Raw genomic sequence first — 1,153,433 nt, 5'->3', positions numbered from 1 at the left:
GTAGAAGGGAGAACAGCAGAATAGAGACAATGGATTTCAGGAAGGGGGATTTTGGTAAGCTCAGAGAGCTGATAGGCAAGGTCCCATGGGAATTAAGACTGAGGGGAAAAACAACTGAGGAAAGTTGGCAGTTTTTCAAGGGACGCTATTAAGGGCCCAAAAGCAAGTTATTCCGATGGTTAGGAAAAGATAGAAAATGTGGCAAAAGACCACCTTGGCTTACCCTTGAGATCTTGCGTGACCTACAAAATAAAAAGGCGTCATATAAAAAATGGAAACTAGGTCAGATCACGAAGGATGAATATAGGCAAATAACACAGGAATGCAGAGGCAAGATTAGAAAAGCAAAGGCACAAAATGAGCTCAAACTAGCTATGGGAATAAAGGGAAACAAGAAGACTTTTTATCAATACATTAGAAGCAAGAGGAAGACTAAGGACAGGGTAGGCCCAGTGCTCAATGAGGAGGGGGTAACAGTAACGGGAGACTTGGAAATGGCAGAGATGCTTAATGACTTCTTTGTTTCGGTCTTCACTGAGAAGTCTGAAGGAATGTCTAGTATAGTGAATGCTTACGGGAAGGGGTAGGTTTAGAAGAGAAAATAAGGAAAGAGCAAGTAAAAAATCACTTAGAAAAGTTAGATGCCTGCAAGTCACCAGGGCCTGATGGAATGCATCCTAGAATACTCAAGGAGTTAATGGAAGAGGTATCTGAGCCTCTAGCTATTATCTTTGGGAAATCATGGGAGACGGGGGAGATTCCAGAAGACTGGAAGGGGGCAAATATGGTGCCCATCTATAAAAAGGGAAATAAAAACAGCCCAGGAAACCAGAGACCAGTTAGTTTAACTTCTGTGCCAGGGAAGATAATGGAGCAGGTAATCAAAGAAATCATCTGCAAACACTTGGAAGGTGATAAGGTGATAGGGAATAGCCAGCATGGATTTGTAAAGAACAAATCGTGTCAAGCTAATCTGATAGCGTTCTTTGATAGGATAACGAGCCTTGTGGATAAGGGAGAAGCGGTGGATGTGATATACCTAGACTTTAGTAAGGCATTTGATACAGTCTCGCATGATATTCTTATAGATAAGCTAGGGAAGTACAATTTAGATGAGGCTACTATAAGGTGGGTGCATAACTGGCTGGATAACCGTATTCAGAGAGTATTTGTTAATGGCTCCCAATCCTGCTGGAAAGGTATAACAAGTGGGGTTCCGCAGGGGTCTGTTTTGGGACCGGTTCTGTTCAATATCTTCATCAACGATTTAGATGTTGGCATAGAAAGTACACTTAAGTTTGCGGACGATACCAAACTGGGAGGGATTGCAACTGCTTTGGAGGACAGGGTCAAAATTCAAAATGATCTGGACAAGTTGGAGAAATGGTCTGAGGTAAACAGGATGAAGTTCAATAAAGATAAATGCAAAGTGCTCCACTTAGGAAGGAACAATCAGTTTCACACATACAGAATGGGAAGAGACTGTCTAGGAAGGAGTATGGCAGAAAGAGACCTAGGGGTCATAGTGGACCACAAGCTTAATATGAGTCAACAGTGTGATACTGTTGCAAAAAAAGCAAACGTGATTCTGGGATGCATTAACAGGTGTGTTGTAAACAAGACACGAGAAGTCATTCTTCCGCTTTACTCTGCGCTGGTTAGGCCTCAACTGGAGTATTGTGTCCAGTTCTGGGCACCGCATTTCAAGAAAGATGTGGAGAAATTGGAGAGGGTCCAGAGAAGAGCAACAAGAATGATTAAAGGTCTTGAGAACATGACCTATGAAGGAAGGCTGAAGGAACTGGGTTTGTTTAGTTTGGAAAAGAGAAGACTGAGAGGGGACATGATAGCAGTTTTCAGGTATCTAAAAGGGTGTCATCAGGAGGAGGGAGAAAACTTGTTCACCTTAGCCTCCTATGATAGAACAAGAAGCAATGGGCTTAAACTGCAGCAAGGGAGATTTAGGTTGGACATTAGGAAAAAGTTCCTAACTGTCAGGGTAATTAAACACTGGAATAGATTGCCTAGGGAAGTTGTGGAATCTCCATCGCTGGAGATATTTAAGAGTAGGTTAGATAAATGTCTATCAGGGATGGTCTAGACAGTATTTGGTCCTGCCATGAGGGCAGGGGACTGGACTCGATGACCTCTCGAGGTCCCTTCCAGTCCTAGAGTCTATGAGGTTTTACATAGCAAAGAAGTTTTACAAATTTTACAGATACAGAAATGACCCCTATGAACATCAAGTACAATGAGATAACAAAGAGAAACATAGAAAGTTGTACAGACACCTACCAGAAACATAAAAGAAGACACTTGAAGACATTATTTCAGAAAAAAGTAAAATCATGAGACCCACACACTTATATGCAAAGCCTGTTGTCACAGGATGGATGGCCACCTGAGCTTGAGCAATAACAAGTCTGTGATGACCTTAGATGACTGGGGTTGTTTGTACACTACACTGGCTCGGCATGTCTCTGTCCTACACTGACAGGTGCGGGTAACCTGTTGAATCCCATTCATGATGGGTATCGGGAATTGCAGTTATTCCCTATGTACGAGGAATTCCCAGTAAGTGTGGGTCATAACCTTACATTAGTTAAGTCTCTGCCCTTTGTATACACCTGTTGCTACTACTGATCGGATCATTTAGTGAGGTCCTTGGATTGGCCCACCCAGGCTCAGTCATGATCCTGGCAGAGCACCGAGAAGATAGTCAAACTTGACTATCTAGAGGAAGTAAATGTCATAGCAAGGTTTCCGTGGGTGTCCTTCCCCTGTAGAGCACTCTGTTGTAGCAGCTACAGCCTGTCTGCCTTCTTACAACCAGTCTCTCTTTCACTCTCCTGAAGCCTGACTGCTAGAGCTTCCTTTTAAGCAGGTCTCCATAGGGAGCATGCCTAGCAGCTGCTGAGGGATGGGACCCTTCATGGCCCAGTAATGCTCCATGACTCATTTAACCTGAATGTGAGGTTTGTAAACCCTGTCACACACCCTTGCCCTCAGTCTGGGTAATTCAAGGTCGGTCTGTGCAACCAGGGTCCCCTCAATTCTGGAAAAAGAAGTTCATGTTCTTGTGGTCACATCCTGCTTGATGTAGAACCTCAAACTTGTATGTCTGCTGTGGGAAGTACCAGTGCATAATCCATGAGTTATGATCTTTCATGGCATTCAGCCACCGAAGGGGTGCATGATGCATCACAAGATGGCATTGTTATTTGCATAAGTAATAGTTGAGTGTTTCAATGGCCCATTTTACTGCCAAGACCTCCTTTTCTATTACTGAGTAGGACACTTTCTGGGGAAACAATTTTTGACTGAGGTTCTTGTCCTTCCATGTCTTGGGGCAACACAGCCTCCAGGCGGACATCAGAGGCATCCATCTAAAGGCTAAAAGGTTTAGAAAAATCCGGATGGAACGGCACAGGTTCCCAAGTCAGTTAATCTTTCAGTTTCTTGAAGGTTCAGAGATGACTAGAACTTCTTGGGGACTGCATCTTTCACCAGGTCCATCACTCAGGCCGCAGTCATGACAAAATCTGCAATAAACCACCTATAATACCCCGTCAGTCCCAGGAAGTGTTTGTCTGCCTCTTCATAGTGGGTTCAAAGCATTCTTTAGAGCTTGGACCTTTCCCACCAGTGGATGTTGGCAGACCCTCCCCACTGTATACCCCAGGTACATCACCTCTCAATTTGCTAGGAGGCACTTGAGGGTGTTATCTTTAAGGCCTGCAAGACCACTGCAATATGTTTTAAATACTCATTCCATGACTTGCTATAGATGATGATGTCATCAGTGTACACAGCTGCATACTTGTCATGAGGACAGAGCACCTGATTGATCAGCCTTTGGAAAGGGGCTGCTGCACCATATAGACCAAACGGGACAGTTTTAAAGTGGTACAAGCCAAATGACGTATAGAAGGCTGTTTTTTTCTTGGGATTCCAGGGTCAAGGGGATCCCTGGTTAGGTTGAGGGTGGTAAGATACCTGATTGCCCATAATCTCTCTAACAATTCATCAACGCTTTGCATCAGGTAAGTGTGGAATTTGGACACCACATCGACCTTCCAGAAGTTTATGCAGAATCTGGTTCACCCATCCCATTTAGGCACCAAACCAAAAGGACTTTGCCACTCAGTATGTGACTTCTCTACCACTCTGAGGTTTAACATACCTTGCAGTTTTTTCTGTACCATTTCCTACATGTGGCTTGTGGCTCTGCCATCTCTTCATCTCCAGCATCACTGTTGGTCCCTCCCAGGTGTTGCCTATTCTCGAGCCTCATCAGGTCTCTAAAAAACTTCCAATCTCACCTGATTATCACCAGATACGCAAGGTTCGGAACAACCCACACACATGTTTTGCACCTTCAGAGTCACCTTCCTCATGAGGTAAGGGCACACACCCCCATGGGTGCATTGCAAATAGACGGTGCCTGTGCGAACTGTTTCAGGCCCTGCCAAATTTGTCCTCACTGGCATCTGGCAGCACCCCAAGTCTATTAGTCCTTGTACCTCCATACCATTGTATGGGCACTAATAATTTCATGGATTCCCTCTTACAGGCCCTGGATTCAGCTACCCATACCTGGCCATAGAGGCAGTCCATGTTTGAGCAGTTGCGGTAGAAGTGGCCTAGCTCCTTGCATGTGAAACAAGCCCCTATCCCAGGCGGGAGGGGAGAAGCAGAGGAGCCTGTCTGGTCTCATGCAGCTCCCACCGGCTTCACGGAGGGGATGACCCCCCCCCCCGTTCCCCGCACCTCTTAAACTCTGGTCCTGGCAGAGATGCTTGATCACCTGCCACTCTTATTAGCTCTATCCTTGCTGGGACCAGATAGCCCTGCCCTTATAGACTCATAGACTTTAAGATCAGAAGGGACAATTATGATCCTCTAGTCTGACCTCCTGCATAACGCAGGCCACAGAATCTCACCCACCCACTCCTGGAACAAACCTCTGACCTATATATGATCTATTGAAGTCCTCAAATTATGGTTTAAAGACTTCAAGGTGCACAGAATCTTCCAGCAAGTGACCTGTGCCCCACACTGCAGAGGAAGGCAAAAAAAAAAAAACCAGAGCTTCTACCATTCTGCCCTGGAGGAAAATTCTTTCCCGACCCTAAATATGGTGATCAGCTAAACTCTGAGCATGTGGGCAAGACTCATCAGCCTGACACCCAGGAAAGAATTCTCTGTAATAACTCAGATCCCACCCCATCTAACATCCCATCACAAGCCATTGGGCATATTTACTGCTAATAGTAAAAGATCAATTAATTGCCAAAATTAGGCTATCTCATCATACTATCCTTTCCATAAACTTATCAAGCTTAGTCTTGAAGCCTGATATGTCTTTTGCCCCCACTGTTCCCCTTGGAAGACTATTCCAGAACTTCACTCTTCTGATGGTTAGAAACCTTTGTCTAATTTCAAGTCTAAACTTCCTAATGTCCAGTTTATATCCATTTGTTCTTGTGTCCACATTGGTACTGAGCTTAAAAAATTCCTCTCCCTCCCTGGTATTTATCCCTCTGATATATTTATAGAGAGCAATCGTATCTCCCCTCAGCCTTCTTTTAGTTAGGCTTAACAAGCCAAGCTCTTTGAATCTCCTTTCATAAGACAGGTTTTCCATTCCTCACATCATCCTAGTAGCCCTTCTCAGTACCTGTTCCATTTTGAATTCATCCTTCTGAAACATGGGAGACCAAAACTGCACACAATATTCCAGATGAGATCTCACCAGTGCCTTGTATAACGGTACTAACACCTCCTTATCTCTACTGGAAATACCTCGCCTGATGCATCCCAAGATCACATTAGCTTTTTTCACAGCCATATCGTATTGGAGGCTCATAGTCATCCTGTGATCAACCATTACTCCGAGGTCCTCCTCTGTTACTTCCAACTGATGCACCCTCAATTTATAACCAAAATTCTTGTTATTAATCCCTAAATGCATGACCTTGCACTTTTCACTATTAAATTTCATCCTATCACTATTACTTCATTTACAAGGTCATCCAGATCTTCCTGTATGATATCCTGGTCCTTCTCTGTGTTAGCAATACCTCCCAGCTTTGTGTCATCTGCAAACTTTATTAGCACATTCCCACTTTTTGTGCCAAGGTCAGTAATAAAAAGATCAAATAAGATTGGTCCCAAAACCGATCCCTGAGGAACTCCACTAGTAACCTCCTTCCAACCTGACAGTTCGCCTTTCAGTATGACCCGTTGTATTCTCCCCTTTAACCAGTTTCTTATCCATCTTTCAATTTTCATATTGATCCCCATCTTTTCCGATTTATAGACTCATAGACTCATAGATTCTAGAGTCAGAAGGGACCAATGTGATCATCTAGTTCGACCCCCTGCACAAAGAGGCCACAGAACCCTACCTATCCACTTCTATAACAACCCCCTAACCTATGTCTGAGTTATTGAAGTCTTCAAATTGTGGTTTGAAGACCTCAAGCTGCAGAGAATCCGCCAGCAAGTGACCCATGCCCCACGCTGCAGTGGAAGGTGAAAAACCTCCAGGGCCTCTGCCAATCTGCCCTGGAGGAAAATTCCTTCCCGACCCCAAATATGGCTATCAGCAAAACCCTGAGCATGTGGGCAAGACTCACCAGCCAGCACTCAGAAAAGAATTCTCTGCAGTAACTCAGATCCCATCCCATCACCGACCACTGGGCATACTTATCTGCTGATAATCAAAGATCAATTGCCAAAATTAGGCTATCCCATCATACCATCCCTTCCATAAACTTATCAAGCTTAATCTTAAAGCCAGATATGTCTTTTGCCCCCACTACTCCCCTTGGAAGGCTGTTCCAGAACTTCACTCCTCTAATGGTTAGAAACCTTTGTCTAATTTCAAGTCTAAACTTCCTAGTGTCCAGTTTATACCCATTTGTTCTTGTATCTACATTGATACTAAGCTTAAATAATTCCTCTCCCTCCCTAATATTAATCCCTCTGACATATTTATAAAGAGCAAGCATATCCCCCCTTAGCCTTCTTTTGGCTAGACTAAACAAGCCAAGCTTTTTGAGTCTCTTTTCATATGACAGGTTTTCCATTCCTTGGATCATCCTAGTAGCCCGTCCCTGAACCTGTTCCAGTTTGAATTCATCCTTCTTAAACATGGGAGACCAGAACTGCACACAGTATTCCAGGTGGGGTCTCACCAGTGCCTTATATAACGGTACTAACACCTCCTTATCTTTGCTGGAAATATCTCGCCGGATGCATCCTAAAACCGCATTAGCTTTTTTAACAGCCATATCACATTGGCGGCTCATAGTCATCCTGTGATCTACCAATACCCCAAGGTCCTTCTCCTCCTCTGTTGCTTCCAACTGATGTGTCCCCAATGTATATCTAAAGTTCTTATTATTAATCCCTAAGTGCATGACCTTGCACTTTTCACTATTAAATTTCATCCTATTACTATTACTCCAGTTTACAAGGTCATCCAGATCTTCCTGTATGATATCCCGGTCCTTCTCCGTGTTAGCAATACTCCCCAGCTTCGTGTCATCCGCAAATTTTATTAGCACATTCCCGCTTTTTGTGCCAAGGTCAGTAATAAAAAGGTTCAATAAGATTGGTCCCAAAACCAATCCTTGAGGAACTCCACTAGTAACCTCCTTCCAGCCTGACAGTTCATCCTTCAGTACGACCCGTTGTAGTCTCCCCTTTAACCAGTTCCTTATCCACCTTTCAATTTTCATACTGATCCCCATCTTTTCCAATTTGACTAATAATTCCGCATGTGGAACCGTGTCAAATGCCTTACTGAAATCGAGGTAAATTAGGTCTACCGCATTTCCTTTGTCTAAATAATCTGTCACCTTCTCAAAGAAGGAGATCAGGTTGGTTTGGCACGATCTACCTTTAGCAAAACCATGTTGTAATTTGTCCCAATTACCATTGACCTCAATGTCCTTAACTACTTTCTCCTTCAAAATTTTTTCCAAGACCTTACATACTACAGATGTCAAACTAACAGCCTATAGTTTCTCGAATCACTCTTTCTCCCTTTCTTAAAGATAGGAACTATGTTAGCAATTCTCCAGTCATACAGTACAACCCCCGAGTTTACTGATTCATTAAAAATTCTCGCTAACAGGCTTGCAATTTCATGCTTCATTTCCTTTAATATTCTCGGATGAAGATTGTCCAGGCCCTCCGATTTTGTCCCGTTAAACTGTTCAAGTTTGGCTTCTACCTCAGATGTGGTAATATCCACCTCTATATTCTCATTCCCATTTGACTAATAATTCCCCATGTGGAACTGTATCAAAGTCCTTACTGCGTTTCTTTGTCTAAAAAATCTGTTACCTTCTCAAAGAAGGAGATCAGGTTGGTTTGGCACGATCTATGTTTTGTAAAACCATGTTGTATATTGTCCCAATTACCATCGACCTCAATGTCCTTAATTACTTTCTCCTTCAACATTTTTTCAAAGAACTTGCATACTACAGATGTCAAACTTACAGGCATTGTTACCTGGATCACCCTTTTTCCCTTTCTTAAAAATAGGAACTCTGTTAGCAATTCTCCAGTCTTACGGTACAACCACTGAGTTTACAGATTCATTAAAAATTCTTGCTAATGGGCTTGCAATTTCATGTGCCAGTTCCTTTAATATTCTTAGATGAAGATTATCTGGGCCTCCCGATTTAGTCGCGTTAAGCTGTTCGAGTTTGGCTTCTACCTCGGATGTGGTAATATCTAACTCCATAACCTCATTCCCATTTGTCATCCTACCATTATCCCTAAGCTCCTCATTAGCCTCATTAAAGACTGAGGCAAAGTATTTATTTAGATATTGGGCCATGCCTAGATTATCCTTAACCTCCACTCCATTTTAGCAGTCCCACTTCTTCTTTCCTTGTTTTCTTCTTATTTATATGGCTATAGAACCTTTTACTGTTGATTTTAATCCCTTTGCAAGGTCCAACTCTACATGGCATTTGGCCTTTGTCACTTTATCCCTACATGTTCTGACCTCAATAAGGTAGCTTTCCTTGCTAATCCCTCCCATCTTCCACTCTTGGTAGGCTTTTTACTTTTTCTTAATCACCTCTCTGAGATGCTTGCTCTTCCAGCTTGGTCTACAACTCCTGCCTATGAGTTTTTCCCCTTTCTTGGGATGCAGGCTTCTGATAGTTTCTGCAACCTTGACTTGAAGTAAATCCAGGCCTCCTCCGCCTTTAGAGCCACAAGTTCTTCAGTCCAATCCACTTCCCTAACTAAATTCCTTAATTTTTTGAAGTTAGCACTTTTGGCATCAAAAACTCTAGTCACGGATCTACTTTTGTTTATCCTTCCATTTAGTTTGAACTGAATTAACTCATGATCACTCAAACCAAGGTTGTCCCCTATAACCATTTCTTCTATGAGGTCCTAACTACTTACCAAAACTGAAATCTAAAGTGGCATTCCCTCTTGTTGGTTCAGCAACTACTTGGTGAAGGAATCCATCAGTTATCACATCCAGGAAAATCGGAGCCCTATTATTACTACTAGCACTTGTCCTCCAGTCTATATCTGGGAAGCTAAAGTCTCCCATGATCACACAATTCCCATTAGTATTTACTTCATTAAAAACATTAAAGAGGCTTCTATCCATATCCAAATCGGATCCTGGCGGTCTATAGCACACCCCAAGCACTATCCCAGAGGAGGCTCCAGTAGCTTTCTTCCCCAATGTGATTTTTGCCCAGACAGACTCTGTCTTATCCATTCCATCACTTCTTATTTCTGTACAGTCTACCTCATCATTGAGATACAATGCTACTCCACCACCTTTGCCTTTATTTCTATCTTTCCTAAACAGCACATATCCTTCAATACCTGTTCTCCAGTCATGACTACTATTCCACCATGTTTCTGTTTTCCCTATAATATCTGGTTTCACTTCCAGCACCAATAGCTCTAGTTCCTCCATTTTGTTACCAACGCTTCTCGCATTGGTGTACAAACATCTTAATTTTTGCTGTTTGACTTCTCTCACATTCTTTACTTGATTAGGCCCAGACATTCTACTGCCAGTATCACCTGTTAGACTGGTATCTACACTACCCTTCCTCCTTATGTCCATTCTCCATCCACGGCTGTATCCTTTCTTATATCGTCTTCTTCCTGCTCAATGTTAAAATCTGGCATGGAGATTACCTGGACATCTCCCAACCATCTTCCCCAAATTCCTAGTTTAAAGCACTCTTAATCAGTTGTGCCAGCCTCCATCCTAGACATCTATTTCCCTCCCTACTCAGGTGAAGTCCATCCCAAGAGAATGGTCCTCTGTCCATGAATGCTTCCCAGTGGCCATATCCCAAAGCCCTCCTTATAGCACCACTGCCTGAGCCATCTGTTGATCATCATAATCTTGTCACCAGGGGCGACTCCAGGCCACAGCACGCCAAGCGCATGCTTGAGGCGGCAAGCCGCGAGGGGCGCTCTGCTGGCGCCATGAGGGCGGCAGGCAGGTTGCCTTTGATGGCTTGCCTGTGGTAGGTCCGCCGAAGCTGTGGGACCAGCGGACCCTCCACAGCAAGCCATCAAAAGCAATCTGCCTGCTGTGCGTGCGGCGGCAAAATGCCTAGAGCTGCCCCTGCTTCTCATACCTTTGTTACCCTTCTCTAGGAATAGGCAGAATTCCACTGAAGATCACCTGAGCCTTGATTTCCTTAAGCGTCTTCCCCAGCCTGGCATAGTCTCCTTTGATACGTTCCAGTGAGACTCTAGATGTATCATTTGTTCCCACATGAAGGACAAACAGTGGATTCTTTCCCGCTCCCATTAGGATCCTCTTCAGCCTCTGGTCCACATCCCATATCTTAGCACCCAGCAGACAGCACACCCTTCTGTTCTTTGGATCAGCTCTGGTTACAGGCCTGTCTATCCTCTCAGTAAGGAGTCCCCAATCACATAGACCTGCCTTTTCCTGGTGACGGTGCGATTCTCCGGTCTATCCCCTGTTCCCTCTGGCTGCAAGTCCTCTCGATTCCTATTGCCCCCTGCAATCCTCCGCAACCCATCCCGTATCCTCCTGGGGCTCATATTTGGTGGTGTTGTCTCCATTAACTCTTCCCCTCTTCCTATAGGACTAGCAGCTCTTCTCTTCTTCCTTGCCCTCTCACCTTCGGTGACCGCGTGCTGTGCCCCTGTTAAACCTTATTCCCAGATCTGGACCTTAGCGTCCAAAATATGGGGGTTAGCATGAAAACCTCCAAGCTTAGTCACCAGCTTGGACCTGGTACCTGCTGCCACCACCCAAAAAATTAGAGTGTTTTGGGGCACTCTGGTCCCCCTGAAAAACCTTCCCTGGAGACCCCAAGACCCAAATCCCTTGAGTCTCACAACAAAGGGAAATAATCCTGATTCCCTTCCCCCCTCCAGGTGCTCCTGGAGAGATACACAGACACAAGCTCTGTGAAACTACGCAGAGTGATTCCCCCTCTCCGTTCCCAATCCTGGAACAAAAGCACTTTCCTCTTCACCCAGAGGAAATGCAAAATCAGGCTAGCAATCCAACACACAGCTCTCCCCTTGATTTCTTCCTCCCACCAATTCCCTGGTGAGTACAGACTTAATTTCCCTGAAGTAAAGAAAAACTCCAACAGGTCTTAAAAGAAAGCTTTATATAAAAAGAAAGAAAAAATACAAATAGTCTCTCTGTATTCAGATGACACAATACAGGGCAATTTCTTAAAAGAATATTGAATAAACAGCCTTATTCAAAAAGAAGACAAATCAAAGCACTCCAGCACTTATATTCATGCAAATACCAAAGAAAAGAAACCATAGAACTTACTATCTGATCTCTTTGTCCTTACACTTAGAAACAGAAGACTAGAAAATAGAACTACTTCTCCAAAGCTCAGAGGAAGCAGGCAGGCAGACAAAAGACTCAGAGACACAATTCCCTCCACCCAAAGTTGAAAAAATCCAGTTTCCTGATTGGTTCTCTGGTCAGGTGTTTCAGGTGAAAGAGACATTAACCCTTAGCTATCTGTTTATGACAGCCCCTTCTTCATTTTCCAACTCTGCAAACCTGTTCCTGAGCTCTATTTCTCCTTCACTAGCCTGTCTTTTCCTCTGCCTGGTTCTCTTAGTTACATGCTTCCACTGTCCACTTTCCTCACCCAGCAGTCTCCCCTCAGAGTTCTTTGGTCCTGCTTCCATCTGCAAATCTGAGCTTTTCCTTTCAGCATCCTCATGTCTTTGCTCCATCATCCACTCGAACCCCCTTCTAAACTCAACCAGAGTTTCCACTTGCATCTCCAGTCCTCGAATGTTTTCTTCCATCAGCTCTATCAGGCAGCACTTCAGGCAGCTCTATCAGGCGGAACTCTTTTCAGGTACCCCCTCCAGGATCATGTACATTCTGCAGCTTCCACATCCAGTCATCTTCATTGTGTCTTCCACTGCTTGGATCACAACCACTGCTGTCTCTGTATCTGTCATAGCCTTCTCACCTAAGTCCTGTTAGTCTGGGAAACACAAACCAAACCAAAACACCACCACCCACAGCAATACAAACCCCCATCGAGCACCAAAACACTGCCAGACCACCACTAGCCTAGATCTCTTGGTCTTCCCTTCAAACTCCCCTTGCAAACTCCCACTCAAACTCCCCTGCTTACAGCTCTGTTTGCTGGCTCCTGAGCCACTGCCGCTGCCCTTCTAGCCCTTCTCCTCCTTCTCCCCCCTTCTCACGCTGCCTTCCATCACCTGGGTCGATTGAAGCAGGACTGGACCAGCCCAAGGTGTCTCTGCCTGGGCCTCATGGGTTTCTGGTAATTCTGACCCAAAGTTATGCCTCAGAGAGAGTATTAGGAGGTGGCATATCACCCACTCCAATCCTCAACCTGGGAGAATCTGTGTGAACTGTTTTAGGACAATTCTTTCTACTACTTGGGCTCCTGGCTTTTCATCAGGTAGAAGCCACTGCCAGCAATGTTTTCTTAGGTGCTGGGCCATCACCCAAGGTTGTGTCCTGGGTGTGAACTTTTCCCATTCAGTACATGACAGTACATCTCAGAGGAAATATCAAAAGTGTCTAGGATAGCCACCTTAAGTCAAGGGTAGTCTTGTGCAGCCATCGCATTGGGACCCCAGTATACTCCCTGGACCGCACCTGTATACTAGGATGCTAGCAGAGTGGCCTGGCTCTTTACAGGCCAACAAGCCACTGTGGCAGGCCAGCAAGCCACTGTGGCAACCCTTTCAAAGGTTACCAGTGGAGCAGAATGGTAAAAGCTCACTTGATCTTGATTTTCAGTATGAATATAGACCTTGAAAGCCAGGCCTCATGAATGTTGTGACTTTTGGGGTTTTAGAAAAGGTGTCAGAAAAGTTACCACAGGGATGATTGGCTTGTGGCAGCCAAGAGTTCATAGCAATGTCGCTTTTTGATTCTTCGATGTCGGCTCTTCCTGTTATTGAGAAGCAGCCTTCACCAAGCGTTGGATTGCTCACCCACTAATAGGGAATGTGCACTGAGTTTAGACCGTCATGAAACAGGTTAATTTTACCCTACTGATGATGTATTGTTGCAGTAGTAATCATTCTCAGTACAAGAGGAACCACCGACATTTGGTGTATGTGGTTGGCTGAGAAGCCAATAGGGTGAAGCTACCACCTGTGGTATTATGCCTGAATTCCCCTAAATCAGAATCCCCCTGAACATAATGATACAAAATACAGTGGAGACTCGTTTGGCGCCAGCTAGATGGCTGTCCTCTCCAAGGAGGAAGGCCTGGTGTGGAGAGCCATTTGCTTTGGGACTGGAAAATGGACAGAAGGGAGCCACCTCTCACCCATAGTGCAATGCATGTTCTTGGGGAACCTGGCATTAAATCACCTTGATTCTCAGTCAGGGTTTCATGTGTAGCAGAGCAGCTACCTTGCTGTGATCTTTTGAAAGTCAACCTTTCATACATGATGTTGTCTCTTTTCCCAAGGGGGATCCTCAAGCAGGATGGGAAAGGTGCCCGCACTACATGGTGGAGGGTGCTTCCTTCCTTGGGCTCCCCAGGGAAGATGGGCAGGGTGACCCTAGCAGGAGGTGAGTTGGGCCACCCCCTTTCCTCCCCTCTCCAAGGTCCCAGGCTGTCCTCATGGCTGACAGAGTCTGGGACCAGAGGAGGTAGGCTGTCTTTGTTGGCTGTCTCCCCACTTTAGGGAGAACTGAGTTGACCTGGTAGCTGGGGGACTAGGATGCAGGGTCATCAGGTCATCTCCTTTATACCCAACTGGTTGACCTCATGGCCAAAATTCTTTCCAGCCAGGGCATCCTTCAAAAAGTACTCCATCAGGGATTGTGCTGCCCAGCAGAAGAAGCCACAGAGGAAGATGTGGCACTTCCCAGGAATTCCTGTGTTTTAAGGCACCTCGCTACCATCTGCCCTTAGTGTGAGGAAGCTTTGTGTATGCCATGGATCGGCTCCCCGACTCCACCAGCCATGACCAACACCAGCATTCCCATCTAAGCCTTGCAGGCCTCGTTGTCACTCTACAGATTAGCAATAGGCATGTTCCAACCTGCAAGCCCTCCAAGTGTCTCCCTGGAGCATCCAGCCCCGGTCTACTGGACACCCTCAGTATTCACCTGTCTGCTGCTGCCAAAGAAACGATACATCTAAGCTTACCGGCTCCCCCTCGGATTACGGCTCCGCTTAACACACAGCACTTAGATTTGTTTATAGTTAAATCAAATATAAGTTTATTTAACAAATCACAAAAGTCAAGTAGTAGCAAGCAGAGCGATTGGAAACAAATGGTTACATGTAAAATAAAATCATAACATGCATTCTAGAGCCTAGATTTAATTAACAAGTTACTGTGCTCTTATGTCAAATAAAATATTGTCCATCCTACATCCTCTCAGCACATTACAGCCAGAGTCTTTGATAAGTGCACAATCATCTTGTCTCCTAGGATTCAGTGTGTTGTTTTGCCCTCCAAGATATATTGAACCAATCCTTTGTCTTTATTTATAAACAGAACATTCTCCTCTGTATGTTTCTTCTGGTGGATTTGCAATCTTGTAAATTTTGCAATCTTTTGATTTACACCTGGCTCAGTATGTAATAGGGCATGAAATACACAGTACACAAATGGCCTGACAGGGAAATAGGTATCAGTTACTTTTGGCCTAAAAGGGACATTTACAAGGTATGTCACTTCCTGGTGACCTATCTTAACTCCCAGACATTAAAAACATAGTTTTCAGTATATGTGTATAACTCCTTAAATATCACCTGTACATACATTTTATGATTATAATGACCCGTGGACTACTGGCTCTTGACAGAGACCTCACATGCCACCCTGTGGTGAACTGTTATGCATATATCTAACCCAGGGTATCCCTGTAAAACCCTATGCATCCCTATACCCTCTGCCAGTTGGCACCAAGGGGGTCACTGGGACACAAAAGGCTTAATAGTTGAGCTGCAGCAGAACAAGGGAGACTTAATAGTCAGCACCTAAACATAGGTTAGTGAGAGGCTGACTAGACAGCTACCACAGGGTAAGTTGTGGACCTTGAGGCTGGAGATCCCTGGACTTGATTCATTCATCGGTCAGAGCCCCTCCTCCTGCCAGTGCATTCATGTCAGAGCACTTCTTCACAGGCACTTTGTCAGCTTCATTTATTTGCTTTTCTTCCCATTTTTTCACCCTAATTCTTGTGTCAAAGTATCCTTCCTTGGGACATGAACATGCAGGCACAGAAATCTACCAGTTGCCAACCACACAAACAAAGCCTATTTAATAAGCACGTGCACCATTGTATTAATCCCATTTATCCTCACTGACGTGCTTAGGTTGTTAGAGGTTCTGGTGTCAAATGCTATTACACAGAAGTCACATTTCTGGCTCTTTTCAGTTTTTTGAAGAACAACCTCTGAGGTATGGAACCAGCTTCTCTGCACAGGCTGCAGCTTTTTGAATCCCAGAGTGGCACTGCTGCTTTGTTTTTGCTTGGGGTATGGGAGGTGGTGTGTTCTGTTCCTGGTAATACTAGTGTATGTTGTGAGAATAAGAAGGTCTCATTCAAACTGTGAAATGATGTGTTGTATCTGATTTCCAAATGCTTTCTAGCAGTGTCACTGAATATCATGCCACAGGTGTCTGTCTGGTGTAATGAGCTTCTTGTTCAATTGCTTTCCGCAAGTGCTCTGCTGGAGTGAAAACATGCACCTATCTTATAAAACAAAAGGTCTCACATAAAACAGCACATTGAAAGGAAGGAAAATAGCCCCATTTCCTTGCTAAGACACAGCAGTATGCTGGCTTGTCTACAGGCACAGTTCTGGCTTGAGGGGATGACAGGCGGGAAGTGCCCATGCTTGCACTGTGAGGTGCGGACTGCTGCACTCTTTTAAAATGATGGTTTCGACCTACTTGGCAAAGGCCTTCTGAAAAGTAAGAAAGCTGAAACTTTTGGCTTGAGGATGTGAAAGGCAGGAAGTATCCACACGTCTTGGCTTAATAACTTTATTACTCAGTTTTTTCTGTGTGAAAGTATTTTGAACATGGGTGATTACTGGTCTGGCATAACTGTATATTTTCTATAAATTGTTTTTGTCCCTTTCTAGAAGGGGATTCAGTGAAGCACCATGTTGCCTGTTTCTTTAGGTATATGATCAATGTACTGGTTTGAGTTGTTCAAACCAGGGTGCTGTATTGCAGCTGATTCCATAACTATAAAAAGCAACAAAGAGCCCCGTGGCACCTTGTAGACTAACAGATGTATTGGAGCATAAGCTTTCGTGAGTGAATACCCATTTCGTCAGACGCATGGGTATTCTGACGAAGTGGGCATTCACCCACGAAAGCTTATGCTCCAATACATCTGTTAGTCTATAAGGTGCCACAGGGCTCTTTGTTGCTTTTTACAGATCCAGACTAACACGGCTACCCCTCTGATACTTGACACCATAATTATAGAAGCTTGAAGGTTTTCCAGTTAAGTCTTGATCCCTAATTTACAAATTCCTTGCCATTAAAGATGTTTACCAGATTGTGGGAGGGGAGGTTGATGCAGGACTAAGATAGAGCCTTGAACCTCTGGGTTAATTTTCTGATAAAGGTTTGACCAGCTTGTGAAAATAAAGGTCTCTTTCAAATCCTTGAAAAAGCCTCCTCTATGATTCATAAATTAATGGGTCAAATTTAGGTGTACATGTGTTAGTGTGGAAAGGGATGACAAGGTGAGATGTAAATCTTTTGCTCCAATCCAGTCTACTGTAAACACCACAGGGTCACACTCCACAAGTTCTCCATAACCGCAGCAGTAGATGGTACATTCTGGGGTGTGGCCTGAGGTCAGAATCTATAGTCAGCAAATTTTAGTGCAGAGACACCATGATGTATCTATCCCCCACAAACTTGCTGCTGGACATAGCAGAAATTATCTTCATGAAGGTCTACTTGGAGCATGGCTAGGGAACATCCCAGGGGCACCTTCCATGTGTCCCCTGCCAAATAGGCTCCAGTAGCAAGATCCCCTAGGTCCCATGGAAGCCCCAACACATAGCAGAGCAGGGACAGGGAGAGAGGAAACAGGGCAGATGGGTTTACCCATTCTCCCCTGCCTTTTGACACCAGAGCCAGGGGAACCTGCTCATTTAATGTGACAATGTGAAGGAGTCACATGGGGAGGAAAAAAAATAAACCAAACTAAGCAGTTGACTTCAGCTGTTTCTCCCAGAGGCTGCTAGTTAGGGGCAGGGCCTGGGGTCTATATAGGCCAGACCCAGCTCATTTAAGAGAAAGGAGGAAAATCAACACTCAAGAAGACTGGGATGTTGGATGAATGCTAAGGGGGGGAAATCAGCTCCAGAAAGGGGCAGAAGGAGAGGCAATCACCTTGAGAAAAACTGAGTTTGGAAAGAGTTGGGCACAGGCTGTGGCCTACTTCCTAGGAAACTTTGGACTTGGGGGCTGTCCATAAATTATGTAACACATTTTTTTTTCTAATTTTCAAGACACACCCACCCACCACACTTTGTAACACTGTAACAAACATGCAAAATTAAGGATCTGGCTACCTCCTAGTGCATTACATAATTTATAGACAGCCCCTTGCCTGAGAGGTGAGAAAATTTATGGGGAAATGGAACCAAAGATGTAGATGGTGATAAACTCAATATTGAGTCTCCCCTTTTCTAAAACCTACTACATTCTCTCTGGTGTCCTTTACATTTCTGGAGAGAAGTCAGCATTTGGTACTACAGGCACAGCATGCTGAAGAATCAGGACAGTGCAGAATGGGGGAAAATATTGGCAACATGTGATGTCCAGAAGAAGGAAGAGGAGAACCCATGTGCCCCCAATGCACATAGAGGTAAGAAACCGTTTTCAGGCTCTCTGCACAGTTACTATGTCAGAGGATGGTTTGGAAGAGTCATCTGAGGGAAAGGATCAGAAGGAGACCCCATCGATTAGAAGGCATGGGATGTATTGTCCTAGGAATGAGGGTTCTACAACCACTACTTCTAAGAGGAGGAGATGGGTGGGGTGATGGTTGGGGACTCCCTCCTAAAGGGGATGGGTCATTCATCTGCTGTCCAGACCAGGAAACTCAAGAAGGATGCAGCTTGCCTGGAGCTAGAATTCAGGATGTGACAGAATGTCTGCTGAGACTGATCAAGTCCTCAGACTGCTACCCCTTCCTATTTCTCCATGTGGGCACCAATGATACTGTCAAGAATGATCTTGAGCCGGTCACTGCAGACTATGTGGCTCTGGGAAGAAGGATAAAGGAGTTTGAGGGTGCAAGTCGTGTTCTCGTCCATCCTCCCTGTTGAAGGAAAAGGCCCAGGTAGGGACCATCAAATTGTGGAGGTAAATGTGTGGTTGTGCAGGTGGTGTCAGAGAGAGGGCTTTGGATTCTTCGACCATGGGATGTTGTTCCAGGAAGAAGGAAGGGATCCACCCAACGAAGAGAGGAAAGAGGATCTTTGCAGGCAGGCTTGGTAACCTAGTGATGAGGGCTTTAAACTAGGCTCTCTGGGGGATGGAGACCTAAGCCCTGAGGTAAGTGGGGAAGTGGGATACCAAGAAGAAACACAAGGAGGAGGCTGCAACAGAGGAGGCCTCCTGATTCATACTGAGAAAATAAGGCAATCGGCTAGTTATCTTAGGTGCCTGTACACGAACGCAAGAAGTCTGGGAAACAAGCAGGAAGAATTGGAAGTCCTAGCACAGTCAAGGAACTATGATGTGATTGGAATAACAGAGACTTGGTGGGGTAACTCACATGACTGGAGCACTGTCATGGATGGGTATAAACTGTTCAGGAAGGACAGGTGGGGGAGAAAAGTTGGAGGTGTTGCACTGTATGTAAGAGGGCAGTCTGATTGCTCAGAGCTCCAGTATGAAACTGGAGAAAAGCCTGTTGGGTGTCTTTGGGTTAAGTTTAGAGGTGAGAGCCACAAGGATGATGTCATGGTGGGTGTCTGCTATAGACCACCAGACCAGGAGAATGAGGTAGATGAGGCTTTCCTCAGACAAAAAACAGAAGTTTCCAGATCACAGGCCCTAATTCTCATGCGGGACTTCAATCACCGTGACATCTGCTGGGAGAGCAATATAGCAGTGCACAGACAATCCAAGAAATTTTTGGAGAGTGTTGGGGACAACTTCCTGGTGCAAGTGCTGGAGGAACCAACTAGGGGCCGTGCTCCTCTTTACCTGCTGCTCACAAACACAGAAGAATTGGTAGGGGAAGTAGAAGTGAGTGGCAACTGGGGCAGCAGTGACCAGGAGATGGTAAAGGTCAAGATCCTGACAAAAGGAGAGCAGCAGAATACGTACCATGAACTTCAGAAAAGCAGACTCTGACTTCCTCAGGGAACTGATGGGCAGGATTCCTTGGGAGGCTAATATGAGGAAGAAAGGAGTCAAGGAGAGCTGGCTGTATTTTAAAGAAGCCTTATTGAGGGCACAGGAACAAACCATCCCGATGTTCAGAAAGAATAGCAAATATGGCAGGTGACCAGCTTGGTTTAACAGAGAAATCTTCAGTGAGCTTAAATACAAAAAGGAAGTTTACAAGAAGTGGAAACTTGGACAGATGATTAGGGAGGAGTATAAAAATATTGCTTGAGAATGCAGGGGTGTAACCAGGAAGGCCAAAGCACAACTGGAGTAGCAGCTAGCAAGGGATGTGAATTGTAACAAGAAAGGTTTCTACAGATATGTTAGCAACAAGAAGAAGCTCAGGGAAAGTGTGGAACCCTTACTGAATGGGGGAGGCAACCTAGTGACAGGTGATGTGGAAAAAGCTGACGTACTCAGTGCTTTTTTTGCCTCGGTCTTCACAGACAAGGTCTGCTCTCAAACTGCTGCACTGGGCAGCACAGTCTTGGGAGGAGGTGAGCAGTGCTCAGTGGTGAAAGAACAGGTTAAGGACTATTTAGAAAAGCTGGATATGCACAAGTCCATGGGGCTGAATGCGCTGCATCAGAGGATGCTGAGGGAGTTGGCTGATGTGATTGCAGAGCTATTGGCCATTTTATCTTTGAAAACTTGTGGTAATTGGAGGAGGTCCCAGACGATTGGAAAAAGGCAAATATAGTGCCCATCTTTAAAAAAGGGAAGAAGGAAAATATGGGGAACTACAGACCTGGGGAACCTCACCTCAGTCCCCGGAGAAATCATAGAGCAGGTCCTTAAGGAATCCATTTTGAAGCACTTGGAGGAGAGGAAGGTGATCAGGAACAGTCAATGTGGATTCGCCAAGGGCAAGTCATCCCTGGCCAACCTTTTTACCTTCTATGATGAGATAACTGGCTCTGTGGATATGGGGAAAGTGGTAGATGTGATATAGCTTGACTTTAGGAATGCTTTTGATATGATCTCCCATAGTATTCTTGCCAACAAGTTAAAGAAGTATGGATTGGATGAATGGACTATAAGGTGCATAGAAAGCTGGCTAGATCGTCGGGCTCAATGGGTAGTGATCAATGGCTCAATGTCTCTAGTTGGCAGCTGGTATCAAGCGGAGTGGCCCAAGGGTCAGTCTTGGGGCCAGTTTTGTTCTACACCTTTATTAATGATCTGGATGATGGGATGAATTCTACCCTCAACAAGTTCACGGATGACACTAATCTGGGAGGAAAGGTAGGTATGCTGGAGGGTAGGGATAGGGTAGAGAGTCATCTACACAAATTGGAGGATTGAACCAAAAGAAATCTGATGAGGTTCAACAAGGACAAGTGCAAAGTCCTGCACTTAGGACGGAAGAATCCCATGCACTGCTACAGGCTGAGGACCAACTGGCTAAGTGGCAATTCTGCAGAAAAGGATCTGGGGATTACAGTGGACGAGAAGCTGGATATGAGTCAACAGTGTGCCCCTGTTGCCAAGAAGGCTAATGGCATATTGGGCTGCATTAGTAGGAGCATTGCCAGCAGATCGAGGGAAGTGATTATTTCCCTCTTTTTGGCACTGGTGAGGCCACATCTGGAGTACTGTGTCCAGTTTTGGGGCCTCCACAACAGAAAGGCTGTGAACAAATTGGAGAGAGTCTAACGGAGGGCAACAAAAATGATTAGGGGGCTGGGGCACATAACTTGCGAGGAGAGGCTGAGGGAACTGGGCTTATTTAGTCTGCAGAAGAGAAGAGTGAGGAGGGATTTGATAGCAGCCTTCAACTACCTGAAAGGGGTTCCAAAGAGGATGCAGCTAGGCTGTTCTCAGTGGTGGCAGATGACAGAACAAGGAGTAATGGTCTCAAGTTGCAGTGCAGGAGTTCTAGGTTGGATATTAGGAAACATATTTCAGTAGGAGAGTGGTGAAGCACTGGAAAGGGTTACCTAGGAAGGTGGTGGAATCTGCATCTTTAGAGATTCTTAAGGCCCGGCTTGACAAAGCCCTGGCTGGGATGGTTTAGCTGGGGTTAGTCCTGCTTTGAGCAGGGGGTTGGACTAGATGACTTCCTGAGGTCTCTTCCAACCCTAATATTCTATGATTGTATACCTCCACACTCCCCACCCCCTCTCTGTGGTGGTCAGGCCAGTCTGGCCCACCAGGCAATGGCTTGGTAACATTTGGAGCAGTGGGATTTGGAGCTCAGCCAAAAATCCATGAGCTCACCCATAACTGCTCTGTTTCCATACCTACCTCTGTAAAATGGAGATAAACACCACTTAGTTCTCTGTCTCATAGAAGTGCTGTGAGGATTATCTAATGTTGTAAAAATGAGTTAATTATTGGATGAAGAACCCTTATTAGTTACACAGGAAGAAGCAGTTGCCTTCATCATCTGTATTATATAGTTCATATCACATTATTCTCTTTAGACTTAGTGTTTGTCTACAGGAACATTGATTTGACAACAAGCTGCAGTGTGACTCTACCATACGTTAGCCTGTCACAGAGACTAACTGTCCATGATGACCCTGCTGATGCACGCTACCAGTTCACTAGTGCACTTTGATCTAGTCCGTTTCAAAGTGGGGTAGATCAAGGCACACTAACAAACTGTTGGTGTGTGTCAGCTGGGTCCACATGGACAGGCAGTACATAGCAAGCTAGTGCAGGGTAGATTTCCACCAAAGCTTACTATGAATTAAATATTAGTGTAGACAAGCCCTTAATCACAACTTCCTTCAGACCATGGAAGATGGTGCTGAACCCTCACCAGCCTAGACCTTACACAATCAGGTTTCACATCATAGAGACATCACAAGTGATAGATAATCTCCTTATAACCACGGACAGGGTACAAACAACTGTGGGTACAGTTGGATAGGTACAGCCTTTGGTACTTTGGCTTACAAGGTAGCACAGGTGTGCAAAGATGACATAGCACAAGTGAACTGTATAGAACTACGCTGTTTTCACTTTTTCTTCTTCGAGTGCTTGCTCATATCCATTCCAGTTAGGTGTGCGCGCACCGCGTGCACGTTTGTCGGAGATTTTTACCCTAGCAACACTCAGTGGGCCAGCTGGGCGCCCCCTGGAGTGGCGCCACTATGGCGCCCGATATATACCCCTGCCGGCCCATCCGCTCCTCAGTTAATTCTTACCGCCCGTGTCGGTCGTTGGAACAGTGGAGCACGGCTTAGCTGATCTCCACCTCCCTAGCTATTCGCTCGTTTATATAGCTATCTTGGACTATTTATGGTCTCTCAAAGAGCAAGGTCTAGCAATCTCTTCTCTAAGAGTGCATCTTGCAGCTATTTCCACCTTCCATCCTGGGAAGGCTGGCAGTTCCGTTTTTTCCCACCCTATAGTTTCCAGATTCCTCAAGGGCTTGGAGCAACTCTACCCCCAGGTCAAACGCCCAACCCCTACCTGGGACCTGAACCTCGTCTTAACCAGGCTCATGGGGCCCCCCTTTGAGCTTTTAGCCACATGCTCACTGCTGTACCTGTCCTGGAAGACAGCATTCCTAGTCACTGTCACCTCGGCTAGATGAGTCTCAGAACTTCGAGCATTGACTGTGGATCCTCCGTATACGGTGTTCCATAAGGACAAGGTACAGCTACGACCACACCCAGCATTCCTCCCTAAGGTCGTCTCTGCCTTTCATGTTAATCAGGACATCTTCCTGCCAGTCTTTTTTCCAAAACCGCACTCATCGCGATGGGAACAGCAGCTGCATACTCTGGATGTCCGCAGGGCTCTCACCTTTTACATCGAGAGGACCAAACCCTTCCAGCGTTCACCTCAGCTATTTGTAGCGGTGGCAGAACATATGAAGGGCATGGCAATCTCTTCCCAACAGATTGCATCTTGGGTGACATCCTATATTCGGGCGTGCTATGACTTTGTTCACGTTCTGACTGGCCATCTCACCGCCCGCTCTACTCGGGCTCAAACCTCATCTGCCACGTTCTTGGCTCATGCTCCCATACAGGAAATCTGCCACGCAGCCACCTGGTCTTCCATCCACACCTTTGCATCGCACTATGCATTGGTCCAGCAGTCCAGTGACAATGCCGCCTTCGGCTCAGCGGTCTTACATTCCGCAATGTCTCGCTCCAACCCCACCACCTAGGTAAGGCTTGGGAATCACCTAACTGGAATGGATATGAGCAAGCGCTTGAAGAAGAAAAGACGGTTACTCACCTTTGTAACTGTTGTTCTTAGAGATGTGTTGCTAATATCCATTCCACACCCGCCCTCCTTCCCCACTGTCGCAGTAGCCGGCAAGAGGGAACTGAGGAGCGGATGGGCTGGTAGGGGTATATATCGGGCGCCATGGCGGCGCCACTCCAGGAGGCACCCTGCCAGCCCACCGAGTGTTGCTAGGGTAAAAATCTCCGACGAACGTGCACGCGGCGTGCGCACACCTAACTGGAATGGATATGAGTAACACATCTCGAAGAACAACAGTTACAAAGGTGAGTAACCATCATTTCCTCATGAACACATCACACTGAGTTATCGCTAAGGATAACTGTCATATACAAGAAACCTCACATGTGGAATTGTGCAAACTTCAATCTCTCCTTTAACATATGTGAGACCGCTGGGCAAGGTGGTGAGAGGACACAGGTGCCAGTGCCACCAGTAAGTGATGGCACCCTCCATTAGGTTTCCATGTCAAAAGGTGGAAACAGCGTGTCACAGAGTTGCCATCCCTGTGTGCCCCTTATGGCTGGACATGGTGAGGAGTTTCCCCACAATGATCTTCAGCCAACTTCCACAATAGAGGTGACCTGGCCCCCCAGCCAACCCATTTTAAAGTATTCTACCCTTCCCAGGGTAACAATCACTTCAGGCAAGTCTACACTTAAAACGCAGCATCAGTGCAGCTTCACCAATGCAGCTGCTCTGCTGTACCACTTTAATGAAGATGCTCTATGCTGATGCGAGAGAGCTCTCCCATTGGCATAGCTAATCCACCTCCCCAAGAGCCAGTAGCTATGTTGGTGGGAAAATCTCTCCCCACACTGATGTAGAGCTGTCTACCCATGGACTTAAGTCAGTATAACTGTGTAGCTCAAGGGTGTGGATTTTTCACATCCCTGAACAACATAGTTATACCGATATAGGTCTTTAGTGTAGACCAGAGCTTAATTCAAATCCAATAAATGTACTGCACAAAAGAACCCGCAGTCAGGCCTGGCTCAGCCTTTAGCCCCTTTCTGTGCAGGCAACTCCCACCAGCAACAGCCTGTCTACTTAGTGACCAGTTCTATGGTTATTCTCTAATCAACCAAACCAGGCCAGGTCTACCCTCCTGTCAAGGGTTCCAACAGGCCATAGTCCTTCAACAATTTATGATGTGAACCAGGATCCTTGTCTCATATCAAGAGCAACCTGTCTCTTCTTCCCAGACAGCCCTCAGCTGCTGGGCTTGACTCCTCTTAAATCCAGTACTCAGCACAGGAGTAGCAGGGCAGGGCTAACTGAGCCCAGGGCTGCTCTGTAACTCCTCCCTAGTTGGTGTGGGGTTTGCCTACTCTGTCATATGATGCCACTAGCAAAATGTGAGTCACCTTCCCTACTGTTGACTGGACTACAGAAAAAAATAACTGCTATTCTGGTAGCTTACATAACAGTGATCTGCAGATTTGAGGGTCTAGCAGTGAAATCCTCCTGACAGGATGAGTGGGGTTCTTGTGGTTGCATATGATGGCATTTGTCGTTCTAGGTTTTCTTGTTATGGTTATGTAATTCACACAGCAGGAAAACATGACATGCAATGAAACATATGTTCCACATTTTGATAATCTGACACACATTTGAGTTTCTGGCAAACGGGAAAGTAGAAATGTAGCCTGAACTATTTGAATGCAAGTCATTGGGCCCAATCCTGCTCTCCACCACAGGGGTGTTAAAAAGTACTCCCGTGTCACTCAGTGGATTTATGCTTCTGTAAAGTACTCTGTGAGGAGAAAACCTCACTAGAGCTGGAAGAAGGGAGGAAGAAAAAGAGCTCCTGATGAGGTGAGGGGGGAAGTTTTTCTTTTATGTATATAAATACAATTGCGGCAGGTGCCAGTGCCTGCTTCAGGTGCAAATCTGATCCATTCTCTGAAATGGACAAGTTGGTCCAATATCTGGAAAGAAATTATGGTTGCATTAAAATTTGGGTAAACTATTGTGATACCAACGTTTTTCCTCCAGAAAGAGACCAGAATATGGAAATGCAATTTAGAAATAAGTCTCTGGTGCATATCAAGTGCAGCTATGGAGTTATTTAGAAGGGTTGGGTGGGGCGGGGAATTTGTGTTCAAGGTAAATTCAGGCCTGTGGGACTCAAGGACCTCACACTCTGATCCCAATAGAAAGGCCTACTAATGGGAAAAGCAGACAAAAATAGCAAGGTGATGTATATGGTATGCCCTGTGAAAGTGCTTTTGATGAGGTAATGGAAATGTCCCAGAATTCTTGAAAAACAGGAGTACATAGAACTCATGTCAGAGAGACCTGTTTCAAAGCATCTGAGGCCACGTCCAGACTACCCGCCGTATCGGCGGGTTAAAATCGATTGCTCGGGGATCGATATATCGCGTCTAATCTAGACGCGATATATCGATCCCCGAGCGTGCTTATATCGATTCTGGAACTCCATCAACCCCAACGGAGTTCCGGAATCGACACGGAGAGCCGCGAACATCGATCCCGCGCCTTCTGGACGGGTGAGTAATCCGATCTTAGATATTCGACTTCAGCTACGTTATTCACGTAGCTGAAGTTGCGTATCTAAGATCGATTCCCTCCCCCTAGTCTGGACCAGCCCTGAGTACAGCTGGGGAGGACTGGTAGAATGTACTTAATGAAATTTAGAAAAACACTTGGCCATTAGTTGTAGTAAGTCTTTTCTGTAATAAAAAATATGGAAATAAGTTAGTGTGTGTGAAACAGGAATGTTGTAACAGCCTCACTGCAATGTAATTCCATAGGTACACATTAAAATCATCCTCAGTAGGGAGAAGCCACTACTGACTTTTGTCTGACAAAGACTGAAGGTGAGTCACAATCTTCCCCGCACGGGGAACTGTTGGTCAAATTGGAAAAGATGGGAATGAATATGAAAGTTGTAAGGTGGAGAAGGAACTGGTTAAAGGGGAGACTCCAGAGGGTCGTATTGAAAGGTGAATTGTCAGGCTGCGATCTTATTTAACCTTTTTATTACTGACCTTGGCACAAAAAGCGGGAATGTGCTAATAAAGTTTGCGGATGACACGAAGCTGGGGGGTATTGCTAACACGGAGAAGGACAGGGATACTATTCAGGAAGATCTGAACCACCTTGTAAACTGGAGTAATAGAAATAGGATGAAATACAATAGTGAAAAGTGCAAGGTTATGCATTTAGGAATTAATAATAAGAATTTTGGATATACGTTGGGGGCGCATCAGTTGGAAGCGACGGAGGAGGAGAAGGACCTTGGGGTACTGGTTGATAGCAGGATGACTATGAGTCGCCAATGTGATACGGCTGTTAAAAAAGCAAATGCGATTTTGGGATGCATCAGGCGGGGTATTTCCTGCAAGGATAAGGAGGTGTTAGTACCGTTATACAAGGCGTTGGTGAGACCCCATCTGGAATACTGTGTGCAGTTCTGGTGTCCCATGTTCAAGAAGGATGAATTCAAACTGGAACAGGTTCAGAGACGGGCTACAAGGATGATCCAAGGAATGGAAAAACTGCCTTATGAAAGGAGACTCAAAGAGCTTGGCTTGTTTAGTCTGGCCAAAAGAAGGCTGCGGGGGGATATGCTTGCTCTATATAAATATATCAGGGGGGTTAACGTTAGGGAGGGAGAGGAATTATTTAAGTTTAGTGCTAATGTAGGCACGAGGATGAATGGGTATAAACTGGATATTAGCAAGTTTAGACTTGAAATTAGATGAAGGTTTCTAACCATTAGGGGAGTGAAGTTCTGGAACAGCCTTCCGAGGGAAGTAGTAGGGGCAAAAGATTTTCCTGGCTTTAAGACAAAGCTTGATAAGTATATGGAGGGGATGTTATGATAGGATTGTTAATTTGGGCAATTGATCTTGGATTACCACCAGATAGGTCTGCTCAATGGTCTGCGGGGAGATGTTGGATGGAATGGGAACTGAGTTACTGCAGAGAATTCCTTCTTGGGTGCTGGCTGGTGACTCTTGCCCACATGCTCAGGGTTTAGCTGATCGCCATATTTGGGGTCGGGAAGGAATCTTCCTCCAGGGCGGATTGGCAGGGGCCCTGGAGGTTTTTCACCTTCCCCTGCAGCGTGGGGCACGGGTCACTTGCTGGTGGTTTCTCTGCAGCTTGAGGTCTTCAAACCAATTTTGAGGATTTCAATAACTCGGTCCTGGGATAGGGGTTGTATAAAATTGGATGGTTGGGGTTCTGTGGCCTGCCTTGTGCAGGAGGTCAGACTAGATGATCAGATTGGTCCCTTCTGACCTATGAGTCTATGTAACTACGGTAAGTATTTTTCTAATTTTAAGCTGACTCCAAGTTTGTATGTTTCGAATCTTGAATGGGATAAGCATACATGCATAAATCTGCACTGAGTTTGAATTAATCTCTCCACCCTGGAGGTGGCCCCTCTAGATCAAGGTTGAGGCACATGATGAGGCTGGGAGTAGGAGGAATGGAGCATTGGGAAAGTGTTCACTACTTCTGCCTGTGCACCACATTCTGTGGACTTTGGTTGACAAGAACGTCAGTGTGTCACCTTTCTCAAGCACTAAACTCATTTAAAATGAAAAACAGGAAGAACAACAGTTATGCACCAAAGAAAATTACATTATTTGAAAACAAATATAAAAGGAAGTGGTCTAAAATGAGCCTAATTAATACTTAATAGTTGATGATTTATTAAGACTTTCCTAGCAATATACTTTTCCTATTAACAATAAGTAGGTACATTTTGTCAGAAATTTATTTATTTATGTTTAGCAATTTATGATTACACATTGTACAAGAAAAAAGGCACTAAAATGTACAGCTAGTCACCCTTATTACAAACTCTGTGAGTTTCAGACATACAGTATATGTATCTTCTCAGCTGATAACAGTTTTTGAATAGCTTCCTCATGTTACTTCTTATACATTTCTTATATCCTGAACCATTACAAAGTATACATTTTAGAGCTCTACTGAAAAATAAGCTTTTGTCCCCTTAATTACATTTTCTATGGGAAAAACAATGAATTTTGCCATGAAAACTAGCTACACAATAAAGATGATAAAAAATTCCCTGTTCCTCACATTTGCAAAAAAGTTAAGTACAAGTTCTCCAGTTATGGCAATTAAAAATGTGGGCATGACAAGTTTAAAATAAATTGCTTTCATAAATTTTCTTATGTACAATTCCAGAAACTAATTCTGTGAGGGGAAGAAATAGCTTTGGTGGTGTCTGAGGTACTAAAATGCTAACCCAATACTTTACAAATAGGTAAGACAACTGAGGCAGCTATATTAATAAAATCAGACTGGCCCAATGAAAAACTTTAGGCCAAAAAGGGTTTTGGTCTAATGAATAATATATAGGTTTCAATGTAGTTTTTAAAACTCACTGCATCTTCCATAAAAGACAAAGACCACAAGATATATCATCTAATACTCTGTTAAAATACATAGTATCAGAAATAATTTACACATTTTCAGATTTTTTATACAAACAGGCCAGTACTTAATAGCTAATTTTGTATTAGATGCTCACCAACTATAGAAGCACAAACACTGTACAATATAATTTGTACATTGTTAAAATACAACAGACTCTAATATCACATAATAAATACAACCCAATGTAAATTAAGAGTGGCTGCCTGATGGTTTGACCAGTTGCACAAGAAGCACTGAAAAGTGAGGCACCTAGATTCAAGTTTTCTCTTGGGATTCTCAGGCTCTTGGGCTCGCAGTATTTTGCAGGTCGTATTTTCAGTATCTGCATTATTCAGTAGCACCCTCAGCACACAGTGAAAGTGCACCTTTGGTCTTAAAAAATCATAACAGTTCCCATGAGCAAATAAATTCAACAGCTGGTGAAACATAGGTGCAAAATAAGGTAAGTCTCTGCAGGATAAAACAAAATGAAAGCGGAGAGAACCTTTCACTATAACTTTCAACACCACCCTGAGTCGTTGCCATGGGAAAGGAAAGCTGACTTTTTCGGAGTAAAGTAAGCCTTCTTAAAAAGGGGCCACCCCACTGTAGCTCTACAGGGCTGGCAGTAAGGGTACTGATAGCAACAGCACATTTTAGAGACAAAATTTTTCACCCCAAGCATTCTTGCTGTACTTCATGTGCATACTCGGTATTGTAAAAATGGTTCCATAAAAACTCATGGCACCTAACAGTCAAATTAAGTGATTCTCATTGATTCGTCAGAGAATGCCTCAAAGATCACAGAAAGAAGTTAAAGAAAAACTACAAACAAAAATCATTTTACACAAGAGGGATTATTTTTGGTCCTTGTTGGGTGGAATTTTCAAAAGGTGCCTAAGAGAGTTAGGGCCCCAACTTGCATTGAAACTCAATGCGATCTGAGGCATAAGTCTCTCACATTACTTTTCAAAATCCCAATCATAGTTTTGAAATGATGGTTTTTCAAAAGCATTGAGCACACACAATTCCAACTGAAGTCTATGGGAGCTCAGCACCTATAGCTTTGCCAGTAATGTTTGATGCCACTCAGTCACAAAGCAAAAAAGAAAACATAAAAAAGAAGAGAGTTAATTAGGCTAATGTATGCCAATTCTGCAGGAACTGAAACAAACCTGAATATCTTGATATTTTCATTTATGGTTTGGCTATTTTTCAGTAGGGATCTAAAACAATATGACACCTGGACAGCCAGGAACTGAAATATTAAGAAAAGACCAGATCTTTACTCATTTCTGCCTGAGACACTTAAAAATCAACAAGATGGACAATATAAAAATAAATACAAATATACACAGATGGTAGAAGCCCATAAAGGTTCAAAGAGGTAAGTAGAAAAGGCTTTTTAATATTACGATGTTCATTTTGTTAAATTGCTTTAATATATATTCCATACAGGGTGGGGGCTGCTAAGGTCATTTGCCATTTGTTAGAATGTGTCTACTTCAATGGCAGTTGCCAAGATAATGGGAATGAGAGCATGGTGTATATTAGGTACTGGGTAAGTGGTATGATTAATGTAAGTGACCTAAAACTGTACTTCTTACTCAAATGGAATCTTTATTAATTGCTATTCATATTAGTTGAGTGCGGTCTGTATACTTTGCATTGTAATCGGTCTAGAGGTTTGGAAGAGTTTCATCCACACTGCTTTATAATAAATCATAAAAAACATAATTGTTTAGTGCCCAGAAGCCTCTGGACAACTTAGTAGAAAATTATTAACAGCAAATTCAGCTCTCAGCTATTTCCATACAAAGTAATTGGCTTCATTAGGATTACACAGGTGTAACTGAGAGCAGGCAATATTCAGTTGTCTTGCACTCAGTCTGAAAGTGAAGTAAAAAAAGCAGATACAGTACTAAGCAGGAATGAGACAGTAATAGAGATAGTAGTAGAGATATAGCTATTAGCAGCTTATTGATAACACCTCAAACCATGCCACCTTATCAGTGAGATGCATAGACTCATGTACATATTTAATGACAATAAAACTGACCCCTGTAGGATGATGGGCCTCCATAGTGCATGGAGTCAGATCAGCATCACCTCATGATCAAGAGTCTCAAAAACAAATAGCAGAGTAAGAGCAGTAGGGAACGTTGTCTCAAAAACATCAGTCAAAATAATAATAATAATAATAATAAACTTTAGTCTCCTTTCCAAGTAAGGCTAGAAGGTCTAAAAAACAAAACAAACTTCTCAAATATGTCTGATGTGGAAAACTGAAACTGGGCAATAACTGGACTGGACATTCTAGTTTCTTGAGCAGAGGCTGACTCACAGCATATTTTAGTTAGGTCAACATTATCCTCCATAAGGGAAGCACCGATGATAACTTCCATCACAGGGGAAATTCAGTTATTCATAGTGTGCTTATAAAGCACAACAAAGAAAACAACACACTTACAATTCTAAGGTACATAAAAACAAACAAAGAAATTAAATAATAATTAAATAATAAGCACTATCTAAAATCTAGCTTACTATTTTTTAAGGGAAAGAATTCTCTAGTTTCCATCTAGCCTGCTCTTAGCAGGGGAAGGAAGGGGAAAAGAAGATTTCTAGCTATTCTAAATATTGGGAAGTTTCTTCAAGATCAGTCAGAAGACTGGACAAAGATACTGTTTGGTTCTTATCAGTTTGATCATCCACTGTGACCCCATCTGCATTCTCCCATCAACACAGCTGATTATCTCCCATAACTGTCCAATGGCCCTCCTCCTCATTCTTTTTCCTTGATTGTTGTGCCCAGCACATTTGGCAACCTGCCTGCTTGACTCCAACTATCAGAGAAATAATTCTCAAATACTTTTTGCATACAGCATGCATTCTGGGGCACACAGCCATCAAACATACACAATTTTCATTCAGTATAATTTGGGGACAAGTAGAAAAGTCTAGCACTTTTTGCAGCCTATTATTGTTACTGCCAGAAAGCGTAGGTCCCTAGATCCCCAAAAAAAAGTTGACCAGAGGCTGGGTGAGAGGGATATGTAGTCCATCTTCTCAAACGGAAGCTGTTTAGAGGAGGGTGGAGAAAGGGGAGTGTTCGACATCTGAGAATGTCTTAGGACCATGTGTGTAAGTGCAGAGCAATTCAGCTGACTCATACTGATAGCCAGATTAGGCGGGTATCTTTATAATCAACTCAGAAATCAACACTCAGTGGCTCTCTGAAATAGGAGAGCTAGAGGGAGATACAGGAAGTCCTGCAAGGAGAAAACACAAAATTAAGTCAGATTGAGAAGCTAGGAAAATTGTCTGTGGTGAACTCTTTGCATTCCTGACCCAAGGCTTTGTTTGGTATAGTTAGTGTCTGACAAAATACAAACAGAGGCAAACTTTGGGAATGTTTTTTAGGAAAGACCATACTGAGAGGACATATTGTGCCGTGGATCTGGCCCATTCACAAACTCCCTTGAAAGATAAACTGCTGGCACTAGAGGAAAGAACTTTGGTAACCCATGGAGAATATCAAACACAGTACAACCAGAGGGAGAAGACTCAAAGTACTGATGGGAGGAAGCAGGAGACTGTGAGAATGTTGTAGGGAGGGAGACATCAACAAATGTGTCTAAGTATCTGAAATTTTGTAGGCATATCCAATGTGTTAATGTGCTCTTTTATTATGCCTTAAAGTCTATCTACATTCCCCTGTGTACTTACTTTACATCTAAGTGAACTGACTTGTTCTATGCAATTCCATGTTTAAAAAATATATAAAAAAACAAAATCTCCCAGAATTCAAAAGCACCACAATAATTCTATGAGTTTGGAAGAGCAAAGAGCACTGTGTATGTTTCTACTGGCACAAAATTGGTAGTTCTTTTATTTTTACAGTTGGCAACAAGTTCTTTTCATTCTTCAAAATTATTGACCATCTGCCTTGTATAAACATTCTTAAATCGTGTTAACATTTCTGTCATATTATTCTGTCATATTTATTATGTTTGTTTTACTAATCTAAATATATTAATTTTAGTAATTCATTAATACTCACATTACAAAGATATTGTTATTACCTTTCAATGTCTGACAGGAGACAGAAAAAGAAGAAAAGGTGGATGGTGTCTGAAGTATTTACAGAAAGGCATGTACAGTGAAATAGATTGACAATGAGACAGACAGCAGGAACTCCATTGAGTAAGGACATAGAGCATGAAAAACACAAGGTGAAACTGCTATCTGTGCCTGACACATACAAAACATCTTTGAATAAACTACCCACATGTATGAAACCATAGGACTGAACTGATGGACTTTATGAGTTTGGCACAAAAATAAAACATGCATCAGAAGAATTATAGAAAAAAATATGTCTTTATGAGGAACCATTCAAATTTGAGACTAAAAAACAAAAACAAGTAAGGAGGAATGGAAATGAAATTTGGCTCTGAATCTTCCTTTCAGTTCCCCTAGTCCTAGGGCTGCCAGGGACTGCTTTACCCTACCATAATTTAGAACAGCCTAAGTGCTGATCTAAATTATGTCAGCTGCAGCAGTCTCCTATAGGGACCACTCCACTGACCAGTGATTGGTCAGAGTACTGTGTACTTTAGCCTTGCTCCAAAACACCCCGTACACAGTGGGAAGGAAGAGCAGGTGCTGACAGAGCTGGCTATGCCAGCTTTATGTCACCCAGGGGATTCCCTTATAGCAGGGAAATGCCTGGCTCCCTCTTTAGGGCAGCACACAGTTGCTGAAGTTTGGGCCGAGGATGTGGCCCAGGAGAGACAGTTGGGGGTTGAAGGAAAAAATAAAGATGAATTACTTAAGTCTGGCCAAACTGGTTCAACAAGTAAGAACTCTAAAGAATACCTGGGAAAAAGAAATACTAGACATACAATCGGCCCATTTAAACAAGAAGAAAGGTTAACTCTAAAAGTGTATCTAATATGGCTGAAATCAGCATTCTTTAAACAGAAAATTGAAGTAGTCATCAATCAAAGGTTGTGCCAGTACAGCAGGTGAGGAAAAATTGACTGTAAGCACCAGGAAGGTGAGAGAAACAATACAACAGGTCCTAGAGATATTTGGGGAAAAAAAAGAGATTATTCTCTGTGCATGGTAAGGCCTATGGGTAGGGCTCTAGACAAGGAACTTTCCATGTGAATCCTTTCATGGAGATTCCTCCCACACTACAAGAAGGATGTGGAAGAATTGGAAAGAGTCCAGCGGAGGGCAACAAAAATGATTAGGGGGCTGGAACACATGACTTATGAGAGGCTGAGGGAACTGGGATTGTTTAGTCTGCAGAAGAGAAGAATGAGGTGGTATTTGATAGCTGCTTTCAACTACCTGAAAGGGGGTTCCAAAGAGGATGGATCTAAACTGCTCTCAGTGCTACCAGATGACAGAACAAGGAGTAATGGTCTCAAGTTGCAGTGCAGGAGGTTTAGGGTGGATATTAGGAAAAACTTTTTCACTAGGAGGGTGGTGAAGCACTAGAATGGGTTATCTAGGGAGGTGGTGGAATCTCTTTCCTTAGAGGTTTTTAAGGTCAGACTTGACAAAGCCCTGACTGGGATGATTTAGTTGGGGATTGGTCCTGCTTTGAGCAGGGGGTTGAGCTAGATGACCTCCTGAGGTCCCTTCCAATCCTGATATTCTATGATCATCCTATGGGCAGAGAGTGTTGGAAAAGGCCACTGAGACCACCCCAAACATCCCCAAGGATCAATGAAAGACCAGGGCCACCTATGTAGACACTGCTGCTGAACCAGCTCTGGTCCTGAGGGAGGACTCAGCTGAAAAGATTACAGCCTGGGGCCATAGTCTTTCCTGTCTGAGCTCTGTAGAGCTGGATAGGAAACATTTCCCTCTACCTGCTTCTTTCTCCTAGCTTACCCAGTCTTCCCCACTGCCTTAATCAAGTCCCCGAAGGGCCCCTCATAGGGTCTAGCAGAACATGTATGTGACTGTGCCATGCAATAAGTGGAGCTATGCAAGGAGGGTCCACTCTGTGCACAGATCTTGGGTTGAGTATGATCAAAGCCAAAGGCAGAAAACAGCAAAATGAGATTCTACCTGGAAATATGCCAGCTTGTATTGCTGGGGAATAATAAATGAAACAGATCTTGAAAGACAGAAATTTTGAAACAAGTAATGCAGAAAAAGACTTACTTATGACAGTGGATAGCAAATTAGATGAGCTCCAATTTGATATAGCGGTAAAAAAAGTCAATGTGTTATTGGACAATATAAGCAGATGCATCATGGCATGGCCAGGGAGATGACACTTTCTCTCTGTATGAACAAATAGACCACAACTGGAACTTTGGGCCAAATGCCTCGCTGGTATAATTTATCATCCATGGAGTTAAACCAGAGATAATTTTGGCCCATCATATTCAGTTCTGGGTACCTTAATACTAAAAAGATGTAAACAACTTGGAGGAAATTCAAAGAAGAGAAATGAATAGTTTAGGGCTGCTGGGATTTTCTTATGAGAAAAGATTTAGAAAAAAACTAAGAATCTTGGCCAAACAGCTAATGGAGGATATAAGCCAGAAAGAAGAGAGAGGAAAATTTTTAAGTGTTATCCAAGGGGATATATATTAGGACAATACAGGGAATAATCATTCTGTAAGTCTAGCTGGATCAGTAAGACTTCCTTATATAAATATTGTTCCAATGTCTCCAGACATCTTGTGGTACTCAATACCATGTCCCTAGGCATAATACTCACACTAGCTATCCTTTCCTTAAACTCTTTTATCTTGGTTCTTTCCAATCCTTCTGCTATACTTTTTTACAACAGTGACTGAATTCAAAGGCCCTCTTGCCCACTCCAAATGCTGTACATTTTGGTTTCAAGCACTCTGCTGTGTGAATAAGGCTCTAAGAGTGTATTGCCAATCTGAGACATCACCCACTTGGTAATCTGAAAATATGCATAATTTAAATGAATTTCTTTGGAATATAAACAAGAAACAATGTATTTCATAAGCAGTGCTATCACCATAAAGAGTAAAAAATGAGGCGATATCACAATCTCTGTGGAGCATGCTGTATTGTCTTCTAGGCCCATCCCATTCAAATCTACATTCTCTCATCAGTCTTGCTCCCTCCTCAACTTTCAAGATGTCTCTTTTCCTCACCTTCTGATACCTTACCTATTTTTTTACACTGCGTAGTTCTGAGTGGTTTTCAGCCAGTAGCAGTATGGGAAGGGCCTTGTCAGTGTCAGTGTGACACTAATATATAGTCTCCTCCATCCCACCTTTTTCATAGGTGCATAGGCCATCACCATCTCCACTCAAAGCATTCTCACCCCTAAACCACAGATCAAGACCTCAGACCAAAGAATTGCCCTTCTCAACCCCAATTCTCCTCTTTAATTTCCCCTACCCTGAGTCATAGATTATTGTCCCACACTCCAACGTTGTGTTCCTTTCGGGCCAACAGAATTAGTACTCTCCGGCTCCACTGTCTTCTCCTTCCTACAATCAATTTGCCAGAAGAGGGAGTCCATCCACACTGAGAATGGGATTTTGCTACCCAACAGAATTGCCCTTTAGTTTCATACCAGCCTCATGTTTGTGCCTGCTCCATCTCTGCCAGAACTGATTTTGTCAATCATTCAGGAGAAGCAGCACTGAAACAGCACCATTCTCTTCACTTTCACCACTGTGGTGCAGGCAGCATATTATGACTGACAGGAACAAAGCCTACACATATGCATCAGTTGCAGGGAAAAATGACCAAGAGAAAAATAAATACGAAACCTCGGAGGAGAAAGGAAATCCAGAGAAGAGGTGGGAGGTGGAACACAACAGAGGGAGGATGACACCATTAAAATTTTTTTTTCATTTGAAAAATATTGCTAATGTATGGTTTTCTCCTTACTAACCATTATCTGTGGGGGAAAAATACATTTAAAAAAACGGAACTCTCGATTTTATAACTGAATACAAAATAAGGGGTTTCTGCTCATTCTTTGTCACTTATTTAAAATGCCTCTCCCTCCAAAACACCTTTTCAGATACAGGAAGATCCTTTAGAGTAAACCTCTAAATGTGAACTTTAATACTTTACCCTTGGTTTCATATTGCCCATTTCCCAGCCCTTGTCTTCTTTAGACTAAGATCTTCGGGAGGGGCAATCTTTTATTATGTGCCTGTGTAGCACCTAGGACAGGAGGGCACCAGTTTCTGTTGAGGCCTCTCAGTGCTATTCTGATACATAGAAGTAAATAAAGATAACAGGAATCCCTGGTTGACATCAGAGGCAGGGTGGCTCTGGGCTGACATGTGGGACAGAGCCAAGCAGACAGAATTCACAGGTATAGGGCACTGCAGACAGAATTCACAGGTATAGGGCACTGCACCAAGTGAAAATCTGCCTTTACCTCTATAAGTATGTTGAGTTGGTGAGAAAAGAGCAGGATCCACAACAGACCTCACTTCTAATAAGGGGCAAGATCTAAATCCATTAGCTGGCTGCTGGAAGGAATTGCTTGTTGGCAAGATAGCCAGCCAGCTGCTTCTTAAGAACTACATGAAGCAGCAGCAAAGCTTTTATTCACAGAATGAAGTCAGGTGTACAGTGTAGTTAGGGGCTGGCTTCTTTCTCTAGCAACTTCAGTAGCATGCTTCCCTCACATATTTCTAGTTCTTGCATATATATCTGGATGATAGGATAGGACTGAGAGAAGACAGCCAAAAGTAGCTGCTTCTGGGAAAATATCCTCTTCTTTCCCTCTTTCCAACAGTTATGGCCCTAGCAACTAGCAGGCCAGTGCCCAATCATTGTCTCAATCAGCCAGATGGTTGGAGGTTTTGATTTCCTTTCCCTGCAAATTACCTACTAGAATGGTCCTCTTGTCTCCTCACCGGCTCCGTCATTTTCACTTACCTGCTGCAGAGAAGGAATAATAAATAAAATAATAATAAAAAAGGAAAGGGGGAGGGGATTTCCTCTATGTCCCTGTATAGCAATTGGGTTACTGCCCGTCAAATATCTGCGGTGTTCAGTGTGAGAACAAAGAATGACTCCAACTCCTTCAACCAGGAAATGGAAGAAAGGGCTAGAAAACAAGCATTATAATTTAAAGTGTAAAGTTGTAAAGCTGAAGTTTAAAACATACTCTAATTTCAGGTGTGTCTACTCTATAGGAACTTCCTAGATTTAAAAACAGTGGTTGGAATTTGAGAGAGGAACAAATGTTATGCTCACAATTCACAAGTACTACTGTGCATATCTGAAACTCAAAGAAGAGACAATTTATTTTCAGCGCTCACCCACAAATGAACTATAGAACTTTCCCCTATTAGACTCATCCAATCTGTATTCCTAGATGGTATTAAGGAGTCCAAACATGTTCACTATTGACTGAACATCCATTCTCTCACACTACATTAATTTTAATAGACCCTCTTGCCAATACACCTTAGTAACAATGTGCTCAACCAGATTTTCTCAGCCCACCATAAATTCTAGGGTGAATTAGGAAAGGGTCTGTTAAAGGATGATACAGGCCATTCTTTTGTGATGGTTTGCAGTTTTCTCTCCCAATACATTTTCTTTTTATTTAGCACTTCCATTTTTATCCTGTGTTCCTCTTCAGCCATCTCACACTCCCTTTCTATCTGTTGTATTTTTGCCACATGCACTTCATTCATTTGTATCAGCTGCAGTTGTAAAATTGACATTTGCTGGTGATGCTCTTCCTCATGCATCTTTTTCAAAGCTCCCTCTTGAGTGGCTTTACTTCGATAGTTTTTATTCGCTGTTATTCTGACAGCTGAACATGAGGGCTCAGGTTGGGAGGTGCCTTCACATATTGGGAAATGTACTATCTCTTTCTCTTCATCACACAGTTCTCTGTTTGAGACAGAAAATGACTCTGCAAAAAAACAGCAAACAAACCTGTAAGATACCCTCTTTTTTTCAAACAGCGTGATTGTGTAAGGAATAACAGTCATCGGTCGACACATCACATGCACACCTTGTGCTTCTGTAATGTAATCAGGGGCGGCTCTAGACATTTCGCCGCCCCAAGCACGGCATCACGCTGTGGGGGGCACTCTGCCGGTGGCCAGTCCCGTGGCTCCAGTGGGCCTCCCGCAGGTGTTCCTGTGGAGGGTCCTCTGGTCCCACGGCTTCCGTGGACCCTCCGCAGGCATGCCGCCAAAGACGGCCTGCCTGCTGCCTCCCCGGCGGACGGCAGAGCGCCCCCTGCGGCATGCCACCCCAAGCACGCGCTTGGTGCGCTGGGGACTGGAGCCGCCCCTGAATGTAATGTAGGAGCCACCAAGTGACACAGTCTAAATATTTAGCATTCCCTTTATATTTTGACAGAGCATGTGATAAGATCTTCAATCGCTCTCCTAGAATTGTATCTGAGGTAAGGAAGCACTGGCTCCTACACTAAACTAGAGATTTAGTATACTATTTACCCCTTAAGCACCACTCCCGTACACCCCAGAAGTATGCATTTTTACATCTATTTATGTAGGACCAAATTATATCAACCTTACTTTGAGGTATGCCTTATCAGTGCAATTGAAATGAATAGGACTATTTGTTCAACAAAATACTGCTGAGACTAAAGGTGTTAGGAAATAGGAGTACTATTACAGATCACCACGTGTGTACCATAAATAGAATATTAACAATTACAAAAACAAACAGATCACTTTGTTTAGAGAAATAATAGGTAACAATGCAGTCAACTTTTTCCTTTGGGGGGGGGGATACCAAGTTACAGGATGATCCTTCTTACACAACCCAAGATACATTGTCCCACCTTCTTTGTGCAAAGAACTGTATTTAGACAACAACAAACCAATGCAAATCCATTATACTTATTTCATTTGTTTTTTTTTTTTAAATAGTAATATTTCTTTAGCAGGTGAGTGCATTCTCTCTTAGTAGTGAATAAATGATAAGCAAATGCTACAGTACTACAATAAAGTAATAATCACTAAGTATCTCCCCTTTCTCTAATTTTACAGTGTAGGTACTTGATATACTTTTTATAACACTTTTTTAGTCATTTATTTAATTTGGTCAATTTTTTCATTTCCAGTGACAAGCAACCAATAGTCTAGTGGTTACTAACCGATGAGAGATTAATTCTTTATTTCTTTGAATAAGACCATCTCTACCAGTGGCTCTTTTGGTTTTCAAATCCATCTCAATGCTTTCATAAATTGGAGCTATGCATTATTGCATAAAAATAGAGCCAGCAGCAGGAGGCGGGAGGGATAGCTCAGTGGTTTGAGCATTGGCCTGCTAAACTCAGGGTTGTGAGCTCAATCCTTGAGGGGGCCACTTAGGGATCCGGGGCAAAAATCAGTACTTGGTCCTGCTAGTGAAGGCAGGGGGCTGGACTCAATGATTTTTCAAGGTCCCTTCCAGTTCTAGGAGATTGGTATATCTCCTATTATTATTAATTTATTCAAAGCTCCCTTCTGTGCCATCCTAATCAGAGCCAGTGAAGGAACTAATTCCTTATTATGCAAGGGGTATAGTAGATGCCCTCCTGCAGGGTCACTCCACCTGTACTCTCAATGAATAAGGGCCAGCTTTGATACCTCTCATCTTCTCTCACAAATGTCTCAAGTATTCTTCCGTGCTGCTTCTTTCAAAATATATCTGCCAGCCTTTCATCTCATTCAAATCCTTCCTAAAACCCCTTTCAGTACATCATTTACCAAAAACGTGTTTTAACACCTTTCTTGACCTATCAGGACATACATATGTTTAACCTGAAGCAATGTTTAATCATGTCTTTAGCCTATGCCCTTCCTTGCTCCTTTTCTTCCAGGTTGTAACTTCACTTGTCTCTTAAGACTATAATCTAAAACGGAAACTTTTTGGAGCATGGACTTGTCTTACGTTTCCTGTGAAGTATATACCACACTTGTGTACACTACAAAATAAAATAATAAATATTAATAATCTTGTAGGAATGCTGGAAATCAGTGATTTTCATCTGGAAAGCAACTGACAGGTTATGTGGAGTTAAATCTAAGTAGTAATGAAAAAGGATTATTTTTGTACATTATGTAAGTGGTTTCAAGCCATCTGTGCACTTTCAGTAAAATATATTTTATTCATTTCCCCTCCAGAAGCACAGGTAATAGATTTTATCTTGGCAGTGGAACTGCATGCATGGATGGTGAGAAATGCTGGGGCTATTTGTCTTCTCATGGCCCTGGAATAGGAAATATCTCAGTATGCAATTTTTTTAAATATTTGGATCATGCCCAAGTCTCTTAAAAAAAAATTAACCACTGATGCTCAGAAAACGGTCTGAATTTCAAGAAGTCTCAGTATGCCAAATCAATGTGTGCAATCTGTTGTCCTTTTGATAAGCTAAAATGAGACACTGCTAGAGTTTGTTTATCCTATTCTGATAGAATGGGAGTTTTGGTGCCTGGAGATCAATATTATTTCCATTTGCATTCAATAAAATGGCACTTTGTGACAAATGGTGCAACAGAAAAGGAGCTACAGAATGGGAACCAGTTTAGCTGCTGTGGATGAATGATAACCATTAAGATGGTTGTCTGGCTCATTTACTAGTTCAAGACGTAAGAAATCGTTCAGGGTGAGTAGCACCTCTATCTTACAGGATGAAACACCTTCTAGTTTTTATCCCACACTCCTTCTGTAAGAGATTGAATACCACAGCTGAGATATTTACCTGAGTGGAGAAGAGGGATAAATAAGGAGTCAATATTTTCAAATCTCAGAGACAAAAAGGATTGGCAGTCTCAAAGTTTAAAGTGCACTAGCATGCTACACTATTACATCAAGTCTTCATGGCGCCACAGGATGGAGAAGGAGATGACATTTTTAAGGTGAGCTAGTTACAAGAGATAGTAGTGAATGATCCCTCAGAGGTAGTGACAGGGTCAACAAAGTAACCTTTGGTTCAAGTTGCATTAAATTTTTATATTGAAAGAGTTTACTTAAGAACATAACAATGGCCATACTGTGTCAGACCAAAGGTCCATCTAGCCCAGTATGCTGTCTTCTGACAGTGGCCAATGCCAGGTGCCTCAGAGGGAATGAACAGGTAATCATCAAGTGATCCATCCCCTGTCGCCCATTCCCAGCTTCTGGCAAACAGAGGCTACGGACACCATTCCTGCCCATCCTGGCTAACAGCCATTGATGGACCTATCCTCCATGAACTTATCTAGTTTTTTTTGAACCCTGTTATAATCTGGCCTTCACAACATCCTCTGACAAAGAGTTCCACAGACTGACTGTGGGCTGTGTGAAAAATTACTTCCTTTTGTTATTTTTAAACCTGCTGCCTATTAATTTCATTTGGTGTCCCCTAGTTCTGGTATTATGAAAAGGAGTAAATAACACTTCCTTATTTACTTTCTCCACACCAGTCATGATTTTATAGACCTGAATCATATCCCCCGTCAGTAATCCGTTTTCCAAGATGAAAAGTCCCAATTTTATTAATCTCTCCTCATATGGCAGCTGTTCCATACCCCTAATCATTTTTGTTGCCCTTTTCTCAACCTTTTCCAATTCCAATATATCTTTTTTGAGATGGAGCAACCACATCTGCACACAGTATTCAAGATGTGGGTGCACCATGGATTTATATAGAGGCAACATGATATTTTGTCTTATTATCTATCCCTTTCTTAATCATTCCTAACATTCTGTTCACTTTTTTGACAGCCACTGCACATTGAGTGGATGTTTTCAGAGAACTCTTCACCATGACTCCAAGATCTCTTTCTTGAGCGGTAACAGCTAATTTAGACCCCATCATTTTATATGTATAGTTGGGATTATGTTTTCCAATGTGCATTAATTTGCATTTATCAACACTGAATTTCATCTGCCATTTTGTTACCCAGTCACCCAGTTCTGTGAGATTCTTTTGTAGCTCTTTGCAGTCTGCCTGGGACAACTATCTTGAGTAGTTTTGTATCATCTGCAAATTTTGCCAACTCACTATTGACTCCTTTTTCCAGATCATTTATGAATACATTGACTAGAATTGGTCTCAGTATAGACCCCTGGGGAACACCACTATTTACTTCTCTCTGTTCTGAAAACTGATTATTTATTCCAACCTTTTGTTTCCTATCTTTTAACCAGTTACAAGTTCATGAGAGGACCTTCCCTTTTATCCCATGACAGTTTACTTTGCTTAAGAGCCTTTGGTGAGGGAGCTTGTCAAAGGCTTTCGGTAAGTCCAGGTACACTATATCAACTGGATTCCCCTTGTCCACATGTAGTAGATTGGTGAGGCATGATTTCCCTTTCCAAAAAACATGTTGACTCTTCCTCAACAAGTTATGTTCATCTATGTGTCTGCCAATTTTGTTCTTTACTATAGTTCAACCAGAGAGAGATCACTTGATCATTACGTGTTAGGTTCACTCCCTCTGGGGTACCCTGCACTGGCCACTGTCGGAAGACAGGATACTGGGCTAGATGGACCTTTGGTCTGACCCAGTACGGCCATTCTTATGCTCTTAGTTTGTCCAGTACTGATGTCAGGCTTACTGGCCTGTAATTGCCAGGATCACCTATGGAGCCCTTTAAAAAAATTGGTGTCACATTAGCTATCCTCCAATCATTTGGTACAGAAGGTGATTTAAATGATAGGTTACAAACTACAGTTAGTAGTTCTGCAATGTCACATTTGAGTTCCTTCAGAACTCCTGGGTGAATACCATCTGGTCCTGGTGACTTATTGCTGTTTAGTTTATCTATTTGTTCCAAAACCTCCTCTCATGACACTTCAATCTAGGACAGTTCCTCAGATTTGTCACCTAAAAAGAATGGCTCAGGTTTGGGAATCTCCCTCACATCCTCAGCAGTGAAGACTGATGCAAAGAATCCGTTTAGCTTTTCTGCAGTGGTTTATCGTCCCTGAGTGCTCCTTTAAGCTCTTGATCATCTAGTGGCCCCACTGGTTGTTTAACAGGCTTCCTGCTTCTGATGTACTTAAAAAATGTTGCCATTACTTTTGAGTCTTTAGGTAGCTGTTCTTCACTTTTTTGGCCTTCCTAATTATATTTTTACATCTCACTTGCCAGAGTTTATGCTCCTTTCTATTTTCTTCACTAGGATTTAACGTCCACTTTTTAAAGGATGCCTTTTGCCTCTCACTGCTTCTTTTCCTTTGTTGTTTAGCTACGGCGGCACTTTTTTGGTTCTCTTAATATGTTTTTTTAATTTGGAGTACAAATTTAAATTGAGCCTCTATTATGGTGTCTTTAAAAAGTATCCATGCAGCATGCAGGGATTTCACTTTTGACACTGTACCTTTTAAGTTCTGTTTAACTAACTTCCTCAACTTTTGTGTAGACCTCCTTTCTGAAATTAAATGCTACAGTGTTGGGCTACTGTAGTGTTTTCCCCACCACAGGAGTGCTAAATTTAATTATATTATGGTCACTATTACCAAGCAGTAGCTGAGAACTACTATGCAGGGGTTTTAAATTTACACTATAAAATTTAAAGATCGTTCTTAGAGAACCCAGGATCTCTCTTATGCTAGTGCAGTGCAAAACTTACTGAATAATTTCCCACACACCTAGCCAGCCAGTAAAGCTTTGATTTATTTTGCTGTGAAAAATACCAACAGATATTTTGTACATGAGTGAGACAGAAGATCCTTCTCCTCTAATTCATAAAAGGAAAAAAAAAAAAAACAAAATAATACAAACCCAAGCTGCAAGGCTCTGAGATAAGATCAAATAAGTTCTCTTTTTATTTTTGGGCACTATTTACCATCTGAATAAGAACAATCAGAAAACAAACCTGGCCACAATTTCAACAATATTGGGCTCCATGGGTTGTAGCAATCTCTAAAAAAAAAAAGGTAAATATCAAAATACCAGCAAAAGCTATCTTTGGTTGGGGCCACTCTCCTTTCTGGTTCTGGATTACTCCTACCTGGTGTAAGTTAGCAAACAAAGGAGAAAAATACTTTTTTCAGGATGACCTTTAAAGGGCCATCCATCTGCTTTAGTCCAAACAACAAAATGCAGCTTAAGTCTTCCACATCAACTACCTTCAAAATAAGCAAGCGGGTAACTGTGGGGGGCGGGCTGGAAAGGGGACACATATATGCAACCATATATGCAGGGGAAGAGGAAAGCATGTCCCTTTTTATGCAACTCATGTAAAACCTAAAATGACGCACATGCTTAAGTACATTGCTGAAGTGGGGCCTTTAAACCCTAAATAAAATAATGTAAAGTATTACTATGGAAGAGGACAAGAAAAGGAACATCATGTAGAATCTGACCCCCTCTTTCAACTGTTCTGTGTGACAGTGAGAAATCTGGAGATCAAGAGAGCAGTAACTGAACTGGAGTGAAATCATACTGGATATATGCCACTACATGATCTCTCAGTGCTTCCCTTAAGAGGACTCACTCCACACATACTACTGCACAAATGCTACCAGAGCCGTACTCTCACTAAGTTACATCGAGGAGCTCAGACCTCTCATTGCTTTGTTGGAGAGGCTGAAGAATTTGACTCTCATACACTCGATAGCATTGTCCTTAACAAAAAACTAAAACATTTAATACGTAGTAAAAAAAGCAGACATACAAAAACAGGATAGGTTATTTTTATTGCTTCTGCCTCATATTTACTATGAAATTTATGTAGTATTCTCATTAGCTGGGAGGTATAAGGTGGCTACATACTGGAAAGAGATTACTTCTGATGTGGCAAGGGAGGAGGCTAGAGTGGTTTGTTATGGTCTAGATATTTATCGCAATACAGATACTTACTAAAGGCTTGGCACCTGCTTTTGGAATAAAAAGGGCTCAATAATTACCAAGAAACCTAGAGCATTGCACTGATTTTGGGTTTAGCATATTTAAGCTGCACATTAAACCCATACTGTAATTGTTATATTAATACGTTATGGGCAAAATTCCTCAAAGGCTATGAAGAACAAATATTTTGGAAGAGGATTCTATGGTGGCTATTAAAATTGATTCAGCAAAAGCTAGTTCTACATTATTTGATCTGCATGCTGGCTTGCTGCCATATTATATCCTGTGTTAGATATGTAGGAGGTTTTTTATTTTAAATATGGTTAGAATAGATTTATTCTATTGCAATGACAGCCCATGAAAAAAATGTGGAAAGTTGGCTCAGACTATATGTATACGCCCAAATAAACAAAACCAAAAAACAGGAGGACCAAAACAATGCCACCATGGCTAACCAAAGTAAAAGAGGTGGTTAGAGACAAAAAGACATCTTTTAAAAATGGATGTCAGATCCTCCTGAGGAAAATGGAAAGTAACCAACTCTGGCAAGTATAATTAGGCAGGCCAAAAAAGAATTTGAAGAGCAACTAGCAAAAAAGACACAAAAACTAAACAGAGGCAGGAAGCCTGCCAAACAATCAGTGAGGCCATTGATTTGACTGAGGTGCAAAAGGAGCATTCAGGGAAGACAAGGCCGTTGTGAGGAAGCTAAATGTGTTCTTTACATTGATCTTCACTAAGGAGAATGAGAGGGAGACTCCCATACCAGAATCATTCTTTTTAGGTTAAAAAAAATCTGAGGAACAGACCTAAACTGAAGTGTCGATAGAGGAGATTTTGAAACAAATTGGTAAATTAAATAGTATGAAGAACCAGATGGTATTCACGCAAGAGTTCTGAGGGAACTCAAATATGAAAGTGCAAAACTACTAACTGTAGTATGTAACCTATTGCTTAAATCAGCCTTTGTAGCAGATGACTGGATGATAACTAATGTAATGGTGATTTTTTTAAAAAAAAAAAGGTTCAAGAGGTGATCCTGGCAATTACAAACCAGTAAGCCTAATTTCAGTACGGGGCAAATTATAATAAATAACAGAATAAAATAGATAAACACAATATGTCGAAGAGTCAACATGGCTTTTGTAAATGGAAATCATGCCTCACCAATCAATTAGAATTCCTTGATGTGTCAACAAACATGTAGACAAGGATGATCCAGTTGATATGTAATGCATTTGGATTTTCAGAAAGCCTTTGACAAAGTCCCTCACCAAAAGCTCTTAAGCAAAAACCAGTCCTTTTTGGAACTGTCTGCTCATGGATCAGAAATAGGTTAAAAGACAAGAAACAAAGGGTAAGAATAAATGGTCCGTTTTCCAGTTTTCACAGTGGAGAGAAATAAACAGCAGGGTTCCCCAAGGATCTGTACTGATAACAGTGCTGTTCAACATATTCACAAATAATCTGGGAAAAAAGGTAAACAGTAAGGTGGCAAAGTTTGCCAATGATACAAAATTACTCAAGATAATTACGTCCAAAACTAACTGAAATGTCATAAAGGGACGTAACAAAACTGGGCAACTTCTGGGCAACAAAATGGCAGGTGAAATTCAATGTTGACAAATGCAAAGTAATGTACTTTGGAAAACAATCTCAACTATACATATAAAATGATGGGGTCTAAATTAGCTGTTACTCCTCACGAAAGAGATCTTGGAGTCATCATGGATAGTTCTCTGAAAACATCTGCAGCAGTAGTCAAAAAAGCTAACCATGTTAAAAGCCATTAGGAAAGGGATAAATAAGACAGAAAATATCATAATTCCACTATATAAATCCATGGTACACCCACACCTTAAATACTGTGTACAGTTCTGGTCACCCCATCTCAAAAATATATATTAGAACTGGAAAAAGTACAGAGAAGGACAACAAAAATGATTAAGGGTATGGAACAGCTTCCATATGATGAGAAATTAAAAAGCCTGAGACTGTTCAGCTTGGAAAAGAGACGACCAAGGTGGGATATGATAGATGTCTATAAAATCATGAATGGTGTGGAGAAACTGGATCAGGAAATGTTATTTACCTTTTCACATAATAAACAGATGTCACCCAATGAAATTAATAGGCAGCAGGTTTAGAGCAAACATAATGAGGTATTTCTTCACAAAATGCACAGTCAGCCTGTGCAACTCATTGCCAGGGGAAGTTCTGAAGACCAAAAGCGTAAGTGGTTCAAAAAAGAATTAGATATGGTCATGAAGGATAGTCCATCAGTGGTTATTATGCAAGATGGTCAGGGATGCAACATCATGCTTTGGGTGTCCCTAATCCTCTGACTGCCAGAAGCTGGGACAGGATGACACATGAAGGAGCACTTGATAAACTGCCCTTTTCTATTCATTTTCTCTGAAGCATCTGGCACCAGCCACTGTTGGTAGACAGGATACTGGCTAGATGGACCATTGGTCTGACCCAGTATGGCCATTCTTATGTTTAGAAAGTTGGTTTTACAGTATTTTATCTGCATGCTGTCATACTACTATATTATGTCCTGTGTGAGACATGTAGGTTTTTTTAAATTTGTTAGAATAGATTTATTCCACTGCAGTGACAGTCCAGGAAAAAATAGATGTGGAAAGTTTTGTGGGTTTTTTTTTTATGTTTTATTAAGAGTTAATTAAAAAAAAGAGAGGCTAGAGGGGAGCATAGGGAATTTCTTGCCTCAGAGGATAACATCTAAACTTGCTGCTTGTGAGGAAAAATATTGCTGGAGATCAAACAAGCAAAGCAATGCTTTTTAAAAGATCAGAAGTGCCCTTTGGGACTTTCCTCTTCTGTGTGATGGCTATCAGGAAATAGAGGATCTATCCACATCTGGAAAGGTCAGCTGTTTAAACGATAACCAGTAACTTAAAAACGTACATAGTTTTCTTCACACGTGTAAAAGAATCAGATTTTACTACTGTGTATCTAGTGAAATATACAGAAGCCCTCAGTATTTTTGCTGTGAAATGACTTTTTAATAGCCAGCAATAACATTTTAAATAGAGAGATTTACACTGCTAAATTGAACCCCTTTAATAATAGAATAAATAATGAAAATGCATACACACCCTTAACTAGAACAGTGTTACTTGGATCACTATAGTAGCATTTATACCTTGATTAGAAGCATCAGGTTGATATTCAGAATCTTCTTCTGGTGGACTCTGTAAAAAGTACATTTGCTCAGGCATCATGCTGGCAATCTTCTCTTTCCCTATGATGTGAGTATTTATAAGTGGACTAATACTTCTTTTTACTTTCTCCCGTCTTTCATGTGCCATTATCTTTTTTGTCCGTGCCTTGATATTTTCCCAGCATTTCTTTAACTGCTTGAAATCTCGTAGTGATACACTAGGTTGAGAATTATATTCATGGGCAAGCGCTTGCCAAGTACGTTGTTTCAATGCAATAGTTCTTGCATCGCTTTTTTTACACTCAAGTACATATTTGTATTTTTCAACTAATGCAAGCAGCACACTCTTTTCCACTTCTGAGAAGTACTTAGCAGGCTTTATTATTTCGTTGTTTTGCATTTTCTACTATTTCTCCTAGAAGCCAAAAAACCCTGTAAAAACAAATAAGGATTGGTTGTTCATTCTGTCATCAAATAATTATATATCAGCAAAGGATTCCAAAATTAAGCCTTCAGTTAACAATTTCTAAAGCTGTAATTCTACAAGGCCTTCTTTTTTATATGATAGCTGAATAAAATGTTGGGATAACTAGACAAAAGATACAGGTTATCTATAGTATAAATATCAGCTCTTATACAACACCACCTAACAAAATTGTTATGTAACAAGCACATGATACAGGATAAGCTTCCCATCTTAATTATGATTGGCAGACCAGGATGCCACACCCTGTATCATAGCATTAAATAACTACATGTAGCCATAAAAGTGTTTAATTTACAGAAATAATTTGAATTAAAAGGGATATCTAGGTCACCTATGCTACCCCTGTCATTTTAGCAAGTGAGATTTTAGAATCGTTACTGCAAACTACTGGCTTAATGTCTAAATGTAGCCTTGAATAGCTCCAGGGAAAAGGATTCCACAACCTTTTCCTCAGATGGTTTCATTGTTTATCTAATGGTTATAAAGTTTTGCCTAAAATATAACATACATTTTCCCTGCAGAATTTTAAGATAATTATTTTTGTTCAATTCTTGCTGACTGAGAATAACCAGCCTCTATCCTCTTCCCAACAAACCTTTCCAATGTTAAAATTCATTGTTCTACAAGAATAGCGCAAATGATAATATCCAATTATAAAATGAAGTGTTTTGGGCTTGCTATAAGTTTTATAAAAGTAGTCATAAGATTTTTGAAACATGATCAAATATATTGAAATGTATTTGTTTATTGTAATTTTCTTTTAGTCAATATTTTCCCCCCCAAGTGTTCTAAGTCACTCAAGTCTTATTTCATTCTACAATATTATAGGACAGATAATTCTGCCTTTCTACAGAAAGTTCTATTGGAGGACTAAAGATACTTGGAAAAATATCATGAGGTTGGGAAGAGACAGGGTTTGAACCAGTAGATTTGAGCGCATTTATGGAGAGGGCCAGCCTCTCTGGGTAGGTCTACACTACAATATAAGCCTGAGTTCAACTTCAAGTCTAAACCCTCCTTTCAGTCACACACAATTCTGTCTGACTCAGGACAGCAAGCCATCTGGACCTAAGAGCCGGTGGGGGTGGGCCCAAGCTAGAGTCCAAACTATCATTTGCAGCATGGATGCAGCTTGGGCCTGGTTCCCCTGAAAGTCCACCAACAGTATATTCCACGTCCTATGGACAGTGTTCCTTGGCCTTTCTATCCCATGACTAGCCAGGTGCTCATCATCTAACAGGTGCTCATCGTTTAACCTTTCCATTTTATTCTGATCTCTGAACTGGAAACAGAGTGAACTATCTCACGTGTTAGCTACGGTGACTGACAAGAAGTCCTTTGCTGAGCACGCTGCTACCTGGTCACAGGATCACAGTCAGATTCTGGCAAAACTCTAGTATGATGAGAGCAAGATGTTCAGCTTCAGTAAGAGTTCCAGAAATAACCATGTGTACCACGAAATGTTGGAGAACCTGGCAGCACAGGAATGCATTCTCTATTATGATTCCAGGCAGTCCCTGTGGTAGGTATATAATCCATGTGTGCAGTATTAAGAGTCTACATTGTTGGGGAGAGGGGTGCATGTAGTCCATAGACAGCTATAGTCCAAGCAGGTTATATCGTGAGCTATAGCTGCACCAGGGTAACGGCATGAATGCAGATAGCTTTCAGCAACTCACAGGAGACAGTAATACACGTGGAAGCTAGCACCGCATCTTGTTGTTTTCATGTATTCTCATCCAACCCCAGGTGCTGATAGTTGCAAACTTTTCCTATATTAGACACTCCAGATGGGCAGGGCCGGCTCCAGGGTTTTTGCCACCCCAAGCAGCACAAAAAAAAAAAAAAAAAGCTGCTATCGCAATTAGCTCAACCGCTGCCACCTCAGTCTTCGGTGGCAATTCGGTGGCTGGTCCTTCACTCCGAGAGGGACCGAGGGACCCGCCGCTGAATTGCTTGATGTGCCGTCCCTCTCCGTTGGCTGCCCCAAGAGCCTGCTTGCTGGGCTGGTGCCTGGAGCCGGCCCTGCAGATGGGAGTCACATTTTGGGAAAAGGCATACTTGCTGGGCCCTCCTCTGTAAGTCACCAGCCAATTCCCCTTGTAGGTGTGTTGTCAGTCACCATAAGCTTCAAAAACCTCATTAGCATACAAGAAGGCTTGCTCCTGGTAGCTTGAGCCAGAATATCCCTTTGCCATTCAGAAACCTCCAGCATGTTGAATGCTTGAAAGGATTGTGAAACCACATGTAGAAAACCATGGCAAGGGGCATCACCCTCCTACCTCCCCAAGGCTGAAATTGTCTGCAATATTTAAAAAAAGATATATCAGTTGTCAATTTCACCTCACCATTCTGTGTGAAGGCTTTAAATTCTGCTTAATTCTCATGTGCATCCATGGAGCCTCTGGGAAAACCTTGCTCTTGGAATATACTGAAGCATTTTTTTACATTTTTTGGCCTTGAGATTTCAAGGATACTTTGGTGATGATGTAGTGAACCTTTTCTGAAGCACTGACACAATAATTTCCTGTTCCATTCCTGTTTTCAGGCCCTTCTATCTCTGCAGGACAGCCACAGTCCAGCAGAAGCCAGGGATGTCACAATGCAATCAAAGAGGAAATGTGTCCACAACAGCACATCCTGGACAGGGCCAGCCAGCAATTTCAGTACTAGAGAGAGAAGGATTCACAACAAACTGAAAGGCAATGTCTGATGAGAGACTTTCAGTGAAGTTCCTTCAGCAGGGACGTCACTGGAGGGAAAAAGACAGAGCACAGCAGAAAGACCTGTTTGAGAGGCTGCTTGTGCTAATGACTGGGAAAGTGCACGCTTCCACTCCACCTACACTTCTTGCACCAGCACCATGGCTGATGTCCCATCCATGCTACATGTCCTGCAGATTAGGAACCCATTGGATAATTTTGTGGTTGGGTGGCCCATGAAACCAGAACTGAATTCTAGTTGGACTTGGCAAATGTATCCCCTGTAATCCTCCACACCTGTGCAGTCCTCCCACCCCTCTGCAACAGCGCCAAGTGCATGCAAAAGCACTAGAAGGGCAAAGAACATGGGGCTGGGGACACTCTGAAGTAGAGGAATTTTTTTTTTTTTGGCGTTGGTTTCACAGGTTTGGACAGCTCACTGTTTGAGATACACACTTTTTTATTTTGTTCACTTCATGGCAGTTGGCCTTATACATTTTTAAATAGTAATTTTTAATACATTCATGTTAACATATAAAGACTTTGAATTCATTAACAGTTTATTACCAACACTACAGATGAACTACATAACACATGCACTTCAAAGAACAAATATAAAACCATGATGGGACATAACTGGGAAGTCATATGCAGCAAAACAACATCTCAATATGACTTTTCAAATCCACAAGTAAAAACCTGAATTCATCTCCTCCATAAGAAAATGCATAAGAGCCACCAGCCCCTCCATGATAGTATAAGCAGTCATTCCATCCATAATTAAAAATTCATAACAATCACTGGCCTCCCTAGCATACAGCAATAGTACTTTATTGTTGATATTGCTATACAGATATATTGATAAACATACTACTTTCTCGCATCCATTGGTCCATGGAAGGCCATAACGTGGTCACACAAAACATCCCTAATTTCTGTTGTACTTTCTGGCTGAGTGTATCAGTCTAGCAATCCATTACTGTCAAGAGTCTATTCTGAATGAAGTGGCTCACCTTTGGCTGCACAAAGATTGGGAAGAGCACAATGATGCAGACAGCACTGATAACACTGGAATCTAAACAATTCTGTGAACAGCACCAGTAGGATTTCCATCTGCCAAATGCACTTTCAACCACCACTCTGCACCTACTGACAGTGTGATTAAACCTTCTTTTGCCCAGTCTCTGAGATCAGGGTACAGTTTCATAACCCAAGCCAAAAGGGGGTCTTCTGTAGCAGATATAGTTACTCCATTTATGACAATGTCATTTGGTGGGCACAGTGTCTCAGCCTGTCCACGATGGTAACTCCAGATTGGGGAAAACCCTGTCATCATGCACTTTTCCAGTGCAGCCTATGTTGGCATCCATGAATCAGCTTCTTTGGTCGACAAGGGCCTGCATAATAATGGAGTCCCCTTTGCAGTTTATGTACTCATGTGTTCCTTGAGGACGGCAAACTATGGGCACATGAATCCCATCAATGGCCCCTGCACAGTTTGGACACCCCACAGCCAACTTGCTAACACCAAACTGGTTAGCAATGGACCTGTAGGAGTTAGACGTAGCCAGCTTCCAGACAGTTACAGCAACCCGTTTCTGGACCAGCATTGCTTTCCTCATTCTTGTGGTGGGGCTAGCTGTTCACAAAGCTCCAAAAACATTGCTTTCTTCATGCAGAAGTTCTGGACATGCTGCTGGTCATCAAAGGGATGGATGATGATGTATGTAATCCCACCAGTCTATACAGTGGCTCTGCTCCACAAGCGCCGGTCTACACAGGGGGCATCAGTTGCTCATGACTCCCGGTATAGTTGCATCAGCCAGTTGGAGTCTCTCATGTCTGTATCATCCTCCTCCACTGATAGGTACCTTTGGTAGGTCAGAAAATGCTGCCAAAATATCCCCCAGCCTCTGATGGATGCTCTGACCATTTCCTAAACAAGAGCGAAAGCGTGCCTCATTCACATTACTGGCTCTGGTTGACAGGAGCATGCAGACCCAAAAGATAGCTCGGTGTTGGCAGACTGAGACATCTTCCAGTAAAGTGCCATGGGATGGACAGTCAAGTTTTCCCCAACACACCATGAACGAAAAGCTAGAGCAGCTACACCAGGAGAGGGTGACAGAAAGCCTGGGATAAGCTGGTTTGACTCTGGTCTGCATAGTGAAGTCTGGATGCATGAGCATGGGTGTGAAAATTCTAAACCCAAGGTCACTAATCAATGTGGACAGTCAAACGTGGGCTTAGAAACCCGTGCCTGCACATTCGGGTCCCACAGACTCAGGCTTACATTGCAGTATAGATATACCCTCTACGGATCTTTGAGGTCCATGATCCTATGGCAATACTGCTCATAACTGGACCTCACTTCCACCAAAGGAAAAGGCGCACTGACAGCAAGAAATGGGATTCCATAGGCATTAGTTACAGAGTATTTTCCTGTGTGTTTGACAGAAGATTTTGCTGCAAAGAGTATCTTTTCTCTTGTCATGTTCCCTCCCGGCTTAGTCATTTCCCCTAAAACCATGTAGCCCCAAAGACCTGTGAGGTTTGCACAGAGGAAGTTTTGTGCAGCCAGAAGAGACCTATTAAGACATTTAGTTCACCTCCCTGCCAATGCAGTATTCTTCCCTACAACACACACTCTAGTATTTTGTCCAGTGCAGTGAGGCTTCTCTTATTTCCCTTAGGAAATCATTCCAAAATGGAACAGATTTCACTGTAAAAATATGTTTTCTGGTATTCAGCCTAAATTTTTCCTTTCTACATTTCATCCCACTAAGTCCTAGCTATTCCTCCTTGTACCATCCTAAATAAATACTTTCCCTCAAACACATTTACAGACAGCTATTCTTATCTCCTTTCTCAGGAAACAACTGATTAATTAATATTTTCAGAATGAGTGACAGAAGAAATGAGCAAAGGTCAAAAGAAGGAAACAAAGGACAAAGAGGAAATACAAAAAAAATCCAACAATCCTGTAAACAGAAGAACAGAAAACCCAGAAAGAGAACTGTATCCTAGAGGATAAAAAAGAACAAACTATGGAGTAGGAATTGCAGCAAGGTGGACAGGAAATAAAACAAGGAGCTCAGCCTCAAGGAATAAAATACAGTTGAGAGGCTGATATTGAGAGAAAATAGTAATGACAGATGGAGAAAATACTGCTTCCTCCTATTTGGCCATTTACTGTATTGCATCTTGATTTTTCATTTTGTAAGGAGAAAAAAGAGTGGAAAAAGAGAGGGAGCTGGGTGGCTTGGAGAGGAGGGAGGACCCTCTGCTGTGACACGTCCTGCCTCACATCATGGCAGATGTCCCCCTTTTCTTTGTAAAAATCTGGTCTCCCCATGTGATGACAGACGAGTTCCTTTCTATGTGTAATCCCAGCATTCCACATACTATATGTGCAAAGAAACCCTGAAAGCATAGCAAACCAGGTATTCTAATTGCCTGCACTGACTACAAAGAAAAGTATACCAGCTTTAAAAGTTTCTTAAATATAATGAAAAAACAATTTAACAACAAGAGAAGAAACTGCCATCTGTGATGATGCAAACTAGGAATGAGTAGATACTAATTTCTAATGCTAATAGGAAAGTTTAAGTTTCAAAATTGCTGTTAAGTAAAAATTAATGCACTCTGCCATTCATCCATGTTGCTCAGATCATTCCAACATACCAAACTGCTCAGCAGCTTCAAACAGCCTCCAAAACCAAAATTAAAACTTTGCAACAAAGCGTGGCATTTCTTCCCCCAAAAATATTATTGAGGTCCATGATGGACAATATCCATTTGTATACCAGTGGCAAGTCTAAAGTCCAATACCTTGTGACTAGGACTAGGGAAAGAGGGAGATTTTCTGCTTTCCAGTGGACCATGCTGTACTTGCTTCTAGCTCTGGAAAAGTCAGAGATATCGGACTGCAAAATCATTACATTTTTATGTCTAGAAAAGCCATTTAATTTGCAAAGCCAACCATGTTAGAGAAGTGTATTTAAAAGAAATTAAACACTGTAGTTTTAACTTTCCTTTCCCACAGATACCTGAAAATTTGGACTCACTGTAATTCAGGCCCTTGGCTTTGCAGGTTTCTAAAATTGTACAAATCGGCATATGAGAAGTGAGTGATGTGGTTCAAAGGTTCAGTCAATCATGAATAATGCAGCCGTCTGAAACTTACAGGTAAACCTTTTATACTACACCTTAGTGTATTACTAATATTTATTATTTGCATTGTGGTAGCACCTAGGAGCCCTCATCATGGATCAGAAACTAGGCACTATGTAAATACAGAACAAAGAGACTGTCCCTCCCCAAAAGAGCTTATGATTGAAATATTCATTCTTTCTCTCTCTCTCTCTCTCTCTCTATATATATATACACACATACACTTACTATTATAATCAGATCTTCACATATACATACAGTCTGCATATGCTCCCATGGAGCAGGCAGGGTCATGGCCTGACTCCATTAGAAGACTTAAGAGACTGCCAAAAGTTGTTTGAGATACCTAATGACTAAATGCATCAAGAATGTGCTTTGAAGCACCTTCTCCTACATGCTTCATCTGCTTGCTTCAATATGTCGAGGCACATTTCCAGCCATTAGATAACTAAGAAGGGCTTTGAGACACGTCAAAGCATCAGCTCATGTCAAAGCATGAGAAGGTGCAGCAAGATACATCAATACATTTGTCCTTTACATGTGCTGAACTTCTGTCAGCCCTTTGGCTATTCCATGGAATAGGAGGAAGAACTCCCTTAGCCCACATCTTATGGAACAAATAATTTCCATGAAATGTGGGCCATGGACTATATATGTGCCCAGTAAGTAACCTAGAAATCAGAAATCTTTGTTGAAATGGAAGTAATTTTCTGTGCATGTCCCATAGCAGCAAGCAGGAACAATCTAGGAACAAGTTAGATACATGAAAAACTGTTACATGGTAAATCCTGAGAAACAAAGTATTCTCACACCCTTACCTGTTCCCATACAAATTCCTCTTGCAGTCACAAGCCTGTGCAGTAGATAATTTCAGTATGCCCAACATTCTATGCTGGCGTAGGGCATAAACAATACATACTTTGCATTAAAAAAAATTATTGGATTAAAAGTTACATACTGTGCACACTAAAACCTTTATTACTTTCAAATACTAAAGTATTTTCATTCCATCTTATCTTGGAAAGCATACTTCCATGAGGACTAAATGTTCAACCTTTTTATATTTGTCTATTTTTGAGTTATTTACTAGCAAAAGTAGGTTGGGAGAATTATATTTTAAAAAGGTACACACAGAGAAAAAACAAAGCAGGTGTGTATTATTTTATACACACACGATACTCTAACTCCAACATCTACATCAATTTAACGTGTACCTTTAAAAAAAAATTACTTTCAAGTGGAGCCCAAGGATGGACAATTTCAACTTCAAAAGACACATTTCTGAGAAAGTTCCAATAAAAGAAGATAGAATTAGAATGGAAATCCCTATCCAATCCTATCTTTAGTTTTCATTAACCACAAACATTATTCTGTATATGGATATCATCTGCTATTTAACTGAAGCCATGGGTGGGGGGAGGAGGTTGAATTCATTTAACAACACACAGCAGCATTACAGACAGTAATAGTTGAGCAGAAAAATGAAGAATAATTTATCCAATTTAAGTTAAAGGAAAAAATGAGAGCAGATAATATAATGATCAGAATTAGAAGTTGGTCATGACACCATGGCTAAAACCCTTGTTTTTAGGGGCAGGGCAAAATTGCATGGGATTTGTAATGACCCAAAGCAGTCAGGACATTAGGTTTACAGTTCATTCAAATGATGGAACTTCCAACAGCCCAGTGTCCCACTTTCCTACAGCATCTAGGTTTTCCTCAGTGGTCTCCCATCCATGTATCAACTAGGACTGACCCTGTCTAGTTTGAGATGTAATAAGATCATAGTGCGGCTGCAAGCCTGGTTTCTCTAAAAGCAGATTTTCCACTATGTGAATTCACAGTTGTCTTTAAATACTTGGTAATTAAATATACATTATTAATCATAATGAGAGGTATACATAAACTATAATATTAATATTAAAAATAGTTGTTTAAAAATTCTTTTCTAATCTTGTTTTAATATAAAGTGTTAATAGTTACTGTGGGTTGTTAGATAAAAAGACAGGCAATTAATTAGTTACAATCCATAAAACTGTTTGTATTCCAGTACTAGCAAAATAAAATTTTAAAGCAACCCAACCTACTAGTTATGGAGGACATCAAAAGCAGTTTGTGCAAGGCAAGAGGTAACAGATGCAGGTTATTATTTCTAATGTTTTCCTGGAATCTCCTTTCAAAATAGACAGAAATATGAATCCTACCAGGCTTTCATGCATCAGGACATCTCAAGCATTAAGAGCCTGTTCTTATTTCCTTGCTGTTTCCTTCTTTCCTCTTCTAGTTAAATGAAACAGAGAACAGATTCTAGCCTGACAAAGAAGAATGCACCACCGAATGCATACAGACAGGCTGCAGCTGATATACAAATAACAGTAACATAAACCATGGCAGAAATAATTTAAAATGTTCATGTTATTACCCCAAGTCCCAGGAAGGCCTCGCTCTGTTGTATATGTAAAAATAACCCCACCCTTAGATACCAAAGCACAGCCCAAATGATTTCTCTGTACTCTTAACAAAGCACCACGATTACCAATCTAATCCCCTCCCCCTACTCCGTTACTGTGTCGGGGCTGGGCCTTTTTCCTTCTTTAACTCCCTACCGGCAGGTCAGACACCACTCCTTCAGCTCCTACCAAACTCCGATCTGGATTTTCCTGCCCTTCCGAGTGATATAAAATGAAAGGAATCCATTTCATGCATGTTACAGTCTAGGAAGATCCAAAGTGGATGAGTGGATGGATGTTATTTTCAATTATTTATTTTAGGGGATTTGACCACCTGTATCTTACATGCCAATTTTTAGACTTGATCAAGAGAGAGAATTTGGTTTGATGTGGGAAAAATAAAAATAAAGCATCAGGTTCCCCTACAAAGTTCTAAAATATCAGTTGCAATATCCTGCGTTTTAGAAGAGTCTCAAAGATAACTTGCCAAGAATGAAAATCCAGGCTTGTGACATTTTTAGTAGATGAAGAAGACCTGAAAGATTTCCCTTTCCTGGCTTTTACCACTGCCTTCCTCTTCTCTCCCTCCCCGAAATTCTGGGCTGCTGGGCCTGGAAGACTGAAGAACTAGCAAAATCACAAGAAGAGTGAAAGCTAAAGGAGAAGAAGTGTTTTTAGTCAATCTGTTTAGAATGATTTGTTTTTGTTAACTGTCTCAGTTTCAGTGTTGACTGCTCCCCCCCGACCATCTTTCTGGTCTTCCTTGAAGGTACCCTCTTAAGTTTTCTAGCTCCCAGCCATTACCCCTTTTGGGAAGAGAACACTCGTGTCGCTCTCTCTACAGAGGGAGAATTTAGGCCTATAGTCCCTATGCACTTCACTGTGGTTTCCCCAGCATCCAGCACCAGTGGTTAACCTTTCGCCAGGAGCTATTACAATTACCAACCAGCCTTCACAAAGCAAACTGCTCTTATTCACAGAATAAAAGCAATACAGAGAAGATGCAGAGAAGACAATAAAAACCTATCCTCATTCTAATAGCGTTGTGATGTTATTGACATAATCTGTAACTGTATATATAATTGTTACAACCACTATTATATATTTGCAGAAAATATTGCATAAAGGTTAAGTTGTCGTGTAAGCGGTCTATGGAGAGGTTATGGTTGGCTGGTTATGATTATGCTGTCTATATGTGTGTATCATTTTTGTAGTTGAAGTTATGAATATTGCTTTATACTACCTGTATTTCAAACTTGTACTACGCTTCTGGGTGACACCCCAGACAAGTTGGTGTCGCTCTGCATAGCTTGCTTGATGGCCCATTAAGGACGATGAGCTATACAACTGACCCATTGAGAGAAAGGCAGATACACCTTGTGATTCAGCAAAGTATGCAGGGACTTGCCAATGTGACTCCAAACTCCATTTTACTGTAATTTTCCACAGTAAGAACAAAAAGATGTTCTTACATCTGGAAAAGACTATAAAAGGCTGATCCCTCATCTCCATCTTGTCTTCAATCCTGCTTCTTACCTCTGGAGGGACTTTACTACAAATGGAAGCTCTATACAAAGGACTGATGACCCATCCCAGCTGTGGATATACTCCAGAGACTTGATTTGAACCTGCAGTTTATTCTATCACTGCTACATGCCTGAACCAGAAACTTTGCCATTACTATATGTAATTGATTCCATTTTACCAGTTCTAGCTCTCATCTATATCTTTTTCCTTTTATGAATAAACCTTTAGATTTTAGATTCTAAAGGATTGGCAACAGGGTTATTTGTGGGTAAGATCTGATTTGTATATTGACCTGGATCTGGGACTTGGTCCTTTGGGAGCAGGGGAACCTTATTTCTTTTACTGGGGTGTTGGTTTTCATAACCATTCATCCCCATAACAAGTGGCACTGGTGGTGATACTGGGAAACTGGAGTATCTATGGGAATTGCTCGTGTGACTTGTGGTTAGCCAGTGGGGTAAAACTGAAATCTTCTCTGGTTGGTTGGTTTGGTTTGCCTTGGTGTGCATAGAAACCCCAGTCTTGGGCTGTAACTGCCTTGCTTTAAGCAATTTGTCCTGAATTGGCACTCTCAGTCAGGTCCCACCAGAACCAGCATCATTACAGGCATACTAGAGGTATCCCAAGTTCTCATTGCATCAGGATATCTGGACAGCTGGCCAAGATGCAATCTGGATCCATTTCATGCATATTACAGGGCAGGCACAGGCTAGAACATTCTATCAGAACTATCAGGCAACTAGCACTCTCCCCTTGAGGTCACCTGGTTAGACCCTTGTTTGTGGATCAGCTGGACCTTGGATAATTAGCATGGCCCTATTTTAGGAATCACAGGTGATTACCTCAGAAAACTTATCAGGGCTCTGAACATTCAGGCCCAGAGATGACTCATCAGTCTCAGAACACTCATCACAATTAGGAGTCAGTCTTTCAAACTCACTACTGGCTGTGCTCTCTTGGCTACAAGTGTGTGCAAGTTTTTAACTGAACATGAACCCCATTTGGACAATTCAGCTGTTTCTTTATTCAGCTCAGGCCTTTGATGTCCAGCTTCTAGGAACAGGTAATCACCAGTTAATGGCTCTCTCCTCAACGCATAGCTTCAAAAGGCTGCTTTTTGTATAACCAGAGTTGTAACATTTTCATTAACCACTCCCTACGGATTCCTCTACTTAACACTTATCATCCCAAAAGTCCATGCCTGTCTGGCGCATCTCAATATAGTCTTTTGAACTCCTTACACCTCCCAGGACTCACATCTGCCACATTAACATCTATTTAACTTCTACACACAAGTTTCAATGGTTTAACTGAAGATGTGATTTTAACCTAAGGGCTCAGCTACACTTGCGAGTTACAACGCAATAAAGGAGCTCTGGGCACACTAGCTCACTTCCTATCCACACTGTCAAGGCACGTAAAGCGCTCTGACTCTGTGACTACAGCGCTGCTGGTACTCCACCTCGGTGAGAGGAATAACGTTTGCTGTGCCTTGGCTACAATGTCCAGTCGCCAGTGTGAATGAGATGTTGCATTACTGCACTCTGATCAGCCACCAGAAATGCCCTATAATCCCCTTAAGTCAAGTGGACACTCTTGTCATTGTTTTGAACTCCTGTAGGAATGTGGAAATTCCTTTTCAAAGCTCTGTTTCTGAAAGCTGGCATGCAAGCTGTTACCGTGGAATGCTGTGTGTGTGAGAGAGAGGTGGGAGAGAGGTCTGCTGCTGTCTGAACTTACAAGACAGCATGCTGACATGCTCTCAGCCTCCCAAAAACCCACTCTCTCTCCCCCACATACACACAACACGCTCCCTGTCACATTCCACCCCCTCCCATTTTAAAAGCACTTTGCAGTCACTTGCATGCTGGGATAGCTGCCCATAATGCACCACTCCCAAAGTCACTGCAAGTGCCGCAAATGTGGCCATTCCAGTGTGCTTGAAGCAGTCAGTGTGGACAGATGGCAGCGCTTTCCCCACTGCATTCTATGAAGGCTGGTTTAACTCAAAGCGCTCTACATCTGCAAGTGTAGCCATGACCTAATTTTGCTAACTTGGTGCAATTTTGGTGGATATTCTTAAAGGGATTTAAATCTGGTTTATAGCAGTTTAGCATGTCCATATACAGGTTTGATTTGGTCTAAAATGGTGCCAATTTGTGTCTAGACAAGCCCTTAACGTTGGGAGAAAGAAAACCTTTGTTAAAGATTCCCCACTTTCAATTAAGGTCTAAGAGCTCAACATCTACATCATCTGAGACTCACAAACTCATTCTCGAACAAACTCATGGAAGATCAGACGGAGGCCATGTTTACACTTCAGAGTTAAGTTGACTTAAGTTACGTCGATGATTAAAAAAAAAAGTTGTAATTATATCACTTGTGCATGTTAACACAACACTCTTTGTGGCACCAGAGTGCATCCGTTGTTGGTGCTCTAGCACCAACAGAGAAAGCAGTGCACTGTGGGTAGCTATCCCACTGTACAAATCACCATCTTCTCCAGATAGGAGTTCTGGGAATGGATCGCAGTGAATCACGGGGCGAGGATTATAACCCCCATGATGCAGTTTTCTCCATCCCATAACTCCATGGGCTTCTAACTGTGTTTCACACCATTTTTCAACTGCTCCTGAAAACTGTGTGCCCGCCATCTCTGCCTGAAAGCATGGATCTTGCACTGCTAGCCAGTCTTGTGATAAGCGTTATGAACACAACACAGCTGATCCTGCAGTATTTCATGACCTGTGAATCTGAACAGGAATCAGTGCTGCCTGTGCCCTGCAGTGTGCCATGGAAAGAAACAATTCAAGATTGATGTTGACATTCACAAAACAGATGCACATGGTGGACCGTTAGTATTGGGCTCAGGAAACAAGCACTGAGTGATGGGATCAGCTTATGATGCCAGTACGGGATGACAAGCAGCGGCTGCAGAACTTTCCTATGCACAAAGCCACCTTCCTTGTGTAAGGGAACTGTTGGCCCCTTACTAAAACTCAGTGGGTTTTTTATGGTTGGGAAGCTCCCAGTACCAAAAGAAAGGGGGAAGGTCAATGGGAAATCAGGACCCTGAGACTGACAGTCCCTCAGGGGCAATGGGGAGAGGCCAATGCTCCATGTCAGCCTGACTGACAGAGCGGGCAGGCTATGAGGGAGTCAGGAGGCCAGGGGGTTCCTGTCCTCTATGTGAGCTGGAGAGCTGCCTGGAACAGAATGGAGCTGAGCTAAGGAGAGAGAAGGAGCCTGTGCTGAGCTACGGAGCAGAGTGACAGCAGCAGCCCAGAGAGCAGACCTGTGCTGGGAGGAAAACAGCAGCAACCAGAGCCAGAGGGGCCAGAAAAGCAACCTAGAGAGCTGGAGGCAAAGCAGCAGCAACAGCAGTGCTAAGGCAGGCTGGAGCTGGAGCAGAGTGGAGCTGGAACTGAGGCAGAGTGGTGGAGTTGGAGCAGTCTGGAGCCGGGTGTGGTGAGCAGCTGGAGAGAGTGAGCAGCACCCTGGGCAGCAGGTCCAGCACAGGGAGACGCCCCCAGACAAGAGGGGAATCATAAGCCCGACGGGGGGGCTGACCCTGGAAGAAGGGTTCTGCCACCTAGAGCCTGAGGCCACCACCAGAGCAAGTGTCTGACCCAGAGCATCCCTGCAGCACAGCCAGGGCCTGAGAAGGAGGCCTGGGACTTGTGAGGAACGGACTGAACTTCCCTTACATTCCACAGACGCTGGTTGTGATGTCCCACAGAACCGGGTTATGTGTTTTCCTTTAACCTTCTCTTTACTTTTTTAATTGATTGCTGTTTAATAAAGTGTATTTGCTTTGAACTGTATGTAATAAACAGTGAGTCAAGAAAGTGTCCAGTGCAGAGAGAGCACCCCGTAGTGGGGACACCCAAGCCCCTGCCCTAAGTGACCATGACAAGGTTGGGAATCAAGCCCCACAGGAATCCTGGGCCTAGCCTTGTTGGGTTATGAGGGTTCTGCCACCCAGAAAAGCGGAAGGGAAGTCCTCGAGGTCAGGCCATTTAATCACTCAGGTAACTGGGAGATTGGAAACAGTCAGTACCGATAGAGCAGGAGATAGAGCCCAGATTTCTGATATGAAAAAGCTAAGTCTCAGCTACTGTATCATGCTGCCTTTCAGAAGGAATGGTCCAATCTATGTACTTAACTATGCTGTCTCTAACCACTAGACCACACTTTGCACCCAGAGTCATGAGCATAACCCAGGAATCCTAACAGCCAACATTCCTCTAGTGTCTCACAGAGTTGTGTATCCCACTGGCAAAGTGTGTGCTGTGTCTTCCTCTATGGCTGGATAACATCAATTCACCAGCCATTGCTCCTATGGCTAAACTGGAGGTGGTCTATACGGTAGATCTACAGGTCCTGCACTCAAACTCTGGGGAAAGAGAGTGGGAGCAAGGACTCAGATTCTTACACTAGCCCACTACACCGGGATAGTGTATAAGCCAGGAAAGTTCCCCACAATAGCAGGACCATTCCCCTACTTACACTTGAACTGTGTGCAGAGTTTGCCCTTGCTCTGTAGCACAAGTACACCAAAATGAGACAGCCCTAACAGTACAAAAGTGAGTGGCAATCACTTTGTGGAAGATGGCAACTCTCAGACTGCTACTGGTGGGGGTTGTGGTGATGCAAGTGTACCAGGCCATTAATCACCTCCTGCTGTAAAGGAATGTGATTCTAAGAAATGTGCAGGAAATAGTGGATAGCTTTGCAGCAGTAAGATTTCAATAACATAAGAATGGCCATACTGGGTTAGACCAAAGGTCCATCCACCAGCCCAGTATCCTGTCTACCGACAGTGGCCAATGCCAGATACCCCAGAAGGAGTGAACCTAACAGGTAATGATCAAGTGATCTCTCTCCTGCCATCCATCTCCACCCTCTGATAAACAGAGGCTAGGGACACCATTCCTTACCCATCCTGGCTAATAGCCATTAATGGACTTAATCTCCATGAATTTATCTAGTTCTCTTTTAAACCCTGATATAGTCCTAGCCGTCACAACCTCCGCAGGCAAGGAGTTCCACAGGTTAACTGTGAGCTGTGTGAAGAACTGCCTTTTATTTGTTTTAAACTTGGTGCCCATTAATTTCATTTGGTGGCCCCTAGTTCTTATATTACAGGAACAAGTAAATAACTTTTCCTTATTCGCTGCACACTGCATAGATGTCTTCAGAGAACTATCCACGATGACTCCAAGATCTCTTTCCTGATCAGTTGTAGCTAAATTACCCCCCATCATATTGTATGTATAGTTGAATATTTTTTCCAATGTGCATTACTTTACATTTATCTACATTAAATTTCATTTGCCATTTTGTTGCCCAATCACTTAGTTTTGTGAGATCTTTCTGAAGTTCTTCACAGTCTGCTTTGGTCTTAACTATCTTGAGCAGTTTAGTATCATCTGCAAACTTTGCCACCTCACTGTTTACCCCTTTGTCCAGATCATTTATGAATAAATTGAATAGGATTGGTCCTAGGACTGACCCTTGGGGAACACCACTAGTTACCCCTCTCCATTCTGAAAATTTACTATTTATTCCTTTCCTTTGTTCCGTCTTTTAACCAGTTCTCAATCCATGAAAGAACCTTTCCTCTTATCCCATGCCAACTTAATTTACGTAAGATCCTTTGGTGAGGGACAAGCCTTTGGTGAGGTTGGGGTGATGAATGTCACACATATCTCAATTTTGGCCCCAGACCATCTTGTGATGGAGTACATCAACAGAAAAGGCTATTTCTCTATGACATCGCAGGTGCTGGTGGATCACCAAGGTCGTTTCACTGACATCAATGTGATGGTCAGGGAAGGTGCATGACACATGCATCTTTAGGAACATTGGCTTGTATAAAAAGCTGCATTCAGGGACTTTCTTTCCAGACCAGAAGTGGAAATGCCCATAGTGATCCTGGGAGATCCCCACCAATCCCTTACTCCTGTGGCTCATGACGTCATACACCAGAAACCTTGACAGCAGCAAGGAGCACTTCAACAACAGGCTCAGCAGGTGCAGAATGACCACAGAATGTGCATTTGGAAGATTAAAGGGTCACCGGCGTTGCCTTTTTGGCAGATTAGACCTCAGTGAGGAAAATATTCCCTTGGTCATAGCAGCCTGTTGTGCTGTGCATAATATTTGTGGGTAAAAGAGGAAAAGTTTCCCCAGGTATGGCTCATTTAGGTAGATAGCCTGGTAGCTGATTTTGAGCAGCCAGACACCAGGGCTATTAGAGGGGCTGAATGGGGTGTTATATGAAGCAGCATTTTGATAATGAGCCCCAGTAATTAGTCTTTCTGTAATGAACTGAGCCAGGCATTATTTACTTGCCACCTTGGATGGCCCCTGTAATAATTCCTGCCTGAGCATTAACTGTACCTGCAAATATGCCAATTGCCACTGTGTATGAATTTCTGTTTCATCCACCTCTGCAGGTCACAAACAAAGAATCATTGTCTTTGTAAGTCAACATTTTTATTAAACAGCAATACACAGATGAACATTTCTTACAAGGCACACAGGGATCTCACAGCTGCATGTCAGTCCAGCTGTCATTATAGAAAATGTCCCTAAAGATGGAGTGCAAGGAGTACTGCAAGGGCTAGGAGCATGAGAGGAATAGGGGAGGGAGGCAAGGAAGGCAGTTCTGTATGGGCTGCAGGAGGAGTTGTGCGCTTACGTGTTCTGCCTGCAGCACAGTCAGGAACCACAGCATCTCTGTTTGGCCCTGCATAAGCTTTATTAACCTGCTCCTGAGCCTGTCTCCTCTCCTGGCTATCCATTTCTAGTTTCTCGTTTATGGTCTCTCTCCACACTCTGTGCTCGCTTTTGGCCTGATCTGAAGAATGCAGCAATTTATGAAACATGTCCTCCTTACTCCTCCTCAATTGCCTCCTTATCTGACGGAGGCACTCCACCAGCAGGTAGGAACTGGCCCTCCAGGGCACATCTGCAGAAGCAAAAGAAACAATATACAGAATCAGAATTGTGTGCGCATTCAGTCTTGAATCATAAAAGTTATGCACCTCTTTCTCACTTTCCCTTGGCAAGCATGCAGCATGGCCAGAGCACTAAACACAGTTAGTTTGGCCTGAGGGGACTGGGAGTGGGGATTGCAAAATGGGACCAAGGGTCTCGATGATTTGAGAAGGGGATCAATATAAGCACCTGGGGACATTATTCTGAATACTAGCACCATTTTCCACAGGTGGCAGTGATCAAACTTGAAATCACACTACTGAGGGTAACTGAAGATCCAAGGATGCATTTCCTGCATGTGTGTGGCTTCAGATCAGGTCTGTATGCTGCTCGCCCATATGCTGCTTTGGTTCCTCCAGAAGTAATTGCCGATTGGCATGGCAAAGTTTCCTACAATGGGGAAGAAAGCAAGCAGCTCTGTGAAGGAACCTTTGGCAGAGGATTGCAGACTATTTTCAAGAAAGTTTCCTAGAGATTTCTATGCAGAATTCCTGGGAGATCTTGGTGTACATTAATAAACTTTTCCGCTGGGCCCCCAATGCGTAGCTGCACAGAGAAATGCGAAGCAGATGCAAACATTACTTAGTGTTGTTAATATAGATCCATTGTTCCATGTGCACCATGCAACAAAGTAAAGGATACCTCTACCTCATGTAACCATGCAGTATCAAAGCAAAATGAGTACTTAATGGAGCTCCCCTCTCCTGCTTCTGGCATGCCAGAGATGGACTGCTGGGACTGGCTAGACACCTCCAGACTCAAAAAGAGATCCTGGCTTGCCATGCCACCAAATGAGCCTGTCACCTTCCTACATCCTCCTCCAACTTGACCTCACTGTCCACCACTTCATCCTTGAGATTGACACTGCTGGTTGTTGCCTTCAGTCCCCCTGAAGTATCCATGGGGCTTTTGGTAATGGAGGTGGGGTCATCGCTGAGCATATCATGCAGCTCCTTGTAGAAGCAGCATGTTTTTGGTATCACACCAGAGTGATGGTTGGCTTCCCTTGTCTTCTGGTACACCTGCCTCAGCTCTGTGATCTTAGCACAGCACTGCTGCATCCCTTTCATGTCCCTTCTCATCCATGCCATGAGCAATCGGCTTGTAGGTGTCAAAGTTCCTACAATTGGATAGGCACTGTGTCATAAACATACAGCTAAGGGTAGCGTCATATGGTGTCATAACTATAAAGGGAAGGGTAACAACCTTCCTGTATACAATACTATAAAATCCCTCCTGGCCAGAGGCACCAAAATCCTTTTACCTGTGTAATCCTTCTGCCCCTCTGAGTTGGCAGCAACAAGGGCCGGGTTCAGTATCCAGGGGTTCCATTTCAATAACGCAATGTAAAACCAGCTCGAGCCCCCAGTCAGTAACCTGGGACAATTACATACCACCCCCAGGCACCTCTAGGAGGCAATGCTTCCCCTCTCGCAAGCACAGAGTCTGAGTGTAGTAAAATCCTTTTAATAAAGAAGGGAAACAATGTGGCATCATATTGGGGAAACACTACTACAGGATTCATAACATAAACCATGAGAAAAAGATCCACCAAATAAGTTTTGGCAATGTCATTTTCCCCTTAGGGTCTTAAGTCCAATCACCCCAAGTCCAGCAACCGAAAAGTCTCTATCTCTGATCAGTGCGGCCCCAGAGTTCAAAAGTTTCTCTGCAGAGTTTCACCCTCTCCAGCCTGGGTAGAAATTGGGGGGCCACACAGGGGGTTAAGAGGCACCTTATATGGGCCGGGGGCTAACAGCTCCACCTCTCCGTGGAGTTCTGCTGCAGCCTTTACCACGACTGGCTTCACTCCACCAGCTGTGCCACTCCTCCCGCCCCTGCAAACCACTCCACTCCACTTCGTCGCTCCAACTGTGCTGCAAACTGCTCTGCTCTGCCAGCCACTTAGCAATAGATCTTCAGGCTCCCCCACTAGTTAACACAGCACTCAGTGATCTCAGCTCAGTAAGTTTAGCTCTTTTAGTGATTTCAGCTTGTAGTAGGGGGGCCCCCAGTGCCAGTGTATCATTGGCCCAAAGTGAATTCAGCTCAGCAGCCTCTAGGTAAGCTCCTAATGGAATCAAAATTAGCTCTGCTCTTCAACAGTGGAGAGAAGAGGAGATGCAATTAGTGTTCCAAGCCTTCAAAGGGGGCCCATACCATCAGATACACACACCAGTCCCCCAACCTCTCTCCATTCACTGGGTTTTGGCACCCATGTCCCTTGTCTAGCGAGTGCTACTTAATTGATGGTGAGACTCTCTGTCATAAAGCAGTCTCATAGTTCCTCATTCACATAATTAGGGTGACAACACTATATTCCTCCTGCCCCAATAACAAAGAAATTGGGGATCCCAGAGCTGTTAAAATAACCATCCCAGGCTGCCGTGGGCTATGCTAAGCGGGGTGGGTGTGCAAATGCAAATACCTGAAATTCCTTTCCACACTCCCCATAATTCACCACCAGATGTCAGGGTAGAGCTCATCCTGATTCTGCTTACACCTGTAAAGGGTTAAGAAGCTCAAATAACCTGGTTGGCACCTGACTAAAGACCAATAAGGGGAGAAGATTGGCATGGCAAAGTTTCCTACAATGCGGAAGAAAGAAAGCAGCTCTGCAAAGAAAGTGTCCTAAAAACCCAAGGGTCTGGTCTGTGCTGACCTTGGTTACTCTCAAGCCTCCCCAGGAAAGGGGGTGTATGGGCTTGGGGGGATATTTTGGGGAAACAGGAACTCTAGGTAGTCCTTTTCCTAAATCTTTTTCTAACTCACTTGGTGGTGGCAACATACCATCCAAGGGCCAAAAAAAAAAAATATATAAAAAATAATAATAATAATAATTGTGCCTTGAATAAGTTTTTAACCTAAACTGGTAAAAATAAGCTTAGGGGGTCTTTCATGCAGGTCTCCACATTTGTACCTTAAAATTTAGAGTGGGAAGTAAACCCTAACACACTGTCCTCTCCCCACACCCAACAGATCCAGATTTCTGGTGTACTCTATGCGGAAGCCTATTTGCTGCAGAAAGTCAGCATGGTCAACTGAGAAGATGTGATGTGACCTGTGCACACTAAGCATTCAGGAAGTGGAATTTCAAAAATTCCCAGGGCTTTAAAAGGGTAGGAGCGCCTATCTGTGTACCTGGATGCAGGGCAGCAGAGTAGAAACTGCTTAACAGGAAGGAGATTCTGGAAAAATTCCACCACGATTTCAACAGCTTCCACCCCACCATCAACCTCAGCCTGGACCAATCTACACAGGAGGTCCATTTCCTAGACACCACGGTGCAAATAAGTGATGGTCACATTAACACCACCCTATACCGAAAACCTACTGACCGCTATGCCTACCTTCATGCCTCCAGCTTCCATCCCGGGCACACCACACGATCCATTGTCTACAGCCAAGCACTGAGGTACAATCGCATCTGCTCTAACCCCTCAGACAGAGACCAACACCTACAAGATCTCCACCAAGCATTCTCAAAACTACAATACCCGCACAAGGAAATAAAGAAACAGATCAACAGAGCCAGACATGTACCCAGAAGCCTTCTACTGCAAGACAAACCCAAGAAAGAAACCAACAGGACTCCACGGGCCATCACATACAGTCCCCAGCTAAAACCCCTCCAATGCATCATCAGGGATCTACAACCCATCCTGGACAATGATCCCACACTTTCGCAGGCCTTGGGTGGCAGGCCAGTCCTCGCCCACAGATAACCTGCCAACCTGAAGCAGATTCTCACCAGTAACTGCACACAGCACCATAGTAACTCTAGCTCAGGAACCAATCCATGCAACAAACCTCGATGCCAACTCTGCCCCCATATCTACACCAGCGACACCATTACAGGACCTACCCAGATCAGCCGCACCATCACCGGTTCATTCACCTGCACGTCCACCAATGTAATATACGCCATCATAGGCCAGCAATGCCCCTCTGCTATGTATATCGGCCAAACTGGACAGTCTCTACAGAAAAGGATAAATGGACACAAATCAGATATTAGGAATGGCAATATACAAAAACCTGTAGGAGAACACTTCAACCTCCCTGGCCACACAATAGCAGAGCTTAAGGTGGCCATGCTGCAGCAAAAAAACTTCAGGACCAGACTTCAAAGAGAAACTGCTGAGCTTCAGTTCATCTGCAAATTTGACACCATCAGCTCAGGATTAAACAAAGACTGTGAATGGCTTGCCAACTACAAAACCAGTTTCTCCTCCCTTGGTTTTCACACTTCAATTGCTAGAACAGGGCCTCATCCTCCTTGATTGAACTAACCTCGTTATCTCTAGCTTGCTTCTTGCTTGCATATATATACCTGCCCCTGGAAATTTCCACTACATGCATCCAACAAAGTGGGTATTCACCCACGAAAGCTCATGCTCCAAAATGTCTGTTAGTCTATAAGGTGCCACAGGATTATTCGCTGCTTTTACAGATCCAGACTAACATGGCTACCCCTCTGATGCTTAACAGAGTGGTCATGATGGGCACTGTGGGACACCTCCTGGAGGCGACATAAGCAAACACAGTGTCTACACTGGCACTGTGTAGCTCTAACTTTGTTGCAAAAAGCTCTGTGCCGCTTGCCAAAGTGGTTTTATTTTGTTGGTGTAGCAAAAGAATTACATCAGTGGGAGGACCATTGTTGTGTGTACACCTTCATTGTTTTGTCAAGAAAACTTGACTTTTATTGACAAAACTGTCTAGTGTAGGCAAGGCCCTATCTTAAATATAGGATATGGCTACGGTTAAAAACAAGCAGGAAAATAACTGCAGCAAGGATAATTACAATAATGACAAAACTCCAAACATTTTATACATCATAAAGAAAAACTGGCACCATAAAATAATTTAAAAATAAAGATTTTGTGCCAAAATCTCTTATTTATATAGAATTCAGAACCAACGGCAAACTGTAATCTAATGAAAGCCCAATGAATGCCAACAAAAGTAACAGTTTCCAAACCACATTCACGTATTTTTGATCAGATGCAGACTAGCCAACATAAAATCATATAAAAACCCTGCACCAGAATTGAAACAATTTATTGGCTGAAGTGCGCTGTAACCGCTATAGTTCAGGTTGCTGGAGTGTGCCCGATCCAATCCATTTCCAGTTGCTCATAACCAGTATTGCCAACCCCAAGCATTCAAAAACCACGAAGGCGACATCCCAAAATTGCGAGACCTGCTAAAAAACCATGTATTAAACATGCTCCACGCGGGGTTCTTTTCATCCGCCGCGCGGCTTGTGCGTGTTTGGGGTTCGCACGTTCAGCGTTTGCTCTGCAGCCACCGGCGCTAGAGCAGCCCGGGCTGCCAGCAGGCGGGGGCGGGGGCGGGGGGTCTCCTCGCTCGGAGCCGGACTTTTAAGGAAAGCGCCACAAACACGCCGGACAGGCGGTGCTGAATCCCGGCAACGGGCGCAGCGCGAGGAGAGGATCCGATTCCCCCCGCAGGGCGACTCCGGTCCGGAGCTTCCACCCCACATCCCCAGACCCGACCCCCTCACGCAGCACGCAGGGGCCGGGGCGCATGCGCCTTGGGGTTCTCTCGCTCAAGGCGGTGGCGGCGGGGACGGCCCGAGGAGCCGGAGAGGGGGCGCGGGGTGAGTGCGGGAGGCTCGGCGGCAGACGCGCCGTTCGGGAGAGGCTGAGGAAGCGCCCGGGCGGGATGGGCACCGTCCCCCCCCCCCAGTCGCCCGCGCTGTGAACAGGGGAAGCCGCCCCGGCCTGGGCCGTCTCAGTGCTCGCGCCCCCGAGCGGCCGTTGGGAGAGCGGGGCCGGGCTCGCCTCCTGCCGCGCGCGGAGCTCGGGTCGGGAGCGCGGCAGCGATTAGGCAGCTGCTGCGGGTCCTGGCGCGCTGCCCCGGGACCCCCGCGGGGCCTGTAGCTAAGGCGGGAAGAGGCGATGAGCCCCGGGGGGCCGCTGTCTCGCGCTCCCCCCTCACCTGAGATCGCCTGTGGTCAGCGGTGTCTGTGGGGGGGCGGCCAGCCTGACTCAGCCTGGCTATTTCGGATGCCCGACGACAGTTGAACCCTTGATGCTGCTGATGAAAATGTGTCATAGGAAGTTCTGCACAATCTGCAGCGAGTGACAGCTTATATGGGTGCCACTTCGATGGCTTTTAAGAAAACGCCTCCACTTCTTCCCTTGCTCAAAGGGGGTGGGGATGGCAAGCCATATTCCTCGTAGCGTGGCCTTGCAGTAGTGGGGGAATGGGGGACCACTCCCCATCTCCTGTGTTTGTGTTGTCTCCTAGTGTGAGGGGTCCTCCGGGTACAGTCATGTATTGGGATTGCCATGTCCACTTAACTCTCTGGCCTGGGCTGTGTCTCATAATTCTTGACTAGTGACAGTAGCAAATCTCTCCAGGTGCTGTTAACACTTAGCCATCAGCATGCAAGAACCCATATAAGTTAAGTGAATGCCGTGCAAGCCACTCATGAACTATACAGAGGGAAACAAGTTCAAGTGTTTATAAGCAGTAGGCATATAGGACAAAGATTGTTCCAAAAGAAATAAAAGCACAGTTGCAGTCTAAATTCTAAACTTTATCAGACTAAGCAAGATTTGAATCAAACAGCTTTTCTCACCCCATTGGATGTTGTAGTCGTATTACAGTTCTTAATACATAGGCTGAATTTCCTTCTCAGCATGGGACCAGTTTCCTTAGTTCAGACTTACTTTCTAGCATTCTTGTTGCTGGTCAGTAGGTCATGATGGTCCCTTAATGCCTGTTTGGTTATGGCTCACCTCCTTTAGTTGTCATTGGCAAACTGGCAGTGGGCATCTCCCAAACTCATAACATATTTCAATAACAATATAGCAAAATCTCATGACTTCATACACAATGATATACATAGCAGGGTGGGTTTTATTTAAATCACAAGTAAGGAAGACTCAATTTAATCATGGATTTCTACATAAAAGTGCATTCTTGTTGGTTGTTATAACCTTAATACATATTCCTCACAACTCAGAGATAGATGTAAGTTTTATTCTTAGAAGGTACACACTATGCATTTGAAAAGTGATTTATTTTGAAATCTTTTCAGATTAGTTTTACAGCTATATTTGAAAATGAATGGTTATTTCATTTCCCAAAGTTAACTGAAAGATATTTATGAAGTCATTGGGAGGTGAACTATCTCCAATTCCACAGGTTAATCATTAATATTTGGAGGATTTTCTTGCCTTGCTGAATTAGATGGAGAACATCACCAGACAGATATTTACATTGTTTTATTTAACTAAAACAACAACATTACGTATTCTGGATTTTTTTTCTTCAATGGCAAACATAACATTTTAACAAAACAAGCATAAGAATTTTTTGAATTTAGTTAAACATTCAATTTTTTAAAAATCAGGTTTGTTTTTGTTAAAATTGTTTTTAACTAAAATAGTTAAATGAATTTTTTTTTAAAAAAAAGCAAAAATTAAATAGACTATGTCATACAGGTCAACATGAGAAACTTAAAATATTGGCTTCTGCAGCTAAAGTTGTCTTCACCTTAATTTTCCTGTTTGTTCATAGTCTGGAAAAGAAAAACAAGCTTCCCTGCTTTTTCAGGTCCCAAACAATTTCTCAGTTTGGAATGAATTAGTCCAAAGGATGAAAATATTCTTTCTACACCGGCAGAAGTTACAGCTGTTAAAAGTGAGATTATCACTTCAACAGTCTCTGAATCCAAGTGCTTAAGTGACTTCCACCAGTTCACTGGTGTAACTTTCTTTAAAACATCATCAGCAAAGGTATATTTATTGAATGGTTCACCCTTAACTCTGAAGTTTATTATAGTTGGCTTTATGGAGGGATGATTGCTGGGTGTCCATGTCATAGCCAACTCTTCTTCTTCAGCAGTTAAGGTTTGACCCTGGTACCGAGTATTGAGAATATTTGCAAGAAAATGAGCTGGAGATAGTGCTTGTCCCATCTGGCTTTTTAATGCTTTTAATTTAACTCCGTCATTGCATATTTCTTGTTTTAAGATCTCTCTCAGTTCCTTCCAGATTTCAACAGTATCAGCAATAAAACAGCTATTTCCCTGCGTTTTGTTCAAGGCTACAGAAATAGGCTTCAGGGTACTCAGCATGTGTTCAACATTTCTCTTAAGCTCAATGTTGAGAACTTTGGCTGTGACAGTGCCATCTATTTTTTCATGATTTTGTTCACAAACTGTCATCAGATTAGGCCAGTTCTTGATATAGTGCTCAAAACAGTCCACTACTGAGTTCCATCGCACGTCTTGTGCGAGAGTTAGCTTGATTCCTCCCATTTTTCAGAACAGCTGCTGCATAGTGGTGGTTACGGAAGTATTTTGCAATTACAACAACATTAGCCTTTATTTCTGGAAGGAGGTGTATCAAATGAGCACTGCAACCTTATGTTATTAGCTTGGGACTCTCTTCACTCTCTTCTAAATAATTTCTTCTCATATTGGATACAGTTGCAGCATTGTCTGTGACCAAGCTGCATACTAGAAATGTGAATTTTTTTTCACAGTTCATTATAGCTTTTACTGCTACTTCTTGTAAGTATTCTGCTGTGTGTATTTTCTGATGTATCAGTTGTTTCTGTAGGGAAGCCTTCCCTCCTTCTGTTGTCTCACAAGCACATACAACAGGATCATTGTGGACATTGCTCCACCCATCAAGACTTAGGTTAACAATTTTACCCTCTAGACCTTTTGCACACTGCTCAATTTCTCTTTCATACACTTTATCCAACAATTTTCCTGTGACATCTGCGGAATCATGTTAATGAAATGTGGGTTCTCAATCATACGGAAAGGAGAGTTTGTTGCATAAAAAATCAGGCAATTTTTTTCATCAATTGCCTCTTTTTGTAATCTGCTGGTTCTAAGCCCAAATTTATTTATGGTTTCTGGATGATGGAGATTTTTTTTTCTTTTTGCTACAGGTGATATACTGTGGCTATGTGAAATACTATCGTTGGCAGATAACACTGAAACTCTAGAAAATGATGGTGATCTTGAAGGTGGATAGTCTTCAGAATCCTGTATGTTAAGAATGGATTCTCCTAAACAAAATAAGTCAATGCAGTTATTTAATTATTATTACCATACTGCTCATTTTGTATTACTCATTGCATTCACTGACACGCAGTACTATTTTAAAGGTGAAATTGTAAAAGGAAGATCTGCCCATTTCAGCTATTTATTTTTATCATAACTGCATCTAAAATCATAGTACCATAGAGTAACAACTATATTTTTTGCTCAAACATGAGAATTCAGAATAGTCCAGAAGGAAGACAGGCAGTCCTTAAGAAAGAAGTATGAAATCGAAGAGTTTACCACCTGAAGATCCTGCATGTTCTGACATGTTTCTTTCATCATCTTCAACATAGCTTCCTCCTGAGAAGGAACACTTCTCATGATGTTGTTTGATTTGAGGAACCAGGCCTTGCATTGCTTTGTTGCACTGTTTGCATTTTGCACGCATGCCTGTCTTACCCACAGGTAGAGGAACTTCATTAAAATATTCCTACACTGGGTTTCTTTTATAGCCTGCTGCCATTATAGGTTTTCCCTTCTAGTGAGAGAGTGGTTTGGTAGATCTCAAATCAATGAAAGCTACACTAAGAGAGACCTCAAGACTTCTGGAATATACTGCTCAAACAGTTTCACTTTTGTTTCTATCGCCCATCCCTCCCTTCTCATATTTATCTCTCGACTTTTCCTCATTATCCAGATCTGTTCCACCGCCAACAATCTTCTATTCATTGAACTTTTTGAAATTTTGCACTTTTAGAGAGAGGTAAGGGATTGATTCTGTGTACAAACAAATGCAGAGGGACAGTAGGGTTGAGGTCTGTTATTTCTCACCTCTATGTATTATTCATTTTAAAACATTTTTGCTGTTAACAAGCATATTATCTCTGGAGACACAAATCCACAGTTTGAGAACTGCAAAACTAAACATCTCTGATGGTATCTTCTAGACTGAGTCCCATTGGATAGATAGAAAGATTAACCAAAATAATCTATGCAGAAGCCCCTGGAACCCCATAAGATTGGGTCCCTAATCCATGAACTTTTGGAACTCATTTACAAAACTTTTCTTTAACATTACATGAATATATTGTCTTATACTATAGAATTAGAATTTATAATCCCTATTCCATGATGAGATATCTTTGAGCTATAGTGTATCTTAATTAAAACTATCTTTAGATAGGTTTTTCCCCCAAAATGCATTTAATCAAAAAATCTGATTTAAATTAAAAAAAAATCTGTTTTTGTTTTTAAAAAAAAGAATCCTTGATTTGTATCCACCCTGATACATAGTTTGACAGAACAATGACCAGGCATGCTTTATATGAGTATAGCTATATACAAATGATGCATATTGGGATTAGAGTGTGCTACTTTGAGATACAGTACATCATACCTAGCTTCTTGGAAAAGTAGTTGAGGTGGCTCATGCCCTTCTTGTCTTCCCAGGTGTTCGTAGTGGTAGGGACAACAGTGGTTGGGATAGTAACTGACAGTAATATGACTTGGTGTGCTCTGATAGTCAGGGCTTTGGAGCTGTGGTCCGCCTCCACTCCGGCTCCAAGCAAAAACCTGCAGCTCAACTGCTCTGCGCTTCAGCTCAGGGCTCCACTCCAAAGCTCTGCTGATAGTGGATGTGGGTATGTGTGCAGCATTTTGGAGCAAGCCTCCCAGCCCTAGATGATACTTTAGGGATTCATAGTTGTGCTCTAAAAATAGTTGTGGCTCAGGCTGGAACTCTGGCTCTGAAGACCATCCTCTGCCCTAGGCTTCAGAGCCATAACCACGATTTCACAGTGCTGTCTATACAGCTATTTTTTGAATAATAGTGTTAGACCTGTTAGTTTAAGCCCGTTGACCCAAGCTGGGAGACTTGCTTCAAAATGCTCTGTGGACATATGGACGCCAGGTAGCTTCCTTAGTGGCTGTAAAGACTGTTGCTCAGGTCTCTGCTGGAGACTGCACAGTCTGGTAAATAGTCTGCATTGGTTAAATATAGTTCAGATTTTCAGGCTTTTCTTTATAACTGTAAGAATCAGAAACGTTTTTTAAAATGTAGTCTTAGATTCTGATATCTTGTGTCTCTGGAAGCTGGGCTCCTAAACACATGGCTGTTATATCTGTGCCTTAATCTGGCTTTGTCCATACATGTATCTGAAAAGCTGAAACCTGAGAACAGTGGCAGAGCATGTGATTATAGTTTAGATGTGTGTATTTTTATGCCTGGTGTGTAGGGCTTGGGAGAGTACCACTACCCCTCCCCTCCAATTTTAGTCCTGCTCTTAATGAAACTGATGGTCTCAAAACACAATAATTAGCCTGGAAATTCAGAGCTAAACTTCCAGGTTACTGAAAAAAAACCACCCCAAACCCAAACATGTAAAATATGCATACACCTAGCTACTATAACATGTTAATAGAGTAATCTAGAAATCTTGTGTCTTGCATCCAGCTAAAGTAATACTTAATATTTCTGTAGATTTCCTAGTGCTTTTCATCTCTTTTAAACCTCAAACATGGACACAGAACCTGAGGTAAAGAAAGAGAAGAAGCAGCATCAGCATCCTTTCCACTGCAATGTGAGTACTTCATATTATTAAGGGCCTTTGACAAAGTATATTTTTCTCCATTGTTGAAAGGTTTGAGAGTAGGAACAAAATCAAAGAGTTTGGGGAAATCATTGAAAACTAGTTTCAGAATAGTAGCCATGTTAGTCTGTATCAGCATAAACAACGAGGAGTACTTGTGGCAATGTAGAGACTAGGAACAAAATCAAAGAGTTTGGGGAAATCATTGAAAACTAGTTTCAGAATAGTAGCCATGTTAGTCTGTATCAGCATAAACAACGAGGAGTACTTGTGGCAACGTAGAGACTAGGAACAAAATCAAAGAGTTTGGGGAAATCATTGAAAACTAGTTTCAGAATAGCAGCCATGTTTAGTCTGTATCAGCATAAACAACGAGGAGTACTTGTGGCAACGTAGAGACTAACACACTTCTTTGGGCATAAGCTATCGTGGGTTAAAACCTACTTCATCAGATGCATAGAGTGGAAAATACAGTAGGAAGAGATATATACAGATTGGGGTTGCCTTACCAATTCTAACGAGACAATTCAATTAAAGTGGGCTATTATCAGCAGGCGGAAAAATCACTTCTGTAGTGGTAATCAGGGTGGCCCATTTCAAACAGTTGACAAGAATGTGTGAGTAACAGTAGGGGGAAAAATTAGCATGGGGAAATAGATTTTAGTTTGTGTAATGACCCATTCCCTCCCAGTCTTTATTCAGGCCTAATTTGATGATGTCCAGTTTGCAAATTAATTCCAGTTCTACAGTTTCTCTTTTGAGTCTATTTTTGAAGTTTTTTTGTTGAAGAATTGCCATTTTTAAGTTTGTAACTGAGTGTCCAGGGAGGTTGAAGTGTTCTCCGACTGGTTTTTGAATGTTGTAATTCTTGACGTCTGATTTGTATCCATTTGTTCTTTTACATAGAGACTATCCTGTTTGGCCAGTGTACATGGCAGAGGGGCATTCCTGGCACATGATGACATATATCACATTGATAGGTGTGCAGGTGAATGAGCCCCTGATGGTGTGGCTGATGTGATTAGGTCCTATGATGGTGTCCCTTGAATAGATGTGTGGACAGAGTTGGCAACAAGGTTTATTGCAAGGATAGGTTCCTGGGTTAGTGTTTTTGTTGTGTGGTGTGTAGTTGTTTCAGGTTTGGGGGCTGTCTGTAAGTGAGGACTGGCCTATCTCCCAAGGTCTTGAGAGTGAGGGATCGTCCTTCAGGATAGGTTGTAGATCCTTGATGATGCGCTAGAGAGGTTTTAGTTGGGGACTGAAGGTGACGGCGACAGCTAGTGGCTCTCTGTTACTTTCTTTGTTGGGCCTGTCCTGGAGCAGGTGACTTCTGGGTACTTTTCTGGCTCTGTCAATCTGTTTCTTCACTTCAGCAGGGGAGTCTTGCAGTTTTAAGAACGCTTGATAGAGATCCTGCAGGTGTTTGTCTCTGTCTGAGGGATTGGATCAAATGCGGTTATATCTTAGAGCTTGGTTTTAGACAGTGGATCATGTGATATGGTCTGGATGAAAGCTGGAGGCATGTAGGTAAGTATAGCGGTCAGTAGGTTTCCGGTATAGGCTGGTGTTTATGTGACCATTGCTTATTTGCACTGTAGTGTCCAGGAAGTGGGTCTCTTGTGTGGACTGGTCCATGCTGAGGTTGATGGTGGGATGGAAATTGTTGAAATCCTGGTGGAATTCCTCAAGGGCTTCTTTTCCATGGATCCAGGTGATGAAGATGTCATCAGTGTAGTGCAAGTAGAGTAGGGGCATTAGGGGACGAGAGCTGAGGAAGCATTGTTCTAAGTCATCCCTAAAAATGTTGGCGTACTGTGGGGCCATGCAGGTACCCATAGCAATGCCGCTGACTTGAAGGTATACATTGTCCCCAGGTGTGAAATAGTTGTGGGTGAGAACAAAATCACAAAGTTCAGCCACCAGGTTTCCTGTGACATTATCGGGGATACTGTTCGTGACAGCTTATACTCTCTTTGTGTGGAATGTTGGTGTAGAGAGCTTCTACATCTATAGTGGCTAGGATGGTGTTTTCTGGAAGATCACGAATGGATTGTAGTTTCCTCAGGAAGTCAGTGGTGTCTCAAAGATAGCTGGGAGTGTTGGTAGCGTAGGGCCTGAGGAGAGAGTCTACATAGCCAGACAATTTTGCTGTCAGGGCGTCATTGCCTGAGATGATGGGGCATCCAGGATTTCCATGTTTATGGACCTTGGGTAGCAGATAGAATACCCTGGTTGGTGTTCTAGGGGTGTGTCTGTGCAGATTTGTTCCTGTGCTGCTTCAGGGAGTTTCTTGAGCAGATGGTGTAGTTTCTTTTGGTAACCCTCAGTGGGATCAGAGGGTAATCACCTGTAAAATATGGTGTTAGAGAGGTGCCTTGCAGTCTCTCATTCATATTCCAACCTATTCATGTTGACAACAGCACCTCCTTTGTCAGCCTTTTTTATTATGATGTCAGTGTTGTTCCTGAGGCTGTGGATGGCTTTGTGTTCTGCACGGCTGAGGTTATGGGGCAAGTGATGCTGTTTTTCCACAATTTAAAATGGCTTGTGGTAGCATCTGTCTGGTGATTTGCCCAACTGTTACCCAGGTTCTGGAACCCCTCCTCCTCCCCACTTTTTTTTATTTATTTGAATTACCCTTATCGTATTTCTAGCTGGTTCCAGTACAAGGTTTCCCTGTGCAGATACTTGACTCTTTTTCTTGCTATTAAAATGATAATCCAACTATTAGACCAGCTATTTCTGAATACAGACATCATGCATTATCTCCTTTCAGGTATGATTTTTTTTGGTTCTCGAGATCAGAAGAGAGAAAAATGTTTTAAGTAATGAAATAGTCTCCACAGATATTCCATTCTTTAAATTGCCACATAGGTCTGAAATCTTTGCAATCAGTTAACACCTAGCTGTAGAGTCTTCCTTTGATATGTGTGCACTGCTGCACAGAAGCTGTCCATACCCAAATATCGTTAGCTAATAGTTAAGGTTGAGAGTGCTAGTCAAGCATTTCAAGTGTGTCTGTGGGTAAGAGGAAAATTATAGAAGTAGTCACTGCTGTTGTTCTTAACAGTCTTCATTAATGCACACCCATGAACTGGAAGTTAAGAATATTTTGAATGCTGTATAGAGATAGCTTGGTCCTGCAATGATACCCTGGATTAAAAAACAACCAAGGATATGTCTACCCTCATAGACTCATAGATTCTAGGGTCAGAAGGGACCAATGTGATCATCTAGTCCGACCTCCTGCACAAAGCAGGCCACAGAACCCTACCCATCCACTTCTATAACAAACCCCTAACCTATATCTGAGCTATTGAAGTCTTCAAATTGTGGTTTGAAGACCTCAAGCTGCAGAGAATCCGCCAGCAAGTGACCCATGCCCCACGCTGCAGAGGAAGGCGAAAAACCTCCAGGGCCTCTGCCAACCTGCCCCGGGGGAAAATTCCTTCCCGACCCCAAATATGGTGATCAGCTAAACCCTGAGCATGTGGGCAAGACTCACCAGCCAGCACTCAGAAAAGAATTCTCTGCAGTACCTCAGATCCCATCCCATCACCGACCACTGTGCATACTTATCTGCTGATAATCAAAGAACAGTTGCCAAAATTAGGCTATTCCATCATACCATCCCTTCCATAAACTTATCAAGCTTAATCTTAAAGCCAGATATGTCTTTTGTCCCCGCTACTCCCCTTGGAAAGCTGTTCCAGAACTTCACTCCTCTAATGGTTAGCAATCTTCGCCTAATTTCAAGTCCAAACTTCCTAGTGTCCAGTTTATACCCATTTGTTCTTATATCTACATTGGTACTAAGCTTAAATAATTCTTCTCCCTCCCTAATATTAATCCCTCTGATACGTTTATAAAGAGCAAGCATATCCCCCCTTAGCCTTCTTTTGGCTAGACTAAACAAGCCAAGCTCTTTGAGTCTCCTTTCATATGACAGGTTTTCCATTCCTCGAATCATCCTAGTAGCCCGTCTCTGAACCTGTTCCAGTTTGAATTCATCCTTAAACATGGGAGACCAGAACTGCACACAGTATTCCAGGTGGGGTCTCACCAGTGCCTTATATAATGGTACTAACACCTCCTTATCTTTGCTGGAAATACCTCGCCTGATGCATCCTAAAACCGCATTAACTTTAACGGCCATATCACATTGGCAGCTCATAGTCATCCTGTGATCTACCAATACCCCAAGGTCCTTCTCCTCCTCTGTTGCTTCCAACTGATGCATCCCCAATGTATATCTAAAGTTCTTATTATTAATCCCTAAGTGCATGACCTTGCACTTTTCACTGTTAAATTTCATCCTATTACTATTACTCCAGTTTACAAGGTCATCCAGATTTTCCTGTATGATATCCCAATCCTTCTCCGTGTTAGCAGTACCCCCAGCTTTGTGTCATCCGCAAACTTTATTAGCATATTCCCGCTTTTTGTGCCAAGGTCAGTAATAAAAAGGTTAAATAAGATTGGTCCCAAAACTGATCCCTGAGGAACTCCACTAGTAACCTCCTTCCAGCCTGGCAGTTCACCCTTCAGTACGACCCATTGTAGTCTCCCCTTTAACCAGTTCCTTATCCACCTTTCAGTTTTCATGTTTATCCCCATCTTTTCCAATTTGACTAATAATTCCGCATGTGGAACCGTGTCAAATGCCTTACTGAAATCGAGGTAAATTAGGTCTACTGCATTTCCTTTATCTAAATAATTTGTCACCTTCTCAAAGAAGGAGATCAGGTTGGTTTGGCACTTTAGTAAAACCATGTTGTCATTTGTCCCAATTACCATTGACCTCAATGTCCTTAACTACTTTCTCCAAAATTTTTTTCCAAGACCTTACATGCTACAGATGTCAAACTAACAGGCCTATAGTTACTTGGATCACTCTTTCTCCCTTTCTTAAAGATAGGAACTATGTTAGCAATTCTCCAATCGTACGGTACAACCGCTAAGTTTACCGATTCATTAAAAATTCTTGCTAACGGGCTTGCAATTTCATGCTCCAGTTCCTTTAATATTCTCGGATGAAGATTGTCTGGGCCCTCCAATTTTGTCCCATTAAGCTGTTCAAGTATGGCTTCTACCTCAGATGTGGTAATATCCACCTCCATATCCTCATTCCCGTTTGTCATCCTTCCATTACCCCTAAGCTCCTCATTAGCCTTATTAAAGACTGAGGCAAAGTACTTATTTAGATATTGGGCCATGCCTAGGTTATCCTTAACCTCCTCTCCATCCTCAGTGTGTAGCGGTCCCACTTCTTCTTTCATTGTTTTCTTCTTATTTATATGGCTATAGAACCTTTTACTATTGGTTTTAATTCCCTTTGCAAGGTTCAACTCTACTTGGCTTTTAGCCTTTCTCACTTTATCCCTACATGTTCTGACCTCACTAAGGTAGCTTTCCTTGCTAATCCCACCCTTCTTCCACTCCTTGTAGGCTTTCTGCTTTTTCTTAATCACCTCTCTGAGATGCTTGCTCTTCCAGCTTGGTCTATAACTCCTGCCTATGATTTTTTTTCCCCTTTCTTGGCATGCAGGCTTCTGATAATTTCTGCAGCTGCGACTTAAAGTAATTCCAGGCCTCCTCCGCATTTAGATCCACAAATTCTTCAATCCAATCCACTTCCCTAACTAATTTCCTTAATTCTTTAAAGTTAGCCCTTTTGAAATCAAAAACCCTAGTCCCAGATCTATTTTTGTTTATCCTTCCATCTAGTTTGAACTGAATTAGGTCATGATCACTCGAACCAAGGTTGTCCCCTACAACCATTTCTTCTATGAGGTCCTCACTACTCACCAAAACCAAATCTAAAATGGCATCCCCTCTTGTTGGTTCTTTAACTACTTGGTGAAGGAATCCATCAGCTATCACATCCAGAAAAGTCTGAGCCCTATTATTCTTGCTAGCACTTGTCCTCCAGTCTATATCTGGGAAGTTAAAGTCTCCCATAATCACACATTTCCATTAGTATTTACTTCATTAAAAACATTAAAGAGGTCTCTATCCATATCCAAATCAGATCCCGGTGGTCTGTAGCACACCCGAAGCACTATCTCAGGGGAGGCTCTAGTAGCTTGCTTTCCCAATGTGATTTTTGCCCAGACAGACTCTGTCTTGTCCATTCCATCACTTCTTATTTCTTTACAGTTAACCTCCTCATTGATGTACAATGCTACTCCACCACCTTTGCCTTTATTTCTGTCTTTCCTAAACAGCACATAGCCTTCAATACTGTACTCCAGTCATGACTACTATTCCACCATGTTTGTGTTATCCCTATAATATCCGGTTTCACTTCCTGCACCAGTAGCTCTAGTTCCTCCATTTTGTTCCCTAGGCTCCTCGCATTAGTGTACAGACATCTTAATTTTTGCCATTTGGCTTCACTCATATTCTTTGCCATGTTAGGCACAGACATTCTATCACCAGCATCACCTGTTAGTCTGCTATCTACACTACCCTTCCTCATGTCAATTCTTCTGTCCACGGCTGTATCCCCTCTTACTTTGTTTACTTCCTTCTCAAGGTTAACTTCCGGCATGGAGATCTCCTGAACATCTCCCAACCATCTCCTCCAAATTTCTGGTTTAAAGCTCTCTTAATCAGGTCGGCAAGCCTGCATCCTAGAAGTTTATTTCCCTCCTTACTCAGGTGAAGTCCATCCCGAGAGAACAGTCTTCTGTCCATAAATGCTTCCCAATGGCTGTACATCCCAAAGCCCTCCTTATAGCACCACTGCCTGAGCCATCTGTTGCAGATGGGATTGCAGCTCATGTTTTCCTATCCGAGCTTCAAGATTTCATCTGCTTACCACAGGTCAGAATAGACATGAAGCTGCTGTAGTGCTGAGCTTCAGTAGGGCTGCATAAGTGCACCTGGAACCCTGGGTTTGTAATCGTGTTTCTAGCCCATGCTGAAACCATTGCTATTTTTAGCCATGCTAGGTAGATTAAAGCTAGAGCAAGTATGTCTTCCCAAGCTGCAATTGCACTTCCAATTACAGTACAGTAGAACCTTGGGAATGGAGATTCTTTGTAACTCCAAAATGTTTATAATTCTGAACTAAATGTTATGATTGTTCTTTCAAAAGTTTACAACTGAACATTGACTTAATTCAACTTTGGAACGTTACTATGCAGAAGAAAAATGCTTCTTTTAACCATCTTAATTTAAATGAAGCGAACACAGAAACAGTTCCCTTATTTTGTCAATTTTTTTTTTAAACTTTCCCGTTATTTTTTAGTAGTTTACATTTAGCACAGCACTTTACAGGTGGTTTTGTGTTTTGGGGGGGTGGAAGGGTGGGGGGGGAGAATGTCTCTGCTGCTTGATGGCGTACTTCCAGTTCCAAATGAGATGTGTGGTTGACCAGTCCGTTCATAACCCTGCTGTTCATACCTTTGAGATTCTACTGTATAGACATATCCTGAGAGACAACCTTATCCATCCATAATACATACTTTTATCTCACCGGGGACCAAAACTATAATGCTTTGTGCTTATTCGTATAGTAATTGATCCAACTCAGTCCTTTGCAGCAGTAAGAAGTCTACATAAAAGACATACTTACTGTGATGGGACCCCCAGGGTACAACCTTGAACTGTGAGACCACTGTTCTCCCTTAACTCTCCAGCTTGGGCTGTCTCTCGTGATACTTTGCTAGTGACAAGCAGCAAACCTCTCCAGATGCTATGATCACTCAGTTAACAACATCCAGGGACACACCCAGCTAAGTTGCATGAATACTCTCTAAGACACACGTGAACCATATATGCGGAATCACCAGCAATCTCCCAAGCTTTGCACTCCAGAAATGGACCATCTTACACTACACAAGACCTTCTCTTGAACAGTGTAAGCTTATTAATTAGTTCACCGCTTCGTTTAAGGTTGGTGGACATGCTCCAGTCTTTGTAATCTGAGCAGATTCCCCAAGCACTTTAGACAAATTCACTGGTAAGGATTAAATATTAAAATAGATAAATTTTAAGTTATTTTTAGTGGTAGTTACCTAAGAAAATAACAAGTAAACATGCATTCTAAATCCTAAATTTTCAGACTGAGCAAGATATGAATCAAACAGCTTTTCTCACCCCATTATATGTTGAATGCAGGTAACAGTTCTTAATACACAGCTGAATTTCCTTCTCAGCCTGGTACCAGTCTCCTCAGTTCAGTTTTTATCTTCCCAGCATTCTAGTTGTCTTCAGCATAGGTGGGGAAAGAGAGAGGTGGTCTCATGATGCCACTGTCCCTTATTTTATACTCTCAATTCATGCCCCAGGGAAGATACTGGCCCAGACATGTCCTGGTGGGCCTTGCTGAGTGATAGTCATAGTCAATTCCCATTTTGTGGTGCCTGTTCAACTGTTTTGTATAGAATTGTAAATTTCTTGTTTACAATTCCCCTGCTGGTCAGTGGCTTATGATGGTCACTTAACATGCATCTGTGTATGGGTCACCTCCTTTGTTGCCTCCGGAGAGCTAGCTCTGGGCGACTCTGAGACACGCAACATATTTTAATGTCAGCCATATATCGGAATATTATAATTCCATATACACACATTTTTACAGAACAGTGAATTTCGGCATATGACCTTTCATATGACACCTTGCAAGGCATGCTTTGTATGAAATATCACAACCATAATCAAATGATGAATATGGGAGTTACAGGGTGCTACTTTGAAGTACAGTGCATCGTACAAATTGTTAATTGGACAATCAGGATAGAGAAGACCATCAATGTATCTGTCCATTTTAGGATGTTGAAGGTGCCTCTGGCAGTGTTCTCTAAGTGCTGATGTAATTAACATGCCACCAACATACAGATACCAGGAAATGCAGAGCTAATGTATATCTATGTGCATAAACTTCCTAGTCCTAGACCATTCTCCATTTTTAAGAATTCTGGTTACACATACTGCAGACTGTTTGAAGTCCTTAAAACAGAATTAAATGCTTAGTGCCCTCCCATTCCCCCCAGAAAATGGAGTTTGAAATGGATATAGACCCTGATGCATCAGGGTCTATGTCAGCCTCTAACTGATGGAAGTTAGACAGGAATTTTCATTATGAGTAGATTATTCCATAATACCCATTGTAGTGTTTCTTGAAAGGTGTGTTGCGTAGGACAGTAGACTGAGAGTTAGGAGACCTGAGTATTATTCTCAGTTCTATCACTGAACTGGAGCCAGCCGATTTCCACTTCCATCTTTTATCTGTCCTGTCTGTTTTAGATTGTAAGCTCTTCATAACATAGTCTGCAACCTTCTTAAGGCCCGTATTTATTAAAAGAGCAGAAAGACGTGATGCTGATGAGGCTATAGAATTTTGGGGGGCTAGGAGGAGCCTGGGGCTATTGTGGCCCAATAGAAGGGATTTGGGACTGGGTATGTATGGGGAATATAAAAGAGAGATGATTGGGTGTGTGTGACATGAAGGGATGGGAGTCATAAAGTACATGGGGAAAGGAGGCAGCAAGAATCTGTTGTGTTCATGTGGAGTGGAAGTGAGGAAGGGGAGATGGAAGCTGGGCACACAAGACTGACCCAGGACTTGAGGAGGGGGATGAGGCAGAATGTGTGGTGCCTGGTGGATTTGTGGATGGGGATAGAAGGGAGGTGCAGCAGAAATGAATGATAAAGCAGCTGAAGTGCTTTGGATGACAGAAGGTAGTGAAGGAATTGTGGCGGAATGTGAAGAATAGTGTTTGTGTGGCAGAGGCTGTGATGGACACCAGGTGAGTGAGTGGGAGGGAAAAGAGACTGGCTTTGGGCAAAGGGATTAGAGGGGCAGTGGAGGTGAGGGGAAGTAGTAACAGAGAGAGAGGAGACTTACTAAACAGAAGTCAGTATTAGTGTTGTGAGGCAGCAGGATGTTGAGTATGAAGCACATTTAGCGAGGGCAGCAGAAGTATTCAGGGCGTTAGGCAGATGGTGGGGGTGCTAGGCAGAGCATCACAGAGAAACTCTTTTATCTATGCATTGTGAGGACTCTCCAGTAGAGGGAAGTACTAACTCTGGGGGTAGAGGATCATTGGTGCTACCTATAAAAGGCAGCACAATAGCCCAAATTCCTACTCTGGCTGCAGGTACGGGCTTTGCTGGGTGGGGAAAAGACTCTTCCTTTGAAGATCCTCGCTCCCAGAAAGATTATACAGAACAGCAGACCCTCCTTGGCAGGCCCTTGGAGAAAGAAGATGGGTGATGTGCCAAACAAGCCAACTGTCCTCCAGAAAACTATACAGAGAAGTGGGGGGGAATGGTCACCATACCCCACCACAGAGTATTTAGATTGGAATGCTGGATGAGACAACATGGGGGGATTGTTGGGCACAGAATGGGGGAGTTGGGTGTTGTGTGGGTTTGAAGGGGAGAGTTTCTTGGTTAGGAAGGGACATGGGTAAAACAGGAGGTAGATGTGCAGAGAGTATGCACTCAACACTCCCCTAGAAGCAAAGCCCCTGCTAAGTGGAGATCTTGCTTCTTTAAATTTAATCTCTTCAAATTTGAACACACATGAGGCCTTTGCATAGTGGGTGCTATTTTGCTTAGAAGGGATGCAGGGTTAAGTCAGGGAGTATGCCCTACATATCTCTTCTGAGGAACCTCATTTAGTAGGCTCATTGGTGCCTGACAAACATACCTTGGCTTTTGAACCTAACTACCTTACTGAGGTTTGTGTGTATGTTGAGAGGAACTGGGATGTTTAGGGGAGTTGTAGGGGAGGAGTGGAGGCTCATGGATAGCTTTATTCACACATGTACCCCACCTCTGATTAAGCTGGTTTGGCTCATCTTTCCACAAATGAGCCTACATAAATTTGTCAGAGTCTGGTGAGTCTACTGAAGTTTGTTGGGTGTAAAAGAGAGGACTGGTATGTTTAATTGTTGTTACTGAGGAGAGTGTGGATGTTGGATCGGGGGGGACTGGCTGTTTGCAGGCACAAAGGAGAGCTGAGTTGCTGAGGGAACTTGGGTGGAGTCAGGTTGTTTGGGGAGGCATAGAGGGAGTGGTTGGGATGCAGGGGTTGTGGAGCGTTTCTCTCTTCCTGTTAAATGTGGATACCTGTCAAACTTCATTAGGCTTGTTAGTGTCTGACAAGCGTATGCAAGCTCATTGGGGACTGAGGGGAGCCTATGGAGACTTGTGGGGTATGAGAGAGGATGCAGGCACTGAGAGTACAGGGAGTCTTAGGGGATATGGAAAGTCTGGCAGCGTGAGGTTGGAGATACAGGGTCTTAGGCACTGACAGAGCATGGAATGTATGTGGAGTGAATGCCTTAAGCAGATGGTGACCTCAGCTTTTCAGTACCCTGCTCATTCCCTGCCCAATATGAGTATACAAACCTTAAGAGGTCTACATTTGCTTAAAGGACTTACTCACCCTGGGTACTTTTCAAGGGGTCTATGGGGGAAAACATTCCTTTCAGCCCATTTCATTTTATATCAATTGCTTTCTCTTCAGTTTTGTAGTCACTTCAATGAAGTGTTGATGTGAATCACGCTTGCACAACAGAAGAGAGAGACAACACTTCCTGGCCAAAGTTTTCAAATTTCTTTAGAGCTTGGGTTTTATATCCTTTATTTTGGTCATCTTTTTGAAGATCACCTTTCCATACCTCTTCTAATGAGAATGAGAGAGATGGCCTCCCCTCTGTTACAATGCAGTTGAATGTATTTGAAGGTTGTGGGCGAACCTGAAACCATCTTATGCTATGGAGAGGGACTTTTAAATGTAAGACAGTACTTTGATCATCCTCTTTGGAACTGAGTGAATAGTGTTGGCTGCTGTTCAGTCTGGCTTTAGAGGACTTGTGTTTCAGCAGAAATCAATCTGTACAACCTGAGGGTGTATAACTAGAGTTTATTAAACAGGGAGATTTTGATTAGTTTGAAATATCAATGATATTTTTCAGTATTATAGTATTTTTTCTGTTTGCTTGCATAATACTGTAGAAATAATTAAGAATCTTCTTTTTAACCTAGATTTGCAAAATCTCGTGTGCTTCTGCATTAAACTTGCAGACTCATTTCCTTGGATTCAAACACAAGACGGTAAGATTGGGTGTGTGCATGTGTCAGATTTTGTATATAGTTGCATTAAACAGTGGTGATGTGTAGGATTGTAATCACTACTTTCTCTTTTTAAAGTATTAAATGTTCTAAAATGTGTAAAATTAGCAAAGCATCTAACTTTGTTTAGAATTTTCTTGCTTTACTGTTTCTGTCATGTACAGTAAAGCAGAACTTTTTTGTATAGCAATGATGTTTTAAAAGGTTCATGTTGATCTAGCTGTGTATGGCTGTCTGAATTAGTAAGAGTAATGGGGGATTTAAACATTGCAATGCTAAGTATTGCAGTGCCTATCTCCTAGGTACCCAGCGAGTGGAATTCACAGCCTCAAGTTAGGTGCTTAACACTCCCTACACAAAGCATGGGAGCCTTGACATCTAAGAAGAGGATTCTCAGAAACCAGAAAGTTTAGCAGGGTGCCATCTGAGCAAGCCAAAGGTGAAATGCGGATGGAAAAAGGGCAGGATTTAGAGCCCAGATTCACAGTGGTACTTAGGCACCTAACTCCCATTTGTCTGGGGGTACGTCTACACTACAAGGTAATTTCAAATTAACTTAAACCGGTTTTATAAAACAGATATTATAAAGTCGATTGCATGCGTCTACACTAGGCACATTAATTTGGCGGTGTGCATCCATGATCCGAGGCTTGCATCGATTTCTGGAGCGTTGCACTGTGGGTAGCTATTCCGTAGATATCTCATAGTTCCTGCAGTCTCCCCTGCCCCTTGGAATTCTGGGTTGAGATCCCAGTGCCTGATGGGGCAAAAATCATTGTCGCGGGTCGTTCTGGGTACAGCCTCACCCCTCCCTTTCTGAAAGCAGCAGACAACCATTTCACGCCTTTTTTCCTGGGTGAACTGAAAGCAAATGCCATAGCACAGCAAGCATGGACCCTGCTCAGATCAATAGCGCAATCGTGGACGTTGTAAACACCTTGTGCAGTCTATGGTGAACCATGAACTGCAAAGGCAGGAGAGGAGGAGGCAGCTATGGCAGCTCGGTGACGAGAGTGATGAGGACATGGACACTGAATTCTCCCTAACCGCAGGCCCCCGCACTTTGGAGCTCCTGCTGGTAATGGGGGAGGTTCTACCCATTGAACGCCGATTTTGGGCCCGGGAAACAAGCACAGACTGGTGGGACCGCATAGTTTTGCAGATGTGGGACGATTCGCAGTGGCTGCGAAACTTTCGCATGCATAAGAGCACTTTCTTTGAACTTTGTGACTTGCTTTCCCCTGCCCTGAAACACCATAATACCAAGATGAGAGCAGCCCTCACAGTGGAGAAGCGAGTGGCAATAGCCCTCTGGAAGCTTGCAATGCCAGACAGCTACCGGTCAGTCGGGAATCAATTTGGAATGGGAAAATCTACTGTGGGGGCTGCTGTGTTGGCAAGTAGCCAAAGCAATCATTAAGCTGCTGCTATGAAAGGTTGTGACTCTGGGAAATGTGCAGGTCATAGTGGATGGCTTTGCTGCAATGGGATTCCCTAACTGTGGTGGGGCGATAGATGGAACCCATATCCCTATTTTGGCACCGGAGCACCAGGGCACCCAGTACATAAACCGCAAGGGGTACTTTTCAATGGTGCTGCAAGCACTGGTGGATCACAAGGGACGTTTCACCAACATCCACGTGGGATGACCAGGAAGGGTTCATGACGCTCGCGTTTTCAGAAGCACTGTTCTGTTTAAACGGCTGCATCAAGGGACTTACTTCCCGGACCAGAAAATAACAGTTGGGGATGTTGAAATGCCTGTCGTTATCCTGGGTGACCCAGCCTGCCCCTTGATGTCATGGCTCATGAAGCCATACACAGGCAGCCTGGACAGTGGTCAGGAGCAGTTCAACTACAGGCTGAGCAAGTGCAGGATGGTGGTAGAATATGCATTTGGCCGTTTAAAAGCCCGCTGGCGAATGTTATTCACTCGCTCAGACCTCAGCCAAACCAATGTCCCCTTTGTTATTGCTGCTTGCTGTGTGCTCCACAATCTCTGTGAAAGTAAGGGGGAGACCTTTATGGTGGGGTGGGAGGCTGAGGCAAATCACCTGGCCGGTGATTACGTGCAGCCAGACACCAGGGCGATTAGAAGAGCTCACCAGGAAACGGTGCGCATCAGAGAAGCTTTGAAAATGAGTTTCATCACGGGCCAGGGTACGGTGTGACTGCTGTGTTTGTTTCCCCTTCATGAATCTCCCCCCCTTTATTGACTCCTCCTGTAAGCAACCCAGCCTCCCCCTTCGATTACAGCTTGCTTATGGAAATAAAGTTACTATCGTTTAAAAAGCATGTATTCTTTATTAAACATCATTCCCTGTAAGCAACCCACCCTCCCCCTTCATTTAAAAACCATGTAATTATAAAAAGAGGAAGAGAAATAACAAAGTATCCCGGGAGTGGTTTGGGAGGAGGATAGGAGGGAAGGAAAAGGCCATTAAGCACATTTCAATGTAATGACAGCCTTTTGGTTGGACTGTCCACGGGGGTGGAGTGGGCTGGTGCACAAAGCCTTGCCCCACGCGTTCTTACACGCCTGGGTGAGGAAGACATGGAACACGGTGAGTACTGAGGGTGGTTAAACATGGGCTGCAGCAGCACTCTGTGACCCCGCTGCTCCTCCTGAAGATCCATCAGACGTCGGAGGATGTGAGTTTGATCACGAAGCAGCTCCAGCGTTGCATCCTGCCACCGCTGATCTTCCTGCCTACACCTCTGATCTTCCTGCCGCCACCTCTCATCTCGAGCGTCTCTCCTATCCTCACGTTCATTGGCATCTTTCCTGTACTTTGCTACCACGTCCTTCCACTCCCTCAGATGAGCTCTTTCATTGTGGGTTACTTCCATGATTTCTGAGAACATTTCATCTCGTGTCCTCTTCTTCCTCCGCCTTATCTGAGCTAGCCTTCGGGATGGAGTAGGGAGGCTTGAAAAATGTGCAGCTGCATGAGTGGGGGGAAAGTAGTGATAGAAGGATTATAAAAGATACATTTCACAGAACAATGGTTATACTCTTTCACAGTGAACAACACTATTCACCTTACATAGCACATGTGATTTCACTACAAGGTCACATTTGGATTCTTTTAGTATTGAGTGCCTGCGGCTCTGGTGTAACAGATCAACACAGACGCAGTTCCAAGCATAACAATTCAGCTTGCATGTTTTAATGGTAAGGCATAGCTTCTACCTTTACTGCTTCTTTCCTCTTAACAAGAAGCAGCAGACGCCAAACCCTCCCATCCCCAATCCAATTCTCTAGAATTGCTTTACCCCTCCCCCCACCGCATTGCTGGTATCATGGAAGATCACTGCTAATCACCCCCCATTCTTTTCTCCCCCCCAGCCCCCCACGTGGCTGGTAGCTGGGAAGATTCCTGCTGACCAAAAGCTAAAAAGCTCAGCGCTATCCTTTCTCCCCTCCCCCATCTCTCTGTCCCTTACTTAAAATCCTTAATTTCAACCAGGTTACCATGAACGATATCACTCTGCTGAGGATAACAGCGAGATAAAGAACGGATGTTCCTTGAATGCCTGCAATCACCGGGACCATACGCAGCTAGGCTTTGTCATGCAATGATACCCGATTACTTGCTACATACATGGCGTGGTAAAGTGTCCTACCATGGTGGACGGAACAAGACTGCCTTGCCCAGAAACCTTCTGCAAAGGCTTTTGAAGTACCTCCAGGAGCGCTTCATGGAGATGTCCCTGGAGGATTTCCGCTCCATCCCCAGACATGTTAACAAACTTTTCCAGTAACTTTATTGCCTGATAATGCATGCCAAGCCCTCATGGCAAATCAATCATTAAAAAACGCTTGCTTTTAAACCATGTTTTATATTTACAAAGGTACACTCACCAGAGTTCGCTTCCATGGCTTCACTGTCTGGGCTAGTGGCTTGGGAGGACTGGGAGAGTAATTCAGTCTGGGTCACAAAAAGCTCCTGGCTGTTGGGGAGAATGGAGTGCTGTGTGCTCTCTGCAAGATCTTCCTCCTCATCATCTTCCCCCTCCGCTGAATCCTCATCCATGGTTGAGATTATAACCCCCACCTTGGAATCCACGGACGGGGGGTAGGGTAGTGGTGGCGCAGCCCCCTAAAATTGCATGCAGCTCAGCGTAGAAGCGGCATGCTTTTGGCCCAGACCCGGATCTTCCGTTTGCTGCTTTGGTTTTCTGGTAGGCTTGTCTGAGCTCCTTCACTTTCACTCTGCACTGCACTGAATCCCTGGTGTGGCCTTTTCCCATCATAGCCTTGGAAATATTTTCAAATATTTTTTCATTTAGTCTTTTGGAACGGAGTTCAGTTAGCACTGAATCCTCTCCCCATATAGCGATAAGATCCAGGACCTCTCGTGCGGTCCATGCTGTTGCTCTTTTTCTATTCTCAGGAGACTGTATTGTTGCCTGTGCTGATGAGCTCTGCGTGGTCACCTGTGCTGATGAGAGCGCCACGCTGGCCAAACAGGAAATGCAATTCAAAAGTTCGTGGGGCTTTTCCTGTATACCTGGCCAGTGCATTAGAGTTCAGATTCCTGTCCAGAGCGGCCAGTGGTGCACTGTGGGATACCGCCCGGAGGCCAGTAACTTCGATTTGCGGCCACACTAACACTAAATCGATATGTTAATATTGATTTTAGCGTTACTCCTCTCATCGGGGAGGAGTACAGAAATCGAGTTAAAGAGCCCTTTAAATCGATATAAAGTGCATTGTAGTGTGGACGGGTACAGTGTTAAATCAATTTAACGCTGTTAAAATCGATTTAACTGTGTAGTGTGGACCAGGCCTGGATCTTAGGTGTCTATCTCTATTTGGGATTCTCAGCTGTGAACTCTTCCCTGAAGTTAGTCACCTAAGCCAGGTCAGTCCTTTCTTGTGGATGGGGAGGAAAGAGAGAGAGAGAGACCGACCCACCCATTGTAGCCTGTTGGCTAGGTCACTCATCTTATCACGTCCTGTAGGAGGGAACACCTAGTTTGGGAATCCTGCCAGGGCTTAGGTATGAGCAAGGGCTCTGGGATGGCATCTGGACTTAAACGGCTTTGTGCATACCCTTTGGCAGAAACTTAAGTATTTAAGGGGGTTAGGCACATGCAACTTTAGGCAGCAGCTGAGCTATGGTTTTGTGAATGCCATTATTACCTAAATATTGGATTTAGGTGCCCAAGTTCTCTTTATAAATCTAGCCTAAAATATGTTTCAGAGCTTTGTGCTCTAGTCAGCAAGGGGCATGAGGCAAGATCAAATACAGATGCAGATATTTATTAATCTAAATCATGAGTCTAATATAATAGGAAACAATGGATTGATTTAAATCAGAACAATGGAAATAATTGACTTTTACTAATGATTGAAATCAGCAAGCAGGAACCATTTATTTAAAAATTAATTTTAATTGTGTTTTGCATTTGTACTTCTTAGCTATTTTCCTAAAGAAAGTTGGTTCTAATTAATTGCTAACCACTGAAATGTTGATTTACAACTAAATGCAGCCTTCACCCTAAACTTAGTGCTTCTCTTTGCTAACCAAGAGGATATACTATCTAAGTAACTATAATTGCTGAAATATGTGTATGTAGAGTCTTTAATTTTTACATTTTTATTATGTTAAAAAATGATGACTTATGCATTTCTGATTTACTAGATGATGATTAATTTATATTTGTAATTGGTGTCAAGCTCTATTGGGTTGAAGTGCAAGTTTAATTAAAAAGGCACAAAACCAGCATTTAAAAAAAATAAATTATCTTAAATGTGCTGGATAAGAAAAATGATTTGAAAGTTTATCAAAACATGTTTTGCATTTTAAACTCATTGTTTTAGTAAACAAAAGCGGTATTATCTGTAGTTAGTGATTTGAACTGATCATTTCTGGTCTGTGTGTCATTCAAAATTTTGTAACTTGTACATCTCATCCTCTTGCACCTAGTTTTTATTCATAGATTGGGAGTGAAAGAAAGCTCCCCTTCTTTTTCAATTCCCAAATGGTTTCTTAGCTTTGAATGAACTAATCATTTGACTGAAATAATTTAATAAATTGAAATGAAGAAAATATTCTCTAACTGCAGAAGAGGCTGCTGCTCTTAAAAGCTGTCTTAGCATTGCAACAAACTCTGGTTCTAGCTGCTCAGCTAGTGACTTCCAGTAGTTCAGTGGTCTGGATTTTTTTAGAACTTGGTAGCAAATATGTATTGCTTAATATTATTTTTGTATTTAATTTCAATGATTGTAATAAATTTAAGTCTAGACCTTAACCTAGGTTGTCAATTTTAAATAGACTTATTTTTTAAACTTGTATTTAATTTGAATTTAAAAAAATACAATGTTTATGATTTTAAAAAATTGATTTTTATTTACCCTGATATCCATCCATCCATCCATCCATCAGAGAAAAATTGCGTGTACATTTTGAATAATCATCTTTTGTGTAATCCTGAATCTAATTAGTTTATTATATAAACAGTGACTGTCCACCTCTTTGACAATGTAAAATTTCTACGAAAACATTAAATCGTTTTTTCTCTCATTAATTTAGGTTGAAGAAGCTCTAAAAGCTCATGGTATTGGTAAGTACTAAAGTTTAACTTTTTGCTTTGGTTAAATGTTTTTTATAAACAGCCATACAAAACCGTAAGTGACCTATTTAAGAATTTTAATTTTAGGTCCAATCCTGCAGAAGACAGTGTCACTAATTGTGGTAGTAAGGGATGTACAGGATTGGGCACTAGAATGTAACTAGTAACATTTTGGGATTAATCATAAGAGGACTCTGAGACCTGGTCTGTACTAGAGAAATAGCTAGAAGAGGTTTGAATTTGTTACTTGTGGAGCGTTAACTTTTAAACCAAATGATAGCTATTTAATTGTCAACTTAAGATATTCCACTGCTCATTATTTTAACAGAAAAGTAGCATGGTTGTATTTCATAAAGTTCAGAGGTGGAAAAGACTGATGTCACTTACACATTCTTGGCCCTAAAGTTGTACAGTTTGATACAGTGTATTTTCCAGTCTAAATGTCCAGTTTCATTTTTTATGTCCCAAGATACCGGACTTTTCTTGTATTGTTTGGAGAAAGTTCCACAGCACAATAGACCCCTCACTGCTAGGCAGTTTTTCCCTTTTTTTAAAAAAAGAAATACATTGGAATTCTTTTTTATTACTTTTAGCCCATTATTCCGTGTTAGACTAGAATTCAAATTCAGACGCAAGCATCACAAGGCCTGTTCGGTGCTCTTTCATGCATGGAAAAGTAAAGTCTTCTTAAGTATTAAATTTTGAATAGAAATAACTTCTGCAATGTCTGATTACAGTGGAGGAGGGATCTGATGTACTTTCTTTACTTCTTGCAGAGGAGGTGAAGCCAACAGGGTTTCCTCTTTGTCCTGCAATCTTGTGTGGTTTTTCAGGGCTTGTCTACATTAGCTGTTCTCATCAATTCTCCTGTGTAGATAAGCAGTCCCTTGTGAATGCAAGGGTAACCAGGAGCACTATGCTCTGCCCTTATGCCATAAGAGAGTTCTTTATATGAAATTAACTAGCCCTTTCCAAATCCTCTCTCTGTATCATGTAATGTCTCCAAGTAGGTGTGAAGAGCTGGATTTAAAGCTTAATGTAGCAAACTCTGATTCCAGTCTGGGTACCATAGGAGATTTTCACTATAGTGGGTTCTACTGTAATTTAATACTTTGGTATGAGTTTAATTAATTGTAAAATTGGCACCTGGTTGCTATTGTAATTTCTTGTCCTCTTTATTAAATTGTCTAGCACTAAGTTGGTTTATTGTAATTCTTTGACGCGAATGTTTGTGCTTCAACTGTTAACAGCAAAATTTAACTCTTGGTACACAAAGATTAAAGTAATATAATTTTGTCCTTTACACTTCAACAAGAAGTTCACATTGGTTCCTTTAAACATGGTGTATGTCCAGTCTTTCTGACTGGGTTCTTCTCAAAGTCTCATTCTAGTCTTTGTTCATAAATTTTTACTCTTTTTTTTTCTTTTGTTAGTTAAAACTGTGAGTGGTATAGGAGACCAAGCGAAAGCACCTATAAAGCTTCCTGATTATGGTAAATTAATTTCCTTATTCAATATAGTGCACAAACACACAGCTGTGCCATGATTTAATGTCCTCCAGTGATGCTACAAGTTAGCAGGTCATTGGGGAAATTTGCTTTATATTGTGTGTTCCCCTTTTAGTACCTCTACAACATCTTCCTTGCAAGAGAAGACAGTGTGAGTGGGTGGAACTTCAGGGATAATGCTTCACCACGTCAAATGGCTCATTGCTGTGCCTCCTGAAGGGCATTGCGGAGCAGGGATTTGTTTGGATTTGTTGGCAAACTGAAATCTGTGACTGGAGTGGGGAACACCATTTCCTTCTAGATTTCTCACTGCTCTAGAGAGTTTCTAACTACACAATGCGTGGTTATTTTTGCTTTGGTATAGGGAACTAACCACATTTTAATAAAATGCTTTTATTTTATAGTTCAAACTGAGCCAGAGAAGTTTCAAGGACAAACCTTGGAAGAACAGCTTAATACGTGTAAAGATTCAGAACCTGCACTTGGTAAGCATTTTTTTAAATGCTGTAATTAAATGCCAGCAACATTTACATTTCCAGAGGGATTGAGTAAATTTGTTACGCTATACAAAGCACACGGGATCTTTATAGAGGAGAAGGCAAAAATGCTGCATTTATTGAAAATATAACAGCATATGGTTTTTAGTCACACACACGCACAGACACTCACACACACACACACTCTCTCCCTCCTTCCCTCCTGCCAGTTCATGTTTATAGTTACCAGTGTGTTGTAGCTCGAGTCAATCTAATGGCCAGTTAGATTGAGCATGAGTGAGGAGCTGGGCTCTTATCGGTCGCGATCCGATGCTCTGAGGCTTTGCGGGACTAAACCGAGAGTTCCATGGCAAAACACCCCAGCTTTATAGTTGTAAATTCCCATTTGAGTCCATGCATTTTGCAATGTCATCCTGTAATCATTAGTCCTTAAGTGGTGTTAATCTTGGGGTTTTCTGCTGTTATCATTTGATGGTTATTGTTGGGCTTCCCATAGTTATTTCCTATTTGTTGTCTTGCCTTCGGGGGTGCCTGCCTCACCTCTGAGGTCATCAATGCTGCTAACATGTTTAGCATCGGATACAATGGATGTTTTCTGATTGTCTCCTCGTCTTTCCAAGTCTCTCACTTTTTCTTGACCATCTGGACATTTGTGATGGCTTTCACGCCTTATCTCTTCCTGATGCATGCATTCCTCATTCACACAAACAATCTTTTACAGAAACCTTCAAAGGTATAGAGACAGCAGTATTTTATATTCAGCAGAATATGTTGTAAATCAAGCCTTGCTAAATCTTATAACTAAAACAATTCACATTGAGGCTTCAGGCCCTCAACATCCCTCTAATCTTCTTAACTTAGATACAATACAAGATCCTGTCTCTTACTTACTAAAACCTTAAAATAAAGAAAGGTATATTTAACTAGAGTGCCTAATTTGCAATACATATAATGTCTACTATGGTTTCCTATAACTTATTCTAAAACAAAAGGGTGACCATAATCAGTCATAAGGATTGTTCTGGTCTGTCATTCTTTTCTGCTGTTCAAAAAGGGTGGCTGACAGGATAAAATCAAATCATACATTAATTCTCATAATACAATTATAAAATCCTGCTTCTACAAATTTATGCATTCATAAGTATGAAATTAGGTAAACCTTATACAATTTACGTTAGGTGTTCTACTGGTACAGTGTGTAAGTGGATCTTACTGAGGAGAGTTCTTGGAATTCTCATTGCATATTTATTCTTGATTAGGTTGGATACGTATCTGTTGAGTGTGGGTTACAAATAATGTGAGGCTATTTATACTGAAGCTACTCTTGACTAAATGATTCTGTGATTACTCTTATTATAATATCATAGTTGATGCGTTTTGAATATAAAAATGCATTTTTATACAAACATGTCAGTTTCTCTTTGTTGGAGAGGAGACAGTCTATTTCTAAGGAACATAGAGATGGTAAGCAAAGGATTGTCCTACATTTTCAAAAAGTGGCTAGTGTCTTTTGAATACCTCAATTTTTGTTGCCCAGCTTGAGGGAACTTAAAGAGAGCACTTTTTCACAGGTGAGTGGTTAGAAAGATGTCTTAAGCTTAGCACCCAAAAATCAAGGTACTCAAAATAGCTAGTTATTAAAATCTTGGCCAATTTGTTTAGTACCTAATAAGTCACTAAGGCTTGCTTTAGTTTTTTTCTTGTATGAACTGTTGATCATCTGTGTACTGGGTGGTAATATGTAGTGCAGATTGTTTTAGTAAACACTAAATTGTAAAATATCCCTTTCTTCTATACAGGACTTGAATATATAATTGAATACCGATCAAAAGAGAATCTCCTTGTTCTCTACGAGTGTCAGCTGTGCCACTGTCAAACCGGATTGAGTAACATGTTCATGCATGTTTATGGCTCTAAACATAGACTGGCATATCTGGTAAGTATGTATGTTTTTCTATTTATTTATTTATTTATTTATTTAAAATGTTCTTTAGACTGTTACATGGGTGGCAAATTCTCTACTCGCACCTTTCATTTTAAATATATTTTCATTAGGATGTTAAATCAATAAAAATAAAATGGTTTTATATACACATTCTCTAAGGCAGGGGTCTCAAACTCAAATGACCATGAGGGCCACATGAGGACTAGTGTATTGGCCCGAGGGCCGCATCACTGATAACCCCTTCCCCCCTCGCTGCCCCCGGCCCGGCCCCCACTCCACCCCTTCCATGAGGCCCCGCCACCACCCCGTCTCTTCTCCACCTCCTCCCCTGAGCGCGCGGCTCCCCGCTCCTCCCCCTCGCTCCTGGAAAGTGCTAAGTGCCACCAACAGCTGTTTGGCTGCTTGGCGGTGGGAAGTGCCTGGAGGTAGGCAAAAAAAAAATGAAGAGTAATATAGTAGTATAGTATTAAAATATAGTATGCTATTAAAAGTCAATTTATTAACTTTTTTATTAACTTCTTTAATTGTGGTGTGAAAAGTTATTTCATTTTTGGCCACTTAGCTGGCAGCATTTTGCATCAACCAGAGCATGAATATTAGGTTTGATATCCTGAGATGAAACCAATCTCAGTGTTGCTTTCAAATGTTCGTCAGTGAGCCTTGACCTTAACAGAGATTTGTTAATCTTCATGGAAGAGAAAAACTGTTCACACATATATATACTTCCAAACGTTGCCATTATCCTTGCGGAAGCAGAGAATAACATGGGAAATCTTTCTTGTGAAAGAAACTTATAGAATTCTGGAATTCCAACTTCTGTATACTTCTGCTTCAAAATGGTGTCACACTGCAGCTCCACTAACGCCATCTGCATTTTCTCTGCAACATAGTTAATTTCATCAGCAAATGGTGTAGAAAAAAGTTGAAAATGTGGTCCAAGTACCTTGAAATCTTTAAACCGCAAAACAAACTGTTTGTGAAATTAGAAATGATCTCTGCATATTCTTTGAAGGATTTGGGTTCAACTTTTCCTAAGGAATTCAGAGTCGAGAAATGGACCAAAGTGCCAGCAGTCAGCTGTTTCCCCCACAAAGTAAGCTTGACTTTGAATGACTTAACACTGTCAAACATCTGTGTTATCACCTGTTTTCTACCCTGAAGTTTCAAGTTCAGTGCATTCAGGTGGTCAGTTACATCTGTTAGAAAAGCAAGGTTGCAGATAAAAGTGGAATCAGCAAGCTGTGGAACCACCTTGTTTTTCATTTTCATGAAGGAATCGGTCTCCTCTCTAAGTGCAAAAAAAGACTTCAGAACATTTCCATGACTCAGCCATCTAACTTGAGTGTGATACGGAAGTTCGCCATATACACTGTCCATACTTGCTAGAAATGACGGGAACTGTCTGTGATTCAGCCCTGGTGCATGTATAAAATTAACAGTTTTAACAACTACATCCATAACTTCCTTTATTTGTAGACTTTTACTACACAGGGCTTCTTGGTGCAAAATACAGTGTATACTGGTGAAGCTAATTTCTGGTACATTGAGGCTGTTCAGTTTGGTCTTCAATAACCCAACCACACCAACGTTTTCAGAGCACATTGATGGTGCACCGTCCGTAGCCAAAGATACGAGTTAGTTCCACGGCAGCGCAGCTTTTTCAATGCTCGCTTCCAGTCCCTGAAGTATGTCCCATCCCGTTGAGGTACCCTTCAGTGGCATTAAGTCTAGCAATTCTTCAGTTATATTCAAATTGCAATCCACACCTCTAATGAACGCTGCACTGCACTGCTCATTGTCTTTTGTGCTTTGAAGGAACATCATGATGCTCTCAGATATGGGATCAGCTCAGAGATGGCTGTTTAAATACTCAGATCCTATGAAGAACTCTTGGCATCCCTTAAGTTAGTCATTGGAGGCTACAGAGTCAAATAATAGTTCATTGTTGGTAGAGATTCTGCTGGATCTGTCAGCTTTTATTCAGAACTCAATTATACTTGTATCACAGCAGCACTTCAGAGCGGTCCATCTGCTTCAACTTATAGGTGCCAAATAGATCTGTTGAGACAGCCACACAAATTACAGATTTTTTGATTCATGTTCCTTCTGGTGTTATATTCAAACTTAGAGGTGAAGGTTAAGCCTCTAACAAAATGCGAGTGAGATCTGCATTGCTGATTGAGATCTTCGCGGCCCTTTGACACCTTATTTGCTCTTGACTCCTATTTATATATTTCTGAGTTCTTTCCTACAAGTTCTATTTTTGTTAGTCCAGATTGGACATTATTAGGATCTTGAATGCAGCTTGGATTTGATGTAGGGTCCATGGCATTTTTCAACCATGTACCTTCAGTTAATTTAATATTTACAGTTGCCATATGCAGTGAGCATTCAGGGCATATTCTGTGTGCCAAGCCAGTTCTTAGTGATAATATGGTTGTAGGCAGCCAATCTCTGGGTGAAAGCTGTTCCCAGCCTTTGGTTCCTTCAAAACATTTAACTACTGTATTATTGTATGGAACTTCTTCATTGGTACAAGGGGACCTTATAGCAAGTGATATTGTCACAAACATTGGGAAAAAATCAACATGCCTAGATTTCCATATGGCACCCAGCATCTTAAGACTTTGAGTGGAGGATGGAAAGGAATGCAATTCTTAAGTCAGTGCTGGCTAAAGGAGTGGTCCCTTAGTAATCAATATGCAGCTCACAAGGGCCAAGGAAGAAAATTCTTTTCTCAGAGGATTTTTGCTTTAACTTCATGAGAAGGATAAAAATTCCTAGGAGGAGGTAATGCAATTCCTGGAGCTGTTGGCCCTGCAAGATTCTGTAGTGAAAGGAGAGCAGCTAGCTCTCCTTCATTGCAGTTGAATCAAGAGGTGAAGCATAATTCTCCATAATAAGGGGGACACTATCAAGTATTGTTTACATATTCCTTGCATGAGTTTAGTGGAGGGCAGTAATGGCCAAAATGAGGACTGACAGTACAACAGGATATATGGTTCAGTTTCCCTGAGTCCTGAAGAGATGTAGTGATTAAAGTACTTCTAGTAGGAAATAAGCACTATCATTTCAGATATTGCTGTTTGGATTGGTATCAGCTCTTTGCATATTTTTATGAAGAGCATGGATGTTGTAGTGTTGTTTTTCCACAAATGCGAAATTGTGTTCCTCTAGCTGGCTGAGGATAGCTCTTTAAAAAGATCCAAGAATCTATCTAGATCACTATACTATTGCTGAAATCTGAAATTGAAATTAATTTTAATAAAATTAAAAAAAAATCACAGCTTGTTTCTTAAAATAATTTAGAATACATAGTCCACTCTAAATGTAACTTTGAAAAGTTGTCTTTACATCTTCAAGAGTATAACTCAAGTAGTCTTGGATCAAGATAAGAGTCAGCAGAGAAACAGTTCTCTCTCCTATGAAGCTACATTAGTGACCTCTGGCAGTTTTTCCATTTTCCAGTGGGGTTGCTGGCTGTCAGATAGCTGTCTGACATTAAAGGATGATTTGTGAAGTTGGGCTACTCAGATTCCTGCTGGGGGATGTGAGATACATGAAGAGCCACTCTTCTTGTTGGCTTAGAAGGGTCAATCTTAGAAGGGTTATTTTGGCTTCCTATGGATTCATGACGTGTGCTCCCAATGGGTGGAATGACATTCTCAGAACTATCTTTCTAGCTATTTTCTTAACATAAAATATTTAAGGAATACTGGTGTATTATCCAGGGCTACCATGAATCCTACCCACCATTTAGGGTTAACCTTGGGGCAGATAACTTCAACAGTTGTTCCTAGTAAAACCATAATAAAAGACTTAAAAGTTGATTACTGTGGTCCTTTATGGATGGGAGAACACAACTGCTGAATGATGTAATGGAAAGTTTTATGTATAAAATACAGGGTAGTGAACCAGAAGAAGATAGTTCCAAAGCCAGGCTGGATTGATTTTAAATCAATTTTAACAGTTATTTAAATCAGTAAACAGGAAGTCTTGATTTAAATAGATTTAAATTATTATTTGCATTTATACTTTTTATTTTTTTCCCCCTAAAGAAAGATTGATTCCTATTGGTTGATAACCATTAAAGCATGTTGATTTGTAACCAATCACCTTCACACTAAACTTTTTCTAATCAGGAGGATACACTATGTATATTTAACTAATTACATAGGTTGATTTATGTTTATTCAGATTCAATTATTCATATAGTTTTTACATTTCACTATGTTAGAAAATAGTGAATGTTGCATTTCTGATTTACTAGATTAATTTATGTGTAATTGGTGTCAAGCTCTGTTTGGATAGAAATTCAAGTTTAATTAAAATGCACAAATCAAGCATTTACATTTTTTCTTAAAAACTACTTTTAATATGCTGGATAAATAAGAGAAAAAAGTTTTATCAATATATGCTTTGCATTTCAGACTAACATTTATTAAAGTATTATCTGTAGTAGTTAGTGATTTGAACTGATTTTCTGGGCACCATGTCCCTCTAGATTTTAGAACTAGTAGATGACATTCTCACATGCAGTTTTTTTCATTAGTGCTTTTTCAGCTCCCAGATGATTTCTTAACTTTGAACTGAATGAGTTGAATAAACTGGGATGAAGAAAATATTCCCTCTGTAATTGCAGAAAAGGCTCCTGCTCTTAAAAGCTGGTTTAGCACTTCAACAAACTCTGGTTCTAGGTGTTTAGCCAGTGACTTCCACCAGTTCACTGGTATGACTTTCTTTGAAACTTGGAAGCAAACATGTATTGCTGAATATTATTTTTGTGTTTAATCTAAATGATTGTAATAAATTATAGTAAATGCAGGCTTTAACATAGGTTGTCAATTTCAAATTTAATTTTAAATAAGTTTGTTTTTTAAACCCTATTTATTTTAAATGCAATTTTTTTTAAATTATTTTTTTATCCATCATGTCCAAACCCCTTATTCTAGTCTTAAGGGTAATGCTGTCCTTAAACACTTGGGGATGCTAGAAGAAATTAGTCTTTGTTCCAGACTTTTTCAATGGCACGAACCATGAGAATTCCGTACTCTTATTAGAATTGATCTTGGAGAATTTTTGCTATCTTTGCAGGTGATTCAGAAGGAAAAACCAATTGTGTAACATAGATTCCCCTTCTTCTCTCCCTCTCCTCCCCCCACCCCCGGCTTTTTTAATATTGATAAATTGTTCAGAGATTTGGCAGAGATCTGTAAATTTCAGCACCCAAGGGATATTTGGAATACACTTGATAGGTGCAGGTATAATAAAAGTAATTTTGCTGCTTTGGGCATGCCTAGGGGGTAATAGCACAGTTAAAATCTATCATAATTTATGGGTTTGTTTGATTTTTTTGCACTTCACAGGCCCTGCAGAATTTCCTTTCCACCGTTTAAAGCATAGTTTCTCAGTAAATCATTAATTTCTCATGGTGTAAAAATTCTGCTTTTATCATCAAAGTGGGTTAGAAAATAGAAAATTATAAATTCAGTTTTGTTTTCTTAAAATGTGTTGAAAAAGTTCTGTTGTCCATGTGCAAATGGCGATTTTTGCCTGATTTATAATTTACCCAAATCTGAAAAGATTTCCCCAGGGAAAAGGGCAGCTGTAATTTCAGGACTTTTCCACTTTCAAATCTCTGAATTGCTACAGCTATTTTTAAAAAAGATTGGCAAAACTCTGTATTTCTCACTGAACTCTTTTTCGAAAGCATATATGCTGTATTTGCTCAAACTAAAAAATAATCTGAGTCAGAGACTAAGTGTGGAATATTTAGCCTTAAAGGGTTATTTTTTTTATTTAGATTTAAAAAATAGACAGTTATCAATTATAAAGAGTTGAAAAAGAAGGGTTGGCATGGCAACTGTAACTATATAAAGTTCTCATTGCTGTAGTATCCGAGCCCCTCACAATCTTTTATATATTTATCGTCACAATGCTCTTGTAAGGTAGGGAAATACTTTTATCCCCATTTTACAGATGAGGTACAGGCACAGAGATCAATAGATTTGCTCAAGGTCAGTGAGAAGTTCGTGGCAGAGTAGGGAACTGAGAGTATTCTGACTCCCAGACTAGCACTCTAATTACTGACCTAGCTTTCCTTCACTGGTAGTCATTGCTTCTGATTTTTGCTTGTAATTAAATCCAAATAGAAGAAAATAGTTACTTTATTGTACATAACTGCTTGTATTGCCAAAGGGGAGAAAAAAGGAAATTTGACACTATATTTTATCATTAAGAAAGTCTGGATTAATAGAGTGGGTGGCATTTTTATTTCTAGACACAACATTATCCTGAGATAGTGGAATCTGATGAAATTAGAGGTCGAGGTTCAGAACTGAACAGAAGGCTTAAACAAGTTGCTGCAGTTATTGAAAAGAAGGAGGGAAGAAAACAAATAAAGGTAATTTTTTAAAAAAAGAACTTCAGTGCCTATGTGTATTCCTTCCCAAATGCCTGTGTGTTTGTAAAAAATACGGATGTCATCTTTTATTTATGGGATGGTGGACCCAGCCCTCTTATTAACTTTGTAAATTACTGCCTACACTATAAATGCTCTGTTCATTCTTAAAATGTTATTTTGGGTCTAGTTTTCTGTTATTTACTGTTGAGCGTGCGTAATCAGTTTTTTTTTATACAAGTGTATGCCCCATCAGAAGTTCAAAGAAGTTATATTAATCACCTTGTAGTACACTATAACAAAAGTGTATATTGGTCAGTCCTCCTCTAGCTAGTAAAATGGAGAATGGGGAATTTCCCTGTTTTAGCAACAGTAAGAAACATGCTGTCATGAACAATATACATTTTACAGGAGAGAGAATCCCACGGTAAATTTCTGCATCTTATGCGCTATTGCAACTAGGTAGCATAGCTTCCACATGCTACTGTTCAAACAAAAGGATATTTTACATATGGCAGAATTGACTTATTCTTATCAAGGTGCTTTGATTGCTTGCCATAAATCTTCATAACTGTTCTAAAGAATCCCATGCACATGAAAGCAAACAGAATACAACAGGGGTCGGCAACCTTTCAGAAGTGGTGTGCTGAGTCATAATTTATTTACTCTAATTTAAGGTTTCACATGCCAGTAATACATTTTAATATTTTTAGAAGGTCTCTTTTTATAAGTCCATAATGTATAACTAAACTATTGTTGTATGTAAAGTAAATAAGGGTTTTAAAACATTTTAAGAAGCTTCATTTAAAATTAAATTAAAATTAGAGCCCCCCCAGACTGGTGGCCAGGACCCGGGCAGTGTGAGTATGACAGACAATCAGCTTGTGTGCCGCAGGTTGCCTACCCCTGGAATATGACATGCTAATCAATATTTATATTAATGGCTGTATTGTCATAATGGTGTAACATGCTACACTGTGGTTGAGTTTAGGCCAGTGATTGTCATTGAGGTACTGAAGGTGTTGGGAAGATTTTCTCCCACAATCTGTTGTTTGTACCAGTGTCCTCTTTGGGGAAATAGTGGTTCCTTTACTGGTGGAGATTCACTGCCTCCATTAGGGAGGGCAAGTGCTGACTTCTCTTAAGAAAACTGTTGCAGGTTTTTACCCAGGAAACCAACTATTTTTGGTTAATTATAGACCAGTATTACATCTTTACCTATTTCTGGGTAAAATTATAGAGAAGGGAGTGGCAAGACAATGCGAAGTACCTAGATACCTTGTATCTTGCCACAGACGTGGGTATGGGATGTAATCAGCACCGGTAACATTAGTAGATGATCTCTTCTTGGTGCTGAATTAAGACCAACTGTGCATGCTGATATTGTTAGGTCTACCAGCAGCCTTTGGTACAGTTCTTTCCTTGCAGAGTGTTCCTAGAGACTGGCGCGAGGCAATTGTTCCTACATCCTAAGAACACTGTTTTATGGAGTTCCATAGGATTCCATCTTGTTTCCTCTTCTGTTCAACAGGTATATGGGGCTGCTAGGAAGATTAATGAAGAAGCATGTCCTATTATGTGTTCAGTATGCTGATGACACTGAGCTTATATCCATTCCACTTGATCCAGCCAGTGCTAAAAAATGTCTAGCTTGGTTTTTCAGAGAAATTGGGTAATGGATGAGAGCAAGGTGGCTGAAATTCAATCCAGACAGTTCAGACTGAGGTGATGCTGGTAGATATGGGGAAGCATCAAAGATGTCACAAAGGTGATATCTCTATCTGGGGGTGATATCGGATCCCCTTTTACTGTTGGAGGATCACATTGCAGCAGTGTACAAGAATGTTTTTTGCCAGCTGTCTGGCCAGGTGATTGCAGCTGTTCATCTTGAATATGTACCTTGCTACTGTACTACATGTCTTTGTCACCTTGAAACTTGATTATTGCAGTGTACTCTATGTGGGGCTACATCTTAAATCTAGCTTAAACTAAGTTAAACTGGTGCAGAATGCCGCAGCCTGCTTGTTAAGCAGTACTTCTTGATGGCAACATCTGTTAACAGTTCTCCAAGATTTGCATTGGTAGTCTGTTGGTTTTCAGATGGAGTTGGTGTGGGTTGATATAAACTGCGTTGGACCTGTCTCATTGAGAGAGACGACCTTTCTCCTTGTGCAAGACTGTCACAGTTGTGATCAGCGCAGGAGCTTGATCCCCTTTTTTTTAATAAAAGGCAAAGAGATGCTAGCTCCTTTCCTTTGAAATGTTCTGCCCCCAGGCTCTGAAAAAAGTGTGACTTTGCTGGCCTGGTGGGCATGCCGCAGAGCCCATCTATTTGAACAGCCTTTGGTGCAGGCAGTTGAGGGTGGAATTTGTCTGTGGAAGTGTGGCACATGTCTTAAGCTGTATTGGTCACATGACTTGTGACTAAATGAGGTGTGGTATGGTGGAAGGATGAAGTACTGCTTTAGCTGATTTTTACTTTATATCACCTACAGTCTAGAATTTTTAAATATATATCAAGGGCACCCAGAACTTTGTATGAGAGTCCTCTGGTGTGGAGTCCAAAATCTAAAGAAATAATGCAGGAACTGTTTTCAGTAAGGTTAGAAGTGAACAGAAATGGGATATGTTTGCATTCAAATCCCTGATTTGCCACACGTCTGTCTAGTGACATGTATGCACAAATCATAGATTTACACGTACCTATTTAGCAAATGTGTGCTACGAACTTACTGAAAATTAGTCAGTGCTGTTAGAGGTATCCATGAAGAGCTGATTTGGTCTGAAAAGTAAATAATTGCATCAGTTTACCTTATTTCGACAAGCAAAAAGGGAATAAGAGGAATTATTCATTGAATCCTCATTTGAGTTGCTCTTGTTTTTAATTGTTGACTTTCTCCTGTAAAATGTCTGACTGAAACTGTAACGTAGAAAACGTTATGTATGGAATTTTGCTGGAAAGAGCACAACTGCCAAGTTGTTTTCATGCAGGCATACTTAATCCAGTTCATTCAGAGACTCTAGATTGTATATTTTACTTGTAATTCTTGTCCTTCAAGTGGTGTCTACATTTTTCCACTCACAGGATGCACCGGCTGCCTGCGGCTCCGATGGTGTAACTTAACTAGTTAACTTAACTAGTTTCCGTTGGAGTGCTTATGTACCCGTCCATTCCTTGTCCCAGTCCTGTTCCTGAATAGTCTAGGGGTGAGGTTATAAAAGGGGATGTGAGAGATAAAGAACCGCTCCAGACTTTATGCCTTGATCCTACCATTAGATAGTGCTTAGTTACTTACTAGTTGTTAATTTTAGATAGCAGTTATGTTTTAGAGTTACCAAGAATAAGTTTTTACAATATTAGTAAGTTAGTAGATAGTATAGTAGTGTTGAGGCGTTGGCTTTGACCTGTGGTTATGGCAGATCCACAGGTCAAGAAACCTATTTTAAACAGTATGCCTCCTGCTCTTCAGTTTTCTGAGCATTGTGTATGCATGCATGGCACCATGCTGCCTCAGAGAAGGAAATTTGACCTCCATATGTGCTTTCTGCAGCACTTTTACCTTGAGATCTAAGAGAGACAGATAAAATAGGCCGCAAGCAGTTCTCCTTCAAGAGGTGCTTGCAGGTGAAGCTTATTTGATCAAATAATATAGTTGACACCAAAAATTGGCATAGACCAGTCTTGTCATGAGATGTATTGAGGGACAAGGCTAAACATCATATTAGATGTCTTCATTGACATCCCGTGCCTCTACCTCTCATCTTCAGCTCAGACTTCTAAGAAGTTCCTTAGAGAAGAAATCTAGGAAGAGAGAGATTTCAGTGGAAAAGGACTTTGTGAGAAAAGCCAATCTGATCGGATCCAGAAAATGAAGAACTTCGGAAGAGAAGGAGCTCTCAAGAACTGAATGTAACAGAGAAGAGAAAGGTAGAGGAACAGTACGCAACGCCTCCCCTTCTACTCCCCAAAATGCCATCAGGTTCCTCTAGCAAGCTTCTCTATCTGATATTGGGTCCACTCTTCTCTTCTCTGTTCCTAATCAGATTGGCATTGGAGCAAAGACCTGATGACAGATCAGAGCAACAGGTGTTTTCCTCAGTCTGCTTACCAATTAGTAGAAAGTATTTGGGTTCTCAGCCATTTCCAGCAGACCTTTATAGTGGACCATACTATGATCTGGACTATAACATAGACTTACAGACATTATTGGAGAATGATCCTGGGGCCTAGATGGTTGTATTGTTCCATGTTGCTAACAGGATTTGCAGCACAAGATACAGTGAGCAACTCCTTTTATCTCTACTGATAAGAGGATGCTGGCTCCAGTGACATTAAGCAAGGAAGGAGAAATCTCTGCTGTATTGCATGATTCTTTGTCAGAGGAAGAACAAGTCTCTCTCTAAGGTTTTTGTGAACTGAATCCTGGGACAGACATTCAGGCATCTCCAGGTGAGAATGTAAGGGGTCTTCTCAGTGGCTTTTCCACTGGAGGATGGAATAACATTTCAGGAGTTGGTTCAGAGAATGGCATCTACACTTAAACTGCCAATCACTTTGATGGAAGAAACTGCAATCCAGTCTCTGATATCTGGGTTCTCACTCGTCTGTAAAACATCATTACCAACTCTAGATGGACTTCTTCAACCTTTTAAATTAATATAGGCAGATCCTTCATCAGTTCAACCAATGTCCAAGAAGAAAGACAAATTATATTTTACCCCAGGAGGGGTTTTTATTTTCATACTCACCTGTCTCCAAATTCCTTGAAATTAGAGGTGGCTGTTCAAAGTTCTAAAGATGGCTTAGATTGATCTTCTCCCTGAAGGGGACCGGAATAAAATGAATGTCGTAGGAAGGAAGATTTTTCTCCCCTTCTCCACTGAGCCTAAGAATTGCAAATTATCAGGCTATTATAGCTTGTTAGTAATAGTTTCTCTGGGAGATGATGTTGGCTTTTACTTTAGTGTTACTAATGGAACAAAAGAAACTTGCTTATTCTATTGTCACAGAGGAACAGCAAGTATCAAAGCATGCTGTGAGAGCATCTGATTCCTTAAACTCTGCAGGTAGGGCTGTAACAGCTGTAACTTCTGCCCAAAGATATGCATGGCTCAAATCATCAGGTTTACCCCCAGAAACTAAAGCCAGAGTGAAGGTCCTTCCCCTTGAGGAAAAAAGTCTGTTTAGTACCAGGACAGGTAAGATTCTGGAGAAGAGCAAAGAAACAAGTTGTTCAGCAATATCTTTGGGCATTTATCAGCTACCCAAGAGAAGACTAGGAGTATTTAGGTACCAAAGACAACACCCTTTCTTATCTGCTTTTCCAACACAGAGAAGACATTTATTACCAACTGCAAAATCTTCAACAATCTCAACAAAGGAGGATTAATTTCAAACCCAGGTTTAAAGGCAAACCAAATATCTTTGGCAAATACAACATGAAACCTTAGGCCACATGTCTTGACACATTGTGCCACAGTCCTCAATCAGTCTTAGTCCCCCTCCCCTTGAAGACTGTGACTGACATTATTTCTATTGTTGGGCTTCCATAACCACAGACAGATAGATCTTAAAAATTATTGCCAATGGGTATTCAAAAATCTTCCCCCTTCCAACCCACCCTCCCAGTTCCTGTTCAGGAACCCCTCCAACAATAACTTGTTAAGATCAGAGGTTCTGGCTCTAATCAAAATAGCCATCGAAAACCTGTTCTACAACTACAAAGGCAGGGGTTTCTTAACCTTTGCATCTATTATTCCTTCCCTTTCTCCAAAAGATTGTTTTGCAACCCTTGATTTGAAAACTGTCTATTTTCACATCACCATAAGAAACATATGTCACAAATCTCTTCAGTTTGTAGTAGAGGAGGCCCATTTCCGCGAGCACCCTTTTAAAGCTTTTTTTTGTTTAAAAGCAGATTGCGCAACTGGTAGCCAATCATGCTCTCCAACAGGAAATTTTAAAAAACAAACAAAAAAGAAAAGCAGATGCCACACACTCCCGGAAAAGCCCCCAAACAAGCAACATGCTGCTTAAAGAAATGAATAGGCAATTACATATACAAAAAAGCCAATATACTCTTGCTGGGAGTGGGCTAGGCAACGTATTCACAAAATGTCAGCAGTAACAACTCATCTCCGGAGAGACAGTATTCATGCATTCCCTTATGCAAATAACTGGCTAAAAAAAAGCACCATTGAAGGATCATCTTTCCAAAGCTGTCAATTGTACATGTACGCTCTTCAGAAGTCTAGATTTCCTGATAAACCAGAATAAATCACTTTTATGACATTCTCAGAGAATTCACTTCATAGGAATCATCTTGGACTCACAGAAGAACAGAGTACTATTACCACAGGGTGGATTCCAGTGTATGACATCCTCCATAGAAACTGCTCACCAAGTACCCTCTCAAATTGTACTCTTATCTCAAACGTATGGGAATGTTAGCTTCTACAACATATATTGCCCCTTTTGCTTGTTTCAAATTAAAAATAATACAATACTGGTTATCGGCCAATTACAGACAAGGCACAGACAGTATAAACTGAAAACTTCTCATTCCCAGACACATGTAATTGTTCCTAGATTGGTGAATCCAAGCCCCAGAAAGTCTGCTGGGGTGTACCATTTAACCTTCCTCTTTTATCTGCAGCAGTGACTATAGATGTATCTAATATAGTTTGGCACACTCATTGCGGCAAGCTCATGGCTCGAGGATGTAGGAATTCCCTGAAGAAAAGGTTGCATTTAAACTAACTGGAATGCAGAGCAATCCAATGTGTGGAAAGTGAGGCATGAATGCGTTCAGTGCCCAAAGTAGTTCAGGTGACCACAGACAATACCACTGGAATGTTTTCCTTGAAGAAGCAAGGAAGTGAACACTCTTCTCAACTGTGCCAAGAGATGAAGTGGTTGTGGGAATGATGCATCCTCCATAAGATAATATCCCGTAGTGATATACTTAACCTCAGAAGAACAACAATCTGGCAGACCAATTAAGCAGAGCTCAAGTGGACAACCACGTGATACAGAAAATATTCACATGCTGGGGCCAGCACAGTTAGACCTCATTGAATCTGTTGATAAATTGAAGTCAGTTGCTTGACCGAACTTTGGTTTATTTTGAAATATCCTCGAGATCAAATAACCAGTGCAAGTCAGGTTTATTAATATAGTACAGGAAAGAGGTTCTATATGATTCCAGTCTCTGAAAAGCAGTCCAGTGCAGTCAGTGATGTTACATTCACCTTGTGCAGAAGGTATGCTGCCAAAGTTGCACCTCTAAAGCCATCTTTTTGTACTTTGTTTGTTTACCAGTAAAAAGTGCCATATTTGTCATTTGAAACTAGATTCAACCAGTTAGTTTTTGTCTTATTATTCTGATACCGTGGTGTGTACCCTGTATCTTTGTTCTGAAACAAACATGCATTCTAGATCATGATACACCCTTATCTTTGTTCCGGATACATGCATTTCAGGTACTAAGGCGTGTGAAGACACCTGCTAGGCCTGTACCAAGATAAATAGGTGTATGAGAGTAACTCCCTTTCTGTTGCTATGGAGAAACAATTATGTCCTGGTACTGATAGTTTTCTATCTACTTAAGCCAAAGCTTACCTCAGCTGATACAAGATGTCATGGTATACTTGACATAAATGAACAGGATTATAACAAAGGTACAGATTACCTTTGTTTAAGCTGTTTATAGGCTATATAGCTGTGTATATTAACAATTAATGTGTGTACTTAATGCTTAATATACATGTATGCCAGCCAACGCATATTACTCAATACAACTAAGCGCAACACAAAAGGTCAAATGTTTTGTTCCAGGGCAGGAAGAGACCACTTGATTTCCAATGTATTCCTCGTATCATACAGCCAGGGTAGGTCTTTCCTCTAATGTTATTGTTAGAGTTATATGGAAAATAAAACAAGATAAAACCAAGATATTGATCATACCTGCTTTGCCCAGGCAACAATGGTTTACAGAAGAGTTGTGCAATAGACTTCTAATTGTTCCTGATCTACCAACTCAACAGCTTAACAGAGTATATCACCTGAGTGCAGTGCATTTCATAGCACAGGGAGTAGCTTTCTAATTTGGCAACTGTTCAGAATGTTCTAGAGAATTCTAGAAAAATACAGAAAAGATCCATTATTTGGCCAAATGACAGTAACATAGCCCCTGCATGTGCCTCAATTCAGTTTGTACTTGCTCCAGCATAAGATATTAGGACTGTCTTTCTTTGATTAAGATTCACCTTTCAGCCATATCAACCTTTCACTGTAAGGTTAATAATAAAGCAGCGTTTGCTTGAGTTAGTCAAAAAAAATTTCAATAGGAAACCTTCCTGTGAAATCTCCAACTCCCATTTTCCGACCTCAATGTAGTTTTAATGAAATTAATGAAACAACTATTCATACCCTTCTTTATACTATTTATCTATTCAAACAGCTTTTGTATTTGCAATTACATATGCAAGATGAATAACTGAATTACATACATTTATGACAAACCCTCCATTTTTAGTTTTACCTCACCCCAAATTACTTTCTAAAGAAGTCAGAGACTTCTACATTAACCAATCTGTTAATTTACCTGAGAAGCTAAATTACATACTTTAGATGTTAAGAGAGCCTGGCCTACTGTTTGGAATAAGACTAAGCAATTTTAGATGTTCATCAGAACTATACATTTCTTAAGCTGATAACAAAAAGGGTCAGGCACTGTATTCCCTATCTTTATTGAAATGGATTAAATCCTGCATCTCAGAAGCATATAGAAAGGGCCCTATCCAATTCATGGCCATGAAAAACACATCATGGACCGTGAAATCTGGTCTTTTGTGTGCTTTTACCCTATACTATACAGATTTCACAGGGGAGACCAGCATTTCTCAAATTGGGGGTCCTGACCCAAAAGGGAGTTGTGGGCAGATGCAAGGTTATTTTAGGGCATTGTGGTATTGCCACCCTTCCTTCTGTGCTGCCTTCAGAGCTGGGTGGCTGGAGAATGGCGGCTGTTGGCTGGGCGCCCAGCTCTGAAGGCAGTGCCCTGCCAGCAGCAGCACAGAAGTAAGCGTGGCAGAACCGCAACCCCACTACAATAACCTTGTGACCCCCTCCCCCTAAACTCCTTTTTGTGTCAGGTCCTCACAGTTATAACACTGTGAAATTTTAAATGTAAATAGCTGAAATCATGAAATTTACAATTTTTTAAATCCTATGACCATGAAATTGACCAAAATGGACCACAAATTTATTAGGGCCCTACATATAGGTCATTGCCATTCCTCTCCCTGAAGTGGTAAGATCATACTCTACTAGAGCTAAGGCAGCTTCAACAGCACACCTCAGATACATTCCAATTCTAGAGATTTGCAGAGCTGCTAGTTAGACCTAAATGTGTGTATGGAACCTCCAATAGGTAATGTTTAGTAGAGTCTAGATCAGATGCTCAATTCAGCACAGCAGTTCTCCAATCAATTTTCAATTAATTCTCCTTGTCCGACTTGCCAGTCTGTCTTGTGAATGGAAATATGCAGAGGCAATTTGAAGGCGAAATGAAGGTTATTTACTTATAATGGGATTGAGATGGACTCAGAATACTTACACTCTCCACCCACCTTCTCCTCTTCCTCAGAGTTGTAAGTATAACAGAATTGAGCAAGTTGTGGCTAGGAGCTGAGGTCCTTTGAACATTCAGGAATGGATAGGCGGTGGGAGAAGGGGTGCATGAATGCTCTAATGGACACAATTAATTAGAGACACAAGGTGAGAGAAATAATATATTTTATTGTATTCAGAAGAGCTCTGTGTAAGTTTGGAAGCTTGTCTCTCTGACTAACAGAAGTTGGCTCAGTAAAATATATTACTTCACCCACCTTGTCTGGCTAATATCCTGGGAACAACATGGCTACAACACTGCATACTGCTAATTAGATTCCTCTATCTGAGCTGCATATGGCTAGTGCGTCCCATGAAAGGGAGTATGTAGAGTCCATCTCTAAGAACTCTGACAAGTAGGCAACCTTCATTTGTTTGAGCATAGCAGTAGGAAATTCTTTGTTTTGTGGGAGATATCTCTGCCTCCTTTAAGATTCTCTGCTGTTCCTGCACCTTGTTTTTGTAGGGAATAAGTTTAAAAAGCAAGGCAGGTGCACAAATCACTTAAATCCACTGGATTGTTTACTTTGAGTCTAATACCTGCATCTGCTTTACCTAGTTTTCCTACCTCCAGCATGTATGTATTGCAATGGGATATACATAACTGGTATGCTGACAGCTGGACTTCAGTTTGGATCTGCAGTCAGAGATGGTAAATGCACTGACAAAGGATAGTTAGTTAGATGTTTAACCAAATGTTTCTTTAAAAAGGTTGTGCTAACATAAATGGGCTTTATGTTTAGGTTGTAACGGATCCTCCTGTTATGAAGAGAAAATGGCAAGAATGTAAGTGTTCTCTGTATGTTTATATAAGATTAAATCCTGCAATCTTAACTTGGATGTAAGGTCTATTGACTTCAAAGAGAGTTTTGCCTGAACATGCACTGCTAGAGTTGTTTGCTAGTTTAGAGTGTGTTACTGTTGTTTGCTACGTGTCTAGACTTGCAAAATGCTGAGTGAAAAAACGATATAAGCAAAATTGAAATAGGACACTGTTATTCCAAAATAAATGTTCACACACAGACTTGTGCAGAAATAACAAAAGGTATGAATTAAAGCCAGTTTAGTTATTTTGATGCAAGTTTGTATGGAGACCAGACCTTAGAGTAGTTGAGCAAGAAGAGCAGTTGTATATAGGGGACCTAATAGTCACTTTCAGCCTATTGAGGAAAAAGTTATCCATTTATCCAGATAAAAAATATGGATTAGTCTGTCAGTCTAGATCAAGGGCTCTCAAGATTTTTCATAGCGTGAACTACTACTTAAGATGGATTACCTCTTGTCCGATAACGATAGCATTGACTACCTTCCTTGTTACTGCATTTACAAAAAAATCCTTGGAGCAACTTCAGCAATTGCTTATATGGGAAAATAATGTTCTATCTGTTTTTTACTGCAATTTAACAAGTTGAGATATAAGGAGAGCCAGCACCATGTGGCCTGTCAGCTCTTCATATTACCAGTTAATGTAATAGGCCACAGACAATAGTTTTTGGCCACAAATTGATTGGCCACAGACAACGGTTTGGGAACCACTGTATTGGGAACCACTGTTTTAGATTTCTAGTCTCTTGAGGTCTGAGAGTTTTTGGTTAGTGTGTTTATCCATTTTGTCTAGTTATTCAGCAGAAACCAAAATGTTATCAGCCTAGATTCCAACCAAAGATTACATACAGGGTTGTTTGGTTGAGACTATTGAATTTTTAAACGCACAAGGAATGCTGTTAGCTCAGGGTTTCTCAAACAGAGGTCGCCACTTCTGTAGGGAAAGCCCCTGATGGGCCGAGCCAGTGTGTTTACCTGCCCCATCCGCAGGTCCGGCTGATTGTGGCTCCCACTGGCTGCGGATCGCTGCTCCGGGCCACTGGGAGCTGCTGGAAGCAACGCAGGCCAAGGGGCGTACTGGTCGCCGCTTCTAGCAGCTCCCATTGGCCCGGAGCAGCAATCTGCGGCCAGTGGGAGCCGTGATCAGCTGGACCTGTGGACGGGGCAGGTAAACACACTGGCCTGGCCCGCCAGGGGTTTTCCCTACAGAAGCGGCGACCACTGTTTGAGAAACCCTGTGTTAGCTTGATAAGGGTTTTTTTTAATGCTGAATTTCCAGATTACACAAACTATACGGTAGTGTAAATAAGAATGTTCAGCAATTTATTAATATTTAAAAATAAGTTGTATAACTAAGGAAGAAATGTATTTGACTGAAACGCTTTAAATGTAGCTTTAGATACTTATAAATGAGCAACTTTGAACCATCCCTAATAAACAGAAAATGTTAATCTAAGTGCATTTCAGGCATGTCTTTCTTGACTACCTTACAGATGGCTACCATTCAAAAGCTAAGGTTCAGCGTGTGTATGCTTCAACTAGCAATGAAGGAAAAGCAGAAGGTGATGCTGATAAGGATAAACAGATCACAGATTCTACTCAAAGTTTACCTTCTCAAGGTCAGAGATTTAAACAGGTTTTAAAAAATAACTTTATAATGCAATGTTAACCTTTGCAAAATTGTACCACCTATGGTATATATAGCTTGGCTTGGAAGGATTAGATTTTTGATAAATGTCAATGAATGCTGATTTCACTACATACACAAACTGATGGAAAAATATTTCCATTTATAACAATTGAAATTTACAGATAGACAAGGTAAGAAAAACGTTGCTTGAAAACTTGTTTGATTTAAGGATTTCTATTTCATATGCTCTGACGTGATGTTTGCCAATGTGTGTTTTAATGGTTATAAAACTCTAACTATGTGAATCTCAGCATCTATTGTCAGTAAATATTTTCTGACCTCCCATAATTGCCGCAGTTATGAAAATTTAACAATAAAAAATGTTTAAAGATAAATATTGATAGCTGTCAATTATTTTGTTAAAAAATTGAATTCTACCAAGCCTATATATAGCTTCTTTAGGTACTTTCAGCATATTTGTGAGTTTGGTGGGTTTGTTGTGTGGTAAACTAAATAGATTGAAAAATATCTCAGCAATTTAAGGAGTGGGGAAATGAAGGGGCACAGCATAAACTGTCTGGAACTCAGTACAGTACAGAATGCCTTCAGGGAATGATCCTATCAGCACATGACAAGAACATGGACAATATCTCAATTGCTGCCTATGTTAACAAGGAGGAAGACTGTGTAGCCAGTCTCTGACTTTCTGGGACAGAAAACAAGCTGTCATTGCTAGGTCCTTTCCAGATACAAGGAAAGTTGACCATCAAAGCATTTAGTCAGTAGCAGGAAGGACTTTCTTGCCATGGATCCAATTCTATGCTAAAGTTGTCAAAGTATATTTGAGAGAGCCAAGTACTGTTACAGTGACAATAACATGATGCCATGGCAACTATGATGTGTAGAAAAGGTCTATGCTTCTGTCACAGAGTGCACCGCTCACTGCTAGTCTGGCGCCTTCTCTTGGTCACTCTGGGGATTGGCTCTTTAGTTTGATGCCCCCTTCCATGGCTTGCACACCGCTGTTCTGTCTCTCTCACAGGTCTGTAGCTTCTCTTGTCCCAAGAACTGCAGTATCCTCTTCATGACTCAGCCCTTCAGCCGGATCACACAGTGTTCTTCCTTTCTGGGGTAGCAAAGTCTTTTCTCCCTAGCAGTACTAAGGAGTCTTCCCTCTCACTGCCCCATGGTGCCACTCCCTCAGTGGCTAGTAAGGGAACCTGGTCTGCCCTGTACTCCATGTTCCAGTCCAGGGACCCTCAGCTCAGCAATTCTGGGCCTTCCTCTCTCAACCCTCACTGCTCCTTCCCTGGATTGCTTCCTACCACACCTGGTTCCCCTTCTCCCACTGGGTGTACCAGCTCCAAAACTCTCCTTCCTCTTCCCAGGGAGTGACTGCTTCCTGCCTTCCTGCAGCTCCTCCCAGGAGCCCCTGTATGTTGCCAGCTACCTGGCTTTATACAGGCCCTGCCTGTTCCTGCATAGCTGAGCCTGCTCTCAGTTAGTTCCCTGGCTTCTCCTCCAGGAGTTAATTGGCCTGAATGGCCATCTTAACTCTATCACAGCTTCATGTGAACAAATACATAGAACAGCCATGTGTTATTCTCTCCATACTTCTACCCACTTTTACAAGCTAGACTTGTAAGAATTATTCGATTCAAGGAGTTATGACTGTGTAAATGGATGAAATTAAGAAAAAGAAACTTAGGGCAAGTCTACACTACAAAGTTAAGTTGACCTAAGTTATGTTGACGTACCACCGTCACAGTAATTAAATTGCGTTTGGATGTCCATGCTACACTCCTTTTGTCAGTGGTGCACGTCCTCGCTAGCAGCGGTTGCATTGAGGCAGAGAGCAGTGCACCATGGGTAGCTGACTCACTGTGCAACTTGCCACCATCTAGTGCGGGGTGTTTTGGGCAGGGTGTTCAGTGCCTTATGGGGGCAAACGAGTCACTCAGAGGTGACTGGGAGCATGATTTCAATGCCTCATGATGCAGGTTTCTCCATTCTGTAATTTTATCTGCATCCCATAATGTTTCACACCTTTTTTCAAAAGACCAGTAAACCCATGTGTCCATCATCTCTATGTGAAGCATGAGTCCTGCACAGCTGTGCACTGTTGTGATGAGTACTGCAAGCACAATGCACCTGATCCTACAGTATTTGCAGAGCTGTCAGAGGAGCCAGGCAGAACAAGATAATTCCTTGGAGGCTGCCTTGCTGTTGGACATACAAAGAAACAATTCACAGTTATTGTTGGTATTCATGGGGCAGCTGCAGATGGTGGCGTGCCAGTTCTGGGCCTGAGAAACAAACATTGACTAGTCAGATAGAATCATTATGGAGGAATGGGATGACGAGCAGTGGCTGCAGAACTTACAGATGTGCAAGGCCACATTCCTAGAAGTGTTTGTGGCTCTTGTCCCAGCCCTCCAACGCAGTGACACCAAAATGAGAACTACGATGCCAGTGGAGAAGCGAGTGGCGATCGCTTTGTGGAAGCTTGCAACACCAGATTTCTGACTGATCAGTCAGGAATCAATTTGGAGGTGGGAAATCCGCTGTAGGGGTTGCTGTAGTGCCAGTGTGCAGGGTCATGAATTGCATCCTGCTATGAAGGACTGTGACTCTGGGAAATGGGCAGGACAGAGTGGATGGTTTTGCAGCAGTGGAGGGTCCCAAACTGCGGTGTAGTAGTAGATGGCACACATATCCCCATTTTGGCACCTGACACAGAGTACATCTACTTTTCTATGGTATTGCAAGCACTGTTGGATAACTGGGGACATTTTACCAATATCAAGACAGGTTGGTCGGGGAAAGTGCATATCACACGTTTAAGAACACAGGCCTGTTCAGAAGGCTGCAAACAGAGACTTTCTTTTCAGACCATAGGGTCACCATTGGGGATATTGAAATGCCAATAGTGATCCTGGGAAACTCAGCCTACCTCTTACTCCTGTGGCTCATGAAGAGGTATACTGGCCAACTCGACAGCAGCAAGAAACTCTTCAACTACTACAGGCTGAGCCGGTGCAGAATGACAGTTGAATGTGCCTCTGGCCATTTGAAAGGCTGCTAGCGGTGTCTACTCACGAGAGTAGACTTCATTAAAAAAAATAGCCAAGTGGTTATCGCTGCCTGGTGTGTGCATCATAATATCTATGAAGCAAAGGTGAAAAAATTTCTGCAGTATGCTCTCTGCTGATTTTGATCAGCCAGATACCAGGGCTATAATAAAAGCTCAGTGAGGAACTATATGGCTCAGGGAGGCTTTGAAGGACCATTTTAAGAGTGAGCCACAGTAATGTGTGTTGTTGTAGTGTGTTCTCCCTGGCATTGCTTTTTTTGCAACCCAGTATGAATCTTGTAATGAGTGCTGTGTCTGTAGTAATAGAACATTGTAAATGTAACAATTGTTATTATCTCTGAATGATATCAAACCCAGCCGGCATATGCTGTGAACTTATAAAGATGAATTAAGTTTCCATATATAGACTTTTATTCCAAAACCATGCAAACAGACATTTATAACCAAATGAAACTTTATAAATACAGGGAAAAGAATCTCTAAAGGGGAAAGAATAGTCATTTCCATTTCACAAACACATACACCGATTGTCTCTCTCACAGATCAGTGTATGTGTGGCTATGATGGTCTGTACTTTCCTCTGGGATGTAGGGGTACCTCTAGGTAGTGCAGCAGCTCTGGATGCTATGTGGAATGTGTGTGCCTGGGGGGGAGGGGTGGATGTAAGGAGATCCTAGAATGCAGTTCTCTGTGGGCTGCAGAGAGAAGCGAGCATGGTGTGTTGAACCTGAAGATCACAAGAGTCTCCAGCATGTCTGTTTGCCTCTTGAGAAGTGCTAGCATGTCTTGCTGCACATCTCTCTCCTTGTCCTGTGCTTTTCTCCTCTCCACTCTATCCCTGTCCATTGTGTTTGCAAGGGTGATCTTCCATTTTATGCTCAATATCCGAAGCACCAGAGGTTTGCTGGATCTTCTGGAACTGCATACTGACACCGTTTTCCACAGGCGATGGTGATTTTAGCTGATATCTCACTCCTGAGGGTAGCAGAGGCTGAAAGGGAACAGCTCCTGCACGCATCGAACTGCAGACGGGGTCTGCATGCTGCTAGCTTCTGTGTTGCAATGGTGGCTGCTGAGTGTTGTGGGAAAGTGTCCTACCGCAGCGGAAGAGTTAAGGCGGCCCTCCCCAGAAACCTTTGGCAGGGGATAGCATACTACCATCACAAAAGTTCACTTGAGATCTCTATGGATGATTCAGAGGACAGCCCAGTGCACATAAACCTAGACATCGGTAGCACCCCCCCTCCTCTACCTAACTGTACAGGGGAATGAGAAACAGACTCTAACACTATTGGTTATTTCACCACTACTGATTAAAAAGATGAAATGGTTAAAAAAGAGTAAATGAGCAGATGTGTCCCTGCAATATCAAAGCAAACTGCATACTTACCAGAGGTTCCTTCCCCTGCATCAGGCTCACTTATGCTGGACTGTAGGGACTGACTGGACTGCTCTGGAGTCAAAAATAGGTCCTGGTTCACTGTGCCACTGAATCCCCTGGTCGCCTGTCCCCCCTACTTCTCATCTTCTTTGTCCACCACCTCCTCCTCACTGTTGACTTTGGGGGCCTCTGACTCCAGCTCTCTCGAAATAGCCGTAGGGTTCTTGGCAGTGGTGGTGGGATCTCGGTCGAGGATGGCATGCAGCTCTTTGAAAAAGTTGCATGTCTGCGGCCCTTATCATAGAATCATAGAAGATTAGGGTTGGGAGAGACCTCAGGAGGTCATCTATTCCAACTCCCTGCTCAAAGCAGGGCCAACATCAACTAAATCATCCCAGACTAGGTTTTGTCAAGACAGGCCTTAAAAACCTGTAAGGCTAGAGATTCCACTACCTCTTTAGGTAACTCATTCCAGTGCTTCACCACCTTCCCAGTGAAATAGTGTTTCCTAATATCCAATCTAGACCTCCCCCACTGCAACTTGAGACCATTACTCCTTGCCATCACTGAGAACAGCCGAGCTCCATCCTCTTTGGAACCTACCTTCAGTTAGTTGAAGGCTGCTATCAAATCCCTCCTCACTCATCTCTTCTACAGACTTAAACAAGCCTAGTTCCCTCGGCCTCTCCTCAGAAGTCCTGTGCCCAAGCCTCCTGATCATTTTTGTTGCCCTCCGCTAGACTCTCTCCAATTTGTCCACGTCCTTTCTGTAGTGGAGGGCCCAAAACTGGACGCAGTACTCCAGATGTGGCCTCACCAGTGCCAAATGGAGGGGAATAATCACTTACCTCAATCTGCTGGCAATGCTCCTACTAATGCAGCCCAATATATCATTAGCCTTCTTGGCAACAAGGGCACACTGTTGACTCATATCCAGTTTCTCATCCACTGTAATCCCCAGATCCTTTTCTGCAGAACTGCTGCTTAGCTGGTCCCCACCCTGTAGTCGTGCATGGGATTCTTCCGTCCTAAGTTCAGGACTCTGCACTTATCCTTGTTGAACCTCATCAGATTTCTTTTGGCCCAATCCTCCAAAATGTTTAGGTCACTTGGACACTGTCCCTACCCTCCAGCTTACCTACCTCTCCCCCCAACTTAGTGTCATCTGCAAACTTGCTGAAGGTGCAATCCATCCCATCATCCAGATCATTAATAAAGATATTGATCAAAACCGGCCTCAGAACTGATCCCTGGGCCACCCCACTTGATATCGGCTGCCAGCTAGACATCAAGACGTTGATCACTACCCACTGAACCCAACAGTCTAGCCAGCTTTCTGTCCACCTTATAGTCCATTCATCCAATCCATACTTTTTTAACTTGCTGGCAAGAATATTGTGGGAGACTGTTCAAAAGCTCTTCCCCAGAGCGACTGTTAGCCTCCCTTGCCTTCTTGTACTCCTGCGGTGCTGCTCTATGTCCCTCCTGTAGCCCTCGCCCCATGCCCCGAATCATCTACTCATAGAGATTGATGTTTCTATGGCTGGATCAGAGCTGTGCCTGCACAACCACAGACCTAGAAGATCCACCACCTCCTATATAGTCCAGGCAGGAGTGTGTCTGCATCATGGAGCAGGCATAGTCAGCTGCGCCGTTGCTAGCTGAGCTCTCCTTTCTGAGCAAACAGGAAAAGGAATTTCAAAAATTCCAGGGTTTTGTCATGGGGTTACTCACCACACTGGCACTTCCTGCTTGGTGTTTCTGGAATAAGCTCAGTCACAGTGGGTGTGTCCTCAGGTGCTGGTGGCTTTCCCGTCCTTGCCTCTGCCTGTAGACCTGTTATGGCTCCTTTCTCTCCACCTCTGCTTTGTGGCTGTCACGATCTGGTTCCCGCTCCCTTCCGCGGAACTCCTCCAACAAGAGTCCAGCCACTCCTCACAGCAGATTGGCATTTCACAGCTGGGCTGCTCCTTCAGTGGCTGGGGGTGGGAGGTGCCCACTACTTTGGGACCCTACAAACAGCATCTTCCTGCTGCATCTTCCTTCCAGCTCATTGTCTCTATGCCCTGGGCCACTTCCCTGCAGCCTCAGTTCCTTCTGCTCCTGCCTCTGGCTCCAGCTTCTTGCCCTCTTCCCAGGGCCTTGAGCCAGTAAGTCCCGGCCAGCCTATCAGGAGCTCTCTCTAGCTCTCCCAGTGCCCGCTAGCACCTGCCCTTCCCCAGGTGCTGTTCTCTCTGTAGCCTTCTAGGAAGCCAGTCTTCTCGCTAGGGCTCCCTGCAACAGACTAACTTGTTCTAGTCTGCAGCTTCCTTTCATATGAGCCAGCTGGGCCCTGACTGACTGGTCTAGCCACTGCCCTAATTGGCTGTTTCCCCTGCAACCACTCCTTTGGCTGCCTGCTGCTCAGCCTCTCTAGGCTGGCTTTAACACTCTCAGAGCCAGTGCGGGGCAGGCGCCTTGTCACAGGCTTTAAAAGGGAAGGGGCTTGTACCTGGCCTCCAGGCAACGAAGTTCAAAACAGTGACCAGAGCAATCACGGAGTGGGGATATTATTGGACATCTCCTGGAGGCCACTAAAGTCAGTGTAAGTAATGCAGTGTCTACACCAGAGGTGGGCAAACTTTTTGGCCTGAGGGCCACATCTGGGTATGGAAATTGTATGGTGGGCTGTGAATGCCCATTGGGGGAGGGGTACTCTATGGGGTGTAACATAAGGAATGTTACTGAGGTGAGGGGAGAGGCGACTCATGGGGTGTGGCATGAGGGAAGGGGAGAACTCTACAGGGGCGTACTGGGGACTCCTAGCAGCCCTGCAGCGATGACACCAAGACGGCCGTGCCAGGCACTTTCATGGGCGAAGGCATTCTAGCTGGGATGGGTGCGGCCCCTGGGTGGTTTCGAGGCTCTCGAGGGTGGTGCCGTAGGGGGGATTGGGTGTGATTAAAAACTTCTGACAGGTCGGAAGCGGGCCATAGTTTGCCCACCCCTGGTCTACCGTGACACTGCATCACCCTAACTACGTTGACCTAAGTGCTATGCCTCTCGTGGAGGGGAGTTATGTTGGCGTAGCGGGCAAGTTACATCAGCGAGAGAGACATTTTGGTGTAATACACACAGAGTTAGGCAAGGCAGCTTACGTCGACCTAACTCTGTAGTGTAGACCAGGTCTTAGACTGAATATCAGGAACTCTTCCTAATAGTGACATCTGCTACTCTGTAGAAGTGTTCAAAGAGAAGTGGTAGAAGCCTTATTCCTTATACTTGAAAACTAGATGGCCCGAAGCACTGGTGAATATACTGTAGCAAACAGTCCTTCATTGACAAGGGACAAGTTTTTTCTATCTCTAATTTCAGTGGTTCAAGGAGTTGTATATTCAGTGGCCTGCTTGGGGCAAGAGGGCAGTGTACAGCAAGACAGAAAATACGAAGAGATGATTTAGGGTCTTTATAAATAACTGAATAGGCTTGATAAAGACACATCAAAAATGCTTTCGCAATGCTTTTGTCCTTTAAAACATTAGAAATTAAATGTAAAAATGAATATTAATGCATTACTATGTAGACATAAAGCATACAAATGAGAAAATTCCATAAGATGCTATTTCTACTGCAGTCCTTATTCTAGCATGTTGCAGATGTATAATATTTTCCATTTCTTTGTTCCTTGGTGAAAGATAAACCTTAATGTATTAGTGGTTATTTACTCTATACCATAAAATATAAGTTGTGCAACATGGCTTAGTTATTGTTGAAGTAAAAACAATAACTTTTGGATTTCCACACTTTTGAATGCTTTATTTTTAAGCTTAATGGTAAACTAACATTTGAGTTTTATTTTAATGTAAGGACATTCTAATCAAATGCTACTTTAAAAACATAAGATTATGAAAAACTGTTTTCAAATATACCCCATTGTTTTAATTTTTTTCAGATGGAAAGGATACTCAAGATGAACAGGAAAAAAGCCAAAAAGAACAACCGAAACCAGCTGAAAAGCTAAATGCTAACAATGCTGATGAAAGCAACAAAGCTGATGAAAACAGCAAAGGCAACAAGACTGAGTACATTTAACTTATTTTTAAAACTTTACTTTTACAAGAAAATTACAAGGCCAGCATCTAAATCAAATTTGTCTTTGACAGAATTATTTCTGCAAGTCCACCCTCATGAGGTCAGGAACTATTTAAAAGCATGTAATGGTTAAAGGACATGTGTGTCAACCCATAGGCCCAATCATGTTCTAGCTGAGAGTACGATAGATCCATGACTTTAATTCCTCTCGTTCCTCTGGCAACATACACTTCTAATGAGTAAGAGCCAATACACTTCCATTGCTTCTTACCACTCTGTGGTTAAAGGAGCATCAGTTTTTTTCCCCACCATTCTGTAAAACTTTGTCTTACAGAGTTGCTATATCTATACTGGACATTTTGTAAATCAAGCTGATGGGATTTGAACGTATTATCTGCTATGGTCAGGAATCCTCTGTTTGATCCCTCAATGTTAACTACCTTGTCATTCTCCAAAAATCACTTTTCTTGTTGCAGTCATTTCAGCCAGAAGGGTGATCTAAATTGAGGCCCTGATTGCTAATTTTCCCTTTATGTGTTTTCATAAAGATAACTCAGTGGTTAATCCTCAACTTAAATTCTTATCCAGAGTGGCATTCAAATTCCATGTAAACCAGCTCTCTACCGTTCTGGCTTTCTTCCTGAGTCTTATGGGCTGTTTGATAAGACTAAGTTGCATGTTAAAAGGGCCGGTAATTATTACGCAGGACCAAACCTTCTGGAAATCATTCCAGTTGTTCACCTTTTTTTAAGAGAAGTTCAGTGGAAATTATCTCAGTTCAGCAATTTTTTAAATAGAGCCAGGACAGCTATGAAAAGGCTCCAGTGTCAGAAAGATTAAAAAGTTATTCTGTTAACATAGTAGCTGTCGCCACAGCTTGACTCTCTATACTGTTCCTTTCAATTCACATCTTTATTCAGTACTGTTCTCCTAAAACTGGAGCAAAATCAGATGCTCATTTGTGGAGGGCAGTCCTTCAGTCCCTTTTCAGTTAAAGATTCTTATAATATCTACCTGGGGATTTCTAATCTCCTACAGTGAGATTGCTAATCTCCTACTGTGACTCTGCAGGGACAATCCTGTGAAAGAGTAAGTATATTAGGCACTATATAAACACTGTACATAACACAAAGGGGTCCTGGTCCATGACAGGGATTCCTAAGTGCTATGTTTATTATCTGGAGTTCACTGTGTGCGTTGCCTCAGGCCATCCTTGATGCACCTTCCTTTCATTCTTCTTTGGACTCTTAAGAGTCTGCCCAGGGAGGAGAGGAACTGATGAGGTCATGGATCTCTTATATTTGTGGCTTGAACACTCATATCTGAGGCTGATGCCTGCATGTCCCATCACAATAGCTTTGATGGTTCCAGGACTTGCAAAAGGTGGCTTTCACCTGCAAAAGTGTAAATTTGCAGAAACAGTACATGTACTAAATAACCTTACCCATATAAATCTACATTTATATACTCAGCATCTCTGTAGTTACATATTATGTTTATTTTATATCAATTTATAACCATACATTTTATGTAAAGAAAACTTGTCTTAACTCATAAAGATCTTATCAAATTATACTGTACTGAAAAGGCCTCAATATGACACAGTAATATATTTAGAAACCTCATGGTTTTACTATTGCACTGAGAAAGCTTTTGCTTGATATTATTTAAGAATGTTGACCTGTGAGTCTAAAATTTACGATTTCAGCTTTTATTTCATAAATTACACCTCATTATTGTACTAAAAGATGCATAAATCAGTTTCATAACAAGGGGGACATTTCTACTCCAGATCATTTCTCCCGCTAGCAAATACGTTAAGTAATCTCTCAGATTGTATTCCAGTAACACGATTAATCAAATTATAAATTTGTGCCCAAACATTAACTATTGTTGGAGAAAATATGCTTGTGAGGGAAATGGGCCTTTGGTTCCTGCAACAGATAGAGTTGCTTATGGACAGTCTCAGTGAGCTGAAGTTTTTGCCACGTCGAATTACTCATATTCAAGTCATCTGTCTACTTCCCAACCTGGGATCATGTTGGCAGGATTCTGAGTTGGATATCTGTCTTAATTTTGCAATTCCTAGCATATCATAACTTTAATAGCAAGTTAGGAAGTATGAAGTTCAGATAGATATTAGACTTGTATCGTTAGGGAAGGGAAAGACAGAAATGAGTCCCAAATGTCATTTTGAATTTCCTTCTATTTTTCTCAGTTTGTGTTTTGTTCTTAGCATTCTTGCTGTACGACACACAAAGATTAAGACAATCTCTGCCCAATCTAAAAGAAGCCAGGATGCACTGTCTTTTTCTATTATTTTATTTATTAATTTTATTACGAATTCACAAACTGGGTGCCACAGAAAGAGGGGTTTGAATGAGGAGAGCGGTAGATTTGTGAATTGTAATTAAGAGAACATTCCATATTTATGGGACAAACAGTGTTACATTGAAAGCAGGCTTTTGTATTCACTGTCTTCACAGTAATTTTATTGAGTGGTTGATTACACTTCTTCTGTAAATCAGTTAGTTGAACATTATATATATTTATATATGTGTATACTCTACATTTCAAAAGGTGTGATGACGGCAAACAATCAAAAGGTGAAGACAAGGAAATCCAGGTGAGTATTTGATCTATCAGAAGATTGTTCCAGTTCAAAATAATCCTTTATTTCCTTTTAAGTTTTTTCTTTGACTATGATGGATAAGAATGTTTCAGACCTGTATTCTGGCATATGCAATAGCAGCAAGTTACATTTAAGCCAGTAACTCTTATGGAAAAATATTTTATTTTTATATTTTGTCATAGGGCTTACTATTTCCCCTATAATACGTACAAATGTCTGTTGCAGACATCTGCAATAGTAAAAATGCGCCAATATGAATGTACACTATAACTAGAGTTAACAGAATGGTTTCATTTTAGTTACCTAAATTGGGGTGCCCAACCTACAGCCTGTGGGCCGTACATGGCCGCCCTGAGCTTTTCATAAGGCCCGTAGCCTGCTTCAACACAATATACTAACGGCTGATTCATTAGCGTTTTGTCATCATCTTTACATCATTTTAGTTTACACAAGTGTGTAAATAGACATTACTGTACATAGGTTGTTTGTATCTCAATGCATACAAAACAAGCTAAACTTTAAAATATGAATCTATACAGGTGACTTTAAATCTCATTAAAATATGTAGAATCTGTTTGGCCCATACAAGGTTGTGCTTAGATTTATGTGGCCCTCCTGCGTAATAGGGTTGGGCACCACTGACCTGAATCATACAAACAAGAAATCCTCAAGGTGTTTTTATATCTGTTTCTTTTTTTTGCAGGATAAAGAGAAAGATGATGATGAAATAAAATCTGAAGAATTCACTAGCCATGAAGAACTCCTAGGATATTTGGTAGGTGTTAAATTTATGTTGAGCCAAGTTTGATGGAAAATTTAATGAAATATTTAATGTAGCTTATAGTTGATTAAGACTGTGGTCAAAAAGCAGAAGATATATTGAATGTAAAACATAGGTAGTCTGTTAATTAAAAATACTTCTTTCATGTATGATGGTTCCACCTGGAACAAAAGTTTGGATTGGGAGTCAAATGGGAAGAAAATCTAAGGGAAAATGTACTTCAGGAGTGTTGGCAGTTTCTCGGAGACCATATCAAAGGCACAACACCAGACTATCTCAAAGTGAAGGAAAGATGGGAAGAATAGTAAGAGGCCAATATGGCTGCATGAGGCACTCTTTAATAGTGTGAAAATAAAAAAAGAATCCTATAAAAAGTGAAAACGTGGACAGATTGCTAAAGATAAGCACAAAAGAATAGTATAAGCATATAGGGACAAAATCAAGAAGGCTAAGGCTCAAAATGAGTTATATCTAGCAAGGGACATAAAAGGAAATAAGAAGAGAGTCCATAAATACATTAGGAGGAAGAGAAATGAAGGAAAGAATAGGTCCATTGCTTAGTGGGGAAGGAGAACGAATAATGGACAACATCAAGAGAGCCGAGGTGTTTAATGCCTGCTATTTTGCGTCAGTCCTCACTGAAAAGGTTAATTGTGACTTGATGATTAACACAATTAATATTAATAAGAAGGAAGGAACATAAGCCAGAATATGGAAAGAACCGGTTAAAAAAATTGAGATAAATTAGAAGTGTTCAAGACAGCAGGGCTGTTGTATTAATTTAAATGGAATAAATGGGCCAAAAGAGTCAAAGCTTAACATGACCCTGTCACTATCCAACATTAAACAGTGTTAAACACTGTTTGGGGTTTGGTATACAGAGAACTCAGCTTGCTTAATACCACGGCAAAATGGCAGATGAAATTCAATGTTGATAAATGCAAAATAATGCACATTGGAAAACATAATCCCAACTATACATATAAAATTATGGGGTCTTAATTAGCTGTTACAACTCAAGAAAAAGATCTTGGAGTCATTGAGTCATTGTGGATAGTTCTCTGAAATCATCCACTTAATGTGCAGCAGCAGTCAAAAAAGCAAACAGAATGTTGGGAATCATTAAGAAAAGGGATAGATAATAAAACAGAAAATATCGTATTGCCTCTATGTAAATTATGGTACGCCCCATCTTGAATACTGCGGGCAGATGTGGGCTCCTCATCTCAAAAAAGTTATATTGGAATTGGAAAAGATTCAGAAAAGGGCAACAAAAATGTTTAGGCATATGGAACAACTTCCATATGAGGAGAGATTAATATGACTGGGACTTTTTAGCTTGGAAAAGAGATGACTAAGGGGAGGATATGATATAGGTCTATAAAATCATGATTGGTGCGGAGAAAGTGAATAAGGAAGTGCTGTTTACTACTTCTCATAATACAAGAACTAGGGGTCACAAATGAAATTAATAGCAAGTTTAAAGCAAACAGAAGTATTTCTTCACACAACGCACAGTCAGCCTGTGGAACTCTTTGCCAGAGGATTTTGTGAAGGCCAAGACTATAACGGTTAAAAAAAAATAGTTAAATTCATGGAGGATAGGCCCATCAATGGCTATTGGCCAGGATGGGCAGGGATGGTGTCCTTAGCCTCTTTTTGCCAGAAGCTGGGGATGGGCTACGGGGGATGGATCACTTGATGGTTACTTGTTCTGTTCATTCCCTCTGGGGCATCTGACATTGGCCACTGTCAAAAGACAGGATACTCGGCTAGATGGACCTTTGGTATGCCCCAGTATGGTTGTTTTTATTTTTTTAACAGTTTATTAAAGATAAAGAAGAAAAAAACATTAAAGCATTTGCAATGTAAAATATTAAATAAAGTTTTTGTTTTAAAACAATCTCTTATTCCCCTTCCCTTTAGCTGAAGAGAGTTTTAGAAAGAAAACCCCTTTGTTTGACAGTTTTTTACATGGTATTAAAGATGGCAGTAGCTATTGAGATGGCTTGGCGCTGCTGTTGCTGAGGTCTGATCCCTTTTCCTAGAAGACAAAACAAGACAGATGCATACCAGAGGAGATAGAAGTGAACCGCAAAGATAGGAAATGCAGCTTCTGTCTCTGATGTTGACTCTGACGCTTGCAACCTTACTGCTGGAAAACCACAGACATGGCACATGGTCTCCAAAATCTGTAAAAGTGTTCCAGCATTGAGCTGTTTAAGAGGGAGCTAAAAGTGATGCCCTCAGGTCACAGGCTCACAACAGTGTTATAAAATATGCAGTCCTGGCTGGCTGAGCCAGATTCTTTTATTAAACAGAAAATAAAAAGAGAAGGATAGGAAAGAATTAATAAGGTGGTGAAGAAGGTTATGCCGGGAGGGCGGGGGTGTGTGACAAAGTCACATCACTAATGTTGTTTGGGATTTAGCTAGAACCAGTGGAAATGACAGTGTCATCTGAGTCTCTCTCTTGGCTTGGTCTGATCAGGATATTTCTCTGGATTAGGATAGCGATGGTACAATGGTGTCATGCTGGATCTCAATGTCCCAGGAGATGATGGGGCCTGGCAGTCATGATGAAGTCACTCCTTCCCCCACTTACAGTCAGTCAGTGTCTCAGTAGCCAGCTTTTCCACCAACGTCTCTTCTTGAGGACCCCAGGTTCTTGGTTCCCCTTTTTAAAGACAGGTACTAATTTTGCCCTTCTCCAGTCCTCTGGGATCTCACCCGTCCTCCATGAGTTTTCAAAGATAATTGCTAATAGTTCTTGATTGCTTTAGCTAGATTCGTAAGTACCCTAGAGTTAATTTAATCAGGTCTATTGTGATAATTGGGCCTACACATTTATCCTAATTGTGAGCTCCACTACAAAAAGTAACATTCATAAAATGTCACAATAACCTTTACCAACAAATGTTGATGGGAAAAGACAAAAAAGCAAGACAGAGACTGAATTAGTTCCTCCCCTCTTCCCCCCCCTCCAAAAAAAGCCCTACTGATACAACTCAAGGTCTGTGTTAAGATCACGCTGGCTGAACAAGAAAAGTGTGGGACTGAAAAACTGGTGAACCAAAACTGGTGTGTCAAAAACTAGGCGGAAGTGGTAAACAAAATAATGAAGGGATTGGTTATCCTGACCATCACTCCCTTTTGGGGAATTATAGACCAGTCAGCCTAACTTTGATTCCTGGAAAGATATTGGAATAAATAAATTATTAAACAATTAATATGTAAGCACCTAGAGGATAACAGGATGATAAATTATAGTCAATACAGATTTGTCAAAAATGGCTCATACCAAATTAACCTAATTTCCTTCTTGGACGGGTTTACTGCCCTAATGGATGGGGGAAGCATTAAATGTGAGATCTTGATTTTTAGTAAAGCTTTTGGCACAGTCCCACATGACATTCTCCCATGCAAACTAGGGAAGTGTGGTCTAGATGAAATTACTATAAAATGGGTGCACAGCAGGTTGAAAAGCTGTGCTCAGAGTAGTTATCAATGGTTCATTGTCAAGATGGGATGATATATCAAGTGAGGGTTCCTGCAGGAATCTGTCATGGATTCAGCGCTATTCAGTATTTTCATTAATTATTTGGATAATGTACTGAGAGTACATTTATAAATATGCAGATGACACCGAGATGGGAGGGATTGCAAGCACTTCAGCAGACAGGAGTAGAATTCAAATGACTTTGATAAATTGTAGAATTAGTCTGAAATCAACAAGATGAAATTCCATAAAGACGAGTACAAAGTATTTCACTTAAGGAAAAATCAAATGCACAAATACAGAATGGGGAACAGCTGGCTAGGCAACAGTACTTCTGAAAAGGATCTTGAGATTATAGTGGATCACAAACTAAATATGAATCAGGAATATGATGCAGGTGAGAAAAAGGCAAATATAGCTCTGGGGTGTATTAACAGGAATATAATGGTATGTAAGATGCAGGAGGTAAATGTTCCACTCCATTTGGCACTGGTGAGGTTTTGGCTGGAGTACTGTTTCCAGTTTTGGGCATCACAGTTTAGGAAAGATGTGGAGAAGAGTACAAATTGGAGAGAATCCAAAGGCAAGCTATTAAACTAGCTTTATTTAATCTTGAGAAAAGAAGACTGACGGAGGACCTAATAAAAGTTCTCAACTGTGTTAAGGGCTTAGCAGATATATGTGATGGCTGCTTTCCAGTAGAGCCTGGCCACTTCCTGCTTTGGGATCCTTCCCCTTATGTAGTCAGAAGAAGGGGAATAGAATCAGAAGGGGGCTGATGTCAGTTGTAGTCTTCTGCTTAGCAGATCTGTTGTACATGGGATCAGTCCTGGAATTTGCCTCTTGCACAAAATTATGCAGAAAACTTTATTCTCTGCCCGGTAGCAAGAGAGCAATGGAAAGTAGGCTGTTTAGTGCTTTGCTAGGGGAGCATTGATCTCAATACCTTATTGTGCTGATCCATTCTTGTATCTGGCATCTGTATCTTATAGTTGGTTTGAATTGCATGTTTTGGAATTCCTCTTGATGCCCACTGACCATCTTTACTGGAATACTCTGCTTTTAAAATATGACGCTCTAAATGTTTAGCTTCTTCCATTACAGAATTTCTGTTTTTCTCTGATTCACCCACTACTGTCTCTCCTTGCTTTCTTGTTGAACTTTCGTTTTCAGTTGTGATTTGTTTGGTCTCCTGTTTGTTAGCATCCGGGCTGAAGATGCACCCATCTCCATTGTTGAGTTTTAACACTTCAGTATGATTGAGTTCCTGTCCCTCTTTACTTGCTTTAATTAAAATAAGTATGCTTATTGTTCAGGTAATCTGCTTTGGGAAAATATGGACTGCATACATTTTGTGTGATATTCTATTTCAGCATTTCTCAAACTGGGGGTCAGGATCCCAAAGTGGGCTGCGACCCCATATTAAGGGGGTTGCTGGGGCTGGCTTAGACTTGCTGGGGTCCAGGGCCAAAGCCTGAGTCCCACCGCCTGGGGCCAAAACCCAAGGGCTTCAGCCTGGTATGGCAGGGCTCAGGTTACAGGGCCCCTACCTGGAGCTGAAGCCCTGGGGCTTCTGCTTTGTTCCTCCTGCCCAGAGCAGTGGGACTTGGGCTTTGTCCCCCCTGACCCAGGGCGGTGGAACTCGGGCGGGCTCAGGCTTCGGTCTCCCCTCCTGGAGTCGTTTAGTAATTTTGTTGTCAAAAGGGGGTTGTGATGCAATGAAGTTTGAGAATTCTTGCTCTAGTTTTTTTAGAAGCAATGAAGAATACAGCGGCTTTCTGTTTCAGAAGAGCTTATTCCATCTTACCTGCCTAGCAAATAATATTTTAATGTGATTTATGTTAACCTTAGTTTTCAGTGCCATAATTTCATTAGCTCAAAAAAAAAATCCACTGGTTTTCGTAATCTATTATCAGGTAGCTTCCCTTTACTAAATATTTATTTTGCATGTTTGTTATTAGCTGCTGTTTTGTTGCTAGGATCCTGTTTGAAAAATAGTGATGCAAACTCAAACGGAACAGATACTGCTCGTTTTAAAAAGTAATTCCAATTGTCCATTGATACATTATTTGGTGTATTGGTTACTTTGTGATTACATAGATACTGAGATACTGGCTTTGGCCTGTAAAACCTTGAGTGTCTTGGGACCTGCCTCTCTCTGCATGCAATACTGTCTCAGTTGTGATCAGTAAAGGTGCTCAATCTGGAATCTTCTCAGCTTAGGAGGAGAAAATATTGATATGGTAGTTTCTGTGGGGGCCCCTAACTTTGGAATTCATGCCTCCCTCTGCCTGAATTTGTTAACCTTTGGGGCTTGCTTCAAGGCTCTTTTATACACTCAGGCTCTTAAGGAAAGCATCTGAGGCTTAAGTTCACTTTGGGTTTTTTTTTGTTTGTTTGGTTTTTGCTATTTGGGGAATGATAAAGCTGCTGAATTTATTGGTTCTTGTATGAATATTACTATGAGAAAATTACATAAGTGCGTAACTCCATTAGGTACTCTTAAAGGTGTTTCTGTATAAACTGAAATAAAATTTGATGTTACAAGCAAAACAGTGAGTAATCTAATAGCTCATCTATACCATAGATGAAAAGTTAGATTGTCTCCTACATCTTTTAGAACATGTTTTGATTTTCTACCTTTTTTTTCCAGCAAAGCTTTGAGATACTGAGTGAAGATGATGCATCCTTTATCCTAAAGGTTACACAAACTCTTACGAATGCATTGGTGGAGTATCGGCAACAGGGTGCACCAACAAATGTAATTTTGTATATTTTAGTAAATGATTGAATCCGTCTTGACTTCTGTGACCTATAAAGAGTACAGATCTAGTATTGATACTGGAACAGAATGGACGTGGGTGCAACCTCCAAGTTTTATCCATCAAGATTTTGAAAGATTTATAATGAAGATAGTCTGAGAAAATCATAGCTTTTCCTGTACAGTTATAACATTTTTGCTCCCATTCTGTTGCTGACTAGAGATGCATGAAATATTCTAATAAAAGTTATGACAATTTGCCTGACTTGGGGGCGATTTTAAAAAAAGTATTTGAAATTTTGTGCAACATTTTCTTCACTATATCTTATTGAAAGTTTGAAGTCCATTTTGGCTTAAAAGTTCATACCTGAGTATTACCGTTTGTGGAGCCTAAAAGCCACATGGGCTGGAGGATTAAGCATAGTGCTTGAAGCTAGAACATCCTAAATCCTGGTTCTGTCTTTTCCAGTGATTGGCCTTATTAGTGTGTTCTCATATAGTACTTTATACACACTATTAAAGCCCAGTCCTGCAAACATTTAATTATGTGCATAACATTACTCATGTGAGTAATTCCACTGACTTCTGTGGGACTATTTGCATGAGTAAAGTTACACATGTAATTAAGTATTTCCAGGATTCGGTGGAGATTGGTAAATATATAATTTTCATCATTTTCTTGTCTGTATCAAAAGCAGGAATAAAACTCTGATCTTTTGGGCCTCCACCCTGTGCCTAATACATTTGAAAAATTAGGAATCGCCAGTTTCCAATAGTATATAAAGCTTGTGCTTTCATGACTGGTGGTTTATGGAGATATGGGCTCTTTAGTGTGTTTTTTGGTCTAGCACATAGTGCCTTTTTGTCACTGGACTGGGACTTAATTAGAGCAAATGTTCTTTCCCTAAAAATTTTACTTGATACTAACTCTAGCATAACAAGTTTTCTAGATGTACGTTTTTGGAACCTGTTATTTATTTAATCGGTCAGTGTAGAATTTGTTTTTTTGGTGAAGATACTGTTCCTATTTCTTCTCTCTGGAAGTGTTCTACAGATCTAATTTTAAGAATTGATTGTTTAAAAAACTTGAAAGAAGTTATGCATGCAATGTTTTTTAAATTTTTAGGACTCTTTAGATTCTGAACCAAATCAAGAAAAAACAATTGAACATTCCACAGAACAATCTGATGCGACTTCGGTGGATATTAGTGACTGTAACACCGGTAAAGTTTTAAGAATTTAAGACTCCATTTCTTTAAATATATTTTAACCCTAATATTGAATTGTGTGAAAACTTCTAGTATTTTTTTCCTGCTTCACTGAAGCAGAGTTTTTAAATGATCAAGTTCAAGTAATTTAGATTAATGGGCTTCTCCTTTTCCACAGATATAGGAAGACATATCAACCAATCAGAAAATAAAGGCTATTCACCTAATACATTTAAATGTAGAAATTTATAGGACTTTTAAAATTCATAGCTCATTAGATTGTCCCACTGGAAATGAATGGGAGACTTCTGTTTCCTGCAAGCACATGCTAGTCTTTAAATGGACAACAATGTATGCAGTCTGAACATTTGCAACTTAAAATGTTCTAGCTCTTGTTCAATTGATAGAGGCTAATTATTTTTAAAAATTAATATGCTCAGAAAAGTCCTTATTCCCAAAGAAGGAATGCAAGTTCTGAAGTCTTAAAACTTAAATCTAATTAGGAGAAAAGTATGTTTTAAGAAGAAGATTATCTCCAGCATCTAAATGTGCCGGTCTGGAGAGAGAGAAGTATGATTGCACTTCCAGGAGGACTGATGAGACTGGGTCATTGCATGCAAGCAAACAAGTCCATGATTTTTTGTGCCTTATTCCTGATGTAAGAGGGTTTCATAGTCAGTCTTTTTTTTTTCCTTCCTGCTCTCCCCCTTGAAGAGAAACAGACTAGACTCAGGTCCAGTCTACTCAGAGAAATTGCAGTGTTAACTAAATTGATTTCTTAGCCAGCTTAGTTAAATGAGTGCAACCCCCCTTTATCCAGCAGCTGAACACTTTGCAGCTTCTTAGCCTCTGTGGTTCTGCTCCTGATGTATCAGTACAAGAAACCTGCGTCTCTCTAGGGAAGGAGTTCATTCTTGGGACTAACAGGTTCTGTTTTTGTCATACTGTCTGGTTTGATGGGGAACACAGTCCCATGCCAGTAAGTAAAAATATCCAGAAATTCCAGTGCACCTCCTTTCTCTGTAACTTTTTGATAAGGTGACAATATTTCCTAAGAAGCATTGCATCTTAAAATTTCAGTTAATATGCCATTAGTGAAACTTGGAACTACCTACAGTATATGAAGTTTTGGAACTGTGGTCTTTTTTTTTTTTTTGTATACATAATGGAAGTAACTTTTTTTTTCTTGCAGGGTTTTCAGCAAATTATATGTCAGACAGGAGGAAGCATCCTGCCCAACAACCATATGACAGCACAGCAGCAAAGTCTAATGTTAGTGGAACATTCATGAAAAAGGATTCACAATCAGTGAACTTTTCAAAAAGCAATGCTACAAATTGGAAACGTGGAACTTTTCAATCCACGTTTAGAGTATTAAGTAATGAAGAGTCCTTAGAGTCTGCTTCTGCTACTGAAGAGCAATATCCCTCCTCTTCTCAAAACATGTCTAATAAAAATTTTTTATCTGCTATTGAGAGAGATGCACCCCAAAACTCTTTATCTGACTCTTTGAGAACATCATATGAAAACGATGTCACTACTGAATTTTTCAATAGTGTAAGAAATATGGATGCTGCCGAGGTTACGGCTACTCTACAGAAAATAGCAGCCACAAATCCAGCCTTCAGAGGTAATCTGCTTGCATCTGTATACCTTAATTTTGTTTGTAGTAATTTTTTTTAAATGATGATGTTGAAGTGGAGCAGAGCTCTACAGATAAAGTGTATTTTGTGAATTTATTAGGACAGAAGTTGATGAGACAATATTGTCTTCTCTTAATTCTTAATATTTTCAACTTGCCACTTCATCAGCACCCACACTCTTTCTTAGGGATGAAGGTCAAAATGCTTGTTCTCTGAAGATGTCATATGTAAATTTTTATTGCCTTTTGGTATTTTCCTGTTAGCTCTTAGTAATGTTTACAGGTTTTTCCTATCATGAAGATTCAATTGACTAAAATCAAGCATGCCTTCTTTATTTAAAAAAAAAAAAAAGAGTGAATCCTAGGACCTGTATGGTGGTTCATATAAGGTTGTTTTTAGGGTTTGAGATTTATGGCATTTAAGAAGCCTTTGCTTGTACAATTCGTAGGAACATGTATACTCATATTCAGTAATATTCTCAGTAAACACCTCTTAATCAGGAGACAGGTATTTTCATCTCTCACTATAAGCTCCTGATAAGAGTTCCAGCTTCTGAACTCTCCCATATCTCTACATCCAACTCCTGCTATGCTGCCCCTGACAAGCTGCTTATCCTCATTTGTAAGCCTCAAACACACAATTTCTATGTGCACCTGGAAATTGGGTACCATTCTGATCATTAAGACTCTTGTGATAATTCTAATAAAATATGTATACATTTGTTTCATTTAGTATGAAATCCTCCAAAACTCATGAATATGTCCAGATGTTTCATTAGTACATTTGTGTTTGTTTTAAAATAATCATTATTAGAAGAACTTTATCAGCAAATCACTCATCTTCTCTTCTCCCTTTTTATTAAAGGTATTGACATTCCAAATGTGATAAGGATCTTGACTGAAAGTGGGACTCTTAGAGCACCAAACAGCAACAGTGTGCAGTGATATGGGAAAACAACAAGTGATATTAATATTGTAATGTGTAAACTGAGAATTTGTCACTTGTATGCAATTAATTTCAGTGTGTTCAAACTCTGTACAGTGTTACTTGTTATATCTCCAGAGTAATAGTTTGATTTTTCAGATTTGTGTGTTATATTTATTTCTCCCAATTGCTGGAATTTCTGTATTTGTGGAAAGAGACTGTAATGTTGATTAAAAAAATATATATTTTTTTGTTGTTAAAGATAATCACTTTTGAAAATTACCCCTAAAAATGGTTTAGCTATATCTTGGCTAGGAAGCTTTTACATAGTGGAGGGCTGATCTCCCCCCCCTAATTCTTCATAAAAATAACTAAAGAAAGGAATTGCATGGGTAGAGTAGAATATACAAGCTTGAACCTTCTAGGTCATTAGTTCAAATTTGACTCAAGATTATCTATACCCAAAAGATACTTCCTTTTGCAGCTATTCATTGGCCAGTGGATCTGATCCAAAGTCCCCTTTTAGTCAAAACAGAGACTCCCATTGACTTATGTGGGTTTTGGATCAGGCCCCATCATGTATGAGTTAAGATTATAGTGTCAATCTGGTTCCTGGTTGAGGTGTCCAAATTGCATGAAACCCATCAGTGTTGGAAACTTAATTGGAAGACTCAGCAAACAGGGCAGAGATTGACGTGTGTCTCCAAGTGATCTAGTCAGATCATGGTTGAGATACAATGCAGTGATTTTTATTTGCTCAGTGAGAAACGTATCCCAATGGTTATCGTTGCCTGCTGTGTCCTGCATAATATCTGTGAAGCAAAGAGGGAGGATAGTTGCTGCTGGAATGGAGGGCGGAGATGGAGCAGTTGTTTACCGAGTTTGAAGTGCCGTTAGAAGAGCTCTACACAGATCCATACAGCTCAGGGAGGCTTTGAAAAGAGCACTTGAACAGCGAGCCACAGCAATGTGTTGTGGTGTACTGAGCTCCAGCTGGCTCTGCAGTTTGGGGGCTTGTTAGAAATTTTGTGGTGCATGCTGTACGTTTATGGTTATTACACTGTTTGCCACTGATCCTATGAGTTGTGTCACAATAGTTGTTATTGTATAAGTGCTTTCACTAGCGCTAGGCATTCTGCAGCACAGGTTGGGAACTAATAAAAATTAATTATTTTCCAAACAAAAGAATTTAATTGACTAACGAAAACACTTCAAAAAATTTGTGTACAAGCTAAAAGCAAATCCATACATTTAAGCTTTGAATATTAACAGAGCTTAAAGAAGAGGAAGGAACATTCATGTCTATTTTAGCTACACATACATCAACCATGGCTTTCATAGGTTTGTGTATGAGAAGCTGTGATTGTCCTTAATGTCCCCAAAGGTGGAGGGATAGGGTTAGGGATGTGGACCCTGATGCCAAGTGGAGTGTTGTCTTGGAAAGTGAAGGGAGATGCTATACTGGAATTCTCCATGGACTCCAAAGGGGCAAGCTGGGATTGTTGAACATGTAGATCTACAAAAGTCTGCAGCATCTGTTTCTGCTGCCAGAGAAGCCCCATTATGTCCGGGCTCATCTCTCTCTCCTATTCCTACTGAGACTCCTGGGCCTTGCTTCTATCCTCTCTTTCCTTCTCCATACAATCTGCAATCCTCCAGGCCCTCGGTTCAAGGTCTGATGCAACACTGGCTTACAACATCTTGATCAACATGTCATTCTGAGTCCACATCTTTCAGGCATTCCCTGGCTGCAATGGCAGCAGCTTCAGATAAAACACACAGACTATTATTAAGGTTAAGATTTTGTCATGGTTATTTTTGGTAAAAGTCACATAGAGGTCGCAGGCAATAAACAGAAAATCACAGGAGCTGTGACCTGTCCAAAAGACAGGGGCAAGAGAGTTGTGGGGGAGGAATGACAGCTAGAGCCCTATGTGAGGGGACTGAGAGCCCGAACCCCACTGTGGGGAGTGGGGGAACACAGCCAGGTTCCTGCTGCAGCTGCGAGAGGGGCACACAGCCCTGGCTGCAGCTCTGGCCACAGCCTTGTGGGGCACACAGCTCTGGCTGAAGCCACAGGTTGGGGGCACACAGCCCTGGCCAAAGCTGTGGTTTGGGGGCACACAGCCCTGGCTGAAGCTGCAGGGTGGGGGCACACAGACCTGGCTCCACCTGCAAGGGAGATGCTCTTAGTTTTCACAGACAACACTGTGGCAATATTTTACCTCAACAGGCAAGGTGGAGCCCAATCTCCCCCACTCTTCTAAGAGGTAACTTGTCTTTCAGAATTCTGTAGTGCCAGTTTGGTGGATCTTGAAGCATCTAACCTTCTGGGGATGCAAAATGGTTTTGCAGACCCCCGTGGCAGATCATTTACGAGCACAAATGGTCACTTCACCTAGATGTGACCAGATGTATCTTCCAATGGTGGAAATATCCCCAAGTAGACCTATTTGCAACAAGAACCAGCAGAAAATATCAGCAATTCTATTCCTTGCAAGGTTGCAGCCAGTATTCCCTGACAGATGTGTTCTTGTTTCCTGTGTCAGAAAGGCTTCTCTGTGCTTTCCTGCCAATCTCACTCATTCCTGAAGTCTTGCTGAAGATCAGACAGGACCATGTCAGAGTCCTATTCATAGCTCCAGTGTGGGCCCACCAACACTGGTTCTCCACACTTGTGAATCTGTCAATGAAATCTCCAGTTTTGTTCCCAGTGGTCTTGGACTTAATTTCCCAAGGCCATGATTGGCTGCTTCACCTGAACCTCCAAGTGCTTCATTTAACCACATGGATGCTCCATGGTTAGATGGTAGAGAGCAGTCTTGTTCAAAAGAGGTGTAGGATGTCCTGCTAAATTGTAGAAAGCCATCCATGAGAGCTACTTTCCTTTCTAAGTGGAGACATTTTTCCATCTGGTCATGTCATTCGGGGATTTTACTAACCTACTTCTTGATCCCACACATACTAGAATATCTACTATAGCTGAAAGGTCAAGCGGTGGCCATTTGTTTTGCCAGACTACACCTAGCAGCTGTTTCTGCATTCCAGTCTAAGGTGGGTAATCAGTCTGAGTTTTCTTTAGTGACACATCAATAAGATTTCTGAAAGGCCTAGACAAATTATATCCTCAAGTGCACAATCCAGTTCCCCAGTGGACCTCAACTTAGTGTTATCAAGACCAATGGCTCTGCCATTTGAGCCTTTGGCTACTTGCTTGCTGTTACATCTATCAATTAAGGTGGCGTTGGTGGCCATCACTTCTGCTAAAAGAGCAGGAGAGCTCTGTGTGCTAATGTCTTGGCCTTCCTATACAATCTTCTTTAAGGACTGGGTCTACCTACACCTTCATCTGAGGTTTGTCCCAAAGGTGGTGTCTATGTTTCATGGCAGCCAGCCAGTTTACTTACCTACTTTATTCCTGAAACCATAGGCAGGTCCATCAGATCCATCTACAGCTCAGACAATGGTGCCTGATAACTTTGTCTGAATAAGAGGATGAGGAGTTAGCTCATCATTTTGAGCAGGGTCAAGTGGATGGAGAATTTGAACTTGATTTCTTATCTGATGAACATATGAGAATTGCTACTATGTCATCTGCTTCTGAGGATGCTTTACAGTTCCATAAATTAGTGGATCACGTGGCATCTACTTTGAACTTACCTTCAGTTGCTGCGGAAGAGGCATCATAACCTGTGTTTAACATTCATGGTGCTCCTTCCAGGAATAGCATATCTTTACTTATGCTTAGGGCCCTACCAAATTCACAGCCATTAAAAATGCGTCACGGACTGTGAAATCTGGTCTCCCCCCCCCCCCCATGAAATCTGGTCTTTTGTGTTTTTACCCTATACTATACAGATTTCATGGGGGGAGACCAGCGTTTCTCAAATTGGGGGGTCCTGACCCAAAAGGGAGTTGCATTGTGTGTGTGTGTGTGTGTGTGTGTGTGTGTGTGTGTGTGTGTGTGTGTGAGAGAGAGAGAGAGAGAGAGAGAGAGAGAGAGAGAGAAGGTTCTTTTAGTCCTGGAGAGCGGCAACTATTGGCCGGGCTCCCAGCTCTGAAGGCAGCACCCTGCCAGCTGTAGCATAGAAGTAAGGGTTGCAATACTATACCATGCCACCCTTACTTCGGCACTGCTGCCTTCAGAGCTGGGCAGCCAGAGAGTTGCACCTGCTGACTGATGGCCCAGCTCTGCAGGCAACAGTGCCGAAGTAAGGGTGGCAATACCATACCATCCTTCAGAGCTGGGCTGCCAGCCAGCAGCCACCACTCTCCAGTTGCACTGCTCTGAAGGCAGCGCAACCATCAGCTGCAGCGCAGAAGTAAGGGTAGCAGTACTGCAGTCCCCTCCTCCAATAATCTTTCAACCCCCCTACAACTCCTTTTTGGTGCAGGACCCCTACAATTACAACACCGTGAAATTTTGGATTTAAATAGCTGAAATCATGAAATTTACTGTTTTTAAAATCCTATGACCGTGAAATTGACCAAAATGGACCATGAATTTCATAGAGCCCTATGTATGCTGAATGTTTTTTTGTAACTTGCTAAAACTGTTAGGTTGACAAGAAGCTGGAGTAATCCAATTTCTAAGGAAGTAGACAAATGTTATCATGTACCTTATGAGGGTTTTTTTGTATTGTCATACCCCAAGCCAAATTCTCCATTGGTTGCTGAAGCCAGTAATAGGTTCAGGTCTGGTCAAGTCCATTTGACTCCAGTGGATAGAGAAAGGAAGAAATTGGATGCTCTTCTCTTCCTCTAGTGATTAGAGGGGCTAATTACAAGCCAGTGAAGGCCCATTACCAATTCTATCTGTGAGAGACAGTGGCTTTGTTGGTGCAAGAGCTACCAGATGATCAAAGGAGATTGTCTATGTGATTTTTGAGTGAGGGTCAAAATGTGGAAAGGCATGCTCTCAGAACTTCTTTTGATATTCTTTGGCCAGAGAGTTGGCAATTGCTGTTTTTTTGAGGAGTCTTACATGACCATGTTCATCTTCACTGGTTTTGCATATTAGATTTAAAATGGAGGATTGTCCCTTTTGAGGTTGATGGACTTTTTACTAATAAATGGATGAACTATTAGAAAACTAAGTTGAAAAAGAGATCTATAGTTCATTCACTGGGTTTATGCCTTACTGCTAGAAGGCGACATCCTACTTCTTTTTCATTACAAGAGGCAGTTCTAGCTTCAGTCTTCAGCATATTCTTCTTCTCAGAGACATCAACAACATCATCAGTGGACTATGTCTTTGTCTCAATCTCAACATAAAAAGAAATAATTCAAATTATGTCAAATAATCTGCTCCTTCCTCTTTGTCTTTGTGGAATACCTGGCCTCAGATTTAGTGTGAGGATCAAGAATTGTGAACCAGTTGCTGAGGATCCTTCCCTCCCTGTTTGGAGACAGGCTAGCCCAGTTTATCAACAATTGGGAGTTTTATTATATTTGACAAGTGGGGCCTAGAAATAATAGGAAAAAGATATTCAAAACCATTCAAAAAGCTACGTCCTTTCAATTTTCCCTACCCGTCCCTTCTCATAGAACCTTCTCTCAAGGTTATTTTCCTGTCAGAAGTTCAAAAATTGCTTCTGATAGCTGCTGTAGAAGACGTACCTAAAAACCTGTGTGATCAAGGGTTTTATACAAGATATTTCCTGGGGCAGACAAAAGTTGGGGGATTCTATCCAATTTTAGATTTAAGAACATTAAAAAATTTAATCCAGAAGTTCCAGTTTCTAATGCTAATCCCAACCTCCATAATATCCTTCCTTTCAGTTACAGGTAGGTTCACATCTCTCAATTTAAAGGATGTGTGTTTCCATATTTCTAGTCTACCCAAAGCACTGGTAATGTCTCCAGTCTGTGGTAGCACAAAAGCATTTTCAGTACAAAGTCCTGCCATTTGCTCATTTCCACAGTGCCCAAAGTCTTTACAAAGTGCTTTCTGTAGTAGCGGCGCATCCCAGAAAACTGTGTATCTTTGTTTACCCATATTTAGGTGAATGGCTCCTGAAGTCTCCTGTATGTGAACATCTGCTTGTTCACATTGAGTTTACAACTTCTCTTCTCATGGATTGGGGACTGCTTCTAAATATCAGAAAGTCAAATAGTGCAAACTATTTTAGAGATTTGTCACTGCTGAACCCAGAAAGTGATTTTTGGAGAGGGGCTCTGATGGGCCTTGTGGAAGCAACTGATTGTTGTTCTGTTTTTATGCCTCAAAATGAGATCAGTACAACAATGGCGGGCTTGGATTTACAAACCAAATCTGGACAGTCTTCACCATGCCTTACAACATTTTCAATTAGTTGATGCAGTGGACAGACAGAACCTTTAGTGGAGTCTGTTCAACCCCCCCTTTGCCATCCATCACAATAACTTATGATGTTTTGAACAATGGATGAGGAGCTCATCTGGACTCTTTCACAGTTCAAGCTCACTGGGCATCTTAGGAAAGGAATTTGCATGTAAACTTTTTAGAATTAAGGGCCATTTGCATGGCTCTCAGACCTTTTCTTCCTCATATAAAGGGGAAAGTTGTTCAGGTAGCAACGGACAATACAACAGTCCTATATTATGTGAACAAACAGGGAGGAGCCCATTCTTTTCTGCTGTGTGCTGAGACAGTCAAATTTATGGGACTGGTGCATTCTTCATGATGTCTATCCAGTGGCCCAGCATTTGGTAGGGGAGAACAATGAGTTGACATCACATCAGCAGAGACTGCAGATGCACAAGTGATCACTGAAGTACCAGTTGATACAAGAGATTTTCTCTAATTGGGGTTGGCCTGATGTGGACCTGTTTACAACCAGGTTCAACAAAAAGTGAAATCTGTTCTGTTCAAGGGCAGGAAAGGACAATTACTCTATCTTGAGTGCTTTCCTGTTGCATTGGGGAAAGGGTCTTCTGTATGCTTTTCCCTCTCCATTCACTGAAAAGGTGGTGAGGATGATGGGACAGGACAGGGGAAGGGTGATCCTAATTGCTCCAGCCTGGCTTGACACAGCAATGGTACATGGACATGCTTCAGCTGTTGGAAGGTCTCTGCCAATGTTTTCCTTTGTTTTCTTGAATTAAGCAACACATTCTGAACCAAGGAGGAACCAGATTGGGGAGAATGAGAATCTGGATCAAGGATCTTGCATTTCTGTTGCAACAACAGACTTGGAGACAATCTACGAGGCAATGTTACTAAAAATGGTCTCAATTTGTTTCTTCTATACAAGGTATATGTTCTTTACCAGTTACAGCTTCTGTCTCTTGTTTATTGGAGTATCTGATGTATTTAAACTTCAAGAGATTGTCTAATTTCTCTTTTAAGTGTTCATTTGGTGGCTCAGCTTACTATGTTTTAATCAAGCTTCGATTGTTATTTGTACAGGATGCAATTAAAAGGTTTATGAAAGGATTCTAACTTGTAGTGCCCCTTGAGAGATCCAGTTCCACCATGGGATCTTAATTTGGTTTTATCTGTGATTATGAAACTGTCTTTTGAAGCCTTGACACAGTAGTCTGTGTTTTACTTACTATTAAAACTGTTTATTGTTGCTGTAACATCAGCCAGAAAGATCAGAGAATTGCATGCTTTTATGGCAAACCTGCCGCTTACTGTTTTTCATAAAGACAAGGTGAATCTTAGACCTGATCCCAGGTTTTTACCAAAAATAGTTTCCAAGTTTCACATCAATCAGACAGTTAATTTACTAGTGTTTTTTCCAAAGCTGCATGCTAATAAAGGGGAATTTGATTTGCATACTTTAGATGCTAGAAGGGTATTAACATATTATTTAAATAGACCTGCATGTTTTAGGAAGTCTTCTAGGTTATTCTTGTCCTAGTCTAAGAATCATGAGTCATGATGTATCTGCTCAGACCATTTCTAGATGGGTTAAACAATGTGTCATTTGCTTGTCTTAAACATGTTCCTATTGGGGAAATCTGACAATTTATAATGAAAGCAAAACAAGTTTATTAACAAAAAATCATGGATAAAATGATACCATGTAAAAGGAATAAAGGTAGAAATAAGAAAATTAAAGTGCAAACATCTAAAAGACTAAAATTTACCTTGAACGAAGACTGCATCTTGTTAGATTGTTTTCTCTCACCCACACTGTCCTTTCCAGCTTTTGCTGTCCAGGACCCATCACAGGGGTCAAATAACTTGGTTCCTTTGTCTCCTAAGGTGAAGGATAAAGATGGCATCTCTTGTCCTGATTCTTATATCCCGAAAGGGATTGTCTTTGTTTTACAAGTCAGGAAGGCCTCCAGAGAATTCAGCTTCCTGCGTCTCTCTGGGGTGCAGGAGCCCAGTTAAATCTCTGTCTCTTGAGTTCAAGATCACAATAACCCCTGCTAGCTTAGTTCAATAGCTTTGTTTTCTGCTAATATGTAAATTGAGATAAATCTACTTTTCCTTTGTCTCAAATAGATGTGTTTATTGCCTTTACCTAGGCCAGACTAGTTCTAGTAACATCATACGGAGGGAATTCAGAACTTCACATACAACTGGTTATTAATATAACAGTACACATACATTTTACAGTCTGTTAGCTTTCAGTGATACTGCATAAGGCACAGTTTGTACAAATAGTACTGCAGTAGTGTGTGACTATAGGGTGCCTAGGGTCACAGTAACATTCATTTATCTTCCAGTGGACTTATCAGAGAGCACAAGAGCTGGGTTTGGTGTCTATACACAGAGCTATGATAGTCACTAAAACAGCCAAAATAAGTGCATTTATTGTCCAGGTAACATTTCCCAAACTTCTGAAAGAGGAGCCTACCTCAAGAAGAATGAAACCATTCACCTCATCTTTCAGCCCCACCATGTGGTGTTAAAGGCCTATGTAGATTAATTTATACATCTTCCACAAACTCCTTTGCCAGCTACTCCTTTTTACTCTGCACCACCACTCCTTTTGGTAAACACTAGTGTGAAGATCTTTATAATGTTATACTTCCCCTCCTTCATGCTGTGATGAGCAGTGAAATAGTTAACAATGTTGACATTGAAAGTATCCTCGACTTCTGAGTTAGCCCCCGATGAATGAATGTGTCAGTTTGAAGCTCTCTTTAGACTCAGGCATACATACATCAGTTTCACTTAGATCATGTTTTCTTTACAACTGTAACAGCTAGCGAGACTTGTGCTGCTGTAAGGTTCTAGTGTAGACATAGCCTAACAGTACTGATGCAGCTGCGCAGCTATAAGATCTTGTGTTGTCACTCTGTGCTGATGGGAGAGAGTTTTCCTGTCAATTAAGTCACCCCTAAAGAGTGGCGATAGCAGTGCTGTGCACACTATCACTTATGTCAGCAAAATGTATGTCACTCAGGGGTGTGGAAAAAACACACCTTTGAGTGACATAAGTTTCACTGGCATAAGTGGTAGTGTAGCCATGACCTTACTTTTTTAAAGAGAAATAAAAACAGAGAGTTAGGAGAACAACTGAGCAGTTTCTCAACACCCCCAGCCTTCTGCCTAATTCTTCATATCCTGTCCAGAAGCATGTCCCACACTTTGAGAAGTGCGGCTTTAATGGGTAGTAAAAATGAACAGGTGTGTAGATGGCAGTAGTTTTTTTTTAATCCAATTAAGCTTTTGTTATGAAGCTGGTTGACACTGAAAATGAAATATTGTAAAATAAATATCTGAGGTAATAGGTTTTACAAGTAAGCCCATGAAATAGGAGTTGGGGGCAAGGGGAGATCAGAAATTACAGATGTGTCACAGTCCCAGTAGTTCCTTTCATTCCTCCTCTTTCCCTTCTCCCTCAAATTGGGCAAATAACCTTTAAGATATGCACCCACCGCTGCCCAGTTTCTCTGCAAGATTTTTTGTGAAATAACACATTTCCTTAAGGGGCCAGTTCATGGATAAATGATAAGTAAAAGCAGAACACTACTGAATTAATTAGCTATAAAAAACTAGGGAAGGAGAGACTGAATGGGAGATAATACCATGTAAAGAGTGGGGGAACAAAACGAGGGAGAAAGCTGGGGTGGAGGGGAAGAAGAGGGAATGTGGGAGCAAAGGGTGAAAGAGCAAGGAGAGGGATGTGAGGAGTAGGGGGAGAGCTATCTAAAGTAGAACAGAAAAGTGCTGACACAGAAATAGAAGGGAAAGAGAGAGAAGACCAGACTGAGCAAAACTCAAGTGAAAAGAGAATGAAAATGGGAGCGTGATTTTTCTTGCCTTAATATTTTTTTTAACCAAACTTTCTAAAAATATTGAAGACAAAGACAAGTAGAAAAATATTTGATTTACAAATCTGAGGATATGATCATGCATACGCTTGGAAGAATTCTGCATCAACGTGTGTGCACAGATTTGTTTTTCCTCTATATTCCTATATTCTTCTGGAGAGGTGCTGCAATTATACCTTTTGCCCACCAGGGCTTTCTGTGGCACCAGAAAAGAGGGCAGCTGTCTCAGCCAGATGCAGAGAGGCAGCAGAGAGGCTGCATTGAGAAGGCACAGGATATGCAGGGAACAGACATGGGGGAACAGGGGGTCAAAAATGCTAAATGGGGGACAGACTGGGGTGGGGGTTGAATAGGAGTGGGGATGCAGGGCCACATGAGGCCAGGGAGGAGGAAGCTACAGGGGGATGGGGGAGGAGGGGTTCAGGGAGCCATGGGGACAGGGACAGATGTGCCTGACTGAATGAGAGAGGTTAGGGGTCAAACAGGGTCTGCATGGGTGAGGGGCTTCCTAACAATCGCTATCCCCCTACCAAAGGCCCCCCCCATTTTATACTTCTCCCATACACACTCAACAGCCCTCCAGGTTCACTCCCAGGCTCCTTCCCAGCAATTACTTCCCTTTCCCTCAGCTCCTCTATTACCCCTGACTCCCCCAAGCCTTTGCACTGCTTCTGAGGAGGTGTGGGAATAGGTTTCTATATTGTAGTTTTCATTTCATTTATTCATTGCAGTGGCACTGAGCATCTCCAGGCCCCCGCTGAAGGCGTCGATGGGACGCATGTCCTCAGCGCCATGCCTGGTGTCTGACCCGATGGTGGATCCTCCGGTGCCGGCTGACACCCAGAGCACTGTGCTGGCCTCTTTGCCCTGCCTGGAGGAGGAGATTGTGGCCCTGCCCGCCCCTCCATCCCTCAGGAGGACTTTAAGGCCCACCAAAACCTCTTAAAGAATGTGGCAGCAAGCCTCCATCTCCAGGCAGAGAGGATGGAAGAGCCTGCGGACTCCCTGTTTAACATGGGTAGGGTGGCCTTGCTGCTCCATGAAGGGATAGCTAAGATTTTGAATGCCCTGTGGCAAATACCAGCCTCATTGGCCCCTATATCAAAAAAGGCTGAGCAAAAGTACTTCGTACCTGCTGAGGGGCACGAGTACCTAGATACCTACCTGGCGCCCAACTCCCTGGTGGTCAAGTCAGTCAACCACAGGGAACGACAAGGTCAGCCAGCCCCAACCCCAAAGAACAAACTCTCAGAGACTGGACTCTTTTGGAAGAAAAATTTATTCGTCTTTGAGCTTCCAGTTATGAGTGGCGAACCATCAGGCTCTCCTGGGCCTGTATGAATTTAATCTGTGGGGCTCCCTGCCCAAATTTGAGGATTCCCTCCAGGAGCGTGATAAGGAGTTCAGGGCATTCATGGAGGAAGGGGCAATGGCAGCTCCAGCTTCCCTACAGGCTGCCTTGGATGCTGTGGACATGGCCACACGATTGATGGCCTCAGTGGTGTCCATGAGATGGGTGTCATGGCTCTTACTCTCTGGGCTATCCAGCAAGGCGCAGTCTTCCATCCAGGACCTCCTGTTTGATGGGAAAGCCCTGTTTGCAGAGGAAACACATACAAGGCTGTTGTATGGCATGGCATGAAGGACTCCTGCATGACCCTCCAGACACTGGGTCTATATGTCCTGGCTCCGGCAAAACCTAAATTTAAGCCACAGCAGACTTCTACCCCGGCTGCCCTCCCGAAGTACAAGGCCGCCCATAAGAAACAGTGGGACCATAAGAGACGCTCTCAGCGGCAGTCTCGACCTGCCCCCAAGCCGGGACCCTCCAAGGGCAAGCAGGCATGGAAAAGGCGGGGGCACCTCGTGCGGGCTCCAACCCCAATAAAGCTGCCCTTCTCCAACCGGTTGTGTGCTTTCCTCCCAGAGTGGTCGCGGATTACCTCAGACCAATGGGTTCACGACACCATCAGCTGAGGTTACACCCTCCAGTTTACCTCCTCCTCACCCAAACACTCCCCGCTCCCATCCCTCTTGAGACCCCTCACATGAAGCTCTGCTCAAGCAGGTGGTGGGGCAGCTCCTAGGACTAGGAGCAATAGAGGCAGTGCCCGAGGAGTTCATGGGCAAGGGGTACTACTCCCATTACTTCCTTATCCTGAAGGCCAGAGGGGGGCTCAGATCCATACTGGACCTATGGGGCCTAAACCAGCACATGGCGAAGCTCAAATTCCACATGGTCTCCCTGGCCTCCATCATCCCCTCCCTGGATCCCAGGGACTGGTATGCTGCCCTCTATCTAGAGGACACGTACTTCCACATCCACAGCTTCTTAAAATATGATTTGGGATTAGACTTTATAAACAAGTTTGGCTTAGAGACAGGAATGTGGATTTATCTGTCTGGGTCAATCTTTGTAAGCCATAGGCAATGAAAGTACATTGACATTGAAGGTAAACAAAGCAACCAAGCTAACACGCAGCAACTTGGGGAGCACACCAGGGAACTGAATCTGCACCCCAAGAAGCATTCCTGGCTCTGGCACAACAGACAATGGACTTTGGGTGCTGTTCCCTCTTTTCTTTACATGATGGAGAACTCAAATGTCTTTTGCTCCCCTTCTATTACCCAGAGGGCTGGAGATGCTGGTAACTTGATGTTAGTCTGGAAACTTCTGAGGCAAAGATTGTGACTTATCAGTTTTTATCACTACAAAGCATGTTTTGTTTGTAACAAAACTTGTCTCTTTCTCTTGCTTAGTATCACTTAAATCTCTGTTCTTTGTTACTACACTTCCCAAAGCACCTCAGTGCTGTGTGTTTAAGTGAAGTGAGAGTCTCCAGCCTACCTAACAGGCTGAGGTGTGCCCTGTCCCTTTGGAGGCAGCAAACCTAATTTCTGTAAATGTCCAGTAAGTTCATCTCTAATCCCCTCCCAGCCCCACAGCTTCCTCCCCACCCCAGTATGAGCAGCCCCTCCCATCTCCCTATTCTCCCCACTACTCTCCAATATCAGTCCGTTTCCATAATGGAAGCAGGCTTGTACCAGAGTTCACTCACGGCTAGGGCCGGGCCTGGCCTGGCCTGGCAACACAGCTTTCTTGCTGGGCTAGCACCGCTGCCAATAGTTGCTTGGCAGATTGTTGGCTGGGAACTCAGCCCTTCAGCCAGGTGACCGTCCTTTAGTCCGCTCCTTCCTGGGTCGCACTTATCCCAAACAAAAAGTCCAAAAATGTCTTTAACGGAAACAAGGCCTTCTTGGGGGCACTTCCTCAACCTGCCATTGGTTTGGCCTGCCCTTGCTGGGCTTGGTAGCCCTTTCCATGAACTTGTACATCCTCTTCCTTGGGGATGGTGGGCGAACCTTCTCCTGCCCTGGACTCTAGATTCTGGCCCAAGACCCTGTACTGAACTGCTAGGCTTGCTCCTTTACTTTTCCTGCAGTTTTCCCTGGTTTCCCCTCAGGTGGGGCTCACTTTGTAATCAATTTGGCCCCGCTCTAGGCTTTGCAGCCCATAGGTCAAGCCATCCTGTTATATACCCTCCTCCTTAAATCCAGCCCAAACCACGGGTAAGTTCTACTCTTGTCCAAGCTTCATCTCTCACCAGCTCATTGCTGTCACCAGCTACATGCTTGTACAGCCTGGGCACTTGGCATCTCCAGCTCCTTCACCAGAATTAAGAGGCAATCCTGCTCTTCTGCAGTATCCCAGTGCTCTTCCTGCCGCCACACAGTCTCATTAACAGGTGCTTGCGGAGCTTGTTCTGAAGCCATTAGCTTCTTCTGTAGCCTTTTTGCTACTGCTGCTTCATCCCCCAAAACCTTTTCCATCAGGGTCTGAGAACCCACCATGGACTGCTCCACGCTTGTGTTTATCCCTACTTCAGTCTGCTTCATCTCTGTGCCACCATTTCATCCTTCACCTCCCTGCAGCACCAGACAGGGTGTGTTGGTGGAGGGTCTGCAAGGTCCACAGCCATCTCTGCCACCTCCACTTTGCCTGTCTCATGTGTTTGTGCCAGAAGACACCTTCTCTTTTCTTTCTACCTTCTTTGGGTTCTAGCCAGGGCCGGCTCTAGCCATTTTGCCGCCCCAAGCATGGCATCACGCCGCGGGGAGCGCTCTGCCGCTCGCCGGTCCTTCGGCTCCGATGGACCTCCCACTGGCATGCCTGTGGATGCTCCACCGGAGCTGCGGGATGTCCACCGGAGCCGCCTGCCGCCCTCCCGGCAACCGGCAGAGCGCCCCCCACGGCGTGCCGCCCCAAGCACGCGCTTGGCGTGCTGGGGCCTGGAGCCGGCCCTGGTTCTAGCTCCTCCTTTTCCCACTCTGCAATTTCCTAAGCAGGCTGTGTCTTTAAATATGGCCTGTTCTCTGCACCCAAAACAATATTTGTCCCTATCTTGGCATTAGGCCACGCTTGTACACTCTCATGCCCTGCTCTCCTGGGCTAACCTTCTCAGCACAGCCCAGGCATGCTGTCCACGTCTGCTCTTTTTGTCCAGGCATGAAATCAAGCGTCCCCCATCGATGGGCACTCCAGCACCATGGCAGTTTCTCTGCCTAGTAACTCAGCCTCTGGCCCGGTCACCACCTTTAGTCCACCCTTCTGGAGCCCAGGTTGTCTCACACTAAAAGTCCAAAGAGGTCTTCCCACAGAAAGTAGTCTTTCTGCCATCACTGGGGCTCCTGCTCAGCCTGCAACCCCCTTTCCTGGCTTAGAACCCTCTCCAGCTGTGTGTGTACGCCCCCTTCTTTGGGGCCAGTAGGGAAACCCAGTCCCACCCTGACACTGGTAACAGCCCAGGACCCTCTATCCAACAGCTCGGTCTGCTCCTTTCTCTTTGCTACAAGTTTCCCGGGCACTTCCTACCTCTCTTCTCAAGTTCCTCGCTGCTCTGAACTTCCCATCTAGTTCTCATTCTCATAACCCAGCTGGGTTTTATCACGTCTGAAGTCTGGCTCTTTAGGGGGAGGTACATGGTCCTTCTCAGGTAGAACCTTCTCAGGTCTCATTCTGTAATCTGTTTGGCTAGGCCCCGGGCTCTGCAACCCAGAGGAATGCACCCTGGTACAGACCTGCTCTGCCCAGTCCTGCTGTTACTGGGCTGTGGTTCTTGCTCCCCATTTCAGACCTGGTTTCCAGAGGAGCTGAGTACACACAGGCCCCACTGCATGGAATTGGAGTTTTCTTGTTATGACAACTGACATTCAGGCCCAGAGGCTGACAGGTGTGGTGAGGGGGCTGGAGAAACCCCATTGCTGATTGGAAGGAGGTCAAAGAGTCAGTACTCTGGGAGCTGAAGGGTTCATTTGTTCTGCTGAGGGAAGTGGACATGGGGAGCGGAGATGCCATGTGAACGAGATTGCATGATGCTCTCTTCAGGGCTGAGAGGCTGGAACCTCCTGCCAGAAACGCTTTTAGGAGTCCAGGTTTGAGGACGTCTCTGGGGAAACTCTTGCTAGGAACAAAACAAGGGTGGCACATTGATGGAGATGGGATCCAGAGATAGGCAAAGCTCCCAGCTAGGCTATGCAATGGGGATTCTATTTCTCCCCCAGGAGACCCGCATGCCCTGAGGAGTAAATGGCTCTTACCGCCACGAGGGAGCGGGCTCTTCCATCTCAGCCTCTTTGAGACCCAGCACTGCTTGGTTTGATGGGATGAGGTTACCTGTCCCCACTGCTCCAAGGTGGCTCAGCTGCAGAATCCGCCCATCTGGGAGGCTGTGCCAGATCCCAGGGCACAGAACACAGCTGGGGAGGTGGCTTCTTTCCATTTCACATCAAGAGACCCGATAGAAGGGCCAAGAGGAGAATAAAGGGCAGGAGGTGAAGCTAGGTCTGAGCCTGTATCCCACCACCACCTCCTCAAAAATGAATCTTTCTGACCTTCAGTGGGGCATGGGACTGTGGCCCTGACCCAAAGGCCCTTCTGCACCATATGGGGCAGGGAGAGCTCTGCCTGGGAGCAGGGGGAATGGGATGGGTGTCAGGCCAAGGAAAGAGGGAGGGGAATGGGAGGGAGGGGAACAGCTCTTGCCCCAGATGAAAGAATTTTGGGGGCAGAGGTAAGGACCCTGCTCCACATAGGGGTGGGGGGAGAGTTTCTGTGACTGCCGGGGGCTCCATTTCCCCTTCCACTAGCCCCTCATTTACAGTGAGCCAGAGCAGTACATGCAGCAGGGAGCAGGAGTGGCTGGAGTCCTCAGAAGCACAGCCCCTGCAGCACCTCAGGGACCTGGTGCAAGTGCCGGATGATATGGAGCTGGCGCATCACATTGATCGTGACGTCCTCCTGCTGCAAGGGAATAGGAACCTGTCAGAGACTCAGACACCCCCGAGGAATCGGGGCAATTAAGGGCACCTGGAACCAGCAGCATTTCCACCCAGCACCTGCCCACCTCTGAGGGATGGATTCACCCTCCTGACCCCCAGAATGAAGTCTTGTCTTCCTTTCTAGTGACCTCCACTGCCAAACCCCCTCCTTGTACGGTGAACTCCTGCCATCTCCCCGTCACTGCCCTTGACAGCAGTTCCACCTCCAACCCACAGCTCAAGTTGTCAGAACCCTCTCCTCCACCCCCACCCATGATAGGACACCTCTTATTATGCACTGCTCCTAGTGATACTCTCCAATGGATCCTCATCCTCCACCCATGGGGAGGTAGGTAGGAGCGGATTGTTATCCCTACTTGAAAGGGGGAACAGCTAAAGCTGAGAAAGGAGAATTGACTTGTCTTAGGTCTTCACACAGCCAGTCAGTGGCAGAGTTGGGAGTAGGACCCAAGAGCCCTGACTTTTAAACTAACCATCACATCTTGAATTTCACACATTGAATAAAATTCTGCCACCTTAAACTAGTGTTTTCCATGCCTAGAATTCAGCTGGCATCAGATGCATCAGACTGAGCAGGTTCCAAACCTCTCGGAGGCTCTTTACTAGAAAACAGACATCCCTGTTTAGAAGGTAAGTCAGTAAAAGGAAAGGAGACATCTCGAAAGAGGTTCCTCCTCATGCTCATGTACGTGAACCCTAATACTCTAAGTCCTCAAAGAGAGACCTCGAGAAGGAGACTTGCTGAAGCAGAGCCACAGGGGTCTCCGAGGTTTCCCAAGCTCTGCGCTCCTGTTCTGCCTGGCTGATGTCAGCATCTCTCTGTGAGGTCACCACTTCCCCACCACCTTTGACCAATAGGCTGAGGTCCTGCAAAAGACCTTTGTGATGTCACTGCCACACCCACCCCTCCCCTGAAGTGCTGATGTCCTGCCACTGGCCAGATACTTTCAAGGTTTGAGCTACTCCCTGTGGATCACCCCCCTCAATGAGTGTTCACTCCAGGAAGTAAGCCACCTAGACAGTAAAACACCAGAGGCTGCTCCCAATGCTAGACTCAGTTTTTCCAAAGTTCGTAGACTTTATGGCCAGAAGAGACCCTTAGAGCATCTATTCTAACCCTCTGCATATCACAGGCTTCCTGTATAACACAGTAGCTACTTTTGGGGCAAACACATTTCAGAAAGGCATCTAGTTTTCATTAAATGACATCAAGAGATGGAGAATCCACCACTTTCCCTTTTAGTGAGTGTCAGGGGGCTCCATTTCCCCTTCCACTGGCCCCCCACTTACAGTGAGCCAGAGCAATACCTGCAGCAGGTAGCGGGCGGGAGTTCCTGGTGGCCTCAGAGGCACAGCCCCTGCAGTGCCTCAGGCACCTGGCGCATCACTTTGGCCATGACGTCCTCCTGCTGCAAGGGAACGAGAACCTGTTAGAGACTCAAATGCCCTGAGGAATCAGGGGCAATTCAGGGCACCTGGAACCAGCAGCATTTCCACCCAGCACCTGCCCACCTCTGCGGGATGGATTCACCTCCTGACCCCCAGAATGGAGTCATCTTCTCCTTTCTAGTGACTTCCAAAACCAACCCCCCTCCTTGTAGGGTGAGCACCTGCCACCTCCCCCTCAGTGTCCTTGACAGCTATTCCACCTCCAACCCACAGCTCAAATTCTCAGAATCCTTTCCTCCACCCCCACCCAGGTTGGGCAGGGAGGGGGCTCTAGCAGGAGGGATTCTGGCAGCAATGAAATGGGGTGGGGAAAGGTCTCAACCTCCCCACAAGTCACCCCAGTGACTAATGCTGAAGTTGCAGGATGGCAGCCTTGATGAATGGAGCAGATCAGCAGCCCCTGCTGACTGAATCCTCCCGTTCTCTCTAGAGGGGGCCCAGCCCTGCCAGCAGAAGGACAAGCTTCCCCCGTGCCCCCCCCCCAATGTGCCTCAGCCCTGCCTGGTCAGTCACCATCATCCATCAATTCTTGGCCTCCCAGGCTGCCAGTGATGGGAGCAACTCGGTGGTGGCTCGGGTGACACGGCCCCTAGGCCACTGGGAACTGTGTGTGGCCCTGTGGGACAGGACTGGCTCACAGAGGATAGTTACAGGACTCTGCTGCCCTTCCCAAGAGCGATAGCACCATGTCCTAAGAACATAAGTCTGTGAGGAGGTAATGCTTCTCATTAATTAGCCTTGCTAAAGAGCTACGTTGGAGCTGCTCTGGGGACAAGCTGGTTTCCTCCTGTTCATGGAGGTGAATTCATCTCCCTTCCCAGTAGCACCTGCTCTCACTCTCATTCCCCATCAGGCTCCTTGCTGCCAGGCCAGCAAATGATGATAGGAATAAAGCCAAGGCCACGCTCCAATCTCCTGAGTCTAATGCGGCTGCTTACCTTGTCCTCCATCAGCTGCTGGGCTTCCCCCAAGAGGAAGTAGGCAAGGAGCAGCCCAGCCTGGCTGACATGCAGCAGGGGGGCATGGATGGCCAGCACTGCCCTCCGTCCGGAGGAAGAATCTTCTCTGCCTCTCCAAGAAGAACTTTCCGAAGACCTAAAACAACAGAACATGATGCATTGGCAGATTGCCCAGATCCAAGCACCAAATCCTTGGGCAAGAATGGTATCTCTCTAGTGGCCCCAGGAGACAGACTCTGCAGGGGACCCAGCCACTCCCACTCCCTGAGCTGTCTCATGTCCTGGTAGAATGTCCTTACCTCCCCCACCCTGGCCATGTTCCTGTAGCCCAGGACCCTGCTGTCCCAGCACCACAGCTCTTCGGCCTCCTGGATGGTCAGCCCTGGGAAAGAGACACACACACATACATTTGGCATTCTGGTTGCAGTGCCTGTGTCCTTCCAATCCCATTGGTGGCTGCACAGTGGGCAGAGTCCTCGCTGCGTGCCTGGCCCATCAGAATTGCAGGGGAGGGATGTAGAACAGAGAAAGAGAGACAGACTCATCCTCCAGCCGGGGTCAGCCTGAGACAAATTGGCTGGGGTCCCAGTCTCACTTTTCTATCGGGTGCCATTACCCAGCTGGGTTCCTTACCCCTCTGGTGCAGCAGCAGCTGGTAAAGATGGTGAATCCCCTCCCTGGCCTGCCGGCTGAGGTTCTTGCCTGGGTCACTGATGAACAGAGCCAGCTGTGCCACATGGTGACCCAGCCTGGGGAACTATGCTGAGTTCTAATGGAAGGTAGAGGGAGAGAGGACTCCATCAGCATTTTCCTGTCAGCTCCCAGTTCCCTCTGGGCCAGGACTCTCTTTTTCCCCTCAGCCGCTCTGTGGGAGATGCTAGAGGATAGAAGCTAGAGCTAGATCCTTAATTTCCTCTGCCCCCAAGGGATCCTGGAGAACAGGGATGTGGGCAGGGCCCTCCAGGAGAACTTGCTTCCCCAGGACTCCATCAGCATTTTCCTGTCAGCTCCCAGTTCCCTCTGGGCCAGGACTCTCTTTTTCCCCTCAGCCGCTCTGTGGGAGATGCTAGAGGATAGAAGCTAGAGCTAGATCCTTAATTTCCTCTGCCCCCAAGGGATCCTGGAGAACAGGGATGTGGGCAGGGCCCTCCAGGAGAACTTGCTTCCCCAGCTGCTCCAGGATGACAGGAAGGCATGAACCTGGAGCATGCTCCCCTTAAAAGCCCAGTCATCACTTAACCAGGACAAGACCTTGACTCAAGCCAAGTTCATTCCCTGCTCTGCCTTGGCCTCCCCAAGAGGAACACTCCTAACCCACAGCCCCTGCAACAGCAGATCCTACAGCCAGTTGGAGCCAGCCTGCCTACGCTTGGAGTCAGGAAGTTGGGGTCAGGGGTCACTGTGACGTTACTGATATAATCTGGGACCATATAAAACAGGGTTGCAACCAAGGTCCTGTACTGTCAACAAATCTTATGTAAAGGTGGTCATATAAGGTGTCTAAGACCAGGTTATGGATTGCTTGTTATGATTATGCTGTATGTATGCATGTATCATTTTGTAGTTGAAGTTATGAATATTGGCTTTGTACTGTCTGTACTTCAAACTTATGCTGTGCTTCTGGGAAACATCCCAGACAAGTTGGTGTTAGCTCTGCCTTGCCTGCTTGATGTCCCATTAAGGACCATCAGCCATACAATTGACCCATTGAGAGAAGGCAGATACGCCTTGTAACTCAGCAAAGTATGCAGGGACTTGCCCATGTGACGCCAGATTCCATTTTGCTGTAATTTTCCACAGTAACAACAAAGACGTGTTCTTACACCTGGAAAAGCCTATAAAAGGCTTATGCCTCGTCTCCATTTTGTCTTCAATCCTGCTTCTTACCTCTGGAGGGACTTTGCTACAAACTGCAGCTCTGAACAAAGGACTGAATGACCCATCCCAGCAGAGGATGTACTCCAGAGACTTGATTTGAACTTGCAGTTTATTCTATCACTGCTACAAGCCTGAACCAAGAACTTTGCCATTACTGTATGTAATTGATTCCATTTAACCAATTCTAGCTCTCATCTATACCCTTTTCCTTTTATGAATAAACCTTTAGATTTTAGATTGTAAAGGATTGGCAACAGCATGATTTGTGGGTAAGATCTGATTTGTATATTGACCTGGGTCTGGGGCTTGATTTTTTGGGATTGAGAGAAACTTTTTCCTTTATTGGGGTGTTGGTTTTCATAACCATTCATCCCCAGGATGAGTGGGACTGGTGGTGATACTGGGAAACTGGAGTGTCTAAGGGAATTGCTTGTGTGACTTGTGGTTAGCCAGTGGGGTGAGACCAAAGTCCTCTTTGTCTGGCTGGTTTGGTTTGGCTGAGATGTAGAAAAAACCCAGCCTTGGGCTGTGACTGCCTTGTTTTAAGCGATTTGTCCTGAACTGGCACTCTCAGTTGGGTCCCACCAGAACCACATTGTCACAGTCACTTACGTCAAACTCAGGAAGGGTGATCATGAATCTGAGCAGGGCCGTGCTGCTCCTAATGGCCCTGGCTCTCTTCTGCGACACTGTGGACACGATCCAGTAGTTAATGTGCTGTGGGGAAAGGAGGCAGCTCAGGATCAATGGGCAGGTGCACGTGTTGTGCGAATGACACACACCCCTCCCCAACCTCCAGGGGGCTGAGACAGTGTGCGCAGGGTAGAATATCTGATTCATTGATTAAAGATCGTTAGAAGGGGATTGTTGCCCCCAGGACGATGCTTCTGTTCTGCAGGTCACAACATCTCATTGTCTCTCTAGATTGGAACAGTGTTCAGTGTCGGGGCTGGTCCCATCCTCCCTGAACTCCTGATTCCAGAACAGCTCACCAGGAAGGAAATAGACCCCTTCCCCCTCCCTGGCTCTCAAGTCCTTGGTTGGGTGAATGGACTGAGTGTGAGCACAATCCCCCTGGCTCCTCTCTCTTGCCAGCACCCTGAGTCCCAGGCGCTGCTGCTCTCCCATGGGAGTGGGCCAAGCTACTGGTGCTGGGACAGGGATCCTGGGGAGGCTGGAAGATCCTCAGTGACCGGGCAGGGCGATGCCTCCTGCTGGGAATCAGGGCTGGGCTCTTGGGGCCAGTGCTCCCCACACAACAAAGCCCAGAGCCATCCTGCCTGGCTCCCCTTCTGGGCTGGGTCCTGCCTGCCCAACCGCATCTTGAGCCAGCTCCATTTCGGCCTGGCTGGTGCCTCCCCCACCTCAGTACCTGTGCCAGGAGTGGGTTTCCTCTTGCCAGAAGGCTGGGCACTTCCACCTCCTGGCCTGTCTGGGAGCTCCTTCCCCACCAGTGGGGATGGAGAGGCCACTCTGCTCCTGGGGAAACCCAAAGGATGGTCTGAGTCACTGGTGGGGATTACTGTCTGAGCACTATTTCAGCCCCACATTTTTGGATGGACCTCCCACAATGGGAGATGCAGAGTATCCCCCACAACACACACACACACACACACACACCCCACCCTCCTAGTGGTGGGAGGGGGAACAGGAGAAAGGACAAAAGAAGGAAGAGATGAAGAGAAAGCTAGGAGGGATGGAGGAAAAGGTAAAACAAAAAGGACAAACCCTAATGTCCCCAGTGATTCTAAGGGACAAAATCCCAGGCGGTGAATAAAATTCTGCCACCTTAAACTAGTGTTTTCCATGCCTAGAGTTTAGCTGGCATCAGATGCATCAGACTGAGCAGGTTCCAAACCTCTTGGAGGCTCTTATCGTCTAAACAGGGACGTCTGTTTTCTAGTAAAGTCAGTAAAAGGAAAGGAGAAAACTCGAAAGATGTTCCTCCTCGTGCTCACATATGTGAGCCCTAATACTCTAAGTCCTCAGAGACCTTCAGAAGGAGACTTGCTGAAGCAAAGCCACAGGGGTCTCCGAGGTTTCCCTAGCCCTGCGCCCCTGTTCTGCCTGGCTGATGTCAGCCTCTCTCTGTGAGGTCACCACCTCCCCACCACCTTTGACCAATAGGTTGAGGTCCTGCAAAAGTCCTTTGTGATGTCATTGCCACACCCACCCCTCCCCTGAAGTGCTGATGTCCTGCCGCTGGCCAGACACTTTCAAGGTTTGAGCTACTCTCTGTGGATCACCCCCCTCAATGAGTGTTCACTCCAGGAAGCAAACCACCTAGACAGTAAAACACCAGAGGCTGTTCCCAATGCTACACTCAGTTCTTCCAAAATTAGTACACTTTATGGCCAGAAGTGACCTTTAGAGCATCTATTCTAATCCCCTGCATATCACAGGCTTCCTGTATAGCACAATAGCTACTTTTGGGGCAAACACATACCAGAAAGGCATCTAGTCTTCATTAAATGACATCAAGAGATGGAAAATCCACCACATATCTTGGTAGCTTGCTCCTATGGTGAATCATCCTCGCTGTTGAATAGTTGTGCCTTATTTGTAATATGAATTGGTCTCTTTTCACCTTCCAGCCATTGGGTCTTGTTATGCCTTTCTCTGATAGATTAAAGCCCCCTTTGATACCCAATATTTTCTCTCCATTAAGGCACTTCAACACTTCAATGAAGTCACATTTCAATCTTCTTTTGATTCGCTAAACAGGTTGAGATCTTTCAATAGCTCACTAGAGGGCATTTTTCTCCAGCCCTTAGAACATTTGGTGGCTCTGCTGTCCCAGCTCCTATTTCTCAACATTTTTTTCAAATGAGGACACCCAAACCGGATGCCGTATTCCAGTATCAGTCTCACTGATGCTGTGTTACCTCCCTATCCTACTCAAGGCTCTGCTCGTACGTCTAATGATGGCTTTAGCCCTGTTCATCGCAGCATCACACTGGGAGCTCATGTTGAGTGGCTTCTCCACTATGGCCTCTAAATCCTTTTCAGAGTCACTGCTTTCCTGGATACACTTCCCCATTCTCTAGGTGTGGCCGGCATGCCTTGTTACTAGGTATTAGACCTTGCATTTGGCTCTGGTCAATGTCCCTGCCTGCAGGTATATGGGATCTTGGGGAACAATTACCACACAGGTGGGGTGCAAAACAAACTTTATTAAGAAAATGCAAAAACAGGGAAAATTTAATAGTGAGGGGTATGGGGTTTGTTAAGGTAGGCAATTGGGGAGGGAGTTCTTTTAGTATAGTATAGGGGGTTTCAATAGTGGGGTACAATACAGTGGGGTACAATACAGTTGGGTACAATACAGTTGGTAACCAACTAACACTGAAGTATAAATGTAACAGGTAGCTAACAATTTCTAGGTAAAGGGTGTGTCACAGCAGCATATAACCAACTAACAGTTATGGGTAAAATGTGTTAAATAACCAACAACTTTAGGTAAAAATGTGTCAGAGTGGTGTAAATATAAATGTGAGGTGTGTGAGAGAGAAAAAGGGTAACCAATGGGGTTTTATGCTAGACTTCAGTAATACAATTGAGGTTTGGCAGTAGTAGGAGCGGGGTGAACACGTGGGGGAAGGGATTAAAAGAGAGAGAGAGAAAGGCAGTGGTAGAGGAATGAGGTTAGGGGATGGGGGAAGAGGAGCACGTGGTGGAGCAGAAACCAAAGATAGAGGTGCTACAGAGGGAGATTTAAACTCAGGGAGACACAGAGAGCAGACAGGCTGCAAGTTTAAACAGCAGAGAGACTGCAATAAGTGACTGGGGAGCTCGGGGGGGGGGAATTGGGGCAGTGGGAAGACAAATTTAAATAGTAAAAACCTTATCTATCCCCTAACTTAATCAAACTTATATAAAATGACAAGCAGCTACAGAATACAACCAGGCAATGATTTTCTAAACTTATCTTAACCAACAATTAGGCAACACAACAAATATCACAGAAACTTACAAGCTCTACAATCTTAACAAACTATGACTTATTAAAAAAAAACAAGACCTATGGTGCACCTTATGCTATGGGGAGGTTACAGAGGGCAGAGTAGTATGTATCCAGGACCCAGCTCCAAAGGAAGCCAAGGGATGGTAGCTACAGCGGTGGATACAGCTGAAAGCAGAGAGCCCCAAGGCAAAGCCCACAGGAGCAGAGCTTAGCAGTGGCAAAGAGCCCTGTAGTTTAAGAGAGGTTTTAAGACACAGACCAAGGCTTAGCTTGAGTCTGTGTGCTGGGGAAACAGAGCCAGCAGCTAAAATAATAAAATAAAAGTGTAGAAAGCTTTACAGAGGGATTCTTACCAGTCCCCAAGGCAGCAGCAAAGGCAGAAGCAGCAGCAACATCAGAAGAGGCAAGGAGGGTTCGGTACAGTCTCAATAATCAGGAGATCTCTCAGGTAGCAATTCGTTTTTCGTGGGGGGGGGGGGTTTTCAAAAACGGGGGTACGCTCAAAATAAAACGAGAGCGGAGAAAGGACCCCCCAGAACCCCTGGCTGATCAGACCAGGCAGCAATGCAGGAACCTTTCTGAGGTGTGTTTCAAAAATGTCTGGTTTTAAAGGCAAACTTGGGCAGTTTCCCACCAGTAATCCTGATAGGCTCCCTCTGTCACAGGGGAGGGGGCACAGGGGAAAAACTGAAGGTAAGCCCAGAGACATGCCTGGACATAGTCCTGTGCAATAGGTGACTTAAGAGCACATGAGACTATGACTCATGCCCAGGATCTTAAAACCACAATAGGCCTTGCAGCTCTGGACATTGCCTACCCTACACCAAGCCCAGGTTCAACGAGGTGATAACAGGACTAACCCTTTGAAAAGGGCAGTGGTCCCACTTAGCATGCAGCACAAGTGGCCATCCCTTTGAGAAGGGCAATGGCTCTTGTTAAACAACTTAAGGGGCCCTCCCTTTGAGAAGGGCAGTGGCCCTGGTAAACAACTTAACAGCCAGGGAAGGGCGGCCACAGGAGAACAGAAAACAAAATGGAGTCTGGGGAAACAAAATGGAATAGGGGAATAGCTGTAACGGACATGCCCCCCTGGCCGACCTGAACGGGCTGTGAGGGGGATGTCCCATGCAAAGACCAAAAAAAGGAACAAAAAAAAAAGAGAAAAAAAAAGGTTTTACAAGTCATCGTCTTCGTAGTATGGAGGTGGTGGTTTGCTGCTGTCCAAGGGGATGGAGGAATACCTCACCTGCAAAGGCAGGGCTGACACAACCTTATGAATTAGCTGCTTGACCACTGCTATCCCCAACAGAAAGGCCACAAGAACAATAGCCACAGTAATAAGCCACTGCTTGATGGACTGAGCCCAGGTCCCCAACCCCCAGCTGGACCACTGAGCTTGCCACCAATCCCACTGCTTACGCTCTTTACGAATCTGGACGGCGAGGAAGGATAGTTGGTCAGCCACGGCTGAGACATTGTTCCACCCAGGCTGAAGGCGCAGGCAACATTGTCCTTTAAAGCGAGGATCGAGGTCCTCCAAGGCGACACAAAAGTCCTTCTGTAGGATGGTCTGGATCAGAAGACTGTTCTGCTCGGCGTAGTTGGCTAGGATAGTGAGGGCGTCGCTGGTTCGACGAAGTCCTTCTGCTGTGATGTTGGTGAGGGCCTCCAGACCAAGCGACAGTCCACGGATTTGCTGTAAAGTTAAACTGTATGAGAGGGGGTTAAACTGTATGTACCCTCCTATGACCATCTCGGTGGCTGACTTGAGTCGCTCCCATGCGGTGGCTGTTCGTCGTTTGCGTGGCGAGGAGAAGAAGGGGCGACGGTGGTGAAAGAGCCCTCCTCCCTTTATGACGAGTTGCCCGATGGCACATACCCCCTTTGGGAATGCGGGTAGAGCAGTCCAGGCAATGTTGTTCCCACAGAGCCACACTTGTCCTGGGGAAGAGGATAAAAACTGGTCATGGATGGAGCTTCGCTGGGGGGATTTCTGGCCAGGTGGTATATCGACCTCCATCCATAGTAGGTGGGCGGCTCTGACCTGTCTCAGTTCTACATGGGTCTGAGCTGTGGATAAGTATTGGGTGGGGTTAAACACTGTACTTGTTGAAAGATGATTAATAAACCTGGTGAACTCAGTGCGGTATCTTGAGCTTCCTTTCTTGGGGGTTGAGTTAGGCCGAGGTCCTATGAACCATTGGGTGCAATTGGGATACTGCCCCAATGGAGTGGGATTGGAGAAGCCAAAGAACACGATGCAGGGGGCTGCTGGGAGTGGTCCTGTCACCGCAACAGGGGCGAATGAGTTGGGTCTTCGGTCGTCGCTGGTGGTGTTGCACGTGAACAGAGGCCGATGAACCCAGTTTGTGTTGTTGCAGGCTGAAGCTGGATGCTGTGGAGTCAGGTTCGTGAGGGGGAGGAACTCCCAGAGGAAGGGAGACCCTCCCTCTGAGGCCTTTGGTCTTGTACAGGCAACGCAATCGTGTGATGGGGGGACATCTGACAGGTTCCCGATGAGGACCTCCTGTAGGGCGTAGGCTCTCAACCAGGCAACCAGAGGGTTTTCTCGAGGTGGGGTGGCAATCATGGCGACTGATTCCTACGGAGACATAAAAGAAAGGTGGCCCCTCTCAGGGCCTGTTATGACCGAACACTAAGCCAGTTGTGGTGGACCAGGTCAGGCTTGCCCCGTCCATCTATTTGAATATGATAGGTGTTAGGGAACCGGCCAGGTGTGATGATGGTGGCTGCTAGTGGAGTGCAGGTTCCCTGGGCATTGGGAATAGAGACCCACACTGGCTGAGAAATACTATAGGCAGGTTTCCAAGGTTCCCGTGGTTTAGGAGCAATTTCTGGCCATCGGCTGTATGCTGTATTAAGGGAAATGAGGGCTTGAGGCAGGACCCGGTCCCACCCCTTGTAATCAGGGGTGCCAAGTATGGCCCGAATCTGGGTCTTCAGCATTCCGATCCGTCTCTCCACGACTCCGTTGCTTTGGGGGTGATATGGCAGGTGGGTGTGAAGACGCACCCCCCACTGGGACACCGTCTGGTCTATAGCTTTACTGGTGAACGGTGGCCCTCCATCGGTCTGGATCTCTTCGGGTGCCCCCCAGGCAGCAATTACCTGGAGAAGGGCTACAGAAACAGCTGGTGCAGTAGATCGCCTGAGGGGAGAACACATTAACTGACGAGACCCTAGGTCAACTATTACAAGCCCCTTTGGATACTGTTTGGCCCCCGGGAGGGGGCCAATGAGGTCCATCTGCCAGGTTTTACCTGGGCTAAAGTGCTCAGGGCTATAAGCACCATGAGCATAGACAGGCTTGTTAGTGACTCGTGCCTCTTGGCAGCTCAGACACCCTTGAACAGCTTGGGTGCACTGCTGCCTAGACACGCTCGATGTTCGTCTCCCTCGGTCAGTCAACAGCTGATGTAGGGCGCGGGCAGGCAGGTGCCCCCACTCTTTATGAAGCCAGGTGATGAAGGGATCACTGCAAGAGATAATGTTAACCTGGGATATGTTACACTTATATTCTCGGAGTTGTAGATCCAGGCTGGAATGAAGAGGGTTACTGTCAGACCTGTGTGAAGGACAATGAGTAACCAACCATGGCAGCTTGGACTGTGCTGCCAGTTGAGTAATCTGTGCCCATATTTCTTCATGAGCGGTGGGCCGTCCTTCTCCCATCAGGATGGACACGCAGTAGCTTGAGTCCACTCCCAGGACCACGCGTGTTTTCGGGTGGGCTGCCACAATGTGAGAGGCTGCCAGTAGGACGCCTTCTGCTTCGGCCTTCTGAGCTGAGCTGGAAAAATCTAAGGGTTTAACTTTGAGGGTGTTACAGGTAGCACACAGCATTCCTGCTCGGGGAGAAGGCGATGTGCCCCCATCAGATACAATCCAAGGGGCATAGGCACTCAGTTGGGCAATAGCCCCCGGCTCAGTGGGAGCTGCAGTGGAGGAGGACTTGAGGACCCAATGTCCAAATACCTCCTGGGCCTGGTAAACGAGTCGCTCCCAGGTAGCAGGGGCTCCCTGGAACTGGGGGGCCGGGGTGAAGGTGAGGTATGGGAGAAGCTCCACATGAGGCCCCTTTAGGGTGCCTGTGGCAGATTTACCCCATGGGAGAGCACACTGGACAGCAAGCATGGCAATGCCCACAGGCCCATAACGATATTCGGGTCCTGACAACTTCCGGGCCTGATTGTGGACAGGGAGGTCCTCTTGGGACACAGTTACGGCCACATGGTCTGAGGACACAGTGAGGGTAATTTCAATAGGGTTGGTGGGATTCCATCGAGCCAAGGTGGGCCCAGAGCCCAACCAGGCAGCCAGGGAAGACACCGCCTGCTCGGCCTCTGGTGTCCAAGGGGTTTTAATGTTCCTGGCATATTGCTGCAAAACAGATAGTTGTGGCAACAAAGCAGCAGGGAGAAACTGTCTGTGATAGTTAATTACACATAACACATGCTGCACTTCACGTCTGGGGGGAGCTATCCCCAAGGGGAAAGAATTCGTGAGTGGGTGGTAAGTTAAGTGGCGTAGCTGTCCCTTTTCTACAGTAAAACCTAAAAACTGAAAGGTAGAAGTAGCAGTGAGGACACTTTTAGGCAAACTGAGGTTCCACCCATCGGTGGATAAAGCGGCCTGAACCTGTTCAGTGACCTTTTGTACTTCAGTTGGTATGGTGCCAGTTATAAGAATGTCGTCCACGTAATAGACAACATGAATGTTGGGGAGGGATGGTACCTTCTCTAATGTGCGGGTTAGGGCCTCACTGGCACAGGCAGGTGAGTTTTTGTACCCTTGGGGACACGCTTGCCATTGGTACTGGGCTCCCTGGTAAGCAAAGTTTAACAATCCCTTGGGGTCATAGAGGGGGATCTGATAAAACATATCTTTTAGGTCTATTGTACAGGCCCATTGGTTAGGGTCGTCCAGTAGGATGCGTTCTATAGTGGAGATATCCCATTTGGCGGCGAATGCTACTGATCGTATGTGTTTGTTAGCGGCGCGATAATCTATAACCATCCTGTACTCATTGGTTTTGTGTGGTTTTGGGATTCCCCATGCACTGGACAAGTATTTGCTCGCTGACACACGCCGAATCTTGTTATCATTAAGCAATGTTTCAATGAGCTGGGCAATGTGTGGTTGACCTTCTGGGGCTGTGGGTATGGGTCTGTATTTCCAGGGTGTGGGGTTGAGAAGTTCAGGTTCATGGGGGGCACTGGCACCCGATAGGGTGACTGGTAGTGCATCAAGCACAGCTTCGGCCAGTTTAAAACACCGTAGCTCCCGAACCCCAAGGAGTGGCATGGGTCCCACTAGGGCCCGAAATGTTACTGGTGTGTGGCCTATGGATGCGTGTACCTTTACTTCTGCACGGGGTTCTGTGCTGTTGAGGCCTTGCACATAAATGGTGTGTCCTGTGGGGGTGTGAGGGACGTGAGGAGGAACAATGGACACCTGTGCCCCCTTGTCCAGCAAAAAGGGGATGACAAGACCCTTGTCAAAAACTAGCGGATAATAGGGGCGGGGGTCCCCTTGCCGGGTGCTGGCCGCCGCCAAGCACCCGGCCATTACCCGTTTTTTGGCTGGGAAGGTTCTGAGCGCTCTTCCCATCCCAGAGCTATGGCCAAGGCTCTTTGCTGCTCACTATTGAGCTTACGTACAACCTCCTTAGTGAGGCCCTTGTACAATAAGAACCCAAAAATTTTGCGTTCTGTAAATGAATGCTGTGAGTACTGGGGCCTGGGTTGTGAACTGGCGTGTGGGGGGTGTGGACTGGCATGTGGTGGGGGTGGACTGATGTGTGGTGGGGGTGGACTGATGGGTAGAGCTTGGGCTGAGGGCCATCTTATTTTCTCGAGGGCTTCATAGAGTCGCCCAATGGGGCGCCTAGCATACCCCCTTAGCCACAGAACTGCCCCAGTGTCAGGGGTGGTACTGCTATCCATGGCTAAGTCAATGGCAGCTTCGTCTATGGGTATCTCGGTGGGGTCAATAACGTGTCTGAAGGCATTGACCTGGTTAATCTGAGCCTGAGTAAGCCCCAGAGGGTGTTGGGTAGGGGACCACAGCATGATGGACCCCCCTGCGATGGCACATCTGAGGGAAGAGATGTCCTTGACGCTTCCTCTGGGGACTTGGATCCCTTGAAGGGAGTGCTGTAAATGGAGGAAGGCCAGTGCTGGGGCGGTCAGGGGCCATGCAGTGTTAGATATTACCAGGCTCCCTGAGAGACCCCTGGACCAGCTACTGGTCCTGGCTAATACTATGCCCTCTTCTCTATCCACTAACTCTTGTCCGTTTTCCAGAGCCAGGCGGCCTAGCCACAGTAGTGGTGGCTCATTGGCCCCCCTAGCGGTGTCCGAGATGAACTCCTTCATCTCTGCTTTGGAACGAGGTCGGAGTTCTGTCACCTGTGTGGTATTGCCCTGGTTATCAATTTTTATACGACTGATGGATACCGGCAGGGCTTCACCAGAGGTGACAGTGGGTGCAGGTTCATGGGCTTGGGCCTCTAGAGGGGCTGAAGGTAGGGCTGGGTATAGTGGGGTTTTCTTGAGGGGAGATGAGGCCTCTGGGTGGGTATATGGGGGTGGTTTTTCAGGGGATTTATTGGGACTGGGCAGGCTAGAGGTCAGCAGTGGTCCCTCCTGGCTAGCCTGGCTAGTGGCCTCCTTGGCTGAGGTCATTAGGGCCCCATGGAAAACAGTTAGTTTATCAAGGGCCTGAGCCAGGATCTCATAGGTAACTGTGGCTACCTTTTGGGGCTTATATATGTCATGCCACAGTTTCTTGGGCTTTCGAATTTCATCCAGCTTCTGCACCAGTTCTGTTAATATCTGGTGGGTGGGGGACCCCTGCAAAATTCGAGGTTCAGGGGCAAGCTTAGATGGAGCCCCCCCGCAGGCTTTCACAACCCTTCCCACCTCTCTCCAGAGGCGGGTGGGATCTGAATCTGCGGCTGGCTCTCCTGCCTTAGTGCAGACTGGCCGGAGGCTGGAATCAGCAGGGCTGGCCCTGAATGTGGGGTGGCAGGTTAAGAGGCACCCCACATCAGTGAGCCCCAGGTGGGTGGTATACACCCTGGAGCTCTGGCCTTTGCCAATAGTACAGACCCATTCTAGGGCCTTAGGCTGCTGTTTACTTTGCAGCAAGTGGTATTGTAGGTGGTTGGTCTGATCTTCCCCTGTCCCAGAGGTCTTGGCCTCTTTCCAGGGACAGGGAGGGCAGTAATTGTTACCCCAAGATCCTGTTCGTGACGCCATGTCCCTGCCTGCAGGTATATGGGATCTTGGGGAACAATTACCACACAGGTGGGGTGCAAAACAAACTTTATTAAGAAAATGCAAAAACAGGGAAAATTTAATAGTGAGGGGTATGGGGTTTGTTAAGGTAGGCAATTGGGGAGGGAGTTCTTTTAGTATAGTATAGGGGGTTTCAATAGTGGGGTACAATACAGTGGGGTACAATACAGTTGGGTACAATACAGTTGGTAACCAACTAACACTGAAGTATAAATGTAACAGGTAGCTAACAATTTCTAGGTAAAGGGTGTGTCACAGCAGCATATAACCAACTAACAGTTATGGGTAAAATGTGTTAAATAACCAACAACTTTAGGTAAAAATGTGTCACAGTGGTGTAAATATAAATGTGAGGTGTGTGAGAGAGAAAAAGGGTAACCAATGGGGTTTTATGCTAGACTTCAGTAATACAATTGAGGTTTGGCAGTAGTAGGAGCGGGGTGAACACGTGGGGGAAGGGATTAAAAGAGAGAGAGAGAAAGGCAGTGGTAGAGGAATGAGGTTAGGGGATGGGGGAAGAGGAGCACGTGGTGGAGCAGAAACCAAAGATAGAGGTGCTACAGAGGGAGATTTAAACTCAGGGAGACACAGAGAGCAGACAGGCTGCAAGTTTAAACAGCAGAGAGACTGCAATAAGTGACTGGGGAGCTCGGGGGGGGGGAATTGGGGCAGTGGGAAGACAAATTTAAATAGTAAAAACCTTATCTATCCCCTAACTTAATCAAACTTATATAAAATGACAAGCAGCTACAGAATACAACCAGGCAATGATTTTCTAAACTTATCTTAACCAACAATTAGGCAACACAACAAATATCACAGAAACTTACAAGCTCTACAATCTTAACAAACTATGACTTATTAAAAAAAAACAAGACCTATGGTGCACCTTATGCTATGGGGAGGTTACAGAGGGCAGAGTAGTATGTATCCAGGACCCAGCTCCAAAGGAAGCCAAGGGATGGTAGCTACAGCGGTGGATACAGCTGAAAGCAGAGAGCCCCAAGGCAAAGCCCACAGGAGCAGAGCTTAGCAGTGGCAAAGAGCCCTGTAGTTTAAGAGAGGTTTTAAGACACAGACCAAGGCTTAGCTTGAGTCTGTGTGCTGGGGAAACAGAGCCAGCAGCTAAAATAATAAAATAAAGTGTAGAAAGCTTTACAGAGGGATTCTTACCAGTCCCCAAGGCAGCAGCAAAGGCAGAAGCAGCAGCAACATCAGAAGAGGCAAGGAGGGTTCGGTACAGTCTCAATAATCAGGAGATCTCTCAGGTAGCAATTCGTTTTTCGTGGGGGGGGGGGTTTCAAAAACGGGGGTACGCTCAAAAATAAAACGAGAGCGGAGAAAGGACCCCCCAGAACCCCTGGCTGATCAGACCAGGCAGCAATGCAGGAACCTTTCTGAGGTGTGTTTCAAAAATGTCTGGTTTTAAAGGCAAACTTGGGCAGTTTCCCACCAGTAATCCTGATAGGCTCCCTCTGTCACAGGGGAGGGGGCACAGGGGAAAAACTGAAGGTAAGCCCAGAGACATGCCTGGACATAGTCCTGTGCAATAGGTGACTTAAGAGCACATGAGACTATGACTCATGCCCAGGATCTTAAAACCACAATAGGCCTTGCAGCTCTGGACATTGCCTACCCTACACCAAGCCCAGGTTCAACGAGGTGATAACAGGACTAACCCTTTGAAAAGGGCAGTGGTCCCACTTAGCATGCAGCACAAGTGGCCATCCCTTTGAGAAGGGCAATGGCTCTTGTTAAACAACTTAAGGGGCCCTCCCTTTGAGAAGGGCAGTGGCCCTGGTAAACAACTTAACAGCCAGGGAAGGGCGGCCACAGGAGAACAGAAAACAAAATGGAGTCTGGGGAAACAAAATGGAATAGGGGAATAGCTGTAACGGACAGTTATGCCTTTCTCTGATAGATTAAAGCCCCCTTTGATACCCAATATTTTCTCTCCATTAAGGCACTTCAACACTTCAATGAAGTCACATTTCAATCTTCTTTTGATTCGCTAAACAGGTTGAGATCTTTCAATAGCTCACTAGAGGGCATTTTTCTCCAGCCCTTAGAACATTTGGTGGCTCTGCTGTCCCAGCTCCTATTTCTCAACATTTTTTTCAAATGAGGACACCCAAACCGGATGCCGTATTCCAGTATCAGTCTCACTGATGCTGTGTTACCTCCCTATCCTACTCAAGGCTCTGCTCGTACATCTAATGATGGCTTTAGCCCTGTTCATCGCAGCATCACACTGGGAGCTCATGTTGAGTGGCTTCTCCACTATGGCCTCTAAATCCTTTTCAGAGTCACTGCTTTCCTGGATACACTTCCCCATTCTCTAGGTGTGGCCGGCATGCCTTGTTACTAGGTATAAGACCTTGCATTTGGCTCTGGTCAAACTTGTTTTCTTTGAATGGGTCTGTAGACGGGTTCCGCCGGGGCTCGACCCTCCCTGAGGGGGAGAGGAGCCACACCGGCCTCGATGTCTTCCCTGCAATTACAATCTGCTCTGGCCTGTGCGGCAGGTCAGAGCAGTGACAAAGTCAGAGGGAGCCCAGCCCTTGGTTCGGGCGGGGCACCAAACACAGTTTAAACAGTTATAGGCCTCTCCGACTGGGGAGAGGGGGAATCTGCCACCCAGTTACGGGTGGCAGGGGGAACGCAGGCCCACCCACTCCTCTGCGTTCCAGCCCGGGGCCCTGGTAGCGGTTGTCACCGCTACTGGTGGTCAGTGGGGTCCTGACAGCAACACACTGACATGGGCAACGGTAGCTCTGCAGCCTGACTGGAGTCAGCTGCCCCCGGGCTACTTCCTAATTCCCCCTCTATTCCTACCTGGTCCGGGGCCTCTGTTCCGGAGATGTCCAGGACCATCGGTTCCTCCCAATCCGGGCTGGGAGGCAGGTCCAGTAGGGTTTCGGGGAATTCAGGCCACGCCTGGTCTGGGGGCTCCTCGGGGCCGTAGTAGGGGCAAGGCAGCTCTGGCCGCTCCTCATCGCAGTAGGGGCGAGGCAGCTCTGGCTGCTCCTGGTCTCAACCTGTGGCTTGGGCAGCCTCCCAGTCATGAGCGGCGGCGGGCACGTCTGCTCCTGCCGGTGGCCGAGCCTCAACTGAAGGCTGGGGCCCGGCTTTTATTCTTCCGGGTCGCCGCCTGACCCTTTGAGGGGCGGGACTTCCGCCCAGCGGCCCTGCCCCCGTGGATGACTGACGGGGCTCGACCCTCCCTGAGGGGGAGGGGAGCCACACCGCCTCGCTACAGGGTCCAACTTGCAGAATGAGCCAGATCGCTCTGTATCACTGTCCTCTCCTCATCAGTAATTACCACTCTGCCAGTATTTTGTCACCCACCAATCTTAGCAGCAGGGATTGTATGTTTTCTCCCAATTCATTGATAAAGATTATTTTAAAAAATTAGTCCTTGAGAGCTTCTTCAGACTCTTAGTACCCAGGACCTGCATTGCTCCCCACAGCACAGTGAGAAAAGGCTGTCCAGCCCTGCTGGTAGATAGGGGAGAAGCGCAGAACCAAGACATCTGTAGGAGCTATGTTGTCCATAGGCTCTGAACAATATGTGGGGGTTAGTAGCTTACAAATGCACTACAGACCTGTAGCGTAAACAGGTCCCAACTCTCTCTCGGTTTGACACCCAGTAAAATGAGGAGAACAAACAAAACTTTGATTAGCTCTATTTGATAGTTGGGGAAACCGAAGCACCCAGCAGTGAAGAGACTTGCTCATGGTCCCAAAGTCAGGAATAGAAAACGGTAGGTCTTCTGATAGACCAGGCCTGGAATCTAGTCCCGGTTATCCTGGCCTCACTGCCCAAACTTTAAATCAAAGCTTCCATATCTTTTCCTCCATGTCCCTTAACCCTATGTCACTGCAGAAGAAAGATTTTCTGTTAGCCAGCTGGCTCTAATCATAGAATCATAGAATATCAGGGTTGGAAGGGACCTCAGGAGGTCATCTAGTCCAATCCCCTGCTCAAAGCAGGACCAATTCCCAACTAAATCATCCCAGACAAGGCTTTGTCAAGCCTGACTTCAAAAACCTCTAAAGAAGGATATTCCATCACCTCCCTAGGTAACCCATTCCAGTGCTTCACCACTCTCTGAGTGAAAAAGTTTTTCCTAATATCCAACCTAAACCTCCCCCACCGCAACTTGAGACCATTACTTCTTATTCTGTCATCTGGTTCTTCTTTGGAACCCCCCTTCAGTTAGTTGAAGGCTGCTATCAAATCCCTCCTCACTCGTCTCTTCAGCAGACTAAACAATCCCAGTTCCCTCAGCCTCTCCTCATAAGTCATGTGCTTCAGCCCCATAATCATTTTTGTTGCCCTCCGCTGGACTCTCTCCAATTTTTCCACATCCTTCTTGTAGTGTGGGGCCCAAAACTGGACACAGTACTCCAGGTGAGTCCTCACCAATGTCGAATAGAGAGGAATGATCACTTCCCTTGATCTGCTGGCAATGCCCCTATTTATACAGCCCAAAATGTCATTAGTCTAATGCATGTGGATGTCATTCCAAAAGATGTGCTCTGGCTCAGTCCCATGTTATGGTTGGCTAAAGGAACTACTTGCTGAAACTCAAGGGCCTGAGGTGCATACAGGAGGTGCAACTAGATGCACATAATGGTCCTTTCTGACCTTAACATCTATCAATCTCCACATTTTCTGCTGCAAGGAAGATAACTCTGGATCTATTTTCTCTCATTCACTTTCAGTTGGAATAATTTAAATCCAGGCCAAAGGATTTCCTCTTCCATTGTGTCTTCTGCACCTTTGAGAGCAAACAGTTACCATTAGCCTACAGGTTTCCAGTTTCAGCCTGTCCCGGGGTGAGATGGCCAGGAAAGGGGTTCAAGCTCAACTGCGCCTAGCCCAGGTTATGCAGCTCCCTCTGGTGAAGGGAATAAGTGAGGGGGTCACATGACAAGCAGCAGCATGTGACTGAGACCTACGTCTGCTGAGAGATACAAGGGCTGCCTCCGCTCAGCCAGTAGAGGGACCCCAAGGGAAGCAGGCCTGGGAGGGGCTTGGATTATTCTTTAAAGGTCAGGGACAAGCCAGGAAGGGCCAGGCTGAGCACTTAGGAGAAGGCCCTAGGAGGGAAAGACAGGGCAGTTGAGGTGATGGGGCAGATAGTCCAGTTGGTTTAGGCTCCCAGGACCAGACACCCACAGGTGAAGTTGATTATCGGGGCTTATGTCCTTCTTCCCCAGGGTAGATTTGATAGTGGAGAAGATTGATGCCTTAATGGGGAAGTGAGTTAACCCCAAGGTCACCCAGTGAGTTTATTTCACGAATGCACACTCGGAAGGATCCAAGAGAAACATGGGTCTTCTAGTCTCTTCTTTCTAGGAGTCCCCAGGGCTAAGGTAACACTCCACCTGCCCCTCCCCATTCTGATCACCACCAAGATGTGCTGGAGTTTGTCTGTGCTGGGCATTGCTGTCAGTAGGATCTAGAGCTTGTCATCCATGTTCTCTGGGCAGGTCTTGCTCAGAGCCTGCCAGCGGAGGGAGACCATGGGTCAGGGTTGTGGAATCTGGGGCTACACCTGCCGGGATGACAGCTGGCTCTGCAGAGGGCCTGGTGCACAGCAGGGTATGGAACAGCCAAGCTGCTAGGGATGGGAGCTGGGCTTCTAGGCAGAATCCAGGAACCAAAGCACAGTCTGCAGAAAGAAAAGACTGCCCACAGAGGGACAACGTAATGTCCCATGGAAGGAAGAGGCTCTCCCCACCATTTCTTAACCTCAGGGGCTGTTCTCATGCTCTTCCAACCCCACCTCTCAGTAGCTCCAGCTGTGCGAGGGAGCAGAGACCAGAGGCCATTCTGCTGCTGGGACAGAGATGGAGGTTGATGTTCCACCTGCATATGGGTGTTGTTCTTTCTCATGCCCACAGTGAACACACCATACAAGAGAAGCTCTCAGGACATGCGATTCCAGCTCCAGAGCCAGGGGCAGCTTCAGCTTGCTGGAAGGAGACTGTGTATGAGACAGGCACTAACATAGGCATGAAAGTTTGGGGAAATGGGGAAGGGGCCGGTGTTGGGCAAGGAGGACAGGGATTTGGGAAGCAAGATCTGAGGATCAAACACCGTCTAATTGTTGGTTAGGATTATCCCCACTTCAGAGAGGGGGAAAGTGAGGCACCACGTGGAAGCGGGATCTGGCCGATTGGGCTGAGGGTCTGAATAATTGCTAGAGCAAAAATATAAAAGCTATTAAAATGTCAGAAGAAAATTCATCAGGGAATTGGAGTTTAAGTCTGGCCAGAAAATGTGTAGTATATGGCATAAACCACTATGCGCCCCTGTAGATTTGGTGGTGATGGGGGACTTCAACTATCCAGATATATGTTGGGAAAATAACACCGCGGGGCACAGACTATCCAATAAGTTCCTGGACTGCATTGCAGACAACTTTTTATTTCAGAAAGTTGAAAAAGCTACTGGGGGGGAAGCTGTTCTAGACTTGATTTTAACAAATAGGGAGGAACTTGTTGAGAATTTGAAAGTAGAAGGAAGCTGGGGTGAAAGTGATCATGAAATCATAGAATTTGCAATTCTAAGGAAAGGTAGAAGGGAGTACAGCAGAATAGAGACAATGGATTTCAGGAAGGCGGATTTTGGTAAGCTCAGAGAGCTGATAGGTAGGGTCCCATGGGAATCAAGACTGAGGGGAAAAACAACTGAGGAGAGTTGGCAGTTTTTCAAAGGGACACTATTAAGGGCCCAAAAGCAAGTTATTCCGATGGTTAGGAAAGATAGAAAATGTAGCAAAAGACCACCTTGGCTTAACCACGAGATCTTGCGTGACCTACAAAATAAAAAGGGGTCATATAAAAAATGGAAACTAGGTCAGATCACAAAGGACGAATATAGGCAAATAACACAGGAATGCAGAGGCAAGATTAGAAAAGCAAAGGCACAAAATGAGCTCGAACTAGCTATGGGAATAAAGGGAAACAAGAAGACTTTTTATCAATACATTAGAAGCAAGAGGAAGACCAAGGACAGGGTAGGCCTACTGCTCAGTGAGGAGGGGGAAACAGTAACGGGAGACTTGGAAATGGCAGAGATGCTTAATGACTTCTTTGTTTCGGTCTTCACTGAGAAGTCTGAAGGAATGTCTAGTATAGTGAATGCTTACGGGAAGAGGGTAGGTTTAGAAGATAAAATTAAAAAAAAGAGCAAGTAAAAAATCACTTAGAAAAGTGCAAGTCACCAGGGCTTGATGAAATGCATCCTAGAATACTCAAGGAGTTAATAGAAGAGGTATCTGAGCCTCTAGCTATTATCTTTGGGAAATCATGGGAGACGGGGGAGATTCCAGAAGACTGGAAGGGGGCAAATATAGTGCCCATCTATAAAAAGGGAAATAAAAACAACCCAGGAAACTACAGACCAGTTAGTTTAACTTCTGTGCCAGGGAAGATAATGGAGCAGGTAATTAAAGAAATCATCTGCAAACACTTGGAAGGTGGTAAGGTGATAGGGAATAGCCAGCATGGATTTGTAAAGAACAAATCGTGTCAAGCTAATCTGATAGCATTCTTTGATAGGATAACGAGCCTTGTGGATAAGGGAGAAGCGGTGGATGTGATATACCTAGACTTTAGTAAGGCATTTGATACAGTCTCGCATGATATTCTTATAGATAAACTAGGAAAGTACAATTTAGATGGGGCTACTATAAGGTGGGTGCATAACTGGCTGGATAACCGTACTCAGAGAGTAGTTGTTAATGGCTCCCAATCCTGCTGGAAAGATATAACAAGTGGGGTTCCGCAGGGGTCTGTTTTGGGACCGGTTCTGTTCAATATCTTCATTAATGATTTAGATGTTGGCATAGAAAGTAAGCTTATTAAGTTTGCGGACGATACCAAACTGGGAGGGATTGCAACTGCTTTGGAGGACAGGGTCAAAATTCAAAATGATCTGGACAAATTGGAGAAATGGTCTGAGGTAAACAGGATGAAGTTCAATAAAGATAAATGCAAAGTGCTCCACTTAGGAAGGAACAATCAGTTTCACACATACAGAATGGGAAGAGACTGTCTAGGAAGGAGTATGGCAGAAAGAGATCTAGGGGTCATAGTAGACCACAAGCTTAATATGAGTCAACAGTGTGATACTGTTGCAAAAAAAGCAAACATGATTCTGGGATGCATTAACAGGTGTGTTGTAAACAAGACACGAGAAGTCATTCTTCCGCTTTACTCTGCCCTGGTCAGGCCTCAGCTGGAGTATTGTGTCCAGTTTGGGCACCGCATTTCAAGAAAGATGTGGAGAAATTGGAGAGGGTCCAGAGAACAGCAACAAGAATGATTAAAGGTCTTGAGAACATGACCTATGAAGGAAGGCTGAAGGAATTGGGTTTGTTTAGTTTGGAAAAGAGAAGACTGAGAGGGGACATGATAGCAGTTTTCAGGTATCTAAAAGGGTGTCATCAGAAGGAAGGAGAAAACTTGTTCACCTTAGCCTCCAATGATAGAACAAGAAGCAATGTGCTTAAACTGAAGCAAGGGAGATTTAGGTTGGACATTAGGAAAAAGTTCCTAACTGTCAGGGTAGTTAAATACTGGAATAGATTGCCTAGGGAAGTTGTGGAATCTCCATCTCTGGAGATATTTAAGAGTAGGTTAGATAAATGTCTATTAGGGATGGTCTAGACAATATTTGGTCCTGCCATGAGGGCAGGGGACTGGATTCGATGACCTCTCGAGGTCCCTTCCAGTCCTGGAGTCTATGAGTCTATGAGTTTTCTCTGGGGACCATTTTCTGCGTCACAGGAGGGGTTCAGATTCTCACTCCCCAAGCCAGCCAGGGGCCCTGAGGTTAGTGCGCAACAGAACCAGGCAGAGCTCTGGCTTGAAGTACCAGCTCCTTCCTCTGTCCTTCAAGGAGGGAGAGCCTGACACTGCATTGCACTCACTGCCCTGAACGAGGACGAGCCACTGGGAACCCAGCTAGGAGGACAGACTGGAAAATGGATCTCAGAGTTAACGTAAAATTGCCTCCATCCCTCTCATTGGGCTCACCCCCAAGATGTAGTGGAGCCTGTCGGTGTCTGGGGGCTCTGCAAGCAGGTTCCCCAGAATGGCATCCAGGAGGTCTGGCAAGACCCTATGCAGATCTTGCAAAGCAAGGGAGAGCCATGGGTCAGAGTTAGGGAAAGTGGGGCTACATCTGCCACAGGATGAGAAGAGAGGTCTCTGGGAAGCACTGGTGGGACCCCCAAACACATGTCATGGCCTTTCTCATTCACATTCCACTGCAGGCAATTAGCCAGGATTCATGGCAGGATGACAGTTGGCTCTTCAATCCATGACTTTAGCATGATCTACCTGGACTTGGGTGGTGTCCTTCTGGGTGCCCAGGGTGAATACGGCAGCTCAAAGGAGGGAGTCTCTAGCTCTGGCTCAAGGGCAGGTGTCAGGGTGCTGGCAAGAAAGAGGAGCTGGTATAGGACTGTGCAGCGTGGGGGTGGGACTGGCACCAACACAGTCGCGAAACTGCAGAGAACTAGGCAGAGGCTGGCGAGAATGGAAACTGAGGCACCGAGCCAAGGAATGACAGGGCCAAGGTTTCCCAGACACACAGTGGCAGGACAGGAATAGCACCTGTTTCCTGGACCCTGCTGCCCCTCCTCTATCTGATCCTGGGAGTGAGCCTCTCCCCAAAGCCATTGCAATGTTACTGGAGCGAAAAGAAAAGCCCAGCCAGGAGAGAGGGAACCTTCCCACCACCTCTGCCACAGGAGCCACCCTTGGGAGGTGACCTGGGAGCGGGAGGGGCAGTGACTCCCAGCCATGGGCCTCAGCAGCACCGGGGTTAGGGGAACTTTGTGGGAGGGTCTTGGTACTTGAGGTTGCCCACAGCAATCAGGGAGTTAGCGAGGACGCCGCCAGGTGGAGAGTTATCAGGCAGCTCCTCAATGAGCTCCTGTGAGACCCAAAGGAGACAAAGGAGTGTGTGTCAGATTCGGGACTCACTGACACTTCCCAGTGAGGAGATTACTCAGCCAGCGCCCCACACAGCCAGCAGGATGAGAAAGTTACTCACCTTGCAGTAACTGAGGTTCTTCGAGAAGTGTGTCCCTGTGGGTGCTACACTCTAGGTGACAGTGCATCCCGGTGCTGTTGATCCAAGATTTTTGGTAGCAGTGCCTGGTTGGGGTGCACGCACTCAGTTGGTATCTCCCGTCTCATTGGAATCTTCCTGAGTGCCTGCGACCCACACCCTCCTCAGTTCCTTCTCTACCGTGGAGAATCATACTAGTACTCCAAAGTAGAGGGGAGAAGGGCGGGGAGTGGAGCACCCACAGGGACACACATCTCGAAGAACCTCAGTTACTTTCTCGGTAACTTTCCACATCTCTTTTCTCAGTAACTTTCTCTTCTTTGAATGCTGTCCCTGTGGGTGCTCCACTCTAGGTGAATGTATAGCAGTACCCACTATGGTTGGTGGGACTTTGGTGATGTGTCAGTGAGTATTGTAGATAGTACTGTATGGCCTACTATGGTGTCTGCCGTGGTGTCTTGCCTGAGAACATAGTGTTTTGCAAACATGTGTTCAGATGACCAGGTAGCCGCTTTGCATGTGTCAGGAATGGGAACGTTGTGTAGGAAGGCAACAGATGTCGACATGGCTCAAGTGGAATGAGTTCTAATGCCTTCAGGCAGTTGAAGATTTTTCACACGGTAACAGGATCTGATACAGTCAGAGATCCACTTGGATAGACGTTGTTTAGAGATAGCCGTGCCTTTCGATCTTTCAGCAATGGAAACAGTCATGGAGACTTGTGAAATGGTTTAGTCCTGTCTAAGTAAAAGGCGATTGCTTGCCTGACGTCGAGAGTATGCAGGGTTGTCTCCTGTGGAGTCTTGTGAGGTTTGCGATAGAAAATAGGTAAACATATAGGCTGGTTGAGGCGGAAGGTTGATACCACCTTAGGAAGAAATTTAGGATGTGGTCTCAAAGTGACTTTGTCTTTGGAAAAGCAGCAAAGAATCCTGTGGCACCTTATAGACTAACAGACTGTCTGTTAGTCTATAAGGTGCCACAGGATTTTTTGCTGCTTTTACAGATCCAGACTAACACGGCTACCCCTCTGATACTTTGTCTTTGGAGAAGATTGTGTAGGGAGGGTGGGCCATCAGGGCGCTCATTTCATCAACTCTCCTCGCCGAGGTTATGGCAACTAGGAAGGCCACCTTCATGGACATATGGAGATGAGAGGAGGTAGCGAAGGGCTCAAATGGAGGTTTCATGAGAGCATGAAGAACGAGGTTAAGATTCCATGCAGCTGCTGTTGGGTAAATTTCAGGGTAGAGATTTTGCAGGCCCGTGAGAAAGCGTTTTATGGTAGGGTGGTGTGATGCGGCGCCACCACGGTTTGTCCTGCAGCGGGGCTGTGGGATATCCCACCGTCTCACTGTTAGTAGCCTTAAGCCCGGGCTCTGGTCAGGGCGAGGCAACAACTAATGTGAGTCACTACACTCAGGCCCTTAGGCAGGGTTGAGCAGCAAGCACAGCAAGTCAATAGGCTCAGGCCCTTAGGCAGGGCTGAGCAGTAACCGTTCTAGGCCCGGCCCTTAGCTCAGGGTGGGGCAGCAAACACATCAAGTCAAAAGCGGGTTTGCGGCCTCCTCTGGCCAGGGAAAAGGGAGAGTCTGCCATCCCTGGAGGGGTGGCAGGGGGGATGCAGGCCCTCCCACTCCACTGCGTCCCAGCCCGGGGCCCTAGCAGCGGTCGGGAGTCGCTGCTGTCAGTGGGGATCCAAGCCGCAACACACTGACATTGGTTTTGGCAGTGTTGCAGCCAGACTGGGTTCGGCTACCCCTGGGCCACTTCCACTCTCCCCTTCATTGAGTACCTGAGTCATCGTGGTGTCAGCAGAGGGGTCAGCCACCATCGGCTCCTTGGGGTAAATGTTCACTGGTGGGCTCAGGGGTCCTTGGGATAGCGGGCAAGTGGCAGGCTCGGCTCCTCCTTGGGGTAGCAGGAGTGGGGTAAGCTTGACCAGTCCTCCTCGGGGTAACGAGCTAGGGGTAGGCTCGGCCGGGCCTCCCCGGGGTAGTGAACGAGGGGTAGGCTTGGCCGGCCTGGTGCGATGTCAGGCCAGCTGCAACCTTTTGCTGTCTCCCCAGCGGGAGCTCGGTCACAGACGTCTGGTCTCTCTGGCGGCTGGGGCTGCACTGAGCTCCACCGGTGAGCTTTTATACTTCCGGGTCTGTGCCGTGACCTCTGAGAGGCAGGCGCAGGCCCTGGTGGCCCCGCCCACAGAGGGGTTGGGAAAGGTTCGTCCTGCTGCGGGGCTGTGGGATATCCCACCACCTCGCTACACACCCTCCCTCTCAAGACTGGCTCCCGGTCATCGGGGCCAGCCCCATCCACATCCCCCAGGTGGGACAGGAAGTCTGCGTTAGCATGGTCCTTTCCAGCCCTGTGGCAGATGGTAAACGCATACGGCTGTAGGGCCAGATACCATCGTGTGAGCCGCATATTATTGTTTTTCATTTGAGCCAACCATCGAAGCACGGCGTGGTCCGTGACAAGTATGAAGAGAGCCCCCAGTAGGTAATAACGCAGGGCGTTGCAGGCCCCCTTTACCACTAAGGGTTCTTTCTCGATCACGGAGTAGTGTCGTTCTCGCAGAAACAATTTCTGGCTAAGGTATATAATAGGGTGCTCCTCCCCGTCCACCTCCTAGGACAGGACCGAACCCTTGGGAAAAGTCTGGGCTGTATAGACTCATAGACTTTAGGGTCAGAAGAGACCAATATGATCATCTAGTCTGACCTCCTGCACAAAGCAGGCCACAGAATCCTACCCATCCACTTCTATAACAAACCCCTAACCTATGTCTGAGTTATTGAAGTCTTCAAATTGTGGTTTGAAGACCTCAAGCTGCAGAGAATCCACCAGCAAGTGACCCATGTCCCACGCTGCAGAGGAAGGCGAAAAACCTCCAGGGCCTCTGCCAATCTGCCCCGGAGGAAAATTCCTTCTCGACCCCAAATATGGGCTCGCGGCAAAGGCAGTCCTTGAGGGCCCGGAAGGCCCGGTCGCACTCCAGGGTCCACTCCACCTGTCAGGAGCTGTCCTTAGTCAGGAGTCCCGTTAACGGGGCCTCGATGGAGGCAAAGGTGGGGATAAACCTCCGGTAGTAGCCCGCCAGTCCTAGGAATTGGTGCACCTGACACTTCGTAGTGGGGGGTGGACAGGCGGCTAAGGCTTGGACCTTCCCCACGAGCGGCCTCACCTGTCCATTCCCAATAGTATACCCTAGGTAGGTCGTCTCCTGCCACCCGATACGGCACTTCTTCAGGTTGGCGATCAATCCCACGGTTCATAGGGACTGCAGGACCACCGCCACTCGCTCCAGGTGGTTCTCCCAGTGGTCGCTGTTGATGACAAGATCGTCCAGGTACGCGGCCGCGTACTCGTGATGGAGGCGAAGGAGGCGATCCATGAGTCGCTGAAACGTGGCCGGGGCCCGATGGAGGCCGAAAGGCATCTGAATGAATTGATAGAGGCCTGAGACTGTGCCAAGGCAGTCTTCTCCCGTGACACGGGCTCAAGGGGGATTTGCCAGTATGCCTTGCTTAGGTCAAGGGTCGTAAGGAAGCGGGCCTCGCCTAAGCGATCCAGCAGCTTGTCTACGTGGGGCATCGGGTACGCGTTGAACTTCGAGATAGAGTTGACACGGCGGAAGTTGATGCAGAAGCGCTGGGTGCCGTCTGGTTTAGGAACCAGGACTATGGGGCTGTGCTGCTCACTCTGTGATGGCTCAATAACGCCCAGCTCTAGCATCGCCCGGACTTCCTCCTCAATGACCTGGGGCATCCGATAAGGTAAGGGCCTAGTTGCCTCTCAGATTACGACTCCAGGTTCAGTCTGGATGGTATGATATTCCAGGGTAGTGTAGCCCGGCTGGGCGGTAAATGTCTTACGGAAGGCATGCAGGAGGCATCCAGTCTGTTTCCGCTGCTCATCTGTGAGTGACTCCCCGAGCTGCGGTGTTGTGGGGTCCTCAGGAGGGGCAGCCCAGGGTCCTAATTCCGGCTCTGGTGGGCAGGGGTTGATCAGGAGGCCTTCTCACTCCCGCCAGGGTTTCAAGAGGTTAATATGATACCTCTGGGTCTTCCTCCAATGGTCGGGCTGGTTAATCTCATAGGTGACTGGCCCGACCCTCCGAACTACCTCGTAGGGCCCCTGCCATCTGGCCAGTAGCTTGGACTCGTTGGAGGGCAGGAGGAGCAGCACCCAGTCCCCCGGTTGAAACTCATGAGTCTGGGCCTGGGCCTCCTGTGCCACCTTCAAGTTTTCCTGAGCGAGGGTCCTGGCTTGGGTCAGGCGGCCCTGAAGCTGAAGGATATTGCAGAAGGCCTTACGTGGGTGAGGGGGTCTGCTCCCAGGTCCGGGAGCCCCTTGGTCGCCGACCATACAACAACTCGAAGGGGGAGAATTTGGTGGAGGCTTGGGGTACCTCCCAGATGGCCAGGAGCAAAGGTGGGATCAACTGGTGCCACCGGCGCAGGTCCTCAGGTGAGAACTTGCGCAGCATGTCTTTCAGGGTGCGGTTGAACCGCTCTACCAGGCCATCGGTTTGCGGGTGGTACACTGAGGTGCGTAGCTGCTTGATCCTGAGGAGTTCACAGACCTGCTGCAGCAGCCGGGAAGTAAAGTTGGTACCCTGCTCGGTAAGGATTTCCTGGGGCAGGCCTACGCGGGCAAAGACCTTGACCAGTTTGTCGGCAATGGTCCTTGCTGTGATGTTCTGGAGCGGGACAGCTTTGGGGAAGCGGGTGGCATAGTCCACAATGACTAAGATGTAGAGAAACCCAGCCCGGCTTCTCGGGAGGGGTCCCACCAAGTCCATCGCCACCCGCTCAAACGGAGTCTCCACGATGGGCATGGGTATGAGAGGGGCTGGCACCGTCGGTGAGAGGGCAGCCAGCTGGCACGCCGGACAGGAGTTGTAATAGTTCTGCACCTCCTGATGCACCCCGGGCCAGAAAAACCGGGACAGGATCTGGGCGAGGGTCTTTTCCTGGCCTAAGTGCCCGGCTGCTGGGACGTCGTGGGCAAGCCTCACCACCACCTGTCGGTGGCACCGAGGCACCAACAGTTGAGTCTGTAGTTCCCCAGTGCGGGAGTCCCGATCCACCCGATAGAGACGGTCGTGCCGCAACTCGAAGTGGGACCAGCTTTTGGCTCAGGCAGGATAAAGCAGGGCACCGTTGACCGCCGCGAGCTGCTCATATGCCCAGCCCAGGGTGGGGTCCTCCCGCTGGTCTCGGCAGAAATCTGTGTCGATCGCGGGGTTATCAACGGGCATCGGCAGGGGGTCCCCTGACGAGATGTCCTGGCTCTTTGGCCCTGCCTCCTCAGTCTCCTCGGCCGGGTCCTCGGGTCGGTCTCCTTCGAAGACGGGGATGACCTCAGGGTTTTCCTGGGTGTGGGCCCGCAGGACGCCCACAAACTTCGGCCAGTCCCGCCCCAGGATTACGGGGTAGGCGAGCCGTGAGGCCAGACCAACCATGAGGGTTCGGGTGACCTCCTCCACAGTGAGGGGAACTCGGGCGCTCGCATACGGTCGGACGTCGCCATGAATACACTGCCAGTGTATAGTTCCCAGGCGGGGGTCTTCGGGGACGCCGAGGTTTTGGCAGACGAGCGTCTGTCTGCAGCCCGAGTCAATCACGGTGCGCATCTGGCAGTCCCTTACGATTACGAGCACGGTGATTTTAGTGGCCTGCGGCCCTCGGGCACGGTTCTCGCCAGTGTAGACATGCCCAAAGTTGCAATCCATCTCCAGGCAGTCCCGCTGAAGGTGCCTCTGCTTCCTGCAAGAGAAGCAGGGCCCAATTTCGGGTCATCCCGGTCGGTTCGCACCATTTTTCGGGCTCGCAGCAGGGCTCCACGGGGCGCAGCCAGTCCCAGGTCCGGTGCCCATAGGAGTTTGTCGAGGGGGCCCCTCGGGCTGCCGAGCCCGGGGTTCCTGATTCCGCGGGGGTGTCCGCGGGTCAGCGCGGGTGTTCGCCCGTCGCTCAGGGTTGGGGCGCTTGAGCCCTTGAGGACGGTCTCACATCCCCGGTCCGAGTGGGTTTTCCGCAGCAAGGAAGTTTTCCATGAGGGTGATGGTGGCGGCCACCGTCGGGGGCCGGTGCTGGAAGACCCAGGCCCTTCCCCGCAGCGGGAGGATGTGGAGGAACTACTCCAAAATAACCTTTTCCAGGAGCTCTTTAGGTCTCCGCCGGCCCGGCTGTAGCCATCTCTTGCGTAGGTCTCTCAGCTGCTGCACCACCAGCCGGGGCCGGGCGCTGGCGTTGTAGGCGAGACTCCAGAACTGCTGGCGAAAGGTTTCGGGGCTGACGTCCAGAGCGTCCAAAATTGCCGCCTTCACCTGGGTATAGTCCCTGGCATCCTCTGTCGATAAACCCCGGCATGCGGATGGGGCAGTTCCGGTCAAGTAAGGGGCCAGGAGAGTGGCCCACTGGTCAGGGGCCCACCCAGCAACCTGGGCCACCCTTTCGAACGTCACCAGGAAGGCCTCGGGGTCATCTACTGGGCCCATCTTGGTTAGCCTTACAGGCAGGTTTAGCCGAGGGGTCCCCTCCGGGCCTCCCGGCTGGGGGTCTACGGGTTGGCACAGCGCTGTCGCAAACTGCTGTAGGCATTGTCGCTGGAAGTCCTGGTGCTGGATGGTCAAATCCTGAACCAGCTGCTGCTGCTGGGCTCCTAGCTGTTCGACCAGCTGTTGTTGCTGCAGCTGGGCCGCCTGTTGTTGCTCCTGGCTCTCTGTCAAAAAGGCGAAGAGCTGGGACAGATCCATGTCTCGGGGGTGGGGGTTTGCTCCCCCCCAGCCCCTTTCTCACAGGGGTCGAGGGCACATGCCCACATTCTGGGCAGAAGTCCCCACTTCTGCTACCATGTGTGACGCGGCACCGCCGTGGTTTGTCCCGCAGAGGGGCTGTAGGACATCCCACCGCCTCGCTGTTAGTAGCCTTAAGCCCGGGCCCTGGTCAGGGCGGGGCAACAACTAACGTGAGTCACTATGCTCGGGCCCTTAGGCAGGGCCGAGCAGCAAGCACAGCAAGTCAATAGGCTCAGGCCCTTAGACAGGACTGAGCAATACCAGTTTTAGGCCTGGCCCTTAGGTCAGGGCAGGGCAGCAAACACAGTAAGTGAATAGGCTCAGGCCCTTAGGCAGGGCTAAGTAGTAACCATTCTAGGCCCGGCCCTTAAGTCCTGGTGGGGCAGCAAACACATCAAGTCAATAGGGGGTTTGCGGCCTCCTCAGGCCAGGGAAAAGGGAGAGTCTTCCATCCCTTGAGGGGTGGCAGGGGGGACGCAGGCCCTCCCACTCCACTGCGTCCCAGTCCGGGGCCCTAGCAGCGGTGGGGAGTCGCTGCTGTCAGTGGGGATCCAAGCCGCAACACACAGACATTGGTTCTGGCAGTGTTGCAGCCAGACTGGGGTCGGCTACCCCCGGGCCACTTCCATTCTCCCCTTCATTGAGTACCTGAGTCGTCATGGTGTCAGCAGAGGGGTCAACCACCATCAGCTCCTTGGGGCAAGTGTTCACTGATGGGTTCAGCGGGTCCTCGGGGTAGCGGGCAAGCGGCAGGCTCGGCTCCTCCTTGGGGTAGCGGGAGCGGGGTAAGCTTGACCAGTCCTCCTTGGGGTAATGAGCGAGGGGTAGGCTTGGCCGACCTGGTGCGACGTCAGGCCAGCCGTGACCTTCTGCTGTCTCCCCAGCGGGAGCTCAGTCACAGACGTCTGGTCTCTCTGGCGGCTGGGACCGCACTGAGCTCTGCCCTTGAGCTTTATACTTCCGGGTCTGCGTCATGACCTCTGAGGGGCGGGCACAGGCCCCGGTGGCCCAGCCCACAGCAGGGTTGGGAAAGGTTCGTCCCGCAGCAGTGTTGCAGGCACAGAGGGTGCCGGAGGCAAGCAACAGTGGTTCGTTGCCCAGAGTGTGTAGCGCCAATAAACACACCAGGGTGGAGAAGCAAGCAAAGTTTATTTGAGATCTCAAAGCGGTGCTGGGAGACTTAGCATGCCTCAGATCCAGCACCCCTACACAAGCGGCTTTTCCCTTTTTAAGTTTTTTTTCCCTCTTTCTTCTTTCTTCCCCCCCCTCCTCCTCCTCCTTCCTCCTCCTGTAGCAGTTACGTAAGTGCAGGTGCATTAAGTAATCTTGGCCACAGCAGCTCGTTAGTAAGTTGTTCTTCTGCAAGTTATCTTGTCCTTCTGCTAAAGGTGCACAGGCCTCATTATTTCTGCTTTAGACCAGTTAGAACTGTTGCAATTGATAACGGTTGTTACATCTGGCCTTTTAGGTCAATTAAAGTTCAAATATGGAGGGACTTTTGTCTGTTGAGGCCTAAAACCAGGAAGGCTCCATACCCTTGTGGCCTTCCACTCTCCCGAGTTACTTAGGGTTATGCTTAGTGACACCAACAGCGGGTCTGTGGGATATCCCAACGCCTCGCTACAGGTGGGTAAAAAGAGTGAATACCCATCTAATAGGTCATGGAAGGTGGTAAGCACCGCCAGGACACTTGGATGAAGCTGAGCGAAAGTTTTAGTTTCAGGAGGTAGTTTAGAATGTTAGGGAGGGTCATGTTATTGGGTGCTAAGTGATTATGTGAGCACCAGAGAGCGAAACGCTTCCACTTCTGCAGGTAGGTTTTACTAGTGGAGTCTTTCCTACTGTGCAGGAGGACATATTGGACTTGCTCGGAACAGGCTAGTTCACGGGTTTGGAACCATGAAGGAACCAGGCTGTGAGGTGGAGCTTTTGGAGCTAGGGGTGAAGAACCAGTCCGTTGTCCTGGGAAAGGAGGTCTGGCCTGTTGGAGAGAGACCGTGGGTGACGGGAGGACATGCGGAGTAGGTAGGGATACCACGTCTGTCTTGGCCAGGCTGGAGCAATAAGGATGACCTGGGCCTTGTCATCTGCAATCTTCCGAAGAACCCTGTGTAACGGAGGGATTGGTGGGAAGGCGTACAGGAAGTAGTTGTTCCATGGAATGAGGAATGCATCTCCTAGGGATGCAGTCCCGAGTCCCGCTCTGGAGCAAAATAAGGGGCATTTTCAGTTGTGGGTTGTGGCAAAGAGATCTATTGACGGGGTGCCCCAGAGGGAGAAGAGCTGTTGGAGTATTGTGGGATGCAGTTCCCATTCATGTTCTGTCGAGAAGTGCCTGCTGAGTGTGTTGGCAGTAGTGTTGTGGCAGCCTGGTAGGTAGGAAGCGATGATTTGTATTCGATGTCGTATGCACCAATGCCATAGCTGAATGGCTTCCATGCAAAGGGAATGTGATCGGGCTCCCCCTTGTCTATTTATGTAGTACATACATGCTATGTTGTCTGTTAAGACCTGCAGATATTTGTTCTTTATGAGGGGAAGAAAGTGAAGGCATGCTCGCCTCACTGCTCTGACCTCTAAGATTTATGTATAGGTGCGTCTCTGATGCAGACCACCAACCTTGTGACCTGTGTCCCCAACCGATTAGGGAAGCGTCTGTGGTGAGCATGAGCGTTGGGGATCGTTGCTGGAAGGAAACCCCTGTGCAGAGGTTTTCTGGACTTGTCCACCACTGTAGGGAAGCGATAACATTGGGAGGAGGAGTTAGCAGCATCCCTAAGGTGTGTCTGTTGGGTTTGAAACTGGAGTTGAGCCAGCTCTGGAGACATCTCATGTGTAGCCTGGCGTGCTGAACCACGAAGGTGGTGGCTGCCATGTGACCGAGGAGCTGTAGGCAGATTCTTGCCTGTGTCCTGGGACAAATAGAGAGTGTGCGTATGAGCTGCGTGATAGCGAGGAATCTGTGATGTAGGAGTGAGGCCCTGCTCCAGATTGAGTCGAGATGAGCTCCGATGAACTCGATCTGTTGTGTAGGTGTCAGGGTAGATTTTTGGATGTTTATTTGGAGGCCTAGGCTGTGAAAGAGGAAGATGGCGAAACGGGTAGCTTGAAGTATCTCACCATAGGAGTCGCCCTTGATGAGGCAATCGTACAGGTAGGGGAACAATGTGACCCTATGTTTGCGGAGGTGAGCCACAACCACGGCTAGAGTCTTGGAAAAAACTCTTGGTGCTATGGAGAGTCCGAAAGGAAGAGCTCTGTATTGAAAATGGTCGTGACCGATTGTGAATCGTAGGAAGCGTCTGTGAGCTGGATGAATTGATATATGAAAGTAAGCATCCTGTAGGTCGAGGGCTGTGAACCAGTCCCCTTGATCCAGTGCAGGTATTATTGTGCCCAGTGTGACCAATTTGAATCTTTGTATCCTCTCAAATTTGTTCAGTTGGCGTAGATCTAGTATAGGTCTCCATCCTCCAGTCTCTTTCTGGAGTTAGCAAGTAATGGAAGTAGAAACCTGTCATTTGATGTTGTGTCAGCACAGGTTCCACTGTGCCTAGTTGCAGAAGATGTGCCACTTCTGTGCAAAATAATTGTTGGTGAGAAGAGTCCCTGAAGAGGGACGGGGAAAGGGGAAGGGTAGGAGGGTAGGATATAAAAGGGATGGAGTAACTGGACTGAACTATTTTGAGGACTCAGTGGTCCTGTGTAATCCACTGCCAGGCATGTTGGAAGTTCTGGAGGTGGTGACCAAATGGGCAAGTAAGCAGTGGAATCAAGAAGTGGTCGTGCAGGCCCTCGACCAACATTTCAAAATTGTTGTTTATTGCCCGATGGACGGAAGGTGGTGGCTTGATTTTGATTTTGTCTGCGCTTGGGGGGTCTAGTACAATTCCTAGCTCTGTCGTATGGTCTGGGTTGAGGACGATAGTACTGTTGTATGCATGGTCTTTGGTAGGGTTGGTATCATTGTCTCCTGGGAAGAGATGGGTGAATGCCCAGGGTGCGCAGTGTCGCTCTAGAATCTTTCATGGTGTGGAGGAGTTCATCAGTTTTTTTGGAGAAAATTTGTCCTTATCAAAGGAGAGATCTTCCACTTTAGTCTGGAGTTCTTTAGGTATGCTGGATGCAGAGAGCCATGAGGATCTGCGCATAACCACAGCAGTTGCAGTGGTAAGGGCTGCTGTGTCCGCAGTGTCTGAGGATGCCTGTAGGGCCGTTCTGAAAATCAGTTGGCCCTCAGTCTGGTGCCTGATTTGAAGTCTGCTCTTCTATCCTCTGGAATGTAGGAGGCAAATTCAAAAAGTTTATTGTAATTATCAAAATCATAACTGGCGAGGAGAGCAGAATAGTTTGCAATTCTGAATTGTAGTGTAGAGGACGTATAAACCTTGCGGCCCAAGATGTCAAGGCGTCTAAGGTCCTTGTCTTGCGGGGTGGGTCGATATTGTGACTGTTTCGTCCTCTGTGTAACTGCATCCATGACAAGAGAGTTCGATGGTGGATGAGAAAATAGGAAGTCTGTGTCCTTTGCAGGGACATAGTATTTACATTCAGCCTTCTTGCAAGTTGGTACTAAAGAAGCTGGGGTTTGCCAGAGAGTGTCTGCTGGCTCCATGAGTGCTTCATTTATAGGGAGTGTGATTTTTGAGGGCGCAGACGGTTGAAGGATTCTGAGGAGTTTGTGTTGCGTCTCCTGAACCTCTTCTAAGAGGATATCTTGACTGAGTGCCACCCTCCTAAAAAGTTCTTGAAATTGTTTGCAGTTGTCCATAGCCTGTGGAGGCGAAGGGAGGAGGGCTTCATCCGAGGCAAATGGAGAGTTAGGGGTTGATGAGTCAGAATACGGTGCGTAGCTCCCAGTCTCAGAAGGGGTTCAGGCACCCTAGAAGTGGGATGGAGCACGAGATTGAGGCACAGAAGGAGGATGATTGGCAGGAGGATGTTGCCAAGGGTACCACTGAGGCCAAGGCATAGGGTAGGAGAACCCAGGTTCCGCCCACGGGAGGGAAAAGTAGGGAAACTGAGGTTAGTGACCTTGAGCCATGACCTGAGGTGGCAGAGGCGCCTATGGAGGAGAAGCAGGAGGGGAGAACTCCGCTTGCTGCTGTAAATCAAGTTCACCGTCAGTGAAAGCCAGTTCAGGTGGAGAGAGTCACGGTTCAAAAAATGAGTCCTGTGTGTCTAGGAGCAGAGAGTGAGGCTCAGGTGGCACTGAAAGGTCACTTTGGGTGAGAACTGTTGCTCCTGCTCCCTGGGCTGAGCTGAGCCTGCTCTCTGCTCTAGCTCATTAGTAGGAGAAAGTGAGAATATGAGGATTGCTGCAGACGGCTTTGGAGGTGCCCTGCAGGGGGTCTGCTGCTGGTGCCCGTGTAGAAGACAGGCTCGGTGTCGACGTTCTTCTCGGTGCCAAGGCTGAGCACGCTGTTGGCACTGAGGCTGTTTTAGCTGCTGAGGCTGAGCGCGCTGTCGGCACCGTGGTCGTTGTCGATGCTGAGGAGGAGTGCGGTGTCAGCGATGTGGCCGTTTGTGGAGCTGAGGGGACCGGATCCACAAGGACCTTCCCAGTGCGGGAGGTCGGTTCCCTGCCTCTGTGCTGTCAGAGCCATGGCTGAGGCATTAGAGCAGGCTGAGGCACCTGCCTTTGTTGCTGTCAGCACAGAGAGTAGGGATCTCACAGGAGACCTCCTACCCTTGTTAGAGCCTCTTCTGTGAGACTGCTTTGCTTCTTGCCTCTGCTCCAGGGAGGGTGAAGCAATGCTTCCCACCGGTTCTGATCTTGCTGAGGAGCGTGAGGGAGCAGCTTTAGCCAGTAAAAGGAAAGGAGAAAACTTGGAAGAGGTTCCTCCTCTACTTGCTTCCCCAGCTGCTCCAGGATGACAGGAAGGCATGAACCTGGAGCATGGTCCCCTTAAAAGCCCAGTCACCACTTAACCAGGACAAGAACAACTTGACTCAAGCCAAGCTCATTCCCTGCTCTGCCTCTGCCTCTGCCTTCCCAAGAGGAACACTCCTAACCCACAGCCCCTGCAGCAGCAGATCCTATAGCCAGTTGGAGCCAGTCTGCCCATGCCTGGAGTCAGGAAGCTGGGGTCAGAGGTCACTTACATCAAACTCAGGAAGGGTGATGGTGAGTCTGAGCAGGGCCGTGCTGCTCCTAATGGCTCTGGCTCTCTCCTGCAACATCCTGGACACGATCCAGTAGTTAATGTGCTGTGGAGAAAGGAGGCAGCCCAGGATCAAAGGGCAGGGGCATGTGTTGTGTTAATGAGACCCTCCCCAAACCCAGGGGGCTGAGACATTGTGTGTGGGGTGGAATATTTGATTCGTTGTCCCCAGAGCTTTAGAAGGGGATTGTGGCCCCCCCAGGACGATGCTTCTATTCTGCAGGTCACGACTTGTCATTGTCTCTCTAGATTGGGACAATGCTCGGTATTGGGGCTGGTCCCATCCTCTCTGAACTCCTGATTCCTGAACAGCTCACCAGGAAGGAGACAGACTCCTCCCCACTCCCTGGCTCTCTAGTCTTTGGTTGGGTGAAGGGACTGAGTGTGAGCACAATCCCCCCAGGAATTTCAGGGCTTGTTGGAGAGAAAGGCTGATTCTCTGGGGTCCTTCTGTTTCTCTAGGAAGGAGCCAGTGCCTCTTCCCTGAGGACCATCGTCTGGATCTCAAAGGAGGGGTTCAGACTCTTATTCCCCAAGCCAGCCAGGATCCCTGTGATTAGTGCTCAACAGAACCAGGCAGAGCACTGGCTTGAAATCCCAGCTCCTTCCTCTGTCCTTCAAGGAGGAAGGGCCTGGCACTGCATTGCACTCACTGCCCTGACCGAGGATGGGCCACTGGAGACCCAGCTAGGAGGACAGACTGGAAAATGGATCTAAGAGTTAAGGTAAAATTGCCCCCATCCCTCTCATCGGGCTCACCCCCAAGATGTAGTGGCGCCTGTCAGTGTCTGGGGACTCCGCCAGCAGGTTCCCCAGCATGGTGTCCAGGAGGTCTGGCAAGATCCTATGCAGACCCTGCAAAGCAAGGGAAAGCCATGGGTCAGAGTTAAGGAAAGTGGGGCTACACCTACCACAGGATGGGAAGAGGGGTGTGGCGGGTTTTGAACCTTGTCAACCCCTTTGATTCAAGAAGGAGAAGGTGAGGTTAACCCTGCCTTCCTGCGTCTATGTAGGTCTTACTACCTCCCCAGTAGTCAGGGCTGTATGACCCAGTGGCCAGAGTCTCTCAACACCCTCTTCCCTGGATCAGGTAGCACAGCCCAGCAGATGGAGTTTCTATAGTGCGTTCCTAAGACAGTGTGGCCTAATGGCCAGAATCTCTCTAAATTCTTCTCCCCTTGGGGGATAGTGTGGCCCAGCGGCCAGAGTTCATTTACCTCCTTTGGGGTGAGAGAGGGGTGGGTGAACTACATCATCCCCCAAAAGGAGGGGGAGGTAGATAACCCCAGTAGGGGAGCCTGGGCCCACTCATCTTCACCGGGCTCTGACTCAGGGCTCTGTCAGTGATGGCATGATCCACCACGAGTCAGTGGGGAATCCTACCACAATACGCTGCCCTCATGGTGGTGGGAGATACCACTCCTTTCCCTTCCTTGGGTCACTTCCTACCAGTCCTCCAAACGCAGCAGTTCTTGTGGCATCAGGGTCTTCAGGATCCTCAGCAGCCGATGCTCCCTGGGATTCCTACAGCTGCCAGTCTCTGGGCCCACTTCATGGCTCCTCAGCTCCCTCCTTCCTTGCAAACAGCTCCTGGGCTGGAGCTTCTGCAGGGCATCCTTCTTCCCGAGCTGCCAGCCCTAACTAAGCAGTTCTGCAGGCTTTTATGCTTGACTCCCGGTTGGGGCATGCCCAGCAGAGCCTTAGGGGAATGGCTTCCTCTGCCAGCAGGGAAGGGTTAACTCTCTCAGTCCCAGTGCGGGGCCACTCTGCCCCATCACAAGGGGTCTCTGGGAAGCACTGGTGAGACCTCCAAACACATATCCTGACTTCTTTCATTCACATCTCACTGCAGGCAATTAAAAATGATATGTGGCAGGTTGACAGCTGGCTCTTCAAACCATGACTTTACCATGATCTACCTGGACTTGGGTGGTGTCCTTCTCCATGCCCAGAGTGAAGATGGCATGCAGGGCAGCTCGGAGGAGGTGGGTCTCCAGTATTGGCTCCAGGGCAGGTGTCATGGTGCTGGCAAGAGAGAGGAGCCACTATTAGACTGTGCAGTGCAGGGGTGGGATTGGCACCAACGCGGACGTGACAATGCAGAGAGCTAGGCAGAGGCTGGCAAGAATGGAAACTGAGGCACTGAGCCAGGGAATGACAAGGCCAAGGTTTCCCAGACACACAGTGGCAGGACAGGAATAGTGCCTGTTCCCTGGACCCTGCTGCCCCTCATCTATCTGATCCTGGGAGTGAGCCTCTCCCCAAAGCCACTGCAATGTTACTGGAGCGAAAAGAACAGCCCAGCCAGGAGAGAGGGAACCTTCCCACCACCTCTGCCACAGCAGCCACCCTTGGGAAGTAATCTGGGAGCGGGAGGGGCAGTGACTCCCAGCCCTGGGCCTGAGCAGCACCGGGGTTAGGGGAACCAAGCAGAAGGGTCTCATACCTGAGGTTGCCCGCAGCAATCAGGGAGTTAGCCAAGACGCCGCTGGGTGGAGAGTTATCAGGCAGCTCCTCAATGAGCTCCTGTCAGACCCAAAGGAAACAAAGCAGTCTGTAGATTCGGGCCTCACTAACACTTTCCAGTGAGGACATTACCTAGTCAGCACCCCACACAGCCCGCAGGATCCCCCGCACCTGCCTCCCGCTTCTCCGATTCCTGCCCGCTAGTGACCAATCTCAGACTTTATCTCGTTTCTTCTCCCCAATCTTCAGCTCCAGCAATCCCCACCCTCAGCTGACCCTTCAGCACCAGCCATCCCCCATCCACTGGCCTGGGGAGAGCCCTGCCCATCCCATGTCTCTGTCCTCCCTCCAGCTGCCCATCACTGTGTCTCGCTCATCACAATCCTCTCCATCACAGCCGCCTTGCAGCAGTGTGGCTCCAGCGAGTCCTGCCCTCTCTGCTGTGCAGCGAGACACACGGGGTGAATGGTGTGTAGAAACATGAGATGCTGGGCCTCATCCTGCATCCACCAGGACTAGGGTTAGGAGAGGGAGAGCCAGTTAGCCAGGGACCTCCCTGCCCCACCCACACCAGCTGCAGGATTCAGGCCTGAATGGGGGAGAGTGAGGACCTGCCCTTGTCCAAATCACTAACAACCCCTACACAAGCAGGGTTGTGAACTGGGACATTGCCTGGGGGTGGGGAGGTGAAGAGACCCTGGCTGGTGTGTGACAAACACCCTGGCCCCAGCTTGGGGGTTCCAGATCATGGAGGAGAAAGGTCCCCATTAGGGGTGGAGAATCATTAGGGACAAGACCCTCTGTAGGAGGTTGTGATGCTGGGGAGGGGCAGGACAATTTCGGTTCCAGCACAGCTGGAGAACTTTTGTACCTTTTCTCAGCACTGGAGGTGCTCTTGGATGTTCTTGAGAGCAGTCTCCTTTGTGGCCATGTCCACTCATTCCTCCTCCTTGTCCTCTGAGTTCCTGGGCGTCCCTGCACCAGGGAGAGAAGGGAACAGGGTGATACCTGCTGCAACTCAGGGGAAGAACAGGGACATGGTGGGGCAATGTGCCCCCTTCCCACTTCTGGGACCTAGGGCAGATTGGGCCAAACACTCTCGCCACTCAATGATGCCTTCAGCCCCCAACTCCTTCAGGAGCCCATAGCAAAGAGACCCCCACACACAATGTCCTGGACTCCCTGGGAGGTGCCTGCCTCCCCAACCCACAACTGGAGCACCAAGGACCAAAGTGGCAGCATCTAGTGTCAGTGGGGTTCATGTGGCTCAGGACAGACACCTGGGCTGGGGACCTGCTCCCATAGCACTGGTCGAGTGGCTTTGCCAGGATGTTCACAGCCCCCTCCTCACCCCTCCCTGAGCCCAGTCTGGCCCCTCACCTGAAGAAAAGCAGCAGCGCCCATTGGCCTCACTGCTGCCTGAGTCCCAGGCACTGCTGCTGTCCCATGGGGAGTGGGCAGAGCTGCTGGTGCTGGGATAGGGATCCTCCACCTCCTGCCCTGAGGAGCCTAGAAGGTCCTCAGTGAACGGGCAGGGCGATGCCTCCTGCTGGAATCAGGTCTGGGCTCCTGGGACCAGTGCTATGCACACAACAAGACCCAGAGCCACCCTGCCCGGCTCCCCTCCTGGGCTGGGTCCTGCCTGCCCAGTCGCATCCTGGGCCAGCTCCATTTTAGCCTGGCCAGTGCCTCTCGTGTCTCGGTGCCTACACCAGGAGCAAGTTTCCTCTGCCAGAAGGCTGGGCACTTCCACCTCCTGGCCTGGCCAGGAGCTCCTGGGGAAGATGGCAGCTGCTTCCCTCAGGCTCTGGGGCCACCTGCAGAGCCTTCTTCCTGAACATCCTCAGAAGCCTGGCCATCCTGGAACCGAGCAGGGAGCAGGCGTGAGTCTGGGGTCAAGGCAGCCTCTCACTAAAAGACGAGGAAGGCTGTCTTCCAGGAGAGGTACAGCAACGAGCAGGTGGCTAGTGGTTCGAAGGGAGCACTCATAAGCTTGGCTAGAACGAGATTGAGGTCTCAGGTCGGGGCAGGACGTCAAACCTGCGGGTACAAATGTTCCAAGCCCTTGAAGAACCTTGAAACCATAGGGTGAGAGAAAACTGAGCGTCCGTTCTCCCCTGGGTGGAAGGTGGAGATGGCCGCCAGATGCTCTTTTATGGATGAAACCGCTAGGCCGTGTTGTTTCAAGGACCAGAGGTAGTCCAGGACTGTAGGGACTGGTATCTGCATGGGGACAGCGTTACATTGAGTGCACCAGCAAGAGAAACGCTTCCACTTGGCCTAGTGGAAGGCTTCCTACTGCTTAAGAGTACCTGTTGCACCAAGGCAGAGCAACATAACTCGGACTGGCTTAACCACGCAGCAACCGTGCTGTGAGGTGAAGAGACTGTAGGTCTGGATGGTGAAGTCTGCCGTAGTCCTGATTTATGAGATCCGGGCTTGGTGGTATGCCCAAGGTGATATGTTGAAGGTGTCAGAAAGACCACTGATGGGCCCCTTGCTCGTGGCCTTGGCTCTCCGGAAACGTATGGCTGGGCAGGTCTGAGTCGTGGTCCTGTGCTTAGGAAGTGCTACCAGCATGAGAGCATGGCCAAGGCGGTGCTGAGGGACCCTGTCTCTGGCTGGTTGTTCCCGGGACAGCACCGGGGAGCGGTACCGGGAGCTGTAACGGTACCGTGAGCGAGCCCGGGACCTACAACTGTATCGGTGCTGGGAGGTCGACCGGGATCTCGATGCCCTTCGCCTAGAATGGCTGCGAGATGAGCGGTGCTATGAAAGGTACTGGGAGCCGGATTGGTACCGGGTGTACCGGGCAGGCAAATGGGAGGCTGAGCGGTGCCGGGAGTGCAACGGGTACTGCGATGGAGAGCGGTGCCAGGACTGCGAGCAGCATCGGGACCGGGATCAGCAGCATGACTGAGATCGTTGGTGGGACCGAGATCTTGAACGATGTCTCTCGGCGGCTCCCACGGAGGATAGCCTCAGCAAGGCAGGCTTGCCAATAGAGTGGATGACCTGCACCAGCGGTGCCAGGGGTTGAGGCAGCGCGGTCTCCTTCATCATTATCAACTCCCGTGCCGTGGAGAAGGTCTCTGGCATGGATGGGAGAGCGAGCTTGATTACGGCATGAGCCGGGGAGCTTTTGGACACCAGACTCAACGGCCCTTGCGGAACCGGAATCATTGGTGTCGCAGTCGATGGTGCCGCGACAGATATCGGTGCCGGGCGATCCATCTTAGACATGTGCTCCTTCTGCGGTGCAGATGATACCGAGGCCGCTGGAGCCTTGTGTTGCTTCCTGGGCTGTGGGCTCAGGGAGCAGTGCCGAGCTGACAGTGCCAGGGAGGGTCGGTGCCGGGGCTCCTTAATGGCACTGGAGCGATCTGGAGCTGAAGGAGCGCTCCTTACAGATGCAGATTGTTCAGCACTCGGTACCGATGGTGCTGAGCTAAGTGCCGCCTCCACGAGGAGCTCTTTCAGACGAAAGTCCCGCTCCTTCTTCGTCCTCGACTTAAAGGCTTTACAGATGGGGCACTTGTCAGGAAAGTGGGATTCCCCAAGGAACTTGAGGCAGGAGTTGTGGAGATCCCCTGTTGGCATCGGCTTTTGGCAGGCCGAGCACGGTTTGAATCCCGGTGACCTGGGCATGAGCCCCATACCAGGGGAGGGAAGGGGCTAATCCTCGGTCCCCCCTCAACTATATACACGAACTATATATACAAACAACTAAGACTAACTATAACTGTAAAAACTCGAACTATATACACAACTATCAGTAAAAAACTATGAATAAGCTAGGGAAGTGGAGATCAACTAAGCTGCGCTCCACAGTTCCAACGACCGTCATGGGTGGTAAGAAGGAACTGAAGGGCTGCTGGGTCAGCAAGGGTATATAACCAGCGCTGTGACGGCGCCACTCCAGGGGGCGACCCAGCCCACCCACCGAGTGTTGCTAGGGTAAAAATCTTCCGAGGTGCGCGCACACCTTATTGGAATCGATATGAGCAAGCACTCGAAGAAGAACGGGCCTTTTTGTTCCCTCCCCATCCCTGCCCCGTCAGAGCAGCTCCTCCTCCTCCCCCCACAGGGGTGCAGGGAGTGCAAGCTACACACACGGGCAGGAGTTTATTGGCTGATCTGCTCCCAACATTCCCCTTTGTCATCCCTGGTGAGGCAACCGGCAGAGTGCCCCCTGTGGCTTGCCGCTCCAGTCACGCGCTTGGCATGCTGGTGCCTGGAGCCATCCCGGCTGGGACCCCAATTCTTGAGTCATTTCCAAACACACCAGAGATGGCTCTGGAGAAGACCCTCCCCGGTCTGAGAGCGAGGGGCTCCTGGGGTCGGTTTGCAAATCGAGTCTCCTTTAGGAGAGACTCTCTCACCCTCTTTCTGCCTCTCCCCAGACAGACAGGGGACGCCACAGAGGAACTCTAATGCCACTCACTTGCTCTAGGTGATGGAGCAATGGATGGCTGATGTTCACGGTCACCAGCTGTCCCTCGCCCTCCTCCTCCCTCTCCAAGCCCAAGGCAGGCTGGAGAGGGTGGTGACCTGAGGAATTACCCGGCCCAGCCAGCGGGCAGGGTGATGACACTGGGTGATCAACTGGCTGTGAAAACAAGAGTCTGTCTTATTGTCAAGGGATGGGGAAACTCAGCCAGCAGCAGGGAGTGCAGAACATTGCCCTAGTGCGGGGGTGACAGCGCTTCCCAGCTCCTGACATCCCAGCACTTTGCACACCTTCCTGGAGCATCCCAACCCCCCTGAGCTGTAGGGACTTGACGCCAACAATACTGATGAGAAACAGGCCTGGGGAGGGAAACAACTGGCTCAGTGTTGGGATAATTAAAAGTAAGAAATACAAAATGGAGTCTGTGACATGTGACTTCAGGATTCAATCCTTGTTTACCTCAGGGGCACTGACTCAGAACTAGCCCCAACTGATTAGAACTGGATTTTCCCACCTTTGGGCTCCAGACATTCCATCTGTTTTCCCACCCAAATCTCTGAAGGTTCTATTACCTCAGATTTACCTCAGACTTGTTTGGCATTGCCATTTTGGAACAGTCCATTTTTTCCTGCCTTGACATCTAAAAGGACTGACTCTGTGCGAATGAGGCTGCTTTCCATCTGAGCGGCAGCCTGTGCATGGTACGGGTCTCATCGTGCTTCTGACCATATCAACGAAAGTGACACCTATCCCAAAGACACTGGAGAAGACCTTCAACACCTACCTTATCCTGCTGCTCCATCTCCAGAGGGCTTCTCTTCCATGGAGATCACCATTCATCCATTGGACTCCTCAGAGTTCCTCCTTGACAGCTTTCCACTAGCCCGATAGTAGAGGTCCTGAGCATTGCCACCGCACACAACCCAGCACCTAGACGATATTTTGTTATACGGTATTTGACCAAGGGAGGGATTTATCTGGGTCTGGGCTTCATGCCCCACTGAAGTCACTGTCACTATTATATTGTCATTGGTTCTAGTACAACCAGGCCCTCATGTCCGGTCCCCCTGCTTTTGACAGGGAATGTGCATTTCCCTAGTTTGCTTGTGAGACTGTCCTATGGGACTGTGTAAAAAGCCTTATTAACACCAAAATAGATCATGTCTACTTTTTACCCACCTCCACTAGGCCCATAACCCTGTCAAAGGAGGAAATAGGATTGGTTTGGAATGATTTGTTCTTGATAAATTCATGCTCACTAGTCCTAAGAACCAAATTATTCTGTAGGTGCTGACAAACTGATTGTTTAATAATGTGTTCCAGTATCTTTCCAGGTACGGAAGTGAGGCAAGCTAGTCTAAGTCCCAGGGTTCTCTTTATTCTCCTTTTAAAGATAGGTCCTGTCCTGTTAATGGATGGGAAGATGTTCTTTTTTGGGATCTCAGACGAGAACTGGGGCTCAGCACCTGGTTTATTAAGGCCACAAGAATGGAGGCAGGCACCTCTTCTCTTCTGCTGGCAAAGAATCCCAGGTACCTAGAAAAGTGGAACTCACATCACTGAATGGGCTTTTAAAAGACAACCATTTCTTGTTTCCGCAGACTAGACATTTTAGCAAAGATTAGAATTTCTTGGTGCTAAACATTGTGACGCTCCCCTTTCTCCTTCACAAAGGGCTTCTACGCCCCTTATCTCATCCAGGCTCACGACTGCCCAGAGTTTGAGATTTGTCCCTGTTCCCATTGGACAGATGGGGAGCCTGAGGTACAGAGAAGGGAAGTGACCTACCCAAGGGCCTATACGGCAAAGCGGTGCCAGAGCAAGAAAGAGAAGCTACCAGTCCTGACTCCTGTTCTAACAGACAACAAACCCCACAGAGGCAGGAATTGAGATGGTAGGGAAATGTCATTGAAACCTTTTCTGTCAGAAAATCCCATTCAGCCTAAACCAGTTTGTTTCTTGAAATCATAACAGGTGGGATGAAAATTCTTTGCAAAAATATTTTGTTGCAAAACAAAAGCATCTCCTGTTTGTCACAGTGTGCTAAACTGTCTCGTCGCACACAAAGAGGAGACACTTAGATCTAGAAAATTAGATAAGATGCTTCAGTCTGAGCTAAGTAGATGCTGCTCTTAACCATTTCAAAATAATAAAATACAAATAAAATCAAATATTGCAGCTATTCTATTATGTCATAATCTGATCTGAGTAAACGGGATAGGACACCTCATATTATGCACTGCTCCTAGTGACACTCTCCAGTGGATCCCCACCCTCCACCCATGGGGAGGTAGGTAGGAGCGGATTGTTATCCCTACTTGAAAGAGGGAGAAGCTAAGCCTGAAAAAGGAGAATTGATTAGTCTTAGGTCATCACACAGCCAGTCAGTGGCAGAGTTGGGAGTAGGACCCAAGAGTCCTGACTTTCAAACTAACCATCACATATTGAATTTCATACTTTGAATGACCCGAATGAAGTGCTCTCAAATGAGCTCCAGACCAACAACAGTTCATAGTAATTATTCAGCAAGTATTTTAGGAGAACTGGAATGGAGAGAATCATGAACTGCTCACAGACAATTAATGCAGAGAAGCAGCAAAATTCGTCAAACATATGACTGGTTATGACTGATTAACTTGGTCTTAAAAGAGAACAAAAAGGACCTGAGTCTCCTCCCTGTCAATAACCCCCTAATCAGCCAATCAGGGTAGATACTGAGGGGCAGGAGAATGGCTGAGGTCAGCAGTGGGGATCACTATCAGAACACGATCTCAGCCCCACCTTTTTGGGTGGGCCTCCCTCACTTCCCTTCACAGACACAAACAAACACACATGTCTCCTGGTGGTGGGAGGGGAACAGGGGAAAGGACAAAAGAAGCAAGAGAAGAAGAGAAAGGAGGGAGGGATGGAGGAAAAGGTAAAACAAAAAGGATAAACCCTAATGTCCCCAGTGATTCTAAGAGACAGAATCCTAGGTGGGGAGTAAAATTCTGCAACCTTAAGCTAGTGTTTTCCACCCCTAGAATTCAGCTGGCACCAGATGCATCAGACTGAACAGGTTCCAAACCTCTAGGAGGCTCTTACCTTCTAAACAGGGACGTCTGTTTTCTAGTAAAATCAGTAAAAGGAAAGGAGACACTCAAAACAGGTTCCTCCTCACGCTCATGTACATGATCCCTAATGCTCTCTCAGTCCTCAAAGAGAGATCTCGAGAAGGAGACTTGCTGAAGCAAAGTCACAGGGGTCTCCAAGGTTTCCCTGGCCCCATGCCCCTGTACTGCCTGGCTGATGTCAGCATCTCGTTGTGAGGTCACCTCTTCCCCACCACCTTTGACCAATAGGTTGAGATCCTGTAAAAGGCCTTTGTGATGTCACTCTCACAGCCACCCCGACGGTGACCAGACATCCCGATTTTATAGGGACAGTTCCAATATTGAGGGCTTTTTCTTATATATGCTCCTATTACCCCCCACTCCCTGTTCCAATTTTTCACACTTGCCATCTGGTCAGCCTGCCCACACCTCCCCTAAAGTGCTAATGTCCTCCTGCTGGCCAGACATTTTCAAGGTTTGAGCTAGTCCCTGTGGATCCCTCCACTCAATGAGTGTTCACTCTAGGAAGCAAGCTGGCTAGACAGTAAAACATCAGGGGCTGCTCCCAATGCTACACTCAGTTGTTCCAAAATTAGTACACTTTATAGCCAGAAGGGACCTTTAGAGCATCTACTCTAATCCCCCGCATATCACAGGCTTCCTGTATAGCACAATAGCTAATTTTGGTGCAAACACATTCCAGAAAGGCATCTAGTCTTCATTAAATGACATCAAGAAATGGAGAATCCACCACTTTCCCTTTTAGTGAGTGCCTGGGGGCTCCATTTCCCCTTCCACTAGCTCCCCATTTACAGTGAGCCAGAGCAGTACCTGCAGCAGAGAGTGGAGGAGCTTAGCCAGGGAGAGTGGTTTAGCGGGCGGGGGGGGGGGGCAGGGAGGCAGGAGGGATTCTGGTAGCAGTGAAGTGGGTTGCAAAGAGGTTGAGCTCTTGCCTCAAGTCATCCCACACACTAATGCTGAAGCCACAAGATGGCAGCCCTCGTGAATGGGGCAGATCAGCAGCCACTGCTGACTGAATCCTCCTCTTCTCTCTATGTGGTGGCTTGGTTGACATGGACACTAGGCCACTGGGAACTGGGTGAGGCCCTGTGGGACAGGAGAGGCTCGCAGAGGGCTCACTTAGGGGATTCGTCTGCTCTTTCCAAGAGCGAAAGCACCGTGCCCTAAGAACATAAGTCCGTGAGGAGGTAATGCTTCTCATTAATTAGCCTTGCTAAAGAGCTGCGTTGGAGCTGTTCTGGGGACAAACTGGTTTCCTCATGCTCATGGAGGTGAATTCATCTCCCTTCCCAGTAGCACCTGCTCTCACTCTCATTCCCCACCAGGCTCCTTGCTGCCAGGCCAGCAAATGGCGATAGGATGGCAATGAGGCCTGGGTCCCGCCCCAATCTCCTGAGTCTAATGCAGCTGCTTACCTTGTCCTCCATCAGCTGCTGGGCTTCCCCCAGGAGGGAGTAGGCGAGGAGCAGCCCAGCCTGGCTGACACACAGCAGGGGGGCGTGGATGGCCAGCACTGCCCTCCATCCGGAGGAAAAATCTTCTCTGCCCCTCCGAGAAGAACTTGCCGAAGACCTAAAACCAACAGTGAGGCATTAGCAGATTGCCCAAGGCCAGGCTCCAAATCCTGGGGCTAGAATGGCCTCTCCATCTAGTGGCCACTGCAGGGGACCCAGCCACTCCCTCTCCCTGAGCTGGCTCATGCTCTGGCAGAATGTCCTTACCTCCCCGACCCTGGCCGTGTTCCTGTAGCCCAGGAGCCTGCTGTCCCAGCACCACAGCTCTTCGGCCTCCTGGATAGTCAGCCCTGGGAAAGAGACACACGAACGCATTGGGCATTCTGGTTGCAGTGCTTGTGTCCTTCCAATCCCATTGGTGGATGCACAGGGGGCAAAGTCCTCACTGCATGCCTGTCCCAACAGAATTGCAGGGGAGGGGTGTAGAACAGCGAAAGAGACAGACAGAGACTCAGCCTCCAGCCAGGGTCAGTCTGAGAGAAATTGGCTGGGGTCCCAGTCTCCCTCTTCGATCGGGTGCTATTTCCCAGCTGGGTTCCTTATCCCTCTGGTGCAACAGCAGCTGGTAGAGCCGGTAAACCCCCTCCCTTGGCCTGCCGGCTGAGGTCCTTGCCTGGGTCACTGATGAACAGAGCCAGCTGTGCCACTTGGTGACCTGGCCTGGGGAATTCTGCTGAGTTCTAATGGAAGGGAGAGGGAGAGGGGACTCCATCAGCATTTTCCTGTCAGCTCCCAGTTCCCTCCTGGGCCAGGGCTCTCTTTTTCCCCTCAGCCGCTCTGCAGGAGATGCTAGAAGATAGAAGCTAAAGCTAGATCCTTAATTTCCTCTGCCCCCAAGGGAGCCTGGAAAACAGGGATGTGGGCAGGGCCCCCCAGAAGGACTTGCTTCCCCAGCTGCTCCAGGATGACAGGAACGTATGAACTTGGAGTGTGATCCCCTTAAAAGCCCAGTCACCATTTAACCAGGACAAGAACAACATGACTCAAGCCAAGCTCACTCCCTGCTTTGCCTCTGCCTCTGCCTCCCCAAGAGGAACACTCCTAACCCACAGCCCCTGCAGCAGCAGATCCTATAGCCAGTTGGAGCCAGCCCGCCTACGCCTGGAGTCAGGAAGCTGGGGTCAGAGGTCACTTACGTGAAACTCAGGGAGGATGATGGTGAATATGAGCAAGGCCGTGCCGCTCCTAATGGCCCTGGCTCTCTCCTGTGACACCCTGGACACAATCCAATAGTTAATGTGCTGTGGGAAAAAGAGGCAGCTCAGGATCAATGGGCAGGTGCACGTGTTGTGCAAATGACACATACCCCTCCCCAACCTCCAGGGGGCTGAGACAGTGTGCGCAGAGTGGAATATCTGATTCATTAATTGCAGAGCTTTAGAAGGGGATTGTGGCCCCTAGGATGATGCTTCTATTCTGCAGGTCACAACTTGTCATTGTCTCTCTAGAGGAGAACAGTGTTCAGTGTTGGGGCTGGTCCCATCTTCCCTGAACTGGAGACCCAGTTAGGAGGACAGACTCGAAAATGGATCTAAGAGTTAAGGTAAAATTGCCTCCATCCCTCTCATCGGGCTCACTCCCAAGATGTAGTGGAGCCAGTCGGTGTCTCGGGGCTTTGCAAGCAGGTTCCCCAGAATGGCATCCAGGAGGTCTGGCAAGACCCTATGCAGATCTTGCAAAGCAAGGGAGAGCCATGGGTCAGAGTTAGGGAAAGTGGGGCTACATCTGCCACAGGATGGGAAGAGGGGTCTCTGGGAAGCACTGGTGGGACCCCCAAACACATATCCTGGCCTCTCTCATTCACATCCCACTGCAGGCAATTAGCCAGGATTCATGGCAGGATGACAGCTGGCTCTTCAATCCATGACTTTAGCATGATCTACCTAGACTTGGGTGGTGTCCTTGTGGGTGCTTAGGGTGAAGACAGAAGCTCGAAGGAGGTGGGTCTCTAGCTCTGGCTCAAGGGCAGGTGTCAGTGTGCTGGCAAGAGAGAGGAGCCGGTATAGGACTGTGCAGCGTGGGGGTGGGACTGGCACCAACACAGTTGCGAAACTGCAGAGAACTAGACAGAGGCTGGCAAGAATGGAAACTGAGGCACCGAGCCAGGAATGACAAGGCCACGGTTTCCCAGACAGACAGTGGCAGGACAGGAATAGCACCTGTTCCCTGGACCCTGCTGCCCCTCCTCTATCTGATCCTGGGAGTGAGCCTCTCCCCAAAGCCATTGCAATGTTACTGGAGTGAAAAGAACAACCCAGCCAGGAGAGAGGTAACCTTCCCAGCACCTCTGCCACAGGAGCCACCCTTGGGACATAACCTGGGAGCGGGAGGGGCAGTGACTCCCAGCCATGGGCCTCAGCAGCACCGGGGTTAGGGGAACCGGGCGAGAGGGTCTCGGTACCTGAGGTTGCCCACATCAATCAGGGAGTTAGCGAGGATGCCGCTGGATGAAGTGTTATCAGGCATCTCCTCAAAGAGCTCCTGTGAGACCCAAAGGAGACAAAGGATCGAGTGAGATTGGGCCTCACTGACACTTCCCAGTGAGGAGATTACCCAGCCAGCAGGATGAGAAATTTACTCACCTTGCAGTAACTGAGGTTCCTCGAGATGTGTGTCCCTGTGGGTGCTACACTGTAGGTGACGGTGCATCCCGGCGCTGTTGATCGGAGATTTTCGGTAGCAGTGCCTGGTTGGGGCACGCGCACTCTGTTGGTATCTCCTGTCTCGTTGGAATCTTCCTGAGTGCCTGCAACCCACACCCTCCTCAGTTCCTTCTCTACCGTGGAGAATCATACTAGTACTCCAAAGTAGAGGGGAGAAGGGCGGGGAGTGGAGCACCCACAGGGACACACATCTCGAAGAACCTCAGTTACTGCAAGGTGAGTAACTTTCTCTTCTTCTTCGAGTGCCGTCCCTATGGGTGCTCCACTCTAAGTGAATGTATAGCAGTACCCACTATGGTTGGTGGGACTTTGGAGATGCGTCAGTGAGTACTGTAGATAGTACTGTATGGCCTACTATGGTGTCTGCCGTGGTGTCTTGCCTGAGAACATAGTGTTTTGCAAATATGTGTTCAGATGACCATGTAGCCACTTTGCATGTGTCAGGAATGGGAACCTTGTGTAGGAAGGCAACAGATGTCGACATTGCTCGAGTAGAATGAGTTCTAATGCCTTCAGGCAGTTGAAGATTTTTTGCACGGTAACAGGATCTGATACAGTCAGAGATCCACTTGGATAGACGTTGTTTAGAGATAGCTGTGCCTTTTGATCTTTTGGCAATGGAAACAGTCGTGGAGACTTGCGAAATGGTTTAGTCCTGTCTAAGTAAAAGGCGATTGCTCGCCTGACGTCGAGAGTATGTAGGGTTGCCTGTTGCGGAGTCTTGTGAGATTTGCGATAGAAAGTAGGTAAATATATAGGTTGGTTGAGGTGGAAGGTTGATACCAGCTTAGGAAGAAATTTAGGATGTGGGTCAAAGTGACTTTGTCTTTGGAGAAGATTGTGTAGGGAGGGTGGGCCATCAGGGCGTTCATTTCACCAACTCTCCTTGCCAATGTTATGGCAAGTAGGAAAGCCATCTTCATGGACATATGGAGATGAGAGGAGGTAGCCAACGGCTCAAATGGAGGTTTCATGAGAGCATGAAGAACGAGGTTAAGATTCCATGCAGCCCCTGTTGGGTAAATTTCAGGGTAGAGATTTTGCAGGCCCGTAAGAAAGCGTTTTATGGTGAAGTGGGTAGAGTGAATACCTATCTAATAGGTCATGGAAGGTGGTAAGCGCCGCTAGGTGCACTTTGATGGAGCTGAGCGAAAGTCCATCCTGTTTTAGTTTCAGGAGGTAGTTTAGAATGTTAGGAAGGGTCATGTAATTGGGCGCTAAGTGATTATGTGAGCACCAGATAGAACGCTTCCACTTCTGCAGGTAGGATTTACGAGTGGAGTCTTTCCTACTGTGCAGGAGGACTGTAAACGGGTGTCACTCACCCCCGCGGCGCCTCCTGCTGGTCACTTTGGGAATTAGCACCTTCAGCACTCAGGGCGCCCTCTGCAGGCCGGTGATCTGCCCTGTTTCCTGCTGCCCCCTGGCAGCAACCCCTTTTCTTCAGGGGTTTCCCCTCCCTGGGAACCTCCCACCATCTATCCCCGCTTTGCTTCAGTGTAGGCTACTGCCAGTCGTTGCCTAGCCCCACGTCCTGGGGCAGACTGCAGTATCAGCCACTCATCATCAGCAAAGGGGTTTGGACCTGCTGCCTTGGCCTACCCCTGGGTTGCACCCTACAACCCCAGTACCTCCTGGCCTAATTCTAGGCCGCAGCCTGGGGCTTTCCAGGCAGGAGCTCCCCAGCTCCTCTGCCTTTCCCCAGCACTGCTTTTACTCTAAGTACCTTGTCAGTTCTATGCAGCCAGGCCCTTCTCCCTCTAAAGGCTTCCCTGGCCTTCTTATTAGGCCCTGTCGCTCAGTTTGGGGCGTGGCCCCCAGCGGCAGCCACTTCCCCAGTCAGCCCAGCCTAAAAGGCTGCTTTCTCCAGCCCCAGCCCCTTTCCCAGTCTGTTTTTAACCCCTTCAGGGCAGGAGCAGAGATCCACTCTGCTACACACCCCCCACCTCAAGAACCCCTCCACCGGGGGGAGCGGGAGTGTTGTTTTACCGGCCCAGCTTTCCCCTCAGCTGGGCCCGCAGAGAATCCCTCTCCTGCCGCAGGCTCTCCGGTGTTTGGAGTAGCCTGCTTGCCTCTTCCTCAGTCTAGGTCCCCCCCATAGACCTCTTTGGTCCTATGTGGGTTTCCACTTCTGTTTGGGTTCCCATATCAGCCCTCCTGGCCCTTGTGTGGGTTAGCTGGTTAAGGTGGGGCCTTTCTGCCCCAGCCCCCTTCCTTCTGGGGGCCTCAGCCTTCACCACCCCTTCCCTGGGGCTGGTCTCAGACCGAGCCTTCATCTCTGGCACTCCCCCTTTCTGTCTCAGGGGGCAATGCCTCTTGATGTGGACCTTGGTGTGGCAGTGGAAGCACCCTGGGCGCCTTCCTTCTGCCACAGCCCTATCACAGCCCGTTTGGGCCCTAGCCCTTCCTTCAGGGCTGGCCTGGGCCTTGGGAGCTCCGTGAGGGCACTCCCTCTTTAGGTGTCCCTGCTCCCCACAAGCCTAACAAGTTTGGATCGCCCCTGTTAACTTCACAGGGGGCACTGAAGTCCATCCACCATGTTCTGGGCGGAGCCTCTCCACTCCAGTCCAGTAGGGGCATTCCCTTCTGAAGTGTCCCACTCGCCCACAGGCAAAACAGTCTTTAGGCCTTGGCACTGGCTGCCAGCCCAAGGTGCCTGGCCCCTGTTGAGGTCCATGTGCCCTCCTCCGCAGCAACTGAAGCAGCCACGCTTGCTGCTCGGCGAGCTGGGCCACATAGGCTTTCCAATAACAGTCTCTCTTCATTTTTCTCCACCATCTCAAAGTCCAGGCAATAGTCCCACAGTCCTTGCCCTGGCCCCTGGTATCAGGGGCAGACCGCTATGCCTGCATTCTCCACCACACGTAAACGGGCGTCACTCACCCCCATGGTGCCTCCTGCTGGTCACTTTGGGAATTAGCACCTTCAGCACTCAGGGCACCCTCTGCAGGCCGGTGATCCGCCCTGTTTCCTGCTGCTACAGGCCCCGTGTCCCTCCCTGGACCCCAGTGCCCCTTTTACATGGGGTTCTGCCCCCTGGCAGCAACCCCTTTTCCTGGGAGTTTCCCCTCCGTGGGAACCACCCACCCTCTATCCCCACTTTGCTTCAGTGTAGGCTACTGCCAGTCATTGTCTAGCCCCACGCCCTGGGGCAGACTGCAGTGTCAGCCACTCATCATCAGCAAAGGGGTTTGGACCTGCTGCCTTGGCCTACTCCTGGGTTGCACCCTACAACCCCAGTACCTCCTGGCCTAATTCTAGGCTGCAGCCTGGGGCTTTCCAGGCAGGAGCTCCCCAGCTCCTCTGCCTTTCCCCAGCACTGCTTTTACTCTAGGTGCCTTGTCAGTTCTATGCAGCCAGGCCCTTCTTCCTCTACAGGCAGAGGAAGACTGTCTGCCCTTGGCTTCCCTGGCCTTCTTATTAGGCCCTGTCGCTCAGTTTGGGGCGTGGCCCCCAGCGGCAACCACTTCCCCAATTAGACCAGCCTAAAAGGCTGCTTTCTCCAGCCCTAGCCCCTTTCCCGGGCTGTTTTTAACCCCTTCAGGGCAGGAGCAGAGATCTGCTCTGCTACAAGGACATACTGGACTTGCTCAGAACAGGCTAGTTCATGGGTTTGGAACCATGAAGGAACCAGGCTGTGAGGTGGAGCTTTTGGAGCTGGGGGTGAAGAACCAGTCCGTTGTCCTGGGTAAAGAGGTCTGGCCTGTTGGGGAAAGCCCGTGGATGACGGGAGGACATGCGGAGTAGGTAGGGATACCACGTCTGTCTTGGCCAAGCTGGAGCAATAAGGATGACCTGGGCCTTGTCATCCGCAATCTTCCGAAGAACCCTGTGTAATGGAGGGATTGGTGGGAAGGCATACAGGAAGTAGTTGTTCCATGGGATGAGGAATGCATCTCCTAGGGATGCTGTCCCGAGTCCCACTCTGGAGCAAAACGGGGCATTATCAGTTGTGGGTTGTGGCAAAGAGATCTATTGATGGGGTGCCCCAGAAGGAGAAGAGCTGTTGGAGTATTGAGGGATGCAGTTCCCGTTCGTGTTCTGTTGAGAAGTGCCTGCTGAGTGCGTTGGCAGTAGTGTTGTGGCAGCCTGGTAGGTAAGAAGCGATGATTTGCATTCGATGTCGTATGCACCAATTCCATAGTCGAATGGCTTCAGTGCAAATGGAATGTGATTGGGCTCCCCCTTGTCTGTTTATGTAGTATATACATGCTATGTTGTCTGTTAAGACCTGCAGATATTTGTTCTTTATGAGGGGAAGAAAGTGAAGGCATGCTCGCCTCACTGCTCTGACCTCTAAGAGATTTATGAGTAGGTGCGTCTCTGATGCAGACCACCGGCCTTGTGACCTGTTTCCCCCTAGATGCGCTCCCCAACCGATTAGGGAAGCGTCCGTGGTGAGCATGAGCGTTGGGGATCGTTGCTGGAAGGAAACCCCTGTGCAGAGGTTTTCTGGACTTGTCCACCACTGTAGGGAAGCGATAACATTGGGAGGAGGAGTTAGCAGCATCCCTAAGGTGTGTCTGTTGGGTTTGAAACTGGAGTTGAGCCAGCCCTGGAGACATCTCATGTGTAGCCTGGCGTGCTGAACCACGAAGGTGGTGGCTGCCATGTGACCGAGGAGCTGTAGACAGATTCTTGCTTGTGTCCTGGGATGAATGGAGAGTGTGCGTATGGGCTGCATGATAGCGAGGAATCTGATATAGGAGCGAGGCCCTGCTCCTGATTGAGTCAAGATGAGCTCCGATGAACTCGATCTGTTGTGTAGGTGTCAGGGTAGATTTTTGGATGTTTATTTGGAGGCCTAGGCTGTGAAAGAGGAAGATGGCGAAACGGGTAGCTTGAAGTATCTCACCATAGGAGTCGCCCTTGATGAGGCAATCGTCCAGGTAAGGGAACAGTGTGACCCTATGTTTGCGGAGGTGAGCCACAACCATGGCTAGAGTCTTGGAAAAAACTCTTGGTGCTGTGGAGAGTCCAAAAGGAAGAGCTCTGTATTGAAAATGGTCCTGACTGATTGTGAATCGTAGGAAGCATCTGTGAGCTGGATGAATTGATATATGAAAATAAGCATCCTGTAGGTTGAGGGCTGTGAACCAGTCCCCTTGATCCAGTGCAGGTATTATTGTGCCCAGTGTATCCTCACAAATTTGTATCCTTTCAGGCCTGCACAACTCGTAAAGCAGCGAGGGCCACATTACTCCAAAGAAAACAGCAGAGGGCCGAAACCCCCCAGCTCCATGGGAACACCGCCCCCCCCAGGACTTCCCGGCCCCACGGAAACACCCCACCCCAGCACAGCCTAGCCCTGCAGAAACAATCCCTCCTTCCCCAGCACGACCCCACTAAAATAGCTGTGGGCCAAAAAGGAAGGTTGGGGGTGGGGAGGTGATACTTAATTTTAAATTAACCAGGGGCTCCCAGCTGAAGAGGTGACTGGGAGCTGTCAGGGGCAAATTAAAGGGCCCAGGGCTCCGGCGGCTGGGGGAATGAGGAGCTTTGCGGGGCTGGGGCAGGGATTTAAAGAGCCCAGAGCTCCTGCCAGCAGCCCAGAGCCCTATGAATCCCGGCTGTGGCTGAGATTTAAATGGCTCTGGGCTCCCCGCGGCTGTGGTCAGATCAGAGCCTTTTGAATCCCGGCCGCGGCTGAGATTTAAAGGGGTCTGGGCTCCCTGTGGTTGCGGGCAGCTCAGACCCTTTTGAATCCCTGCTGCGCCTGAGACTTAAAGGGCTCTAGGCTCCCCACCGCTGCGGGCAGCCCAGAGCCCTATGAATCCTGGCTGTGGCTGAGATTTAAAGGGCTCTGGGCTACAAGCCACTGCGGGCAGTTCAGAGCCCTTTGAATCCCGGCCGCAGCTGGGGTTTAAAGGGCTCAGGGCTCCCCGAGGCTGCGGGCAGCTCATGGCCTTTTGAATCCCAGCCACGTCTGGGATTTAAAGGGCTCTAGGCTCCCCGCCGCAGCCGGCAGCCCAGAGCCTTTTAAATCCTGGACGCTGCTGAGATTTAAAGAGCTCTAACCCACAGCCCCTGCAGCAGCAGATCCTACAGCCAGTTGGAGCCAGCCCACCTACGCCTGGAGTCAGGAAACTGGGGTCAGAGGTCACTTACGTGAAACTCAGGGAGGGTGATGGTGAATCTGAGCAGGGCCGTGCTGCTCCTAATGGCCCTGGCTCTCTCCTGCGACACCCTGGACATGATCCAGTAGTTAATGTGCTGTGGGAAAAGGAGGCAGCTCAGGATCAATGGGCAGGTGCACGTGTTGTGCAAATGACACACACCCTTCCCCAACCTCCAGGGGGCTGAGACAGTATGCGCAGAGTGGAATATCTGATTCATTGATTGCAGAGCTTTAGAAGGGGATTGTGGCCCCCAGGACGATGCTTCTATTCTGCAGATCACAACTTGTCATTGTCTCTCTAGACTGGAACAGTGTTTGGTGTCGGTGCTGGTCCCATCCTCCCTGAACTCCTGATTCCTGAACAGCTCACCAGGAAGGAGACAGACCCTTCCCCCCTTCCTGGCTCTCAAGTCCTTGGTTGGGTGAAGAGACTGAGTGTGAGCACAATCCCCCCAGGAATCTCAGAGCCCGTCAGAGAGAAGAGCTGATTCTCTGGGGTCCTTCTGTTTCTCTAGGAAGGAGCCTGTGGCTCTTCTCTGAGGATCATTTTCTGCATCTCACAGGAGGGGTTCAGACTCTCACTCCCCAAGCCAGCCAGGGGCACTGAGGTTAGTGCGCAACAGAACCAAGCAGAGCTCTGGCTTGAAGTCCCAGCTCCTTCCTCTGTCCTTCAAGGAGGAAGGGCCTGACACTGCATTGCACTCACTGCCACTGAGGACCCAGCTAGGAGGACAGACTGGAAAATGGATCCAAGAGTTAGGGTAAAATTGCCCCCATCCCTCTCATCGGGCTCACCTCCAAGATGTAGTGGAGCCTGTCGGTATCTAGGGGCTCTGCAAGCAGGTTCCCTAGCATGGCATCCAGGAAGTCTGTCAAGACCCTACGCAGATCCTGCAATCAAGGGAGAGCCATGGGTCAGAATTAGGGAAAGTGGGGCTGAATGACCTGAATAAAGTGCTCTCAAATGAGCTCCAGACCAACAACAGTTCTTAGTAATTATTCAGCAAGTATTATAGGAGAACTGGAATGTTAAAGAGAATCATGAACTGCTCAGAGACAATTAATGCAGAAAAGCAGTAAAATTCGTCAAACATATCATTGGTTCTGACTTATTTACTTGGTCTTAAAAAAGAACAACAAGGACCTGAGTCTCCTCACTGACAATAGTCCCTTGCTCAGCTAATCAGGGTAGAGACTGAGGGTTCTCACCAAAGAGCCTAAAGGATGGCCCAGGTCACCCGTTGTTAGAGCACTATTCCATCCCCATCTTTTTGGGTGGGTCTCCCATATTGGTAGTTGCGGAGCAACTCTGATCCTCCCCACACACACTTCTCCTGGTGGTGGGAGGCGAACAGATGAAAGGACAAAAGAAGCAAGAGAAAAAGAGAAAGGAGTTAGGGTTCTAGGAAAAGGGAAAACAAAAAGGACAAAGCCCAATATCCCCAGTGATTCTAAGGGACAAAGTCCTAGGTGGGGAATAAAATTCTGCCACCTTAAGCTAGTGTTTTCCATGCCTAGAATTCAGCCAGCGCCAGGTGGATCAGACTGAACAGGTTCCAAATGTCATGGAGGCTCTTACCTTCTAAACAGGGACGTCTGTTTTCTAGTAAAATTAGTAAAAGGAGAAAACTCAAAAGAGGTTCCTCCTCGCACTCATGTACATGAACCCGAATACTCTCTCAGTCCTGAAGGAGAGGCCCCGAGAAGTAGACTTGCTGAGGCAAAGTCACAGGGGTCTCCAAGGTTTCCCTGGCACTGCACCCCTGTCCTGTCTGGATGATGTCAGCATCTCTCTGTGAGATCACCACCTCCCCACCATCTTTGACCAATAGGCTGAGGTCCTGGAAAAGGCCTTTGTGATGTTACTGCCACATCCAACCCTCCCCTGCAGTGTTGATGTCCTGCCGCTGGCCAGACACTCTGGATGTTTGAGCTACTCTGTGGATCAGCCCACTCAATGAGCGTTCATTCTAGGAAGCAAGCCGGCTAGATAGTAAAACACCAGAGGCTGCTCCTAATGTTATACTCAGTTAAAGTTAGTAGACTTTATGGCCAGAAAAGACCTTTAGAGCATCTATTCTAACCCCCTGCATATCACAGGCCTCCTGTATGACACAGTAGCTGGTTTTTGACCAAACACACTAAACAAAGGCTTCTAATCTTCTTTAAAATACATCAAGATGGAGAATCCACCACTTCCCTTGATACTATACTTTGTTCCGTAACCCCTCTGTGCCCCTTGTCACTAAGAGTTTCCTGCATCCCATGGGGAAGTTCCAGAAGACTAAAAGAAAGATAATATTGTGACAATATTTAAAAATGGTAAATGGGATGAACTGGTTATTATAGGCCTTTCAGTCTGACATCGATCCTGGGCATAACAATGGAATGGGTTATATGGGACTCAATTAAAAAAGAATTAATAGAAAGTAATATAATTAATGTCAATCAACAAGTATTTATGGAAAACAGATCCTTTCAAACTAACTTGATATCTTTTTTGATGAGATTGTACATTTGGTTAATAAAGGGAACAGAGTCGGTGTAATATACTTACACTTCTGTAAGACGTTTGACTGGTATAACACAACATTTTGATTAAAAAACTATAACAATATAAAATGAACATGGCACACAGTGAAACATGGACAGTGGGTGAAGCTTTCCCTTGGCGCGGCTAGCCCGCTACCCAGCCTCTTCCGACTGAGGCCTCGCTCCTGCTCGCTGCTCTCAGCCCCTTCTCCTGGCACTGGCCAGGGCATGGGGGCTGAAAGGCATGGTCCTGCCTGGGATTGGGTTAGGGGCTGAGAGCTCAGGTGGGGGCACAGGAGGGGGTATGCTGAGAGTTCAGCCCCCACTGGGGTCAAACTCTCAGCCTCAGCTGGGACCCCAGTGGAGTTCTGTATGGAACTCCAAGCACAGAGTCCCTCCCCCATTTTGCCCACAGCCATGCCCATCACCCATTCTATTCCGTGCCTTCCCCCACAGCCCCTCCCCCATTCCACCCAGGGCCCAGTCCCCATTCCTCCCCTACTCCACCTCTTGCCCCCTGAAATTGAATAGAAATGTTGCGCTGGAAGGAACCTGAAGAGGTCATTTAGCCCAGGGGTTCTCAATGTTTTACTTTCTGAGACCTGTCCAACATGCTATAAAAATTCCAAGGCCCAGCACCAAGGAAGTGAGGGTGTGGTTTGGGGCTCTGGGTTTCAGTTACTAGAAGCGGGGTTTGGGGCTTTAGCTCTGCAGAGTGGGAGCAGGGCAGAGGGGTCAGGGCTCCTGTCTTCTGTGGTGGGGAGGGGCTTAGGTCTCTGGAATTTAGCTCCTGGATGGGGGGCGCCTCGGGGCTCCAGTAGGGTGACCAGGTGTCCAGTTTACAACCAGAGCACCCAGTCAAAAAGGGATCCTGGCAGCTCTGGTCAGCACTGCTGACTGGGCTGTTGACTGTCGGGTTGGCGGTGCTGCGCAGTGGGACTGGCAGGTTCCCTGTTAGCCACTGTGTGTTGCGGCTCCCAGGAAGCAGCCTGCATGTCCCCCTTCTGGCTTCTACACATAGGAGTAGCCAGTGGGGTCTGTGTGCTGCCCCCCGCCCGCTGGTGCAGCTCCCTTTGGCTGGGGCAGTGCAAAGGACAAACTAGCACGCCTGGGAGGCTGTGGTTGAGGGGTCATGGTGCGCATCTCTTCCGCTGCTGCTGGTCTGCTTCTCCTCCTCATGCTCCTCCTGTGGCTGGGCTTGAGCTGTGGCACTTGCTGTCACCCCAGCGCCGTCACCCAAGAGTTGGAGGTATGTATCCTCGTCTCCAAGTGCTGGGAATGGGCCTGCACCCCCATCCCCCTCACTGCATTTCTCCCTGTCCCAACCCCCCTGCATCCCCATCCCCACATCAATGCATCCCTCCCCATCCAACTCCCCTGCACCTCCATCCCCCTCACTGCATCCCTCCCCTGTCCCATTCTGCCCTATCTCCCACACCTACCCATCCCAGCCCTGTACCCCTTACAGCATTCTCCCACCCATCCTCTCCACATCCCAGAGCTACCACTCCCTTGTCCCTCACCTCCAAAGCCCTACACCCCATTCACCTCCATACACTGCTGCACTCCCATTATGACCCTATACACGCCTGTGCCCTCCACATCCTCATGCAGCTGTAGACTTCTGCCTCCCCCTGTGTCCCACATACCCCCTACACTGCTCTCCTCTCTCCTTCACTGTCCCCTCTCACCCCCACCTTGCTCTTGTCCTTGGCCTCTTTCCCTCCTCATCCTCTCTCCTCCACCCCACCCTACCCATCTTTTCCCCTCCAGCCCATCCTTTTCCCTTCCTGGCTGGGTGTCTGTGTAAGCAAGTATATCATATATGCATTGTATGTGTGTAAGAGACTGTGTGTCTTTGTATAGGAAGGTGCGTGTATTGCTGCATGTACCTGTGTGAATAAAATTTGCAGCCTAACTCTTTGACTTTTATTCCTGTTGCTGGCTTGCACACAAAAAAATTGATGACATAAAATATGTGTGTATTCATTTCATAACAAGTTTTTAAAAGAGAAGGGAACTCTAATAGAAATGTTTTATTTCTTATAAAGTGAATGTTGTTGACTAGTAATTGCAGAAAAGCCAATGTATCATACATTTCTCCCCACCTTTGTCTAGCTACATTATAAACTCTTTGTGGCAGACTCTCTCTGTGTATGTCCAGCACCTACCACTCTGGAGCCCTGATCTTAGCTGGGGTATCTGCATATAGGTGTGGGAATCAGTTTCTACAGATTTATTTATATAGGTATCTGGACAGGTGTGTATTTCGGTGGTTGTGCTCTATGGATTTGTATTTGGGCTTCACGAATGGGCCATTTATGGATCCACTGCAGCTGTAATAATATGTGGTCCTAATTTCACACATTAAATTACAATAACTTTAGTGAAAAAAACCATGGAGCTGTTACACTAATAAAATAATACCAATAGGATTTTATAAGAGGGACAAGGCAAAATGCTAGGTTTATTGCAAATACAACAAAATAGTTTTGACAGCTGTTATAATTATTTATTTACACAAACATTTATGCAGGTTTTGCAATGGTTGTTATAGTTACAAGCCTGAGAGTTGCTCGTGCCAAGTTGCTGGCCAAGTGGCTTGGACACGAGAGTGGAGCCAAGTCGTGTTAGATGCGCATCTGATGCTTTTGGAGGGTGGTCGCAGAACCAGACTCAAAAAGCTTAGTCCCCAGTTTTGTTTTTATAGGTTTTTGCTTTAATGTCTGTTTATGGAAGTTGCTTTATGATGCTGAATTTGTGATTGGGGTAACAGTTAATTAGCTTGATTAGCAGATGATACATTTATGGTGGGTATACATTATACTGCTCTACAGCCAAAATGCTTCTGAAATAAATGTAGTCCAACTTTACTAATTCTGGGTCACTGAGAAAAAAATGATGCTTAAAATTGTTGATTGGCTCTAGTTTTCAAGATATGCTATTGGGTTAGTATATACAACCCTTGACTTGGGAATGGCAGAGGATAAGTAAGTTATAAAGGGAAGGGATCTCAATTTAAACCAGAAATGATTAAAATACATCTTTGACTGGATCTATGAATAAATCTATGACTGGGTTTGGACAGTACTTGCTTTTTAGGCAAAACAATGAATGATGCAATCTGAAGCTGGTATTGCGTCATACATGATATGAATTGCATCATGTTATTCCTAGAAGTCATGGATGATGCAATCATAACGAAGCTTACATCACTCTGCTGAACAAATTGCCCTATATCAGCTCTAGAAATCATACAGTGTCTGCTCTCTTATTTGACAGTGTTTGATTTTGCAGAGGGACACATTTCTGTTTAGCCAAAGTGAGCAGAGATGCCTCGTACTTGTGTGAACAGTGCAGATAACTTGTGGTGAAGTGACTTTTCCATCACAAAAGCGCAGTATAACCACTATGGTTAAGAAAGCCTATCCCCTTTATTTTGGCTGCAAAACTGGAGATCAGGACAAGAGGTGGGCCCCACACATATGCTGCAACACTTGTGCAACAAATCTTGGCCAGTGATTGAACAGGAAAAGGAAATCTATGCCTTTTGCAGTGCCAATGATTTGGAGAGAGCCAAGAGATCATACCAGCAATTGTTACTTCTGCATGGTGCTTCCAGTTGGGAAAGGTGTGTCAAAGAAGAAAAAGTGGACTGTGCATTATCCAAACATTCCATCAGCTATACGCCCAGTACCCCACAGAGAAGGACTGCCGGTTCCTGATGCACCAGAATCATTCTCACTTGAGTCAGACGAGGAAGAGGAAGAGGATGAAACTTCTGGTTCTGAACCATCAATGTCACAGGACCCACCTTTTCTCCCATCCTCCTCCTCTGAACCACACCTCATAACACAAGGTGAACTGAATGACCTTGTCAGGGATTTAGAACTACCCAAGAGTAAGGCAGAGCTGTTGGGCTTCAGACTACAGCAGTGGAATCTCCTGGCAGGCAATCAGGGCAAACGGAGCCCATCCATGCTTGCAGACTATTGCTGGACAGTGACAAGAGATGCTCCATTTAATGAATACAAGAGACAAGCCAAGAAGCACCGAGTAGACACAGAATAGGACTAAACTATGTACATAATAGTTTTTAGCCTTTTGTTTCATAATAAATTTTATTTATATAACCCTTTTGCTGATTTTAAAGTGTTACGTAAACAGGACAGTTGAAATATTATCATGTAAAGCAACCATAAACACATGAAAAGACCTAGGTTTACAATTTATGATTAAAACTCTACTATCTACACAATATACCTAGACATAAAATGTAAAAACTTAAATATCTTAGAAACAATAGCCACTCAATTGTTTTAATTGTCATATTTGAATTCAGCACATCAAAATACATAATAAATATCACATTTTATCTCTGAAGCAGATGACTTCTCAAAAATTGTAGACCAGTGTTATATGAGTTGTTTATTTATCTATTTATTTATTTGGATGCACTTGGGTGGGTTCCAGCATGCCCTCCGGGAGTTATTTGGTTGCCTTTGCTTTGCTTTATTTTTAGCCTATTGATGGTTATGAGTTTTAGGTTTTGGCTGGTACTAGTTTTTGATTAATTATTTACTTGTTATAAATATTTATTTTTATGCACTTAGCATTTTTATATTTAGATTTAACAGGTTTGATTTTTTTTTAATTGCTAAAAGATTTACATAGGCCTAATTAAGTTTTCAAGGGATGAGGGGATCGTGGGTATAGCTTAAGAAAACATCTTTGTTGTTTCCAAAGTTCTTATCATCCCTTGGTATAGACTTCCTGTCCTGTAACAGCATTCTTATCAGTTACTTGCATATTTAGGCCTTAGATAATTGGTATTTTGGCCTTGGGCTTGTTACAAAGATTCATTCAATAAATTTTAGCAGAGAACAGAAAGAAATTCACTTAACACAGATCAAGTATTTAAAACAGGGATTTCTTTGAACAACTATATTTTACTCTTATTCTTTTATATTACTATACTTTAACTAGATCGAACATAATCCCCCTTTTGACACTAAGACATAGACGATAGTGTCACTTGAAGCCAGCCTGGGTTGTGGCTTTAACTTTTTATACATTTTTTTACCCTGCAACATATACCATACATTCCAATGAAACAAATGCAGTTTTGTTTCTATATATTAAACAAAGATTTTTGTTGTTGTTTTAGCAAGTGTTTTAAAACCTTGGTGTTTCGGTGTTTCTTGGTATAACCCAAAACATTTTATGTTTCAGTGTGAACAAAGCAAGTATTTGCATTTTAGTACATTTTATAGCTATAGCAGGTTTTTTTTTTAATGTTTATTTGTTTTTGTATTAGGTTGTTTTGTAGCTTACGACAGACCCAAACCAGTGGGGTACAGGAATTTGGTCCTATTGGTATCCAGGAGGTGGGCGGACCTCTAAAGGAACTCCCCACAGCCTAAGGGGAGGATCCACAGGTCTGTGACACCAAATGATTCCGTGGGACAACTAATGAAAAAAACAGGATCGGGAGTGAGGTCACAGGGCTAAACAAAGGGAACCTGATGGGGACACCGAGCAGAGAACCCCGGACAACCCCCACAGCTCCTCGAAGGCATCAAGGGAGCCAGCAGACGCCGCTCAGAGGAACTCTGCCTGGATGTGTGAACGGATGGAGGAGCAGAAATAGGCCCCACAGTCACAGGAAATCCCGTTGACCAACCTCCTCTCCCTGGTTTTGTAGATGGCCAGCTTGGCCAGAGCCAAGAGGAGGCTGACAAAGAGATCCCGCGACTTGGTGGGGCCATGGACGGGGAGTGCGTAGATAAACAGGTGAGGGGAAAAGTGCAACCAAAAACACAACATAAGATTCAAGAGGAGCCAGAACAGGGGCTGTAATCTGGCACACTCTAAATAAATGTGCACCAGGGTCTCTTTCATGCCACAGAAAGGGCAGGTGCTGGGGACAGGGGTAAACTGCGCCAAGTACACACCCGTGCTCACTGCCCCATGAAGGAGCCGCCAATTGACATCCCCAGCAGACCTTGGGACCAGGGCAGAGTATAAGCTGGCTCACCGGGGCCTCTCACCCTCGAGAGGTGGCAGGAGGTCCCGCCATTTGGTATCGGGGTGGAACGCGAGGGTGAGGTAGTGGACAGTGTGGAGCACGAGCGTGTACAGATGTTTCCTTGGTGCGGCCTGGAACAGAACCGGCTGCAGATCATGCAGCCGGTTGGCAGTGAAAGGGTGAGGGGGCTGATTGGGTCCACGGGGCAGGGGCCTGATAAAAAGGTCCACGGGGCCTGGGGTGGACGGTGGGCAGGGTGTGCCCTCTCGCAGGACCCGGTCGAGGTAAGCCCGAGCAGCAGGCAGTAAAGCGGCCTTCACCTCCTGAAGTACGCGCTGGGGAGTACGAGGTCTGGAGAGCTCCATGCGCTGAGCGAGCGTCAGGAGATCCAGCCACTCTCCCCGGTCATAGTCCAGGAGGTAACCGACCCTGGTGACTCCCGCCAAGACCAGCCTCTGGTGCACCGTGGGAGACTCCGCCACCTGCACACGAAGCTGGGGATTGTGTAGCAGGGGCTCCGCGAGGAGGTCGGCCCCCACGGTGGCCGCCACGGACCTGGTCGTTGAAAAGAGCTTCCAGGTCCGGAGGAGGTCTTGGTAGAAGACCGGCAGCCCGGAGAGGTCTCGCGGAAGACCTCTCGGATGGAGGTAAAAGAGCTGCCGGTTGCATCGGAGCCCTGGGAAGTGGCGGAGGAAGGCGTGCGCCAATACGCTCCACGCCAGACTACCTGCACCATACAGGAGCCTCTGCAGGGCCTGGAGGCGGAAGACATGGACCTGAATGCGTAGGCACTTCAGGCCCGGCTCCCCCTCCTCCAGGGGCAGGTGGAAGACCCCTGCAGAGACCCAGTGTATCCCTGGCCAAAAGAACTCCAGAATCGCCGTCCAGAGGTTGGCCAGGAAATCCGGGGCTGGGACCAGGGTGTTGAGCCGGTACCAGAGCGTGGACAGGACCAGTTGATTAAGCACCAGTGCCCTCCCCCGAAGGGAGAGGCACCGGAGTAGTCCCGACCATCTCTGGAGCTGCTCTGGCACCCTGCCCTGCAAACCTTGCCAGTTCTCCAGCGGAGACGAATGCGTGGCAGAAAGGTAAATACCGAGATAGAGCAGCGGACCCGCGCTCCACCGGATGGCCTGAAGCGTGGGTGGGAGGGAGCCTGCCTGCCACCCGCCCCCGACGACCAGGCCAGAGCTCTTGACCCAGTTGACCAGGGCGGAGGAAGCCGCCGAGTACACAGCCTGGCAAGCCTCCACCCGCTCCAAGTTGCTTGGGTCCTGGACCACGAGCACATTGTCAGCGTACGCCGACAGGACCAGCTGCAGCTCCAGCTCCCAAAGCACCAACCCCGTCAACCTCTTGTGGAGGAGACAGAGGAAGGACTCGATCGCCAGAGCGTACAGCTGGCCCGAGAGGGGACACTTCTGCCGCACTCCCCGCCCGAAGCTGACCGGCTCGGTTAGGGTCCAGTTGAGCCTGACCAGACACTCCGCAGAAGCGTACAGCAACTGGAGAAAACCCACAAACTGGGGTCCGAAGCCCAACGCTCGCAGAGTGCCCAGGAGATACCCGTGATCCACCCTGTCGAACGCCTTCTCCTGATCCAGGGACAAGAGAGCAAACGACAGACCATCTGTCATAAACAGATAGCTAAGGGTTAATGTCTCTTTCACCTGGAAAGGGGTAACAAACAACACCTGACCAGAGGACCAATCAGGAAACAAGACTTTTTCAAATCTGGGTGGAGGGAAGTTTTGGGTGTGAGTCCTTTGTTCTTGGTCTGTTCTCTTTCTGGGCTCTGAGAGTGACCACAGGAATCTCCAGGCTTTCTAAGCTTTTGTTTCCAAGTTGTAAGTGCAAGGATAGTAAGACAATAGGTTTATATTGTTTTTTTGTATTTACATGTGTGTAGTTGCTGGAATGTTTTAAATTGTATTCTTTTTGGATAAGGCTGTTTATTCATTTTTTCTTTTAAGCAATTGACCGTGTATATTGTCACCTTGATACAGAGACCATTTTATGTCTTTTTCTTTCTTTTTATATAAAGCTTTCTTTTTAAGACCTGTTGGATTTTTTTTTTGTGGGGGCTCAAGGGGATTGAGTCTGCAGCTCACCAGGGAATTGGTGGGAGGAAGAAGACAGGGGGGAAGAGAGAATCTCTTTGTGTTAGATTTACTAAGCCTGAATTTGCATAACCTCTGGGTGAGGGGAGAGAAATATTTGATTTCTCGGTGCGGTGTTTCAAGGACTTGAAGCAGGGAATCTCCTAGAGTACCCAGGGCGGGGAAATCTGGGAGGAGGTAAAGAGGGGGAAGGGAAGTGGGTTATTTCCCTTTGTGGTGAGACTCAGGGCATTTGAGTCTTGGGGTTCCCCAGGGAAGGTTTTGGGGAAACCAGAGTGAGCCAGACACTGGAATTCTGGCTGGTGGCAGCGATATCAGATCCAAGCTGGTAATTAAGTTTGGAGGTTTCATGCTAGCTTCTCATGTTCTGCACTCTAAGGTTCAGATCTGAGTAAGAAAGTTATGACACCATCCCTACACCCGAATTCCAGAAGGTCCCGGACCAGATACAAGTTATCAAAGATGGTGCGGCCCGGGATGGTGTAGGTATGGTCTGGATGGACCACATCCGCCAGCACAGACCCTAGCTGCATCGAGATGGCCTTCGCAACGATTTTGTAGTCTGTGCTGAGGAGCGAGACAGGACGCCAATTCCGTAAGTCGCAGAGGTCCCCCCTCTTTGGCAATAAGGCGAGCACGGCTCACCTGCACGAGAGAGGGAGGACCCCGCTCTGCAAAGACCTAGCCCAGACAGTGACCAGGTCTGGGCCGAGGACGTCTCAGAACACGCGGTAGAACTCCACGGTCAGCCCGTCCAAGCCCGGAGATTTATTGGTGGGCATGAGACGGAGGACTTCCGAGAACTCGGCCAGAGTGCGAGGCAGCTCTAGCCGGGACCGGTCGCCTGTGCTGACCATCGGGAGTCCATCCCAGAGCACTCTGCAAGCGTTAGGATTGGTCGGATCCGGGGAGAAAAGAGTCGCGTAGAAGGCCCTGGCCCTCTCGCACATCTCCGCTGGGTCCGTGAGGGGGGTGCCGGCCTCCTCCAGGAGGCAGGTGATGTGCCTCTTGGCCCCCCTCCTTTTCTCCAGGGAGTAGAAGAAACGGGAGCCGCAATCCATCTCCCGAAGGAGGTGGATGCGGGATCGAACAAAAGCATCCCGGGCCCGATGGTCTTCAAGGGCCCGGAGCTCCTCCCGCTTCTCCCGGCACGCTCCACAGAGGGATGGATCCTTGGGGCTGGTGGCCAGACACCTCTCCAGCTCCAAGGCCTCCCGTTCCAACTGCCCTATCGCCGCATCCCTCCGTCGGCTGGCGCCCCGGGTGTAATCATGGCAGAAGAGCCGGGCACGCACCTTCCCCAGTTCCCACCACCGCCGTGCCGAGGGAAAGGCACACCTCTGCCCTCGCCAGGCCAGCCAGAACTCCCGGAAGGACGCCACAAAGCCCACATCCTCCAGCAAACTATTATTAAAGTGCCAATAGGCCAGCCCCGGCCTCTCCACACAGAGAGAGGCCATCACGGTGGCAAGGTGGTGATCCGAAAAGGGGGCCGGCCGAACGCTGGAGGAGTGGGCCCGTGAAAGGTGGAAACGCGACAAGTAAATACGGTCCAGCCGGAAGTGGCGCGACCGATGGGCCTCCACCCGGATGAAGGTGAACGTCGAGACGTCGTCCGGGTGGTGGTCGCGCCAGACGTCCACCAGGGAGTGGCGTTCGACGATCTCCCGGAGGACGTCCGCGGCGGCCGGGCACTGCTCGGTCCCCGAGCGGTCCTGTTCTTCGAGGGTGGTGTTAAAGTTCCCTCCCAGGACCAGGCACTCACGAGGATCCAGGGAGCCGAGGAAGGCGGACCCCTGCTGAAAAAAACGCAACCTCTCCGGGCCCGATGTCGGGGCGTAAACGTTGACAAGATTAACCACAAGCCCCTCCATGCGGACCCGGAGGTGCAGCAGGCAACCCGGCACAGCCTCGGCGACCCCCAGCACCTCGGGCCGTAGGTCGGGAGAGAACAGGGTCGCCACTCCAGCCGTGCAAACCGAGAAGTGGCTAAAGTAGGCCCCGTCCCCCCACTCCAGCTGCCAGGTAGCTTCAGCGGCCGGATCCGTATGGGTCTCCTGCAGGAAAACCACAGAGTACCCCCCTCCCGAAGGAAGGAGAGCACCTGGCTCCTGCGGAGACCCATCCTACAGCCCCGGGTGTTTAAAGTGGCAAGGATGATCGGCGCCATGAGGAGGGCTGGGGGGGATCCTCGCCAGCAGACATGCCCAAGGCCTCCAGCAGGCTGCGCAGCAATCCATGACCTACCCCGTAGGTGAGTAAAGAGTCACGAAAGACACATACCTGCCAGTAGGCCGCGGCGGCCTGCTTCCCGGTCCTCTTACCCTCCCCCATGAGGGCCCTCTCGGCCTGGAGGAGCTGATGGAAATCCCCCCACCGCCGGAGCGCAAGCTGGACTTTGTTATGGGAGTCACGGACGTCCTCAAGGAACTCCTGCAGCTCCTCCCTCAGTGCTTGGGGGGGCGGGGTCACTGATCGACGACTGTCCCCCAATGGGGCCCTGTAGCGAGGCGGTGTGGCTCCCCTCCTCCCCAGGGAGGGTTGAGCCCCGTCAATTACCCCCCAGGGCGGAACCGCTGGGAGGAAGTCCCGCTCCTCAAAGGGTCAGGTGGCGACCCGGAAGGATAAAAGCCAGGCCCCAGCCCTCAGTCAGGGCTCGGCCACCGGCAGGAGCAGACGTGCCCGCTGACCCTCACCACCGGGAAGCCGCTGAGGCCCGAGGCCGGTACGACGAGGAGCTGCCAGAGCTACTCCGCAGTCGCTATGACGAGGAGCTGCCAGAGCTACCCCGTCCCTACTACGGCCCCGAGGAGCCGCCAGACCAGACCTGGCCTGCCGTCCCGGAGGTATTCCCGGACCTACCGCCCTGCCCTGACTGGGAGGAACCTATGGTGCTGGACGCCCCAGCGGACCAGGTAGGAACCAGGGGGGAGGCTGGAAGTAGCCCGGGGGCAGCTGACTACAGTCAGGCGGAAGAAGGCCCTGCGCCTATGTCAGTTAGGACCCCCCCCCGACCGCCACTAGCGGCATCAGCCGCTACTAGGACCCCGGGCTGGAACGCAGAGGAGTGGGTGGGCCTGCATTCCCCCTGCCACCCGTAATCGGGTGGCAGACTCCCCCACCCCTATTGACTTTGCCACTGCTCTGCCCTGCCCCAAAGAGCCAGAGCCGATAAACTGCTACTGTGTTTGTTGGTGCCCCGCTTGACCCAAGGGCTGGGCCCCTATTGACTTTGCCACTGCTCTGCCCTGCCCCAAAGGGCCAGAACCGAGAAACTACTGCTGTGTTTGTTGGTGCCCTGCCTGACCCAAGGGCTGGGCCCCTATTATTTAACTGTGTCGTTGTTCGGTCCCACACACAGGGCCCGAACCGCTGGAGCGGACTGCGGTCCCAAGGGCAGAGGTCCTCGGACGACGAGACGAGGCCGGTGTGGCTCCCCTCCTCCCCAGGGAGGGTTGAGCCCCGGCACCCCCTCGTCCACATTTGGTACCAGAAGTGGGGAGTCCTGAACCCCTCGCCACTGTGAGGAGGGGCTGATAGGAGCACTAAGATATCCAGTGTTTCCTGGACCGAGACATGGATCTGGAACGGCTGTTCCAACTGCTGGCGGAAAGCCAGGAATGGCAGCAGGTGGCACAACTGCTGCAGCAGCAACAGCAGCAAACCACCCTTCGTGAGCAGCAGTAGCAACGAGATGCTTCCCTCCTCCAGCAGCAGCGACAGCAGCACGCCGCCCAGCTGGAGCAGCAACAGCAGCTTATCCTGCAACTGGGGAGCCAGCTACAGACGCTTCTCGGGACTGCTGCCCGACCCGCCGACGGAGCCATGGGAGAGGACGCCGGTGGTCCCCGGGCACCGGCGCCCCTACGCCTGACCAAGATGGGCCCAGGGGACGACACGGAGGCCTTCTTGGTCACGTTTGAGCGGGTCGTTCTAGTCGCAGGGTGGGCCCGAGCACAATGGGCCACTCTCTTGGCCCCCTATCTGACTGGGCCAGCGCAGTTGGCCTATCGCGGGCTGGCAACGGAGGACACCCGAGACTATGACCGAGTGAAGGCGGCGATCCTTGATGCCTTGGACTTCAGCCCCGAAACCTTCAGACAACGGTTCCGAGGCCAGACGTATCCGACAGGCGCGCGCCCTCGACTGGTTGCCCAAGGCCTGAAGGAAGCCGATCGCCGCTGGTTGCAGCCTGAAACCCGTACAGCGGAGGAGGTAACTGAGCAGGTGGTTCTCGAGCAGTTTATGCATATCCTGCCTGCGCGAGGACAGGCCTGGGTCCTCCGCCATCGGTCCACAACCCTGGGGGCCGCGGTCTCCTTAATGGAGGATTTCCTCGCTGCAGAGACTTCAGTGGGGCCCACCTTCTGGGCCCCAGCCCCGGGACCCGACCAACCCCATGGAGGGAGAAGAGGGCCTGCTCCACCTGGAACGCGGGGCCCGGGCCACGGGCGGGGCCCCGAGCCGGCCCCTCGGACCCAACGTTCAGAGCCCGCCCTGCCCGCGGGCGCAGGGACCTCTCCCTTGGGCCAGCGGGCCCCAGCACAGGCACTCGGAAATAGGACCCTGCTCTGGGTGTGAGAGGACCAGCCACCTACAGCAGGACTGCCCCGCGATGGAGTGTGACTATGGGCAGGTATGCGCAGGAGAAGGTCGGGCTCGCCGACCCCAGCCCCCTAGGCTCATGATCCCGATGGTCGTGGGGGACCAAGCCACGATGGCCCTGGTTGACTCCAGCTACAGTCAAACGTTGGTCTGTCAGGCCCCGGGACCGCCAATCGACCCCGGCCTGGGACCTATCCACCTTCAGTGTATCCATGGAGACGTTCGGCCCTACCCGAGCGCCTGGGCCCAGCTGATGGTCAACGGCCTCACCCGGTCGCTAATTGTCGGGGTTGCCCCCCGTCTGGCCTACCCGGTCATCTTGGGGCACAACTGGCCTGCCTTTGAGGGGCTCCTTCGATCCATCCCGGCCCTGGCAGCTGAGCCCCTGGAACCCCCGGAGAGGACCGAAGGGGGCCCTGAGGAAACTGGGGCAGAAACCGGGGAGGCTGGGGTCTCGACCGAAGGGGACCCTTCCACGCCCTGCTTTGACACGGACTTTTGTCAGGACCAGCGGGCTGACCCCATTCTCCGAAGGGCCTATGAGCAGCTCGCGGCCATTGACGGGTCAGTCATCGACCCAGGCCGGGCCACACAGTGGCCCCACTTCGAGCTCTGCCGGGACCGACTTTACCGGGTCGAGCAGCACCCCCGCACGCAAGAGCCCCAAACACAGCTTCTCGTGCCTCGATGCCATCGACGGGCCATAATGAGCTTGGCCCACAACGTACCCGCGGCGGGACACCTGGGGCATGAGAAGACCATGGCACGGATTCGGGCTCGATTTTATTGGCCGGGGATAGACGGAGATGTGAAGCAGTACTGTAGTTCATGCCGGGGGGGTGTCAACTGGCCGCCCCACCCCAGACACCGAGGGCGCCCTTGGTCCCGATGCCTCTAATTGATACACCGTTCGAGCAGGTCGCCATAGACCTGGTGGGCCCGCTTCCCCGGAGCATGGCGGGATTTCAATATGTCCTGCTCCTAATCGACTATGCCACCTGGTTTCTGGAGGCCATCCCGCTGCGGAGCATCACGGCCCGGACCATCGCGGGTGAGCTAGTGAAGGTGTTTGCCTGCATGGGATTGCGTAAGGAGGTCTTGACGGACCAGGGCACGAATTTCACGTCCCACTTGCTGAAACAAGTCTGCCGACTCCTGGGGATAAAGCAGCTCCATACCTCCATCTACCACCCCCAGACAGACGGGTTGGTGGAGCGCTTCAACCTCACCCTTAAGGGCATGCTCAGGAGGTTCCCGCCAGATGAGCTTCGCCACTGGGACCAACTTCTCCCGCCGCTGCTCCTTGCGGTCCGGGAGGTTCCCCAGGCTTCGACCAAGTTCTCCCCCTTTGAACTCCTCTATGGGCGGAGGCCATGGGGCCTCCTGGACCTCATGAAGGAGACGTGGGAGCAGTCAGTCTCCTCAACCCAGGGACTTCTCCAGTATGTCCTCCGACTGCGGGAACACCTAACCCAGGCCGGAATCCTGGCGAGGGAGAACCTTAAGGCGGCCCAGGAGAAGCAGGAGCGGGGTTATAACCAGGACACGCAAATGCAAGAGTTTGCCCCCGGAAACCGGGTTCTCTTACTCCTCCCCTCCAGTGAGTCAAAGTTGCTGGCCCATTGGCAAGGCCCCTACGAGGTGCTTCGGAGGGTGGGGCCCATCAACTACGAGATTCGTCAGCCGGGCCGCCGCAAGGAAAGGCAGTTGTATCACATCAACCTGCTGAAGCTGTGGCGGGACCGAGAGGGCCTGCTGATCGACCCATGCCCGCCAAAGTTAGAATTGGGTCCGGAAGGGGCTTGGACGGGGGAGGTGTCAGAACCTGCACTAGGAAGCACCCTGACGGAGGAGCAATGGGAGCAGGCCAAGTGCCTCCTGCGGGCCTTCCATCGGACCTTCACGGCGCTACCGGGCTGCACGGGCGCCACTTGTCGCATGATCAAAACAGCGCCCAGGAAGGTCGTTAGGGAGACTACCTGTCCTATCCCATACCAAATGCGAGAGGAGGTTGAGGAGGAGGTTCGGGCAATGTTGGTCTTAGGGATCATTGAACCATCCCAGAGCGAGTGGCGCAGCCAGGTGGTCCTAGTACCTAAGCCGGATGGCTCCCGGCACTTCTGTATAGACTTCCGAAAGGTGAATGCCATCTCCCATTTTGACGCATACCCGATGCCCCAGGTCAATGAGTTACTCGGCTGCCTCGGAGAGGCTCACTATGTCACCATGCTGGACCTCAGCAAGGGGTACTGGCAAATCCCCCTTGAGGAGGTGTCCAAGGAAAAGACCGCCTTTGCCACCCCGTCCGGGCTGTATCAATTTACTTGGATGCCCTTCGGCCTCCATGGCGCCCCTGCGACCTTTCAGCAGCTGATGGATCGCCTCTTGCGACAGCACCAGGAGTATGCAGCCGCCTACTTGGACGATGTCGTGATCTACAGCCGCTGCTGGGACGGCCATCTGGATCGGGTCCCGGCGGTCCTCCGAACCCTTCGGGAGACGGGGTTAACAGCGAACCCCAAGAAGTGCCGAATAGCCTGGGAAGAAACGACCTACCTCGGTTACACCATCGGGCAGGGGCGGATAAAGCCCCTCATGGGAAAGGTCCAAGCCCTGGCAGAGTGGCCCACCCCGACCAAGAAGCGGCAAGTACGGCGCTTCTTGGGGCTCGTAGGGTACTACCGGCGGTTTAGTCCCCAATTCGCATCAATTGCCGCACCCCTGACCGGGCTGCTGACGAAGAACAGCCCTCGAAATGTGCACTGGACCCCGGAGTGTGAAGCAGCCTTTAAGATGCTCCGCAACTGCCTGTGCCAGGAACCCGTCCTATATAGCTCCGACTTTGATGAACCCTTCATCCTTCAGACGGATGCGTCTGATGTGGGCATGGGGGCTGTCTTATCTCAGGAAGGGGCCGGAGGAGACCACCCCATCCTGTATATGAGCCGCAAGCTATTCCCCCGGGAGCGGAGCTATGCCACGATTGAAAAGGAGGCCCTTGAAGTCAAGTGGGCCTGTGAGGCTCTTCGATTCTTCCTCCTGGGGGGCCCGTTCACTCTGGTCACCGACCACGCCCCACTCCAACGGCTAATGCGGATGAAGGATAACAATGCCCGCATTATGCGCTGGTACTTGGCCTTGCAGCCCTATGCGTTCACCATCCGGCATAGGGCTGGCAAGGACCACGTCAACGAAGACTTCTTCTCCCGCCTCGCGGAGATGGGGCAGCCTGACCCCAACTGATGGGGGCCGCACTTGAGGGTGTGTGTGTGTAGCGAGGTGGTGTGGCTCCCCTCCTCCCCAGGGAGGGTTGAGCCCCGTCAATCACCCCCCAGGGCGGAACCGCTGGGAGGAAGCCCCACCCCTCAAAGGGTCAGGTGGTGACCCGGAAGGATAAAAGCCGGGCCCCAGCCCACAGTCAGGGCTCGGCCACCGGCAGGAGCAGACGTGGCTGCTGACCCTCACCACCGGGAAGCCGCTGAGGCTCAAGGCCAGTATGACGAGGAGCTGCCCAGCAGTTGCTACTACGAGGAGCCGCTGGAGCTACCCCGTCCCTACTACGGCTCCGAGGAGCTGCCAGACCAGACCTGGCCTGCCGTCCCGGAGGTATTCCCGGACCTACTGCCCTGCCCTGACTGGGAGGAACCCATGGTGCTGGATGCCCCAGCGGACCAGGTAGGAACCAGGGGGGAGGCGGGAAGTAGCCCGGGGGCAGCTGACTACAGTCAGGCTGCAGAAGGCCCTGTGCCTATGTCAGTGTGTGGTCAGGACCCCCCCCCCCCGACTGCCAATAGCAGCATCAGCTGCTACTAGGGCCCCGGGCTGGAATGCAGAGGAGTGGGTGGGCCTGTGTACCCCTGTGTACCCCCTGCCACCCGTAATCGGGTGGCAGACTCCCCCACCCCTATTGACTTTGCTACTGCTCTGCCCTGCCCCAAAGGACCAGAGCCGATAAACTGCTACTGTGTTTGTTGGTGCCCCGCCCGACCCAAGGGCTGGGCCCCTATTATTTAACTGTGTCGCTGTTCGGTCCCGCACACAGGGCCCGAACCGCCGGAGCAGACTGCGATCCCGAGGGCAGAGGCCCTCGGATGACGAGACGAGGCCGGTGTGGCTCCCCTCCTCCCCAGGGAGGGTTGAGCCCCGGCACCGCCTCGTCCACAGGCCCCCATCACAGCCTGTGGCCCACCGAGGTGGGCAGGCAGGGGGCAGACCCCTGACGTGGCATCCGATGGGCCAATGCCACGCGACCTGCCCCACTCCCCGGTTCAACAAGGGGCGGCAGAAGGAGAACAGCAGCCCCTGGTGGGTTGGGACAAGGAAAAACTAGTGAAGCCACTCCCAGGGGCGGCACTGGCATCACAGGAGGTGGGGGGGAGACAAGGACAGGGCTAACAGGAGTAGGGTGGGGATCAGGGAGAGAAGCGGGGAAGGGGGTAGAGGCAGGATCCTGAGCTGGATGGTGGCTCCTCCTGGCCAGGCTAAGGGATCTGGGAAGTAGGAAGGGGACCCCTAACGATGCCGGGCTCAGCCACTGTGGCACGTGCAGCAGCCTCGGCATCCAGAGATAGGCAGGGACCCCATTGCCAAACATCTAAGAAGGAGGGTGGGTCCTCCACACCCAAGAGGGACACCCCCTGGGAACCGGGTCTCGGCAGCGGGGCACTGGCTGTCACCCCAATGGGCTCGGTGGCCATCAACAGGGTGCCACCCACAGCCGGGTTGATGGAAGAATCCAGGGGACCCTCAGAGGTGGGAGCAGAAGCAGCGGTTAGGGGAAAGGAACCTGGGGACAGGGGTGAGGTTGCCCAGATCGAGGCCCGCTAGCAGAGGGTCGTCCTCCCCCTGCGTGACTGGGATCAGACCCAGGGCCTGGATCTCCTCATAGATGGAAGGGAGATCACCATCCACCACCCCACAGCCCTCCCCGCCAGCACCCGAGGTGATACCCACCGCGGCGCTCGCAGAGGCTTCGAGTGGGAAGGGGGTGAGAAAGGCTCCCTCGGGGGCTTCCATGGGAAGGGACCCTGGAGGAGGGGCGGCGTTACCTTCCGGTGCTGCCACGGCATCCCCAGCCGGCACCACAAAACGGGAGTCATCGGGGGCAAGGCAGAAGGTTCGTCATCAGTGCCCCCCTTCCTGCTCTTCCAGGGGGCCTCCGAATCTGAAGGATATAACGAGGCTCAAGCCTTCCGCTTGCCCTGCTTCTCCTGCACTAAAGACCAGCCCTCCATGGCATCATCCGGGGGCTGGCTAACAAGGGTTTGCTCTGGGGGCAAGGGCAATGGCTCAGGGACTTGGGGAGGCAGTGTTGGGACAGCAGAAACAGGGGAGGATTCCCCCTGGGACGAGCCCTCTCCCACGTCCGGCAGTATCTCCGCCACACCCTCCTCCACAGTGGTGGACCGAGAAGGAGGAGGGGCAGCTTTGGGTGCCGGGCAGCCAGGGGTACCGGCGATGACAGGGCCGGCGCCTTGCTGGGGCTCAGGGGTCCCGGATGCTCCTCTGTGCTGGGCCAAGGGGCAGTCCCTCCGGACGTGCCCCATCGCCCGGCAGAGGTAGCACTGGGCCTCCCCTGTTGAATAATGCACCCGGTAGTGGGCACCCTGGTAGGGGACCAGAAAGGACCCCTAGACTGCCTCTCTGCCACGCGCCACTGGCGGCAGTTGAAGTTGCACTTGCCGGCAGAATGAGAGAACATGACAGAGGGCGGGATCCTTGCATCCCAAGGGGAGAGGGCTGATGACGGAGATGAGGCACCCCAGGGCAGAAAGGGTGGGCAGCAGGGCGGCATTGGGCAGGAAGGGAGGGACGGAGGTCAGGACCAAGCGGACCCCCAGGTCTTCCAACGGCTCCAGGGGGACGAACACGCCCCCCACCGCCAGGCCTGTCTCTACCGCCTCCTGGGTGGCGGCCTCTGATGCCAGGAAGAAGACTACCCTCCCGTACATTTTGGAGGCCGCCACGATGGCTGTGGGCCTCACCACCCTTGCCAACGCCCGCATGTAGGTGGTGGGGGCGAAGGGGAACAAGGATGGACCGGGGGCAGGCTCCACGAGAGAACATGACTGTGTCCCAACAGACACAGTCCAAACCCCCCCAACAAGAGCACAGTTCAAAAAAGACTCAGTCCAGTAAAGCCCCGTCCAGAGCGGTCCTCATCCGGTCTTCCAGCAGTGGGTGGTCCTTCTCCTCCTCCTTCTCCTCGGGGCTCCAACAGCTCCCCAGCAACAGCCACAGTAGTCCCAGCAGCTCCAGGTGGTGGTGGTCTGGTGTCCAGGCAGGAGGGATCCCACTCACATGGTGTCCTCAGCAACAAGAGCTAGGGCCCCTCACTCCCCTTCTTCTCTGGGAAGCAGGCCAGCAGCCTTCGTCTCTCCCCCACTCCCGGGGCTGTAGGTGGAGCAACAGCAGCAGTTGAGGGGAGGGTGAGGGAATCAGCAGCCAGCCAACTAGAAGACAGCAGAGAAGTGAGGAGGCGAAGATGGAAGTGGTGGTGTCTGGCCCAGCCAAGGGAGCAGCAGGAAGAGCAGCAGGAGCAGCCCTCTCCCTCCTTCCCTTTACAGCAGAGGAATAGAAGGGAGATCTACTGGCCACTGAAGAAGCAGGTTTCTGTTCCCTGAGTGACCAAAGCAGGGGCTGCACTACAGTAATCAGGAACTTGCTAGAACTAATTAAGGCAGACAAGCTGATTAGAACACCTGCAGCCAATCAAGGCAGGCTAATCAGGGCACCTGGGTTTGAAAAGGAGCTCACTCCAGTCAGGTGGGGGAGGAGCCAGAGGAGAGGAAGTGCGTATGAGGAGCTGGGAGCAAGAGGCACAAGGAGCTGAGAGTGAGAGGCTGTGCTGCTGGAGGACTACAGAGTACAAGTGTTATCAGACACCAGGAGGAAGGTCCTGTGGTGAGGATAAAGAAGGTATCATGGTATAACCTCCACTCTGAACCTTAGTGTCCAAAAGATGGGGTACCAGCATGAATCCCCCCTAAGCTTAATTACCAGCTTAGATCTTGTAGTGCTGCCACCAACCAGGACTTGCAGTGCCTGGTACTCTGGTTCCCTCGCAAAACCTTCTCAGAGGACCCCAAGTGTTGTACCAATTATATTAGACTAGTAAAAACGAGCAGGATCTTATTAAAGGGGACAAGGCAAAGATGCCACATTTATTGTCAATACCATAATAAAAGATAACAGCAAACAATGTTTGGCTACTTATTCCTATGATTACTTTATATATATATATATATCCATTCACACAATCATTCATACAGGTTCTATATAGATATTATAGTTACCAGCCTAAAGTTGCTTGTGACAGAATACTGGCCAGGTATCCTGTACACAAGAGTGGAGCTGAGTCTGGGTCAGGTGCACCTGATGCTCCTGGAGGCTGGCAGCAGAACCATAGACTCAAAGTCCTCAGTCTTTAGAGTCCAGTTTTATAGGGATTTTTCCCTATGTTAGTTTATGGGAGTTGTTTCATTCTGCTGTTGCTTGATCAATCAGCAGGTGGCTGGCTCCATTCTGTCCATTCTGCTGTTGCTCGATCAATCAGCAGGTGGCTGGCTCCATTCAGTAGGTGCTTAGGGTGGATTCCAGTTCGCCCTCCGGGGGTCATCTGGTTGATCTCACTTGACACCTTCTTCGGCCGACACTGAATTTTTCAGGCTGGTAACTCCCTAACCATTCATTCATCATTTAAACTAGGCACTCATTCACATACACTTTTTAGCTTTAGATAAAAATGAATTTACAGAGGTGGGGGTCTCTTTGTAGTAAATATACAGTTTTGCCTGAGGCATAGGGTCAATTGACAGCTTGTGCGCTGAGTCAATTACCCAATCTAGCAGTTTACAGAGTCAATTGACGGCTTGCGCGTTGAGTCAATTGACCAATTTAGCTACAAAGTTTCACTTAGGGAACAGGCACTTAGAGTCTATTGACATTTAACAAGTTTTATACAAAGTATCTCTTTGGCTTCACACAGACACAGCTATTCCTAACAATAAATCATTACAAATTTACTTCTAACATAAACCTTAAGTTATAAAGTATCACTTAACAATAAATCAATATCATTCCAATTTTACTTCTAACATAAACCTTAAGTTCTAAAGTATTAATTAACAATAAATCAATAAATCATTTCTCACATAAACCATGTTTAATATAAACCTTTAAATATCCCTACACAAGACCCAGACCCCCTGGATCTTACACAAGGGAAGTAAACCCTTTTCCCCACCGTTGCCTCTCCCAGGCTTTCCCTCCCTGGGTTTCCCTGGAAGATCACTGTGATTCAAACTCCTTGAATCTTAAAACAGAGAAGAATGCACCTTCCCCTCTCCTCTTTTCCCCTCCCCAAGAGGTAATACAGATTCAAGCTCCGTGAATCTAAAACAGAGGAATTCCATCTTCCCTCCTCCCTTCTCTCTCCCTGTCTCCCACCAATTCCCTGGTGAGTATAGACTCAATTCCCTTGAGCCTCAACAAAGGGAAAGAATCAATCTGGTCTTAAAAAAGAAAAGCTTTTAATAAAAGAAAGGAAAAAGTAAAAGTTGTCTATGTAATTAAGATGGTAAAGGTTACAGGGTCTTTCAGCTTATAGACACTAGAGAGAAGCCTTCCCTCTAGCACAAATACAAATTAAAATCCTTCCAGCAAAATACACATTTGCAAATAAAGAAAACAATCAAAAAGACTAAACCGCCTTTCTACTTGTACTTACTATTTGAACAGAAAATTAGAGAGCCTGTAGGTACATCTGGTCACTCTCAGAAGCCAGCGAGAACAACAGACAAACAAACAACACAAAACAAAGACTTCCCTTCACCGAGATTTGAAAGTATCTTGTCTTCTGATTGGTCCTCTGGTCAGGTGGCCCAGGTTCACTGCTTGTAACCCTTTACAGGTAAAAGAGACATTAACCCTTAACTATCTGTTTACGACAGAAAGTGTTTTTGAGGAGGTCATGGGGAAGTAGCTCAGGGAGTTGTAGCTGTCATGCAGCTGTTACAAGAGGCACTATAGACAGCTGCAGTCCACAGGGCCCTGGGCTGGAACCTGGAGTAGAGGGCGGGCCTGGGTTCCCTTCAAACCTCCCAACTCCTGATCAGACATAGGAGGAGTTGATCCAGACTGTGGGGAAGATTACTGAGGTGAGCAAATCTGCCAGTAAGCGCAGGACCCACCAAGGTAGAGGAGGAACTTTGTCACAAGCTGGTATTAGCTTTTTTAATTTTTTTGAAAGACAAAAAACAACAACATTTTTTGCCCCTTTTGGGGTGGCATTGATTATTGCTTAAAATATATATATATATTTACAAATACTTTTGCTGATTGCAGGCAAAACAAGAGGAATTACCTCCATATTTTCCTGTGTTTTTATTTTATAGGCAGGCCAGGTTTTAATGGCTTTTATCTTTTAAGGGTTATGGGGAAATTACTTTACTGTTTAGTTATTAAATTCATGAGGTGATGTACCTTAGTTTTTGTTTTTATACAGCAGACCAAATTTATAATGTTTTGTTTCTTTTGCTGTGTTTATAGTTAATAGCTGAGAAGCATTATTACCATAAAGAATTTTTCCAAAAATCATACACACTATACATTGTTACAGGGGTACTTATTAATATTACATTTATTTTAATGTTTAATATTAACAATAAACATTATTATTAAATGTATTAAAGGTATTTTATTTTACCATGCTTTTTATTTAGACAATTTGTTTGTTGACCAGGTATGTTTTTTATTTGCAGTTTTTTTTGTGGTGGCAGTTTTTTTTAAATTAATTAGTTAGGTAATTTGCATTAACACAGATTTGGCCTTTGGATTTAAAGTCATTAGCAGACACAATTAATTGTTACCAGAGTTTTGATTACTTTTAATTTTTGCTTTTAAAACACACAGAGATTTGAAAAAGAAAACACAATTTATTGTGGCTCCTTTGGAGCCTTAATAGGATTTTAATTAAGTAGCATAGAATCATAGAATATCAGCCTTGGAAGGGACGTCAGGAGGCAATTTTTTTACCCTTTTAACAATATATGCTGCACATGTTTTGGGGAAAATGCACATTTTTTATAGTTTAACCTTTATAACATATTAATTTTTACATAAGGTGTAATTGGGTTTTTTTGTTTTTATAGAATTTTTATGTACCCTTATTAAAGTGACAGTCTGATTACACAGAGCCATTTTAAGGCTCAGTGTTTTTAACATTGTTTTTTTGTGTGCATTTTACTCCTGCTGTTGCTTCAGAGGGGCAGTATTTTTTTTTAAATTTTTTTACTATAGCTTTTATTTGCTATTTTGTTACAAAAAAAACAACGAACAAAAAATTTAGAATTTCTTTTTATTTTTTTGATTTTTGACTGCCCTGCTGCAGCCATGACTTGGCCTTTATTTAAAAACATTTTAAGTTTTGTAAAAAATCAAGTTACTCATTAAGGGTTAAATGCCAAATCCCAAGGCCAACCAACATTGATTACCCTGTGTCTGGTAAAAAGGTTTGTTAGTTTTGTAACTTTGAATTAAAGAGTTAAATGGATTTTTAGTGGCATTATTAAAAACAAAACCAATTTATTTTAAACCTACAAAACAGGAGTTTTACAAACCAGATGTGTTGGTTTAGGTTTTTAGAACGTTGTATATTTTCATGACAGATAGATACATACACATTTTTTAAAAATATTTTTTACATTGCTTTGTTTTTACATAACTGTACATAGATTATATATTTTTATACATTTGGATTAGTTAAGTTTTAATAGAACCCCCCTAAGTTTTTAGCAAATCTGACTAAATTGTTTATAGTCAAATGATTTTAATAGTTTTTTTTAACCTGGATTATTTACAGACATTTCATTGGAAAAAGGCCCATTTCCCCTTCAGAATGGCTGCAAAGAAACCAAGAATTTTTTTTAAATATTTTTAAAAATATTTTTACAAAGTTTAACTGCTTAATTTTTTAGCCTTTGTAGATTTAATTTTTTATTTTATTTGTTTTTGTTTTTAAATGACACCTTTATTAACTCAGATTGCACCATTTTAAGTATTGTTCCAGGGATTCATGCCTGCACTTTTTGCTTTTTTTACTTCTGGCACTATGCCCTTAGGGCTTTTAACCCGTTTCCCAGTTTCTCTATTTGTTGATTGCCTGCTTGTTACTAAAAATGGGAAGGGGGAGGGAAAGAATCATGACAACCTTTGTGAAATTTCATTTTTTTTTAAATTACCCCTTTTGACTATTTTGCTGCCAGCTTTAGTGTCCTGTAATAAATAAACATGAAATTAGCATAATACATCTGTCAAAACAATAAATATGCCTGTTTGGGCCTTGCAGTGAAAATGAGCACATGAGCAAGGGTTGGGGAGAGCAAGCAATGGGGCGGAGGGGAGGAATGGAGTGAGTAGGGGCAGTGCCTTGGGAAAGGGCTGTGTCTTAGGGAAGGGGTGAGGCAGTGGCCAGGGAAAGGGAGTTCAGTTTTTGGAATTAGAAAGTTGGCAACCCAGGCTTCAGCCCTGCAGTGTGCCAAGGTTGTCTTTTCCCTGCCGTGTGCTCCAGAGCTCAGGACTCCAAGCTCCCAGCTTTAGCCTTGTGGGATGAGGGGGCTCAGGGCTTCTGCCCCACATTGTGTTCGGGCTTGGGGCTTCAGGCTTTAGTCCTGCAGGGCACTGGGGCTCGGGGTTTCTGCCCTTAGAGTGATCAGACAGGAAATGTGGAAAATAGGGACAAGGGGTAGAGGGTAATAGGAGCCTATATAAGGAAAAGACCCCAAAATTGGGACTGTCCCTATAAAATTGGGACATCTGGTCACCCTATCTGCCCCACAGGCACCGGGACTCCAGGCTTTAGCTCTGCAGGTTAGGGGGACTCGGGACCCTTCAGGGGACGGTAGACCCACATTTGAAAACCACTGATCTAGTCCGTCCCTCCACAATGAGTCAGGCTTAATATACCTAGATCAGTGATTCTCAAACTTATTTGATCATGCTCCACTTCTTTGTGTCTGTAGTAGTTTTCGCCTCATTCCAGGGCACTCGGCCAGCAGCCACTGCTCTCCAGCCACCCAGGTCTGAATGTTCTTCTTGTCCTATCCTCAGAGGTTAAAGAGAACAAGTTTTCTCTCTTCTCCTTGTTAACTACCCTTTATGTACTTGAAAACTGTTATCCTGTCCCCTCTCAGTCTTCTCTTCTCCAGACTAAACAAACCCTGTTTTTTCAATCTTCCCTCATAGGTCATGTTTTCTAGACCTTTAATCATTTTAGTTGCTCTTCTCTGGACTTTCTCCAATTTGTCCACATCTTTCCTGAAATATGGTGCTCAGAACTGGACACAATATTCCAGTCGAAGCCTAATCAGTGCAGAGTAGAATGGAAGAATTACTTCTCATGCCTTGCTTACAACACTCCAGCTAATATAGCCCAGAATGATGTTCACATTTTTTGCAACAGTGTTACATTGTTGACTCATATTTAGCTTGTGATCCACTATGACCCCGAGATCCCTTTCTGCAGTACTCCTTCCTAGGCAGTCATTTCCCATTTTGTATATGTGCAACTGACTGTTCCTTCCTAAGTGGAGTACTTTGCATTTGTCCTTATTGAATTTCATCTTATTTACTTCCCTTAACCTTCTCTTCTCTAGACTAAACATGCACAATTCTTTCACCTTTCCCTGTTCAACTTGTTCACATCTTTGTTAAAGTATGGTGCCCCAGTTTGGACATTACTTGCAACATTGCTCTTAATACACCTCAGAATGATATTTGTCTTTTTTGCAAGAAATTACATCACATTGTATTTGTTTCAGGAAGCCTCCCTCGCAACCCCGGGCATGTAGGAACCAGGACCCCAACCCAAATCTCACTGCCTTGTAGGTTCCTTTGCTGGAAATATTTTTTTGGATTGGTCTTTTTATATGGAATATCCATCTAAGAATTAGGAGAGGACTTTGGGGGAATTGTTCGATGGGTCTGGGAAGCAGCGATATCTGCAGAGTGGACAAGCTTCAACAGGGAGCTAAAGGCTGCCAGTGATGTCATTTCTTTCTTGTTGCTCTAATGCAGTAGTTCCCAAACTTTAATAACCTGTGAACCCTTTTCACTAAAAAGTCGTGTCCTGCAAACCCCCTCCTAAGACTGAATATTTCCAGGGATTTTCTCCTTTACCTGTATCAGAGGGGCAGTCATGTTAGTCGGGATCTGTAAAAACAGCAAAGAGTCCTGTGGCACCTTATAGACTAACCGACGTATTGGAGCATGAGCTTTCGTGGGTGAATACCCACTTCATTGGATGCATGTGATGAAGTGGGTATTCACTCACGAAAGCTCATGCTCCAATACGTCTGTCAGTCTATAAGGTGCCACAGGACTCTTTGCTGCTTTCTTCTTTACCTGAGCATAATTTATAAAAGCAATGACCCTGGAAATATACAATTTGTTTTTATGACAAGCTTATTACACACTATTTATTATTATTATTTATCATTACAGTTTTTTATTACATTATGAAAATGGCAACACTTTTCCAAGATCTCACTTTCATAGCTTGTATCACTGTGAATAAGCCTGTCACAAGACAAAGCTCCTACATTTCATCAAGGAGTATCAGATGTGAAACAGCATGAAGGTATTTAAGAAGCAGGGCTGGTGCAACCCATTAGGCGACCTAGGCGGTCGCCTATGGCACTAGCATTTGGGGGGCAGCATTTTGGGTCCTTCGGTGGTGACCGTGGCAGCTGGATCTTAGGCCACCCCAGTCGTCGTCAGCATTTAGGTGGAGGGACCTGGGGCAGCATTTAGGTAGAGGGACATTGGTGCTGCAAGCCTGGGAGGCGGGAGAAGAGGAGCAGCGATGGCATGCTCAGGGAGGAGGTAGAGCAGAGGTGAGCTGGGGCGGGGGGGACCTGCCAGTGGGTGAGGGGGGCGCCTCAGGGCAGGGGGGCAGGTGCCACGGTGGGGGGTGCCTTAGGGCGGAGGGCTGCCACAGGGTTCGGGGGCAGGGGCACAAAATGGAAGTTTCACCTAGGGCATGAAACATCCTTGCCCTTGCCCTGTTAAGAAGCCAACTCAGAGTTCCTCCTACACAAGCATTCAGGTCTTGAACAGTCCAAGCAAACAACACACGTTACAACAAAGCTTAAACTTGTTCTTTAAAAACAATAGTAGCTGATTAGTTAATTTTAAAAACAGCAAAAAATATCCACCTCCCTTTCCATTTCTTACAAGGAGTCTTGAAATTTAAATCTGCTCTGTGTGATAGATATGCTTGCTTTGATCTGCTTAGCTCTTGGAAGTCCAGGGGTTCCGGGCTGCTGGCCCCATGCTGCCTGGGGTCCCTAGGGACAGCTCTGTCCATCATTAGGGAATTTTTTAATGAGAACCTCCTGTAACATTTTGCAAACCCCCAGGGGTTCATGAACCCCAGTTTGGGAACCACTGCTCTAATGCTAGCTAGTCCCCAGGGCCATTCACCCTGGAGAGCAACAAGTGAAGGTTAATATGAAGCAGAGGCTGGTTAATGTTGCACCTCCTCTAGCCTATGCCTGGGGCACAGCTGGCAGCTGTATCTGCCTGGGGGCCACATACTCGGGGCTTTACAGAAATGTAATGTGGGATCGGGCTCAGGGCTGGGGCAGAGGTATGGGAGGGGGTGCAGACTCTGGCTGGGGTTTGTGGGCTCTGGGGATGAGGGGCTTGGGGTGCAGAAGGGAGCTCTGGGCTGGGCCAAGCGGTTTGGAGTGTGGGAGGGGGCTCAGGGCTGGGGGTTGGAGTGAGGGATGAGGGTGTGGGCTCCAGGTGGGAGTTTGAGTGCAGGAGGGGTTTCCAACCTGGGGCAGAGGGTTGGGGTCTGAGGTGTAACGATGCTGCCTTTGGTGGGACACAATTGAGAATATCAATTCAGGACAAATTGCTTAGAGCAGGGCAGTCGCAGCCCAAGGCTGGATGTCTTTTATTATTAAGGAACACCAAACCAGCCAAACAGAGAGGACTTTGGTTTTATCTCACTGGCTAACCAGACATCATATAAGCAATTCCCTCAGATACTCCAGTTCCTTTGTATCACCACCAGCATCACTCATTATGGGGATGAAAGGTTATGAAAACCAGTACCCTAGTAAAAGAAAAAAGTTTCTACTGATCCCAAAGGACCAAGCCCCAGACCCAGATCAATATACCTCTTATGTCTTACCCACAAATCACACTGTTGCCAATCCTTTAGAATCTAAAAGTTTATTCATAAAAAGAAAAATATAGATGAGAGCTGATATTAGTTAAAGTAAGCAATTACATACAGCAATGGCAAAGTCTTTGGCTCAGGCTTGTAGCAGTGGTGGAACAAACTGCAGGCTCACATCAAGTCTTTGGAGTACATCCACAGGTTGGATGGGTCATTCAGTCATTTGTTCAGAGCTTCAGTGTAGCAAAGTTCCTCCAGAGGTAAGAAGAAGGACTTAAGACAAAATGGAGATAATGCAGCTGCCTTTTATAGTCTGTTTGCCATGTGACTTGTGCTTCCTTTGTTCAAAACACAAGCTACTCAGCTCATGGCATGGAAAAACCTTAGAGTTCTGTCCATAGGCATGCCTCTGCATGCCTTGCTGAGTCACAAGGTGTATCTGCCTTCTCTCAATGGGCCAATTGTATAGCTGATGGTCCTTAATGGGCTATCAAGCAGGCTAGGCAGTGCTGATGCCAAATTGTCTGGGGTGTCACCCAGAAGCACAGCACAAGTTTGAAACACAGACAGTATAGAGCCAATACTTTAAATACAAAATGATACATGCATACAGAGAGCATCATCATAACCAGCAAATCATAACCTTTTGATAGACACCCTACTTGACCTCCTTTGTACAAGATTTGATGCAACTATAGGACCCTGGTTGCAACAATGATCTATATGGTCACAGTTCACGTCAATAACATCACAGAGGTCTGGGTGGAATTAAGGTGCAGGAGGGGGTCCTGACCTGAGGCAGTGGTTTGGGGTGCAGGATCTGGGAGGGAGTTAGGGTATAGGTTCCAACCTGGAGCAGTGGTTCCTGGCCAGTGGGAACTGCAGAGATGTTGCTTGGCACAGGGGCAGCATGCGGAGCTTCCCTGATTGCCCCTGCACATAGGGGCTGGACATGCTGGCTGCTTCTGGGAGCCGCATAGCACCAGGGCAGGCAGGGAGCCTGGCTTAGCCCCACTGTGCCACCAACTGGACTTTTAACAGCCTGGTCAGCAGCCACCAGGGTCCCTTTTTGACCAGGCATTCTGGTCGAAAACCGGATGCCTGGAATCCTACATCCTATTCTGCAGATGGCCGGTACAATCTGTGACTCCGGCCTGTTGGCAAGAGGCCCAAAGGGGATGGATGAGAGCAGGGCTTAGCCACATACAGAAAAACCGCACTGGGGCTTTAAGAACAACACAGTCTTTTATTTGCCATCTGGGTTCTGAAGACCCAGAGCAACATTGCTGCCAAGATCTCGCTGCCCTGTCCATTCATGTCTGCTGTGAAGATGGTGGGAGCAGACTGATGTGGCCTTGCCCCAGGAATATGAGGGGTGCTTTGCCTCCCTTCCCCTTTGAGCCGGGGATGCGGAAAGTCCTGCCACAACACTGCAGGGAGGGCAGCGTGTGGACAAGCATGGGATGGGGCCAGTTCGTACCTGACCCCACCTGGGAAGACTCTCCATCTATGACTATTGTGTGCACTGACGGTGCACTTCCAACTAAGCAAAGACAGGCTGCGATGCTATGAAGCAGAAGTTCTGTACCACATGTATGGTGACCCTGTGAATAAACTGGATTTACATTTTTTACATCGATTTTGCAAGATTTCTCCAGAATCAATAGCTGGTTCCAAGTGGAATCGGCTAATGCCCTAAAATGCCTGACACCCCCGTCGGCCTTTCGGGCGCTTTTAGCCAGGGGATGTTCCACGGAGCATCCCGGCATCGGCCACGGAACCCCGGAGAGCGACCGACGCAGCCGCCGGCCAGGGAGCCGCGTGCACGCGACACCGTCGCTCAAACACGGGCTGGGATTGGCCGGCTTGGCCCGTGTACCCGGTGAGATGGGGCGGGGCGGGGAGCAGCGCTCTGGGCTCCGCCCGCTGCCGGCACCTCCCAGACCTGAGGGGGCGGCCGCTCTTCCCGCCCCGCTCCTCTCTATGGTCGCAGGTCCTAGTTCCCGCCCCCACCCCCGTGAGTCACGTGGGCAGCGGTTTCCGGCGGGGACTCGCTGTGGCTTGAGGCGGGAGGCGGCGGACGGTCGCCGCGTGGGTCGGTGAGTGAGGTCCGCGCGCCCCTCCCCCCCTCGGGGGCAGACGCGAATCAGCCGCTCCCCGCCCCGCCGCTGGGTCCCATTCAGGGACGCCGGGCATTTGCCGCTCGCCCCCGAGCCCCGCCCCCTCCTGCCGCGTGCTGCCGGGGCGGTTACCCCAGGGCCCCAGCGCCCTTTGTCTAACCCGGGGCTCGGCGCCCCACCCCCGGCGGAGCCCCGAAGAGCGGGGCGGGCGTGACACCAGGGAGCGCTCCCCGGGGCCAGGGCGGAGTCAGGCCCCGCGAATCTGGAGTCGCGTCCCGCTGCTGAGGCAGGGCAGGGAACCGCCGGGGCTGCTTTGAGTCACCGACAGCGACACCCCCGTGAGCGAGAGCAGCCCCCGCCGGGCCCCGCGTGGGGACGCGGTGTGAGCCCTTCTCCCGCGAGCTGCGGGGTCCCCACTGGTGCTCCCCGAGGAGCTGAGCCTGGAAGCTGCCCTGGGCAGAGACCGCTGCTGCCCGCCCCCGGGAAGCTGGCAGGGTCGGGGCTCAGCTTTGGAGCTACCAGCAAGTTGAGTGTTTAAAGTAATCACAATAAAAGCCCGTCTCGCAGTGAGACTGGCTGCGCCCAGGTTCTGAGCTCTGACGCAGCGGCAGCAATAACTCAGCAGTAACTAACCGTCTGTAGTCGTCAGTTCCCGCACACGCACAAACAGCCTCTCTTTTCCAAGACCCAGTACACTTACCTACACACAATAGGATTAAGAATAAAGAACTGCATGTTTCGTCTGGTCCTGCTCTCATTCTCCTCCTTTTGCAGCAATTGCTCTGCAGCGCCCAGGAGTTTCCATTGCAGTGTGAGCTGCTGCTCCATCTCTGGTGGTAGCGTGGTCCTAGCTCTTTAGAATGTGTTCAGGGCATAGTTAATATTTTCTGGATCAGTGTGAGCATCATGAGGGACATATCGATTTTCTCAGTTTATAACTCAACTAAACTTGAATGGAATTTCATGGGCTAAAGAAAAAGCACTTCTCTATCCGGTCTGCTTTCTCCCCGCCAAATTTCAAAGGTCTGTTTAGAACAATGGAGGTGTTAGTTTCTCAGAAAGAAGTCCTAACACTTTTGTAATGGAAAAGGTTAAGCAGTCTAAATACAAGGGTTTTTATTAATTCCCTTGTAATAGAGCTTTGAACATAGTGTGTACTATTTAACTATTTTTAATTTTTCAGCTTGCCATCTGCAGATCATTCATGCAGTTTTAAGGTGAATAGAAATATTTTGGGATGAATGAATTGTGGGAATCTCAGTTTCAGTTGAGGGGGTAGTTGCTGGATGTTTGAAAGAATGTCTATAGTCTGGGTGGCAGATCTAGTTTATCAGTAAGGCTCTGTGACTGTCATGGAAGTCACGGATTCTGGGACTTCCGCAGCAGCCTGTGCGGATGGCCCTGGAGCCACCTGAGCTGCTGCTGGGGCAGTTTCAGGCTGCTCCACCTCCTGAGCAACAGGAGTTTGGGTGTAGGAGGGCTCAGGGTTGAGGTGCGGGGCAGTGCTTGCCTGGGAGGTGCTCCCTGGAAGGGCAACAGGCACTCCCCTCCCTTAGCTCCTAGCTCCACATGCTGTCTCTGCCTGCAGGCATTGCCCCCCTTGAGAACCTGCAATGCCCCCCTGGGCTGTGACTCCCCTCGAACACCTGCAGCACCCTGCCGGGCTGCACCCATAGTGTCCCCAAAGCCGTTCCCCTCCCCCTCACCAATATTTAGTCAGGGATATATAGTAAAATTAATGGACAGGTCACGGGCCATGATTTCTACTAAAAATACTTGTGACTAAAACATTGTCTCAATTATCAGCTATTTTGGGTTTGGCCAAGTAGAGCACCTGAGACTACCTGTTTTCCTAGGCTTGTTGCAAATGATTGAGTTGGAAACAGAAGTTTCTACACTTCCTGTCCTGCTGCTCAGAAAACTGCATCAGCAGAAGTGGATTTGACCCGTTCTTACTGCAACAGGGGTATTAGAGCTCACCTTTTAATTGGATAAACTTTCATCAGATAAGTTTATGCCAGTAGCATACACTTTTCTCAAATTATCTATATAATGCAAAAACTTTTTAATGCATAGTTAAAAATCACAGTTGGCCAAGTTACACGCTGTGCAAGCTTTTCTTTTGTGATTTTTAACTTGCAACCTTAATGTTGCTGTCATAAACAGATAGATGAGGGTTAATGTCTCTCCTACCTGTAAAGGGTTAAGAAGCTCAGTGAACCTGGCTGACACCTGACAAGAGGACCAATGGGGGGACAAGATACTTACAAATCTTGGTGGAGGGAAGTCTTTGTGCTGTTTGTGTTGTTCGTTGTTCGCTCTTGGGGCTAAGAGGGGCCAGACGTGCAACCAGGTTCTTCAATCTTTCTGAAACAGTCTCTCATGTTCAAAATAGTAAGTACTAGCTAGAAAAGGTGGAGTAGTCTTACGTTGTTTTCTTAACTTGCAAATGTGTATTTTGCTGGAAGGATATTTTACCTCTGTTTGCTGTAACTTGTATCTTAGGCTGGGGGGAGGGAGTCCCTCTAGTCTATATAAGCTGAAGACCCTGTAAACATTTTCCATCTTGATTTTACAGAGATAATTTTTACTTTTTTCTTTCTTTAATTAAAAGCTTTCTTTTTAAGAACCTGATTGATTTTTTCCCCCTTGTTTAAGACCCAATGGAATTGGGTCTGAACTCACCAGGGACTGGTGGGGGGGAAAGGGTGGGGGAGGTTAATTCCTCTCTGTTTTAGGAACCAAGGAGTTTGGATCAGTGTATCTCTCAGGGTAACCCAGGGAGGGGAAAGTCTGGGAGGGGGAAAGGAGAGAGAGTGGTTTATTTCTCTTTGTTTTAAGACCCACGGGGTTTGGGTCTTGGGTTCCCCAAGGAAGATTTTGGGGGAACAGGAAGTGTGCCAAAACACTATATTTTTGGCTGGTGGCGGTGCTATCAGATCTAAGCTAGGAATTAAGCTTACAAGGGTACATGCAGGTCCCCACTTTTTGGACGCTAACGTTCAAAGTGGGGAAAATACCTTGACATGGTGACAGAGGTGGGATTTCTAGGACCCAATAAGGCAGTAGGATTTTTTTTTCTCTCCTTTCTAACTGCTTGGAAAGCAGACTGAGAGGGTATTGGGTTTAAAAGCAAAAGCCAGTGAGTTTTTTTTCTCTTTCCTTTCTGGCTGTTCGGATAGCAGCCTGAGAGCAGAGGTGTTAAACTTTTTAACAAGGGTCGTTGTTAAAAAGGAGGCTCAAGCTGTGAGCCAGCAGAAACCAAAGATATTTGCAAGTGAATTTTTTTTCTTTCTTTCTAACTCTTTGGGCATAGATAGTTAGAAAGTCTCTGTTAACCAAGCAACCCTGAGGAAGCAGCCTGAGCTGCAGCATTCCAGGCAGTAAGCTGCAGAGGGGGCAGCCAGCACAAGAAAGCAGGAAAAATGAGCACCAAAGAAGCAGTTAAACAGGAATGGGCAAGATCGGGTGCAGAAGAACAAGCCAAAGAAGCTGACCGCAGGAGAGAGATGGAGAGGAAACAGAAAGAGATAGAAATGAGAGAAAAAGAGATGGAGATAAGAGAAAGAGAAGAAAAAGCCAAAGAGGCGGCCCACGAGAGAGAGAGAGATGAAAGAGGCTGACCACCAGAGGGCTTTGGAGCTCCAAAGGGAGGCCCACCAGCAGGCCATGGAATTAGCAAAGGCTAAGCAGAATGACACAGCCAACCCTAACAACCCTTCTCCAGGTACTGTTCCCCATCCCAGAAAATTTCCCACCTGCAAGGCAGGTAATGACACTGAGGCCTTCTTAGAAAATTTTGAAAGGACCTGCCATGGATACAACATCTCTGCAGACCAGTACATGATAGAGCTGAGGCCACAGCTCAGTGGACCCTTAGCAGAGGTGGCGGCTGAAATGCCTAAGGAACACATGAACAATTATGAACTTTTTCAAACCAAGGCCAGAATCAGAATGGGGCTAACACCTGAGCATGCCCGTTGGCGGTTCAGAGCCCTAAGGTGGAAACCAGATGTGTCATTCACCCGACACGCCTACCACATTGGAAAGAATTGGGATTCCTGAATATCAGGAGTAAATGTTAAATCTCTGCCAGAGCTGTCCCTCCTAATGCAAATGGAGCAGTTCTTAGAGGGTGTTCCTGAGGAAATAGAAAGGTACATCCTAGATGGGAAGCCCAAAACTGTAACCGAGGCGGGGGAGATTGGAGCCAGATGGGTGGAAGTGGCAGAAAAGAAAAAAGCTACTAGCAAGAGGAGCGAATATCACAGGGGGCAAACAGACAATAAATCCTATCACCAAGGGCAACCCAAGACCCCACCTACAACCCAAGGAAAGCCCCAGATTCCCTACTGTCTCACCTCACCAGTCTCTAGCAACCACCTTGGCCCAGTGACCAGTCAGCGGGACGCTGTTTTAAATGGAATGAACTGGGACATATAAAGGCCAACTGCCCCAAGAACCCCAACCGAGTTCAGTTCATTACACCACCATCACATCAAAGATCCCTAGGCCCAGATGGCTCTCAAATACCCTCAGAGCAAAGGGAAACTTTGGGCGAAAAGAAGGTTATCGCATGGAGAGACACGAGGGCACAAGTGTCAGCTATCCACCAATCCTTAGTGGACCCCAAATTCATCAACCCAGAGGCCCAAGTGACAATTTACCCCTTCATGTCAAAATCTGTAGACTTGCCTACAGCTGATCTGCCTGTCCAGTACAAAGGCTGGTCAGGAATGTGGACTTTTACAGTCTATGACAATTATCCCATCCCCATGCTACTGGGGGAAGACTTGGCCAACCAGGTGAAGCGCGCCAAGAGGGTGGGAATGGTTACATGCAGCCAAGCCAGGCAAGCTTCCAGACCCATCCCTGTTCCTGAGCCGTCCACAAGAGCCCCGTCTGTGTTACCAGAGACCCAGACAGAGGTGGTGGACCCGGATCCCCTGCCAACGACTGCAACAGCCACAGTGCCTCCAGTCCCAGAACCGGAACTGTTGCCAGCACTGACGCCAGTGCTTGCATACCCATCTCCAACCCCAATGCCAGAGGGCGCCAGTGGGCCTTAACTGGCCGAAGCAGAAGACAACCATACCCAAGAGGCTCAGCCAGAGCCTGAAATATCGCATAGCGCACCAGCAGAAAGCAGTTCACCATCCACGAACACAACCCCATCACCTACCTCGCTTCCAGAGGGACCAAGCCCAAGTCCACAGTCTACGGAGGAACTGGTGTCTCCAGCCTCAGGGGAACAGTTTCAGACTGAGCAGGAGGCAGATGACAGCCTTCAGAAAGCTTGGGGGGCGGCACGGAGCACCCCATCGCCTCTCAGCTCTTCTAACCAATCCCGGTTTGTTGTAGAACAAGGACTTTTATACAAGGAGACTCTTTCTGGTAGACACCAGGAAGACTAGCATCCTCAAAAACAGTTGGTGGTTCCAACTAAGTACCGGGGAAAGCTCTTAAGCTTAGCCCATGATCATCCCAGTGGCCATTCTGGGGTGAACAGAACCAAGGACAGCTTGGGGAAGTCCTTCCACTGGGAGGGGATGGGCGAGGACGTTGCCAATTATGTCCGGTCTTGTGAGGTGTGCCAAAGAGTGGGAAAGCCCCAAGACCAGGTCAAGGCCCCTCTCCAGCCACTCCCCATAATTGAGGTCCCATTTCAGCGAGTAGCTGTGGATATTCTGGGTCCTTTCCCAAAAAAGACCCCCAGAGGAAAGCAGTACATACTGACTTTCGTGGACTTTGCTACCCGATGGCTGGAAGCAGTAGCTCTAAGCAACACCAGGGCTAAAACTGTGTGCCAGGCCCTAACTGACATTTTTGCCAGGGTAGATTGGCCCTCCGACATCCTTACAGATTCAGAGACAAATTTCCTGGCAGGGACCATGAAAGATCTGTGGGAAGCTCATGGGGTGAATCACTTGGTTGCCACCCCTTACCACCATCAAACCAATGGCTTAGTGGAGAGGTTTAATGGAACTTTGGGGGCCATGATATGTAAATTCGTAAATGAACACTCCAATGATTGGGACCTAGTGTTGCAGCAGTTGCTTTTTGCCTTCGGGGCTGTACCACATCCCAGTTTAGGGTTTTCACCATACTAACTTGTATATGGCCACGAGGTTAAGGGGTCATTACAGTTGGTGAAACAGCAATGGGAGGGGTTTACGCCTTCTCCAGGAACTAACATTCTAGACTTTGTAAGCAACCTACAAAGCACCCTCCGACACTCTTTAACCCTTGCTAAAGAAAACCTAAAGGATGCTCAGAAAGAGCAAAAGGCCTGGTATGATAGACATACCAGAGAGCGTTCCTTCAAGGTAGGAGACCAGGTTATGGTCTTGAAGGCGCAACAGGCCCATAATATGGAAGTGTCATGGGAAGGGCCATTCACGGTCCAAGAGCGCCTGGGAGCTGTTAACTATCTCATAGCATTTCCCAATTCCGCCCTAAAGCCTAAAGTGTACCATGTTAATTCTCTCAAACCCTTTTATTCCAGAGACTTAAAGGTTTGTCAGTTTACAGTCCAGGGAGTAGGTGACGCTGAGTGGCCTGAAGATGTCTACTACGAAGGAAAAAGTGACGGTGGCGTGGAAGAGGTGACCCTCTCCACAACCTTGGAACGTCTGCAGCGGCAACAGATCAAGAAGCTGTGCACTAGCTTTGCCCCATTGTTCTCAGCCACCCCAGGATGGACTGAGCAGGCATACCACTCCATTGACACAGGTGATGCTCACCCAATTAGAACCCCACCCTACTAGGTGTCTCCTCATGCCCAAGCTGCTATGGAACGGGAGAAATTGGGACGTGCCCAGTTCATCTCTACAATAGACTTAACCAAGGGGTACTGGCAAGTACTGCTAGATGAACCCGTCAAAGAAAGGTCAGCCTTCATCACCCATGCAGGGGTGTATGAATTTAATGTGCTTCCTTTTGGGCTGTGAAATGCACCCGCCACCTTCCAAAGACTTGTGGATGGTCTCTAGCAGGATTGGGAGAATATGCAGTTGCCTACCTCGATGATGTGGCCATTTTTTTTGATTCATGGCCCGAACACCTAGAACACCTGGAAAAAGTCTTTGAATGCATCAGGCAGGCAGGACTAACTGTTAAGGCTAAAAAGTATCAAATAGGCCAAAACAGAGTGACTTACCTGGGACACCAGGTGGGTCAAGGAACCATAAACCCCCTACAGGCCAAGGTGGATGCTATCCAAAAGTGGCCTGTCCCAAAGTCAAAGAAACAGGTCCAATCCTTCTTAGGCTTGGCCGGGTTTTACAGGCGATTTGTACCACACTGCAGCCAAATCGCTACCCCACTAACAGACCTGACCAAAAAGACCCAGCCGAATGCAGTTAAGTGGACTAATGAGTGTCAGAAGGCCTTTACCAGCTTAAGGCGACACTCATGTCTGACCCTGTGCTAAGGGCCCCAGATTTTGACAGACCCATTCCTAGTAACCACAGATGCATCTGAGTGTGGTGTGGGAGCAGTTTTGATGCAGGAAGGACCGGATCAAAACTTCCATTCTGTCGTGTTTCTCAGCAAGAAACTGTGTGAGAGGGAAAGCCTCTGGTCAATCAGTGAAAAAGAATGCTACGCCATTGTATATGCCCTGGAAAAGCTACGCCCATACATTTGGGGTCGGCGTTTCCAGCTACAAACCGACCATGCTGCGCTAAAGCGGCTTCATACTGCCAAGGGAAACAACAAAAAACTTCTTCAATGGAGTTTAGCTCTCCAAGATTTTGATTTTGAAATTCAACACAGTTCAGGAGCTTCTAACAAAGTAGCTGATGCACTCTCCCGTGAAAGTTTCCCAGAATCAACTGGTTAAAAATTGTGCTTGAAATGTGAAAAGTCTTGTAGTTTACACAATTAGTAGTATATGTAAAGGTGCATGTGTTGTATTAATCTGTTTATTCTAAAGTTCTAGGAAGAAATCACTGCCAGTGTGGTTCCACACTGTCTGAGATTTGGGGGGGCGTGTCATAAACAGATAGTTAAGGGTTAATGTCTCTTTTACGTGTAAAGGGTTAAGAAGCTCAGTGAACCTGGCTGACGCCTGACCAGAGGACCAACAGGGGGACAAGACACTTACAAATCTTGGTGGAGGGAAGTCTTTGTTTGTGCTGTTTGTATTGTTCGTTGTTCGCTCTTGGGGCTAAAAGGGGCCAGACGTGCAACCAGGTTCTTCAATCTTTCTGAAACAGTCTCTCATGTTCAAAATAGTAAGTACTAGCTAGAAAAGGTGGAGTAGTCTTACGTTGTTTTCTTAACTTGCAAATGTGTATTTTGCTGGAAGGATATTTTACCTCTGTTTGCTGTAACTTGTATCTTAGGCTAGGGGGGAGGGAGTCCCTCTAGTCTATATAAGCTGAAGACCCTGTAAACATTTTCCATCTTGATTTTACAGAGATAATTTTTACTTTTTTCTTTCTTTAATTAAAAGCTTTCTTTTTAAGACCTGATTGATTTTTTCCCCCTTGTTTAAGACCCAATGGAATTGGGTCTGAACTCACCAGGGACTGGTGGGGGGAAAGGGTGGGGGAGGTTAATTCCTCTCTGTTTTAGGAACCAAGGAGTTTGGATCAGTGTATCTCTCAGGGTAACCCAGGGAGGGGAAAGTCTGGGAGGGGGAAAGGAGAGAGAATGGTTTATTTCTCTTTGTTTTAAGACCCGCGGGGTTTGGGTCTTGGGTTCCCCAGGGAAGATTCTGGGGGAACAGGAAATGTGCCAAAACACTATATTTTTGGCTGGTGGCGGTGCTATCAGATCTAAGCTAGGAATTAAGCTTACAAGGGTACGTGCAGGTCCCCACGTTTTGGACGCTAACGTTCAAAATGGGGAAAATACCTTGACAGTTGCATTCCTATACATTTAATTGCCTAGTTTTCTTTTAAAAGTTCATGTGGAAATGACCCCTACATATATGCACTTCCTTATGGCATAGATACATTTCAGGTAAACTGGGTGTCTGTCTGCCTACACGAGCAACAGGTGTGCACTTCAAACAGCCCACAGTTTATTGTGGATTCTTTCATGGTGGTGGTCACACAATGCACAGTCAACCTGTGGAACTCCTTGCCAAAGGATATTATGAAGGCCAAGACTAATAACAGAGTTCAAAAAAGAACTAGGTAAGAATGGATAGGGATGGTGTCCCTAGCTTTTGTTTTCTGGGAATGGGCAACAGGGGATGGATTACTTTGATTATCTGTTTTGTTCATTCCTTCTGGGCCTCCTGGCATTGGCCACTGTCAGAAGACAGGATACTGGTTTAGATGGACCTTTGGTCTGACCCAGTATGGCCATTCTTATGTATTCACAAGAACTGCACTCCAGTTAGGGTGGAGAGATCCCAAGATGTGCTTGAGGACCTGCTCTCCACACAAAAATTTGAAGTTTCTGTCCTGGAGAATCCAGTGTATTGCTCCCTCTTGAAATCTGATTTATTTAATCTCTCCCCACTTAAAAAGAAGTAAAAACTTATTTTTTCAGAGGTATTTTTTAGTTACTACCACAGTTGCTGTAGTGTTTTTGTGTTTTCTTTTCTCACCTTGTTTATAAATTTGTTGAAGTTGGGATGTTCTTTTTATTAGATAATGAGAATTGTTTTGATGGTGGCAGCTCTTTTGCAATGGAGCAGTCCAGGAGGTGCTTTGGGAATAAAATTATTTATTTAGGGATCCAAAGTCTCAATTGTGAGTTTTATATAGTGATTAACATTCAAAAAACATTTGAGGAGTTGAGGGAGTAGGATGAGTTTGGATGCCTGGCCATTTGAAAGAAGGGTTCAGGTTAGGAGGCAGCACTAAGGCAAACAGTTGTCTCCACATTTTGCAAAAAACTTCTCATTTAAATAGTATCTGTAATTGTGCGGCTTACAATTTAACATTTTCTTTTGCTGTATATGCTCAATCTTTCATTTTTATACAGTAGAGTCTCAGGGTTTGGCTATACTTGCAGGTGTGCAGCGCTGAGTGTTAAAGCTGTCTTCATGCAGCTGTGTAGGGAAAGCGCTGCAGTGTGACCACACTGACAGCTACCAGTGCTGCAGTGTGGCCGCATTTGCAACAGTGTTGGGAGTGGTGCATTATGGGCAGCTATCCCACAGAACACCTCTTCCCATTCTGGCGCCGTGGGTTGTGGAAAAGGGGCGGAGGGTGCAGGTCATTCTGTTTCCTGTCCCAAAGCCCCGTGATGCATCTCTTCACATCCCAGCAATCCCTGTTTTTCCGTCCATGTTTGGTGCCATCTTGACTCTTTCAGCAGTTTCTGTTAGTGCGATTTGTGTGGGAAATGGAGCCCGAACAGCTGAGGAATATGCTGACAAGTCTCTCCAGCACATCATGTTTGGCAATTGAGCTATTTCTTAAGATCCAAAGTGATGAGGAGTCCAACGATGATAGTGAGTTGCTTGACACGTACGTCATTAAATTGCTTGTGGCATTCACAGAAATGCTCAGCACCATGGAACGCTGCTTTTGGGCTCGGGAAACAAGCACTGAGTGGAGGGATCACATCGTCATGGAAGTCTGGGATGACAAGCAGTGGCTGCAGAACTTTCGGATGAGAAAAGCCACTTTCATGGGACTGTGTGAGGAGCTCGCCTCCACCCTGTGGCGCAAGGACACGAGATTGAGAGCTGCCCTGCTGGTGGAGAAGCGGGTGGCTATTGTAATCTGGAAGCTGGCAACTCCAGACAGCCACCGATCGGTCAGGAATCAGTTTGGAGTGGGAAAGTTGACTGTTGGAATTGTGTTGATGCAAGTTTGCAGGGCCATTAATCACATCCTGCTAAGAACTGTGACTCTGGGGAATGTGCAGGACATTGTGGATGGCTTTGCACAAATGGGTTTCCCTAACTGTGGAGAGGTGATAGATGGGATGCATATTCCTATTCTGGCACCACCCCACTTAGCATCTGAGTACATTAATTGGAAGGGGTATTTCTCCTTGGTTCTCCAAGCGCTTGTGGATCACCGTGGGCGTTTCATTGACATTAACACAGGCTGGCCCGGAAAGGTGCATGATGCATGCATCTTTCGGAACACTGGCCTCTTCAGGAAGCTGCAGACCGGGACTTTTTTCCCAGACTAGAAGATCACAGTAGGGGATGTCGAAATGCCCATTGTGATCCTTGGAGACCCCGCTTATCCGTTAATGCCGTGGCTCATGAAACCATATACAGGGAACCTTGACAGGAGCAAGGACCGGTTCAACTACAGGCTGAGCTGGTGCCAAATAACTGTGGAGTGTGCTTTTGGCTGTTTAAAGGGTCGCTGGCGATCTCTGTATGGGAAGCTAGACTTGGGGGAAAGCAGCATCCCCAAAGTTATATCCGTGTGCTGTACCCTCCATAATATTTGTGAAGGGAAGGGTGAAAGATTCAGTCAGGCATGGACCTCCGAGGTTCAATGCCTGGAGGCTGAATTTGCACAGCCAGAGAGCAGGGCTACTAGAGAAGCCCAGCATAGGGCTGCCTTGAGGGAGGAATTTGAGGCTGAAAACCAACAGTAATGTTTGGTGTCTTGCACGGGAGTGAAGTGCAATGATTACGATGTTAGTAGGAATCTGTGTTTCCTAAGCTGATTTCCAGTGCCTGTTTCTTTCCTGGGCTAAGGTATCTTTGACTTTCTGCAATAATAAAGACTGTTTTCAAAGCCAGGAATTCATTTATTGAAAAGAAAATTACTTTGAGAGACACACAACTTTTTGGGAACCTAAAAAGGCAGGGGGGTGCGGTGGGGAACTGTACAGTCACAGGTTTGAATATGTCCTGTCTGGAGTGCTGTGCAATGACTGCTGCACTTCAGGATGCCTATTCTGCATGGTGATGGTGGTTGAGTGCAGAGGGTAAGGGTCGTAGTTCTCAGGACTGGTTGGTGAATGTACAGGTGTTGGAGGCAGCTGGTGGTGGTAAGAACCTGGATGCTGGGGAAGGGGGTTTTGAGCTGACATTGGGGCACAAGGGAAAGAGCTTTGGGATGGGGGGGTGGAGTGCGCGCAGTAGTGCTCTGCCTGCATGGCTATGAGCGCCTGGATAGAGTCCGCTTGGCGCACCAGGATGCTTATCAGCTGCTTTGTGCTTTTCTTCCTGTCCGCTGCTCTTTTCTGGTGGATCCTGCTTTCCCTTTCCCTCCAGTCCTGCACTTTTTGATTCTCTGTGACAGAGTGCTGCATAACTGCTTGCAGCATGTCATCTTTGGTTTTTTTGTGGCTTCTTCCGGAGGTTTTGTAGTCTTTGAGACATTGATAACACAGGCAGCTGAGATCTCAAGATTGCTTCTGTAAAGGCAAAAAATGCAACACTTAACAGAGGCAGCATTGTTTATACCAGACAGTTATTCCCACACAGTTAAGGAGTGTAACAGTCTTCACAATAGCATAATTTTCCCATCCCAAAGAGAGTGCACATAACCCACGGGAGCCCTGAAATGGTGAGTAAGGGGGACAAATTGCTTCAGGGCTCTGCTGTCGTCAGGGTTTCTGTGCGTCGGGGAAAGCAAACAGCTGCTGGGGGCACCTACACTGAACACTATCCCAACATTTTCCACAGGAGTTGATCCTGGAAGATATCTCGCTGCTGGGGGTCACCTGAAGCGCAGGAGGGTCTTCTACAGCAATGCAAATTCCGCCCTGGCCCCTATGCAGCTTGCCTGCATGCAGAAATGGTTCCCCCACCCCTCGCGGCACAGTGGCATGGATGCGTTAGCCTGACTTGGACAAGGACCACAGTGGCTCTCCCAATAAACTTGTGCAAGCACATTGCGCGCGCTCTGGCTGAAACTTTTGAAGAGACTACCGAGGCTGATTACTGCGACATGATAGACCACATCAATGCGCTATTCTACATCTAGGCATGCATGCATGCAGCCCTAACCTTCCATCCTCTCCTGAAAAATTTCAGTCCTGAAAATAAAAACTGCTTACCGGGAACCCGCTCCTCTGTTTGTCCTCCACCAAGTACCGGCTGCTGCGACTGGCTACCTTCCTCCTGGCTTGAGAAGAGCTCCTGGCTGCATGCCTCCAGGGATTCCGAGGTGTCTCCCCCCACCACAGTACCCTCACTCTTGCTTTCCTTCTCCCCCCGCTCTGAAGTGTCCATCGTGGTCCTCGGAGTGGTAGTGGGGTCACCCCCAAGTATCGCGTCCAGCTCTTTGTAAAAATGGCAGGTTGTGGGGGCAGCACCGGAGCAACGGTTTCGCTCGTGGGCTTTGCAATAGGCACTCCGCAGCACCTTCACTTTAACCCTGCACTGCAGCGCGTCCCTGTCATGGCCTCTTTCCAGCATGGCCCTTGATATCTGCCCATAGGTATCATAATTCCTATGGCTGGAGCGCAGCTGGGACTGCACAGCTTCTCCCCCCCCCCCCGAACACTGATGAGGTCCAGCAACTCGCCATTGCTCCATGCTGGGGCTCATTTGCCACGTGGAGCCATGATCACCTGGAAGAATTCACTGATTGCACTGTACACTTGGCTGAGCAAACAGGAAGGGGATTTTTAAAATTCCTGGGACATTTAAAGAGCGGGGTCTGATGCTTGGTCACATGGGGCCAGGGCAGTAGAGTTCCAACTGATGAGCAGAGTGGCTGGAATAGGCATTCTGGGATACCTCCGAATACATATGGAGGCCAATAACAGTGCTTTTGGTGGTCACACTGGCGGAGCAGCGCTGCATCAGCAGCGCTATAGTCATTATTCCCCAGGCCGAGGTGGAGTACAACCGGCGCTGTAGCCAGGGAGATACAGTGCTGTATGTGCCTTGCAAGTGTGGACGATGAGTGAGTTGCAGCGCTGTAAAGCCACTACCAGCGCTGCAACTCTCCAGTGTAGCCAAGCCCTCAGTTACAAATACCTTGGGAATGAAGGTTGTTCGTAACTCTGAAATGTTTGCAACTCTGAACAAAATGTTATGTTTGTTCTTTCAAAACTTTACAACTTAACATTGACTTAATACAGCTTTAAAACTTTACTATGCTGCATTCCCTTCATTTTTTTTAGTAGTTTACATTTAACACAGTACTGTACTGATTCACCCCCCCCCCCCCCCGCTTGATTGGATACTTCTAGTTCCCAAATGAGGTGTGTGGTTAACCGGTCAGTTCATAACTCTGGTGTCTTGTAATTCTGAGGGTCTACTGTAATTTTATTTTGGAGCAATTTTTTGTCATTTAATAGAGCACGTATTCATTGAAAACTGTCAAGTTCACAGTTTCAAAGTTAATCTGTTTGAGTTATATTTTTTGTGAGTGTGAGGGAAGATAGTTTGCATTTTTCTTCAGTGCAAAGCATATATTTTATACCCATCTTCCACTCTCCTTCAGAAGTAACTTAATGGATTTTCCTCAAACTTAATCTCCTCTAGGATGGAGAACAAGCATAATATATTTAATCCCAAAGGATGTTTTAAAAAAAAAAATTGTTGGTGAGTAAAAACAAGCTGTTCCAATGAGAGAAAAATTTGCACCATAGCAGCAGTTGCAACCAGTTACTGCTGTATGGTTTGTGATTATATGGAAATTATATTGGAATGCATCTATACGTGCCCAGAGGCAGGTAAAGATGAGCCGAAAATCAAAAGCTTGTAAGATCTTAGAAGCAATATGGGTATAGATGCTGCCTGTTTAGTTTGGGACCAAAATGTAAGTTTTGTAAAGCCCTTTAACGTGAAAAGATTATTTTTTATTGAAAACAAGATTTGTATTTCAATATTCTCATATATTGCTGTGAACCCATATGCAGCATTGAGCTAGTACATGAGAATTGAAAGTCCCAAACAAAAATGTAGCTTCTAAGGGTACGTCTACACTACGGGATTATTCCGATTTTACATAAACTGGTTTTATAAAACAGATTGTATAAAGTCGAGTGCACGCTGCCACACTAAGCACATTAATTCGGCTGTGTGCGTCCATGGTCCGAGGCTAGCGTCGATTTCCGGAGCGTTGCACTGTGGGTAGCTATTCTGTAGCTATCCCATAGTTCCTGCAGTCTCCCCTGCCCCTTAGAATTCTGGGTTGAGAGCCCAGTGGCTGATGGGGCAAAAATCATTGTCGCGGGTGGTTCTGGGTAAATGTTGTCAGTCATTCCTTCCTCCGGGAAAGCAACAGCAGACAATCATTTCGCTCCCTTTTTCCCTGGATTGCCCTGGCAGACGCCATAGCACGGCAACCATGGAGCCTGTTCAGCTTTTTTTTTTTTTTTACAGTCACCGTATATGTACTGGATGCCGCGGACAGAGGCGATACTCCAGCGCTACACAGCAGCATTCATTTGCTTTTGCATGATAGCAGAGACGGTTATCAGTCGTTCTGTACCGTTTGCTGCCGGTGTAAATTGGCAGTGGGATGACGGTTATCTGTCCTTCTGTACTGTCTGCTGCTATCATGGGTGCCCCTGGCTGAGATCGGCCGGGGGCGCAAAGGCAAAACTGGGAATGACTCCCCGAGTCAATCCCTCCTTTATGGTTTCTAAAAATAGTCCTGCCTAGAATATGGGGCAGGGGTACTAGAGAACCAGTGTATCAGAGAACACAGCTGCTCCGTGTCAGATCCCTCAGAAATGATGAGCTACATGCCATTCACGGGGGGTGCCCCTGCAACAACCCCACCCATTGTTTCCCTCCTCCCCCAACCTTCCTGGGCAACCGTGACAGTGTCCCCCCCATTTGTGTCATGAAGTTATAAAGAATGCAGGAATAAGAAACAGTGACTTGTTAGTGAGAGAAAATGAGGGGGAGGCAGCCTCCCGCTGCTATGACAGTCCAGGCAGGACATTAAGTGGTGCGGGGGAGAGAAGCCCAGCATGCCGCTGCTATAGCAGTCCAGGCAGGACAGAATCTTTTCTTTACACAGGAAAGGGAGGGGTCTGATGGAGCTCAGCCCTCAGTTGCTATGATGAGGACAGTTACCAGCCGTTCTGTACCATCTACTGGGAATGACCGAGAATCATTCCTATTTTCACCCAGGTGCCCCCGGCCAGCCTCACCTGAAGCCAGCCAGGAGCACTCACGGGTTGATAACAAGGACAGCTACCAGTCCTACTGCACCGTCTGCCACCGGGCAGGTGAGAGGCGTGGATACTGCTCTTCACTGCTGCAGCATCGCATCTACCAGCAGAATTCAGTAGACATAGGGTGACATTGAAAGAAGTCAAGAAATGATTTCTTTCCCTTTTCTTTCACGTGGGGCGGGGGTGTGGTAAATTGACGAGCTGTTCCCTGAACCACGCCGGACAATGTGTTTGAACCTACAGGCATTGGTAGCTCAGCCAAGAATGCAAATACTTTTCGGAGACTGCTGGGGACTGTGGGATAGCTGGAGTCCTCAGTACCCCTCCCTCCCTCCATGAGTGTCCATTTGAGTCTCTCGCTTCCCATTACGCTTGTCACGCAGCACTATGTAGCCTGTAGATTTTTTTTTTCAAACGCTTTGGCATTTCGTCTTCTGTAACGGAGCTTTGACAGAACAGATTTGTTTCCCCATACAGTGATCAGATCTAGTATCTCCCGTATGGTCCATGCTGGAGCTCTTTTTGGATTTGGGACTGCATTGCCACCCGTGCTGATCAGAGCTCCACTCTGGGCAAACAGGAAATGAAAATCAAAATTTCGCGGGGGTTTTCCTGTTTACCTGGCCACTGCATCCGAGATTGTTGTCCAGAGCGGTCACAGTGGTGCGCTATGGGATACCGCCCGGAGGCCAATACCGTCGATTTGCGGCCACACTAACCCTAATCCGATATGGTAATACCAATTTCAGCGCTACTCCTCTCGTCGGGAAGGAGTACAGAAACCAATTTAAAGAGCTCTTTATATCAATATAAAGGACCTCGTAGTGTGGACGGGTACAGCGTTAAATCGGTTAGACGCTGCTGAAATCGGTTTAAACGCGTAGTGTAGATCAGGCCTAAGTCTAGTGTTAGGCCTAAGTCTGTCCAAAAGAAGTGAAATCTGTCAAGTGAATTGGATTTAAAATTTTCACTTTTAATTATTCTGTGTGGATGTGCTATTATTAACACAGGCAAGGGGTTTAAGAAAGATTGCCCTGACAGTATACATATAAAACATAAAGTTGCAGACTTTATTTTCTCTTTTGGAAAGAAGATATGTCTTCCATAAACAGTTACAAGCGATGAATTTTGTTAAAAGTTTCTATATTTGGTCAGCAATACCCCAGCTTTCTTTAATTAAAGAAAATCCCTTTGGGTTTGTTAGTTTAATGGTGAATTTTTTGTTAGTATGTGTGTCAAGTTTCCCCAAAATCAATATAGATATGGAAAATATATGGTGACTGGGATTTTGCTTGTTCTGGCAGATACCACAACATTTATAGTCATGATTTCTCAGGTTCTTAAGGTAGTGGTTGTCAAATACAGGACTAATTCTGTACATTTAACTACAGCATTATGCATTTTCTGATTTTATAATCTTAAAAGCAAAACTTAAAAAATAAAGAAAAAATAATTCTGAATTTCTAGATTGTAGGTTAATATCTCAAACAATGTTAGATTAGTAGAAAATCTTTACTAAAATATTTGATTTTTTTTTTTAAAGTTATTGGACCTTTTTAGAAGTTGAGGGATTCACTAAACATTGGAGTACTTTTTTTGGCAAGGTCCAGTTATTTTTATCTAACCACTTAATGAACCCTGATATTTATATGTTTCTGTTTCAGAAACTGAATATTATACTGGTATGAAGTCTGGGATTTGCTATAATATAATTATTGCTGAAGTTACTCTTGCACTAATGCAAAAAAAAACCTGTGCTAAACTGACAATCCAGTGTAAGTTTTATGAACTCTTTGAACCGCCAGCATTAGACATGAGTACTACATACCACTGAATTTTGGAGGCACTCAGATTTCGAATGGTATAAATCATTATTTTTATCCCAGGAAGGCTGAGAGTTATTGGCCCTTAAAATCATATAATAGCATCTTGCTTTTTATTTTTCTGCTTGAATCCTGACATTTTAACTGCCACTGTCAGGACCCATTACAGCTAGAAATCAGTGCTTCATACAATCAGAATTAGAAACAACTTTAATACACTATACCAGATGAATCTGTTGGGTTGTGATATCAGCTGCTAAAATTCTGTTAGTCCTGAAGTGGAGGTATGGTGCAGTAAGCAAGATTATCAGAATGTAGGAACCTTAAGGTGCAGTGTTTTGTGATTTGATAAAGCTAGAAGCAGTGTGTCAGTAAAAATATGTTAAAGCTGTGATTCTGAACTAAAAAATGTCTCTAAAATGGCATCATGGACTTTCATTTTTTCTCATTGTGTACCTGTGTTAGGAAAATTTATGAGCATTTTTCCTGTGCTAGTGCATCTGCATGGCTACTAATGACAGTACAAACTGTAACATAGGCAGGGTACAGACAGGATTTTTACTACCACATTGCTTACACCCAGTCTATCACTACAGCTTCTGCTGTTGATAGCAATGGTGCAAAAATGTTTATACACTTTCCTAGAGGAAAGCCAATATGACATGACTTTTCAGTCTTTTTACCTTTATTTTTATTTATTTTTTTCCTAATTACCCTTGCTGCAAACTCAGCCTGTGGTCTGAAAGTCAAGCAGCCAGTTTCTTTCCTTTTCGCTCACTGCATCAGTAATGGAAGTTTTGTAGGTCAGATTAAGGCCTCAGTTAAACTTGTGCGATCTGATTGGGTTATTTGTGTTGTTAGATATGCAACTGGTTGGGAATTTTGGACTGATATACAAATGGAATAGAACCCTGCTCTCAGAGCTGTGTTGGCTCTGCAGTGCTAACATGAGTAAAAAGTAGTAAAAAATGTGCTGTTTGTTGGTAAAGTAAAGCAGATATCACTCTGAATGCAGGTAGGGAGCAGTTATACACCTTTACCTCAATATAATGCTGTCCTCGGGAGCCAAAAAAATCTTACTGCGTTATATGTGAAATCGCGTTATATCGAACTTGCTTTGATCCACCGGAGTGCGCAGCCTCCCCCCCCCCTCCCCGCCGGAGCACTGCTTTACCGCGTTATATCAGTATTCGTGTTATAATGGATCGCGTTATATCGAGGTAGAGGTGTATTGCTTAAGAAAGTGTCCTTTTACATAAGTCTTTTTCAGATCTGAGCCATAATTTAAGGAACAATAAACTAGTCCAGAAGCCAGTTCTTGAGAAGAATAGACTTTGTTTTATCTTAGGTTATTTGATTGCCTGGTGTTTAATTAACATTTTGAACATCTCTCCACAGAGCTTCAAAATGACTAAAAAGAGGAAACACCAAGAGGATTTTCAAAAGGTGAAGCTAAAAGTTGGAAAAAAGAAGCCTAGACTAGAAAATGCAACTGATACAAACTTCAAAACAAAGGCCATATATCTTCCTGAACAGCTTAAAGAGGATGGAATACTTCCCACAAACAATAGAAAACTTAACATAAAGGTATGGTAAGGTAAAAGTTTCAGCAGTGATTGTAATATAGCTCATTTGACGGTTTATTATGGTTTTTTTAAAAAGTTGTGTTTGAGCACTGTCCCGCTTACATTGACCAAATGCTGGACTATGGATACATGTGCAGTTCAGTTAGTGGCTTGGGGCTTTGGTTGAATTAATAATCTAAGACAGAGATTTTCAAAAATGGGAGCTGGAAGTTAAATGTTGTTTGGGAAGCTCTAACTCAAGGCACCTGTTTTTTTTTAAATCTTGGTGTTATATCATAAGTTTGTCCAGAGGCAAAAGTTTTTAAAAATGGACTCCTAAAGACACATTTAACTTTTTAGGTTCCTGTTTCTGAAGATTTTTATTTTCTTCATTTTTTCATCTGCTTGCTATCCCCTTTCTAAATCCATCTGTTCCAACCTGAAAGGAACTGCACCTCTATGATCTGTCAAAGTCATCTGCTTTTGGCTCCTGGCTCTTCAGAGGTCATCCCTCTTGGGTAGGGATCTGTCTCTCTCTCTACAAGGGTTTTTCAGACTTCAGTGTTTCCTGCCTACATTGTGATTATCCCTAATAAGGCAGACCACCTAAATAGGGCAGACTCTGCACATTGCTTTCTCTCCAAAGGCTGTAAACAGCTGTAATTGCCAGCAGTACAGGGTACCACAGAGCTCTTTCTAAGCAAGTACATTTGCTCTTAATGTGAAAGTATTGCAGAGAAAGCATTAAAAACAATAAAGGAACCTACACATCTGCTAAAAAGCTTACCAGAGGTGATTCCCAACTCCAACCTGGGGTACTGGTAGGTGTCAGTCCTTCGAAACACACAACTGGATTTTCCCCAGGGTTACAAGTTCATAACTGTCTCAGATTCAGAACCAGAACTATTATGAGTAGGTAGTCTTTCCTTTCAGAGTAGCAACCGTGTTAGTCTGTATCTGCAAAAAGAATAGGAGTACTTGTGGCATCTTAGAGACTAACAAATGTATTTGAGCATAAGCTTTTATGGGCTACAGCCCATTTCTTCGGATGCATGGAATGGAACATATGTTGAGGATGCACACACACACACACACAGCTTAGACCTATTATCTTGATCTCATGTAACAGATGATCAGCAGGCAATGGCCACTCTTCAGGGCATAACTTCATAAGGCTGGGTTTTTGCGTAACTGGAGGTAGGGAGTGATGGTGCAAAAATGTATTTGCATTGACCTCCCCTTAGATCAGTGGTGGGCAACCTGCAGGCCACGTGTGGCCCGTCAGGGTAATCCACTGGTGAGCTGCGAGACACTTTGTTTACATTTACAGCTGACAGGCACAGCCGCCCGCAGCTCCCAGTGGCCTCAGTTCACCGTTCTTGGCCAATGGGAGTGTGGGCAGCTGTGCCTGCGGACAGTCAGGGTAAACAAACTGTCTCGCATCCGGCCACTGGATTACCCTGATGGGCCGCTGGTTGCCCACCACTGCCTTAAATAGTCCTCAAGGAATTGACCTCCCCTTAGATAATCCCCAGGAAAACCAGTTAACACTTTTTGTTCCAAAAGTCCATTCTTGTCTGACACATTATTCAGTGTAGTCCTTTTAACTAATACAGTCCAGCTCTTACATCTGTCATCTTTCACCCTTCTAGAAGTTGCATACAGTTTAGACCACAATAATTCAGAAATGATTCATTTAATATTATTGGAGCCCAAAGATACTTAAATTTAATTCAGTAAGTTCTCCAGAGTACAGCAGTTTTCTGCAATATAGCTGTCACACCATCTTCCTTTCCTTAACTCTAGCCCTTCAAGGAAGTAAGTCTGCTAGGGGTACCTTAAAAGCAGCTGTGCAGTCATAATTGGCATACTCCAGCTCCACTCTTGCAAGACTGTATGAGAGAATCTTGCTTGCTATTATTAGGTCAGGAGGCACTCAGATGTTATGATTATGAAGATCATGTAAGTACCTGGATAGTAAGCCATTAAATTATTGCATACTTCCTGTAATTAGGATGGTAGGTGACTAGTTTGCTGTTATGCTCTGAAAGAAAACATTTTTGGATCTGAAATTATTAAGCTCTTGATACAGTCCATTAAAACAGTTTCTATACCTATTAAGCCTTTTAAGAACAGATTAATACTAGAAAATGAGTCAGTTTAAAGTTTTTGAAGGAATAACTAGTAAGTGCGTATCTCTCTTCTTGTAGGATCTGCTTTCACAGATGCATCACTATAGTGCCGGAGTTAAGCAAAGTGCTCTTCTTGGGCTCAAAGAACTGCTGTCCCAGTATCCGTTTATAATTGATGCACACCTTTCAAATATACTAAGTGAGGTGGCAGCTGTGTTTACAGACAAGGACTCTGGTGTCAGAGTAGCAGCAATCCGGCTCCTTCAGTTCTTGGCTCCAAAAATCCGAGCTGAGCAGATTGCTCCATTTTTTCCTTTGGTAAGTGCCCATCTCTCCAGTGCCATGACTCACATCAGTGAAGGAATTCAGGAGGATTCTTTAAAGGTCTTGGACATCTTGTTGGGAGAGTACCCAATCCTCCTTACTAATCGCTGTAGTATGTTGCTGAAGAATTTTGTAGAGCTTATTTCTCACCAGCAGTTGTCAAAAAACCTGAAAAGTAGAGAGAAAATATCCTGGATGCTATCTGTTAACCCTAACCGCAGAGTAACTTCACAGCAATGGAGGCTGAATGTACTGATCAGACTCAAGAAGTTTCTCCAGGCATTGGTAGATGGTTCCAGCGGATCAGAAGATGATGAAGGAATCCAGGAGCAAAAGGAGAACTCCCAGTTCATGAGGAATTCAGTATGTATAAGCTGGAAGGAGCATGCCAGTAACCAGCAGCACATCCAGCTATATGAAAATGGTGGGTCACAACCAAGGATCGATTCAGCGTTCAGGCTAAGGTGAGAAAAATGTTGATTGTCTGAGAGTTTCATTGAGTCAATTCTATATTTACAACTAAGCTAATATGAGACTGTTGTATGTTGTTGCTATTGAGGCACAGGTGTTCATTTTTGTCCTAGGACTCTAGTGAGATTTATATTAGATCATTCAGTGAGATGGGTTATTTTACCACAACAATTTGATCATGTTATGGAATATGAAAATATAGAATTATTGAGCCATTGATAACCATGCTGTATGTTCATTATGACTCTCTCAATGATATTTTTCATTAACTACAAATAAAATGGTCATTTATACCACTTGTTACAAGTGTTCAGTACAGGCCATCCTTCCAGTACATCTTCCATGGAGATGGAACAACACAGCATTATTTTTTATGATGGGTACTGCATATAAATGGAGAGTGTGAAGGCAAATCCCTTTTTTAGTAGAAGTTAAGTGTACTAGCACAGAGAGCATCTTATACTTTTAATGATGTGCATATTCTAATGTGATGTAGAAACATTAACTTTTTGAGCCTTCAAAATTCCTCAGTTAAAAAAAGTGCTGATCACATGGCCTGAAGTTAACCTGTCTTATCTGTAACTTTGATCTCTTCCCTTGAAAAATGCATTGTATTCCTTTCTCCAATCTACGATTTCTTTGGCTGAACGTAACCTCTTTCATACTGTCCATTTTATAAATACTTTCTGGCTGTCTGAGGTGTACAACTATAAAACTATTTAGTATAATCTCACAGATCACTTATTTTGAGGTCACTCACAAAATTGTCAGTGCACACATGCTTTTTATCAAATTACCAATTTTCTAGATCTGTTCACTTATAGATAAAATGTGACTTCTTGAAATATGATTTAATATATGCTTACTAACAAGAAATAGAAATAATTAACAGAATAGATACTGAGAAATGGACTTAATTGTACATTTATTGAAAAAAACCCGCTTGTATATTTATAATCCTCTTCCCTAGTGACCCTCCCTACACTAGACAAAAATCCTTGCCCCACTTTGTTCTTGCAATGCCTGTAAGACAATTTGCATCTACACACAAATATCATCCTAGGCATTTTATATTTGTTGTAGCATTCATAGAATGAACTTCCTGAGAACAGTAATACCACTTACCTCTTAAGTAGCACCTTTCATCCATAGATCTCAAAGCAGTTTACGAAGGAGGCAAGTAGCATTATCCCCATCTTATGGAGAGGGGAAACTAAAGCACAGAGCTGAAGTAACGTAACTCAAAGTCACGTAACAGGCCAGTGACAGAGTTGTGAATAGAACCCAGGTCTCCTGAGTTCAAGTCCAGTGCTCTATCTACTATATATCTGACTGAACTACAGGCGCATATAATGTGTCTTCCCCTAGTGCATATTCGAAGGCACAGCTATTAGCTGATCTTCCCATCTCCATTGCCATGTTTTACCTGTCACTGACTGTTCTGTGCTCCCTGCTGTAGGGGCAAACCAACGGGAAACACCTTATTTGCAATGAGTACTGGGAATTCTGTGAAGTTAACAATAGTGTGCAGTTGATTGCCAGTATCCACTTCTGTGAGATAGCAAGTAAAAGAGTTCAGCAATCTTCTTGATTTCCAATAAAATCTGCTCCAGTGAAAACGTTGATTGAGCAGTAAGCTGGGCTGAGCCAATGAAAAGGCCCTGTCTGGATAATAGAGTGCAAGTCAATTCACATGGAGTCAGAACTAGCAGGTTTACACCAAGATGTGTCAGAGGCTTGCCAAATTGTGCACTGAATGCTGTCCATGCAGTGTGAGAGCTGAAGATGCATCATAATAAAGACTGAGAAGATATCTGAACATGTGGTGCCAGCTGAACTAGCTGCCCTTTCTGTGAGGAGCTGGATTTCAATAAGGGATCCAGAGAGCCGCTTATGGTTATAGCTGTTTGCCAAGAGGCTGATGTGAGTGAGCATGAGGAAGAGCCAGCAGATTACCAAGAGGATATGTTACCAGAATCTAAAGGATGGCTGGCAAAGGAAGGTGATGGCAACCAAGTCAAGTTATTGGAAAAAGAGGGGCCCTCTTCAAAAGATATTGAGATGTATTTCATTTTATCACATTTGGTGGTTGTTTTTACTACATGTGCTGGGGGATTGGGGGGTCCTGGGGAGTGAGATAAATAAGACCAGTCCATCTTGTCTTATTGGCTACAGCCATGATTGTTAAGAGTGCAAGTTACCACTAGTAAGGGTAGAAGTAGTCTGGTTGCTGGAGATCGAAAATAGATGACTAGGTAATAGTTCTCAACCAGGGGTCTAGGGCCCCCGGGGGGTGGTGAGTAGGTTTCTGGGGGTCCTCCAAGCAAGGCCAGTGTTACTCACTGGGGCCCAGAGCAAAAAGCCAAAGCCCCACCATGCAGGGCTGAAGCCTGAGGCCCTATCACCCAGGGTTGAAGCCAAAGCCTGAGTAAACTCAGTTTTGCGAGGCCTTCTGTGGTGTGGGGCCCCGTGCAGTTGCCCTACTTGCTAACCCATAATGCTGGCCTTGGCTTTTATATGTAGAAAAACAGTTGTGGCACAGGTGGGCTGGTGAGGTTTTTTTTTATAGCATTTTTTTGGGGGAGAGCCTCAGAAAGAGAGGTTGAGAACCCCAGGACTACAGCATAGAGCCCTTCTCCCTGACCACTTTTTCCTGCCCAAAATATCACATTAACCTGGAGACTCTTAATCCCTTCACCCCCAATTCCATCTCCTTTAGCTCTGCAATCAGTTCTCAGGGCTTGTCTACACTTACCGGAGGATCGATGCTGCGGCGATTGATGTATCAGTGGTCGATTTCGCGGGTCTACTGAAGACCTGCTAAATCGACTGCTGATCGCTCTCCTGTTGACTCCTGTACTCCACCTGATCGAGAAGAGTAAGGGGAGTTGACAGGGACCCCGCGGTAAGTAGATCTAAGCTACATGGATGTGATTTACGCTATTCACATAACTCAAATTGCATAGCTTAGATAGACTTTTCCCTTTAGTATAGACAAAGCCTCAGCCTCTGCTACTATTGTTGCTGCCAAGAAAGAAGTGACTTCTAATGGGAGGAAAGAGAAATGCCTGGGATTCCAGTGGCTCCTACTCTTCGTGGACAGCCCCAAAATGACAAACGTAAATGTTTAACACACAAACAATATTAATGTCCTCTAGAAAGCTACATCTTCTTATTGCACTAAATCTTACTGGCAAGGTCAGTGGTCCAGGATGTGGTTCATTGATATACTACATTTATTATCCATGAGAGGAATCAACGCTGATAGTGCAAATAAATTATCATGTATTTTAATCTCCTGCTGTTCTGACAGCAGGAGACAGCGAAATCTCTCAGGTGACTACACTTCTAGCTTTCTGACCAGCTTCCTTATCAAAACAGTCCTTGACCTGGGCTTAAAAAACAATAATTTGCACATAGGGTGGGAGGGAAGGGATATTATTTGCTGCTGTGTCTGGTACAGTTTGCTATTTTTATTTAAACAAAACAAAACTTCACACGCTTCCAAACAGTACTGTACATACCCCATAACTGGAGTATTAGCTTTTAAAATAACTTATAATAGGCACATGTTTGTTCCCTGTCTCTTCCTCCCAAATACTCCAGGCAAGAACTAAGCTTTTTTGCCTTTAAAAAAAAAAAAAAAAGCATACCTTGTCTTAGTGATTACTGAGTATTAATATCACAGGGGGGCCCTGCGAAGCCCTATCTGCATATTGTTCAGCTTCATTCCAGAATTAGAACATTTGACCAGTTCAAAGTCATAATTTAATGTTCAAATTTGCCTTTTTCTGATTCTTCACTAGGTTCTACTGATACTTATGAAGTAGTAGTTGCACTGGCTGAGGAATTGATTGGAATATCTCTTCTGCCTTCTGGATGCTAAGATGCCACTTTGTCCCCCATATTCATTCTTTAGGAAATCAAGAGCAAAGAAATAAAATCCTCTGACATCTTGAACAAGGCGATGTCAAGGGGTGGGATCTTTGAACTACAGTTAGAGCTAACGAGGAAAAATAAGCTGCAGCTGATACAGGAGGAGGAGAGAATGAAGCTGCAGAGGAAGTTGAAAGAGAATAGATTGCAGGAGAAGACTGAGAAGGACCAGGCAGGAGAATAAACGGAGCATTAGATGCACATAAGGTGGATGAAGCTGGAAAGCTAAATCCAACTCATTTGCCAAATCATTAGGGCTTCTGTACTGCCACTGGCAATACTCCTCAAGGAGAGAGGCATACATATCTGCCTGACATTGGTTTCAAACAGCTTTGAACACTTCAAGTGACTCTTCCTTTTGCCATTTACAATTTGCAAATGGCCCTCCTCTTGCCATGTGTCTCCACTAGACTCCATTTACCCTCCCTCTGCTAGGCTTTCATTGTCCTCTTACTGCTCTGATGCCACAGATCAGTATTATGCACATCTATGGAATCTTTTGTCCTTGAGCTCCATCTTAATTTTTTGTTTTATTAGAATCTATCTTATTTATTGATTAAACAGTCTACATTTTATTAGAAATTATTTGAATGCCTAATAGTGACATAGTACAAAAATGCTTGGTAAATAGTGCTTTTATCACCCAGTCCCTTTGCATCCAAGTGTCATATAACAACTACCTTGTACAAGGTAAACAGGCTGAATTGTTACAGTAGCAGTTTTTCCTGGCTGCCTTAGCACTAAAATATATTGTAAGTGCTATACATTAGCAAAGTGGTTAACAATTTCACTGACATGAAACACTCATAGCTCCCATATCCCTGTATAGCAAAGTATACTGCAATAGTCAAACGTCAGCTTTACAGAGTACCCTAATCTTTGTGCACCGTAGCTTTTGTTGACTGTGGAGGTCTGTTTACTCCTCTTTTGCCACTGAAGTTGCACATATTGGTTGAGCATATCCTGGATCGTACTATTTTTTCTTTAAATGGCAGTTATGCTGGACTCCTGCCCACGAGTTTCAGCAGCTGAGCACAGTATCTCTTTGTGCTTTCACAGTTCAGTCCATCTTGCTTTCACAAATGTTGTGAAAACTCAGGCTGCTGAAACAAGTGGATGGATTCAGTCAGTGTTGTCACTACAGTTTGGTGGGAACCTTGAGGAACTTGCTTTCAGGTTTTTCAAGGGCACATTGATCTACCATTCAGTGCTCTATGCTGTGGTAATTAAAGCAATTTGTCTCCATAATATGAGTAAAATTCAACTGACTACTGCAGGCTAGGCTTTGCAGAGAGATTGTCAAGTGTTATTTCTCACTGAGAAGTAAGTATTCCAGCCAATTATTGTCATTCCAGAATCCCAGCACAATGTAGTAATATCCCTGCACAGTGTTCATACCTCAACCGTATCCTACTGTTTGGATAAGGCTCAGGTCCAGAAACTAGACAGACTTTAATGTGAGGTTGCTTGTCCTGGGACTTCTGTTGGAGTTCCTCTTGGTGTGCCAGGTACTGTCATACATACTTTGCTCATTAATTGTAATTTAAAGGTCTGTAATCTAAAAGTGGAATAATAATAAATTCCACCAACCACTGTTTGCCCTCCTCCTCAGTGTGACCTTTCCATAGCATCCAAACATAGGACATTTATTCCAGTGTTGTAAACTGGGACAGTTCCTCTAAGGAGACGTTCATGCCGTCAGTGGTGGTGATAAAAGAGGAATACTGAAGATATGTCTACACTTCAGCTGCTACAGCTGCAGTGCTTCAGTGTAGACACTCACTACAGTGACGGGAGGGATTCTGCCAATGTAAATTTCCGGCGTAGACTAGCTATGAGATGCTTACACAAGATTTACGTATTCTAACTATGCTCTTATGTGGGGGGAGGGATAGCTCAGTGTTTTAAGCATTGGCTTGCTAAATCCAGGGTTGTGAGTTCAATCCATGAGGGAGCCATTTAGGGATCTGGGGCAAAAATCTGTCTGGGGATTGGTCCTGCTTTGGACCTCCTGAGGTCCTTTCCCAGCCTGATATTTTATGAAACTTCTATGGACCCCATTACTAAGTTCTTTAAGCTCCTACAATCATTTTGAAAGTGTTTTGGGAATGGTAGGTTGGTGCTTTTGTAATTTCAAATACCTTAGGAAACAAATGCAGTGTTTTAAGTAATGTTCTGTAGACATGATTAAATTGTGCAAATAAAAGTGATGTAACCAGCTTTTTCATGCAATCACTATTGCTGCAGTGGTTCACTCTGAGTTTCCTAGTTGCAAAGAAAGATCCTCTGGTGATGCCTCTAATGCTTCTGCAAATATTGTTCCTTAAAAATAAAAGGAAACAGATGTGGATTGTTAATTTTACTCTTGTGGATCTAAGCGCTGTGGAAGTGGCATTTGAAAGTCTGGGTGGGAGATTCCCTTTAACCTTCCAGGGAAAAAAATTGGAAAACCCCAAAAAATATAATTTCCCTCTTCTGCCTTGGATGGAAAAAAATGCACACAGGATATTTTGCCCTGAAAAATACTGCATCTCTTATGTAGCTGGATGAGGGAAAAAACCAAGCCACAGTAACATGATTGCAAGCCCCGTTGGATGTTGTATATCTGTACAGAGGTTCTAAAGATTTTGACACATGCTAAATTTCCTCTTTCTTGGCTTCTTTGTCTACCTCTCTCCTTGCGTGGGTATTTTTCACTGTTCTTTCTCTTCCCTCACCTTGCCCTTGCTGCTGAGAAGGAGCGTGCACTGTTTCTAACCCCTTGTCTTTTTCCCTTTGTGTCTCACTGTGATCTCATGGAACCGTGACTGGTAATACACAGTTATTTTGGAGCAGTAACTTTAAAATATGTCAATCTGCTGTTCCTGTTTAGTACATGCTGTGGGTTGTGCCATAGGCAAGCCTTCTCTGCAGAGTTTGGCTAATTATAGAGTTTTGAAATTACAAACATGGCCAGGGCAAGTATTTTTTTTTCAAACTATCATAAGTTATTTATCTGTATTGGGTGCACTTTAAAGTTTATTGAGATTCTAGAGAGATGACCAGTTTTAGTGTTAGTACCCATAGTTAAAATTGGGAACATCACTGCAGTTGGAATGAAGTGAGCCCTTGTGTGTCAAGTCTAATTAATGTACACAAGTTAAGATTTATAATGGGAATTGTTTGTCAAGTGGGTTGAAAACCAGACTGATCATGGGGTACAGTGTCCAGAATCATAGGCTGAGGGCATTATTGCCCTCCAGAGAGTACTCTTTCAGGGGGCAGATAAAACATGTTGCCTGTAATGTGTTTTTATTAACCCATGAACCCTTTTGAAAATATTTTACTATCCTGGTTCTTCTGAGATTGCTCTGTTTTAGGAGCTTTGTATTTTTAAAATATTTACTGGTTCTTGTTTATGGGTACATAACTCCCACTGAATTCCAAAAAAGTTGCATGAATGTGTCTGAGGGGAGAATCTGGCCCCTCTTGTGGTGCATATAGATCTGTTAGAGTAAAGACAGAGGGTGTTGAGGGCAAATGCCCTTGGATTTTCTGGCTCACCTAGGAGACAGAGAAAATATGTGGGACATAGTTTTTCTTTTTGAATCTGTTATGCTAAAATTATACCATTTCACTTTCTTGATTGTTTTATTCTAATAATTTTATTTTCACATTGATCAGTAGTGGTCAATTGCCAGTTGTTACTCTCTGCAAGAACAAAGCATGTAAAACTGGCTGAAGCATAAATGGGTTCTGAAATCATATTGTGGAAATACAGTGCAATGAAGGTACTCCCCTTTTCTTTTTAATGTAATACTCTTTATCTCTGATTTTTTTGCTTCTGGTTTAGGTCCCTGGTAAGCGTGACAGACAGTATGGAAAAAGGCCTGTCTTCTGCTGAAAATTTAAAAGGGTTTATTGAGATAATAATTCCATTATTGATTGAGTGCTGGACTGAAGCGTCTCCTGCACAACTTGCTGCTCCCATTCTTGGTAATCTTTTGGAACCTGAATCTCAACAGCTGATGCAGCAAGTGCTTAGTATCATATACCTGCTGTGGAAACTCACAAAGCAACATGATGAAACACACAAAATGGTAAGAGAAAGGAGTAATGTGATCTACAGTTTAAGCACATAAGTTAAATTTGCTCTGCCTATAAATTGGTAACTCTTCATGATATAAGTGAGGAAAATAGTTTTTAAAATAATGGAAATAAAAATTTAGTCTCAAGTCTTCAGCGTCATCTTATGGAAGTATGAGTTTGAACTTTCTCAGATCCTTTAATCTAGAAAAGTAGCTATCAAACTGAAGTCTTTCGACCACCATTGATTTACAGAGTTCTTCCTGGCACTCTGCAGGACAAAAAGTTTTGAGATCTAAGCAGTGGAAGATTGGATTGTTGGGAAAGTACGTGATTCTGTGAGAGCATCTTTGATTCTCCAACTTTTCATTCTGCAGACCACTCTATAGGACAGTGAATCATTTTTCTGAGCTGTAGTAATCTTGAGAAGCTGGAGAGACTTCATTATAGAAAACAAGGTCTCAGGGAGCCACAGAATAATTATGGTGTAAGGTCCTTATGTTGCTTTCCAGTATTTACGTAGTGATGTCATGACTCTGTGTATGAAGACAATCAAAACTACAACAAAAATACTGCAAAACAATGTTGAAATGTCTTGTCTTCCTTATTTCTCCTTCTGTGCCTGTTCCCCAAAATAACTCCTTTTTTTACTTCTGCTACACACTTCTAGATTCTGCAGCATGGTATAGGGATGTCACTGTTCCCATTTTCTCTTCCCCTTTTGGCTGCTGGAAGGGATGGGAAGGGGTATCTTGGAAATTCCTTTCCTAACATCTCTGTAAGAGAGTGCAGATTGATTTGCTGAGCACTCTCTGTGCTGCTGTATGTTCCAGGCAGCATGGGTAGGTGTGTGTCTTTGATCAGCTATTTTGCTCCTGAGATCAAATGGAGTTTGAAATGCTCTTGTTGAAACCATGGATTTCTAGAGATGCACAAGACGAGTAACAATGCTGTAAAAAATGTGTGTGGTATGTATGTGTATATATTACCATCTTCTGTACATGTTGTAGTTCAGGGCAACTGCACCTGTATTTCCCCTCTATGGTCCAACAAGGGCACCTATTCTCAGGTTACTGGCTCCTCAGCTGTCATCTCTTGGGCAGAGACACATGCTTCTCCCATTTCTGACCTAGGTATTTCCAGGCTTCACAGTTCCTTGCCTACACTGACTTCCCCAACCAAGTCAGACTGACTAAGCAGGCCTGCTCTGCTTTTCTCCTCAGAGGATATAAATGATGTAAATGCCGCAGTGATAATTTACCACACAGGTCTTTCTAATCAAGTAAGTGTTTTTCTTAAGAAAAAGCATTATAGAGGAATCATACTGAAAACAATAAAAGCATCTGCATGCATGCGGAGAAGCTTACTAGTGTAGTAAGATGAGGCCCTGAAACATAAACTCCTGTGTCAGAGGACCAGTCTGGGGCCTGAAGCCTGAACCAAAGTACGTCCAGGCATTGTTAAGCAAAAGCTGGGCTGTGAGCCAGAGGCAGGCCTCATTCACATAAGTTGACGAGAAGAGGGTTGTTAGAATCAGATGCATTCACATATAAGTGCTAATAAGAGGAACTTGTGCCAAGATGGCACCTGAACATCCTGATACAAGGACACTCCACAGACATAACAAGGAACAGGCAGGTGCATCTTAAAGACAGGGTCAAAAGGACAGCAAGACAGGTCTGTTTGTTTGAAATAACATGATCAAAGGGGAAGACAGCACCCTAATGAGCCAAGGGGCTGTACCTCAATACATCAGTAGGGATGTGTAATCTGTCCTATAACAGTATAAAAGTAGGTCCTGGAGTGCGCATCTTTGTCTGGCCTAGTAGGCAGAGGAAAGTCCTGCCACTGACTGAGCTGGTCCATTGCCGGGGGCACAGATTTGTAGTATGTCTTGTAGAGTCTAGGGGAAGCTGTTAGTGTGCTTTGTTTGACAATAAACCTGGATCGGGTTCCTTTGTACCTTACTAGAGTCTGTGGTCTTTGGGGATTCTCTTGGGGCCTGCTGTGTCAGCTATCTGTGCAGAACTGGGGCAGCACACAGAGGGAACACGCATGCAGCCGATTGTTATCATCGAACAAGAGCAGAGCACCACACTGGTAGCTACTGACAACAACTAGATATCACCTCAACTCCAGCAAGTGCTCTGGCAGGTGACCAATACTTCAAATCCCATCAAGGTGTTTTTTTTGTTTTTTTTTTAATGTGATTAAAAGTTCAAACTTATAGTGAGCTCAGAACAAGCACACCATGAATCTGTGTGTCACTGTCTTATCCAGTTTTGGCATCTGATCTTGTCCTCCTATAGAAGGTGATCACCCGACACTGAGTTTGTCCTCAGGATGCAGCTTTGAAAGGTTAGGTCCAGAGGAGAAAACTTACCTCCTCCCAAGTATTTCCTAGGAATCCCACTTAACTTTGTCTAGCATGTTATTTTAAAGAGATCTTTGAAGCTCGTAACATTTCTCAGGGTTTACATTACCCATTTCTCTTCTTTAGAGATGTTGCATACAATCCCATAATAATACATATTTATTTGTATTTTGAATACAGTGAACTCCTAAGATCATGAAACTTAATTCAGTAAGGTTTGACCAGAATATTGCAGGAAATTCCCATATCTGTCTCAATACTTAATGTTTTATTATGTTACATTGTGAGTTTTTCCACAGTATGAAGGAAGTTGAAGATAAAACTATTATCTTAAATTACAGTTGGCACGCTTGTTACAAATTGTATTATAAGACTGCTTTCAGGGGTTAGTTTGTTTTAAATTACACAGGATTGAAACTAGTCAACAAACCTGTTAATTTTAATTATTTTTTTCTTCTGTAAAATACTATCATTAATCATAATGTTTTTATTCAGATCATTGTCTGTCTGAAGGACTCTCTGAATTGACACAACAATGTTCATGGGATTGATTTACATTCTTAACTAATACATCTTAGTTAATATGTGAAGGATCTAACAATGAAAGAGCTATGCTGCATTTCTCTTTCAGAAACTCAATTATACTAGATTTCTTATGGTTGCAGTGGTCACTCCAATACCATGGTGTTGGCAATTATATAAAAACTAGATAGATGAAATTGTTGATGTTATGTCCCCCTATTTTCATGTGTTCAAAACTTCCTTGAAAACTTACCTTTGGGGCAGAAACATTCAGAATCTGAGGATGTTGCATTTTGTATTTTTTTAATTCTTTTAACTCATGGAGTGAGAATGAGGAATACCCATTTTTCTTTACATATTGAACCCATGCAAATGACTGAATTTTGGAAGCTGAAACTTTGCATATAAATAGTCCTTGAAAAGTGGTGCTTTGGAGAAATGGTGAAGGTGCAGAGAAGAACCACAAAAATGATTTGTGTAAGGGCTGGGAAAAGTGCCTTCTAGTGAAATTAAAGGAGCTTTATCTATGTAGTTTGTCAAAAAGAAGATTGAGGAGATGGTTTGAATAGTGTATAAACACTTTCATGGGCAGAAAATACCAATAAATGGCTCCTTATTGTGGTGGGGAAAGGAATAACAAGAACTAATTGCTGGAAGTTAAAACCAGATGTATTATAAGTGGGCTGGTGGCATCATCCGTTAAGGTTGCCTGTTACGTACTGTTAAGTCTCTTTTTTCAGTTGCTTATAACGTTGCAAAACTGTAACTGTTTGGTCTTTTATTTTCTATGCAGGATGTCTCTCAAGCTGAATGTTTTTTGGAAAATGTTGGCTGAAATGAGACTAGGGCAAATAACATTTTTTCTTCGAGGAGTATCCTTTTGGGCGCTCCACTTTGTGTCTTGATGCCCTGCGCTTGTAATCGGAGATTTGTGGGAGCAGTGCCTGGCTGAGCTGTGCATGCACCGTAGCCGTCTCGCGCTGCACCGATTGGCTGCATAGCGGCTAAGTTCCCTCTAAGCTGTGCAGCTGCCTATTAAGCCTCGTGCAGGGGTTCAGGGCTGTGGTGGGGAGAGATGCCTCTCCCCCAGTGTGGACCTGCTGGGGTGGGGAGAGGCACCCCTCCCTGCTGGTCCCAGCGTGGATCTGCCCTGGACTTGCCACCGCTGGGGGAGAGAAGCCCCTCGCCTGGCCCGGGCCAGGCCCACCGGAGCTGCTGGGGAGAGGAGCCATACCAGTGGCCCAGCTCAGCCTCACTGGAGCTGCTGCCAAGGAAAGGTGCCTCTCCTCCGGCCCCGAGCTGCTGCAGTGCGAGAGGGTTGGAGGGAGTTCTCTCTCCCTGCCGGAGCCCCAGAACAGCCTGCACTCCCAAACCCCTCATCACTGGCCCCACCCCAGAGCCCTCACCCCAACCTTCTGTCTCAGCCCTGAGCCCCCTCCTTGTCCCCTCATTCCCAGCCCCACCCCAGAGCCTTCACCCCTAGCTGGAGTCCTCACCCCCCGCATCCAATCCTCTTCCCCAGCCCTGAACCCCCTCCCACACTCCGAAGTCCTTGGCCCCACCCCCACCATATGAATTTTGTTGTGTGCACTAATATGAAGGTGATATGTCACACATTACCTCCATACTGGTGCGCATAAACTTCATTGCGCACATGGACATAAAAAAATTAGAGGGAACATTGCATAGCGGTGCACAACTAACTGTCCCCCAGTTCCTTCTTTACCGCTTTTTACTTGAGTCGGAGTGATCAGCAGTGCCCTCTCCTACTTCAGAAAAAAATTATAGTAGATAATTGTTAGTGGTAGTGTTAGCTTAGTTGTAGTTTGCTTCCCTATCCTCTTACCGTACTGTAATTTCTTTAATTGTACAAAAAAAAATTTTTTTCCTTTTACCTTTACCTCTTTGGCAGCCTTAGCCTCAAACAGTCTTTACCCCTTTTATTTTCTCTGTGGGCTTGTATTCACTACCAGGGTAAGTTGACCTAAATTATGCTACTCCAGCTAAATGAATAACGTAGCTGGAGTTGACATAGCTTAGGTCGACTTACCCTGTTTCTTCATTGCGCTGCATCGATGGGCGATGCTCTTCCGTTGGCTTGCCTTAATCTTCTCGGGGAGCTGGAGAACCTGGGTCTACTGGAGAGCACTCTGCGGTCGATTAAGTGGGTCTTCGCTAGACCCCCTAAATCAAGTGTCGATCTCCACATAGTGAAGACCAGCCCTAAGAGACTGACCTTCTCAGGCATGCCAGGCTTACCTGGTTTTAAACACTGCCTGACTTACAGACTCACATTACTCAAAAGTGCCTGCATTGCAGAAAACTGACAGCCAAGACAAGAAAAGTCGGGGATCTCCATCTGAAGCTCCTCATGATGGAGAAATCCATCAGGTCAGCCTCCAACCCTGAGTCCAGGTGCCCTGGCCAATGGTCACCATCAGAAGCCTCTGACAGGGCTGTGCTCTAACAATGGCTGCCAAGGAGCCTGCTTCTAGAAAGGCTGCAAAAAGGCAGTTGCAGACATCCCTGCACCGAGAGTTGCCCAAAAGAAAGCAATCTACTGAAAAATCTCCTCTGGAACTGAGAGCGCCAGACCGTGAGGCACCAGGAACGTCTGGTACTGAGAATTCCCAACAAGCTAAGGACCCTATGTGAGCAAGCTCTAAAGAAGGTTCGCATACTACAGTGAAACCTCCCAACTCAGCACTCACGTAGCCAAAGATGATCTCGGCACTGAGAGGTACAATAGCACCACCTGCTGTACCTATGCTGCACAGTAGCCTGTGTGCTCTCGGTAACCCGCTGCCGATACCCAAGCAAGTGTAGGAGGAATCCATCTGGTTCAGATGCAGTGGGGACAAGAGCTGGAGTAGAATAGTTGGGTCAAGGAGTGTCTGGAAGAGGTGGTGGAGACTGGGATTGGCATGATCAGGAGACTGGGAGTGGGACCTAATGGGGGAGTGGAAGGAGTGAGGAGGAGAGAGAAATCTGACAAGGAGCCAGGTTAAGGGAAGAAGATAACTGGGACTGGCTGGGCAAAGAGAAAAAAATCTGCAAGAGGTCAGGACACTGAGATTGGATGGGAAGCCCTAGAATGGTGACTGGGAGCTGGTGGCAGCTGGAGGCTGTGGGAAAGACAGGCCGATCAGGGAGTGGAGGAGGGAACTGGGATTAGCAGGCCAAAGGGACTTGGGGACTAGAAATGATTGGGCATTGAGATGGGGAGTTTACAGGGGTACGACTAAGGCTATGTGCTGCTTTAACGTAAGAGCTCTCCTGCCGACAAAATAAAACCACCCCCAATGACGGGGCGGTAGATTTGTTGGCGAGAGAGCGTCTCCTGCCAACAATGTGCTGTCCACACCGGCACTTCTTGTCGTTAAAATTTTTGTTGGTCAAGAGGGGGGTGTTTTTTTTTTTCTCACACCCCTGACTGACAAAAGGTTTAATGACAAAGTGCAGTGTAGACGTAGACACCGGTCAAGAAGCCTGGGATTGGGATCAGAAACAACAGTACTGTGAAAGGGACAGGCTGAAGGGGAGAGGGAGAAGTGATCAAGTTTGGAGGTAGTAGGCAGAAAATTCTGTGTCAACTAGAGAACATTTCCCTCCAGAGCTTGGAATGGAACCTAAGATCACTGTACCTCACCAGTCCTCTGCTCTGAACAAATATCTGAAACCCACTGTCAAGTTGTCCCCATCCCCCTCTAGTGCTGCCCAAATTGAGGATGACAACCTACCATTCCTCTCCATTACTCCATTAGCTACAGTGGCAGAGTTCTGTGTGACCCAAAAGTTTCCAACCTGGCTGATGAACCATATAGGTGTGAATATGATGCCACATGATGGAATTTTTGTTTGTTTGTTTGTTTTTTAAAAAACTTTGGAAATTACACATGCAAATTGTATTAAAAAATTTTGAATTGCAGTCAAACACTCAAAAGTTAGGAAATGTCAGAATTAAGGTTGCCTATACAACCTGAATTTAACCCTCTTGTATTATGATACAGTCTGTAATTACATAATTCTGTACTTCTTTTCACCTGCTTCATTCAAAGCACACGATGAGTGGTGCTCAATTAATGAGCAACCATTAATATGCTGTTTTCTTTGTGTTCGGTGTGTTGTCCTAGGCCTGATTTACTGCACACTATACAAACACTTCTCTGACAAAAGAATTATTAATTTCTTCGAGTGCTTTTCTATGGTGCTCATCATTATAGCATCCATGTCTGCACCAACATTAAAGAAGTTATTTTCAGAATACCCCGGTGAGGTGAGGTGATATTATCCTCTTTTTATAGAAGAACTGAGGCACAGAGAAACTAAGAACAAAAGTATCCTTTAATTTGGGTGCCCAGTCTGAGCCAGGCATCCAGAAAATAAGGAACACAATTAGTGGTCACATGTGAACAGTTTAGTTTAAATAACTTGACTAGCATCACATAGGAACTCTAGCACAGGCAGGGATATGATCCAGTTCTCTATGGTAGTTTTCATCTGCCTTTACTATGAAACTGTCCTTTCACTTCCGGTAGTCCCTTGTATCATTCACTACACACCTTCCAACTCCTGCAGCAAGTAAGGCAGGAGTCCTACGGGCAGCTTGCTTCACTACACAACCTTGATTTATCCCCAGGCAGCTCCATTCTGTGCATTACATGCGGCAGAAGTGGAAAGGTGTGCAATTAGAAATAAGATACTAATCTTCAACCATGAGGGTGATTAACCATTGGAACAAACTACCAAGGGAAGTGGTAGATGCTCTCTCTCTTGAAGTCTTCAGGTCAAGACTGGATGCAGACATAAGCTATTGGGCTCATGGCAAGGGTAACTGGGAAATTCTGTGACCTGTGCTACATAGGAGGTTCCTTCTGATGTATGCACGTAATAAAGCCTTATTCTCCCTATGTTCAAGCACACCCATTGCCTTTTCCTTTCCCTTCTAGTTCACACTTACCTTCCTGCTACATTTGAGAACATCCCAACATTTTTTATATCCCCAGTTATCTCCTCTTTGTTAAACATGGAGGGAGGTATTGTGGCTTTGCAGAGGGCAAGCTCCTTTTCTTGTGAGGCTGCCCTCTGCCTTCCTGCTGGCAGCTGTTCTATATAGTCTGGGTGGACTATGAACTAAACAGTGGGAAACCTTATTGCAAACTAAGGGGATGTCTACATGAGGAAACTCAGTATGTACTTTCTGTTCACACTAAAAGAATTAACTTTTAGTTAATTCAGCTTACATGTTCCTGTGTACTCGTTCACTAAGAAAATGTACAGAATCCACTCTGGGTGAAACACTGCCCCCAGTCATAAATGATTATCATTGTCTAGTGAACCATTTTGTTGTCGCAAAAGTCGTCATCCTATAAAGAATGTGTATGTGAAAGAGCTTTAAATCAGAAGCTAAAAATTTTTTTTCCTTCCTATGTCACATCCTGTTGTTTTGTTTTTTTTTCAACTAAGCATTAGTTTTTGGCAGACTATTAAGTGATTACATTTCACTTCACTTACAAGCATTGTTTTCTAATGTATTATCTGCTTTCCTTAATAGGAGGCATGGCTTCGAATGAATTACCTTGTTGATTTCAAGCATCACTTCATGCGTCATTTTCCTTATTCTTTACAAGAAACAATTAAGCACAAAAAGAGAGATCCATACAAAAGGTATGAATAAAACAGGTGTCACTTTACATCTTTTTCTTTCATGAATAAGTGAGACCACATGTATGAATGAGAGACACAGCCTAATATTAATCTTTCAGCATAGCCAAAAAAGGGAAAAATACTTTGGGTGGTTTTTTTTCTTTAAGAAATGTGGAGAAGTATTTAGATGGTGGTTATGTTGCTCTTAATTGATACCTTTAAAGAATCTAAGATAAACTTTCATATATGAAACTAGATCTGGTTGTTTTTATTATTTCAGAGAAACTAAAATGCAAAATCTTAAAAGTATAAGTATTCACTTGTATTTATTAGAAATTAGTTCTCAATTTGTGGCCTGCAGGGCACTTGCTGTTGGATTGTCTAGGGGTGTTTGTTCTACTGGTGTTGCATATCCTGTTGCCTGCTGTTAAATTGTATTGAAATGCAACTAAAATACGTTTATTTTCTGTGTAGTTGTGGTATGGTATTGGATGAATGTGAAAGGAAGGTCCATAATATCTCTATTAGGATATGATCCATGTGAAAGTGTGAGAGCTGCGTATTCGATAATGGACCAGTTCATGCGTTATATCTTAGTAGTAAACCAAAATCTATGATCTGTAGTGCATTTGGGCCTTAAGTGGCTGAGTAATGATATAAGGGAGAGTAAGACACTTCTCTCTCCAGGGCAGGGTTGATCAGCAGCTGTCTCTCCCTATCTGTCCCTTGGCAGCACAACTGAACTAGTTTAGTGCAAATAAAAGTCTGCTGCTGGGAAGAGCCAATAGCAGATTGCTTCCCTTGCCCACCTCCAGGCAAATACTGAAGGATTTGTGGCTTTCTTTGAGGCCATATATTAGCATGCCCTCACCTCAAGAGCACCCTGTTATGCTTGGACGTGTTGTTGCAAGGGGTCCTCATCTCTGGTATCTCCTTGCAGCTGCTTCTTCGGCTCTGTAATGGACCATAGACTCGATCTGTATCTTCTCCTGATTGTCTCTGTCTGGATGTTCTGTGGCCAAATCACATAAAAGTGCAGTCCCCTTCTAGGGTCAATCTATAAGTCCAAATGTCTTTCAACTAACAATTCATCTGCCCCTCTTGGACTGCACTTCTTGTCCTCTACTCCTGGGTGCTGCAGAGCTTCTCCTATGCTGTGTTCTCCTAGCAGGTTTTTCCCCAGGGCCTCTAGGGGTATGTGTGCACAAAATCTTGAACCAAGCCTCCCAGCCCAGGTTGACAGACTTGGGCAAGTGGGGCTCATGCTAGTGCTCTAAAAATAGCTGTATAGGCAGTGATTTGAAGTTGTGGCTTGGACTCTGAAGCCCCATGGGGTTTACATTGGTGCAGCTACACTGATAATTGAAGTTCCATTGTAGGCTGTATCTGAATTACAGTTTCTCTGGGCTCCTTAACGGGTGGTATGTAGCCTACAGGCACAATTTAGCCCTACACCAGGAAATAGTTGTGGTTGAAAGTGTGCATCAGTGGAGTCTACGTAACAACCAGCAAGTGTTGTTAGAATTTCAATTTCTGCTTTACCTCCCTTCAAAAACTGTAAAATTCCTAAAATGAATATTAAAGAAGTGCACGCAGCATTAATGTCATATATATTCCTTCTTCATAAATCCATGCAAGTTACATCTCATCATAATATCTCTAAACTATGCCCCACCGTACCTGTAAGCTATAAGGCTATTTTGTTGGGTCAGGATAGAATCAATAATTTAATTAGACAAGTACTTCCCAAATTTCTGAAAGCAGAGCTCTCCTTCAGGAAAATAAGACCCATCACCTCTCTCCACCCCAAATCTCCACTATGCATGATTAAGGTCCATGCATCTTAATTTACAGATCTTCCATAAATTACACTCTCTTGGCTAGTTCTTTTAGCCACTCCTCTCCTTTTGGGACATGCTGCTGTCAATATTCAGATTATAATACTACTACTACTTTCCTGCATGCTTTGAGCAGTGAAATACATTAAATATCAGCCATTAACTGTCATCACTGGGTTATGAGTTAGCACTCACTGACATGAATGGGTCAGTTCTCAAATGGGGGGAGGGATAGCTCAGTGGTTTGCACATTGGCCTACTAAACCCAGAGTTGTGAGTTCAATCCTTGAGGGGGCCACTTAGGGATCTGGGGCAAAATCAGTACTTGGTCTTGCTAGTGAAGGCAGGGGGCTAGACTCAATGACCCTTCAGGATCCCTTCCAGGTCTGTGAGATACATATATCTCCATATAGAGGGTAGTTCACGCTTGAGAGCTGTTGTTTATCTTTGCAAACTCTGACAGACATCTTTGAATTGATCACCTTCCACATTTGGAAGGGTTTCTTATTTTGAACCGTACAAACGAAAGACTAATTTTTTTGTTTTTAATGTAAGCTGGTACATTAAAAGGACAAATGATGTCTGTCTGTAAGGTCCCAAACCCTGGTGCCTCACTCTTATGGAAAGACAGAATTAGACCTAAAGATTTCAAAGCTAATTTGGTCTCAACCTGTGTTATCAAATACCAGAGCTCCATACATGTTCTGTTGGTATAATACATTGATGGAGTATTAAAACATCTTTATGAAATAAAAGAAAAATGCTATCTCTTTGGATGGTAGAATGTGTTAAATATATAGAGTTTGATATTATGGAATTATATGTAGGCTTTGCTGATTGATAAAATTACTTATAAATTTAGCAGTTTACATATTTACCAACTAACATTTTGTACTGCTTAAAAAAAAAAAGTAGTGAAATTCACTCTGTTATAGCACACTGGAAACTTCTAAATTGTGTTAGGCTAATAGTCTCTGGAATGGAGGGGTAAGCATGGAAAGGAGTCATAATTATACTCCTTCCCTTCCTGGGACTGTTGTATAATCTTTAAAAGCAGCAAAGAATCCTGTGGCACCTTATAGACTAACAGACGTTTTGGAGCATGAGCTTTCGTGGGTGAATACCCACTTCCTCAGATGCATCTGAGGAAGTGGGTATTCACCCACGATAGCTCATGCTCCAAAACGTCTGTTAGTCTATAAGGTGCCACAGGATTCTTTGCTGCTTTTACAGATCCAGACTAACACGGCTACCCTCTGATACTTGTATAATCTTGTGAGCTCACTGGAGGTTTTGGGTGCTTATCACGTTTAAAAATCAGGTTACTTATTTATGAATCTAACCGTAGATTGAAGAGCCTTAGTGAGGCTCCTGTTTTAAAATTTTTGCTTTAAACCTGTAGTGCTTATCATAACATAGAAAAAAATTATTCTAACTTTGTGAAACGTTAATACATTAAAAACTGCACTCATTTTTCATAAATATCCGTATATGTATTTTACTTAGCACCAAGTATTATATGACATCGTCAAACAGCGTAGACCATCTTTTATTGAATTTAACCCTGTGTGACATTATGGTTTCACTGGCAAGTGCTTCAACACTTCAAATGGATTCTGACTGGCTGGATATGATAAGAAAGTTTGTGACCGAAACCCTTCAGGATGGTTGCAGATTGAACTGCAAGCAGTTGAACAGATTGCTTGGAGTGACATGGAGACTAATGCAAATACAACGAAACAAAGGTAAGAATAGTTAGCAGGTAGTTGTCTTTAAAAGCCAAATATAGACTATGCACAGGAAATGTTCTTAGACTGCAGGAGTTAATCAGAGACACAGGTGGATGGGGTGCAGAGTTAAGAATGTCCTAAAATGTTTTGTTGGATGTTCTGTCCACAAAGTAGTAGTATTTCACTGTATATATCCCCTACTTCACAGGGCATTGAGAATTGCTGTTTAGTTTAGTAAAGCACTTTTAGATTCTTTGATGAAACATGCTCTAAAAGTGAAAAGCAAAAGGAGTAGTGCATTTGTACCCATTTTCTCTTACCTTTTAAGTAAAAAAACAAAAAGAGGAAAAAGAGATCACTTTAATGAATAAGGAAATTCATTTACATCTGCATTTTATAGATCAGTTAATCAGTATTTCTTGAGGCCATTTCAGTGTTCCATTCTGTGATTAAAATCATTTCCATGGTTTGTAAATGTGCCTTTGTAATGATAAGAAGGCCGTCAAACTGCTATAATGACATGGAGTGACAAGCTCACATTAATGAAAGCCTGTGTTAAGTAACACGTTATTTTCCAGTGTTGCATTGATTTTCCTCCCCAAGAGAGGGCACATTTGCTGTCACTTCTAGGTCCAATGCAGAATGCCTCTCTTTCAGCTGCCGTTTCTTGATTGTGATACAGGTGAAATATTGCTGGGCCCTCATGCTACTCGGTTTTTGGTAGAGGATTTACTCAGGCTATATCAACACTTAGGGCTTGTTTACACTACCACTTTTGTCAGTATAAGTTATGTCACTCTGGGGCATAAAAAAAAATCCCCCTGAAGAACATAATTTACACTGACAGAAGTGCTGGTGGGGACAGCGCTATGTCATTGGGAGTATGTCTCCCGACATAGCTGCTGTCGCTTGTGGAGGTAGTTTTATTATGTCGACGGGAGAGCTCTCTCCGTTTGGCATAGAGTGGCTAGATGAGCAATTTTACATCATCAGTAAATCTGTGCCACTGTAAGCTCGCTAGTGTAGACATGACCTTAAAATGCTACAGCAGCACGCTCCCACTGTAGCACTTCTGTATTGACACTGCCTATGCTGACAGGATGGGTTTTCCCATCGGTATAGGTAATCCACTGCCCTGGGAGGAGGTAGTTAGGTCAGTGGAAGAATTCTTTCATCAATTTAGCACTGTCTACATAGGGATTTAGCTTGGCTTAACTGTGTTGCTCAGGGGCTGAATTTTTCATGCCACTGACCAATGTAGTTAAACTGACCTAATTTTCTAGTGTAGACCAGGCCTCAAAGAGTGGAAGTTTGCTCTGAATCTAAAAGTGACAGTTGTCAGGCTCATCCTGATACGATAGTAGTGCCCAGCCAGGTGCATTCTACAGATAATGCTTTGCATTTGGGATCTGAGTTTCACTTTGGATGGTATCAGCAGGGGAGTTTCCATGGGCTGCAGGTGCTGTTATGTAGTGTGGTGTTGAATGAGAGGTGATCTTGAAATAGCGTGAATACTTTACCCGTTAAAAGCTTTACAGATAAGGACCAAGCTCTTGAAGTAGATCTGGATTCATATGGGGATTCACAGTAATGTGTGGTGTACCAGGGTTGGGCTGTGTGTGTGGAACTAGCTGTGTCCAGATGGAGCATGTTGTAACAGTGTCTGGATCCGACATAGGTAGGTCTTCTGCATCTGAATTGAAATGGTGAAATCTGTTGATCTTGGATAATCAAAGGTCAAGGAAAAAAGAAATTAATGGCCAGTGCAGGTATTTGAATGTCTATTAACAGTAATGAGTCCAATAGGACCCAGAGACTGAAACCAACTTTACAACTAGAGGGCTGATGCCTAGATTAGAGTGGGAGGTGGGAGCTCCTTCCTGCTTTTCCCATTCCTAATAATGTCACCTTCTTAGCATTCAAATAGATTATCTGTGATTTTCATCTTGTATTATTTTTCATTTTGAAAATCTTAATACTTTAAAAACTTGTGTGCTACGTGAGTTTCAGGTAGTTCTTTATCTAGCTTTGTAATGTCAATTGTCTGAGGAATTTCACACTGCAAGCATTATTTCAAGATTTGTCTGTGAAGGTTCATTGTTGTACATCCTGCAGAAATTGATACTAAAAAGGTTTACTCCCAGGATTTGGATTTTACATAGAAATGGGTATTTTAAAATATTTTACTAGCTCCTCAATAGATATTCTTAATGTAATGAGAAGATAAAAAGCACTTCTAAATTTCACATTTTTAACATGTTTTTTCTTTCTAGTGGCAACAGAGACTTTGATAAAAGCAGTATATATACTGTACCAGCAGAGGAATCTCCTCTTTCCTGTTCGTATGTTGCTTTTGAAATTTTTTAGCAGAGTTTATCAGAAAGAAGAACTGAGCAGTCAAAAAATCAGGTAAAGATTTTTTTTTCTTTATTTTTAAAAAATTTAACCTTGCAGATTTAGTCTCAAAGTCTAGGCCATGAACTTCCACAGGAACACAAAGCTTGTGATACAGAACAAAAGCTCATTTGGGGAAAGCTCAGAAGATGAGCTCCATTTGTCACAATTTCTTCTCCACTGCTAGAATTGTTTTGGAGAATTTGGCCAATCTGGGCTCAAATATAATTTATTACCTAATTTCTATTTCTAATACATTTAAGCGCATGTAAAATTTTAAATAGTTAATTATCCCAGTTCATTCATTAACCAGAGGTTTTAAAATTTCTTTTTAGCCTTGAAATTCCACACATGACTACTTTTTAAAACATTTAAATGTGTGGCAAAGATGGGGATTTGCAGAAATAAATACATTAGAAAATTAGATTGTTTACATTTAGCTTGGTAAAGAATTAAATTGAACTACAAATTGAAACTCAGAGTTCTGAAAGCCTTGAGAATGGAGGTTGTTCATAACTCTGAACAAAATGATATGGTTGTTGCAAAAGTTTACAACTGAACATTGACTTAATACAGCTTTGAAACAGAAGAAAATGCTGCTTTTAACCATCTTAATTGAAATGAAACAAGCACAGAAAGTTTTCTCTTCATCAAATCTTTTTTTTAACTATCCCTTTATTTTTTTTAGTAGTTTACGTTTAACACAGTACTGTACTGTATTTGCTTTTTAAAAAAATATATATATATTTTGGGGGTGCTCTGCTGCTACCTGATTGTGTACTTCCAATTCCAAATGAGGTGTGTGGTTGACTGGTCTGTTCATAGCTCCTGAGGTTTTAATGTATGTAAATTGTTGCTGATGTGACATGTAGGATTGCAGTATTTTTCCTGTCTCCTCTTTTAGTAGGGATAAAATGTGAGTTCCGTGAGAATTACGTCTGTACATCCAGTGTTTGGATGTACACCCATATTGCTTTTGCTATAGTACCTTCACAGAGTTCCCTTTTATCTCTGAATATTTGGCCCTGAGTATATAAAAGTCAACATCCAGTTTCTTTCCTGTGTCCATGGTGCAGAAACTTTTTTTTAATACACATGTCTACATTTCACTAGCTGCTAGGAGCGTTGATTAGTATACTTTGGAAATCTTATTCCCAGAAATAATTATTTTTAATGTTCAGCCTTTTTATATGATCACGATTATTTGATTCCATCACAGCCCAGTTAACAGCTGTGGAGCTTTCCAGAGCTGCTCTTGGTTCTTATTTAAAAAGTAATGGAACTTTGTATAGATTGTAAGCATTTTGGGGCAGGGACTGTCTTTTTTGTAATGTGTGCATGTAACCTTGCACAATGAGGCCCTGATCTCTGTTGGGGTCCTCTAGGCAGTATTGTAATAGAAATAATATTATAATAATAAAAGCTGTAGTAATAACTTGCTCTAGCTCAGTAGTGACTGAACACTGTGCCTTTACTCATTCTATCTGTGGATACTGAGATGGTCGAGTAAGGCACAATATGGGAGTTTGTATTCTGTGCCCCATGTAAAGCAAAGAAGTTAGAAACAGGTGAATGTGACCTGCTGTCTGGGATACTTAAGGAAAGGTCACTCCCTTAGAAGATGCTCTGTCCCCAATTTACTTACCATATCCATCAAAACCAGAATAAAAGTTACTGCTTATGCAGAAGGCACTTAAACTGGTTTTCCAGGATTTCAGAGAATCATAGAGTATCAGGGTTGGAAGGGACCTCAGGAGGTCATCTAGTCCAACCCCCTGCTCAAATCAGGATCAATCCCCAGGCAGATTTTTGCCCCAGATCCCTAAATGGCCCTCTCAAGGATTGAACTCACAATGCTGGGTTTAGCAGGCCAATGCTCAAACCACTGAGCTATCCCTCCCCCCTTTTATGTCATGATTCCTGGTTGATTCCAAAGAGCCCGTCTAAATCAGAGAGATCTTTAATCCAAACTGCTTGTCTCTAAGTCCTCAGATTTGCCCTGTTCCTCGTCTTCTGAGACTTTAGGCACTTTATCCAGTGCCTTCAAGAGAAGAGAGTAGGAGTGTCTAGGCTAAGGGATGTCAAATAACTAGTCTGTTGTATGTTCTAGGACAGACTGTTGCCTCAGTTCCTGAGACCTACAGGTACTGCACTCTTGGTAACAGAATGCTCTTCAGATATGGAGAGGAAGAGTATTGTTCCTGACAATTCATCTACATTTCTGCTTGTTGGTTCTATCCAGTCTCTGATCCTCCACTCAAATAGGAATATAATGCCTCTTCTGCAATGATTTCATCATGATCCTGTCTTAGAAAAGCTATGTGTTCTCTGTAGTAAGCCTGATGCACATTCTCTGGAAAGTGCTCTGGTTACAGCAGACTGGAAGTTCTGGGGCAGCTTCAGGCAAATTGAAAAGGAATGTATTATAGAATTAAATATGAAAATATACAATACAATCAATATGGTAATCCATGTTATTAAATTAAATTTTAATTATGCTTGCATTTTCAATATGTTGCAGATTTTTATATTGATGTATAATTACTTTGTAGCACTGGCATTTCTTTAGGGGATATTTGTGGATTAGGCTTCCAAGGAGGTGGTTTGAGATCGCTTCTCGGCTCTCTGGCTAAGAGGTGAAACCATTATCTTAAAGTTGCATATTAGTTGGATGCCTTTGCTCTATATAGTGAAATGGATTATCTGGATGTCTCTACTATTCCAGGAAATAATTGACAGTTTAAATATCAAAAGTTTTGTTTCACAGTAAGCCATCTCTTGCTGTGAGTTGGAACTTCAAGTAGTCTCTGCACATTCCCACTCCTGGAATGTGCCAGTAATGCAGCTCTGCTCTTATAGCAGTGCTGGTTGGAGTGCTCTCCTCTTACTGTTACTGAATATTCTGAAGGTGAAGATATGAGAGGGATTGTGATGCTTCAGCCACCTCAGTTCTTTTCATCAGTGGTTGCAGACAGACCAGAAACCTCATTACTTTCCTCCAACCAGGATCTTTGAATCAAGACTCTCATGACGTTAGCTAGCTTTCAGTTGGTGTCAGATTAGTCTTTTAAATTTTGTCTTTTTTTAAAAGTTATTTATTTCTTTATTTAGTTCATTTTAGTTCATTCCTAACCTTCAGCACCGATCTGTGCATCTTCAAGGAAAAAGGTGTTTGGATTGGGGAAGGTTATACTCTATTTCGCTGAACCATATGCAACACCTTGACCCGAAGGGCTCATAAGGAGTATCAAAACCGGCTAAAAGCTTGCCTTCTCCAGGAAGCCTTTGCAACCAAGTCCTCTGATTTAGAATCCTTAGAATTTGTAAGTACAGATAGGTCTCCTTCAGGAACTAAAGAGCAGCATAAGACGCCTTCCAAGATCTCTGCTACCAGGGTAAAATCTGATATCCTAGTACTGAAGGATCTGCAGCCATTGGAGTTGGCTGTCTAACAAGACAAGCCCTCTCAGATGTCGACCTCCGTTAGCAGAGCCAGTCTTCAGGAATGTAATCCTTTGGATCAGACACCTCTGGTTCCAAGCAAAGAAATGGCACAAATATTGGCCTCTGTTAGCAGAGCCAATCTGCACTGGGATCCCTCAGATCCCATAGCCTCTATTTCAAGTGCATCTTCAGAACTCAAACCAAAAGCTAAGGGCCATGATGGTTTCAAATCCGAAAAGAAAGGCTCATACCCCAATGTAACAAGCATATTAGTTCCCAAAAATTGCCAGGAAAAGGTGCTGGAAACATCTTCAGATTCTTTGACGCCATCTGCTTCCGTGGTTATGGTAGTGGCTCAAGTACATAAACCACATCCTCAGTTGGGAATCCATACTCTGATCCAAAACCACGCCTGTTCAGGGATCCTCAGAGCAGAAAAATATGGGAATGAATAGAAAAAATTAAGAGGCAGGTATCCCTTTTCCCTACTGAGAGAGAGAAAAGGAAAGAATGCTCCCAATTACAGGTTTTCCCCTACGGTTTTGCTTCTTCCTTCCAGACATCTACAGGTTTGCCTGGGAAGTTTGCTTTGATATTTTCTGTACTACACTTACCAAGGCCAATACTGTCTCCAATCCAAACTACCTTAGGTCCACATTTGGATCCGCAATTAGATCCTGGCCTTATATTTGTTTTTAACATATTTCACTTGCCATTGTGCTGCCCTTTCACGTAGATTTAAGTCCCTCTGGAGTTCCTCTCATTCTTTTCTCCTCTTGACTAACCTCAATAATTTTGTCCCTTCACTCCGTCATCCTTCACTTTTCTCTTCCCCTCCTTATCTACTTGTTCTAACATCTCTTTTGACTCCTTGCTCTTTGACAATGATGTCTCACTCTTTCACAGTATTTTTTATTACCTGAAGAGTGCACGTCTGCAGTAGGTATCTTAACATCTGTAGCTTCACTACAATGCTCCTTTGCTCTTTAAATGTTCTATTTTTCTCACTGGTAATCCAGCAGACTGAGTCTCGCACAGTCTGTCCAGATCTTTAGTCTTTTGCATCTGATGCACATAGATATAATTTCTTCTTTGACTATTTCTCCTTGAAGTTTTCTTAGCTCTTCTCATTTCCATTGTGACAGACCCAGACCAGTGAGGTACAGGAGTCTGGTAGAGGGCAAATATACTAGTCACTGAATGAGTAGTTTTCTGTTCCCTGAGTGACCAGAGCAGGGGCTGCACTAGAGTAATCAGGAACCTGCTAGAACCAATTAAGACAGACAGGCTGATTAGATCACCTGCAGCCAATCAAGGTAGGCTAATCAGGGCACCTGGGTTTAAAAAGGAGCTCACTCCAGTCAGGCGAGGAGGAGCCAGAGGAGAGGAAGTGCGTGTGAGGAGCTGGGAGCAAGAGGCACGAGGAGCTGGGAGTGAGAGGCTGTGCTGCTGGAGGACTACGGAGTACAAGTGTTATCAGACAGCAGGAGGAAGGTCCTGTGGTGAGGATAAAGAAGGTGTTTAGAGGAGGCTATGGGGAAGTAACCCAGGGAGTTGTAGCTGTCATGCAGCTGTTACAAGAGGCACTATAGACAGCTGCATTCCAGAGGGTCCTGGGCTGGAACCTGGAGTAGAGGGTGGGCCTGGGTTCCCCCCAAACCTCCCAACTCCTGATCAGATACAGGAGAAGTTGATCCAGACTGTGGGGAAGATCACTGAGGTGAGCAAATCTGCCAATAAGTGCAGGACCCACCAAGGTAGAGGAGGAACTTTGTCACACCATTTTCTTTGTACATACCAGACATTGTTCTTTGGGCTGCATTTCTGTTTTCTGGAAGATATGTTTTGCGCAAATAATATACTATATTTTACATTAAACCATTTTTATTGTCTTTTTTTAATTTCTGAGAGTCACTTGTGGTATACATTCTGAGCTTGATATTAATTTCCTCTGATTTTAGGGCCTCCTTAACTAATTTCCCCATTTAAAAAAATAATCCCCTCTTTAAAGTTTGGAATACTATTTGAAATTTTTTTTTAGATCTACAGGAAAGGAATTGAGTGCCTTGAGGACCTTGATCCCTGTATACCCTTAGGTTTAAACTTTTGAAGCCAATCAAAAGCACTCATGCATAAGGCTACGTTTTAGTCACCGATATTTTTAGTAAAAGTCATGGACAGGTCATGGGCAGTAAACAAAAAATCATGGACCTGTGCTAGGGAGCGGGGGCTCGGGGGCACATCACAGCCGGGGGGGCGCCACAGGTGCTTGGTAGGTGGCTGTGGCCCGGGGCGGGGCTCAGGTGCTCAGGGGGTGAGTTGCCGCCTGAGAAAACACCGTGGGTGCTGGAGAAGGGGGCGCAGGTGCTGGAGGGGTGGGGCGGAGAGGGGATTAGTGGGGCTGGGGCAGACTCCTGGGAAGTGGTGGTCCCAGCTGCCTAGCTCCACGTGCTGCCTCCACTCTGCCTCAAGTCCCATTTCTGCAGCTCCCATTGGCTGCTGGCAAGGCAGCATGTGGAGCTAGGGGGGCTGAGGGAGAGGAGCCCCCAGCCTTGAGCCCCCCCGTGGGAGCTTTGGGGAAAGTACCTGGAGGTGCGGCAAGGGCAGCACGCATGGAGCCCTCTGCCACCCCTCCCCCATGGGCTGTAGTGCTTCCTGGAGCGGTGCGGGGACAGGGGCAGGGCAGGCATTCAGGGAGCCTGCCCTGGCCTCGGTGCGTGTTGCTGCCACCCCGAGCTGCTTGAGGTAAGCGACGCCAGGCCTGAGCCCAAACCCCTCTTGTACCCTGTCCCCCACTTCCCTGCCTGCACCTCGCACCCCTCCTGCACCCCAACTCCCTGCCCCGAGCCCCCTCGTACACCTTGCACCCCTGCACCCCAACCCCCTGCCCTGAGCCCCCTCACGCACCCCTGTGTACCCCAGCCCCCTGCCCTGAGCCCCCTCACGCACCCCTGTGTACCCCAGCCCCCTGCTCTGAGTCACATGCTGCACCCCGTACCCCTCCTGCACCCTGCCCTGAGCCGCCTCCTGCAGTCTGCGCCGCTTCTGCACCCCTGCCCTGAGCCCCCTTGTACACTTCGCACTCCTCCTGCATCCCAACCCCCTTCCCTGAGCCCCCTCATACACCCTACACCCCTCCTCTGCCCCAATCCCTTGCCTGAGCCCCTTCCAGCACACTGCACCCCCTCCCGCACCCCAACCCCCTGGCCTGGCCTTGTATACACTTTCCCCACCCAAATGTGACCCTCGGCCCAAAAAGCCCCTGATCTAGGGTATAGCAGCAATGAAAAAGGCAAATAGGATGAGTAAGAAACTAAAGGAACATGACCGTGTATTGAACTCCCTTCTTTGAAGCATTTTGTCCAGTTTCTTTTTCTCAAAAAAAAAAAAAAATCTGAGATTAAAAAGATAGAGAAGGACAGTGAAGATATGATTTAAATATGATATGAACCAAAAAAAATTTTTTTTAGTCTTGAAAGTGAAGAGTTACAGGGGACTTTTGGTATTCAGTGTTAAGGATATAGTGAACTCTGAATTGTCTGTGCTTTTTCCTCTGGCCCATAATATGTTGATCACTAAAGGATATTAATAGATGATAAATTTAGAACAAATAAAAGGAAATGCTCTTTCGCCAGCATATAGTCAATTTGTGAAATTGAGTTCTGAAGGAGATTGTTAGATTACATACTGCATAAACTGTTGGGGCCGTGAGAGAAGTGCTTGTATGATGATTCACCATGTGCCAACACAATCAGACTCCTAGCTGAAATATTATAAATAGATACTAAATTACAGTATTATAAGTATTCTGTATTTATTGTAAACATAAACAAGATTTAAGAATATTTGTATTGAAGAGAACATAATTTTTCCAAGTAACTTTTTCCCCCTTCTTTTAGAAGCCGAAGTAAAGTTTTATCTCGTTGGCTGGCTGGCCTACCTCAGCAGCTTGCTCTGCTTGGCTCAAGAAAGCCTGAGCTTTCAAAACAGTTGATTGAGACCATTCATTCTGCTGCATCTCATTCAAACAAGGAATTTTTACAAAGTTTGCAAGCCACTGCTTCTCGAATTTATGGTAAGACTTTTGTACTAAAACATAATGAATTTTACCTATCTCTTGTCGTGAGAGGGATGGTACAAGGAGTGAAAAATCCTGCTATCTCCTGACTAAAGGCAGAGTACGCACATGAAATGGTTATTCATACCCTTTAGATAGAAATTTGTAATGAAAATTGTGGGTGCAGCAGTTTTATTTCCCACAACACTAAAGTATGATTTGAAGCTTTTTTTTTTTTAGGCTGGACATAGCCTGATAGATGAGAACACTTGATATCAAATTTCTGTACAAACCTGGACTTGGTGATAATCCTTTATTTTATATTTCTCTCTACTTAGTAATAGTTCAGTGCTTTCAAAAGGCCTTATTTCTTTAGGTTCTTAATGAACCATCAGAGTTGTAAGGAGTACGTTCCCAGTAGAGCTGTTCATTAATTGCAGTTAATGCACGTGATTAACTCAAAAAAATTAATTGCGATTAATCGTAGTTTTAATCGCATTGTTAAACAATAGAACACCAATGGATATTTATTAAATATTTTTGGATGTTTGTCTCCATTTTCAAATATATTGATTTCAATTACAATATAAAGTGTACAGTGCTCACTTTATATTATGTTATTTACAAATATTTAAACTGTAAAAATGACAAACAGTATTTTTCAATTCACCTCATAAAAGTACTGTAGTGCAATCTCTTTATCATGAAAATGCAGTTTACAAGTGTAGATTTTCTTTGTTACATAACTGCACTCAAAAACAGAACAATGTAAAACTTTAGATCCTACAAGTCCACTTCGTCCTACTTCGTGTTCAGCCAATTGCTAAGACAGACAATTTGTTTGCATATACAGGAGATAATGCCACCCACTTCTAATTTACAGTGTCACCTGAAAGTGAGAACAGGAGTTTGCATGGCATTTTTGTAGCTGGCATTGCAAGGTATTTACATGCCAGATTTGCTAAACATTTGTATGTCCCTTCGTGCTTCGGACATCATTCCAGAGGATATGCTTCCATGCTGATGACACTCATTAAAAAAATAATGCATTAATTACATTTGTGACTGAACTCCTTGGGGGAGAATTGTATATCTGCTCTGTTTTACCCACTTTCTGCTATATATTTCATGTTATAATGGTCTTGGATGATGACCCAGCAGCACATTGTTCGTTTTAAGAACACTTTCACTGCAGATTTTACAAAACACTAACAAGGTACCAATGTGAGATTTCTAAAGATAGCTACAGCACTTGACCCAAGGTTTAAGAATCTGAAGTGCCTTCCAATATCTGAGAGGGACGAGGTATGGCACATGCTTTCAGAAGTCTTAAAAGAGCAACACTCCGATGTGGAAACTACAGAACCTGAACCACCAAAAAAAAAAAAAAAAAAAAAAAAAAAAAAATCAACCTGCTGCTGGTGGCATCTGACTCAAATGATGAAAATGAACATGCAGTCATTCCGCACTGCTTTGGATCATTATTGAGCAGAACCCATCATCAGCATGGATGCATCTCCTCTGGAATGGGGTTGAAACATGAAGGGGCATGTGACTCTTTAGTGCATGTGGCATGTAAATATCTTGCAACACCAGCTATAACAATGCCATGCGAATGCCTGTTCTCACTTTCGGATGCTATTGTAAACAAGAAGCGTGGAGCATTATCTCCTGTAAATGTAAAGAAACATGTTTGAGTGATTTGTCTGAACAGGAAGTAGGACTGAGTGGACTTGTAGGCTCTGAAGTTTTACTTTTATGTTTTATTTTTAATGCAGTTTTTTTGTACATAAGTTTACATTTGTAAGTTCAACTTTCATGATAAAGAGATTGCGCTACAGTACTTGTATGAGTTGAATTGAAAAGTATTTTGTGTTTTACAGTGCAAATATTTATAATAAACATATAAAGTGAGCACTGTACACTTTGTATTCTGTGTTGTAATTGAAATCAATGTATTTTAAAATGTAGGAGACATCCAGAAATACTTAGATAAATGGTATTCTATTATTAACAATGTGTTTAATTGCACAAATGATTTTTTTAGTCACACGATTACATTTTTTAGTTGTTTGACAGCCCTAGTTTGGATGAGACTTTTATAGAACGGTATTTGTTGTAAGAATTCAGAAGTTTTAGCCCTTCTGTATTGGCCAAATTCCAGTTTGGTAATTATATTCTGCTTCCCCAGATTTTCCCTTCAAGAAATTACGTTCTTCCCTGTATCAGTTGAATGCTGTATTTTTCTTCTCTTCTGGCTCCAAAATGTTTTGTACTAAAATTATTAATCTTTGGAACAGGGATCATCTTTTGGTATATTTTTATAGTGCAGTTGTTCTCAATGTGTGGCCCAGTCACCACACAGCTGTGGCCCATGTGACATCCGCACGTCCGTACAGGTAGTATTGGATGAAGCCCACATAACATATTGTGAGACACATATGCGCCACAGTGATAAATAGGTTGAGAACCACTGATATAGTACTTAGCATAATGAGGCCCCCTGGTTCATGACTAAAGCTGCTAGTTGCTACTGCAATACGAGTAATAAGTGTTACGATATGCTGTTAAACAGCTCCTCCTCTGTTCCTTCCCAGGCCGCATTTCACTTGTGGGTGAAAGGAATTTCCTGTGTTTTGTATAAAAGTTGGTAAAATGTTTTGAGGTCTATCAAGATGAAAAGCCCTATATAAAGTTTTTTTTGTTACTGTTGTTTTAATAATAATTTCTCTGTCTATTCCATTATTCTGCAGCATTGGAATTTCCTGGAGAAAGTATTTCTTACTGGAGTGTTGCTAATTCACAGGTTTTTATCCTGAGTCTTGCAATATTTACTGTTTTTTTGTAAAGCCCCAACTCTTAAAGTCAAGTGATACTATAAAAATCTGTTTTCATTTTAAAATTAAGTTTCTATACTTCACTGTTACAGAGAAAAGTCTGAAAATGTGACCCAAGCATGCACTACACACTCAAGAAACACAAGATGTCTAAAAAGAACTCCAAATCTAGTATTTTTAAAGAATCTCAAGATTTTTAAACCAATCTCTTAATTTTTGGGCAGACTCACGGTCTTTGAATGCTTGAGGTTAGCAATACTGGAATTGTGAAGAAGTATCTAACATTTCGCTTTCTGAAATAATGGAATCTTTATGTTGTTTCCTTGACTCTGCAGAGAGTCTGGCTACTTTGTTTATCACTTTTTCTATATGTGTGCTTGAATGGGAGTTTTTTATAGTGGATTATACTTATCCAAACATGGACAACCTAAAAGGAAGTGTTACCAAAACCCAAATAGAAAGAGCCATACAGAAACTGACATTTAGGCAACAACGAAAATTCATATGGATATTTTACTTAACTGATATATGTAAAATGCTTTGAAGATGAAAAATGTATTGTAAATGCTTCTTATTGTTAATAAATTTTAACTTATTATACTTATAGCCACTTAGAAACCCCAGTGGCCTTCCTGATTTCTTTACCCCTCCTTGTCTTCTCTGTTACTTTGTCCTTACAGACAAACTTCTTGATTGGTTTGCTCTTATATTTGTGAAAACAGTCCTCAGTGGCCATCCATTTACCATGGGTCCTAGAATTGAAGGAACAAGTCAGGCTTTGGTAGATTAATCAGTCTTCAGTGTCTTATGCAATATTAGGAGAAAATCTTTTCATGCATATAGTGTGTAATTTATTTTTTGTGTACCTTTTAAAAAATTTAGATCCAGTAGATGGCACTCTGGTTCTCCTTCCAGCAGAATCACAGAAACGTTTAGTGCAGCTTGTATACTTTCTACCGTGTCTACCAACCGACTTACTTTCTTCTCTAAGTCGCTGCTGCATTATGGGAAGAATGTCTTCAGATCTAGCTGCCACCCTCATTGGGATACTGCGTATGAGGTAAAATGTTCATCTATTTAACTATGCTTTGGTTTTTTTTAACTTAGCATTATTTTTCTTAAATATCAAGTTATTTTATGCAGTGAGTTTTCATTCACCATGTAATAATTACACTACTAATTTGTAATTGTTTATAAACATTGTAGTAATTCAGCATGTAAGGTCAGATATCACGTGACCCTGCAGAACCAGAAATAGGAACTTGATGGTCTTGTCAAAATCACGTTCTCAGTTCTTCTCTTTGATCAAGTCCCTCCACAGATTCCCCCTTAATTTTTCCAGTCTCTTATCCCTGTGTGTTATGATCTGTCCCCTTTGCTCTGCCATTGATGGCAGTTTCCATTTTCATTTTGTTGGTTTTCCCCATGGGCACATTAACATGCTCTCACTTACGGTGAAACTCTCAGTAATCAATGTAGTTATATCCTGCCCTTCTTCAAACTCCTCCTTAAGATGAATGTCTACCTTGACTGCTGTGGTAAATAACCTAATGGTACTGGCTAGACAGATGGCTTATTAATAATTAATCTCTTGTTAATAATTGCTCCTTGCCTTGGAAGAGCCTCAGAAATCCAGCTTGAAAGTCATTGGATGAAATTCTGGGCCCACTGAAGTCAATAGGAATATTAATGGAGCCGGTATTTCACCCATGATATTTTGAAGTGTATCTTTTTATAAGAAAGGTTACTTGTAGGTTTTATGAATTTTAGGTAATATTTTTATTGCCTATGTGTGTCTCAGTTTTCCCTGCATGCTACATTGTTTCTCTTGGGTGGAAAACGACTGTTTGCTCTCAGGGCAGGCTCAGAGACATAGGTATGAATGTTGCCTAATTGTCTGAGCTTGAATGGGTCACTGGGAAAAGACTGGCCAAGGCTAACCGCATATCAATGGAGAATCTGAGATGATAATGGCAAATCCAAACACTAGGACACTGAGTCTAGCAACCAAGAACCCACAGGGAGATGGATTTCCTCACCTCTCAGCAGGAAGCTGAGCAAACGTCCTTCAGCTGGAGAACAAAGGACTAGAGAGGGGTGTATGTTTGGGGCAGGGGAGAAAAGTTGGCTGCTGGAAATGGTCTATGCTTTAACCTTCAGTTTTCTGTGCTAACCTAGGACTGTCTGTGCTGTATTCCAGTTGACTAATAAACCCTACTGTTTTGACAGTGCAGTTTGAATGTCACTGGAAATACTTGGCAAAGTGCATTAATCCCTGAAGAGTGTAGAAGTCTCTACTAGGAGAGTCTCTCAGGGTACATCTACAGTACCCGCTGGGTCGGCAGGTAGTGATCAATCTATCGGGGATCAATTTAATGCTCCCCTTCTCCCAACCCCCCACCCTCCGTCGCTTGTGTAGACCAGGCCTAAGTTGGCCTCACTGAACAAAGCTTGCAGTGTGAAACTGGAGTTCTGGAGCCACAGATGTTTGGCCACAGGAGGTGATGAGGCTGTGTGGCCTACCTCAAAGTAAGAGCGAGACCCATAGGTGTCTGGCACACTGAAGACTTTCTCCCAGAAACTATTCCAAAGCTAGGGAGGTAGCACCAATATTGTGGCTCTGTAACAGAAGGTATTTTTAAACTTAATTTTTTCTCCCTCCTACGGTTGGACTCCAGATAAATAAGCTATAGGTTTCAAGTATCAGAGGGATAGCCTTGTTAGTCTGGATCTGTAAAAGTAGCAAAGAATCCTGTGGCACCTTATAGACTAACAGACGTTTTGGAGCATGAGCTTTCGTGGGTGAGTACCCACTTCATCAGATGCAAGTAGCTATAGGTAGAGGATTGAGAAATTCACATGATTTTTTAAAACTCTAAAACTTAAGAAATATTTTTCGGTAAAGTGTGTGGTGCATAACACAATGCATAATGGTGGGGTGTGGTATAAAAGTTGTATTTGTACTAGTTTAGGAGAACCTGCATAATTTGTTTATGGGTTGACCACTAGTGAATAATGCAACAATGCACAAAATGATGCCAATAAAAATTGTACATACCATGTTATCATGTATTATAAGATTAAGGGCCTGTGCAGTTTGTGGCAAGTTAGAAATAAAATTCTGTGGTAAAGCCCCTGGCCATATGTTGGAAGTTCAGTGGCAGCCTCAGTTTTGAAATAAATGCAAAAATGAATAATACAATGGGGACGGTTTTCCTTGTGGTGTTTATTTTGATATTAAATAAAATTTACTTTATGCTGTCTCAGTTTTTCAGAGTGTGGCAGATTTTTGTATTAAACGCATTACTGCATTCTGGAAGTTGTCAGGAAGCTGGAGATTTTGGCAGCCGGGTAGGGGACAGTTGGTTCTTTTGGCACCTCAGAAGGCGTGGGAGGTAGTTAAGATTTTTGGCACCTAGGAGGTAGTTAAGACTTTTGGCAGTGGAGAAATAATGCATCTAATCTACCCTTCTTCTTTGCAGGCAGAGGCAAAGAGTGATTTTGAATTTGTTGGGGGTGGAGGCTATAAGGGGCTTTAGTCCAAACTTCTACCCTAGTGATCCGTGACAACAACCAACTTGACCCACTGCTCTCCAGTCCAGTATTTCCTACTTCAAACAGCAATTATGAATAAGAACATTAAATAGGATATTCCTGCTTAAAAGGACTAGCAGTGAGCAAGTTAACAAAATTGATATTTAAATTGTCATTAGTATGTTGGAATCAACACCCCACTGTGGTGACTGTGACTATGCACAACTTGTTGTTTCAGTCTATCTGTGGACTCAGGGCCTCATCCACAACTAGATTTTTTTTTTTAATTAAAATTTCTGATTGTTGCTACTACAGGTAGAGCTCCATGGATGGTAGCAGCCGTGAGAAATCTGCTGTAGACAGACATTTTACCATTTTGTTGCATAGATCTACTCTGAATAGAGTTAGATAAGATGGTGGTTAAAACATCAGCATCCGGACTTCTCCAGCAATCTCCCCCTTGCTGGGGAGTTTAAAAAATAAAAATAAAGAATGCTGACTGGTAGAGGCAGCTAGAAAGAAAAAACTGCACAGGTTTACAGTCAGGCCCCACTGAGGTGAATAGCTTACCAAGATTTGAAAATAATTGGACACTTACGAATAATGAGAACATTCAAAGTTACAGTAATAGAGATTTAAAAATTTTTTTAGAAGGCATGTGAACTCCTGTTTCAGGGCACAAACCTACCGCTAGTGGATGGAAGGGCTTGTCTACATGGGAAGTTACACTGGTAAAAGGGTAAAGTATGAATTAAACCAATGTAACTCCCTGTGGGGACACTATTATTTCAGAATAAGAATGCCTTTTCTCACTTTAGTTAATACTTTGGATGCAATTTAAACTAAACAGGAAAAAGTCACTAATTGCAGAATGAGTGTCCACACAGAGAGTTATAACAGTATAACGATCATGGTTTAAGTATACCAGTATGATTATATCTGTATAACGTCTTGTGCAAACTGTCCCTAAGAAACTTGTCTTGTGGGCAGATTATTCTATAATTGCCTGTTGCAGCTTTTCTGGCACTTTCCTTTGAAGCATCTGGTGTTGTCCGCTCTTAGACACAGGATAGTATTCTAGGCAAACCATTGTTTTGATCTAATAAGGCAATTCCTACATTCCCATCTACATAAGGAAAAATAGCAGCTGAAAACTGATATCTGTGATAGTTCCCCCGGAACCATTTTTGAAAATCAATCAGCTGCTAGTATAGATTGGAACAAGCCATTTTCAACCTTGCAACAGAAAACGTGACTGAGCGAAAATCAAAATGGTTCTTGTCCCCATGTACATTACCAGTTAAACCTTTTTCAGTATCTCTTCTGAAAGGCCCATTGCTGACCTCTGTTTTCATCAGTCAGTTTGCCTTTCTTTGTTTTTCGAAAGTTTTTTTTTCACAATCAAAAGGGCTAAAAATGTAAGTTTCAGAAAACCCAAAACATTAAAACAGATTGCTGCACAGTTTGGTAGCAAGAGATTGGTGCTACTGCATATTCTGTAGCCACAGAATTGTATAGGTAAAACACACGTATTCCACAAGTTTATATAAATCAATCCCTCCAGATTCTTCAGTATTCTGTACCTGTTGGATTGCCGCTAGATGGCACTGTTTTACTTCTATTCAAGTTCTGTTTTGTGGAGGATACATTTTCATGTACAAGTTTCTTTTAGTCCAAACCACCTGCTTATCTGTCAGATATTTTAAATAGATCCTGTTCAGCAGCACCGTTGACTCGTCGTTACATTTGATAATTGTTTTTCCTGTCTTAAAAGGGTCTTTCCTTGTAGTTATCCCTACACGGAAAGCCACGTTACCTGTATATGTGAGTATATTTGTGTGTATATTGCCAGAAACACACAAATGTATATTCTTAAACAAAACCTGTATTAAATTTGAGTTAATGTTGAAAGTAAATATTTTGGGTAAAAATTTAGGGTATTATCCTGTCAGAAACAGGATACTTTTCTAGATAGACAGTACAAATTTAGGGTAAAAATATTACAGGGACACTGTAATTATCCCCAAAATGAGCATTATAAATCCAGGAACTTCAGAGGAGTATATATTAGACTTAAAAGAAAATCAAATACGTTATGGTATGCAAAGCCAGTTAAGGCTTCCCTCAGCACCAGAGTGACACAAGGCAATACACACACAGTTATAATTTAATGCACATTAGTGTTTGTGAACTGATTTTTAAAGACATTAGAGAGTGTCAATTTTCTTTTTCCCTCATGGAGTCAACCTGCTTTTCTGGAAAATAGTTCCCCAGTGCTGTTAGGTGGCAGAAAGGAGCAACATGTGGAGCAAATGGATGGACCACTTTTACTAAAGGTAGCCTGGCCTCAGTCCCACTCAGAACAATGAAAGACAGTAGAGCATATTTGAGTTTCTCTGAAGGAGAACATTATTTGACCTCTGATGGAAAAGCTTTTATTTAAGAAATGTAATAGATGAAATTCCCATTGTTCCAAAAAAAAAAAAAAAAAAATTCTGAATCTACTGATTGCACCAAATCTACAAGACCCAGCTCTGCTAGTTTTTGTATAAATTGATAATGCCTGGGCTGAGATCATTTGAGACAAAAAAATGACAGTGTGCTTATTTTCTTGCAATTAATTTAAAATAGATTCTTTAACTCCCAAATTAATGGGTTTACTTGTAAATTCGCAGAACATTAATTCAGTACTCATCAAAGAACAAGTACTGTAATTTTGGGGAGAGTATGCTATATTCTTCGCACATTACAAAGTGGTCGAATGCCTGCTTTATTTTCAAATCTCAACTGAATCTGGCGGGAAAGCTGTGAACACTGTTTATCTAATATGCTGTCCTCAAGCCACTAATTGCATGACTTTAAACCGCTTTCGTTAAACTGATGCAGAAGGTGGTATGGATACTCTTACTGTAGTTTAAAGCAGTCCTTATTTTGCTTTGTCTTAAGTCAGTTAGGAATTGGTTTAAGCTAAACTGAAATAAATCACTCTTAAGCCAAAATAAATGTTCACACAGGCATTGGCAAAACCAGTTTAAGAGCTTGTCAGCATGGAAAAGTTTTCAGTGTCTCTTTCAGTTATAGCTATACAAGTATATCTATCCTGAAGAAGTCCATCCATATGGTTTTGTTCATACTGGATTAAGCTACTTTCGTGTAGTCATTGCATCCACACAGATCTATGCTTTTAAAAAATAACTGCACAATATTCTGGTGCAGTATCCTACCACTTAGGTCTTTGAATTATGGGATACTTGTTGGAACCCACTGCAGTTCTGGAACTTGGGATCAAACTAAACAATAACCCACATGATTCTTCTCCAGTTGTCTTCTTATTCACCTGATTTTTTTTTTTTTTGGCAACTTTTGCGAGACAAATGCTGCAATCCTGATAGTCATTTACATGAACAGGCTGCTCCATAGGTATTAACAGTCAGCAGAGCCAGATGGTGCTGGTTGACTTGAGGGACATCCATGATGATGTGGAAAGACTGCTGGAGGAGGACGAAATCAAGTAGATGCTTCTGCATGACATTTTCGTGGAGCATTTCTCTTGATTGAGCACTGTTTGTGGGCTCAGCCACCTGGATCCAACTGGTGGAACAGGATAGTCGTGTACAACTGGGATGACCTACAGCGGCTGCAGAATTTCAGGCTGCTTTCCTGCAGATCTGAGCAGAGCTCACCCCAAAGCAGTGGAACACCAACATGAGAATTCCCCTCAGATGGTGGAGAATATGTGGTGGTCACCATCTGGAAGCTTGCCAAACCCAATTGCTGCTATTTAGTAGATAACCAGTTTGGTGTATTAATAGAGTAACTATCAGAGCTGTTGTCATGGAGGAGAGTGCTGCAGACTTGGGTCAAGCTCAGAAAGCTTGGCAATACATGGAAGATTATTGATGGATTTGCTTGGTTGGGGTTTCCAAATTGTAGTGGGGTCATTGTTGGGACCCAGATAGTTATTCTTTGCCTCCTACACTAGTTTCAGAATTCATCAACAGAAAGAGTGTTTCTTCATCAAGCAGCAAGGCCAGGTTGACTGCTGTGAAAAATTCATCAATATTAGTATGGGGGTAGTCTGGAAAGGTCCATGATGCCGGGTTATTTAGAAATTCAGCTGTTTTATGCAATGGAAAAAAAATATGTTGCTCCCAAGATGACTGAGCACTATAATGATGGTGATTCCTCCTGTCATTTTGGGAGACCCATCTTATTTTCTGCATCCCTGGGTTATGAAACCTTTTACAGTATACTTCAACAGGAGAAAGAAGCTGTATAACTAAACACTGTGTAGCTGCAGAATGATGGTGGAGTGCAAATTTGGAAGACTGAAGGGGAGGTGGAGGTGTCTCATGACAAAGTTGGAGGCTTCTGAGGAATATCTTCTTTGTCTCATAGGTGCTGGCTGACTTAGTTAATCCCGTGCAACTTTCTTCTGTGGACAAACCCTAACTACTCTTAACTAAACTAGTAGCAGAATTTGCATCCCTGATTATGTTAAATCATATGCAAATACAAGTGGCTACACCCTATGTCCTAAACCCATTTATTTTAGTTCTTTCCTTTAATGCATTAAACTTTACCTGCATACCTGTTCCTTGAAAATGTAATTGTGAGTAGTTACCATGTGTGTCCATTTGAACATTTTGTATGTGCTTTTCAGATGCATGTGTTTGAAAGGTAACCTATAATGTCTCAACAACAGGGCTTATTGAAAGATTTGACAATATATGTGAAGAATATGTCCAAGAGTTTTGTATGTAGCATGTGTGTGCCTCAGTAGCTGCTGTGTGTCTGTCTCAGCACCTCTTTCATGCATGTCTTAAACAGTACTACTTCTGCTGTTTTCTTTCTTTAGTTTGTGGGTTAAAAGAAATAGAGGTAGTTTTTGTATTTGTTAGTCAGTTTTTGGAGAGTAAAAGTTTGTCACCAAAAATAAAAATTATGGTGGGAGAGGTAAGGGATTTCAAAGTGCAAATGAATATTTTTCAATTACTACATTTCCTGTCAGTAAATCTGAGCTCAGGCTGCCTGGAAGACGGTAAGAAAGTGTATTGCAGAGTTGAGAACCCCAGCCTCCTCCCATTTAAGCTAGGGATTTGTTTTCTCAGGCACCTTATATGTTGTAGCTGCCACGGTATCACATGGAAAGAGGTGTTTCAGGAATAGTTAAGATCCACATAGGGCTTTATATGTTAAAATCAACACCTTAAACTTCACTCAGAAATCATTTGGTAGCTAGCATAGATCACAGAGCATGAATATAATGGACTCCTTTTGGGATATAGCCACATTCCGCACTAACTGCAGTTTCCCAGTGGTTGAGGTATGATCCTATAGAGTATATTCCAGTAATGCAAAGTGGAGATTATAAAGACATGGGCAAAAGTAGCAAGGACTGCATCTGAAAGAAAAGGTCACAACTTTCTTGCCAAATACAAGTAAGAAAATAGGCTTTTGACAACTGCTGCTACCTGGAAAATCTGTGACATGAATAGCAAAAGAAGCAGTGAGCTTAAGTTAATAAGGTTCAACTTTGATTTTTAATAACAATTGGTCTGTTGAAGAGGTTGCCTAATGATGCAGTTACAACATGCTCAGTAGAGAGATTCTCATTGAGATTAGATAAAATTATGGAAATTATATTGTACAGTTTATCATAGTTAATTTAGGGTTTGAACTGGATGATTGAAGAGATCTCCCGCTCATCAACAGTTCTGTAACAGTTAGATTCCTATCTTTGATAAAACGAATTTATTCCAAAAAGGGAAACTAAAACTTGCATTTAAATACATCTCCTCCCCCATCTATTGGAGAGTACAAAAGACATGTTTTAAGAGTTAAATATTTTTAACTTATAAATTACGAGCATATATATATATATTTTTTTTTTTTAGAAATGTACATATACTTTTTAGTTATTTGTGAAAGTATTAATATATTTAACTACAATTTGTGTGCAAGATAGTTTGCTATTTTCACCTGTTTGTAATGCATCTACATTTATTCATTGAAATTGAGGTTTCTCTTTATACTGAACATTTTGATCCCATTTTCTAATCACCTCCATGAACCTCAAAAAATAATAGTTTTAACTAGATACTTGGATCCTATGGAAAGGGTGACCACATTAGTCTTGTATTTAATTTATAGATTAGCTTCACATGGCAGATATTAGTATCGCAGTATGCTAATACTTCGGGCTTCTATAGAAACTTTCATCTGAAGCTCTCAAAATATTCCCATACAATTAATTGAATGTCACATACCCTCTGGCAAATAGAATCATAGACGATTAGGGTTGGAAGAGATCTCAGGAGGTCACCTAGTCCAACCCCCTGCTCAAAGTAGGATCAACCCCAACTAAATCATCCCAGCCAGGGCTTTTTCAAGCTGGGCCTTAAAAACCTCTAAGAATGGAAATTCCACCATCTCCCTAGGTAACCCATTCCAGTGCCTCACCACCCTCCTAGTGAAATAGTTTTTCTAATATCCAACCTAGACCTCCCGTGCTGCAACTTGAGACCATTGCTCCTTGTTCTGTCATCTGCCACCACTGAAAACAGCCTAGCCCCATCCGCAAATAAGTGATCTGTTGTACAGATGAGGGAACTGAGGCACAGAGAGCGTAAATGGCTTTCTTGAAGTTTCATAGTAAATGGAAGAGCCAGGCACAGAACCTAAATCTCCTGGCTCCTAGAACATGTTCTGTACATTTGATAATTACATACAGAAACCTGTTAAAATAACATTGCTTGACTTTGCAACTTTAATAATCAAAAGTTAGGAAATGTCAGGAAAAAGGTTGCTTGTGCGACTTTAGTGTGGCTCTCTTGTGCATATGTATTATGATATAGTCTTTAATTATATGGTCACATATTATTTTTTCCATATGAGACCTGTATTCATTTAGATGGAATAAAGGGGCCCAAAGAGTCTAAAGTGTTAACATAATCCTGTCACTGTCCAACATTAAACGATTTTAAACAAGATTTAGGGTTTCTTGTACAGACTTCAGCCTGCTTAGTGCCATGGCAACCACACCATTAAAAATCTTTCTAACCTTTTAGTAAGGCTGCAGGAAAAGAAGGAAGAAACAGTTAAAGCATTTGAAATGTAAAATATTAAGTAAGGCTTTCATGTTAACATTCCTTTTTCCCTTTTGCTAAAGAGAGATTTTAGAAAGAAGCAGCCCTCTTCCCCCTCCCCCCTCCTTGTTTGACAATCTTGTAGATGGTATTAAAGATGGTAATTACTGTCCTTCTGGGGGAAAAGATGGGCTGGAGCTGTTGTTATTGGTGGTCATGTTTAAGTCCAATCCCATTCCCTAAAAAGGCAAAACAAGACAATAAAAAATGGAAAGAAAAGAATAGCAAACACAGAAAATGCAGCTTCTGTCTCTTGATGACTCTCCCTTGCAAACACTGTCACAGCATGCTGTCTTATCGGCCGCTTTGAGATCTGGCAACTTGTGCCAGCATTGGACTGTTAAGGGTATTGCTTTGAGCTGCTTCTTTCTGGTCACAGGCTCATAACAACGTTGCAAAATATACAGTCTTGGTTGGCTAAGTCAGATTCTTATTAGAAAGAATGAATAGAGGAGAGCGATATGAAAGGAATAGTGGTAGGGAAGAAAAAGGACATGAGAGGGTAGGATTGAATAGAGAAAGTCTCATATCCCAAGTGGTGGTTGGGATTCAACCACTGATGGTAGAGGTTATGATGTCATTTGGGGCCCTCTTTCTGGCCTCGTCTGGTTGGGAAGTCTCTCAGGATCAGATGATGAAGGCCTGGGGTTCCCGGGTGTGGAAGCCATGGTAATGAAGCTCGCTCCAATAGCCAGTTTTTCTTCCCAAGATCTCTTTGTTTAAGGACCCAAACGGGAAGTGATGCATGGAATAGTCCATCCTATTATTATTATCGTCCATCAGTGAGGCCTGATTTGACACCCCAAATTTGGTTCACTCATTTTTGGTTTTACAATATTCTTGTTTACCAAGCATGGTCTTAATACAGTCCTTGTTATACTACTAGGCCTTTTTGTTTGGACTAATTCAGTCTTTCTCTCTTGCTTTTCACCTCTTCCCATCAGCATTTGTTATAGGTTTTTGTGGCATTTTATAAACTTGGCCTCACTTTTTACAGTTGAACTCACAAACGAGGTAAAGTTGTAAGCCCAATGATTACAGCAGACTCCTCCCTTGTTCACTGAGCTGGATGGACCTGATCTTGTGATGACTAAGGATTCTATTGTGAGAGAAAAGAAATGGTTGTTGGTAGGACCCCTTCCTCATTTGTTGCAGAAGTTGGAAGCTGTGTAGTGAATGAGGGAGGGTATTGCAGGGACAGAAAGGTTTGTCTCCTAGTGGCAGTAAGATGAAACTGGTATGTGTCTGACCTGCTAGTTCCTAGTTCAGGCTAAATTCTGCAAAATCTACAGAACTACTTGTGAGCTCCTATTTTTGACTGCTGTGATTTGATCCCCCTTTATAAGCTCCCTCTGTAGGCTTTTCAAAATAGTGGACTTAAAACTGTGGGCTTCAAGCCCTGTCTGTCCTGTGGTGGACTAATCCCCCTGAAGGATGGTCACAGTAGGTGTCTGTTCTGCCTGAGGGAATTGCAGACAGGTGTTTGCTATGCTTGTCCTTCTCCATAAGTATGAACAAGTCACACACACAAAAAATGAAACTCCACCTTCTGGAACAGCCAATGAAGATCTCCTCAAACTCTAAGGAAATGAGCTTCAGAATCATACTAGTGGACAAGTCAGCGTTGTTCAGTGTCCTGTCAAGCAGACAGATGATACCTAAGGATGATGCAGAGAAGTTAGCAATGAGAAAAGATCTAGCATCAACACACTAGCACAGGGGCGGGCAAACTTTTTGGCCTGAGGACCACATCGGGTTTTTGAAATTGTATGGAAGGTCGGTTAGGGGAGGCTGTGTCTCCCCAAATAGCCAAGTGTGGCCTGGCCCTGCCCCCTATCTGACCCCTGCCCCCTGATGCCTCCTGACGCCCCTTCCCAGCCAGGACTCCTCCCCCATCCAACCCCCCCCATTCCTCGCCTCCTGTTGCCCCCCCCCGGACCCCTGCCCTATCGAACAACCCCTTTTCCCTGACCGCCCCTGTAACTCCTGCCCCGGCTGCCCCCCGCCATCCCATCCAACCCTCCCTCTCTTTGCTGACCACCACCCTGAACTCTCCCGCCCTCTATCCAACCCCCCCTGCTCCCTGCCCCCTTACCACGCTGTCTGGAGCACTGGTGACTGGTGGTGCTACAGCCGTGCTGGCCAGAGCACCAGGACAGGCAGCCGTGCTACCTGGCTGGAGCCAGCCATGCCACTGCGCAGCACAGAGCACCGGGTCAGGCTGCGGCTCTGCTGCCCAGCAAGAGCCCACCACCCAGAGCATTGTGCCGACAGCACAGTGAGCTGAGGCTGCAGCGGAGGGGGGACTGCAGGGGAGGGGCCAGGGGCTAGCCTCCCGGGCCAGGAGCTCAGGGGCTGGGCAGGAGGGTCTTGCGGGCCAGATGTGGCTGTAGTTTGCCCACCTCTGCCCCAACACTTAGCCTGACCTCCACGTTGATGTCAGTCAGTATCACCATCACTTCCAGTGTTGAAGTCAGACCCTGAAATGGTCTCTCTGAGACCAAGGCAGGAGTTCAGTGCCTTCCCATAAGGGCTGATATGGCAAGGCCTCTGGAGGGAAATCCTTCAAGTCCCACACAGCATGATGGGCTGGAGAGAAGGAGCAGCCTACAACTCTGGACTCAACCAGCACAACTCTGGCTGTGTTGTCACACCTCTCAGCATCGATCCTGGCCTAAAAGAGAGACTGGCTCCCTGTGTACAGTTCTGGTGCCTGGATCAGGACCCAGCATGGGTTAGAACATCCAGTGCTGTAATTGCACAGAAGTCCTGCTTGGGCCCCTGAAGCCCTGGGATTGGAGTATGGTTAGGGCAGGCAGAATTTTGGGGGAATTAAGCTACGAAGATTCTAGCATCTCTGTACTGACCATATGTGAACTTTAGTTTTCTCAAAGGCTTATAACTTGGCCAAATTTGGGTGGATTTTCATGGTTGCAGGAAAAGTCTCATCCTGACAAACAGGCCACCCCACGGCAAGTTTTAAGTTTCTGCTTCAAATCTTGGGGGGTGCTAGCACTTCTCAAAGAAAAGGTCACTAGAAGTGAACATGGGCAAAACACCATATATTCCCCCAGTCTCATTCTTGGAGATGGCTGAACCATTTTGGCTGAGGCAGACACGCAGCCTGGAAAATTTCAACCCAGATAATTAGTTTGACAAAGTTACAAGCAGCTGAAAACAAAGTCTTATAATAGGAAGTATTGGGCAACCTTAATAGGTGGTGCTATTAGCTCTTCATTATGTCTTACCTATTAAAAGAAATAGAACACATGAGAGACTTCAGAGCAAGTTTTAAGTTAAGTCTCATTCTTTGTATGTTTATTTTTTATTATAATTCCCATGTTTAAGATCCTTATCCATTCTAAATATATGCTGACACTACTATTTAATGGACTCCATAGTTGTGTAAAAAGAGATATTTTAAAGTTACTGAATATAATGAAAAATATAACTTGGCCTTGCAAAATAGTGACTTTTTAATTTTAAAAAAAATTTAGTTTTACTTTAAATCTATAACATCAAACGTAAAATAAGGTTCCAGGTAAAATATAATTGGTCTAAGTTACTGTGTCTGGTGGCTGCTATTTTTTCCCCATAAGTGTTGTATCAATAGTTATGAAAATTTACAGCTCAGTAACACAATCTACAGGCCACCTTTGATGACAGTGATAGAGGAGGAAAGTTTTCTGTTATCCATTTAAAAACAACAAACAAAACACCCAAATAGGCAAATAAAATTGCGTGAAGCTGGTATAAGTTTTACTTTAACAGTTGGGGGCAGGTGTGCTAAAAATAACGCATGCTGATTTGATTTTTAAATTGATTATATTCATGTCTAATTTCCAAAAGTGTATTTTTAATTATAGTGTTCTATAATAGCCCTCCCATTGTTTTTGTTTTTAAATAGATCTTCCTTTGCTGGATGGAAATGCCAAGTGCAGGACAGTTCAGTGAACGATGTGGACTACTTCAGCTTCTTGTTTTCGACACTTACGGGTAATCCATTTGAATTTTATAAATTGAAATTAAGAACATGAAATTGATTGTGATAAAGTGATATTGGATCTCATTTAGTATAATGACTGTATAAAATAGATTAATGATAAATATTAAATATGGGTTAAATACTTTTACACAATGGAAAAAAGATCAGAAATTCTAGCATTGTGATATGTTTGGTTATGGGTGAGAAAGCATTTTCATTCTTATTTCTTATTTTTAATGGCTTACTCTTTCACCCTCAGTTACCATGTGACTGAATATTTTTCATATTTTGTTTCAGTATATAGATACGTACTGAATCTTGGCAGGGGGTTAGACTAGATGACACTTGTGGTCCCTTCTCACCCTATGGTTCTATGGTTTCTTTTTGAAAACTTGAAGAAAATCTGTTCAGCAATGTTTGAATTATTTGAGCAAGAAAAAAAATTATTCTTGCTTTAAGTGAATTGCATAGCTGCTTTATTTTGATTGATGATAGAATTATGAGCACCAATCTGATTTTGATGGTGCCCCGAACAATATTAAAAACATAACATTCAAATATAAAGTAAAACACAGTAGAGTGGGCTTCCAGTGCTCTTTAGACAAACAGAATTATTACCAGCCACTGAACACTGATGCAAATAAAAGTCAAGTCCCAAGACTTTCCCAAACAAAGAGGATAAAAGATGTGCTCTCCTATGTGTCTGGATGGTTAAATCCGGCAGACCAAGGTGGGGAGTGAGGTTTTGTGCATGAGTAGCAAAGAAGCAGTTTGGATTTCAGATTTCATATTTAACATGTGTAGTCCTCAATCAGAGGGAGAAATTATTAGTGTGAAACTAGTTTACTGTGCATCCTTAGTGCCACCGTTGATATTTTACACATGTGAAACTGGATATTGCAGTTTTCGCTTTGTGAAGTTACTTATGCAGATTCCAGCTTCTTTTGTTCTCCGCTTTTGGAGCTGAGCATTATGCTGCATGGATTCCAGAACTGTGAAAAGCCATTAGCCTAGAATGGGCTCTGTGCCTTGTGGCATGCACTGAAACAGCTCTTATAAAAATAGGCACAGTAGCACCTCCTACTTCAATGCCTTTTTTTTTTCCCCCCTGGTGGTGATCATATGGAATCTCTGGTCATGACTCTGGAGTTAATGATGAATTGCATTTTACTCTTAAAGCAGGGTTTCAACTTCTTTGCTTTATATGAAGAATACGACATAGCTTTGATAAAATTACTATATTTACTCTATTTGAGTTACAGAACAAGTTTTCTGAAAAATTGAGTTAAAATTTATTTTAAAATGTGTTCTCTAAGGAACTTGGTATTTTTCAAAGCTTTTTAAATCTTGAATAATCTTAATGGAAAATAAGCTTTATATTTCTCCTCCTTCTGTTCCTGCCCCGGTCATGTTCTTGCACATCTCTGTGCTTTCCCAAGGCTCCCCACAGTGCTGCTTCCTGGTGTTGGGAGCTGAGGGGGGACGGTGAGGGATAGAGTGCGGTAATGGGGAGGAGCAGAGGGAAACAGATATGTGTGGCTTTGGGAGGGATGAAGGACTGTATTGAGGAGAAATGAGTGCTATCCAAAGAGAGGGGCCTAAGAATTGGGGCGGTAGGAAAGTGACCAGTCTCTGAGGGCTGATGTCTTCACTTTATGGCCCCAGTGATGTTGCCTGAGTGCACAATGGAGCTGAGGCAGTAGTGCTGTTGTGGGTAGCCTTTCGCTCACTGGTGCCTTGACACAAAGGGACTGGGCTCCCCGTTCCAGACCTCACGACCAGTGCACAGTCCTGGTTTCACCAACACAGGATCCCCCTGCATATGAATCCCTTCTTGCATTCCTGACCCAATGTACATTTCTGGCCTCGCTCAACATTGCCCCTGAATCCCCCATTTTTCACTACTTGCCCATTATGGTCCCTTTTAGACTCCTCTTCCCCCTATTCTCCCCAGACTCTCTGCACAGCCTCCTCTTACTCACTGCATGCCCCCGGCTGTCCAGTTTACCTCCAGACTTTTATAGGTAACTAAATTTAATATACATATGTTTCCTTTTAACTCTGACAGTCACATTCCACAATTTAATATCTATACATTTACTTGTTTGCCCATATTTTTTTTTAATAAAATGAAAAATAAAATAAAAAAACACCCAATCCTGTATCCCAGATAACCAACTGCTGCGACACTGTTTCTCTTAGCTCTTTGGCACCAGAAAGCAACAACACTGGAAACCATGGGAGAGGGAAAGAGTGATTCTTCGAGTGCCTAGACATGGCCATTCCACTGTAGGTGTGTGCGTGCCCCGAGCACAGTCGCCAGAAATTTTTCCCTCAGTGGTACCCATTGGGTTGGCTCTGGTGCTGTGTTCTTCATATTGTGTATAGTTAGAGTGTGAACAGTTGCTTAGTTATATAGTTTAGTTGGCGCTTCTCCATTAGTTAGTGGAGTTTTACTTGGAGGCATTTGCTGAGGCCAGAGACCTGCTGTCACTTTCAGTATCACCGGCAGTACAAGAATCGGCAGCATTGGTGCCAGTGGGCAGGAGGGAACATGTAGCCCCCATCTGTCCTCTGGGTCCAGACCCTGCAGTACCTCTAGAGGGAAACTGTCGTGGCTGGCCCCGACGCAAGCCTCCTAGCCTCAGCACCAATTCCTGGCACCAGCAGGAACCACACCATCATGATTCCTGGAGGAAAACTTGTTAGCTGATTTGGGGATTAGGTCAAACTCCTCCCATCCAAGGAGTTGCCCTTGTTATCCCTCCAGCCATCCAAGCCCCATCATGGACCCCAGCACAGGTGTGCCCACCGCGTCCTTGGTCTAGTGGTCACTGTTCGCCCTTTTGGAACCCTTTGGAGTTTGCCCCGATGCCAGGGCCTCATTCTAGAAGCTCTGACTTGGAGGCTTCCAAGAGAAAAGTGTCTCCGTCTCATTGGGCAGTGCCCGACCTGGACTTCGGCATTGAGCCCGGTATTGAACTTCAGGATGCGGATCTGTGGGATCCCGACAGTGCAGAAAGAGAGGAGGAGGTCCCCTGCGTGTGCAGACTGCCTCACCCTCCTCCCTGGATGAGGCAGTGTCGGGGTGGATGTGTCGCCTCCTCAAAATGATTATAAGGCCCACTGGGAGCTATTGAAGAGCTTGGCCTCAAACAGGCTTTCAAGCAGAGATAATGAAAGAATCCTCCCATAGCCTGTTTGACATCCTGGTTGCTGTGGGCATGTTGATAGTGGTTCTACCTTCCAGTGAGGCCATTATGGACCCAGTGAAAGCCCTGTTGCAAACCCCTGCCTCCCTTCCCCCCACATCGAAAAAAGTTATGAGTTCCTATATTCTCATCTCTCCCTCCTGCCCCCTGGGGACCTTGGTGGTCTCAGCGGTCACTGAATGGGAGAGACAGGGCCTACAAGGGGCAACTCCTAAAGCAAATGACTCCAAGAAACTGGATCTTTTCAATAGAAAGGTTTATTCTACTGGGGGACTGCAGCTTAGGATCGCCAGCCAGGAGGCACTGCTGGACAGGTACAACTTCAGTTGTGTGGAACTCCATGTTGAAGTTCAAAGACTCCCTTCCCCAAGAGTCCAGGCAGGAGTTCTCCTCACTGGTGGAGAAGGGGAAGGTGGTAGCTTGGGCCTCCTTGCAGGCATTCCTGGATGTGGTGGACTTGGTGGCCAGTTCCATGGCCTCCGCGGTGGCCATGTGTAAGAGCTTGTGGCTACAGTCCTCCAGTCTCCTGAGGTCCAGCAATCCCTACAGGACCTCAAGGGTGGTCTCAGACCTATTCTAGGCCTGTGCCAACTCAATGGCTATGTCAAGAAACTGAAGTTCTGCATGGTCTCCCTGGCTGCCATTATCCCCTCCCTGGATCCCAGGGACTGGTACTCTGCTCTTGATTTAAGAGATGCCTATTTTCTCATTTTGATCTTCCAAGGCCACAGAAGGTTGTGAATGAGGCCCACTACCAATTCCTGGTTCTCCTGTTTGGCCTCTTAGTGGCCCCAGGGGTGTTTACAAAGCGGATGGCAATAATGGCGACTTTCCTGAGAAGACGAGGTGCAAGTCTACCTGTATCTGGATGACTGGCAAATCAGAAGCCGGTCCAAGACTCAGGTAGAGTCCAGAATCCACCTCATACAGTCGACTTGACAGGCCCAGGACCCGCTGATAAACCAGCAGGAGTCTATTCTCACTCTGGTGCAGAGGATAGAGTTTATCAGAGCTGTGCTTGACTCTACCCAGGCCAAGGCCTTCCTCCCAGAAGGCCGTTTCACACGATCATGTCACTAATGGCACACATCAAGGACCACCTCATTAAGTTTTTGTCTGAGATTTTAGGTCACAGGGCCTCATTCATGTACATGGTGCAGCATGCAAAACTATGCCTCAGGCTCTATCAGGCTTGACTGGCCTTGGTCTGTTCACTGAACCACCACCATCTAGACTCTGTGCTCACAGTGCCTTCCCCAGTCCTAGCCTCCCTCAATTGGTGCCTGGACAGTCTGGTGGGTTGCTCAGGTGTTCCCTTCGCCTGGCCCCAACCTTTGATTTCTGTGATCTCAGACGTGTCAGAGCTGGGTTTGGGAGCTTACCCAGGGCCCCTCAGACCCAAAGCCTGTGGTTCCCAGAAGACACATTTATGTCAGAGAGCCCAAGGCAGTTTGTCTGACCTGTCAGGTGTTTTTGCCTCACATTATGGGCAGGAGTGTGCTAGTGTTCACGGGCAACGCTGCAGCCATGTTCTACCTCAACAAGCAGGGAGGGGCTTGCTCTCCCCCCCCTCCCTGTGTCAGGAAGCAATTCGCTTGTGAGAGTTTTCCATAACCCAGTCAGTCCACCTTGAGGCTTCTCACCTTCCAAGAGTGCAAAATGAAGTGGCAGATTGCCTCAGCAGGTGTTTCTCCGTCACTACAGTGGTCCTCTTGCCTGGATATCGTCAGGGATGTTTTCCAGCAGTAGGCGACTCCCAAATAGACACTGTTTGTGACCAGACACAACAGAAAGTGTCACCAGTTTTGCTCCCTGTGAGGCCACAGCCCTAGGCTTGCTCACGAATGCCTTTTTGCCCCTGTGGACAGTGCACCTGTTCTATGCTTGCCCCCCATCCTGCTCATGCACAAAGTTCTGGGGAAAATCAAGCAGGACAGGGCACAGGTCATTTTCATGCTCCCTCTCCTCCCATACCTGATTTCCCAGAATCACAGTCGTCTGCTCCATGCTAACCTCAGCATCACCATCCACTTTGATGGCCTGGAAGCTCTGTGGATAAATAGTGCTGAGTTGGTCTACTCAGACAGGTCTGCTGGGTCCTATTAGGTAGCCGGAAGCCCTTTACCAGGGCTATGTACCTCTCCATTTGGGCATCCCAGCGTGGAGTCTCACCCCCACAGTCATCGCTGCAGGCTGTTCTTGAATATTTTTTACACGTGAAACAGCAAGTTTTAGTGATTTTATCAATTTAAGGTTCATCTCATAGCGATTTCAGCATTCCATCCTCCCCGGTGAATAATTGATCTGTTTTTTCACATGAGATGGCCATTTGTTTCCTCAAAGGCCTAGAAAGACTGTACTCACAAATACAGGAACCAGTCCCTCCATGGGACTGTGATGGGTGGACTAGGCCCTGAGGCCCCCTGCTGGAAGCCTTTTGGCCCTGTCATACCCTGCCCCAGAAAAGGGCAACACAGAGGTCCTCAAAGCTGTCTAGAGTGGCTATGTGGGAAGCAGCCCATTAGGGCCCAGCAGGTCAGTATAAGAAGAGCTGCAGGGTCAGACCAAGTTCAGTTCCTTGCTACAGCTGGAGGAGCATGGATGGTGTGTGTGTGGCTGGCTGGAGCTGCAGGATCTCGGAGTAGTCCAAGGTAGTGCTGCCAGAAGCCATGGAGAGCAAGAAGGAGCCCTGAGCTTGGTTGCAGGGACTCCATCAAGACAAGGCCCTGAGGTAAGGGTGAAGACGGCAAAGGAAAGTGGCCCAGGGAACTAGAACAGTAGAGCAACTTATATAAAGGGACACAGCAACAGCTGCTATCTACAGGGTCCCTGGGCTGGGACCCGGATTAGGGGGTGGGCCCAGGTCCCTCCAACCCTCATTAGTCACTGGGAGAAGTAGCTTGGGCATTGAGGCACCCTGGAAGGGGGAACTAAACTCTTTTAGTGGCCAGTCTGAAAAGCTGGGGCCAGAAGAGCCCTGAGAGGGCAAAGACTGCTTTCAGGGAAGGAGTCCTGGGGTATTGCTCTATTCTGGAGTGGGGACAAACTGAGAGAGACGTTACAGAGGGCACTGAACTGGAAAATCTCTCCAGGTAAGAGAGGCCTGGTGAGGCAAATGCTGACTAAAAGGGGCAGAGATTATTAAAGCTCTCCAGGTAGATAGGCCTGGGAGAGAAGACCTTGAGCAACCCGAGTGGAAAGTGAACAGCTTTCCTTGTGAAAGGCCTGAGAGAGAAGACCCCAATCTGGAGTGAGGGATTGCCAAATCTCTCCAGGCAGAGCCAGGGCAAGCACTACTAAAAAGCTCCCTGGATAAGAGGCCCGTATTGGACTTGTACCATAAAAGGGATTTGCTTTGCCTCTCTTTCTTTCTCTCTCTCTCTCTCTCTCTCTCTCTCTCTCTCTCTGAATGACTTGTCCAGAGGGCTGAGTCAGCAAAGACCCAACACAAACAGGTAGAGAGCGTGCAGGCACATGCACTCAGCCATGGGTGTGCTCCTGAGACATGAGTGCAACTCTGTACAGGAACCTAAAGCTGGTCTTGTCAAAACGGAGAGCCTCCATGCCCACGTTTGAGCCACTGGCAATGTGTGACCCTTGTCATATCTTTCCTGGGAAGTGGCCTTTCTGATGGCTATTATTTTAGCCATGAGGGTCTTGTAGGTCCGTACTTTTACATCGGACCCCCCCATACACAATCTTCTTTAAGGACAAACTGCAGCTTCACCCTCACTCTGCTTTCCTCCCAAAGGTGGTTTCACAGTAATCCCTCAATCTTTCTGCCAGTTTTCTGCCTAAAAACACACGTGAGCACCAAGTCCAGACTGTAAATGTCAGATGTGCCCTAGCATTCTACATCGAGAGGATCAACCCACTTTGTAGAGCCATCCAACTCTTCATAGCGATTGCTGAAAGAACTTGGCTCAGAGACTTTCATCATGGATTATATCATGCATTCGCACATGTTATGAGCAGCAGGTGTTCCACCATCAGCTATTCTGACTGCACGCTCCATGAGAGCACAGGCATCAGCATTGCTGGCTCATGTCCCTATTCAGGACATTTGCAGAGTGGCAGCTTGTTCATCAGTGCATACATTTTCTACTCATTATGTCATTACTGAACAAGCTAGGGATGTTGCCAGTTTTGGTCGAGAACTCCAATTCCGCCATGCTATGCTACTGCTTGGGAGTCACCTAAAGCAGAATAGGCATGTGCAAGCAGTTGAAGAAAAAAATGATTACTAACCTTTCCATAACGGTTGTTCTTTGAGATGTGTTGGATATGTCGGTTCTACAACCCGCCCTTCTTACCCCTCTTTTGGAGTTGGCCCGAAGGAAGGAACTGAAGGTCTGCGGGGTCAGCCAGGCCCTTTATACTGGTGCTGTGAGCACGTGGCACCAGAGCTGACCGGACAGGTACCACCCCAAGGGAAAAATTTCAGGCGACTGTGCTTTGGGCGTGTGCACACCTCCAGTGAAAGGTGAGGTTATGGAAAGGCTGGTAACCATTTTTTGTGTGTGCTGAGGGGATGGGGATAAGTCACTTGCAAATTAATTTTCAGATTTACAAATATACTCCAGGTACTCTGGTGAAGCAAACTAGTTTTAAAGCTCAGCTTACCTGGCTAGTGTACAGCCTGTACATACCAGTGAATCTGAACCTAAAAGTTAGTTAAATTTTATAAAATTGATTTGAGGTTGATACTACAGATGTTCAAATCATTAGATATATTACAAGGTAGTATTTCCTTTAGGATTCTTATTTAACATAGTATGAATTTTTTAACAATTTAAAGATGAACTACGTTAGGATGGAATTTATATTGAATAATTTAGGGGTAGCAATGTTTATAACTATAGCAATGTTTTAATTTTAGTGACACCATGAGACGGGCAATATGGATGTGGGGGGGAATTATAATCTTTAAAAATCAGTTTCTTCTGGAACCACAAAAACTTTAATGCTTGAATCATAATTGTTTGGCTGATAGCATGACATCACAACTGAGCAGTGGTAAGGTTGTTTGGTTGCCTCAGTTGTATGTTTACATACTTAAATGTGTTTGAATTTTCTTAAGCCTAATTTGAAACTCTGAATTACCTGTGTGTGTGTGTTGCTTGTTTTTTGCAATAATTACATCATCAACATAGTACTTTTATCATTAATTATTTGTATGTACCCACAACTTTAATTCAATTTTAATGTAGATTTTGGTCTGGGAATTTATGTAGTCCTGTAAAGGTACTAGGCTCTTTACAATTGGTAAAACACACAGTAAAAACAAAGAATGAAATGGAATTCCTTCTCTGATGTGAATTCACAAATATATCTAGTACTGGTGATGGACAAGCAGCTGTATATGAAAATAAGGGCTGATAGACAACACTGAACAATGGGATTTCAGACTGAGGTGAGGGGAGGACAAAGATTAAAATATTATAATTTTAAACATTTTACATATGGGTCATGTTACAGAGTATGATGAGCATCTAATGGAATCTCCGTTGCACTCATCCTTGCTCATTTTTTTTTCATTTTTCAGGACTGATATTTTGGTTTCCACACAAACTTATTTGCTGGCTTTTCTTTCCTTTCTCTACATAAATAGTTGAAGCAATTTGTTTTACACAGATAGAGAAATTGCCTCTAAAATTTAAAGTAGGGATCTGAGATATTTAGTTTTGCAGTCTCCAAACCTGGTATAAGAGAAATATTGTTTCTATGACTGGACATTTTGTCCAGGCACAAAATAATATACTATTCATATTTTGTAAAGCTGTACATTGTGAAAAATAGAGGTGTCCATCAGACATTTTTTTTTTTTAAACCGAATTACACTCAAAGTTCTGAATGGATGTTTCTTAGCTTTTCCCCTTAACCTACATTTTTAAATCACTTTTTTGTGTTTGGACATTTTCCTTTTTGAACTCAGAACTCATATTTTGATATACTACTTTCAAAATATCAAGTGAGTCCTACTGGAATTGTGAAACAACAAATGTTCTGTGGGCACAAATAAAGGAGTTTTTTTCAATGGTGCTAATAAAGTAGAACAGCGCTTGACTTGCTTTGTGATCCTAACTATTTCATTCCTCCACTGTCTCTAGGATTCTCTAAAGAGGAGTTGACTAGCCTTCAGAGCATTAAAGGAAAACCTCACATTAGTCAGACACAGCTTTCACCTGTCCATCTCTACCTGACTGATCTGGACCAATTTTTACACCACTGGGCTGTGACAGAGGTAATACATCAACACTAATTCTAAGTGACAGCCAACAAACTCAGAACTCTCTGTCCCTTTTCCTTATCCCTTGATGTCTAAAGTCCTTTCAGGAGTTAAAAAAAAAAAAAAAAAAAAAAGCTCAGAATATTATTGCTGTTAAACTGCAAGACCCTTCTGTAGCTCTCAGGCAGTATTTTGGTAAAGCTACTTAAAAAGGTAAGCATGCAGTAATAAAGTTTTTGTAAAATATTATTTTTTGGAAGAGGGAGTACAGCTTTGGTGGAAAATTCTTAAACACAATCATTTGTGTTTAAGAATTTTCCAAGTGTTGCTTGTCAAAAGAAGAAATTATTGTAGAGCTCTAATTTTGAAAGAGATTTTTTGGGAGCACCTTTCACTGTTAATTAAATAGCACCCTTATTATAGGTGAGTAATATTAAGCTGACATTGAGAGTACTTCAGAATAATTTCTTCTGCTTATTCACTCAGTTTACTGGAATTAGTAGCCTTCCTGTGGCACTGTGAATTCAGTGCCTGTCTATAGGACCATGCAAATTTGGAACTTGGCTTTATTGCTGGTCCTAGAAGGATCTGAGGTCACCAAATTTTATTTTAAGGTAGTGAACTGTGAATTGTATGTTGTGATTTAGCTGTCTTTTATTACATGACCACCACATAACATAACTTACTTGTATGATAAAATGTAACTGAAGTTGTGTGATGAAATGCGAACAGAGACTGAAAGTATTTACAAACCTTGGTGACACGGACACTGCAGTTTTGATCCACCCATACTGAACAATGAGGTTGGAGTACTATGACAAGAGAAATGCTTCTTGGACAGCTGCTGTAATTAGGAATTTAGAATTGTTTATATAGTCTTTCAAGTAATCTTTTTTTAAAGAGAGCAGACATATTTTAGACCGTTCTGTTTGCTGTAATCAGACCTACAGTGTAATTAAACCTACAGTGTAATTCATAGTCTTATTGGTGACAATATTTACCTTGGTAGAACGCTGATATTCTAGATCTGTCTGTATATGTGTATTTACATAGAAGTCTGTTTAAGTATGCATATTATTTACACATACAAAAAATTTACTAGACTAGAAATAATAGTGTTACTATCTTAAGTTTTCATACTTTTTTTTATTCTAGTCTTCCTTTTCTGGATGCTGACCTCTCCCCTGGTCAGAGATATGTTTGGATTGCACCTCTCCTTCAGTATATACTGGAGTTAGCTGAAACTTGTCCACAAGGAATCTGGTGCATTGACTACACCCCAGACATAATCTGTTCCCTGGGTGCTCTCTCTCCAGTCAGCTGAACAGAGCAGCAGCTCAGCTCTTCAGCTGTAATTTTTAATTTTCTGTCTTTCTGGGCAGTAGTGAGCAGTTTTCCTCCATTGAAAAATTTAAGGAAAAAACCTGACACAGCACAGGAGGCTTGTTCCTGGAGTTGGATGCTTTCCTGAGTGGATTTTAGGGGTGGTGATAAAAAAAAATGCCTAAAAGAGTGCCTAAAAGACACATCTCAGTGAAAGTCAGTGGGACTTGTGCTTCTAACTTTCTTAGGCACTTTTTGAAAATTCCATCCTACTTGCCAACGGCCTTTTGCTTTCCCTCCACAAGCCCGGCATAGCTGTCAAAGAAAGTGCTCCATCTTCCAGGATACTATCTCAGAAGACCCAGAAAAGGAATTCTGTCACAATTGCTTCCAGACCATGAACCCTTGCTCAGCAAGGTTGAGGTGCTTTCTTTGATTGTCCATAGCTTGTTGTGGCCTTTGTATCTCATATGTTGGTCAAGACAACTCAGCTAGGGCAGTTCAGTGTTCCTCAAGGTCTGGGACCTAGCAGGCTGAGCTATCATATTTGAGTAAAGTCTGAAATTCACCCAGATTCCTGGGTTTCAGACACCTCTTGATGGACAGCTCCAAGTTCTTTGTCAGGTTCTCAAATGGTTAATGGTCTCTTAGCAAGAAGGTGAGTATCTTCTCCGACTTATTCTTCTCACAAAGAATATTTGGGCTCAGGAGTGCCTATAATGAGGTTAACCAGGGCTCATCTCTCTCTGGGGTGGCAGGGACCCCCTCTCTCACTAAGTTTGGGAGGAGGTCTAGCAGAGAATTAGTTCGGCTGCAGGAGTCTTCCTCCGCGGCCTTTGTGAGGGCAGAAACAACACAGTTAGTCGTCAGCCCAGGCCCTGGGTCAGGTCAATGGTGAGTCAGGTGCTTGGGCCCTCAGACACCTGACGTAGTGTCCGGAGGGGCTCGTCTCTCTGGGGGGCGGTGGGGACCCACACCGGCTCACTATAGTGCCCCTCTGCATTTCCTCTCTAATTTGCATGTCAGACAGAGACTTGAGGTCCCCTACAAGGGCTAAATCCTGTAAACAAGCACTGTCTAGGAAGTATAAATTATTCCCAGACAGGTACAAAAATCCCCAAATACCATAAAAACCAAAGTAGAGTGAAAAGACATTCCAGAGTCTCATCTTTTTCTGTCATCTTCCCCAAGGAAGGGGAACTGTATGTTTTCAGGTTATAACTCTTAGCTGGAGAAATAAGAGGTTTTTCCTTACAGACATGCTTGAGAGCTTGGTGAGAAAGGTAGTGGTCACCATTGGGGTCCAGCCAGTTACAAAGGAGAAGCAGGCTAAAGACAAGGGAAAATACCTTCCCTCCAAAACCAGAGCTGAATTTTCACTCCTCCATCAAGGGAGACTAAGAGAACCCTGATAAGGGAAAATGTTTGAATTGGAAAGCCATGAAATATTTTATATGGTCTTGGATCTGAAATATTCCCTCTTTATGTTCCCCAAGCTTAGTGCAATAGTTTTGGTGTGGTTTTTACTGTGGTATTGGACTTTTCCCCAGAGACCCTGCAGATAGAAAAATTGAGGTACCCTCAAATGATCATTCAAAACTTTATCTTCAGTTCATCATAGCTCACTAGCAATCATGTTTCACTAGGGCCATGATGTCTTGATTCAGTGACCTATAAAGCCGCAGCTGATAGAATCATGATGAGCTAAAGTCAAAGCAAAAGAAAATCTCTCTGGTTAGTGAGTCTGTAGTGGATGGATTCGTGCATTCTGTGTGTTTGGCAGAAAATTCAGTGGCAGGAGACCAAGTATAGCAGACAGCAGATAGTTAATCTAAACAAATCCTCTGTGTCTCAGATTTATTGGGGAAATCTTGCTGGGAAGAAGATTAATAAGGTGGTGGCTAACATGGATGATAAGAGAGGATTCACTTTCTACTACAGCAAAGCCTACAATAATACCACAGAGGTACCAGAGAAAAACTTCTCTTGCTCTAGGGGGTTAAGTCTCAGTCTAGAGCATCAGAAGGAAGTAGACCAGTGATTACAGGGAAATAGACATTCTGTATTGCAGACTGCTGTCAGCTTTTCTGTGTACTTCCTCCCCTACTTCCACTACTTCCAAAGATGAAAAAGGAGGAAGTGACTTATTTTATCCTATGGCTGAAATTGCCAAAGATATTCTTGGTAGGTACCTGCTGGACCTGTCACAGAGGTCTCTGCTCCATCTTTCCAGCAGGCAGGATCTCCTATCACTGGGTCCACTCCTGGTACAGAATTACGTGAGTCAGAGTTTTGAGCCACAAGCCCTAACTAAGATGGTAAATCACCATGAAGATATCAGAGTTCCTCACAACAGCATGTAGATGTGAATCAGCAGTTTGATCTTTCTTCCTTACTTGGGATTTCACAATTCTTCCATTGGATGGCCTCTGATCTGGCTGTAGTAACGTTGTCAAGAAGTCTCTGAAATACATTTACTATTGGCACAAGTCGTCTTATTCCATCCATAGGGACAAGATCATTCTGTGTGGTCCAGTACCAGTCATGACCAAGGTATACTCTTCCTGTAAATAAATCACAGGAGATCATGCTATATTGAGCTATATATGACTGAAAACATATTCATCAAATCCATCATCACTGTCATCTCCATACAAGGCAGGCTGCTGACTGAATATTTGCAGCACGGTGAGCATCTTGTCTTTGCACATGAACATTTGTTTAACTGGGTTGATTTGGGAGCACGTGGTATTTCATGCATAACTGGTGTGATCAGTCCATCCAAGACCCATCCATGCTTGATAGGGGAAGGCGTAGTTTTGGATGTGCTTGATCATCCCCATTCCATTGCTTGATAATTTGTTTTCCCAAAAGCAGGCAGACTGATGGAAAAACTGCTACTGACGCAGGCTGTATTTATGTCTGCTATCAAGAACACAGACATCAATGTAGCTCTGCAAATGTCATAATGTTCTTCAAATGGTAAACTAAGCTTGTGAATGCCTCCAGTGCATTTATGGCTTCCTTTAGTGACTGTGTCAGCCATTCTGAGCACCTTCAGAGTGAGGAGACAGTCTTTGGAGGCTGAATCAAATACCTTCCAGTAAGATAATTTGGTCTTTCTAGCCAGTCTTCTGGTAATGTCACATCCTGAAAAGGCATGTAAACCTTGCAGTATGGTGGCTTTTAATGGTTTGAGTGATAGGAACACATCCTGAGGGATGTTCAATGGTTGTTCCCCAGGAGCAAGCACAAAAATAGAACCTTGCGGTTGCATCTCACAGAGAGCACTAGAACATCTGTGTCTTGTACAGAAAGTCTTAGTTTAGTAGCACCTTTCTCTATGGCATTGATGGCATGCAAGATAATTTGTGTCAGACTCATTATAGGAACTATGAAGAAATTCCACTGAACAGAGTGAGGTGGCATTCATTATGTCATGTGACAACTAAATTCTTTGAGCAATCCTTTTCATGTTGGAATATTTTTGTTGCAGAGCATACAGTCAGCTTGTCCTTTGTGCGAATATGAGACACTAACTTCTTCCTTGGGACACTGGGGATGTACGTGCAGTCTGTGGTTATTAATTGGACAGGTGCAATACCATGGAATCTCTTCTTTCTGGTAATATTTTCAATTGATTCCTCTGTGTTTGTATCAGACACGAGGCGGACTTGGTCATAGGTCCGGTATTTTCTCTGTAGCCTCCTAATGTAATACAACCAAACCTTGACAGGTGTTAATAGTTTCTGGTTTTCTGAGAACTTGTACCTCAATTGTACTATCTGTGATTACTATGCTAAAAGGCCTTTGCTGGTCATATCATCATAGGTTCTTCTTGGAGTGGTTGTTCATGTCCATTCCGAGCAGGTGTGTGCACGTGCCGCGTGCACGCCAGCCGAAAGATTTTCCCTTAGCAGCGTTCGTAGGGTCGGCCCTAGTGCCCCCTGGAGTGGCGCCACTACAACGCCCTATAAAGGGGCCCGCCGACCCTCTATCCTCTCAATTCCTTCTTACCGCTGGTGACGGCTAGCTGGAACTTCTCTTGTGCATAGCAAATTAGCAGTGTCGTATCCTCGTGTATAGGCCATGTATATAGTTAGTATACTTCGGTCATTTGTATATAATTCTTGGTAGTTGCGGGGTCCCCCCCCACGTTTTCGTCACCTGCTGGGTCATGCCCGGGTCCCCTGGGTTTAAACTCTGCAAGGACTGTGGGAAATTCATGGCCAAGAGTGACCCGCACTCCACTTGTTTGAGGTGCCTCGGAGAGGGCCACCAAAGAGATCCGGTGTTCTATCTGTAGGGGCTTCCGTCCGAGAACTCTCAAAAACAGAGCTCAAAGACTTACTCCTGATGGAGGCTGCCCTGCGGCCACCCTCGGACTCGGAACCGGCTGAGGCAGTGCCCAACACGTCTTCCTCGCTGCAAAGCGCCCCGGCACTGGCATCAAGACTTAGGGCCCAGCCCAAGTCATCTAAAACCTGGCACCGAACAGAGTCGGATCATAGGAAGTTGGCCTCAGTGCGGCACCGCTCACCGTCTCCACTACCCACTAAGAAGAGGAAGCCAGTGAGGGAATGGTCACCCCACCAGGACCCCCAGAGGCCGATGTCGTCCGTGGGTACAAGCAGACAGGCTGGGCTACAGCCCTCAGCTGCTCCGTTGACTCCCGCACTGCAGAGAGGGCGGTCGAGTCCGGACCGGCCTAGATCCCCGGACCTTAGCGGAGACTTGCGCCTCCCCTCGACACCGGAGGCATTCGAGGTGGCCTCAGACTTGATGGGACTCCTGGCGCCGGCCTCCCCGCACCATAGTTGGGAGTTTCCTACCCCGGCCTGTCCCCCCAGTACAATCAAGGGGCGAGCCGGCCATGCTGCCACCTCCCTCCCCGCCCCGCGCTGCTAGGGTGGACCGAACCAGATAGGAGGTTCCCTGCCACCTCAGCTCTCCAACGGCACGGGGTGCTGCTCCCCCCAGTCCTCTTACTCAGAAACTTCAGACTCAGAGGCAGACTCCTACTGCTCCAGCAAGCCTCAGAGCAGGAGATCGGTTTCGGGAGTGAGCCACCAGTGTTACCCACAGTGGCATCAGCAATGGCATCCGCCCTCACAGTGGCCGTTTTGGACTCCCTGGGCCTACTACCAGTCGGTAGGCCAGGCATTTGGTCCTCGATCAAGGTCGGCCTCGGTCTCCTCGGCGTCGGTGGCCCTGGTGCAGTTGCCTCCTCCACCAACACCGTCGCCGGGCAGGGGTGTGCCATATCCAAGTTCAGCACCCCCTAGCCAGGCAGCGGCACCGGCAGCGACTACAGTTCGGGCTCAACAGGCACCGCCCAATACGCCAAGCCGCTCACTGGCGACCCTGGTACCGGTCACGGTGCCGCATTCAGAATCAGAACCGGCCCTGCAACCACAGTACCGTGTGCCGCAGGACCCCGAAGGGCTACATGCACCTGAGGAAGGGCCGATCCAAGTAATTTCCTCGTCTTCCTCCCCAGACGAAGCGGTCTCGGGCACGGCTGTGGCACTGGCCCTGGAGGACACTCGGATCCTCCAACAACTGCTCCGGTGAGCAGCTCAGAGCCTCGCAATCCAGGCTGAGGAAATCGAGGTGGACGTGGATCCGGTAGTAGACATCCTGGCTCCCTCAGAGCCATCCAGGGTGGCTCTTCCATTGATCAAGATCATAGTGGATACGTCCCGCACTTTATGGCAAACGCCAGCCTTGCTGGCCCCTACTGTCAAGAGAATGGAACGGTGTTATTTTGTCTCCTCTAAGGGGCACGAACACTTGTACACTCCCCTCCCCTCCCCCAGACTCCCTGGTGGTGGATGCAGCCAGCCAACGGGAGTGTCAAGGGTTTCAGGGTTCAACATCAAAGAACAGGGACGCAAAGGACTCGACCTCTTTGGTAGAAAGGTGTACTCTATGGCAGGCCTACAACTCCGTATTACCAACCAACAGGCGATCGTAAGCTGATATGGTCATAACACATGTTCAGCCATGTCGAAGTTTACGGAGCTCCTTCCCCAGGACTCGAGGTCAGAGTTTTCGGCCCTGGTGGAGGAGGGGAAACTGATCTCCCAAGCCTCTCTCCAGGCGGCCCTAGATGCGGCGGACTCAGCCTCGCGCACCCTGGCCACGGGCCTGGTCATGAGGCAAGGAGCCTAGCTTCAGGTCTCAGGCCTTCCCCGTGAGGTCCAGAAAACCATTCAGGACCTCTCCTTCTAGAGGCAGATGCCGTTTTCAGAAAAAACGGACAAGTGTCTCCATAGCCTAAAGGATTCGAGGGCCACATTTTGCTTGCTGGGCTTGCATACCCCCGTGACCCAGCACAGGCAGTTTAGGCTGCATCGGCCCCACGCCCCTACCAACCTCAGACTCGCCAGGAACTAGGGTGCAGGCGGGGCAGAAATGGCAGGAAGTGTCACCAACGCCACCCCTCCGGCCAGGCGTCTGGTCAATCGAGACTGTCGTTGGGGCCTAGGCCCCCTGTTTGATGGTACGGTCGAGGGCCACCTACCTATCGAGACTCTGGATTCTTCTACCCCTACCTTTGGGTGACGTCTGTCCCCCTTCTACCGTGCCTGGTCCCGAATCACGTTGGACAGCTGGGTGCTCCGCACGGTAGAGAGGGGATATTCTATCCAGTTTTCCTGCCTCCTGCCCCTCCAGCCCCCCTCCCCGTCCCTCTTCAGGGACCCGTCTCACGAACAACTTCTAATTCAAGAAGTGAAATCCCTCATGGAGGCAGGAGCGATGAAGGAAGGAAGTCCCTCAGGAGCTCAGGGGCAAAGGCTTCTACTCCCAGTATTTCCTAATACCGAAGGCTAAAGGGGGCCTGAGACGCATCCTGGACTTGCGGCGACTGAACAAGTTTGTACAAAGGCTCAAGTTCCGCATGGTCTCCCGGTCCTCGATCATTCCCTCCCTGGATCCAGGAGATTGGTACGCCGCCTTCGACTTAAAGGATGCTTATTTCCACATCACCATAATTCCCCGACACCATCGGTACCTCAGTTTCGTTGTGGCCGACGCCTGTCTGCAGTTCACGGTGCTCCTGTTTGGCCTGTCAGCCACCCCAAGGGTCTTTACGAAGTGCATGGCAGTTGTGGCGGCCTTCCTGCGCAGGCGGGGCATCCAGGTATTCCCCTACCTGGATGATTGGCTCATAAAGGGCCACACCAAGGAGCAGGTGGAGGCTCAGGTGTTGTTCAACAGGCGGACCTTTCTCAATCTCGGCCTCCTCTTGAACGAAGCCACATGCACCCTGTCTCCTACGCAACGAATAGAGTTCATAGGGGCGGTTCTGGGCTCCACCCACACCAGAGCGTACCTTCCGGAATCCAGGTTCCACGCAATTTCCGAGCTCATCCTCGGACTGCAACGCGCCCTGATTACCACAGCGCGGATCTGTCTCCGGCTGTTGGGTCACATGGCGGCATGCACTTATGTGGTAAACCATGCCAGACTCCGGCTTCGCCCACTACAGTCCTGGTTAGCAACAATATACCACCTGGCCAGGGACCCCTTGGACTCAGTGGTGTCCATTCCCCACTTGATGCTGATCTCGCTATGGTGGTGGCTCTACCTGCAGAAAGTGTGCATGGGCATCCCCTTTGCCGCCCCCAACCTTCCTGCTCTCTGGTAACAGATGCCTCAGGTCGGGGTTGGGGAGCGCACCTGGGGAATCTCAGGACGCAGGGCTTGTGGTCGCCGGAGGACCTCGAGTTGCATATCAATGTCAGGGAGCTGAGAGCGGTTCGCCTGGCTTGTTTGACCTTCCGGTCCTACCTGGCCAGCAGATGTGTTTCAATCCTCTCGGATAACACATTGACAGTTTTTTTTTATATCAACAAACGGGGGTGCACGCTCCTCTCCCCTGTGCAGGGAAGCCCTTGCATTGTGGGATTTCTGCGTCCAGAATGCTACCCACCTGATAGCGTTCTACCTTCTGGGGAGCAGAACGGCCTGGCGGACATCCTCAGCCGCTCGTTCCGGGGTCACGAGTGGTCCCTCCAACGGGATGTGGTACGCTCAATCTTCCAGCTCTGGGGCTTTCCCCAGTTAGACCTGTTCGCCTTGAGGGAAAACAGGAAGTGCCGATGGTTCTGCTCCCTCCTGGGCCACAGTCCGGGGTCTCTGTTGGACGCCTTCCTCCAGTCTTGGGGGGTTGGTCTGCTCTACGCCTTTCCTCCGATCCCCCTGATACACAGGGTGCTTTTGAAGATCCGCAGGGACCACGCACGGGTAATCCTAATAGCTCCGGTGTGGCCGCGCCAACATTGTTACACGTCACTCCTGCACATGTCTGTTCAGGCGCCCCTAACGCTACCCCTCCTTCCGGACCTGATCATGCATGACCGTTGCTCCCTCCACCACCCGAACCTGGAATCTCTTCACCTCACAGCCTGGATGCTCCATAGCTGAACCCGGTGGAGATGCAGTGCTCCCAGCAGGTCAGACAAATGCTGCTCGGTAGTAGGAAACCATCAACCAGGGCCACCTACCTGGCCAAATGGAAGCGCTTCTCCATATGGTCGGGTCAGCGAGGTCACAATCCACTGGGGATCCCAATCCCTATTATCCTAGACTGTTTGCTCCACCTCAGCAACTGGGCCTCTCCCTGTCCTCGATTCATGTTAACTTGGTGGCCATCTTGACTTTACATCCGGAAGAGGGGGGTACCTCAGTGTTTGCGAACCCGCTGGTCGGAAGTTTCCTCAAGGGTATGGACAGGCTATTTCCACATGTTCGTCACCCAGCTCCTGCCTGGGACCTGAATCTGGTCCTCTCCGCCCTCTCGGGACCTCCTTTTGAGCCCCTGGCTTCGTACTCCCTGTTGTACTTGTCGTATGAGACCGCCTTCCTGGTGGTGATCACCTTGGCCAGGAGAGTGTTGGAGCTCAGGGCGCTAACAACTGAGCCCCCGAACGCTGCCTTTTATAAGGACAAGGTCCAACTTAGACCTCACCTGGCCTTCCTGCACAAGGTCATCTCACAGTTCCACATGGGACAAGATATTTTTCTCCCGGTGTTTTACCCGAAACCACACTCTTCCAGTGAGGAGCGGAGGTTACATTCCCTGGATGTCCGCAGAGCCTTAGTCTTTTACATCGAGTGTACCAAGCCGTTCAGACGCTCGACTCAGCTCTTCATTGTGGTGGCGGATAGGATGAAAGGGCTCCCGGTCTCCTCTCAGCGAATCTCTTCATGGATTGCGATCTGCATCTGGGAATGCTACCTCATAGATAAGGCCCCTGTCCCTCCGGTCACAGCCCACTCCACTAGGGTGCAGGCCTCCTGTGCGGCATTCCTGGCTCAGATCCCGAATTAGGAGATCTGTAGAGCGGCCACGTGGTCCTCCATCCATACGTTCACATCGCACTATGCTATCTCGCACCAGGCTAGGGATGATGCAGCCTTCGGTCGTGCAGTACTCCAGTCAGCAGTGAACTCCGACCCCACCACCTAGGTTCAGGCTTGTGAGTCACCTGCTTGGAATGGACATGAACAACCACTCGAAGAAGAAAAAACGGTTACCTACCTTTTAGTAACTGTTGTTCTTCGAGATGTGTCGTTCATGTCCATTCCAATACCCACCCTTCTGCCCCTCTGTTGGAATGCCGGCAAGAAGGAACTGAGGGGGTGGAGGATTGGCGGGCCCCTTTATAGGGCGCCGTAGTGGCGCCACTCCAGGGGGCATCAGGGCTGACACTACGGACGCTGCTAGGGGAAAATCTTCCGGCTGGCACGCACACCTGCTTGGAATGGACATGAATAACACATCTCGAAGAACAACAGTTACTAAAAGGTGAGTAACCATTTTTTCTGGCTTAGGAAGACCATACAAGATGTGCATCGGTTTTCTTTTTGCATTGCATGTATGCATTGTTCCACTGCATTCAAACATTGATCATGATACCATGGAGAATTTGTACTTTCCCAGAGTTTCACATAGACTAACATCACACTGGGATCTGGACACAATCAGGAGATGAACCAACAATGACCTATCTGTGGTTTATTCAGTAATAGCCCCTTCCACCTTCACTCTGACTTTCTTCTTTGCATTTAAGCACAGCTTTAGTCTGTTCCTTTTCATTGGACCCCATAGATTGACGGAGTTCTGAATAATTCTTTGGGTTTTGTAGGCTTCATACAAGTCGTGAGCCAAAGTATCTATTCAGCTGACCTCTAAGTGTGGCTGGTTCATACTGTTTCTCACCTGTCTCACATGTTGAAACTATGCTTAATGGATGCCTCCACATTTCTGCCATACTGCAGGAGAACCAAGGGTTCTTCTCAAACCACATGCCATGGGACCTAGTATAGGACAAGTCTCACTCACAGCTAGCACCTTGTCCCAATATCGTCAATTTTTTCCTGATGAAATCCCGCTATAACATGATGATTGGGGTCCAAAAAATTCGATTGTGATAAATCTGGGGTCGCTTTATAGCAGAGTTACGAAAATTTACCATTTCAGGCCAGTTAGTTTGTCTTGTAAAAAAGCAACAGTTATCCCAGCATGTTTTAACACAAAAGTAGTAATATAATTACCTGTACATGAAAGAAATGTGAAATCGACTATACTAATCATTTCACAGAGGTCAGAGTCAATCTGGTTGCATGACTCCATAATTTTAAATTTCATCACTTCTTAAAAAGGGTATCTAGTGTGGTCTGCTTACTTGCTGCGGACTGTTGGCTTCTAGTGAAGTCAAGAATGCTTCCGAGTTGGAGGATTTTGACACTGTCCACGTCTTGAGTTTCCAGTCACCTCAAACTGGCTTCTAGGTGCTTTGCTGCCTAGGACACTTTTGGTGGGGGAGTTGAGTTGCCATCATCATTGTCGTCGTCATTAGCGCCACTGGTTTCGGGGTCTTGTGGTGAAGCTTTATTCTTCCTGTTGACATTTGCAACAATTTTGTCATCTGAGATGTGTTAATATATGGGGGAGATGTCATCTGCTGAAAACCAGTTGAGGATATTATGATGACTGTGCTCATATTCTTGAGTGCTTCTTTGGCTAAACGTACATTGTCTTCAGTGAATTTTGTAAATTCAGGCTCATCGTCGTTACCATCATCGTGTGTAGATGACAGGAAAGCTGGACCAAGACTCTTTATCCAGCGTCGTTCGATGCAATGTTCACTGATAGCATCCCAGGCTTTCCCACTGAGGTGACAGACTTTTTTCAAGTTGAGTGATGCCAGTGATGTGTCGATAGAGGAGTTGTTATCCGCTACCATCTACTTGATCATTTCGCGATGATAGTTTTGCTTAAATGCCAATATGATTCCTTGGTCCAGTGGCTGGATTTCTGATGTAGAGTACTTTAGGAGATAAGAGACTTTAATCTTGCCGTCATGACTGACAAGATTTTCCACTGGGGGGTGGGCAGGGCAGCGATCCAGTAGGAAGAGAGCTTTTTCCTCCTGCTTGAGTTTTCGCAAATGAGCCCGAACGGCTGGCACAAAAGTTTTATGGAACCAGCCTTCAAATAAGGAGCTATTCATGCATTCTTGCTGTTGGTGTATTCAAAGGGAAGGGCCTTCATAATAAAATGATGAAAACATCTGAGAGACCTCACTTTTCCAATCATCAGAGGTCTGACTTTGTGGCTGTGAGACTTGTTGACGCAAAACAAGAGAGTGACTCTGTCCTTTCTCTGCTTAAAGCCTTCTTGTTTGTGACTATCAGTTCTGTTTGAGTGGGTACGATTGGGTAACATTTGAAAGCATAAACCAGTCTCGTCACAGTTGTAAACTTGATCGGCTGTGTAGCAACCTTCCTTCAGCAACTATTTAAGCCCAATTGGGTAGGAATCGGCAGCCTCTTTATCAGCTGAGCGGATTTCCCCAAACATAAGTACTTGGCTTATAGTGTGCCTTTTCTTGATTCTGTCCAGCTAGCCGTTACTCGCTTTAAATTTGGATTCGTTTCCATTGATAAGACGATCAAATTTCTCTGCTTGAGCTTTCAGAATAGGGCCTGAAATGGGAACTCCTTCTGAGTGAGCCTGAACAAGCCATCGGTACAATTCTGAATCTAGGTGTTTGTCATTAGCAAACTTGACCTTTTTACACTGTAAACTAGTTTCCGCTTCAAGAACGCAGGGTAGGCTACGGAACTTTTCTTCTTTTTTCCACCCTCGCAGAGTGGACTTGATAATTCCTAGATCTTTAGCAAGCTGAATTTGTTGTTTTCCTTTCTTTAGTTGCTCCAGGGCTTGCAATTTCTCTTGGGCAGAAAATGACTTGCGTTTGCGAACTGGCGTATTCATAACAGTAAAATATTTTTAAAAATATAGGAAATTAACAAGTTCATAGGCAAACATCATTCACATGTACAACCTGAGAACTAAGTGCAATGGGCCTGCAGTGGCCATGAGTCACTTTATCCTATAAGACCGGAAGAACGCGGTTTATTTATAAATGTCGTAAAAAAAAGTACAGTATTCCGGCAAAACACGAACAGTATTACGGCCTTAAAGGGGAGCCAACTTATGATCGTGTTATATCCGAATTTGTGTTGTAATGGGGCGCATTATTGCGAGGTTTGATTGTTCTTCCTCTCCAGCCTTCCAAAATTCAGGTAATGGGTGCACTTCTTATAGCATATAACGTGCCACCAAGCATTGTGTTTAATCAAGTTTGCCATGGTGATATTCTCCAAAGATTCAACCACTAGTCAGTACACTTCATTTCCCCGTTGGTGTCTAAAAATGATGAAGACCAAAGTGAAAACAGGGATTTTGCAATAAATTACTTAGGGATTGTAATTAACTATGTTATGTAATGTATGTTATCTAACTATGTACATACCATTTGCAGATGGATTCCTGTAATTTCTTGCTGGATGCTGACATCTTAACTAGTGCCTCATTAGAACTCTTTTGGCATAATACACAAAGCTAATAATCAATACCACTGAACCACTTATTTTTTTGCCATATCAACTAGAAGCACTCCTTCCATTTAAAGTAATCTGAAACATTAAAAAAATTAATCAGTTATGTTATGAGGGGTCCTACTAAATTCACTGTCCACTTTGGTCAATTTCAGAGTCATAGGATTAAAAAAATTGTATATTTCATGATTTCAGATATATAAATCTGAAATTTCATGGTTGCTGTAATTGTAGGGGTCCTGACCCAAAAAGGAGTTATGGGGGTTCGCAGAGTTATTGTAGGGGGGTTTGCGGTACTGTTCTTATTTCTTCACTGCTGCTGGTGGTGGCACTGCCCTCAGAGCTGGCAGTTGGAGAGCAGTAGCTGCTGGCAGGAAGCCGAGCTGTGAAGACAGCGTCAGCAGCCACACAAAAGTAAGGATGCCATAGTATGGTATTGCCAATCTTCCTTCTGTGCTGCTTCTGGCGGGGCATTGCCTTCAAAGCTGGGCATCTGGCCAACAGCCGCCGCTCTCTAAGCAGTCAGCTCTGAAGGCAGCACAGAAGTAAGGATGGCAATACCACAACCCCTCTAAAATAACCTTTGACCCCCCTCTGCACCTCCCTTTTGGGTCAGGACCCCCAATTTGAGAAACGCTGGTCTCCCCCGTGAAATCTGGATAGTATAGGGTAAAAGCACACAAAAGACCAGATTTCATGGTCTGTGACGTGTTTTTCATGGCCATGAATTTGGTAGGAACCTAGTTATGAGCATTAACTGATTGCACAGTACTGTCAATTGAGGGTCATAATTTAACTTTGTGATGGATGCATGTTTGACATGCCTGTATTAAAGTATAATTTAAAAAATTGCTATGTAAAATTTTTCTCAAATAATTACATATTTGTTCTAGGTTTGTCATGTTTGGCATCATTGTGTTGGTGGGAGAAAGGGCTTTCGAATGATACCCAACTTGACCCATTTCTGGTGACGTTGTATTATCAACATTTCCACCAACTGGGGAACCTGGAGCTATTGAGGGGAGCAGTAAGACCCCCCTGCTGTGCCAGAGAGGGTGATACCATTGAAGTTCCGATTCTATAGATTTTTATGCATCAGATGACACTTCCCTTACCTGTCTATCATTAATTTGCCCATGGAATTACATGTGCTCCCAGACTGACACTTTTTATCCTCCTTACCTGTTTGGACATCTTGCTCATACAGTACAAGGGGGTCTTGCCTTTCTGATACTAGCTTACAGTGTTGGGCATCCATTTGTTGCAATCAGAGAGACAATGTTCATTAGAAATAAGCTGAAAAAAAGAAGCTAGTGTTTAAATATATACATACCGGAGATTAGCAAGAGAATTTATCGCATCTAATTAAGGCTCACTAGTATAAAGAAAAAAGATAATTTGGGGGTTGGGTAGTGAACTAGACTGCATTATCTTATAACCATTAGCTTGCTGCATGTGGTCATGAATAATAAGTGGAAGATTGGATAGATGTACTTTCCGGAAGATAGCTCTTCTAAATTGTTTATAACAAAACACATTCTGGGAATTGTTTTGGTCCCCCTAATTTTGTAATGTTTCTACATAGAAGGATTATTTAAATACCCCTAGGATGCTAGAAATACAAAACCAAATAAGTTTTTTTTTTAACAATTTAGTTGTTAATTTTAAGGAACAACATACAAAAAAGCCCGTTTTTTAAAAAAATATGCCATTTTGTGTAAATGTTTAGATTAATCTTCATACTTGGTCATGAGAGATTAAATATAAATGCAGTAAGCTTAGCCCATTTTATTGAGCAACTAACACTTACAGTGACTGGTGCCACTTATTAAAGCCAATTATTTAAGATTGCCCCCCTGTGACTAATGCTGATGAGATTCCTAAATAAGCTCTTGAGCTTAAAGCAAGAAGAACTTCAGTTTTCATTCATTTTAACTTGTCATATAGTCCTGTGCATGTCAGTAATACTGTTCCACTACTCTGTAAATGAATTGACCCGTCAGTGTCAAGTGAAATAGTGATAACAGAAACGAGCAGTTTAACAAATGAAACAATGCGCATGTGATAATTGTTGTTGCTATAAATTTAGTGTCTGTCTGTGTGGCCTCTGAAAATTTTAGACAAAATGCAGTCTACCACTTTTTAATTCTGCTTAAAGTCTGGATTCCAGAGTAGTAGTCTTATTTGTCCTATACCAGGGATGACCAAACTTACTGACCCTCTGAGCCACATACAGTAATCTTCAGAAGTTGGAGAGCCACAAGACATGGCTGCCCCACAGAGTGGCAGCTCCCCACTCTGCACGGTGCTGAAGCCCCAAGCCCCAGTGCACCCCCTCGTGAGGCTGAATCCTCGAGCTCCCTCCCTCTCCAGTCTGGTAGGTGGAGAATGGGCAGGGAATGGGAGAGCTCAGGAAGTCACACTTTAAGTGTGAAAGAGCCGCATGTGGCTTGTGAGCCACTGTTTGGACACGCCTATCCAAATAGAATATTAATGACCTGGGGGAAGGAGTAGGCAAGAAAGAGTGTACGTTTAGAGGACACAACTTTGGGGAACCCATCCATTGTCAAAAGTGTGAATAGACTGAATCCAGAAATTGTGGAAGAAAATAGAGACACTTATTGCATAAGGTACTTTGCATGTAATACAAAAAAGTGTAGTGATGAGACCACCTTTTAAAAGATGGAAACAGCCTAGTCCTTAAACGGTCACAAGGTGGAAAACGTTGATCAAGAAAAGGATCCAGGAGTTGAAGTTGACGAACTTTAAAAAGTAATATGTGGTGGTAGTTCAGAAACTGAATGCTGGTGTCACTAAACTTATTGAGGGAGCAAAAAGCAGCAAAATTGATCATATTACCATAAAAAAGGCTATAGTTGGATGTTCACTGTATGAGACCCAAAATATTGAGGGCATTGAAGAATCACATACGGTCTAGAAGAGAGTAGCAAGGGTGATGGAGTCTCAGTGACTCTTTAACATAGGATGGGAAAACTACATCGCTATTTTAAGGTGTGTACCTTTTGGATTTACATCATTGCAAAATCTTGATTTCTATGTTTTACCTCATTCCAAATCCAGATTTCAAAATTGGAGTTTAGCGATTGTTCTCATTTGGCAGATCACCATCTGACCTAGTCGTTAGTTGTTGTGCTGCAGACTGATCAGAAAGTCAGTAACTGAAATTTCCAATGCTGGCGGCTAATCAGCTTGCGAAGCAAAGGTCCTTGACTGACCGGTGACCACTGAATGTTGCCACAACAGAGTTTCTTATGTTCCTGCTATGCAGCCTTGTCAGTATAGTTTTTTAAAACTTGGTATAAACTCTCAGTTAAGCAATGTGATGAAACATGAATTGAAAATGTTGCTGAGGCATGGCAGGTGTTTTGAATTAGAAATAAAAATTTATTTTTATTTTAGCCCCTTTAAGAAACAACTTTAACATAAATCTCTCATTTTTATGTAAAATATCCAAAAAATAGACACTTCTACCTTAAAATAATTGCTGTGGCTATGAAAGCCAAAGAAATAAGTAATAGTAGGAGCCTCAAAGTACACAAAACACTTATTAAAAATGTAGTTAAATACTTTATATTTGTTCTGCTGTTCCATTTTTGTAAGAGAAAATAAATGCTGTTTTTTTGTGGGTTTTTTTGGTACTGTAACACGGCTTTGGCACTTATGTATCCCAGTACATCTGTTATGATCCTTGGGCCCTTTTAAATGGGGAGCCTTAGCGTAGAAGGTCACATGCGTGCTCCTATCATGTGTTATGAATTTACGAATCTAGGCAATTGTGTGGGTCTTCCTGCCTATAAGGAAAGAGAGAAGAGGGAGAGACCCAGGGTCAGAAAAAGACATGTCAGAAGTGTGGCTGTCTACATCCGTCATGTGTAAGACTTGAAAGAGAGACACTTGCAGGGAGCTGGAGCTCGTTGTGGGGAAGCCTTGGCTCCTGGAAAGATGAGCTTTAAGGACCATTAACCCCATGAGTGAAAGGCTCACACAAGATCCTGAGAGACACTGAGTCTGTTCTGGGTGGTTTTGGTTTTGGTTTTGAATTTTGTTAATAGAGAGAGCTCTGAGAAAAGAACTAGAACAATGCTGTCATTTTGGGTGTGATTTTGCCTTCCTCCGGGTGGTACATCAGCCATGAGAGAGAGAGTAAGTTTAGCTGTGGTTTCTGGATATAAGTAGCTTAGAAAAAAACATTTTCACAACTAAAAAAAATAAAGATGTTCTAAGTTAGGCTTTATATGTCATACACTCAGGCCAGGAACAGGAACGGCTCTACGGTTTTCACCGCTCCAAGCAGCGCACCGAATTGCAGCTGCGGATGTCAGGGGCAGTCCATGTGCCCTTAGGGTGGCAGGCGCATTTCTGTGGCGGCGGCAATTCGGCAGCAGCTTCTATGTTTAGCTGAAGCATCCATGGACAGCTAAATATAGAAGCTGCTGCCGAATTGCTGCCACCGCGGAAACGCACCTTGCGCCCTAAAGGCACACGGACTGCCCCCGCTATCCCCGGCGACAATTCGGCATGCTGCTGGGGGCAAAACAACAGGGACTGCTGCCCCTTGAAGATTGCCGTCCCAAGCACCAGCTTGGAATGCTGGTACCTGGAGCCGGCCCTGGCCAGGAAACCTTTCTACATTTGCCCCCTAACCCATGGTTGGTTACTTAGAACTAATTTTTAATATACATTGGACCTTAACAATGTTTCAGAACTACTCTAAATCCTTAGAAGTACATCACAATGTACTGTGTAAATGTATGTCACACTCTGCATATATTTTTTTTCAGTCATTTATAACTGTAAATCACATTGCTGTTCTCCTTTTCTAATATATTGGATTGTAATTTCAGCCCCGCCACTTTTCCTTCTTATTGCCATTCTGAGTAATATGCTCCTGCAGACTGCATTCATCCTGTGCCCTCTTTCTGTCTAGATGTGGGCTTTTTTTGTTGGTTGGTTTTTGTTGGTTTTTTAAACTCTGCTCTGTGGATGCTTTTTCTGGAGGAACTGAATCGGGAATGTTTTTCATATCAGGCTCTGTGAGCTTAGCCAAGCCATAACAATAAGATCTCTTGTTATAAGCAGCTTCTCCAACAACTTAGACCACTGTTAATATTGCCCTGTCAAATCTGTTTACTTCAGAGAGAGGAAGCAGCACCTGACAAGAGAGTACATTGTCTGATAAGGTACGGTGCTCCGGGGGATGCTGGCTTAGCTTTAGAAGACAAGCTTCATTGCCTGCCCCATCATCTGAAAATTTCTCATTTTCGTCACTCTGCAGAAACGTGATACTGGATAGAGTTCTGCTTGCAACACAGTCACCTCACATAGTATCTTGGGAATTAAGAGCGCTATAACCTGTCCCATTTAGTTACCAATATCTGAAAAGGATGTTACCATAAATTGAAAATAATTATTGGTTTAGTGCCTGAAGTCTTTGTGTTACTTATTCTGTTTTATAATAAAATAATTTCTCTCCTTCCCTTATTCTATCCCGCGTTCAACTTTAGTTTTCATTTGTATAAAGAATACATTGAGCTAAATTCTCTTCTGGTGTGACTCCACTTAGTGGACAGTGAAGAATTTGGTCCACTGCTTTTTCTTCTTATTTGTGTAGTCTCTGTGTGCTCACATGTGTGTATCGGGTTGGGAGAAAGATGTGCATATCTTTATTTCTCTGAAGAGGAAAAACTCTGCAATATAATTAAGATTGAAATAACATGCTGACTTCCAGAAAGGAGTTATGTGGTACATAATTTCCTTTGAGGGGTGGAAGTGGAACTTTTTTGGATGTTCTGAATAGCTCAAACGAATTGGAATAATGATGAGCTGCCACAGTCCAAGTGGGTTTCATGTCAAAGGTCTGATGGGTCACTTGTAAATGGGGGAGGAAATGTTTGGGTTGTAGGGCCTGCGAATGGAGTGAAGGAAAGGAAGGGATAAGAAGAAAAGAGGAGAGTTTAAAATAATAGAAAATGAATAAAATAGTAATTTGTATTATTAACTCTTTCCTAATTTTAAGTCTTTCACTTATGTCAATGGTTAAAAACTGGGGAAGTGCTGAACAAAAATACATGGTATATTGAATACAAATAATATGAATAATATAAAACTAAAAAATCAAAATTGTGTGCTTCTCCATCCCCTTAGTGTGTATATTGCCTGTTTACGGCCTGATCCTATCAACATGCACTTAAGTAACTTCACTTATAGAGGTAATCCCTCTGAAATCAGTGGGACTAACTCACAAGAATAAAATTACTCACAGGCACACGTGTTTGCAGGACAGAACTCTTAGATCAGTAGTTCTCAAGCTTTTGTACTGGTGACCCCTTTCACACAGCAAGCCTCCAAGTGCGACCCCCCCGCCTTACAAATTAAAAACACTTTTTAATATATTTAACATCATTATAAATGCTGGATACAAAGCGCGGTTTGGGATTGTCATAAACAGATAGTTAAGGGTTAATAGAGCAGCAGTACTTCATGTCTCTTTTGCATGTAAAGGGTTAACAAGATCAGTAAGCCTGGCTGTCACCTGACCAGAGGACCAATCAGGGGACAGGATACTTTCAAATCTTGAGGGAGGGAAGTTTTTGTGTGTGCTGTTAGTTTTTGGTGGTGGTTCTCTCTGGGTTCTGAGAGTGACCAGACGTGCAACCAGGTTTCTCTTCAATCTCTCTGATATAGTCTCTTATATGTCCAGAATAGTAAGTACTAGGTAGATAAGGCGAGTTAGGCTTATGTTTGTTTTCTTTATTTGCAAATGTTTATTTGGCTGGAAGGAGTTCAAATTTATATTTTGCTGAAAGGATTTTAATTTGTACTTGTATACTTAGGCTGAGAGGGTAATTCCCAGTGTCTATAGCTGAAGGATCCTGTAACATATTCCATCTTAAATTTACAAAGATAATTTTTACTGTTTTTTTCTTTCTTTAATTAAAAGCTTTTCTTGTTTAAGAACCTGATTGTTTTTTTTATTCTGGTGTGAGACCCCAGGGGAGGGGGTCTGGATTCACCAGGGAATTGGTGGGGAGAAGGGAGGGAATGGGGGGAGAGAGAGGTTAATTTCTCTCTGTGTCAGGATTACTTTCTCTCTGAGGGGGAAAGAGAAGGAGCGGGGAAGGTGAATTTTCCTCTCTGTTAACAATTCAAGGAGCTTGAATCACAGTGATCTTCCAGGATAACCCAGGGAGGGGAAGCCTGGGAGAGGCAATGGTGGGGGAAAGGGTTTACTTTCCTTGTGTTAAGATCCAGAGGGTCTGGGTCTTGGGGTCCCCTGAGCAAGGTTTTGGAGGGACCAGAGTATACCGGGCACTGGAATTCTTGGTTGGTGGCAGCGCTACAGGTTCTAAGCTGGTAATTGAGCTTAGAGGAATTCATGCTGGTACCCTATCTTTTGGACGCTAAGGTTCAGAGTGGGGATTTTATACCATGACGGGTGGAGGCTGACTGCTCACGACCCCCTATTTAATAACCTCACGACCCCCTTGGGAGTCCTGCCCCCTAGTTTGAGAACCCCTTCCCTTAGATTGTATGCTTTTTGAGTCAGGAACCTGTTGTATTATGACCAGTACTTAGTCATTTTTAGCTGCAAAATAAATACATAATTATAAAAAGTTGAAAGCTCTCCTCCCAACTCATCTTTTCACCTCTTCCCTTCTAGCCGGAAGGGCTCAGAATGAGACTGAGCTCATTTCAGTCTAAGTTCTCTGTCTGTCTGTGTCTGTCTCTCTCTCTCTCTCTTTCTCCTATTTTTGTCTTTGGAGGTTCAGCTTCTCACACATGAAGTACCGTATACAGGATAAGGTCTGCCAGCAGTCTCCCATGGTTTGGACAGCAGTTATGACAGACAGGTTTTTCACATTGGAGTAGGGGGAATTTAGGCTGCAAAATAGTGCATGCAGCTGCTTGGCGGTAGCAAAGTGGACTTAATCAGCCAGAGTAGATGGGAATGCAATTTGCCCCTTCATCCAAGGTCTGAAAGGCAAGGTTGGGATAATTGAATTGTACATGGCCAGAATTCTGGAATACAGAATATCAGTACTCACTAGCTAACAGTCTCGACATTGTCAGGATCATCCTGAATTTCTGCCCTCAGTTCTGGGGTCCAGCTAGCTACCTCTCTCTGTTTTCTAGTAGGGAGGTTTCTCCTGTGGTTCTGACCTCCAGTCTGCAGGGACTGCTCTTGGAGCTACCTTCGCTGCTCTTTCTTTTTTTCATTTCCCTGTGTTTGGCTTCCTTGCTCTCAGGTAGGAGCAGACTAGAAGTGGAAGACAGTCCACAATGGGGGATGGAGGGATTCACCAGCCTGCAGCAGCAATAGGGAGTTTTCAGAAGGTGACATTTTAATTATATGGCTCTCGTTAGCATAAGAGGTAGTCAAGCTGCTAGAATGTTGAGCATTGGTTTGAAAATATGCCATTGAATGGTTGGTGTATCCTCCATTGTGCTTACGGTTATTTCCAGTATGTAAAATCATCCTTCTGTATAGCTTTGACTCAATTTATTCAGGTGGGCATTTGATCAAAATAAAAAGTAAATTTGCAATAAAATGCTTTTCTTGAAGCTTAATTTTGGTACCAGTTTAAAATGTACAGACTTTTTTCTTTGTCCATTCACTTCTATAATATTCTGAAATAAAATTGCTCTGGCTTTGGTCCAGGGGCAATCTGTTATGAGTGTACCAAAAATGTGATAAATGCTAATTAAATGTAAAATAATGATTCAACTGTGACATTTTAGCATGGAGATTAAACACTATGCAAACCCTTGCCTAAGGAAAATAAATTGTAAGAAAATACGCTAATTTTTAAGTGATGATTAAGTTTTCTTTGCTTTTCATTTCCATGTCTAAGCAAATTTGAGTTTCACTTTTATAACAGACATTTATTATTGGACAGACATTTCAAACAAGATTTAATTTATATTAATGAAAATAATTGCCATTATTGCTTTAGAAATATGAAAATAGAATCGGGTACACAGAATGTTTGTTTTGGTTGAGGATAAGGGGGATTCAGAGAGAACTGGAAAAAATAACTTCTAGACAACTTAGTACTGGTAATTAAACACTCTACTATTCAGCATTATGATGCTGTTAACATGCAGCTGTGGGTTTTTCCATCGTTGACTGGGAAGAAGTAAATTTGTGGTGTGAGGTATTCTGTCAATTTGCGGTTCAATGAAAATATCTTTCTGGACTGACAATACCCTATTTCTAAGCTGGTGCCAGGAGAGAAGCTCTGAGATCTTTATTTTTACCAAGTGGTTTATCCAGGACCTTCTGGGTTTAAGAAGTGGAGTTTGTTTGGCAGTGAGCCTTGTCAGCTTGCCAGTTAGGTCTTTAATAATATGTTGATAGGCTTGGCAGAATTCAACTTTAATTTTTTTAGTAGTATATCTGTTTATTTTTAAACATTTTTGCTATTTTTAAAAATTAAATTTTCACAGTAGGGGAATGTATAGGGGCAGACAATAAGGGAGGTCAGGCAATTGTTTAGTGACAGTAGATGATGAAATTCAAAAAGTTAAAGCTTTATAACCATTGAAACACAAATTGTCAACATCACATGTCAAAATACACAGGGCAAATATCTTGAAATGAAACATGAGTGATCAAGCAGTATTTTTTTCTTATTTTGCCTATCTATAAATTTCAGTTTTTATTGAGAGAAATATTTTTCATTGGGGTGTGTGTGTGTGGGAGGGTCTGAAATGGACATTTACCAATAAAAATCTCATCCTTCCAAGCTTAGCTGTTGATCTTACATGGGTGTAGCTGGAGAGGAAGCTGAGTGATCAGCCAGGGAGCTTCCAAGTAAGAACTTTAACAGAGAAAGCTTGGAAATTGGCTTTTGGTATTTTGGATTGTTTGTTTTTGTTTGACATAAGGGGTGGCTATTAAAACTATGAAGAGACACTGGGTCACAGACTTTAGAGACATGGACCCGTTATGGGTCTTGTTCATTTTTGTTTGGCTGAAGCAAACACCTTAGGAAGGAAGATCTTGAGAATCAGGTTGAGAACTTTTATGGGCCAACATAAGGAGCAGGTCAGATATCTCTTATGCCTATTGGCTTTTCAGTGGATAATGATGGCAGAGTGGTAATTGTGTGAGCCTGCTCTGAACTCACTATAACTATAGCAGGTTCCACAAAGTAGTTTTTGGGGCAAGAAGTAACTAGGTGTCTTTAATTCAGTGAGATTAATGTTTTTAATTAATAGGTCCATCACGTATATATGTTTTATTTGGTTAATCTGAGCTCTGATTTTGAGGTCTTCTTGATAGCTCTGCATGTAGTAACAAGGAAACAAAATTAAGGATCATGATGTATGGGGGTTCTTAGTGGGAAGGTCAGGAAGAATCTCAACAGTATCGTTTAAATGATAATGGTATCTTACTGCTTACAATCTTTTCTGTCTTAACAGATGCCCTCTATTGACTGTAGGTGCTTGTAGTGTTTTCATATATCAGTTTGTGTTCTAGATAGGACTTTGATTCTGTTACAAGATAATCAGTAGGTTCAATTGGTTATACTCCAGTCTCTCTCCTGGTCTAGTATATGAATTTATAATGTGCCTTTCATCTTGAAAGATCCAATTTTTCATTGACATGCAAACTGCATACATTAGTCAGTTTACCTACCACTGAAATGTAACCATATCTGGGATTAAGTGCAATAATAGTTTAATAGTACACAACCACATTACACGATTGGAAATGAAGAAGAATACAATATCTATTTGGTGCTATGGAGGCAACTTAGGCTGAAGTATCTGGAAAAATCACGTAAGCTAGAATTTGGCCAGGGTGCCATAAATAACAGCTTGTATGGTTTTGAAAATGCCATGGAATTATACATAACCAGAAGTGATAGACCCCCTGCTTGCTGAAACACTTATGTGTTCTTTGAATCGCTTTCATCCAAGTACTGACCTTACCTACTCTGATACTATTCAACTTGCAAGATCTGATAGGATCAGAGTTACTTAGCAATAAGTTGAGATAATTTCTGCAGCCCAGCATCTCCCACACTTTTGGTACATATGGTACAATTCTGCAGTTTCTGGGGGCAGTTCAAAGCTGTAGTGCAGCCTCTGCTAGCCATGTCCCCTTCTCTGGCAAATGAAGTGTAAAAATATAATTAGGAAGGCCAAAAAAGAATTTGAAGAACAGCTAGTCAGACTCAATAAGTAAAAGAAAAAAAAATTGAGTACATCAGAAGTAGGAAGCCTGCTAAATAACCAGAGGGCTACTAGACAATCAAGATGTTAAAGGAGCACTCAAATAAGAGAAGTCCATTGTGGAAAAATTAAATCAGTTTTTAGCATCGGTCCTCACAGCTGAGGATGTAAGGGAGATTCCTAAACCAGAGCCATGCTTTTTAGGTGACAAAGCTGAGGAACTGTCCCAGATTGAGGTGTCATTGGGGAGGTTTTGGAACGAATTAATAAACTAAACAATAATAAGTCACTAGGACCAGATGGCATTCACCGAAGTGTTCTGAAGGAGCTCAAATGTGAAATTGTAGAACTACTAACTATATGGTATGTAACCTATCCTTTAAATCAGCTTCTGTGCCAAATGTCTGGAGGATAGTTAATGTGTTGCTTCAGAGGCAGTCCTGGCAATTACAGACTGGTAAGCCTAACTTCAATACCAGCAAAGCGATTGAAACTATAGTAAAGGACAGAATTATCAGACACATAGATCAACACGATTTATTGAGGAAGAGTTAACATGGTTTTTGTAAAGGGAAATCATGCGTCAGCAATCTACTAGAATTCTTTGAGGGTGTCAATGAGCATGTGGATAGGGGGGATCCAGTGGACATATAGTGTACTTAGATTTTAAGAAAACCTTTGACAATATCCCTCACCAAAGGCTCTTACGCAAAGTAAGCTGTCATGGGATAAGAAGGAGATTCCTCGCCTGGATCAGTAACTGGTTAAAAGATAAGAAACAAAAAGTAGGAATAAATGGTCAGTTTTCAGAATGGAGAGGGTATATAGTGATGTCTCCCAGACATCTGTACTTTGACCAGTCCTGTTCAACATATTCATAAATGAGCTGGAAAAGGGGGCAAAACAGTGAGGTGGCAAAATTTGCAGATGATACAAACCTACTCAAGACAGTTAAGTCTAAAGCAGACTGTGAAGAGTTACAAAGGGATCTCTCAAAACTGTGTGACTGATGGCAGATAAAATTCAGTGTTGATAAATGCAAAGTAATGCACATTGGAAAACATAATCCCAACTATACATATAAAATGATGGGATCTAAATTAGCTGTTACCACTCAAGAAAGATATCTTGGTGTCATTGTGGATAGTTCTCTGAAAACATCCACTCAATGTGCAGCAGCAGTCAAAAAAGTGAACAGAATGTTGGGAATAATTAGGAAAGGGATAGATAAGACAGAAAATATCATATTGCCTCTATATAAATCCATGGTGCGCCTACATCTTGAATACTGCGTGCAGATCTGGTTTCCAATTCTAATATATCTTTTTTTGAGACACGGCAAAAGGTACAGAAAAGGGCATCCAAAATTATTAGGAGTATGGAACAGCTTCCATCTGAGGACAGATTAGTAAGACTGACTTTTCAGCTTGGAAAAGAGATGACTAAGGGAGGATATGATAGAGGTCTATGAAATCATGACTGGTGTTGAGAAAGTAAATAAGGAAGTGTTTATTCCTTTTCATAATACAAGAACTAGGGGTCACCAAATGAAATGAATAGGCAACAGTTTAAAACAAACAAAAAGAAGTATATCTTCACACAACGCACAGTCAACCTGTGGAACTCTTTGCCAGAGGATGTGGTGAAAGCCAGGACTATAATAGGGTTCAAAAAGAACTAGATACATTCACGGAGGATAGGTCCCATCAATGCCTATTAGCCAAGATGAGCAGGGATGCAAAACCAAGCTCTGAAGTGTCCCTAATCTGGTTTGCCAGAAGCTGGGAATCAGCGACAGGGGATATATTACTTGATGATTACCTGTTCTATTAAATCCTGCTCCCCGGAGCTCTCATTGGTGCTTCAGGGGAGGTACTTGGAGGCGTGGCAAGGGCAGCACACACGGGCTGCAGCGCTTCCGGGAGTGGTGCACTGCCAGGGACAGGGCAGGTGTGCAGGGAGCCTGCCCTGGCCCCAGTGCGCGCTGCTGCCACCCTGGAGCTGCTTGAGTTAAGTGGTGCCGGGCCAGAGCCTGAACCCCTCCTGTACCCTGCCTCCCAACTCACTACCCTGAGCCGCCTCGTGCACTCTGCATGCCTCCTGCACCCCAACTCCCTGCCCTGAGCCCCCTGCCGCACCCCTCCTGCACCCCAACCCCGGGCCCTGAGCCCCCTCGTACACTCCGCACCCCTCCTGCACCCCCTCTCTTCCCTGAGCCCCCTCATACACCCCACACCCCTTCCTTTCCCTGAGCCTCTTCCTGCACACCGCACCCCCTCCCACACCCCAACCCCCTGCCCCGTCCCTGCATACAATTTCCCCACCCAGATGCCCATTCCCCGCCCCTGATCTAGACCCAGACTGTATACAACTGACCACATGGCTATTGAGAGGGAAGCACTGATCATGGTCTGATTATCCTCAGGAGTGATTGGGATTTTAGTTTTGAAGTCTGTCTGAAGAGTAAAAGCCTTTGGATGAAGTTTAGCTCGTAGAGTCAAGTAAATGATCCCCAAGGACCTTGGAATTCCAGATACTCGGGACTTTCTTCAGGACAGAGTGGACAAAGGACTTTAGCCCAGATCTGTAGCACACTAAGGGTTGGCCATAAGTCGTACCTTATACGCAGGGTCCTTGGGTTCCTGGCAAAGAATCTTCAAATACTGAGATTTCCCAGAGCAGTCAAACAGGTCTGTCCACAAGTCTAGACAATCTTTCTTAAATGGATCTAGTTCTGGTGCTGAAACCCTTAACCGTCCACCTGAACCATTTACATCGGTCATACCATTCTACCTACCCATAAAAACCTGTTTCTTGATTGCTATCACATCTGCTAGAAGAGTGTTGGAGTTGGCAATTTTATCCATGTAGGAGCCTTATGTGTTCACGATGACAAGATAGTGTTAAGGACCTTGGAATCTCTCTTGATAAAGATGAACTGAACTTTCCATGCCTCACAGGAGATCATCCTCCCGTTGTTCTGTCCAGAGACATGGCATCCTACAGAAATGCTGTGACATAATCTGGATGTTCGTAGAATACTAAAGATCTCCATCCTGCCTACCATATCAACAAGAAGAATGGGCTTCATGTTCATATCCTTACCCCAAAGAGTAAGGCTCTGGGTATCCAAACTGTCTTTAGCCAGATTAATCATTAATGCATTGTACAGTCATGGAATCAAGGTACACCACACTGGGTCTTTGACAACTTCATAGGCGGAAAGAGCCTGCAGAGCAGCAACATGGTCCTCTATTAATTCCTGCATTCGACACCATGAGGTGGACTCTCTGTCCTCTTCAGAGGAATCCTTCAGCAGGAAGGTGCTGCACATGGTGATCCAGAAATAGCTTGCCATTTTGGTAGTTAATTTTTATGTGGGGGAGACTTTCTTCATCTCATTCTATTTCTTTATCCCTGCCGCCTTCTGTTCATTGCTTGCTACTTCCTGTACATATCAGAATCGTGGGAGACATGGGGCTGCAGAATGAGAATTTTTTACCCAGTAACTTCCTTTCTGCTACCCTGTATCTCCCACAATTCTACCCTCCCTCTTAGCAAAGGGACAATTTTACTTTTATATTTATAGATTATGGGTTAGTTAGCCTGTTCTCCATGCCAACCACTACATCATGTACATTATTATTACTAATGTATTCTAAGAGATTTTGCACAGTTTTGGAATGAATCATCTGGCAGCAAGCTGGAGAAGGGGATGTGACTAGAAGAATCTCTCCTGCTTTATTAGTTGACATTTGTACAATTTGGGGACAAACAGTCATGCCTTACTCGAGGTTTTGATCTTGTTATCTGATATTTGGTTTTTGTCAAGGACAGATGGAGAAGTCATTTCACTTCCTCATTAATGTAGCATGTTACAGTTCGCAAAAAGTTGTTTGTTATTTATATTACAGTGCTGCCTAAGACTCCAACTGAGATTTGGACCCCGTTGTGCTAGGCACTGTACAAAAGAGTGGTGTTATGATAAGTGGGGCCTACATATTTACCCTAATTGTGAGCTCAACTGTAAAAAGTATGTGAAAGGGAAGATGGCACAATAACCTATAAAAACAAAGGTTTGTGGGAAAAGGTGTGAAGTGGAGATAGACTGAATTAGTCCAAACAGAAAGATCTGCTGATTCAACTCAAGGACTGTTTTAAGATCATGCTTGGCTTGGTAAAAAGAAGAGTGTAGAACCAGAAATCCGTGAAACAAAATTGGTGTGTTGGAAACTAGACCATATTTCTGGACAAAATAATGAGGGGATGGGCTGTTTCATCCACCATGCCCTTTTATGGGTCCTTAAAGAGGAATTGGGGGTGGATATCATGGTGGTGAAGCTTGCTCCAGTAGCCAATTTTTCTCCCATCATCTCCTGGGACCCCAGGCTTTCATCCTGATCCCTGAGATGTCCTGACAAGACTGGACCAGAATGAGGGACCTAAATGACATTGCCACCTCTGCTGGCTCCAGCTGAATCCCAAACACCACATGGGATGAAACAGAATTGGACTTAGCAGCAGTAGCAATGGCTCCAGCCCATCTCGGCAACTTCTTTTCCCCAAAAGGATAGTTATTACAATCTTTGATGTCAAACAAGGGGGGTGTTTTCTTCTAAAAACTCTCTAGCTAAAGGGAATAAGAGATGTTAAAATAAAAGCCTTATTCAGTACTTCACATTTCAAAAGCTTTAACTGTTTTTCTTCTTTTCTTTATCTTTAGTAAAAGGTTAAAAGGATTTTTAGTAATGCATTTGCAACGGTACTAAGCCGGCTGAGGTCTCTATATACCAAAACCTGAACCTTGTTTGACACTGATTAATGTTGACAGTGACTGGGCTATATTAATTCCTTTTGCCCATTTGTTTAATCTAAATTAGTATAACAATGGTCCCTCCAGAGACTTTAAAATCTAAACAGCCAAAGTATGGGATGGGAGACGGGCACAGACAGGTAAAATGACTTGCCCAAAGTCTCACAGCAGATTGTTGGCAGAAGTGAGAATTAGAACCCAGGTCTCCTGACTTCCATTCCAGCCTGCTGTTTTATTTGTACTTGGTGATTTCTGACCCAGGCAGTTTCCTTTGTAACAATAAAGGTTCTTCTTCTGAATAACTAAGAATATACTCTGCTTCCATGGGTCTGTGTATGGTACTTTTGCTAGGCGATCCTCTGTGGAGGATGCAGTTATACTACTGTGAAGACTAAGTCATCAGATTGACTCTCTTTTTGTCACCTTTTAATGTAATTATTACTGCTTTCATCTTCTTGGCTGTGTCAGCATCAGGTGTTTCAGACAGTTTATAAAGCAAGATGCCTCTTCCTTGTCACTGCTTTTTATATCCACTGAGTATGACATTCTTTTGTAGGGTGGGGATAGGCAAGATGGTTATGTACCTTTCTGTAATATCCTTCTTTTCCCTTACTGTCCTTCTCCCTTCCTTCCTTCTTGGTGTATGTTTCTATTCTCTTATCGGCTTGTGTAGATTCTTTGGAGAATTGCTTGGGAAGTTTCCCTACTAAGGGGAAGAGGGTGGAGGCCTGCCTGTGTCTTATAGTCAGATGGATTTTTATTCTGTTTTTGACCTTTTTAATTGAAGTCCTAAAAGGTGAGTGTAAGGAACTTTTTGATAAAAGGAGAAAAACAGCAGCAAACACAATTGCTGCTATATGACTTTCTTTTTTAACATTGACAAATTGTTCAGTGTTACTTTTACGATTTTTAAAAAGAATCAGCACTTGAAGAGGGATAGCTATTGTGTGTCCACATATGCCCATGTATTCATATGTCTACACACAGATGTATGTACTATAAATAGCATATTTGCCTGTCATATATCTGTGTTAAATTCATAAATATAACTGTTTGTTTTCTTTCATTTAAACAGGTGGTATGTCACAGCTTATCCACTATACCTTCACGAAGTCAGTGTTTTGACATCCTCCAGAACGGTATCTGTAAATATCTGGTAAATAACATTTTTGTTGTATTTTCTAAAAGTTGTGTCCAAAATATAGAATGCACTTTCAGACAGCATTGTGATGTTCTGATTAATTCTTGTATCCATCTCTTCAGTATAGCAGCAGAACTCCAACAGGTATTTTAAATGAGATTTGAGGCCAAGATTTTGAAAGTGACTAAGTTTCGGTTTCCCAACTTCAAGGGCCTGATTTTCAGAGGATACGCACTCGACACTATCTGAAAATCAGGCCCCTTTTCATATTGGGCAATCAAAAATGAAGTCATCCAAAATCACCAGGGTCACAGATGGCCCTGGTAGAACTTCTTCTGCTGAATACTCACCAGGATGTTGTGCTGGGATCGAAGACACTAGACCCTGGTGCCCTTAAGCATTTCTTAATCTAAATAAGTCGCAACACTGTCTGGCACATTTCCTAGGCACAGACCGTCTCTCTCTCACCCCTTTATGGAAATGGCCCCTGTGTCCCAGCTGCTGTAGGTCCCCAGGACCATTGCTGAGCCCTCAGGTTTCCCAGGAGCACTCCCTTTCCCAGAGTTCCACCTTGTGGATGGTCTTTGTTTACAGTTTAACTCTCCAAGGTATGTGATAGGTGAAGCAAACAAACGCGCACACAGGCATCTCAAAGAATTCTAAACACAATTATACTTCACTTAAGATAGCACAGAAGAACTACAGATCTAAGAAAAATGAGAAACATACATTTCCCTGTCTCAGTTTCATCACCACTATTGAACATTCTTTGGGATTTGGGTCAGTCTCCTTTTTGGGTTTTAGATCCTCTCTGTGGACTACACTCCTTTTCCAGCACGTGCTCCTCTTCCTGTTCTGGCTGGTGAGAGAGAACTGCTGCACTCAGACCCGACCCTTTTATCACCATCAGTCACCTTTGCTATGTGGCCTTGTGGTCAGCCTCAAACAGCAGGTGATCAGTTCCTCAGTTACCACTCCCGAGGTGACTAGACTTGAAAAACTGCTTTTCCCTGAGTTAGGTAGTCACCTTTGTCCAGTTGGGCTCCATGAAAACAGATTGTCAAAGTTTAATGAACCTTCATTGTTAGCCCTGTGACACCAACCCTTGGAAGAAAAAAGACAACAGAAAATGCAACAAGCCCCACATTTAAAATGGAGTTTGCAGTCTGGCAGAGACACACAGAAAGAGTTGGCAAAATCCAACAATTCATAAGCTCAACACAGATTTCCCAAATCATCATAGCTAATCACTCTTTTTTTAAAAGAAATTGCCATAGACCCATATATACTTGTTCATAAGTTGAATTGTTTTAGTAAAAAAGGGAAGCATCAGAGAAGGGGGTTGGCTTATGAACAGGTATAGAGAGGGAGAGGGGGGACGCAGCCCCTCCCCCCCAACAGAGGGCACAAGGAGAGGCAGCAGAGACAGAAGGGAAGAGGCGGGGCCAGAGTCTCTCCACTTCTGGCCACGCTGCTCTTCCCCTAGCCTCCAAAGCAGCTGCAGCACCAGGGTTGGCAGGCTGCAGCTGTGGCCCACCAGAGCAGGCTGCGGCTGTGCTGCTCAGCCTGCTGGAGCAGCTCTAGCCAGGTCAGAGATATCCTCCTCTGGCCCTTCCCAGATAAGGTGGGAAGGGATGGGATGGGGAGAGTGTGGGGGTCCCAGGCTAGGAGTGGGGTCATGTGAGGGGTGGTCACAGGGGTTACTCCCCTGACTCCCAGCTTCTCCCCCCTCAAAAAATTTCCCACCAGTTGCTGTCCCGGCCCATGAGAGTAAGCAGCTGGTGCGCCGGGACACTTTGTTTTCTTAGGTTTACCGCTGTGCCTGCGGATGCTTGAGGTAAACAAACCATCTCGGCCTGCCAGCGGCTTATCCTGATGGCCCAGGAGTCAAAGTGTGCTGACCCCTGAACTATACGGTTGGCTTATGAACGGGTTATAAAATTTTTCCATTTTTACTTATCCATCTTGGGGGGGGCAGCGCCTTATAAACGAACCGGCTTATGATCAAGTATATACAGTAGTTATTTTTCAGAATTTTTGGTGTACAGCAGTTATGGTAATGGCAAGTTTTTTGAGATGATATAGTCCGTGTGGATCCCACTGCAGGTGTGCATGCACCTCATACGTGCAAGACTGGATAAAAGGCGGAGCAGCCACGACCCTCCCCGAGTTCCCTCTTACTAACAGCGAGATGGAACCTGGTGGTGTCTTATCTACTGACAACTATAGCGTACGGTTATCTAAACTTCTGAAGCTTTTTGGGACAACCTTCAATCTTTTACTTACAATTTTATGGACTAAAACAACGAGGAGTCCTTGTGGCACCTTAGAGACTAACAAATTTATTTGGGCATAAGCTTTTGTGGGCTAGAACCCACTTCATCAGATGCAAGCAGTTAAAATACAGGAGGCAGGTATAAATACATGAAAGGATGGGGGTTGCTTAACCAAGTGTGAGGTCAGTCTAACGAGATAAATCAATTAACAGCAGGATACCAAGGGAGGAAAAATAACTTTTGAAGTGCTAAGAGAGTGGCTGTCCACCTTGAAATCCTTTGACCCAATCCCCCTGCATACCCTCTTACTATCCTCTCATATAAAGCAATAAAGGGAAGATAAATCCTCCAAAGCTCACTTGGTACCGAAGACAAGTGAAAAGGAGCAGACTGTTACAGCAGTTTCAACTGTTATTGGGCCCGGTTTCAAAGGCCCCACTGCTAATGACATCTCAGGTACTGGAGGAATGATTGTTGTTTGTGGAACCATTATCAGCATCGAGGCATCCACCAGTACTAACTGGAGTGCTAGCACTGTTGGTGCAATACCCATTGAAAGACTAGAAGAGTTCTTTGGGGCTCTGTCTCCCCCCCCCCCCAGTAGACACTAGTGAAAAGAATCTAGTCTTGTGGGCATGAGGCACATGTGCACTTAGAGTGGGTGTGACATTCCCTCTGGTGTTATCTGAACTGGTGATCTGCTAGGTCACCTCAATCCTTGACTCTGGGAGCCAGCCTTACAATGCTCTGCTGTGAGAACCCCATTCCTGGGCTGTTCACGCTCAGCCTCTACTTGCAACTGAATGACACTGTCCCAAACGCAACCCTAGGAACCTCCATCTTGCAGTGTCCAGTTATGCCTGCTGGACGCTGCAAGCTTATATGAGTTAGTCAATTTATGAAAGAAATTGATTTGTACGAGGCTTGTTATCCTGAGGGGAGTCTCTGACACGCTTCAAACCAAATGCACTGCTTCAGGTAGAATAAACAAACAGATTTATTAACTGTAAAGATAGATTTTAAGTGATTATAAGTCAAAGCATAACATGTTGGATTTGGTCAAATGAAATAAAAACGAAATGCATTCTAAGATGATCGTAACACTTTCAGTGCCCTCACAGACTTAGGGCTTGTCTACACCATGCAGCTTTTAGCAACAAGTCTGTGTCGACACAGCCTTTTTGCTAAAAGTCAGCGTGAGTAAATGCTCTTTGTCTGCACTTTTGCTGACAAAATACTTCCAGCCCCGTGAGCGGTGTTAGTTTTGTCTGCAGGAGACCATTGTGACATCCCCCAGGGTACAAGCTGGACTTTTGAACAGCGGTGTCCCCTTAATTCTCGAAACCAGGGCATTTCTTACACTGATTTGCTAGTGAAAAGCAGCCTCCCCAAGCTTTGATCTCACACCGTTGTGATGTGACAGGAATAATGGCTGCACTCTTCGGGGTTTCAAAACACTGTATTACCTTTCTATGAGACTCATCTTTTCAATGAAAGGACGGACAAGTGTTCACACTTACTGAGAGACTCAAGGGCAACCCTCTGTTTCCTGGGCATATATACACTTGCCCCAAAGAGAAAATACCTTTAACAACCCTACAAACCAAGGCCATACCTCAATCCTCCTATCACCAGTGCTCCTAAGAGCCACCCTGCAAATGACAGAAAATGTAGAGTTCAAGATACCCTGTGCCTTCCACTTCAGCTGTGGCTACTCAACCTCATATTCCAGCCAAGGGATATTTTTGACAACTTTTAGAGAGTTGCAAACCAGTATCAGTGCCATCTCTACCTAATTCTGAGATCCATTTGGGGGGACTGGTTGCACAATTTTACCACAATTGGGCAGCATTAATAGACAAGTGGGTTCTAGATATCATCCATTCTGGCTATACCATCAAGATTCTCTACCCACGTCCTCCAAAACTCACTCCCTGTCCCTTTTCAGGGACTGCTCTCGTAAAAGGCTCCTCCTTCAGGAGGTACAGTCTCTTCTCCAACAGGGAGAAGCATTGTGTATTTACGCATTGCCATTTGCTAGACCCCTCCTCCATTGACTAGAGGCTTGGCTCCAAACAGTGTACAGACCAAACAAGCACAGCATGAATACTATAGTGATAATCCCTCCCCTGGTGACGGTCTCTCTGGTATGGTGGAGTGACCCTGGACATGTGTATCCATGGGAGTTCCCTTTCTAGCCCCTACACCAGACAAAATGATAATTACAGATGCCTCTCTGATGGGCTGGGGAGCCCACATGTGCAGGGTTGCAACACTACTCAAATTTGGCCTGGTCACCGCCCCCACCCGCCAAATCTGGAATAACAGAGGGGCAGCCAGCCATATTTGGGTGGCATTGAGACTCCATGCTCCATGTCACAATGCCATTATTAGAAGACTCACCGCTTCTCCCTTAGAAAGTTTGATGAGCAGCACATCTCCCTGTTGAGACCTCTGTTCTAGTGCAAGCAGAAGTGATGGACTTGATGCAGAAATAGGGTGATAATCTATGGCTTGTGTTAGTCAGGGGGTCATAATGGACCCTCTGGCCTTAGAATCTATGAATAACTGTCTTTTATACACATTGAGAGTCAGGATGTTAAATTATCTATCAGATACAACAAATATAAAAAAATCAAGTGTATGCAATAAAATATTCTTAGAATCTCCCAAGTGCCAAAGACTCAGTCAAGAAATTAGCTGATCACTTCCCAGATATAGAGATGCATGATTGGCTAAAACTGATATTTACCATCTGATTTGAAGGAGAATATTTATTTCAGCATAAAGCAGTTTGTACAGAAAGAATCAGTTCTTCCAGGATTATCTGTGTGGATCCCCACTCTTGGTAAATGCCTCAGTGCGCATGAAATTGACATTTTCTGCTTAGCAGTGTCTGCACCCAAGCTTCCTAACTCCTTATGCCCCTAAACTATGGTATAAAAAAGGGACAGGCTACGTAGCAGTAATTCCTGCTTGCTCTCTGCTGTAGTTAAAACACACCCCATTCTGTTGCTCTTCCATTGGCATTTTTTAAAGGAAAATAACTTTTATAAATAAATGCCATCTTATTTATGAACTCTCCAGCTGTCTTTGTTCTCATTCTCATGGTGATTTCAGCAGTTAAGCCTATTTAGCAGATTTCTTCTCCTGTCACTTGAGATACTCTAATACTGAAGTTAGCTATATTAAAATCACCCAGAAGTCCTATTAATGTATTTGGACCGTATCTCTATTTTTTAGTATAGTGACTACTATTTTTATGCTAATCATTGACTTTGTTAACACTGTTCATGAAGTTTACTCGATGCTCCGTTGTGTTGCAGGACTGGATCCTTTGTTAGTCTCTTCAGAGAGAAAACCAGTTGAGGGTCTTTGGGGCATATGCAGTAGATGGGGAAGATTATTCAGTTCCCCTTTAAAATCTACTTTGTGGGTCAACGATCTGAGAACTGAATATAAAGTAAAGTTCGTTGTTTGCCAAAACTAAAACATCTTTTATGTCTCTTTCCTGCTGAGCCATGTAAACAAACCAGCCCATCTCTCTGTGTTTTATCAAAATCATCTTATTTAAAACAGGATTTGTGAATTAATGCCACTTTTCTTTTAGCTTTTTTTAATGCATGTAATTCTTTGCTCGGAAAGGTGCAATCATTTAATCCCGTTATGTTCCAGCAAGAACATTTATCCTCCTTTATTGCAAATGAAGTATTTCTACTAGAAATTTATTTTTTTTTACGCTTCTTTTCACCCACCTACTGACCAATCACACCCACAAATCATATTCTGTATTTCCATTGTAAAATTATTAACAAAGTGAGATGGACTAAAAAATTTTACCTGTATTCAAAACTGGAAATACAAACATCCCACTGCTTAAGTGAATCGTCAGCTGGTTGCTTTAAAAGTAGAACAAGCTTGGCTAGTCTAAAACTGGTTTATATTCAGATAAACAATGCTTCATTAGTATTGATGACCAGTGTGTGAATCTTATCAAGGATTTTTTAAATGGTCAAGTACAGTAGAACAAAGATTCTAGCACCAGAATGGCATTTCAGAACTCAATCTTTTTAATTGACCACTTCTATGAAAAAAAGATCGGAAAATTGTGGTTTTCAGACGTCTGTTTATCTGCTCTGCCTATGCAAATCCTTGCTTATCTTCAGGATGGTATACCCTCAGTATTACAGTGTGGGAATGATTAGTTAAAGAAGCTATGGGCTCACTACAATATTCTTCATCAATTTTAATTTTACTCAGGGCCCAATGCAATAAAGCACTTAAGTACATGCTTAATTTTAAGCAGGTGAGTAGTCCCACTGTTAATTCACTAGATCCCTTACTTTTTTAAAAAGACCAACCAAAGGGATCACCCTCTTCCTGTGACTCTTCATTACAGTTTCAAGTGGTGGGAGAGCCGCTCTCTGTCCCATGATATTATTTGGAAAGGAAGAAAGGCACACAGCCTGTTCTGTCTACACTGCTCTTCTTGCGTATGCCTGTGCTTTCCTTTGGAGCAAGGCTCAAAGCTTTGTTTCCTTTTTAGTTATGTTTGAGATGAGTGCTGTATGTGTGGGTTTTCCTTCCCTGTTGTTTGGGCTACCTGCTTACTATCTCTTCATGTTGTCAGTGGTTATAGGACATTGGAAGATTTTATAAAAATTACTGATTACTGATAAATGAACATTAAGTTCCTGTTTGGCTATACAGAGATGTGTAGTGAAGGAAATTTGTGTCTACTCTTTACTGTTGATCTCAAATGAAAATTTCTCAAAGTATTATGGATCCAGACCTCTACCCCAGATTAGTGCTCTTCAATTTGATGTTGGATCCTGTTATTTCACTTTGTAGGCTGGGAACACTGCAAAAAGAGTGAATTTGTGTGTGTGGCCTAGTGAGTCTTGTCTAGTCCTTGATGGGAGAAGTGGTGGCTGTGATGCAGGGCAGTTGAACTGGGAAATTTCAAGTGGGAGAAAAATAGAGCTTCTTGTGAAACACGGAGAACTCTTCCACCGCCAGCCAAGAAAAGCAACATCAGTTGGCCATTGCTTTTGTTTTTCTGATCATCTTTGCTTTAAATCCTTACCTTGAGCTGGAATAAATGTTTGTTTAACTAAATGTAATAAACGTGGCATGGCTATATGGCATATTTTATTTATTATTACTGGATATTTAGATGGTATGGTAATTTTTGGTAATATTTATGGTAATACTTTGCCTTCAGTTTAACATGGGAGTTGCTTCCCAAGGGAAAATGAGGGCAATTAAAAAAAGTTATTTAATGTATTAATTTGAATAGGAAGATAAGTGATTTTTTTGTGATATTCTGGAAGAGAAATGTTCTACTCTAGCCGTGTTTGTATGCCAATAAAAGACTGTTTGTATCAGAGATAATGAACTTATTTTGTCTCCTAGGTTGGACTGGCTGTAATACCTGATAGCACAGCTGGATCTGTTTTGTGTGCCATGAGTAAGCTCCTGGATCAAGCTTGCATCCTTAGTGAAAATCTACACAAGTTTCTAGCCTCTTGCTGTTATAGTCTTCTTTACTTCCTGTTAACTTTAGACAAAGAGGATGCAGAACATGCGCGGAAGAGGTAATGCTTGTTGTAAATGACAGAGAATTTCTTAAATTTAACATCTATGTTTGAATACTTGTGACTTGTTTCACTTTGTGCTTTAGCCCCTATTCATGCTTATTGTGAAATAATTGTTGGATTTAGGAAAACCCCACTATATGTACGGTTAGCTGGAATTATAAAAAGTTATTTCAAAGCTTTTGCTTATTATAGTTGTTGTAGGTTATGCCAGAAAACAATGTTATATCTTGGCTCTGGAAAGGTTGGCATTTATACCTTAATCTTTGGATTTAGCCTTTGGTTCATTAGGAAAAGTGAAAGTGGCACTTAAAATTCTTGGATTTAGAAAATCATTGTTCTAAGACACTAGTGCTTTTAATTAGTCTATATGCTTAACTATCTAGAATATTGAGCTTTAGCAAAGCTTCTCAAATGTGATTTTATAGAATTTGGAAATCAGTTAGACTAAAAAAGGCTAGATATATTTAAACCACACAAGTATATTTATCATTGTAGATGGCATGTATTTTTTTAAAGAAACAAGATAGATAGTATCTCATCTTTTATTGGTGAAAGAGACAAGTTGTAATGGATGAGGTTGACTATCTGTTTGGGGTGGATAACTGAGGGCTGTCCATTGTTGTGTAGCTATCTAGGGCAGGCAGTGATGCTCTCATTGTGAGGGATGTTGGTGTATTGGGAGGTGACATCGATCATGGCAAGGGTGGTATTCTGAGAAAAGATGTTAGTATTGCAGAGTTTCTGGAGAAAGGCAGTTGTGTCCTGCAGGAAACTGGCCCTTTGTGTGGTGAATGGTTTTGAGCATGGTTTCTATGAGTTCTGATATTCCTTTAGTAAGAGTGCCATGGCCAGATATGGGTCTGCCTGGGTTTCCTTGATTGTGTATCTTGGTAAGCATGTAGAAGGTCTTTGGGGTGGTTTTGTGGGGGTGGGGGTGAGGTTGTAGCATTTCTGTTGGAGTTGTCTGGAGAAGGATTTGATGATGTCTTGAAATTCTTGGCTGAATTGTGGTGCGGGCTCTTCACTGAGTTCTTTGCAGTAGGTGGTGTTGGAGAGTTGACGATTGGCCTTGTTAATGTAGTCATCACAATTGAGGACTATTACAGCACCCCCTTTAACTGCTGGTTTGATCACTGTCTGCAGGTGGTTGGATTTCAGGAACTATAGCTGTCCTCTCAGTAATGGAGAGATTGTGGTGGATGTGATGTTAACCGCTGTACAATAAAGAGAACAATTGTTCTCATATCAAATCATTTTTAGTTGGGCTGTCAGTTGCAATTAACTCACGTGATTAACTCAAAAAGTAATTGTGATTAATCGCAACTTATAACAATAGAATACCAACTGAAATTTATTAAATATTTTTGGATTTTTTTTACATTTTCAATATTGATTTCAATTACAACACAGAATACAAAGTACACAGTGCTCACTTCATATTATTTTTTATTACAAATATATGCACCGTAATAATGATAAACAAAAGAAATAGTATTTTTCAGTTCACCTCATGCAAGAACTGACGTGCAATCTCTTCATTGTGAAAGTGTAAAAGACGGTTACTCACTTCTGTAACTGTTGTTCTTCGAGATGTGTTGCTCATATACATTCCAGTTAGGTGTGTGCACCGCCCGATTTTTACCCTAGCTACTCCGGTGGGTCGGCAGGTTGCCCCCTGGAGTGGCACCGCCATGGCGCTGGATATATACCCCTGCCGACTTGTCCACTCCTCAGTTCCTTCTTGCCAGCTACTCCGACAGTGGGGAAGGAGGGCGGGTGTGGAATGGATATGAGCAACACATCTCGAAGAACAACAGTTACAAAGGTGAGTAACTGTCTTTTCTTCTTCGAGTGCTTGCTCATATCCATTCCAGTTAGGTGATTCCCAAGCCTTACCTAGGCGGTGGGGTCAGAGTGAGATGTCACAGAGTGCAATACGGCGGAGCCGAAGGCTGTGTCATCCCTAGACTGCTGAACCAGGGCATAGTGGGAGGCGAAAGTGTGGACCGAGGACCAGGTCACTGCACGGCAGATTTCATGAATGGGCACATGCGCGAGGAAAGCAGCTGATGAAGCTTGAGCCCTGGTGGAGTGCGCAGTCACGTGGCCTGATGGGACGTGAGCCAAGTCGTAACAGGCGCGGATGCACGACGTTACCAAGGAGGAAATGCGCTGCGAGGAGACAGGAAGCCCCTTGATCCGCTCAGCCACCGCGACAAAGAGTTGGGGGCTTTGCGGAATGGCTTAGTTTGTTCTATATAAAACACAAGCGCTCTACGAACGTCTAGGGAGTGTAGCTGCTGCTCCCTGCGAGACGCATGTGGTTTTGTGAAGAAGATAGGGAGGAAGATCTCCTGGTTAACGTGGAAGGCCGATACCACCTTGGGGAGAAAGGCCGGATGTGGCCGCAACTGCACCTTGTCTCTGTGGAACACCGTATACGGGGGTCCACCGTGAGGGCCCAAAGTTCCGAAACTCTTCTCGCGGACGTGATGGCCACCAGGAAAGCGGTTTCCCAGGAGAAGTAGAGAAGGGAGCACGTTGCTAACGGTTCAGACGGAGGTGACATGAGTCTGGCAAGAACCAGGTTAAGATCCCATGTTGGGGCAGGGCGGCTTACCTGAAGGTAGAGGCGCTCTAGGCCCTTAAGGAACCTAGACACCATTGGATGGGAAAACACTGAGCTGCCATCCTCTCCTGGGTGGAATGTAGAGATGGCCGCCAAGTGGGCCCTCAGAGATGATACCGCCAAGCCCTGTTGTTTGAGGGACCAGAGGTAATCCAAGATGTTAGATATGGATAGCTCAGCGGGAAGGAAGTTCCGCTCCACGCACCAGCATGCGAAGCGCTTCCACTTGGCCAAATATGTAGCTCTAGTGGAAGGCTTCCTGCTACCTAGGAGTACCTGCTGCACTGGGGTGGAGCAATGCAGCTCAGAGTGAGTCAACCACGCAGGAGCCATGCCGTGAGATGGAGCGACTGAAGGTCTGGGTGACGGAGCTTGCTGTGGTCCTGGGTAATCAGGTCCAGGTGAAGAGGCAGGGGAACAGGGTCGGCTACGGACAGGTCTAGCAACATGGTGTACCAGTGCTGCCGAGGCCACGCTGGAGCTGTCATGATCAAGCGGGCTTTGTCCCTGCGTGCTTTCAGTAGGACCCCGTGGAGGAGTGGAAACGGTGGAAAGGTGTAGAGCAGGTGCATCGTCCACGGCACAAGGAAGGCGTCAGCCATGGAACCCGGTGAGAGGCCTTGAAAGGAGCAGAACATCTGGCATTTCCTGTTTCCTCGGGATGCAAAGAGGTCTATCCGGGGAAACCCCCACTTCCGGAAGAGTGAAAGGGCAACGTCCGGGTGAAGCGACCATTCGTGGGACAAGAAGGATTTGCTGAGGCGATCCGCCAGCGTGTTCTGAACTCCTGGGAGAAAGGACGCGACGAGGTGTATAGAATGGGCTATGCAGAAGTCCCATAGATGTAAGGTTTCCTGGCACAGGGGTGAAGATCTCGTGCCGCCCTGTTTGTTTATATAGTGCATGGCTGTTGTGTTGTCGGTGAATACCGACACACAACGGCCCTGCAAGTGTTGTCAGAACGTCTGACAAGCGAGGCGGACCGCTCTCAGCTCTCGGACTTCGATGTGGAGATCCAGCTCGTGAGGTGACCAATGGCCTTGGGTGCGTAGGTGCCCGAGGTGAGCCCCCCAACCAAGGGACAATGCGTCTGTTGTCAGGGACGCCGAGGGCTGGGGCGGGTGGAACGGGAGCCCCGCACGCACCATGGAGGGATCCAGCCAGCACTGGAAGGAGTCCAGCACGGTCGAAGGAATGGTGACGACCATGTCCATAGGATCCCTGGCTGGACGGTCTTGCGAGTTGAGCCAGGATTGGAGGGGCCGTAGGTGCAGTCTTGCGTAGTTCGTTACGAACGTGCAGGCCACCATGTGGCCCAAGAGAGCGAGGCAAGTGCATACTGAAGTTAGCGGCGCCGCTTGCAGCCTCCGGATGATGGCCGTGAGAGCCTGGAACCGCGGCAGTGGTAGGCAGGCTTTGGCAAGAGTCGAGTCCAAGGTGGCCCCGATAGAGTTTATCTTCTGAGTGGAGATTAGAGTCGATTTTTTCACATTGATCATTAGACCTAGATGTAGGAAAAGGTTCTTGACAATGCAGACGTGACTGAGGAATCGCGTCTCGGAGGTCCTGTGGATAAGCCAGTCGTCTAGATACGGAAAGACGTGTATCTGACTGCGGCGAAGGTGGCTGGCGACTACAGCCATACATTTGGTGAATACCCTTGGGGCTGTAGAGAGGCTGAACGGGAGGACCGCAAACTGAAAATGCTGCCGGTTGACCATGAACCGGAGGAACCTCCTGTGAGGTGGAAAGATGGCTATGTGGAAGGTAGGCATCTTGCATGTTGAGGGTGGCATACCAGTCTCCAGGATCCAGGGATGGGATAATGGTCCCCAGGGATACCATACGGAACTTCAACTTTACCATGTATCTGTGTAGTTCCCGCAGATCGAGGATTGGTCTGAGATCTCCCTTCGCCTTGGGGATCAGGAAGTAGCGGGAATAAAAACCCCTTGCCCTGTTCATGCTCTGGTACCTCCTCTATGGCTCCTTTGGTGAGGAGCACTTGCACCTCCTGTAGGAGGAGTTGCTTGTGAGAGGGGTCCCTGAAGAGGGACAAGGGAGGAGGGTGGAAGAGAGGGGTTGAAATAAATTGCAGGTGGTATCCAAGTTCTAACGTGCGTAGGACCCAACGATCTGACGTTATCTGGGACCACGCAGGGAGGAAGAAGGAAAGCCGGTTGGAAAAGGGCGGGGACGGATCCTTTAAAGAAACTGGTACAACGCCCTCGGGCGCACCTTCAAAAGGAAGGTTTTGGCCCGGGGGGAGGCTTGGAGGAGCTTTGGTTCTGGCCTCCTTGGTTGCCTGATTGTCTCCGGCGGCCGTTTCTGCCTCGCCGTCTGGCAAAGTCCTGTCTCTGCCGGGGTTGAGGGTAAGGGCAGTGCTGTTGGGGTCGGAAGGGCCTGCGCTGAGTTACGGGCGTGTGCATCCCTAACGAACGCAGAATGACCCTGTTGTTTTTTAGGCTCTGCAGCCTAGGGTCAGTTTTGTCCGAAAATAGCCCTTGACCCTCGAATGGAAGGTCCTGAATCGTGTGCTGGAGCTCCGGCGGGAGGCCAGAGACCTGCAGCCACGAGATACGGCGCATAGTCATGCCAGAGGCCAGAGTCCGGGCGGCTGAGTCCGCGGCGTCCAGGGAAGCTTGGAGGGAAGTTCTCGCGACCTTTTTCCCCTCGTCGAGGATTGCTGAGAACTCCTGCCGTGCATCCTGTGGAAGCAGCTCCTTAAATTTGTCCGCCACTGCCCAGGTATTGTAGCTATAGCGGCTAAGGAGGGCTTGCTGATTGGACACCCGGAGCTGGAGAGCTCCCGCAGAGTAAACTTTACGCCCAAGCAAGTCCATACGTCTTGCGTCCTTCGATTTAGGAGCTGAGGCCTGCTGGCCATGGCGCTCCTTCTCGTTAACCGACTGGACAACGAGAGAGCAAGGAGGAGGATGTACATATAGATATTCATAGCCCTTTGAGGGCACCATGTACTTGCGCTCTGCTCCTCGCTCAGCGGGCGGAACAGAGGCCGGAGACTGCCATATTGTAGTGGCATTGGCCTGTATGGTTTTTATAAATGGGAGAGCCACTCTAGTGGGGGCATCAGATGACAGTATGTCCACCACTGGATCTTGGACCTCTGGGACCTCCTTGGCTTGTAAATTCATGTTCTGTGCAACATGCCTGAGGAGGTCCTGGTGGGCCCTGAGGTCAGTTGGAGGAGGACTGGTCGACAAGGTTCCAGCTACCGCCTCGTCAGGAGAGGACGAAGATGAAAGACCTGGAATGAGTGGGTCTGAAGAGGGCTCCGCCTGAAACAAAGTGTCCGTCTCCCTGGGGAGCTCGGAGTCCTGTGGCTGGGTCACCCCTTCCTCTATAGCAGGAGGGGGAGGGCGGGTAATCGTGGCCTCCGGTGCCCTGTGTTCCGAGGCCGTCGAACGCGGAGGACTTGGGGGAGGGCCTTGGGCTTGATGGTACGCCCAAGGTGTCCAGAACCGCCACTGCTGCGGATCATGTTCCTGAGGCTGGGGCTCGCTGAACAAGGCAGGAGGCACGTCAGTGTCCGGGGCGTATACACTGTCTGCCTGAGAGGACAGGGACGTCTGACGGGACGGCCATGGAGGAGCTGAGCGAGACTGGTATGAGTCCCTTGCTCCCGTCGTTGGAGATCTCCTCGGTGCCGGGGATCGGTACCTGGAATCGTATCGGTGCCAAGACCGAGACCGGGACCTGCAACCAGCGCGGTGCCGGGAGGTCAACCTGGATCTCGATCGTCTACCATGGGACCGGCTGCGAGAGTCTTGGTGCTGGGAGCGCTGCCTGGAGCCGGAGCGGTACCGAGAGTACCAACCGGGACGAGAGGTGGATCTGCGCCGCGAGTACGACCGGTGCCGTCTGGGTGAGCGGTGCCGGGACTGCGAGCGGCGTCGAGATCGGGACCGGCCGCGAGACCTGGAGCAGTGCCGAGACCTAGATCTGGAGCGGTGCTGGCTCGTCGGCTCCATCGAAGGAGGCCTCATAGCAGCAGATTTGCCTCTGGACTGGAGAACCCGCACCGGCGGTGCCGAGGGTTGAGGCAGGGCCGATTCAGTCATGGCAATAAGGTCCCTGGCCGAGGAGAATGTCTCCAGCGTGGAGGGGACCGTCAGCTCGACCACGGGTCTCACCGGGGAGCTCTCCTGGACCGGACTCGACGGCCCTCTCAGGACCGGAGTCGATGGTACCACAGGCGTCAGTGTCGCGGCATGTGTAGGTGCCGGGCGATCCGGGCGAGTCTGCACCGAGGGTGTGTAAGAGGTTGAAGGCCTTCGGTCAGGTCCCTGCACTGGAGAAGGCCGGTGCCGAGGTGTCTTGGCAGGGCCAGCGCGGTCCGGTGCCAGAGAAGCGCTGTCAGCGCTCGGTGCCGAGGACGGAGGGTTACGGGCTGCTTCCATAAGGAGAGTCTTTAACCAAAAGTCCCTCTCCTTTTTAGTCCGCGGCTTAAAGGCCTTGCAAATGCGGCACTTGTCGGAGATATGTGATTCCCCGAGGCACTTTAAGCAAGAGTCATGGGGATCACTTGTGGGCATCGGCTTTTTACAGGCCGGGCACAGTTTAAATCCTGGTGAACTGGGCATGGGTCCCGGCACCGGGTGCAGGGAAGGGCTCGAGCCCAAACCCCACTAAACTATGTACAACAACAAACTAACGACTGTAAACTATAAAACTAAGATACTAAGAACTAAGTCAACTATTCACAACTAGAGATTAGACGAACAGAGAGAAGCTAGGGAAGTGGAGGACAGCTAAGCCGCGCTCCACTGTTCCAACGACCGACACGGGCAGTAAGAAGGAACTGAGGAGCAGACGGGTCGGCAGGGGTATATATCCAGCGCAATGGCGACGCCACTCCAGGGGGCGACCTGCTGACCCACCGGAGTTGCTAGGCTAAAAATCTTCTGATGAGCGTGCACGCATGGCGCGCACACCTAACTGGAATGGATATGAGCAATCACTCGATGAAGAACTTAGAAATACAGATTTTTTTTGGTTATGTAACTGCACTCAAAAAAAAACAACCCAGTGTAAAACTTTAGAGCCTACAAGTCCACTGAGTCCTACTTCTTGGTCAGCCAATCACTCAGACAAACAAGGTTGGTTACAATTTGCAGTAGATACTTCTGCCTGCTTCTTATTTACAATGTCACCTGAAAGTGAGAACAGCCGTTCACATGGCACTTCTATAGCTGGCGTTGCAAGATATTTACATACCAGATATGCTAAATATTCATGGAAGGCCATGCTTTGGTTGCCATTCCAGAGGACAGCTTCCATGCTGATGATGCTCGTTTTAAAAAAAAAAAAAAAGAAAAAAGCATCAATTAAATTTGTGACTGTACTCTTTGGGGCGAGAATTGTATGTCTCCTGCTCTGTTTTACCCACCTTCTGCATAAATTTCATGTTAAAGCGGTCAGATGATGACCCAGCACATGTTGTTTGTTTTAAGAACACTTTTGCTGCAGATTTGACGAAACACAAAGAAAGTACCTATGTGAGATTTCTAAAAATAGCTACAGCACTTGACCCAAGGTTTAAGAATCTGAAGTGCCTTCCAAAATCTGAGAAGGACGAGGTGTGGAGCATGCTTTCAGAAGTCTTAAAAGAGCAACGCTCTGATGCAGAAACTACAAAACTCAAACCACCAAAAAAGAAAATTAATCTTCTGCTGGTGATGAAAATGAACATGAATTGGTTCACACTGCTTTTGGGTTTTTATCGATTAGACCCCGTCATCAGCATGGATGCATGTCCTCTGGAATGGTGGTAGAAGCATGAAGGGACGTATGAATCTTTAGTGCATCTGGCACATAAATATCTTGCAACGCCGGTTACAACAGTGCCATGTGAACGAATGTTCTCACTTTCAGGTGACATTGTACATAAGAAGCGGGTAGCATTATCTCCTGAAAATTGTAACCAACCTTGTTTGTCTGAGCGATTGGCTGATCAAGAAGTAGGACTGTGTGGACTTGTAGGCTCTGAAGTTTTACATTGTCTTATCTTCGAATGCAGTTATTTTTTTGTACATAATTCTACATTTGTAAATTCAATTTTCATGATAAAGAGATTGCACTACAGTACTTGTATGAGGTGAATTGAAAAATATTATTTTTTACAGAGCAAATATTTGTATTCAAAAATAGTGTGCACTGTACACTTTGTATTCTGTTGTGATTGAAATTAATATATTTGAAAATGTAGTAAACATGATAAATATTAAAAATAATGGTATTCTATTAACAGCGTAATTAATCGTGATTAATTTTTTAAATTGCTTGACAGCACTAGTTTTTAGTTTTAGAATTTACATTAAAAACTATGTAGGACCTACCATATATACTCGATCATAAGCGGGTTCATTTATAAGCTGACCTTCCCCCCGCCCCCCTCCAGATGGATAAGTAAAAATGGAAAAAAATTTATAACCCGTTTATAAGCTTACCCTATAATTCAGGGGTCAGCAAACTTTGGCTCCTAGGCCATCAGGAAAAGCTGCTGGTGGGCTGAGATGGTTTGTTTACCTTGAGCGTCCGCAGACATGGAGGTAAACCTAAGTAAACAAAATGTTCCGGCGCGCCAGCTGCTTACCCTGACGGGCTGGGACAGCAACTGGTGGGGAAACTTTTTGAGGGCAGAGAAGTTGGGAGTCAGGGGAGTAACCCCTGTGACCACCCCCCCATGTCTCTACCCCTAGTCTGGGACCCCCCCCACTCTCCCCATCTGGGGAGGGCCAGGGGAGGATGTCTCTGGCCTGGCTGGAGCTGCTTCGGCAGGCTGGGCAGTGCAGCCGCATGTTCCAGTGGGCTGGGCTCTGGGGGGCGGGGCCGAGTGACACGGCTGCAGCCTGCCAGCCCCGGAGCTGCAGCTGCTTCGGAGGCGGGGGGAGAGCAGCGAGGCCAGAAGCGGAGAGACTCTGGCCCCGCCTCTTCCCTTCTGGCTGTGCTGCCTCTCCTTGCGCCCTCTGTCGTGGAGGGAGGGGCTGTGTCCCACCTCTCTCTCTATACCTATTCATAAGCCGACCCCCTTCTCTGGTGCTTCCCTTTTTTACTAAAACAATTCGGCTTATGAACGAGTATATATGGTAGTTATGGTTGATGAACACCTCGTGTCACTCTCCCTGCTAGTTTCTTGTGCCTTTTAAACACACACAGTAAAAGTTACTGTCCTTATCTCTGCTTGGTTGGAGAAGGGGTCTAATTACCACCATCAGTTAACACAAAAAGGCTTCCTCAATATCAGTAAGATCCGGAAGTGGATGTAAATTTTATTCTCCTTTACTTGCTGTGTGACCCTTGTGGAATATTGTTGTATTTCTCTAATACTCTCTCATGTGGATTCACTGCATCCCCATGAATTGTCATGTGTGTATAGTTGAAAACAGACTATCAAATCTGTCAATCTTAACTTTACAGACACCTTGACTTGTGCAGATAAGGATACAGTCTGGGAGCACACTTTCAACACACTTCTATTCTGCGCTTGAGAAATTGCCAAGTCTGTTAATTGCTTGTTATTTCCTCTCCCCAGGGACATGTTATGGGGATCGTGTATTTCAGTGCTAGCTCTCGTGCCACGAGTGTTTAGGTTGATGCTGCAGAGTCTTCAAGTGAGCAGGGCCTGTCGGGAAGAACTGCCTGTCATTGGTCAGTTGTTGCGTTTGCTAATGCAGCATGGACAGCTCAGGAGTCACATGGTGACAAGTGAACTTCTTGTGCAACAGATTGTCAAGGATATTATGGTATGAAACTATTTTTTTTCCAGAAGACTTTAAGAATATCTTATTCTAGCAGTGAGAATAAACCTCAACAACCCTAAGTTGCACACACAACTCATTCAAATCACATACAAAAAAAGGCGCCCAGAATGTGGTTCATGGAGTCCAAATTTTGGTCCATAGCTGCCTTCTGTATGCCTTGACAGGGCAGCCCACAGAATAGGGGGGGCTACCTGTGTGAATATGTGCTACTTATCAGTGATGATCCTCACTGGCTGCTGTGTCATGAGGCATTCTCTGGGAATACCAAAAGCGTGCAGTGTGCCACTATCAGTCGGTGTCAGGAAAGCCATTCCATTGCTGCAGTGCAGATTTCTCTGCTTAGGCTCTCGCTGACAAGGAAGACCAACCTCTAAACTTGTAGCCATGGGGAACAGTAGCCAAGTCAAGGGGCCCTGGACACCAGAATCTATTCAGTGGCAAAATGCATCTGAGGTTGGTTATTTTTGTTACAAACAACTTGATGTAGAAGGGACTTCAGTGAGGGAGACAAACTAGGGTCAATCCATGAGTTTACACTAAAACAGTGACAAACTATCAGGTTCCTCATTTTTCACAAATGTTTTCTGAGTTATAGAACAGCATCAAATTGGAACAAACTTTCCTAAAATATGTACAGCCACACTTCACTACCTGGATGGGGAGAAAGAACAGAGACCCAGCACGAATCAGTGAGACCTAATCTTGAAAGAAGGGCAGTTCATGTGGTGTCAGGCTTTCTGCTGTCTAACTGGGGAACATTGTGTAACCCCAAAACATGACTGTTGTAACAGGTGCAGCAACTTACTGCTTCTGTTTGCTGAGTGGGCTGCAGCCAGGATTTCTCAGCAGTGTTACTGTACTTGTTTTGGGACTGTTGATCTGAAAAGCAGGTGTCTCAAATAGGTTACTTGTTTTGATGGAGTGGGTTAGGATGTCCTTTAGCTTTAAAGCAGGAGGGCAAATGTGGCTTTTTTAGACTTCACTAGGTGGCTCCTTGAAAAGCCACAGCCTGTGCATTCCCCCAGGCCTATCATGTCCACAGGAGCCAGTAAGGCTATAGCTGCACTTAGGGCGGTGTGGGGAGTACAGGTACTACATGTGTAGCTAAACACCACAGAGAAAGGCAGGTTGTGTACTTATCACTGCAGCGTATAGCTACACCCAGGAGTGAAAGGCTCCAGGAGCAGAAAAGGCTCTAACGGCTCCAGGGAGCTGCTGGAGCCTTTGCCCACTGCTAGACCCTTCCATGAGATATGGGAGAGGCTGCTTGGGCATGTACTGAGCCAAGTAGGACTCTGCTCTACTCACCTGTACCGTGTCTCACCATCCACACTGCTACATATACGTATGCTAGTGGGGATGCAGTGTTACTTTACACACCACCCTAAGTGTAGATGTGCCCTGAAAGAGCCACTGCCATATTCTGTGAAGAGACGATGACAGACTGGGCTTCTGGTGTTTAACACCATGGTATTTAAACCTGCTTGGCCAGTGGCTGTGGTGTTACACTCCCTGTTGGCATAAATAGCAGGCTGGAGTGTTGTCTACCCTAGAGCGCTCAGTGGTTCATCTAGCGGTAGCTCTGGTGAGAATGTTTTTATAAAACTCCTTACTGTAGACATGGCCAGTGATTCTTCTTGCTATAGTAGAGTCTCCATCATTTCCACTAATGATTTGGAAATGCATTGTAAATTGCAGAATTGGAACTAAGCAAACAAACATGATTAAAATAGCATAGAGACTGCATCATGGTACACTCTGAAATAGCAAGTGAACCACACTTAGCAGATAAAGTCACACCCCTTCATAGTATCATATAAACGATCTGTAGCTGATTTTGTAAAAAGTAATGAAGTCTTAATATGATCATTTCACTAGAGCACTCTCTCTCTGCTAATGTTTCTTGAACTCCAAATGATGGCTGCTGCTTTTCTCAATAATTACATGGTGTGTAAGTGAACAAGGATCCTCTGTATTTGATTTCTTGTTTGCAACAGAATGTCTGATTAACTGAAAATATCAAGCCAACAACTGAAGCTTCCTGAGTAGTACTGTTAGTTTATTGGGTCACATGTGGGGTTTTCAACCTGTTTCCTTTTTGCCTCCAGACATTGAAGAGTGGTGAAGTCCAAGAGCAATGGCTAACAGACCTCCATTACTGTTTCAACATATATCTTGCCACACATCCACAGGGACCCGGTGCTATTAGCACAGAATATTGAAGAGATGAACATTGTGCATCTGCTTTAAAGTGTTTACTTCCATTTAATTCTGAAAGGAAAATGTTGGGCCAATGTTTGTTACAAAAAAAATTTTAAGTGGAACTTTAAATAAATTTTTTTTCATAAAATCTGTTTGTACTACTTTCTTGCTTCAAGACCAAAGTAATGTAACATTGCAGTGCAAGTAGATTAGGTAAAAACTGACTGCAGAAGAGGATACGCTGAGGAAGTGAAAATATTAAATGCTGTCACTGGGATGTGGAGAGCATCTCCTTTGTTTATTCGATTCTTTACTGACTCCAGTCATTTTCCATTATTTGTAACAATACTGAAATGATTTCATTGTGTAATATACAATGCAAAAATACTACTCCATGCTTTTTAAGGTGGAATAACAGTATTCTGGATATTTATTCTTTACTACATTTCTATTTTTTATATTTAATAAAGTCAAAGTAATAATATTCAACATGCTTAGGACAAAAGTTTAAGAAAAAAATTATGTAACGTTCCTTTTTTTCTTACATGTCCACCAAAGTGATCCCCTTGTCTGCCTTTCAGTTTCACTTGTGAAGTCAATGGCAAAACTCCAGCTGACATCAGTGGGAGAAGGCCCCATGGTGTGTGTCGATATATAGTTACAATTTCACTAATGAAGAAATTTACTTTGTTTTGAGGGGAGAGGGTGAAGTGGTGAAATCTTGGCCCCACTGACTTCTATAGGTCCAGCCTTTCACCCTAGAAACTTAACAGTTAACATGGTCCTTTCTTTGAGTCACTATTTTTACCAGTACATTAGTATCTAACAGTGAGCTCAGACACAATGTTCCCTGTTAGTGAAGAATCAAAGCACACAGGTTGCTGTTGAGCAGATGCACTCATTTCTAGTGGAGGCTATACTTTCTGCTCTGTGTAGATTTTCAGATACTTATTACAGGTAATTGCAAAGCTTTTGGTACTCTGAATTTGGGGTAAGATGAGACACAGTGACAAAGATTTTCTAAAATAGTTAATCCTTTAATATAACTGGCTCCGCACATCTAACGTGATTAGAGCAGTTTGATTTTAGTCCACAGGAAATTCCAATACCTTGGCATTTGCTTTCACCCCAAAAAGTAAAATCAAATTTTTGTGGGATGAAAAGTTCTGAGAAACTTTGACTTGGAACTATCGAAACAAAAACTTGCATCATTTTTTGACTAAAATAAAAAATTGACAAAGGACAGCCATCTGAAAAGTCGTGAACACAAAGGATAAAGAGAAATTGATTAGGATATTCCCAAGGGGGTATGCTATGGGCTGGAAATGAACAAATAATTTTAATATATAGCAATATTAGGAATATTCACTTGATAGCGGAGTGGAATCATCTCTCGAAAGGGTGGGAGCCATATTAGTTCACCCCCCCTTTAAATTTAAGAATAAATATGTGGATTGCATTGAGAAACTAGCTGTTTCATAGATCTGGATATTAACTGGGTGATAGAAGGGGAGATAGATTAAAAATTTGGGCATCTAATCTAGAGGGAATTTCAGCTCCCTAAGTGTAGAACTAGCCCTTGTTTTGTGCTTTTTACCTAGAGAAAACTACGTACTTATGTTATTCTCCCAGGAAGTTATATTTTAGCTTTCATAAATCAAAAGTACTTTGCTAGGGCCGGAGAAGGCTATATAATGAGCAGGCGCAGTATTAAGTAAGTTTTTTTCATACCCCATATGTGGCTGAACATAGGGCTGTAATTAACACTCAAAACATATTTATGGATAATTTTGATAAATTCTGTAAATTGCTAATTCCAGCCTACCTCTCAACTTGATGAAAGTTGAAATTCTGTAATGTCAGCAAATAAATTACTCTTTAATTCTACATTTCATTCATAAATGAAATGAGTTCAACTCCCTGGAAGTCTGGTTTGGCATACAGCGCTGAGATAATACAATAACGGAAAATACCTTTGTTAGCTTAATATTTTGTATACTTTTACAAGAAAGATTTCATACATCCCTGTAGAACTGGGGAGTAGTCTTTAAGTTGTTTTCAGGTTCCCTATTACTCCTACTCAGATTTGCTTAATGCTCAGGTCTTTTGGTTTTTGACTTTGCCGCAGTGGTTGGTCTCATGTTGTATGAAAACTGCTTCAGTTTTCCTTCATTCTCCAGCAGATGAACATACTGCAGGTTGCTTACTGTAAAAACAAAAAATGATGTTAGTTCTATGGGGTCATATTGATTTTTTTTAAAAAGAAAAGCTGCAGTCAGCTGTGGAGCCTAGTGTTCAAATCTGCATAAACTATGACTACTTCATTGTGTAAATGAGGCCATTTAACAAAAATATCCAAAGTTTCATCAGCTTGCCAGAAACAACCCCCTTTCTGACAACTCAGCCTGAGTCTATGGTTCTGTTTCACTCTGTCGCAAGCCGGGGAGGCAGGCACATTCATTACTGCACTTCATGTAAACAGAATTTTCAGAAGTACTTAAATGACTTAGGCACCTACCTTGCTCTAGCTAATTACTGAAATGTTTACAGGTGACAGGTGTATCACTGGCAGCTGAACAGCTGGTTTGTTGAAATTGCCCAGGAACAGCAAGATATTTTGTTTTGTATTGTTTGTGGGAGCTTGACGATTTACAAACCTTTCAGTTGAAAACAAAACAAGAACCTCTCTCAGTGTGCACAAGACTGTTCTAGACTTCCTCAGCTTTGAATTACGAGAGCAGAAGCCAGCTTGACACCAGCAAAACCTGCTTCTGAAATAGGGAATTCCAAACTCCCAATAGGTTTTCTATCATAGGTACAAAATATTGTATATCTGACAAACACTGGTGTGGTTTTTTTTTTAACCTAGTTCATGATCCAATGTGTAAATAACTTCCCTGCCACAAGACAATATAAAGAATAAAAGCGCACAAGATTGTGAGAAAAAGACAGCCATTTACAATCAGTTCTTTTAAACAAATACTTCCTAGTTGGATTATTTGTTAAACATGGTCTGGGCTGGCAGAGGAACTCTGCTCTCTCTCCCCTTCCCCATGGGCTAAAATAGATTTTTCAAAAACATCCAGCAAGTTGTTTTTATCCTTTGCCATGTTCCTCCCCCCTGTCTTCTTGAGCAGTGGCTGTGCTTCCTTCCAGGGCTTGGCTGTTGTACCACACCTGGGGCGTAAGCTGCCTCCTATCAATACCATTTTTTTTGTCCCCATCCCAAAATTTTCAGCCTGTGTACGCCAGTGAGAATGTTAAACTAGTTTGGTGCCAGTCCCCAGTTGGCAGATTTGTCACCATACACTTTTTCACAAGGCACAAGAATGTTTGTAAGTGCCAATATTCTTCTCCTTCCCAGCTGTACCCGTCTCAGAGCGATGAATCAAATGTGAGTCCATTTTGACCTACGCCAGACAACTACGTCAAAAATACTGTTTCTGGCATTAGCCACTGACAGCTCTGAACTTTTCCAACAAACTTAATGTCATGCATGAAGGGCGTCAGATGGAAAACACGTTATTGTCTTTAAGGCAGGGCTCAAGTTCCCTAAGCTCCTATTAGGTGAATGAAAGTAGGTACTGTTCTACAGGCCCTGGGCAAAGTTCCTATCACTATCCTACTTATCACCAAGTTATGAAAGGTAAAGTCAACTCAACTCAAAGCTGCAAAAGAAAACCTTTCTAGTTCATAAAAGACAAGAGCAGAGAGATTTGTTGCCTGTAAAACCAAAGAACTAAGCAAAATACTATTTAAGTTTTAACATCTATCTTCAGCTGTTCCACGACTCAGTATGCAAAGGTGGCAGATTAAACACTTGCCTGGTAGCTTTCTAGGCTATACTGAGAATGATCAGAGGTTCTCTTAAATAGTGCAAGAAAGAGCATGTTTGTCTCTTATGAGACAGAAATGTATCTACCATTATAACGTAACTCCAAGGGCAGCGCTGCTTTAAGACTTCCCTGGGACTTGAGAGAGAGCTAAACGAGTCGGAGAACACCGAGAAAAGAGCCTAGGAACATTTTTAGTTTTCTTTCATTATCGTCCTAACACCAAATATTTTAAATCAAGGAGACATCTTGTTAGCTACGCATGGTCTGGTTTTTGAGCCACAGCTGGTATGACTAGAGAGGACCACTCTGGCCATTCAAACTGACCTTCCGATTTTGCAAAACTAGTGATTGCATCACCCCTGGTCTAAGCAGTTGCTTAATAACTGCAGACTAGTGCTTTAACACTGTCCTCTTAGTCTGGTCCACGGTTTGCTGATTGAGCTTGTTGAGAATTTGTTCCCAAATTCTATTCACATCTTGTTCTTCCTCAGCCATTGCTCCCTGTCCTGCCATCTCGTAAGAAATTCCTTGCTTTCACGATCTTGAAGCTAATTACAAACTGTCAGCATCTCCCTCTTTTCTGGTAAATAGGTTAGCTCCCTTTTCTCTGGCCTCAGGTCTCACCTTCCACTCATGATGGCATTTTGTTGCAGTTCTCTGCATTTAGCTCTAATTCATCTAAATCCTTGCTCAACCCTGGAAACCAGACCTGCACACAGCGTTTCACGCCGAGAATAGAGAGAAGACTTAATTAGCGACACCCAGAAATGTCAGCCTGGCTTCTGGTAGCAGTGAGACCTACAATTGTAACTCTTACCTAATAACAGCTGGCTTTTATGTGTTGCTTTACAAAGGAGGTCGATGTCATTGTCCCCATTTTACAATGGGTAAACTGAGGCACACAGTTGCAGTGACTTGCCCAATTTCACTCAGAAGGCCTGTGGCAGAGCCAGGAATAGAACAGGTCCCTTGATCTTAGTTCAATTCATGTGGCCAATGTGCCCACATCCAATGGGCAGTTCTAGCAGGAAGGCCAAGGACTGAATGAACAGGAATAGGAATTAACCTCTCCCATAGAAGTCGACCTAGCACTGGGTAAAGTACTGCAGAGAACAACCCTATGCTGCCAGGGTCCTGGCCTAATCTAGCATTAAAACAGACAATAGTGTGCGTAGCAGCTGGTGCACACCTGCCACCACAGCCATCAACCCAGCTTGGGTTAGTGTATTGCTACTGGAGCATAATTTTCAGTTTCATTTAAACAAATTGTTGCAACTGTTTTTCAGGAGTCTCGGTAACTCCTGAAATTAGGAAAATAGTGTTAGAAAGAGAAAAAATGCCAATACCCTTTGCCCTGCGGAGGATATGAGAAAATGTCAGGGTATAATTCTTCCTTTAATGAGTAGGGTCCCTTAACACTCCTGTTGTTCTCCCTGAGTCCCAAATGCCTTTCAGCAGCAGATCTGGGCTAATGGCTACTTATGAGAACTAAACTGGAAAGGCTGAATAGCTCCCACTGTAGTGTTTATAGTGGAAAGTGGTGAGAGGGCACTAGCCCTTTCCCCTGTACGAGGATGCCCATTAGAAAGGGACTGGACCTGGCTCCTTTCCCCTCCATCCCTCACCCTGCCCTGCTGCCTTGAGGGCTGTAGGTAGCAAGGCTCCTCCCAAATGCAGAAGGCTGACATGAAAGGGGTTTAAGGAAGATTAACAGTTAGTTAGACTCCACAGGATGATTCTAAGAGGGGCTCTCTGATCCCCAGATCAAACCTGTTTCATCTACCTAAACGGTAAGTAACTTGGGGCAACCATTGTCTAGCACCTAGCAGAGAAGAAGGAGATTAAATTTTTACATAGCACTTTTCAGCATAGAGCAGTGGTGGGAAAGGCAGAGTGCGTGGTGGGCATGGTATCTTGGGGAGCAGGAATGGAAACTGGGCCACAGTAATTAAAAATGAAGAGTAAAAATAAAAATCCACCCCCCTACTTCCCAATCCATCAATTATTCCCAAACACCGTCGGGAAACTACATCTAAACATAACACGTGAGTGTGCGGAGTGTATGGCTTCTAGCTAGTGTACAAATGTGGCATACTTGAAAAGGGACAAGCGGCCAGCATCCCCAGCAAGGGTGTGGAGTAATCAGTTCTTGGTAACACCGGCTGTGCTGTGCGGCAAGGAGGCTGAAGGCAGAGGGCTGCCTTGTAGCGTGCCAGAGGAATTCACCAATAACCTACTTGCTACTAGAGTGGGACTCAGTAGTAGAAAGAAAAAATAATCAGGAAGAAGAAAAATTCTTTCACCTTCACCACCTGTGTAACTGTCTCTCCCCCTTCCCATCCAACTAACACTGCCCCTCAACTAGATAACATCACAGCGACAGGGATTTTTAAAAAGTTCTGCAGGAAGGTATCAGCCTAGCGTCAGTGGAAGTTGGTTCACAGATATGACATCATAAAAAAAGGTCTAACCAGCTAGCCAGAGTGTGTCTGGGCAGTATGGTCAAATGTGGATATCTGTGTCCATGAGCACATGTATGCAATTGTACTTGTCTAATTTTTGTTCACAAATTCCCAATGTGTGTAGAAATGTGGTATCTGTGCTTCCACATGGCCACCAGATACTGTGCTGATAAATTAAGTGTGCACAAATGTGTATACACATTCACACAGGTGAGTTTACACATCTCTCTTCCCCTTAAACTGCCATCATGTAATAGGGTTTTTCCTACTCAAATTTCTTTGCACGTATCTTGTTAAACAAACAAGTTAATATAAAAGAAAAAATTAAAAAACAATACTCAGAAGTCCAATAGTAGTGACAGAACACAGAACCCCCCCCGCTCTCAGGGAGCTAGTTGTCTAGGCACAATGATATCTTAGACCGGATGTTCACTTCGTTACCTCATTTTTTGGTTTTATTATTATTACTATAGTTTTGTTTCCCTCATTTTCCTTTCATATTCAAGCCATCTAAAACTAACTATAACGTTTTACATTCCAGAAATGCTTCCAAAGCTTCATTAAGGCCGTACCCTTACCTGAGATCACATGCACATCAGAAAGCTTATGCTTTGAAGGTCTTGCTGGATGGCAAACTTTTCCTTCTTGAGAGCGCCCTTTAAAAAACAAACATGCACATTTTTACAAATTCATACCCAGCTGCGGTTATGTACAGTTATAGACCATTTCACTGGGAACTGCAGCACTCTCTTAATTTTAAGCACAAAGATTTACATTAAAATAATCTTACCATAAAGAGTCTCATAACACATTTGTGATGGAAAATTAATCACACTGTTAATAATAGAATACCATTCATTTAAATATTTTGGATGTTTTCTACGTGTTCAAATATACTGATTTCAATTACAACACAATACAAAGTGTACAGTGCTCACTTCATATTTATTTATTACAAATATTTGCACTGTAAAAAACACAAGAAATAGTATTTTTCAATTCACCTAATACAAGTACCATAGTATCATGAAAGCTGAACTTACAAATGGAGAATTATGTACAGAAAAATAAACTGCATTCAGAAATAAAGCAATGTAAAACTTTAGAGCCTACAAGTCCAGTCAGTCCTATTTCTTGTTCGGCCAATTGCTCAAACAAGTTTGTTTACATTTTCAGGAGATAATGCTGTCTGCTTCTTGTTCACAACGTCACCTGAAAGTGACAACAGATGTTTATATGGCACTGTTGTAGCCGGCATCACAAGATATTTATGTGCCAGATGTGCTAGAGATTCAGATGTCCCTTCATGCTTCAACCACCATTCCAGAGGACATGCATCCATGCTGATGACGGGTTCTGCTCAATAAAAATCCAAAGTAATGTGGATCCCAATGCATGTTCATTTTCATCATCTGAATCAGATGCCACCAGCAAAGGTTGATTTTCTTTTTTGGTGATTTCGGTTCTGTAGCTTCTGCATCAGAGCGTTGCTCTTTTAAGACTTCCGAAAGCATGTGCCACACCTCGTCCCTCTCAGATTTTGGAAGGCACTTCAGATTCTTAAACCTTGGGTCGAGTGCTGTAGCTATCTTTAGAAATCTCACATTGGTACTTTCTTTGCATTATGTCAAATCTTTGGTGACATTCTAAATAAGAAGCAGGCAGCATTATCTCCTGTAAATGTAAACAAACTTGTTTGTCTTAGCAATTGGCTGAATGAGAAGTAGGACTGAGTGGACTTGTAGGCTCTAAAGATTTACAGTTTTGTTTTTGAGTGCTGTTATGTAACAAAAAAAAAATCTACATTTGTAAGTTTCACTTTCATGATAAAGAGATTGCACTAAGTACTTGTATGAGGTGGTGAATTGAAAAATACTGTTTCTTTTGTTTATCATTTTGACAGTGCAAATAGTTGTAATAAAAAATAATAATATAGCATAAGCGGTGTACACTTTGTATTGTGTTGTAATTGAAATCAAGATATTTGAAAATGTAAAACAACATCCAAAAATATTTAATAAATTTGAATTGGTATTCTATTGTTTAACAGTGCTATTAAAACTGTGATTAATCGCGATTAACTAAAAAAAATAGTAATTAAAAAAATCACATGCGTTAACTGCTATTAACCGACAGTCCCAAAAATTTTTAATATGATCCATAATAGAATTTCAAGTAACTTTTGGGTAAATTTTGTAGTTTCAACACAAAACATGGTTAAATAAGTATATTTTCTTTTTAAGTTTTCCATAGTGTTTGGTTGAATAATTACCAGAGTAAACCTGCGTCCAACTCAGCATATCTACCACTGAGTATGTGTACTTTAAAAATGAGCAGATAAACAGTATCACCACCTGATCACCACATTCAAACCAATTTCACCCCAAATTCAGGTCTGGTGAAATAGAAATATGGGGAGCTGTCTGTCTGTCTGAGGGACACCTGTCCTGGAGTAATGATGTGCAGTAACCCATATACTGTTTTAAGGTTAAAAATTTCAGCTTTAGAAATGATGTGCTTCTAAATGTATCCAAACTGCGCCCTCTCCCCGATTTATCTGTGTGTTTAAAAAAAAAATGGATTTCTAACTCTGGTGCTGCAAATCCCTTAGTAACTTGAGAAGTATTAAAACTATAACAGATTCTAAAATCTAGGAATATTGTTAGCTATGAAAGCATCAGCAACAGAACACTTAAATTCTGAAACTTTAAATTGCCACAACAACAGAATTACCGTATATCTGTTTAAGGATGGATTGCTTGCTCGTTTTTATGGCTGAGTTGCTTTTATTTATAGATTTTAGGTTTTTACATGAAGACACTGATTTCACAGGGCCATGGTTCAGCTGTTTCTTCCAAGCAACCTGGATGAAAAAGGAAGCTGTCTCTTGTCTCCATTTGTCTTCATCTTCTTTGCATTGCCGCTCAGCACTAAAAAGCTGGACCAACTTCTGTCTTAGCTGGTAACTGGAGAGAAGAGAAGAACACTTGTTTTAGATGACCTGTTTTAACTTCAGTGTTTTACATGCATCAGTTCACATGGTGGATTACATGAGTAACTGGGAAAACAAAATTCCCACTGATCTGACAACTCACTTGGATGAGGAATGTTTGCTTAGAGGTATAAGACTTCAAACTACCTGCAGCCAAAATAATAAAAATTCACCAAAAGTGAGGACAGTATTAAGAACAAACAAACAACTACATAAGTGGTGTCATCTATCAATAATAGGACCTCTGTTTTCATTGCATTCACAACTGAATGTAGTGGCAAACTTTTCTGGTGCATTCTCTGGCATATTTGCAAATTATTGACACAATAGAGGGGAAGATACTGGCTGAGTCTATTTCCTCTCTCTACACAGAACCTGAGAGGCTCTAGGGCCTGATTCTTCACTGCCTTGCGGCTTTTGCCATCATTTATACCTGAGCAACATGGATGTAAAATGCTACCAAACCAGAACAACAGTATTATGCACCCAGAGTTCTTATTGCTGAAGGATTCTCAGTGCCTTCCCTGTTTCTCCAATCTCTTAGTTCTCCCTATATGTTTCACTCCATCTTTGCTCCCTCTCTTCCAGTCTCTCTCTTAGCCTTACCAGTGCAGCTGTGGCGTGTCACTGACAGTTCACAAACATCCCTTCATGTCCTCAGGACAGGTCTGAGTCCCTCCCCTTCATTTGGTTAATAAACCCTTGCACAGAAGGGCTACATATTTCCTTGCCTCAAATGTTAGTAGTCTGCGCTGTACTGGCATTTCATACCAGAGAATAAACTGACTGGCCCAATAATCCTCTAAATCTTCCTGCTATGCCTTTCCCCCACGTTAACAGTAACTTACTAATTATGACAGTATTTGACACTGGTGTTTGGCTCTTTTCTGAAGTGAGTCAGTGAAATCAGTCTAGTTTCCACATCCCCATGAATCGCTATCACACCTGTTGCTGTTTGAGATCCATGCTGGAAGCCTCCACAGTGAAGACAAGGAAGGAACGGATGCGAATGGACACAAATCCCCTCTCACTTCGACAGTAATGGCAGCCTTGCAATGCTGCTGCCCAGGCTGTACTGGCTCTTTGAAATTTGGTTTCTAGCACCTTTTACAACAAGCTCAAAAGTAAAACAAACTAATACACAGAACCTGAAGCAAAATCATTACCGGAATTTGCTGTAAGCCATTGGACCAGAAGGAGCATGAGACAGCGGACTGGATGGCTCAAGTGATTGTTAATGAGATCTAGAGGCTTTTACTGCTACAATAGGTTGCCTATTCAAGTCCAGGTGACCAAAAGTTACCAGCAGATGTGCTTTTTCTGTGGCCTGTGTGAAATGAGCAGGTGATCTCAGGTCTGCCTATCACATAAACCACTACCATCCCTACCCCTGACTGCAGTTGCAGCAGAGGCACAAAGGACTGACTATGCATGAAATCTGAAGTACCCTCTCTTCCTCTGTGAGGTTGCCTGCCCATGTCAGATTGGTTTTGCGAATAGACACCACAAGTTTTCCAGGGCTGTTATTCTGACACTTTTCATGAGTTCAATATTCATTTAAAAAAAGTTGAGAGAGAGAGATGGTGAAAAGCAAAGGCTAGTACCAACATGGGGATTTAACTATTCAAAACAGAGCAACACTATAATAGTTAAGTCAAGAAGCAAGTAAATAAACATTTTGTTGCAGGACTTCTTCCAGAGACAAGGAAGTGTTATCCATGTATGTGTTATGACTAAGCTCTGGTTACTTAACAATACTTAACCTGTACACTGCTGGATACCTAATGACTTGCTATTAATTTAGTCTACAAAATGTATGTAAAGACGAATGCAGAAAAAATGTTTGGGTAATAGCTGTTTAACAGCTGAGTGGAGAGGAATGTTCAACTGCGCTCTGTGCTTGACAATTACTCCTGTGTTAAGTGTTGCAGGTATTTACTGATCTATAAATCAAATGGTCACATGGACGTTATATCCCATCATTGCCATCAAAGACCTCACAGAACTTTCTGGTAGTTTTTGGAGACACACAAATATTGCAGGGAACCAAAGGGGAGGGGATCCTATGTGGCTGTGCAAACATTCCACAAAAATGTGTTTAACTGGTTCTGAGTCAAAAAAGAAGGAAAGCAGGGGCTTAAATTAAAACACACACACACACACACACACACACACACACAGTGCTGCACTAACAAAAATTCAAAGCTCAGCACACTAGGTGCATATTATATATCATGACTGTGAAGCGTATTTGTAGCAGGAATGAAAATGCGAGCAGTCTATGTGCTCAGGTTTATGGGTAAGGAGGCTTTGAACTTTAGACAGTTGTTAGTAAAGTTAAAGATCTGTCTGAAAATAACAGACTGAAGTGCCTGATGCCAGCTGGAGACCTACAGGGACAGCAACCAAAAGATTTCCAGCTTTTGTCAATTCACTGTGGGCCCAAGAAAGTGCCACCAGCTTCAATGCACCAGACAAGGGAGCGAGGCGGACACAGGAACTGCAAGCCTCGGTGAGCAGGATAAGCAATTAACCTTTGGCAGGCCAGATGCCTTACGAGACACTTTTGAGGACTAAATTTGTGAAGTTTGTGGACTGTGGGAATTGAAACATTTTTCTGGAAAAGGGAAATTTAACGTGCACCACAGAAACATAGGTTACCAGCATGATATCAATCCAGAATGCTGAAGGGATGAGCTTGGTTGTATCTCAAACTGTTTTACATTTTCAATAAATACGGTAAATTGACTCTGCAAAACAAAGTAAGAGTCAAGTCTCTTTAATCTCTTAGTTTAGTGGTTGGTGGAGTCAAAACACTCAGGTACATACTGTCATACAGCTTCATTCAAGTAAGTTCATACCTTTCCTGACAGGTTTCAGAGGGGAGCCATGTTAGTCTGTATCAGCAAAAACAGTGAGGAATCCTTGTGGCACCTTAGAGACTAACAAATTTATTTGGGCCCAGATAAATTTGTTAGTCTCTAGAGTGCCACAAGGATTCCTCACTGTTTTTACCTTTCCTGACATTCTTCAAAGGCACACGGATCTTTTACATAAAGTGGAGGGCTACAGAAATAGTGCACTAATCAAAAATGCACACTCCACAGTCATTCTACACTTGCTCATCCTGTTGTTGAACTGCTCCTTGCTACTGTCAAGTTGCCCTGTGTATTGCTTCATGAGCCACAGCATTAAGGGGTAGGCAGGGGTCTCCCAGGATCACAATGGGTATTTCGACTTCCCCTACGGTGATCTTCTGGTCTGGGAAGAAAGTCCTGAACAGCCCAGTGTTCCGAAAGATGTGTGCATCATGCACCTTTCTGGACCAGCCTGTGTTAATGTCTGTGAAAAGCTCATGGTGATCCACAAGCACCTGGAGAACCATTGAGAAATACCCCTTGAGATTATTGTACTCAGTGGCTAGGTGGTCTGGTGCCAGAATTGGAATATGCGTGCCATCTATTGCCCCTCTGCACTTAGGGAAGCCCATTTGTGCAAAGCCATGCACAATGTCATGCACATTGCCCAGCGTCACAGTCTTTCAGAGCAGGATGCAATTAATGGCCCTGCACGCTTCCATCAACACAACTCCAATGGTCGACTTTCCCACTCCGAACTGGTTAGTGACTGATTAGTAGCAGTCTGGAGTAGCCAGCTTCCACAGTGCAATCGCCACACACTTCTCCAGTGACAGGAAAGCTCTCATTCTCGTGTCCTTGCACTGCAGGGCTGGGGTGAGCTCATCACACAGTCCCATGAATGTGGCTTTCCTTATGCAAAAGTTCAGCAGCCACTGCTCGTCATCCCAGACATGCATCACGATGTGATCCCACCACTCAGTGCTTGTTTCCCAAGCCTGAAAGCAATGTTCCACTGTGCTCAGCACCTCTGTTAATGCCACAAGCAATCTCATGTGGTAGCTACTACGCGTGATGAGATCAACATCACACTCCTCTTGCCTTTGTAGTTCAAGGAATAACTCCACTGCCACTCGTGACGTGTTAGTGAGAGCGAGCAGCTTACTGGTCAGCAGTTCGGGATCCATTTCTGCAGACTGAAAGAGGCAGCGTGCACAGTACACAAACCATTGAAAGATGGCACCAAATGCGGACAGAAGCACAGGGATTGCTCGGATGCAAAGCAATGCGTCACGGGGCATTGGGACTGAATGCCCATGACCCCCTCTGCATTCCCACAAGTCTGAGTGGCAAAAGAGAAAGAGGTGCTCTGTGGGATAGCTTCCCAGAGGGCACCACTCCAAAAAGGGCTTCAGGTGCCGCAGCTGTGAACACACAAGAGCAGTTTTCATTCTGTGCTCTCTGAGCAGTGCTGTAATTGCTGGCGTTGTAACTTTGCCAGTGTAGACATGCCCTGGGACTGAGGGAAAGGATTTCAGTTAGTCAGACTGCTGGAGTATGGGGTGAGAGAGACTTTTGCTCTGAATTTATTAAGCTTGTTAACTAGGTATTAGCTGTGTTTCACTTTTATTTTATTTTAATTCTGACATGTATGCCTCATTACTTGAAATCAATTAAAATCTTTTTTTTCTTAAGTTTTTAAACTTGTTTTATTGTTTCATCTAAACCAGTGTGTTTGGATTGAAGTGTCTGGGAAACTTCATTTGGAATAACAGGGTTTGTGCATATCATTTTCTATTAATAAAATTATACACTTTACACGAGCTGTGTTTTCCAGGAGAGGGCTGGGCAGTACAAGACACACATTTCGGGTGGAAGTCTAGGACTGGGAATTTGCTCGTGTTGCTCTGCAGTGTAATTGCAGAGAGGCTGGCCATAGCACTCAGATGGTACAGCTAAGAGCAGTTTACATGCTCGAGGCTGTGTGAGCAGACCAGGGGCAGTTGCGCTCACAATGAAACAGTGTAAAAGGCTGGAGAATTGAGGGGACAGAGCTATTCAATAGTCCAGATTATGTCCTGGGTAACATCTAGAGCCGTACCAAATTTGTGGTCCATTTTGGTCAATTTCGCCATCATAAGATTTTAAAAATCATAAATTTCATGATTTCAGATATTTAAATCTGCTATTTCCTGGTGTTGTAACTGAAGGGTTCCTGACCCAAAAAGGAGGGTTGCAAGGTTATTGGAGGGGATCATGGTATTGCCACCCTTACTTCTGTGCTGCTGCTGGCTGCAGTGCTGCCTTCAGAGCAGGATGGCCAGAGAGCAGCAGCTGCTGGCAAGGAGCCCAGCTCTGAAGGCAGCACCAGCAGCCGCAGCAGCGCAGAAGTAAGGATGGCATGGTATAGTATTGCTGTCCCTGTTTCTGTGCTGCTGCCTTCAGAGCTGGGCCCTTGGCCAGAAACGGCCACTCTCTGGCCACCCATTGCCACTCTTGCTTCTGTTCTGCTGCTGGGTTACTGCCTTCGGAGCTGGGTGCCTGGCCAGCATCTGCTGCTTTACGGCCACCCACCTCTGAAGGCAGCGCAGAAGTAAGGGTGGCAATACCATGATCCCCTACAATAACCTTGCAATCCCCCCATGACCTCTTTTTGGGTTGGGGGCCCCCAGTTTGAGAAATGCTGGTCTCCCCTATGAAATCTGTATAGTACATGGTAAAAGTATACAAAAGACCAGATTTCATGGTGGGGACCAGATTTCACGGTCTCTGATGCATTTTTCATGACCATGAATTTGGTAGGGCCCTAATAATGTCACATGCAGGGCCCTGGAGTGTATTTTTTCCATTGAGTACTTTTTCTATTATGAATTATGAGTGACTTTTATCCCGTATTGCTTTACATACTACTGAATATACAAGTATAACTTCAGCTAACACCAAATATTATACAAACTATATACAGGGGTCAGTGCATCTACATCTTCGGTGAAATGTGCTGACTTTTTGACGCACTATCCTAGAACGGAAAGTGACATATAAGATTCAATCAAAACTTCAATGAGAGTTTAAATAGTAGGCAATGTAATTACCCAAGTTGGAATTTGGTTCAGGCCTCAGGTTTTAACGTCCCAATTTTTCTGAAAATTGCCATGGGATCCTTGCTCATCACAAAGAGTCAGAACCTACTTTTTATGTGTTAAATAAAAGAAAGCATTTCCAGCAGCACAGTGCCCCCTACAACCTTGTTGGGGCACTGATTCAGTAGTAAGTGGGAAAAGTGCTCCCTACTGAACCAGTATAATACTGCCACATACTGCCGGCTGTGTTGTCCTTGATGTCTCCTATCCCAGTAGTTAGCCACCCCAACTCTGTTTAGCTTGTGATAGATCACAGAGGCACAGCACACAATGGTGTCCTTGCAGATCACTTTCTTTTTTCTAGAACATTTAACTGTTGGTTCCAGCAGGAAAAATAGGTCTAAGGACAGCTATTAGCATCACTGAGGTATTTATGAAATGCATTGTGGGAATTTGGGGTCACAGCTCTGAGCACCATAATAAGAAACTCTGGGTCATCCATCCTTTGTTACAAAAAAAAAAAGCACAATGTTTTACAAGGAGATGAGGAGGAAAAATCATAGTGGGAGCTACTGCAGAATCCCTGCGGAACAGCAAGAAGAGCTAAGGGCAGACGGCGTGATAGAGCTGGGAAATGAAATGATTCTTTGTCTGTTCACCAGACCGAGTGAAGGAAACATGCCAGAAACAGTGAAAGTTTCCTGGAAACAGAAGATGACAAATGTATGAACATAAGGGAGACACCACAAAGCAAATGAGAAAAATCAGAGAGGAACCCCAGGATTAATTAAAAGCACCACAGAACAGGACTGGAACTACTCTCTCTGCAATAGGAGCATACCCAGAGAAGATAAAGTGACTTCCATATTCCAACAGCTATTTAAAAACTAACTGGAAATATACAGGCTTATAAATCTAACCTTGTTTTTCAGGGGCATTAAGAGGCAGAACAGGAGAAAAGATACAGATTGTTTCGAGTTAGTGTGAATGATGAAATAGTCATACTTGAAAGTTAGGAATATAGGAATTGCCAGATCAGATCATGGTCCATCTGTTCTGTATCCTGTGTCTAGTAGTGGCCAGTAGCAGATGTTTCAGAGAAAGGTGAGAGCTCCTTATACTGCATCTAGTTAATCATACAACGTTACAGGTAAAACATCGCTTCCCAACCTCTACAGGTAACAAGCTCATTTGCCTTTGTATATTCCTCTTAGCTTGCTTACCTGCAAATTATTCATCTACCAAACACTCCCTTAACACAATCTTGTTCAATTGTCTCACTATTCTTGTTGCAGTGAATGTCACAGATAGACTAGACCAGGGGTAGCCAATTATAATTTGTTAAGGTCCAAATTTCTTAGTCAAGGTCCAGACGCCCATCCAGCTCTTGTCCCCTAACCACCTGACTGCCCCCAAAGCTCCCTGATCGCCTGCCGGCTATCCTACCACCCTGCCAGAGAGTAGGGTAACCTTATTTCCCTAAACTGAAAACAGGATGCCCGGGGCTGGCCTGAACCACCTGGTACTGCTGCTTCCCCCACAGCAAATTTTTCTCTGTGCCCCTCAGTTGAGCCAAGCAGCAGAGATTGGAGCAGGGGAGAAGAGGAATGGGTATGGGCTGGGATCTGGGCAGCAAAGCAGGGTGTGTGTGTGTGAGTACTTCTGAGCTCGGGGCCAGGAGCTGAAGCTATTTGGACTACGATCCAGCTAGCCTTGCAATGCCCCTTTAGGAGCTGGGAAAGCAGAGGGGCAGGAAGGGGTAGCGGGAGGGACCAAGGAGACTGCAGACAGCAGTCATGGGGAGAGCTGGGATGTGGCAGAAGCAGGTGACTGAAGGTGGACTGGGGAAGGAACAGGCCAGTTGGGGCACGGGCTGGAAAGGGATCCAGGGACTGACCTCACAAGACAGGCCCATCCCTGCGCTGCTGCTGATGGTGCTGAGGCTGCACAAGGAGCCGCTCAGAGACACACTGTGCCCCACAGCCTAGTCCAGCTGCTTGCCCCCTGCTGGGAGGTCTCCATTGGGGAGCAGGCACGGCTCCAGCCCCGGCTCACCTTCAGCCTGAGCCTGCTAGGATTACCACCTTTGAAATGCAACCCCCCGCCCCGCCCCGGCATCCTTCACCCACAACTCTTCCCCCTTCAACAGCCACTTATAGTATCTAGAGAGAGAAAACATAGATAATATTGATAACATGGCACGTCTCCTCACTCTCACGTGACTCAAACCCTCTCTCACACACACGCAGTGCACTTGCACACTGGTGGGCAGAGAGCCACTGTATTTTCAACAATTTTGATCTGTTACCGCTTAAGCTGTAGAAGCAGGAACATTGCAGCATCTTTAGCTGGACACACAAAGTTTTAACATCAGATGTCTCAGTGTATTGTGACAATAATGCAAATCTTTAGACTTGCGTTAAAAAAACCTGGCACATTAAATTATTTTTAGGGCAACTGGCAAATTCATAAAAAGAACTGGCCAGGCTGGTCAAATACTGGCCATGCGGTAGCTCTAACCCATGTTATCACTGAAAAGCATCTGGTGGTCCGGATTTGGCCCGCGGTCCACCTACCCACTACCCCTAGACTAGAGAATCATATGCACTGCAGAGATTCCTCTACTGAATCACCCACCGAAGCTGTCCGGTGTGCTGCGGAAGGGAGAACAGAGTCAAAGCTCCACCCACTGCCCACAAATGGATGCAGTGGTTCTGTGAAACCTGCTGCCACTCCCATGCTGTGTGCAGCAGTACACTAGCCAGTGCAAGATGGTAAGGGGGTGTCTATGCTTCCTTACTAGCTTGCATGGCTACAGAAGCTAGGCCACAATCTGTCCTGTAAGCCTTACTGTACAAAGCAGCATGCTCAGTCACCCTACCAGTTCAGGACTGCGCGCTCTCTGTCAACCCTTATCCACACTTCTGCATGATTAAGCCCAATCGGCAAAATAAATGTCCATCATACCATAAACTTGGACTGTATATATGTGTGATGCTGTATAAGTGAAATGTGACCATATATATCATTAATATTACCACTGTTAGACAATTGTAACAAATCTTGTACAAAGTATATCATGTAAGATGTCAATGGAAAAGTTATAATGTGCTACCTAAAATTATCCTAAATCCATGTATCATCACTGCCTCTGAAGTTATGAATATTGCTCTATGTATCTGTATCCCAAATGTGTTTGTTCCTGGGGTAACACCCACCTGGTAAAATCTACACTGAAGCTGTATTGAGGACCCAAAGGCAACTAACACTCACAATGGGCCATAGAAGAAGCTTGTCATGCCCGGTGAGCCGTTCTGTGGATGCCCCAGCCAGATGGGTAATGACTAAGGCTCCATGTTTGTCACAGAGGTTGTGGAAATCATAGATTCTGTGACTTCCTGTGACTTCTGCAGGGGCCGGTGTGGCTGACTCCAGAGCAGCCCGAGCAGCTGCTCTAGGGACAGCCACACTGGCTGCTGCTGGAGCAGCTCTGCAGCCAGCTGCACCAGCCACTGCTCTGGCAGCCTGTCCCCGGGACCGCCCAAGCAGTAGCTGATGTGGCTGGCCCCAGGGACCACCTGAGCTGCGGTCCTGGGGCAGCTGGAGCAGTGGTTGGCCCTTGGGCTTCCCCCACTCATAGTGGCCGGAGCAACTGCTGGTCCCCTGTGGCCTCTCTTCCCCCGCCCGGCAGTGGCCAGATCAGCAGTGAGCCCCCCAAGGGCTTCCCTCCCCAGCGGCAGTCAGAAGCTTCTTCCCCCCCTCCTCCCCCAGCGGTGGTCAGACCAGCAGCAGGCCACCAGGACTACCCCCCCAGCAGTGGCAGGAGCAGCAGTGAGCCCCCTGCGGCTACCACTGACAGCTAGTGCTGCAGGCATCCCAGGGCTACTCCCCAGGCAGTGGCAGGAGCAGAAGTGGGCCCCCTGCAGCTGGTGCCGCAGGCTTCCCCCCTACAGTACCACCCCTGTCACAGCATCCCCTCCCACCCCTACAATTCAATCGGGGTATTTATGGTATAAGTCATGGCCAGGTCATGGGCCATGATTTTTTGTTTCTTGCCCATGACCTGTCCATGACTTATACTAAAAATACCTGTGAGGGGCAGCCCTGCCCCGCACTAGCCCCAGCAGCGTCAGACCAGTAGCTCTGATGGAGGAAGTCCTGCTCTGTTCGTACTGGGCATACTCCAAGTGCTCTCGGAGTGTAAAAGGAGGGAATTCAGCTCAGTCTGGGTGGGCAGCCCGGTAAGCCTCAGCCTGTCTCAGTAGGACCCCCCTGCTGAGCCTGTGGCAAGGTCCTACGGTGCTATTAGGGTCAATTCTATGGTCTCTGGCCACTAGGCCGTGCTACCCCACAAGCAGGGGCAATCCTATGGACTCTGGCCACTAGGCCGTGCTGCCTCGTAACTAGGGACAAATCCTCTGGACTCTGGCCACTAGCCCGTGTTGCCCTGCAACAAGGGGCGTGAACCCTCACAATACCCATGATTAAATCATAGCCTTAGTAATGGTTGCCCCTGTGAGTCACTGAAGCATGTAATGACATGTGATATGCTCATGTGACCCTGGACTCCATCTTGGGCCTCTACTTTTCCACAAACTGGGGCTGTGGGCTTTGTGTTTGAAACAGAAAAATTTCAGGCATATGGCAAAAGGTTTAAAAGACACTGGAAACATCTCCATCTTGCCTTTTTCATGCTCAGATTCTCTAGACTATGGACTTACAACTAAAAGGAGCATTCCAATCTATGGACTGAGAACCATCCAATCTTTTGGAAGTTACCGGAGACGTTACAAGCCAGCAGTTTATTTCATTACTGCTACAAACCTGATAAAAGAACTCTGCAATTATTGTATGTATATGACCTATTAACCATTTTAACTCTCCTTCTTTTCTCTTATGAATAAACCGTTAGATTTTACTTACTAAAGGACTGGCAGCAGTGTGATTATTGGGTAAGATCTGAGTTATATATTTACTTGGGTATGTGGCTGATCTCTTGAGACCAGAAGAACCCTTTTGCTTGATGAAACTGGCTTTCAATAACCACTCATAACAAAGCCTAGTGTCTGAGTGGTGAAATAACGGCTGGAATGCTTAAGACCACCGCATTTTTTAATTCTTGTTAACTAGTGTGCTCAGATAGAAGTTTATTTTGGTTACTGGCTTGGTATATATTTAAGTGTAGAATAACCATCAGTTTGGGTGAGTGTGCTGTATTGCTCAGCAGTTTGTCACCATGCCTCAGTGGTCACAGCTGAGACTATCAAATTCAGGACAATCTATAAAACTTTTGTTTTATTTAATTTTAAAAGGAAATTAACACTTTTTCGAGTAAGGTATACAGAGACTTGGAAAGATTAGATTATCGTATACGTTACTAATTATCGTTTTCTGTCTTCACACAAAAAATGAAGAAGTGACGTTCCACTCAAAAATGTAGAAAGGAGGAACTAAAAATGTATGATATACTGCATTTGCAGATAACTGGCTTACTCTCTATTTGTCAATTTTTAGAATTAGAAATTAAATATTAAGAAACAGGATTATCAGATATTTTATTTCTGAATCTAATATTAATCTCAATTTTTATAGTCATATGGGACAGATTCTGCCACAGTTACTCACTGAATAGTACCTTCCTCCATGAGTAATATTGGCAGTGACTTGGGATTCTACTGGTACATTTAGCAAGGGTCTTCCACCAGGCTCTGATGTGCATACACCACATAACAAGTTCTCTGCACTTGTGAGGATAAGATAGGGTTGTGGGGAGGTCAAGCACTGGTAGACCTCAGTCGTTCCTGTCCTCCTCCTCCAGGCAACAATAATTCCCATTGAGTACAGTTACAACTACTGTTTCCAGTATTGGCTGCCAAGTACATCTCAGCTGCCAAACACCTTGCTATTTGGACCCTATTTAATAATCAGAGGTCAGCGTGGAATTGCACATGAGCTGGTAGAAGGAGGTGTTAGCAGAGGTGGTAAAAATCTTTGCCAGAAAAGTAGTTTAAACTGCTGCATGGGGAATACATTTAGGGCCTTTGTTTTCTGTGAAGTAATAGCCATATTCTAAACAAAATGTTTATATTTTAACTAGCTATTAAAAGTCATGACTCTCCTTGCACTCTTTATGAACTGACTTAATGACTCCTGGCCACTAGCACACATTTCTACTTATTTAGTGACAGAGAATTAAATCCTTGATTTATCACTATTATAGGGAAAGGGACAAAATAGAGAAAGCAAGTTCCCAAAGAACTCTGATTATGTTTTATCTCATTGTATTTCTCTCTATCTTTTGTAACAATCTTCTTACCTTCTCCATGTCCTCTGAATAACAGTAGCAGCATAGTTCTTCTTCCGAAATAGCTCTTTTCGTTTTCTTTCCTTTTCTATTATCTGCATACGGATCTCTAATGGAATAAGTTCAATATTCATACTCTGACATGGGAGATGGGAACATAATTGATGATCTGCATTCTTGGACCTCGTTATATCTATTTTTTCCAAGTTCAGACTATCATCAAAAATAGCGTGAGCTGCTGGATCACTTGGCACAGGTCTTGTAGTTCCTGCTTTGATAGACAGTAAAGGGCAGGTCTTTTTTGCTAATTCGTTATTTGTTACATTGTTAGTTTGTACTACAGCATGTGAACTGTCATTTCTGATGTTTACAAATCTCATTTTGGCACTTCCAGGTCTACTGGAGCCAGCTGGCGAACATCTCTCACTGTTTAACTCTTTATTTCTTGCTTTCAGCATGCGCGGTTTGCCTTTTGGTAGTGTTTCACACTGCCTTGAATTCCTTGAGTTTCCATCCGTGCAGTTAATCTTCTGCAAGTGCCCTGTTGTTCCTTCACAATAGCTTCTGTTGCCAGCTATAGATTGACTTTGATCTGCTAATTGCTCCTCTGCACGGGCTGTGTTACAACAAGGGATGTGCTTTTCGTTGCCATGTGCTAAGCCTTTCGCGCTTGCAGTCTGCTCCTTGTGCTTTTCACCATACCACTCTGTGGCTGCCACAACTTGATGGTTAGCTTCAACTTTGGCTCCATCATTTTCTTTACCACAATGGAAATGGACACAAGCTGTCTTGCTTTTGGTGTGTTTTCTGGATAATTCTTTAGGGAGATAAATGAAAAATCAATGTTACGATCATTGATACTGCAAAAATGAGCTTTATTTTTCCAATTAATTTTTTGCACAATAACCATTGTGGCACACTGAGATTTAGAAATATGGAAAAAGAAAGTGACTAGGCAGGAAGTATTAGAGGGAAAAACACCCACGGAATAAAAGGAACCTAACTTCTTTATTTGGTTACTCTGTGAACATTTAATCGATTTCTCTTGCTGACACAAAATTTGAATCAGATACCTAGACTAGCTCACACTGAGAAGTAATGTTCACCTGTTCTGATCTGTTGGCCTTCCTTGTGAAAATGGATTCAATGTATGGTAATGGAACACCCACTCCTATTTACACACCTACTTGCTCCATTGAATAAAGTACAACAGAGTACCACCACTCATAGCATGTCTAAGAAGTTTTCGATGTAGCCATGACGTATCCTGTCATATAATGAAAATCTCTCTCTGGATACTTAGCGTAATCCCCTGCCATAGATAGTCTAGAGCATGCTGTGACAGGTTCCCCCCAGGGGTGCCACCTGGAGCTGGGGTACCACTCAGCCCTCTGACCCACCAGCCTGGGCTCCCTTTACACTGTACTGCTGTGACAAGCTGCAAAGCCCTCCAATCTTGCACTTTCACCAGCATTCACACAGGTAGGGACACACCCAGTTGCAGTTACATGCAGGCTCTCTAACCACGTCTCCCAGTCTAGGACCCCAGAGCAGTACCGTCCTGCCCTGGTCAAATCTGGCCAGTATATGGGTTTAATATCCGGTCCGCCTCTCCCTCAATGTGAAGAGGACCATGTACACTCGTGGTAACCAAGCTGAGATTTCCCCCAGACACCTTAGTCAAATGTACACTGGTTTGGATTAAAACATAAAATAAGTTTATTAACGTCAAAAAGGTAGATTTTAAGTGATTATAAATGATAGCAAACAGACCAAAGCAGATTACTGAATAAATAAACAAAAATGCAAACTGAGCTTAACATACTAGATAGGTTGGATATGAATTAGTAAATTCTCATCCTGCGTGATAAACAGGCTGGCAGTTTCTTAAGGCACAGGCTGCCTTTGCTTTGCAGCTTGGGTTTCCCAAGTTTTAATACACAAGCTAGAAATCCCTTTAGCCTGGGACCATCACTTCCCCCAGTTCAGCCTTTGTCTCTCAGGTGTTTCCAGGTGCGTTGTTGCAGGGAGAGTGAGGTACCATCATGATGTCATTTCCCCCTTTTATATCTTCTTCCTACTTCCTGGAAAGCTCTTTTGCTGTGACCTGGGTCAAACAGTTTCCATTGTGTAGTGCTATCTCTGAGAGGTTTCTGTTGTACACAGTTCCTGGGGTAATCCTTGTGCTTGTGTGCATTTCCTCAATAAGCCATTAACATTGTTTGGTCTTTTATTGCTGTCCCTGAAAGATTGCTTGTGGGTGTTTTCAACCTCACAACACCAATCCAATGAGATATTCATGTCTAGCAGACCAAGACATTGAGAATGATACCTCACCAGACATACTTTGTACAAAACATATCATAATTACATGACAGTGATGAATACTGGGGTGCCAGGCTGAAACACACACAATTTCTAGATCCCTGCTCCAACATCCTAAATCAAACTACTAAGTCCCAATTTTCCCTTGTTGTAAATTTTCTCTTTCCTATTTCCAGGTCCACGCTTGGACCAGCATGCCACATGTGACAATAGCTTCTAAACATTCTGGTGATAATAGCTTGGAAGTGGGACTTGAGCACAAAATGAAAATCCCTCAGATCGTTTGCTTTGGCTGCAATGCAGAATTTGCTTAGTAAGGAGCCCCGAGGGAGAACAGAGAAAGAGCTAGAGCACAGAAAGGAGTCAATACAGCATGCAGACAGAGTTAATGGATAGACAAGAGAGAGAGAAAAAATACATTTGTTATTATTGTGTGTTTGATAAAATGCAATCATAGTAGAGCCATAGAAAACGCTCAGGTTGTACAGTCCAGTAAAGCACATAAAAACCCACTGGGCCAAATTTTTTCCTGATGTAATTCCTTTAACTGCAGTGGAGAAGTCAGAAATCTATCGTCTGGATAAGAGGTTATGGCATATAAACATTTGATTTACTGGTAGGAAACAAGGGATTATTGTCCACAGTCTCTCAGATTGGGAAGACTTGTCAAAGGGGTAGCTCGGGGGTTTGGTACATACCAAGACTGTTGTTATTCTTACTAATCTATCTGAATAAGATTGCCATGAACACAAATAGCCCAATGTTCTCTGGGGTGTATACATATTTTTTAATTCAGTTCCAGGAATGGGGGAGGAAAATTTTTATATTCTTGGAATATACAATGGGAATATATAATTCAAACAAAGTGTGTTTCCCAGTTCACACTAAGATAAGCATGTACTATGTTTTTTCTTCTTTAACCAAAAAAAAAAAAAAAAAAGTGGGAAGACGACGATTTTCCTAATTTGCGTCTATACATTCATCTGCTAAGAAGATCAAAATAGGATGGTTCTCTGAACATAATATGACAGTGACTAACGGCATTATCCTGCTCCCAATGAAGTCACAAGCAAAACTCCCACCAACATCAATATGAGCAGGAATGGGCCAATACTAAGTACACAAGTAGTACATTTCCAGTATTGTCAGAACAACATCCCTGATTTCCCCAAAAGATTCATTCCTATCTTGATAAAGAAAAGTGAGACAACCCTTAAAAACAGAATCCATCATATTGAAATCTACAGGTGACCTGCTGTTCGCATCGTGAGTATAATAGAACCTGAATTAAAGTTAACCATGACTCACTATTACAGTTAAAATAATTTGCTATAGAACTTTCAGTGATTAGGCAAGTAACTAAGAGGAGAAGGAATTCAAAACAGTCAAATTCAAAACAAAATGGTTCTAAAAGGTAGAGACCATATTTAGGAGTGAAGTGAGCTTTTTCTGAGTAGAAAAACCAGGAGATAATGACTGGTAAGTACACCATGGCATGTGAAGAGTGGTCTGCATGTGTAAAATTCTCTGTGCTCTGTGAACTCAGAACTTATAGGCATTTCTGCAGCTTCATATGAGACAGAGTGAAGACTGGAAATAGGACTGCCTGAATGAAGAGCAGAGGCTGAAGATAGGAGTCTTTAACTAACTTTTATTTTAATGTTTATACATTAATAGCAGGTGCAAAAAAGCCACTTATAATTGCTATGCTGGAGTTCCTTCCAAACTGCCAGATTCAGTCATTTGTTTTGGACAAAATCCTATGCAAATCCTTTCTAAAAGGCTGATCGATGGCTTTCTATTGGGAAGCAAGAACCACTCGCCGAAGGCCAAATCTTGGACCCCACTGCACTTAATAGGATTTTTGTCCAAGTAAAGACTGTAGGATCTGCCCCTTAAGACTAAATCCTGCATTCCCAATTTGGTACTTATTCAGGTAAAACTTTGAGATCTATGAGAGTTTAGCCCAAATAAGAACTGATTAAGGGCTTCAGAGTTTGACTCTTGTTGCATCTAGTTCTTCGGCATCCCAACCTCTCCAAGCTCATCGTCAGAAACAAGTTCCACACAGACCAGGAAACACCAATACAAAGTGTCACCAGACTCTGCCTGAACAACAAATGTAAAAACTGCAGACATATCTCCACTGCTACAATGATCAACATCCCTCAAAACACACCTTTCAAGATCCAGGATTATTGCACATGCCTATTGCAACATGTGGTGTACTTCATCCAAGGTACTAAATGCCCCAATAGCAACTATGTAGGTGAAATTGGACAATCATTACGCTCTCAAATGAACTCACACAGGAAAAAGATAAAAGACAAAAACACTATCACCTGTGGGTGAACGTTTTTCACTAAATGAAAAGTGTCTATATATCTGATCTGCCAGTCCTCATTCTCAAAGGAAACCTGGACGACACTTTCAAAAGATGAGCCCAGGAGCTTAAACTAATAACTTTGCTAGATACTAAAAATCATGGACACTGGAAGCATGGAAGAGAAAGCCTGGATTTATGGTTTATTACAACAATCTATAAGCCACTAACAAACCCCACCTCTCAGCTCCTTTTTTTCCTCCCCTCCCTTTCTTTCCTCCCGATGATCGGAGTGGTGCTAATGGGCCACATCACGTTGAAATATGTGTTAACTACTTATGCTAAGCAATCTGTTACACATTGTATTTAGCTGTGACACTCTGATTAAGGTTTCCAGACCTGAAGAAGAGCTCTCTGTAAGCTTGAAAGCTCATCTCTCTCAACAAGAGAAGTTGATCCAATAAAAGATATTAACTCTTCCACCTAGTCTCTCTCAAATCCTGGGACCAACACAATTACAACAAACCTTTTATCAACAAATTCCTGTCTTTTTAGAAGCTTATTATCTTTTTGTTTGTGTGTGTGTTTTGCTCAGGGGTTAGGTTTGAGAGCTTAAATAATAGAGTTTGTAACTAAATTTTGGCTATGAAAGATGGAAACCTGATTTTTATGATACCTGCATTTTATGAAAAGTCAACTCTAGAAACATGTCATTGTGAGCAAATCTTGAAATGTGATTTTGGTCAATGTCACAGGAGAGTTTTGGCAAAGGAGGGGTTGGAAAAGGTTGGGGTTGGGAAAGGTTGAAAGTAAAGGGTATTCACACTTCTTTTGCATTTTTTATACTTCTGTTTTTTCTTGTCCCGTTCCTCTTTTTTTCTGCATTTTTCAAGCTTTTTGTCCCTTTCCTTTTCCCTCCCTTACCTTCACCATCCCACATTTCCCTCCTGTCTCTGCCACACATATTCATTCTGCAATGGAAAACCTTATCTCTGGCAAGTCTTGATTTTTTAGTTCTTTATATTTGCAACCTTAGTATTTTAATGTGGTGTTTATGAGAGACGGCATTTACTGTAGATGCCGAGATTTATACTACTATTTGTTTATCATTACCCAATTATATAGCCTTATTATGCAAACATCTGAATAAGAGAGAAATCTTTTGTATGGTTTTGCTATAAGATCAATTAACTATGCTGTCTGGTAGGCCATTTCCCTGCTCCCAATTAAAGGCATTTGGGTGATGATGCCGAAGAAACAGATCCTTCACTCCTTTTTTCTTTCCTCCATGGTAATAGACTTCCAGTTGTCTGAAGAACAGACAGGAGGTGGGGTTAATTTTACATCTGAGAGAACAGCAGGAGTTCTTGGGGTCTGAAATTGCTGGGGAGCAGCAGGCTCTTACAATGCCCTCAATTACACCTGTACAATTCTTCTGTGATGTACCTATGATGCAGATTCAATGCATGAACTAGTGTAACAAACCAAGAGGATATTAAATAGTTTTTCCCACTGGTAGCCCAGTCACTAATTGTGTTTGGATAATATTTTCTTTTTTGGATTGCTAACTATGCACTTGAAATTCAGATCAAACGATCCTAATGTATGTGTACTTTTAGCTCTCCTGCTGGGTAAATCCTTTCTCAGTATGATGGAAGATTATAACCCTTTTAAGAGGAACTAATCTTGCAGTTTCCCTTGAATGATATTTGCACAGGTATTTGGGGGCTAGGGAAAGCTCTGTGTGTGTGTGGAAATGTAGGGGGGACATTAAGGAACATGATGCCTCTCAGCACCTCTTGCACAATGCAGGGGAGGGAATCACAGTGCTTCCTCCTACTGCCCCCAGGATGCAAAGTATCCCAAATGCAGTGGGGCACTGTAGGGGTGCTCTGTCACTGGGAGCAGCCTGCACAGTCCTTCTATGTGCTGGGGACCTTCCTCTTGCACAGTCTGTCTATATATAAAATTTCCCCACTGAAGTTCACCAGAAACCCACAGATATTTCAAATACGTTTTTTCTTAAAGTAAGGCAACACTGCACTTAGTACTAATTGCTTAGGAGGGGAAACACAGCTATTTACATAAAACCATTTACATCCACTTATATATGATAGGAAATAACCGACAAAAAGAATAGAAGATAAAGACAGGTGTTTAAGTGATAACTTTTATCTTTCAACTCTTTATTTGAAACAGAACCCCTGATAAACTAAGAAGCTCCACTACCAACCACTTGTCTTGAAACATTTTGAATATTAAGTCTAAAACACATAATAAATATTTGTAATTGTGACCATGTAAACTGACAGAACTTGCATACTAAAATATGATTCATATCCAAATGAATATATTAGTATCCTGTATGTCTGTCTTCAATGATAAAAAGAACAAAAAGGGAGCACAATATGCTTCCTCCCACGATGGAAACGGTCAGACAGAGCCCATCTATAGAATATCACTGGACATCCACTGCATAGTCAGTCTAGCCAATTCATTGATTACAAACCTTTTTTGTTTTTGTGATCTTCACCCAGTAGTTCTGCAGACAGACATTTTTCCTTTGGTGTCGTTTTGTTTTGAGAGGTTGCAGGTGATCCTCTATTGTTTTTCCCTGCCTGGTTTTGAGAAATGTTACTGTAGAAAAGCCTGTTACTATGTACATCAATTTGTTTACTAGGCAGCTGTGGAGTGCTAGGAGTTCTGTTACTCTTCTCTCTATTTGCAGGATGTGGCTGTACTTGCACCCTATTGAGTACGAGGCTCTGCATTCCCTTCAACAGCTCTGCTTCCTTCCTCTTATTTTCTTCTTCACGTTTCCTATAGTTAGAGTCAATATTATAAATATTAACAAAGACCAAATATTACAGCATGTTTCTGAAAATGATTCCATCATCAGTGGAAACTTGACATAAATCACAATATGAGCTTGATATTCTAGGTTTTTCAAGCTTTTGTTGTCAGCACTGCCCACTAAAGGAACAGGTGCATATGGCGCTGAAACATCTCTGCTTGACAAAATGTAACAATTGACAGTAGCTGAATTAAGGTAAATTAATATAAGTCAGGTTTAAGTCCATCTCACAGAGGTTTGAACCATTTTAATGAAATAGATTTAGCAAACACAACTTAGTTAAACCACTGGAACTTTTTATAAAGTCAAGGTCCCAAAAATAGAAACCACAATCAGAATTAAACCTCCCTTTTTGTTTTAGTTTTATTTAAAAAACCCTTGATGTTTACTTGTTTAAAAGTTCCCTTTGAATCATTTACTAAAAAACCCACTAACATAAACCGGGGCAAGTCTACACATGCCAACAAATATCTGTAATACAAATTAAAATATCTGTATAAAATGCAAAGATAAACTGAAAACAAGTAACACTTAGAAACAGTGCAAATAAATCCATGAAACATTTTACTTTACCTTTTTAACTTTGTGTTAATTGTTAACATTAACATATACAAACTTTCAATAAAAACAATAAATCTTATTCAAAACCTGTATTGTTACCTTTAAAAGACTGATTTCTGTTTGGTCAATCTCTTATTATCTGTATATTTATTTTGTTCAAATTCCCAAAATGGTAACCATATATTATAAAAACTACTTGATTCTGATATAAAGCTGTCTGCTTTTTTTTTCCATTGAAGCAATTTCCCATACTTTAGTTCTTCATGCCACCAATGCTATTATTAGAACTAGTACTTATTCTGCTGTAGTGTCTAGAGGCCCGGGCCAGGATAAGGCCCCATTGTTCTAGGAACTGTACAAAGACATCAGACAACATGATTCCAACTGCAAAATCTAACGTAAAAGAAGGCACCGAGTGCAACAAACAATAGGAAGGAATGGGGGGAGGGGAGACGAACAGTCACATGGTTATGTAGGCTATAAATAAGCCATTGTGCATAGCTTGATTATTCCAATTCTGTTGAAAGGCTTTTTCTCTTTTATTAAATAATTAATTAATTGAATGAGCTATTGCCAGCTGCTGTACAATCTACCCATCATTAGTTGGCCAATTTTTTGTTGCAGCAGAAGTGGCTCTTAAGGAGGAATTTAGAAGTGGAGACGGTCCTATTCAGCTCAGGTTCAGGAGGGCATTCCGCATGTAGGTGGCATCATGGAAGAGAGTGCAGACCATTGTGGGAGAAGCAGCTGGGTGTTTAAGGCTGGCAGAGTGGAGAGGGAAGGGAACACCATGATCAGACAACATTTTTCAAAAATACTTCTAACATTTTGCTTCTCTAACATTTATTGTCTGTCTCATCTATTTAAGTGGGAAGCTCCTTGGGACAGGAACCATCTCTCATACTCGGTGTATGCACAATGACTAACACAATGGGCCCTAATATTGACTGAATGACAGTATGGTGCCAATAGTCCTAAAATAATAAATAGAAGAGTGGAAGGAAAGGTGAGGACAAGAAGCTTGATTTAGAGGCAGTATGAAATGGGGTTCCAGAGTCGAGATTCAAAGAGGGGTTGACAATCAGAGCAACAGAGAAGGAGTAAGATCCTAGTAGCTGTGTTTTGAATTACTCATGAAGAAATGCTTCAAATGAGTCATGTGGATAGTTCAAATCATGTAGCCTTCCTTTGCAAAAATTGATGTATGTTATAAAAATTCAAAATATTGAAAACCAGATATGTGAATTCAAAAGTTGCGTACACTTCTTTTATCCATAAAATAATATATTTGATTTTAAAAATGGAGCCTTTGAAAATAAACATTGAATAGGTATGCAAGATGATTCTGGCCAAGATTAAAAATAAATACAAGTGGAATTGCACAACTCTGTAGGTTTTTCCTCAGAAGTGGAATAAATCCCATAATCTGTGGCAAACATTATCGTGCACTTGTTTTTATAAATAGAAAACTAAACTGTGGTTGATGTCTCACAGAGAAAAGTGGTTGCTGCTTTATTAAAGGATGGAACTCCAATTGCTTTTGCTTCCAGAACAATGATGAAAAGTGAAACAAAACTGCCCAAAGTAGAAGAGAGATGCTTGCTGCACTACTTGGGTAAGAAAGGTTTTTAAGTATATGTTTATGGTAAACAATCTGAAATAGAAACTGAAAATAAAATTTCAGAAGCCATTTGTTACCAAGCCCTTGACTAATTTAATCGCCCCTCCCCTCTGCCACACCTACAAATTCAAAAACAGCTATAGAGAATTCTGAGGTATCCATTTATCTGAATTCAGGTGCTTTGTCATACTTTTGTTATGACAGATCTAGGGCACATTTATCTGAACCTGACAGTAGGATGGACTATGATATAGAAGTGTAAGTGCTCACGCTGACTGAAAACCTCTCAGTCTCTACTGAGAACATATCAGTTGATAGAAGAAACATGAGGATGTGATCAAAAGGATGATAGTTAACGGGGGGCCAGAGACAGAGAGATGTCTCATCTCTAGTTCATCATAACTGGTCTGTTCAAAAGGAGTTCATGTTTGCTGGTAATGTATTTTAAATGATTCTGAGAAGTATGAGGAAAGAAATTGTGACGTTGCGCTCCATATGTTTTACGGAAATATGCTAATGAGTGTAAATATGATGTAACTGGAATTTGCTTTATGCAAAAGGACTCTTGTAAGGTATCATTACAAAGCTTATAATCTACTGAGTGTGTTATCCTATTTGTATGTATGTATCATTCTTGTATCTGAAACTAGAAATATGAAGTATTACTCTGAGGTCCTATTGTAATTATTCAAAGTGTGGGCCATTAATTGTGGCTTAGGATCTTGATGGCTCCCATTGACTAGGACAATTGGTTGTGAATGGGTTTATTTACCTGCAAGCCTTCTTGTGTACCTGACATGGGTAATGAAGAATGAGGTCTTACAGTGACATGTGACCATGTCACATGATACCAGAATCCATCTTAAACCTGGTGCTTTTCCATTTAGAAGGAGGGATGAGGACCCAGAGAGATAAAAGATTCCCGCCTTGTGCCAAAGCTATAAAAGGGGGTGAAACAGAACAAAGGGGGCACCAGTCATGAGAAAACCCCTAGTTACCATCGGAGCTGGAACTAACAAAGACTGTACAAGGGAAAAGGATTGGGCCCAGACTAAGTAGTAGTCTAGTCTGTGAAAAAATCTTATTGGAACATCTCTGAGGATGAGATTTACCTGTATTCAGTTTCCTAAACGTATTAGGCTTAGACTTGCATGTTTTGCTTTATTTTTCTTGGTAACTTACTTTGTTCCGTATGTTATTACTTGTAACCACTTAAATCCTACTTTTTATACTTAATAAAATCACTTTTATTAATTAACCCAGAATAAGAGATTAATATCTGGAGGAGCAAACAGCTGTGCATCTCTCTCTAACAGTGTTATAGAGGGCGGATAATTTATGAGTTTACCCTGTATAAGCTTTATACAGAGTAAAACAGATTTGGGGTTTGGATCCTATTTGGAGCTGGGTGTTTGGGTGCTGGAGACAGGAGTACTTGATGAGCTTAATTTCAGTTAAGTCTGCAGCTCTAGGGGCATGGTTCAGACCCTGAGTCTGTGTTGCAGCAGGCTACAGTGTCTGGCTCAACAAGGCAGGGTTCTGGAGTCCCAAGCCATCGAGAAATGGGCTCAGAGGTAGTTTCAGCACATCAGATGACAATCGCAGGGGGTCTTTGTGACTGAACCCGTCACAGAGATGTTATGATGCATTCATGAAGATAATCTGAGAAAGAAATTATACATGAGATAAGCCACTGAAATCCTTTGTCAGTCTGGTCTGAAATGTTAAGAGAGTTTTGAAATGTTCAAAATGTCAAATACATTGATTGCAACTGCCTAAGGAACCAAGCCACCCCCTCACTCCCAGAACCTTTGCAGTGTCACTGAGAGACTTAAGTGATGGACACAAGCACCTAACTTCTTCCAACATCCTAAATGCCTTTCAATCAGGCTTCAGGCCAAAACATGACATAGAGGCAGCCCTCCTGGGCCTGATGGGTGGACTAATGATAGCCTTGCTCAGGTACCACAATTCCATTTTCAGACTCCTTGAATCTTAGCAACGTTCATCACTCTTGATCATGAAGGGCTGCTTTGCCGCATAAAAGAAACTGACAGGAGTGGCTGAAACAGCACCACTAGATCTACTCATTTCCCCAGACAGCTCACAAGATGCTGTGTTGAGTACATTGCCAACAGGGTTAACACATGAACTCCTGTATGGGTCTGTATTATCCCAATCCTCTTAATCAGACAGAAAATGACACAGAGGTAGCAAAACGCCATGTGCTCTAACTGCGGTATGGCCCTTAGGGTATGTCTACAGTGCAGCTGGGAGTAAGCCTCCCAGCCTGAGAAGACAGATTGGGCTAGCAGGGCTCAAGCTAGTGTGCTAAAAACAGCAGTGTGGGTGTTTTGGCTTGGGCAGCAGCTTGAGCTCTCAAGCCCACTCGATCCCTAGTCTGAGTTTGGGAGACTAACCTGAGTCTCCCAAACAATGCAATATCCACACTGCTACTTTCAGTGTGTTAGCTCAAGTCTGTCTACCTGGGCTGGGAGGCTCACTCCCAGCTGCAGTGTGGACCTCCTTTAGAGACCACAGTGGTAGTTGTCTTAGGGTATGTCTACACTGCAATTAAAACCCCGGGGCTGGCCCGTGCCAGCTGACTTGTGCTTGCAGGGCTCAGGCTAAGGTCTGTTTAATTGCCGTGTAGATGTTCAGGCCTGGGCTGGTTCCTGGGCTCTAGAACCCTGTGAAGTGGGAGGATCCCAGTGCCTGAGCTTCAGCCTCAGCCCAAATGTCTATGCCTCAATGAAACAGCCCCGCAGCCCAAGCACTGCGGGCAGGAGTCAGCTGGCATGAGCCAGCTGTGGGCGTTTATAGCATAGACGTTCCCTTATAGGGAACATCAACACTGCAGAAAAAGGAGTGTTCATTTTTAACTCATGTTAGCTCACCCACATTAGCCAACTTGGGTTAAAACAGCAGTAGAGACACTGCAACTTAGCTTTCAACTCAGGTTAACAGCTCAGGTTCATCCCCAAGTTGCCCTATAGGTTTAACATGAGTTGCTAACCTGATGTAAGAACCAAATTGCTGTGTCTTCAGTGCTATTTTAATCCAAGTTAGACAATACAGATTAGTTTATCCTAATTAAAGAAAAGACAGTTACTCACCTTTGTAACTGTTGTTCTTCGAGATGTGTTGCTCATATCCATTCCAGTCAGGTGTGCGTGCACCGTGTGCATGTTCGTCGGAAGACTTTTTTTACCCTAGCAACACTCGGCGGGTTGGCTGGGCGCCCCCTGGAGAGGCACCGCTATGGCACCGGATATATACCCCAGCTGACCCAGCCACCCTTCAGTTCCTTCTTGCCGGCTATTCCGACAGTGGGGAAGGAGGGTGGGTTTGGAATAGATATGAGCAACACATCTCAAAGAACAACAGTTACAAAGGTGAGTAACCGTCTTTTCTTCTTCAAGTGATTGCTCATATCCATTCCAGACAGGTGATTCCCAAGCCTTACCTAGGCAGAGGGGTCGGAGTGAGATGTGGCAGCGTGCAGAACCGCTGAGCCAAAGGCTGCATCATCTCTAGACTGTTGGACCAGAGCATAGTGCGAAGCAAAGTTGTGGATCGATGACCAGGTTGCTGCGCGACATATCTCCTGGAAAGGCAGTGGGCCAGGAAGGTGCCTGATGAAGCCTGAGCTCTGGTAGAATGCGCCGTGAGATGGCCCGAAGGGACATGAGCCAGGTCATAGCACGTGCGTATGCACGCCGTTACCCAAGAGGTGATCCTCTGGGAGGAGATTAGTAGACCTTTCATCCATTCAGCGACTGCCACGAACAGCTGGGGGGATTTCTGGAAGGGCTTTGTCCGCTCAATATAAAAAGCGAGCACCCTACAGACACCTAAGGAGTGCAGCTGCTGCTCCCATTGAGAAGAGTGAGTCTTCGGAAAGAAGACTGGAAGGAAGATGTCCTGGTTGGTATGGAAAGCCGACACTACCTTAGGGAGGAACGCCAGATGAGGTCGCAACTGTACCTTGTCCTTGTGGAAGACAGTATATGGTGGGTCCACCGTAAGCGCTCGAAGTTCGGAGACCCTTCTGGCCAATGTAATGGCCACCAGGAAGACTGTCTTCCATGACAGGTACAGGAGTGAGCAAGTCGCCAATGGCTCAAAAGGCGGATGCATAAGTCTGCTTAGGATTAAGTTGAGGTCCCAGGTGGGGGCAGTGCGGCGTACTGGGAGGTAGAGGCGCTCCAGGTCCTTAAGAAATCTAGTATCTAAGGGGTGGGAAAACATGGAGTGGCCATTTTCTCCGGGATGGAATGTGGAGATAGCCGCCAAGTGCACCCTCAGAGAAGATATCGCCAGGCCCTTTTGTTTAAGAGACCAGATGTAGTCCAAAACAGCGGGGATCGAGACCTCAGAAGGAGTAACATTCTGCGTTGTACACCAGCAGGAGAAACGTTTCCACTTGGCCAGGTACATTGACCGAGTGGAAGACTTTCTGCTACTTAGGAGAACATGCTGTACCGGAGCGGAACAGCGTAACTCCGATCTGTTCAGCCATACAGGAGCCATGCCGTGAGGTGAGGGGCCTGCAGGTCTGGGTGGCGAAGACTGCCGTGGTCCTGCGTTATGAGGTCTGGGAGGAGTGGTAGGGTAATTGGGCTGGCCATGGACAGGTTGAGCAGTGTGGTGTACCAGTGCTGTCTGGGCCACGCTGGCGCGATCAGGATTAGATGCGCTCTGTCCCTGCAGAGTTTTATTAGGACCTTGTGAACCAGAGGGAATGGTGGGAAAGCATAGAGCAGGTGATGCCCCCACGACATGAGGAATGTGTCCGTGATTGATCCCGGTGGAAAACCCTGGAAGGAGCAGAACGCTTGGCACTTCCTGTTCGTGCGAGAGGCGAACAGGTCTATGATGGGAAAACCCCACCTCTGGAAGATCGAATGAATAACGTCTGGTCTTATCGACCATTTGTGACAGAGGAAGGATCTGCTCAGCTGATCCGCCAGAGTGTTCCGAACCCCTGGGAGAAAGGACGCTATCAGGTCTATTGAGTGGGCTATGCAGAAGTCCCAGAGTCGAATGGCCTCTTGACACAGGGGAGAAGAGCGAGTCCCTCCCTGTTTATTGACATAATACATGGCCGTTGTGTTGTTTGTAAACACTGAGACACAACGGCCGTGAAGATGTTGCTGGAACGCCTGGCACGTGAGGCGGACTGCTCTCAGCTCCCGGACGTTTATGTGGAGCGTCAGCTCCTGTGATGCCCAAAGGCCCTGGGTACGAAGGTGACCGAGGTGAGCCCCCCAACCGAGAGATGACGCATCTGTCGTTAGGGACAGCAAGGCTGTGGTGGATGGAACGGTAGCTCTGCACACACCAGGGAAGGAGTCAGCCACCAGTCAAGGGAATGTAAGGTGCTCAGGGGAACGGTCACCAGAATGTCTATTGGATCCCTGCCCGGGCGGTAGACCGAGTTGAGCCACATTTGAAGGGGCCGGAGGCGGAGCCTGGCATATTTGGTCACATAAGTGCAGGCGGGCACGTGGCCTAGTAGGCCGAGACACGTGCGGGCCGAGGTGGTTGGGGAGTTCTGCAGACCTCGAATGATCGCCGTGATCGTCTGGAAACGTGGCTGAGGTAGGTAGGCCCTGGCTTGAGTGGAGTCCAGGGTTGCCCCTATGAAGTCCAGCCTTTGTGTGGGAACCAGTGTGGACTTTTCCGCATTGAGGAGCAGCCCCAACCGGGAGAATAGGTCCGTGATTATGTCCATGTGCTGTCTGACCTGAGTCCGGGAGGTTCCCTTGACGAGCCAGTCGTCCAGGTACGGGAATACATGTATCTGCCACCGGCGGAGGTGGGCGGCGACGACGGCCATACACTTCGTAAACACCCTTGGGGCTGTAGAGAGGCCGAAGGGGAGGACCGTGAATTGGAAGTGCCGGTGACTGGCTACAAAGCGAAGATACCTCCTGTGTGGAGGGAAGATGACGATATGGAAGTACGCGTCCTTCATATCGAGGGTGACATACCAGTCTCCAGGATCCAAGGACGGGATAATAATCCCCAGGTAGACCACGCGGAACTTCAACTTGACCATAAACTTGTTGAGGCCTCGCAGGTCTAGGATGGGCCTGAGACCTCCCTTGGACTTGGGGATCAGAAAGTAGCGGGAGTAAAACCCTTTTCCCTTCTCGTCTGGTGGTACCTCCTCTATTGCTCCTGCAGCAAGGAGAGACTGCACCTCTTGTAAGAGCACTTGCTTGTGACAGGGGTTCCTGAAGAGGGACTGGGTTGGGGGGTGTGAAGGCAGGGCTGAAACAAATTGGAGGTGGTATCCTTGTTTCACCGTCCGTAGGACCCAGATGTCTGAGGTCAATTGGGACCACGCCGGGAGGAAGTAGGAGAGGCGGCTGGAGAAGGGAAGAGAAGGATCCTGTCCTGAAACTGGTACGCCGTCCTTGTGCGTACCTTCAAAAGGTAGACTTAGGCCTCAGACGTGCTTTTGGGGGGCTGTGGTTTTGACCTCCTTGGGGTCCGGACTGGCATCTACTGCCACCCCGCCCGTGCCTTCTGTTGAAGTCTTGTCTGTGCCGGGGCACAAAGTACGGCCGGTGGGTCTGGGGCCGGAAGGGTCTGCGTTGGGTCACAGGCGTATGCGTGCCCAACGAACGCATGATGACCCTGTTGTCCTTTAAACTCTGCAACCTGGGGTCAGTCTTTTCAGAGAACAGACCCTTGCCATCAAAGGGTAAGTCCTGGATGGTGTACTGGAGCTCGGGTGGCAGGTTGGAGACCTGTAGCCATGAGATACGCCTCATGGTGATACCTGAGGCCAGAGTTCTGGCTGCCGAGTCGGCCGCATCGAGAGAAGCCTGGAGGGAGGTTCTAGCCACCTTCTTCCCTTCTTCAAGGAATGAGGCAAATTCCTGGCGAGAGTCCGGGGGTAGAAGTTCTGTGAATCTACCCACCTCCGCCCAGGTGTTGTAGTTATAATGGCTCAGGAGAGCCTGCTGGTGGCCACTCAGAGCTGAAGGGCACCTGCCGAATATACCTTGCGGCCCAGTAGGTCCATCCGCCTAGCCTCCTTTGATATGGGGGCTGGCGCCTGTTGGCTGTGGCGTTTCCTCTCGTTGACCGACTGGACAACTAATGAGGAGGGAGGAGGATGGACATATAGGTATTCGTACCCCCGAGAGGGTACCATGTATTTCCTCTCAACTCCCTTTGCCGTAGGGTGAATGGAGGCTGGGGACTGCCATAAGGTGTCAGCAGTGGCCTGGATGGTCTTGATGAAAGGCAAAGCCACCCTAGTGGGGGTATCTGCCGACAGGATACTGACAACTAGGTCCTCGACCTCTGGGACTTCCTCTATGGGAAGACTGATGTTGAGCGCTACCCTCCTAAGGAGGTCCTGATGGGCTCTGAGGTCTATCGGCGGGGGCCCTGATGATGAGGTCCCTGCCACCCCCTCGTCTGGGGAGGAAGAGGATGATACACCGGGGATGAGGGGGTCCTGAATGGCCTCTTGCTCATGGGTCGGTTCCTGCTCCAGCGGTACCGGGGAACCTGGTAGATGGGTTATCTGCTCCTCTGTCCCAGCTGGAGGGGGACGGCTAATGATGGCCTCTGGAGCTCGATGCTCTAAGGAAGCGGAGCGAGTCTGGAGCAATGGTGCACCTTGGGCCTGATGGTACGCCCAGGGTGTCCAAAAGGACCACTGGTGAGGTCCTGGGTCCTGAGACTGGACCTCCTGTAAGACCCCGGTAGGCACCTCCATATCTTGCTCCTGGTCATAATAACTGTCTGCGTGAGAGGACACTGACGTCTGCCTGGATGGCCATGGAGGAGCAGAGAAACCTTGGGCTGAGGTTCCGACAGACCTCGCTCCCTTCTTTAATGGGGACCAGTGCCGGTATTCGTAGCGGTACCGGGATCGAGATCGGGACCTGCGACCATACCGGTGCCAGGAGGTCGACCGAGATCTTGAGTCCCTTCGGTGTGAACGGCTCCGAGAGGTACGGTGCCTGGATTGGCGCCGAGAACTGGAGTGGTGCCGCGAATAGTGAGGTGGAGAGCGGGAGTCCGACTGGTGCCATGAGTCTGACTGGTGCCGTGTAGGAGAACGGTGCCGGGACTGCGAGCGGCGTCGAGAGCGGGAGTGTCGTCTTGACCTGGAGCATCTGCGGGACCGTGATCTTGAGCAATGCCGGTCCGCTGTGCTGACAGATGGTGGTCTAGTCAGGGTTGGCTTGCCCCGAGATTGGATTACCCGCACCGGCGGTGCCGGGGGTAGAGGCAGTGCCGAGTCCATTAAGGCAATTAAATCTCTCGCCGCCGAAAACGCCTCTGGTGTGGATGGCATGGTGAACTCTACCACGGCATGCGCCGGGGAACTATCAGGCGCCGGACTCGATGGCCCTTGTGGGACCGGAATCAATGGTGCCGATTTAGTCGGTGCCGCGGCGGGTATCAGCGCCGGGCAGTCCGATCTGGGAGCACTCTCTGGCTGCGGCGTGGGCGGTGCCAAAGCAGCAGGAGTCTTGGCCTTCTTCGACCTCGGGGAGAGGGAGCGACATGGAGTCGACTTAGGTGCCGGTGGCGGCCAGTGCCGAGAGTCTTTAGGAGTACCAGTGCAATCCAGTGCTGTAGCGGTGCCTCTGCTCACCGACTGACCGGTGCTCGGTGCCGAAGGTAGCGGTGTCAAGGCTGCCTCCATGAGGAGCTGTTTCAGTCTGATGTCCTGCTCCTTTTTAGTTCGCGGCTTGAAAGCCTTGCAAATAGGGTACTTAGCTGTTAAGTGCGATTCCCAGAGGCACTTCAAACAGGAGTCGTGTGGGTCTCCTGTTGGCATCGGCCTGTGACAGGCTGAGCACGGTTTGAAGCCCGGTGAGCCAGGCATGAGCTCCGGCACTGGGTGTGGGGAAGGGGCTACTCCCCGAACCTCGCTAAGTAGTACTAAACTAACTATACTATTAATATAAGAACTTACAACTAAATCTATAAGAATAATAACTATGTATATGATAACAACGAGAAACTACGAGTAGCTAGGGAAGGTGGAGGTCAGCTAAGCTGCACTCCACTGTTCCAACAACTGACACGGGCGGTAAGAAGGAACTGAAGGGTGGCCGGGTCAGCTGGGGTATATATCCGGTGCCATAGTGGCGCCACTCCGGGGGCACCCAGCCGACTCGTCGAGTGTTGCTAGGGTAAAAAAAGTCTTCCGAAGAACGTGCATGCAGCGCGTGCACACCTGACTGGAAAGGATATGAGCAATCACTCGAAGAAGAACATAACTTTTTTTTTTTTTTTTTTTTCCAGAATAGACATAGCCTTGATGAAATGACAGATAGCTGGGCAGGCATTAGCTAAGGAAGCTGCTGTTAAGGACCAGAATGTATGTAGTTTGGTCTAGTAGTAAGAGCAGGAGTCAGGTCTAGTGAGCAGAGAAGGCGTACAGGTTGGGGAACGAAGTGAAGGGTCAGCACCAGAGTCAGCTGCCAATTACCAGAGCCAGGGATCAAGCCAGAGTTAGAGCCAGGAATCAAAACTGAGGGTCAGAGCCAAGCTCAGATACCAAATGCTAGAGCCAAGGATCAAGCCAGTGTCAGAGTCAGAAGTTGGAAGCTGGGGTCAGAGACAGGACTGGTAACTGATGATTGAAGGCAAAGTGTAAGGGCAAGAACTGGAGGAGAGGCAAGGATCAAGCAGGAGCGAGGGCAGGGTGAGGCAGGAGGCAGGCAGAAGCAGGATCCAGTGCAGCCACAACAGAAAAACACCTTGTTGCTCAAACTTCCTGTGCCTCTGGATTAAATAGTGTGGATGGACCAATTGCTGGAGCTGGGTGATTCTCCAATTTGGGGTACGGTGATCCCTTGGCTGAAGCTACAGTGCTACTAGCTTCTCTACCCACCAGTTTCAGCACTCATTGGGTACAGAAATCCTTAGTGATTTATTGAGTTGGTGTATGTGGTTCAATCCTGAGGAGGCAATTATCCAATTAAGGATAAATCATAATGCCCTGGGAGCACAAGTGGGCTGCCACTACTGAGAGGACCTCGGAGAATACTCAGAGGGCTGATGAGAGGCCAAAAAGGAGAATTCTATACTGGTAGTGGTCTTGGCCTAGTGTGAATCTGAGGTATTATCTGTGACTCAGTATGATCGAAATGTGGAAGTAAGCATCTTGAAGGCTGAGGGCCAAGAACCAGTCTCCCTTTTCCAACGATGGGATAATCTTCACCAATGTGACCACCCTGAACTTCTAAGACTTAACCAATTGGTTGAGCGCTCTGAGGTCTAGTACAGGTCTCCAACCTTCCTTTTTCTTGGGTATCAGGAAGTAGTTAGAGTAAAAGCCTTTGCTTCTTAGATGTATGGGCACTGTTTCTATGGCTTGCACATTGAGGAGATCGTCTATTTTTTGTTGTAGCAGGCTCTTATGAGAAGGGTCCCCGAGTTCACAACGTCCACGATAACTGAATTGTCAGACAGGTGGGAGATGAGAAATTCTATGTCTTTTGCTGGCACATAATGCTTTTGTTGGCTTGCTTGCATGTTGGCGGGACTGACGCAGGGGCCTGCCATATGAGTTTGGCAGGTCAAAGAGGGCCTCGTTAATAAGGAGGGCTACTGTGGATGAGACAGAGGAATGTAGAATGTCCACTAGTTTGTGGAGTGACTCGGTCACTTCCTATGGTGGTATCTGCCACCCGCTGGGCCAACTCCTGAAATAGCTTAAAATCATCTGCCAACGATGAGAGGGGGCATGATTGACTTTTCTGGTGGTGATGATGAGAAATTAAATCAAGGAGGAAGCTGCCTCCCAGACTAATTGTTCAGGCTGCTCAGATGCCCTCAATATAGCAGCCAAAGGAGGATGTGTCTTGGCTCGATAGACCATGCTACAGCCATGGGAGACACAACGTCTGCATGCCTGCTAATGGTCCCAGTAGGGCCATTGAGACGGTGCGAAGGGAGCCGGTGGTTGGTACCGTAGCTGCCCATGCTAAGGAGGCTGGGGATCAGAGCGACTGTACAATTGAGGTCTGGAATTAGCCACCCGTAGGGTGGATCGGAAGAGCGGCGGGAGACCACATCTTCTTGATCACTATCTGACTCAGCGAATGAAAAAGTGGGTACGTGGCATGATGTTACCAGTGAGCGTGGAGCTTCAGATGGACTCAGTACCAGGCCCCAGTATTAAGTAGAGGCAAATCAAGTGTGTCAGACACCAAAACGTCTGTTGTGTACTGGAAATCTGGTGGTGCCAAAGGCATTGGTACCGGTGTGGTGGTTGTTGGCGCCAAGATGTCTGCATCGAAGGAGTTGATATGTACCTAATAGTTAAATCCACCGGTGCCTGGCAAGCACCAGGGTGGATTTTCTGGACTTTTCATGCCCAGTCGATTCCTTGTCTGTGCCCACTGGGTCCCTAGACAGCCCAACATGCTCTGTTGGGGCAGTGCCGTGCAAGCCCTGAGTACCTGACTTAGACAGCTTCGGTGCTACTAGTACTGATGACACAGAGCAAGCCAGAGATCGTTTTTAGCTTGGTTGGGGCTCACTGTGGGTCTTAAAGGTCTTGCAAGAGTGGCTCATAGGTCTTTTCTTGAGCTCACCTTCCTTAGAAATAGAGGGTTGCTGTGAGGCTTCCTGCTCTCTGGGGTGTTGGCATGGCTCAGAGGGTGGTTGAAGGGCCATCTCCATTAGGAAAAGCTTGAGTCTCAGTTCTCTATCCTTTCCGGATTTGGGTTTCAGCTGTTGGCACAAACCACACTTTTGTATGTCGAGGAGAGGCATGTGTCTCCAGATGAGCGGGGAGTGTGAAGAAAAATGAAGTAAAAAATAAAGTGGGTTTTTTTTGGCTTTGGTAATAAAGGTCAAAGGAGTAAAGAAAAGAAAGGTAAGTTCCAAAAAGGTAGCTAAAATTAACAATTCTGAAAAAGTTAACAATCTGCTAATGGACAGCTAAAGCTCCATCTCCAGCCGAGGTGGCTGAGAAGGAACTGAATAGGGTTCGCCTGCTTAGGGTTCCTTGGCCTTGTAGCAGAGCACGAGTGGGGGTGAGGGAGACAATGCATGCGCAGGCCAAATGGACACTGCTAAACCAACAGTGGAGCAACGATAGGGACATTACTTGAAGAAGAACATGGGACACACTGATCTGACTGTCTCATCATCCCAGTTTTAAGCCTCAGTGGCTGAGAAGAAAACCAAAACAATGGAAGTCTCAGAATTAATACTGTTTTTCGTCTTGTCCACAATATAAGCTGGAGTTTATTAGTTATGGGGCCTCTTTTGTTTTAGGGTCTTTCCACGCTTGAGGTGGTACTTCCTCTGTAAATGGAGTTTTAACAATGGATATTCTCAGATATCTATGCTCTTTCCCTTGGCTAATAACAGTACAGCAGATTGTGTAAGTGGTTTGGGATATGGTTGCTGGATCAGTGTGAAAAAAACTGCCGACAGCTGATTTCGTCTTTGGGCTTCCTGATACTTTTCGCTGCATAACACAGCCTAAAAAATAATTCTGATATAAAATTTCTGTACTTCCTTCTCATTAATTGATGTTGCAGGGTGCCTCATCTACTTGGTTTCCTTACTACATACTTTCATACTTGCTAATTTCACTTGCCACAGAACATAAAAGAGATACTAACATATCTAATCTTCTCATTACCTCTTATTCCTTTGTCTTGTTCAAGACTACCATAATCTACAGATTCATTGTTAGAACCCTTTTCTTAATTAACTTATGTTCTACAACTCTGAACTTTTATCAGATTTTTCTCCTTTTCAAGAATTAAGTTTTTTATTCTGGAATTACAAAGCCATAGGTCTCATTGGGATCAGTTCATTTGCTTCTAACACTTCTTGCTTCTTCTGGTTTTGTTATCTGCATCTGGCTGTCTGAGGACTCAAGCAGACATCACTGAATTGGTTCATATTTTGAATAATTCCTTTGTAATCTTATGAGTTAAAGACTTATTTTTTAAAATGAAAACTTAGATTCTAGAGCACAAGATGACAGACTCTAGAAAAAATACTCAGTTTGCTTAGTTGCCAGGAACCAGCCCCACGTGATCTCAAAAAAGTCTCTGGAGGTGATGCTAATAAGTTCACTAGTTCTCAATTGATTTGCAAAAATAATAAACAAATAAACAAATAAATCACAAGACTAAACAAAAGCCCCCAAATAGAAGGTATTTATGGTACAGCAGGGGTTGGCAACCTTTCAGAAGTGGTGTGCCGAGCTTTCATTTATTCACTCTGATTTAAGGTTTCGCGTGCCAGTAATACATTTTAATGTTTTTAGAAGGTCTCTTTCTATAAGACTATAATATATAACTAAACTATTGTTGTATGTAAAGTAAATAAGATTTTTAAAATGTTTAAGAAGCTTCACTTAAAATTAAATTAAAATGCAGAGTCCCCCTGACCAGTGGCCAGGACCAGGGCAGTGTGAGTGCCACTGAAAATCAGCTTGTGTGCCACCTTCGGCACCTGTGCCATAGGTTGCCTATCCCTGTGGTACAGTATATCCAGTCCAGACCATGGCAATTAACATATGTGATCAGAGCAAATGCAGCACAGCAGGATTTTTTAACTTTGCCACATACACTCCATTTGTTACCACCCCAGTGACAATGGCAGTGCTAGGTCTCAAAATCCAGTGGTCAAGACCAGTCCTTCTCCTATCAACCACCTAACCATCTATGCAGTTTTGTACATGATATAAAATATCTTTGTTTAACCAACATGAAATAGGTTTATAGAAATGGTATGAGTATGGATGGAACCAATTTGTATATGTACAGATGTTATTAGCAGTTATAAATTTATTCAGCACATAGCACATTTTAAATGCTATCCACAATATCTATCTTCACTTCTTGCAACAGTGAATTATACACTGTAAATTGCCTGTACTCTGAATAAAACACTTCTTGTCCATTTTATCTTAACCATCGTCTACTCTTATCATTCGCAGGTGAAGTATCCAATTTTTTAAAAACAAACTAACTCAGAACAGTACAACTAGCTGAATGATTTATCTATAACTAAAAAAAAATCAATTAAAATTTTGGGAAGTGTTAAATACAGAAGTTGAAGTCTTTTTTTTTCTTTTAACCTAAGAAACAGTTCACCACCATTCAAGATTCCCATATGCTGTCTACATTTATCCAGAGAGTAGATTTATCAGATCAGGAGGGATATTAGCTGGCTGTGTGTAGCTAGGAGTAAAACACTGGCCAAGCTTAACTGTAGAATGCACAGATGGATACACAGAATGGTGACAACATAATGTCCCCTCCAGTTTATGACAGATCATAAAATTGCAATCAAATAAAATTTGTTATATGTGACAACTTGATATGTCTATATGCTCAAACTGTATTTCAATTCAATTTAAATATTTAAATAAATACCCCCACCCCACTTGGTATAGAGACTTTGTTTTTACTATTTTCAATGAATCAGAAAGAGTATAATAAACTTTATAATGTACATTAAACACACACACAGAGGAGAGTAACAGAAACACCCACAGATCATAATGAAGTTATGCTTTAGAAAATTTTGTAGATAAAAGTATCACATATTTTTCAAAAACCAGGGTTCATCACAAGTAGGAAAATAAATTCCTTTGGTCAAATCAGATCTAAATCACACAGAAAGTAGCACAGTATTCCATGTTAAAAAGGAAGCTATTAGATAATTTCATCAGAGACAGCTGCTCTATGTATGGCTCTTCCACTGAGTTCAGGGGAGTTCCATATGAAGGGAGGCTGCAAACTATACCCTGTGACAAGTCATCCCTGAGCCTGAACTGGTGAGACATCCAAGGTAATTACCTGAAAATCCTATGACAGGCCCATGCCAATCAATCAGGGACCAGCCAATCCACAAGCAAGGGACTAATCAAGTGACCCGAAGGCAGGTTATATAGGCTCCTAATGAAAGCAGCCACTCCAGCCTGTTCACTGTTGCTACCTCGTTGGGAGGATTCACAGATGACTGGAAGTTCTGACAGACTCCCCCAGCCTGTGCCCGCTCATGCTCCTGACCCTGCCCCAGCCAGCTCCCCTCCCATCTTGACATACCCCAGGAGTGAAATCCTGGTCCCACTGAAGTTAGTGGGAATTTTGTCACGGGTTTTTATGGGGCCAGGATTTCATCCTTGGAATTTAGATTATCTGACCATTATTATTATTATTGGTCCTTATTGGCCATAAATGATCAATACAACAGGGAGATCAAATTCTGCTCAAAGAAGGCATATTACCCAATTGCAAGGAGCAACACAATTAATGTATACACAATAAAGCAGATGACAGCTGTTATCATCTATAATATGGAGATAAGATAGATTACAAGCCTCAGTAATGCATTCTCCATATTAATTCAGGTGACCTTTCTGCAGAAGTAACAGCACACAAGTCATGCAGCAATATAAGAGCTAATGTTTTCATTCCAGACTTCCTCAGAGAAGTCTTCCAACTTTGGCAGCAGACACATTCAACAGAGAATAAAGTGAAATAGTTTCCAGACACGGACAGGAAGTTTCAGGAGACACTATCTCCACTCTGCATGTCTGATGCAGTTCTGAAAATGGTTCTCTTAAGCTCCTGTTAAGATGTGAGGAACCCCATTACAAACATTCCACTAGGGTTAAACATGCAACAAAAATGATAAAAGGTCTAGGAAACATGACCTATGATGGAAGGTTGAAAAACGTGGGTTTGTTTAGTCTGGAGAAGAGAAGACTGAGAGGAGACATGATAACTGTTTTCAAGTACATAAAAGGTTGTTACAAGGAGGAGGAGAAAGAATTGTTCTTCCTAACCTCCAAGGATAGGACAAGAAGCAATTGCCTTACATTGCGTCAGGAATGGCCTAGATAATACTTAGTCCTGCCATGAGTGCAGGGGACTGGACTAGATGGCCTCTTGAAGTCCCTTCCAGCCCTATGATTCTATGTTGAAAAAGCTTCTGTGAAAACTTTTTGCTGATAATTTCAGAGCCACTTTCGGCTGTACAATTTCCATTACAATTAATGAAAATAAGGCATCCAAATCACCTGAATTTAAAAATCTCAGCTTTTGTGTTTCTGTTGCTGACAACACTTCTGGTCTATTAGAGACTGGGGGATGCTCTGTAGCATTGCTATTTTATTTGTTTTTGGTTGTGTTTGGTTACTGGAAGTTGTATGTGAATTGAGGTATGTATGTGGAAGGGATCGAAGTGTGGAATAGTTTTGAAATGCATTTTCCTTTCAGGATTTATTTGTTGCAGAGAAATGAAAGGGAAATATATGAATGTTTTGTGGAAATGCCGTGAGATAGAAATCACATCTTCATGTATGTTTTGTGACAAAGTTCCTCCTCTACTTGGTGGGTCCTGGGCTTATTGGTGGATTTGCTCACATCAGTGATCTTCCCCTCTGGTGGAACCCAGAGTCTGGGTCAACTCCTCCTGTGTCTGATCAGGAGTTGGGAGGTTTGGGGGGAACCCGGGCCCACCCTCTACTCTGGATTCCAACCCAGGGCCCTGTGGATTGCAGCTGTCTATAGTGCCTCCTGTAACAGCTGCATGACAGCTACAACTCCCTGGGCTACTTCCCCATGGCCTCCTCCAAACATCTTCTTTATCCTCACCACAGGACCTTCCTCCTGGTGTCTGATAATGCTTGTACTCCTCAATCCTCCAGCACTATTCTCTCTCACTCTCAGCTCCTTGCGCCTCTTGCTCCCAACTCCTCACACGTGACTCTCACTGACTAACTGGGAGGCTTTTAACTAGTTCCAGCAAGCCCTTGATTGGCTTCAGGTGGCCCAATCAATGCAGGTATCTCCATTGCCTTCTAGAAAGATCTTAATTGGCCCCAGGTGTCTTGATTAACCTGGAGCAACTGCCATTTGGTTACCATTGTACTAGGGATTTGGTTAGCCTGGGGCTAACATACCTATTCCTTACTACTTTACTGTAGCCATCTGGCCTTGCCCCATCACAGTTTGTACTATGTCTAGCAAAATGGGGCCCTGGTCCTAATCAGGGCCTTGTAGTCTGATTTCGGGTGTACTGATAATATTAATTTGGATAATATGGGAATGTAATTTATTTATTTAATTTTATTTGATTTTAGTAATATTAATTATTATTATAATCAGTATTTATTAGTATGGGTTTTAGGCTCGCCTATCTATTTGATTAGAAGAGAAAAGTTCTTGTCCTGAATCAGGCTCCACAGAATTTATAAAGGACCCTCAGAGGTATGACAGGAAGCTCACACTGAGACAGATATAGCCTTAAAGACTTTCTATTAAAATGAATAATAGTAAGTAAATGGTAAAATACCCAGAGTTACAAAGTTACAATTGCATTACTGCTTTTCAAAAGATACATATGATAATATAGTATTATATGCAACAAAGCTTTGGTTAATATACTCACACCCTTCCTTGATAATCTGGTGGTAAGAGACACAGGAACAGCCTTGCAGTTCAGGTTTCTCAATTCTTGAGTGAGAGATGCAGTGCTTAGAATACGCTAAGAGCTAGCAAAGCTGACTAGGGTTTACTTGACTAACAAACTTAAATCAAACCCTAATAAACGAACTAAGATTAAAACTTAGTGAAACCAAGCTTAGCCTAGTTCCTTTGAAACTTAAAGTTTAAGAAGAATAAGCACAGCCTACGAATAGTAGCAGTCATGGTAAATAAACAGAATAGATAGAGTGGAGGAAGTAAGTGAGACTAGAGTAAAGTGAGAATGGAGATGGAGTAAAGTGAGAACTGAACACTCTACTGTGGTGAGTCACGTCTTTTTATAAGGCAAATGCAGGACATCCTTCCTCTTATGCCCAAATTTCATTCCTGACCCACAGAAATGTTAGGGTACACTTACCCCATTAGGCTAATATGTATGTGCGTACTGATGACAGGTATGTACACACATCAGTCTCTTGTGGTGTACTTGTTAAATCTGTGAGTACAACACTGAAACCCCCCCTATACCTTCTCCATTGGTCTAAATAAAAGGTCATGGACATAGGCGGGAGTACTCATCTATTTAGGTAACAAGATATATGTCAACTTTGCTTTCTGAGTAAAAGGTCTTAATATAGATATGCTAACTTTGCCTTAGCTTAACATACAGGATATGGCCTGTAGGTCTCTTGCATTACAGCCAAACTTACTTTACTATAAATTTATAAACCTATTGCAATAAACCAAATACTTAAACTATAAGAAAATATAGATATATATGCAGGCAAGCAGATTAGTCCTATAGGCTACAGCCTCTAGGCACTGCTGTAATAAATAATAAATCTCTGTACAACCAGATATTATAATTGAGAAGATTCTTCTGTGGGGTGTTTATAATAAAAGAGTTTTTAAATATCTCTTCTGTGAGTGCTGAAGTAGCAGAATTGAGTAACTTAATTAAGCTCCGTCCACCAAATAGAATATGAAGTATCTGAATGCTAGTTTCTTTTAGCTAGGTAAGTGGCAATATTTTAATACTGAGACAAATGGAAAACATATACATCTTTATGTAAGCGGCAACATTAGCACGAGTGGATTAGGACTCAATTTGTCCCTCTTGAATATTGCGGAACTTCAGACTACAAAGTTCTATAAACTATATTTTAGTTGCTTGATAGAACAAGCAGCTAAATTATTTTGATTAAATTCACCTGTTCACTGAAAAGTTATAGTCTTATTATATAATCTCATCACAATGCTAGCACTAAGTCAATTATATAAGGTAGAAGGCCACTCATATTCATCATGTTTTATGTATAATTACTTGAATTATATAAATTATTTAGTCTACATGCTTTCTAATCCAATGTCAGTTTTAAAGCACTTGTCTAGTTAAAAAAAAACAAAAAAAACCTTTGCACAGTATATGAAACCTACTACTTTTGCCTTTCTTGTCTGTAAAATCCTTACAAAATTCCACTAGTTGGTGAAGTACAACCTGCTTTTTCTAAAACAAAATTAGCTAAGGCAAACTTAGCTATCGATAATCAAACTGTCGTCTTCTAAATATCTCCCATTTATTTTCCTCATCTAATTAGTAACATCTTCCCCAAGCTGATGTCAGACAACTAGAGTATAAGTTCCATTCATGCCTCTGTGAAAATGTTTTCGACACCTTTCTCTCTTCACTGTAAGAATATTGGTTAAATGTCTACTGATGTTTAATTAACAACTTTGTACTCTGCAATATTTTGTCTAGTTCCTGGATTTTACTTAAAGCGTGTAACTTTAAGTTAGAATTATTGGGGGTGGGGATCATATTTAAAGCAATCTGTAAAGAAATCTTACTTTTCACTTGGTGCAGTTTTGTGAGTTTCACAGTGATGGGTGATCACAGATTATGAGAAAGTAGTGAAATTCTGCTTGTTTTCATTTTAGGGCAGGTTGTAAAGCTTCATAAAATAGACACAAAGTTAATTTCATACCCACTCAATGTTTATTTTCAAACACTTAAACCATATTCTCTTTAAATACCAGTAAGACACTCCATATTAAAAAAATAAATCACATATTCGTATTGCAAAATTCAACACTTATAACATAGCAGTTGAATTGTGGATTGAAAGCCTGTGGAAGTGGGATGTGGAACAAGCTACTGGAGGAAGTCAGAGAGAACCCTAGAAGAAACACCTATTTGTTAAAGCTTTCCCAGCATAACTGAAGTCAAGAAGAAAAAACAAATGAGTAAAGCTTCTTAGTATCTGGGAAAGGTAAAAGACAAAATCCCCTATGAAGACATCCACTAGGAACAACTACCATACATAGATGTAAAACAGCGACTACAGTAATGTGTGATATAGAAACATCCTATACAGATTAGGCAGGATGTGGATGTCAGATAAACTGCAGATGTTTGGAGGGAACACGAGCATTGTTTATCTGATCCGTTTCTGTTCTCTTTTAATTTACCTTGTTACTTGGCTATTAGAATACTTCATTTAGCCTTGCACTTCTGCTATAAATTGATATTTACTGTGGCTTTAACAATCTAAGATTAAAAATTAGGAGATGGCAAAAGTCATTTTATGTCTGCCCTTGACAGGAAGATCATTTAAAAAGTTTCATTTGCTGCTCTGTAACTGGTGAATTCATTTTATCCATGTGAAAATCTTTTTAAGTTCCATATTTAATAGTTTTTCTCCTTCTACCATCCTGTATTTCCTTCACTTCTTGCTCCGCTGCTCACTCACTTTTTGCCCACATACACTTTTGCTCACTCTCAACTTCCCCTTTGTTTCTATCTTCCATTCCTATAGTCTTTTGTTCACTGTTCTCCTGTAAGGTACCTCATTTAGAGAGACAAGGTGTGTGAGGTAATATCTTTTATTGGACCAATTTCTGTTTTTGAGAGAGGTCTGAAGAAAAGTTCTATATAGCTCAAAAGCTTGTCTCTCTCAACAACAGAAGTTGGTCCAATAAAATATATTGCTTCACCCATCTTGTGTCTCTAATATCCTGGAACCGACACAGGTACACCACTACTACAAGAAACTCTTTCGTCTTTTCAAAAAGAGAAGTACTAAAAACTAGCTAACAGGCTTAATAAAGAACAGGACTGGCAGAGGCAAGTCTTTAGAAACTGATTGTGTGGGAAGTCTCTCTTCACTTCCCAACCCCTGAGAAACAGAGATAAGTGGGGGAACTCATCAGAGGAAGAATGATTCTCAGAGGGAGGGAGCATAGCATTCTGCATGACACAGGCTCAGAGTTATCCATCACCACTGAAATGATTAAGCTTAAAGAAATATTTGATTTAAAAAAAAAACCAAAACCCTCCAAACATAAATGTATTATATAATATACCTATTTATACACCGTCTGGTAGAACACTAGATTTTCCTTTAAGGGAACAAAGACTTTATTTCTAAAAAGATGTAAAAAAATATAGAGCAATTCATCTGTAAACTATTATTGTCTTCAACAATTTCATTTTTAATAGCTTTCATTTTTGAACTCTCCATGTGTCAGACTTACTTGGCAACAGCATCTTTTCTCAGCTGTTCATGCTTCATTAGAAGATTTTTTCTGTCTTGGAAAGCCTTTCTAACCTTGTATCCTTTGTAGATAGCTTGGATTTTGAAGGCAGCAATGTCCTGTATGGCAGCTATAGATAGAGCACCATGTTCTAACATAAACTGAATCACCTCATGGTGTTCTCCAAGCAAAGCATAATCAAGTGGTGTGTATCTAAAGACAGAAAACATAAAAGTGTTACGATAGATTGGATTGCTAGTTACAACGTATATTTTTGGTTTAAAAAATGAGATGGAAGCTCCATTAATGAGGAAACCTCCGCTCAGGAAAGTATTTAACAACTTTTTCAGAAAACCACTTTTCCAAATTCTGAGGATCTGACAGATTCCAGACCTTAACATGTTTCTTTAAAAAGAGGATTTGAGCAAGCAGTTAAGACTTAGTTGTTCCTTGAGGCTCACTTACAAATACGTCCTCTGGGAGATGCACGGTGTTCCTAAATTAAATTTGTAAGTGAAAAATGACCATGATGTTAGATTAGGAGGCATGCTGGGTTATTTGCACAAGTATTTCCCTTTTGCGGACTTGATTTCAAATTCTGGTTTAGATCATAAGCACCAAGCAAGCATCATGAGCTTGGTAGTGCATTTTACCCTCTAGCTAGTGAATCTTTATCCACATAAGAATACCACATAAACACTGTAATTACATAATTAACAAGGTTTACAGCTTTGACAAAGAGAGGCCAAAACAGAAATAGCAGTGATTTTGTAGGACAGGTTTAAGTGCTTTGGCAGAGATGTGTTACAGAAAGACTGATGATACCATGACAAACTATAGCACGTGGTATTACTTCCACACTTTCAGGGGCATTAAGGGTAAAATTTTTACAAAAAGACTTAGGAGACCAAGCCTCATTTTCAAAAGCCACTTACTGGCCCAAGTGCCACTGGTTTTCAAGGGGACCTAGGCAAAGTCAGTTAGGGTATGTCTATACTACACCACCACCCACGGTTGACCCAGGTCAGCTGACTCGAGATCGTAGGGCTCAGGCTGTGGGGCTTTACAATTGCAGTGTAGATATTTGGGCTCAGGCTGGAGCCCAGGCTCTTGACCCTTCCCCTTCACAGCCCAGCAGACTGAGCCCTGAGAGCCTGAGTCAGCTGACTCTGGCCAGCTGCAGGTGTTTTACTGCAGCGAAGACATACCCTTAGGCACTTCTGAAAATTTTAGCCCAAATTCACATAAGCAATAAAGGGCAGCAAAATGTACACAGAACCCCCACTTGGACTGAAGTGCCCATGCTAGGAAAATACATTTATTAACTGAATATTAGTGGAAACAGTACAAAAACGATGCTTATACAAAAAGAACAGGAATACTTGTGGCACCTTAGAGACTAACAAATTTATTTCAGCATGAGCTTTCGTGAGCTACAGCTCACTTCTTCGGATGCATAGAATGGAACACACAGACAGGAGATATTTATACATACAGAGAACATGAAAAGGTGGACGTATGCACACCAACAGGAAGAGTCTAATCAATTGAGATGAGCTATCATCAGCAGGAGAAAAAAAACTTCTGAAGTGATAATTAAGATGACCCATAGAAGGTGTGAGGAGAACTTAACATAGGGAAATAGATTCAATTAGTGTAATGACCCAACTCTCGTAGCTGTTTATCTCTATCTGAGGGATTGGAGCAAATATGGTTGTGTCTTAGAGCTTGGCTGTAGACAATGGATCGTGTGGTGTGTCCTGGATGGAAGCTGGAAACCTGGAAATCCTGGATGCGCCATCATCTCAAGCATTAGCACCTTAACAGCAGGATTGTCTGGCTCTGTGGACTCTCTCCTCAGGCCCTATGCTACCAGCACTCCCAGCTATCTTCAAGACACCACTGACTTCCTGAGGAAACTACAATCCATCAGTGATCTTCCAGAAAACACCATCCTGGCCACTATGGATGTGGAAGCCCTTTACACCAACATTCCACACAAAGATGGACTACAAGCCATCAGGAATAGTATCCCCAATAATATCACGGCTAACCTGGTGGCTGAACTTTGTGATTTTGTCCTCACCCACAACTATTTCACATTTGAGGACAATATATACCTTCAAGTCAGTGGCACTGCTATGGGTACCCGCATGGCCCAACAGTATGCCAACATCTTTATGGCAGACTTAGAACAACGCTTCCTTAGCTCTTGTTCCTTAACGTCCTTACTCTACTTGCGCTACATTGATGACATCTTCATCATCTGGACTCATGGAAAAGAAGCCTTCAAGGAATTCCACTGTGATTTTAACAATTTCCATCCCACCATCAACCTCAGCCTAGACCAATCCACACAAGCGGTCCATTTCCTAGACACTACTGTGCTAATAAGCGACGGTCACATAAACACCACCCTATACTGGAAACCCACTGACCGCTATACTTACCTACATGCCTCCAGCTTCCATCCAGGACACACCACACGATCCATTGTCTACAGCCAAGCTCTAAGATACAACCGTATTTGCTCCAATCCCTCAGATAGAGATAAACACCTACAAGATCTCTATCAAGCTTCTTAAAACTACAATACCCACCTGCTGAAGTGAAAAAACAGATTGACAGAGCCAGAAGAGTACCCAGAAGCCACCTACTACAGGACAGGCCCAACACAGAAAATAACAGAACACCACTAGCCATCACCTACAGCCCCCAACTAAAACCTCTCCAGCGCATCATCAAAGATCTACAACCTATCCGTAAAGATGATCCCTCACTCTCACAGATCTTGGGAGATAGGCCAGTCCTCGCTTATAGACAGCCTCCCAACCTGAAGCAATTACTCACCAGCAACCGCACACCATACAACATAAACACTAACCCAGGAACCTATCTTTGCAACAAAGCCCGATGCCAGCTCTGTCCACATATCTATTCAAGTGACACCATCATAGGACCTAATCACAGCAGCCACGCCATCAGGGGCTCGTTCACCTGCACATCTACCAATGTGATATATGCCATCATGTGCCAGCAATGCCCATCTGCCATGTACATTGGCCAAACTGGACGGTCCCTACGCAAAAGAATAAATGGACACAAATCTGACATCAGGAATCATAACATTCAAAAACCAGTGGGAGAACACTTCAACCTCTCTAACCACTCAGTGACAGACTTGAAGGTGGCAATTTTGCAACAAAAAAACTTCAAAAACAGACTCCAAAGAGAGACTGCCGAACTTGAATTAATATGTAAATTAGATACAATTAACTCAGGCTTAAACAGAGACCGGGAATTGTTGGGTCATTACACTAATTGAATCTATTTCCCTATGTTAAATTCTCCTCACACCTTCTATGGGTCATCTTAATTATCACTTCAGAAGTTTATTTTCTCCTGCTGATGATAGCTCATCTCAATTGATTAGACTCTTCCTGTTGGTATGCATACTTCCACCTTTTCATGTTCTCTGTATGTGTAAATATCTCCTGTCTGTGTGTTCCATTCTATGCATCTGAAGAAGTGAGCTGTAGCTCACGAAAGCTCATGCTGAAATAAATTTGTTAGTCTCCAAGGTGCCATAAGTACTCCTGTTCTTTTTGCGGATACAGACTAACACGGCTGCTACTCTGAAACCTGTCATGATGCTTATACAATATATCAAGTTAAACAGCTAGTATCAATGTATAAGGTAGTAAAAATTAAGGCTCTTTTTGATGGTAACCAGCAAGGATGCAATGCAGATAAAGACAGGAAGAACAGACAGACAGCACAATTGGACTTGCCATATGGTGATGGTTTGATGGGAAGATTAGAGTGTCTGAACTGAAATGTCAATAGGAATAAAAGGCAATGACAGAGCATCGAGATTTGTAGGTCAAGGTGTGTTGCTGATAAAACATTAAATGAGACAAAGTTTTGAAATAATTCTTGGACAGATACTACTGAAAGGAGCTCACTTGAGAAAAATCAATTTTAAAAGTTTACTTGCTGTTTTGAAAATTTGTAATTAACAAATACAAAAAGATATTAAAGCATATTTTTAGGTTTCTAAAGCATGAGTGTCAACAGAGGTTACTTACCTGTAACTGGAGATTCTTTGAGATATGTGGTCCCTATCTGTATTCCACTAGCCCCACTCCTTCCTCTTTGCTTCAGATCCTTCTGACTGGCAGTAAGAGAGGAACTGGAGAGGTATCGATCCACAATGCCCCTTATGTCCACAGTTCCAAGTACGAGGAGAGCAACTGCACAGGCATGGACCAAGGGATACCACATGCCATAAATCTCCGATCTCAGGAGCATGGTGTGCACTTGTTCCCTTGTGTGGAATACACATGGGGACCAGCACTTGAAGGAAGAGCCATGATTACATTTATAAAAAAATCACTGAGCTCATTTTGACTCTCTCGTCTCCCATTTACATTTCTCAAAAGCCTTCTTTGCTCCTGAAATGCCCCATCTCTTGGCAGAAAATAATGTTCTGTGACAACTGGATGTTATTTTTAAAAAGGCATTCTTAAAGAGTTTTCTAGGATCATCATATTTCAAAAACAGTTTGGTCTAGAAACACCTATTTGTCTTATTAATTTGTCCTCAATGAGATATTTAGGACTGAGTTTTAGAAGACTGGTAGTTAGATTTAGACTTGTATTAAAGTTGCAAATATTTATATTCTGGAACTATGAATATTAACTCTTTAAGCCAAGTAGTATGGTTTCACAATTTGTGCAAAGGCAGGAAGCTGCTAAACCTCCCTTGAAGGGTGCTATTAGAAAAGAGAACTATCAATTTTTAAGGTTCACTCATTCCCAATTATGACAGAGTTTAGACATATGACACCCTATTTGATAAATGCAAATGTAGTATCACTATCGGTGCAATGTTAAGGTTGAATATTTAAATATACAAAATTCTGGAAATTCAAAAGTTAAGGTTCCTATAACAAGAATCGCACTCATATTTAGAAGACTACTGCTTATGCTCCTAAATGTATGGCTTACTATGTACAGTATGTGCAATGTGGCTGAGTTTATGGAATGTTATTGCAGCCTTAACTCTTCAGCTTCCTGAGATTAGTGCATTTATGTTCTTAACTGTAATTATGTATTAATACAGTATTTTAAAATGTATTTTCCTTGTCTTTTAAAACAGTAAAAGAAACAAAGAAAAGGGAATAGACGTGTCGGTGCATTTAGATTAGATAATGCAATTATAAGAAAGAGCATATCTGAATGTGGGATCTAAGGATCACACATACAAACACAGTGATGCCAGAAGGGGAACAGAGGACTTCCCTAGATGCTAATGAAGAGCTTATAGGAATATCAGGATAAAAATCTTTAACCTGAAGTTCTTCAAGCAACATTAACAGCATTCTTTAAGACAGGTAGAAGGCTGTTCATCCTCCAGTTCTCTAGTTGAACATCTGTTTTTAATAGTATAAATGAAAATTCATTAAAATACAGCTGTTTATTTTCATTATTTATTGAAAGTCACTATAGATAGCATTAGAGGAACACAACTGGAAGCTGCTTAATGCTTTCTAGTGTGGTTTTCAATAGAAAAATGACAATAAATTGCTCTGCAGGACAGGAAGAGAAGTCTGGATGGTCAGAGTGAACAAAAAACAAATGACAGGGGTAAGTAAGGCAATTAAAAAACAAACGAACAAGGGAGACGGGATGGAAGCCAAAGCCCTGCAGCACTAATATACATAGGATTTTAAATCATTCTAGTGATTTTTGAAATGTTGATGTACTCATATTTATTTGGCATGTCAATAGACAATTTTGTTTCTGATTGTGATGAAGCTGTCTTCTTGAAAAGAAGCATCAAAATATATAGTAGTGCTGATTACCTGCAGTCATGTGATCAATTTAAACTATCAACCCAAGATTTTTAAATCAAAAACTATTATTTATGTGTCAGTCAGAGACAAAGAAAACAGATGCAAATTTATAGTCACCCTATGAAGGTAGAGTGATTTATTTTTAGTTGGATCATCAGAATACAGATAACCACCCGTAATCTGCAATAACTATTTTTAAAATACAATTTTACTTTTCTCTTTTCACCAGATCATGCCCTCACTGAACTGACCAGCAAAACTCCAGTTCACTTCAACAGGAGCAAGATCGGGCCCTTTACAGACATCTGTTAGTAGCTTTGTGAAAACGAACAGCTCTGTCATCTTTTAGTGACACAGTATAAGAAAAAAAAAAGAATTTAATTACAGGAAGTGTATTTTGGAGTTTCTGAAATTAGGTTGTACTGAATAGAAGAACATAGGGTTGAGGTGGAATGGAAAGACTCATTTCCTAAATCTAATAAGGTGAATAGGGCAAATAAAATTTAAGTAAATTTACTTTAGTTCACAGTATTTCTGTTCATTTCATTGTTATTGTGTGAAGCACCAATCCTGAAAGACTTACACACATATCTAAGTTTACACACTAAGAGTAGCCTCATTGCCTTCAATGAAATTACTCACAGAGGGTAAAATACACAGAAGTCTTCTGCAGGATCAAGCTGAAAAGTACAATAGAAATTTAAGATAAAGGTTTGAACAGTCTTATTTGAAAAATAGTGTCTTCAACTGCACAATTTAACTACTCTCCAGTCCTGAGATTACACCAGTGTTTTTAGACATGTTCAAGCTCGTTTCTCAGACAATATTTCAACATCTGACAGACAAACCAGAGTAGGTTTGCTAAATTAGAAAATATGTTTATTAAACTGTACCTCTCTTCATTGTTCTCCATGTGATTAGGGAAAGCATCAAAACCCAGCAGCAACTTTATAGCATCAAGGTAGCCATTGTTACACAACCAATGTAAAGCAGTCCTTCCCTGTAAGACAAACATATATGAAGTAAGAGGTTTATTAGCTGCTAACTTTGTATTCCCAAAAGAAAAATAGCATATGGTGTCATTCAGGGCTCAAATGGGCCTTATGACCAAACAAGTGGTTCCAAAATACATCTTGTCCATTAAAAAAAGAAAAAGAGTTTAACAGCAAAAATCACTGAAAAGATTTTTTTAAATAGATCAGGGTCAAATTTGCAGCTGTGCAGAATTTACTCTCTGAGAAGTTAGCAGAAAGAAATCTGTCTAAGTCTCCTTTCTGTTCCCGAAATCGTGGGCCAACTGGGGCCAAAACAGCCCTCTGTAATTTAGCTGGCCTAAGGACCAATATAAATGATGCCAGTGGATGTAGTCTTGTAGGGCCCTGGATCAGATGCAGCACTGTGCACTCTGCTGCACTTTGGCAGACTCCCCAACATTCCACCTGCATAAAGTGCATTGGGGGCAGGTGGCACAGAGCTTTCCATGCCAGTTCTAAATCTCACAAGGGTTATCTTTTAGGGTAACTTTCTGCCTGCTTTGAACTATCGATGTAGCAGAAATCAGCTGAAGCCATGGCCAAGGATCTGGCCTTCAGGTAGTACTTTGACCACATCCTTGGCTGTCAGTGCAGCTGAACATTGCAGCTCCAAATTTCAGACCACTGTAAGCAGAAAAGACGGTTACTAACCTTTGAGATGTGTTGCTCATATCCATTCCAGTTAGGTGTGCGTGAACTGCGTGCATGTTCGTCGGAGATTTTTACCCTAGCAACACTCGGAGGGCCGGCAGGCGCCCCCTGGAGTGGCGCCGCCATGGCGCTCGATATATACCCCTGCCGGCCCATCTGCTCCTCAGTTCCTTCTTGCCAGCTACTCCGACAGTGGGGAAGGAAGTCAGGTGTGGAATGGATATGAGCAACACATCTCGAAGAACAACAGTTACAAAGGTGAATAACCGTCTTTTCTTCTTCAAGTGCTTGCTCATATCCATTCCAGTTAGGTGATTCCCAAGCCTTACCTAGGCAGTGGGGTTGGAGCGAGACGTTGCAGAATGTAAAACCGCTGAGCCGAAGGCGGCATCGTCTCTAGCCTGTTGGACCAATGCATAGTGCGATGCAAACGTGTGGACAGAAGACCAGGTGGCCGCGCGGCAGATTTCCTGTATGGGAACATGGGCCAAAAACATGGCAGATGAGGCTTGAGCCCGAGTAGAATGGGCGGTAAGATGGCCAGTTGGAACATGAGCCAAGTCGTAGCATGTCCGATTACAGGATGTCACCCAAGAGGCAATCCGCTGGGAAGAGATTGCCATGCCCTTCATACGTTCTGCCACCGCTACAAATAGCTGAGGCGAATGTCGGAAAGGTTTGGTCCTCTCGATGTAAAATGTGAGAGCCCTGCGGACATCTAAAGTATGCAGCTGCTGTTCCCGTCGTGATGAGTGTGGTTTTGGAAAAAAGACTGGCAGGAGGATGTCCTGATTGACGTGAAAGGAGGAGACGACCTTAGGGAGGAACGCCAGGTGTGGTTGCAGCTGTACCTTGTCCTTATGGAACACCATATATGGAGGATCCACAGTCAAAGCTCTAAGTTCCGAGACTCGTCTAGCCGAGGTGACAGCGACTAGGAATGCTGTCTTCCAGGACAGGTACAGCAGCAAGCATGTGGCTAAAGGCTCAAAGGGGGGCCCCATGAGCCTGGTCAAGACGAGGTTCAGGTCCCAGGTAGGGGCTGGTTGTCTGACCTGGGACAGAGTCGCTCCAAGGCCTTGAGGAATCTGGAAACTATTGGATGGGAAAAAATGGAACTGCCAGCCTCCCCAGGATGGAAGGTGGAAATAGCTGCAAGGTGCACTCTTAGCAAAGAGATCACTAGACCTTGCTCTTTAAGAGACCATAAATAGTCCAAGACGGTGGGGACCGATACAGACTGCGGAAAAAGGTCCTGCTGAGCGCACCAGTGACAGAAGCGCTTCCATTTCGCAAGGTATGTGGATCGCGTGGAGGGCTTTCTGCTTCCCAGCAGCACTTGTTGCACTGAGGTGGAACAACGCAGCTCCGATTGGCTTAACCAGCCAGCAGCCATGCAGTCAGATGAAGGGACTGCAGGTCCGGGTGGTGTAGCCTGCCGAAGTCCTGTGTGATCAGGTCCGGGCAGAGAGGCAGGGGAATCGGGTCTGACAGAGACAGGTGAAGCAGAGTGGTGTACCAATGCTGCCTTGGCCAAGCCGGAGCGATCAAGATAAGGCAGGCTTTGTCCCTGCACATCTTGAGCAGAACTCAGTGGACGAGAGGAAACAGTGGGAAGGCATAACAGAAGTGGCCTGTCCATAGAAGGAGGAACGCCTCCGACAGGGAGCCCGGGGAGCGACCTTGCAGGGAGCAGAACACCTGGCATTTCCTGTTCTCCCTGGAGGCAAAGAGGTCTATTTGGGGAAAGCCCCACCTCCGGAAAACTGAATGGAGAATGTCCGGATGCATAGACCACTCGTGCATCAGGAAGGACCTGCCCAGATGTTCTGCGAGTGTGTTCCGGACTCCTGGAAGGAAGGAGGCCACAAGGTCTATGGAGTGGGCTATGCAGAAGTCCCACAGCTGGATCGCTTCCTGACAAAAGGGGGAAGACCGCGTCCCTCCCTGTTTGTTTATATAATACATGGCCATTGTGTTGTCCGTGAAGACTGCAACACAACGGCCCTGTAGATGGCACTGAAACGCTTAGCACGCCAGCCGGACCGCTGTCAGCTTCCGGACGTTGATGTGAAGTGCCAACTCCTGGGACGACCAAAGGCCTTGGGTGCGCAGGCTCCCTAGGTGAGCGCCTCAGCCCAGGGAGGATGCGTCCGTTGTTGGGGACATGGAGGGCTGGGGAGGATGGAACGGTCGTCCTGCACACACCCGGGAGGACGTTTGCCACCAGTCAAGGGAGCCGAGAACGCTCGGCGGAATTGTCAGAATGAGGTCTATGGCGTCTCTGCATAGCCGATAGACGGAGGCGAGCCAGATTTGGAGAGGACGCATTCGCAGTCTGGTGTGCTTTGAGACGAATGGGCACGCAGCCATGTGACCGAGGAGACCAAGGCAAGTGCGGGCAGAGGCTGTTGGAAAACGCTGAAGACCTTGGACAAGTGAGACTATGGCCTGAAACCGATGGAGGGTTAAACTGGCCGTGGCAAGGTTGGAGTCCAGCATTGCCCCGATAAACTCTATCCTCTGCGTAGGCACCAGAGTGGACTTGTCTAAACTGATGATCAGGCCTAGACGCAGAAAGAGGTCCTTGATAACGGCCACATGGCTGATGACTTGTGCCTCGGAGACCCCTCGGATAAGCCAGTCGTCGAGGTAGGGGAAGATGTGTATCTGACGATGGTGTAGAGAAGCAGCAACAACCGCCATACACTTTGTAAAGACGCGAGGGGACAAGGAGAGGCCAAAGGGCAGGACAGTAAACTGGCAGTGTCGATGGTTTACCACAAAGCGCAGATACCTCCTCTGAGGGGGATAAATTGCTATGTGGAAATATGTATCCTGCATATCGAGAGCGGCGTACCAATCTCCGGGATCCAGGGAAGGAACAATGGTTCCCAGGGATACCATGCGGAACTTGAACTTTTTGATGAATCTGTTCAGTCCTCGCAGATCTAGGATAGGCCGGAGGCCTCCTTTCGCCTTGAGAATGAGGAAATAACAGGAATAAAACCCTTTGCCCCTTAACCCCGCCGGAACCTCCTCTATAGCTCCTATTGAGAGGAGCTTGTGGACCTCCTGGATGAGGAGTTGCTCGTGAGAGGGGTCCCTGAAGAGGGACGAGGAGGGGGGGGTGGAAGGGAGGGGGTGAAACAAACTGAAGACGGTATCCAAACTCCACTGTGCGTAGGACCCAACGATCTGACATCAACTGGGACCACGCCGGAAGGAATGGGGAAAGGTGGTTGTAGAAATGAAAGGGATCCGGGGAGGCAATTGGTACACTGCTCCTGGGTACACCCTCAAAAGTTTGGTTTGGGTCCCGGCGTTGGTTTGGTGGGACCGGGGTTGTTCCCCCTTGAGGTCCTGACTGACGTCTGCGATTAGTGCGACCTCGTCTTCTGGCAAAGTCTTGCTGTGGCCGAGGCGGGGGGTAAGGGCGCTGCGGTTGGGAGCGGAAGGACCGTCTTTGAGTCTGGGGGGTATGCATTCCCAAAAAATGCATAATCACTCTATTGTCTTTAAGGTTCTGCAGTCTAGGGTCTGTCTTCTGTGAAAACAACCCCTGACCGTCAAAAGGCAAGTCTTGCACCGTATGTTGCAATTCAGGTGGCAGGCCGGACGCTTGCAGCCATGATATACGGCGCATGGCTATGCCAGAAGCGACTCTTCTGGCTGCCGAATCGCCGGCATCCAACGAGGCTTGTAAGGAGGTCCTCGCAACCCTCTTTCCCTCCTCCAGGAGTGCTACAAATTCCTGGCAGGAATCCTGTGGAACCAACTCGGCAAACTTCCCAACAGCCTCCCAGGTATTGTAACTGTATCTGCCGAGGAGGGCCTGTTGGTTGGCTATACGGAGCTGGAGACCTCCCGCAGAATAGATCTTTTGCCCCAACAAATCCATGCGCCGGGCCTCCCTAGATTTAGGGGCGAGGGTTTGTTAGCCGTGACGCTCCCGTTCGTTGACGGACTGTACCACCAAGGAACAGGGAGTGGGGTGCACGTAGAGGTACTCATACCCCTTGGAAGGCACCATGTACTTCCGTTCGACCCCCTTGGCTGTGGGTGGGATGAAAGCTGGGGACTGCCAGATGGTGTCTGCTATAGCCTGGATCGAACCTGGATGAATGGGAGAGCCACTCTGGTAGGTGTCTCTGCAGACAAGATGCTAACCATCAGGTCCTCCACCTCCTCTACTGGCAGGTTGATATTCTGGGTGACACGCCGCAGAAAGTCCTGGTGTGACCGGAGGTCAGTCGGAGGTGGTCCCGATGAGGACGTCCCCGCTACTGCCTCATCCGGGGAAGAGGAGGATGACAGCCCCGGGACGAGTGGGTCCTGCACTGATGCCTGGTCCGGGGGGACCTCTGTCTCCAGAAGGTCATGTGGTTCCGGTGCGTGCGCACTGGTTTCCTCTGTGTCAGCGGGGAGAGGCCGGCTGACGGTGGCCTCGGGCACACGGTGCTCTGAGTGACCTGAGCGTGATGGGCCAGTCGGTTAGCCTTGGGCTTGATGATACGCCCAAGATGTCCAAAAGGACCACTGATGAGGTCTGTGGCCCTGGCCATGGGCATGTGCATCTGAGTCCCCATAGGAGACACTGTCTGCATGGGAGGAGACAGATGGGTGACGTGAGGGCCACAGAGGAGCCAAAGACCCTTGGACCAGGTCTCTGCATCCATTGGACTCCTGTTTGCGTGGTACCGGCGAACGGTACCGAGAGTCGTAGCGGTGCCGGGAGCGGGACCGGGACCTGCGACCAGCGCGGTGTCAGGAGGTCGACCGGTGCCTCGTATCGCAGTGCCGAGATCAGCTGCAAGAGGTACGGCGGTGCCGGGATCTGGACTGGTGCCGAGAGTACCGTGATGGAGACCGGGATCTCAAGCAGTGCCGCGAGTACGACCGGTACCGGGATGGAGAGCAGTACTGGGACTGCGAGCGACGCCGGGAGCGGGAGCGATGGCGGGACCGAGAGCATCCGCGGGACCTGGATTGGGACCGGCGGCATTGCACGGTGTCCGGCGAAGATGGCCTCATCATGGCGGGCTTGCCCAGAGACTGAACAACCCGCACCAGCAGTGTCGGGGGTTGGGGCAGCTCGGGCTCCATCAGAGGAATTAACTCCCAAGCCATGGAGAAAGTCTCCGGCGTCGAAGGCATGATGAGCTCGACCACAGCGTGCGCTGGGGAGCTGGTAGGCATCGGACTCGACGGTTCCTGAGAGACCGGAATCAATGGTGAGGAGGCAAGCGGTGCCGCAGCAGTTGACGGTGCCGGGCGGTCCGCTTTAGATGTACGCTCCAACTGCGGCATAGGTACAGGTGCCACAGGAGCCTTGTGCCTCTTGCTCCTCGGGGAGAGGGATCGGTGTCTGCCAGAGGGTTGAGCCGGTGAAGGCTGGTGCCGGGGAGTCTTCACTGGAACCACGCGTTCTGGTGCGGCGGGAGCACTCGTCCCCGGTGCTGGAGTCGATGCCGAGGATGGAGGAGTTAGAGCTGCCTCCATCAGGAGTTGCTTGAGGTGAATGTCCCGCTTTTTCTTCGTTCGGGGCTTGAACGCCTTGCAGATTAGGCACTTGTCCGCAAGGTGGGACTCTCCCAGGCACTTTAAACAGGAGTCATGTGGATCTCCTATGGGCATCGGCCGATGACAGGCCGCGCAAGGTTTGAAGCCCGGTGAACCGGGGATGGGCCCCGGTACCGGGGGAGGAGAAGGGGCTAGCCCCCGAGCCTCTAACTATTTACACAACTACTATAAAACTACTACTACTACAAAAGTTAACTAGAACTAAGGAGAAACTAACTATGTATACACTAACTATATAAACAAGCGAAGAGCTAGGGAGGTGGAGATCAGCTAAGCCACGCTCCACTGTTTAAACGACCAGCACGGGTGGTAAGAAGGAACTGAGGAGCAGATGGGCCGGCAGGGGTATATATCGCGCGCCATGGCGGCGCAACTCCATGGGGCGCCTGCCGGCCCTCCGAGTGTTGCTAGGGTAAAAATCTCCAACAAACGTGCACGTGGCGCATGCACACCTAACTGGAATGGATATGAGCAAGCACTTGAAGAAGAATGTCCAGATATGAAAACTCTGCAGCAAGTTTCATTAAACTGACTGTGGGATAGAAAAGTAAGCCTCATAGGGAGGGATCGCTCAGTGGTTTGAGCATTGGCCTGCTAAACCCAGGGTTGCAAATTCAATGCTCAGGGGGCCATTTAGGGAACTGGGGCAAAAATCTATCTGGGATTGGTCCTGCTTTGAGCAGGGGGTTGGACTAGATGACCTTCTGAGGTCCCTTCCAACCCTATGATTCTATGCAGTGAGGTAAAAGGTTAACATATTGGGGCAAGTTAGCTGCTGGTGTAAACTGGTCCAGTTCTATTGACTCCAGTGGAGTTGTGTCAATTTACAGCAATAGAGAATTTGTCCTAGAATACAAAATCTAGTTTGGCACCAAGTTTCACTTAGTGCCTTAGGGAGGGAGCAAAGGAATATACAAGCAAACTACAAATGTTCTTCTTCGCCTTTAAGGGCTAGACACAGACAAATAATTGCTGCAGTTCTTTCGACAAGTTTGTTGCACCTCACTTGCTCTATCCTCGCTAACACATGCTGGAGAGAGATATGGTGTGGATTATAAAATTACACTCCCTTGTTAAGTATTTAAATAAGAAAACAATAAGTAAAGAATAAGGAGTTTTTAAAAGGATAATTTTAAGACGTTAGCTTTATATGGAAAAGCCAAAGGAAAAAATGGAAATATGCATTTTCAGTTTATGGTGTATATTAAAATAATAATCTTTGATCAAGCCCTAAAAAAATGAAACTTGAAAGGAAAGTAGTCTTAGGGCTGCTTTTCCTTCCTCTGCAATAGCAATGAACACAGATTCATCGTCCCACTGGTGTGAAAAGCAAGGATTAATGCCATTGTGCTGCAGAAAAGAGAAGGATACGCAGGAAGAAGATACTTTCAATTTATGCTTGGTCTGACATTAACTTAAATGACACAGTGAAGAACAACATACCTCTTTATCCTGAATATTTGGATCTGCGTTATTTTCCAGTAACACGACCATGCAGTTAATATAGCCTCCATATGCAGCACACTGCAAGGGAGTTCTACCTGCATAATCCTGCATATTTGGGTTGATTTTATTTTCTATCAAAATTTGACATACATCAGCATTTCCACCCAGAGCTGCCCAGTGAAGGGGAGAATGGCCATCTTGATCAACCAAATCTACTCTTGCTCCGCCTGTAATAGCAAAACAATATTTGAACATCAGCAATAAAAACACCAAAATATTTTTGAACATCAGAGAAAGGGGAGATTAAGCCCATGTCATCTTGGAACACCTCTGATATACAAAAGACCATGGGGTAATATTTTCAAAAGCGCCTAAGTGACTTAAAAATCCAAGTCTAATTTTCAAAAGTGACTTGGGCATTTAGGAGTTTCAATGGGAGCTAGGATCCAACTTGCTCAGGTGCTTTTGAAAATCCCATCAGGTGCCCATCTATAACTTTAGGTGCCCAAATACCTTTGAAAATCTTGCCCTTAGGTGCTTGAGTCCTTTTGACTTTAAATGAGATACAGGCTTCCAAGTGCCTAAGGCATGTTTGAAAATGGAACTTAGATGCTTTTCAAAATTTTATCGCTAGCCTCACCATATTATCATGGGCTTTTGCAGTTATTTCCTTTTTCTTTACTCAAGCATGTAAAATTATTTTACCCAAATCAAATTCATTTATTTAGTGTAGTTTCCCCAAGGTGCTCTTACAACAGTTAAAAAATACAGTACAAAATCACAAAAAAGCCACAAAATATAACAATCATTGGCTCTAACCAAACCAAAACAATAACCGTCCATATAATAATACAACTATAATGATTCATATGATTCAGTCAGCCCCTGATCACCTTACGTCCACCAACTCATTGCTTCCACAAAAGCCAAAGAGAAAATATGAATGTAGACTAAATGTGATGCTTCTATAAATGCTGGCAGCTAAGATGATACAACTATATCTGTGTAATATAACTATTTTCTATTATGGTTTCTATTATTTCTAAAATTGTCTACAAAATAAAACTTTATAATAAAAAGTTAGAGGGAAAACACATTAAAGTGATTATATCAAAAAAGTTGAAGAAAAGCTGTATTTGAAACAGGTAAGCCATTTACATGTTCAAAGATGGCTATTCAGCCCATTCTCACCAATGGTAAACAAAATGTAAATTGATCTCATTTATAGGAAAGAGAAAAAAAATACTATGAGGTTTTAGGAGATTAAAGGGTACTGGAAGAGACTTGTGGGTACAGTGGGTAGAGACAATGAAATATACTATACATAAATCTTTCCCTAATGGACTAATTTTGGGCTCTTCGTTTTGTCCAGCAATGTCGTTTATTTTACAACCTACCCACAACAGCATTTTAACTCTGTAAATGGATTTGTAAATTGTGACAGCTGACCTTTAATGAGCGTCTGTATCACTTCTTTGTGTCCCATTTCACAGGCTCGGAAAAGTGGAGTGTGCTTCATTACATCAGTTGCATCTACCTGTGCATTATGTTCTAAGAGCAATTTCACAGTGCTGACATGGCCAGAAAGGGCAGCAGCATGTAATGCTAAAAGAAGAGTTAGAAATTAGACCATGACAATGAGAACTGTCAAAAATAATGATTCATTTCAATAATTTTGGTAGTAGTGTGACCAGATGTCCCGATTTAATAGGGACAGTCCCGATTTTCGGGTCTTTTTCTTATATAGGCTCCTATTACCAACCACCCCGTCCCGATTTTTCACATTTGCTGTCTAGTCACCGTATTTGGTAGAGAGAACTGCCATTCTATCATAAAACTGTGAACAGCTCAAAATATAACAAGTGACAGGCAATCACTACTTCTCCCTTGCCACGCAAACAACACAACAAAATACATGATATAAAAAGGTGGCAGCTTTGTTACATTCTTTACTCATGCAAACACAAATTCAAACCTCACCAGAAGTTCGACTGGTTTATACTGAATTGATAGCAAAGTAGACTCTTCCTGCTGTGCACAGTATATGCTACTGCATCCTCTTTCACGAGTCCTATTACTGAGTCACCCCATTACAGATAACACTGTCTATTGCTACTGCGACAAAAAGAAACAAAACCCTAATTTATTTCTCTGAGATTTTCCAGCTAAATACTAGATTTTCTTTCAGACATCAAATAAAATGGTCTCATTTCATACTAACATGAGAGAAACGTTCTGCAAAAGACCTTGGATATGTGCTGCCACTGGATCTCTGTTCTGAGGAAAAGGGAATGGAAAGTGTAGAAACCAGCTGCAACTGGCTCCTGTAGCAGTAAATACTGCATTAGAAGTATAGTGAAAATTCTTATGGTATAGAAAGGAGGAGGCAGCTGTAAGCAGCTGCTTTCCTCCCATTACAGTATTTTCTTTTTTCTGATCATTGCATGTAGTTTTGCAAATTTTATGGGGAAAGTTAAGACTGAGTGGCTAGTGTGAGTCAAGCAGGGTGATAGTAAGTGACAAAGGATGTTTTTTTTATATGACAGCAAGGGACTATCTGGATTTCCTAATGTTTGTTAACACTGTAGATACAATATCCTCACTTAACATTGTAGTTATGTTCCTGAAAAATGTGACTTTAAGCAAAAAGATATTAAGCGAATCCAATTTCCCCATAAGAATTAATGTAAAGGAGGGGGTTTGGTTCCAGGGAAATTTAAACAATTTATTACTGGTACACAGTGATGATGACTGTGAAGCTTGGTTGAGGTGGATCAGTCAAAGGGTGGGATATTTCCCAGGGAATGCCTTACAGCTAAATGAACTAGCAATTGACTGAGCCCTGAAGGGTTAACTCTCACAACACTCTACAAGGCAGCAGGAAAGGAGAGAGGGCAGACAGACACACACACCCTGTGTGAGAGAAAAAAAATGCACATTTCCCCTTTAAGAAGCTGACCCCAGGCTTAAGTACACTGCCTTGTTAATAAAATCAGCTTGCTGAAACCTCAGACAGCATCGTGTGTGTCCCCTGCTCTATGGAAGATGGGGTAAGTGGGGTGCAGGAGCACGGGGGAGGGGGAGACATCCTGACATTACCCCCTCTTTCCCCCCTTCCCCCTGTACAGCATGCAGGAGTCTCTGGGAGCAGCTCCAAGGCAGAGAGTAGGAGCAGCACATGGCAGTGGGGGGGAAGGACAGCTGCTACACAGGGAACTTAGGGGAGTGGGGAGCTGATAGGGAGCTGCTGGCCCACCCTGGTTCTAACCACCCATCAGCTAGCTGCAACGGGCTGCTCTTCCTGCAAGCAGTGGAGAAAACAGGCAGCTGTCAAATGACCTTAGAAGGGACCATTTCACAACTTTAAATGAGCATGTTCCCTAACTGATCAGCAACTTAACATCAAAACAATGTTAACTGGGACGACTTTAAATAAGGAGTTCCTGTATTTGTAAAGTAAATGGAGGGTTGTTTTTGGGGCTCCGCTGAAACTCATTTTGAAACTTAACTCTTTTGCTAGATCATGCCATTTTGGCACAATCCCATGTTAGGAGAGAGCAAGAGTAGTGCAAGCAAGATGAATTTTGCCTCAATGGCAGGTGGAGCAACCAAATTGCTTCCTTAAAGAGATGCCGCATACTCCTCGCCAGCTAATTGTGTGACAGACCAGATTCATGGCTCTCTGCTCCTTCCCTCCGGGGTGGAGGAGGGGGGAAGGTAATTTGAGAGCAGTTCCTCCTCTGATTGCAGAGACTGCAGTTTTGCCTGCCCTTACATAGATCACGCTAGGGTGTGAAGCTCCTTTATATCCTGCCCCCATTTCACACACAGGTGTCAGCTAGAGTCTAACTCTTTGTTAACAAACATTTTCATTTAGGGCAATGCATAGCTAATAAAAGGCCATACATTCCCATCTTCTATGGGGTACAGCAGGCAGCATAAGGGACCAGTGAAGGGCTTGGGAATCAGGGGGAAGATTCAGTCTCGATGGGATGTTCCCACTTGCCCCAGAGACCAAATCCTTCTGCATCAAAGTCACATGGGATTGGTTCTGCAGACTCCTATCCTTTCACATTTCCACTCTGTTTTCTTACCTCTGATTCTATGCACCCTCCACCTCATTCTGGCTCAGCCCAGAGATCACAGCACAAATCCTTCAGCAGGGCCTGAGATGGCAGGAGGATGGTAAGATATTGCTTGGTTTCAAATGATGTTACTATCATCCAAAACCAATCCCACTGGACCTATCACCTGGACTTGAATTTGTCGAAATACAAGCACAGCTAACCCAGATGTTTCTTCACGGAAAATCAAGTCACAAAGAGTGAAGAGATTTCACTAGATTTGTTGAAATGGAGGGCAAATGTTTTGGAGATTTGCTTGAAATATTGATTTTAAGTTCTTTGGAGTCGTAAATATATATTAAAAACCTCCTAACTGTAAGAACAGTAGGAGAATGGAACAAACTGCCTAGGGAAGTTTTGGAATCTCTTTCACTGGAGGTTTTCAAAAAGAGACTGGATCGCCATCTGTCTTGGACGGTTTAAACACTACAGCTCCTGAATCTTGGCAGAAGGTTAAACTAGATGACCCTTGTGGTCCCTTCTAACCTTATGGTTCTATGATTCTAAACAATCCAAATATACCTCTACCCCGATGTAACGCCATCCTTGGGAGCCAAAAAATCTTACTGCATTATAGGTGAAACTGCATTATATCGAACTTGCTTTGATCCACCGAAATGCGCAGCCTCTCCCCCTCCCCCCCGGAGCGCTGCTTTACCGCGTTATATCTGAATTCATGTTATATTGGGTCACGTTATATTGTGGTAGAGGTGTAGCAAGTTGAATCATGAAGAACATCAGTCTCAAAAGTATACTTTTAGTACATCTTTTTCCTACAAATTACATTTCTGATGACACAAATTCTGAGTAATTTAGAATGAATATATAAATATGCACATTTACAAATGCCAGTTACAGTAGATTAAACCAAATGCTTCCCTTACAAATGATCTTTAGATCACTACGTGAGCTGTACTTATTCAAAATTTCATTTGTTCAGAGAGTAAAACTAGGTGCTTTTAAAAATATTCAGATGCCTCTAATTTTCTCAGGTTTAATATACATAGTGCCAGATAGTGATCATTCCTGAGCTTGTGTGTCAGAGGTAGGAGGTGGAGGAAACAGAGTCCTTATCCACCCTTTGTGCTCTTGTGCAAGGAGTAGCTAGAATCCTATACCTCACATTCCTTGAATGATAGTGAAGGAAAGGTTTAGTGCTGTCTTAAATACAAGACACACTACAAGGACCACTGCTGGGAGGTACTGCTTGTAGCACTATGCTACAAGATGTATCAATGGCCAGTCTTGTATGTGTTCCTCCAGCATACTGCAGCATTGTGCCTGCCTCTGTTTGCCACAGGCTGAGTGCCTATGTGAACGAATGCTGATACAGTGCCCCTGTACACCCACTTACGCAGCTGTAGTGCTAAAAGCTGCAATCTACTTCACAGAGTATATACACGGTCAATAAAACAAACCCTAAAGTGTGTAGCCTTAATAACTGAAATCATAGGTGCATAGTAACTTGATTCAAATTTTTCCACAGAACATTTACACTATACAGTCAATTTTTTAAAATACACTAATGCTTCATTGTTGGGGCTATCATGGGTGAAAAAATCATTAATTATGTACAGAAGCTTCAGTTACATTAGTGAAAAGAAGCCAAAATCACTGAAAGCTCCACTAGCAATTTGGGTGGGTGGCTGGATATACATGGAAATTTGACAAGAATGAAGTAGGTCCCTGCTGCTTAGCAGATTTGGACGGGTCTTGATTACATGTTCTGACCCCACAATAAACTCTAGACTCTGTGTTCTGTATTGCACTCCTTATGAAACTGAAGGCAATAAGCTACTCAATCAGATAACAGATGGAGTGTATGCAATAATACAATAGAAAAAGAGCTGCTGTGTCAGCTTGGCCTGGTTCTTCCCCTCCATCACTCATTCTGACACAGGCATCTTGTTTCCCACTCTGTGCTCAATATTTTCTTGTAAGCTAAATTTTCTGTGATGGAGTCACGGTGACTGAAGAGATTCTTCAGCCAGCTGGTCACAATAGAACCTTTGTTCCACCGACAGTCAGATCCCTCATCATTGTACACAGTCAGTGACGGCAGAGCTATAAAGCTGCCCCTGCAATGCTCTTGCAGTGCTGATCCCTGAGAACAGTGAAATTCCTTTTCCTTGGTGTCATTTTCCTGCACAATAAGAAACATCTTGATGTTCTGTCAAAGCTTTGCCCTGAATGGAGATTTTGTTCTTTATAAGTAAATGCAAAAAAACTACATTAATGCAATGTTATAGCTGAGCTTTACCCAACACAAGCACAAAAGTCAGGAAATTCAAACTTGTGGTCCCCAAGCAATTGTATCCCAGTCCCCTTAGGCTTGTGCACTATCTTTAACCTTACTGTCCCAAAACCCATGGGAAACATACAAAGTCTTCTGAAAAGATAAGTCTGGGATAAGGAAGTGATTTCGGGGCGGTGTATTTTGAGTGATCTTCTGTTAACTGGAGGCCAGATGAACTGAATATGGAAATTCTTATGCAAAAACATATAAATTCAATATGGCCAAGTTCAGATTGCTTGACGACAAGGTGGGAATGGTGGCAGAATTTTCCACTTCTTGACTTTTAACGTGTGCAACTCAATTGTAGCTTTGCATTAATGGGTTGTTTTGGGGAGCTCTCTTTTTTTGCATTCATTTTTTTGGATTAAAAATTCTTCACCAAAACATGGAGGTTAGAAAATGGTCACACATTACCGCAATGTGCTATGTGAGACAGAAAGGACTGTCAAACAAACCATTTGACTTATCCAAGCACAAACCCCATGTCTGAATAATCTCACAAACCCAGGGATTCCCAAACTTGGCTCGTGGCTTGTTCAGGGAAAGCTCTGCTTACCTGAGCGTCTGCAGGTATGGCTGCTCGCAGCTCCCAGTGGAAGCAGTTCACCGTTCCCGGCCAATGGGTGCTGCAGGAAGCGGCACAGGCCGGGCCACAGCTTCCCACAGCTCCCATTAATTAACTTGAGTTAACGTGAGTTAATTCTGCAGTGACCTACCCTTAAATTAACTATTCTTGAGTTAGCTTGACTGAGAATGGCCATGTTATGAAATAACAGTTGAGCTACACAGCATGGTTGGATTACTGCACAGTGACTATATTAATAGCACAGAGAAACTGTGCTAGCAGCTGACGAGTGATTTCAAGCTTTAGCTTACATCCACTGATGGACCATCCAACTCAAGTTAAGGGTCTCTGTGGATAGGACTCAAGATAGGGGAAACATTCAAGTTATAACTTGAATTAACTCTGCAGCGAAGACAAGCCCTGAAAGGTTTTTGAAAAGAGATTTTCTATATAGAAATTCAGGATTCTCAGTTCTGACTCTATGTATTGACTGGTGAAGTATTAAGGAAATGGAATGTGAACAACCAAGAAGGAAAGAAATATTTTTACTCAAACACACTGTTAACACTTACCCAATGTAAATACAAGGGGAAAAAACTCTCTCGGGAATTCAATTCCCCACACGGTAACTAAAAGAATATTCTAATATATACCTCTAAATTATCCAAGAAGCCCTTCCAAGAACAATAATAGATGAGATGGGGGAAAAATAATCAGAACAAACCTTGAAAGCCAATCAACCAAAAAATCATAACCAAACCTCTCCTCCAACAAAAAGTTTTCAGACATAAACCCATTTTCCTCCTTTCAAAGCCATCTTTAAATAACAAAGTTCTGTCAGTTCAGCGTGAGTATTATAAATATCATAGGCCTCTGCTTAAGTGGAGCAATCTGCCACAATGTCCAGGTCCAAAATTCCTCTCCTCTCATATTGTGCTATGCAGATTGACTGACTGGCTGTCACCCCCCTATCTCCTACAGGTCACTGGTACATCTGTGTATATGTGTGGATAGTTTGTAAAGCAACTTGGAATCCTTTGAGATGAAAGGTGCTGTATAAATATAATAGCAGCATATTATTATTACAAAATTGTATGACTTATTCTATTAAATGAGATTGAATTCAGTTACTATGAGAACGATAACCTTGAACTTCATGACTTTTGTGTGTTTTAATTCTGAACCACTGTGCTACTTTCATTAAGCTTTTTGCATTGATTAGATAATAGGATGTAAAAGACCTGTTGGGTTACCACGTTTAACTGCTTGCATTGGCACAGTTTTTAATACATTAATCCTACTAATATTATATGTATCCTATTGATGGTTTTCATGCTGATGACTCAACTACTTCACTGGGTAGTTTATTATATTACCTACAAGTTTTCTTCAGCTATTGAGAAATGTTTATTTATATTCAAGCTGAAATGTTTCCATTTTTAGTAGGGTTGTCGATTAATTGCAGTTAACTCATGTGATTCACTCAAAAACTTGATTGTGATTAAAAAATTAATTGCAATTAATCACAGTTTTAATCGTACTGTTAAATAACAGAATACCAATTGAAATGTATTAAATATTTTTGGATGTTTTTCTACGTTTTTAAATATATTGATTTCAATTACAACACAAGTACTGCAATGCAATCTCTTCGTTATGAAAGAGCAACTTATAAATGTCGTTTTCTTTTTGTTACATAACTGCTCTAAAAAAACAAAACAATGTAAAACTTTAAAGCCTTCAAATTCACTCAGTCCTACTTCTTGTTCAGCTAATCGCTAAGACAAACAAATCTGTTTACATTTACGGGAGATAATGCTGCCCGCTTTTTATGTACAATGTCCCTGAAAGTGAGAACAGATGTTTGCATGGCACTTTCGTAGCAAGCATTGCAAGGTATTTATATGCCAGCTATGCTAAACATTCGTATGCCCCTTCATGCTTCGGCCACCATTCCAGAGGGCATGATTCCATGCTGATGATGCTTGTTAAAAAAATAATGCATTAATTAAATTTGTGACTGAATTTCTTGGGGAAGAATTGTATGTCTCCTACTCTCTTTTACCCGCATTCTGCCATATACTTCATAACATAGCAGTCTCGGATCATGACCTAGCATGTTGTTTTTTTTAAGAACATTTTCACTGCAGATTTGACAAAACACAAAGAAAGTACTAATGTGAGATTTCTAAAGATAGCTACAGCACTCAACCCAAGGTTTTAGAATCTGAAGTGCCCTCCAAAATCTGAGAGGGACGAGATGTAGAGCATGCTTTCAGAGGCCTTAAAAGAGCAACACTCCGATGGGGAAACTACAGAACCCGAGCCACCAAAAAAGAAAATCAACCTTTCTGCTGGCGGCATCTGACTCAGATGATGAAAATGAACATGCACCAGTCTGTACTGCTTTGGATGGTTATTGAGCAGAACTTGTTATCAGCATGCATGCATGTCCTCTGGTACAGTGGTTGAAGCAACAAGGGACATATGAATCTTTAGTGCATCTAGCACATAAATATGTTGCGATGCCGTTTACAACAGTGCCATGTGAATGCCTGTTCTCACTTTCAGTTGATATTGTAAACAAGAAGAGGGTAGCATTATCTCTTGCAAACATAAACAAACTTGTTTGTCTGAGCAATTAGCTGAACAAGAAGTAGCACTGAGAGGACTTATAGGATCTAAAGTTTTACATTGTTTTATTTTTGAATGTAGTTTTTTTTTTTGTACATAATTCTACACTTGTAAGTTTAACTTTCATGATAAAGAGATTTCTCTACAGTACTTGGATTAGGTGAATTGAAAAATACTATTTCTTGTGTTTTTTACAGTGCAAATATTTGTAATAAAAATAAATATAAGTGAGCAGTGTACACTTTATATTCTATGTTGTAACTGAAATCAATAGATTTGAAAATGTAGAAAATATGTAAAATTATTTAAATAAATGGTATTCTTTTATTAACGGTGCAGTGTTTAACATGTATTTTTTTAATTGTGAGATTAATGGCGATTAATTTTTTAATTGCTTGACAGCCCTAATTTTTAGTTTTTAGATAGTTGTTACTTATTTTACCCTTCAAAACTACAGAAAGCATCTCCCTTCTAATATTAATGTTTATTAAATATTTGTGTAGCATAATATCTCCTTTTTCTCAATTGGTTCTCAAACAGAAGAACTGCTCTAATCTGCACAAAAAAAGATTGTTTTCTCCCCATATTGAATACTCTGGGACTGCTAATGTGTAAAGTTAAGCCCATGTATAAATGTTTGTAGGATTTTACCTAAGTGAATAAAATGACTAATGATTGTTTCTAGCAGTTTTTTTTAACTAAATGCAAGCATCTAATAGCTCTTTACTGTAAAGCAAGCCTTACCTGTGCCAGCATATTTATCTGCCATGTTGATATCAATGTTCAATTTTAAATTCAGCATAGTCCTGATGACATCATCACTGCCTTTCCCAGCTGCCCACATAAAGGATGTTCTTCCCTCAAGGTCTGAGTCATCTTTCACAGAGGGATGTTTCAAAAATACTTCAACTGTTTCCTGCAGACAAACTTCACTGAATAAGAATGCCATTGAAATTAACATAAAAAGAGTCTATAATGACAGAAGAAACTATTGTTTTGTTTTAATTAGCAGTTTTTGCTTAAGCAGCAAAACAAGGCTTCATTTTTCCTTTTTAAGGTTATATATAATATGTCTCATAACATTTCTAGCTTGTAATATCATCACTTATATAGTGTTGGAGGATTCTCAATCCTGATCTTTGTGTTATTCTGTTACTGTGCCTATTTCTTGTTTATAACACCCATGGCTATGTCACAAGTTATGAATACACTGGTCTTATTCTGATTTCACTTAATTTTCTGTGACTTGAATTTTACTGTCAAGCATCATGCATACATCACTAGAATGCACAAGATGTACAATCGCTGTGAGGGAAATGATGGGAAAACATTACTAGAAATAACCATGTAGACAAACAGCAGAGCAAATCAAGAAAAAAAAATTCCTTTTCTTTTTTCAAATTTGGATACGACTTCACATGAATAGAATTTAATTTTTCAAAGACCACTAAGTGATCCTATAATAGTTTCACTGTATGAGAGGTAATATCTTTAAGGACAAAACCACTATTTCTAATAGTAAATAAAATAATCAGATTATTAAATTACTAAAATATAGTACATCAGAAGGATGAGAAAAGTCATAATAGCTTAGCCCAGGCTTTCCATTGTGTAACCAACACACTAGACTCTCTCTTTAAATCAAAGAAAAAACTCCTGCACCTCTTCCTCGGGTGATGCTTTGGTTTTAAGCTGTCAGTGACGTAAGACCTTTCTAATTCACCTCCCAGCATCACTAATTCCACTAGAGTTTCTAAAATAGCAAATTATAAGAAACAAAACAGTCTAAAACACAGAAGAATCACCCTTTGCAGCTCTCTAAGTCAAGTATATGTGCTCTGAGCTCACAGGACCCCACCAGCCGAAGGCCAGCAAATTATATTATTCCTATGGCCAGGCCTAGAGTACCACTTACTTCAGTATAACTTACATTGCTCAGGGGGGTGAATAAGCCACCCACCTTAGCAACGCCAGTTACACCGACCTAAGCGCCAACTGTGGACAGCACTATGTGATCAGTAGACCTTCTCCAGCCGATGTAGCTACCACCTCTGGCAGAGGTGGATTTATTATACTCACAGGAGAGCTTTCCCCTTTTGGCATAGAGAGTCCTCACCATATGCGCTATAGCAGCTTTAGTGTAGCCTAGCCCTATGTCAAACACAACTTGTTTGGCTCAATACTCGAGTAACTGGGTGAAATTTAAGGGACTGATGGTCAGACTACATGGTTGAATGAATCATAGAATATCGGGGTTGGAAGGGACCTCAGAAGGTCATTTAGTGTCTAGTCCAACCCCCTGCTCAAAGCAGGACCAATCCCCAACTAAATCATCCATCCAGAACGGTCCCTTCTGATCTTAAACTCTATGAATTTATGATTCTAACTTGCAGAACAACAAGGTCTACTTTCCAAATAAACCCACTCATTTAACCTGATGCTGGTTCTGTAGTTAATGCCTGTAGTAAAGGAAGGGGTAGTAATGTTTCTTTCAAAAGATCAGTTTGGGAGAGGGAACTATGGACCCAGAAGGGTTCTGTCCCGGAACCTTTGGAGGGCCAGTACAAATGTTGGGTATTTGATAGTATGTAAATACCTCTCAATAGGTAGATATATTACAAGTGGCAAAGTGTAAAATACTTACATTTTTATTTTTGATCAGTTTGTCTATGCTAAATGAATTACCAGGTGAAGACGTAAGGAAAAAAAATAAATGTTAAAAGTACCTCTGTGGAAATAATTCAAAAAAGTTTGCACTCAGGACAGTCAGGAATGCGTCTATGCCAGTGAATTCATCTTGATTCCTGGGCTCTCTGCACAGTGAGTAAGCTACCTTTTGAGTTCAACCTAATGTATTCCAGTAGCTCCTGAAACTGGGAAGGAGCTGATGGAGCTGTATTCTGAAAGGAGGGTGTCATAAACAGACAGTTAAGAGTTAATAGAACAGAAGTACTTCATGTCTCTTTTGCCTGTAAAGGGTTAACAAGATCAGTGAGCCTGGCTGTCACCTGACCAGAGGACAAATCAGGGGACAGGATACTTTCAAATCTTGAGGGAGGGAAGTTTTTGTGTGTGTTGTTAGTGTTTGGTTGTTGTTCACTCTGGGGGCTCAGAGGGACCAGACGTGCAACCAGGTTTCTCTCCAATCTCTCTGATACAGTCTCTTATATGTCCAAAATAGTAAGTACCAGGTAGATAAGGCGAGTTAGGCTTATGTTTGTTTTCTTTATTTGCAAATGTGTATTTGGCTGGAAGGAGTTCAAATTTGTATTTTGCTGAAAGGATTTTACTTTGTACTTGTATACTTAGGCTGGGAGGGTATTCCCAGTGTCTATAGCTGAAAGACCCTGTAACATATTCCATCTTAAATACAAAGATAATTTTTCTTTCTTTAATTAAAAGCTTTTCTTGTTTGAGAACCTGATTGTTTTTTATTCTGGTGTGAGACCCCAGGGGACGGGGTCTGGATCCACCAGGGAATTGGTGGGGAGAAAGGAGGGAAGGGGGAGAGAAAGGTTAATTTTCTCTCTGTGTTAGGATTACTTTCTCTCTCAGGGAGAGTCTGGGAGGGGGAGAGAGAAGGAGGGGGGGAAGGTGAATTTTCCTTTCTGTTTTAAGATTCAAGGAGTCTGAATCACAGTAATCTTCCAGGGTAACCCATGGAGGGGAAGCCTGGGAGAGGCAACGGCGAGGGAAAGGGTTTACTTTCCTTGTGTTAAGATCCAGAGGGCAAGGTTTTTGGAATTCCTGGTTGGCAGCAGCGCTACAAATACTAAGCTGGTAATTGAGCTTAGAGGAATTCATGCTGGTACCCCATCTTTTGGACGCTAAGGTTCAGAGTGGGGAATTATACCATGAGAGGGTTTGTAGCTTGGTAGAAGATGAGATGGGCCACTTGAACCTGGTTCTCTGTACAGATAACACCAATAGCAACAGAGCCTCATTTTTGAAAGAGAACTGTGTTCGCTAAGGGTAAATCATCTTAGTGCCATCACAGAGCAGGGGCAAGTTGGTAATGAACAGGATGTTGAATGTATGCATCCCTGAATGAGGCTCGAGAGTCATTATTCTAATAACATAAGAATGGCCATACTGGGTCAGACCAATGGTCCGTGTAGCTCAGTATCCTGTCTCTGACAGCGCCCAATGCCAGAGGCTTCACAGGGAATGAACAGAATAGGGTAGTTATCAAGTGGTTCATCCCTTGTTCTCCACTTCCAGCACTTAGAGGCTTAGTACACCCAGAGCAAGGGATTGCATCCCTGATCATCTCGGCTAATGTCTAGTTCTTTTTTGAACCCACTTATAATTTTGGACTTCACAACATCCTCTGGCAATGAGTTCCACAAGTTGACTACAGGTTGTATGAAGTAGTACTTCCTTTTGATTGTTTTAAACCTGCTGCCTATTAATTTCATTGGGTGATCCCTGGTTCTTGCGTTACAAGAAGGAGTAAATAACACTTCCTTATTTACTTTCTCCATACCGTTCATGATTTTTTAGACCTCTATCATAACCTCCCTTAGTCGTTTCTTTTCCAAGTTGAAAAGTCCCAGTCTCTCCAATCTCTCCATACCCTAATCATTTTTGTTGCCTTTCTTTGTACCTTTTCCAATTCTAATATATCTTTTTTGAGATGAGGCAACCAGAACTCAAGTATACAAGGTGTGGACATACCATGGATTTAAATAGTGGCATTATGATATTTTCTATCACATTAATTATACACTATCATACCTTTCCTAATGGTTTCTAACATCCTGTTCACTTTTTTGACTGTAGCTACATATTGTGTGGATGTTTTCAGAGAACTATTCACAAAGACTCCAAGATCTCTTTCTTGAGTGGTAACAGCTAATTTAGACCCATCATTTTGTATGTATAATTGGGATTCTGTTTTCCCAATGTACATTATGTTGCATTTATCAACACTGAATTTCATCTGCCATTTTGTTGCCCAGTTACCCAGTTTTGTGAGACCCTTTGTAACTTTGCACGTCTACTCTGGATTTAACTATCTTGAGTAATTTTGTATCAGCTGCAACTTCTGCCACCTCATGGTTTACCTCTTTTTCCAGATCATGTATGAATATGAATGGTACTGATCCAAGTACACATCAATGAGTATTTACCGCTTTGTATTCTGAAAACTGATCATTTATTCTACCCTTTCTTTCTTGTCTTTTAACCAGCTACTGATGTATAAAACGATCTTCTCTCTTATGCCATGACAGCTTACTTTTTTCATTCACTTGATCACCCTTCTCCATATGTTTGTTGATACTCACTAAAAAATTCTAAAAGATGGGTGAGGCATGATTTCCCTTTACAAAAGCCATGTTGACTCTTCCCCAAAAAACTGTGTTAATTTATATGTTTAATATTTTTGTTCTTTACTACAGTTTCAACCAATCTGTCTGGTACTGAAGTTAGGCTTACTGGCCTGTAACTGACAGAGTTGCTTTTTTTAAAATTGGTGTCACATTAGCTATCTTCGAGTCACCTGGTACAGAAGCTGATTTATGTGATAGGTTACGTATCACAGTTAGTAGTTCTGAAATTTCAACTTATTGCTGTTTAATTTTTCAATTTGTTCCAAAACCTCCTCTAATGACACCTCAATCTGGGACCGTTCCTCAGATTTATCACCTAAAAAGAGTGGAAATCTCCCTCACATCCTCTGCAGTGAAGACCAATGCAAAGAATTGATTTAGCTTCTCCACAATGGCCTTATCTTTCTTGAGCACTCCTTTAGTACCTTGATCATCCACTGGCCCCACTGACTGTCAGGCTTCCTGCTTCTGATGTATTTATTTTTTTTTTTGCTGTTAGTTTTTGTGTCGTGTGCTAATTTTTCATCAAATTATTTTTTGACTGCCTAATTATACTTTTACACTTGACTTGACAGCGTTTATGCTCCTTTCTCTTTTCCTCTGCCTCAGGTTACCTTTAGCATGAGCAAATTAGAAATCAGACTTGTGACCCTGAAAGGCCAACTCAGTATATTATGCTGCATCAGGGATACATTTTTGAGAGGATAAACTAGAGCAACAATTTTAAAAGTAAGGGAGGAGAAGCAGCTGTAGCATATACAAGTAGGCTCTATTTAGAATGCAGCTTAGACCTATCTCATTTTTTAAGTAAGCATGTAAAGGCAAGAACTCATTTGCATAGTTTAACAAAGAGATTATAAGTACATAAACAGAAAAGTCATAATTAAAATTGAAAGAGTAGGGAAGATGCAGAAGTGAAGACTAGGTTCAAACAATGTACAATGTAGGCCAGGCCTGCACAACTCGTAAAGCGGCGAGGGCCACATTACTCCAAAGAAAACAGCTGAGGGCCAAAATCCCCCGGCCCCACGGAAACAAGTCCCTCCCCAGGAACTCCCGGCCCAGTGGAAACACCCTGCCCCAGCACCGCCCAGCCCTGCAGAAACAAACCCCCCTTCCCCAGCGCCGCCCCACCAAAACAGCTGTGGGCCAAAAAGGAAGGTTGGGGTTGGGGAGGGTGATACTTGATTTTAAAAAAATCAACCAGGGGCTCCCAGCTGAAGAGGTGGCTGGGAGCCCTCAGGGTCAAATTAAAGGGCCTGGGGCTCTGGCAGCTGGGGGAACCCTGAGCTTTGCGGGCCTGGGGCAGGGATTTAAAGGGCCCAGAGCTAATGCTGCTGAGGGGAGCCTGAGCCCTTTAAATCCCAGCCCCAGCCCATCCGCTGGAGCTGCCACCGGGATTCAAAGGGCTCTGGGCTGCCGTGGCGGCAGGGTGCCCTGAGCCCTTTAAATCTCAGCCGCGGCCGGAAATCTCTGCGGGCAGCCCAGTGCCCTTTGAATCCCGTCCACGGCTGGAATTGAAAGGGCTCTGGGCTCCCTGCCGCTGCGGGCAGCCCAGAGCCCTTTGATTCCCGGCCACAGCTGAGATTTAAAGGGCTCTGGGCGGCTGTGGGCAGCTCAGAGCCTTTGAATCCCGTCCGCAGCTGGCAGGTCCGGCTTTAGGAAGAGCGGGGCCCAATTTGAACATTTTCAGTGGGGCCCCGGCATGGATGACTGAAAAAAAAACACATGTAAAAAAAAAAAGCCTCTCATTTCTTAGCAACCAGTTCCCTATAAAAAGTTCTGCCACAATACGTATTTTTTGTACCAATAGGGTTACCATACGTCCGTATTTTCCTCCCGGATGGCGATTTAAGAACCAAAAAGCCTGACATATCTGGGAAAATACAGATGTATGTTAACCTTACCTAAAGTTCTTTTTTAAAAAGATGGGTCTGAACTAGAAATGAGCTCCGCCACTCTCTGAGGGTGTGTTAGGGTGCACATGTGTGGGTCCCAGCTGCTCCCTGCCCACCTCATTGAAGCAGGTGTGCAGGGTTACTTCCTGGGAACGGCAGGACACCAGGGGCTGGCTGCAGGTAGGGGCTGGCTGCCGGCTGGGCAAGGGGTGTGGGGCAGGCTGGAGACGGGGTGTGGGTGGGCTGGCTGGCCTCAGGCAGGGCCACAGGAAGGGTGCGGCATGGGCTGGCAGAGCTGGAGACAAAGGAGTGCGGGACTGGCTGGCTTCAGGCAGGGGTGTGCGGCAAGGGTTGGCTGGAGACAGGGAAGGGGGTGCAGGGCTGGCTGGAGATGGACTGGCTACGGGCAGCGGATGCAGGGCTGGCTGCGGACAGGAACTGGTGCAGGCAGGGCAGGAGGTGCGGAACTGGTGCAGGCAGGGGGTGCAGCAGGGGTTGGCTACGGGAAGCTGGTGCAGGTACAGAGGGTACAGCCCATCCTGTATGGTGAGTGCCCCCTCCTCCTGCCTCCCCCACCAGGGTAGCAGCAGCAGCAGCCCGGGGCTCAGGGGCTATTTAAAGGGCCTGGGGCTCCCCTGCTTCCACTGCCCCAGCCCTGTAAATACATGCGGGAACCCTGGGGAAATGGTGGGGCTCCAGGGGCTATTTAAAGGACCAGGGCAGCAGAAGCAGCTGGAGACCCCCCCCCCCACTATCCCAGGGCTCTGGGAGCTATTTAAAGAGCCCGGGGCTCCCCTGTTTCTATTGCCCCAGCCCTGTAAATAGCCGACGGAGCCCTGGGTAAGCGGTGTGGCTTCAGTGGCTATTTAAAAGGACAGGGGCGGCAGAGGCAGCTGGAGCCCCGGCCCTTTAAATATCCCAGGAGCCCCTCACTACCCCAGGGCTCTGGGGGTATTTAAAGGGCCCGAGGTTCCCCTTCTTCTACCGCCCCAGCTCTTTAAATAGCCATGGGAACTCTGGAGAAGTGGTGAGGCTCCAGTGACTATTTAAAGGGCTGGGGCGGTAGAAGCGATGGGAACCCCGGACATTTTAAATAGCCCACAGAACCCCACAGCCCTACCCCAGGGCTCCAGCAGTGGTGCTCTGGTGCCAATTTAAAGGGCCTAGGGCTCCAGCCCCTGCTGGGAGCCCCAGGCCTTTTAAATTGCCCCCTGGGGAAGCTGGGCCACCCCAGTACAGCGCACTGGCTTTTGCCAGTACACTGTACTGGGGTTGGGTGTGGGGCCCTCTTAGGGGCAGGCTGATTCAGGGGAATTGGTTGAATTGGCCTAAAGCCGGCCCTGGCGGCTGAGATTTAAAGGGCTCTGGGCTCTCCGCGGCTGCGGGAAGCCCAGAGCCTTTTGAATCCCGGCCGCCACTGGGATTTAAAGGGCTCTGGGCTCCCCGCGGCTGCCGGCAGCCTAGCAGCCCAGAGCCCTATGAATCCTGGCCGTCGCTGGGATTTAAAGAGCTCTGGGCTCCCCGCGGCTGCGGGCAGCCCAGAGCCTTTTGAATCCCGGCCGCGGCTGGGATTTAAAGAGCTCTGGGCTCCCCGCGGCTGCGGGCAGCTCAGAGCCTTTTGAATCCCTGCCGCAGGCCACACAGTGAGCCTCCACGGGCCGCATGTTGTGCAGGCCCGACGTAGGCCATATAAGAGACTGACAACTGAGGCAAAAATGTGAGAGAGGAGCATAGAAACTTAGGAAGGCCATCATACCTGAAACATATTAAAAGGAAGCAAGAGGAAAGGATAAAAAAGAAAGTGAATCACAGGAGACATTTAACACAAGACATGAGGAACGATGAAGGAGCTAAATCAGATTCTTTTAAAGACATTTATATTAGAGGATGATGCACAAATCGAATTAAATCTGTTGAAACTATGGTGAAAAGGATAGTATGATAATCACAAGCACATACAAATCCCCAGAGCTAGAGAAGTGAGTGTCAGATTAGGAAAATTTGCTATTGACATTATATGATACTTGGAAAAAAATGGCTTGACTCAGCTTCTATTTAAACGAATAAATTCCTGTAGACTTCAGTGGTGCAATATCATGCCTATTGATGATACCTGAAGTGATACAGACCATACTCAGAATGGTTTAATATACAGAGGGGGGGAAACAATTACCAGGTGAGAAGTCACTGATCGTTTTGGGCTAGATTCTAACTTGGACTATATGCCCACACAAGGGAACAAAGGGCAACTAGGAACCTCCTTACACTCCTGCATGGATGACCCACATTTTGGGTTTAGGTACATAACAGAGTAAGTGGGTTTACTCATTCACTTATTCCATCTCCAGAGCAGATTGGGCATGGGTTCTAACCACCACCCTATTTGCTTTCCAGAGTAGCTAAGCCAGAGCAAGGGTTTGGCAGGGAAGTAAGTAATTAACTACTAGTATAGGTGATTAGTAAATTATTACCACAAAGGAGCAGGAGGAATAAGGGGAGGAATTGTGATTCAGAGGTTTATCTCTGAATCACAATTCCTCCCCTTATTCCTCCTGCTCCTTTGTGGTAATAATTTATTATTAATAATTTTATGGTAATAATATTATTATTAATAATTTATCTCTGAATCACTATGCTTCCCAGGGTTACTCTGCTTAATTAGGGTTGTTCCTAATGTCAGATTCTAGTCCCTAGTATCTCAAAGAGCAGTCCTTGCTATTTCCTCTTTGGATTTAAAATATATTATACATTAGGTTTTGTGGTGGTTGTTCAAAAGCATCTGGAATGATGTTCAGTGATAGAAGATTAACCAAAATAGGTGAGGTATCATTTTGGTGCCACAAGTGGGTAGTGTTTGGGTGATGCCAACACTTAGTCAAAAACCAGTCAACCCTGGAAGAACCTAGCAGAGCCCACGGCATATTCAAGACTCAATTAGGGGGAGCCAAATTCAGAGAGACCAGTGGAAGCAAGCAGCACATACAATCATATTTGGAGTATCTGCACAACCTACTGTGAGGAGCACCTCATTTTGTTGGCTCACATGGGTGGAGCTTGGAAGGGTACCACCACTAGAGCTGATTTTAATTTTGTTCCCTTGCAGAAATGAAAACAAAAATGTTTTCTGATGGAAACTTTCAAGTTTTCACTGAAAACTCGAAAACTGAAAGATTTCAGCCTAAGTATTTTGATGGAAATAGAAAGTTACCACAGAAAGCAGATACTTTTCATGAAAAAAGTTGTTTTCCATTGAAAAACAGTTTTGTCAGAAAATCTACTGTTCCCTAACCACCACTCCCTCTTCTCTAATTTGACCCCCGGTTCAGCCTCACCAGCTCACCCCAGGGGAGGAGGAGGATTCCTTGCCCTGTGATCACTCTCCAGAAGTCTGTCTATTCTCCTGCCTGGATCTGTTAAAGCCCCAGTGCAGAAGCACAGTGCTTAAAGTACTATGAGTTTATTCTAGAAGATCTATGCAGAAAGAATGAGGAACTGGAACCACCCCCCCCACACACACTTTACTGCTCTCTGTGCTTTCACTGACCCTCACTACCTCAGGTACTCATTAGACCAAGAACTCAGCGCCTTGCCTAAACGCTGCACTGCTTGAAATTCTGCAAAATGGAGAGTAGTAAGAAGGCTGGGCCTCTATGCCATGAAGCATTCTTTCCCAAATACATTATTTTATTTTCTTCCATTATGGTTAAACATTTCAATCTTTCTTTTAACCAAGCTTTTCTCAGTTCCTTTTATAGGAGAAACCCCCCTCACAACAACAGAACAGTCTCAAAGATTTGAAAAGACTGCTAAAATAGCTCCTTTTCCCAAGACAAAGACAACACCATAACCTGAAGACAAACAGAATGAATTAGAATTTGCTAGTTTAGCAGACTAAAGGAGAAAAGGAACATGCACTTTACCTGACTTTATATTTTTAATTTTTATTATAAGTAGAGAAAACAAATACAAAACCACAAACCCATAAAGCTCATTAAGGAAAGGAAAAAGAACTAACCCTCTTCTTTCTAGGCGCTGCACTGTCAAGAAGCCCGAGAGAATATTAAATAATACCTCCACCCAAAGGGAGAATTTCAATAGAGTCAAAAATGGACTTTACATGGGACCTGATTTTTTCTTTTCCATATTGCCTAGCATTATCTTAATAATAAAACCAATCCAGATATGGCAAAGTGCTATAGAATTGCAGGAGGCTATGTGAAAGGAGGAATCTTCTTAGTGGGTCTGTTTTCACTAGGAAAAAAAGGAGTGTTTATATACCTTATGTTAGCCAAAATATGGTAACTAACATGAGATAAAAGACTGTGGCCAGGAAGGAACTTTTCTCACTGGCTTATTGGCAAGGAACATAATATCTCTCCTGCCTTAGTCTGGAAAGGGGAGGTTATTTGTTTGGATCAAGCAGACATATTACATATGAGCAAGTTCCTGAAAAAACTCCTGTGCTGCAGACAATGGGGGGGAATCTCAGTCCATTCCATATTCTTCTTCATGTGCAGAGCTCTTAAAGGACTGGCCAATTAATTGCAAGGAGGATGGGTAAGAGGAGAAAGAACAGGATAAAGAGTCAGGATACAAATATAGATGAACTGGAAAATGGCAAAAAATCTTCCAGCTAAATGTAGAAGACAAAAATTATATGTAATGAAGGCTTTTTAATATTCCTGAGATAAGCCAGCAGTAAGGAAGAGAATTAAAATGAACAATCAATTTGCAAGCATTTATTAATAGGAACAGGGAAAAGATAAATAAAGCATCAAGATCATCATTACAACTCACATAAAAAGAGAAATATTCTACTGTCTCCTTAAATGCATCTGACCAAACTAGAAAGCAGGAAATTCTTCAAGCAAGTGAGGATGGAGTCCTGTACCCAGCCAAACTGTGCACACTGTAATGGAAGATATACCTTTTCTTGATGATACAAGTCAATAGAAAAAATTCTGGAAAAATGCGTAAGTTCCACAGAGCTGTGCTCAGATGACGAGGCTAAAATAAAAACACTTTATACTTCATCACCAATGAGAGGGACCTTTGGTATTTTTTATTTTTTGCCTCTCTGACCTTTAAGTTGATATGTTTTGTACTTAGCTGTAATATGTTTACTGATTTCTATATAAAAGAGAATAAAATACCCTGCTGAATGATGACAGTAAAAATGCCAGAGAAACTGATCCTTATGACTTGAAACTGCAGAAGTTAGCCCATTGATTTTCCATGTTTGCACCTTCTAGGACATGGTGTTAACATGGAGATGCTCCATATTGGACTATGGAGCTATGCAGTAGCAGGGGACTAGACTATTCTTTAGCTGTGTTTCATAGGACAAATGCTACATTTATAATGGGAGATATTAAGAAATTAATCAGTTTCTTAAAGCCAAAACTACAGTATTAAAGGCCACCAGCTACACAAGTGCATGTGCATATATACATGATCCCACTATGCACAGTTTGGTTTAAACATGTGGCCAGAGGTTCAGAAAGAAATGTATTATGAAACCTCAGATAATGGATATGCCATTCTGTTTTCTATTGTTCTTTATTATTACATGCAGTTACCAGGATGCTATGACATAGACTATTCTATTCATGTTTGAAAAAGTTTTTTAATATTAACATTTTGAAATCCATCATCTATATGGCACACAATACAAGAAAACTGAATAAAACTTATGAACACACCTTTAGATACAGATTACTCTACAAATCATTAGAAATCTGTTCTCAGGGCTATCCTATTTCATAGAATCATAGAAGATTAGAGTTGAAAGAGACCTCAGGAGGTCATCTAGTCCAACCCCCTGCTCAAAGCAGGACCAACACCAACTAAATCATTCCAGCCAGAGCTCTGTCAAGCCTGACCTTAAAAACCTCTAAGGATGGATATTCCACCACCTCCTTAGGTAACCCATTCCAGTGCTTCACCACCCTCCTAGTGAAATAGTGTTTCCTAATATCCAACCTAGACCTCCCACACTGCAACTTGAGACCACTGCTCCTTGTTCTGTCATCCGCCACCACTGAGAACAGCCGAGCTCCATCCTCCTTGGAACCTCCCTTCAGGCAGTTGAAGGCTACTATTAAATCCCCCCTCACTCTTCTCTTCTGCAGATTAAATAATCCAAGTTCCCTCAGCCTCTACTCGTAAGTCAAGTGCCACAGCACCTTGATCATTTGCATTGCCCTCCATTTGACTCTCTCCAATTTATCCACATCCTTTCTGTATGGGGGGCCCAAAACTGGATGCAGTACTTCAGATGTGGCCTCACCACTGCCGAATAGAGGGGAATAATCACTTCTACTAATTTCTGCTAATACAGCTCAATATGCTGTTAGCCTTTCTGGCAACATGGGCACACTGCTGACTCATATCCAGCTTCTCATCTATTGTAATCCCCAGTTTCTTTTCTGCAAAACTGCTGCTTAGCTAGTCAGTCCCCAGCCTGTAGCAGTGCATGGGATTCTTCTGTCCTAAGTGCAGGAGTCTGCACTTGTCCTTGTTGAATCTCATCAGATTTCTTTTGGTCCATTCCTCCAATTTGTCTAGGTCACTCTGGACCCTATCCCTACCCTCCAGCATATCTACCTCTCCCCCCATCTTAGTGTCATCTGCGAACTTGCTGAGGGTGAAATCTATCTCATCATCCAGATCATTAATAAAGATGCTGCGAACTCTCCCGCCGTGGTAATAGGTAACCGTTATGCTCTTCTTAATACAGGAGAGAAGGAATCACCCCCTACAGTAAAGGAGGAGAAGCCTCGTACCCCTAAGGCTGAGAGGTCTGCTGCCACCACTGAAAATAGGAAACGTAGGATAGTGGTGGTCAGAGACTCTCTGCTGAGGGGGACAGAGGCGCCCATCTGTCGCCCAGACATTTCATCTCGGGAGGTATGCTGCCTGCCGGAGGCCCGTATCCGAAACGTTACAGAGGCATTGTCGAGGATTATCCGGCCTTCTGACTACTACCCCATGCTACTCATCCATGTGGGCACAAATGACACTGCGAGGTGTGACGCTGAGCGAATCAAGAGTGACTACAGGGCTCTGGGAGTACGGGTGAAGGAGTTTGGAGCGCAGGTGGTATTCTCTTCGATTCTTCCCGTCAAAGGTGGGGGCCCGGGCAGAGACAGATGCATCATGGAGGTGAATGCCTGGCTGCGAAGATGGTGTCGCCAGGAGGGCTTTGGCTTCCTCAACCACGGGATGCTATTCGAGGAAGGACTGCTAGGCAGAGATGGCGTTCACCTTTTGAGGAGGGGAAAGACCCTATTTGCACACAGACTGGCTAACCTAGTGAGGAGGGCTTTAAACTTCGACGGGGACAGGTGAGCAAAGCCCACAGGTAAGTGGGGCACATGAAGACCTGGGAGATGCGTCGGAAACAAGAGGGAGTGTGGGCTATAATGGCAGAGAGAAAGGAGGGTCAGGGCAAAACTGGGAGGCAAGATCAAACCAGTATCTTAGATGCCTATATACAAATGCAAGAAGTATGGGTAATAAGCAGGAAGAACTGGAAGCGCTAATAAATAAATACAACTATGACATTGTTGGCATCACTGAAACTTGGTGGGATAATACACATGATTGGAATGTTGGTGTGGATGGGTATAGTTTGCTCAGGAAGGACAGACAGAAGAAAAAGGGAGGAGGTGTTGCCTTATATATTAAAAATGTACACACTTGGACTGAGGTGGAGATGGACATAGGAGACGGAAGTGTTGAGAGTCTCTGGGTTAGGATAAAAGGGGTAAAAACAAGAGTGATGTCGTGCTAGGAGTCTACTACAGGCCACCTAACCAGGTGGAAGAGGCGGATGAGGCTTTTTTTAAACAACTAACAAAATCATCCGAAGCCCAAGATTTGGTGGTGATGAGAGATTTCAACTATCCAGATCTATGTTGGGAAAATAACACCGTGGGGCACAGACTATCCAATAAGTTCCTGGACTGCATTGCAGACAACTTTTTATTTCAGAAGGTTGAAAAAGCTACTAGGGGGGAAGCTGTTCTAGACTTGATTTTAACAAACAGGGAGGAACTCGCTGAGAATCTGAAAGTAGAAGGAAGCTTGGGTGAAAGTGATCATGAAATCATAGAGTTTGCAATTCTATGGAAGGGTAGAAAGGAGTACAGTAAAATAGAGACAATGGATTTCAGGAAGGCAGATTTTGGTAAGCTCAGAGAGCTGATAGGTAAGGTCGCATGGGAATCAAGACTGAGGGGAAAAACAACTGAGGAGAGTTGGCAGTTTTTCAACGGGACACTATTAAGGGCCCAAAAGCAAGCTATTCTGAGGGGTAGGAAAGATAGAAAATGTGGCAAAAGACCAGCTTGGCTTAACCACGAGATCTGGCATGACCATAAAAAAAAAAAAAAAAAAAAAAGGAGTCATATAAAAAATGTAAACTAGGTCAGATTACAAAGGATGAATATAGGCAAATAACACAGGAATGCAGGGGCAAGATTAGAAAGGCAAAGGCACAAAATGAGCTCAAACTAGCTATGGGAATAAAGGGAAACAAGAAGACTTTTTATCAATACATTAGAAGCAAGAGGAAGACCAAGGATAGGGTAGGCCCACTGCTCAGTGAGGAGAGAGAAACAGTAACAGGAAACTTGGAAATGGCAGAGATGCTTAATGACTTCTTTGTTTCGGTCTTCACTGAGAAGTCTGAAGGAATGTCTAACATAGTGAATGCTTATGGGAAGGGGGTAGGTTTAGAAGATAAAATAAAAAAAGAACAAGTTAAAAATCACTTAGAAAAGTTAGATGCCTGTAAGTCACCAGGGCCTGATGAAATGCATCCTAGAATACTCAAGGAGTTAATAGAGGAGGTATCTGAGTCTCTAGCTATTATCTTTGGAAAGTCATGGGAGACAGGAGAGATTCCAGAAGACTGGAACGGGGCAAATATAGTGCCCATCTATAAAAAGAGAAAAAAAAAACAACCCAGGAAACTACAGACCAGTTAGTTTAACTTCTGTGCCAGGGAAGATAATGGCGCAAGTAATTAAAGAAATCATCTGCAAACACTTGAAAGGTGGTAAGGTGATAGGGAATAACCAGCATGGATTTGTAAAGAACAGATCATGTCAAATCAATCTGATAGCTTTCTTTGATAGGATAATGAGCCTTGTGGATAAGGGAGAAGCGGTGGATGTGGTATACCTAGACTTTAGTAAGACATTTGATACAGTCTCGCATGATATCCTTATTGATAAACTAGGCAAATACAATTTAGATGGGACTACTATAAGATGGGTGCATAACTGGCTGGATAACCGTACTCAGAGAGTAGTTATTAATGGCTCCCAATCCTGCTGGAAAGGTATAACAAGTGGGATTCCGCAGGGGTCTGTTTTGGGACCGGCTCTGTTCAATATCGTCATCAACGACTTAGATGTTGGCATAGAAAGTACGCTTATTAAGTTTGCGGATGATACCAAACTGGGAAGGATTGCAACTGCTTTGAAGGACAGGGTCAAAATTCAAAATGATCTGGACAAATTAGAGAAATGGTCTGAGGTAAACAGGATGAAGTTCAATAAAGACAAATGCAAAGTGCTCCACTTAGGAAGGAACAATCAGTTTCACACATACAGAACGGGACTGTCTAGGAAGGAGTATGGCAGAAAGAGATCTTGAGGTCATGGTGGACCAAAAGCTAAATATGAGTCAATAGTGTGATACTGTTACAAAAAAAGCAAACGTGATTCTGGGATGCATTAACAGGTGTGTTGTAAACAAGACACGAGAAGTCATTCTTCCGCTCTACTCTGCACTGGTTAGGCCTCAACTGGAGTATTGTGTCCAGTTCTGGGCACCGCATTTCAAGAAAGATGTGGAGAAATTGGAGAGGGTCCAGAGAAGAGCAACAAGAATGATTAAAGGTCTTGAGAACATGTCCTATGAAGGAAGGCTGAAAGAATTGGGTTTATTTAGTTTGGAAAAGAGAAGACTGAGAGGGGACATGATAGCAGTTTTCAGGTATCTGAAAGAGTGTCATCAGGAGGAGGGAGAAAACTTGTTCACCTTAGCCTCTAACGATAGAACAAGAAGCAATGGGCTTAAACTGCAGCAAGGGAGATTTAGGTTGGACATTAGGAAAAAGTTCCTAACTGTCAGGGTAGTTAAACACTGGAATAAATTGCTTAGGAAGGTTGTGGAATCTCCATCTCTGGAGATATTTAAGAGTAGGTTAGATAAATGTCTATCAGGGATGGTCTAGACAGTATTTGGTCCTGCCATGAGGGCAGGGGACTGGACTCGATGACCTCTCGAAGTCCCTTCCAGTCCTAGAGTCTATGAATCTATGTTGAACAAAACCGGACCCAGGATGGACCCCTGGGGCACGCCATTTGATACTTGATAATTATTATTCTACAATAATTTATATAATCTATGTTATATATTAAAATAATTTGCTTTATGTTTCAGATACTTACATACATACATACTTACAGCAAAGTTGCTCTGTGCTGCATAATGTAAGGGTGTTGCCCCTTGGCTATCAGATGGGATGGTTCCAAACTTATTTCTTTCTAACAGGAGATGGACAATCTGCGCATGGCCTGTCAAAGAGCAGAAATTAACATATGAACAATGTATGCAGCTCACTAGCTGCTTTGCTCTGAAGTCTTCTTTCCTATTAAACGAAGGAAAAAATCAACAAACATGAATAAATGCTAGGAAATTCAAATAAAATCATAAGACTTTACATGAGCTTTATGTTGCAATTGTCCAACTTGGTATGCTGTTTTTGCCAAAGGTGCTCTAGTTTCACTGTTTCTTCTACCCTCATCTTTTGCAGTCCACCAGGGAACTATGATGGCCTGGGAAAATGAAACTGAGGAAACGGCCATTTAGCGTCTAAAGTAAAAGACAAAAGGCTATTATAGTGTACTACTACACCATCAGTAGTACTTTGTCAGACAACAGTCTACTATACTATAATAAGTGAGATGGATACTTCCATACAAGACTTTGGAAATTACAACCAAAACCTTGAGTGTGACCCAGCGGTCAGCTCAAGACAGCAAAGTGAGCCGTGGTCTAGGATGATGTGCTTTTGGTTGCTTGTGTTGCTTAAACCAGCAATTTCATTTCAAAGTACACTGTGTTGTAGGAATCATGCCTGGAGGTCCTTACTAAGTTTTTATTCATGCAGAATTCCCATTGAGGATCATGGTAATCTGACTGAGAATGACATAAAAAACAACTACAAATCTCAGGATTTGGCCTCTGGATATTATTTCTTGCAATCATTTGACAAACTTCTTCTAAGCATTCTAATTTCTTCCCCCAAAACTCCAGTTTCCCCAAGCAGAGCCATTATTTCAACTTTACGTTCCAACTCATTACATGAATTCTATATGAGAAAGTTACTTACTTTACAGATACTGGAGGTTCTTTGAGATGTGTGGTCCCTATTTGTATTCCACTGTGGGTGCACATGCACTTTATGTGCCTGGAGTTGGAGAATTCTTGCAGCCAGTGTCTGTTGGTCTGCGCATGTGCCCTTGCTCTCATTGTGCCTCGAGCCCAGGGTATAAAGGATGGAGTAGACCGATCACCTCTCCAGTTCCTTCTCTACTGTAAATCCAGGAATGATCCAAAGCAGAGGAGAAGGAGGGTGAGTAGTGGCATACAGAGGGCGCACACATTTCAAACACCCTCCAGTTATTATAAGATAATTAACCTTCTCTTCTTCGAGTGCTGGTCCTTTTGTACATTCCACTGCAGGTGAATGACAAGCAGTACTCTAGAGTGCGAGGATGCAGGTGGCAGAGTCATTTGAAGGACTGTTGACCCAAAGGATGCATTAGCTAAGGAATCCTATATTAGAGCCTAATGTCTCATGAATGTGTGGATGGAACTCCATGTAGCTACTTTGCAAATGTCAAGTAGAGGTACATCCCGAAGCGATGTCACTGATGTCGCTTGTTCTCCTGTAGAATAAGCCCTTATCCATGAGGGGAGGAAGATGTGACAGCTGGTAGAAGAGTAGGATGCAGCCTGAGATCCATTTAGAGACTCTGGGAGATATAGCTTGACCTCAGAGTCATTCTGCTATGGCGAGAAACAGTCTAGATGATTTCTGATTGGCTTCATCCTTTGCAGGTAGCAGGCCAAGCTTCGTCACATGTCGAGGGAATGAAGTCTTCTATCCTACTCAGATGCATGTGGCATCAGGGAAAAAAAAGGTAAGTGGACTGACTGGTTTAATTGGAACTCTGAAAGTACCTTGGGGTGAACTTCAGATGTAGTCCTAATGAGATTTTGTACTTATGGAATATTGAGAATGGAGGCTCTGCCAGTCGGGGTTCCAAGCTCATTTACCCTTCTGGCTGAAGTGATGGCGCAAAGAATAAAACTTTCAACAACAGGTGATACCTGGAACACATGGCTAGTGTTTCAAAAGGGAAACTTAGTGAGTGATGAAAGTACAAGGTTTATGTCCCTGTGAGGGACAGGCTTCCTTACTGGCCGGAAAGTTCTGATTTGGCCTTTTAAGAATCTGTTGTCAATGGGTGAGTGAAAATTAAATAATCATCTGATAGAAGATGGCATGTACTGATTGCTACCAGGGGGACTATAGAAATGAGGGAGAGCCCAGTCATTTTGAGAGAAATAAGGGGAAAATTTGCTGACTCAGGAGACGTATTTCAGCTGTACCCAGCTGGAAAAACACCTTCATTTGGCTGAATAGCTTTTCCTACAGGAATCTTTCCTGCTGTTATCAAGGATGGTTTGTACAGCCTGAGAGCAGGAATGTTCTGGGGATGACAGCAATCCAAAAACCAAGCCAGGAGATGAAGTGCTTTGGGGTTGGGATGCTTGATCCTGTCCTTCTTCTGGGTCAAGGGATCATGAAAGGACTGCTTCCACTTGTGACTGATGGCAAAATGCCTGTGGAGAGTGTCCGCCGACACATTCTGAGCTCCCAGAAGATTGGCTGATGACAGGATGATTTGATTCCTGATACATCAGTTCTACAGAGTGATTGCTCTTACACACAGGGGGATGGATTGTGCCTCTCCTTGTTTATAGATGTAGAAGACGGTTGTGATATTGTCTGACACTATAAGGACATAGTGGAACGGGATACATTGCACAAAAACTTTGAAAGCTTCTTGGACTGCCCAAAGTTCCAGAAGACTGACATGCATCCTGGCTTTGATGGGCATCCAAGTGCCCTGTGCTGTCTGGCTGTCCATGTGGGACCCCAAGCCCAAGAGGGAAGCTTCTGTAATGATCATCCTGTCCAGCAAGGGGAATAGGAAGGGGATGCCCACACATACCTGATGGGAATCCTTCCACCACATTACTCTGGAAAGAATTGTAACTCTAGAATTCATGCTGTGTTTGGCTAGTGAATACACTGTTTGGTGAAATGCCTCTAAGCAACTTAGTGGACTCTGGCAAATGGGGTTGTGATGCTGGCAGACCAGATGCCAATTCATGCCAAGGCCTCAGGCTTCACTGAACACTTACAAATATATAGCTAGAAAGCAGCCTTGCTTACCTGTATGTTTGCAGTATCAAAATAAATATAAGATGCTAAGTTGATAAGAATGTGTTCAGTGCTTTATAAAATGCAAATAGGATGCTGCATGTATTGTTCTCTCAATTATATCCTGGTGTTATAAATTGATAACAAGCATTTGTATTGCAATCCTCTGTGACTACATAACTCATCAAACAGGGAAAAAGTCTTGTGTAATGAAAATGATAGTCTCTAACAAGATGATGTTAAATCCTGTTAATTTAAACTCAAAGAAGCCACTGTGAGAGATCAAGGATAAAAAACTTTAAGTTTATTCCTCCCCTTTTCCCCCATGAAGAAGGGATCTGTTTTTCTGAGGGAAAAAGATATAAAAACGCTTCACAGGGAAAAATGATTATCTCTTTGCTGTTTAAATTCTCATAGGGCCAGAGACACTAAACTAAGCAGAGACCCCCAGAATCATCCTGGGTCTGCTGAGAAAGACATTTTGAATGGAACCTCTGTCGTCTTTGGGAATCACAGATGGTAACTCATTTGTGCATGTGTGCTTTTGTTCACATTTGTTACTGGGTTGGTGAAATCTAATTATAGAATATACCACCAGTTTGGGGTGTCTGCCCTGATTTTGACAGTCATCCCTGAGGTAGGCATGAATAGTCATGAGCCACTCCAAACTGCATGAAGCCATGTGTCCTAGGAGGGAAAGATAATTTCTAACTGGAGCTCAATAAGTGCACTTAACCCGGCCTATGAAATAATTCATAGCACCAATTCCACTTGTACCAATGACACTGAAACCTTGGGATCCATTGGTTCCAGCAAGGAACACCCAACCAGAGCTTCAACCACTGTGGTACCTACTTCTATGCTTGTGAGAGCATCCCTGCCTTCCCAATGAGGCCACAACTGGTTCTGTGGGTATGGATTCCTGCCCACCAGAGTCAGACCTTGAGGCAGGAGGCACACTCTTGAGGCATACTAGCTCAGGAAGGCACATGTTATGGCTAGGTGTAATATGTGCCACTTCTTTTCTATCAGTACCTGTGAGATGTGAACATCCTAAGTCGCAGGGCCATGACAGAAAAGCTCATGAAACCAGGGCTCTATTGAAAATAATAAAATATAGGCAGAAAAATACTTCGGATGAGATTTTCTGAGCTAGATTTTAAACTCTTTGGGGCAAGAATTTCCCATTTCTATTACATGTTTGTACAACGCCTAGCACAATGGGGCCTTAACCTGGTCGAGGTGTCTAGGCACTATCACGATATAAATGTTAAATAATTATGAACAGCAGCAACAACAAAAACAAAATGCAGAGAATTTAGTCACATATATTCCATTACTTTAAATTTAAGATTTGTGGCTAAATCCCTGCATTGCTTTGAAAAGCTTGACCTTAATTTACTTAGTAACACTTCAGAATCTTACATCAAAATCTATTTTCAGCATATAATGATTTTCCTTAAAATTTTTATTTTTTTTGCTATTTCTGAAAATGAATACAGAATTGACAGTGATGTCTCACAGTTCATGTACACCATCATGGGGACCTCATCAAGGTCATGCAGTGTTCCAGAAGTCTGTGTGCTTTTTTCTTTCTACACCTTACAGATGAGAAAATTCCCCCCATGTAAATGGTATTTCTCTGATGGATGCGGTTAGTCGCAAACCAGATGATTATTGCTTACAACATACTAGATAGGCATAAGTGACCTATGCATATTTTCTGGGGTGCCAATCCAAGAACACCTAAAAGGTCTACTAATTTTCCTCTAGAAATTTATGGCCCTATCTGACTATGAAAAACTCTTTTAACTGGATTGCTTATTATACAGTTACAGTAGACCTATATTCTAATTGGAGTTGCAATACCTCTTGCTCTTTGCTTAACAGTGACTTTACTTGCATCTCAGCTTCCCAAAGGGTCATGTGGATTAGATCTGTTTAAAGTAGAATGGCAGTGTTTGAAGCTTTTTCCTTATGATTTGGCACATCCTGCTCATTCTTCCTCACAGTGAGTGAGACTCGAAACAGTGAGATCATTTTCTGTTAGTGCTGAAACACACACTGTTCTCCTTTATTTAGACTGTATTTATTTATATTTTTAAGTGTATTTTTAGTTGTTGCTTCAGGGAACCAGTTTTGTGTTTGGTAACTTATAAAAGAATAAAATGGTCAGCATTTGTATATACAACTTTATAACTTAGGCCTTGCCTATACTACAAATTCTTTGCCAGTATAGCTATGTTGATACAGCTATACAGATGGAGCCCCAGGGCATATACAGCATAAGCTGACAGAAGGATTTTTTCTGTCAGCGTGTTATACTACTACCCTGAATATAACATTGGCTGTGCTGTGTTCTTTTGGCATAGAACAATCATAGAAGATTACGGTTGGACGAGACCTCAGGAGGTCATCTTGTCTAACACTCTGCTCAAAGCTGGACCAACACAAACTAAATCATCCCAGCCAGGGCTTTGTCAAGCCAGGCCTTAAAAACCTCTAAGGATGGAGATTCCACCACCTTCCTAGGTAACCCATTCCAGTGCCTCATCACCCTCCTAGTGAAATAGTGTTTCCTAATATCCAACCTAGACCTCCCCCGCTGCAACTTGAGACCACTGCTCCTTGTTCTGTCATCTGCCACCACTGAGAACAGCTGAGCTCCATCCTCTTTGGAACCCCCCTTCAGGTAGTTGAGGGCTGCTATCAAATCCCTCCTCACTCTTCTGCAGACTAAACAAGCCCAGTTTCCTCAGCCTCTCCTTGTAAGTCGTGCGTCAGCACCCTGATTATTTTCATTGCCCTCTGCTTTACTCTCTCCAATTTGTCCACATCTTTTCTGTAGTGGGGGGCCCAAAATTGGATGCAATATTCCAGATGTGGCCTCACCAGTGCCGAATAGAGGGGAATAATCAATTCCCTCGGTCTGCTGGCAATGCTCCTACTGATACAGCTCAATATGCAGTTGGCCTTCTTGGCAACAAGGGCACACTGCTGACTCATATCCAGCTTCTTGTCCACTGTAATCCCCAGGACCTTTTCTGCAGAACTGCTGCTTAGCTAGTCAGTCCCCAGCCCGTAGCAGTGCATGGGATTCTTCCTTCCTAAATGCAGGACTCTGCACTTGTCCTTGTTGAACCTCATCAGATTTCTTTTGGCCCAATCCTCCAATTTGTCTACGTCACTCTGGAACCTATCCCTACCCTCCAGCTTAGTGTAATCCACTTGCTGAGGGTGCAATCCCATTGTCCAGATCATTAATGAAGATGTTGAACAAAATCGGCCCCAGGACCCACTCGTGGGGCACTCCGCTTGATACTGGCTGCCAACTAGACACCGAGCCGTTGATCACTACCCATTGAGCCCGACAATCTAGCCAGCTTTCTGTTCACCTTGTAGTCCTTTCATCCAATCCGTACTTTTTTAACTTGCTGGCAAGAACTTGCTGGGAGATTGTATCAAAAGCTTTGCCAAAGTCAAGATACATCACTTCCATCATATCCACAGAGCTAGTTATCTCATCATAAAAGGCAATCAGTCTGGTCAGGTATGACTTGGCCTTGGTGAATCCATGTTGATTGTTCCTGATCACCTTCTTCTCCTCCAAGTGCTTCAAAATGGTTCCCCTGAGGACCTGCTCCATGATTTTTCCAGGGACTGAGGTGAGGCTGCCCGGTCTATAGTTCCCCACATTCTCCTTCTTCCCTTTTTTAAAGATGGGCATTATATTTGCCTTTTTCTAATCAGCAGGAGTTTTTAAAGATAATGCAATCACATCAGCCAATTCCCTCAGCACCCTCAGATGCATTAGATCTGGACCCATAGACTTCTGCAAGTCCACTTTTTCTAAATAGCCCTTAACCTGTTCTTTCACTTCTGAGGGCTGCTCATCTCCTTCCCATACTGTGTTATCCAGGACAGCAGTGTGGGAGCTGTCCTTGTTTGTGACCTTGTCTGTGTCTGTAGGGGGGTTTTGCTGGCATACCTACATCGGCTAGTGGGTGTGTTTTTTCACATTCCTGACTGACATAGCTATGCTGACAAAATTTTGTAGTGTAGACCTGGCCTTACAGAGACTTAGATTGAACATGTTAATGGAAAAAGTAATAGCAACATTAGAAAGATAAAAAATCCAACTGTATATTTTCCTAGCTGAACTGGGGTTTTCGGGAGGGTAAAGGGAGTAGCATGACAGATGAATACCACTCACTATCGCATGGAGACAAGGGATGCCCATTTGCCCTCACAGTTTTTGAAAAGGTCTTATTATTAGCAGAATTTTGCAAAGCTCCATAACTAGAAGTAATACGTTTTTCATATTAAATGATTGGTATATCAGAGGAGCATGGACATCATTGTTTCTTCTGCTTGCTGCACTCATTCACAAATAAAGCCATTTAGTACACCCACAGTTTCAGAGAACCTGATATTCATCTACTGAACACTGCCGCTACTCACAAGTTCTAGAATCAAAACAAGTTCTAGAATCAGTTCCTTTTCATGCTAGTTTTCATCATACTACTTTTCAGAAATGTAACACTTTGCAGTCTCAGGTGAAGTGCAAAATTCAACGTATTAAGCTCTGAAAAACCCTTGCGAGGTAAGAAGAGCCAACTTTAAAATCATATACAATCAGTAATATGAATGATTATATCCTCAGATGGTGTAAATTGGCATAACTCCATTGACTTCAGTAGAGCAGGTTTACATCTGCTAAAGATCTGACCTATTGGTTTTACTGGTCTTTGAGATCCTTAATGCCCCTACAGGAAGGTAGGGTGCTAGCTTCTTGTACATGAGAGGGTGTAAGGCCCTTGCTCGAGACACAGCCTCTTGATGGTGACAAACCTTACAACTATTACTTGTTTCTAACCTGTCTTTTTGCAGTAAGGTTATTGGAAATATGCTGGCGAGGCAACACCGGTATCCTCTGGAGTCCCTGGACATCTATCATCCCTCTCAACCAACTTTTCAGCCATGATATAGTACACAGATGGCACTGATTTCATTTGGCTAATGATTTCATCTTAGCAATGGACAAATGTTAGGTGTCCACGTTGATGCTTTTAGATATCTCTGATCAAGAGGTTCTGTTAACTCAACCACAGGCTGCAGCAGTAGTGGCTGGCACTTAAGTGATTCTGCTCCTTTCTCTTAAAGATCCAGAGAGTGATATTTGGTAACTGCTCATCTCTTTCAAGGGCTCTCTTGTACAGTGCTCTTCAGGGCCCTAGTGAGTTAGTCCATTGAGTTCAATGCTTTTGCGGGTCTCCTTGGGGGTCAGTATACAGATTACACACAGTTCTGTCACTCTCATCCAAAACCATGCTCTGAAGTGTCCCTAGCCACTGCTTGCCAGAAGCTGGGAATGGGCAACAGGGGATGAATCACTTGATGATTGTCTGTTCTGTTCATTCCCTCTGAGGCACCTAGCATTGGCCACTGTTGGATGACAGGATACTGGGCTAGATGGATCATTGGTCTGACCTATTATGACCATTCTTATGTTCTTATCCAACTTGGGAGCTGTGATGTCTTTGCAAATTCCTGATTAAGATAGAAATTTAGAAGGTGAACTGAAGCTCAATCCAGACAAATCTCTGGATGACTGGGGGCAGGATCTAGATTTATCTAAGGTAATTATCTGACTCCCATTACTATAGTCTCTGACTAACTAACAAACTTTAATATCACCTGTCTGTGAAATAGGAAAGCATTATTAGCCTCATTTCACAGATGGATAACTTAAGCACAGAGAAACTACTCGATTTGTCCAAGGTCTTACAGGAAGCTGGGAGTGCAGCAGGGAATTGAACCCAGATTTGCCAAGTACCAGGCTAGTACTCTAGCCAATGGAACATCCTTCCACAATACTAGAGCTTATGATTGCAGGGGCATGCATATCCTTTGTGAATAAGTTTCCTCATTTCGGGGATCTTCTGGATCCCTTACTACTCCTTGCTTTGGTTGCCAGAAAGGTCATGGTCATTTATTTCACATGATGGTTACAAACAACTCTCTCTGATGTAGTTTTGTCACAATTATCGGTGTAATTATCTCTCATTGGTACTGTGCTAGTGCTTAAGGAGACCAATAGAGATCTGGGCCGCAGTGTCTTAGGAGCTGTACTAACACAGAATAAGAAATGGTCTCTGCCCTGAAAAGCTTATAATATAGCAGACAAAACAAAAAAAGGGGTTGAGGGAAGGAATATAACATGCATGCAAGTGAAAAACATGATGGTTTGCAAACATCATGTTAGTTCCATGTTTTTTTTTTTCTTCCAGAGTGGGGTTTTTGCTGGGATGGGATTAGCTAAAGAGAAAGAGGGAGAGGGGACACTGTAGGGAGGGGGCTAAGAAAAGAGAGGGAAAGAGGAGGAGCATGGAAAGAAAGTGAATTGAGGCTGAAGTAAAGAGACTGTGGGGGGTGGGGGGTGGGAAGGAGTTGGAGCAAGCAGCTACTCAGTGAAGGAAAACAATGTCCAGAGTAAAAACTCTAAAAACTAGTTACTCTAAAAACACTAGAAACATCGTAAGTGTCTAAAAGTCCCTACTCCAGCTTCTTGTCTCTGCTCCTGCTGAGTGGATCATCCTAGGAGTTCTTTCATTCCCCAAGCCACAAAGCTCCGAGAGCCTCCAAAGGTGGTGGTAGTGGGGGCTCTCCCTTAACAACAGTTCTGGATCTGATTATGATGAGTGAGAAAGATAACCCCATTTGGGCCTCATCTTCCTCCTACTGATCCCTCATGGTGTAGCTGTACCTGCTGCAGCTGTTTGTTTCTGTTCTTCTGGGCTGAGTCTCTAGGTACCTCCAGATGGGTTTATTCTAATGGACTCAATGAAAGATTACCCTTGAAGATCATTCTGAAGCAACAGCAGGTGCAGAACGAGGTGGCCCACTTGCTCAGTTGTGTTAGCTATAGGAAGCATAAAACACAAGTGATCCAAACAGTACAATGGCTCCCCCTAAGCATTAGGATGTAATTCAAATTGTTGATATTGATCTTTAAAGTCCTGGCTGGTTTGAGGCCTGAGAAACTGCCTCTCCACCTATGCATCCCATTTAAATTGAGAATAGCTAATATGCTCTCAGTAACTGCTTAGATTTGAATACATGATCTGCTGGTATAGAACATTTTCAAAGGAGGACCTCAGTCTCTGGAATTTGCTTTCCAATTAGTTTGATAGCCTATCATACTTATTCTACAAAGATTAGTTAGCATGGCGCCAGGCAGGAATTTAATAGTAATAGGAGACAGGATAAAAAACAGACAACTGCCCTAAGTAAGTTTTGCATTAAGTGTTATTCAATTCACCCAGTAAAGCTGCCCAGTGAAGAGGAGTTCGAAAGAGGTTGTCATAAGATGTCACATTGCAGCCTTCATAAGAGGTCAGGACATCAACCACTGCCACATTCCCATCAGCAACGGCAAAATGAAGGGGGGTTCGTCCCTCATAGTCCTGCCAGTTCAATAAAGATTCTGTGGGAGCAGCATCCTGTTTAACAAAGACATCAGAAACAAAAACATGTTACATGAGTTTGAAAGAAAAACTACAGACCCTTAATGGATGATGGAAAATGCCTCACAATAGGCAAGAGATGAAGTGTCTCTAATCAGTACAGCAGGCACTGGATAGTTTTATAACCAATTACCTATACTAAATCTGCAGTTACCATCAAATATTTTTTGCTGATGTTTTTGATATCTATCCCAAGCCTCTCTTGCAGTATTTCATCTTCAGTTCACACTGATGGGTTTTGCCCTGGCTATATAGTGTGAACTGATCCATACACAGGTCCTTAAAGGACTGACTCAAGTATTTTGGAAACCATAATTAGATCTCCTCAAACAATTAGATCTCTTTTTCCAAGCTTAAAAAGCTTTGTAGATGGTCTCCCTTTCCCCTGCAAAGGATACTCCTCTTTACCACATATTAGTATTGTTGTTGTCTCCTGGACACATTCTAAAACACAAAGCTCCATTTTTAATTCTCTGAGGGGGTCAACAAGCATATGAAGGATACGAAGAAGGGGCACAGTAGGTGGTCACTGAAGGTGGGAGGGCAAGGAAGAAGAGAAGAGAAGCTAGTTCTACAGGAAGAGGGGAAGAGTCAATGGAGATAACACCAAATATGAGCCCCAGGAGGATACGGGATGGGTTGCAGAGGATTGCAAGGGAGAATAGGAATCGAGAGGACTTGCAGCCCGAAGGAACAGGGGATAGACCAGAGAATTGCACCATCACCAGGAAAAGGCAGGTCTACACGACTGGGGACTCCTTACTGAGAAGAATAGATAGGCTTGTAACCAGAGCAGAGCCAGAGAACAGAAGAGTGTGCTGTCTGCCGGGTGCAAAGATACACGCTGTGGACCCGAAGCTGAAGAGGATCCTAACAGGAGTAGGAAAGAATCCACTGATTGTCCTTCATGTGGGAACAAATGATACAGGTAGATTCTCACTGGAACATGTCAAGGAAAACTATGCCAGGCTGAGGAAGATGCTTAAGGAAATCGAGGCTCAGGTGATCTTCAGTGGGATTCTGCCTGTTTCTAGAGAAGGGTAACAAAGGTGTGACAAGATTATGACGATTAACAGATGGCTCAGGCAGTGATGCTATAAGGAAGACTTTGGGATGTATGGCCACTGGGAGGCATTCATGGACAGAGGACTGTTCTCTCGGGATGGACTTCACCTGAGTAGGGAGGGAAACAGACTTCTCGGATGGAGGCTGGCACAACAGATTAAGAGAGCTTTAAACTAGGAATTTGGGGGAGATGGCTGGGAGATGTCCAGGAGATCTCCAAGCCAGATTTTAACATTGAGAGGGAAGAAAATGAAGAAAGAAAGAATACAGCCATTGGTATGGGAAAGGACATAAGGAGGAAGGGTAGTGTAGATACCAATCTAATAGGTGATACTGGTGGTAGTATGTCTGTACCTAATTGGGTAAAGAATGTGAGTGAAGCCAAACAGCAAAAATTAAGATGTTTGTACACCAATGCGAGGAGCCTAGGTAACAAAATGGAGGAACTAGAGTTACTGGTGCAGGAAGTGAAACCGGATATTATAGGGATAACAGAAACATGGTGGAATAGTAGTCATGACTGGAATACAGGTATTGAAGGGTTTAGGAAAGACAGAAATAAAGGCAAAGGTGGTAGAGTAGCATTGTATTTCAATGATGAGGTAGACTGTAAAGAAATAAGAAGGGATGGAATGGATAAAACAGTCTGTCTGGGCAAAAATCACACTGGGGAAGAAATCTACTAGATCTTCCCCTGGGATAGTGCTTGGGGTGTGCTACAGACAGCCAGGATATGATTTGGATATGAATAGAGACATCTTAAATGTTTTTAATGAAGTAAATACTAATGGGAAATGTGTGATCATGGGAGACTTTAACTTCTCAGATACAGACTGGAGGACAAGTGCTAGTAATAATAATAGGGCTCAGATTTTCCTGGATGCAATAACTGATGGATTCCTTCACCAAGTAGTTGCTGAACCAAAGAAGAGGGGATGCCATTTTAGATTTGGTTTTAGTGAGTAGTGAAGACCTTATAAAAGAAATGGTTGTAGGGAACAATCTTGGTTCGAGTGATCATGAGCTAATTCAGTTCAAATTAAATGGAAGGATAAACAAAAATAGATCCGTGACTAGGGCTACCTTTAAAAAATGTAAGGAAATTAGTTAGGGAAGTGGATTGGACTGAAGAACTTGTGGATCTGAAGGCACAGGAGGCCTAGGATTACCTCAAGTCAAAACTGCAGAAACTATCAGAAGCCTGCATCCCAAGAAAGGGGAAAAAATTCATACGCAAGAGTTGTAGACCAAGCTGGATGAGCAAGCACCTCAGAAAGGTGATTAAGAGAAAGCCTACAAGGAGTGGAAGATGGGAGGGATCAGCAAGGAAAGCTCCCTTATTGAAGTCAGAACACGTAGGGATCAAGTGAGAAAGGCCAAAAACCATGTAGAGTTGGACCTTGCAATGGGAATTAAAACCAATAGTAAAAGGTTCTATAGCCATATAAATAAGAAGAAAACAAAGAAAGAAGAAGTGGGACCGCTAAACACTGAGAACAGAGTGGAGATTAAGGATAATCTAGGCACGGCCCAACATCTAAACAAATATTTTGTATCAGTCTTTAATGAGGCTACTGAGGAGCTTAGGGATAACGGCAGGATGACAAATGGGAATGAGGATATGGAGGTAGATGTTACCACATTCGAGGTAGAAGACAAACTCAAATAGCTTAATGGGACTAAATCGAAGGGCCCAGATAATCTTCATCCAAGAATATTAAAGGAACTGGCACAAGAAATTGCAAGCCCATTAGCAAGAATTTTTAATGAATCTGTAAACTCACAGTTCGTACCGTACGACTGGAGAATTGCTAACATAGTTCCTATTTTTAAGAAAGGAAAAAACTGTGATCTGGGCAACTACAGGCCTGCTAGTTTGACATCTGTAGTATGCAAGGTCTTGGAAAAAATTTTGAAGGAGAAAGTCGTTAAGGACATTGAGGTCAATGGTAATTGGGACAAAATACAACATGGTTTTATAAAAAGTAAATCGTGCCAAACCAACTGATCTCCTTCTTTGAGAAGGTAACAGATTTTTTAGACAAAGGAAACACAGTGGATCTAATTTATCTCAGTTTCAGTAAGGCATTTGATACCGTTCCACATGGGGAATTATAAGTTAAATTGGAAAAGATGGGGATCAATATGAAAACTGAAAGGTGGATATGGAACTGGTTAAAGGGGAGACTACAATGAGTCATACTGAAAGGTGAACTGTCAGGCTGGAGGGAGGTTACTAGTGGAGTTCCTTGGGGATCGGTTTTGGGACCAATCTTATTTAATCTTTTTATTATTGACCTCAGCACAAAAAGTGGGACTGTGCTAATAAAATCTGTGGATAATACAAAGCTTGGAGGTATTGCCAATACAGAGAAGGACGAGGATATCATACAGAAAGATCTGGATGACCTTATAAACCGGAGTAATAGTAATAGGATGAAATTTAATAGTGAAAGGTGTAAGGTCATGAATTTAGGGATTAATAACAAGAACTTTTGTTATAAGCTGGGGATGCATCAGTTGGAAGTAACAGAGGAGGAGAAGGACCTTGAAATATTGGTTGACCACAGGACGACTATGAGACACCAATGTGATATGGCTGTGAAAAAAAGCTAATGCAGTCTTGGGATGCATCAGGCGAGGTATTTCCAGTAGAGATAAGGAGGTGTTAGTACCGTTATACAAGGCACCGGTGAGACCTCATCTGGAATACTGTGTGCAGTTCTGGTCTCCCGTGTTTAAGAAGGATGAATTCAAACCGGAACAGGTACACAGAAGGACTACTAGGAAGATCCGAGGAATGGAAAACCTGTCTTATGGAAGGAGACTCAAAGAGCTTGGCTTGTTTAGCCTAACCAAAAGAAGGCTGAAGGGAGATATGATTTCTCTCTATAAATATATCAGAGGGATAAATGCCAGGGAGGGAGAGGAATTATTTAAGCTCAGTACCAATGTGGACACAAGAACAAACGAATATTAACTGGCCATCAGGAAGTTTAGACTTGAAATTAGACGAAGGCTTCTAAACATCAGAGGAGTGAAGTTCTGGAACAGCTTTCCAAGGGGAGAAATGGGGGCAAAAGACGTATCTGGCTTCAAGACTGAGCTTGATACATTTATGGAGGGGATGGTATGATGGGATAGACTAATTTTGGCAATTAATTGATCTTTGACTATTATCGGTAAATATGCCCAATGGCCTGTGATGGGATGTTAGATAGGGTGGGATCTGAGTTACTACAGAGAATTTTTTCCTGGGTGTCTGGCTGGTGAGTCTTGCCCACATGCTCAAGGTTTAGCTGACTGCCATATTAGGGGTCGGGAAGGAATTTTCCTCCAGGGCAGACTGGCAGAGGCCCTGGGGGGTTTTTGCCTGCCTCTGCAGCGTGGGGCATGGGCCACTTGCTGGAGGATTCTCTGCACCTTGAAGTCTTTAAACCACAGAATCATAGAATTATAAACTTTAAGGTCAGAAGGGACCATTATGATCATCTAGTCTGACCTCCTGCACAACGCAGGCTACAGAATCTCACCCATCCATTCCTGTATCAAATCTGTGTCTGAGCCATTGAGGTCCTCAACCCATTATTTGAGGACTTCAATAGCTCAGACATAGGTTAGGGGTTTATTACAGAAGTGGGTGGGTGAGATTCTGTGGCCTGCGTTGTGCAGGAGGTCAGACTAGATGATCATGACGGCCCCATCTAATATTAAAGTCTATGACTCTATATAGTGTACTTAGATTTTCAGAAAGTGTTTGACGAGGTCCCTCACCAAAGACTCTTAAGCAAAGTAAGCAGTCATGGGACGAGAGGGAATGTCCCCTCATGGATTTATAACTGATTAAAAGATAGGAAACAAACGATAGGAATAAATGATTAGTTTTCAGAACAGAGAGAGGTAAATAGTGGCATCCCCGAGGGGACGAGTCCTATTCAACATATTCATAAATGATCTGGAAAAAGGGATAAAACAGTGAGGCGGCAAAAATTTGTAGATGATACAAAACTACTCAAGATAATTAAGTCCCAGGCAAACTGCAAAGAGCTACAAAAGGATCTCTCAAAACTGGATGTGTGGGCAACAAAATGGCAGATGAAAATCAATGTTGATAAATGTGAAGTAATGCACATTCGAAAACATAAATAATTTAGATGGAGTCTAAATTATCTGTTACCACTCAAGAAAGAGATCTTGGAGTCATTGTGGATAGTTCTCTGAAAACATCCACTCAACGTGCAGCAGCAGTCAAAAAAGTGAACAGAACGTTGGGAATCATTAAGAAAGGGATAGATAATAAGACAGAAAATATTGTACTGCCTCTATATAAATCCACAGTATGACCACATCTTAAATACTGTGTGCAGATGAGATCATCCCATTTCAAAAAAAAATATTGGATTTGGAAAAGTTTCAGAAAAGGGCAACAAAAATGATTAAGGGTATGGAATGGCTTTCATATGAGGAAAGATTAATAAGCCTGGGACTTTTCAGCTTGGAAAAGAGACAACTAAAGGGGGGAGGGGATATGATAGAGGTGTATAAAATCATGATTGGTGTGAAGAAAATAAATAAGGAAGTGCTATTTACTCCATCTCATAACACAAGAACTAGGGGAAACCAAATGAAATTAATAGGCAGCAGGTTTAAAACAAATAAAAGGAAGTATTTCTTCACACACAACACAGTAAGCCTGTGGAACTCTTTGCCAGAGGATGTCGTGAAGGCAAGACTACAATAGGGTTCAAAAAAGAACTAGATAAATTCACAGAGGACAGGTCCATCAATGGCTATTAGCCAGGATGGGTAAGGATGCTGTCCCTAGCCTCTGTTTGCCAGAAGCTGGGAATAAACGACAGGGGATGGATCACTGGATGATTACCTGTTCAGTTCATTCCCTCTGGGGCACCTGGCATTGGCCACTGTCGGAGGACAGGTTACTGGGCTAGATGGACGTTTGGTCTGACCCAGTATGGCCGTTCTTATGTTCTTAAAGATACTATTCAACACAGTTTCACAAAGGAAATCTAAGAGCCTTCAGATATTTGTTTTTAAACACTGTAGTTCTATAAATACATGAGTTTCTAACTGGCTGAAGTTTGATTATTTAAAAACTTCTTTAAACTGTGTCATGGTCAACCAATCTGATCAGCTGACACAGGTTTCATTTGGTATAATAATCAATATTGGACATTGAATTAAGTATGAAGAATTCTAAAAATATTGCATGTAAAGACTTGACTTGTTTATGTTTTCTTAAAAGCATAATGTAAAATGTATTAGACTATTTAATGAAGTATTGCAGATGTATGGTCTCTAACTATATACTTCTGAAAAAGAACAAAGATAGGTGCAACTGAAAAAAAAGTTACATTTTGTAACTGTTTTCTTCGAGATATGTTGCTCATATCCATTCCATTCTAGGTGTATGCACACCCATGTGCACAGTCATCAGAGATTTTTGCCTTAATGGTATCCATAGGGTCAGCTGTGGCATCCCCTTGAGTGCTGCGCTAATGCATCAGTATATTAGGTACCACTGGCCCTACGCCCTCTCAGTTCCTTCTTTCCGGTAACTCCAACAGAGAGGCAGGAGGGCGGGTAATGGAATGGACATGAGCAACACACCTTGAAGAACACCAGTTACAAAAGGTAGGTAACTGTTTTTTCTTCTTTGAGTGCTTTCCCATGTCGATTCCATTCTAGGTGACTCACAAGCAGTATCCTTGGAGGTGGGCTCGGAGTTCACAGTAGTACACCTTGCAATACTGCTCTACCAAAGCCAGCATCATCTCAGGCCTGCTGGGTAAGTTCATAATGCGATGTAAATGTGTGGACATACAACCAGATGGCAGCCTTGCAGATATTCTGGATTGGCACTTGGGCTAGGAAAGCTGCTGAAGAGGCTTGTGCCCTGGTTGAGTGGGCAGTTATACTCACTGGAAGAGGCACCTTGGCCTGTTCATAGCGGTAGCGGATACAGATAAAAGAGACAGACGCTGGAGTTTAAGATGGGTGAGGTAATCCAGGATTAACTGCAGTGAGGTCCTCTTGGGTCGCATGCCTTTATCCCAAGTCCAACAAATAAACCATTTCCATTTGGTAGGTTGCTCTGGTTGAGGGCTTTCTGCTGCTCAGAAGGACCTGTTGGATACTGGCCGAGCACAGCTGCTCATCTGCATTCAACCATGCAGCAGCCAGGCCATCAGATGCAGTGCTGTCAGGTTCAGATGCAACAGTCTGCCATGGTTCTGAGACAATAGGTCCGGCCGGAGCGGTAGCTGTAACAGGGCAACCACGAGAGGTCCAGCAGCATGCTGAACCAGTGCTGTCGCAGCCGCGCCGGCGGTATGAGGATTACTTTCGCTCTGTCCTGCTTGATCTTCACGAGGACTCCATGGATTAACGGCACTGGAGGGAAGGCATACATCTGAGCCTATGACTGCAGAAGCAGGAAGAAGTCCCCTCCCACCTTTGGAAAATGATGCTGACTAGCTCCGAATGGAGCGACCACTCGTGGTGAGATGAGAAGGTCCTGTAGGCGATCTGCCAAAGTGTTTCTGGCCCTAGGGAGGTGTGTGGCAACGAGATGAATGGCGTGCTGAACACAGAAGATCCAGAGCCTAAGGGCTTCTTGGCAAAGGGCTGAGGATCAGGCTCTGCCTTGCCTGTTGATATAGAACATAGTGGTGGTCTTGTCCGTCAGGACTTGAACCACTCTGCCTTTTATGAGGCAGGAAAGCTTGACAGGCCAAGCATACCATTCTGAGCTCCCTGACATTCATGTATAAGGCATGATCGCGACTCAACCAATGACCATGTATGCCGAGATTGCCCAGATGAGCTTCCCACCCCAGATCCAGAGCATCAGAGACCAGGGTAACCGATGGGGCTGGGGCCGCAAAGGGAACTCCCTCCAACACTGACGTGGGGTCCAACCACCAAGCGAATGACGACAGTAAGTGGTCTGGACCCTGGACTACCTGGCCTATGTTCTATCTGTTGGGGATGTAGATTGACGCCAGCCATGCCTGTAGATGGTGCTGTTTGTGTAAATGCAGGCCGCCATGTGGACCAACAGTCTGGAGCAAGTGTAAGCGGTAGATAGAGGGTAGACTTGCATACGTGAGATTAGGTCTGAGAAAACGCGAAATCAGGCTTTGGAGCGGAAGGCCCTGGCCCGAGTAGAGTCAAAGACTGCTCCTATGAACTCTATGTGCTGCACCAGAACTAATGTCGATTTTTTCTTGTTTATCAATAGACCTAGATCGTGACATGTGAAGCAAACCAGAACGTGGTGCTGCCGCACCTGATGCTGAGACTGGCCCTTGAGCAACCAGTCATCGAGGTCCAGGTAAATTTGAATGCCCCAATGCCTCAGGTAAGTGGCCACTGTTGCCATGCACACTGTAATCACTCCCAGGGCTGATGAGAGACCAAAGGGCAGCACTGTGAACTGGAAATGGCGCTGGCCCAACACAAAACAGAGGAACCATCTGTGTCCTGGGAAAATGGAAATACGTATCCTTCACGTCGAGGGCGGCATACCAGGAAGGGGACCTGGAGGACAGGGAGACCATGTGAAACTTCAACTTCTTGAGATGCTTGTTGAGGCAACACAGGTCCAGGATGGGTCTTAGGCCCTCTTTTGCTTTCGGGGTTAGGAAATATTTCAGGAATAGAATCCTTTTCCCTTCATATCCCAAGGGACCTCCTCCACCACTCCCAGTCTTTGGAAGTTTTCCATATTCCACATCCTGAGTGAAGAGTTGCTCCTGAGGAGGGTCCCTGAAGAGGGAGGAGGAAGGGAGGTGGAAGGGAGGGGCAGTCGAGAACTGAAGGTTGTAGCCCAAGGATATTGTGTGGAGCACTCAACGGTCTGATGTCACTCATGACCATGTCGACTGGAAGGGGTGCAGGCGGTTGAGGGAAGAACATGAGGGTGGATCCAGGTACTTGACTGGAGTGGTGTCCTCAGTTGCAGCTTCAAAACACCTGTCTCTGGCCCCCGTGGTGTTTCAAAGGGCCAAGCTGAGCTGGTGAGCGAGAGGATGAAGGGACACAGTGCTTAAATGCTTTGTCTTTGTCCTTTCTCCTGCAGGTACCCTGCCAGAACTCCCCAGGACCGAGGTGGAGGAAGCCAAGGTGGAGGCCGGCACTGCTTTCTGGCCTGCTGCAGAGAGTGGAGGCCCAGCAATCGCAGGATGGCCTGAGAGTCTTTAAAGCCACACAGCCTTGCGTCAGTGAGCTCAGAGAAGAATCCTCTGCCCTCAAATGGTAGTTCCTGGATTGTGGCCTGCATTTCTTGTGATAACCCCACAGTTTGTAGCCAACAGCTGCGCCTGATGGCCACCACCAAGGCAACCACCCTGGCAGCCGAGTCTGTAGCAGCCCAGGCTATCTGGAGGGTGCCCTTTGCCACCGCTTTTCCCTCCTCCAGGATCGTGGTAAGCTCGAGGGCCAGGTCCTGTGAAAGGGCCTCCCTGAACTTGATAAGGGAGTTCCATAAATTAAAATTGTACCTGCCCAACAGGGCCTGGTGGTTGGATACCTGAAATTGTAGGCTGGCCATTGAATACATTTTCTGCCAAAGAGGTCTAGTCTTTTGACTTTTTTATTTTTTGGCGTGCCGCTCACCTGGCCCTGCCTATCCCTCTCATTAACTGTGGACATGACCAGCGACCCCGCTGGTGGGTGCATATAGAGATATTCAAACCCCTTTGCAGGGACAAAATACATTTTTCCACCCTTTTGGACATGGGTGGAATCAAAGATGGGGTCTGTCATAGAGTTTTAGCCATTTTTAGGACCCCAGGGTGGACAGGTAGTGCAATGCGGGCTGGGAGGAGGACAAGTAGTCTGATTCCTCCTCCAACTCCTCGATTTCAAGGTTTAAGTTGGTTTCAACCCTTTTAAGGAGAGCCTCGTGCTCCTTAAAGTTGCCAGGTGGACTGCCAGTCTGGGAGGGCCCGGCCATCACTTTGTCCAGCCACGAAGACGATGAGGGCATCGCTGGGGGAGGGGCGGGTTCCCCTTCCCTTTCTGGAGACAGCTCCTTGGGTGCTGGTGCCTGTTGATTTGTCTCTACGGTGGATTCTGCACCATGTTTCGAAACCGGTGCCAGCAGTTTGTCCGAAGCAGCCACAGAGGAGCGGTGGCAGTATGGAACCAGCATCACCAGTACCACCCAAGGGTTCCAATATGGCCATTGAGCAAGCCACTGTCCCTGGTGCTGGCATCGTGCTGGTCTTGTGGGCCGACGACGGGCTGAACCCCAGCTCTGACTTGGACCAGTCTCCTTCCGGAGAGCAGAGTGGGGCTGGGGAGGCCTGTGTGTGTCGACTAACTCTTGTTGGAGACCGGTGTCTAGAGGGTAGAGATAATCGCCTGTCCCTCGAGGGGTACCAAGGTGGAGGAGACTAGTGCCATGATGATGGGCAGTCCCGAACTAGCGGGGACCAGTACCTGGGTGATAGAGATCTGCGCCAAGGTGATCTTAGGCAGGAGGCCGTCCAGTACCAGGAGCATGGGGACCGGTGCCTCAATTACAGTGATCTGTGCCTCATGGAAGGAGAACACAGCACCGGGGACCTGGGCCTTCTAGCCAGTGACCAAAGTACTAGGCTATGGGGATGGGGATGAATGCCTGCGATCCAGGGACTGATGGTGCTCACCTGCAGTAGCGGTAGGCCCACCAGGTCTTTGGCAGTTTGGGCTGTCCCGGGCGACAAGATCACCACAGAAGCTGGGATCCCCTACTGCTCCCAGGAGTTGGATCATTGGCTAGGCTAGAGGGTCAGAGCGTAGCAGTACTCCCCTGTAGCTCGGGGGCAGGCACGTGGCCTGAACTAGGTCCTTTGCCCAAAGCCCCCTTCCCCTCCTTGAACAGTGCCAGGGAGCCCTTTTTCTTCAGATCCTTCTTGGGCACCAGTGAAGGGGATCCTGCTAAGGGAAAAATTTCCAATGACTATGCACGAGTGCGTGCACAAACCTAGAATGGAATTGACATAAGAAAGCACTCAAAGAACAACATTCTTTGCGAGCCATTCAACATACAGCCCAAATGCTTTCAATGTGTCCCACATCACAAGCTCAACAAAATGTAGTCCTTAATATTCCACTTATCCTATGAAACAGGAGTGTCTTAACTCCCCTTCCCCAGAAAAATGATGTTACGAGCTGGGGAAATCTTGTTCTGGGTCAAGTTACAACCTGTCTGGGATGGATGGGTGTGTCCCCCACAGCAGCAGCCGCTCCAAGATTTAGTCAGAGGTATTTATAGTATAAGTCATGGACAGGCCATGGGCCGTGAATTTTTATTTCCCTTGACCTGTCCATGACTTTTACTAAAAATACCTGAGACTAAACGGCAGCCTTATGTGTGACCCTAAAAGAAACCTGAGGAGAGGTTTTTGGGTACGAGGCACAGGATGAAAAGATTGTTCTTGGTGCTGTGAGCAAAAGAAGCTGTCTCCTGCTATTTTATTCCTTCTGTGTTCAGAGACAAAGGACTTTGTACATTTTTTGTAAATAAGCAAAACTGCATCAAAGAAATACCTACGATCGATTTCTTCTCTTAACTGGAATAACCTACTAGATTCTGAATGTTTGGCTAGGTGCTTGGGTCAAAAAAGGATAACAACAAAACAGGAACTCAGTGTTACTCAGTGGAATTCAGCTTGCAGGACAGAAAATTGCCTACATAAAGGCAAAGAATTTAAATCTGGGACTCAAATTCTGCTCTGTTTCACTTCTGAAAATTCAGAGTAACTCCACTGGTGTAACACAAGAATTTGCCATGAGACATTAAGCAAGGATAACTTTCAGTAGTACAGAGTGGAGTTTAGATCATGATAAGTGGGAAATTATCAAGAGAAAATACTGTACACAGTTGCATCCAACAATGTGCACATTAAAGGGAAGCTCCAGTGAAAACTAGAAGACATTCTGATCACTGCCCCTAGTAACAAAAGGAGCCTGCCTGATCCAATTCCCATCAAATTACAGAGAGCTTTTGACTTTCCATGGGTATTGGAACAGGTCCTAAATCACTCACCTTTTCAAATGTTGTAAATATTAAATGCAAAAACTAGCACTGCTTCAATGCTGACAATGATAAATCAAGAAGAGAAAAGTTTGGAAATTCGTTTTATGGTTTATGCTGCAATGTTAATTCAGCCATGTTGCACATCTTGTATATTTTATTGAATAGATAAAATAACACAAATACATTTGGGGTTACACTTAACCATATTTCACAAGTGCAACCTGGATGAGTTAACGTTGCAGTGTAGACGATAACTCAAGAATTTCCTCATTTCTGACTCATTGATTTCTAGTAATATTAACTACTGGAATTTCCTAACATTTGATTACTTTATTTTAAAGCTTAATGGTCATTTTTGGATGTAATATTATAAGTAAATATTTAACTATTTATGCCATATTAAGTAATCGCTATAAGACTGCTCAGTTTCATGCACTGGAAACATTATAGACTTTTAATCAGTAGATTTTAGTTATCTGCGCCTTAGTAGAAAATAATGTAAAACAAACAAATGCCCCCCTCCCCACATACAAATAATAATCATCCAAGACCAGTATACCCAAACTAGACTGTAAGTTATCACTGGATATAGCCACAAGTTAGTAGTTAGGCACAACAGCTGGATTAAATTTGACAGATACTATCCACAAAGTTTCATCTAATCTGGTACATTAATAAGAGTTGGAAAATAGGAATCTTTCCTATTAACTAAGTACACAATTAGAAGAAATGTTTTTACAGATGCCAAGCTGTTATAAATTTTAGAAAAACAACAGAAGAATGGCTTACAGTTCTTCTCATTGCCAAACTGTTTTTACTCGAGTCATTTCAATGAACGAAGGGGGGGAATTAAGTCTCTTCCCTCACTCTGTTACTTCCTCGGTACAGTTGGCTGTCATTGTGCTTATTTGGACTGCTTAGTAGTTGGAATATATGGAAGAAAGATGAGAAAGCAATCCCACTATTTTTAAGACATGGCTCATTCAAAATGACAAAGTGTACGGCAATCAATGACTTTTTCAATGAACATCCCAAAGTATATTAGAGAAGAAATGTGTGCACAAATTGATGATATTATTATTGGGAATCAGAAGATCATCATTCCCTCATCTCTAATTTATTACTGCATTTTGAAAGCTAAATTTTGGTTCATCCAGTGCTTAACGAGGAAGTTTTAAATCAGTGGTTTTCAAACTGCGGTATGGGGAGCACTGATGGTCCACAGAGCACTTCCACATAGTCTGCAGAGCTGCTTTTGCCACAACAGTGAAGTATCTTTTCAGTTTCAAGCAACAATCCTTGCTACTAGTTGTACCTAGTCCAGGACACAAGTGCTTCCAGATTTTTTTGACAAATTAATATAAAAATAACTAAGCAGCTTTCATCTCCTATACTGCTGTTTCTTGTCTTTCTTTGCTAGGTGATTTTTGTTTTTTGTTGTTGTAAAGTTTAGCTGTGAATAGATTTTCACACAACGTTAAAATTGAAAGTGTAGAAGTAAATTGCAAAGTGATTGGCAGTGATTAGAGTAATGGAGATGGCAGGAAACCATGGAAACTTTGTGAACTAATAAATACCATATCTCATACTTGTAAAAAAGAAATAAACAATAAAAGATAAGAAATAGGGATATGGAACTCAGCAGCTGCACCCATCAGATGGTGCAACTTTACTTTGTTCTTTTACCTTTAATTCTGTCTCAATTTTTTTTTCACGTAATCGAGTACCATGGTGTTTGGAAAGGTGAGAAGGGAAGTTGTTCAGGAGATGATCTCCAGCTTAAATTTTGGCTCTACTCTGAAAGTTTACTTTATGAAAATGGCATTGTAGGGGCACATACAGAAATCATTAAGACATAAAAAGTATAAATATGATCAGTTGTTGCTAACTGCTAGCCTTGCAAATTTAACCTACTCAGTCAGGTTGAGCTCTTTTCTTTTCATACATCATCACCTGTTATAAAGGTTTTGTAGGTCAAAATATGTCCTCATTTAAACCAGTGCTACTCCAGGGGTAATCAGTTGGAACTTAATAAGCAGTTGGTTAATAATACACAAAGTAGTACAGAATCCTTCCACTCATGTGCTCAGATGTGTTGGCTCTAGAAAGATGAAACAATAGTAAAAACCTACTTTTAGCATTTTTAAACTTGTAAAACCTAGCTCTGAAAGCAAACAAGGAACACATTTGTTGAGTAAAAAAGAGCCACCTGTGTATAGTTACATTTCACAATAACACCCGACTGTGACACTAATCTTGTACCACTGAAGTCAATGGAATCTTTGCCACTAACTTCAGTGGGTGCAGAATCAGGCTCTTTGTGAGACAGTTCATACTATGAAAAAGTTTGATAATCTCTGTTTTAAACAACTCTAGCATTTGAAAACATAAAACTCTAAATCTGATTATTTTAACCACTGCCTATTGTTCTGAAACTGTCTGTCTACAGTAGTGGACTTGGGGATGTTTATAAAATGATTATTTTAAAGTTATCTTGTACTGTAAATAAACCCCAAGGTACTGAATATATTACAAACATCTTCAAAACCCAACTGCCATTTTGGAACAAAAACATGCCCAATACAATTTTGTAAATATTATTACTATTACTATTAACTATATATGTCAGAAAATTACTATTTTAATAGTCTAAAATTTAAAATGGCTAAATATATGGTTATGGATATGCTTTAGCAAATTGGGCTGAATTTCCATATGTGCAGATGAGTTCTCAACTTGCAAGGTCTTCTGAGGATAAACAGCCATTATAGATAGCTCAATGGATGTCTGCCTAGTGCAAAAACATCTTAAAGATGTAGAAAATAACAGAGACTGCTGTGATATGAAGGGAAAAATGCAATCCTGCATTTCATACACCTTGTTTCATGTCACTGAAGTTACTGGGGTTCCACAGAGTGAAAGTCAGGACAGAATTCGGCCCTAACAATTCTGTATGACTTTGCGCAGTCATTATAGTTTCTAATGAGAGAGAGAGAGAGAGAGGGTCCAGAGAAGAAAAACATACATGTCAGCAAAGGATTATTTAATCCACAAGGGAAGATTTCTAGAGGGGACTATATAATTCTGAATAAACTGATCCAGGGCGTGCTGAAAATTGATTAGGCATATCCTTGTACTCTGACCCATAATGTAAGAAACTGGATACAGGCAATGAAATTAAGTGGCAGTCAATCTGGAACCAATGAAAAGAAACATATATAACATATAAGGTAGTCTCCTAATGAAATTCACTGCACAAGAGGTCATTGAGACAAAAATATGCTTATTTAAAAGGGTAGATTTTACAGCCCCCAAAACATTTACAGCTATATAAATAATCGTATCATACATTAGGCCACAAATTTACTGTCCTTTGCAGTTCAGAAAGAATTCCTTTCAATCTTCAGCATAACACAGCTGCCTAGGTGCACTGTGAGGTATATTCTATTTCTTATGAAACAGTTATTGGACACCAAAGGGTTTAGCATTACAAGGACAAGTGGAGTGAGCCATCAAAATTTATACTTCCATGAAACTGAAAACATGTATATTACAGTACAAGAAAATAGACAGAAAGGAATTATTAAAATAAACTTTCTTACCAGAATACATTTGACTGTTAGAACTGCACTGGGATCCTTGTGGTTAGCTGCCCAATGAAGTGGGATTTTGCCTTCAATATCAGGGATTCCAATATTAGAATCGTGTTTTATAAGAAGTTTCACATGTTCTGGGTTATTGTAGTAGGCACTCCAGTGCAGAGCAGTTTGCTAGAACACAACATTCATAAATTTTAAAAATGAAATTAAATGGATACAGTTTCAAAATTAGTTTTGTGAAAAAAATACTTGGAATTTATAAAAAGATATCTTCATAGATTCTTGGATCTTCCAAGAATCTATGAAGATATCTTTTTATAAGTTCTAAGTAACCTTTCTTAATGATCTCTTATCTGGTTATATTTTAAAAGTGTAGAGATTTACACTATTTACACTGCTGTCGCAACATGAACATTAAATGTATCTCAGACCTATAATTAAGGCTAAGATTTTGTCATGGATATTTTTAGTAAAAGTCACAGACAGATCACAGGCAATAAAGAAAAATTCACAGAAGCCCGTGACCTGTCCATGACTTTTACTAAAAACATCCGTGACAAAATGGGGAGCTGCAGAGTCCCCACACTGCCCGCAGTATCTCAGCAGCTGCAGGGGCTGCAGCTTGGAGCTCTGGGGTCCCCCGCTACCCGTGGGGGTTTGGAACTGTGGAATTCCCCCACTGCTTGAAGCAGCCAGGAGCTGCAGAGTACTCAGAGCCACCACAGGCGGCGGGGGGACCCTGCATCTCCCAGCTTCCACAGGCTGAAGTCACAGAGGTCTCTGGAAGTCACGGATTCACTGCTGTGTAACACTCTGGGCTTGGGCTGGATCCCTGGGTGTAGGGCCCTGCAAGGTGGGAGGGTCCCAGCGCTCAGTCTCCAGCTTGAGCCCAGATTTCTACACAGCAATGAAACAACCCCATAGGCTGAGCCCTGCGACCCCAAGTTAGCTGGAACGGGCCAGCTGTGAGTGTCTAGTTGCTGTGTAGGTAGACCCTTAGTTTCAGTATGACGTTCTGGACATTGGACAAGAGTTTTCATATGATGTGATTTCAAAAACACACAAGCCATTAAAAAACAAGAACATTTAAAGATATACGACACCTCTTAATTATGCATAATGTCCACCTAGCACATTTCCACTGAGACAGACAGATTTCACTTCACTAAGAGCTTCCTTCTCCTTACAACAAACAAGGAAACATGCTACACACAACTTGTTTACTCTCCATGGCAGTGTAACACAAACTTAACTGAGACTCCAGAAATGTTAGTAAATATTCAGCATTAACATATGTGCACAGGTTAACTGTATAGTGTGTTTTTCTTTGCTGGGTCTGAGATAATCCCCAAATCCCCCTCTCTCATCATAGGACTGTGTTTTCTCCTTTCTCCCACACACATAAGGGTTTTGTTCCCTCCCTCTTTCCATACACAGGGACTGTGATTACTTCCTATACCTACACACATACAAAAGGGTTTTCATAGGGCTGGTCTTCACTATGGGGAGATCAACGCTCCTGCAATCGATGCAACAGGGGTCGATTTATTGGGTCTAGTGAAGACCTGCTAAATCAATGGCCGAGTACTGTCTGGCTGACCCTGGTACTCCCAGTACTTATTCACGTACATAGAGTAGCATAACTTATGTCGACTTACTCCTGTAGTGGAGACAAGCCCACAGTCATACATTATAAAGTCAGAGGGGACCATTGTGATCATTTAATCTGACTTCCAGCATAACACTTCCTAGAATTAATTCCTGTTTATTGAATTAATTCCAGCACATCTTTTAAAAAAACATCCAATCTTGATTTAAACATTTCCAATGACGGAGAATCCACCATAAACCTTGGTAAATTGTTTCAATGGTTAATTACTCACACAGATAAAAAATTAGACAAATTCAGACTAGAAATGAGGTCCAGTTTCAAATTCCAGCCAATGGATCTTGTTATAACTTTTTCTGCTAGACTGAAGAGCTCTGTATTATCAAATTTCTATTTCCCATGTATGTACTTATAGACTGTGGTCAAGTCGGCCTTAATCTTCTCTTTCTTATACTAAACAGATTGAGCTCCTTGAGTCTTTCAATATAACATATGTTTTCCATCCTTTAATCATTTTCGTGGCTCTTCTCTAAACACACTCCAATTTATCAACATCCTTCTTCAATTGTTGACATCAAAAACTATCACAGTATTCGGATCTTAATTGCACCAATGCCAAATAGAGGTTATATAACTTTCTTGTTCCTACTCAACATTCCTATTCAGCTTTGTGAAACTGGCCCTTTAAAAGCACCAACTACATACATTATTAGTTTGGACTTTTATCTGTTTGCCCACAATAAATGTAATCAATTCAGGATCACTTGTATCTAAACTACCATTAATTTTTAGTTCTGTGATCAATTTCTCTTAATCTGTCAAGAGGAGGTCTTGTATTGAATTCTCGTGTGCCAGATGCAACACTTTTTGAGTTAGGAAACTGTCATCTATAATTTTTAGAAATTCCAACAATGTTTTAGTACTGGCAGCATGAGACATCCAGCAAGTCACTCAGATTAAAGTCCTGCATGATAACACAGCCTTTTACCCTGCAAATTACAGATATTTGCTTAAGGGGCTGCTAATCCTGTTCTCCAATGTGATTTGGTGGTCTGTACAATTTAGTACCCTATTTGTGCTTTATCTGTTAGAGCACTGATCCATAAATATTCAAGATCATTTGCTTTAAAGTTGTCAATGACTCAGAAACAGGTAACAGGTTTTGTTCACTTACCCTCATGCAAACAAGTCTTGTTTTATTTACTCCCTCCTGACAAAATAGAGGATGTATTTTTACTCCTCTTGATCCTACCCAGGGACTGTCTTTATTCATGCCCTCTGAACACAGGTCTTTACTCTCCACTGCATGCAGGTTCTGTGTTTAGGAAGTGCTCTACCCACAAACACTCTTAAAATTTGCAATTTAAGATAGATTACTGGAATCTATAGCAGCCATATAACATCCTTATATATAAATCCATACTAAGACAATGGTTCAAGTAAAGAGAGCTCTGCCACTTGACTTGCTGTGTGACCTTAGCAAATCAACCCACAACTGTATTAATTGAGATGGAATAAATAGGCCAAAGGTATTATCATAACTCAGTCACTGTCCAATATCAAACAGTGTTAAACAAAGTTTGGGGTTTGAAATACAGAGCTCTCAGCTTGCTTTGTACCGTGGCAAACACATCACTAAAAACCCTTTTAACCTTTTATTAAACATAAAGAAAGGAAGGAAAAATAGTTAAAGCATTTCAAATATAAAGTATTAAAGAAGGCTTTCATTTAACAACATCCCGTGTTCCCTTTTGCTGAAGAGTTTTTAGAAGAAAAAGGAAAAAAAAAAACTTTTGTTCAACAGTCGCTTAGATGATATAAAAGATGGTAACAACTGTGTTTTGGGGGAAAAGAGAAATTAGCTGAGATGGACTGGAGCTGTTGTTAAATTCCAATCCCACTTCATCCCACATGGTGTTTGGGATTCATCTTGAGTCGGTAGAGGTGGCAATGTCATCTGAGTATCTCTCTATAGTCCAGTCTAGTCAGGACAACTCTCAGGGTCAGGATGAAGGCCTTGGGTCCCAGGACATGGAGGAGGTAGCACCAATGACGATGAAGCCTGATCCAGTAGCCAATTTTTCTCCTCAAAGTCTCTTTCTTTAAGAACCCACAAATGGAATGGGGGTGGGGTGGAATAACCCATCCCCTCATTATTTTGTCCACCAGTTAGGCCTAGTTTCCAACACATCAATTTTGGTTTACTGATTTCTGTTCCACACTTCTCTTGTTTACCAAGTATGATCTTAAAACAGCCCTTGAGTTATATCAGTAGATTTTTTATTTTGGACTAATTAAGTCTCTCTCTTCCTTTCACATCTTTTCCTATCAAGATTTGTTATTACAAGTTATTGTGACATCTGATGAAATTTCATGTACTTTTTACAGTTGAGCTCACAATTAAGGTACATTTGTAGCCTCAATTATCACACCAACACCTCTCAGATTCAGCTTTCCCATCTGCATAAATGAAAAATGCTTATTCAGGGGTGCTATTAGGATTAACATTAACCAAACAACATAACAGTCTGTGGACCCTGAATAACATACATTGATTATTAAAGATAAATATTTTTCTTTTTCTCTCCTTCATGGTGTCACTACAGGGCAGAGTTAAGGTTTCTGCTGATGGAGAAACATTCAGTTTTTAAGAATAATGGGAGTAGGTGGAAATGACCGTTAACTTCCTCAAATATTCAAAGGTAGGTTTTGCACAAGATTTCAGTGAGTTTTAACTATGTGGAAAGTTTGAAGAGCTTCTGACACAGTTAAGGTTGTTTGGGTGCCTTAACTGTGCACTTCCATACCTCAACATGTTTGGATTTCTTTTAAGTTAAACCTGAACTGATAATTTCCTGGGTTTATAATGCTTGGTTTGGCGATAATTGCAATATCTCAGTAATGTAGCTTATTCCAAATAACTGATATGTATCCTCAACCTTAAATCCATTTTACATAAATACTGTATAGAAATAACAAATATATTGTTACAGATCATCTCTGTACTAAGCTTATTTTGTGAAAGCAAAAAAACAGTTACCTACCTTGCGTAACTGTTGCTCTTTGAGATGTGTTGCTCCATTCCATTCTAGGTGTGCATGCGCCCATGCATGCGGGCATCGGAGATTTTTGCCTTAGTATCTGGTATCTTGGTATCTGCAGGGTCAGCTGTGGCACGCCAGAGTGCCGTGTCCATGTGTCGGTATATCAGGTGCCACTGGCCCTATGCCCTCTCAGTTCCTTCTTGCTGGCAACTCCAACAGAGGGGTAGGAGGGTGGGTAATGGAATGGACATGAGCGGCACATCTCGAAGAACAGCAGTTACAAAAGGTAGGTGACCATTTTTGCTTCTTCAAGTGCTTGCTCATGTCAATTCCATTCTAGGTGACTCACAAGCAGTGTCAATGGAGGTGAGCTCGGAGTTCACTGTCTTGCAGCTTGCAGAACTTCTCTGCTAAAGCCAGCGTTGTCTTGAGCTTGCTGGGTAAGCGCATAATGAGATGTGAACATATGGACAGACCACGTAGTGGCCCAACAGATCTCTAGGACTGGTACCTGTGCTAGGAAGCCCGCTGATGACGTTTGTGCCCTAGTAGAGTGTGCCGTCACAATTGCTGGTGGAGACATCTTCACCAGCTCATAGCAGTAGCAGATGCAGGCCATGATCCAGGACGAAATCCTCTGAGCAGACACTGGGCAATCTTTCATTCTGTCTGCCACTGCAACAAACAATTACATTGACTTATGGAATGGCTTTGTACTATCTACGTAGAAGGCCAGTGTCCTCCTGATGTCCAGTGTTGCCTGCACTCCTCACCTGAGGCGGCGGCGGCTTTGGAAAGAAGATGGGTAAGTACATGTCCTGGCCAGTATGAAACTGGGAAATGAACTTGGCCAGAAACATTGGGTATGGTTGAAGCTGGACCTTATCCTTGTAGAAGACCATACAGGGTGGTTCCGAAATAAGTGCCGTGTTCACGAACACCCTGCAGGCCGACTTTATCGTGGCCAGGAACGAAACATTCCAGAAGAGAAGCAGGAGATAGCAGGAAGTCAGAGGCTCAAAGGCAGCCCCCATGAGCCTCGACAGCATGAGATTCAGATCCCAGGGGGATGCGATCCTGGATGGGCGGGTAGAAATGCTCAAGACCTTTCAAAAACTGTGCCATCGTGTCATGAGCAAAGATCGACCTGCCTTGGAATGGAGAATGGAAAGTAGAGATAATGGCCAGGTGGACCTTGATGGATGACAGGGACAAAATTTGGAGTTTGAGGTGCTGCATATAATCCAGGATCTCATGCAGCAGGGCCTGCTTGGCCCGAATATGCTGTTCCAAGGCCCAGCACATGAACCTTTTCCATTTGGCCAGCTAAGTCACTCTGGTGGAGGGTTACCTGATACCCAGCAAGACCTGCTGAACACAGGTTGAACATGACTGTTTGTCCGTGCTTAGCCATGCAGTAGATAAGCCATCAAGTGCAGAACCGCCAAGTTCAGGTGCAAAAGGCTGCAGTGGTTCTTGGACAGCAGATCTGATCAGAGGGGCAGCTGCAGTGAGGTGGCTACCGAAAGGCTGAGCAACATGCCGAACCAGTGCTGGCGAGGCCATGCGGGGACTATTAGGATAATTTTTGCCCTGCCTTGCTTGACCTTCACAAGGACGCTATGAATCAATGGCACTGGCAGGAAGGCATACTTCGGCGCCCTGACCAAAGGATGAGAAAGGCATCTGACAGGGAGCCCCTGTCAATCCCCCGGATTGAACAGAACACATGGCATTTTCTGTTCTGCCTGGACATGAACACGTCCACCTGGGGAGTCCCCCATCTCTAGAAGACTATGCTGACCACCTCCAGATGGAGCAACCACTCATGGTGAAATGAGAAAGTCCTCCTGAGGTGATCGGCCAAGATGTTCCTGGTTCCAGGCAGGTGCGCAGCTATCAGATGAATGGCATGCCACATACAAAAATCCCATAGGTGAGGAGCTTCTTCGCAAAGTCCTAGCACCGCCATACTTGTTGATGCAATACTGTACATCACACCAGTATTGTCCATCAGGACCTGAACTACCGTGCCATGCAGGTGGGGCAAGAAAGCCTGGGAGGCCAGGTAAACCACACTGAGCTCCCTGACGTTGATGCGGAGAGCCAGATTGTCTCACAACCAGCGACCCTGAGTGCTCAACTCTCCCAGGTGGGCTCCTCAGCTCAGGTCCAAAGCACTGGAGACCTGGGTCAGCAACGGGGACAGGGTCATGAAGAGTACTCCCTCCAACACTGATCTGGCCTCCAACCACCAATCCAGGGATGACCTGATGTGATCCGGCATCCTAACTACCTGGTCTAAGTCATGGCTGTTGGGGACGTAGACCAATGCCAGCCACGCTTGCAGAGGACAGAGATGGAGTCAAACATGGCTGACCATGTACATACACACAGCTATGTAGCCCAACAGCCACAGGCAGGTGTGAGCCAAGGTGAGTGGGAGGTTCTTTACCTGGGAGATCAGGTCCAACATGGCCTGAAAATGCACTTCTGGAAGGAAAACTATGCCTCACCTGGAGTCGAGAACCGCTCCAATGAACTCTATTTGCCGCACAGGCGTTAAAAGTGTTGTTTTTTCTCGTTTATTAAGAGGCCCAGGTTGCGGCAGGTGGAATGCACCAGATTGAGGGTCCTCTGCACTTGCTCCCGAGACTGGCCCTTGATGAGCCAGTTGTCGAAATACAGGAAGACCTGGACCCCTCGATGTCTTAGGTAAGCAGCCACTGGCGCCATACATTTTGTGAACACCCTCGGGGCCACTGAGGGGCCAAACGGCAGCTCCATGAATTGAAAATGGCATCCACCCACTATGAAACGGAGGAAGAGTCTGTGATCTTGGAATATGGAAATAAGCGTCCTTCAAATCAAGGGCAGTATACCAGTCTCCTGGATCCAGGGAGGGGATGATGGAGGCCAGGGAGACCATGTGAAACTTCAACTTTTTGGAAGATTTGTTGAAGCTACATAGGTCCAGAATGGGTCTGAGGCCCACTTTTGCTTTTGGGATTAGGAAGTAGCAGGTATAGAACCCTTTTCCTTTCATGTTCTGATGGACCTCCTCCGCTGCCTCCAGGAGCAGGAAGTTCTTGACCTCTTGGACGAGGAGTTTCTTGAAGAGGGATGAGGAAGAGAGGGTTAGCAGGTACAGGTGGTCGAAAATTGCAGGTTATAGCCCCGACATATTATGTACAGGACCCAGCAGTCTGTGTTGACCTGTGACCAGGCTGAATGGTAGGGATGAAGACAGTCAAGGAAAGAACAAGGTGGATCTGCGGAATTGATTGGGGCATTGCTCTCAAGCACACCTTCAAAATGAGAGTTTCTGGCTCCCAGGATGCTTCACTAGGCCAGACTGTGCAGGTGGGCGGGAGGAGGAAGGGCGGCGACGACTAAAGCTCGTATCTCTATCCCTTCTCCTTGCAGGCCCTTGATGAGGCTGCCAAAGCCTTGGCAGTGGGGGCAGCCAGAACTGTTTCTCTACAGACTGCAGCGTATGTGAAGGGTGACCCAAGTATCCTTTAATCCATGCCGTGCATCAGTCTGCTCCAAATAGAGACCGATCCTAATGAATGGGAGGTCCTGGATAAAGGTCTGCATCTCTTGGGACAGGCCGGTGGTCTGAAGCCAGGAGCTGTGCCTTATAACCACCACCGACCTGATCACCCTAGCCACTGAGTCCGCCCATATCCCATGCCATCTGGAGAGAGCACATTGCCACTGCGGTGCCCTCCTCCACCAGGGTGCTAAATTCCTGGGCCAGACCCTGAGGAGGGAACATCTTGAACTTATGGAGTCCCATATGTCAAAATTATACCTGCCCATGAGGGCCTGATGGTTCACCACCTGGAACTGCATGCTGGTTGTTGAATAAACTTTTCTCCCAAAAAGGTCCAGTCTTTTGGCCTCTTTATTTTTGGAAGTTGAACTAGTGCGCCCCTACTTTTCCCTTTCTTGGCTGCAGAGACAACCAGCAAGCCCGGAGGTGGGTGGGCATAAAGGTACTCGAACCCTTTGACCAAGACAAAGTACTACTTTTCAGCCCTTTTGGAGGTGGGAGGGATGGATGACTGGGTTTGCTAGAGGGCCTTGGCAATTTTCAGGACCCCACCATGCACTGGTAGTGCAAAACGTGCTGGGGTAGAAGCTGAGAGGACACTGAACAAAGTGTCCACCTGCTTGGCCATCTCCTCCACCTCTAGGCCCAAGTTCTCAGCCACCTGTTGAAACAGGGCCTGATGTTCCTTAAAATTGTCTGGTGGGCTGGCCCTCAAAGTCCCATGACCACATTGTCCTGAGATGAGGATGATAACTGTACCAGTGGGGGAGGCTCCGGGGCATCATCCCCTGTGGGGGAAAGGGGTTTTGGGGTGGGCACTGTCTCCTCTACCCCATCCTCAGAGTGGGTCTGATGCATTGAGCCCGGTTCCGCCAGCTGTTGCTCTGAGGCAGTGGCAAATGAGCGGTGCAAAGAGGACATCATCATCACTGGCATGCCCCAGGTGCTCCAATAATGCCACTGGCCATGCTGCCAAGGTGGCACCGTAGATGTCCTCAAGTGCCTATTCGTGCCAGTGGGGTCTTGCAAAAGGCTGAACTGCCCTTCCATGCCGGAAGAATCCTCTTCCAGTGAACCTGGCAGGGCTGCCAATGGCTGTATCTGCCTGCTGACAGTCGTCGCTGGACATCGGTGTTTGGAGTGGGAGGATCAGTGCTGGCATCAAGGGGACCGGTGGTGGGGGTACCAGAATCACAACGGGGAGTGCTCCCACGGGGTGGTGACTGAGATCTGCGCCGAGAAGGCAACTGGTGGGAGGGTAAATGGTGCAGGTGGAACAGAGACTGGCATCCCCGCCCCCCCCCCCCCAAGGCAATCTGCATTGAGCTGGCGGGGACCACGATCATGGTGCCAGTGACCAAGGACGAGCCCCAGAGGATCTGTGCTGTGATGCCGGAGATCTGGCAGTGTGGAGATGGAGAGCACCGCTATGTCTCAGGGGATCAGCAGTGCTCCACTGCTCCCTGAGGGGTCTTAGCTGCTGTCTGGCCCTCATAGGGAGCCTTTGCCACTTCTGGCACGCGCAGTGCAGGGGGAGGCCTCTGTTCTCTCAGGGCCAGGGGAGCTTGGGAAGGCGTCAATACCATCAGAAGTTTGGGCCCCCTACTGCTCCCGGGAGTTGGTGGTGGATCCTTTAAGGGCTCTGACTGGGGAGGCACATCCACGTGGCTCCAGAGTGGCAGGGCAGCCTGAATTGGATCCTTTGCCCGATGCTCCATGGCCTTTCTTGTCTGGTGCTGGGGAGCCATGCTTTTTCGTTGTCTTTCTGGGCACCAGCGATGAGAGCAGTGCCGGGCAGAGCCCGATGCCGAGAGCATGGTGTGCGCTAAGGCTGAGGTACTAGGCGAGATTTGGTGAGATGGCTTGGAAGCTGGACGAAGGGTAGCCTCCATGAGAAGAGCCTGCAAACGTATATCCTTCTCTTTCTGGGTCCTGAGTCGAAAAGTTTTACAAATAGGACCCTGTCCTTCACATGTGATTCCTCCAAGTACTTGAGGCCGCTGCTGTGGGGGTTACTTACAGGCATAGGCCTGTTACAGTCCACGCAGGGCTTAAACCCCAACCGAGGCATGTCCCACTTGGGGCAAAGTCCCCACTTAAACTCTAACTTCTAACTCCTAACTACACTTTACAACTACTTAATACTAATTACTATAAATAACTATTTACAAGGCCTCAAGGCTCCAAGTCAGAAGAGATGAAACCGCTAGCCCTTGCTATGCAAGGAAAGGCGTTCTGACTAACCACCGTGGGTGGTAAGAAGGAACTGAGAGGCCATACGGCCGGCAGTGCCTGATATACCAATGCATGAGCGTGGCACTCAAGTGGGTGCCACAGCCGTCCCTATGGATACAGCAAAGACAAAAATCACCAACAACCATGCACGTGGGTAATCGACATGAGCAAGCTCTTGAAGAAAAACAAAGGTTTCATATACAGAAAACATATCGGCCAAGGTAACAGAAATAACAGATGTGTTTCTTTATATTTATCTGTTTTATGAATTGGAATTGCATTAAAACTGCCACAAGAATTGTCACGAAAGCAGTATCTTACCTTGTTTCTGTCCTGTGTATCTACTTCGCCTGGTGCCATGTATTTCAGTAACAAAGCTAAGCACTTGGGACTCTTGTGGCGGGTAGTTAAATGTAAAGGAGTCATTTCTTCTAAATCCTTTTGCATCCAATTTGCTCTACGAGCAAGCAAAAGTTTCATGAAGCGATAATTTCCCTGGGTAAGGAAAAATATAACAGTAAGAAACTAGTTCTAGCAACTTAGTCAAATCAAAAGATGCTGAACTGGGATGCTTTCTTTCAGGTGTTTACTGTCATTCTGGATGATCCCTACTGCACTGTTTTAGCTGTGGCAGCCCTGCGAAAACTACAATAGGGGGAGGAATTGGTTGCCTCCTACACCATCCACTTCAGACAACTTGTCTCTGACATGGAGTGGAATGAGGAGGCACAGCTCTACCAGTTTCAGTGGGGTTTGCGTGAGGCAATTAAAGATTAACTACCTCGCATGAAAATCCCAATCCATTTGGATGCCTTTTTTGATCATGCCATATGGATTGATAACAGATTATGCCAGTGACATAGAGAAAGGAATGGGTCAGTACCACATCCCAGCCAAGTCTCCTTAGTAACAATCCCTGGTTGGTCCCAGGGTTCATGCAACTCAATGCAGCCCACCACCAGGTGACTACCAAGGAAAGAGAATCCCATTCTCACCACAGTTTGTGTTTCTACTGAGGGAAACCTAGCCACGCACTTGCTGGCTGCCTGTTGTGGGTCTTGAGACATCCGTCCCCTTACAAAAGCTTGCCCAAGGCATGGTAAGATCTCATTACGTCTCCAAGTTCAGGTTGTCCGATACATCCCAGGTGAACCTTGATGAGTTCTCCGACCACGTGCACTCATGGACTCTAGGGCAGCAGACAACTTCATGGATGCTGACACTGCACAAACCTTGGACATGCCTGCGCAGCCAAAGGTAACTCCTGACCTCATGGAGACAATAAAATGGCTAGTTCCTGTCCTCAGACCTGGTGACCTAGGAGACCATGCCTTTGGAAACTGTTATCTAGAATCACTGAGAAATCCTAAGATTTGGAGTGATCTCTTTACTGCACTTTCCTATAATTGTTGGCATCTCATGGTTGGCAACACATGACACGCACATCTTGTGGTAGGAATGGAAAATCAGTTTCCACTCTGAATTCTTTCAGCACATCTGCCTGCACATACCACCTGACGGAGCCCAGCCAGAGACTGGATTACTGCTTGGAAATCCTCTGACCCTGGCCATGGGTCAGGTGAGACCACCACTAAAATCAACCCCTGTTCTTCCCACTAAGTATCACAAATACCTGGATGTCTTTAGAAAAACAAAAAAAAGTGGACATCCTACCAGCATACTGAGACTATAACTGTCTGATTAAGCTACAGCCCAGGGCCAAGATACCCTTCAGCTACATCTATGCAACGTTGGAACTGGCAGCCCCATGGCTCTATCTCCAGAAGAATCTTGCCAAAGGGTTACTCTGGCTATCAACCTCCGCTGCCAAGTCCCTTCTTTTTGTCAAAAAGAAAGATGGGAACCTGTGCTTATGCATGGACTATCAGGCTCTCAACCAAGTAACTGTCAGAAATCGGTACCCCCTTCCTCTCATCCCGGAATTGTTGGGCCACGTGCAATCAACTCAGGTACTCACTAAGCTTGACCTGCGAGTTTACAAGCTGGCAAGGATCAGAGCAGGGGATAAATAGAAAACAGCTGTTTGAATCTGCTGTGGCCATTATGAATACTTGTTAATGCCATTCAGTCTCACAAATGCCGCTGTCATTTTTCAGCATTTTGTGAACAATGTAGTCCATGATATCCTAGACCAGTACATCATAGTTTACCGTGACAACATACTTCTTTTCTCCAGAGTCCAAGACAACATACCTAGCACGTCTGATCAGTCCTGGATTGGCTCTGCCAACATAGGTTATATGCAAAATTTGAAAAGTGCAACTATGATCAACATTCCATGGAGTTCTTGGGCTACATCTTGTTGCCCGAGGGCCTCCAAATGGATCCCAGAAAAGTGGATGCTGTTCAGACCTAGGTGGCCCCTTTAAACATCAAGAAGCTGTAACACTTCCTGGGGTTCACTAACTTTTATAGATGTTTCTTTTCTGGATTTTTGGGCCAAATAACCCTGTTGACAGCACTTCAATGCAAGAACACCTTCATCTGGTCCCTGACAGCACAACTGGTGTTCAACTAGCTCAAGAGGGCCTTCACCAGTGTGTCATTCTTGACACGCCCCAACCCAATGAGGCCCATTGTCATTGAGACTGATGCCTCCAATGCTGCCATCAGGATCATACTACTCAAAGACATGGCTCCTAACAGCATCCCCTCCCTTGTGTCAGCTCCTCACAGAAAATTACTCCAACAGAACATCACAAAACCCTAGGGAAAAAAATGTCTAGTGATCTAGTCCAGTTTTGAAGAGTTGCACTACTACCTGGATGAAGCCAGGTACCCTATACAGATGTACACAGATCATCAAAAACTAGAACACTTTTGCCAGGCTAAGGTGCTAAACCAAAGACAGTTCTGCTGACCCCTGTTGTTCACATGTTTTAACTTCAACATCAATGCCCAGTCCCAAAAAGGGAAGTACCTCACCAGCCAAGACCCCTATTGCATGGAGCCACTATGCATCCTCAAGCCCTGCAATTTCCTAGATGCCACCACTTCTCACGTTTCTGATCTGCACAGCAGGGGGGAGAAGCTCCCACCCAAGGAACTTGAGGTCAAAAGCAAGAGGCAACATCAGAAACAGGATGGCTTATTCTATGTCAAGGGTCACCTATATGTTCTGCTAGGATGTCCCCAACTAGAGGTTTTGAGATTCAGCTGTGACTCCCGGATAGCAGGCCACTTCGTCCACCTCAAGACCCTTTGCCTGATTGCCTGCTCCTTCCGATGGTCCTGGATATAAGCGATGGTGCACTTCTATGTAGATTCTTGCAAGGTATGTGCTTGCATCAGGAGGCCATGAGTGAGAGTCCTTGACATTCTAATATCTGCAGAAACTCTGGCTAGATCATGGGAGACCATCACCTTGAGTTTTATAGTAGAGGGCCTCAAGTCTGACTGATACACTGTCATCTTCACTGTGGTCAACCAGTTAATCAAAATGGCCACTTTCTCCCTATTGCGCACCTGCCCACCATGGAAGAGTCAGCTCAATTCTTGGTGACACACACTGTCCATCTCCATGGACTTCCTGCATAGGTCACAGCTGACTGAGGTCTGCAATGTGTGTTTCAGTTCTGGCACAAAACCCTGCAGTTGCTTGAGGGCTGTGCCTATACATCTTCTGCCAATCACCCACAGACTGACGGCCAGTTCAAGAAAATGAATCAAGTCTTACAACAGCATCTACAGAGCTTTATAAATTATCAGCAGAATGACTGTTTGGCTTTCCTGCCGGATGCAGAATTAGCCGATAATAACCCCACTATGTTTTCACCGGGCAGAGTCCATTTAATGCAACCTTTGGGTTCCATACCAGTCTCCACAAACTGGGTACAGCAGATCCACAAAGTCCAGGAGGAGCTTCAGGCACATCCTGAAAATGCGAACAGGGACTACAAACAATACGCTGGCCACCAGCACCAGAAAGGTCCAACATTTGCAGTTGGATAAAAGGTCTGGTTTTCAGTACACCACCATATGGACCAGCCTCATCACAAATTGTTCAGCCTGTATCTGATTAGCCAGGTGATTAACTCCATGACCGTCAAGCTCCAGTTGCACAGATCCATCAGGGTACACCACTTGTTCTACACATCGCTGCTGAAGCTGCACATTGACAACTCCTTTGCTCACTGACAACAACCACTGTCCACTCCAGTTCCAGTCCAGGATCATGATCACTATGATGCCTATGAGATTTTAAATTCTAAAATCAAATGTGATTTGATATCCCTCATTGATTGGGAACATTATAGCCCTGAGGTGCGCTCCTGGGAACAGGTGTCCCAGTTCCATATGCCTGACTTCATAGTGGCCTTCCAGATAGCCTATGCAGATAAACCCAGACCAATATATGGGGGTTGCCCTTAGAAGACTGTGTGTATGATGTGAGGATCGGCAGGACTCAAACCTGATTGGGCAGAGCCTCCAGGACACTTGGCAGCAGCTGTAACCTGCCTGCCCCCTTCTCCCTGCAAACTGCAGTAGACATAGACTATGGTAAGTGCTGCATGAGAGACCCGATTGGCAGCCACTTAGGCGGATCCTGATTGTCCCCTTGACTCTATATAAGCCCACAGAGCATACCAGGATGTGCCAAGGCAACACTACAGATTCTTACTGGACTGCCATGATGGACTCTGCTTCTGATCTCCCAAGATCGACTTTGTCTCTGACTTGGATTCTGACCTTTACTCCAGAACCCCAAACACAATTTCTGACCTCCGGTATTGACCTCAGCCCGGAAACCTGCCCGTGAGCTGCTTGAGCCACGCCTCCTACCCCAGAACTCTGACACCTTAAAGCTTGAAGACCTCTAGAAAAAAGTACTGCCTATCAAGCCGTGCCCCTTAAATTTCCTTCAATTTGGAGGACAGGATTAAAATTAAAAATAAACTCGATAAATTAGAAAATTGGTCTGAAAATTATGGGATGAGGGGGGTCCAGGTTTAGGGCTTGTCAGGGTGAGGGTTTGAGGGCCTGCTTAATGGGAGAGCCCCAGCTGCTGCCGAGGGGGCACCACATGCTGGGCTCCTGCTTCCCCTCCCACCCCATGATTCCCCTCTCCCCTTTTCTTCTCCATCCCCCTTCCCTTCACAAGCAGGTGTGTGCACGCCACATGCACGCCAGCCAGATTTCCCCTTAGCAGTGTCGGTAGGGCTGACCCTTCACCCCCTCAGCTCCTCCTTGCCGGCACTCTGACAGAGGGGCAGAAGGGTGGGTATTGGAATGGACATGAACACCACACCTCGAAGAACAACAGTTACAAAAAGGTGAGTAACCATTTTTTCTTCTTCGAGTGATTGTTCATGTGCATTCCAAGCAGGTGACTCACAAGCCTGAGTTTAGGTGGTGGAGTCAAAGTTCACTGCAGATTGGAGCACTGCCCTGCCAAAGGCTGCATCGTTTCTGGCCTGGTGCGTAATGGCATAGTGCGATGTGAATGTGTGGATTGAGGACCACGTGGCAGCCCTGCATATCTCCTCTGTCGGGACCTGAGCCAGGAACGCAGTGAGGAGGCCTGTGCCCTTGTGGAGTGGGCTGTGATTGGCGGGGAAGACACCTTGGCCTGACTGTAGCATTCACAGATGAAAGTTGTGATCCACAAGGAGATACGCTGTGAAGAGATAGGGAGCCCCTTCATCCTGTTGGCCACAGCTACAAAGAGTTCGGTTGATTTCCTGAACGGTTTAGTTTGTTCAATACAGAATGCCAGGGCCCTGCGAACGTCCAGGGAATGCAGCCTATGTTCTGCATTGGAAGAATGTGGCTTAGGGTAGAACACAGGGAGAAAAATGTCCTGCCCCATGTGGAGTTGGGAGACTACCTTAGGAAGGAATGCCGGGTGTGTCCTGAGTTGGACTTTGTCTTTGTGGAAGACAGTGTACGGAGGCTCGGACATCAGGGTTCTGAGCTCAGATACCTTCCTGGCCGAGGGTATGATAGCCACGAGGAATGCGACCTTATAGGAGAGATATAGCAAAGAGCACATAGCCAGTGGCTTAAAGGGGGGGCCCCATGAGGGCAGAGAGGACCAAATTAAGGTCCCAAGCCGGGACTGGTTGTCGAGTATGCGGGAACAACCTATCCAGGCCTTTGAGAAAGCGACAAATCAATGAGTTTGCGAAGACTGAACCCCCTTCAGCTCCTGGGTGGCACGCAGAGATGGCCGCCAAGTGGACCCGAACTGAAGAGAGAGAAAGTCCCCGCTGTCTCAACTGGAGTAGGTAATCAAGGATGAGAGGGATCAGGGCGAGCAATGGAGCATGTCCCTGCTGTTCATCCCAGATGGAAAAACATTTCCACTTGGCCATATATGTGGCCCTGGTGGCGGGTCTTCTGCTACCAAGGAGGACTTGTCTGACCTGCTATGAGCATTGCATTTCCACCAGGTTTAGCCATGGAGCATCCAGGCTGTGAGGTGGAACGACTCCAGGTTTGGGTGGCAGAGGTGGCCCCGATCCTGCTTGATCAGGTCTGGGAGCAGGGTCAATGTGAGGAGTGCCTGTATGGACATGTGCAGCAGCGACATGTACCACTGCTGGTGTGGCCACGCCGGAGCTACCAGTATGACGCGAGCGTGATCCCTGTGTATCTTGAGGAGTACCCTGTGGACCATGGGGATTGGAGGGAAGGCATAAAGCAGGCCGCCTTCCCACGAGAGGAGGAAGGCATCCATTAGAGACCCTGGACTGCGTCTCATGAGGGAGCAGAATTGTCGACACTTCCTGTTGTCCCTCGAGACAAACAGGTCTATCTGGGGATAACCCGAGAGACGGAAGATTGAGCTTGCCACATCTTGGCGAAAGAACTACTCAAAGACCATGGAAAGAGCGGCTGAGGGCGTCCGCCAGGCCATTCTGCACCCCCGGGAGGTAGGATGCCATTAGGTGAATTGTGTTCTGTATGCAAAAGTCCCATAATGCGAAGTCTTCCTGGCACAGGGGAGAGGAGCGTGCACCCCCATTTGTAGGTACAGAACATTGCCGAGGTATTGTCCGTGAGGACTGCAACACACCTGCCCACCAAACGAGATTTGAAAGTGAGGCAGGCAAGGTGAACAGCCTGTAGCTCCCTGATGTTGATGTGTAGGGAGAGGTCCTCTGGGGACCAAAGGCCTTGGGTCCTGAGATGTACCCCCCCACCCCAGATCAGACACATCTGTCACCAAGGAAAGGGATGTCTGAGGGATGATGAAGGGCCTGCACAGACCACTTGCGGGTCGAGCCACCACTCGAGAGAATCCAGCACCACTCGGAGAAGCGTCACCACCGAATCCAGCATGTCCCTGGTTGGTTGGTACACAGTCGCTAACCAGGACTGAAGAGGGAGCAGCCTGAGCCTGGCGTGGCTCACCACATAGGTGCACGCAGCCATATGTCCCAGAAACTTGAGGCAGTTCCTCGCTGTGGTGGTCGGGATATGGTGGAGACGAAGGATGATGTCAGACATGGACTGAAATCTGGCCTCCAGTAGGTATGCTCTGGCCTGCGTCGAGTCCAGAACTGCCCCTATGAACTCTATCTGTTGGACAGGAGACAGGGTAGACTTGGCCTCGTTCAACAGGAGACCGAGCTCGAGGAAGGTCTGTCTGATAAAGACCACCTGAACCTCCACCTGTGCCTTGGAGCAGCCCTTGATGAGCTAATCGTCCAGGTAGGGAAACACTTGAATTCCGTGCTTGCGCAGGAAAGCTGCTACAATTGCCATGCACTTTGCGAAGACCTTTGGGGCCGCTGACAGGCCAAAAGGCAGGACTGTGAACTGGAGATGGGTGTTGCCCACTATGAACCTGAGATAATGTCTGTGCTGAGGAATTATTGCGATATGGAAGTACGTGTCCTTCAAGTCGAGGGCAGCATGCCAGTCTCCTCGATCCATGGAGGGGATGATGGAGGTCACAGAGACCATATGGAACTTGAGCTTCTTTACAAATTTGTTCAGATGCCGCAAATACAGAATGGGTCTGAGGTCTCCTTTCGCCTTCGGTATAAGGAAATACCAGGAGTAAAAACCCCTACCCGAGTTCCTGAGGAACTTCTTCTACTGCCCCTACAACGAGGAAGGACTGCAATTCCTGAATTAGAAGTTACTCGTGAGAGGGGTTTCTCGTGAGAGGGGTCCTTGAGAAAGTGGCGGGGAGGTGGGCTGGTGGGAGGAGAACTGGACAGAATATCACCTCTCTACCATGCAGAGCATCCAACTGTCCGATGTGATTAGGGACCAGGCATGACAGAAGGGAGACAGACGTGACGAAAAGGTAGGGTTGGTAGGATCCGGAGTCCTGACTGGTAGGTTGTCCTTGACCATACCATCAAATATGGAGTCTAGGCCTCAACGGAGGCCGCGGCTGACCAGATGACTGGCCAGAGGGCCGTTGTTGCCTTCTTCTGCCATTTCTGCTTTGCCTACGCGAGGGCTCTAGGGGGTTCTGGGGCTGGTACGGCTACGGAAATGGCTGTAGCCTGAATTGCCTGCATTGGGTGGCTGGGGTGTGCAGGCCTAGCAAGCATAAGGTAGCCCTTGAGTCTTTTAGGCTATGGAATCTCTTGTCCGTCTTGATGGAGAAGAGCATGGGCCCCTCAAAGGGGAGGTCCTGGATGGTCTGTTGGACCTCATGTGGAAGGCCTGAGACCTGAAGCCAGGCTCCCCACCACACGACCAGTCTGGTTGCCAGCATGTGGGAGGCTGCATCCAGGGCTGCTTGGAGGGATGCCCTGGAAATTAGCTTCCCCTCCTCTCCCAGAGCAGAAAATTCTGTTCCCGATTCCTGGAGAAGGAGTTCAGCAAACTTGGACAAGGCCAAGCATGTATTATGGCCATACCGGCTCACTATAGCCTGTTGGTTGGCTATACGTAGTTGCAGACCCCCCACTGAGTACACATTTCTACCAAAGAGGTCCAACAGCTTGGCCTCCCTGTTCTTCGGTGTAGACCCTTGGAACCCCTGATGCTCCCTTTGGTTGGCCACATCCACAACCAGAGAGTTCGGGGAAGGGTGGGTATATAGGTGTTCATGGCCCTTGGAAGGCACAAAGTAGCGCCTCTCTGTCTTTTTGGCCATAGGGGCCAACCAAGCTAGCATCTGTAACAAGGTGCGGGACATATCAGCTATCGTTTTGATCAATGGTAGGGCAAACCTAGAAGGACCCGAGGGGGCCAGGATGTCCACTACCGGATCTACATCCACCTCGATCTCCTCTGCTAGGATCGCCAGGCTCTGAGTGGCATGCTTAAGTAGCTGCTGAAGCACCTAGTTGTCCTATAGGGCTGGTGCCACTGAAGTTCCCGCAACCGCCTCATCTGGTAAAGGAGGAGGAGATCACCTGCAAAGGACCTTCCTCTGTACCCTCAGACTCTGCAGGGTTCTGTTGCGTGGCCAGTATGGATGTAGGATGCGGCGCCGGTACCGGGAATGATGTCGAACGATGAGGCATGCTGGGCGGTGCCTGCAGCATCAGAAACATGGTCCCCGTCAGTGCCGGTGTCTAACTAGGCGGTTCCGGGTTCTGTTGCGGCACACTCCTGTCAGACAGTGGTGCTGGTGGTGGAGGCATTTGCGCCAGAGCCACTCACGTCAAGGAGACCGACGCAGACCTGGAACGCAGGCCATGTGCCTGTCCCAGGGACTGATGGTAAGCTCAGGGAGTTCAGAACGGCCACTGGGAGGGCGGTTGCTGCTGTTGCTGCCACTGCACCGGGTAAGGTTGTTGGCTTGCCTGAGAAGCTGACCTCCTGCTCCTCAATCTACTGAAGTGGTAGGATTCCGCCTCCAAGCCCGAGGTCTCCGAATAGGAGGACTGAAGGAGAACAGTACCCACTGTCACCAGGGAGCGGTGCCACAAGGCTGGGGAGCGCTCTCTCTGCGCCGGTGTGGCGCGGGGTGGGGACAGAAGCAACATCATGGCAGGCTTGCCCCTTGATTGGATCAGGGGTCGGGCTGTGTCTGGCAGCTCTTTCCATCAGCACCGGGAGACCGGCACCAGGAGCCTTAAGTCAGAGGCTGCCTTGATCACCTCCGGGGTCGATGGGAGACACGCATCCTTGCTGATGTCTGGGGATCTAGACCGGTCCGGACTCCACTGCACCGCCACTGGGACGGGAGTCAACGGGCCCTTGGGAGGATGTAGTTGTGGATGGGCTTGTTCCACCACAGTCGTGGATGCCACCAGCCTTTTAAGGTCCTGGTGAGGTGATTGGTCCCCTCACTGGCCTTTTCTTTTTCGCGGGCACCAGAGATGGTGATTGGTGCTGCACGGAGGCTGACTTCCTATGTCCTGATTCTCTCCGGTGCTGGGACTTAGAGGGCTTACACTGGGCCTCCTGTCTTGTTAGCAGTGCCAAAGCACTGCGCATCGAGGATGAGGTGCTTGGTGCTGGATCGGCAGGCTCAGGGTCCGAGTGTGGCCGTAAATCCACCTCCATCAGGAGCACTCTGAGTCTCTGCTCTCTGTCCTTAAAAGTCCTGGGATGGAATCCCCTGCAGGTACTGCACCGGTCTCTTTGGTGGCTCTCCCCGAGGCACCTCAAGTAGGACGAGTGCAGGTCACTCTTCGGCATAAACTTCCCGCAGTCCGTGCAGAGTTTAAACCCTGGGAACCTAGGCATGCCCCAGTGGGGTGATGAGTACATTGAGGGGGAAGCCCCACAACAACTATTAACTATCTACAACTAAAACTAACTCTAAACTATGAGAAAGGAAATAACTATATACACTTATATGAAACACTGCTAGACTCGCTGCAAGAGCGAGCAAAGTTCCAGCTAGCCATTAGCGGTAAGAAGAAACAGAGGGGGTGCAGGGTCGGCAGGCCCCTATATAGGATGCCATGCAGGTGCCACTCCAGGGGGTGCCAGGGCCAGCCCTATGGATGCTGTGAGAGAAAATCTTCTGACTGGCATGCACACGATGCATACACACCTGGTTGGAATGCACATGAATAATCACTCGAAGAAGAACCATGCATTTTTCTTTATTAATTAAAAAAAAAAAAAGAGACAACGGACAAGGTAGCCCAGGTCGGGTGGGGGAGGAGGGAAGGACAAGGCCACATTGCTCATTGTAGCCACACTAAAAATCAAACTATTTGAATGACAGCTTCCATGCTGATGCTTATTAAAATAATGCGCCATTAAAATTTCTGAGTGAACTCCTTGGGGGAGAATTGTATGTCTCCTGTTCTGTTTTACCGACATTCTGCCATATATTTCATGTTGTAGTAGTCTCAGATGATGACCCCAGCACATGTTCATTTTAAGAACACTTTCACAGCAAATTTGACAAAATGCAAAGAAGGTACCAATGTGAGATTTCTAAAAATAGCTACAGCACTCGACCCAAGGTTTAAGAATCTGAAGTGCCTTCCAAAATCTGAGAGGCACAAGGTGTGGAGCATGCTTTCAGAAGTCTTAAAAGAGCAACACTCCGATGTGGAAACTACTGAACCCAAACAACCAAAAAAGGAAATGAAGCTTCTGCTGGTGGCCTCTGACTCAGATGATGAAAATGAATGTGTGCTGGTCCACCCTGCTTTGGATCATTATTGAGCAGAACCAGTCATCAGCATGGACATATGTCCTCTGGAATGGTGGTTGAAGCATGAGGGGGACATATGAATGTTTAGTGCATCTAGCATTTAAATACCTTGCAACGCTAGCTACAACAGTGCTATGTGAATGCCTGTTCTCACATTCAGGTGATATTGTAAACAAGCGAGCAGCATAATCTTCTGCAAATTGTAACCAAACTTGTTTGTTTGAATGGTTGGCTGAAGTAGGACTGAGTGGACTTGTAGGCTCTTAAGTTTTACATTGTTTTATTTTTGAATGCAGTTATTTCTTTGTACATAATTCTACACTTGTAAATTTCATGACAGTACTTATATTAGGTGAATTGGAAAATACTATTTTTTTTGTTTTTTTACAGTGCAAATATTGTTAATCAAAAATAAAGTGAGTGATGTACACTTTGTATTCTGTGTTGTAATTGAAATGAAGATATTTGAAAAGGTAGAAAATATTTAAATACCTAGTATCCTACTATTGTTTAACAACTCAATTAATTGTGATTAATTTTTTTAATCGCTTGACAGCCTTAGAAATATTATTTTTCAATTCATCTAATACAAGTCCTGTAATACAATCTCTTTATCATGAATGTTGAACTTACAAATGTAGAATTATGTACAAAAAATAATTGCATTCAAAAATAAAATAATGTAAAACTTTAAAGCCAAGAAGTCCACTTAGTCCTATTTCTTGTTCAGCCAATTGCAAATCAAACAAGTTTGTTTACATTTCCAGGCGATAACGGCTGCCTGCTTCTTATTTACAATGTCACCTGAAAGTGAAATCAGATGTTCACATGGCACTGTTGTAGCTGGCATCAGAAATCATTTCACGCAGGTCTTTTCCTCTATGTTTATTATTGTTCCTGTTAGAAACAACAAAACCTTAAATAACTTGGAAGAATCAGAACCTTCACAGTAGCAGAGTTTTTCATACTTTGAAAATAAAATTAGGTTTTTATTACAGATTTTGTCTCCCAGGAAGAGGAATTTGTTAGTGGCCCCCAATGCCACAGGATAACAAACAGTAGGTCTGTGAGTGATGAGGAAAATGTCTGGCAGCAAGTAAAATAATGTAAAATAGGGGTGTTTTCATTACTTGACCGTAGAGCAATGAGTAGGGATAATAATGATAATACATGCTGCTTTATTTTTCTGTGTAATACTTTTTAACTTTAACCTCTCTTCAGTTAAATCCTTCCAAATAAACTCCACATTACTTCTCTGAAGCCTTCCATAATTGTCCACCAAGGAGACAAATTCATATTATGTGCACACAGAATAATATGTAACTAGCAAGACGTGAAACAAACCAACTTACATGATCTTCTCTGAGGGCTAAATACTATTCTCCCCCATGAACAGTGTTCTCTTCACATTACTTAGGTCTGGTCTACACTACGAGTTCATGTAGAACTTAGCAGCATTAAATTGAACAAACCCTGTACCCGTCCACATAACGAAGCCCTTTACTTCGATCTAAAGGGCTCTTAAAATCGATTTCTGTACTTCTCCCCGATGAGGGGAGCAGTGTGGAAATCAACATTGCCATTTCGAATTAGGGTTAGTGTGGCCACAATTTGACAGTATTGGTCTCTGGGAGCTATCCCACAGTGCACCATTGTGACCACTCTAGACAGCAGTCTGAACTCAGATGCACTGGTCAGGTAGACAGGAAAAGCCCCACAAACTTTTGAATTTCATTTCCTGTTTGGCCAGCGTGGAGAGCTCATCAGCACAGGTTACCATGCAGAGCTCATCAGCACAGGTAACCATGCAGTCTGAGAATCGAAAAAGAGCTCCAGCATGGACTGTACGGGAGGTACTGGATCTGATCGCTGTATGGGGACAGGATTCTGTGCTAGCAGAACTACGTTCCAAAAGACGAATTGCCAAAACATTTGAAAAAAATCTCAAAGGGCATGATGGAGAGAGGCCACAATAGGAACTCACTACAGTTAAGGTTAAGGTTAAGGAAAAAGTTAAAAGTGAAAGTTAAGGAACTCAGACAAGCCTACCAGAAAACCAAAGAAGCAAACAGAAGATCTGAGGCAGAGCCTCAGGCTGAGCTGCATGCAATTCTAGGGGGGCCCACCACCACTACCTCATCTCTGACAGTGGATTCCAAGGAGTGGGTAATCTCACCCATGGCTGAGGATTCTGTGGATGAGGAAGATGGAGGAGCAGGAGGACGAGCTTGCGGAGAGCACACAGCACTCCATTCTCCCCAACAGCCAGAATCTTTTTCTCAGCCTGACTGATGTACCCTCCCAAGGCAGTATCCCAGGCAATGAAGCCATGGAACGGACATATGGTGAGTATGCCTTTGTAAATATAAAACATGGTTTAAAAGCAAGCGTTTTTTAATGATTAATTTGCCCTGAGATCTTGGGAAGCATTCACAACCAGTACAGCTACTGGAAAAGTCTGTTAACATGTCTGGGGATGGAGCGGAAATCCTCCAGGGACATCTCCATGAAGCTCTCCTGGAGGTACTCCAAAAGCCTTTGCAGAAGGTTTTTGGGCAGTGCAACCTTATTCCGTGCTCCATGGTAGGACACTTGACCACTTCATGCTAGTAGCAAGTAGTCTGGTATCATTGCATGACAAAGCCTGGCAGCGTATGGTCCCGGTGTTTGCTGGCATTCAAGCAACATCCATTCTTTATCTCACTGTGTTATCCTCAGGAGAGTGATACTGTTCATAGTAACCTGGTTGAAATACACGAATTTAATTATGGGGACAGAGGTGGCTGTTCCTACTAGGCTGTTTGCCTGTAGCTGAAAAGAAATCCTTCCCTGCAGTTAGCCAACCGGGGGGAGGGAGGGGAAGCATTGGTGCTGAGCTTTTTGCGTTTGGCTAGCAGGGATCTTCCCTGATACCAGCCACGCGGTGGGGGGATGGATAAAGCGATCATCCCAGAGAACTGGATGGGAGGGAGGAGTTTAGTTTGGTTTCTGCTGCTGCACGTTAACAGGAAAACCGCAGCACTCAACGGTTTGTTTGGTATGTGGGAAAGGAGGGCGCTGCTTTTATGAAGGCTGCAGAATCTGAAAGACAATGGCTTACCACGGTCACATGCAAGCCGAATTCTGTTGCCCGAACCTGCGTCTGTGATCTCTAACACCAAAGCCGCAGGCACTCAGTATTAAGATGCAAAATGCAACCTTGTACTGAAATCACATATGCTATGTAATGTGAATATTATTGTTCACCGTGGAAGAGTATAAGCATTGTTCTGTAAAATGTATCTTTTTAAATACTTCTCTCCCTCTTTTCCCTCCCTTCCGCAGCTGCAAATTTTTCAAGCCTCCCTCCTCCGTCCTGAGGGCTCTCTCAGATAAAGTGGCGAAAAAAACAGACATGAGACGAAATGTTCTCAGAAATCATGGTATCGAATTGCAATGAAAGAGCTCATCTGAATGAGTGGAAGGTCACCCTATCCCAGTACAGGAAAGCTGCTAGTGAATGTGAGGCCATGAGGGACGAACATGAGGAGAGGAGAGACGCTCGAGATGAAAGGTGGCAGAATGCAACGCTGGGGCTGCTGCGTGATCAAACTGACATGCTCTGGCGTAGCTTCAGGAACAGCAGCAGGATCACAGAGTGCAGCTGCAGCCCCTGTATAACTGCCCTCCCACCGCCCCAAGTTCCATAGCCTCCTCACCCAGACGTGTAAGAACGCGGGGGAGGGGAAGGCTCCGTGCACCCGCCCACTTCACCCCAGTGGACAGCCCAACCAAAAGGCTGTCATCATTTTGAACTTTTGAAGCGGACTTTTCCTTCCCTCCTATCCTCCTCCCAAACCCCACCAGGGCTACCTTGTCAGTTCCCTCCCTCTTTTTTAATTAATTAATAATGAATACATGATTTTTAAATGATAGTGACTTTATTTCCTCAGAAAGCAAGCTGTGATTGAAGGAGGAGGGTGAGTTGCTTACAGGGAATGAGTCAATCAAGAGGGCGGGTTTTCATCAAGGAGAAAAACAGAACTTTCACACCGTAGCCTGGCCAGTCATGAAACTGGTTTTCAAAGCTTATCTGAAGCACAGCACACTTCCTGGTGTGCTCTTCTAATCGCCCTTGCGTTTGGCTGCATACAATCAGCAGCCAGGTGATTTGCCTCAGCCTCCCACTCTGCCATAAAAGGTCTCCCCCTTACTCTCACAGAGATTGTGGAGCACACAGTAAGCAGCAATAACAATGGGTATATTGGTTTGTCTGAGGTCTGAGCGAGTCAGTAACGTGCACCAGCATCCCTTTCAATGTCCAAATGCACATTCTACCACCCCTCTGCACTTGCTCAGCCTGTAGTTGAACAGCTCCTGACTACTGTCCAGGGTGCCTGTGTACAGCTTCATAAGCCATGGCATTAAGGGGCAGGCTGGGTCCCCAAGGATAACTATAGGCATTTCAACATCCTCAACTGTCACTGTGCTGCCAAAGCCACCTCCTCCTCGCCTGGTTTTTCAGGTCCTGGTTCAGCATAAACTGCATGATAATGCGCAAGGTGTTTACAAATGTTCCTGACTGCTGTCTTGAGCTGGCGAGCTCCTTGCTTGCCATGGTATGGCGTCTGCACAGTTCACCCAGAAAAAAAGGCGCGCAACGGTTGGTCGCCGTTGCTTTCATGGAGGAAGGGGCGAGGCTGTACACAAAACCAGAAGCGACAATGTTTTTTGCCCCATCAGGGATTGGGATCTCAACCCAGAATTCCAAAGGGCAGGGGAGACTGCAGGAACTATGGGATAGCTACCCACAGTGCAATGCTCCGGAAGTCGATGCTAACCTTGGTACGTGGACGCGCACTGCTGAATTAATGTGTTTAGTGTAGCAGCATGCACTCAACTTTATACAAGCAGTTGCCCAAAATCAAATTCTGAAAATTCGGAGTAATCCCATAGTGTAGACTTACTCTTAGGGCTTATCTTCATGTACAGCACTACAGTGGCACAGCTGTGCCACTTTAGCGAAGACACTACTAACCCAACAGGAGAGCGTCTCCCATCACTGGTTAATCAACCTTCCTGAGAGGCAGAAGCCATGTTAGTGGGAAAAGCTCTCCTGTTGACATAGCTCTGTCTACATTGGAAGAGGGGGAGAGGCTAGATCAGTATAACTGTCACTCAAGGGTGTGGAGTTTTCAGACCCCTCTGCGATGCAGTTATGCCAATATAGGTTTGTAGTAAAGTGCAGACCTGGCTTTACTGTTGTCTCTAGGGTGACCAGACAGCAACTGTGAAAAATCAGGACAGGGGATGGGGGGGTAATAGGAGCCTCTACAAGAAAAAGACCCAAAAATTGGGACTGTCCCTATAAAAATCAAGACATCTGGTCACCCTAGCTGTCTCCCTCCAGTTCAATTCCCAAGCCCCGCATGGGTTATCATTTTTGTGTTTTTTCCTTTTTAATTTAGTTTGCGAGTTCTTTGTCTATTTATTTACCTGCAAAGTACCATGCATTAGTAATAAGAGTTTCCCTACCACTGCCCTCTTCCAAAATTCATCATGAATAAAGTCAATTGGATGTATTAGCATGGATTAATAGTTGCACAAATACTGTACTGTTACATGTGTCTATTTCAAGATGTGCCATGATGCATATCTGCATATTAAAGAAGAATCCTAAGTTCATGCTTCAGATGACACACAGCAGAAGAACTGAAACTAGTGACTCACCATTCACTGAACTTGCTGTGAATATCATTAAAGGGTTCGGTAGCTTTGCTGGCTTGAGCACTAGGAGCAGTTTGCATTTCTGGCAGCTTTATTGAGGCTTTTGGCAGACTTTTTTGTAAGCTTTCCCTGAAGAGCAGGGGTCAATGGACAGTAAACTCCAGAAGCTGGAAGAGGTGACTTGTCTGAGCTCATCCTTAATTTATCCTCTCCAATATTTTGTACGTTTTATTTTAAAGTAAAATATTGTAGTAGGAAAAATAATCCTAGCATGTTTGTTTGTGCCTTGGTGAATCCACTCTGTTCACACAAAACCACAGTGTTCAGGCAATACATATATAAAGTCCAGAGCAGTTGAAGATGTGAATTCTACTCTCTGCCACCCTTATGGCCTATGGGAATAACAGCTGTAGCCTCTCTGTGCCTCTGGCATTGAGTACTGGTACCTTTGGATCCATGTGAATTCTACAGTCTCTTCCCTGTCCCACCTCTACCCTGCTCCCATTATGGCTTACTGTGCCAGTAGAGGGATCCTTTCCATGAGCAGGAGGACGTATGCACTCCAAGGCCTGGTCTACACTATGGGGTTAGGTTGAATTTAGCTGTGTTAGGTCAATTTAAAAATTAATGCATCCACACAGCCAACCCCGCTCGGTCAACCTAAAGGGCTTTTCAAATCAGCTTCTGTACTCCTCCCCAGCAAGGGGAGTAGCACCAAAATTGATTTTGCTGGATCGAATTTGGGGTAGTGCGGATCAAATCGACAGTATTGGTCTCCAGCAGCTATCCCAGAGTGCTCCATTGTGAAAATTCTTAGCATTGTAGAGTTTGTGTTTTATAATACAGGCTCGATTATACCACTCTTACACTTACACTTACACACACACACACACAGTTGTACCATATGCCCCAAAAATCAGTGGAACTACTCTGAGAATAAGGTACTACTCAAAATGAGTAAGGGTATCACAATAAGACGTTTTCTCTATATTTGCTGACAAGAAACTTCATTAACACAGAGTAAGCATTGACTGGTGGTATCTCCTGCTCTTTCAGACCTGGACTGTACTCAGATTACATTTCCCGAAAATAAAAAAATCCCCTGAAACAGAGACAGATTGTAGCAACATGCCTATGTTTCATTTTCAGATTCTGCCAAGGGTAGTGCTTGAATCTACAGTGCCTGGAGTAGCTCAGGTTTAATGGACAGTGCATATCCTTTTGAGCCACTAACATTCTGTGCTTAGTGGCTGGCTAGCAGCCCTCTTGGCCATTTTGTCTGCATATGTGGAATGTAATCTGTCTGGCTCACAAGCATGAGATTCAAGCCTAACTATTGAGTAATGTTTTAAATATTACTTCCTCAAAGGGGTAGTGGGCCTCTGGAGCGAATGTTGAACTATTGAGACTCTTTGGGGCCCATGGCTTGATCCTAGGGTGACCAGATGGTAAGGGGAAAATATCAGGACCACTGCAATTTTATTTTATTTTATTTTATTTTTTTTTTTTTTACACTCACCCGTCCACGTCTTCGGCGGAGAATCCTTCAGTCGCGGACAGTGTTTGGCAGCATTTTGGAGGCGCGTACTTCTGTCTTTGTTGGCAAGGTTTATTACCAGCCGCTGAAATACCACCGAACACCGTCCGCGACTGAAGGACTCTCCGCAGAATTGCCGCCAAAGACCAGGAAACAAACTATTGGGACAAATAGCGTCCCAACCGCATTCCGGTCGGGACACAGGACAAACTCCTCAAAATTGGGACAGTCCCAATTTTATCCGGACATCTGGTCACCCTACTTGATCTCCAAGTGTGTGCAAAAAACACATTGATAAAAAACTGTCACCACTAAGAAATGTTTTTTTTTCCCTGGGGGAGAGGGGCTGAATTTTAGGATAATTTGCATAAGGCTTTCCTAAATTTGGATCACTAACTTCACCTCACACCTCCATGAGGCAGAAAACTTCAAGGAGATGTGAGAAAGCAAGTGGATTTTAGAGCACTTACAAGAGTCATCCTTTAAACAAGAAGCATTTCTCAATCTTAACTATAGTAGAGTTGATGCTCTCCTATAATCCCGTATGACAAATACCTTTAACACAAACAATAGTTTTCTTAATCATGCAAAGTCAGCTCATGGCAACATCTAGAAACGTTTTTTTCAGTGCTTAAAAAAAGCAAATTGGAATCAGAATTTATCTCTCAAAAATTCCCAAAGTCTGAACTGGATGACACACACTATGTACAGTACTATTCATTTCTATGTACTATTTATTTGGTCTTGGTCTGTAAATCTTGTAAAGTATAAAACTGATCTCTCTCAGCATTAACAAACAAAATCTTAATATTTAAACTGATTTTTAATAGCTAAAATTAACCCTGTTGCAAAGATTCCTAGTTGTTGTTCAGTAATATCTGAAAAAGTACTAAAACAAAGGGTACACCAACTCAGCTATTTTGGTAAACTTAACACTAGAAGTGATATTCATCTACCAGGCTGCAAAGAAAGCACCAAAGCAAAAAGAAATTCAAGTGTCTCCATTACACACTGCAAAACTGTAAACAGACTGCACAGACATCAATTTTTTCTGGGGTGTTCCCTTAAATTTTTGTAAGATACAGCTGATACACTGTATGAGAATCAAAAACTGAAGAAGAGAAAAGAATTCTTATCTTAGCTCCCAGTGCTGTAGGTATTGTTAATTCATGCTGCAGTGTTCTAAATGTACTGACGTCTAAACAGTTACTGAAAAACAACTGTCATTTCCTTTTCTCTGTCCCCCTAAGTGTTAAGGAATTTATGAGAGCTAAATTTGATTTACATCTGTATACCCAGAAAGTTGCTACATAAAGTTTAAGGATATTGTGAATAAAACTGATATATGATTAAATTTTGACTGAATAATAATGATGTTGCTTTGACACTATTAAATACGTAAGCTAACTAGTGGGTGTATTAAAGAAAATCTTCAAAAATACATTTTACACATTTGGTGTTGCACCATAACATTAGTCCACTGAAATTCAGCACTGCAATAAATCTCTAGGTGCTACAATTTTTCTTCCACATTGATAAAGATGATGCCATACTCTTAATCTAAAGTAAACTGCTGCCTGGCAAATTTAAACATCTGATGTATTGCTAATCCTCTCAACTCAACCATGGCAGCAGCATCACTAATCTTGACATTGTATCTAAATCTTACAAAGTACCCTTTTAGTAACTTCACTAGAAGCAGTTCAGACTCTAAGTTGAAACTCTCAGCCCAAAGAGAGAGGCTCAGATAGCTGAATAGCAGTTTTATTTGCCAGTTTCCAAGTTTAAGATGTTCATCCATCTGGCAAGGCATGTTAGGCAATACATCAGCCAAGAACAACTCTCTACGTCTTGAGTCCAATTCTGGCTAACAAACGTGGCTTGACTGAAGGCAAAACAGCATCTTTAGCTGCTCTGTAGCTGAAGTCTGATGATATTTTTCTCCAATGCCTCTTGCAACCTTGGCTTCAAAATCTTGGTTTCCATAGGAATAGACAGCTATCAAGTGGCATATGGTCAAAGGGTTCAAGAGAGGAAAACTGACCAACATTGTAAAATCAAAAGGAAAAACTGTTTCCCATCATGATTTTTTTTAAAAAGGAAAGAATCGTCAGTGTGTCCTTTCAGCACTGAAGTCCATTTATACATGACCACAATTTGTGTATGCTTTTCTGCGTAGTGGTATAAGCACCTCAAAGTTCTGTTTAACTATATCAAGAAAAATTAACTGCTTCCATCTAAATAACACTGCAAGGACAAAAATGCAATTAGCTTTCTAGTTTCCAGCTGATCTCTTCTACTATTATTGATTTGTTTTCCTACACTGCTCTTTAAAGCCGTTCAGGCAGAAGTTCCCAAAATATCTAATCTCTCAAGAATTAGAGACAGAAGATGAAATACAGCCCATTCATATTTATAAGATTTCTGTTCACTGCTTTATGCAGAATGAAGATTGATTTATTCCAAATAATATTTTAGTGATTTAAGAGATTTGTCACACAGTACTGAATCAGTGAAAAAAAACTAATATCACAAAGTAAAACATTGCTTGAATTATTGTTTTAATCCAGGGGTCGGCAACCTATGGCACGCGTGCCAAAGACAGCATGCAAGCCAATTTTTAATGGCATGCTGAAGCCTGTCAGGACTCCAGTGTGCCATTAAAAATCCTGCCCAGCCCAGTCCGCTCTCCTCTGCCCTCTGCTAGCCCAGCAGGAGCAGGGAGCAGAAGCATAGCCGAGCGCACGGGGAGGGCAAATGGCCCCACTCTCCCGGCACAGCAAGCCACGAAGTACGCGCTCCTGGGCCAGATCACCGGGGTGAGGGCAGCAAACCGCCGGTCCCTCTCCCGTCTTCTCCCCTCCCCTGGACTCCTGCGGCGGCGCACAGCGCTCTGGGGATCGGGACTGCACGCTCCCGTGCGGCAGCATATCACTCCGCGGGGAGGCAGACATGCTCCCCACTCAACTGGAGCGGCGGAGCAGCGTATCTATCTCTGTGTGGAGCCTCATGGTAAGGGGTCCAGGGCTGGGGGGGTAGTATAGGGGTGGGGGCAGAGAGGGGACAGGGAGCAGGGTGAGTTGGATAGGGGAGTGGTTAGGGGTGGGGGTCTCTGGAGGGGGCAGTCAGGGATTGGGGGGGTTGGATGGGGCATGGGAGTCCCAGGGTTTGTGAGGGGCCAGGGAGTGGATAGGGGTCGGGGTGGATAGGGGTCAGGGCAGTCAGGGGACCAGGAGCAAGGAGGGTCCTGGGGGTGGAGGGTCTCTGGAGGTAGTGGTCAGGGGACAAGGAGCTGAGGGGTGTATGAGTCAGGAGTTCTGGGGGTCCTGTCAGGAGGCAGGGGTTTGGAGAGGGGTTGGGGCAGGCACAGAGCGGGGGGGGTTGGATGGGTCGGGAGTTCTGGGGGTCCTGTCAGGGGACGGGGAGTGGTTGGATAGGTATGGGAGTCCCAGGGGTCTGGCTGGGGATGGGGGTGTGGATAAGGGTTGGGGCAGTCTGGGGACAGGTAGGGGGTAGGGTCCAGTCTGGGGACAAGGATCAGGGAGGCTTAGATAGGGGGTGGGGTCCTGGGGGGCAGGGGTCCCAGAAGGGGCTAGTCAGGGCACAAGGAGCAGCAGGGTTGGGAGTTCTTAGGGGGGCAGTCACCCAGTCCTCTGCCCTGAGCCCTGACCCCCCCCACACATACACCACACCCTCTGCCCTGAGCCCGGAACACCCCCCAGACCCCTGCCGTGAGCCCTGTACCTCCCTCATACACACCCAGCCTTCTGTTTCACTCCTTCATCCCCCCCCACAACCCTAGTCCTGACTCTGATACCCCCACCCATACCCATACCCATTCCCCCCTCTGCCCTGAAACCTATACCCCCCCACATACCCAGCCCCCAGCCCTGATTCCAGCCCTCTGCCCCTAGCCCTCTGGGTCCTGGCCGCCGGCCCCGCACAGCCCACTGCTGGTCTGGGGTTCTGGCTGACGGACGCTTGCCAGCCGGGGTCCCAGCCACAGGCCTCGCTCAGCCTGCTACCGGCCTAAGTGAACAGAACCTCAGACCAGCAGCGGGCTGAGCGGGCCGGCAGCGTAAGATCAACATTTAAATTTCATTATAAATGAAACTTCTTAAACATTTTGAAAACCCTATTTATTTTACAATACAACACTAGTTTAGTTATATAATATATAGACTTATAGAGAAAGACCTTCTAAAAAATATTAAAATGTATTACCGGCACGTGAAACCTTAAATTAGAGTGAATAAATGAAAACTCGGCACACTGCTTCTGAAAGGTTGCCGACCCCTGTTTTAATCTAACACACTTCAAGTATGACAGGGTTAAAGTTATAAAACTATTTCCCTGAATTAGAACAGTCTTTACAAAAAAAAGTACAGTGTAAGTATTTCGATGCACTTGCAGGTTATTTTTTCACTCCTACTAGCCACATGGTTTTAATGGATGTTTATAAATATGTAATGTTTACTTCTTAATTTGTAGTAATTACATCTGAAATTTATTGGATAACTGTAGAGCTACATGTAATTGTTTTCATCATACCATGACACCATATTCCTGTTTGCAGAAAGAAAGAGGATTGTTTCAAAGAACTCAAGCCCCAAGTGAAAATGTGAAACAGGATAAGGCCCCTTATATTTCAACAAGATCAATCTTTAATATCCCCTCTGGGTTAGGGGGAGAGGGGGAAGAAAATTACCTGATGAATTTAGATATCTTTCTTCAAATAAAATTTTTGTAAATACATTTTTCATTTTCCACCAGCTCTGCTGACTTATCTTTATAAAACAAGGCAAAGATGACCTGTGTCTTCATATATGCATATGTTACGACATAAGTAAAATCAGTTAAACCTCATAGCTTCCAAAAGGGTGGTGTCTTAAACAGAATGGTTTAAGTATAGAGTTTAAAAACAAAAGTCCTATTAGCATAAAGGGCTTGATTCTCAGCAACTTTGTACTGTACTGGTAGGCAGGCAATTACAAATGTAACCTATTTTGCAAATGGATTCCTGGATGTGATGCTTAATTATGAGTATGCATGTAGCTAGACATGCACACTACACAGCCAGAAGTGCATACATACACATCTACAAAAGTTACTTAAAACCAGGCCCTAAAAGTCAAAACATTAAAAAAAAATGAAATTCAAAAGATTAGACAGCAGTGGAGACATCAGGATAGTTAAACAGAAATGTAAGGGACCTCCATTTGACAGATAGAACTGTAGCAACCCAGTGACCTTAACACCATGGTGAGGCACTGTGTACACGAGGGGAGCAGGGGAGAAATCTGTTGAATCATCAGCTTCACCTCCTGTAGCACATAGGCATTCCTTGGAGATTTCACATACAAATATTGGCACCACCTATTCCAGTTTAATTTCTGATATCTTATGGAAACACAGAACAAGTTGGGAAGGTTGCTAAGAAGCAATCACCAGAACACGGGATCCCTTAACATATGTTCAGAAATCTTTTCAAACTATGAACACATTTTTTAAAAAGAAGGAATGGAAACATTATGACATTCAGATTTCTAGTAAACAGTATTGCTCTCCATTTTATAAATAGGTTTCATTTTACTATTTGTGTCTACCCACACACAAGATTTGATTAAAAACTTTTTAATGCATCATGACCCATGTTTGAATTCCTCCTACCAACAAAAATAAAATAAAAGTCTAAATTATTGTAGCCAGCCCAACTGAAGGATCTTCTACTCTTCTAAATCCTAATTTGCAATCCTTACTCTGCAAGTAGCCCCACTGAGACCACTACTCAACAGAAGTGAGGATGGCAAGAGCATGCCCTACTGTTTTGGGCTTTTAAAAAAAATCATAATGGGCTACTAAGGTACTACTCAAATGAACAGAGTGCTTAGAAATGCCTGAGAGAGAGATCTTGGGACTCCTGCATTTAATGTCATAAAGGGAGCATGGATCGCTCACTGCTGGTAAAAAAAAGATCACTTCATAAGTAGAGTTGTTTCCACGCATATTTTTTTAAAGTGTTTTTTGTGATGATTCGCCTGGTGGGAGTGGGGAGGGTTTGACAGGAATAGACAGGGCAGCCCATATTGTTATTTACCTTTGGCAATAATTATTGACAAACCTGAAGCTCAGTTATATTTGAACCACTTTATAGACATGTATAATGGAGGGGTTTTAGACTGAAATCAGGTCAGAAAATCCATAAGTATTAGGGAAAATGAAAAAAGTCCAAGTAAGTTATCTAAAGCCCTAGAACTTCTAAAGATCACTGGGCTACTGACCTCTTAAATTATGGAGAATAGGAAGTTGAAAATTTGATACTATTTAAGTCTTCCAAAACATGTTCTACGTTATCAAGATAACCATTTTTCCCTCTATCTTAGGATGCATGAATATATTATTTCATTTGTAAGGTTACCCCTCAGAGGTCTCCACATGTGCCGCGGATATTTTCATTACAACACTTGCAGGTCAGGTCTATTGGTCACTTTCTGTCACTTACTTTTAATCATGTGAAAAAATGGTTTCTTCAGAGTTTCAAAAAAATTAGTACTGAATTAACAATTTCAGAAGTGACAAACTGAAAAAGATTACATTTAGACAGAAAAGGACTAGCTATTCATTATTCTGAAAAGGTACATTAATCTAAGTGAATTTTACAGTCTAAGACATGCTAACACAAAAGCTGCCAGTTTCTTGGAATCAACAAAATTTACTTACATAATTTATTTATAGATCAAGTTTGCCTGGAGTATAATTCACCTAATTCTCTTCATCTGTCTGTAAGCAGTTGGTTAAATTGGTGATTGGAGAGACAAATGACAAATTAGTGCTCTCAGAGTTTGTGGCACAGCCATAAAAACTGAATTTATTTTTCAAATACCCTTTATAGCTATAGCCTTACAAGCTGAAGACATCCGATCTGGTTTACTATTGATTTAAATGACAAACCTGAGCATCAGATTAAGAAAGTGTCAGACACCCAATAGAAGATTCCTTGACAATACAGCAGAAAGGTGTCCTGTTTCAAAATGATCTATTGCTGTCACAGTGTTTACTGAAGCATTTATGGAAACATTGTATAACAAGCTAATTTATTTCAAATTGCAATTATAATGCCAACAACTAATGATAAGTGGTAACAAACAAACAAACAATCATTCTGTCTTATTAAATGAATACTAAAAAACCAGTCACCTCATTTAGAAACAATTGAAACTGGGTAGCTAATGCTGCAGTAGTCGTCTTGTTTTTCATTATCAGTGAGGAAACCAGTCATATACAGAAGGGGTTTCAAGGCCCCCAAAACAGTACCTTTTCTTGTACCACCAAAAACCAACAGCAAGCTCAGTTCTTTGGAGGGAGGGGGGGCAGAGGAGATATTTCCAAAAGGACAAGCTGTCTACTTTTGTCTGTAGAACCATTTAAAAAAATATGTTCTAGACTGAAGATGTCAAAACCCCGGGGGCAGGGTTGAGCAAATCTCTTGTACACCAAGGGAAACTACAGTGCTAAACATGCTGAGGGAGCAGTGCAAGAATGGAACAAGATGGAATCTACTGAGATATGAGCAATTATGCTATCTAAGTATAGCAGCATGTTCAAAGAGCATCATACTTTTAAAACCCATTATTTCCAAAGCTAAACATAGCTAGAGAATTTTAAAAAAAAACATGAGAATAAAATAAAATAAGGGGAAGGTGAGTAGACTTTCTGATATTTCAAACAATATGGGGCTGGCCAGTGTATGAAAGTCAGGATGTTTTAGCCAACATATGAAGGCCAATTTTTGGCAGTGAGATGAACAATGGATAGTGTGAAAGTGTTCTCTAAAAGGCTTAAAAGGAGTGTTAATCCCTGCACAAGAGATCACTATTATTAGGCAACCTCTTGCTTTAAGTGACAATCCTAAAGTCTCCGTGATTTTGCACAGTTCTGTTCCATCTTTATTACAACATTCTCTCTGTTGGTCCAACTATATCTGTTGGTTTGGGGTTGTTTTTTTTCCCCAGTCCCTTGAGTGGTCACTTAGGACGGGTTTCAGTGTACAGTACCTCCTCACTTAACATTATCTTGATATTAGATTGCTGATCTATTAGAGAACGTATTCATTTAAAGTCATGCAACGTTCCATTATAAGGTTGTTTGGCTCGCCCTGTTCCACCTGCCAAGGAGCGGGGCCAGGGTGAGGGGGCTTGCCCCACTCCAACCGGCATTCCAGCAGGGGAGCAGGAGCTTGCCCCATTCTGCCCACCTGGGGTTCCAGATGGGGAGCACGGTCAGGGCATGGAGGCTTATCTCATTCCAGCTGGGGAGTGGGCAAGCTCCCGCCCTCGCTCCCCAGCAGGAGTGCCAGACGGGTGGAGTGGGGCAAGCCCCTGTGCTTCGACCCCACTACACCCCGCCTCAACCAAGCTTCACAATCATCATTGGTGAGTACAGTATTAAATAGTTTGTTTAAAATTATTTAAAAACATATACTCTCTCTCTCTCTCTCTCTAATGTCTTTTGTCTGGTGAAAAACATATCCCTGGAACCTAACCCCCCCCATTTAAATTTATTTTTATGGGGAAATTGGATTCGCTTAACACTGTTTCGCTTAAAGTAACATTTTGCAGGAACATAACTACAACGTTAAGTGAGGAGTTACTGTACATCATTTAAGGACTTTTATAAATGACTTTTTTCACTTTCTCTGTAGCGTGACAATTAACGCTTTTTAAAAACAATACTGAATTTGATGACATCAGCTTGAATGATTATAGGTAAGGAGAACAAACTAGAAAAGATTACAGGAAGTAACAGTTTCTAAGGAGAGATTTGTAGAATTAAGTGGGCATTTGGCAGAAGAGATTGTATAAAAAGAAAGGTAGTGGTACTCTTCCAAACTCTGTTCACAAAATAACCTCCACACACCCCCAAAATGAGCCACTGCTATTAGAAGACTGTGCAGACATTTAAAATGTGTGCGCCCTCAGGGTTCAGCTCCCCCTCACACATAGGCTCTACTGGGCTCAGCTTCCCCTTGGTGTACTACACTGGTTTACACTTGTCTCACACTTTCAAGGCTCTCTTTAAAACATGACAGCTAGAGACTTTATTTTAAAATGAAATCTGATATTCTGGAGAACAAGGCAGCTTGAGAGGGGTGTGAGTATGCTCAACTATAACACATATACAGACTGGCCTAGCTTGATCCCTGTTTGTCAGACAGGAAATGCAAGACTATTACATGTATAGGTAACAGTATAAAGGAAGGTTTGAAGCCATAGATGAAAGCAGATCAGAGGAACAGTAAACAGAGGATTGTGAGGAATAAAAAGAGCAAGTGGTAGAGTATGAGAGCAGAGCTATATGGAAGTGGAAATTATCTGGGACTTGAAAGTGCGAGGAAGAGCTTGATTTGATGCAGTAAGAGACAGGAAATTAATTAGGTGAATAAAGGATAGGAGTCACATGGCTGGAGTGGAGAGAAAGGAAGTGATGTTTTGGGTAGGCTGAAGGGGAAGTAAGTGGGGAGGTGAGAGAGAAGGTTATTAAGATGAAGAAGTTATCCAGAAGAAAAATGCCCAAAATGTAGATAAGAGTTTTAACCACAGAGATAATGAAGAATAGGCAAACAGAACTGGTGAAGCAGCATCAGAACTTGGAAAGAAACCAGATATGGGCACATTGCCATAGCTATTCCTGACCACGTTATATCAGGATGATCATGCTCTTGACTGCCTATAGGGCAGACAAGACATTTTGTTGCATAAAACTTCCCTTAATAACAAAGACAGAAGATATTTCTTATGGCTTAAAAAATAAACAAAATCTCCTAATAAGAAATGGTCTGAATTTAGGCATGAAGTAATTAGAAAGCTAGGTGAGTGTCCTTTTATGTGATTAACTTTTTACTTGGCTTCTAATGTGCACAGATGAACCCTGAAACTTAGATCCAATTAGCTCAGATTTGACAGAATTGAAATAGTGCTGAGTTTGTAAACTGAGTTATAGAGAAATGAAAAGATAGAACTGGAATAAGAGAAAAGATAAGAAGTTCAATTTTGTAAAGACTGGATTTGAAATGGCAGCGGAGCATACCAAAGAAAATGTTTGAGAAGCAAATTGGAAAAGCAAGAATGAATAGGGGAACATAGATCAGGTTTTTGTCAGCATGAAGGTGGTAGCTGAAACAACAGCAGTGGACTTCAATGGGAACAAACCAGGTCCTTTGTCACCTTAAGTAGGGGACCAGATACTCCCTTTGAGATTTCTGCCTCTGCAACACTCACACCACATACTGACCAGTTATTTCATAACTGAAATTAGGATCTACTTTTAGAGCACTTCCAGCAAACTACCAGTAAAGCCTTGTTTCATTTGTTTAACGGCTATTGTCATTAAGTGGTGTAGCACAGGGAGTTGTGGCACTGGTAGTAACCATCACCAGAATTTTAAAATCCAAAACAGCAGCAAAATTGTGGCTCCAGAGAGCATCGTCACAAAACCAGGAAGCCACAATGAAATGGAAAATGTTCACCTCTCCACCTTCAATTAAAAAATATTTTAAAATGGAAAAAATAACACACTACAAAAATATTAAAATTAAACAAAAACATCATTATTGCCTCACTTCTGAATGCTTGGATTGTTTATTCTTTATATCTACTGGATCTGCATTGCTCAAATTGTTTCTATGCCCCCTACTATGGAGTGTTATAACAGTCAGTGTTCACCAAAGAGCCTGAAAAACACTGTAAAACAGTAAATTATGGGCAAAGAGGGAATTCACATTTTGAGCTTTAAAAGCAATTGTGAAGACATGAGTTGATGTACATGATTGACTACAATTTTTGCTTTAAAAAGCCTCTTATTCCAAGGTCAATAGCAGTCAAGGCTACGCAGCACTTTGCAGGAAGTGGTCAGTTATATGCAGGATTAATTAGGCCCAATATCTTAATTCCCAGAGCAACATTTTACATACAGAAAAGTATAATCACACTAACATGTCAAGTTCCAACTTGAAAGCAATTGTATATTGAGAAGTAAATGAAGTAGGATATGTACATGTGAAAACCACTGTTTTAATAACTTTGTAAATTAAACAGGTGCTCATTTAAAATGTTATCTTGTTACTTACTCTGTTGAGCAAAAAATTTGCATTCCTAGCCTTTTGTGGCATTCTACTGAACACACTATTCGTTTACTAGTATAATAATGCCTTCATTGAGTTTATATCCTTTGGAACAAAAATGTTTTCTTCAAAGAATAGCCAGATAGCAAAAGACCAAAAAACACAATTCACCTGCCAAAACTGTAAATACAGTGCAATAATTAATATATAGTATGTATTCCACTTAACACAGCATAAAATCATTAAATGACTCTTAGAAGGAATGTATAATATGACTACCAAATTTCTGCAACAATAAAGTATTAATTTAATAAACTATTTTCTTTCTTTATAATTCCTGGTAGAGATTTTCTTCTTTAGTGGCTATTTACCTCTGCTACGTCAAAATCTTTCAGATTTATATCCCCCATCGGCATAATAAAGTTACTTTTACTCAAGACAAAGAACCAGTCTGAATTGATATTACACTGCCAACACTATCTCACAGAAAATATCATTTAAAGTTACACAGGTTCATTAACAGCAGGGATGTATAATTAAACAAGAAGAGGTTAAAGCATACATTAGCCTATTCTACTTTTTTATCTATTACTTTTTTAAAAGCTTTCATATGACTTCCTCTGAGTCTCTGAAAGCTAACCATCCCTCCTTTTCAGTAAAGCTGACATTTGACAGCTTCACATAGCTGACAGGGTTACCCAACAACCTACCCTCCCTATTCTCAATCCAATTAGACCTCTAATCCTCCAGATGAAAGGCCCAACTACTCATGTTCCTCATGACAACGACAGCTATTGATTATTTGTCACTACAGCTAACACCTTCTCTGTCGAGGCCACTCTGACAGAAGCAAACCTACCAAATTAGACAGCACTTTATCTGCCCTGGAGGCCAAATGGCACAACAAGTAAAGGCTAATAAATGGTATAAAAATGAACAAATCATAACATTATGACAGGTTGATCGTTGCCAGCAGCTTCACAGCTCAAGCTTGATGCTCTGTTAGACCTGCTCCTTCTCTTCTCTCCTCCACTCCTGCTCCAACTTTGACTCCATTAAAGGCCAGAACAATTAAGGCATTTGACCAGCAAAGATAAGCCAGGATAGAAGTATCATCAAGGGACACAAATGTCAATAGCAGACTACCGTTTGTCAATACAAACATTCTAGAGATGCAAATGCTTATGTCTCTGCTCTCCACTAGGCTGCACTGATTCTCTTCATAAAGAATTCTTCTCAAAGAATAGAAACTCTGCAAAAATTAACCCCCAAATGTCACACACCGAGACAGAAAATGTTGTGCCAAGAGCAGGATTTGTAACTTTAAAAAAGGGATCCTAAAGCTGTACATAAAACAGAGAGCACCTAATTTCTAAAGTTTTTGTTATGTAATAGGGCAAAAATTTTTCCTTTCACTTTGATGGAGTTACATCATTTGTTTCTTGGATTTTTCATTATTACTAGAATGTAAACTCTCTTAGGGCTGGTCTACACTACGGGGGAAAATCAATCTTAGATACGCAACTTCAGCTACGTAAATAACGTAGCTGAAGTCGAAGTATCTAAGATTGAATTACTCACCGTCCTCACGGTGCAGGATCGATGTCCGCGGCTCCCCCTGTTGATTCCGCAACTCCGTTCCGGTTGATGGAGTTACGGAATCGATATAAGTGCATTCGGGGATTGATATATCGCGTCTAGATGAGACACGATATATCGATCCCCGAGCAATCGATTGCTACGCACCAATACGGCGGGTAGTGAAGACGTATCCTCAGATTGTTAGCTGTTCAAGGCAGGAACTGTATTTTCATAAGGGATTGTTCAGTGCTCAGCAAATGGGGGATCAGTAGTCTGGTCACTATCCTAGTACAAACAACCAATAAATAATAATAGCATTTGTTAATTTTATTATAACATCACCCAAAACCTTCAGTGAGGATCAAGGCTTCATTCTGCAGGACAAAAGACAACACACATCGGGGGAAAAGAGACAGTCCCTGAGCTGAGAAGCTTACCATCAAAGCTGAAATAAAAGTAAACACATGAGTGTAACAAACAACGTGAAGGAAGCAGGGAGAGAGGACGAGGGGGTAACAAGTAATAAGGCCATGAGGTTATGTAAATAAGCTGTGTACAAAATTCGATGGCCCCAAATCATGTTAAAGGTGATTTTCTTTTAATAAATAAATTAGTAATATCCATCATCCATGCCTGCCATACAACCTAGCCATCGTTAGTTGGCTGATTTCTTATGCATGTACTAGAAGTGTGTCTTGAGAAAGGAGTCTTATGCCTTAAAAAATATTTATGGACCACAAAAGAAAAAAATAAATCATATGTTTGTTTAGTAACTACAGGATAAGGATTTTAGTTATTAATTTTTGTAAAATTGACAACTTAAATGAGAAAATATTTTTATCATGTTGCACCTGTGTTTCCAAGATGTACTTGCAAAACCAAAAAGATACAAATCAATATTAATTAAAAAATCTAAACCCCTAGCTAATACCATTATTCATTCAAGGAAAAAATATTTTTTAACACACAGTAGATCTGTATGTTATTTGTCCACAAATTGGTTTAATTTTATTCACACTAAAAATAATGGATCACTTGGGGGCTAGGTATAAAGGCAACACATTCATTAGTTAACCTGTTTTACCAAAAATCTGGTAATAGACTGCAAAAATAAAAATTCTATCCAAAAGGTTCACAGTTCTAATATATTATCTCAAAATTCATCAGCATTAAAATAAAAAGGTTGGTAAACAAAGATTCCTTATGAACAATACTGTATCAAGAAAGAGGATGGTATGGTAGGGCACATAGATGCTATACTAACGGGCTCATTAAAAATATGAGTGAGATGGAAAATTTCAATTTTTTAGGAAGAAAGCTAACTCCAAATTAAGATTTCATTTTAAAATGTACAGAACAAGTATAAGTTATTAAAAAATGGACTAGCAGATGAATATTTTGAATTCCAAAAAAAATTTCTAAAATGTAAAAACGATACATTTTAGAAATATTGTAATATTTGCCATAATTTCTCTGTTCTAATATAATTTAATGCTTATTATGAACATTAATACAAATATATCAATTTAAATATTGTTCTGCTCTTTTCAAATAATATTTCAACATTAGAATAGATGGGGCTTTATAAAATTCATGCATCATAAAACTACTTGGGTTTAAAGAGACTTCTAGTGACTCATTTAGAATCACAGAACTGGAAGGGACCTCAAGAGGTCATCTAGTCCAGTCCTCTTCCCTGCATTCACGGCAGGACTAATTATCTAGACCATTCCTGACAGGTATTTGTCTAACCTGCTCTAAAAAAAAAAAATCTTCAATGATGGAGATACCACAATCACCCTCACAGTTAGGAAGTTTTTCCTAATGTTCCACCTAAACCTCCCTTGCTGAAATTTGAGCCAATTGCCTCAAAGGTTAAGAAAAACAATTTTTCTTCCTCCTCCTTGTAGTAACCTTTTACATACTTGAAAACTGTTATGTCTCCCCTCAGTCTTCTCTTTTCCAGACCAAACAAACCCAGTTTTTTCAATCTTCTCACATACATCATGTTTTCTAGACCTTTAATCATTTTTGCTGCTCTTCTCTGGACTGTCTCCAATTTGCCCACATCCTTCCTGAAGTGTGGCACCCACAACTGGACACAATACTTCAGTTGAGGCCTAATCAGAGCGGAGTAGAGCGGAAGAATGACTTCTCATTTCTTGCTTACAACACTTCTGCTAATACATCCCAGAATGATGTTCGCTTTTTTTGCAACAGCGGTACACTGTTGACTCCCGTTTAGCTTGTGGGTCCACTATGACCCGCAGATTCCTTTCCGCAGTACTCCTTCCCTAGGCAGTCATTTCCCATTTTGTATGTGTGCAACTGACTGTTCCTTCCTAAATGGAGTACTTTGCATTTGTTCTTTTTGAATTTCATCCTACTTACTTCAGACTATTTCTCCAGTTTGTCCAAATCATTTTGAATTTTTATCCTATCCTCCAAAGCACTTGCAACTCTGTCCAGCTTGGTATCGTCTGCAAACTTTGTAAGTGTACTCTGTATGCCATTATCTGAATCATTGATGAAGATATTGAACAGAACTGGATCCGGAACCGATCCCTGCAAGATCCCACTCATTATGTCCTTCCAGTATGACTATGAACCACTGATAACTACTCTCTGGGAATGGTTTTCCAACAAGTAGCTCCATCTAGGTTGCATTTCCCTAGTTTATTTACGAGAAGGTCATGCAAGATAGTATCAAAAGCTTTAGTAAAGTCAAGATATTCCAGGTCTACTCCTTCCCCCCATCCACAAAGCTTGTTACCCTGTCAGAGGAAGCTATCAGGTTGGCTTGACATGATCTATTCTTGACAAATCCATGCTGACTGTTACTTATCTTATCTTCTAGACGTTTTCAAATTGATTACTTAATTATTTGCTCCATTATCTTTCCGGGTACAGAAGTTAAGCTGACTGTCCTTATTTCCTTTTTCTATAGATGAGCACTATTATTTGCCCTTTTCCAGTCTTCTGGAATCTCTCCCATCTTCCATGACTCAAAGATAATCACTAATGGTTCAGATATCTCCTCAGTCAGCTCCCTGAGTAGTCTAGGATGCATTTCATCAGGCTCTGGTGACTTGAAGACATCTAATTTGTCCAAGTAATTTTTAACTTGTTCTTTCCCTATTTTAGCCTCTTCTGATCCTACCTCATTTTCACTGGCATTCAGTATGTTAGATGTCCAATCACCACCAACCTCAGTCCCCTTGAAAACCATGAATGCCTTCGCTCATTTCTCTACACTGGGTGAACATGCCCAGTTATTTTAAAATTTTCTCATACACTTCCTTTTTCCAAACCTTTTTATCATTTTTTTTAAAATATGGTGCCCAAACCTGAATGTTGTATTCTATCCGAAATCTAGCCAGTGACAAATAGAGTGGAACAACTATCATGCATGTTTCATGTACAGTATCAATAAAATCCAATAGGATACCCTTTCATAACAGCATTGCACCACTGACTCAATAGGTTGTTCCTCTGCTATCATCCCTGGAACTTTCTCTGATCTGAGAGATACAAATTGCCTTATGCATATAGAGGTCCCACCACCTCCACCCCAGCAGAGGACTGATGTACAGTGGCAAGAGAGGCATGCAGTGCACATGGCCCACTGTTCCCATCCAGATACATTCCCTCTTCTATATTTATTCCTAAGCAACTCCTCTGCTGCCCCTCCCTACCCCAAAGGATGCAAGAGTTAAGAAACAGACATGGGTTAGAAATATACATAGAAACTGAAAATACAAAATGTTTAAAAGAAAATTAAAAAGCAATTAATTTGGATCCCTGCACTGAGTGCCACTAAAATCAAAGGGACTGTCATGGAGGCAAATTCGTGTATGAACATAAGTATTTTCCAGATTGGAAAAAACTTAAAGACCAAGACAGACGAAGTTTGGAAAAGGAATATAATATATTAACAAAGAAACCAGGGCTATGATAAGCATATGTCTTACTAGTTCCACTTTAAATTAAGGTCTATGCATATGTTTAAAAAAAAAACTACGCACAACTGCCCTTCTACACAGCTATTCTTAGGCCCTGTTCCTGCACTGGGATCTGCTAGCCTGGATCCCCTACATCGGTAAAATCCCATCACCCTTAACTGGACTCAGAAAAAGAACAACTCACGTGAGTAAAGTTACACACATTCATAAACAGTTGCAGGAATGAGTCCTTAGACTGTAAGATCTGTAAAGCTAAGACAGTATTTCTATATGTTTGTACACGGTCTCACATATTTTGGGTGCTGTCACATTCACACACAAATAATAACGTACATGGGACAGATATGTTATTCCAGGTTTTCAGAGTCCATAAATCTTCCATTAAGTGACTACCTACAATTTTAATAGAGTAGGCTGCCTAAACTCAGAAAGATCAAAGAGAACCACATTCCTCAAGGCTATTTCGCTTTGTTTAACATCATAAGAAGTTACTGCATTTTCCTCTTTGACATGATTTCACACTCGATTGTAGTGCACACACCATTATGTATGAACATCAAGCATCCTCTAAGAATCTGTTGTACACATGCCATGATCCATCTATGTATCTCTACCACACTAATTACCATGGTATGTGAATGCCTATTCAAGATCTAGGGTACTTTGAGTATATCTACACTGCAATAAAAGACAGCTGTTGCTGACTCAGGTAAACTGATTCGGGCTCATGGGGCTTGGACTGTGGGAATGTAAAATTGCAATATAGATGCTCAGGACTTGGGCTGGGACCCTCTCCTGTTATGGGGTCTCAGATCCCAGGCTCCAGCCCAAGCCCCCACATTTACACTGCAATTTTATAGCCCCACATCTCAAGCCCCATAAGCCCAAGCCAGCTGACTTGGGCCAGCAGTGGATCTTTTACTGCAGTGTAAACATACCGTCTAAGGCCCTGATCCTGAACAGACTTATGCACCAGAAGTCAATGGAACTAATCACACTATGTAAAACTAAGAATGTGTGTAAATCTGTGTAGGATTAGGATCTAAATCAAGATTTAACTCCACTATTCTATGGAATCACACTGATGTAAAACCAGTGTGAGATCAGACTCAACCCCCCTAATATATATGCTGTATGACTGAAATCTAACTTAAAACCATACAAATTCAGGCAACTACTTTCTATAATCCTCCTCCGGGCTCCTTCCATAGTTTACAGAGTATGTTATATACTGGAGAAAACCACCAAGAAAGAACAAGGAGTCTTCTATATTCAAATTGCAGCATCTAAACAAGGTATTTTATCAAGAGCAGCAGCAGCAGATATCATTATATTTACATAAAGAAAATACATGACTCTAAGTCACATTACCAAAGAGCCACAGCCAGGTCAGAAGGGGCAGCTTTAGGAACTGCAGCACTGCTACCTCATTATTGGACACCTTTCAATTATGCAATTCTAGTTAAAAGCCCCAAAAGAATGCTGCAAACAAATGTATTACCGATTTGCCTGTTCCTTCAAGTTACATTTGGCAATCAAAGACAGTGAAACGTCTGTTTAGCTTAGCTTCAGCTTAGAAGCAGAAGCTGGGAAGCAAGTTCTGTACTCAGAGGAAAATGCTAGTATGCAGAATCTCGAGAGGAGAGTTTATCTGAAAACACGTAATTTGCTGCTGGTGGGAAGCTTCCACAGAGCCCATGAATACTAGTGAAATCGAAGAGAAGCAAGAGGGTGCTGCTGATCTGGAAGAATGTAAACTGGAAGGCCATGGCCAAGAGAATGACCACCACCATGATGAGCAACGCAGAGACAGACACCTGACTGTTTTTCTACAATAGATAGGTAGGAGAAATTTATACTACTGTACATTTTATTGCACACTAGCCCAAATACAAAATGCACACACCATCTGAAACAGGCAGAACTTTATTAACACTGGCTGTTTCTGAAGGATGAGTCTAAATAAAATGATTACATTTAACTTATACTGCCTGGAAAATATATTAAAAGTGGACCTTGCAAAATCATTACTGAAATCAATGTTCTCTCTATCGAAGGACTATTGTGGAACTTGCAGAAAGCGCTTTGATATGCTCAAGAAGCTGGGCTTCCATTGGCTTGTATGCTTCTATCTACAGCACTAACCATTTTGCTATAGTTGACTGAGTCCTTTCCCCTCCTTCTACAGATGGGACACCTGGAATGTGACAAATCAGGACATACACTTTTCTGAACGGCTGAATATATGAAACTTTGTTTTGACTGATTTCCAAATATGTAGGCTATGACTTTCTATCTAGTCTTTGTGGTTTTCTTCAGTTTATAACAATCTGTAAACTGTGAAGTTTAACAAGAACATCAGGTGGTCAGATTCAGTCAGGCCCCCAGTTATACAGTTAGTGGATATATTGCAGGGAATTGGCCTAAATGTAATGAGTTTGGGCCCTGGTGAAAGAGATTAAAATTCAGGCAGGTTATTGGAAGTTGAGCCCAGAGGACAACTATTTTCATGACATGACTTCAAATATAAGGCCTTTTATTTTTAAATGAAACACGCAAAACATAGTTCAACTGATAGGGCCTGGGACTAGGTCGGGCCAGACGGCTACAGGAGAGTGATAGAAGGCAGATATATTAGTTCCAGGTTAAGCAGGTCCTTTTTCCCTGGGTAAGGTAATAGGGGCAGTTCCAGAACAATCAGGAACTTGCTGGAACCAATTACGGCAGACAGGCTAATTAGGACATCTGGGGCCAATTAAGAATCCATTAAGACAGGCAGGCTAATCAGGGCTTAAAAAGGACCTCACTTCAGTCAGTGAAGCACGTGTGTGAAGAGCTGGGAGCAAGAGGCGCAAGCAGCTGGGAGTGAGTAGGCATACTGCTGGAGGACTGTGAAGTACAAGCGTTAACAGACATCAAGAAGAAGATCCTGTGGCAAGGATAAAGGAAGAGTTGGGAGGAGGTCATGGGGAAGTAGCCCAGGGAGTTGTAGCTGTCATGCAGCTGTTACAAGAGACACTGTAGACGGCTGCAATCCACCGGGCCCTAGGCTGGAACCCAGAGTAGAGGGTGGGACTGGGTTCCCCGCATCTGCCTCAGCTCCCTATTTGAGACAAGAGGTGGTAACCTGGACTGTGGGTCCCACCAGAGGGGAAGGTCTCTGGCCTATCCCCCGACCCACTAGGTGCGTCAGCAGAGACTGTGGGGATTAGGGTGACCAGACATCCTGATAAAATCATTTATCCCGCCCCAAAGATCGGTCAGGATGCAATTTCGCAGTACTCCGTTTTGTTTTGTTTTTTGCTCTGCCAGATACCCCCACCTCCAATGTGTCCCGATATTTAATTCCTCTCATCTGGTCACCCTACCGGGGCTTGTTCTCCCCTTCCCGTGCTGGCCAGTGATGTTAGCTGAGTGAAAAGCAGGTCTGAACTGCTAGCAAAAGTGGCTAAACTGAGGGCTGCTGTGAATCTCTGAGGTGAGCAAATCCATCAATAAGTGTAGGACCCACCAAGGCAAAGGAGGAACTTTGTCACAGGCCCCTACTTCCAATACTCTGTGAGCTGTCTAAGGGGGTATAGCTGCAGGAAAGATACCTTGGAAAAAAAAAAAAAAAAAAAAAAAAGACAGTTAACTTTTCCATAACTGGTGGTGTTCTTCGAGATGTGTTCCTCATGTCCATTCAACTTAGGCGTGTGTGATCACCACATGCACCAATGCTGGAAGTTTTTCCCTCAGTAGTAACCCAAACAGATTGGCTCCAGTGCCCCCTGAAGTGGTGTTTATATAGGGTGCCACTGGTTCCTCCCACCCACAGTTCCCAGGTTTCTTGCCAGAAACTCTGACAGTGGGGAAGGAGGGCAGGTTGTAGAATGGACATGAGCTACACATTTCGAAGAACACTAGTGACTGAAAAGGTAACTGTCTTTTCTTCTTTGAGTGCTTGTTCATATCCGTTCAACTTAGGTGACTCCCAAGCAGTACCGCTCGGAGGTGAGTAGGAGTTCACAGACGTGTAGATTGCAACACCGCTCTGCCGAACCCAGCATTGCCCCAGGCCTGCTGAGTGATGACATAGTGGGCCGTGAATGTGTGCACTGAGGACACGTTGCAGGTTGACAGATGTCCTGGATTGGGAAGCATGCCACGAAGGCCGCTTAAGATGTTTGCACTCTGGTCAAGTGGGCTCTGACGACCGGCGGCAGAGGGACTCCCACCAACTTGTAGCAGGCCTGAATGCAAGAGGTGATCCAGTTAGAAATCCTCTGCATGGACACCGGGAGGCCCTTCATCCCATCAGCTGTAGAGATGAAAAGCTGAGTCAACTTATGGAAAGGCTTTGTCTGATGTAGGTAGAAAGCCAGGGCCTTTCTTATATCCAAAGCATGGAGGCGCTGCTCTTCATTAGTCTCATGGGGCTTATGGCAAAAGACTGGAAGGAAGATGTCTTGGCTCATGTGGAAAGTAGACACCACTTTGGGAAGGAAGGATTGGTGGGGCTGGAGATGGACCCTGTCCTTACAGATGACCATGTAGTGAGGTCAGGGCTCACAGCTTGGGAGACTTGCCTCACTGACGTCACTGCCACCAGAGAAGCTACCTTCCATGACAGGTGAGACAGGGAGCACAAGGCCAAAGTCTCAAAGGGTGGGCCCTTGAGCCTGGACAAAAACCAGTTGAGATCCCACTGAGGGACCAGGGACCGAACTTGAGGAAAAAAAGGATCCTTCTGAGGAACCTGACCATCATGTCATGGGAGAACACCATCTGCCCTTGGATGGGCAAATGAAAGGCGGAAATGGCTGCCAGATGCACCCTGACAGAGGGGTGTTCCAGGCCCTGGTTCCTCAAATGAAGCAAGTAGTTGAAGATTGACTGCACCAAAGAATGCGAAGGGGAGATGCCCCGTTTGGCCACCTAGCGGGAGAACCTTGTCCATTTTGCTAGGTAGGTCTGTCTAGTCGAGGACTTTCTACTCTCGAGAAGGACCTTCTGGACCCCTTCCAAATAGGCCTGTTCCTCAGGGTTCAGCCACGCAACATCCATACTGTGAGGTGGAGGCGTGCGGTTGGGGTGCAAGAGTTGACCATGATCTTGTGACAAACAGGTCCAGATGGTACAACAGGGGCCATAGAGGGATCACTGACAGGCTCAGTAGCATCCAGAACCAGTGCTGGTGAGGCCACGCTGGGGAGATCATGATAACCTGCGCCTTGTCTCTTGATTTTTCACTAGGACTTTGCCGATTAGCGGAATCGGAGGGAATGTGTACATCAGGCTTCCCGCCCAAGTCAGGAAAAAGGCATCAGAGATGGAGCATTTGCCCAGACCCTGTCTGGAGAAAAACCTGTGGCATCTCCAGTTCTGCCTGGTGGCAAACAAATCCACTTGTGGAGTTCCTACCTCTGGAAGATCATGCTAGCTACCCCCGGTTGGCGCATGCACTCATGGTGAGAGGGGAAGTCTCTGATGAGGTGATCTGCTAGGGTGTTCTTGGCACCCAGAAGGTGACATGCTCCAAGGTGGAATCCACAGTTGATGCAAAAGATGGAGTGTCTCTTGGCAGAGGGCTAAGGATCGCGCTCCCCCTTGTCTGTTGATGCAGAACATTGAGGCTGTGGTGTCCATCAAGACTCTGACTACTCTGCCGAACAGGCGAGGTAGGAAGACCATGCACACTTTGCGCACCGCCCTGAGCTCTTTGATGTTTATGTGTAGTGTTATGTCCTCTGGAGACCACATTCCTTGTGTCTGGAGGGTGCCGAGGTGTGCCCCCCAGCCGAGATCCAAGGCGTCAGAAACCAACTCGACTGGAAGAGGAGTGCTGACAAAAAGAACTCCATCCAGGACTTTCTTGGGGTCGGTCCACCATCACAGTGAGTTAAGTACAGTCATGGGGATGGTAACAACTTTTTCCAGGTGGTCCCTGGACTAGGAGTAGACCATCACCAGCCATTGCTGCAGGGGTTGCATCCGAAGCCCAGCATGAGGCACCACGTGTACATGCCTCAATGTGACCTAATAGGTACAGGCAAACCCTGGCCATAGTCAGAAGAAATGTGGAGACTTCTGCGATGAGGTCCGTCAGTGCCCTGAATCTCTCCAGCGGCAGGAACGCCCTGACACAGGTCAATCACTGCTGCAATTAACTCTATCCTCTGTACCAGAACTAACGTGGATTTTTTGTCCTTTATCAACAGGCGGAGGAGACGGCAGATGGCTAACACAACTGCGACATCCCTTTAGACCTGGAGCTTCCCTTGACTAGCGAGTCACTGAGGTACGGGCAGAACTGTATACCCCGACATCTGAGGTAAGCATCCATCACCAACATGTACTTGGTAAACGTTCACTAGACCAAACAGGAGAACCACAAACTGGTAGTGGATGGGACCTACGGTAAACTGGAGGAAGCGTCTGTGTCCCTTGAAGATGGCGATGTGAAAGTATGCATCTTTCAGATCGAGGGCAGCGTACCAGTCTCTCGGATCCAGGAAGGGGATGATATAGGCCAGGGTGACCATGCAGAACTTCAGCTTTGCTAGGAAGCTGTTCAGATCTCGCAGGTGCAGGATAGGTTGCAGACCACCCTTTGTCTTTGGGATTAAAAAGTAGAGGGAACAGAACTCTTTGTTTCTGTACTCTGGAGGAATGACCACCACCGCACCTAGCTGCGGTAACCAGTCTAACTCTCATGAGAAGGGTCTCTGAAGAGGGACGGGGAGAGGGGTGGGAAGGAGGGGTAGAAAGTAATTAAAAGGTTGTAACCTTGCACCACCATACTGAGGATGCATCAGTCCAATGTTATAAATGCCCACACAGAGAGGAAAGGAGAAAAGCAGTTGGCAAGAATAGGGGAGAGAGGATCCTGGGAACAGTCCGGTACGTCGCCCTCGGGTGTATCCTCAAAATGAGCACTTGCCTGTCTGCTTACTGTGGTTTGAGCTCCACTGAGACACCTGAGAGGGCTGTTGGCTAGGACGCCGTTTTTAGCCTCCGGATTTCTTATGGGGAGGCTCCTGGCGAGAATGCTTCCCCTGACCCTGAGGCTGCTGAGGCGTAAACCGCTTGCAGGCATGGCTGGGTACATATAGGCCCAGCATTTTCAGGGTCATATGGGAGTCCTTTAGGCCATGGAACTTATTGTCGATCTGTTCTGCAAACGGGGCTTGCCCACTGAAGGGAAGATCTTGCATAGACTGCTGAGACTCTGTGGACAAGCCATAGAGGAGCAGTCAGGATGCCTGGCACATGGCGACGGCCGAGTGCTTGGTTCGGGCGGCAGTGTCCACTGCATCTGCCGCCACTTGGAGTTTCACCCTGGCCACAGTTGTGCCCTCCTCCATTATAGCCCAGAACTCTTCCCTGGAATCCTCAGGAAGAGAGCCTCAAACTTGGCCATGGCTTGCCACATATTAAAATCATAGGGTCCCAGGAGGGCTTGATGGTTGGCCATTCTCAACTGGAGACTAGAGGACGAATAAATCTTATGTCCAAACTAGTCTAGTCTCGTGGAGTCTTTATTTTTAGAGGTAGCCCTAGGTTGACCTTGTCGTTCCCCGTGGTTAACAGTTTCTACCACTAGAGAGTTGGGGGCAGGGTGAGTGTACAGGTGGATGGTACAAGTGGATGGCACAAAGTACTTTTGCGCTCAGCCCTTTTGGAAATGGTGGCAGGAACGAGGGAGTTTGCCACAGGGCATTAGTGATCTTAGAGACCCCATCATGGAGGGGCAGAGCCACCCTGGCTGGTGCTGTGGAGCAGAGGACATGGAAGAGAGTCCGAGGGGCTCCTCTAGTTCTTCCACCTGAAGACCCAGGTTGGCAGTGACCCTCTTCAGTAGCTCCTGATGTGCTTTAGCGTCATCCAGAGGAACTGGGGGAGGGGGCCCCTTATAGCCTCATCTAGCAATGACGAGGAAGATGCCGGTGCCATAGGGTCCTCCACAACCATTGGTGGCCCAGTGGCTTGTTCCCCTGCTCCCTCTTGGACCTGCGGGGTCCTCACATCCATGGCCTCTTGCACTACAGCAGGGCAGGAGAGAAAGGCAGCTGGTCTCTCCGAGGCCCCAGACACCAAGCTGGTGGCCTGGGAGGGCTGGGTCAACTCTCATGGGTTCCAAGATTACCATGGTGCCGGCCACTGTGCCTGAGGCCATGGGGATGGTTTCGGTGCCAACAACAGAGCCAGTACCAGAGCTTGTCCCGCCATCAGGGAACCTTGTTCCAAACCAGGGCTGGATCCTGAGCGGTCGCTACCTGATGACCAGGATGGAGCAGAATGGTGGCTTTGTCCTGACTGGTACAGATCACTCCACCTGGAGTCCAATCTGGAGCAGGGTCTCAGGGACCGGTGGTGCTCAACAGATCCATGACAGCCTGAAGCCAGTGATCTATATCTTGCACTTGACGAGTGGTACCAGGATGAGGAGCGGGACTAGGAATTGGAATGAGCCCGGTGTGAGGAAAAGCCCGCATGTGGTGATGACCTCCTAGGGCATCGGCGAGGGTCCGAGGAATGGCAACATCGACCCTCGACGGTCCCTGGAGCGGAACTCTTGCCAGGGAATGCGTGCCTCCAAAGGTTTGCGCCTGGTAGTCAGCAAACTGCACCTCAAGCCTCTCTGCCCATGCCCAAGGTCTGGGGACCGAATGGGGCTGCACTGCATCTGCCTTTCACGGTCAGATGCATGGCAGCTATGGGAGGGCGGGTGCTGGTGGAAGGCTCCCCCTGTCAGCACAGCCTGAACATGGGTTTGCCCTGCAACTGAGGAACCTTAGGAGCTGGTGTGGGCGGCACCAGGAGGGACATGATCTCCCATGCTGCCTGCAGGGACTCTGGCGTGGACAGCACCCGGAGCTGATGGAGTAGCTGTCAGGGAGCAGGTTGGGCTACATCACTCCACCAGAGGTTGGGCCCAAGATTCCAGAGTGCGTGAAGAGTTGCCCAGCATGGAAACTTGCTCACACCCAGTGTTATCCTTTCCCTTGCGGGAGGTTGGAGACCAGCCTTGCGCAGTCTTCTTGGTTGTAGCCATGGGTAGCCATAAGTGGCGACCAGTGCTGGCTAGTGGATGGTCCCGGTGGGGTGCTGAATACCGAGTGTTGTGTCGGTGCCGGGGTGAGGTCCAACTCCATAAGGAGCACTCAAACAAATATTGTGCTCCTTCTTAGTCCCTGACTTGAAGAACTTGCAAATGTTGCACTTCTCACTAATGTGTCCTTCACACAAGCAGCGCAGAAAACTGCTGTGTGGACCACTAACAGGCATGAGCCTCTTGCAGCGATTGCAGGGCTTAAAGCCTGGGAAGCGGGGCATGCCCTGTCCAGAGGCAAAGTCCCATTAGGGACCTACGAAGTCTCTAACTATAGCTAAGGGATTTATAAACACTAACAGAAAACTATATACACTATAATTCAAGAGATAACTAGAACGAGCAGCAACAGCACTAGCTGAAGCAGCAACAGTTCCAGCACAGTCACTGGCGGCAAGAAGGAACTGAGAGTAGGAGGGAGTGGCAGCACCCTATATACTGCGGCATATATGTGCCACTCAAGGGCGTGCTGGAGCTGGTCCCCTATGGATACTGCTGAGGGGAAAACTTCCAGCATCGGTGCATGTGGTGAGCACACACACCTAAGTTGAATGGACATGAGCAAGCACTCGAACAGAAATTTCTCTGAGGAGCTCAAATGGTCTTCCTGTAGGAGCTTGTAATATTGAACTACTTCCTTCATCATCTCACAGAGCAGAATAATAACTCTGTTTTGGCTCCAGGACTGCCTTCAGAGCTACTCAATAGGTGAGCCTTAGCAAGATCACCATCCACTCCCAGCCTTTGACTTTTCATCTATGTGATTTTTTTCTTATTCTAGTCAGATATAGACCAATTGTCTTCTATTTTTTCTTCACTTGCACGTTTACAAGCTTGCTTATGTGTTCATGCCATATACTGATTGAGCAATTTTGAATAGAGATTTAGAGGATTACTACAATCTTAGGACCTATATTAGGTTGACTTACAGCCACTACAGTAATTATTGCGGTGACTGATGTCCACACTACCCTCCTTCTCTTGGTGGTGCGCGTCCTCACCAGGAGCGCTTCCCCCGACTGAAGGGAGGCAGCTTGTGGGGGCTGAGAACCACAGCTCTCAGCTTCGCACAGCTCCCTGTTGGGAGTGCAGCAGCCCCCTCGGGGCTTCTTACCTTCCCATTCCCAGCTGACCTGGTCCCACATTGTTTAGTTGCTTAGATCGGACAGAAACACAGTTTGTAAATTACTAATTGAATCAGCTGCCCGAGTCTCAAGTTTGAAGTTTTAACTAGAGACTTTCCTTGTCAGTTGTGGATATTCTGGCAGAAATTCACCTCTAGTCACTAATTGCTCCCCTTGCAAATGCCTTTTGAGTCAGGACGCCCAATTTGAGAAACGCTGGTCTCCCCCATGAAATCTGTATAGTATAGGGTAAAAGTACACAAACTACCAGATTTCACGCTCTGGGATGCGTTTTTCACAGCCAAGAATTTGATAGGGCCCTAATCATAACTTGATTGCTATAGATTTTATTTGACACTATTCTACATACTGGCCTGATTCAAAACCCATTGAAGTCAATGGAAATATTCTCATTGACTGCAATGGGCTTTGGACTAGGTTCTGCATGGCCACAATAACCAATAGACATGAAGAGTAACTTATTTACTTCATAATTTTTCTAATGACAGTATTTACTGAAGATGCTCAGTAGCCATTTTTCAATCAAAGTTCTGTTGTTTTGAAAGATTTTTTTTTTAAAAGATGGAAGGGTCTCCTGCATTTTAGGGCTAATGGCACCCAAACATTTCCCATCATTACACTGCAGGCTTAGCAAAAAAGTATCTGTAACCAAGTAAACATTTCCACTTTCCACTTCAAACTTTGGAACTGAAACACAAAATTTCCATATTTAAACCATTATTTGTATGCACACGCACACAAAAACATGTCCTTGTTTATCTTGAATACTAAATTTCAGCTCGTTGCCTTTAGAAATATTAAACTAACAAAAAGGATTATAGGGGAAAGATAGTTCTCCTTGATAGTTAAACTGCTAGCTTATTAAATGTTATTGGAACACCTGTGAAATGTAAAAATTCTTAAAGAATAGGGAAACTTGGGTGTATGAGATTTGTTTCCCACTCTACACATTTACTTACAGTCAGGTTGAAACCACGTCCAGTATGCACGTTTCCCAAACAAAAGTAAAACCCCAATCAATCAGCATTTCTAATGATATTTCGGCAAAATGCTATGATGAAAAATATTTTAGGAAGTAGCAGTTTTCCAGAAATGACACTTCAACAGAGCACATCTCTTTGTGTTGCCAAGTGAACAGGGTCTATGCTAGTTTTATGTGGCTCACTGGCAGATAAATGTACTGTCTTCTCACTATTTTTTGCCCATCATTCCAGGCAAGTTTTGGGGTTGCAGGAGCAGGGTAGATAAAAAACAATCTATGATTTTTTTCTTTAAATCAGATTTTTCTAAATTTAAAATCAGATTTTTTTTTATAAAACGCTTTTTGAGGAAAAAAATATCTAAAGATAGTTTTAATTAAGATACATTATAGCTCAAAGATATCATCATGGAATAGGGATTATAAATTCTAATTCTATAGTATAAGACAATATATTCATGTAATGTTTGAGAAAAGTTTTGTAAATGAGTTCCAATAGTTCATGGAGTAGGGACCCATTGTACAGATTATTTAGGTTAATCTCTCTAGCTACCCAATGGGACTCATTGCTCAGTCTAGAAGATCTCATCAGAGATGCTTAGTTTTACAGTTCTCACACTGTGGATTTGTCTCCCCAGGGTAACATGCTTGTTAACAACAAAATGTTTTTAAACAAACAAACAGTATATAGAGGTGAGAAATAACAGACCTCAACTCTATTGTCCCTCCGCAAATTTGTGTATGCAGAGTCAATCCCTTACCTCTCTCTAAAAGTGCAAAGTTTCAAGAAGTTCAATGAATACAAGATAGTTGGGAGCGGAACAAATCTGGACAATGAGAAGAAGTTTGGAGATAAATGTGAGAAGCGAGGGACATATGCTTGTTTTGTTAAAATATTATATGGTTGCTGTTGAAGAAAAAAATCCAGAATACTTTACATTTTTATTTTAATTAAATAAAACAATTTAAATGTCTATCTGGTGACGTTCTCCTCCTAATACAGCAGGGCAAGAAAATCCTCCAAATATTAATCTATTGAACTGGAGATAGTTCACCTCCCAATGACTTCATAAATAACTGCTTCAATTACCTTTGGTAAATAGAATAACCAATCATTCATTTTCTGATATAGCTGTTAAATTAATCTGAAAAGTTTTCAAAATAAATCACTGTTTAAAAATGTAAAGTGTGTAGCTTCTAAAAACGAAACCTACATCTCTTAGTTGTGAAGAATATGTATTAAGGTTTAAACAACAAGAATGCATTTTTATGTAGAAAACCATGATTAAATCGAGTCTTCCTGACTAGTGATTTAAATCAAATCCATCCTGCACTGGAGTGAGAAGGAGATAGAGACCTGCTGCTTCCTCAGGTTCTGAGAGTGCACAGAGGAACTACAAGATTGTACAGGGCCCATGACAGACACTCTCTCCCCCCTATGGCCCTCCCTCCCATTTTTTGATCCTGCTCCAGGCACTATAATTCCTGTAGTCCATCAAGCCATCCCGCTTTTCTGAACAGTAACCTACCCTCTCTAGAGGAAGGATCATTTGTAATATAGAAGAGAACTGAGAGTCAGAAAACCCGGCTGGGTTCTATCCTCAGTTCTGCTCTTGGTTCAGTGTGAGCCCTTAGACTGGCCACAATCTCATGTGCCCCTCATTTCTACATCTGCTGTATGGAGATAACAATACTGCACTGTAACTAACCCCAGCCTTGTAAAGCACTTTGAAATCTTCAGAGGAAAAGTGTAAAATTATTATTATAACCTTCATGATCATTTTAGGACTTATGTCTTTGTGCTAGATCCCTGGGCACTATCACTATCCCCATTCCATCATGCACACTGCAAGCAATGCACAGTTGAATTGAGAGTTGGGAAGACAACAGGTCTAATTCTGCTCCTGCTGATGACAACAGCAAAGATTCAAATTGATCTCCTGTGATGGTGGACTCTGCATGGTCGCCTGTGATGGTGGACTGTGCTAATGGTCACCTGTGCTGATGATGACCAAACAAGAAATGAAATTCAAAAGTTCCCAGGGCTTTTCCTGCCCACCTGGCTAGTGCATCAGAATTGAGAGTGTTGTCCAGAGCGGTCACAAGGAAGCATTCTGGGATAGCTCCAGGGAGGCTATTAATGTTGATTTGCATCCACAACATCTTTAACCCGGGACTGCAACCTCGATTTAAGCGCTATTCCACTTGCCAAGGTGGAGTACAGAAATCAGATTAAAGAGCCCTTTAAATTGAAAAAACAGTTTGGTCATGTGGACGGAATAATTTTTTTTTCCAAATTAATTCGGCTAATTCTGAAATAACAGACGAGTGTAGACCAGGCCTCAGAGATGAAAAGCCTTTCTTAACTCTTCAGTTAATCCACACTCATTGCTTTATACTCCTGTATCCCATCAATCTGACATTTCCCACTGAATTAGCTAAACTCAGTGTTACGTTGTTTTACATGCTTCTAATACAAAAAATGCAGAAAACTGAAAGCTACAAAAAGAAAGTCAGTGTCTCCATGCCTGACCCTATTAAAGAGTATTTTAACTCTTATAAAATGGTTTTAGCTAATCTATCTTCAATTTAACTAGATTTAGATGCTAACAATTTTTGTTTCAAAACTAAGTATCTCATAAAACATGATCATTTGACACGAAGCCTTTGAAAAATGAGCACAAAGCAGGTGGTAAGGTTTTCAGATTTCCTAACCAAGAAATGGCATTATCAATTTGACATGTATTGTACATTTGCAAATACAGTACCTTACAAAGGATGTGTAAATATATATGTGAGCATTTTAAATAAAGTTGGTTTTCTTAGTCTGCTTATATGAAACACACTGATTCTTTATCTCTAAAAATGATTTAGAGAGTTACTTGATTTCAAACATTTATGGCCTTGTTTTTATTAAACACTGTATAGGGAAAAATTGATAAACACTGGAAAAAAAATCTCAGTTTCAATATTAAAAGCAAATGAAGTATTAGATTTGCTGTAAAGGTGCAAATACTGCAGCTGTATAAAGTCTTCCTCTTAAAGCCAAGGACAAATATGCTCACCATTAGAATACTAAGGTGAATGACAAAAATTAGTAAAACTAGCTGTTATCTTTCTCTCCCCTACCACCAGAGTCAGAGAACTGGAAGTTTAAGGGAATGAATGCTGTGACATTAGGCTCTTAATTCTAAAACAGGTATTTGTGGTTTTGCTATGCTCTATTGGCAGAGACAAAGAATAGGATTGTTCTCTTTTTCCGGAGCATACTGTAGTAGGAGAGAGATTTTAATTGCAAATTAATTGGCCAAAGACAAGAATTCAGCTGGGAAACCTGATTCTTCCCACAGTGCCAACGTATTTTGGCAGATCTAAAATACAGTATAAGAATGACAGATATTTGGAGGACTCTTCATCCTCTCTCAGTATGATTATACCTTTTACTCCCATCAGATTCCACGTATTCCCTGACAGATTTTATTTTCTTTCAAAGGTTCTTCTGCATTCACCTCACTCTTATAAAATCATTCTATTGTCTACTACTGACATCTAAATTGAATCTGTGTATTTCCAGCATATGTGGCAATTGAACCTCTATTGAATAAACCAGAATTCATAAAATTCTGGGAAGATCAGACACACATGGAAGTTTTAGCATTTAAATGTTATAGGGGCACCCTGAATTTTCTATGTTCAGAGGCTTTATAGGCTTATTTGTGGCAGGCAAATAACTGTACAGTTGGGCTATAAAGAAGTCACACATAGTATCCTTTAAAACATAAATCGCTATATCACATGCCTGAATATGAAACATCTGGAGAGTTACAGTCACGTGTCCCTTTTCTGAAAAATAAGAATTACATGTTTTGACCTCACAGTTGATGATAATTAAGCTGAGAGTCCATATGGACCTACAAATTTAAGATCAATTTAGTCACCCTTCTGCACATTAAGTAGCATCTTACTCCACCGACATTAACAGAACTACTTGTGGAGAAAGATACTATACTTAAGTTAGCAAGGATATCAGAACTGGACCATTAATGACAGCAGTAGTAGCAGAGGTACTGCAGCTAAGGTTTGATAAGGGCATATGATTGCAACCCACAACTTCAGCTGCTCAACTCTCTCTCAGCATTTTCCTTACATGCTGTAATTCAGGGGTCAGCAACCTTTCAGAAGTGGTGTGCTAAGTCTTCATTTATTCACTCTAATTTAAGGTTTTGCATGCCAGTAATACATTTTAACATTTTTGGAAGGTCTCATAACTTTCTATAAGTCTATAATATATAACTGAACTAACTATTGTTGTACGTAAAATAAATAAGATTTTTAAAATGTTTAAGAAGCTTCAATTAAAATGCAGAGCCACCCGGACCGGTGGCCCGGACCCGGGCAGTGTGAGTGCCACTGAAAATCAGTTCGCGTGCCATGCGATAGGTTGTCTACCCCTACTGTAATTTCACATGCTAAGTCTCAGTCCCCAAATGATTTACAATATTTTTAAGTTTGAGCAGGTTCATTTTTTAATCATATATTTGGAGAAAAAACACAATATTTTCCCGTCTGTAAGAAAATCTTGCAACTCTTTTTGCATGTTCTGATGTACGTACCCCCTGGTCAGATGGGGATAGAAAAGTTAAATGCTTTCACTGCATCAAGGAAGAACAGTTGCCATTCTCTGCAGAGAGTTCCTTGGCTGACAGGAGGGCCTGAGTGTTTATAGAGAGGGGTTATTGCTGTTCTTCTAGTGGGGAAAACTGAGCTTTTCCCACACTAACTGAAAAGCATTCAGGTTGCTAGGTGAAGAAGCTAGAGGATTGCGATTGGGAGCTGGTGTGGTGTACAGATATCTAAGATTACTAGCCGATTGCCCTACTTTCTGAGTATGAATCAGGAGGTCTCCCCTGTTGCACCCTCCTCCTTGTGGGATACCGGGAGGAAACAATTCCCCACTTACCGCCGGGTTTAGGTCTCCATCCCTGTGCAAACCTAATTTAAAGCCCTCCTCATGAGGACTGGTTGGTGCTATTTGATTTCTCAAAAAGTTCTTGACGGGTCTTGCTGCATGCTCACAAGAGCTCACAAAATAAAAAGTGACACAGAGTCCTTAATGAATTAAGAGAGTGCTTTCCTAATTCCATGTTAAGAACATAAGAATGGCCATGCTGGGTGAGACCAAAGGTCCATCTAGCCCAATGGCCTGTCTTCCAACAGTGGCCAATGCCAGGTACCCCAGAGGGAATGAACAGAACAAGTAATCATCAAGTGATTCATCCCCCTAACGCCCATTCCCAGCTTGTGGCAAGCAGAGGCTAGAGACACCATCCCTGTCCATCCTGGCTAATAGCCATTGCTGGACCTATCCTCCCTGAACTTACCTAGTTCTTTTTTCAACCCTGTTATTGTCTTAGCATTCACAACATCCTCTGGCAAAGAGTTCCACAGACTGTGTGCACTGTATGAAACAATACTTCATTTTGTTTGTTTTAAACCTGCTCCCTATTAATTTCATTTGGAGACTCCTAGTTCTTGTGTTATAAGAAAGAGTAAATACCACTTCCTTATGCACTTTCTCCACACCAGTCATGATTTTATAGACCTCTATCATATTCCCCCCTTAGTCGTATTTTTTCCAAACTGAAAAGTCCCAGGCTTATTAATCTCTCCTCATATGGAAGCTATTCAATACCTCAATCATTTTTGTTGCCCTTGTCTGAGTCTCTTCCAAGTCTAAAATATCTTTTTTGAGATGGGGCGACCACATCTGCACACAGTATTTAAGATGTGGTCATATCATGGATTTATATAGAGGCAATATGATATTTTCTTTCTTATCTATCCTCTTCTTAATGATTCCCAATATGTTTGGTTTTTTGACTGCCACTGCACGTTGAGTGGATGTTTTCATAGAACTATCCACAATGACTCCAAGATCTCTTTCTTGAGTGGTAGCAGCTAATTCAGAAGGATAGCTCAGTGGTTTGAGCATTGTCCTGCTAAACCCAGGGTTGTGAGTTCAGTCCTTGAGGGGGCCACTTAGGGATCTGGGGGCAAAACCAGTATTTGGTCCTGCTACTGAAGCCAGGGGGCTGGACTCAATGACCTTTCAGGGTCCCTTCCAGTTTTATGAGATGGGTATATCTCCATTTATTAAATTATTATATGTTTTCCAATGTGCATTATTTTGCATTTATCAACATTAAATTTTATCTGCCATTTTGCTGCCCAGTCACCCAGTTTTGAGAGATCTTTTTGTAGCTCTTCGCAGTCTGTTTGGAATTTAACTATGTTGAGCAGCTTTGTATCATCTGCAAATTTTGCCACCTCACTGTTTACCCCTTTTTCCAGATCATTTATGAGTATGTTGAATAGGACTGGTCCCAGTACAGACCCTTAGTGGACAACACTACTTACCGCTATCCATTCTGAAAACTGACCTTTTCTTACCAATCTTTTAACCAGTTACCAGTCCATGAGAGGACCTTTCCTCTTATCCCATGACAGCTTACTTTGCCTGTTGCTAATTAACACAATTTTACTGTGAACATCACATTTTTTGGTAACTTTCTTAAAGCCCCAGCTCTTCTGGTCAGAGGATAATGAGAGAAACTCACCTTTTGTTTTGAAGAAAAAAAATAGTTCTCTCTTTTTTTGCTCCAACACAAAGGTTAGAAACTATGAACCCTAAAAGATCAAAAGCCAGAAGGCAAATACAAAGAACTCAAAATATATTTTTAAAATCTCATGACTTAACCCATCTCAATAGTTTTGAACCTCTTGGGGTTCAAAAATAATAAATCACACATGAGGTCCTCTTAATTTGAAAGATTTTGTTTCGAAACAAAGTTATAAATGCCACACTGAGCATGCACAGGACCTCATTTTTATTAAGATTTAGAGTGAACTGCTCAAATATCAATCAGGAAGCAAGTGTAAGAAAGAGCAGTGAGGCAAAACAGCAAGTTTGGTTTCCACCTCCATGAGCAAAACTGAGGAAAAAAAGATGTGTAAGGTCCCTTTACATATGTTAACTCTGCCATATATGTTGCATTTTGGATTACAGTTTGCTGTTAAATGAATTTCCTATTTAATGCAAAAAAAAAAATCTAGTTTTAATGCAAGAGCCAAAACTTTCAGGAACTAAAGTTGCTCTGAATGTTAACTTTGCATAGGTTGTATATTTTGTTACATGCCTGAGTGACAGAGAAACAGTTTAAGGTTTACATTCAACAAAGGAAGGAGGAATGGAAAATATAACATACGTGCAATCTTCACCTCATATAATGAAATTTGTAACAAACTCTTCAAAAAACTAATACGTAGTATTAATAAAGGTGGTTGAAAACTCTGAAGCAGAAGAGAATTCTATATAAGATTAAATCTCAATTGAAATGAAAAATGTTTTTGTTTATAAAATTCTTAAAATAAAAAAGATCTGAAATACTTAATAGAATTAAGTTTTTAACGTACAAAAAGTTTGCTTGTAGCTAAAACATTCATTTGTCTGCCAGTTACATATACACAATTAAAGAGAACGGACTACACTGGCGATTCAGTGTAACATCTTACAGCAATATACATATCTATGAAAAGAACAGAGTCTCTCATACATAATTATGTGTGTTCAGAATGTATGCTTTAGGAGCAACAGGTCAACTAGACTCCTAGCAAAGAGTAGTTCTATATCTAAAACCAATTTTGGGTAGAAGTCTAGTCACCATGGAGAAGTGACCACTTACTAAAGGTAATCCAACATAATAAAATATTTCAGGATGTCTTTACATGGTTACTTAGGGCATTTAGACACATAGGGTTACCGTTCAGAACATTTATCAAGCAACAATTTTTACTGTCTGTTGTGTGTAGCTGAAGAACTTTTGGGTGCAATTAATACTACTTTTAAAAGAAACAAATAGAGAATTACAGAAGACCATCTTACACAGTTTACATGATTTTCAGCATTTCCCAGTGAAACTTGTAAGCAATTTGACTTGGCATATTTCCTAATACTGCTTTGGGATCCACTAACAGACCCCTATGTCCATTGAGAGTCCCCACTGACTTCAACTGGCATCTGACTAGGTACTGGGGTCCACTCTAGCAGATCCTGAAGCCGGAATTTGGCCTTAACCCGTTGCACATGCATAACTGTTAAATCAAAACATTTCTCTTTTCATACTAAGCACAGACACTAGCCCTCAGTAAGGATTATGATCATGAAATATTTCACAATTCAAACTTCACCCTATTTCATTATAGCTCTGTCTAAAACAAAACAAACATATACATATACACACACATGCAAAATTAAATATTTTGGAAAATTGTGAACAGGTGAAAACAAAGCAGTATAAATTACATGGTTTAACACACAATTGAGTGAACATGGCTGAACTGACCTTAACTTTTGAACAATTAAATTCTCAACCATAACTACGAATTAAGAAGTTAAAAGAAAAAAGTCATTAATTCAATATACAATTGCCATGATCTGCCCTCATAGCAACTCCTTTAAAACAGTGCGGTCCTTTCCTGACTGGCTCTGTAGCTACTCTCCACCAGCTATACCTCTTCATACTCATTGCCATGCAGTCACTCCCCTGCAGAATAGCCTACAATTCCTCTCCAAGCCTAGTTGGTGCAGAAGCACTTGCTACCTATGTGCTGGCTGACCAGCTGATCTCACCTTCCTCTTACCCACCTGCTTGGTTCCCCATTACTTTGGATACTCCTCCCAATCCTAAATACTCTTCATATATATCATTCCCCTCATGACTAAATTATATTTATTGTTGCCACTTGTGATGGATATATCATAAATAAATAGTAGGGCTGTCAAGTGTTTAAAAAAATCATTTGCAATTAATCGCACTGTTAAAGAATAATAGAATACCATTTAATTTAAATACTTTTGGATGTTTTCTACATTTTCAAATATATTGATTTTAATTACAATCCAAAATACAATATGTACAGTGCTCATTTTATATTAATATTTTTGATTACAAGTATTTGCACAGTAAAAAACAAAATAGTATTTTTCAATTTAACTAATACAAATAATGTAGTGCAATCTCTATCATGAAAGTTGAAATTACAAATATAAAATTATGTATAAAAATATAACTGCACTCAAAAATAAAAATATAAAACTTTAGAGCCTACAAGTCTGCTGGAATGGTGGCTGAAGCACGAAGGGGCATACAAATGTTTAGCATATCTGACATATAAATACCTTGCAATACCAGCTACAAAAGTACTACGCAAATGCCTGTTCTCACTTTCAGATGACACTGTAAATAAGACAAGAGCAGCATTATTTCCCATCAATGTAAACAAACTTGTTTGTTTTAGCGATTGGCTGAACAAGAAGCAGGACGGAGTGGACTTGTAGGCTCTAAAGTTTTACATTGTTTTGGTTTTTTTGAGTGCGGTTACATAACCAAAAAAAAAAAATCTACATTTGTAAGTTGCATTTTCACAATAAAGAGATTGCACTTCTGTACTTGTATGAGGTGAATTGAAAAATACTATTTCTTTATTTTTTACAGTGGAAATATTTGTAATAAAATAATATAAAGTGAGCACTGCACACTTTGCATTTTGTGTTGTAATTGAAATCAATATATTTGAAATATAGAAAAACATCCAAAAATATTTAATACATTTCAGTTGGTATTCTATTAACAGTGCAATGAAAAGTGTGATTAATCGCAAATAATTTTTTTAATCATGATTACTTTTTTTTAGTTAATCACGAGTTAACTGTGATTAATCGACAGCCCTAATATATAGGAAACAAATTGATATAACTGAAGAAGGGACAACAGATATGTAATGAATTTCCTAATACAGTATCTAAATTTCTCTTCACGCACTTCCTCTTTTAAGAAATTCTCAGAGTTGCTGCTGGCACTGATAGATAGTTAATGCACAGTGCTGTAGCCATTCAAGTCAATGACAATACTCCAACATGTATCACTGAATGTATGAGCAAACTTACACAGTCAGAACTTCGTTGAACTGGCTACTCTGAAATGGACAAGAATTGCTTTCCCTAGAAGGGAAGTTATTAGAACAAAGGGCCACTAGACTAATGACAAATGAATTCAACTATATGTTTAAATCACAAAAAAGAGAGAGAATAAAGAGATTAACTGTTGCACAAGACAAATTCCTAGAAACATTTTCCAAAACACTAACATTTATAGCATGATGGCCTAGAGAATAGTAGAGTCCTTTGAAAATACTGGGTATCATTTACTTAGTTATTTAAGAGTTTCTTAAACTTAATGCCAGTGGCAACATTAGCTGAGCATTAGGTATTAGGGCATTTTTATTTAATTACCTTTTGTGCAGCAAGATGGAGAGCAGTTCTCCGGCTATGATCAGCTTTATTTATACCTACTCCTGCCTTCAGCAAGGCCTCAGCACAATCTAGCCTGTCAGCCAACACACAGTACATGAGTGGAGTCCTCCCAAACTGGTCGTCTTTATCTTTCAACTCAGGGTTTCCTATAATTATACAAAAGATGATTACTAACGTTGCATCACTAAAGCTTAATCAAAGGTAAAATGTTACTATGCATTTGAGAAAGCATGGAATCTGTACAGACAAAACAATCTTTAGTCAGAAGTTGCTGCCCCAACAGTAAGTGTTTTAATAGTTAAAAGAAGTACTCACAATTATGAAGGCTACTGTAAAAACAGATCAGTCCCTACTTTTTTTCTACCGTATCCCATAATAAGGAACAGAAGGAGAAACTTTGTGAAACTTGATTTTAACATCAATATTATCATCTATTTCACTGCTCATCATTTTAGCATAAACAATCAGCTAGTATGCTTATCCATCCCTTTTTGGATACAAATATTGGCACAGGGTGAGTCAATCAGCTGGTTGCTGCCAAGAGTTGTTGGGATGGGAAATCTGAAGTTCAAGCCCTTCTAAAAAAATTCAGATCATTTCCTTTCCCACCCACAGCAGGGAGAGAATGAAGATGCATCCACACAGTGCCAAAAGCCTTAACTGCTTCCTGGGGTCAAAAACAGAAACTAACCCCCACCTTCCTGGGTATCAAATGCCCCAAGTATCTTTTACTAAGCTGTCTAAATTGAGCTCCCACCTGACAACTTCTACAATGTCGTTTTGTATCATCGGTATAAAAATCTGCAACACGTTAGAAACAGAACATTTGGGAGCAGGATAAATAAATCATATTTAATATAAAAACAAACACCTGAGGAATACTATACCAATTATATCATGCAGTTTCATAACTCCCCCTGCGCCCAGAGCCACAACCCACTGAAAGTTAATATGGCCATGCAGCAGATTCCTTCCTCCCTCTTATTCGTTTGTGCAGAACACAACTAGCTCATAATACATATTCAGTCATTCCTGTTTCAGTTTGCAGCATCCTGGGACTACCAATTCCAAACATTCAAAAAACATGAATTGCCCCTCCCCTCCAATATAACGGAATTAGTTTTAAAACCAAGATATATTTATATAAAAGAATAATGTTTGGTTATTGTTATTTGTCCTCTGGTTACTGAGACTTTAAGATTCACATTTTCAAGTTTTCTCTGCAATCATGAAGGCTAGAAAATTATATTTTGTAAATGAAAGCTAAGATGCTAATATAATCACGACTCCAAAAGCTGGGGCTTCAAGAATTAAACCTCATGAGTCTCTAGACCAGGGTGGCCAAACCTCAGCTCAGGAGCCGCATGTGGCTCTTTTACAGTTAAAGTGCAGCTCATAGAGCCTGCTACATCCCCCGCCCGCCTCAATTCTCTGCCTAACAGACAGGAGCGGGGAGCTAGGGGCTTCTGCCCTGCAGCTGGGTGGTGGGGCTAGAGGCTTCTGCCAGAGACTGGTGCCTGCTGAGAGTGGGGGATGCACAATTTAAAGGTTTGAGTTTCGCCCCCCTCCACGTCCCCTCCTGGGCATGCTCCCCCTCACCCTCAGCAGCCCCTCCCTGCAGCTCCTAGGTGTTAGCTCCACGCAGAGAGGCAGCAACAGCAAAGCTGGGAGCTGCACAGAGGGGCTGCTGCTTTAGCTTCACAGGAAGAAGCAGCAGCAAAAGCCGCAGCTCCCCTGCATCTCCCCACAGCTGGGTGCAGTTCCCAGCTTGCGGACTCCAGCAGCTGCTGTGCAGGGAGGGGGCTCTGCAGCACTATGTGACCAAGAGCAGGGCTAGCAAACCCTAACAAAAATCGGGGAGGCGGCACATGTGATCCCACATGGTCCCCCATGCACCGCGCCTGACCTCTGCCTAGCAGGGATCTGCTGGGGCTCGAAGCTTCAGCCGGAGCTGGGCTGAAACCCTGAGCTCTCAACCTTCTGAAGATTTTCATATATAGCTCCGAGGGTCAGTAAGTTTGGTCACCCTTACTGTAGACAAAATTGCAAAAACTGCTACAATGCTTTCAGTCTTCGTATTTTACAATTTGTCTTGTCAATGCTGACTTAACTACTGAGTACACTGGCAAGGTCCAACGAGAAGGCCCTGACATGCTTCTGGATAGAGGTACATAGTCTCAAAGACATTTTGAAACTTTCTTTGGGAAAGAGCAGACATACTGTATACTGTAGTGTACAGATATTGTAGCAGACATACTGTAGTGTAAACTCATCCATAACTTGCCACCCCCCGATATTCTTGTACAAGCCATAGACCAACCTCCCTAGGTCTCTTCTTAACCTCAGAACGGGATTTTTCCCCGATCATGTCTTCAAGTTAGAAATATCCACATGGCTGCTTTAGAGACAACTTCTCCCGGCCAGTCCCACTCTTCCAAATTTAGGAAGAAATGTAACTGGTTGGAACCACAAATCACTAGTTCGATCCCTCACCTCTGAGAGGAGGGGAATTCCAGATCACTCTGCTTATGGAAAGCTACCCTTGGACTCTAAAAGCAGGGTCAACAGCACAGGCTTCTTTATGAGTCCCATCCAGCTTGCTCTAGACCCCTTCCTCCCCTCTCGTTGGTCCCATCATCTGTCCCCTAGGTATTTTTTAAAGGCAAACCTGGAATGGAGTGCTAGGAAGATTCCCCTCACAAATCTTAAACAGACTATTCACCAGGTACATATTATGACGGGGTATACCAGACCCTCTGAGGCCCTCTGAAACTCCCCCATCCCAGAAAAGGGCGGTGGAGAGGGCCCTCCAAATTGCCTAGAGAGGCAGTGTGGGATACAGGCAATTAGAGCCCAAGAGGTCAGTATAAGAAGAGCTGCAGGGCCAGAGTGAGGACAGTTCCTTGCTGGAGCTAGAGGAGCATAAATAGCATGTGGGTGGCTGAGGGAGCTGCAGGAAGGCAGAGAGAGAGAGAGAAGGAGCCTGGGCTGGTTGCTGGGCCTCCATTAGGACAAGGCCCTGAGGTATGGCTGAAGATGGCGTGGGGCTGTGGGGAAGTGGCCCAGGGAATTAGAGCAGCAAAACAATTTAAATAAAAGGACACAGTGCCAAAGGCGCCAACTACGTGGGTACTCTGGAGAAAAAAGGTAGGTGCTCTGCACCCACCAGCAGCCAAGCTCCCCTCCCCCTGCCCCACATCCTCCGCCCCGCCCAAGCGTGCCACGTCCCCGCGCCTCCACCTACCTCCCAGCACTTCCCGACCATCGCCAAACAGCTGTTTGTACGCTGTGGGTGGGGGATGGGGGAGAGGAATGGGGACGTGATGCACTCAGAGGAGGAGGCAGGGAAGAGGTGCGGCTGGGGTGGGGATTTGGGGAAGAAGTTGGAATGGGGCAGGGAGGGGGCGGAGTTGGGGCGGGGACTTTGGGGAAGGGGTTGGAAGAGGCAGGGCAGGAGTGGGGCCTCATGGAAAGGGTGGAGTGGGGGCAGGGACGGGGGGGCAAGCACCCACAGAAAAGTGGGGAAGTCGGCGCCTATGCACAGTTGCTATCTACAGGGTTACTGGGCTGGGAACCGGAGTAGTGGGTGGAGCCAAATCGCTCCCTTCCCTCTCATTAGCCAGTGGGGGAAATGGACTGGACACTGAAGCACCCCAGAAGGGGGAACTGAACTATAGTGGCCCAGATGGAAACCTGCAGCCAGAAAAGCCCTAGGAGTCTGAAGACATTGTTTCCAGGGAGGGAGCCTTGGGAACAACTTGAGTGAGATGTTACAGAGGGCACCGAGAGACTGCTGTTGAACTTGTACCCTGGAAGGGGTTTTGCTTTGCTCTCAGAGACAGAGTGTGAGAGACTTGACCAGAGGGCTGAGTCACCAGAGACCCACCACAGACAGAGTGTGTGCAGGGGCCTGCACTCAGCCAAGAGGGCGCTCATGAGAGGCGAGTATGCCCCGTTACTTCTTTTTGAATCCCTGACTTCTTTCCATTCTGGGCAGTCAAGCACAATGTCTGACTTTGAACAGGCATGATTCAGTACCATACTCAAAGTGCTCCATTTAGTCCACTGCCTCACCCTTGTACTCTGCTTTATTACCTGCTGAAAACATATGATTTTATATGAACTAGAGTTATTAACAGACTCCAAGTAATGGTAAGTAACTACAGTACTTAGTTAACTCCCAGTATTCACCTTGTTTGTGATAGATGGCATTGCATTTTGTGGTCTCTTGTCTGCTATGGAATTACCTCCTGCAGTTCTCTGTCATCTCTATTCTTGGACACTCTGTCAGAGTTTCCAGTAAGTCTGAGAGCCTCCTGATTAAAGCTGAGGAATTAATTGACTTTTCGAGTCACTGGAAGTTTAAAATAAAAAAAAGGTGGGGGGGGGGGCGGAGAAGAGATTCGGTTCAACCTGAACCAGAAAGAGAGGTTACTTATCTTGTACAATAACTGGAACTCTTCAAGATGTTGTCTCTCTACAGGTGCTTCCCATCAGGCAGTGCGCATACCCATGCAGTCTTAATTAGAAATCCTTGTGAGTAGCAGCCACATCTGTGCCTTACACTCCAGTACAAGGGTGCAGAGAGAGTGATGGACCCACTGCAGCTCCAGTTCCTTCTCAACCATGAAGACCAGAGACAAGGACTCCAAATGGAGCAACCATAAAGGGAAAGCAGCTACTCTTGCAACTATACAAGTTAAGTAACCTCTCCTCCTTCTTTGAGTTATTGTCCAATGGGTGCTCCCTATAAGATTCCCAAACAGTACCCCAATTACAGAGGAAGATACTGAGAAGATAGATTCAGTAGAGCACACCAAAGGCCACATCAGCCCTAGTCCATACATGATAGTGTAGTGCTGGGAAAATGTGTGCAAAGTGCTGGAAGTGAAGTCCTGGCAATGGGTGTCCCAACCCAGAAGGTAGGCATCTGTGGTGGTAATCTTTGTGGGAGAAGGATGTGAAAAGGGAACTCCCACACAGTAATTTCAATGATCTTTCCACCAGTTTAGGGAGCAGAGAACCCTCCAAGGTATTGCCACTAATTTGAGCAGTTTGTGCTTGCTAGGGGTGTAGAAAGAACTGAGCCAGCCTTGCATGTAGTGTTACTGATGTACAGGCTCCCACGTGGTCCAGGAGCAAAAGGTTAGCTCTTGCTGTTTGAGGACTCTGTTGTAGTGTGGAAATAAGGCTGGACACTATAGCAAACCTGTCCATGGACAGGTATGCTCTGGTAGACATGGAGTCCAGTATGGCTCGGATGAAGTCTATTCATTGTAGAGGAGTGAAAGCAGACTTTTCTCACATGGAGTCAGAGGCTCAGAGAGTGGAAGAGGAATAAGTTCCTTACTGGCTGCCAAATGCATCTCAAGAGAGGAGCAATCCTTGAGAAGCCAGTCATCAAGATGGGGGAAGAAAATTATTCCCATCTGACAAAGACTGGCTGCAATGGCAGATAGGACCTTTGTGAAGACACTTGGGACAGCTGAAAGGCCAAAGGGCAGGATGTGGTACTGATAATGGTCCTTGCCAATGAAGAATCATAGGAAGCACCCAGGGGAAGTTCCATGAAAGTACGCATCCTGGAGGCAGAGGGCAATAAACCACTTGCCTGGATCCAAATATGCAATTATCAGTACCATGGTTACCACCCTAAACTGCTCAGTAAGGACAAAAGTGTTTAAAAGCCTTGAGGTCAAAAATCAGTCTCTACTTTCCTTTTTTCCTTGGGAACCCAGAAGTACCTGGAGTAGAACCCTTTCCCGATGGAAATCCATTGGAATGGGTTTGATCATCCCAGAAGCAGCAGAAGAGATTGTATCATCTCTCATAAAAGACCCTTGTGAGAAGATTCCCTGAAAAGAGGATGGGGACGGTATTGAAAAGAGGGATGGAGCTGAACTGGACAGCCCAATGAAACTATCTCTTGGATTCATCTTTCTGAGGTGATGAGCTCCTAGGAAGTACGAAATGAGAGGGGTGGTCCTCATAAAAGAGTGGGATAATACAGCAAAGGATCCAGAAAAGGGGATGATTCACAACGCTCAACTAATGAGTCAAAACAGTTGCTTAGAGGAAGTTGCCTACTGAGATCTCACTGTATAGGATGGCCCCTGATCAGGAAATCTGGACCTCTTTCTGGACATTTGTCAGTGGACTGGGAGAGGCAATTGAGCTATCTGCGGCTTACAGTATTTAATTATTGTCACAGGTGCACAGACAGACGTCAAGGGATCACAAAGTTGCCCTGGAATCTTTGAATGAGAGGAGGGATCCATCTATGGCATCAATGAAAAGCTTAGATCCTTCAAATGGAAGGTCCAGAGTATTCTGTACTTCCATGGGGAGGACAGAGTATTGCAACCATGGTACTTGACGCATGACTGAAGCGGTTGCCAGAGTGTGCAAAGCCATGTTCACTGCATCGAGTGATGCCTGAAGGGAAATCTAAGTGATCACCTGGCCTTCTGTGATCAGAGCCTGAAACGGTTTCCTCTGGTTTTGAAGCAAATGATCAACAAAATGAGAAAATTTGGAGCAATTTGTGGACTTATATTTTGCTGTCAAGTCCTGATAGCTGACAACTCTGAATTGCACAGCACTAAAGAATAGCTTTTATGGCTGGGAAGGTCCAGGTGCTTAAACTCCTGGTTGGAGGGGGTTGATCTAGACTGATACTGTTTCTTTTATTGACAGCATTGATGATCAAAGAGTTAGAGGTAGGGTGGAAGAAAAGGTACTCTGAACCTTTGGTCAGTACATACTAATTTGTATCACCCCATTTACAAGTAGGTAAAATGGTCACTGGTGTTTGGAACACTGTGCAGGCTTGTAATAAGAAGTCAGTGATGAGTAACAATCTTTCCCCGAGAAGAGGACTAGAAGATGTCCAGAAGGGAGTGCTGAAGTTCTTGTATTTCCTACCAAGGGATGTATAAGGCTTCTGCAAATCCTTTTTATGAAGTTCTGAAAAGTTTTGTATTTGAGTTGGAGTGGGGGGGGGATAACTGCTTCATCTGCTGAGGAGGGAGATTTATTGGATGGTGGCGTCTCCTCTGTGCCTCACTCTTGTGGAGGCTCACCCTGAGGAAGAGGGTCCCAAGGTTCAGTGGCTGCTGGTTTTGACAGGTCCACCCATTGACAGTATTCTTTAGAACTGTTAGTCATAGGGTACCCAATGATTCCAAAAAGCCCACTGTGTTGGGGCATAAGGGAAAGGAATAAGACGCAGAACTCAGAGCTAATGAGTCAGTTGTCTATTGAGGATCACATCCTTCTGATGCACCCTAGGGAGAGAGGCTGGAACAGGAAGGTGGCGGAATCCTTGACAAAGTCCAAGGAAGCGTCCTCTCCTGTGTCTATCGGGAGGCGTTACAGGTGTCAGTATCAAAGGCCAAGGAAGGAGTTGTAACTGCATTGGTATTGGAGGCAGAGTCTTCATGAGATATAATGTGGTAGCACTGGAAGACAGGCCAGATCCAGAGGAACTGTCAGTACTGGCAAGAAAACCCTTTCAGTATCCCTTGGCAGAGGGGATTTTGGGTTCTTCCAGGATACAAAAATCTTCATAGAAGAGGAATCTGGGTTATACCAGTGAGTTTGGGTACTATTCCCTGGGAGTAACCATGTCAAGTAGTACTGAAGACTGTACTGATGGACAATATGTGCACTTCTTGCCATGACTTGATGAGGACTGTACTGAGGGTGTAGTCTTGGAGTTGTTGCTTGTTGAAGTGTCCCTGAGTTTAGAAGGCTCCACTTCCAGTACCACTGCAGGTGCTGCTTGGGGTTGCTTGCTCTCAGTATTGGAAGTTTTTTTGGGTACCCATACTGTACAGGGACATAAGATGATTTTTTCCCCTTCTCTTGTGCACTCTCTCTGGGGAACGGGTCTCTGGTGTGGGTCTATCTCCATCTCTCCTGTCTGGGAGATGGAAGATCCAAATCCCTGCTCCATTGACTATTTATATATAGTTGAACAGCCTCAATAGGAGAGACTGGGCTATACCCACACCAGAATATCCCATAGTCCAGTGATCTAATCTCTGCTCCATATGAGACACAGGAAGGAACTGAACGGGGTCTCCCACACCCCAGGTGAATGCCCTAATACCTAAGGACAACTGGAGGGCTGAACACTCAGGAAAACATTTTGTCTGAGGCTATGTCTACATTAGCACCTTTGTTGCTAAAATTTTTGTTGCCCGGAGGTGTGAAATTCCGCTCCCCCCCCCCCCAACACCCCTGACTGACAAATTTCAACAACGGAAGCACCAGTTTGGACAGCACTATGCTGGTGGGAGACACTCTCCTGCCAATATAGCTACCGCTCATTGGGGATGGATTAATTATGCCGACAGAAGAGCTCCCTCCCATCAGCATAGAGTGGCTACACAGGAGACTTACAGCCTAAGTTTTTCAGCAGGAAAGGGGCTTGGAGAGTGGAAAATCCCTAAAGGCAGAACAAAGAAACCAAGGTACTGATGACCACCTTTAAAACCACAAAGGCTTGGTGGCAGAGAGAGACAGAATATTTTGGTCAGGCAAGAGGGGCATACTTTCATTGTAGGGGAGGTACCATCTCACTTTGTAAATGGCGTCTAAGTTGAAGGAAAAAATTGTCAAACAATGTGGCAAATGTGTGTTAACATCGCAAATAGTTTGACCAAAACTACAGTCTTTCAGCAAATAAACTATTCATTGAAAACACTCTTTCTAGCTCCACTCCTGATCAAACTACTTCTGGCATTAGTCAAGCTAGCCATTCATCAGTTCAGGAAGCTGAAATTAGCAAGGGAAGGTCTCTTCAACTCAGAAGCTAAGTTTAATATAAACAACTTAGATTTTTTTTTTGTAATGTTGAGTCTGTCTGTAACCTTACCTAGACACCTAACTATAATCTTCATGCATCAGCCTAGTTACAGTATGATGCCCATGACTACACTCAATGATCACAAAAAACTCACCCTTGGCCTTGTCTCATCCATCCCTGAAATAAGAGAGCTGATGCACAAAACAATTCTGATTTTGGCTGGACTGGAATGACCACAATAGTAGTTTTTTGTGTGGTATGCCAGCCAACAGCATGAAGTACAGATGCACAAAAATAATTAATTACAATAGAGCCTTGCTAATTTACACTAATGACTGAGAGAACTGTTGCAATTTACTGAATTTTGTAAATTAGACTAAGCAGGCAATACAAAAGCAAAAATAATGCACCACAAAAAGTACTTTGATTGTTTAATTCTAGAAGTGTAGTTAGGTATTAAAAATCTCCTATTTTTAAAACTAAATAAATATTCTACAGGATTTTTTTGCAAAATGATATTAAGTCAAAACAACACCACCTCAGTGCAACACTTTGCTATTAAGGGGTAATTTTTAGCCCTGGCCTGTACTTGTGTACATGCAATTCTTTGTGTGTGCAAATACAGGCCTCAAGTGCGTGGGTGAGAATACTGCTCTGAATCGTTCTTGCAAAGTGCAGAGAAACTGATGTTTTGTGTGCATTTTATTTAGTTAGATGTAAATAATTATAAGACACCAACAAAAGAGTTCTAGGTGCCTTAACACTTAATTGTATAGCATTCTACATCTAACAGCATGAAAAGAAGTTATTGGCAAGGTTTTATTAAAAATTATTTTGATATGTTAGGGTTAGTGCTACTCAAAGGATTTTTGGTTGTTGTTTTTTTTAATTAAGCCCTAGTTATACATGTAGCTGCTCTTTGATAAAGAAAATAAACTAGAATCTAACAGTTACCATCAACGTTAGTTACATACACTACACGGTTTTAAAAAAGTAACGAATTCTAATTGTTTTAGGTGATACATTTACCAATTTTAGGGAAGCCAGCAGATCATATATTTTCTTTAATGTGTAATAGTGAAGTAAATTAGAATGCCATCTTATTTTCTTTATGGTTTCTAGGCTTACAATGTTTGTTCATTGCTGCTCAAGGTGGTAAGTTGTAGTCTTCAGTAGCAGTACTAGAAAGCAATAAGTAGAAATGGGTATTGTCACTTGTTCACCTAATTATTTTATATGGTCATTAATCTGGGACTTCATTCAGGATGTAATAGTTATGCTAACGATAAACAATGGAAACCAAAACTGATGGTGCAGTTCTTCCTTGGCTCTTAAAAGCTTTTATGTTCTCACTTCATAGTTTTACACGAATTTCATCACAAACTGGGTATAATTTGTAAAACAATGTTGGCAACTTCCACTTTGCTACGTTGGATGTTTTCTTTACATCTGTCTCTTTCTTTACATTGGTACCTAACAAATATCTAGACTATGTGCTGTACAGGATACAGAAGAGATGGTCCCATGCTCCAAGGATTTTACAGTTTGGATTATGATCACGTAACACTGGACAACATGAAATAGTAGTCAACGAATCATACAATACAAAAGAGCTACAATCTTTTCTTTAGATGCATGTACTATACCATAAACCATGACCTTCCATGACCTCCGTGACTTCTGGAGCCACTGGTGCTGGCTTAGGGACTGTCTGAGCTGGGCAGCCTCTGGGCCAGCAACAGCAGTTTGGGCATGTAAGAGGGGGGCGCTTACCTCAAGGTGGAGGGCTCCCCAGCTCCCAAGGCCCTGCAGCTCCTAGAGGCAAAGGAGCTGAGGGGGAGGCTTTATGCCGCAGGCTGCTCGCACCCACAGGCCGCGGTTCCCAGCCAATGGTAACTGCGACAGCTGGCGCTTGTGGTGGGAGCAGCACACTGAGCCCCATAACCCCTTCACCACCTAGGAGCTGCAGGGACGCAGAGCTGGGTAGGGAGCCCTGCCAGCAACCCCCCTGCCCCCAGCATCAGCAGGGGTCCCAGCCACACGCTGCGGCCTGACCCCTCCCTCTCCTCCAGGAATAGCAGGGGTCCCAGGCCGCACTGCCTAGCGCCCCCCAAAGCAGGGTCTCCTGGGCCACTTCCACCAGCACCTGTGGTGCTCCTGGACTGCCGCTCTTCCACTCTCCCCAACCCCCAGCACCCAGCCAAGTTTCAGTCACAGGTATTTTTACTAAAAGTCATGAATAGGTCACAGGCCATGAATTTATGTTTACTGCCCATGACCTGTCAGTGGCTTTTACTAAAAACACCCGTGACTAAAACATAGCCTTAATTATACATTATGTAGTTATACTTAAGACTACCTTTTAGTTATGGGCATTTTTAGTAAAAGTATGGATAGGTCATGGACAGTAAACAAAAATTCACAGCCCATGACCTATCCATGATTTGTACTATATCCTTGACTAAATCTTGGGAGTGCGGCGGGGGCTCGTGGGGGGCACTGTGGGTGATGACATGGGGGGACGCCGCAGGTGCTGGGGTGGCGGGTGGTCCAGGATCACTGCAAGTGCTTGGGTGGAGGTGGGAGGTTGGCGGGGCTGCCAGGCTCCCTATGCAGCTTCTCAGAAGTAGTGTGACATGTCCCTTCCTTAGCTCTGTGTGCTGTCAGCTTCAGAGCTCCCATCGGCCAGGAGCCACGGCCAATTGGAGCTGTGGGGGCGGTGCCTCCAGCCAGAGGCAGAGCTAGGAGCTGAGGCAGGGACATGTTACCACTTGCAGGGAGCCCCCCCAAGATAATCGCTGCCCAGAGCCCTCATCTCTTCCTGCATTCCAGTTCTGAGCCCCCTACCCAAACTCCTCCTGCTGCTGCTGGGGAGATGGGTAGTGGCCCAAGACTGCCCCAGCAGCAGCCAGTGGGACTAGCTCATGGGCTGCCTAAGCTGCTCGGGCAGACCCAGAGCCAGCTGCACCGGCCGCTGTAGAAGTCACAGGGGGCACAAAAAGTCCATGACAAACTTGCAGACTTAGTTATAGTGGCATGCATATTTCCCACAATAAGATAAGCAGGGAAGGGTTTAAATATCCACTGATCTGAGGGATTGCTGTTCCTGCAGAAAAATTGCTCACCCTGACTCCTGGAAACAGACTTCTTCACATGCACTCATTAGAACAGGGGGACCAAACAGAAACATGCAGATGACTAAAAAGGATCCCTAATAGAAAGAGGAAGTTCTCTTTTACCCAGCCTGCCATATTGCTGTTGTGAGAAGTTGTGCAAAACTGGCTGGTTAGTGGAATGTTGTCAAAAGATCTTGAACAGTCTTAAAACATTAAAGCAAGTACTATCTTGCCTTGTAATACTACCAAGTGCACTGGCACGGTCACACAAGCATACTACAAACTGCCCAATTTCTTTCAGGCATCTACCAATAGTTTCAGCAGTTCCTGATGAAACGCCAAGAAATACTGTTGCGATGTCAAGCCAGGCATTACAGTTTTGCCAGGAAGTGGTTGGGTTTTCTTCCCCTCTCCCAACAAATGCAGAGTCTGTCATATCCTGTTAATGCATGAGAGCTTTTACCTTCTCTTTGCCAAATATTGCAGCAACTTCGAAAGCTGAAAAGAACCTGTAGTTTTCCCTGCTATCCATAAGGAATCCAGAGCAACATTATCTGGGTCATACACAACAGTCCTTGAAAGAACTACTATTTCTTTGTTTACAGCTCTGATCAATATTTTCTGCTGTTTGTGACAAACTGCATCAGCAATATACAGCAAATACTTGTACCATGTTTCTTCAAATGAACACAGTACAAGGCTATTTTACTGCTGCTTTGTGGAGATAAGAAAAGCAGTTTCACCAACACTGGAGCATAATTCTTTGCTGCCAGCTTTTAATGATAATTGCCCAGTCATTTGACAAGTTCAGTCTTGTTTTGGCTAACCAATAGAAACCTTTTCCAGTTTACCTGCAGAGAACTTGATGCAAGCAGAAACTTATGAACACTAGTGTATCTATGGTTTTGAATGGGAGCAAATGTGTGGCAGAAAAACTTCTATAGTGTACTTCGAGCTCTTATTTTCCCAAGTCAGAAAATTCAAAATCCACACAGCCCCATCAAGGATCTCCACTTCAAACAGCAGATAATGCTGGTGGTGGTTCCTTCAAACTTTTTCTATGCTAGAAAGTTAAACCATTTATAAATATGGTTTTCAGAGATCTATATGTAGCCTGTAAATAGGATCCATGCTCTGTGCTAGTTTAATTCATTCATTGTTTTCCTTTCTCTTTGCTCTCATCCTTAGGTCATTGTAGTTAGTTAAAGGGGCATGATTTGCTTATTTGGCTCTGAAGAGAGAACAATTTAGGTGACAACATAAACCAGATAAAACAATTAAATATCACTTCCTAATTCAATTTACTACTGCCTCCAGCAAGACTTAATCATGCTTTCTGAAATTGTATAACATCTTTGCCTGACTAGCACTTGAACAACTTTGAATACTGGTTCAGGAGGAACCATTTCTGAAAACCATTTGTTTAAAACAGTTGAATTTCCCTGTAGACAGAGTTTCATTGTTCAGATCATTTAAGATCTTTGTACATTTACACACTTGCCCTGGTTAAGATAGTGAAACTGCTCAATTCTCATGCTTTTTAATGGGTGGGACAGACCTCAAATATAAGCATTGTCTGAAGGCAATAAAATGAGTTTTGAAGATTGCTCATTTTTCAAATTGTAGCCTGAACAGATGTATTTAGCCAGTAAATTTTATATTTTCAACAAAAATTGAGTGATTTCTTTATATCTCCCACTAAACTGTTAATCTAACAAGTATTACTAATAAATGTAAAGGTGTATTGCACATTTGATAGTCAACAAAAATACTAATGAAATTCTTTGGTCTTTCCAAGGTACTTATCGTCAGAGGCCCAAGAGCTTTATTCTCAAAAGTACTGAGCAAATGGAACTCCCACAGTCTCAGCAGGTGTTGCAATTACTCTGCACCTCTGAGAATTGAGCCCTAAGCCCACAACAACAATTACATTTCAAAATTTAAATGAATCCATTTCCAAAGTTATTTAAAAAGTAACAAACTGCAAACTGTATGCCGTTGGTCAGAGAGGGAGTGTGGACACAAATCAGATATTAGGAATGGCAATATACAAAAACCTGTAGGAGAACACTTCCATCTCCCTGGACACACAATAGCAGATTTAAAGGTAGCCATCCTGCAGCAAAAAAACTTCAGGACCAGACTTCAAAGAGAAACTGCTGAGCTTCAGTTCATCTGCAAATTTGACACCATCAGCTCAGGATTTAACAAAGACTGTGAATGGCTTGCCAACTACAAAAGCAGTTTCTCCTCTCTTGGTTTTCACACCTCAACTGCCCTCCCTGATTGAGCTAACCTCATTATCTCTGGCCTGCTTCTTGCTTACATATATATACTTGCCCCTGGAAATTTCCACTACATTCATCAGACGAAGTGGGTATTTACCCCAAGAAAGCTCTTGGTCCAATATATCTGTTAGTCTATAAGGTGCCACAGGACTCTCTGCTGGTTTTACAGATCCAGACTAACACAGCTACCCCTCTGATACTGTGAAATCTTAGTTCCATTCAACTCAATGAGACCAGAATTTTGCCTTGGGTCTTCAACTGTTTGGAAATAATCTAGAACACTACCAAAATTTAAGTAACAAATAGGGTTTTGGTTTATTTTTCTGAAATTCTGTGTAGTAATAAAACATTGCTTCTCCACACATTCAGGTGACTCAAGCAATTGGAGAGAACTTTACCAAACTTTCCAGAAATTTAGTCACCTTTGTTGAGTATAACCACATGAAATTTCACGCAAAGGGGAATTTGGTCAAAATGTTAAATTTCCCAAAACAGATGTTTTAAACCAATGTGCCTCCTTGGTCAGATCACAGTTATTTAATCACAATGATAAATTTTCTATTTAATATTATTTAATTCATCAGAGACAATAGATAATAAAAACATGACTGCATATTTTTACAGGTATTACTAAGAGCATACTTCCACTTAGGATCAGAACAAGGACAGTAATACTGGAAGTTAAATACGGGAGTGAAAAGCTGCCAATTTTAGACAGCTGAGACATGCATCTATAAAGAGAACACTTACCTGCTATTAGCTTCTGGAGGGCACCCTTATTTCCATTAATAGCAGCAGCATGAACTTGAGATGCTAATGAGGAACCATTGACCAGCGAGTTCTCTGAAACATTCATACTCTTCCCAGCTATTGTCACAGGATGGATCTGCACCAACAACATTTTTAGTGAAAAAAAAAATACATTTTTGTACAAATCAAAATATAATGCAATTTTAATCATTTAATATGAAGGTGACTAATATAATGTTAAAGTGGTTACATTGTGCTGTAAAAACAAAAAGTGTTCCGCTTTGTGTGTTAATAAAAACCTCTAACTTAGGTTCAACTAGACAAGCCGTACATTAGAGATGTCTGTAATAGTCTTGTTGCCTGAAAAATAAACCAAATACCAACTGAGACTCTTAGCTGAACTCTCCAAATAGCATATAATATGTATTCATCTACAGCTGAACAGAATGCATTTAAGAATTTTATTTCACCTGCTTGATTCACTAACAGAAGCCAGGCACCAACCATCCTTTTCCAATACTTAACATTTGTCACAAATAGTAAACAACCATATTAGTTCAAGTTAAAATTATCTCTTGGGATTTAGTAATATAGATCCATTTACCAAAGGACCTCATTGTTCTACAAAGATGGTAATATCCCCTTTTGACAGGTCAGGAATCTCAGGTATAGAAAAAAGTTGCTATCTGCCAAAATGTCACACACAATCAGTAACATAACTGGAAATTTAACCTAGATTCCCAGATCCATGCAATAATCAGTATAGTGCACTGCGTCCATACTACATAAGGGTAGTAGGATTCAGGATATTTTAAAATTAAAATAGAAAGTACCCCAACCATCTGCATATTATTCAATTGTCCTTATACAAAAGACAATATTCTCAAGCTCTCCCAAGAAAATTAATTCTTAAAATTGTGTTCTTAATTCATGTCTGACAATACTAAAGAATCTAGTGAATATACTGTAAATTATGGCTATATTTCATACTTTATGAGTATTTGGTCTAATGGATATTGTCATGGGGTCATTTTATCACAGTTCCTTATTACTAGGGGAAAAGGACAACTTCTGTCCATCCTCCACACTAGGGTTCCAATCAGTCTCTATGCCAAAGCAGTAGTCTAGGGTTGGTCCTCCGTATTTCCCTGTCCTTCTAAGATTGGCCTTCACATTCCCCATTCCCTAGAGAAGACCCCAGAATACAGCTAATTTTTCCAAGAGTTTTAAACAGCTGCAATTCCTGGAACCTTTAAAAGAGAAATCCAAAGCCTTCAGACTGCTGAATAAAAAAAAGTAAACAGTCTCCAAATCTCCACCTATTCCGAAAGGTAAACAAAACAGGGTCTTGCTCCAGGAGGGGAACAACATAATTTTTAAGTCCGTTCCTGTTGTAGAAAAGCAACAAGCAAAGGCTTTGCCAATTCCTGCAATTTTAATCACAAATTTCATGATACTTCGTGTTTTTGTTATGATATGAATATGGCAAAACTAAGATATGCTTTATGCAAAATGGGTCATGTGAGGTATCATTGGAAAGATTACGATTTACTGAGTGTATTTCTCCAATTTGTATGCATGTATCATTTCTGTATCTGGAGTTAGGAACACTGCTTATGTAACTATTACAACCGTGTGGGTATGTGCTTGGGAAACTCCCACCAGACAGTAAATTATCAGTCTTAATCAGCCATTAGGACATGACAATGAGTCTTTGAAGATGCAGATCCCCCATCTTCCCAGGAGTTCCTTCCTGTGGACCTTGCAAATAGACTGAGGGCTTGTCTACATCACAAAGTTGCAGCGCTGGTGAGGGGGTTACAGCGCTGCAACTTAGGAGGTGTACACATCTGCAGGGCATCACCAGCGCTGCAACTCCCTGTTTGCAGCGCTGGCCGTACTCCCGTTTTGTCTCGGGTGTAGAGGATCCAGCGCTGGTGATCCAGCGCTGGTAATCAAGTGTAGACACTTACCAGCGCTTTTCTTGACCTCCGTGGAATAAGCAGGTATCCCAGCATACCTGAGGAAGCCTCTGGTAATCAAGCTGGTCTCCTTTCCCGGTTTGCTCTCGTGTTCCCCGAACCCCGAGCAAGCAGGTCTCCTTCCCTGCGGTTTGCAGGGTGGTTCGGGGAACACGAGAGCAAACTGCGGCGAAGCTGGTCTCCTTCCCCGGTTTGCTCTCGCGTTCCCCGAACAAGCAGGTCTCCTTCCCTGCGGTTTGCAGAGTGGTTCGGGGAACGCGAGAGCAAACCGCGGCGAAGCTGGTCTCCTTCCGCGGTTTGCTCTCGCGTTCCCCGAACCTCCGTGCAAGCAGGTCTCCTTCCCTGCGGTTTGCAGGGGGGTTCGGGGAACGCGAGAGCAAACCGCGGCGAAGCTGGTCTCCTTCCCCGGTTTGCTCTCGCATTCCCCGAACCCTCCTTGAAGCCGCCCAACAGCGCTGCAGTATGGCCACATCTAACACCACTTGCAGCGCTGGTTGCTGTAAGTGTGGCCACTCTGCAGCGCTGGCCCTATACAGCTGTACTAATACAGCTGTAACAACCAGCGCTGCAAAATTTTAGATGTAGACATACCCTCAGACTTTAAGGTCAGAAGGGACTATTATGATCATCTAGTCTGACCTCCTGCACATCGCAGGCCACAGAATCTCACCCACCCACTCCTGTAACAACCCCCCAACTTGTGTCTGAGTTACTGAAGTCCTCAAATTGTGGTTTGAAGACCTCAAGCTGCAGAGAATCCTCCAGCAAGTGACCCTTGCCCCATGCTACAGAGAAAGGCGAAAAACCTCCAGGGCCTCTGCCAATCTGCCCTGGAGGAAAATTCCTTCCCGACCCCAAATATGCAGATCAATTAATCCCTGAGCATGTGGGCAAGACTCACCAGCCAGCATGCAGGAAAGAATTCTCTGTAGTAACTCAGATCCCACCCTATCTAACATCTCATCACAGACCACTGGGCACACTTACCTGCTGATAATCAATTGCCAAATTAATTGCCAAAATAAACCTTGTCTCATAGTTTCCCTAACATTACAAGGTCATGTAATGATATTTTGTACCAGGCGACACTACCTTGGACACTGCTGGTACTTTTCCACAGGAAAAAAAGAGGTTTCCCACCTTATGTAATTTCTATTTAAGGCTGGGAAGCAAGGCAATCTGAGTGTTCCAGTTGCCTCCCCACCTGAGAAGGAAGACCGTGGAAAGCTCCTGAAGAAACCAAGCAACGAAGCTAAGGGAAGGCCAGGGCTGAGTCCAGGCTGAGAACAGGAGTCTAGCCTGTAAAGAGACATAACCGGAACTCTGAGCTGCAGAAACTCTACAACATGCCTAAACAACATTTAGGGTGAGAAATTACTGTGTGTAACCTGTATCTTTAGTGTATCAAGTTTAGTTTGCATGTTTTGTTTTATTTTATTTGCTGAGTAATCTGCTTTGCTCTGTTTGCTATCCCTTATAATCACTTAAACTGTATCATTTATAGTTAAACAACATTTCTTGTTCATCTCAAAACCCAGTTTGTGCAATTCATATTTTTGGGGGAGTGGGGACAAAAAGCTGTGCATCTCTCTCTACATTGAGGGAAAGTGCAAATTTTTATAAGTTTGCACTGTGCAGATCTTTCTATACAGCACAACACAATACTAATTTTGGGTTTATACCCCAAAGGAGGTGTGCACATGAGTACTGGGCAATCCCCAAGCTGATTCTTCCCACACAGAGCTAATTTCAGCATATATATTTAATTTCATGATTTCTAAGGTAATATCACAATTTTGGGGGGCCAGACTCATGATTTTTGAATACTTGGAGTTGGCAATACTGAAGCAGTCTTTAAATTCCATTTTGCAGTTTTTTTAAACAAGTCCTATGTAGCAACTTGGCTATTGATCCATGCCCAGCAGTGGTTTTCCTCTGTGTAATAACTGCTCCCCAGCTGATTCTAAGGTCTGTCACTTAAACCTTGCTTCTCCAGCCCCGTGGCTTTCCTCCTCAGCTACATTTCTGACTTCCTACAAATGACATCTATTAACATTAACGTATATTTAGGCAAAAATGTAATATGTAAAAAAAAATGTAATACAACATAATACAAACTAAGCTAACCTGCAGCTATTGCTGTTGAGTTTTTGCCTGACAAAGAAACTCGATTTGGAAATTATATACCAGTCTAGGGAAAAAGTAAATAAAATGAAAAAAATTAAAAAAAAAATAAAAATAAAAAGTATGGAGAGAAGAGATTACTGTATCCTTTAAAAACAATGGTGTTAAGTATCGGGATAGCTGTGTTAGTCTGTATCCAGAAAAACAACAAGGCTGGTGGCACCTTAAAGGCTAACAGATTTATTTGGGCAGTATATCAGTTCCAGTATATCTTTTCCAACAACGTCCCAAAAGGCCACAAAAAGATAAAAGGCCTAACACAATTAGATCTTCCTTTCACTGGGGAAAGGGAAAGACCTATGAAATCCACTAGAGACCTTGCTATGCCAATATAATAAATTGGGAGGTGCTCAAATACCATAGTGATGGCTTTTGTACACAGCTGTAAGACACACATAGATTATATTAGCTAACGCATAATAAATCATGCAGGGGAAGGAGAGAGAAATAATGTCTCCTAAATTTCTACATCCGTCTCCCACAAAATTCTTCTTCTTCCATGAAGGAACTTGACACACTGGCATCAGCACTCTCCTTCTCCCCCTGCTCTGCATAGCCAACAGGAAGGTCCCAGGAGCATCAGGGGCTCCAAGACTGCAGGCAGGAGCAATGTGAAGCAGCAGGGGGAGGGGCACCTCAATACACACTGCCGGCTGGATGAAAACAGCTCTGCTAATCAGCTGTGTGGCACTTCGATCACTCCTGGGAAGCCGCTCCAGTGCGCAGCTAACAGGGAACACAGCCTGCCAGTAAAGCCTTGTCTACACTACAGTTTTGTCAGCAAAAGACACCTTTTTTCAACAAAACAGTAGAGGTGTGCACACTACAATGTGACTTTTGCTGACAAAACTGTCCTGTTTTAGTGACAAAACCACCTCAATGAGAGACATAACGCTTTTTGCAGCAAAGTTTTAGTGACAAAGTGTCAGTGTAGACACCACTTGGTTTTGTCACTGTAAATGGCCTCCAGGAGGTGTCCCACAATGCCCATCCTGACTGCTCTGGTCAGCAGTTCAATCTTTGCTGAGCTGCAGCCAGGTAAACAACCATCTGCCCCTCCCACTTTAAAGGCCTGGGAATTTTTAAAATTCCACTTCCTATTTGGCATGGTGAGATCACCTCACATCTTCCCAGCTGACTACGGCAGCTCCATGTGGTAAGCATTCTCCTGCTTGGACCAATGCAGAGCTGTTGAATCTGCTCAGTATATGGGGAAAGGAGGCTGTCAAGTCCCAGCTGCACTCCAGCCATAGTAATTTCTATACCTATGGGCAGATTTCTCGTGACTTGTGTAAAAAGGGTTAGGATTGGGACATGGTGCAGTGAAGAGCGAAGATAAAAGAGCTGAAACAGGCATACCAGAAAGCAAGGAAGGCAAACTGTCACTCCAGTGCTGAACCAGAGTCCAGCTGCTTCTATAAGGAGTGGACGCTATCCTCTGTGGTGACCACACCTCCACTATCAAGAGTCCTGTGGATACCTCAGTGGTGCTGGAGGCAGTGGAAAGTGGAGCTAACCCCGAGGAAAAGGTCATGGACCAAGAAGAGGAGTTAGAGGGGTCCACAGTGGAGTCTCTAGGTGGGGTGTTAAGTCAAGAACTCTTCTTCACTATGGAGGTGTCTAGCCAGTCCCTGCTGTCCCTCTCCAGAGAGCAAGAAGCAGGAGGGGAGACCCCAGTAAGTGATTTTTTTTTTTAGTTCATGCTGCTCAATGAAAATGGATGCAGACACAGGAGTCCTGCCTCTAATTTGGCTCCTATTGAGGCTAAAAATGGTTTAGCTCACCCAGTGGTAGTACAGGCAAAAATTTCTTTATAAAACTCTCTAGCAAAAAATATACATTTAAAAAGAAATACAAGGAACTGGCGCATGTGAGTTGAGCAAGCAACTTATGCTAAGAATTATGCAGAGCGAGTGATACAAGTGTAAGCAGCAACTGAATAGGTTCTCCTCGAAGTCTAGCGATGAACTGGGGGAAAAAGACTTCAGAAGCAGGTATTATCTGCATGGACATACCTACTCTCTAGATGTTCATTTTACAGTTCACTGGCTGTGGTATGAGGAACGTCAGGAGCTGGGAGTCCTGGTGCCACGGATCAAGAATACGGAATGTACAGCCATTACTCGGAGAGCTAGAACTATGCTGGAGGACCCTGAAGGATGCCATCAGTGGACAGTACATGGAAAACCTGAGATGGAAGCCAGACCACTGCAAGGCCTTCGAGGTGAGGTGCAAGTGGGATGCCAGCAACCACTTCCTACCTGGGGGCAGTTTCACCTGATTTGCCTACTGGGAGACACCACCTACGTTTTGTGTAGCTGCAAGCCCTATTCCAGAGCCTGGCAGCTGTGCCACAATGCCATCCAAGATCACCTAGTCAAAGCCATCATGCTAACTGTGGAGAACATTGCAGTGAACTCCGATATCCCAGGAATGGACAGTCAACTGCAACTGGACATTGTCATCACTAAAAAGGAACAGAAGATGATCCTCTTGGTGGACACCACAGTTCCATTTCAGAACAGGACCCCAGCCACCCAGACACTTGAGCTCAAAAAGGTGGAGAAATACGTCCCTCTGGCCAATGCCTTCAGAGCTAGGAGTTACGAGGTTCAAACACACATACTGATTATCAGAGTCCTAGGTGCATGGGATCCTAGTAACAAGCAAGTGTTGCGGGAATGTGGAATCAGTCAGTGCTATACTCAGCTGATGTGACAACTCATGGTATCTGACACCATCAGGTAATCAAGGGACGTCTATTTAGAACACATCACCAGACATTGGCAATATCAGGAGAGATGAGCTGGAATGCCACTGAGAAACAAAGTCAGGAAAGTAACTGAAATACTGCTCTAATGGATTGCATTAGAGACAACCTATCCTAAATTCTCAATTACAGAAGGACAATCTACACTCCCTGCTATATTTACTTTCCACGAACTACTCTTAGTACAACTTTTTATGAGTGATGTACATGAATATTTGGATGCCAATATCTAAATTGTGTCATTAACAAGGTGGATAAAAAACAACGATTTCTTTAAAAAAAAAAACTAAAAAACAAAGATTTTTTTGATAAAATGCTTTTTGAAGAAAAACCTATCTAAAGATAGTTTTAATTAAGATACATTATAGCTCATGGAATAGGGATTATAAATTCTAATTCTATAGTATGAGACAATCTATTTATGTCATGTTTAAGAAAAATTTTGTAAATGAATTCCAATAGTTCATGGATTAAGAACCCAATTTTATGGCCTTCCAGGGGCTTCTGTACATATTATTTAGGTTAATCTTTCTATCTACCCAATGGGACTCAGCGCTCAGTCTAGAAGATACCATCAGAGATACTTAGTTTTGCAGTTCTCAAACTGTGGATTTGTGTCTCCAGAGATAACATGCTTGTTAACAGCAAAAATGTTTTTAAATAATGTACAGCATTGAGAAATAACAGCCCTCAAACCTATTGTCCCTCTGCAAATTTGTGTACAGAATTAATCTCCCACGTCTCTCTAAAAGTGCAAAGTTTCAAAAAGTTCAATGAATAGAAGATTGTTGGGGGCAGAATAGATCTGGACAAGGAGAAGTCTAGAGATAAATGTGAAAAGGGAGGGACAAGCAGTAGAAACAAAAGTGAAACTGTTTGAGCAGCATATTCAAGAAGTCTTGAGGTCTTTCTGAGTGAAGCCTTCATTGATTTGAGATCTACCATACCATTCTCTCACAAGAAGGGAAAACCTATAATGGCAGCCGGCTGTAAAAGAGACCCAGTTTGGAAACAAGAACCATTCAAGAAATATGTGTTTGCTGATGATGTTTTAAAGAAAGTCACACCAGTGAACTGGTGGAAGTCACTTAAGCACTTGGATTCAGAGACTGTTGAAGTGATAATCTCATTTTTAACAGCAGTAGCTTCTTCTGTTGGTGTAGAAAGAATATTTTCCTCTTTGGACTAATTCATTCCAAACTGAGAAATCGTCTGGGATCTGAAAAAGCAGGAAAGCTTGTTTATGAACAAACAGGAAAATGAAGGTGAAAACAATGAAGTTAGCTGCAGAAGCAAATCTTTTAAGTTTCCCATGTTGACCTGGCTGACATAGTCAATTTAATTTTTTTCTTTTAATATTTCATGTAACTATTTTAGTTAACAATTTTAACAAAAAAAACCTGATTAAAAAAAACTTGAATGTTTAATTAAATTAAAAAATTCATATGCTTGTTTTGATAAAAAATTATGTTTTCTTTTGAAGAAAAAAATCCAGAATAAATAGCGTTGTTGTTTTAGTTAAATAAAACAATTTAAATGTATGTTTGGTGATGTTCTCCTTCTAATACAGCATGACAAGAAAAACCTCCAAATATTAATGATTAACCTGTTGAACTGGAGATATTTATGAAGTCATTGGCAGGTGAACTATCTGCTTAAATTACTTTTGGTAAATGAAATAACCAAACAATCATTCATTTTCTGATATAGCTGAAAAATTAATCTGAAAAATTTTCAAAATAGATCACTTTTCAAATGTATAGTGTGTACCTTCTAAAAATGAAACATACATCTATCTCTGAGCTGTGAAGAATATATATTAAAGTTATAACAACCAAAAAGAATGCACTTTTATGTAGAAATCCATGATAAAACTAAGTCTTTGTGACTAGTGATTTAAATCAAATCCACTCTGAATTATATTAACCTAAATTTGGTATATTGCAGATTATGTACTATATGACTTTTAAACCAAACTTTGTACTTTTGGATAATTAAAGAATTATACTCAGATGTATAGATACCAGGGGTATAGATTAATCACAATTAACTCAGGTGATTAATCCAAAAAAATTAATCATGATTAATCACAGTTTAATCGCACTGTTAATAGAATACCAAATGAAAGTTATTAAATATTTTGGATGTTTTTCTAGATTTTCAAATATATTGATTTCAATTACAACATAGAATACAAGGTATACAGTGCTCACTTTATATTATTGTTTTTTATTACAAATATTTGCACTGTAAAAATGATAAAAGAAAGTATTTTTCAATTCACCTCATACAAGTACTGTAGTGCAATCTCTTTATCGTGAAAGTGCAACTTACAAATGCAGGGGTTTTTTTGGTTACATAACTGCATTCAAAAACAAAACAATGTAAAACTTTAGAGCCTACAAGTACACTCAGTCCTATTCTTATTCTGCCAATTGCTAAGATAAACAAGTTTGTTTACACTGACGGGAGATACTGCCGCATGCTTCTTATTTACAATGTCACTGAAAGTGAGAACAGGCATTTGCATGGCACTTTTGTAGCCGGCATTGCAAGGTATTTACGTGCCAGATATGCTAAACATTCAGATTTCCCTTCATGCTTCGGCCACCATTCCAGAAGACATGCTTTCATGGTGATGATACTCGTTAAAAAAATAATGCATCAATGAAATTTGTGACTGTACTCCTTGGGGGGAGGACTGTATGTCTCCTGCTCTGTTTTACCCACATTCTGCATATATTTCATGTTACAGCAGTCTCGGATGATGACCCAGCACATGTTGTTCGGTTTAAGAACACTTTCACTCCAGATCTGACAAAACGCAAAGAAGGTACCGAGGTCAGATTTCTAAAAACAGCTACAGCACTTGACCCAAGGTTTAAGAATCTGAAGTGCTGTCCAAAATCTGAGAGGGATGAGGTGGGGAGCATGCTTTTAGAAGTCTTAAAAGAGCAACACTCTGATGTGGAAACTACAGAACCCAAACCACCAAAAAAGAAAATCAACCTTCTGCAGGTGACATTTGTCTCAGATGATGAAAATAAACATATGTCGGTCTGCACTGCTTTGGATTGTTATCGAGCAGAACCCATCATCAGCATGGACACATGCTCTCTGGAATGGTGGTTGAAGCATGAAGGGACATGAATCCTTAGCCCATCTGGCATGTAAATATCTTGCGATGCCGGCTACAACAGTGCCATGCGAATAACTGTTCTCACTTTCAGGTGACATTCTGAACAAGAAGTGTTCTCCTGCATTTATCTCCTGCAAATGTAAAGAAAGTTGTTTGTCTGAGTGATTAGCTGAACAAGATATAGGATTGAGTGGACTTGTAGGCTCTAAAGTTTTGCATTGCTTTGTTTTTGAGTGCAGTTTTTTTTTTGTACATAAATCTCCATTTGTAAGTTCAACTTTCACAATAAAGAGATTGCACTCCAGCACTTGTATTAGGTGAACTGAAAAATACTATGTCTTTTGTTTTTTACAGTGCAAATATTTGTAATAAAATATAAAGTGAGCACTGTACACTTTGTATTCTGTTATAATTAAAATCAATGCATTTGAAAATGTAGAAAACATCAAAAATATTTAAATAAATGGTATTCTATTATTATTTAACAGTGAGATTAATCACATTTTTTTAATCGCTTGACAGCCATAATAGACACTTTCCTTAACCTGTGTATTAGATAATTTGAACATTAAATGCAGGGATAATGAAATGTTGCTATCCTTAGTGTATGAGTAAAGGGCAGCAGAACTATACTTAACATGCCCTGACTGAGAAGGTCAACCCCTAAACTGAACCTCACTTGCCAAACAGGGAGAAAGGATGCCAAATCCCAGTGAAAATAAGAGGAGGTAGGAATAGAGACAGGTGTTTCTACTTGATGGTGTGGACTCTGCCTAAAGTTACAGACACCACTTGATTCTCCCTTATCTGGTGTTGAAGGACAGAACTAACGGAACTCAATTGAGAATCCATGGTTCTGTTCAGTGATTACTAGAACTTAAATCACGGAAGATCAGGTCTGAGAGCTATGCCACAAGCCTGGTGCAGGGGTACTGTTGTAGTGAATAACAATGAAGAACCAGCAGCACAGAGGTCCCCCACCACCCAGTGAAATCATTAAGAACTGGGCTAAGTGGTGGAACCTGAGACCATGCAATTGCAGAAGTGGCAGTTTGTGGCAAGCAGTGGCCATAGCAGAAAGGAAGCATGAGTGGACAGCAGCAGAGACAGCAGCAGCAAGCAAGTTGCAGAAATGGTGGCAGCAGTAGAGGCAATGCTTGATGCCCAACCCTCCTTTTCAGGGATGGGAGCTGAACCCATGCAAACACACCTCCAAACTCTGGGTCTTCACTGACCAAATTGAACTAACTGTGAGAGGAGTGCAACAGAGGGAAAGGAGACAGTAGGAAACTGAGACAAAGGACACTGCCCAACATACTGTGCAGTGGGTGTTGGCTTATGGCTACCTGCTTTTGAATTGTGGCTGTGGCAGTTTCACAAATTAAATTTATTCAAAAGATGTGCTTGTCAAGGGTGCTGATCCAGGATCCCAGAGAAGCCCTGCAACGTGTAACCCTTTTATCAGATGGAGTTAGCAGCAACAAAGGCCATGTTTAATAAGCAGGGGATCCTTTTAACAATACACAACAGAACTAGCTTGAGCCCTGACCCAATAACCTTAGAAAACTAACCACCATCCCCAGGCACTCCAAGAGGCAATACTTCCCCACTTGAAAGCACTAAGTCTGTGTACAACAAACAAGAACTTTTATTAAAAGGGGAAGGGGACTCAGCGTCAATTAACCCGCTGTAGCCCACTCACAGTTGGTTGACCTTAGGCAGTGAATATCCAGATTTCAGAGGTGGGCTCAAATGGGTTCACCTCTCACTCTAAAAGACGAGGTAGGCATCAAGCAATGCCTCTACTGCTGCTACTGCCTTTGCAACTGGCTCTCAAGACAAACTACAGGCTCTTTTTATGAAAGACAACATTTTGGAACTATTTTTAATACAAATCAACCATAGGTGTTTCCAATTATCTAGTTATTACATAATTAACATCTCTGTGTGAATTAGGTTGTTTCACTGAAAACTTTTATTAATGAATACACTTCCTACTTGTTTTAAATATCCTTAAAACTTGAATTCTGCAGTTAGGAACAGTAATTTACCTTATGAATTTTGAGAACCCAGAATGCTGGCAACATTACATTTTAATCATGACAACAAAAATATGGGTAATTACTTGGACATCAAGAGGACTTAAATTATGGGAGATTTCATCCTAAATTATGATGGTTCTTGCTCACATACACAAGGTTAAAGTGACACCACTTTCCTCTGTTGGCAAGATACCAACCTGTTCAATTTTAAGACAATAATAAACCAGTTGTACCAAATTTTGATTGATATATGCTTTGCATGTATAACAGCATAGTTCGTTGAAAGATATAAAAGCCTTCTAAAATATGAATGGAGTAGATAATGTTTTCACTTCTTAGCTACACTAATTTTATATCTAGAGAAACTGAGAAAGATGTTAGGGTTGAATGTGTCAGACTGAGTGACATAACCTTATTCCCAGATTTTGGACCTTAGCGTCCAAAATATGGGGATTAGCATGAAAACCTCCAAGCTTAGTTACCAGCTTGGACCTGGTACTGCTGCCACCACCCAAAAAATTAGAGTGTTTTGGGGCACTCTGGTCCCACTGAAAAACCTTCTCTGGGGACCCCAAGACCCAAATCCCTTGAGTCTCACAACAAAGGGAAATAATCCTTTTTCCCTTCCCCCCTCCAGATGCTCCTGGAGAGATACACAGACACAAGCTCTATGAAACTACGCAGAGTGATTCCCCCTCTCCGTTCCCAATCCTGGAACAAAAGTACTTTCCTATTCCCTCAGAGGGAATGCAAAATCAGGCTAGCAATCCAACACACAGAACTCCCCTGATTTCTTCCTCCCACCAATTCCCTGGTGAGTACAGACTCAATTTCCCTGAAGTAAAGAAAAACTCCAACAGGTCTTAAAAGAAAGCTTTATATAAAAAAGAAAGAAAAATACAAATGTTCTCTCTGTATTAAGATGATACAACACAGGGTCAATTGCTTAAAAGAATATTGAATAAACAGCCTTATTCAAAAAGAATACAAATCAAAGCACTCCAGCACTTATATTCATGCAAATACCAAAGAAAAGAAACCATAGAACTTACTATCTGATCTCTTTGTCCTTACACTTAGAAACAGAAGACTAGAAAATAGAACTACTTCTCCAAAGCTCAGAGGAAACAGGCAGACAGACAAAAGACTCAGACACACACTTCCCTCCACCCAAAGTTGAAAAAATCCGGTTTCCTGATTGGTTTTCTGGTCAGGTGTTTCAGGTGAAAGAGACATTAACCCTTAGCTATCTGTTTATGACACGCCCCCCAAATTGCAGACAGTGGGGAAGCTCACTGGCGGCAATTTCCTTCTAGAACTTGAAAATAAACAGATTAATACAACACATGCACCTTTACATATACTACTAAGTATATAACTAACAGACTTTTACATTTTAAGAACACTTTTTAACTACTGGATTCTGGGAAACTCTCACGGGAGAGTGCATCAGCAACTTTGTTAGAAGCTCCTGTGATGTGTTGAATTTCAAAATCAAAATCTTGGAGAGCTAAACTCCAACGAAGAAGTTTCTTGTTGTTCCCCTTGGCAGTATGAAGCCACTTTAGTGCAGCATGGTCAGTTTGTAGTTGGAACCGCCGTCCCCAAACATATGGGCGTAGCTTTTCCAGGGCGTACACAATGGCATAGCATTCCTTTTCACTGACTGACCAGTGACTTTCCCTCTCAGACAGTTTCTTGCTGAGAAACACGACAGGATGGAAGTTGTGATCTGTTGCTTCCTGCATGAGCACTGCTCCTATACCACGCTCAGATGCATCTGTGGTTACTAGGAATGGTTTGTCAAAATCCGGGGCCCTGAGTACAGGGTCAGACATGAGCGTTGCCTTAAGCTGGGTAAAGGCTTTTTGACACTCATTAGTCCACTTAACGGCATTTGGCTGGGTCTTTTTGGTTAGGTCGGTCAATGGGGCAGCGATTTGGCTGTAGTGTGGTACAAATCGCCTGTAGTATCCGGCCAAGCCTAAGAAGGATTGGACCTGTTTCTTTGACCTTGGGACAGGCCACTTTTGGATAGCATCCACCTTGGCCTGTAGGGGGTTTATGGTTCCTCGACCCACCTGGTGCCCCAGGTAAGTTACTCTGTTTTGGCCTATTTGACACTTTTTGGCCTTAACAGTTAGTCCTGCCTGCCTGATGCGCTCAAAGACCTTTTCCAGGTGGAGTAGGTGTTCGGGCCAGGAGTCTGAAAAAATGGCCACATCATCGAGGTAGGCAACTGCAAATTCTCCCAGTCCAGCTAGTAGACCGTCTACCAGCCTCTGGAAGGTGGCGGGTGCATTTCGAAGGCCGAAAGGAAGGACATTGAATTCATACACCCCCGTATGGGTGACGAATGCTGACCTCTCCTTGGCAGGTTCATCTAGCGGTACTTGCCAGTACCCCTTGGTTAAGTCTATGGTAGAGATGAACTGGGCACGTCCCAACTTTTCCAATAGCTCATCAGTACGTGGCATTGGATAGTTGTCCGGACGAGTTACAGCATTTAGCTTACGGTAGTCCACGCAGAAGCGTATTTCCCCATCTGGTTTGGGTACCAGAACCACTGGAGATGCCCATGCACTGGTAGATGAGCGGATTATACCCATCTGTAGCATGTTCTGGATCTCCCGTTCTATAGCAGCTTGGGCATGAGGAGACACTCGGTAGGGTGGGGTTCTGACTGGGTGAGCATTACCTGTATCAATGGAGTGGTATGCCTGTTCAGTCCGTCCTGGGGTGGCTGAGAACAATGGGGCGAAGCTAGTGCACAGCTCCTTGATTTGTTGCCGCTGCAGACGTTTCAGGGTGGTTGAGAGGTTCACCTCTTCCACGCCACCGTCTTTTTTTCCGTCGTAGTAGACACCGTCAGGCCACTCAGCATCATCTCCCTGGACTGTAAACTGACAAACCTGTAAGTCTCTGGAATAGAAAGGCTTGAGAGAATTAACATGGTACACTTTAGGCTTTAGTGAGGAATTGGGAAATGCTATGAGGTAGTTCACAGCTCCCAGGCGCTCTTGGACCGTGAATGGCCCTTCCCATGATGCTTCCATCTTATGGGCCTGTTGCGCCTTCAAGACCATAACCTGGTCTCCTACCTTGAAGGAACGTTCTCTGGCATGTCTGTCATACCAGGCCTTTTGCTCTTCTTGAGCATCCTTTAGGTTCTCTCTAGCAAGGGCTAAAGAGTGTCGGAGGGTGCTTTGTAGGTTGCTTACAAAGTCCAGAATGTTAGTTCCTGGAGAAGGCGTAAACCCCTCCCATTGCTGCTTCACCAACTGTAATGGCCCCTTAACCTCGTGACCATACACAAGTTCAAATGGTGAAAACCCTAAACTGGGATGTGGTACAGCCCTGTAGGCAAACAGCAACTGCTGCAACACTAGGTCCCAATTATTGGAGAATTCGTTGATGAATTTTCTTATCATGGCCCCCAAAGTTCCATTGAACCTTTCCACCAGGCCATTGGTTTGATGATGGTACGGGGTGGCAACCAAGTGATTCACCCCATGAGTTTCCCACAGTTTTTCCATGGTCCCTGCCAGGAAATTAGACCCTGAATCTGTAAGGATGTCGGAGGGCCAACCTACCCTGGCAAAGATGTCTGTTAGGGCCAGGCACACAGTGTTAGCCCTGGTGTTGCCTAGAGCTACTGCTTCTGGCCATCGGGTAGCAAAGTCCACTAAAGTCAGTACGTACTGTTTTCCTCTGGGCGTCTTTTTTGGAAAAGGGCCCAGAATATCCACAGCTACTCGCTGAAAGGGGACCTCAATTATGGGGAGTGGCTGGAGAGGGGCCTTGACCTGATCTTGAGGCTTACCCACTCTTTGGCATACCTCACAAGACCGGACATACTTGGCAACATCCTTGCCCATCCCCTCCCAGTGGAAGGACTTCCCCAACCGGTCCTTGGTTCGGTTCACCCCAGCATGGCCACTGGGATGATCATGGGCTAAGCTTAAGAGCTTCCCCCGGTACTTAGTTGGAACCACCAACTGTTTTTGCGGCTGCCATTCCTCCCGGTGTCCACCAGAAAGAATTTCCTTGTATAAAAGTCCTTGGTCTATAACAAACCGGGATCGATTAGAAGAGCTGAGAGGCGGTGGGGTGCTCCGTGCCGCCGCCCACGCTTTCTGAAGGCTGTCATCTGCTTCCTGCTCAGCCTGGAACTGTTCCCTTGAGGCTGGGGTCACCAGTTCTTCCTCAGACTGTGGACTTGGGCTTGGTCCCTCTGGAAGCGATGTAGGTGATGGGGTTGTTTCCGTTGCTGGTGAACCGCTCTCCGCTGGTGCACCTGAGGGTATTTCAGGCTCTGGCTGAGCCTTTTGGGTATGGCTGTCGTGTGCTTCTGCCAGTTCTGGCTCGCTGGCGCCCTCTGGCGTTGAGTTTGAAGATGTGGTTGCACTTGCTGGTGCTGGTTGCTGTTCCAGTTCTGGGCCTGGGACTGGAGATGCTGTGGCTGTTTCAGTGGTAGGCATGGAATCTGGGTCCACTACCTCTGTCTGGGTCTCTGGTAACACAGACGGGGCCTCTGTGGACGGCTCAGGAACAGGAATGGGTCTGGAAGCTTGCCTGGTTTGGCTACAGGTAACCATTCCCACTCTCTTGGCCCGCCTCACCTGGTTGGCCAAGTCTTCCCCCAGTAGCATGGGGATAGGATAATTGTCATAGACTGCAAAAGTCCACATTCCTGACCAGCCTTTGTACTGGACAGGCAGTTGAGCTGTAGGCAAGTCTACAGCTTGTGACATGAAGGGGTAAATTGTAACTTTGGCCTTTGGGTTGATGAATTTGGGGTCAACGAAGGATTGGTGGATAGCTGACACTTGTGCCCCCGTGTCTCTCCACGCCGTAACCTTCTTTCCGCCCACTCTCAAATTTTCCCTTCGCTCCAAGGGTATTTGAGAGGCATCTGGGCCTGGGGATCTTTGGGGTGATGGTGGTGTAATGAATTGCACTCGCATGGTGTTCTTGGGACAGTTGGCCTTGATATGTCCCAGTTCATTACACTTAAAGCATCTTCCATCTGATGGGTCACTGGGCCGAGGTGAGTTACTGGAGACTGGTGAGGTTGAAGAGTAGGGTATCTGTGGCTTTACTTGGGTGGTATGTAGGGTCTTTGGCTGTCCTCGGTTGTAGGGTTTATGGTCTGTGTGCCCCCTGGGGTAATCGTTCCCCTTGACAGTAGCTTTTTTGCTTTCTGCCAGTTCCATCCATTTGGCTCCAATCTCCCCCGCCTCAGCGATAGTTTTGGGATTTCTATCTTGTATGTACCGTGTGATGTCTTCAGGAACACCATCCAAGAACTGCTCCATTTGTATGAGGAGGTTCACTTCTTCCAAGGTTTGAATGTTGTTTCCTGTTAACCAGGCCTCATAGTTTTTTGCAATGTAGTAGGCGTGTTTGGGAAATGACACCTCTGGTTTCCACTTTTGGGTTCTGAAGCGCCGACGGGCATGATCTGGGGTTATCCCCATCCGGTATCTGGCCTTGGTTTGAAAAAGTTTATAGTCATTCATTTGCGGCTTGGGCATTTCAGCTGCCACCTCTGCTAAAGGTCCACTGAGGTGTGGCCTTAATTCTACCATGTACTGGTCTTCGGGGATGCTGTACCCAAGACAGGCTCTTTCAAAATTTTCCAGGAAGGCCTCGGTGTCATCACCTGCCTTGTAGGTGGGTAATTTCCTGTGCTGTGGAGCAATAATGGGCGCCGGGTTGTTAGGGTTGGCTGGCACATGCAGCCCAGCTTTTGCCAACTCCAGTTCATGTTTTCTCTGCTTTTCCTTCTCTTCATTTTCTTTTTGTTGTTTTTCCATTTCTTTTTGTTGTTTTTCCATGTCTCGGCGGTGGGCCGCCTCTTCTTCTTCTTGCTTCCTTCTGTGGGCCAACTCATCTTCTGCTTGTTTCCTTCGGTAGGCCACCTCTTCTTCTTCTAGTTTTCTTTGGTGTGCTGCCTCTTGGGCTGCCTGTTTGATGCTTTCTTCCTTTTCTTTCAGCTCCATCTCTTTTTGTTTTATTTCTAGTTGTCGCCTGTGTTCAGCTTCTTTGATTTGGTCTTCGGCCTCCATTTTTGCCCTAGAAGTCATGATTCCTGCTTTCTTGTGTTGGGGTGCCCTCCGGTGTTTATCTTCTGCACTGCAGGCTCTGTTGCCTCCTGAAGTCTGCCTAGCAACAGTGCTTTTTTCCTTTTCTCTCTCTAGCTAATGTTCAATTAAGGGAAACCAGAAAAACCACTTTATTTGCATGCATATAAGTGCTGGTACTTGCCACCTAATGGGAGGGCTACTGCATGACAAAAGACCCTCAACAGTCTTCTCGCTTAACATGCAAACCACAAACTGCTAGAGAGAGCAGAAAAAAAAAATTCTCTCTGGTTCCCTTTTAAAACCAAACTGTTTCTCTCTGCTAAAAAGCCCTTAGCAGAGAAAAGAAAAATATAATATTCCTACTGGCTTCTGGATTCTGTCTAGATCCCACCGCTGCCACCATGACATAACCTTATTCCCAGATTTTGGACCTTAGCGTCCAAAATATGGGGGTTAGCATGAAAACCTCCAAGCTTAGTTACCAGCTTGGACCTGGTACTGCTGCCACCACCCAAAAAATTAGAGTGTTTTGGGGCACTCTGGTCCCACTGAAAAACCTTCCCTGGGGACCCCAAGACCCAAATCCCTTGAGTCTCACAACAAAGGGAAATAATCCTTTTTCCCTTCCCCCCTCCAGATGCTCCTGGAGAGATACACAGACACAAGCTCTTTGAAACTACGCAGAGTGATTCCCCCTCTCCGTTCCCAATCCTGGAACAAAAGTACTTTCCTATTCCCCCAGAGGGAATGCAAAATCAGGCTAGCAATCCAACACACAGAACTCCCCTGATTTCTTCCTCCCACCAATTCCCTGGTGAGTACAGACTCAATTTCCCTGAAGTAAAGAAAAACTCCAACAGGTCTTAAAAGAAAGCTTTATATAAAAAAGAAAGAAAAATACAAATGTTCTCTCTGTATTAAGATGATACAACACAGGGTCAATTGCTTAAAAGAATATTGAATAAACAGCCTTATTCAAAAAGAATACAAATCAAAGCACTCCAGCACTTATATTCATGCAAATACCAAAGAAAAGAAACCATAGAACTTACTATCTGATCTCTTTGTCCTTACACTTAGAAACAGAAGACTAGAAAATAGAACTACTTCTCCAAAGCTCAGAGGAAACAGGCAGACAGACAAAAGACTCAGACACACACTTCCCTCCACCCAAAGTTGAAAAAATCCGGTTTCCTGATTGGTTTTCTGGTCAGGTGTTTCAGGTGAAAGAGACATTAACCCTTAGCTATCTGTTTATGACACTGAGCATCTAAAGTTAAGCATATAAATTCAAATTTAAGCCAAATATGATTTGAATAGAGGTTTCAGTGTCTAAATTTGGACATCCATGTCTGTAAAATTTGGGCAAAGTAACTTGCCCTCGGTCAAACATGTAGTCTGTGGTAGAGTTAGGAACAGACTCCAGATCCCTTAACTCCAAACTTATGCCTCACTCACAGGATAATGAGCACCATAGCACACTTAATTGAAGTTGATCTGCAAATGAATTTTTAAAATGGGCTCATGTCCTGTTTTGCTTCTTTATACTTATTTTTACATTAGAAATACAAAGAATAGCTTGAATTAGAACTGCTCAAATGGTTGTAAATGTTCAATTCAATTTTATTTAACCATTTTGCTATTCTCCGAGCTCCTTCCAGTTTCCTGATGATAAACTATTTTGGAACCCAGCTACTACAGTATTTGACACCCAAGAATGCTTGTTGTAAGTAAATACCTTAATTACATATCACTGAACAAGGAATTACTTTCCTGGCTATGGCGTGAACTAATGAAAATCCTGTTTAAGCTGGCATTAGCTAAGTGTGGTATTTAATTTTTTTCAAACTGAAGCACACAGTTGCTATGGCAACAGACAATTAATAAACAGCCACACTATTTTTAATTAGAAAATCCCTAACTGAGTTTAAAAACCAGAACAAAATACTGACAAACTGAACTGTCCTGAACATTCCCCAGGCAGTCACTACAGTTGCCAATTTGGGTTGGATGTTTGCCTGGAGATTTCATCACATGACAGACTCTTTAATTAACGATTAATCTTGAATTCCTGGAGACTCCAGGCCAATCCTGGAGGGTTGGCAACCTGTCAGTCACTGGTGACGCTGAACAGCGGGACAACATTGGTAGCCGGGTACCACGGTGATGGGAGAGCTGGACACAGAGCGGGAGCCCGGGGAGTGGCGGTGTCCATGGGGTGGGAGCCGAGAGGCGCGAGGACGGGGGTCTATGGGGTGGGAGCCGAGAGGCGCGGGGACGGGGGGCTATGGGGTGGGAGCCACGGGGATGACAGGGGCCCGGCTCGCGGGGCATTTTAGAAACAAAATCTCTTCAGAGACAGCGGAGATTTTCGGCTTCACCCACGAGCCACTCGGTGGGGGCCGGGGCACCCGGCGCTGCCGCCCCGCTCCCACAGCCACCCGGGGCCGAGCTCGCCGCGGACATGCGTGGAAGCCGCCAGGCAGGGCTGCGAGGCACCGCGCACGGGACGACCCCGCTACTCACCTGGGCCGCCAGCGCGGGGCCCCTCCCGGCGCCGCAGGGAGGGGAGGAGCGGGTGCCTGTCGGGGCCGCCCCCAGTGCATTGTGGGAGTCGCCCCACTCCGCCGGGCGGTGCGCGCGGGGGGGAACTACCTTTCCCAGAAGGCAGCGGCCTGCGACGGCTCCGCCTCCGCGCTCAGCGAGTGCATGGCGGGAAATGGTGTTCCCCGAGGCTCTGCGGGCAGGACTGCAATTCCCGGCGTGCCCCGCTGCCCCCCGGAAGTGTGTGGCTGGGGCGGGAGCTCTCAGTGGAACTTGTCCGGGGTGTTTCCTGGAGACGGGGGAAGTGAGGAGCCGGAGCTGCCGCCGCCGCCGCGAGTGGGAGCCGCATCACCCCTCCCCTACTGTTCTACCATGAGACCCGCCATCTTCCTGCCCCCGCCTGACCCCGGCTGCGTCCTCCTGCTCTTGGTGAGTGACCCTGCCCAGCGCTGCGCCTCCCGCTGCCCCCTGTGAGTTCGGCGCTGCCCCGCTCTCAGCGGCCTGCGCGGCGGCGGCGGCTGCCGCAGGGGGCACTGGCTTCTAGTCAGTGTCCCGGGATGGGGCGGGGGTGAGAGCCGCGGCAGGGATGGGGTGGGACGGAGCTGGGGGTGGGGGGTGGCAGGTGTCCCGGCTAGTGTGGGACTAGTTTCCCATAGTGAACTCTGGGATTCCCGCCGCGCTTCCTCGTGTAGTTTCAGGCACATCCCGCCCTGTCTGCGGGGCGGGGGCACCTGCTGGCAGATGCGGGGTCGCTTTACCGGGGCCGATACTCTGGGTGGTGCCCTGCCTCCTTGGGGCGAGCTGTGGTGCGGCTCTCGCCCCTTGACACCCTCCCGCCCATGGAAGCTGCCTCCCCGAGCCCGCTCCGGGCCGTGTGTGTGTGTGGTGGGGGGTGACTCTGGCTCGCAGCGCCGCCGCATGTGCTGCCCGGAGGGGGGCTAGCGGCGGCTCGGGAGCAGCTCCCGGGTTGGCGGACTTCTCTGTTGTGGCTCAGCCTGATAGGCTGCGAACCCGGAACGAGTCGGTCACGCCGGCTGTAGGGCGGGGCAGAGGCTTGGGCGGGGAGCCTACCACGGGCAGGAGGGTCCTCTCCATCGAGTAGCATCGCTTACCGGCTCCTGTCCTCACTTCACAAATACCGAGCGAGTCCCAGCAGATCTCAAAAGAGGGAGGAGGGGTGAACATTTCCCTGATCTGAGTAAAAAAGAAACGAATCTAATGTGGAGCTTGAGTTTCTTTATTTGTAATAACCCTAGATCTTAGTGACAAAAGGAAAGAGAGCTCTGCAAAATGTCTTTGTGTTGACAATTTCCCTTCAGATTCTCATTGTCAGGTGTTTTAAAAATTTTACATGTATTAGAATCCTTGTTGCTGTGTTAAAACAGCAGATTTTCTAGTGGAGCAAGTGTATACTTCTAGCATTTCATTCAAATTGACAGTGAAAGTGTTTCACTTTCTGTTTCTCATGAGCATATGTGGAGTCTTAATGTTTGCAACCCACTTTTGAAAACGCACTGAGTACAAATGCCTGTATTTATAAATAGCAACAAGGCTTCTGTAACTAATGTTGAAAAACATAACTGAATGATCTCATACTGTCAATTCAGTTTTTGAAGTACTGTATCTGTCTTTGGGTATGCTATTGCAACTTTTTTTTTAAATTAATACCTCATTAATACATGATTAAATTACTTTCTTGTTTAAATATTTGCACACTCTGCTTTATGTGAACGTGAAATGATCACTGATATGGACGTTTTGTACTACAAGGTTTTTAGTCATCCTTTTCTAGATAGCTCAATTTATTTGTTAACTTGTTTACACTCTGCTTCCAGAGTGGGCCATGTTCTGTACGCTTTATTGCCTAAGTAATTCATTTACACATAGGACTTGTGTAAGATTAATAGGATTTGGGCCAAGAGTACTAATTTGTTTAACTGCTTTATTTTAAACTTTTAGTTAAGAGGAGCCTGGTTAGAAAAAGGAATAATTGAACCATAGGGGTATGGTAAAAGAGCAAACCTATGGAAAGGGAGGAGAAAATGGCAAGGGGGAAAAAAGGGTATGACAGGTGAATGGGAAATACAAATAGTCATACAGCTTTAAGGTTAATAAAATGCTTAATGTATTAATGTATTGTGAGAGTACAAATGGGCATAAAGTAATATATTTACGTAAATTTACAAATTAGTTGGAACTTGTTGATTCCTGGCAGTTTGCCAATATGACATTTTATATTTTATGCTACTCTCAAGCAGCTACATTTTGAGCCTAACCTAACTGACAATGTTCCTCTAATTTAGTGTTATGGCTGAAAGTTTAAAGGTTTGGGCATATAGAAAATTATGGCATCTACAGCAATTGTAATTTGTATTCCTTTTGCATAAGTAACATACACTATTGTATATGCTGATAAATTTGTTATAGTTTACAAGGACAATGTAAATAAGTTACTATTGCTGTGAGAATAACTGTTACTTCCCTGAGTTATTTGCTTCACTGTATCCCACTGCCTAGTAGATTTCTTGTTGCTTTCAAGTACCGAAGCATGCTGTCATGCACTGAAAAGCACATGTATATCTAGGGTTGATGTTTTTGTTGTACAAAGATTCAAATAAATAAATGCTTGCAAATCTTGATACCTCATTTAAAACTTGGTGGAACATATCATGGTATTTGTGCATGAAATGTTTACTGTTTTGTTTCCAGTATTCAGTTATTTCCTAGACTGCAAGGTCAGAAGAGACCATTGTGATCATCTATTCTGACCTCTACAGACCACAGAACTTGACCAAAATCATTCCCAAAGCAGATCTTTTAGAAAAATATCCAGTCTTGGTTTAAAAATTGTCAGTGATGCAATTGTCATTTGCTAAATGGCCTATATTTTTAGAGGGAACAGCGCTGTTTACCTCAAGCGTCCTCAGGCACGGAGGTAAAACTTAGGCCATGTCTACATCTAAAATTTTGCAGCACTGGTTATTACAGCTGTATTAGTACAGCTGTATAGGGCCAGCGCTGCAGAGTGGCCACACTTACAGCAACCAGCGCTGCAAGTGGTGTTAGATGTGGCCACACTGCAGCGCTGTTGGGCGGCTTCAATGGGGGTTCGGGGAACGAGAGAGCAAACCGGGAAAGGAGACCAGCTTCGCCGCGGTTTGCTCTCGCGTTCCCGGAACCACCCAGCAAACCTCAGGGAAGGAGACCTGCTTGCTCGGGGGTTCGGGGAACGAGAGAGCAAACCGGGAAAGGAGACCAGCTTCGCCGCGGTTTGCTCTCGCATTCCCCGAACCACCCTGCAAACCGCAGGGAAGGAGACCTGCTTGTTCGGGGGTTCGGGGAACGAGAGAGCAAACCGGGAAAGGAGACCAGCTTCGCCGCGGTTTGCTCTCGCGTTCCCCGAACCACCCAGCAAACCTCAGGGAAAGAGACCTGCTTTCTCGGGGGTTCGGGGAACGAGAGAGCAAACCGGGAAAGGAGACCAGCTTCGCCGCGGTTTGCTCTCGCATTCCCCGAACCACCCTGCAAACCGCAGGGAAGGAGACCTGCTTGCTCGGGGGTTTGGGGAACGAGAGAGCAAACCGGGAAAGGAGACCAGCTTCGCCGCGGTTTGCTCTCGCGTTCCCCGAACCACCCAGCAAACCGCAGGGAAGGAGACCTGCTTGCTCGGGGTTCGGGGAACGCGAGAGCAAGCCGGGGAAGGAGACCAGCTTGATTACCAGAGGCTTCCTCAGGTATGCTGGGATACCTGCTTATTCCACGAAGGTCAAGAAAAGCGCTGGTAAGTGTCTATACTTGATTACCAGCGCTGGATCACCAGCGCTGGATCCTCTACACCCGAGACAAAACGGGAGTACGGCCAGCGCTGCAAACAGGGAGTTGCAGCGCTGGTGGTGCCCTGCAGATGTGTACACCTCCTAAGTTGCAGCGCTGTAACTCCCTCACCAGCGCTGCAACTTTCTGATGTAGACAAGCCCTAAGTAAACAAAAAAGCATCCGGTGTGCCAGCTGCTTACTCTGATGGGCCAGGACAGCAGCTGATGGGGAAATTTTTTGGAGGGGAGAAGCTCGTGGTCAGAGGAGTAACCTCTGTGACCACCCTCCACATGACTCTAGCCCTATCCTAGGACCCCCACACTCTCCCCATCCCATCACTTCCTACCTTATCTGGGGAGGATGTCTCTGGCTTGGCTGGAGCTGCTCCAGCAGGCTGGGCGGCATGGCTGCAGCCTGTTCCAGCGGCCAGAGCCTGCCAGCCCCTGAGCTGCAGCAGCTTCCGAGGCTAGGGGAAGAGCAGCGTGGCCAGAAGCAGAGAGACTCTTACCCTGCCTCTTCCCTTCTGACTCTGCTGGCTGTGCTGCCTCTCCTTGCACCCTCTGTTGTGGGGAGGGGCTGTGTCCCACCTCTCCCTCTCATAAGGCAACCCCTTTCTTGTTGCTTCCCTTTTTTACTAAAAAAAAAAAATTTGGCTTATGAACAAATATATATGGTAAATGGAAATCAATCTGGGCAATGATGGGCACATGGATTGTTAGTTCTCGTTGCTAAGTATTTTTTTATGTTATAAAAACTTAATTTGAGGTCTTTGAGGGACCACTCAAGGTGAAAGTGGGGGGAAAAAAGAGGAATACAGGAGTAAGAGAGGAGAATAGATAAAAGTAGGAAGAAACTGACGAAATAAAAAAATTGGCAACTTTTTGAAAAAGGTTTCTTTTTCCTGTGGTCTACCTTTTTTATTTTTTTTTTAAGTTGCTAATTCTTAAAGCTCAGCTCATTTTCTCAGTAGCAAATAGCTTTAATTTTTAGATGGATATCATGTAATGTCACTTGCTCATTGTATGGTTTGATGTCACTGACTGTACAGAGTCTTAGTTTATGCCTCTGCGCTCCTCCCTCCAAGTTTAATAGAAGTTACTAATATTGGCCTTATACTCTGATTTTTAAGTTCACGTTCTCCAGAGGATATTTCAGTGTGCAGCTTACATACCGAAGCATTTGTAGATGTTGAAGATAATGGCTTTAAAACATGCATTGGACAGTGAACTATCAAAGAGTTTCCAGTTCAGCTTTAAACTGAAACAGATCTTGATTGAGTTTGAGGTTTTTGTTCTCCTTTAGGCCTGGTGTCACAAATCAGTCATAGAATCATAGATTATTAGGGTTGGAAGGGACCTGAGGAGATTATCTAGTCCAACCCTCTGCTCAAAGCAGGACCATCCCTAAATGGCCCCCTCAAGGATTGAACTCACAACCCTGGGTTTAGGAAGTCCCTTACGTATTGAATGATGAATTTCATTTCGTCATAATGGTTCAAAACAAACAGGCAGTAAATTGCCTGATGTTGATTTCTCTGGAAGTTTGAACGTAACAATGTGAAGCAGTTTTTTGGAACGATTTAGTACAAAGTAGGACTGAGTGGACTTGTAGGCTCTAAAGTTTTATGTTTTGTTTCTGAGTGTAGTTATGTAACAAAAAATACATTTATAAGTTGCACTTTCATGATAAAGAGATTGCACTACAGTAATTGTATGAGGTGAATTGAAAAATACTATCTTTTGTTTTTCATTTTTACAGCGCAAATATTTGTAATAAAAAAGAATAATATAAAGTGAGCACTGTGCACTTTGTATTCTGTTGTAATTGAAATAGATATATTTGAAAATGTAGAAAAAATCAAATTTAATAAATTTCAATTTATATTCCATTGTTTAACAGTGCGATGAAAAATGCGATTAATCGTGATTACTTTTTTTAATCACGATTACTTTTTTCAGTTAATCGTGTGCGTTAACTCTGTTTAATCAACAGCCCTAGATGTAACATGCTGTTTCATATCTCTCCCTTTTTTTTGAGGGATGCTGCTACTGAGGAATGGACTGACCATGAAAGATAAGAGAGATTCATATCATTCCAACTTAAAATACTTATATGTAAAACTCCCCACAGAGGTATGATTTTCCCTGACCGTATTCCCCAGATGAGCCAAATAAACTTGCAGACTTCAGTCGGTACTGAATTATGTGATGCCTTCTGGAGCCTGCCTGGTGATTCAGTCAGTTGTGGTCGTTTAACTGTATGTCTTGCTTCAACAGCTGGGAAAACTGTATTTAATATATTACATCATGTTGGGCCTCTTTGCAGCTAAGACGTACACAAAGGGTCGTGGTTATTCTCAATGAGGGTGAAATCCTGGCCCCATTGAAGTCAGTGGAAAAACTCTTATTGGCTTCACTGGGACCAGGATTTCATCCATCAAAAATTTTCTGTATGCGCAATCTGAGTAGCTGACTGCATCTCAGGTATTAGATCTGCATAATGAGGGAACCGGAGGGCTTAGTAAGTCTCCTGCTCTTCTCCCTTCCCAGGTATAGGCAGCTGTGCTTGGGTATTCGGGTGTTCCTTTTTTATTGTTTTTCCTTTCTCCTGCCTTTCTCTGTTCACATTAATTTGGCTATAGTGGGAAATGTTGTCAAAGAGGAATGTCTTTGGTCCTTATAACATACTCTGAAAGTGGTCAGAATCTCCATGAGACAGAAGTCCTCTGGAAGCTTGTTCAATAATTGAATGTTTTGTACTTGTCTCCAGCTCTCTCATGATTTGTCCTGGGTTTTGTGGGATGTGTTTCCCAGAAGAGCAAAGCTGTCTTGGTGGATTGAAAATGGAGGAGTTGATGAGTCCTAACCCACTCTTAGCCCACGTCCAGACTACCCCGCCGTATCGGCGGGTTAAAATCGATCCCCGAGCGCGCTTACATCGATTCCGGAACTCCATCAACCCCAACGGAGTTCCGGAATTGACACGGAGAGCCGCGGACATCGATCCCGCGCCGTCTGGACGGGTGAGTAATTCGATCTTAGATATTCGACTTCAGTTGCGTTATTCACGTAGCTGAAGTTGCGTATCTAAGATCGATTTTCCTCCCCTAGTCTGGACGAGGCCTTAGAAGTTTAATCAGCAATGAAAGTGAATTAGAACACAGAGGAAATCTGCTTATGGTGACCTGTCTCACTGAGGAGGCAGGCTGCCATATTTCACATGATCTCAAGTCTCCACATTGCTGCCACCTTAAGCCCCAAATACAGGGAGTTCCAGTAATATGATGTGGAGGTGACAAATGCATAGATCGCTGTGATCAGTTCTGGGAGGAAAAGATGAGACTTCTAGCAAGCTGGAGGTGAAAGAAAGCTTTTTTTTTTTTTTTTTTTAATCACTGAGGCTACCTGGTGGTCTAGGCTAAGTGCTGAGTCAGATATGAACCTGAGTCTTCGCACATCTTTGAGAATTGGGGGTTGGGAGGGAAGGACTGGGCCAGATGCTCTTGTTAAAGGAGAAGATGGTAACCCAGCCAGTTCTTCAGTGTCTTCTCTTTTTGCTTAGCCTCGCTTTAATATGCCTGACTTGAGTTTGTGTTTTTACATTTGTGGAAAAGGAGATATGCCACTGTGTTGTCAAATTGTTGGCAGTTGAATGCCTGGCATGTTGCTACTTCTTCAAGTGGTCTCATGTAGCTATCCAACAGGAAGAGGAATGGATTTCATTCCTTGGGGGCTCTGCAGGCAATGATTTCTGGGGAAGAGGAAATCACTCTCTGGGTACTATTGAAAAGGAATGACTAACCATTGTAGTGCTGTGCCATCTACTCCAGCTATGTCATGTAATCAGGTCAGCGGTACATTAGGGCCAGCTGTGTCAATAGCTGCAGAGAGACTGTCTGATATATGCAAATTTGTGATCCTGTAAGGATTGTTTTTCTACTTTCTATATTCATTGTGCTATTAATGCTCTCAACTTCACATTTAACTTTTTTTTATAGTTAACTATTAAAACCCCCTTTCTTAAATCTTGGTGAAAACTCTGTGTCCACTTTTTTTTTTGGGGGGGGGGGGGCTGATGTCTAAAAATGAGATTCTCTTAAAACATTTTTATACATAAAGCTTTTTGAGTCAAATCACTTGGGATTTCAGGCCAAATGAGTGAAAGACAAATTGGTTGCTTTACAAAGGTAATTAAGACAGTATGTGGTGCACAGGGTAGCAGTAAGGGGTTCTTTCTTACTAATGATCCATTAATTAGTGAAGGCAGCTCAGCAAGTGTGTGGGCCTCTTGGGGATTACCTCTGATTGACATTTAAAGCTGGTGTAGTTAAAAACAGTATAATTAAGATAGGATAGGATTTTTTTTATTTTCATTTGGGCTAACAAATGACAGCAATGTGACTTAAAACCATACAAAGATTTACGTATGTAATCCTGTTTAAATTTTAGCTATTGGATATTCTACAGTCAAGATTTTAACCTAAAACAATATACTGGTCAATTTATCTTGTAATAACTCTCTCTGGCTGCAATGTTTAGCAGAAATGAATCCTTTCATTCTTAAACTGATAATTCAAAGGACAAGTCCCCAAATACTAAGAAATATGTATTAAACATATGAAAATCTCTTCTGTTTGGAAAATCTTAGGTTGTCTGTTCCGTGTGTGTGTGTATTAACTTTCATATGGAGCAAGCCTTAAGACTTAGTTTAGAAGAGATTTTTGTAATAAACCCTTTCACTTTTCAGTTATTTCGTAACTTCATGAAAAACGTCCTTTTAGGCTGTAACTTTGTATGCATAGTCTCATCCCAAAGCCAAATCTTCCTTTGAAAGTCCAAGCTAAACTGTTTCAGGTATACGGTTGTGGAGCACTGTAAACTTATTTATTGTAAACCTAACTTCATTTTTTCCTCACTTAAGAAAAAATTAGGGGCCTTTTTTATTCTCAAATAACTCAAGTTACCAAATGAGAACTTTGAGGATTACAATCCTATCCAAATTTGGATAGGAGTATGTATATTTAATAGGACTGTCAATTAATTGCAGTTAACTCATGCGATTAACTCTTAAAACTAATCGTGATATAAAAAATTAATTGTGATTAATCACAGTTTTAATTGCACTGTTAAACAATAGAATATCAATTTAAATTTAGTAAATATTTTAGATGTTTTTCTACATATTCATATATAGTATTCTATGTTGTAATTGAAATCAAAGTGTATATTTTTTTATTACAAATATTTACACAAAGATGATTAAAGAAATAGTATTTTTCAATTCACCTCATACAAGTACTGTAGTGCAATCTTTGTCTTGAAAGAGCAACTTACAAATGTCGATTATTTATTTGTTACATGACTGCACTCAAAAACAAAACAATGCAAAGCTTTAGAGCCTACAAGTCCACTCAGTCCTACTTCTCGCTCAGCCAATCACTAAGACAAACAAGTTTGTTTACATTTGCAAGAGATAATGCTACCCTGTTCTTATTTACAGTGTCACCAGAAAGTGAGAATAGGCTTTTGCATGGCACTTTTGTAGTTAGCATTGCAGGGTATTTACATGCCAGATTTGCTAAACATTTGTATGTCCCTTCATGCTTCGGACAGTATTCCAGAGGATGTGCTTCCATGCGGATGACACTCGTTTTAAAAAAAATTAGTTAATTAAATTTGTGACTGAACTCCTCGGAGGAGAATTGTATGTCCCCTGCTGTTTTACCTGCATTCTGCCATATATTTCATGTTATAGCAATCTCAGATGATGACCCAGCATATGTATTTCATTTTAAGAACACTTTAGCTGCAGATTTCACAAAACGCAAAGAAGGTACCAATGTGAGATTTCTAAAGATAGCTCCAGCACTCGACCCAAGGTTTAAAAATCTGAAGTGCCTTCCAAAATCTGAAAGGGACAAGGTTTGGAGCATCCTTTCAGAAGTCTTTAAAGAGCAACACTCCAGTCAGAAACTACAGAACCTGAACCACTAAAAAAGAAGATAAACCTACTGCTGGGGGCATCTGACTCAGATAATGAAAATGAACATGCGGCGGTCTGCACTGCTTTGGATTGTTATCGAGCAAAACCCATCATCAGCGCGGGTACGTGTGCCCTGGAATGGTGGTTAAAGCATGAAGGGACATATGAATCTTTAGCCCATCTGGCACGTAAATACCTTGCAACGCCAGCTACAACAGTGCCTTGCAAACACCTGGTCTCACTTTCTGGTAACACTGTAAATAAGCAGAAAGCATTATCTCTTGTAAATGTAAACAAACTTGTTTCTCTGAGCAATTGGCTGAACAAGAAGTAGACTTAGTGGACTTGCAGGCTCTTCAAATTTTACATTGTTTTATTTTTGAATGCGTTTTTTGTACATAATTCTCCATTTGTAAGTTCAACTCTCTTGATAAAGAGATTGCATTAGACTACTTGTACTAGGTGAATTGAAATATCCTATTTCTATTATTTTTTAAGGTGCAAATATTTGTAATAAAAATAAATATAAAGTGAGCACTATACACTTTGTATTCTGTTATCATTAAAATCAATATATTTAAAAATGTGGAAAACTTCCAAAATATTTAAATGGTATTCTATTATTGTTTAACAGTGCAATTATTCATGTAATTATTTTTTTAATCGCTTGACAGCCTTAATATTTAAGTATAAACCTTTAAAATTTTATGCATGACTACTATGCAATTATTAATCTGCAAGTCTGAATAAGTACTACTGTAGCATCAACATTGCTACAGAGCAGTGGGACTTATTCCTTCAGCCTCCAGGAGGGATCACAGTTGCATTCCTTAGGGCTTGTCCACACTAGGGGGGGGAAATTGATCTTAGATACGCAACTTCAGCTATGTGAATAATGTAGCTGAAGTCGAATATCTAAGATCGGATTACTCACCCGTCCAGACGGCGCAGGATCGATGTCCACGGCTCTCCGTGTCGATTCCGGAACTCCGTTGGGGTTGATGGAGTTCCGGAATCGATATAAGCGCGCTCAGGGATCGATATATCGCGTCCAGATTAGACGCGATATATCGATCCCCGAGCAATCGATTTTAACCCGCCGATACGGCGGGTAGTCTGGACGTACCCAAAGTGCCAGTGAACCATTTAATACACGTTGGATCCTTTGATGTTGGAAGAGTCGTTGATTTGTCCTGTTCACTTCACAGTGGCCACAGCCAATGATGTCTACAGCCGAAGGTACCACTGGCCACTCTCTCTACTTTTGTCAAGCACTGTGCCATCACACAAGATGCCAGGGTGGATGCCATAGTAGGCCTTTCTGTCCTGTCCGCTGCTACAATGCACATAACTGCAAAGTACCCCCAACCATACTGGGTAATTGTCTACATTCACCTGGAGTGGAGCACCCACAGAGACTGCACTTGACGAAGAAGAGAAGGTTACTCAGCTTGTGCAGTAACAGGTTCTTCAAGATGTGTGTCCCTGTGGGTGCTCCACTACCCACCCTCGTCCCCTCTACTTTGGAGCTCAAGAAAGAGGACTCTACGGTAGAGAAAGAACTGAGGAAGTTGCGCTGTGTGCACACTGAACAGACTCAAAGGATACCACAAGACAGCAGTTGCACATGCGCAGCCCAGTCAGGCATTGTTACCGAAGATCTCTGATCAACGATCCCAAGACACACTGTCACCTAGATTGGAGCACCAACAGGGGGACACATCTTGAAGAACCTCACTTACTGCACAAGCTAGGTAACCTTCTCTTTACACATTCTGCATGAACTCAGCTACAGGTTCAAACAGTGAAATGAATTTTGAGTTTTACATCCAAAAGACGACATCATCAAAAATGTCAGTGCGGATTACTAGGGGGTAAGACTTGGCCACCCTTTCTTCAACAGCAGCTGATTGAAGAGCCTTTTTGCATATTTAAAGATATTTGAGACATTTAATAGAAGATGTCCATTGAGTATGATGGGTAATGTGGATGAAATAGAGTGCTGTACTAAATGATTCTGAAAAATAGCTGCTGGTACTTGTTTGTTTTTTTTTTAAAAACTTGACAATGCTTTTCACTTATGTCACACATAGTAAAGCTGTCAGATCTTCAACATTGACATTGAAGAGATGCATCATATGAGCAGCGCATTCATAACACAGAAAGCATGGATACTCCTTTATCAACTTAGCCCAAGCAGTTTTCATATTAGCCGTAATGTCAGTCACAACCTAAATGACCTTCTGGGGCCCCAATTCTCTGGTTATTTTTAAAATGGTCAGCAATATGTTGCTAGTTGTGCATTGGAATTAGTAAAACATTGGTTGTGGAGTTGTTACAATGAGGTTGATGACATCCTTTTTGTTGAATGGGTCAGTATTCACAGACACTAGAGAGACACAAGGAGCTTGCGCAATGAGAACACCAACTCTTTTTCACATCATCTGTTTCAACATTCTGAAGATTTCCTGCAAGTTGTTTCCTACTTGGTACTCTGTAAATTGGGTACAATTTATGAAAAAGTTCCAACATATAAAGATTTTAGACTATATATGAAATGTTTTGTTGGCTTGAATATCTGCCAACAATACAACACACGCCCAAGTTCCTTTTTCTGGAACATTTTATATAAAAACCTACTACTGAGTTGATGAGTATCTGAAGACTTTCCAGAAGTAGGAGTTTTTGTTGTGAAGCAGATGGAGTAGCAAAATTCTTATTAAAAGACGAAGAAATGAAGTTAGCTTCACTTTGATTGTCACTGATATTGCTATCTTCATCAAAAGACACTATGCTTTGTGTTGATGCTGCTGAAGACGAAATAGAAGGAGAATGCACGGCAGAAAACAAATTTTGATGCAAACTAGTTTTCCCTTTCTTGGTGTTTGCAGTAATCTGTCTTTGACAGTAACTGGATACACACCACAAGAATTTAACATGGTTTTTCCATTCTATCTGCATGTCACATATTCAGAACAGAGCTTGCACTTAGCTTTAACGTTTTTTCTGTGTCCGTATCTGGTTAAAAAAATCAATACATATGATTTTGATTTTCCCTGGTTCTGCATAATTTATTATGTCACTGTTACTAATATCTCACTACTTATGGGATGCTCTCTAGGTTATGAAGTATCTCTTGTATTTCAATCAGCAAGTAGCCACTGCTGCTGCTCTATAAGATTCCAGCCAATCAAAAGTTGTCAGGCATGCTTCCCTCTTCCTTGCAGGACCCTTACAAACTCCCAGATCACGTCATGGGGGATAGGTGATAAACACTATAAATTCATAAGAAGCAGCAGAAGGAGGAACAGAAGAGGCAGGGAGGGACCTCTCCAGAGATGTGATATGCCACACCCCTCATTAGGATAGAATTTTCATATTTTCCATAAGGAGATACATGTGTTTTGGGGATGGGGAGGGGTTATGAAAGTGATGTTTTTTGAGAGAGTAGATGGGGAGGTTATTTACATGAGCATATAATGGGGGGGGTTGCTTTTTGAGGGTGGAGTGGGTGTTGGAGGGGATTAATAGCTGTGATGATCTTGTTTAAGGGAGTAACATATTGCCTTCTCTCTGTCCTCCACTACCTTCTGGGTTAATTTCTGTGTGTTTTTGTAGTCAATTTAGATTGCAAGCTTTTGGGTGCAGGGGCCAAGTATTCATCTCCTAGACAGATTGAATGAGAGGATATCCGGTAACAGCACAACAGCTATCCAAGTGAATCACTAGCTGTATTGTCATGTGCCACAACACTAATGGTGTCGCCCCCCTGGAAAAGCTGTCTTTTCGTTCAACTAGAGCACACTCAACAGTCACAGTATTTGTGAGTAATGCCCTGATTGTGGACATTTTGCAGAGCAGCAATAGGGTCCTCACTCCCCACCTTTGCTAGATGTTATGAGATTACTGCTGCATCAAGGGGAGACACTAACATAGGGAAAGCAGTTCTGAAGTTCCTCTTCTGATGAGCCTCCTGGTCTCTCATCCACTGAAAACTGCTTGGGAGTCATCTAGTATATAGACATATGCAGTCACTCAAAGAAAGAATGTTGACCTATTCTAACTTGTTCTTTGAGATGTCGACTATGCCATTATGTAACCCAACCTCCTTTTCTGTGCATTGGAGTCTCTCACTTAAGGGTCTGGTATGAAGGAACTGAAGGTTTGGCTCTGCCTTTTATACCCTTTTCTAGGAGCTTGAGGACACAAGATTGCAGGCATGTCCGTCTGTACAGGTACTGCTAGGGAAAACTCTGCAACACTGATGAACACGTCTAGTTAATGGACATGAAACACATGAAGATCAGTAGTTATGAGAGGCAGGTGACCATTCTTTTTTGGAAACTCAGAGTACATTTATTAGTTGACCTCAAACATTATAGTTGCATTACAGAATTTGTAAAGGGAGTCAGTGATCACCCAAATTTAAGCTTCGTGCGCATGGCACACTAGTTCTCAAAAGCATTACACAATCGTGGCTGACAGTTAAAATGTTCTTTTAAGACCTCCCTCAGCCATATAGCTCCATGACTGGCTCTTCTAATAATCCTTGTTTCTGGCTGTTCAGATTCAGCACACAGCTGGTCCACCTCACCCCTCCAGCCTGCCGATAGCCTCTCCTCCTTTGCCTCTTAGATACCATGGAGTACACAAAATGTGACTGCTGGGGAAGTTTATTGACTACATTGGCCCTCAGTGAAGGAAACAGCACCAGCAAACCTTCAATCTACAAAAAGCACCTTCAACAGTTATCCTACACTTGCTGTGCCAATAATTAAATCTTTTTTTGATGCTTTCGAGGTAGCCAGTATAGAGGCTCATGAGCCAGGGAAGCAAGGGTAGGATAGGTCCCTCAGAATTGCTATTGGCATTTCAACATGACCAATCTGAATGTGCAGGTTGCAGAAGAATGTCCCTGCTTGCAGATTTTATTTATTTTATTTTTTTTGAAAAGTCCTGTATTCTAAGAGATGCGAGTGTGATTCACCTTTCCTGAGCAGCCTACACTGATATCAGTTAAATGTCCCTGGTGATCCACTAGCACTTGCTACCCATGAAATTATCCCCTTTCTGTTTGCGCACTCAGTGGCAAGGGGGATTGTGCCAGTAGAGGAATGTGTGCTAGCACCCCTCCACAGTTTGCCCCCCATTCCTGCAAATCCATTCCACTGTTTCCTGCACATTTCTAAGAGTTGCAGTCCTATGCAGCAGGGTACACGTAAGGATTTTACACACTTGGATGACAGCAGTTCCCACTGTGCATTTTCCATCTCAAAACTGATTGACCAGTGATCGACAGTAATCCAGCATTACAAGCTTCTGGAGTGATTGCCCCTTGCTTCTCCACTGTCATCACAGCTCTTAATTCAGTGTCCCTGTACTGAAGGTCTGGGCCAAGCTTGCACATAGATCCAGGAATGTGGCCTTTTGCATCCAAAAGTTCTACATCTTCCTCTCATCATCTCAGACCTGCATTATGATGCAATCTCGCCAATCAGTGTTAGTTTCTCAGGTCCAGAAGCAGTGACCACTGGGTGGAGTTAATCTGAATGCCAGCATTTTCATTCACTGTGTCCCTCATCTAGCTATTGTGTTTGAACATCTCCACAGCTGCCTCATCACAAACCCAGTTGTTCAAGTTCTGCAAATACAGAAGTATCATACGATCTGTATTAGCAATGGCCATTAGAACTGCACTGAGCTCTGCAGGGTTCATGCTTCTGCCATAACGAAGGTGCAGACCAAGAAGTGGCACATGTGGCGTGGAAGTTTTTAAAAAGGTACAATAATTATGGGATGGAGGAAGTGGGGAACGTTGCCCGTAGTTCCTAAAAGTCTGTTGGTGAAACGCGGGTATCTCACAAAGTACTGGAAAGATGTCCCACATGGCATTCAGCCAGATGGTGATGCGAAGCACACTGGGCTATCTGTGCATAGTACACCACATTTTCCATTGATGCAACCACTTGTGGATACGTACAGCACTGACACAAACAGCCAAGTATGCATGTATGTGAATGATATACAAAAGTTGTTGGCAGTATGCCAACGAAACTCACATTGACCAAACTTTGGTGTATAGATACGGCCTTAGTGTGGGAAGAGGAATAAACGGGGGCCAGGTCTACACATAAAAAATAAAATCGACTTAGCTATATCACTCAGGGCTGTGAAAAATTTCACTCCCTGTATGACATAGTTAGGTCAACCTAACCCCCTGTGTAGATGTGGCTATGTTGACTGATGAATTCTTCCCTTGACCTAGCAGCCACCTCTTGGAGAGGTGAATTACCTACATCAACAGGAAAAAAGCTTTCTGTTGATGTAGGAAGCATCTTCACTGCAGCAGCACAGTTGCAGAACTGTAATGGTTGTACTGTAGACTGTATTCTAAGTAAACAGAGTTCAATATAGGTTATATGTTCAGAGAAACTTAGATGGAGAACACCAAAGTGGGAAACTATAAAGAATTCATTCTAAGAATTATACTCCCTTTAAAACAAAGGTGAGAGTCAGCTTCTGCTCTCTTCAGATTTAGCCCTATTGATCAGAGCAGGAATTCTCAAACTTCATTGCGCTGCGACCCCCTTCTGACAACAAAAATTGTTGCATGACCCCAGGAGGGGAGACTGAAGCCTGAGCCCACCTAAGCCCTGCCGCACCATGTGAGGGGGAGTCAAAGCCAAAGCCTCACTGCCCCCAGGGGGTGAGGGGCCTGAAGCCTGTAAACTGAGCCCCATTGCCCAAGCCTGAAGCCCTCAGGCTTCGGCCCCAGACAGTGGGTCTCAGGCTTTGGCTTTAGCCCCTAGCCCCAGCAAGTGTAAGCCAGGCGACCCCATTAAAACAGGGTCCCAACCCACTGTGGGGTCCCAACCCACAGTTTGAGAACTACTGGATTAGATTAAAAGAACAATATTCTTTCTTAACTTTCCTGTCAAGTATTGCAGTAATTCTTGTTATCCTTATCAACCAATGTAATTACTTACTGTAGTAATTGGTGAGCCAGATATATTGAACCACTGATCACTGTTTGATTGAAATTGTAACCTTAATATGATCATTGCATTGTGTTATATATGAGTAGTTTAGGAAAATTAGAAGCAAATTAGCTAGTGACATATTTACTTAGTTTCATGTCTGTTTCATGTCTGCTTGCTTCTTCTTTTAATGAGTCCATTAGAGCACACTAGACTGATTCCTCTCTCAAAATCTCATTGCAGGAAAACAACCTATTTAAAGGTAAAGGTAGTTCCTGGACTCATATTTTAATTTGACTGACATTTTGTTACCACTACAGAAGTTTAGATGTACAAAATGAAAACTAGTATATCTAGAGCCGGGCTCCTCAATACATCTAAATGTGCCCGTGTCCTGGCCGGCAGTGGAGCATCCACCGAAATGCCGCCGAATTTTTGCGGCATTTTGGCAGCAATGCCTCTCAATGACACTGCTTGTCGCCGACAAGTGACATGATTGAGAGAGGTTGCCGCCAAAGTACCGCAGAATTTCAGCGGCATTTCGGCGTATGCTCCACCGCCACCACAGTCCTTCGTCTGGCGCCTGCCAGACAAAAAGGTTGGGGACCACTGATGTAGAGTAATCCTTTCAGGAATTAGGAAGCTACAGAAAGTAGACGTCCATAGATCCTTACAGTTAAGAGAGTACTTGACTTGAACACCAGATTGATGGATGTCGCCCAATGTCTGTTCCTCTTTGAAATTAAACTCTGATGAGAAACAGTCAAATGAAAAAAAGTCTTATTCAATTACATCATGTAATGAGAGACAGCTAAAAACTGACAAGTTTTTGAAGTGCTTATATCCCAATGCTAGAAGTCTAAATAATAAGATGAACTAGAGTACTTCATATTAAATGCAGATATTGATGTAATAGGCATCCCAGAAACTTGATGGAATGAGGATAATCAATGGGGCGCAGTAATACCAGGGTACAAAATATATTGGAAGGGGACAGACCATGTCATGCTGGAGGGGAGAGGTGGTGGCACTATATGTGAAGGAAAGTGTAGAATCAAATGAAGTAAAAATCTTAAATGAACCAAACTGTACCATAGAATCTCTATGGATTGTAATTCCATGCTCGAATAATAAGAATATCGCAGTAGGGATATATTACTACTGCGACCAGCTGACCTGTGAAATGCTCAGGGAGATTAGAGAGGCTATTAAAATAAAAAAACTCAATGGGAGATTTCAACCATCCCCATATTGACTGGGTACATATCACCTCAGGATGGGATGTAGACATAAAATTTCTTAACACCTTAAATGACTGTTTCTTGGAGCAGCTAGTCCTGGAACCCACAAGAGGAGAGGCTATTCTTGATTTAGTCCTAAGTGGAGCACAGAATCAGGTGCAAGAGGTGAATGTAGCTGGACCGTTTGGTAATAGTGACCACAATATAATTAAATTTAACATCTCTGTTGTGGGGAAAACACCACAGCAGCCCAACACTATAGCATTTAATTTCAGAAAGGGGAACGCCACAAAAATGAGGAAGTTAGTTAAACAGAAATTTAAAGGGTACAGCATCAGAAGTAAAATCCCTGCAAGCTGCATGGAAGCTTTTTAAAGACACCATAATAAAGGCTCAACTTAAATGTATACCCCACATTAAAAAAGATAGTAAGAGACCCAAAAGAGTGCCACCGTGGCTAAACAACAAAGTAAGAGAAGCAGTGAGAGGCAAAAAGGCATCTTTTAAAAAGTGGAAGTTAAATTCTAGTAAGGAAAATACAAAGGAGCATAAACTCTGGCAAACGAAGTGTAAAAATATAATTAGGAAGGCCGAAAAAGACTTTGAAGAACAGCTAGGCAAAGACTAAAAGTAACAGCAAAAAATTTTTAAGTACTTAAGAATCAGGAAGCCTGTTAAACAACCAGTGTGGCCACTGGATAATTGAAATGCTAAAGGGGCACTCAAGGATGATAAGGCCAACTAAATGTAACGAAGGGTATGTCTACACTACGAAATTAGGTCAAATTTTTAGAAGTGATTTTTTTACAAATCATTTTATACAGTTGACTGTGTCTCCCCACACAAAGTGCTCTAAGTGCATTAAGTCAGTGGACCGCATCCACAGTTCCGAGGTTAGCGTCGACTTCCGGAGCGTTTCACTGTGGGTAACTATCCCACAGTTCCCTCAGTCTCCGCTGCCCACTAGAATTCTGGGTTGAGATCACAATGCCTGATGGTGCAAAAACAGTGTCGCAGGTGGTAGTGGGTACATGTTGTCAGACCCCCCTCTCCCTCCGTGAAAGCAACGACAGACAATCGTTTCACGCCTTTTTTCCTGGGTTACCTGCACAGACGCCATACCACGGCAAGCATGGAGCCCGCTCAGCTCTCCGTCACCATACGTCTCCTGGGTGCTGGCAGACGTGGGACTGGATTGCTACACAGCAGCAGCTCATTGCCTTTTGGCAGCAGATGGTGCATTACGATTGGTAGCCATAGTCGTCGTATTCCTGGGTGCTCTTTTAGCCGACCTCAGTGAGGTTGGTCAGGGTGCTTGGGCAGGCCTGGGAGCGACTCAGCCAGGTCATTCCCATCTTCTGCCGAGCACCCAGGAGGTGATGATGGCTAGCACTCGTACTGCACCATCTGCTGGCGAGTAGCCAGGAGATAATGATGGCTAACAATCATAATTCAGCATCTTCTGCTGAGCACCCAGGAGATGATGATGACTAGCAGTTGTATTGCACTGTCTGCTGCCAGCCTAAGATGTAAAAGATAGATGGATCAAAACAAGAAATTGACTCGATTTGTTTTGTGAACTCAACAGCCTGCTGAGGGTTTTGAGTTCAATCCTTGAAGAGGCCATTCTCTGTGACAGTTGTTAGTGTTTCTCCTTGATGCAAAGCCATCCCCAGCAATGTGCACATCATGCTGATGAGCTCTGTAAACACGCTGGCCAAACAAGAAATGAAATTCAAAAGTTGGCGGGCCTTTTCCTGTCTACCTGGCCAGTGCATCTGAGTTGAGAGCGCTGTCCAGAGCAGTCACAATGGAGCACTCTGGGATAGCTCCCGGAGGCCAATACCGTTGAATTGCATCCATGTTATCCCAAACTCAACCCAGCAAAGCCGATTTCAGCTCTAATCCCCTCGTCGGAGGTGGAGTAAAGAAATTGATTTAAAGAGCCTATTAAGTCAGAAAAAAGGGCTTCATTGTGTGGACGGGTCCAGGGTTAACTCGGGGTAATGCTGCTAAATTTGACCTAAAGTCGTAGTGTAGACCAGGTCTTAATGAATTCTTTGCATCAGTGTTCACACTTGAGGATGTGAGGAGATTCCTAAACCTGAGCCATTCTTTTTAGATGACAGATCTGAGGAAATGTCCCAGATTGAGGTGTCATTAGAGGAAAATTTTGAACAAATTGATTAACTAAATGGTAATAAATCACAAACCAGATGGTATTCACCCAAGAGTTCTGAAGAAACTCACATGTGAAATTGCAGGACTGCTAATTGTAGTCTGTAACCTATCATTCAAATGAGCTTCTATACCAAATGACTGGAGGACAACTAATGTGACACCAATTTTTAAAAAAGGCTCCAGAGGTGACTCCAGCAATTACAGGCTGGTGAGCCTGATTTCAGTACCGGGCGAACTGGTTGAAACTATTGTAAAGAACAACATTGTCAGACTCATAGATGGGCATAATTTGTTGGGGAAGAGTCAACGTGTTTTTTGTAGAGGGAAATAATGTCTCACCAATCTACTAGAATTCTTTGAGGGGGTCAGCAAGCATGTGGACAAAGGGGATCGAGTGGAGATAGTGTATTTAGATTTTTCAGAAAGCCTTTGACAAGGTCCCACACCAAAGGCTCTTAAGCAAAGTAAGCAGTCATCGAATAAGAGGGAAGGTCCTCTCCTGGACTGGTAACTGGTTAAAAGATATGAAACAAAGGGTAGGAATAAATGGTCATTTTTTAGAATGGAGAGAGAGAGAAATAGTGGTGTCTCCCAAGGGTCTATGCTGGGCCCAGTCCTATTCAACATATTCTTAAATGATCTGGATAAAGGGGTAAACAGTGAGGTGGCAAACTTTGCAGATGATACAAAACTATTCAAGATAGTTAAGTCTCAGGCAGACTGCGAAGAGCTACAAAAGGATCTCTCAAAACTGGGTGGCTGGGCAACAAAATGGCAAATGAAATTTGGAGTTGATAAATGCAAAGTAATGCACATTGGAAAACATAATCCCAACTATACATACTGCATGCAGATGTGGTCGCTCCACCTCAAAAAAATATACTGGAATTGGAAAAGGTTCAGAAAGGGGCACCAAAATGATTAGGGGTATGGAATGGCTGCTGTATGAGGAGAGATTAATAAGACTGGGACATTTCCGCTTGGAAAAGAGAAGACTACGGTGGGATATGGTTGATGTCTATAAAATCATGACTGGTGTGAATTAAGGAAGTGTTATTTACTCCTTCTTATAATACAAGAACTAGGGGTCACCAAATGAAATTAATAGGCAGCAGGTTTAAAACAAACAAAAGGAAGTATTTTTCCATACAACACACAGTCAACCTGTGGAACTCCTTGCCAGAGGATGTTGTGATGGCCAAGAATATATCAGGGTTCAAAAAAGAACTAGATAAATTCATGGAGGATAAGTCCATCAATGGCTGTTAACCAGGATAGGCAGGGATGGTGTCCATAGCCTCTGTTTGCCAGAAGCTGGGAATGGGCGACAAGGAATGGGTCACTTGATGATTTTCTGTCCTTTCCCTCTGGGTCACCTGGCATTGGCCACTATCAGAAGACAGGATACTGGGCTAGATGGACCTTTGGTCTGACCCAGTATGGCCGTTCTTGTATTCTTATAATAGTGATGACTAGTTGTTATAGATTTAAAAATCCAGTTAATAACTTTCTTTTCCTGACATAGATGGTCATGGCTAACTAATCAAATACTAAAGTGAGAAAGCAAAAATTGAGGCACGGCTTCATCCAGGGAGGGAATGTCAATAGAAAATGAAATGTCATCTTTTCTGTATTCAATTAATTCTAGGGAAAGTGGTTCTTGAGTCTCGTTTAGATGTTGTTTAATAATAAAGCACCTACACTTTTTTTGAGAGAATGTTAAAAGTTGGATTTGTTGTGGAGCCAAATTAATAAAAAACAAACTTCAAGTACAACTTATTTTTTTAATTGCATTTTAGAAGGCATTTTAGCAGAACTGACCCTACCTTATTTTTCCAAAGAAAGATATTTTTTAAATGTAATAGATAAAAATGTATTGAAAAGCCTTATAACAGTCTAGTTAGAACTATCAAAACAAATCCAGAAGATTGAATTAATTAATTAGGAAATATTTCTAGAAAGGTGGAACCTGACTAGCTCATTGGTTAATGAAGCAGCAAAAGTTTAGTGTACTGTAGTAATGGAAATATGTAGTAATTTAGATACCTAGATCGTTTTTTTCATCATTTTCTTCCTGTCACACACGTCATGAAAACAATCCAGCTTCTTTCCACCTGAATAGGATCTCTTGTCATAGCCAATTCCAGACACCTAAGGATAACATTTGTTATGATTTGGGGTGCAGAATCAGTACAATCTGGAATTTCATAAATTCAAAGATATTTGAAATCTTGCCTTGATTTTACACTTCTTGGTGTTTTTTCCAGCAAAGAGTTCTGTTTGATCAATGATTTTAAGTTTGGCTAGTTCTTTTCAAGCTTTTTTGTTTTCTTTAAACAAAGAATGCGTGTGGTCTAATTGTTGTTTGTTACTGAACAATTTTAGCTAAAGATGAGTTTCCCAAAATGACTCCACTTTCTTTCATATTGGTGAGACCAATTTTTGTAGGGATCAAGACAGTCTCTTTCAAAGAGCTTTTCGGGTTCTCTTTTGTGTAGGTGGCATTTTGGAGGGGCTAAATGGAACTTTTGTTCCTGCAACTGGAAAAAGTCTGAACTGCATCTGGTTCCTTTTTTTGTTTTTGTGTTTTTTTAAATCCCCCACTGTTGTGGTTACTTCTGTAAAGTGGATCAGATATGTTCTTTTCCTGTCTATAGGGGTAGCAGAAGGTTTGCAATGCATTTAGCAAAGCTTTTCAGGTGCTCCAGTTGCATTCTACCTTTTTTAATTTAAAAAATATATATATCTAAAACTACCCATATTTAACATATTGCTCTGTTTGTCTAATGACTCCAGGGCAACTGTTACAGAACAATTTAGCCCAAATAGATATGTCAGCTCTCACAATAATTACTAAATATAAGGCTAGAAATACCAGGTTCGAATAAGAAAACATAATACAAATAATCTAGATTGGTTTGTGTTAGTTGTTGTCCCAAATTAGTGATTGTAACTACAGTAGATAGATTTTTTTTTATTTAGTGGCTTTATTTATGTTTATATTTTTCAGATCAAGTTGTAGCTATAGCGGTTGTACAAAAATATGAATAGTAGAAAAAATATTTTCATGTTGTAATTATGAAAAGTTGCTGCTTCCACATTTTTTTCAGTAAAAACTTTTAGGAAGAGATATGTTCCTAGAGACCTCTTTATAGTACAAAACATAGCAAACAGTATTGTGCTTAATCACCAAATAAGGACTGGCAGTATTCAATAAATCTTAATTATGGGAATGTTCAGGATCACTCTTTGGTGTTTCTGTTCCAATTAAGGGTTGAATTGTCTGCACTGTCAGTTTCAGTGCTACTTTCTCCTGAGATTGCTCACAATTTGTATCCAGCTACAACAGGGTGCAAACCCTTGTGCTTCCTGTTGCCTGCCAGGTTAATGCAAATCTCAAAGCAGCAGAAGATTAGTGCTGTGCAGAAAGGGAAATGTACCTGGGAACTGAAAGTCAGCCACAGAATCCTGTGGGGTTAGGGTTTCTGATAGTAGCTCCAGTATGTCAATCTGGATTAGAAATAGGATAGAGCTGTTTGCCAGGCACAAAAATAATTTCCTGGTAGAGAGGAGAGGCAGCTGGTCATGTGCCTTTAGCAGAAAGAAAGATAAATGAAAGGTTTAGTGAGAATAAACTAAGCTATTGCTGTTAGTTGCCTTGCAAATGCAATGCTTATTAGAAACCATGATACCCCAGGGAATAATAGATTACCTATATCCTCCAAACAGTTTACATTGGAAGTGAAGACCTTTATTTCATTATGTGAATTTCAAAAAAGAAAGAGAACCTGAAATAGACAGGTCTAGTCTAGTGCTTGCTTTTTAAAATTGTCTTATCCACACACTCATTTAAACCACTTCAGTATTTTTCCAAGGAAGTAATTAAAATAAGAAATTTAGGGACAAATGGTCATTTTGCCTATCCAGGTCTGCCTCTTCTGTTCAGTTAGCAATTACTGTGTACAAACTGCAATTAATAGAGTAAAATGTGGCAGAAAGATTCCCTTAATAATCAGAGAAAAAAGTAAAGTAGTAGTAACATGGAACTCATTAATCTGAACATGCAGTGTGGGTATTGAGTAACATTACTGTCATATTAGGATAAACAAAATGGTGCATAGTTGGGGTTGGAACAGATATTAAACCCTTGTGCTTCAGGGCATAAGTCAAACCCTGCATGACAGAGGTAAGGGACTTTATTTTTTCTATTGTGTACATTATTCTGTAACTGCCCCTATAGGGTATTTTGCACCTTGCTCTGAAGCAAGAGATGGGATCCTGGACTAGATGGATCATGGTCTAATCCAGTGTGGCAAGTCCTTTATTAAGATCAGCCAATTTTATCTTGTCTTTTTCCATTATATTTACCCTAAAGTCCCACCTATACCAGGTACAGCCAAGTCAGCAGATCTGTTCAAATTTGTGGTCTTCATTGGGCATGTCCAAGGTTTTAGCCTGTATATGGAATATGAGCAAAGTACCACTGATGCAACAATTTGGTTCAGTGTTATATGCAGTTCCCTTGATTTGAACGTATTGTAGATATGCCCTAATTTCCTGTTCCTTTTGACCATACTTGGCTTGCTCTTCCACTGAAACTTTTAGAGGAGGAAACTGCTATTAAAAGGTACATAGGAACTGTTAATAAGAAGCCCAGATTACTCCATGTTCTATTTACGTGTATGTTTATCTCAAGATCAGTCCATTTTTAAGTTTTGAATGTACAAAAAGTCTCCTTTTCATGCTGACAAGCATTCTCCCCTCCCCCATTCTTCTGTCTCTCAAGAATAGGGGAACAGATCTCACTGAGACTTTCCACCAAAAATTACATTTGGGTTGAAACAAAGTATTAAGTTAACTACAAGAAGAACTTTTTAGAAAGTTATGAGGTTACAAATAGACCCAATGAAACTCTAAAATAGCCCTTTCTTAGTAGTAAGTATCATAATAGTCATTTATATGATAAAGTTCTTGGAGACCATTGAAGGTGTATTCCATGAAACTCTGTTGGTGAAAAGGTTTTTGTAATGGATTCATTGGCTGAGTTGAGTTAATTTGTTTCTGTTGGATGTTTGATTTTAAGAGCTTCTGTGTGTATTCTACTATTATAAGATTAAGTGTCAAGGTATCTAGAGGTCTTATAGGTGTCTTTTTTATTATTACTTAGTCTACATAAATATTTTTAAATGTACAACTACTTTCTGATTACCAAAATATTTTTGTTCTGGCACATTTTGTTTAGCAGCATGCTTTTAAAAGCATACCTTCAATGCCTGTTTTTAAACAAGAATGCAATTGACATTCAGAGATGATTTCCTCAAGAGAATCTTGTTTGTTGCCCAAGGGTGGCATTCATAGACTTCACTAGAAGCCAAGATAAAATTTGTCAGAACTGTGTAGCTTCTTAGCGATTTAAATAAGGAAATGGTATCTCCCTTCATGTTTAATATTCATAGTACTTTAAAAAAAAACTCTCATTTCATGGGACAGCAGGATTATTGGGTCAAAAGGCGATGTTTTCTTGCCTTGGGCAGTTGATATATTAAAAACCTCTGAACTGAACATAAGCCTTGCATATTGATTGACATAATGTTTCATATGAGAAGATAGACACTTCCTTTTTTACATTTAGCCTTATTATCCATCCACTGTGAAGGTTTTGGCATCCTCAGCTGTTGTTTTGTCAATATGTTGATATATCACAACTTTTTAGAAAGATATTGGACTTCATTCTTCTATACTGTTCGTGAGAAATGGAATATTTCAGTAGATTCAGACTAATGGAGCTTTTGGGAAAGGTATACTGTACACTAGTTTAAACAAAAATGAGAAATGAGTGTGTAAGTGCCACTCTATCTTCACTGCAGTATCTGAAGATTCTGTTTTTTGGGCTTTGTTTCAAGAGAGACAGCTAGTTGTACTAAACCTTGATGCAATAACAGACTTGGAGGAAGCAACCAAACATATTAGTTTTGCTTTAAGGCTTCTCTCTTTGAAGGATTTGCCTCAGGTGTTTGTACTGGGAAATGCTAGCTTATATTTTGTTTCTCTGGATTGGGGTATGGTTTTATCTTGGTTAGTGAACTCTGTACTTGGTTTTCAGTTAAGTACATGCACTTGGTGATAAGGTGTATTTTACAAATATAAATACAAAAACTTAGGGAGTTCCTGCTCCATTTAAAGTAAGCATATCTTACTAAACACCATGATAATGTAAAACTAATATTTTGACTCTGAAACCAGGTTACCACAATAAACATGCAGGTGATAAAATTTGTTTTCAGAAGTTCTGGCCACTGCTACAGTAACACTGTGCTAACGACTGATTTGTGGCTTTAAGAAATTCAAGTCTTTCAAGTGTATATGTCAGGGGATCTGAAATGCTGAAACCAAAGTGCAGGTGGAGAATCACACAGAAGCCTGTCACAAAGGTTCCTCTGGAGACCTGTATGGTACATCTTAGAAGGTCCCACTTTCTGGAGGTTTTTTCTTGGGTTTTTCAAGCAGTGATTCTCTTTTCTCTTTATCATCCTTCTAAAATTATTACAACTGGAGTTAGTTCAGCTGTCCCTAATTAATCTTCAGCCTATCCAACAAAACCAGAGCAGCGTGGTAATATCTGACAATATCACTGTGGTTGCATATGTCTTACACAAGTGGAGTAAAATGAAAGAAGATATCTGGATATCATGTTGTTGTCTCAATGGGAAGAACATCACAGGAGAGTAGTCCCAAAACCCAGTAGTCTTCAGGAAAATAATTTCAGACTTAGCTCTTTGGGACCTCACAATTCTACAGTAAGGGTAAATCTAATTTGTGGAGCAAAACAGAACATTTTCTGGAGCTTGGTTGAGACTGTGGAATGAACTCTTCCAGGAATTAAGGACCATCACAAGCCTCCACCTTCCACTCCAAGTGCAAGGTGCATTTTGTTGACCTTGCTTTCTGTAATGTAAATATATAGTAATGTATACATTTTTAAAAAACGAAACTGAAGTTCTACCACATCAAGACACCCCAGTGCGCAAACTATTCTCCCTAACAAGACAACAAGCGAGACAGATGTATAGCCACATTGCTTAATACCTAGCTGGAAGGCCCTCTGATACCATGGTGATGACCCTGGTATAAGAACCTATATAGACTAGAATAGAATTTCAAGACTTCAACAGTCCCCAGAGAGAGGGACTGAAAAAATAGCTAATGTAGATGCACTGTCTCTGTAATAAACATCTTGCTTTCTATAATCTTTCCCTAGATACCACTGTTTTTCAGAAAATCAAAAATGACCAGGTTGAGTGATACAGATAATGCCTTACTGTTACATGTTACTTTGGTTTTCCAAGCTGATTTACATGTGCTTAAGTGGACATTCCAATGTTCCTAACATCTAGGGGAGACCTGTCACTTGAATTATGTTGATACTGGAATCTAGAAAACCTAAAATCAGTATTCTAGATGCTTAATGGGAATTGACAATAAAAGCTAGATAATCCCAACAGGGAAAAAAAGAGACCTTGCCAACATTCCTTCACATACCACTTGAAAAGTATAAGTAGATTTGGGACTGTAAATCTGATTTATGCTACAAGTACATCATTGCAAGTACTGTTATTGTGAGCCGAAATAAACTCAATTTCTACCCCAAATGAGGCAATTTTGTTTCTATTTTTTTCCCTTCTCCACCTTTCTTGGGATTCTTGGTCCACCTCTTCCTTTAAGGCTTTGTCTTAATTGACGCAAAGATCTCGCTATTTTTTTTAACAGCAAGATAACCATCACACAATAGTTTATCACTGTACTATCCTAAATGGAGATAGGGCACTTGTACAGTTCAGAATGAGGTAACTAGATGAGGTCAGCAATCTTATGCATCTGACGAAGTGGGTATTCACCCATGAAAGCTCGTGCTCCAAAACATCTGTTAGTCTATAAGGTGCCACAGGATTCTTTGCTGCTCCTACTGCCCTAGGGTTAACCTTGCCCCATTTACCTTGTGGTAAAAGTACAGTGTCTTGTCTCCACTATGTTTTTACAGTGGAATAGCTAATGAGTGTTAGTTATCCTGTGGTAAAATTTCTCCTATTTTGTCAGTGAAGATTTAGCTGTGCTGTGTCTTGTCTTTTATTCCGCCTTCCCTTCTGTGATTGCTGATTTCTGCTTTAGGAATGGCCTCTGCAGGAGACCATTCAACCCCTGTGTCTATGCACAAAAAGTGAAATTGTTAAGCTAGTGTGTTTTCTTCACACAGCTGAAAGTGAAACTGTCTAGCTCTCATATGTTTTCCTTTGGTGCTTTTGCCCCCTCTCTACCTTCCAGATTTCCCTGCCCCACAGAGGAATCTTAATCTTTGCAGAGAGGAGAATGGAAGGCAATGTGATACCCAAAACCTCATCTGTTTTTGATTATATCTTGTCTGGCTTGAAATGTTTTTTCTACATTTAACTGCTAATCACGCTATTAGACTCTTTTTTTAAAAAACAAATGGTAAGTAAATATGGATAGAACTTGGTATTGCCATTATAATTACATTGAGTCCAGCATGATTCTATGTGTAACTTAATTTTGTAATTGAAGCATCTAACTGTCATGGTGATAGGTTCTATAAACGTTTAATACAATTGAATGCCATTGCATTCAAGGACTGAAGAGATGTGAGGAACCATAGAAAATGAGGATTTGAAAACATAGCTAGTTTAGCTGGACACAATTGCAACTTAAAAAAAAAAACAAAAACCTCTTAGCTGGGCTAACACTGTATTCCTAAATCTTTCTCTGTGGAGTACGACAGTTGGATTGCTAATATGTGGCTTTCATTTCACTGCTAGGAGTAAATGGACTGGTCTCTGTTTTAAAAAATATAAATTTCTGAATAGAGATTTTTTTTTCTTCAAGGCATAGAAATTACCTGTAATATTTACTGAACATATTTAGAACTGAAAGAATAGGGAGAAAAATTGAATAGATTATAACCAGATAATATTTTAACTTCATGAGGGATTTATACATAGGTAAATAAAGTTTACTTAACAAATGTGTAGTGCCTTTTTCTGAAACTACTTGAGTTTTTGCTGTGTTATGTGTTGTCATTTTTAACCTATGATGTTTAAAATCTGTGAGATGCATTATTTATCGATGTTGAAACATTATAAATGTTAAATATAGATTTAAAACCTGTTTCTTTTTACAGGTATCTTGGCTTTTGAATCCAGCAAGAAGTGAAATAACAAGTCTAGACAGTGGAAACATAGATGACATTTTAAGTAAGTTACTTTAAAACTTCTTGTCTTTGCATGTGTCTACAACTGTTCTTTACTTGTGTGTAAAACATGGGTTATTGTCAGACTGACGTTTGAACAGTGCTTTGAAAATTGCTATATAAATAGAAGTGTAAAGTATTATACTTTTGTAAGTGTCTTTGTCCAGAATTGATTCTCTGAACGGGTTACTTAGAAAATTATCTTGCAGTTGTTTAAATTAAGATTTTAAGAGGCAAAGAAAAAACTTGATGTCTGAAATGAATACATTAGAGAATGTGGGAAGTGTGACGGGATCCCCCCGGGGTGCCACCTAGACCTGGGATACCACTCAGCCCTCTGACCCACCAACCTAGGCTCCTGTGCACACTGTGCTGCTGTGACAAGCTGCAGAATACTCCAATCTTGCACTTTCACCAGCATTCACACAAGAACGGATGCACCCAGCTGCAGTTACATGCAGGCTCTCCGACCACCAGCTTCCCAACCTAGGACCCTAGAGTAGTACCGTCCTTCCCTGGTCAAATCTGGCCAGTATACAGGTTTAATACCCAGTCTGTCTTTCCCTTAATGTGAAGAGGACCCCGCACAGCTTGTGGTAACCAAGCTGAGATTTCCCCTAGACGCCTTAGTCCAGGGGTCGGCAACCTTTCAGAAGTGGTGTGCCGAGTCTTCATTGATTCACTCTAATTTAAGGTTTCACGTGCCAGTCATACATGTTAATGTTTTTAGAAGGGCTCTTTCTATAAATCTATAATATATAACTAAACTATTATTGTATGTAAAGTAAATAAGATTTTTAAAATGTTTAAGAAGCTTCATTTAAAATTAAATTCAAATGCAGAGCCCCCTGGACTGATGGCCAGGACCCAGGCAGTGTGAGTGCTACTGAAAACCAGCTCATGTGCCACCTTTGGCACCTGTGCCATAGGTGCCTACCCCTGCATTAGTCAAATGCACGCTGGTTTGGGTTAAAATATAAAATAAGTTTATCTATAAAAAGATAGATTTTCAGTGATTATAAATGATAGCAAACAGATCAAAGCAAATTACCTATTAAATAAACAAAAATGCAAAATGAGCTTAACGTACTAGATAGGTTGGATATGAATTAGCAGATTCTCACCCTGAGTGATAAACAGGCTGGCAGATTCTTGAGCCACAAGCCTTTGCTTTGCAGCTTAGATTTCCTGGGTTTTCATCTGCAGGCTAGAAATCCCTTTAGCCTGGGACCATCACTTCCTCCAGTTCAGTCTCTTTTCCTCAGGTGTTTCCAGGTGTGTTGTTGTAGGGAGAGTGAGATACCATCATGATGTCATTTCCCCCATGTTATCTTCTTCCCACTTGCTGGAAAGCTCTTCTGCTGTGACCTGGGTCAAACAGTTCCCATTGTGTAGTGCTGTCTCTGAGAGGTTTTGATTGTACACAGTTCCTGGGGTAATCCTTGTGCTTGTGTGCATTTCCTCAATAAGCCATTAACGTTAGATGTTTTTACTGTTGTACCTGAAAGGCTGCTTGTGGGTGTTTTCAACCTCACAGCATGTTTCATATACATAGCCGAACTTCATAGCTTCACGTACAACGATAGCACATGCAATCCAATGAGGTATTAATGTCTAGCAGATCAAGACTTTTAGAATGATACCTCACAATGCATACTTTTTGCAAAACATATCCTAATTATATGACAGTGGTGAAAAAGAGTGTGCCAGGGTGTCGCAGGAAGATTTTATATAACAACAATCTGTCAATCAAATGTTTGAGAGAGATCATCAAGCAGCTGAAACCTGCAAAAGATCCTAGTAGTCTTCCTTGGATAAATTATGCTTTTATTCTTGTAAGTGGTACCCAGACACCACAGTTATTCACCCAATTGAAATACACAGACAAAAATTGACAAATCAGTTATTGCTGTCTTACTGTGTTTGCTTTATGCAATCAGATGTATGTTCCTTGCCTGAACATTCTTCATCTAGGACCTAATAGATACCCAATTTGCGTAAGGGTAAACTTTTGACTGTCCTTTGCCTGACTAAATTTTTCTGTGCACTTCAAATAGGTAAAGTAAAGTGGCTTTTTACTACCAGAAATTAGAACTGTAAAATAAAAAGGTTGTATAGTACTGCAGGCTTGTTTTGTATAGTTACCGTATGATTGTGAATTGGCCACTCTAGTTGTAAATTTCTTAAGTGGTAATCTGACAATGGAAATGGTGGAAGCCCTTTTCTAAAGACATTCGTCATTTTTTCCTGATATACATTTTAAATAGTCAGTTTCTTAATTTCATCCTACTACCCTTTTCAATAAGTGCTTCATGATTCTTTGGGCCACCTTAAATTCCTACATCTTCTGTGAATGTTCTTCAGCCTATTGGCAGCAAAGAATCCTGTGGCACCTTATAGACTAACAGACGTTTTGGAGCATGAGCTTTCGTGGGTGAATACCCACTTCCTCAGATGCATGCATCTGAGGAAGTGGGTATTCACCCACGAAAGCTCATGCTCCAAAACGTCTGTTAGTCTATAAGGTGCCACAGGATTCTTTGCTGCTTTTACAGATCCAGACTAACACGGCTACCCTCTGATACTTTAGCCTATTGAACACCACATAGACACACTCCTCAAAGGTAATTAGAGAAAATCTTAAATATGGCCAAACCTCACACTTACCTCTTCAATACCCCATGGACGTTTTGTTTCCATCCACCCTCTTCAATTCATACTCCCGGGAGAATTCTGCACCAAAAAATTTAAAATTCTACACACCATATTTAAAATTCTTCATATTTTATTTGTCAACAAAACAAAATATCACATCAGTTTCAATTATTTTGGTGATTTATTTAAAAATACCAGTCAGTAAATATGTCTGTAACAATACAGACAACAAAAAAAGGGTTCTCTTAGGAGCAGAGAATTAAAGAAACACCTATTACAACCCCGTTCCTGTTTCTCTGTTATGCTTTTGTTGGGCACTTCTTGGGGGAAAGCTCCACCTGTCCAATCTCAGACACCCGGTCTCCCTGCCCCGCAGAGCCCATCTGTGGGGCATCCTCCCAGCCCAGACACCTATACCCCCTAGCCCTGCCACAGAGCCCAGCTGCGGGGTGCCCCACCAGCCCAGACACCAGCATCCCCACTCCCCCCTCACTCCCCTTTCACAGAGCCAGAAAGAGAAACAGCCAGATGTTGGATCCTGATCTTGTACGCAGTTTTCTACACACCACTTCGTTCCTTCAGGACATGCTGGGAACTGCAGCTGCCTGGAATCCTCTAGCTCCCCTTCCCCCTGACAGTGTCCTGTATTTGCAAGTTGGAGAGCTGGGCTCTGCTGGATCCAGCCACCCCTAGTGGTGGCCAGCAACTGTGCAGCACCAATTCTGCAGGAGAAAATGAAATTCTGTGAACATTAATTCTGCACAAATTCTATATTGCACAGTAGTGCAGAATTCCCCCAGGAGTACATTCAATACCTTGTATTTTATCATTTTTTGTTTTTAATCTATCAGCCTGTTTCAGTCTGGATCTGAATCCAAGCCAATTTTTATTAATTTTGAGAGTAAGATTTCAAGAAAACACTATTTAAATGCTTTTCTGAAACCATTTTGTGTTCTGTTTATGTAGTAACTCTGACCTGAAGAAGAGCTCTGCGTGGCTTGAAAAGTTGTATCTCTCACCAACGGAAGTTGGTCCAATAAGAGATTACCTCATCCACCTTGTCTCATGTAGTAACTTTGTAATTATATCTGAAACCAATCTGGTTTGTCTCACGCAGTTTTTTTCTTGGCAACTAGTGCTGCTTGTTGACTATAGTGCTATTGTGCTTAAATGATTTTTGCCCTCAGTATTTTTTCTATTATTTTTCTAAAGGTAAAAATCTTATTTTCCAGATGGTAGTTACCAAGATCACACTAATTTATTAATTATGAGCCTATTTTTGCAGGCCCTCTCCGAAGCAGAATTATAAGAAGAAATAAAGCGGCACAGCCCTGCTCACATTCACAGAGTACAGTATAGCAGATCACTGCAGAAAAGACTAAGCCACAGATCTATGTTGATTTCTCTAGTTGTGCACATGTATAACCAAAAATAGGAAATTATCCTTTCCCTAAGGTGGAAGACCAGCTGTCCAAATCAGTATTAGGGAATCAAATTATATAATATAATTAAACAAAGCACTGAGGACAGATTCTTTTAGGCAGAGTATCGAGTGCTGTGACACTATACTTAGGAGGACCTCTACAGAGCCATAGGAAAGTTACAACTACGTCTTGTCACCACCTTCTGCTGTAGGTTGCCATGCCCTTATGTTCAGGTTATTGTTCTTGGCTTCTGCTGCAGTTGCCATGCCTCACTGCCAACTCCATTCCAGCCCTCCCCCTCCAGCCGCCCTAAGTAGCTGGCAATGAAGTGATGAGAGCGGCAGGTAGCCAAGATGTGGAAGGAAAAGTAAACAATAAACGGGCCTCTTTTCCCACCATTTCTTTCTTTCTAGCCCTCCTAGCCTCCATATTATAAGACCAGGAGTTTCTTCAGCATGCACCAGTCCAAATTAAATCTGGTATAACTACTGATGGTAATAGCTCTCTTCCCCGGTAGTCAGGATCTTAGCATTTTGAACTGGGGAAGATTTTTAAATCACAGTGCCCTCCTTAATATATAGGTCCTAACAAAGGTGCCAAGTCCAGACAAGCATCAGCGCAGCCCTTTCCTTTGGTCATGAAAAATTTCAGATGGCATCACACCAACTCAACACCAGCGCAAAAACAAAACTGTCACTAGTACCTTAAGTTCCTCCACATGCATTCACAAGCAGTACTAATGTTGGTGACAGTATTGCTAGTATGATCTCTCTCAACCTAAAACTCCCATGGCCTAAGTGCTTCTGTCTGAAAAAGATAGGAGGCTACATATGTTTCATAGGACTTTGGTCCTTCAAATGCATTATTGATGCAGATTATTTACCAGCTGTCTTAGTGATACAATGGGAAACTATGGAAAACTGAAACTGAGGCCATGTCCAGACTACCCGCCTTATCGGCGGGTTAAAATCGATTGCTCGGGGATCGATATATCGCGTCTAATCTAGACGCGATATAGCGATCCCCAAGCGCGCTTATATCGATTCCGGAACTCCATCAACCCCAACGGAGTTCCGGAATCGACACGGAGAGCCGCGAACATCGATCCCGCGCCGTCTGGACGGGTGAGTAATCCGATCTTAGATATTCGACTTCAGTTACGTTATTCACATAGCTGAAGTTGCCTATCTAAGATCGATTTCGCCCCCCTAGTCTGGACCAGCCCTGAGTCACCAGAAATGTCAATTTACAATTCTGGCTCCTCCCAGACACTGTGTAAAGGAATATAGATCATATGGCAAATTGGAGCAGTCCCTGAAGTACAACAGGAGACATGAGTACAACAGGAGAAGTACAACAGGAGAACTGTAGCTGCCCTCAGTTCCGTCAGAGTGATCTGTATGATTCTCAACTAGCCCTATCTAAAGTTGGATGGACACACACATGCGTGCACACACAAATGGTTTGATACCACATTTTTTCAGTTTGAGAGTATGCTTGAGCCACTCATCTCCAAATCATCTCCTCATGTTCAGGTGCAATATTGCAGTGATTCTAATGCTCCCTTTAGCTGTTCTGGCTCCACAATGATCTGTTGTTTTATGTGGCCTAGCCCTCCAGCCAGGTCACTGCTCAGTCCATTCTCCTTCTGGGGTTAAGAGAAAAGGCCAGAAAATAGGAAACTCACAATCTCATGGTCTTCAAGACTGTCTCCCAGCCTCTGTCTGGAACTTTGTCATTCTTGGCTTCTTTTATTCTTAACACCTATGCACCATCTCTTGGTTCCAGCCCAGAGACCCTTGCTTAGGTGGCTAAGTACTGTTCCTTAAATCCCACCACCATTTTCCCTTGGTTGTTCCTACCTTTACCTTGCATATCAGCATCTTCACAAAAATCTGCAGACTCTGCTATACTTGCCTTGACTTTGTGATTCCTTGAGGCTCCTCCTGGGGCCAGCTACAAAGGTGCTTCCTCAAAGCTGCTCTCAGCTCCTCTCTGCAGCAGCTGAACTGTATTGCTAATAGCCTCTCTATTATTTGCCTTAAGACAGTCAGTACCCCTCTCCTTTAAACAGGAGTTTCACCTCAGCCCTCTCAGGAATTAGGGTTATATCTTGCACAGCTCTCTGGTTCGGAGTAGTCAATATTTCCCTCCGTCTAACAGAAGTTCCCCCTCAGCTCTCTTTCTTGGTGAGGTTGTATCCTAGGCCCCTTGCTTTCAGCATACTCAGTGTTTCCCTCCTTCATTCAGGAGTCTTTTCCCCATCCCGCACCTCTCTCTGGGAGCTGGATTTATAGTTTGACAGCTGCAAGGCTTATGTGAGCTTCCTTCAGCTGAACATCCTTTCCAGTTAGTCCCCTAGCTTGGAGGATTTAACAGGCAGCCTTCCTTGCTGATGTATGTCCCTATTCTGAGGAAGGAGACAGCCTTTATGCTGGTCCCCTTCTCCCAGTTGGTCCCCGATTTGGTTAGGAAAGAAGGGAGCCTCGCCCTGCTCATTCGGCCAGTTGTTTGGTCCCAGGCCCTCAAAGAAACAGTGCCTGTCTTTCTCCCAGTCACTACTTATTCCTGGGACCACTTCCTCTCTATCTGCCTTTAAGTTCTTGTATATCTGTGCTGGACCTTCCAGATCCTTAAAGACTGCCAGGTGATGGTGTGAGCTGACCATTAGGCCCTACTGCCCTGAAGGCAGCCTACCCCATCACAGAAGCAAATGGCCACCTACAGCTTTGGTTAAAATGAGGTCATTGGACACTGTCCAGAGAAGGTACTCTGTGGAGCTATGCAAGATTAGGGCTACTGGACTGTGGTCGTACAAATAATAATCACCACCGTCACAGGAACAGCTTTGTTCAATTGCTAGTCTCAAGCAACCCATGCAAATGCCAGGACATGAATGAAACCATCTATCATCGACTTTAGGTCAAAGCAATACAGCCTGCTCCAAATTGTATTTATTTACTCAGAGCACTGGGAACAAACAGAGCAGGACTCCATCTAAACAAGTTATTGAGAGAGCCTTAACTTCACGTTTCCATTTTACTATAACACAGACAATTCTTTGTTTTTGCTTATGGATGTCAGCTCTTTTCCTTTCCTGATTTCAGTCACTGCCATTTGATCTGACAAATATTCCCAGGGTATCTTCCTGGATTATGGTAGTATTAAATACTGTCTTTCAGGAAAAAAAGGAAATTCACTTCTCTCTTCCTGGAGAACTTTCTTAATCAAGGAACTATACACAGAGAGAGCTTGACACAATTGCACAGTGTGATACGTTTTCTGTAGCGCCTTGGGTACATGATGCACACAGACACATGGTGCCAGGGAACTCAGTCACAGATTTGGGATGGTGATGAATACTGTCATGTACATGCTCTCATCTCAGAACAATGTTAACAGAATATGAAAATAGCCATAACAGAAAACCAGTGGTGTGTCAGAAACTAAATCCAATTCTGATTGAAGCCTTTTGAGAATGCTAATCTCATACACAGGCATGCTTCAGTGAAACAGAGTTCTCATGATGAGACCTATCCAGTAGTTCTGCTGTCTCCTATATATTTTACCCAATCATATATGTTGGAAGAGTTCAAGGTCCCATTGTATATTCTCCATCCTTTCAACTGATGAGTGCAGAGAATCAGGTCCAACCATTAGCAAACCAGGCAGACCTATCCTTAGGTCAGATGCCAGTTGGAGATAATGGAGGGGCTCATTCAGGTCCCAGTTCAATCCAAGGAGAGTACACCATACACTAGCTAGAACTCATGGTGTCTTGGAGCAGTGTTCCTTCCATAGATAAGATTTGTTCCATTTTTGATAGTCAAAGTGTCTGGTGTACTTTACGTAAACTAGGAATAACACAGTCATTCTTACCTCAGAGAAAATTAGCTTCTCCTGTCTTGGGTGAAACAAAGTTTTCTATCTCCATGTGCACTGTCTACTAAAGGGAAGATGAACAGCAAGATTTACGTGGCAAAAGTCAGATTAAGCAAAGTGAAACCTGCACCTAGAAATGTCCTCGCCCATTATAAATCATTTTGATGGGGGTGATGATTGACCTCTTTGCCTCTAGAAACAGCAGTAAAGTGCACTCTGGTCTCTCTGTGTATCAGGACCCAGCATATGAGGTGGTGAATGACCTCTTGCAAAGCTAGGCAATGTCTCTGCTATATGTCTTCCCACCTCTTCCACTGCTCCCAAGGACAGTACAAAGGACAAGAAGGAGAGATCATAACTCTTTCTTTCTGGCTTAAGAGGCTATGGCTTTTAGGTCTGATTAATCTAGCATTGGACTTTCCAGTGTCTCTGTCTCGGAAAAGAGATCTGCTGTTGCAAAATTCAGTCCTCTATCTGGGACCTGACAGGTTCAAAATGGAAGTGATTATCACTATCTTGGATCCAAAAAGTCAATAAATAGAATTTACTGTACTGACTTGTGCAAAGTCCATAGTTCAACTGCTATGTTAAACAAGTGAACCATAGCCTTGAGTTCCTCCAGGAAGGCTTTCTTGTGTATATATGAGTGTGTGAGCAAAAAGATTATCTCTGTAGTATGATGTTAATGGCAGGTTCAAAAAAAGGAAGTTTTGTACAAATTCCAACATTAAATACTTCCTTAGAGTAGCAATTCTCATTCCAGCCCTATGAGGAACTGGGCAGGATGTGAAGGGGAAGAGGAAGCTGGGATTGATTGACAAAGGAGACTGGAAATAGGAGAGGTGTAGGAGATTCAGAGGAGAGATTGGGAGCCAGTCACAGGTCGGTTCACAGAGACAGGATGGGGATCTGGGAATGGGAGAACTGCGACTGGCTGGGCAAGGGGACTTGGCCTGAGAATTTGTGTGTGGTGTGGGGAGAAACAGTGGGAGCTGAGGAGAGGACATTGGAAGTGAGAGACACTGGAAGTGGGGAGGGGCAGACTGGTACTCAGGGGAGTCTAGGACTTCCTGGGTAAAAAGACTCGGATGAGGAGCCATTGGTGGGAAGAGACAGAACTGGGCCAGCGACAGACTGGAGGGGACAGGACCGAAGGGGTAAAGCTTGAGCAGAACATATAAAATTATGTGGGCCCCCTAGAGTACACACTCTTGCAGACCTGGAATGGGGATTCCTGAGTGTCTTTGTTCTGCTGTTGGCAAGTATTTGTGAAACCCACTGGCAAAATATTTCATCCCCCTCTAATGTTAGTTCACACAGAGGATGACAACGTACTATTACTATCATGTACTCCATCAGCTCCAGGAGCAGAGGTCTGTGTGGTGGATCAAAAAGCATTAACCCTGCTGCTGAACCATGTGAATGTCAATATGATGCCACATGATGGATTTTGTTTTTTCTTCAGTTTGTTTTTTTAAAAACCTAGAAGATTACACATACAGCTATATTGAATAAACATTTTGGTTGCAAAGCTGAGCACCCAGGAAATTCCAGAATAAAGGTTGCCTGTGCAACTTTAATTTCACTCCCCGGAACATATGCATTATGATAGTCTAGAATTAAATTAATATTTTTTTATACAGCACCCTACCTCTTTCAGTGCACAGGAGGGACCATGCTCTGGGAATGAATCAGGTTTGTGTATTGAGGCTTTTGTCTGTAGGGCCCCTGCCTCCTTGTTACAGAAGTTGAACGGTGTGTACTGAATGAAAATGGGATTGCAGGAAGAGAAAGGACAATAACATGGTTGAGACAGTTGAATGCTGCCCTGCACAACTGGATTCTATCCCTGCCTCAGCCACAGAGTTCTTATGTTATGCTGGGGAAATCACTTAAACCACATATTTCACAGGTGATTGCTAATCATGTGTTTCTTTTTTCTGAGTGCCTGACTTGAGACCTTGGGGTCTCATTTGCAATCTCGTTTGTGGAAGAGATGAGCACACTGTGTTGCAACTGAAGTCAATGGGAGCTGTGCTTTGGACATATAAAGTTCTATGTAATGCTAAGTACCACAGAAAATAAAATCATAGGCATCGCAAACTGGGCACCCAAAATCTGTGGTTACTTTTGACCTTAATCTCGCTGTACCCCTTTTCCATCTGTAAAAGGAAGATTTCTCCCCTTCTCTTCACAGCGGAGTTTTGGAGTTCATAAACGTTAACTACTTTAAGACTTGGATACCATAGCGATAAGCATAACAGAAAAGCTCATTAGAAAATTAATAATTCTGACTTTAGGCCATAATTTAAATATTGTGCAGTAAATAAGGCCTAGGGCCATACATCAAACAATGAGGAGAAAATAAAATATTGAACAGCTGCTCATTAAGTGAGCATCATCCATTCTGTACACTAAATGAGATGGGGGCTTGTAGAAAAAATATATGTTCATGTATAGAAGATTGTTTCGTAATGCACACACAGAATGGGACCAAATTAAGGTTTCATAGACAACCTTAATTCCGGCATTTCCTAAACTTTTTGAATGCTCAACATTGCAACCTAAATGTTAAATGTTCTTTTCATTTTGCGTGTGTATGTGCGCCCATTTGTGTGTAATTTAACATCCCTCATAAGTACCATATCCTTTGGTTTGGAGCAACTTGATAGAGGTCTAGAAACTTCTCACTTTTGTCTGTCACAGAAGCTAAAAGTTATTGATTTGTTGTTTAATTTTTTGTATTGAATGCAAAGAACTTTAATTGTCTAAATTTAGCTTGTTGACATTGTAAATACACTTGACATAATGGCACCCCTTCCCTTTCTCTTCCCATATAGACTGTACCCATTCATAGCAGTATTTTAGTTGACTCATCCCATTCACTAAATTTGTAACAGCAACTGGATTGTAATCTCCATAACCTGGAAATTCTTGTTCTTGTTCCTTGTGTATGCTCTGGCCCAGATAGTCTCTGATTTAAATGTTGCAACTAATGTTTGCATCAGAACATGACACTGTTTTATGTTTTTTTTTTCCAGACAATGCTGATGTTGCTTTAGTTAATTTTTATGCTGATTGGTAAGTGTCAAAAGCTTTTCTACTTCATGTTAAAATCTCTACGTGTTGGAAATTGTCCTGTTCTATCGTAACACATCTTATCATTCTAATCAAAGATACAATACTTGTCATTTTTCAAACCAATTCGCACTGTTTTTCATATAAAAATACTTTACATATATGCAGTATAGTGTGCTTCATCAGGACATCTGCCAGGGGAAAAAAATTGGTTTAATGATAGTGAATGGCAGTAAATATTTAATCAATATTGCCATAACTTCTACAAAAAGCTGTTCTCTGAGGGGGGAAAATCCTCTTAAGTTTTTGAGCTCCTTTCTAATGAATGATAGTCTAAAACAGGGGTTGGCAACTTATGGCACGCGTGCCAATTTTTAATGGCACACTGCTGCCTGTCGGGGTCCAGGCCGCCGGCGCTGCTCAGCCCACTGCCAAACCCAGGCCCGCAGCAGGCTGAGTGGGGCCGGAGGCTAGGACCCCGGCAGGCAGCTGTGTGCCATTAAAAATCCTACCCAGCCCGCTGTTCTCCACCTCTCCCGCCGGCATTTGCACATGCTTTCTTGACCTCTGTCACTTCTGGCGGGAGGTTGTGTTTCCGGGTTAGCATGTCCATACCGCTACCTGGTGTCCGCGGAGTCTAAGTAGCCCCACCAGCAGAGGCAGGAAAAGGGACCTGGCCCCACAGGAGTTGCAGCGCCCGCGAGGCCTGTAAGTGGGGAAGAGTCCTGGGTCCTAGCTGTGCTGTCCGCCCGCCCCCAGCACTGCTGGCCCCACTCCCTGGATTCAGGCAGGCTGCCCTGGGGTTGGAGCACTGGTGCTGAGATGAGTTCGGCTCTGTAATGGGGCAGGCCACAGCCCAAACCTGAGCCCAGGGGCTGCTGCTTGCTGCCTGCTGGACCCTGGGAACAGCTGGGTTGTGCTTCTTTCCCCACCCTAGGTCACTGGACCTTGCTCCCCTCCAGCAGGGAGGGCAGAACCCAGGAGTCCAGAGCCCTACTCTCTGCCCCCCCACACCATCACCTCGAACAACTAGAGACCAGCTGAAAACCTAGGAATCCAGAGTCCTCGCTCCCAGTACTCCTCCCCCAAGCATCAGACACCAGCCCCTTCCCGGACCCCAGGAATCCCAACTCCTACCCCGCTCCCCACCCGCTCCCCAACCCTCTGCCCTGATCCCTGCACCCCCCCTCACACATGCCCAGCCCTTTGCCCTGACCCCTGCACTCCCTCTCACACACCCCCAGCCCCCTTCCCTGACCCCTGCACCCCGTCACACACACACTCAGCCCTGACTTCAGCACCCCCACACATACCCAGCTCCCCCACCCCATGCTCTGACTCCTGCACCCTCCTCACATGCCCCCAGCCCTCTGCCATGACTCCTGCATCCCTATACATCCCAGCCCCCTCCACACTCCATGCCCTGACTCTTGCACCCCTCACATCACCACCCCTCACCCTGAGCACCAAACGGGAGCTACTGCACCTCCCCCCCCACACACACATTCCCACCTGCACCCCTTGCAACAAATGGGAGCTGCCCAGATAAGCGCTCCACACCCAAACCTCCTATAATAATATAATAATTAGAGATATACCTGTCTCCTACAGCTGGAAGGGACCTCGAAAGGTCATCGAGTCCAGCTTCCTGTCTTCACTAGCAGGACCAAGTACTGATTTTTGCCCCAGGTCCCTAAGTGGCCCCCTCAAGGATTGAACTCACAACCCTGGATTTAGCAGGCCAATGCTCAAACCACTGAGCTATCCCTCCTGCCCCAACCCTGAGCTCCCTCCCTCCCTCATTCTAGCTCTGGTCAGACCCTACACCTGAACCCCATAGCCCTGTGCTCAGTGCACTCCCACCTCAGCTTAGTGCGGAGAGAGAGGAGGAGAATTGGCTTGAACCAGGGAGAAGGTAGGGCTGGATGCTCAGCCCAGTGCTGGTCTAGGGTCCTGGCTGCTGGCCCTACTCAGCCCGCGGAACTGCAGGCTGACAGCGGACTGAGCGGGCCAATGGCTTAAGATCAGCATTTTAATTTAATTTTAAATGAAGCTTCTTAAACATTTTGAAAACCTTGTTTACTTTACATACGACAATAGTTTAGTTATATAATATAGACATAGACCTTCTAAAAAACGTTAAAATGTATTACTGGCATGCAAAACCTTCAGATTAGAGTGAATAAATGAAGACTCCGCACACCACTTCTGAAAGGTTGCTGACCTCTGGTCTAAAAGATATTATTTCTCTTTCTCCTCCCCCATCCCCAACAACAACAAAAAAAGGCATCAGAGAGTTGCTTTAGAAAATCAAGTCTTGTCTACTCTGGAAGATTATCAAAGTAGAAAATTAGTGATATTATGACATCCTAAGAGTCAAGAGGCTGAAACTTGAGCAGTTGTGAAGGGAAAGCATTTTTGGGTAGACTGGTTAAACCTTTAAAACTCTTGTTAAAATTAATATGTTTAGTATTTTTCTTATTAATTACAAGAAAATCTCGTTTCTGATAGAGCTCCCTTAAATACAATATGCTGATTTTTGAAAAATTAAAAGGTGGTTCTGCTCCATTCTTGATATTTATAAAGTTTTTTTTCAGCATTGGAGAAATTTACTGACTTCAGTGAAACCAACAATCTGAAAAGTGATGTTAAATATAGAAAATTATCATACTGGAAAAAGAAATTAATGTTTCTGTTACTGCTTTAAATTTTAAGTGTTATTTGTAACTATAGTGGGTACATTATTTTCTGAAATTTTGAGAGACAAGATGTCCTCTTTAGCTCCAATGACTAATATTCATTTAAGGGAGAAGATATCTGTGTTAAATTCAAAACATCCTCACTCCTTCAGTTAAGGTTGGAGCGCTAACAATATGTATCCTGAGAAATCAGAGGTCTTCCAGGAAGATTAGACTTGGCATTCCTAAGGTAAAGATTAATTGGAAGAGACAAGCTTCATGTGTATCTCAGAAGGAAGCAAAAGCAGTTTTTAAAAATCCTTTTCAGATTTTATTTACTGATAATTCATTCAACTGCTCTCAAGTGATTAAAATTATATTTGAAAAGGATCTTATATTTTCAAATCCAATCTTCTTTATATATATTTATATAGTTGCCCCAATAATAATGCTGTCTATTTTCAGAGCACCGTGCAAATATCAGCTAATTAATTAATCTACAAAACCATCCTATGATGTACTTTATTATCCCTATTTTAGAAATGGGTACAGTGAGATAAATTAAGTCACTCCCGTTGACTATTTTCTAAACTTGTAATTGGAGCCCTTTCCCCAATGCTACAGAATTCCTGTCTTGGCAAAGAATTGTAGTCATGCATCTAAGGGCTGATCTACACTTGAAAGTTGTAAATTAAAGCACACTATCTGTTCCGGAATAACTCCATGTGGATATTCAGGAATAATTTTCATGTATAGACAAGCCCTAAGGGATGGTGTAACACAACTTGTATTAAAAAGCTAAGGCTTGATCTATACTTAGATTTTGCTGGCATAGCTGTCAATGAGGAATGTAGAGAAATCACACCCTCTACCCAACGTAGCTATGCTGGCAAAAAACCCTCGCATAGACACAATTATACCAGCACAAAAGTCCTTTTTGTCAGTATAGTATATTCTGTTCAGAACACTGGCTTAAGAACCCCTACCAGCAAAAGACTCTTACCAGTATAAGCTGCATCTATGCTGGGGTTGGGGTTGCCACGATAGCTCTACTGGCATATTTTTACTGGCAGACCTTCTTAAGTGTAGACAAGGCCTCAGTCTGTTTTATTTTTGGTGTAAGTTTGCAAGTGTACAAGCCCTTAAGATTTCATTTTTAAACAAATATTTCTAGTCCTAGAAGATAGTCTTAAAAATGTGAACAGCGCAAACCAATGAACTGTTGCTGTAAACAATAGCTCTAGGAAGATAAACTGCCGTTTATCTGAATGAGATGTTAACTCTGAGAAGTATGATATCCACTTAATGTCAGTACTTCAGTATTTCACGGTTTATTCTTTTAGTAGAAAAATACACTAACGTGCTAATCTGAAACAAGTTGCCCAGTTTCCTCTAACCAGCTGCCTCTGGGAGCTTCTACAATGCACATATACATCGTCAATACAAAATTCTGCAGCATAACAAGAACAGAAAGCGTGGAGACAGTAGAAGATAAACTAAATTTAAGGCCAACATAAATAATGGGTTTATTGTACTTACTGTAGTGTCCGTTTTAAGTTTTAATATAATGAAAATGTCTCCAAAGAGCCAAGGCTTTTATAACTTTTTTCCATCATGTCCATCCCTTTTTCCCAAAGCAGGAGAGAGGCTCTCTCTCCAAGACTTCACTTGAAAATTGAACATCACTGCAAGAAATGAACCATGGAATTCCCTAGCTGGGTACATGTTACCACACCATGATCTTAAATTTAAAATTTTAGTTTGAGATTTTAAATTCAGCCATCTAAAGCAATAGGTATCGTTATCAATACCATTTCCAATGAGAATCTGGTGGCACTGTTTATATGAGCTGACCATTTTAGCTGCAGATTACTTGAGTTATGAGAAACCCAGATAATCCTTTTTGTTAATTTCACTTAGGGTAAAATAAGAGAGGAAAAGGAAGGAATCTTTGACTTTCTGAATAGAACTCACTTTCTGTGGACTTAAATGGATAGAATCGCTTGGCACTCCTCAAACTATCTTCCATTTAATGTGTGTTTATTTTTCAGCTGAATCTTACAGGCGTCTTTTGTGAATGGTGTCATTCAATCATTTGTTGGGTTAATCACAAGTACATATTCCCTTTACTAACTTTTTACGTTATTTGAGTTTATTTTTTCCTTGTATAGGTGGAAATGTTACTGTGACTTTCATATGGCTACCAATGGAGTCCTACACAAATACATACTTGCATTTTCCACAAAGCCACCAGATCATATGCACATGCTAAAATACAGGAGAGCTCCTATTTCATGAGCTTTTAAATGGGGATTGAGAAATTTATAAAATTGAGAAGTTAATAAAACTGAACATCTCAAAATTACAGCAAAAATGGTGCATAAATTGCAGTACATTACAATCCATCATTTTCTTGTTGTGCTTCAAACCACTGCAAAGCAATTTCCAAGGCATTGAAATGTGAAGGGGATGTCAATTTGTTCTTTGACATCACTTTAGTTATGTGATATTTTTTTCCCATTAGGAAGAAATTATTTGTATAACTGGTTATTCAGAAGATTGGTGTTCATAAAATCGATGTTCTACTAAATCACAATTTCTCACTGAGTCACCAATAAAAGTAAAATATTTGAAAGTTATTGATGTATTTGCTGTCTTTGACTATCAACAGGTGTCGCTTCAGCCAAATGCTGCATCCTATCTTCGAGGAAGCTTCCAATGTCATTAAGGAAGAATATCCAGATAATAATCAAGTCGTTTTTGCCAGAGTAGACTGTGATCAGCATTGTAAGTAACTCAAAGTAAATCCTAATTTAGTCTGTTGTTTTATTTTAAAATGTCCATTAAGGAAAGAAGAGTTTTGGTAGCATCTTGCTGATAAAGGAAGCCTAATTAATTTCAATCTGACATATTGGCAAAACTATTAAAGAGCAGCTAGCGTGCAGTGAGGCCTCCATTGTAACTTAAATAGCCCTGGGGAAGCTGCCTGAGCTAGAACAGCCTTTTCTCGTCGTCTTGTGAGTGGCACTGCAGCCAAGAATTCCTGCCATGTTAAATCCCCCACCACCTACCTACACGGGGTGGGGCTACGTAAGCTGTTTTTCACAATACTTTGCTAAGGCTCATAGGTTGAGTCCCTCCCTTTTTCAATATGAAAATGAAAAATGGCTCCCCTGTTGATGTTGCCATCAACAAGTGGTTGTCTTGCTTTTGAAAATATGGAAAGATGAGATGGTTTTATTCCGATAGTAAATAGCAAACCGGGAAGCTGAATTAAAAGCAGTAACGGGTGAAGTGTAAGCAATGTCTGTTGCCTCAGTGAAAGACAAAGGGGCAACCATGGAGTTCTATTTCATTTATATTGCAAAATAACAGCTATTTTTTCTGTGCCATGCTCTGCTTCCTCTTTGTACATCAACAATTTAGGGTTTGATCCTGTAGAATTTAGAGCACATACCTGAGAGGTGCTGAGCGCTCCCTGCAGCATTAGGAGTTAATGGCATCCAGCATTTTTAAGGAAGTGCTCAACACCTTTTCAGGGTGCGACTAGTTTTTTATCCATGGGAAAAGTACATCCTGTTTTTCTGGAGCTGAAAATCCAAAGTAATAGCAATGTTTTAATGCTGTGTGCATTTAAGTCTCTTAGGTTGTATAGCTCTAGATAGAAAAGTGTTTACCTATTAACATGAATAGGTGTGCGCATATTTCTGACACTGGTACTTTAAATTACTATTGCCTTTTTTGCTGTTTTGACCATGAAAGTGCTGTTTCATGGTCTCCTAGAACTGGAGCTTTTCCCTGTAAAGTGTGTGACTTTCTTTTGGCAGTAAAGTTTCTTTACTGTTCTTGTAGATTTAGTAATGACTAAATAGCAAGCTTCAATATCTTCCACTGAGAAGCCATTATTTATGCTCTTTTTGTTTTGAATATTCTAGTTCTTCCCATAGGTAGTGTCCCAACAGTTAAAAGGACCTGTCTTGTGTTCTTGAAGGAAGTCTCAAGTATGAACACTATATGTTTGGGGCAGACTGTATCAGTTCAGTGTATTAGATATAAAATAAGATGGTTCTTCAAACTGTCAGGAGTGAGCAAATAGACTCAATTTTTGTTTTCTGTAAAGGTATCCACAGGGCCAATTCATAATCACAAAACATTTAAACGACTTCTGGATTGAATTTTTGCATCACTGAGTGTCAGAATCTTTCTGAGATGTTCTCAGCTTTAAAAGATCTATGACACTCTGTTTCCTTAATAGGCAGCTTTGAAGTATTCAGCTGGCTTTGTGCATCAGAGTGGAGGGGATCTGTTGAGGCACCGCAGTAAACATCAGAGCATAACCATTCTTGATGGACAAATTAAATTAGGCATGCAATAACTCAGTGGTCCCCAACCTTTTTGTCTGGCAGGCGCCAGACAAAGGAGCATGGCGGCGGTCAAGCATCTGCCGAAATGCCACCGAAATTCAGCGGCATTTCAGTGGATGCTCGATCACCAGCCAGGACACGGGTGCATTTAGAGGCCCCCACGGGCACCATGGCTCCTGCGGGTTGGGGACCCCTGCAATAACTGAAATCTCTCATTTCTCTGAGCAGCCATCCTCCTGTGTGTATTTTTTTTTTTATTAATTCTTGTGCAGAATTTGCTACAGCTGCTTGTAGTATTTCCAGAGCAACAGCGGAATGTAATTCTCCAGTGTACTTCATGGAGTATGTCTTTATCTTTCTTGGCTAATTTGTTACTTCACATAATCATACCACTGCTAATGCAAGAAGAACATTTTTCTGCTTAACTTCTGCTATCTGGAGCAGCCTTTCTAGAATCGTAGAACTTAGAACATGAATAATATATTTTAGGTTTTATCCCCATGCTTTGTTGACTGATGAACCTCTCTTGCTATTTCCCTTCACCCTTTCCCTTTCTCCACCTCCTACCACTCTCCCTTGCTGTCTTCTGGCACTTCCCCTAAAAACACTAAATATCATTCTATATTGTGCCATGGCACATGCCTGGCAGTCATAAACAAGAGCAGACTACAAAGTATTGAGATTTATCATCAGTACTAGTCTCTGGAAAACAAAATTTACAAATAAATAATTCAGTTAGTAATTCCCCTGAAAATGTATTATTTTTAAAAAAAAAATTGTCAGACACATGGTCTTTGCTGGAATTTTCCTACTGTCTTACTATCTGGTAGCTGCATTATATATCTATTCTGCTAAATGTTTAAATGCAAGTTCAGTCATTTGATTAACCTGTTCATCAGAAACTTGTTTACCTTATTGTACTTGCTTTGTATCAGAGTAACAGTGGCTCACTGTCACTTTCAACATTTACATTAATATTATCTCAAAAAAAGTTCTTGAACTAGTCAAACCAACTTATTTATAAAAGTAAATCTATATGTTTTTTCTTTCTGAATTAATATTCTGATTACTGGTCAAAGTAAATTCACTAAACTTTGGAAAGTTAGTAAGCAATCTGGCTGACGGTTTTGTATGTGTGTTTTGTTTTGTGGCTTTTTTGTTTGAGTTTTTTTGTTTTGTTTTAAGTTAGTTATTGACTTTATAGGATTTTGGATGTTACATTTGTTTTCAAGATATGGAAAACTCTGAAGGGTGGAGCTCATGCTGTCTGTAGCTAAAGTTACATTAACGCTTTATATAAGCCTCTACTTAGTTTCATTTTAAATGTTAGGGCTGAAACTTTTCTGTGTTTACTCTTTGCCTAAAGTTGAAACTTTTGAGCCATTTTCAAGAACGACATTGGGGAAAAGTCAGTAGTTCTGCTAATAATTTTTTTTCAACTTCTTTTTGAACTTTTGCACCTTCGTATTTAGAAGTAGAGGTTTGAAATTTAACCGGAGATATAGTCTTGGGTTAAAAGTGCCTTTTCCTATCCCGGAAAAAATGTACCCAGTTTCAGCGGAGTTATAAGCCTCTGAAAATGCCATTTGCAGACATTCAGTAGAGTTTAAGAGGCTTGTTACTTAATTTCTGAACATGCTAACTGCATTGAGCATTTTTGTAGCCTCTGCTGAGCCTGCTGCATGGTAGACACAGGTCTACAGGGTCCGGATGGAGGTCTGGGTGGTTATGATGCCTCAGCAGCAGCACTGCCCTTTTCGGTCTAAGAGAGGTTGGACTGGGTTGGGAGCCAGGAAGAATGCATGAGTTTGTGTCAGCTCTTCCAAAGGCTGGTATTACTTGCGTGCTCTTCCTTCCAAGCACTTCTTATTGAGCCATGGTCTCATGTCCCTCCCTTAGGAGGCAGACAAATCAGTTCTCATTTTACAGATTGTGCAAGATCACCTCTGGCAAAGCTAGAAATAAAACCCTGGTCTCTAGCATGACAGACCTAAGCAGTGCTTGAATTATGGGAGAATGTGGGGGGAGATGGGTTACTGCTTTTAGGGGCTACTTCACTTCTGTGTTATGATCCCCTTACTTCTCACTACTGTTTAAATTAAAGCCAGCCACTTGACGTTCATGGCCCCACTACTTTTTTCTCTTAATGTGAGTACTAGACCTAAGTCTCATCCGCTAAGCAGCCCTGTCTTTCTGAATGACGGTGGCAAATTATTGTTGTTTATGCTGTTTGTAGTCATAAGACCACGCTCAGCTCCAGAATCAGGAGTGGAGCCAGGATTCCTGATTCCCAGGATTCCTCTGTTGTCTAGTAAATAGTTACGTACTCCACTGGCAAAACATGCATTGCATGAGGAACCTTAATTCTGGCATTTTCTAACATTTGAGTGCTTAATTTGGCAACCTTTTTACATGATTAGAAGATAGTAATAAGTATGTAATAGTATATTTAATGTGTATTACTGTATTAAATGAATTAATAGGTTATGTATATTTTTAATATTATATAACCTTTCTAGTATAAAAAGTCATAGGCCAGTACTGTCTATTTTTGATTGGATTAACAATTTCTGTTTCTATATTTGTGTTGCATGATTTCAGGTTCTTTAGCACTGTTAGTAGAGGAATATTGTTGTAGAGGTGATGAATTGTTTGCACTGCAAACTACCTGTTTCCTTTTGAAATCAAATCTCTCCAGGGAACCCATATAGCTGCTCTCAGACCTCTCTAAATAGCATTCAGAATGGTCAACCTGGCATAGATACCTTTCATTTGATGCACTCTTATTCAAGTGCACTGCGGGTCCCAGCATCTCACACCAGCCTCTGAGGCAAAGCAAATTAAAGAGAATTATTGATGCTCTGCAAAACGTTTGATGCTTAATGACAAAACCATCATTCTGTCTGCCCTCACAGCCAATATAAAGATATTCTGCCAGAGACTGATATTTATAGTCTTGATATGATTAAAAAAGTTTAAAATTTGTTTTAATGTAGTATTAATATTTTGTATATATTACATTTTAAACTGATTCATGTGTAGTGTGAAAATATTAAGTTAAAATGAGTATGTTCAGTCTTTTCTTTCAAGAGTATGCTGAAGACTAATTCACATTATTTAGTGTGCCTAAACTAGTACCCTGACCTCAGTTACCAACATCACCAGTTTCTACGTGCCATCTGCTTGGAAATTCGTGTAATATAATAAGCTGTCAACCTGCCTATCTTCTAAATTAATACTTAGAAAATGCCATACTGGTTATGCAAGATGTATGGGTTCATCCAAACTTGCTGCATATTGAGTAAAAAAAAAAAACTTTTTTTCTGGGCAGCCATACAGTAATAAACCCATGGTGATATTTTTTCATGATAATAAAAATTTACATCATGCTGTCCCTCCTGTATGTTCTGTTCTTGCAAAGGGGAAGGGGGTGTATTGCAATATATAAGAATTCAGAGCATAAGTCAATTTTTAACTAATGGGAGTTAGGAAGATGCCTTCCAGAACTGATTGCTGCAGGAATTCTTGCACCTTCCTCTGAAGCATCTAGTACTGGCCACTGTCAGAGTGAAGGTACTATGCTAATGGATCACTGTGACAACTCCTTGGTTACTGTGTGTTAAATATTTCTCTTCAAGTAGATGTGAAGTTGTTGCCATTAGTGTGGTTCGCGTTGTAAATGAAAATAAGGGTCATATGATGGTCTGACACTGAAAATGTGCGCAGATCCAACTCTGTCTTCCACTTGCAATTTGGATTTTTAATTCTTTTCTGATCTAACAGAAACTGGAAAGAATGAAAGTGGCATCAGTTCAATTAGAGAGCAAAATAGGAGTAGAAGAAGGAAAGAGATAGCAAGTATCTCAAATATGGAAACACTGCTGAGGCAAATTGTGGAGTCTCTTCTTCTAGTGTCTCTAGTAAATAAATGTAAAGTCCTTCTAGCACTAGAACGCCTGCTTGCTTGCTCATAGCAAGTCTGGATTTAAAGTTAACTCTATTAAGATAATATCTGTACAGATCACTCCCTCCACCCGCCCCCACCTTTTCATTGTTTTGAACCAAATTTCTGAAAGGGTTTGGTTCTGTCAGAATAGTAACAGCTTTTTAAACACCCTTTCTACGTAATCTGGCTTCACCAGGCAATACAATGAGGTTTCAGGAAGCAAATTAGATAGATAATGCTCTGACTCAGATTAAATTTAGAATCTACCTTGGGTCAGAGCCTGGGTGAGGAGGGTATGTCCATGATCCTTGCTAGTACCAAGTTCTGGCCATGAGCTAGGTAATTTAACTGGCAAGTATGGATTGAACATCACTTTGAAGAAATACTTCATGAAAGGATGGGTGAAATGCCTCTTGTATGGAAGAGCAGCAGACAGCAATGGCTCTTGAGTGAATATTAACTATGGGGAAATAGGATTCTTCTTCAGTAGATCCAGCCATATATTCTACTTAGGTGTGTGCGCTTCTGATGCACCAGAGCCAGAGAACTGTATCTAAGAGCACCCGTAGGGGCAGCAATCACAACCTGCAGCCATACTTTTTTCTTGTGTATAGTAATTAGTAGTACCTTAAGCTAAGTTTAGTGTTAGTATAGTATTAGTTAGAATAGCTGGTTGCCCCATATCATGCCCTCACTAGGGTTCAAGCATTGTCCATCATGTTTAGAGGCCATCCCCAAAAACAATCCCCACACAAGGTGTTCCTTGTATCTCAGTGAAGGATATGTCAAAGAGCAGTGCTCCATCTGCAAGTTGTTCACAAACAGGACTCAGATGGTGAATGACTTGCAACTAAAACTGCACCGGCTGTTACCAAGGCCTCACGTAACTGGCTATCACCTTCAGATCCAGCAAGTGATGCTGCTCTGCACTTGGGCTCCATTGTTTCCCTCAAGCAGAAGAAGGGTCATTCTCCCTCCCCTGGTACGGCGAGGAATAGGTCCCATAAAACAAATTAGGATCATTCCAGGACCCTGGGACACTCCCTCATCTTCTAAGAGGAGTGGTAACTGGCATTGTTCTCCCTCCAGCACATGAGATGGAGTGGTTCCATCTAACCGCTCCCTGGTACTGGTCCAAGAGCAGTGACAGCCCGTACTGTCGAATCTAGTTCCAGCCTTGGAATGTCTGCTGAGTCCGGTACTGATTACATCAGCCCCAGTCTCCATACCAGCAGTATATCAGGTGACATCAGACCTGCTTTGCCTCTTAGTCCCAGACTTTCCACTGGTTCAAGAGTTTGCTGTGGCCATGGCTTCACCTGCATCATCTTTCTGCAATGTCATTGTCTTAGTTGCAGATCACATTGTCAAATTTGGTACCGACCATAGCCTCGGTACTGACGCCTCTCCCGGTACTGTATGGAAGTGTGTCTTATTCAATGCTGATCCCCCATGCCTTTTTGGCTTCGAAGCTGCCCCCATATTGGGTTTCAGGTGAGCCTGAATTTGCCCGGTCAGGTCTAACTCACCCACTGTCACCACAGAACTTCTGAGACTCCTCAAGATCAAGGCTGGGGTCGTAATCATCCTCGTCGTATAGGTGCCAGAGAACACCCTTGGATCACCGTCGGTACCGAGATTGGCATCTGTCCCACGGCTGGAACTGGGGCTTTTAGCCTGGAACCTTATCTGTATGATCAGTAGCCTCCTTGGAAAGCTCCTCAGTCTCTGAGGTCCCATTCCCAAACCCACTCAAGAGCAAGATCACCAGTCCTGATGGTGGCTTCCTCTCTTAAACCACCTCAGCTGCAAGTGACCGCTGAGCCTATTCTTCCTGGACCTCCACGGCTCTTCCAATCAGATCCTGTGGTACAAGAACAGGATCCGTCATTGGCACAGCAAACCACCTCCTTGTCCTTCCTGGACAAGTCTGCTGTGCTGAAATCTTCCTCTCTTCTGGTGCCCAAGGACTTTCAGATGTATTAAGACCTCCTGAAGCATATGGCCGCTATCTTGGGTAACCCGGTAGAATTCCTGCAGGAGAATACACATAAACTGCTGGATGGTCTCCAATCATCACCTCCGGGGAGACTAGCCATCCTGATAAAAGAGGCTCTTTTGGAACCTGCAAATGCCCTCAGGAATACCCCAGCTTCATTGCCTCCCATGGCAAGGTATTTGAAAAAACTGTACTTCGTTCCTGTGCAGGGTTTGGGGGTTTCTACTCCCTCCTATATCTCTGGTGGTAACTGCAGCAAATGACAGGGCACAGCAGGGGAGGCATAAGTCCACTTCTAAGGACAGGCCAAGACGATGAACTTAACTGGGAGGAAGCTTTATACTCCCATTTCCCTGCAAATGCGCACCGTGAAGCAGCAGGTGTTGCTCTCTGAATATGACTTTGTCAATTGAACAGCCATGTCTGAGTTCACAGACAAGTTGCCAGAAACCTCCAAGGAAGAATTTCTATAAACTATTTTTGTTCATCTTGACTTGTTCAGCTATAATCTTCCAGAGAATTCTCCATGCCAGCTATGAGAAGAGCTGATGCCAATGCACAGCTGTGTTGTCCATCAGGATTTTAATGCTTTTTCCTTTGACCAAAGGCCCTGGAAGCCAGTCTTATGGCATCTATTTGTTTATTGGGAATCTGATTTTTCAGTTTTGTGAGGGGCCATGAACTGCAAAATGACATCCTGATCCCTTCTCAGCAGAATACTTCTGTTACTTCCATGAGAGATGGGAAGGACTGAGTAATGGCTACGTCCCTAGAACAATGTAGTAGGATGCAACTTCAGTAGTGTGTCCTGGGGTGAGTGAAGAGAACTGTGGACCATTATATTGTCATGTGAATTTGGCCACCGCAGAAGGTGGCTCATTCTTAACTTCACAAGTTAACATTTTTAAATTTAAAGTTTTGAATCTGTTAGACCTAAGATGCTTAGGAAATATCTGAGCAAATCTATTGGCTGAGCTCCCTACCATGAAGATCTGTTCCAGTGTGATCCTGAGCAAGAATGGATTCAGTCTTCCTGGAGCCTAAGCTGGAGAAGAGAAGTTTGTTTTTTCCTTTGACCCTGAGCTCTGCTGTCTTAAATAGAGAAGTAATGTGAAAAGCCTGACACTCCCTGAGAAGACTTGGTTCTGATGAGCCTGACTTAATTGTGGCTGTACATGTTGCCATGGGAAACAAAGAGAAACAGCCACCAATGCCAGATGCTTAAAGAGGCAAATCATCTTGCTTTGGATATAGTTGTTGCTCAGCTTGCATATTAGGGGCTTTCTGGGAGGCTGCCTCATTAAGATATGTAAGTGTCACACAAAAGCTGTGTTCCAAGCCAATCCTGCTGACTGACAGATTTGCCAACCATATGTCATATGGAGTTTGATACTTTTGATAACTTTATTCTGAAGATCCAAAACTGGGCAAAGCCTTTCCTTTTTCCTCCCTCTTTTTCTACTTAATATCAACTGTAAACTTTTCCTTTGGAGGACTTTGAAACCTGTTGTTTGTTCCTTACTGTAGCATGGAGACAACTTCTTTTCCTTCAGCAGTTTCTAAGGAGAAGGGTTTATAGAAAAAAATGGGGAAAGATGTGGAGAAGGAACTGAACTGAATTTAAGGGCATAACCTTTTCTGTAGTCTCTAGGATCTGTATTTGTGGAATTTCATTCTGCTCCAAAACAGGATGGGCAGTTTGCAAAAGAATGGAAAGGACTGAATTTGAGATGTCTGAGCATTGCTGATAAGTGATTTGAAGCCTCAGTGTAATTCATGGCTCAAATTATTGAACAGTTTAGGAAATCTGTGTTCTTGTGAAGCTCTCAAAACCAGTTTTAATTGTATTCTTAGAAATCTGAAATGATAGGCTTTCATTATATCATGAGCATAACTTGTTCATATACAATATGTCAAATACAATGTTTGTCATTTTAAAGAAAATATGAAATGATCGCTGGAATGTGGGGCATTTTTTTGGTTTTTTTTTAATTCCCTGATTACTCCTACCTGCATCAAGTGCCAGTATAGAATATTATTGGTCCAAAAATGAGCATTGAGAATGCCTGGGAATATTTTAAAATTTAATTTAGGATTTACTATAACAAATATGATCTCTGAATGAATTCAAACAATATAAAATGCAAATATATGATGTATTTCCAATTTTATAAGGAGTATATTTTTGTAGTAGCTCTGCTTGTGTTAGCTCTATCTGTATCAAATGCCATGGTTTAATAAAATATTTAGGATGTACTTTATTTGACTTCTGAATGAGTGCAAACAGTTTTTCATGTACTTGCATTTTATATTCCCTAAGAGAGAGTTTTCAAATACATATTTGTGTAGGGCTGCCTTCTGCATGTGTTAGCTCTCCCTTCATCTCAGTGCAATTTATAAAGAGTATAAGTTCTGACTTATGACTGAATTCAAACACTACTTCATGAAATGTGCTTTAATTATAATTTTTATGCGAATTTAGTGCTCAACAAACATTCTGGCCTGATAGTCCTGGCGACATGAATCTCCATCTCTCAGACATGCAGACAGAGACCTGGAGATACAGTTGTGTGTATGCCCCCATGTTGCTTTAGTAGTGTGGCTCAATCCTGACTTTCAAGGGCTAGAACATCTAGAGATAAAAGTTTTTCATCTGAGACAAAAAACAAGTTCTAACTATGGCAGTGTGTTTTTGGGGATATCTGTTCATTGGGGGACTGGAATGTGACTACAAAATGCCATCAGATAGTAAGGGCTTGGCTACACTTGCAAATGTAGAGCACTGGGAGTTAAACCAGCCCTCGGAGACAGCAACAGGGAAAGTTCTGCCATGTGTTTACATTGTCAGCTGCAAGCACAGTGGGGTGGCCACATTCGCAGCTCTTGCAATGCCAAAGAGAGCAGTGCATTTTGGTAGCTATCCCAGTGTGCAAGTGGCTGCAGCGTGCTTTTCAAATGGCAGGGGGGGAGGGGAGTGTGACCAAATGTGTGTTGTGGGGGGAGAGACAGTGTGTTTTGGGGGCAGAGATGTCAGCATGTAAGTTCAGACAGCAGCAACCCTCCCTCCCCCAACCACATATGCACGCACCCACGCACGCACTCACAAATGCCAGCAGCATTCCACAGTAACTGTTTGCTTTGTGTCCCGGAGCAGATAAGCATGCTGGCTGTCAGAAACAGAGCTTTGAAAGGGGATATCCACATGCCTGCCTCAGAGTTTAAAACAATGATCAGGATGGCCACTTGATTTCAGAGGCTGATGGGACGTTTCCGGAGGCCAGTCACAGCTCAGTAATGCAACACATTGTCCACACTGACACCTGGGCGTTTCAGCTGGGGCGCAGCAAGCTTTATGCTTCGCATGGAGGTGGATTATCAGGAGCACTCCAGCTACAGAGTCAAGGTGCTCTATGGGCCGTGCCAGTGTGGACACCTCAGGAGTTAGGGCGCCAGGGGTTGATTTAATGCTTTCCAATGCTCATGATGATTGGAACTGGTGACCTTGTTGTGAAAGTTTCTATATCTGCTATTACCAATCTCAGGAGCCCTCTAGTCCACACTTCATATATTTGCTGAAAGACTGTTAAAAGTATTTTTTATTTTACAGACTTCCTTGGGAAACTTGCTCTAAACGTCATCCCCGCCTCACCCCACACACACCAGAATTAAGAGAATAAAATAGTCTAGCTCTATTTACAAATGCAATTTTTTGCTTTCATACAGTATCCTGGGATATTCAGGAAATAGTTTATTTCTGTTGCATCTTCTGTGAGCTGAACCTTTTGCTAGGTGAAGTTGGTGGGTTGATTATTACTGACAGGAATGTTAATATGTCCCTTTGCCTCCTGCTCTTCAGCAGGCAGCAATGAGGCTAATGGGCTCACCAGTAACAGCTCAGTTTCAAATCTTCCACTTTAAGGGAAGGTAAAGAACATCATAGTGGAGAAATTCAGGTTCTTATTCTTTGACTGAACAGCAGTCTTCAAGTGCTAGGTTTAGTTATGTACTTAGTACAGAGATGATACTGTTGTCCTTGTCTGACATTCTGCATCCAGCGGGCACTATGTGAGTGATTCTTTTTAGCTTCTTTCAGTAATATTTAAAAACATTGGTCATCAGGTTTTGCTGAGTTGCCTTTGGAGTATTCTGGGAGTGGAAGGGATGTTACAGCATCAGATTCGTTGTTACCTCTGCAATTCCAAAAGCTGTTAAGTACCTTTTTGTATCTGAGCACTTGTGGGTGGAATACCACTGGGCTTAGCCTCTCCTGCCTTACACACCCTGTCAATGTTGGGCTTACTGTTGTGAAGTATGTTTTGGCCTGCAGTTCCACCAATGTGCAGATAACTAGATAGAAATCATCTTGTTAAAAGGACAGACTCCACTTTGCTGTTTTCTTTGTACCTGACAGAGCTACTGTAGATATGTATCTGAGAACAAACTGTCTTTAGCTTCAAACAGATGAGAAGGATGGAAATGAATCTGACAGGACAAATATGTAGAGGGTTGGCCGAATTTAGTGTGCCTTTTTAGTGGTGCATTTGTCCTTTCCAGTATGATTCATAGCTTTGGCTTATATTGGATTCATTAGTTTTCCTGGATGCCCGGGTACAGCTGTGACAGATTTTTTTTTCTTCTTTCTTCCATCTATGTCTGTTCCAGAGGCTGCAGTGATACCCCTCCTGCAGTGCTTGCCACCTTGATTTACACTGTTTTAACCTTAGAGTACACTGCATTAATCCAGTTGTATGTGGATAGACCCTTGAAAAGCACCACAAAACTTTAGCTAGCACAGAATGCAGCAGCTAGTGTCTCGAGTGGGGTGAATGGTTAGGAACTTATTGCAGCATTGCTTCATCCTTAACACTGCCTACCCATTGGCTCCTAGTGTACTTATGATCTGTAAAGTGCTAAATGCTCTGGGATCAGTGATCTGAGAGATCCTTGTTCTGTTTACATTGTCGTGAACTGCTTTTGGAATCATAGGATATTATGATTGGAAGAGACCTCAAGAGGTCATCTAGTCCAACCCCCTGCTCAAAGCAAGACCAACACCAGCTAAATCATCCTAGCCAGGGTTTTGTCAAGCCAGGCCTTAAAAACCTCTAAGGATGGAGATTCCACCACCTCCGTAGGTAACCCATTCCAGTGCTTCACCATCCTCCTAATATCCAACCTAAACCTCCCCCACTGCAGCTTGAGACCATTTCTTCTTGTTCTGTCATTTGCCACCACTGAGAACAGCCAAGCTCCATCCTCTTTGGAACCCCTTTCCGGTAATTGAAGGCTATTATCAAATCCCCCCTCACTATTCTCTTCTGCAGACTAAACAATATCAGTTCCCTCAGCCTCTCCTCATCAGTCATGTTCCCTAGTCCCGTGATCATTTTTGTTGCTCTTCACTGGACTCTCTCCAATTTGTCCATGTTCCTTCTGTAGTGGGGGGACCAAAATTGGATGCAGTACTCCAGATGTGGCCTCACCACTGCCGAATAGAGGGGAATAATCACTTCCCTCGATCTGCTGGCAGTGCGCCTACTAATACAGTCCAATATGCTATTAGCCTTCTTGGCAATGAGGACACAGTGCTGACTCCCATCCAGCTTCTCGTCCACTGTAATCCCCAGATCCTTTTCTGCAGAACTGCTGCTTAGCTAGTCAGTCCCTAGCCTGTAGTGGTGCATGGGATTCTTCCTCCCTAAGCGCAGGACTCTGCACTTGTCCTTGTTGAACCTCATCAGATTTCTTTTGGCCCAATCCTCCAATTTGTCTAGGTCACTCTGGACCCTGTCCCTACCCTGCAGCCTATCTACCTTTCCCCCCAGATTAGTGTCATCTGCGAACTTGCTGATGGTGCAATTCAGCCCATCATCCAGATAATTAATAAAGATGTTGAACAAAACTGGCCCCAGGACTGACTCCTAGGGCACTCCTCTTGATTCCAGCTTCCAACTAGACTTCGAGCCATTCATCATTACCTGTTGAGTCCGATGAGCTAGCCAGCTCTTTGTCTGCCTTAGTCATCCAATCCATACTTCTTTAACTTGTCGGCAAGAATACTATGGGAGACCATATCAAAAGCTTTGCTAAAGTCAAGATATATCACATCCACCGCTTTCTCCATATCCACAGAGCCAGTTATCTCATCATAGAAGGCAATTAGGTTGGTTAGGAATGACTTGCCCTTCGTGAATCCATGTTGACTGTTCCTGATCACCTTCCTCTCCTCCAAGTGCTTCAAAATGGATTCTTGAGGACCTGCTCCATGATTTTGCCGGGGACTGAAGTGAGGCTGATCGGTCTGTAGTTCCCTGGGTTCTCTTTCTTCCCTTTTTTAAATATGGGCACTATATTTGCCTTTTTCCAATTGTCTGGGACCTCCCCCGATTGCCACGAATTTTCAGAGATAATGGCCAATGGCTCTGCAATCACATCAGCCAACTCCCTCAGCACCCTTGGATGCATTAGATCTGGATGCATGGACTTGTGGACGTCCAACTTTTCTAAGTAGTCCTTAATCTGTTCTTTCACCACTGTGGGCTGCTCACCTTCTCCCCATACTGTGTTGCCCAGTGCAGTAGTTTGAGAGCTGACCTTGTCTGTGAAGGCTGAGGCAAAAAAAGCATTGAGTACTTCAGCTTTTTCCACATCATGTGTCACTAGGTTGCCTCCCCCATTAAGTAAGAGTCCCACACTTTCCCTGTTCACCTTCTTGTTGTATCATAGCTGTAGAAACTCTTCTTGTTACCCTTCACATCCCTTGCTAGCTGCAACTCCAGTTGTGCCTTGGCCTTCCTGATTACACCCCTGCATGCTCTAGCAATATTTTTATATGCCTCCCTAGTCATCTATCCAAATTTCCACTTCTTGTAACTTCCACTTCCACTTCTTTTTGAGTTTTAAGCTCACCGAAGATTTCACTGTTAAGCCAAGCTGGTCGGCTGCCATATTTGCTAGTCTTTCTGCACTTTGGGATGGTTTGTTCCTGGGCCATCCAATAAGGCTTCTTTCAAATACAGCCAGCTCTCCTGGACTCCTTTCCCCCTCATATTAGCCTCCCAGGGGATCCTACCCATCAGTTCCCTAAGGGAGTCAAAGTCTGCTTTTCTGAAGTCCAGGGTCCGTATTTTGCTACTCTCCTTTCTTCCTTTTGTAAGGATCTTGAACTCAATCATCTCATGGTCACTGGTGCCTAGGTTGTCACCCACTTCTACTTCCCCTACCAATTCTTCCCTGTTTATAAACAGCAGGTCAAGAGGAGTGTGGTCCCTAGCTGGTTCCTCCAGCACTTGTACCAGGAAGTTGTCCCCAGTATTCTCCAAAAACTTCCTGGATTATCTGTGTACTGCTGTATTGCTCTCCCAGCAGATGTCAGGGTATTTGAAGTCCCCTGTTAGAACCTTGCTCCCTCTTTCTGTGGTAAAATTATTACAAACTGTCGAAAGACAATTTTTTTTTGTGTGTGTGGAGACCACTTGCATCTGGAACCACTTGCTTCTGGAAGTCTCAAGATGACTTGCTTGCTTCAGATTGCAATACTAGAAGTTTCTGTTAATCAGGCTGTTTAGTGGGCCCTTAAAAGATTTAATACAAGAATGAGTACCACAGGAACCAAAGCAATATTCAGGCAATCAGTCCCAAGACAGGACTTTGTTTTTGATCTGGTTCTAGGTATTCCAGAGCTGTCATTTCTGGTTACCAAATAGTCCCTAGCAGTGGGTCCAAAAATATCTGATTCCTTTAGAAAAGAAGAAATAGGATCAGATTATATTCACCAAGAAAACCAAAGTAGTCATTATGAATTAAATATCCCAGTTAGAATAGAGAAGAATCAGGCTCAGTTGCACCAGAGCTGAAGAGCAGATCATGATGAGTGAATAATTTTTTTAGAGGAGAAACTTGCAAAGTCTTTTGGTGGATTCCTAGTTTTTAAATGAGGAGATAAACAAGTTTTGTATTTTTATAGATCTTTTCATCTGAGGATATAAAAATTACTCCACAAAGGTGGATATTATTTCAGTTTCATCAGTGAGGAAACTGACCTGCAGAATGGCTAATCGCAGTGCTCATGTCTTTCAGAATGCCTTTCTGACATCCTTTTCGGGAGCTGGAAGTGTGTTCCGGCACTTCTGCTAATTCTAGCCACTTCCCAGGCTCCGTGTATGTATGGCAGGGTGGGGGAGGTGCAGAAGGGGAGTGTGACCCCAGTGTCCAATTGGGGCCAATCCTATATCAGTTTGACCCTTTCCCCCAACAGCAGCAAAGTGTTCTCTGAGTCAGCAGGTACTGGTGCCAGGCCCTAGTCAGGGGGCACTCAGCAGGGGTCAGTGCAGAGGGAGCTAGGGATGCTACAGCTGGAACCGATCAGGGGAGCTTGAGGACTGCAGCTTGCTGGAGCCTGGTGCATAGATCAGAGCCAAACAATACTGAGAGCCAGGCAGTGGGGCTGCCTAGATAGTGGAGCACACTCTGCTGAACACAGGCTGGGGGAGGCAGGGATGGGATGGACTCTGCAGGGAGCTATCCCCTGGACCTCTCCCAGCTCCTTCCACTATCCCTCAGCTCCTCCTTCCTTCAACTCCCTCTCAAGGCCTCCACTGTTCCCCCAGTATGCACCTCAGTCCCCTCCCATTCACAGCAAGCTTTCACCACCTCAGGGATTCTAGCACTTCTTTTTTTAGGATGTAGCACTGGTTAATTGCCTCCTTACCAGTAAAGAGGAAATTTCTGGCAGTACAGGAAAAGTACCAAAAAGTTGCTGAAGTATTGTGACTGTTTAATTTATTGGAAAGTGCAAGGCTGTTTAGTAAAGTCCAACTTGCCTTTGTAAGTAATTAACAAGTGCAGACTGATAAAATATTCAAAACAGTCACAGATTTCCTCCATTGTGTCTGAATGAATAAGCTGCTGCAGTAGACAAAACTCCAAAGAAATAAAAGCTTGCTCTGTAATGAATTCCTAGGTCATTCTTTAAGTTAAAGAATGAAACTATCCAGTACAATAGTTAATGATTTATTTTATATTGATGAACTAATACAACTCATCTTGCGGACCAAAGGGATGGTATCAGTGTCATAAACCTGTGGATAAAAGAAATAGTATTAATTACTCTAAAAATTATGGCCACTTATGGTAAATGATGGATGTGAAACAGGTTCATCTCCATTTTTTCTCTTCTGTGATCAGAAAATGGAAGGTCAGCAAAAAACAAACAAGAAAACAACAACCCTCTATCTGGCACTGTTACATAATCACAAAATTGAGGCAATGACACTACATCAGTGATTAATAATCCTCAGAAGTATTTTCTTCTCACACCACTACTTTTGCTATTCGTACTCATATGAATACTACTCTCTCTTAAATCAAACTACAAAATTCTGGGTACAGATTTGATTGATTGCCTAAGTGATAGTTAATAGAGTTATAATCATTAATGAAATGTCTGCATCAGTCTAGACTACCATCTGTCAGCTTAGCATCTGGTATCCTTTGTTTGGGGGATGGACTACATCCTGCCATGGAAGGGGAATGGATCCGATGACCCGGATCTCTGTCCACAACTATTAGGAACCTAAAAATTTCAAAGGCTGTTTCTGCTAATGATGATGAAAATATATATTTTCTATGCACGCAGTGAAAAGCTGTTTCTCTTTGAACACTGACCCCCTCAGTGAAAAGACCATCTATAAATGGAACAGGCAACAATTTATCTCCAATAAGATATATTTATTTGAGGGAAAATAGTCCTTGATTCTGTTTTATGTATACAGAAATAAAATGGACTCTTATTTTTATGCCATTTGACTTATTATGATAGGATCTTATATTTTATGTAGTTGAAAGGCTTTATGTACCGCAGAATGGAGACTACTTCTTTAAGTAGTGTCCCCATGGATGCTCCACGTCAGGATGTGCACATGCCTGTGCCTTCTTGTTTGGAGATATTGTCAGCAGTGTCCATAGGTCTGCACCTCAGATATCTTTGTGCTCCGGTGCAAAAGTATGTAGGTAGGGGGCAGGCCAGCTGCCACTCCAGTTCCTTCTCAACCACCTGCAGCTTGAGAAGGACTGTTGCAGTGTCCATTAACTAACTACGCAGCTTGCTGCCTCTCTCACTTAATCTTTGTTTTATTTTTTTTTCAATATTTTCTTTATTTTTGTTTTACCACTGTCAAGGTTCCTTCCCCACGCTGAACTTTAGGGTACAAATGTGGGGACCTGCATGGACACTTCCCAGCTTAATTACTAGCTTAGATCTGGTACACTGCCACCATCCAGAAGTCAGTGTCTGGAGCGCTTCCTGTCCCCCCAAAACTCTCCCCTCCCTGGGTGGCCTTGAGGGACTTCACCAATTCCCTGGAGAACACAGATCCAAACCCCTTGGATCTTAAAACAAGGAGAAATTAACCATCCCCCTTCTTTCCCCCACCAATCCCTGGTGAGTCCAGATCCAATCCCCTTGGATCTTAAAACAAGGAAAAATCAACCGAGTTTTTAAAAAGAAAGCTTTTAATTAAAGAAGAAAGGTAAAAATCATCTCTGTAAAATCAGGATGGAAAATACTTTACAGGGTAATCAAATTCGTATAGCCCAGAGGAACCTCCTCTAGCCTTAGGTTCAAAGTTACAGCAAACAGAGGTAAAATCCTCTCAGCAAAAAAGGACATTTACAAGTTGAGAAAACAAAAATAAAACTAATCCGCCTTGCCTGGCTGTTACTTACAATTTTGAAACATGAGGGACTGGTTTAGAAAGATTTGGAGAGCCTGGATTGACGTCTGGTCCCTCTTAGTCCCAAGAGTGAATAACACCCAAAAACAAAGAGCACAAACAAAGACTTCCCTCCACCAAGATTTGAAAGTATCTTGTCCCCCTATTGGTCCTCTGGTCAGGTGTCAGCCAGGTTTACTGAGCTTCTTAACCCTTTACAGGTAACAGAGACATTAACCCTTAACTATCTATTTATGACAACCACACTTTGTGCATTTTTGGGAAGGGGGGTTTCCCCTTCCCTTCTTCTTTTGCATGATTTTGGCCTTTGTTTTTTGTCAAGCCTAAATCTGCAGCCTTAAGCCTGGGTTATACCCAAGACCTTGGGCTTCAAAGCCTGCCACACTTGCCAATAGTCTTTCTCTCGCAATGATGGACATTCAAGCTGCCTCTGCTGCCTTGGAAAATCTCACATCCCTTCCAAATGTAAGATCCGCTCAGGTTTTAAAAGCAGATCTAAGAAATTGAGGGAAGATGGTCTAAACTCTTGCTAATGGAGCATTCCCTGAGACCTGTAGGCTCTGAGTCACCCCCTGTACCTCAGCTCCACAGAGAGCCCTGGTGACTGTCTCTACTGTGATGAGAAGCCAAGACCCTGGGGGCCCTTTAGAATCATCTACACCCTCAGAGAAGAAGAAACCCCCTCCTTGAGAATGGGAGAAGAGAAAGGGAAAGTCATCCCTTGGTCTGAGTCTCAATAGACCTCGCACTCCATTACAAGTACGGAGGCTCTCGTACCCACCAGTACTGAGATCATGGTACCAGGCCAGAAAACGATGCTGTGTACAGAGAAGCTGTCTAGTAAACCAACTGGGACTGCACCAGAATCTGTGCGTTCGAAATACCAGGACTACAGAGCCAAGTTGAAATTGTTGTCAGTACCGCCTTTAGTAGTTAATGCTAAGGACATACTGATCACACTTCGATACTGTCTCCAGTACCCCGGCATATTGACTCCTGAGGTTCCCTATGTAAAGTCCCTAGTGCTGGCCAGTCTCCAGTTCCATGAGGACCTTCAAATGCTGGAAGAGCCTGAATTACCATTGCTGAGGGGTACCAAAAGACATTCCTCAGCCTCACCGTAGTTCAGAAGAGTCAATTACCAAGCCCTGATAGCAAAATACAATTTTACTAATTATTCCAAGTTTTTCATCTGTTATTGAACACCTGCCACAGGATCAAAGAAAACAATTTCAACTCCTCACAACAGAAGATCAGACAGTCACCAAGCTATCTGTCATGCCTTTTTCAGTGCTGTTCACACAGCTGCATATTCCATGGGCACAGCAGTAGTCCTTTTCTGAGCTTCTTGGCTGCAATCCTCTGGTTTTCCCCACAAGATACAAAACACCATCAAGGACTTTCCGTTTAAGGGACCCAAGTTATTCAGAGATGCCATGACAGGTCCCTCCATTATCTTAAAAACTCCCAGGCAACATATAATCTCTGGGCATCTATACACCTGCAGCAAAGATAAAGTATAGTAGATCACAGACAGCTCAACAGTCGTGTCCATTCCACTACATGAGAATGGCCGAGCCTCTCAGAAAGAAGCCCAGGTTCCATTAAAGGACCAATCCTCTACAGCAACCTCTCAGTTGGTAACATCCTTGAAGCAGCCATGTTAACCCATTGATCCAGAGTCATGAACTCTTTCCCACTCTGTGTCTTAAACATATTCTCCCCTCCACATAATATCATGTTTCCATTTCCTACTGTCCTGGAAGCTCATCACCTCAGACAGGTGAATCTTGGATTTGATGTCTATAGGATACTACCCAGGTCAGTTCCTTTCCACCCCACCAACCTCCTCCCTCTTCCTCTTCAGGACCTTTCTCTTGAGTGTCTTTTGAGGCAAGAGATACAATGCCTCCTAACACGCAGCAATAATTCCCTCTCTGGATCCAGGAGATGAGTTTGTCTCCCTTAACCTTCAGGACTTCTATTTCCATGTCACTATGCATCCTTTTCACAGTTGCTTCCCTTGTGTTGTGGTGAGCAGACACCACTATCAATATCATGTCCTGCCCTTCAGTCTCTTCACTCTTCATCAAAGTCCTCTCTGCTGCCGCATTCCGTCTTCACCAGATGAGAATAATCATCTTTCCTACCTGGATGATTGGCTCCTGAGAGCTTGCTCATTTCTCAAGCTACAGAGAGCAACCAGCATGACCCTATCTCTGTTCCTCTCGTTGGGGTCTGCTTCAATTTGGAAAAGTCTCTACTCTTGCCCCCACACAACTATTAGACTTCATCGGGACCACTCTGGATTTGTTTACCACCAGAGCATACTTGCCCCAGAACAGATTTGCTGCTATGTCCAGCCTGGTCTCAAAAATATCAGAGCCCGCAAACCACAGCAAGGCCTACCCTGCAACTTCTGAGTCATATGGCAGCTGGTGGGTTTGTGACACCCTTAGCAAGACTACGCTTCCAGTGTCTTCAAGCTTGTCTGAGAATCGTCTATACCCCCAACTAAGCACAGTCTGTCCAAGTGTTTGCCTGCACTTCCTACCCCATATGAAGGGCAACCTGAGCAGAATAATGCTGAACAACAGAGCAGCAATTGTCAAGAAAGAGCAAGATCCCAATGCTTATAAGCCGAATCCATAAAATTGTGGAACTAGTGCCTATTACAGCACATACAGATCTCAGCAGTTTATTTACCAGGACTTCAGAACACAGTAGTAGACACCAGCAGGCATTTCAGCATAAGCTACGAGTGGAAGCTGAAGAACAATGTATTCTGAGAGATGTGTCTTCAAAAAGATCTCTTTACAACACCATCCAACGCAAAGAGCCATACACTTCTTCTCCAGGGAAGGCAGGATCGTATCTTGATGAGAGATGCCCTAGTCATTCCTTGGCCTCATGTACTGCAATATGAAACGAGAAAAGTTAGTTGCCATCCTCATAGCATTGTCATGGTCAAGACAGGGGTGGTTCCCAGAGTTTGTTCACATGTCTCTGCAGCTGCCTCTCTGCTTTCCCCTGAGAGCAAATCTGCTCACCCAGGAGTTGGGAGCTATCACCCACCCAAGCCTCTCAATGCTTCACCTCAAGGTGGGAGTACTAGATGGCTCTCTGTTATAGGACAAGATTGGAGGTACAGACAGTTCTGCTTCATAGCAGAAACCCATATCAAGGAAAATTTACTTCCAGAAGTGGAAGCGCTTCCAGACTTGATGCAGTCACCAATCTATACCATTTGTGTGTGCTGTTTTAGTCTATAGAAGGATCTTAACATTTTTGGAAAAGAACCTACGTAATTATCCTTCTAGGTGGGAAAAATGCTAGGTTAGCAGCAGGGGTTATATTTAAAAAGTAAACCCGTCGTTTCTCTTTTTTTCACTTGCGAAGAGAAGTTGTCATAAAGTATTTGAGGTCAAGCGTGTGCCAGCCATCTGCTGAGAAAAAGGTGATATTTACATTCATGGTCATTACACCCGTTCTGTAGTCCATGCAATCAAATGCGATAGTTATGCTCTGCATGCTGTATTTGGGGGAGAAAAGTGTTCTAAGAGATTTTTTTTAATTAAACATGAAGGATTTTTTTAACTAATAAAAATACTCAGACTTCAGATTCTAATCTATTTGCAGGTGTACAGTGACTACTCTGACTAACAGACCTTTTAAGTAAGTTACATTCAGGAAAGAACATTGTTTTAAAAAAGTTATATAAGTTAGCTATAATAGGTAGAGCGCATTTAAAAAAATACCTGTTAAAGGAATAAATCTATTAAATCAGTACATTTTCCTTCTGCCAAACTAAAATACTATAAAAATGTCTGCTAATGCTGTTGTTAAATCTGTCAGCCTTTTAATTAAAAACTTATGTTTGCAAGCTTTACAGCTCTATAATAAAAAAAAAATTTGGTCTGGAAGATGGCCTACTGAATATAAATCTTGGAACAATTGTTACATTTTGTGAAAAGACATTTACTTTGTTCACAAATATGAACAATGAGTTTGAATCTGTGATTCTATCTCATGGATTATTCAGATTGCTGCCAGCTTTGGTAATGGGAAGGTAAGAGGTTGAGCCAGGAGATTAACTTGGTGATCTGCAATTACATCAAAGTGTGATCTCCTTCCACAATGTTGCAGTAGTTCTCAGAAATATGTAGGTAGAGATAGGGGTTTGTCACAGTTTGAACTTGGTTTCTAGGATGTACGTGAATGTAGAAAATTTCATCAATAGTAGCAGGATTTAGTAATTTGGGAATTGGAATATCTTTTCTCCTGATTTCTTAGTGTGGTTTGGTCTTCATTTTTCCCCTCCATTACCCTGGGTCAGTAGGAGTGTTTAAAACAAAACAATCTCGAGAGAAGAGGTGATAAGTCTAGACTGACATAAAACAGTGTTATGACCTGGCAACAGCAGTCTACACCAGCTGCTTCAGAGAATAATCTGTTATGATAGAGATGGTTTATCAATGACCACCCTGCTGTTTTCTGCCTCATAACTGCATCTGTACTTAATTACCCCTTTCCTAGAGGTGTATGTTCAGTAGTAGCTTCCGATCTTCTTAATTGAGTGAGTTCTATTGCCCTAGATGTGCTAAGGTCTGAAGGGAAATGGTAATGCTTCAGATCTTAAAGGAAAAGGCTGAAAACATGAGTGATGCCTGCTGACCTACGATACTTGAAAACTTGGTAGAGGAAACAATTTATGGAAAACTTAAGAGAAAAAGCATTACAGAGCAGCTGTTAGGTGTTGTGAAGCACAAGCTGTGTGCTAGACTCACCTGACATTCTTTTACAATATGACACTAATTGGATAAGAGAATATAGTAGGCATATCTTATTTGGATTTTTAATAGTGTTAAGGCAGTACTGCACAGAAATTCATTGATGGGAGGTAGATTCTGCACAACACAATGCAGTGGATAACAACAAATGATGTTTAGGAAAAAATGGGCTTTCAGCAATTTTACATGAGATTTAAGAAGATTAGTCAATGGGGGATTACCTCAGTTCAGTATTGAAACCATTAATATGGATATTCATTAATGACACTGAGAAGAGCTTAACTTGTAGATGACAAAATATGTGGTTAGGGAAGATCAGTGGCAGAAATACATGTACAGATCCGGTTAATTTAGAATACTGGACAAGAGTGACATGAGGTTTAATACAAAGTGTTAAGTAATGCTCCTGCAGAATAATATCTTTGAAGCAAACATGTAAACTGAGAATATTTACTGCACCCTCAGGAAGAGAGATTTGATAGTGATAGTGATAAAGCCTGAATCATTCCGTGGGAGGTCATTCTGAAGAAAGCCAATTCTGCGTTGGGATCTACTCTATGTATGTAGAGGAATCACTTGCAATACAAGAAAAGTTATAGTGCTACTCTGCAGTGAATTGCTCCAGCTCTTCCCATCTCTGCTCTGCCCCCTCCCCCGAGCCCTCCATCCTTCCCAACCACCACCTCTAGCCATCAAACAGCTGTGACTGGTGGGTTCTCAGCACCCATTATTTTTTTTCCATGGGTGCTTGAGCCTTGGAGCACCCACGGAGTTGGTGCTTATGCTGATAACTTGGTTTCTCCAAATTCTCCTTTACCATCCAAACTGCTCTCCACATAGTTCTTGCTAGTGGAAACTGGTGTTTTTTGTTGTTTATTAGTTAGTCATGACAATGCCCAGAGGCCTCAGTCAAGATCAGGGTCCAGTGAGCAAGGCAGTGTACAAATACACATGAGGTCATTGTCCCCATACAAAGAGTTTACAATAAACAGCTTGTTTTAGAAACAGGAAAGTGCTACCTGGCTCAGTATATCTGTGTGTGTTTGTCTGTATCTTAATCCCTTTTTTCTCAGAAACAAATCTAGTTATCGCTTGAATTCATTTATACTATGTGCTTCAATTATGTTAATCCGGTAATTTACTCTTCGTATGCGTGTTCCTTATTTATTCAGTTTCCAAATTTTTAAAATTTAAACCTCTTACCAGTAGAAAAATGTATTTCTGTTGACTTAATCACTTTTGTACCTTTTTAATACTGGTTAGTCATTTTTTGTTCCTGATTATAATTGCATTAAAATGATTCTGCTTCACAACTACCAGTTCCCTGTTTTCAGTACAAAACTCCTGCTGTAACTTGTCTCCTACTTGTTCTTATTACTCCACTAAGAGATGGCTCACTTTCCACATAAAAATAGATCCCGTGATAAAGCATATCCAGAGGTAAATGTCATTAATTCTCATATTTCAGAGCTGACTATTTCTAGTGAAGGTGTGCGCTGACCGTGCTATCAGTAGAGACCTGCTGGCATGAATCTAATGTACATTTAGCTACCTTCTTTATTGCTTTCATCTGCTACTTTCCATGTTTCATACCATTCCCTTTTCTCTCTTACTTGCTTTCTTTTCTCATCTTCTCTCTTTGCTTACCTCCCAATCACTACCCCCATTATTAAACCCCCTTTCCCTCCATTCCACTACAAACTGTACTTTAAATATGTAATTCATAATGACTTTTAATGTCTGATTAGTTACATATCTGGTTAAAAACTAAATCAGAGTAGAAGCCACATGTTATCAAGCATTAATAAACTACCTCATTAGACTTATCTAAAAAGACCAAAAAAAAAATGTTCCTAACATAACTTGCTTCCGTTGAGATTATGCATTACATATGAGTCTGCACAAACTTTCCAAGTTTGGCAGGAAGTAAATTTGGTTACATGTGTACATATTAGTGAAGATTCAAATAGCTATAATTACAATTTTAAGAGGCTATGGCATTCTCAATGCAATAGGTGGTATCAAACTGTTCAGGAGCCAAGAAATAAATAATAGTTCAACTGTTAACTGTTCAGTGTTTTCCAACCTCTAACTCTACAGAAGATCACCCAAAGGCATACCAGGGTTCTCTTCCTTGTGAAAAGAAGACTGAGGCATAGTGAAAATCACTAGTTCCACATATCTCTTCAGGGATGAGGTTTCAATCCTTCATGCTCAGGGTTGATTCAATATTTTGGAATGAACTCCCACAAAAATGAAGGACAGCAGGAAATAAGGACAGTCACAAGCCTCCCCTTCTTCTGCTCCAAGTGCAATGTGCATTTCTTCAGTCATGCCTTCTGTAACTTAAATGCACAGCAACATGTACATTTTAAAAAAACCATGAAACACTGCCAAATTAAGACTATATGCATAGTTATCCCTTTGGGGAAAGGAAGGCAGAGAACAAACCACACATATTAGATGTTTATCATCACTTAATGCACAATGGAAGGCACTCTAAATGTTGGTGATTCCAATGGCTATTCTCCAGCATAGCTGGACTAACATTATTTTCAGTTCTCCTTATTTGTTCCATGAAATAATGTTAGTCCAGCTATGTTGGAGTATAGCCATTTACAAATGGTTTTACATTATAATCACGTTTTAGAATCTCATAATGTAGAGAAATATATTTGTAGACTTAAAATAGAAGAAACTGCAGTTTTTACAACAAATCACTTTAAATTTGCTGTCTCTTTCCTAGATGAGTTTGTCTCTCACTTCTCACTTTTTCTCCAGTGAAATGTTAATGCCATTCATCATACAAACATTTGAGGAAGTGCTATTTAAACCAGCAAAGCAGAAATGTTAATACAAAAATAACAAAGAAAATAAGCATGAATGAATGAGATTAGCAACTAATAAATTAGATTGTAGTAGTGAAATAGGTATCAAAGAGAGAATGTTTGAACTTTTCTATATCTGAGAAGTCTGCTACTTTGTTTCTGTGCCCATGTTTTACTCTAAAAATGGCCTCCAGTGTAGGTTACAAAGGCTCCTGCCCATGGTGAATTGAGACTCCAGTTTTATTTGCTTAAATTAGAAAGCTTTATTATAGCTCAGTATGAAAGGTTTTCACTTATTGTACATGTACTCTTTTTTTGTAGGATTTAAGTCCCCATCCTGCATCAGGGTTTTTTGGCACGCATCTGATTGACTTAAGTGGGACTAGATATGGATGCAGGGATCCTTGCAGGGATCAGAATGTAGGATCAGAGCAACAGCTCTGTTATAGTTAAGATTAAGACTAGGTTTATGTTTAAAGGCCGACGGTTCAAAATGCTTTCCAATCTGTACAGGTAATGAGATTGTCAAGAAATTTGGTGTGCGTCATGAGGGTGTGAAGTACAGTCAATGGTCCAGATTTGGAGCCATTTGACCGAGGGATTCCCAAGACACAGTCTGGGTGGCTGGGGAGGCGGGCAACTTTTCTTAAAACTTGAAAAGATTTTTGTTCACAGAGAGAGAGATTGAACTAGGGCTCAGATCAATGCACCAAGGTCTTAAAGACTGGAGGGTTATCCCAACAGAGTGCATGGCACCCACCAGCCCATGGGGGGAAATCAAAATGTTTTTAGAAAAAGAGTTTACTTTTCCAGTTAGGTATGCTAAAGCTTGCATGTCTGTCCACGCTCTGAATGTATTACACTGCACGTGTGCTGAGAGAGAGGCTATCTATCTAGAAAACCACATCAACATCACAGGATCTGTTTGGCTCTGAGGATGTGTGTTAATGGCCATCCTATCTGAGCACCATGCCAGGATGTGAGTTCAAATCCAAACTATGAAATGTTTAAAAAAAAATATTTAGGCATGCTGTTCCAGACTGCCTCTGGTTATTTTTTATTATTGTAGTTTTTCAAAGAAGCAAATATGGATGCAGCCAGAACTGCATTGGGGTGAGAAGATCTAAGAACGTTGGAGCATTTTTTCTGAATACAGGGAGGTTTGTTGAGGAGAGGAAAAAATTCAAGAGCAAAATTCAACAAGAATAAGGCAGCAGTAAATGAGCTATTCTGAAATATATGTGGACAAAGGCAAGGAAGTTAAAAGATCAGCCAGAAGATATAAGAGAGAATGCATGGAAAATGAAGCAAGGGAAGCTGAGTTGGTGTACAAGAGAGAGGATTCTAAAAACCATTTTCTGGTATCCAAACAACTGACATCACAATTCTCAAACCATTGAGGCATTTTAAATGCTCAACATGGTACGATTTTAACCACAGAGAATAGAATATTCCCAGGCTGTGCCCCACCACCAGAACCACTAACATGATTGAGAGATGTGAAGAAATAGTGGATTTTCCTATATCACCAGGAATAATCACTGTTGAGGAAGTAACTAAGGCCATAAACCAACTGAAGAGTGGTAAAGCACTAGACTATGATAAGGTAGATGCTGAAATATTAAAAGCTGGAAAGGAAGTGAGGGCGAAGTGCATGTGCAGGTTGTACAGATTGGTTTGGGAAAAGGAAGTCTGTCCTAAAGATTGAAGAAGAGAACCCCCCAAAAAGGGGGACCAGCTTATTTTTGATAACTGGGGATGGATTTCCCCCTCTCCCCATCTGTACCTGGAATAGTGTGGTGCATTATAATTTTGAATAGAATGAAAACTGCTGTTGACAAAGTACTCAGGGAAGAACAGTCTGGATTTCAAACCAGCAGGTTGTGTTCAGATCAGATTTTTACCTTGAGAAGACTTATTGAGAAAGGCTTAGAATACTAGCAGAAGACTGTCTGTTTTTAACTTGGTTGATTTTATGAAAGCATTTGATAGTGGCCTCAGAAGAAGCCTTCTGGAAGATTATGGGACACTATGAAATTCTAGCAAAGATTGTTAATTTGATAAAAGCTTTTATGATTAGCCTGCATTCTGCATCAGGACAGAGAATGGAAACACAAAATGGTTTAAAAGAAGGCAAGGTTATGTCCCATCCCCACTTCTTTTCTGTGGTGTCATAGATTTTGTGGTAAGAGTGACAGCTGTTGTCAAGGCTATTGGTATTATTTGGGCAAGTGATAAGCTGCAAGATATAGATTTTGCAGATGGTATAATCAAACTGGATACCAACTTGGATAGAATGAAAAGACTCTTTATGAGCACAAAAGCAGATCTAAGGATCACTGCTGATTGAATCCTGGGGTATCTGAGCCCACCCCCCATCCTTGCCCCTCTTCATGTGAGCCAAGTTGCAGGGGAGTTGCTTTTTTTGGAGGTCCCTGAGCCCCACTCCCTACATCTCATGCGATCCAGGATCTGTGGAAGCCCTGCCCCTCTGGTTAGGGAGCTTAGAAAAAGCATGCTTTGAGCATGCACCAAGAACACACTTCTGAGACCCGAGTGAGGACTGGAACTGAGAACGAGTATACTTGACAGATACCAAAAACTCTCCACCACTGGCAAGAGGGGAAGGGAACACCACTGACATGAATAGAGCTGTTCACACTGTCACAGAGCCATTGCTTCAGACTATAGTTTTCTCTATCAGATATTTTTTCAGCTGATAGAGCATCCAGGGGAAAAAATTAGTATTTCATGAAATTCATAGATTCTAGCATCTCTGAAGTTGAGCAGAAATCTCAGAAGAAACTGTAAACATTTGGGAAAAATCTGCTTCTATCAAGTTGTGGCATGATGATGGGGTGTGTGTGTGTGTGTGTGTGTTTTTAAGAAACTTAATCTGAGTACAGCATAATATTCAGAAGGTGCTGAAATTATTTTTTAAAAGAAAATTAATTACAGATGTGAATGCTTATTGGAAGACTATGGGTGATTGGTGTGCAAGACTAAGTGGTAGTAAGTGACGAGGGGTATCACAGTTCAGGGCAACATAACCTATATTCCCCCTGTGGTAGCCCCTCAAGGGCACCCTATCTAGTTTCCAGGTCTTCAGCTATCACCTTTCCTGGGCAGAGACTTGCATTCCTCCCTGTCCTGAAGGCTTTTTTTCCCACAGGGCTTCATGCCTATACTATGCTATCCCTAGCCAGACTATCTGAATAAGCCAATGTCTGCACTTTGCTTTCTCTTCAAAGGCTATGAGCAACAGTAAATGATAGCAGGTAAGTTACCACACAGCTCTTCCTAAGCAGGTACATTTATTTTGAGGTGAAAGCATGACAGAGAAAATGTATTCAAAACAATAAAAGAACTTTCACAGCTGCTAATAATCTTATGAGAGATCTCTTCTCTCCCCCCACAACTCCAGTAAGGGTTCTGGTAAAAGTCCTTCAAACCCCACAACGGGATTTTTTCTGTGGTTACAAGTTTGTCAGCCTTAGTTCAGAACATGCACAACCATGAATAGTTCAGTCTTTCCTTTACATAGCTTGGGCCTTTGATCTTCAGGTTTTGGGAACAGGTAATCAGCAGACAGTGGTCCTCTTCTCAGGGTGTAGCTTCAAAAGGCTGAGTTTTTTGCATAACCAGAGGTGGGAAATTTGTATTCAACTCCTTCTAGTGATTGACGAGGCAAACACTTGATACCATTTGCTCCAAAAGTCCATTCTTGTCTGGCCAATTTGGTATAGTCCTTTGAAGTTCATGAGATTTCCCAGGGTTAACATCTCATCTTCCCTCTAGAGAAGTTACATACAACCCTGGACTGCAATAATACATAACCTTTATATTTAATACAATGAACTCCAAAGTTTAGTTATATAGATTTTTTTTTTCAAGAATATTTCATGAAATTGCCACATCTGTGACAAATGGTTTGTGTCTGCAGTGAGGGATGAAGGTATTATTCGGGGCGGGGGAGAATGGGAAAAGGTGGTAGAACAGGGGCTAGAGGGCTCTGGTAAAGGAGTGTGGGTAGATATTAGGGAGAGGATATTAGGGGGATATTGGTGAACTGAGGGATAGCACAGGAAGTTGAGGAGGGACACCTCTCAGCCCTGAGTTCTCCCCTTCTGTGTGTGGTTTGGGATCTGGGACACTCTGCTTCTCTTGGGGTTTCTGAGCCTATCTCCTTCCCCCTTCATGTGAGCTGGGGTCTGGGGTTGAGGGAATGAAAGTAACACAAATGTAAACATCTGAAATCCAGAAAAAAAAACCAGTTAGGATATATCACCTCAATTTTCCATCCGTAAAATGAGTTTAATATAAAATTCTTTAAGATCTACTGAGGAAAAGCATTACATAAAAGCTATGTCTTTTGATTATTACCTAGTTACAGTAGCATTTTGACTATAAACCTAGATGAGAACTACAAGTGTCCAATTGAGCACTAACTCCTACCAATAAACATTTCTCTTTCTGTTTAAAAAACTAGGATATTAAATGGCAAAAAGATTTAACTCAGAGTTAAGGTTGCCTGGTGATAACTTGTGCCATTCTAGAATGTCAAGTTCAGCAAAACTCAAACTTCTGAAAACCAGGAAAGACAGAGGGCTTGTCTACATCAGAAAGTTGCAGCGCTGGTGAGGGAGTTACAGCGCTGCAACTTTGAAGGTGTACACATCTGCAGGGCATCACCAGCGCTGCAACTCCCTGTTTGCAGCGCTGGCCGTACTCCCGTTTTGTCTCGGGTGTAGAGGATCCAGCGCTGGTGATCCAGCGCTGGTAATCCAATGTAAACACTTACCAGCGCTTTTCTTGACCTCCGTGGAAGGAGGAAGCCTCTGGTAATCAAGCTGGTCTCCTTCCCCAGCTTGCTCTCGCGTTCCCGGAACCCCGAGCAAGCAGGTCTCCTTCCCTGCGGTTTGCAGGGGGGTTCGGGAACGCGAGAGCAAACCGGGAAAGGAGACCAGCTTTGCCGCGGTTTGCTCTCCCGTTCCCCGAGCAAGCAGGTCTCCTTCCCTGCGGTTTGCAGGGTGGCTCCGGGAACGCGAGAGCAAACCGCGGCAAAGCGGGTCTCCCTTCCCGGTTTGCTCTCTAGTTCCCGGAGCCCCGAGCAAGCAGGTCTCCTTCCCTGCGGTTTGCTGGGTGGCTCCGGGAACGCGAGAGCAAACCGCGGCGAAGCGGGTCTCCTTTCCCGGTTTGCTCTCCCGTTCCCGGAACCCCCCCTTGAAGCCGCCCAACAGTGCTGCAGTGTGGCCACATCTAACACCACTTGCAGCGCTGGTTGCTGTAAGTGTGGCCACTCTGCAGCGCTGGCCCTATACAGCTGTACTAATACAGCTGTAACTACCAGCGCTGCAAAATTTTAGCTGTAGACATGGCCAGAGATAAGGTAAACAGCCCCATATCCTTAGTTCTCTGCCCTCTTTGAGTGATACCCCAACACACCCATAACATACACATTCTCACTCTGCCTTTTCACTCTAATGGACTAGTGCTACCTATACTAGCCCTATGCTCAAACAGTGAGCATACTCCCTCAACAAAATAGCACATCTGTAAAATTTAGCAGCCATTTCATGTCCTTTTACAACCCTTTCACACTTGCACACAGGATACCATGTATACCTATACTTGCCCCTGCCTATCATTAAATCCACAGATTGCTCTCATATCTCACCTCACTACGGGCAGTACCCGTGATAAGCAGACCCTAGTGCTGTGCTACCAATACAACCTACACAATTTTGTATTGAATTGTTGCAGACTGGAACCTCCAGATACACATATACCTCTTTCCTTTGATAACATACATGGGGGGAGTGGAGGGGAACTCAGATCCAGATCTCCTCATATCACAATTGCAGCTCTTTCAAGCTACTTCAACTACATCTTACTCAATGAAGGCAGCTGGAGTACATGCAGTTAATTCCCGGTGGCTGTTGCCAGCTCCGTGGGAAAGAGTTATGGTTATGTATTTCCTGGTTTTCAGAAGTTTGACTTTTGCGGAACCTGACGTTGTGAAAGGGCACAAACTATCACTGGACAACTTTAACTCTGAGTTAACAAAGATTTTTGTCATTTAATAGTAAGTAAATAAGTGATGAGACTGTTGCAGCATATTTTTGTCATACTTGGCAGACAGAAAATTTAAAATTTATTTTCTAAATGTATTTGTATGTAGCTTCAAATGCTGTAACTTTCTAGAAGTACACAAATTAATACCATCTCCATGTGGTGCCTACCGCGCTGTGTACTTTCTAATACCATTGTATGAAGATTTATGAAAACGGGAAATTTTAGTAGTACTGGGTTAGTGTATATCCTTGGCTCTAGCTATGAGGGAGCTTTAGTCATTGCATTACTTAGGTCTTGATCTTGTTTACATCTTACTGAACTTGCTTCTCACAGGGATTAGACTCCGTTACTTGGCAAGTTTTTAAATTTTATTTGTTTATCATTGCTTGTTATGCCCTGTTTTAATATTAATTCAATTTTCTTTTAAAAAGCCCTCCACGATGTTCACATGAAGGGTGCTAAATAAGTGTAAGTGACTGATTGACTCTAGTTTTAGAACTATGCCAGATTTTGGTCATTATGATTTCGTATGGTCATCAACATATGCAGGAAACTGCATTTCTTGAATATAAATACCATAGCTACTCTCCATTTCTCTTTTATGCAGTGCTTTTCATTTTGCTCTTGTTTAAGATGGGGGGAAGCAGGACTGTTTGTCCAATGCCCCTGTCTTTGTTAGTGTTTGTGCGTGTGCATAAGGATTAATAAAGAGTACATTTCCATATCTATAGCATTTTTTTCTGTTAATTTCTTTATTAGCGGACATAGCTCAAAGATACAGGATAAGCAAATATCCAACCCTAAAACTGTTCCGGAATGGGATGATGATGAAGAGAGAGTATAGGGGTCAGAGGTCGGTGACAGCAATAGCAGATTATATCAGACAACAGAAAAGCAATCCTATTCGAGAAGTTAATGACTTGGAAGAAATTAAGTCTCTTGACGTAAGTCTCTTGATTGGTGTTCTATGAAATATGTGGATTTTAGAGTTTTGTATTTTGAGACAAAGTGAATAATGTGTTTAATTTGGAGTATGTATATATTTCTTGATTTTTACCATTCAAAAGAATTATTTTATTGGCTTTCATATTCGCAGTGAAAAACAGATAATTATTTCTTTTATATCAAATTATTGGAATTAACTTTTACTTTTTTAATTGCATGGATTTTGTTAAATGAAAAAAATTCCAATGAGGTAGATAAAATTTTATGTGTCAATTTGAAAACAGGAAAAGAAGCATTTTATGTTCCTTCACTGAAAGAGTATTTAGTAACATTTCTAGTCTAAATTTTTAAAACCTGCATTTTTGTATGGTCAGGCCTCATTTGGAGACAGATGGACAATAGCTGTTGCCCATGTCTCTGACTGTGGGATAAATGAAGTGCATTTCTGGGTTTAACATATTTTGGGGGGAATAATGATAGCCTTTGGTGACTGAAAAAAAGTCATAAATACATACTTTGTTTTACAGCGCAGTAAAAGAAATATCATTGGATATTTCGAGCAAAAGGACACCAACAACTATAAAACTTTTGAAAGAGTAGCAAATATTTTGCACGATGATTGTGTCTTCCTTTCTGCATTTGGGTAAGTTTTTTCACATATTGGCTTTGTGACTGATACTGAAGTCTTTACACTAACAAATGATAGTGAGTCCTGCTTAATAGAAATAGTTTTTGGTAAAGAACTAAAAGATGATTGGATTAGAGTCTAAAAGCAAATCCTTGTGCTGAGATCAACCTGGAAGACTAAACAAAAAACACATCAAGCCAGATAGTTCTTAGAATCCTTAGTTTTTGCAGTGAAATCTTGTTTTGTTGGCATTATGCCTCCTCTTTACTGTTCCTGCAGTAGTCAGTTTGGCATTTTTCTCTGCACAGAAAGGAATAGGGAGTCCATTAGCAATATCAGAAATTTAAATTTTAAAAATGCCGATGCATAGAATGTTTTGTAGCATTCTGAATATTTTTGTAACTTTCACATTCATTTAATCAATACTTCGTAAGACTTTCTTATAAGTACTCTTTGTTTTCTTAAAATTCCATTGCTCTTCATAATAATTGCTGTTTGAGAGTAAGAGAATTCAGTAGCTAGTTACGTCTGTGCTAGTGAAAACATAGCTGCTTAAAATCTTTTCACTTGTAAATTCCACCATTAGCTGCAAAATTCCAAAATCCCAGCCTTTGAGAACCATGAGACATAAAATTCTCCAGTGGCCTTGAAATTCTTTATCCATCTTAATATGTTTGTTTGCAGCTACAAATGAAAATACACAAAGTGCAGGCCAAAATCTTGCATATAGTCATATTGGTGAATTTTTACCTATGAAATAGTAACACGTCTTCCTCTGCCCCAACCCCAGCTTAGTATTAAATTAAGACAACCTAACTTCACAATTGCAGGAGTTCCTGTAATTATTTTTTTAATATATTGTGGTAGCACCTGAGGCCCCTACTGCGCACCCCATTATCTTAGGCACTGCTCAAACATTTATATCCGTGTTTCTCAAACTTTTTGTGCTAGCTACGCAATTTGGATTTTTTTTTTTTAAGTCACACACACACATGTCCCACTAGAAAATATTGCAACCCTCTGCCTTTAGCCCCTACTCTGAGCTGGGCTTCAGCCCCGCTTGGGGAATGGGGCTCCGGACTTCAGCCCCCTGCTGCCGTCAGAGCTCCCAGCTGGGGCTTTCTGCCTTGGTGACCCCATCAACTCAACCCACATTTTGAGAACCACTGATTTATATTAAATGGTCCCTACCCTGAAGAGCTTAGTATAAAAATCAGACCATTTTTATGGCTCGCCCACCTTTAAAAAAATGCATCAAATTCTGTTTTGCTTGGCAATGTTATATTATGTGATCTATAGCACCATTGCTAGACATCCCTCCACTTATTCATGCCTTAAACTACTGCCATATTTTGCATCAGATGTGGTTGCATGCTGTTAATGAATTAAGATTCCACTGTACAGAAGTTTCTTAAAATGCCTAGGAACAATTTGGGGTGCCAATGAATCACCCTAACACCCATTCCTACCTCAGCCCAAGTGCAGCTTTTGTTTTTGAGGGATGAGGGTTGTCTTTGATGAGGTGCTGCCTTGGCCAGAATCTCATGATATTCCTAACAACAATGTGCAATCCTGAATAAATGTAAGATCTTGTCTACACTGCACAATTTTGTTAACAAAAATTAGCTTTCGTCAGCAAAACAGTAGAAGTATACACAGTACAATCCCAATTTATCTTTCCTGCTACTCCAATAAAGTAAAACCACCTCAACAAGAGGCATAGGGCTTTTTGCAACAAAGTTAGATCAGCACAGTGTCATCGTACTCACTGTGCTTGCTTATGTCACCCTAACTGGCCTCCAGGAAGTGTCTTACAATGCCCATCATGACCACTCTGGTCAGCAGTTTGAACTCCGCTGCCTTGAAGGGGCACAAATATGTGCCCTTCCCACATTTAAAGGCCTGGGAATTTTTTAAATTCCTCTTCCTGTTTGCTCAGCATGGACAGTTCACACAGCATTTTCCCAGCTGACCATGCCAGCTTTCCGCAGTAGACACGCTCCCGCGTGGAGCACACTAGAGCTGTTCGCCCTGCTGGGTCTGTGGAAAGAGGAAACTGTACAGTTGCAGCTTCGCTCCAGCTGTAGGAACTTTGATACCTACAGGCAGATGGCTAGTGAGCTTCAGGAGAAAGGACACAAGAGGGACATGAAGCAGTTCTGTGCTAAGATCAAGAAGCTGAGGCAGGCATACCAGAAGGCCAGGGAGATCAACCATTGTTCTGATATAGTGCTGAAGACATGCCACTTCTAGAAGGAGCTGCATGCCATCCTCGGGGGCAACCACACCTCCACCACCACAAGCCCCATGAATACTTTGGGGGACTGGAGGCAGCGACCAGTGAAGTCAACCCCAAGGACAAAGTGGTAGACAAAGAAGTTGAGTTGGAGAAGGATGTGGAACGCACCACAGTGTCATCTGGTGATGTGGCGAGTCAGGACCTCTTTTCCACTCCAGAGGGGTCTAGCTAGTCCCAGCACTCCGGCTCTGGCATGCCTGAAGACGGGGAGTCAAGCTCTGGTAAGCATGCATTGTGGTTTGATACTGCATGATGAGAGGAGATTGAGCTCTTGTACTTTATGTGGGAGGCATAAGGAACAGAAATTAACAAATGAGCCTATGCAGCTGTGCAGTGGGGAGCCTAGCGGAAAAGTTTGTTAATGTACACCAGGATGTCCTGCAAATTCTCCATAGAGATCTCTAGAAAACGTTCCTGGAGGTGTTCTGCAATCCTCTGCCGAAGATTCCTTGGCAGAATTGCCTTGTTTCGCTGTAGGGATTGTTGCTGCATGAACTGGAAATTATTTCAGAAGGGACCAGAGTGGCACACAGGCGAGCAGCATGCTGACCTGGTCTCAAGCCACACGCATGCAGGAAATGCACCCTTGCGTCCTGGGTTACCCTCAGGAGTGAGATATCAGGTTCAATTACCCCTGCCTGTGGCAAAAGATGCCAATATTCAGAATACTCTCCTTAGGCGTGTGTAGTAATCCTCTTCACAAATCACCCAGACCCTTAGTCCCTTCTTGCCCACTTCCCCTCCAAAACGCACTACCCTCCACCCCTCAGCTGACCTCACCATTTTTCGGACTCTTGCGAACTGTGCTAGCAAAGGGACAGCGGGAAATAAGCTTGTGTAACTTTTTTGTGATTTATGGCTGTAAGTGAACTCACAATACTGTCTCTTTCATTGTTTCTTTGGCTTCTGCAGATGTGCCCTTGAGGGCCCACTCCCCCGCACCAGTGGAGTGCCTGTGTCCGATAAGTAGAGCCCTACCAAATTCACAGTCCTTTTTGGTCAATTTCACCATCATAGGATTTTAAACATTGTAAATCTCATGATATCAGTTATTTAAATCTGATATTTCATGGTGTTGTAATTGTAGAAGTCCTGACCCAAGAAAAGAGTTGTGGGGGTTGCAAGGTTGTAGGGGAGGTTGCCATATTGATACCCGTACTTCTGCACTGCTGCTGGAAGCGGTGCTACCTTCAGAGCTGGGCAGCTGGAGAGTGGCAGCTGCTAGCCAAGAGCCCAGCTCTGAAGGCAGAGCTGCTGCCAGCAGCAGAGCAGAATTAAGGATGGCATGGTATGGTATGGTATTCCCACCCCTACTTCTGCGCTGCTCCGTGCAGAGCTGGGCCCTCAGTCAGCAGCCACCACTCTCTGGCCACCCAGCTCTGAAAGCAGTACAGAAGGGTGGCAATACTGAGACCCCTCCCCCCCAAATAAATTTTTGGGGCCCCCCCCAGCAACTTTTTTGGGTCAGGACCCCCAATTTGAGAAACCCTGGTCTCCCCCGTGAAATCTGTATAGTATAGGGTAAAAGCACACACAAGACCAGTTTTCATGGCAGGAGACCAGATTTCACGATCCGTGACATGTTTTTCATGGCTATGAATTTGATAGGGCCATACAGATAATGAGGCAAACTAGGAAGAGTAAGGATATGTTTTGTGAAGTGATGCAGTCAACAGACGCATCACATAGCGAAACAAGAGGGTGGAGGGAGTCAATTAATGAAAGACTCAGGCAGGATAGCCTGGAAAAAACACAGTCACAGGAGCAGATGATAAAGCTACTGGAGGGCCAGACAGAGATGCTCAAGTCCCTCATTGCACTGCAGTTTGGGCACATGTGTGCACAATTCCCCCTGCAGCCAATACAGAACTCCATTCCCTGCCCTCCCCAAACTCCCACACCACATTCTTTATATGTTTACTCCTGGGGGATTTCTGTGCCAAAAAATTAAAAATTCTGCACATAATATTTAAAAATTCTGCAAAAATTCTGCATATTTTGTCAAAATAATACAATATAATCACACTAGTTTCAATTAGTTTTGTAATTCATTTTGAAGTACCTGTCGGCAAGTATGTCTGTAACAATACAGACAAAAAGATTCAGGAAATGTTTTTTGACAAATAGATTCCTTACTAGGCATATTAATACAGAACTCTGAGTAATAATTCATTTAAACTACAATATAGAACTGTATATCCTGCACCCCTCAGAGGCAGTGCAAAGGCTTGGGGGAAGTCAGGGCTAACGGAGCAGCTGAGAGAGAGGGAAGTAATTGCTGGGAAGGAGCCTGGGTATGAACTTGGAGTTGTTGAGTATGGGTGGGAAAAGTATGGAACAGAGGGGTTTTTTGGGGGGAGGGGGGAGGTGGAGATGGATTGTTAGGGAGCATCCCCCATGCAGTCCCTGGCTGACCTCTAGCCTCCCTCATTCAGCAAAGCACATCTGCCCCTGTTCCCACGTGTCCCTGTTCCCCCATGTGTCCTGGCACCCCTGTCCCCATCTGTCTCTGTGCCCCCACTCAACCCATATGCCCTTCCCCTCTGCCCCTGTGGCCCTGCACCTCCACGCCCATTCTGCCCCAGTCTGTCCTCCCCCACTAGCCCTTATGAGTCCCTGTCTGACCCTCCTCTCCGCCCCATATCTCCTGTCTCTGATCTGGCCCAACAGGCAGTATGAAGAAGGCAGGCTCTTTCTCTTCACTATGGTAACTGGGGCTGGCCAGGAGCAGCTGCTGTGTTCTAGCACCACAGTGCCCTCTGGTGGGCAAAAGGTGGAACTACAGCAACTGTTCAGTGGAAGCTATTTTCTGCACACACAAAAAATAAAATAAAAAAATAGCAATAAAAATATGCACAGCACATGCAATATGCGCAGTGACGCAGAATCTCCCCAGGAGTATATTTTCCTAGTTCCTTGGAGTATCCTATGCACTCCACAATGAAAGTTGGAGATACTCACAGCTGTGAGAGCCGTAACCAAGAGACTGCTCCTCATTACCAATTTGACAATTTTTTTGTGTGTTGTCCTGTTATTAAGCTTTAAAATAAAATGGGTCTTTATTTGTGTCATACACACATGAATTAGTGCTAACATCAAACACAGTGGCTATAGGCAGAAATATTTGCTCAGTACAATTAATGCTCAGGAAGCAAGCCCTATAAGGGTCATTCAAAGACATAAAGACATGTTACTGGGAATCAGTGTCAAAATGCTCCTTCAAAGCCTCACTATTTCAAATAGCCCCCTGCTATGACCCTCTAATTGCCCTGGTATCTGGCTGCTCAAAATCAGCAGCTAACTGATCTTCTTCAGAACTCCATCCCAGGGAAACTTTTCTTCCTTCGCTTCACAAATATTATGCAGAGTACAGCAGGTCGCAATAACCATCGGAATATTTTCCTCACGGAGATCTAACCTGCCAAAAAGGCAGCACCAGCAATCTTTTAATCAGCCAAAGGCACATTCAACAGTCATTCAGCACCTGCTGAGCCTGTTGTTGAAGCACTCTTTGCTGCTGTCTAGGTTCCCAGTGTAAGGCTTCATGAGCCACGGGAGCCAGGGATTGGCAGGGTCTCCCAAGATCACTATGAGCATTTCCACATACCGTATTGGAATCTTCTGGTCTGAAAAGAAAGTCCCAGTATGCAGCTTTCTATACCATCCGGTGTTCCTAAAGATGTGCACATCATGTACCTCCCCGACCACCCTGCACTGATGTCAGTGAAACGTTCGTGATGTTTCACCAGTGCCTGCAAGACCACGGAGAAGTAGCCTTTTTGGTTAATGTACTCTGTCGCAAGATGTTCTGGGTCCAAAATTGGGATGTGTGTTCTATCTATCGCCTCACCACAGTTAGGGAATCCCATTGCCTCAAAGCCATCAGCAATTTCCTGCACATTATTGATAGTCATAGGCCTTCGTTACAGGAGATGATTAATAGCCCTGCACATTTGCATTCACTATAACCCTCACGGTGGACTTTCCAACTCCAAACTGATTCGCAACTGACCAGTAGCAGTCTGAATTTGACAGTTTCCACACAGTGATCGCCATTCACTTTTCCTCAGGTCAGCTCTCATTCTGGTGTCGCAGTGGTAAGGCGAGCCAGCACACAGTTCCAGAACAGTGGATTTGCACATGTGAAAGTTCTACAGCCACTGCTCATCATCCCATACGTGCATCATGATGCAATCTCAGCACTCAGTAATTGTTTCCCAAGCCCAGTACCGGTGGTTCACTGTATGCAGCTGCTCTGAATGCCTGCAGCAATCTTGAATTACTTCTTTCCATGGCACACAGCAGGGACGGCATCACGGATTGACTTTCTGATTCGCAGCTGCATAACCAGCCATGTTGTGTTCATAATGCTCATCACCAGAATGGTCAGCAGTGCAGGATCTATATTTTCAGGCAGAGATGGCAAGCACACAATTAACAAGGGCTGTTGAAAAATGGCATGAAACCAAGTCGGAAGCCCATGGAATGATGGGACAGAAAGAACTGCATCATGGGATGGTGAACACACCCTCATGATGCACCATGATCCATTCCCAGAGCTCCCAATGGCAGAGGGTGACAAGTTGCACAGTGGGATAGCTACCCACGATGCAACACTCTCTGTAAATGCAAGAGCACCAACTGTGGGCATGCTCCGCTGACACAAGGAGCATTGTGTGGATATGTACAACCGGTGTAATTAAAGCGGCTTATGATCATTGATGTAACTTAAGTCAACTTACCTCTGTAGTGTAGACATGGCCTAAGGTTGGTTAAAGAATCTATCACGTGTCTCTTAACTCACACTGACACCTTTGTTAGTAAGATCTGGAGGTGTGGGCAGTGCTAAAATGTCAACTTAGTTTGTAAAGGACTTTCTTTTTCCGTGATAAAGAACTTCATCGCAAGTTAAACACCTTGTGGCAGATTCCACTGTTGAAGAACACCCTAAATTAACCAAAAATGAGTGAAGTATATCTATTTTTATTCTTGATTTACAGTAGTATTGTCATGTAAAATTAGGTTTTTTCTATCAGAAATTCTGAGCCCAACAAAATATCTGTAGCAATGCTGTAGAAGAACATGAAATGTTTAGGGGAAGATATTTAACTTTCAGAGGCACAATGGCAGTTACATGTCTTATGAGAGAGAAGTGCATAACTGTCATTTATGCCTTTAGAAAATTGACCCTCCCTTTAATGTGGATGTGCTGGTAATATGTGACATACAGCTTTTGACTTTGGTTATCAATAGTCAACAACAAAAACTATCATTAAGCAGTAATGAGCTCAATTACATGCCAGTTTAATTTACTGGTTAAAGAATAAGACAAAGGGAATGGCTACACAGCAGTTATTTGGGGTGTGAGGGAGGGGTAGTTGTTGTAGCACACATAGATGTATCCAAGCTAGCTTTAACCTATATCAATAACGGTGAAGCTGCTGCAGCAGCATGAGTTAATTTAATATTGGTAAGTGCACTGGAATCTTCTGATAGAAAACACGATAGAGGTTGACAGTTATCTATATTTTATTAAATAATAATGTATTAACTGCAGTATTTCAACTATAAAAGTAATTCAGTTGGGAGAAAAATAAAATGGCTAATTTTTTGTAATTGTACAGGTAATAAAATGCTACTATAGATCCTGCTTTTGCAATGTTTAGTGTGCTGGCACATGACTATTTAAAGTGACTGGGCCTCTTGCAAATTTTTCTGTCTGCTTCATGTTGCAGGATCAGGACCTTAGTTAGTATAATGTCTTTCACACAAACGGAATTCCAAAATGTTTTTGAGTTAAATGATAATGAGGACTGGCAGAGAAATTGAGATATAGATAGTGTAGAAGAATGTTTCTTCCAGTTGAACAAGCTCAGTAGACAGCTAAGGCCTCTTAAAACATGCACAAGAAACCAATAAAACAAGCAAGTAAACAAAATCAGCACAATACAAGTGGTCCTCACTTTTTCCTAGTTTATCTTCTGGTGAGTTAGAGCTTAACAAAAGAGGTGTATTTCTATTAAAAGGATATGGCTGTGAAAGTAGAGAAGATCATGGAGAATAATCAAGTGTATCTATTTTGGCAAGGCTGCATATCTCAGGCTCGCTGCATCTGCCTCGTGTTTCAAACCAGTGAACCAGCATCTGAGGCAGTAAAATACTTCAGATGCTCTGTGACCACAACTTTCATTCTTGTTCTGAGGACCAGAAGTACTAAACTACTATTCAGAATCTTGTTTCTTTATAGTGTCTTTCCATTCTTCCAAATCTCTCAAATGCTCCTTCCAAAAGCCAGTAGAAGTATAAAAATGATATTAAGGATTCCTCTGTCCCACCACTTCAGGAACAGTAGGCAATAGTAATGACCTGAAATTCTTACTGAAAATATTTATTTAGATATTGTAAGACATCCAAGAACTAGTCTAGAGAAGTGCTGGTGCCTTTGATTTTCAACTGTCACTGCTTCTAATCTATCTTTTTGTAGATCCTGACAATGTGTATTTAAATAACCCACATTTTCCTGGAAACTGCCTCTGAGGATATTCCAAAACAGTCTTCTCTGTTTGCTCTAAATATCACCAAATTTTGAAGGCTAATCCCTCCTGTTCTCACTTGGAGAGGCCAATGTTCTGCATATTAGATTAGAAGAGAATAAATCAAACTATGCTATTCTTCTCTATTGAAGAATCCAATAATTGTCCAATATTTTGTCTGTTAGGTAAATTTTATTGTGTGTGCTAAAATTTATTCTGTCTGCTAGATTTCTGAATTGTGCAAGCTTCCAGCTGATAGCCTTGCTCGCTTCTTCAGTCGAATTCAAACTGTTCTTGAACGGTTTGTTACTCATTTATTATAGTGACATGCTTTCAGAACACCAGTGTTTGGGCTCCTCGATTTATTTGAAATAATGTCAAAGGGACCATCTTATATTGAACCTCAAGTGGTTAAGCCACTTAGTTGCCAAGTATTTCAAAACAGAATCAATTGCAGTTTTCCTAGCCTCAATCCCAGAGAATCTCTCTCTAAACTTGTAATATGCCTATCTCTACATTCCCATCTCCCCAGCCCAGCTGTTATGGACATCATCCCCCCCCCCCCCCACTTCCTTAAGAGACTTAATTTCCATTTCTATACTCTCCCTGATAGCCTGTCTTCTGCTTCGTTTTTTCACAAAGCATAGTTGCAGCCCAGTTCTGGAACGAAGGAATGTCCATATTTGTATAACTTATTAGTCTAAGGAAAAGCTTCTCAGATGGCAATCTCCCACATCCTAGTGCTGCTCAGCTTTCTGAAGTTAGTTATACAATTCAGCAGCAATTCTCTGAACCTCACAGAGCATAGTCCATGTCGCATGGGCAGAGCTTTCCTGCCTTGAGTAGGCAACCATACTGAAGCAAAGGATAAGGAGATTTGTCATCCGCAGTACTGCTTGTTTTGCTGAGATCTATACCTGTTGGCCTGAGATAATCCTCTGGGCTCTTTTCCATTTTCATAACCTGCTTCAAGGTAGATCCTATGAGGCACTGAACCTGGAGAGTGATACATTTTCCACAACTGTTATGGCGACTTCAGGCTCCAAACTTGTTGGAAGGATTTTTTTTCTCTAGGCTCCCCTGCTGGAAACTTACACAGACAAGTGTTTCTAGTTTGGAGTATATAGAAAAGACGGTTACTCACCTTTGTAACTGTTGTTCTTCGAGATGTGTTGCTCATATCCATTCCAGTTAGGTGTACGCGCGCCGCGTGCATGCTCGTCGGAGACTTTTTACCCTAGCAACACTCGGTGGGCCAGCAGGTCGCCCCCTGGAGTGGCGCCGGCATGGCGCCTGATATATACCCCTGCTGGCCCGCCCGCTCCTCAGTTCCTTCTTGCCGGCTACTCCGACAGTGGGGAAGGAGGACGGGTGTGGAATGGATATGAACAACACATCTCGAAGAACAACAGTTACAAAGGTGAGTAACCGTCTTTTCTTCTTCGAGTGCTTGCTCATATCCATTCCAGTTAGGTGATTCCCAAGCCTTACCTAGGCGGTGGGGTCGGAGTGAGATGTTGCGGACTGCAAAACCGCTGCGCCAAAAGCGGCATCGTCTCTAGCTTGCTGTACCAGCGCATAGTGTGATGCGAAGGTGTGCACAGAAGACCATGTGGCCGCACGGCAGATTTTCTGTATGGGGACATGAGCCAAAAACGCGGCCGAGGAAGCCTGAGCCCTGGTAGAATGGGCGGTCAGGGGTCCCGTTGGCACACTGGCCAAGTCGTAACATGTCCTGATGCAGGACGTGACCCAGGATGCGATACGCTGGGAGGAGATTGCCATGCCTGTCATGCATTCTGCTACTGCCACAAACAATTGTGGTGAACGCCGGAAGGGTTTTGTTCTCTCAATGTAGAACGCGAGAGCTCTTCGGACGTCCAAGGAGTGGAGCTGTTGCTCTCTTCGGGATGAATGCGGCTTTGGGTAAAAGACTGGCAGGAAGACGTCTTGGTTAATATGGAAGGCGGAAACGACCTTAGGGAGGAACGCCGGGTGCGGTCGCAGCTGTACCTTGTCCTTATGGAACATCATGTACGGAGGGTCCACGGTCAGAGCCCGAAGCTCCGAGACTCGCCGGGCTGATGTAATAGCGACTAGGAAGGCCACCTTCCAGGATAGGTACAGCAGCGAGCATGTGGCTAAGGGCTCGAAGGGGGGCGCCATGAGCCTGGTTAGAACCAGGTTCAGGTCCCAAGTAGGGGTAGGCCATTTGACCTGGGGGTAGAGCCGCTCCAGGCCCTTGATAAATCTTGACACCATTGGGTGAGAAAAGACGGACTTGCCAGCCTCGCCTGGGTGGAAGGTGGATATAGCCGCGAGGTGGACGTGTAGGGAGCAGATCGCCAAGCCGTGCTGCTTGAGAGACCACACGTAGTCCAAGATGGTGGGGACTAGTACGGCGAGTGGATCGTGGCTGTGCTGACTGCACCAGCAGCAGAAGCGTTTCCATTTCGCTAGGTAGGTTGAACGCGTGGAAGGCTTCCTGCTGCCCAACAACACTTGTTGTACTGCATCGGAACAGCGCAACTCGGATTGGCTTAACCAGCCAGGAGCCATGCAGACAGATGGAGGGACTGTAGATCCGGATGGCGCATCCTGCCGAAGTCCTGCGTGATCAGGTCCGGCCAAAGAGGTAGGGCAATCGGATTCGCCAGGGACAGATCGAGCAGCATGGTGTACCAAGGCTGCCGCGGCCACGCTGGAGCGATCAGGATGAGGCGGGCCTTGTCTCTCCGGACCTTGATCAGGACTCGATGGACGAGAGGGAAGGGTGGGAAGGCGTAGCAAAGGCGACCCGTCCACGGTATGAGAAACACGTCCGACAGGGAGCCCGAGGAGCGACCCTACAGAGAGCAGAACACCTGGCATTTTCTGTTCGATCTGGAGGCGAACAGGTCTATCTGGGGAAACCCCCACCTCTGGAAAATGACATAGAGGACGTCCGGACGGATGGACCATTCGTGGGACAGGAAGGATCTGCTCAGGTGATCCGCCAGGGTGTTCCGCACTCCCAGGAGAAAGGAGGCCACTAGATGAATAGAGTGGGCTATGCAAAAGTCCCACAGATGTATTGCTTCCTGACACAGCGGGGAGGACCGGGTCCCGCCCTGCTTGTTGATGTAATACATGGCCGTTGTGTTGTCCGTGAATACCGCAACACAACGACCATGCAAATGGCGTTGGAATGTCTGGCATGCTAGGCGAACGGCCCGTAGCTCCCGCACATTGATGTGAAGAGTCAACTCTCTCTGTGACCACAGGCCCTGTGTACGCAGGGTCCCCAGGTGCGCCCCCCAGCCCAGCGATGATGCGTCCGTTGTCAGGGACGCTGATGGCTGTGGGGCGTGAAACGGTAGGCCCGCGCACACTTGGGAGGGCATTGTCCACCAGCCTAGGGAGCCTAGAACATTCGGTGGAATTGTTACGATTGTGTCTATGGCATCCCTGCATGGTCGATAGACCGACGCGAGCCAGGTCTGCAACGGGCGCATGCGGAGTCTTGCGTGTCTGGTGACGAAGGTGCATGCAGCCATGTGCCCCAGGAGAGCGAGGCACGTTCGAGCAGATGTGGTCGGGAAGGCCCGCAGGCTTGTGACCATGGACACTATGGCTTGGAATCGGTGCCGGGGGAGGCTGGCCGTCGCGAGGTTGGAGTCCAGCACTGCCCCTATGAATTCTATGCTCCGCGTAGGCACCAGAGTGGACTTGTCCAGATTGATGGTCAGGCCTAGGCTCGCAAACAGCTCCGTGATGATGGCGATTTGTCTGGTCACCTGCTCTTCCGACGTGCCTCGGATGAGCCAGTCGTCGAGGTAAGGGAAGATAGGGATATGACGACGTCGCAGGGAAGCAGCGACGACCGCCATACATTTGGTGAATACCCGGGGGGCTGAGGAGAGCCCAAAGGGGAGGACCGTGAACTGGTAGTGGTCCTGATTCACCAGAAAGCAGAGATACCGTCTGTGCAGGGGGAAGATCGCAATGTGGAAGTACGCATCCTTCATGTCGAGAGCGGCATACCAATCTCCAGAATCCAGGGAAGGAATGATGGTTCCTAATGTTACCATGCGGAACTTGAACTTTTTGATGAATTTGTTCAGGCCTCGCAGGTCCAGGATGGGTCGTAGGCCCCCTTTTGACTTGGGGATTAAGAAGTACCGGGAATAAAACCCCTTGCCCCTTAGCTCCCTTGGCACCTCCTCTATAGCTCCGATGAGCAGGAGCTTGCGAACCTCCTGGATGATAAGTTGCTCGTGAGAGGGGTCCCTGAAGAGGGACGAGAAGGGAGGATAGGAGGAGGGTGGAGAAACAAACTGAAGATGGTAACCAAACTGCACCGTGCTCAGGACCCAACGATCCGAAGTCAGCTGGGACCATGACGGTAGGAAGTGGCGGAGGTGGTTGAGGAAATGGAGTGGATCCAGAGAGGGGATTGGTACGCTGCTCTCGGGCGCACCTTCAAAAGTTCGCCTTGGGTCCCTGCGGTGGCTTTTCAGACCCGGAAGTGTTACCCCTTTGAGGACCTGACTGTCGTCTGCGATTTGGCCGGCCTCGCCTCCAGTTGAAGTCTTGTCTGGGGCGAGGTGGGGGGTAAGTGCGCTGATGGTAGGGGCGGAATGGCCTTCTCTGAGTCTGGGGTGTGTGCATTCCCAGAGAACGCATGATGACCCGGTTATCCTTTAGGCTCTGTAGCCTGGGATCCGTCTTTTCAGAGAAGAGGCCCTGCTGGTCGAATGGCAGGTCCTGGATTGTGTATTGCAGCTCCGGCGGTAGTCCGGAAGACTGCAGCCACGATATACGGCGCATGGCTACGCCCTACGCCAGAGTCCTCGCTGCTGAATCTGCGGCATCTAAGGACGCCTGTAGCGAGGTTCTGGCGACCCTCCTGCCCTCTTCCAGGAGAGATGAAAATTCCTGTCGTGAGTCCTGAGGGAGTAGCTCTGCAAATTTGCCGACAGCCTCCCAGGTGTTGTGGCTGTAATGGCTCAGGAGGGCCTGCTGGTTCGCCACACGGAGCTGAAGGCCTCCAGCAGAATAAATTTTACGTCCCAGCAAGTCCATGTGCCTGGCTTCCCTGGATTTTGGAGCAGGAGCCTGTTGGCCGTGGCGTTCCCGGTCATTGACTGACTGTACCACCAAGGAGCAGGGAGCGGGGTGTACGTAGAGGTACTCGTACCCCTTGGATGGTACCATATACTTCCTTTCCATGCCGCGGGCAGTGGGTGGAATGGAGGCCGGAGACTGCCAGATGGTGTCCGCCTTTGCCTGGATCGACTTAATGAAGGGGAGGGCTACCCTGGTCGGTGCCTCCGCCGAGAGGATGCTTACTACCGGGTCCTCTACTTCTGGGACTTCCTCTACAGGAAAGTTTATGTTTTGGGCCACTCGCCTCAACAGGTCCTGATGTGCCCGGAGATCGATCGGCGGGGGCGCTGATGAAGACGTGCCCGCTACCGCCTCATCCGGGGACGAGGACGAAGACACCCCAGGGAGAAGCAGTTCATGCACTGAAGCCTCGTCCAGAGGGGCCTCCATTTCCCGGGAATCCTGCTGCCCCATGGTATCCGTGGGGTCTTCCTCCGTACCTGAGGGGGGGGGCCGACTGATTGTGGCCTCTGGTGCACGACGCTCCGATGGGTTGGAGCGAGCTTGTCCCGAAGGTTCGCCCTGGGCTTGGTGGTATGCCCAGGGCGTCCAAAAGGACCATTGAGGTGGACCCTGGGCCGTAGGGCGTGCACATCTGAACCCCCGTAAGAGGCGCTGTCCATATGGGACGAAGCGAACGAGTGCCTCGAAGGCCAGGGACGAGCCACTGATGACTGTGGCAGGACTCTGCGTATCCCGATGTCGCTGCGCGGTGCCGGTGAACGGTACTGGGAGTCATGGCGGTACCGTGATCTAGACCGGGACCTGCTACCGGCTCGGTGCCGGGAGGTCGACCGGTGCCGTCCACTGCCGTGCCGGGATCGGCTGCGGTATGAATGTCGGTGCCACGATCTAGACCGGTGCCGAGAGTAGTACGACGGCGACCGGGATCTCGAACGGTGCCACGAGTACGACCGGTGTCGCAGGTAGTGGTCCCGGGACTGCGAGCGGCGTCTAGATCTCGAGCGGCGACGCTGTGAGTGGTCCCTCGATTTAGATTGGGACCGCTGCTCGGTAGTGCCTGGCGAATGCGGCCGTACCATGGCAGGCTTGCCCAGCGATTGTATAACCCGCACCGGCGGTGCCGGGGGTTGGGGGAGCTCGGGCTCTGTCAATGCGATGATGTCGCGTGCCGCTGAGAAGGTCTCCGGCGTGGAGGGCGCGACGAGCTCGACCCCTGTCCTCACCGGGGAGCTGAATGGCACCGGACTCAACGGTCTCTGAGGGACCGGAGTCGACGGTGCGGCGATGCTCGGTGCCGCGGCAGATGACGGTGCCTGGCGGTCAGATTTCGAGGCACGCTCTGACTGTGGTGCAGTTGCAGGCACCACAGGAGCCCTGTGCTTTTTGCTCCTCGGGGAGAGGGAGCGGTGCCGGCTAGGGTGCCGGGCCGGTGCCAAGCGGGAAGTTGGACCCCTCGCCGGCACCGGGCGGTCCGGAGCGGAGGCGACACTTGGTCCCGGTGCCAGAGTCGGTGCCGACGGTGGGGGAGTCAGGGCTGCCTCCATCAGGATCTGCTTCAGGCGACTGTCCCGCTCCTTCTTAGTTCTGGGCTTGAACGCCTTGCAGATCCGACACTTGTCCACAAGGTGGGACTCGCCTAGGCACCTCAGACAGGAGTCGTGCGGGTCTCCTGTTGGCATCGGCCGATGACAGGCCGCACAAGGCTTAAAGCCGGGTGAACCGGGCATGGGCCCCGGCACCGCGGGGAGGAAAAAGGGGCGAACCCCCGATCCTCAGTATAACTATTTACAACTATACTTACTTAACTTTATAACTACAACTAACACTATAATAACTGAACTATATACACTAGACTACAGAAGAGTGAAACGCTAGGGAGGTGGAGAACGGCTAGGCGTGCTCCACAGTTCCAACGACCGACATGGGCGGTAAGAAGGAACTGAGGAGCGGGCGGGCCAGCAGGGGTATATATCAGGCGCCATGCCGGCGCCACTCCAGGGGGTGACCTGCTGCCCCACTGAGTGTTGCTAGGGTAAAAAGTCTCCGACGAGCGTGCACGCGGCGCGCGCACACCTAACTGGAATGGATATGAGCAAGCACTCGAAGAAGAACTAAATGGTTCAAGGAAAAATGGTTCTAGTCAAATCCAAAATCCGCCTATAAACTCTAAAGATTATAACCTCCTAATCCTTAATAGGGTTCTCCCAGTCTGAGTCTGGACAGACAGCTCAACAACTGTAAGGTTATATGAACAATCATATCCAGATTTCTCTTACAATGAGCTGAAATAAATATGAAAGCTTTTCATTTTGCATGAAAAGCAGACCACCTCACAAACCACCCTCAAGACAATGCTGTTTTTACATTGCCAAAGCAGTGCTGTCTTTGAGTTATTTAGGTAACGGAAGTTGAAACAATTTTACTTGTTATAGTACATGGATAAAATTGGCAGGATGGGCACAATTTCAAAGAATGATAAAGAAAATCCGAGTTGAAATATCACCAGTGTAAAAGTTAGTGGTCACTGCTTAGGAACAAGATGGATAAGAAAGAAGAGCATCATAGACTGAACAGTATAGGAGCTCTTTGCAAAGAGGACGAACAAACACCGGAGACTAAGACTGTTGGTTAATAGGATTGAAACTACAGTGGGGGAGAGAGTCTGTAGCTGCAGAGGTGCTATGGGAGAGTGCTGTGGTCCACAGTGTAGAAAGTTGCACAGAACCCAAATCAGAAGAAGCTGTTAGGAGGAGGAGAGAAATCACTTTTTAGTACTAGAAATATATTGATATACTATAGGGAACTCAAGGAAAAACCTTAGTGATTTTGGAAGTGGAAGAATTGATTTAACAGTTTTGAGGAATGTTTTAGAAACTATGGATATGCGGTCCATGATTCTGACTTGTGTTTTAATCATCAGTAGGAAAGAGAGAGAAAGAATCTACCTGCATAATAGATGATGAATAGGAGTGGGAAGTTACAAGCTAGTGCACTGTAGATTCGCACCCTAGCTTGCCATGCACTAACGTCCTGTGTAGACAAGCCCTTAATCATTTCCCCCCTCAACCAGGTTTAATTTGCATAGCCTCTTTTATGTCCAGTCATTTATCCAGTCATCCATAGTGTTCCAGATAAAACAAAGAATAGACAGGACACTTGAATTTGAGGCACTAAAATAGAACAAGACCTTGTAGACCACTTTTATCCACTCCCCGCCCCCTCCCCCCCAAAAAAAGAAAGAAAGAGAGAAAATTCATGGCACAAAATGAAACTTGTTTTCATTTTTCTTTGTTGATCACTTTGTAAAAGGGGTGTCTTTTACTGTGAGAGCTGCTTTTTTTTGGTTTGTTTGCTTTATGTAATGCACCCCACTGCTGTTTGATTTTAATTGTCCTGAACTAAGTAATAGTGGTTACATACACATGACCAGTGATGGAAGTGGAAGGAGACAGAAGAGGGCCTTGACAAAAGAAATGGGTCCCACAACAGATTGTACTCCAGAACTTTGTTTTTCTTATCTATAGGTGTAGGACCTGATTAAGTTGATAGTAGCTGAGATACTTCTCTTTCCACACCTACTTTTGAGTCTGGTACAGTGAAAGACAATTTTGAACATGGGAAGTTGCCTCAGTTTAGTTCCTTTATTAAGAGAGGGGAGTGGTTCTGTCATAGTGGTTGTATCTTTTGTTTTTTGAGTTATATATGCCCAAAGGAAAATGGGAAAGATAAGGAGGCAGGCAGTTATGTTAGAAAACTCCTTTTATTAATATGCATATAATTATGCATTGCTGGAGAGTTGTCTTCTGTACCTGGAGTACAATAAAAGTACATTAAATATATATCTCATGGTCAGAATGACAACTAAGGTAGGCAGATAGAAACAGATGCAAGTATTTGAATGGCAGAAACACAGGAAGCAAGAGGGAGGATAATTAGATTAAATGAAGCAAAACTAAAATGTGGCTGTTAGAGATTATCCTTTCGAGAACATTTGGGGATTTATGTCTTATCAAGTCACAATTGCAAAAATGCATCTACATGGGATCGATTGGCTTTTCTTAGGTCAGCTATAAGTAAATTTTATATAACTAGTGGTGGGAAACTACTGTCTCAACACTGATAGAAACTAGATGTAAGAGAGCAACTTATTGGGAAAGATGGAATAGAGTTCACTTGTGTTTATCAGTGTTTGACTTGCTTTTTATTGGAAAAACTAAACTGTATATTACATAGTAACAGGAAAAGAAACATTCAGACATTTGGTTTTGCTCCCTGTGGAATGTACAAATGAAATCAATAAACCATAAACACTAGATTCTTTCTTCTAATTATTAATGAAGAATTTAGATATTAAGGATCTACCTTCTGATATGAAGTATGCTTTAATAGTTAGGGGCCTGATCTAATGCCCATTGAAGTGGACGTAAGAACTTTGGATCAGGTTCTTGAGTTAGTATTTGTTACAGTTTTGTTAAATGATTTTTTTATTATTATTATTATTATTTTTTTTTTACTACCTGCCTTTGTACCATATTGGTCTCATAGCTGTCTCAGTGACTTACAGCAGGGACACATTAACTCTTCATATGCAAACTAGGAATTTCCAGGCTGTCCCATGGCAGCTGAGCTGAAGGAGGCTAAAATCTATAGGAAAGGATGGAGAGATACTTTGAAGGCAAAAATAAAATTGAGGAGGGAAGCGAGAATATCCTTCCTTTCCGCCTCTTCTCCCCCCGCTCCTCAGCTTTCCCTTTTCTGGTGTGTCAACTCTGGTGTTCATTAGGTAGTGGAGCTAAACGGGTGACAACAGACACAAAAACAGGAGTTATTCTAGAGGGTCTTTCCATATACATTGCACTCTTGGTGTGCATGCACTCAAGATTGGAATCTCTTTAGCCAGCAATGTCTTTTAGGATCCTGCATGCACCTTGAGTGTCCTCATGCTCCTGTATCAAGGGCAAAAACGGTGATACAGGCCTAACCACCACTCAGTTCCGTCTCACCACTGCGGCTGAAAAACAGAGCTCCACACTATCTGCATCTCAGTGCACTTTCACAAAGACTTTTGTGGCTATTTGTACATACTAGTGTTAAGAATAGATTAGATAGTTTTCTTGTTGGCAAGTTTTGCCAGTTATGCCTATTGTGTTCTCTTTTCTTTTACCTTTTGACAGGAAGATGTTGATGGTACTAGGGCATAGGAATGCCTGATCCTAAATTGCCTCGCTTTAAGTATTGCCCCACTTGCAAGGTGGCAGTGCTCATTAATGATGTATTTTTGTCACGGGGGGGGTCAAGTCTTGACATGTGCTCAGTATGCAAATCCTTTTCAAAACAGACTTCAAAAGCAAGAAGCACATCTTAATCTCTTTTGTTAGACTGATCCATGCCCCCCTGCCTCTCATCTGGGCAGCATAGACTTCATCTTCTTTCCCTGAACTAGCTCTGCTCAGTCCAGAAGTGCACCTGTGATCTCTGGAGACCTGGGTGCGGGACCAGGGGTGAAGCCATGGGAGTGGAGGCCAGCAGCCAGACCCAGGCCAGGAGCAGAGCTGGGTGGCACTCCCTCCCTGCCCCAGTGGGAGCTGGCCCGGGCATGGGTATATCAGTCAGGAGTGTGAAAAATCCACACTGCTGGCTGACATTGCTGTGTTGACAAAAACCCCAGTGTAGGCCCAGTATGTCAATGGAAGAGGGCTTCTGTCAACACAGCTAACTATATTCAAGGAGGTGGTATTCCTACCCCAGCAAACTCCTGTCAGTATAGGCTGCATGTATGCTACTAGGCTAGGCCAGTATAGCTATGTTAACAGAACTATGCCAGTATAATCTCCCTAATGTAGATATACCCCAAACCTGTTTGTACTGATGACCTCTTGCTCAGTCTTCATGCAGCCTCCCAGGCTACACCTATATTGCATGCAAGCAGACACTACATGCTTGGGCCTCTATGGATCCCTCCCTAGGTTCTCACATTATGTAATCGGTGGAGAGTGTGCAAAAGGGAGTATCTTTCTCTCTCTCTCTCTCAGAACCTCCTAACCAAGATCTTAGAGTGACAGATGTATTCCTTCTTGGGTGGGAAGCACATCTAGACCATTGGGTACAAAGTCTATGGACCCATGAATAGACTTGACTTCACATAAATATAAATATATTAAAGCTCAGTGTGGTTCACTAAACCTGTGTTGCTCTCCTACCAGTGATCCAAGGACTGACCAAAGTATGACCAACAACACAACTACATTTATATGAAACAATAGTGGGGAGCCCGATTATCCACTTTATATACAGAAGTGGTTGGATTATGGAACTGATGCATTTGGCAATGTCTCCCGTAACAGTACATCTCTCAAGTCTACACAATGCCCTAGCATACCATGTGAGCAGACATTGTTTGTCAGACTAAGTGGATTACCAAGGATTTTGTTACACCTCACAGTTTCCAGGACTGTGTCATCTGTCAATAGATCTGGAGTTCTTTGAAGTGTCCACATATATTCCGCAACCCATCTTCCTTCCCCATTACTATGGAGTGTTTTAACTCCTGAATTCTGTGATAATAAAGGAACTGAGTGGCTATTGGGCACTCTTCTTCTCCCACCCCCCCATACGTCCTCAGTACAGGAGCAGGAGGACACTCAGGGTGCAGGCATGGCCCCACCAAACACTGTTGGGCAAAAAATTCCAATATCAACTACATGAGGCACATGCACACCAAGACTGTAATATATATGGACAACAAGTCTCTGAGAACTCCATTTACTGTAAGAAAGGTAACTTCTTTTTAAACAGTCTTGACTTTTTTGTTTGTTCTGTTGCTCAGGTATTAATTTAACCTCTTGTGAAGTCATAATTTCATTAGTTTTCTAGTCATCTATAGAGTTCCAGGGTAGAAAAGAGCTGAATCTCCAGTTAAAAGAGTAAGCAGAAAAAAAGCTTTATTAATGCAAATACCTCTCTCCCCCGACATACCCACACTTTTTTCAGGCTGCATTTACATCATGAAGAAACAAAAAGGGCCAACACTTTTAAAAAATCCTTTGCAGATAACCTTTAAATTATACAAAGTAATGTGGTAGTAATCAGAAGATGATGCACCAATATATTAGAACCTCTTTTATCCAAACCCCCGTTATCAAAAACAAAAAACTTCATTACCCAAAATTAGATTATATTCATCAATGTGCATCACTTGCACTGGGAAGCTCCCCACATACACCCTATCCCTATCCGTGGCCCCACAAAGTCCCGGGACCTCCTGGTCAACCTCCTCCTTGCCCTGGCGAAAAAGGCCATCCACGCGACCAGGGAGGGGAGGTTGGCCGATGGAGACTCCGGTGACTGTGGGGCTTGCTTCCGCTCCTTGGTCCGATCACGCATCCGGGCGGAGTTCCTCTGGGCGGCGTCCACTGGCTCCCTTGACGCCTTCGAGGAGCAGTGGGCGCTGTCCGGGGTTCTCTGCTCGGTGTCCCCGTTAGGTTCCCTCCTTCTGACCCTTTGACCTCACTCCTGTCCCTATTCTTTTATTAGTTGTCCCCCGCACTCAGTGGGTTCTGTGGCCCTGTGGTTCCTCCCCTTAGGCTGGGGGAGGATCCTTTAGCAGTGGGCGGGCTTCGCCCGCCCACTTCCCAGACACCCAATAGGTACACCAAAACCTGTTCATCTTAATTCCACGTCGTCCTCTCCCTGTCCCCTCACACCCAATTCTGGTTGATCTCTCTAATACCTTAATTGGAAGATCAGTTTCTTGGTGCTCAAAAATGGTAATGAATGTGTACGTAAAAAATAAATGAGGTATGATAGCAATTTCAGCCAAGTGGATTATTGCTTTGATTATCTAAGCCATTTTATATTTATCTATCATTACGAAAGCATATTTCTTCACTGCTTTTTCTAGGCCTGTTTCAAAACCAGAGAGATTTAGTGGGGACAACATAATCTACAAGCCACCGGGGGTAAGTTTAACTACTTATTTTGCTGTGTTCATTATGTGTATTAAATGTGGTTTTATGGAAGTTTATATCATTTAATATGGTGCTGCTTCTCAATTTTTAAATGGTTTTATAGCTGAATATTTCATTTAGAAAAAGAAATATATGTACATGGGTAGTAGTGGTTCTGAATTTGGGAGGTGAAGTGGTCTTAGTCTAACAATGAAAAAAATAAGCATACACACCTAAATTTATTATTTCAAATTTATAACTTTCCTGAAATGAGGGATTTTTTTCCAGAAAAATGACGCATTTGTCAGGTGTCCCACTTCTGTTTCTTTTGTCCTGCAGAATTTTTTGTTCAATATGCATTGCCAAATTCTCTGCATTGCCAAATTCTCTGCGTACCTTATTGAGTAGATTTTGTTTTCCTCAAAGCAGGTGATGTTTACCCCACTTCCCTCACTTTCTCTTGCACCTGATATTAGATGACTTATCTACAGGTGTCTGCTGTTCTGTTTTCTGAAGAAAACATTCTCTTAACGTTAATTATATAATCACAGAAGTTATCAAGCAGTCATTCATAATAATTAAATATATGTACAGTTTTTTTATTTGTAAAAAATCCACCATAAAAGGAAATGCTCAGTTTTTCCTTTTTAAATCTCATTGAAACCTTAAGGGCTCCTTATTTTAAGCTAAGACAGCAGACAGTCAAGGTGACAAATACAATGAAAGATAACTTTAAAAAAAAAATCAGATGGGTTTCCAAGCACACTTTGCTTCAGGAAAAGTCTAGAAGGTCACTTTTGAATCTGTGCCTGTTATCACTTCCTCAGCTTTTGACAGTTTGCGTACTTGACACCAACCACAAGTAACTACAGTAGAAGCCATGCAGTCTTCCTCAGAGTCAACTACTAAGAATACAGAAAGAAAACCTGCCACAATTTAGCAACGTTTCTCTGGCAATATAAATTTAATCAGCCCTGTGATTCCAGTTTCTCTCCATCCTGTTAATTTTTTCAGTGTTTTTGTAAGCACCACTCTTAAGAAACCTAACATCTGTGTACAGCTGAAATCTTGGAGTCCTTCATAGACCAAATTATTATTTATCAACAACCCTATAAAATTCTAAAATAAATCTTTAATTTATTCTAATCCCTCCTTTTTAACAGATGCAAAATTGTATCAGATTTTTATTTTTAACCTTAACTTGTAAGGTGGAGTTGGTTGTATAAACTGTTGTATGTATCTATTTGTTTAATGTTCTTTCAAGCCATAGTTTGGGGATTGCATATGTAATACATTTGTCTGAACACAACTCTTCATTGCAGTCCTGTCCCACAACTTCCATGTCGTGTATTTGATCTCCCTTTAGGGAATATAGTATTTACTTATTTTCAAATAAGAATAATCAAAACATTTTTTGAAAACAGGAAAATGCTCCAGATATGGTATACTTAGGTTCTATGACCAATTTTGATTTGACTTATGCATGGACGCAAGATAAATGTGTGCCTCTTGTTCGTGAGATTACATTTGAGAATGGAGAGGTAAGGATTGCGTTTTTCTCCACCCTTCTGCTTTTTTCATTTGACCATCAATCTGCTCTTTCAAAAATAAACTGTCTCTCTCTAGAACTCAGTTACACCCTGTCAGTCACCTTCCCTGCATTTATTTTAACTTTTGCATAAAATAGTTGCACTTCAGTTTTCTGTTTACTCTGTTTCTCAGCTCTTAGTAAATTGGAATTGGAGGGAGGTTAATGGGTAATTAATATGCTGGTTGAGTGTAGGAGATTATAGATGAGTATATGTGGCTCATTTTGGAAGTATCATAAGATCTGGGATGTGGATATAAAGTTGTCTGAAATATAGGTGTAGGTATAGTGCTGCGACCTTGGTGTATCACTTAACTTTTCTGTGCTTCTGTTTACCCATCTTAAACAGACCTTTTGCATAGAGATTTAGAGGTGCTGTAAAATCCTTATGTGAAAGGTATTATATGTATGCATAGTATTCATGATTATTATACTGTAAGCTTGAAAAATATACCTGCTAGCCAGGGTGAAAAAAGCAGTGGGCATGTTGCCACAAGTAATTTAAAGGAATAAAACTGTTGTACACTGCAGTTAAGTTACAAATGTTGTCAATCATCTTTGTATTTAATAAATTATATAAAATATAACTTAATAGGATTGGCAGGAAAAAAATTAACTGAATATATTTGCCAGCCTCCACAAGCATTAATCTAATATGTATTTGCTGAATAGTATTTGAATAGCTATAGAGTTGGCTAAATGCCACAAAAATATTAAATTATTCTATGAATACAATTTATTAATATTTGCTGAGCCTTATTCAACCAACACTGCTTGCTGCATCTGTCTTGCTTTTGTTTGACCTTCTTTTCCTTTCTGTTTTCCACTACGGTTTCTTCCTTTAATAAATCAAGATGTATCTTTTCTTGGGTGGTTCTTAGTATTCATTTCTCTGTTCCCTTTTCAATGTTTTCTTTTTTTCCTTCCTTCATTGTATTCTCTGCCTCCTTCTGTTTTCTCTCTTTCTGTATGCGCACCCCCAAATTATAATTTATATGTAAACATACAAAATAAAATAAAATATATTGAACTTGCTGATTAGCTACACTCAAACAGCACATTTAGAGTACAGCACCTGTTAAAAACTGCAATGCAGTTCTAACATATTGCAGTGTGTTCTCCACACGATGATGTATAAACTGAAGAATCATCCTATGTTCTCTTTTGTGGGGCTTTTTAGCTTTCTCCACTAAGTGGGGTATCCTGTGCAGTTTTGACTGTGCTCAAATTATTCTATTAGCATACATAACGGGGGGAGAAGACAGACAACAACTTATTTTGTGTGATAGACCATGCTAAGTGTAATCTTTTAATCAGCATTTAGACTTTTCTGCAGAAACTTCTGTTAAACACAATTTTTAATTCTTCATTTGCATTTCAACATGTAAAAAGATGCCAGGTATTTAGCATTTTTAGAACTGCATGATGGATTTTTAGTGTACTTTTCCCACAGTGAAATCAGATTCTGATCCCTAGAAACCAAGCTTCATCATTGTAAGTTTGTATCAAGTTTCTGTCCCAATTTTTCTAGTTGCTCTTGTGACTCTCCACTCCTGTTTACTTGGGCAGATACTTACAATCCCAAGTCATTCCCAATTGACATTTTGCTTAGCAACATTTGTTTAAAAACTCAGTGCTGCCAGTAGCCAAACAATTTCAAACACGCCAGAATTCTGATACTTCTGCCTGCTTCTAACTGCGCAGTAGTCAGACATTTCGGATATAATGACTAATATTTTTAGAGCAGAAGTATGAAGCATTGTCGTCAATGTTTTAAGCTGTATTTCCTTGACTTGCCAGTATGTGCTATAAAATATGATGTAAATAAAAAGAGTTCAACATTAAAATATTGGAAATTAATTTTCAATTGAACTCAGTCTTGGTAAATTAATTTATCTGGTTTGCTTTGTTTAAACTGTTTTTAATGTCAGATTAATACAATGGGCATATTGGCCACACAATTGGGAATTCAGAGCAGGTTTATTCATTGTGACATTAGACAACATATAGTGGTTGAACTTCAAAAAGTTTCTTCCATTTTAAAGCTCTCTGCCAGTCTGAGAGATTCTCTGTTCTTAAAATGGAGAAATACCGCTGGATCCAGTAATATCTCTCAAAATAGAAGAAAATAAGCATGATCACAGGTTAATCTATCTGTTGAGAAAGCAGTTAAATTTGTAAAGGGCAAACACTTGGAAGTCACAGGAAACCATGTGATATAACATGCTGAACTGTGGGTTCAGATTGCTGATTATTCTAGAAAGGGTTAATGGTTCCATGAAGACATACAGAAAAGCTGTGGGAGGTTATGCCTTGGAGGGAAAACATCTTTCTGTTCAGTCCATGCAAAAACAAAGAGCAGTTGCAGGAGAGAAGTTCAAAAAGTGAGAGAAGCAGCTGTTCCATTCGCTGATCATTCAGACCTGGTAGAGAATTAGACTGAAAAGGCAAACCAAATAATACCTGTGTTGGACTGCATTTAATAAATCCCACAGACAAAACTCCAATTCTGGATGTGTTTGTTAGCCTAAGCCGCAAAGAGTCCTGTGGCACCTTATAGACTAACAGACGTTTTGGAGCATGAGCTTTCATGGGTGAATACCCACTTCATCGCATGCATCCGATGAAGTGGGTATTCACCCACGAAAGCTCATGCTTCAAAACGTCTGTTAGACTATAAGGTGCCGCAGGACTCTTTGCAGCTTTTACAGATTCAGACTAACACGGCTACCCCTCTGATATTTTGTTAGCCTAGAAATAGAAATGGTATTGGGGAGAAGAAAAGTGCTGTCAGACTGGAACAAATTACTTGTGTGTAGGAGACCTAACTCAGTATGTACGCACTAGTGGTACTGGACATTTAGTTCAGAATACTGCAGTAACTTGTGTCATTTGTTAGGCAACATGTGCTGGCCTTTGGCAGAGAAGACAAGATTCTTGGGGATAGGTCAGCAGGAAGACCAAAGGAATCTCTTTGATGAAGGTGCCCTTAGATTTCACTTTTTTCTAGACAAGCAAGGAAGTCAACATTGCTAATGATTAGAGATGGTCAAAATAATTGGGGTGGAGGGTTGTGAATTGCAATTCCCACTTCCCACTGGTCATCAATATTTCAAACACTTCCAGACTTTCTAGCTAACTCTGTTGACAACCTGCCCTTTGAGGGATTTGAGGGAAATAACTTTACTAGTATGACCTTGGTTATATACTGAATATATATTATTAAAGGGATAGAATGTGCGGACAGTGCAGCAGATGCTTTTCCCTGCCAGGAGGGGAAGGTGACATTTCAGTCTAGATATCCAAGTGCTCCACTTCATATTTCAATTCTAGAAAAATGTGTAAAAGCTAGAGATGAAATGGGACCACAAACATCATAGCACAAGCAGATACTTTTTCTTGTTGTCTCATATGAAGGGTGACTGAGGGCCCAGCCATCTCACGTGAATAGAACTGACTAGGAGCAAACATGGTTAAAATACAGAGACTATTTTGGTATGGGAGAGAAAGTAGAAGACATGTAGTAATGATGATTAGAACAGGAGTTACATGAATTACAAAGGTATTTTCAGAAAGTTTTTTTAAAATCCTGTAAAAGACCAGCCTTGGTCTTACTCCAACAGAGCTTTTTGAATGTTCAGATGACAACCAGCTAGCTCACCCTGGAAAAAAAATATTCAGTCAAATCCTTCCAATTACTTGCAGGGTAAAGCATTTACCACAGCATCTGTCTGCATATAAAAATATGTCCCAAGAGATTGTTAGATTTGGTGGTAGAATGGGCAAAGTATTCTCAAAGTCTAAGGAAAGCAGAGAATATAAACTAGGAGTATATGTTAGAAAAGGGATTTATCTCAAAGTTAATTGAGTTCAGGCACACCATTTTAAAAAAGCAACCTCCAAAGGAATCATTCATTACCTAATAAGGAGATCTATAAATTTGTAGAACAGTCATATTGATATCTATAAATTTGTGTAATTCCCAGAGGAGACAGTGGAGGCATCATTGCTTAAGTCATTTAATGATGGGCAAAGCACTGGATAACATACCATAGGGTAGTCTTACAAAATGTACGTAAAAATTTGATCACATAGGCACAAAATGAGCTCTCCCACCTGTACAAAACAGCAATCATGTAAAGAAAAAAATGTGCAGGGATGGGGGAATAAAATCAAAGGAAGGATAAACTGAGTAAGTCTTGCATTATACCCTCAAGTTAGCTGAACTTGTGCTCTGGTAAACTGAAGGAGTCAATTCTGAAAGTTTATGCCCTCTACTAAGACAGCCTGAACACCATCTGCAGAGAGATTCACCCTGGAAATAAAGAGCAAGCGCCTCCAAGAAGGTCTAAACTGTTGTGATGGGGTATAGGTAATGTTTCAGATAAGCGAATCCCAAGTTATTTAGGGCTTTAAAGATCACCAGTAGATTGAAATAAATCTGAAAGTTGACTACTAGTCAATTTAGATACTGAAGAACGAAATGGTTGGTATTGGCCAGTAAGGTTGCAAAATCAATGAGATATGGGGTTGTGTAGGTTCTTTGTTTTGCAAGGTTGAGGCGGCAGTTACTTTATTTTGTACCTGGTTGTAAATTGTACTGCAGTTTAGTTAAAGCTCTTATTAATTCTTTTGTATTATGTCTCCTGCCTCATTAGTGACTATCCTAATACGTATGTATAATTGGAGATACACCTATCTCCTAGAACTGGAAGGGACCTTGAAAGGTCATTGAGCCCCGCCCCCTGCCTTCATAGCAGGACCAAGTACTGATTTTTGCCCCAGATCCCTAAGTGGCCCCCTCAAGGACTGAACTCACAACCCTGGGTTTAGCAGGCCAATTCTCAAACCACTGAGCTATCCCTCCCCCAGCCCCCTCTCCTCTTCTATCAACTGGTTGTAAAGTTTGAGGTCCTACCTAACTAGAAATATCATTAGAATTGCATAAAATATATGTTGTGTATTGGAAGAAGTCAGGTGTGTTTCTCGTTTGATATCTTTTTTTTTTTTTTTTTCTGCAGGAATTGACAGAAGAAGGCCTTCCTTTTCTTATACTTTTCCACATGAAAGATGATTTGGAGAGTTTAGAAAAATTCCAGCAGGAAGTGGCACGACAATTAATAAGTGAAAAAGGTCACTAATTATTATTGCCTTACCCTGTCACTTTGTAGGCATACTAACATTTTTCATTCAGCCAGATGCTAAAAATTGCATAAATAGTTAGAGCAGCACTCTAATTTTAAAGCTCTTCAGGGCAAGGGGACCATGTTTGCTTCTATAGAGCTTAGCACAAAGAGGCCCTGAACCTTTGGCTCCTCTGGGCACTACTGAAATAGAAATACAAAATATTTATGATACAGTTACTTCAGAAATGCTTATTTTATATCTGGGATTCATATAGTTGAATTTTTATGACGTATAAACCTAAATTTTGTAACCTATATTATAACCAAAAAAATTTCTCAGAAAATTTTTTTTGTTTTAGTGTTTGCTTGTTTAAATTCATTCCTTCATCCGTGTTTGTTACTGTAATGTCCATAATCCCTCAGATTTTATTCATAAATTTACCAACACCTTAATATTTTCACATTCAAATATCTAATGTAAATTTTGGTCTATATTCTCATTTTTAAGGTACAATAAACTTTTTGCATGCTGATTGTGATAAGTTCAGACACCCACTCCTTCATATTCAGAAGACTCCAGCAGACTGTCCTGTTATTGCTATTGACAGTTTTAGACACATGTATGTCTTTCCAGACTTCAGTGATTTAGCGTAAGTAAACCCTTCCTTTCTTTTGCAAATCATATCGTCTTGTGGCGAGGCAAAGAAATACATTTGTTTAAATGCTGTAACCAATATTGCATGACAGGAAGTAGTTAAAATATTTTATTAGCTGAGGTTGGGGGCATAGGGTCTGTGCTGATACACAGTAGCTGAGAAGCTGGCCCCAAGTTTTAAATGCTGCTGCAAGTTCTAGTTCCTCAACTATCCTTCATATTTCTTAGTCCTGTGGTACCTCTACTGCCGATGTAGAAACATCAGTTTTCTTTGGAAAGTTTTTGAGCAGTGAATAAAATATTTAACTGATGTATTGTGCAATTAATATGTATAAAATATTCAGTGGTAAGAATCCTCCAATCTGTCGCCATCTGTTTTTCTCTTCTGCAACTTTGACATTCCTGAGCTAGTCATGGACCCTTGGTGGGGAAGTCCCTTTTACATGGGTTCCCACCAGATATTCTGCCTTCATAGTCAGTGGAATATGGCTGATTTGTTGGGACAATATCTGCCTAAAATGTATAAAATAGATGGATTATCAATTTAATCCATGTGCTTCAGTTTTTTTCTAAATACAGTGGTATTTCTAACTAGGTGGTTTGACACCTACTTGAGAGACCATCTCTCTCTCTCTCTCTCTCTCACGCTGCCACAACAGTGATCAGCAAAGATGCTTATGCTAGATGAAGGGTCGGCAACCTTTCAGAAGTGTGAAGGCAGCAAAGAATCCTGTGGCACCTTATAGACTAACAGACGTTTTGGAGCATGAGCTTTCGTGGGTGAATACCCACTTTGTTACATGCATCTGATGAAGTGGGTATTCACCCACGAAAGCTCATGCTCCAAAACGTCTGTTAGTCTATAAGGTGCCACAGGACTCTTAGTCTGGATCTGTAAAAGCAGCAAACATAGCTACCCCTCTGATACTTTCAGAAGTGGTGTGCCAAGTCTTCATTTGTTCACTTTAATTTAAGGTTTCACGTGCTAGTAATATATTTTAACCTTTTTAGAAGGTCTCTTTCTGTAAGTCTATAATATCTAACTAAACTATTGTTGTATGTAAAATAAATAAGGTTTTTTAAATGTTTTAAGAAGCTTCATTTAAAATTAAATTAGAATGTAGAGCCCCCCGGACTGGTGGCCAGGACCCAGGCAGTGTGAGTGCCACTGAAAATCAGCTCACGTGCTGCCTTCAGCACCTGTGCCATAGGTTGCCTACCTCTGTGCTAGATCCTCCTCAGTTGAATAGAGAGAGGTGACTGGCACTAGAGCATCATCTCTGAGGGGCCCACTGTAAAGCCTTTTTTGTAGCCAACTGGGTGAAGGGATTGGGCCCTGGCGGGACTGATAGTTTATGGGGAGTGGAAGTTTGATGGTGAAAATCCGGATTGTGTTGAGGAAGATTTTGCTGGAGATTTTCAGGGGACTTGCTGCTTGTTGTATTGTTGCTTTCAGTAACATCCACGGTGCCCAGAGTGCCAGTTTGAGTACCTCTTTATAAGTTATAAATTGCAATAAATAAATAAATAAATCAACATGAAATTTATGCAAGCAAATTTATGCATAGTTTTTCCTATGTTATGCCACACCTATCTACCTGCCCTCTATATCACTGTGAGCTTTCGCGCATAATGTTGGCAAAAGCCGCTGAAGGGCATCTCTCCATCAACCCTGCATAGTGAGTGAGCAGACTGTGTGTGACTTGTATCATTGAATTGCTGTCACAAAACCATACTTTTTTGTTAATCACTGTTAGCTTTATCCATGTACCTGTTTAGTTTCCTATTTGTTATCTTAGGAGCTGATTTTTATACTGTTTTGAGCAGCATAGAGTATACAGTCTGGGCTTAATGAATAGGAAATAATTTATGCTCCAAACTTATTCAACACCTATTCCACACATATCTAAATAAAAGTAAGGGTTCACCACAGGACCCTTTGTCTTGCACAGGCAAGGTTTCTGTTACTCCATAGGTCCAAAATGAAAAGTCATATGAGGGCTCTCCAGCTAACAGACGTGCAATACTGAATGAGAGACTTGTACAAACTCTTCTAAAGGGAACTGATGTTTGATGATAAAGTGACTGTCAGCTCTGAGCTGGTTTCCTAGAGGTCTGGCACCAGAGGGCAGACCCTCAGCTGATGTAAACTCTCATAGCTCTATTGGCTTCAGCAGAACTATGACAATTTAAACCAAAGGATTTGTCCTGATATCTTTTAATTTTAGAGATAACTGGAAGAACAGTGAGGATATGATGATCTTCTGTTTGTATTTAATCTGGCCAAAAAATCCAGCTCTTCTTAAGAGTTGTATTCGATGTAACATGTCAAAAAAAAATGGAAATATGTTGCCAAGTGTGGTGACTGGATAGTCATGGTTTGATTTTACTAAAGTGCATGCATACAGCTGCACAGCTAATTTGGATGTGCAGTTGCTATGTTGATGCAAATTATGTATTTATGCATGCAAATGATGTGAACTGAGTAAGCAGTCACTGTAATACTGTGTTCATACACTTGCTTGAGGCCCATTGTACCTATTCAAACTTTAACATCCACTGCAAGCCTTTGCTAGGACCAAATGTGAATGGAATCTGTTAGCAATGATGACCACAGACACTGTGGCTAGCAAGAAATCATTGTATCTGGCAAAACCTTTGGTTGCTTGTACTGTAGATTCCATGGAATGGTGTAAACTAGGGGTTCTCAAACTGGGGGTCGGGACCCCTTAGGTCGCAAGTTTCTTACATTGGGGGTCCCAAGCTGTCAGCCTCCACCCCAAACCCCGCTTTGCCTCCAGCATTTATAATAGTGTTAAATATATTTAAAAGTGTTTATAATTTATAAGGGGGGCGGGTCGCACTCAGAGCTTTGTTATGTGAAAGGGGTCACCAGTACAAACATTTGAGAACCACTGATGTAAACATTGCAATCAGGCTTCCTGACCTCTCAGTGTCTTATTCTGGAGCCCCACCACGCAATGTTGCAGCTGAGTTTGGCAGAAATCTGGTGATCATTGCCAGTTTCTCATCCAAATTCCAGCAGATTTATTCATAATGTAATCTGCCTATAATATAATACAAGCCATAGTGCATTTTGATTAATAGTAAAATCCTAAAACTGTTTTTGTTACATTTACTATTGCACTCTTATGAATATTTTGTGCAGAGTAGCATGTTCACAACACACACAATTGGTTTTTAACAAAACACTTTGTAAGCAATTTGCTTTAGACTGATAATAGTTTAAATTTAAACACGGCTATAATAGGTTATGTACATAATTATCAGTTATAGCTTTCATGTGGATTTGTAGTTCACTTCCAACTATTATAAGGTCTTTTTTGTCTTTTCAAAAACACCTTTCTTTCCTCTGCTTCATGGTCTGTATCTGACTAGTAACAGCTGCTGCTTGTGTCAACAATCAGTAAGGATAATGCATTTGTCTGATATAAATGAGGGAAATTGGCAGGTTCATAGACAGTCCCATAGGATAAAGGTGAACTTCGGAGACATCTAGATATGTCAGAAGTGACCTTGTGAACAGTTCATGGTTTTTAAAATACAAGGTGAAATCTTAAAGCATCTCAGTAATTTGCAAGCCCAGCTGTTCTGTTGTACAGGGTCTGATTTTAGAGAGGAACTGCTCCAAGGGCAAACTGGAAAGCTGCCCTTGCCTTTATAATAGTGCTCTTTGGCTATCCAGCCACATCAAATTCTGCTGTCAGGTTTGAAATCATACTGGAACCTGCTGTTCTCTTCTGCAGTGTGGGTAGTGCAGAGCTGAATTGAGCATACAATGAAGTTATTGGCTAGGACAACTCTGTGGGAATTATTGAAGGGAAGAAATACTTGCTGTGCACTCAGGAGATAGCAGAAAAGAAGAAAAAAAGCTGGTAGAATAGTTTAACACAAGCGTACCATCCAGTTAGCTTTCTACCATAAATTAATCACTTAAAGTGAACATACTGTATCTGATGCACAGGAGAAATGTGGGCTACTCTAAACAATATGGGAAGCAGAAAGCAAGCCCTGAGGAATGGCAGGGATGTAGCATGAGAGAATTACTATTTTGTATGCAAGCCTCAGTAGTTAAGATTGTAGGTGTCAGAATTGTAAAATTCAGAATAAGTGCTGAAAAATCAGGTTAACCTGCATGTGTAACTTAATTAAAACAAACTGGCATTTTATTAAAACATTTTTTCTTATTAAAAATATGTGTGTGTATATATATATAAAATTTATTTTTAATAAAAAAATGTTTTAATAAAATGCCAGTTTGTTTTAATTAAGTTACACATGCAGGTTAACGAGATTTTTCTGGACTTATTCTGAATTTTTATATATATATACACACACACACACACACACACACACACACACACACACACACACACACTTTACTTTTCTGTTGAAGATTGTGTGCTTATTTATCATATGTTCACTGGGGGGTGTATTTTTTTCAGAATTCCAGGTAAACTCAAACAATTTGTACTAGATTTACACTCCGGAAAATTGCACAGAGAATTTCATCATGGCCCAGATCCAACTGATGTAGCACCTGGTCAGGTAAGACTTACAGAAAAGAAAGCATTTGTATCTGGCTGTTTGGGCAAACCATTTATTCTTTCTCAGCATGAAAATAGTGCTTTTACATTAGCTTGGTGTGTAAGAAATCTGTTTATGGACAATATAGCATGTAGCCATGTCTACCTAGCAGTATTTTAAAACACTGCAAGCCAGCACTGATAAATCTCAGAACATACTTAAATTGAGAAAAATCTCACATTTTTGTGTTCTTATTGAACAAGAAAAAAATTTGAAATGTTTATTTCTTCATATGGAAACTCTTCTTTTTTTAATACCTGTAATATCGCTAGTTTTGTCACTTGAGTTTATTAAACTTTTCTGTGATTTGGAACATTCTGAGTGGAACTGGCATTGTTCTGCTGGTGTGATGCAATCTGTTCGTTTTAACAATTCAGTGATTGAAAATAGTATGGCTTAAATAAAACCAATTGTTTATGGACTCTTTTACCAGTATTACATGAAGTTGTAAGGAATCCATTTTTACTTTGTCTGAATTCCACGAGTTCTTTCTATTAGTAGTAATATAATTTAGGGCTGTCAAACGATTAAAAAAAATAATTCCATTTAATCATGAGATTTAAAAAATTGTAGCGATTAATTGCCATTTTAATTGCACTGTTAATAATAGAATATCAGTTTAAATTTATTATAAATATTTTTTATATTTTTCTACATTTTCAAATATATTGATTTCAATTACAGCACAGAATGCAAAGTGTTCAGTGCTCACTTTATATTACTTTATTACAAATATTTGCACTGTAAAAAATTTAAAAAATAGTATTTTTCAATTCACTCTTACAAGTACTATAGTGCAATCTTTGTTGTGAAAGTGCAATTTAGAAATGTAGATTTTTTTTTATTTTTTTTTTTACATAACTGCACTCAAAACCAAAACAGTGTAAAACTTTAGAGCCTAAAAGTCAAAGCCGAAGGGGCATACGAATGTTTAGCGTAACATAAATACCTTTCAGTGCTGGCTACAACAGTGCCATGCGAATGCTTGTTCTCGCTTTCAGGTGACACTGTAAACAAGAAGCAGGCAGTATTATCTCCTGCAAATGTAACCAAACTTGTTTGTCTGAGTGATTGGCTGAACAAGAAGTCGTACTGTATGAGGTGAATTGAATTGAGCAAAGCACGCAGTTCTTCAGTCCACTCACTGGGTGAACCTGGGACAAACTCTGCTTCTACTCCAAGCCTCTATCTATACTCATTTAACTGACTTGTCTTTGCCCTAAGGAAAGGTTCAAGAATGTGCTTCTTATGAACTCACTTGGCAGCTGGCACAAGCATAATATTCTTTGGCCATGTACCTGTTAAATCTCATATTAATATTTTGCATCAGAGGATTTCAACACACTTCACAAGCATTAATTAATTAACCCTCACAACACTCTTGTGCAGCATGGAAATATTAAGGAAGTACTGTATGTGGCAGATTTAAGAAGAGAACCCAAATCTGACACACAGGCCTGTGCTCTAGCCATGAGACTGTCATTCCTCCTCTAACTAACTAGCTGGACTTAGTATTTTTTAATCTGTTAGGACTTTCTCCTCTGATTTTCTTTCTGCTCTTTCTACATCTCCACTTCTTAGCAGATGGATCTTTTTGAGCTTGGGTTATTTTTATGCAACTGTGCCAGTGTGTGTGGCTCAAAGGTAGTGTCGTAGAAGCTCCAGTCTCAAGTTCACCTGAGTTCAGTACACCCCAGTGGTGGTTACACTGTTTCTCACCACTTGCAATCCTGGAGCACGCTTAGGATTGGTGCAGGATCACTGCTACACCAGGGGAATCCTCAGCTGCCACTTTAGGGCAGCTTTAAAGTCATTTTTGTGATGCTGTTGTGGCAAAGTGACCTATGTAACACTGAGGATCAAGTCCCAGATGTTCAGCTAAAACATTTGACTGGCTCACTCAAGGCTTTTCCTTTTGAATCCTTTCATGCCATTTTAGAATGAGATTTTACAGGAAGCAGTGGGTGGGAGGGGAAGAGCTTTCAGGCATTTAACACAAGACATGGAAGTTTACATGGACTTTTGCAAGTAGATACCACAGATCAGATTGTTGTACTGAACACTGAAGCCAGGTTTTTCAGTGATGTACTCATCAGCTCAGAACTCAAGAGGAGACCTTAAAGGAACACCTTGGCCCTGTTATGTAGGAGTTCAGTTTAGATAGTCCAAAATGGTTCCTTCTGGTGGTGTCAAGGGACTGCTGAGCTACTGAAGATGCCATATTGCAGATGGAGTAAAATGGAGGTCCTGGCCACTTGTCATTAGATACAATGGTACTTTCTGAAAGTTGGGTTGATGGTCCTGCTTCCCTGAATAAAATGTAACACAACTAGAGTATGTGCTTCTGTCAGGTGCAGTATAATTTGAAAAGAGATCTCCATTGTATCTCCTGTGGCAATCCAGGGATGCACATTCTAGGCATCTTTTGGCTGGCTTTTCCTTTCAGTCGATTCTGGGAGCCATGTTAGAAGATATATTTGCTCAGGACTATTGGATGGAAATCCATTTTAATAAAGTTCAGTTCAATACGTCTTTTAGACATTACTTCCCTCAAGAATGTGTGTGTGGTATAGGTATCTGGCATCAATCATTTTTGTGTTCATTATTGGATGGATATATATATATAAGGGGAAATATGTAACTCCATAGATTCTCAAATTTTAAGGTCAGAAGAAACCATTTTGACTATCTAAACTGAACTCATACATAACACAGGCCATGGAATTTCATGAAGTGATTCCTGCATCCAGCCCCATACATATGGTTGAACTAGAGCATGTCTTTTAGAAAGACCCGTGTTTTTGACTGAGATTAATTTGGCTTAACTACATTGCTCGGAGATGGGAAAAATCCACACCCCTGAACAGCATAGTCAGGACGACCTAGCCCCCAGCATAGATAGATAACGGAAGAATTCTTCTGTCAGCCTCGCTACTACCTTTTGAGGAAGATGGTATCTGCTCTGATAGGAGAACCCTTCCCATCAGCATACACTGAAGTACTGCAGCCATGCAGCTGTGTTGCTGTAGCATTTCAAATGTAGATAAGCCCTGCAACTCTTAATGATAGAGAATTTACCACATCTCTGAGCTGTTCCAATTGTTTATTTCCCCATGCTATTTAAGGGCTTGACTGCACTTAATAATTAATTTATATTAAGGTAGGATGTGAATTTAAAGCCATAATAGCTTTGAAAATAGAATAAGCTAACCCAGAACAAGGCACTCTTTTTCAAGAATAAATGTCCCCATGTGGAGTTATTCAAGAATAACTCAATGTGTAGACAAACCCTGGAATAATAATAATAAAAAAATAAACTTCAAGTGATTGCACATGTCCATTCCACTTCCGGTGTGTGCTTGCTTAGTGCACTAGCATTGGAGATTTTTCACTCAGCAATTCCCATCAAGAAAGCACATATGCCCTCTGCTTACTTACGCTGCTGTGGGATAGTATAAAGGGAAGAGCTGCCTCCAGTTCCATCTTACCGCCTGTGACTGTTGTCAGAGCATTCTACCTTGCTACTGCAAGTGTTTTCCTCTATCTCAGTATTTTTATTGTATGTAGTTGGTACTTGTCAATAGTTGATAGTATACAATCTTAGTGTAGTGGGTTTTTTTCTACTAATAGGTTTCCTTTTTTACTAACGTACATTTACGTTCCTTTCAGTTTTTGGAACCAATGCCAGGGCTTGCCTTGGTCCCTGCGTTTCAAACTTTACAATGCATGTAAGAAGACAGTTCTGGTCAACAGCCTGCACTATTGGTGCCTGAAGTACCTAGAAAAAGGTCTCATCAGAGAAAGATGCCAAATCTACAGGGACTTAGCCCAAAAAAGACAGGGAAGTACCTTCTTATGGAGGCAGCCCTGTGCCCACCCTCAGAGGCTTCCCGTTCAGGGCAGGCACTGCACAACTCTGCTTTAGTCAGGAGTGTCCCCGCCCCAGGCTGAGTCTGTGCCAATCTCCTTCTCTGGTACTGAAGAAGTAGCATCGGAGGACTGCATCCAGAGACCGATCATCCAGGAAATCAAGGTCTCTGGCACTGAACTCCAGCAATCAAGTTGGGAAGGAGAAAGGAGTATGCATAATGCTCAGGCACTCTGTGGTACAGATACCACCTCAAGAGAGCTCGTCGACTTCAGCGATTGAGATCAACCTCTAAGTGGAGCACCATCCTGTTCAGCAGTGCCGTCGTCTTTGGCTCAGCAGTAGCAGCAACAGAATCTCCTGGTGCTGTCAACACTTGAGGCATATACCTGCTGAGTGCTGGCATGACTGGCAGACCAAGAGACGTCTCTCCCGGAACTGATGGACACTCACATGGATTTGCTGGCTACTAGAGTTCTGCACCCAGTAACGCTGCTACCTCCAGACAATCTGGAACCCACTCATGCAGTGCCATCGAGAGGCAAGCCAGCTTATGATTTCTGTAATGCCAGCCTCCTCTCCGGACTCCCGTCACTACTCCCTGGCACCAAGAGACACTGTAGCTACCTGACTGGATGACTAAAGTTCATTGTCCAACGGGGAAGTCGGATCTTGTGTGTCGCATCCACATCACATAAGCCACTGCTCCTCTTCGAGAGGCTTTAACCTCTGGTATCTAGTGGAGCCTTCCTTTGGTCGGCTAGTAAACATGGTTGGGAAGAAGTTGAGCTCCAGTGCCATATCGATGGCTATATTGGAACCCATGTGGGTTTCCTCCTGCCTCAAAACTATCTCTGGACCATCTGCCCTTTACGTCTTCCAATAGATGATGTGATCCTGCATGGCTGAAGCTGCTCCCAGTAGCAGGCTCGGTACCGAACGTGAGCAGTCTGCCTCAGTGAATCCCCCCTTTGGAGGAACTGGGGGAAGCTCTACCTCATCTTGTCTTGGGTTCCTCCTCCTCATTGCCCGACGAGGTGGTTATGTCTTGTGCTTCTTCACTGGGGCCCACCAGAACCTTTTGAAGTGGGTGCCTTCCTCCCAAGATATCCAGGTGGAAGTGGTTCAGGAGGCCACACACAGATTGGCTCATATCTTGAGATCTGTGGTGCTTTCTCAAGTGGCAGTCCTCATTTGAGGCTATTCTGGAGCCCAAAAAAGTATTTTGGTAAACACCATCTTCACTGTCTCCTACAGCAAAAAGGTCTTGAGTGCGGTATTGTGTCCCCTTAGAGGGGACTGAACATTTTACACCTCATTTGATGGTCTTCACTCAAGCGGAATGTTGCCTAGTGGTCAGGGCATAGGCCCTTTGACATGCAGGGGGCAGGATTTGGTGAGGTAGCCTGGGCTAGAGCTCTGTGCAGATAGCAAATTTATATCCGTGGATATAAATTGGATATCTGAGGAGTTGCAGGGCTCTACCGGGAATGGCCACGGTGAAAGCAGTGACCTGTCAGGTTGTCGCTCACAGGAGCCAGCGCCCTGCACAGGCAGCTCCTCCAGCATGGCTGTACCGCCCCCAGCCTGCCCGTACCGCCCCCAGCCTGCCCATTGGGGCAGGCATCAGGCTTAGCAGCAGCTCTCCCTGATCACGCTAGTCTGGGGGCATGCAAGCCTCTGAGCCTGAGCTTCTGACACCCAGGAGCACTTTAAAGGTGCCCTCCTTGAACCACTTCCTACCACCCCACTATTGTCCAAAGTTCGCAGTCTGTAACAAGACAGTGTGAAGGGAGTCAGCTCACTGCCCGGCACCGCTTCACGGTTGGATATGGCATGGCAGCTCTCTCCCTCTTGGGGCAGCAGCTGCATCCTCTCATGCTTGGGGCCTCCAGCCAGACCGGTTCTAAATCTCTCCCCTTCAGGGGCACTCCCTAAACAAAACATGGGAATCAACACAGATAAACTGGGTTAGTAGGTGAGAGAGGAAATGCCTCCCTCTCAGGGTCTATCAGAAGCAGGTCCTCCCTTTCTTCAGGGAGGAAACTTCAAGCAGTTGCTGAGAAAGAGATCCTGCCTTCCCTCAGCCCTTCCCTTAAGAGCTGCAAGATAATGGCCCTTTTTCTTCCCTGGCCTGCCCATAAGTGAGCTGTTCTGCTCCCTTTTAACTCCTCCAGTCTGTGCATCTCTTGTAGGTATGGCGGGCAGGGCTGGCTGAGCCCAGAGCAGCCTTAAAGTGTGGGGTTTGTATACCTCATCACACCTTCCCATCCCCAGGGTCTTTGGTCTCACCCACTGACCATGGTGTTAGCAGCTATCTACCCCAAAATCAAAAGATGCAAAGACGCTTGATCTTTTGGCAGGAAAGCTTATTCAACAGCTGGACAGCAACTCCAGATTTCTAATCAGCAAGCATTGCTGGGATATCATAATTTCTGCCACTGGGCAATGTTTTAACATTTGTAGAGAAGTTACATGGGGAGGCCAGACAAGAGCTTCTGGCAAAGGAAAGTTGGTAACCAGGACCTTGCTTCAGGCTGCATTGTATGCTGTTGATTCTGCTGCCAGAGCCATGATATTGGCCATTACAGTGCACAGATGTTTCTGGCTCCAGTCATCGAGTCCTCCTCAGGAGATCCAACAGACCTTTCAGGATATCTCTTTTGAGGGACAGAGGTTTTTTCATAGCAGGCCAATGACGTGCTTCATTACCTTAAAGACTCTAGGGCTATATTCAAGTCTTTGGATATTTATACTCCCCTCCCAAAGAAGCAGCAGCTCTATCCACGGCAGTATCACCATTTTTATTTTGGTATGTCTTGGCACCAGGACCAATCTAGAAGGAAAGGGAAAAGTTACAGGAGGAGACCACCTCTTCCTTTCTTTTCAGCCACGGTGAGATCGTTATCCAGATAGCTTTGAAACACCAAGCAGTCAGTTTGACGTTCTTGCTGAGAGTCACTTACCCGTTTGTAGTATCAGTTTCTCCTGCCTCTGTTTTTTCCAACACAGTATCCCACTTCCTAAGTGCTTGAAGCCATATCACTATGGCCAGTGGGTCTCAGGCACGATGGAGCTGGGATACACTCTTGAGTTTATTTCTATCCTCACTCCTTTTCCTGTCCCTCTTTTGGGACCACTTTAATGAGGAAGTTCTTTGGGAGGTGCAGTCTCTCCTCCTATAGAGGAATTTCCTCCTTTTTACAGAGGAAAGGGTTTTTTTCTCACTGCTACCTAATTCAAAAAGCAAAAGGGCTTCTCAGATCCATTCTGAACTTGCTAGAGCTGAACAAGCACAAAAAGAAAATTGTTTCACATGGTCACTCTGATTATCCCCTCTATGGATCCTGCTGACTGGTATTCTGCACTTAACTTAAAGGATGAGTGTTTTCATGAGTGGCAATACATGAAAGGCACAGGAAATTCCTCAGATTTACTAATCCCACTGTCAGTTTGCAGTTCTGCCATTTGGGCCGTCTGCGACCTCCTGTTTTACAAAGTGCATGGCAAGTGGCTGTGTTCATGAGAAAATCAGGTGTTTCCACGGCTGGATGACTGGTTGGTGAGAGTCATTTCCAAGAGCCAAATGATACCCAGCATGGCCAAGATCCAGTCTACCGGCTTTGCTGATCAGTGAAGAAAAGTCAATCCTCTCACCTGTTCAGAGAATAGAGCCTATAGCAGCTCTCTTGGATTCCACAGAAGCCAGGGCGTTCCTCCAGACATTTCATTACACCTGAAGGTCCATCCCACCACGACAGCACAGAATTGCCACAGGCTTCTGGACCTTGTAGCTTCATGTACGTATGTGGTTTGGCATGCCAGGCTGTATTTCACTAAGTTGCAGAACTGGTTGAGTGTGGTGCATTCCCCAGTTCATCATTCACTGGACACATTGGTTTAACTGCCCACAGAAGTCTTAGCCTCTTTTGACTGGTGAATGGATCCAACCAACATACTTATGGGAGTACCGCTTTGTTTCCCCACATCCTACTTTGTCTCTGGTTACAGGTGCTTCCACTCAAGGTTGGGGAGTTCACCTGCGGATTCTACAGGTTTCAGGTCTGTGGTCTGGCCAAGATTTGGCTCTCCATATAAACGTAAGAGTTGAGAGCCATTCATCAAGCTTGACATGCTTTCCTCTCCCAAGAAATTTGCTAGTTCTTCTGGTCAACACCACGGTGATGTTCTATGTGAACAGCCAGGGAGGGGCAAGATTGACACTTCTGTGCCAATCAGCAATAGTGTTTTGCATCATCAGCTCAATCCACCTCAGAGTCTCCCACCTACCATGTGTCCAGAACAGTCTGGCAAACTGAATGAGGAGATCTTTCACCAGTCACTGCGAGTGATCTCAATCCAGATATGGCCAGATACATTTTTCAAGCTTGGGGTGATTCTCCCTCCCACACATAGACCTGTTTGCATCCCAGCGCAACAGGAAGTGTCACCAATTTTGTTCATGAGCATGTCACCATTCAGAGACTCTAATGGACACCTTCCCGATGCTCTGGAAAGACATTGTCACGTATGTCTACCCTCTGGTTCCACTCCTGTGCAGTGTTAAAAATCAAACAGGGCCATGCTCACATGATCCTCCATAGCACTGGCATGGCCTCGCCAGCATTGGTTTTCCACTCTGGTCAGCTTCTCAACCAGGGTTTCATTACCACCAGAAGCAGATCTGATCTCTCAGGTCCATGGGCACGTCCTTCATCTTTCAGCTGGATGCTCTATGGCTAACACCACACACACACAAGAATATCTGTTCAAGCAACGTGCAAAACATCCTCCTAAATAGCAGAAAACTTTCTACTAGATACATGTACCTGTTGAAATAGAAAAGATTCTCCTGGTCTCAGCAAAAAGTGCTGGTCTGTCTGGGCTCCAATACAACATGTGCTGCACTATGTGTTATACCTGAAGCAGCAAGGTCTTGGCATTAGTTCCATCAGGAACTAGCAGCTATCTCAGTTTTCCATCCTCTGATTGCTAATTGCTTACTTTTCTCCAGTCCAAAGTCAGTTTTTGATGGGTCTGAACCATCTATACCCCCAAATAGAGGATCCTGTTCCCCCTTAAATTTAGGTCTGGTATTAGCAAAGCTAAGGCGACAGCCCTTTGAATCGCTGGCTACCTGTTGCTGCGTTTTTCAGTGAAGGTTTTTGGTGACAATTACCTCAGCAAGGAGAGTAGGAGAATTGAGAATCTGGGTATCTGACCCACCATATACAAACATCTACAAGGACAAGGTATACTTACACCCTCATCCAAAATTTCAAAGTAGTTTCTGACTTCCACATTAGTCAGGCACTTTACTTAGAAACTTCTTTTCTTTCCAAAGTCTCATGCTTATAAGAATGAGGAGAGTGACTCCACACATTTGGATGTTAGGAGAGCATTAGTGTTTTACTTGAGCAGGACTAAACTGTTTAGGTTATCGTCACAACTGTTCATGGTGGTTGTGGACAGGATGATGGGCCTTCCGGTCTCATGTCAACAAATCTCGTTGTGCATTTCCTTCTGTATGTTTGTGCTTCTAGCACATTCAACGAGATCACACACAGTCTTTCTCGCTCAAGTGCCTATTCTGGATATTTGTAGAGCTGCAGCTTGATCATTGGTACATAGCTTTGCGTCTCATTAGGCCATCAACAGTCTAGCGATGATGCCAGATTTGGATGTATAGTCCTTCCATCATTATTCAGGTAGACTTCGATCTCACCTCAGGATTGAACTGCTTTGTGAGTCACCTGAAGTGGAACTGACGTGTGCAACACATCTCAAAGACCAATAGTTACAGAACAGATTAGTAAGCATTTTTTCTCCAGTTTGAAATTTGCTGACTTCAAATTCCTGCCACTGGATCTTGTTATGCCTTCAGCTGCTAGATAGATCAATGAGCCATCTAGTATGAGACATTTTCTGACACTAGAATTTATAGCCACCTAATTTAGACACACATCTGGCCTCTTATTGTTGTCATCTCTGAGCACCTTCCTTGCACACAATAGTATCTGTCTGCAGTTAATAAAGCAAAACTCTTTAAAAAGAAGACAAAAAGATATGCCTCCTCACGAAAAGATGCTGGTGTCATTTTCTGCCTCTTACATTTTTATTCATTGTGGAAATCTGAAGTCTTTTAATGCCATTTCCATTCTGGTGAATTTATTTTGAGATTAAGTCTGAAGTTTATTCTTGACAGCTCACCACTACTTGTTACAAATCATTTTACAACACATTATTTTTCCACTTTATTGAAGGCAGTGGACCTTAAAGTTCCACATGCAGAAATGTAAGGACTTCTGATAAATAATCTGTGTCTTTTATCACTGTGACTTACGAGAGAAGGCAACTAAAACATCTTTTTACTATTGCAAAAATGCTCCAGTACATAGTCTGATGTCTGAAATTCCAGCTTCCAGTGGGATTACAAGCATTTCTAGGTTTCAAGTTATTTGGCTCTCCAAGAGCAAAGTTGTTTCAGGGCAAATGTACAACTATTAATGTGCTGTGATTTTTTTTTTTTTTAACTACTGAGGCAGGGCTCTTGAGAGGAAATTTTGATTGATGAATTGTTCATTATAATCTGTACTTCCTGTTTGGATTAATGACTATTACAGCATTAAAGCAAGTTTAGTAATCAGTAAATGAGACCTGTTGCTCTTTCACTCCCCAATTCTATGTCCTGTAGTTGCTTGCCATTAGTATTTTGATTATAATGGAAGAATCTGTACTCAAAAAGTCAAATGTGTAAGTATCTAGATGAAAGGGTTGGTGCTAAAACTGTTATCGAGCTATACGAGATGATGTACAGAATGCAGATTCAAGGCACAATCCTGTATTTTATCATAAAATACAAATCCAGCCTGTGTATATTTGTGTATAAACCAACCATTTGTAGCTGGGTTTAAGGTATTTGCTTATACACAAGTCAGTCCACCTGGGACACACGACTCCCCAGGCAGGAGAAGAAAATTGTAGCAAGTTCCACCTGGCTTGTTGTGTAGCTCTGCATGGTATATGGATAAACTGTCTGGGGGATTGGCATACTAGACGGGGCTTGCTTCTGCAGCTCCCCAGCCACTTCTGCAACTTACTAGGTCCTGCCTGCTCTATAAACCTGCTATCCAGAAATTAATCACTAGTTACAAACAATGAGTGGACATACATATCTACAAATACAGAAAATATGTTTTGCATAAATTATTACAGTGCAATGTTGTTATTGGGAAATCAAGTCTCAAAAGTTACTATCTCCTGAAAACGTAACTAGGTCACGCTGTCCCTCCTATATGTTCCCCCACAACATAAGTTCATTTAGAAAAAAGGTTATTTGGGTGTGTTTCTTGTCTATGCAATCACTGAAAACTAAGGAAGCCACCAGTAAAGGCAACATGAATACTCTTGGGGAAATTCTGCACAGAGCCAGCCCTGCTGCCTACAATAGCTCCCTCTGGTCTTCTTTCCCTATGCCATCAGAAAACATGTATGAGTATGTATATCTGTCCAACTGGTATACATTACATAACCTTTCATACAGGTAGAGGTGTGTGTGTGTGTGTGTGTGTGTGTGTGTGTGTGTGTGTGTGTGTGTGTGTGTGTGTGTGTGTGTGTGTGTGTGTGTGTGTGTGTGTGTGTGTGTGTGTGTGTGTGTGTGTGTGTGTGTGTGTGTGTGACAAACGCTGCTTACCATTTGTCTTTCTCCGTGTACAGGTAGCCTTTGAATTGTCTGTATAGTTTGTGTTGTATACATTTTTAATGAAAACCTTTTGCAGTTGTTTGAAATTTGTCAGTGACAGTCTGACTTATTGGCAGACAGACGAGTCTCCAGTGGATTTGGCGCAGCCGGTAGTTAAACATCTTTTTAGGACTAAGGGTCACTTTTGCCGTTATTTGTCATAACTGAAAACTTACACAGCAGCAGGTAGCCAACACATAGACTCTTCTCCATAAGCAGCTACATGTTTTTTGTGGCTAAACAGATGGGTTAGGTGTAGATTCTGGTAGGGAAGGTTTTATCAATCAGAGAAGTGCAGCTGGAGATAAAATTTTGTCCATCATCTCTGCATATCTGTGACACAGCTCTGAGGATCCCCCTCACTCAACCCACTTAAACATTAAAAAAAAAACTCCTAGGAAATTAATATTCAGACAGCTTTGTTCAGAACTTTGCTTTTGTTACTGCTTGTGTGGGAATCAGCTAAGAAGCCACCTACCAACACGTACCTTCTGCTCCTACTCAGAACAACACATGTCACTATTACTACAACTGCTGCATATGTACACATCCTTAACTCTGTCCCACTCTGGATGCCAGCCTTCTGACACCTCTTTTACCAAACTCCTCCTTCCCAACACACCAATGTCCAGATCTAAATGTGCTTATCTTAATCATGTGCCTCACAGACCTTACTATGGAGCAAGGTATCTTCCTTCCCATTTTACAGACAAGGTAACTGAGGATCTGAGCGTGCACAGTATTTGGCACCTCTGGGAATGGAACATGGGTCACCAATGTGATGGAGTCAAGTCTCATTCACTTAGCCACACCACCTCCCAGACGAGGACAAATCTATGTGTAAAATGGGACTGTTGCAACATAACCAGCTCTGCAGAGTACTAAGAAACAAATTAATTACATGATCACATGCTGTTTGCCTTATAGGATGGTCGTGTGGTTAAGGTACTTGTCTCCTACTTCCCAATAGGAAAATAACCATACTATTCAGTAATGCTAATGTGTGTTGAAGTTTGAGGTCAGAGTTAAGGTTTTGCATTTAGTGTGCTGGTGAGAAATGTGAGAGTATTGTTACTGTACACACTGGAGGTGATTGGGTCTTAGGATGACCGGAATCTGTCTAGGCTCATGTGTGGTGATGATGTGTTAAAGGAAGAAATGTTAACTGGGTATTTCCTTGATGTTAAGGGTCTGTGTGGATGGGCCTTCCCCTTTTAAGCAACCTTAAGTGTTTTTTTCAAACCATGTTATTTCTCTGAGTATATAAAGGAAATTCATTCCATCCAGTTCAAGAAACTTAGTGTTATGTTTGTTTTTAGTCTCATTTCTCATAAGCAATAATCTTAGAGTATCTTTATTTAATGAAAACATCCTTTTGTGTTCTTTTTCAGCCAATTCAAGATTTAGCAAGCAGCCCACCAGAGAGTTCGTTCCAGAAACTAGCACCCAGTGAACATAGGTACACCTTATTGAGAGAAAAAGATGAACTTTAAAAACTTGAAATAATCTTGCAAGCCTTTCAGACAGCAGCATTGACTTCTGTGTGGTGGAAATAGTAACCCTATATTTTCATAATTCTGTGTATTTTTATTTGGGATAAACTGAACAAAAATTTGTTTTTCTCCCCGGGCTTGTAAATACATGTGTTTGGTGGGTCATTCTGTACAGTATCTTTCAAAAGTTAAGTTCCTAATGCTAGAGTAAAATATCAGAGACCCATCTAGACTTTTGATCTAACTATTCTGTAAAACTTCTATAATCCAAATGAAGGTATCATTGCCAGAGACATGCTGTTAACTTGCACTATCCCATTAAATAGGACTTTTGGGTTGTTTTCTGTGTAATCGGGTAGTATGTGCTTTTATTTTCTTCCTCTCCATGTGAATAGTTATGCTGGTACTCATTTTTTTTTTTGGTCACATTCTTCTCTTCAAAAGGGCATGTTCTGGATACCTGGGGGGGGAATAAATTAAAGTTTTACAGAATCTTGTGTGGTATTTTACAGTACAGATGAAACTTGCATGAGTGAACAAGCATGACTGTTAAAAGTATCATGTGGGAAAATTAAGATGATTAATGATATGTCTATATTGCAACTTCTCTCATGATCCTGAGCCCTTAATGCTGTTGCACATAAAAAGCTAAGTTAAAGGAACATCTTAAGGTTGCAAAATCACACACTCAGAAGTCAAGGCAGGCCAGAATTAAGGTTGCCCATGCAGTCTGATAGTCTTGAATTACATGATCACATACTATTTTTTTTTCTACTGAACCCTGCCTCACTCATTGCACAGGATGGATGGTGTTCAATTAATGAACCTCTAGTCAGTATTTTGTTTAATCCCCATTGTCCAATCTGGCACGAGGCCATACTTACTGCCTACTCTATAATCCCTACTCTGAAGCCAGAATTATTTTTCTTCTCGGGCTTTTCTATGGTATTCATCAATAGTATCTGAAAGCTTCCCCAAGCTTATTTTCACAATATCCATGTAGGATGAAGAGATTATATCCCCATTTTATAGATGGAGAACTGAGACCCAGGGGTTAAGGTCAAGGATCTTATGTGGGGTGCCCATTTTGACATACAGCACCTGATTTTTGAGAGACTTGGCATTATGTAGCACTTCATATGTTCAAAGCAGAGCTCCCATTGGCTGTAGCTGTTGAAGGTGCAGTACTTCTGCAAATCAGACTCCAGCATCTCAAATCAGGCACCCAGAAAATAAAGAACACCCAGTTAATGAACTTTTCACAAGTGGTCACTAAGTGACTTGCCTAGCATCACATAGGAACTCTGTGGTACGCACCAGGAGAAAATAGCCAATAGTCTGGGGGTTAGGGTACTCAGCTGGGTGGAAGACTAGGGTTCAAATCCCTGTTTTGGAGCAAGATGCGACTCCCAGGTGGGTGCCCTAAACATAGGTTCCCTGGCTATGATCAGTGTGTGTCTGGTTTTTCACAAGCAAGGGCTGCCCTTGCTTAAGTGCCTAACTCCAGGAAAGGGTTTGTGGCTGTGAATCTCTGAGAGAGGTGCATAAGTTCCTTTCGGGATCTGGACCCTGAGTCCTTGCCATAGTCCTATAAATTTCCTGTTTACTTAGGTGGTTCCCTCCTCAGCGGGACTTCTGTGGCCACTTTTCTTGGGTGCCTAACTTGCCCCATACAGTGTAGCAGGCTGGGGGCCCTAACTTGGGGCTGTGCTTTTCCTTGGGCAGCAGGGCACTAGGAATTAAGTGGTGTAATGCCTAAGGTCCCCTCTTGGAATGCAGCCCTTACTTCCTAATGCCAGGCAGTTACTGGTTGACTTATGAGATTTACTTTTAGCCCACCTAATGTAACAGTGAATGTTTCTTTAGAAATCTGTACCTATTTTGAACCCCACTAAGCTCTTGGGCTCAGTGGCAGTCAGTTCCACAGGTGAATTATGCACTCTCTAAGAGGGCAAAAAGTGTTCTTCTATCAGTTCTAAGCTGATTTGTCTGTCAGGTTACTTGAATGTTCCTTTAGTTCTGTATTAGGGTAAATAGGAACTGCCAATTTACCTGTTTTGTAGTATTTTATATCCCTCATGTTTCTTCTCTAAACAGCCCTACTCTTTTCAATACCTCCTCAAATTGAAGTTTTTCTCTTGAGCTAATAATTTTCATTGTCAGTTTGATCCCTTTTTATGTCTGATATTTTAGATGAGTCACCAGAAGTGAACACCATATTCCACCTAAAAGGATATACTGTTGATTTACAGAATGGCATTTTAATATTTTTTTCTCTCTCATTTGTGCAGCTTATAATTTTCTGTACCAGTTGCCTAGTTCCACTTTAGTAAGTTTCTTTGGAATAAGTTCTGCTTTTCCCCAAACTCACTCACCATGGATGCCTTGCCTTATAAATTTAAACCACTCCTCTTTATATCACCACCTCAAAAAACTTTGGAACTTCCAAAGTTAGCTGTTGAGCAGACCCTGTATATCTCCAGTGCACTACCCCAGCAGTCCTGACCCTAAATTTTTTCCTAATCTAAATGTAATTTTCAGGCCCTCCTCTACCTTTCTCTGTGATTATTACTGATATGTAGCATGAGTACAAACCCTTATCTACCACTGGAAGTTTTGTGAGATCCTTCCCCTCCCTTGTAGTGAAGTCACCAAATGCTTCTCCTGGTTGCCACAGCCCTAGATATCACTACTGCTAACTGAATACTCTGTCCCCTGGCTTCTGCTTTGGTATCACCGTCTCCTTTGTGAGGAATAATACAGATGGTTAGAGAGTAGATCCTAGCTGGGGGGAAATCTACCCTCCATTCATGGTTTCCACAATGTTCCAGTATGTTTTCTCTATATACTGGTTCTGGTGCTGTGCTACTGGCTGGGAGCTGCTGTACTGAGGTATGAGGCACATGAGCTACCTGTACTAAGTATATGCATGTGTCACTTCAGTACATAGCAACCACGTAGTCTGACATCCTCTGCACAGTAAACAGAGTAGCCCAAACCCTCATGAATCGGTTGAGTATTTTTTTTTTTAACTGCTGTTGGCAATGCTGCTGCTGTTACACTTTGGCTAGAAAATGCCACGCATGTCATGGGTGCTACCATAACCAAAGAAGAAGCAGGGACCCTGCCTTCAAGAGCTCCTAACCCCAAGGACAGACACTCGGTGTTAAGGAGAAGGGGAAACAACACTGTCTGTACACATCTATTACATGGTCTATATGCAACGGTGCACCTGTTGCTCTTCAGTGGATAGTTGAACATGGAGATGGCTGAGCACCGGTAACATGCATAGAAGGCACCACCTAGGTGACACTAGTTATGCACACTTCTGAATTTCAACATTAATGTACAGCATAAATATCGAGCATATTGTGGTGAGCCTCTATGCAGATGCACAATGTGATGAAAAACACTTCAGGCACTGTGTCCATCCACCATTACATTTCAGTGGTTTAGATACTTTCCTAATTCAACAAAAGGGTGTTTGTGTATTAATATTTAAGACTAGTGTTTTGCATTATGAAAATGATTACTTGAAAACAGCAGTAATCCATTAGCTGCTGTAAAGGAAATACAGACTGCCACTCTAAAAATAATACCACTCTTCAGAAAATGAAGGCAAAAATGCTTATTTAGTCTGGGGAGAAGGACCTGGCTTGTATTCCAGATATTTCTTAGTGTCCCTGGAAAATTAAATGTTTGTTTGGCTACTGCAGGGAGCCCACATTTTTCCTTCTACGCAAATAAACTCCCCCCCCCCCGCCCAAGTCAGTGTTTATAATCCAATAGTGTTGCAGGTTTAACAGTATTCTAAGTTCTGCGTACATACAAAATATAATGACAAGACAGGTTGTTTACTGCATTTTGCTGCTTCTAAAAATATGAATAATTTTGGCCATAAAGTGAGACTCTATTAAACTGAGTTTGTATGCAACAGTAAAATGAATAGCGTGGTGCAAAAAGATTACAGTTCTATTGCTATAGGCTGTTACAGTACTATCACACCTTCATCAAATTTTCATCCCATGTAAAATAGTATGTAGTGGTTCTGTAGTGTACGGAAGGAAAGTATATGTGTCCCATGACAGTGCTACAACAAACAATGGCTTTTAGTTAATTTAGGAAAAGTTTAAAGGTAAAGACTATTAGATAAGGAAGGAAACAGACTAGTGTAACAGTTATTACAAGTCCACCAGCAGTGTTTACAGTCACAGGTCATGCATTTAAAGAAAGTATTTGTGTCATGAGCAAATGAGCTAGATGACTCAGGAGGTCCTTTCCCCTCTGTCTGGTCCTATAGATGTAGGCACTTTAGCTTCTACTATGCAGTTTTATCAATTTATATTTTAACGATTACTTGTGAAAACCATTCTTGTGAACACAAGCTCAGGGAAGCAAAGTCTTACTTAAGAGACATCTGAACAGCTGCACATTTGGGTTCACATTTTTATTTTACATGTAATTAATAAATTATGTAAGTAAGAAAGAAATACCCTATACAGGAAACTTGTGCTCAAACGAACAGTTGCTTACAATATTTAGGCACCAAAACCCACAATCCCACCATTTGAAGACAATTATTTCCACAGACTGTGCCAAATCCTGGGTTGCAGCGGAGCTCCATTTTTGTTGTTGTTAAATGTGATGCAGTGGCAATTCCCTGCTGGGCTACGGAACACCGAGCAACATTGTGTAATAAAACTCCACTTAAGTAACCATTTTTTTAGAGGTTTATTTTGTACAGTCAAACAGGTCTCAGGAAGATGAGACCACTTGAGATCTTAAAGAAGCAACGGCATAGCCTGTGTTTTCCCACAAGGCTCTAACAGCAGTGCTGGAATGGGGATGGCAAACACAGATTGCCACTACTGACTATCAAGGGCTGGGTGAAATTAAAAACTTGTTAAAAGCTATATATTTAAAGATGGGAGGTGCAGAGAGGTCCAAATAAAAATCAAGCAAACAGGATAAATGAACAGCAGATCTCCAGAGGAAGACAGTATCACAGGCTAGGAAAATAGCTAACTACCCATACTGGCAGCTGTGAGCAAGAATGCTAGAGAGAACACCAGCAAACCTTGAGTCCTGGAGGAATGCTATGCTGAGCTAAAAGTCTACTAAGAGTAAAGAATACAGCCTGGCAGAAGTGATGCAGTGGAAACTGAAGAAAGAACTAAACAGCTGTGTGACTGGAGAGAGCAAGAAGCATACATGACCAGGCCATATATAAGCATTAGGTGAACCCACCACATCTGAACTACATCAGCATTACTGAACCTGTGATCAGATCAATTAATGATGTCAGCACTTGACAAGTTACTGGTGGGTTCATCAGGATTGCCAGCTTCACAGTCCTTTGTCTTCCAGATGTGATGGTTGTTGGTCACAAAGTGACACTAAATCCCCACTACAGCTTCGCTGAACAGGTGGAATGGGAATAAAGGACTGAGGAGTTGACCTTGCTATAAACAGCAGCCAATGTCTTTGCTGAGTGATCTTCTGTCCTGTCTCACCACTGTTTTGATGGAGGCAGGCTGTGAACAAGACATGGAGGAAAAACAGAGAAGAGCACCTGAGCAAGGTGCTTCTTAAACAGGCAGGGGGATTAATCCCACAAAGCAGCTTTCAAAGCCAGGCTGGGAAGAGAACAGTCAAGGAATGCCACCTCTCCTAGCACAAACAATCCCCCGCAGTGTTTTTTTGTTTTGTTTTTGGCTGTTTGAAGAGGGAGAGAAGGGCCTGGATTTTGGGGGCGGAAGGAGCTGGATTTGAAAGACGGATAAAAAAGAAAGAAAAAAGATTACTTTTCTTTCAAAAGAGCAGAGTGAATTTAGTGCTCTAGAAAGGGAGGGCAGCAGCATCACTACTCTGGTTGAGTTCGATAATGCAAGTAGGTGCTGGGTTTACTTAAGCTTTCACCACAGCTGAAACAATGCAAATTTAACCGGAACCCTCAGGCCCCATTGCCAGTCTGCGCATCTGTTTAGGCGAGCAGAGACAGCCACACCAGACTGTATGGGGGCTTGGGCATACAAACAAATGAAGAGTAAAACCAGGTCATTTTTAACATTTGACCAGAACCAAAATGTGACGTTTAAAAGACAGAGAGGAGTACTAATAGTGTACTAATCTTTGAAATCACTTAATAAAAGTGCTCCAGACCTTAGGACCCCCCGTTTTTCTAGTAAGAATGCTTCAAAGCCTTTCATTATTTGTTCTGGATTCTCAGCTAAACCCACTCCAGTGTCATCATACAAAATAAGGGGTGAAGTTGGCACACAACCCATTCTTCATTAGGGCTGCATATTTCTTGATGATGAAAATATATTCCTTATGGCTTTCAAAATTACAGGACTGACAGTACTTATCTCACCTTCCACTTCACCCCTCGACAGACTTATGTTCAAAGTGAAGATTGCATATCTGTTGTCATCACTGGAACTATTACTTCCAGTCCTAGTCATACTGTAATCTTACTTCAGCTGGATTTTTTGTCACTTTGGCTAGGGAGGTCTGGACAGCTGGAAGAGAGCTCCTCAATCATTTTCTGTTTTCTTCTCTGTATCAATTTTCCACCTGTGAAGCCCAATACCCCACCACCAAGTGCAGCTGCAATTCCTGCCACTTTGAAGCCTGCGAGGAGACCAATAGGACCCCCCACCACTCCACCGATGAGTGCACCTGCCACAGGCAAAGCTGCCAGCTTATATTTTGCAGCCTGTAAAAAAAAAAAATCTGTTTAGAACACACACCTGTGGTGATGTGCATTTTCCCCTCATTAATCTTGGCAATACACCCCTAATTCTCGGTTCATAAATAAACCTTACAAATTACATTTTTTTAAAAATACACTATTCCACAGTAAGAGAGAATGTGCCCTAACTGCTTCAAACTTGAGCTATCCCATATGTGTAGTAGGAAAACATCATTTTAATTGCTATTGGCTGATAATATTTGCAACATAATATTCCACTGTCTGGCCTACATAATTAAAACAAATGTAAGAACTGTAATCTGCCCAGAAACTTTCCAGTAACGTGCGGATGCTATATTTGTGGGTTGTTAACAACTATTAGTAATATAAATGTGGTTTAGTATCACAGCAGCATGTGTCCCAGGTATCCTTTCATTTCACACTCATTTGACTCTTATGAGCCAATCATTTAACACTCTGCTGCCTGGTTTTGCAGGTATACCATTGAAAGAAGCAGCAGAACAGCCTTATAATGAGGCTTTAGGCCAGAGAAATTCTTTTCTAGCAGACTGAATGTAATAGAACATTACAAGAGATTGATTTTTTTCACTACCTATGTGTTATTTCTTCCTTATTTCCTTAATTGCTGGTTCCCTCAGCATTAAAGACGGCAGATCAATTGGGTTAATACAGAAGATTGCTGGGAGGCAGAGTACCATTGATTCACCAGCAGGAATAGATCCCTACCTTCCCCAAGTTTTTGGTTCCCTCTTCAACATTCACAGCAGCACTGTTGACATGGTCTTCAATCCTGTCAATCTTCTCCTGCTGAGACTAGATGCAAAGGAATTATGAGTGAGGTTACCTGCTGGGAAGCAGCAGTAAGCCAATACACACTATTTTAATGCCTGTAATCAGGGCCCCACAGCAACTTTCATCTGCTACACACTGTAGCCATGCAGCCTTAATGGTAGTTCATTAATAGCATCTGATAAACCAAGCTGAAAGTACAAAACCACTTACAAAAAGGAATTTAACTATTAGGTAATAAAATGGAGTGCTATTATACAGAGTATTGGTACGGTTAAAGAAAGAGCAAACTAAAATGTATTCTTATTTAATCTACTGTTATATGAATGGATGAATTTGCATCTCGGAAAAATCCAATAAATCCAAACAAGCATTTATGCTTCATGCCGAGTTTCATACTCAAAACAATTCCTTTTCTAATAAGAGAGGGTACAAGGCATTGTATGACACACAACATTTCATTGATGGATTAAAGAAATCCCAAAAGCCATGTTTTACCTATGAAACTATATTACGTTAATGTAACCCTACAGATCTAATCTCACAACTTTGCTGAAAACACACTGAAATTGCACATCCATCCTATGCTTTATGTTTGTTTAACTTATGCAAAAATGCTCCACTTTTCCCAGTCAGTCACACTCTTACTGCGAGCCCCCTTGAGCTTTTGGTGAGCAGCCTCCCTCAGCTGCTATCTGGAAATGAGATACTTCTTCCCCTCATTTGTAAATCACAGCAGGACCCCAGCTTCATTCCGTCACAAAGCACAATGGGCTGTCCAGCATACAGTTTAAAATGTTCTGAATTTAAGATCTTTGTTCAGAACAAGCTTTGTTTTACTCTTTCTAGCACAATAGCTGAGCCCAGTTCTGTTAGATGTGGGGTAATGAATATCTTTGGCAAACACCCATGCCCTCTCCAGCCTCCGTAGTACTAGACACCACAGAAATTCATTTTTCTTAATTACGGTTTAACTAAACAGCAGGTACAGGAATGGGTAGATTCTTACAACATATGACATAATTAACATAATAAGCCATGTGTATAATGGGAATTGATGGTCTCGTGATTAAGTGGGAATCAGGCGCCGTGTTTACAGTCCAAGCTCTGCCACAGACCCTGGGAAACTTCTGTGACTCAGTATGTCTACACTACGAAATTAGGTCAATTTAATAGAAGTTGATGTTGTAGAAATCAATTTGATACAGTCGATTGTGTGTGTCCCCACTAAGCGCATTAAGTCGGTGGTCTGCGTCCACAGTACCGAGGCCAGAATTTCGGAGCATTGCACTGTGGTATCTATCCCACAGTTCCCACAGTCTCCGCCACCCATTGGAATTCTGGGTTGATCTCCCAGTGCCTGATGGGGCAAAAAACATTGTCGCAGGTGGTTCTGGGTCCATGTTGTCAGGCCACGCCCCCCCATGAAAGCAACGGCAAAAAATCATTTCTCGCCTTTTTTCTGGGTTACCTGTGCAGATGACATACCACGGCAAGCATTGAGCCCACTCTCAGCTCACTGTCACCACGTCTCCTGGGTGCTGCTGGCAGATGCAGTACGGCAATACTACACAGCAGCATCCCCTTGCCTTGCCTTGTGCATGACAGACGGTGCAATACAACTGCTAACCGTCGTCTTTGTCCCGTGGGTGCTTCTGGCCGATCTCAAGTAGGTTGGTCGGGTTGCCTGGGCAGACATGGGTGCTCCTGGCCGGCCTTGGAGAGGTCAGTTGGGGGCACCTGGACAAAAATGGGAATGACTCCAGGTCATTCTCTTCTTTAAGTTTTGTCTAATGGAGATTCAGTCCTGCCTGGAATATCATGCCAGCTGGAGGCTTCTGCCTCAGGCTGTTCTCCCAGTCGGCAGCACTGTGTGGTCACACCTACTCCAGCCTACTCCTTGCTCCCATGGCTCATGAAGCCTGGACAGTGGTAAGGAGCAGTTCAGCTATAAGCTGAGCTAGTGCATAATGGTGGTAGAATGTGCCTTTGGACATTTAAAAGCTCGCTGGTCCTGTTGCTGACTAGGTTAGACCTCAGCACAACCAATATTCCCATTGTTATTGATGCCTGCTGTGTGCTCCATAATATCTGTGAGAGTAAGGGGGAGATCTTTATGGCAGGTGGTAGGTTGAAGCAAATCGCCTGGCTGCTGATTATGCGCAGCCAGACACCAGGGCGGTTAGAAGAGCACAGCAGAGTGCGCTATGCATCAGAGAAGCTTTGAAAACCAGCTTCATGACTGGCCAGGCTACAGTGTGAAAGTTCTGTTTATTTCTCCTCGATGAAAACCCGCCCCCTTGGTTCACTCTACTTCTCTGTAAGCCAAACACCCTCCACTCCCACCTTTGACCTCCACTTGCAGAGGCAATAAAGTCGTTGTTGTTTCAAATTCATGCATTCTTTATTAATTCAACAAAAAAATGGGGGGATAACTGCCAACATAGCCCAGGAGGGATGGGGGAGGAGGGAAGCACAGGGGTGGGGTAGTTGTAGGGGCACTCCCTAGAATGGCATGCAGCTCATCATAGAAGCGGTATATCTGGGGCTCTGACCTGGAGTGGCCATTTGCCTCTCTGGTTCTTTGGTAGGCTTGCCTGGGCTCCTTAAGTTTCACGTGGCACTGCTGTGGGTCCCTGTTACAACCTCTGTCCTTCATGCCCTTGGAGATTTTTTCAAATATTCCAGCATTTCGTCTTCTGGAACGGAGTTCAGATAGCACGGATTCATCTCCCCATACAGCGATCAGATGCAGTACCTCCCATTCGGTCCATGCTGGAGTTCTTTTGCAATTCTAGGATTCTATGGTCACCTGTGCTGATGAGCTCGCCACGCTGGCCAAACAGGAAATGAAATTCAAAAGTTCGTGGGACTTTTCCTGTCTACCTGGCCAGTGTATCTGAGTTGAGAGTGCTGTCCAGAGCGGTCACAATGGTGCACTGTGGGATAGCTCCCAGAGGCCAATACCATCGAATTGCGTCCACACTACCCCAAATTCAACCCAGCAGGGTCGATTTCAGTGCTAATCCCCTCATAGAGGAGTACAGAAATCGATTTTAAGAACCCTTTCTGTTGACAAAAATGGCTTTGTCGTGTGGATGGGTGCAGGGTTAAATGAATCTAATGCTGCTAAATTCAACCTAAATTCGTAGTGTAGACCAGGGCTCAGTTTCCCTGTTTAAAGGAATAGAGATAATACTTTCTCTTCTCTCAAGGGTACTGTGTCTCTTCAGACATCATAAAGTGCTTTGAGATCCTTGGATAGAACACATAATAGAACAGCAAAGTACTGTCAATATGTATTTCACTCTACAGCAGTATCTCAGCCACACAAAACTCAAGGTTCATATTTCTCTGCCACTTTTAACAAAAGAGCAACAACAGTCCTGAGAAGATGGTGTTCTGTCTCCACCTCCTCCTGCTCTCTCGCCATCTCCCACCTTGTTTCTCTTACTTTCACTGCTTTCCCAGAAAATATCACAGCCTCACATATGCACAGTTACGGCTCAAGTCCTGGTTTAGAAATAATGAAGTTACAGACTAAGTGTCTGAAAATCCTGTAGCTATGAATCGTCCAAAGGTGCTGAGCCCGCTAACTTACACTGAAGTCACTGTATGGAGGTCAGCCCATATTGTGCATGAGCAGTGCATAATTTTCCACTTAAAAAAAAAAAGCCCTGTGTACTGAGATATGCACCCAATAACGATAGTTTTAACCACTGATAACTGACTACGGTGCCGTGTTTGGAGGGCACTCAAACAGTGTTTCCACTCACGTGTTTTTACACATACAGCCAGATGGAAAGAGATACTGACCATTAACTGACTTTACTGACTTAACTTATACTTAACCTAAATTGTTATAAGACACTCAAAGCAATTTAAGCATCCTCATAAGGGAGTTGAACCAATTTAACCAAGCAATTTCTAAAAACCATGTAAATTAAATCAGTACAATTTCTGTGTATATACAATCTATTATGAGGCAGGTGGGAGACAGAATAGATGGCACATTTGTGCACACACAGAGTTTCTTTCTTCTCTTCTATGAGATGTGGTGGTGGAATGTGAGTGAAACTTCAGAGCCTTTCCTGAAGTCCTGACCAAGTAAGCAAAAACACAAATCTTGTTCAGTGGAGTCTCTCTTGTCCTTCTCACCACAACCTGCAATGCTGAGAATGTGTGGAAACCCAGTACGAAAACTGTTGTACCTCCTGCTGTAATGTTCATGTTCTCTAATGGTTAGTATGATGCAAAGGGAACCTAACAAAGGAATTTGGATTGAAAACTATCCCCATCAGCAGCTTCTGTGTTGGCAAAAATTAAAGTCTATGGAGCAGCTAGCAATGGTTTCTTTGAAGTAAGGGGAATAAAAATACAAAGAAAAATTGCCTAGACAGGATCAGAATCAACAGGGCTCAATGGTCAAGATGCATGCAGCATGGAAGCTGTTGATACACAGAGAGAATAGCATTAGTGTCTGTTATTCCTCAGCAAGCTTCACAGACCTCCTCATGGTGAGGCAATTAAGCATGTTAAGCCAGTGTTATTGAATGCTCCTAATTGCTGCAACATGGTGCTTGGAAACCAAGGGTAAAGAGGGGCCTACCTTAAAACTCACTCCTAGAGAATGTAATGTAAATCTTTATCCTGAAAACCTCATGAGGGCTTTCAATACGGTGTAACATGACAACATTCTTAAATGGTCACTGTCAAGATAGCGGATAGTAAAGCAAATTCCTTACCCCCGTTATTAATAGCTTAGACGATTAAAGGTCATTTAGCTCCAATAAATTAGCACATGTTCCTGTTCTTCACTTAACAAAATGGAAGTTTTATCTATTGACCTCAGGGGCCTGATCCTCACACTACTGATTTTTCTTCTTCTTCTTCTTCAAAGGTTATTCTTAAATCTAGATTTCCAAAAAAGGGGGAATCTGACTTTAGTGGGGGTTTAGATGTAAAAGGAATGCAGAACCAAGCCCAAGAGTTTGGGTCTAGCTTTTGTACTGTTATCTCCCCCATGCGCCTATATTTTAGTGACATGCATAAGGATGTGTGCGCGTGAGTACATATATTATTTAAGACTGATGGAAAGTGCCAGATTGACGGACTTGGAAACACGAGTTCTCTACAGTATTTATCCATACATGAGATACAGCACAGAAATCAACAGTGCAAACTTTCCTCACAGCCCTGAAATCTTGATTAGGAAGGACCATTCTATGACTCCATTCAATCACTGTCATTTTCCTGAAGCTACTAATGGGCAAAATGTGATACGACTTCTGTGCCCTAATAAGTGGGCTGAGACAATTTCTATTAGGCTGCTGAATAGCCGTTAAATAGTAGCAACTTAATCTGACTTCAGATCAGTGACAAAAGTCTCCACTATCTCTTTACCAATTATTTGAGCCACCCAGTCCCCCAGCCTTTGTCTTTATCGATTCTTTATCTAGAGTTTTAGATTAATACTTACATTGACTAGTAAAGAGAAGTCAGTCACCAGCTCGCTGAGTTGAATTAAGTCCTACAAATAAAAAATGATTTCTTATGTATCTGCTTAAAGAAAATGAACTTAAATGGTAATATAAGGGAGCTCCAATGTACCTCTTCTAAAGTTTCCCATGATTCAGCAGCATTTTCATCCTGAGGAATTTCAGGGAGTGGGGAGTACATCTGGATAAAACTCTGAGAAGTGTCCACAGCTCCAGTGTTATACAAAGGCTCTGAGTGAAAACATGGTATTTATAAATGCATGTATTCAATTAGAAAACAGGCTGCAAAAAATTGTCTTCTCGTATCTTAATATTACTTGATAACATGACAATTGACGCAACGCAAGCCAGACAATAGCCCTAAAAAGTTTATACAAGCGAAGTTCTATTCTGAACACCACAGATCTTATTTAAAAAATTGTTCTTCCCTCCAAAAATATTAAATTTCTTAGAAGAGACACACTCTCCAGATTTCTTCTGAAAACAATCATCAAATTATACTACTTAATTCGGTTTAATTAATTGTGTATGGATTGTGTATTTTCAAATGTAGCAAAAGAATCTAAAGCCTGGGATAAGCACTTTTTATTTATATATGATAGATATAAACAAATCATGCATGAAGTCAGAGCGATGGTTCACATAGTTATGGTTAAGTGCACCATTTCTAGTCCATCTTTCCCACTCTGAGTCAGCAGGAACTAGGGAAGGACGGCTGCTGCAGAAGAAGAGCAATAAAACCCTGTTAATGCTAATAAGAGAGTAGTAGCGTGTTGCTCAATTCTAAACCCTAAGACCAGGTAGATAACGGCACCATGATAATAACAATGGGCTTTTAAAAGGTTGAAAATATGGAAGAGGGATCCTTAAATACAGATATTGCCCCCCCCTTCCTCTCCATATACACACACATACAAAGGAACACATATGTGGGGCAGAAGGAGGCATGGGATGGTATTGCAAGGAACAGCTAGAAAGGTCACTTTATAAAGTAAAGTAATTGACCAGAACCCTGTGCATTTCTTTTATGTCAACAGTACTTTGTAAGTGATACAACGGAGGCTGAACAAGATATGCTTCCAAAACCTTCATAACAAATTAAGTACACCATATCTGCACATTCTGATTTGTAACCAAATACAGCCTTTACACAAAATTTGGTAATTTTTTGCACACCAGCAGGACACATCATATCTGCACAATTCTATGAATAAAAACCAAGTGGGAGATGAAGGACATGGGGCCAGATTTTCAAAGGTATTTAGGTACCAAAAGATGCAGCTAGGTCTAGTCAGATTTTCAAAAATACCTTGGCAGGTTAGGCACCTGACTCCTATTGCTTTCAAGGCCCACTGATTTCAATGGTAGTTAGGGGCCTAATGGGATTTTTGAAAGTGTGTGAATAGATGAGGTGCCTGTCTGTTCTTTAGACACCCAAATACATTTGAAAATCTGGCCTATGGTGACCAGAAACAATCTGTCAATTCATCAACTACAGTTCAGACTTCCTTTGATAAATCAGATCATTTTAAACGCAAACATGTTTTAATACACTTTCTTTTTTTCTTATGTATCCAATACTTTTAAGGTGGTTTTAGGTAACTCATAAAAACAATTTTAAAATGTACATTTTAATTGAATTTCAATTTCCATCCAAATGCAGCTTGACTGGAATCCCAAATAAAAATGTATTACCTGATTATATGTCTCTCAACATTTTCTAACATTAAAAAAATGTCAAAATTTAGAAGCTGAATAGATGTATGGCAAACTATAGAATTGTGCAGATATGGTGTATCCTGCTGGTGTGCAAAAAATTACCAAATTTTGTGTAAAGGCTGTATTTGGTTACAAATCAGAATGTTTAAATGGTTATCAACTAATGAGAATAAACCCTTCATGAGGAAAATAACTAAAACATACACATCCAAAACAATCAATTATTTAAATTAAAGTTTGCTGCTTGGTGATATAAATTATTCCATCCTGAAGGCAACCATCTCTGAATCCCCACTCTGTCTCTCCGAATGCAGGAAGTGGAGGCCTGCAAGGATGTTAAAAATTAATACTGGCCACTCCAGGCTTGTATTAAACTCCCAAGGTCACAGCTTTTCTCTGACCTTGGCTTGGTAAACGCTGCCACCACCCAAATGCAAAAAACCTCTTTGAACCCAGGAAGGAGCACATGGGAATTCCTCCATGTGAGGTGCCCTCAAGCCCTTTCACCACCACCACCACCACCACCAGGGGAAGAGCTGAGAAAGAAAACAAAGGAAATTAGCTGTGGCTCCAACTAATGAAACAACATGCACAAACCTCTTAGGACACCAAAAATCTAATCTGGTTTTTTTTAAAAAGGTAAATTTTATTAAAAACAAAAAGGAAAAAAATATATCTGGAACTTAGGCTTTTTGCTAGATCTTAAAAGGAACAATTACAAAAATTAAACACCCAAAATAGCTTTCTTGGGGATTCAGCTTAAAGGTTACAAGCAAGCAAAAGCATCAGAGGTTAGCACAGAGGAGATCCATAAGCCAAAATAAGAAATAAACCTGAAACAGTCCCTAATTTTATTTATATATCTGACGCTCCAGATAAGTAGATTCGAAGTATTAACTGATAATCTATAATCATACCTGAATTAAAGCTGGTTACAGCATTACTGCTCCGTGTCCCTGCAGCCCAGAGAACAACAGACAAAGGGAAAGTTTCTTTCCCAATTTTAAAAAGTTCTACCTTTCCATTGGCTCTTTTGGCCAGGTGCCCACTCCTTTTCTTTTACCTGTGGGCTTGTTAACCCTTTACAGCTAAAGCAAGCAGAGAACAGACCAAGGGGATTTTACAGCTAACTCGCTGGCTGAGTGTCCATCAAATGGAGCTAGTCCCCTCGCCCCCCTTCATGTATCACAAGAGTCTTTCAAAAACAGCTTTTATGAACTGCACAAATATACAACATATCCCATCGCATACACGGTATTGGGGGGAAAAGGTGGTTCAAAATAGTGCAAATCTTAGGCCTAACAACCTTGACAGTTTAAATGTTTGCCCAGTAGCAAACAGTGCAGTTAAGGTTACATTCCCTGTAATTCAGACCTTAATGTTATTTAAATGTACTTTGATTGCTTATACTAGGCTTGATCTCAGGCAGAGCTCTGTGAAGCTTAAGAACTTTTTTCTTCCACCAACAGAAGTTGGTCCCATACGAGATATTACCTCACCCACCTTACCTCTGTCTCATGCCCATGCCTGGCAGAATTATTATTTTATTTATAATTTCAACAGATATCATCAATGGTTATTGTTAAGCCCTCCTTTCTATTTTTATCAATCTAAATTTTCACAGTTACAGGAAATTATGGGGGTGGGGGACAGACAATTATTTAATGACAATAGTTGTTGAGATTCAAAAAGTTAAAGCTTTATAACTATTACATAAGAAGGGCCATACTGGTTCACACCAAGATCCATCCAGCCCAGTATCCTGTCTTCTGACAGTGGCCAATGCCAGGTGTTTCAGAGGGAACGAACAGAACAGGTAATCATCAAGCGATCCATCCCATCACTCATTCCCAGTTTCTGGCAAACATAGGCTAGGGACGCCATCCTTGTCCATCCTGGCTAATAGCCATTGATGGACCTGTCCTCCATAAATTTATCTAGTTCTTTTTTGAAACCTGTTATAGTCTTGGCCTTCACAACATGCTCTGGCAAAGAGTTCCACAGGTTGACAGTTCATTGTGTGAAAAAACACTTCTTTGTTTGTTTTAAATCTGCTGCCTATTAATTGCATTGGGTGACCCCTAGTTCTTGTCTTATGAGAAGGAGTAAATAACACTTCCTTTCACTTTCTCCACATCAATCAAGATTTTATAGACCTCTATCATATTCCCCCCTTAGTCATCTCTGTTAAAACACAATTTGTCAACATCACGTTAAAATATACAATGTAAATATCCTTAAACTATTTCTCAAACGCATTTTTCTTACTTTACCTATCTGTAAATTCTGATTATCCATGGAAATATTTTTTCCATTGGTTTGAATGTACGATGAAATTGACGCTTACCAGTATTTCTCCAAAAAATCTAATCCTTCCAATAATCACCACCCCATGCAGAGTGTCAGATGTACTACATGTACATACAAACACATTTGGTAAACAAATATTCCTTTTAAGGAACAGCAGTATTAAATATCTATTTGGGGGAAATGAGGAAAGTACTGCAGCTTTAAATAAAAGCACACAACACATTAATGCCTCAGTAATACACAAAAATAGAAGAAACACAACTTCCCAATCATCTGTGACTTAGTTCACATTGGTGCAACAGACCAAAGTTGTCTGCTTTCTGCTACGGAAACACAGTAACTCCTTACTTAACGTTGTAGTTATGTTCCTGAAAAATGTGACTTTAAGTGAAACCATGTTAAGCAAATCCAATTTCCCCATAAGAATTAATGTAAATGGGGGGGAGTTAGGTTCCAGGGAAATTTTTTTTTTGCCAGACAAAAGGCATTATATACATTTAAACAAGCAATTTAATACTACAATCATCATTGCTGAGTATGAAACTTGGTTGAAGTGGTGGAGTCAGAGTGGAAGAGGGTGGATTGTCCGGCTGCTCCTCTTGCTGAACATTTCCTTGCAGGGCCGTGCCCCTCTCTGCTGTGTGCATGCAGGGGCAGAGAGATGCTGCTGGCATTAAAGTGAATGGCAAAGCTCCTGTGCATTTCACAGACCTTCATGGGAGCATGGCCAGGTTCTGTGCATCTCTACACCGCTTCTCCCCCTTGCTACAGCGAAGCAGGTGCTGGAATACTATTTCGGTAACTTGCTTTGGGTGAACTGCCACCCCGTGTTCTTACCTCCCTCCAGCGAAGGGGCGCAGCAGATAAAACATTATTTATTCTGTACTAAGACAGCAAGGCAGGGCCTCTGCTGTGCACCACCCCCAGCTGCTTTGTGCCTCACAAGCACTTGGTGTAGAGCCCTATTCCCGAGCAGGGCCGTTGGGCCATAAAGCAACAGTGAATCGTGGGGTGGCGAGGTGTAGTATGCACGTGCTGTGTGTTTACAAACATTCTGTACAGTACTATAGTTGGGAGGTGCCCCCACCTTACCCCACATAGGCACAGCCTACTGGCACTGGAGATGAGGCAGGCAAGGAGGCTGAAGGTGCTGTAGGCTAGGAGAAACACATTGCGCAGCAGCGGCAGCTTCCCCTACTCTGCAAGTACCAGGGGCGGGGGTTCAACCCTCAGCCCGCCCACTCCACCCCTTCCCCCAAGCTCCCAACCTTGACCTGCCTCTTCTCCCCTCCCACCTCCCACCTCTTTACCTCGCACGCGTCCTGGCTCCCCCGCCCCCCCTCCCCTCCTTTCTAAGCGCCACGTTAGGAGGCAGGGGAGAGAGGGGGGAGGCACGCCGAGTCCTCGCTCCTTCCCCCTCCCTCTTGCCTCCAAAACATCGCAAACCAGCTGATTGCCGCCAGCAGGAGGCAGGGGAGGGAGGGGGGAGGCGCACCGAGACCTCGCTCCTCCTCCCTCCCTCCTGCCCTAGAAAATCAGCTGGCTTGCGATGTTTTGGAGGCAGGAGGAGGGAGGGAGGAGTGAGGACTTGGCGCAGGCTTCCCCTCTCTCCCCCCCGACTTCCTGCCCAGGGCAATCAGCTGGCCTGCGGCATTCGGGAGGCAGAGGGAACCTGTGCACCGAGCCCTCACTCCTCCCCCTCTCCCTCCTGCCTTCAAAACGCCGCAAGCCAGCTGATTGCCACGAATAGGAGCTAGGGGGAGGAGGAGGAAGGCACTGATCTGCGGGGTCTGCCAGTGGGCAGGAGGCGCTGGGCGGGGGCATAGGGAGGCTGCCAGTTGTGGAGAAAGCAGGCAGCCAAACAATGTAAGAGTGGAACATTGCACAACTTTAAATGAGCACGTTCCCTAACTGATCAGCAACATAACAACGAAACAACGTTAACCGGGATGACTTTAAGTGAGGAGTTACTGTACTGATTGAGATCTACAACAGCATATTCCACTGATACATAATCAACCACCAGCATCAGGCATAGTCCAACAAAAAAATATCAAATGACCAAATTCATCCCTGATGTAGCTCTCTTTGGAATTGCACCAGAAATTAATTTAGCCCTATAAAGACTGATCTTTTGCTATTCTGTTTCAGGCTAATCTCCCTGGTTTTATGTCACTGAATCAAAGCTGCTGGTTAGGTCTGAAATGTTGTATTTTTGTTTCACGCCAAAGATGTTTTGTGAAAAACACTGTTCTTTTTAGCTAAGAGAATAAATATATTACTTTGGGGGCGGGGTCCCCATCCTTCCCTTTCAGTTTTCTTACTAGTACTCTGTATGTGTCTTTTCTGCTTAGCAATAACATTTCTTGTACTTTTAAGGAGCAGCCTCAGCAAACACTCAACAAGCCAACAACCAGGCTTTCAAATGTAGTGATTTCTGGTTTGGATGAAGCATCTGACCTTCTGTGATATGTCTGGATTGTCTGGAAGTGCTATCAGAGTCAGAATAGACATTTTGAGGTGGTCTATTAACCAGAAAGAACAGTTTCAACCAATATAGAGCAATCGGGATCAGTATGGCCGCATCCTGTCGGATTCTCCCTATCACCCAGAAATGCATATATAATACCTTGACCCCCAGGGTTAGAAAGGCATTTTGCAAGGATCCTGGGCTCATGCCTCCTCTGGAGTAAAAGACAGGACACATGTTTGCTGGCAAACAAGTCTATACATGGAACTTCTCCATCAGTGTTGTGTGAAGAAGTATTTCCTTATGTCTGTTTTAAACCTGCTGCCTATTGATTTCATTGGGTGATCCCTGGTTCATCTGTTATATGAAGGGGTCAATAATTTCTTATTCACTTTTGCCACACCATTCATGATTTCACACACCTCTACCATATCTCCTCCAACATGAGCAGTCCCACTCTCTTTAATCTCTCCTCATACAGAAGCTGTTCCATACCCCCTCATTAATTGGCAATGCTATTCTAACAGAAGTGGAAGAGTGCAATGTGTCACATAGATTATTGAGCTTTTTCTTCAGTTATTCAGGTCTCTGTTTTGAGGATTTCTGTTATGCAAGAGAATAGCTGCTAAAAGGCTATAAAATCATCAGGAGATGGTACAAGAGCCAAGACTGCATCATCAGGGGAAGATAATGACAGGTCGCTGGGAAAACATGAATGGTGTTGTTCAGGAGGCTCAAGACCTACTTGTTCCTCATCTTCAAGCTGTTTTTACTCCTCCTTCTCTGTAGTCAAGAGTCTGGCAATTGATAAAAAAGGCGAATGTTCTACGTTTTTGTGACTGGTAAGATGGTGATCAGCTCCTGAATGCTTTAGTCGATAAGTTCCCCAGTATATCCAATAGGGCTAAGGAGGCGCACTGCAGAGATAAGGCTGGTTTTGGTATGATTGACTAGGCCATTCAGGGGCTCTGAAGTGTGTGTCCCTAGATTGTAATGATACCTTCACTTGATCTGCATGAATGAAAAAGAGAAGGTTCTTTGCTGGAAGGTGGAAAGATGTTTCCCAGTAATGGAAAAGACAAGTAGACTTTCTCCAAAAGTTGGTGCTGATATCTGCAGTGATTTCAGTAGTATGAGGATAGAGATGCATAGTGGTACCAACCATAGCATCCCTGTTACAGAAGGCAGTGCTAGAGACATAACTACTCCCTCAACATTAGATCAGCCAGTGCATTAACATCTGTACAATCAGTGCCAAAGTCTTCACCAGCACTGACAGGTATAGGTATGAAAGGTGTCTAATACTTCTTCAGTACTGACCTGGAAGCTTGTGCCAGCGTCACCTGCCCCAATACATGAGTGGCTTTAGTGCTCTGTTCCCAGGAGAGTGAGTTTTTAAACTTCTATTTGCAGGACAAGGGAGACTGGTGCTAGAAGTCATTTCTATCTTGTGTTGCCTTGGTAAGGAGGTGGTAACAATCCTCAGTGCCAAAGTGGAAGCTGGTACTGAGGTGGTTTTCCATGGTCCCAGATCCTTGACTGACAGTGGCACAGATTTTTTGCTAGTACCGACCTGAGCTGTTTTGCACCAGCTAACAGGAACACTGGCTGTCTGGGACTTGAAGTGGATGCCCATGCTTCAGGGTCTAACGCTCCCCTCACCGATTTCTCAAGAAGGTACAACTATCAGGGTCAAAAAGGAGCAGCATACTGAGCAGCAGGCTGGTATATGACTATCATTAAGACAAAAGCAGCATCTATGGCCATCTATAAGTGCAATGAGTCTGTCATAAGATGATCTGGGCTTGAAGCCTGAGGGTTCTGAATGTACCATTTTAGATTACGGTAGGGTACTAAGCACTAATGAGAAAGTACATTTTTAATTATTATTTTTTTGCAATAAATTAATAAAAAGGAGGGTGGGGGAAGAATTTATTGGGAATTAACCAAAGCTAACTGACTAGAAGAAGTCACAAGAAGAAAATTCCACTAAGAAGAAGAGGGTGAACTCTGCTTCCACCTGATGGTAAGAGGGAACCAAAGGACAGTTGCAGCCATTCCACGCTTTATGCTCTAAGGGTAGAGGCAGGGGGTCAAGAGGACTTTGGTAAAGAACCTTGGGGTGGTGGAGGGGCCGAAGGGTAAGGACACAATACTGGTAGTGGTCTCCGCCCATCACAAAATTAGAAAACATCCTTGTGAGGAGTGTATGACAACATGGACACAAACGTGTCCTGGAGGTCAAGGGAGACAAACCAATCTACCATGGAGGGAACTGTCACTGCTTTGGTTACCATTCTCTGAACCACTGAGAGTGGACAAAAGTGTTCAATGTCCTGAGGTTCAGAACTGGTCTCCAACCCTCCCCCTCCTGTTTTTCTTCGGGACCAGGAATGGGAACCCTTTTCCAACAAAGTGCAGGGGAACAAGTTCAAGTCCCTGACTGTTAGGAGGATTGTACATTCTGCCTCAAAAGACCCTAACTAGGAGGGTTGATAAAGTATGATGGGGATGGGGGAAGAAGCAGAAAGGAGGTGAATTGGATGGAGTAACTAGTAAAAGTCACCGCCAGGATCCATCTGTCCAAGGTGATGAGCTCCCAGTAAGGTAGGAAATGGGAGCGATGATCCTCATAACAGTGGGGATGGAATAATGTGCAGGGTAAGAAATGGAGCAGGAGAGAGTTCGTGACCCTTAAATGGGTCATAACAGCCATTTCGAGGATGTCACCGGCTGGGAGGTCACTGAAGAAGATGATCTTCTTTTTAAGTGTGCTTTTTCCTGGGGTGCTCAGCTGTTCTCATGGGCTCATAGGTAAGGCTACATTTCAGTCAGGGGTATTTTTAGTAAAAGTCACAGGCAGATCACAGGCTTTAAACAAAAACCTCACGGTCTGTGACCCATCCCGTGCCCCAACCTCTTGCCCCCCCCACGCCCAAATTCTGCTGCTGGGGGGTATTGCGACAGTGGCCTGAGTCTGCTCCAGCAGCAGGCGGTAGGATTGGTGCAGGGGCTGCCTGAGCTGCCCCTGAGCCAGGTGCACTGGCTACTGCAGACGTCATGGAGGTCACGAAAAGTCACAGACTCTGACTTCAATGACAAATTTGCAGCCTTACTCATAGGGACTGAGTGAAACTGTTGAGCCATCCACGCTGGACTGTAGTTTCTCTTTCCCACATAGGTGCATAGATGCCCAGAGATTGCAGTGTCACCTGGGAGTTTTTAAGAGAATGAAGAGACCCATCTGTGCGATCACTAAACAATTTGGGTCCCTTCAAGGGAAGGTCCTTGACAGCGTTTTGTTCCTTGTGGGGCAGACCAGAAGACTGCAGCCAAAAATCTCAATGAATGATTACTGCTGTAGCCATGGAACATGCAGCTATGTTGGCTGCATTAAGTGAGGCCTGGAGAGATGCCCTGGCGATTGTCTGGCCTTCTGTTATGAGGGCTTGACATTATTCCCTCTGTACCCAAAATGTTTGTGATAGGCTGGTGACTGTGTCGGTACCGGAGGATGAGTTACTGTTGCAGATGTTAGTATCGGAGGTCTCCGGAAACTCAGACTGAAAGGGGTAACTTTCCTTTCTCTTCTCCCACTCTGAAGAAGGGTTTTTTTTCCCTTCTTTGAGGATCTAGACAATTTTGCGGGGCCGCAGGGTCTCTGCTTATTGTCACAGTAGAGACAGTCACCAGGGCTCTCTGTGGATCTGAGGCACAGGCGGTGATTTGGATCCTACAGGTCTGAGATAGTGCTCCATTAGCAGGAGTTTAGTCCATCTTCCCTCAATTTCTTAGATCCTCTTTTAAAACCTGGGCAGATCTTATATTTGGAGGGAACGTGACATACTCCCAGGCAGCAGAAGCAGCTTGAATGTACCATCGCTGTGGGGGACAGACCTCTGGCAGGGTGTGAAGCCTGGGATCCTGGGCATAACCCTGTACTGGAGGACAAAAAAAGAGCAAGAGAGAGAGGCACCCAAATCAGGCAAAAAGCACGAACTGTGCTTTAAAAAAAACTACTAAGAAAAGATTAAGCAAGAGAGGTAGCAAGCTGCATAGCTAGCCAACAGACACCGTGATGCTCCATCTCAAACCACAAGCAGTGGAGAAGGAGCTGGAGTGACAGGGGGTCTATCCCTCTCCTATTAGGGGTGTAAATAGTGTTTTTAAAAGTAACCGTTTAAACTGTTAAAATTGTATCAGTTAACTGTTTAACTGTTAATGAGTTCACAATGAACCGACCGTACATATTATTGTTGTCAAGTACCTTTACTAACAACAAAAACAGACAGTCTTATGTATAAAACCCACCTTTTTGTTTAATTTTTTACATAATACCTCTCAACCATCCAAAAACACAAAAAGTTCGATTAGAATTTCAACTCTACTGATGATTTTTGTTAAGAAAGATTAACATGTTTACATGTTCTGGTATCAGTCTTGTACACAGTAAGGCCAGCATTGGAAGACATGTTCTGCAGGCACAGACAATCCTGGAATGCACAGGTAACTCTCTGCCAGTTTTCCAAGCCTGGGAAAACACTGTGCATTGACCTTCCACCACTCCAATGGACTGCATTCCAATGTAAGACACAGCTTCCCTGGTGAAGTGATTCCTGGTGATCCATCAACACTTGCATAACCACATAAAAGCAGGCCTTTCTGTTGATGTACTCTATGGTAAGGTGAGCTGGAGCCAAATTAGGAATGTGTGTGCCATCTATCCCCCGACCATGGTTTGGAAACCCCATAGTCGCAAATCCATCCACAACATCCTCCATATTATCTAGAGTAAGAGCCCTGCATAGCAGGATACAATTAATGCCCTCCCCACACTTGCATAACAGCCTCCACTATGGATTTTCCAACTCTAAAATGATTTCCCACTGATTGATAGCAATCCAGCTTTGCAAGCTTCCACAGTGCGATCTCCACTTGCTTCTCAACTGTCAATGCAGCTTTCATTCTCTTGTCCATGCTCGAACATGGCATACAGATCCAGGAATGTGGCCTTTCGCAGTACTGAAAGTACTGCAGCCACTCATCATCCCAAACCTTCATCATAATGCAATCCCACCAGTCAGTTGCTCATTTCTTAGGCCCAGAAGCTGTCCTGTAGCTGATCTGTAAATGCCACCAACTTTGAATTGTTTTTCATTATGTCCCTTAGTAATCTGTCCTCAAAGAAATTATCATGTGCCCCTTTGTTGTGGTACTTCCTGCAGCTCTGCAAGTGCCGGAGGATTGTTTGTCCTGCATTTGCAGCATCAATGACAACAGTGCAGACCTGCATGTGCTCCTGATAGCGATGATGGATAGCGACAAGTGCTGTGTGAGTTTGTGGGATTTTAAAAAGGCACAAAAATTATGGGTTAGTCATAACCATCTCATGGCATTATGAGATAGTGAAAGTTGCATGATGGGAACTTGACCTTTTCCTACCAGCCCCCTGGCAGGAGTCATGTGCGCCCAACACCACATTGTGAAAATTCCCCAAAAGGCACTGAACTGGAGGGTGGCACACTGGGATACATACCCCTGGTGAACTGCACTTAGCATCAATGCAAGCAGCTAAGTACGCACATGCATGTGTGATATACTAACTGCAGTGGCTTTACACTGACATCAAGTGTGGTCGACCAAAGTTTGTAATCTATACATTGCCTTAGCCAGCATTACATATTTTATACTTGTTAAATAAAACCGTTTATCAGTAATTCAAGAATAAAGAAGCTTCCTAAGCAGAACTGTGGGCAGAGGAAAATCCCCTTAAGTAAAATGGCCATTCGCCTCCTCCATGCTGACCTATTCTGCACCAGATTAGGATGTCCCACCACTGGGTTTAAGTGACAAAAAGAGCCTTTAATGACTTCTCCACATTAAAGAGTATTTCACACCTCATAAGAAGGCTCTGTTATTACCTTTGTTCTTGGGGAACCACGGCACAGTATTCAGCCTGTTTGACTCATGACAGACACCACCACCACCACCTACCAACCCCCGCCAGCCTCTGAACCAAATCTGCATCAGAAGACACAAAGCAATGAAAGACACAAAGCAATGAAAAGGCAGTGTGAGACACACCTAAACCCCTGGGATAAGGATGACAGAATTAAGGAAACTCCCCTAGCCTCATTTGATTCGAAGATGGGACAAGGAGTCATCTCCATTAGCATACAACATGGAGAACAGAGATTCCAAGGCAAGAACCGCATGGAACTCTGGGACCAGAAAAGCTGGGAAGTACTGCATGATGAGGGATCTCTGCTCCAGATATTAATGAATCCATGCCTGCACACACCCAGCTCAGCAGTTATCAGACCCATTCTAGTAATAAATCCTTTACTGGTATCCAAAATAGTGAAGCTCCCTAATTGCATTGTGAGCTCCCTCCAAGGAACACCTCCCAAACCAGGAATGATCAGCAAACCCCAAAGTAACAGGCAAAGCTGGTGACACTGTTGTGTTATTCTAATTTTCTGATAACTTAAATGGCCAGAGTTGGTTTTTTTTCCAATATTTCCCTTCCCACTTCAAAAACAGAAGGAAAAAAGGGAGAGGGGGAGGATGAAACACCTGCGGGCTTAAACTATGAATGAAAAACTTACATTCAAAAGTTCGTATTCTAGAAAATTCTAACCCAGTTGTGATAGGGCTTAGAATGGAAGTGCTTCCTCAACAGCAACTACAACATCTCATCAGAACTGCAATAACAAAAAAACACCTCTGCATACTTTACAAAATACCTTCACACTTCATTACACTCAAGATAAAAATCTAGTTCTCTGGAAAATTCAATATGCTGGTTAAAAAGAATTTTAGTAATTTTAAAAGTGGAGTCTCGCCTTTTGTTAACATTTGCTTAAAATGGAATTAAATTCAGCTCCTATTGGACTTGAGATGGGGGATGGTAGAAACAGAAAGGGGCTGTATCATTTCTTTGACATGCCTCCTAAATGGGCTATTTGAATTTGTAAACTCTTCATTTCTCTGCCAGATTGGAAGGAAGCAACATGTGAAAAAGAAGTGGTGTGTAAGGAAGTTTCTTTGATTGAGTAAGATCAGCAGCTAAGATCTGCTTTCAGATCTGCAGCCTCGAACCACAAAAGAACAGGCAATATGATATTACAGCTGCCCCGTGAATTCAAAAAGCTGCTTTCATATTCATGCAAACTTTTAAAAAAATCCTATATAATTATACTCAGTTGTCTGTGTGCCTATATGTGTCACTTTATGTGAGGTGAACTACTCCATTCCTGAACTGACTTGTGAGTGTATGTCATTCCCATAATATTTTCCTATGGCTATGCCTGCCATCCCAAAATTTCTAATCGGTTTCTTGTTTTTTAACCAATGACCCAAAATGACCCATTTTTTAAAAAAACATGAAGGTGATTCAGATCAAGATACTAATCCTGTTTTTTTAAAAAGAGATATTTTTAGAGTTTAGCATATATTTTTGTCTTCTTTTCTTAGTTGTGAAAAGACTTTCCCTCTTACTAATGACATTGCACACAATTCTCCATGCAATTCTCTACAGAAGGAACTTCTATGACAACAAGGAGACAGAACTAGATACTATGAAGATTAGCACCTTATGAATACAACAGCCAGATTACATAGAATTTCCTGAAAGTAAAAATTTTCTGTGAAGCCACTAACTGAAAATATGTTTTTTAAATTAAAAAATGTGAAACTTGTGAAGTATTTTAACCAATATTAAGCTTCAAACTTCTCTGTATGAGGACGTGTTGGTTTAACTCTAATGGTCAGTCCTTCTCAACAGCGATTCAGTTGTTAGCAGCAGCTAACTGCAGATTTAGCTTCAAGTGTAAGGGCAGGTGGGACAGAATGAGGGTGAAAAGAGACAAGAAGGTGGTCATGGGGGAAGGAAGGAAAGAAGAGTGAGAGGTGAAAGCTACAGTTTTCATGAAAGCAAAGGGATCAGAGAAGAGCAGTAGCAACCAGGCCCATCCTTGGATGATCAATAAGGTAATATAATGTGTTTTCAAAACCTCATATAATGGTTCGGTACTTTTACTGATTTACTGTCACCCATGAAGATATACACCTCTACCCCAATATAACGTGACCCGATATAACATGGGTTCGCATATAGCGCAGTAACCCAGGGGCTTTGGCAGTGGGGCTTGGGTGGCGCTTTAAAGGGCCCGGGATCCAGCTGCTGCAGGGAGACCCAGGCCCTTTATATCACCGCTGGAGCCCTGCCGTTGCTCCCCTGGAGTTGCGGCAGCAGGGCTCAGCCAGTGATTTAAAGGGCCCAGGCTCCCTGCAGTGGCTGGAGCCCTGGGCTCTTCAAATCACCGCTGTAGCCCTGCCGCTGCTACCCTGATATAACAGGGTTTCACCTATAACGTGGTAGGTATTTTTAGCTCCTGAGGAACGCGTTACATTGGGGTAGAGGTGTATTTCTGTGTAAATGGACATTTTATACTCCACTTGCTCCTCCTGATTGAGGCTTTCGGTGATGATATAATAATTGTTTTCATCATTTCATAGATAATGAATTAAGTAAAAATGTATTAAGTGATTACCATTACAGAGCAATGGAAAAAGAAAATGTAACTACAATAACCCCAAAATTGCTTTTACTGCACAATTTAGTGCTCTCATTACATAACTACATTTATTAGCCTACCAATTTTTTCCTCTTCCTTGGATAGCTGATTGAAGCATTTATTAACTACATAAATTGTGCAGTAAAATAATCTGTATTCTACATATGGTGAGAAAACTGTGGTATCTGAAAGTTATTTTAAAATTCACCTCTTGTCATATAAGAATAATGTTTTACCAAACTGAAGTCTCGTCTATTTATTTCCACAATAGCTGGTCAGAAAACCCTGGAAATATACTATCATAAAACAAATATAAAAATACCACAATGCAGTACATAGAAAAACGAATTCTACTACCTCCTCCTACCGTCGCAGATCTGGTTAGAGGAGACTTTAAAGAGGTGTCCTCCTGTTCATTAAACTGGCTTTTAAGTTCTTCTGCAGATTCTGAATGGAGTTGTAGAAATTCTTTTATGGCAAATGACGCTTCCTCTTTTACTGGATTTATCATTCTTTGGAGAATTTGTTTATCTTCCAGTCGGACCCGCAAACACAGTTTCTCCATCTCTCGGATATTGGCTCTCAGTTGCTGCAATAGTTTTAAAAGATTATTTGTAACTTTATGGCATGCTGCTACTCCTACACACCTCTTTCTAGAGGGTGATGCAAATTAACTACAGTTATTTTCATTTTTAAATAATCAAAAAAATTACATTTCAAAATTTTGTATAAGTAGAGAAAAAAAAAATTCCAAAAAGGTCTTGTTCTCAGAAAACCAAATGCTTTAATTTTATTCTAGTTAAAATGAAAATATTCTAAACAAAAATCTGTTGCACCAAGGAGATAATAGGCATATTTTGCACAAGTGGTAAGAACTCACCTACAGTGAGAAAAATGTTCTTTCCCCACTGTTCTGTTCTTTCCTGTTTTATCTGTGCACAGGTCTATTCCCACAGTATTTCATTTCCTACATCTGTGACAACTGGTACTTATAAGTTCTTTCCCTGGAACCAGTACAACCCACACAATCCACCAGACACCCAGCAGCTCAGTGCAGTCACTAATTCTGTATCCTCTCACCCATTCTAATAAACTGGCTGTACACTGGGGAGTAGCCACTGACATTTGGTACCTAAGTACCCAATTACAGCCCTGATTACAGATGTCATATTTAAGGTCTTGTCTTCACTATGAATGTGCCCCAATTACAGCTATCAATATAGCTGCACAAATGTAACCCTTAACACAGACAGGCAAAGCATGGTTCCTCCTCTGTATATTTAATCACCTGTCCCATTGTGCCCACAGGGGCTGCAGCGTTCCAGTTCTTGCTGCCATATTGGTAACAGGAGAGAAATGTACTGATTACCAAAGGGAAAAATGATCTCAGTGTCTCTGATGTTCATCAACCAGACTGATCTAAATGTCACAAAAGCTAACCAGACCTGTAAGAGCAAACTTCAGTTCAACCACAGCTAAACCTCCACTCTCATCACAATGGGAGTTGCCCACAAGACTCTCCATGAAGATGTGGTCAACACTATGAACATGTTTCAGAACCCAACCCTAGTGGATGTAACAAACTTGATTGCTATGATACCTAATATATTTAGCATATTTTGTAAAGCAGTCACTGTACTCTACATTTACACATGAACTCACAGGTAGTGGAGAGCTGCTTTAGTTTACATAGACTCATTATGACGATCCTACACAGATAAAAGAGCCAAAAATCAGTGTAGTATAATATTTACATAATTACAACCCTTTCAGCCTCAAACCTGACCCCACTGCAGCTTAGACCCAGCTCTGCTTTCCAAGCCAACACATCTCTACCCTGCACAAGATTTGGACAGAGAAAGAATCATCTCATGGCTGTACCAGATACTGCCGGATAGCATTTTACAGATACCTGGCATAGGTGTCAGCGTCTACAGAGGGCACAAGTCTGTGAGAATGTGTCAGACTATTTGGAAGGTCAAGAGTTCTATAACACTACGTATCCGAGCCTGATATGGGTCTAACGCAGGGGTGGGCAAACTATGGCCCGCAGGCTGGATCCATTTTAAGCCGCACCATGCAGCTCGGCCCCGCTCCCACGTTCCAGCCGGGGCGCTGGGTCGGGGGCCACACCACACGTCTGCCAGAAGCCATGGCATAGCCCCACTCTGGCTCCTACGCGCTCCAATGGGAGCTGCATGGGCAGTGCCTGTGGATGAGGCAGTGTGCAGAGCTGCCTTGCTGTGCCTCTGCATAGGAGCCAGAGAAGGGATATGACACTGCTTCCAGGGGAGGTAAGCACCGCTCGGAGCCTGCATCCCCTGAGCCTCTCCCCATGCCCCAACCCCCTGACCCAGCCCCGATCCTCCTGCTCTCCAAACCCCTCGATCCCAGCCTAGAGCACCCTCCTGCACCCCAAACCTCTCATCCCCAGCCCCATTCAGAGCCTGCATCCCCAGCCAGAACCTGCACCCCTGCCCGTACCCCTGCCCCAGCCCTGATCCCCCTCCTGCCCTCAGTCCCAGCCCAGAGCACCCTCCTACACCCCAAATACCTCATCCCCAGCCCCATCCCAGAGCCCACACCCCCACCCAGAGCCCTCACCCCCACCCAATTTTGTGAGCATTCCTGGCCCGCCATACAATTTCTATTCCCCAATATGGCCCTCAGACCAAAAAGTTTGCCCATCCCCAGTCTAACGGATTAAAGATTTACTTGAACTCTACAAGATCTGAATAACCATATGACTGTGCACAGTTATTTCTTGTTAAGGACATTAATGTATTATAATTAAACGTTGCAGGTTTACCACAAGATCACCGAAATCACAGAATCTATCATTTTATTGATTTTGGCCCTAGAGTGCCATGGACCACTGCTTGATGCTCCCTTGGAGAGGAGGGGGAGAGAATGTTCATCAAAGCATATTTGAATTCTAAGCAGTTGTACTGTGCCATCTTGCTTTCTTTGGGCAAGCTTTCTTCTGTTGTGAGTACTACCCTCCCTCACTTCCTTTCACACAAAATATTCAGACTGATATCTGGAAGGGAGCTGAAAGTGTAGGTTTGTTTTGTTTTTGTTTTTTTAAATTATTTCAGTTGGCTAACTGAGCACTATCAGACAAAATGGTGCATCTAAGATAACAATATTTTGCATTTACATAGAATATTTTCATCCAAGGAACTTCAAGTGTGAAGAGAAGCTATATCCATTTTACTGACTGGGAAACAGGTACCAATCAGTTAAATGCCTTGCCAATAGTCACGTCGACATGACGAGTCATTGGTAGATTAGGAATAAAACATCAGGCATCCTGGTCTAACCGCTACATGACTCTGAATCCATAACTGCAGCTGCATTGCTATTTCTGGGAAACATCTGGGTCAGCTAGCATCAGCACTCGTCCTACAAACATTTTTGATCCCAAGAATCAAAAACTTTGTAGGTGGTAGAACAGACACAATTAGGGATAAATTATGCCACCGCATGTGGGGATGCATCGGAGAAGCATAATGTGAGGAAGAAAGAGAGGAGAGCAAAAGAGGGGGAAAGCTGGAATTGGCACAGAACAAGTGGCCTGGCGAAGGGATGGCTTTGCTAGGAAGAGTGCTGGCTACATCTGTTGATCAGATATAGCAAGAGACATCACTTTCCAGACATCTCCAGAAATATTAAGCCTTACAAAGGCATAATGCTACTATCAACTACTCACTGCTGATTGAGTGAAGACCTACGTACCTCCCTGCCTCTTCTCCCCAATGCAGCTTACACTCATATGAGCTATACTTGAACCCATATTAGGAGATGTGGAAGTCACAAAGTATTGTCTGTACATATACACTGTTCATGTTGCACCTCGTGGAAATACTAGTAACTTACAGTGTATGCCACCTGGAAAGCTATATGTATTTTTAAGTGTGCAAGGAGAATCTGGTGCCTGTTCATGGAAACGTTTTCCCTAACATGATTGCAGGGTTAAGGAAAACTCTACTGCACCTGTGTTCCTTGAGGGTTCACGCTGAGGCAAAGGAATAATGCAGCAGAGGGCCTCGAAAAAGGATTACCTGTTTGTATATCTCCTTTAACCAAACAAAGTCTTTCAGAATTACTCATTTAAATGAAGCAGTGGGGATACCACCCATCAGGCTCAGATTCACAAAGATACTGAGGTGCCAAAACCTGACACTTGGGCACCTACATCCCAATTTTAGGCTCCACTGCAATTCACAAATTCCCACCAAACTCTGTAGGTACCTAAATTCACTTGGTGCCTAAGTTTTCAATATAAAAGTTCCCACCTCTGAGCATGCACATCATTGTCTCCCTCTAGGCATCTGGAGGCCTATCTCCCACCTAAACCACAGAGCAATTCATAAACTGGGGGAACACAGATGTTTGTCAGCCTAAATCGCAGTGTCCAATCTAGTAGGTGTTCTCAGAACAGTGTACCAGACTGGGTCCCATACAAAATCTGGCCACCAGAGGAGGTGGAGTTGGAGGAGGTGGTGGTGATGCCACCTGCCTTTTAACTTTTAGCCCAGTGTTTGGAGTATTCACCTGGGATGTGGAAAGTCCAGGTTTAATTCCCCTACCCACCACCAGAGAGGGAGACGGGAGATCCCTGTTGAAATCCTACCTCTCAAGAGAAGGCTCTAAACACTGAGATACGGCATATTCTGAAACGAGGCTCCTTCACTCTCTATTATTAAAGCTGTTCCACTGTGTATAAATAATGAAGGAATGATTGGAGAAGGGGGACCAGACACTGGGTCTCCTACTCCCAGGTAGGCACCCTAACCACTGACCTACAGAGTGAGTTGTTCATATTGATTTGTTCTCATTCTCTCTCTCTTTCCCCACCCTCCACCCCCAAATGATTGTTCCACTGTGGATAAATACTTAAAATTGTAATTGGATACTCAAGACAGAAAAGACAGTTACCTTTTCCATAACTGATGTTCTTCGAGATGTGTTGCTCATGTCTATTCCACAGTAAGTGTGCATCCTCGCCACGTGCACCGGTGCTGTAAGTTTTTCCTCTAGCAGTTCCTGTAGGGGACTGCCCCAGCGACCCTTGGAGTGGCACCTCCATGGCCAGTATAAGGGGTGCTGCGCACTCCCCCCCCGCAAGCTCCTTGCCAGACAACTCCGACAGAGGGGAAGGAGGGTAGGATGTGGAATAGATATAAGCAACACATCTCGAAGAATGCCAGTTACGGAACAGGTAACTGTCTTTTCTTCTTCGAGGGACTGCTCATGTGTATACCACAGTAGGTGACTCCAAGCTATATCTATTGGAGGTGGGTAGGAGTTCACACGTTCCCAGGATGGAGGACAGCCCTGCCAAACCCAGCGTCATCCCTGATCTGGAGGACGATCACATAGTGCGAGTTGAATGTGTGAACTGAAGTCCACATGGCAGCCCCACAATGTCCTGAATGGGGACGTGGGCCAAAAAGACAGCCAACGAGGCCTGTGCCCAAGTCGAGTGCACCTTCACAATTGGTGGTGGAGTGATTCTCACCAGGTCATAACAGGTACAGATGCACGAGGTGATCCAGTTGGAGAGCTGCTGAGTGGAGGTTGGCCGACCTTTCATGCGCTCAGCCGAGGCAATGAACAGTTGTGAGTACTTTCTGAATGGCTTGGTCTGTTCCAGGTAGAAAGCCAGAGCCCGTCTCACATCCAGCGTGTGGAGGTGGTGCTCCTCACTGGACGCATGGGGCTTGGGGCAGAGGACCAGCAGAAAAATGTCCTGACCCATGTGGTAGGCGGAGACCACCTTCGGGAGGAAAGAGGGGTGTGGGTGGAGCTGGACCTTATCCTTATGAAATACCATGTACGGGGACTCAGAGTGATCGCAGCCAGGAAGGCCACCTTCCATGAGAGGTGTGACCAGGAGCACATGACTAGTGGCTCAAACGGGGGCCCCGTGAGATGGGCCAACACCAAGTTTAGGTCCCACTGCAGGACTGGGGGCCTAACATACGGGAAGAGATAATCCAAACCCTTAAGGAATTGGCCCCTGATAGCACGGGAGAATACTGTGTGGCCCTGCACTGGTGGATGGAAGGCCAATATGGCCACTAGGTGCATCTTGACTGATGAAGGCGCCAGGCCCTGGGCTCTAACGTGAAGGAGGTAGTCCAGGATAAGCTGGATCAGGGCAACCACTGGGGAAACGCCCCGCTCATCCACCCATCTGGAAAACCCAGATCACTTTGCCAACTAGGCTCGGCACATGAAGGGTCGCCTGCTTTTTAGGAAGACGCACTAAACCCCTTCTGAGCACGTCCTTTCCTCTCTACCTAACCACTGAGCAGCCACGCCATGAGGTGGAGTGCCGCTAGGTTGGGGTGGAGGTGGCAGCCCTGGTCCTGGGAGAGCAGGTCTGGGTAGGACAACAATGGCCACAGTGGAGCGACCGCCAGGCCCATGAGGGTCCCATACCAATGCTGTCTGGACCACGCCAAGGCAAGCAGAAGGACCGGGCCTTGTCCATCTTTATCTTTTTCAGAACCTTGCTGATCAGCAGGAACTGGGGGAAAGGCATAGAGAAACTGGCCTGACCAGGATAGGCATCGGAGATAGTGCCCTGTCCCAGCCTCCCCCCGAAGCAGAACCAGGGACAGCGACGGTTCTGCCAAGTCACAAACAGGTCCAGCTGGGGAGTTCTCCACACTTGGAAAAGTCTGTGCACCACCTGTGGGTGGAAAGACCACTTTGCTTGAGCAGGGACTTCTCCTCTCAGCACATCTGCCCACCCGTTCCAGTCACCCAGCAGATGGAAGGCCTGTAGGCAGATGTCGTGGGCTATATAAAAGTCCCACAGCCTGAGGGCTTCGCAGCAGAGGGAATAGGATCTAGCCTGCCTTGCCTGTTGATGTAGAATATTGCGGCCGTGTTGTCCGTGAGGACCCTGACCACCTGGTCCTCCAGGTGTGAGCAGAAGGCCATGCACGCCAGTCATACCGCCCTGAGATCCTTGACGTTTACGTGGAGGGTCAAATCCCGAGTCGATCACAGACCTTGAGTCTGAACGTTCCCCACATGGGTCCCCAATCCCAGGTCCCCAATCCCAGGTCCAACACGTCAGACACCAGCTCTGCCCCTGAACAGGACTCCTTGGAGCATGTTTCTCAGGGAGGACCAGCACTGTAGGGAGGTGATCACTGCTTCGAGTACTGTGAGGACTTTAGTATCAGAGGGGTAGCCGTCTTAGTCTGGATCTGTAAAAGCAGCGAAGAGTCCTGTGGCACCTTATAGACTAACAGACGTTTTGGAGCATGAGCTTTCGTGGGTGAATACCCACTTTGTCAGATGCATGTGAGGACTTTGTCCATCCTGTCCCTTACCTGGGAGAACTCCGAGGCCAACCAGAGCTGGAGTGGCCTCATCCTGAGTCTGGCATGATGGACCAAATATGTGCACGCCGACATTTGACCCAAGAGCTGGAGACATGCTCTGGCTGTTGTCACCGGAAACCTTGTGACCGTGTCAATGAGCCCCTTCAGGGTCTCAAACCTCTCCGGTGAGAGGGAGGCTCTGGCCGATGAGGCATCCAGGACTGCCCCGATAAACTCTATGCATTGAACTGGGACTAACATGGACTTGTTTTTGTTTACCAACAGGCTCAAAGTGGTGCATGTGGACAGAAGGAGTGCCACGTGATCCCACACCTTCAACCAGGAGCTGCCTTGACCAAACAGTTGTCCAGATAGGGGAAGATCTGGACCCCCCCCAGCACCTGAGGTGGGCCATCATCACCAACATCTATTTCGTGAATACGCTGGGGGCAGTGGACAGGCCAAATGGGAGGACTGTAAATTGGTAGTGTTCCTGCCCCACCGTGAAACGGAGGAAGCATCTGTGCCCCTTGAATATATGAATGTGGAAGTACATGTCCTGCAGATTGAGGGCAGTGTACCAGTCCCCGGGATCCAAGGAGGGGATGATGGAGGCCAGGGAGACCACGTTGAACTTGAGCTTCACCACGTATTGGTTCAGGCCTCGCAGGTCCAAGATGGGCTTGAGCCCCGCTTTGGCCTTTGGGATAAGGAAACAGCAGGAGTAGTACCCCTTGCGTTTGAATTCCCCAGGTACAGTTTCCCCTACTCCTAGGCCCAGGAGCCGCCCCACCTCCTGCTCAAGCAGGGCCTCGTACAAGGGGTCCCGCAGGAGGGATGGGGGCAGAAGGGGAGGAAGTAAACTGGAGGGTGTAACCCCGGGAGATGGTGTTGAGGACCCATCTGAGGTCAGCCGCAACCACTCCGGGAAAGGAAGCTTTACTTAGAGTGGATCCCTGATGAGAACTGGCAGGGCGTCCCTGGCGTCCCATCAAAACCGCCTTTTCCCCACCTTCTTGCCCTTGGAGGACTCAGGCTTGGGGGCAGGGCAAGACTGCCTCTGTGGGCACCTCTTATAATTCTGCAACTTCTTATAAGCGGTCTCATATTTTGGGTGGGTGGCCTGAGCGTGAGTCTGCTGCAGCTTTAAATTAGGTTTAGCTGGAGCTGAAACAGAGACCCAGAGTCTGGAGAGTCACCAGCCTCTGCGAATCTTTATTTTCAATGGTGGCAAGAAGGAAATGAGGCGCGCATGGAGGCCATGCCATGGAGGCACCACTCTAGGGGTCGCTTGGGCACTCCCCTACGGCTACTGCTAGGGGAAAAACTTTCAGCACCAGTGCACGTGGCGAGCGTGTATTCCGTAATAGGTATGCATATGAGCAATCACTTGAAGAGGAATGACTGTGTAGTCTACTGTTTAGGGCACCCCTCTGAGAGGTTGGAGACCCTGAGTCCAGCCCTCTGCTCCAAACACTCTTTCACTATCTATGTACAATGGAACAGCTTCAAACGTTTTGGTTTGGACGTTTTAGCACAAAACATTACCTAGACTTTTAAAAACTAAGAATGCATGACTTATTTTTACTAAAATCTAACATAAGAAATGTACAGTACAAATTATATTACTTGTTGATTTGGTTTGGGATAGACTTTTCATTAAAGCATAAAAATTAATGTTGCAATATAAAAATAATCATTTGTATGACATTCTAAGCATGTCTAATAAATCATTCTTCACTGAACTGTTTACCATTTGTTTTGAACCTTATTCTTAAAGTGGAATGAGGGAACAAATAGTTTGGGAGGGGTGTTTTTAAGGTGCAAGTTTTATTCATTAATGCAAGGGAGCTAGAAGAGGCAACATTGCTTGCTTGGAAAAAGTAGGGTGTAGAGCAGGCCTGCACAACTCATAAAGTGGTGAGGGCCATATTACTCCAAAGAAAACAGCTGAGGGCCGAACCCCACCCCGGCCCTACTGAACCCCCCCCAGCGCCGCCCAGCCCCCCCCCAAACACCCCGCCCAGCACTACCCGCCCTGCAAAAACAACCCCCCCAGCGCTGCCCAGCCCCCCTGAAACAACCTCCCCCCAAGCGCTGCCCACCCCGCGGAAACAAACCCTCCTTCCCCAGCGCCACTCCGCCAAACAGTGGTATTGAACCTTGGTAATATGTTATAGCGAGCCCTTAAGGTAGTATAATTCAGGTAAAAGAAAAATGTCTGTTTGCTAGAAGTAGAATAAGATCTTCCCCTCACTTTGTAATCAATTGCCCTGCTGAATGAATGAGGTGTGACTGAGGAAGGCATGGAAGGCAGGCACCTCCAGACAGCTGCAACCTTTGGAGAGAGGATGGGAGCCAGACCAGATCAGTAGAACAGGTCAGCCACCAACTCGTAGCTCATCTCCTCAGCCCCCCAGCCCCCACTCGCCTCCTCAGCCCCCCTCCCCCACTGCCGGCTCACCCACCCCCCCCCCACCACTGCCCATCTGCTCGCCTCCTCAGACCCCCAACTCCCCCAGCTCACCTGCCAAGCCCTGCCCTCCCCGGCTCACATACTTACTCCTTGCCACTGCCCACACACTCGCCTCCTCAGCCTTCCACTCCTCGGCCAGTGATGAGCTGCCAAAATCTTAACAACTGGCTCCCTCCTCACCCCACAAGGGAGTCGTGGCTCGCTCCCTGGGACTCTTGTCCCATCCAACCCCCCGCGCTCCTTGATGCCCCCCCAGGACCCCTGCCCCATCCACCCCCCTTCCCTGTCCCCTGACTGCCCCCTGCCACCCCCTCCTCTCATTCCTGATGGCCCCCCTGGAATCCCTGCCCCATCCAACTGCCTCTGGAACTCATGCCCCTGACTGCCCCCCACCACCCCATCCACCCTCCCCCAGGACCCTTGCCCCCATTCAACTCCCCTGTTCCCCGCCCTCTGACCGCCCCGACCCCTATCCATGCCCCCACCCCAACCATCCCCCCAAAGTCCCTGCCCCCTATCCAACCCCCTCCTCCCGCCCCCTTACCGCACTGCCTGGAGGTGGCTGGCGGCACTACAGCTGCGCCGCTCGGCTAGAGCTGGGCCACGCCGCCGCCATGCAGCGCCTGGAGCACCAGGTCAAGCTGAGCTCGCAGCCCCCCCGCTTCCCGCAAATGAGCTGTTCGCACAGGAAGCCTGGGAGGGCTAAGAAGCAAGCGGTGACTTTGTGCTCAGGCCCAGGGAGGCGGAGGCAGAGCAGAGGTGAGCTGTGGCAGGGAGCGGTTCCCTTGCACATCCCGCCTGGATTACCTGCTGCGGCACGGGCGCCCCCCACCCCAGCTCACCTCAGCTCCGTCTCCGCCTCACTGGGCCTGAGCACAAAGCCAATGCACCGCTTCTCCGCCCTCCCAGGCTTCCCGTGCGAACAGCTGATTCGTGGGAAGCGAGGAGGAAGCAGAGCAGAGCATTTGGGGGTGGAGGCGGAGGCAGAGTGGCAGTGAGCTGGGGCCAGCCACCGGTTCACCTATCCCCCGCCACTGCCCGCCCACTTGCTTCCTCAGGCCCCCTATCCCACTGCCGACTCACCTGAGCCCCCGCTACTGCCCACTCGCTTGCCTCTTCAGCCCCCCTCCCTCACCCTCCGCTTGCCTACTCGCCTCCTTCCCCACAAACAGGTCACACAGTGAGCCCACGCGGGCCACATGTTGTGCAGGCCTGGTGTAGATGTTGTTTGTTTTAATGACACATCCTGGATACAATTAAATGTTTTTTTTTAATAAGCAAAGAAACCCCTCTCCTCCCCCACCCCGATAGAAATGTAACTACATACAAAGGAAATGAATCCAACCTCCATAAACACTCTATACACTGAGGGGAAGGTCACGGTAAAAGATGTATTAAACAACCAAAGAGAGAGGAGAACTATTGATTCATAAAAATCAATTGTCAAATTAATCAAGACTATACTATACTGTATGTTTAAATTAATAGTATTACTAGCCAATCTTAGGCTGCAATATTTAAAATTAATCCCACAAATAAACATTGATTACCAATAAATGAAATATGGAAGATACAAAGTATGGTGTTATAAGATACTGAGTTGAAATAGAAGTCTGATATAATAATATTCCCCATAAATTCTTCATTTAAATCGAACAAGTTTGACACTTCTTCCTAGCATTTCACTTTAATTATTGTTTTTAAGCAGCCAAAAAGTGATTATCATAAGCACAATCCAGAAAAAAAACTTCTCCTTTTTAGGAGATCTTTGAAATTTGGCAAGAAACAAAATGGAAATATCTAGACACAGACCTGTAATTACTTCTTCTGAGCATACATCAGTCTATCTAAAGAACAGTATGAACAGAAATGAGTGTGAAATTTACATGGATAAATTATATCACACTGCTTTGTTTCCAGAACAAAGACTGTTATCCTGTCTTTATTCTCAAATGAGATAGAAAACCATAATCCAGACAGAAATCTCTTTTGTAGTAGCCTAGAAGGAACAATATTAAGAGAGAGAGAGAGAGAGAGAGAGAGAGAGAGAGAGAGTGTGTGTGTGTGTGTGTGTGTGTGTGTGTGTGTGTGTGTGTGTGTGTGTGTGTGTGTGTGTGTGTGTGTGTGTGTGTGTGTGTGTGTGTGTGTGTGTGTGTGAGAGAGAGAGAGAGAGAGAGAGAGAGAGAGAGAGAGAGAGAGAGAAAATAAAAAATTTCTGAACTGCTAGTAAACCTCCTGAATAGGAAGTCCCCTCGGATCCTTGACAAATTAGGGAACTTTTGCTTGGGGCTTGTATTGGAGTAGTACACATATACACAGCATACACCTACCTTCCTAAAACTTGCCTTCCAAAATCTAAACCAATGGTTCTCAACCCATGGCCCAATCAGCACACAATTGTCAGAGCCATACAAGTAGTATATATATTGTGTGGATGCCAGCCACATAACATCTAGAGAGCTGCATATGCAGCCCACAATGGTAAATCAGTTGAGAACCACTGATCTAAACTCTCATTGCTAAAAAGTCTTCATTTCTCACTGCTGTGAAAAAAAAATCATTCAAAACAAGAACCATGGCCTTGTCTACCCTGAGGGATTTTTGCCATTGGCAGCCAGCCACCAGTATAGCTGCAGCAGTGCAGTTGGACAAAGCCACTGTAAGCTATAATTCGAACTGGTGCATCTTACCCTACTTGAAACAGTAAAACGTACCACTGTTTTAGGAGTCTGCACCATTACAATTACATTGATGGCTAGTCACAGATAGCTGTAACTGGAGCAAATTCCCAGCAGAGATAAGGCCTGAATAGAAGCAATAGAATGACATCTGCCTGAGTTTGCAGAGAGGCTCAAACAACAGCTCCAAAAGATACAAACCACTCTGTTTCAAATAGATAAATTCAAAATGTCACTATTTTATTGTTGATCTAAACTTGTAAACAAGTAGATGGAGGATCACATGAAGATCTGCACAATCTACCATCAATGATATTTCATCCTAGTGCCACGATTTCTCCCCCTCGAATCAAGAAGCCAAACTCAAGCTGCCAAGGCAAGGCATCTGAATTTCAATGAAGAAAGTCAAGCCTGTAGAGCTCACCAAAATGTAGCATAGCATGCAAGATTGCATTTTGAATATCTGCAAAATCTATTATAAGTGGCTTCTCATTATGGTGGTGTTAAATGAGTTGAGCTTAGTTTGTGGGCAGACAATGGAACCGCACTTTTTACCCTTTTTGTTTTACCCTTTCCCTCACTAATTTGATTCTGTTTTTAAAGAACCTATAGCAAGTGATGTGAAAGCATGGTCTCCTTAATCCAAGCTACTTTAAGTATTTTGAAGTTTGAAGCTTTAGTTTGTAAGCCCTGGAATGTCTCTCTATAATATCTGGAACCTTGATCTGCCCATTTTCCCAAAGAATTTGACTACTGAAATGAATAAGAGGCAATCTTTGTTTCAAGTGCTTGTACATCTCGCTATATAACAAAACAGCAATATTACTTAGCTCTTATATAGTGCTTCCATCCCTAGATCTCAAAGTACTTTACCAGGGTGAACAACACGCATTATTCCCATTGTAAAGATACAGAAACTGAGGCACAGAGACAGAGTTTGAGCCTAAATTCTCGAAGTATCCACAAATTTTGGTTGCCAAAGTTAAAATGTCAAAGGCCTCATTTTCATTAGTTACTGACCACTTGCAATTCCTACTGATTCCACCAACATATCACAATAAGAAAATTGTATAGAACTCTAAATGTAACAATGTACACAGACTATCTCCCTTTCCAAATCTTTACAACACATTTAACAAACAATATTTTTCCATCATAGAACAAAAAAAGAAAGAGCAAAGTTAAAATTGTGAAGGAGCATAAACTGGATGTGATGATAGTGAATGATGAGAGGTTGTTTGTCAAAAAGGAAATGGCTGGATCCTTTCACTGTTCATTTCCAGACCTTCTAACATTTAGGGTGAATGAATGGTTTGCAGGTGTATGTTTCCTGTATAGAAAGTGTAATACTGTTTTGGGGCATAAGGATTAAAATGTTTTTCATTGGAATTCAGCTAAACTCTCTTTTAACAAAGTTTTTGTCTGGGAATTTCCCTGTTGTTTTACAGAGTACCAAACATTTTAAATTGGGTTAACATGTAATTTGGAAAAATGCCACATTTTTCTCTTAAAATGTTTTGCTGACAAGTAATATCTAAGATTACTAAAACTAAAAGTTATTTGCAGAATATAAATTGCTCTATTTTTTTCAGTTATGCATTTGACAGTACTTTGTGTATAGTCAGTTTCATTGTTTCTCCAGCCCCTTTCTAAAAATATCTTTAAAAACATCAACAGTGGAATGGGAAAACATCTATACAAAGTAATTATATTTAAGGACATACTATTTAAAGTATGGCCTATCAGAACCTGAAATCTTTTAAATTAGTTTTTAAGTTCCTGCAGCTAAATCCACTCTAAAGCATAACACTATTCACAAAAAAATCTTAACACAATGATTTGCTATTACCTTATTAAAAGGAAAACAATCATAAAAACAACGAGCAGAGAGAAAACCTTAGTCTTCTAGTTTGATCTTAGACACTGTAAAACTATCAAATGGTAAACAGTAAGCACAAAAACGAAAAGGCTTCAACTGAAATGATGCAAAAAGCAACCATTTCCTTGATCATTATCAAGGGCATGACACAGAATATAGTTTTAGCAAAGCTAAGATACATAAAAGACTCATGGAGATCTTACAAATCGTAAAAAAAAAATCTTAAAATCTATCCAGGATTCTCCAAGAGATAGGGATTATCAACTTTCAATGAAACAGATGCCATCCTAGAGCTAGCATAATTAATTTTATCTTGAACTGCAAAAACACTGAGAATATAAAATTTAGACTTTTCCACAAAAGCCAAGTATATCAGAGACAATATAATAACTGTAAAATAGGTTAATATACTGACCTGATCTTGATAAGAAGGAAATATAACCTGATGATTAAACTAATTCACATGCTGATTTTGCAAGAATTCAGTGAGTAAGGAGTTACAACACTTAAGTCTAGATGTTATTACAATATGAATCAGAACCTCCTTTTATTTTGATAGCAAAGGGTGCACATTGACAACATTCTGCCAAGGTAAAAGGAAAAATGTAGAAACATTCTTGTAATGTGTTCCAGTATAAAACCATCTTGAAGTCTAGTGCTGCAGAAACATTATCAGATTCTACAAATTCTAATATTAACTCCATTGAGGTAAACAGAAGACACAGAGCTTAGCAGTTACTGTGGCCTGAGGAGAATTTCAATTTTATTAGTATTTAATATTTTTTTTACTTCTTAGAAAGACACAAATCCACTGCCAATAGGCAGAATCACGTTCTCTGTATGCAGTGGGGTAGTATCAGGGAAGGGGAGGTAGATCAAACTATCACATGCATAACAGTGATATGACTGACCATATTAATTGAAAATCTCACCTAAAAGAAACACACAAATCAAAGAACATGAGATCCAGAACAGAGCTCAGGGAAATATCCAAAAGGGTCAACCTGCTATCATAGTTATGCTACCTAATCCTGCCACAGGAAACATTACAGGTCTGTCTCATCTTACGCGGGGGTTCTGTTCTGCGGCTAGCGCATAAAGCAAAAACCGCATATAGTCAAAATTATATTAAGTTGAATGGCGGGTGAAATCGCCCGCACTACAGAAACAATATTTAAATTGTTATTTTTCTCTTTTTTTTTTTTTTTTTTGCCAACCACGTAATGCTGAAATCGTGCATGTTAAATGTGCGTAAGATGCGACAGACCTGTACTGCAAAAAGAAATAAAAAAGGTGTGACCAGAAGAAATATAACCCTCCCATCAGGAGCTATGCTCGGTAACTATCAGTAAGGTGACACAAACTTTTAGTTACTCTTCTGATTATTAAGAATGTGAGTTTGTCATGGAGGTCACAGAACAGATTCCATGACTTACGGGACTTCCATGACTTCTGCACCACCTGAGGAGCTCGGGCAGCCCCTGCTCCAGCCACACCGCCCACTGCTGGGGCAGTCTCAGGCCATCATCCCCCTCCCTACTTCAGCAGGAGTTTCAGTGTGTATGGGAGGGGACTCAGGGCTGGGGACATGGGGGGGGAGGGGAAATGTGGGCTACAGGCAGTACTTACCTCAGCGGGTGCTCCCCAGAAGCGTCACGTCCCTCCCCCTCAGTTCCTACCTTCGTGCACTGGCTCCGTCCCCATGCACTACCCTCGCAGCTCCCATTGGCAGCAGTTCTCACCCAGTGGGAGCTGAGGAGCTGATGCTTGGGGCATGGGCGTGGGCAGCATGTGGAGCTAAGAGCTGAGGGAGGGGCATGTTGCCACTTCCAGGGAGTCGCAAGGAGCCAGGTAGGGAGCTGCCCTCTCCCCAACACAAGCAGGGCTCCCAGGCCACGTGCCATTGCCTGCCTCCCCCAGCACCAGCAGGGGTGCCAGGCCTCCCCCCCAGGCACCCACAGCATCCCCTGGCCACCCCCAATCCTCCCGATTTAGTCAGGAGTATACAGTACATGTCATGGACCAGCCACGGGCCATTAATTTTTGTTTACTGCCCAGGACCTGTCCATTAATTTTACTAAAAATACCCATGACTAAAACGTAGCCTTACTCATTATGTCCCAAACCCTGCAACAGGGTGACCAGGTATTCGATTTTCAACCGGAACACTCAGTCAAAATGGGACTCTGGCAGCTCCAGTCAGCACTGCCAACCAGGCCATTAAAAGTTTAGTCAGCGGTGCTGTGGGGCTAAGGCAGGCTAGTCCCTACCTGTCCTAGCACCACACCCTGGAAGTGACCAGCAGGTCCAGCTCCTAGGTTGGGGGACCATGGGACACTGCACGGTGCCCCTGCCCTGAGCACTGGCTCCGCACTCCCACTGGCGGGTTCCCTGCCCCAGCCCAGAGTCCCCTCCCACACTCTAAACCCCTCATCCTCAGCCCTACCCCAGAGTCCTCACCTCCTCATGCACCCCAATCCCCTGCCTCAACCCACAGCCCCCTCTCACACTCCGAATTCCTCAGCCCCACCCCACCCTCAGCCTGGAGCCACCTCCTGTACCCCTCATCCCCAGCCTCACTCCGGAGCCAGCATCTCCTGCCTAGAGCCCTCACCCTCTCCCACACCTCAACCCCCTGCCTTAACCTGGAGCCCCCTCCTGTACCCTCCATCCTCAGCCACACCCCAGAGCCCACACCACCAGCCCAGAGCCCGTACCCCCTCCCACACTCCAACCTCCTGGCTCAATCTGAGGGAGGAGAAATGCAGTGAGCATGAGGTCAGAGCCTCGGGGAAGGAGCAGGACTAGGGTGTTCAATTTTATGAAATCAGAAAGCTGGCAACCCTATCCTACAAACCCCTTGTCACCTGCATAATTTTAATCACGAGTGGTTCCACTAACTGAAATGGGATTATTCACAAGCATAAGAATTTGCACAACTGGGGGCCTGGTTCCTCATTCAAAGACATATACCCTACGCTATTTACTTCTGTAGTGTCCCTTCATGAGGCTTTTAAGGACTGCAAACGCCAATTCAGAAAAATCTACATCCTATTTGGATTGTAGGGATACATAATGCAACCTAGATATGACATACTAACAACAATGAAAAACTTTAGATGATCCAGGACAATTAAGATACTATAATATGTGGTGGAAATTTGGGGTATTTTGTGAAAAGCAATTATGGGCAAGAATACAAGTAAATATTTGTACAGACTGTTATATGGATATTACTGATTGTATGATTTCCTTCACGTATAAGAGGGGTAGCCGTGTTAGTTTGGATCTGTAAAAGCAGCAAAGAATCCTGTGGCACCTTATAGACTAACAGACATTTTGGAGCATGAGCTTTCGTGGGTGAATACCCACTTTGTCAGATGCATGTAGTGGAAATTTTCAAGGGTAGGTATATATACGCAAGCAAGCTAGAGATAACGAGGTTAGTTCAATCAGGGAGGATGAGGCCCTGTTCTAGCAGTTGAGATGTGAAAACCAAGGGAGGAGAAACTGGTTTTGTAGTTGGCAAGCCATTCACAGTCTTTGTTTAATCCTGAGCTGATGGTGTCAGATTTGGTTTTCACACCTCGACTGCTAAAACAGGGCCTCATCCTCTCTGATTGAACTAACCTTGTTATCTCTAGCTTCCACTACATGCATCTGACGAAGTGGGTATTCACCCATGAAAGCTCATGCTCCAAAACATCTGTTAGTCTATAAGGTGCCACAGGATTCTTTGCTGCTTTTATGATTTCCTTGTTTCTTGCTCTTACGCATTTAATTTTAAAATTCACAATTTTAAAAACTTTTTTCTTGGTAATTTTTTGTATTTTTCTTGTTCGGTCTATGTGTGAATTACCTTTCCTGTCACTTTACTATCTACTCTATTCACACTATTTACAGGTGGCCCTTACTGTCTGTGATGTATGTTTTCTTATGCGTGTAAAGACCCTGGTTGGGGGGTAAGGGCGAAGGTCGTCAGAGAAGACACAGATGAACAGGGAGAAGCCATTGAAATAGATTATGTGAGAAATACCAGCCAACTATAAGGAGGTTGTCATAGCATTCTTTCTCAAATCTAAACCTTAGAGTCCAGGAATGAGATACTAGCATGAATTTCCCTAAGCTTAATTACCAGCTTAGATCTGATGGGCTGCCACAACCCAAAAATATAGTGTTGTGGGGCACTCTGACCTCCCCAACCTTCCCTGGGGACCCCAAGAACCAAGATCCCTTGGGTTCTTAAAACAAGGAGAAATAAACTATTCCCCCACCTTCCCCCTGTCAGAACTTCCCTCCCTGGGCTATCCTGAGATACTGATCTAACCTCTTAAATCACCATACAGAGAAGCATCTCCCTTCCCTTCCACAAAGAGGCAAACAGATTCAAGGAAAACAGAGAGAGATTTTCTCTCTCCCCCTCCTGTCTCCCTACCCGTCCTGGTGAGTTATCCCAATCCCCTGGGATAAAACAAGGGAAACAGAGAAAAAACAATCAATCAGGTTCTCTAAAAAGAAATCTTTTAATAAAAGAAAGGAAAAAGTAAAGAATTATCTCTGTAACTTCAAGATGTAACTATTACAGGGTCCTATAGCTTAAAGACACCAGGAAGAGACCTTCCCCCCAGTACCAATACAAATCAAAATATTCCCAGCAACTACACATATAAAAGTTAACCAGCCAGATCCACAAATGCAAATAGTGTAAAATAATTAAAAAGCCTAAACTGCCTGTTTTACTTACTATATGGAAAGAAACTTAGAGAGCCTGTAGTAATGTCTGGTTTCTCTCAGACCCTCCGAGAGAGGAACAAAGAACAAAGAATTCATACCCAAACTTTCCTCCACCCGAATTTAAAAGTATCTTGTCTTCTGATTGGTCTTCTGGTTAGGTGTCCAGTTTCCTGCTTGTAACCCTTTACAGGTATAAGAGACATTAACCCTTAACACTCTGTTTATGACAGAGGTATACCCTTTTTTGGGTCTGTGTGACAAAGAATGATTGGGAAAAGTATAGTCCTAGAGGATCACATGACATATGTCAGCTGTGAACTATCAAAATTCCTGTATTCAAATCAAGAGGAAGACACACAAAAGCATGCCAGCTGAGCAAAAGAAAGTTGCTGATCATGAAACTTAAAGTACAAAATAATTTCCTGCTTTTGTTCATAATTCCCTATCTCGTACTATTTTAAAATGTTTTATATATAGCATATGAAAAAAATGAGTGTATTTAATGCTAGTGAAAGATGTTTTGGATTGACAGATTTAATTAACTACTGAGTCCTCTAGTTACCTACAGAATTTGCTTGGTACTTGGGCCAAAAACATAGTTCAGCTTCCAGGACCATTCAATTCTTGTTTTCTCTGCTAAGGCTACCAAAAGTTGCAATTAGTGCCAGGCTCATATTTACTAGACTCCTGTGTGTTATTAATGAATGGAAAGGACCTGCCTGAGTGTTTCAGAACAAAGAATTAACCTTGTTAGAGTTGATAAAAGATAATGTAAACACTGGAATAGACACCAATTTTAATGATGAAGCCAGCACTGGCTCCACTGTTCAGCTGAGGCTCCTTGATCACAGATAGATTCTTTGCAACATAACGGATGCTGTTCCATTGCAGGAGGATACAGAAAGTGGATATGGGTGAAGTATCGTATGTGGCAGCACACAGAAGCAGGAGGGGCTGGGCATGGGACAGCTGTATGTGGTGGGGTGGAGAAAAGGTCCAACATTGGCTACTTTGGCCTACTGAAGTAGTCTCCACAGAATGGCTTCTCACACATGCCCAACAGCTGACCCCATTACTCAGGACCGACAATGGGCACAGGATATGATCCTTCATGAACAAGACAGAGAGAGAGAACTATTGTTAAATATTGAAAAATATTAAATTTTTACATACACAATTTTTAAATACACTTTCCCAGCTTGCAGTTTCTAAGTGTTTAAGGAGAGGGGCTCTCTCTTGTACACTTCTTATGGTGTCTAGTACAGGGATTCTTAAACTGGGGGGTCGCAACCCCTAAGGGGGGCACAGGGTTTTTATGTGGGGGTCACAAGTACATGCATGAAACAGAGCAACTGCTATAAAATGTATCATTTAAATCTAGCATTTTAGAAAATTACACACGTTTCTGTCACACTGTAGTATGTTTAGTTCAAAAAGTACTGTAAACGTATAATGCAGAGATCATTATTCCTAAATAAAATATATATTTGCATCATCACCTCTTTCAGGAAATTGGACTCTGTGAATTGTAGTATCGTGTGTGCAGGTCTGTTGTCTTGAGACTAAAAAGGTAGGCCTGAGACAACATTAGAGGGCTTGACTGTTTAGCAGTTGAAAAGCTGTATTAAACAGCAGAACAATCAGAGCTCTGAGGCTGGCAAAAAAGGTAATTTATAATTTAACAGTCAGACACATAGGCAAGGGGCAGTGCTAGGGGAGAAGTGCAAGGGCAACAGCAACCCCAAAATTTGCCTTAGTCACTCCCCTCATAGCCACCTCTTCCCAGCACTAAGGTCAAACGTTACACAGAAAAAAGGGAGGCATGGTATGACATTACCACATACTTCTAAATAAAGAACAGGAGTACCTGTGGCACTTTAGAGACTAACAAATTTATTTGAGCATAAGCTTTTGTGAGCCACAGCTCATGCATCAGATGCATAGAATGGAACATACAGTAAGAAGATATTTATACATACAGAGAACATAAAACGGTGGAAGTTGCCATACCAATTGTAAGAGATTAATTAATTAAAATGAGCTATTATCAGCAGGAGAAAAAAAAACTTTTGTAGTGATAATCAAGATGCTCCATTTCAGACAGTTGACAAGAAGGTGTGATATTTGTACGTTTGTTAATATTACTTTTCCCAACAGACTTACTAGTGCTCCATTGCCACCCTTACCTCTGCGCTGCTGCTGGCTGCAACACTGCCTTTAGAGCGGAGAGGCTGTGAAAAGTGATATTAACAAATATACAAATATCACTTTGCACAATACCATTTACATGCTAACAGCCCTGGATTCATCCTGGCAACATGTCACATCCACAGTTCCTGTGCTAAGCTATTCATTAGTTACTGCTCAAAGGGAAGGACATAAAGGGAATCAATTCAAAGGCATCAGGTTCTAGTGTGGGCTTCCACACAGCCCCCACCAACTGCTTCTTCCAGGTATCCTAGACGTAGAGCTCCAAAGCTCCTTCAAAGGCCTCCAGAGACAGAAGGCACCACCACTACTGATAGACCCTATGGATACTTAGCTTGTCTGGCATCACAGCCTTCATTACAGCACCAGATATCCCAGGGTACCCACTATTGGCAACTCTACTGCCAATAGTCTACACTAGTCTTAATGCCATCAACTACTTCCCCTTGCCTCATTACACTTCCTGTAATTGTCACTGATCCTCTCCATAGCCTTTCCCCTTTTCCTCTTCTCTCCAGTTTATTATATTCTTTAACTTCAAATATAATATCAAAACACTCTGGGTGTACTGGTTGATCACAGGATGACTATGAGCTGCCAATGTGATGCAGCCATGAAAAAGGCTAATGCAACCTTAGGATGCATCAGGCGAGGTATTTCTAGTAGAGATGGGGAAGTGTTACTACCATTGTATAAGGCACTGCTGATGCCTCATCTGGAATATCATGTGCAACTCTGGTCTCCCATGTTTAAGAAAGATGAACTCAAACTGGAACAGGTGCAGAGAAGGGCTACTAGGATGATCAGAGGAACAGAAAATCTATCTTATGAGAGGAGACTCAAAGAGCTGGGCTTGTTTAGCCTAACCAAATGAAGGTTGAGAAGAGAGATGATTGCGCTCTATAAAGACACCAGAGGAATAAATACCAGAGAAGGAGTTGACACAAGAACAAATGGGAATAAAAAATTACTAAGAAAAAAGTTTTAAAATAGTGAATTTTAAAATTAAATGCATAAGAGCAAGAAACAAGGAAATCCTACAATCAGTAATATCCTTATAACAATCCGAACCAAATATGTATTTGTATTCTTGCCTGTAATTGCTTTTCACCAAAAAAAAAAAAACCAACTGCATCAACAAGTTCAGGCTTGAAATTAGATGAAGGTTTCTAACCATCAAAGGAGTGAAGTTCTGGAACAGCCTTCTAAGGGGAAGAATGGGAAAAACAACCCAACCGGCTTCAAGACTGAACTTGATAAGTCTATGGAGGGGATGGTCTGATGAAACTTCCTATAGTGACATGTAGCTGATCTGCAACCGCTAATAACAAATAAAACCAACGGGCAGTGATGGGACAATAGATGGGGAAGGGCTCTGAGTTACTATATAGAATTCTTTCCCAGGCGTCTGCTTGTTGGGTCTTGCTGAAATGCCCAGGATCTAACTGACTGCAATATTTGGAGTCAGGAAGGAATTTTCTCCAGAATCAGATTGACAGAGACCCTGAGGTTTTTCTACCTTCCCCTGCAGTGTGGGGCATGGGTCATTTGCAGCTTTAAACTATTGTAAATGATGGATTCTCCATAACTTGAAGTCCATAAATCACAATTTGAGGAATTCAGTACCTCAACCAGAGGTTATTGGTCTATAACAAGAGTGAGTGGGCAAGATAATGTGACCTGCAATGTGCAGGTGATCAGGCTAGATGATCATGATGGTCTGTTCTGACCTTAAAGTCTATTTTCCAGTTTTGTTACCTTTTAAATATATCATTTATTCATATTACAGTAGCACAGAGATCACAGTCATGTCCACTCCTTACCTACCTACCCTGTGTCTCCTTTTCCCTTCATCATCATCTTTCGCTGCTCCCCTCCACAATCTATATGCTTTTGTTTTGTTTTAAATCAAGATTTATACTGTACTTCTAAACCAGCTCATTGTCTTGTATTTGTCCCACTTACGCCATTGCACTAATACTTCTGTTGATTCTGTCATGTCATTATTTGGTCCCCTATCCTCCAAAGCACTTACACATGCTTAATTTTAAGTACCTGAGCAAACCTATTGAAGTCAACAGAAACACTCACATGGGTAAAGTTAAGTACATGCATAAGCTTTTTGCAGGATCAGGGTTCTAAACTTTCAACTCTTTGGGGCAGTGGCAATGTCTATTTTGTCTCTAACACCAAGCACACTTTTGGGCATTCAGTGAATAATAAAAAAAAATGAGTTAATATTGGCATATTTTGATCACCTGTGTTTGCAGCTAAAGGCTATCTTACACACTGAGTTCACAGGTTTAACTAAAGAGGTTGTTTTTAAACTGATTTACTTAAAGCAATGCAAAAGGCTGAGCAGACACTCTTATTTTGGTTTAAATCAAGCTTACTGTGGTTTGTCTAAGTCAATCATGAACAGATTTAAGACAAATCAAAATAAGCTTCTCTTAAATCAAAATAAGAGTATACACAATGGGCTGCACTGGTTTAACTAAATCAGTTTAACTAAACAGGTGCAAAATTCATGTGTATACACGACTAAGGTTAAATATGAAGCTAATTCCCTCATTAAATGATTTGCACCTAGGAAGACTATGCAATTGGTTGGGAAAAAATGGATTATATATGATTGCTGAAAAAATATTACAACACATAGCTTTGAGAGAAGAGAATTTCTCATATAAAAAAAAATCCATGGGCTAAATTTAGAAGAGTAATTAAGAGACTCAGTGCAATTTACACCTTCTTCCATCCCCTTCAACATTCAAGTTGCATTAACTTAAAATCATGCCCATTTACCAAGGTGTAACTTGCATCACTTATGCCTTATCTACTCTGGCAAGTTTCTGCACAGTAAAGCAGCTTTCTGCGCTGTAACTCGTGAGGTACACACACTTAGTGTGCAGAAACTGAACAGTTGTGGCACTTAAAAAAAAAACCCACCCCAATGAGAGGCATACAACTATCTGCACTGGGGCTACAGCGCTGCAGAGCCAGTGTAGACACCGTGGCAACTACAGTGCTGTGATTGGCCTCCGGGAGGTGTCCCACACTGCCTGTTCTCACTTCTCTGGTCTTCGGTTTCAACTCTACTGCTCTGCCCTCAGGTGACCAACCGTTACCCCCACCTCATAAACTCCTTTGGAAATTTGAAAGTCCCCTTCCTGTTTGCTCGCTGATGCGTGCAGTGGTCTCAGTGCATTTTTCCAGATGGCCATGCCTGCTCCACACACCAGGTGATCCTCCACTTGGAGCAATGATGAGCTGCTGGACCTCATCAGCATTTGGGGAAAGGAGGCTGTCCAGTCCCAGCTGCACTCCAGCCATAGGAATGATGATACCTATGGACAGATTTCACAATGCATGACAAAAAGGGGCCATGACTAGGACACATTGCAGTGCACGGTCAAAGTGAAGGAGCTGCGGAATGCCTACCACAAGGTGCGGTGGGCAAACTGACGCTCTGGTGTTGCGCCCATGAGCTGCCGGTTCTACAAAGAACCGGACGCAATACTAGGTGGCGACCTCACCTACACTGTGAAGGCCCCTGTAGATACTCCGTTGGCACGCGTGTCAGCCGAGAGTGGACCAAGCCAGGAGGAGGAAATCTTGGACAAGAATGTGGAGGGGGGCTCGTAGGCAGAGGATGACTCGGGGGTCAGAGATGCATGCAGCCAAGAGCTCTTTTCTACCCCAGAGGAGGCTAGCCAGGCACAGTTGTCAGATGTTGGCGAAGCGCAAAGAGGAAAGGAGACCCCTGGTAAGTGGATCTGATTTTGGGAATTGCTGAAGCGAGTTGCTGGGCATAGGACAGAAGGGTTGCAGAAAGCAAGTTTCTCTCCCACCACAGGGCTAGTCTGAGCAGGGAAACAGGCTGTTGACTTACTCCCTCACTTCCCGGGAATCTCCTTCAGATACCTTCCACGATCATCACATCCTGTGGAAAGTGTGGGGACAGGAATGATTATCAACTCCCGCGGCCCCCCCACTCCCCGTAGCGTTGACTCTCCCCCAGAGCACGTGCCCAGTGTACAGCAGGGTCAGGGAAGAGTGATTTACCCTGTCCCTGAGGCTACCCATCATTCTGGGGGTCTTGTGGCTCATGTGTGCTCACCTGGGGTCAGCCAGTTAGTGACAGGTGTCTGAGTACTAGCTGTGTTTTAAAGCACTGAAACAGTGTTGTCTGTGTTGCAAACACTACTGCTTCTGTAAGATGTTATGTTTAAACTTCAGAGAGATGACCTTGGGAGCCCAGCCTCCCTCTTTGTTATTGCCAGCTGAACGGCTGCACAGAATTAGAAAGCGGCTGTGACGGTACCTCCCATAAGGCTTTATGGAAATATGCTTAGAATGTTTTTATGCTACTTTTGCCATGTAACATATGATCTACTAAATGTATTAATCCTATTTGTATGCATGTATCATTTTTTTATTCAAAGTTATGAATGTTGGTTGTGTAGTGGCTTGATTTCTAAAAAACCTTAGTAGAGCATTTGATCAGTTCCTGGAGAAAGGAATGTTGAAATTAAGTACCTAATCAAGAAACACTTAAAGGACAAAGGATCTTGGAATGCTCCAATCCACATAAGAAGTCTGCTTGAGGATGTTCAAGGTAGCATGTAAACAATGGATGCTACCTGTAAAAACTGTGAGTCATGCATGGACATGTGACTTGCCCAGGTGACTACTAAACTCCATCTTGGAGCTGGACTTTGCATAGGAGTGAGGAGGGGGTCTCCACCCAAAGAGAAAATCTATTTAAACCCCTGGGAAACCCCTCCATTTTGTCTTCAGCTGCCTAAAGAATGAGCCTCTAGACCCCCCTCAAGATACCTGAAAAAATTGGAACAAAGGACAGTGACTGCAAGGGGTGTGAGTGACTGCTGGACCCAGGCTAAAAGGAGATTAGTCTGTAAAAGGGAGCATTCTGGAACCGGTGAGGATCTTATTTGTATTCAGTTTGATTAGACATAGATTTGCACATTTTATTTTATTGTGCTTACTTTGTTCTGCCTGTTACTACTTGGAACCACTTAAATCCTACTTTCTGTATTTAATAAAATCACTTTTTACTTATTAGTTAACTCAGAGTATGTATTAATACCTGGGGGAGCAAACAACCGTGCATCTCTCTCTATCAGTGTTATAGAGGGTGAACAATTTATGAGTTTACCCTGTATAAGCTTCATACAGGGTAAAATGGATTAGACCCCATTGGGAGTTGGGCATCTGAATGTTAAAGACAGGAACACTTCTGTTAGCTGCTTTCAGGTAAATCTGTAGCTTTGTGGCAAGTAATTCAGACCCAGGGTCTGTGTTGGAGCAGATGGGAGTGTCTGGCTCAGCACGACAAGGTGCGGGGGTCCCAAGCTGGTAGGGAAAGCAGGGGTAGAAGTAGTCTTGGCACATCAGGTGGCAGCTCCCAAGTGGGGTTCCGTGATCCAACCCGTCACAGTGGCCAAAAAGAATTAAGGAGGACATTCTGTGTGAGGTTTTGATGCACTCCGCCACCAAGAAACAGGAATTAAAGGAGTGGCGGGACAGAGAGAAGAGGGACCGAAAGGAGAACAAAGCATGCCAGAATGAAGCCACGGAGCAGCTCTTAAACGTTATGGAACGCCAAGTGGACATGCTCCAGGCGATACTAGCACTTCAAACCAAGCAGCTCCGCGCCTGCCCTCCCCTGCAGCTGCTATCGCAAAACTCTTCCCTTGCACCCCTCTAGACCCCGCCAGCACACTCTTATCAACTTCCTGGCTCCAGTCTCTACCTGCAATATTGCACTCCTCCTTACTCACAGTCCAGCACCACGGACTCCCACTACCCACTGCACTCAACACCTGTCCCTCTGCAGTTTGACCCTGCTGAAGTACAGCACCCACTGCATTGTACTCCAAAGGAGAAGGCTGGATGTGATCCCTGGACATACACAAATCTGTAGCTATCAGGGGACCCCAATTCCTCTCGAGACCTTCCATTACCCCAATCCTTCCCTTCACCCATTCCCCTCCCTGCGGATGTATTTCTTCATTTGACTTTCTCCACTGGTTGTCTGCTTTAATAAAAGAATTGTGTTGGTTTGAAAAGACATCTTTATTCTATTAATTGAAAGCAAAAAGAGCACTGCAAAGCAACACACAATTATGTTAAACCCACATATTGCATCATGAGCATCAATCACCTCTTAGTATTACAAGCACTGCAATCCAGAGCATAGCAACAAATATTAGTGGCTTTCAGCTTCAAAATGTTGCCTCAAGGCATCCCTGATCATTATGGCCACACGCTGTGCTCCTCTAATAGCCCTGGTCTCTAGCTGTTCAAACTCAGCCTCCAAGTGTTGAGCCTCTGCGTTCTAGCCCTGAGTGAAGCTTTCAGAGTTCTCTTCACAAATATCATGGAGCGTACAGACCACGGCTATAAGCATAGGAATATTGTCATCAGTCAGGTCCAGCTTCCCATACAGGCATCGCCAGCGGACTTTTAAACGACCAAAAGCACAGTCATTCTGCACTTGCTCAGCCTGCTGTTGAACCACTCCGTGCTTCTGTCAAGTTGCCCTGTGTATGGCTTCATAAGCCATGGCATTAAGGGGTAGGCGGGGTCTCCAAGGCTCACAATGGGCATTTTGACTTCCCCTATGTTGACCTTTTGGTCCAGGAAGAAAGTCCCAGCTTGCAGCTTCCTGAACAGGCCAGTGCTCCAAAAGATGCGTCCATCATGCACCTTTCCAGACCAGCCTGAGCTAGTGTCTGTGAAACACCCACGGTGATCTACAAGCACCTGGAGAACCATTGAGAAATACCCCTTGCTATTAATGTACTTGGTGGCTAGGTGGTCTGGTGCCAGAATTGGAACATGCGTGCCATCTATCTCCCCTCCACAATTAGGGAAGCCCATTTGTGAAAGCCATCCACAATGTCACACACGTTGCCCAGAGTCACGATCTTTCGGAGCAGGATGCGATTAATGGCCCTGCACACTTCCATCAACACGACTCCAACAGTTGACTTTCCCACTCCGAACTGGGTTAACGACAGATCGGGAGCAGTCTGAAGTAGCCAGCTTCCACAATGCAATCACTATGTACTTCTCCAGTGACAGGGCAGCTCTCAGATAGCTGCAGTTCCACAGGAGCCAGCAAACAGAGCTGTAAACAGAGGAGTTTGAGTGGGAATTCTGTTGGAGGAGTTTGGGGTGAAGACTAGGAGAACCAGGCAGAGGAACAGAAAGGCTAGTGAAGGGAGTGTGTGGTGGTCTGGCAGTGTTTTGGTGCTCGTTGGGGGTTTGTTTTTGGTGTGGGTGGTGGTGTTTTGGTTCGGTTTGGTTTGTGTTTCTCAGACGTACAGGATTTAGGTGGGAAGACTATGACAGATACAGAGGCAGCAGTGGTAGTGACCCAAGCAGTGGAAGACACAATGAAGATGACTTGATGTGGAAGCTGTGGCATGTACATGATCCTAGAGGGGATACCTGAAAAAAAGTTTCGCCTGATGAAGTGCTGCCTGATAGAGCTGATGGAAGAAAAGATCCGAGGACTGGAGATGCAGGTGGAAACTCTGCTTGAGTTTAGAAGGCAGTTTGAGCAGATGATGAAGCAAAGACATGAGGTGGCTGAAGGGAAAAGCTCAGACTTGCAGATGGAAGCAGGACCAAAGAACTCTGAGGGGAGACTGCTGGGTGAGGAAAGTGGACAGTGGAAGCATGTTACTAAGAGAACCAGGCAGAGGAAAAGATGGGTTAGTGGAGGAGAAACAGAGCTCAGGAACAGGTTTGCAGAGTTGGAAAATGAAGAAGGGGCACAGCAGGTAGTCACTGAAGGTGAGAGGACAAGGAAGAAGAGAAGAGCAGCTAGTCCTATAGGAAGCGGGAAGAGTCAATGGAGGTAACAAAAATGTGAGCCCCAGGAGGATATGGGATGGGTTGCAGAGGATTGCAAGGGAGAATAAGAATCAAGAGGACTTGCAGTCAGAGGAAACGGGATAGATCGGAGAATCGCACCATCACTAGGAAAAGGCAGGTCTACATGACTGGGGACTCCTTACTGAGAAGAATAGACAGGCCTGTAACCAGAGCTGATCCAGAGAACAGAAGGGTGTGCTGTCTGCCGGGTGCTAAGATATAGGATGTGGACCTGAGGCTGAAGAGGATCCTAACGGGAGCGGGAAAGAATCCACTGATTGTCCTTCATGTGAGAACAAATGATACATGTAGATGCTCGCTGGAACATATCAAGGGAGACTATATCAGGCTGGGGAAGACGCTTAAGGAAATCGGGGCTCAGGTGATCTTCAGTGGGATTCTGCCTGTTCCGAGAGAAGGGCAACAAAGGTATGACAAGATTAGGATGATCAACAGATGGCTCAGGCAGTGGTACTATAAGGAGGGCTTTGGGATGTATGGCCACAGGGAGGCATTCATGGACAGAGGACTGTTCTCTAGGGATGGATTTCACCTGAATAGGGAGGGAAATAGACTTCTAGGATGGAGGCTGGCACAACTGATTAAGAGACCTTTAAACTAGCAATTTGGGGGAAATGGTTGGGAGATGTCCAGGTAATCTCCACGCTGGATTTTAATAATGAAAGGAAGAAAATGAAGAAAGAAAGGATACAGCTGTGGGCAGGAGAATGGACATAAGGAGGAAGGATAGTGTAGATACCAGTCTAATAGGTGATACTAGCGGTAGAATATCTGTGCCCAATCGGGTACAGTAGTGATGGAATGAATAAGATAGAGTCAGTCTGGGCAAAAATCACACTGGGGAAGAAAGCTACTAGAGCATCCCCTGGGATAGTGCTTGAGGTGTGCTACAGACCACCAGGATCTGATCTGGATATGGATAGAGATCTCTTAAATGTTTTTAATGAAGTAAATACTAATGGGAATTGTGTGATTATGGGAGACTAACTTCCCAGATACAGGCTGGAGGACAAGTGCTAGTAATAATAATAGGGCTCAGATTTTTCTGGATGCGATAGCTGATGGATTCCTTCACCAAGTAGTTGCTGAACCAACAAGAGGGGATGCCATTTTAGATTTGGTTTTGGTGACCAGTGAGAACCTCATAGAATAAATGGTTGTAGGGGACAACCTTGGTTCAAGCAATCATGAGCTAATTCAGTTCAAACTAAATGGAAGGATAAACAAAAATAGATCTGGGACTAGCGTTTTTTATTTCAAGAGGGCTAACTTTAAAAATTTAAGGAAATTAGTTAGGGAAGTGGATTGGACTGAAGAACTTCTGGATCTGTAGTATGCATGGTCTTGGAAAAAATTTTGAAGAAGAAAGTAGTTAAGGACATTGAAGTCAGTGGCAATTGGGACAAAACATAACATGGCTTTACAAAAGGTAGATCGTGCCAAACCAATCTGATCTCCTTCTTTGAGAAGGTAACAAATTTCTTAGACAAAGGAAACACAGTGAATCTAATTTACCTCGATTTCACGAAGGCAGTTGATACAGTTCCACATGAGGAATTATTAGCTAAATTGGAAAAGATGGGGATCAATATGAAAATTGAAAGATGGATAAGGAACCAGTTAAAGGGGAGACTACAATGGGTCACACTGGAAGGTGAACTGTCAGGCGAACGGTCAGGCTGTAGGGAAGTTACTAGTGGAGTTCCTCAGGGATCGGTTCTGGGACCAATCTTATTTAATCTTTTTATTACTGAACTTAGCACAAAAAGTGGGAGTGTGCTAATAAAGTTCGTGGATGACACAAAGCTGGGAGATATCGCCAATACAGAGAAGGACCAGGATATCATACAGGAAGATCTGAATGATCTTGTAAACTGGAGTAATAGTAATAGGATGAAATTTAATAGTGAAAAGTGCAAGGTCATGCATTTAGGGATTAACAATAAGAACTTTTGTTATAAGCTGGAGACACATCAGTTGGAAGTAACAGAGGAGGAGAAGGACCTCAAAGTATTGGTTGATCGCAGGATGACTGTGAGCCGCCAATGTGATATGGCTGTGAAGAAAGCTAATGCAGTCTTGGGATGCATCAGGAGAGGTAGTTCCAGTAGAGATAAGGAAGCGTTAGTACCGTTATACAAGGCACTGGTGAGACCTCATCTGGAATACTGTGTGCAGTTCTGGTCTCCCATGTTTAAGAAGGACGAATTCAAACTGGACCAGGTACAGAGAAGAGCTACCAGAATGATCCAAGGAATGGAAAACCAGTCTTATGAAAGGAGACTCAAAGAGCTTGGCTTGTTTCGCCTAACCAAAAGAAGGCTGAAGGGAGATATGAGTGCTCTCTATAAATATATCAGAGGGATAAATGCCAGGGAGGGAGAGGAATTATTTATGCTCATTGCCAATGTGGACACAAGAACAAATGAATATAAACTGGCCATCAGGAAGTTTAGACTTGAATTTAGATGAAGGTTTCTAACTATCAGAGGAGTGAAGTTCTGGAACAGCCTTCCAAGGGGAACAGTGGAGGCAAAAGACATATCTGGCTTCAAGACTAAGCTTGATAAGTTTATGGAAGGGATGGTATGATGGGATAGCCTAATTTCAGCAATTAACTGATCTTTGACTATTAGTGGTAAATATGTCCACTGGCCTGTGATGGGATCTTAGATAGGGCAGGATCTGAATTACTACAGAGAATTCTTTCCTGGGTGTCTGGCTGGTGAGTCTTACCCACATGCTCAGGGTTTTGCTGATTACCATATTTGGGGTCAGAAGGAATTTTCCTCCAGGGCAGATTGGCAGAGGCCCTGGGGGGGTTTCGCTTTCCTCTGCAGTGTGGGGCACGGGTCACTTGCTGGAGGATTCTGTGCACCTTGAAGTCTTTAAAGCACGATTTGAGGACTTCAGTAGCTCAGACATAGGCTAGGGGTTTGATATAGGAGTGGGTGGATGAGATTCTGTGGCCTGTGCTGTGCAGGAGATCAGACTAGACAATCACAATGATCCCTTCTGACCTTAAAGTCTATGATTCTATGATTCTTGTATCCTTGCGCCACAGGGCTGGGGCGAGCTCATGTCTCAGTCCTATGAATGTGGCTTTTCTCATCTAAAAGTACTGCAGTCATTGCTCATCATTCCAGACGTGCATCACGATGTGCTCCCACCACTCAGTGCTTGTTTCCCAAGCCCAAAAGGAGCGTTCCACTGTGGTCAGCATCTCCGTGAATGCCACAAGCAATCTCAAGTTGTAGCTACTGTGCGTGGCAAGATCAATGCTGCACTCCTCTTGCCTTTGTAGTTTAAGGAATAACTCCACTGTCACTTGTGACATGTTAGTCAGAGCGAGCAGCATATTGGTCAGCAGTTCGGGATCCATTCCTGTAACCTGAAGAGGCAGAGCATGCAGTACACAAACCATTGAAAGATGGCACCAAATGCAGATGGAAGCACAAGAATTTCTGGGATGCAAAGCAATGCATCACTGGTCATTGGAACAGGACCCAGGATGCCCCCGCGACCCCCTCCACCTTCCCACAAGTCTTACCGGCAGAAGAGAAAGAGGTGTTCTGTGGGATAGCTGCACGGCTTCGAATACTGCTGCAAGTGCCGCAAGTGTGAAAACGCTATTGCGCAGGCAGCTGACAGTGTGAATACATAACAGCGGTATCCCTTCAGTGTTCTCTGAGCAGCACTGAAACTGCTGGTGCTGTAACTTTCCCAGTGTAGCTGTGCCCTTATAGATCACCTTGGAATTTGACCCACAGAGTCTAAGAGAGTAAAATCTGGTGGAATTTACTTGTTGAAGAGCCAGAGGAGAGGGGTGTATTTTAACCTATACCAGGGATCGGCAACCTTTGGCCCACTGGGCCGGTTTATTTGCCTGCTGCGTCTGCAGGTTCGGCCGACCGCGGCTCCCTCTGGCCGCGGTTCACCGTCTGAGGCCAATGGGGGCTGTGGGAAGCAGTGCGGGCCGAGGGATGTGCTGGCCACCGCTTCCCGCCGCCCCCATTGGCCTGGAGTGGCAAACCGCGGCCAGAGGGAGTCGCGATCGGCCGAACCTGTGGACGTGGCTGGTAAACAAAAAGGCATGGCCCGCCAGGGGGCTTGCCCTGGCGAGCCGTGTGCCAAAGGTGGCCGATCCTTGACCTACAGCTTTAGGTGCTTTTCCTGTCACATCCCTCTCTTCCTTTTTTTCTTTTTTGACCAATTCCACCAACATAGTCTTCCTTACACTTTCTAGGCTTAGTTCAAAAGTGATGCATTAAGGGATATAAGTTACAAGTTGATAAATGGATGTGGGTCTAAGGAAACCTGAATCTAACTCAGTATTGTTAACCACAAGCATTCAAAAAACAAGAGTCAGGCCTCCCAAAAGTCTTGAGACTGACTGAAAAAAATCATGTTTTTTTTAAAAATAATATATTTGTGGTTCTTTTTATTTCACTTCTGGTTTTATGCCTTTCAGGTTCATGTTTTCAAGCTTTTTTCTCTGCAATCCTGAGGACTGGAAACTTACTTTTATTTCAATAAAAGTTGAGATTTTCATGTAATCATTTGACTCCAGGAAGTGGTGCTTTAAGAAAAACCCCAAATATTATGAGACTCCCAAGAAAATCATGGAAGTTTGCAACTCTGATAACTGCCTTCAAGCTGATGTAACTTACATGTTAAAGAAGTTAGGGAAATGTTTAAGTTACACCAGATGACACTAACCTCTGAAACTGGCCTTAAATCAGTAAAGACCATTAAGACAATGAAAAGATTATGGTTGGGATTTTGAAGTCAAAGGGAGTTTTATTACTGACAACCATGGGAGTAAAGTAAAAACAACACTGAGTACTTTTGAAAATCCCACCCTCTAAACCAGTGATCTCAAAGTTTTGTATTGGTGACCCCTGTCACACAGCAAGCCTCTCTGAGTGTGACCCTCCTTATAAATTAAAAATACTTTTTATATATTTAACACCATTATAAATGCTTGAGGCAAAGCGGGGTTTGGGATGGAGGTTGACAGCTCGCGACCCCCCATGTAATAACCTCGTGACCCCCGAGGGGTCCCGACCCCGTTTGAGAACCTCTGCTCTAAACATACACGAGTTTAAAAAAAAATACACAGTTGCTACTCACTTGTATCTAAAGTGTTAAAGGCAAAAAAATGTACTTGACCTGTATAACCCAACTGAAGAATAATTTAAACTCCATTTGAAGACAAAGGCACTGTAAAGGTATATAACAGAGGCCATAATTTGTCCTATAGAGTCTTCATTATTGTTGAAGAAGATATATGAGAAACAAAGAGCCCAGTTTGAGTTTTCAGGGATGACAGCTAGAAAAAAAAAATCTTTCACTCATGATTTGCAACTCAGGTTATCATAAACAGATAGTTAAGGGTTAATAGAACAGGAGTACCTCATATCTCTTTTGCCTGTAAAGGGTTAACAAGATCAGTGAGCCTGGCTGTCACCTGACCAGAGGACCAGTCAGGGGACAGGAAACTTTCAAATCTTGAGGGAGGGAAGTTTTTGTGTGTGCTGTTAGATTTTGGTTGTTGTTCTCTCTGGGTTCTGAGAGCGACCAGACGTGCAACCAGGTTTCTCTCCAATCTCTCTGATACAGGCTCTTATGTGCTCAGAATAGTAAGTACTAGGTAAATAGGGCGAGTTAGGCTTATGTTTGTTTTCTTTATTTGCAAATGTGTATTTGGCTGGAAGGAGTTCAAATTTGTATTTTGCTGAAAGGATTTTACTTTGTACTTGTATACTTAGGCTGGGAGGGTATTCCCAGTGTCTATAGCTGAAAGACCCTGTAACATGTTTCATCTTAAATTTACAAAGATAATTTTTACTGTTTTTTCTTTCTTTAATTAAAAGCTTTTCTTGTTTAAGAACCTGATTTTTTTTTTTATTCTGGTGTGAGACCCCAGGGGACGGAGTCTGGATCCACCAGGGAATTGGTGGGGAGAAAGGAGGGAAAGGGGAGAGAAAGGTTAATTTCTCTCTGTGTTAGGATTACTTTCTCTCTCAGGGAGAGTCTGGGAGGGGGAGAGAGAAAGAGGGGGGAAGGTGAATTTTCCTCTCTGTTTTAAGATTCAAGGAGTTTGAATCACAGTAATCTTCCAGAGTAACACAGGGAGGGAAGCCTGGGAGAGGCAACGGTGAGGGAAAGGGTTTGCTTTCCTTGTGTTAAGATCCAGAGGGACTGGGTCTTGGGGATCCCCGGGCAAGGTTTTGGGGGGACCAGAGTGTACCAGGCACTGGAATTCCTGGTTGGTGGCAGCGCTACAGGTTCTAAGCTGGTAATTGAGCTTAGAGGAATTCATGCTGGTACCCCATCTTTTGAACACTAAGGTTGAGAGTGGGGAATTATACCATGACACAGGTGTGTTCAGTTTACGAATGAAAAAGCATTAAACAAAAATGTTCAAGTTAGTTTTCTCATTAGAATTGCATTTTAAGGACAGCATATCCCAGAACTATTTGGTATATTGTTCAAAATAGGCTCTCTCTTTTGCACATGTCCACTAAGTAGGACTTTTCTGTTGTGCAAGTCTAGGTTGGAAATGGACTGGAGCTAGACAGGGCATCCTTGGCATTTTTTCCTTTTTATTCAACAACTTACACACTCTATGATAGTGGTAATATGTTTTACCTCCAACTGGGAGCATTCATTTATCTGTTGTAATAACACCTTGCTGGGCTGTTGTACTGTTCCTTTTGAGTTCTCTTAAAGCTTATGATAGACTATTAATGATCTGTTGCACTGAATACATCTGGGGCAAACTCCTCAGCAAAATTTACCAAGTTATTACATGTGTGTTGCCCCTGCAGCTCTACAGAGTGACTAGGATTATGTCACATGGTTGACTGATCCTTAAGCGGTAGCTGGGCTCAGTCACATCTGCTCCAGATTAGCTACTATTCCTTCCCTCTCACCCCCACTCTCCAAACTGGACTTGATCAGGTGGGTGATTTCTTTAAAAGGGATGAGAACTCAGTATGAAGAGTGTGGAACCAGAGAAAGTTGGTAGGCTCCTGTGAAAGGCCCTGAATGAGGGTCTGCAGGAGACTGAGGGGACTCTAGGGAAAGAGCCTGGGAGTCAGGGCTCTGAGAGCCTGACAGTTAACCCAGAACAGATGAAGAATGAAGTCCAGGGTGGGTTAAAGAGGAAACCAAGTGGAGAGAAAGTACTTTGCATTGGTTGGGACTTTTGTTTGTACTTGTTACCCTGAAAGGGAACTGAACTCAAAATGACCCAGCCAGAGGGCTGAGCCACACCTCAAATGAAGCAAAATTATGGCAGGGAGGACACACAGCACAACACTGAGTCAAGAGGGGGTACTACAGGGCAGGTATGCCCTGTGACAGTATATTAGAAGGGAGGGGGGAAATCTATCAAAACTACTTCAGAAATTGAGGACACTGTATGCAAGAGCTACCTTCTTAATGTTCTGAAAGGAATAGCATAATTTTCTGCAAAATAATAAATCTCAAAACCCACTGGTGAAATTTTCTTTTAAAACTGTTTTTTAATATCTCATTCGGTTTACCAGGAGTAAAAGGTATACATTTATACTTACCTATACTTCTATTATACTTTTGTCCAGCTTTAAAATACAATAAAAGTAATTATTCTGTGTAAACCGAAAATTCAGAAAAATGGCTAATTATGCTACATGGATTAAATGTAGAGTGGCTGTGCATATATTTGTCTAAAACCTGTGGCGGGTGCCTTGGGTCAATATTGACTTAGGGATTCCTAATGTATTTTTACAACATCTAATTCTGAGAGCAAAGTGTGTGCTGCAGAGAACATTTGGTATCAAAATAATTAATCTGATTTCTTTGCAAACAAACAGAACACAAGTCCATTGGTAAACATTTAAACAGCTTAGAGAAAACATATTCTACATGTCATATAATTTATTATCAAGTACTCCAGACTCCTAACTATTTAATTAAAACAAAGTCCTAGTCTATTCTTTGCTTGCATGGATCCAAATACTTATTCTGGGCTGTTAATATCAGACTGTATATCAGTTTAATGCATAACTTATCCTTTCAGCATCAAAACATGAAAACATAAAAGAATTAAATACAAAAGTAAGGACACTGGGTTAGCTTTAAGTAAAAATGGTACCCCTTCTGCTCAGCCCCAAAATTACATAGTTGCAGATACAATATAAAAAATTCTTCTGTATTACAGATTTTATCTTGAAATATATTTCACATTATATTAATACAGGTGGCACTTCTGAATCTACAACTGATAGACGTCATCTTGCTAAAACTGTAACAGAGTGACATCGATAAAATTAGAACTCCACGTAAAGCCCTATCTACCATTACTATTCAACTGTCTATAAACCGCACAATTTTAACTCAGTTGTGGCTAAACAGGTGTCCACTTGTCAGGAGCCTAGGTTACGATACTGTTCTAACTGTTGTTCTAAGGGTCTGATTCTGCAGCCACCTTCAGAAGAAACTTTGGAGTATACAAAGAACCAAGTGCTGTTATTTCATCTTCAAACATCAGAAACACATCACACAAAACATAATAATGCCAAACTCAAACCTCCCAAAACCTGGAAACACATAATAAAATTACATTTCTACATATATCACCTCTCACATTTCTGCCCACAGACAATCATATACCTTCCATCTCTTGCAAACCAAACCTACTCGGCCATGGACTCAAGATGACACCCACTCAACTTTAACTTTGCCCTTTGTTTGAGGCCATTGTTCCTTTGTGATTAACTTTTACTTCTGACTGTGAGTTTTAATCTCCTTTTATTTTTCATAAGAGACAATAACCCATTTTAAGGTAAAGGTTTGTTTGTAGTATTACAAATGTGAACTTTAATATGATCTTAGCAGACATTTCTATCAATGAGGCTCCTTGGATGATGGGTCATTAGCTGGCTGGATGCTACTCTCTGGCATGTATATTACTTTGCATTGTTCTGTATCTAGGAGATGTGGGTTTGTTTTTTTAAACTTTCATGACATTCCACACAGGACCAAGTTAAGGTTGACTGGGCATGAAGTTTATTGACCTCCATATAGGCACAGGTGTCCATGCCATTGAATCACACTGCATGATCAGATCCTCTGACACCTACGCAAGCAAAATGGGTATTTACGCATCTAAGAGCGGATCTGAACATCCAATGTGGATGATCCATTTAGGTCTATTTAAGTTGGAAAGCCGAGCCCACGTCTGTTCCATTATAACAATTGCTATGTTCTAATTATATTTATAACATAAGATAACCCAGCATTCAAACTCTGCAACACACAAGATTGCATTAATAATTTGTCAGGTGCTAAGAGCCACACACAGCTGCAGATTTGCATGCATACACACAGTATGCACAGTAAAAATCAAAAATAAGGGCACACAACCACAAAATTTACTTGCACTTGTACCTTGTTAGATTAATAGAAACATTTTGTGGTTTGAGTTTGCTGGCAATAAACACTGTAGATGATCATCTTTGTTCTCTTTCTGCACTTACAAGGAGAGAAAACCTATGGCTACATTTGCCCCTCCGGCCACATTTTGGGTAACCCTACCTTAAAATAAAGCAGTAACAGGTGCCTATAAAGTATTAATCCCTATCAAAAACCCTCCCCATCCCATCGAGCACTAGATTAAAAGCCATTTAATCCCATTAATTTCACATAGCCACTTTAACATCCTTACCTGAACAGTACGTCCTGCATTGATGTGCTCTTCGTGTAATCTATCCCACAGTCTGCACTTCTGATACTACATAAAGAAAAAATACTCTGTATAACTGCTAGAAAAGAAACTTTATCACTCAATAATTATTTTACATTTCTGTAGTTTACATTAATAACAGGGCCAAACTCTTCCTGGTGCAAAGCCAGGGAAGTAAATAGATCTTCACGAGGGATTAATGTGGTTCACTATATTGTCATTCATCCTAACATAACCAGAGACCTTGTATTAGTTCTCAACAACAAATAGACCTAATAGAGTTCTGGTAATGTTACAGTATATTTCCATTAATGGACAGCAGAGAGATGACAGCAAGCAGTGAAGAACATAGGGGGGAGAGCTGTACCAGTCATGCCTGTTACGAAACAACAAGCTACCAGATGTTATTTTTATATAGAGAATTACGTTCCCTTCAAGAGACTGCACATGCCATTTAATTTTAATACTTTAAAACAGTTACAAACATGGGCCCCAATCCAAAAAAGACGATCACATGCACGAAGCCCTACTGACTTCAGCAGGGGCCATCCATGCAGCATTCTTTACCAGACTGGGGCCACAGCAATGACTCAAATGATAAATACCCCGGATATCAAAATCATCATACAAAGCTTTTCATCAGTTAAATAAATCAATCCTTGCTACTGACAGTTCACAAAAAGCTACCACAGAGACACTCCGACCATAAAAGCAAATCTCTTAACAAAAAATAATTTTACCAGCAAACAATACAAACTGGGATTTTTGGTAAATACAATAAAAACATTAAATAATGCATTAAATGAAATAAGAGAAAATACAGGCTCACGTATGAACATTTTTAGTCATTTAAATGACAGAGGAAAACAACAGCATAGGTTTTAATCAAAAAATATGAGTTGCCATTTTAAGTAACATTAATTCTTTCAGTATCTTCAGAAATCATCCTCTCAATAGCATATTTTATCTACCCTCTATCTTTTATTTGTGTTATTTTTAATTTTTTTAATTTTTTATTTTTAATTTAAGATCAACTCAAAATATTCCAAAGTCCTGACTCTCCTAACCATCATATAAGGAATCAGGAGTTACTTCTCAATTTAGAGAGTATGTTAGAGAGAAAAGGTCCTTCATACTAAGATTTTGCACAGTATTAAGAAAAAAAATAATAGTTTGAGGTCAATTAAATCAAATCAGAAGGACCATTTAAAAAAAAAAAAGAGTATTAGGAACACCTGCATAACTCATTATGCCGATAAAATCATTGTTCTTTAATTAGAGAAGGGACTGAACCAACACCCTAAATTCTGCAGTTTATGCTATCTATTAAATAATGACAAACCTGACCTACACTATATTTTCTAAAAAAAACTATTCAGCTGATTGTAACAATGTAATTTGCCACATCAATTCAATACCATTAAACCATGAAAAAAAAAATCTCCAAATGTACACGATCACAGAATTTCTTCAAAAAGCACTTATTCCTCCTTATACTTCCCATAAGAAATGCTGAGACATCTTGCTTTGCTTTACACATTAAGAGTGCTATTATACTGTATCAAGTATCAGAGGGGTAGCCGTGTTAGTCTGGGTCTGTAAAAGCAGCAAAGAATCCTGTGGCACCTTATAGACTAACAGACGTTTTGGAGCATGAGCTTTCGTGGGTGAATACCCACTTCCTCAGATGCATGTAGTGGAAATTTCCAGGGGCAGGTATATATATGCTAGCAAGCAAGCTAGAGATAACGAGGTCAGTTCAATCAGGGAGGATGAGGCCCTGTTCTTGCAGTTGAGGTGTGAAAACCAAGAGAGGAGAAACTGATTCTGTAGTTGCCAGTTTCTCCTCTCTTGGTTTTCACACCTCAACTGCTAGAACAGGGCCTCATCCTCCCTGATTGAACTGACCTCATTATCTCTAGCTTGCTTGCTAGCATATATATACCTGCCCCTGGAAATTTCCACTACATGCATCTGAGGAAGTGGGTATTCACCCACGAAAGCTCATGCTCCAAAACGTCTGCTAGTCTATAAGGTGCCACAGGATTCTTTGCTGATTATACTGTATGTTATAATATCTAAGATGCTAGTGGTCTCTCTAAAGGTACTTTGAAAGAACCCAGGTGGCTAACATGACTAGAGTAGTGAGCCTGATGGGGAGTGAAAGGATGTGGTCCCTGTATGTTGCCCACTCCAGGTCACCCCTCTGCTCATCATATGAGTCTATTCACAATGAAGTCAATGTCAAGTTGGATCACAAACCTTAGCTAGAGAATATTGTCACCACCTCTTTCTCTGAAAGAAAGGAAGACTAGTCTTTAGGGCTCTCGATTAATCACAGCTAACTCACGTAATTAACTCAAAAAATCATGATTAAAAAAATTAATCGTGATTAATTGCAGTTTTAATCATATTGTTAAACAATAGAATACCAACTGAATTGTATTAAATTTTAGATGTTTTTCTACGTTTTCCAATATATTTTGATTTCAGTTACAACACAGAATACAAAGTGTACACTGCTTGCTTTATATTATTATTTTTGATGACAAATATATGCACTGTAAAAATGATAAACAAAAGAAACAGTATTTTTCAAGTCACCTCATACAAGTACTGTAGTGCAATCTCTTTATCGTGAAAGTGCAACTTAAATATGTTGATTTTTTTTTGTTACATAACTGCACTCAAAAACGAAACAATACAAAACTTTAGAGTCTACAAGTCTGACAAAACGCAGAGCAAGTACCACTGTGAGATTTCTAAAGACAGCAACAGCACTTGACCCAAGGTTTAAGAATCTGAAGTGCCTTCCAAAATCTGAGAGGGATGAGGTGTGGAGCATGCTTTCAGAAGTCTTAAAAGAGCAACATTCCGATGCAGAAACTACAGAAACCAAACCACCAAAAAAGAAAATCAACTTTCTGCTGGTGGCATCTGACTCAGATGATGAAAATGAACATGCATCAGTCCGCACTGCTTTGAATTGTTATTGAGCAATCCAGTCATCAGCATGGATGCATGTCCCCTGCAATGGTCGTTGAAGCATGAAGAGACATATGAATCTTTAATGCATCTGGCATGTAAATATCTTGCAACACCAGCTACAACTGTGCCATGAAAACATCTGTTCTCACTTTCAGTTGACATTGTGAAAACGAAACAGGCATTATCTCCTGCAAATATAAACAAACTTGTTTACCTGAGTCATTGGCTGAACAACAAATAGGACTGAGTGGGCTTGTAGGCACCAACGTTTTACATTGTTTTATTTCTAATGCAATTTTTTTGTACATAATTCTACATTTGTAAGTTCAACTTTGATGATAAAGAGATTGCATTACAGTACTTGTATTAGGTGAACTAAAAATTACTATTCCTTTTGTTTTAAATAGTGCAAATATTTGTAATCAAATATAAAGTGAGCACAGTACGCTTTGTATTCTCTGTTATAATCAAAATCAATATATTTGAAAATGTAGAAAACATCCAAAAATATTTAAATAAATGGTATTCTATTATTCTTTAAACATACGATTAATCCTGATTAATCTTTTTAATCACTTGACAGCTCTGCTAGTCTTTTTCCTTCACATCTCGACCTGTAGCATATTTAGATGGGTTCTGGGCTGTAACCAGCAACTGGTTCAGCCTCCACCTAGAAATACAACCTATGATAACACCTCTCTAAGAATCTCCTGTTCTATCTCATGCACTTTTGAAAATTCTGCTTAACCATGGGCGGTGGGGTGCTGCTGCACCCCCTGGCTTGAAGTGGTTTCCATCATATATGCAGGGTTCACAGTTTGGTTCAACGGCTCTCAGTACCCCCACCATACAAACTGTTCCAGCACCTCTGCTCAAGTTCTGCTCTCTGAGAGTGCAGTTCTGGAAAATGTATCTCACTGTTTAGCTTCTGGTCAGAAAGTTTAGAGGAGGTGCACTGCGGAAGACCATATTCTATTATGCAGAGGCTGCTAGAACTGTGTCACTGACTAAAGAGGAACTTTTTCAAGCACATAGGGTCCAGAGTGATTACTGAATACCACTCAGAGTACTCACCCTCCAGAACACTCAGTGGACTTGGGCAGAACTAACATTCTGTTCTGAAAATCCCCTGTAACCATAAACATGCCCTGAGCCCCAGATGGAGCATGCAGCAAGCCACTTGTGCCCACAAAAACTTTTGAAAATTCCACCATAAGTTACTTGCTCAAGGTCACACAAGAAGTCCATGGCTGAAAGAGAACTCAGATCTCTCAGTTCCCTATCCTGTGCCCTTACCACAAGAGCATGCTTCCTCTATATCAGGGGCTCCCAAATTTGGTTTCCGGCTTGCTCTGTGGCCACTGGGAGCTGTGAGTGGCCATACTTGCGGACGCTCAAGTAAACAAAGCATCTCGTGGCCTGCCAGGGGCTTACCCGGTACACACCGCGAACCAAGTTTGGGAACCCCTGCTCTATATATACACACAGCGTATCATATCCTTCAACCTCTCCTAGTGTTCTCACAGCAGCTATGCTGATCTACCTGAGACTATTACAAATTTTGATATTTGTAAGGGTGTTGTATGAAATAGTCATACTGAAAGGTTTGTGTCAAATATTCATGTTAAATATTACATTCAATACATGTTTTGGGGTAAGAGAGCTTCATATTCAAGCAATGTGTTTTAGAAAATAATAGTGACCTTCAAGAAAGCCTGACAAAGAATAGAAAGACTGAGTGCTAATTTCTTAGGGAGTGCCCTCTCAAACTCATATTGGTTTAGATTCTCAGAACCCCTGATTATGAGGAGAATTCAAAATATTGTTTTATCATCTTTGAGAAGCAAGAGTCTAACAGGTGGTCTCAAGGTCAAATTTCATTATACATTGATTTTATATTTTCTTCAAACAAGTGATTTAGTAGATTAATTGTCTGGATTATCTCTGGAACCTAAGGTTTAAATCAATATTCATGAAATGAGGTTAGCGACATTGGCTTCATCATAAGTAAATAATGTTGCTGCTTTAAGCGATTTGGCATAATTAATGATTTTTGCTTAAAAGTAACCTGCAAAATAAAGACTAGATTCTACAAAGTTATCTTTTTACCCCAAGGGGTGATGGGTTTTTATGATTAAAATGTAATTCAACAAGAAATACTCTATAGGAAACAGTTTAGTTGTTGGTACTGACAGCCTGCAAGATTGCTGGTGCTAAAATTTATTTCAGTCAAAAAATTATAAAGAGATATATAAAAATGTGATGATTAAAGAGCTATTCCAGCTAATGTATTATTGTTCTGATTGTCTAGTCCAGTGGTGCCTAGCCTTACTACATAGGAGGGACACATAAACCTAAGCACAACCTTGTGTGGGTTAAAGATTCTACACATTTTAATACAATTTAAAGTCACCTGTATTGATTTATATTTTAAGTTCAACTTGTTTCATATGTATTTAAATAGAAACAACCTAGGTACAGTATAGTGTATTTACACACGATGTGAACTAAAATAATGTAAACATGACAAAACGTTAATGAATCAGCCATTAGTATATTGTGTTGAAGCAGGCCGTGGGCCTTATGAAATGCTCTAGTGGTCCTTGTATGGATCACAAGCTGTAGGTTGGGCACCCCGGTCTACAATATATGGGATGAGATTACAAATCCAGAAGGGCCATATATGAAATCCTATTAACTCATAAAGCTTCCATCCATAGTATGACCTTCTGAAAGTTTATAATTCTTCAAAGCCTTAGAAATCTTTTCTTAAATGGAAGGGTTAAAGTTTAACTTCGAGTGTGGCTGTACATTGAAAAGCAAAACTGTATAAATGACTCAGCACTTCTGAAAATCAAGTAACACTTTTTTTTTTTAATGTTGGATTCAATTTTGTATATATTGCTATATTTTTCTGTCAACATCCAAGAGTTTTTCTATTCTTCCAGTGTTATTCAGAGTCCCCACAATGTTTTTCACATATTTTTTGTACTTACAGTTTTTGTTAAATTCATCACATCAGCAATTGCATTAAAATAACGAGTAACAAATTTGGTAATATCCAGTGCTTTTGACATTAAGTACTATATCCTGTTAGTTAAAGTTGCTGTATTCAGATGTCTGTAAACGCAGACATATCAAGTCTCACTCACTGGGTGCGGGACTCACTCATCAGCGTGCTATCTCACTCTCACACATTCCTAAGCTTATCACACTCATTTTGAATAAATATATAAAGATTTAATATATTTTCACTTGGGCGCTACAGAAGACAATAATACATCCAGGGTCTAAAGCATGGGGCTTAGAGCTTCCAAGCTTGTATACTGTGGTAACCATGGAGACTTCAGGCCCGCATTCTATATTGCATGCGAGAGAGAAGGCTACGCTAGGGGCGGAGGGGTGTGTGTGAGAATACCTGACAGTTAAAAAAAAGAGTTTGCCCAAAACACAAAGCAGGACTTGTCCGAAAGTTTGCAGATTCTGCAAAATACAGTTCAATATTTAAATCAAACTGGACAAATTCATGTCCTCAGGGATCTCCAAACATCCAGGTTTTTGTTCCAACCAGCAAATAATTGTTTTAATTAAAATCCACTAGTTTGCACAGAATATAAAATTCTCACATGCCATAGACTTCATGTATGAATTAGGACATTTACATGTTTTGTGTGCAATATTAAGCATTGCACATTTTAAAACAAACTATTAAGTGCTGGTTGGATTAAAAATCTGGACTACCAGATGTTGCCAAGGACCAAAGATGAGACTCCCTGTTTCAAGCAGTGACCTAACACACCACTTGGAAAGTCTCATTCTTTGGGGCTGTAAATCTCACTGTTAAGGACAGCCAATCCTTGGCATCTATGTAAATGGCAACGACCCAATGTCATGAATAAAGGTACTGTAAAAAACAAAGAAGGTTTTTACATTAGAAACTTTTGGCTTTGTCTACGTTATAGAATTTTAGCAAGTTCAACAATCAAGACACTGGAAAGTCACCAGATCCTTGTCTAGATAGCATTAACAGATGCTAATACCTGTGGTGATTTTTTGCAAAACTTCATAAGTATACACACAGCCTTCGGTGACTGACAACCTAGTGAAATTATGACATTTCAAAACCAGAGAATGAAAGCTGAGCTGAGAAGGGAAGGGATTTTTAGTCAGTGTTTACAACTCTGCTTTGTTTTGTTTAGGTTATGAAGGAAGAGGGTTTTCTAAGAGTTTGTTTGGGATAGGGAGTTTGCCTCAGGCCTATCAAGCAGAATTTATGTAATTCAATCATTTCAGAAGGTTGACTTTCTAGGATTGTTACGTTTTATGGTCTGATAATTAACAAGACCTAAACAAAACAAAACTCCCGAACTTCAGCTATGGGCTGTGTACAGTACATGAAGCTAGTCAACCAATAATGTTCTGAAAACAGGAAGACAAACTTGTTCTAAATAGTGCTAGAAGTTCTTGCTTGTAGAATAAGAAACAAAGGTGATGTAGCTGGAATAAACGGTATAGTCAATACCTGAAAAATAAGATTTGTGTTAAAAACTGCTTTAAAGAATTTTCTCTTCTGTAGTCACATTTAACTGCATCATTTAATAGTTTGTACACTACTGTTCTCTACCTAAAAAAAATTAGATACTTTTTCAAAATGCATTAGATTTTGCAATTAAAAACTTAAATTAAGCTTTAACCATAGATAAAGTAGAATGTTTTTACTATGTGGTCACAGAAGCCTGTCACAGAAACAATGTGCAGTTGTACTGTCTGTAATTACGCTGTTGCTAAGCATGAGTTTCCCTGACAATGATCTTGGACAGAATTCTGGTCGTAGCTGCCTGCTTTGTACACAATAAAAGTTAAATCAGCACTGACCTACAGACTCATTTAATCTTAGAGGATATATTTTATATGCATGTTTTCACCAATCACAGAAAAATAGCTTTAAAAAATATTTATGTGTGAAAGAAACAGAATGGAGAGAAAGAGGAAGAGAGGAAAACCGAAAGAGACTGAAAATAATTGGTAGAAGCCCACCACTGTCTGATTTCACTCAATGGGCATAAATCCTAAGGGTACAATAGATTGAACAATCTATAGGCATTCTCAATCAACCAGGTAGTGAAGCAATCAAACTATATTAATAAATTAAACTACCTCATTCCTTCAGAAACTTTACAAACACATTCTGGAGGTGTCATTAACAAAGGGAGACACCAGAAGAAAGTGTGTAGTTCTGGCTATTAAGTCTATAAATAGTGGAAAGTCCAAGTGGCTTCTCTAATAATGCTACAGTGAATGGCTCTTAATTTACATTGTGCGTTTCAAGATTCTAGGAAACATATAGCCTGTAGAAGTAGGGATAATTTTCTCCTATCCCTAAAGAAAGCAAACTCCATGGGTGAATATACTGGTTCTCATCAGTTTTCACTGCTTAAACTGAATATAAAGCTTTGTGCTAAGTGCTTGCCACTTATTTGAAGCCTGTTAGAAAGAGGTTTATAAACCATAAACATCTTTATAACAGGTTCTTCCAGCACTAACATGGTATGGACAATACATATAGGTTGACACTTTGTTCTATTTAGCTTTGTGAAGTAATACTTTTATTGCAACTAAGAAAATACAGAGAGCATATAAAATACCAGTTAAAACTTTTTAGCTGTATTTTAACCTTAGATTAATATCTAATACAGGGGTGGGCAAACTACAGCCTGTGGGCTGGAGCCGTTTTAAGCCGTCCCGCAAGCTCCCGCTGGGGAGCTGGGTCAGGGCCACACCACGCCTAGGAGCCGGAGAAGGGACATGTCACTGCTTCCGGGAGCCACTTAAGATAAGCACTGCTCAGAGCCTGCACCCCTGAGCCCCTCCCCACACCCCAACCCCCTGCTCCAGCCCTGATCCCCCTCCTGTTCTCCAAACCCCTAGTACCAGCACAGAGCACCCTCCTGCACCCCAAATCTCTCATCCGCAGACCCACCCCAGAGCCTGCACCCCCAGCCAGAACCTGCACTCCTTCCCACACCCCTGCCCCAGTCCAGATCCCCCTCCAAAACCCTTGGTCCCAGCCCAGAGCCTGCACCCTCAGACAGAGCCCTCAACCCCTCCTGCACCCCAACCCCAATTTTCTAAGCATTCATGGCCCGCATTACAATTTATATTCCCTGATGTGGCCCTCGGGGCAAAAAGTTTGTCCACTTCTGACCTAATATGTAAGCCACAAATATTTCATTCTGCTTAAGTCTATTAGTATGAGAAAGGGAATGGTGAAACTTAAGCCTTAGTTCTGCATTACTCTATTCAATAGGTGGTCTGTCCACCCTTGGCTTTTATTACAAGATAGTCTCTTATATCTATGCATTTCTTTCAAATGGGAGGCAGTGCTTTTTTAGTTTGTTTTGATGTGTGTTGGATGGTTGTTCTACTGAAAAAAATTCCATTCTAAACCTCCTTCCAGTGGAAACAGTTATGTCAATATTCATTCACACACTGCATTATCCATTATGCCATCACTGAAACACAGCTCACCAATAGCTTTAGAAGAGTTACAGCACCTCCTGTAACCTCCAAATTTAACAATGGACACCAGATATTCCTTTTTTAGGGCTTCTCCTTTCCTCGATTTTATTTATTATACAGGGAGCTGGTAGCACCACGTAAGTTAAGGTTGCTCAAAACTTCCCATTACAAGACTCTTGTCAAGGTTCCTTCCCCACTCTGAACTTTAGGGTACAGATATGGGGACTTGCATGGACACTTCTAAGCTTAATTACTAGCTTAGATCTGGTACACTGCCACCATCCAGAATTCCAGTGTCTGGAGCTCTCTCTGTCCCTCCAAAACTTTCCCCTCCTTGGGTTGCCTTGAGGGACTTCATCAATTCCCTGGTGAACACAGATCCAAATCCCTTGGATCTTAAAACAAGGAGAAATTAACCATCCTCCCCTCCTTTCCCCCCACCAATCCCTGGTGAGTCCAGATCCAATCCCCTTGGATCTTAAAACAAGGAAAACTCAATCAGGTTCTTAAAAAGAAAGCTTTTAATTAAAGAAAGAAAAGTAAAAATCATCTCTGTAAAATCAAGATGGAAAATACTTTACAGGGTAATCAGTTTCATAAAGCCCAGAGGAACCCCCTCTAGCCTTAGGTTCAAAGTTACAGCAAATAGAGGTAAAATCCTCTCAGCAGAACAGGAACATTTATAAGTTGAGACAACAAAAATAAGACTAACACGCCTTGCCTGACTATTACTTACAAGTTTGAAACATGAGAGACTGATTCAGAAAGATTTGGAGAGCCTGGATTGACGTCCAGTCCCTCTTAGTCCCAAGAGCGAACAACAAACAAAGAGCACAAACAAAAGACTTCTCTCCACCAAGATTTGAAAGTATCCTGTCCCCTTATTGGTCCTCTGGTCAAGTATCAGCCAGGTTTACTGAGCTTCTTAACCCTTAATTATCTGTTTATGACACGCCCCCCAAATCTCAGACAGCGTGGAACCACACTGGAGGTGATTTCTTCCTAGAACTTTAGAATAAACAGATTAATACAACACATGCACCTTTACATATATTACTAATTATGTAAAACTAAAAGATTTTCTACATTTCAAGGACAATTTTTAACCAGTTGATTCTGGAAAACTTTCACGGGAAAGTGCATCAGCTACTTTGTTAGAAGCTCCTGAAATGTGTTGAATTTCAAAATCAAAATCTTGGAGAGCTGAACTCCATGAAGAAGTTTTTTGTTGTTTCCCTTGGCAGTATGAAGCCGCTTTAGCGCAGCATGGATGGTGTGTAGCTGGAAACGCCGTCCCCAAACATATGGGCGTAGCTTTTCCAGGGCATACACAATGGCGTAGCATTCTTTTTCACTGATGGACCAGTGGCTTTCTCTCTCAGACAGTTTCTTGCTGAGAAACACGACAGGATGAAATTCTTGATCCAGTCCTTCTTGCATTAAAACTGCTCCTACACTACGCTCAGACGCATCTGTGGTTACTAGGAATGGTTTGTCAAAGTCTGGGGCCCTTAGCACAGGGTCAGACATGAGTGTTGCCTTAAGCTGGTTAAAGGACTTCTGACACTCATCATCCACTTAACTGCATTTGGCTGTGTCTTTCTGGTCAGGTCTGTTAGTGGAGCAGCAACTTGGCTGTAGTGTGGTACAAATCGCCTGTAATATCCGGCCAAGCCTAAGAAGGATTGGACCTGTTTCTTTGACTTTGGGACAGGCCACTTTTGGACAGCATCCACTTTGGCCTGTAGGGGATTTATCGTTCCTTGACCCACCTGATGTCCAAGGTAAGTCACTCTGTTTTGGTCTATTTGACACTTTTTAGCCTTAACAGTTAGTCCTGCCTGCCTGATGCGCTCGAAGACTTTTTCCAAGTGTTCCAGGTATTCTGCCCATGAATCAGAAAAAAATGGCCACATCATCGAGGTAGGCAACTGCAGATTCTCCCAGTCCTGCTAGGAGACCATCTACAAGTCTTTGGAAGGTGGCGGGTGCATTTCGCAGCCCAAAAGGAAGCACATTAAATTCATACATCCCTGCATGGGTGATGAAGGCTGACCTTTCCTTGGTGGGTTTATCTGGCGGTACTTGCCAGTACCCCTTGGTTAAGTTTAATGTAGAGATGAACTGGGCAAGTCCCAATTTCACCAACAGCTCATCGGTGCGGGGCACTGGATATTTGTCAGGACGAGTCACAGCATTTAGCTTACGGTAGTCCACGCAAAAGCGTATTTCCCCATCTGGTTTGGGAATTAGAACCACTGGAGATGCCCATGCACTGTTAGAAGGGCGGAGTATACCCATCTGTAGCCTGCTTTGGATCTCCCATTCTATAGCAGCTTGGGCATGAGGAGACAGCCGGCAGGGTGGGGTTCTAATTGGGTGAGCATTACCTGTGTAAATGGAGTGGTATGCCCATTCAGTCCATCCTGGGGTAGCTGAGAACATTGGGGCGAAGCTAGTGCACAGCTTCTTGATCTGTTGCCGCTGCAGACGTTCCAGGGTTGTGGAGAGGTTCACCTCTTCCATGCCACCGTCATTTTTTCCTTCATAGTTGACATCTTCAGGCCACTCAGCATCATCTCCTCCCTGGGCTGTAAACTGACATACCTTGAAGTCTCTGGAATAAAAGGGCTTGAGAGAATTAACATGGTACACTTTAGGCTTTAGGGTTGAGGTGGGGAATGCTATGAGATAGTTAACAGCTCCCAAGCGCTCTTGGACCATGAATGGCCCTTCCCATGACGCTTCCATCTTATGGGCCTGTTGTGCCTTCAAGACCATAACCTGGTCCCCTACTTTGAAGGAACACTCTCTGGTATGTTTATCATACCAGGCCTTTTGCTCTTCCCGAGCATCCTTTAGGTTTTCTTTAGCAAGGGCTAAGGAGTGTCGGAGGGTGCTTTGTAGGTTGCTTACAAAGTCTAGAATGTTAGTTCCTGGAGAAGGCATAAACCCCTCCCATTGCTGCTTCACCAACTGTAATGGCCCCTTAACCTCGTGGCCATACAGAAGTTCAAACGGTGAAAACCCTAAACTGGGATGTGGTACAGCCCTGTAGGCAAAGAGCAACTGCTGCAACACTAGGTCCCAATCATTGGAGTGTTCATTTACGAATTTACATATCATGGCCCCCAAAGTTCCATTAAACCTCTCCACCAGGCCATTGGTTTGATGGTGGTAAGGGGTGGCAACCAAGTGATTCATCCCATGAGCTTCCCACAGATCTTTCATGGTCCCTGCCAGGAAATTAGATCCTGAATCTGTAAGGATGTCGGAGGGCCAACCTACCCTGGCAAAAATGTCTGCTAAGGCCTGGCACACAGTTTTAGCCCTGGTGTTGCTTAGAGTACTGCTTCCGGCCATCAGGTAGCAAAGTCCATGAAAGTCAGTATGTACTGCTTTCCTCTGGGGGTCTTTTTTGGGAAAGGACCCAGAATATCCACAGCTACTCGCTGAAATGGGACCTCAATTATGGGGAGTGGCTGGAGAGGGGCTTTGACCTGGTATTGGGGCTTTCCCACTCGTTGGCACACCTCACAAGACCGGACATAATTAGCAATGTCCTTGCCCATTCCCTCCCAGTGGAAGGACTTCCCCAATTGGTCTTTGGTTCTATTCACCCCAGAATGGCGACTGGGATGATTATGAGCTAAACTCAAGAGCTTTACCCGGTACTTAGTTGGAACTACCAACTATCTTTGAGGATGCCAGTCTTCCTGGTGTCCACCAGAAAGAGTCTCCTTGTATAAAAAAGTCCTTGTACTGCAACAAACCAGGATTGGTTAGAAGAGCTGAGAGGCGGTGGGGTGCTCTATGCCGCCACCCAAGCTTTCTGAAGGCTGTCATCTGCTTCCTGCTCAGCCTGGAACTGTTCCCTTGAGGCTGGAGACATCAGTTCCTCCTTAGACTGTGGACTTGGGCTTCGTCACTCTAGAAGCGATGTAGGTGATGGGGTTGTTTTCATTGATTGTGAACCGCTTTCCGCTAGTGCACTATGTGATATTTCAGGCTCTGGCTGAGCTTCTTGGGTAGGGTTGTCTACTGCTTCTGCCAGTTCAGGCCTGCTGGTGCCCTCTGGAGTTGGAGTTGTAGATGAGTTTGCAAGCGCTGGAGTCAGTGCTGGCAATGGTTCTGGTGCTGGTTTCTTTTCCAGTTCTGGTCCTGGGACTGGATGCACTATGGTTGTTGCAGTTGTTGGCAGGGGATCCGGTTCCACCACCTCTGTCTGGATCTCTGGTAACACAGACAGGGCTCCTGTGGACAGCTCAGCAACAGAGATGGGTGTGGAAGTTTGTTTGGCCTGGCTGCATGTGACCATTCCCACCCTCTTGGCCAGCTTCACATGTTTGGCCAAGTCTTCCCCCAGTAGCATGGGGATGGGATAATTGTCATAGACTGCAAAAGTCCACATTCCTGACCAGCCTTTGTACTGGACAGGCAACTCAGCTGTAGGCAAGTTTACAGATTTTGACATGAATGGATGAATTGTCACTTGGGCCTCTGGGTTGATGAATCTGGGGTCCGCTAGGGATTGGTGGATAGCTGACACTTGTGCTTCCGTGTCTCTCCATGTGATAACCTTCTTTCCGCCCACTCTCAAGGTTTCCCTTCGCTCCGAGGGTATTTGAGAGGCATCTGGGCCTGGGGATCTTTGGTGTGATTGTGGTGTAATGAACTGTAATCGGTTGAGGTTCTTGGGGAAGTGGGCCTTTATATGTCCCAGTTCATTACATTTAAAACTTCGCCCAGCTGACTGGTCACTGGGTCAAGGTGGGTTGCTGGAGACTGGTGAGGTGGGACAATAGGGTGTCTGGGGCTTTCCTTGGGTTGTAGGTGGGGTCTTGGGTTGCCCCCAGTGATAGGGTTTATTTTCGGTTTGCCCCCTCTGATATTCGCTCCCCTTGCTAGTAGTTTTTTTCTTTTCTGCCACTTCCACCCATCTGGCTCCAATCTCCCCCCGCCTCGGTTACAGTTTTGGGCTTCCCATCTAGGATGTACCTTTCTATTTCCTCAGGAACACCCTCTAAGAACTGCTCCATTTGCATTAGGAAGGACAGCTCTTCCAGAGAGTTAGCACTTGCTCCTGATATCCAGGCATTCCAATTCTTTCCAATGTGGTAGGCGTGTCGGGTAAATGACACATCTGGTTTCCACCTTAAGGCTCTGAACCGCTGACAGGCATGCTCAGGTGTTAGCCCCATTCTGATTCTCGCCTTGGTTTGGAAAAGATTATAATCGTTCATGTGTTCCTTAGGCATTTCAGCCGCCACCTCTGCTAAGGGTCCACTGAACTGTGGCCTCAGCTCTATCATGTACTGGTCTGTAGAGATGCTGTAACCAAGGCAGGCCCTTTCAAAATTTTCTAAGAAGGCCTCAGTACCATCACCTGCTTTGTAGGTGGGGAATTTTCTGGGATGGGAAACAGTACCTGGAGAAGGGTTGTTAGGGTTGGCTGCCACATCCTACTTAGCCCTTGCTAATTCCAGGGCCCGCTAGTGGGCCCTCCTCTGAATCTCCAGACCCCTCCGGTGGTCAGCCTCTTTGGCTTTCTCTTCTTTTTCTTTCATCTCCATCCCTTTTTCCTTCGCCTCCATAGCTCTCTTGTGAGCAGCTTCTTCCCTGGCTATTTCTGCATTAATTTCTAATTGTTTTAGTTCCATCCATCTCTTATGTTCATTGTCTTTCTCTGTTGCTTCCAGCCTAGCCAGTTCTAGTTTGTTAGTGGCTCCACTGGTACTCATTTTCCAGCTTTCTTGTGATGGCCACACTCCTCTGCAGTTCACTGAAACTGGGATGCACTCAGCTCAGGGCTGCTTGGTTAACAGAGACTTTCTAACTAGCTATACCCGAGAGGTAGAAAGAAAGAAAACAATTCAGCTTGTAAATTCCTTTTGCTAGCTGCTTGCTCACAGCTTGAAGCCTCCTTTCAACAAAGACCCTTGTTAAAAAAATTAACACCTCTGCCTTCAGGCTGCTTTCTAGGCAGCTAGAAAGGAGAGAAAAAAAAAATCCTACTGGCTTTTGGTTCCTAAAAAATCCCACACCGCTGCTCACCATGTCAAGGTTCCTTCTCCTCTCTGAACTTTAGGGTACAGATGTGGGGACCTGCATGGATACTTCTAAGCTTAATTACTAGCTTAGACCTGGTACACTGCCATCATCCAGAATTCGAGTGTCTGGAGCACTCTCTGTCTCTCCAAAACTTTCCCCGCCCTGGGTTGTCTTGAGAGACTTCACCAATTCCCTGGTGAACACAGATCCAATCCCCTTGGATCTTAAAACAAGGAAAAATCAATCAGGTTCTTAAAAAGAAAACTTTTAATTAAAGAAAGAAAAGTAAAAATCATCTCTGTAAAATCAGGATGGAAAATACTTTACAGGGTAATCAGATTCATATAGCCCAGAGGAACCCCCTCTAGCCTTAGGTTCAAAGTTACAGCAAACAAAGGTAAAATCCTCTCAGCAAAAAAGGAATCTTTACAAGTTGAGAAAACAAAAATAAGACTAATATGCCTTGCCTGGCTGTTACTTACAAGTTTGAAACATGAGAGACTGATTCAGAAAGATTTGGAGAGCCTGGATTGACGTCTAGTCCCTCTTAGTCCCAAAAGCAAACACCCAAAAACAAAGAGCACAAACAAAAGACTTCCCTCCACCAAGATTTGAAAGTATCTTGTCCCCTTATTGGTCCTCTAGTCAGGTGTCAGCCAGGTTTACTGAGCTTCTTAACCCCTTACAGGTAAAAGAGGCATTAACCCTTAACTATCTATTTATGACAACTCTATTTTCAGTTCTGTAGAACTCTGCCAGATTAACTATTCGGACTGAAATTTTCCATTGGGCATGCTGGTTAATGCTACATAGACCCACAAAATTTTCTTCCAAACTCTTCATCCTTTCCCAAGCTGATTAAAAAAATATATACCCCAATTCTACAAACGTTAACACACATACTTAACATTATGTACCAAGGGCAACTATAGTGAAGTTAATAGGGCTACTCATTATGCATAAAGTTAAGCATGCATATAAATCTTTGTAGGATTGGGGGCCTTGGTTTGCATTGCTTTGTGATCTGGTGTCAGATATAATTTCTTCCACTAAATACATTCTTTTTTAATCTTTTCACTGTTTCTGAATGAATGTCATCAATATTATGTTCCTTACGCTCCTTACTTCACAATTCATACATCACCTGTTTTTCTCCACCCATTTCAATATTAACTTAGGTAAATCTCCTACAGAATTACTTTAAAAACATAACGTCTCTTATAGTAGTTCCCAGAATACACTCAGGTATTTAAAACTATAGGTTTATTTTTCTCAACGCTTTAAAAGAGCAATATTCAACTTGTTCAAGTGGCTTTCCAGTTCAACAATCATATGCCAATATTCCCAATCAAAAACATACAATCAGGTATTAAGATTCAGCTACAATTTTCAATAAGCAAATCATTAAAGATTTTTCTATTTGCTTTAAGGAACACTAAATAATAGTTATTTCTCCCACCTCATTTTAATTACTAATAACCTAATACTAGGACAAACCCCGAGTTCCTTACACAGTCTTTACTTGTAACAATCTTCCACTGAAGCAAAGAAGAGTTTTGCCTAAATAAGGATTGAATTAAAACTAAGGACCTCAGGATTTGTCTTATTTCTTATAGAACAGGTCCACACACACTAACAGAAGTTTTTCTAAATATGTGGGTTTATCTATTGCTACGTAAACCTTCTATGACTAATGTGTTTGCAGAGTAGATGAATAAAAGAACCACTAAACTACACTGTCAAACAACAGCCACGTTTTTGTCAAAGCATCTCATCTTACAGACTACATTTGGCTGAAATCAGTATAAATTTTTAAGTATAACTGCTTCTGTACATTAATAAGAGCTATATTAGTAAGAGGAAAAACTAACCTTCTTAATATTAATTTGGTGCTTTCTCAACCTTTCGAGATCCGTTGGAATTGCCACTTTAATGAATTTTTGGATGGCGGGTTCAAGACGACGAATATTAACCTTTTCTTCGTCTTCAGACATCCTAAAAATATCTATCAAGTCAGAACTTGACCAATAAGACTTTACTCATCTAGAAACCCCTAAAAAGAAAAAGAAAAAGATATTTAAATTTAAGCAAGATTTATTAATATTACTTGCTCTGATTACAGTTTCACTATATTAATCTTTTAAAAACAAAAAAAAGTGTCAATATGTCACATAATGCCCTCAGACAAAAAAAAACATAAATTATTACGAATTAATCATTCAAAACCTGGATGATTCATTAGCTGAAATTAATGCCAGTGCTCAAAAACAAATTAAGAACTTTATTCTTGGGGAATATTCTCAATGGACAATGTTTTCAATCTGACAACAAAACAGCTAAATGATTAAGGCATATGTTTAAGTACTTTGATGAATAGGGACGGACTTGTGCACATACTAAAGTTAAAATAGTAATTAAGAGCTTTGCAGACTCAGAACCCAAACTTAACAATTTTAAATTCTCTAAGCTTTGTACATATTTGTAAAACTTAAGATATGCTGGAAAAGACACCAACACAAAATTGAGGGTGAAAGTTCACACACACACACACACACACACACACACACACACACACACACACACACACACACTAATCAGGAAATCCTGAGTGAAGGTTCCCACAGCAAATGGACTCTACCTTCTTGCAAAAATAATTAAAGCCCCAATTCTACAAAAACTAAGCATATTGTTTAAGTTGTTATAGGATCTGGGGCTAAGTAACCTGACTCTGCATCTTTCTTTAAACTGTACTTTGGGGGCTTTTTCTTTTCCCTTAGATGAAGATATATAGAATTTTATATTGCTGCATAAAAACACACACTTGTGCACATACACCATGTGACTAATAAAAAAAATTCCTTCATACTGTGTATGCACAAGGAACAAGAAAGACTTCATGTGAGAGTCTGAAAATCAAAAATGTCCCTTTATCCATGCAGCATTAGTACTGTATTAATACAATTTATTGAAACATGATTTTCTTTGATTTACTTTCCTTTAAAAAAATTATACAAATTTGGGCAGATCGATACTAGAAAGTTTTGCCAACATAGTTATGTCAGTAAAAGGACTAGTGTTGACACAGATTAGTGTAAAAGTGCTTTTCCATTGGAAGAGTTTTGCAGGTATAGTTAAACTAGCAGAACCCTCCGAGTGCAGAGCAGGCCTAGGATTGTAAACTTCCTGTCAAGTAGAGAAAAGCCTGCTGGACACCTAGTACTTCTTGCCCAAGCCTGTGGGAAAGGAGAAAGAACAACTTCTGGTGGGGGGAAATAGGAGTTTTCAGAGGAAAAAATAGTTCAAGATTAATCAAATTTCAATACCATCACCCTCTGATTTATCAATGTTGAGTTACAAATGATTTTCTTTTATAAAGAAAATACTACAAAAGCATGTATTTTTTCCTGAACAAAAAAAAATCACGTGGACAAGCAGATTTTAAAAAACAGTAGGACAAGTTTCAAGAGGCTTCCCTTCAAATATTTAAACTCAGCATTACCAATTATTTACCTTTTTCTGTTTCACAACCTCCAAAGAAAGGCATTTTAATTAATCAGTTTGGCAATTGTTTATGAATCACTCCAAAATGCAGAGGAATAGATTAGGTGATCTCCTAGATATCCTTTTCCATTCCAACAAATTCTGCACTTATACATGCAATTCCTGAAATGAGCATGCATCAATCGCCTTTAATTTTAAATCTGAAGTTTAATATTTCAATATATCTATTCCTTAAAAGCCCTAGAAGATTCTACCATTACTGATGTTCAGTGTCAAGTGGTTAAAAAAGAGTACATCAGTCCTTTTTTCTGGTTTTACTGTACTAAATCATATTAGAGATGTCCTTAATTAACAGTTATTATGAAGTCACCAGTCACAACTCCCCAGTTATGATGGAGTTCCATTTTGCATTTAAATGCAGGAATTCAACTTTTTATTATGAATAAAGAATACAGTGCATCATGCCCAAAATTTACAGCACTGATTCTGACAGTTTACAAGTAAATCCATAAAGAAGTTTGAATTAAAAATAATTACAAACAGGCTCCTTTAAGAAATTTAGCATGTGTCAGTTTTTCCTTTGCCCTGAATTATCTTAATAACAGACTCTTAAAACTTACCATATAGTAAAAATTAATTGAAATCTACTACATAGGCTGTATTTGAATAAATTAGATTGTAATTAAGATAAGCTAACAACATTGTTGTGTCTAATTGTTATTGTTATTTAGGATACACTCAGGGTCAGGTCAACAGTTCAGGTAAATTATGTGGGGCCACTGTGACAGCAGAGCTAACCTACCTCTCTAGTTTTTTATGTAAATTTACTCCTGGGGGAATTCTGCGCAGAATTTATGTCCCCTGCAGATATATTGATTCCCTGCAGAAAAATGACTTTCTGACAGGGAAGCCACAAGAGCGGTCATGCATCCCTCTCCAGCGGTATGTTTCAGGGGCCCAGGGCAGCCAGCAGAGAGGTAAATCACTGTTGGATAGGAGGCAGGAGTGTGGAAGATCTTTCTGGTGGTCCTACCCTGCGTCAGGCTCAGCTGCTAGTCACAGCTGGGCTGAGGACAGGACTTCCTCTTTCCTTGCACAGCATCTGGAGTCGAGTCAGAGCCACCCCTAGATTTATCCCCTGGCTGAAGGAAGCTGTGCAAACTTCCTTCCCCGCCACCTCCCGCACTTACTGCACTCATCACTCCTCAGCTGCAGGGGGAGGGATCCATATACAGGTAGCTGCTCCCCCATCTACCCAAAACCAGTGCATTCAGACCCCCTTGTATCCAGACCCTCCCAAGTCTCACCATCCTTCACTCAGACCTCCCCCCCCGATAAGCCCCATTCCCCCCACACCTGGATCACCCCAACAAGACACTCACACCCAGATCCCCACCCCACCGAGCCCCAACTAGCTGCATCTGGACCCCCCACACCCATACTCCCCTGCTGAGCTCTATCTCCCCACAGCGACAGCACCCCCACCCCCTGCTGAGCCCCAACCACCCTCATCTGGACCCCTTGCAGAGTCCCTTTACCATTGCACCCAGAATCCCCCAACAAGCCCCTGTGCATCCTGATTCTCTCCCCCTGCACCCAGATTGCCCCACAGAGAACCCTCTCAACCCATACCTGGATCCCCCCCACATTTGGATCCTGCCTTGCTGAGCCTACCTGCCCACACCGGATACACCTGGCACAGAGGGGCAGGGCCCTGAGATGTTTCTGGGGCAGGCCCAGTCTTTGCGCTGTGTCAGTGTTGGGTGCAGCCTCATTGCTGAGTCCATGCCCTGGGGGGGAGCTGCACAGTCATCTCCCACCTCTGTGCAGCCAGTGGCCTGTGCTCCCCAATACCATGCTGGAGCCCCCACATTTATTTGACAAATAAAATTTGCAGAATTTTAAAATATTGTGTCCAAAACTTTTTTATTTTGGGGGAGGAGGGGCACAGAATGCCCTCAGGAGTAACTGTGAATGCAGCAATTGTATTGGTTTCAGTAAGTGAGTGGTATGATGGAGATTAGACACACCATCATTTCTCAACAGCAAATTAGTCCTCCAAATTCTTACTCACTGCTTCTTAAAGGTTTCACAGCTTCATGCGAGCTTATACGAGTGTTGTAAGGCCCCTCATGGCACTGCTGTCTTGTCTCCACTGCACACTGAGACAGTACTATTAAGGGGAATAGAGAAGACATTGAGAAGACAGGAGTACAAAGAGAGCCCTTAAAATGCAGAAACTTCTCTCTCCTAGCCCCTCCTTCACGTAGGGTCTGCTCCAAAGCCTACTGAAGTCAACAGGAGTCCTTTCCTTAGACTTCTCTGGGCTTTGGATCAGCCCCTTAGTATTAGTCTCACTAGCACAGCCCTCTAAACCAGTGTTTCCCAAACCTGGGACGCTGCTTGTGTAGCGAAAGACCCTGGTGGGCCAGGCCGGTTTGTTTACTTGCCGTGTCCGCAGGTTCGGCCGATCATGGCTCACACTGGTTGCGGTTCGCTGCTTCAGGCCAATGGGAGCTGCTGGGACCCATTGGCCTAGAGCAGCAAGCCACGGCCAGTGAGAGCCGTGATCAGCTGGACCTGCAGATGCAGCAGGTAAACAAACCGGCCCAGCCCACCAGGGGCTTTCCCTACACAAGCAGCGTCCCAGGTTTGAGAAACATTGCTCTAAACCAACAAGTCAATTGCAAATTAAGAACCAGACTAATCAATGAACATCAGCTGCTATGGACTGTTCTGGCGAAGCAAAGTCATTATAAGCCCAGCAAAATGGGTTGTGTGTTCTGTCTGGTTCACCAGTGACTCTGTCCTTAAAAAGTTTTTTTTTTTTTTTTTAAATATCTAAGGTTAATACCACATATCTTCAAATCATTAGAAATATCATATGGCAGCATTCTTTTTAGGTTTCCCGCAGCTCCCATTGCTGCAAGTAGCCGTACATGCGGATACTCAAGTAAACAAAAAGAACAAGGACTACTTGTGGAACCTTAGATACTAACAAATTTATGTAACCATATGCTTTTGTGGGCTAAAACCCGGGCTTTGGAGCAGAACCCGGAGCTGCAGCACAGAGCAGGTCCAGAGCAGTGGAGCTGCAGGTTTTTGCCTGGAGCTGCATCAGAGCCAGAGCACAGCTCCAAAGCCCTGGCTAAAACCCATTTCATCGGATGCATGCAATGTGCTTAAATTTGTTAGTCTCTAAGGTACCACACGTACTCCTCATTCTTTTTGCTGATACAGACTAACACGGCTACCACTCTGAAACCTCTCATCAGGTAAACAAAGTGTCTCACAGGGCTTACCCTGAACAAGCCGCAAACCAAATCTGGTTCTAGACCACTCCTGACAGGTGTTTGTCTAACCTGTTCTTAAAAATCTCCAATGATGGAGATTCCACAAGCAATTTATTCCAGTGCTTAACCACCCTCACAGTTAGGATGCTTTTCCTAATGTCCAACCTAAACCTCCCTTGCTGCAATTTAAGTCCACTGCTTCTTGTCCTATCCTCAGAGGTTAAGAAAAACAATTTTTCTTCCTCTTCCTTGTAACAACCTTTTACATACTTGAAAACTGTTACCATGTCCCCCCCAAGTCTTCTCTTTTCCAGACTAAACAAACCCAATTTTTTCAATCTTCCCTCAAAGGTCATGTTTTCTAGATCTTTAATCATATTTGTCACTCTTCTCTGGACTTTCTCCAATTTATCCACATCCTTCCTGAAATGGGCACATTATTCCAGTTGAGGCCTAATCAGTGCAGAGTAGAGGAGAAGAAATACTTCTTTTGTCTTGCTTACAACACTCCTGCTAATACATCGCAGAATGATGTTCGCTTTTTTTGCGACAGCGGTACACTGTTGATTCATATTTAGCTTGTGGTCCACTATAACCCCCAGATCCCTTTCTGCAGTACTCCTTCCTAGGCAGTCATTTCCCATTTTGTATGTATGCAACTGACTGTTCCTTCCTAAATAGAGTACTTTGCATTTGTCCTTATTGAATTTCATCCTATTTACTTCAGACCATTTCTCCAGATCATTTTGAATTTTAATGCTATCCTCCAAAGCACTTGCAACCCCTCCCAGCTTGGTATCATCCACAAACTTTAGAAGTGTACTCTCTATGCCATTATCTAAATCACTGATGAAGATATTGAACAGAACTGGACCCAGAACTGATCCCTGCGGGACCCTACTCGCTATGTCCTTCCAGCATGATTGTGAACCACTGACAATTACTCTCTGGGAATGGTTTTCCAACCAGTTTTGCACCCACCTTACAGTAGCTCCATTTAGGCTGCGTTTCCCTATTTTGTCATGACTCAATGCACTCTCCCACATTTACTAACTGTACCAGTTTTAATTCACATTTTTAAAGATGTGTCTGGAACACAGAATAAAAAAACCAAAACATACTTACAAGTATAGTACTGTTTAAGTGACAGATAAAAACAATAGAAATATATATATTAGCTTTCCACTGCTTTTTAACCTTTACAAAATCTCTGTTAAGTGACATTAAATTCCAAGAGAAAAAGGCTATTTTTGAAGGCAAAGTTTATTGATCAGTTACTAGCAGTATTAGAGAGAATAGTCAAATCAGATGCAAGTTGAAGACTCTGTCTGTTCCTAGTGAGTTAGAAAGGGACCAATTTCTGAAATCTAGCTCTGAAGATAACTTGAGCTGAACTCTGGAAAATATGTTCCACGCCTCAGATTTATTCACAGATGAACTCACAGGTTTATACTTTTTAAAATATATTCAAATTTGTTTGTATAGCATATAGAATTGGGATTTGATCATAAGTACCTAAGAAAATGTGTCTTCTTATGATAAAGATTCTTAGAAATCAGTTGGACTATGTAGCTTTATTATATTTAAAGTTATATAAGAATCAATATTACTAAAAAGCTTGTATACAATATCATCCACTCAAATGTAAATATTTTTAATGGTCTGAGGGCCTGAAACTGCAGAGAGGAAGGTCAGCTAGTTACTCCCAAAGAGAGTCTTAGTAAAGTCAAACTTGGTCATAACCCTTTTCAAGATCAACCCATGAATAGATAGGTAGTTTATTTTTTCCCTTATTTTTCCTTCTCATGTTTTTCTCAGGCCTTGAAACAGGAGATGAATGATGATTTAGATATATATACTAAACATTAACAGAGTTCATTTGCACATTTTCTCTCATTGAAAACATTAATTGAAACAAGACTGAAATATCATTAGCCAATTAATCTGCACCAAAATAAAATATACATTGCTTCCTGTGGTCAGTGTCATAAATTTTATCATTACTATCAAGCAACAATTATCTGAGAGCTTTTAGAAAAAAATGCAAGCCATATTGTGTCCATCTTCCACTTCACAGGTGGACTGTCAATGCATCCCACTCATTTGAGCACTGCCTTTACTGAAACTTTATTGTTCTGGAACTTCACATATGAAGAATACAGAACATAGTATGTTATTAATTAATAAGTTTGTTCAGCAGATAATTGAAGTTTACTTTATGATTAGATTTAAGGTAATACTATATAAGACATTGCACAAGTGACAAATTTGTAAGGTTGAAGCTGTCAGATTAAAACCAATATTTTTAGAAGTCATTTTAACTTATTATTGTTACTGAGAGTAAAACAGTCATGTTTTCAGATCAAGTGCCTCTTCTGCTAAGCTACAGTCTCTTCACAGAGAACTCTCTCAGCTCCTATTGACTGAGACACGGTGGAAGTTGAGGGCACTAGGAATTTTACAAGATTGGGCTCCAATTTTGCCCATTTTTGTACCTGTTAATTCTATTCTAAACTTTGTAAAAATTGAGGCAGTTTATCTGTAATGTACACGTTGGTGATTGCTATTAATATACACCTGCAAAGTTTCATACTCAAGTACTTCTGCAGAAGCCTATCAGGACTCCTTTTCACTCACATACTGAAGTTACAAAGTGTAATAAACTTTGAACAGTTGTGTACACAGTGCTGTTTTCCATGTTGTACATTCACACGCATCTCTTATCAACTGTATTATGTCACCAAGTATAAATGTATGTACTTACCATTTTTATTTAGTTTTATAGGGCCACATTTTTAAATTGGCCACAAACCATCCTATATCTGCATCAACAACCAAATTAAAATACTGTTTACATGTTACTAATAGTGTTCCTATACAGCAATGTTATAATACAACCCATGTCACACAACAGGAATCTTCCTCAGAGGTTCAGGTCCAAAAATTTTAACCACAAGGTGTCCACATTACAACTTCAGACTGAGCGTGTAACCAGTTAGTGGCATGAAGGGCTCTAAACATGGTGGTCATATTCTCTGCTGGCGTAACTCCGTTCAGCTATGCCAGCAAAGAAGTTGACCGGTGGTTTGTGTCCACGTACCACATGGTTAAAACACAGTAAGTGTGACAGCTAACAGTGTTTCAACCCTTACATGGTGATATCTTCTTGTAACCCAGCATTTCAAAAGTGGGGGAACTGGGCACTACCCTGAGGGGTTCAGACAATTAATAAATGAAGAGATGGCCTTTAACAGCACATGTGAAGGCTCTGAAGGGACACAATAGGTTTCATTTTCCTGAAGTGAGGCTCAGCTTCCAGACTTGAGGAAGCACTGCTGTAACCAGCTCATCGCACTGGGCTGGACTCCCAACTATTTCTTTGGAAGTACATTCCGAGGTCCTTCAGCTCAGACCACCTTGCTCCTTGGCTGCTGCTGTGTGTGTGTGTGTGTCCCCCAAGCACTATTCCTGCAGAGGACCTACAGACTTTCCCAGACTACCCCGATACAGCCATGGGCACGTGGCACAGTAGAGGCGGATATCCCCGTACAGCTGTGAGGTTGGAAATGTGGCAGGGCAGACACAGACTGAACTGTCTGACTGTGCCTCTAACTCCTCACAACAATCACTGCTGTGATGAGGCCAAGCAGGGCCCATGCTTCCATTCAGGCGACCTAGGCAGTCGCCTAGGGCGCCAGGATTTGGGAGGGCGGCATTTTGCGGCCCTCGGCGGCAATTCAGCGGCGGGGGGGGGTCCTTCTGCACTCCATGTCTTCAGCGGCAATTCGGCGTCCTTCACTCGCTCCGGGACCCGGCGCTGAAGTGCCCCAAAAAACAGAAGGACCCCCAGCCCCCCGCCGCCAAATTGCCGCCGACCGGGAGCGCCAAAAACCCTGGCGCCGCTCCTGAGGCCAAGCCGCAGAGACCCAGGCGAGGACGTGCCCTATCCGCACAGGGGGGTAAGTCACCACTCCAAGAGCCTCCAGCCCCAAGGCCCTGCTCCACAGGAGCCACTGGGGGAGACACGAACTGCAGCAGCCCACAGCTCTGAGACTAGGAAGGGGAGGCGGAGAAACGAATCCCCCCACGCCTCGTCCCCATCACATCACGTCAGGCCCCCGTCTGACCCCCCGCTGTTGCTGGGCTCGGTCGCTCCCCGGCGCTGGGGGGGCGCGTCCAGGGCCCCCAGCCGGAGCCTCACACGCACCCCGGGCCCGCAGACCCCGCGGCATGGGGCTGCCCGGGGCAGAAACGAAAACGAAAGCGAGCCGGGCCGGGGGGGTGCTGGGAGGGGAGACACCGGCCGGCCGCTCTCACCTCACAGCCAGGCAGGAGGAGACGCCGCTGAGACCCGAGTGGGGCGGCCCGGGAAGGGGCCGGAGCAGGCGCTGCGGAAAGGAAGGAAGGAAGCGGCGGCGGCAGGACGGAGAGAGCGGCGAGCGCCCGCCCCCGGCCCGGCCCCACCACGTGCTGGGTGTTTCCTAAACCAGGAGCGCCCAGCGCGTCCTCCCCGCCGGCCGGCTTCCCGCAGGGCGCCCAGGCCCCGAGAGACTCAGCGCCGCGCACACACCGCAGCACTGCCCAGGCTGCCGCCCCCAGCCCTGCGGCGCCCAGCCCCTGTTCTCGCTGCCGGGAGTCACTCAGCTACATGTACTTGGGAGAGGCTGGGCCCAATTCAGCTGTTATAATCTCGCCCCCTGCTAGCGTGGATTACAAGTCAGCATTTTTTCTAGTTAAAATGTGCACAATTGTGCAAGATTAGGGGGGTTAAACTTTGTATTGATCTACATTTTCACAGCTGCAGGGAAATGATGGGGGGAGCTATCAAACAGTGGTTGTTTAATAACAGTAGATTTGAGATTCAAAAAGTTAAAAGTTGTATAACCCTTAAAATGCAAATTGTCAACCCCGCATCTGTCAAAATATACACAGTAAACATCTTTAAAACATGCATTTGACGAAGTGGGTATTCACCCAGGAAAGCTCATGCTCCAAAACGTCTGTTAGTCTATAAGGTGCAACAGGATTCTTTGCTGCTTTTACAGATCCAGACTCATAGCTTGTCTACATCACAAAGTTGCAGCGCTGGTGAGGGGGTTACAGCGCTGCAACTTAGGAGGTGTACACATCTGCAGGGCATCACCAGCGCTGCAACTCCCTGTTTGCAGCGCTGGCCGTACTGGCTGGTGATCCAGCGCTGGTAATCAAGTGTAGACACTTACCAGCGCTTTTCTTGACCTCCGTGGAATAAGCAGGTATCCCAGCATACCTGAGGAAGCCTCTGGTAATCAAGCAGGTCTCCTTCCCCGGTTTGCTCTCGCGTTCCCCGAACCCCCGAGCAAGCAGGTCTCCTTCCCTGCGGTTTGCAGGGGGGTTCGGGGAACGCGAGAGCAAACCGCGGCGAAGCTGGTCTCCTTCCCCGGTTTGCTCTCGCGTTCCCCGAACCCCCGTGCAAGCAGGTCTCCTTCCCTGCGGTTTGCTCTCGCGTTCCCCGAATCCCCGAGCAAGCAGGTCTCCTTCCCTGCGGTTTGCAGGGGGGTTCGGGGAACGCGAGAGCAAACCGCGGCGAAGCTGGTCTCCTTCCCCGGTTTGCTCTCGCGTTCCCCGAACCCCCCTTGAAGCCGCCCAACAGCGCTGCAGTGTGGCCACATCTAACACCACTTGCAGCGCTGGTTGCTGTAAGTGTGGCCACTCTGCAGCGCTGGCCCTATACAGCTGTACTAATACAGCTGTAACAACCAGCGCTGCAAAATTGTAGATGTAGACATACCCTAAGACGGCTACCCCTCTGATATCTTTAAAACAAACTCTATAAAGTGTTTTTCTTACTTTGCCTAGTTGTCTATTTCTGTTATCAAGGGAAATATGTGTAATTCCCTAATAAAATGTTGCTGCTGCAAGGCTTGCTGCTGGAGCTGGTCCCTAACCCCTTCAACAATTTGTTTAAGTGCATCTTTATCTCACTCCCATTCTTTTCTAGGTTGTTCACATTCCCCCCACTTTGTAGTGAACTTCGCTTGGTGGGGCAGCAAGTGCAGGGGTCAAGCCACAGCCAGACAGTCTGAATCTTGGGATGACTCTGCCATGCAATCCAGGAGGCCAAGTCATATTTTGTTGTCCCAACCAGAGTCTGATGGGATCTCTCAGGCAGCCAGGGAAGGAGTGAAGGGTAGGCAGACCCAGACCTTCTCTCTCCACTGAGTCCTAGCCCAGGGCCCATGGGAAGAAAAGGTGCCTCAGTCCCTTCTGACTGCCACTCCAGATCAGTCTTCCCGGGCCACTTCCTACCTTCCCTATGTTCCCTTCAGTTTGGGCCTAGCCTCATCAGTTCACAGCCTCAGCTGAGGGATAGTGGGGGGCTTCCCAGTTCACTCTCAGAATCTAGTTGTTCCTCCGCGTAGGATAGCTACTCAGGCATTTCCAGAATACCAGACATTCTGGAACATCTGGGAATAGCATGGGCCTGCCCTCACTTCTGCTTCTGTGTGACCTCACATACATGTGTGTGCAAGGTCATGCCACACAGGTGATGCCATTTTTCAGAGTGCACCCTTTCCCTATCTCTGTATCCTTGATTCATGTCTTCCTCTGCCTCCATCCAATGGCTCTACCACACCTAGCTACTGTGCAGGTGTCACAGACCCATCACCTATTGGCCACTGCTGTCATCAGGTATCACCCCCAAAACAGCCTATTGGACATCCTCCCAAGTTCCACCCTGCCTCACAGCCATTGGCCACAGCTGTTGCTAACCACTGCACCCTCCCTGTTTCCATTGGTCAATGTTTCTTCTCCACCTGTCTCTTTAAAAGACTCCATTGGCCCAGATGTCATCTTCTTCTTTGGTGACCATGACTGTTCTCCTGGGCCAGTTTCTGTGCTATTACCTGTCAATCACAGCTGTTGCCTGTCATCTGGGGAGAGGGATAGCTCCATGGTTTGAGCATTGGCCTGCTAAACCCAGGGTTGTGAGCTCAATCCTTGAGGGAGCCATATAGGGCAAAAATCTGGGGATTAGTCCTGCTTTTGGCAGGCGGTTGGACTACATGACCTCCTGAGGTCTCTTCCAACCCTGATATTCTATGATTGGGTGACACTGGAGATGTGAGTTGAAAGCTGGAAGTGACCTTGCATGCTCTTCAAAATGGCATCATCCACAAGATACAGATACTAAACCAGATATGGTTTAGTCTCAGTACTGGATGGGGGACAAACCCTAGGAAAGCAGGACTGCCCAGTTTAATACTGGACAAGTGGCCTGTCTGCTGCTAAGTCAGGAGGCAAGGGTAGACCCCAGCCTCCTGGCTGAGTCTTACTCTCAGTTACAATCCTTTCCCTGTAGAGTCCTCTAACTCAGTGGCTACAGCCTGGATGCCTTCTTGCAGCCAGTCTCTCCTTCACTCTTCCCCGGGCCTGACTGCCAGATCTCCCTTTTAAGCAGGTCCTCTATAGGGTGCATGCCCAGGAGCTGCTGAGAGGCATGGCCTTCTTGGCCTAATTCTGCTCCACCACTCCTTAACTTTTTGCAGGGTCTAAAAATAGGTTTCTGTATAAAGAGAGATCTTGTTTAAGCTACTTTTGAATTTATTAATAGCTAGATTAGAAACCTTCAATTGTATTTATATAAGCCATTGGGTAAACTGGCTCTATTGTGTTCCATTCAGTCAGAAATCGACCATCAGTGATGCTATCATCCTTGGCAGTGCTCATTCCTGATGACCACTCCTGGTTCTGATTCCTCTGTGTGGTTGAAGAGATGTTTAACATGTGTCACTAAGTATATTGGGAGTAGAAGCTCTGCTAGAAGAAAACAGAAGAGTTCTTCAAGTGAGAAAAATTAAAGCTTCCATTTCTAAAAATAATAAAGAGATACCAATTCTTCCGTCAACTTAAGAGGTTTTCTGAAGTGAACTCTTTGGAACCAAAATTAATTATGCTTAAAAGTATCACCTAACTCATGCAAAGAACAATATAGTTAGGCTGTTCTAACTGACAAATTAGAAGATGGAGTACTGGTGGGGACAGTTATAAACCACCAACTGAGACAGGAGAATAAGATGAGCTAATCTTAAACATCTATAATATATAGAAAGAAAATTGTGTTATGATGGAAGATTTCAATCTTGAGGACACATACTGGAGATATCTTGACACTAGGAAAACTTCTTTGAAGTTTCAGAAAATTATAGATAACTTTCTAACAGAAAAGTATGGAAGCCATCTTGGGGTAATTCTATATTAGACCTCATTCTGACTGAGAAAGATTTTAAAAAAAGGTTGGCTACCTAAGCTATCATTACCTAATTAAATTTGTTAGGCATGAACTGAATATAGTCCTGACCAGTAATATATAAACTTGGTGTTTTAAAATACCCAATCTCTCAAAGCTGGAAAAAATCATGAGCAAAGCTGAGTGGGAGGAAAATTTTAAGTATTAAAATATGAATGATAATGGGTATTTATTAGATGTCCCTCAATAACTTACAATTCCACAGTCACATAAGAAAGCTTCTTTGATTTGAAAACCATCCTGGTTAAGAGGGGAAGTGAAAATAGCAATTAAAATAATATACAACAAATGGAAAAATGGGTAAATTGAGAGCAATGAGTTCAAATGAGCAGTTAGGAAAAGCAGATAATTGATAAGGGGAGCTAAAGGTAAAAATGAAGAAAAATTCTATGGCTAGTAAGTTTAAGGACTACAAGAAGAAATTCTTTAAATATATCAGGAAAAAAATTAAATCCTAATAATGGCACATGTCTGTTTCTAGATACAGACAGTAGAGTTGTCAATCATAATGCTGAAAAGGCAGAACTGTTCAATAAATATTTGTTCTGTATTTAGAAAGAAGTAGGATAGGTTCATAGAATATATTTCATTATCACTGTAAGCTATTTCAACAGAAACTGGGGAGGATGTTAAACTGCTAGAGTTAAGCATTTAAGTTAGTAGGACCAGATGATAAACACCAAAAAGAATTAAATAAATGGCCAAGTAGTTCTCTGAACTACTAATATTGATTTTTAACAATTCTTGGAATACTTGGGAAGTTCCAGAGGATTGTAGTAAAGCTCATTTTGTACCAGTATTTCAAAAGGGTAATCAGAATGACACAGGTAGCTACAGGCTAATCAGCCTGACATAATTCCTAGACAAAATCATGGTTACAATATGGGTTACAATCAGTAAAGAATTAAAGGAAATGTGATAGAGTGCACTCAACTTTTGAGTGCCTCCTGTCCGCTGGGTGTTGTGCTGCAATTTTTTTTTCCTCCTGGCACCCCCTATATGGTGTTGACCTTGTCAGGTGGGTCTTCAGTGGCCCAGCCTTCCAGCTAAGTCACACCATCAACAATGGGGGAAAAGTTCAACAAATGGTTTGGCCTTTTCAGGTCTTCAGCCTATTTAAACTCCAGCCCCTTTCTCTGGCTTTTAAATAAATCTTATCCCCTTCTCAGGGCTTAGGACACTTCCCCAGTGGCCTTTGGAGGGACCTGGACCTACCCACTACAGGTCCCAACCCAGGGACCCTATGAACAGCACTCACACAACGATCCCTTTAACCGCATCAGTTAGCTGCTATGGTTTTCCCTGGGCTTTTTCTCACAGTCCTATCACCTTCCCCTGTTAGCTTAGGATTACAGACCTTGGGTTCTCTTTGTCTTATCCCTGCTTGAGCAGGGTCTTTCCCAGGCCTCCTTGCCTGGAGAGTTTCTGTCTTTCAGCCCTTCCTCACATTTCTGCTCCCAGCCAGCAACTGACCTAGTCAGGTCCTGCAGCTCCTTTTCTCTGAGCCTGCTGCATTCTCATTAGCTGCTTCCCTACAGCCTTTCTAGTCAGGTCTGGAGGACCCACCTTCACTGCTCCTTTCCTGGGGTATGGTGTAGTAAGACCATGAGGCCTCCACTAGGGGGCCTCAAAGGCCCTGGTATACCTCTTCACAGAATAGTAGCATAATAATACCAGAGCAACATGTTTTTATGGAAAATAAGATTTTTTTAAAAAAAAAAGGTTACAAATGTGGTTGACATAATATACTAAGATGCAGGAAGTAATGGTCTTACTCTATTGGCCCTGATGAGGCCTCAGCTGGAGTACTGTGTCCAGTTCTAGATGCCACACTTATGGAAAGATGTAAACATATTGGACAGCAACAAAACTGATAAAAGATTTAGAAAACCTGAACTATCAGGAAGGGTTAAAAAGACTAGGCATGTTCAGTTTTGAAACAACAAGACTGAGGGGGAACATGACAACAGTCTTCAAATATGCTAAGGGCTGGTAAACAGTTCTTCTCCATGTCTGCTGAAGGTAGGACAAGTTGTAATGGGCTTAATCTGTAGCAAGGGAGATTTAGGTTACATATTAGGAAAAACTCTCTAACTTTACGGGTAGTTAAGTTCTGGAATAGGCTTCCAAGGCAGGTTGTGGAATCCCCATCTTTGGAGGTTTTTAAGAACTGGTTGGACAAACACCTGTCAGGGATAGTCTAGGTTTACTTAGTCCTGCCACAGTGCAGGGGGCTGGACTCGATGACTTCTCGAGATCCCTTCCATCCCTATATTTCTAGGATTCTATTACTATAATTGTAGATAACCAAATGGATGTGGGCTCCTATAGCCATACTGTGTAGATGAGAAGGTGAACATGCTCCTTGCATACATAAACAGGAGAAAAGCAGCAAAGAGTCCTGTGGCACCTTATAGACTAACAGACGTATTGGAGCATGAGCTTTCATGGGTGAATACCCACTTCGTCAGATGCATATAGTGGAAATTTCCAGGGGCAGGTATATATATGCAGGCAAGCTAGAGATAATGAGGTTAGTTCAATCAGGGAGGATGAGACCCTGTTCCAGCAGTTGAGGTGTGAAAACCAAGGGAGGAGAAACTGGTTTTGTGGTTGACAAGCCATTCACAGTCTTTGTTTAATCCTGAGCTGATGGTATCAAATTTGGTTTTCACACTTCAACTGCTAGAACAAGGCCTCATCCTCCCTGATTGAACTAACCTCATTATCTCTAGCTTGCCTGCATATATATACCTGCCCCTGGAAATTTCCACTACATGCTTCTGACAAAGTGGGTATTCACCCACGAAAGCTCATGCTCCAAAACGTCTGTTAGTCTATAAGGTGCCATAGGATTTTTTGCTGCTTTTACAGATCCAGACTAACACAGCTACCCCTCTGATAATAAACAGGGGAGTATCAAGTACAAGTGGAGAGGAGGTATTATCTCTGTATACAGATGAGAACTGTTCCTGGAATATTGTGTGCTGTTCTGTTGTCCACACTTCAAAATGATGTTGATAAATTGGAAAGAGTTCAGAAAAAAGCTACAATCATGATTTAAAGTCTAAAAATCATGCCTTATAATGAGAAGCTTAGAAATTGCAATTATTTCGTTTATCCAACAGAGGATTATAAGATGGCTTGTTCATGGTGTATGCGTACACCAGAAAAAGGCATAATAAGCTCCCGTGTTTGGAAGCTGAAACTAGACAAATTCAGGCTAGAAATAAAGCACAGTTTTTAAGTGAGGATAATTAACTGTGGAAATAACTTTCCCGAGGATGTGGTGGATTCTTCATCATTTGAAATCTTTAAATCAAGATTGGAAGCGTTTCTAAAAGGACATTCTATAGCTCAGATAGAAGTTATGGGCCTGATGCAGAAGTGACTGGGCAAGCTACTGTGGCCCATGTTATACAGGTCATACTAGATTAGCATAATGGCCTCTTCTGGCCTTAAAATTTATGAATCTAGCATAAGGCAAAAGACCCAGAAGGCTAGCTAGCTAGCAGGAAAAGAGAGAAAGGGATCCAAAGTTTGCAACAATGATAGAAAAGTTGCAACAGCCACCATACCAAAGACAACAAAGGGATTTTATGAGTGCTACCAGGCAAATTTGAAGATCACCTGAACTATTTTAGAGCAAGCACATAAATTTCATACCTGACATTCAACTTTTCTATCACTGGTAAGGGAGATGATATAAACAATTATTTCAGAGTGCTCCAAATGTTGTCACCTATCTCCAGGTGATCAAATTTTTCTGGATCCAATGACAAGTGCTGTCACTCATGGTAAGGCCATGTAAGGAAGAAGAGTTCCACCTTCAGGTTTGGGCAGAAACTACCACTGATGGCAAAAGATAGAGCAGACAAATTCTAAAGATGGAGATGGGGTTGCACTTGCTGAATAAATACTACTTCTTGCTGACAGATCTAGACTTGTGATAGATGTCCATAACCATTATTTGAATAGTCTCTTAGAGATCTGACAGATTTGGGTATTCATGAAATTTACAAGAAAACTGGTCTCATCCATCACTGAAACTTGTATAGGAAAATCTCCAAACTTCCTGTAAAGTGATAAAAACTGTTCTATGTCTAATATACCCACAGGGGAAAGAGAAGCAGCATTTACTTTTGCATACTCTAAGCATTCATAGTTTCAGATGTATTGATACACAGTCCAGATGCCCAGTTCATTAAATTTGGTTGTAGTCTGTCATGTCATTGCTTATTCTCCGCATTCTTCAATAAGCAGGCTGTCAGATAACTCATTTTGGGTTCAATGTTTCAGCAAGTTTGTTTCTCATAGGATAAAGAAATTCCTACTGTGACTGTAGTTCTTCCAGTGGAACATTTTAAGTTTCTATTGAGTATTTAACTGCAGGATTGTTATTGGCTTTACTAATTTCATAACTGGCAGAATCCGTATGGCAAAAACAGACAATGCTTCCATTGTATAATCAGGAACAGATATTACTCTGTTACATTGACCATTGTTCCCTCCAGCCTTTCAGATATACAGCATGATTTGCAATGTCAATCTCATCTTACATTCTTGAAAAAATCAATCTCATTCAATAATTTGTGAGTGATGTATATTTTGTGGATGTTTGGGCAACACTTTCTGTAGCTATTTTCTTTACATGAGCAAGATATTTGTTGCAAGGTTTCTTTATTGATTTACATGCCACCAGTACAACTCATGCTATACATTTTCAGAGCAGGGTGGAATTCTGATACTCTGTCTCTTGTTTAAATGTAGAACATTTCAAAGTCTGTTCAAACACAACAGTCCTTCAAAATGCATATGCCACAGCAGCAGGAATTAATCAAGACCCATGTCTTCTCCAACACCCTTTCACCCCCACTGGGTCTGAAGCAGACATATGGGATTCAGTGTACTAATGATCAAATGTCTATGGATAATAATAGATTTATTTTTGTATGGATCAGAGTTAGTTACCAGTATCCACTACGCTAGGTTTCAGACGTGAGGTCACACAGACTTATATGCGTGACTACACACAGAATTTGCACTCATTGATTAAATTAGTTTTTGGTGCGATCCTCTTGTGAGGACACTCCTAGATTGGTTGGAGAGTGCCTTATATAGGTTTTATTATTATATCAGTTTAGTTTAAATTGGAATCAGCATAAGCTAAATCAGCCTAAGACACTCTTAAACTGAGGGCTTGTCTACACTTACATTTTATAGCATTCTAACTTGCTGAGTCAGGGGTGTGAAAAATTACCCTCCTGAGCGCAGCAAGTCTGAGTGCTTTAAAGCGCTAGTGTAGACAGGCTCCAAGCGCTGGGAGCCGTGCTCCCAGCACTCAGAGCTAATCCCCTCATGGAGGTGGATTACCAGCAGCTCTCCCAGTGCTCCCATGTGACCAGACTCGCACTTCAAAGCGCTGCTACAAGAGCGTTCCCATGGTAGCAATCTGAAGTTTCCGGTGCAGATCTACCCTGAGATTTAGAGATTCCATTAAGGGCTACTGCATCAATTTAACTAAGCTGGTACAACTGTGTTTACACAAGGCCTTAGAAATTCTGGTTGAAACCCTAGCACCATTGTTAATGGCAACATTTCCATTGTCTACAATGGGGCCAGGATTTCACCCTCTGTCTATACCTCTAGGATTACTGAAAAAAATAAAACTGTAGCAAAGGGAAAGAGTGTAGCAATCAACCACCATTGAGCAAACAACATTCACTTATGCAAATCATTCATTACTCTTTTTCTGTAAGGTTTCATACTGCAAGACAATTCAGCCTTGAGAGAGGGATTCAGCATGCCTTTCAACAGCAAACGGGATACGGGCATGTAAAAATCACAGCATCCCTTTGTAATCAGATTATATAAGAATGCTTTCAAAACTGTTCACTTAATTTTTCTTGGCTAGATAGAAAGATAATTCTAATGCTACTTTTTTGTTGACCCACAGAGATCATCTTAAGCAACTACTATTCAATAAAAGATTCTCAACTGAACTTCAATAACTTATTAAAATTAAGAAACTTCTTACACCATAGAGCTGGAGACACTAGATCAATTTTTTTAGGCTTTCACTGACTAGATGCTGGAACCTCTCCTAGTAACAGACTCTTACAGCCAGGACCGGAGCTAGGGGTTTGAGCGCCCTAGGCAGACAGCAATTTCACCGCCCTGCGCGCTGGTCCCGCGGCTCCGCTGGAGCTGCTGCAGTGGTGCCTGCGGAGGGTCCGATGCTCCACGGCTCCGGTGTAGCTGCCGCAGTCATGCCTGCGGGCGGTTGACCGGAGCCGCGCGAGGAGCTGACCGTCTGCAGGCACGACTGCAGCAGCTCCACCGGAGCCACGGACCAGCAGACCCTCCGCAGGCACCACTGCGGCAGCTCCACCAGAGCTGCCTGCTGCCCCCTCCAGCAAAATGTCGCCCACCAATTATTCTGGCGCCCTAGGCGATTGCCTAGGCTGCCTAAATGGTAGCGCCAGCCCTGCTTACAGCCTGTCTGCTTTTGTCATCCTCCTTCCCTCTTCTGGGAAAATCAGAACACTGGGAAAATCCTCAGCTCTCAGTAACAGGTTCCTCCTCTGTGCAGTTGAGGTGAATAGAAGTGAAACTCTTTTAGCTGGCTAGCTTGGATGATGGAACATTTCTTCAGGTTTACTCTCAATGACTTTTTCTTGAAGAGTCTCTCAGCCAAAGTCCCTGTCACTCTCTACTGCAAGCAGCACTTTTTTTACTTGAATTTACAAGTCTAGACAGCTTAGCAGTTTCTTCTAGCCATGTGGTTACATAAAGGGTGTTTGACAGTCATTTCATGAAATTATGGCATAGTTCAAAGATGGAGTTTAGTTCATCAATACACACTAGGACTCAGGCATGATCTACATCTAAAGCTTAGGCTCTGTCTATACTGGCAAGTTTCTGAGCAGTAAAGCAACTTTCTGCCCTGTGATTCCCGAGGTGTACACACTGCCAAGATACTTAGTGCGCAGAAACTGTACAGTTGTAAAGCACTTTTAAAAAAAAATCCCAACAAGAGACGTAGAGCTTTCTGTGCTGGAGTTAAAGCGCTGCAGTGCCAGTGTAGACACCGAGGTCGATTACAGCGCTGTGATTGGCCTCCGGGAGATATCTCACGGCTCTGGTCTTCAGGTTGAACTCTAGTGCCCTGCCCTCAGGTGACCAGCCATCAGCCCCATCCACCCCGTAAATTCCTTTGGAATTTTGAAAGTCCCCTTCCTGTTTGCTCGCTGATGCGTGCAGTGGTCTCAGCGCATCTTCCCAGTAGCCATGCCTGCTCCACACACCAGGTGATCCCCCACTTGGAGCAATGCCGAGCTGCTGGACCTCATCAGCATTTGGGAGAGGAGGCAGTCCAGTCCCAGCTGCACTCCAGCCATAGGAATTATTATACCTACGGACAGATTTCATGATGCATGACAGAAAGGGGCCATGACCGGGACACATTGCAGTTCAGGGTCAAAGCGAAGGAATTGCAGAATGCCTACACAAGGCATGGGGGGCAAACCACTGCTCTGGTGCTGCGCCCATGAGCTATCAGTTCTTCAAAGAGCTGGAAGCGATATTCAGCAGTGACCCCACCTCCACCCTGAAGACCACTGTGGATATTTCGATGGCTTGCTTGCCAGTCAAGAGTGAACGAAGCCAGGAAGAGGAAATCTTGGATAAGGAGGAGGGGAACCCAGAGGCAGAGGATGACTTGGAGGTCAGAGATGCATGCAGTCAGGAGCTCTTTTCTACCCCAGAGGAGGCTAGCCAGTCACAACAGTCGAATCTTGGTGAAGTGTAAACAGGAGAGGAGGTCCCTGGTAAGTGGATCTGATTTGAGGAATCGCAGAAGCAAGTTGTTGAGGGCAGAAGGGTTGCAGAAAGCTGGCTTGTCTCCCACAACATACCTAGTCTGAGCAGCTGAACAGGCTGTTGATTGACTCCCACACTTCATGGGAATCTTTCTTACAGATCTCCAGGAAACTCTCGTGGAGATATTGGGCAATCCACTGCTGCAGGTTCTTTGGCAGACCTGCTTTGTTTCTTGCCTCATTAACAGTAACTTTCCCATGCCACTGTGCCATCATGCGGAAGGGAGGACCATTACTGCACACAGGAGAGCTGCATAAGGGCCAGGGCGGAAGCCACAGGCTTGGAGAAGACCCTCGATCCCCTGCTCACCCTCAGCAGTGAGGCCTGGTCTACACTACAAGGTTATATCAAATTTAGCTCCGTTAGGTCAATTTTGTAACACAAACAATCCCGTTCTGCTGACCTAAAGAGCTGCTGTACTCCTCCCCAATGAGTGGAGTAGCGCTAAAATCAACCTTCCTGGGTCTAATTTGGTGTAGTGTATTGGCCTGCAGGAGCTATCCCAGAGTGCTCCAACGTGACCACTCCGGACAGCACTTTCAACTCCGATGCACTAGCCAGGTACACAGGAAAAGCACTAGGAACTATTGAATTTCATTTCCTGTTTGGTCAGCATGGCAAGCTCAGCAGAACAGGTGACCATGCAGTCCCAGAATCTCAAACTAGCTCCAGAAATGGAGCAAATGAGAGACACTGGATCTGATTGCAGTATGAGGAGAAGAATCTGTGTAGGCAGAACTCCAATCCAGCAGAAGAAATGCTGATATATATGCCAAAATTGCATGGGGGATGGTGGAGAGAAGTTACAACAGGGACACACAGTAGTGCCGCATGAAAATTAAGGACCTCAGGCAAGCCTACCAAAAGACAAAGGATGCAAACAGTCGCTCCAGGTCAGAGCCCCAGACATGCCACTTGATCAGCTGCATGCCATTCTGGGGTGGGGGACCCTACCAGTACCCCAAAACTCTCTGTGGACACCTGCAAGGTGGCAGCCTCACGCAACATGGATGAGGATTATGTGGATGAGGAAGAGGAGAAGGAGAATGCACAGCAGACAAGCAGAGAATCTGTTCTCCCCAGCAGCCAGGACCTTTTCCTCACCCTGGAGCCAATACCTGTCCAGGGCCTATTGTTCCAGGATTCTGAAGGTGGAGAAGGCACCTCTGGTGTGTGCACATTTTTAACAACACTACAGGGGTTAAAGGCAATTGTGTTTAATGTTTTATTTGCCCTGAGCAATTGGGATGCATTCGCAGCCAGTACAGCTAATGGAAAAGGCTGTTAATGTGTCTGGGGATGGAGCAGGAATCCTCCAGGGACATCTCCATCAAGCTCTCCTGGAGGTACTCTGAAAGTCTTTGCAGAAGGCTTCTGGAGAGAGCTGCCTGATTTCGTTCTCCATGGTAGGACACTTTACCACACCAAGCCAGTAGCAAGTGGTCTGGAATCATTGCTGCACAAAGTATGGCAGTGAATGGTCCTGGTTTTGGTCGCATTCATGCAACACTTGGTCTTTATCTTTCTGTGTCAGCCTCAGGAGAGTGATATCATTCATGGTCACCTGGTTGAAACAGGGGAAGTTTTGTAAGGGAACAGTAATCCCCTCTGTTTGCTGATCCCTGACACATTAGACCTCAGGCATGCTTGGCTGTTTTCACTTGGCTAAAAGGGATCATCCTGGAGAACAGCCATGCGGGGGGAGGAAGGGAGGGGTGTGATGCACATCCACCCCAAAACCGCGGTCCCTCCTTTTAAACGGTAAACGCAACTGGCATTGGTTGCTATGGGAAAGGAGAGTGCTGCAGTTTGAAACCATTCCCACACGTTATGAATGCAGAAGAAGCCAACCCCACATACCCTTTGGCTTACCATGGCTGCCTGCAAACTGAATTCTGTTGCCCAGCCATGTGTGATGTGTCACTGTACCAGCAGGTGCTCAATATAAAAGGCAAAATGTGACCTTGTAACTAAAACATATGTGCTGTCTGCTGTGAATTGCTTGATTCACTGTGAAAGAGTCTCCCTTTTGTTCTCAGAAATGTATCTTCTTAAAAGTCTACTCTCCCTTTTTTCTCCCCTGCAACTGCAAATGCTTCTATGCTCCCCACATCAACTCTGTCCCTGAGGTATCACAGATTAGAAGGCGAAAAAAACTTATTCGTTATTACGTGTTTTCCGAGCTCATGCAAGTCTCCTGCACTGATAGGGCACAGCTGAATGCATGGAGGCATTCAGTGGCAGAGGCCAGGAAAGCTTACAGTGAGCGTGATTCGAACACGCAGGAGGACATGCTGAGACTAATGGGAGAGGAAACAGACATGATGAGGAGTCTGGTGGAGCAGCAGGAAAGGCAACTAGAGTACAGACCCCTGCTGCAGCCATTGTGTAACCGCCTGCCCTCCTCACCAAGTTCCATATCCTCCTCACCCAGATGCACAAGAACGCGGAGGGGAAGCTCCAGGAACCCTGCCACTCAACTCCAGGAGATGAGCCAAGCAACCGAAGGCTGTCATTCAAACAGCTTTGATTTGTAGTGTGGTTACAACAGGGCCGCCCGGGGGAGGGGGCAAGTAGGGCAATTTGCCCTGGGCCCCACAGGGGCCCCCATGAGAATGTACTATTCTATAGTATTGCAACTTTTTTTTTATGGAAGGGGCCTCCAAAATTGCTTTGCCCCAAGCCCCCTGAATCCTCTGGGTGGCCCTGGGCTACAATAAGTAATGTGGCCTTATCCTTCCCTCCTCAGCCACCCCACCCTGTTATCAAACCCTTTGTACACCCAGGCTTCCTTTTACTAGTCAGCGTTGTCAGTGATCTAAAGTATTTTTTAATAAATAAAGAATTAATGAATTCAGAACAATAGGGACTTTATTTCCTGTGCCAGTTGTAGTCGAAGGGGGGACAGGGATTGGCTTACAAGGAAGTACATTCACCAAAGGGGGTGGGTTTGAATCAAGGACAAACACATAGAACTGTCACACCATAGCCTGGTCAGTCATGAAACTGTTTTTCATGATGCACAGTGCACCTCGGTGTGCTTTTCTAATTGCCCTGGTGCCTGGCTGTTCAAAATTGACCACCAGGCGATCTGCCTCAACCTCCCACCCCGCCATAAATGTCTCCTCCTTACTCTCACAGATATTATGGAGCACACAGCAAGCAGCAATAACAATGGGAATATTGCTTTCGCTGAGGTCTAACCTACTCAGCAAACTGTGCCAGTGCCCCTTTAAACATCCAAAGGCACATTCTACCACCATTCTGCACTTGCTCGGCCTATAGTTGAACGACTCCTTACTGCTGTCCAGGCTGCCTATGTATGGCTTCATGAGCCGCGGGAGTAAGGCGTAGGCTGGGTCCCTAAGATTAACTATTGGCATTTCAGCATCCCCAACAGTAATTTTCTGGTCTGGGAAGAAAGTTCATTCTTGCAACTTTCCGAACATCCCAGAGTTCTGAAAGATGCGAGCGTCATGAACCTTTCCCGACCATCCCATGTTGATGTTGTTAAAATGGCCCCTGTGATCCACCAGTGCTTTCAACACCATTGAGAAGTACCCCTTGCAGTTTATGTACTCTGTAGCAAGGTGGTCCAGTACCGAGATAGGGATATGCATACCGTCTATCACCCCACCACAGTTAGGGAACCCCGTTGCAGCAAAGACATCCATTAGGACTTGCACATTTCCCAGAGTCAGTACCCTTCTTAGCAGAAGGGTATTGATTGTCCTGGCTACTTGGATCACAGCAGCCCTCATGGTAGATTTACGCACTCCGAATTGATTACCAACTGACCAGCAGTCTGTCGTTGCAGGTTTCCAAAGAGCTATTGCCATTTGCTTCTCAATTGTCAGGGCAGGTCTCGTATTGGTATTTCTGCACTTCAGGGTGGGGGAAAACAACTCACAAAGTTCCATGAAAGTGACCTTATGCATGTGAAAGTTTCACAGCCACTGGGAATCATCCCATATGTGCAACACTATGTGGTCCCACCAGTCTGTGCTTGTTTGCCAGGCCCAGAATTGGTGTTCCACTGTATCAACATGCCCCAATGTCGCCATGATATCCCAACTGCTACATCCCGTGCTTTCAGAAACATCTGTGTCCATGTGCTCCTCACAATTTTCCTCGTGCTGGCAGCTCCTAGCTAGGATCTGCACAAACTGAAGGCTAATGCGCAAGGTGTTTACAATGCTCACGAAAGCAGTGTGCAACTGAGCAGGCTCCATGCTTGTCGTGCTATGGCGTCTGCAAGGATAACCCAGGAAAAAAGGCTCAAAATGGTTGTTTGCCATTGCTTTCAAGGTGAGAGGGAGGGAGGGGAGAAGGACGATAATGATTTTGCCCCATCAGACACTGGGAGCTTAACCCAGAATTTCAGTGGGCAGTGGGGATTGTGGAATAGTTACCCACAGTGCACCACACAGTAAGTCGATGCGCTTAGTGAGGACACGCACGATCAACTGCATAAAATTGGTTACTAAAGATCGACTTCTATCAAATCGACCTCATAGTGTAGTGTAGACATGCCCTGAGATATCTTCCATAATGATCACACCCTGTGGAAAGTGTGCGGACAGGAATGATTATCAGGCCCACCCTACAGTGCTGACTCTCCCCAACAGCCACATGCCCTGTGTACAGCAGGGTCTGCGAAGAGTAATTTACCCTGCCTCTGTGGCTACTCACCATTTTAGGGGTCTTGTGGTTCATGTGTGCTTGCCTGGACTCAGCCAGTTAGTGACAGGTGTGTGAGTACTGGCTGTGTTTTAAAGCACTGAATCAGTGATGTCTGTGTTGCAAACAATACTGCTTCTGTAAAATGTTGCATTTAACCTTCACACAGATGACCTTGGGAGCCCAGCCTCCCTCTTTCTTATCAGAGGCTGAACAGCTGCACAAAATTAGAAAGTGACCAAGAAGAACTAAGGAGGACTTTCTGCATGATGTTATGATGCACTCTGCCACCAAGAAACAGGAACTGAAGGAGTGGTGAGACAGTGAGAAGAGGGACCGAAAGGAGAACACAGCATGCCAGAATGAAGCCACGGAGCGGCTCTTAAAGGTTATGGAGCACCAAGCAGACATGCTCCAGGCGATACTAGCTTTTCAAACCAAGCAGCTCTGCGCCCGCCCTCCCCTTCAGTCGCTGTCACAAAACTCTTTCCCACGCACCGCCAACACACTTTTATCAACCTCCTGGCTGCAGTCTATACCCGCAGCATTGCACTCCTCCCCCTCACAGTCCAGCACTGAGGACTCCCACTACCCACTGCACTCAACACCCATCCCTCTGCAGTTTGGCCCTGCTGAAGTACAGCACCCACTGCATTGTACTCCAAAGGAGAAGGTTGGATCTGATCTCTGGACATACACAAATCTTTAGACGTCCTAGGACCCCAACTCCTCCTGGACCTTCCCTTCCCTCCTCCCCCTCACTGCTGATGGGTTTTTTGTTTGACTCTCTCCTCTGGTTGTTGTCTTTTATTAAAAGAAGTGTGTTGGTTTGAAAGCAATCGTTATTCTATTACTTGAAAGCAAAAAGAGCACTGCAAAGCAACAGACAATTATGTTAAACCCACATATTGCATCATGTGCACCAATCACCACCTAGCATTACAAGCACTGCACTCCCGAGCATATCAACAAACATTAGTGGCTTTCAGCTTCAAATTGCTGCCTCAAGGCATCCCTGATCCTTATGGCCACACACTGTGCCCCTCTAATAGCCCTGATCTCTGGCTGTTTGAACTCAGCCTCCAGATGCTGAGCCTCTGCAGTCCAGCCCTGAGTGAAGCTTTCACCTTTCCCTTCACAAATATTATGGAGCATACAGCATGCAGTTATAAGCATAGGAATATTGTCATTGGCCAGGTCCAGCTTCCCATACAGGCATTGCTAGCAGGCTTTTAAACAACCAAAAGCACACTCAACAGTCATTCTGCACTTGCTCAGCCTGTTGTTGAACTGCTCCTTGCTTCTGTCAATTTGCCCTGTATATAGCTTCATAAGCCACAGCATTAAGGGGTAGGTGGGGTCTCCTAGGATCACAGTGGACATTTTAACTTCCCCTACGGTGAGCTTCTGGTCCAGGAAGAAAGTCCCTGCTTCCAGCTTCCTGAACAGGCCAGTGTTCCAAAAGATGTGTGCATCATGCACCTTTCTGGACCACCCCGCGTTAATGTCTGTGAAACGCCCATGGTGATCCACAAGCACCTGGAGAACCATTGAGAAATACCCCTTGCGCTTAATGTACTCGGTGGCTAAGTGGTCTGGTGCCAGAATTGGAATATGCGTGGCATCTATTGCCCCTTCACAGTTAGGGAAGCCCATTTGTACAAAGTCATCTACAGTGTCACACACATTGTGTATCTTGGTCTTTCGGTCATTGTCATGGCCTTTGGGAACAGGATGTAATTAATGGCCCTGCACACCTCTGTCAACATGAGTCCACCAGTAGACTTTCCCACTGCGAACTGATTAGCGATCAACTGGTAGCAGTCTGGAGTAGCCGGCTTCCACAGTGCAATTGCCACGTGCTTCTCCAATGGCAGGGCAGCTCTCATTCTCGTGTCCTTGTGCTGCTGGACTGGGGCGAACTCATCACACAGTCCCATGAATGTGGCTTTCCTCATCATCCCAGACATGCATCACAATGTGCTCCCACCACTCAGTGCTTGTTTCCCAAGCCCCAAAGCGGTGTTCCACTGTGGTCAGCACCTCCATGAATGCCACAAGCAATCTCATGTCATAGCTACTATGCGTAGTGAGATCAATGTCACACTTCTTTTGCCTCTGTAGCTTAAGGACGTGACGTGTTGCTCAGAGCGAGCAGCATACTGGTCAGCAGTTCGGGATCCATTCCTGTAGTCCAAAGAGGCAGGGCATGCAGTACACAAACCATTGAAAGACGGCGCCAAATGCAGACAGAAGCACAGGGGCTGCTGGGATGCGAAGTAATGCACCACGGGTCATTGGGATAGCACCCAGGATGCCCCGTGACCCCATCTGCCTTCCCACAAGTCTTAGCGGCAGAAGAGAAAGAGGTGGATTTACTATAGCAATGGAAAAACTCCTTCCATCACTATAGCAAGTGTCTACAGTAGAGTGCTACAGTGACAGAAGTGCAGAGATATGCCAATGTAGTTCAGCCAAACATTTAGTGTGCTCTTTTCTTGCTATGAAGAGTCAGAAATGAAGAGGGGTAGCGGCTAACATAACCACATTTTTAATTGTATTTTGCAGACAGCCTGTTTACATCTTCCTCTATTTATAATGTTTTCTTAACACCCTGAGACCAGTTTGAAGCTGATTATAGCTTGCTGATTTTTTTAAAAATTCCAGATGAATGTTCAGTTTGGCCATATCCATTTTGCTCGTCATCCCAGATGTGCATCACAATATGATCCCACCAGTCAGTGCTTGTTTCCCAAGCCCAAAAGCAGAGTTCCACTGTGGTCAGCACCTCCATGAATGCCACAAGCAATCTCGTGTCATAGCTATTATGCATGGTGAGATCAATGTCACACTTCTTTTGCTTCTGCAGTTTAAAGATTAATTCCACTGCCACTCGTGACATGTTGGTCAGAGTGAACAGCATATTGGTCAAAACTTCGGAATTCGTTTGTAAACATTTGTGGAAACAATCTTTTGTTCATGCAAATGTTTGAGACCTGGCTGTTCTTTACACAAATATTCCTATCAAACAACAGAATCCATGGGTGAAAGAGTCACTATTCTAATATTTGTGTCACTTTAGTGTTCTTGTGGCCAAAATGGAGTCTGCTCTGCAGGCAGCTCTGACCAAGAGAAGCTGCGTACAGGAACGTAGCAGGGAAAGTCCCTTCCACCTCAGGGGCACCTGTTCCAAACACCACAGCATGAACACACACACACTGGAAAAGTACAATGGATATAAGAAAGGGAAATATTTATTTACAGAGAGATGAAAGGAGAAAAACAACAGGGGGAAATATAGGGGGTGCGATAAAACAGGGCTGCATTTAACTCAAGGCTCCCCAGGCCCAGTGGTACCACAGTCTGAAAGCACAGACAGTGAGCAATGTGTCTGCACACAGAGCTCAGGAGTTCTGGGCAGAGTTCCAGTCTGGTGCTGAGTCCTGGTTGCTCCTGGTCATCTTTGGCACCAGTAAAGTTTCCCCAACAAACCGCACTGGTGCCCTCTTCTGCCACTTTCTACAGACCCACACAAAGTGACAACCTCCTCACTTAACTAGCTAACAGCCTCCCTCCTTATTCCCAGTGCAAAGTCACAAGCCCCAGTACTCACAGCCTCATGCAGCTCTGGGCAGCAATGATACTGGGTCCAGCTCCGGTGTGTCCTTCTCAGGCGATTCGTCCCTGGCACAGAGCTCCTCCTGGCTCCTGTCCTGGGGTGTCCCCAATTGGCTGCTCTGTCCCTCTCAGACTGTAGGCAGGTTCTTGGCTGCTTCACTCTGCGAGGGCCTGCTTGCTGCAGCCCTTCTGTCTGGAGATCTGGACACACACGCCTGTTGTTCTTCTCTCTCTCCCTCTCCCTCCCACCAACAGCACTTCCTCTTTCTGGAACAATCAGCACTTCCCTTCTCAGGAAAAAGATTTAAAGGGGCCATACTCTCGAAAGCCGAAGGGGTTACACTTGAAAAGTTTCACTTATTCAATTGCAGACTAGAAACATCATGTGGATTAGGTAACTAATCACTATACCGTGAGTAAAGAATAATCAGTTTAGTGAAAATTGTCAGGATCCTGACAAGGGCCGTCAGTACTAATGATCAGAGTAGGGTCAAACCTGAGGCTGAGAGTAGCAGAAGAGTTTGTAGTCAAGTTCCAGGTGGGGATTAATGCCAAGGATCACAGTCCAAGTTGGGTTTCAGAGTCCAAGGTCCACATCAAGGCAAGGTCAAAGCCAGGAGTTCAAGAGCAGGAATGGCCAGAGAAACTACACTGTTACCTGGGCACTTCTGGTAATGCCCAAACACTGAGTGGGTCATGATCCCATGAAATTGGCTCAGCTCTGTGACAGAATACACCCCTGTGTTCACATCAGGTGCTCTATTGCAAAAATCTTTGTACAAGGCATGCTTTGTGAGGTATCATTTTAAAACTCATAACTTGCTGATCAGTCACACCGTGGTGAAATGTGTGTAGCAGCTTTGTGCATAGAGTTATACATTTCCACTGTATAATGTCCCCAATGAAGTGATCAGACAGCAGAGTGGAGTGCAGGTCATCGTTGTGGAGAGCAGGCATAGTAAAATGCAATGGGCTGGGCATATAGCGAGGCTCACTGACAATTGATGAACTGCAGCTATCACCAAGTGGTACCCACAGGAACTGAAACGACCACTTGGCCAATCTCCATAGAGATGGGAAGATTTTATCATGAAAAAACATGGCTGTACATGGAGAAGGAAGGCCAGGATACAAGAAGAATTGAAGATGTGTTGTGATCGGCACTATCTATACGAGGGCTGAAGGACCGATCGATCGATCAAGGTGATAATGTTAAAAATACACGTTCAGATTCGCATAGCACCAACCTGGTCAAACAGACCTGTCTTGAACAAAGAGTTTATGCTTGTCTTCCTTTGCATTTAAGCAGTAAACAGAGTCATCAAGTGGAAAGGCAAAGGGAAAAAACAAAGGAAGTTCACACAGGTGACAAAACCCAACAGGGAACATCCTTCCACACAGACTTTTTGTAGCCTCGTTCTCAGCTGGAAATTCTTTTCAAGAGGGGGTATTAAAACTATAAAAAGGAGGAACAGACACCCTAAGGCACTTCTCTCTTTCTTCTTGCCCATCTCATTCTTCACACCTGAGAAGGCAAAGGAAACAGCCACTTGACTCTGGTTGGGGAGTCCTGACCTGAAAGTTTGGTCCGTAATGCTGTTGGAAGCATGTGGTAAGAAACTTTGCTTTTAAGCTAATATAGTTTGTTAAGCTAGACTCTAGAAAGTGTTTTTATCTTTATTTTCTTGTAACCATTTCTGACTTTTATGCCTCATTGCTTGTACTCAGTTAAACTCTCTCTTTGTAGTCAATAAACTTATTTTATTGTTTTATCTAATCCAGTATGTTTAAGTTAAATTATCTGGATAACTATTTAGGGTAACAGGCAAGTATATACTATTCCTTTAAAGGAATAGATGACTTAATATATTTGGACCGTCCAGGAGAGGGCTGGGCAGTACAAGACATACATTTCTGGGGAAAATCCAGGACTGGAAGTGTGTTGGGGTCACCATGCAGAAGTAATCAAGTAACAGCCAGAGTGTTGCTGGCAGGTTGCAGTTATGTACAGACATTCAAGGTGTGGCTTGCATGCTGGAAGGCTGTTTGTGAGCAACCCAGGTGGGAACTACTTCAGCAAGGCATTGTAAGGCTCCCAAGGTTCCAGGGCAGGGTTGACACAGCCTCCCACTGGTCTGGATTGTGCCCTAGTATGTCACAAACTCAGCTCTGCTGGCTGGTTTTGTGGTCTGCTCAACTCTCTGCCAGTCCAGTCAAGGAGACTGCTCTGCCACCACCAGTCCGGAGTCCACTCAAGACATTGAGTCCACTCAACTCTGCTGCTTACCAGTCAAGGAGTTTGCTCCAGAGTCCATTCCACTGATCTAGCCAGGAAGTACTTTCAATGCCACCAGTTTGGTCAAGGTGTTAAGTCTGGTCCATTCTATTGCCACCTTAGAGTCCACAAATTCCTTTCTCAAGCTGCTGGATAGTCCACTACAGAACCAAGTAGACACAGAACTCCTGTTTCTTACATTCAGCCTCCTCACACAGGACAATTCTTTTTCTCCTGTTCTTCAACACCTAAGCTTCACTACCACCAAGACCCAATTCTGGTTGAGTTAGGGTGACCCTTCATTCTTTGCCATTTTTGGAGTACTGTCAAGATAATTGTTAGGTACATATACTGAAACAAAATCAGCCAAAACCACCACACCTGTTAGATGGAATTGTGGGTAAATAATTATGGAAGTGAAGTTGACAGAGTTGCCTTTTCCCCTTCTCACTAGCAGACAGCTCCAGAGAGCTCCATCCCTTTAGGCCTTTTAGCTTGTGGCTTACAGTTGCACTACTCCAGTTTCATGCCAGTAACTCCACTGTTTTCAATGGAGTTATATCAGTGTGAAACTGGAATAAAGCAGGCCCTATGTTAAATCACAGCTCAACATCTATTACAATCAAACACACATCATTTCCAATACCTTGCAAATTATAGTGATTGTTTATAAAATAAGTAAGTGTAACTGAAACACAATCTTAATAAAAAGTTGTTATAAATACACTTTCTCAAAACAGGGCAATTATTGGTTTCACAGATATTATGCTGTCATGGTCATTAGTGTTATTTCTATCTTGTAAGTTTTTCTGAATCTTTCAAGTTTTTTATCCATGGAGACTATTATGACCTGGATCCTTTTATTAATACCTACTGGGACTTTTCTTGAACAGAGCAAATACGGGCTGGCATAAGTCAGATCCCCACCTCTGAATGGCACAAAATGAAAAACTGGTCACAAACAATGAACTCCTTTAATATCCTCATCTATTTCTAAGTGGTAGGATATATCTAGACTCTCAGATGGGATAGAGGCATAGAGTAAATATTAATCACTTTTAAGTGAGGCACAAGCTCATATTTCAGACTTGTCTGTTTCTCTCCTGCCTGGTGGTTGTATAGTAGAGGTGGTACTCACCACTCAAGAAGAGGAAGCATGGTCCAGTAGCTAGAATGTTAGTCTGGGATGTGGGAGACCTGGGTCCAATCTGAGCTCTGCCACAGATTTCCTGTGTGACCTTGGGCAAGTCATTTAGTTTCTCTCTCGCTCAGTTTTCCCCTGTAAAATGGACATAACAGTACTTCCCTACCTCACAGGGGTATTGTGCATGAAATAAAGACAGTGAGCTGCTCAGATACTATGGTAATGGGGGTCTGTATAAGGACAATAGTCCCTCCAGAAAGAGTTATATTCCACAATCAGGAGTGGTATTTTTTTCAAATGATATTTTATTTGTTTTTAGTATAACAGCAGTAATGCTAAGCACAGCCTTGTCAAGTTTTATCTCAGACAAAGATTTGGTGGTCCCTTCTGGCATTGAACTCTATGGGCTGGTCTACACCAGTTATGTTGCTTAGGAGTGTGAAAAATCCACACCCTGAGCAATGTTGTTAAGCCAACCTAAGTCCCAGTGTAGAACATGCTTGGTCGACAGAAGAATTCCTCTATCAACCTAGCTACCATCTCTTGGGGAGGTGAATTACGAGAAACCTTCCCATCTGCTTAGCTAGTGTGCACACTGAAGCGCTACAGCAATGCAGCTGCAGCTGTGCCGCTGTAGCATTTCAAGTGTAGACAAGCCCTATGACATTATGACTCTGAAGCCTGTTTTAGTTTAAAATGTAATTGAAAGTGTGATGATCTTGAGAAGCACTTTCAACATGCTATGTGGAGAATTCACCAGGCAAACCCCTTTACTGCTAATATTAGTATTCATTCCCTGCACATCAGACTGAATATTTACTTCTTAGTTTGAGTGTTTAAATTACCAATTTAAATATCATTTTCTCATGTTGTAATCAACTGCCATCTAGGAATGTTTGTAAAATGTTTAAAAAGGACATTTTGGAGTTAAAACATGTTTCAGTGTTTTTCAAAAACATCATTTTTAAGGTATTTTGAACACAAGTCTAAAATTTCGATTCATGATTTCTTCAGAAAAGATATGAAAAAAACCTACCAAGGACTTGTTTTAGCTGTACTCAAAGAACTAATACATTGAATAAAAGGTTTGTGGCACCAGTTTTGTGCCATTAGAGGACAGAGGGAATCAACATGCTAGCTCTGGGTGTTGGTGACAGGGTGTACCAACTCCACACTGGTGAGGCGAGGGTTAGGGAGTTGCTCTGGACACTGGAAGACATGCCCCCTCACCTCTGCTGAGCTTGCTGCCACAGGAAGGAGAGTTCTAAAGGGAGCAACTCAGCTCATCTGGGCTTACTGAGCAGGAGAGCAGTTGGGTGCTACAGCCTCCTGCAGAGAAACCGCCAGGGCTCTATGTGGCTTGGGCTTGGCCTCACAATCAAGTCACCACAGGCCTTCCAACCACAGAGAGCCAAGGGCAGCAAGTCACTGCAAAGAGGGGAGAACACTCCAGAGTGTGACCTGAGAGAACTCCAAGGGGGAACCCAAGACACACCCACAGCAGAGATGGAGGAACAGAAGCAGGGGTAAGAAGTGACCCAGGGAATAGGCATAAGGGTGGCCACCTCTAGGCCACCTATTGGGACCATTATTTTTAAGGGTCCTGGGTTGGAACCTGGTGGAGCCCAGGTTCTCCGATCCACAGCCACTGATTCTTGCTGTTGGGTGACCCGGTTGCTGGCTCTAGCTGCTAGACAATGTGGTCCTAGACTCTCGCCATGGGGCCACATTGCCACTGGCTGTAGCTGCTGGACAAGGCTGCCATGGACTCTCATTATTGGGTGACATTAGCACTGACTCTAGCCGCTAAGTAGGAGTCTGTGGTTGCCTGGCCATTTGGTGACATTGCTGCTGATTCTAGATGCTAGTTAAGGCAGCCACAGACTCGCACCCTGGGGCCACGTTGCCATTGGCATTAGCCACTAAGCAGGGTGGCCACAGACTCTCACCCCTGGGTGACATAGCCTGGAGTATTGCCACTAACCAGTACTGCCAGCCTTGGACACAACCCCCCTGACATTGTCACAGAGAGTGAGTGAATGTTCTAGCTCTGTGCATGGATGATGCAGGGGGTCGTGCACTAGTTTTGTGAGTGAGTGACAAACTCTGCTTTGTTTCCCTGCTAGCTAACCACACCAATAATGCTTCAGTCTTATGCTTCTAGTCCTCTCCTGAATTGACAACAATTAAATAAAAGGCCCCTACTCTAAGCGTATCACTGTCTAGCAACCCTTTACATGGCATCTTCAAGCCTAACTGATTGGCCCTAATTCCAGCCACCCTGGCTGCTTCCTGGTTTCACTGTCCTAGAGGCTCTCTCTAACTCAAAGCATTGGAGCTTATAAATGCAGTGCAACTCTTCAGGTATCTGGTCCTCTCAGAAACTGGGGTAATTTTCCCTCTGGAACTGACTGCAAGACCCACTACTCCAACCCTCTTTATAGTGCCTGTCCTTTTGCAAGTAGATGCTTCTTGAACTCTTCCAGGAGTTTCTGCTGAGGATAATTCTTAATGCAGTTCTGTCACTAGGCTCTTGTCATGCTCCTTTTGCCCCACTACCTAATCCATGCCTTACTTGGTTGTCTTTCCTGCTCCTACATCTGACCTTGGTCAGCATTAACCTACATGATTTCCCCCACTGTGGTCTATAATCAGGGCGTACCCACAACATTTTGGAACCTGAGGCAGGGAGCTCAAATGACACCTCCATGCCCCCTCCCGTGGGCCAAAACTTTGAAAGGTCTCAAGCCTGCCTTCTTCCTGTTCTACTCCTCTCATGGTACTGCTCTGCTACCTACCCCAATAAAGGAGAACTAACAACTTAAAATGCCTTATTCAAAAATTTTAAGTAACACTTAACTTTCAAACACCCGAACAGCAAATGTAACTTTTCTTGTCTACATAGGAAACACTGGCATTTTTATCTGTTTGAATAATCAAAGTGGTGCTTTCCGTGCTTTCTTGGTTGCAAAGATTTGAACTGCTTCCTGCTGAAGGTCCACAGTCTGGGCCAGCTCATGCTCTGTTGAGATGGTTGCAAGGCCAACCAGCCTCTTCTGTGTCACTGTGGAGCGTAGATGTGTTTTTATTAACTTTAGCTTGGAGAAGCTGCGTTCTCTACTGGCAACTGTTACAGGAAGTGTTAGAGGTATGTGCAGAGTTGGAGTTGTTCCTGCTGAAATGTATGTTGAAAGGGTATTCAGTTCATCACCTAAATCACTCGCATCAATATCGCACGTCATCATGTGTCAACACTGTCTCTAATGCCCTGCATTGCTGGTGTAGCTCTTCTTCAGGTATAGTGAGGAGTTTTGGAATATCATACAACATCCCAAATGTACCGCTGTGTTCCTTGAGCTGCATGAAACATTCTTCAACAGACCATGTTGCACAATCTAGCACCTGGTTAAAGAATTCAACTTTGAATTGTTTGGGGTCTCTTATGGGATTATCCCATGCCTCGTAATCAAAATGTTTTCTTCTTCAGTGACTCTTGTATCCTTGAATGAGTGGGAAAATAGCTTCAGTGTGAAGTTCTTCTGCCAACTTCTGTGCACTCTTCAGAATGTTTTGAAATCCCTCGTCTGACCGGTAAGACTGTAGGTATGACTTTGCCTTGTCCAGTTGTTCCATTGCTCCAGATATATCAAGGTCAACACCTTGGAGTCTCTTGCTTACAACATTTATTTCAAACAGTATGTCATGCCACAATAATAAGCTTCACAGAAATTTGAAATTATGTATGTTTCTGGTGATTCCATTTCCCTCTGCCACTGTTCTCCCACAAACAGTTCCTGTCATAGCATTATCCTCTATAATGGCAACTATGGCATCATCTAACTTCTCAGTTTGGTGTTTAATAGGCTTTATCACCTCCACTCGACTTTCCCACTGTGTGGCACTCAGTGGTTTCAGTGTCAGAGAGGATGTTCCCAGATGTTGCTTCAAAATTTGCCATTGATGAGTTGATGCAGAGAAAAATACATAGATGCTTTGAATTACATTAAAAAATTCAGCAGCCTCACTACAAGCTGCTGTTGCATCACTGACCACCAAGTTCAACGAATGAGAACTGCATGGGATAAAAAAAGAATAACAGAGTAATATATTGCTGACTTCAGATCTGCCACAATTTTCTATTTGACTTTTGTTGCCAGTAACTGTATGATCTCATTTTGAATTGTTTTTCCAAGGTAGTGGTGTGTGTATGTTTCTTGGGTGGTGACTCTTCTTAGATGATTCTGGAGTACAGCATCATACTCAGCCATCAGCTCCACAGTTTTAAGGAAGTTTCCATTGTTTGGCACATACAGCTGATCTGAAGTGCCATGCAGTGCTAGGTTTTGAGTAGCAAGCATTCTCACAATGGCAATGAGCCTTTTCAGAACATTTTGCCAGTAAAGAGACTCTGATGCAATCTTCTCTTGATGCTGATCATCTATGGTGGCCTTTAACCTGAGTCTCATCTCAAGCTCTTTCCACCTATGGAATGCTCTCTGGTGATTTGCTGCCGTATCATGGCATGCCAGATTTCTAGCCAGATTTTTCCAGTCCTTTGTTCCTGTAGAACCCAATGTGGCTGCAACATTAGACTGGAAGAGTTTGCAACAAAAGCAGTATGCTGCATTCTGGGTTTTTGAGTACATAAGCCATGGCCTCTCCACTTTGTCACCATTGGGGATTTCACGCCAGTAATGTGTTGGATGAAAACTTCTATTTTCATTGTCTTTGGGGAACATGAAGTTTTTCACTTGTTGTGGCCCATGAAGTACAAGGAAGATCCTCAGGCTATTGCTCAAGGGGTCCACAGTCCTGGATCATCTAGACTTAAGGAACTAAACTCAGCAGCAGTTGTTTCTTGCACCTCCCACCACACTCTTCTCTGATCTGCACTTTTCTTCAGGAATGTGCATGGTTACATCCATTTGAGATGGAGATATGGATGCTGCAGTAGCTGCCAGGTCACCTGCACTCTGACTAAACTGGAAGATCAGGCATCTCCTCACCACTCACATACTCACTGGGCCCGGCAGGCTCATTGTGAACATCTGTGTCTATGTATCTCAGGAGAGCTCTTCCTGCTTAGATAGAAAAGCTTCCTTTACTTTCTTTCGTTTTCTCAATGCTGCCCCAGAGGGACGTTTTCTTCTTTCACTCATGACTTCTGTTCTGTGACAGCTACAATGACTCTCAACACTCAGTTGAAGGGGACAAATAAGCAGGCTGGTAGCAGGGCCTGAGTGAGGGAAGATATCAGTGTCTTAAGGGCCTAAGTGGCTCTTACTACTTCAGTTGACTGCCTGTTCTCCTCAAGTGGGTTCAGGGAAATAGCAGGAAATAGGAAGCTCCCTGAGAAGCTGGCTAGAGAGGTACATAAGAGGCTCCTCCTCCTCTCTCTCCCTGCAGCTCCTGCTGCTTTCTGTTATTCCCTCTCACCTTTTCTCCTGCCTGCTTGTTATGTCTCTTGTGCCCTCCTTCCTCCAGCATAGCACTCCTCCATCACTGTGCATCTAGAACAGAGAGAATACAAATGCATCAGCAGCAGACAATCTTCTATACCCTGGCTCCTGGTTCCCCCCTTCCTGCCCCCACCCCAGTCTGGCACCTGAGGCGGCCGCCTCAGTTCGCCTCATGGTAAGGCCAGCCCTGTCTGTAATGGAGATAGTGGAAGGTAGCAGCCATCACACACCATGACAAGCCATCCGTCACCATTGTTATAGTGTCCAGCAGCCCCAGTCATGGACCCCATTGTGCTAGGTTCTGTACAAACACTGAATAAAAAGACAGTCCTTGCCCCGAGTAGCTTACAATCTAAATATAAGACAAGAGACAACATAGGGATAGAGACAGACTAACAGAAGCGTACAAGGAAACATTATAAGATTGCTCATGTTGAAGCTATTCTGCCACAAGGACTCAGGAGCCCTATGCTTCATAGGAAGCAAGGGCCTCCATGCAAGAGGCACTACAACGCAAATCTCCAGAGACTGTATAGTTTTGGGGAGCTAATACAGTGACCCCAAAAAGCAGAAGAGGATAAACTCTGCAAGGCTGCTACCGAGGAGCAACTCTCCAGGGAGACTTTGCAATGTTGCCAACTCTCAAAATCCTGAGTATCTATTTTGGTTGGGGCTGGAGCCAGTCTCTGGTGAGGCCAGAAGTACCAACCTTGTCCCAAATTTTCAGCCCTGAAGGGGGAGTGGAGAGGGAGGAACCCCCTCTGATTGGCTGCTTTACCTACTTGCTAGTGTAAGCAGGAGATTTGTCCCACTGTAGTAGGGAGATTTTTCTATGTACACAGTACCCCAGCTGAGCGACGAAAGGATCTAAATCCCTGCCTTGATTCATTTCACCCCAAGCCTGCCCCCCTTGACTTTCTCTCCCAGCCCTGTGTGAGCAGGAGTCGCACCACTCAGGGAAGACTGAGTGCAGGGGTTCCTGGATGTTTACCTCAGTCTCTCCATGGGGATCACAGAATTAATTCATTAGAATGCCGGGGTTTGGGGAGCAGCTGGAAGCACCGTGCCATCAGGCAGCAGCAAGAGACGCAGTCGGGCCAGAACCACCTGACCCTGCACATTTGGGAGAGTGGGCAACACTGTAACTGTCACACATACACTCTGGGGTTAAAATATCAGGACAAACCAAAACCACACCATGTAATTTTCTTCTTTTTTTATTATGACTTGGGGCTCAATCCTATGATTCTGAGGGATCTGACTGTTGAACTTTTGGGGTTGGCAACACTGTCTCTGGTTCTCAGTAACTAGCCGAGTCAGTTGAAAGTATGCCTGGACTTTAAAAGTGACATGCTACATGGGATAGTTTATCTGAATTGGAATCTAATGAAATTTACTGGGGCCAGTTAACCCCAGATGTAGCTCTACTGAAGTCAGCAGAGTTATTCCAAGGATAAATATGGACCATAAAGAATAAGAAACTTTGGATTAATTCAGAGATGATGAGCAAGGTGATGTAAATTAAACTCTCTGACATGCAGACTCAGTGAAACTCCTTTAGACTCTCCTCTGGATTTGCCCATTAGTTCTCTAATACCAAACTTTTGTAAAAAGCTTCATTTTCATTTTCATTCTTATATATTTTCAGAATCTGAAAAGCAAAGTTGGAAGCAACAGCATCTCAGTACAATACAAAATAGAATCTAAAGTAAGTCAGCCAGCTCAAGAAGTGCTTTTCTCAGAAAAAATATTTTAAAAACATTAAATTACACCCATTTTCATTAAGAAAAGACATTGAAAAAACAGACATTATGATTTAAATCTATAGGAGAACTATAGAGGAACAATGAAGAACTCTTAACTATTGGCCATGATGGGTTTTATAATAACGTTGTTTTATTTAGATTTCTCAGGTGAAGTCCTCACTCCGCGGAAGTAAATGGGAGTTTTACCATGAACTTCAGTGGGGTTAGGATATCTCCTCTAAAAAGTTAAATATTATCTATTTATGTGTCTGAGACATTGAAAGTGACACAGAAATTTAAGAAAGGCTAACCAGGAATTGCTGAACATATTCATAAGACAGAGAGGCACATGTAGAATTTTAGATTATTTTAGTTTGTAAACTCTTTGGGGCGGGGACTGTCACTTTTTTCTGTTTCCACAGCACCTAGCACAACAGGGACCAGTCTGGCTGTGGCCTGTATGTGCTACCACAGTAGAAATGTAGTAATAATAATTAATGTCCATTGTTGTGGTTGTTGTCGTGGAGCTACTACACATTAATCTATGGCCAGGTCTACACTACGTGTTTAAACCGATTTTAGTAGCGTTAAACTGATTTAACCCTGCACCCGTCCACACAATGAGGCCCTTTATATCGACATAAAGGGCTCTTAAAACTGGTTTCTGTACTCCTCCCCGATGAGAGGCGTAGTGCTGAAATTGGTATTACCGTATCGGATTAGGGTTAGTGTGGCCGCAAATTGACGCTATTGGCCTCCGGGTGGTATCCCACAGGTCATCACCGTGACCGCTCTGGAAAGCAATCTGAACTTGGATGCACTGGCCAGGTAGACAGGAAAAGCCCGGCGAACTTTTGAATTTCATTTCCTGTTTGATCAGCGTGGAGCTCTGATCAGCACGGGTGGCGATGCAGTCCCAAATCCAAAAAGAGCTCCAGCGTGGACCGTACAGGAGATACTGGACCTGATTGCTGTATGGGGAGACAAACCTGTTCTATCAGAGCTCCGTTACAGAAGATGAAATGCCAAAGCATTTGAAAAAAATCTCCAGGCTATGATACAGAGTCCACAGCACAGTGCTGTGTGACAAGCGTAACGGAAAGCCAAAGAATCAAATAGACACTCATGGAGGAAGGGAGGGGGGACTGAGGACTCCAGCTATCCCACAGTCCCTGCAGACTCCAAAAAGTATTTGCATTCTTGGCTGAGCTCCCAATGCCTGTAGGGTCAAACACATTGTCCGGGGTGGTTCAGGGTGTTTGTCAATTTACCTCCCCCTCCCTCCCCCCGTGAAAGAAAAGGGAAAAAAATCGTGTCTTGACTTTTTTCAATGTCACCGTATGTCTACTGCATGCTGCTGCTAGACGCAGTGCCGCGGCACTGAACAGCAGCATCCTCTCCCCTCCCGTCCCCAGTGACAGACGGTACAGTGCAGAAGGACTGGTAGCCATCCTTGTCATCATCCTGTGAGTGCTCCTGGCTGGCCTCAGGTGAGGTCGGCCGGGGGCGCCTGGGTAAAAATAGGAATGACTCCTGGTTATTCCCAGCAGATGGTACAGAACGGCTGGTAACCATCCTCATCATAGCAACTGGGTGCTGAGCTCCATCAGCCTCCCCTGCCCTTTCATGTCTAAAGAAAAGATTCTGTACTGCCTGGACTATTATAGCAGTGGGATGCTGGGCTTCTCTCCCCCCCACCGTTTAATGTCCTGCCTGGACTATCATAGCAGCTGGAGGCTGCCTCCCCATCATTTTATCTCACTAAAAAGTCAGTGTATCTTATTCCTGCATTCTTTATTACTTCATCACACAAATGGGGGACCCTGTAATGATAGCCCAGGAGGGTTGGGGGAGGAGGGAAGCAACGGGTGGGGTTCTTGCAGGGGCACCCCCTAGAATAGCATGAAGCTCATCATTTCTGCGGGATCTGACATGAGGTGGCTGTGCTCTCTGGTACACTGGTTCTCTAGTACACTTGCCCCATATTCTAGGCAGGACTGACTCTATTTTTAGATACAACATAAAGGAGGGAATGACCCGGCGGGGTCATTCCCATTTTTGTCTTTGCGGCCCCGGCCAACGTCAGCGAAGGTCAGCCAGGAGCACCCATGACAGCAGCAGATGGTACAGAATGACTGATAACCGTCATCTCATTGCCAATTTACAATGGCACAGCAGACGGTACAGAACGACTGGTAACCGTCTCTGCTACCTTGCAATGGCAAGTGAATGCTGCTGTGTAGCGCTGCAGTACCACCTCTGTCAGTGGCATCCAGTACACATACGGTGACAGTGACAAAAGACAAAACAGTCTCCATGGTTGCCATGCTATGGTGTCTGCCAGGGCAATCCAGGGAAAAAAGGCGCAAAATGATTGTCTGCCGTTGCTTTCACAGAGGAAGGAATCAGTGACGACATTTATCCAGAATCACCCGTGACACTGTTTTTGCACCATCATGCATTGGGATCTCAACCCAGAATTCCAATGGGCGGGGGAGACTGCGGGAACTATAGGATAGCTATGGGATAGCTACCCACAGTGCAATGCTCCTGAAATCGACGCTAGCCTCAGTACATGGACGCGCACCACCGAATTATTGTGCTTTGTGTGGCTGCATGCACTCAACTTTATACAATCTGTTTTACAAAACCGGTTTATGTAAAATCGGAATAAACCTGTAGTATAGAAGTACCCTATGAATAATGACATGTAACAATGGTATGAATATTGAAAGTGACCTAGTCAATGAGGTAAAGTTGCTGCTGTAACTGTGGAGGGATATTAGAATTTACTGTAGGAATCTACTGATCTAACAACTAATAGGGGACTGTGGAACCCAGCAAAAAGGAAAGCCACACAATAGTGCTAGATAAGGGGGAGGGATAGCTCAGTGGTTTGAGCATTGGCCTGCTAAACCCAGGTGTGAGCTCAATCCTTGAGGGGGCCATTTAGGGATCTGTGGCAAAAATGTGTCTGGGGATTGGTCCTGTTGTGAGTAGGGAGTTGAACTAGATGACCTCCTGAGATCCCTTCCAACTCTGATATTCTATAAGGACACCCCCACATGCACCTGTAAGCCATTAGGTCAAGCTATTGGCTTCAAGAATCCTGTCTCTAATAGGTTGCAAGCCTTATTTTGCCAAAGCTGGGAAGACAGAGGTAAAAAAACAACTACTAATGGATTAAAAAGCCTTTGGGTGAGGGGGAGGGGGAGTGCCACTTAGCAGCATCTGTCTAGGAAGACAGGCTGGTTGAGAGAGAGAGAGAGAGGAACACTAAGCAGAATGCTCTTCCCAGATCCAGAGACTTGTAACCTTAGGGGGAAAGTTATATATACAAACAGTCTGTTTCACGATCTGCTTTTCTCTGCATTGTTTGTGTTCTTAATAATTAGTACTTTGGTTTAAGTATAAGAGCGGTAGCTGTGTGAGGGTACGTCTACACTACAGGATAATTCCGATTTTACATAGAGCAGTTGTGTAAAACAGATTGTATAAAGTTGAGTGCATGCGGCCACACAAAGCACAATAATTTGGTGGTGTGCATCCATATACCGAGGCTAGCGTCGATTTCTGGAGCGTTACACTCTGGGTAGCTATCCCGTAGCTATCCTATAGTTCCCGCAGTCTCCCCCGCCCATTGGAATTCTGGGTTGAGATCCCAATGCATGATGGTGCAAAAACAGTGTCACGGGTGATTCTGGATAAATTTCGTCACTCATTCCTTCCTCCGTGAAAGCAATGGCAGACAATCATTTTGCGCCTTTTTTCCCTGGATTGCCCTGGCAGACGCCATAGCATGGCAACCATAGAGCCCGTTTTGTCTTTTGTCACTGTCACCGTATGTGTACTGGATGCCACTGACAGAGGCGGTACTGCAGCACTACACAGCAGCATTCATTTGCCTTTGCAAGGTAGCAGAGACGGTTACCAGTCGTTCTGTACTGTCTGCTGTACCATTGTAAATTGGCGATGAGATGACGGTTATCAGTCATTCTGTACCATCTGCTGCTGTCATGGGTGCTCCTGGCTGACCTTTGCTGAGGTTGGCCAGCGGCACGAAGACAAAAATGGGAATGACCCGGGAGGGGTCATTCCCTCCTTTATGTTGTATCTAAAAATAGAGTCAGTCCTGCCTAGAATATGGGGCAAGTGTACTTGAGAACCAGTGTACCAGAGAGCACAGCCACCCCGTGTCACTTCCTACAGAAATGATGAGCTGCATGCCATTCTAGGGGGTGCCCCTGCAAGAACCCCACCCGTTGCTTCCCTCCTCCCCCAACCCTCCTGGGCTATCATTACAGGGTCCCCCATTTGTGTGATGAAGTAATAAAGAATGCAGGAATAAGAAACACTGACTTTTTAGTGAGATAAAATGATGGGGAGGCAGCCTCCAGCTGCTATGATAGTCCAGGCAGGACATTAAACGGTGGGGGGAGAGAAGCCCAGCATCCTGCTGCTATAATAGTCCAGGAAGTATAGAATCTTTTCTTTAGACATGAAAAGGCGGGGGGGGGGGCTGATGGAGCTCAGCACCCAGTTGCTATGATGAGGATGGTTACCAGCCATTCCGTACCATCTGCTGGGAATAACCGGGAGTCATTCCTATTTTTACCCAGGTGCCCCCGGCCGACCTCACCTGAGGCCAGCCAGGAGCACTCACAGGATGATGACAAGGATGGCTACCAGTCCTTCTGCACTGTACCGTCTGTCACTGGGGACGGGAGGGGAGAGGATGCTGCTGTTCAGTGCCGCGGCACTGCGTCTAGCAGCAGCATGCAGTAGACATACGGTGACATTGAAAAAAGTCAAGACACGATTTTTTTCCCTTTTCTTTCACGGGGGGGGGGAGGGGGAGGTAAATTGACAAACCCCCTGAACCACCCCGGACAATGTGTATGACCCTACAGGCATTGGGAGCTCAGCCAAGAATGCAAATACTTTTTGGAGTCTGCAGGGACTGTGGGATAGCTGGAGTCCTCAGTCCCCCCTCCCTTCCTCCATGAGTGTCTATTTGATTCTTTGGCTTTCCGTTACGCTTGTCACACAGCACTGTGCTGTGGACTCTGTATCATAGCCTGGAGATTTTTTTCAAATGCTTTGGCATTTCATCTTCTGTAACGGAGCTCTGATAGAACAGATTTGTCTCCCCATACAGCAGTCAGTTCCAGTATCTCCCGTACGGTCCACGCTGGAGCTCTTTTTGGATTTGGGACTGCATCGCCACCCGTGCTGATCAGAGCTCCACACTGGGCAAACAGAAAATGAAATTCAAAGGTTCGTGGGGCTTTTCTTGTCTACCTGGCCAGTGCATCCAAGTTCAGATTGCTTTCGAGAGCGGTCACGGTGGTGACCTGTGGGATACCGCCCGGAGGCCAATAGCGTCAATTTGCAGCCACACTAACCTTAATCCGATATCAGCACTATCCCTCTCGTCGGGGAGGAGTACAGAAACCAGTTTTAAGAGCCCTTTATATCGATATAAAGGGCCTCGTTGTGTGGACGGGTGCAGGGTAAATCGGTTTAACCCTACTAAAATCGGTTTAAACACATAGTGTAGACCAGGCCTTAGTATGGATGTGTAAAAAGCAACAAGGAGCCCTGTGGCACCTTATAGACAAACAGATGTATTGGAGCATAAGCTTTAGTGGGTGAACGCCCACTTCATCAGATGCCTGAGAAGTGGGTATTCACCCACAAAACCTTATGCTCCAATACATCTGTTAGTTTATAAGGTGCCACAGGACTCCTTGTTACTTTGGTTTAAGGAGGCTGTTTGGTCACTGATTACCACTGGCATTGCCTTGGAGGGAACAGAAATGAGTTGCTGAGGCAATCACAGTTAGTAGCAGGGGACTGCACCCCCAAGGCCTGCTCTGAGTGAGAGAGAATTGTGTGATTCCACCCCAAGCCAACCTCAGGCCTGAAACCTGAAGAAGGGTAGTCTTGAAGAGACCTAGAGGGGATAGAGTTGTACTTTGCCTGGTCATGATAGGGTGACCAGATGCCCTGATCTATAGGGACAGTCCCACTATTCGGGACTTTGTCTTATATAGGCGCCTATAATCCCCCACCCTCTGTCCCGATTTTTCACATTTGCTATCTGGTCACCCTAGGTTGTGGTGACAATTATTATTAGTGATAGTACCGGGATTGGGACTAGGTTGTGTGGCTAAGGTCAGATAGAAAAACTATAGCTTTTTGAAAAACTAACCAGTGATGTGCCAACCTCTTCCTTACTTCTTATAGTCACATCCCCAAGGCAAATGGCCCCTTGCATGCAACTGCTCCAGGTAACGGGCTCCATAAAGCAAATCAGATCCTACTGTTTACTCAGTAAAGTCAAAGGAGAGAAATGGTCAGTAAAGTCAACTTTCATTTAGAAAATGATGTCAGTTTATTGGTTAGGTGTCATTCTAGGGGAGGTCTGTAGTGGCGGGGGATGTTGATCAAGGGTAGGCAATAGAGTGCATAGCCAACTAATGGACAAAGGCAGGGGAATAACCGGTCTTCCACATTAGCTACTTGCAAATCAACCAAAATGGAGACTTCACAAGCTCAGGGATTTTTGAAGTCAGTACCCGTTCAGTAACTGGGATATATTGGGCCTGATTTTCTACTACCTTTCAGTTTGCATAGTCATTTAGACTTGTGCAGAGTGGAGGTCAGACCATTACCACTCTTATTTGATGTAGTATGTGTATTGCACTGCATTTATGAGTGAGTCTGGAGTCTCCCAACCCCACCCCTCACCCCACTAGCACACAGCAGTGTTATGATATGAAGAGCACTGTGTGACACAATCCGTTCCCTGTTGAATTACAAACATCTGTTCTGACAACATTCAGTAGAGTGAAAATATGCCAGCAAAAACCCTTGTCTGCCAGAGAGGGTTAATGAATCCTCTGGTACTCTGATGATGTCTTTGTTCTTCCATTCAAGCCGTACTGTCTTTGGCTGCTAATAGGCTATCTGCAGCCCAATCCCATTTCAGATACAGTGGCCTTGACAGTCATTGTAGACATTGGTTTATTGGTGATCTGTGTGCAACAAAGCAGTGGGTCAAATAAAAGATTTTACCTCACCCACCTTGTCTCTCAGATTGAGCAAGGCAGGATGACACTAGAAGCTAGGGCAGGGGCAGAAAGTTGAGCAAGAAGCAGGGTCCAAGAGGATGCTGAGAATGACAGATACACAACAGAGAAAAGCAAATGTTAAAGATGCAGAAATTGATGTGATCACCCAGGTGTTTACTCCACATCATGATGAGCTATAAAGGTGCCAAGTCCCAAAGAATGTCCATGGCCCACAAGGACAAGCTCTAAAGGCAGATCCTGAGAATGACAAACAGAGTTGGGAGCTATGGCAACCAGGCCTAGGACCAAAGAAAAAAATGGAGGGACCTGTGCAGAAGATCCAAGGATAATATCAATTAGATAACTTCACAAGGTGTCATGGCAGAGGTGGAGCCTGCAGAGGGATTTAAAGATGGAGAAGGTGCACTTTGCACTGAATGGGGTGGGGTCCTGTGGGAAAAATAGTATGTGGCCACGTAATTAAAGACTATCATAATGCTCACACACAAGGGGGCCGAATTAACGTTGCACAGCCAATCTAAATGCTGCCATCTCCAAACTTTTGAGTGTTTCACATTTTTTGATATTATATACATGTGTAAAATCAAATACACCAACTGTTCGCATTAGAACCACACACACACACACACACACAGAGCTCCTTTGAAGAAAGAAGCATTTCTATATTATCTTCATTTATCATGAGAGACAGACATTTTAACTTGGCAGCTCTGGTATGGTGCTGGTAGTTTTTCAATAATCTAAGTGCATTTAAGGTGAGCAGTTCATTTATGTACCTACTGAATAACACTGTGCCTGAATGGGTGGATGGAAAATAGGAAACTCTGAGGTTTAGATGGAAAAGTATAAAATTTGTTAACATTTGCCCACATAGTGCACCTACTAATATTCTAATACGTTTGGAATAGAAAGTCACTGCTTAAAAGTATTTTGATGCATGTGATAGCAGAGAGTTTTTGTTAAAAATTGTGATTTTTTTTTAAATCCTACATTAAATTCACCCAGATGAGTGGGTTTTATAATGTGAAATCACATGTCAACTAATTTCCTGACCCATTTCTCTTACTTTTGCAGCCCCTGCGGTAGGGAAAGTGTGACGATGCACAGCCCCAGCGGAAGCTTCTGAAGGGAGAGGGCCTGAAACAGGCCAAGTCCTCTGAAAGTCAACAGGACCACAGAGTAGTAGCTCTGGTTATATGCTTTAATGGGGTGCAAAATATGATCCCTCCTACAGGAGATGAGGTCATAGCCACTCCTCCTGCCCTTGTTGGGATGTAGCTACCTCAGACAGGCAGCAGAATAAGGATCCCCAAGGCAGGCTACAAAGACAGTTTTCAGCAGCAATGGTTACACCTATCAGATAACTCTAGTTGCAGCAGTTTTTATTAAAAATTATTTAATAACATAACAATGGCTAGAAGCCATGGAGCGAAATAAAAGGCTGATTATAACACAGTACTGGGCAAACATGTTGTGATGGGTTCCCCATGGGGTGCCATCTGGGACTGGGGTACCACTGAACCCCCTGACCCACCAGCCTGGGCTCCCTTCTACATTGTACTGCTATGACAAGCTACCAAGCCCTCCAGGCTTTAGCCTGCACTTTCACCAGCATACATACAGGCAGGGACACACCCGGCTGCAGTACATGCAGGCAGGCTCTCTGACCAGCCCCTGCGTGGGAAGGCTTCAGCTGCAGTACCTCCCAGTTCCTCAGGCATGCACCCTCTTCTGGAGTATAAACCCAAACTTATACTGTCTTGCGCTGCAAGTGTACGCTCATAAAATTCACCCCCTCCATCAATATGAAGAGGAATATGTAACAGCCTTCTGCCCCTGAGTTATGATTCCCACACATTGGTTTTAGATAAAGCAAAAACAAGTTTATTAACTACAAAAGATAGATTTTTTAAATGATTATAAGGGATAGCAAACAGATCAAAGCAGATTACCTAGCAAATAAACACAAAAATGCAAACTAAGCTTAATATGCTAAATAGATTTGATATGAATAGCAGATCCTCACCCTAAGCTAGCCTACAGGAGCAGCTAACAGGGGAGTTTTGTGAGGGAGGTTAGAGGATGGAGTATGAGCTGGGGTAGGGGGGGCTAGATACACTTAACATTCTTTAAATTTAAAGCCAAACACTCACTGATAAAAACAAAACATCAAATTAATGAGCCGCACAAGTAAATAGATAATGCAGGCAGAAGTCCAGCAACAGAGTGGGGACCATCCAGTTTATTGCACCCAGTGCAGCATGTATGATTACCTGCCCTATGGGCACATTCAGTGCAAGGAGCTCCTGGCCCTCAGAGACTGGGTATGGGCTTTGAAGACCAGAGTGGCTGAACTGGAGGAGCTAAGGGAGACAGAGAGGTACATAGATGAGACTTTCTGGGATATAGGAGAATGGTCCCACCCCCGGTGTGACAGCCTCTCTGCTGTTGAGGAGGATGAAAGTCTCAAGGAAGGAGAACATCTAACTGGAGAAGAGGGAAACGATCCCATAGTTGGGACCCTCCTTCCAGATGATGTTTTATTCTCTTGCACTGAGGATACCTCTGCAGGGGAGGGATCTTCAGTTATTAGGAAAAGACAGGTAATAGTTATAGGGGATTCGATCATTAGCAACATAGATAGCTGGGTTTGCGATGACCTGGAGAACCACATGGTGACTTGCCTGCCTGGTGCGAAGGTTGCAGACCTCTCGAGACATATAGATAGACTTATGTGTAGTGCTGGGGAGGAGCCAGTGGTTGTGGTACACGTAGGTACCAATGTCATAGGGAAGGATAGGAGAGAGGTCCTAGAGGCCAAATTTAGCCTGCTAGGTAAGAGGTTGAGGTCCAGGACCTCCATTGTAGCATTCTCTGAAATGCTTCCAGTTCCACACGCAGGGCCATTTAGACAGGCAGAACTGCAGGGTCTCAATGTGTGGATGAGACGATGGTGTAGGGAGGACGGGTTTAGATTTATTAGGAACTGGGGAAACTTTTGGAAAAGGAGGAGCCTATACAGGAAGAATGGGCTCCACCTAAACCAACATGAAAACTGATTTCTGGCACTTAAAATTAAAAAGATCATAGAACAGTTTTTAAACTGAGGGCTGGGGGAAAGCTGACAGGTGCAGAGGAGCACGTGGATCAGACAGAGACATGCCTTAGGAGAGGATCTATTAATGGAGATTCTTTATGTCCTAATAAGGATGAGAGGATGGAAGATGATAAAATAAAGGTAGGATCTGATGCGAAACAGTCAACTGAAAAAAAGTCCCATTCAATTACATCATGTAATGGCAGACAGCTATTAAGTGACAAGTTTTGAAAGTGCTTATATGCCAATGCTAAAAGTATAAATAATACGATGGGTGAACTAAAGTGCCTCGTATTAAATGTGGATATTGATATAATAGACATCACAGAAACTTGGTGGAATGAGGATAATCAATGGGACACAGTAATACCAGGGTACAAAATATATGGGAAGGACAGAACAGGTCATGCTGGTGAGAGACTGGCACTATATGTGAAAGAAACGGTAAAAATCAAATGAAGTAAAAATCGTAAATGAACCAAACTGTACCATAGAATCTCTATGAATTGTAATTCCATGCTCAGATCATAAGAATATCACAGTAGGGATATATTACCGACCACCTTACCAGGATGGTGATCATGACTGTGAAATGCTCAGGGAGATTACAGAGGCTATTAAAATAAAACTCTCAAGAATAATGGGGGATTTCAATTATCCCCATATTGCCTCGGTACATGTCACTTGAGGATAGGATGCAGAGATAAAGTTTTTTGATACCTAAAATGACTGCTTCTTGGAGAAGCTAGTCCTGGAACCCAGAAGAGGAGAGGTAATTCTTGATTTAGTTCTAAGTGGAGCACAGGATCAGATCCAAGAGGTTAATATAGCAGGACCGCTTGGTAATAATGACCATAATATAATTAAATTTAACATCCCTGTGGCGGGGAAAACACCACAGCAGCCCAACACTGTAACATTTAGTTTCAGAAAGGGGGACTACACAAAAATGAAGAAGCTAGTTAAACAGAAATTAAAAGGTACAGTGCCAAAAGTGAAATCCCTGCAAGCTGCAGGGAAACTTTTAAAAGACACCATAATACAGGCTCAATGCATACCCCTAATTAAAAAACATAGTAAGAGAACCAAAAAAGCGCCATTGTGGCCAAACAAAAAAGTAAAAGAAACAATGAGAGACAAAAAGGCATCTTTAAAAAGTGGAATTTAAATCCTAGTGAGGAAAATAGAAAGGAGCATAAACTCTGGCAAATGAAGTGCAAAAATATAATTAGGAAGGCCAAAAAGGAATCTGAAGAACAACTAGCCAAAGACTCAAAAAGTAATTGCAAAAAAAAATGTTTAAGTACATCAGAAGCAGGAAGCCTGCTAAACAACCAGTGGGGCCACTGAACGATCGAGATGCTAAAGGAGCACTTAAGGATGATGAGGCCATTGTGGAGAAACTAAATGAATTCTTTGCATTGGTCTTCATGGCTGAGGATGTGAGTGAGATTCCCAAACCTGAGGCATTCTTTTTAGGTGACAAATCTGAGGAACTGTCCAAGATTGAGGTATTATTAGAGTAGGTTTTAGAACAAACTGATAAACTAAACAGTAATAAGGCACCAGGACCAGATGGTATTCACCCAAGAGCTCTGAAGGAACTCAAACGTGAAATGGGAATGGGTGACAGGTGATGGATCACTTGATGATTACCTGTTCTGTTCATTCCCTCTGTGTCACCAGGCGTTGGCCACTGTTGGAAGACAGGATATTGGGTTAGCTGGACCTTTGATCTGACCCAGTATGGCCGTTCTTATGTTCTAAGTGATCATACAAGAAGGCTACAGATTCTTAAGGGGCAAACCACTCTTTTGCTTACAGCTTGGAATCCGCACGTGTTCCATTCACAGGCTAAAAATCCCTTTAGCTGGGATCCAGCACTTCCTCCAGTTCAGTCTTTTTTCCTTAGGTGTTTCCAAGAATCTTCTTGGTTGAGGAGACAGTAAACAACCAAGATGATGCCACTCCCCTGCCTTATATAGCTTTTGCATATGGCAGGAACCCTTTGTTTCAAAACTTGGTTTCCATGCCAGTCAGTGGAAAAATAGACATCCCAAGATGGAGTCCAGCACCAGGTGACCTGGTGACATGTCCCTGTAGTGTCACGGCAGCCATTACTTGGAGGCTGTCTGTAGCATCCTCAGGAAGGCTTCCCAGGTGGGAGATAAGCTTCTCCTAAGGCCTATTGTTTCTTCCTACTGACTCATTAACCTGAATGGGCCCTTCCCAGCTAGCAAACTAGACTGAGAGCATTTTGCCTAGCCAGCATTGCCCAGGCGCAACTACATTTTGAAATACAGATGCATAGTCAATATTCATAATGTTGGATACAAAAATGATACATGATTACAAATAGGATAATCATATTCAGCAAACCATAACCTATCCAATGACACCTCACATGACTTATTTTGCATCAAATACATCATAACTATGTCATAACCATATCATAATAATATCACTGTGAAGAATATGTAATTTGACTGCCTGAGCTAGAGATGTCATTTACAATGATGTGTATATAACACCACAGTGTGCATGGCACAGTACTGATGTAACATGCATGAGTTTGAAAACATGGTAAACTGAATTGGTTCAAATCACAGTTTATTAAAGTGCAGAGCATCTATACTGGGAGTTTGCACTGTTGCTGGTAGCAGTGTACACATGGCCAGAGACTCTCTGCAATTACCTTTCAGTGCCTGGAGGCCCAGGTTACACACATTACACTGTTGGGCACACTGTAGGCTCAGTAATTGTCACTGGAGAAGATCAGAAAGGAAAGACTGTGTATATTTGTGTGTTCTCTAAAATAATGTGGATATCCTGTTGCAATTCTACAGATGTTATGAATCATGTTTATTTTTCATGTTTATTTATTGTGTAAGCAGCAGTAGGAACTTGAAAGTAGGTTTTGGAAGGTTTTAATTGATAGTCTGTGTTGGTAATAGGTTGGTTAAAAACATTATTATAGGTAGTATTTCCATTGCTGTGTAAACTGCCTTATTTGTATTAAATATGACTATTTATATTCTAAGAAATCGTATGTCTTTTCTCTCCTGGACAGTGACTGGTAGCTATTTGTAAAACCTAAATTTGGGATTGAAATGCAGTGCCCTGAAAAGGCAGAAATTTAGGCTTGTGCATTATCTAAGAGACAGGCTGAGATGCAGGAAGTAACTGTACATATCCCAGTCACACTCGACATGGAAGGGGCATTGTGGACTACCAGAGCTGGAGAAAGGTGGGTGAAGTGGAAGAGGGTCCCCTGCTCTGAGCCTCAATTTCCATGCAAAAGTAAAGGACAGAAGCAAACACAACTGTCAGCTGTATTATCTCCTATTGGTCCCTTGGCACAGCTAGCACTTAGCATCCACAGGGGGACCCGGTCAGTGGCAGTCTGGCTTCAATAGGAGTTGCATTTCCAAGGAGAGGGGACCAGCAGAGCAGTCCCAGTGCCTGTAGGACAGCTTTTAGCAGAATGTGTGTGGGGCCCTTTTCTGTTGCTGGGAGTGATTGTGGTCTCTAATCTGTGACCTGCACCTGAGCCCTTCCCCACAGAGGGGACAGTGCCAGGAGCGCTCCATAATGGAGGCTTATTGAGCTTTCCTCCTCCCCTAATTACCTCATGCAGGTTTTTTTTCATGCCGGGGGCAGTCTGGCCCACTGTTATTAATAATTGGGCTTAAACCATAGAAGTACAGAGAAATTTTTAAAAAATTAATTATGGGTCAGACTTTGCAGCCTTTGCTCATGCTGAGAGAGACTTACTCACACTAGTACCCTTCTGGGTTCAGGGGTACTGCTCAACCTGCAGGAATGGCCCTATTTTTGTAAAGAACCTTTTGTATCAGTATAAATCCTCTGAGGAGACATCAACCCTCCTGGGACATCACGCCTATGACAAGCGGCAGGTACTTTTTAAAGTTAATTTACTTTAGTCAGTTTTGATAGAAAGTGTAGAATAAGATCACATTAGAAGGAATCCCGGGCCAGACATGTTCAGGGTTATATTGCCTGATCATGTAAAAAAGCCACAGTTTTTATCATGTGCTTTAAAGCAGTATAATTTAGCGTACTTTAAAGCAGTATAATTTAGCGTACTTTATAAACTCCCACTGCACCCTTTCTGTAAGGCAAACTCATCTGATTCAGTGCTAATTGGATTGCTGCATATTGTTACAAACTCTATATAGTGTCTATAACAGCATTCTTGTTTTTTATGTCTAAAATGCATGGAACTTTCAAAATGAGAACAAAAAGAAAAGGAATTCAAGACGCTGTTCATTTAAATAGCTTTTAGAGAGAACAACAAATACTTGTTCCAGGGAATTTTTTATTTTGCAATGTAATGCTTCATTCTGATATTAAGTACATGAAACATAGATCCTTGTGCATCTTAGATTTCTTTGTAATTGGAGCCAGACCCAGATAAAAAAGCCATCTTATTTAAATTTGAATTTCCTTGCATTTTCCAACCAGTACATAGACTTGCACCTTGACTATGCAGTCAGTACTGTGTGTGTCTGGAATAAATGATTCCTGGAAAAGGTGCAGGAGAGAGAAAAAATAGACACAGTATTAGTTGGCCCTAATACGCAAAATATATCATGAATGGCCAAAGTAGAGTGCCAAAGATAAAGTTCAGGCTGGGCCTCTGGTGTCTATGCATATTCCTGCTCACCAAGAATAGACCTACTCCCAAACACATATACACAAGCATTTAATAGTGGAAATGGAGCTAAATAGATATTTGATGGCTCAGGGGAAATGGTCATAGGATAGCAGAGCCTTTCTTCTTTAGGTTGCTAGTTTAAATTCAAGTTGGTCAGCAGTGACTGTAGGCCTCATTCAAAAGTGATATGAAAGAGGTTGATTCCAAATAGGTAAATGGGAGTGAATCTAGAAGGGTATGTCTACACTGAGCTGGGAGCAAGTCTCCCAGACTGAGTAGACAGACTTGTGCTAGCAGGGCTTGAGCGAGCATGCTAAAAACAACAGGGTGGATATTCTGGCTCAGGTTGGTGCTCGCTCTCAAGCCAAGGGAGTAGGATGGACATGACAGCCCAAGCTCCTGCCTGAGCCGGAATGTCCACATTGCTATTTTTAGTGCACTAGCGGGCGCCTCACTAGGGTGAATGTGTGAGGTTTGCTCTTAGCTGCAGTGTAGACATACCCAAAGAGTCTGAGCTGGCAGAACTTGCTGAGAGAATGAGTGTTGCGGTCTGCCTGAGATTGACCTCTGAATTAGACCCTGAAAGCTGTTAACTTCTAATAGCTGTTCAGTGTCCTATGGAAAATGAGTGTTTGCGATCTCAGCCCAGTGTCCCAGGGAGTCAGGGCCAGCTTTAGGTTGATTCGCCTGATTCCCAGGAATTGGGACCCGTGCCTAAGAAGGCCCCACACCAAGGCCCCATGCCTTAGGCGCCTTTTAAATTATTTTTTTAACTTATCCGGCGGCGGTCTTCTCTGGGGTCTTTGGCAGCATTTTGGCAGCAGGGGGTCTGCTCCAGGGGTCTTCAGCATCATTTCGGTGGCGGGGGGTCCTTCGGTGCCACAGAAGACCTTGATTGGACCCCCCGCCGCTGAAGTGCCATCATTTTGATGAAAATAATGAAAAAAAATTTAAAAAATAGTTTATTAGGAATTTTTGAAGATAAGCCATTTTTTATTTCAACCAGTTCTAAAACTTACATGGACAAAATAGAGTATTCTGAGCCACTTTGAGTGCAGTTTACAAAGAGTCCCCCAACACATTTGCAACTCACAAGTTCATGTACAAGTGCTTAGACACTGAATTTTGCATGTCTCAGAACTTGGATTTTTTTTAATTAATACAGAAGATGCACAAGGATTAAGGAATTAGCTGTGATGTGCTGCCACAATTTTCACAATTGGGTGTCTCAAATAATTCTGCCTAAGTAATGCATGTGACATTCCCTATATAAAATAATTTCATCTTTCAAAAACAATTAATCAATTCCATACTCTTTTTCCATCCTTCCAAAAATATATAAATTCTTTATTATTAGCTAATTCATAATTCAGCAGTGCTATACTTAAAAAAATGTCAGTTGTCAATAAACTGTACACTCAAAATCAAAATGTTGCATATTTGTGATACATATTGACTATAGTTATGTTCTTGAAAAATGCGACTTTAAGCAAAACGATGGTAAGCGAATCCAGTTTCCCCATAAGAATTAATGTAAATAGGGGGGCTTAGGTTCCAGGGAAATGTTTTTCACCAGACAAAAAACTATATATTATATAGATATACACACAGTATATGTTTTAAACAAACAATTTAATATTGTTCACAGCTATGACGATTGTGAAGCTTGGTTGAGGTGATGAAGTTAGAGGGTGGAAGAGGGAGGGATATTTCCCAGGGAATGCCTTGCTGCTAAATGATGAACTAGCACTCGGCTGAGCCTTCCAGGGTTAAAACGTTGTTAATGTAGCCTCTCATCAAGGCAGCACGAACAGGGCGGAGAGACAGCATAGCAGACAGGGACAGACACACACCTTGTGTGTGGGAGAGAGAGATGCACACTGCCCCTTTAAGTAAGCTGACCCACTCTTAAGTGCACTGTCTTTGTACGTGGATCAGGAAGTTGAGACAGCAGCTGCTGCCCCAGGCTCTCTCTGTCTCTCTCCGTCCGTGTCCCCTCCCTGCTCTATATGGAGAAGTGGTAAGCTGGGTGCAGGAGCAGGGGGGAGGGAGACACTCTGACATTAGCCCCACCGTTTCCTTCTGCACAGCAATCAGGAGTCTCTCTGGGAGCAGCTCCAAGGCAGAGGGCAGGAGCAGCGCATGGCAGTGGAGGGAGGGACAGCTGAACTGCCGATTGCTAGCCTGCTGGGTGGCTGCAGCACAGGGAACTTAGGGGAGCAAGGAGCTGATGGGGGAGCTGATAGGGGGCTGCCAGTCCACCCTGGTTCCAAGCCTCCACCAGCTAGCTGCAACAGGCTGCTCTTCCTGCAAGCAGTGGACAAAGCAGGTGGCTGCCAAGATGTTAGAAGGGAGCATTGCACAACTTTAAACAAGCATGTTCCCTAATTGATCAGCAATGTAACAATGAAACAATGTTAACTGGGATGACTTAAGTGAGGAGTTACTGTACATGCAATTCTGTTTGTCTCTTTTTCATAGAAATATAAGAATACAAAAGTAGCTCAAATAATATACACCTTCAATGCTAAGAGAAGTTTAAGTCTTTCTTTTTCTTTTTGTTTATGTTTTTTAGGACCAAGGTCCACTTACCTACAAACTTTTCTTTGCCATCTAAAAAAATTATATATATATAAGAACTATCATTTTACTAAGTAGATTTCCATAGCACATACATATAATATATGGGCATGGTTTTGGGCATTTCATTATTTAATATACATTTTCAGCAGTAATTATAGGAAGAGTACACATTTTTGTATTATTTCACTGTTTTTTTAATCTAATTTATTTCCTAATAGGCAACATTTTGTATCACAAGCAAAGGATAGCCAAGAGATATCTCCCTTTGTGACACACATTTGTCCAGTATAAGTGGATTGTGTGACATTCCCATATGGAGTTTTTAAAGTTTGGTTTCTCTGCATTATATTTCTTATATATGTTGGGCACAATTCTGTAATCAAATCATCTATGAGGTTAATGTGATCCATGATTTCTGAGGTTTCCATGATTCATGAATGCACTGACAGGCATTTTTTTTTTAAATTGTATTTAATTCTCTTTCTCCATCACTAAGCAACTTTTGTGTTCCTGTTGTGAATCCATCTCAGCCCTTCACTGTACAGAGAAGCTTGGGTGTATAGACTATCTCAAAATGGGCAGGTCTCCCCTAGCTGGTGTGGGGGTGCAGGTCTTCTACATGTGATGGTAAATGTAGAAAGGGGAGCACAGGTCCAGGCTGGGACTGTTCTAGCAGACACCAGCAAAGAGAGACGTGGGCTATAGCAGATATAGGACTCCCACTCAGTAAAGAAGTGGTTTGGCCCTTTCTGTGGGTTGATAGAGCAGCTGGCAGGGTGGAGTGTGCAGGAACTACAGGTGAACCCCTCAGGCTTTCTTTTTGGGCAGATGGGGATTGCAGGACAGTGGTTCCCTGTACAGCAGCTGCCATGGTCACAGCAATAGTAGTTGCAGCCCGCAGCTTGATAGTTGCCTAAACTGTAAAGTGAAGGTGTGTTCGTAGCACTGGTAGGCATACCCATGTTAGCTTTAATCTAGCTAGCACAAGTAACAAAAGTAGTGGAGACACGGCAACATGGGCCTCAGCTTAGGCTAACAACCAGTGTGCACCCAAGGTCCCCAGTGGGCTCATATCCTGGTTGCTAGCTCAGGATTTTGGGGAGGGATGATGAGCTGACATTTGGAAAAAAACTCACTTTAATCGATTCATTTTGCATAAAGACATGTATGGGAGGGAGCAGGATCTTTAGATCATCCCAGCCTCCTGCTACAAAAGTCAAGGCCAGCTGCTTGTTCCTTTAAACCCTGATCATCATTTTGCTTTTGTTTATGTTTTCAAGGCTATCATTGTGAGGAAAAAGGCCAGAGACTCACTTTTCTAAAAATATGCCACCAACTGAAATTCATCCAATTTTGTGTGCACAAACTTGAAGACAGCTTTTTTAATTTGGTTCCTGTACGCTGTAGAAAATTCACTTCTCTAAATAGCTTACATATATCCAATATCAAGGTTAACCCTCTCGGTCTTCCTGGGACTTCCTTGATATCTTGCAAAAGTTGCTCAAAGAGGAGGTTGCTTGGGGCCAAATTCAGGGATCTGTTAGCCATGTGTGGTCACAAGGTAATATGGGAATAAGTAATATGAAGGGCTGGACAGATGTGCAAAAAGCATCAAAAAATAAGTAACAAAAAATGATTTGCATGGACACTACCTGATTGAGGGCCCAGATATTCAAAATAGAGTGTATTTAGTGCAGTTTAGATGAAGTACATTGTAGTGGTGTGGCAGTTGTCCCTCTCCCTCTGATCTGGAGGGAGACCATATCAGCTCACTAAATCTTCCTCCAGACCTTCTCACTGGGCCCCTGTCCCACAAACCCCTCCCACCCCAGCCCTCCTTCTTTCTGTAACCTGAGTCAGATGCACGCCCTGCAGTCAGTTCGTTTCTGAATCGCGCTTAGAGATCAACTCTACATGCTTGTGCTCCACACGTTTCATTTCCTCACTCTTGTGTCCCACCACAATACCCAGTGGTGGGACCTTTACCACCTGTGGAGGGTGAGGAACCCTGGTGGGCCACCTGTACTCCACTCTGGTCCCACAGCCTGCCCACGATATTGGTTCGTGGCTCCTTCATAGAGCCGTGAGCATGGGTGTGGTTCACCCCCATCCCTGATGCCTGTCCCTTTTGCTGCATGAGGAAGACCCTGGCACATGCCTAACTAGAATGCACCAGGTTGCAGTCCCTATTCAGGCTCAACCAGAACCTCCTGTTGAGGTTCTGGCTGCACTTTTCCCCACATCTTTTCATATATGCAAATCCTGTCCGTGGCCCCATGAAGTCACGAGACCTCCTCATCAGCCTCCTCCTGGCACTGATGAAAGTGGCCATCTTCAATACCAGGAGGAGGATGCTGGACAAGGAGGTTGTGGACGTGCAGACTCACCTCTGCAGCGCCTCCTTCTGGTCTCTCAGGGAATTAGCTCATTCCAGATCCAGAGTGCCCTCTGCAGGCCAGTGACCCACTGTCCTCTTGACCCCTGTGTCCCTCCCTGGACCCCAGTGCCCTTTTAACTGGGGTGCTGCCCTCTGGCAGTACCCCACCAATCTTAGTCTCCCCTCACTGGTGAATCCTCAACCCACTACCCCACTTTGCCTCAGTTTTGGCTACTGCCCAGTCTCCATCTAGCCCCTGTTCACTGAGGCAGGCTGCAGTATCAGCCACTCATCATAGGCAGAGAGGTTTGGACCTGCTGCCACTGCCTCACCCTAGGGCTGCAGCCTGGGGGTGTTTTCAGGCCAGAGCTCCCCAGCCCCTCTTGCCTTCCCCCAGCCCTGCTCCACCTTAGGTACCCAGGTATGCTCCCCAGCAACCAAGCCCTTCTCCCTCTAAAGGCAGAGAGAGACTGCACCTGGCTTCCTTGGCCTTTTTATACAGGCCAGCTGTGGCCTGATTAGGGTGTGGCCCAGCTGTGGCCACTTCCCCAATCAGCCCAGCTTTTAGAGCTGCAGCTTTTAAGCTCTTCTTGCCCCAGCCACAGCCCTCTCCTGGGCTGTTTTAAGCCCCAAAGGGCAGGAGCTGGTAGCAACCCAGCTACAGAGGTGCTCTGCGACTGTGGGGCCTTTTTCCATTCCTCCCTTGTCCCACAAATCTAGGCAGAGTTCCTTTGGATGGTGTCTGCTGGCTCCCTTGACGCCTTCGAGGAGCAGTGGGCGCTGTCCGGGGTTCTCTGCTCGGTGTCCCCGTTAGGTTCCCTCCTTCTGACCCTTTGACCTCACTTCTGTCCCTGTTCTTTTATTAGTTGTCCCCCGCACTCAGTGGGTTCTGTGGCCCTGTGGTTCCTCCCCTTAGGCTGGGGGAGGATCCTTTAGCAGTGGGTGGGCTTTGCCCGCCCACTTCCCAGACACCCAATAGGTACAGAGGTGCTCTGCGACTGTGTGGCCTTTTTCCATTCCTCCCTTGTCCCACAAATCTAGGCAGAGTTCCTTTGGATGGTGTCTGCTGGGTCCCTAGAAGCTTTGAGGAGCAGTGGGCGCTGTCCGGGGGTCTCTGCTCGGTGTCCCCGTCAGGCTCCCTTCTTATGACCCTTTGACCTCACTCCTGTCCCTGTTCTTTTATTAGTTGTCCCCCGAACTCGCTTGGGTTTTTGAGGCCCTGTAGATCCTCCCTTTAGGCTGGGGGAGGAGGGGATCTGTAAGCAATGGGCAGGCTTGCGCCTGCCCAGTTCCCAGAAACCCAATAGGTACAGAGGTGCACTGTGACTGTGGGGCCTATTTCCATTCCTCCCTTGTCCCACACATCTGGGCAGAATTCCTTTGGATGGTATCTGCTGGGTCCCTAGACAGCTTTGAGGAGCAGTGGGCGCTGTCCAGGGTTCTCTGCTCAGTGTCCCCCTCTGGCTCCCTAGTTTTGAACCTATAACCCCCTACTCCCGGCCCTGTTATTCCTTAGTTGTGTCCCATATTCAACTGGCTCCCAGGTCCACAAGGCTGGGGGAGGGGCCTTAAGACACAAGCAGGCTTGTGCCCACCTGCCTCCCAGAATTTCCATGAGGCCTCACTATGTCGTGTATCAGAAGGGAATTAGTAACCCAGGTGCTACCATCCTGACCAGTGTAATGGGACTGAGCCCCCAAATGAGCAACCATCTCCAGTCTCTAGGCTAGGGCTGGGCAGCCTGCAGTCTATTGTTCCTGAGCCCTTTAAGCAGGGGCCAGGGCAAACCCAGCAGTCTATAAACTCTAGGCCCCTTCAAGCAGAGGCAGAGCTAACACAATAGTCTGTCGCCTCTGAGCCCTCTAGCCAGGGGCAGGGCAAACACAGCAGTCAGTGAAGTTCTGAGTGCTCAGTGCGGGGCAGAGCAAATGCCCAGGAGACAATTAGTTCTAGGCTCTTGGTGCAAGGACAGAGCCAAAACCCAAAAGTCAGCATCCTAGCTCCAGTGGATGACTGACAAACACAAGCCTCTTGACCTGGTAAGGGGAGGCTGCCACCCCAGGGGTGGAGTGTCACGGGGGTGGCAGCCTACTCCATCGGGCCCCGACCAGGGCCCTAACAATGGCGGAATGGTCCGCCACTGGGTCAGTGGGGATTCCAGCTGCTACACGCTGACTGTACTTCAGGCAGCACCACAGCCAGACTGAAGTTGGCTGTTCCTGGGCCCCTTCCTACTCTCCCTTTGAGGTGTACCTGGAACCATGGAGTGTTTTCTATCTCCTCCAGGTAGGTGGCCAGTGGCAGTCCTGGCAGGTCCATGATAGACACAGGTTCCCCAGCCGGCTGGCAGGGCATCATTCGGTTTGGCAGCAGAGTCAGCAGGCTGGATCAAGCAGGACACATCTGTCTCCCTCAGCATCCTAGCTGCAACTGAACCAGAGGCTCTGCCTTTTTTACCTCCTGTTCCTGTTACCCACTTCTGGAGGGAGGGGCGTGGCAGGTCTGGCTCTGCCCACTTGGACACAGAGGGTGGTTCCTTCCCCTCTGGCTCAGAAGGAGGCCACACCATCTCACTACATACATGTAAACATGAGCAGAATTCTACTCATCTACAAAATCCATATCCAGTCCATGTAGTGCCACCACACGCTTCTGAGCTAGACCAGACTGCACCCACAGAAGTGCCCAGTAGAGCAGAGGCAGCAATGCGGAGCGTATGAGGGAGACCAAGGAGATGGAAAAAGGCAAGGGAAGTATTATGTCAGTGATGAGGAGTGCAAAAGTAGCGTTGGATAACAAGAGGAAAGAAAAAGATCAACACCTGCAGAACTCATGCGGGATGTCCCTTGGCAGATATGACCCACTGATGGCAAACTAAAGATAATAACTGAATGCTCAAGTGAACTGGGAACAACTGGAAAGGATGACATGCTGAGAAAAAACACATGGCACAGGTGAAAGCTAGCTGTAGAGAGGCATTTGTGGAAATGATGGGAACAAAGTCAAAGAGGAATCACAATGGAGGGAAATACACAGTCGACATACCAAGGCAATCTTTGCACATGCACATGCATACACTATATATGCCCATAATATTGCATGTGCACACAAATTTACACATTACTAGGAGTTTATATACTAAGTGAGCTATCAGCAGGTCTCCATATCTATTTCCCATTCAAAAGATATGTGTGGTGTGTACATCCCATAACAAATTAGTATTACTGCTGCTACTGACAATAATACTTAAAGCCAGGCTCTTAACTGGTGTACATTGGCATAGCTCCATTAAAATCAATGAAGCGACACCAATTGACACCAGCTAAGGATCTGGCCCTCCCTAACTGCACAGTGCCTTTCCCAGGACAGGATGTAGACTGATGCTCTGGTGGTCCGTCAATACATTATAGTTGACTGTGTCAGAGATGCAATAACTCTAGCAGTCTCAGCATAGGTGATAGTAGTGCTGGCTGAATTATTCGTTCTAACTAACTATTGGATAGTGTTGGCCCTTTTTTCTGTCCATGAATCATTCAGGAACTGATCTTGATTTCTGAGTAGTCACCTAAGAATTTAGTTGAACAGTTTTCAGTCTATGATTGTGAATTGTTCACTTTGACTATTTGCTATTTGTGATGTGGGATTGGTCACTTATATCACATAGTATTTTTTCTGCTCCCTTGTTGGATTACTGACATTTTGAATGGCTGAAATTGGGAAAATAATAAATAATGAATAGCAAAGAGCAGATTATCTTGCTCATGCGCGAATAATCTTTCTGTATTTAAATACAGATATTCATATGAAGAGCAACCATTCTGCCCAAAATATGTAAATTAAAGGTGTGTGGCCAAGTAAATAGCCTTTTAGAGTTCAAATAAATGTTAATGAACATTGCTTTTGCAACCAGTTCTAGATTTTAGCCCTTCTTTGGGGCCATGAGTTCATTGAGTAGTGCATCCAGTGCCATACCCAAGTCAGACTGATTTGTGATTGCATGGGATCCAAGAAATTGTCAAAGAACTGGTGTTGCTGGAGTTTGTTCACTGCATCTTTCTCTATGACTTTGCCCAGACAGGGAAATATGGAAATAGGATTATTTAGAGAGGTCATTTGGTGTCTAATGAGGGCCAAGGGTGCTGGTAAGTTTGCTTCTAATATTGCATCCTCTGGGCTAGGGATTCTTTCTGTCTCTTCCTAGCATGTGTAACCCTTCTGCCCCTCTGAGTTGGCAGCAACAAGAGCCGGGTTCAGTATCCAGGGGTTCCTTTTCAGTAACACAATGCATAACCGGCTCGAGCCCCCACCCAGTGACCTGGGACACTCACATACCACACCCCCCTGGGTGCCTCTAGGAGGCAATACTTCCCCTCTCGCAAGCACGGAGTCTGAGTGTAGCAAAATCTTTTTAATAAAGGAAGGAATCAATGCGGCATCCCATTGGAGAAACACCACAAACAGGGTTATAACACAAACCATAAACAAAAACCCACCTCCAAGTACGTTTGGCACTGTCCTTTTTCCCCTTAGGGTTTTAAGTCCAATCACCCCAAAGTCCAACAACCCAAAAGTCTCTGGTCAATGCCACCCCAGAGTTCGAGAGTTTATCTGTAGAGGTCCCTCCCCCCAGCCTGGGTAGAAAGGGGCACCTTACGTGGTCCGGGGCCAACTGCCCTGCCTCTCCATGGGTTCTGCTTCCGCCTTCTCCACGAACTGCTCCGCTTTACCAGCCGCTCCACTCTGCTCCTCCAGCCGTCCTCAGAAACTGCTCCGCTCCACCAGCTGCTCTGCTCCATGAGCTGCTCCAGTTCTCCCTGCAAACTGCTCGGGTCTGCTCGCTCTGCAGGCCACTCCACCCATCCCACAGCCACACCGCCCTGCCAGCCGCTCTGCTGCCACCAGCTGTCCCATGATCCACTCCAGCCGTCCCCACAACTGCTCCACTCTGCCAGCTGCTGTGTTCCACAGTATATATTCAGGCTCCCCCACTAGTTAGCACAGTATTCAGTGCTCTCAGCTCAGTAATTTCAGCTCTTTAGTGATTCCAACTCTTAGTGATCTCAGCTCTTAGTAGGGGAGCCCCAGTGCTAGTGCACCATTAGCCCAAAGTGAGTTCAGCTCAGTAACCTGTATTTAGATTCTTGAGGGAATGAAAAAAATCAATTCTGACATTCCACAGTGGAGAGAGGAGGGGATAGAACTGGTGCTTCTGGCTCCACAAGAAGACTGCACCACCAGGCACAGATACCTGTCTCCAGCCTCTCTCAATTCACTGGGTGTTGGAACCCATGTCCCTTGTCTAGCAAGTACCACCCAACTGAGGGTGAGTCATTTGTCACCAAGCAGTCCCACAGCTCGGCAGTCTGGGATAGGGTAGGCGTGCCTATGCAAATACACTCTCTGAAATTCTTTCCACCATATGTCAGGGTAGAGCTTATCCTGACTCTGCTTACACATGTATACTCTCCCTGTGAACCTGATGGGTTTTACGTTCTGACTTGAGTCCGATCAAAGTTGACAATGTATACATCTGTGAGGACGGGAAGTGGGTCCTTGGTGTTTCACTCTAAGCTCTCAAAAATGATCTCTCTAAATAATTTTATATTTGTGAATCCGAACACAGCATTTCAGAAAAAGATGGTGAATCAGCTTATAGGTACTACTTCCTTTCTTTGTCCTGTTTCTTTTGGTTTTAAGCTCTTTGGGGCAGGGGCTGTCTCTAACTATGTGCATGTACTGTGCCTGGAATAACGGGACTCTGATTGCAGTTGGGATCACTAGGCACTACTCTAATACTAATGCTAATAATGAATTGCAATAATTTTCAGAAGCACTGAGCAGTCGTTGTTCCTATTAACCCATTTAGCACTTCGGGTGCTCATGAACTCTGAAAACCAGGCATTGTGCTGAAAGGAAAGCTGGTACCTAGGTGCAGGCCAGTAGTATTAGATACCAGACTACTCATTTTTACAATATACTGCCAGGCAATAGTGAACTGGGCCCCAGGCATTATTGTACCTTATGTAAGGTACTAGCCCAGGAGCTGTAAAATGCTATTGCTAATTAATAGTATTTCCCATTCCAGTTGTTATAGTTTCCTGAACTCCTATAACGGCATTGTTACTAGAGGCTCAATGGCCAGTGCAAAGAAGAAGAAAATGAAACACAGCTAATCAAGCAAAAGAAGGGAAAGAATAGGGTGCATCTTGCGTTCTTAAATAAACTCAGAGCCTGATTTTGGAATCTTTTCAGGGTATCGCCAAAATAAAAAACTGCATTTCACTCTGTCAGAGGCTTTTTTGGAATCAAGCAAGAGGAAGAATAGTTTTGTGCTGAGGTCTGAGATTTGTATGACAGCATTAAGGCCTCATTTTAGTTTATTTGGAACCATGTCTACTTTTTTTATGGGGCTCATTGGATCCAGGTGTCCCAGGTAACTTATTTCAGAAAGTCTGTTTTCAAAGTTTCCTAGTCAGAAAGCTATTGCCTATATCCAAAATGGAGATAGGTCTATAGGGACATATGGATCAAGTTCTGGTTCTTTTTTAGGAAGGATTGTAACAGTGTCTCCCTAGTTGCTCCAAGTACTTTCTTTCGCTGTTTGTGGGACATCAGTTTAAATTGTGATGCATCAATCTGCAGCAGAATGAGTTTTCTAAAATTTAAATTTATAACCTTCCAGGTTTGAAATTTTATTTTAATGATTTGATTTTGCTCTCAAATTCCTTAACTACCAAGGACCTGAACAAACCTTCTGCTTTGTATTTTATAAGCTTTGTGAGCATGGCCTCTGCCAAGAATTCTTGCATTTGGTAATATTATTGCAACAATTCTTGCTTGCTATACAGAGCTATGCAATAGTGGCCAAAACACCTATTATATCTTTTGCTTTCTGAGTCAAATAGTTATTTTGTGGATTTTTAATTTTTGTTACTTTCCTAACAATCTGCTGATACCTTATCTCAAATGGCAAAAGCCTACGGGCTTGCTTTCCATGTTTGTGTTAGTTTTACTTATATTACTTAGCTAACTGTTTGTTCATAAGATTATGAAGTTCTTTCCTATGCTTCTTTACTTTTCTGAATGTCCTTGTTGATAAACTGATTCTTGAGTTTGCATCTAAAGCCTTATTTTTTTCTATTTAACATGTCATATTGTTCACTCCATAGAATTTTCTATACTGAAGCAAATATAATAATTCTGTCCCAAGATGACAATCCCCTAAGAATCTGCTAGAATTCAGTGGCTGTGACACCAAGAGAAACTGTCAATTCCTTTAAAGAATTCAACATGTAGGCACTGGAGCCTAGCACAAATACAGCTGTAATTCTTCTTTAAAAGGTATATGTGTACCTGTAGAGGAGGAGGAAGAGAGAGCTGGAGACCAAAGGGATTTACAGTATTAACTGCGGGTCAAGGGGCAGAGGTAACTGGGAAAGAACTGCAGTGAGAGTCTGGAAGTCAGTCATCAGAAAAGGGGGATGGAAAGCATAAGTAAAGGGGGAAAAGGTTGTGTGGGCCTGGACTGGGGACATTCGTAGGTTCAGGTAAGTATCTGAAATGAACTTTTGAGCCTTTGGGGTTTGCCCACCCCAGTCACAATCCAGTGTTTGTAACATCACTGACTGTTGCCATGGAAAGTAACATGATACCACAAATACCGCATTCTGACTTCTCTGTGGGATCAAGTAGAAAGAGCTGGAAAGAGGCAGAGTCTTGTTTAAACTCAAATATCTTCAATTAATTGGGAAACATAGCAAGATAAATAATGAAAACGATGTGAAAGGTAAATAATTTTTTGTTTTATATCTAATACGTTTGAAAGTTTCTCTAATATGAAAGTCTCTTTTAAACTCACGTTGACTCTACAGTAGTTATTCATGCAGAACAAGGGCCTCAGACCACAGTGGAATTTAGTGGGCAGGGGGGTAGTTTTTTTTTTTAAACCAAGCTCAACAAATTGCTTAACAGGTTATTTCAGGCGTATTTCACATATCTTGGGTATTTAAAAATACTTCACTGCATGTATGTCATTTAGATTGTTTATTGATTAAAATGCCACACCAAAGGATTTCCATTCAGAGCTCTGAGTGCCCTTATCATAAACTTAAAAGCACAATTAAAAAAAGCGATGAAATAAGTGAAAGTATGGTGTTCCCATTGCCTCCTCTCCTTCTCTCTTGGATTTGACATTAAAATAGTTGCACTGTAAATAAAGTGTTTCCAAACAAATATGTTGCCATAGACATGACAATGTCAGTTACAGCAGGCACTTCACCCTTAATGTTAATAAATATCATCGCTTTGTTAGGGTCAAGTCAGCGTCCTAATCCAGCATGGACTTCACAGCAGTAAAACCACAGAAGCTAATGGAGCTATTTCTGTAAACAAGGGCTGCTAGATCAGCCCCCCAAATATTCATGTAAAAATCAAGATATCCAGCCTTAAAAAGAAAACACAAAAATTATGTATATATTATGTATCGCCTGCTTTTTCTTGTGATTTAACAAATCACCATAATTATTGTTTTCATATAAAAGTATATTAGGAGTTCAGTTCTCAGATATTACATTAACAGTTAAGTATTTGATTAACTGACTCTTCGTTATACAATTACTATATCAATAGCTTGCCATTTATAAAGATGATAATCCTCTTATCCATTAGTAATTATTGTTTAATCCATATCTTGCAATAGTTCTCTGGGTCAGCTTCATTAATTCAATAAAGCCAGGGTGAATTTCTTCTTTCTAAGTACTCACTATCTAGTATGTTAATCAGCCATAACCTACTTCCAAATGCTGGGTCAAATCATGTTTCTCTTACTCACCTGAATAGCCCCATTGACATAATTGGCACTACTCATATGAATAGTGAAAGCAAAATTAGCCTTTTGTGTGTCATACTTTTGCTGGTTTGAATATGTTGGTTTATTTTCTTGTTATTTTGTTTAAAATCTGGTATCATGGGACTATCAATTTCATTTAAAGAAAAGTCTATCATAGAGGCTGTGTACTATAGTGAGTAGGGTACTGGACTGGGAGTTAGGAGAATTGAGTGCTATTCCCTGATCTACTACTGTTCTGCTGTGTGTCCTTGGGCATGTCACTTATACACTGTTTCCTCTCCTACTCTTTGTCCGTCTTGCCTATTTAGATTGTCAGCTATTCTGTGCAGGGACTGCCTCTTACCCGTTAGCTATTAGGAATAGTGATTAACATCTCTGTTGCAGCCTCTAGATGCTGCTGTAATACACAAAATCCATCATAACGCATGTCACATTTCCTCCACCAAAGGAGTTGCCATTTTTGTGAAAAACATGCTCCAACTTATACAAAACTACTTTACCTCAAGTTAAACATAACCAAAGCTTTAGGCTTGTGTGTTGGAACATACAGACTATTTTAATTCTGTGAATGAACTTGAATGTTAAAATGGAAACGGCTCTGTAGCAGTAAAGAGATTTACCGCACTTCCAGATATGTTCACCCTCAAAGGGGTACGGAAGTTGTTGTTCACACCTCCTTCACTGGAATGGACTTACCATATGGGCCTGACCTTGCAGTCCTTACTCAGGCCAAACTCCCATTGAAGAACTGAGTGGTCAGACCACACATCTCTTTCCAAGGACTAAGTCACTTAAATATTTAATATATTTAAATTAACAAGCAAATAGGAAGTTGCAGTCTTGACAGTCTGTTGCCCAGTTCTGCATTCTCTGCACACACAAAAGTTTGCTTGACTTCAAGTTCAATGGGAGCTTGAGGCAGAGAAGGAGGCAAACCCCTGATCGTTTAGGGCAGGATGTGGCTCTGTTCTTGCACCTGACACAATTCACTGCCGTTGCCATAACTGTGAGTTTAAATACATGTGAAGTCAGTGAGAGTAACTGTTATTCTGAAGGGGGAAAATCAGGCCCAGGGAATGTAACCCACTATTTCAATGTCTGACCAAATAGGAGACGTCAATGCTGAAAGCTACTCTCCGTCTCTTTCACTAACAATGTTAAATGTCATTTATTTTAAAAAGAATGATTGTCAAAAAAAGGACTCCTTTTGAAGCATTTTTGACAATCTCCTGCTTTGTCACACATTCATCTAGTGAGCGGCAGCCCCCATGTCCTACTGCACCTCATCTGACCTGGCCTCATGCTGCTAAGTTCCACTAAAACAACTGCTCTCCCCTGAGCCCATCTGTAGTTATGGAGATATTGAAACAATGGCAGACATTTCTTACAACTGTTTAGAAAGTGCAGGGGTAATTACATAGGCTTATTTAGTAAGGGCTAAATGACCCCTCCTACAAAGGAGAATCATACGGAGGAGGGGGACTTGCCAGGGCTTTAAAAAGTGCTGCTGGCACCACCTGGAGTGTTCTCCTATCAGTACATTGTGATTCATTATGGTGGAGGGTGGAGTCATGACCCTGCCTTCCTTTTATCCAGACACACCCCTTTGGTGCTGTGAGAACTGTAGGCATCCCCCCCCCCCACCCGCCACCTCTGCCCCTGTACACTCCATCACCAGCAGGTAAATTACAGCTGCTTGCAGGGGGATGGGGGGAGAGAAGGGGGAAAGGGAGTTATTGGAAGGGAGGGACTCCCCTTTAGAGCTTTCTCATAGCCAGCTGTAATCTGGCCCTCAATATCTAGCTAAGATTTTGTAACTAACCTGCAGTGATGCCAACTCTCATGATTTTATCATGAGTCTCATGATAATTGTTGTTTTTCTTAAAGTCCCAGCTCCTACAGTCAAGTGGACATGTGATGATTTCAGCCTTCGTTCTTATTTTTTCTTTTCTAGCCCTTGTGGCTGTGGAGGAAGCTTCAACATATGACCCCAGTGCATCCTAACAGCTTAAAAAGCGGAAAGCAAATAGAAATCTATTATTTTTATGTAATCTAATGATTTTAAAGCCAATCACATGATTTTTGGTGAGCCTGACAAGATTTTTGAACATTTGGGGTTTGCAATACTGAGTAGTCACTGCAGGTTTTTTTAAAAGATATTTTAATGCAATGTGTTGCCATTAAATTTTCAGTGTTCTTAAGCTTGCTTCCACTTTTAAGACTCAAGTAGACAAATTTTTAATGTTTTACAAATGATAAAAAATTCACATCAGAATTAAGCATACTTATTAAACACACCAGGGGCCTCTGAAAAAATGTTATTCAATTTAATAGCTTTTAATTTACATTGTATATGTACAAGAGCATTTCTTTCAACCCACAGCTTAACAAAAAACAAAAAACCCACACTGCTGTTAGAAGAGCAGAGAAATTTTTGAAATACTCTGTTGTCTGAAATAAAAGCAAGGCACTCTCCTTTAACAGCTGATATATTCCTGAATTCAGCCTGCAAAAAGGCATGTTCACACTGAGAGAGCTCGAACAAAAGTAGTAGGCTAATCTTTTAATTCGTTCTTTTGCTATCATGACCCATCATTGATCATACTGCACAAATACATTTTGTGAATTTAAATAAATGTGAAGGATATTCCACAGATTACATGATGTTGAGAGTATCACAGTAATGAACGTCTATGGAAAACTGAAGCACATTGGCGACATGAAGTCTAACATAGAGCTCTGGATCTGCTACCATCAAAAACATGCTTCCTAATAAACGTATCTAGTCCCAAGAAAAACTATGCTGATTTGTGTGAAAATATTTTTCAAGGGCCCAGTCCCAGGAAGTGCTGAAAGTCCTCAGCTTGGAACTAAGGGTGCTCAGCAGTTTTCAGGATTTGTCCTGAAATAAAATTATTCCTCAAGAGACCTTGGCCCAGATCCTCAACGGTGTTTAGGAATCTTGTTTTACACAAAGGGCAGAAGTAAACACACTTCTGAATGTCTAGTTTGTGTGTGCGCGTTTGTGTATACAAATTATATACAAAATTTCAAATTCAGTCAAAATAGAATTGTCTTGCAGATCAGGCATCTGACACCAACCTACAAGAAATGTTAGCTTCTCTGATATTTAATTATACTATTATGTTTGCACATAAGCTTAAAAGTCAATACTAAAAGCAAAACGTTTCCAAATATTATCTTCAGGTAAACTGGAAATATTGACTATAGTGATTAGAAGTCTGTTTTCCTATTGACCCTACTAGAAATCTTGATATAAGAATAATTTTCATAAAAGCACATCCAAACATAATCAGTGATAAAATACCAGATGACTACTTGAAAACAATACAATGATTTGATATCTGGGTTATCTGTTGCAACAATTAGGCAATTCATTTGGCATCTGTTTGATAGTATAATTTAATTTCCATATAAACAGCATAGTTTAAAAAAAGACAAAAAGCTAGAATGTTTAAAGCTAACAAAAGGATACAGTGACATCAGGTTGACATTCAAAAAAAATTCTTAGCAAAATGATCAACAAAATTTTGACATAATACAGTGCATATAATGTTTTTTAGAACTAAAATCTTTAAATATTATTTGAATTTAGCAAAACATGAGCAAGATTTTAATATCAAAGTGCTAAACAGTACTGCCTTAAAAGTCACCGCAAATAAACTGTAAAATAACTTTGCTTGTGAAGTAACAGATATTTTATATACAAATGGTTAATAAAAAGACACACACACACACACACACATATGTATATACGTATATATATGTATATATACACACACACATATGTATATAGTTCTCTAACTGGTGTATCTGAGTCAGTGTGAACACCCCATTTAGTTACTTTGTGTAACACGGCTCCCATGAGCTGGCAGTCATTGCAATAAATACAGGCAAAGCCATTACAATATACCATGCATACAAACGTTTATACAAATAAAGACACTATGCAACAAATTATTTCATATTAATATGGCATCAACAGTATAAACATACAAAAAAGGAGTACGAACACGGAATGTTTAAACGCAGCCCACTATAGCCTTCCTAGCTCTTACATTCATACTATTTTACAAGACTTGCTTGTTCTTCAAAACCATCTTGTGTCTGTTTACTAACTTGTTACCTAGATTAAATCTAAAACTTAACTATCCCTGATGCTCACCCTGTGCGTTCCAATCACTACTTACTTTTACTTCCTTATCTAAGGAACAAGTGCTCAGCTGAATCACAAATTGTCCCTGTGTCTTCCACATACATTTGTCAGTAAGTCACACTACATGGATTCAAGTTTGGGAAACTTTGTCGTGTAAGTTAGTGCATGTAATCTTCTCACTTGATTTCTTCAATTTTATTTTCATATTAAAATAAATTAGTTAATAAACAAGACTTAGTAAGACAGCACTTTAAAAAATTGCACTTGAACATGGGAGCTAACAGCCATTGTCATTTTGCTATATCTGATTTATACGAAATATTCAGTTGAATGTACTTTGTTAAAAAAAGTGAACTTTTGTTTAGTTTGTGCCAATATGTGTGCCCTTGATACAGGAAGTATGCTAAAGGTATCATCACAAAACACATACTACCTTGGCAAACAACTGTTTGTTGTTCTTGTTTTCAAACACAGCTTCTACATTTGTATTCCCCATATATGACGAGGTGTTAAACACAATAGATTTAAAACAGTCTTGTTAACCTTTTACTGCTGGGATAGCATTGTCCAAAAGTGCCTTATTAGCAATTTGTAAAAAAACCCTAATCACACAAAAAATAAACAAAAACAAGAGCACAACCCCCAAATAGTAAGCCGTTAAATTTTAGGCCTTAGTTTGCAAGGAAAAAGCGCCTGAAAAGTCCACATTTTAGGGCTGGAGTTGCTTTTCTGTTATGTGAGGGCAGACATGTTAGCAGTAAGTCACAATCCATTTGCCTGCTCTGGTGGGCATTAGCCTTTCATGAGGGTAATTTGAGACTCAGAAAGGTAGGGTATCCAGAAACAACTTGTCAATAATGGAAGGGGGTGGCACCAAATCTTCCAGTTTCAGGTAAAAGATGCGCTGTAGTCCCAGTGTGCAGAGAGAACGCAAGTCAGCAAGAACACCCAGTACTTTAGACTCTGCAGACTCAAGTGGCTGTCCTTTGTTTTGGCAGCTGAAAGCTAAGTGATCTTTTAAGCTGCTAGTGATCTTGTTGCATAGCTCTTCCACTTTCTTTGGTTCTTTTAATCCATGTCGTTCTGCAAAAGGATGGCAAGAAAACAGCCAAATCAGTGTCATTATAAGGATAAATCTGCTCTTTATTCCAGGGTAATCAACTGATAACTAGGTAATACTGTAACCAACAAAATGAAGACCTTTTAAAGTTGTTTAATAAAATAATAAAATAATAATATATTAGAATGGTGATGCCATATAATATTGACTGACCTTGTTTCATGCAATAAGAAAATGTAATAATTGTCCTTTCTTGTTAGCAGCCAAAATATTTAATGGTGGCTTTCAATTATAATTTAAATTATAATTAATATAAGAAACCTGAGCTATCTACATATTAACCTACATTTTTAATTATATAAGGCATAACTTAACTGGACAATTTTATGGCAAAACGATCACAGGAGGTGTTTTGGAGATTTCCTTGCCTCCCTACCAGTTGTGAATGCTCAATAACTATGGCAACCATTATTTATTCAGTGAATTCAAGTGGAGATCAATATCCACTGCCAGCTCCATCAGCACTAGGCCTGGAATTCCACTAGGAATTTACAGAAACTCTTGCAAGAAACCAAAGGCACCTCGACCATTCTTTTTTATTTTGATAATCTACAGCTTTTATGTATCACTAAAAAGTCTAAGATAAAAGAATTCTGAAGTCAACTATTTCCACCTTCAAGCAAGCAACACATAAAGTAAAAGAGCTACTGCGTTACCCATCATGAAAAACGTCTGAAATTCCTAAAACCAAAGCAATGGCTTCTAGCTAAGGTGTTTCCCCTCCTCCTTTATGTTCTGTTAAAATGCTGCAGTGAACTTACACATCCTCAGTTCATTAAGCTTGAGGAGGAAGCTACATATTTGTGATTCATTAAAAACAGTCTCTTAGCAGACATATAGGAAAAGAAAACTTTGCATCGTTGTTTACTGTCAATACTTACTGGATGAATTAATGTAACATGTTTCTGAACAATAATCTCAAATAACTGTTGCTTCACAAGCAACATTATCATCCTTCTTGTTTTAAATACAATAATAAGTGCCAGGGAGGTGCAAGAAAGAACAGATTAAATTAACTAGCAAACATAAGGTACTGTATATAGTTAGGCCTGCCACCAATCGAGTAAATATGGTGGGAGAATGGTGGGAGGGGAAAAAGTGGGGAGTTGTAAAAGATTTATGCTTAATGCACTCCCAATTATCTGTACCCCCCCGACCCCATCCTTATGCCAAGATTATGCTCCATTCTCCCAATTTCTCTTCCCCTCTTTTCTATTGTTCATGGGAAGGAAGGATCTGGCAGGAGGCACTTTCTTCTGGTTATCTTCCAAAAACGGGGAACCGGTGTAGGAAGCACATTCTTCTTTGCCCCCAAAACTAGGAATAATGAAAGTGTAGGGGCTCTGTTGGGCTCCTCACTCTTCTCAGGCACGTATGTATACCTATATGTGTACTGGGGGACTGTGTTCCTGAATTTCTCTCTGTAGTGCAGGGGTAGGCAGCCTATGGCATGCGTGCCACAGGCGGCACGTGAGCTGATTTCAGTGGCACTCACACTACATGAGTGCCCTGGTCCAGGGGGTTCTGCATTTAATTTAATATTAAATGAAGCTCCTTAAACATTTTAAAAAACCCTTATTTACTTTATATACAACAAATAGGTTAGTTATATATTATAGACTTATAGAAAGAGACCTCCTAAAAACATTAAAATGTATTACTGGCATGCAAAATCTTAAATTAGAGTGAATAAATGAAGATTCGGCACAGCACTTCTGAAAGGTTGCTGACCCTTGCTGTAGTGACTGCTTGGGATATATATTTTTGATAAACTAATTAAAATGGAGATGACTGCAATAAAAATAGATAGAAATTTATCCTCTCATTTTTACCAGTTTAATACTTGTGTAACTCCATTGACTTCAATGGAGGTAACTCCTGAGTTATACTGGTGTGAGATTAGAATCAGGCCCCACATGTGTAAACATTTGGCCCAAAGCTAATATACTCTACCGTTTGCCATCAATCTGGCTTGCTGTGTAACAAGACATGAAAAATACTCATCTAGGTAGTAACAGCTGCTCAAACATCTTCACCTTCAAGGAATTTCAAAACCTAGATATTTGAAGTGACTTGTTACATTCAAACACAAGAGTCACTGAATAGTTAATAAATTTCCAGTAAATTGTGTATAATATAATTATGTAAGCCTGACTGTACAGGTCACCTAGAGTAAATACTTAGATGGATGCTGCCAGTTAAAGAACCCAGTGACTAAATATTTTATAAACATTGAAAAATCTGTGGGGATTTTTTGGCCTAAGCCTTCTGGGGAATTCTATGAAACATTAAATTAATCTCTAAATCTTTGAAGTGCTCCCACCTTTTAACCTGCGTTAAGGTTGTATTTTAGCAATGTTAGTGAAGACATATTTATAGGCCCAGAGAGCTGATATACTTAAACAGATCCACAGGCTGACTTTAAAAATAAATAACTATGTAGTATAGTGGAGATGCTGTAAACCTATCCTATTACTTGTGCATTGCTGCAGAGTTTGGAAAATCAACTACTGGACTTGAGCACATAGGGCCAGATCCTCAAAGGTATTTAGGCCACAACATCTCTTTGAAGGTCTAGGCCACAGGCAATTTATTTCCCAAATCTCTAAATCCTTGAATCTAAATTAGGACCAAACCCTCAGTTTTGGTCCTCAGTGTACTTGTTACAGTGACACAATTTAACATGTTTCATTAACAATGTGTCTCTTGTTGATTAGCAGTGATATGAAATGTCTAAACGTTATCTTAAAAGTGTTAATGGCCTAAATAGCAAGACAAGGATATTTCAGAATTCAGGCATACTCCATCCTTAATTTACTCTGTTGTGCCTCAGTTTCAAAACAATCTCTGAACAACAGGTAGGATTTACTACACTTCAATATGGCTGAAATCCATGGGCAAAACTCCCACTGATTTCAGTGGAGCCAGGATTTCATCCTACATGCACGGGTGAATCTACAGGTGACACAACGGAGCAAGTGTGAAGGACATTTTCTATCCAAACAACGAGCTTTGTTATGTTTATCACTTTAAAAAAAAATCCGGCTTTAAAATACTGCTGTACATGCCAGCATCCCTTTGCTAAAAAGTGAAGGGCTGTATGTAAATAAATAAATAAATAAATAAAATTAAATAAAGGACCAGATTATTTTCTTCAGCATAAAAAGCCATGGAATGAAACTATCCACTTGAAAATCTCCATAAGGAATTCTTCATGAAAATCAATTCACACTGTCCCACTGGAGGGGAGCGATTTGGTCCCCACTCACCCAAAAGCCACCCCTGAACCTGGTGAGTCTATGGGAAGCCAAGGCCAGACACACCCCATCTGCTCATTCACCCCACCCTTAGCAGCATGCTTCCAGTTAATTGCTTGAGAAGGTATCTATTTAATAAACCTTCACTGTTTATTATTTACTGTTCCATTTAGGCAGTGTGTGTAGTAAGGGTATTCTTTGATCTATTAGTTTATTACATCTCTGAAGTCACTGAAAAGCACTTTTCTGACAGCATTCAAGTGACTCCAAGTAGAAGGAGATAAATCTTGCTTGTTTTACCCATGCATGTCCTCCCACTGGGTCAGATTAAGACCTGGAGCCCACTATGCTGCCATTGACTCAAATGGGAGTAGGAGCAGGCCTTTGGTGTAAGCAGGTGCAACTACACTGAAGTCAATGGAGTTGTAATCATTGCTGTTGGATCTCAGTTAGGCCTGTTCTTTTCAGTGGCAGTACACATGTGAATAACGAGGGCAGGATTTGCCCTGAGAAGGACAGCTAGTCAAAAAATTGGTTGTCACTAAATAATGGAGGAGGTGCACAAATACTGTTGTACGCACACCTCCTTACAGTAGCAGTGAAGCAGGTGCAGGGCAGGTGAAAAGTAAGATTTTTCTGCTTTGTGAACCACTCCCTGATTAATTAGCCTCTCACCCACTTTTGCAACAAAAATGGTATCTCATGGCAGGGGTGCCCTCCATAAACCTGAAGAAAATGACTCATCATCAGGAGTCTTTCAGAAATGCGGCATCTAGACCCCCGCAAAGTCAGCAGTTAATCCTGAGAAATTTGAACACAGACAGTTTTTCACACCCTTCTTCACCCCAGATGATCTCTATGTGATTCCTGGCTATAAATCTGCTGAAGGTCACACTTCTGCAGGAAGAAAATGAAAGACCAGAGCAAAGTTCCAGGCTTAGCGTGCCTACCCTCCCTAACTCCAGACAGTGTTGGAGTATAGCAGGATTGGACCGATCCATTGACGCAGGCCTACCTCTCTAGAAAACACCGCCCCCTGCAAATATGCAAGGGATTTTTAGGTTCTGTATTTAAGTCAATCTGGGTCTTGTTTAATTAATTCCTATTCACCAGAGATGTATTAATATCCTGGATGCAACTGTCTATGTCCCAGATTCAGGAAGGGCCTCCTAGCCAATTATATTGAAAATTGAGGTCTTTCCGAGTTTCAGTATAATTATCTGATTTCCTCTTCCCTTTTTACAAGCCCTTCCTCTTCCAAAATCGAAAGAAATTCTGGACTTCACTGCCTCTGTGCTTTCCATGTTGGCACTGTTTTACTTCAGCATCTTCTGGTTCTTTAGACCTTTGGATTCCACATTTCAAGATCTCTAGCGTAAGTGATCCAAAAAAATAGAACAGCAGAGAATTCATTTCTTGCTCTCATGGGGATGTGGGAAGAACGTCTTGCACTGTTTTCTAATTACTCTCTCCTGGCTGCTGCTCAAAGCAGTGCTGACGTGCTCTGGAGGAAGATGTGTCTAGCCCTGCCTAACTAACTGAAGGAAGTAAAAAGGAGAACAGAGACAGAGAGAGGAAGATCCTAGAGGCACACCTTAGATAAAAAGGGCCTACGATGGTATTGTGGCATTTTGAGTTAACTGTTTGCAACCCACCTTCATCAAACCAGATGTCAGTTCTTCTAATCTGGGTGAAGGCTAATACTATAACCATATGACCTGTCACAAGGGATCTATTGAGTCTGCAGCACACTGTCTTATATTCCGCATCAAAGCCCAGAACATCAAATAAACAGAAAAAAAAAAGACTTTTACATTAATAACATAATGGGCCTTTTTAATTAATTAAAAACTTCTCTCTCTTTAGTCTTTTTCTGTATATTTCATGCTGCTGCATACCTTTCAATTTATCTCTGTACTTAGTATTGACAATATATTTACAACACCCTTCAAATTGTTTGTAGTCCCAGTGTGACATTACACAAATTATTTAATGAGTCAATTTACATATTTGTAAATAATGTGCCTATAACCATAAGTTCCATCTTGTCAATATGCTTTCACCCACACTGGGCATAGATTGGGGGAAGAGGGTGGGACATGGAGCATCACAAAAATTGTCAGCTGAGAGTGGTTTGGCTGGGATAGGTAGAAGGATGGCTGAGGGTGCTCGCACAGGCACTGGAGAGTATCTAGAGATACTGAGTAGAAGGATGCATGTCTGGAAGGTGTTGGGGTGGTTGGGTACTGTAGGGTGTCTGGGAGTGCTGGGGTGGGTGGGTGGCTGGATGTCTGGAAGGTAACTGGGTATTGGCTGTCTGTTGGGAGAAACTGGGGAGGTAGCTTGAAGCTAGGTGAGTGTAGCTGAATACTATGTTCAGGTTTCTGAGGACAGCACTGGGGTCCGCCCCCCTTTTATGCATGCATGCTGCTGCTGCTGCAGCTGGCTGCTCCTCCCCCCAATCCAGCAGGGGAGGAGCAGAGAGGCTGCCAGCAGAGCAGGAGCTTGAGCATTCTCGAGTGGCTGGGAGGAGCAGCTGCAGTCCATTCATTCAGATCCACTGAATGCATGATCTCTCAGCTGGGCTACAGGAATGTGTGATGCTGCTTCAGTGCAGTGAGGCCAGGGGGAGCAGCTGCAGGATTTGACAGCCTGGTGTGAAGTTGTTGCTGGTATATTTCTGGGGAAAGTTGGAGTGAGAGAGTTTTCTGGCTTCGGGAGAGTGAAATGGTCCAGGTTAAATTTTACTGTGGGGAAGGCAGGGTTTAGCAGCACAGAAGAGTAAAACCAGATGGATTGGGCTGGGCAGCTGAGAAAGGAGAATGGTATTCAATAGGATTTGGGGCTGGGGGAGACGAGGGACTTGACCACTAGGAGCACAGGAAGTGGGGATGGGGAGAGAGAAGGAAAATCTCTTTTAGCCCCAGTACTGGCTTTTACTCTCCTCTTTCCTTGTCCCTTCACAGGAGAGAGGAGTTAGTTCTCTCAACCCTCCAGCCCCCCACTACGTCCCTTCCTCTCTCGTGCTCCCAGCACCCTACTGACTACCATACTACTCCCCCCAACCCCCAAGAGCACTGGCCTTTGTTTGATTCATGAAGAGCACTCCTGAGGTCAGGCAGAACAAGCAGAGCATCACTCTCAGAAACCCTTCTGTTTACTTAGATACATGGTGCAGGGACTGTTTCTGAGGTTGGTGCTGCCTGAGACCAGTATATGCAGTGGCTACTGAGGCTATAGGGGAAAGCCAGGAAGTGATTCTCCATGAACAAATCCCACAACAAAGAGTATTCCCACAACCAGAACATTCTCCAGATTATAATCATTTCCCCATTATGCTATCACTGAGAAATAATAAGAATAAAGATAACCAACACTGTTTATGCTGCTCAAACAGTATTTTGTGCTGTTCCTTCCACTACAATCATCTCTCTCTCTCGGGGCTTTCTATACCACTCATCATTTCATGGTAAATCCTTAAAAAACATATTAATGGAGATGTGCCAACATCGTAAGACAAAGGAATAAACAAAAATTTATATCAATTTCAAACTCCATTACAAATATAGGGGAAAAGAATATCAGTCTTTGACAAATACAGATACACAACATTGGTAGGGATAGAAATGTTATTTCTTCCTATTTAGAAGAAATGATTGCTTTGATTTGTCTGGAGGTTTTGAGAAAACTAACAAAATACAGCAAATATTTCTATACCGAAAGGGCTTTTATCACTGGAAAATGCAAGAAACATGGGAATGTATTAATTGAAAGTTATTCTCATTAAACATTTTATGTGCATCCAACTCACCCACAGGACAATCTTTACTTGTTTATGCCAGGGCAACTAAACGGTGTGAATGAGCAAGCATCATAATGATAAAACAGCGTTTGAGTACATGAGGAAGAACATATCACATGTTCACAGAAGTAGTTTGCACGAGGTTTTATTCCTTTAAGTAAATCCCTGAAATCTCCAGGAAAATAATTAGTAACAGGTCTCATAGTTAGAGATAAGGATGAAAAAAAAGTCAAGGACATTTTCTTCTTGCTGTAACAATTCACTCATTTTGGGCCTGGTTCTTACATGAATGTAAAGCAAAGTGACCTTACTGAGTTATTCTGCATGTACACATGTTGTAAATGAGATCAGAATCTGGCACTTATTGTACCTGCTTAATCATGGGAAAATTAGTATAAATTGATTTAAAAAATAAGAAAATATTTTTAATAGGAAACCAATAGTGAAGCTAAAACTAGTATGTATTAAATCATCCCCAAACACAGGAGGGAAAAGTACCCTAGAAACTCTGAAGATGAAATCCTGATACCATTGAAGACAATGTGAATTTTGCCCTTGACTTCAATGCAGCCAGGATTTCACCTCAGGTCTCCAGAGAATCATCTCATCCAGGGTGAAAGAATGATGCCACTTGCAGGGGGCTGGGAGTAGATCTTACAACTTTGTAGATGCCCTGAGATCTGTGAGGAAATAAATTTCCATTTCTGTGGATCTCAGGGCATCTTTTTAAAGATTCAGACCCTCTCCACCTTGGAGCCATGTTACAACGAAGCACTGTATCACCACAGAAGACCCAGCTGCATCTGTACATTATCATCCTCTCTGAGAGGGGTTAAACAGAAAGACAGGAAGTGAATGCCACTCTAAGTAACATTAACGCCTGCTGTATTTCTACAAGATTGTCAGGGACATCTGCCTCCAGCTCTCTCCACTTCAGCCTGCTATGCCCCCCAAATCACAAAGCCTCAGGTCCGCAATGTTTAAATGGAAGGGCTTCTGCAGTCTCAGGAAGAGAGTAATTATGCTTTACAGGTTACAATGCCCCCATTCTCTGCTTACTAGAGAGATGTGGTAGGCATTTGTACTAGTTTCATCTCCTTTACCCTATGCAGCAGAGGGGTTGAAATGGTCTTATGTATACACAAATAATTCACTAACAGTATGCAGAAAAATTCCTATTGCATCCCTCGCCCCCCGTGCTATTTGATTTGAGATGTATTTCACCTTTTTAGAGAATGTTCCAAGAAAACATAAAACCCTGGAGAAAGGAGGAGTCATTCGGATTCCATTTTAATAGGTGTTTCCGTGAGTGAGTGAACACTATTGCCAGCCAGACTTTCAATATTGCCATTAGAAATGTTCAAAAATCAAGCTCACCTTATCTGGAATATAACAAAATCAACTCAAAGCACTCAGATCTATGCTAACAATACAGTGCTAGTATTTGAAGATTGCCGTTACCAAACGAGCACTTACCTGTAATCATACTTAGAGCTGATAAACATGCTAAGGCTGGGATATCAAGGTTAAGGCTCTGTAAATTTAATGAAAAGTCTTTAATTGACTCGAGCCACTCCCCAAATCCACGAAGGCACTGAAGTCTATGAAGCACAAGTCCATTGCAGAATACAAACTTATCTTCAGCAGTATCAGATCTTGAAAAAAAAATCATAAACACACATAATTTTACAAAAAGATGTACACACAAGACTGAAATGTGTATCATTTAATATCTAACACATAGTATTATGGGGCATATGTGGGCATTCATGTTTGACAATATGCTTCTTCCTGGGGGCAAAACTACAACAAACAAGCTTCTATGATTGCTTACTTTGTAGAGTTATAAGCCTGAGGTTAACTGTAGCATGGGCTGTAGACTGTCTAATTAGTTAAGATTTTGGATCCTGCCAAAGGCACAAGCAGCAGAGACATTTTACATTAAATACTGTATGTTTGAACCTAAGGAAGACAAAGCGTGTATGCTTTGAAATACAATCATAATGTGACTTGGAGAAAGCAGAGATTATTTTCACTTTGTAACCCTCAGTGTTTCCCCCCTTCCATTTCTCAAGTTGCAAAAACTGATGAAGACAAAACAATAGAAAATATATCAATGAATATACAGAAACACACAGAACATACTGTAATACTCAAGGCAGAAAATCTCTTATGTGAAAAATCTCCAGTATGTGTCAGACTACAACTAAACACTGAAAAGAATCCCTGTTAAAAAACAAACAACCACCCAAACAAACATAGTTCATCTTCACCCTAAGGAAACAGGGGCATAACTCAAAACTCCATTCTGGGATTTCCCTGTAACTATCTTAGGTACAATGTCTTAACTAGTGCCAGGCTGACGAATGGCACCTCACTCTATGAAATGACTTGGTATTAGGAAGAAAAACAATCTGAATAGGATTTTGAAGCCCCTTTATCCCCTTCCAAAACAGCATTTCAAGACATCTGTGTGAAAGGAAAAAAAACCCCAAATCAATGCATTACAAATGCTCTTCTACAGGTCATATAGGCAAGTACAAAACAGCCTCATTCGAAAGTAAATAAGCACAAATTATGATTAAAAGGAGAAAAGAAGATTTGGTAAATCCAATAAATGGAAGCACGTTAGTGAGAATAATATTATTCCATTTTTGTACATTATTTTCTTGTTTTTCCTCATTTGTATCACAAATTGAACACAGTATTTTGTGCCTTTTGTTGCTGTTTCTTTTTGGTTGTTTTCATAAATGACAAAAGTAAAGCTATCGCTCTACTTATCCTTTAAAAAAAAAAGTTGAAATTCACAGTTTTTCACATCAATTTAATATGGGATTATTTTCAATCACAAGTAATTACCTGATGGAGAGTCTTAGTACAAAAAGCTCCAAAAAAGCTGATTCTATGAGTAATGTCTGATCTTCCTTTGGGAGATCAGTAAATCCTGGAATTTTTTCTGCCCAACCCCTGGATATGTCAATGGAGGCAGTCAGAAGATTATAGAACTGTTGCACATGTTCTGCATCTGTGCCTGCAGCAGCCTGGTCAGTGGAACAGTACTAAAATGAAAGCCACAGAAAGTAATATTATGCATTTTTAAAGAATGCCACAATACATACAATGCTGTCTGCTCAACAGTGTTTTTCCAGTGAGTCCCTCAACGACAAAGACAGTAAGTTATTTTATCCAAGGGATAATAAGCAGTTAAATATGAATGTAATACCTATATGTGTGTGTGTGCATGAGGGTGTGTGTGTGTGTGTGTGTTTACTGTTAATATAGGCAGCTCTTGTACATATGGGTTTTACTTTTAATATAGGTAGCTCGAATATCTGTAACTATATGCATTTATAGTAGGACTGTCAATTAATCACAGTTAAGTCACGCGATTAACTCAAAAAAATTAATCGTGATAAAAAAATCGTGATTAATCACACTGTTAAGCAATAGAATACCAACTGACATTTATTAAATATTTTGGATGTTTTTCTACATTTTCAAATATATCAATTTCAATTACAATACAGAATACAAAGTATACAGTGCTCACTTTATATTATTTTTTACAAATATTTGCACCATAAAAATGATAAACAAAAGAAATAGTATTTTTCAATTCACCTCATACAAGTACCGGAGTTCAATCTCTTTATCATGAAAGTGCAAGTTAAAAAATGTAGAGTTTTTTGTTACATAACAGCATTCAAAAACAAACCAATGTAAAACTTTAGAGCCTACAAGACCACTCAGTCCTATTTTTTGTTCAGCCAGTCACTAAGAGAAACAAGTTTGTTTACATTTACGGGAGATAATGCTGCCCACTTCTTAATTACAATGTCACCTGAAAGTGAGAACAGGTGTTCGCATGGCACTGTTGTAGCCGGCATCGCAAGATATTTACGTGCCAGATGCGCTAAAGATTCATATGCCTCTTCGTGCTTCGGCCATTGTTCCAGAGGACATACTTCCATGCTGATGATGCTTGTTAAAAGAATAATGCATTAATTAAATTTGTGACTGAACTCCTAGGGGGAGAATTGTATGTCCCCGGCTGTTTTACCCGCATTCTGCCATATATTTCATGTTATAGCAGTCTTGGATGATGACCCAGCACGTTGTTCGTTTTAAGAACACTTTCACTGCAAATTTGTCAAAATGCAAAGAAGATTCCAATGTGAAATTTTTAAGATAGCTACAGCACTCGACCCAAGATTTAAGAATCTGAAGTGCCTTCCAAAATCTGAGAGGGACAAGGTGTGGCACATGCTTTCAGAAATCTTAAAAGAGCAAGACTCTGATGCAGAAACTACAGAACCCAAACCACCAAAAAAGAAAATCACCTTCTGCTGGTGGCATTTGACTCAGATGATGAAAATGAGCATGCGTTGGTCTGCACTGCTTTGGATCGTTATTGAGCAAAACCCATCATCAGCATGGATGCATGTCCTCTGGAATGGTGGTTGAAACAGGAAGGGACATATGAGTCTTTAGCACATTTGGTGCGTAAATATCTTGCAACACTAGCTACAACACTGCCATGAGACCACCTGTTATCAGTTTCAGGTCACATTGTAAACAAGAAGCATGCAGCATTATCTCCTGCAAATGTAAACAAACTTGTTTATCTGAGCAATTGGCTGAACAAGAAGTAGGACTTCGTGAACTTGTAGGCTCTAAAGTTTTACATTGTTTTATTTTTGAATGCAGGGTTTTTTTGTATATAATTCTACATTTGTAAGCTCAACTTTAATGATAAAGAGATTGCACTACAGTACTTGTAGTAAGTGAATTGAAAAATACTACTACTTTTGTTTTTTACAGTGCAAATATTTCTAATAAATAAATATAAACTGAGCACTGTACACTTTGTATTCTGTGTTGTAAGTGAAATCAGTATATTTGAAAATGTAGAAAATATCCAAAAATATTTAAGTAAATGGTATTCAATCACAATTAATTTTTTTAATCACATGACTAATCGTGATTAATTTTTTTAATCACTTGACAGCCCTAATTTATAGAAATCAGGCATTTTATAAATAACCAAAGTTGGCCTTTATCCATATGCTGTTAGTCAACAAAACTAGAAATCTGGTGGCTAGGATAACTTTTAAAACTGGAAGGATACAAGAATTCTATTTAATGTATCACAATTTTTGAATTTCCCATTGATGAATTTGGCTCAGTGTATTTATTGTAAATGCAGATTTCCTTCAGAGCCTCTCAAATCACTATCTCACCATGCGAGAGGCATGTGGGATAAATCTCTTTTGTTATCTGACACATTTAGCATCAATTCATTTGAATAAAAAATTGGTTCCAAGTAAAATAACTGGCCAAAATGACCTCATCATCTGAACTGAACAATTTTTAGGTTTAGGTAAAGAATGTATCATCTTGTTGACACGACCAACCATTCTAACAGCCTCAGCTTCCTTAACTTTCCCATGATCTGCCAATAGACTGCAGCTCCTTACCCGCTACCAGTTCCAACTTCCTCACTACTGGATCCCTGTCACTTCTGAATTCAAATCTTATGCCCAGGGTGTAAGCCTGGCCCTACTCTCTCCATGACATGGAGCACAGCCAGAGTGGTGTGGCCCAGCCTATTTCTGTGTCTGAGAAGTGCTGCTGGTTTCCTGAGTGGGGAGAAATGGACTTGGAATTTACTCCATGGCTGTAACAACTTTCTCTCCACTAGGCCCTTCGGAGTAATTTCTGGGAGGGATTTAGTGCAAACAGTATCTCCCTGGGTACTCCACCAAAAGATGTCCACAGTTGACAGAGAGCTGCTCTTCAAAGAGCACTCTCAACTGGCAGCTAGAGACAGAGCCCATTGACTTGAAGAGTCCATTGATAACATGATCAAGGGGGGACAAGGTGGGAGGGGAAAGACCCCCAGCCTCCCTCAATAACAACAGGAATGTTTCTGGGGACTTTGGAGCCCTTACTACTGCCACCTCAAGCCCCTGCAGATCTGATTGAGGCTGTTACTGCATCCTCAAGCTCTTCCTCTGTGGAGGAGAGGGGGAGGGAAGGTGCAAAGAGGAACTCTGGAGTGGGTAGCTCTTGTTCACTTCTGGTGTAGAATGAGTAGGATGAATGGTCTCAGAATCATGGATATGTTGGAGATACACAAGAAGTGACACTAGAAGCCCTACATAACTTTGGCCACATCTGAAGTATCTCTGCTGGCGCTAAGTAATTCCTGTCTGCTCAACTCTGCATTAGCTGCAGGGCCATTTCTCGTCCTGTGCTCCCATTTCCTTCCCCACAGATAAAAGCACGTGATCCCTCTGATGAAGTTTGTATGGGGAAAAATCCTGCCCCTGCAGTTATGGAGGGTCGCATGACACTGAACCAGTGCAGTTCCACTGCAAACAGGAAGATGCAGGGCTGGGGACAGGACAGGGGCTATGCAGGGCGTGCACACTGCATTGTTACACAAGTCCTTGGTCCTCCCCCCATGAAGAGGGGTGGGGTTGCACAAGCGGCTATTCAAACCACTGGAAGCAATAACCTTTGTGGAGTGGCTGTGGAGCTTCTCCAAGGCCTGGAGCGGGCTAGGATGATTTCACCACCACCACCACCGGCCCCCTGTGCATCTGCCCAGTACTTGGCCTATATACTCAAGATTAGGTGCTGGGATTTGGATTTGCCCCAAGGTTAGCAGGGCAACTTAATCTTGCTCGTATGTGACACTGGAATTCAAGGAGCATGTGCTGCACAGACCATCAGTTCCCAGACTCCTGTTTTACATGCTACTCTGACTATGCAGAGGCGTGGTGGTGGCTATCTGATGCCATGGGGGCATACCACCTCTAGGCATGCCATCTAACTCCTGCGTGCTGTCAGCCTGTTTGCTAGTTATTACAAAACTCATCTGTCCAACATAAACAACAATGTACATCTATCTATAATTTTGGCCATATAGCAGGATACCTGTTTAGTAGGTTACGTGGTGAGGTCACAAGTGATTAGAAAATAAGAAGGCTCCAGTGCAACTGAACAACCTCCACAAATTCCCAAAGGCAAAATGTGGGCAGGGGAATTGACCCGGGCAGTTACTCTAGACTCCTAGGAAATCTGGCTGCACTTAGATACGCTGGCAGCCAACTCCCTCCAAAGTGCTGCATGACAGCATGCATTTCTGGATGTTCTTTGTCACGGCGACTGAGTAACTAAAACATCTCTCCTCCCCCAAGGTCAGCTCCTGCCTCCAAGGCCTTTACAAGCAGGGGACCCACTGTGCGTGGATCTTCCCATCCCATGCAGAAATTTTGGAGGGTAGCAACTTTTGTGGTACCCCCTATATCCACACAATGTGAGGGAATGGGTATGGGGCAGGGAACAGGTGGACCTGATTTGGGAGAGGGCAAGCACCCATCAGCCCCACACAAATTGCTCGGAAAAGGTAATATACCTCCAGGCTGTATTAACTTTTCTGCAGAGCTCCATACTGGGGAGCTCCATGGCCAGGGAACTCCAGAGCCAATGTGGAGGAGATGCAGAACTCTATGATCTGCTCGGCCCTAGGGAGACCCACTTGGTTGTGCAGGGGTTGAACTGTGGCACATTCACTCTATGAGGGGAAAACAGAATGATCTGAGGAAATTTTCTGCCCCTTCTACAAGTATTTCTGAGGCAGGACGTGCTCTGAGTCACAGAAATCAGCAAAAAGAAAAAAAATGTATGCTCTAAAGTCATCCCATGTGTAGCTCATCTGAAGTTAATAGGGATAAATCTGGACCAGTATTTTTAAAGGACTCTTTGAACACATTAAATTGACCTATAATGGCAGCAACAACATGGAATGTTACCATTTTCTATCTCTAAGTGAACATTTCTGTATTACATTATAGAAGCAGGTTTATTCAATTGAATATATGTTTAATAACTTTATATATTTCTTAGATTTGTTTTGGTAATTCTAGTAGCTCAATCCAGCCCATAGGAGCATGATAAGCAGAATGACAGAAACAGTATTTCCTGCCTTTGAACTGTTAGTCACTGCTAGGGTATGTCATTCATTGCTAGAAAGCCTCACATTTTACCAAAAATAGATGAGGAAACCAACTGAGGCCAAATTCTATAGTCCTGGATTACGCACAAATCATTCCCTGTACTTGGAAAAACCAACCATCACCCCATAGGAAAGGGCTGGTGTTTACTTCACTCCTGCACAAAACAACCAGCAAGCCTGGCCTTAGTCAACGGGCCATTAGAGAGAAGGGGGAGCACCCTGCACTACATGAGACACCACCACAAAACTGGAGGCACTTCGGGAGAAAAACAGAAGAGGAGACCTTCTCCTGGGCCCCAGGACATGGCTCCTTTATGAATGGAGCTATCCAAGAAACCCTGCCTGTGGCTGCTGTGAAGATTTTCCCCAAGAGAAGCTCCTATGTACAGCAGCATTATTTTATGTAGGATATGAAAGTCTGATGCTGCGTAAAGTGGCCATACACCCCTGTTCCACCCCTTCCTGCTTATGTCAGACCTCCTGAAGCTTGCATAGTTACAAAAACATGGAGGAGGCTCCCTTAGATTTCAAGGGGAGGAGCAATGATACTCTAAGTGCTCCTATTTCTGCATTGTGACCCTGGCATTTGCTTAAATTCTGGCCTCTATAAATACAGCAGGTTTTATTATAAATACAGATTACTGCCCCATTCTGCCCTTAATCAGGCAAAATTCTTACTGAAGTTGATGGGAATGCTGCCTGAATAAGGAGTGCTAGATTTGGGGCTTAATTCTCTTGTTGCTTACACAGTACAAGTCTGAACTTCATGGAATTACAACAGTGAAACAGGTGTGAGACAGAATATGGCCCTTGGCCTTTAATAAGTTATAAAACAATCTTCCTAGTAATTGTTTCTGAAACCAGATATCTAAATATTCTGTTACTGTGGGCTCTGAAATGAAGAGTAGCAATGTTCTGAATAAAAATAAGATTTGATTTGACATTCCAGGGTTACATGATTATTTGGATTTTCTTTGTACAATGTACCGATTCTTTTTTTTTTTTTTTAAATAAATCCTGTATTGAGGTTTATATTACTATTTTTTTATGGCAGGCAAGACAATATTATTATATTACAGTATGCTAGAAATTTGAAACATTAAGGCCCCATTCCTGCAATGTATTGTGTGTGGGTTCCCCTCCATCCAGGCATAGGGTTCAACCGCATGCAATGCATTGCAGAATCAGTATCTTACTGAACACACTTATAATTACTCTGCTCAGCAACAGAATTCATGAAAGTGGTTTTGTAAGTACATGTTTTTACTACATATACCATTCCACTAATATCAGTTGATGTACAGTTTTCATTTTGTTCACTCTAAGTCCTTAAAAAATACGCAGAAAATTTACAAAGATATGATTCATTAATTTATGTTAGGAGGCTTAAAAAGAGGTTTTCACGACTACTAAGCACAACCAACTATTATATTCTACTCTAAAGTAAAATTAGGGTGCCAAATCCTACCAACAACCAATCAGACACAATAGAATCTTTTAGTTATGAAGCACAAACTAATTCAACGTCAACAATGCAGTTTTCCTTAGGCTTCCAATGAAATTGTAAACAATCATAAAAAATATTAACCACTTAGATCTATGCGCTATTTTTGTATGAAGTGAAATAGTCATTTTAGGCTAAAAAAAAAAAATCACATAAAAATACACAATTTTCATTGGATTTTTGCCAATGTCAAAAACCTATACATATATCAGTATATATCCAGGGGCTCAATCCTGCATATAGACATCTGGGTAACTTTACTCACATAAATAATTCCATTTAATTCAGTAGGACTACGTATATCAATAATGTTACTCACATGCATAAATGTTTGTAGGTTCAGGCCCTAAAGTGTTTTGGGAAAGTTAAAATAAATGAAAATATACCTAATGCATTCTCCCATTAAAAATCATCAGACAAAAATATAAATTGAGTGCTTAATAAACATAGCAAAAATAAATAAATAAAAAATCTATAGGTAACTATAGATTAGCCTGTAGAAAAGCAGCTATAATGTGCCTATAATTATTAAAGCATGTCAATATAATTACAAATAAATAGAAAGGTTAAATCTATCTATATCTTCTTAATAGCAAATGAGAAATTGGATGCATAGAGTGACGTTGTTTTGATACAGAGTCAAACCAGTCTCATATTTAGTAAAATTTAATAAAAATAAAGGGATTTGTTCATGATTTTCCATATACGTATTTTTTTCTTTCCTTGTTTTGGAATTTCAGTAATATATTTTAATTACTGCAGGTATGCTATAGTCTATTTTCTGCAATAGATAACAAAATATCTCATCAATATTTAAATAAAATAAATATATAAAAATAAGGTTACCAAAACATCAACAATATATGAGAATTCTTTGCTTTTTCAATTATTTTTTCAGTTTGATTTAAAGAACTATTCAACAGAATTGGATTAATAAATAAAATAATAATAATAATAATAACAATAATAATAATAATACCTAGCTCTTATATAGCGCTTTTCATCAGTAGGTCTCAAAGCACATTACAAAGGAGATCAGTATCATTATAATTTATTCCTTAAACCTAACATTCATGCTGTATTATGCAATGGTCCAATCCTGCTCCCACTGAAAACAATGGCAAAACTCCCATTGATTTTAACTGGAGCAGAACCGGATGCCTCTTTGTTTCAACAAGCAGGTATAATTTCTCATAACCCATCCATCTGAATATGAAAAAAGCAGTTAGGTTTTCCAAACTGGAAATTAAGGCCCCAATGCCACAACTGACTGAACAGGAGCACATCCCGGAGTCTGCCCCGAGTCCTGTTGAAGTCAATGGGGGCTCTGTGCACAGTCTGTTGCAGGATCAGTGCCCTATTTACCTATGCATACTTGCTTTCGCACACCTGTGGGGAGTACTGCAGATAGTCTCGTGTCTTAAACGCTGTATCACAATTGATAGAGGCTAAAATTAGTTTCCAGTGTAACTCCATTTAAGTCACTGTCGACACACCAGGGATAGCGCCCTGAGTCAGTTATTACTTTATCTAAATTGTACAGTTTTCTTTCATGTCAATATACTGATTAAATTTTAAAAAATACAATTTAGTAATTATTTCTATGCAAAAAATCATAAAACATACTCTGGAATAATCAAGCTCTCGAGGTGTGGAGTCAGTTAAAGCGCGGACCAGGGCATTCATCATACTGATTGGAGGAGAAGGTGGGGAGGGCTGGGAAGGTTCCTGCTGTAAAGGGCTCTTTGGTTTGGAAGGCAGCCGACCTCTTCTCCCTTTCAGGCTATCAGTACGGACAACTGATTAAAGAAGAACAAAAATCAGTCCACAAAGACATCACCAAAAAGCTACAACCACAAATGAGCACCAGGTTAGTTCTTAATTATGATTAGTCCAGCAAAAACCATAATATGCTTCCATTTAAATAGATAGATAGATAGATAGATCACTGCCATCCTTAATTGCAGAGATATAAGTGAATATTATAAAACAGTGTGAAGCTCAGACTTGTAGCCAGCAATGTTACATCTGAACAGCACCCTTTTATGTAACCCCAGTTCTGTCCCTGTAAGTTTTTTTACACACACACATACACAAATACAAACTCTAATAATAATATTAATAATGTACATTTAAGCCTTACTGCAGAATTCTTAGCTTCCTAAAAACACTTCACATGCTATGGGCCTAATTCTGAAAATGCTTACGCATGTGAGTACTCCCATCAGTGGGACTACTCACATACTTATGCATTTGCAATATTGAGGCCTATGCATTCAATCCTGGCTCCATTACAATCAATGGCAAACCTTATATTTAATTCTCTGAGAACAGACCAGCGCCCTATGTAAAGGTACACAGGACACAAAGTAATGCAGCCCCTCTATGAGGTGGCAGCCAACTGCAGTACAGCACACTGTACAGCAGGAAAGGGAGGAGAAACTTTGGCCAGGGTCACTGGTAGAAAATCTTTCTCTGATGACCTTGCTGTTCTTGAATCTATGGTTCCAGAGAATCTAGATATTAGAAACCTAATGCCTGGGGAAGAAAACCAACAACTTACATATATTGCATATACCCACACTTTGTAGGTAAGTAAACTAGAAAGCCTATCATTATAAAATTCCTAATAAAAATTAAATCTATATATTTTAACATAAGCAAATATAATATTCAGATATTTGTGATTATGATAGCACGTGTTCCTTACCTTCTTTAACCATGCCGACACTGAGACACTTTTGAAAGCGGCAGTACTGGCATCTGTTACGACGTCTCTTATCCACTGGACAGTTTTTATTTGCCAAACAAACATATTTTGCATTTTTCTGAACTGTTCTCTGAGAAAATGCAACACAGAAATAGTCAACTGATAGCTTCTTGAATGAGCTAGGACCTGACAAGATGTATTTTAATTACAATGTGAAAAGCGACAGTGCAATTTGTATAATTAGATAAAATTAATTTCCTAAACACTAGCCTGCAGGAAAAACAGTTTTATTGGTGTTAGCTGCTGACAATGAAAATTGTCTAGGATTGTTCTGAAGCAAGTCTCAGGAGACAGCCAACTTTGAATGATAAAATCATATCTGAAATTACCAGGTCATCGCATCTACCTTTGGGGATTAGATTATCTCCGCTTTCAATATCCCTTTGGGAACAATTTTCTACTTGGTTCATTCCCCTGATTATTACTGACCTTATTAAAATAGAATCAAAATGATCTGGTATGTACTTCTCTTGCTATCACTGTTGTTAGTCAAATATCACAATAACTGGTTTTGCTAGCCATTAAAATCAGTACAGATGAAATCAAAACTACAAAAACCAAACCAACCAACCCCCCCAACCTTTCACAATTTAGCTAACTCTCATGGAAAAATAACTTATTTTGGAGAAAATGAATGGAGTTATATTGTATTGACACTTGCTTAGCTTTAAAACAAATGTTTGGTGAGGATGCTGGCCAATTTATTTTTCAAATCTTACATTTATATTCTAACAAATAATTTTGAAAACTATCAAATAATTTATTTTTATAAAATCTGAATTAAGACTAGAAAAAGAATAAAGCAGGTATTGGTACAAACAGTGCAATGTGTTTTAATATTTAAAATCAATGCTATTTCAGTAAATAACTCAGTTTAACCACAGATGAGCTTTTAATAGCAAAGACTTAAAAGCAACAACAGTAAAACTCATAATTACTGTGACATTATAAACTGAATCTTTCATCAATATGAAATTATGTAGAAAAATATTATTTCTTTCACATTTGTGTTCCTTAAAAAACAAGATCAAAATTAATAAAAATAAGAAACACATCAAATGCACCGCTTAAACTGCAAATTGCATCTTAGACTTGGAAAATCATTTTGTAAATTTATGGCCCAATCCTGCTCCCATATAAGTTCACAGCAGTTTGCTATTGACTTCCATAGGAGCAGGAACTTAATAACTACTTTTCCCAGATGATTTTTGGTACTTATTCTAATTATGTTTAAACAACTAAGAGTTTTAATAGATATGTGTATTTTTACCATATTATAAAAGTATTATAATTGAGTAATGTTACTAGTAGTAAGTGCAATAAAAAATTATTTAAACTTCCTATCAAAGCCAATGCAAAAACTCCCATTAACTTCAACAGGAGCAGGTCTCTGATCTTTACAGAAAGAAATTGACTAAATCAAATCTTCAACCTTGATACTAATAAATCAAGCCCTAAGATCTACCCCAAGCTCTACATTTAAACATGCCATTTGTAAGAGTAAACTGAAACCTTACATATGATGTGTAAAAAACAAAAACAAGTACTAAAACCTAGCATTAAAAACAAACAAACAAATACATAAATTCAGAAAGCATAAGCAGAAAGTTTCTTCACAGTTAATGCATTATGTATTACCTGTCCCCAGAACCTTCTCAGTTAGTCTCAGAACTAATACTGAGGCACTGTATAGTGCTTAGTCATTGCACTACTTAATACCTTTCACAGATCAGAATTCACTGGTTTCTAAACAAAACAGTTGTAGTCAAGCAGCAACTTCCTAGCATGACAAATGTTCTGTTTTATAACATACATTGACTCAATTGCCTCCTTGGCATGTCCTTAAATCTACATTTCTTTGTATTACCCTATGGAGGGAGATTACACTTTTCACTGTTACTGCTATCTGAATTATCGGGTGACTATCAGGACGTCTGTATTTCATGCCTTGTTTTAAAAATATTTATATTAGTCTGAATGACTCAGTGAAGTCCAGTTTGTTGAGAGCAAAATAAATGCAGCTAGATTTATTTCAAGAGAAGCTCCTGAAACAGTTGTCCTGTATTTCACAGAAAGACATTATGGGCCAGACACTGGGCTGGTGTACATCAGGTGAGCTCCATTGTTTCAGCTGACTAAGGCCTTGTCTAAAAAGTGTGTTAGTCCACACCAGAGCAGTGTAAATTCTAGTGCACCCTAGCATGCTGCACTTTGACTGGCACATGCGGACTCTGCTGGCGCCCACTCACTGTCCCATAGCATGCATTCTTAGTACTTTTTGAAAAGGCTGGGATTACATTAACGCACACTAAGGAACTTTTAGTGCACGGCAGCAGGGTCCCACAGGCCAGTTAGTGCATGACACATACTACTGTGCACTAGAATTTACACTCCTTTGGTGCAGACTAACATACCATGTAGCCTCATCCTGAGATTCTGGCTAAGAACTAGCCCAATCTCTACACTACATCCTCTGGAGGATATGATTTGGCTTTGTATGAATAGTCAGCTGGTGTCTACCTTCCCCCACCAGACTACCCAGATGTTGTGTTTTCACTCTAATATACACTTTGCTCACAGAATCATCCTAACTTTTCTGGGTGAATTGATCAGCATAACAACAACTGAAGCAGTCAATGGTTAGCGGGAATGGTGTGGGGATGACTTGGGATGGGGGTTGGCGTGTGTAAGTATATGTGGTTCTCACCTTAAAGAAGCCCTTGCAGCCCTCGCACGTCCGTACCCCATAGTGTTGGCAGGCAGCATTGTCCCCGCACACAGCACAAGTGCCTTCTCCAGATGAGGAGCTCCTGCTGGGCGGGGAAGGCAGGCCACTGCTGCTGCCACTGCTCTCACCCAAGAGGCTGGAAGTGGCTGCATTGAGGCCCAGTGGCGAGAAGGCTAAGGCGGCTGCTCTTTTGGCCAGGGGGAGGCCATAAGGATGGTTCTCCATTGCGGCTTGACCGGCAGTGGGTCTGTCAGATCCCAGAGGCAGGCTCAGGGCAGCAGGGTCATAGCACATATGGGCACCAGCTGCAGGCGTGTGGGGTGGCGAGTGCTTGAAGTGGAAGAGGGGGAAGCGGGTGGGCACAGTCTTCATAGGGGCAGAGTCCATCAAGTGGCTGGGGGCCATGCAGGTCTGTGCAGGCTGCAGCGGATGTGGAGGTTCGTCCCACATGGAGGCCTGGTGAGAAGGGAATACAGGGGTGGTGGGCGTGGAAGGCGGGGACTGCTTGAAGTACATGGAGGTGCTGGGCATCCCTTCGTCTGTGGAGGGGGGCAGTGAGGAGTGGTAACTATGTAGCCTGCTGTCTTCCATTTTTATGAGGGGCCTCTGGCTGGAGGAGGCAGATTGCATTTGGTACAGGCAGGAGGGCTTGAGCTCATAGCTGCCAGAGTAACCCTCCATGAAGGTGCTAAAGCTGGGCAGGGAGGTGGTGGCGGTGGCAGTGATCTCGGTGCTGCTCAGGTCCATGGTCAGTTTGGTGTAGTCAGGATTCATGATCTCCGAGCTGTACTCTGAGCCATATGCGTAAGTCTGAGCTGCATAACTCGAACCAGGAGGTGAAGGGCTATACTGGGCTTGCACACAGGGCATATCTGCAAGGGCAAACGGGGCCGTTAGCAACAACAACAAACAACAACCACGATGCTGCGGCTGCAGCTTCGGGTCATCACTTACAACTCTCTTCACCTTTTATGGTGATTTCCTGCATTTCATGGAGTGAAATTGGACACCCACTGCCAGAATGTGGGAGTTATAAATTTCCTCTGAGTACTCAGTATTTGGGAAGAAATATAGATTAGATGCATATGGGGCCACATTCTGCTGTCAGTTACATTGGTTGAAATCACTGGAGTTGACCCAAATTTACACTGGTGTAAGTGAGAGCAGAAGTTGGCCCTAACTGCCCTAGATCTGCTGCCTAATAGCCAGAGATGTCAATGAGAATTAAACAAGAAGCATGAAAACAGTATATGAATACATGCAATTATGCCATAACATTTTCATAATGGAAAAACCACACTATCACAGTCTATTCTATTATATTTTTATATATATATATCAAAGACACAACTGAAATCACTGTATCTGTTATACTATATTTCTGATCAGATCATAATTAAGGGTGATATCTTGCCATTGGCTTTTAAGAACTCCCCATTATAGGGAGGACTGCTAAAAAAGATGGCACAATAGACCCTAACATTTTTTAAAACGTAAAGGCAAAAGTGCACTGTATTTCTGTCCTGATTGTTATAGGAGATCTAGGCTGAAGTTGATACTAGTTCTGTATTTTTTTTTCCATTGCATCATGAAAGTAAATCTAGTTCACTCATAGCTAAAATGATGACTCTAGTAACACAAAGAGTTGATTTCTTTATTTATCTTCCACTTCTCCATTCTTCACTTTATTGCTCATAGGACATTACAGATCCAATATAGCAATCTTTATGAGGTTTGCCTGCGTAAGCACTACAGGTTTCAAGCCCAGTATTTGTGATCAAAGCTAGAGACAGTCATTCAGTTTCACTTTAAACAAAATATACATCTTATTATTAGTTAGTGAAAATGCTTTCACATGAAAAACCTGAGAAAGTAAAGAAGTATTACTACCCTTGGAGGAAATATATTTCAAAATTAGGCCTAGTTTATCTCTTTATAACCAGCATAATTCATATTCCAAAGGCATTGGATAATGATACATACAAACATTTCTTAAGTTTAGAGATAGCTGTTCTTCCTAGATATTTTAAGAAGACTCTTTACTTTGGTTTCTTAAAACATTTACAAAAAACTCTCACAAATCAAATTAATTTCTATTAAATAAATCTGTATTCCTAATTTGTACAGAAACACATTTAAATTAAGAATAGATTTTAATTATTGTATTTTCAGATCAGAAGAAAGACCAGCAATTTCAAGTTTTCAAGGAACTTTGTAAAAATGTGGGAGAAAATTACTGCTTTTGTTTCCTAAAATGAGTCTTTGAAGACTACTTTTACTTATATATCCAAAATCTTACCTCAAAAATCATATTTATTTTTATTTCTAAAATGTGCTTGCCAGTCTCTGGAAGCATACACACAACTGAACTAACACAAATTAAGAAAGAAAACTCAGTGTCAACTTGTAATATTATCAAACAAGGGAAGTTAAACAACTGGTTTTCCTAAATATGTTGATTATATGTTAATAGAGTAAAAGGAAATGAAACTCCTTCCATACACCTCCCATGAAAATTCATTGAGAAATGCAGTTTAACAAGCAGATAAATAATGTCACAAATTGACATGTTGACACAGAATCTTGTGAGGGAGAAGGATTTTCTGCCTGTGCTTAATAGGAGCAGGAGTTGATAAGACATGACCTGCTGTTCCTCTTCTCTTCAGCAAGGATATCTGCACTACTTAGTAGAACATGGCTATTTCACTTTAAGAAACTATTATGCTAAATTTGCTATAAGGGAATAGAAATCTGCATTAAACCCTATTTGAAGAAAAGGAAGAGGAAAGAATTATTAAGGTAAGGATCTATTCGGATCTGCAGAACTCCTCTTACTATATTGATTTCCAGTGTGATCTACTGAATAGTTCTAACCCCTGTTTTTTCTTTCTACTTTAAGCACTGGGATTAGTTTTTCCTCAAAAAATAAATAATGATGTGATAATTTAATAATTATTATTTCTTAACAAAAGGTGCTTAAAATAATCATGAGCTACATTTTAAAACGATGTATTAGCAAGACCAAGATAAATAAATACAAAATCTGGTTAGGAACATTTCAGAGGCACTAACCTTTCTCAAATCTTTGCAAGAATGTTACATGAGAATAGGAGTTAATGAAGTTCACAATAACATCCCACCCACTTGCTTTCAATTTTCTCTTTCAATTTTTACACATTGTTGGTTAGGGACTTCTAATTCCTATGGATTCAGTCATCACAGTAAAAGTTTTATTAAATACAGTCTCTGAATGACTATGAAATTAAATCGGGAACCAAATTCTGCTCGAAGATAAACTCCTTGCGCCCTGTTCAAAGCGGAATGGTACTTGCAAGAGCGAAATTTGGCCCTACAAGTTTGAAAATATTAAAACTGTTGATAGTATTTGCAAAACAATCTCGGCGTATTGGCAGGAGACTTTATTCTCCCACCGATTCCACTAATACCTGGTTGCTGGGAGAAGCCAATTGTCTGAATACTGCTCTCTGTTCCCCACGTGTAAACCCAGAATAACTCCACTAACTTCAAAGGAGCGACTCTGCATTTACACCGTGTACTTGGGGGCTGAATACGCAGTGTTAGGGCTCTGAGCGGGCAGTGGGCCCCCAGCCCTCGTGTGCTCGTTCGCCCGGGAAGTGTCTGTTACCTGGAGGGTATCTTGCTCGCTGAATGGTGGGGCTGGTTGTCTGGACGGCTGAGGTTGCAGGAGGAGGCGGAATGCGGGCCGGCTGGGACCGCTCTGCAGGGCCGGGTTTCGAGCCTGGACTCAGCGTGGGGCGCTCTTCCGACCCGGGCTCTGTCACACAGCAGGGAAAGAGAGAGGGCTGGAGTCACAACGTGGTCTGCACCCGATCGCGGCTGAGACCAGCAGCCAGGCACGGCGACTGGCCCAGGGACTCGGAGAGCCGGGCTGAAATGACGCCGTGGGACTGCAAACAAGCCGCAGACCCGGGGATGGGAGGGAGACATGTTCGGAAGGGAAAGCCACACCTCGGCCACCGGCAGCCCGGGCTAACAACGCGCTAACGTGGGAACTGGGAGGGGAGAGACAGATGCACAGTTCACCCCCCCCCCCACAACTTCCCCCAAACGGGCGAGGCGCTTCTCGTGTTCCTCAGAAAGCAGGTCGCAGCCTTTCCCCTAGAGGTTAGACAAACTCCAGCCCTAATGCTGCCACTCCCCCCTTCTCTCTCGCTCAGGACACCAGGGGAAGAGTCGGGAGATGCCACGGAAAGGAAGTTTACACACCTGTTTCAACTGCAGTGTTATGACAATATCGGGATCGGAGTGGGAGTAAAGCCAAGAAAGCAGGCTCCTTTCGCACAGAGAAGGGCGCCGTGGAAAATGTTTAGCAACTTTCCCTCTAAATTGCTTGGCCCTTTTGTCCCGCATGTGCGGGCATTTTCGGGGGTCAGCAGGAAGTTTAAATCCTGGTGGATCCAGGCCAGAGGACAGTTATGTCCGAGGCAGACAGAGTCTTGCTGTGAACTGAAAGGATTTCTTACACCCCAAGCTTGCCTTCCCTGTGCAGCCCCCGAAGGGTCTGCGCGCGCTCTCTCCCCGGGGGGGAGGTGGAGGAATCCCGGGGATCAGCCCCCAAACCTAGATCAGCACCAAAGCCAGCTTGTGTTCTCGACCTGCCCCAGAGCTCTGCCTCGGGCTTGCGGCGCCCCTCGCATACCGTATAAAAGCGATGCTTTAGTCTAGTCTGGGGTAAGAGACCCCCCAACGCGGCGGGCATCCAGTAACGACACCATTTTAAAGAAGTTCCTTTCCCTCTTCCGATGATATTCAGCACCTGAAGGGATCCACCACGTTTGCTGTCCTCGTACCTTACTGACAACCCCCCTGTCTCATTCAGCAAGTGCAGCCCTAAAACCCACTGCCTTTCTCCTGGCCCCCGAAGGCCCCGCCGCCTCTGCGTCCTTTTCTGCCCTCTCCCCTGGTGCTTTGCGATGGCTCATCTCTTACCTGGTTTGGCTTTTTCGCGCTTATTCTTGAAGCAAACATCTGCGTATCACAGGGGAGGCTTTGCATTTCGGCGGGGATGCACTAACATCGCCGCCAGTGTCAGGAGAGACACCCCGGTCCCCCAGCCCTTGCGTCTATTAGCGCGAGTCCTGGCCAGGAACTTTCGCCTACTTTTGCCATTATTCCCCGCGAAGCGCTCGGGGTGTCAAAGGCTCATCTGCTCATCTCCTCGGGTTTTTCATCCCTTTCTGCTCTTGCAAGGCCACTTCTCCCACTACACTGAGCGCCCCAGGGCTCCTCTCCTCCCCCAAAGCCGCCGGTTACCTAGAGACACTCTCTGCGCCTTCAAACATGCAACACTTCTCCGGACTGCAGCCGCTGAGCCAGGAGCTGTAAATTAGGAAGGAACAACTACCCTTGTCAAAGCGCCTTTCTTCCTCCTTACACTTTACATTCAGCCCCAAGTGACACCCCCTTACCCCCCGGTAATCTGAGGAGGAAACCGTGAAATGCTCCATTGTGATTGTGGCTCTTCAGTGGAGTTTCGAAATCTTCCTTTACCCCGGGAGGGACAGCGAAGGGGAAGCGTCACTGAATTAAAGTTTCAGCTGCATGTTGAGCAGCGGCTACTTTGTCATTTAATCGCTACGTAACTAGAACGCCAACCCACAGAACTCCAGCAAATAGCGCTCAACTTCAGTCAATTCCATCTCTGAGCGGCCCCGGCCGTTTTCTGTTTCTCAGCCTCCCGCTTTCACTGTGTTATCACTGAGACAAGAAGAATGTAACATACAACAGTCCCCACGGAGAAAAAAGAAAATGAATTGAAGAAGCTAATAAGGTGAAGCAGGCTGGAGAGAATCCCAGTGATTAATTCCCGAAATTTATTTGAAAGTGACTCTCGCAGGGTTTCCTCCCCCCCGAAAATAGCATGTTCTGTCCTCTATTTGAGAAAACGTTGAGAGTTAAATCCTTTAGCTCAAAATAGGGTGAAAACCAAACAACACTTCTCAACAATGTAAGTTAAAGTATTAAAGTTTAGACGATCCATATCGCCACCGTGACAGCGCAGTATCGCGATACTGCAGACCAACAGCTGTCCACAATATATCAAACTTGAATGCCTATTATACAGTATGTTATTGATTCTTTTAAAGACAGAAGCTGTTTCACAGTTATTACGAGAGACATTTATACAGCGAGTAAGGCAGCGAGTGAAATGCATGCAGCTCCTCTGTACTGTAACACACGTGCTGGGTCAGTACAGTATGTAATTACAATTTACGACCTCCAAAGGGAAAAGTGCAAATTTCTTAGGAGCATCTGCCAGGCAGACGTGCCTAGCAAAGATCCCACCTCATTTCATTACAATATGCCACATTCCAACAATTACCTCTTCGGCGAATTCTTCCAGCAGCCTCTGGTTTGTTCGCTCCTAAAGCGAGATCAGATCAACCTGCCCTGCTCCCTATTAAACAGTCCTAACTCGCACAAACAAAACCACTTATTTCCCAAGCACAGTTAAAGGAAGAGACAAATTACTGCCATTCTTCACCCGAGCTGCAAACTCCCCACCGCCGGCGGCAGCATCATTTCCATGACAACAACTAGCAGAAATACCTTAGTATCGGCTGAGGCTTCTATTCCACAAAACCAGCTCTCCTGTTTTAGGAGAGGAAAAGTCTCAGATAGGGGCTAACAGAACAGCATCAAATATATATCCACCCAGACAGAAAGGAGTAAAAGTTTCAGGTTACAGCCCCCAGCATGTTAGATTAGTAACACTGATGTTCATCACAAACAGTTGTCATTTCAAGAGCAATCTAACCGGCAGCACAACTTTTACCAAGTCCATCCACATTCTCTCTCTCCCATTCATATATACATACTTGATTGCTGTGGCGGTTCCGTCTTTACATCTAGTTTGTAAAAGCCTGTTTCCTTAAATTTGCATGTAGGCTCCGTCCAGTGGCAAAATTATAAAAGGCAAACCCAAGAGGTTCTTGGAGGCTGTATATCTGGAGGCTGCGTTATCCCGAGTCATGGGAAAGGATTACAGAAGCTTGAGAGACCAGGAGCTGAGAGCAGCCTGCTGCTGCTGGTGGTGCTCCGGAGTGGAGCGTGTGTGTGTGTGTGAGAGAGAGAGTGATGATCAGCCAGCTGCAGCAATGTGCCTTTGTTTATATGCGCTGGCTCAGTGATAGAGATCTGCCTCTGTCTCTCTCTGGGTCTCTGTGTGTGTGTGAGTGAGGAGAGAGGAAGGAGACTCCTCTGCTGCTGCTCTCTCCCTCTCCCTCTCTCTGAACGTCATTTATGTGAGAGGAGCCCTAGCGGCCTCTCCATAGAGCGACTGGAATGCGAGACGTCAATAGTGACGCCATGGGAGCCTGACGCTACTGCCCCCCCGCCCCTCCGCCCCAGAGTCTATTATGAGTCTCTCCTTCGGTACAGTACAGCGTGTGTGAGAAAGCCCCGGCCCTGCACCTACACTGCCGGCATCTGGCTGCGACGCTCTGCTTAAATTTTCAGAGTGCTGTCAACCTGCGAGGCGTTACTAGAAGGGGAGAGGGAGGATATGGCTGGCAGGCTATGTCTGAGTATAGGAGGCGCGGGACTGTTAGTGGCGGTGTAGATATTTATCAATAGTATCAATGGCGAGGATTAATAATTAGAGCAATGCCTTATGCTGCTACTGTACGCAGTAGCATTGCTTAAGCGTGTGTATTTCAAGAGAAAATAAGAAAGCATTTAATAAGGTAAAGTTTAGCAGGTACTTTGGACGCGCAAACCACGCTTATTAATGATGAGGATGAGGATGTTTAAAATTGTGTAAGAGAAGAAAGTAAAAGGAAACTTTTTAATGTGTAGAAACAAAGTGCAGGTTCTGAAGGATCTCATTATACCCGGCCGGGTCTCTCTGCTCGGGTCACATATATCGGTCACCAGTCACTTCGGGAAACTTCATCATCATAGGTGTAGCTGTAACTCAATTTGCTTTCGCTCTAGCTGGGCTCTGAGCTGATTGTTGCTCTGTCTGATTCTCTATTTGCTCGCGTGTCTTCGCAATGCGAATGAGGGTATCCTCAGGAGGAGGCTTTACTTTCTTTTCATAAGAAATGTCCATATAATGGATTAATTTGCACCGTTCAAACAAATAAGAGCTGGACATTGCAAGCTGCATAGAAAATACAAATTTGAATGAAACAGCTGAGGCTGCTGCTCACACACACATGCAGGGACGAGGAGGGAGTGAAAGAAGAAACACCGATCGCACTTTCACTTTGTTTAGGCTGGATTCACGATCCTCCTTCTCTGGTGTCTACATTACACAGTTCCTGGGAACTAAAAGGGTTTCTGCACTCAGTCCTGTGGAGATGGCTTTCTTGCTTTTCCTCTCCGGACGGAGAGGTGCAGTTGTGATTTGAAGGAGACATGGGTTGGCTTGCTATTTAGAGGGGATTTTGGGGGGGGGTGTCTTTGTGAATCCGTGTGGGCATGCGGGTAAGAGTCTAACTGAAACGAAGCGGAGCTTTTAATAAGTAACTTGCAGCGAGTCCGGTACCAGAAGCCCACCGGGGCACTAGCCAGAGCCCTCGATCTCCTGTGTCAGTGTCACATCCCTTCCCAATCCATCTGACAGAGGAAGCACTTCGGTTCCCAGCGAGCAATCCGGCCACAGGCGGGTACCCAACACTAGATATTTTTTTCTACTTTCTTATACAGCGAGCCCCTTTCGGAGCCAATCAGAGGGGACACGTCACCATGGAAAGCCGTCCTCTTGCCGGCGCGCCCAATCCCAGCTCACGATGCGCCGGGCTCCATTCCAAGGGGCGGGGCCCGGGGGGCTGACGCACAAGAGGCGCGTGATTGACGCAAGCTGTGTTGCTAAATTTAGCCTCTGGCCTGTGCAGGCCGATTGCGATCGCGCGGGGGAGGAGGCGGAGCCCATTGAACGGCGGCGGCGGCGGCGGCGGCGGCAGGACGGGCGCGCGCGCGCTCTCGGGGCTGGGGCTATTTTGGGTCCTTGCTTTGATCCGGCCAAACCAAATATAGCAGCAGCCGGGTATTTATAGCCCTGGCGAGTCCCATTGTCGCGAGGGCCGCGCCCCCGGCTGGCTTCCTCGGGGCTGGGGGCGGAGCTCGCTTACCCGCCAGCGAGCGCTGCAGCGCCCTTAGTGCCCGCCGCGGTGGGTCGGGGCGCCGGGGCCGCCGGCAGCAGCGGCAGGCGGAGAGCCGGGCTGGCCCGTGGACAGCTGTGCGCTGCCGAAGGGGAAACCGGAGAAACTTCCCGGCAAGAGGCGCCGCCGGGGGCCCTGCAGCCCCGCAGCCCGGCGCTGCACAGTTTCCCACCGAGAGCCCAGACCCGTGTCGGGCTGGCTGACGCGGTGCCCCGGCGCGGGGGCGGCCGGTGTTTCCCCGCTCGGGAATGCGCAGCGCCGGCCGTCACTTGCCCTTCCCGATCGCCGGCCAAGCGCCCCGCGCTGGTCGCCTGGAGCTCCCGGCTCAGGGCGCTGGCGGGCAGGGGGAGCCGGGACCCCACCTGCCCTGGGCTGCGGGCAGGGCGCGGACTCCGTGCCAAGGGCTGCCCCGGCCGGGCGCTGTGGGGATACCCCTGTCTGATGCAATGGAGCGGAGCAGGGGGCGGCGGCGGGCTCGCATAGCGGAGCGGTGACCTCACGGCAGAAGCGGCGGCTTGGTAGGAGCCCCCGCCCGCCTGTTGAGTAAGCGCTTTGAGAAGTGAAAATGCCATGACGGGCCAGTGCGCTCATCCCCGGGGCTGACAAGCCGCAGACCAGGGGAGATTCCCTTTGATGCGCTCCCTGTGTGGGCGGCCCGGGGCAGAGGGAACTGGTGGCACTTTCCGCCCGGCGTTCCCCCCTGCACAGCCGCGATAAAAATACTTCGCTTTCCATGTTGTCATCTGCCTACTCGTCCCGGTGTGCCTGGCTGTAAAGGGAACAGGAGAGAGTGCGCAACGCCCGCTGCGTGGCCTGCCCAGCGGAAGGGCTGCGGCGCTGCCTGAGATTTTCCTCAACCCAGTTCCTGAGTTAGCCCAGTGACCCGATTCCCTTTTTATTCTCGTAATTCCTCCCTTTGATTACCGACCCCCCCGCCCAGTTTAGAGAGACATCATCAACTGGGAAATCCGGTTTCTGTACCTCCTGTATTCACGAATAGCTCCTAAAATAACAATCACTGAAAGAGGTCCGCAAGGGAAGAAATCTGCATGTGTTCAGTTTGCTTACTTGTCAAGTCTGACAGTAGCCTTCCTTATTGAAAAGCTCGTTATAGAAAGCAGGGGCAGAAAAAGCCTTAGTAATGTGGAGAGGATTTAAAAATCATTAAGGACACCCTATTTGAAGGATATGCTACAGAGGGGCTGCTCCAGGCACCAGCACGCGAAGCGCGTGCTTGGGGCAGCAAGCCATGGGGGGCGCTCTGCCCGTCGCTGCCAGGGCCTAGAGCCGCCCCTGATGCTACCATAGACTGGATTGGGGGGGAGGGGGTGTCAAAAAGTCAGGTTGACAGTGTCCCTTGAAACAGTTGAGGCCAAGTTCCTGCTTGGAGCAGTGAGTTGTAACCAGCAATTTGGAATTAATCTCTGCTACCCTGCAGTAAATGTCGTTATACCCAGGGAGACTGTAGTCAATTTTTACAAATTTATGCTAGTGCCCACTATATGCTTTTGAAACACTAGAGGAGGAGGGGCTCTGTTCCAGACAGCGCTTAGTATTTGAGGACAGACAAGTGAACAAAAGTTAAGGGAAAGGGAACAACAACAGACCAGTTATATAATATTTATATACAAGTCAACTTGATTCATTGTAAGCAGCATGGTGGAAGTGGGTCTGTAAAAGGGACTTAAATGTAGGGGCTTGTGAATGAGTTCAGGGACGTCTCCCTATGCATAAGGGGAACGTGTGGGGAAAAAAGTGTATGCGTGGGGGGAGACTAGTGAATGGGTAGACAAGTCTGGAAGTATTGCGATACTGAAGGAGGCAGCACAAAGCTTGATCAGGGAGCCTAGGTAGGAAGGGTGGAGTTCTGTAGAGCTGAGGGTGATAAGGAGAAGATTCAATCTGATGCAATAGACTAGGATGGGGAGCAAATGGAGGGATTAACTTTCAGTTTTTCCACTCGTATGTTGTACAAATAACTTGGCTGTGATAACTTTAACTGTTGGGTATAAACTTCTTATTTGAAGTGGCAGCTGATTGCTCCAAGCACCGATTAAAGCATAGACTCTCTAGGTCCATTCCTAGGCCCCATTCTCCTGGAATCATTTGATTAAGAAGGTCAGCTTTCTTTTTTTAAAAAGTAAGTGCATAGCCCTAGTAGTGATGAAGAAAGGCTTGAATACAGGATATGATTCTAATTAAGATACTGACATATGCCTGAGTCCGCAGACAGTCTGGAACCGTAGTGCTGAGAGATATGACCTACCCCATGCATTTCAGTGGGGTGTTAATGCCAACACCAACTGCTTTAGGGGACTTTGACAACACTAGTCCAGTAAAGGACCCTGTGGGGGGCAGGAGGAGAAATGTGCAGCAAGCCCCACCCACCCAAGCAGGTATAATCTAGCTGCTGGAATAAGTATTGGAACTCTCATGCTATAACCCCTGCCTTTATGGGGCTGGGAGAAGGAGAACCCATACTACCTATTTGAGAGGGGAGGGAGGTTATCATGCCAACTGCATTTCAAAGTAGGAGGTGTGGTCAAGGGTAAGGCTGTTGGGTGGAGCCACAGTGTAGGTCCATGGGGTGTGCAGGGGCAATTTCTGCCCAAAAAGAATTTCCAAGAGAAATTCAGGTGATTGAAACCAGGGGTTTATGACTGTTATAAATATGTTTGGATTGCCTTATCCACAATAGTTCTGTTTTCCCAGACAGAAGCTCCACCAACTAGTGGAATTGCCTGAAATTTTGTGATACTACAGATGGGAAGGCTTGAATATTCCTGAATTGACTCAGTCTGCTTGGCTTTTAAGAGCTAATTCTTTTTTGTGCGTGCCAATCCAAAATTAAAAGCATGGAAGATAGTGAATTAAACAAAGAAACAACTTCCCTTCAAACTTACTTTTAACTCAAACAGTGATGCTATTAATATATCTGAAGAAGTGGGTTTTTTTAACCACAAAAGCTTATGCCCAAATAAATCTGTTAGTCTTTAAGGTGCCACTGGACTCCTCGTTGTTTTTGTGGACGCAGACTAACATGGCTACCCCTCTGATATTAATGAGAGGTGCTGGTGGAATTATAAATCTAACTGCCCACACAAGAGTTGATTTGGTTTTGAAGACTAAAGGACCAGGTAAGTTTCAGACCTGTAAGCACAGCATCTTATTAAATAAGATGATGATACATTCACAGGGATCTTAATTTAAGTAAATGTATTATTGAATAATGACACAATTCTGAATGAAATCCCTACTGGAACTGTATTGATGGTGCAGAGTGGTGGATACACATTCATAAAATATGTTTGGCATAAGCTTTAATCCTCACATAAACACAATTCTGTTTGATGGAGTCTACTTCTAAAAAAGAAGAGACAATGTGTATCCTTGCCTGGGAGAAAGACTAGTATTTATCCAACAGGTGGTTGGCTTTTCGTGAAATAGATGCTGTGCAGACCCGGGTTGCTGCTGTTCAGCCCCAAGGAGATGGAACTCTCTTTGAATTACAACTAATAAAATAACAAATATTCTTGACTTTCTCTATTAACTTATTTAGTTCAAATTATTAATCAAATGACTTGTTCATGGGCTTTCACTTCATCTGTTTAATAAACCTTAACTCAGATCCAGGGCTGCCTGGGGGGAGGGGGCAGTTTTCCCCGAGCCCCGCAGGGGCCCCCACAACAATATAGTATTCTATAATATTGCAACTTTTTTTTATGGAAGGGGCCTTGAAATTGCTTTGCCCCAGGCCTCCTGAATCCTCCGGGCGGCCCTGCTCAGATCTTCAGTATTCTTAAGGGACCAAAAAGCAACTTTTCCTACCAGAGGTGCCAATAACTCAGCTGGAGTATTACACAAACCCTGGCCTTTTTTTTTTTTTTTAAAGTCAGATCTGTTATTTATCCAGCACATATTGAGTTTCTAGCTGACAGATACTTTTGGTTCACACTAACAAGGGATAACTTCTCTAATTTACTAACTTTTAAATTAACACTTTTCCTAACATCTTTCTACTCCCTAGCAAAGCTCTCTGAAGTTAATCCTGTTATAATACTTCACATCTGTTTTACTTGCAATTATGAAACTATATTGTCAGTTGCCTTTTACATATGTTACCTATCATCTTACTTTGTTTCGTTTACTGTTCTCTCAGGCTATGTCTACACTATGGGCTGCACAGCTGTACCACTGTAAGGTCTCCTGTGTAGCCTCTCTAGCTAGCAGGAGAGAGCTCTCCTGCTGGCATAAATAAACCACCCCCAGCTAGCGGCAGTAGCTACCTCCACAGAAGAGAATCTCCAGCTGACAAAATGCTGTCCATGCCGACAAAAGTGCTAGTGTAGAAAAGTCTCACTCTTTCCCCCTTTTTGATGACCTGTCCCTGTCATGGTATAATTCCCCACTCTGAACCTTAGCGTACAAAAGATGGGGTACCAGCATGAATTCCTCTAAGCTCAATAACCAGCTTAGTACTTGTAGCGCTGCCACCAACCAGGAATTCCAGTGCCTGGTACACTCTGGTCCCCCCAAAACCCTGCCCGGGGACCCCCAAGACCCAGTCCCTCTGGATCTTAATACAAGGAAAGTAAACCCTTTCCCTCACTGTTGCCTCTCCTAGGCTTCCCCTCCCTGGGTTACCCTGGAAGATCACTGTGATTCAAACTCCTTGAATCTTAAAACAGAGAGGAAAATTCACCTTCCCCCCTTCTTCTTTCTCCCCCTCCCAGACTCTCCCTGAGAGAGAAAGTAATCCTAACACAGAGAGCAAATTAACCTTTCTCTCCCCCTTCCCTCCTTTCTCCTCACCAGTTTCCTGGTGAATCCAGACCCAGTCCCCTGGGGTCTCACCAGAATAAAAAAACCAATCAGGTTCTTAAACAAGAAAAGCTTTTAATTAAAGAAAGAAAAAACAGTAAAAATTATCTTTGTAAATTTAAGATGCAATATGTTACAGGGTCTTTCAGCTATAGACAATGGGAATACCCTCCCAGCCTAAGTATTCAAGTACAAATTAAAATCCTTTCAGCAAAATACAAATTTGAACTCCTCCCAGCCAAATACACATTTGCAAATAAAGAAAACAAACATACGCCTAACTCACCTTATCACCTAGTACTTACTATTTTGAATCTATAAGAACCTGTATCAGGGAGATTGGAGAGAAACCTGGTTGCACGTCTGGTCACTCTCAGAACCCAGAGAGAACAACCACCAAAAACTAACAGCACACACAAAAACTTCCCTCCCTCAAGATTTGAAAGTATCCTGTCCCCTGATTGTTCCTCTGGTCAGGTGACAGCCAGGCTCACTGAACTTGTTAACCCTTTACAGTCAAAAGAGACATGAAGTACTCCTGTTCTATTAACCCTTAACTATCTGCTTATGACAATCCCCCTTTCTTTTTTCTGGATGGGTCTCTCATCACTTTTGTGCTTGATTAGCTAGGCTGTTTGCCTGTCTCCTAGAGCAGCCTGTCAGCAGCTCTGTAGCCTGGACTAACATTAAGGGTTCCAGGTGACGATAGTGGGAGATTCCAATTGGATTCACAGCCCCTTTTACCTTAAGTACCAGGGAGATAATTTTCTCACAAAGCAACTCAGTGGATGCTGAGTTTTCAGTGTGAAGCTGTGTCAAAAGGGCTAGTGCGATCCTTGGATGTATAAATGTGATTAGTGAGTAGAGGTAAGGAGGTTATTTTACCTTTAGATATGGCACTGATGAGGCAGATACTGGAATATTGTGTCCAGTTTTGGTGTCCACATTTTAAAAATGATGTTGACAAATTGAAGAGGGTGCAGAAAAGAGCCACAAAAATTGTTCAGCAGCTGGAGAAAATACCCTACAGTAAGAGACTTAAAGAACTCTGTTTGTCTTTTAAAAAATAAGACTGAAAGGTGACTTGATTACATTGTAAAAGTATCTTCATGGAGAGAAAACATCAGTGCTAAAGGGCTCTTTACTCCAGCAGAAAAAGAACAAGAACCAATGGCACTGAAAGTAAAAATCAAACAAATTCAAATTAGAAATAAAGCACAGGTTTTTACCAGTGAGAGTGATTCACCATTGGAACAGATAACTAAGATAAATGGTGGATTCGCCATCTTGTGAGGTCTTTAAATTAAGACTGGCTGCTTCACTGAAAAATATGCTTTAGCCAAACACAAATTATTGGGCTCAGAACAGGTGTAACTAGGTGAAATTCTATGGCCCGTGTTCAGTGCTTAAAGTGATCTGAAAAGAGTGTGTAGAAGGAGTTTTATCACAATCTTGGATTAGCAGCAGTGGTAAGAAAAAGTGCTTAAAGTGCAGCCATCATCAGACATGCTTGATTTAAAAACTTCCCCTGACCTTCTGCAATCCCTCCCTGATCCCCTCCCCTCCCCACTTAAAGCATTGCTTGTGTGATACAGGAGGTCAGACTAGAAGATAATCTGATGGTCCCTTCTAGTCTTAATAGTTATGAATCTGTCGAACCCCTAAAAAGCAGGTACCACAGATACTTTGGTAGGTCTGGGAAATACGTCAGAATTCTCGTAAATATGCTTCTCAGACGTCTTTGTTCTCTAATGCTGACACAGGAATCTCTTCTTTTCATCCTCTTTGCAGACACAGAAAGAACACTGTTGCCAAGTTCGGTTGGTTATACTGTTTCTATAATAAGTGAGTTTTGAAGGTAATGTCTTGTTAGGCCAACCCACAGGAATGGCATGTTGCATGTTCATCTTTTATCTGCCTGTTAGTAAATTAACATTTCTTCCTTCTTGTAATTTTCCTGAATTTTTTTATTTGTACAGTTATAGTTATTTTTACCAGGAGCCATTGTGGTTCAGTGGATAAGATGTGAACAGGGACTCAAAAGACCTAGTAGATTCTATTTCTTGCTTTGTCACTGGCCTGCTATATGACCTTGGGCAATTCACCTCACTTTTCTAGATCTCAGTTCACTATCTGCAAAATGCCACTTTGAAAGGCACTTTTGGATTTAGGGATAAAAAGCATCATATAAGATCTAAGTATTATTATTAGTTTAGACATAGGACCGAAAATCCCTTGAATTATAGCCATTCCTTATTTTCTTATCTAAATAGTAGTTTACCTAAGCACCTATTATATCTGTTTTCCTTTTATGTTTGTCACAGTCAAAAGGTCACAATTGGGCTCTGTGATTTTGTTATGTCATAGGTCAAGACGGATTAAACACCAACATAAATCTTTCTTTAGTTATGGCTAATACGTAAGGAGGTGGTAAATCAACTAAAATAAATAGTCAACTGAGTGGATGAACCAGTTCTAGTTCCTTTCATTGGATTGTGTGTACAGAGCCAGATCAAGGTATAGGCAATAAAGGCCTGAGCTAGGAACCCATCTCCTGGAACCACATGATAAGGACAGAATCCCAGCTTTCATTTTTAAAAAAGGAACTTTCCAGCTCATATGGTAGTGAAAAAATTCTTGAAAGTGAAGCCGCTATTTCTACCTGAGTCTGGAGATAGCTTGAAACTGAAATTGCAGGGTGTGAACTGCCCCATGCATCACAATGAGATGTGAACTCTCAGATTCATAGTTTAGGGGTGACTGGCACATCAACCCAACACAGTAATTTAGATGCAGCAAGAGAAGAAGAGGAGGGCAGTGGCCCCTCCTAACCACCCAAGCAAATACAGTCCAGCTGCTGGACTAACTATTGTGCAGATCCTATGCCGCAAAGCCTGACTCTCAGCAGAGGAAAAGGTGCTTCTTGCTGCTGCTGTCCCTGCTGCTCCCAAGAAGAGGGGGCCACTGCTGCTGTTCTTGGGAGGAAAAGGGGGCCCCAGGATTCTGCTCTACTGCTTTAGGAAAACAGCTATATCTTGAAGTGTGCTCTGGAAGTCAACAGATCTGGGGTTTGTCAAACCAAAGGGGAGTTGAGTTCCTGAGTCAGGGACTCCTGACTCTCAGGAATCAGTTGCTCTCAGTACCCTCTCATTGAAATAAGGGAGCTGTGAGGCTGAGTGCTTCCTCTGATTGTACCAGCCAGGGTAGAACATGAGGAGAGAGACATCATCTAAGGAACCTGGACACAAATTTAGGGCTTTATAAAGGACAAGACCAACACCTTAAACTGCACTCAGAAACTAGCTGTCAGCCAGCGCAGATCATGGAGTTCAAGTGCTTTCCGTGAGAAGTACCACTTAAGTCATAACCAACTATATTATGCATAGCTGACGTTTCTAAATGGTCATTAGATATATCTCCATACAAAACAGATTGCAGTAATCCAGTCTTCGAGGGACAAAGGTATGGATCATTGGGGCAAGGTCTGCACCAAAAATAGCAAAATAAAAACATCTAGGTATAGATTTTAAAACAGTACTCCTAGCCACTGCTGCTACGTGGACACATAGAGCAGCCAGGGGTACAAAATTACACCCAGATTGCAAATGTGAATACAAACAGCAGAAAAGTGAGTGGGAAGATATCATTTTTGCCTCTTCTTCTGATTGCTCCCCATAGTTTATCAACATTACATAGGAACATAGGAATTGCCATACTGGATCAGATCAGCAGTCCATCTAGTTTAGAGTCCTGTCGCTGATGGTGACCAGCAACAGATGCTTCACAGGATGGCACAAGAACCTGCATTAGGCAGATGTGAAATAATCTGCTCCCCCACATAGGTCTCATTCTGATCTCTAATATTTAGAGATTGGCTTAATCCCTGAACCACAAGATTTAATAGCCCTTCCAGAAATTTTATTGTTGTTAATTATAACTCTGGATATTCTTGAGAGCCATATAAATATCCAATCCCTTTTTTAATCTTATTACTTTCTTGGCCTTCATGACTTACTGTAGCAATTAGTTCCACAGCTTAATTACATATTGTGTGAAAAAGTGTTTCCTTTTATTGGTTGTGAATTTCCCACTTCTTAATTTCATTGAATTTTCCCTTGTTCTTGCATCATGAGACAGGGATATCAGAAGCTCCCACTCTACCTTCTCTATATCATTCATTATATTTTTATCATGTCCTTTCTTATTTGTCTTGTTTGTAAGGTAAACAATCCCAATCTTTCCAATCTTTCTTCATAAGAGAGCTTCTTTGGCCTTTGATCATTCTCATTGCTCTTCTCTGAATCCCCTCTGGTTCAGCAATATTGTTTTTGAGATGGGATAACCAGTGCTGCACACAGTATTCCACATGAGGCATACCACTGATGTATATAAAAGTATTATTTCCTTATTCTTATCTGGGCTCACTATCAGCCAGCTAAACCATTTCTCAGCCAGATGCTGGTCAAGTTTCTCAGCTTCACCATCTGGGTCCAATGGAATGATGATGTAAAGCGGAGACTCATCTCATATCAGAAACACTGCAGCTCAAGCACATGCAATATCTTCATATATCAGAGGAACAATAAAACAGAACCTTGTTGAATCTCACTTGAGAGAGCCCTTTGTGCAGGCCAGTAATAGCATTGTACTGCTCTCAGGGAACACTCAAATGCAACTCCATCTACTCTGCTGGAATCCATAGATGGGTCAACCACACAATAACAACTGATGGCTATAAAAGAACCATAATAGACATTTAATCTTGTCCAAAAGGAGATATTTTCCCAGCACTGCTGGTAAAGTCTTGGTCTATATGCTACCCAGGCCTAAAACTGGAAATGGCAAATGGAAATCTGGGGAGTCCGCGTATCACCAGAGTTGTCCATTGCAATGTTCTTGATCAACATTCCAAAGCAGAGAAACCTGAGACTGAGCAAACTTGATGGGATTGGTTACTTGAACTGGAGAAAAACAATCACATATTTAAATAATGATAGCTCCTATCATTGGCAACCTCGTTCAAAACCAGAAAGACATGGATCCAATTTTTAGCCCACAGCTCCTCCAGCAGTTCCAGACTTCTCATTAGCTGAAATAAAAAAAAACAACAACTCAGGACATGCTGATAACTTGATCCAGATTTGAGTCATCTGAACTATAAAATCACTTGAAAACTTCTCATAGCATGAAATAAACTACTTTGTTAGAGACCAGATTAACTAGGCTATTCACTGCTCATGCTCAGACCAGTTCCACCAATCAGGACTTCATAGATGCTGTAGTGGAGTTTGATGAGACCATTCTTCTTCTTGTGCATAACCACAGCATTGAACTTTAAAACATCTATATGCCACAATTGGTCTTCCCTCTTGTTTCAAGATAGCGAAGTCCAATTAGGTTATCTCTAATTTCTATGATTCTTTAAATGAAAAGACTAATATGTGTATTTGCATGCATTATTTAAAATTCCACATTGTGTATGCTAATGGAGATGTAAACAAATTACATAAAGGAAATTGAATGTCATTTATCAACAAAATGATGTTTTGAATAATCTTTTATATATTTCACAAAGCATTTTCATACATTTCTGTAAGAGAAGAGGAAATGAGAGTTGATTGTTATCATGCTGCATGTAAGTTTGGGCAGTTGTCACTATGCATACTTCAGAATTTTAGGCAATTTTCTTCAGCAAGGCTCATTCCATTTTTGGCAATCTGATGCTTTCATGTATTTAGTTATTAAATGATTCTAGTGTTCTCACTCTAACAAAATTTCTTACTGGTCATTCCACATATTTATGGCTCAGTGCAGGAAAAAGTGCTTCCTGACATCTGTTCTGAATTAGTTCTCTTTTCCAGTTATGTCCTCCTGTTTCATCATTTGTGTTATGAAAATAGTAACTTAGATTTACAATATTTGTACCATTTAATGTTTTATAAAATTAAATTAAGCCTCCTTACTGCTTTTCTAAATTTAAGATGAAGAAATTATACCATTTTCTCAGTTCATATGTTTCAGTAATGAGACGTACCTCATTCATTATATGTTTATCATTCTTTGTACCTTTTTTCCATCATGATATTGTCTTTCTAATGACAAGAACTGAACCCAATATTTTAAAGGCTTTTATTAAAAAATTATATAATTTCATGATCACTTCCCTTCTAGTTGTTCAGCTGTTTTTTATTTGCTTCTTTATACTACAAATATTTTTAGAGGACTCCACATTACCTAAAGATTTCTTTTGAAGTCAGCCTACTGAGTTAAATTCTGTAAATTTTCCATATTTGTTGATAAGTATGGAATGTATGCACCACTTTTTGATTTTTCAACTTCACCATCTCAGCTACATAGATTAAATCCATTTATTTGATTTCCTTTATGATGTATTACTCATGTTAAAATATTAGCAGATTTAAATAATTTCACCAATGTCATTTTAAGTGATAAGCATCAGATGGTCAAGTACTAATATTTGGAAACCTGACTTAAAACTTCTTCCCAGCTGAATGTGAGACTTTTAAAGAGGCTCTACTCACTTTTCATTTTCTCTCAAGCTTGATTAAGATACCGTATTTTACCATGCTTGAATACAGTTGTGAACAATTGAGTTAGATTATGCATTGACTTGGGGCCTATCCACACTACAACAAATTAAAAAACAAAACAACACATTTAAAGCCATAGTGTAGATAAGGCAAATTGTACTTTAGCATACTAGCTGGTCAAGGTGAACCCTAGGTTCCTCCTACTGGTCAGCGAAGTCAGGGACTATTTACTGTTTGCAGTACTGTGGTTTAAATTCATAATCTGGCTGGATACTAAAAATCTGTAACCCGCTAGCCCCCCTCCCCCCCAATTTTCTTTTGTCCGATGACTGTAGAGGTGTTAACTGGCCACTTCACCTTGAGTGGTCTCTTATAATACTTATTAACTGCATATGCTAAACAACCTGTTCCACCTTGTATTTAGTTGTGTCACTCTGAGTACCCTTCCCAGATCTGAAGAGCTGTGTAAGCTTGAAAACTTGTTCCTTTCACCAACAGAAGTTGGTCCAATAAAATACATTACTTCACCAGTTTCAAGATTAATTATGTTTACTATTGTACCAACTAACTTGGTTGTTTACAACTCTGTTCAAACACTGTAAAATGTTGTAGTGTAGAAAATGCTTCATCCTTTTACTTTAACTCAATACACAGAATCAGGACATGAGATAAAGCTAAAATGAAACTTGCCTTTAGTGACTACTCAAAGGACAGACAAAAATTGGAGGTGATTTTTTTAAACAAAAGTGTGGCAGAATAGTACTTATGATGATTGGTGATACTGAAGAAGGACAAGGTGGTGGTGGTGGTGGAGGGGGGGGGATACAGTGTTTTAAGAAAGAAGGCTGCCTAATACAGGTTTCACTGTATTTAAAAAATTGCAAACTGAGGTCCCATCCTTCAGCTGTATGGAGCCCTATTGCAGTCTATGGGGTGTTGCACCAGCTCACGGGGCTCCTCATAACTATTCAGTTGCAGATTTGAGGCCTATTTTATTTGTAAATCCTATGCTTATATCTGGAAAAGAGACAAGCAATCTTATTTCTCTTTAATCTACTGAAAGAATCTCTCAAAGCAGTTTCAATCATTTTGAAGTCGTATTTGTATAATCTGGTTGGTTTTGTACATTTGCTTGCAGAGGTTTTCTGGGAAACCTCTCTTGAACTTAGCAATTTTTATGGTTTGAAAAGGCCTATAGAGTCTGCTCCAAAGGGCATATTAAAATATGTTGATAGAAGTCTATTAAATAGGTGGATCTCTTCCTGTATTTCCTTTAGCACTGTTAAGATATTAGAAACATTGTATTCCATCTGGTCTTGAAGGGTGATGATTGGCTCTTCTGAGCTATTTTGAGAAGAACTGTCCCAGAAATGCTGAAGTCATTCAGGATAATTAACACACAGCTAATGGCAGTATCATTAGTCTAGCTTTAAAAGATCTCTTATTCCTTTTACATAACACATGTAATATATTTAAAAGTACAGTGATGATCCCTTTTCCATGGAAATAAAACTACTTCTAAAGATATATTTATTCCTGGGCAAATATGCAAAATGAAGGTATATACAGATGACCCCTTTCCATTCTTAAATTCTAAGTAGGAATTTAAAAATACTGCAAAACTATATTTTTAATTTTGTTCCAAATGTGAAGTTACAAAGTAGACAGATATAAAGAGAGAAATACACATATGACAGTATTGCCTACTTTCACAATTTTGTCATGAATCTTGCATTATTTGGTGTTTTTTTTTAAAGCCCCAGCTCCTGGATTCAACATATTGTGTATGATTCTTGGCTTTCATTTTTTTAAAAAAGTAAGATACCTAGCCCTCATAGTTACAGAGAAAATAGTGAGTGTACTCTGAAGGGTCAGAAGGCAAATAACGCCAACACTGTTTTACTTTTAAAAATCTCATAGTTTTTAAGCAACTCACATGATTTTATGAGGGTTGAGTCATGATTTTTGAACATATGAGGTTGACAACACTGATATAATATTTCATGAGCTAAGGTATCATTTACCAGGGATAGGAGAAAGCAGAGACACTGATCATTGCGCGTGTCATCCCCTAGGCAGTGAGTCTATTTTACCCAGAGACATTTTAAAATATTTACAAGACATAAGGATGTTGCCTAGTATAATCTTAGTGTGGGTGTGTAGGGATACTGCATGCTGGTCTCGTTCACAGAGTGAGGTAGGGGGCCAACTGTGTCCTGTTTTAAGATATATCCTTCCACCAGTTCCAGAAATTGGCAGTAGTCATTACTCCCCTCATCTCCTATGCCTGGCCTCATGCTACGGTTGGAATCAGCCCAATAGCAGCAGCTTGTCTGAGCTGCATACCAGGGATGCTGCGTGGGTCCCATGCAAGCCTGCTGCTGTCTTGTGCTCATGTGACAGACCCAAAGAGTGTTGGGGGAGTGGAGGATTTCTAGGACTGGTACAAACAGGGTCCGTGACAGTGACTGTACAGCCTGGTGTTCTGCCCAAGCAGCAACAGCACAGCTGAAAACCACATGGTGGAAGTGGAGGCTACAGAACAGGTGGTAGCAGCTCCCAGAACTGATAGTTTGGAAGGAGAGAGAAGGTGGAAGCATTCTCCCAGGAAGGAGCTGTAGATTAATATCACTGGGAGGTGCTTCCTTGAGCTAAGGTCACACACTGCCGGTTACAGGTATTCTCCCAGGGGTGCCTGCCTCTTTATACCTCTAAGCACCTGAATACTTACATATATAGTGCTAGTTTCTTTGAAAGAGAGTATTGAATAGAGGGTAGTAAAAGCACTGCTCTCTCCAGTCCCCAAAGGCCCTTTAAAATACGTGCACATCATGGATATGCAATGCAAGAGTCTGACAATGGAGCCAGAGAGCTAGAGCCCAGCACTTGTATGGAAGGGATGGTGGCAACCCACTGCCACTCTCTCTAGCAAGATTTTTTTTTTTTTCTGAGCTCAAGTCTACAACTGTCTAGTGTTGAGAGCCTTTGAGGTCACGGCCCGCTCCAGGGGTTTTGCTGCCCCAAGAAGCCAAAGAAAAAAAAAAGCCATGATTGCGATCTGCGGCAATTCAGCGGGAGGTCCTTTGCTCTGAGCGGGAGTGAGGGATCCTCCGCCGAATTCCTGAAAGTGCCGCCCTGCTCTGGAGTTGCTGTCCCAAGCACCTGCTTGATAAGCTGGTGCCTGAAGCCGGCCCTGTTTGAGGTGCATCTCTGGCAATGAAGGAGGAATTGTAAGCCTGTACGTAATAGCTAGGAGCCACCAAAAGGGACATAGCATTGCTCCATGTAAGAGTAAAAGACTTGGCTCTATGGTAGAAACGTAGTTAGCTAGATGATGTTATGCAAAAAAAACTCCATTTTTATTTGGGAGATCACTTTCCAGGGTGAAATATACATTTCATTGTCCAGTCACTAAGCTCTGACTCCATTTGGTCACTCGTAAATCACAGTTAGCAACTCTCAAAGGGAATACATTGAAGAGACAGAGAATGTCTGTATGTATGTGAGAAAAGGCAGCTTTTAAGGATTCAACTGTACAGCAGCTTCCGATTTTTAAAAAAGTTCAGGAGACAGCAGATTACTCTTCCAAAAGAAGAAAATATTTTAAGAAAGGTCTGGGGAAGTCATCTGCTTGCTGAAGAAAAGTTTGTAAGCTGCTTTAGGTTGGGTTTAGGTAATAATAAAGTTAGCAAAGACACAGTTATATATAGTGAAGCAGTGTCATTTAAAGTGGAACAGTGCTTTCCCACCAACGTAAATACAAAATAATTTTAGGCACTGTGGGTGGTTGTCTCATTATTACAAGGCTTACTTAACAGAGAGAATGTTTTACAGAAGATTCATCCCCCCGCCCACACACATTAGTACACAGCTACAACATTAAAACTCAAAAAGCTATAGTTTTCCTAGAAAGGGGTCACTCAAGAGCAACACTCAGATATAGTACTGAATTAATCATATCCAGGACTAGAATGAGGAAGAGACAGTTTTGAAAACCGTGCCACTCTTGTGGGGGCTACAGGCACTTTGCTGCTGCCCTGGTAACCTGGATGATTTTTTCCCCTGCTAATATTGTTGCACGCACAGAGGATTAGATAAGCAGAAGAGAAAATACTTAAATGATCACAAAGTGTACCCAGGAGCCTTTCAAGCCTCATCCATCGCCAGTGCATTCAACACGTATCTGACACCAATACTTTGGAAAAAGGGGAAAGCGAAGAAAAGCGCCAGCTAATCCAATGGCCAGGAGCACCCGGCCCGCTCCCCTCCCTGGCGTCTCTCATTCGCCCCAGGTTTCCCCGGCTGCAGCCTCACCAGCACTTTACAGGAGAGAGGCACAGAAAGTGGAAAGTGACTCAGGCAGGTTTATGTCCCACCCAGTGAGCCCGCAGGGGACACCCCGCGCACACGCCCCAGCCTGCCCCGGAAACCTGAGCTCGGTGTGCGGGGACCCCGCAGCAGGGCGCCGGGCGGGGGTGTCCGAGCGGCGCCCATCCCATAGCAGCAGCGGGCGCGCGCGGGACCTTCCCCGCTCGCTGCCCCCCTCGTATTCCCGGAACCCTCGGCTTCGAGGAAAAAGAGGCGGGAACTAGCGCCAACCCATCACGTGACATCCATCAGCACTGCCCCCTGCCCGTCCAGTCCCGCCCCTCACAAGCGCGTGCGGCAGACACAGCAAGATGAGCGAGATCCCCAAGACCGGTACTTTCCCTGCCCTGTCGTCTATAAATAGACCGCGCCGTGCGTCTGTCACGTTCCCATTACGTACACGCACGCTGACGCATGGGACGGCGTGCTCCGTGACGCAAGCACGTATCCGTCCGAGCTATAAATAGGCTTCCGGCGGTGGCAGCCAGGGGACAGAGCAGTTGTGAGTTGGGAGGCTCGGGGCGTGGGCGGGCATGAGCACTGGCGGCTGAGCCACCCGGTTTCCATGGGGACCGATAGTGAAGTGTATGTGTGCGCGCGCGCGCTAATTTCTTCGTGTCTCCTTCTCAAGCAAAGGGGGCGGGAGCCCCGGCCGGGCCAGGCTGGGGAAGAGGCGCAGGAGCCTGTCGGGCCCCCCAACCCCTGGGGGCCTGTGGCGGGGAGGCTGCTCCAGCTGGGGACAGCAGCGTCTCCTGCCGTTCGTGCGCTTGGGGGCCCCGCGTGTGTCCCGCCTGCGCTGGTATTTGTGGTTCAGTAGCGCTGGGCAGGCCCCCGTCACAGTTCGGGCCGTGGCCCTTCCCCCGCTGCTGGTACGCGGGGGAGCAAGAGGTGGCTAGCTCGCGGGGGAGGAGGCGTTATCCCCATTTCCACAGCTGGGGAGCTGAGACACTGAGGCCTGGGCTGCGGTCACCCTAGGGGAGTCGGGGGTATGGGTGCGTTTACCAATGTCAGTGAACTGGTGTAACCCCTGTGTAGATGCAGTTATGGTGGCATAAAGGTGCCTGATAGTGTGTCCTGTGTAACTGTGCCCACATAAGCAGGTTGTATTGCTCTAACTATGCCACTCTAGTTAATGAGGTGTCATTTGTGTACCTAGATGAGATTTAAGTGACTTGCCCAAAGTCCTGTCCAGAAACTCTGGCAGATTTTGGATCTGTACCCAGTTCTGGTATTTTAATCACATGGCCACTTTTTTCATAGCATATGTAATAATCATGTGAAGGATTGGGTGTACCAACAATAATGTAAATAAATGTTGCTCTTTATTTTGTGTACATGGGTTTCTTGTGTATTTTGAAATGTAGGTTGTCTTAGTTGTTCCTAATTTTGATTGTAAGCTCTTTATGAAAAGGAGTGTCTTGATTTTGTGAACATAACAGCATACAGACTTTTCTTCCATGGACTCTCATCTGTTCCTAATGGGACTATAATAAAGTAAATCTAAATAACATAACTTGGCAGCAATAAAAATTGTAGTTAATATATGAATCTAAGCATTACATAAATATTGTTGTATTTTCCAAAATAGTATTTTTCTTCTTATTTTATATACTCTGGCATGTAGAATTTGTTTGGTTTGTTATAAGAAAAAATATAAAGCTTAATACATTTAAAAAATAAATCTGATAGTGTAAGTCTTGCTTGGCTAGTCAATCACAAACAAGTGCTTTGGGCTAGCAATTTGGCCACAGCTACTGCTGCTCTGGCCACTGCCTCACTTCCCTAGTCTAGGACACCATCTGGCTGGTCTTGGTCAAATGAGTAACACAGTCAAATTACTTCTGCAACAGTCTTACAAATTTATGGTATGAAAATATTTCATAGCTGACAAGTGCTATAACAGTGTAGTTCTTAATGTGAGAATATTGTTCAAATCTGTATAACAGATCACAAAGGTTGTAAAATTCAACTTAGTACATGAATTATACCTTGGTACGCTATTCCTTTATTATGGGTTTGTAAGAGCAGATTTGCTTTGCATACTTTTTCCCTAGTGAATTGTTTTCAGACCTATCTCTTCTGATTCTAGGTTTGCAAAATGAAAATGTGTGTGAAGAAGAAAACAAAAAAACCCCCCACCCTTAAGCATGGTGGTTGAATTGTTAAGTATGACACTGACTCTACCTTTGCTCTAGAGCATAGCAGTGTCTTCCACTACAGCTACATGTTCTAAAGCATCCCACAGTGGAAGCTGTATTATATATCAATCTTTTTGCTTCTGACCATGAGAAGTGAAAAAGCTATATGCTTTGTGGAGTGATGCTAACAACAAGATAAACACAGGAGTGTAAATTTGTGTGGGTTGATGTCACCTTTCAACTGCAGCTTAAGTCTGTAGTCATCCATTACAAATGTCCTTTATTTATTTATTTCGGGCCCTTCTGTGCTCTTCTCATCCTTCCCCTACACAACCTGGGTTTCCAACCTCCACTTTATATCTCTTCCTTCCCCAGTGTCATACTGTCTGGAGTGACTCATGACTAAGTACCAAACTCAGGGCAGATTTCCTGATGTGGTGGTACACTCTGTAATTAGATTTCACCAAACCAGTACCTAATGTGATCTCCCAGATCACTGGACCAGTCTTACCATAGAGTCCTAGACAGTCCCCTTGGGCTCTCCATTCAAACTTGCCACCCAGGCTAGCTGGACTTAGTAATAAATGGTTTCTTATATCAAAAGTCACAAAATGTTCAGGTTTTTACTATTCCCAAGAGACCAGTCGCTTACCCCAGATCAATTTGTATGTTAGATCTCACACCAAAGAGAATGGTGGTAGCCAATTCTATAATAAACTAATTGAGACTTTATTAACTAGGAAAAATGAGTTATCAATTAAAACAGGCAATATATGCACAAGTGAGTTCAATATCTGGTTCCAAAAGGTGACAGAGGTGGTAATTGGTCAGCACTTACTCCTGAGGGTGTTCTGTGCCAAAAAAATTAAAAATTCTGTGCATAATATTTTAAAATTAATGTGGAGGCTCCGTGATGGCATTGGGGAGCACAGGCTGCTGGCCACACAGAGGTGGAGATCACGGTGCAGCTACCCCTTGGGACATGGACTCAGCAGTGAGGGTGCACCCAACCCTGACACAGCACGAAGACTGGGCCTGCCCCTCTGTGCCAAGTGCACCAGGTGTGGGCAGGTAGGCTCAGCAATGCAGGATCCAAGGGTTGAGGGGCTTAGGGTGGGGGGGGGGAATCTAGGTTTGAAAGGGCAATCTGGATGTGTGCAGCTCAGTGGGGTATCTGGGAGGGGGGGGAATCTGGATGCACAGGGGCTTGGGGGGTTCTGGGTGCAATGGTAATGGGACTCTGCGTGAGGTCCAGGTAAAGATGGTTGGGGCTCATCAGGGGGGTCTGGGTGTGTGTGGAGCTCATTGAGGGGTTCCAGATGCTGGTAGAGTGGGGCAGGGATCCATGTGCAGTTGGCTTGGGCTCAGTAGGGTTGCAATCTGGGTGTAGGTGGCTCAGTGGGGTGGTCCAGGTGCAGGGGAAGTGGGGCTCGTCATGGGGGGGAGGTGAGGCTTATTGGGAGGGTCTGGGTATGAGGGGCTCTGGATGCATGGGGGTTGAGTGGATAGAGGAGTAGCTTCTTGTATAGTAATTCCTCTCCCAGCAGCTGAGGAGCGATGGGTGCAGGAAGCATGCTGGAGTTTGCAGAGCTTCCTGGAGCTGGGAGAGAAATCTGGGGATGGGTTTGACACAGGGCCAGATGCTGTGCAGGGGAAGAGGAAGTCCCGTCCTCCCCAGCCCAGCCAAGACTAGCAGCTGAGCCTGGTGCAGTGAAGGAGGCACTAGTCTGGTTTTCTCCAGTCCTGCCCCACAGTGATTTACCTTGCTGCTAGCTGCCATGGGCACCCAAAGCATACTGCTGGGGAGTGTCACATGGCTGCTCTTGTGGCTTCCCTGTTAGAAAGTAATTTTTCTGCAGGGAAGCAAAGAAATCAATAGGGGACATAAATTCTGTATATCTGCTGTGATGCAGAATTCCCCCATCAGTAAGCACCGAGTGTCTTCTTAGGGCTGACCCAGGTTGGCCCTGAGGATCTCGGCTTTTTTTTTTGTTTGTTTCTTAGCTCCAAACAGAGTCCAAACAGCAAAGAGTGGACAAGAAAAATCTGTCTTTATTTCCTTCTTCCAGAATTCGAGCTGGTGGGATGTGTTCTCTCTCATGTAGCACCTTCCTGGATGTAAGAGGACCATTAAACTAGCCTTTGTGTTGTGATGTTCCACAGGGGCCCACTTAGTCTTGGTAGTTCTGAATGGGAAAGGGAACCAGTTTTCCTTCTTAGGTTCACATGTTCAGAGCAGGCATTTTTATAATTATAAAGCAAAATGTACGTATCTTATAATGTGTTATACAGACATTACAAGTAAGGTTAATGCATGCAGCAACTTACAAGCATTTTATAGAGTCTAAAGACGTTTTTATAAGTTCAACACTGACCTTGAACAACATTAACACATAGGCAAGCTGGTCTGATTTCCAGCTATGAATTTTTCAAAGCTCAGCTGCCACCCATTGGTGTGGTGAGAACTGGCACCTAGTTTACCAGCATCACACCGAACAAGCCCTTCTGAACTTTCCCCACAGTGCATTTCCCCTATTGGCTAATTGTTTTGCTAGTTTATTTATTAATAATGAAATAAGGAGTCACTTCATGTTGGTTTTTTTATTATTAAAACTCTAACTATCATGATAGTGACGAGCTGTTCCTGCTGTGGAAGAAGTGCTGTTGAAACCTACAGCTGCTGATTAGTGGTTAATATATCTTTGTTTTTTTTTTCTTTTGCTGCTTTCAACCTCCTTTTAAGCATTTTTGGTGACATTTGGTTTTCATTATTTTCTGTTTTTGACTTCTTGCTATTCAGTACTGACTTCAGCGATGAATGGAAACTAACCCCCCCCCTTTATCATGTGCTTCCATAGATTCTTGGTTCTGAGGTGTAGTGGCAAAGGCAGAGCTATTTCATACACAGTGACGTTGAGCATTCCTTTCTATTTTGATATTCTTTTGCCCATTTCAACGTGTTCCTTTAAAATATACAGCGTAAATAAATGTATTTTTTCTTCTTAATTTGTCCCTATTCATACTAAGTGTTTTATTCAGGTTAAGTGGATCAAATTATCATGAAAAAGCTGAGCTCCTGTGGTGGAAGGAAGGTGCAAACCTGAGAGGCCATTCCTCTGAGCGGTGAGGATCAGGGTGCTTTTAATGAAGCTGCCTTCTCAGATCTTTTCTGCATGATGGTGACAATTGGCTATGAAAGGGGAGTGACCACTTGGCTTTTCTTGTTCTTAAAAGGTGGTGGCAAGTGTATGGGGAAGGTTGGACTGAGAGAGGCCAGCTTCTCTCCCTAGTCAAGCAAGGAGAGGTAACATCTGATGTTTATCTTGGGGTGGGGCGAGGGGAGAGATTGGATCATTGGCATCCTTCTCATCATGATCCTACTGTATGGGTGGGGGAGGATGGGTTAGAGGGAAGCAGGAGTTGATATTGCACATGCTACTTGCTGTGTATGTTATCAAAACGATTTGAGAGGGAGCACTCACACCAATTATTTGGCCCATAAGACAAAATGTGCAGTAGACTTCTAAAGTATACCACCAAGAGTCACAGCAGACAAACATTTTTTTGCCTGGAAAACAATGAAAGGAAGGAATAACCAATGCATAATATTTGCAGCATGCCTTTAATGTATGTGTTAATATTTTCTCACTGGAGGAAAAGGACAGATGTAAAAAGGAGGGTTGATCAGGACATAGTGGTGGGATAGGGCACAGATGGTGGCTGTGAGGTCAGGTGATATTGATCAAGACATCCTGGGAGGTGTTAGGGCAACTAGGACATGCTTAGGTTCTTGAAGTTGTCAGGTGTGGAATGGATGAATGACTGGGGGTGATTTGGACATGATGGGTAGGTACTGACTAGTAATCCAGAGAGAATCTAGTCTTAATGGAAGTGAGACTTTTCAGCAGGAGTGGGAAAATCCTGGTGGGAGGGAACTAAGGCTGGAGTGGTTGCAATGGGAAGTTAAGGAACCTGGAGAAAACAGCTCATACCAGAGCCCTCATGTTTGCAGTTCAAGAGAGAAACAGTTGATCTTAGTTGGGTAAGGAAAGAAAGGTTTGTTGTAAAATTGAAGATAAATAAATATTAAAAAATTAAATAAAGAGGCAGTTTATGGGGCCAAATTTTCAGAAGAAAGGCTTGAATACACACAGTAAAACCTCAGTTAGGAGCACCAATATTCGTAACTCCGAACAAAATATTATGGTTGTTCTTTCAAAAGTTTACAATTGAACATTGACTTAATATGAGGTTGAAACTTTACAATGCAGAAGAAAAATGCTGCTTTCTGCCATTGTAATGTAAACAAAACAAGCACAGAAATGGTTTCCTTACCCTGTCATTTAAAAAAAAAAAAAGGTGTTGGGGCGGGGGAAAGAGTTTAACATAGTATTGTACTGGCTTTTTTTGTCTCTGCTGCTACCTGATTGCATACTTCTGGTTCCAAATATGGTGTGTAGTTGACCGGTGAGTTTGTAACTCTGGTGTTTGAAAGTCTGAGATTCTACTGTATGTACAAATGCATTATTGCATGTGCAAATCTAGTACTTGCACCTGCAGACATGTGCCTATGAAGGCATGGAATTGTAAAAATAATTTTCCTATATGAATCTTATATTTCTCTATGAAAAGTTGTTCCTAGTTGCCTTTAATGTACAAAATATATTCTGTAAATCTTAATATCATTAGGCTGAAAATGAATTCTCTCAAGAAGGTAGCGTGAGGGAGTCTGTACAGTTATTGATGCAGAATTGTGCAGATATTCCAGAGTTATGTAGTTCCCTGAACTCTTCTTGGTTCTGGGTAAAGTAACTATAGAGGATGTGAATTTCTGTACTTTGTTTGATTTTGAGCCAGTTATGCAAGTCCATGCAAGATGACTTGCTATTAAAGGCTGACAGACAATCTGTTCACTTAGCAACACAGGCTGCTGATAGCACATCATTCTGAAGCTCACCTCATTGCACTGACTCCCTGTTAAATACCAAGGCAAATTCCAGGCTTTGCTCTTTAAAACCTTCCAGGGAAACGGCCCAACCTGCATAAGGGAACACCTTGCCACAATCATGACCACCTTTAGCTGACAATTCCATTTAGGCTGACCAGACAGCAAATGTGAAAAATCAGGATTAGGGTGGGGAGTAATAGGAGCCTATATAAGAAAGACAAAAAAATCAGGACTGCCTCTATAAAATTGGAACATCTGGTCACCCTAATTCCACTAGAATGTAGCTCATGTGAATGGGACTATTGACTGCTGAAGACAGAGCTTTCTCTGCTGTTAGCCCACAACCGAAAGACTCCAGTTGACAACAAGTCTCACTGCCTTCAAAATGAAGTGTAAAATCCACTGTCTAGATTGCCTGCAGTCAAACTCAAAAGAAAATCTTTTTACCAGGGCTATTGTGAGAGATCTCCCTATTTAAAGGGGGAAAAAAGTCGTCATTCAGGTACAGTGATGAGTGTAAAACCATCGTAAGATGAAATTAAACACTGTACTGTTATTTCTCAATACTTATATTGTGAATATACACATTACTGTATTCTAATTTTCCTTTGCTCTGACTGGCTCCTGTACTTAGACTTTTCGGTTAGCTTGCCAGCAACAGAAATGCCATATTAATGCTTTAAGCATCATTGAACGGTGTCACATGGCTTGTTTGAGAGGTGATGTGGTTGTGAATCGTAAGCTAACTAGCATTCATAATACAGCAATCCATGCTGATCACAGAGCTTTTATGGAAGCCAAAGTCATTGCACTTGAGGAATATTCTGCCAGGAACAATGTTGTCTCCTTGTGTAACACTTGCATGATGAGAGAGGTCATTCACTTCACAAAATCTACTCCAGTTCTGGATAATTAATTGATATGGAAGCTGAGTGCATGGCATGCTGGAGTGAACATTTCATTCAGCTGCTAAATGCACCCCCAATTTCTTTGGACCCTGACATCAAGTCTGCAAGTTGACCTGGTCCTTGCAAAATGATCCTGGCAAATTTACATGTGAAGAAGCTTAAGGGAAATAAGGCAGTAGGAACCTGTGGAATTCCTGTGAAACTGTTTAAAAGTGATGGACCAGTTACTCTTATGACTGCAGACACTGTTAAATATTTGCTGGAGAACTGAGCTGGTCTAGTCTGACTGGCAAAGAGGCATTATTTTACCACTTTGGAAACAAAGGCAGCACACTAGATTGTAACTATCATGGCATTACTCTTCCTGAGGAAAGAGTTTGTTTCTGCCTTGTTGGCCTGAGCCACTGATATCTTGGGAAGCAAGAGGAGACCACAATATGCCCGTTCCACAACAGAGCAAATCTTCACAGCACACCAGTTTATCACAAAAGCACAAGAATTCAAACTCCCCATTCATATTGCATGTGTGGATATCAGGGTTGTATATGACTGACAGGGAAATACTTGGCTGATTTTGAAACTCAGCTCTCTTTGACAAGCTGTGTATAATGTTGTTTCTCCTATACGATGACTGCTCAAGCTGTGGTCATGTGATGGGGTATGACATTCTATACCTTGAGGGAGCACTCTAACTCCCATATTCCTAATTTATGTACAGTTGTGATTTTGCATATCAGGCATGCCCTGTAAGGTAGCAGGTTAAAACTGGCTTTCAGCAGATCATAACCTATCTAAATATGTACAGTAACTCCTCACTTAACATTGTAGTTATGGTCCTGAAAAATATGACTTTAAGCAAAACAATGATAAGCGAATCCAATTTCCCCATAAGAATTAGTGTAATGGGGTAGGGGGAGAATTAGGTTCCTAGGACATTTTTTCCCCCCAGACAAAAGATTTTTTATATATAATAAAAATATATATGAGAACACACGCACAGTTTTAAACAAACAATTTAATACTGGTTTACAGTGATGATGATTGTGAAGCTTGGTTGAGGTGGTGAAGTTAGAGGGTGGGATATTTTCCAAGGAATGCCATACGACTAAATGATGAACTAGCAATCGGCTGAGCCCTCAAGGGTTAACACGTTATGTAGCCTCACGCTCTACAAGGCAGCACGAATGGAGGGAGGGGAGACAGCATGGCAGACAGAGACACACACTCTGTGCATGTGCATGTGAGAGAGAGATGCACATTGCCCCTTTAAGTATGCTGACCCCACTCTTAGTACACTGCCTTTTTAAATAGATCAGCAAGTTGAGACAGCAGCTCCTGCCAGCAAGCTCCCTCTATGCTGAGCCCTGTTGTGTTCCCCCTGCTCTTTGGAAATGTGGTAAGTGGGGTGCAGGAGTAGGGGGGGAGGGGGACACCTTGACATTAGCCTTCCTCTTCCCCCTACCCTTGCACAGCAAGCAGGAGTCTCCGGAGAGCAGCTCCAAGGCAGAGGGCAGGAGCAGCACATAGCATTCGGAGGAGGGACAGCTGAACTGCCGGCAATTGATAGCCTGCTGGGTGGCTGCCTGTCATAAACAGATAGTTAAGGGTTAATGTCTCTTTTACCTGTAAAGGGTTAACAAACAGGGAACCAAACACCTGACCAGGGGACCAATCAGGAGACAAGATACTTTTAAATCTCAGTGGAGGGAAGCCTTTGTGTTTCTTGGGTTTTGCTTTGTTCTCTCTGGGCTGTGAGAGTGACCACACGTACCTACAGGCTCTCCAATTCTCTATTCCAATTTTGTAAGTACAAAGGTAGAAGGGCGGTATAGTCTTTTTATTTGCAAATGTGTATTTGGCTGAAAGTAATTTAAATTGTATTTCTGCTGGAGGAGGCTGTTTCTCCAATTTCTAGAAGCTGACGGACCCTGTAATATTCCATCTTGAATTTACAGTGATTTTCCTCATTCTTTTTTCTTTTATTAAAAGTTTTGCTTTTAAGACTGTCTGATTTTTCCCCTTGTTGAGGCTCCAGGGAACTGAGTCTGTACTTAACAGGGAAGGAGAAGGGAGGGGGAGAGAAAGTGGGGGGAACCCACCTAATTTCTCTGTGTTGTGATTCAAGGAGTTTGAATCACGGTGATCTCCTAGTGTACCCAGGGCGGGAAAGATCTGGGAGGAAGAAAGGAGAAGAGGGAATCCCTTTGTTTAGATTAACGGAGCTTGAATCTGTATCTCTCTCCAGGAGCCCAGGGAGGGAACACCTGGAGGGGAGGAGGGGGAAGGGAAATGGTTTATACCCCTTTGTTGTGAGACTCAAGGAATTTGGGTCTTGGGGGTCCCCAGGGAAGGTTTTGGGGGAGACCAGAGTTTATCAGGCACTCTACTTTAAGTCCCGATTGGTGGCAGCACTACAGGATCTAAGCTGGTAATTAAGTTTAGGGAAATTCATGCTAGTATCCATATTTTGGACGCTAAGGTTCAGAATTGGGAATTATACTATGACATGGTAGGCAGTGGTGGGATAAAGTAGAATCCAAAAGCCAGTAAGATTATTATTTTTCTTTTTTCTCTGCTAGCTGCTTATAAGCAGAGAGAAGGGGGTTTTAAAACTACAGCCAGAGAACTTTTTTTTCCTTGCTCCTTTCTGGTTGTGCAGAGGCTGCCTCAGGGCAAACACATTAAAGTTTAACAAGGGTCTTTTGTTAAACAAAGCAGGCTTAAGTGGTCAGCAACAGACACCAGCAGAACATATTTGCATATCAAAGGGTTTTCTTTTGTTTTAATTTAAACGCGAAAGATTAGGTAGAAGAAGTTAAAAAAAAGACACCCAGAGGAAAACAGTACATACTGACTTTCGTGGACTTTGCTACCCAATGGCCGGAAGCAGTAGCTCTAGGCAACACCAGGGCTAAAGCTGTGTGTCAGGCCCTAACAGATATTTTTGCCAGGGTAGGTTGGCCCTCCGACATCCTTACAGATTCAGGATCTAATTTCCTGGCAGGAACCATGAAAGAACTGTGGGAAGCTCATGGAGTGAATCACTTGGTTGCCACCCCTTACCACCATCAAGCCAATGGCCTGATCGAAAGGTTTAATGGAACTTTGGGGGCCATGATACATAAATTCGTCAATGAACACTCCAATGACTGGGACAGTGTTGCAGCAGTTGCTTTTTGCCTACAGGGCTGTACCACATCCCAGTTTAGGGTTTTCACCGTTTGAACTTGTGTATGGCCACGAGGTTAAGGGGCCATTACAGTTGGTGAAGCAGCAATGGGAGGGGTTTACGCCTTCTCCAAGGACTAACATTCTGGACTTTGTAAGCAACCTACACAACACCCTCCGACACTCTTTAGCCCTTGCTAAAGAAACCTGAAGGATGCTCAGGAAGAGCAAAAGGCCTGGTATGACAGACATACCAGAGAACGTTCCTTCAAGGTAGGAGACCAGGTTATGGTTTTGAAGGTGCAACAGGCCCATAAGATGGAAGCATCATGGGAAGGGCCATTCACGGTCCAAGAGCGCCTGGGAGCCATTAACTACCTCATAGCATTTCCCAATTCCTCCCTAAAGCCCAGAGTGTATCATGTTAATTCTCTCAAGCCCTTTTATTCCAGAGACTTACAGGTTTGTCAGTTTACAGTCCAGGGAGGAGATGATGCTGAGTGGCCTGAAGGTGTCTACTACAAAGAAAAAACTGATGGTGGCGTGGAAGAGGTGAACCTCTCCACCACCCTGGAACGTCTGCAGCGGCAACAAATCAAGGAGCTGTGCACTAGCTTCCCCCCATTGTTCTCAGCCACCCCAGGACGGACTGAATGGGCATACCACTCCATTGACACAGGTAATGCTCACCCAATTAGAACCCCACCCTACCGAGTGTCTCCTCACGCCCAAGCTGCGATAGAACGGGAAATCCAGAACATGCTACAGATGGGTATAATCCGCTCATCTACCAGTGCATGGGCATCTCCAGTGGTTCTGGTACCCAAACCAGATGGGGAAATATGCTTTTGTGTGGACTACCATAAGCTAAATGCAGTAACTCGTCCAGACAACTATCCAATGCCACGCACCGATGAGCTATTGGAAAAGTTGGGACGTGCCCAATTCATATCTACAATAGACTTAACCAAGGGGTACTGGCAAGTACCGCTAGATGAACCCGCCAAGGAAAGGTCAGCATTCATCACCCATGCGGGGGTGTATGAATTTAATGTCCTTTCTTTCGGGCTGCGAAATGCACCCGCCACCTTCCAGAGGCTGGTAGATGGTCTACTAGCAGGACTGGGCGAATATACAGTTGCCTACCTCGATGATGTGGTCATTTTTTCTGACTCCTGGCCCGAACACCTAGAACACCTGGAAAAAGTCTTTGAGCGCATCAAGCAGGTAGGACTAACTGTTAAGGCCAAAATGTGTCAAATAGGCCAAAACAAAGTGATTTACCTGGGACACCAGGTGGGTTAAGGAACCATAAACCCCCTACAAGCCAAAGTGGAGGCTATCCAAAAGTGGCCTGTCCCAAAGTCAAAGAAACAGGTCCAATCCTTCTTAGGCTTGGCTGGGTATTACAGGCAATTTGTACCACACTACAGCCAAATCGCTGCCCCACTGACCGACCTGACCAAAAAGACCCAGTCAAATGCAGTTAAGTGGACTGATGCGTGTCAAAAGGCCTTTATCCAACTTAAGGCAACGCTCATGTCTGACCCTGTGCTCAGGGCCCCGGACTTTGACAAGCCATTTCTAGTAACCACGGATGCATCTGAGCGTGGTACAGGAGCAGTTCTTATGCAGGAAGCAACGGATCACAACTTCCATCCTGTCGTGTTTCTCAGCAAGAAACTGTCTGAGAGGGAAAGTCACTGGTCAGTCAGTGAAAAGGAATGCTACGTCATTGTGTACGCCCTGGAAAAGCTATGGCCATATGTTTGGGGACGGCGGTTCCAGCTACAAACTGACTTCATACTGCCAAGGGGAACAACAAGAAACTTCTTCGTTGGAGTTTAGCTCTCCAAGATTTTGATTTTGAAATTCAACACATTTCAGGAGCTTCTAACAAAGTAGCTGATGCACTCTCTTGTGAAAGTTTCCCAGAATCCACTGGTTAAAATTTATCCTTGAAATGTAGAAAGTCTTGTAGTTTACATACTTAGTAGTATATGTAAAGGTGCACGTGTTGTATTAATCTGTTTATTCTAAAGTTCTAGGAAGAAATCACCACCAGTGAGGTTCCCCACTGTCTGCGATTTGGGGGCGTGTCATAAACAGATAGTTAAGGGTTAATGTCTCTTTTACCTGTAAAAGGTTAACAAACAGGGAACCAAACACCTGACCAGGGGACCAATCAGGAGACAAGATACTTTCAAATCTTGATAGAGGGAAGCCTTTGTTTGTGTTTTTTGGGTTTTGCTTTGTTCTCTCTGGGCTCTGAGAGTGACCACACGTATCTATAGGCTCTCTAATTTTCTATTCCAATTTTGTAAGTACAAAGGTAGAAAGGCGGTATAGTCTTTTTATTTGTTTTTCTTTATTTGCAAATGTGTATTTGGCTGAAAGTAATTTAAATTGTATTTCTGCTGGAGGAGGCTGTTTCTCCAATTTCTAGAAGCTGACAGACCCTGTAATATTCCATCTTGAATTTACAGTGATTTTCTTCATTCTTTTTTCTTTTATTAAAAGTTTTGCTTTTAAGACCTGTCTGATTTTTCCCCTTCTTGAGGCTCCAGGGAACTGAGTCTGTACTTAACAGGGAAGGAGAAGGGAGGGGGAGAGAAAGTGGGGGGAACCCACCTAATTTCTCTGTGTTGTGATTCAAGGAGTTTGAATCACGGTGATCTCCTAGTGTTCCCAGGGCGGGAAAGATCTGGGAGGAAGAAAGGAGAAGGGGGAATCCCTTTGTTTAGATTCATGGAGCGTGAATCTGTATCTCTCTCCAGGAGCCCAGGGAGGGGACACCTGGAGGGAAAGAGGGGGAAGGGAAATGGTTTATTCCCCTTTGTTGTGAGACTCAAGGAATTTGGGTCTTGGGGGTCCCCAGGGAAGGTTTTGGGGGAGACCAGAGTTTATCAGGCACTCTACTTTAAGTCCCGATTGGTGGCAGCACTACAGGATCTAAGCTGGTAATTAAGTTTAGGGAAATTCATGCTAGTACCCATATTTTGGATGCTAAGGTTCAGAATTGGGAATTATACTAGGACACTGCCACAGAGGGAACTTAGGAGAGCAGGGAGCTGATCAGAGGGCTGCCGGTTTATCCTGGTTCCAAGCCCGAACCAGCTAGCTCCAATGGGCTGCTCTTCCTGCAAGCAGTGGACAAAGCAGGTGGCTGCCAAATGATGTTATAAGGGAGCATTGTGCAGCTTTAAATGAGCATGTTGTCTAATTGATTAGTAACCTAACAAAACAACGTTAACCAGGATGACTTTAAGTGGGGAATTACTGTATATCATCAATGCATATGAAGTTATAAGGGTTGTGTTGTAGGGTTTTCACTAATAAATGCTGTGGGTTTCGGGACTGCCCAAATACTAGCTCTCCAGAGACAATGACATGGGAAGAGGTAACTAACACCCGGCTGAGTGCTGAACAGACATCACCAGCCATTGTCTAGCAGAGGAGTTACAAGTCAATGACTCACAGGGCACACATCGGGGTATTGCTTCACCTTGTGACTCAGCAATGCCCACCAGACATGCCTGGACTTGTGTTCCCTAAGCATATGGACTAAAGGTATAAAACAGAACACAGGGGCCCACTGCTTGGCCTTTCTCCAGCCCCCACCTATGCTGCAAGCAACAAGGACAATCAGAAGACTACAAGAGAGGAGACTGTCCCATGTTTAAGAGACAAACCTGTATCTTAAGGACTGCAATATCCAGTCGAGTGAGAAAAACTGCTTAATTTAGATGTTACCCAGTCTAATAGGGTTAAAAGTGTAGACCGAATGCTTATATTTTATTTTGGTATCCACTCTGACTTTTTGCCCATCACTTATAATCTATCTTTTGTAGTCAATAAAATTAGTTCAACTGTTTCTTTACCAGTGATTTTTCCTGAAGTGTACGGTAATGGTGTTTGCTCAGGTTTACAAAGGCTAGTGTATGTTCACTTTCCACTGATGAAGAGGTGAATCAATTAGTAAATTTGCACTGCTCAAGATGAGCAGTGCAATACTTTATTCCTGAAGTACAAGGCTGGGAGAATTTGCCTGGTGCCTTTCTCTGTGTGATTCATGAGTGGCTCTGGGAGCATTCATGCAATCTGTTTGGGTAGGGGGCTCCACCTGGGGTTGTGCTGAGTGATAACACGTGGAGGTGCTTGCTGCTTGTCACTGGCAAAGCATTGAGAGAGACAGCCCAGGCTGGAGAGTTAAGGGGGCACAGCAATCCCACAGTCCCAGGTTACACCCCCGGGATCCTGTCACAAAGGGAAAGAACCACCTTTTCAATTAGGTCAGGCATTTGAAAAGGATGTATTCCAACCCCAGAACACTTGAATGTCATCAGTGTAAACAATGTGCTTGAGTAGCCACCAAGTACATGAATTTTAAGCACATGCCTTAATGATAAGAACCTCATGAACAGAGTTTACCAAATCAATGAGCAAGTTATTTGCTGCATTTAAAGCCCTGGAAAGATCAGTGGCAAAACTCATCCTGAAGATAAACTGGGGTAAAACCAAAATTCTATTACTGTTGATTTTAAATATGCTGTGGGCTCTAACATCTTAGTGGGTGACCACCCAGTCAAGATTGTTGGTGATTTCACCTACTTTGGCTCTGTTGTCAACAACATGGGTGCCAGGAAGAACAAACTTTAAGTCCACACTGCAAAAGCAGTCAGTAATGAGGCGCCTCATCAATACTTGTATAGTAATGATAAATACCCTGATAAAGTAGAGCGGCAAAGCTGAAGATATATAATGCTTCATGGTTAGTATTCTCCTAGTGGACTGAAACATGCCTCACTCTCAGAATTGAAAAGAAGTTGGACACTATTCAGATGAAGCATCCTTGAATGATCAAAAACATCAAATGGTATGAATTCAAGTTGAATGAAGAGACCAGTTTTCTAACTAGGTGGGTCCCCCTTTCTCAAAATGCCATCTAAGGTAATATGGACATCTGCTCCAAATGCTTTCCAACTTCCCTATGGATATCATCTTTGACTTTGACCAGATGAAAGCAGAATACCCTAATACCACAATGTCCAGATGGCATCAGACACCTGTCTCTCACAGGCTTCTTACCCAGTAATGTGCCAGATTTGACTCTGTACATGGAGGTGCATAACAATTTGTGGCCCTTACGCTGTCCAAGTGACAACATGAAACCAGCCAACAAAAGTTCTACTTCAGTTCTCTCCCCCTTTGCTGTGTGCAGAAAAATCTTTTAAAACATGATAAAAAAGGACATTAGAAGCACAGAAAATGGGGCTGTGAAACCATAGAAAGGGAATTTGATTTTTACAAAAAAGCTTTAAACTCTTCAGATTAATTTCACTTTCCCATTTATTTGCCTTTCCACCAGCAAGGTTCTTGTCCCCTTAATTATTCATATATTTGTGTTTTATAAGGTTTATGTTCATTCCGTTTTGAAACAGTGGTAGCAAAATATATTGCAGTTATTTTAGGGGACAAGAGCTTGGATTGACCTGGAAGGAGGTTTGGGGGTAAGAGGAGAAAGAAACAGGGGAGAAAGTGAGAAAAGAGGGGGGAAAAGGGGGGAGGGAGAAGAGGGGCCTAAAGATTTAATTAAACAGAACCTCTCCCTCTCTCCCCGGAAATAAGTAAAAAAAAAAAAAAAAAAAAAATCAAACAACCTGTTGAGCAGTTTGACAGCCCCTTTTGATATTTTAGTACCTTTGTTCTTTTCTTTATTTCAAAATTTGGGCTATGATTTTAAATTCATATTTTAATGGATAAATGAGTGGCCTGGTTTTCAGAAGTGCTGAGCACTGCTGCTCCTATTATGAGCAGAGTTGTACCAGTTGGAAATTTTGCATATATAGGCCTAGTGCAGACAAGGCCTAGGTCAAGTTTACGTAAAGAGTAAATTCAAACAGGCCTCTCAGTGGGGCAGATTTATTCCTTGTGTGGCTCCAAGTGATGTCACAACAGGAATTCATTAAGCTCATGTGGTTAAATCTGGCAAAGCATGTCAGTTCAAACATGGAAAAGAAAATTGTTAATGTATTTGCATACTTGCAGAGTAGTCTTAATACACTGGTGATTTTGCTAACAATACATTTTAAACACAATTCAATATTAATTCTATATGCAGTTGGAGAGTCTGAAAGTGCAGTATGAACAGTTGGATGCAGGAGTGGAAGGTGATGCTATGTATAATTAGAATGGTAATTTACCCAGTCTCAAACATGACTTATAAACTGTCATGATTAATGAATGACTCTACAGAGGGCATACATTGGCAAACAGACCTCCTTTTTGTAGTTTTAGAAGGATAAAAATCAATTAGTATTGCATCTTAATTAAAAAAGTAGCTTATTTACATTAAATATACTTGTACAGGTAGTTCTATCAGTGAGGTGATTATTGTTGTTTCTCAAAGACCAGGGATAGAATGCCATTACTTAAAACTATGTGTCCTAGAAGCGATTTTAACCACAGGAAAGAGTCTCTCGTAATGTCTTTAATCTGATTCAGTGTCTATTTCCCCTGCTTCTTGATTTTGTCTAATAGATGCTGAGCAGACTCTGGCTCCAAGAAAACATACATTTTAGCATGATCTCATTTTATGTTTTGCAGAATAAGAAGTGGCAGTGTCCATTTTCTCATCAAAAATGTCTGACAATGAAAATAAGCAACAGGTTCTTCTGTTAGGCCTCAAGTCTGGAAAAAATAAGGGTCTGAGAATATTATATGCTCAGTCTCACTTTTTTCCCTACCCATGTAAAGTACTGTATTCACGACAGTGTCTTTTAGTGTCAGGTTCTCTGTTGGAACCAAGAAGGGAGTACGCTTGTAACTCATCCTGTTGACCTCTCTATGGCATTTGATACGGTTGTCTCCGGTCACTTGCAAAAAGCTCTAGAGATGAATGCAAGTACTCCCAAAATGTCTCTCGTCTGTATCAGAAGAAATCCAGAGGGTTATTATGGAAAACTGTTCCTGCACATCTGAAGCCCTGATCTATGGAGTCCTATACAGTGCTCTCTCTTATTTATTCAACCTCTGTAAGGAGCCATTGGGAGAGCTAGTGAGATAATATGGGACTGACCTGCCAACAATACACAGAATGTCCAACTCTACATCTCCTTTACATCAAACAGCACAATGTCCCTGTTTTCTCAATGCCTAGTCCAAACCAGCACCTGAATGGAGAGCAACTGGCTAAAGCTAAATCCAGGAAAGACAGGTGATGCTAGCAAGGAGAAGGAAGCACTGTGGAGAAACTTGCATCCCCTGTTACACTACTGAAAGTGTCTGCCCTCAGATTGTTAATTTGGTCTATAGCCCTTAGGTCCTTTTTTTTTTTACTCATTGCTACTAGATACCTAAATAGCTATCGTGACAAAATAATTCATACAGATCTCTGGCTAGCCATAGGATTGCACCCCATCCTATCAGACCCACCACTGGCTATGGCATTCTATATATTTTTGGCATTCAGGTTTGATCATTGCAACTATTTAGGAATGAAACCACCCCCACCCCCCCCCCAAAAAAAAAATAAAAAACCCACATAACCAGCAACCCACAAACACAAAAACTTCAACTGATCTAATACACCACACAGCAACACATCACTAAACACCATCACCCTGGTGCTTCACTCTTCACTGGCTCCTCATTAAATATAGAATTCAGTTCAGGGCTCTGTCTTAACATAGACAACCTAGGAACTAGCTCTAACTACCTGAGAGATTGCCTCTCCCTCTATGAGCATGACTTCTGATGACAGCCATGTTACACTGGGACTAAAACTATTCGCAGAATGGAAAGGATCTGAGTGCAGGAGACAGACCTTTCACAGGAGATGGACTTAGACTCTAGACTTCACTCTGGAAATCACAATGGCAAGAAATAAGCACTGTTAACATCATAACACTCAATTAATGCTAAATTAGTTTTGTTGAGTTAGTAATTCTTCACAGATACTGAACTTTAGGGTGTGGCTGCTTATTAGGCACCCCTTCATCACCATAGGCACCCTGCCCTGTCAGCCTCTTCTGCGGGCCCCATAAGTACTCCAGACAGTCTTTGTAGCTCACAGGGTACCTTTCTGGGGCTGGTTTAATGTCAAATAAAGTTCACACAGACCTCAGAGTCCTGACCCACAAAAATAATCCAATGAATCATCAACAAAGTCAAAAAGCATAATTCAACAGTTCATACTTCACTCCCATTCTTCAGCTGATAGTTCTTTCTCTGTTAGCCTACTCCACCTGAAGCCATCATCCCCATTTCTTTCTGGCTGGCACTCAGCCTCTGGCCCTGCTTCCTTCTTTGTTAGTATCTCCTACACTTCTCTCAATTATCACCCCTGTGCTGTCTTTTATATTTGAATAACCTGATCCCCCACAGATGGGGCTCATCTTGTAATCAGGGCTGGCTTACTAAGGCAAGCCATGCTGTTACATGCACCTTCCTATTCATATAAAAATCATTAAACAATCAAAGAACCCTGTAGACTTATCAGGCTATTTCTCCTACAGGCAGGAAGGAAGAGAGAGTATGGTTTTTAACATTTCAAAATACTTGGGAGGTGCTTAGATGGTATCATAATCAGAACTGTATTACTATATAGCTAGACAGATAGTTCAATCTTAATCAACTCTTGCTCTATCAGGTCGTAAAATGTCAAGGATCTATTTCTCTATCAAAGCAATTCATTCCTCTTCTGATTGTGCAAGAGGTACCAGTGGAATACTATATAATATGCATTTGGATTAAAACCCTCAGTGCTTCATCTGATTTCACTAACCCACTGCACAATGTTTCCAGTTGCTTTATTTCAGCCTTCTTGTTTTTTCCACCTCTCCACTATGTTTCTCACACTTTTCTCCCTAATATCTGTATGCCTCTCTACATTGGTCAGTTTGAGGTGATCAAACTTGACACCAGTTGCCTCCCTGGTGTCTGTATTTTCTTTATTTTTTGAAGAGAAGCTTTAGAAGATTTTTTGAGTCCTCTGGTTCTGCCTATAGCACTGATACGGTAGGCCTCAATGGCTTCACATCCAGCTTCTGCACTGAGAATTACATTCCAAGCCGATCCATCTGATTTATTTAGCATTTTGATTGCTACAGTGAACTTTTGTACTGAAGCAACTTACGTAGCTAAGTATTGGCTGCACAGTATGTTGAACCAAACTGGGCCACATAAATAAGGAAATTTTGCCAGCTAGGTGGAGCTTCCCCAGCAAGTTTATTTTTTTGTGGTTTTGTACAGCCTTACTCAATAATATCACACAGAATCATTTTAGTAGATGCCAAATTCATGGAGAAAATTAGAACTCTAACATAGGAAAATTCTCCTCCATGCACTTTGCTATTCATGGAGTCAGGAGTGCAATACATAGAATCATAGAATATCAGGGTTGGAAGGGACCTCAGGAGGTCATCTAGTCCAACCCCCTGCTCAAAGCAGGACCAACACCAACTAAATCATCCTAGCCAGGGCTTTGTCAAGCCTGACCTTAAAAACCTCTAAGGAAGGAGATTCCACCACCTCCCTAGGTAACCCATTCCAGTGCTTCTCCACTCTCTGAGTGAAAAAGCTTTTCCTAATATCTAATCTAAACCTCCTCCACTGCAACTTGAGACCATTACTCCTTGTTCTGTCATCTGCCACCACTGACAACAGTCTAGATCCATCCTCTTTGGAACCCCCCTTCAGGTAGTTGAAAGCAGCCATCAAATGAGGACTGTCATGAAATACTGCACTCTTGTTGACATTGATATGAATGGGAGCAGGCAGGGATCATGCCCTCTGTGTTTAATGAAGCATTCTAAACTCATAATAAATAACAACTAGAAAACAAGCTTCTTAAAAGAAATATTTTGTAGCTGGTACTTAGTTCATAGGCTCCTACATGACTGACTTACCATAACAGCTTCCTTAACACCTAAAAGGATGTTTTTGTTCTGAAAAGTGATCCTACAAAAATGGCATCATGGGCTTCTACACATATTACCTCTATTAAATGTGCTCAGTTTCCAATTAAAAATGATCCTTCTAACTGCCAGCCATGCAGATTCAACCTGCAATCTAAGAATTGGGTTGGATGATTTCCTTCTTGTGCTTCTTCAGCAGTAATAAAGGGAACTAACTGTAGGTCAATTTATGCCTCAATTACTGTATATCTATGCAGCTCCACTGTTTTCCCATTTTGCCTTCAGTAAGTCGCGAGAAACTCCATTGCCTTCAGTAGGGTTACACAGATGTAAATGAGTGGAGCTTAATAAACAGTGGTGTTGATGGTGCATCAGGAGGAAAAGAATCCAGCTCACTCTCTCTTAGCTGTATTTGGCTCTGCAGGGATAACAGGAGTAAAATGCAGTAAAACGTATGTCTCTAATGACATCAGATAGGACTCTAAATATAATAAACAAGAATAAAGTGGTTGAGTAAGAAGGTTCCTTTTTTACACAATTACTTTTCAGCATAAAACTATACTTTAAGGAGCATAGTTAAGTGTGGTTTAGTAACATAATTTAATCAGAAAAAAAACCAGTGAACAAACAAATCTGCTAATCAGCTAAATCCATGAGAATTGTGCTAAACTAAACCTCTCAAAATGGAGATTCACATGTATTCATTTCAACTGTAACATAGTATGACAATTTGAACAATTGCTTGACAGAACCCATGGGATATACTGAGTCACAGGGCTCAGTAACCAGGGTGGGGTGTGCAGGTCACCCGCTCAGGTGCAAAGCCGCGGGGGCAGGAAAATGGGGCTAGAGGTCACATGTCCCCCTTCTCCCTGATATTTGGTTGTGCCCCCCCAAACTAGTCAGGCTGGGTGGTCTGCTGAAGTGAGTCTTGGGGTGGAGGTGGGGCTCCTTTCACGAACTCCATCATGAGCCCCACCATTTGGGGCTGGCCCGAGCATCTGGCATCATTCGCCCGAACCACCTGGTGTTGCTGCCCCCCCCATGTTCCTTCACACCCCCTCAGGGGGCACACCACACAGTTTGAAACATACTCCCCAGAACCTTTGAATTGTGCCCCCCGTACTATGGACAGTTACGTGCCACATTTGAATGGAATGGGAAATATGATGGGAAAAAATGGTAGGGGGGGGCAAATATGCTTGCGTGCCCAGGCGCTAAATTCCTAGTTATGGCTTTCTTGAACCATTAGAAACCATTATGTCATTTCACCAGATGACCATTAAAAAGTGGCAAGTCAGAATCATGTTGTAGTATTAAATGATAACAATAAAGGATTTTCAGATTAAGGCAATTCCTCCCCTTTTCCCTCTCACGCTATGTGTAAATTTCTCTAATGGGGGAATGCTTTGCAACTCTTGAATTTAGTCCTTAACTGAGGGAGGATACTTAGCCTTCCATCAGGTAATGACATATTTAGCAATTAACAAAGTCAAATACGTGAGTTTTGTTTTATATGTTTTCATTGTCATAGTCTGCATCAAAACTAAAATAGAAAAAGCTCATGTGTTTTGAAGACAATGTCAGTGTTCTATTATTTCTTTGTCTCTATAGGGCCTGATCCAAGTCAGTCAGTGGGAGCCTTTTCGTTGACTTCAAGGAGCTTAGGATATGTTCTATAATCAGGTGTATACCTGATTTACATGTATTTTGTACATTGCCATCAGTGGGGTATACCAAGCTATCCTCTAGTTTACGTTTGTAACAAACGGCAGATGCTGTAGCACTAAAGGTAGATATCTATACAGAACATTAAAGAGAATCCGTTTATACTCCATGCATATTGTTATATGTGACAGTAATGGGCATGTTTATCCCAAATGGAAACCTCACAGCTAACATTTAGGTTTACTCTCAACCTGATTTTTAATCATGTCTTTACCCAAAGTGGGGAGCAGAGGTTCAGTAACCAGTGAAAGTGTTTCAGTGTTAAATGTGCCTCTTTTAAGCTCACTTTGGAGATGTATTGGCACCATTTACTTCTTGAATGCACTCTTTTTTGTATTAATAGAATGCCTAGTCTAGCAGTACCAGAAGAGTGCCGATCCTGGTAAATTTCATAATTGTTATAGCTCAGGAAATCAGAACCATACTTTAAAAACTTAGTAGCTTGTGTATTCATTTTAATTTTTTTCATACTATTTCTGTTACATTACTGGAACATTAGGCTTCCTCCGCTGGTTAATTTAACACCTGTAAAATCCCATGTATTTATTAACTAACATCTCTGTAGCTTAAAGTACAAAATGGTCTGTATTTATGGCTCTGTGTATTCTGTGGTCTTGTAGACCTACATTCTACAGCAAGAGCCTCTGTTTTTTGTGGCAGTGTAGTAAATTTTGGGTCAAACTAAGGTTTTCCTGGCCTCTGTGTAGGGAGGGAGAATGTATGACACATGGAGGGAACAGGCTCCTTACTCATCCCTTTGGGTGCCTGCACAATCCTGCCAGCATGGTGATTCTGAGCTAGGAAAAACATGTAACGGATGCGACTTGAGATTCACTGGGTACCGCTGACCATTGTCCAAGGCAAATACCCTAAGCATGACTGGTATTAGTGACTCAGTACACATGCTAGTACTGCACAAACAAATGAAATAAGCTGTTCCTATAATGAATTCACTGCTAGATCACCTATTACAATTTAAAATATTTTATTTCCTCCCTTAGCCAGCCAGGGCATAGCTATAAGGGCTCTGTGTCCTGAAATAGTCACGTGCATGTGTCAATATATAACTCTGTCAAGCCTCCTCCTTTTAACTCAGTGTGTCAGGCATTTGACTAAATGCCTCATTATACAGTGGAATTCTTAAGATGAAATCATGGCCCTGTTTGAAGTCAATGGCAAACTCCAACTGACATAAATGGGGCCAGGATTTCACTCTGTGTTCTGTGTATATACATATTGATGTAGTTGGAGTCCGCATCGCTGGCACCTGGGTGCTTCAGTGTAAGCCAATACCTTGGGACATAACAGATCACCCTGGAGTAGATTATTCTGCAGGTTATTCAGGGTTGCGGATTGAAACCCAGAGTGTGGTGACCTGGCAAGGCTAGGCTATGTTAGTGGTGAGAGGAAGCAGAGGCAAACCAAAACAAAAGGGATCATTTCAAGTTTTTTAGAACTTCATAAGGGAAACCCCCCAAATTGTATCAGGAACATAAATAATATAGAACATTACCAAAGACTTACTGTTTATAAAAATAAACTATAAGTTACCATCTCATTAACCTTTGTGAGCTTGTACATGCTGTGCAGTTAGTACGACGTGCATTGATATTAATATGAACAAAAGAGATTACTTTACAACATACTGTATCACTTCAGAGTAGAATCAACTTTTCCTCTCCTTGACTGTAAGTCCAGCTCCACTCTTGTTGGCCTGTTCTTAGTTTCTCTTCCGCTTGAAGTGCTTCTTAGATTCAGTGTTCCTGTGGCTCTTTCTTTTCTCCAAGTTTATCCACAAGTGGGGTTTTGTCACCTGGTGGCCCTCATTTGTCCATTAGGCATTTCTGAACTGTGTTCAGTCAATAGATGTTCACACAGTCAGTCTCTCTGTTCATGTACTTTAGGTCCTTTGTGGGGGACTTCTTGTTCATTGCTTCCAGGATCTGTGTGAAGCTTTTTGATCAATTCTCTTTTTTCACTAATTATATTTCCTTTCAGTTTTTTCCCTTGATATTCGCTCTCTGGTAAGTCTGCTGATATGATTTCCCTCCTCTTCCCTTTCTCTAACAGCATCTACTCATGTACCCAGGTCTATTTTTTTCTGCTTCTCCTGACCCGAAACCTTTCCTATTTTCCTCCTTTTCACTTCCCAGTCCTCTGCTTTTATTCTCCTGTTCTTCTTTTATTTTATCTCCTCCCCCTACCCAGGCTCCAGTTCCTCTGCTAGCTCAGCATCTCTATCCTTCTCTAATGGTTTTTTCTGACTGCTCCTTCAGGTGGATTCCGAGCCTCCTCCCCAGCTCGAGCTGTGCTCTCCTTGGGCGTCTCTCTCACCAGGACACCATTCTGTGCTGCTGCATCACAACTGCAGCAGGGGCTAGTGCCAGGATGCGGGTTACTACAGGAGGGCATATTCGCCATTCTAAGACGCTTTCATTTAGGGTTCGTCTACACATACAAGTTGTATTGTTGTAATTATACCAGAATAGTTAGAGCAGTATAACTCTCCCTATTGTGGATGCAGTTATATCAGTATAAAGGTGCTTTATTCCAGCATAGCTATTTCTGTATGAGAAGTGCATAAGCTATACCACTATAAGTCATCTTTATACCCAATAAATGCATCCATGCTCAGAGACTGTACACCATAATAATTCTGATAAAAAAATCACACCCTATCTGAAATAATTATACCTGTACAAAAGCTATGTGTATACCAGGTCTCAGATAAAGCTATGTAGACAAATATTTATGTGATTTATCCCTAATGTTTCCCTTGATTGATAGCCAAACAATTTCAATTAGCAACTGGAATATTGCAAATTTTTACTCTGAATGTCATATTCTGGAGAGCATCATAATAAATACACAATTTATTTTTTATATTCACTGCATAGTGCAAAAATTTAAAAACTGTCTTAGATCTTTTGCTGGCAGTAAATTGGTTTCATTTCTGGCCTGCATTTTGCAAAGAGTGACTCAGAAAAGGAAGTGAAAAATAATCTTTTAAAACTTTAACTAGAGTTTTAATTTCTGGCAAACTTGTTGTATTTCTTATGCAACATGTACACAAGATACTGACTGTTTGTTAGGCATATCTGGGACTAGATTATTGTAAAAGAAATGCTTTTATGTTTCTTTAATTGATATAATATTTTAACTTGCTTAAAATCAGCAAGTGCAATAGCCCATAATTCCAAGGCTCTCTGCTAAAAGGCTGCCCTTGTTGAAGATTACTGTATGTTGGCTCTAGATTCTCTTGACGTTTCTCTCTCTCTCTCTCTCAGATATGTAATGCACTTTGACATGCAACAGCTTTTGCTTTTAAGAAAGTTTTATAGAGGTGGTACAGTATAAAGTGTATGTATAATGGCTGTTGAGTGTGTCATATAGCTTGGGGGTAGTGTGGGAATTCAGTGTCATGCTGTATAGAGGATTGTGGAACTCACTGGTGAAATACATCAGAATGACCAGGAATCTCACTGCCTTTGGGACAAGATGAAAAATTCACTTGATTTACCTTTCCAACAGTAAACAAAGGAATGGTTAAAAAAAAAGGATTTAAAAAATGAACAAAACAAAACAATGTGGGGTGAGTGAACGAGACAGATTTAAGATATATAAGATACTTGTAAAATATGTTTGTTTTAAAAGTCTTTTATCATGCTCAGATACCATGGTAATGAGCCTGGCATAGATCAGGTTTAGTGTCACACTCAAGGGAGGATAGCATGGGTCTTCAGACAAACCTAGCTAACAACGGAGGTGCAGGCAGAAGTCAGCTCTGTATTTAGTATGCTGTGGACAGGATGATGAAGAAATGTGATATATGACATAGCTCCATTTACTTCATGGAGCTATGCTGATTGATACTAGTGGAGCATCTTGCTTTATATTGTTACTGTTTCATGTAATATTAAATAGTTTCAGCATGATTAGACCAATTCCTTCTGGAGGGGAGAGAGCTCTCTATGGTTTGAGCACTGGTCTGCTAAACCCAGGGTTGTGAGTTCAGTCTTTGAGGAGGTCATTTAGGGAACAGGGGTAAAATTCTGTCTGGGGATTAGTCATACTTTGAGGAGGGGGTTGGACTAGATGACTTCCTGAGGTCCCTTCAAACCCTGATATTCTATGATATTTCTTCATTGTCCTGTCCACCATTGTAGATAAAAAATTGCAGCTGCTTGTACCTAGTTATCTAGTTTTGTTTTCAATGGAACTACATTGATTTACATAGGTGGAGGATCTGGTCCATTATCAAGCAGCTTTGAATCAACAGAAATTATGTTTACTATGTTGAGCTTTACAAGTGTTACTTGTAACTCCACAAGCAGAATTTGTAGGGGTTGAACTGTGCCACTAGAATGTCTAGTCTAGCTGGAGTGTTAACCAATACATATCTGTTAGGCATAATGTACACCAGATTACTAGGTATCATAAGCATGTTATTAATATAATAGTACATTATATATATGGGTGTTTGGGAAGTTATGTTAACTGAACATATTATGCTCTTCCCATAGTTTCATTCACCCATGTACAGTATCTCACAATACTTTAGCTTTGCAAAGTCAGTTTTGGGGTTAGAAAATAGGAAAGTTGTCAATGGCAAAATACTTCAATGTTTTGCCCCAGTACAAGCTGGGGAAGTACCTTCATAGACCAGTATCTGGAATGCTACTATCCAAAACAAAGATAAAGAAGGTAAGAACAACAAATTAAGGAACTGATGGGCTGGATTTTAGTGATGGGCAAAGTTGTTTGTAACTTGTACAGTCAAAATACTACTAGCTGAAATGCTTATCTTTGAAGTACACCTTCTATTTAAGGTGAACAGATCTGTGAAAATTTGCTTCCTGGAAGAAGGGCACGTATATCTCCTTTTTGTATTGTACTATTTGGTTTTAAACAATACATTTGGCTAAGTTTGGTTATTTGGTCTCTTGAACGTTTTAAAGAATGACGCACAAGTGTAGTCAAGCAATTAGCTACCTTTGAGCAAATAGGATTATTCAAGCTGTCTGGTCAAATAGTCCTATCAAATGAGCAACATTCTTTCTAAGTCCCTTTCTGTTCAATCGGAGTTCTTATTCTTCAAGGAAATTATTTCTTTATGCATTTTAGCCCCTTTCACTTACAACATTTAACACAACTGAAAAGTACAAATACATAGTTTTCCTTTTTTAATTGTATTTATTATGCACAGAATACATGGCAAGCAATATGGATTGTTTTTTTCCCTCTCCTGCAATTTATACACCAAGGAATAAGTAAAGTCCTTCCCAGGGAGGAGGGGAACTGGTAGGAAGATGATCATATAAGAGTTTCATAGTCAAGGATTGGGAACCAAAAGTCTATTCAGAAAGGCTGAGACCATAAAATATTTAGTCCCAAAAATATTTTTCTTTTATCCCCAAAGTATATTATTTGTTTCTTTCTTTCTCTAATTTAATTCATTCATTTCTAATACGCCCACCGGCATAGTATATGGATGCTAGCATAATATTCCTGAGTTTCCTAATAAATCTGGTGAATGTGGAAGTTCATAATCTAGGCTAAAATAATGTATCTCTTCACTAATAACAATACCAATTACAACAAAAAAAACCAGACTAACTTTGATATTCACTTCAGGAAAATCTTTGCTTTGTTTTGTCCTCAATGGAAGACACCGGGAGACTGGTTTAACGTCAAATTCAAGCATATAATTGATTTAGTAGATTTTCGTCTGAAAGATTGCATGTTCTCACAGTGCACGATTAAGAGAGGATTTGACAAGGCTACATTTTAAAGAGGCATTAGTTTTGCTATTATGACATAAATTGCACAAATTGGGTAACACACAGGATCTGTTTAAAACAAACATCTGGGTTTGTCCGCAGGTATTACACAAAGGAAAAGAAGAGTAGCAGTTAATCTCTGACGTTCCTATGTCAATTAAAAACAAAAAAAAGAGTTTAAAGCCATTTCAGATACTGTACCGTCCCTGAATCCCCCTGTCAATTTTTGTGATTTTACAATCATATTGTCCCATTTTTTAAAACATTTTCTTTCCTTGTTACCATGTGAAAGACCCACATTTACAACAAAAGAAACTGAGTGACTAATGGCTGACATATACGAAGTAGTCCTGGATTAGGGAGCTGGGGAATGGGAAACTGAACTATAGCTAAAGATCCTGTACAGAAATAGTAGGGAAGGGAACAGATAGATGGGGTATAGAGTGAGACAGGAAAGGGAGACATTCAATGTATTAGGAAGAGGTCATGGAGAGGTTTGTGAGTGAAGCCTGGGTTGAGAGCAGAGCTTGGAAAAATACCACCATTTACTATTTTCCAATAGGTGTTAGGAAAGAACAGTACTAGATTTTTGTGAAGGAAAAATGGGATATACCTAATGTGGCAACCATTATCTATTATTCTAGATTTGTAGAAATTCTGCTTCTTACTAGAATCATAAGTCAACAGGCCATAGAAAATTTAAAAGGCATCATTTCTCATTTTGGCATTTCTGGAAGAAATAGTCATGATGAGCTATAGTTTACTAGCTTTGAATTCCAAGCATTCTCGTATTCTGTATAATTTGGAGAATATTATATCCAGCCCACACTGTCTAAAGGGAATATAAAGTAGGAGTAAGAACTGCAATACTTTGAAATCTCAAAATATGTACCAGAAAGCCACATCAGGAACTTCAGTTAATGAGTAAATGAATTGACTCCAATGGAACCCTAGGATGTATACAGTATAATGTGGATCAGAACCTCGCCTTTCGTATGTAGGAAATGTGGCACCAGACTAGAATGCAGTATAGTAGTGCTCAGCCTTTGAAGCTTGCCATCCTCTAAAATGTGGCTGTATGCTGCTGTAGGTAATTTTATTTCTTGTTCAAATTGAAAATTTGAAAATTTCCCCATAATTTTCATTTTATTATGTAAGCTCTCTTTGTTTGCATGAGGAGCATGGTCATGGTGGAGTCTCAATCACTGACCATTTTAAAATCAAGTTGGGATTTTTTTCTAACAGGAATGCTCTAGGAATTACTTAGGGGCAGTTCTATGGCCTGTGTTATACAGGAGGTCAAACTAGATGTTCACAGTGGTCCCTTCTGGCCTTGGAATCTCTGAGCTGCTAGAGCCCTTCTGTGCTTATGTTTATAAAGGAGACTTGAATCCCTAGCTTAGGACTTTCCTACCTATGTTGATTTTATTGACCTGGATGTTAGCTATGGCATTTGTTCTCGTTTCATGATGTATGCTCTTGTTTCATGAGCATGCTCTTCTGTAATGCATCTTTTCAGATGAATGACTTCATCTTCAACACTATTATTTAGCTTAAGTAAAAATTGATAAATAAAAAATAAAACAGCAACAAATCCCCAGTATCAGCCATATGGGATTCACCTTTGAAATGAAAAGGAAACTTGACTGCTCCACTACATTCAATTGTTCCCATGCACATTCAACATACTGCTCATTCAGTAAGAGAAGAAATAAGCCACAAATACAATTGCCTTGAACAGCAGTGTCCAAACAGGGAAAGCCAGGTCAAATCTCAACCAAAAAATTTAGACTTAGTCCCATGGTAACCATGTACAAATAACTAAACTTAGGAACATTCCCCTAACTACAGGCAAATGAATAAAGGACACTAAAAATTTACTGTGGTTCAGAGTCCATTGAGAAAAGCAAGTTCATATTAGCAGATTGGTCTGATTTCTTGCCCTCGATGAACATATCGACTTTCTCTTGTGAGTGTAACAATTCTGCCAAATAAAAAAGCGACACATTTTAGCCAAGCTCTTAAACTTTTCTTCATCACATAGGAACCGCTCTCTCGTGCTTTCCCAAGGCAAGAGAACCTTTGGAAAACCTAACTAGCATCTAGGAACATCAGACTTCCTATTTGGTTGGCTGATTATAAGATCAGGTTTCTTCAGTAATGAGTCCAAGATTGGTTGTAGGTGAATATGACACCATTCTGGAGATGGTTCTTTCTGCTCTGGTGATGTATCACAAGAGTGAGCCTGTAGATAAATCTGTTGAGAAGCAGGTGTCCTGGTGATGAGCCCTAGTCTTTTTGTCCCTAGGTTGATGTATAGATATTGTTGGATGCAGTGGTGTGGGCATCATCCAGTTCAGAACTCTGCTGCTCTGTCTCATCTAGGTATTGGGTATCCTGCTGAAACTAAGTTAGTAAGGTACAAATACAGTCCTCTCCTCTTTGGCCATAGAGGGTCCCTTGGTGGTAGAGCTGGTAAAACTTTTGCTGCGCAAGGTGAGGGTCTGGATTCAGAGGAGAGGGCAGAGGGTCTGAAGCCTGACAGGCCTGTATTGGGGACAGGGTAGGGCTGATGGACTCACTGCACTTGTGTGTGTGATGGGGGTGGGTAGGGAGGGCTGATGGTGATGGCATGTAAGAGCCCACAAAAACTATTTCAATCACTGGACTTCAGTAGCTTCCTCCACAGAGCAGCAATATATCTGCTTTGAAACCTCATACATATCTAACTAGAGTCTGGCCTAGCTATTTGGCAATTTATGATAGGATGGACTAGGCCCTGAGACCCCCTGCTGTGGGGCCTCTTGGCCCTTCCACACCCCACCCCAGAACAGAGCAGTGGAGAGGATCCTGCAAGCTGCATAGAGAGAAGGTGTGGGATGCAGTCAATCAAGAAAGAGACTTCAGGGAGTAGCCAGTAAGGGCCCAGCAGGCCCATATAAAAGGAGCTGCAGGGCTAGAGGCAGTTCAGTCTGTTGGCAGGGACCAGGGGAGGAAAAGTTGCTCCTGCTTGGCGGTAGGGGCTGAAAGGGCTAGACCAGGGTGGGCAAACATTTTGGCCCAAGGGCCACATCTGGGTATAGAAATTGTGTGGTGGGCCCTGAATGCTCATGAAACTGGGGCTGGGGTGTGGGAGGGGGTGAGCGCTCTGGGATGGGGCCAGAAATGAGGAGTTCAGGGTGCGGGAGGGGACTCGGGGCTGGGTTGGCGGGGGCAGGGATGGAGGGGGCTCCGGATGGGGTTGCAGGCTCTGGGGTGGAGCTGGGAATGATGGATTGGGGATGCAGGAGGGTGCTCGGGGGTGGGACCAAGGGGATTGGAGGGCGGGAGGGGTATCAGGGCTGGGGCAGGGAGTTGGGGCATGCAGAGGGGTGGTCAGGGGTGCAGGCTCTGGGCGGCGCTTACCTCAAGCAGCTCCTGGAAGCAGAAACATGTCCCATCTCTGGTTCCTATGTGGAAGCATGGCCAGGTGGCTTTGCTGCATGCTGTCCCATCTGCAGGCACTGCCCCTGCAGCTCCCATTGGCTGTGGTTCCTGGCCAATGGGAGCTGCGGGGGCAGCACTTTGAATGGGGGCAGCATGTGGAGCAGAGCCCCCTGGCTGCCCCTATGCATAGGAGCTAGAGAGGGGGACATGTTGCTGCTTCTGGGAGCTGCTAGGAGTGGCCCCTGATCCTTCTCCCCGTCTGGAGTGGGGCAAGCTGGGGACCCCACTCCCCAGCGAGAGCTTGAGGGCTGGATTAAAATGGCTAGCAGGCTAGATGCAGTCCATGGGCTGTAATTTTCCCACTCCTGGGCTAGACAGATCAGTTACTGGCAGGGACCGGGGAAGCCCAAGAATAGCTCCTGGCTGACAGTAGGGACTAAGAGGTAGTTACTGGCAGGGACTAGGGAGTGAGGAAGTAGCTTCTGGCTAGCTGCTAGAACTCAACTAAGATCTGTTAGGGGGGTAGTGGCCCAGGGAAATGTAGAGCAGCAATTTGTAAAGGGACACAGCACGAGGCTGCTATACTTAAGTGGTCCCTGGGTTTGGACTGGGAGTAGTGGGTTAGACTGGGTTTCCCCCACCAGCCACTGGGGGAAGTGGCTACGCCCTAAGGAAGGGAATTAGAACTGTGGCACTCCCGGGAAAGGGGCTGCACTACTGGGACTGAATCAGTGAGGAGCTGTAGTCAGCAAACTGAATCCAAGGGGATGTCTCAGCAGAAAGGCTGGGGTCACTGAGGACTCAAGTAGAGGCAAGGAGTCCCCAGGGAAGACGTCCTCGGGGTACTGCTCAATACCAGAGTAGGAGCCTTGCAACCTAGCCAGGTCAATGAGGATACTGCGATAGGTCCTGCTGGACTGGCTAAAGACTGAGTCCAGGGATGGCTACAGGAAGACACACCAACTGCGGGGGCACTTCAATAGGCCCCTGTTGGACTGTTTTAGCAGAGGGGGACATTTTGTACTGTATACCCTGGAAGGGGTTGGTTTGTTTCGCATATGGACAGAATGTGGTTTGGACAGAGGGCTGAGTCACCGAAGACCCCGCCTGACAAGCGCAGCGGCCAATGGGGGGCACCATGAGAGGATAAAAAACTGAAGGCATGCACACACTCAACCGGGGGGCACTTGTGAGAGGTGATGCCACACCATTACATTCCCTTATCTCTGTATATTTGTAATCAGTTTTTTGGGGGGGAAGAGTTCGGGTCATGTAGTTTAATGCTATAGGATGGGGCCCAGAAGAACTGTAGAGGATTGGCCACCCACCATGTTGCCACCATTAGACAGCTCAGTCAAATTGAAGGAGAAGTCTTTAGATTTGCAGGCCTTGTGTTATTAGAAAAATCTAGTGCGTTGATCCAAATTTCTGGAAGAGAGATTAACAGTATTTTATATTATATGGTTCAAATACATGGGATGGTCTTTATAGTTTCTCATGATGCAATTTTATTTTCCAGTTTTCTTTTAAAAAATCTTTTATTTAATTCAGACAATGAGAGTATCCTTTAAAAAGGTTTTATAGTTAAAGACCATTATAATATGTCAATGTAGCATGCAACAAAATACAGGTATTTCATATACCTGTCATATTTTGATTACTGGGTCACACACTGGTAAGTTTCTTTTATGTACAGAAATATTGTCAAATTTTTATTCATATCTGAAATGTGTAGTTTATGAACTAAGCTGAGGTAATGAACATTACTACTAGGTCTTTCAATATGGACACTTTTAAAAGCTGTAATATTTTCACTTGTAAAACCTAAAACAAAACTTATATCCCCTAAGGAATTTTCATTCAGAGATTTGTTAACTGCCTTTTTGTGTGAGGAAAATCACATTTGTCTTGAGTACACAATATTTTCTTCTATTTCCTGTAACAAGCTGCTCTCTCAAAGGCCTCCTTTCAGTGAACTATGCTTCAAAGACAACTCTTTTCCAGTAATGTGAGGTCAATAAATCCATGCCATTTATTCTATCCTATCTGCTTGGAGCAATCCCATGGGAAGAACTTCTCATGAAACCAAAAACATCATGAAAGGCTGAATAGTTATCTTTATAAAGAGGTTAACAGGACACTGTTAACTAAAAAACCAAACCAGAACAAAAAAGCAACACAACAGTAATGGCTGAATATTTTGTATTCTACGGATATTATTGTTAAAAGTCAAACCTAAGATACTTTAACTAAAAGATTAGAGGGAAAAAGGTTTTCTCACTCTTTTCAGATTGTCTACTGTGTGAATTTGACAGCACTTTGTCTATAATCATTTCATTGTTTACACCTGTATAATCAAGGCACTAAATTAGTTGCCTGTGTTTGTGTGGATCTTTCACAAAGTAAGAGAAGAAGAGAAAAAACTTAAACCCAGAAACCTGTGATTGTAAAATGACAAAAATTAGCATGTGGGGCTCCAGGACAGGTGCAGGACCTGAAACTATTTTTACTTGATTTTTAAAATATCGACTAGATTTCAGTTTGGGTACTTTAAAAGAGCTCATCATTAAGGCTACATTGTGTATTTGCAACCTGCCCTGTGTAAAGGGCTCCTGAACCTAAGGTCTGGAGAGGCCACATAAGAGTGAATTCTTATTCTTTGCCTCATGATCTGGCTTTAAGGATCAGAGATTAGGGATATGACAATAAAATGCTCATTATTAAATTTCAAAGTCTATTAAAATGACACTGAATTTGAAAATTGTAAAATTATTCAGCAAAAACAACAATCCCAGTGTTCTGAACAAATGTAACAACAGATTAGTGAGTCACAGGAAATGATTCAGCCAACTTTTCTAAACTTTCAATGTGTGTTTCATGTAAGAATCTTTTTGTAAATGTTTAGACAGTTATGGTTTAGGAGATAAATATTGCAATTTTATGGATTTATGGGTCTGACGTACAAATATGTGATGCATAGTTGTCAATTTACTTAACATCTGAAGCTAGTCAATTATACTCTAGTCTAGTGTCAGACAGAGATTTTGTTTGTAAAATTTTACAATAGTTATATGCATTTTTAAAAATGTCATATTTGGGGATAACAGATTACACATCAGATATTCAGCACCAGATAGCAATTATTTGAAATTACCCAAGCTTTTATAAATAAAGTCAGGAAAACCTGTTGGGCCATCTAGGTCATTCCCCAGCCCATTGCATCACTGCAGAAGAACACTCATAGACCTCTGTGGAATTTCTACTAGTTTCCTGTCTAGCCTTAAAAACTTCCAGTGATGTAGTGCCATGACCTCCTTTGGCAGGTCATCCATTGTCCAACTGGCCTAGCTGTTATAAAGCGCTTTCTAATTTAAATGTTTCCTCTCTTAATTAAAGCCCGTTAATTGCATTAGTACTAGCATTGACTTCAGAAAATAATTCTCCCTTCTTTCATGCTAATTTCTTGCAGCGACATTTTTTTTTTACTATTTTATTTCAATAAGACTTTTTCCTTAATATTTTACTTATTAAGAAGCAGAAGAGGCAAGTCAAGTACACTGGTACTACTCAGTTAAAAATGTAAACACTACAAATATAGAACCCAATTCTGCTCTCAACTACATTGATATGAATCTGGAGTAACTCCCCTAAAGTCAATGAATTTACCCTAGATTTACATCGATTCAACAGAGAGCAGAAGTTGGCCTGCACATATCCATTATTAAAATATAGACATCTGTCTTTCTAAGGAGACATGAACCTGGAGCCGTGGCCCCTTGTGGTCATTAAATATTCCATGATAGCTTTTGCAAGAACAGGGCAGCTACCTCTAGTGTTCTAGCCGAATTTCAACTTCAGAGTAATTTCTTTCTCTCTAAATGAATTGTCCCTACAGCAAAAAGTACCCTAAGGAAGCAGCTTCAGTAAGAGGGAAAAGTCTGATGGGTTATGTGCCAGATCTTGGGAAAACAGAACCTGTCAATGGCTTTTAGGATGTCATGTACATAGATGGATTTTCTACTGGGGAAATCAGAGTTCTCTCTCTCTCTCTCAGCAGTAAGACTTTAAGATACCCCACAGCAATAACCTCCTGTATTTATTTAATGTTTTAGGTTAGAGACACAATTAAAAAAAACCCACAGCAGTTGTGCAGCTGTGTGGCAATGAAGATTAAGTGTATAGGTATCTACCTGAGATCTAGGAGACACATAACATTCTCAGCTGCAACAAGGGGAGATAAACAGGCCATATCTTTTCAGGTCCAAATCTTTCTGGATGTGGACTGGACAAGCACCTGTTGAAAAGAGAGTCCACTTGTTTATATCCCTGTGACAGTTGACTGGATACATTGGATCAATAGTTCTTAAGAAAATACAATCCCTGAAAGAATGGTTTAACAGATCGACCAACACACTTTTTTGTTACATGTAGATACTTTGAATGTTCTAATACAGTGGTTCTCAAACTTTTGTGCTGGTGACCCCTTTCACAGAGCAAGCCTGAGTGTGACTCCCCTTATAACTTAAAAACACTTCTTCATATATTTAACACCATTATAAATGCTGGAGGCAAAGTGGGGTTTGGGATGGAGGTTGACAGCTCACGACGCCCCATGTAATAACCTTGCGATCCCCTGAGGGGTCCTGACTCCCAGTTTGAGAACCCCTGTTCTAATACAAATATCTAGTTGGGGCCATTGGGTTTTGTTTTTCATTTCCACCAGAAAAAGTAAGAGTGTCTTAAATCTTCCTGATAAACATACTTTTTAAAAATGGTAAACTCGAGATTCTTCAAGAATAATTCTATCTGGCAAAAATAAACAGGCACTACTTTTACTCTAAGTCATATCTAAATCTGTTTAAAAAAAAGTTGAATTGAGTACCATGCCTTTTAAAACAAAATTGTAGCAAATTGCTGTAGGATAGCACCATAAAATAAATGGAAAAAAAACCTTTTAATCCACTATAGAAGAATTGTGTTTGGAATTGTGCATATTGGTGAAATTCATGGGGATTTTAATGATATGTGATTATGTTTTATTTCAGTCATTCACTCTCTTTTATAAAAGAACTTGCAGAGCTCAAACTATTCATTTCTAGAGCTTACATTCCCCCTCTCCATAGTGTTACATACAACTTTTATATGTAAGCTAAAACATGATTTGATTTAAAACCAAAACAAACTGTATCTGGTATATAAGACTTCAAGATTCTTGACTTTATGATCTTGTGTCATTTAGATAATTACATGTTTTCTCTCTACTACGAATAGGCTCCTGTTCCATTTGGCAACCATTTATTCCCACATCCCCATTTTTGAAATGGAGCTGAAATTAATAGAGCATGTTTTGTTTGGCAAGTGAACGTTGTTCTCTAATTTAAGTGTATAATTTGGAAATAAAAGGTTATTTTGGGGTTGAATGGGTATCTTGTGTTCAACCATTATTAATTATCTATTTTCACTTTTGTGTCGTGGCTATTTGAAAGGACCAAAGAATAACCCCAACTTGGTGTTAGTGCAGTAATTACATTTTCTTCATTTTGAAAGCTCTTAAGCTGTTGAACAGATCTTACAATAGGCTCAAGAGAGCTAAAAATAAGCCACAGGCAGTTCATATTAACTGGGTAATAACAGGCAACAGAAAGGCACAGTATCAAAATATGATGAAAACAGGAAGTTCATTATACAAGCTGCCCTTTTCTGATAGGTATGAATTTGTAAAGCCTTAACTAAAATAATAATCCATTAAAGTTTTAAATAAAAGCAGAGAGTTGCCTATTGTTCATAGGTCAATGCAGGTGAAAAACACAATATGTTGTGAAAGATTTAACAGTGTTCTGGGAAACAACCCTATTTTCACTGAGTTTTTGGTGACACTAATTTTAATTTTATCCTCAATATGGACTTGATTCTGCAACCTTTCTGCCAATGCATCAGCAGTAACAAGGGCTGGATCCTTATTTTAGGGGATTCTCTTCAATTTTGGCTTGAGCTCCTAACCCAATAATCTGGGAACCTCTGAACACTCTGAATGGCTTTGCTAGGCAAATCTGCACGCATTTGCTAGCACTGAGGCATAAACAAACCATCTCCGCAACATCAGTTTTCATCAGGGCAACTCCATACCAAATCATTGTCCTGGCTTTGCTCAGGTGAGTTCCCAACAGAGTGCTCTCAAAAACATGAACAGCAGGAAGGGTCCCATCCCGACCCTGGAAGCAGTAGGGCCCCCTCTCTACTCCTTACCAGCTGGGGCAGCAGCAGGAGATTCCCCCAGTACTTACTGCAACAGGTAGGGTATATCTTGGTGGGTGGGGTTGGTCAAATCCACTGCACTCTCTTCCTCCTGCTATATGCAGAGTCCTCTGCTGGAGTTGCGTCAGAATGGTCCTCCTTAAGGCAGTTAAGATCTCAGAGAGATGAACAGGATATTTCCCTCATGTCAGAGCTATAGTTCCAGGCTCTCTGCAGACTCAGATAGACATTACTTCATCAGTTATGCTCACGTTAAATTTTTAAGCTTTTCTTTGCAATCATAAGGGCTAGAAATATTGGTGTTTTTTTTAAATGAACGTTTGGAGAATTACATAAATATGTGACTCCAGGAGGAGGCCCCAAGGCACATTCCCTGTAATGCCTGTGCCATAAACTAGCTCTGACCTGAATAAAAATGGCCTGATTTTATAGGTGCAGAGCATTTGCAGTTCCCATTTACTTTAAGGAAAGCAGCAAGTGCTCATCACCTCTGAAAATCAGGCCATTTTTATATATGCCTGACAATGGATTAAACTGCCTAACTTTTGATGACGAAGTGAAAAGGTTGCCCTTTTTTCCCTCCATGAATGTGTTTTAGGCTTTATTTAGCTTAGTAATGAAGACTACTCTTCCAGGGCTCAGAGCTGGGCTTAGCTGTGAGAATGAATGCAGTAAGACAATTGACACAAATTTCTGTTTCTCCAAACCTATACCAAATTAACTGAAAATCCTTTCACTGAAAGTTTAAAAGACAAGATAAAATATATATACCTGTTTCACCAGCAGACTAGAGGGTTCATTAGCATACAAGCTGCCTGCCTCCCTCAGAATGCAGGCTGGCTTAAAACGTTTTTTCCTTTTTTCTGCCATGCAGCAGTATGGAAGCTGGGAGTTGGTTTTAGCTCATTTAGAAGCTTGAGCTGTATGGAGCTGCAGAGAGAGAATGCATTTGATTTTAAGACAAGGGAATTCTGTTTATTTGAGGATAATCAATCAAGCCACACTATTTTTCACATCTGGATTATCACCTTGAATTTTACTCTGGGCAGCTGTAATTTATGTCTGGCTGCTTGTATCCCCAGAGGTCTCCTTCTAGCAGCCAGAAAAACCTGGGTCAGAGGCCACACCCCATTTTCCCCAGCCACTCTCTCTCTCTACTCTAGGGGCTGTAGTATTTTACTGATCAGCAAACCAGTATCAAGAGAAACTCTTTATTATGAACATAACTACTTGCAGCAATGTAATGAAGTAACAACTTTCTGCTACACTGTGTAGCTGCAGTCTGCATCTGCCCTGGGCTTCCTTGTTTCTGATCATAGGAAACCAAAGACTGCATCTAGAATATACAGGAAGTGTGGCATCTCAACACTTTGTAGAAGACTTATTCTGTAGCACAAGGGCTATGAAGTTATGCAGTTGTGCAAGCACACAGGTGCTTGAGTGTGCAGTTGCCCATTATGTGTACCCAAAGGCTGATTTTGTGCAAAAAATAGATGTTTTGTGGGTGGTCCTGGAGTGCTTGAATGTTTGTGCCCATGTTTGAAAATGTGGTATACACAAGTGGAGCAGATACACAGTTGTCCAAATTAGGGCTGCCTAAGAATAGTATGCAAGAAGTCCCTTCCTCTTAGTGCTTCTATGCAGGAGGTTGCCAGAGTTGGATAGCCAGCACTGTGAGCACAAGGTGTTGACTACAACCTTACAAAGGCATGTCTGGGCCTAGCCTTTGCTCTTGCCCCATCCTGTGCACCAGGAAAAGGCTGCAGGTCTGGATCGCGGGAGCAGATGCTAGAATTATTAACCAGCTGTAACAAGGACTGCTCATTGGTGCATAATCCCCATAGGATCTCTGGAGACATCATTTTGGCTGCTGGTCTCTACAGGCACAATACTGCCTCTGCTACCATTCATGCACTTCTTCACACAATGCCGCTCTACCACCAAAAACTTTATCAGGGATCTATGTGTATCTGCACAACTATGTAGAATACCACTGTATCTCACCCAGTGCTTTCTATTAACTGATGTTTCTCTTGTAATTGGATAATTTACTTGGCAAATAAAACGATTTCAGATTTTATATTTGCTCTGACTCAGAGGCTTTTCATCCAACATTTAATCCAGCCAATAAAACAGCTACCAAAATGAAGATGTCCTAACATTTGAACTGAATATCTCCACTCAGTAGGGTGAAACACTGTCATATTATTGAATAATGACAATGGTGATTCACCCTTCACAAACTCTTTATGGAAGGTAAGCACATTAAATAGTTTAAGCAGATGATACTTTGTGGAATGCCAGGCATAAATCCAGACTGATAAACTATAGCAGTTATCTTTTTACAACTTGGCAACCAACATTTTGGTGGTGAATTTGGCATCTTTATTTATTACTGAAATGAGCCTATACCATCCATGAAGGTTTATTAGCAGATCTCAGAAGTAAGTGCCTCTCACAGTTCTTGGAAGTATGTCATTGGCGAAAGCTTTCTTGCAAACTTCAGCCAAGATTTCCCGTGATATGTCCTCAAATTAAAAAAAAATCATTTGAAAGCCCTATCTATCCCTGGTGTTTTGACCCCATTTAGCTCACACCTACACTCTGAGAACTGGTGACTCAGCGACAAGAACAATAGTTTCTTGTTCAGCAGGTGTGGACCCTCCTACAAACATGGAGAGCAGTGGCAAATCCTTCCATGCGACACCAAGTTCAACTCCAGTCATCACCACTATACTGGTTAAACTTACAAAGATGGGACCGGAAGATCACCATGAGGCATTGTTGGTTACACTTCGATGGGTAGCAACAGCAGGACAATAGCCACCTGAACAATGAGCCAGTCCGCTGACCCCATACTTGATGGGACTGGTCCAGGCTGCCTATGGGGGGGCCACACCCAGTTGCTGAACAAGACTGTGCTTGAGTCAAAGCCACGATGTTGTATTATTTAGATATCACAGATGAAACATGTTTCCAGAGAGAAAGATACACAGCAGGGGCCCGGCCAACTCAAGGAACACTGCTGGCACTGGCTTCAACTGAGATGTAAACGGGGGTGCAGGTTGCTGAGAAAATTGTAATAGAACAATTTACCCAGACACTCCTGGCTGGGAGTATTGATGTATCAGCCTGAGACATTGTCTGAAGTCTTAAACTTTGTGGACAATTACATGGCTGTGACAGACTTCCTTCCAAGATGCTTGGGGAAGGGGTAGTTATATGATGTCAAGGGAACCAGCATGCTTGGAAGCATATGCTACATGAAGAGTCTGGCCTAACTGGAACCACATCTCTGACTCAATATTGCTGATGATCAGAGGTCACAGAATGCTGACCCAACCTGGAACAGAAACCCAGAGAATATTCAGACCTATAGAAAGGGCCTTTTCTGGGGCCAGACTTTCCATGGGTGATGATCAGGCCACAACCCCCACTTCGGAAAACTGTTTTGCATATGGACAATGGGGTCACCTCTGCTGCGACTGTCCTTTTTATGGAGTGTGACTAAGGCCAAGCCTGGATGGCCAACATAAGGGTCCTGAAAATGAAGCCTGGTTAAAATGGTAGTCCCTATACAGATTAATCAGGGTGGAAGTAGGAGGACTAGTTGACTCTGAATGCAGCCAGACATTGGTTATAGAGCAGCTGGTAGGCTCTAGGGTTACTTTCTCCTGAGGTATCTTCCTTCAGTGTATGCATAGATATGTATAACTGTACTCCACTAGGGAGTCCTCTGTGTGTGTGAGGGGAATATATGTGAAATCTCTTCATGGGGATAGTTTCCACCCTGGCGTACCCAATAATCCTGGGCAGAGACTGGACCTACTTTAGGAAAGCCATAAAGGAGTGGGACAATCACCCACCTGCAGGGACTACAACAATCTGAGAGGCCCAAGAATCCTTGGGACCGAAAGAACTGATGGAGTCAGGTGAAGTAGAGGACCCTGGAGAAGGGACTTCCCTACCGTGAAGAACAATGAGACCACAAACCTCTTAGACATGGAGCTCCTAGCAAGATATGTTGATTTGTAGGTGAACAAAGGAATGACCAGATGCTAAGATGGGCTTATGACCAGCTAGCAATAGCCAATGGCAAACTGTTTTACCCTCAGCTGCTAAAACAATGGTTCCACTTTGAGCTTAGGACAGGGCAGCTCTAACACCTGGAATGGGACCACTGAACCAAAGAGGTGAGGGTAGCTACTCATGCCAAAAAAATATTGAAGGAATATTGTTATTATTTGCTTATTTGGTACCATGCACAGGACAACTGGTGTGTAAGAAGACCCGCAAGTGGGTGGTGACCAGGTTCTACTGACCAAGTATACACAAGGAAGTCAAGGGCTACTGCATATTCTTCTCTGAGTGTCAATAGGCTGGCCTCAAGAAGATCCCAAAAGCTCCCCTAGTTCTGTTTCCTACAATAGGGATACTCTTTAAAAGAGTAGGAAGGAACCTAATGGGACTCCTGGAGAAAAGTGCGGCAGGGTATCAACATATCTTGATGGTCCTAGACCCTGCAACTAGGTATCCCAAGTCCATCCCCCTTCACTTTATGAATATGGCAATCATCCCATCTGTGCTTACAAAGTGTTTTGCTCAGGTGGGGATCTGACCAATCAGGGGACTAATTTTACATCATGTCCATTATGATCTAGTAAAGGTTAAGACACTTAAAACATTGGTTTACCACCCCCAAACAGATGGATTACCTGAGCACTTCAGATGCTGAAAGAAATGCTGAACTTTTTAGTATCAGACCCTTGTCATGGGGACAAGTTACTCTTGTAACCACTGTTATTTATCATCAGAAAGGTTCTGCAAGCACCCACAGGATTCTCCCCCCCTTCAAGCAATGCAGGAGTCAGTCTGTGGGATTTTAGACCTCCTATGGGAGCATGGAGGCATCAAGGAACAAAGGAGACAAATGTGGTCCATTATGTACTCCAGTTGTGGGAGAAGCTTAAGGCTTTAGGGACTTTTGCAAGAGAAAACTTATCAAAGGCCCAGCAAAACGAAGAAAGGGCCTATGATAAAAGTGCCCATTGACAAGAATTTAGATGTGTTTGACTGGATGCTATTATTGCTGTTGAGTTTGAAGTTGAAATTGCCCTGGTGGCAATGGCCATTTGAGGTAGTGAAAAAAATGGGGCTGGTTGACTATGAAATTTGGCTGCAAGAGAAGAGAAAGGAAACACAATTGTACCACATTAGCTTTTATGAGGTTAAAGGCCTAGAAAGACCAAGAGACACTCCTCATAACACTTTCTCTGCCTGTACCCGAACTAGACCCTCAGCACCCAAGACTCTTGAGCCGTACTGGTGGAAGAAGACCTTAGAAAGGAACAGAGGGTCCAAAACGCAGCAGCTACTAGGATCTTTCTTCATGGGCTTTTAGACCTGGACAGTAGGTCCATGAGAACCCACAATCACTCCCTCAAAAGATGTGGGGGACTGTCTGAGAAGAGCTATGAGATCTGGAGGTCATGGAAGAATCTCACAGTGAGAGGCAGAATCGCATTGTGCTGGTGCTGAAACCAGACAGGACAACTTGTTTCCGTGTTGATTTTTAGAAAGGTAAATTCAATATTGAAGTTTGACACCAACCCAATACCCAATGCGGATGAGTTACTAGAAATGCTGGAAGCTGATAAGTTTATCTTCAGCCTAGAGCTAGTGAAAGGGTATTGACAGGTCCTGCTGACCTCTAAGTCTCATGAAAAAACTGCTTTCTCCACCCCATTCAGTCTGTAGATATTTTGAACTATGCTGTTTAACTTCCATGGGGCTGTGGGTACATTCCAATGACTCATGGATCAGTTGGTTAGATCACATGGACAATGTGTGGCAGCATATATAAATGACATTATTTACAGCCACACCTGAAATCACCACACAAGCCATGTTACTGCCATCCAAAGGCTCTCAGGAACATCAGACTTACTGAAAACCTGGGTTCCTGTAAGCTGTGCGCTTGGGTGGCTGCCCAGGAGAGATTCAAGTGCTACACAGTAGATTAGAAGAGGCATGCACATCCAGCCAGCAGCATGTGTTCAGGTGCCCCTCCCACCGCTGCTTTGCAGCCATGTTGCTCCTGCAGCTGCTCCCAGGATCCTCCTGCTGGCTGTGGAGAGCAGGGGATGGAGGGGAAGGAGGGTGCTGATGTCAGGGTGTTCCCCCTCCCACTCTCCCAGCCCCTGTACCCCATCTCCACAGGCAGGGTAGAGGGGAAAAGGCTCATCAGGACTCGCAGCAGCTCTGAGGTCAACAAGCCTTTGAGTGAGTGCCTTAAAGAGACAGCTCACGGTCTCTCAGAGACTTCCCCAGCAGCCAGCACACACACTCTGTGTCTCTGTCTGTCTGTCTCTCACACACACATACACACTCTGCCTCCCCCCTCCCCCATGTCCATGTACCCCATCTCCACAGAGCAGGGGAGGGGAGTCATGGTTTAGGAGGAGGAGCTGTTTCAGTGAGTGCCTTAAAGAGAGAGTGGATGGGCATCTCTCAGAAACTTCCCCAGCTGCCAGCATACACCGTCTCTGTCTGTTTCTGTCTCTGTCTCTCTCTCACACACACACAGTGTGTTATTTTAGTTTTTTGACTGGTCTATGCATTTCATAATTTTTATTTTTCTCTTACGCTTGAATTTAATTCTTTGAATAGTGAGTTTTAAAGTGCCTAACTTGTCCTGGATGTAGTAATCATCCCTATGGTAACTTTTAAAAAATATATATTACATCTAGGTTTTTTGTTTCTACTCGTGGTGCACATCCACGCATTACCTTGGTGCACATAACAAAACGTATTCCGCACATGAGTGAAAAAATTAGAGAGGACATTGCTGCAAACCCTGCCAAATGTCAGATGATGAGACAAGAAGTCACATATCTCGGTTATATTGTGGGAAGGGGAAAATCGTGGCCACTGATTGGCAAGGTGCAGGCCTTAGTAACCTGCCCCATTCTAACAACAACAACAAACAACAGCAACAGCAACAAAAACAGGTATAATACTTCTTGGGCCTGGCAGGCAATTATAGACGTTTCATACTAGACTTTGCCATGATTATGGCATCCTTCACAGACCACAAGAAGGATGCCAGTTCTAAAAATACCATTTTGTCAGAAGCCTGCGACAAGGCATTGAGGACACTAAAAGATCATCTGTGTCAGGAGCTGGTACTTTTTCACTCAGATTTTTTGAAAAAGTTCATTCTGCAAACAGATGCCTCCAATGTAGGCCTTGGAGCAGTCCTTTCACAGGAGTTTGATGGAGAAGAAAACCCAGTTCTCTATATAAGCAGAACACTCTTCCCCTTGAGAGATGACTTATCAGGTCACCGAAAAGGAGGCCTTGGCTGTGACATGGGCTGTAAATGCCCTAAGATTCCATTTGTTGGGAAACATCTTCTTTCTGGTGATGGACCATGCCCCTCTTTGCTTCTTGAACGCTATGAAGGATGCCAACCCAGGCATTATGCGCTGATTCCTATCCTTATAATCATATAGCTTTCAGGTACTTCATTGAGCTGGGAAGGCTCCTCGAAACATGGATTGTTTTCCCAGAGGGTGGGGAACTTGATGCTGATAACAATACCCTGGGTCCTTTTTTGAGGGGCAGATTATGTAATGGAGTGTAGAAGCCCCACACTAAAAAGGAAGGGGTTAAAGAGCTGCTCTGGGCCCAGGCAGCCCCACCCCACTGCACCTGCAAAGACTGTAAAGGTTGGAAGAGGAGCTCAAAAAGGGGAGCCTAGTAGCTCAATGGCAGGAAGACAGTGGAGGTGAGCTGACCTACACTCTGAGCTCCTGGGAAGGAGCGCCACATTAGTTTGTACTGCCTGAGGCTTGGCTGTAGTGACCTGACCAAGCCTCCAAAGAAAGGACCTGTGACTTTCTGAAGGTCAGAGACTTTATCTGTGTGTTTCAGTTATTTACTTTACCCTGTGGGAAGAGAGGGGACTGGTGACCAAGGGAGGCAGTTGCATAGCACCACAAAGTGCAAGACTTAACTGCCTACTACTGGGCCCTGGATTGGGGGTTGGTGGAGAGATCAGCCTGGGCTCCTTTGCCAACCCCTAAAGAGGGGCAACTACAGAGGTGTATATCTGACATGTGGAACATAGCTGGGGGGAGAAGACCCTGAAAATAAAAGGTTCTGGGTATGAGATTTTGACCCATGGGGATAGCCTTGAAGACACCTGCTTAATCCTGAAGTCTCCCCCATTGTTGAACTCTTCATACATATCCCAAAAGGGACATACTTGAATAGGTGACCTGGCCAGAGGGCAGAGTCATTGGAAGGACAGACCAATGTCCATGCTAGGTGGAGTGACGGTAAGAGAGGGGGACTTCCGGGAGGAAGACAACCTGCCATACCCCTGCCTGAACACTTGGTGGCAGGCATATGGCACCCCCTCTGCAGTCTCCCATATATTTTGCTACTTTTCCTAGAGAAGGTTAATTTGGAGTGAGTAGTCCCTTATATTTTGTACAATTGCCAAAGCCTTTGGTTACATGGGATGGGAATGATCTGGGACGCTCTTTTGGATTCTTCTTTGCATGTTGATAGCATTTTGGTTCAGGAGAGTATCCTGAATGCTGTCTAGGCCAGCTGTGTGGGATATAGCCGGTATAAACCCCTTTGGGGGCAGCAAGAGGCTCTTTTCCACTATAGGAGCAATTAAAGACCCAGTGAAATGATAAATGAAAGGGATCTGTCCCTTTACCATGTGCCTAGTACCTCTTTATTAATTGGTAGAGGGTCTGTGAGGGTGGGGGAATTCTCTCTCTCATATGGCTTGATAAATGGTTATAACACAGAAGCCTGTGCCTAAAGCCCCCAACTGCCATGGCATGATCTCAGTGGCTTTGACAGACAACCACTGAAACACCAAACTGCAGAACTGCAGGAAAGATACTATGTGTGAAGGGCTATTTTGCTATCTCCAACTGATTGAGAATAGTGAAATGCCTCACTTCATGGGGAGAGAAAGGAAAAGGCTATTGCTCCTCAGCCAGCTCTCTGGCTGCTGAACTAACTTCCAACCCTTCTGCTTTGGAAAATAATAATAATCTACGAAGTGCTACAGCAGAATACAGACAACACATGGGCTGGTCTAGAAGGGACAGGAGAGTTCTCCCCCATGGCCAAAAGGAGATGGGAATGAGACAACAGAAGAAGGGAAAGTAAAAATAGGAAGAGAAAAGTGGAAGAAACAATGAAGGAAAGGGCAGAATAAAGGGAGCAAGGACAAAAAATAACACAGCACATGGGAGAATTAAGTGGAATGGGGGACAAGAAATAACTGGGGAACTAGAATTGGCATTAATACTTACTGAGAATTATAGCAAGTAGAAACCAAAAAGACCTATTAATAGAGCTGGCAGAAAAATGCCAATTATTTTTCGTGGAAATTTTCTGAAAGGGGAAAAAAATCAAGGAAAATATTTTACAAATTTCAACAAAAAATTGAACCCAAACTGTTTTGTTTCCAAAAAATGTTTTCTGTAAAAATGTTCTGTTTCTAGTTTTTTAAAGATAAAATGGAAAATTTTTGAATAAAATGAAAGCTTTTTGAAAAAAGCCATTTTCCCCTTGAAAAGAAGTTTTAGCGATTTTTTTTTTGACAAGCACCATCTATTAGATCATCTAATTCTATCTCCTGCCAGAGTGGGATCATTCCTAATGGACATTTTCTAGTGCTTTATCCAATCTACTATTAAATGTCCCAATCAATCAGGTTTCCATCAGTTTACATGCCCAGATCAAGAGACGTCTTCTCTGCTGTAAATTTGGGTTTTTTAAATTTTATCTGGTTATTTGTATTATACCCTCTTGTGCCATCCTAATTAATTCCTCTTGTGTGCCATGTTAGTGTTTACACCTTTTTAATATTTGTAGCCTATAATCATGTCCCTCTTTTGTTGTCACTTAGCCAAGCCACCTTTCTTGCTGACTCGATCCCTTCTATTTATTCTTGCAGTTTTTCCTCAGAATTTAATCCAATTTGTCATCCTTTTTCTGGCAATTAGGTTCTGATGACTTGAATACATTTGGCCAAATTCAGCTCTGATATAAATGGGTGTAACTCTCGTGAAGTCAGAGCGAGGGGGTACTGTGGTGGCAGAACCCCTGGGGAAAGGGCATTGGGGTCTCGGAAGGACACAGGGCCAGTGGCAGGTGAGACACTGGCCTGAAGAGGGCGCTCTGGGCTGGAAGATCTAATTCCCAGGACAAACAGCAGGAGGTGCCGCGCCACTGGGTCATACAAGCTAAATATGAGTCAACAGCATAACACTGTTGCAAAACAATGAACATAATTCTGGGATGCATTAACAGGAGTGTTGTAAGCAAGACACGAGAAGTAATTCTTCCACTCTGACTAGGCATTAACTGGAGTATTGTGGACAGTTCTGGGTGCCACACTTCAGGAAGGATGTGGACAAATTGGAGAGAGTCCAGAAAAGAGCAACAAAAATGATTGCACACAGGCGAGCGGCCTAGGGACCCAGTCTGAGGCTGCACATGTGCAGGAGATGCACCCTTGCATCCTCAGTTACCCTCAGGAGTGAGATACCAGGTTATATAAAATGGTGCCAATATTCAGATTAGTGTCCCTGGTGCTTGTAATGATGCCTTTCTGAAACCACCCAGACCCTTTTGTCCCATCTTGCCCCCACTCCGCTCGGGCTAAATTCACTATGTTTAGGGCTCATGCTGTGCTGTGTGCTTGCCAAGGGAAAGTGAGAAAGAGGTGTATGTAACTTCTGTGATTCAAGGTTGTGAGTGCACTCACAATACTGCCTTTGTGTATTTATTTTGCTTCTGCAGATGTGCCCTTGAGGGCCAGCTCCTACACAACAGCGGAGTGCATCCATCAGATAAGGAGGTTTATGAGGAGTAAGGAGGACATGTTTAGAGAAGTGCTGCAATCCTCTGATGCTGCAGATAGCGAGCACAGAGCATGGAGAGAGACAATTAATGAAAAACAGAATAAATAGCCAGGAGAGGAGATGGAGCAGGAGTGGATGATAAAACTGGTGGAGGACCAAGCAGAGATGCTGAGCTCCCTGACTGCGCTGCAGTTGGAACACATGCATGCTTGACTCCCTCTACAGCCCATACACAACTGCATTCCATGCCCTCCCCAAACTCCTCTCCTCCCTCCGCCCCCCCATGTTCCTCACATATTTTCAGTCCATTGCAATACCACTTGCACTCCGCCCTTAGGAATATGTTTCATAACGACAGCTGGACTTACACACAGCTGTGAGAACCTCATTTGAGAGAGTGCTCCTCAGTGTCATGTCCCTTGTAAGAAATGGAAATCTATGTATTACCATTTAATAAAAATTTAGTCTTAGAAATACAATGATTATTTGCGTCCTACACGTGGTGGTTGTTGCCAAAATCCATACACAATGGCAATGGGCACATTTGCAGACTACAATTAATGCTCAGGCAGCAATCATTATAAGGGTCATTCAAGGTGACAGGTAAACAATGCTTGGCTGAATGCATGACAGAAAAACATATTACTGGCGCTCATTGTCAAAATACTGCTTCAAAGCCTCCCTGATTCGAATAGCAACCCACTGAACCCCTCTAATAGTCCTGGTATATGGCTGCTCAAAGTCAGCAGCCAGGCAATCCACCTCAATACTCCACTCCTGAGGAAACTTTTCCCTCTTAGCTTCACAAATGTTATATAGAGCACAGCAGGCTGCTATGACCATGGGAATATTTTCCTCACTGAGGTGTAACCTGTCAAAAAGGCAGAACCAGAGACCCTTTAATCTGCCAAACGCACATTTTATGGTCATTCTGCACCTGCTGAGCCTGTTGCTGAAGTGCTCCTTGTTGCTGTCAAGGTGTCTTGTGTAAGGCTTCATGAGCCATGGGAGTAAGGGGTATGCTGGGTCTCCCAGGATCACTATGGGCATTTCCACATCTCTTATTGGAATCATCTGGTCTGGAACAAAAGTCCTTGCTTCCAGCTTTCTATATAGGCCAGTGTTCCTGAAGAAGCATGCGTCAGGCACCTTCCCTGACCACCCCGTGTTGGTGTCAGTGCAATGACACTGGTGATCCATCAGTGCCTAAAATACTATAGAGAAGTATCCCTTTCTGTAATGTACTCCATCACAAGATGGTCTGGGGCCAAAATTGGGATGTATGTGCACTCTTTCACTCTGCTGCAGTTAGGGAATCCCATTGCCATCCACTATTTCCCACACATTGCCCAGAGTCATAGGCCTTTATAGCAGGAGGCATTAATGGTCCTGCACACTTGCATCACCACAACCCCCATGGTGGACTTTCCAACTCCAGACTGATTCCCGACAGACCAGTAGCAGTCTGGAGTTGCCAGCTTCTACACAGCGATCACCATTCACTTTTCCACTGTGAGGGCGGCTCTCATTTTGATATCCTTGTGCGGCAGTGCAGGGGTGAGCTGTACACAAGGAAGGTGGCTTTGCATATCTGAAAGTTCTGCAGCTACTGCCTATAATCCCATGCCTGCATCACAATGTGATCTCACCACTCAATGCTTGTTTTGTGATCCCAGTACTAATAGTCCACCATATACAGCTGCTCCACGAATGCCAACATCAATCTTGAATTGTTTCTTTCCATGGCATACAGCAAGGCAGGCACCACAGATTCATTTTCAGATTCACAACTCATGAAATACTGCAGGATCAGCTGCATTGTGTTCATAACGCTCATCACAAGACTGGAAAGTGGTGCAGGATCCATGCTTTCAGGCAGAAATAGGGGGCTCGCAGTAAACCGGGGAAGCTGAAAAATGGCACGAAACATAATTGGAAGCTCATAGAATGAAGGTACGGAGAAACCTGTGTCATGGGAAGGTGAGCATGCCCCTGTGCTGCACTGCAATCCATTCCCAGAGCTCATAGCAGCAGAAGGTGATGAGTTGCACAGTGGGATAGTTATCCACCGTGTACTGCTCTCTATGCTAGAGATGCTAGAGCATCAACTGTGGACATGCTCTGCCGACAAAGGGAGCATGGTGTGAACATGCATAAGAAATATAATTACAGTGGTTTATGATCATCAACATAACTTAAGTCCACTTAATTCTGTAGTGTAGACATGGCCGTAGGTCAGGGGCCAGCAATCTTTGGCACCCGGCCCGTCAGGATAAAGCCGCTGGTAGGCTGGACCGGTTTGTTTATCTGGTGCGTCTGCAGGAATGGATTCCCAGAGCTCCCACTAGTCACGGTTCGCCGTTCCCAGCCAATGGGAGCTGTGGGAAGTGGTGTGGACCAAGGGACATGCTAGCCGCTGTTTCCTGCAGCTCCCATTGGCCAGGAACGGCAAACCGCATCCAGTTGGAGCTGCAAAGCTCTGTGCCTGGGGAGGCTTCAGATAACAAACTGGCGCAGCCTGCCAACGGCTTTACCCTGATTGGCTAGGTGCCAAAGGTTGCCAATCCCTGACCTAGACAGACAAACACTGTTCTATTTTTGCTGTTATGACCAAATCCTTGATTTTTACACTAAATGAATCTATTTTCTTTTCAAATCTCTTCCAGTCTGCTAGACTGTGAGTTTAAGGCAACCCAGGGCCGCCCGGGGGGGGGCAAGTGGGGCAATTTGCCCCAGGCCCCGGGCCCCACAGGGGCCCCCAGGAGAGTTTTTCGGGGCTCCTGGAATGAGGTCCTTCACTCGCTCTGGGGGCCCCGGAAAACTCTCATGGGGCCCGGGCCCCTGGAGCTTCTTCCGCTCCAGGTCTTCGGCGATGGGGGGTCCTTCCGCCCCCGCCGAAGCAGGACCCGCTGCCGAAGTGCCGGGTCTTTGGCGGTAATTCGGCTGTGGAGGACCCCTGCCGCGGGTCTTCGGGGCACTTGGGCGGTGGTTCCCAGAGTGGAAGGATCCCCCGCCGCTGAATTACCGCCAAAGTGGGGGCCCCCCGCCGCCAAAGACCCCAGGCCCCCTGAATCCTCTGGGCAGCCCTGAGGCAACTGTAAGTATGACATTATTTCAGTGACACTTTTTCTTTCTCTCAGGTTCATCTTCAAATGCTTTATCCTCTCCAAAACCAGCATGCATTCCTCTCCCCTTTCTTTTTGCCTACTAAGCTAAGAAAGTGTCTGTCAGAGGGCTGTGTGCATCTTGAAAGAAATATGTCTAGGCCACCTAGGAGCCTTTGAGAGTCCTCAGTTTTGAGGTGGATCCGGGTTCCAGTTAGCTTTGCACATCCATGATCTTAGAGGCCATCCAGGCATACAGTCCTCATAAAACATGTAAGTTTCTGATGCCCTCCAGAGGATTTCAGTAGCCGTGAGATATAGGCATCATGGAATTTGGTAGTTGCGAGAGTGTTCTAATTAAGTTTACTCCATTTGAGAATTCCTGGCCAGTGAACACAGTAATCTGGGGGATTTGGAACTAAAAATACTACTATTGTCTCTGGCCAGGATTTTGTGACACAATAGCCTGAGCTAGTAGTGTTGAGTCAAGAGGCTGGTGTAACAGGGTTTACACTAGAACTTAATATAGAAGAAAGCTATTGCTAAATGATCACATTTTAAAATTAAGGTAGTTTGCACTGCAGTTTGTCTCTAAGACAGAAAATTGATGTGTTTTTATTTTTTATGAACAAGAAATTCATGACACAGTATTTGAAACCAAGAAAAAAAGCCTGAAATGAGACACATTCCTCTAGGGAAGACTTACTATGCCTACATGGGTTAGTTCCACTGCGTTAACTTTTAAGTGTGATTTTTTTTAAACCTGGTATTCTAACCAATTTATAAGAAAATTTTAACCCTTTTCTTGCTAGGCATTTAGCATGTTGCATTAGGAATCTCTGATATCAAGAGGCACAATTTTGCTTATTTTGGAGTGTGAATGAGATTTTTTTAATAGCAATTGTTGGCACTATGATCAGTCACAGAAAATTATAAAATGTGACTGATGAATGGAATATGTTTAAAAGGGGAGGCTTATTATAAGAATCTTAGGTGCCTTTTTGGCTTCAGAGGTTTCAAGAACAGCATCATTCATTCAGGAAACAATTGTCTTACACTGAAGCCAAAAGATACTAGTTTAAGACCTGTAAGCTTGAGAGATGGAGAGAAAATAGTTTTTCCAAGTATTTTGTACATGGGACAATCTCTTTTAGTTAAATATTTATTGGTGTCCTGGGTTTTAAAAACTTTGTTGGAAACACAACATTTCATGTAACAGCCTAAGTCATGGGGACTCACCTTTTTGTATGTTTAATTACCTCTTTGTATATTTAAAACCTCATATTCTTACACTACGTTGTGTTGCATAATTTAACTTTGTTCCTTGTATTATACCTTGTAAATGCATTATCTTTTTTTAATGTATTGAATTTCGTTCTGTGTGATTTACCTAATCTTTCCCATCAGAAAGTCACTAAGTGTATCTGTATAAGTATGCACCCTGTTTTTTCCCCTACTTGAGCCTCTCTAATATATAATAAGTGACTAGGCTAACTTAATACAGCCTTTATTTCTATCAGCTAAAGGGATGCTACTATTTATTATTACTGTTAGCTCTATAACTGTATATGGCTCTTATCAGAATGTAAGATATTGCAACCTAAACAATAGTTAAATCATTCATTTCCTGAAGGATTTATAATCTGTAGCCACACTCTAAAGCAAATTGCATATTGCAATAAAAGAGAGGACATAGTGGGATCCTTGAGTCTCATGTTGCCATTCTTTATAAGAAAATGGTGACCTGTATTTGCAGGTAATGCCTAAGGTACAAGGTCACAGTTCAGCATTCCATCCCTATTCAACAAACTACTTAATCATGTGCTTAAGTGTAGGCCTGTGCTTAAGTCCCATTGACTTCAATAGGATTTTAAGTTCAAAACATGCTTAAGTGCTTTGTTGAATTGGGGCCCAGATACAGACTCCAGAAGGTCACCAGTATAACTGAAAACTCCAGTGGGCCCTGTTCATGCCTTTCTTTCACTGGTGGAAACCCAGTCACAGGGCTTCTAGTGGCATGCAATCCCTGCTCCTCCTGGGGGACTGCAGCAAGCAGGCACAGGTTGAAAAGGCTTCTATGGTGCTACTCTCCCTTGCTGGAACCCTGACAAACAGAGTTAGTTGAAGAATCTAAGGGTGAATGCCTCCAAAGGTGCCACTATCTTTGCTGACACAAGGGGTACAGCTTGCACTCTGCCTCCAATCAAGTTTACTGACTTCACTGGAAACTCAGTGCCAATTCCAATAACTCTACTGAAGTCTTACTGCATAACAGAGATGAAATAGATGAGACATGGAAAAGGAGATTAAAGTGAATGGGTGTTTGTGAGTCCCATTAATAAGGCTGTATAATTATAGTAAATTTTTAAGGCAATCCATGGATTTGTGATGGGTAAACCATCTATTTATCACACTCACTGTCTCATTTTCCTTCCCCAGTTCATTTTCTTACTTTGTTTACTTCATTGTGCACCTCATGATTATTATATACTGTCTTACTCAGTGCTTTGGAAATATTTAAACAGGTGTGCAAGGGTTCCTTCATTGTCCTGCTCAGGAGGAAAACCTGGAAAGCTAAGGAGGAGTCCTACTGGTCAAGGACGGTGGAATAGGGTTATCATGGGCTGGCCTGTCCTTTTAAAGGGGATTCAGGCTCAGCTTTGCCTGTGATGAGCAGCTACCCTCCCAACTGATCCTAATCATCTGGGGATCAGGTGACCCTGTGCAACGAGTGGACCCAGCTAAGGGAATGAGAAGATTTGCTCAAAAGGCTCAGCTGGCAGAGGCACTTCAGAAAGGAGTTCCTACCTTGGGAAGGGTCCTAGAACGAGAGAGTAACTGGAGTAAAGGAGACTCTGAAATGGGCCCGAGGGAAGGCCAACCCACAGACAGACAGCTTTGGGGGCTAAGTGAAGTTGAAGGTCTGGAGTAGGGGAAGGGACTTCAGGGAAGAAGCCCTGAGGCTCAGCATCTTGGTGGGAGCTGGGCCCCCAGTGAGAGAGCCTGGGGATGCAGTGCTGTAATGGCAAATACCTCTGTAGAGCTCAGGAGGGGGTGAAGAGCCTGAGGAGAATTAAGCCTAAGAAGGGGATGTGGGAAAGGTCTAGAAGCAGGCTAAGGTAAGAAGTGGTTCTGTGAGGCAGCCAGGGGCCTGAGTAGATGAACTTTGGCTGCTTTCTATGGGATCCCTGACTGGAACCCTGAGAAGAGGGAGGAAATGGGTTCCCTTACTAGCCGCAGAGGAAGGTGGTGGTGAGAAGCCCCTGACAAAAGAAGTAAGGACTTCTGAAAGCCTTGAGATAAGAGGGTGTAAAGACGATTGTGTCCAGAATCAGGGGCCAGAGACCTGATCTAAGGACAATACACTTTCTGTTAGAGTAATAAGGTTTGTTTGTTCCTCTAAAGACACAAAAGCACATACAGCTTACTAATTTAACTGGGGTAAATACACCTTTCCCTTTAAACACAGCAGAGTTGATTTGCAGTAAAAATAAAACATTTATTAACAGGACATAGGTTAAAAGATGCCAAGTCGAAGGACTAAAGTTAGAAAGGATTACAAGCAAATAGAAGTGAAAACACACCTAAAAGTCTAAAACTTAACCTAGCAAAGTACAGGCTTTGTTCTAGCTAGTTTCTTTCACCAGTTTTCTTTTTCCCAGCCATGGCTGATGTTTCCCTCAGGACCTTTCACAGAAGTATAAGGGGCTGGCTTTCCTTGTCTTCCTAGGTGAAAGACTTTTGCCTAAGCGAGTTTCTCACCTATATTCAGTTTCCAGAGACTACATCACCCCACTTAGTTAAAGGACTCATCTTTGTCAGCTTGGAAGAGCTTAAGTTTTCTTGTCTGTCTAGTGATGAATGTCAAATATGTTTTCTGTCTTTCCTTGTATCTTCCAAAGTTCAATTACTTTGTTTCAAGAGACAGGATGACCTCATGCTGTTGTTCCTTTCCTGTGAACTTCCTATCCCGTTGTTGATTTCTATGTAAATAGAGATTCCATTGTTTTGATTCCACTGTGCTTCATTTGAATAGGAGACAGGTAAATAGTGGCCATCTGTCCTGTCTGGGAGGGAAACTGACCAGACTTTAAAGCGTAATATCATTAAGTATCCATATTTCCTCCTTTAGTGTTACTACATTTCACGAATATTAATCACCAGTGTGTCTTTAGTTTTCAGAAAACATATCTCTATACACGTCTATAATACAGCAATATTGTATACAATCAGTTCATTAAATTGCTTATCTCCTGAGATTTAGTGACACCCCCCCTTCTTCGTAGACTGGTAAACCTTTGAAATGGATTCTTCTGAGGGCAAACCCTCAAAGTAAAGTTTATTCAAACCTTGAGGAAGGCAACATGGATGCCAGTGATGAAGGAAGTTCCATGCTTGTTCTTCCCCTACTTGTTAGTTTAATAGCTTTGTTTACCTGAGATGTAAAAATGGACCTTCATTGTCATTGTCTTTGAAGATCAGGCTGGTAAGAGAATCAAGTACACTTCCCTTTGTCTAAAGTAGATCTGTCTAACACATTTCAGTCATCTCTCCAGCATATATCCATAACTCTTAATACACACCATATATATATATATGTCATGCAAGAATATTAATGTCAGTGCGTCGTTTTCAAAAGATACCTCACAAGATATATCTTGTACAAAGATTATTACAATACTGTGTAGGGTGTGAATACAGGGGGTGCTTAGGGTCACTGGTGCTGAAGTACAACAAATAACTAACTTGTAACTGTTTGTTTTTAATGACTACCAGACAGCATTGTGAGTTATTCAGGGCAGGGATTATTCCTTCATGTTTGTGTGGGCAGCATCTAGTGCTGCTTTGGTGCTTCCAAGGTGTACAAATAAATAATAAACGACAAGAAATCATTCAGCTCTCCAAAATAATTATTGCTGTTCGGGAAAGGCTAGGTGAAAAAGTAAGCTTTGCATTTACCTTGGAAATTGCGGAGGTTCGTGGTCATTCTCAGTTCCTGTTGGAGTCAGTGACATAGCCATGAGCCAGCCTGCAGCTGAAAACTCTGGCTCCAGCATACGTGGAAGTCATGATCAGGATTGACAGATCCAGAATTTCTAAGGAAGAGATATGTTGTGGGGAGTCAAATTCTTTGTGAGGTGAGGTAGCCTCTTAGATAGCATAGCCATAGCCTATGGAGGGCTTTGAAGAGAAAGGACAGAGGCCTGGATCCACAAAGGGACATAAGTACCATTGAGGTTCAGCATCATGATGCCTAGTTTTTAGGTATCTGAAAAATACCACAGGAATAAGACTGCTATCCAAAGTGTGCTTAGGTTCCTATGGGGTGCCTGGAGAGAGACAGGGCCTAAAAATGTCATCCACAAGTCAGCACACTAGGCCGGGAGCAGCCTAAATTTGTCAATAGGACAAGCCAACGAGAGGGGTTCGTCCAAAGCCCCACCATCTGATAGAGATAAGTGCCTAAGTCTGGGCTGCAGAGAGGATCCTATCTCTCCTTGTGATCTCTTGGAATCAGGCAGAACCTCATCTCTTAGAATCAGACAGCTTAGATGCCCAAGTTGGGTTTTTTTAGGTACCTGCTTTACTCCACACAAAGTTGCTGGAGGAGTGCACATTATGTGTTTTTAGCCCAGTGGCTGGAGCACTCTCCTGGGATGAAGGAAATCTAGGTTCAATTCCCCTCTCGGCCTGTTGGGGAGAAAAGAAGTGAGAGGCCCCTGTTCAAGTCCTTTCTTTTCCCCCTGTGAAAACAGAATGAATTATATTGTAAAAATAGAATGGATTAAAGAAATGCTATATGTTCCTTTAAGCAGAAATAAAGAATGTTGAAATATAGTTGTCAGGAAGAGAAACATTAAGGTATGAAACAGTGGGTCCACTTAAGCTAATGGTGGGACATTAACAGGAGATCGGTAATAGTTAGTAAGGAAATAAGATATGCATATCTAGCTCAGGTAAACTTACCAGATTCTGCTCCCTTTTGTTATCTTGTTAAGTTCGCACCCTTTTTATCTGTATAAATAAGATAGTTTGGGCCTTGCATGGGTGTATTAGCAGAGCGCTTTGCTAATAAAACCGAGTGGTCTGACAAATTGTGAGTCCTGAGTCTGACTTTGACACCCCTCAGGTAGAGGGGGGAATTGAATCTGGATCTCCTACATCATAGCTGAGTAGTCTAACCATGAGGCTAAGAGTTATAAAGTGGGCACTATCACCTCTTCTTCCTCTGGAAGCCAGATTTTGAATGGAGCTCAAGCAGGAGGTAGGCCTCAGGACACCTAGAGGGAGAAAGCAGGGTGCGTGCCCAGATGCAGAAACATACATTCCTAGGGAACTTTTACGCGCTGCGTGAGTTTAGGCACATACAGGGTTAGGTGACAGTTGAGCAAGGGTTTTGTGGATTTCAGTGGAACCTAAAACTGGGACATAGGTGCCTGAAACCCCAGATCTAGGTGCCAAGGTGCATTTGCGGATGTGGGCCAGAGACCTTCAGTCTGATATAACGTTCAATAGAAGATAGTTAAGTGCAGGGAGATTGTACTCTTGGTGACCTGTGTTGCTTAGAAGCCAGGCTGACACCTTTTTGAGCTAACTGAAGTTTTTTAAGGTTGTTGATCTCAACTAATAGTGGATTTGCAAAAAAAAGTGCCAACTCTAATTGCAATAACCAAACCTTGAAGTTATGAATATATGGGGGACCAAGGCCAAGTCAGAACCCGACAGGGTGGAGTATGGCTTCTTGGTATAAGATGGCATCACTATCTGAGTTCCAAAGCACCCCAAAGCTGAAGACCATCTTGATGGCTTAAGAGAGCATGACCTCAGTAGGGGTAGCTATATTTTCAGTGTTTCCCTACCACATAACATCCATCTTGCTAGGATTTAATTTCACCCAGATAATCTTCATCCAGGTGCTGATCTTGGTCAGGCCCTGGAACAGCTGGGCAATAGAATTGATTTATAGTAGATCTAAAGGGTACATACAGTTGGTTGTCTTTGAGATTGGAGTCCATCCATATTGTCTCATGATTTCTCTCAGCAGCTTGAAGTAGATATAGAATAAGAGTGGGGAGAAGACTGAGCCTTGTAGGATTTAAAAGAGAAGTTGTTTATCACTACCCCCTGGGATCAGCTATTAGTGCATTTTTTTTAATATGTATGATTAGAGCACTTTGGTAAAATAGTGTTTAAATCAAACAGCCATGACACAAAATCTATTTCACTACCATATCAAGGAGGAGGGAAAAAATAAATATTTTACTTGTTTGTCAAAATCAATTATTCATCCTCCAGGCAAGGGGCAAGCTGATTTTTCCAAGGCTAGATCCTACACTTTAAACTTCCCTTCCCAGTGGAGCTCCATTAATTACCACTGTGGGAAAATATAAAAACAAACACTAAAAACTCAAACCAGACATAAGAAAACATTTTAAAAAATAAGACTTTATGTTGTTGAACAATCAAGTTTACCTACTCACATAGTCAAGCCTTTGGAAGAAAGGGGTGTCCTCCTTCTTCCTTGGACTAAGGCAAGGAGCTTTAATTTATAAGGCCCTGAGGTTTCCCCTGGAGAATGTTCTTCTGCTGTTCTTAACACAATTATTCTAAGAGATGCTAGTTCCCCAAAATAAAAGAAAATGATGAGTTGATAATTTTGTCCATTGATATACTTTGGGCCACATGCCAGGTTTGAAGTAATCTAGTATATGTAGGTTTTGCACATTTGAGTGCATTATCACTGGTGAATGTCTTTTATGCATTAACTAACTTCTTAGACAAGACAGACATTTTGGAGGCCCTGATTTTTATAGGAATTGACTTTAATGGGCTTTGGATCAGCCCTGAAGTCCTTCAGTCTTCACTGTGATGAATAAATGAACTGAAGATTTGCAGTATATTATGTCCTTTTGAATACTGATTACATTTCAATATGGTGATATTTTATCACCCAACCCCTGCACTGATTCAATGGCAGGGTTGCATTATCTTGTACTATTTTGTCCTTACTTGCTGGACTGTTGATTAACAAGCATAATAAAATGTCTGCTGCCTCATGGAATTCTTGGTGTGACACAGAGCTGTGTAAAGGTGTGACAGAGTGTTGAGATCTGACAGGTGGGTCAACACTCCGATCACTGTAGCCTCAATTAGTTCCCCCTCAGTAAGGGCTGATTGAATAATTAGATAATCAGAAGGAGAAGCTGGGGGAGATAAGGAATTAATTAGCCCTCAGTTGATCAACTTGATAAAAAGCCAGGAATCAAGCATCATAAAGTGGGAGGACAGGGTTAGTTGAGCTTGGGACAAGGAAGTGAGTGTGACCTTGACCTCGCCAAAGAAGTACCAAATGAAGTAGAGGTTAAAGCTGTGCTGATGCACTATGCTGGTGTTGATGGATGGGTTTAGAATAAAATATGGCCTGTACTCATAAAATATGGCAAAAGCGGGTCTGAGTAGTTTCTAGGGTATCAGAGGATGGGGACAGAGCATAGCCATGTCACAAAGGGATTAGGGGGCTTCCTCACAAGTCATACTAATCATGATATGTATTTCTGAGGATGTTATGAGTCACTGAAAGTAAGATGAGTGCTGTAGCAAGCTTGACTGAAGTGTTATTGCTTAATGATAATACTTTGTTTTCCATCAAAAGCTGTCAAAATGCTTTCATGAACATTAATGGATTAAGATTCACAATGCCTCTATGAGATATTGTAGGTAAATTTATTGGGTCCTGTGCTGTGACGAGCTGAGAGCTGCTGAGCATCCCCAGCTCTCACTGAAGTTGATAGGTGATGAGGACTGTTGCACTTCACATGATTGGCTGCACATTGCCAAGGGGAAACTGAGGTGCAGAGGGGATAAGTGACTTGCCTAAGGTCACAAAGGATGTCTGTGGCAGAGTTGGAGATAACTTCTTGATCTTCTGTTTCTTAGTTCTGCTCTCATCATTTAGTAACTAGGCCATGCTTCACTTATACATTACAGAACTCTTGCAGATTACTTTTAAGATGTCACCTCAGCCTTAATTTGGTTGCTCTTATATTTATCTTGCATAATTAAAATCAAAACTTGTAGGTAGTCACCTACAGTCAAGATTGCCTGACACATCCCATTATGAGACCTCATTTCCAGTTTCTTACTACTTTTCAGCCCAAATGGTTAAAGTTTGGCACATTTCCCTGACAGATTGCTTCGTAAGACTGAATTTTTTGGAAAGCTTCAGGTAAAACAATTCAACCATTTCCAAAAGCGGGATTGGGAGAAAATGTTTTGTCACTGTTAAATTAATGCTTATAATCATTCATTGAGAATCTGTAATGCCCTTATGCATTGGCACAGGGACTTGAAACTTTGCAGGGGTGAGGATGCCTTTTGTGTTAAAGCTGTGACTATTTGTCTCCTTCTGAAAAAATGCCCAAATTTGGCCAGTTTATAACCTCGAAAAAAATCTTATGTATGCTCAATAGCGAGCTGCTGAGCAATTAAATCTTCTCAAGATTCTGTCAGTGTGTAAACAATGATACAGGGATCCTACAGACAACAGCCTTCCTCTCTCCACAATCCTGTCTGTGCAGTGAATGAGGCAGAGGCCCTGGGGGAGGGCAGGTGTTCTTGTGATCATGTGAGTATGCATTATGAGACCATCTTTAATTACAAGGGGGCCTAATTAAGGTTGCATGGACCATCTTAATTCTGGCATTTTCTAATTTTGAAGTTGCTTGACTTTGCAACTTATTCTTTTAACACACATCTTTTATGCGTAATAGTGTACATTTGTAGCAGCATCCTCATGCACTGCTTGTCAAAGGCTGTGCTGCTTGTACAGCTTGGCCCACTCCATCCTGCTGGACTGCCTCCATGCCAATAATATGTAAGTGTCCCCTGTTTCTTTCTAAGTTCCATTTCTTATTTATCAAACTGCATCGTCTGGTTTCTCTTCTGTGTCAGGCTCCTCCTCCTCTGTGGAGTCTCACAAGTTTCAATTTTTCATCCTTACTTTTTTCCATCTACCTTTCTTTTCTTATATTATTTCTAGTCTTACCTTCTACTTTGACACAGGAAACAACTTTGTACATCTTTCAGCACCTTTTAATAATTCCTTTCTATCCATTCTCTCTGCTTATGATCTTTCTTGACTGACTAAACTCAGTTTCCTTCATCTAAATATCTCAGGCAAATGAAGCCCCCTTAAACACAAGTGCATTCTCTGTATTTTGCTTCTTGACTCAGGCAGCTTATTTGCCTCCTTTCTTGGTGTGATGTTTGAATGTGAGCTTTACTTCTCCCAAATCTCTTCTTTCTTTCTGGAGATCTATGACCATCTCAGTGATTTTGACCAAATATGCCACTGCCTTTATTTCACCTTTGACAAAATCCCATCAATGTCTTCATTTCCTTCTTTCACTCTGACTCTTGTAAATCCCTCCTTTAGGGGTTCCTCAAGTTCCTGCTCTTCGAATTCATGCACTTGTAGAGTATCTGCCTTTGCACATATACAAGCAAGGGCGATCACAATGTCTCATCCTCGCACAAATTAACAATTGCCTTGCTTATCTTTTAAAACCCTCTGTCTAGGCATTATTATTCTCATCAGAAGTGGTATCTGAGCATCTTGCCTGCCATAGTCTTCAGTATTGCCAACCCCAATGTTAAATCCTGAGGTTGTCTTAAAAAAAATTGAACATTCTTCATTTGCCTCCTCATTTTGTGCGTGGAGTCTTTAGGGTGCCCTCGGTCACATTTTCAACCTTTTTTCTGCAACCATGAAACAGTCTTCTGAGGGGGAAAAAAAAAAAAAGGAAGCTGAGGTTCTCATGTGATTACTTGTTTCCCACAATGGGGACTTTCAGTAAACACCAGATATTGTGCGTCTTCTCATACAATCATGAGTCAGAACAGACACTGTAACTCTTTATCTTCCTTTTTTGCTTCCTTGGCTTGTCCCACACTCGCCTTCACTCTGTCCCTTCACCACTGTTAGTGCAAGAGCCTTCTCTTCTGTAGTTTCTGGTGTGTTCCCATCTCATTCACTCGTCACTTTTCAAATCTCATCTAAAACATCTCCATTGCCTCTATCTCTTATTTTTTCCCCTCTTTCTCTACTATTTTCATTCCAAGTGTATTTTTCAACTGTGGAAAGCAATTTGGGATACAGTTTATGTGGAAAACATTAAACACGATAAAATTGAATTATACTTATGTTTTGCCGGCCCGCTCTGTTAAAGTAGAACATTTCAAGATGTATTTATACCCTATTGCATAGTCTTCTACTTTTCGTACTTCCTTGCTGTGCCAATAATAAAAAATGATCTGTTCCTCCCCATGCTGTTTGTATAATCTGCACTAGATTTAAGGGGTTGGATATAGGCACCTTGAATGTCTCTTCCAGTTCCAACTTTTATTACTCCAAATTATTTTTTGTGTCAATAGCTATTGTCTCCTTTCTAGTCATCCTGTTCTTCTTCTCTTGTTCTGCCCGGGACATACAGTAGCTTGTGGCATCAACTGATAAGTACTAAATAATAAGAATAAATGTATTAAATTTGTAGGTACGTGAAAACCTTTAGAGATAAATGCTGTAATAGAAAATATAAGTAAAATAGCTGTAATCACAAGTAAGGCAACATAACCTAAAGTTAGAGGAGAAACCACTTTCTCCAACATCCTGTACAATAAAAATACAATCCAGCAGCAATACAAGGTACAAAGAAAATAATGTCTTGACCTTTGCTCTAGATGATTCTATAAACATACCTCTTAGACTATTGAGACAAAATGTGTTCCAAAGCCACAGGCTCTTAATGGCAAAGCTCTTATCTCCCAGCCTGGGAATAGTCAGCAGTGCGGATCCCACGGATCCTGGCTGATCTGAAGGGACAGTGTGTTCTGAAGATACTCTGCTCCCTACATCTAAAGCTTTAATTCCCAACTGTAAGACCTTAAATTGCACTTAGGGAGCCATAGGCAGCCAGTGCAGTTTGTTACTGATGGTCATGGGTGAAGGCCCTTGAGCAGTTGTGCTGAGACTGAATGGATGTGGCAAGAGCAGCAGGCTGATGACAAAGGAGACAGCTTCTATTTACACACTAATACCCTAGCAGTGGCACACTGGTAAAATGACAGTGTGAATGGGGTTTTAATAAACTATCATGGCCCACATTTTTTAAAATGCAAGAGCAGACAATTCCCAATACTTCAGAGCTAGCCACAGATCTGCACGCACACCAGGGGATAACTGTACACAGATCCCTGCCTTGAACTGATATATGGAATGTTTAGCATATGCTGCTTGGACATAAGCAATCCCTTTAAATAAGGAGCACCTGTATTTTAAAAAAAGCTTTTTACAGGGTGCCATAAGCCATTTAAGGCTGTGTACATAAATATTAAAAATTGTAAGTTAACATACGAAAGGACTCATCTTCTTCCAAAATAACACAAATTAGAACATTTTGATGTGTGTATTTTTTCTTCATTGTGTTTTGAAATTTGCAAGTGCTGCCCAGAATTCTGGATGGGTGTTTTTTGGTGTGGAGTTTTAAATCTAATCCAAGTAATAAAATAAATAAATAATGGAGCTGCTTGGAAACAAATTCAGCCAAGACACAGAGTGAAAGTCCTCTTTTGCAAGCTAAAATTCAATTATTTGATGCAGTGGGTGTAGGGAAAAGGTGAATAAAGTATCAATTTTGAATTGCTGACAATTGCATGAGATATATTTGGTGTAACAGCACTAGTTGAGAGGGTTCCCAGGAAACAGAAAAGCCTTCACTGTAGAATAAGACCTTTCTTCAGTAAGGAGTTTAAAATGTCCTGTTTGTAGATTCCTCACTCATGTTGGTGAACATCAGTTCAGGTGCAGTCTCACTAAAGTCAATGATAAAACCTTGGTTGACTCCAATGGGAGCAGAATTAGGCCAGACTTAGATACTTCTGAAAATTCCACTCTAAATACTCATTGTGACACTGCACCCCATATTCTTCACAGTGATATTATTATGATATGATTGACATAATTATGGTGTATTTTATGCAAGATAAGTCATGTGAGGTGTCATAGGAAAGGTTATGATTTGCTGAATATGATCATCCTATTTGTTTGCATGTATCATTTTTGTATCTGAAGTTACGAATATTGACTATGTATCTGTATTTCAAATGTAATTGTAAGTGTTTTAAGGCGTATATCCTGGACTTTCACCTTGGAGCCACCCAAACACTGCAAGAGAACCTGCTTTAATACAGAAATAAAACCCCCTCTGACCACACAGCCCTAGCTGTCACCTGCTACCCCACACTGGAACCCACTGGGGTATCATCAAACAGCTGTGACCCATACTTGATGGGGGCCCCACTCTGAGAGAGAACTTTCATGAACTCCCTCTTCTGGCCTTCAGACAACCCCCCAACTTCTTCAAGCTCATCATCAGAAGCAAGCTCCCCACACACCAGGACACATCAACTCAAAGTGGCACCTGCCAGAACAAAAGATGCAAAACCCGCAGACATATCTCCACTGCTACAATGATTATTACTCCCCACAATGCACCTTTCAAGATCCATGGATCCTACAGATGCCTATCACAACATGGGGTGTACCTCATCCAGTGCACTAAATGCCCTAATAACAGCTATGTGGGTGAAACCAGACAATCACTGTGCTCTCAAATGAACTCACACAGGAAAATGACAAAAGGCTAAAACATCACATCACTGTGGGTGAACATTTTTTACAAAGCCATCATTCTATCCGATCAGTCCTCATCTTCAAAGGAAACCTGCATAACACTTTCAAAAGACAAGCCTGTGAACTTAAATTCATAACTCTTCCAGACACTAAAAATTATGGACTGAACAGAGACACTGGATTTATGGCTTATGACAACAATCTGTAACCCACTACCCCCCATTTTTGTCCTATATCTGCAGAGGTGTTAACAGGCCACTCTACTTTGAATAGAATAGGCGCTAACTACTTATGCTAAACAATCTGTTCCACCTTGCATTTAGCTATGACACTTTGAGTACCTTTCTGAGATCTGAAGCAGAGCTCTGTGTTACTAGATCTGCCGGTTACTTTGGGGTATGCTCATTTATTTGGGTTACTCTTCAGGGGGCGGGATTTGAGGTTCTGTAATTCTATCAATGTACTGCTTGTGTCACGTGTGTTTTCATATGGAGCTCTACTTCTTCCTTCTGCAAGTCCCCTCCCACTGGAGCTTTCCTGCAGGATCTCGGTTCCCTAGTGCTGGGTTTCTCCAGCCCTAGAACCGGATGAACACACACACACACACACACACACACACACACACACACACACACACACACACACACACACACACACGTTAACAGAGCAAGTCTGAGTGGACTGGGTCAATCAGCACTTTCAAGCTGACCCCCTTATATATCCCTGGACTCAATGAGCTGGCTCAAGCAGCACTTTCAAGCTGCCCCTCCTTATGTGTCCCAGATTCAGCACATCCCTATCCCCACTCTCACATCACAACTGTACTGGCAGTAACCTACTTGATGAGCAAACCCCACAGTATTTTGGGCACTGCAGGGATCTTTAGCTTAGGTAAAAGAAGTGTTGCTGTAGAGTGAATGGGGGAAGCTAAAAACGCAAAAGAGTAAAGTTCAGCAAGAGAGAGAGAAGCAACCAGAGTAACCATAAAAGTTATTTATTGAATAATAGTGATAACTACACAAGGAGGGCTAAACCACCATAACATACATTATTAAAGGTTAATACCTAAAATGGAAGGAAAACAGAGAGAGAGGAAGAGAAGAAGATCTCACCACTGCATGAGGCTTGAACTGGTTGGGGTTCCCAGGTGATGGTGGTAGCTCAGGGTCCTGAGTGCTGGAGACAGGCAGAGACCCCAGCACAATCAGTCAGGAGAAGATGGAGTCCCAGTGGAACTGATGCATAGTTTGAACGTAGGAAGGGGTTTTCATAGAGAAATAACAATGGTTCAAGGGAGAACACTAGATTTGTTTATGGATAAACTGATGACTCAAGGGTTTTCTTTAGGCTAGACAAAAGGAGCTGATCGCTCTTGGCTATGGGGTGGTGTTTTCTTCCAGGGAGCTCACAATGCAACTAGGCTGCTTCAGTATTTTGGATATCAATCAAGGATTCATAACTAGAATTGGTCTGATAACTGCTGAGCTGGGTGTGGGCAGGCGTAGGTTCATTAACATCTGAAGCAGAGATTCCCATGATGCAGTGCTTCCCTGCTTTTCTGGTCCCAGAGTTCAGTACGGGTCTCTGTTCTCCATTCTGTATGCTAATCCCTGTCCCATCATGCAGATGAGGCTAGGGGAGTTGTCTGTGCTCTCCATTCTGTATGCAAATAGAGATGTCTTAATCTTGTCACCCTTGTCAGGAGGAGTCTAGGTGTGTCTCCAAACACCCTTCACTGCTCTCTGCAAGACTTTTCTCTGATCAGTCTTGGTTCAAGCAGAGACTGGCTGGGTGTGTGTGTGTCCCTCATGAATCAGACAGGCCAGACACTGCGCCCTGGTTCCCCCAAAACAGAGCTCACTGGTATCATGTGTGTGGCTCAAAAGCTTGTCTCTCTCACCAACAGCAGTGGGTCCAGTAAAATGTATTACTTCACCCACCTTGTCTCTGTAAAAACTAACATTTACAAAAGAAGAAAAGTGGGGGACAGTATTGGAGCTTGAGTAAGGAAGAAGGAGCTTGAGATCTATCTTTAGTATTTACGTTTTAAAGTCTGGTTTCCTTTATGATAATAGATTATGTCCATGGTTTTCTTAATAGCTGCACGAAAAATTGACACTCTTGTACGTATTTGCTGCTTTGCTCTCTGTACAGGAGAAATCCGCTTTCCATCTCAGCTGGGAGATTTTGGACAGTACTGGCCATCCCCAATTCAATTGAAATAATTTGATAATTTCTTGAGCAGACGGCAGTCTTGGGAATCTTAGCTTCTGTTTCAGCACAGTGTGAAAAGCCATGAAGGCTCAATCAAGCAATAACAACAATAGTGAGAAGCCTCTGCTTTAGAAACGTCTGAGGGGATGTTTCAGTGATTGATAGTCACTTCTGGAGCTATCAGCAAAATCCCCCAGAACAACAAACTAAATGCTAAGGAGTAGATTTTGTCTGGCACTAGCCTGTATGTGAGGGGGGTCATGTAAGGAGCTTTCCTTCCCTCACCCCAAGGCCCTTTCCGAAGGACCAGTCACTGATATCAATGGTGGACAGGACCATGGGTGGCACGTGAATTACCGCTGGGGAAGGCTACCCCCCAGCTCCGCCCCTTTCACCCAAAGCCCTGCCCCTTCTGCTCCACGCTGGAGCCCAGAGCCCCCCCCCATGGCTGTCAGCCCCTGCCCCAAGCTAGCGCCCCATGCCCTGGAATGCTAGGAGGGAGGGTGGATGGGCGGTGCATCTGCAGCCCCTCAGCTCCGGAGCACTGGGAGGGATGACAGGAGGCACCACCAGAGCCCCCCCCCAGCCCGGGAGTGCCAGGAGGGCAGGCGCATAGCGTAGCCCCTGTCCCTGGAGCCGGGCTGCAGAGTGGAAGCAAGGGACCTGGGGGCAGAGCATGGGCAGGGTCACACCTGGCTGTTTGGGGAAGCACAACCTCCCCCAGCCTATGGTACCCACTGCCCATGACAGGGACTAAACCTTTCTCCAGCTCCAAATCACCCCAAACTGGGCAGGGAGGAGATCCTGCTCACCAGTCCATTATGGACTCTGCATTAGCCTGTGGAGCTGATTGCACCATACCAAGGGATAGCACAGTGCGCACCATTGTTTTGCCTGCAGGGATCTTGGGAATTATTTGTGTCTTAGGAGGAACAACTGCTCCCTGATTTCCCCAAAGGATGGTATGATTTTACATCATCCACAGTGCAGGCCATTGTGTTACTTACATACTCTGGCTCTAAATGCTGCACATGTGCTGTGTGTGGGTTTTTGGGTTTTATTTATTGGCTTCTTCACTTATATTTATCCCATTTGAAAACAGGAAAAAAACGTTTCTATAGCTTGAATTGTAAGTGATGCACATTACTGCACAGGAAGGGGGTGGACAATGAATTCTCACAAAATCATATGAGAGGAAAAGAGACACGACTGAGTTTGGATATGTGTACTTCTCACACAACAGGAAACCTAGAGTGTCTTTATCCAAGATGCCCTGCCTGATCATCACCCAAGTATTTTTCAACAGGGATTGGAACCCAGAACTGACAGTGACCTACACTCAGACAGAGGTTGATTGGGACCGTTAAGATAGTTAGTCATGTAGCCACACGCAGGAGTGCAGTGCAGTGCATAGGGAAATGCCAGACTAAAGCTGTGCGGTCTAGCAGCTAGAGCACTAGATGGAGACTCCAGAGACCTGGGTTCTATTCCTGACTTGTCTGCTGGGTGTCTTTGGGGAAATCACTTTCCCTCTCTGTGGCTCAGTTTTCCCATTTGTAAAGTGGAGATGATAGTGATCTCCTTTGTAATGGATCTACTGGTAAAAAGCACCACATCAGAATGTGGTGGTGACAATGTTATTAATACTGTGATTGGAGTAATGTCTCAAACTATGAGAAGGTGTCCTTGCTACATAAAGGCTTATACATCCATGCTTTTAGTGCTGGACCTTTCCACAGCATTTGATTTAGTCAGTCATGCATGCATGCCTGTTGACCAGTCTCAAAGACATGGAAGGTAGGTAGATTGCACTAATTCTTCCCAGGTGGCATCCACAGAATCATGCTGGGCACCTACTCTCCACCTCCAAAACACTCGTCTGTCAAGTCCCTCAGGGATCCATCTTCTCCCTCATAATGTCCAGTATCTCTTTGAAGCAACAAGGAGAGACTGTGAAACAGCTTGAAATGCCAGTAATATGCAGATGACACCATGATACGCAGCTTTACATACCCTGCTTCATATCAGACAGAAACAGAACTTGCTGCTAGTTATCCAAAGTGTAAGATCAGCAGCTGGATGAACAGCAATTGACTGAAGCCAAATACTGATGTATGAGTGATGTAGACCTGAGTGTCATTTGTGTGCTGCTGGAATACATTTTCCTCTGGTGATTTCATATCAATGCTGAACACGCTGTTTAAAATAATTACATACACATGGAATTTTTATAAGATTTTTTCAGTTTTAAAAAATCTGTAGCTTGACTGTGAACCAATCACTGTGGGTATGTGATGCTCAATATTTGATCTATATTACTTTGTTATGATTTAATTCCACTTCTGCAGTTTCTTGTTGAAGTCTGTTTTTGAAGTTTTTTTGGTTGAAGAATGGCCACTTTTAAGTCTGTTATTCAGTGTGCAGGGACACTGAAGTGTTCTCCTACTGGTTTTTGAATGTTACAATTCTTGATGGCAGATTTGTGTCCATTTATTCTTTTGCATAGAGACTGTCCGGTTTGGCCAATGTAAATTACCACTTCAAAAGTTATTTTTCCTCCCTGGGTATCCTGCTGTTAATTGAGTTGTCTAGTTAGACTGACCTCACACTTGGTAAGGCAGCTCACATCTTTTCATGTATTTATACCTGCTCTTGTATTTTCCACTCCATGCATCTGATGAAGTGGGTCCTAGCCCACAAAAGCTTATTCCCAAATAAATTTGTTAGCCTCTAAGTGCCACAAGGACTAATCGTCATTTTTGTCCCAATGTGAGTGAATGTAAAATTTGACTTTCATAGATACTTGTATATGTTAGTTTGAAATTTGCTTTGCACAAACATTCATGAAAGAAGAACTTGATCCCTCAAATATCTGTGGAAAATTAACCATAATGGAGAGTTGTAGACAGCTGAAGAGAATTCATCTTAAAAGTCAACCAGATATAGGAAAGTGTTTGCTGTATTTGTGCAGTTCTATGTGGCAGCGTGTATAGTTGTGAGAAATGAAAGGTGGGAAGGGTTGATGGAGAAGATCAGATTAAAGAAGAGATGACTGAACAAATATAATACAGTAAAAGAAAGGGAGGTAAAAGCATGGGATTCAAAGAAAGGAAGATAGATGGAAAATGATTCATTATAGAAATATATTTTTCTATCTAATCAGTTCTAGGTATTTCTAAGGTTCCTATTTGTAATATTTTTTCCCTGATCCTTAAATGCCAAAGTATTCAAAAAGAGTGTTATTTCTCTGTTTTTTCTGTGAGTTTGAGTGTTTTAGTTTTTGTGTACTAGGAGCATGTTCCAGGGAGAAAGCTTAGATTTATCTCTTCCGGCAAGGAGTTCCATAGCTGGGGGAATAGTTTGAAGGGGAAATGAAAACAGGGAAGAAAAGATATGCAGTCAATGGAAGGAAACAAGGAGTGAAGGAAGGGAAAAGGGAAAGAGAAGAAAGAACAAAGCAGATGTACATTTACACTACATTACCTAATGGGTAATGTAATGCCAAAATGTTATATGCAATAAACTAATAACAATAGTAAAACATGAGATGGCCTGTTATAGATGGACGGGGGGAGGAGAACATATACTGAACTTTGCCTAGGGCAGCAAAATGCCTATGGCCAGCCCTGAATGTGACAACGTGAGGAGGAGGAAGGCTTCTAAACTAAAATTCCCTACAGGCTCTAGAATGCACGTGCTGTTGAAGTGTGCGGAATGTACTTCAAAAACCATTAGAAACAGTGAGAAAGGTATTTGGCTGACATTGATTCAACATTGACATAATACACTCACTCACATAACCCACATGGTATTTGACACATTTTTGAGTATTAATGAGTATAATTGAGTTGTTTTTGTTAGTATGAGTAAAGAAAGAATTGTCTTTCAGTAAAGAAAATGCCAAGAAACCATATAGAATCATAGACTATCAGGGTTGGAAGGGACCTCAGGAGGTCATCTAGTCCAACCCCCTGCTCAGTGCAGGACCAATCCCCAACTAAATCCCCAAATGGCTCCCTCAAGGGTTGAACTCACAGCCCTGTATTTAGCAAGCCAATGCTCAAACCACTGAGCTATCCCTCCCCCCATGTCATAGATGATGCAGGTTGTCCTTACTATTACCATGCCAAACAGAAAAATCTGATGGCTACATTGTTATATACCATTTCTAAAAATAATATGATCCATTTGGTAGTATTAACATTATATCTCTGGTAGATGTTAGGTCATGCTTTGTAAAATTGCTCACACTTCCTAAAGCAACAGCTGTTAAAAATAGTGGGAAATACTTGAAAAAGGGAAAATAAAAAATATATAGTTTCCTCCTGTTTGTTCACATATTGATCATCATTAAGGCAAACCCCCAAAGGATGTAGCCTTGTTGCAGATTGAGCATCACCCGGATCAATCTAAAGCTAGCTCCTTAATGCGGTCTGGCTGGATGTTTAGTCTGTGTCCGTTGTTGGTGAACTTGTTGCACCAGTGAGGCTTTTGGCAACCATATGGTAACTGACTGTAACAGTATTCCTTGGTAAATGTGCTTTGGATTCTGTTGGTCTTTCATCCTAATAATATGCGCACACTGAGAAAGCCATTGTAACTGAACCACTGCTGTTGGTCAGTATCGTCATCTTGTGAGGGTATTTCTACCAAAGCCAGCCACTTGCAACAATCTGGCCAGTTGTCCTTGAAGCTGAAGTGGATAAAAGTTGGTCTCTGCCACTTAAGCAAATATGGCCAGTGAAACCTTGCCATCTGCGTAGCCTGTGCATTGGCAACAAATGTAGAACTGGTGCTTGGAATGTCACATATTGATGCCCATTATTAAATGAGATAATTGTGAAAATTTGGTGAGGAGGGTGAGACAGTAACTTGCAAATGATTTGAACATAGGTTTGGTATCACCAACATGGGCTATTCAGCCAATCAAATCATAGTTTTGAATAATTAGGGCCAAATATTCAGAGATCCCTGCACGCACATAGTGCACAGTGCAATCTGTAGCCACACGCTGACTCATCCGTGTGTATTTTCCAAGACCTAGGTGCACACAGGCTGGCTGAAAATTATGCTAGAAAAGAGAACACTCAGCTCTCTGTGGATGTATAGACAGTTTTTGTGTCTGTTGGTATCGCTGGAGTTTTGAAAAGAGATTTGTATGCCATTCTGTTGCACTGCCCACTCTTGCCTCTCTTCCTTCCTCAATATAAGTCTCATCACTGGGCCACAGATGGAAGAAATCTGGGAATATTAAAGACAGTTTAGTCACGTGTGTGTGTGTGTGTGTGTGTGTGTGTGTGTGTGTGTGTGTGTGTGTGTGCGATGAAAAAGACACTCCTTCCTGGTTTCACACTGGCCATCTCTGGACACAGTAAACATATTAATTATAGTGTTCTCCAGGGGTGAAAGTAAGGTGGTATGAGCCAGTATGGCATACCAGTAAAAAGTGGCCGCCTTTACTGGCCCATGCAGCTGACTTTAAAGCACTGCCGAGGCGGCCCGATGGGGGGCACAAAAGGGGCAGTGATATTAAAAAGCTGCCGCGGCAAAAGACCCTGCTTAAAGCACTGCCATTGTTGCCCCTTTTGCCCCCCCCGGGCTGCCAATGGTGGGGGGAGGGAAAGGAGCAGCTGCCCCTGGGCCAGTGAATTTAAAAGGGCCTGGGGTTCCAGCCACCGCTACTGTGGCAGTGGCTAGAGCCCCAGGCCCTTTAAATCACTGCTTGAGCCCTGGGTGGTGCAGGACAGGCAGCGAGGATGGGCTGGCTGGGGGATGCTGACCCTGGCTCCTCCCCTTCCTCCCAAGGCCCCACCCCTTCTCTGGTGGCATGGGTGGTGCAGAGCTGGCCTCTGTACTGGGAAGAGCTCAACTTTACTTTCACCCCTGGTTTCTCCCTCTTTTTAATGGGATTTTGGGAGTTGGGGAAGGTGGGAGAGAATGGGGAATAGGGCAAGGTAAGGCCTTACACTACTTCTCTTTCCAGTCAGATAGTGGGAGCCATACACTAAATGGAAACATCCAGACAGACCCCCCTGATTTGAATGCTGAGCCATGCCCTCATACTGTTGTCTTTTGGACTATACCCTCTGTGCATGTCCAGATAAGATCACTCTGGAACTTTTGAAAAAGATGCTGCCTGCTGATGTCATGACCGAGGCAGAAAAGTGAAGTGGGGAGTATTTTGACGCTTAGAGTAAGATATGATCAATGATAATTGCTTGCAGAAACTAGATGTTCTGCCCTGCCCCTATTTCCATGACAATCTCCCTGTCACTGAGGTGAAATTCCCATCTCACGTGCTGACATTTTTTTCCAACCAATTATAGAATTGCTCACAATTTTTGGAACTTCAGAGTATTGAATTTGGAAAAAATGGGTGGGGGTGGGGAGTGGAAATGTCACAGACTTCTGTGAGAGTGACTGCATTGGCTCTTAGGAGTAGCGATGCCTCACCAAGCTACATACTGGTGTCCCATTAGCCTGGTGGAGACACCTGATCTATGTCTCGAGGATGCCAAAAGCTCTTCCGCTGATAGAGCTGGTGATTCTTTAGGCCCTGTTGCAGTTCTCTGCAGGGGTCTGGGAACGGACTGGAAGAGACCAGGGGGCAGGAGAAGCCTCTGTGTCTTGTAAATGAAAGGATTTACTCTGGCACAACACTGAGGGACTGTACAAATATATATGTGTTTAGATGCAAACGGTGCTTTGGCATCATTCACCCAGCAGCAGGCTGGTCTGGATTTTGTTCTCATCTCAGTCTTGGGAGTCGTGAGTGCTCTAGGATGAAGGACTTGCACCAGGCCCCTGGTACTGGGCCATCACAGCAGCGAAATCCTCTTGGAACTCCAGACAGCCAGCATGTCCACGGACAAACAGATTTTCTGATGGTTTGCAGGCCACCTTTTGCAGTGCAGATGCCCTCTGGGAGATGTGGGTTGTGCTGACAGATGGGAACTGTGCCACAGCACAGAACTTCTACATGGTCTGATGGCACAAACTCAGTCTTAACGCTTGCTCATTGTCCTTCTATGCTCTCACCAGCTGCTTCTACCTCTTTTGAGGTGTAATAGATGTCCAAGCAGAGACAATCTCCTCCTGTGCCTCCTGGCAACTATCTGTGAGGTAGCCTGTGAGGTCATCCTACAGTTCTGAAAATAGGATGAAGGTGCCTGCGCCAATGACTGTGTTATTTGCCTATATCCATTTTGCATCTTGAGTCTGGCCAGGCCCAGCCCTCTCTGCGAAAATCCCGTTTTCCCTGACTAAGTGCCTGCATAGGGTTTGTGCACATTTTTATCCTGGGGACAGTGATGGTTTGGGGGACCCCTCCATGTACAGCTGATGAATTCTTTTTGATATTATGAACTCTCAGTACGTTTATGCCTTAAAGTTGTCTTTACTGTATTTTTGCACCATACTACTTGTGGCAAGGCGAGGGGCACTGGCATCTGGGGGTCTCTCTCTGAATGGGATAGTTGTAAAGGACAAACAGCTGAATAAGCCTTGTCCTATCAGAACTATGCAGTGGCTGCAATGTAGGTAAAACCAGCTCTCTTCTTGTCTGCAGAAGAGAGGAGAATGGAAAAAACAAACAAAACACCAGGAGAAGATACAGAGAACCTTTTAAAAATACAGAGATGGAAGGGGCAGAGGAAAGAGGGGACATGCTTTCTGAGCTAGAGGAAACAAAGGGAGCTTGAGACAGGAGTGAGAAAAGACTCCAAGGTGGAAGAGTTAGGTCCAAGACAGGGGACCCTGGAACTGGGACTCTGAAAGAACACTAACCAAATCCCAAAGGACACTTGAGTGGTGAAGAAACTGAGGTAAGGAATTGCATATAGGGTTTTTTATTTTGCATGGATCTGTGTATCTGTTATGCTGTGTAAAAGTGAAGTGTTTGGATTAGAAATCCCTCTGCAAGGTCTTGCTTCAACTATCAACCGTCCCTGAAGGGTTAAAGTAGAAAGCAGAGTACCCATGAGAGTGGAGCTCTGGAAAGGGTATGCTTAAGCTCCTGGGCTGTCTTGTGGAGTTCAACCCTGGTCTTGGGAGTAGGGCAGCTGGACTGTGATTGCCCACTTCAGAGAAAGGGTACCAGATACTCTGTGTCTAGGGAGTGAGCCTAGAGGCCAAAGACAGAGACTGTGACCGGAGCCTACCCAGAACCAGGGGAGCTTAAAATCTCACAGATCCATCATGTGAGGCCAAACAGAGCAGCCTGGTAAGCTTGTCCAGGGCTGTGACTGGGACTTATATTTGAGAGCAGGCTTAAGTTTTCTGTGGAAAGAGAAATGATAACCTTATGTCAGCTAACAAATGATGGATGATGGCAGAGTGACAGTGTTTAATCTCAGAGCCAGTGGAAATAAACTGGCATAATGTGAAGTAAATTTGACAGAATTTATTCTAAAGAGGGTGAATGCTGAAGTAGCAAGAGCACTGTCTGTGGTCAGGATGGAAGGAGTCAGACTCTCTCTCTATTTGATGGGGTGACTCTGGTCCCAAAGGGAGTCATGTGGGCCTGAGATGTCAATTAATATATCTGGCAGCACTTGTGAGAGAGAGAGAGCAAGCCAGGCATCATTGATAATGAAGGCCAGCTGGGGAGTGGCTGGTGGTGCTTATAAAGCCAGGGAGTTTGCAGTACAAAAGGGCTGCAGGGAGAGTATGCAGTCACTGTTGGGGGAATAGAAGATATAGGAAGTGGTCCAGGGAGGCAGCAAGGAGTCTGAAGGAGTAGCCCTTTGCTGCCACCTACCCGTTCTCTGGGCTGGAGCCCAGAGTGGGCCTGAGTTTCCCTACCAGCTGTTGTAAGTGGAATGTAAGGAGCCCAGAGACAGATGGAAGACCTGCTGTGAAGTCACTGGACTGTGGCTGGATTGGACTCTCTCTTACCCCAGAAGTGGATTAAAGTGTAACCTGATCTGGATGGCCAAATTGTGGAAAGAGAGACCAGCACAGTGATGGAGCGACTGATGGAAAGGGGCGCCAGCTGAGGCAAATGCTAATTCCCAGAGTTGACCACGAGGAGGTGCTCCTGTGGTGAGTGAACTTCTTCACACTCTCCCATTCCCAACATCTCTCTTGTTTGGATCAATGGACCATTATCCTGAAAAGCACAGTCCTGCTCACCAGTTTACACCAAGCCCACAGTAGAGAACTTGAGACCTCACAAATATGACACTGCTGAAACCCTACATTAGGTTTGAGATATTGGGTGGGATTTTCAAAAGCACTGAAGTGATTTAACAACACAGCTCACGTTGACTTTCAATGGGACTTGTGCTCCTAGTCACTGTTCAAAATCCCACCAATTTCCTTCGACAAATAAACAACAACAATGAACGTTGCCTCCTCCTTTAGTTCGGAAAAAGTCCATATTTTCAGTATGATCATATATTACTGTATTCAGGATTTCAGTCGATTGGGATGCCACCCGAAGCCCACAAAAGTCACAGAGTCAGGCAAAATAACTTGTAGCTACATTTGGAAGGATTCAGTTTTTACCATTAAATGTCAATAAATGCTGATTTCACCATACACATGCAAACTGACGAAAAAACATTCAGATTGATAATAAAAATGTACAGATCTGCAAAATAAGGAAAAATACTGTTAGAAACTTATAAGAGTGTGATTTAAGGATATTTACTTTGTGTATTTTGACATGTGATGTTCACAATTTGTGTTATAACAGCTGTAAAGCTTTAACATTTTGAATCTGTGTCTACAATCAGTAAATACTTGTGGCCTGAATCCCCATTGTCTGACTATCCCCCCTGTGTTTTCTACAACTAGGAAAATTTAAATAGATAATTGAAAAAAAAATGCTTAAAAATAAACATCAGTATTGGTCATCAAAATAATCAAAAAATAAAAATCAAATTCCTACTTATATTTTGCATAAACTTTTAAAAGACAGACCAATCAGAAATGTTCAGGAAATGGATCGATTAAATATAAATACTTGATAGGAGAAATATCATCATCATTGAACTGGCTGCTTTTCATTTGTTATGAGCTGAAATGAAAGGAATTCTAGAGTCTATAGAAATCACAAATCTCAGGAAAAAAAACCCAGCACATTTTCCTTGTATTGTTACTGTCCTAGAAGAAGTGCACTTGAGTGACTAAGTTAAACTAACACAAGCAAAAGATGATGATTCATGCTGCTTTTCCTAATGGTTTCTGATGTATGAAAGCCAGTATCCCAGCTGCAGCTTTGAATAAGTGGATGGGGAGGGGAATACAATTATAGTAGGTATGTTAGGCATAATGTTCCCAGTCTGCAGCCTGTGTATGTGATTACCTAATATTACTTACCAGCTGTTTCTTAACATTAGTCATAATGATCTAAAACAACCACCCTCTCTTTGCTTATCTCAATAAACATTGTTCTTTTTGAAGAGGTAAGCTGTTTAGAAACACAAGTGTTTCTCAGCTCTTCTGTGTGCATGTTGTAATCATCTTGAATTGGATACAGATATAGCTATCTTTGTAGATAATATGCATTGCAGAAAACTATATACAACCAGTAAAAGCTCTATTTTTTTATCATTATATATGTGTATTGCAGTAGTTCCTGAAACGTTCTAGGCACTGTATTATCAATTCTGTGGCACACAAAAGAAAGATGTCTTAATATGTAACTCAAGTCCTTTCTTCCTCAACTAAAGCAGGAGGTTTTATTTAGAGTCTTTTTATCTGTTCATCTAGCATTGGAAGCATCATTTACTATGTTGGCTGTAATTTTAGCTTTAAGCATCTTTACGTTGCCATTGCTTATCAACTTTGTGGTTTACCCCAGTTAATCTCCTAGCATGGGCCTGAGTCTGGCATGCTTACTCATGATGAACAGTACCTTATTCCAGCCGTACTCTCATTAAAATTAGTGGCACCATTGGCAAGGTAAGACACTGCTCAGTGTTGGCAGGATACCAGAACATGGCCTATTTTGACTCTGAACTGGAAACAGGAGAAGAGCTGGTGAAATAAAGGCTAGGCAGTAACAGACCTAGGAACAGCACTCTGCACTCCATTGTATTCCTTCCGGTAGGCCATGTATTCTTTAGAGAAGCTCCTCCTTACCTCTTTCATGCAAGTGCACCTACGTAACAGAGAATAGAATTCTACCCAGCCTGCATAAATCATAATTTGTCTCTGCTGGTCCTACATACTGGTAACCTTCTCCCAGTGCTTCATTTGCAATGAAGGAGGTGCTGGGAATCGAGCAATTAGGTGCCAGCTCAACTGGTGCCAGCTCAAGCAATTATTTTACATTCATAACTGATGCAGCAAGCCAAGAGGTGCCAGGGCTATGAACTGCCAAGCCTGAAGGTGCCGGGACTCAGCCTCTTATATCTGTACTATGGATTGATCAGAGTTGAGATCCACCATGTGAATATGAGGGCAGAACCAGTGCCGGCTCCTGGCACCAGCGCAGGAAGCAGATGCTTGGGGCAGCCAATGGAAAGGGAGGGCACGTCCAACTGTTCGGTGGAAATTTGGCGGTGGGTCCCTCAGTCCCTCTTGGAGGGAAGGACCTCCCGCTGAAGAATGAAGTGGTGAGGTAGAGCAGCCACTGAAGTGCCACTGATCACTGCTTTCTTTCTTTCTTTCTTTCTTTCTTTCTTCACCACTTGGAGTGGCAAAAAAGCTGGAGCCAGCCCTGGGCAGAACATGTTCCTTTAGGAATTCTTCTTTGTCCACTGTCAAGAGGCGAGAAACGAATGGTTCATGAAGCAATGTTAGTTCCTTGCAAACCATTGCAAAAGGTAAGGAGAAGATCAGAGAAATAACTTTTGTGGACAGGAAACAGCATTTGGAAAATGCTGGATGAAAAAAAAAGCCAAAGGACCAGTTACTGTTGGACAAATCATCAAACTATGTGCATAGAAATATGAATTTAATTATGGTTACAAGTCTGTGGGATAGCAAAGAATAATATAGGCCAAAGAAGAGGAAAAAAGAGAGAGGGTTAGTGAACGAGCAAGAGAGAAATAACTGGTTGGTGTCTGATTGAAGCACAGGAAGGATCTCTAATTAACATCTAAAAAGTACTGAATGTCCCCCTTCCTCAGCATACAGATAGAGCACCGTCAAGATTTGTGTCTAGTGGGAAGAAAACATCTGTTTTCTTTGATCTTACCTCTACCTTTAAATGAATCATGTCAAAACTGTGACTGTTTCATTGGTATTCCCCTTGCACTGGCACAGTAGGCAGACTGATAGGCAATATGCAAGAGAAGCATTTTAGCTTTAAGCTTAAATTTCTTACATTCTGTAAAATTTGCATTCTTAGTACTTACCATTATATAATTTAACAGCCGAAACTATTCTTCTTGGGGAAACAATGTTTATGCTGCAGTTCTAGAATTATGGAGTGTGCTGTTTGTATGTGATAAAATTACTTGCATAAATGGAACAATGTGGTCAATACACAATCATCAACCATGAAAATAATGAGGATATCAGAGTAAATTATGTACAATTGCTATTCCACTTCTTTTCCTTCACTTAAGTTTAACTCTTTGCTGGAGCACAGGCCAGAGTTCTATCTTTTCAGAGTACATTTGTGACGGCACACCCACTAAGGCTTTATGGAAATATACTTCTGAATGTATATATGACATAACTGGAATATGCTTTGTGCTACATATGTCATGTAACATAGCTCTGTAAAGGTTATGATCTACTGAATCTATTAATCTTATTTGTATGCATGTATCATTTTTGTATTTGAAGTTATGAATATTGGCTGTGTACTTGCTTGATTTTTAAGTAGCCTTAGTAAAGCATTTGGTCAGCTTCTTGAGAAAGGAATGTGTGAATTAAGTGCCCAGTCAAGAAGCACTAAAGGGACAATGGATCTTGGGAAGCTCCAATCCACATAAGGAGTCTACATGAGGACGTTCAAGGTAGCAGGTAAGCAATGGCTGCTGCCTGTAAAAACTGATTCATGAATGGACATGTGACTTGTCCATGTGACTCCAAGCTCCATCTTGGAGCTGGATTTCACATAGGAGAGAGGAGGGGGTCTCCACCCACAAAAGAAAGTCTATTTAAACCCCTGGGAGACCCCTCCATTTTGTTTTCAGCTGGCTCAAGAGAGAGCCTCTCCACCCCCAAGGATACCTGGAGCAAACGACAGTAACTACAGGGGTGTGTGAGTGATTGCTGGACTCAGACTAGAAGGAGACTAGTCTGTAAAAGGAATCTTACTGGAATTCCTCTAAGGGTGAAGTTTTTATCTGTACTCAGTTTTCTTACTGTATTAGACTCAAGACTTGCATATTTTATTTTATTTTACTTGGTAATTCACTTCGTTTTGTCTGCTATTACAAGGAACCACTTAAATCCTACTTTCTGTATTTAATAAAATCACTTTCTACTCATTAATTAACCCAGAGTATTTATTAATACCTGGGGGGTGGGGGTGGCAAACAGCTGTGCATATCTCTCTATCAGTGTTATAGAGGGTGAACAATTTATGAGTTTACCCTGTATACACTTTATATAGGGTTAAATGGATTTATTTTGGGTTTGGACCCCATTGGGAATTGGGCATCTGAGTGTTAAAGACAGGAACACTTCTGTTAGCTGCTTTCAGTTAAAGCCTACAACAGTTAGGGGACATGGTTCAGACCCTGAGTCTGTGTTGGAGCAGATTGCCATCTCTGGCTCAACACGACAGGGTGTTGGAGTCCCAAGCTGGCAGGGAAAGCAGGGGCAGAAGTAGTCTTGGCACAGCAGTTGGCAGTTCCCAAGGGGGTTTCTGTGATCCAACCCGTCACAACATTATAGACTAAAACGCAGGGCATTGCATTTAAATACTGAATTTAGGTCTAATGAATGGCCATGAGTCACTATCAAAGAGAAATGGGGCCAGTTTTTTAAAGGTATTTGGGTCCCATTGAAACCATATCTAGATACTTCTGATTTTCCAGAAATCAGAAAACTCTGATCTGGGAATCCTTTTACCTGCACTCAGTCCTGTGCAAATTAATGACTCCTTCTCCTTAGTTTGTCTGATTTGAAGGAATCTTGCCTTCCGACCAAATGTTAATATTTTTGAGATATCAGCACAGAACATAATCCTTCTATTTTATAGAGCACTGCCCTTCTGCCACAATCCAATTGAATCAAACAAGGGAGTTACAAACTCTCATATCAGTGAGCACCACCTCTTTTCTTTTTCTTATGAACTGAGACATAATCCCAATATGAGCAACTAACTGATAGCTAACTATAACCTCCATATACTCAGTAGTCATTAGGCCCTCGTCATAGAGCATCCACTAAGTCAGTGATACTCAGATTTCAGTGGTTCAGGGACCAAATTAGTGCAACATTACCCAAAAGAGCCATAGTAAGGTGAATTCCTTATTTCATTTACTATATGTACATACTGTATATTCTTGTTCATAAGCCAAATATTTTTGGTAAAAAGTGATGCATCAAAGAGCGGAAGTTGGCTTATAAATAGGTCTACACCAAAATTTGATGATTTAAAACTCTATGGAATCATTGAATTAAATATCTAATACATTGTCATTTTGTTTACCTGGAGCATCTGTAGCATGGAGCTCCTCAGCTCCCTGTGGCCACGGTTCACTGTTCCCAGCCAAGGGGAGCTGCAGAAAGTGATGCCATTTCCCACAACTCCCATTGGCTGGGAACGGCAAACCGCGGCCACTGTGAGCTGAGGGACTCCGTGCCTGTGAACACTCCACGTAAACAGTGTCCCAACCTGCCAGCAGTTTACCCTGATGGGCCAGGAGCCAAAGTTTTCCATCCCCTGAACTATCGGTTCAGCTTATGAAAGGGTCATACACTTTTTGCTATTTTTACTTATCCATTTTGGGGGGTTGGCTTATAAACAAATGGGCTAATGAACAAGTATATACCACAATTATTCTCATAGAAAAATGACTGACCAAGTATTATTATTTTATCCACTACAATTGGTTAATAACATAGTAAAAGCATCCTGACTGGTTAATAATTAAATCACAGTGTTTTAATATCATGTGCTTCAAAGAGCCACAGGGTACACATTAAAGAGTCACTTGTGGCTTGCAAGCCTCAGTCTGAGTATCACTGCTGTAAGTCCATAAAATACTCCATAGTGAATGCTACATTATTTGTATAGGGCCTTCCCTAATAGATAAATGCTGGCATAACACTCATCTCTAGCCAAAATGTTACAGGTTTGGAGACCTAGCCCTGACAGCAAGCCATGTCCTTCTGGTCTTTTGTTGTTTTTGTCATTCAAATGAGCCTAATGGGAGTTTCCATCAGCTGTGGCTGTCTGTATATAATATCTGCTTCCATTCTCCCTTGAGTTCTGATTGGCTAACTGCTGGGCTGAGAACATGTGAAAACATGTATATCTGCTTGTCTTCACTGGCAGCTCCCACACTGGTGTCAAGCTAGTTCCATAGCTACTAAAACCCTTTCTTCTGCAATTCTTATAATGTAATACTAAGAGTTATTGTTTCATCTTCTAAAATATTTGTATTGGTTTCACAGTGACTCCAACCTGAAATTGAACAGCAAAATATTTTTAAGTGTTCACTTATGCAGTTTCTTCCATTGTAGAAATCACTGAGTGAAATTCTGTGGCCTGTGTTATGCAGGAGGTCAGGCTAGATGATCACAGTGACCTCTTCTGGCCTTCAACCTATGACTCACTTCTGATACAAATAACACCTGGCACACTAGCAAGAGATACAGCAAAACCAGACACGGATCTTTTTAATTTTGTTTAACAACGTACAGAGAATTGGTCTGAGAAAAGTAATGGTACTTTACGAATAGAACATTTTAAGAAACAATAAAATTATGAGAACATATTAATCACACAGAATCTCACCATCTGTTGACTCCATATATATATCCCATCCCACTGCTCCATATGTTACAGGAAGATAAATACGTATAATGATGGATAACAAGTAAAAAATAGCACACAAAAGGTCTAATGCACATATAGTAAATAAACATATGGAATAATGACCCATTTAGCTATATCTGGAATGACCTCATAGAATACACATAACAGGAAAAGGAAGTGATCAACAAACAAACAAGCAGATATGGCATTAAAAAATGCTGATCTAATTCTTTCAGTTACTGAAAGCAAGAAAATATGCAAAGCATTTAGTAAAAGCCTAAATAGAACGCTCAGCTAAAAAACGTAATAGCCTCACGAAGAAGACATCGCAAACCTAGAGAGCAAAGCCCAACTGCTCAGTCACTAGAATGCCAAGATGGATTTTTCTCCCGTTATAAGGCTGCACAGAATATTTCTATTTTTCTATAACAAGTCATTATGTTTTGGATGTGGAGACAATTTTTTGTCAGCTGGGGTTTAGGCGATGGACTTGCACATTGAGGAATCATGAACGAGTCAGAATCACTGAGCAAAATTCTGTCCTCTGGGGAAATGGGATAAGAGGGCATAGATAGGGAGTCTCTGTCCCCTCAGACTCCTTCCTGTGCAGCATTAGGGCAGGCCTGCAGCATACTGCTCAAGAGAGCAGTGGGGAGTAGGGGGGTGGGGGAAGGGCTATAGATATGATAAATGTATTATAGAGACTGAAGCTTTGGCTATTGGGCCAGATCTACTCATGGATCTATGCCACCTTTCACTAGATTAGAAGGCCTCCCTGAAGCAAAAAATCCACTGCCTGTGGAGGGCAAGCCGTGGCAGTGCAAAATCTGAAACCTCTGTTGCATCAGATACTGGGGAAACCCTTGGGGCAAAGGGAGGTTGAGATGCTCAGAAAGTGGGTAGCACTAGCCAGGGGAGCTAGTGAGCACACTGATTCAATGCTTCCCATCAGCATCTCCTGCCTGCAGAGTTCCTGGTGAGAATGGACCTGCTTCTTTCAGGGGGAACACTAAGAGAGGGCATTGGGGGAAAAAATGCCTGCCCTCCCTCTCTGTGAAGGGTTCTGGGAACTTTGTTGGTGCAGGGGGATGTAATTCATTCTTGTAGGTTGCTAAACCATTTGCAGTAAATTGGGCCCAATGTCTAGCTGTTTCCTTTACCTAGCACAGAATTTAGGGAACTTTTCTATCACATGCATAGTAAGATTTAACATTCTTTCCCATGTAGCAATTGTGGCAGGTTTTATTCCCATTACCGTAGTTGGTTTGAATGTTCCCTGATCGTTTTCAAATGTTCCATTTATGTCCCCTAGTGGCACAATGCTGGTATGCCAAACAATTTGGCTTTATAATAATCTATTTTACTTATAACGGACTGACATGTAAGTTACTTACTGTATATTTCTCAACCAGGCTTCTGCTGGCTCCCTCTGCTGTATCTGCACCCTCTGAGGGAGGTTTGGAATTAAGCATGGAGCTGGTGTTGCTTGAAGCAATATTAACTCCAGTATACACTTTCACAATCTTCTAGACTGGCATGGGATCAGGCTGTACAGGGCAGATACTCCCCAATTCCAAACCCTAGGTCAGATACATGCCTTCCAAATTGCCAGTCTCTAATAATCAGGTGTTTGCATGAAGAAGCTTCTGGAGATTTCAGGTGATCCAGAAAACATCGTGTGGAACTGTGGCACTTCCTTTTCAGTTGGCTGTCGGGGCTTTCCTCCCTTTTCCCCTCTTTTGATGACCGTCACATCTTGCAGAAGAGAAGAGGACCTGGCCCTTGGTTACTGAAAAAATGCAGTTTCCATGGCAGCCACACAGATTATTTTGGAAGGTGATTTCCGTTAGCTGGAATCTTTGATCGTTATTTCTTAATAATTAGCACTAAATTTGCATACATTATCTATTAATTCACCAATAAATGTACCAGGCCAATTCTGCCTTCATTGCAGTTGATTTCCCCTTCTTCTCTTATGTGATCACAATAAATGCACCCCGGATGGTTACATATAGGCCTTAAGGAAAGTCTTTGCAAAATGCCAACACAGCATTCATGCATTAGGGTTTCAGAGTTGTAACTGGGAGAGTAGAATTTGGCCAAACATTTTTAGCTCATAATCTATATATAAATAACCCCTGATCATTGCCACAGGTGACCATTGAGTTATGCAAGACAATATGAGTCTTCTGAAAAGAACAACCATCCTGCTCAAATGGTAAAAGCCTATACATATATCTATATAGGAATAAAAGGTCATGTAATTTGCCACAATGCACTAGGCTTTCCTAGGGCAAACTGGGCTGGTTTTGAGAGTGCTGATTTTTAAAAAATATTGATAGAATACAAATAAGCCTCCTTGTCTTTTGATTTTCTGTGTAAGCAGTGTCAGGATAAGCTCTACACTGACATCTGGTGGAAAGAATTTCAGAGAGTATATTTGCATAGGCACGCCTACCCTATCCCAGACTGCTGAGCGGTGGGACTGCTTGGTGACAAATGACTCACCCTCAGTTGGGTGGTACTTGCTAGACAAGGGACATGGGTTCCAAAACCCAGAGAATTGAGAGAGGCTGGGGATAGGTATTTGTGCCTGGTAGTGCTGGCTCCTTGTGGAGCCAGAAGCACCAGTTGCACCCTCTCCTCTCTCCACTGTGGAATATCAGAGTTGATTTTTTTTATTCCCTCAAGAATCTAGATACAGGTTACTGAGCTGAAATCACTTTGGGCTAATGGTGCACTAGCACTGGGGCTCCCCTACTATGAGCTGGAATCACTAATGAGCTGAAAATCACTAAAGAGCTGAAATTATTGAGCTGAGAGCACTGAATACTGTGCTAACTAGTAGGGAGCCCAAAGCTATACTGTGGAACAGAGCAGCTGGTGGAGTGGAGCAGTTTGTGTGGACGGCTGGAGCGGATCACGGGACAGCTGGTGGAGCAGAGCGGCTGGCAGAGCGGAGTAGCTGTGAGATGGGTGGAGTGGCCCACAGAGCGCACTGAGCCGAGCAGTTTGCAGGGACAACTGGAGCAGCCCACAGTACAGCTGGTGGAGCAGAGCAGCTGGTGGAGCGGAGCAGTTTGTAAGGACGGCTGGAGGAGCAGAGTGGAGCGGCCAGTAAAGCGGAGCAGTTCGTGGAGAAGGTGGGAGCAGAACCCACGGAGAGGCAGGGCAGTTGGCCCCGGACCACGTAAGGTGCCCCCTTCTACCCAGGCTGGGGGGAGGGACCTCTGCAGATAAACTCTCGAACTTTGGGGGCTGCACTGACCCAGGACAGAGACTTTTGGGATTGTGGGACTTTTGGGACTGTGGGTGATTTGGGGGGTTGCTGGACTCAAGAGCCCAGGAAAGAGGACACAGCCCAATTTCCTGGGGTGGGTCTTTGCTCACGGTTGGGTCTATGAACTCTAGTTGAGGTGTTTTTCCCAATTTAGTGTTTGTTGTTTATCTCATGTATTAAACCTTTTCTGCTACACCAAGACTCTGTGCTTGCGAGAGGGGAAGCATTGCCTCTTTGAGGCACCTAGGGGTGTGTGTAAGATTTTCCCAGGTCACTGGGTGGGGGCTCGAGCTGGTTTGGCATTGGGTTATTGAAACAGAACTCCTGGATACTGAACCCGGCCCTTGTTGCTGCCAACTCAGAGGGGCAGAAGGGTTACATCTGTTAGACCAAAATCCATCCTTTTGTGTGCTCCCAATTTGTATAGGGGACTTAGCTGAGGTGGAGGGATGCTATTCACCCTTCTATCCTGGCTTTGGGGTAGCAACGCGCTACATGCCAGTTTTGGGGCACTGAGACCATGTAAATGAGGATTCCCCTCCTCTGGCCCACCCCATGCTGATGCAGGGGTGCAGTTGAGATCCTTCCGTGGCACGCAGGAGATGCAGAGTGGCTGCTCCACATGCCCTTTCTTGTCACTGCCATTCTGAACTTAAGTAATATGGTCTCCCTTATGTGGGCCCCTAATCAATAGGAAAAGACCTAGGCTACAGTATCCTGTGGTTTTTTGATGAAAGACATGAGGTTCTTGACAGGCTGCCTTTATTTTTCTTGCCAGTATGTTTTGCTTTCCTGCAGTTTTGCAGTCCTGGTGTACTCTGAGCATTGCCAAAGGTTGGTTTATCATTTCTGTTGTCAGAGCTGTGATGTATTTTCAAGTCAGGTGAAATTTACAGGCACAACTTTCTCTATGACAAGAACAGCAAGCTAAAAGGATTTTGTATGCAGTGACTTCCTTGGGCAGTGCCTGAGGTTTTTTATTGGTTGGCAAGAGATAATAGGTAAAAGAACTGATCAGAACCTTCATTCTGTTCTCACAGAGGAACCCTTTAGGACATTCCACATTCTATGGCTAACCCTTTCTCCTTCACTTGTTCCCTTTCCAGTCTCATCTGGAAGTTGTGCTGCTGAAATGCCATGAGAAATGCTTTTCTGGATTCTTTCTCACCCAGTTGAAGACCTGAAGTGCTAGAAATCTTTGTGAGAAATCCTGTCATGAAATGTAGAGCTCTGTTTGGAGTTGTTTTCTCAGCTGCATGTTCTTTCTGGGAAGAGAGAGGGAAGGTTACTGCGGAGTATAATGTTGTGTTTGTTTGCTGCTGAGCTGGTTGAGTAACCTAAAAGGGGCAGTGAGCTCAAACATCAACTATTAAAAGAGGAATAACTGCTGAAGGGACTAGGAGCAGGCAGTGAAAAATTATAGGGTGTTCGTGTCCCTTTCTCCCTTGAAGACAGGGATTTCTGTTGGCTAAATGAGGTCCTGCTCTGATTTATTTTTTGTACTCTATCAGGATAAATTATTAGGCTGCATCATTAGGGTTTTCTCTGTTTGAAAGCTGAAAGGCAAACCGTGACTTTACCCTCTTGTGCAACTCCAGTCCCAAGTAGGCCACAATTATGCCTCTATTTTTCTTTTAGTATAGAATAGATGGGTGCATTTCTACCTAAAAAAAACAGTTCTGTATTCCCGTATACTCTTAGTTACCCATTAGCCCAATTACCAGAGGTGTTGAGCATCCACAATTTTAATTTAAGTCAATGGAACTTATGGGTGCTCTGAAAATCATGCCACATATGTACATGTTTATACAGCAAATCTAGAGTGACTATTATTTATTACATCCTCTCATTAGTTGCTTTTTCTCCTGTACCTTCTCTTCCAGTCCACTTGGCATGTAAATTGCACTGACAGTGTTCCCAACTCTTGTGATTTTATCACTAATCTTGCAGCATTTGATGTTTTTCTTAAAGCTCCTGGATTCATGTGATTGAGTCTCAGCTTTCATATCCCTCATCGGTTTAGCTGTACCTTTTAATTAGATCCATAGTACTCAATAAATTGCCCCAAGTTGGCCCCCTCAGGTAAATTACTCCATTATCAATAGAAACCACATAATGAGGCGATCTATCCCCTCATCCTGTAATGTATCACTTAATAAAGTTTGCCAGCTAATCAGATCTCAGAATTATGTTTTGATTTATTTGATAGTAAATTAGGTTATGTGGTAGTTAAAACAGCTAAGAAAATGTTAAGAAGTTAGAGGAAAAATGTTGAATTATAAATATAACCTGATAGCTCTAAGACCCTTTAAGGGAGCTGTTAAAAGAGATACTGCAGAAAAATCTAGAGGTCTTGGAAAAGATTATTAAATTTTGTATTATCAGGTTATTGGGCTAATCAGAGCAATTATATTTTTGCAATAAACTTTATTGTTAGAAAAAAATAGGAACTTTTTCAAAGATTGCTAAAGCATTTTTCAAATGACTTTTAAATTCTTTTCTCTGAATTCTACTTCAAAATCTGCTACTCTTTGGCATGCACTGAAAGTCACTTTTCTACAATAGAGAAGGAAAGCGTTGTGTGTAGAGTATGGAGAAGGAGTGACAACTTGTCATAGCCTTAGAACAAACCTGTATGTTCCAAGATGATGTTAGAGCTCCACAAATCCACAGGAAAAACGACTGAAGCTTAAATCAGAGTTCACATTTGTTGGTACAACTGTTTCCATCCATTTCCCCACTAAGCTCAGACTGTTTGCAGATGGGAAGCTGTTTGTTTTTTCAGTGATGATGATATTAAAGCTTTTCTTATGACACAAGTGAATAATGAGAGAGAGGTTGAATGACGAATGTTTTGATGGATCTGAGAACAATCTTATGGCAGACAAATTCTCTTCGACTGTGAGCAGTCATTTCTAATATGTGGTGGTGGTTTATTTTATATCAGTTTGGAAGCATCTAATAGTCAGCTAGTCTTTTTCCCCCCTTTCTTTTTGATTGTTTTCTTGGAATAGTTGGATGCTGTTTTCTTGTGTTTCTGGAAGTGGCCCAAAGAGATTTGAGGACATTTTCAAGACAGATTTTAATTTATATTGTACTTTTTTCCTCTTTGGGCTAGACCGAGCCCTGCATTGGTGTGGTGTAGAGCTGCATTACCCAAGGGAATCACAGGAGGCATTCTGCTCTTGAGAGGCAGAGTGCCTCAAAGAGCTTGGCATAAGATGCTGTAAACCTTGATGATGGATTCGTATTCCCCTCTTGTGCTGCTAGTCAGCAGAGCTGGCTGGCATGTGTGTAAAGGAAAGGGGATGGGGGTAGAACCATGGCTCTGACTATTCCCTGCCCATAGGCTCCTGGGGGAGCAACTCCATTGTCGCCCTTCACTCCCCTAAGTGGAGGGGCTGCAATTTTGTGAGGCCCTTTCATAGGCCATTTGAGGAGTTGAGGTTCTTCCTCATAAAAGCCAGCCAATATCTGAGACTTATTGCCTAGTGCAGGCTGCCATAGCATGACAAAAGCCCTTCCTCCCCACAAATCTCCCTTGACAGAGATAGAGTGACAAGATGGAGAAGGCGACACTGCTCCTCCTCAAGGAGCAAATATCGGCGGGACCGCGGTGGCTGTTGCCATTGGTCCTTGTCTCAGAGTGGGTACTGCAGTCAGTCACGGCACAGTTGTCAACGCTGTTCCCGCTTGGATTCCTGCTCCAAATCTCCGCCAGGACATTGCAGCCCCAAGTGTCGATTGCCGGCATCTTGCTGTCGCGGGTCTGCCCGTTGAGGCCATTCGCAGAACAGCTATTACCATCGGTACCAGTCCTCCACATCGAGATCATGGTCCCGTGGCCATCAGAGTTCCTGGCACCACCTCTTTTCCCGGTCCAGACACAACAGCAGATCTTACGCCAGCCCATTTGTAGCAGTCCTTCGATGGGTCAGGCCAGCCAGCTCAGACAGCCAGTGGCACAGCAGGTTCAGTGGCACTGAGCATCATGGCCAGCCCAATGGTACCAGTGGACACGATGGCCTCTGGTGCAGCCCCCAGGGGGAGCTTGCTCAGTGGCCAGAGCTTCGGAAGCACCATCGATCCCCATCTACAGGCTCCTGAGAAAGGAGTCGGTGGGACAGATGTCCTCGGCACTGTGCCCGGAGTCCAACCAGGTGGTGGACCCTCCAGTGCTGGCCAACACCCAAAGCACCACACTGGCCTCTTCACCCTGCCCGAAGGAGGTGATTATGGCTCTGCCCTCTTCCATCCCACAAAAGGACTTCAGGGCCCACCAAGAACTCTTTAAGAGGGTGGCAGTAAGCCTACACCTCCAGGCAGAGGAGATGGAGGAGCCCTCGAACTCTCTGTTTAACGTATTGTCCCCATCGGCACCGGGTAGGGTGGCCTTGCCTCATTATGAAGGAGTAGCTAAGATTTCAAATGCCCTGTGGCAAACACCAGCCTCGTTGGTCCCCATCTCTAAAAAGGCAGAACGCAAGTACTTTCTACCCACTAAGGGGCATGAGTACTTGTATACCCACCTGGCACCCAACTCGCTGGTGGTCGAGTCAGTCAACCACAGGGAACAGTAGGGCCAGCCTGCCCTGACTCCAAAGAACAAAGACTCTCAGAGACTGGACTCTTTCAGAAGGAAAATTTATTCATCTCCGAGCTTTCAGTTACGAGTAGTGAACCATCAGGCTCTCCTGGGCTGGTACGAATGCAATCTGTGGGGCTCCTTGCCTAAGTTTGAGGACTCCCTCAAGGAGCGCGATAGGTAGGAGTTCAGGGGGCTTGTGGAGGAAGGGGCAGTGGCCGCCAGGGCATCCTTGCAGGCATCCTTGGATGCTGTGGACATGGCTGCGCAATCGATGGCCTCTGCGGTGGTCATGAGATGGGTGTCATGGCTCCTGCTCTCTGGGATGTCCAGTGAGGCACAGGCTTCCATGCAGGATCTCCTGTTTGACAGGAAAACTCTGTTTATGGAGGAAACAGATACAAGGTTGCATGGCATGAAAGACTCCCACACGACCCTCCAGACTCTGGGTGTCTATGTCCCAGCTCTGGCAAAACCTAAGTTCAAGCCGCAGCAGACTACCAGCCAAGCCGCCCTCCCAAAGTACAAGACCGCCCATAAGAAGCAGTGGGACTATAAGAGACGCCCTCAGAGGGTCCTCCAAGGGTAAGCAGGCAGGGAAAAGGTGTTTTTGATGGGTCGCTCGGGGGCACCTCACCAGTCCTCACCAGGGATCCACCCCCAATAAAACTTCCCTTCTCCAACTAGTTGTGTGCTTTCCTCCCGGAGTGGTCGCAGCTGACCTCAGACCGATGGGTCCTCAACACCATTTCCCAGGGTTACACCCTCCAGTTTACTTCCTCCCCCCCCAACCACCCCCTACCGGTGTTCCTCTGGGGGGATCCCTCACATGAAGCTCTGCTTGAGCAGGAGGTGGGGTGGCTCCTAGGACTAGGAGTGATAGAGGCAGTGCCAGAGGAGTTCATGCTCTAGAAGGGGACTGGGGAGGGGCACTATCTCCGATGCCTTTCTCCTGTCCTGGTTAGGCCGGATTCTATATGCCTTTCCCCCATTCCCTCTAATCAGCAGGGACATGCTCAGAGCTGGTTCAGCGTATCCTCAAAAGTAGACGGCCCTCCACTCGCTGTGCTCATTTGGTGAAGTGGTCCCGGTTTTCTTGGTAGGTGGTGGACCAGGGTGTCTCCCCGGTGACCGCACCAATCCAGCTTATCCTTGATTACCTCCTCCACCTGAGGGCCCAGGGTATTTTGACTTGCCGATTTCTTAAGGGATTGAACCGTCTTTTTCCATATTCTAGACCCTCGGTACCACAGTGGGACCTAAAGCTGGTGTTGGCTCATCTCACAGGGCCCCCGTTTGAACCACTGTCCACATGCTCCTGGTCTCGCCTCAGGAAGGTGGCCTTCCTGGTTGCAATCATGTTGGCCAAGTGAGTCTCGGAGCTCAGGGCCCTGACCTCTGAGCCACTGTACACAATCTTTCATAAGAACAAGATCCAGCTCCGCCCACTCCTCGCGTTTCTCCCGAAGGTGGTCTCTGCCTACCACATGGGTCAGGACATTTTTCTACCAATCCTGTGCCCCAAGCCTCACACATCCAGTGAGGAGCGCCATCTCCACATGTTCAATGTGCAGTGGGCTCTGGCTTTCTACCTTGAGCGGACTAAGCCATTCAGAAAGTCCTCGCAACTGTTTGTTGCCTCGGCTGAGTGCATGAGGGGCGAGCCGATTGCCACTCAGCGGCTTTGCAATTGGATCACTTCGTGCCGCCATTCCTGTTATGAGCTGGTGAGTGTCCCCCCTCACCCATTGTGAGGGCACATTTGACTCGGGCATAAGCTTCTTTGGCTGCCTTCGTGGCCCACGTCCCTATCCAGGACATTTGTAGGGCCACCATGTGGTCTTCAGTTCACACGTTCACCTTGCACTATGCGATCATCCCCCAGACCAGGGATGACATCAGGTTCTGCAGAGCTGTCCTCCCAGGGGTGGCTCTAGACATTTCACCACCCCAAGCATGGTGGCACACCACGGGGGGTGCTCTGCTGGTCGCTGGTCCTGCGGCTCTTGTGGACGTCCCGCAGGCGTGCCTGTGGAGGGTCCGCTGGTCCCACGGCTTTGGTGGAGCCGCAGGACCAGCGGACCCTCCACAGGCACGCCTGCGAGAGGTCCACTGGAACCGCGGGACCAGTGGACCCTCCGCAGGCATGCCGCCAAAGGCTGGCTGCCTGCCGCCCTCCCAGTGACCGGCAGAGCACCCCCCACTGCATGCCACCCCAAGCACGTGCTTGGTATGCTGGGGCCTGGAGCTGCCCATGTGTCCTCCATCCTGGGAACTTGTGAACGCCTACCCACCTCCAACAGATATAGCTTGGAATCACCTATTGTGGAATACACATGAGCAATCACTCGAAGAAGAAAAGACAGTTACCTTTTCCATTACTGGAGTTCTTCGAGATGTGTTGCTCATGTCTACTCCACATTCTGCCCTCCTTCCCCTCTGTTGGAGTTGTCTGGCAAGAAGGAACTGAGAGTGGGGGGAGTACGCAGCTCCCCTTATACTGGACCAGGCAGGCACCACTCCAGGGGTCGCGGGGGTGCTCTCCCCTATGAGTATTGCTAGGGGAAAAACTTCCAGCATCGGTGCATGTGGCGAGCATGCACACCTACTGTGGAATAGATACGAGCAACACATCTCGAAGAACACCAGTTACAGAAAGGTAACTGTCTTTTCCAGCATGGGGCTGTTTCCCTTCCACCACATTGAGGAGGATATTTTGAAATGGCTGAGGGTATGTCTACACTACGGGATTATTCTGATTTTACAGAAACCGGTTTTTTAAAACAGATTGTATAAAGTCAAGTGCACGCGGCCACACTAAGCGCATTAATTTGGCTGTGTGCGTCCATGTACTGAGGCTAGTGTCGATTTCCAGAGCATTGCACTGTGGGTAGCTATCCCATAGCTATCCCATAGTTCCCACAGTCTCCCCCGCCCATTGGAATTCTGGGTTGAGATGCCAGTGCCTGATGGGGCAAAAAACATTGTCGCGGGTGGTTCTGGGTACAGCCTCACCCCTCCCTCCGTGAAAGCAGCAGACAACCATTTCGTGCCTTTTTTCCTGGGTGAACTGCGCAAATGCCATAGCACAGCAAGCATGGACCCTGCTCAGCTCAAGACAGCAATCATGGACGTTGTAAAAACCTCGCACATTATCATGCAGTCTATGCTGAACCAGGACCTGCAAAACCAGGTGAGGAGGAGGCAGCTACAGCAGCGCGGTGACGAGAGTGATGAGGACATGGACACAGAATTCTCTCAAACTGCGGGCCCCTGCGCTTTGGATTTCCTAATGGTAATGGGGCAGGTTGTAGCCATTGAATGCTGATTTTGGGCCCGGGAAACAAGCACAGACTGGTGAGACCACATAGTGTTGCAGGTTTGGGACGATTCCCAGTGGCTGCAAAACTTTCGCATGTGTAAGGGCACTTTCATGGAACTTTGTGACTTGCTTTCCCCTGCCCTGAAATGCCAGAATACCAAGATGAGAGCAGCCCTCACAGTTGAGAAGCGAGTGGCAATAGCCCTCTGGAAGCTTGCAACACCAGACAGCTACCGGTCAGCCGGGAATCAATTTGGAGTGGGAAAATCTACTGTGGGGGCTGCTGTAGTGCAAGAAGCCAAAGCAATCATTAAGCTGCTGCTATGAAAGGTAGTGACTCTGGGAAATGTGCAGGTCATAGTGGATGGCTTTGCTGCAATGGAATTCCCTAACTGTGGTGGGGCGATAGATGGAACACATATCCCTATCTTGGCACCGGGGCACCCAGTACATAAACTGCAAGGGGTACTTTTCCATGGTGCTGCAAGCACTGGTGGATCTTAAGGGATGTTTCACCAACATCCACGTGGGATGGCCGGGAAGGGTTCATGATGCTCTTGTCTTCAGAAACACTACCTTGTTTAAATGGCTGCAGCAAGGGAATTACTTCCCAGACCAGAAAATAACAGTTGAGGATGTTGAAATGCCTGTAGTTATCCTTGGGGACCCAGCCTACCCCTTGATGCCATGGCTCATGAAGCCATACACAGGCAGCCTGGACAGTAGTCAGGCTGAGCTAGTGCAGAATGGTGGTAGAATGTGCATTTGGCCGTTTAAAGGCGCGCTGGCGCACATTACTGACTCGCTCAGACCTCAGCCAAACCAATGTCCCCATTGTTATTGCTGCTTGCTGTGTGCTCCACAGTCTCTGTGAGAGTAAGGGGGAGACCTTTATGGCAGGGTGGGAGGCTGAGGCAAATCACCTGGCCACTGATTACGAGCAGTCAGACACCAGGGTGATTAGAAGAGCACACCAGGAAGCGGTGCGCATCAGAGAAGCTTTGAAAACCAGTTTCATCATGGGCCAGGGTACGGTGTGACTGCTGTGTTTGTTTCCCCTTGATGAACCCTCGCCCCTTCATGGACTCATTCCCTGTAAGCAACCCACCTTCCTGCTTCGATTCCAGCTTGCTTAAGGAAATAAAGTCACTATCATTTAAAAATCATATATTCTTTATTAATTCATTATAAAAAGAGGGAGAGAACTGACAAGGTAGCCCGGGTGTGATTTGGGAGGAGAATAGGAGGGAAGGAAAAGGCCACTAAAAAAATTTCAAAGTAATGACAGCCTTTTGGTTGGGCTCTCCACGGGGGTGGAGTGGAGGGTGCACAAAGCCTCCCCCCACACGTTCTTACACGTCTGGGTGCGGAGGATATGGAACATGGTGAGGGGTGAGGGTGGTTACACAGGGGCTGCAGCGGCACTCTGTGACCCTGCTGCTGTTCCTTAAGCTCCACAAGACGCCAGAGCAAGTCAGTTTGATCATGCAGCAGCCCCAGAGTTTCATCCCGCCACCGCTGATCTTCCTGCCTACATCTCTGATCTTCCTGCCACCACCTCTCATCTCGAGCATCCCTCCTGTCCTCATGTTCACTGGCATCTTTCCTGTAATTTGATACCACGTTCTTCCACTCATTCAGATGAGCTCTTTCATTGCGGGTCACTTCCATGATTTCCGAGAACATTTTGTCTCACATCTTTTTTTTCCGCCACCTTGTCTGAGATAGCCTTCGGGATGGAGTAGGGAGGCTTGAAAAATTTGCAGCTGCAGGAGGGAGGGAAAAAAGGGAGAGAAGTCTTTAAAAAGATACATTTTACAGAACAATGCTTATACTCTTTCACGGTGAACAACACTATTCACCTTACATAGCACATGTGATTTCACTACAAGGTCACATTTTGCATCTTAATATTAAGTGCCTGCGGGTCTGGTGTTAGAGATCTCACAGACGCAGGTCCGGGCAGCAGAATTCAGCATGCATGCATCCATGGTAAGCCTTTGTCTTTCAGCTTCTGCAGCCTTCATATACACAGTGCTCTACTTTCACAAATACCAAGCAAAGCCCGTTCAGTGCTGCTTCTTTCCTGTTAACATGTAGCAGCAGAAACCACCCCTCCAATCCAATTCTCTGGGATGATCGCTTTACCCCTCCCCCCACTGCGTGGCTGGTATCATGGAAGATCACTACTAGCAAAACGCGAAAAAGCTCAGTGCCAATCACCCCCTCTCCCCCTGCTTGGCTATCTGCAAGGTAGGATTTCTTTTAAGCAATAGGCAAACAGACCAGTAGGAATGGCCATCTCTGTCCCCTTAATTAAATTCCTGAATTTCAACTAGGTTACCATGAATGATATCACTCTCCTGAGGATAACACAGTGAGATAAAGAACAGATGTTGCTTGAATGCCAGCAAACACTGGGACCATACGCAACTAGGCTTTGTCATGCAATGATACCAGATTACTTGCTAAATGCATGGCATGGTCAAGTGTCCTACCATGGAGGATGGAATAAGGCTGCCCTGCACAGAAACCGTCTGCAAAGGCTTTTGGAGTACCTCCAGGAGAGCTTCATGGAGATGTCCCTGGAGGATTTCCACTCCATCCCCAGACATGTTAACAGACTTTTCCAATAACTGTATTGGCTGCGAATGCATCCCAAGTCCTCAGGGCAAATTAATCATTAAAAAACGCTTGCTTTTAAACCATGTTTTATAGTTACAAAGGTACACTCACCAGAGGTCCCTTCCATGGCTTCATTGGGTGGGATAGTGGCTTGGGAGGGCTGGGAGGGTAATTCCGTCAGGGTGAGAAAAAGCTGCTGGCTGTTGGGGAGAATGGAGTGCTGTGTGCTCTCTGCAAGCTCGTCCTCCTCTTCATCCTCCTCATCTTCCCCGTCCGCAGAATCCTCAGCCATGGCTGAGATTACCACCCCCACCTTAGAATCCAAGGACAAGGGTGGGGTAGTGGTTGCGGACCCCCCTAGAATTGCATGCAGTTCAGCATAGAAGCAGCATGTTTTCGGCCCTGCCCTGGACCTTCCATTTGCTTCTTTGGTTTTCTGGTAGGCTTGTCTGAGCTCCTTAACTTTCAGACGGCACTGTACTGAGTCTCTGGTGTGGCCTCTCTGCATCATGGCCTTGGAAATTTTTTCAAATGTTTTTTCATTTCGTCTTTTGGAATGGAGTTCTGTTAGCATGGAATCCTCTCCCCATATAGCGATCAGATCCAGTACCTCCTGTTCGGTCCATGCTGGAGCTCTTTTTCTATTCTCAGAAGACTGCATAGTCACCTGTGCTGATGAGCTCTGTGTGGTCTCCTGTGCTGGTGACCTCTCCACGCTGGGAAAACAGGAAATGAAATTCAAAAGTTCGCAGGGCTTTTCCTGTCTACCTGGCCAGTGCATCCGAGTTCAGATGGCTTTCCAGAGCGGTCATAATGGTGCACTGTGGGATACCGCCCGAAAGCCAATACCGTCGATTTGCAGCCACACTAATCCTAATCCGACATGGCAATACCGATTTCAGCGCTACTCCTCTTGTTGGGGAGGAGTACAGAAACCAGTTTAAAGAGCCTTTTATATCGATATGAAGAGCCTTTGTTGTGTGGACGGGTGCAGGGTTAAATCGGTTTAACGCTGCTAAATTCGGTTTAAACGCGTAGTGTAGACCAGGCCTAAATCAATCTAAAATACGTCGATTTCAGCTACGCTATTCTTGTAGCTGAAGTTGCATATCTTAGATCGATCTCCCCTCGGTCCCTGTGTAGACCAGGCCAATGCCTCCTAGTGATACATCTGGGTTGGTACAGGTTACCAACTGCCCCTTGTTCAGGCCAATACCCAAAGGTACAGTCTAGCTCTTTGCCTGTACATTTGCATCTCCTAAAAGGCTCAATTCTGAAACTTTACTTGCATTAGCTAATACAACACCTCTTGACCAGTCATAGGAATACGATACCAAAGTGAATAAGGACAGCAGAATAAAGTCCAAAGTAAAGTGCAAGAATAAATCAGAGCACTGTGCCTTTAATAACCCAGTTGTCCATCACATCAGGGTAGGTAGAAGCACTAATACCCTGATTTGTGCCCACAGTTCAACTGTGGGCACAAAAGGGCTGATGCAAATTTTGTAACTGGAAATTAGGTCTGTCAGAGGGAAACCACCCTTTTGAAAATATGGAGGCTTTCCCCCTTGTTTGTATGTTGACAAAGCCCTGGCTGGGATGATTTAGTTGGGGATTGGTCCTGCTTTGAGCACGGGATTGGACTAGATGACCTCCTGAGGTCCCTTCCAACCCTGATATTCTATGATTCTATGATTCTATGACAGACAAATTCATATTTGATCTAGAGTAGAATAAACTTAAGAGGGAATGATAAGAAAATATGAACCTGGTCTTTGTAAAGGCAAATAGGGAGCTGGGTTCAGACTGACCTCTAATAGCCAGGAAAATTAGCATACAGACTGCATGGTTATTAGACTAGAATGGTGGACACTGGGGGCTTGGTGTGAGGGATGCTTATTTGGACATAAGACGTGGAGGGGGCCTGGGAGACAACTATTGTGTGGCTACACCTTCAAAATAACACTTTAATTTGTAAAGGTGGCACAGGAAAAACAGGAACCAAGACTATGAATAGAATCCTGGGTTTGGAAACATGCAATGACAGTCATGTCATCCTCCTCAGAGAGTACACTGTGGAAATTCCCTTGAGGTCACATGGGAGGAGATAAACGTGTAATTGTATGACACGGGGGAGATGGAGGAGGAAGGATGACAAAAAAACAAAACCAAAAAAACTCCCCACCAGATGTCTGAGGCTGGGTCTCTGACACATTGGCCCTACAGTGTTAGAAAGGAAGGGATAAGCTGAGATAGAGAGGGCATTCTCTAGAAGTGGGAGGTTTGGCTTCTGGCACTGTAATCCAAAGGGCACGAATAGATTAACTTTTGAACAGTTGGGAATAGACATTAGGCTTATGGGGCAGCCCGCCAGGACCAGGCTGTGCCGTATAAAAAGAGCTGCTGGGCAGAACTGCTTCAGTCCCTCCTTGGAGCTCAAGGAGGAAGGACATGATCTAATCAGTGAATTAGTGTTCTTATCTCTGGAGTTCTGTGACGGTGTGGACCCACCACTGTGGTGCCTCCTGCTGGCTGTCCAGGGAAGTAGTTTAGTTTGCCAGTGCACCTTCTTCTGGTGACATCTCACCACCATCACTTCTGCTCCAGGACCTGTGTCGCTCCCAGGACTGCTGCATCCTCTTCCAGACACAGCCCTCCTGCTGTGCCCCATTCGGTTCTCCCCGCTTCGGGGGACCAGCAATCCGCTGTCCAGCCACTTCCTCCTCAGTAATGAATGGTAGCAAAAGGTGGGGGGACCCGGACCCACCCCCTACTTGGGGTCCCGGCAGCCACATGCTGCATCCCCTCCAGTCCCGCTGTCTATTTCCCTGGCCACTTTCCCTCAGCCGTAGCACCCTTATGTCAGGGCCTCAGTCTGTCAGCAGGCAGCTGGGAGCTTGCGCCTGCTCCCCTGATCCTACCCAACGCTGCTCTGTCCCAGCTGCTGTCTTCCTTCTGTAAGACAACTGGTCCTCCCTCCTTGAGCTCCAGGGAGGGACTGAAGCTGCTCTGCTCAGCAGCCCTTTTTATACGGCACAGCCCAGTCCTCATTATCTGCCCCTATAAGCCCTCTCCTGATAAGCTGCCTCCTGCATTCCTATCAGGGGCGGCTCCAGACCCCAGCACGCCAAGCGCGTGCTTGGGGCGGCAAGCCATGGGGGGTGCTCTGCCAGCGTTACGAGGGCGGCAGGCAGGCTGCCTTCGGCGGCTTGCTTGTGGAGGGTCCGCTGGTCAGCCTGCCTGCCGTGCTTGGGGTGGCAAAATCCCTAGAGCCGCCTCGATTCCTATAAGCTCTCTCTTTATTGGCTGCCTCCTGGGCAGCATCCAAAGGGTTGCTTTAACCCCTTATGTGCCATTGTGCAGCAGATGCCCCATCACAAGCTCTCAGAAATTTAATTGCCATGCTAAAGACTCTTGGGGTGACATATCTATTTGAAGAGAAGTTAATTCCAGGGGAACCATAGGTATTGGTTGTAATTTGAGTGTATAAGAATATTACTGAAGACAGATTTGCTCAGATCTGTTTTCCCACATGCATAATGTGGCTTTAAGACTTTTTGGACTGACTATGCAGAATGGCTGGTTGTTATAATCTGAGTTGGGATTTTCAGATTTAAATTGCAGTAGTTACCCTACTCATCATAGACTGGAATAATTCAAATAGTCTTCACCTGCCCTCTGTGGATAGCACCATATAGTACCACTGCTAAGGCCAAGATTGAATGATTTCCTTCTGTAGTATCTGTGAGGTGTCTCTGTATGTGTTACGCTACTTCAGTTCAGGGAACATTGTCATAAACAGATAAGAAAAGTTAATAGCACAGAAGTACTTTATATCTCTCTGACTGTAAAGGGTTAACAAGTTCAGTAAGCCTGGCTGTCACCTAACCAGAGGACCAATCAGAGGACAGGATATTTTCAAATCTTGAGGGAGGGAAGTTTTTGTGTATGCTGTTAGTGTTTGGTTGTTGTTCACTCTGGGGGCTCAGAGGGACCAGACGTGCAACCAGGTTTCTCTCCAATCTCTCCGATACAGGATCTTATAAGTTCAGACTAGTGAGTACTAGGTAGATAAAGCGAGTTAGGCTTATGGTTGTTTTCTTTATTTGCAAATGTGTATTTGGTTGGAAGGAGTTCAAATTGGTATTTTGCTGAAAAGATTTTAATTTGTACTTGTATACTTAGGCTGGGAGGGTGTTCCCAGTGTCTATAGCTGAAAGACCCTGTACCTATTCCATTTTTTTTAAATTTACAAAAATAATTTTTACTGTTTTTCTCTCTTTAATTAAAAGTTTCTTATTTAAGAACCTGATTGTTTTTTATTCTGGTGAGACCCCAGGGGACTGGGTCTGGATTCACCAGGGAACTGGTGGGGAGAAATGAGGGAAGGGGGAGAGAGAGGCTAAATTCTCTCTGTGCCAGGATTACTTTCTCTCAGGAAGAGTCTGGGAGGGGGAAAGAGAAGGAGGGAGGAAGGTGAATTGTCCTCTCTGTTTTGTGATTCAAGGAGTTTGAATCACACAGTGATCTTCCAGGGTAACCCAGGGAGGGGAAGCCTGGGAGAGGCAACGGTGAGGGAAAGGGTTTACTTTCCTTGTGTTAAGATCCAGAGGGTCTGGGTCTTGGGGGTCCCCGGGCAAGGTTTTGTGGGGACCAGAGTGTACCAGGGACTGGAATTCCTGGTTGGTGGCAGCGCTACAGGTTCTAAGCTGGTAATTGAGCTTAGAGGAATTCATGCTGGTACCCCATCTTTTGGACGCTAAGGTTCAGAGAGGGGAATTATACCATGACAAACATCTACTTCTGTACGTAGGTTCAGAATCTCTCACAGTTGCCAGGGTATGAATTGGTGGATGCAAACTAGGGACCTCCTTAGTGACTTCAAAGAGGCTATTCCAAAAGGACTAAAGTTTTTAAATTTTTTAGCTTATAACCAACTCTGCTCACCATTGCCAGCCCCCTGGGGTGAGGGATGGCTCCTGCCATGAAACGAGGAGGGGCTTGTTTCAAGGAAGATTGTTTCAAATCATGGAATTTGGAGGCCTCTTGATATCTTTTCCCCCTGGCTTTGTGGCCATTGTCCTAACCCTCAACTTCAATATATCACCTCTCATTTTGACTTCTTCATTGTACAGCTGGCCCTGAGGTCCAAATTCTCCAAAATACAGGTGGATGTGTAGGTTTGGGCAGAACTTTATCCACCCTTGTTAGCTGCAAGACCTGATGTGTGGGTGCTGTTTATAAAGTGATGTGTCCACTGTTCTCTCCAGATGGTGATTTTCACACACTTTGTGGGCATCTCTGCTGGGTTTCCATTTGCCAGATTTTTGGTCTAACGCTCTCCAGAGGGTGCAGATCCAGATGGTGATCTCCTGCACAGCCTTCAGGGCCTGTCCTCCCCCCAGCCCAGATTCATACTTCTTACAACTGGTGATAAGTTTTTTTCTCTTCCAAGTTGCGGTATCATGACAATGCAAGGTCAGTGGTTCCCATTCACCCTCTGAGCCTTTTGTCATTGTCACAGTATGAAACTAATGGCAGGCAGGGGCTGGAAAGAAGAATCTGCTGCATCCTCTACAAACTGGACCTGTGTCCAGTGCTTATGATCTGGAGGATGACTTCCCCCAAAGGAAAATCCTAAGCACTTTGTAGATAGTTTTGCTCTTGTATCCAAGAGCTATAGTGTGAGGGAAGTTTCCACCTGTAAGGTAACTATCCATGTGGGAAGTACAGGGCCTACAGAACGGGGGAGCCTCCTACCTCATAATATCTCAGAGGCAGGGTCCTTGTCTTATTCTTTTTTGTATAGTGTCTGGCATACCTTTGGAGCTGTGTAATTAATAAATAATGCACAAAAAGCTTTTAAATAACATAGTGCATCTCTAGCTAGTGCTATAGTTTGGGAAGGAGTGTTAAGCCTCAATTTAGGGATAAGGATGAATTTTATTTTAAGAGTACAGGACAATCCTGGTTAGAGAATGCCCTGTCCAAGAGATTAGGTAAGGAACACGTGTCAGCTACTTTCAGGTCTTACCTCCTTTACCTCTCTTGTCAAAGGGGCTGCATGTGGCTTCAGTCCAAATTTCTGCTAACATATATGTTTCCCTGGCAGTTTTCTGGTTTGTCTGATACAAATGCAGGCTGTGTCACACACCTCTGCTTTCTTTCAGCCTGGAAATCAAATGGGAGGGTTACAGCCAGAGAGTTAGTGTTAAACTAGTGTACCACCTCTCACTGCCCTGATTTTCACCAGAGAAGTCATGACACGATGTTAGAATTCTTTGTAGTCAGGATTTTATGTCCATCATTCACATTAGGTGTCAGTGGATTCCCACGGAAAGAGACTAGTGCGTAAATCTATGCCAGTAGTATGTAGCTCTATGGCCATATGTTTCATATTAATTCTATAAAGCCAGACAAGCATGACTTTTTCGCATTCATGGATGTGAACACACTCGAGTGCTGTGGCTGGTCAGTTTAGGATTAAAAGTGATGGCACAAACAGCAGCACTGTTTTATCAGGAGGAAGGAAAAACCCAATAGGTATTTCAGTTTTCTTTGATTTGTGGCATAAGCAAATAACAAGTGGCTATATACGTTTAAGCTGATTCTCCCAATTCCCCGGAATTGGGCCCCGTGCCAAAGAGGGCCCCGTGCCTGCGCCTAAGGGGGCCCTGCTCCGGGGCTCTTTGGTGGCATTTTGATGGCGGGGGGTCTGCTCTGGGGGTCTTTGGTGGTATTTCGGCAGCGGGGGGTCCTTCAGTGCCTTGGAAAACCTGGAGCAGACACCCCGCCGTCGAGTAGTCTAATTGGGCCCTGCCGGTCATAAAGCCAGCCCTGCATGTGCATATTGAGTAGATCAGCCTGAGACCATCAAGGGCTGCTCTTTCTAGCTTGGCAAGTTGTCTACAACAGGAGGCAGGACCTGTTGCTGAGGCAAGATTTACGGAACCATCCTCTTTTCATTAATGAATGGAAAGTGATCTCTGGCCATGTGATACAGGAACAGTATTTTCCATGTTTGCTGGTATCGAAGAACTGGAATCAGCATTGACGACGATAATGTGATGTCACTCTTTAATCTGGCAAGCCTATAAAACCACTTCCTCCCTGTGTAGGCTGGAGGTCTCATGATTCCCATTTAACTCTAAGGCATTCATTGAAATGATGTAAGATAGCTTGGCTTTAGTCTTGCTTTTATGAATGAATGCTATTGTGAAACTTTATCCTGTTATATTAGGAAATATGCTGGTTATTCAATGAAATATACTGATTATCTAACATACACACACACACACAAAAGAGTTTGAGCTGAAAAAATCAGATCTGGTTCTAGATTTTGACAGCTGCCTCAGCCCCTAACCCCAAAAAGCCCTTTGGAGCTTGGGTTTTGGTTTTACCCATTATAGACATATGAATGAGCCATGAAATTAACATTCAGATCTAGGTTCAGATTCTGAACTCACCCACAGCTCAGGGATCCCCAACTCCAGGAATTTAGTTTCAGCCACCTCTTTACAAATGTTTTATGGAGGTAGAAATCATGTGGCCACTAGTACAGAGCTTTTATATTAATATGGTTTTTAAGTGTTACCTGAAATAGACAATAAACCCTCATTTACTGAGATTTCTAAAGGATTAGGAAAGACATTCTAACAGACAGAACTAGATCAGGTCACTCACTGCCTGAAGGAAACTGCTCAGATCAGTTTTTTTTCCTTCTTCAGACTGTCATGACTTGTGATATCTTCTTAACCTGCATAATGTGGTGCACACTTTTATATGGAACATTTGTCAACCGTCGGTAGGCAGAAACCATCATGGATAACAATGACAGCTATAAGTGTGAGAAGTCCTCTTTTATTACAAAAATGGGATTGTTTCTCATGACTGTTGTTCAGATTGCACATACTGCAACTGCAATCAGAGAATTATCCTTTAAAATAATTTTTAATAAGTCACATACAAACAAAAGATACCAAAAATTGGAACTAAAGTGACTTTTTTCTAGCTATCACTCTGCTTGTAGAGTGCTTCCCCTAGTCTTCCTCTGTCCTGCCTATGCAGACTGCAAGCTCTCCGAGGCAAGAATGGTCTCTTACTATGGGTCTGTGCAGTATCTAGCATGTGGGGCTTTGTTCCTGGGTGAGGCCTTGGGCCAACTCTGATAACATTTAATAATAAATTGAAGACTAGGTTAATAAATATTACCACGGAACTTGTAAAAATACAAAAAATCAGGATAAGCCTTTGGGGTTCTAATTTGAAAATGAGAAAAAATAAGGAGGTGGGGTGAAGCCCCAGTATTTTTATCTGAATGTGTGATTGAGCTGAATTCATAAATAGTTGGGAAACTAATAGTGCTTCTTGGGTGCCGTAATCCAAGAACCAGAGATGGTAGAGATGGGAAAACACCTACAGTATCAAATCATTAATTTATCACTTTTCCAGTACAGGATTTTTCTGATATGCTGTTTCCTAGCTGTGGCAGTCACAGAGGGAGTCCTGGGAGCTCATGTAAGGACATATGAAAAGTGTAAAATCCTTGCAAAAAATGGCTAGTGTTGCATAGAATCATAGAATATCAGGGTTGGAAGGGACCTCAGGAGATCATCTAGTCCAACCTCCTTCTCAAAGCAGGACCAATTCCCAACTAATTGTTCTAATCCGAGAACGCTAGCTAGTAGTTTAGTATAGACCTGGATGTGAGTGTGTTTAGTAGGCTGCTGGAGACTCTGTTCCTGGAGTTACAACACAGGATAAGCCCGATCAAAAACCATTAGTCATTATGTATGATATGAAGTTCAAGTACCCTTTGTACATGGACTATGACAAACATGTCCCTGAATTTGAGCACCAGATGTGTTAGATGCAATCATTGAGGCCTGAGGGCACTGCTGAGCTTTACAAAACCACATTGCATGTGTTGCTCAGATTTTACTGGAGCTCAGCTATGTCTGAAGGATGATTCAGAAAGACAGATTCTGTGTTGGAAAAGTGGCGAGTTGTTCCATTGACAGCTCAGAAAGAGAAAAATGAAAGGTGGAAATAGTTAATGTAACAAATACAAGGTATAGATTTGCATCAGTGGATTCAAAACCTCAGCGTGCATTGCGTTCTGAAGTGCTGCCTGCGAACAGCACAAAGTAAGTTGCTCAGAAACCAAACTTCAGTCACAGAAAGATAAATTGAGGATTCTTTTTGGAGAGGCCTTGAAAAATCAACAAAGACTTTATTGTTTGAAACTTGGCTATGTCAACACCACTGCCAATCAGGAATGTTACTTTGAATCTCTGTGATTTGCTCAGAGGTGCAAGGTATATGCTATTTCAAGCAACTGTACCCTTCCGTGCACAATCGATGTTGTTGACAAAAGTTTGCTTTATCAGTGAGATGGCTAAGAAGGTCCAAAAGCAACTGCTTCCAAAGCTCAGGAGAAGTGACTACTTGGCAATTTGACTTCATGAGTCATGTGATATCTCTGGTGCTGCATATCTTCTACTATCTGTGTAGGCTATTTTCTGATGTTCTGAAGAAGACATGCTCTTTTGCTAAGCTGGACCAGGATGCACAAGAGGGGAGTGCTTCTTTGAGACATTTCAGGAGAAATTGAAGTCTTCCATGCACGATGGGAACAGTGTATTGCAGTGTGCATGGAGGGTGAAAAGGGAATGACAGGTAAGACCTCCTCTAGTGATACTAAACTGCTCAGGATAGTTAAGATCAAAGCAGACTGTGAAGAACTTCAAAAAAGATCTCAGAAAACTAAGTGATTGGGGAAAAAATGGTAAATGAAATTTAATGCAGATAAATGTAAAGTAATGCACATTGGAAAAAATAACCCCAACTATACATACAATATGATGGGGGCTAATTTAGCTACAACTAATCAGGAAAGAGATCTTGGAGTTATCATGGATAGTTCTCTGAAGATGTCCATGCAGTGTACAGCAGCAGTCAAAAAAGCAAACAGGATGTTAGCAATCATTAAAATAGGGATAAAGAATAAGATAGAGAATATCTTATTGCCCTTATATAAATTCATGGTACGCCAACATCTTGAATACTGTGTACAGATGTGGTCTTCTCGTTTCAAAAAAGATATACTGGCATTAGAAAAGGATCAGAGAAGGGCAACTAAAATGATTTGGGGTTTGGAATGGGTCCCATATGAGGAGAGATAAAAGAGGCTAGAACTTTTCAGCTTGGAAAAGAGAAGACTAAGGGAGGGGATATGATAGAAGTATATAAAATCATGAGTGGTGTGGAGAAAATATATTATGGGAACAAGTAAATAACTTTTCCTTATTCAAGAACTAAGGGCCACCAAATGAAATTAATGGGCAGCAGGTTTAAAACAAACAAAGTTCTTCACACAGCGCACAATCAACCTGTGGAACTCCTTGCCTGAGGAGGTTGTGAAAGCTAGGACTACAACAGGGTTTAAAAGAGAATTAGATAAATTCATGGAGGTTAAGTCCATTAATGGCTATTAGCCAGGATGGGTAAAGAAGAGTGTCCCTAGCCTCTGTTTGTCAGAGGATGGAGATGGATGGCAGGAGAGAGATCACTTGATCCCTACCTGTTAGGTTCACTCCCTCTGGGGCACCTGGCATTGGTCACTGTCAGTAGACAGGATGCTGGGCTGGATGGATCTTTGGTCTGACCCAGTATGGCCGTTCTTATGTTCAATGGTCTAAACACCTGGCTCTAAAATATCACATCCAATGCCTCTTGGCTTATTCTTTTTCATACACTACCAAGATCTTGCTACTAAAAAAATGCCTCAAGGCCTGGACCAAGTCTTAAAATAGTGAAATTCAACAAGGTTATGCAGTGAATTCTCAACTTTTTACATGTTTCTGTGATGACATAGATTCCCTTCACCAGCGACTGCTCTTTCACACTGAGGTGAGATGGCTTTCCTGGGGGAACACTGTAACTCACAAGCAGAACTGCAGGTTTTCCTAAATGATTAGCAATCTCCCCTTTTTTGACTCCTTCAGGGATTCCTTGTTGGGTGATATGCTTAGCTCATTGTGTTACATCTCTGGACATCTTCTCTTTGTGGGCTGGAAATGAATGTTCTGTCTGTGCATGACAAGGCAAAAGCATTCATCAGAAAATTTGGAAATTGGTCTTCATGAGTTCAAAAAAGAAAACAACCCTCAAGCTTCATTCAGGGAGTTGAGTAGCCAATCAAGAACCACTAGGAGCTTGCAAATCAGTAGCTGAGGGAATTTCAGACTCATTTGTGTGACTTTTTTTTCTTGGTGACAGCAGCAAACACTGAGTGGGCCATTGCAAGACAAACTGAAAGACCCATCCTCTTTGACTAATTTTAACTGGGAACTCAACAGAGGTTGGCTGTTTCTGAAGAGGATTAAGCTAGTTTTATTTGCAGAAACATTCAAATTCCTCATGCCATCATCATTTTTACTGATTCTTCAATCAGATCTATCACACAAAAAGGAATCAAGGTGGTGTATTTCTCTAATTTACCTCATGCAGATCATCCTTCATTAGCAAGACAAATTCACCCATCACACTGAATCGTGATTATACTTAGATATTTGTATCTCCTTTATAACTGAGCGTTGGCTGTTTGAAACTCCATAATTATTAGTTAGTTCTGGTTTGGTTCTGTTTATATTTTGCTGTTTGTGGTTAGGGTTAGAGCTCTTGAAGGAGTTGGTCACCAGTTATGAAAGTCTGGGAACCCTTCTTCCTGATGATTGGTCAAGTCTAATTCTGAATGCGGATGGACATGTCGTATGGAGCAGGGACTGACTCTTTGTTCTGTTTGCACAGTGCCTAGCACAATGTGGTCCTTGTCTATGACTGGCAAAAGCATTCATCAATCTTGATTGGGGCACCTAGGAGCTATGATAATATAAACAATAAAAATAATAATTCCTACTCTTGTCCATTATTTATATCAAGTGAAATTCATCCCTGTGCAGAAAGCCAGTGCATGACCTATATGCTCCTTCTGTCTCCCTGTAGACATCAAAATGTATTCCGCAAACAGGGTTTTAATATGGCTTTCAAAGTGATTGACAAGAGACTTAAAGAACCACTAGTATCTCTGTCCCCCACATAGGAGGCCATATCCTCTACTGGTGCAAAGCAGCATAGGGGTTAGTGGGGCTACACTGACTTACACCAGCTGAGGATCTGGACCAGGATATTAAGAATAAGTCTCTAGCACTTGAAAAGCACCATTTTAAAATTTCTGGCCATTTCATTTAGCTCCATTTTCCTGAGTCTGGTCTTCATTCAGAGAAGCAGGGAAGTTATTGAGTCTACAGCATATTTTGACTTTGCTTTGTAGAGAGGAAATCCAGTGCAGAGTGCTGCCACCTTCTCTGCTATCTTTTTTCACATTTTAGTGGAGGTTTGTTGTTGTTTTTTATTTCCTGTGGCACCCATCACCACACTGATCACCTTACAAACACCAATTGATTTATCCTGGCCATTCCCTTGGGAGGTCAGGAAGTGCTGTTGGCTCCATTTTCCAGAGGGGAAATAGAGGCACAGGGAGAGATAGTGACTTGTCCAAGGTCACACAGGAAAGCTGTGGAAGATCAGAATTTGGATCTTGATCACTTGAGTCCCAGTCTAATATCTGATCACAAAATCATCCTTCCTCTCTGATGGTTTATGTTGTCTTTTAAGGATCTGACGTCAAGATTTTTGAGAATGGAGAGTTACTATAACTCATTACCACAATGCCTGCTTCGAGTGATTGGTATTTCATTTGGGCCAGGAATGGTTGCCATCTTCTGTCTCTTGAGGTAGGAAAAAAATCTGCTGGGTTAAATTTACAGGCAAGTTGCCCTTCTTGACAGGAAAAGTGAACCGCAAGTCTTTCTGGAGAAGAAATCGCTTGAGTGACTGAATAGCATTGCTGTCCTAGCCGGTGTCTGCCTCTTTTTAAATTGCAGCAACAAGGAAAGTTTGTCCTATCTAGCAACTGTTACTGGATAGGGTGGGGTTTCAGGCTCTGTTGCAGAGAGGTCAACTGTAAGTTTTTCTCTTGCTAGGACGTGTTGGGGAGATACTGCCATCTACTGTCTTCATAACCCAAAATGAATAGTTTGATCATTGGCTCTCCCATTTGATGAAATGTCCTATTGCTCCATTCATAGCAGAAGCCCCAGAACAGTCAGATTCTTTCTTTCTTTTTCTTTTTCTTTCTTTCTTTCTTCTACTCCTGCTTTATGACTTACCACAAACTCCTTTGAAATAGCAGCAAGTAGGTCTGGTGTAGAGTCGTGAACACTACATATGACTGATTTCAGAGTGGTAGCCATATTAGTCTGTGTCAGCAAAAAGAACGAGGAGTACTAGTGGCACCTTAGAGACTAACAAATAAATGTGTTACTCTGTAAGGTGTCATAAGTACTCCTCGTTCTTTTTACACAGGACTGAGAAGACCTGGGTTCTATTTCTTCCACTAGCCTGCTGGATGACCTTGAGTGAGTCACTTACCGACTCTATGCCTCAGTTTCACTATGTTTAAAATGGGGATAATGACACTGACCTTTTTGGTGAAATGCTTTGGGATCTACTGATGAAAGTGCTAGATAAGAGCCAGGTGTTGTTATTATTTATTATGTCAACAGTTTAGAAATAGGAATAGGAAAACAGGAGTCTATCTCACTTGGAGAATCCATGCAGAGATGGAAGAGAAAACATTGCCACAAAAATGCTTTTTTTTTGAGGAAAGTACTCAGCATTATGTATTCTCTTTCCTTTTTCTCTGGTGGAAGAGAAGGATTAGGACAATTGTCCCTTATTCTCTCTACTTTCCACATCCCTGAGTAGGGATATGGGCCTCTTTACATAAGTTAGATGCTGCCCTCATCTATGCACATGGAACCCCCATGAACTTTAGTGGGAGTGGCATATATACAGCATGTGTGAGGAGCACTTGGTCCCATGTTCACAATATCAAGATGGATTTGGTCAGTTAGCAACACTGCTTTCTAATTAATAACAATCAATATTGTTGTCATATTTATTTAATTTATTTTATCCCAGAGAATCTGAATCAATTTTCTATGTGCATCTGTAAAAATTAAAATAAAGCCATATGTGAGACAGCAGTATCTTCAACCTATGACACTTATTGCCTCGGGAAGCACACAGCAACACTACATATTATTTTATTACAGTAAATAAAGAAAATTTTGCATCCAAATTGTAACATTTTAGTAGACATATTTTATTTTTGTGTTGGGATAGCTTGTACACAGTAGCTACCCCTAAGAAATTAATCACAGAAAAAGATTCAAGTAGGGCAGAACTGCACCACAGCTGACAACAAGCATTTTTATGGGAACTAGCTTCTATAATCTCAGCTAAACCGAACTATCATTACCATCAGCAATAACGACACTCAATAATGTTACACAAATGAAACTGCCAGAGGATGCAGAATCTTATGATCCAAAATGGAATTTAGCCATGCCCCTGGGGCAAACTCCATTGTTCTTCAAATGTGCCACAGGATCAGGACCTTGGTTTTATATGTCCCCTAGAACTATGATTTCTTCAATTGCGGAGTGTCCACTCAAGCCTTGCTGGGACATTGGTATAGTACTGAGGCTGAGGAAAGAAGGATGCCTTCTCAACTACCAGAGCCATTTCCTGCAGCATCAGGCTTTTTTTAGATGTCTTTACTACACTACATACTACTCTTGTTTCCAATTAATCTCTGGTTGTGCAGTGAAATGCATCAGAAAAGAATTATGCTGTGGCCAAAATAAATTTGATTTTTAGCAGATACTTAGATACCCATAGGCTAAATTTTGGTTCTCAAAGTCAATGGGGTATGTGAGAACAGAATTTGCCAAAGATAAGTCAGTATAGTGCCACTGAAGTCAACAGAACTACATCAATTTACACCTGCTGAGGATCTGGCCCAAAGTCTCTCATAATTGCCTCTCTAGATCCTGTGCACTTTAAGACAGACTAAAATTAAAATTAAGTAAAATGCAGGACTACAGTGTCTAGGAATAACAACACATCCTGTCTGTTAAGCCCGCAGAACTTACAGTATGTAAGAGGGTAGGCTCCAGTGCAGTGGAAGTTGCTGGTTTTAGTTCAGTTTCATCAGTCCAAGCTCATTAGTGTCTTATAGCAAGCTTGAAATGTGCTAGCAATCAGGGCATCAACCCGAGAACTCTTTATATTATTCATAACGATCACACCCCTCCCCCGCTGCCCCCATTCATTAGTTGTAAAGTTACACACACAAATGTCCTCCCACAACCCTTCATCCCATGCAGCCAAACAGAGCCAAATCCTGCTGTGGTGTAAAATGCTTCTTAACCAGTGAGATGGTTGCATTTTTAGGCAACTGTGATGATATCCAAGCAATCCACAGTGGTTTAAAATGACCCTGAGAGGTTTTGGTTTGGAGAGAGTGGGGAGCATATGTCAGAAAGGAGGCATGTCCTGGAGATAAAGGGGGCGGAGCTTGCCAACATCAAAGGGAAGGGAAGCTCATCCCATGAGGCAGTAAGGGAGAGGAAAGGTGTCTGAGTTGGTGATGTAAGAGTATAACCCATCTACACCAAGATAAACTCCTCACAGCCATTATAAGAAGGTCTGGGCAGCCCACCAACAGCGTGACAAAAGAAAGCATCAAGGGCAATCGCAGTCCAACATCACCCGAATCCCTACTGGCACAGTCGTGGTTACTGCTGAAGTTTGCCATCTGGCACCAGGGGTGGGCCTGGAAAGTGTGTACTGCAGACAAAGAGGGAACTGTCACCCATCAAGAAAAGGCAGGCCCAGCATTGCTTGGCCAGCTGTCTGCAAGGCCAAGGGTATTACCAGGAAACAAGTTAAACGAAAAAGCCAGTCAGTACTCAGGGTATGTCTACACTACCCGCCGGATCGGCAGGTAGCGATCAGTTTGTTGGGGATTGATATATCGTGTCTCATCTAGATGCGATATATCAATCCCCAAACGTGCCTCCATCGACTCCGAAACTCCATCAGAGCGAGCGGTGGTAGCAGAGTCAACAGGGGGAGCCGCGGCTGTCAATCTGGCGCCGTGAAGACGGGAGGTAAGTCGAAATAAGATACTTCGACTTCAGCTACGCTATTCACGTAGCTGAAGTTGCTTATCTTACATCGACACCGCCCCCTAGTGTAGACCAGGCCTCAGTGAGTATAAGGCCAGTGGTGTGATAGAGCCACCGTGCAGGGGACAGCAATCACTGCACACAACAGATGGTATCAGCAGACTGGCAAGTTGGAAAAGATCAAAAAACATTAACTGGCTCTTGCAGGAGTCAAACACACACAGGAGGCAGCCTCAGCAGTGCATAGCTCTCTGTGCCACTACTACAAGCAATAAAATTTCAGTGACTTCTACTCGGCTTTCCTCACTGTTGCCTTTGCAGATGTTCCCCTTCTTTAATGTGCAGGGTGCTGCTGTTCCTGTGGGATCTGACAGCCTGACACAAGCAGACCGCCTTCCCTGTCAGTCTTGCTAGTAAGCCACACCCACCAATTTGAGAAGCACAGCTGCGCTGCTGTTCCAGTCGCCCTTTGTTTCATTGTATCGTGCAGGTTCCAATGCTTCGTGCAGGTTGTGTGTGACACGGAATCTGTTTTACACACTTACCCTCTTTGTGTATATAGTTTTCAGGATTTTGCCCTTTGTGTATAAGCAGCTCTTCCCAGATTCCTTGATGCTGATGATTTGAGACTGAGCAATAGCAAATGTTTACACTTTACATTTTTTTATTGCAGATTTACAGAATGAATACTTTCAACTTGTCTGTAGTCAGCTGGATGACAACAGTGATAGTCATGTAATTGGTTCTGCTACATGACTTTTGATAGGGTTTGAAAAATAGCTACATCAAAAGTCTTTTTTTTGATGGGAATTGGTTCAGCAAATAAATATACTCTATGACCTTTTTATTAGCTAGAGAGTAATCAGACAGAAATATTAAGTTCCCTTTGCACTTTCTTAGCTTGGCTCTCAACTCTTCTCAGCTCCACTGTTTCAGCTAGCAATTATGTCATTGCTTAATACAAAGAAAGAGAAGTTTGTAGGACTACAAAGCTTGCAGTTTGAGAGCCATACCCAGGTTTTTGTTTAATGATAGCCGCACAATCTAGGAATTGTTTATTGCCCACTTATAGCAGAACATGAGACAGCAGGTGAGAAAACAAAGAGGGAACAAAAATGCATCGTATAGTAAAGGAAGTGCTCTGCTAGAAATTACATAGCATTCAGGTAGACACCAGTTGTACTATTTCCTACAACAGCTGTGCTCCTCTGGTTGAAGGTAAAGCTTAGTGTCTGTGATTGAAAATAAACTGCTAACAGCTGTTAACTATCATAGCATTTTCCTTTTGTCCTGCATTCATCCATACAAGCAGCTTGATCTTCACACTGACACAGATCATAGAATGTCTGTCAGAACCAATAAGCTCAGCATCCAAACACTTTTTGAGCCATGTGGAGTGACACACCAGCAATGGGTCCTGTTGGCTGATCTCTAAGGGCTGGTCTACACTATGGGGGAAAATCGATCTTAGATACGCAGCTTCAGCTATGTGAATAATGTAGCTGAAGTCGAAGTATCTAAGATTGAATTACTCATCGTCCTCACGGCGCGGGATCGATGTCCACAGCTCCCCCTGTCAATTCTGCAACTCCGTTTGGGTTGGTGGAGTTATGGAATTGATATAAGCGCGTTCAGGGATCGATATATCGCGTCTAGATGAGACGCGATATATCGATCCCCGAGCAATCGATTGCTACCCGCCGATACAGCGGGTAGTGGAGATGTACCCTTAGAATAACCACAGTGTATTACTTTATTAGCTTCCTTCTACTGCAGCATACTAACTCTTTTACGCTCACTAGCAAAGAAAAGCCTCCATTTTGGGGGTGAGATCTCCATTTCCCTTGACGGACTGAACATCGACAGATGTTTTTGTTTTATGACTGTTTTCTATCAAGTACTCAGGTGTGCTAGAGTTTCTCTGTTATTCTAAGCAACGCTTGAATGGAAGGATTGGATAGGCGGAGTTGGGGTTGGAGTAGGAATATAACTGTTCTGCTTCCAGTTGATAAAAATGAAAAAAACAAACAAACAGAAAAGGAGTGTGAGTGGGATGGGGGATTTATCATAATTTCCCTCAGTTGTGAGCACTGGGTAGGTAGATTACAGCCACTGGCTTTCCTTCACCCAGTGACGGTAGTTAAAAACTGGCAGTTGACCTGACCTCTGCCAGTTGACTTGGGCTTGCGGGGCTCAGGCTCAGGGGCTGTTTAATTGTGGTGTAGATGTTTGGGCCCAGGCTGGTACCTGGGCTCTAGGACTTTGTGAGGCAGGAGGGTCCAAGAGCTTGGGCTTCAGCCTCATTTTGAATGTCTACACCGCAATGAAACAGCGCCGCAGGATGAGGCCCGAGAGCCAGAGTCAGCTGGCACAGGTCAGCTGCCGGTTTTTAATTGCAGTGTAGACAGACCCTTACAGGCATAAACCCTGGAAGCCTTTACGTGACCACAAGTGCTAGGGGAATTTGTAGGGATTTCAGTTATTCCTTTTTCCCACTGAAAAAGGAATAACTGAAATCCCTCACCAGGGGTCTGATGCATTTACCACTGAAGTCAATGGAAATTCTCCAGTTGACTTTGATGGGCGTTGAATCAGCCCCTAGCAACATGATAGTCCCACTCATCCTGTAGCTGAAAAGGTACCTACTTGCAATTCATAACCTAACCCTTGGCTTTTGAAAGCACAGGCTGAGTTGCATTTCCCCTCAAAGTGTCCAGACATGGAGAGGGACACTTTCCAACAGTCAACTGCCAGTAACTGCTTCTGAACCTGTATTTCCCATAGAATAGAATATTAGGGTTGGAAGGGACCTCAGGAGGTCATCTAGTACAACTCCCTGCTCAAAGCAGGACCAACCTCTAACTAAATCATCCCAGCAAGGGCTTTGTCAAGCCGGGCTGTAAAAACCTCTAAGGAAGGAGACTCCACCACCTCCCTAGGTAACCGATTCCAATGCTTCACCACCTTCCTAGAGAAAAAGTTTTTTCTAATATCCAACCTAAACCTCCCCCACTGCAACTTGAGACCATTACTCGTTGTTTTGTCATCTGCTTCCACTGACAACAGTCTAGATCCATCCTCTTTGGAACCCCCCTTCAGGTAGTTGAAAGCAGCTATCAAATCCCCCCTCATTCTTCTCTTCTGCAGACTAAACAATCCCAGTTCCCTCAGCTTCTTCTCATAAGTCATGTGCTGCAGCCCCCTAATCATTTTTGTTGCCCTCCGCTGGACTCTTTCCAATTTTTCCACATCCTTCTTGTAGTGTGGGGCCCAAAACTGGACACAGTACTCCAGATGAGGCCTCATCAATGTCAAACAGAGAGGAATGATCATGTCCCTCTATCTGTTGGCAATGCCCCTAGTTATACAGCCCAAAATCCCATTAGCCTTCCTGGCAACAAGGGCACACTGTCAACTAATATCCAGCTTCTGGTCCACTGTAACCCCTAGGTCCTTTTCTGCAGAACTGCTGCCTAGTCATTCAGTCACTAGTCTGTAGCAGTGCATGGTATTCTCCTGTCCTAAGTGCAGGGCTCTGCACTTGTCCTTGTTGAACCTCATCAGATTTCTTTTGGCCCAATCCTCTAATTTGTCTAGGTCCCTCTGTATCCTATCCCTACCCTCCAGCATATCTACCACTCTTCCCAGTTTAGTGTTATCTGCAGACTTGCTGAGGGTGCAGTCCATGCCATCCTCCAGATCATTAATGAAGATATTGAACAAAACCTGCCCCAGGACCGACCCTTGGGGCACTGCGCTTGAAACTGGCTGCCAACTAGACATGGAGCCTTTGATCACTACCCGTTGAGCCTGACGATCTAGCCAGCTTTCTATCCACCTTACAGTCCATTCATCCAGCCGATACTTCTTTAACTTGCTGGCAAGAATACTGTGGGAGACCATATCAAAAGCTTCTCCCTGGTCATTTGTCCAGTCTTCCACTTCTTGTAAGCTTCTTTTTTGTGTTTAAGATCAGCAAGGATTTCACTGTTGAGCCAAGCTGGAGCTGGTCGCCTGCCATATTTACTATTCTTTCTACACATCAGGATGGTTTGTTCCTGAAAACTCAATAAGGATTCTTCAAAATACAGCCAGCTCTCCTGGAATCCTTTCCCCCTCATATTATTCTCCCAGGGGATCACACCTATCAGTTCCCTGAGGGAGTCAAAGTCTGCTTTTCTGAAGTCCAAGGTCCATATTCTGCTGCTTTCCTTTCTTCCTTGTGTCAGGATCCTGAACTTGACCATCTCATGGTCACTGCCTCCCAGGTTCCCATCCACTTTTGCTTCCCCTACTAATTCTTCCCTGTTTGTGAGCAGCATCAAAAAGAGCTCTGCCCCTAGTTGGTTCCTCCAGCACTTGCACCAGGAAATTGTCCGCTGCACTTTCCATATACCAGAGCACAGTATTATGTATTTACTGGAACTGGGAAACTAGACCTGTCCAACTGATTCATATTCCATCATTCTTTATTTTGAAAAAGGAAAATGGCAGACAAACAAAAACCCCCACTGATTCTTGTTAATCAGCACTTTCTGCTCCCGCCTTTTAATCAATTAGTTTGCTAAGAGTCTGATATGGAGTCTTTGGCTCATGTCGTTGTGATGGATACAACTTAAACATCCAATGATGCTAATACATTTACTGTGTTCATATTTTTTTATTTGTAATTTAGAAAATGTATTTGTGGTGGAGCTGGAATAGTCTTTTACACTGAGTAACATCCTTGGTAATTTTGACAACAGCTGTAGCACAACATAAAACCATAACCCTAGCAACTATGTTAAAAAAGTGAAAGAATGAGAGTGAGAACTGAGAATGATGTAGAGAAGACTTGTTAAATTTCCATTATCATTATCATGCAGGTGCATGAAGAGATTAAATTATGGACTAATAAACATGATAAATATATTGGGCCAATCCTGGTCTCTGCACAGTCGAAGAAAGTGGGCTGTATGCACAGGAATTTTGCAGGGGTGCTTGTTGCTGGAGACAAAATCCTTCTTACAAGGCTACAGAGTGGCTGCTGTTCCTCCACTATATGTGTGTGTGTATCAGTTGATCAAACTGTATACTTGAGGATCCAGCTCTGGTCCTGAACCACGGCCTGTCTTCTCCCAAGCCCTGCATGCTAGGATGGATGCAGCTGCCAGGCAGTGCAGCTTCACAGGCTTCATCTCCATTTTTCAGTTTCCTCATCCTATCCTCTTCCACAGTCTATGTGTTCTCCTGGGGGGAAGGGAAGGGAGACAAGATTTGCTCCATTGGAATTAGAGATTATCAGTGATTTTGTTAGTCTTCAGATTGATAAGGAACCATATGAAACATTTTATAAACTAACTTCCTATAGGACTATCATAAAATATTTGTATGCATATATCTTTTGAAACACTCACTCTAGGAAGGTACATCTTATTACAGGAGGCACCTGGTAGCATCCACTGAGGTGACATTTGCAAAATAATTATCAAAATTCCTGCAAGATGTCCAGTTTCATGACAGCAGTGGGATAGGTAACTTGGTCTGGCAAAAATGAACATTCTCCACATCTTTAAACCTTTAGCTATACTTCTGCAGGGATATAGGCCCACGTTAGGCCTGAGCCAGCTATGGTTTTAAATTGGGTTTGGATGTTAGCATGAGCAATATGCCCAAAGCAAGTGATCTACAAGAATGAACTCATGAAGAACTGTTTGTGCTAAACTTGTAGTGATCCTTTGGTATACCAGCATTATCTTATTTAAGGTTTGGGAAATAAACAAAATCTGGTTAATTGGGCACTAGGTGCAGTAAATAAAGGGTTAGAAATGCTTAGTCTAGTAGTTGGAATAGAAAAATATGGTATAGTGAGATAAGTGAAAAAACTTTGAAGAGAGCAGAGTGCAGCCCTAAATTGCTTCAGCTGACTTTAGCTCCAATAACCAGTAATGACATGACTTGTTCGTTATAGGGTATAAAAAGGCAAGATTTTAAAGGGGTTCTTTGTCAGAGCTTTTACTTAACACTTTGGAGTCAAGCCATTGTGGGAAGGTGTCTTCCGGGCCAGAACCTGTTGTCAGTATTTTGACCAATGCTTATAATTGTATTGTTGCTGGGTATAGACTATAAGGGCATATATGCTTATATTTGTATTTTGCATGTAACCAACACCGAGAGACCTTTGGCCTAGTAAAGGAATGCTTGTGTGGAAACTGGGTCATGGTAAACCTTAATATACTCACTAGGAGAATGATTTCCAGCAACTTCAAACCAAACCTTTCCAAATATTCAGAAATGTTGTTTATTAATGTTATTAGCAATAATCAGATATCTACCTAAGTGGTTAATGAGTTTACTGTTATTCAGATGCTCAAATTATACATAAATTATCAACATTAGAACATTGTCTCCTGCTGACCATTGACTTAAACAGTATCAGTTCTTTCAGAGATCAGGTACTACAGTCTGCTGCTCTGATCTTTGAAAATTTTCAAAGCACTCTGGCGTTTATTCCCCAGAAACCACCAGGGAAATGCACAGTGGAAAATTCCCAAATATCTGACATCTCTCCCTTGATTTTTAGATGAAGTACTAATCTCATAGGAATGAGAGAAGGGAAATATCTGAGATGACTGTAGTGAAGAGGAGGAAAATCAGAGTGTGAGATCATTTTGTTACTGATCACATGGACTCTTGTACTGTACATATGTTTGTGTTCATCTTGAAAAGAAGAAAGAAAAGGAGTCAGGTGTGTTTTTGGCCCATGTTTTAAAAATCATAATAAATGGTGGTACAGCAACTTTTGTAATGGTCACATATTGTAGAGAAAGTGAATAACTAATGTTATTTTCCCCTTCACATAACACAAGACTCAGGGATCACTGAATGAAATTAATAGCCAGCAAATTTAAAACAAACATGAGGAAGCACTTCTTCACACAATGCCAGTCAGCCTGTGGAACTCATTACCAGGGGATGTTGTGAAGGCCAAAAGTATAACTGGATTAGATACATTCATGGAGGATATGCCCCTTAATGGCTATTATCCAAGATGGTCAGAGACACAATCCCATGCTCTGAGTGTCTCTAAACCTCTGACTGCTAGAAGCTGGGATTGGATGACAGGGGATGGATCACTTGATAATTGCTCTGTTCTGTTCATTCCCTCTGAAGCATCTGGCACCAGCCATTGTTGGAAGACAGGATACTGGGCTTGATGGACCATTGGTTTGACCCAGTATGGTAATTCTTGTTTCTCATATTGTTATCTTCATACTATGAAAAAATACGTTGAAAAATAATAATAAAAAGAGTCTCAGTAGTTTCCTGAAGTATCTTTGTTATATTGAGTATTAAGGTGAATTCTCTGTTTCTTTAACTCCTCAATATAACAGGATTGGCATAGTTCTATGCCACAACTTAGTTTAGAGGTAATAGTCATATGGTGAATTAGAGTAAGTGATGAATTTTTAGTCTTGATCAAGGGCAGCTTTAGGAATTGTGCCGCCCCAAGCATGGCAGGCAGGCTGCCTTCCGCAGCTTGCCTGAGGACAGTCTGCTGGACCCTCCGCATGCAAACTGCGGAGGCAGCCTGCCTGCCGCCCTAGCGGCAATGGCAGAGCACCCCCCGCGGCTTTCCACCCCAAGCACGCGCTTGGCGTGCTGGTGCCTGGAGCCGCCCCTGGTCTTGATGAATCATCTGGATGTTCCTGGAGATGTAAACTCAAGGATGGAATAAAAAGGCACAAAGGGCCAAATTCTTGGTACTTTTACACCTGTTCATCTCATGGGATTAAATGAAGACAGAATTTCCTCTTTGGGCTGAATTCAACTTAGTTACATGGGAGAAATTTTCACCGCAGTCCATTGACATTTTATTGGCCTAACAGAACAAAATTTGATTCTTTGAGCCTAGTTTTATCCCAATGAAACGCTACTGACTTCATTTGGGTTGCACAGGAGTAAATAATGGCAGAATCTGGCCCACTGACTTCAATTACATCAAAGAAGGAAATATTCCCACCCCTTTCAGTTTTTAAAGTCTCACTCTTTGTATGTTCTCTGATTCAGAATACACGCAGTCAGTCACTTAGTGCCTCCACTGGAAGACTTTCTAAACCCATTCCACTGTGAAGCTGTCTTAAACAGATAGCTAAGGGTTAATGTCTCTTTCACCTGGAAAGGGGTAACAAACAACATGGCACCAGCAAGCCTGAACTGGCAGAAGCAGCAGACAACCACACCCAAGAGGCTCAGCCAGAGCCTGAAATACCCCCTGGTGCACCAGCGGAGAGCGGGTCACCAGCAACGGAAACAACCCCATCACCTACATCGCTTCCAGAGGGACCAAGCCCAAGTCCACAGTCTAAGGAAGAACTGGTGTCTCCAGCCTCAAGGGAACAGTTCCAGACTGAGCAGGAAGCAAATGACAGCCTTCAAAAAGCTTGGGCGGCGGCACGGAGCACCCCACCGTCTCTCAGCTCTTCTAATCGATCCCGGTTTGTTGTAGAACAAGGACTTTTATACAAGGAGACTCTTTCTGGTGGACACCAGGAAGACTGGCATCTGCAAAAACAGTTGGTGGTTCCAACTAAGTACCAGAGAAAGCTCTTAAGCTTAGCCCATGATCATCCCAGTGGCCATGCTGGGGTGAACAGAACCAAAGACAGACTGGGGAACTCCTTCCACTGGGAGGGGATGAGCAAGGACGTTGCCAAGTATGTCCGGTCTTGTGAGGTATGCCAAAGGGTGGGAAAACCCCAAGACCAGGTCAAGGCCCCTCTCCAGCCACTCCCCATAATTGAGGTCCCATTTCAGCGAGTAGCTGTGGATATTCTGGGTCCTTTCCCAAAAAAGACACCCAGAGGGAGGCAGTACATACTGACTTTCGTGGACTTTGCTACCCAATGGCCGGAAGCAGTAGCTCTAGGCAACACCAGGGCTAAAGCTGTGTGCCAGGCACTAACAGACATTTTTGCCAGGATAGGTTGGCCCTCTGACATCCTTACAGATTCAGGATCTAATTTCCTGGCAGGGACCATGCAAGAACTGTGGGAAACTCATGGGGTGAATCACTTGGTTGCCACCCCGTACCACCATCAAACCAACGGCCTGGTCGAAAGGTTTAATGGAACTTTGGTGGCCATGATACGTAAATTCGTCAACGAACACTCCAATAATTGGGACCTAGTGTTGCAGCAGTTGCTTTTTGCCTACAGAGCTGTACCACATCCCAGTTTAGGGTTTTCACCATTTGAACTTGAGTATGGCCATGAGGTTAAGGGGCCATTACAGTTGGTGAAGCAGCAATGGGAGGGGTTTACGCCTTCTCTAGGGACTAACATTCTGGACTTTGTAAGCAACCTACAAAGCACCCTCCGACACTCTTTAGCGCTTGCTAAAGAAAACCTACAGGATGCTCAGGAAGAGCAAAAGGCCTGGTATGACAGAGAACGTTCCTTCAAGGTAGGAGACCAGGTTATGGTCTTGAAGGCGCAACAGGCCCATAAGATGGAAGCATCATGGGATGGGCCATTCACGGTCCAAGAGTGCCTGGGAGCTGTTAACTACCTCATAGCATTTCCCAATTCCTCTCTAAAACCCAGAGTGTACCATGTTAATTCTCTCAAGCCTTTCTATTCCAGAGACTTACAGGTTTGTCAGTTTACAGTCCAGGGAGATGATGCTGAGTGGCCTGAAGGTGTCTACTACGAAGGGAAAAAAGACGGTGGCATGGAAGAGGTGAACCTCTCAACCACCCTGGAATGTCTGCAGCAGCAACAAATCAAGGAGCTGTGCACTAGCTTCACCCCATTGTTCTCAGCCACCCCAGGATGGACTGAACGGGCATACCACTCCATTGACATAGGTAATGCTCACCCCATTAGAACACCACCCTACCAGGTGTCTCCCCACGCCCAAGCTGCTATAGAACGGGAGATCCAGAACATGCTACAGATGGGTATAATACGCTCATCTACCAGTGCATGGGCATCTCCAGTGGTTCTGGTACCCAAACCAGATGGGGAAATACGCTTTTGCATGGACTACCGTAAGCTAAATGTGGTAACTCGTCTGGACAACTATCCAATGCCACGCACCGATGAGCTATTGGAGAAGTTGGGACAGGCCCAGTTCATTTCTACAATAGACTTAACCAAGGGGTACTGGCAAGTACCGTTAGACGAACCTGCCAAGGAAAGGTCAGCATTCGTCACCCATGCGGGGGTGTATGAATTTAATGTCCTTCCTTTCAGGTTGCGAAATGCACCCGCCACCTTCCAGAGGCTGGCAGTTGGTCTACTAGCAGGACTGGGCGAATATGCAGTTGCCTACCTCGATGATGTGGTCATTTTTTCTGACTCCTGGTCCGAACACCTAGAACACCTGGAAAAGGTCTTTGAGCGAATTAACATGGTACACTCTGGGTTTTAGAGAGGAATTGGGAAATGCTATGAGGTAGTTAACAAAAAAAAAAAGATGAATAAACAGCCTTATCCAAAAAGAATACAATTTAAAACATTCCAGCAACTACACACATGTAAATACAAAAAAAACAATATAAACCTATTGTCTTACTATCCTTGTACTTACAACTTGGAAACAGAAGATTAGAAAGCCTGGAGATTCCTGTGGTCACTCTCAGAGCCCAGAAAGAGAACAAACCAAGAACAAAAGACTCACACCCAAAACTTCCCTCCACCCAGATTTGAAAAAGTCTTGTTTCCTGATTGGTCCTCTGGTCAGGTGTTGTTTGTTACCCCTTTCCAGGTGAAAGAGACATTAACCCTTAGCTACCTGTTTATGACAGAAACAATTCAGAGGGTTATGGCTATAAACGGCTCCACTCTAGAATCTCCCCGCTATTCTGGAGAATAAAAATAAATGGGGAAACTCATCTTGAAACCTAGCAAATGGATGCTGGATGAAAATTTGCTTGGAAAAATGTTAAGAATAAAGCTAGCTCCCTCGCCTAGGGATTTTTCCAAACTAAAATGATTGGATCTGTTTTACTGGATGAACTTCCAAACATCTTTGTTACTGAACTAAGTCAGGACAGTGGCTGTTGGCATTGCCACCAATGACATGCCAGTCATGCACACATTGGTTGGAACTGTGAAAAGCAGATACCAGTTTGGTTCAGGGTCTGCTGTCACCTGAGAGAAGTGCTGGAAACTAATCTTTGTTCCCTATACACAGGATCTGTACACTTGGGCTTGTGCCGGATGATTGCTTCCCCCACCAGTGTATAAAAAGTTGCTTTAATCCCAACAGCTGCCTCACTGAGGTATTTTACTGAGGCATTAGAGATCAGCTGTGATGTTTTCCTATTCATAAAGGATGATTGAATTGTCACACAGTTGGATAACGCAGGCAATCAAAGTGCCTGTATCAATAACATGTGCATTTGCTGCTCTGTGTGATCCATAGTAGTTTTTAGTGCACTTTGCTGAAGAGGCTGTAGCTAGGTTTGGGGATTCATAGAAATTAGTGGCAGGAAACAGGACTAGATGATAGAGAGAAATAGAGAGATTAGATTAGATTGTATTGTCTGGAGTTGTAGCCCCATCCCGGGATGGGGTACAGGCAGTGGCAACAGCTGAGAGGCCTTCAAGAGGCATCTAAGCTGTAGGGAGCAGGAGAGAGCAGGGGAGAGAGGCAGGAGAGAGACTACTCAAACGTAAAATATCCCGCTCCCCTGCCCTCAGTCTCTCACTAGGCCTGTGAGCAGGTGGTGAGGTTAAATGTGGGTCAGTGCCTAGACAACCATCATTAGCACTGTATAAATACATTAGATAGATACAGTAGCTCCAAAAGGTTCTGACTGGCAGACTATGCCTGGGACATTCTCAGGCAGCAGGAGTATCTCCCTCAGGCTGTGTTCAGCACAGCTTGCTTACACACCCTCTGTATAGAGGAGTAAAGAACAAATAGGCTCATAGCTCTGCCTCCCAAGGTCCCTTCCAAACTTGGGCTCTGTGCCACCACAGGTTTCAAAGCAGATCTTAACCTGTCCTCCAAAACAGACTGCACTCCTGCCAAATCTATAGTCAGTGGTTCATTCCTATGTAACTCTGCTGCACTTTGCCTAATGTATTCTTTGAAAGTAAACAAGAAAGGACACAAACAGTTAAACTCTGAGAGTCAAAAACTCTAAACTTTGCACAAAGCCTTAACTCATCACCCCAGACAGACCGCTAGGGATCATGAGAATTTTATGTAAATTGGTAACTTTTCCAAGACAAATAAAAGGCAACATTCACAATGCTAGCAGTGACTTTCCAGTATCAAATTGCCCCATTCATTGTTTGCAATATCTAAATTAGTGTGTAGAATTTGCGCAGAAAAAGAATGATGTCCTGGCAGCTAAATGGAACAAAAGTTACCTTACTGTAGTTTTTCCTACATAGATCAGTACTGAAAAAAAGCCTAATGGTTGGACAACATTGCTAAATTATTTTCTATTTTGAGCACATGCTTAAAATAATCCTTTTGTTCTACTCACAAGTCTGCACAGTGATGAGGGTTCCCTTTTTTTAGTTCTCAGGGTTGGTTGCCCGTAGCTAATATTTGCCAGTATTCAAGATTCTGATTCTGGAATAACAGGGTATAATTTACATCTCCCTATACAACACCTCTGAATTTGGCTCACTGCATTGGAGTCTGGGAGAGTCTAACATAGTGCAATCAAGCTGAGGGGCTGGAAGAGCTGTTTATCACAGGAAAATAGCTAACAGGAGGTTGTAAGACTGCAAATTACAGTTGACCACTTCCTTCTTCCAGTTCTTTGGTATCTGAGTGACACCAACTTAAACTCCCTCAGACTCTGTTAGCCTCCCCTAACAGGACCCAATTCTCTAACTACACCCATGCAGATCACTGCTCCAGTTCTTGGGGGTGCACACTAAGGGCCAACTGTAACTGTTTGTCAGATGTGTGAAATATTTTACTGCTCATCCCCTGCATCCCTTTTCACGCAAAAAACCAAAACACAAAACCATTACTGATTCCTTTCCAGTTCTGTCCTTGCCCTGGTAATGAACTGACTCTTGTCCACTGTGCAAAAGAATCTCAGATTTTATTAACAAATTGGATAATCAGGTGCCACAGAAAAGCAAAATATTTCTGTTGACAGGCCTTGTCCTTGTCCCTTTTATAGAAAACAACGGTCTCCTTACTTAATACCCTCTGAAGGATTTTACCATCTCTCTTCAATATGATATCAAGAGAATTCCTTAGACTGTACATGGTGCCATGCCTGATATCAGGTTTCTATTCCAGTGTCTGTCTCAAATAGTGGTAATTCTTCTCTGTCCTCTGTCCTCTGGGATTTTCCCATCAATTTTTAAATCCCATCACCCTCACAGATCTCCTTGGTTTTCATACATCCTGCTCCAGATGAAGAGGGAGGGGCAGGAACTCAAGCACAGATGATGGAAAACGAAGGCTGATACAGACAGGATGAAATATAACAAATTCCTCTAAGCCTCTGTTTAGGTTGTATTACAGGCCAAGAGAACCATCCTATCAGCCTCCATAAAAGTTGCCAAATCCCACACCAAAAAGCTATCCAGGGTGGTAAATCATTTCATCAGTCCTGAGTGCCTAAACCTGCATCAGAACTGAGTGCCAAGTACTGCAAATAACTGAAACAATCACACACATTCTGGAAGCCTTCCCAAACAGCCTGGATTCACTTCCCCTCTCCAGGACAACAAACAGCCACCCTGCATTCCCAGAGTTCAGTACATTCTCTTTTCAAGAAGTACTGGACACCTTAAAGGAGTCTCAACCCAAGACTTGCAAATCCAACACATGCTTTTCCTGACTGGTGAGAGTCATGAGCAACTGGTGCCATTCATGACCAGAATAGCACTTTCTCATTCAGAGAAGGAATCTTCCCTTACTCCTTCAAACATGCAATAGTGTAACTAACTCTGAAGACACCTACCCTGTATATGTTGGTTCTAGCCAACTACTCCCAGTATAAATCCTTCAGTTCCTGAGCAAGCTCATAGGGAAGCTAGCCAAGGGACAACTACAAACTCATCTAACTGAAGCAACTATCCTGGAGAGACATTTGGATTTGGGCCAGGACATGGGACAGAAACAGCTTTGCTTGATCACATGAATAATCTCCAATTGTCAACGGATAGAGAGGGCAGACACCCATTCTCATTTCCCTGGACCTCTCTGCAGCATTTGACACTGCTGACCATGAGACCCTGCTGTCCCACCTGAGAAAGATGGCAGAATCCAGAGGAACGTGCTAAAATAGTTTGAGTCCTTCCTGGAGGGATGCACCCAAAGAACCATAATGAGAAACTGCACTTCCACCACCATTCATGGAGTCCCGGGGTATCTAAAAGATTGCTAGAGCTCTGGGATGAAGACCATGGCCAACAACTACTCTCCTCTGGCATAATGGAACTTTGTATCACAAGGGTAAAGCTCATCTGTGCAAGAGACAGAGATATGTCAAAGGCAAGTCAGAGATTGTGGAATGAACTCCAGGAACTAAGGACCGTCTCAAACCTCACCACCTTCTGCTCCAAGTGCAAAGTACATTTCTCTGACCTGGGCTTCTCTAATATAAACACAGAGTGGTAGGTACATTTAAAACAACAACAAAACCAAAATAAATCACTACACAGCGCATACAATTCCCACTCTGAGGAGAGGATGAGACAGAGAATTAACCACATGTGACAAATGCTAATCACATCACTTAATGCACTACTGAAAGGCACTCAGATACTATAATGATGAGGCCACTTTAAGAACAGATACAGAATAGAGTAATACCCTTGCTCAAATATTTTTTCCTCAGTCTGGTCTCAATAGTGTGTTCTTTTTTACTAATGCTTGTGGTCATGGACCCCAAAGGTTGGTCTGACAGATGGAAGGTTTTCAATATAATACTTATAAGATCTCTCAGTAGTCAGTTCAGAGTAGTTTTACTGAGTGGGAGATCATTACAGACTACTGGATTAGTGCCATAATGGAGCCATGATTTACATTTGAGGAGAATAAGGAGGGAGTTAATATGAGTAAAGTCATGGTGTTCTAAAATGATAATGAGGACAAAATACCCATTATACCACACAAAGTGCTAGAAAGCACTAGTCATTGCTAATGTGGGGTGAGCAGCCTCTTTTGGTATGCCCCAGGCATGAGGGAGAAGCTATGCTGGTGGTCCTACTCACAAAAATATGTAACAATTACATTAATAAATATATCAAATATCAAGATCGTCCAAACATTGTTGATATTGAATGCAATTAAAATGTTGATTGTTAATTAACTAATCCTATTAAGTACCACTGCGTTGATGAGTGAGAAGGCAGTATGTGCATCAGCTTTCTTCAAGTGCAAGAAGATGAAACGTTATTGAAAAAATCTTTGCCATCACATGAATCTTTAAGGGACTTTTACCTCTCTGCTTTTCTAATGGCAGCCTTCAAAATTGTGGTCTGTGTGGTTAGGACAGATTACTAATACGGACAATGATGATAGCCTTAAAAAAAAGTAAAGCTAGCTTAGGGCCAACATCTCAGAGAGTAGTCAGGCTCACATTAAGGCTAAAAGTAAGAATCAAACCAAGGCTTTCCATTCTAAAGGTTTCTGTATTAATCACTAAGGTATTTTATCAAGGGATGCCCTGGGGAACATTGTACTGATGCTGTGAGGAGCTGTAGATTAGCCCAGATTCAGTGCTTCCTGCTCTCATTATGAGATTTACATTTTCTGTTATCATAGCTAAAAATATACATTTGAAACTAATGTTGAACACACTTCCCAAGATAACAGTTATGTGTCTCTAATGCCATTAAGTACACAGAGGAAAAAATATTTACTGAAAAGTCATATTGAGCTTGAATCACTAGTATATGTTTAAATTAATAAAATGAAGCTTTTCATTCTCTACAGGTACACAGTGAATACAGTCAGATAATGAGTGTATGATTAAAAGGCTCAATTTTTCTCCCTCCTCCTTGTAACAACCTTTTATGTACTTGAAAACTGTTATCCTGTCCCCCCACAATTTGTTTTTGACAAATCCGTGCTGACTAGGGTGACCAGGTGTCCCAATTTTATAGGGACACTCCCAATTTTTGGGTCTTTTTCTTTTATAGGCTCCTATTACCCTCCCAACCCCGTCCCAATTTTTCACATTTGCTGTCTGGTCACCCTAATGCTAACTGTTACTTATTACCTTATTATCTTCTAGACGTTTGTAAATTGATTCCTTTATTATTTGCTCCACTATTTTTCTGGGTACAGAAGTTAAGCTGACTGGTCTGTAATTCCCTGGGTTGTCCTTATTTCACTTTTTATAGATGGGCATTATATCTGCCTTTTTCTGGTCTTCTGGAATCTCTTCCATCCATGACTTTTCAAAGATAATCGCTAATGGCTCAGACATATCCTCAGTCACTTCCTTGAGTATTCTAGGATGCATTTCATCAGGCCCTGGTGACCTGAAGACATCTAACTAGTCTAACTAATTTTTAACTTGTTCTTTACCTATTTTAGCTTCTGATCCTACCTGATTTTCACGGGCATTCACTGTGTTAGATGTCCAATCACTACCAACCTTCCTGGTGAAAACCGAAATGAAGTCATTAAGTACCTCGGTCATTTCCATATTTTGTGTTATTGTTTTTCCCTCCTTCATTGAGTAACGGGCCTACTCTGTCCTTGGTCTTCCTCTTGCTTCTAATGTATTTCTAATTGTATGTTTTCTTTTACCCTTTATGTCTCTAGCTAGTTTGACCTTGTTTTGTGCAGTGGCCTTTCTAATTTTAGGTTATTTGTTTATATTCATCCTTCATGATTTGACCTAGTTTCCACTTTTTGTAGGACTCTTTTTTCAGTTTCAGATCATTGAAGATCTCCTGGCTAAGCCAGGGTGGTCTCTTATATACTTCCTATCTTTCCTACGAAGTGGGATAGTTTGCTCTTGTGCTCTTAATAATAATGTCTCTTTGAGAAACTGCCAACTGTCTTCAATTGTTTTTCCCCTTAGACTTGCTTCCCATGAGATTTTACTTACCAACTCCCTGAATTTGCTAAAGTCTGCCTTCTTGAAATCCTTGTCTCTATTTTGCTGCTCTCCTTCCTACCATTCCTTAAAATCATGAACTCTACCATTTCATGATTACTTTCACACAAGCTGCCTTCCACTTTCAAAATCTCAACCAGTTCCTTCCTATTTGTTAAAATCAAGTCTAGAACAGCCTTTCCCCAATAGCTTTTTACACCTTCTGAAATAAAAAATAGTCTCCAATACATTCCAAGAACTTATTGGATAATCTGTGCCCTATTGTGCTATTTTCCCGAAAGTTGAAGTCCCTCATCACCAATAAATCCTGTGTTTTGGATGATTTTGTTGCTTAAAAAAGCCTCATCAACCTCTTCTTCCTGGTTTGGTGGTCTGTAGTAGACCCTTACCATGACACCACCTTTGTTTTCTACCTCTTTTATCCTTACTCAGAGACTTTCAACAAGTCTGTCTCCTATTTCCATCTCAACTCAGTCCAAGTGTATACATTTTTAACATATAAGCAACCCCTCCTCCCTTTTTTCCCTGCTTGTCCTTCCTGAGCAAGCTGTACCTTTTTTCCAATATTCCAGTTGTGCATATTATCCCACCAAGTCTCTGTGATGTCAACTATGTCATAGCTGTGTTTATTTACTAGCATTTTGACTTCTTCCTGCTTATTCCCCATACTTCTCGCATTAGTATACAGACATCTGAGATACTGATTTGATTTCCTCCCCAGTTCAGTCTTGTCTCTCCCTTGTCCCTGATATAACAGCCCATGCTCCCTGCAAATTCCAACCCTTCTCTCACGTCTCCATGTTTTTTACTTACCTGTGGGCTTTGGTCACCTGCCCCCTTCAAACCTAGTTTTAAGGTTTTTTTTTTACCTTTTACATAATTGAAAACTGTTATCATTCCTTCTCTCCCCCTCACAGTCTTCTCCAGACTAAAACGAACCAATTTTTTTGAATCTTTCTTCATAGGTCATGTTTTCTAGCCTTTTAATCATTTTTGTTTCTGTTTGTTGTGGAATGATCATTGTTCATTTCACTGTGTTGTGGGGGTTATGGATTAAATGTAACCATACCATACACTGATGTTCAAGTAATTTGTGGCTCAAGGAAACAAAGATAATTCCAGAACTGATAGACATGTACTGCTAGAGCAGAGTTTATACTGTATTTGCAGACATGGCATATAGCAGCAATATTTGTGCAAATCCACATCTAAATCAGAGATTTTCTTCTCACAGATCTCTGATTTACAGTATATCTTATTTGTTTTAGAATATTATGAGTTCTTCTTTGAGTGATTGCATATGTCCTTTACGCTGTAGGTGTCTGCAAATCTCATGCACCAGTGCTAGAGAGTTTTCTCTAGCTACACCCATTGGGGTTCCACACATATGCCCTATGTGCCCTGTGCTCTGATCTGAGAGAATAAAGGTTGAAGTTGCCTATCGAGGCTTGTTACTTCATTGCAGCTGATGGTGGGATAACCATCCATTTTAGTGCAGAAGCCTATGTGGCTGCCAAGAACCTGTTGTGCCTTTCGGTACTGCCATTGCCGCTGATTAAGGGCAAAGTCCTCTACCAGTACTGTTGCATATGGTGCAGTCCTTGCACTGTCATTAGGGTCTGTTATGGCCCTATCAGTCTCAAGACCCCATCAATCCTTATCAGTCTCGTTGGTGGCAGTCTTCCTCAACACATGGTACCAATAGTCGGGAAGCCTCTGCTGCTGCTGCCAGTACCACAGTCTCGGCATAGATCCTGGTCCTGGTCTCCGAGAGCTCCTCCCAGTACCACACCACCTTGGCCTTAGGACGGTTCTTACTCCTCATCAGAGTCTGGAGTAGGTTCCCATGTCTCCCACTTCAGAGAGTCCAGAACTTACTCCAGACATTCCTGCTGTCACAGAAAGTGCAGATCAAAGGACTGAGAAGTCTGGTCTAGGCACAACTGGCCTCCAGTACTTTATCAGTCCCCTTATTGGTCATATGTGAGTGCCTTGGGGGATGCTTCAGTATCAAGATAGACATCTCCACTTCCCCATAGAAACAGATTACCAAGAAGGGAGGCTTTCCTGCCCACTACCAAGATACTGCTAGTGGTCAGTACCGAATAGCCTCCATACACTGAATTCCAGGATCTCCCTCCACCTGCCTTGGACCAACTGTCTACCGTGGTGGTATTAAAGTCCTGCCTTGCCTCCTCTGAATATGTCATCCTCTTGGATGTAGCTAGTGGAGGAGAATCCTCACAAGCTTACAGACACCTTGCATCTAGCTACTGCAGGGAAAGTAGCCCTTCCTATAAATGAGGCAATAATGCTGTCTGTCAAGTCACCCTCATCTATTCCACCAGAGGCAAAGTGCACGGAGCACAAATACTAGATTCCAGCCCAGGGGTTCAAACAGTTTTATTCATACCCCATGCAGGGCTGACTGGTGGTGGCTGAGGTTAAGAAAGGCACCATCAAGGTAGAGCTTGTTAGTATATGTCTGTTTGTTAGCCTGGGATAGAATTTTGGGTTTGACTTTTTGATACTCTTATACTAATATGTGTAAACACAGGACAAAAACACTGTGATGTTGTTTCTGCCTTGTCAGATGGATTTGTTCGTACAATGGGAATAGATAAGAGCAGTTAAAGTGTTACTCAGCACACACTTGATGATTGCCTCAACCCCATCTCATGGCAAAATCAAGCAACTGGTCAGGAGGGGCAAAAGGGTTTCGGGGGGTGGGGTGGGGAGGTATAAAACAAAGAAATTCCTGGCCCTGACTGGAGCACAACCTCACTCCTTACCCCTCCCATCGGGTACAAAAGCGGTGGGATGAAGACCCCAGGGCCACAATGTAACATGACCCTAAATTGTAAGAGATGGGACTATGGGCATGCATTTCAGGTATAATTATGCTTCCTGAGAAGGGCGGATGGACGAGACATTGGGAAACAAGGCTTTGCGGCATCAGAGTTATGGAACACATATTTGCTGAAAAGTAACCCCAATAAACATCACATTGTCTACACTTTGTACTTTTGGTCTTCTGCTTTCTGTTCGTGTGACAAGAACCAGGGGAGAGGGTGAAGGGAAAGCCCCTAACAGAGCTAAGGAGATCCCCCACTCCCCCCGCAAAAAAGGATATGAAAATGTTGATTTTTTGGGGACAAAGATTTGTTCAACTGCGGGGTTACAGCACCAGGACCTCCTGGCCTGGTATAATTATTCAAATCAGGAGGCATATCTCAGTTCCTAAATAAATTCCCTGAAGGTTCTACGGAAGAGATCCAATCCTTGGCGGAACATTGTCTGGTTTTGTAATTGGCCTACATGCTTCCTTAGGTGCAGCAGATTAAGCAGTGAGGGTTATGGTGACAGTATTAACTATGCATTTTCTCGTGGTTGCAGTCATTTGGGATTCCTGCAGAAGTACAGCAGACATTTGTAGACCTTCCTTTTGAGGGCTGTGCCTTATTTTTCTCCAAGACAGATTAGGCTTTACATACATTAAAAGACTCTAGAGCAGTCTTACAATCCCTAGGCCTATACACACTAGTCACAGAGAGAAAGACATACCACACTCAATCCCAACTGAGGCAGCAGATCTACCCTTATCGACAGCCTGATCATTCTAGTTGCAAAAAACACCAAGAGGGAGGCTTCTATCTTCTGCCTCTTTGGTCTCTTCATTCAGGCAGCCACAGGCCTCAAAGCAGCCTGTTTGACTCCTCCATTGAGGACAGTATACCATCACCTTGGCTCTCTTTGGCTTTTCTTATCCTACAAGGACAAGGTGCAGTTTAGGCCACAATCTACATTTCTTTTCAAGGTGGTATCTGATTACCTAACTAAATCTGTCGATATATTTGCCCCAAAGCTACATATCCAGATAGATGAACAAAGCTCCACACTTCAGATGTGCTCTGAGTTCTAGGCCTGGTCTGCACTAGGAATTTAGATCAGTATAACTACGTCACTCAGCGGTGTAAAAAACCCACGCCCCTGAGCGACACAGTTAAACTGACCTAACTCTCAGTGTCGACAGCACTAGGTTGATGGGAGAATTCTCCTGTTGATCTATCTACTGCCTCTTGGGGAGGTGGATTATCTATGCCGAGGGGAGAACCTCTCCCCTCGGCATAGATAGCATCTTCACTGAGGTTCTGCAGTGATGCAGCTATGCTGCTGCAGTGTTTTAAGTGTATCTAAGCTCCTACTCTTTTATCCGGATAGAACAAAGCCATTTCAGGTTTCTACCCAGCTCCTTTGCGTCCTACTTAGAACAAATGAGAGATCACCTTGTTGTGCATAACGATCATCTAAATAGACTTCCAGATGCATGGTCATGTGCTATGCTGCCAAGGGTGTCATGTCCCTGGGAAGCTGTCAGTGGACTCAGAGCACACTTGATCTCCATCGTGTTTGTGGAAAACGTATCTATTGCGGACATCTGCAGAGCAGCGACATGCTCCTCAGCCCACACATTTGCGAGGCACTATGCAATTACTGCTGCATCAAACCCCTAGGAGACCACTCCATTTTGTCTTCATCTGGCTCAAGAGATAGCCTCTCCACCCACAAAGGATACCCAAAAGAAACTGGCTGTGAGTGATTGCTGGACCCAGACTAGAAGGAGGTTAGTCTGTAAAAGAGGCTTTTGGAACATCTCTGATGGTGAGATTTTTATCTGTATTTAACTTCTTACTGTATTAGGTTTACACTTGCGTGTTTTATTTTATTTTTCTTGGTAATTCACTTTGTTAGTGTAGCAGTCCCCCGCTCTCCTGCTTGGAGGAAGGCCTCTCTGGCTGGCCCAGTCTTGTCTGTACCAGAGTCTGCATGGTAGCCGGGGGCCCACAATAGGGCTGGGTGATCAACTGTCGCTACCAGGCTTTGGCCTGGGCTGGGGTAGCTCAAGTGGTCAGCCCCTCAACACAGTCTATTGGGGTGGCTCCGGCCTGGGTGGGGCCCAAGCAGCCCACAAACAACGAGTCTTCAAGGGTGGGCCCTGGCTTGGGTGGAACCCAGGCAGCAAACAAACAGTCTTTACAGGGTTGGCTTTAGCCTGAGTAGAGCTCAGGCTGCCAGCAAACAAACAGTCTTTAGAGGGCTGGTTTTAGCATTTGCTGGCAGCCAGCAAACAAACAGTCTCTCCAGGTGAGTGATAAGGGAGCTCCTGTCCTGGGCTAGAGCCTCCTTGCACCATGTAGGGGGTCAGCTACCCAGGGTGGGGTGGAAGGGGGATGCGGGACCAATCTACTCCACTGCTTCCCTGCCCAGGGCCCTGGCAGGGGCAGGATTGGCTGCCCCTGTGTCAGTGGAAATCCAGCCGCAACACACTGACTGAGCCACACCGGGCTCTGCAGCAGGCTGCCCCTGGGCTACTTCCTGCCTCCCTGGGGTTTGGCACCTGTGGCCTCCAGGCCATTTCTGGATCCTCGAGGAAAACCACAGTGGGTACTCCAGGCCAGTCCTTGTCTACGCCTGGGGATTGCGAACAGCCAGGCACAGATTCCTCTTGGGGCCTCTGGAGAACAGGCCGAGCATCCTCCTCCATTGCAGGTTCTCCCCCAGCTGTGCTGCATGGCTGGCCTTTTATACTTCTGGCCACGCCCTAGTTCTTCTGGCGAAGGGGCAGGGTGATCTAGGCTCCGCCCTCCAAGGGGAGTGTAGGGGTCCCTTGCTCTCCCGCTCAGAGGGAGGCTACTCAGCCTCACTACAGTTCTGTCTGTTATTACTTTGAACCATTTAAGTCCTACTTTTTGTATTTAATAAAATCACTTTTTACTTATTAATTAACCCAATTTATGTGTTAATACCTGGGGGTGGGGGGAACAGCTGTGCATATCTCTCTATCAGCGTTATAGAGGGCAAACAATTTATGAGTTTATCCTATATAAGCTTTATAAAGGGTAAAACGGATTTATTTAGGGTTTGGACCCCATTGGGAGCTGGGCATCTGAGTGTTAGAGACAGGAACACTTCTTAAGCTGTTTTCAGTTAACCCTGCAGTGTTTAGGGGACCTGGTTCAGACCTGGGTCTGTGTAAGCAGCAGGCAAGCATGTCCGGCTCAAACCAGGCGGGGCACTGAAGTCCTAAGCTGGCAGGGAAAACAGACTCAGAGGTAGTCAAAGCACATCAGTTGGCAGTCCCAAGGGGTTTCTGTGATCCAGCCTGTCACACATGGGCCTTTTGGTGAAATTGTCTAGAATTATGCCAAGTTGGTTAGTATGTGCATGGCTCTATTTTTGAGAAATCATCCCATTTCCATGTGCATATTAGTGATAGAACAAGTGCTTGGAGGTACCAGAACAGCCTCCTGCTAGGATCAGTATTACCTCCAACGTTATTCAACTTATATTAGAATGATCTATCAACTACTGGGTCTCACATGTTTGTTTTTGCAGACAACATATGCCTCTGCACTCAGTCAAATTCCTTTGACGTACTTGAGGGTGTCCTGAATACAGATATGGCAGCTCTGACTGACTATTGTCGTCGGTGGCACCTGATACCAAGTGGAAATAAGACTGTGTTGAATGTCTTCCACTTACATCATGCACAAGTGGGCAGAGAGTTGAATATAGTTCTCAATGGTCAGTGAATAAAGCATGATTCACACCCGATCTATCTAGGTGTTATGTTGGATAGAACTCTCACATATCATGACCATCTTACAAAGACAGCGACTAAGGTCAAAATGTGCAACAACCTGCTTGGAAAACTGGCCGGAATGACATGGGGTGCCAATGCCCAAATATTACGTGCTTCAGCCTTGGCACTGTGTTATTCAGCGGTGGAGTACTGCACTACAGTATGGGCTCGGTCATCTCACACAAAGATGATCAACATACAATTTAATTGCACCATACGTATTATTTCATGCACACTTAAATCTACTCCTCTACCATGGTTACTAGTTCTCTGCAATATTGCTCCACCTACATTCGCAAAGAGGAAAGTGTAGCAAAGCTTGTGATGAAATTATGTGATATGACATACCTACTATTAATTAAAGACTTGTTTAACGCACCACATGGTCGTCTTCCCTTGTGGTGCCTGTTGTGGATAAGTTTACCGGGTGAGGGATTTACAGTAGAGGATGCATGACAAGTATCATAGTCCGCAGAAAAAGTGACAACTAATTATCTTGTTTCAGATCCCACTCATCGTCAACCCGGGTTTGATTTACTGTGAAGGTAATGGAGCCTTCTGAATCGGTTTCGTACTGGACGTGGAATTTGTGTTGCAGCAGAATTTTCGTGGCATTGTAGACAGTCCACTATGTCAATGTGGGCAGCCATAAATCATAACACATAGTGTTGAGGATTGCAAAATGTCTCAATTTCCTGGAGGTCTTTGTGCCTTGAACATCATTGATAAGAATGCTGTGGCTTGGCTTGATCGGATTGCATACTCCAAATATATAATAATAATAATAATGCATATATTAATTTTGTGGTGTTTGCTGTGCATTTATGATTATTACACTTTTTGTCACTGATCCTGTGAATTGTGTTACACTGTCCAGTAAGAAGCAAGTGGGTGCTTTCTGAATTGCTAGGCACTGTGCAGCATATGTTGTGAACTATTAAAAAATGAATGATTTTCCAAATAATAGACTTGTATTGAGTTAAAAAACAGTGCAAAGAAAAATCTGTGCAATTTAGAAGCAAATACATTAAAAACTTAATAAATTAATGGAACAGAACTTAACAAGGGGAAACAACATTCATGTCCATTTTACCTACACATACAGCAACTGTGGCTTTCACACATCCGTGTGTGTGAAGCTGTGGTTGTCCTTAATGTCCCCAAGGGTGAGTGGTAGGGCCTGGGAGGTGGCCTCTGATGCCACATGGAATGTTTAGGGGGAGTGTAGGGAGGTGCTGTAGTGGAGTTCTCCACAGAAAATAAAGGGAGGTCAGCCCAAGACTGTTGAACCTGTAGGTCCACAAGAATTGGCAAAAATTGTGTTTGCCTCTGAGAAGCTCCATTATGTCCTGGTGCATCTCCCTCCTTTTCCTGCTGGGACTTTCTCCTCTCAGCTCTTTCCTTCTCCAGGCTGTCTGCAATGTTCACCCTCCAGGCTCTTTGCTCACAGTCCTGGCTGTGCAGCACTGGCTGGCAGGATCTCAGTAAACATGTCATCCTGAGTCCTCTTCTTTCTCCTCCTTATCTGGGTTACAGAGTAGTAGCTGTGTTAGTCTGTATCCGCAAAAAGAATACAAGTACTTGTGGCACCTTAGAGACTAACAAATTTATGCTACAATAAATAAATAAATTTGTAAGTCTCCAAAGTGCCACAAGTACTCCTATTCTTATCTGGGTTAGGTGTTCTGCAGCTGTGGAGGGGGAAATCCTCAAGGCCACAATGGCAGCAGGTGCAATTAAAACACAAAGAGGTTCCACTTTCAATATAGTCATAACAGAAAGCAAAAGTTAAGATTCAGAATTCCCTTCCCTTGCTCCCCTAAAGCTTTAAAGAAGATCTGCTTATTGACACTTCTGCTTGGGAGTGCTTGCACATGGTACCACTCACAGCACCAGCCATGGTGAGGGAAATGAGGGAATTGCTCAGATGCATGAAATTACGAGTATAGGGTAATAGCACTGAATACTGGAGCAATTTTCCACAGGCAGTGGTGACTTTAGCTGATATCTCACTCCTGAGGGCAACAAAGGCAAAGACAACACAGCTGCTGCTGGTGGCCTGAAGCTATTTGGCCCATATGCTGCTAGCTTGTGTACTGCAATGGTGTCTGCTGAAGTTATCACTGATTGGCATGGGAAAGTGTCCTACCGCAGAGGGAGAAATAAGGGTCCCATCTCTAGAAAATTTCAGGAGAGGACTGCAGAGTACCTCAATGAAAGTTGCATCAAGATCTCTCAGAAGGATTCAAGGAACAGCCCTATGTCCATAACCGATCTGCTCCAAATTACCCTCCTGCCTAAGTCTACAGGAGAATGGAAAGTAGATAACAACATACTTCCCCTTGTTGCACAGCTGCTTCTTCTAGTAAGAGTAAATTAATGAAAAGTTGATAGCTGTGTCCAATTAAATTGGAGGCACCATCAGTACATCATTGTAAGGGGAAATACAATTACACACTTGCCCCAGGTTCCTTCCTCTGCTTTGGGCTCGCCCATGCATGACAGCTGTGATTGACTTGACTGTGATGGAGTCTCAAACAGGTCTTGGCTCATGGCATAGCTGGACTAGGGCCAGCCCACAACATTTTGGCACCTGAGGCAGGGAACTCAAATGACGCTCCCAAGCCCCCTCACTTGGGCCAAAACTTTGAAAGGTCTCAATTTTGCCGTCTTCCTGTTCTACTCCTCTCATGGCTCTGCTCTGCTACCTATCCCAATAAAGGAGAACTAACAACTTAAAATGCCTTGTTAAAAAATTTTAAGTAACACTTAACTTTCAAACACCCGAACAGCAAATATAACTTTTCTTGTCTGCATAGTAAACACTGGCATTTTTATCTGTTTGAATAATAAAAGTGGTGCTTTCCCTGCCTTCTTGGTTGCAAAGATTTGAACTGCTTCCTGGAGGTCCACAGTCTGGGCCAGCTCATGCTCTATTGAGATGGTTGCAAGGCCGACCAGTCTCTCCTGTGTCATTGTGGAGTGTTGCTGTGTTTTTATTGACTTCAGCTTGGAGAAGCTGTGTTCTCCACTGGCAACTGTTACTGGAAGTGTTAGAAGTATGCACAGAGCAACAAAAGCATTTGGATAGAGGGTTGTCATCTTATTTGTGCACATATATTTCAGAATAGCCTTTGGAGTTGATCCTGTTGAAATGTATCTTGAAAGAGTTTTCAGTTCATCACTCGCATCAATATTGTGCATGTCATCATGTGTCAACACTGTCTCTAGTGCCCTGAATTGCTGGTGTAGGTCTTCTTCATGTATAGTGAGGAGTTTCGAAATATCATACAACATCCCAAATATGCTGCTGTGTTCCTTGAGCTGCATGAAAAGTTCTTCAACTGACTGTATTGCACAATCTAGCACCTGGTTAAAGAATTCAAATTTGAATTGTTGTTTGGGTCTCTTATGGATTATCCTGTGCCTGGCAATCAAAATGCCTTCTTCTTCGATGACTCTTATATTCTTGAATGAGTGGGAAAATAGCTTCAGTGTGAACTTCCTCTGCCAACTTCTGTGCACTCTTCAGAACTTTTTGAAATCCCTCATCTGACCGGTAAGACTGTAGGTATGACTTTGTTTTGTTCAGTTGTTCCATTGCTCCAAATATATCAAGGTCAACACCTTGGAGTCTCTTGCCTACAACATATATTTCAAATAGTATGTCATGCCACAATACTAAGCCACACAGAAATTTGAAGCTATGTATGTTTCTGGTGATTCCATTTCCCTCTGTCACTGTTCTCCCATGAACAGTTCTTGTCATAGCATTATCCTCCATAATGGCAACTATGGCATCATCCATCTTCCCAATTTGGTGTTTGATAGGCTTTATCACCTCCACTCAACTTTATCATCGTGTGACACTCAGTGGTTTCAGTGTCAGAGAGGATGTTCCCAGATGTTGCTTCAAAATGTGCCATCGATGAGTTGATGCAGAGAAAAATACATAGATGGTTCAAATTACATTACAAAATTCAGCAGCCTCACTAGAAGATGATGCTGCATCACTGACCACCAAGTTCAATGAATGAGAACTGCATGGGACAAAAAAAGCTTGAGGGTTTAACTCTTGGATCCATGTCGGCACTCCTCTGTTCTTTCCTCTCATGTTGGCACCATTATTGTATCCCTGATCTCTCATTTCAGCTATCGCAATTCCCGTATATTCCAGCTTTTTAAGAAGCACATTTGTCATACTAGCTCCTGTTGAATCATCAATGTCAATACATTCTAGAAAATGCTCTCTAACAGTGACCATTGTAGGGACATTTTCACTAGGTCCTGTTGTTACAAAACGCACCATTAAAGTCATTTGTTCCATATGGCTGATGTCAGGTGTGCAGTCCAGGTTAACAGAGTAATATCTTGCTGTCTTCAGATCTGCCACAATCTTCTGTTTGACTTTTGTTGCCAGTAACTGTATGATCTCATTTGAATTGTTTTTCAAAGGTAGTGGTGTGTGTACATTTCTTGAGTGGTGACTCTTCTTAGATGCTCCTGGAGTACAGCATCAAACTAAGCCATCAACTCCACAGTTTTAAGGAAGTTTCCATTGTTTGGCATATACAGCTGGTCTGAAGTGCCACGCAGTGCTAGGTTTTGGGTAGCAAGCATTCTCGCAATGGAAAAGAGCCTTTTCAGAATATTTTGCCAGTAAAGAGACTCTGATGCAATCTTCTCCTGATGCTGATCATCCATGGTGGCCTTTAACCTTAGTCTCATCTCAAGCTCTTTCCACCTATGGAATGCTCTCCAGTGATTTGCTGCCTTATCATGGCGTGCCAACTTTCTAACCAGATTTTTCCAGTCCTTTGTTCATGTAGAACCTAATGTGGCTGGAACATCTAATGTGGCTGGAACATTAGATTGAAAGAGTTTACAACAAAAACAGTATTCAGCATTCTGGGTTTTTGAGTACATAAGCCTCTTCACTTTGTCACCATTGGGGATTTCACGCCAGTAATGTGTTGAATGGAAACTTCTATTTTCATTGTCTTTGGGGAACATGAAGTTTTTCACTTGCTGTGGCCCACACAGTACAAGGAAGTCCCTCAGTCTACTGCTCAGATGGGTCCACAGTCCTGGATCATCTAGACTTAAGGAACTAAACTCAGCAGCAGCTGTTTCTTGCATCTCCACCACATTCTTCTCTGATCTACACTTTCCTTCAGGAATGTGCATGGTTACATCCATTTGAGATGGAGATATGGATGCTGCAGTAGCTGCCAGGTCACCTGCACTCTGACTAACTGGAAGATCAGGCATCTCCTCACCACTCACTTTCTCACTGGGACTGGAAAGGCTCACTGTGAACATTTGTGTCTATGTATCTCAGGAGAGCTCCTTCCTGCTTAGATAGAAAAGCTTCCTTTACTTTCTTTCATTTTCTCAATGCTGCCCCAGAGGGGCATTTTCTTCTTTCACTCATGACTTCTGTTCTGTGCCAGCTACAGTGGCTCTCAACACTCAGCTGAAGGGGACAAATAAGCAGGCTGGTAGCAGGGCCTGAGTGAGGGAAGATATCAGTGTCTTAAGGGCCTAACTGGCTCCTACTACTTCAGTTGACTGCCTGTTCTCCGCAAGTGGGTTCAGGTAAGCAGCAGGAAACAGGAAGCTCCCTGAGAAGCTGGTGTTAACAGCCCAGGCTCCTGGGGGTGCTAGAGAGGTACATAAGAGGCTCCTCCTCCTCTCTCTCCCTTCAGCTACTGCTGCTTTCTGTTATTCCCTCTCACCTTTCCTCCTGCCTGCCTGTTATGTCTCTTGTGCCCTCCTTCCTCCAGCACAGCACTCCATCATGTCTGTGCATCTAAAACAGAGAGAATACATATGCACCAGCAGTAGACACAATGTTCTACACTCTGGGTCCTAGGGATGCCCCCCCCCCGAGTTTGGCACCTGAGGTGGTTGCCTCAGTTCACCTCATGGTAAGGCCAGCCCTGAGCTGGACCCCTGGTTGCATGTCCCCCGCCCTCCTCTTCTTCCTCCTCCTTCCTGTTCACACCACTGGGCTGCGACTCAGCCTTCTTGGAGGTATCTATGTTCGGGGGTGGTAGTAGGATCTCTGCTAAATATGGGGTGCAGTTAACTGTAAAAACAACAGTTTTGCAGCTCAGCACAGGATTAGCTTTTGGCCTCCCTGGCCTTCTGGTATGCCCGACACAGTTCCTTCACTTTTATGAGGCACTGGTGCTGACCCTGTTGTACCCCTTCTCATACATCCCCCATGCAATCTGCTTATGGATGTCCATCTTCTGATGGCTGGTCCGTAGCTATGGCTGTACAGTGTGTTCTTCCCGTAGGCCCAGGAGATCCAATAGCTACAGTCTACTGCAAGTGTCTGGAGTGCATGGTCGGCTGGGCAGTTGCACACAACAATGGAGAGCTTCTAGGTGTGCTCACCAAGCTTGGCACTCAGGAAAAGTTATTTCAAAAATTCACGGGGCTTTAAATGAGATAGAGGGCCTCCGTGACAGCCAGTCAGTGGAGTTCACAATTGTGAGGTGAGAGGTCAGACTTGGTCATTGTGGAACAGCTACTGGAGGATTGTTAGGGTCAACATATGTAATGCAGTGTCTACACTTGCACTTCGTCAATCTCAGTAATTAACCATAGCTCAGGAGCACTCTGGGAGGTGGTGTTACTGTGTAACTGGAAGGAGGTGCTTATGTCGATGAGAGACAAATTTAAGTGTAGACACATGCTCAATTAGGCTGATGCCTATGTGGCTTATATTAACCTAACTGTAGCATAGACCAGGTCAAGTAAACATTTCCATTCACAGTGCTCTTTGAGCCCACAAACAATCTCCCACGCTAATTCTGCCACCATACCTGTTTTATCCTACATATGACATTCCTAGTCTGCATAAGTAAACTGTAACTTAAATTCATGCACTAAGAATTCATCAGAGCCTTTGTTCTATTTTTGCAGCTTGCAATCATTATTTCATCATGGAGAAGCAGATTCGTTTTATCTGGTAGTTCTCTATATTGGGGCATCTTTTCTGTATTCTTCTTATTCTAGTTAAAAACAAGGATTATTCATCTCTAAATTTAAAACATTTAGATATGTTCTCACTTGCAGCATCCAAAACCAGACGGTCATTCACTTAACTCTTCTAAGCAAGCATTATTGGAAAATGAATGTCTTCCCTTCTTCGAACAGACAGAATCCTGTTGTTCTGATCAACCCCTCGCATCCTATTTTTAATCTCACAACATAAGAAAAATGACTACGTTTATTTCTTGCCAAAATCCTGGTGACCAATTGTACTTTACATGAATGTTACTATGTCCACATTTATAACAAAGTCCAGTAAACCCTTAGGTAAAAAAATGAGACCAATTTGAATGAATGCAATGTTACCCCTTTTTGACCTGAGTAGTTAGCCAAATCTGGCATGTTGTGGGTTGTTTCAGTTAGGAAGAGAAATTGGTGATGAAGTCAGCAATTTCTTTGTTGCAATCCTATTTATTTACAAAGAATGTACATAAAACCCTGCGACCCTCAACAAAGCAGCACTCAAACAACGAGACAGTGTCTTTGCTCACAGTTCAAAGTCCCTGTCCCATCAGCACTTAGCCCCAAAGCTGTCTCTCTATCTCTGTCTCTTTCTTACCTTTTCTCGGGGACACATTCTTACTGCTTGTTTTGCCTTATCCTTGGCTTTGCAACCCCTGTTTCTCTGGTATTTTCTCCTGCTTTGCTCTCTGCTTCTCTGGCTTTCTGCCTCTCTTTCATAGACATGCAAACCTTCACAAAACAATACCCTGCAACATCCCTCTGCCTGTATGTGTCTTGCATGTGTCTTTATTTTGGACAGTGACATGTGCCTGTATTTGGGATGGAGTCTGCTATTATTTCAGTTATCTGGTTCTATAAAGAAACTTACCTACTTCTTAAATGGAAGGAGGCAGTTGCACCCAAACCGTAACAATAATATGTATCAATAATAATGCTTATAGTCACAATTAATAGAACTCTGTGAAATATTCATGACAACATTTGTTACTGGGGTTTGCTGTCAAACTTCAGCCCACGTTTAATGAAACATTCAGTGGGGCTTAGGAATTGCTGAAGCTAATTTGCACTCGGTTTTTGAGCAAATGCTGCAAAGCCTATTTCTTTACTTGGGCTTTTTCTGCAGGATGGGGGCTGAGTAAGGAGGGTTCTTGTGGATTGGGGAAGTTTTGAGGTATTTTTGCTACATTAGGGTCATAGAGACCACTTTCCTGATGTATGTTTTAAAATATATTTTATTGTGCACAGTATAAACTCTGAGGAGACATGAAACTGGGAAAATTCTACTGACTTTGGATCTGATTCTCTGCTGCGGTTCGGACACTTTGCATATGGGGATTCTAAAGTGGCATGGTGGCTCCTCCATCTCCACTTATAGTCAGAATAGAAAGCATGGCTGGAGAAAAGGGGGCATAGTCAGAAGGGCCCTACGCTCCATTGTTCCCTGGCTGCCAATATGCCCTGTGGGGCCATTGACAGCTAGCTCAACTTAGAGTAGGTTGTTCCAACTTATGCTATGGACTTTCACTCAGATGGCCGAGAATCAGGGAGCACAAAGGCAAGCTTTGCAATTCCCTCCCAAACTGGGCTGTGTGATCCTGAGCCATAGCCAAGGATTGGGACTGTTGACTTTAATGCAACTACTTGTGTAAATAAAATGAAGAACTAACTCTAATTTTGCAATGTTGTATGGTTTCAACTTGAAAGCAGGTGAAAGTCCGTGTTTCAGCCGAGTTTCATGTTGGGGTCATTTGACCCTGCTACTCAAAGTTCAGTTTGGTGGGAGAGTGAATTGAAACTCAAGACAATGTCATGAAAAATAAAACTGCCAATCTTTGCACAACTCTGCTTGTGAATGAAGGCCAGATTTTGCCTTTCTAACGCATGCTGAAAAGTATTGTACTTCACAAGTAGCTCACAGTTGTTCACTCTTACAATTCAGTGTGAGTCTTGATAGAAAGTATTTTTTTTAAAGCCCCAGCTCCTGGAGCCAGATAACTACATGACAATGTCAGTTTCATATTTTATAAAAGTAGGTTTCTGGTCCTTACAGTTGTGGGGAAAAGCCTGAGAATGTGAACACTAAAGGCTCCAAGACCAGATGGCAAATAAAAAGACCAAACATTTGTTATAGTTTAAAATCTCATGATTTTAAAGCCAATCTCAAGATATTTTTTAAGGCCTGACTCGTGATATTCATTGAACGCTTGGGATTGGCAATACTGAAATCAGTGGAAGTATTTGGAGATGAAGGTACTACTCGGAGTGCAGAGTGGGTGACAGAATCTGCCCCGGAACAATTAGTAGAATTGCTTTATAAAAAGTGAAGTGTCATTTGGGGTGGGTTATTTTAACATGCTGTACAGAGGCAGATTTGTTTTTTAGAATTCTAAACTGGCGATACCATAGCAACTTTATACAATGAAACCCGTTAGGGCCAGATTGTGCCTGAAGGTCACTAGTCTGCATTGGTGGTGGGATGGAGCTGCACTACCCCAGGGGGCTCTGGGAGGCTCTCAAAGCTCGCAGGCCTACAGCAGAACTTCACATTCTGCACCAGGCTGTCGGCACATGCACACACAAAGTACTCATATGCCTGTGCATGGGGCAGGTATAATCTAGACCTTGGGGTTAAATTCTGCCCTGGATGCCTGCATGCAGGTTACACAGGGCCTGATACAGCGCCAGTGGAAATCAAGTGTGCTGTTTACTTCAGTGGGAGCTGGATCAGGCCTTGCACCATAAATGAGAGCCTCATATACTTCCAATGAAGAGCAGAAGTTGACTCACAGTTCGGAAGGGCATTTTTCTATAAGCCTGAACATATTTGGTTTGGCAGCTTTTTGGTGTGTGTAGATGCAGCTACCTCTCCCACAACCACACACATATTTTTGTGGGTTTCAGAACTTTTCTTCAGCCCAGATAAGTGAAATGTGCTTCACAAGGGCCGGTTACTACCCATAGCTAGAAAAGAGTTACATTACCACAACCATGGCCTAGATCAAGATGTACATGTGAGACCAGAACACCATCAGGGTGGAAGGAGCAGCAGGTCTAGAACATGGGTGGCAACTACCTCCACACCACCACCTAATAGCTCTGCCAACAGAAACACTCAGCAAGACATGAGCGTCAGGGGTCCACACACACCACAGGATGTGCTGTGCCTGATTGACAGGACATTTCTAATTCCTAATTGGTCTAGACATAGTACTTAAACCTGAGGAGGAAACAGACAGTTTGTCTGCACAACTAGGTGGACACCAGCTTGCTGCTACTATAGACCCTGCTTCCTTGTATTTCTCCTGGTTCTTGACCTTGGCTTTACCTGGTGGCTCTGATACCCAGTTTCTGAATGGGCCTTGTTTTCTGCTTCTGAATTCTGGGTCCTGACTCCAGATAAACAAATGTCTCCATTTCCTGACATCTGGCTTTGGCACTAGCTACTAGAGCGGCTGCCTGCGACCAGCCCCGACACAGTTCCTGTTGTACAGTTTCCTTGGAATTCTTCCTTGAGAGGTGTGGAATTTGCTTCTCCCCATGGATAAACATGAGGACTTCTCCTCCAAACCCTGCAGATCTCCTGGCAGCCATATAGTTCTTGGGGAATCTGGCGAGGTCATGTCCATCCAAGTAGGAACCCTGGGTCTTCACACACAGGCTGTTTGGTCCCCTGCTGCTTATTCCAGCTCCCTGTTAGCCATCGGTCAGGGAACTATCCATCAAACAGGGATACGCTCATGTCATAATGAATATAACCTTAGACATTTTGAAGTCATTGACACAAATGAAGACGACATGTTCTACAGCCCTGTTAACTCTCCTCTGTGGTGATTAAGGGCAGGCCTACATTACCACTTAAGTCGATCTAACTTACGTTTCTCAGAGCTGTAAAAAGGACACCCCCTGAATGATGCAAGTTACAGTGCCCTAAGTGCTGTCCACACTGGTGCTATGTAGGCAGGAGACATAGCCGATGTAGTGCTTCTAGTGCAGACCTGCCCTATGTGGTGCACTAGTGTAGTCTGACTGAGACTCTACAGCCTCTATATCTTGAGTGGATTGGATGAAGGTGGATAAGTGGAAGTTGAAGCCCCTGACTGACAAGAAGGTGCATAGAGAAGTTAGGATTTCCAGTGTGTCTGGGGAGGGCCGAGGGGAAAGATTGAGTTTCCTGCCTCACAGAAGAATAGTAGATGGAGGAAAAGGATGTTTCTGGCTGTACATAGAGGATAAGATGTAAGATGTTGTGGTCTCTTGCCTATAGCAGGTAATTGGGATTGGGAGAATCAAGCTTCTGCGCTGTATGTTATTTTTTTATGTGTATGACAGTAGCACCTAGATGCTAGGTGCTGTACATATACCTAGGTAGAGAAAATCCCTGCCCCAAAGATCTTGAGGTCTTAGTTTAAGACAAGACTTAACAGGTGGGCGAATTAAATGAAGTGTGTGTGTTGGGGTGGGGGAGGAAGAGGGAGAGACAGTAACGTGAGACTTTTTTTTTGTAAAGTAAATGTTTTTGATTAAAAACAACTGAGACCAGGTCATCTTGCTCTGTGAGGGGGGACACATTGCATATAAATTTCCACTATATATTGTGATTGCATCTACTTAGATGGGCAAATCAAATGTGTTAGTCTCTGTTTTAACCATTCAACAGCTGAGAAAAGAGCATTGTGGAGGCCCATGAGGGAATCAGGCAGCCCTTGCCAATCGGTGTAGCCTGCAAGTATGTGGCCTACATCTTCTAACTGGCCACAGCAGTAAAGGAGGTAATCACAGAGGCCCCACTTATAGTCATTAGTAGCACATCTGATCATTCCATGTCTGAAGCAATCGAACTTTAGCCAAGATAGAGTGGAAAGTTAAAACAAGGTGGCTGGACTGTTGGATCTGCCATGAGACAGGGATTGGCTATGTTTGAGGTTTGTTCTTGCCACCTTGTACACCACCTGGAGGTGACATCGAGCTTCCTTAGGGTAATTGTCCAGACAAGTTGCCTTGAGCTAAGACAGCGACCCTATGGATTAACATATCTTTAAACAGGGGTAGATGGTGCCTGTTTTGCACCTGGAGGTGCAGATTCTGCAAGGTGACTTGTCGGCTGATGTCAGATAAGTCATGTTGGCACTTAGGCCATGTTGTCTCATGGTATTCTATGTATGGTTTCATTCAGCTGAGTGTCTGCTAATCCAGTGTGAGCACAGCTGGGTCATACCAGGGAGCAATACTCTTCTACCACCAGGCCAGTGTTTCTCAGTGTCGGCACATTGGCTACCCAGGGAGAACAAGCTAGTTTGCTGATCAGGTTATTTCTTGTCTTTATTTCCAGCGAGGTCTTGCTAAAGTGTTCCTTTGAAAGTCAAGGTACAATTCTGTGTATCACCTACATACAGAAGCTTTGAGTTGTGATCCAGCCTGTGTCTATTGAGGAAGAAGATGAGCTATTTCTTGGCCTTTATGTGGTATTAGATGCAAGCAGCTGGAAACTGTCTTTTTGGTGTTAGGTTTAAGTCTCCATCTTTTGCAATAGTGGGACATATCTTTCATATCAGCATTCAGGACTTCTTCAAGCGACTGAAATCCAGGTCCTGCACTGGCAGTCAGATGTCATCTGTGTAGACAAAATGACTGGCAGTAGTGTAGACAAGGCCACTTGTGAGGAGGTTGAAAAGCATCAGTGCTAGAACTGAGCCCTGAGGTAGAACATTGTCATGAGATCTTGTGACAGGGCTCTGAGTCAGGAGCTGATTCAGTAACCTGTCACTCAAATCCCCACCAAAATAGGTACTAAGTGGAAGACCAATTAACAAATAAAGCCACAGCCAAAGGGCTAATTAGAGTTGAAGCAACCCCAGCAGCTGGGAGCAGATAAATAGAGAGGAAGGAAGCCCTGTAGAAGGGAGGGTGCAGAGCCTGAAAGAAGGCAGAACTGGTTGCTACTAGTACTGCTCCCATTTTCCCTCCAGAAATAAGAGGGGATCTATAGGGGACTTATAGATATGTAAATAATATAGGCAGTGGCCTGACAGAACACTGTAATAAAGCCTGGAGTGAGCATGGTCTGTATCCAAGGTGAGAGAGACCCAGGGAGGACCACCCCATGACAGACCTCCAGGAGTGGGGTTTTTTTTGGTCCAGGTGAGACTTGGAATTGGCAGCATCTCAAGCAACAGTTCCACAGCCCTGACAATCCACTTCAGTAGCACCAATGACAGTTTGTACAACAGGCCTGTATGCCAGATTGTGTCGTATGCAGCAGAAAGATCTAGGAATAGTGATCTTCTGCCTGGTCTGGAACTCGTTCTCTATGTAGGTGGTGAGGGCCAGCACTTGATTACAGTACCGCTATGTGGTCTGAAACCTGCTTGACCTACATGCTGTATATCATCAAGGGTAGGGGCAATTATAGGAAGGATGAGCCTTTCAAGTAATTTGTACATGCAGCTTAGCAAAGGGATGGGGTGGTAACTTGCTGCAAATCAGTGGTCTCTCTCAGGTTTTGGCAAGGCTATTACTTTTGCTTTGTGCCAGATCTTAGATGTATCATTCTCCTGGATGACTCTAGTTAGAAAGTTGGCAAGCCATTGCCTGCTAGTTTTTTTCCAGGTTCTTCTGGAATTCAGGGGAGATGTTATCAAGCCCACAGGCTTTACCTGTTTTAAGTGTTTTGAAAGCCCTTTCTATTTCATCTGTGGTGAAAGGCTGGAAGTTTCCCTGGGTGTCAGTGTGTACTGTTGGTAGTGCCATTATTTCTTCTTCACCGCTCCATCAAACTTTTTGTCCTTATCTGCCTTTGCGACATTTATCAGGTGGGTAGCAATGCTGTTTGGAGAGACAGGGTGTGATGCAGTAGGGACTGTCTGTGTGGGGAGTGGGAGAGCAGGGGAGGACTTTAGGGGATGGACGATGCCAGGGCCCGTAACCTGAGCTAGGTAAGGGAGGGGAAAGGTCAACACCTTTGCCCGGGAAGGGGAAAACAAGGAAGGGAGTGGCAGGAGGGAAGCAGTTTGAGTTTGGGCTTGGGCCTGTGTGGGCGGAATTCAGGGTATCCTAGCTAGGATCCAAGCACCCTGAAAGTCCAGAAGGACTTGGTGGAGGGGTCCTGAATGTGCCTGCAAGCTCTGCTGTAACCGGTGTTCCTGTTGTCCAATAAACCTTCTGTTTTACTGGCTGGCCGAGAGTCACTGTGAGTCCCAGGAAGAGGGGTGCAGGGCTGGACTCCCCCACACTCCGTGACACAGGGTAATGGTGCTGTGGTGGAGACTTTTGAGTAGCTACATTTTCTAACTAGTGCCCAGGCTTTGCAGATGGATCTTGACATATTTAGTTCTGTGGTAGCCTGCGCTCACCTTGCTCTTCTTGAAACTTTCAAGCTGTCTAAAAGGTGTGTGGCCTTGTCTGAATTGCCACTTTTTCATATTGCTCAAGCAGTCCTGCAAACTCCTCATGCAGGCAGGGAATGTAGATCTTATAACAACCTCTTGGAATTGTCTTGGTGGCAGCTTTTGTGAACTGCATGTAAGTTTCCTCCATAGAGATGTCGTATGGGATACAAGTGATGTACCAGTTGAGGAATTGTGTAAAGCTGGGTCAGTTTGTTTTCTGATGGTTCCATCAAGGGTTTTATTGGTGCTCACAATCGGTATGGTTATTGCAACTTTGGTAAGATAGATTTCTACTTTCCAGGTTGAAGGGGGTTGAGTTTTCTGTAAATCATTCTTCCTTCCTCCTCCAGCAGCCTTCCATAGATCCATTGACATGTGTAGAAAGGGAACCATGAGCAAGGCTAAGCATAGGGCCTTGGGGAGGCTCCTTTCATCCCATAGGACATCCATAAGTATGGAGTAAGTATGCTACTGATACACACACAACGCCAACTTCCCATCTCACTGAAGTCCCTGCGTCTCCAGTGAATCCCAAGTGATCTGTACAAATCAACCTGGAGGATGCTGCACAGAGGGAGCTTCGCGGAGCTTTCCTCCATGCTGATCCCTTTCCATGGGCTCGTCATTGGAAGGCAGCAATCTGATGCTGGGAAATTAAAAATGCCTGAAACCAGGCACAGAATTTGTCATGAGCAAATGTCATCACAGCAATAGAAACACCTGAAAAAAGCCCAAGTCTTTTTATAATATTTTTTTAATGGATTTCTTCTCACAGAGCAAAGGACACTTTGTGCAAACTATTTTCACCAATAAAAACATAGCATGGACTATCAGCATGATTTACGGAAATCCAATTCTGAATAATTGGACTCATTTTTGTTAATATCTGCTGCCTACATAAATGGAGTACTGAATTTTGAAAAGTGGTTTATGACTCATACAAATGGTTTTATTTTTAATTAGGGAGACATTAAATACTGATTCCTTTTTCTGCCAATCTTGCTAATTGAATTCATCACAGTTGGAATTTTACCTCTGAGAAAGAAGGAAAGAGGTCACTTTTTTTTGGGAATACATTTGTAATCATTAGCTGAATTCTCGCAACACTTCATTGTTTTTAATAACTGGCTAATTAGAAAACAAATATAATGAAGGCAAAAACTTGCTATTTATTTCTAAATGTAGTTGGATGCTCCAAATCTATATCTGTTTTAATAATCTTTCCCCATTTCAAGTAATCTGTGGATTTATCTGGTTTTTGTTGCAATCTTTGTGTAAGTTTATGATAAAAGATTATCAAAACGTAAGCATTTGGAAGAGAACTGTATCACTTTGTCTCTCATAAATACTAATTAAACAACTCAACCTGGTGTCAGTGCCAAGATTCATGTCAGCAGTTAGTGCAACTTGTTATTGTAAGATTAGTTCTGACATATTCCTTCCAGCGTAGCAAGCTGTGAGAGCCTATGCAGCGTTGGGAGGAAGACATCTCTCTAGAGAATGCTAGTGGGCAACCAACAGAAAGGCAGAGTGCTTTCTTTAACAGGATTAAAACTCTTTGCTGACTTACTTCCTAATTTAATCATCTTGAAATATAAATCTCACCACCTAGAAAGGAATAAATATATCACCAATCACCCTGTTTTTTCCCTGTACAAGACTTTCAGGCCATTTGTATTGCCCATCTGTAAATTCAGGCTGATGTATTGCTCAGAGGCTAGCTGAGGGATCCTTCTCTAGCCTGACTCTTAGCACTGCTGGGCAGGTCAAGAGCCATTCACAACTAAAATAATTGGCAATGATTTTGTGAATCCAAGGACATCATGCAAGAGGCTCACTCCTCAGAGCAATTGCTAATAGGGAGGGAGAAAATGGAGGGAAGGAATTAGAATGACCTTGTTCTGTTCAGCTGGCATGCATCTTGCTGGTTCAGAGGCTCGGCTCCAGGGATGCCTGGGATAATGGGGGCTGCTGGTAGTAGTGTCAACATCTTAATGTTACTATTTGGGTTGGTTGATACATCATTACTTAATGCTGATATAAAGGGAGCAGAAAAGATGAACTGAAGAGATAAAAGACAAAATCAAATAGAAAAAGAAACACTTTAAAACTAAGCTCAAAGTGTTTCAGTATTTAAAATGAAAATTCATTATGAGAGACCATCTTGTGGACATTGCAGATTTGTTGTGTATCACTTCTAGGATGCTTAAATATTATGTCAACATACAAAATCAGCTGGCATTGTAAGAACACTGTGAAATGCTTCATCTGCTTAGAGCCCATTATCAAAGCATTGTTTAAGGGACAAGTGGCTGCTGTAAAATGCCTTAACAGAAATATATATATGATGGCAGTGTGATATGGACAACACTTAAATGTAACATACAGATTCATAGTACAATCATGTACCATACACCAACTTCTCATGATTTTATCTCAACAGAAAATGTAGATCCAGATTTTCAGAAACGTGTGTGTATTTCCATGTCTAATTTGCATATGCACTTGCCATGGCTAAATGTGCAACTGTGGTAAATTTCCATGTAAGTGACCATTTACGTGTCCAACTGATTGTTTGCCTGGGTGTTTACAGTGATTCAGTTCATAATTCCAAGCACAAAATAGGAATGTAAAGATACTGCAGTTCTAAAAATCTAGGCATGCCTGAAAATCTGGGTCTTCTTAAGAATTTGGGCATGCACTACCCTCACCAAGCAGGGCTAGATTTTTGGCATCAAAATTGTTATGTAAAATATATTTAGAAGACACCAGTGGATAGGAAAGCCACCGAGAGTTCTAGTAGTGAAGTTCTAGTTCCAAATATGTTCCCTATTCTCTGCCAAATATTGAATTTCCCCCAAATTGTATTGGACCTTGGTATAGTATTGGCAATATTGAGACCTGGACTACTGACAGTTTTAAAGGCTGATATCTCACATCCTCTCAAGGCTAGAAGAGTCTGGGGTTCCTCTCAGTTATGACATTTCCATCACAAGCAGTATGACATTTACATTATAACCTCAAGCGCTCCACCACTACCCAAACAAAATCCCTACCTTAAACAAGCGTCAGGTAATCAGAGAAGGAAGATGAGAAGACTCAACGAAGTCCACCATGGACATTGCTGTGACAATCTACTAGCCTGAGAAGGGTCTCAAGTACTAAGGTAATGGGTACCTGTACAAAACCCTAAGACAGAAATGGATAGAGCAAATTATTCTAGCTTTTCTGAGGTCCGTATCGAATAGCTAAGGCAACTTGTCTTTATAGGAAGAAGGCTACTCCAAGGGCCTGGGTAGTAACAAGAACTTTTACAGATATATCAAGCAAAAACACACTAGAGAAAAACTAGGCTCATTAATATGTAAGAAGAGGGAGAAAGATAATGATGACTCAAAAATAGCTGAGATGAAGTCTGATGTTTATAACTTAAGGTATGCTGGAATTATGCACTCGCAAACATTCTGTATGGAACATACAATGAAGGCATGGCGTTTATTTCCAGTTGCATAATTCAAAAACTGCTGAATTGATTTTAAGGGAATGTGAATGACAATTGGAACTGCAACTTAACTGAGAAGCTATAATATAAATATGCTATCATCATACATGTGCACTTAATACATGTTTCTTAAACCAGAATCACAGAAATATTATTCTTCTGTCATTTTATTTACATTGGCTTCAAATTCAAAGGCCTGTTTTGAACACACAGTTGATGCAGTGAGCACGAATACCACAGGGTTTTGTAAATGCTAGTTCTATCACCAATATACTGTCATTTTGGAGGTTCATTCTAGTGGCACACGATAGGCATTCAGGTTGCTGAATATTGCTTATTGAAAGCTGGCAAGATAAATGGGTTTCCACCAGAAAAAAATAATGGATTCTTTCCCAAAAGCAAAGATTATTGCTAGCTGTTCCAGAATGCTAACTGTTAAAGCATTCACTCTCAGAGATACTCTAATGAAGACTGAAGGCTTATATAGGCTTGGCTAGTCCCCATGGTAACAGCCTTTCTACTGGGTTACCATAGGAATTGTAAAAGCCTTTATAAACCTCCATTAGTAAAGCATATACACTCTCCAGGCAGACTGGAATATCTGCTAGAGAATACACTTCAAGTTGTTAAAGCTCAAGATAAATGGGTTTTGTTCTGGAGAGGTAGTCCTATCTGTTTGACTAGTTATGTTATTCTATACATTAGATTTACATTAGAAATTGGAGTCACATGTGATATAACAAGATGTGAAAAGCTGAACAGTGTTATGAGTAAGGCAATCCATATATGTGCACCCAACCTGCACAGAACCACAGGCGAAAAATAATTCCATACAACACTTCTGACATCAAAGCATGACAATACATTGCCCATTCACCGTCCTTTGGACTTCACATGGGGGTTAGTCAATCTGAAGTTTTGTTGGACAAAAGTTACACAACAGGAAACAGGTTTATTAAAAAATTAGTTGCTTTAACTCTGGAAGTCTTTCAAAAGAGTTTATGTTTTTAAGTTCTAAATTATGTTTCTTTAAATCACTACCCTTGTTACAGAGGTGGTACTTAAAATGTGCCAATTCAATGAGATTAGTAGTTAGTTAACCTCAATATTTGAAGCATTACAAGTATAGGGAAGTACAATGAAGCACAGTGTGTATTGAGGGAACTGTATCTAACTACCTCAGATTTAAACTGCCATCATTGTATATGTTTCATTTTATTCAAAATGGTTTTGAAAATATAGCTACAGACACCTTGACAGGTTAAAAGTCTGAAATAGCACTTCAACCTTATTTCAGCTTCCAAGAGTCAAATAAACCTATTTCCAAATACAGCAGTTTCCTCCCTAAAGAGACAGAAAATTAAGATGACACGCTAAGGAAATGTAGCCAACACCTGCAGGGCTTGTTATGATTTCAGACAAGTGCTCACTATAATGCTTTCAGTTATATGAATGTCAGCAGCATAACATTCTATTTTCCAGTTGGCTAAAGTCCATGATATATTTAGGGCCAAATTTTCTCCTGGTGTAAATTGCTGGAGCTAAACTGAAGTCAATGGTTCTGTATGGTTACATGAGCAGAGAATTTGGCTTTTAGGCTCCAGTTTGGTAAATGTATAAGCAGCCCAACTGAAATCAATGGGATTAGTCACATGCTTAAAATTAGGCATGTGCTACTCCTGGGGGAATTCTGCACCACTGCACAATGCAGAATTTTGCAGAAGTAAATGTGCATGCAGAATTTTCTTTCCCCCACAGAAATGGGCTACAGTGCTGCTTATTGCCACTAGGGGCTGCTGGACCGGGCAGAGCCCAGCTCACACATAGAAGACACTGCCTAAGGGGAGGGAGCAGGAGCTAGAGAGTTCCTGGCAGCTGCAGTTCCCTGCACGCCCTGAAGGAAGGAGACAGCAGCATACAGGAAACTCCACACAAGCCTGGGACACAGCATCAGGCTGTTTCTCCCTCGGGGTCCCTGGGCTCTGAGGGGTATGGGTTGGGTGTCTGGGCTGGGGAGGCCCTGCAGCTGGGCTCTGGGGGGGAGGAGGTGTGGGTATCTGGACAAGGGGGGACCCTGTGGCTGGGCTCTGGGAGCGAGGGGCTGTGGGTATCTGACTCACTGGCTGGGCTCTGGGAGGGCAGAGAAACAAGAACTGGGTTATCATAGGGTCTTCTTTAACTATACTCCTGGGGGAATTGTTGTGTGTGGCCGTATTGTTGCAAACATACTTGCTGACAGGTATTTTGAAATAAATTACCAAAATAATTGAAACTGGTTTGATTATGTAGTTATTTGACAAATACAATTTGCAGAATTTTGCAGAATTTTAAAATATTGTGCACAGAATTGTTATTGTTTTGGCGCAGTATTCCCCCAGGAGTAATGTGCTTAAGTGTCTTATTGAATAGGGACATTTCTGTCTTACTAGGAAATAAAGACAAACCTATTTTTTTAAAAGATAAATGTAAATTGAAAGATGAAGACTGCTGCATATTGTGGAAAGAACACAAGGGCAATACAACAAGACAGACAATAACACATCACATCCTTCTTGCCAATAGAGTTGTTCGAAAAATGCTATATACTTTCCCCTAAAAATTTTTGAACCAAACAAAAATGTCACTTGTAAAATTCCCATTGATTTAAATGGCAATAGAGTTAGGCTTATGCAGAGCATTTTTGAAAAATCTCACCCCAAAGATTTTATCTGATCACTCCAGTTAGTTATCTACAAGGAGGTAATGAAAACCTTGCTTGCCCACTGTGACCTAAATCCCTAAATCCTTTTCAGAGTCACTGCTTTCCAGGATACAACCCCCCATTCTGTCAATGTGGCCTGTATTCCTTCCCAGATATTTAGAAGTGCAAAGAAACAAAACAAACGACAGACAACCTGCAAAGCAGGACCAAGAATTATTCTATACACCAATAATTTGAAGAGTTGTATTAAAAGAGGCCAAACCTGCTATAGTTCAAATGCTTGAGTGGAGTGCGGCCTCTCTGTCCCAGACTATATATTGTTATTGTTGACAGTCTTATGTAAATGTAGGACTGAGAGGGGAGAGATCAGCGTTCAGGATGTTAAGCTCTCTCTGGACCCTGTATCAAAGAAAAGGGTTTACTTTAGTTTTCTTTCCTAGTTTTAAAAGTAACTGAAAGTAATAGAAAATAAATGTGAAAAGGATGACAAATAGATTGCACTTGGGGATTCAGCACTCAGACTGATTTAAAGAATGGATACGATGTCCTAGGCCCTGGGGATTCCAACCAAATCCTAGGAGGGATAGGAGATTATCAACCCATCCCAAGAGACTATAATGGCTCCAATTCAGGAAGGTACTTTGGGTGGGATATTCAGCTGCATCTAAGTGACTTAGGACCACATGTCCTATCAACTTTCCATGGGACTGTGTTCTGAAATACAGCAGGTGCTTTAAAAATCCAACCTTTAAAGCATAATTCTAACTTTTAAGCACGAGTAGCCCCATTTACTTCAACCACAATACAGTGGCAATAGGCCATTCTCCTGGGGCAGACGATGGCAAGTTTTCAACTGTTCTCTCATCTTCTCTCTGCTAGTTATTGCAGGTTTCCATCAGCTGCTGCTTTATGCAGGGATTTTCTTCACTTCATCGAAAAATTATGACAAAAAGTAATCACTGATTTCCTTTCCCCTGTTGTGCACCAAGTGGCTCACCTGCACTTCATATTTACTGGGATTTTTTGTTTTAGACTCTCCCTTCTCCTAATGTCAATGGAAGGGGTTTATTTCTCGTTAATCACCCTAGACATGCAGTTGACACCTCAATCCATTAAGACCTCTGGGCCCTGCTCATGCATGGATGCCCCAGGAGGGGATGGCACAAGTAACTTCTCCTTTACAACTCCACACAGTGAACAAGCACAATGGCAGTACTTGTGCCTCCCCTGAGTGCAAGAATTATGCCTGGAGCATGCACGCTGCACCCTCTTAAACGGTACCACAACTGCAGTGCTCCCCTGGGTGCCTGGGAGTTCCAAGAGGAGTTCCTGTAAATTCCAGCCTTCCTGAGGCACAATGGACCAGTTCCTGGCTCTCACCAAAATTGTGACATAATCATCAGGTTATGTAGTTCTGGCTTAGCCAGCTCTATGTCACTCCTAGCCACAGAAAGGGCCTGTGGGGGAAAGCCAAGGAAATGGGGACATTCCTAGGAATCCATAATATCTGTCCAATCCCCCACTACTGGAATAAACGTGGTAGCTGGGCATAAATTAGAGCAGCCTTGAGGATGCTGTGTCTTGTGTCAGGGACTAGCTCAGCATCCTGGGAGCTGGGCAATGCAAAGGTAATGGACAGATACCTTCGCACTTCCCTGCCCCAAAGTTGCACTAAGCACAGCCTCGGAATCTGGCCCAATGCTTTTGTAAGGGCCACTGGGTAGAGAATGACTGAGCACTGCACCCAGCCCAGGGCAATTGCTGTCTGGCACTATCTGCACTTTCTGTGTTGTTCTCAGATAGGATTATCCTATTGCTAAACAAACAAACCAAACCCAAACTGCTCTGAACCTTTATCAGAGGTCTAAAATATAGCAAGGACTACTTCATCTGGTTACCTGTTGTCTGGGTTGCTTTTCATTAGTGGGCTCATGCTGTCCGTCAAATGAAATGGAAGGACTTCAAAGAGCTATAGCCATTCTTTTCTTCCATTAGGCAAATAAGGAAGCTGCCCTGGCTCAGATAGTATCATTTCTGCTCACTGCTGCTTTGTCTCCCTTAAAAAGCCTCAGGAGGATGTGTCCATACTCTAGGCTTTCCATAAGAGCCCACTCAATATGCAACAGAAGGCGAGTGCCCCTTTCTGATCATCACCTTTCTATTGCACTGGAGAGCTATTAATGACTACATGTTGCTGAAGCCACTATGGAAGCCTTTAGAGGAAGGAAATCCACCTGGTCTGTGCCTTGTGTTTGAACTGGTGCAGCTGTTTTGCATCTGCAATGATTGCCAGGTGTGACCTGCTGGAAAGGAACAGCTGCACTGACCTCACTCTTCCAATGAAATGGCCATCATGCTTTGTACAGTTTTGTGATTGTGTAAGAAATCATGGGCCATCAAATTAAGGCAGAGTGCAAAACATGGCACAAGAACAAATTGCCCATCCTTCAGGGCATGCACATCTGTTCTGTTCTCAGAGGCGGTGAACCGAGGGAGGTGGGGGGGGGGGAGGGCTAAAGCATATGACAGTTTAGTGCAATGTGAGATGATTCAAAACTTCATTTGACAATTATTATCTGCTGACAGTCACATTGTAGCTCTCACTAGGTAAGAAATTAGACTGCACCTTGCTGATGACAGGAATAAAAGGAATCCAGTGGGGCAGTCACCCTCTCTAGTGATGTAGCTGGCTCTGTCCTGCCCTCACCTGTGTACACATTCCTTTTTCTCCTTCTCATCCTGGCATTTCCCAGTGTACTCTACCGGTCCAGTAATCTACTGCAGGCTCCACAGAGGTTTTTCTCACACAGCTCCAGTTATCTTTCCAGTGGCTTTTTGCAGCAGATGTTCCCGTCTGTGTACCCTACTCTCTCTTTTGTATACACAGCACATTGCATTACTGTTGTCTTTATCATCAAGAGAACCACCTCTCCGTCTGGCAACACACACACATATACATACACACAGACCCTGGTTTGTCTTTATAAGCCACCAGGCAAAGGGGTATAATGCTGCTTCGCCTCTGGATCTTCATGCAAGTGTTGTTTTCTGGGCTGTATGTATTTAGCTCTTACTTCTTTCAGTACCCCTGACTGCAAATGCGGGTTCATATTTTTTGCCTTTGTCTCCTATGCTCTCATACACATACACGTTGAAGTGCCTGCAGATATGGAGAAACTGGAAATGCAAAGGAGAATCACAGCTTTATTTTTCTAAGCTCTTTCTCATGTGAAACATCCTTGAAAATATTAACCAGTGTAAATCAATGGAAACCTGTTGCTAGGTTGGGCAGGAAGAAGCAGTTGGGCTCCCATTCTGCAGCAGGAAATGAAGGGAATGGAGGAAACCTAAAGATTCCTGCCATCCCCCCCCGCAAAGAAAAACATTTTATGTGCCTTAAAATGAGTCAGCTACATTTGGAGCATAGCCCAAAGACACATCTTGCTAACCGTTCCCCAAATCCTGAGGCCAGCTCCGTACATAGAGATGTGATAATGATGGACAGGAATAAATTACATTTTGAGGAGGAGCCTAAGGGAAAAATGTTGTTTTGCAGGCTCACCACAAAGTTTATAGTCACTATTACAAAGACAAGATTTACTAAGATTTTTTTAAAATTTTCATGAACATAACAGGAATAGTGTTACTGGGGAATAAACATAAGTACACAGCTGGGGACAACTGAAATGCTGCATGGTTCACCTTATAGTTGTTTTCTGTTTGCTTGTCACTACTGATAGACTCTTCCTACTTTCTTTTATTTCTCTTTTCATTACACAAGCAACAATATAACTGTCAAAATCCCTCCTGATCTCCATTTAAAAAAGGCCCCTACTAAAGCAGGGCGAACGTTTCCAATTGCAGCTTTTTAAAGTGAAAAATGCAAATTTGGCAACACCAAAACATTTCATGAATTTGTTTTGATTGTGCTGAATTGGTTCAGTTGAACAAAAGTTGAAAAAAATCCAATAATGTCAAAAAGTTTTGTTTGACAAAACAAAGTACAGCATTTTGATTTTTTCAGTTCAAAATGACTTCATTTAGAGACTTGCTTAAATTTTATTTTAAAAAAATAAAAAGTTAAAACTTTCTCATAGTCAACAAAACTAATTTTTAAAAAACCTTTTTGATTCATGGAACATTTGTTTCTGATTTGATTCAAAACAGATTCCCCCCCCCCCACCCTTTTTGGGGGGAAGGAGGAGGGGAAATTTCCAGTGAACTGAAAAAATCTATTACTGGCCCAGTTCCAGCCTTGCTCCATCACTGTTACCAACAACACCTCCACCCTAACCATCAGTCCATCATCCTATCTGTGACTCCTCCCTTTCTCTTTCTCCTCAATCCAAGCTCCAACCCAGATTAACATCACTGATCTCTCTCTCACCTGGTCTACTTTAACCTCCTCTCCAGCCTCACTGACTCTCGTGATGGCCCCCTTCGGTCTAGCCAACATTCAGCAGTTAAAAATCTTCCTGGCCATGCCTTCCCCTATTCAGGTCTCTTCACTGTCTCCCTGTTTGTTTCCACATAAAGTTTAAGCACCTCATCCTCATTCCCAAGTATCCACACTGCCCACCCTGCCTACTTTTCAGCCCTTTTTGGCCCATTGCCCCAAACTTGGTCCCTTCCCACTCTTCTCACATTCTCTCTCCCTTTGTTATCTCCTCTGACTGTCACCGGCATGCCTTTTCATGCACAGCTCCATATAGCTGGACTGACATTCTTCCGGGGCGCCAGTCCTCCCTCCTCGCCTTGCTTTCAGCCATTGACTGCCGTTGTCCTATGCCTTTTGCTCCTTGCCTCTTGCCCCACCATGGTATCTATTTAACAATAGGATGGTGTACAGGATTTGCTTGCCATATAATATGACATTATTTTTGTTTGTTTAACCTTTGTCCCTCCTTTCCCTACCCCTTCCTTTGTCTGTTGTCTTCCTTTTCTTTGTTTGTCCAGTGTAGATGATAACTTATATCTGTCTAGCTAAGCACTTAGACAGTGCTCATCACTGTAGTCTCTGAGCACCACAAGCCAGAGGTTATTCTTAAAAAAAATCTCTGTCAAATATGATGCAAGTGTTACTTGCTTGTATTATTAACAACAAACTAGGGAAAAGTTATTAATACAGTTGATGTGCATTAGATTGGAATTCAATAGGATACTGTCATAGGGTGTATAGATCCCATCCTACCACAGTCACTAAGGGTTAAAAGGTAGCTATTTCTGCTGCAGATGAGAGAGGTAGGAGGTGGCTACCAGTGAAACTGAGGGTTTATCTACACTGCAATATAAACCTGGGCTCAGACTCAGGTAATGAGCCAACTGCAAACTGTATTGGGGGAGGGATGAAGGTAGTGCATGGGTTCACTACCCTATATACAGTAGGGTGTTGCATGCAGTCCAGTGATGCGCTGAGAAGGAGAGTGCTCTGCAGTTTTTGTTACCAAAGTATGCCTGAGGGGACATGGGGTGGGTACTTTAGGCAAGCCATTCCCTATTATGGGTCCCAGCAGTCCCTGTGGTTTGTATACAGTCCATGTGTGCGGTATTAACAGTCTGTATTGTCGGGTGTGTTTTGTCCAAGCAGGCTGCATGGTGAGCCTTAGCTGTACTGGGGTAACTGCATGAATGCAGTCAGCTTTCAGCAGCTTACAGGGAGGCAGTAATACACATGGAAGCTAGCACAGCGTCTTGTTGATTCCCTGTGAAGTTGAGCCAATCCTGAGTGCCAATAGCTACAAACTTTGCCTGTAGTAAGAACTCCAGGTGAGTAGTCATATTGTGGGGAAAGGCTTACGTTCCGGGTCTACCGAGAAGAGATGCCTTCAGCAGCAGACTGGCAGGAAGCAGCCCAGGAAGTCAGACTTCCAGAGAGAGAGAGATTCAGGGCTTGTCTACATCAGAAAGTTGCAGCGCTGGTGAGGGAGTTACAGCGCTGCAACTTAGGAGGTGTACACATCTGCAGGGCACCACCAGCGCTGCAACTCCCTGTTTGCAGCGGTGGCCGTACTCCCGTTTTGTCTCGGGTGTAGAGGATCCAGCGCTGGTGATCCAGCGCTGGTAATCAAGTATAGACACTTACCAGCGCTTTTCTTGACCTCCGTGGAATAAGCAGGTATCCCAGCATACCTGAGGAAGCCTCTGGTAATCAAGCTGGTCTCCTTCCCCGGCTTGCTCTCGCGTTCCCCGAACCCCGAGCAAGCAGGTCTCCTTCCCTGAGGTTTGCTGGGTGGTTCCGGGAACGCGAGAGCAAACCGCGGCGAAGCTGGTCTCCTTTCCCGGTTTGCTCTCTCGTTCCCCGAACCCCGAGCAAGCAGGTCTCCTTCCCTGAGGTTTGCTGGGTGGTTCCGGGAACGCGAGAGCAAACCGCAGCGAAGCTGGTCTCCTTTCCCGGTTTGCTCTCGCGTTCCCCGAACCCCCCTTGAAGCCGCCCAACAGCGCTGCAGTGTGGCCACATCTAACACCACTTGCAGCGCTGGTTGCTGTAAGTGTGGCCACTCTGCAGCGCTGGCCCTATACAGCTGTACTAATACAGCTGTAACAACCAGCGCTGCAAAATTTTAGATGTAGACATGGCCTCAGAGAATATGAGTCTGGAAAAGGCCTACAAGAGAGGTCAGATAGGAAGCAGGCCAGGGCAGCAGCAAGGGATTGTGAGGAACTGATCCCAGCTGCTCACTGCAGTGGCCCTGGGCTGGGAGCCAGAGGAATGGGTGGGCCTAGATTTTCCTACTATCCACATTAAAGAAGCCAGGAGTCTGTGAACACCTGAGAATTCTGACCCTTCATTAGGGTCATTGGACTCTGGTCTATCAGACTCTTTATGGCTCCAGAAGGGGGGAGACTATAAATCACCTGGCTGGAGAGCTGGGGTAATTAGGGGAAACCACCCGATGGTGGCATGGGAGCAAGTGACTATTTGTGGAGTGGAGGAAACTGAGGCAAAGTTGCCATGACACCACACATGGCCACAAGAGGGAACTGGCTGCTCAGGCATCCCCAGAGCGACCCATATTGCAGAGTTTGCATTATTAAGAATGAAACACTGGGATCTGGAATCAAGAGAAAAAGATAGGAAAACAAAGGTTTATAAAAAAGTTGAAGAGGTATCAAAATTAGACAAGGATGAGATGCTGGGTTGTCCCTCTAAGAGCTATGGGCCAGCACTCACAGCCCGGGGGAGGAGAAGCTATAGTGGCTTTAAGCCAGCTTTCTGCTCTCCTGATCCTGGGCTGCAGTGGGAACTGGGGAAGTTGCCAGTGCAACTTAGACAGCCCTGAGGGTAAATTTACTGACACGAATTGTCTTACTTCAATGAGATGATTCATATGAGTCTAGCTTAAGGTTTTTCAGGATTGGGGCCCATTCTTGAATGTTTCATCCCTTATTTCTAATTGTGATTCCTATATTTTAAGAATATTAAAAAAATTAAAGAAATTAAAAACAAACAACCAACATGCACTGTAGTGGGAAGGTCACCCTGCTCTGGCTTGGAAAGGGTTAAAAGCCAGCCCTTGGAGAGGACTGGGGCTGAAAGCAGCCAAGGGAGGCTAATTGGGTAGGCAGCCGAAGGTGTGACCACATCCAATTAGGGTCCAACTGGCCCTGACAAAAGGGCTGGGAGCCAGGCAAGTGGAGTGGGAAGGACCTGGCTAGAGAAGGTATATCAAACACAGCAGTGCTGGGGAAGGACAGGCAGAGCTGGGGAGCTCTGGCCTGGTGAGTCTCAAGGCTGAGGCTATGCTAAAAGGGCCTGTGGGTGCAGCCAGGCCAGGAAAAGGCAGCAGGTCCAAACCCCGTTGCCAATGATGAGTGGCCATTTCAGACTGCAGTTTGCTCCTGAGAAAAGGGGCTTGATGAAGACTGGCAGTTGGTCAGTGAGGCAAGGTGGCCTTTGGGGAATTGGGGTTCCCCAGGGAGGGAAGGATCCTTTAAGGTAGGGGGGCACTGCAGAGAGCAGTACCCTAGAGAAGGGGCACTGTGGGCCAGGAGGGATGTGGGGCCTGAGATAAAGGGTGGTACAAAAGGGGAGGGCAAACTTTTTGGCCTGAGGGCCACACTGGGTTTTGTAAATTGTATGGAGGGCTGGTTAGGGAAGGGGGTTGTGGCCCAGCCCCCACCTCCTATCTGCCCCCCCCGGACTCTTGCCCCAGCCAATCCCCCCTGTTCCTTGATGGCCCCTCTGGGACCCCTGCCCCATCTACATACCCCACTCCCTGTCCTCTGACTGTCCCTGGACCCCCACCACCCAATCCAACTGCCCCTCCCTGGGACCCCTGCCCCCATTCAACCCACTGTTTCCCTCTCACTCCTATCCACATCTCTGCCCCGACCACCACCGTGAACTCCCTTGCCCCCCACTGCCCCCTTAGCGTGCTGCCTGGAGCACTGGTGGCACTATAGCCATGCTGCCCAGCTGGGCCGGGCCATGCCACCGCCAACATGCAGCACAGAGCACTGAATCAGGCTGGGCTTTGCAGCTGTGCTGCCCCAGGAGCTCCCAGCCCTGCTGCCCAGAGCATTGCTCTGGCAGTGTGGAGAGCTGAGACTGCGGGGGTGAGGGGACAGCAGGGGAGGTGCCAGGGGCTAGCATCTGGGGGCCAGGAGTTCAAGGGCCAGGCAGGAGGGACTCATGGGCCAGATGTGGCCTGTGGGCTGTAGTTTGCCCACCTCTGTACTAGAAGAAGCAGGTGGCAGCAAGGAAGACACTGGCCAGCAGGAAGCACTCCCAAGCTGGAAGAGTTAATTCCTAGACCAATCAGCAGGAAGTGCTGTCCCGCTGAGTTCTCTGCCATGCTACATGCACCAAGGAAAAATACAAAGGGACAGCAAAAATTATGCAGACAGAGGATAAGACAGAAGCAGGGGCTAGAAGAACTATATTTATAGGGCCAAATTGTTTGCTGTGGTAAGCTGATAGAGCTCTATATAATGTAGAGAAGATTTTATGGGATGTGACTGGCCTTTTAGTATCTTCAAGATGGCAATATAAATGAAGATGGGGGTTATAGACCCTTTCAGAAGATCATAGGAAAATATCAACTTAAGATAAAGAAGGGAAGTTTTAGGAAAAAATTCTTAACAATTCAACATATTCTGCCATCACTTTTAAGCAGAACTGCTGTTAAAATCAATGGAGATTTCTACTTAAAAACAGATGTCACGACACAGCCTAGTGAAAGCAACTGGGCAGTGGAGCAGATAACCTAGGATAGTGGTTGTGGAATCTGTGCTGCAGAAAATCCTGATGAAACTAGTGAAGACATTAATCAGAATGATAAAGAGTAATTCTGCAAACTCCACCTACCTGGCTGCATGGCCAAAGATTTTCTGGATCTACTGTCATTGGGTCAAATCCTGAAGACCTTAGACAGTATTTTTCTCAGTCTAATCTGAATAATGTCTTCAGGACTGACTCCATGATATGACTCTGAAATTTGGTCCCTGTTACTAATACATAGAGGATACATTTATTTTGTGTGATCTTTTCTAGAGCAGTGAAAAATGCCTACAGCCTGAAAAAGATTCAGAAATGGGGCTTTCAACTTAATTGTTCGCTTTGGCTGTAATAGCAGGTTTTACCATGTACTATAGTCCCTGAAATGTTTGAACTTCTTTACCCAAGACCTAAGCTAGAAAGTGATGAAATCAGAAGGCATTTTGGCATCTAGGATCAATTTGTCATGAGTTTCTTGAGAGCAAATGACATGCGTTATATACTTTGACATGTAAATTATTGCCTGCTACAACCTGAGCAAAGATCAATAAAATTAGTTTTACTCAATGATTTCACTGCCATCTAACCAAAAAGATGTGTAAATGTAGAAAGAGCTAGAACTGAATTATGACACTGGAGAGAAAATGACTAATCCACTAATCATGCTGTCACTTTTCATCACTAAGTATAAACATCCACAGTTTAAAGTTTTTTAGATTACCACTTTAACAAGTCTTGTGCATTCAATATCTGGTAGCCTGTTTCAGGGTCATGTTCTTTGACACATCATCACAATAAAACTTCATCTTACATACTTGGTAGACATTTTTTGTCTTATGTAGTCCTACATATGCAGTATTATGCTGAATGTTGTTAGAATTATTTATTTCTATAACATTAGGGGTCCAATTCTCGTTTACATTAACATCCCTTTTCAATGCTCTGGTCATGTAAAGGGGCCTCACACGGGGTATAAATTTGGTGAAAAGGGGCCTTAATGTAAATGAGAATCAGGCACTTGGTGTGTATGTGGTGCTTTATAGGCCAAAAAAAAGACCAGGGGCATGACTGACACTGTCTGTCACCTTGTGGAGTCATTTACACTAGTACCAAGTGAAAGTAAAGCATTTCCATTCTGTTCTAGTGGTGCTTAACACTCACTTCACATTTACATTGAACTTGTGCAAATGACCACACGAGGTAATGGAGAATTAGGCCCCAGCGCCCTTTGGAGCTTACTGTCTACATTAAATGAAGTCATAACAAAATGTCTCCACCATAACGGATGTAGGGAGGTGGGTGAGGATATGAGTGTGTGAAAATCTGTACGCAGATATGTATGCACACTTCTTATCTCTAGCTAGTTCACTGTGGGTTCTTTTAGGAAATGATTGTCCTTTGGGTGCAAAGAAATGGCTATAGATTGTGTACAAATACAGGGCTGTAATGAATACCTAGAAGTTTCAGATTTTAGAACTAACTCAATCAAAAATCAGCAAAGCTTGTACTATGCAATCACTGAGACGAGAGCAGCATAACCAAATGAGATTGGGGACGAGACGGTAAAATCTGTTGGGCCAATACTTTTATTTTACAACGTGTGTGCAGTGGCTGCCAATATTAATCAACAGCTACTACACATTAATATACAAGATACTGTAGGTAATAACTGCACTAAGTATAGGGGAAATTGTATCTCAGACACAACTGTATGGTGACTGTGTGCAGTTATTTACTTTTTAAAGGTGGCCACTGTATACAGGACAATTGCTTGTATCTATTGGGATCAGTGGAGCTGCACATGCTTATCATATGGTCATGTGTTTTATCTGATGTACACTTGAGTTAATTTAGTTTGCACTTCCCAAAGTGAATTAGCTATGAGCATATGTGTATAGCTCCATGTATAACTTAATCCTTAGGGCATCCAGGGTGTGTGTGTGCGTGTGTCTCTCCTTCCCAATGCACAGCATACAACACTGTAAGATTTACTAGGAATAAATCCTTTAAGGCCCCATAAGTGTGATACGAGCCTCTTAAATAGGCTCCCTGTGAACATCAACCACTCTCTTCCCAACAAGTCTTTGGCAGAAAATGGGCTTTGAATTTAGAGGTGAAAGGTAGAATGCCTGCTCTGCAAATTCTGTCACAAGGGATTGTCATGCCCACAAAGTTCCCTGATCTGTTGGGTCAGAATTAACTGGCATCTGGACCATTCATTATGTTTTTAACTCTTTACATGTTAATCTATGCTCATCTAGAATGACTCAAAAGCTATATGATTATTTGCAATAGTGGGATGCATTTTCAAAAAATATTACAAATAGAATCATAGAATATTAAGGTTGGAAGAAAACTCAGGAGGTCATCTAGTCCAACCCCCTACTCAAAGCAGAATCAACACCAACTAAATCATCCCAGCCAGGGCTTTGTCAGGCTGGGCCTTAAAAACCTCTATGGTTGCCTCCTTAAGTAACTCATTCCAGAGCTTCACCACTCTCCTAGTGAAACAGTGTTTCCTAATATCCAACCTAGACCTCCACCATTACAACTTGAGACCACTGCTCCTTGTTCTCTCATCTGCCACCACTGAGAACAGCCGAGCTCTATCCTCTTTGGAACCCCCTTTCAGGTAGATACAATCAATCACAGCAAATTGCACAAACCATGATAAAATACATGTGATGCTTTAACATGCTGCATATGGTTAACCAAAGCCTGGTATGCATCAGTAAGCTTTCACAGTTTAATATATATCTTTCTGATAAGATACTTTTAGAAACTGGTTTAAATGTACAAGCAGTATAAACTCATGTGTTTTCTCCATGAGGTAGAACCATTAGGTGATAAACTTCCATGCAATCATGCAGCAATATTGTAGCAATATATGCAAAGGACTAGATTATAATTATTCAAAAGACTAGGTCTTAATTGGCTTGTATGTGGAAACTGTTTTGCTAGAAATCCAGAAATATGTATCTAACATATTAAAATGTCATGGCACTCTTTGTAATATCTGCTAGCCACCAGAGATAGGTAAAAGGGATCTCAGTTTGATATCTCATTCTGTAGCTGCACCTGCACCCTACTGCTAAACTAGAGTGTCAGTACTAAGTCTGAGGCTCAGGTCTTTAGAAGGGGTGGAAATCTACGATCTACAGGCATTGAGGAAAGACTGCTACAAAATGGGCCACCCTAATGCTATAGAAAAGCCCACCTAAGTGCTAAGGACCTTGGATGCTGAACACGTAGCAATGCAATGCAGGATCACATCACAAAATGAACATCTGTATACAATAGGAGAGATGAAGAGATGATACTAAAGGTCAAAAATATTTACAGGGCCAGTGAGATATAATTTGGCAATTAGAAAGTTTGCACTGAAATGTTTTGTGCGTGGATCAGGAATGAAGAGCGAAGGTTAAGTTACAAGGGACATTTGCTAGAGACCACCAGGCTATTGGAAAATAAGAAAAAAATGCTGGATTAACTCTTCTGGCACTCAAAGCCACATGATACTATACCCATAGGGGAACTTAACGACCCAGACATCTGCTGTGTAACAAACACATCCACACATGGATCATTAAAGAGCAGTTCCACTCTTAAAAGTGCCTCTGTAAAAATGACATCCTGAGGCTCCATGTTTACTATGTCTCAAAGATTTCCCTATCAAATTTGCTCCATTTACAAGGAAAAGGATGTTTTCTTTAACTGCCAATCTGCAAACTCAGCCTGCTCTCCGAAAATCAGCCTGGACTGTTTCCTTGTCATGTATCATCACGAGCAACTAAAAGTTTTCCCCGAGCAGCACCTTTACAGCCTGGCTTTGCACAGGTGTAATTGACTAGAATGGGGTAAACAAAACATTAGTGGAATAGATGCTAATTTTCACTCACTCTTAGTTGTGTGGGCTCTGCAGGGCAAACTGAAGTAAAAACTGTATTTTATGTCAGTAAACTCAGCAGATAGGACTTGGCCTATACACAGGGAACTGAACAAGAAGGTGACGTTTTCAGATAGTTACTTTTTCAGAGTAGGACCACACTTATCACAGAATCATAGAATATCAGGGTTGGAAGGGACCTCAGGAGGTCATCAAGTCCAACCCCCTGCTCAAAGCAGGACCAACACCAACTAAATTGTCCCAGCCAGGGCTTTGTCAAACCTGACCTTAAAAACCTCTAAGAAAGGAGATTTCACCACCTCCCTAAGTAACCTATTTCAGTGCTTCACCACCCTCCTAGTGAAATAGTGTTTCCTAATATCCAACCTAAACCTCCTCCACTGCAACTTGAGACCACTACTCCTTGTCCTGTCATCTGGTACCACTGAGAGCAGTCTAGATCCATTCTCTTTGGAACCTCCTTTCAGGTAGTTGAAAGCAGCTATCAAATCCCCCCTCATTCTTCTCTTCTGCAGACTAAACAATCCTAGTTCCCTCAGCTTCTCCTCATAAGTCATGTGCTCCAGCCCCCTAATCATTTTTGTTGCCCTCTGCTGGACTCTTACCAATTTTTCCACATCCTTCTTGTAGTGTGGGGCCCAAAACTGGACACAGTACTCCAGATGAGGCCTCACCATTCCCGAATAGAGGGGAATGATCACGTCCCTCTATCTGTTGGCAATGCCCCTACTTATACAGCCCAAAATGCTGTTAGCCTGCTTAGCAACAAGGGCACACTGTTGACTCATGTCCAGCTTCTTGCCCACTGTAACCGTTAGGTCCTTTTCTGCAGAACTGCTGCCTAGCCATTCAGTCACTAGTCTGTAGCAGTGCCTGGGATTCTTCCGTCCTAAGTGCAGGACTCTGCTCTTGTTCTTGTTGAACCTCATCAGATTTCTTTTGGCCCAATCTAATTTGTCTAGGTCCCTCTGTATCCTATCCCTACCCTCCAGTGTATCCACCACTCCTCCCAGTTTAGTGTCATCTGCAAACTTGCTGAGGGTGCAGTCCACGCCATCCTCCAGATCATTAATGAAGATATTGAACAAAACCGGCCCCAGGACCGACCCTTGGGGCACTCCGCTTGATATCAGCCGCCAACTAGACATGGAGCCATTGATCACTACCCGTTGAGCCCGATAATCTAGCCAGCTTTCTATCCGCCTTATAGTCCATTCATCCAGCCCATACTTCTTTATCTTGCCAGCAAGAATACTGTGGGAGATCGTATCAAAAAGCTTTGCTAAAGTCAAGGAATAACATGTCCACTGCTTTCCCCCTATCCACAGAGCCTGTTATCTCCTCATAGAAAGTAATTAGGTTAGTCAGGCATGACTTGCCTTTGGTGAATCCACGCTGACTGTTCCTGATCACTTTCCTCTCCTCTAAGTGCTTCAGAATTGATTCCTTGAGGACCTGCTCCATGATTTTTCAAGGGACTGAGGTGAGGCTGACTGGCCTGTACTTCCCCAGGTCCTCCTTCTTCCCTTTTTTAAAGGTGGGCACTACAGTAGCCTTTTTCCAGTCATCCGGGACCTCCCCCGTTCGCCATGAGTTTTCAAAGATAATGGCCAATGGCTCTGCAATCATATTTGCCAACTCCTTTAGCACCCTCGGATGCAGCGCATCCGTTCCCATGGACTTGTGCTCATCCAGCTTTTCTAAATAGTCCCGAACCACTTCTTTCTCCACAGAGGGCTGGTCACCTCCTCCCCATGATGTGCTGCCCAGTTCTGACCTTGTTCGTGAAGACAGGCAAAAAAGTCATTGAGTACATTAGCTTTTTCCACATCCTCTGTCATGAGGTTTCCTCCCTCATTCAGTAAGGGACCCACACTTTCCTTGACTTTATTCTTGTTGCTAACAAGAAATCCTTCTTGTTACTCTTAACATCTCTTTTTGGCTGCAACTCCATGTGTGATTTGGCCTTCCTCATTTCACTCCTGCATTCCTGAGCAATATTTGTATACTCTTTCTTGGTCATTTATCCAATCTTCCACTTCTTGTAAGTTTCTTTTTTGTGTTTAAGATCAGCAAGGATTTCACTGTTAAGCCAAGTTGGTCTCCTGCCATATTTCTATTCTTTCTACACATTGGAATGGTTTGTTCCTGCAACCTCAATAAGGATTCTTTAAAATACAGGCAGCTCTTCTGGACTCCTTTCCCCCTCATGTTATTTTCCCACGGGATCCTGCCCATCAGTTCCCTATGGGAGTCAAAGTCTGCTTTTCTGAAGTCCAGGGTCCATATTCTGCTGCTCTCCTTTCTTCCTTGTGTCAGAATCCTGAACTCGACCATCTCATGGTCACTGCCTCCCAGGTTCCCATCCACTTTTGCTTCCCCTACTAATTTTTTCCTGTTTGTGAGCAGCAGGTCAAGAATAGCTCCGCTCCTAGTTGGTTCCTCCAGCACTTGCACCAGGAAATTGTCCTCTACACTTTCCAAAAACTTCCTGGATTGTCTGTGCACCACTGTATTGCTCTCTCAGCAGTGTGGACTTCAGAGTGGATTTCAGGTTACCCAAGGCCAAACTTATGATCCAGAAAGAAGAGGAGTGAATCACATCAGTGATCACAATCTGCTTCATACTGATTAAGGCACAGGGAAGGTGCACAGTCTACATGGTCCATTAGGCTGCTGTGGTCTGCTTGCTCCATTATGCCTTGCCTGCTCTTTGGGTCAGTGTAGATGAGGTGAGACAATGGCTTTGCCTTCTCCCCATCTCTTGCCACTCTCTTTGCTCAGTGTGTGCCACTAGGGCCACATAGAGAAAGTCGTGCCTGTACGATTCTGCAATTGTCACTGCATGTAAGCAGCGGAATGAGTTGTCTCCTTGTATATTTCTTCCCCAGGAACCCATGCAAGGGTCAGTTACAATGTGATGCTGAGTAATGCTAGGGCAGAATGCAGCAGGTCAATTGTATTGAACTCCAGGGAGGAAAACTCTGGGAAATTAAGAGAGATGAATTTAAGTATTAAGAAACTGAATAAAAGGGAGTGGAAGATGCTCAGGATTTTGCAGGGGGGGGAACCTTAGTGAGCATGTTGTGGTCGGTATTCAAATCAAGGGTCTTAGTCCTGAGCCACGATGACTCCTACTAGTGCTGTAACAGGGATATATACTAGTAACTGTCTTCAACAGCCAGCTGAGACCTCTCTGACATAAGGGTAATGCTCGTGTTGCATAAAGCTGGTGTAGCCAGCCCTGTACCACTCCCTGGGGGCAGGTGGATGTGTGGTAAGCATTCTGGCAATCCCCAGTTGGTAGATGGCAACTTGGAGGCTATTGCAATGGGGATGTAGTTTAGAGCAACCCAGAGGGTGGTTTAAATTAGGCTGGGGCCAAACCAAACCCTGAATGTTTCCAAGATTGGAGGGCTGCAGCCAGTTCTTCTGTGACTCTTCCACCTTTACTGAATTCAGCAGAGACTGACACAGTAGAGGACTGAGCCCATAACTTTCGCACAATATGTTATAACTCCTCTGAAAAACAAGAAGCCAAGGAAGATGCTCAGCACACAACTCCTTTCACAAAGACTGCTCGGACATGGGGATTAAAGGAAAACCCCATAAAATTAGAGATGGGTTCAGACTGAGAACTTAAGTCTCTGCCCATCTCTAATAAAAACTAACACTGGAACTTGAGGAGCATCAGAGTTGAGAACCAAATACAGAATCAGATTAGACTGGCACGGCCACAAATAGGGCTTTTATTTTAGGGTTTTATGCTGCCATCCAGCCCCGCTGTATCTGAGCACAGAATGAAGAATGTCTAGAATGAGTGAATTTCTAAAAAAGCAGACTGAGTGCTGGTCTAGCCAAAGGGGTAAGAGAAATGGGAAAGTCATTTTCAAATACATCAGGAAAAAAATAAATACTAGAAGAAAAAATATGCCATGACCATATTTAAATGCAAAGGAGTCTGAGATCTCTCTAAATGGCTGAGAGATACTGAATAATTAAAAATCTGTCATAGTCAAGAAAAATAAAGAAAAGCAGTGTGGACAGCTAAGAATGGGCCTGAATGACACATTGAGTGAATTAACTTAATATTATTGAAAAACGGACTTGGAAATGTCACAGAAAACTAGAAAGGTCCCGGAATACTAGGGAAAAAGCAAATGGGGGTAATGATCTTCAGTTCGGAAAATAAGTTTGATACTGACGGTGATGGACCAGTAAACCAGACTTAATCCCAAATAAATAATGAACAAATTGAGAAAACATAAGGCTGAATTGTCATTCAAATGTGATTGTGTTTTTAAAAGATATGATTCCAAAGAGTTAAATTATCTCCTGTACTGAAGTGTGATGCACTGTGTGGCCTGAGACATCTTTTCCATCTCTAATTCTATAGCTCAGATTTATTCTGCTATTCCTAATAACACTTCTGAATTCGGCCAGTTTTCCTTTGGAAGTCATGCTGTCCAGATCACCACATTCCCATTGGAAATACAATCATATTTTTCTGCTGGAATCTGTGTTCCAGTCAATGAGAACAGCAGCAGGGAATACCTGTCCCTAGTGCACTGTTACAATGCTGCTACGGATGCATAATTTACTATATGCAGAGATCATAAACATACCCAGTATCCATCATTTTCAAAAGAATAATCTAAAGGACATTTTTACAGCCAATCTGAATTATAAAGGTTTTACATACTTTTTTCTGAGATGTATGCCAAGTTATTGTGCCCATCAATCAAACTAGATATATAATACAGATTCCTTTTTAAAAAAAGGATACCAATAAAATCCTATGCTTAGCATACTAGATCACATTTTTGATATATGAAGTTTCATGCTTTTTATATAATCCAGGAATGGCTGTTAAATGTCCTAAAATACATGAAACTCTGTTGCAGTCTCAAAGAACAGCTTCTTTGTTGGGATACATTCCACCAACTTTCTTTCTTCCAAAGAATAGCAGTCATCCTCTGTGTTGTCCCTTAAGCAGTATCCAAAGATCAAAACACTTCATTTGGGAATTGAGAACAACAATAAATACTGACTGGTGGACAGGTACATATTAACCTATGCAATCTTCACATTACAAACCATGTGACAATAATTTTGCAGTTTATCACAACTCCACATCTCATGTAAGGTGAGACCTTCCTGAAATATAAGTTGATTACAATACTTGGAGACATATGTGTCTCTTAAATATAATTTAGTTTATCTCATTAGGGTTGGTAAGCAGAGTACAGTGACTTAATTGTTCATGAAACCTTAAGATTGAGAAATCAAAAACTCCAAGATCAAGAAAGGCAGAGGTGAAGGTGTAAATTCAACCATAGCTCTATCCCCTTGTATTTATGCTTTAGAATATGATCTTTCTTGGTATCATTGTAAATAGTATGTCTTTTAGCACCAATCATTGTTATAGGAAGGCCAGGTTGGTAGTGCTGCCCATTATTAACATTGCACACCCTTTCCCACATAAAAGCTTGTTTTCAGTTGCGTATAGCTTGCCAAATGTTAATATTTGGGCTGAAATTTTCCATGCCAGATCCAATGCCACAGAATGAATTATTTTGGAATTATTCAAACAAAATGGTTCAGCTATTGCCAAGAAAATAGCTAGGGAAAAAATGTTTTGCCATTTAAAAAAATTCTGGTGACCATCTGTAGCACTACCATGTTTTGGGAAGGGGACTAGAAAATTGATAGGAGAGTCACCTTTGTGTCAGGGATGTGCTTGTTGCTATTCCTGTGAAAAGCTGCTCTAATATGGCCAAATTATAAACCTTTGAAAAATAGCAGTTGGCACATACTCAGTAGAGACTTTTTAGAGTTTAGCAGCTTAAAATCTCTGAAGATTCCTTCATTACTGAGGATGCTCCATCCCCTCACAGCACCTAGTGTTGACCAAATTGTGCATGTGCCCTCCTCACAGAGCCCAGGGCTATAGGGGAGAAGCTGGACTTTCCTTGAAATTGCAGCTCCTGGGTGTTCTGGGCAGAGGTTGGGCTGGGCACCAGAACTGAGAACAGGGAGCTTGACTATCTTGTGCTCTTGGTGAACTCCCTACTAATACCCAGACAGCATGGAGGAGGAAGCCTCCTGACTTGAATGCTGTCAGGGCTGATTCCCCACTCTGGCACTTTGAGTGCAGAAGGTGAGGGCCTGTAAAGATTCTAAAAATTAATACTGGCCACTCCAGGCTGGTATTAAACTCCCAAGTTTACAGCTTTTCTCTGTCTCTGGATTGGTAGATGCTGCCACCACCAAGTGCAGAACCCCTGTGAGAGCCCAGGAAGGTGCATTTGGGAATTCTTCCTGTGGGGTACCCTCAAGCCCTTTCACACCCCCCTTCAGGGGAAGAGCTGAGAAAGAAAAACAAAAGAAATCAACTGTTGCCACCAGCTATTTAAACAACATGTGCACAAACCTCTTTGACGCAAAAAATCCAATTCTGTTTTTAAAAAAGGTAAATGTTATTGATTAAAAAAATAAAAATACATCTGGGAACTCAGGCTATTGCTAGATTAAAAAAAAACAACTACAAGGATTAAGCATCAAGAATAGCTTTCTTGAGGTCCAATTTAAAGGTTAAAAGCAAAACCAAAGCACCTGGGGTTAGTACAGATGAATTCACAAGCCATAAAGAAATAAAAGGAATAAACCTAATCACATCTCCCTAGACATTTCCGGATCTACTTACATATCTGGGGTTTAAAATGAGTAATTTCTAGCTATGATACTGATGATTTTTCCTACCTGGCCCAAGCTTCTTACAGCATAGCTCTTCCCTATCCTCTCTCCCCGGGAGAACAACAACAGACAGACAAAAGGGAAGTCATTTTCCAATTTAAAAAAGTTCTAGCCTTCCCAATGGCTCCTTTGGCCAGGTGTCCACTCACTTCCTTTTACCTATGCATAGCAGTGAGACTTTTTAACCCGTTACAGGTAGAGCAATTAGCAAACAGCTACTAAGAGGGATTTTATAGCTACTGACTGGTTGGGTATTCATAAAAGGGAGCTCCCTCCAGCCCCTACATTTATCACAAATGCAGAGTGGACAAGAGCTGGACCATGGAGGGCAGAGAATAAGGAGTAAATTGGATCAAAGAGCCTGGTAAGATTGAATTGGGGTAGGGAGAGGAGGAAGAGAAACTGAGAGCTGGTAGAAGGAGACTTGAAATGGTTGGGTAAGCTGCCTGGGACTGGGTGCATCGAGTAGAGATTTGGACTGGGAACCAGTGGAGAGGAATGGTGGTGGTGGGAAAAGGGGTTCTGTGGGAGAGGTGGGACTGACTGGACAAACAGACAGGGGGAGGCGGTGGGGGATGGGAGAATGAGACTAGACAAAAAGACATTGTGGGAGGAAATGGGTGGGGAGGAGGCTGACTGGAAGCTGGGCAGGAGAAAAGAGAGAAATTGAATGAGGAGCTGGGAGGGAGAACTTGCTGGCCAAGGGACTTGGGTGGAAAGCCTGAGGAGTGAAGACTTGGACTGGGTAGGCAAGGAGAACGGGACTTGGGGAGGTTGGAGGGAATGGGCAGAAGGAGTCAAGCTTGGGGAAACAAGAAGGGTCTGTGACTACTAGAGTACACTCCCCTCCAGAGCCTGGAATGGAACCCAAATTTCCTGAGTCTGACCATTCCTCTGCTATCACCAAATATCTGTGAAACCCACTGGCTGTGTGTGTGTCTCATCCCACTCTAGTGCTGCTCCACACTGAGGATAACAATCTACTATTGTTATCAGTTATTCCATTAACTCAAGTGGAAGAGGTCTATGTTGTGGATCTAAAGGTTCCATTGCTGCTGCTGACCCATGTGGGTGTCAGTATGATGCCAAATGGTGGAATTTCTGTTATTTTTTTCTCTTTTTTTAAAACAAGAAATTACACCCAAAATCTATGCTGAAAGAACGTTAAGGTATCAGAATCAATTACTCAAAAATTAGGAAATGCCAGGATTAAGGCTACTTGTGTAATCTTAATTTAGCCCCTTTGTGTGTATGTATTATGATGCAGTCTTTAATTACATGGCCACATGCTTTTCCACCCACAGAACCCATGCCTCATTCAATGCATAGGATGGATGATATTCTGGGGATAAGTGTGTGTAGTGAAGAAGGATGTTTTCTGTCAGTCTCCCACCTTCTTTGTTGCAGAAATTGGAAGGTGTGTACCTATTGTGGTTGTTGGGAGCTGGCAGAGCTAAGCCAGACCAAAGCTAAAGGCCCTTGCCCTCAACTGATGGGGAGAGGCCATTGAAGCTGCAAGAAAATACTGGGGACAACAAATGAAAAAACAGGGACAGGAATTAAGGTTCAAGGGTAAAGCTCAGAGAACCAAAGGGACATTGAGCAGAGAACCCCCGACAGTGCCCACTGCTCCTCAAAGGCACCTAAGGAGTCAGTGGACACTACCCAGAGGAACTCTGCTCAGCCAGGAGGTCAAACAAGGGAAAGAAAATAGGTTCCCACACTTGTAGAATACCCCTATCCATCCAGCTTTCTTCATCTGAAATGATGGATGGCCATCTTGGCTGGTGCCAGGAGGAGGCTGATGAGGAGGTCCTGTGACTTTGTGGGGCCACAAGTGAGGTATGAGTGGATTGGGAGGTGTTGGGAGAAGTGAAGTCAGAACCTCAGCAAGAGGTTCTAGAGGAGCTGGAAGAGAGGCTGGAACCTGAGGCACCTTCCATAGATGTGTGCCAGGGTCTCACTCTCATCACAAAAAGAGTTAGGTGTTGGAGGAGATCGTGAACCATGCCAGGCACATGTCTGTGCTCACAGCTCTGTGGAGGAGTAGCCAACTGATATTCCTGGTGGGCTGTCAAACCAGAGTGGAGTACAGGCTGGCCCACTGAGGTTCCTTACCCTCCTCTGGTGGCAGCAGGTCCCCTTACATGGTGTTGGGGTGGGACAGGAGGGCGAGGAAGTGGATGCTGTGAAGTAAAAACACATACAGATGTTTTCTGGGCACAGCTGGGAGACAGAACAGCTCGATGTTGTCCAGCTGATTCAGGTGGTGTGTTGGGAGCATTTGGGGAGGCTCATGGGACAGGGGGCCTGATGAAAAGCTGCAGAGGGCTAGGGTGGCTTCCGGCTCAGAGAGAGATCTCAGGTGGAGATAAAAGAGCTGCTACTCATATTGGAGTCCTCAGAGGCCATGGAGAAAGGCATGTACCAGAATGCTTTATGCTGGAGTACATGTTCTGCAACAGAGTCTCTGCAGACCCTGAAGTCAGAAGGCATGGACCTGGCTGTGGGTGCAGACAAGGCCCTATCTGTCCTCCCCCAAGAGGAGACTCATGGCACCTGCAGAGAGACACTGTAGCCCCAGCCAGAAAAACTCCAGGCTATTCTTCTGGAGGTAGGCTAGGATCCCTGGGGTGGGCTCTGGATGTTGAACCAGTGCCGGAGCATGGACAGGACTATCTGGCTCATCATCAGCATCCTTACTCAAAGAGAGAGGCTCTGCATCAGTCCCATTCACCTCTGCAACCAGTCAGACATCCTGGCCTTTAGACAGATCCAATTCTTCTGCAGGGAGGGATCAGTGGCAGAAAGAAAAACACTTAGAGCAGTGAACTTGCACCCCACCAGATATCCTAAAGCATGGGTAGGAGGGACCTTGCCTGCTACCCATCACTGCCGTGGACTCAGTGCTTGCTGGCAATGGGTCCTCTTCCTCCTGGACTATAGGGGTCATGCCCAGGCCTTGTTCTCCTCAGAGATGGCTTGGAGACCCTCACCTGCCATAAGGAAAGCTCCCCACCAGTGACTGAGGCGGGCTCCACCTCAGCACCAGTTGGGATGGGGGGATTATAGACAGCAGCATGGAAGCTCACTCTGAGACCTTCTCCATAAAGGACTCCAGAAGGGGGGCAGCATCGCCTCCCTCTGCTGCCAAAGCCTCCTCAGGCAGTTCCATCAGAGGAAATTTTGAGGGGGCATGGAAGCAGGCCCAGCGGCAGCCCCCCAGATGCCTTATGGGAGGCCTCCTCCCCCTCTTTAAGAGGGAGGTGCTGGGCCCTACAGCTGTTGCTTGCCATGCTTATCCCCTTACTAGTACCCAACTCTCTATGGTTATGTCATTGGAAGGCTGGCATCCAAGGCATGGTTGATGGGATTGGGGGTAGAGCAGGGATGGGGCAACAGATTGAGGGGTGGTGTCCCCTTGAGATTGGCCCTCTCCTAGGCTTTTGGATGTCACAGCAACTCTGTCCTCTACAGACCTCATCCAATGGAATTTTATCAGCAGTGGGGCCCATCCGTTCAGCTGGACATGAGATAGGGCAAAAATGAGGGCCTCCCGGATGAAGCCACCAGAGTGGAAGCTTCACAGGTTGCCAAGTCAGGGTCCACCATTGAGGGCAGTTGACAGGAACAGTAACGTGTCGGGGAGATAGAAATGATAAAGGGAATGGTTGGTGTAGGGCAGGGGTGGGCAAACTACTGCCCGCAGGCCGAATCTGGACCCTCAGGGCTTTGGATCCGGCATGTGAGATTGCCCTCCGTGGCGCCACTCTCGGAAGCAGCCAGCACCATGTCCCTGTGGCCCCCGAGCGGGAGGGCAAAGGGCTCTATGCATTGCCCTTACCTTCAGGCACCATCACCTGCAGCTCTCATTGGCTGGGAATGGGGAACCGTGGCCAATAGGAGCTTCAAGGGAGGTACCTGGAGGTGCGACAAAGGCAGCGCATACGGAGCCCTCTGCCCCCAGCGGCCGCAGCACTTCCTGGAGTGGTGCCGGGAGGGGGACAGGGCAGGCATGTAGGGAGCCTGCCCTGGCTCCAGTGCATGCTGCTGCCACCCCGGAGCCGCTTTAGTTAAGCGGTGTCGGGCCGGAGCCCAAACCCCTCCTGCACCCTGCCCCCCATCTCCCTGCCCTAAGCCCCCTGCCTGCACCTTGCACCCCTCCTGCACCCCAAACCCCTGCTCTGAGCCCCCTTGTACACTTTGAACCCCTCCTGCACCCCAACCCCCCTGCCCTGAGCCCCCTCCTGCACCTCTCTTGTACCCCAACCTCCTGCCCTAAGCTCCCTGCTGAACCCCTGTGCACCCCAACCCCTTGTCCTGAGCCCCCTCCTGCACCCCAACCCCCTTCCCTGATCATCCTCATACACCCCACACCCCTCTTCTGCCCTAATCCTTTGCTCTGAGCCACTTCCTGCACACCGCACCCCCTCCTGCACCGCAACCCCCTGCCCTGGCCCTGCATACAATTTCCCGACCCAGATGTGGCCCTCGTCCCAAAAAATTTGCCCAACCCTGGTGTAGGGAAAACAGAGGCTAACTGCTCCTCCCCCCTAGGCTGTGTGCAGGGGAGGAGGGTGAAGACAAAAACCAGAGGTGATTCATGGACTAAAGAAAGGAGTGTGGGGGCCCAGTAGGCAGTGTTGGAAGAGGGAACTGGCTCCTCTGGCTGCGCTGTGAGTGAGAGGCAGCAATATGTGTGAGATGGGGGAATTCAAACAAATTTTGTGGGAAGGGAGTATGCAGGTGCAGGGGACAAGTGAGCCTGGGAGGGGCAGGGGACAAACAGTAAATGGCTGGCTAGGGGACAAAGCAAAGGGTCTGGATTGGGAATGCTAAGGAAACAACAAGGTGGGGTCTGGTAGGGCAGAGGAGGTAGGCAGACAAACAGCAAAGGGGGAGGGGCAGGCAGGGCAGTGGGAAGTAGGTAACAAACAGCAAAGGGGAAGGGAGGGAGGTAACAACTCCCCACATGAAGTGGGAGGGGAAGCAGCAAACTGCAAGTGGGGAGGGGGACCATGCCAGATTGGAAGGGTGTTGCAAAGCGTGAGTTGGAGGGGCTGGTGGGCAGGCAGGGGGAGAAGGAGGATGCCCTCTAGCCAGTACAAACAGGGTTGGGGGACAAAGATCAAGGGGGCATGTGCACCCACTTGCAATAAAAGTTTGCTGCAACAGTCCCAGAGTGGGTGGATGGAGGCAGGCCAGCTGATCGTCTTCAGCCAGAGCAACTTCAGGAAGGAAAACAGAGGGTCTTGTGGCTAAGATTATTGAATGCTGGCCTGGAAAACTGGATTCTAGCTCTTCCACTGCCATAGAGTTCCTATGTGATGCTGGGTAATCAGTGAAACCAAACTTTTCACTGGAGGTCACTTATCATGTGTTCCTCATTTTCTGGGTGCCTGACTTGACACTGATGTCTGATTTGGGAAAGTGCTGAGCTGCGGCTGAAGTCAGTGGGAGCTGTGCTTTGAACAATGTGTATGTGTCACAGGGTTTGCTACTCACCACTGGGGTACCTCCTTGTGACTCTTCTGGGGATAAGCTCTTGACCAATCTGACTTTTTTGGTTGCTTGCTCCATGCTCTCTCTCTCTCTCTGTCTGAACTCAGGTTATTCCCTCTTTGTGACTCAGCCCCCTGACCAGGTTGCTATAGTTCTCCCCTTTTGGAGTAGCAAAGGCCCACCAGCCAAATAGTCCATCTGCAGTCTCAGGCAGTCTTCCTATCCACTTCCCAGTCCATGCCTCTCTTCCAGTGACCAGCAGGGGAACCCAGGCCTCCCTAGTCCAAGTTCCAGCCCAGAGACCCTATGCCCAGCAATCATGGTCTGCTCAAGCTCTGACTCAGCTGCTGTTTACCTGGGCTCTTGCCTACCTAGCCTTATTCAGTCCTTTCTCACCCAAACCTTCTGGCTGACCTTCCTTTCAGAGCTTGGATCTCAACGCTTATGCTACTTCTTGGGTTTGCTCCTTCCAGCTCCCCTCCTCCCTAAGGAGTGACTGCAGAGCTCCTCCCTAGAGCCCTCTTTTACTACCATTTTGCTCACTTTATAAGCCTATTCCGACTCCTCCCCTTGCTGGGCTTCACCAACCATTGCCATTATCAGCCCTTGCCTTTCCTCCAGGTGCATCCTGTGAGGTTAATTGACCTATTTTACCTGTTCAGGCCTTGTATTATGTGGACACCCCATCACATAGTGCAGTGTGATGCTATGTACTCTGAGACATCCAATCCTAGATGTCTCAAATTGGGCATCCAAAAGTAGTGGACACTTTTGACCTTAATCTCTCTGTGCCTCGGCTCAGCAGCTGAAACATGCGGATAATGCCACCTCCTCACCTCAGAGAATGTTGTGAAAATAAATTGTTTTTGAAGCACTCAGATAGTACATTGATAGGCACCATAAAAAAGCCCAGGAAGAAATTAAATAATAGTTATGTCTTCACAGCAGGGTTTGAATAGTGTGCAGTAAATAAGGCCTGTGGCGACACACTGAACAATGAGGATAAAACAAAATGTTGTATAGCTGCTCATCAATTGAGCACCACATCCATCCTGTGTACTGAATGGGGAATGGGTTTTGTGGAAAAAATAGGATGTGATGACGTAACTAAAGACAAGCATAACGCATATGCACAAGGGTTGAGGATTAAGGTTGCACATGCAGCCTTAATTTGGCATTTCCTACCTTCTGAGTCCTTGATTTTGCAACTGGAATGTCCTATTAATGTAGTGTTTTTGTGTGTATTATAATCCATTACGAAATGGGAATTCTCATACAGCATCACATTCAGGAAATTACAGAACAGGAGATATAGTGTCCAGTTCTCCATAGCAACCAATTCAGCCGCTATTGACAAGCTCTCCAGAATGGAGGTACATAGATAAGATGACATATGGGTATGCTGTATGAGCCTCTCTCTCTAGGTTCTTAAACCAGGCATATCACAGTGGTGCTCTGTAATGCTCATTTTCAACCATGTATAAACTTGCTAGTTACGAGGACCTTGTTAAACTGATAAAATGTTTTACTGCCTACTCATTACCAGACGCTTCAGCTTCTTTGGCAATGTTAGGTAAGTACTTCCTCTTGTCACTTCTCATGCTTCTTTTTATTGCTCTGTCATTTGTTTTAGAAAGAAGTTTTGCTACTATTTTTTTCTTGAAGTGTTTTCTGAGGAGTTAACATTTGCTTTGTCTTGTTTCCTGTCTTTCATGCAGTTCCATGTACATACTCACTTATCCAGACTTCAGGTTTCTTTGTCTGGAACCAGCTTCAGTTGTGGCAGTGGCAGTCATATTATCAGGCAGAAAAGCCCATCAAATGTCAATGTTGACTTTTTGTAGTCAATCTAAGGGTATGTCTACACTACGGGATTATTCCAATTTTACATAAACCGGTTTTGTAAAACAGATTGTATAAAGTTGAGTGCACGCTGCCACACTAGGCACGTTAATTTGGTGGTGTGCATCCATGTACCGAGACTAGTGTCGATTTCTGGAGCATTGCACTGTGGGTAGCTATCCCGTAGCTATCCCATAGTTCCCGCAGTCTCCCCCGCCCCTTGGAATTCTGGGTTGAGATCCCAGTGCCTGATGGGGCAAAAAACATTGTTGTGGGTGGTTCTGGGTACAGCCTCACCCCTCCCTCTGTGAAAGCAGCAGACAACCGTTTCGCGCCTTTTTTCCTGGGTGAACTGTGCAAACGCCATAGCACAGCAAGCATGGACCCTGCTCAGCTCAAGACTGCAATTGTGGACGTTGTAAACACCTCACGCATTCTCGTGCAGTCTGCGCTGAACCAGGACCTGCAAGCCAGGCGAGGAGGAGGCGGCTACGGCAGAGCGGCGACGAGAGTGATGAGGACATGGACACAGAATTCTCTCAAACCGCAGGACCCTGTGCTTTGGAGTTCCTGCTGGTAATGGGGCATGTTGTAGCTATTGAATGCCGATTTTGGGCAGGGGAAACAAGCACAGACTGGTGGGACCGCATAGTTTTGCAGGTTTGGGATGATTCCCAGTGGCTGCGAAACTTTCGCATGCATAAGGGCACTTTCATGGAACTTTGTGACTTGCTTTCCCCTGCCCTGAAACGCCAGAATACCAAGATGAGGGCAGCCCTCACAGTCGAGAAGCGAGTGGCTATAGCCCTCTGGAAACTTGCAACGCCTGACAGCTACCTGTCAGTCAGGAATCAATTTGGAGTGGGAAAATCTACTGTGGGGTCTGCTGTGATGAAAGTAGTCAAAGCAATCATTAAGCTGCTGCTAACGAAAGGTTGTGACTTTGGTAAATGTGCAGGTCATAGTGGATGGCTTTGCTGCAACGGGATTCCCTAACTGTGGTGGGGCAATAGATGGAACCCATATCCCTATCTTGGCACTGGAGCACAAGGGCACCCATTACATAAACCACAAGGGGTACTTTTCCATGGTGCTTCAAGCACTGGTGGATCACAAGGGACGTTTCACCAACATCAATGTGGGATGGCGGGGAAGGGTTCATGACGCTCGCGTCTTCAGGAATGCTACTCTGTTTAAACGGCTGCAGCAAGGGAATTACTTCCCAGACCAGAAAATAACAGTTGGGGATGCTGAAATGCCAGTAGTTATCCTGGGTGACCCAGCCTACCCCTTGATGCCATGGCTCATGAAGCCATACACAGGCAGCCTGGATAATAGTCGGAAGCTGTTCAACTACAGGCTGAGCTAGTGCAGAATGGTGGTAGAATGTGCATTTGGCCATTTAAAAGCTCGCTAGCTCACATTACTGACTCGCTCAGACCTCAGCCAAACCAATGTCCCCTTTGTTATTGCTGCTTGCTGTGTGCTCTACAATCTCTGTGAGACTGAGGGGGAGACCTTTATGGTGGGGTGGGAGGCTGAGGCAAATCACCTGGCTGCTGATTACGAGCAGCCAGACACCAGGGCGATTAGAAGAGCACACCAGGAAGCGATGCACATCAGAGAAGCTTTGAAAACCAGTTTCATCATGGGCCAGGGTCTGGTGTGACTGTTGTGTTTGTTTCCCCTTGATGAATCCCGCCCCTTGACTGACTCATTCCCTGTAAGCAACCCACCCTCCCCCTTCGATTCCGGCTTGCTTAAGGAAATAAAGTCACTATCGCTTAAAAATCATGTATTCTTTATTAAAAAGTCATTATAAAAAGAGGGAGAGAACTGACAAGGTAGTCCGGGTGTGGTCTGGGAGGAGGATAGGAGGGAAGGAAAAGGCCACTAAAAAAATTTCAAAGTAATGACAGCCTTTTGGTTGGGCTCTCCATGGCGGTGGAGTGGGCGGGTGCATGAAGTCTTCCTCCACGTGTTCTTACACATCTGGGTGAGGAAGATATGGGACATGGTGAGGGGTGAAGGTGGTTACACAGGGGCTGCAGCAGCACTCTGTGACCCTGCTGCTGTTCCTGAAGCTCCACTAGACGTCGGAGGATGTCAGTTTGATCACGCAGCAGCCCCAGCATTGCATCCCTCCACCGCTGATTTTCCTGCCGCCATCTCTCATCTCGAGCTTCCCTCCTCTCCTCACGTTGGTCCCTCCTGTCCTCACATTCACTGGCATCTTTCCTGTAATTTGATACCACGTCCTTCCTCTCATTCAGATGAGCTCTTTCATTGTGGGTCACTTCCATGATTTCCGAGAACGTTTCGTCTCGAGTCTTATTTTTCCGCTGCCTTATCTGAGATAGCCTTTGGGATGGAGTAGGGAGGCTTGAAAAATTTGCAGCTACAGGAGGGAGGGGCAAAAGGGAGAGAAGTATTTAAAAAGATACATTTTACAGAACAGTGCTTATACTCTTTTATGGTGAACAACACTATTCACCTTACATAGCACATGTGATTTCACTACAAGGTTGCATTTTGCATCTTAATATTGAGTGCCTGCGGCTCTGGTGTTAGAGATCTCACAGACGCAAATCTGGGCAGCAGAATTCAGCTTGCATGTGGCCATGGTAAGCCATTGTCTTTCAGCTTCTGCAGCCTTCATATACACAGTGCCCTCCTTTCCCAACTACCAAGCAAATCCCGTTCAGTGCTGCTTCTTTCCTGTTAACATGCAGCAGCAGAAACCACCCCCCATCCAATTCTCTGGGATGATTGCTTTACCCCTCCCCCCACCGCATGGCTGGTAGCAGGGAAGATCCCTGCTAGCCAAATGTGAAAAAGCTCAGTGCCATTCTCCCCTTCTCCCCCTGCTTGGCTACCTGCAAGGAAGGATTTCTTTTAAGAACAGGCAAACAGCTCAGTAGGAATGGCCATCTCTGTCCCCTTAATTAAATTCCTGAATTTCAGCCAGGTTACCATGAACTATATCACTCTCCTGAGGATAACACAGTGAGATAAAGAAAGAATATTGCTCAAATGCCAGCAATCACCGGGACCATATGCAGCTAGGCTTTGTCATGCAATGATACCAGACTACTTGCTACATGCATGGCGTGGTCAAGTGTCCTACCATGGTGGACGGAATAAAACTGCCTTGCCCAGAAACCTTCTGCAAAGGCTTTTGGAGTACCTCCAGGAGAGCTTCATGGAGATGTCCCTGGAGGATTTCCGCTCCATCCCCAGACATGTTAACAAACTTTTCCAATAACTGTACTGGCCGAGAATGCATTCCAAGTCCTCAGGGCAAATCAATCATTAAAAAATGCTTGCTTTTAAACCATGTTTTATATTTACAAAGGGACACTCACCAAAGGTCGCTTCCATGGCTTCATGGTCTGGGCTACTGGCTTGGGAGGGCTGGGTGGGTAATTCCGTCTGGGTGAGAAAAAGGTCCTGGCTGTTGGGGAGAATGGAGTGCTGTGTGCTCTCTGCAAGCTCGTCCTCCTCTTCCTCCTCCTCCTCCTCCTCCTCCTCCTCATCTTCCCCGTCCGCAGAATCCTCAGCCATGGCTGAGATTACCACCCCCACCTCAGAATCCACAGACAGGGGTGGGGTAGTAGTGGCGGACTCCCCTAGAATTGCATGCAGCTCAGTGTAGAAGCGGCATGTTTTCGGCCCTGCCCTGGAGCTTCCGTTTGCTTCTTTGGTTTTCTGGTAGGCTTGTCTGAGCTCCTTAACTTTCACTCTGCACTGCACTGAGTCCCTGGTGTGGCCTTTCTCCATCATGGCCTTGGAAATTTTTTCAAATGTTTTTTTCATTTCGTCTTTTGGAATGGAGTTCTGTTAGCACAGAATTCTCTCCCCATATAGCGATCAGATCCAGTACCTCCCGTGTGGTCCATGCTGGAGCTCTTTTTCGATTCTCAGGAGACTGCATTGTTACCTGTGCTGATGAACTCTGTGTGGTCACCTGTGCTGGTGAGCTCTCCAAGGCAAACAGGAAATGAAATTCAAAAGTTTGTGAGGCTTTTCCTGTCTACCTGGCCAGTGCATCCGAGTTCAGATTGCTGTCCAGAGCGGTCACAGTGGTGCACTGTGGGATATGGTAATACCGATTTCAGGGCTACTCCTCTCGTTAGGGAGGAGTAGAGAAACCGGTTTTAAGAGCCCTTTATATCGATATAAAGGGCCTCGTGTGGACAGGTGCAGCGTTAAATTGGTTTAAAGCTGTTAAAATCAGTATAAACACGTAGTGTAGACCAGGCCTAAGTAGCACCTGAAACCTGTTCTTAAGTTCAGCTTGAAATTGCTGCTATAATGTCTTTTTCTATCAGCTTTTTACTGTTAATTTTCTTAATGCATTTGGGGGTTTCGTTTTTCTTGAATTTTATCCTCAGTCTTGTCGTTGTGCATAGGTTTCATGTGCACACTAGGCATGAGTGCAGACAGGTAACTGCATGCAGAATATGCGGCAGCATATGCAAAATGGGCAACTGCATGCTCAAATGGGGATTTCTTCAGTCAGTTACAAAATTTGTGCATGTAATTGCATATGTGGTGCATGTAATTGCCTACATGAATCCATGAAACATTTACTGATGTTTGTGTTTTTCAAAGACATATAGGATAAAGTATTTGTCAGCATCTTTATGTAATATTTCTACCGTCTCTCTCCTCTCCTTTTACTTCCTGAGGTACACCCCTTTCCTTCCCCCTCCCCCACAATCCCTTCTTTTCCTTTCTTTTCAGGACCCTTCCTCTCCTCCCTCAGCTTCCCGATACTCTTCTCCTGAGATGTCACCCTTCACCACAGCCCCTCTCTCTTCCCTACCATTGTTGCTGCTGCAACTATTGAGAGAGCAAGTGAGTAGGTGGATGAGATAACAGGGTGTATCAGTGACCTCATCTCCTTCTATCTGTGCTGCCAGCCTGTCCTACTCTGCTGCATAGAGTGGGAACCTACAGTTCTAACAGGGAGACAGGGAGAATGAGGAAGAGGAGGACAGAGTAGGTAACTTCTGCCAACAGAGAATCCAGAGCAGCTCCCAGCAGCCCAGGACCATTCCACTGTCACAGAAGAAACAAGAATTCACAGCTATTCTTCCAGAATTGTGATTGGTGGCAGGTATGTAGCACTGATCCCTCAGGAACCTCTCGATTTAATCTTTTTCCACGTTTACCTCTACAGTATTCTGATTTTTATTTCTTATCCTGACGTTATGACCCTGTGAGTGAATTTATCGAGAATCTAATCAAAGTGTAAATAAATTGTACCAACATAGTCCCCATTAGCCAATATTTTCCTTAAGTTATGGGAGGAATCAGTGTTGCAAAGAATCCGCACCAAATATCACCACCTCACATTGCTATTACTTTGAGAGCATTTGTATATAAAAATAATTTTCTTTCAAAAAAATCTAAGAATGTAGGAAGGCAGAATTTATCTTAATAAATGCCACTCTGATATGTCCTTGTATTCATTTAAGGGCTTCAGCATTACTAATATTCTCTACTCTTTCTCAGACTTGTCACATCTGAGTATATAATTCACAGACTCCTGGCTAGCATATTTTTCACAAGCTAAAGATGTGTATGCTATTGACTACCCTCATGTATTCCAGTATAATAGCTGTTTTTAAGGATAACATAGCTATTGCTACTTTATTAATTAATGCCTTCTGAATTTTTATATCAAATTGCTGCCTATCAGTCACATACTTTATTAATAAAAGACACAGATATCAGAGACAGCTTCAGAAGAACTCAAGAATTAAATTGTAATGTTGTATGCAGTGCTGTTGTAGCTGTGTTGGTCCTAGGATATTAGAGACAAGATGGTGAGGTCATATATTTTATTGGGCCAAATTCTGTTGGTGAAAGAGACAGGCTTTCAAGCTATGCAGAGCTCTTTTTCAGTTCTTCACGTTAATAATTTTGTAATTAGAAGTGTATAGAAAATAAACACAAAGGTCATCACGTAACTGGAGAAATGTTTTGGGCCAATTTTTCTCCCATTGAAGACCATTGAATTATTGCCATTAACTTCAATTCTATTATAAACTGTTCTGTTTAGGATCTTATTCCACACCCGTTATTGTGGCATACACGCACCTTCTAGACAAGAAGACTAACATCTGTCAAGAAGAATTTTCTTCTTCATTCTTCTCCCCAAGGGAAGTGTTGTGTGTGTTTATTATTTTAAATGTAATATTATTAAACTAATATACTTTGTGTTGTTTTGTGGGAAAGCATCAGGCCTAAGAAATGTCCTATGGACTTGAACTGGAAGTACTAAGATTTCTGTTTGTTCTTAGTTAGGGGTGAATTCCACAATCTTGGACCAACTCCTGCAAGAAATGGTTAGTTCCATTCCTCCAGGGCAATACAGCAGTCAAAGTCATGGAGGAAAAGGCAGTATTTTAGGTATGTCAGAACATTTAGCACCTTGAAGATAAACACAGAGGCAACATTTTTCAAAAGTGACTAGTGACTTTGGGTGCCTCCATTTTTGGGTGTTCAACTTGAAGCACCTTAAAGGGGTCTTATTTCCTGAAAGTGCCGAGCACCTAACCTTGAAAAATTGAGCCTTTTTAAGGTGTCTCAAGTCAGACACCCAAAAATGGAGGGATCCAGAATCACAAGTCTTTTTTGCAAATCTTGGCCAGATACTTGAAAATGGCTATGATCTCCTGCAGTGAGCCAGGGTGAGCATGAGGGTAATACAGGGGTGATGTTCTTCCACTGACTCATGTTGCTGAGGAGGTGCCCTGCAGAATTCTGCACCAACCGCTGTTTTTCAGGGCTGATCTTTCAAGCCCAAATAAATAGCATTGATTCAGTCCAAACAGGAAGTAACAAAGGAATGTATTATCAAAGTGCAGGGTCATCAAAAGCAAAGATGGGATGCAGTCTACTAGATAGTGGGAGGCAGATGTATGTGTTTCTCAAAAATACCGCTCTGTGAGAGCTCTGTGATATACTCACTGATGAATCTAGACTACAGAATGCTTCAAAGATTTGTGGACATGCATCCCCAACTGCTGAAGACATTAAGATAGGTCTTCATCCATGTGCAGAGCACATCTAGATAATGTGATAACTGCTTTGGCAGTGGTATTATCAGTATGTTCTGAATGACATGCAGAATTATGTCTCATCTGCATATTGTTGATATATGTGTAAGCAGAGTCAGGATAAGCTCTACACTGACATCTGGTGGAAAGAATTTCAGAGAGTGTATTTGCATAGGCACGCCTACCCTATCCCAGACTGCCAAGCTGTGGGACTGCTTGGTGACAAATTGCTCACCCTCAGTTGGGTGGTACTTGCTAGACAAGGGATATGGGTTCCAAAACCCAGAGAACTGGGAGAGGTTGGGGACAGGTATCTGTGCCTGGTGGTGCAGTCTCCTTGTGGAGCCAGAAGCACCAGTTCTAGCCCCTCCTCTCTCCACTGTGGAATGTCAGAGTTGATTTTTTTATTCCCTTAAGAATTAAAATACAGGTTACTGAGCTGAAATCACTTTGGGCTAATGGTGCACCAGCACTGGGGCTCCCCTACTATGAGCTGGAATCACTAAGAGCTGAAAATCACTAAAAAGCTAAAATCACTGAGCTGAGAGCACTGAGTACTGTGCTAACTAGTGGGGAGCCCAAAGCTATACTGTGGAACAGAGCTGCTGGCGGAGTGGAGCAGTTGGGACGGCTGAGCGGATCACGGGACAGCTGGTGGCAGCGGAGCGGCTGGCAGAGTGGAGTAGCTGTGAGATGGGTGGAGCGGCCCACAGAGCGAGCAGAGCCGAGCAGTTTGCAGGGACAACTGGAGCAGCTCACAGGACAGCTGGTGGAGCAGAGCAGCTGGCGGAGCGGAGCAGTTTCTGAGGACGGCTGAAGGAGCAGAGTGGAGCGGCTGGTAAAGCGGAGCAGTTCGTGGAGAAGGCGGGAGCAGAACCCACGGAGAGGCAGGGAAGTTGGCCCTGGACCACATAAGGTGCCCCTTTCTACCAGGCTGGGGGGGGGGGAGACCTCTGCAGATAGACTCTCAAACTTTGGGGCTGCACTGACCCAGGACAGAGACTTTTGGGACTGTGGGTGATTTGGGGGTTGCTGGACTCAAGAGCCCAGGAAAGAGGACACAGCCCTATTTCCTGGGGTGGGTCTTTGCTCACGGTTTGGTCTATGAACTCTAGTTGATGTGTTTTTCCCAATTTACTGTTTGTTGTTTATCTCATGTATTAAATATTTTCTGCTACACCGAGACTCTGTGCTTGCGAGAGGGGAAGCATTGCCTCTTTGAAGCTCCTAGGGGTGTGTGTAAGATTTTCCCAGGTCACTGGGTGGGGGCTCGAGCTGGTTTGGCATTGGGTTATTGAAACGGAACCCCTGGATACTGAACCCGGCCCTTGTTGCTGCCAACTCAGAGGGGCAGAAGGGTTACATATGAAATGATGAAGTCTCACAATTTCACCTGTTGGATGCATGCAGGTATTGAATAGGATCTGGGAGAGAACTCAGCCTTGTGGTAGCCCACAGGTGAGGAGCCTGATGTCAGATATTTAGTCTTCCATCAGTCTCTGGGTATAACTCTTCCTCCAGCTCCCATTGGCCAGTAACAGTGAACCGCAGCTACTGGGAGCTGTGGGGGGCTGCACCACAAGGCTGAGTCCCATCACTGGCTTAGATGTTCAAAAATTCTATTGTTTCTGTTTCAAGACCTAGGAAGACTTCCTGGGGGTGCAGGCTCCATCCCTCATTGTGGTTATTAAGCAGATCCCACCTGCTCATTAAGCTTGATGGCTTTATTTACCTTCTATGTAGATGTACTTTTTATAGTCCTCTGAAGCTCAATTTACATTGAAGACATCGGAAATCAGGTTGGGTTTATGCACTTCTCACACAACGCCATTTAATAACATATTTCCATCACAGAGCTATAATTTCTTATACACCACCTATATGCACACCACGCAGTAATATTAATGGCCAGCATGCTACCAGTTTGCAGATGATATGACCCCTTCTAGATACATATTATGAAAACAGTGTGTTGGGAAAATGAGTGTGTCAGGCTTGATGTGAGTTACAGTGTACCTTCTGCTGGCAGGCATTGAGGGACTCCCTGGGTCATACCTTCAGAAAGGATTCAAATAATTTCAAAGTGTTTCCATGGACCCCTGCCATCTCTTTCAGATGGGACAGTAGTATCACGTGATTGACATTATACAATTCAGCAGGGAAGTTCAAAATCAAGAGGATGGAAGTTTGTCATTTATCCATGTACAGGAAGAGGTTGTCCATTGTCATCCCAATACTGGCTCCAGTAGAGAGCAATTTGGGCCAGATTATTACAGTTGCTCTGCACTCAATATTGGGGCCACATTTTCAAAAGTGATCAGGAGCCAGCAGCTCCTACTTTTCTCAGGTACCTAAACAGAAGCTGAACTCTTTTGAAAATCTGACCTTTTATGTCTGAGAGCAGAATAAAACTACTTAAATATACACATTAATTAATTAATTAATTTAGTTCTGTCACTGGTATATATTTTAATATTGATGGTCTTTATAAAAATGACTATTCTGACAGTCTATTGGAACCTAACTTTCAGAGCTGTTGAGCTCCCCTGGCTCCCATTCAATAGGCGCTGTTGGTGCTCAGCATTTCTGAAAATCAAACCTTAACACTTTAATGATAAAACATAAAAAGTTATTAAAATTCAGCCTGGAAAATACTGTATAACTCATCTGGTTTGCATAATACTTTGAATTTGGCAGCATCTGTATTGTAGTAGACAAAAAATACAAGGCCAGAACCTCAAATTAGATACACAGGCATAGCACTGTTGAAGTAAATAGAATTATGCCAACATACACCACTACCTCGATATAACACTACCTGATATAACACAAATTTGGATATAACGCAGTAAAGCAGCGCTCCGTGGGCGCGAGGCTGTGCACTCTGGTGGATCGAAACAAGTTCAATATAACACGGTTTCACCTATAACGTGGTAAGATTTTTTGGCTCCCAAGGACAGCGTTATATCGAGGTAGAGGTGTACATCATATAAGACTCTGGCCCAGAGTTTGTACTGTAAAACAAAATGTGACAGATTATAATTAGTGTGTCAAATGTTAATAGTCTGACTACAGGAATGTCTAAAATTAGGCTCTGATTATGGATACACTACACTACCATTCCATTTACAACTCCATTATTGTAAGTTTAGAAGTCATTCAGTGTAGTTATTCTATAACCAATGTAGATGAAGTGGAACATCACTCATCCATTATTTGTCATTCTTTACTGGCTGCTTAAAACTTTTAACCTGATTTCAGCCCATCAGTGTTTTTAGTCTCTCAGTGAGGCATCTGACAGGCCCTTGTGTTTTTCTGAGTAATGCCCATGAACATCTGATTTTACATAAAACTTTTTTTGATCTATTGGTTATAAAAAAAAGTTTTGTAACAGTCACCTCAGTATTACTCCTTGTTTTAAGAGCAGTCAAATGACATTCTAAAACACATCAGATCAGATTACAATAATAAACTAAAAAAATAATGCTTTTTAAAACATGTAAAGTTCTATAAATGATCTGCTGAACATCTAAAATTTCAGGAAGTAATGCTTCATGGATATCTAAATCGATTTGAAGCACTTCCAAATATTTCAAAACAAAAAAAGCTACAGTAAGAAAAACATGACTTTATGTATACTGTGACTCAGCAGAAAAATCTATTTGGTAACACTTGTTTTTTCATATTTTTTAGGAGGAGAGATCTTTTGCTGCATTCTCTTTTAGATAACCTAAATATTTCAGCTGTGACTTAATTTTTTTCTTTTAAATAATGCTTTCTTTGTGGGCAGATGGCAGATTGCTATATGACATAGTCTGTCATATATTCTGAAATGGTTAGCGCATATGCATCTAAAATTTTTCATAAACTTAGGCTTTTAAAGCTAAGTGAACAACTAATAGAGAATACTTTCCTTGATAAATTTAACCTTCACATCTGCCAGCAAGTGGTCTGCGATTTGCTTCCATTTTCTTCAATTAATTTTAATTGTAAACTATTCTCCAAATATTCCCTGCAACTAATTCTTGGGCACTTGTTTCCAACAAATTAAATGTGGTTATTTGATATCCAGAATTCAAGCTATGTTGGTTAGTTTGATTGGCCATACAGGTCACATGGTATTGCTTCTGTTCCCTGACTAGGGCGCTGATCATAAATCCATTGAAGCCAATGAGCTTTTAATAAGACTCTAGCTGAATGAATAATCTTAAAATCAGGCTTCCAGTATGAACGTGTGTTTTTATGAAGTCAAAATCTTCTGACTAAAATATTCTCTGGTTTTCACTTAAAATTTGCTATATCTGAGAGCTATTATGCCAGCAAATTCACTGGCTAGAAGAGATGTGAAAGCAAATCAGGAATGCAAAGTTTGACGTTACACCCCATATTCTTCATAGAAATATTGTTATGATGTGAATATGGTATAACTAAGATATGTTTTATGCAAGATGGGTCATGTGTGGATCATTGAAAAGGTTATGATCTATTCAATGTGTTTATCCAATTTGTACACATGTATCATTTCTGTATCTGAAGTTAGGAATATTGTAACAATTACAACTGTGTGTGTATTTGGGGGAACACCCATGAGACAGGAGGCAATCAGCCTCAATGGGCCACTAAGAAGAACAATAAGACTTGGAAATACTAATCTCCTGCCTTCCTGAGAAGCTGCCGGTGTTGCTGCTTTGACACTACAGGGTCAGGTGATCATGTCACCTGGTACTAGACCCTCATCTAGGGTGACCAGACAGCAAGTGTGAAAAATTGATATGGGGGTGGGGAGTAATAGGAGCCTATATAAGAAAAAGCCCCAAATATTGGGACTGTCCCTATAAAACTGAGACATCTGGTCACCTTACCCCCATCTTGGGCTTTCAGTATTTTTCCATTAAGAGAGGGTGAGGGGTCAGATGGAAACAAAAGATTCCTGCCTTATGTAAATTCTATTTAAGGCTCGGGAGTAAGTCAATCAGGACTCTTCTCCATTGCCTCACTGTCCAAGAAGGAAGATTGCTAAAAACACCTGAAGGGAAAGGAACTAAGCTGAAGGAAAGGCCAGAGCTGAGTCCAGGCTGAGACAGGGGTCTAGTCTGCAAAGAGAAATAACTAGAACTCTAAGCTACAGAAACTCTGCAACCGGCCACAAACAACATTTAGAGTGAGAAATCACATTTTGTAACCTATTTCTTGAGTGTATTAAGCTTAGATTGTTTTGTTTCATTTGCTCAGTAATCTGCTTTGCTATCCCTTATAATCACTTAAAATTTACCTTTTGTAGTTAATAAACTTATTTATTGTTTATCTTAAAACACAATTTGTGCAATTCATGTCGGGGGGGGGGCACAAAAAGCTCTGCATATCTCTCTCCACACTGAGGGAGAGGGCGAATTTTTATGAGCTTGCACTGTGCAGATCTTTCTATACAGCTCAAGGTAATATTATTTTGGGTTTATACCCCAAAGGAGGTGTGCACGAGAGTGTTGGCCATTCACCTATCTCAGTCCTCCCTCACAGAGCTGATTTCAGTCTGTGTCTGCAGCTGAGTGTGGCCTTACCTGTGTGTGCAGTGGGACTGCAACACAGCAGGTGGCACTCCCAATAGGGTGTTCAACCCGTCACATAAAGTGAATTCATATTTTTAATTTTTTCTGAAGATTTACAGTATTTTTGGCAGTATTTGCTGTGCATTAATTATATTGCTGTTCAATTTTATGTTACTTCCCCCTCCTCTATCTTTTTCAGCTTTACATTGTGACCTCTCCCATGCCCTCACATCAGTTTAGGCCTATGATACTCAACTTTGAGGTTAGAACCTCATGGTGAGTTACAAAATTATGTTCTGAGGGTATGATATACAGAATCTTCTCTAAACCATTATTTAAAATAGTTTTGACTGTAAGTAGCTGTAGCTTATTGAATATATAGCAACAGTTAATGTTCACATCATGACATTTTCACTAAGAATAATTCATTTACACTTTTTGATGTTTTCTAAAGATGTGAAATTATGCAATTTATTTGCACTGACTGCCAGTGCCTACATTGGCCATATGTGGTATGCTAAGTTTAAATAAACCCTCAAGTTACTATATATTACAGAATTATGGATAGTTAGCTGAAGCAATGCAGAGTATTTTGTGATATGGGCACAGAGGATTCTGTGATATGGAGTTGAGAAAAAGCAGGTGGTTTGGAAGTCATATTATAGATGAAAAATAGTAAAGAACTCCTGGTATAGGCCATTCATCTAAGGAGAAGGCTGCAGTGGAAAGTTAGTGAATAAAATTCTGTCTTCAATGATACTCGGTGAAAGTAGCTGAAGACACAAGACTTTACAGGGCTCAAATCAGGGCCAAATTCAGCCCATATAAAAGATTAGAGATTTTTACCCATTCCTGAATTGTGAGCAAAAAATGTCACTGTTCTAATCCTCTCCCCTGCAGCAGCTGAGCACAAAACAATAATTAGCTATAAAGCTTATTTTCATGGCTTGATAAAAGCACAGATGATTTGTCACTTTTTTTTAAAAAGGAAAGCTACTTTGAAAACAGTCTGAAGGTGCAAACACATAATTATTTCCCTGCTTAGATTTATTATCAGGGAATCACTGAACCAATCCTCTTTTCCCCCACTTATTAGCATATAAATATATAGCGAGTTCTTAAAAAGCATATTTAAATGGTTATTTTTTATTTTTTATTTTTCTCATGCATGTATTTTATATACATTTTATGATTACATTGGTGTGAGGATTCTCTTAAGCATATATTTAAAATAACTACTCCCTGTGATTAATCCCTCTTTGTGACCCAAATAAGCAATAAAGCAGTTACCAGACATACTGAGTTAAATTCAACTAAATATGTGACCACGGCTGGCTAGAGTTAGATCAAGTGTGTCCTTAATGCTCAGCAGAAAAACATGACACAAGAAATCCTCTCCTATTCTGTCTCAGTTTTTAAGGCCTAACCATCACCAGGGTATTTGAACGCCTATAAAACCATCCATTACGTACAGGGGATGGGGGAGTGTGACAGAGTGTACCAGGCCCAGAGATCCCCAGCTGGAGGCCTCAGGGTCCTACCACACCTCATCCCAGAAAGGTACAGAGGAGTTGAATCCTCCAGAGGGCCTAGAAAGGCTGTGCCAGAAACAGTCAATTTGAGAGCGGCTGCAAGGAGCAGCCAATCAGGGGGCAGCAGCTCATATAAAAGAAGCTGCTGAGCCCCTGGCAGTCAGTTCCTTGGTGGAGCCAGAGGAGCATAGATAGTGCTTCTGGCTGTAAAAGATGCTGTAGTAACATGGACAGTTCAGTTGCTGCTGGGGACTGGGAGAGCAAGATTTAGGGCTCCTAGCAGGCTGCTGGGGCTTGGTTGTTGTATGCCCTGAGGTGAGGGTTGGTCATTGGTGAAGGAACTGAGGCTGTGGGGTAGTGGCTCAGGGAATTGTCACAGTTTAGTGAAGAGCTAAAAGGAATGCAGTGTCATGTGGCTGCTATTCATAGGATCCTTAGGCTGGGACCTAGGGTAGTGGGTAGGACTGTGTCCCTCCCATCTGCCACAGATGGAGTGGCCTTAATCCCAGAGTGGGGAGTTGAGCTCCTCTCAGAGACGAGTTTGAAGATCCTGGAGAGGGTCAGGGACTGGACTGTATTGGACTTTTATACATCCCTGGAAGGGGAACTGAACTGCTGAGTGGCCGAACTTGTGCCAAAAGGGCCCAGTGAGGGTGAAGCCATTGCCTCCAGGGAGGAAGCCCTGGGGGTACAACTTGATACCAGGGCCGGGACTGTTTAAAGACTGAGTCAGGGGAGGGCTATGGAGACACCAATGGAGGGGTATTGGGATAGGCCCCTGTTGGACTGTATTTCCAGAAGGGTCTGTTTTGTTTCACATGCACAGAATGTGTGTGACTTGGCTGGAGGGCTGACTCACTGAGACTGCCTGAGAAGCTACCGACAGGAGTCACCACAGACTGAGAGAAGTGCAGAGGCACACCTGCCAGGGGGTGCTCACGAGAGGTGGGTGCCACCTTGTTACAGAGAGTCAGAAAACTCTGTTTATAAAGTCAGAGGAAACATCCTTTCACTGGCAAAAATAGGACATATAATTTAATGAAATTATGTCAAAGTAACTGAGATCAGAATCTGACCCTCTGACTGTGTCCCGCTGTACTGCTACTTTTGGTTTCTGCTAATATAACCCATGCAAGGAGTGTGTGATCTTAAATTCCTTTCGGTGGCTGAGCCATGTGAGACTAATGAGCTTTCTAGGGGTATGTCTACACTATTAAATTAGGTCAAATTTATAGAAGTCAGTTTTTTAGAAATTGTTTTTATACAGTCGATTGTATGTGTCCCCGCACAAAATGCTCTAAGTGCATTAAGTTGGCAGACTGCGTCCACAGTACCGAGGCTAGTGTTGACTTCTGGAACGTTGCGCTGTGGGTAGCTATCCTGCAGTCTCCACTGCCCACTGGGATTCTGGGTTGAGATCCCAATGCCCGATGGGGCAAAAACAGTGTTGTGGGTGGTTCTGGTTACATATTGTCAGGCCTCCCTCTCCCTTCCTCCATCCATGAAAGCAATGCCAGACAATCATTTCACTCCTTTTTTCCTGGGTTACCTGAGCAGACACCATACTACGGCAAGCATGGAGCCCGCTCAGCTCACCATCACCATATGTCTCCTGGGCACTGGCAGACATGGGACTGCATTGCTACACAGCAGCAGCTCATTGCCTTTTGGCAGCAGGCGGTGCATTACGATTGGTAACCAACCTCGTCATATTCCTGGGTGCTCTTTTAGCCGACCTTGGTGAGTACCGTTAGGGGTGCCTGGGCAGACACGGGAGTGACTCAGCCAGGTCATTCCCATCTTCTGCCGAGCACCGAGGAGGTGGTGATGGCTATCACTCGTACTGCACTGTCTTCTGGTGAACAGCCAGGAGATGATGATGGCTAGCAGTCATACTGCACCGTCTTCTGGAAAGCAGCCAGGAGATGACGATGGGTAGCAATCACACTGCACCATTTGCTGCCAGTCTAAGATGTAAAAGATAGATGGAGTGGATCAAAACAAGAAATAGACCCGATTTGTTTTGTGAAACCAAAGGCCTGCTAATCCCAGGGTTTTGAGTTCAATCCTTGAGGGGGCTATTCTGTGTGACAGTTGTTTGTGTTTCTCCTTGATGCAAAGCCACCCCTTTTGTTGATTTTAATTCCCTGTAAGCCATGTCGTCAGTCGCCCCTCCCTCCGTCACAGCAACAGCAGACAATTATTTCGTGCAAAACCAGGTGAGGAGACGACGGCAGCGTGGTGACGCGAGGGACATAGTCATAGACTTCTCACAAAGTACGGGCCAAGCAATGTGCCCCAGTGGTGTGCACATCATGCTGATGAGCTCTGCGTGAGCTCTGCAAACGTGCTAGCCAAACAGGAAATGAAATTCAAAAGTTCACAGGCCTTTTCCTGTCTACCTGGCCAGTGCATCTGAGTTAAGAGCGCTGTCCAGAGCGGTCACAATGGAGCACTCTGGGATAGCTCCTGGAGGCCAATACCGTCGAATTATGTCCACACTATCCCAAATTCGACCCGGCAAGGCTGATTTAAGCGCTAGTCCCCTCATCAGAAGTGGAGTAAAGAAATCAATTTAAAGAGCCCTTTAAGTCGAAAAAAAGGGCTTCCTTGTGTGGACGGGTCCAGGGTTAAATCGAGGTAACTCTGCTAAATTCGACTTAAAGTCGTAGTGTATACCAGGCCTAGAGGTGTTAGTTAGGGGATTTAGTCCTCTAGCTCATACGATAGTGGTTCATGCTTGTAGGCCTTGGGTTCAAACCTAATTTTTGGCTCAGGGCAGGTCATTTACACTGAAATGCTTGCCCCACTGAAATTAGTGGCAAAAACTTCAATTGACTTCATTGGGGCCAGGATTATACCCTTCAAGCTAGTTTCTTGAGCTTTCATAGTCTAAGGGTAGCTAATAAATCTTTATCCATGTCAGTGGCAAAACCCAAGAAATCTCTGTTGCAGAAGTGATGATCTGAGTTACATTTTTATGAAACTGAAACTCTGCTAAACATTTTGCAGGCTTGCCTTTATTTTAACTGTTTTCCAAAAGAAAAATATGTTCTACAGTGGAAAATGTGCTATTTTATTATGGAAAAATAAGCTTATTGAAATTTTGCTATAATCTAAATTCAGGAAAACTTACCATTTTATCTATGGCATAACATTGCACATTTAGAGTAGAAGACTGTAACGGAATGCTGTTTTCTTTCCCCCAAATGGTACAACTTTTATTCCACATTATATTATGAAAAGGCACTCCCTAAGGTGTTTGGTTTCATATGCAAACCTCTGCAAAAGAGAAAAATTTCTGTCTTGCACAGTTCTACAGAACAGAACCTTTCACAGATTCATATGGAAGAAAGTCATTTGCACTGACCTAACTTAGAACAGTAATAGCAAGAACAGTGAATGTAGCCTAATTGTTATGATGTTCATAGCAGGCCTAATTAGACAGTTTGTTTTTGCAAAGTAATCAAACAATACTAGCTAAATATTTTAAATGCTTGAAATTTACTTACAAATATATACACAATACTGAAGTTTTTCCTTTATTACTTCTCAGTGATTTAAAGATGCAGTAGGTAGCTTGGTTAATTTTGGTCTTTTTTTTTTCTAAATGTTAATATATCTTTGTAAATGAGAACTATAAGTTTTTACTCCTTTCCCAGGATGCTTGTTCCTGACTGGATACACTTTTATTAAAGATGTATCCAATGGCCTAAACTGTTCCCTGGAACATGTCTGTAGGTCTCCCACTGAAATCAGTGCTAATCCCAGTTGCTTTGAGGATAGACTTTAGCTGTGTATATATACTGTTGCATTGCACATTTTCATTAGAAAGGTGTGTTTGCTCAATCTGTGCAAATGAAGGAGCAGTTTCAGTGGAATTTTTATATTCCTGAAGCAGTACAACAATAAATTTGGCCTTTGTCTTATGCGCATTGAAGTCAGTGGCAAAGCTTCCATTGAAGTTAGTGGTACAAGATCAGGGTCTTAATGCAGTAGAAGCTAAGTAATAAGATACCACAGTGATTTCAATGATGTGAATATGATCCCCGGCTACATAACATAATATTTAACATTTATTGTGAAGTTCACTTCCCAATTAGGGTCAGAAGTAGGAGTGCATAGGCCTACTAAAAAAAACCCCAAAAGGCAATTGCATTGATAATGTCTACATTAATGTAATTCTTGGTGTATTGTATGACAGAAAGATTTATTTTTTAATAAGTTTTGCTTTATTTTTTTACCATTGAGTTGAGTTTCCAATTGATGTTACATCAAGCTATATTTGACATCACCAGTCCATTCTGCTTATCAAAGGACAAGACTGTTACGATGTTGTGAAGAGCAAGTAACATTGTACAACAGAAATAAAGGATAATTTCAGTTTTCTGCATATAAAAGTAATCAAAAAGTTTTGGGGTAAGATTTAGAGAAGCAGTTTCTCAGCATCTTAAAAGATTGCTTCTTGGGATGATTTGGGATTAGAGCACAGAACAGTAATAGTGACCTTAATATAATTAAGTTCCCCGTTTTGGGGGGAGGGATTGTACCAAAAGAGCCTCATGACACTAAATGTTAGAAAAGAGGATTTTAAGAACGTAAGCTAGTCAAAAAGGTCCTAATGTCAAAAGTGAAGGCATTAAAAATCCATAGGGCTAGATCCACTGGCATAAAGCAGCCTTTCAGCCACTTGAGGATTCTCTCCAATTAGGAGAACACCTGGATGGCAAATAGAGCCAAACAGGTGCTGGAATGCTTGCCTCCTTTTTTGGGGCACAGTCAAAGGTGTCGTGGATTCTCTGTACCGTGTAGTGGTTGTGTGAGTGTGTCGCTCTGGGTTGGGGAGCAGAGGCTGTGTACAATTGTATCCTTAACTTTTCATTTATGGTTTGAATGTTATGAATAGAGCAACCTTCACTGACCTCCAATGCAGTGTTTTACTGAATATACAGAATAAATTAGGGCTATAAACCCATTATAAACAGCCAGTAACTAATGGGGTTAGGAAGAAACTTCTCTTACAGGCAGATTATTCTTTCACCTTCTTTTAGATAACTGGCACTAGCTACTATTAGAGATAGGATACTCCACTAGATAATACACTAGTCTGCTCTTTTGTGGCAATTTCTATGTTCCTGTGCAAGGCCTTGACTCAATTGGACAGCTAACAGTGTGTAAAATTAAGCACAGGCAGAATCCAGGCTAACTTGTATAGGTAGAAATATAGCTGGGAGAAAATTTCTAACAAATAATTTATTTACTGAAAATGTAGTTTTGGGATGACTAACGCTATTCACAAATTCGGGTCAAATTCATCACATAGTTTTAACCAAAAAACCCCACCTTCCCCTCCGAAACCTTAAATGTTTTGTTTCAATGTTTTCAAATCAAAACTTTTTGACTTCATTTCAAAATTAGTTTTTTTGTTTTGAAATTTAGCTAGATTTATTTCAAAACCAAAAAGTGCTAAACCCCCCACAAAAGCAACATGAACCTGAAAAAGAAAAAATATTAATTTGGGGTTGAATGAAATATTTTGTTCAATATGAAATTATTTTTTTTCATTTTTGGTAAGAAATTGAAATTTCCATTTTGGGTTGACCTGAAAAGAAATTCTTTCCTGATTTTTTTTCCAAATGGGTCACTGAATTGAAAAACTAGGTTCACTCAGCTCTATATAGAATACTTCTAAAACCAGTACCTCTTCAAGAAAAGATCACATGCAGATCACTTTTCTTGACAAGAGTAACTAAGGTCCTGAACAAACTTACACACAAAACAATATTTCTAATTTTCTACATTTTGGTAGGCATAGAAGAAAGTGGCATACCAATATTCTTTTGAAAGGCCCGAAGGATATTTAGGTGCTAGATTCTATGCCAAAGTTTCAAAATGACAAGCTGGCTTTTGCCCAGAAATATCATCCATGTGTAAACAAATCTGCATTTTCGCGACCAAGATAGACATTTACATGAGCAAAAGGGTACTTGCAAATATAGGTTATGCCTGTACCAACCCTGGAACATAAGAGCTCTGTTGGCACTTGGCCTGTCTCAGCTGAATCCTACCTGAGCACATTTATCTTATAAGTAAACTATCTATTTTTGAAAGTGTAGCTCTTACTCTTTAGGATTGGCTATTTTTGATATCTATAATTTTCCAGGGTCAAATTAAGCTATCAAGTGGCTGAAATGTTTGAGTCCAACCTTCTGTCAAAGACTAATGAAACTTCATCTCACAAAGAGTTCTATTACTCGCTCCTCTTGTTGCCTTTGGCACTTTGCTCCATATGTTAACCACTCTGTGCAGAAATAAATGAGTCATGGACTAAATCCCTACTTAAAATGAATCCATGACATCTTGTTTTTAATCAGTTATCACAAAAATTGACATTAATCCATTTTTTGAGGCGTGAGAATGCTTTGATTTAAGTGCTGAACAGGAAATCTGTTGTGCTGATATGGTCTGCTTGTATGGATCCTTGGCTCGTTTGCCTGACCTCTGTCATCAAACGTGGGCTTCCCAAGAGAGAGCTGGAGGCTCTCCAAAACATAAGGGAATTAAAACAAAACAAAACAAAACTTCCCTACCCTTCTTCCTTCAAAGTCATCTTCTCAGATTGGGAGGTCTGGCAAGAATCTAATCTTATCCCTACACCCTCCTTAGTCTCAAGATCAAAGCTGGACCATTTCCATTTGTTTCTCACACCTCTAACCCAAACCATTGTGGCTGACTTGGGTTCACTTTGGATTTCAGTAATCTGCTGACTAGAAATAAACACAATATAAACCTCACTGGGAGGTTTTGTAAAAAGCCAGAATAATTTCTACTAAATTCTGTTACAAATCTTTCCCTTCTGCCATATACTATTCAGTTACTTGCAGTTTATTGCTGGTATTATTGATGGAACTTACCGTTTTCTATAGCTCCTATCACCATAGTATCTAAATGCTTCTGAAGCAAATGAAATCTGCATGGTGAGGTCCCTAGTGGATTTAAGGGCTTCTTCTCCTTTTCTCTCCTCCCTGATACTTTTTATTTTTTTTTACCTTCTCCCCATTCACCTATCATCCAGGTTATAATGTGATAACTTTCTGAAAGCGTGCACCTTAAAGACAGTTAGATTCTGCAGTAATCTGATCTTCTCTAGGAGCTTTTCCCACAAACAAATCCCTTGGATCACTGTCTTTCCATCTGTCAGGTACTACTTCCTGGGTTTTTTGCAAGCTACCTTGTCTGAGAGGAGCACAGATGTGTTTAGAGTTGTGAATGGGGTCAGCTCACTGCTGGCACCTACTTGTGGCCAAGATTGGCATGGCTGCACTGTCTCCTCTGGGGTCTGCTGCTGCTGATTGCTCTGCCTCTGCTGTGGCCTGCCTGTTCCTGTTCCGCTAGCCAGGTAGCCAGGTCACTTCAAAGTTTCTCCCCTTCCAGGATAATCTAAAAACAAAAAGCAAGGGCAATTTACACAAATAAATGGAGTTAGTAAGAAAGAGCAAGGAATGACTCCCTCTCAGGGTGAATCAGGATCAAGCCCTCCCTTCTCTCAGGGAGGGACCATTAGGCAGTGGTTGTTAGGAAAGTTCCTGCTTTCCCTTGGCCCTCTCCTCTGAAGCTGAGGATTGAAGGACTGTTCCTTCTTTAGTCTGCCATAAATGAACTGTTCTGCTTCCCTTTTAATTCTTCCTCCAGTCCGTGCATTTCTTGCAGGTGTGGCAGGGCAAAGCTGGCTGACACCAGAGCAGCTCCTTATCCTCTTGTTGTCCAGAGTGGGATTTGTATATCCCATCACACCCCCTCACCCTCAAGATGGCACCTGAGGAACTGAGGCCAATGGATTGCTTCATCCCTTTCCCTGGGGGCAAAAATCAGCATTTTGGTTAGCTTTTCCTGCTCTATGATGAATTTGGAAGGTGTACTGCTGTAGGGACAGGTATCAGTGCATAAGCCAGGGGGTTTGTGTCCTTCATAGCATTTAACCACCTTCAGGGAGCATGACTGGTGACTAGCTTGAACAGATTTTCCAGGAGGTAATAACAGAGAAGTCCATGGCCCACTTCACGGTGAGTCCGTCCTTTTCTATCATGGAATATGCCTGCTCCCAAGAGAACAATTTGTGGTTCAAATAGAGTACAGGGTGTTCCTCTCAATTTGTTTCCTGGGACAATAAGCATGTAGTCCCACTTCTGAGGTGTTGGTTTGAAAAATGAACTTGATTGAGAAGTTGGAACTGAATGAGATAGGCTCTTTACACAAGTATCTTTCAACTTCTGAAAGGCCTTTTCCCAGGTCTTGGACTAATGAATATTCTTGGGTCTACTGTCTTTAATTACATCTGTGAGGAGGGGCTGCTATTGTCAAAAACCCTGGCATAAATCAGTGGCAGTAGCTTGTGACCCCCCTAAAACCTTCAGACTTGTTTGTTCACGACTGGATGAGAGCATGCTTTGGGGGCCTGGACTTTGTTCCTGAGGAACTGGATTTGGCCCTTCCCCAAAGTATATCCCAGTTAGGTAGTCTTTTCTTTCCTAGTCTTATACTTTTCTGGGTTTGCAATTAGCTCATTCTCCTGTAAGGACCAAAGTACCGTGGCAACTTGTGGTGGATGTTCCTTCCAATCTCAGCTGTAGGTGACAACATCATCTAAATAGGCTTCTGCAAATGAACCAGGTGGTTGAAGAACTTGATCCATGAGCCATTGAAACATTGCTGGGGCACCATGGAGGCCAAAGGGCATAATCCTAAATTTAGAGAGGACAAACTGTGTGGCAAAGGCAGTTTTCTCCTATGATTCTGGTTTGAGTGGGATCTGCCAGTAGGTCTAACATAGTGATATATTGGACCTCAGCAAGCTGGTCTAATTTCTTGTCTACTCAGGACGTAGGGCAAGCATCAAATCTGAAAATGGCATTGACCTTTTTGAAGTCTATGTAAAACTGAATAATGCCTTCTGGCATTGGGACCAATATGCCAGGTTTTGCCATTTGCTATGAGATTTTTCAATAACCCCAAGCTCCAACATGGCCTGCACCTCTTGCCTCCCAGCATCCCACATTTTTCTAGAGAGTAGCCATGGATTCTCTCTGATGAGTTGCCCAGGTTCCATCTGAATATGGTGTTGCAAGAGATAAGTCTGCCCCAGCTGGGAATGCTGTTGAGAAGGCTTTTACTAGGCTTCTTACCTGGACCTCTGTTTCAGGCGGAGGTGTTTTTTCATCTGTATAGGATCTGGATCTGGTGAGGTGGCCACTTGCGGCCCCCAGTTCTGGCTTGGGAGTAAGGAGAAAGAAATAAACTCTCTCGCTCCTTCCATTGCTTCGTAAGGCTAACATGGCAGACATGAATTTCCTCTTGTGTGGTTGCCTGATTTCATAACTAACTGATCCAACCTGGTTTACTACTTTGTATGGTTCTTGCCATTTATCAAATAACTTAGAAGCTGAAATAGTACCCAATCGCCTGGCTTAAATATGTGCATATATGCCCCTTTGTTATAGACTCATTCCTAGGCCTGTTGAGCACTGAGGAGGTATTCTTTGGCAAAGGCCCTTAGGGTCTTGAGTCTCTCCCAGAGCGTCAGTACATACTATATAATACTGTGTGTCCTATAGGTCTGTTTCTCTCACATTTCTTGGGCCAGTTGAAGAATTCCCTAGAGTAGTCTCCCATATAAGAATTAAATGGGGAGAATCCAGTAGGTGACTCAAACAGCAAGTAACAGGGGAGGGATCAGCTGATCCCAGTGATGGAGGTTCTTGGCAACAAAATTCTTTAACATTCTTTTCAGAGTCTGGTTGACTCATTCAACCAGACCATCTATTTGTGGATGATAGAAAGATGTACATAAATAATTTATATTGAGAAGACTGTATACCTTTTTCAGCAGTTGGGATATAAAGTTGGTGCCTTGATCAGTGAGGATCTCCTTAGGTGCCCCTATTCTGGAAAAGACTTTTAGCAGTTGTGTAGCAATAATCCTTGCATTAGTGTTTCACAGTGGGATTGCCCCAGGGTAGCAGGTAGTGAATCAATTATCACCAGCTTCACCTTTTTCCAAGAGTCCAGTGAGATTCATCCTGATCCTGTCAAATGGGATATCAACTACATGGAGTGGGACCAGAGGGGCTTTTGTCATAGACTCATAGACTTTAAGGTCAAAAGGGACCATTATGATCTTCTAGTCTGACCTCCTGCACAATGCAGGCCACAGAATCTCACCCACCCACTCCTGTAACAAACCCCTGATCTTGTCTCTTCTTTCGGTCCTACAAATTGGCATTTGGGGTAGGAGCTGCAGAAGTCTTTAACGCCTTTGTGAATCCTGGGCTGAAAGAAGCGATCCAAAATTCTGGCCAGAAGCTTCTCATGACTGAAGTGACCAGCAGAGGGGATAGCATGAGCCAGTTGTCTGTAGCTGAACTCTTAGTTAGTATACCCCATCACAAGAATCAAAACTCTCTTCATATACCTTATAGCTGGTAGCCCAGAATACCATTTTCTCCGGTGCTTTGATTTCCTGTGAGAGGCTATTCCCTGCCATAGATAAAGCCTATTTAACAAAAATCCAATTTACTTCAAGACAGGAAAGGAACAGAAGAGCTGTCATTATCTTGAATTGCTATAACAGACTTAATTTAGTGTCTGCTCCTAGATATCCTGCATTGCCCATATTTCAGTACCGTACACCCTCCTCATTCTTGCTTGGTATGGACCCACACATTGAAGTGGTAGATGTAAGAAAGGAGGAAAGACCACTTGGACTGAAGACTTACAACAACTACAATATGCTTAGACAGTGGAGATCTGTAGTTCCACGAGCGTCCATGATCACACTGTAAGCTTTATTTCAGGCATCTTAAAGCTCCACAGGGTTATTACTGTTTTTGTGCAGCTAGGTTAACTGCAGGTGATCTTGTTACCTATGCCAATACGTCACTGGGTAGTGTTCCTTCCCTCCCTCAAGTCTAATCTACAGAGCTCAGTGTGTAGGGACTTTATCTGTGAGGCAGGGAACATGATCAAAAAGTGCCACTCAGCGATGGACAATGATAATTTCAGTCCTCTCAAGGCCAGTTCTCAATGATTTATCCCTTATGCTGATAGTCAAGCCATCTTATACCTAGTAAAAAGTGACAACGAGTCCTGTGGCACCTTATAGACTAACAGACGTATTGGAGCATAAGCTTTCATGGGTGAATACCCACTTTGTCAGATGACATGCATCAGACGAAGTGGGTATTCACCCACAAAAGCTTATGCTCCAATATGTCTGTTAGTCTATAAGGTGCCACAAGACTCTTTGTTGCTTTTTACAGATCCAGACTAACACGGCTACCCCTCTGATACTTATACCTAGTCATAGGCGGCAGATTATATATGTTTGCGGTGCTCGAGCACCAGGAATATTCAGGGCTGGGGGCCCTGCTCCAGCAATATTTGGACCTGGGTCTCTCCCCTGGCCCTACCTGGATTGGGCACGGCCCCGGCGGGTCTCCTGCCCCGCCCCGCTGCATCCCTGCCTGACAAAAAGCAGCACAGTGCCTCTCCCCTGCTTGCTTCTGCTGCCGGAGTAGAACGGTTCCCGGCAGAACTGCTGTCTGCTGCCCCAGGGTCCTACTGCCTGCCATCCCCTACTGGCAGGGCAGGCTGCCCTTACCCTGCCCTTCGGCCCAAGTCCTGAGCCTCTCCAACACCCCAAACCCCTCATTCCCCCGCACCCTAATCCTCTGCCTCAGTCCTGACCCTCCCCACATCATGAATCCCTCATCCTCAGCCCCAACCCTCATCCCCCTGCACCCTGATCCTCTGCCCCAGTCCTGAGCCCCCCACATCATGAACCCCTCATCCTCAGCACCACAGCCCTCACCCCACACCCCAACCCTCTGCCCTAGCCGTGAGCCCCATCCTGCATCATGAATCCCTCATCCTCCGCCCCACAGCCCTCACCCCTGCACTCCCTCCTATCCCCAAACTTCCTCCCAGAGCATGCACCCGCTCCCAGAGCATGCACCACCTCACCTTTCTCACACACCCCTTCCCACCCCCAAACTCCCTCCCAGAGCCTGCACCCCTCATCCCTTCCTATACCCCCACTCCCAGCCCAGAGCCTGCACCCAAACTCCATCCCTAAGCCTGCACCCCTCACCCCCTCCTGCACACCCACCACCTGCCCCAGCCCAGAGCCTGCACCCAGCACCCAAACTCCATCCCAAAGCCTGCACCCCTCCTGCACCCTAATCCCCAGCCCAGGACCTGCACCTCAGACCTCCCCCCCAACCCCTCCCAGAGCCTTAGGCAGGTGGGGGTGGAGTTTGGGGGGGCGGAGTTGGGGGGGTGGGTTCTAGGCACCACCAAAATTTCTACGAACTTGCCACCCATGTACCTAGTGGTTACTGCTGGTAAAACATATGAAATGTTTCCAGCCTCCTGATGTCTTCTTTAAACAATGTCCATGTTTCAGTTTTATACAAGATGACTGTATGCATGCAGGTTTGATAAATCTGTAACTTTGTATGTAATTTCATCTTCTTTTGGCTCCAGAACCTATGAAGGTCCTTCATGGCCGAGTCTGCTAAATTAATTCTCCTGAGGACATCTGGCTGGCTGTGCCCATTTGATGACAATTTGCTGCCTAGATAGATGAAGTCATCCATTACTTTCACAGGTTTTGGCAGCACAGATGTCTTGCAATGCTTGCATTAACACTCTGGATTTTTTTGGTTTTGCCCAAGAAGCCCTTAGCCAAAGGGCAGCTGCCTCATTCCAGAACCTCTCTAGTGCATCTCTGAGATCATCTGCATCCTGCCCGAAAAAGACGACATAATCCAGGTTGGTACAAGAGTCTGAACCACCAGTTATACTGAAAATGATGGAGATACGCTCAAGGAGCCAATTCATTATGCAGCAGAACAGGACTCAACCCTGCTTCACTCTGATCTAGTGTGAAAACTGTCAGAACATGGGGTCCCCCAATGCACCCAAGTCCCTGAACCATTATGTGGATCTTGAATTACCCTCAGGAAGATGTCAGGAACGCTGATGCCTTGTAGGGCATTCCACAAGGCAGCTCTATCAACAGAATTGAAGGCTGCCTTTAGGTCTATGTATGCTGCTGTCAAAGGCCGGTTAAATTCACAGTGAATCTCAGATAAAAGAGGGAGAGCAAGCATAGTGTCCATTGTGGATGACCTGCAGTGAAGCCCAATTGCTCTGAGTGACAGAGTTTCATAAGGACAGCCTGGAGCTAAATGAGTAGGACAAGTGTGAAGACTTTTCTAGGGACAGAGAGCGGCATTATTGGCCTATAGCTACAGTACTCAGTGCATGGACTTTTCCCCTTATAAGAGGGAAATGATCACTTCCTTCCACTCTGCTGGTTTGTTCCCAAAAGTCCAGACTCTGACAAAAAAACAGTGTAAAGCTTATGGCACACCTGAGAAGTTTGGGCATCATATTGTTGGGTCCAGCAGCACACCTGCTTCAGTTTCTCTATGGTAAGGCAACCTCTTCCAACATAGGTGAATCTACACAAGTTTTTGGGTCAGGGATTGCATCTACTACTAATGCATCCAGATCTGGACATGGAGTTGCTTCAGGATGGCTAAGTGTGGACTTATAATTTTCTTTCCATCTTTGCAGGACTCCTTGAATCCAAGAATTCCCTACATTTCTTTATGATTAATATTGGACTAAAGTAACAAACCAAAATAAGAATGCAGAAAATTCCGTTAGGAGATTACAGCTGCCAACACCAAAAGCCCATAAATGGTGTAATTAAAGTTCCAGGAGGTTTTCTGAATAATTATGTTTTATCTAGTAGCAGAGAGATGCAACCAGTTTCACTACAACTAAAGGGTGAAATTCAGCACAAAAATTCACCTACAATTAAATGCTAGTCCTATTTTGAGTCCTTTAAGTAGGACATAAATAGTGCCAGCCTTGTGCTGGATTTCTGCATTGGGGTGAATTTCATTTCTGGGAGAGAATCTATTTCCTTTTATCCCGTGGTGTTTTTTTCCCTGTTGTGCCTTGATCACAAAAAATATCCACAACCAACAACAACTTATGGTTCAGTCAAAACTATCTAAGGTATTTGGATGCCCAATTTCTACTAAAATGAATGGTAATTGGTGATACACATCATTTAGGCAGCTTGGAACATCTAACTCTGTAATCAGTGATGAGATGAATACACTTAGATGGTGATTGTTACAGCAGGCAGGTGATGGCTGTATACTATCAGTTACAACAGAAAAAAACCAGCCTGGCCACAGATGTTTCTCTTAAGTCCTGTAAACATTAGGTTCATCTGAGACAGCAAACCTTCTGTTAGAGCATGTCTGAAGAGAAGTCAGTGGAAAACTCAGGAAGAAAAAAATGAAAAAATGATTCATATATTCTTTGTTCATTCACATCCATACAAGAGAGCTTTCAGGAGTTTCAATCCAAAGAAGCCTTGCATTCCCCAGCAAACTACCTGCTAGCTAGCAGGCCCTGTAAATTAATACCTAATACATAGTTCCCTAGCAACAGCGTGCTGGGGATTAGAGCATGGTATACATTTGTTAACGCTGGCAGTGAGAGGAAGTGTTTTCTTTTTCCTTCTGCCTGTGGAGGGTTCCATTCAGCACCAAGCCTCTCCATCTATGTATTGTCCATAGGAAATAGTTTGGGGGTATAGAAGGGCTAAACACGTAGCACTATTGGTTTTTCTAGCGTTTTCATGCCTTCTATGAGCTACATAACCCATCCCAACCCGCTTTTCCCTTCACTGCTTGACTCTGAACACATTTCATTCTGCAGAGCACTAGGAAGGGCTCCCTGGGCTACTGGTGATCTGCAGACCACAAACAGAACTACAGTGTAAAGCACTTGCAGTTCTCACTTGGTATATATGGAAATTAGTTATCAACTGTTTCTCTCTTATACAGTTGAAGCCTTTTCAGCATTGTGCAGCTTCATGAGTTGAGAGAATTAAGTCTTGCAGAAAAAATATTGGGTAATCATCTTCAGCCATATTTATCATAACTCTGTCAGTTTTAAGTATAGTACAGCAAATAGCTTCAGAAGCATGGAACAATTTAAAGTTGAGTTTGTGCCCATCTGCAGCTGACGTTTGAAAAGCTGAATGCTGTTTCATACAAGGCTTATCTTGCCTTTTAATCAGACTGCACATTTACAGAATGTCCCTTTTTATAGCAACAATGATGTATTTTACGGTGTACATTTTCCACAGATCATTCCTTGAACATGTGCATTTCACCTGACTTTTACAGCTATAGATGTTATGGTGGTGATTGGTGAAGTGCTTCAGACACTTTAAAAATGCATAACAACTACTCCACTCTTGATACTTTGCACTCTGTTTCTCAGGCATTTACATATTTTAAAGTTAAAACTTTCATGCCTTTGTTTTGTCTGATTCCACACCCTTTCAGACCAACCCGTTGCCTAATTTAGAATCAAGAAGTGCCCACTAATACATGTTGGAAGATGTGTGTATTAGCTGTAATTTCTTTGCATGACATGTTTAAAGTATCTGGGCAGCTCATAACTTTAAAAATACACAGAAAAGGCATTTAACAGTTTGCTACATTCAGCTACGTAAGGTGTTACCTGAAGTTAGTCATTAAAGATTTTATGTCCTAAACAGGCTTTCAGGAAGCAAAGGGTAGACATACTGCCATTAGAAAAGGGAGACCCTGATCTGCTTCTCAAAAGTTCTGTATGTTTAGTTTTCCTTTTATTAAAAACTCAGTACACTTCTGACATGCCACCAATTCTCTACCTACACCTGCTGCTGACTGCTAGTATTCTCCACTGTAACACCTGTTAATCTTCTATTGTGTGTTTGTACCTGGCCCGTCAGAGCCCAGCCCTGTTTGCCTTATTAGGGTAGATATACTCAGGGACAAAAGCCCTGTGGCGTGGCTCTGGCTGGCCTGGGTGAGCTGACTTTGGCTTGGCTAAAAAATGCTGAGTAGATGTTCGGGTTCCTGTGACCCTCCACCCTCACAGGGTCCTAGAACTTGGGATCCAGCCAAAACCCAAATGTCTACACATCAATTTTCAGCCCCAGAGCCTGAGCCCCATGAGCCTGAGTCAGCTGACCTGGGCCAGCCAGAGCTTTTTTATCCCCATGTAGACAGACATTTACATAATTCCAAGTGGTGTTAATGGAACAGGCTTTAAACATACATAGGAAAAAAAAGTCAAGGGTCAGAAAGGTTTGGTGATCTGTCTCTATATGAAAGATAAAAGCTCTATATATGTCTCACCTTCTGATTAATGTATTGTTCATCTAACAGTTAAGATGATGCAA

The 1,153,433-nt window shown here is 43.9% G+C and overlaps 7 protein-coding genes and 3 long non-coding RNA genes across 28 annotated transcripts; 4 read left to right on the top strand and 6 right to left on the bottom strand.

The window, feature by feature from the left end:
• Positions 1 to 35,162: 35,162 nt before the first annotated feature.
• Positions 35,163 to 59,448, bottom strand: MSANTD3 (Myb/SANT DNA binding domain containing 3). 3 transcript variants are annotated; one of them, XM_030551597.1, is made up of 3 exons: positions 59,315 to 59,448; positions 49,513 to 49,962; positions 35,163 to 39,457 (listed from the first exon to the last, which is right to left on the bottom strand). In XM_030551597.1, exons 2-3 carry the CDS (start codon positions 49,928 to 49,930, stop codon positions 39,048 to 39,050), a joined length of 828 nt encoding a protein of 275 aa, XP_030407457.1. In that variant the 5' UTR covers positions 49,931 to 49,962; positions 59,315 to 59,448; the 3' UTR covers positions 35,163 to 39,047. The 3 variants fall into 3 exon arrangements, with proteins under 3 accessions (XP_030407457.1, XP_030407458.1, XP_030407459.1); XM_030551598.1 differs by lacking the exon at positions 59,315 to 59,448 and adding an exon at positions 59,097 to 59,284; XM_030551599.1 differs by lacking the exon at positions 59,315 to 59,448 and adding an exon at positions 57,711 to 57,788.
• A 7,900-nt stretch (positions 59,449 to 67,348) lies between these two features.
• On the bottom strand, positions 67,349 to 69,044 carry LOC115646104. Its single transcript, XR_003998936.1, has 2 exons — positions 68,064 to 69,044; positions 67,349 to 67,845 (listed from the first exon to the last, which is right to left on the bottom strand). It is a non-coding gene; the product is annotated as an uncharacterized LOC115646104 (long non-coding RNA).
• Positions 69,045 to 73,395: 4,351 nt separating this feature from the next.
• On the top strand, positions 73,396 to 142,894 carry LOC115646103. 3 transcript variants are annotated; one of them, XM_030551594.1, is made up of 17 exons: positions 73,397 to 73,500; positions 79,394 to 79,493; positions 91,506 to 91,574; positions 98,135 to 98,165; positions 99,608 to 99,667; positions 100,087 to 100,167; positions 101,979 to 102,115; positions 108,405 to 108,527; positions 118,941 to 118,983; positions 120,516 to 120,641; positions 129,059 to 129,188; positions 131,779 to 131,824; positions 132,534 to 132,605; positions 138,763 to 138,870; positions 139,997 to 140,093; positions 141,271 to 141,708; positions 142,586 to 142,894. In XM_030551594.1, exons 2-17 carry the CDS (start codon positions 79,431 to 79,433, stop codon positions 142,663 to 142,665), a joined length of 1,704 nt encoding a protein of 567 aa, XP_030407454.1. In that variant the 5' UTR covers positions 73,397 to 73,500; positions 79,394 to 79,430; the 3' UTR covers positions 142,666 to 142,894. The 3 variants fall into 3 exon arrangements, with proteins under 3 accessions (XP_030407456.1, XP_030407454.1, XP_030407455.1); XM_030551595.1 differs by lacking the exon at positions 73,397 to 73,500 and adding an exon at positions 90,985 to 91,254 and having other exon boundaries at positions 79,406 to 79,493; XM_030551596.1 differs by lacking the exon at positions 108,405 to 108,527 and having other exon boundaries at positions 73,396 to 73,500.
• A 107,754-nt stretch (positions 142,895 to 250,648) lies between these two features.
• TEX10 (testis expressed 10) lies at positions 250,649 to 383,014 on the top strand. Of its 4 annotated transcripts, none has more exons than XM_030551590.1 (15): positions 250,649 to 250,731; positions 270,000 to 270,188; positions 272,377 to 273,086; positions 280,862 to 281,108; positions 289,545 to 289,657; positions 292,981 to 293,219; positions 295,478 to 295,613; positions 302,942 to 303,117; positions 306,819 to 306,996; positions 320,526 to 320,614; positions 329,926 to 330,059; positions 361,376 to 361,456; positions 369,133 to 369,314; positions 379,502 to 379,712; positions 381,839 to 383,014. In XM_030551590.1, exons 2-15 carry the CDS (start codon positions 270,009 to 270,011, stop codon positions 381,950 to 381,952), a joined length of 2,790 nt encoding a protein of 929 aa, XP_030407450.1. In that variant the 5' UTR covers positions 250,649 to 250,731; positions 270,000 to 270,008; the 3' UTR covers positions 381,953 to 383,014. The 4 variants fall into 4 exon arrangements, with proteins under 4 accessions (XP_030407450.1, XP_030407453.1, XP_030407452.1 ...); XM_030551593.1 differs by having other exon boundaries at positions 250,719 to 250,740; XM_030551592.1 differs by lacking the exon at positions 250,649 to 250,731 and adding an exon at positions 263,776 to 263,804.
• On the bottom strand, positions 382,949 to 605,619 carry INVS (inversin). Of its 7 annotated transcripts, none has more exons than XM_030551584.1 (18): positions 605,531 to 605,593; positions 587,921 to 588,079; positions 584,799 to 584,934; positions 569,812 to 569,978; positions 513,102 to 513,275; positions 502,337 to 502,504; positions 486,418 to 486,598; positions 476,045 to 476,154; positions 459,076 to 459,247; positions 450,162 to 450,317; positions 448,710 to 448,939; positions 440,892 to 440,998; positions 434,142 to 434,354; positions 410,622 to 410,932; positions 403,477 to 404,281; positions 390,964 to 391,196; positions 388,809 to 388,886; positions 382,949 to 384,138 (listed from the first exon to the last, which is right to left on the bottom strand). In XM_030551584.1, exons 3-18 carry the CDS (start codon positions 584,902 to 584,904, stop codon positions 384,023 to 384,025), a joined length of 3,327 nt encoding a protein of 1,108 aa, XP_030407444.1. In that variant the 5' UTR covers positions 584,905 to 584,934; positions 587,921 to 588,079; positions 605,531 to 605,593; the 3' UTR covers positions 382,949 to 384,022. The 7 variants fall into 7 exon arrangements, with proteins under 7 accessions (XP_030407444.1, XP_030407442.1, XP_030407449.1 ...); XM_030551582.1 differs by having other exon boundaries at positions 587,985 to 588,079; XM_030551589.1 differs by lacking the exon at positions 587,921 to 588,079 and having other exon boundaries at positions 605,531 to 605,619.
• Positions 526,578 to 527,718, top strand: LOC115646102. The gene is made up of 2 exons (XR_003998934.1): positions 526,578 to 526,682; positions 527,662 to 527,718. It is a non-coding gene; the product is annotated as an uncharacterized LOC115646102 (long non-coding RNA).
• A 181-nt stretch (positions 605,620 to 605,800) lies between the features above and the next one.
• On the top strand, positions 605,801 to 732,490 carry ERP44 (endoplasmic reticulum protein 44). Its single transcript, XM_030551576.1, has 12 exons — positions 605,801 to 605,977; positions 634,936 to 635,008; positions 646,007 to 646,046; positions 651,393 to 651,508; positions 684,216 to 684,400; positions 684,929 to 685,044; positions 706,874 to 706,931; positions 708,344 to 708,460; positions 713,529 to 713,640; positions 714,142 to 714,283; positions 718,755 to 718,857; positions 731,897 to 732,490. Exons 1-12 carry the CDS (start codon positions 605,921 to 605,923, stop codon positions 731,996 to 731,998), a joined length of 1,221 nt encoding a protein of 406 aa, XP_030407436.1. The 5' UTR covers positions 605,801 to 605,920; the 3' UTR covers positions 731,999 to 732,490.
• A 4,224-nt stretch (positions 732,491 to 736,714) lies between these two features.
• On the bottom strand, positions 736,715 to 825,861 carry STX17 (syntaxin 17). Of its 5 annotated transcripts, none has more exons than XM_030551579.1 (10): positions 825,728 to 825,861; positions 822,392 to 822,499; positions 820,192 to 820,290; positions 816,488 to 816,669; positions 799,041 to 799,106; positions 760,436 to 760,667; positions 745,113 to 745,231; positions 744,982 to 745,032; positions 739,440 to 739,526; positions 736,715 to 738,716 (listed from the first exon to the last, which is right to left on the bottom strand). In XM_030551579.1, exons 4-10 carry the CDS (start codon positions 816,608 to 816,610, stop codon positions 738,477 to 738,479), a joined length of 918 nt encoding a protein of 305 aa, XP_030407439.1. In that variant the 5' UTR covers positions 816,611 to 816,669; positions 820,192 to 820,290; positions 822,392 to 822,499; positions 825,728 to 825,861; the 3' UTR covers positions 736,715 to 738,476. The 5 variants fall into 5 exon arrangements, with proteins under 5 accessions (XP_030407439.1, XP_030407440.1, XP_030407441.1 ...); XM_030551580.1 differs by lacking the exon at positions 822,392 to 822,499 and adding an exon at positions 818,127 to 818,144; XM_030551581.1 differs by lacking the exon at positions 822,392 to 822,499 and having other exon boundaries at positions 820,188 to 820,290.
• Positions 825,862 to 887,495: 61,634 nt separating this feature from the next.
• Positions 887,496 to 919,506, bottom strand: NR4A3 (nuclear receptor subfamily 4 group A member 3). 2 transcript variants are annotated; one of them, XM_030551573.1, is made up of 8 exons: positions 919,424 to 919,506; positions 916,210 to 916,359; positions 912,543 to 913,435; positions 909,776 to 909,905; positions 908,692 to 908,864; positions 900,398 to 900,597; positions 899,015 to 899,193; positions 887,496 to 890,442 (listed from the first exon to the last, which is right to left on the bottom strand). In XM_030551573.1, the coding sequence occupies exons 3-8, from the start codon at positions 913,431 to 913,433 to the stop codon at positions 890,180 to 890,182; spliced, it is 1,836 nt and encodes a 611-aa protein (XP_030407433.1). In that variant the 5' UTR covers positions 913,434 to 913,435; positions 916,210 to 916,359; positions 919,424 to 919,506; the 3' UTR covers positions 887,496 to 890,179. The 2 variants fall into 2 exon arrangements, with proteins under 2 accessions (XP_030407433.1, XP_030407435.1); XM_030551575.1 differs by lacking the exons at positions 887,496 to 890,442; positions 900,398 to 900,597; positions 919,424 to 919,506 and having other exon boundaries at positions 899,115 to 899,193; positions 916,210 to 916,292.
• An 11,072-nt stretch (positions 919,507 to 930,578) lies between these two features.
• LOC115646094 lies at positions 930,579 to 937,632 on the bottom strand. Its single transcript, XR_003998932.1, has 2 exons — positions 937,515 to 937,632; positions 930,579 to 931,622 (listed from the first exon to the last, which is right to left on the bottom strand). It is a non-coding gene; the product is annotated as an uncharacterized LOC115646094 (long non-coding RNA).
• Positions 937,633 to 1,153,433: the final 215,801 nt, after the last annotated feature.

This window comes from Gopherus evgoodei, chromosome 2 (assembly GCF_007399415.2).
Source record: "Gopherus evgoodei ecotype Sinaloan lineage chromosome 2, rGopEvg1_v1.p, whole genome shotgun sequence".
In the NCBI taxonomy this organism is placed as follows: domain Eukaryota; kingdom Metazoa; phylum Chordata; order Testudines; family Testudinidae; genus Gopherus; species Gopherus evgoodei.
The sequence above is the reverse complement of the archived record's forward strand: the minus strand, read 5'-3'. Positions and strand labels throughout refer to the sequence as shown.

What these genes read in the sequence shown, in the direction of transcription:
- MSANTD3 (XM_030551597.1), bottom strand. Translation starts at nt 49,930, where the DNA reads ATGCAAAACAACGAAATAATAAAGCCTGCTAAGTACTTCTCAGAAGTG. An exon ending in ACCTGATGCTTCTAATCAAG is followed by an intron (nt 39,458 to 49,512) that starts GTATAAATGCTA and finishes GTTTTTTTGCAG; the next exon opens with AGTCATTTTCTGTCTCAAAC.
- LOC115646103 (XM_030551594.1), top strand. Translation starts at nt 79,431, where the DNA reads ATGGACACAGAACCTGAGGTAAAGAAAGAGAAGAAGCAGCATCAGCAT. An exon ending in AGCAAAGGCAACAAGACTGA is followed by an intron (nt 129,189 to 131,778) that starts GTACATTTAACT and finishes ACATTTCAAAAG; the next exon opens with GTGTGATGACGGCAAACAAT. An exon ending in CACAAATCCAGCCTTCAGAG is followed by an intron (nt 141,709 to 142,585) that starts GTAATCTGCTTG and finishes TTTTTATTAAAG; the next exon opens with GTATTGACATTCCAAATGTG.
- TEX10 (XM_030551590.1), top strand. Translation starts at nt 270,009, where the DNA reads ATGACTAAAAAGAGGAAACACCAAGAGGATTTTCAAAAGGTGAAGCTA. An exon ending in CTGAGCAGTCAAAAAATCAG is followed by an intron (nt 295,614 to 302,941) that starts GTAAAGATTTTT and finishes CCCTTCTTTTAG; the next exon opens with AAGCCGAAGTAAAGTTTTAT. An exon ending in ATTGGGATACTGCGTATGAG is followed by an intron (nt 306,997 to 320,525) that starts GTAAAATGTTCA and finishes GTTTTTAAATAG; the next exon opens with ATCTTCCTTTGCTGGATGGA.
- INVS (XM_030551589.1), bottom strand. Translation starts at nt 584,904, where the DNA reads ATGAATGTTTCAGAGAACTCGCTGGTCAATGGTTCCTCATTAGCATCT. An exon ending in ATACACAGGACAGAAACAAG is followed by an intron (nt 502,505 to 513,101) that starts GTAAGATACTGC and finishes GTTGTGTTCTAG; the next exon opens with CAAACTGCTCTGCACTGGAG. An exon ending in ATGGAGAACAATGAAGAGAG is followed by an intron (nt 434,355 to 440,891) that starts GTACAGTTTAAT and finishes TTCTGTCTTTAG; the next exon opens with ATACACACCACTTGATTATG.
- ERP44 (XM_030551576.1), top strand. Translation starts at nt 605,921, where the DNA reads ATGAGACCCGCCATCTTCCTGCCCCCGCCTGACCCCGGCTGCGTCCTC. An exon ending in GTTAATTTTTATGCTGATTG is followed by an intron (nt 646,047 to 651,392) that starts GTAAGTGTCAAA and finishes GACTATCAACAG; the next exon opens with GTGTCGCTTCAGCCAAATGC. An exon ending in ACAATTAATAAGTGAAAAAG is followed by an intron (nt 713,641 to 714,141) that starts GTCACTAATTAT and finishes CTCATTTTTAAG; the next exon opens with GTACAATAAACTTTTTGCAT.
- STX17 (XM_030551579.1), bottom strand. Translation starts at nt 816,610, where the DNA reads ATGTCTGAAGACGAAGAAAAGGTTAATATTCGTCGTCTTGAACCCGCC. An exon ending in ATCTGCGACGGTAGGAGGAG is followed by an intron (nt 745,232 to 760,435) that starts GTAGTAGAATTC and finishes GTTTTCACTCAG; the next exon opens with AGCCTTTGTATAACACTGGA. An exon ending in ACTTCTCTTTACTAGTCAAT is followed by an intron (nt 739,527 to 744,981) that starts GTAAGTATTAAT and finishes CTTTGCATCTAG; the next exon opens with TCTCAGCAGGAGAAGATTGA.
- NR4A3 (XM_030551573.1), bottom strand. Translation starts at nt 913,433, where the DNA reads ATGCCCTGTGTGCAAGCCCAGTATAGCCCTTCACCTCCTGGTTCGAGT. An exon ending in GCTGCAAGGGCTTCTTTAAG is followed by an intron (nt 909,906 to 912,542) that starts GTGAGAACCACA and finishes GCATTTTCTCAG; the next exon opens with AGAACAGTTCAGAAAAATGC. An exon ending in GTACTAAGACTCTCCATCAG is followed by an intron (nt 899,194 to 900,397) that starts GTAATTACTTGT and finishes TTTTTTTTCAAG; the next exon opens with ATCTGATACTGCTGAAGATA.